At 37.7% G+C, this 1,153,433-nt stretch overlaps 1 protein-coding gene and 6 pseudogenes across 1 annotated transcript; 5 read left to right on the top strand and 2 right to left on the bottom strand.

Moving 5' to 3' along the window:
• Positions 1 to 36,803: 36,803 nt before the first annotated feature.
• Positions 36,804 to 875,582, top strand: LOC117716146 (contactin-associated protein like 5-1). Its single transcript, XM_034513074.2, has 24 exons — positions 36,804 to 37,289; positions 234,536 to 234,640; positions 250,266 to 250,459; positions 392,908 to 393,055; positions 420,959 to 421,162; positions 427,823 to 428,007; positions 446,858 to 447,001; positions 487,705 to 487,969; positions 509,944 to 510,093; positions 513,924 to 514,095; positions 561,530 to 561,636; positions 598,535 to 598,654; positions 631,662 to 631,862; positions 736,191 to 736,347; positions 752,163 to 752,290; positions 752,462 to 752,632; positions 762,339 to 762,557; positions 766,729 to 766,968; positions 776,886 to 777,113; positions 817,786 to 817,916; positions 823,774 to 823,858; positions 862,516 to 862,734; positions 866,280 to 866,351; positions 868,735 to 875,582. The coding sequence occupies exons 1-24, from the start codon at positions 37,208 to 37,210 to the stop codon at positions 868,926 to 868,928; spliced, it is 3,921 nt and encodes a 1,306-aa protein (XP_034368965.1). The 5' UTR covers positions 36,804 to 37,207; the 3' UTR covers positions 868,929 to 875,582.
• On the bottom strand, positions 204,118 to 204,195 carry LOC117716666 (small nucleolar RNA SNORA17; annotated as a pseudogene).
• Positions 596,566 to 596,661, bottom strand: LOC117716669 (small nucleolar RNA SNORA17; annotated as a pseudogene).
• LOC117716101 (coatomer subunit alpha pseudogene) lies at positions 708,711 to 712,416 on the top strand (annotated as a pseudogene).
• Positions 875,583 to 1,004,275: 128,693 nt separating the features above from the next.
• On the top strand, positions 1,004,276 to 1,029,690 carry LOC117716417 (uncharacterized; annotated as a pseudogene).
• A 5,770-nt stretch (positions 1,029,691 to 1,035,460) lies between these two features.
• LOC143443776 (KRAB domain-containing protein 5-like) lies at positions 1,035,461 to 1,048,756 on the top strand (annotated as a pseudogene).
• An 8,692-nt stretch (positions 1,048,757 to 1,057,448) lies between these two features.
• LOC143443777 (uncharacterized) lies at positions 1,057,449 to 1,060,009 on the top strand (annotated as a pseudogene).
• Positions 1,060,010 to 1,153,433: the final 93,424 nt, after the last annotated feature.

The following is a 1,153,433-nucleotide window of genomic DNA, read 5'->3' on the forward strand; positions in this document are numbered from 1 at the left end:
CCCAAACTGCCTCTTTCTTAACACAATTATAAAGAGAATAAATGCAGTGCATTCATTAAGATCAGCTTATGGGTGGATGTCTTCATTCTTGCTTTTATACTGCTATTTGTGAGTTTTGTGGCAGTGCACATGTGTCTTTCAATCAGCAATTCTTTTCATTTAACCACTAGCAAGTACTCCTTTAAATCCTCTGTGGTTTTTCCTGCCATTGCCTTTACAGGACTATATTTCTAAGGTTCACTAAAATTCATTCTTTTGGTAATCCAAGGATTACTTAAGGACTGGGATGTAGTTCAGTTGAGAGAGCACTCACCTTACATGTAGAGAATACCGGGCCTCTCTTGAGTGGTAAAACACATAAACCAAACCAGTGGTTCTCACCTATAGTCCCAGCACTCAGAAAAGGAAGGCTGAAGGATCAGAAGTTCTAGATTATCCTTACTTCACTGAGTTCATAGATAGCATAAACTAGAGATTGTGTAAAGAAAAGATAGAAACAAAATCCCTTTTAAATTGATGAAACAGTACAATATGTCAATGAGTCACTACTAGAATTGGCTGGGGTCCTATTTAATATTTAATATTTAAAATATTAAATATTGTATATTCCCACTGCTTAATATAGTTATACAAACATATCACATAGCCATGTTCTCCTATATTCAAATAGAAACATATTTATAAATCTTAAATCTGGCATAATAGAGTACAGTGGGATTCACTCTAGAAACCATCAAGTACTACTCACATGGATAGTTATGTCTACACTAGTGCTTCCCAGGCATTTATTCATTTGTCTATCACATCCACACCCTTTTGAAATCATTACAGTGGCAGCTCACTTAACCAATGGTGCCATGTACTCAGAAGTGCATTGTGAGCTACTTAATACCACACAACTTTTTTAAATTGGATATTTAACATTTCAGTTGTTATCCCCTTACCCCACTTTTCTTCTGCCCAGGAACCCCCATCCCATCCCTCCTCCTTCTGCTTCTATGAGAATGTGCCCCCTCCCACCCCCTTTTACCTTTCCACTCCTGAATTTACCCACACACAGCATCCAGCCTTCATAAGACCAAGGATCTCCTCTCCCACCTATGACATATAAGGCCATCATCCCCTCCATATACAGCTGAAGCCATGGGTATCTCCCTATGTGCTCCCAAGCTGGTGGTTTAGACCTTGGGAGCTGTGGTTGGTTGTTATTGTTTCTCTCCTCATGGGACCGCAAACCCCTTCAGTTCCTTCAGCTCCTTCTCTCTAACTCTTCCATTGGGAACCACTTGATCAGGTCAATGGTTAGCTATGAGCATCTGCCTTTGAGTATGTCAGACTCTGGCAGACCTCTAAAGAGACTAGTATATCAGGCTCATGTCAGCATGTGCTTCCTGACATCCACTTCAGCTTCTACCTTTGGTGACTAACATGTCTTTGGGGCTCGCTATGGGGAACTGTGGAGAAGGCCTTAAATGAGCTGCTGTTGCTGCAGCCACCCTGCTTCCCTGAGGACCTTTCTATGTTTCTGCCATGGAGGCCACCAATTCAATCAAGCTAGGTGACCCTGCCAAGTGAGTGATGAACCAAAGAGTCTCACCCCACAGGGCACTGCCAGAGCTCTCCCTCTCACACCTCTAGGCTGTGGGCCAGTCAAGCTCATATGCCCCAAGTTTCAACTTTTCCGTGGCTTCCAACGGTGCCTGGGAGCCCAGGAGTCTGAGACCAGTCGATCCCGCAAGCTTTATTTTCTGGGGGTCCCCAATCAAGAGCTCTGCCCCCACAGAACTTCAGATGGAGTTCTCTTCCCGCCAAGGGGTGCTCAAGCAGCTTCTCACAGCCCACCATCTGTGCAAAGGTCTCAGTTATATTCCCAGGCTTTTGCCACTCTAAATCATGGTTCCAGCCAACTGAGCCTTGGCAGACACTCAGGGACCACAACTCATCCCAACAGGATCTCACGTGTGCACGCCACACTCTAACTATCATCCACACAATAGATATCCATTAAATCCATTTGGTTCATAACTTCTATTAATTTCACTGTGTCTCTGTTTAGTTTCTGTTTCCATAATCTGTCCATTGCTGAGAGTGGGGTGTGGAAATCCCCCACTATTATTGTGTGAGGTGGAATGTATGCTTTGAGCTTTAGTAAAGTTTCTTTTATGAATCTGGATGCCCTTGCATTTGAAGCATAGATGTTCAGAATTCAGAGTTCATCGTGGTAGATTTCTCCTTTGATGAGTACGAAGAGTCCCTCCTTATCTTTTTTTTGATAACTTTTGGTTTAAAGTTGATTTTATTCTAAATTAGAATGGCTACTTTACCTTGTTTCTTGGGACCATTTGCTTAGAAAATTGTTTTCCAGTCCTTTACGCTAAGGTAGTGTCTGTCTTTGCCACTTAGGTGTATTTCTTGTATGAAAAAAAAATTCTAGGTCCTGTTTACATATCCAATCTATCAGTCTATGTCTTTATATTGGGAAATTGAGTCCATTGATATTAAGAGATATTAAGGAAAAGTGATTGTATCTTCCTGTTATTTTGGTTGTTAGAGGTGTAGTTATGCTTGTGTAGTTATCTTCTTTTGGATTTGTTGCAAGTTTACTTTCTTGCTTTTTCTAAGTTGTAGTTTCTCTCCTTGTGTTGGAATTTACCATCCATTATCCTTTGAAGTGCTGGATTTGTAAGAAGATATTGTGTAAATTTGGTTTTGTCATGGAATATCTTGGTTTCTCTATAGTGATCGAGAATTTTGCTGGGTATAGTAGTCTGAGCTGGCATTTGTATGCTCTTAGGGTCTGTATATCACTCCAGGATCTTCTGGCTTTTATAGTCTCTGATGAGAAGTCTGATATAATTCTTATACATCTGCTTTTATATGTAACGACCTTTTTCTCTCACTGCTTTTAGTATTTTTTCTTTGTTTTGTGCATTTGATGTTTTGATTATTATGTAACAGAAGGAATTTCTTTTCTGGTCTAGTATATCTGGAGTTCTGTAAGCTTCTTGTATGTTCATCATCCTCTCTTTCTTTATGTGAGAAAAATTTTCCTCTATAATTTTGTTGAAGATATTTACTGGCCTTTTAAGTTGGAAATCTTCACTTTCATCTATACCTATTATCCTTAGGTTTGGTCTTCTCATTGTGTCCTGGATTTCTTGTATGTTTTGGGGTAGGAGCTTTTTGCATTTTGCATTTTCTTTGACAGTTGTGCAAATGTTTTCTATGGTATCTTCTGCACATGAGATTCTCTCTTCTATCTCTTGTATTCTATTGATGATGCTTGCATCTAAGATTCCTGATTTCTTTCCTAGGTTTTCTATCTCTAGCATAGTCTCCCTTTGCGAATTCTTTATTATTTCTACTTCTATTTGTAGATCCTGGATGGTTTTGTTTAATTCTTTCACCTGTTTGGTTGTGTTGTCTTGCAATTCTTTAAGGGATTTTTGTGTTTCCTCTTTAAGGGCTTCTACCCGCTTATGTGTGTTCTCTTGTATTTCTTTAAGTGAATTGTTAATGTCCTTCTTAAAGTCCTCTATCATCCTCATGAGAAGTGATTCTAAATCTGAATCATGCTTTTCTAGTGTGATGGGGTGTCCAGGACTTGCTATGGTAGGAGAACTGGGTTCTGATGATGCCAGATAACTGATTTCTGTTGCTTATATTCTTGTGCTTGCCTTTTGCCATCTGGTTAACTCTAGTGCTACCTGTACTCACTGTCTTTCACTGGAGACTGTCTTTCCAGTTATCTTGCTTGTGTCAGAACTCCTCAGAGTTCAGATGTCTCTGTGATCATGTGATCCTGAACTCCTGGGTGGAAGAGCTCCTGGGACTTAGGTTTCATCTGGGATCCTAAAATCCTGCTGCTCTGAGTGCAGTGATTCTTTAGCTGCTCCCAGTGCAGTGGTTCTACCACTGCTAAAAGATGGTTCACAATATGGTGTCTTTACAGGAGCAGACCTGCTAGGTGTCTGTTCTAGCCAAAAGGACCAAGCAAGGGTCAGAAAGAGGGTGGTATTCTAGAGGGGTGGGGTTTGGGTGGGTGATGGTTCTGGAGTGCCCCAGGCTCTCAGTTGCAGTTCTGGGGCATAGGGTTGTGTTCTTACCAGCTGCTCTAGAAAGGTTCAGGATAAGGTGTCTTCAAAGGAGCAGACCAGCCAGGTGTCTGCCCCAGACAAATGGACCAAGCAAGGATGGAAGGGGAGTGGTATTCTGGGGGGAGGGATTGACTGGTTTGCAGCTCTGGGGCTTAAGTTTGTGGGGGAGGGTTTTTACCTGCTGCTCTAAGAAGGTTCAGCATATGGGGTCTTCAAGGGAGCAGACTTGCTATGTGTCTGCCCCAGCCAAAAGCACCATGCAATTTTTAAAGTGTGAAGAAAGAAATGGTAACAACTACAGTGTTAGTATGGAATAACAATCACAAGATTCCATAGTTATGAACTTGATCCATGTTTGTCTAAAATGTCATTATGAGTTATTTTACTGTGTTTCTTATTCTCACATTTTGAAAGCATAGATTATATTTTATTCAGCAGTTTTATTTACCTGATGGATAGTGAAAAATAGATGAGATATAGATTGTGCACAAAAATTGTAAGTATAAAATAAAATAGCAACAGTCTTGTCAGAGATGTTTACCAGTAATGACCTTCTAAAGACAAAGGATGAGCATGGGATATTAAAAAGACTTCACACAGAAAATAAGAATGAGCTCTCTTATCTGTGAGCAATTTGAAATCATGGCTCTGTCTCTCTCTCTCTCTCTCTCTCTCTCTCTCTCTCTCTCTCTCTCTCTCTCTCTCTCTCTCTCTGTGTGTATGTGTGTGTGTGTGTGTTAATGTGTGTGTGTTTGTGTGTGTGTGTGTGTGTGTGTGTGCATGTGTGCAGGTAGAAGCCAGAAGTCAATTTCCAGTGTTTTTCTCAAACACTCACCACCTCATTTTGGAGGAAGAAGGGTCTCCCAGTAAATGTGGAGCTCCCTAGTTTGTCTGGACTCCATGGCTCTTAAATTTCATGGATCTTCCTGAATCTCCCTCCCAGGTGAGGGGATTATCAGTACAAGACCAGCATGCCCGGCATTTTATGTAGGTACTGAAGATCACATTTTGATCTTTATGCTTACATTTTCAATACTTTAACAACTGAAGCATCTCTTGGTGCCAATTTAAATTACATGCAAATTCCATTCCAATTGCAATTGAATTCTGAAAGCACAGCAAAAATTAAGGGAGGATCATGAGAAGGGGAATTTATCCTTGGGGAATGTGTAATCAAACAATTTCATTTGCTAGATAATGACATTTTAATTTAAATTAATTCTTACTAAAAAATGTCTTGACTAGAAAATTTATTATTGTCAACTGATAGATAAGAACACTGAAGCATGTGGATTGTAGGCAATAAATCATGTGTATGAAAATGAGATAAAATGGTAGTCAAACCCAAGCCAGTCAACATAAGGTGTTATTCATTGTTTCTGCATTGTTGTGTTGGACCCAGTAACCAAGAAGTGCCAAGTATGTAGAGGGCCCTGGACTAAACCATAGCAAGAAACTTGCCCTTCCTATAATAAAGTACACAGGAGCAAACACAATTTGGGATCAGGTGTGAGGCATTTAGAGACCTACTTAGTGACCACTCTTAGCTTCCCTTTTGCTGAGAGACCAATTTAGGCGCCATGGTAACTAAAAATAGGTTCTCTAGACATTTTCTTTTGCTCTAGCTTCAAGAACTGACCACATCACCTTGCTTCACCCCCAATTATTTCTCCATACATAAAGCACTTTGGCTACCTGCCTGACAGAACTCAGGAGAGCAGATTTGAGACTGGCCTTGGCAGAATTCTTAAAGTACTAGGATACAGGGATTGGCCATAGTACAGAGAGCCTCTCTGACAACATCAGCCACAGCTCATTTGCCATTAATAACAAGGCAGTCTGTGTTGCTGGGCTTACTCCAACCTCCTAATAGGTACTCTCTCAGGAATGGCCCTTTCCTCTTTCACAGGCAGAGTGGAGCCAAGGCAGGGTATCTATGGGCCAAAAGAATTGTTTCCAACAACCAGGTCTCTGCAGACTTCTAACCTCAGAGGACTCCTCTGTTCAAGTGGAAGAATGCTAGCTTCCAGACACCAGGCAAATGAGGAAATTTAAGGGTATTTCAGCTGCTTTTTATCTGAACATTTTCTTTGTTGAAAGCTCAAACCACTGATTCAGTTAAAAAGGTTAACAGTAGTACAATCTAGTACTTACTTCAACCTTTTTTATCTGATTTAGTCTGGGCTGTAGCTTAAGTTAACAATCACAGAACAGGAGAGGAGAGGAGAGAGAGAGAGAGTTAGAGAGAGAGAGAGAGAGAAATCAAAACACAGCTGGGGAGGGCTGAGTATAGTGAATGGAACATAGATGCCAAGGGAAAGCTGCAGGATTTTTAACTTAACACTTTGTTATTGAGAAACAGGTCTCTTCCACTGGCCAGGCTCTTTTCTGATTTGTTGAATAACCTGGTTCTATAAACTTGACTATTTATGAACATGATAAAAGCTGCTTTATAAATACTCATAACTCCAGGACATAGTTAAATAGATGGTCCAAATTTCAAAGTGAGCACAGAATTGGGTCTATGCCACTAGAGTTTCTAGTTCTCTTTCTCTAAGGATGTTGTCTACATTTAGTCACTATGCTGAGATACAAATATGTCTGGGTATGGGTAGAATGAAGCAGTCCTTCAGGGATTTTTCCACAGTTCCCATGAAGATTCAATAATATAGCAGGATGCTGAAACAGGATCTGATCAGTACTAGCAAACTGAATACCAGAAGATCCCATTTTATGTATTATCTAGATACTGTGTTGTATGTATGTTCTGTCTGCCTTTCTCCTCCATTCACAAGCTAGTATTGCTCCAGTATGGCCTTTCCCTTACTTGAAGTGTCCATCATGCATAAATAAAGTGTCCGTGTCTGTTCTTCTCTCCTCTTAAAACCTTTCACAGACTTGAAGATGATCCTGTTGTAAACAGCTTATTATACAATCATGAGGACCTGGGTTTGATTCCTGGGGCCAACTTAAAAATAAAACAAAGCTGAATGTGTTAACACATACTTTCAATCCAAGGACTAAGACGATGGAGACACAGGGATTTCCAGAGCTTGGTTATCAGCTTGTCTAACAGCACTGGTGAGGCCCAGATCCAGAAAGAAAGCCTTTCACAAACACAAAGTAGAGAAAGTGGAGAGTGACTGAGAGGGACACCCAAGATTGACTTGTGGCTGTTATCCACACATATGTTGGGGTACAATGCATCTACCTACATGTACCATAATATATGAACACACACACACATACACACACACAAACACACAAACACACACATTCTTAACTCTGCAGGCCTTGGGACTGTCTGACATGTAATATGGACCAAAGCATTTCATTTGGGCATTAACTTATCTTCAAAGGAATTTTAACTGCAGACATTCTCTAAACTCAAAAGAATAATTCTCTTTAAAGTATTGCAGCCTTGAACAACATGTGTAGGCAAGTGTGCAGATATTTGGCCCAGTGTCTTGCTTCTGACACCTTGAAACATACCATGACATTATGGAAGATAGTGCATTAAAAGTACTTTACTTTTTTTTAACATTTTGATGCCTAAAAGAGACTCCCCTCTCCTGCTAAAAATCCCTCAGCTATATCTGGACAAACAAACACTTTGAAAACGTAATAAAAATATCCATTTAGCCCCTTGTGATGTTCCCTAGAAAGTTATTCTTAACCCCAAGTCAGAAGCATCCCTGCTCCTTCGATTTCACTGACAATGAAGCTGAGTCCTCCCAATGCAAATCTAAGAAAAAAATTACATCTTAATGAAACAATATGCATTTTAGATGGGTTTAAAAAAATTAAAAGAGGAAGTAAGATTGTGTTGAAATGACAGGTAATCACATTCCCCAACAATGCATGCAGTTGGTTTTTATAAAGCTGAGTGGACACACTGATCTCTTAAACTCATGTTTGCATCATTAAAAGCTGACGCTGAGCACTTTCCTGTAAGCACAATGGGAAACAACTGAAGAATGGTGACACTTGTAGGCAAATAGGAATGGAAATATTTATGTCAGGATTCATCTTACTACATTTCCAGGAAACTTCGGTGCCATGTCCAAGCACAGCTTTTGAGCCCACTAAGCAATGACACTGGGGTTTGGAACCTGGTTTGCATGTGGACTTTCTGGTTGATATGGAGCACTTACTATATTTAAACCACAAGTTTCTAAGCCAATTCACTTAATTATCAATGTCTCAGTACCTGTAATTATGAAAGGAATATTAAAGGACAGAAAGAGGTCCAACAGTTAAGAGTGCCTTTTGATCTTGCTGAAAACAATTCCCAGAGCACATGTATGGAGCTTATAACTGCCTCTCTCCTCTCTGTCTGTCTGTCTGTCTGTCTGTCTGTCTGTCTGTCTCTCTCTCTCTCTCTCTCTGTCTCTCTTTCTGTCTCTGTCTCTCTGTCTTTCTTTCCTTCTCTCTCTCTCTCTCTCTCTCTCTCTCTCTCTCTCACACACACACAAGCAAATTCAAATGAAATAAATCTTTAAAAACATTAAACCCTTTCTTATTAAATATTTTGTTGAATATTAAATGGAATCTCAAATGGAAGCCCAACACCTATCTAGTTACACCTTTCATTTAATAGCCTAGAATAGTACCATAACATCTACCTAGTTATGACTTATATCCATGCACCAGCTTAGACTAGCACTCCAATATCTACCTAACTATGACTTACAAGTACTAGCCTAGAATAGCACCCCAATATCGACTTACCTATGACCTGACATTAATGACTGATATTTTCACTATTTTTCAATATGTTTCTAACCCTAAAAGGAATATTAACTAGTACTTTGTATATACCTGCCCAGTTCCCATTTTTTTTTTAAGATTAGGATAAAGGACAGAAAACAAGAGGGACAGAAAGCAATGATCTAGCTTATTAGGTAAAATCACTTGCCATACAATGCTGACAACCTATTTTAATCCACGTGGCAAAGTCAAATGGGTGGCTAACATCTGTAATATCAACTTGTCATTTTAAAGAGAGAAAGGAGAATGTACTGTAAGCACTTGGGTATAGTACAGAGACAGAAGGATGGATGAAAGAACTGGCAAATATTCATGTGCTGTGACACATGTCTGTCTCCATGTGTGTGCATAGCACATGCACTTATATACACATATGTACACACACATCATTTGTTGGGTTAAAGATGTATTAGTAGGTGAACACACTTGCTGAATAATCATAAGGACATGAGTTTGGATTATGTCACATATGTTAAATATTGAAATCCTATGAACCCCACAACCGAAGCAGGCGCAGAGACAGAAGGATCACTAGAGATTGCTAGGTATCAGTCTCTCTACTGGTGCACTGGTAGAACCTATCAAAAATGTTGAGAACCACACTAGCCCCACATTTGGGGGCCAAAAATGTTGAGGCCTAGGCTGGCCCACTTTGGGCGGCCTAAAATGTTGAGGCCCTCTCCACTTTGTGCTTAGCGGCCACTGTATCCTGGCCCAAGCAACAGAGAGTGAGGACAGACTCGAAGAATGGAGACCAGACAGAGTGTGATTCAATCCCATTTATTCTTCAGTCTCTCTTCCTAGTCCAAGTCCCAAGTCTTGAGTTCCTAGTTCCTAGTTCCTAGTTGTACTCCTCCTAGTTCCTAGTTGTACTCAATCCTGTTCTCTTCTGAGTCTCTAATGTCTACTCCTACTCCTAGCGTCTGAATCTCTGTTACTCCAAATTGTTCAGAACTCTCCTGTCTGCCTCTGCCTTTTATATGTCTCACTTCTAAGCCATGCCTTTAGGTCACGCCTTTAAGTCATGCCCTTAAGTCTTGTCTCTAAATCTATCTCTAAGTCACACCCTTGAGTCATACACCTTTAATCTCACACACCCAAGGAAAGATCCTGGGTATCTAAACCAAGATGTTATCAGAGTGTGCTCAGCTGTTGTAGGCTGATGTAAAACAAGTCTCATGTCAGCTCAAGATGGCTGCAAAGCTGATAGCCGCTTTCTGCTAAAAGTCGGCTCCCAACACTCAATGGCATAAGGTAGTGTTGTAGTTAGGGTTTCTATAACTGTGAATAGATATAAAGACCCTAGCAACTTTTATTAAAAAAACATTTAATTTTATAAAAGAAAGCATTTAATTTAAACAAACAGACACACACACACACACACACACACACAGAGGCATCTATCACTCATACACAGACCACATACACATGCATACAAACACAATAAATAAATATACAAATAAATCAGAAATAATTAAACATTTGAAAGTGTTCTAAAAAGTGTGACAGAGTTAAGAAACATATATAAAAGTGGAATATGTGAAAGGTAAGTTTAATTAGACAAATTTAAGTTGCAAGAAAATTATTACACCTAGAAGACACTGTCAGACGAACATATCAAGTCAGATATAATGACCAATATTGTGGGACTAAGAGGAATCTGGGTGTCTCAAAAAGATCAGGGAGGAAAGGAAGCTACTTCATTTTTGGTATAGAAAGGTATATTAAAATCTGAATTTTTATGATAGCATAGAAAATCATTTAACAGGTTTTACTAGGGTGATTAACATTAATAATTGGGTTTTTAATAAGTCTCTTGGCTATTGTTTATAGACATTTCTCGCAAAGTGGAAGTGAGTCTATTGACAATGTTGAAATTACTATGGTATGTGTAATTAAGACCTATGTGGTGGTTAGAATAAAAATATCACCCATGGGCTTATATGTTTGAGTATTTGGTTCCCAATTGGTAAAAATGTTTGGGAAGGATTAGGGGGTGTGGTCTTGATGAAGGAGATGTGTAAATTGGGGTGAGTAATGAAGTTTTAGTTTCAAGCCATCCCCCATTGACTCTCTGCTTTGTGCTTATGGATCTAGGTATGAACTCTCTGCTTCTGATCTAGTGACATGCATACCTTATTACTACCATGTTCCCCAATATAATGGCCATGAACTCTAACAGTTTCTAACTGTTAGCCCCAGATTAAGTGCTTTCTTTTATAAGTTGCCTTGATCATGGTATTTTGAAACTGAAATTTAAAAGGAACTGAGGCAAAATATGAAAGGAAATGAACAGTTAGAGAATGTTTCAGAAAACACACAGGGCATTGTATTGATGGTATTTAAAGGGTTAAGAAGAAATGGAGATTTGGGAGTTTAAAACTCAGTAGACAGTCTGTTGTTTCCTGAAGCTGGCAACAATAGAAACACTAAAGGACCATATTTAGAATACATCATGTACAGCTTTCAAATATCTCTCCGTATGTGTGTGTTTATTCTTGTGTGTGGTGGATATGTGGTGTGTATGTCTGTGAGCTCAGATATATGTTTAAGTAGATCAGAGAACAAGTTCATGTGTGGCTTTATCTTTTAAAATCTTTATGACAAGGTCTCTCTTGCCTTTCACTGCATATGCCAACCAGCATAGCTCTTCTTTGTGTTTCACAAGATCCTACTGTTTTTGTTTTGCATATACCACATATTTCTTTTGAAACATGAGAGTACAAATATATGTGCTACTCTGTCCTGTAGGTGGAGCTAAGGTGGGAGGAGTAAGGAGAGGAAGAGGAGGAGTAAGGGAGGAGGAGGAGCTAAAGGTGAGACAGAGAATGAGAGAGGGGGACATGGAGGCTGATGTTCATTTGTCTGTAGCAGTCAAAGGTAGTTGGTATATCTAGGTTGGGTACTGGGTTAGACTTCTGATTGTAACAAGGGCATCTTGTTATTGAATATTACTAAATATATACAGTCTTACATTAATATTTAAGCATTAGAGTCTCATTTTCTTACTGGGCCCACATGGATGGGGGGATGGTCTGGGCAATGCTCAGCCTTATAGAGACAGTGTGGAAGATTGGCAGAGCCATCTCCCACGCTGGCGTCTTGTGGGTGGCAGGGCTGGTGTTTCTGACTGGCCATTTCTAGTTGTGGCATGCACATGGCTTATGGCCACAGAACATGGCCACAGCTTAGATAGTCAGCATGACCAGAAGCTGTTCTTTAAATAATTACTACAACACTGTCCTTCTGCTTTGTCTTTTTTTTTAAAACTTGGATTCTCAACTGAGGTCACCAGGCATGCAAGAATTTTACTCACTGAGCCACTTCCACAGCCATTACTGTTGTTTTCCTAGAGACTCCAGAGAAAGATAGCTAAGTATGGAGTCTCCAGCTTGGAGAAAGGTTGGCTTTCCCAACAATATAAATTTTATTATTAAAATTATGGAAATTTGGGATGTTACCTAGACAAAAACTATAGATAGAAAATAATACAAAATGAAATTGAGTCTTGAGGAGCTCCTAAATAAAAGATCACAATAGGCCCCCTGTTTCTAAATATATCTTAGCATCGGTAATAGTGTCCGGCCTTGGGGCACTGACCTCCTTTTTCTGATTCTCATCTCCATTTTTGTTCCTGCAGTTCTTTCAGACTGGAACAATTTTGGGTCAGAGTTTTTTACTGTGAAATGGCAACCCTATCCTTCCACATGATGCCCTGTCTTTCTACTGGAGGTAGACTCTACAAGTTCCCTCTCAACACCTGATCATGTTCCCCTCTTCCCCTCCCTGTCACCTTTCCAGCACAGATCCCTCCTGCCCTCCTACCTTCTGATATTGCTTTCTCTCCCTCCAAAGTGGGATTGAGACATCCTCACTTGGGCCCTTCACCTTGTTAGCCTTATTGAGTTCTGTGGATTGTGTCCTGGGGATTTTGTATCTTTTGGGTTAAACTGCACTCTGAAAGGTCTAACAAGCAGTTGAAAGTGTCAAATGCAGATATTTATACCTAACCAATAGACAGAAGCCGATGACTGCTGTAATTGAATTAGGAAAAAGCAGGAACAAGCTGTAGAGATCAACCCTATAGGAAGACCAGTAGTCTCAACTAACCTAAACACCCAGGATTTCTTAGAAACTGAGTCACCAACAAGGCTGATATGAGACTTCCAACACACATAGAAGAGTTCCAGGTCTGGGCTAAGTCAGAAAAGATGCACCTAACTCTAGAGATACTTGAGGCAGCAGGGAGTAGGAAGGTCTGCTGGGTTTGTGGTTGGGGTGGGGACATCTTCTTGGAGGCAGGAGGTATAGAATGTGGAACAGTTGGAGGGTGGACTGAAAAGGAGATAAAGTTTGTACTGTAAAAAAAAAGACTAAAGAATAAAAAAATAAATAAAACATAAAAAAATGTCAAACTCAGAGAATTAAATGTGTAAAGGTTTTTACCAGCAAAGCCATGGGGAATTAAGAGTGTCCAGGAACTAGGAGAAAGTTTATATAATAGCTAGAGTTAAAGACAACAGGCAAGTGTCAGTGCTGGTAATCTTATGAGAGACACAAATACTGAGAAATATTTAGTGGGATGGCCTGCTATAAGTTGGTATATGAAAATACACCACCTCTAGGTAGGTGGGTCAGCTTTGCAAGCATGAGAACCAAAGTTTGACCAGTAGAATTTTTAGGAAAATAAAGGTGAAGGAATTCTGAGCCTAGTGATAGGCATCTGTTATCTCGGCCCTAGAAAGGCAGAAACAGGGGATCTTGGGGCTCAGTGGCTAGCCAGCAAGCCTAGGTTACTTGATGAGCTACAGGCCACTGAAATCCTCTGTTTTCAGAACTGGAATTATAGCCATGTGATACTATATTCTGCTTATTAAAATGTGAGTGCTATGGGTCAATTTCTGTTTCTATGTTTACACAGAAAACATTTCACCTATTGAACCATGACCCCACCAGGTATTTTATATTAAAACTTTCTTCTTAGATTTAAAGAAAAGAAGATTCATGACTGGGTGCACATTCAGTGTCAAACATGGTTTCATATATCAACTTCTGTGATCCATTCAGCTCTGTCATAAAACATCATATCTCTCTTTTTTATTGGATATTTTATTTATTTACATTTCAGATGTTATACTTTTTCCCCATTCCTCCTCTAAACCCCTTATCCCATCCCTCCTCCTTTTTGCATTTATACCATTTTAATTACATGCAAGTATTAAGGTCAGTTCTAGGTTGAGGAACTAGTAATACAATAGATGCAAATAGTCAAGGAACAATTAAGACAATAAATGTAAATAGTCATAGAACAAGCAAGGAAATAAACAAAGTTCTGTGATCACTCCTATAATCATTATTTCTAAGGACTTATCAGGAAAACCAAAATATCTGAGCCTACTTTCCTGTCCTATCCTAATGTCATTTTCATGCCAGAAGCCTACTTCTTTGTTCTAGCCTAAGATTTAGATTTCTGCCTGAAATTACTTCTTTGTTCTAGCCTAAGATTTAGATTCCATTCTGAAATTATTTTTTTGCTCTAGCCTAATGTCAGATTCCTGCCTGAAGTCTATTTCCTTATCCTTAGCTAATGTCAGATTCCTGCCAAGCATTTCCAAACATCTCCACAGCTCCCCATTTTTTATTTCATAAACAAGACTGAACATGTCTTAGGTTGTTCTGACAAGAGTACCTTTCTTACCTGTTGTAGAGTATGCATTATCAAAAGCAATACATTTTTGTCTCAGGTTGGTAAGGCTCTGTGCAGAACCTTACCCATCATTGGCTTACCAGCCTGTTAAATTAACAACTCTGTCTGCAGGTCCATTTTCAGTTTCAAGTCATGTAATTTGGCTGCCAACTTGTTGATGTTGTTAAAGACAAGCTTTAACACTATATCAGGAATAAAATTATTCTCAGGACAAAAAGGGCTAGTATGATCAAGATATATATGCCATTTTTGACACCAGACAAAAATGGAAATACTGATCTCAAGCCATGGATAATTTTATCAGCAGTATATGTAGCATCAAAGCTCAGTGAAGTGGCAGTCTTTAAATTCATAATCTCACTATGCAAAGTTAAAACATCCAGAGAGGTATTAGAATTATGTGAAATATCATACAAAAGGTTTAGCTTGTATTGGACATATGCTCCTGACCCACCTTTGCTTGACTATATCCCAGATGGGACAGGCTGCCTTGCCTCAAGTTTTTAGACCTTGTGGAAAAGAGATTCAAAAATAGAAGTTACAATAACTCTTGCATTTTTCTTAAATGTGACCAGCTCTTTACTCTCAATCATGGACTGATCCAATATTGGAAATAACAGTCTTCTTTTGGAAGGCTGGTTCTGGACATTTTCAGAGACATATTTGAAAGATAGCTGTAGTTCTCTATGATGTTATGTTAGCAAGAGGTAAATTTGGGACAGGATCTGGATTTCAAACAAGTGTTAGTGCATGTGTTAAAGCTCTTTAAATTGTTATGATAAATTGCTTTTGTTTCTTCTACAGTATTTAATGTAAGTTGCATTGATTGTACAATTTCTAACTGTGTTAGTGTGCTGAAACTTGGCATGTCTGTTATTGGGGATCAACCAGCTTTTGTCTTATTTCCCTGAGTATTACAGAACCTTGTTTTTCTGGAAAAAAAAACTTGCAAGTACTGGAAGAAGTGAGTTAGGCTTAAGCAAAAAGCAAGAGAGTAGTGGGTTTGATTATTGCTGATATAACAGTTTAAATTACATTAATTGATAGCATCACTGCTGCTGCAATTGCTTTGAACATCATGTTTTGTAACTCTTGAGAATGTCATATATATATATATATATATATATATATATATATATATCTCCCTATGAGGTAAGAAAGCATTATCTAAAATAGTTATTTTTTAAAATATGAGTCTTCTCAATTCAAAGTCATTACCCTCCTTACCTTTCTAATCTAGACAAAGAGAAGCTAAAATAATGGTTGGAATCTGTAATCTCAAAACAGTTAAGCCCACTGAGATCTTAAAAAGGACTCAGATTTTGAATTTTGCAGATAAGGTTTTTTTTTTTTTTAATTCTACTTTTAGGCACCTTGTTACTTTTAGAAGTCACTGCAATTTCACATACTTTGTAAATATATTTGGAATTTCAAATCCTTGAGGGGTTTTGGGTTTTTCCTGTAATTTTTTCATTTTTTAATAGAACTGTGTAAAGTATAACTATAGGTGAATTGAGGGGGATATGGATGTCAATACCACACAGTGAACTAGACAGTGTCGGCCAAATTAGGAAGATTACTTGAAATAACTTAGAACAGATTATTCCTTTTTTTTTTTGAGAAAAAGTTTGCTTAAGCTTTTGTTTTATTTTGTTTTTAACAGACACATTTAATCTTTCTTTTTGTTTTTAAATTCATACTGAGACACTGACAAACTTTTAATCCATTTAAAATTTGTATTAATTTGTGTGTGTGTGTGTGTGTGTGTGTGTGAATTTGTGAATGTTCCTGTATGTATGTGCATCTATACATGCAAACATATTTTTATTGGGGCCAGAGGTCAATGTCAAGTTTCTCACTTATTCTCCAATTTAAATTTTAAGACAAGTTTTCACACTGGACCCATTGCACACAAATTGGCTAAGCTGACTGAACAGTGGTTTTCAGGGGAATCCCTGTCTCATAGTGCTCACAGGTTAGATTAGAGTGGCAAGCCACCAGCTTTTAAGAAAGTGCAGAGTAGTAAATTCATGTCTCTGTGCTTTTATGGCAAGTGTACATTTTTCCAGCCTCAGAGGCAATATTAGTTTTGAAGAAATCAATTATATACACATTTCAGAGTCTTGATGCTTTCAGAAAATTGTTCATGAATGACAATCCATGTCCTAGAACTTAGTATACAAATTTGTCCTGTGGATTTTTATCACTCAATATCTTTTTTTAAAAATGATTCAAATAAAACAGAAAAAAAATGACTGTTCAATCTCTAAAAACAGCCTCTTTATTATAAAAGGTACATGTTATAATTTTAAGAGGAATAAACGAAGTACTATAACAATTGGTTTTCTTAACATTGAACACTGACACTGTATTTTTTTGTTTGTTTGTTTGTTTGTTTGTATTAGGTAAAATTAGTACTTTCACATTCATAGAAAAAATATGTTCTGATTAAAAATGTTAAGCTTCTGATTAAAAATAAATCTGAACATGAAAAGGAAACTAGAAATTATTTATAACTTAACAAAAAACAAAACTTCCTGTTCATGCTTACACAGTACACAGTTTGATGCAGATATATATATATATATATATATATATATATATATATATATAGTGTCTTGTATCTTGATTCTCTTCTTAATAGTATGAAAAGAAATTTCTGATTCATTAGGTAAATGTATCTCTCAAGCATGATGAGCTGGATTCAATTATGAACACCAAAATAGTTGAAGGGGAGAACCAACCTCTGCAACTTGTTATAACATGTACCTCTATATTTAAGAGGTTGTTTGTAGAAATTGATTGGTCATCTTTTCAGTTTTATTTGATTTTTTTAAATAGTAAGGGATTAGAATCGACACACTATGACATATATACACTGTCTTTCACACACATTTGCACACAAATGGAGAATGGGGAGGGAGAGAGAAAGAAATACAAAGAGAAGTGACTAATTTAAAAACTTGTTAGATAGAAAAACTAATTTTATCAATAATAGTGTTGATTTTTTCCAAATAACATGTCATAGTTGAGTGCTTATCTTGCTTTTTAATTTGTGCATAATAAGTCCTTGGCAAGGGTGACTTTACAGCATATTGTTTTCATAGATTTAATACCCAAAACTAAAAAATTCTATGTCAAAATGTAATGACGATTCCAAAACACCAAATTAGATATTTTTCCAAATGATTCTATGATGTGGAGACTTCAAGGATGAATGACTATTTATGATCTCATTATATCATAGGAGGAGATTACTGAACAAATGTCATTCTGTTTTAGTAACTAGTATACTTTAAGGAGATAGTTTGAGACAGTCTGTGTCGTACTTTGCTGGATGCAGTTATTTCAAGCACACTTTGATATATTGTTTTATCAACCAAAATATTCAAAATGAGTGTCAAAGCTATTATTAACTTTGGTTATAGGCAGACTATTTAAGATCAATGCTAGGAGATATATATATATATATATCTCACAAACCAAAACAAACAAAAATACTACTATGGTGTTATGTAATTTCTAAAAACACATAAGCTCCTCCTTCTTCTGCTTTTTTTCACAGCTGTATCCCCATGGTGAGATCCTGGATCCTGTGTATGCATAACCTCTGTTACGGGATAGGACAGTTTCAAGGCTTTTAGCAGACTATCATTCTTTCATTATATACTTTATCCATTATGATGGTGTATAAGTTAATTAACTAATTGGTGAAATACAATATCTGACAAAAGTAACTTAAGCAGGTAGGATATATCTCAGTTTGGCATGCAGTGTATCATGATGGAGAAGGCATGGTGGTGGGAATATAAGGTGGCTGGTCATATGTCACCCAGTCAAGTAGAAAAAAAGATAAACACAGCTGCTTTTTTGCATTCTTTTTTAATTTAGTCTAGGACATCTTTCCATGGAATGGTGCAACAGCAGTTATGATGGGTTTTCAATGAACCCAACCTAGGATCTCTTTTATAGACATACCTAGAGACTTTTCTCCTAGTTGATTCTAGATCTGGCCAAGTTGACAATCAAGATTAATTATCACAGATGAGTTCTGCTGAACTCTTTTGGAATTGTGTCTAGGGTCATACTGGTATCAAACACCAACAAAAGTTCTGGAAGCTCTTTGAAATATTGAGGTCATTCCTTCATCTAATGGATACAAACAAGGGATATAGCAGATTCCTCATCAAAGAATGAAGTGACTCATGTCCATCTCTTTGGCTCATTAGAGATTATGTAAAGAAGCCCATACCTTTACCCAATTGTGTGCTCAGGCTGCCATATCAGACTTCTCAATCTTATATTTGCATATTCCCTTTTTTTATCACATATTTTGATTGTGATATTCTTCACAGGATACCTACAATGAAATCTCATTTCCTCTTCTAATTCTCAATAGAGATTATTCACTTCATTCATTGATTTTATGTCATCAACCCCAGATAATTAGAAAGGCAATAGTAATTCATCTGGTCCCCATCAATGCCTTATTTCCCTCTGTGATTTCCATTGCTAGACTTTAAGTTAACATTTTGAGGCAGACATAAAACTTTATAGCAGAAAGATTGTATAAACCTTCCATTCTAACATATCTAGTTAAATAATTGCTGCCTCGTTCAATTGTTTGTGTACACAGGGAATGCACATATTTCGATTAAACCTTGAATCCTCATTATATGCTAATTTTGCCCCAGCAAGTTATTAAATTCATTTAAATGCATTTTCTCCATAATTATCATTGGTGATAGTTGTGTTCAATTTCATGTTATGAACATACAAAATGCGTTTGCCAATGTGTGAATTACATTTTTTTTTATTGGTTTTCACTTGTGAATGAAAAGCTGTATGATCATCGGTAATTTTTTTTTTTTTTTTTTTAGATTCTGTATTGAGAAACATTTCCTTGTAATAAGATTTAAATTTGGAAAATTTTTCATATTAAACACCATGCAAGAGTAACCTTACAAAGTAACAAAATATGAAAATCCTAGTGCTGGAAGTATAGCTCAATGATAGAATCCTTGCCTTTGTGTGTGAGGACATAGGCTGGTTCATTGCCCAAACACACACACACACACACACACACACACACACACACACACACACACGAAAGCCATAATATTTAGAAATGTTTTTTCCTCTTAGCTAATATCTAAGCCTGCCAGTTTGGAGGCTTCTTTTGCCTACACTGAAACTATGTCTAAAATTGGGAAAAAGGAAACCAAGTGTAACCACAAATAATTCAATATTGGGTTGACTAAAACTACTTCCAGTAATTATTCCTGTAGTTTTATTGCTAATGCCTGCAACATTTCTAAAGCTAAATATGAAGATTATCCTACATCAGATCAACATTGCCTTTTGCCAAGGCTCCTTTTTTACTTTTTTTGTCAAGCATAGGCACATCCACTAACAATTTTCATTATTTCTCTATGAATCTCCCACCTATCTACTGGAAATCTCCAGTTCTTGGGAAGGTTGAACAGAGGCTCAGGACTCTGAGGCTTTGGTTTGCTATGGAATTCATTTCCTTCATGCAAATAGATACTTATAACTTTGGACTTTGCAATTTTTATTATTACAAAATTTCAAATGGACAGAGTCATTTCTTCTCTCACTTCCTTGGTTCATTTCTTATTTAGAAACTAAGTTGTTTGGACACCTAACATTAGTCACATCTAAACCATCTTTAGCCTTATCTATTACATGCTCAGTGTGGCCATTACTCCAAACTGTGGAAATCTTCCTATCAATACATTAAATGATATCGCCAATGTTGAAAAACTGTTATCAATAATAGCAGCTTCTGGGCTCTAAATAGCCTGGATCAGCAGATACTGTCAAAAAAAAAATTCAACATAATGCCTTCATCAATGTGCCTCTGAACTACTTCTGTACAAAATAAAAACATGTAAGAAGAGAAAGAAGTCACCAATGCCCTGCCCCAAAGTGTTTATTATGATAATCAACTAATTTCTATCCCTAAATCAGTCAAAAGCAGAGAAGTTTAATCTCATAGTTAAGGCCAGATAAAATTGTATCAAGTTCTCTGTTACAACACACTGTGAAGCTATATTCTCCTTGCTTGTCCCTAACCCATGAATTCTGGAATTGCCTTATTTTTTGTTTATACACACAGTAAATATTAATGAGGAGTATGCCAATAGTTGAAAAGCAGCTGAAATAAGTAAACTTTCCATATGTAAAATATCCTTAAGGCTTGCTTGGATCCATATTTCCCTCATCCACAGCACCTCATTGACAAATCATCTAATTTCATGAGTCTAAAAGTACACATTGGGTATTCATAAATTTCTGCCTAATCTAATTCTTGAATCTTTGCTCAGTGAAAACTACTGTAGAACAGTCAATTAAAAAACAAATAAACAAATGAAGTTTAAAATATATTTTTCTGATAAAAAAAAACAGAATTTTTTTTCTGGAGTTCCAAATATGTGTAAGAAATCAAGTTTTCCTTCTACTCATTGTTAGTATAGATCAGTGTTTCTCAGCTACTAAAAGTGAAATGACCATCTCTAACTTCAAATTATATGAAACAAAGAAATGTAGTGGGTAGATGCAGCAAATAGAAGAGAAAAATATTTCCTCTAGAAATGGTTGTCTTAAAATTAATATGAACTTTTGAATTTTAACATCTGATTATATCCTGCCTCACTCTCTAGTCATGCTAGTGTGACTAGAGGTCACCTGTACACAATTTGTCTTTTTATTTATTTGTTTAGTTTTTTCAATTCCTTTTTTTTGGTTCTTGGGACAATGTATTCTTTTCAATATGAAAGTAAGTAACTAGTTCATCACAAAATGGAAAGTGTAGTATAGTAGTAAATCAAGGGTTAAAAGGAAAACAGCAAAATCAAAGAAATATGTCCTTTTTCTTCTTGGGGAATGAGTAATCCAAACATATGGATATAAATAACACATATTTCCAGGTAGTTGAAGAAAGCAAGAAGTAGAATGTAGATGTTTTTGGATACCTAGAGACCAAGGCTCTGACTGTGGCAAATCCCATCTCTTGTGTCATTCTCATGCTGCTAATACTCAGGCAAGGTCATGTGTGTTGATCTCAGGTTCCGTAAATTTCATCTCCTGTATACCTTCTCCTGTGGATGAAAGCTTTCTGGCAGGAAATTGCTGTGAACTGTTCTGAGATTCAATTAAACAGGTAGGTCCTGGATTGCTGTTCTGTTGCTAACGAAGGTAACTGACATCTAGATACCATGTGTTTGGATGCCAAGGAGAGCTGTCTTGACTTGGTTGAGAGTGGTTCACAAAATAGCAACTCATCTTGTTCTGCATTGAATATGGGTTTATCACCTTCTTTCATGGATATCTGTTTAGGTAAAATGCTACATTACTGACAATGGTGGCGGCCAAAGGCAGCCATCATGTTCTTGTCATCCAACAGTTTCTGGGTGGTAATGAGGACCTAATACTGCAGGCTCCTATGGTTAATGAGAGTGCCAAAGCCTGGTGTGAACACAAAGAGAGATCAGCTGGCTGACTCTGTCCAAGATGTGGGTATAAGAAGTTCCTGAAAAGCTTCCAATTGCCCCACTGACTAGGTGGAAAATTTGACACCCTACTCATTAAAGATATCGCAGAAGAATATTCAGACATAATCATAAGCATTGTGAGTAGAGTGTTCAGACCCAAAGTTCTCAACACCATGATTGAACACTACCTCCATTAGTTGGTAGAGAGCACTTTACTGAGAGACCTACTGAATTGATAATGAGACTTTCTATGATATCTGTTTCTGTACCTTCAAAGTCATCCCATTAACCCACAGGGATGTGGGGGTGAACTACCTCCCTCAATCACTATGCTCATTCAGTGTTATGACCTGCCTCAACTTCCCTAGCCTGATCATTGCCTGGTTTCTTTCCTATGTCTCTATTTCTTCACACCAGGCTTTGGTTCAGTTGTTGCTTGCCCTAGACTGACCAAAACCAAAGATGCTTCACCTCAAGGTCTGGCCAAAAGGACTTAAGGGAATGAAATACATGGTCCATGACTCTAAATCAACCAAGCTAGATCAAGAAACATACTTGCCACCTGTGGCTTCATTTTAGCACACAGTGAGTACAGCTGATGTTTGCTTAACCTGTAGTATGTACCAGGGGCCTATGACATGTTCATTGATGATTATCCTCCAGAACTTGATATCAATCTGGTTGTCATGCTGACTAGATTGTACATACGTGTATGACATTATTTACTTCATGGATAATGTTTACTGTAGTAAATTTTAGCTCACTCCAAGCACTTACTGAACAAAAAAAAAGATATTAAGGTGTTTTGTTGTTGTTTTTTGTTGTTGTTCATTTTTGGTTTTGTTATGCTGGTTTCTTTGAGGTTTTTTTTTCTTTTTCTTTTTTTGGTGTGGTAGTGGCTGAAAAGATGGAACATGGCCCTGGAGGCTAAAGCAGAGGAAGCATGATGGCAATAAAATTCTGAGAGATGTACTATTTCTACATCTTTCTTATAAACAAATTAATTATCAATTTCTAATTCTCTCTATATATTGAAAACTATATATATATATATATATATATAACATATAATTACACACACATATATATATGTATATATACATATAATTACACACACACACACACACACACACACACACACATATATATATATATATATATATATATATATATATATATGCAGTATACTCTAGACTTAAAGTTACAGATGGTTGTGAGCGACCATGTGGGTACTGGGAAAGAAATCAGGGTCATCTGCAAGAGCAACAAGTGGTCCTGTCCTCTGAGAAATAATTATACACTCCACACTTATAAATATTTAAGACAGTCCTTACCGTGTGTACTTTCCTTAGCTGTAAATTCTCTTAGAGCATGTGCTGTTGCCATTTACTTATCATATATGAATTCTTCAGCAAACAATCATTGACCACAAACAAGATCACCTCTGTCAACTAAGCAAAAAATATATAGAAAATATATATTTGCACACTCTCAGGTTGTAGGGCATTTGATCACTGTGAAATCTGGATTAAGTTGTTTACTGGAAAACATGTTTTCCTTGTGTTGTGCCTCAGACTTAGTACATATCTTTAACTCCTCTTGTTAGAATATAGACACTTCCTTAAGTTCACATCTTTAAACCTAAACAATGAAGGTAGAGTTAATTTGTAAAAGGAAGCACCCATGTTTGAAAGTGATGTCTAATTAAGGGTCAAAGGAATTAATGAATCAGAGAAAGAATTGACAGAATAGGATATACCCAAATCTCCCAAAAACAGAAAGAAAAGAGAAGCTATTTAAGAGAGTGTTGAAAAGAGAGAGAGAGAGAGAGAGAGAGAGAGAGAGAGAGAGAGAGAGAGAGAGAGAGAGAGAACAGTTTTACTGGGACAGATACACAAACACAGGTTGCAGAGAGAGAGAATAAGCCACACAAAGGTGAACGTAGAACAACTAAGAGAATGAGAAGGTGCCAGAATATTAGAACATTGCCAAAATTAACATGTGGTCAAGCAAAGCAATTTAGTCAGATGCTAATAAAACAAATTTGAGTCAGTCAACATGGAAAGGAGTTTTGAGCCAGAACTCCTGAGTTGACCAGCCAGCCAGAGTTCAGAGAGACCTAGAGAGTGGTGTCAGCTTATTTTGCAGAAACTCGTGGCATTAAAAAACTCTAGGCATAGATTAGATTGTATGGAGGCTAAAAGCTTTCTGGACTAGGCCAAAGTTAGCAGATGGAGGCAGTAAGCATCTGAGACAATTATATCAGAAAAATAAAAGGTAGTTTTATAGTCTCACACACACATTTACATTTGTGGAATGCAGTGTGCACTGGCATGCACATGTGCAAAGCAGAAATAGACACTGGGTCTTTTTTCTCTATCACTCTGCACCTCATGTTTTTAGAAAATCGCTTGTTGAAACCAGACCTTGCCAGTTGGCTGGAGTGACTGGCCAGTGAGATCTGAAATGTCTCTGTCTCCACCTCTCCAGTGCTGAGATTATTCACGCCTACTACTGTATTTGTTTTTTTACATGGCTGCTAAGGATCTGAACACAGGGCTTTATGCTCAAACAACCAGCACGTTCCTCATTACCCACTTTTAAGATGTTGTGTTTATTTAAAGAAATACAATAAAAACTGACCATGTTTTACCCCTGAGCTTTTAAGGAGAAAAAAAGCACAGCCAGTGATGGTGTGTTCTGAGTTGAAGTATACATAATTCATGACTGATATGTAACCATCTGACTAACTGTGAACATTTAATAAGACCTCCAGGCATGGGCCATGCATTTATTTACCTCATTTCTGAATTTTCTGATACTGTTTAATTTGATATCATACAATTTTAGAGATAAAACTTATTGAAATATTTGCCTACTATTTCCATACCTAACATGAAGTAAAAACACAGTATGTCCTCCAATAAGCCTACCATAGAAGCTCAGTTCCATAAGTTCTTATTTTCTCATGTAAAGTTTTAGAAACAATAAATACAAAATATATGTTGAAAGAGAAATTAAATCGTGTAGCTCTTAGTTCATCTACTATGTCAGAGTCCTCATCAATAAAGCCTGACTCTTAACTATGAAAAAAAAATGGAAAACTTAATGTACTTACAATTTGGTTCACAATTGGAGAGAAATGCTTATCCTTTTTCTGTCTTGCCTGTAAGAGTGTATAACTTATGAAAACAATAAAGTGAAACCCAGGAAATATGCACATAGAGATATTTTTTTCCTTCTAGAAAATGCATCACTTTTGGCTTTAGAACTCATACCAATAATCATTTTTATTTCAAGAACCTCCCCCATTCCTACACCTCCTACTAAGAACTATAAAATATGAAATTTAGTCATGCCTTAAAATAAAAACTGTCAGTATCATGTTACATTAGTTATTATTCTCATTTCTCAAAGAGACTAGCAGGAAACAATTGTAGAAAGTTTTATTTCTGCTCCCATTATGGGTACAGCCCGTCAGTCAGGGAAAGCCAGGGAGCAGGAATCCTGTTATGATCACATAACATACAATTAGGAAGCGAAGAGATAAGTTCTGCTGCTCGGTTGCTTTATATCCAGTCAATAACCACAGTCCATGGAATTGCATCAGCCACAGTGAGGAGTGTCTTCCCACCTCAATGACCACAGTATAGAGAAGAAACTCTCTCACAGGAAGTTCAGGGTTTTGTCTCCTAGGTGATTCTGGATCCTGAAAAGCTGATGATCAATATCAACCATCACAAATACCCATTGTTATGTTGAGTAGTAAGTGTTGCAGACTGTGTAATTTCTTTAAAGCCTGACTGTAGATGGAGCTCTGGCTCATCTCAAAGCTGCTAGTGAGTCTGCATCTTCTGCTCTGGTGGAAAGGCTGCTCCCACTTTCTTAAAAAACAAAAAACCAAAAAACAAAACAAAACAAAACAAAACAAAAAACCTTATAGGGCTATCCTGTCTTGCATCAGGGTTCTGCCTTAGGTCATCTTCCAAGTATAGCTTTCAAATGCCTGATTTTTGTTTTTCTAACCACATGAAACAATTATAATTAGTTATCTGAATAGAACATGGTAAATCATAAATATTCATGAGCTCTCATGTTTGTTTTTTTCTCTTCTGCTTGCCCATATTTTGGACTATTCTTTTGATAATTTAAGGTGAAAAGTGAGTCAGAAATTTAGATAAATTTCAGGAGTTTTTTGAAATCAAACACAACCGTTTGATAGAATGAGTACCAGAGGCTGTTTTTATGTAAATGGGAAACAATGGTTTAAAAAATTCTGAAAGAATAAATGTACATTGGTTTGTCTGAGGAAGTGGATCTGTTGATAAAATGCATCCTGTATAAATGTATGTTTTCAGGTCTCTAGTATCAGTGTAGAAATGCCAGTGCTGTGGCATTTGCCTATAATTCTAATATTGGGGAAGTGGAGACAGGAGGATTACTGATGCTGGGGTCAGTAAAGTTAGTTATGTTGGCAAGGTTCAGGTTTAGTGAGAATCTGATCCAGAAAATAAGGTTGAGAATAACTGAGGAAAGCAACTGATCCCAAAACTCAGTCTCAACATGAACCCTCATGTAAGCACAGATTCACCAGAACACATACATGCATTTTTCACATACCAAAAGATGTGTATTAGAGTTCAATATGTAAATTATACCTATAGCATGACAAACACCAAGATACAAGTCACAATGACACTGAGCCACAGTCAAGGACTCAGAAAGGCAATATTAGTAATTAACACACATGCTCAAAACAGGAAAAGCATTCTAGGACATTCTGATTTTAAAGCACTCAAATTGACAGTGTTTTGAAATGTAAATGTTGCTTACTGTATCCAAATTCACATATGTAGGCTGTAGCTTTCAACTGTCAGGGATCAGTTTGTTATTGTATTTATCCAGAGCATATGACACATTTAAATGTCTTGTTTCAAAATTTGGATCTGGGTTGAGATGATTCAGTGAGTAACAGCAGTAAAATCACTCTGTAGCAAGAAAGGAGGCTGCTTTCTGGCCAACCAGGTTGGATTACACACTGCAACAAAAGACAGAAGCAACAAGAGAGATCCTGCTTTAACAGTGTGGAAGAACAGAACCTTCTGAGATCTGAACTCTGATTTTCCCTGTATACACTGGCACACATGCACCCACACCACTCTCTTTTCCTTTTCTCTTTCCTTCCTTCCCCCTGTCTCTGCAAGCCATTGCTGGGGAGAGGAAGACTTGCTTACTTGGTCACTTTCTCTGTTCCTGCATGTGTTCCAGCACTTACATTTACATACAGTGAAAGCCAGAGATCAAGCACAGGTGTTGCTCCTTCTGAGCTGTCCCCTTGGTTTTTGTTTGTTTGGTTTGGTTTCCTCTTTTTTTTTTTTAAATTATTATTATTTCTTTTGGAGGGGTTTTGTTTCACTTAAATTTCCTTTCAGTTTCTAACATGGAAATATGGTGTGTGTGTGTGTGTGTGTGTGTATGTGCGTGTGCGTGTGCGTGTGCGTGTGCGTGTGTGTGTGTGTGGTATGTGTTAGGCTGATAAAGTTGCAGTTTCATCCTTCATTGCTCTCCAGTTTACTTACTAAGACATGATTTCTGAACTGGGAACTTGCTAGTGAGCTTGCCCCAGGGATCCCCTGTCTCTGCCTCCCCACTGTCAGGATTACAGAAAGCTACCACACTCATCAGGCTTTTGGATGGATTCTGGAAATTTGAATCTCAGTCTTCAAAGTTGTATGGAAGGTTATTTATCCACTGTTCCATCTGTTCATCTTCATCTTGGTTTTAGAGACAGGGTGTCTCTTTGATATGGCTATCATAAATGTTGTTAGGTCAACTGCTCAGAAAGTCACAGGATCTATGTGCATTTGCCTCCTTAGAGATAGGAATAGTGATGCATATCACCATACCCAGCCCTTAATATTTATCCTTTGTCCTTCTTGTTGGTCCAGATTGGATGATTCAAACCAGAAGCTTGACAATTATAAGAAGACAATGTGTCATTGAGGCACACCTGCAACTTCTCGTAACTTCCCTGAAAACTTCTCAGCTCCAAGATCCAGTGTTGTTTATACATGGCTTCTTAAGACAACAAATGTAGTCAGACTAACTGGTAAACTGTGTGCAGTTCTCACACACTACAAAAAACTATTCACTTAAAAAATTTTACATAAAAGCAGGTCATAGCCATGTGTATCAAAGCATAACGCAGGCCTGTCTTGGCCTGTGAACAAGTTTTATAAACCTTGTCTACTATTTTTTCTTTTTTCTTTTTTTTTGGCCTTTAATTTATTTTGGCACCAATTATTTTTCTTAGCTGTAATATCTATGTGCTCCTAGTATCTAGCTTTATATTTTCAATTTTGTAATTATATCACTAGTAGAGGACTCTAGCTCAATTTGATCAATATACATTCTAATGAAATAAATTCATACCAGTAACAAACATTGCAAATTTCTCAGTTTCAGTACATGTGAATGGAGTTATTCTCAGAGACTGTTTTACCTTAACATCAAGAATACGGCTTTGGAACAGCTATGAGGATATGAAAAGTTGAGAATGCTCAGGTTATTCATAAGAAATAAAGTAGTATGTATATGTAACCTATGAATCCTTCCTCATAGAAATATTTCTAGCTAGTTATAATACCCCAAATAATTCAAATGGCATAAATATCCTTATAATATACTAGGTAGAAAATAATTACAATAGAAAATATGTACATATACAGCATACACACATTGTTCTGAATATTTTTGACTTAATCCTGAAAGATGTGCTGGTGTGGTAACCAAATGTATACAGATGCCCACCTATATTTGTCATATAGTACATTCTCCTATTAGACATATTTGGGTGCAGTACTAAATCATGACTTCTTAAAAATTAGAGTACATCTAGTTAATCTACAATTCACATAATTTCTAATGAGAGTAAAACAGAGAAATGACTTAATAAAAAGTGATTAAAATTACTTATGATGAAAATAAAAACTCGTATGCATTACCTAAATATATATTCATGATTATATAGTACTAAGCATGAACATACATTATCTACATTGCATATATATTCAAATGATTATAATAATATACATTTTTATTAGAACAGGCTGATAGCATATTTATTTTAATAAGAATAGGAATAATTAAGAAAATCAATGCTATTCTCAATATTGGCTTGCAAACATTCATAAATTTGGGACTTCTTTACTCAACAGACATAACTTCAGAGCACTAAAATGAAATTAAAGTGAGTCATGAATGCATTTGTCTTTGTCTTCTGATACCTTCTTCATCGTTTCTCCTACTCCCTACACCAAGCCACCAATCTTCAACCTATGAAGTTTCTCACACAGAAATTTCAGATCTGTTTTCTGTTTCTGTCCCTCTGTCTCTTTCTGTCTTTCTGTTTCTGTCTCTGTCTGTGTGTGTGTGTGTGTGTGTGTGTGTGTGTGTGTGTGTGTACGCACGTGCATGTATGGGCTCATGCATGTATATGTTTGCTTTGTGCATTTCTCATTACTACTAGTCAATACAACCTCTGCTGGCTTTTGGCTAACATATTATTAAAGATACCAATAAAATACCTATTAGAGATGTTTTCCAGTGTGTTTTCTATTTTAGTTTAAATGCAAAAAAATATAAAAGCACACTAAAGAAGTTTACATAATAAAATAAACCCTGGAAATCAATTGTTTCTACAATATACTGATATTTTTTTTAAAAAAAATATGACTTTTGAGAACATTATAAGATTATTAGACTCTTCCTATTGAAATTTACCAAAGAAAGATCTGTTCATATATTGGCCTGGATTTATATAAAAAATCAGTGAGGAACATTACGTATGATAAGTATCTGTTTTCCTTTATTAAATTCAGCAAGCTTGGCTACAACACACTGGTTGTTCAACTGTTTCCTGAAGGAGGAAAGTAATGCAGAAAACATAAACAAACCATTTTTTTCATACATATAAAAATTTCAGTAATATTTTAGCTCAAGTGGGGAAACTCAAATGGAGGGTGACGTTTAATAGGCATCTTTCGATCTTTTAGGGAATCTAAGCATGACTAGTTTTGCATTTAAATATTGTGTTCCACTATAGAAGTCATTTATTGTTGTCACTAAAATTAAAAAAAAAAAAAAAAAAACAAAAAACCATAGGGCTGTGAGATTGCTCAATCAGTCAAGTGTTTCCTACTCAAACAGGAGTTCTGATCCCTGCACCCATGTAAAACTCTGGGTGTGGTGTCAAATACTTCCAAATCCAGTTCTGGAGAGGTCAACAAGAGCATTCCTGGATTTTGTTGGCCACTAGGGTTGCCAAACACAAGATTATTGCTCCAAGTTCATTGAGAGACCATGTCTCAAAAACAATATGGAGTGGAGTTTAGTTCCTTGCCCCAACCTTGGTCATTACACAATGGCCTGTAACTCCAGCTTCAAGAGATCCAGCGCCCCTCTGCAACCTTTAGGTACCCACACATATGTAGTATATGTCAAAAAAAAAAAAAGAAACATGTCAATAAAAACTAAAAATAAATATTTCCTAAAAAGACAGAGTGATAGAGAAAAACACACAGCCTCTACAAGTACACACTAAAGGGAATGCACCTCTTATTATTACCTCCTGCTCTCATGAGATCCTGTCACTGATGTGAGAAAACTGCAGGAACAATTATCTTTTTATTCACATACTCTTTGTTTATCTTAAGAAATAAATTGATCCTTTCCTTCAGTCTTACTTATCAGACCATGACCACACACCAAGCACCAGATAACCACTCCTACAGAGCCTGCAGCAGTTTTAATAGTCTTAATCTACTCAGAATTTCTTTCTTAGACTGTTGGGCAATCAGGGAAGTTAAAAACAGCTGACAATCAAGAAAATGATTGTGGAGGGGACTTAAATCCTTAAGACAGGATAACCATTGACATCTAATAAAATTAGAGTGTGACATGTGTGTATCTGTACAAATGTAACCACGCAGATATTTTGGACTCCTCTAAAACTCAATGCAGGACCTGGTTTATCACACCCATGTGAAGCATACCTCTTCTAAAAATCTTTGCTCATTATGTAGCTAAGTCCCTGGCCATTAATATGGATATCCACTCCTCTGACAAAGTATAAGTCTGCCTTCATTATAAGACTCAACTCTCCTGTTAAGGCAAATATATATTTGACTTGGACCGACATGAACAATGCTTTACCACAAAGAGACAAAGAATTGATTCATTACTCCACCTGTGACTTTCTCTTCTCAGAGGAAGTAATCCTTGTCAACTTAAAATCTCCAACAGCACTTGTAATGTGATACACTTGGCACAGAGTCTCATGATAATAGCTGCTGCTATCTTAACTTTGGATGTGTTTCTGTCGTATCTTACGTCAGTTTTAGGTCTGCAAGCCCAGTGATGTTTTTCAATTTGATTTGCCCTGTTACCATCCATTTACTATAAGGAATGAACACAAAATGTAAAACAAGAAAATTAAGTTACAAAAAAAAAATACCTTAAAGAAAAACATAATGATGTTCATAATGATAAATTTATATAAATTTAAATTTATATAAATTTATCATTTATATAAATATTTATATAAATGATAAATGATAAAGAAAAACATAATGATGTTCAGTATTTTTTTCTTTTATTAATTGGGTATTTTATTTATTTACATTTCAGATGCCATCCCCTTTCCCCATTTCTTCTCCCTAGAAACCCTCTATCCAACTCCCCCTCCTCCTTTAGCTTTTATACTATTTTAATTACATGCAAATATTAAAGTCAGTTCTAGATTGAGGAACCAGCAATACAATAGATGCAAATAGTCAAGAAACAAGCAAGACAATAAACATGAATAGTCAAAGAACAAGCAAAGGCATAAACAAAATTCCATAATCACTCCTGTGATCACTATTTCTTAAAAAAAAAAAAAAAGCAAAAAACCAAAACAAACAAAAACCCAAACCAACCAACTGACCAAACAAGCAAACCCTGAAACTGTGGTAGTAACAAGAACTGCCTTTCAGTCAATAAAACAGATGACATGAGAAGTCAAAATTGTCAAAAATAGTGATTTTCAAAACAAACTCATATGTAATATCTGTTCCTTTCCACAATACCATTCAAATTATAGGGATTTCATCATACAGAACTTCAAAAATATAGGAAAACAGGTCACAAAGGGCTATCGTTGGTCACTAGCCTGTGAGTAGAAGCCTTTAGTTTTTGTACTATTCAATATATCATTTGTGACATATTATAATGTCATCAAAATTAAGATTACCAAACATATCTCCCAAGGATATGTCTAATAAATATTATGAAATTAGTAAATGGACCACTTTCTGAATACTCAGTAGCAAAAACTGTATGACGAATGATTCCTTTTCCTTGTTCCATTATGGCTAAAACAGAAGTGTTCCAGAGAAAATGAAAAAAGAGTGAAATACAATACAACTCATTTAACTTATTTTATCATTTTGTGTGTGTGTGTATGAATGTATAGTATATGAGAGTTTGCGAATATATAGTTTATGTGTGTACATCCACAATGTATATATATGTGCATGTACATGTATGTTATCATGTGTAAACCTGCTTATGGGGGACAGGAGTTAACATTAGGTGTTTTCTATTATCACTATTTACCTTCTGAATTAGTCTTCCATTTGAACTCAGAACTCACTGCTTTGTTAGACTGGTTATCCAAAGAATTCTGGAGAGCAACCTCTCTCCATGATGACTCATATTGCAGAAAACAAATAACACCAGAATTATTACTTAAAATGCCAAAGAAGTGAACCCAGGCCCTCAAGCTTACATGTACTTTCCAAAACCATATTAAACTCCATTCCTTTTTTACTTTTTCTTTTAGTAAGGTTTTGATTTATCAAGATGTCCAGATTGATTTTGTAAAGTGTAGACTTTCTAAGACTTCACTGTCCATTTTTCCTCATTCTCTATGAATACTAAGCATCTACTGACTATGGCCAAGCTGTGCGCTGTTTCAGACTGAGATGTTCTACAGGTATGAATTATTCTGTGTAGCAACATGATAAGGAATATACAATTATTCATCCTCTCTCTTTCATATTATACCTGTATCAATCAGAATAAAATCCTTATGGAAGAAAGAATTTCGATAGGCATGCAACAATCTGGCTCAAAGTTGCAATAGTTATTAATATTCTGCTGTGCTTACAAAATGTTTAGGGCCCCAAACCCTCAGAAGATGGCATTGTTTACACTACTCTCTGTGAGAAGCAGCTGTTTGCTGCTCACCACAGTCAGAGGCACAATAAGTTTGCGGAAACATTGGCAAGTCTTAGACAAATATCTACTGGTTAAAGCTCAAAGTGGCTCCGGAACAGCTGTGCTTGAGATGAAAAAAAATAAAGACTACAACTGTAAAGAGGGTTGTAAATTAAGTGTAAATTTTATACTACAAATGCTTTCTGCATATGGGCACCTAAAACAGGAAGTGACGGTACTTACCAACAACAGGGAAATAAAACAAGTTTCTGGACTCCAGAGTGACATGTTTCTACATTGTCTGAACATGAACAACCAGCACATTTCTCTGTTCCTGATGATTCACGTTAAGGGATTCGGCTAGAATAGGCAGCATTGTTACATCTCTCATGTTAAAACCATTTTACCTACTTAAACTGCATTTCAGAGGTACATAAAAGTTGTGATGCTATTGAGAAACACTGGATGTTATTCTTAGTTGTCATTGTTTTATTAAAAAAAAAAAAAAAAAAAAAAAAAAAGCCAGGGTGCTTTCTTCTAGGAAATCTCATTCACTTTTAATAACAGAAGAAACATAGATTTATGCTGTCTTACTACATAATACTGAAGAGACACAAAACACTAAAGAAAACACTCCGAAGAACACAGAATTTTCAGCACTAAATGTAAGAAAATTACCAGGCTGTTAAAGAATTTTATAGTTTAAATTAGAAAAGAAAATGGAAATAACCAAGGTTTTAAATAGGATGACTAATGAGTTAACATTGGCATATTCATACAATGTAACAATATAGGAGTAGAAGGAAACAAGTAGAAATTCATGTATCAAAATATTAAATTTCAATAATGATATTAAATAGATTAAAAAGAGAAAAATTATAGTTTCATGCCATTTCTATATATATAATGGAAATAATAGGTACATAAGTGATAGATAGATAGATAGATAGATAGATAGATAGATAGATAGATAGATGATAGAGAGATATAGATAGACAGACAGATAAGAAGTCATATATATATATATATATATATATATATATATATATATATAGAGAGAGAGAGAGAGAGAGAGAGAGAGAGAGAGAGAGAGGGTTCTGAAGTAGCCTTCCTGACCTGGAACTCAGGTATTGCTAGAATAAGCTTGAACTTCTGGTCCTCTTGCCTCCATGTCCACAGTGATTATATTATGGGTATGCAGCACCCCCCCCCAACCTTAGCTTTGAAGTACTAGGATTGAAGCCAAAGTTTCCTGCATTCTAGATTAGCATGTCAGCAACTGTACTCTCACTATTTCTAAATTGATGCTATATAATCCAATAAAATCAAAATAATACAATGTAATGTTTAAGGACATAAATGCTAATAAAACTCATGTATGGAGATAATACATTAAAAATCAACATTTTTTTCAGTAATGAACTAGTACAAACATTTTAAAATAAGAACTTTGGTTTTGAATTATGTCTGTAATATTTCATTTCTTTAAAAACCACCCAAGTGGGGACTGGACAGAAAGCTCAGTCATTAAGAGCACTTGATGCTCTTAAAAAAAGGTAGGAGTTTACTTTCCCCATCAGGAAGCCCACAGCCATCTGTAACTCCAACTTCATGGGTTCTGAAACTCGTTTATGGCCTTTGTGAGTACAAGTACATTCCTGCAGGCACATATATGTACACATACATATAAAAATAATTTAAATAATTGTAAAAAAATAAAAAATTTAAATATTGCTTATACTTGGAACATACAAAGTGAATAAGGGCCATGGATATATATGTTCAAGATCTTTCAAGTGTGATTAAGCTAGTCAGAAAAGGAACATTCAACCTGTGACTCTCTAAGATGACCGACTGGGATGGCAGCATCTTTGGGCATATCTTTAGAATGGTTGTAGGAGAAAACAAGAATTCCTCTACCACTTTCTACAACCTCCTCCAAACAGGAGCAAGAAGAGTGTGTTCCCCAGCATTTATATTTTGGGTGTCAAAGTCCCTGTGTATGGTTATACCTCAACACCTTGTGTTGAGTTTTCTGTAAACCAGAAATTTGTTGACATAATTGTTTCCAGTTAAAGTATACATAGAAGGGTGTTTTCTTACAGCTAATAGGACCTTCACCATTCTTTCTTTAATATAATAATGGTCAGTTATCCCAATTTTCATTGAACTGTCTTTCAGTATTCCAGTGATAGGAGCTGAAGCTCCCAGACCACAAGGCTAAGGTCATGATTTATGCAAAGGCTGCTTGAAACTCATCTCAGTGTTCAATAGCAGCATAGTGAGAAGCTGAGACTAAAGGCCATCTGTGGTTTAAAATAAATATGTGTGCTCACTAATGAGAGAGAGAGAGAGAGAGAGAGAGAGAGAGAGAGAGAGAGAGAGAGAGAGAGAGAGCAACTTCCTCTGTTGTGGAAAAAGTCTGTAGACTCTAACTTGCTGGTAAACTTCACAGAAAAGACATCAGTACTGGTTCCTTGTTTTGTTAACAATTGACAGGTTTCTGGCAGCTTCCACTAAACACAAAATAAAATCTATGGAAAAGCAAGTGAGTTTCCAGATGTAAGCTAGAAGCTAAAGAACCAAGACCTGTAGTGGAAAGCCCAAAGGAAACAATCAAAACTGCCTTTCTGTTTTGGATCTAAAGCTTTTACAAGTCAACCATGGGCTCACAACTGACCCCACAACCACTTGTCTCTACTTATCCACCAGCCTCTGCATTTTACAAATAGCTTTTAAACATTTCTCTCTTACTCCAGTGAACCACCTTGTCTCATTTGGAATCTACAGCACCAATCACTCTGCAGTACTTATGTTATCAATGTGGCAACAGCAACCAAGGAGAGAAGAAGATGTGGAAGGTTAGAATGTCTGGGAGCTCTTATATTCCTAAATAGCTCAACCAGCAATCCCAATTAGAAAACCCTGCAGGTCAATCATCTAACCCTGCAGGAGAAATTGAATCACACAATTCAAGCTTTCTTTGACTTTCCCTTATGGAGTGAAGAAAAAGGCATTAGGCATCAGGTTAGGTCATTGCCAAGTTTTCTATGAGAAAAATCCTTCCTCCTATGGCTTCTGTCTTTCAACACCTTAAAGGCATTCTTCGAAAACCTACTCTAAATTCCTGTAATTTGGGAAGAAGTGAAAGAGACTGGTAAGTATTTAGGGATGCTTTTAGGGAGGCTGGGATGCTGTGAATGCATGGATTGAAAGGAGAGAGAAAGAGAGAGAGAGAGAGAGAGAGAGAGAGAGAGAGAGAGAGAGAGAGAGAGAGAGAATATCTTTTCCCTTTGCTTTCCCAGCAGGTAGATGGTAGATAAAGCATACCACAGCAGAACCTCTGCTGGGGACATCCTAGGGACCAAGGACCCGCCCAGGCCACTTTCATGGACCAGTGCTGAGCTGGCTCGGCCGGGGGCGGTGCTGCGCACACGGCTCCTATAAAGAGCTGTCCGCTACCCTGGTGCTGAATCCAGCTCTCATTCCCGAACGAGGTGCTTTTAGCTATTAGTAATGCCGAGCTCTAAGAGCTGCCCTGGAGTTTGGATGTGAACCTTTGAAAAAGAGAATCCGGAGGAAGACGAGGCAGGCGAGGAAGGCAAGCTCTGAAAGGGACAGTTGCAGGAACTATAAACCTGGATCGCAGCTCGCAGCTCAGTGGAAGCCCCGCTGCGGTTTCAGTGGAGCATCTGAGGAACAGGATGGAGTGAAGAAGAGGAGCTCAAGAGGGTGGGAGGGGTTCAGGCTGTGCAGAGGAGAGGGAACATTGAAATAGAGAGAGAGGATACGAGAGAAAAGCCAACGCTCGTGCCTGCGAATTTGGGATTCTATTGGAAGAGATCTCTCACTCGGGGGAAATGGATTCTGTACCAAGACTGAACAGCGTTTTGACTTTGATCCTCTCTGGCTTGTGGCATTTAGGATTAACAGCGACAAACTGTGAGTACTTGGAGCTGGGAGCGGGAAGGTGAGGTGGGATAGGACGCTCCGACTGTCAGACTGTATATGCTCTGGGTAAAAGAAAAGAGCAGTGTGAAAACCAGTGTGGTTCGACTATTCCAGGCACCCTAAAAGTTAGCAGAGCTCTAACGAGCTTGCTCTGCTGAATTGCCTGCTTTTCTTTTGAATCATAAAGTTCCCTTAATCATAAAGTTGCTGCTATATTCATGGTTCTTAATCTCAGGCAGGAATGCTTGGGCCAGGAACAAGCCTCTGGGGCAGAGCCACCGAGCGAGGTGTTAACAGCAGACTGCAGCTCCCACCGATTTACAATGTGCCCGGAACACTTGTACCCTAACTTTCACCCTAAGCACCAAGCTCTCTACTGTTGTAGGCATAATGTTTCAGCTGGAAGCATTTTGTAACCAATGAGTACCCGTCTAAAAGGTTTGGGAGTTTGGGTCTTAGAATTGTAACCCAAATGTAATTGCCCCAGGAAATCAATGGCTGCTCTATTACAGGAGGGTGCTTTAAAAAAAAATTATACTCATCCTCAAAATGCTGGTGCCCATGAAGGAATGAGTATATACTATGTTATCGACATTTTCACCCTAGCAAGCATAGAACACTGAATTTAATAGGCAGGAATTCTTGACTCTGAGGAATCTGCCACCTGCACTATTTATTTAAAGAATCCAGTTTGTCAAACTTGAATAATTCACTAAATCTGTGAGAGGTTCAAGCTCAATTGCTCAGCTGCTTCTCTAGGCAGAGGAAGGGAAGTTTTTCTTTCTCTGGGAACTCCTAAATGAGAAAGGATGCAATTAAGCCATCTGTGTTGTTTGCAAGGATGGCTTACTAACTGTCCCTCAAGTTTCTGGGTTTGTTCTCTCATCTTCTATTCCTACACTGAAACTCAGAAATATACAATTTTATTTTATAGACTAGAACAATTTTATTTTACTTTTGTAATTTGTACTATCAATATCAATTAAAAAAATAAAATGTGAGCTGACTTACCACAGAAGATCCTTTTGCCTTAGTCCTTAATCCTCACAGTATCTTGTTACAGAACTCGCATTCCAAAGGAAACCAAGTGAATAGATGTTTAAAGTACAATCAGTGTTTCTGTGATCCAAGGATTGGAAAGCTCAAAACCCATAGTTGTAATATTTTCTTAAAGTTTATGTTATAAAGGAAGGCCAAAGTAGCTACCTTCTCTATCAGGTTGGGATAAGCTAGTAAATTATGTTAGAGGATACATTGAGTTCCCCTTTTCTCCTCTTCTTCTACCCTTCTCTTTGAATGTATTCCCATGGTGCCCCGAAGAAAGACCAGGAGCCTTAGGAAGTGAGCTTTGTTATTAAGCTAGTTTCTCTACCTTCAGAAACACTAGAGGTCAGCATTTTCCAGTTGATTCAAAGGTGTGGCTCTGAACTGTGCTTTCTCTTTAGCATATTCCATTATCTGAAAAGAATGAATACTTTGAAGATCCAAAAGTTGGGAGTGAGAGATGCCAATTAAATGATTAGATTATACAGCACGAGTACATAACAACGTTCTTGAAAATTCCTTCTTGAAGCCATATTTTCCGTAAATTAATTTAACTATGGTCAATATATTTTAATAAGTACATAAAACTAAATGGCATGTGTGTAAGACTTCAGCCTATCATAGCCACAGCAGTTACAAAGACAGCTCTGGGCATTTAAAAAGTGGTGGTAATGAACTTGAGAATTTCCTAAGTGACACTTTCATCTTCCACTTCCAAGCAACATGGCAATTTAGTGAGTGCTGCTTGCTAAGTATTCTAGAAGCAGTTTTCTTAAGGAATAGCAGTAGGTGTTTATTGTACTGTAAGAACTGTATACATTCAGTAAGCAATAAGCTTTCAGCAGGTACTGATTCTGAAATCAATGCATATTAGTGTTCTTTGGAGCCTATAAGGTAATGATCCTCAAGCAATCATGAATATATTCCAGGTTCTCTAGGCTGCTGTGCACAATTTTTATTCAAGTGTAGTATTGGATTTGCTACGGATATTTAATTGGCTTACATTCATATACATACTTTGATGAGTTAGAAATTTCCTTTCCAAGAGTTTCCTTTTAATTTGATTTGTGAGAATTCCTGTTTGTGATTATTTTCCCTACATTTTAAGGAGTTTCTCATGTCATTAGTAATGGAAGCCTTAAGGATAGATTGTGTGCCCAGGTTCTTCCATGATGGAGAGTTAAAGGTATTAATTTTTATGTGTGGGATTTCTTAAAAAAATAACTTTTTATTATCTGCCCTCTTTTGTAACGACTTGCTGTTACAGTTATTGTTGTGTAGTGTATAACTATTTGTATACATGTTTGATTGCCTCATACTCTGTCTCAGATATGGGCATTTACCTCCATGGGGGAAAATGAATGCTTACCCAATTACAAATTTTATAAGTTTCTTACTAAGCACAATGAAAACAAAGTCAGATTAAAAGAATTTCAGCTATAATTACAGATATTACAAATCTATGGTGAGAGTGCAATTATCTACCAGTAATAAGAACCTCTGGAAATATCTCCATTTCAGATTATCAGGATATTAAAATACTACAATGTTTCCTTTGGCTATATTCTGACAGGACTGGTTAATTTTGATATATATATATATATATATATATATATATATATATATATATATATATATATATCACTGTAAAAGATTTTTAAAATATTATATACTCAACTCCTTGACACAAGAAACTATGGTATGGCTTAGGAATTTGATTCAATGAGGCCAGAAGTCAGTATCTAAGAGTTTTCATTCCAGTGAAGTCTCAGACCAGAGGTTAAATATGTATTTAATTATTGTCTTTTCCAGAATGCCAGTAAAATGCAGGGAGAAATTGAGATCTGTTTCTACTCCAAATTGAACAGCAGCTAAATATCTTACTAAGGGTATTCATCTAAGATTAGGTAATTTAAATTTCTATAATGACAGAAGTAAGGTGTCAAAAAACAGGCAGATTGCATATAACACAGAGAAATATTGTTAATTTCATTTTTAAAAGAAACATTACATGAGGTAATTTTAAATTTTAAAATAACTTTAATTTTTCTGAAATAACTTAAAACATTTACTAAGTACCTCCTTGAAGTTTATAGCTACTCATTATTAGAGTCTCAGAGACTTGTTATTGTGATGAGAATATAAAACTCCATGTTCTAGATTTTTCTCCCATGCTGAATTTCACAAGATCCTTGAGAAGTTGATCATGACTATAAAGAGATATCAGACATTGAATTATCTGAAGGCTGTTAACCAACCAAATGGAAGACTAATATGAGCAATGAATGTGCTGTTCTTGTTGAGCAGGAAAATGACTGTGCAGTGTTTTCTGTGGCATCTCCAGCTACCAGAAGTGAGCGACCCCTGTACTGATCAATTGGCAGAATCTGAAAACTTTCTCCATTATCAAACTACCTCATTTTGACCTTTAATGTTTGATATGAAATCACTTTCTATTTCCTTCACAAAAGCCCCCTATCACTTTGCAACTATAAAATATAAATGAAGAACTAGAGCAGGAATTTCATAGTAAAGGAGCAGACGTGGGAGAAGAGAAGATTAATATCTACTGGAGCATCTCTGCTCTCACCTGTATCCTACTTCTAAGGAACGGCCATCTTTCCAGATATAGCCTTCCTTTTTCCCTCTCCATCTGTCCAACTGGCCTCAGTTTATTTGAGTGAATATCTTTACTTTCTTGTACTGATTTATCATGCAATGATAGGATTTGAAGCATCTTTAAATTTTGTAGTTTTGTAGTCTTTCAGTTGATAATCCAGACTGTGACAAAATAAGACCTGTGGGTAATAATTACTCACAACAGATAAGAAAATTGGGAATGGGTGTAGTTACCTAATAAGGCAGAAAAAAATGGCATTTTGAGAAGTTGCATTGTACTGATTTAGAAACAATGATGACTTTTTCACTTCCAAAAGAAACCATTTCATCCATTCAGCTACTGCCATGATTGTCTAATGACCCTACAAAAGTTGCTCACATTCCCCAATAACCTGGGTTTTCCTGAATAAAGGCCTAGATTTAGGTAGGAAGACAATCCTTACTTGTAATGGGTTCTCAATGTTAACCACAGATGCTACTTACTGGTTATTTCAAATCTGTGTGTGTTTGAAATCAATGCACTTCAAAACTGGGAGATACATATACTCAGAGTAAGCATTTAATAAAATTTTAATTCCTATTAGTAAACATGCATCACCTCTTTCATTCCACACACATACTTTCCAAGGCTGCTCAGTAAGATATCTAAGTAAGTGATCTAGTTCATATGAGTGAATTTCAGATGTGTAAAACTTAAACATGTCCCCCAAATCACTAATTTAAGCAATGACAAAATTCTGGATCTTGACCCGGTGCATGTTTAAACACAAATATCTTATCAATGAAGTATTTTCTAATGTATGTCACTATGTAATTTGTATAGCGGATGCAGGAATTTAGCAAAGGTTCTCTAAGATAAGCCTCATAACCTTAGCCTTGGAGAAGGGCATGAGCTAGCAGTTTTCCACAAACTCAGCTCCTGAGTCACACCTGAAAAATCAAAAGGACAAAAATATTCAGACCAAGACTTGAAGCATGAGTGTAAAAAATATATTGTTCAAAGAAAAGCAAGTTTATATCTGAGATTTTTCCCAGGTTGAGGATTTACTTTTTTTTTAATACTTTTTAGTTAAAAGTTTGATAAGGGATGAAGAAACTTTGAGAAGCTATTTAGAATATTCTGTTGTTTATACACAAGTACAAAACAATTCCAGAAAGGACACTTCTGTTGACGTTTTTGTCCCATAAGTTTGTCAATGTCAGGTCATTATTCTGCTGAGATCGTAGTTCACAGTACTATGAGGCCTCATCATATATGCCATGGTGTAAACCTTGATCTGGCTTTGTATAATAATCCAAATATCATCCTCAATATCCCTCCTAATCAAATATAGAGGTTTACATTTTACAAACAATCCTTACTGTCTCATGTCTGTTGGATTTATTTGTATGTGCTGCTCATTACTTGGGCTATAGTACCATTTTCACTTAAATTTATTTCCCTCACAGTTTGCCAACTATACAAACTTTCTCTCTCTCTCTCTCTCTCTCTCTCTCTCTCTCTCTCTCTCTCTCTCTCTCTCTCTGTCTTTTTCTTCCTGTCTCTCCCGCTCTCTCTCTCCCTCTCTCTTTCCTCTCCCTTTGTTTGTGTGTGTGTGTGTATGTGTGTGTGTGTGTGTGTGTGTGTGTGTGTGTGTGTGTTGTATGCCAGTATACCATGTGCTGGGAATATTTGGGCAAGTAGCAGGGGAGAATGGACATATTAAGAATCAATGTACATTGCACATATGTATGAAATTGTCACACAGTAAATAAAATATATTTTTGAATTTTCTCAGTCTAGGTTAGCTTGCCTCTACTTATCTCATTTTTATAGCACTTTCTGTAATATTTGTTGCTTCAACTAAGATGTATTGCCTCTTTGTTATATTTTATTTGAATTACTGTATACAATACTTAAAACACTGAACAAGTAGATGAATGAAGTAATGATTTAATGCTTTTTTAGCAAAACATGTCAATCTTAAACTGAGACTTTTCTACTCTGTATTGGCTGAGACTTGTTTTTAAGATGTGTTTCTTTATGTTATTATTTTAACAACTATTAATTGTAAAGTCAACTGTAATATGAAACAAACATTTAGACTATCTTATAGAGTTTGAGATATGCAGCTGGATCTCCTACTGCATATTTCTCTTGATTCATTGCAGAGAAGGCCTAACTTGGGCACCAAGAAGTCACTTATGAACTGGGGAACACCTGACTTTACTACAAGTTTGAGTTAATTTGATTAACTTCGTTTTTTCTGATTGCAACCCCCACCTTCTCCTCTTCTTTCAGTCCCTCCCTTAAAACTCCCTCCCCCTAGTTAGTATAGTAAGTATAGTAGTACCCTCCCCTTCCCCTCAAGTGTACACTGAACCATTCAGTCCCAATAGAACTAAACATTATTCTTACTTCCACTGAGGCCCAAGCAGGTAGTCCAGCTAGGATAAGGACATCCAATGGCAGGCAATATAATCAGACACCCCCACTTCAATTGTTAGGGGACCCACATGAACATTAAGCTGTACATTTGCTACAAATCTGTAGGGGTACAGCACCTGCATGCTCGTTGCTTGGTGGTGTCATCTCTGTGGGTTCTCATGGAACCAGGACAGTAGACTCTGTAGGACTTCTTTCAGTGTCCTTGACCCCTCTGGCTCATTAAATTCTATTCCCTACTCTTCCACATGACAACTTGAGCTCTGCCTGATGTTTGGCTATGGGATTCTGCATCTTTTTCTATCTGCTATAGGAAAAATCCATTCAGCAGACAGTTATATTGACATTCCTGTCTGCAAGCACAGTAGAGTAATAGTGTTAGGAACTGGCTTTCCCACGTGAGATGGGGCTCAAATTGAGGCAGTCATTTTGTTGTCTGTTTCTTTGGTGTCTTCTCCATCTTTATCTCTGTGCATCTTGTAGGCAGGACAAACTTGGGTTTGAAGGATGGGTTGATGTCCCCCTCCCTCCACTGGAAGTCATGCGTGGCTACAGAAGGTGGCCCCTTGAGTTTCTATATTCTCCACTGGTAGGGAGTCTTAGATAGGATCACCCCATAGATTCCTTGCATCCTCCCCAGTCTCAGATCTCCAACTACTCCCAGAGATGTCCCCCAGCAAGTTCCAATCACACTCCCAGCCCTTTCCTGCACCCCTAACTTTCTTTATGCAATGTTAGTGAACACTTCCTCTATAATTTGAAAAATATGTGGCCCCATTGCTATAAAAATTTTATTTACTGTCTTAAGTTTGATATACAGAGTATTTGAGTCCTATTAAATGGAATTTAGTGCTGAGTTATGGAAAAGATTTTTACTTAGTGGCAAATCCACTTCATCACTCTTATAAAAAAATTCAGACACCCGTGTCATCTTCTTAGATATGAATAGAAAGGTGTAAATGTCCAGAGTTGATGTATGTTACTCATTTGAAGAACTTGCCAATGAACTTAGTCTTAAGTATTGTTTTTCTTTCTTAAAGTTAAGATTCCTACGTAGTTTGAGAAGTGAAGATTAACTATTAAGATACACAACATGACCTCCAGGAATTGTGAAAAGCTTGGTAACCAGGAAATAACTATTTATTCGTGTCAGTGTTAAATGTTACAACACAGGTATACATGGGTGCAATGGCAGACAAAGAGCAGCCTGTATTGTCTGGAACATCTAAATGTGCTCGTAAGGAATGTACAACTTGAAGCTGAAGTTTGTCCAAACTCAGCAGACTAAAAAAGGGGCACATTGTGTATTGATATAGGGATGGAGAATAAAGTAAAGAAGTCGTTTAGTATGGAAAATTCTTTTCTTTTTAAGTTGAAAATATGAAGTTTCATTCAAAAGCTTTAATTTTTAAAATATCATTAATTCTATGTACATTTTTATTCTTGCATATTCACATATCCATGTGCACTACTCTGTATGTCTGGTGTCAGCTGAATCCAGAGGAGGGTATTACAAACCCTAGAAATATACTTAAAGAAAATTGTTAACCATTACTTGGCCCATAGGAACTTATAGTCAAATTAGCACAATAAAAGTTTAAATTTCCCCTTTTTAACTTTTGTGCATGTATGTGCATGCACATGTATGTTTGTGCATGTGGATGCTGAAGATCAGACTGTGTGTTATCTTTAGAATATTTTATACCTTCCTTGAGACATATTCTTTCATTGACCTAGAGTTTACTAGTTAGTCTAGGCAGGCATTAGGCTAGTCCTAGGAATCCTCCAGTGCTGGGATTACACATACATGTCTCAACATGCAGATAAATTATTTTAATATATGTGTGGTGGCTGTGGGTACGAATGTGTGTTGGTGTGTGTGGTTTGCTTGCCCAGTGGCTGAATGCTCTTAAAGTTTATGAATGCCACATTGTGTGTATGACATAAACAACTTTGTGGAGCTGTTTATGTGGATTTTATGTATAAAATACTATTCATCATGCTTGCATGGTTAGCACTTTTATAGAGTATGCCATCTCCTGAATGCTATACATGGATATTTTGTAGGTTCTAAGGGTCAAATTTAGGTTTTAAAGCTTTTAAGTTAAGAACTCTACCACCTATGTTATCTCCACAGAAATTCCTCTTTTTTTTTTCTTTTTAGGGATTAATGAGATGTCAAATGAAATAAAACAAAATGATGTTAAGAAGACTAGATGAGATAATTACAGCAGCTCAGTTAACACCTACTGAAAAAACAAAGAAGGACATTTGGAAGTTCAGCTCACATAGTACCTCAAAAAGAATAATGACCAAGTAAATTCAAGGCACATGAACATATGAGCTACTAAGCATACAAAAGCAGATTTGCAGCTAAAATGAACTCTGTAAATAGTTCCATTGCTTGTGACAAATGAGAGCAATATATGCTCAAAAGGTATTCTGTGCTCTGAAATGAAGTTCTTTTCTGGGAATTCAGAGTGTCCATTTTCTGAATAGAGTATATTTCATATAAACATGACACCGTATCGCACATGCTCCTATATCTATCACTCTGATGCAATCTTCTAGTCTATAAATTATACTGGTTTGTGTCAGCAAAATGAGAACTCATCATTAAGGAATGTATAATTAAAGCTCAACATCATAGATTCTGGCTTTTTCAACTGGGGGTGGATTCAGACTCCTAACTCCCTTGAATATCTGCTATGTGCAAGGAAAATTTCTAAAGTTGAGTGCTTCAGGCTGATGCATTATCATTGGTAATTGACGTTAAAGCATAAATCCCAATATCTTTATACTATCTACTTGCCTTTGTGCAGATTCTTAGGACAAGGTGTTAACTTTATCTGTTTCTTAAATTAGCTGAATCTATAAAACTCTTCAGGGTGACACAAGCAGTAGTAAAGACAGAACATACTTCCGTGCATTTCACTTTTAACAATTTATCTCTGAAGCAAAAATATTCCTCGGAATACAACCGAAACTCCATAAGAGTATAAAGAACCTTCCAGGGCTCAATGACTAACATGCTTGTTGTATAAGACTGGGAGCTTGAGTTTGAATCTCCAGCCCCCACAGAAATCCAGATGTGGTATTATACTTCTGTAACCACAGTGTTACTAAGGTCTCAAACATCCACACACATACCAAGATATGTGTAAATTCTTTCCGTAAACATGAATATACACAAAAAATACATATCCACAAACATCACATGTCATAAACATATACACACATCACACAAATATCACATACAGATAAACATACAGGTATATACATCACACAAACACACTAAGAAATAATTTAGTTTACAGTGTCAACAGAATTTAATAGGCGAACTTCAGCCACTGTGCCTGAATGCATCTTCAATTTTTTGTTTTATTTTTTCCTTCATTTCTTCTAATACCATATACCAAATAATACCATTTGCCTTTCCTTGGATAAAGTCATTCTATTTCTGTGAGCTTGTGCTCACATGTAGCTTGTATATTATGGATGTTGTTCTCTGAGATCATTACAGTACAGGGGTTATAGAAGATTTGAGTGTCTGCTGGATTTCAACTCTGATTTATTATACTTTGTAGGCAGTCACCAAATATGACACTTCCCAATAAGGTGTGTTGGAGCATAGCTTGACACAGGTTAACCATCTATAGGACACTCTTGGGTATCCACGTACTTCCATTGCCACTACCCTCTGTCTCTAAACAACTCCTCTACAATTTCACTAATTCCTCAAATCTGTAATTATGGGGAATAATGTCCAAATCATGGAAATTAGCCATGAAGAATCCATTAGGAGAGAAACTACAGAGAAGGATCTGTAATGAACATTTGACTTCTGGTAGGACAGATTGTCCAGGTAGCAAGACTAAGTATAAGAAAGACAGGTAGAGAATGTTCTGAGTTGAGTAAACAGGGAAATAGGCATGTTCAGCATATCAGAATTCACTCTGACCTCCACAGATTTGGTGGCTGACCATCACCATTATGTTCCTGCTCAGTGTATAAAGGCTTTTTCTCTCTTGTTGTTTAATCTCACAACTTCTGCTTTCAGCTGTCCTCTCATTCTACCTTCTTTCTCGATTTGTCTCCCTGACTTCTTTCCTTGCTTTCTTCTCCATGCTCTCTTCTTCTGTTCTTTTTCCCCTACTCTGATTGGTTCATTTATCTTTTACAGAGTGACAGTTTTACATATTGTGACTTAAGCTAATGCTTTTACAGATTTCTTACTCAAATTCCACATCTAGAGGAACTGAGTCTCAGAAAAGCAGTGGGAATTTGAACAGCACCACAGCAGCCAGTCACCAGTGAGGCGTATAATGTCTAGAATTTTTTTCTTAAATACTCAGAAAAATTTGCAATTAGCAGTATGTTATATCTTTGCTTATGATAAAAAACATTCTTCTTGAATCTTTAATTAAAATTGATGACCCAAGTGTATTTCTTAGCCCAAAGCATAGTACCGTAAGCAATAGGACATAAGTTTGACTTTTTGCCTCTGTCTGTGTTTGTGCCTTCCAAGATTACTCTATTAGAGAGAAAGCCAGTGTTCAACATGCACCCTATCCCAGCTTTGGAATTTGGTGAGGTTTCACTTTGTCCTGTACTACAGTTATAAAGGTAGAGGATTTTGTCCCCATTACTGTGGATTTTCTAGCTTAGCTGGGTAGGAACCTGAACCAACATCATATCCTGTACAAACCACTTTCCTGACTAAAATTGACATGTGACCAGCTGCTTCACCATTGACATGTTTGTCCAGCATTGTGATCTGTGCCATGGAACTATGAGCCCAAATAAACTCTTCCTTCCTCACATTGTCTTTGTTGTGTTTAAATTATAGCCAAAAGAAAATAAACTAAGAGCATGTGAAAGTTGCATAGAAAACTCTTTTAACTAACTAAAGTGTTTTTAGTACTGTAGGATACACATTGTCTATACAACTAATTTATCAGTATGCTGGTATATATATTATATATATATAATATATTATATAAATTTATATATATTATAAATTTATATTATATATATATATATATATATATATATATATATATATATATATATCACTCTTAATTATACATCCCTGTTCACAAACCCATGCTATGGAATAAGCCTAGTGTCTATCTGCTGATGAATACTGATTATATGGGAGGGTAGAAATTACAAACCTCTATCCAGTGTCAGTGTTCTTCATCCTTGACTAAGTGCATTGAAGGACCATGTCTGATGGCCACAGGACATTCATTTGGTAATAAGAAATGGGCCTTATAGCAGCTTGCTATCATCATAAGCTTGGTGTAGAGTTAGACCAATAAATTCTTTGCTTTAATTTCAAGGTTTCATGAGCTTGGCTTCCTTCATCTTATTTTTCAATTTCTGCCTTGAATCTTTTGGACATGCTTTCTCAGGTTTTGGGAATTCTAAAAATACATTGTTCAATGTTCAGTGTCTTTCCTTGGGGCAACACTTCAATTCTTCTATAAATTCTTAAGGACAAGAAAGGTCTTTGATTACTCTGACTGTTAACCACAAAAGCATCAATAAATATTTTGTTCTACTCTTAAAAATATCATTGTAAAGGGTAATGCTATAACTACTAAAACATTTTTCAAAAGCATTATATTTGTGTTTTCTAGAGGAAATTATATATAGAAATTCAGCACTTAAATTACAAAGTGCTGCTTTGGAGAAAAGGGGCAAGACTGTCTAGATTTGTTGCTGCAGTATATCTTTTTTCTTCTGATTCTTCAAAGAGGAGTCTTGTGAAGTTTCCCACATTTTAACAAAATCTCTCCTCCCAACTTCTTTTTCTCTCAACGTGTGTGTGTGTGTGTGTGTGTGTGTGTGTGTGTGTATTTGAGTGTGAGCTCACTGAGGACAGAAGACATTATTGTTGTCACTCCTCATCTTCCACCTTGTATGAGATAGGTTACATTATAACAGCTTATACTAGGCTGTCTGGCCTGTGTGCTTGCAGAGATTCTGCAGTCTCCTTATCCTATCTCTCTGTAGTTAATCTGCCACTGTATATATACAAGGATATCTAACCTTACGTGATTTATGGGGCTCCAGACAAGTTATCAGACTCTCTTGACCAGTGCGAGCCCTTCTATATAATCTCCCTAGCCCTATTTACATCTTAGTTGCAAGAATCTAAGTTCATAATAACATGCAAGATAATCATATTTTAAAAGATTTAGGAAAAGAGAATAGAAGCTGCTGTTACTCAGACACTTATTTCCTGGCTGGGGTAGAATAGTGTGACCACTCTGGGAGCACAACACTGTCTGTTTGTAGTGGTCAGTGAGTATCTGGTAAAGTTATTAATATGATCTCTGCCTAAAGTCATATTAAATAAGTAGCTACCATTTTCTTGTGTTATTAACACATAATAATTATATGTTTATATATATTAAGTTTATTATATATAACTATATATTTGTGTTTTATGCACTGTATACATTGTAGTCTGAGTATATCAGAATAGTCAGCATATTGACTAACTTATTTACCATTTTTTGTTGGCTCCCTAATAGCAATAAATTCTGGCATACTTAACTACACAGTAGGATCCTCTAGCTAGCCAAAAAGCATTGTACATTTTAGACATTTGGAAAAGAAACTTCTATTTTTATTATTAATCTGCTAAAAATCTGGGTTTTTATTGCTGCTATTTATATTATATTAAGTGTCATCTTATTGGCATTTACTGATCTGTAAAGATAGCAGCTTGTAAAAAAAATGCCTCTTTATCTTGCTCTCCTTAACTTTTAGTAAAGGACTATTTTTATGTGAAGGAATTATCTTGTAAAGGTCTTTGAATTATGCACCTACATCCTAGGCATCCTCTTGGGACCTCCTCAAAATAAGCAATCTCATGTTAGCTATGATTATATTGTCCATGTATTGCACAGTGAATGGCAAAATAACTACTTGATAAAACTGAAATACAATTTGAGTGGAGCTCTATCCATGGCAGCAAGCACACATCCAGGACATGTGAGGCACCCCTCACTGTATCTTGCCTTATTTACATTGGGATTAAAAAAATAAGCATTTGACCATCATCAGAAAGAATGCCCCAGTATGACTTTCTACTGAGAAATGTGATTGAAAGAAGTGACAAACAGATATTAAAGCAATTATTGTAAATCTGGGTTTGCTTTTGGTCATTGATTCTGATCCAAGTGATAATTTTTAATACATGCTTAGTGCTTGCTCTGAGCAATAGCATTCAGAACATCTGTCCATTCAGATCTTCATTGTCCTCATGCCTCCCTTTAGGGAACTCCAAATGTATTATTTTACATTTTTATCATTATCTTGTATTAGTTATTATGGTAATTTAATATAGTATATAATATTTAATAGGTCATTATAAAAATTATCATAATACATATATGCATGCATGCATGTTATGCAATTTTGTGAAGATTTGTGAGATATCTGTGTAGGGTATTTGCTTTTACTTTTATCCTACCTGTATAAGTACAGGTATATGGATGGGGTTTTGTTTGTATTAATATGTTTACAACAATATATAGAGAACAAACATAATCATGAGGTATCTGATTCAACTGCACTTCATTTGATTTATGTTAGACAGGTTTTTTAAAGAAACCTGAAGCTCATTTATTTGGCTAGGCTATATGACCAATGAGCCAATATATATAACGTAAACCATTCATTCTTGTGACTGTCAGGGTTTATTACCCCCCAAAGTCAATATTAACTCAGGTTCATCTTTGTGAATATTTACCTATCCAGATAAAGTATTGAAATTGGAATTTGGATAAAATTAATATCACTTTATTTTCTGAAATCAAATATTTTTCTAGGAGAATGGAAGGTATATAGAGTCATGTGCCACTGTGACTGTTCTGTTCCAGGGTGGCTTTGCAAAAGCCTACCTTGCATTGTGATTTACTGGAGTTATTTTTATTAATTCTTTCATGTTGAACTACTTTCTAACTAACAGACTGAATGGAAGCATTGAATATACTCGGCTTAACATTTTAGTAACAAGACCAAGAGTTGTTAAGGCTTAAATATATGGATAACAGACATAGTCTGGGTCAATGATTACTTTGGCCTTAATATTTATTTAGGGTAAAATTTGTTAACATGAAAATATTGAACAACTCCGATACAGTGAATACAGATACCCAATGTTTCCCATTGGTTTATGATTCTGATATTTTCCCCACTACAAGATAACATGCTTCACTGCTATATGAGTATGGCTGTGCTTGTGTGTGTGTGTGTGTGTGTGTGTGTGATAAGTATCACTTTTTGTGGATGTGTGTCTTTGAGTGTATGTCTATGTGTATCTCCAAGTGTATCTCTCCTCTCTTTGTCTCTGTCTCTCTCTTTCCCTCTCCCTTTACTCTATCATATATATCTGTGTTCATACCTTTGCATTGAGAGTGAATACTTGTAATGTCAGCAGTAAAATCAGTTCTTGTCAAGCTTGCAACCTAAATTTCATCCCTGAAATTCACATGGTAGAAAGAGTAAATCAAGTCTTGTAAATTTTTCTCTGATTTTCACACACACACACACACACACACACACACACACACACACACACACACACACAGAGAGAGAGAGAGAGAGAGAGAGAGAGAGAGAGAGAGAGAGAGAGAGAGAGAATCACATGAACATATACACACAAATGAAATAACCATTTTTAAAAAGAAGTATTTAAAAGTACTTTATTGTGTTGGCCAAATGCCTACTAAAAGCAAGTTAAAGATGGGAGTACTTTCCTTAGAGAGTCCTCCCATAAAACTGGACCAGAAGTTTTGGCAAAAGTTGTTTCCATGGTAGATAGAAGCATGTCACTGGGACCTTTCTCCTCTTCACATTCTATAAGACAGGAAGAGATAACAGGCAGGAAATAAAGTCAAACAATAAAATCTCAGAGATATTTCTTCTAAGATCTGTCCTTTAAAGGCTTCACAACTTGCCCAGAACGCCCCCAGCTACTACCTAAGCATTTTATGTTCATGTAAGAAAACACGTAGGAAGCCATAAAACAACTCTCTGGAACTTGGCTGTCTCTTAATTTCTTTCTAAGGCAGGGGCTTTCTTTTTGCCATTGCACAGCATATTCCAAGTTACAAGTCTGCAAACTTCTGGCTGAATTGTCTGTCTCCATTCTGACATCTCTGAGAACATTAGGATTGTAGATGCGTGTTCCATCAAATAGTTCTTTTAAACACAGTTTACATGGATTGAACTCTGGCCATCAGGCTCGAGTAGAAAGTGCTTTCCCCTAAACTGGCATTGGACATTCAAGACATAACAGTTCATCATGTCTTTTTGTAGACATACTTTTATGCATTAGACCAAGTTTAAATTAATTCAAAGATTTGAATCTATGAGATAGATATAATTTTTTTTCTATTATTCTTGAAATCATTGTATCAATTCTGTGTAGCAAAATTACAATATATTATTTGAATAAAGTTTCATCTTATAATAAACTGATACAATTCAATAAAACATTTCAAAAAAAGTAATAGGATGGCTGATTTTTTTTGGGGGGGTTATATGAACAGGAAAAACATTTACATACAGGTAAGTACACAGATTCTATTTTTGTTTGTTCTTTAACAACAAGGTATCTAAGGATATCTAGAACCTTAAGAAAATAGTTTTCCAGCTGTTAATGGTTGGATAAAAGACCTGAACTTAGGAAATAATACATTATTAAGCACAGAGAGTAGCTTTGTATTCAAGGTAATAAGTACTGTGAAAATACATTCATATAGTTAATCCAAGAAACATTTGAGCATATGAAATAAAATCAATTCAAGATAACTTTATTGATGTTTTCATACTTGTTGAAACATTGCTTGGGGATAAAGACTTCTATATTTTCCACATAAATATCAGGTTTTTGTAAGTTCGATTTTATTTAATGGATTTGCATTGCTAAGAGTTGGTGACTTCATAGAGAAATGAAGTTATTTTCATCATGGTCAAATAAAAATATTACAAATATGATGGCCAACAAAGGCCTACTTTATTAATACTATCCAAATTCCTTGTTAGATTAGAAGCCAAGGCTAAAATGGCAACTAAAGTTTATAGTGAATGGGTGGTTTGATTTCTACACAAAGCCACAACCATTAAGAGCTCGCCTCTCACATATAATTGGTCTCATGTTTACGAACAGCAGATACTGACACAGTATCAATTTTGTATTTCTTGTTTCACAGAAACTCAACTCAGTAGGGATGGTAGAGATAGAGCTATTATTTTACACTAAAAATGACTTTACTTTAGAAAATGCACAGTAATGTTTAGAGACATTTATTAAATTAATTTTCTCCTTAAGTTTTCATATATTTTATTTTTAAGTTGAATATACCTCCCCTGTCTCCATGCTTCCTACTCCCCCTTTCCCCTTTTTCCTCCCCATTAAGCCATTTTTCCTCTATAGAAAATTTTAATTTAGTTTTATGTCATCTATACATGTGGCTTTATATATCCAGAGGCCACAAATGAAAGATGATTGTTTTTCTGACACTAACTTAGTTCATTTAATTGTCTCCAGTTATGTCAATTTTTTCCCTGCAAATGACTTCATTCATCTTTATGACTCAGAAAATATCTACCACTCCTGTATATCACATGTTTATCACTTCTTGAATTTTAGATAATGAGCTTTGGTTCTGTAATTTACTTGTTTTGCATAATGCTGCAATCAATATTGTGCAAATATCTCTGTAAGAGGTTGACTTGTGACTATTCACTTATTGTATAGCTTTGTCACACAGAAGCTCAAACAACACAATCAATCATTGGGCAAATAAAGAGACATTTCTCAGAAGGTGAATAGACATGTGAAAATAAAATGCTCAACTTTACCAGCCATTAAAAAATGCAAATCAAAATTGCATTGAGATTCTGTCTCACTCTGGTCTGAATGGCTGTCATCAAGAACATAAATAGCAAATGCTGGTGAGGATGTGGACAGAAGAAAAGCGCATATCATGCTGATGGAAAATACAAACTACTCAAGCTAGAAGACAACATGGAGACTTCTCAATAAATAAAAGTTTGCCTCCCATGGAGTTGTCTTTGCTTGTCATAGTTGAGGACTTGCTCCTTTCATGTTGTGCAAATCTAGTTTGGGGATATATTTAAGGTAACATCTTATAATACAAGGAGACCACTACACAATGGCTATCTTACCTTCAAGTCAACATCATCAAGGGTGGAAAAAACAGCTCACAGCTTTTTCTGCAATATCTTATGTTAAGTGAAAACCAAAAGGTGCTTGCTTGCTACATCTGCACCATATTAAGAGCCTAAGGATGACAAACTGAAGGAATAATTTCATTGTAAGTTTTTTATTTATTGATAACAGCTCCATTATCACCATTTCTGTGAGTGTGGTCACAATGGTGTTGGCCACTTACCTGTGATTTAGAGTAATACATTTCATGAAAGATAGTTTTTTAAGAGCTCCAAGAACACTTTTATTTATTTTTTTTTTTTTTTTGTAACATTATATGTCTATGTAGACTCAGAGTATCTAGACGCAGAACAGTGATGGCCAGTGTTAAACTTTCTTCAGGTTTTCTGGGCTCCGGGTAGCTCAGGTTTCAACCTCTTCCTCAGTTATCTGATCAGAGTGTTGCTGAAAGGAGAATACTTGCTGCCATGCACCAACTAAATTATCATGCAAGGAAAGCCTCTTGTTCCATATATTTATAAAATCTTCTAGCACAAGCAGGAAATCTGTCAGCTAAGAAAATCCTGGTATAAAGTAAAAGGTGGCAAGCTGGTGTGATGGTAAGAGCTTTTGAGATGACAAATAGCTATTTGTCTCAAGAAAGGCCAGGTACCTGATCTTTTAAGTTGACATTTCCTAGCTCATTTAGCAGCTCAAAGATCAGGTATATGAGAACCTTGGCACTGATTCCTTATCTACTCATCTTTCATCTTCAATTATAAAATAAATGAAATCTTAAGCACAGTTTTTAATTCGACCTTTAAATGTGAATAGAAGATTTTCCTTTCCTCTACCAGATGTCTGTGTTTAAACAAAAGGCAGGCTCAAATATCAGAGACCACATGGTTGGACAAGGTTTTTGGTGTCAAATAGCATAGTGGATGCCAGCACTACTGATGTGCATCTTTACTTTCACAGCATTGTAGGTGCTTAATTACTTCACTTTGCTCAGCTTCTTAAGTGTAGAAATATGATCTCAGAGACATTTCCCTTACAAATCACTTTTCCCCAGCATACCAAAGAATTCTAAGACTAGCAGTTCTTACCTCGGATCTCAAAAGAAAGAAATCTGCCCTTTTATCATGTCTCTTCTACGAATGCTTATGACTTGTTAGCTACCATGCCTATATAGGTCTTCTTTTTTTTATTTTTTCTTTTATTGGATATTTTCTTTATTTAAATTTCAAATGTTATCCCCTTTCCCAGTTTCCCCTCTTGAAATCCCCTATCCCATCCTCCTACCCCTGGTTTTATGAAGATGCTCCTCCACCCACCACCTACTCCCACCTACCTTCCCTAGCATTCTGCTACACTGGGGCATTGAGCCTTCATAGAACCAATGGTCTCTTCTCCTATTGATACTCAAAAGGCCATTCTCTGCTATATATACAGCTGGAGTCATAGGTCACTTCATATATAGTCTTTGGTTGGTGCTTTAGTCCCTGGGAGCTCTGGGGGTCTGGTTGGTTGCTATGGTTGTTCCTCCTATGGGATTGTAAACATCTTCAGCTCCTTTAGTCCTTTCTTTAATTTTTCCACTGGGGACCCCTTGCTCAGTACAATGGTTGGCTGTGAGCATCTGCCTCTGTATTTGTCAGTTTCAGGAGACAGATATATCATTCTTCTGTCAGCAAGCACTTCTTAGCATCTGGAATAGTGCCTGGGTTGAGTGACTGTATATGGGATGTATCCCCAGGTGGGGCAGTCTCTGGATGGCTTTTCAGTCAGTCTCTACTCCACTGTTTTTCTCCATATTTCCACCTATGAGTATGTTGTTCCCCTTCTATGAAGTGCTGAAGCATCCACACTTCTTCTTGAGAATCATGTAGTCTCTGAATTATATCTTGGGTATTCCAAGCTTTTGGATTAATATCTACTTATCAATGAGTGCATACCATGTGAGTCCTTTTGTGACTGGGTTAACTCACTCATCCATTTGCCTAAATATTTCATGAATTAATTGTTTTTAATAGCTGAGTAGTACTTTATTTTGTAAATGTGCCACATTTTCTATATTCATTCCTCTATTGAAGGGTTCTTTCCAGCTTCTTGCTATTATAAATAAGGCTACTATAAACATAATGGTGCATGTGTCCTTGTTATATTTTGGAATATCTTTTGGGTATGTGCCCAGGAGGTATATAGCTAGGTCCTTAGTTAGTACTATGTCCATTTTCTGAGAAACCAGATTTATTTCCAGAGTGGGTGTACCAGCTTTCAATCCCACCAGCAATGCAGGAGTGTTCTTTTTTTCACATCCTTGCCAGCATCTGCACCTGAGTTTTTGATCTTAGCCATACTGACTGGAGTAAGGTAGAATCTCATTTTTGATTTGCATTTCTCTGATGACTAAGGATGTTGAACATTTCTTTAAGTGTTTCTTGGGCATTCAATATTTCTCAGCTGAGAATTCTCTGTTTAGCTCTGTAACCTATTTTTAATAGGTTTATTTGGTTCTCTGGAGTCTAACTTCTTGATTTCCATGTATATATTGGGTATTAGACCTCTATCATATGTAGAGTTGGTAAAGATCTTTTCCCAATCTGTTGGTTGCTATTTTGTCCTATTAACAGTGTCCTTTGCCTTACAGAAGCTTTGCAATTTTATGAGGTTTCATATGTCTATTGTTGATCTTAGAGCCTAAGCCATTTGTATTCTGTTCAGGATATTTTTCCCTTTTGCCCATGTGTTCTAGACTCTTCCTAACCTTCTCTTCTATTAGTTTTAGTGTATCTGGCTTTAGAGGTCCTTAATCTACTTGGATTTGAGCTTTGTACAAGGAGATAATAAATATTGATTTGAAATCTTCTAGTTTTATTTTATATTTGTCTATGTTTTACATATCTTATTCCTCTTAAGCTTTTTATAAACTTGTTCTCACATTTAATTTATATTCCATTTGTCAAAGTTACAGATATAGAATATGATACATAGAATGCATAGAAGTTAATGCAACTGGTTGGTTCTTACTAACATGCAGAGGATACAATGTGACAGTCACAGAGAAGATATAGTAGGCTGAGATCAGCTGACAAAACAAAACAGAACAAAACAACAACAGCAAACACTTGTTTAAGTCCAATATCCACAATCCAAGGGGAAAAAAAGAAAAGCAGAGCATGATGAAGTGCATTTGTAACTGAAGTTCTTTGGATATGGAATGAAGTAGATTTCAGGAGCTTTGGAACAGCCAATGCGACCTACTATGCAAATTCCAGACAAGTAAGAAAACTTGATTCAAAATTATAAAAATAAAAACATGCACATAAGCAAACAAACAAACAAATAAATAGTGAATGGTTCCTAAGTAGTGATACCTAAGCTTGAATTCTGGCTCCCACATTCTTCCATGCTTGGATAAACACATACACACACACTCACACTCACACACACACACACACACACACACACACACACACAGAGAGAGAGAGACATCTAAAAAACCCTACATGTATTCTCACACCTTCACAAATGAACATGTACAAGTAAATATATTTTTATGCCCAGAATTATACAAATACAAAAAGAAAATACAAAATATATGTTGAAATAAAAATGTTCAACAAACTAGCATCTCAAAAGAGCTGTTTTGTCTACCAGTCCATATCTATACTTTTTCTACCTTATCTTTTCATATAAAAGACCTTCCTTTGTTCCATATGGACCTTTACTCTTTTTCAAGGAATCCTGGAGAAATGCATGTGATGGTTTTCCTAAACTAAAGGCAAAGTGGCACTTATCTCAGTCAACACACATTGTGTATCACAGGCTAGTTTTAGTCTATTTCCTCTAGCCTAATTATCATGACCTTCCTTTCCTCTAGACTCCCAAATCCTGGGGCTAGTAAGACTGTTCAGCAGTTAAGTGCAAAAGCTATTCTTGCAGAGGGAGTGAATTCAATTCCCAGCATCTACATGAAGTTTTACATGTATCATAACTCCAGTATATGAGAATCATCTGCTCTCTTTTGTCCTCTGCAAACATTGCATGAATATGGTGCACAGACACATCCATACAAAACATCCATAAACATAAATAACAAATAAATAAACAAATCCCAAAGCCTGAATAATAAATAAATAGTTACATATTTAGTCCCCTAAGTGTATGTTTTCTCTATTTAAAATTTATTTTTCTCTTTATCAAAGTTCATGCAAATCCAATAAAATGCTAAAATTTCCTGATGTGTGAAGGCAGTAGCAAATGTGTTCACATGCATAAGCACACAGGAACACCAACATATGTGCACTGCCACACAAAACGTGTATATAAGTATACGCAATCACATGAAAAGACACATAAAGACATCAAATGTTTTAAGACAGTATAATATTTAAAGCTAAAAATACATCAAGACAATGTGGTTAAGATGATTAGATCTCCTCTATGGGTGAAGAACTTAGTTTAGGGAGTGTAAAGAGAGTGCTCAAATCCACACAGTTGTTAAGTGGTTGGCTTGAAATTTAACATTGATGATGCATCATTAACTAGTAAAATGTTCTGGACCCCTGCTTGGGTCTGAGCTTCCTACAAATTCCAAATGCACTCCTGGTTGATTAGCAGAAATTGCATTTACTCCAAAAAAAATTTTCAAGTGACAGTTATAACGTATGAATCAGTTTTTGGAAATGCAACATATAAATGCTCTCAGTACATCATGGCTGTTTTCCTACTAAAGAGATTATAGGCCCACTATCTTTGGTCTTTTTTAATGTATATGTCTTTAAGTATTTTTCCACTAAGATAGGCTAGTCAGTATTGATAGAGTACAGAGTGGTGGAATTTTTATAATCATCTTATATCCTAATGCTATTTGGTAAAGCACAGTATGTTAGCAAATATTTTCAACAGTCACTTTTCTTTGCAGTCTTTTACCACCACTGGGACAATCCTTAAGACTGGCAACATATGTTTATGCATTACATTAGCTGTTTGTCTTTCTGACAAAAAAGACTAGAGCAATTGCTCTGCAATGAGCACTCAGAGAACTCAGGAGCTGGTGTACAACCATTGGTAACTCTACTTCTAGGGGATTTGGTACCCTCATCTGATTTCCAAAGTCACAAGCCAAAAACCATGGTGTACATACATACATTCAGGCCAAACATTCATAGACATAAAAAAGAACAAATAAAAAATAATCTTTACAGAAAAATATCCAACAACTGCAATGTAAGGAAGAAAAGGTTGATTTGGTCTCATGGTGCCAGGACTCAATCATGGAAGTAATGGCTTGTGGGCGAGCTGGTTACACATTACACTGCAAGTGAAGAAAGAGGGAGAGATGAATGTTGGTGTTCCAATCACTTTATTCTTTTGGTATCCTTTCAGTGCAGACATGGAGGTGACTATATTTAAGTTCTGTCTTCCTAATTCTCAACCTAATCTCAAACTCCCTCACAAACATGACCAAAGATTTGTTTCCATGGCCATTTCAAATACCATCAAGCTGAGAGAGAAGATTAACAGTCACAAGAAAACATGGGAACGAACTGATATTGATGGAAGCCCATCTCCACACCCTCCATCATCTGTTTTGCAAGCTTCTCAAACAAAGTTAAAATTTTTGTAACTTTACTGATATAGTGATTATATACTTTGGGTGGTTCCAGGAATTATACCCACATTCACATAGATAGAACCCTAACACTAAGAGACACTTTCTTCCAGAGATGAGTAGTATTTCTATGTAATGTAATTTTGTGTCTCTGTGTGTATATGTATATCTGTGTGTGTTTGTTAGTGTCTTTGTGTGTGTGTGTGTGAGAGTATGTGTGTGTGAGTGTGTGTGTGTGTGTGTGTGTGTGTGTGTGTGTGTGCACATGTGTGTCCGTGCATGTATACTCAGAGGACTGAAGAATGTATCAGGCATCTTATGCTATCACACTCCGTTTTACTCTTTTAAGGCAGCATCTCTCAGTGAGTCTAGAGCTCATATTTTTAATTCAGACAGACAAACAGAAACCATAACAATCCCCTTATCTCAACAGATCCTCTACAACATTGGGATTACAGGCATGTAAAAGACCATGTCTGGCAAGTCATGTGGGTACTTAGATCAGAAATGAACTGGTGGTAATTGCAAGCAATAATAATCACAGTCATTACACCAACTCATTAGACTATTAGATATTTCTTTTTTTTTTTTTGTCTTTAGGTGGTTACAAGCAATCCCTGAAAGTATTTAAAACTTATCATATGTGTGTATGTATCTGGAAAATTATCTAAAACATATGTCTTTATGTTTTGTCTGATTTCCTAATTATACCCATGACCCAGTAAAAGCAGAAGAGGAAAAGGTTTCAAGCATCTCATTACCCTGAATGCCCTTGGAGAGAACAGGACCCATCTTATTCTAAAAAAAAAAAAACAAAAAAAAAAAACAAACCCAGTGTGTTCTTTTTCAAGTCTTGACAGGGTAAGTTGACCTCCTGGAAGCTGAAAGGGGTGAGAAAGAAGCTGACAAAATGAACATTGTTACAAAATATGAATGACAAGAACAGAAAAAACTAGAACTTTACATTGTCATAATTTTGCCAGGGGCCATATAAGCATATTTCCAACTATCTGAGCTAATAGGGATGAACAATTTGAGTAAAGGAAGAAGAGATTTTCCTAAAAAAATATTCCTTTTTTCTTTTTCTCAACCACTAATACTACCCCTTCACAAAGAAGAGAGAATAGAAAGGAAGAGCTTAACATCTAGAATTTGCAAGTCTCTGAATATCCACCTGAAATAGATGTCACCTACTGAGAAAGTATTGAAGCTTGATCAGCCCAGTGTATTAAGAGAGATATGGCTAGAGGATCCATTTTTCTCTTCAGCTATTATGTACTCCCTGCAATTACCTAATCTTGATTCTGTCCGGCTAGATTACAGATAAAGTACAATTTCTACTAAGAAAGGAGAGGAGTGGTGTTAATATGTATGAGCAAATCTAGAGATAAACACAAAGGGATTTTGTGATATCAAAATCTCCACTGGGGTGACTCAACATTCTCTGAGTAATCCATGCCTTATATAAAAGATAAAGAACCCAGTCTGAGGTTGAGGTAAATAGCAAGATGGAGACTTTTTTTTTAATTAGGTAAATATTGAAATGGCAGTTAATATCTCCACTCATATGAAATTAATTTGATACTAAAATTTCAGGAATCCTTAACCTGAGCTTTGAGGAACCAGCTTGTTTAAATCCTCTCTCCTCACCCTCTGCCATGGAATAAGAAGTGATTGCTTCTGACATAAAAGCAACAGCAAGGACAAAAATACATGACAATGATGAACCACAATGTCTGTGACACTTAGAATAAGCCTATACCACTTAAAGTTACTGAAAATTAAAGAGCTATATAGCTCTTCTAGCACATTACTCTTCAACATGGCTATAGTGGAGTGCATGCTAATCCCTAGTTCATAGAAAGGAAACGGATACAGATAGATGAAGTTGTTTGCTCAGGGTCATAAAGCTGATAATGCCAAAAATTAGGTCACGTTGTCTGGTCCTAAGGAACCCAGTTTTCAATGTGAATTTTGGTGATAGAATTTTATTTTGACTGCTATAGTGACTGATATTAATTACAAACTTGAAGGGATATAGAATAATGGAAGAGGTTTCCTTCTCTTTCTGCACATAGCTTTAAATGGGTTTCTAAACAGGAATTACTGATTTGGGAAGACCTACCCTAAAAGTAGTGTGGAGGTTTGTATGAAAATGCACCCCCACCCCGTAGCTCATACTTTTCATATACTTTAATACTTGATTACCAGTTGATGGAATTGTTTGGAATGGATTAAGATTTGTGGTCTTGTTGGAGGTATATCACTGGAGATTTTAATGGCCCACAGAATTTCTCTCTCTCTCTCTCTCTCTCTCTCTCTCTCTCTCTCTCTCTCTCTCTCTCTCTCTGTCTCTCCCTCCCTCCCTCCCTCTCTCTCTCCCTCCCTCCCTCTTTCTGTCTTTCTCTCCTATCTCCATCTCCTACATCCCTCTCTCTCCTAGATTTGTTTTTCTCTACATCCTACCCAGGAATCAGATATCAGATGTCAGCTCGCAAGTACTCCTCCATCATTACATCTGCCTACTTGCTGTCAAATTCTACACCACAATGCTCATGTATTCTAACTCCTTGAAACTGTGAATCTCCAAACTAAATGTCTTCTTTTATGACTTGTGTTGGCCTTGGTATCATTTTTAAAGCCTTAGAAATTATTTAAGAAATCTGGGTAGCACCACTGTATGTGCTTTTATTCATTAAATAAAATAAAAAGTGATGAAGTGACTTGAATATTAGTATTTATTTCTTCATTCCTTCTGAATGTTGATGTAATGGGACTAGTCCACAAAAATGGGAATATACTATTGAACTGTAAGCTGAAATAGAGTACGACACAGGAGAAAGTGCAGATAATGCAAGTCCATCATCTCACCCAAGGTTATCATGGATAGACACAAAATTTGGCTTTGATATATGTTTCTCTATCATATGTAACTTTCAAGATTAATAGGACTTAATTTAAGTCAAATAACCTACATTTTGCATATTGTTATATTGCAATTCACTCCAGAAGGCATATGATGTTTGATGAGATTCAAGAGGTAGTTCTGTGTCCACATAGACTAGTGTGTGTGTGTGTGTGTGTGTGTGTGTGTGTGTGTGTGTGTATGTGTGTGTGTGTGTTTGCACGTTCATGCGTGCGTGTGTGTGTGTGGGGTATATATTTCATGACATGTTTTCCAGTTTCAGCTATACCCTATATTACTGTGAAAACTCCAATTCTAAAAAGTATAACAAATAAGTTTTCAGAGATCTGAGAATTATTCCACTAGCTAGGTCCTTTCTTCCTTTTAACACTTGTTTTTCCATGCATCAGTGTGCCAGTGGAGTTCCTATCATGTATAGATAAGGTGCCAGCATCTGCCTGAAGGATATTGAGAGGCCAGGACCAAAAGGGTTATTCCTAGACTAAGTGCTCTGCTCTATCACACACTTTCTTATTCTCTTGAGTTAGAGTCTCTCATTGATCCTAGAACTAGGACTTCCTGTGTTAATCCTTCACAATGATGCAACACTTGAATCATTATAATATTTATAAGACCACCCCTGTGTAGTGACAGTTTTGACATTTTTATTTCTTTTTAAAAGCACAGAAACATTATAATAATATGTTTTCATTTTAATCCCAGGTGTGAAATTTGGGCCTGCTTCAGATTGTTCACAGCAGCTGACTATGATTTGCCTTGTGCTTTAGCAGGATATAATTTTGCCAGCTGCAAAGAGTTTCTGCACTTGTGTGACATTTGGAATTCTGTGTACATTTTAGAGGGCATATAAATGATAGGGTACTAAGAGGTGAGGTAGTTGGTTGAATGTTGATTGGTTGCTGTTGACCATGGTTGATTGCAGTTTGTTATGTAGTTATATGCAGTGAAGAAACAAGGAGACAGAATTAAATATTTTCATGGCAAAGATCAAACTTTTTCCCAAGGAACTCCATGTTCCTAATCATACTCCTAGTCTAATGATAATGTCCCATTTTCCCCTGTATCCGTTTTTTTTTTTTCCTCTTCTATCTAGTGTTAAGGGTTGAACTGATAGAAAAAAGGTAAAGAAGAGTGGAAGAAAATAGAACTCACAGAGTAGTGAAAGTCCAATTACACTGTTCTTTTCATTGTAGAACTAGAGATTGAATTCTAGGTCTCTCTCAGCCAGCTCTCCTGTTCTCACCATTCTTAAACCAACACTGAAACTTTTCTTTTATTTAGTGTTTTTCCATCACACATACTTGTCTCTTAATAATTTTCTTGTCATTTTTATTGTATATTTTATTTATTTACATTTCAGTTGCCACCCCCTTTTTCTATTTCCCCTCCCTAGAAAACCCCTAATCCACCCCCTCCTCCTTTTTGCTTTTATACCATTTTAATTAAATGTAAGTATTAAGGCCAGTTCTAGGTTGAGGAACTAGAACAATCTCTACTCTGTCTCCAGTACATTGTTCTGTCAAGACACAATCATCTCTATTCTAACTTCAGTTGCTTGTAAAACTGGTAGCACATTAAAGTGGAAGAAAAAATTCCACAGTAAAGTGAGAAAGTGACTAGCTCTATTCTAGGAATAAATGATGAGAAACCTCTTCACTGGATGTTTTTCTATATAAAGGTATAAATTATTTGTCCTGTAGTTTTGGTGGGGACGTCTAGCAAATAAATATGTTTTTTGTTTTATAACCATCCTTTCATTGTTTCTATATTTAGTGAAGACTCAGAAAATGCCTTATTGGTACTTATGCATTGTTGTGGCCCAAGCTGCCCCCTTTGGGAATCAAAAATGTTGAGAGCTGCTCTGCCCCACGTTTGGGGGCCAAAAATATACTGGATCGCTCTATCAATGTTGGAACCCACACTGCCAAAAGCCTTGGGGGCTAACTTGTTAAAGCCAGCACTGCCCCAAGCTGCTCCAGTCCGGGGGTCAGGGTTAAGCAAGAGAGAGAGTGAGGATGGACACAAAGAATGGAGACCAGACAGAATATGATTAAATCCTGTTTATTCTTCAGTCTCTCTTCTTCTCTCCAAGTCCCTACTTCCTAGTCCCTAGTTCCTAGTACCAAATCTCAGGTCCTAATCTCAGTTCCAGTTTCTAGTCTCTTTCCCAGTTCCAAGTTCTCTTCCAGGTGGCTGTCTTGAGTACAAGTGTCTAATCCTAGTTCTCTTTCCAAGTCTCGATTGTCTAATGCCTACTCCAAGTGCCTAATACTTAATAATTTCTTCTGTCTGCCTCTCGCCTTTTATATGTCTCACTTCTAAGCCATGCCCCTAAGTCACACCCTTAAGTCATGCCCTTAGGTCTTATCTCTAAATCACACCTTTAAGTCTCACACACCCAAGGGAAGATCCTGTATATCTAAAACAAGATGTTATCAGAGTGTGCTCAGCTGTTGTAGGCTGTCGTGATCAAGTCTCTTGCTATGGTATATGGCTCAAGATGGCTGCACGGATGATAGCTGCCTTCTGTCGGCTCCCCACAATTCATGAATTAACTAATGAAGTAACTGTGAATGAAAGTTCTAAAACTTGTGTTTGGTCATATCTGAGAATTAATTAGCTAGGATATGGGCAAAGTCCATGAAACTCTAAGGATTATCTCCTCCTTTCTTCAACTGTTTGCAAAATTTTCCTGTTGTATTAATCTGTGGAAAAGGTTATTCAAAGTTGTAAGTGTATAACCCAAAAGAACATAGAGATTATTGATGGCTAGGAGGTTTATTAGAAGACTGTTTAATGCCATGGACAGAAAGACAAGAGCTTGGCTGGAGCTCTGAAGTGTCAGGATTCTTTTCTTTCACTCCTTGAAGAAGGGTTTTTCACAGTAGTAATATGCAACCAGGATTAAATTCCTTAGACAGAAGTAGAGAATATAGAAAGAAACAGGATGTATAACTACCAATAACACTACTTGTATGACACAGTCAAAGGTGAGAAATCTAGGCACCAGAGAGTCACCACAGGATGCCTGTCCACATTTCTGTGGGGAAGGGTGTTTCAAGATATGTGGTCAGGGACTCATTGTGAATTTCAACATTACAGTTGCAGGTTCAATTCAGCATTTTTCCTTTGTAATACCTTTGTTTCTCTTTGGATACCTATTTATGTTTGTTTTTTAAACTTGATTCACCAAGATAAAAAGGATTAACTACATACATTTCTAATTAGGATGCTAATAGTAAATAGTGGAGGACACGAATATCTGACATATAATAATCTAAACTATTAGAGTTTAGATTTACACATAGAGTTCCTCTAAGAATCTCAAAGGTACTGTGTTTGCATGGGCAAGTAAAAGTAAGACAAGTGGACTTCTAGCTAACAAGTCTCACAGATTTGCCTTGCTCAGGCAGGAATTAAAAGATCAACCATGCCTGTCCTTCTGTTAAGGTGCTAAGGATGGGAATTGGGTCCACTCCAGCCTGCACCAGGCAGTTGATAATCTAATAACCAAATGATAATGTCCAAAGCCTGAGAAGTAATATGTTCCTTGCTGGTTTGGCCATACAACATGAACACTGTTCTGTGTAATTCATGCTCAGAAATATTGAGTTGCAGAGATTTTTATTTACCAGTTTTAGTTCCCAAGGCACTCGAACTGTAGGATTTTCAGTTTCTGTGTTTTCTTCCAGTTTGCCTGCCCTGAAATGACAGAGGAATTATAGACACAAAACATTTAATGCCAAACCCCACAGTTTACTATTTTGTTTCATCTCCATAGTTTTTTCATTGTCAATATCTCTTTAAATAGGGCGAATCTCATGAGCACCTTCTTCCTTGATGCTAAGAATTTGTATGGCTAAGCTTACATAGATCATGTGCATGTTATCACACTAACTATGAGTTCACATGTGCGACTGACCTATTGTGTCTAGAAAATGCTGGTCATCCTCCAGAACTTGCTGCTAAAAACCTGTTGTTGAATACATCATAACTCTCAAGTCCTACAACATTAAAAAATGCTAGTACTGACTCAGGAACTTTATCCTTGTTTGCCAGTGCTGAAAGTTACTATGTACCATAATAGAAATTAAAAGAAATCATCCATCTTCCCCAATTGTGAAGACTTCCAGAGTAACTGGCCTGACAAGACATGCTTACTGGCACAATGGCTTGCACAAATGTTGTACGATAGCCAACCATTTTCCATTTGGATTTAAGACCTACTTCAAATGATAACACTTATGCATGGCACCATTATCAAGGACATGGAAATCTGACTAGCCAGGACAAAGGCCCTATATAAAGGGGCATAATATTTAACCAACTCCTAGGCTTATTGTTATAGGATATAAATCAGTCAATCTCTCAACCCTCATCAAAGAACTTCGTTTTTTTCTTTTTTTTCTTCTTTTTTAAAACAGTGATGAACACAAAGACTGACTACAAGGTGACCCTGAACAAAACAAGATCATTTCAGACAGTTATAAGACAGGGAAATTCTGAATATAAGATCTTACAAATGCTAAGTGGGATGTAGACCCCTTTTAGGCCACTAGGAAAACTTCTCATTGTGGCTTTCACATGGTGAAAGGAAAGTGGGGATGAAGGACTACCTGGGGGTCTGTTTTATAAGAACTATCCCAATCCTATGATATAAGTTTCCAGGAAAGACTTTACCACTTATTACTTCTATCTTGGGACAAAGAATTTCAATATCAATTCTGAGGGTAATCAAATTTCAAGTCATCATAGTACTTAATAGTCACAAGTATATACCAAATGGCAAGTATTGTTAACAAGATTAGTATTTAAAAATATAGAACTTTGGCTGGAGACCTAGCTTGGCCATTCAGAGAACTAGATAGTCTATTAGAGGATGAGAATTTTGTTTCTTACACCCATGTTAGATAGCACACAACTACCTGCAACAATAATTCCAAGGGATCTTATGCTCTCTTCTAGCCTCTGGTGACATTTGTACATATGTGGCAGATACACACAGGAAACATACAAGAAAATACAGACATATAAAACTAAAACATATAAAATATTAACAGTAATACACAAAGATCCAAGGGCTAGGGTGCAGCTTCCTGGTACATCACTTACTTAACAAGCCTGAGCCATATGGTCCAATCTTATTAAAATAAGATTTCTATATATAAATTTTAATAAAAATCTTTATAAATCTTTTAAAAATCAAGAAGTAACAGGAGTTTTGTGCTGTTCAGTACTTCTCTGAGCTCATATACTCTGGAATTCTTTCTCCTCCCACTCTTTTCCTCAGTTTACTTTGTAATTTGTCCTCAATGTGCAGCCTCTGGCTCTGTGAGAACTAAGTTGATTCCATGGAATAGCACTGATGAAGAGTCCTTCTGACAGAACTCCAGTTTCTTGCAGTGCAGGTTATACTTTTCATAGGATAAGCAGGGCTCCTGAATGTGTTGAGATAGAGTTAAAGGAGACCAGTGAATACACAAATGAGTGTTTTTCAAAGTCTTCAATGTCTGTTGACTCTAAATCGAATCAGAACCTGCAGAATATTAATGGTGCTTAATTTAGGACATGTGGAGTATATTCTTGTTAAACTCTCATGCTACATCCTAACAGAGCACATACCAACCATCCACGTAATTTAATGTTATAAGTGATTGGGACCAGAAAGGATAGCTTGTAAGAGAGTGTTTTGTTGTTGCTCATAAAGCCACCTGCCATAGTGTGAGGTTCAATAATAATACCATGCTTGCTTTCTGTCTCTTCTCAAAAGAATGCAGAACTCACAGAAATGAAATAAAATCATTCCTGTGGACAAAAGCATTGATTTAAATTTTTTTTCTAGATAACAATCTAAGGCAAAGACCCTTTCCTGGTAGATGTCTAGAGTGTAGATAAGGGTTTTCAGTTGCTTTTTACCACACACATTTGATTTGTTAACATCCTGTAGTAGAAATGAGTCAATTGAATGAATAAATGTGTGTATGTATGTGTAAATATATATACATGTATATATATATATATATATATATATATATATATATATAGAGAGAGAGAGAGAGAGAGAGAGAGAGAGAAAGAGAATGAAAAAGACAGAGAGACAGAGAAAGAGACATACAGACAAAGACAAAGAGGTAAAGACAGAAAGACAAAAATGCACAGAGACAGAAACTCGCAAAAGAAAGAAGACAAATTAATTAAATTGGTTTACATTATATGTTCTGGGTACTCTAACAATCACTGTGTACATTTAGAGAAACTTAAACCTCAATGGCTGCTCATTACTTGAGGATTGATGATGCAGCAATCCTGGTCAGGTTCTGAAGGCCTGGAAGATTCCTGGAGACTCTGATATTCAGTTGATGTTATAAGACTAAACAGACTGGGTTCAGAGGTTAGGGGAAGATATAGCAGCAATGGCAGTGATGTACTCTCTGGTAGATAGTGCAAGCTGGCAGGTGTGAATCATTGCATTTTCCTCAGAAGTCATCATACATGGGAAGGAGGAACTCACTCTCTGGGAGGATCCTCTAACCTCAGTAATTCCTTTTAGTAAATACCCTCCCAAGGCCACTCAGGAGGCATTGCCTCATAAGTAGCTACTAAGATTAATCATCACACCTAAGTACTTGACTCTACTGCTTACTTTCATGGGCGGCATGCATCCAGGGTGTTGCTGGACAATTATCAATTCATTGATATGAATATATTTAGCACTGCCTGAAATGGATTTTGGACTTTTAAAATGGCATTTGTCATGGCACCTTACAAACCAAGAAACCTTGACAAAATAACTTAATGACCTTTCTTCTGCTCAGGAAGCTAAATCTAATGTTAACTCCAAATAACAAGAAAGGATAAAGAAGAGCAAGCTATTAGAGAATGGTGACAGAGAGTTTGGGTCATATAAACTGGATTCTGTTCGTCTTGTAAGTGCCTGTAATATCCACCCAATAAAGGTTGGATGATATACTATTAAAAACCTCAATATCTCTGCTAGACACACATTCAACAACATTAAGATAACATTTTACATCTGAGATCCCAGTATTCAGATATGGAGAAGGGACCATCAGCAATTTAGGGTTAGTTGAAACTACATAGCAATATAAACCCAATATTAATTTAATTATTTCCCTTGCTAGGAGAAGTAAAACAAACTTCTCAGTCTAGAATGGAGGATCTTTTTCTCCCTAAGTCCTCCAACTGTCTCCATTGACTCTAGACTAATACTGTCATAAAACACAAAATTTATGAAATATTATAAATTAGAATAAGAAAACCTCCCCAAACAGAAAAACTATAAAAGACAAAATTTAATAATTTATTCAATATAAATAAAATCCTGATTGATATATATCTGGTTGTTCTTATCTTAAGGTTCTACATATGTCTTACCATGTATTGGTGACAGAGATGCTCTGGATGCATCCCTGTCAGCAAAGCACTTTCAGATAAGATGAATCATGAGGAGATGTTGCAGGAAATCACTGGGATAGTCTACTGGGATACTTTAACCAAAGCAGGTATTATTACTAGAAAGAACAATACTGGAACCTGAAGAGATGGGTTCATCTTCAAGAGCACTTACATCTTAATCATAAAAAAGGGAGTTTAATGCCCAGTATCCACAGCAGGCAGCTCACAAACTTTCAAAACTCCAGAGACAAGAAACCAACACCTTTGTCCTGGGCTCAATGAGGCAGCTGTATACAGTATGTGTGCACCAAATTATACAAGCCCATTAATACAGTCACAGGCACATAATACATATACACACAACTCAAACAAAACAAGTCTTTTTGAAAAGGTTATATCAATTATAAAATGTTTGAAAAACTAACCTGAAATTATCATATGTTAGCAGACATCAAGTCCAGAAATAAAAGAACACTAATACAAGAATTACCAAGAAACTGCACCAGCAATGAAGGAATCAGAGGCAGCTTGGACACTGATTTTATTCTGTCTACATCAAATGTCTTGATATTCATAGCAGACAGGAAGTAGGAATGAATGCCAGAATTCTTAGTGCAGAATTTTTAGCATTTTATAGATTTCCATCACAGAGTTTCTACTCAGTAATTATTAACAATCCTTTAGCTCCCTTGATGGTCTGGAGATCACTCACCTTGTGGGAACTATCATCTCCGACTTCCCACTGCACCAACCCACCTTGTGACAAATTGGGCCCTGTAAAATGTACACCTGCTCTGCTGATGTCTGTCCCATTTGTGAGGCATGCTGTAGCCTCACTGCTCCAATTCTTAGCTGGCTTCTCTGGGCTCAGCTCTCCTTTTAGAATTTGTACTTCATGTTATAATTTTTTAAAGTTCTTGTTAATTGGTTTATTTTATTTTTAGTATGTGTGGCATATACATTTGTAGAAAAAAAGACACCTCTGAATGAGTATCTAAAAATCAGAGGTTTACTTCAGGATGTCTTCTACAGTCACCTTTTTAGATTTTTATGGTTTATTCATTTTATTATTTATTTATTCATCTACCTGTTACTTGCATATATGAACTTTAGTAAGTGTATCCACACTATGGGTATGCAATATCTACCTCATTTGTGGAGACAGAATCTCTCATTGAGCCTCACCACTACAGCTAAACTAGTTGTCCAGTAAGCTCCAGGGAACTATTTATCCCTGTCCCCTAGTGCTATGGTTGCAGCTGTTGGAACCATATCCAGGTTTCTACATGAGCCCAGGATGCAAACAAAAGCATGTCTTCATGCTTGCACAGCATAAACTGCATGCCCTGGGCTATTCTCCCAACCCACTGCTCAGAATATTTGGCAGTTCCTGTCTCTTCTTCACATTTTCAGGTCTTTGTGTTCCCCTTTGTTTATACCCTTTTCCTGCTTAGTCCAGTGTTAATGATGTCTTTCCTGACTGGCTTCTAGTTACCCTTCTAGACTGGAATGGGTGTCCTTGATCTGTGAGTTCAGGCCTTCTGAAAACCTTGACCACTAAACCAACTACATTGCTCTAAAACCATGCTTGTCTATGATTTATCAGCAAATACCAAACAGAAGTGTGAGAACTGACCATAACTGAATCACTTGACATCTGACAAGGCTGCATTGAGACACCCAAGAATAGACCTGAGTACTGATCAATGAAAACATAAATTTCAAAGTACATAATTGAGTGAGGCAAAAACAAAACAAAACAAAACAAAACAAAAAAACCAACCAAAATTGACCAGTTAAACAAATTTAGTCGAAAAGGAACAAAAAAAATATCTCCACATACTATTCTTGGTTCTAGTTCTCTAGAATACATACATATGTATATTACACACAGCCAGTGAAGCCACCAGCATCAGGACACAAAATTTGTTCAATCTAGGCAAAGAGCTTGAGAAAAGTAAGACAAGAGCTAGAATTACAGAAACAATCAATTTTACATGATAATTGCTGCCTCACTAATTACATTAAGTTTTCTGAGTCTCCTCATCTGGGAAAAATACAGGATTCAATAGTATATGTCATTGAGTTATTTGATAGTTAATGTCATGATCTGCATAAACAGTTAATGTGCTTTCATGTCTAAGAAATTGTAATTAAGCTGAGAGAAAAAAGGAAATAGGACTGGGCTAAAAATCCTCAAGTTGCACCTCCTTGGACTCACTCCCTAAGGATTCACAACCTTCCCAATTGGTGACATTAACTAGGAATAAAGTGTTCAAGCATGTGAGCCTCTACAGGACATTTCACTCTCCAACTACAACAGTCATCCTAACTACATTTTAAATTATTTTTGTTTATCTCCTCTGCTAAGAAAAGCTGTACAAATGGCATTAAGTTTTTGGTTAGTCACTCTCATGTTAAAGGATTTTATAGTTCTGTAAGTCAGGACTGTTAAATGAAGTGGTCTACCTTTAAGGGAGTGGATAGATTAATACTACACCAGTAAGAGACCATGCATTTGCGCATTCTGTACATAAAAGGTGGTTGAAAAGGTGTCTTTCTGGGTCTCTGTTTTAGGTAACTAGTGTTTATAGAATTGATAGAAACATACTAAAGAAATGTAAAATAACAAATACCAATTGCCAATTACAGATTCATGATGTTTCATTCAATGACAAAATTAAAATTTTAATTGATTCAGATACACAAAGCCCAGCATGTGCACACACACACACACACACACACACACACACACACACACACACACATAAACACACACGCACACACTATAGTAAATAATAGAAGGTTTGGTTTAGTAAAAAACATTTCCCACTGCTTGGGGGAAAGTCAACAAAGAAAAAAATCTTCAAACTTTGTTCAATTTTACGGTCAGAAAGGTTGAATGATAAAGCCATATCATCTAACTCTCGATTTTCTTAACTTTTCAGAAGATTATTTTTAAAAAGAATAAATTATATCACTATAAAAAGAATCTGTAAAGGGAAAAGTGCCTCAGATCTCCACAGAAGAAAACAGCTCAGTGGATTTGTTGGAGTCTTTATTCTTACCATACACACAAGGCCTAAACTAGCATTTTAGTTACCTGACTCTCACAGGTAGCTCTGTAGAATTTAACTGAGCAATCCCATATTAACTTCAGTGTGAATTTAGTTAAAAATCTCCAATGAGGAAATGGTCTTCTACTTATGTAAATTCCTAGAGCTATGTGTAGTCTACAAATTTATACAATTTCAGAACTGAGAAAATAGGGGCTGCAGGCCATTATTGGATATAGTGAATTCAAGGTTGGCATGGGCTTTATTAGATGATTTCACAAAAACTTACAAAAAAGATTCTAGGAATATAGCTCATCTGTTAGAATGCTTGCCTTATGTTTAGAATATTTTGGGTTTTAGCCCAAGCCCTGCATAAACCAGGGATGGTAGTACATTCCTGTAATCCATAATTTCCAGGAAAGAAATACAGGAAAAAAAGATCAGGAGTTCAAACATCCCTGAACACATAGTGGGTTTAATGTAAGCCTGAAGTATGTTAAATTCTAGCTTTAATTTTAAAATGTAAGACAGAGTGTGTGTGAGAAAGAAGAAGAAGAAGAAGAAGAAGAAGAAGAAGAAGAAGAAGAAGAAGAAGAAGAAGAAGAAGAGAGAAGAGAGAAGAGAGAAGAGAGAAGAGAGAAGAGAGAAGAGAGAAGAGAGAAGAGAGAAGAGAGAAGAGAGAAGAGAGAAGAAGAAGAAGAAGAAGAAGAAGAAGAAGAAGAAGAAGAAGAAGAAGAAGAAGAAGAAGAGAGAAGAGAGAAGAGAGAAGAGAGAAGAGAGAAGAGAGAAGAGAGAAGAGAGAAGAGAGAAGAGAGAAGAAGGAGAAGGAGAACAAGAAGGAGAAGAAGAAGAAAAGGAGGATGAGGAAAGGAGTAGGAGGAAGAGGAAGAGAAGAAGAAGAAGAAGAAGAAGAAGAAGAAGAAGAAGAAGAAGAAGAAGAAGAAGAAGAAGAAGAAGAAGAAGAAGAAGAAGAAGAAGAGGAGGAGGAGGACGGGGGAGGAGGAGGAGGAGGAAGAGGAGGGGGAGGAGGAAGAGGGGAGGAGGAGGAGAAGAAGAAACAACAATGGCAACAAGACAAAACTACAACAAAGAATGAAGATCTGTGCCTTCATCCTCCAAAGGTGCAAATATTCTTAGAAGCACAGGTTTGCATGGACCCTCTACTCCTAGATAAGCTACTAGCATTCTGTTTGCATGCACACTGTATGGTGGTGACAAATAGCACTTTTATCCACCATTTCATTTCTTTAACATTCACACTTTTATTCAGGCAAACATTTATATATTCAGTCATCCTTAAAGAATAACCTGTATTTATGGGAATTGGGGTGTGAAACTTAGTGAAATCCCCAGCCCCTGTCTATCACAGCTGTGCCATGGGCTGAGTTAGGACATTGATGTGCCATGAACTACTGGGAAGATGAGGGAGATGATGTATGCTCAGCACTAGAAAGCATTCTCTACAAGAACCTCAGAAGTTACCACAAGATTTTCTGCTAAGTCTGATCTCATTGTCACTCAGTAGCTAGCTACCTAATGCCTAATGCCCTGTCAATTGTAACTGGGGACCAGCTCAATTTGTTGTTGTTTCCTTGCATGCTGGCTTGTAATAGACAAACTACATGACCGAAATTGTACCAAACTACTAAAACTGATGAAATATTCTCATATGTATAATAATGTAGTTATTCGGTAATTACAATTTATTTTTTACTATATTAAGAATTTTATATATATTTTATTTTTGTATGTTTGTTTCTTTCTTTGATTGATTCATTGATTGATTACAATGGGGTTTCTCTTTGTTGCCCTAGACATTCTAATACTCTTTCTCTACACAAGACTGGCCTTGAACTCAGAGATTTACCTCTTCCTCTTTCCAGAATGCTGGGATAGAAGGCAACAACCTTCAGCCAATAAATTTCATTATTTAGCAATTGAATCTAATATATTTAGCAGTTTTTCTATGTAGCATGCAGAAAAATAATCACCAAAATTGTACCACCCACAAGTGCTTAATGTAGTAGCGAATGTTGGGGATGGGAAGTGAGACAGGAGATTAGTAGGTTGTGTACATGGCCCAATATAACTGAAAGCTTATGATTCAGTTACTTTCTTGACTTTCTTGGGATAAAATACTCAACAAAAGAGATTTGATAAGAAAGAGTTTGTTTTCTGACTCTTCTAGGGGTTTTAGTTCACCAAGGTGGGTAATGTTTGGAAACAGGATGAGGAGACTATGTTCATATTGTGCCTATGACCTGGTAGCCCAGGGTGAACCAAAAACTGGGGCAGGCTATAGAGACTAAAGGCTCAGCTCCAGTCACTTACTTCCTCCAGCAAGATTTCACCTCCCAAAGAAGATCATGGGCTTATGACCAAGTACTCAACTCAGGAGCTGACAGGGATATTTCATATTCAAAAAGGGCAGATTGCTTATGAATAGAAAGAAGCAGAGGATACAAGCCACTGTTATTATTCTGAAGTTGGAAGACGATGTGGTATTGAGCTAAGCAACCCATTGCTGACCAGAGATTTTTAAGGCAACAATTTTCAGATATTTGAGGCTCAGATTTTGGAAACACACCCAGATATTTGTCTACCTAATGGTCCTCCATCGTGACTTTCAACATCATATTTTTTGGGGGGAAATCTGCTCCAATGGAATACTTGATGATCAGTCAAACAAATATAGTACATAGTTTGTGACCTGAAAACATTATCAGAAAACAATACTTAAAATAGGAATACATTTTATCTCAGTATGTGAGCCACTTTTTTTCTTTTTTAAAAAATTATTTTTCTTTAATATATTTACATATGGAAATTTGGTAATTCTCACATCCCTCAACATTTCACGTTTCCTTCTCTCTCACACTGAAGTTTCCTTCCTAACAAGGTCCCTTCCATGCTCTTTCACTTAAGAAGGCTGTGTGATTTTATGATATTGAGTGGGCAGGTACTTACGGGAACAAGGACCACATGTCAGTGGGTACTGAAAAAAATGACACCGCTCTGCAAACATTCACTGCCCATACTCTCTTAGTGAAAGGTTGGCAGGTATGAGCCATGATGATATGATGATGGGTCGAGTCCTGTATAAAGAACCATTGCTGCAGTGAGTTGAGTGTAAAAGTCCTGCCCTGACCAGAAGAAATAGTTCATATTACTCCTCCACCATCTCTGCCTCTTACATTTTTCAACCTCTTCTCTGTAATATTTTTCTGAAGCTTGAGGGGAATGGCAGCAATATACATTTTCCATATCTGGCTGAGCATTAATATCCACTTATTCTACACACTATAACCTTTCTTAGTATCTTTCTTAATAGCTGTCTACTGCAAAGGAAACTTCCCTAATAAAAGCTGAAAACTTTGCTAATCCATGAATATAATTGTGGAGGCAGTTTGCCACCATGTCCATTTAGAAAAACCAATAGTAGCAGATTCTTCCTCTAGGCTTGTTACCCCCTCAGGTATAAGCACTACTTTCCTTATTTCCTTACTTCTAATATAGGAGCCAAACACCATGGTAAGTATCTATGATACCTTGTAAAATTCAAAGCCATAATTTTCAGAAAAAATTTTAAATGTGTCTCAAATCAGATTATACTTGCATCAAAATATGGGAGAGTGATGATGTCCTAACAAATGAAGGTGTGAGGACTTTCTGATTTATCTTGTAAGTGTGCACTGTAGCTTTTCATGTTTAATTTTTAGATATAGAAACCTGGAGCATTTAGCAGCAGATATAGCATCAAAACTGAAGTCTGCCCAGTGTCAAATTCTGTGTTCTTTGTCTTTCAGCTTCAGTTTTCCACACCTCTACATGTCACAAAACAATTCCATGTACAGGTTTGCTCATAATACTCTGCTTCAGGGCCAAGATTTCAACTCCTTGAGATTTTAGTTTCTGAGAGACAATTTCAGTGACTCAGCCTCTCAGATAAAACCTGAGGCTTTCCTGTGGACTAGATAAGGAGCTGCCTGTGAGTACCTGAGTAATTTTATACCCAACCTCAACCTGATTTTACCAGAAAAACTGATCACCTCCAGCTGCCTTCCAAACTAATGTGGCACTGGCAGATATTTGCAGCAAACAAATACACTTGTGTATTCCTGACTGACAACAGCTTAGCCTAACCAGTTATTACAGAAGTCTTCACAATGAATGGATTTCTGCTATAGCAGGTGCATGCAGGTGCCTGTAAGATAGGAAGTCCATGGAATTAGCAATTCAAATTCTGCAAGACCCAGAAATGTAAAAAGGCCTACCCTGGTCAAAATAAAATAAAATTATCTCTAAATCATCAACTACAACAGAAGTCTTAATGTTAGTCTCAGACAAGATTCAAACTACTTGTAACTTTGTTATTTTTAGGAGTATTTATGTATTTATAAAAATTAAATCACCTTTTTCAAGCATAATGTGCCTCCCATATGTAATGCCATGTCAGAATTTTCCTTATTGTATACATCAGACATTTTTATGCAGACAGCAGATATTCATAAGTTTCCTGTGCTTAGTGATTGTGGCACTTTGTTGAGAAGACCATACTTGTTAAGTTAATATTCTTAATGAGGAGAAGTCAAAGGAGGGACAGACAGAAGACAATCAAGGTGACAGAAAGCTGCTAAAAAATAGACAGTTGTCTCCATTTCTTCTAAATGGAAAAAAACCCTCACTATGACAGAAAATTGATCAAACAAGCAAACAACCCAGAAAATATATTTAGAGAGCCTGATAAAAGCACCTGTCACAACAAATATTATAGGTTATTTCTAGTCTACCCGCCAGCATTACAGTGCTAATATAATTATACTCATTTATTTTCTTATTCTTTTATATTTTTCATTTATTTAAAATTGATTCTTTTCTCACACAATATGTCCTAATTATAGTTTACCCTTTCTACACTTATCCCAGTTCCCCCTCCACAACTGTCCTTTCTCTCTGGGTTCACCCCCTTTCTGTTTCTCTTTAGAAAAAAATGGGTATCTAAGAGATAACAATCAAGATGAGAAATAAATATAATAAGACAAAGCAAATGCTATCATATCATAAGTTGGAAACAGCAACCCAATAGGAAGAGTATTGTCCCAAGAGCAAGCACAAGAGTCAGAGACTCATTCTTTCTCATGGTCAGGATTTCCATAAAAACACTAACCTAATGGCTGTAATATATAGGCAGAGTGTCTGGTACAGGTCTATGCAGGCCCTGTGCTTGAAGCTTCAGTCTCTGTGAGATGATATATACACTTCTTAGTTGATTTAGAAGGCCTTGTTCTCCTGGTGTCCTTCATTCTTCTGGTTCCTACAATTTTTCCTCCTCCTCTTCAGTGGAGTTCCCTGAAATCAGAAGGAATTTTATTAAGACCTCCAAATTAGACTTTCTTTTCATACAATGTCTTCCTATGGGTCTTTTCACCTATCTCTGGTGGTGACTGAATAAGGCACAGCTCTTCACAGGAAAGTTTACAACTTTATATGGGATAAAAAAAAATTACAGGATAACTAAAACTCTTCATTCTTTTTTTAATGATTAGTTTTATTGTTTTAAATTGTGTGTGTGTGTGTGCATGCATGTGTTTGAGAGAAAAAGAGAGAGAGAGGAGAGAGAGAGAAAGAGAGAGAGCAAGAGAGAGAGAAGAGAGGAGAGAGAGAGAAGAGAGAGGAGAGAGAGAGAAGAGAGAGGAGAGAGAGAGGAGAGAGAGAAAGAGAGAGAGCAAGAGAGAGAGAAGAGAGGAGAGAGAGAGAAGAGAGAGGGGAGAGAGAGAGAAGAGAGGAGAGAGAGAGAGAGAGAGAGAGAGAGAGAGAGAGAGAGAGAGAATATACAAGTGAGCTATGAGCTCATAGCACAAAAGAGTGGGGTCCCTTTCCACTTCTTGAATCCTCTGTAGAAGCACGAAGCAATCTTAACTGTTGTGCCATCGCTCTAGCCCTTTCTTCCCTTTAATTAAGGAAAGCCTGAGGATTAAGCACATTATATAATTGTTCACATATCAGGCCCTGAAATCTCCAATCATTCTCTTGAAGCACACAGTTTTCAAGACAATAGCTGAAGCCTAGATATCTGAGAATACCCATGCCCTTAGAAGTCTTCAGTTGATCTATTCATATCAGTTCAACAAATATTGAAGTTATGGACAGTTATAGCTTTATACTATAAATATCAAAAGTTCATTCACTTTTGTAATAATTTAATAATGCTGCTAAAACAGCTGTCATTTCTTAAGATAAGAGTGAGGAATAAATATAATAAATTATGCATGCATTAATTTTATTGAGATTGCATTTTAATAGCAAACAAAATAAAGTTAAATGTTACAGTAAAAGCTAAAACATAAATAACATGGTCAATTATATTAATTCTAATAAGTTTATTCTTGTAAGTTAAATGAAGCCCACACAATAAGAGAAGTTTTTCACCTGGAGAAATTTAATTACTGGACAGTATGGGGATAGGTACAAGGCCAGTTAAACATCCCTGACATATTGGACCAACAGGGAAAAGACTGAAATATCATTACTTAAAAGTAGCAGAACCAGGCCTGATAACACAGATCAGTAAATAAAAGCTCCAGCCACCCAGCATGAAGACATGCCTTTAATTTTGGGGAGTCACATTAGTTGTGCACATGTAATCAGTGGTGACAAAGGACCCACATATATACACACAGGCATGAACACATATAACAAATAAATAACTTTGAAAAGTTAAGCAAAAAAAAATACAATGCAGAAAAATGAGAATAGCAAGATCTGTAGAGATCTGTGCTTTTCAACATTTAGAAGGGCAGGATGTGGCAACAGAATTGATAATAGACAGGTCCAGAGCAGTCGGTTTTTTTTTTACAGTATAGTATTTGGAGAACAGAGTTTGTACTCTTAATCTAGTGATGAGTTTTTTACTATCTGATAGTCATGAGTAAAGTCATGACATCCCCTTTGATTGATGGAACCAAGTGTGGCTGTTGTGTTCATCATTTTCCACAGGCAGTCCTGTCAGCTCATCAACTCTCTTAAATCCCTTCTCTGCCATTTTTATTCTTAGAATCTACTTCTTCCTGGCACAGGTCCCAGAAAACTTTTAACACATAACACTTTTCTTGTTATCTTATTAATAAAAATCAGGGCATTGGTAAACAAATCAAAATGAAGATTTAAATTTATACCAAAATTCTATAACCTCAGGCAAAGCCTGAACAATATCTCATAACACATATTTTACTCCATGATCACTTTTGTATGTTCATTTGATGGCTGTCTTTAGTATAGCTATGCATAAATGTACTTCTCAGAACATTTACTTGTAACCTCAGTTTTGCCAGTTAAGTAAAATTCCATTCTATAATGCTAAGCTGTTTGCTTTGCAGCCCCAGAAGTTTTAAAGAATTATGCAATGTTGTACATACAAATTTCACACATTCAGTTAGTACAAGAATAACTAACCTAGAATGTAAAGCCCTTGTCTTATTCAATCTACACAGATCTCTAGCCCCACATACCTTATACTTGCCTATTTCTCATTAGCAATTTTCAGGTTTGATTTATCGTCTTCGGGTGATAATCAAGTTATACAATTAAAGAAATCTGTGCCCTGAAATCTCCATTAAGTGATACTATATCAATGACAGAAAAAAATGCATTTTCTGAGTCTAGACACTAGAAAATAAATTAGCTATTTTGCCAGAATTAAGGTGTTTGCAAGGACCTCCCAGGAGAAGTTCCAGAAAAAAAAAAATCACTCCTTGCCTATTGAAGCTTTAGGTGATAGGCAGCATGTTTTGGGCTGTGGGCACATCATACTAATCTCAGTGGTCACTTTATCACATGCAAATAATTTCTCCCTTCGCCTTTCTCATATGAGAAAACATGTGATTACACTTAAACCCAGCAGACACTAGTACAGACACTTAAACATGTAAATTTGAGTTCGTATGTTCAACATTCTTATTGTGCCCTACAAATACTGCTATGCTACATTCCCCGTCTACCTCTGAATCTTAAAATTTGTCTGCTCCATATTCTGAGTTGATGCCTGAGTCTGGAAGGAAGAGTAGGAGGGAATTGTTGTATTTACCCCATTTAGGGCTTAGGATACATGGTCTTTTGTTCTCTGTATTTTGCAGTTGAGTATCTTTGTGTTAACTATCATCTACTCAAAAATGAACCTTCTCTGGTGAGCTTTGAGAGATAAATTACTGTATGCATGTAACATTAATTCTTACAAGTCTGCTTAATCCTGTGTGTATGTTCTTTTAACAGAATAAAGTAGTAGATTTTTTCTTAGGGTCTGTCACATGGACAGCCTTGGAAGTTGATGCTACTAATTGTGCCAGGCAAAAATTCTATCTTGTGGACTGTAGCTTTCAAAGTTCACAGATGGGTAAGATAAACAATTAATTTTCTACTCTGGTAGAATGCATATCAACTTTCAATACTGTGAATGTTAGCCAGTAGGGATGATCAGCCAATTCTGGATGACGACAAAGAGCAATGCAAATAGCCTGTAAACTGTTTGGGTCTTGGAAAACTCGATGTTGATCAGAATTATAAGTAGACCTGCCACAACATCCAGTGATACAGTGGTTGGGTGTACAACCAAATGTCCCTATATATTACTTCATTTATACGTCTTCATCCATTTTCAATGTTACTTTATTAACAATAGTGAGGAAATTCAAACAGGCTAAATGTCAATAAACTGTTGCATGGGTACTGCAAATGTGGCTTCTTTACACAACAGAATTTTATTCAGTTTTTAAGAAAAAATGAAATTATAAAATTTTAAAGTAAATGAAATAGAGCTTGAAATAACCATTCTGAGTGATGTATCCTAGGCTTTAAGACAACAAGCACATTTTTCTTTCATTTCTGGGTGCTGGTTTTGAATCTTCTGATGTACATGCTTAAGTTGGTGTACCTTAGAAGTCAAGAAGCCTAGCAGTCAGCAAGGGGCCATGACCTTTCAATGAAAGAGAAATAGAATACAAGTGTATATAGGGAGAATTTGGAATAGTGGAGCAAAAATTGTTAGTGTGGAGATGTGAGGTAAGGGCTGAGGGTATACACAGAGTAGATAAGTCACACTGAAAACTGTAGAAACAGTCATATGCAAACATACCATTGTGGATGTTTGCTAACATATATGTATAACCACATCAAAAAAGCTTAAATGGAATTATCTAATAATAGAGGACAGTGCCTCTCCTAGACACAGTAGGCAATCAGGTATAAAGCCAATACAGGCATGAGATAATTCTCATAAAATATTCTTAGAGTTCCTAACAAATATATAAAAAAAATGAAAAATATGTAAAAATTAATATGAACTTTGTATACTTTTATTGAATCATATTAGAAATATTAAATAATAAAATGTTTTGTTTTTTTTAAGAATATTAACTGGAGTCCACTGAACAATAGTGGGGTTTTTATCCCATGATTTGACTTATTCCTTTCTCAGCTTTGGTGAAAAGACTTAGCATAGCTCTAGCCTGTGTACAGCCCTTAAAGAAGAATGCTGCTTTTACATAGACAAAACAGGAATGGTTAAAGAGAGCATGAAAAGGTCAGAGAAGGTCTTGAGAAATGACAGAGACAGAAAGAGAAAAGGAGAGCTTGTACAAGAATTAACAATCTCCATGATTGTTAACCCTACTTCCTTCCATCTTGGGACCATTAATTAGGTTATTTTTGCTTATTTCCTTTGGTCCCTGGGCCTTAAATAGGCTGACTAACTTTGTGAAACAACAGATAGATAATCTGATAGCAAAATCTATTCAGATACATTATCATATGTTAACTATGGAGGACCATGAGACTCTAGATGAGGATGTTACTCTATCCAGGGTGTTCCCAAGTCCCATCTCCACCCAACCTAAAAGAGGGGACTTCTGTCCCTAGACCAAGCAGAGAGGGGTCACCCAGAACCCCCTCTGTCTGGTGATCTGAATTCTTGCGTAGGCTGCGAGGCTAAGCACTGCAAGGGAATATAAATAAAAGTTAAAAATATGTTTCTGGGTTCCCTGAGGGACAAGCCTGACTGCATAGGGGTTGATGTCAAAAGTATCCCCTCTCCAGGAAAAAGACATCGGGACGGGTATGGCCCTCATGCCTCACTGAACAACGACAGGAGGACTGGAGCCATTACAAGGTCCCCTTTAATTACTGGAGGTAATTGATTTAACACTCAAAATAAATCTAATATAATGCCTTGAATTTGAGTGTTAGTTTATTTACCTGGAATTTATGTTGTCACAGTTTATTCAGAAGTCATTTGTGATGATTACTAAGAATTTCTCATGTATTTGTGACTAAGCACATAGGCAAGGAGATATGCTAGCTTTTGCCTTAAGCACTGTTCAATATTGGAATTTCAACTTTCTGTTACTTAGACTGAGCACTGTACCCTCACCTCTTATTCTTGAACTCTAGGCCTCTGTCAATATTGCCCTAGGTTAGAATAAAACTGGTCTTCCTATTGCTTTGCCTCAGATTAACCAGATAAGTGTGATTTACATCTCTGATATCAGCAATTGTGGTTTGACCATTCAGGAAATTGTGAAAGTCCTAGAAAGCTAAAGTTGGGTTAGGAAGATGCTATCCATGGAAGAAACATTCAGCAATAAACCAACAAACACCCAATACAGTAGTAGTTGATCATAAAGTACCTCTGTGAAAGGCAGAGACTAATCTCTGAATTTGTCTGCCCAAGCACAGATAACTGTGAGTTTTGCTGACTGGCTAAGAATTCAACCCTGGCTCAAGAGATCTTCTGAATGTATGTGATTGTACATTACAGTTCCAAGCACATCAAATGTCACTGTATAGAGCATAGAAGTTAATTTCCTATGTGTTAACTAGGCTTATATGAGCTACTTACCAAAGAGTGGCAGAAACCACAAGGTTGGAGAGAGTATAAGAGTCAGGGCAGAAGAAACAGGAAATTAATGTTTGAAAGATTAATTCATGTTCCCAAAATCACTCAGCTTGCTAACTGTTAGGTCTGTGCTTGAGACTTTTTTTCTGATAACACCCACCATTCTTCACATTCTAGATCATCAACTCCAGGAATTTTAGCCTCTGCACTATGCTTGCACAGGAGCTCTTGGTCCTCTGTTGTCCCTTTCAGCTACTTGAGCACAGAAGGAAGGGTTGTCTGTCTTTCTCTATCAACCCAGCAATATCCCATATAAACTTACAACTTAACTACAGGGCTTCATGAAGTAGAGGTTGTTTTGATTGTCTTTGCCATTTGGGTGACCAGTTTCTAACTTCCCATAATTTTATAAACACTGTTCATTTGTAATCTATTGATTGTAATATATTGAGTTGCAAGACCATTTTCACTCTTTTGACTAGCATTTATAAAATAAAATGACTTAGAAAATAAAAATATCAGAGAAATAACTTGTGTCACCTTAGCAAAAAGGTATTTTCTTTTTCTCTCTCTCTCTCTCTCTCTCTCTCTCTCTCTCTCTCTCTCTCTCTCTCTCTCTCTCTCTCTCTCTGTGTATGTGGTCCGCCTAATGGAATAATAGTTAATGAGATGCTGAAATGTCAGGAATAGTGCTATGAGAGCACTTTTTCCTGAGTCCTAACTATGGTCCAAACTTTCCAGCATCATATATAATACACACACACACACACACACACACACACACACTATATATATATACACACACACTATATATGTGTGTGTGTGTGTGCTTGTCGTGTATCTTTAGAGCCTTTGCAGGAAATGCTTTCTTATATTGTTAAAAAGAAATGACAAAGTCATTTACTTACTCATTGTTTCAAAATGTAGGAACAGTAATGTTTAAATGCTTGGGTTACAAACCCTGGCACTATCCCTTGTTGGATTTTATATTCTGTCCATATAATATATTTGTCGTTGTGGACTCCTGTGAGGAATAAACTAATAACCATAAAAAGAAAGTCAAAGACGGTGCCTACATATTAACATCACTCAATAAATATTTTCTTTATTTTGTAAGTACAGTCACTGTATGAAATATAAATTTTGCATGCAGTTTTCATTCAGCATGGAACAAGGGAGAAGAAAATCATCCACATTTTCAACCTCCTAAGAAGATATGTGTTGACAATTGATTTAAGCCTAAAATTTCATGCAATTGTCTTTGCATTCTCTTCCAAAGGATTCATCTCTAGCTAATGTTCAGGCTGTAAAAGCACAGCATTTATCAAATTAATCCATGAATATCTTAGAAAAATCAAAGTAAAGTACTTATTTTCATGAACCACACCTATTCTAAAATATGCACTTTGTCCAGCTTCACCAGGACGGATGATCTGAGTAAAATTTTATGATGCCTCAAATAGTCTTTCCATTTTAGCAAAATACTCTCAAATTTCCATAAGCTAGCACATAGTTTTCATACTGTTACTCACCCCAGAGGAGACACCAAGGACAGAAATAAAGGAACAATTCTGTCCAAAATAGAGCTATATGAACCAGAGTGTACACTGGAATTGCTAGCATAAGGATGGATGGCTCACTGAAAAGCATATGAATTGTTGGTGATGACCTACAAAACCTGTATCTACATACATCTCTGCATCACTGGAAAGCAGCTCACCTCTTCTGGTCAGAGTCTTCTCCCTGGAGTTGCTACCGTTTATATAACCCTGGGAAGGCCCCCTGTGAGTTCTATAAGTTTCAGGAAATTTCTGATTCCTCTCATTTTATTTTCTTCCTAGGGCTATTAAATTTTATTTACTTCTTGATTATTAAGCAGGCTCACTCTAAGATGAAAGTTTCAATTTAGAGAGAATTCCAACCACATAACACCCACCTTCAAGCTCAGAGAGAGCACTACAGTCTAGCCTTTCAGGTAGAAGCAGTGACTTTGAGTTCTCACTGTCTGAATGTAGCAGCTTTCTTTGTGTAATCTAGATGAGTCATGACAGAATTGATTGCACACAAAGAACTGCTGGGCAACTTTGAGCAGGATTTTCTGTCTTATTAATCTTATTAGATACTAAACACTAAAGTTTCCCATGTTCATTCAGGATGGAATATAAGTAGAAACTGACACTGGATCTAGAGACCAATAATTCTAAGAACTCATGGATTACAGTTTGCTGACTGCTTCCCTGGGCTGGAAACAATGCTGTTGTGTTTGTCTCTGTACATCTGCAGCAGTTACTCCATAAATTTATGTTGCCTGTCCTTTGTAGTCATCCTAAAGGAATAATAGGTAATGAGATGCTGAAATGCCAGGAACAGTGCTATGAGAGCACTTTTTCCTGAGTCCCAACCATGGTCAAAACTTTCCAGCATCATTGATACATTTTGTTGTCTTCTATTGATAAAATATGGGTAATCAGCACTTGCCTCCTGTGACAATCTATAGCCATGCTCATAAATTTCCTTCACAGGCTTGGCAAGAAAACACTTACATTGATTCGTATTTGTTGTCTTTTTCCTATTGATAAAGTGTCATATATACATATATATGCCTTCTTGTGTGTATGAGTACAGCCATATGTGGGCCACCTTGAAACTGTTGGAAGTCTGAAGACAACCTCAAGTATCAATCTTGGCCTTCCACCCTGTTCAAAAATGGGTCTAGTTATTATTCACTGAATTCCACAATAGTATTGCTGGCCCTCTGTCATCCACATGGTTTTTTTGGTCCCAGCCTCTCAATTCACCTTAGTCGTGCTGAGCCTGTCAACATGCACTATATTGCCTGGCTTTACAGGAGTACTTGGGATCCCAACCCAAGCCATTTGTTTCACAGCAAGTATTCTCTCTGACCCCCACTTGTAATTCTGCTTTTAAAACTTCCTTTTTATTCAAATACAAAACATAATATGTTGCAGCCTCCAAGAAGAATAAAATTATGTCACTTTCAGGTAATTGGGGGCAACTAGAAAGAATCGTGTTAAATGAATTAAATCACACGATACAACAAATACTTAGAATTCAGAGGCACATAAAAATACACATATACCAATAACCCAAATAGAAGTGAAAGAGTGGAACAAAGGAGATTGATTTCAGGGGAAAAGGAAGGGAAAGGGAGAAAACATGGGTGTGTGTAGCTAAATGATCTGAGTACATTGTACATGTGCAGAAAAGTCACATAAGAAACAAAACTTCTGCATTTAAAATATGTGATATACTATAACTGAGAAATGCATAAATCCTTCTATAGATGACAGTCTTGCAGTACTACCTAGGTTACTGTCTATATTGTTTTCTAATACATATTTAACTTACTACATCACAATGCACACAAATATATCACTTCTTACAACACCTGAATCATTTTGTTAGAACTTTCTCTTGGGCAATACATTTGTAACAGGAAATTAGTCTCTTATTTGTCTCAGCTAACAGCCCTTCAGGTACATGTATCTGATAACATTTCTCCTCTCTGGGAAGAATCTACAAATCTACCTCAACCACTTCCTTCATAATTTTTTTGGCATCCCAACAGCTCTCCCTACATGCTCTCAGGTGTGTAAGAGTCACTTTTAGAAAGTGGAAGGAAGTTGCTCAAAGGTGTTAACTTCTTACTTGTCTCCTTGACACATAAACTTCCACCTCCTTTGCTTCCTATATTGAACTTCAAGCCTGAGGGACTGACTTTTCTGAAGTGTAAAGTAGATTGTGCATGAAATAGAGCATTTCTCAGCATACTGTATGAGTGCTGTGTGTTTCACTTATATTGAACTGGTTATAGAAGATGGACCTTTTTCTGAAAACTTGGCAAATGTCATTGTATTATTATTAATTACTATCATCATCATCATCACCATCATTATTATTATTCCTTGTTCCTTCTTTTTTTCCTCCTTCTTCATAAGCTGAGCAACATGAACCAAATGTCTCATCTATTCCCACATTTCATTTAGTATTAATTTTGAAACAACTGTACATGTTTTTACATACATGTACTCTTATACATGTTTTTAAAGTAACAACGGACTGGGAGATAGCTATAGGGTAACAGCACTCTGTGTAAAAATGTGCACTTGAGTTTGCTCTCCAATATCCATGAGTTCTAAAAATCATATGTGCCTGTATAGGACCTTAACTCTGGGTTAGAGGTATGGGATGAGACAGGAACATCACTGAGGCTTTCTGGCAGCCAGCCTAGCTAAAGAAACATGAGATCCATGCTCAGTGAGAGACCCCATTTTTAATGGTATAACCCAGAAAGGCGGAAAACATTTGAAATGTAAATAAATAAAATAACCAATTATAAATAAATTTAAAAATACCAGAGAATATAATAGCCAAGTCATATAGTGGTAGCATAAAAACTGTTAAGGAAGCAGCCAAAGTATGTTCCAGATGACTGTGCAAGCAATCTGATTTCTCCACATCCCAGAAGCACTTGGTAGCATCACTGTTTTTCATTTTGTGCATTCTGATAGCTGTGTACTGATCTTTCCCTGTGTTTTAATTAGCATTTCTCCACTGGCTATTGAAACTGAACATCTTTCAGATGGCAATTTGCCAACTGAAGATCCTTCCAGGAGAGGTTAATTTACTTCCCATATTTTACCTGATGAAAAATGACCATTTATATAATGTTGAGGTTTCAGAATTAGTTCCTACACTGGATATAGCTCTTTTGTTGTGGAGGTAGATTAAGATTTCAGCTTTGTTCTTCAGTTTCACAGAAGAAACTCCTGATTTGAATGAAGTCTGACTTTTCTTTGTGGATCTTGTATAGTTTGGCAAATCTTAGATGCCAAAGTCTTTCTGCCAGGGTTTGCTTATTAAAGTTTAATGGTTCCAAAAGGTTATTTTTCTCCACTGAACTACTTTAAGCATTTTTTCTCTAAAATCAATTAGTGTGAGTTCTCTTTATGTTGCATTGATATATGCATCAACCTCTCCACCAACATCATACAAGTTTCGTTTTGACGTTTGTAAGGAGTGTTGGAGAAAGTGACTTGATGCTGTCTCTCATGTCTTCCCTTCTTTTTAAAAAATTTTATTTTTAAAAATTTGAATTATCCTGATTCTTTTGTCTTTAAATATACTCACAGGGATGACCCCTCTAAAACAAAATGGCTTACTTTGACTCTGATGAGAAACATTGCTCATGTGTGCTTCTCTTGAAAGAATGGAGTCTCTTCAGCTGAGTTTTGTGCTATAGATATTCTTTATTCTTCATTTATGTAGATAATTTAGTTTCTCATGCTCAATTGCTAGTTTCTGGCATATAAAGTTTCATCTGCATTTGCTCTATATTTATACACAACTACTAATAGTTGGTATGGTAAGCAACATATGTAATTTGATTTTCCATATATTCTCATTCTAAGTATATAAATATATTAATATTTTTATGTTTTCTTAAATCCTCCATCCTAAAATCAATTCTTAGTGTTTTTTTTTAAAGATTATTACTTTATTGTTCAGCCAATAGTTTTAAACAGACTTTGCTTCTTTCACCTTTCATGTGAAAAACAGCCACTGTCTTACCAATAAATCTAGTGTTAGCCACAATACTTTTTAAAATATTTAATTTGGGGCTGGAGAAATGGCTCAGTAGTTCAGAGCACTGACTACTCTTCCAAAGATCCTGAGGTCAATTCCCAGCAACAACATGGTGGCTCACAACCATCCTTAATGGGTCCTAATCCTCCCTTCTGATGTGTCTGAAGACAGCAACAATGTACTCACGTACATAAAAATATTTAATTTACTATTATTGTGTGTACAGGGTGTGTGCACTGGGACATGTATGCTATGGTGCTCATGTGTAGTTCAGAGGACAAGATTGTGATGTCATTTCTCTCCTCCATTCATGTGGGTTCTAGAAATGACATGCAGGTCCTCAGGGGCAGGTGAAAAGAGCCTTTATCCACTAAGCGATGCAACTGGCCCTAGCCGTAGTATCTTATGGATAGTCTTCACTTAAATGAGAAGCATCTTCTGTTTTCAATATTCTTCGAAGATGGTGGGTGATTCCAGTTTGAGAAAATGAGTCCAGGGTATTACATTTGCTGGACATAACTCTAACACTGACCCACATTCCCAGCCCCTAAGAACTTTCTTCACATATAAGGGTTGAATTTATCAATGGCATTTATTACACTGATACCAGGTTTTCCCCATTTATCCCATTAATGGGTTCGCTTATCTTAAATGACTTTTAAATATTTTAAATATTTAATCATTAAAAATAAATATAAATAAAAATAAAACTGCGTATGTGAGAGACAGACAGACAGACAGAGAGAGACAGACAGAGAGAGAGAGAGAGAGAGAGAGACAGACAGACAGACAGACAGACAGACAGAGCTTTTCAAGCTGTTGTTATATTATTCGAATGTTGAAATTCAAGTGTCCTATTGAGCCCTCATTGTTATGTGATTGGTGCCTTTTTAGAACTCCTGAGACAGATAAGAACCACCATTTGTGGGAAGGCTCTAGGGAGGCTCAGTAGATGTGGGCTTGATACTGCCAATGGTTTTCAAGTCTTGCTTTGCATGTGACTTTGTTCTTACCATGCAAACGCTTGCTTATAATTTTCAGGCGATAAGAGTTTATAGTTCAGATTCAGTTCATATATCTGGAGAGAATTTTATATGATATCTGATCAAACAGATCACCAAATTTCTGTAAATTTTCTGACTTTTTCAATTTCTCTTATCATATGGCCCTTCCTCTGGAGAACATCCCTGTGTTTGGGATGGGCGTGATATTTTTTGCTTGTCTGTTTGTTTAGTTGTTTCTCAGTCAACACTGACTTTTGCAGGTGTCAATTCATCAACTCTAAGTTCGCAATGCATGATTCAGAAAGAAAACACTCAGCCTTCCTTGCTATATTCTCAGGTCTCAAGGTCCCCATCAGGTATGCTTGAGTCCCCTCAGTTCTTACAGTCTTCTTATGCCTACATGATTTACAGAGTCTAGGGTTTTCATTTGTATTCAGTGAGAAGAATATAAAGATTTTGTCTATTTCTTCTCCTCTGAACCCCTGGTTTATTCAATGTAAGGGAAGAAACTCAGAATTTTCTTGGCTACCATACTCTGAGCACTTCCCTAGAGGCAATTCACTGAATGTTTTCACTCCTCTTTAATATATTGCTAATCAGAAAACTCAAGGATGGGACTGAAGAAATGTCTCAGCGATTAAGAGAGACTGCTTGCTGCTCTTACAAAGGACCAATGTTTGCCTTGCATCACTCACATCAGGTAGCTCAAAAATTGTAATTGCAGCTCCTGAAAATTCAACATTCTCTTCTGACTTCTGTAGGTTACCTGCACCCACATGTTTGTATATGCAGGCCTATAGACAATTACAAAATAAAACGTTAAATGAAATGAAAGAAAAATGATGAAACGTGTTCTGAGCCATACAGATGAAACATGAAATAACTATGATTTTATGTGCACATGTAACTCCTAGCTCTGATATATTTGTTACTTACTTTCAGTGATTTAGCACCTTGTCCAAGCACCCTAAACTTTCTAAACTAGTGTAATATGAACAGCTCTTTAATGTTCAAATAATTACATCTCATCCATGTGTGGATAGAGTTTTGTTAAAACCATAAAATTCAGAAAAAATAAACAAAAAAATTAATTTAATTGATTTCAAATGATGATAGACTGGCCTCAAAATGTAAGGCTCCTAATCCAGTTTTAATTGCTCTGTATAATATTTCCTCCTTCAAACAGAAAAAAATTTATTTATAAATTCATTAGTAGGTAAATACCACTTATTTCAGCAGAGTTTATAAGTGAAAAAAAATGTTTTGAAGAATCATAGGCATCTAAGAAATACTTGTAAATCTGTACCACAGTTTTCCTAACTTTTTTATGCTTCTCCATCTAGTCTCAGGACTCAGAGTTAACTGTGTGACAGTGGCAATCCCCCCCTATTGAAGTTGCTTCTGTGTAAGTCTACCTTTACCCCTACAGCCAAATCACAGATAGGAAACATTTAATCTTTATTTTTTTAAAAAATTGTTTTAGTTTTGTTATATGTGTATTTGTGTGTGTATGTGTGTGTGTGTGTGTTTAAGTGGGTATGTGCATGTGAGTGCAAATATCTTTAGAGACAAGTAGAGGGTGCTAAATCCTCATGAGCTTAAGTTACAGATGGTTGTGAGCTTTACAAAGTTTGTACTGGTAACTGAACTCAATCTTCTGGCAAAGCAGTACACATTCTTAACATCTTAGCCATCCCTCCGGCCCTCACTAAACCCTTGACTTTCATTTTCTTATGGCACATTCCATCCCTGACATAACTTATTTCAATAAACAACACTGAAATTATATGTGGATTACGAAAAAATGTAATCAACAAAATGATCCTGTATACTTGTAAGACATCATTTATTGATTGAATTATTTCTCTTTTAAAAATATAAAAAAGCAAAATAATTGCTCTTATATTGAAAAACAATTTGGAGTGATTACAAAACTCATGCAGAATATTAGTCTCAATGTGATTTTTCTTCTGTATTTTCTCAAATAAAGAAAAAAGAAAGAAATACTAATCAGTCACTTGAAAAAGCTGTTTGATTTCTTTACATAGAAAATATATGAATAAACAACACTTTTGAGGCCCTGCTTGAGAAGTTTGCTTTTCCACAGAATTGACTTATTTAGCTAGAATTTATGTTAATACTGTTGATTTTGGCCCAGTATCTCCAGTGAGTTAAATATTTTCTCTTGAGTCTCTTCAGATTCAACAAATTTTAAAGGTAAATAGCAAAATCCATGCCCCTTTATTTTATGCTCTTTCTATTGTTTTAGAAATATATGTATATTTCATTTTATTCTATCTTTGGTAGTTTCATACATGGAAATATAAGCATATATGTTTTATTCTTTTAGTATAATTTTTATTACTTAATTTTAAAACTTAATTCAATATTGCTTGACCATATTCACTACCTTTCCTCCCTCAACTCCTCCAAGACCCACATATCACTTCTCTCTTTTCCAGTTTCATGTTCTTTTTTTTTGTTGTTGTTAATAACTCCCTCACTCCAATTTGTGCTTCCCATAATCATGGTTAATCATGGTTGAAAAGCCAGCCCCTGGAGCATGGTCATCCTACCAGGGGCTATACCCTTAAGACAAACTAAGTTGTAAGAGTCATCAGCTATCAATAACTTCTCAGTTAAGGTTGAGGGTTAGTGAATCCTTATGCTTCCATGCCTCAACAATGACTGGCTTGGCCTTATGTAGATCTGAGCACTGAGGTGTGGTTCAATGGTAGAATTCTTGCTTGTCTATGTGAAGCCCTGCATTCAATCTGTAATATGATCAATAAATAATATATATGTATATATAATACGTATATGTATATTATATATGTATATACTATATATATATATATATATATATATATATATATATATATATATAGAGAGAGAGAGAGAGAGAGAATACACAAACAATACCAGAACTTCAATAAAGCACTGACCTCTCTGTTGGTGTACTGTGCATTCATAGTAGTAAGCTAGGAAGCAGGAGGAGACTAGAAAGGTAACACAGTGGTTAAGAGTTCTTGCTGAATAATCATGAGGACGGGAATATTAGAATCTCAGAGCCTACCTAGTGAGCCAGGCATGTCTTCAATAATTATTCCTGCCTGCTCTGCTGGATTCAATACCTTCTCACACTCTTTTGACCTCTGAATATACAGAGGTGTGTGGATCCACCTCCTCATGCATGTGTATGTACTCACAGATACATACTCCTATAAATAAAAATTTTAAAACAAATACTATTTAAAAAAAGAAAATAGGGCAAAAAATATGTTTTGACTATAGACTAAACTGTGGCCAAGACTCTTTCATGTAACCTTTTCAGAGAAAGCTTTCAAAATAGACAATATTCACTTAAATTTATACTCAAGAGAAAGCAGATACTATGAGAGATTTAACAGCTTGCATAGTGCTTCAGAATAATGGGGAAAAGCTGGAGTCAAGCTGAGTTTCAGAAAAACAATGCAGTGTTCTGTCAAATATATTAAGCTTGTTGATTTTAATAGCCAGCATGAGTTTAATAAATATGTGTCTCAAGATTTTAAAGAAAAAGAGAATGAGAGGAATGCAGAACCACCTTATTTCAAAAGATGGAGGATTTGCAGCATTCTGATTCATTAAGAGGAGAAACGTACATCTCCTTTCTGGTCTGTACCTGTGTGGGAGATCAGTCTGTCTCCCCCCTCTCAACACTGCACAGATTGAAGGGCTCCAGGAAATCTACTGCAGCTAGGGCGACTAGTAGGGTAGCCACACAACGAACTGCAGCAGCTGGGACCCTCTAACCCCAGGTTAGATGTGGGACACCTCTCTGCTACAAACACACACCATCTCTCTTCTGGTCTGCACCTGCTTGGGGGCAGATCAGCCTGTCTCCCCCTCTCTCTCAACACTGCACAGTCTGCAGGGCTTCCAGGAGATGTGCTACAGCCAGGTCAACAGTATACAGGGCGACCAGGAAGTCTGCTGCACCCAGGGCAACAGTAAGCTAGTTTCCCAGAAGACTGGCTGAAGCTAGAGCAACAGATCCTCCAGGAAATCTGCAACAACCTAGGGACACAGGAGGTAGGCCCCTCACAGAGTCATCCAGACCAGCTAATATCAGAGAAAAGCAGATGACTAGAAGCAAGCACAAGATCATAGGCAACAGAAGCCAATATACTTTGACAGCTTCAGAATGCACCTCTTCCATCACAGCAAGCCATGAATACCCCAATACACCAGAAAAGCATGATTCTAACCTAAAATCCCATCTCATGAAGATACTAGAGATATTTAAGGAGGATAAAATGACCCACTTAAAGAAATATAGGAAAACACAATCAAACAGGTAAAGGAATTGAACAAAGTGGTCCAAGACCTAAAAATAGAAGTAGAAACAATAAAGTAATCACAAATAGAGGCAACCCTTTATATTGAAAGCCTAAGAAAGAGGTCAGGAGCAACAGATACAAACATTGATAACAGAACACAAGAGATAGAAGAGAAAATCTCAGGTGTAGAAGATACCATAGAAGATTTTGACAGAACAGTAAAAAAAAAAATCTAAAACATAAACAAACCACCTAACCCAAAACATCTAGGAAATCCAGGACATCACGAAAAGATAAACCTTAAGTATAATAGGAATAGAAAAGAGCAAAGATTTCCAGCTCAAAGAACCAGAAAATATCTTCAACAGAATCACAGAAGAAAACTTCCCTAACCTAAAGAAAGAGATGGCCATAAACACAAGAAGCCTACAAAATACCAAATAAATTGGACCAGAAAAGAAAGTCATCCCATCACATAATAATCAAAACAAAATGCACAGAACAAAGAAAGAATATTAAAAGCAGTAAGAGAAAAAGACAAAGTAACATGAAAACGCAGACCACTCATATTCATGGACTGGTAGTATCAACATAGTAAAAATAACCATTCTGTCAAAAGCAATCTAAAGGTTCAATGCAATCCCCATCAAGATTTTAACAGTTCTTCATAGATATGAAAAGATCAATTCTCAATTTCATATGACTAAAAAAAATCCAAAATATCAGAAACAATTTTTAACAATAAAAAAATTCCAGGGGAATTAGCATTCCTGACATCAAACTGTACTATAGAGCAATACTAGTATAAACTGCATGGTATTGGTACAGAGACAGACAGGTCAATCAATGGAATAGACTTAAAGACCCAGAAATAAGCCAACATATATGGTCATTTGTTCTTCGACAAAGAAGCTAAAAACATACAATGGAAAAAATAAAGCATCTTCAATAAATGGTGCTGGTACAACTGGCAGTCTTTATGTAGAAAAAATTAAAATAGGTCGATATTGATCACCTTGCACAGAGCTCAAGTACAAGTGGATCAAATACCTCAATATAAAACCATATACACTGAATAGAAGAGAAAGTGAGAAAGAGCCTTGAACTGATTGACACAGGGTAAAATTTCCTAAACAGACTCCATGACTCAGGCTCTAAGATCAACAATCAATAAGTGAAACCTCATGAAACCGAAAAGCTTCTGTAAAGCAAAAGACACAATCGATAGGACAAATAGGTGACATATAGATTGGGGAAAAAAAATCTTCACCAGCCGAACATTAGATAGAGGGCTAATATCCAAAATATATAAAGAACTCAAGAAGCTAACAGCCAAAAACTATAAAAATAAAAATAAAAATGAAGAACATAGCTAAACAGAGAATTCTGAACTGAGGAATCTTAAATAGCTGAGAGGCACCTAATGAATTGTACAACATCCTTAATCTCAGGGAAATGCAAATCAAAATGACCCTTAGATTCCACTTCACATCAATCAGTATGTCTATGATCGAAAACTCAGGCTACAGTAGATGCTAGAGAAGATGTGGAGAAAGAAAAACACTCTTCCATTGCTGGTGGGACTGCAAGCTGCAACAACCACTCTGAAATTCAATCTGGCAGTTCCTCAGAAAATTGGAAATAGTTCTACTTAAAAACCTAGCTATATCACTACTGGGCATATTATCAAAAGAAGATACAACATATAAACAGGACACAAGCTCGACTATGTTCATAGCAGGCTTTTTTATAATAGCCAGTAGCTGAAAACAACCCAGATGTCCCTCAATAGAGGAATGGACACAGAAAATGTGGTATATTTACACAATGGAATATTACTCAGCTATTAAAAATGACAACTTCATGAAATTTGCATGAAAATGGATGAAAATATGGAACTAGAAAATATCATCCAGCATGAGGTAACCCAAAAGGACATTCATGAAAACACAGGGATAAAAACTGGAGCAGAGTCTGAAGGAAAGGCAATCCAGAGACTGTCCCATCTTGGGATCTATCCAGTCCACAGAACCCAAACCTCAACACTATTGCTGATGTCAAGAACTTCTTGCAACTTCTGGTGTAGCTCTCCTCTGAGAGGGTCTGCCAGCACCTAAGACAGATGCAGATACTCACAGCCAACCATTAGACTGAGCCCAAGGACCACAATGGAAGATTTAGGGAAGAACTGAAGGAGCTGAACGGGGTTACAAATTCATCGGAAGAACATCAGTTCTGGCCAGACTCCTCAGAGCTCCCAGGATCTACACCACCAACCAAAGAATATACATTTGTGGATTCATGGCTTGAGCTATGTATGTAGCAGAAGATTGCCTTATCAGGCATCAGTGGGAGGGGAGGTGCTCGCTCCTGTGGAGGCTTGTTGCCCAGTGGAAGGGGATGCTAGAGGGTTGAGGCAGGAGTCTGTGAGTGGGTAGGAGAATACCCTCTTAGAGGCAAAGTGGAGGATGATAGGATGGGGGTTTGTGAAGGGAATATCAGGAAGGGAAACAACATTTGAAATGTAAATAAATAAAATAATTATTTAAAAAGGAGAAATGTAGGGCTAGGCAGGAGGTGGTAACAAATCTCCCAAACCTAGAAAAACAGCTGAATGTGTTCACTAAAGAAATGCAATAGGAACAAAACAGAGCCTGTCATGGTGGAGTCAGGTTATAAACAGAGGAGAATGTGTTACTATTAATAGCTGATACAATGGATCAGAATCATGGGCTTTTAGTGAGTAGCAACCAGGATGGCTCTTCTCACCAAAATTAAATGTGGATTAAATGTAACAATGATGTCTGATTGCCTACTTCCCAGATGTGGGTGATTAATACGGGACAAATATGAACAGCTTATGTGGCTAAACTTGATTAATGGCTAGGATTCAGAATGCAGTGTTAAGAAATTTATTATTTCTGTGATTCTGGGAATGATATTTTTATTGTCTAATACTCAATTTCAACATCAAGAAAATAGGAAAGTCTGGCAGACTCTAAGTAGATCATGATGCCATGAAATTGCATTGTCACGTTATCATACAGAATAAATATCCCCTTTAAAATATACATTATGTGAGTTAGATTCCTTGCATTTAATATGTGATCCAGAGAAGCCAAAAGGTTGGAGGTTTATGATGGAACAGAACTGACTCATAATTGCCTCCCAACATTACTGGTTATGCATTTCAAGTTAAGAAGAAAACAGAAGCATGAAAGCATTACTGAAGTTGGTGGTTCATATCTGCCCACACATGTACTGGCAGATATTTGTTCTGAACCTTAAAATACAAGGGGCATTCATTTAGTGAAGTCAGACATCCAGTATTGTGCCCTTAGAGTCTCAGGTGAACAAAACTCAGTCCTATGTGGCACTGTAGATGCCTTCTGCTGAGTCAGTTAACAGAAATGAAAACTCTAAGTAGGTCAGATACATGCTACCTGAAGCTGCTGCAGACCCTGCTACTCGCTGATTTGCATGAGACATGAGGATCTTAGCTTCTCTTCCACCACCTTTGTGTCAGTCTGAGCTGGTGCCTTGTGAACCTGGTAACTAACGTACCCTATATACAGTCTGAGCACCAACCCCTCCTGTTACCAGATTGTGCTCTCTGAGCATCAACTCATTGCCTTTAAGATTCCACAGTGTCTTTCTGGAATCTTCAGGTATACCAATACAATGGTACGCTTTGTTCTATTGTTTATATACAAAGAGCACACTAAAATGGAAGAAATTAGGGGACTTCAATGGTCAATCCTGGGTCAAGAAACTGTGTAAAAATTGAAATTCCAGAGCAACTTTATCTGTCTGTTCTAGTAGCTGAAAAAAGTTTATAAAGGAAAAAAAATTAGTTTCTTTTATGTCATTCTATCCCAATTCCTGTTATTTTTAAATGTGGCTAATAATTTCCAAAGTCAGAGGGCAGAATTAATTTTAGTTAGTTTTTTTTTTAAGACTTTAAAAAAAAATGTGGTAGTTTGAATGATAATTACTCCCATAGGCTCATCTGTTATAACGCTTTGGGCCTCTCGGTTAATGGAACTGTTTGGGATGGACTAGGTGGGATGACCTTGTTTGGGGAGGTGTAGTATTATTGGATAAGGTATGTCACTGTGAGTGGGCTTCAGGCTTTGGTATTTAAAAGGCCAAAGGCCCTTGCCATTCTATTTGGTTCTCTCCCTCCATCTCTCTCTCCCTGTCTGTCTGTCTGTCTGTCTGTCTGTCTGTCTGTCTGTCTCTATGTCTGTCTGTCTGTCTGTCTGTCTGTCTCTCTCTCTCTCTCTCTCTCTCTCTCTCTCTCTCTCTCTCTGTGTGTGTGTGTGTGTGTGTGTGTGTGTGTGTGTGTGTGTGTGTCTGTGTAGGTCACAAGTGTCCTCTGCTTCATGGTTGAAGCTGGGTCTTTCATTGGCCTATTACTCCTTATAGTAGGTTCCACTACCTGGTCAGAGAAGTAAAAGAGATCTGCATGCGTCTATCTTCCACCTCACCATTTCTGGAGTTACAAGCACAGGCGATCTTGCCGGCTATTCATGTGAGTTCTGTGCACTGAATTCAGGCCTTAGTGCTTGCAAGGCAAATGCTTTCCTTACTTACACATCTCTACAGCCGTCTGACTGCCTTGTAAATCCTTATGCCCAGGATGCCCAGTGAGTAAATTTCTTTTTCATCATATGATTTGGAGGCAGCTAGGAGAGGTGGATATGATCAACATGTATTTATTTTATTAACTCATAAAATTACCAAAGTGTATGTAGTAAAACTAAACAATAGATAAAGAAAGTTTTAATCTTGTATATTTAATTACCCACCATAACCAGGCAGTGGCATGATGGAGACTGAACTTGAACTTGTCATTTGAACAACCTGCACTCATTTCCAAATATAATGTGTTTATCCTTGAACCTATTACACACATAGCCATGTGAACTTCCTGAGTCTCTCATTGGCATCCTTAGATTTTATGCAATGTAAATATATGCCCCTTCACAATGAAAAGCATAATTTTTCCCAAGACAGTTCTTAGAGACAAGTAAGGTTAGGGTTGAGCAAGAGAACGTAGAGAACAACAACAACAAAAAAACTCTCAAAGAAGTTATGAGCCTTTCCATTGTATCTGTGGCTTTTTGTTATTTTATCTGATAATACAATACAAGTCTCAGTATTTATTGACTATGTAATGGCCCAGGGCATCAGAGAAATCCAAGTTAGAATATAGTTTGTTTATTAAAAAATAGAATTATTTTGTTCTTGTGTGTATGTGTGTATTGTATTTTTGGGACATGCTTGTGCCATGCAGTACATGTAAAGGTCAGAAAATAACTTTCAGGAGTCATTTCTCACCTTGCACTTTGTGGAGGCAGTGTCAACACTGTTCTTTCTGACACTGTGTGCCAAACTCCAGGACAGTTTGTTCCTGAACTTCTGTATGATTATCCTATCTCTGCCTCCTACCTCCAATAGTAGTGTTGAGATTACTGATGCATGCCATCACATCTGGCTTTTGAAGTGGCTTATTGGGATCAAATTCATATTGAAAAGCTCTTATAGCATATGTTTAAATATGCTAAGCCATCTCTACCTGTGGCAAAATTTATTATTCAACAACGATCTTCATACAACTTTCTTTGCAACCTATGGCTATTCTCAATAACAGTCATCACACTATATTCTAGGTATTGTACTAACTATACTTTTTCAGCCCAAGGTGTCCAGTGAATAAATTCTTCTCCATCACAGGATTTGAGGCAGCTAGGGGACGTGGACATGGCCTACATATATTTTATTAATTTATGAAATTACCAAAGTATATTAATAAGAATAAATAATAGATAAATAAAATATTAATCTTGTGTAGTGTTGCTATGTATTTAAAAACAATTCTGATTGTCCCTCTTTATTCTATGAAGGAGAAGATAAAGATTGTTGCCCAGGAGTTCAGGGCAATAAACAGTTAACATGTAAAGCCGTCAGAAGAGAACATATGTGACCAATATTCAATAAATAGTCCTTATAGTTATTATTACAATTAATTTTATAATTTGATTTGCATTTAGTTTTACTCATTTTATTTGTATGTATGTTGTTGATGAATATGTATGCACATGTTCATGTGTATTTGTAATTACAGGCAGAGGTCACAAAAAACTTTAGGTTGTTGTCCTCACTTTTCACCTAATTTGTGTCAGGTTTATTCTTGTTCACGATTGCAAAGTCGAGGCTAAGTGACAGGTGAGGTCATGAAGATCTGTTGTCTCCATTTTCCATTGTGTGTCTGGTAGTAGTGTGCAGGATCACAAACACTGGCCCTGAGGGACAGAATTGTGGACTTGGATTTTTCAGGAGGGATGTGTTTAAAGTGCACATAGCTCTAGCTCTGTACTCATTAGAGGCATGATGTCTGAGAATGCCCAAATCACAGGGATCTCATAGAATGTAGTCATTCAGCATATGAGATATGAGGAACATTTTATTTTAGGAGTGGTATACACATATAGGTAGACTAAATAGTAGAACACATTTAACAAAGTGAACAGCAAAACACAGCAACGGTTAATGTATGATTTTGCAAATATTCATTTTGGAAGTCCTTATTCTTTCATTATTGTGAAGTGGGTTAGTGGATCAAATGCTTGCCATCAGAGTAACAGACTGGAGTTTGTATCCCCACAGTCATGTAAATTCTACATAAATATGGCTACCTGTCCATAACCTTAGATAATATCCACGGAGTGAGCTGGCTAGCTGAACTGCTGAATTGGTTTGCTCTGAGTTCAATTAAATGATCCTGTATTAAACCATGAGAAAAGAACAATCAAGGAAGACACCTGCCATTAACTTCTAGTCTCCATATGAATGCAAGTCATACAAACCACATGCACATGAACACACACATACTTACATGCATTAATTAATTAATTAATTAATTAACAAATAAATAAATAAAACCACACATGTTTTTATATGCTTATTTCCTAGCCCTAACTACTCTCTCTACATGGGCATAAGACAGAAAACATATTGTGGACAATCAAGCAACAGTGGTCACAGCATTGCTCCTACATGACAACTTGAAAAAAAATCTGCTTTTCAACTCATCAAAATTGGTGTGCTCTGTGTTACTAATATCACAGTCTCATTGTTCAGGAGACAGCATAGAAATCTGAAGAAGCAAGTAAACTATAGGAAAAGAACTGATGGTAACAACAAGAGCTCACTCAGGCATGTTGGGCTAATAGAGAGCTAATGGGCCGTGTATAAAGTTTGGTGTAAATAAAAACTGGATAATGAGTTTCCCAAAAACAAACTGAACACAAGGAGTCAAAGAAACCTGACTTGTTAGAATTGATGGTATAATGTCAAACTGTGTGTTATGTTTGTATTCATATGTGTCTATGTAGATATGGAGATGTATGGGGCCTTGAAAGGATAGCTTGTGTTTTGGTAGAAGTGCTAGCTGGAAGTAGCCCGGAGACCCAACAGGTGTCCATTGCCTGTGAGGGATGGTCATCTATTCCGCTGCACTCTCAGAATCCAGGCTCCTGACACAGGTGAAGAACTCCATTTGATCTATGCTGTTCAGTCATGTAGGGCAATGCAGCCCCTCCCAAAGAGCACAGTTAGAGGGTGTGACTACAGGTCTCAGTCTCAAGAGATTTCCATATTAATGAGATACCTAAAGGCCAGAGGGAGTAGCTAATTAAGTATTCTTTCCCAGACCCTCCTCCCCCTCTCCCTCTCTATTTAAATCAGGCCCTCCCCAACCTAAGTGGGGGTGCATCCAGACCATCTACATCCTGCAGTAAACAATAAAGCTTATGAAAATCCATGGACTCTTTCATGTCTTTTGGGGCCTGCCATCATGTTCTCCCTTCTCTTGTGCAAGGCAGTCATGCACTCACATGTTCCCAGTCCCAACTCTTCTAGCCAAGACCTTGAGACCAGTTGTTCCCTGGCTGCCTCGCAGAACAACTCGAAAGCTCAGCCTTCCGGTGGAACCTCAGACTGACTGGGAACAGTGCCCACCCCATGCCCTTCACAGCACCTACTCAGTAGAACTTCCTGCGCACTTCTGCTTCTCCCCATGGGCAGCACCTCCCTGAGTCACCTGGGACAGAAGACACACAGAACTCACAATACATCAGAGATCCACTCCTGTGTGCCCACACATGTGAGCCATTGTTTCCCTGTAGAGGTGACAGGTCAAATGTGGGTGTTTCTCTTCAAGAGAAACCTGCCTTCATTTTTAAGATAGGGCCTCACATGTGGCCAGGTGATAAGTGGCCAGGCTGGCTGGCTCACAGGGCCCAGCTATCTTCTTCTAGTCCGGTTCCTAGTGCTGGGTTTACAAGATTACTCCACAATTTCAGCTTTCTACAGATTAAAATCAGGTCCTTACACCTAAATAGCAAATACCTTACTGTCTAGGATATTATTCCAGCTTAGAATCATTTCTCTTTTGCAGCAAAGGTCATGTATGGCCATTGACTTTCTCTCCTAGAGTAATATGATAATTTTTATTTAAGAAACTACACAGATGTATCCAGAGCCACTACACATACAGTTGGGGTTTAGCTCAGTAGAAGAGTATAGGATGAGCTTGCTTATGGTCTGCATTAATTCTCTAGTGTCTCAGAGAGGGAGGAAGAGAGCAAGACAAGCAGAGACAGATACAGGTAAATAGACACAAAGGTACAGAGATAGATGAAAAGAGAGATGGAGAGGGAAACATGCATTCAATCTCCAGTATCCAAGAGAGGCCAAGAAACAGAAACAGTGAGGTTTAATTTCCAGTATCTGAGAGGCAGAGAGATGAAAATAGAGACAGTGAGACAGAGATAGATAAACAAGGAAGAAAAGCAAAACACGAAAAGAAGTAGAACAGAAAGATATGAGTTCAATTTACAGTGTACTTGAAAGGCAAAGAGAGTGGGAGAACGGAGAGAATGGCAAACAGACAGAAACAGAGGAGCATTGCTTTTCTTTATTGCCTAAGAGAGGCAGAGAATTGTTTCAGAATTGATATTTTTATTTACTGGGGCTAAAAATTATAATAAAAGATTCTCTTGTCATGCCTCAGTCACTGTTCCATTTTTATCACCTATACTTGAGTAACAAAATGACATGCCACACAGAACACAACAATAGCAAGATTATCAGATTGGAGAAGAAAAATCCCAGATGAGTTACCATAATGATGCCCACTATAGTGAAAGTAATCACTGATGCTCTTGATCACCTGTCACAAACCTAGCTAGTTTTCACTGCTTTGCTGAATAGTATAACTCTGTTCTCATAAACACATACCCATCCTCATTTAAGCAGCTAAACAATGGAGATAAATTAGGTAGCTTGCCTAAATTTCTTTATATAAAGTATCACTGGGCTCTCCATATATGAATTTCAAATTGGATATGTTCAGAAAATAGAGCTGGATAGTGAGATGCATGATTGTCTCAACAACACGTTGGATTATAAAGTAGGAGCATCATATATTTGTGGCAATATAATGAGATACTGTTGCTCTAGATATACTTGCTATAAACTAACAAAACTGTGCTACATCTGTATTGAACATGTTTCATCTATTCTTCTCTCTCTATTACTCACACATTTTTTTATGTCCCATAACAACTATATATATAAGAACTTCTACTTCATTGGTTACTATACTTAGTGCAAAGAAAATTTGAAATGAATATTAAGATGTTTATATGATTTTCTAGTACGTGGTTATGTGTATATGGGTAAGCATGGCTATAGCAGAGTAGGCATAAAGAAGTCAAGGGAGTTCTAGCTGCTTTTCTGTGCCGACCAAAAACAGCTTTGGGGAGAAAAAGGTTTATTTGAATTGCAACTGAGATCAGGGTCCATTATTTGAGAGAAGTAAAGCAGGAACTCAAAAGGGAACTTGAGTTCAGGGATGACTGCTATTCTACATAGCATTGGCTTTAAACACAGACAAAGAGGTACATCAGGAGCCATGGAACATTCTGCTTGCTACCTTGCTTGTAGGCATTCTTATCATCAGATGGCTTTCTTCTACAGTTCAAGACCAGTCTAGGTCCTAATAGTGGTCGAGGAGCAGTACTGTCTGTAGTGATCTCAGCTTCCTAAATCAATTAACAATCAATACCCCTTCCCCACTATACCCATTGGCCAAGCTTATCTAGCCAACTCAATCTATTGAGTCTCTCTTTTCACATGACTTAAGGCTTTATCAAATTGAAAATTAAAGCCAAGAAGGACAGAAGACCATTCTCCTGGTGTTTTTGCTCCACCTTGTTTGAGAGAGTATCACTTTATTATACATTGCTGTGCTTGACAGACAATCCATGAGGTATTGAGTGTATTCATACCATTCCCTCACATTTTACCATAGGATCACTGGTATCTCAGATGTACATTATTGCACCTGGCTCTTACATAGGTTGCAGACTCTATGCTTCTGTGAGAATTTTATACATTGAGCTATCTTCCCAACACCTGTCTGTGGGTATTTTGGAAATACTGAAACATTGCATAAGGGGCTCAAGCTCATGAGTGAAGTACTATCTTGAAACCACTGCAGATACAGAGGAACAATGTACTAAGTGAGAGACAAAGACTTCTAACTCATACTCAGACTCTCTAACATCATGTCCTATAACTATAACTAAAACCTCCAATTGTCCTGGTATGTATTGATGTCCTCCATGCAGATACCTGGGTATAGGGTGTGGGTTTCTGTTGCTGTCTTCTTCTACAATTAGTTCTTGATCTATCAGTAAAGAAACCATGGGCCAATTGCTGGACAGAAGGAATAGATGGGACTTCCAGGTCCTAGAAGGAAAAGAGACAGACACAAATGAGAGGAGAGTTTTTCAAGCTTCTGAGGGAGAAAAAGTGACCAGTCATTTGAGGTCTCAGACAGAGCTTGTGGTCAATCCTACAGGCAGGCAGGCAGGCAGGAATGTATCTGAGCAACTAAGTTTAAAGCAGGTGGGAGGTGTGGAGATAAGAATATTGACAAGGGCATGCTGTTACAGGTAGGGGGTCATAGTGCCCAGCAATTGTGTCCAAAGGCAAGTTGAAATTGAACAGCTGTGTGTCTGTTTTATTTGATCCATGGATTCACGCAGGGTAGGGGCTGGTAGTACAGCCCATTTCCTGAGGTAAGACAGGATAGCTAAAGCTACACACAACACCACAGCTGCAAAACACAAAAAGAGACATAGTAATGACAAGCCGGAAAAAGAGAAAGAATAGAATGAAAGTAACATGCTTGAAAGAAATTTCAAAAATGTTCACTACAAATTTGAGACCCAGGGCTTGATGCTAGCACCATGCAAACTTAACAAGCAACACAAATAAAGATAGATGTATATAGATTCTACACACATACATACATATATACATACATGCATAGGTACAGACCTCAGAAACACACACAGACACAGACTGCATCCCAGTTACTACTATGGCTTCCCTTTACATATTATGTTGATTAGGTATCAAAGACAAAAAGCAAATCTAGGAAAAATTTTTCTCACCACTTATTGACTATATCTTCCAGGTTTAGTCAAAAGGTTATATAATTAATCTATATACTTTATTTAGCTGTGTTCAACCTGTACACCCAAATGTCTACAGATTTTGCCAACAACACTATGCTTGTGATGTTTGGAGTCATGCAGACGGCAAGTTGGTGTTAAGACTGCTGACTATGCAATGTCTGCACCAAGCTACACATCTGCTTAAGGCCAGCCTCTGAGGATGCTGATTTTCAGAGAGTTGCATTCTAGTTAATGTGAACTATCAGTTTAGGCTCATGTGAACAAGGGAGTGACATTGATGTCACATTGCTGTGTCTCTACCACTCAATTTTGGAAGCAGAGATGCACTTAATGCCCATTGTGATGGTAAATAGAACTATGACCTCTTTATGAGCTGACTATTTTTAAACATTGACCTTTCAAATCTCTCTGTTAGCACTATGTCAGAAATAAATATTGTGAAAACAGGAAATATGGAAAAAGAAAGTGACCTCTGAGTTTTTTCTTTGCAGATATTAAAGATACTGCACAAGAACAGGAACTAATCTAGTCCCTGAGGCATATATATATATATATATATATATATATATATATATATATAAATAGATGAAGAAACTACCAACTAAAATTGCTGAGTAATGTAGTAAAAAAAAATGAAAATTATCCTCAGGGGACAATCATACCCAAGACTCTGGGTGAATTTGTAGATGTAAAAGAGAAAGGGGTCAGAAGCTTTGTGGCCCATACATTGGCTTTCTGGCCTCTCTCTCAGCAAGCCAGAACAATTTGATTTTAGTCAGTAGGGTAAAAGGAATAATGACTCTGTGGTTCAGAGAAATAAAAGAAAATGGAGATGCAGAAACAGATCAGAACACAATGAGAACTCTGTGTTCAGTCTGTCTATCTACCCTCTTATATTTATTCAAATGGACCAATGCTTTCATTCCCAATTTAAAATAGTCTGCCTCTGAGCAAATCTGCTCTCTCACTGTGTACCTTGGAATCTCCTCCCACTCCTACAGATGATCTTTCCCAAGAAATACATTCACCTTCCCAAAGTTTCAGTCCACACACTTAAGATTTTTCACTAAAAAATGTTATTCACTTCACAAGAATGTTTGGAAGATAAATAAGACAGGCAGAACTCTGAGACCTGTTTTTTCAAAACGCATAATAAAATCTGAGTCCAGAAAGAAGTGCTGTGGAGATGAGTCAGAGTAAACTACTTGCCATGTGGTGATCACAAGGCAATATTCCACCCAAATAAGTTTGCTTTGTTTTAATGTTTTTGTTTTGTTTTGTTGTTTGTTCATTTGTTTGTATGCTTGCAAAGGCAGTTGGATTCCTGAGTTCAAAGTCAGCCAGGGATGCAACTAATTAATGTCCAAATATGGTCACAATGTTTATTTTACCTATCTTATTGCCTGTGCTTTAGCTTACTGTCTCTTTCTAAGAATCAATGGGCTGTGGTCATGTGATGCTGATTCATGAGATAATGAAAAGAAAACCTGCAATAATGACTGGATTGATATGTAAAATAAAAGAAACTGGGCTTCTGATTTCCAAAACTTGAGTTATTCAAAGACATTTTAGAATAGCAAAAGAAATCTGTCCCTGGCAGAGCAGAACAAACACCAAGTGCACTCTGAAAAGCTCTTTCAAGCAGAACACAAAGAGAAACGCAATCTGAGAGCCATCTCCAGCAAAACATAGGCTGTTAGCTTTAAGTCATTTCTTTTAATGCCCCAGACATCCTTTTTCTCACAACCTTTCTCCAAGCTGAAGCTGGTCTTTAGCATTAATGCATTAATGTATGTCCCCTGCCTTGATTCCCAATTACCTTTGATTTTCACAAGTAAAATTATGGTAATTTTTCCTCCTAACTGCATTAAGGAGCTATGTCATGAACTTAAGATCATCTAAACTGGTTTTTAAATTTTTACAATGAAAATATAAAATATGTAGATTTATTTTTAAAAATATATATGAATGTTCACACACGTGTAATCTGTATGTACTCTCTGTATGTGTGTGTGTGTGTGTGTGTGTGTGTGTGTGTGTGTGTGTGTGAGTGTGTGTATGTGCAGTGCATAGTGACACCAGAAGAAGGAAATGGATATCATGGAACTGCAGTTACAAACAACTGTAAGGGAACATGTAGGTGCTGGGAATTGAACTTGGTTTCTCTAAATAAGAAGACAGTGGTCTTAACCATGGAGCCATCTCTCTAGTTTTCTATATGGCTTACGTAATGTCTTCCTAACTATTCTATCTGTTCCCAAATCCTTGCCCATTTTTAGTCCTGTTATTTGAAGCTTGATGTGGACAGTTCAGATACTTTATTCCTACTCTATAACCAAAGACACAACGCTGCATATTTGTGAACATTAGAATCCCTATCATGGTGACAATATCCACAGATAATTAGCTGATACAGAAAAAAAAATTGAGAGAGCTCTAGTATGGGAATTTCAGATGATAACTGGTTGATCCTATTGTTTTGAACTGTTCCAAGTGAAAAACCAACAATAATCTTTGTGCTCAAGACAAAAGACAGAGACAAGATGAGATTATTGTGACCACATTACTTTCATTAAGGTAAACTCACTTATTCTGTTACTGTAAGATTTCTAACTATGTACCATTACTCAAGGTTTTTAGTACCTTGCAATAACACCATGGGTTGGGACCTTGCTTTTAGTACATGGACTTTTGAAATTATTTCAAATCCTAGGAAGCAGGATATACAGTAAATAAATGGTTTATTACTTCCTAGTCAGGAAGTCCATGTTTAGGCAGCCCCATTAGTTTTGTCTCTTGTCAGGGCCTCACAATGGCATTATGGGAAAATGCAGGCAATATGGAAGGATGCTAAATCAGGAAGCATGGTCCTGGGTGAAGGGTAGTCAATACTGCTCTACTTTAAATAATCTATGTTGAGAACTAATCAAGGTTACGTAAGAGCCACTTAAATCTCCTTATAAGGCAGTGCTCCCAATGGCCTAAACACTCTCATGAGGCCTTAGACTTCTACATTTCAACACCATTCATGTACTATACTGAGGCAGGTAATTTTCATGGGTAGCTTAGAAAGTAGTGATCAACCCATATATTGAGCTATACCTTCTCAAACTGGTCACTCTACCAACTTTGAGGAACACTTTAGCAGTCCCTAACCAGTTTGCTTTGTAGTGAAACACATCCCAGAACATACCCAGAATTAGAAGCAGTACATTAATCCAGCCTGGACTATATGCTTAGTTGGGTATGCAAATGTATAAAATGGATGCACCATGGGAAATTACCACATATCCATTGAGAAAAAGGTCACACAGCCCAAGTCTGTCAGTCAAAACAGAAACCTACATACATGTTACTGCTTAGCCTAGAAACATCCCGTTTAGATAGAGACAACCAATACTAATAAAATGATCAGTATTGAAAACCAGGAATCTGTTGTTAGGTGGTTCTGGGATGAAGCAGCTTCAAACTATAGTGAATACCATTCATTGTGATTAAGTACCACCCCTTCAAAGCCAGTGCCTAACCTAAGATAGAAAATTATTAGAAATGACCATGATATGTGATGGCACCCTGGGATAGCCTTGTACAACGTTCAAACCCTTCTGGTTTTCATAGCTAGGTATTTTCTTCCTCCATGTGACTAATGACACAATAGCTTTCATGTGAGAAATGTAGATAAGCATGTAAACATTGCTTATCTCTCATAGAGTTTCTATACTCCTCTTCATATTTTTGGTTATTAATATTGGATTTTGCCACATCTTTTTTAAATTTGGTTTTAGAGTGTGTCATAATAGACTTTCCTAGTTTATATTTCAATGACTATAAAGAAAATGTGAACATTTAACACAAAACTAGTAGGTAAAACAGAAAGAGAAAAAAATTTTCCTCTATGTATGTGACATAATGTTAAGCTTGGCTCATTAAGTAAACCAAATGACTCTTTATCACTCCATTAAGAATTACCACTGTGGGTGGTAAATTATTTCACTTTTATTTAATGGTAAAAATATTTAACAAATACTAAAAATTAAAATTACCAAGATATTTGTGAATGATCTCAGGTTGTTATAGGCTGAACACACTTCAGCAAAGCAAACTACTCATAAACTGCTAATACATAAAATACAGGCTTTACAATAATGGGATAATATTAATTAAAATTACAATAATTGTGCTTGGTAAATAAATTTGATTTAAAAAACACTTAACATTGCAGACAATCACTTACATATGTAGAATTGAAAACACATGTACAATATCATGGAAGGCTAGCAGTTCTCTGAATGGAAGAAAGCAAAATGGGAAAGCCAGGAAGGCAATGAGTGATTCTTGCATTGACCTACCTCAAGAATACTATGGACAGCAAGCCTGGCCCTCAGTCAGGGAACATACAGTAGAGAAGTTTTCTGCTATAGTTTTTATTTCTGATCTGACATTCAACTGCCTGGTGGTGATGAGAACAGGAGACTGAATGGTCACATCATCTCATTGAAGCACTCTTTTTATAGGTTTTTCCACTGTAGATTGCAGAGACTACACTGCAAGGCATTTCCCAGGGTAATCTTACTACAGTAGACTCTTCAGGGCAAAAAGAGAATATTTTCATCACCATGGAAGGTGAAGAAGGTTGCCAAATCATAGGATCAGAAGCATGAGATTGTGAACTAGAAAAGGTTGTAGGAGGACTCCTTGGAAAAGAACTAGAGGAATCTTGAGGAAGGAGGAGGAGAGTAATCTACTCACATTAATGGAGAAAATTTTTTTGTTCAGGACGTAGGCTGGAAGAGTAAGGGTCCAGGTCAGGGGATAATGAGGAATGGGAAGTACTTCATCAGTGGTCAGATGAATCTTTATTTGCCCTAAGTATCACTTCTGCATCTGGAGTGGGAGATTCTTTCACATAAGAGGGGATTTGAAGGGCAAACACTTAAAAGAATGTGAACTAGTGACTGTAGATAAGTTTGTGAGGAAATGCAGAGGAACAGGCATGACGGAAGGCTCAGCAATCTCCTGTGCCAAAGCAGCAGAAGAAGGAGAAACTGGGAGCTTAATAGAACAAAGGGGTAGGGACAGGAATGTGTGTAGTACCTGCAGCCGTTGTGAGCTAGAAGAGGTGAGCAGGCTAAGAGGAAATGCAGGCTGCTAACTCCAGTCTCTCATTATCTACAGCTCCTACCTTATCATCAAATAAAGTAGCCTGGCTACTTGGCTACTTTATTTCATATTTGACAAAATGCCAAGATCTTCTTACAAGTATGAGGATGCTTGGCAAGTTAAAGTGGGTTACCTGCATCCTGCAGTAGGAAGGCAAAGGCAATAGCAGAATGGTGGCTTGTCTCTTACCTGGCCTGTGAATTAGGATGAGCACAGTTCCCTGTGCAATAACACAGGACTTTTCCTCTTGTGACTACTTCCTTGTTTCCTAAGATGGTGGATTGGGGGCAAATCTTTGCTATGCAATGACTTACTAGATGTGGAGCTTTGTTGGATGGCACAAGCTAACCAGGCATATCCACCTATCTGCCCAATAGTTAGGAAACCTCTGGATAAGACTGTACCCAGTGAGGTACCTCATGCGAAAGAATCCTCCTTGAAAGCCAAAGTCTTAAGTGATGTCAGTAGCTTTATATACATTTTTATTGCTCTTTCGTTGTTTCCTGTTCTTCCTTTCCTCTTCCTCCATCCCAGTCCTCCCTTCTTTCCTACTCCCTCATTCTTCCTCTTCTTCATTTCCCTTGGTCTCCATTTCTCCCTCTTCTTTCTCCTTTAATCTCTCCTCTCTCCCCCCGCCACTCCTCTTTTCGTTTATCTTCCCTGACTTGCATCATTATATCACCTTCAGCACATGTTACTTAGGCGTGGAAAGTAGAAGTGAGCCTATATATATCCTGGACTACACAGCCCAAGAAACCTGCAGTTTTCAGGCAGGCCTGAGAGTAAACTTTTGTCCTGAAAGGGAGCTTTACTGAATTTGTGACATTTAGGAAATGAAGGAGTTTTAACTATCCATTATAGTGTCCACGCTTTTTCTGGAGTGGTACTCCTACAATGTATCTAATTATAATTCCTTGGAGGGAAGGAGTTCCCATCCTTTGGTAGCCAGTGCTGCCTCCAGGAGGAATGAATAAGTATGATGACGATACTCCATGAGGATGTCCTCTCTCGTCATAGGCTTTCTGGCATTTACAGAAGAATTGGAGTAACACCTGACATTTTAGGAAAATGATTCAATTTCTGAATGAACTCGGCATAATGGCCAATTATAAGCCAACCAAAGATCTCACTCCACTGATTGTAAGATTTGAAACTAGTCACTAGACTGGGTCCTGTGATATCCAGATCAAACCTGTATAAGATTGACTTGGTATGCTGGGGGAGGAGAATACATGAAAGAATTAGAAGGCATCAAAAACAGGTGTCATGATGCAAAAGGTGAACCTGGACTAACCTGCTGCCCCTTCAGGGTACTGTCATAAGATGTGCCACTGTTATAATATAGGACCACACTTCAGGGGCCTAGGAGACTTTGAAGCAACACGAAAGAGTCTAGGCCTGGAGTGAGCATACTAAAAACCTAGTGTTTAGGAATGTCAGATGGAACAGTAATTCTTCTCCTGCTTCTCAATATTGCTTTGAACTGAGGTAAGCTTCTCCATTTCTACTGGTGCCTCTGATTCCCCATATTTTAAGGTCTTTAAGACATCATGAAGTCAGAGACTGGGTGAAGGAAATATAACATATATTCCAAACATGCAGGGCCTATTTACATTTCTTTTACTCATTTCATAAAGGTACACTGAAGAGTGGGAATGTTGCTCAATTGGAATTATGTTCATCTAGCCTGTACAACTCACAGGGTTGTAGTCTGAAGTCTCTGCACTACTATGTAAACAAGCATGGTTCCAATTCATAACCTTAGCAGTATGAGAGTTAAAGCAGGGTCATCAGAAGTTCTGAGTAAGCCTTGAGTACAGGGGCATTTAAGTCCTGCCTGAATATATTACAGCATATTTCATGAACCACATGTGTCTCCTTGCCAAAGCCCAATAGGTTTCAGCTACCTGCCTGTGTCTGTACTCTCTATGTTGACCCCTTTCCTACAGGGTGTGAACATAAAGTAGTAATTAGCAAATAACCACCAAATTTCAAGAGAGATGAGGAAAAGTAATGTTATTAAAAATTTATATACATATACATACACATAATCATATACATATACACACACATACACATACATCATATACATACATATACATATATATGGCATGTGTGTGTGTGTGTGTGTGTGTGTATGTGTGTGCATTTCTACAATCCAAGATCTACTTTCAGTAGGTGGTTGTATCTTTGCAATGTGGTTCTCTGTTGTAATAGAAGTTGCCAGGCATGCATAACACATGCCTTTGCCTGCTGAGCCATCTCAGTAGCTAATATTTTCTTATTTTTGAAACCGTATATTTTTTTATTTAGCCTCCTCTATCACATACATACTCATTCAGGTCTAGAGGTAATACGGATACAAGAAGATTTTACTAATGGTTCCAACTAGAGGCCATTAATTCATAAAACCATAATACACAGGCCAAAGCACATGAGTGCGTTATTCTTAGTCAATTGAGTGAGCCGAGATTCTCACAATAAAATTCTGTCTTTTATTTGCAACAGTGGATACACATACTTTCAGGATGCACCTCTCAGTTTGCACATTTACTGTGAGCCCTTAGGAAGCATTTGTTTGTCTCAGCTTCTCATGAAACTATGCAGGTACTGTCTACTTCCCCAAGCACAGGTATCTCCTTTAGCACACAGAGTGGAGATTGCAGTCTTAAGCTAATGAAAGAGCGGCATTCCTATGCATATACTTGACTGTTTGACTCCAGAGGAAAGGTAGAACTATTAAGCAGATCTGTATTTCAGGATAGTAGACTCAAGCTGGCAACAAAGCTTAAATTAAAGTAAGGTAAACAGAATGATGTGGTTCACAAAAGGGACAATGAGTAAAGCAACAATGAGCAAAAGGGAAAATGATCATAGGATGCCTGTTGTAGGTGATACCTGGATGAGGTTAGTCATGACAATGGACTACTTAGCTTTTGCTTTGGGTGTAGTCACAAGCAAACATGAGTGTGTGTTTTATGTCTATGATTTAACTACTTGTTGGTATATATGTGTCCATATGTGTCAAGTCCAGAAATTAACCATGATTGTCTTTCCTCAGTGGATTTCCACCTTGTTTTCTTTGAAACAGCTCTCTTACTAAAACTGAGACTTATCAATTAGGCTTGTTTTACTGGTCAACAAACTTCAAGGATCACCTTTGTTTATCACCCTACCCAGCACCCAGCCCTGGGATGATATACACTTGCAGCCATGCTTGACATTTTATGTGGGGTCAAAAATCTGAACTGTAGTCCTTGTTGTCACAAGTCAGGCACTTCAACTACTAAACCCCAATTTTCCTAATTTAAAGTCACTGAAACTAGGGCTAAAAGAGGTTAGATTGTCCTTATTTCGCCATTCAGAAGCTGGTCTCTCTGACTGCAAAACATTCTACTCAAAGACTCTGCCTTCCAAGGATAAGTGTCTCAGTTTATTCAGTGCATTCATCATTCAGTGAACTTTTCCATCTGTCCCTTCATTTGATCTTAAGAAAGGCCCTTGCCAGAAATCACCCACACCAGAAAGGGGAATCAAGGACATAGGGGTGAAGAGCTAAAGTTCGTTATTGATGCATAAGTGTATCTCCTCTGATCTCCCCTGATCTCTAACTTGTCTGTAAATGAATGGACTTACAAATGACTGTATAATCAAACTGTGGTTTGTCCGGGTGGTGCTGCATGAATAATGCATGTAGCATCCACAGCACTGGATGGAGCACTTAAGCAAGCCCTTGATCAGATGCCTCTTATTATCTGCCTGGCACACAATCAAAAAAGCAAGCAAATTTGGGCAAATTCCATACAGAGAAAGGTCAAGGGGAGCAACAGAAGAATAGGAAAGGAGAGAACTCTTGAGGATTCGGTGTGCCTAAGTCACTTGGATGCTCATATCAAAAAGGATTGGGTACAGTATATTTCTTAGACCGGGAACTGAAAGTGAATGTAGTAGCTGTGACTGCAGATAAGCAAGAGTGTCCTTTCTGGCTATGATAAGGGTAGGTATGACAGGTGAATTGTTTCATAAGTTTTTAGCGTATGTTCAATATACAGGCTTAGTTGTGAATCTCGAGGGTACCCAATGAAGTTTTCATGTCAGTGTGTCCCAAGACAAGTATTATAACAGAAGTATGTGGTTATAAATAGACCTAGAAATATTTTATTTAAAATTAAAAGTATCCTGAGAATGAAAGAAGGCCAGTAGTCTGGGAAGAAGTTTCTTCCGAAATCTCTGGGCATAAATCTCATGATTCTTCACTGTTCCTTTTCATAATACCTATATCTTTTATATTTGTCTGTCCTGGGATTTTTCTTATATATTCTCTCTTTTTTAATGTATTCCAGTTTATGAAGAATGTCTAGTCTTTTCCTAACTGGCTTCTTTCTTATTATGTTTTATTTACATAGTGTATTATGTACATGTTCCTCTTTGTGTAACTGTGTGTGTATGTTCATATGCATGTACGCATCTAGGTATGTGTGCACATATGTATATGAGAGACATAGAGAGGGAGGGAGGAAGAGGAAGAGAGATGACCAGAAAAAGGGGATAGAGAAGGAGAGGATCAAGGTGAAGAAGAGGGAGAGGGACAGAGAGAGGAACAATGAGGAGAGAGGAGAGGGTGAAGGAGAGGGATAAGCACAGAACATTCATGAAGGTAAAAGAATGATCATGTTGGTCCTGGGGATCCAACTCAGGTGTATCTCCAAATGCAGAACAATTTGAACCTGTTTTCTTCATGTGTCAACCTTGATTGAGCTGCTACCCCCATATTCCCCTGTAGAAACTCAGTTCAGTTTTATTGTCTTTAAATGTGAAAGACATGGATGTTACTAATAGCCCCAACATTACTTGAACCTTAATACATATCTTCCTATAACAACTTTCATCTGATTATCCAGGAGCCTGAATGCATTGTTCAGTCCTTGAAGCTCCAAATCATTTTATTCTCAGTCCAGGCTCCAAAATTGATATGACTTACTGAAAACAGTGAAGAAGCTACAACATGATTGATGCAAAACCAGAAGGGCAGCTGTGAGTAGAAATAGCAAGCACTGCAAACTCAAGGACCAACACTAATGACTCACTGATGCTGGCATAAACACTTCAATGACACCAAATCATCTTCTTTCCGGCCTTTCCTCACATTCATCATACACCAGTTCCTCTTTCAAAGTAGTAGCTTTCATTTGCAGTTTTTCAGTTTCTTCAAACTATAAGCTCTGAGTCACCAGACTGTCTATTCTGGGTTTTCCATCACTGCATAACTTGGCACATGTATTGCAGGTCCAGTTCCTTCCAGTATGTCTCAGGAACCATCTTGAATGCAGAAAGACACACAACAGTAACTTTTCCTACCTAGGGCAATGAGGTTAGGCTGGCTGGAGCCAAGGAACTCCAATGCAGGGATTAAAATTGCATACTACCACACCCAGATTTTTATATATACATAATGCAGATGGAACTCAATTCTTACGGTCTCAAGACAAGTACAATGGGATCACTTGTTCCTACTGGATGAGTTCTGAGATTCAAAATAAGTTAGTTTAATGTTTAACACACAATTGGTGTTTATATTTTTCTGTTCTCAGTAATTCCAAACATGCAAGGATAAAAAAAGTTATTAAATGCCTTAAGTGTCAGCTTTATTTTGCTTTTATTTGGGGAAAAATAATTAACAAGAAGGGAAACTTAACAGTGACCCTCATAAAAATTGATTAGAATGTCAAGGCCAGATTCAACTGCATACAGAGTTTGATGGCTTCCTGTGAAATGTGAGACCATATCTCAAAATTGGAAAGGAAAGAAAAGAAAGGGAATGGAAAATGAAAGACAAAGGGAGAGGAAGGAAAAGAAGAAAAAAGGGAAGAAGAAGGGAAGAAAAAATGGACTTAGGGGAGAGAGAAGAGAAGAGAAACAGAGGGGAGTGAGGGAGAGAGAGAGAGAGAGAGAGAGAGAGAGAGAGAGAGAGAGAGAGAGAGAGAGCAGTTATAGTTTGAAAACTATTGCCAGCCCTAGACACCTAGACATCAGAAATATAGTGCTAGTTTATGATATACCTGTCTTCTGCCCTGAAGTGATTTTCTGTGTCTTGCCTGTCCTTTGAGTCTGCACTGAATCATAGTGTTCATGATTACACCAGATACTATTGTTAGTTCCTGGTGACTTGGGTTTTCCTAGAAATGCTTCACCTTCACAAAAACTTACATGTGTAGCCACAGCATCTAATATTGAGGAAAATGTTTCTACTGACAGTTATGTAACTGTATATTAAAATATTTCAGATTTTAAAGGTTGAATGAATATAACTTCAAAGAAATGAACCTACTTCTGGATAAAACTAGTCTTCTATATCTTTCCCCTCTCTTCATATTGTGTCAAGAATATTTCAGGGCTGTATAATTTACACAGACAAATGTGGTTCTTGATGTTAATATTTGTCATTGCCTTTTAATTATGAACCAGAAAAAAAGGCAAGCTATATTCCTCTGCCATTTTAAATTAGTTCTTTGAGAATTTTGTCAAATTAATTTTGATCAGATTTACTCACTTTCCTTTCCTACCTTCTCCCAGATCCCCCTGTCCTTACCCACTCAACTTTGCATTGGATTTTCCCTTCTCTCTGTTTTCTCACCCCCACATCTCTTTCAACATTTTTAAACTAATCAGGGACACTTTTTTCCTGCTGTCCTACTCTTAGATGTGTGGCATCCATTGGAATATAAATGAATAAACATACACACACACAGAGGGGGCAGGAGGGAGAGTGGGGTCGAGGGTGGGGGTGAAGGACAAAGACACACATACACACACAGAGGTGAGGCAAAGAAAAACTGACTCTGTTCCCCACTTAAACATGCCCAGGTCTTATATATGATATCACAACTGCTGTAGGTTCATATGTGCAACTGATTTGTTGTGTCCAACAAACACTATTTTCTTATCCCTAAACCTCCTAGTCTTTACTCAACCCCTTCCAAAACGATCTGTCAGGTGTCAGGAAGAGGGGTGCAATGGAGATATCCTAATATTACATAATCTTATTCGGTATACTTGACCAGTTGTGGGTCTTTGTGCTAATCACTCTCTAATGAAAAAGAGAGAGGTACACTCATTTGTGGCTATAATAATAATACATTAGGAATATATTTAAATATTTAGCCATTTATCAGAGTAATAACAGTAGGTTTTATGACCTATGACCTGTCTAGCCACATCTATATAAGAGCTTAATAAGAGTGTGAAGAGTGTGGACTTTTGTTTGTTTGTTTGTTTGTTTGTTTGCTTACTTTGTTATGTTTTTGTTGTTCTTTTTATTTATTCACTTTATAGCATAACCATTGCCTCCTCTCAGTCACTCCTTCCAATACCCTTCCACTATCCCTCCCTTCTTTTCTCTTCTGAGTAGGTTACCCACCCTGGGTATCGCCCAACCCTGGCACTTCATGTTTCTGTGAAGTTAGGCACTTGGTCTGCTACCAAGGCCAGACAAAAAAGCCTAGTTAGAAGAACATATCCCACATACTGGGAGCATCTTTTGGGATAACCCCTATTCCAGTTGTTTGAAACACACATGGAAACCAAGCTGCACATCTGCTACATATGTTCAGATAGGCCAAGATCCAGCCCATGTGTGTTCTTTGGTTGGTGATTCAGACTCTGAGAGCCCCAAGGATCCAAATTAGTTGACTCTGTTGATTTTCTTGTATAGTTCCTAACCCTTTCAAGGGCCCACCATTTTTTTTCTCCTATTCTTCCAAAAGAGTCACCTACTGTTTGGTTGTGGGTGTCTGTACCTGTCTGAGTCAGCTGCTGATAGAGCCTCTCAGAGGACAACATACTCCTGTCTGCAAACATATCAGACTACAATTAATAGTGTCAAGAATTGGTGTTTGCCCATGGGATGGGTCTCAAGTTGGACTGGCAATTGGTTGGTCATTCCCTCAGTCTCTGCTCCCTCCCTCATGCATATATTACTTGTAGAGAAGGTATAGTTTGGGTTGAAAGTATTGTGAAGGGTTGGTGTCTCTATCGCACCACTGGGATTCCTGCCTGGCTACAGGAGGTGGCCTCTTCAGGTTCCATATCCTCAATGCTGTGAGTCATAGTTAAGGTCTCCCCTACTGATTCTTGGGTGCCTTTCTTTTCCTGGGTCTCTGTCGCATCCTGGAGTTGATCCCCATCTTTTCACCAATGTCAATTGCAGATTTACATCCATTTTCATTGCCATTTAGTCATCGCTTCTGTCCTTTATACCTGATCCTGAAGCCCTCCCCTTTCCCTCTTCCTTCAAGTTCCCTCCCTCCAATCTGCCTCTTATAATTATATTATTCCCCCTTCTAAGTGAGATTCAAGCATCCTCATTTGTGCCTTCTTGTTTAGCTTCATTGGATCTGTAGAACATATCATGGTATTTGTATTTTATGGCTAAAATTCACTTATAAGTGAGTAGATATAATATATAGTGTTTGCGACTGGGTTACCTCACTCAGGATTATATTCTCAAGTTCCTTCCATTTGCCTGTAAAATTCATGATCAAGTGGACACAAATTAAAAAGGAAGAAGCCAAAAATGTCTATTAACATATGGATTTTGACTCAAATCTAACCAGAAAATTGCTAATTATTTATATGGTGTTTGTGCCACTATTCTACCAAGGGAAACACCTTATCAAGCTAGCCATTATAATTCTCAGGGTTCATAGCTAGGTCAAGTTGGTGATTATTTATTTTCTGTCATATTATGAGATGCACAAAGGCACCCCCTGGTACTACAGAAGCCACTACAGTAAGGATAAATTATCCAGGTGAATGCCAGCTTGATTTCATCATGTTCTGTGACTTGAGTCTGTTGTTTCTTAATCAATAAGGTCTTACCATTAAGTTCTTTAGGATAAACAAGAGGCTTAACAATAACCTGAACATTTTGGAGGAAATCTGTGGGGCTCCACTGTCTAATAAGTCCAAATGAGGTTACCCATTCCTAGTACTGAGTTTTTAGTTATTACTTTGCATTGTCCAATAGGAATTTTGTTGCTCCCTGCTACAGGGTAATACCATTTACACCCTTGTATATGTATATGTGTATTTAAATGTAAACATATTTGCATATAATTTGGAAGGTTCTACACTAGTAGGTGCCCACATTACTTTCCTGAAAGGTCTTTTATGTTAGTTAATTTTCTGTATAGTTCTTTCTTTACTTTGTCATCCAAACCATTTAATGTTTCCTGTGACATTATTCCATGTTAACATTATATTCTTACATTATATTTCCTCTGCCTTAAAGTACTCCTTAATATATGAGTCAATAATTTTCTGATCACTATGAATATTGCAAATGGCACACACATATTTAAAACTCTAAAGCTAACATTCACAAATGAGAGAAAACAATAGATATTTGTCTCTCTGAGTCTGGGTTAATAATAAGAAAATAAAACTCATTGCTGAATGTACACACCTGTGGTCCCAAAACATGGAAGACAGAAACAGAAGTTCAGGCCATGACTAGCTACAAAATAAGTTTAGAACTTACATAGTCAATATGAGACACTGAGTCAAAAAAAGAATGCAGAAAGGATGGGTGGAATGAAGACAGGCTGGCAGGCAGGCAAGAAGTCAGGAAGGAAGAAAGAATGGAAGAAAGGAAGGAAGGAAGGAAGGAAGGAAGGAAGGAAGGAAGGAAGGAAGGAAGGACAGAAGGAAAAGATAGAAAATATAACTGGCTAATTTAAACCATAGATTTTTATTCGTGTGTGTGTGTGTGTGTGTGTGTGTGTGTGTGTGTGTATGCTTAAATATTTTATTTTTACAATTTTATACACTTCCATAACATGCATTGATCACATTCATTTCATCACTTTTTCACTACTACTGAACTTTGAATTCTTCATACAATGTCCCTTCTTTTTTTTTTTTATCTTTCTTGGGATGTCCCACTGTGCTTTGTTGGGCTTGCTTATATGAGCATGAATATGGGATAATTTGTTCTAGCAATGGCAATATACCAATGGTTACATCATTGAAGGATTTAGTTCCTCTCTCCTGGAATTCATTAACAATATAAATCTCTTCAGGGAGTGTTGGACCTTATGAACCGTACCTCATCCCTGTTGAGATGTTAACTGACTTGACATTGTTCTAACAGCTTCTCTTGCTTTGAGTCCATGGATGCAACAGTTATGTCATGTCCAAAAGATAGCATTTTATAGCAGGCTTTTACCCAACTGAAGGGGTGCCCTGTTTATAGCTGAGGACTCAGAAGTCACTTGGTCTCATCACTTTCGTATGTGTAAACTCACTGCAGCCCTTCAAAAATAAACTTATTTGGTGTACTTTAAAGCCATGAGAGTTGAGAAGGATTCTTTCCTCTGAACAACTTCTCTGGCTACCTTTTCTAAAATTTTATATTTGAAGCATTCTTCTGTAACAAATTGACATGTAAGATTGTTATATATTTGATTAATTTGTCTCCTTTTGTAACATCCTACAAAGGAGCAGATCAAAGGCTGTGTGTCTCCAATCTTTAAACAAACAGGACACATTTCTCAGGAGATTTTGGTGAGATAATCCTTATTTCAATATGTAGCAAGATATGCTGAAGTCTAAACTCTCAAGAGGGTTTGGGATAAGAAATGAGTTTGATGAAGGAAAACAATATTCAGATTAGAATGTAGCACTAATTTAATGAGTACTGGGTTCTTTACTATTTTTTATTTTAAAAGCCTTAGTCAGGAGCAGTGATTCCTTAGTCTCTGCTACTAAATACCCTTGGTCTCTCCTGCTCTGTATTCATGCATTAAAACTGTGAAAAAGCACTGGATCTTAAATGTGAAGTCTAAGGCAGGACCAAGATTATCAAATCCGACAGTGCAAGAGTAGGTAGGTTTTGATGCATGATCACATTTGTGAATTGTCTATGCAATTTATTTGTTGTTTGTAATGAATTTTCAATTTTATATTAAAAGTTTTTGTTCGTCCCAAAGGATAAAGCTCTGTTAGTAGAGTTTCTGCCTATCATGGACACAAACCCAAGTTTTCTCCTCAGTGCCACAAAGACTGAGCATCATGCTGCATGCCTATAATCCTGGCATTTGAGACAGAGAAGCAGGTGAATTAGATGCCCAAGGTTATCAATGGATATATGAAATGTCAGAAGCCATCATTGACTACATGAAACCTGGCTTCAAAAGTGGTTTCCAACATCTGAAATGTAAATGAAATATCCAATAAATTTTTTTTTTTAAAAAGTGGCTTCCAATCCTGCTAAGAAAATATGACAAAAATGAAAGTAGTGATAACTAACAGTTGAGAACACTACCCATTTACTGCATATGTGTGTACAGCATATATACGTATATATGTATATACATGTACAGGTGTATGTACATACACTACTCTGTACGTGAATACCCACAGAGAGTATTTAATACACAAATATACTTGCATCAATATTCTGAAAATGTCAGAGGCACAAAGCCCAAAGCTTGCTTTGGATTGCAGTTTATCCAGGTAAAACATCAGGTATTCAACCTGGAAGAAATGACAAGGTAATCCCAGGCCTATCCATCTCTGAGGATACATCTGTCACAGAGTGCAATAGAAGGTCAGCAAAGTGGACTCAGAAATAATGAGGTTGTCTTCTCTTGGTATGTGCTGTGATGATAAGCTGAATTATTTTTAAAACAGAATGACCCTATCAATTGTGGGAATTGTGTGCTCCAGAGAGAACATTGACAGAGGTCCTGCAGAGAGATAAGGATAGTTAGGGGAACTTCAAGAAGACATAGAAGCACATAGTCTATGATGCAACCGGCCTGATATGGGACTTGTGGTATTGCTAGGCAATAGTTGGATGACACAGGGTATGAAAGAAAAGCGATACATTTTAAATCTTCAGTATGCCTTAGGAATGTGTATGGATAACCCTATCTCTATTGTAATCCACATATTAATATCAATACTGAAATATAGCTCTGTGCTCAAAGGAAATGAGAGATTGTTTATTAGAGAGTCAAATATGAATGTGGATCCTTAGAGACCCAGAACTGGATTGTCTCACATACCATGTTCCAATATGATAATCATTTTATGACATATGTACATTAATAGCACAAAGAAAGTTGTAGGTCGGTTTTTTAGAAGATTGGTGCAAACATGAGGCAGACTCACCAAGGGATCTAGATGTTGTCCTCTAAGGATGCTTTAGCCATTGGGTTGGTGTAAGCTACACTTGATCATCAAGTACAGGGAACTTCCTGGTTCACTCTTAGATGCTCACCTTGTCTCATTTTCCTCTTTGTCCTCATGAGTTCAGAATGTAGCAGTGTTCACTCCTATGAATTCTGGTCTTTATTTTTGGTTAGAATATAATCTTCCAAGGTACAAGATGCTTTCTTGTTCTCTGTAATACATTAGAGCTTTATTGAGATCAGAACTAATTAGCACATAATATTTTTAACCAAATAATTTCTACTCACGTCAATCAAATTATATTTGGATAACGCCATGCTGTGGAATGATAATTTATGATATACTGCATTAAAAAGCTTCATTTGATTCAGTCAGAACCACAGATTGTACAGGCAAAATCTACAGTGAAAAATAAAACAAACAAAACAGCAGGGAGAGGAATGGTTGTCTTTTCAACAGGATAGAGGCTACTCAGTAGAGAAAAACTAAGGACAGCCTTGTCCTAGATTCTGGAAAACAGTGCCTCTCAGACGTTATATCACTGGAAGGCAAGTTAATATTTTTGGCTCTAAGAAGGAGTTGACATAGTCGTTCCATGAAGTAGCCTGGGATTCCAGAACTTGCCATTATATAGTGGTGCAAGTAAGAGAAACTGGTATGAAACAGAGCAGTTGCTACTGTATCGTTATTAAGGCCTAAGGAAAGTAACATAATTATCATGGTATAGGACTGAACATGAAGTTTGAAGATAACACTAATCAAAACTTGCTATAGATACACAGCCTGATCTTCCCTAATGACTGCCTCTCAGAACCCCATCAGAGCAGTGAAGGACAGGGACACAAAGCCTGAAGTAGGATATCTGTGGCAAAAATTTGAGAGAAAGTCAACAGAAAAGAATAAAAGTGAGTTAGGGAAAATAAAAACATTTGCCATTTTTTGGTCTATTAATATATGGGTGAGGAAAAGAAATAAAACTAGGTCTAGACAAATTTTCTCAAATGACATAAATAAAATCTCTAAATGACAGACAAAGTAAAAGTAAACTCTCTGAAGAAAGTATGCCACTGGGAGGGAGTACTTTGAGGTTTTATAGGTTGGCCACACTTCCCGAGCTTCCTGTCTCTCTTCTTCCCATGTATGTATGAAATATGGTCACTCTGCTTCCTGAGAAGCCCTTCATTATCCTGATGCCATGTCTTCCTCAGTGATGGACTGTATCTACCCTATGCCTGTAATCCAAGATAAACCCTTTCTTCTCCACATGGTCTTTTATTGTAGAGTCTTATCACAACAACAAGTAGAAAACCTAAGACAGGCTCAGTCTTGTTTAAGAAATAAAAAAGGGGGAGATGTGGAGAAATTTGGGGCACCTTTACAGGAATCTGATATTGGCCAAAGACAAGGAAATGGGCTTCAGGAAGAAATCTGACATTAGGGTAGAACGAAGAAGTAATTTCAGGCTGGAATCTAAATCTTAGGCTAGAACAAAGAAGTAATTTCAGGCAGGAATCTAAATTTTAGCCTAGAACAAAGAAGCTTCAGGCATGAAAGTGACTTTGAGCTAGAACAGGGAAGTAGGCTCAGATATTTTGGTCATCCTATAATCCTTTAGATATGGGAATGATTACAGGACTTTGTTTTATTGCCTTGCTTGGTCTTTGGCTATTTGGTTTTGTTTGTTATTTGTTTGTTTATTTTGTCTTGCTTGCTCCTTGACTATGTGCATCAGTCGTATTGCTAGTTCCTCAACATAGAACTGACCTTAATATTTGCATGTAATTAAAATGGTATAAAAGCAAAAAAAAAAAAAAAAAAAGAAGAAAGAAAAAAAGAAAGAAAGAACAAATAAAAAATAAAAATAAATAAAAATAAAAAATAGAACAGAAAATTAGGAGGGAGACTAGCTATGAAGGATTTAGGGTAGGTTGGAGGTAGGGAGATATGGAATGATGTAATCAAGATATGTTGTATACATGAATACAATTTTCAAAGAATAAATTTAAATTATGCTAAAAAAGAAGAAAACCAACACAGTAAAACAGGGTCATACATTGGTTTTTCTGCATGATGAATTGATTACTCAGGAAGTTCACGGTCATCCTGACTTTGACTGGTTGTTTGAATGAGAATAACTCCCAAAGATTCATATATTTGATTTCTCGGCCCCCAGTTGGTAGAAGTATTTAGGAAGCATTAGGAGGTATTGACTTGTTGGAGGAGGTGTTTCACTTGAGGTGGTATTTGAGGCTTTAAAACTCCACACCTTTCCCAGTTAGTGTTTTCTGCTTTGTGCATGTGGTTCAAGATGTGAGCTCTCAATTACTACCTTACCAACATGGCTACTTGACTGCTACCTTGCTCTACACCATGATGGTCATGCATTGTAACTCTCTGGAACCATGAAACCCAAGTAAATAGCTTGTATTATAAGTTACCTAGGTTATGATATATTTTTCACAGCAATGGAGAAGTAACTTTAAAAGCTACCTACATCTTTCTGGCAAGAATTTTCTGTATTAGAGGTATGGAAGCATTGGTACTGTTAGAACCCCCCCACACACACACACACATACACACACAAACACACACATGCATATGTAGGAACACTCACTGATGGACCTTTCTTTTGTCTAAATTATAAACCTTGCTAAGACTCTGCTCCAAGTTTTAACTTCTACATCAGCTAGAGACTGACCCTTAAATAAAGATTCAACACTGCAAAATCATAACTGAAAAAGCCCACCATTTCCTCCCTAGCTGGTCTGCTGGAGAATGGGAAGACATATTGCCTTGCTTGCTTCCATGTTTGATTTATTTTCTTTCTGAAATATTTCAGAGGCATTCTGTTTTTTTAGTATTTGGGTTTCCTCAAAGTCAGTGCAGCTGAGGCAATTGAGCTGCAGGAAAGAAGCAGCCTGTGATTGGTATTCCTGCACAGTCAACACAATCACTGCTTATGTCTGGCTTCTAGGACTTTTATCATCATTGAGGAGAGTTACAGAGCTAAATGCCTATGTCTTTGTGGTCAAACGCTGAATTAGATTTAAAGATAGACTACAGATGGAAAAATGATGAGCTATTTTGACTCATGAGCCATAGGAAATGAACTAAGAAATTTATTGTTTCCCCCTGTCTCTATCCTTCCTGAGGTTTCCTTTGTACTCAACTTTTGCACACTGCTTGGAGACATGACAGCTTTTCTACCAAGCAACCCATGTGGATCTCTCTCTATTGGGAATATCATCTGAGTTTTATAGTGTGTACCAAACAAGGTAACACTTAAAGCCAATTAAATGAGGTTAAATAAAATCACTTCTGCAAAAGTATCCACTGTGAACAGTACTAAACAGATGCATGGCATTATTACTGTAATTAATTAAATTAATTGTCTTTTGTGTGTTTATTTGTTTCCTCTTTAACTCTTTGGTGTGTTTTTTTTTGCTAGAGTTTCTATGTCAGCCAATTCATGAAAGAAAAGTGGGAGATACTAAATTGTAGTGGATTGGCCTGATGCTGCTTGTATGATAATAATTATTTGAACCGCCAAAACTAGTTGACTCAGAGAGGAGACAGTCTGCATGTAGATGCAATCTAAGTGACTCTGCCCCTACTAAATTGTGATTAGTAAACAAAGATGCTAAGAACTAATAGCTGGAAAGAGGAGGATTAGGTGGGATTTAGATTCCCCTGGCTTGGGGTTGGTGGAGAGAGAGGAGGAGAAGAACATGCAGGAGGGAAAGAAAGTCCCGATGGGTTAAGGGTCTAGAGAGACTGGCCTTGAGGACTGCCCAATTGTATCTAAGGTCATCCCAGATAAAATATAGTTAGTAATAACTCAGAGTTATCAATTAGAAAGTAGATTCTAATAGCATGGAGTCTAGGTATCTGCTCAACTCTTGTGCTGATTAAAGCTTTTTGTAAATATAAAGACTGTGTGCGTGTTTTACATCCAGTAATTCAATGATAAAGGCAAAGCAGAAACCCCAGGCAGAGATTTAAATAATTTCCACAACACTATTTTGCTGGGTATTTATTATAGGTAGAATTACTTGGTGAGTCAAAAATCATAGTGATATTATTTCTTCTTGCTGATGTTTTATCCTTGAAATATCTCACTCATCTTCACAAAAGAAACAATGCCAGAACCCACATCCAGCTTTATTTAGACAGCCAGAAATGAAATACATGTAATATGATGGATAAGCTTCAGACTAGGAAAATGATATTACTAATTAAATCATGAAATATTAGCCAGGCTGTCAAGCACAGATATATTTAAAATTGTAACAGCTTTAGCTTATTTTTAGTGTTTGCATATTGAATGATTCAGGTGAAACGGTTCATAATTTCCAGCTTACGTCTGAAGTGTTCGTCCCTATGGAATTTTCAAGGGTAATAGACAATCTAAAATAAGCCCAGACCTAATTAGACTATTTCTTCTATATCCCGCTTTCTTACTAGACCTCTTTCTAGACCTAGAATATGATTTTTGTCCAATTTTAGAAGCCAGTTTGAAACTTTTCTAGGAGCCAAAGTGTAGGTTGTGGAAGGAAGAAAGAAAAGGCTGAAGTGACAGAATTATGATGCAAAGCAGTCTCATTGTGTGATAGTTCCATGACACCTCTAGATTGCTGACTGCACCTTTTGTATTTGACACCTGAAAAAATTCAAAACACTTAAAAGCCTAAGTAAATAACTATGCTTACAAAAGTTACCTTCTCCAAAAATAATCATTTAAAAAAGACAAAATATTCATTTTAAAATTATTCTCTTTGTATACATCAAATTATTCTCTTTGTATAATTAATATATACAATTAATATATATATATAATTAATATATATAATTAATCATCTGTAATGACAGGCATTGCTTTAACACATGTCAGTTTTACACATATACATGATGTATTCTTTTCACATTCACCCCAGTAATCCTCTCATGTCCACTGCTAATTCTGATTTTTTTCTTGTCTTCTTGTACATCTGTTTTTTTTTTTTTTTTCATGACCCAGCAAATTGTATTGAGGTTGCTAAGAAAAGCATGGGAAATTGTTTTTTAAAGCAGTGTGGGCTCCTCACTCTTGGCTATGCTTCTATCATAAATATGTCTGTCTGGATAACAACCTTTAACTGTGTAACATCATATCTAGGAATGGAAGCATCATATAAACATCTGTACAAATGCACCTGTTATAAGGCTAATTTTATTTCCAATGAGGATTTTTTCCTCCCAAGTTATGTATATCCTTCTATTATCTCTCAGGACATTAAGTACATAAAATAGAATAAATAAACCAAGAATTTTTCCTCAGAGGTGATCATTTCCTGAATTAAATAATTGCAAAAACTAAATATTTGAAACCACTGAAAATTAAAAAGAACTGTGGGCTTGAAGTCAAGACTATCTGTGCTCTCAGATTAGGTTAGATGAAAAAATATGTGTTCATAAGCATATCATCTAGGAGTATCTTCATCTACTTCCCTAAAGTAGGAAAATAATATCCACTGTGTTAGTAAGATAAAATTGCAGGTAACGTTTATCAGCCGACAAGAAAACAAAATGAAGTTAAAAATAGTTATTTAGTAAACTATTATTGTTTACACATGAGAAACTGAGTTAGAATGCACTTAAAAATCAGGTATAGTAGCACATGTGTCTACCTACACCAGACAGAGACGGGAAAACCCTTGGAGCTCACTGACCAGGCAGTCTACCTGCATCTGTGATCTCCAGCTTCATTGAGACATCCTCAAACAGGAATCCCCATACACATATGTGCACACATTCACAAATAAATATAATGCACACACCACACCACCCCTACACACACACACACATACAAATGTGGTAAAAAATGAACAGGCTAAGTAATTTACATCTTCAAAATTGTACTTATGTGTTTGCTCAGGCTCTGAATAAATATGTACTTAACTATGACATATTACATAACTTAAAGCAGCATGTGGCATCTTATTCATCACAATGAGAGTGAGTACAATAAATATGTAGATTAAGATAAAAGGTTTAGGCATTTTGTTAGTGCATATTAAGGAAGCTTTAATTCATTTTTTTTTAATGAATGCTTTTCAAACTCTGTTTAGATTCCTTGGTGATTTTACCAACTGAACTTAGAAGGATGCTCCTTGATGATGTACCTCGATTATCAAAATACTGTCTGTCGATATACTTAATCATGAAAGCAACAAATTTACCAGAGGAAATAACATTGACAGGGCAGAAAAGCCTTTGGCCATTAAACTATGGCTGGTGACCTCATCTTCTTTCCATATACATTGTCATTTGCCAAATTCAAGACCAGAAGCTATTGATGCAATTAGACATTAAGATCACTTTTCTCTGAAGATTTCATATTCTGTTGACAAAGATTTGCACTTGAAATTACAAATTTCAAATGTATCATCAGATTCTATATCTGGTCATCTTTCAGTTCATTAATAGGGTCTGAGAAATTTTCTTGCTATTACATTTGCTATTTGCATGGATATGTGTATACGTGTGTGCGATGGGTGGTTGTGTGTGTGCATGTGCACTCACATGGGTACATGCCTGCTTATATGTATCTGTATGTGGTAAATTTGGCTGACTCTGAAGCACTAATGATAACATTAGTGACTAGGAAGGAAAATAAAACATGGCTCTTTTTTTTCTTATTGCCTGTTTAGTACTTAACTGGAAGGCTGCATTGTCAAGTCTCTCAGCCCATCTAACTCTTACCAAACACGGAGATGCAAACACACACACACACACACACACACACACACACACACACACACACACACACACAGTTGCTCAGACTCCTACCAGCTACACCTACTTATTCCCTCTTCCTCCCAAGAACTATTACTCACAAAGAATAAATGTCTTTGGCCTAGCCTACCCTGGACAGACAACTCAACATTTGAAAGTAAAATAAACAAGATTATTGTTCCTAAAACTTTTTCAAATAACTAACCTTCAGAATGGCAGTCAGAAACTCTGATCCCCCATACCTGTATAGAATTCTCCCTGTTGACTGTAGTATCCTCTAATCCCATCAAGCACTGCAGGATAGAAGATGTTCCTTTTAGCATTTTTATTTTCATTTTGGTGTGAAGTTTTATAGACTTTGGTATAGTTTTATCTCATTTAATAGTTTACCATTATTGTCATCAATAGAATATTTCTTCCATACCCAGTGCTACATTTCAGCCTGAGAAGACACTCAAATGCTGAACTAGTTACATTTTATGTTCCTGTGAACAAATATCTGGCAAAAGCAGCTTAAGTGAGAAATGGCTTTTTGGACCCCATAGTTTAAGAGGCTACAGTCCATTTACCATGGCAAGGAAGCCATGAGAACAGATACTAGGATGACATGTTACATAGCGTCTATAGGTCTGTAGTCAGGAGGTAGGAATCTCAACTCACATTCTCTTCACATCCATAGTAGGACTCTACCTAAATTGACCTAGTTAGTATAACACACACACACACACACACACACACACACACACACACACACATCACTAGTAGTATGTTTCCATGGTGATTCTAAATTTTCAAATTTACAAGCAAGGTTATCTCTCACTATACTGAACCAATCAGTACAACCTAAAAATGCATCAATTATTATGAGTTGTATTGAATTCCTTCCCTGTTGGATGATGTCATGTTATGCCAATTCCCAGAGGTACAAAGCTTCTATGAACCAACATTCTAAATATAGTAGTGATAGCAGGCATTTTGGAGTTTAATTTTTTTAGAAAATCCCGAAAGCCTGAATAGTCTGCTTGACTAAGATTCTATCCATATGTGCAGTCACACTTCAGTACATATAGCACTGGCATAACATTTGTTAACTGAACTATAGCAGTGTCTCTAATGGAAGGGTGGTAAAATCCTATGCATATTCTCTCAGGTTAATTGGACCTTACAGTTCTTAGTTGTACTTTGAATTAACACAGGAAATTTTTAAATCACAGTTTTTATGTGATAGCACCTTTGAAAAACAATGCTCTTAAAGGCCACATTCTGAAAGGGAGATACCTCAGTGTTCTTGCTGCAATAGAGTGCCCTGAGATATCTCCCTCCAAGACTACATTATGACAAAAATTCCATATTTCTAACCTACCTCATTTGCAGTGGAGAATAGAGACTATTGAAGAGCTAAAAGCACCAAGGTAGCTAGTAAGAAGGATACCTACCAGAAGATTTGACTTCAACTTTACATACCTCCTAATCTGGTATCCAGGCTCATTTTTGCTTCTGCAGTTTCTGAATACTCTATGAATCATTGACTGTAATAACAAGATCGGTCTCAGGATTCCTTTAGCTTTGGTGATTTTAGGAAGATTTAGTGTGTGTTTACAAGTGATTAGAAGAAACTGAAGTTGAGCTGTTTCTCACGTAAAGAAAGAGGATTGTTTCTTTGCAACAGCTAAATAAAAGAGGATTTAAAAACAAAGGAAAGCCATATATATATATATATATATATATATATATATATATATATACATATATACATATATATATTATACATATATGTGCTAACCATCTTTTCTTTGTATATTTTTCATTCTACTACAATATATTCTTAAGCAGAGCATTCAGACTTTCCCATAGTTCTGGGATACAATACAAATACAATTAGTGCTGTTAGCCCCACTTTCTAGATAACCAGCTTAGTAAATAATTGGTAATTATTAGGATTGATTCTTGGACTACTCAATACTCATGTTATATGAACATTCAATATCTACAATGCAATCATATTTGTGCTAATACAAAATACTATACAGAGACTTAGCTAAGGACAACTTCAATTTTTTTCTCTAGTGCATTGGAGATATAATTTGGCCCAAATTCTACAAGGGGCTCTGGAAACATGTAACATAACGTGTGGAAAAATGTGTTGATTTCTTAGGTACTGTTCACCAGCAAGTGTTCATTTACATATTTATTGATTATGTAGAACACTTCACTACAACAAAGTTAACCACCCAGCTCTGGCACTCAAGTCAGTTTTTTTTTTTTTTTTTTTTTTTTTTTTTTTTTTTTTTTTTTTTTTTTTTTTTTTTTTGCAACTGCATCTCTGTGATTGTTTCTCTCTTTAATTCCTTAATAACAATATTGGTAACACAATATTGATTGCAGTGGTAGTAATAGAATAATATTCTTTTCCATTTTAAGAACCTACTTGACATAAAGTTTTTTTGTCTATTTGGCTAAGAAAAGTCACCCTTGTAAAGAGAGTAAACCAGGTATCATTCTTTTCTTTCAGAAAAAGCAATTGAAATGTAAACCTTATAGTTTTAGCCCATTCCAGTGGCAAAGACAAATTCATACAATTCTTAACCCTACAGGGAGCTGCCTTTTTTTTTTTACCTAGAAATGCTTTTGTCTTCTTCGGTGACACTCACACCCTCATATGCTGAAAGATTCTAAGTACCCTCAAGTGACCCTGTCTCCTGTGGTGGTCATCTCTTTAAAGAAACTGATAACATCCAGAGGACAAAGAGCTGCTTTTTCTGTGCAAGAAGATCTTTCTATGCTTTTCTTTCTAAAATGGTAGGAAAGTCCATTGTCAGTATCTTCTCTTGCAAAACCTTTACAACACTCTTCAAAGATCTCTGCACTTTCTGTGACTCTTCTGAACCCATCATTCACTTTCCATCAAATACCTGAAGCACAGTCTCATCTCTGTAATTACAAATCTAGTGCTCATGTGGCTATGTCATTGAGTGCATACCCTAGCACCATTAGTGGCACATAATGAAGACCAGACGTGTTTTGGAACAAATAATTGTGTACTGCAGAAGTGTACTGTTATCTGTGAGCCAAGAGATTGTCTAGCTTCTCTGTGAAACAGGTGAGATATGCTGGATATTAAAGGATCTGAAGTAACTGCCTCATGTACTGGCCTTTAATTGCTGTTCTTTTCTGCAACATTACCTGTGTAATGTGCTGGTTCTTCCTACATGTTAACCATACATACTTTGCAGACGTTTGTAGCATCTAATTCTTGTTTTACTCATTTGTAAAAGCCAAAGTTGGGACAGTGCCAATCTGTAAATCTGTTGTAGCAGGGAACTTCCCAAGGGTTCATTACCCAGGGCATTTGGTCTTATTCTGCCCTTCCCATCTTCTTAGCATAAAAGCAAACAAGAACAAGCTACAGAGATGAGTAGACTGTCTCCAACAAAGAAAAAAGAAGAGGGATAAGTTTTAGAAATGTTCTTTAACCTAATTAGCCCATGAAATAACAAGAAGAAAGGTAAAACCTTACTTCAGTTTATACTAGCAAGCTTAGATTCCAAGTGGAATTATATGGTCTGTTATTAAAAATATGTTTAAAAAGAGAAGCACAATAGATCCTACTATATTGCAGTCTCTTCTTCAGAAATACTATTAGTGAAATAACCACAGCAAGTGGTCTGGCCTGATTCATTTTCCATCTCATAAAATTTATACAGTCTGCTTTTAGTTTACACACCATACTTTTTAACAGAAACACAATTGTGTATGATCCTGAAATAACTGAAATGAAAAAATTCAAAAGTATAAATAATTGGCTGTAGTCAGTATCCCTGTATTTATGACCACATTTCTACATTTGTGAAATCCTCAGTCCTCATTAAGCCCTAGATTCAAGCTAAATTTGATGCTTTCCTGAGAAATGTTGTCCTGAGACTAGAGAGATGGACATTGGATAAAGCCTGTGTGATATAACTATGAGGATCTGAGTTTAGATCTCTAGAACCTACATTAAACTGGACAGAGTAGTACATATTTGTAATCACACATTCGTAAACCATGACTAAGGTGGTGAGAGGAAAGTCCCCAAAAACAATAAGACCAATAAAGCTGTCGTATGCTTTACATAGGGAAAGAACAAATCCCCAGCTCCAAACATGAGGGAAAGTGAGACCTACCACCAAAGTTGCATACTGATATCAACACTTTAGGAAATGTCAGGATAGAGAAAGGCCACTTAGCTCTATAATCAGATAACCTAGGATTTAGAATGTGATTTTTACTACTTCCTGGTCGTTTGACCTTTTTGATTTCAGAATATTGGCTACTATAACTTGTTTAATTGAAATAAATATATCTACTTTATAGCTTTGTTATAGAAATGAAATATAAAAGACAGATGTTGTCACCCTGGATTATTCTATATTATTCCCTATCCATTTCCAGAGTATATTTTTTTAATTTTTTTATTATTTTATATTTTACTGGATTTTATATTCACATTTCAGATTTTATCCCCTTACCCCATTCCCCCCACCACCCAGGAACCTCCTATCCCATCCCCCCTCCTTCTGCTTCTATGAGGATGTGCCCCACCTACCCCACTACTCCTACCTCCCCACCCTCAAATCACCCCCCCCCCCAACTCGGTGTTCAACTTGTAAATTCCCCTATGCCTTTACATGACTTAATAACTGGCCAAGATTTTCACTTCTGATGAGGTCTTACAACTGGCAGCATTTCTGAAAATATACATTTGCTGGAGTGCTCGTCTCTCAGTCCAACTCAAGAGCAAGGCTGGCTTCATGTTCAGAAATCAGTAGAGCTTGAGCCATATATGCTCCTCCTACCTCATGCTCACGGCAACTGCAACCTCTGTCCCTCCCTTCTTTCCTTCCTTTCTTCCTTCTTTCCATCCTTCCTTCCTTCCTCCTTCCTTCCTTCCTTCCTTCCTTCCTTCCTTCTTTCTTTCCTACCTACCTACCTTCCTTTCTCTCTCTCTCTCTCTCTCTCTCTCTCTCTCTCTCTCTCTCTCTCTTTCTTCCTTTCTTTCTTCCCTTCTTTGTTTCTTTCCTTTTTACTTTCTTTCTTTCTTACTCTATTTCTTTCATTTGGTGCTGGAGATTGAACCCAAAGCTTTTCACAGGGAAATACTTTGGCCCAGATTACTAATATTTATCATTTGTTAGTTAGCACCAGTTTCCAACATATTTCATATTTTTCTGCATGTCAGATGATAGATGATAGATAGATAGATAGATAGATAGATAGATAGATAGATAGATAGATAAAAATAGATAGATGAAAGTATGGTAGGTAGATAAGAGATAGACAATGGATAGATGACAGAGATGCTATGTATAGTGTGTGAGATCAAATGTGTCTGTTTTTTTTTTTTTTTAATTTAGCATGATGGGCTCCAGTATCATTTATTTCCTATAAAAGTTGCTTGACTTTTATTAATCATGCTAGTCTCTGATCTCTTACACAATGGATTAGTGCAGTAACAATGAATTCTAAATCTCACTAAATAGTCAACAGTAGAGGACAATGACAAAATTTAAAGCTATGCCAAGCAGGCAATCTAGGGCAAGTTGGTTTTATTCCTAGAGACAGCAATGCCCAGTTTTTGACTAAATATAGTTCCCATTTTTCCTGTCAGAGCACGACCTTGTCTTGCAAGCTTTACCAAAGATAAGAAGGTCATGCTTTTCCTGTTATATAAATCCCAGAGCTGTAGCTGAATCAGAAAACCTGAACAATGTCCCTGGGTCCTCATATGTTTCTGCAGCAAACGGTATAATAATTAAAAGAAGAGGGGACAATAGTTGGGAAGAATGAGAAATCTGGTATTATCTCAACTAAGGTTTGTGTGTGAGAGACTGTAACACAAGGTTTATACAATAACTTGGTGGCAAAAACTTCTCTATCCCCCATTGTATTATTTTGTTTTGTCACCTAGCAAGTGTCATTTTTCAGGAATCATCTCACCATTTCAAACAAGTGTTTCTTTTCTTGTTTGTCTTTGTTTTTGTTATTTTTTAACTCTCGAGAATGTGTGTGTGTGTGTGTGTGTGCGCGCACACTCATGTTTCACTTTTATACTGGTAAAGACTCATGTACGTGTACATATATGCAAGGCAAAATAGATACAGCTGGATCTATTTATCATTCCGACAATGCTGTCTATATTCCTTTTGGAAACAAGGTCTCACACTACAACTTTAATTTCAAGGATTTTGCCAAGCTTCTCTGTCAGTGAGGCCTAGACATCCTCTTGTCTCCACTTCTACCATGGCCGGTTTCTTACATAGGCTCTTGGGTCATAAAATTCATATCCTGTGTTTAAACAGAATGGTTGTTACCAACTGAGCCATCTTCCCAGGACCTCAAATATTTTTTCTTAAAGTTAATTTGTTTTGTATTTCCTATGTTGCTAAGTTTTTAAATGACTTCTGGGGAATAGAATGGCCAGAATAATCTACCTCCTAAGACCTGTCTTTACTCCTTTTCATAGAATAACTGATATAGAACAAAATGTTTAACATGCATGCTCAAAACACTGATCCAAGATGTAAAACCACCTTCTAGTAACAACCTTGCTGGTTAACACATAATCATTTCCATTGGTAGAGCTCCTGAGAACCATGGGGCATTTGTGTTATGATGGACCCTCAACAGAGCCATCCTTCTGGAGCCTCCTCTCCTCCACCTGAAAAACAAGAAGTCACAGAGAGAATGCCTGTGACACAAAGTGGTTTTGGCATGCTTTAGTTCTATGCTCTCATAAGAGTAGCACAAGTGTTCTCATCTATAATTGCCTATTTTCTTGGTCTCTTGTCAGTATGCACTGTTGTCAAATAGCAATATCTATTTTTGAAAATTCTATGTCCAACAACTGCTATTAATTATAGGGAAGATTTGATGTTTTAAGTATGTAATGAGATTTTCAGCTTTGAATTTCATAAGACTGATAGAAAATTGATGCATGTTGATAGTAGCTGTAAATAGTATGTAACTGACAAAAAGTCTCACTTCTAAGTAGAATTAATAACAGGATGTAGCTGTGGAGCAATATTTGCTTTAAAAGATCCTTTCATTTTATTTTCTCTTGCGAGCATCTCAGCTGAAGCAGGAAAGACAGAGGTGAGCACAACTGCCAACAGAGAGACAAGCAAACAGGCATAGAAAGAAGCAGGTAAACATTTGAAGATGAACGAAACACTCCCACCAAAAATAGACAAAGGACAAGTGTGCTTTTCTCTGGAAGCTGCCTGGTCAATTTGAAACCAACATGCTAAATGCTCAGATAGCTAAATGTGCCTGAAGTCCTCTATTTTGTTTCAAACTAGAAACACACATGCATGCACACATGGTAATCCTGAAAGTAGGACACAGAGAGGTCAGACTGCTTATTATTTTTTTTATTTCTAGGAATTTTTACACCCTAGATATCTTAAATAAGATTCCCACCTCTAACATACTACTCTACATAAAAAGATAGAGACAGTAGTATTTTTAAATTAATATATAATCACATGATTTTCTCTTCTCTCTTCTCCGCCTCATCTGTTTAATGTCTGTCCTGTCTGACCAACCTCTCATAAATTCATGCCCTCCTCTTTAGCCAGTTTTACTATATATTACACATAAAAGAATAAAGATACAAGAACAATCTGCTGAGTCCATCTAGTAAAGTTGGTCATCTCAGAATTATTGAAGGAAGTATTGAGAAATTAATTTTCCAAAACTGTGCTTGCTACAATAGTCTGGTTTATGGATAAAAAATATAAATAATATACTATTTATTTTACACATTAATATATATATAATAAAACCTGAAAATATGTTTAAATTCATATATATATATGTGAATATATGTTATTATATATATTTATATATATAAAACATTTCTGAAGGGGGTTCTGCATTTGAATTAATTTTAAATTAATTTAAAAATTGAGCAGTTAATTGAAAATTTCATGAAATTTCTCTATTTTTCCTTTAGAGGTATAAAATAAGTGTCTTTACTGAAAAGGAAGGAAAACACATTAGCTTATACTTACATAAGTGCTGCTCTGGATTGATTGAGAATCCTGTTCCCATGTACCATGTCTTCCAACAGGATCTCACAATTGACTGTGAGGTGAGCTGCCTGTAACTTTGGGTGCTGAACATGGACCTAGAGTAGCAAGCCCAACATACTTTCCAAATACCCAATTGTTTTTTTCATTTAATAAACTTTTGCTAATTGTTTCTTTGACTCCAGATGATATTCTAAGTATCTAGAATGAGATAGGAACAAAGATTAAAAATTATGTGTAGAATTCAGAGATTGGAGGAAGGAGTTAACATTATCTGTCTGTCATCTCACTGCCTATCTGCCTGTATGTCACTCATCTTTCTGTCTGTTTGTCTAAGAAAAGATCTCACCCAGCCCAGAATGTCATTGGACTACCTATGTAATCAAACCTGGCATGGAGTTTCTAACTGTCCCAGTTCTACTTCTACAGTGCTGGGATTTTAGATGTGAACCACCATGCCAATGTGAGAACTGCAAATTTTTCAGCATGTTGTAATCTAGTGAATTGCTTTTGATTAATGTCAGAGGCATGTCCCACTTGTAACCTGTGGGCTACTTGCATCCAAGGATAGCTATAAATTCAGTAATGCAATTGCAAATGCAAAGCCAGCTTGCAATGTCAAATACTTGGCTATGCAAAGGGAAACAAATGAGAATTTCAGACAGCACTTAACTCTTTATTTTAAACTTTGGGGTCAGATTTGTTTTCCAAATTATCCAAAATCATGACAGGTATTTCTATAATATACTGTATGTTAACTGCCCCAAAGTCTCCCAAGCAGCAATCAAGTGCATTAATATATTCCATAAGAAATATGAATATTCTCATCATGTTCAGAAATTTAAAAAATGTTATGTTCATGTTAAGTTTTGAACAAAATTTTATCGTAAATCTTTTGAGATTTCTGACATGGAGACTGAAATATTGTAAATGGTGTTAGAAAACAGATATAATATTTGAAATGTACTTGAAAACAATGTTGCATGTCACTGCCACCAAAGATTATGCATTCCTCTATAGATGTCTTTTCTCGAACCCTGCAGCCCAGATGTGGTCTGGCACTACTCTGATGTTCATGAGTAGAATAGCATCTTCCAATCTGGGCAAGTGGTTTTTACAGCAGCAGAGAAATAAAGGTCTCAAAAATTATATCAAAGAAAATCTTATGCCCAGTAAAGTCAGCCATCGAATCTGTGACTGTGATCCTGATAAGAATGAGTAAATCAATTCATATGCATAATGTAAAATGAATGTTTTAATAAGTGGAAGATTTATAGCTCTTCCCCTACCTACAACTTCCCATCAACACACTATACTATAGTTACCCACACACACTATCTCATGGTTTCAAGAGTAATAAGCTAATTTATTTTACTTTTAACTTTTAACTGAAACACTCTTGTAAGCAACATTTCTAACATTTCTGGAAATGTACAGTTCTAAATATTCAAGGTTAAGTTTGATCTACATATATCAAAAGATCACTCAGAAAGTGCCTTTGCATGGAAATGCCCTGTACTTGTGCTTATAATGAACCCAACACCACAGGTATGCATATGTATGCATGTATAACCTTCCAGTGTGTATTTAAACTTAAATAAAAAGCATTCAATGAGATTTCTAAATTAAACAGCTTTCTCTCCATTACTCTATAAATAATATTATTTGACAGTAACAGATAAGTATGGAGCATTCACGTTGTATTACGCTTAATGTGGAATCTAGAGATGATGAAAATACAAAGCAGTGTGTGCCCAGATTGTATGCAGTTCCTATATCACCTCATCTAAGAGACTGGAGCACCCTCAAATCTTACTATCATTTGGCCATTTTAGAACTGTATATATCCATATACTCCCCTCTCTACCTGCAAGCATGTGCATGCATACATGCATTTGTGTGTGTGTGTATGTGTGTCTGTGTGTTTGTGTGTGCTGTTTGTATGGTGTGTATTTGCTTGTGTGTATTGATGCATAGGTGTATTGGGTTATTTCATGAATATTAAGGTGTATTCATGTGTGTATTTTTGTGTGTACATATAAGGGGTATACATTCCTGTGTGTGCATGTTTGTATGTATGTGTGAATATTTTATATGTATATATTTGTGCATGTTTTTAAAGGCACATGTACTTTTGTCTAGTGTATGTGGGTAAGAGTCTGTGACTATATAAACTTACTGAATATTATCAATGGTTTCTCTTAAACTTTTATAAATAGTGGGTTGATGGTTTATAAATTTTGGGCAAATATTCCATGTGAATTTGTGTCTCCATTTCAGTCACACATATGCAATACACATTTTCATAGGACCATCCAAAGTTGTAAGTATTTTACTAAATTTCTTTTTATTAAATGTCACCTGAACCATCCATAATTTTCCAACAAAATTTTATGCTCCTCTGTTTTACACTTAATTGTGATAAATTAAGAAGGAAAGAATATGCCACATTTGATGTTATTTTTTTATTGCTCTTCATTACAGCAAAGTAAATAAAAACAATGAAATCGGGAATATGATGAGAGTGTGTATAGAATTTATCCGAAGGCAAAGCAGTCTAGAACAGTCAAGCTTTACTCACAGTGAAAATGCAGACCACTACCATGACAAGGTAGTCCTGCAACTTCATCACCTGAATTCAGAATGGTACTTTTTCTACATTTCTTTTCACTGACTGAAAAATGCCTTCCTACAAAAGATCAAAAGAATCTTAATCCCCATATTAAAGGATGTCATGGACTTATGAGAGCAAACAAGAAGAGAGCAATGATAACCCTACATAAAAGTACCACTATCTAGACCCTGATACTCCAACCCTCTGAAGGATGGGGTACTTTCATGGATCCAACAAACACTTAACAAGTACATCTGACCAGATTACCTGTGCATCATTTCCAGTTGCCAAGTCAAGTTTCTTTGGAAGCTCTGAGCATCCTACATACAGCTTTTCATCCCTCCACACCATTATAGACTATGGAGTACCTTTTTTAACCTTCAGGCCAGTAGCTCTCTAGACATGCATATGTAACAATGTAGAAGAAAAGACAGTGTCTCAACAGCAGAGGGGAGGATGACACATGTGTTGGTCTCTGACCTCTTTGTATGTTATACTTGTGCTCACAAACACGTGTACAGTTTAAAAAATACTATCAAAAGTTAAAACAGCCAAAGTAAGTTCCATATAATGGTGCCTATTTGCTTTCTTCAAAGTCCTGTGGAATTTATTTTTAATGTAAAAAAAGTAACAAATTATATATTTTTGCTCTAATACCTAATAACTTGAAGCTGGGTTGTTTACCATTGGTTATCTCAGTGGTAAAGCTCTTGCCTGGTGTCTTAGGTTTGAGGTGTGTGTGTGTGTGTGTGTGTGTGTGTGTTTGTGTGTATTTCTAATAATTTGGTCTCAACTACATCATGTTGGTGAGCTAAGTAACTCAGACTTGAAATTCACCTAACCATAGCTCTAGTTGTGACCAAGGAGCATCTTACAGCTTCTGTTTATTCACTTTATTCCTTCATTTTTTAAATAATTTTAGGAGTTAAATCAAATTACAGTTTTATACAGATAGTATAACTGGTAGTATATAAATTAATTTTAAATATGTATAATGGGAATCATCAATCTGGAGAAATTGCATTTCTTGTTTCATGCTGCTGTTACAAGAAGATTACAGGCCAGACAGATAAATCAACAGATATTTTTCAGCTCTCAAGACTGGACTTAAATTGTAACCTGATTCTCAGACTGGTGAGAGACATACTTCCTTATTTCAGATTAATATCATCAATTTGTGACCTCAAAGACTAGAGAGGAAGAGAGAAAAAGGCTGAAAATATTGTCTTCTATTTTTATGAGAATGTTAATCTCATCATGTGCCCACATCCATCATGACACAATCAACTCCCAAAGGTTTACTTTGGCAATAAGAATCTCACTATGTACATTCAAGGGATACACACACACACACACACACACACACACACACACACCCCAGTGGTAACAGTGGTGTGTGTGTGTGTGTGTGTGTGTGTGTGTGTGTGTGTGTGTGTGTGTGTGGCAGGGAGAGACCATTTCCCAGCCACACTACCTTCTGAAAAGCAGCAGTGCCAAGCTACAGCACCATGTCAGCGGTAGAGACTTGGGATGAAGTCAAAGGCAATGAGCATGGAATTTTGTGTAAAGAGTCAAATGTCCTTAGACCCTGGCAAAATGCAGAGAAAAGAAATTTCTAGTAGGTGTTTGAACTCCCACAGTGCTCTTATAAAAGGGCTCAGAAAGGTAATTTCTGAAACTGATGCAAAAAGATAATGCCTGACACTAATGTAAGTACAGAGTGACTAGGTGATTGTAAGTCTTGCAATCCCGGATATAAGGTACAAGTATGTTGGGGCTCATTAACATAACCTTGTGGTCAATCCCAGGAATTTGAGTTTTATCATGAGAGCAAGGCTACACCCTGGGACGAAAATACATTTGTATCATCTGGTCTCCAGGTATGTCTTACCAATCTTGCTCTCCATAGGCTCTCCTATCATCACTTTTTGAGTATTCTGAGCATCCTATCAGGTCGTGACAATCACTGCTAATCTAAGGGAATGACTTTGAAGTGTGAGCTTGCAGGGTAAAATTCAGGTCTTTCAATCCTTTGTGATTTTAGATACATTTTGTGAAATTGTCTTCCTTAATTTGGTCTCCCTATAGACTGTTAATTAAATTTATATTTCAACACTTAACAGTGTTATTTATTATTATAGCAATGTGAATTTCTATTACATGCCCTGACTTACAGGGTAAATCCTTTTCACTGGAATTTCAAAATATATTTTGTGTGTGTGTTTGTATGTATAAATTGTATTATATTTTATATATAATAATTATATCATATTTATTACTTTTCTACTCTGGCCTGCTATATCAAAGTAAACATAAGCTCTAGCTCTGTAGAGTTGCCTTGCATTGATGACAACATACTCTTGTCTACTTAGCTAAATAATCGCTATCATTCTTGGTCCCCAGAGTCAAAAATTCTCAGACTCAAGATTTAATAACAACTACTATTAGTTTAGCCTGCTTCTGTACTGTATGTCTCTGTACAAAATGTACAAATGTCTTCAGGCAAATAGCAACACAATAATTATCTGGTAAAAATGAGACACTGAGTGTTGCTAAGGAAATTGCAACTTCTTAAAGGGAAAGAGAGAGGATCAGTAAAATAGACCAGTTTTAGGGATCCCAACTTTAAGATCCCACTGACAAAGTATTATTAATATTGTCAGGGATTGATGCTGGCCCATGGGATGAGTCTCAAGTTAGGCCAGTTATTGATTAGCCACTCTCTCAGTCTCTGCTCCAACCCCCATGCCTGCATTTCTTTTAGACGGTATAAATTTTGTTTTGAAAGTCTCGTAGGTAGGTAGGTGTCTCTATAGTTCCATTGGGGTTCTTGCCAGGCTACAAAAGTTGGCCCCTTCAGGTTCCACATACTCAATGTTGTGAGTCAGAGCTAAGGTCATACCAGTGGACTCTTTGTTGTCTTATCCCAAGTCTCTTTCTCTGTTATGTTTGTGGATAAGAGCATGTTTTCCTATAATAAGCTCCAGCCAGAGGCTGACTCAGACAGATACAAACACCCACGCCAAACAGTGGGTGCAGCTTGGGGACTCTTATGGAAGAATAGAAGGAAAGATTCTAAAGACTCTAAAGGGGATAGAAACTCAACAGGAAGAACAACATAGTGACCTAGTCTAGACTCTTGGCACTCTAAGAGTCTGAACCATCAACCAAAGAACACACATAAGCTGGATGTAACCTTTCTTGCATATATATAGCAGATGTGCACCTGGGTCTTCATGTCCCAAACAACTGGAGTAGGGGCTATCCCAAAGTCTGTTGCCTCTATGTGGGATATATTCTTCTAGCTCGGCAGCCTTGTCTGGCCTCAGTGGAAGAGGAAGCACCTAGAGACTTGAAGTTATAGGGTGGGTGCATATGAGGAGTTAGGAGGAGAAGAGGAGGGGGTGGTTGAAGGATTATGAGAAGGAGTGATTGCAAGAAGGGCAGTGAGCAGGATGTAAAGTGAATAAGTAAAAACTAAAATTAAAAGAATAAAAGAAATCCAATTGACAAGACTTTACATAAACTGGTTCATTGAATAGAATCTTATTGAGACTTTAGTGGATATTAACAAGTGTATTTAATAGACAAGGATGTGGAGCTGAGTGACATAAAGCAAGTGTCATTTGTATTGACTCTATTGTTGTCTAGACTAGGTATTTTCAACTTTTTGGCACCTTACTCAAATGATCAGAATAAAGGCCCACTCAGATTTCAAAGCAGCAAGTCATCAACTCAACAATAAAGTGATTTCAAAAAACAATACAAGCAGTAGCATGCCACCTAAGCAGGAGTAAGCAAGAAACTCTAGGCCTTTTTTTTTTTTTTTTAATAGAAATCTAGGTATAGCAAGACATTTGCCAAAGTGTATAGTTTGAATGGCTTCCACTCGTTTAATGGGCTTTAATTATGTAAACTGTGTTCATTGTGCATGTACCTATAATGCACCTGATTTTAGTCATGTGACTCTCTAATTAGGTATGGTCAAAACATGCTTTTCTATAGTAGTTTACCCAGAGAACAAAATTTACTGCACTGCCAATACATTCAAACTCACAGTTCCTGGATCATCCCTCTTGTTTCCACAACTGGATATGATCCACGATACATTTGAACTGAAATAGTTCATAAAAAGTTCTTATGATTGTTGGCAAAAAGGACATTGCTCAAACTTGGGTGTTCATATAACTCAATGCATAGGCTGGTAAGTGTACTGATCAGATAAGGGTTTGTGTGCAAAAGAGGTCCCTAGGTTACCAAATAAATTGTTAAAAGAGGTATGTGTATATAGCTCCAAGTTAAATGGAGTTCAAATTTTCTAAGACAATCTCAGTGTGTGCTTGCTTGATTGTAGTCTAGTGCTTATTTATGAATACATGTAGAGAAAAGTTGTCAATCAGAGTTCTATTTTTAAAAACCTCTGAACATTTTCTGAGAATTATTCAGGAAGTAGCAAAATAAAATGTTGCTGCTGATTTAATTACCAATTAAATCATGTATGTATATGTATTTATACGCATGTATATGTATGTATATGCAGATACTACCCTATGGATGTGGTAGGTTCCACTATGTACATATTCAGAGCTACACATAAAGGCATAGCTCAAGGTCAAGACCTCTGAGTAAACATGGCCATTCTTTGAGTTCCCCCATCTGTTCCTTTCCTCATCTTCTTTTTCACCCAGTTACCCTCTCCAATTACAATTTTATTTCCCCTTATGAGTGAGAGCCAAGCATCCTATCCTTAGGCCCTTCTTGTTATTTAGCTATTCCACATTTTCTCTTCCATTAGATTAATGTTTCCAGTTTTATGTTGAGTTATTTGATCCACTTGGACATGAGTTTTGTGTAGTGTTATAAATATGGATCTACTTACATTTGTCTACATGCAGACATCCATTTAGACCAGCACCATTTTTTGATGAAGCTTTCTGGTTTCTATAGAATGGTTTTGGCTTCTTTGTCAAAAATCAAGTGTCCATAGGTTTGTAGGTTTGTTTAAGGATCTTTTATTTAATTCCATTGATCAAACTGTCTGTTTCAATACCAATACCATACAGTTTTAATTACTATTGTTCTGTAGAGTATCTTGAGATCAGGGAAGGTGATACCTCCACAAGGTCTTTTATTGTACATGATTATTTTAGCAATTCTGGCATGGGATGGGTTGGGAAGGAGCAATAAGATGTAGAGAAGTGTGGCAGGAGAATGAAGAGAAATTGTCAGCAGTTGGGGAAGGTAGCATTTCTAGGAGATACCAGATATTTAGGATGGGAGAGACTCCAGGGATTCTATGGGAGCTACTCTAGCTGAGACTCCTCACAACAGGAGATAGAGAGCTTGATGTAGCCTACTGAATGAAGTCAGGCAGGACACCCAGTAGAGAAAAAAGGGGACCTATGCACCCACAAAAGCTTCAACCCAATATCTGTCCTGCCTACAAGTAGTGCAGGGACAATGACAGATCTGAGACTGTGAGAATGGCCAAACAATGAGCTACACAAGTTGAGACCCATACCATGTGCAAAAATCAATCTTTGACACTTTTAAGGAATACCCTACAATGTTTGCAGCTAGGAACATAGCATAACTGTCCTTAAAGAGAATCCACACAGTAGGTGACTGAAACAGATGCAGAGCTCCATAGCCAAATATTATATGGAGCTTTGGGAGTCTTCTGGCAGAGTTGAGGAAAGGATTGAGGGACCTAGAGGACACAGGGACTTCACAAGAAGAACAAATGAGTCAACTAACCTGAACACTTGGATGTTCCCAGAGATTGAACCATCAACCAAAGAGCATTCATGCTCTGGAACCAGGTCTCCAGCATATAGGTAGCAGATATGCAACTTGGTCTTCCTTTTGTTCTTCCAACAACTGGAGTAGGGGCTTACCTTGACTTTGTTACCTACTTCTAGATCCTGTTCCCCTAACTAGAATATCTTGTCTCACCTCTGTGGAAAAGGAGTGAGTAGTCCTGCAATAGCTTGAGGTACCAGCGTGGGTTGGTAACCAGAGGGGGCCTCTCCCTTCTCAGAGAAGAGAAGAGAAGAGAAGAGAAGAGAAGAGAAGAGAAGAGAAGAGAAGAGAAGAGAAGAGAAGAGAAGAGAAGAGAAGAGAAGAGAAGAGAAGAGAAGAGAAGGGAAGATAGGGATAGGAGGAAGGACTATGTATGTAGGAGGTTCTTGGAGGAAAGGGGGCTGTGATTGGGACATAAAGTGAGTAACATAATTAATTAATTAATGTAAAAGCAGACAACTCTTTCTTATTATCCCCTTTGAGTGTGTGTTTGTGTGTGTGTGTGTGTGTGTGTTATTTTTGTAGTTGGAAGCTTGTGTGTATACATGTATGTGCCTGTAAGAGGTTAGCCCTACACATTTTTTCTTAAGATGCTGTCCCTTTTGGACCAGGTCTTTCACTGGTCTTGGACTTGGTGGTTATGCTAGGCTGCTGGCTGAACAGCTTCAGTGATATCACTATTTGCCTCCCTACAGCTGGCATGATAAATGTATACCACCAATGCTTGCCTCATTTACATGGTTTATGAAGAGGACCAAACTCAGACTTTCACATCTGACTGATAAACACTTTTGAAGCTGAGCTACTCTCTCAGCTCTATTTATCATAACTCTAGAAGTTGGATGTCCAAGATCAAGTCAAAAGCTAATTCATCTGCTGAGGGTTTGTTCCTTGTTTGTATACACTTCTTCTCAGTGTACCCTCAAAAGGGACCTATTTGTACATTCCTCAGTTAAAGCTCTAAACCTGTTCATGATAAACTATCTACATGTCCTAATCCTCTTCCTATTCCTTTCTGGCAATAGCATCCCAGTGGAGACCAGATTTCACTGAATGGACTTGTGGAGATACATATATTCTGTGTAGCAAGTTATATCTGTAAGGTTTCTATATTAGTTAGTTTCTCATTACTGTGATGAAATACCTGACAAAAGCAATTTAAAGATACTAGAGAGTATAGGTAATAATGGAGGGAAATCCACAGATATATGGTTATGAGGTGATTGTCCATGTTGATTCATAATCAAGAAGCAGAGGAAAATGAGTGCAAGCACTCAGCTCAATTTCTTCTTTATATTCACTCTAAGACACCTCACCCTACAAATGAATGAATCCTGCAACTTAACTTAATGTACAAAATTCCTCATCAACATCCCCAGAGTTTCTTAGATTATTCTGTATCCAGTCAAGTTACAATAACATCAATCATATACTCTTATCTTCAATGTCCTCTGAATGTTTGTACTAAAATTCTGATTATCGGTTATATTAATGTGCTGTCTCTTGTTACATTGTGTTTTCTCTCAATCCAAATGGTCTAGTTAGTCTCTATTTAGTGTAAATTGGAGTGTAGGAAAATTGTCCTAGAGATAAAAGGAGCAGTAGTAGAGACCAGAGATTAACAAGTGAGCATAGAGGTTAAGTGATTCATGTGTAGGAATGCAGAGAACTACTGTAGAATATATAGTTCACAATGACCCAGGCATGTCTGTGTCATGATGCTCCCATCTGACTCTGGCTGAATAAATCTTCTGAGGAACAATCACTCTGCTTTCTTCCCTGTCATCCTATGACAGAGTCCTACACTGCTAAGAGAAAATTCTGCAGCTGAGAACTGTAGGTGCTGCTCTGAAAACATCTGGTGGTGACAATGGCAAAACTTCCTACATATATAACCCAGTCTGCCTCATTTTTTCTAACTCAAAGAACAGGATTGAATCATGTATATATCTGTTTTGTCTAGTTTTATGCCGATTTGCCACAATTGCCTTCACCAAACTGGTCTGTAAAGTATTTTCTAGATTAATGATTGATGGGACTGAACTGGGTCCACTGTGAGCTGTGCTAACCCTGGACAGGAGACCCTAGATTATATAGCTAAGCAAACTAAACAAGTCATAAGCCAGTGACAAGCTTTACTCCATGACTTTTGCTTCACTTCCTGCTTCCAGGTTCACATTTGACTTTCTGCCTTGAGTTTTTACCCTGACATCTTCAAAAGGTTTCAATCTGTAAATTGGAATACAACCTTTCCCTTCCAAGTTGCTTACAGCCATCATGTTTTGTCATGTCAGTCGAAACCTCATTAAGACACTGACTTTGGATAATCAATGGGATAAATTTTTATGAACTAAATGGGGTTTATGACAGTCAGATTGAAAAAATTAAAATATAAATTATGACTCCACTGTATATCTCCAAAATGAATTTCAGGGATGGACTTTTGTGGTGAAAAATTGCACAAACTGTCCTCATGGTTGCGCTGGGTAGCCTGGGCCAAGAAACACTGCTCTTTTTGATGAATGCATTCATTTGCTCTACAGAATCCTTGACACATGGCCATTCAAGCTTCTCTTAGAAATTGTTCATGAGACAACATGATATTTTAAGAAGCAAATGGTTCCCCTCTCTGACAGCACCAATTGTTCCAATGTTACTTTTCTCAGAATGAGTCAAACCTTCCTCTGAACCTTGCAAGAGTCATCCTTGTTCTGCAGTTTTGAACAATGCAGAATGAGTCTAGTCCATTTTGTACATGAGTGCCTTTTAGATATTCAAAGGTAGAAGAATTGCTTCAATGTGACCTTAATTTTTACACTTGGGAACACTCTTATCTCCTTCTGTAGCTGCTTCTTGTCAGCTAGCCTGCTGTACTAGCTCTGATGACAAGAAACTGCCTTAGTCAAGGAGAAAAGTGAAGAGCAATACTTGAATTAAACACTTTTAATCACATTTGAGTTTACCAATACCACTTTATTCCTGTAACAATCTCAATGAAATCTATGTGTCTGCACATTAAATTATGCATAAAATCAGATTGTTACATCAAGTGTGGGTGTATGTGTGTGGGGGGTGATATTAATGATTGACCTTCTTAAATTGTATTGTTTTTAATTGGCTTACTAAGAAAAATACAATTCTCAGTATTCATAAACAGAAAGCAAAATGAAAAGCAATAAATTGACTTAAGAGAAAAGAGGAATAATGACTATGGAAATTTAGGTAGAACAATTTTCATCTTATTTCTATGACTAAGTATGTAAATATGACTAAGTCTACTGTCAATTTAAAGAGGAGAGCAGGGTCTCCTCTGAATGAGAAGTGTTATGCTTCTTTGGAGATAGTGAACCTGCCATGTTTTCCTAGCTGGCACAGAAAAGAAACTCAACTGCAAGGTACCCATAAAGAAAGTTTTATGCAGAGGTAAATTTATACCAGATAATGTAACAACTTTGTGGGGCACAGTATAATCCATGATCAGTGATATTAATCACAAAATTAGATTAAGAGGTATAGAAATCATGACCAAATCTGAAAGGGCTTTAAAGGGTTTACTGTTAGGAAGTGTTTGGACCATGTAGGGTGACATACAGAATGGTAGAGAGAGACAGCTTAAGACAAGAGCAAAAGGAGGAAATAGAATCCAAGGAAGTTCCTTAGCAACTGGGTGTCATTGTGGCAGAGGTATCTTGACTGTCATATTAAGTAAATGGTTTTCTCAGTGTCGATGTTCTCTCTCTGTCTCTGTCTCTGTCTCTGTCTCTGTCTCTGTCTCTGTCTCTCTCTCTCTCTCTCTCTCTCTCTCTCTCTCTGTGTGTGTGTGTGTGTGTGTGTGTGTGTGTGTGTGTGTACAGGCATCTACTTTACATGTGTAAAAGTAAGAGAATATCAAGTTTTGCTCTTCACTTTTCTCCTTGACTAGGACAGGGTCTCTTGTCTTCACAGCCAGTACACACAGCTAGCTGACAAGAAAATATCAGCAGCTTTTCCTATTTCCATTTCCCATCTCTCTGTAGAAACCCAGAGATTATAAATACACTGCCAAATTAAGCTTTATGAGTCCTAGGAATTCAAATTCAGGTCCTCATAATTGTACAGAAAGTATTTTATCCATCCCTAGCCTATAATTTTCTTTATATTATGAATAAAATTATGCATAGTAAGATTTCCTGACATGTCTTCTGTGACTTCCCAGCTTTGTTTCCTTGTTCGCCGGTGAGGAAGGTCTGTATTGGATCTTTAGATCAAAAATCTGAGATGACTTCTTACTCTTTTGTTGCCTAATTCCCCACCTTTAATTTACCTTTTCTTTTAAATGTTTATCAACTTAGTTCTTTTCTTAAATATATCCTTTGGTGTATACTTTTTTTTATTTTGTTATAGTACAGTTAAAATTTGGCATTACAGTTCTGTTTAGAAGAAAGAAATTGTCTCAACTATAATTATCTGGTAGAATCAACTATGAAGATGTAATTTTAATTTTTCTCATGATTTAGGAGTTTCAACCAAGGTTTTATCCCCATTGCTCTGGCTACACTTCCTATTTGAGTGTATCAGGATGGGAGTTACACATCCCATTGTCCCCCTTATAGTTCAGAAGCTTAAAACTGTCAAAGGATTGTGATAAGTTTCCACCAAATTGTAGTCTTTTAAAAAATATTTTTGGAGAAATAAACACACCATTTTCTTCTATTAAGTATTGCCATAGCATCAATCTGGGCAACTTAGAGAAGGTAAGGATGGAGTAAAAGGTCATGAGGAAATATTGAAATAACATGCACTCTTACCTTTATTGCTGAACTACTGGTAACTGAAGACTGTATGAGATGAGGTGTTTCCCTTCCTCTTTATAGTAACTGGCTTGATTTTTTAGTTTCTTATAGCTTCATGTGTCCTTTAGAGAGCATCATCTTTAAAATCAAGAATAGAGGGTGTTTATAATATTAATTATTAACTTGTTTGTGACAGTCATGTTGACATGCTTAACAAATATTGATACTTTTAGGACAGTTATTTCTATGTTAAAATAATATTTTACATGTGGTTAACTTCACTAATAGTAAAATATGTGTTACAAATATAGCTCTTAGGTTTTATAATCTATAAGATAACCATGTATAATTCCACTTACTAAGGTATACCACTATGTAAATCACAAAATGCACCCCTCATCTTAAAGGTAAACTGAACAGTACCTTTTGGCTATGGCATGCTAGGTTCATGTATTATAGATTGCTTATGCATTGTGAATGGAATAATAAAATCTTTTGACTCAGAGAAGTCTTATAGTTCACTACTAACATGTGTTTCTTATAGGTGTGTGTATGCATGATCTGTATGCATGACATTCTTATAGATATGTTTGTGCATGGTTTGTATGTATTAACACAGGTGCACATAGGCTCATGGATGCCAACGGTCAATATTGTATGACTTCTGTAGTCCCACTCTACCTTACTCTTCTAAACAGGGTCTCTCTTTTAGCCTGGAGCATAATAATTCAGCTATCATAGATAGTCAACAATTCTCATGGGTCCTTGTATCTTCATCTCCATAGCACTGTGATTATAGGCATGTACTGCCTGGCTACAGATCTCAAGCTAAGACCCTCATGCTTGTACAGTGAACACTTTATCAACCAAGTTATCTTGTAAACCTCAAATATTTCTTGTTTATGAAATAACTCAGTAACAGTTATAGAAAACTTGTGGGAGAGAATCTATTTGATGTGATTTTCAGAAATATTTCTGATTTTTTTGGTTTTAACATTTTTCCCAGATTTAATCACACCCTCTAATAGAAATAGTTATATAAATATATATCATGTTTTATTAATATATAATCTATTCTAATTATATTAATATATATATATTATTAGTATATATAGTAGTATAAATATATGTATATATCATTGGCATGCTTAAAAGATACATACATCATAGATTGATGTTTGTTTTACTCAATTGATAATGGAAAGCTTGAAGCTATCTCAGTTTGTGAGTTGGCATTGGGAATTATTCCTGTTTCTTAAGCAGAGGTCAAAAAACTTTATGCAAAAGATCAGACAGTAAACATACTTGGCTTTTCAGGCCATATGGTTTCTGTCACAGTTACTCAACTCTTCTGTTAGATCAGCAAACTATACAGTGTGTAAATGCATAAGTGCATGGCCACTGCAGTCAAACTCTCTTTGAAAATATAGGTAGCAGGTGACATTTTGCCTCCAGGTCATAGTTTTCCAGCCCCTGGTCTTATTCAATGGCAAGACCAATTGAAATTTTGTGCCATTTTTCTCCCTGACCAACTGTTTGGCCATTGCTGAAATTATTTACCCTCACTGTGTTCTAATTTCTTTCTCTACAAAAAAAGAGTGTTGGACAAAGTGACTCTATATCTTCTTTCACAGCTCACAAGTGGCATTCTGTGATGTCATTGACATTGGAAAGGCAGGTATTAACTAAAAGTAAATAAACAGGATCTTTAATGCAAATATGCATATGAATGGGGCATTAGTGTCCATGAACATATGTGTGCATGTATATAAAGGCCTAAATCCAATTTGGGGGTTTTTTTCTCAATTGCTCTCTGTTTTATCTTTGATCCTGTAGTCCTCCTGTCCCTTTCTTCCCTACACCAGTTTTATGGATACACAGAAACATACCAGGCTTTTGCTTGATGATGGGATGTGAACTTGCTTGACAGGTCTTTTACTGAGGGACCTACCTCTCTATCCTTAACAACTCTTTGGTGCTAAATGCTAAATAATCTAGTTCTATTCTGCTTGGTATTTGCTGGCTCCATCATTCATATTTTTTTTTGTAAACATCAATTGACCATGACACAGAAGTACCAAACCATAAAAATTGAGCATGCAGGTGTGGAGGATAGTGGTATAATCAAATAAAACTTACAACGGAGTTAATTTGACACACAACTAATGATATACATAATGTACTTTTGAAGCATGGTAATTAGGTATAAATGGTAAACTGTTGACACAAATGATTGTAATTAGCGTTTCTCCTGCACAGGCAGGCCCTCTGTTAAGTTCTACATTTCTCACATTTTTGCATTTTGGGAATTTATAAATAACCATCATTGTTGACAGACTTTATAACTAGAGAACACAAGGCTTTAGAAATTTGTGACCAAAGTGCTGTATTTATTTTTTTTATATCTACATGTTTTTCTTAGAGTGTGTGTATAAAATCTTGTCAGTTTTCCAAATGGCTCTTGTGGATCACCTGCAAAAGCAATTAGTGATGTTATATGAAAAGCATAACTGATTATGAGTCAAACATTAAGATCAGAGGAAACAATTCTTTGGAAAAAAAATAGACTACAGAAATGTGCTCCTTCCAATCATGGTTAGGTGACAACATCTGTGAAATGAGTGGGCTTAATATATCAATTCATTGATGATTTTTACAACAGTTCTGAAGTCAGTCATCTAAATCTCATTGAATAGGTAGAGTCAAGGAGATATAAATATGCTAAGTGGACATAAGGAGTAAATGAACACAGCTAATTAAAATTTGATCTCCATGACCTGTTCTATGGTACAGAGTAGGATGGAATCTAGACAAACATAGTGATAAGAAAATGATAAGGCTATAATATAGAGAAAGTAAATCTTCAATCTATATCATTTAGAACTGTAAGAATTAGGAAAGAAATAGCTTGAGTGCCTATTGAAACACACACACTGTCATGAACCACATGGACACCATTCATAATGACTCCCAGCAATTAGTATGTAATTGGCAATTACTCAATGATTTTGCAGTGATGAAAGTGTCTCAAGCATGTAGGTGTCAATGCAGCTATTTAAAAAGCATTGCTGTTTTTTCTTTGTGTATGGACTCTTTCCTTGATTTTAAGTGGCATCCATTCTTTACAGGAAGAGAATCTAGACAGAATATCATTTCTGGTTTCATAGCAGAGGAAGGATAAAATTAAGATAATGTGAGAGAGAGATATTGAGAGAGAAAGAGACAGAGGGAGAGGGAGGGAGAGAGAGAGAGAGAGAAAGAGAGAGAGAGAGAGAGAGAGAGAGAGAGAGAGAGAGAGAGAGAGAGAGGGCAACTTCAAAATAGGATTTCAGGAGTTTAAAAAAGGTGAAACGAGCAAATAAAAAATGTACAGCTGCTGACAGAAAAGTCCACTTACGTGGCTCCTCTGTTAATAATTATATAAAAGCTTGGGTATGACCCCTTTCTATTCATACCTCTTTCTAAGAAACTCCATTAAAATTAGAGTATCAGTGATTTTGTTCAGATATTTTATTTGATATTGTTTGCCTGCCTTACAAAAAATGTGTGTTTTAGTGAAACCTTAAATAAAAGTATTTTAGCCCTTGTGATACTTAATTCCAATTTTCAACTCAATGAGATCTAGAATTACTTGAGTAGCAGGCTTCTGGGTATGTCTCTGAGTGACTGTCTTCATAATGTGGCCCATACTTGAAATGTGTAAATATTCCTGATATGGGTGACAACATTCCCTATACTTATAATGAACACAGGCATGTATTCCTCTCTGGGTCTTAGCTTTCTAATCAATGTCATGAGCTAAATCACCTTCTTGTTGTTGTGATTTCCTGGACATGAGGAACAGTAACCTCACACTGTGAGTCAAAAGAAACACTTTCTCAGCAAGTTGCTTTATTTAGGACATTTTAGCACAAGAAGAGAAAAGGTAACTATGATAACCCTCACTAGATATAAGGAGCCCATATTTGGAATGTAACTTATGCTTGGGATTGAACCAAATGTTCATTGTTCTTACTTTATTTGACCATGGAGACAATGATCAAGTCATCTGTTTTATTATCCTCATTACAAAGTAAAGCCAAAAAAAGCATTCAAATCCCTCCATGGACTTGAACATAGGTCAAGGTCAGAGCTGGGCTTTCTACTCACAACCTCAAAGGATGATTTGATTACAGCTTCATATTTCTTCTGTTGTCAGTAAAATGCAGATCCAACCATTACAGCTTTTCAAATGATGTTTTAGCACTCAAATTGAAGAAACTGCATCCTTCCTGTTTATTACCATCATGCTCCTATCCATAGTGTAAAATGAAACTTGAAATATAGCAATCACATAAAGAAAAAACAGGGTGACCTTTTATTTTTTCAAAAAAAAATTCTCTTCTTTTTTTCTTTTAAAATTTATTTATGTATTTATTTTTTTTAAACTCCAAATTTTATTCTCCTCCTGGTCCACTCTCTGACTGTTCCACATCCCATACCTCCTCCCTGCACCTCTGTCTCCACGAGGATGTCTGCACCTCTCACCCTGACCCCACTAGACTTTTAAACTGCCTGGGACCTCCAGTCTCTTGAGTGTTAGGTGCATCTACTCTGACTAAACCCAGACCTGGCAGTCCTCTCCTGTATATATGTTGTGGGCCTCATATCAGTTGGTGTATGCTTCCTGGTGGTCTGGTGTTTGAGAGATCTTGGGGTCCAGGTTAATTGAGACTGCTGGTCCTTCTTCGGGGTTTCCCAGCTCCTCAGCTTTTTCCAGCTTTTTCCTAATTCAACCACAGGGGTCAGCAGCTTCTTTCATTGGTTGAGTACAAATATCTGCATCTGACTCTTTCTCTTGCTTGCTGGGTCTTTTGGAGGGCAGTCATGATAGGTCCCTTTTTATGAGTGCTCCATAGCCTCAGTAATAGTGTCAGGCCTTGGGGCCTCCCCTTGAACTGGATCCTACTTTGGGCCTGTCTCTGAACATTCTTTTCCTCAGGCTTCTCTCCATTTCTATCCCTACAGCTCTTTCATACAGGAACAATTATGGGTCAGAATTTTGACTGTCTGATGGCAACCCTCTCCCTCACTTGATGCCCTGTTCTTCCTGTTGGAGGTCGACTTTATAACCTCACTCTCCCTACTGTCGGACATTTCATCTAAGGTCCTTCCCTTTGATTCTTGGGAGTCTCTCACCTTCTAGGTCTCTGATGCATTCTGAAGGGTCCCCTCAACCTCCTACCTCCTGGGGTTGCCTTTTTCCATTCTTTCTGTTGACCCCCAGGGCTTCAGTCCTTTTCCCTCACCCAATACCAGGTCAGAGTCCCCTCTTACAATGACTCCATCCACTTTTCCTCCCTGGTCCATCCCTTCCTCCCCACTTGTGATTTCTTTCTTCTCCCTTCCAAGTGGTACTGAGGCATCCTCTCTTGGGCCCTTTAGCTTACTGAACTTTTTTTGTTCCTTGGAATGTATCTTGAGTATTCTGTACTTTATTAGCTAATATTTACTTATTAGTGAGTACTAATATGCATGTCCTTATACTTATATGCATGTCCTTTTGGGTCTGAGTTATCTCACTCAGGATGATATTTACTAGTTCCATCAATTTGCCTGCAAAACTAAGGATGTCTTCATTTTTAATAGCTGAGCTGTATTCCATTGTGCAGATGAACCACATTTTCTGTATCCATTCTTCTGTTGTGGGATATTTGGGTTGTTTCCAGCTTCTGGCTATCACAAACAAGTCAGCTATAAACATAGTGGAATACATGCCGGTGTGGCATGGTGGAACATCTTTTGGAGATATTCCCAAATGCGGTATTTATTGCTAAGTCTTCAGGTAGATCTATTTCAAATTTCCTGAGGAACCTCCAGATTGATTTCCAGAGTGGTTGTACCAGTTTGCAATCCCACCAGCAATGGAGGAGTGTTTTTTTTCCCACATCCTCAGCAACATGTGCTGTCAACCTGAAGTTTTGATCTTAGCCATTCTGATTGGTGTAAGGTGGAATCTCAGGGTGGTTTTGATTTGCATTTCTCTGGTCACTAAGGACTTTGAACATTTCTTTAAGTATTTTGCAGCCATATGAAGTTCCTTTGTTGTGAATTCTCAGTTTAGTTCTATATGTTATTTTTTGATTGGCTTATTTGTTTTTTTGGTGGTCAGCTTCATGAGTTCTTTATATACTTTGAGTATTAGCCCTCTATTGGATGTGGGCTTAGTGAAGATTTTTTTTTTCAATCTGTAGGTTGCTGATTTGTCTTATTGGCTATGTCTTTTACCTTATAGAAGCTTTCCACTTTCATGTGGTCCCATATATCAATTCTTGATCTTAGAGCATACACCATTGGAGTTGTTTAGAAAATTTCCTCTTGTGCTAATGAGTTCAAGACTCTTTCCCACTTTCTTTTCTATTAGATTTACTGTATCTAGTTTTATGTTAAGGATTCTTGATACCATCCAGTGATCATGCACATACCCTAGCTGAGCTGAAGAACATCTAAATAGCTAGCTTTCTTAACCTGGCTGTGAGTCCTGTGTACTACTGTGATGTCTTTGTCTAACCTCCAACTTCCCACATGCCCATTCTCTAGATTCTATCACTTTTTTTTTTTATCTCTAAAGATCCTCTGAGAGCTGAAGGGCATCATGCCATTGTGGATTGTCTTCTCTACTTAAATTTTATTCTAAACTTTGTTGTCACTTTATTTAGGTGACTATTCAAATATCACTTGCTCAAAAGACATTACTTTAAAAAGAAGAACAGAAACACATATGATTTAAAATAGATTCTCTGCATTCATCTGAGTTTTTAAGATTTTTTTATTATTCTTGTTTTATTTTATATGCATGAATGTTTGCCTGCATGTAGAAATGAGCATCACACTCTTGCCTCATGCTGACAGAGGCCAGAGTAGAGAACTGGAGGATCAGGAACTGGAATTACAGATAACTGTGAGATTCTATGAGGGTGGAAAGAACCAAACTGGATCCTCTGGAAGAGCAGTGACTATTTTTTCTTAACTGCTGAGTTATCTCTCCAGTTCTTTTCATTAAAAAAAATCATTTTATAGTTTCATACATTTATTCCATGACTTCCTGTGATTAATCCTCTCTTTCTTTTCACTCTGGCAACACTCTTTTAATCAAGTCTCCTTCCTATGTTCAAGTTTTTTCTTTTTGAGTAATATTCACTGAGTTTATATAGTCACTTGGATCCCCATGGGTAGAAGGTATTCAATCTAGCAACAGTGATATTTGTGTCTAAACTACTGAATAAAATACTCCCTCAACAAACATTAATTATAAATAGTCCCTCTAGGAAAAATCTTCCAGATTTAATATTTGTTTTTCCATTTAAGAATATCTAAAGATATATTACAGCACAATTTATGTGAATTCTTATTTCATCTTTCCTTCTCTTTGGATTATATTTCATTCAGGCATGTGGTTGGGATATGCACAGTTGTGTCACAAAGAATGACATCCAAGGGTGATCTGTGTAGGTCTCTGCATGAGCACTGTATGTTTGTAAGCATTCACTAAAGCCAGTAATAAGACATAGTAATTAATAAATACCTTTTATAAAATATTCCAAAACATATACTTTTATCTTATGAAAAAAGAGATAGTGGGTCACTGGGTAGAATACTTTTCACACAAGAATGAAGTCTAGACATTATCATGGTGGGAGTGGCAGTAGCCTGTAATTGCATCTCCTGGGTAAAGCCAGAAGAGGGATAAAAATATCTTAACAGGCAGAATGGGAATATGGTGCCTTACAGGGAGAAAGTTGATCCTCAGACTGCAATCTTTCTCGAGCTGATTAACATCTATATGATATGCATGAGAGGCTGGCCTTCAACTGTGAAGTATAGAAACTTTTTACAGAAATGTAAGGAGCCATTGTATAATAAGATTAACAGAGCAGCCACTGTTTTTCTAGGAAGACATAATGTGATTTGAGTCAGACATAACATCACTATAAATCCCAGTTTTCACAGTCAGTTTTCTTGTTCTTGTTCTGTCACTAAAGCCCCTGGGGACTATTTTCTATTCTGAAACCAAACTGAGTGCAATATCTTGTAGCTCATATAATTTTCTGAAAATTATATTATGTGCAAAGGCATGAAAGATACAGAGAATGTGATTAAGTAGTTGATTGAATTTTAACTAATATGCTTAATCTCTGCTCCAGTTTATTTTTTAATATTTGTTTACCTTCCTATTTGTGCATATGTGATGTACATGTGTGCACAGCAGTTTACATGTAGATATGCATACACATGAGCTTATAGAGGCCAGAAATTGGTATCAGAACCTGTTCTTAATTATCCTTCACCTTATTCATTGAGACATGGTCATTCACTTTACCGCAGAACTTACAATGCCTACAGTCTAACCAGCCGTCATTCTGCAGAAATTCTTAAGAAGTGGGACTCCCACACTCACCTGTATTACTCCTGGTCTAGGTATCTAAAGTCTAGTAATCATCTTTGTGTGGAAAATGCTTCATCCATTGATCCATCTCCACAGCTCATAACTTATTTTTTATCACATAAAACTTATGCTTTCAACATTGTATAAAAAGTACTTATTAAATAAAATGCTTTACATGTACCCGATGTTAAGGAGTAATGATGCAACCAACTAAGTACTATAGTACCTCAGTGTCCCTCCATTAACCTGAGATGCACTTCTATTGAAGGTATCATTTCTGAGTGGCATGAATTACCTATTTTTGAAAACTTCTCTTTCAGTCCTTTTCTGTCACAAAAATGAGAGAATGACAGGACACAATCAGAAGGGGAAAGTCCATTCACTTAGCTCCAGCTGATGTGTCCTTGAATGATCCTTTTAGTGTCAATTCTATGACAACCATTGGTATTATACTTTAGTTTACTCCACACATGTATGTCATTTGCATTAAAATCCAGTATGTGCTGATAAAAACCACATATAATCCCTTTCTCCTCTTCTCTTCTTTCTCATCTACATTTCTATCTGTTCATCTATTATCTATCTGTGTATTTCTTTCTGTGTCAGAAAGATTCTGATACTTAATCTGGAAATCTTTATAGCTCAAAGCTAAGGTTTCCAAATTATAATCTGTTCATAACTTATGGATAATCATTAAAAGAAAATGTGTTACTCTTAAATATTTTAAATCCATTTTTTTCTGTTAAAAGTCTAAATATTCTACAATTAAATCAGACAGTGGAGAGGGTGGCTAGTTCTCTGCTGCCCATGTACTTTGTTTTACTCTCTTCACTGCACTGCAGTGCCTCTCACAGTCCTGGAACTTCCTAGGTCTCTCAGCCTATAGGCTTATCTGTGGGAAAGACTATGTATGCAGAAGACTAGAAGTGTGGAAATATGATCTAAATATGATGGAATGAAGGCTCACTTGGTAATGTACTCACTGCCAACATGACCTGAGTTTCACCCCTTAAAAGACATAACCAAAATGCAGGTGAGATAGTACAAACCTGTGCTAAGGAGGGATAGGGACAGCCCTGAGACTTCCTCTCCTAACAGTCTAGACACCCCCCCACACACACACACAGCACAGAGAGGGAAAAGAGAGAGAAAGAAAGAGAGAGAGAGAGAGAGAGAGAGACAGACAGACAGACAGACAGACAGACAGACACAGAGACCAGAGACACACACCCTGACAGAGATACTGATAGAGAGACACAGAGAGGGATTGACAGAGACAGACAGACAGACAGACAGACAGACAGACAGAGATTATGATCTGAATGTGGCACTTGCTAAACTTCCAAGTCCCACAATACATTTTTGGCTGGAATGTGAATGCTAATGATCCCCAACAAAACAAAAGTCAAAACAGCCAATTGCTCAGTTTGAGATGCTCCCCTTGTGTTTCCACTTCCCCCAGTCCTGTGGCCTAACATCTGTGCTTCTGAAAACACTACATGGATCGAATTACACGGACTGTTGTTTTGTTTAAATGAATGTGCTATAATCCTGATTAAATTGTCATGTGGGAGATTTTATAATAATTATTATATGCAGTTCTCATTAGAGCCAGGGAAACTCTAAATCATGTTTAATAATCTAAAGCTTGGAGCTAGTCACACTCATTTACATTGGAATTTGGGGCTGAGTGAGCTTTCAGGCTATAGATGTAACGAGGGCTCTTACTACTGATTGGCTTATACAGTCAGTAGTGAAAGATTTGTCTGGCTGACCTTTGGCTAGTAGCCTCTCATCCATGCATTTCCTTGCTCTGATAAGCTTCCACCTTACTTACTTTACATGCCTGTGTAGCTCTATTCTTAATCCAATAATTCAATTTAATTAGCAGGAGCCACCAAAAGATGGAGCTCCCCCAACTCCAGTTTCATAGGAATTTTTCTCTACAATGGCACAACTTTGGGAATGGCCAGTGTTCTGGGTTTGGCAAAGATGCTCTGTCCTGGAACAGCTAGAGGGTCTATAGGATCTCCAATTCCCAAGCAACTAATTCCACTTATTGCTTTATTTCTTCCACAGACTTTCTCTAAATCTCTTTCTCAACATTCCCAAGATAGAAAATGGAAATCAGGTCCGGTTTTTGCTGAGTTCCTGGTGTGCATGCGTGTGTGCATGTGCGTATGCATGTGCGTGTGCGTGTGCTTGTGCGTGTGTGCGTGTGTGTGTGTGTGTGTGTGTGTGTGTGTGTAATATATACTTATAGAGAGAAATTGTGGTAGAATTGAGGCATATAGAAGACTGCTATAGCTGTTATGTGAACTCCACATGATGCACTCACTGTCCATATGTCTATGGACCTGTCTTGCCTCTAGTGTTTGTGAATTCAAAAGCTTCTTCAATTTTCAGTGAAATTTGTATTAATTACCTTTTCATTTGCTGTGACAAAATATCTAGCCAAAGAATCCCAAAAAAGTAATGGTTTGTTTTGGTTGACAGTTTGAGAAAATGTCCATCAGAGAGATATAGCATCAGAAGCAGGAGGCAGATGGATGCATCCATTGTTGGAAACCAGTGAATGGTGAATGCTGGTACTCAGATTACTACCTCTGATTCAGTCTGGGGTCCCAACCAGGAAAGGTACTGACTGCATTAGTGAGGGCCTTCTAACTTCAAGTAACTCAATCCAGGTACTCTCCTATAGGTACACTCATGGACCTGACTCTTCCATGATTCTATATATCCTATTGATTTGTAGATATGGTATAATACCAGCATGATATTGGCCTGAGTGTATAGGAGATGTTGGGTCAGCATTGTATTTTTTTTTAACACTCTCTTTGTGAATTCAAAGCCCACAAAGAAATGCCTTACTCAGTTTCACAGTCAAGAACACATATTTTACACCTGTCTCCCTTGAACTCTCCAATACAGCACACTTAATTTTATAAATTTTTCCTCACATATCTACATTTATCCAAATAATTCATTTCAAATCTATATGACAGGCACTGAGGACACATGCCCACTACCTCGTAAAGCCTTCACTGTAAAGTTTAAGTGTTTATGTAACTAGATGTAATTCAGGTAAAAAACTGTTGCTTCTAAGTAGAAGGCTGAGTTGTCTTTGTTATATTTCCCCATGAGACTGTATTCTTGAACCAGAATAGTTTAAAACATGCGTTGCAGGGTAGAAATGAATTCTACAGCAACATGGTAGGCAAGCATTCTACTGTTGGTTCCAACTCAGTCTTTCCAAAGTTCTGTTAACACTTCACTGCCCAGTTCAATTTGCTAATTTCAACTTCACTTATCTTTGGAAATTTTCAAGTACAAAGCTATTTTAAAATAAATTCTCACTTTTCTAAGTACTGCATAAAATTACCAAAACAAAACCATGTATTTTTGTCACACTTTTCACAAAGCCATAAAGAGAAAATAGCAGACTTTATATGAAGAAAATCTTTCTTTCCCATGCATTCCCTCTCAAAATTTGGCCTTCTCTGGAGAACAGATATTTTCTTATGTCTCCAGTTAGGTGGTTCTGAGGAATCCTATATAAACAGGAACCTCAAGACATAACTATAATATGATGTCTTGAAAGCTGAAGTCCTTCTAGAACTATAGAAGACCACTCCATTTATTTGCTGATTGTTGATACCTAAAATTTGTTTTTAAATAAAAATAAAAAACAAATCAAAACAAAAATAAACAAACAAGCAAAAAACCCTACCAACAACAAAAAGGAATATCTCAAATGGTTCAAGGGTAAACCAGGAAATTAAAACACATGTACTTTTCTTTAAAAAAAAATTATATATATATATATATATATATATATGGAATATATATATACACATATATGGAATATATATATATATATATATATATATATAGAGAGAGAGAGAGAGAGAGAGAGAGAGAAAAGAAAGAAAAGAGCAAGAAAAATATTTAACGTTATTTAAAATAATATACCAATTTTAAAAAAAAAGTTAAAAGATACTGTCTGCTCTGCTCCATGAAGACACCTTATCCAGAACCTTCCTAGAGCAACTGGTAAGAAGTCTCCCCCACAACTCTACAACCCAGAACTGCAACTGGTAGCCTGGGGCACTCTGGACCCATCACCCACCCAAACCCCACCACCACACAGTATAACTCCCCTTTGACCTCTTGCTTTGCCCTCTTGTCTGGGGCAGACATCTACCAGGTCAGCTCCTATGAAGACACCATATTTTGAACCATCTTACAGCAGTGGTGGAACCACTGCACTCAGAGCAGCTGAGGAACCACTGCACTCAGAACAGCAGGATTTCAGGATCCCAGAGTAAGCCTGAGTCTTAAGAGCTCTTCCACCCAGGAGCTCAGGATCACAGGATCACAGAGACACCTGGACTCTGAGGAGTTCTGACACAAGGAAGATAACTGGAAAGACAGTCTTCAGTAAGAGACAGTAAGTTCAGGTAGCATTAGAGTTAACCAGATGGCAAAAGGCAAGCATAAAAATATAAACAACAGAAAACAAAGTTACCTGGCATCATCAGAACTTAGTTTGCCTACCATAGCCACTCCTGGACACACCATCACAGTGGAAAAGCAGGATTCAGATTTCAAATTACTTTTCATGAGGATGATAGAAGACTTTAAGAAGGACATAAACAACTCCCTTAAAGAAATACAGGAGAACACAGGCAAACAGGTAGAAACCCTTAAAGAGGAAATACAAAAATCCCTTAAAGAATCGCAAGAAAACACAACCAAACAGGTGAAGGAATTAAACTAAATAATCCAGGATCTAAAAATGGAAATAGAAACAATAAAGAAACCTCAAAGGGAGACTACCCTGGAGATAGAGAACCTAAGAAAGAAATCAGGAGTCATAGACACAAGCATCACCAACAGAATGTAAGAGATAGAAGAGAGTGCATGTGTAGAAGATACAATGGAAAACATTTACACAACTGTCAAAGAAAAGGCAAAATGCAAAAAACTCCTAAGCAAAACATCCAGAAAATCTAGGACACAATAAGACAAAACATAAGGATAATATATATAGATGAGAGTGGAGATTCTCAACTTAAAGGGCCAGTAAATATCTTCAACAAAATAATAGAGGAAAACTTTCTTAACCTAAAGAAAGATGCCAATGAACATCAAATAGACTAGAACATCAAATAAATGTCTACAGAACTCCAAATAGACTAGACCAGAAAAGAAATTCTTCCCATCACATAATAATCAAAACATCGAATGTACAAAACAAAGAAAAAATACTAAAAGCAGTAAGGGAAAAAGGTCAAGTAACATATAAAGGCAAACCTATAAGCATTAGACCAGATTTCTCACCAGAGACTATAAAAGACAGAAGATCCTGGAGTGATATCATACAGACCCTAAGAGAACAAAATTGCCAGCCCAGAGTACTTTACCCAGCAAAACCTCTCAATAACTCTAGATGGGGAAACCAAGATATTCCATGACAAAACCAAATTTACACAATACCCTCCCACAAATCCAGCCCTACAAAGGATAACAGATGGAAAACTCCAACACAAGGAGAGAAACTACAACCTAGAAAAAGCAAGAAAGTAATCTTTTAACAAACCAAAAAGAAGATAGCCAGACAAACATAATTACACCTTTAATAACTAAAATAACAGGAAGAAACAATCACTTTTTAAAAATATCTCTTAACATAAATGGATTAAACTACCCAATAAAAAGACTTAGACTAACAGACAGGATACATAAACAGGACCCAGAATTTTGCTGCATATAGGAAACGCACCTCAGAGGCAAAGACAGATACTACCTCAGAGTAAAGGGCTGAAAAACAATTTTTCAAGCAAATGGTCCCAAGAAACAAGCTAGAGAAGGCATTCTAATTTCGAATAAAATCGACTTTCAACCAAAAGTTATCAACAAAGATAAGGAAGGACACTTCATACCCATCAAAGAAAAAATCTACCAAAATGAACTCTCAATTCTGAACATCTATGCCTCAAATTCAAGGGCACCCACATTCATAAAAGAAACTTTACTAAAACTCAAAACACACATTGCACCTCACACAATAATAGTGGGGGATTTCAACATCCCACTCTCAGCAATGGACAGATCATGGAAACAGAAACTAAACAGAGACACAGTGGAATTTACAGAAGTCACAAACCAAATAGATTTAACAGATATCTATAGAATATTTCATCCTAAAACAAAAGAATATACCTTTTTCTCAGCACCTCATGGTACCTTCTTTAAAATAGACCATATAATTGGTCATAAAGTAGGCCTCAACAGACACAAAAATATTGAAATAGTCCCTTGGATCCTTCCAGATCAACACATACACATGGAATCTGTACAGCGCTTTACTCAATAATGACCTGGGCAAGGAAGAAATAAGAAAGAAATTATAGACTTTTTAGAATTTAATGAAAATGAATGCTTGTCATACCAAAAATTATGAGACACAACGAAAGCAGTGCTAAGGGGAAAACTCATAGCTCTAAGCATCTACAAAAAGAAACTGGAGAGAGCATACACTAGTAACTTGACAACACATCTGAAAGCTCTAGAACAAAAAGAAGCAAATACACCCAAGAGGAGTAGACGGCATGAAATAACCAAACTCAGGGCTGAAATCACCTAAGTAGAAACAGAAAGAACTACACAAAGTATCAACAAAGCCAGGAGCTAGTTCTTTGAGAAAAATCACCAAGATAGATAAACCCTTAGCCAGACAAACCAGAGGGCACAGAGACAGTATCCAAATTAATAAAATTAGAACTGAAAAGGGAGACATAACAACAGAAACTGAGGAAATTCAAAAAACTCATAAGATCCTACTACAAATTTATACTCAACAAATCTGGATGAAATGGTCAATTTTCTAGATAGATACCAAGTACCTAAGTTAAATCAGGAACATATAAACCATCTAAACAGTCCCAGAACCCCTAAAGAAACCGTAGCAGTCATTAAAAGTCTACCAGCCAAAAAAAAAAAACAAACAAAAAACAAAAAAACAACAAACAAAAACAAACAAAAACAAAAATAAAAATAAAAACAAAAAAAAAAAAAAAAACCCACAGGACCAGATTGCTTTAATGCAGAATCCTATGAGACCTTCAAAAAGACCTAATACCAATTCTCTTCAAGCTATTCCACAAAATACAAGGAGAAGGAACACTACCCAATTTGTTTTATGAAGCCACAATTGTGCTCATACCTAAACCTTACAAAGACCCAACAAAAAGACAACTTCAGACATATCTCCCTTATGAATATTGATATAAATATACTCAATAAAATTCTTGCAAACCGAATCCAAGAACACATCAAAATAATCATCCATCATGATCATGTAGGCTTTATCCCAGTAATGCAGGGATGGTTCATTATACGGAAATCCATCTATATAAAATCCACTATATAAAGAAACTCAGAGAAAAAACATTACATGATCATGTCACTAGATGCTGAGAAAGCATTTGAAAAAATTCAACATCCCTTCATGGTAAAAGTCTTGAAAAGATCAGGAATTCAAGGCCCATAGCTAAACATAGTAAAAGCAGTATACAGCAAACCAGTAGCCAACATCAAACTTAATGGAGAGAAACTTGAAGCATTCCCACTAAAATCAGGGACTAGACAAGCACACTCTCTCCCTACCTATTCAATATAGTATGGAAATTCCTAGCTAGAGCAAGTAGACGACCAAAAGAAGTCAAAGGTATACAAAATGGAAAGGAAGAGGTCAAAATATCACTATTTGCAGATGATATGATACTATGCTTTAAGTGACCCCAAAACTTCCACCAGTGAAAACCTAATCCTGAGAAACAAATTCAGCAATGTGGCTGGATATAAAAATCAACTCAAACAAATCAGCAGCCTTCCTCTACTCAAAAGATTAACAGACTGAGAAAGAAATTAGGAAAATGACACTCTTCACGAAAGTCACAAATAATATAAAATACCTTGGTATGAATCAAATCAAGCAAATGAAAGATCTGTATGACAAGATTTCAAGTCTCTGTAGAAAGAAATTGAAGAATATCTCAGAAGATGGAAAGTTCTCCCATGCTCCTGGATTGACAGGATTAACATAGTAAAATTAGTCATCTTGTGGAAAGCAATCTACAGATTCAATGCAATCCCCATTAAAATCTCAACTCAACTCTTGGCAGAGTTAGAAAGAGAAATTCTCAAATTCATTTGGAATAACAAAAAACCCAGGATAGCAAAAACTCTCCGCAATAATAAAAGAACTTCTGGAGGAATCATCATCCCTGACCTCAAGCTCTACTACAGAGCAGTAGTGATTAAAAACTGCATGGTATTGGTACAGAGACTGGTAGGAAGATCAATGGAATAGAATTGAACATCCAGAAATGAATCCACACACATATGGTCACTTGTTCTTTGACAAAGAAATTAAAACTATCCAGTAGAAAAAGGACTGCATTTTCAACAAATGGTGATGGTTCAACTGGAGGACATGTAGAAGAATGTAAATTGATCCATTCTTATCTCCTTGCACAAAGCTCAAGTCCAAGTGGATAACAGACCTTCATATAAATCCAGATACACTAAAACTAATAGAAGAGAAGGTGGGGAAAGACCTTGAATACTTGAGCACAGGAGAAAAGTTCCTGAACAGAACACCAATGGCCTATGCTCTAAGATCAAGAATTGACAAATGGGATTTCATAAAATTGCAAAATTTCTGTAAGGCAAAGGACACTGTCAATAAGACAAAACAGCAACCAACAGATTGGGAAAGAGCTTTCCGAATCCCACATCCAATAGAGGGCTAATATCCAATATATACAAAGAACTATAGAAATTAGACTCCAGACAACCAAATAACCCTATTAAAATGGAGTACAGAGCTAAACAAAGAATTTTCAACAGAAAAAAACCCGAATGGCCAAGAAGCACCTAAAGAAATGTTCAGCATCCTTAGTCGTCAAAGAAATGCAAATCAAAACAACTCTGAAATTCCACTTCACACCAGTCAGAATGCCTAATCAAAAACTCAGGTGATAGTAGATACTGGCAAAGATGTGGAGAAAGAGGAACACTCCTCCATTGTTGGTGGGATGGGATTGCAAGATGGTACAACCACTCTGGAAATTAGTCTGGCGGTTCCTCAAAAAACTGGACATAGCATTAGCTGAGGACCCAGCTATACCACTCCTGGGCATATATCCAGAAGATGCTCCAACACATAACAAGGACTTATGTTCAACTATGTTCATAGCAGCCTTATTTATAATAGCCAGAAGCTGGAAAGAATGCAGATGTCCTTCAGCAGAGGAATGGATACAAAAATATGGTACAATGTATACCATATTTATACAATGTATTGTATAATACAAAGTATTACTCAGCTATTAAAAACAATGAATACGAGAAATTCTTAGGTAAATGGATGGAACTTCAAAATATCATCCTGAGTGAGGTAACCCAATCACAAAAGAACACACATGGTATTCACTCACTGATAATTGGATATTAGCCCAGAAGCTCACAATACCCAAGATTCAACTCACAGACCACATGAAGCTCATGAAGAAGGAAGACCAAGTGAGGGTGCTTCAGTCCCTCTTAGAAGGAGTAACAAAATGCTTAAGGGAGCAAATATGGAGACAAAGTATGGGACAGAAACTAAAGGAGGGGCTGTCTGGAGACCATTCCACCTGGGTATCCATCCAATGTGCAGTCACCAAAGGTAGATGATGATGTCAGGAAGTGATGCTGACAAGACCCTGATATAGCTGTCTCCTTAGAGGTCTGCCAGTCTGACATATCCAGAGGATGCTAACAGTTAACCATTGACCTGATCAAGGGGTTCCCAATGGTAGAGTTAGAGAGAAGGAGCTGAAGGAGTTGAAAAGGTTTGAGGCCCCATAAGGAGAGCAACAATACCAACCAACCAGAGCTCCCAGGGTCTAAACCACCAGCCTAGGAGAACATAGGGAGGACCCATGGCCCCAGCTGTATATGTAGGGGAGGATGTCCTTATAGGGCATAGGTGGGAGAGGAGATCCTTCATCCCATAAAGGCTGGGCACTAAGTGTGGGGGAATTTGAGGGTGGGGAGGTGGGAGTGGGAAAGTAGTTTGGGGTACATCCTCATAGGAGCAGGAGGAGAAGGGATGGGATAGGGTGTTCCTGGGTGGGTGGGGGACTGGGGTAAGGAGATAACATCTGAAATATAAATAAAATATCTAATAAAAAATTTTAAAAATGAAAAAAGAAGTTAGAAGCATTTTTAAAATACAGGCAAGATGATTCTATAAGACTTCATACTAACTCTATCACAAGGAATTAAAAAAGCCTTGCTTATCTACTTATTGACTAGTGTTGGACTATTGTCTTCATAATCCTAACAGTTTCCCATTGTAAATTTTAAGCAACAAAACCTGGAAATCCTTGTTTATATTTCACACTCTTGGGAAGATAGACCACTGATTATTTCTTAAAGTGGCAGTGGCACTCTGAGCTAACAACCAAATAGTCAACATTGGTTTGGAAATGGTTGGTCAGAAAAGAAAACCCTGCACTACCAACTACCTCACAACTGTTGGTTTTGTTTGTTAGGTGGCAATTATGGCAAGCACAAAGTCACTTAACCTTTCACCCAAATGACTCAGGGTGGGTTTGTTTGTTTTGTTATCAAAAATTGTTCATTTATACAACATCAAGGAAATAGTTGAGAGGGAATGTAGAACACTATCATCTAGGCTTGATAATAGGAAGACAGGAACTGAGGAGTCAGTCTCTTGCCTTCATTCTGATGTTTCTAGCAATCTCATTTTTAGACTGTCATTTGCCCAGAAGAGAAAGAAGAACATGAGGAGAAAACAACTAAAATCACTTAGTCCTGCTAATTGATATTGGTCATAAACACACCAACATTTTTTATTAAAAAGAGTGCAAACAAGCTGGGCAGTGCTGGTGCATGCCTTTAATCCCAGCATTTGGGAGGCAGAGGCAGGCAGAGGCCAGCCTGGTCTACAGAGTGAGTTCTAGGACAGCCAGGGTAAAACAGAGAAACCCTGTCTCGAAAAATAAGCAAAAAACAAACAAACAAAAAACAAACAAACAAGCAAACAAACAGAAAAGAGTGCAAACAAACACTTAATAAAGTTTATTAAGTTTCTTACTTAAATCTAAGCTGTAGTAGTCAGCTTTTTTGACTCTACAACAAAATAGGTGGTGCAGGTAAATTTAATAGAGATTTAGTCTGGCCAGGGATTTTTTTCATATCACAGAATACCTCCAGGAAAGTGGTCTGAGAAAATAGAGGGTGTTCGGTCAGTCTTGCACTTTTGGAGCACTCCTCTCTTGAAAATTCAAAACTCACAAGAGTAATACAACACCCACTTTCAAAGTCAAGACTGGCCTATTAGACTCCATATCTTAAAGGTTTCACAGTCACTCTTAAGGCCTTGTAGACTAAGTCTATAATCACAGGAACAGTTGGGCACACACTAATCAATCGGAAGCATGACCACAACTAAACACTTGTATATTATATATTGACAAACCCTGAGTTTAAGGTACATACTGATGTTTGAAGAAATATACTGTGTATCTATTTGCAGGAAACTGACAAGATTAAGAGGGCCTATCTCCAGGGTTATATAAACAGTAGCAAGAGCAGAGGAAAAATGTTTCTGTGTTTGCTGGTTTGTCTGCAGGTTATACAACGTGCCACCTATGCAGTTTTGGGGAGTCACTGTTTATGCTTGGTGGGCTTTATCATGATGTAGCTTCCTGAGTCATCCATTCGTCTATAAGTAACCCCAGTAAACTCAGTGATCTACTACATTAACCTTTGATTGAATCATATTTTTGGTCTTTCATTTGTGTCCTATCTGATTTAGATAAAATCTATGGCTCTCCAGTAAATTTATACAGTAGGAGCACTTTGAAATTATGAAGATTCCCAAGCATGTTCCACCTTAATTCCCAGCATGAACACATCACACCTAAATATCATCATGCAACACCGAGTCTATAAGTGCCCTTCCTTTAGATCTTACATATGAACCACAACCTCATCTGTTCATTACTTCACATTGTGTCTTTCCCATTGGAAAGGAAACATTGAATGCACAGGCTACCCATTGTGTTTGTTACTTTTATAATTCAACTTGACACAACTTCGTGTCACTTGGAAGGAGAAACTTAATCAGAAGAATTGGTTCAATCAGATTGTCTGGTGGCAATGTCTGTTACATATTGCCTTGACTAATGTTTGATTTGGTAGGGCCTAGTACACTATGGGTGACCCTATCCCTAGGCAGATGGATCAAAGCTATATAAAGGAACAGTTGAGCATAAACCTGATATAACCCAGTAAACAGAATTACTTCATGGTTTCTGCTTCACTTCTACTCTGTCTCCTGTCATTAATGGACTGAGATATGAAAATATAAGCTAAAATACACTCTATCCTTGCCAAATATGCTTTTTTGTCACCTTTGGTCCTGATACATATCACAATGACAGAAATTAAGCTAGTTAGTACACTCTCCATTTTTTCCACATATATGAACAAACATCACATGGCCTCTTCTCCTTCCTTCTGTATAGGTTGTGGTACATTGGAGGTTCTCTTTTTTATTAAAATACTAATTAATAATATTATTGTACCTTAAAAACTCAACTAGAAAACTGTATTTTTAAGTATCAAGTACCCAAGCTTGTAAGTACTATGATGATTTTACAATAAAAAAAGACATCTGACTTCTGCTCCTTGTTTTTCGATCTATCAATGTAAGGAGCAATGGAGAATGGTAGCAGAGCACTCCTGGAGTTACATTCCCAGTGACAGAGCAGGCAATGTGAAAGGATCATGGCGAAGGCCACAGAGCCTGATCCTAGAAGCTAGGAACATGAGTCAAGCGCCAACCATTTCCATGGCACCCAGAGTTGCTCTATCCTGTTGTAACTACGGGGAAAGTAGTTACAAAGCCTAACCAGGAGGCATCCATGCCTCGAAGTCTAGTAAATGGCTCCAGCAACTACATGTAAAATTGGTTGCATACTAAACTTGGGATGAAAATAAGGGAGAAATATGTGGTTGGAAAAAAATTAAATCTGAGGATAAGATGTATAGGAGTCATTTGAGGAATGCAGCAGGGAGACAGTTTTAAAGCAACCCACTTTCAAGCTGGTTTTACATCTCTTCAGTTTTTCCTCTTGCCTTCTAGAATGGCATGGGGTTCGTTTCTGTTACAGGCACTGACATGTCCTTGGTTTTCCTCTGAGGTCATTGCCTTGGAAAAAGGCCAGTATGGTTTGACTTGTTCATTTGGCATGATTTAGTACCTGAGTGAATCTTCCAATATTAGCCTTGCCAATATTAGCATTGTGTGCAGACACTTCTCAAAAGAGTGGCGCCCAGGGATGTCAGTGAGACAGTGCTGTTAAATCACATAGCGGTATCCTCTGCCATTGTGGGAAAACCAGGTTAGGATTCTGTAGCTCTGAATGTTCACTGACCATTAAATATTAGAGTTTTTCTTAGGAATCTATGGGGTGAGACTTTCCCCTAATAGAATGTTTTACCCTGAATGCAGGGTCAGGAAAAAATAACAATGATCAGAGTGAACTCTGTAATCTTTTATACAACATGAGACTGGCCTTCAGGTCTCTCTGATAAAGGGTGAAGACAGCAAGGCCATACAGGATAAAGCATTGGTAAGAGGAGGACAGAAATGGGGGAAACAATTAAAGGATATGGTCATTGAGATAGATAATTATACAATAACAGACAATCAGAAAGCCAATGTTCATAGACTCCAGTGTGTCTCTTCTGGCTACATGACATTGTATCAGTTACCCTGATCTGCCTGAGCAGTACAGTTATGACTCTTAAATATGATACACAGTGGGTAATGGTAGCCCCATTCTGATCCATCAGACATTTGAGAAACCCCTTGACTTCTAAAACCATCTCCTTTGTGCCACCACAAAGTTGAATATTTTTATTCCCCAATTGTCGAGAACTATGATAATAATATCCCTTAGCTGTCATTCAGATAGAAAGGAGCACATTGCTTTTCTAAACAGCATAGAGTTACAGCAGGAATATAAAAGGTTGCTTTCATTGGCTACATTCAGAAGTCCTGATGGCTTTTGTGTGAATTATCTTCCCCTGCTCACTGGTCTGGTCTGACAAGTGAATCTCCTTGAGCAAGGACAGATGAAAAACTGAAGAGTAGTTTCTGCTAGCCACTGAATACACAAATGATCGTATTCAACTGACTCTCAGCAGTGTCCTTGTTTCCTGTTTTATCCTGCAGAGTTGGTATGGCAGAGCCTCAGCATGCAGCTAGTCTAAACTGTTTTCTAGATAAGAAACCAGTGAATTTTCTGCGGGAACAGATGTTGGGGAGGACAAAAGAACTCTGAATAATGGGCTGGGTTATTCAGTATAAAGAGCCCTCCCACCTAACTCACTCTGTGAGCCAGAAAGGGTCTTGGGGACTGAGTTATGCACATAGTTTGCATCTTTGTCTCAGACTCTCAACCTTCCCCAGCTCAGATGATAGAAATGAATTATTTCCCCAGAAATACTGTCTGCTAGAGCTACGAGGCAGTTCTCCTTGCCATGATGGTCTGAAGATGAAAATCAAGCTTTTGTAGGCTGGATGGTAAATCATTGAGACAGGTTTCTCTGAAGAAATGATGCAAAAAGGTTTTCTGTCAGCCAAATTTGGCCATGTTTTACTTTACTTCTCAACAATAGCAACAGTGTGACTCCCTCCCTCACTTAAGCTAAAGCCAGAGTCTTTTTTGGTCAACTTTGCAGTCTAAACCTGTGTTCATTTTTCTTATGTCAAAGCCAGGGTTAAGAAGACTCTCGGAGTTTCCAGTGCTTGCTATACAAGTAGCAAGTGCTTGATATCCAGAATATGTGTAAGTGTGAAACAGGCATGCCATCTCCATTGGAATTTCAGACTTCATAAGGGAGAAACCCCAACTGTAACAGCAAGCACTGAGTTAAGCTGAGAGACTTTGCATGAGAGCTAGCTTCAGTCATTAACAGGACACAGCTGACCCTCACCTGGGTAAAGTGTTGAGGATACTGGACCTGCATTTGTTCTGTGGTCATGTTTAAAGGAAACTGTAAATCATGTAAGGGGACCCAGTATACTATGCTGACACTATTTCTTTGGCATAGGGCCCTGAAGTATGAGTGGAGGAACTGAGCAGAGTGCAAACATGTGAACTTGCATGTGTTCAGTGCTCTCTTCTGTAGGTGAGATATGACTAGTTGTTTGAAGTTCTTGCCTTGACTGTCCCAAAATGAAAGCCTATAACCTGGATTGTAAAATGAAATAAGCCTATGTCTGCCCTAAGTTGCTTTTTGGGGTATTTTATTACAGTATCCAAAATGAAACTATTATTCACCCCTAAAGTGAATAAGGGGTAGAAAGATGAAGAAGCATGACACTAACCTTGGGCCTTTACACGCATGCACACACACATATGTACCTCCAAACATATGTGACTACACATATGTAAAATGATGCTTACTATACTCACATTTGGTTTTGAAGAAAACCTGCTTATTGTCCATGCCTTTCAATTACACTAAAGTGCTTCAAGTTGTAAAGCTATGTCCATCTTTAATTTCCTTTATCAAAATTTGATAAATATATTCTCATTTGCTTTATATCTTTAAAAATTTCTATATCCTTACAGCATATACTTTTAAAGGGTACATAGAAGAGAGCCACATATATGAAGATAAGAGACAGTAATTTGGACATTACTACTGATTTTCCCATCTCCTATTTGAGAAAGTTATTAACTATTAAAAGCTCATAAAATACTTGCATATTTGCTTGTTATTAAAAATGTCTTTTTAAGTTTATTATTCTTGATATATGCTTAAGTATCTTCACTATAAGTAGGTCATGGGCATAAATGTGTGTGTATTAATGTATACATGATATTATATGTATTTATTGTATATGTATAAAGGTACACACATACCACAAAAGTAGATTCATCACTTAAGCACATGTGAGTAAAGCCTTTCGTATTTATAATTATATATATATATATTGATGTTTTTCAACTCAGCCTCTATTGTAATATTTCCCATGATCTTAACTGTTCCCAAAATGTTTGTACCAGTGAGTTAAGAGGCAAATGTATCATCAACTAACTTGGCCACTGAGATGTGAGAATGATATGAGCCCTGGAATCTAAAACCAGCCTGGGCCTCACCGGAGGCTTTGTCTCAAAGAACCTTTTTTATTCTTTAAAATAATTTTAAGTTTTTAAATTTATAATAATAAAAACCTATGCCCTTGTTTGACCAATCCTGTGAGTGAAAATTATATACCTCTAAGATAGCTAGCTACATCCTTCAATCCTCCATTTCCTGGTCTCTTTCTTCTCAATAGTTTCATGTGCACATCTCCCTTGACCACATACCTCGCCTATAGGCATAGCACACACTGCCATGTGCCAGGCTAGTTCTCTCAAAGCCCAACAAATGCTAATGGCATGGGAACAGTGACCTTGTTCCACACACCATTATTAGGAGACACAAATTAACTTCAACTTCCATAGTGAAATGACACCTGAGGTAGAATGTCAGTGTTTCAGAACAGGCTTCCTTCACACCAAGCAACTCTCAGCTATTTTTTCTTGCAAAAGTCAGCTGCCAAGACGTCTGTTAGAAAGTAAGTTGAAAAAAGTAAGGCGCTGAAATTAAGCAGGGCTGAATCAATCCTGCCTCAACACCTGAATGCCATGCATTATTCCTGGCTTTGAGTTTGGGTTAACATTGGGGAAATTCCTGATTAACCTGGTGCTAGAGAAGGACAGACATAAATTTATGAACAATTACTGGCTTGTACTGGACAGTGTGTCTGTGTGTGTGTGTGTGTGTGTAAACACATGCATTCATGAATACAGGTACAGGTGAACATATCACAGAATGCATGGAGAATACAATTTCTGTGTTATTTATTACTCTGTGTGTGTGTGTGTGTGTGTGTGTGTGTGTGTGTGTGTGTATGTACCCTGGCCTAAGACAAGGTCTCTTTTCCCTTAGAGTGTGACCCAGGCTAGCCTACCCATAAATTTCTAGGAATCTTCATGTCTTCACTTCAAATTTCCATCTAGAAGGCCTAGAATTGTAAATATTCATTGCCCTTTCTAGTTTTCAGTAGATTCTGGAGATTAGAACCCAGGCTCTCATGTGTATATGACATATACTTTACCCAGTCAGTCAGCACTAGTCGAAGTCATGGATGTTCTTAATTTGTTAATTCTCTGCTGTGTACAGATTTCCAGAGATGCTCAGACCAGACACATGACACATAACTGCTAGTCCTCCCTCTATTCCTCTCTCCCTGCCTCCCTCCCTTTTTCAGTCCCTTCCTTCCTCTATCTATATCGACCCTCTCAGAGAGTATGCATATAAAATAAGTTCTGCAGTCCTGCAGTTTCAAACTATTCCTGCTTCTTGTACACGTTTTGTGTTTGTTTTGCTGCTTTAGTTTTGTTCTGTTTGTTTTGCTGTGTTTATGCTTGACAGTTTTCTTCCTGTGTATCTTCTCCAGTATCCATTCCTCTCACCACCTGTGCGACAGAAGTTGCTAAACAACTAGCTTTCTTTATTGTTGTTTCTCTTTCTACTAAACACATTGTGTGTGTGAAATTTAATACCACCACCCAATCCAGGCATCTGCTAGGCTGTAAAATCAATTTTTAGTATACGTTACTATCTAGTTTCTGCCTTTATTCTTTACATTAGTTTATTTGCATGGCCCCTTGCCAAATGTGAGAGCATGCGCATATCAAGTCATCATACAGCTCAATTCTTCCCTTCTGCCATGTATTCTAGTGAGGAGATTTAGGTCATCTGTCTAATCAGCAAGAATCCATACCTGTTAAGCAATCTTATGTCACCCTTCCCTTTTTCCTGTTAATTTGATTGAATTGAGTATTTGAGTGTTTCACTGGATCTTATCATACTCTTGATATAATTCTGTTACTCAGATGGACTGAGCATGCTGGTGGTAGTCAAGCCAATCTTGCCACTGGCAATAATGGCATAGCCCTTGTTGGTACAGGTCTCTGCCTCCCCACTAACAACCTGAAGTGTTTTCTTCCTTTGACAGACCTCTTAACAGATAATAAATAACCAGGGCTGTGCCTTCAGTGAAGAAGAGAATTTTAGAGAAATCCAAGGTGAATTAGCATTGGAGATTTACTGAGAGGTATCATCAGTGAGGATCTTTAACATAGACATTAGCAGAAGAGGCAGTCAGAGAAAGGATAGGTGAGTTTGGGCTTCTGAGGAGAGAGAAGGGCTTCATGAATTTAGAATATATATATGTATGTATATATATATATATGTGTGTGTGTGTGTGTGTGTGTGTGTGTGTGTGTGTGTGTGTCTCAAGCTATATGTCGAAGCTTAGATTCACATGCAAACATTTTAAAATTTCTCTGTGTGTAGTTTGAAACAAGATTAAACTTAAATAAATTTGGGGCTGGAAGATGTCACAACAGTTAAGCATTTACTATTAAGAGTATGAGAAACAGATTTGAGATCTCCAGAACCCATGTGGCTGGATATGTTGACACAAATGTAAGTCAGGCCGGAGAAGACAGAGAAATTATCTGGAGCAAACAGGCTAGTGAGACCAGCAGTGTTGGTGAGATCTGGATTCAACTGAGAGAACTGTCTCAAAGAATAAAATGGAAGGGAAAGGAAAGAAGATTCCCAACGTGAACCTCTAGGCCTCTGCATGCCAGCACACAAACATATATGCATCCATGTGTGCATGTTCTCAAGCAAGCATTCACATCTCCATACCACATACACAGGAAGAAGACAGAAAAGAGACAAATGTTTAGTAAGTAAAAAGGTAACTTCGATTTATGAAGGTAACTGTTTAAGTTTAGTAGAAAAATAGATGCACAAAGTTACACACTATTTGGGCAAGAAGTAGTTATTGTTTTTAATTGGTTTGGCATCTTTGTTGGTCATGTCTGTGTCAAAACATGGTCCATCTCAGTAAATTTGTCTTCATCAGATTTCTCCAGAGTTTTCTGACTTGGTCATCGGGTCATGACAGCCAGTTACTCTGGTGGGACAATGGGCTATTATTCTCTCTCATATCTCATGTTTCCCTTGTATGGCTCTCAGACTTCCTATGTCACTCTTTTCTTCCTTCCCTTCCTTCCTTCCTTCCTTCCTTCCTTCCTTCCTTCCTTCCTTCCTTCCTTCCTTCCTTCTTTCCTCCCTCCCTCCCACCTTCTTTCCTTCCTTCCCTCTTTCCTTCTTTCTGTCTGCCTTTATTTCTTCCTTTATCTCTTTCTTTCAGATTTATTTGTTGATTTTATGTATGTGAGTATGCTATCTTCATGAATAACAGTAGAGGATATTGTATCTCATTACAGATGGTTATGAGCCCCCATGTGGTTGCTGGAAATTGAACTCAGAACCTCTGGAAGAGCAGACAGTGCTCTTAACTGCTAAGCCATCTGTCTAGCCCCTGTCATGTGTTTTAAACTTGTGTCAGTGTGAGTACAATATGGGAAAGAATGGCTGTTCTGTGTCTGCCACAGTAATTTTAGTGATCCATTTAACCTCAGTCTTAGAGTGTGGCTGTAGCAGTTAATTAGTCAATCCACTTTGACTCCCAGCAGGTAGCCAGCACTCTGCATCTGCCCCAAAACTTTCTGGATTTACAAATGAAAGACATACACTAGCCAATTTTGATATGCCTTGACTAGCTCAATGTTTGGTCACTTCTAGTCCTCCCCATGACTAGAAAACATTTCACTCTGGTATTTCTGGCTCACCTCCTACTAAACTTTTATTTTATCTTGGCTGCCCTGTTACATTCTGGGCAACCCCTGACCCAAACCCAGTGCCGCATTCCTTTTCCATATAGATTGTAGGATGCTTTCTCTCCTGCAGCTCTTAAATCTTATTCTTCATGGCAAATCTCCACCTCCTTTCCTTTCTTTCTGACTCTTGCCCAAGCAATCTAAGGCCTGGTCTGTCTTCTTGCCCAGCCATTGGCTGTATGGCAATTCTTTATTATCAATCAAAGACAGAAAGGGGCAGGGACTTTCAGGTCTGGAGTGATGCTTTTTTGGGAGTTAAAATAAGCCAAAACATTAGAACCAATTTTCCACATGTGGTGAGTATTAGTTTGCTTGTAATCGTCTAAGATTATCAAGTCCTCCATGATCTCAATAACTCAAAGGCAGAATTCAGACTCAAATTTGAATGTGAAGTTTGTGGTCATATGATTGTTCTGACAATAAGTCGGAATTTGATTTTTGTCTATTTGTTTGGGTTACAGTCGTACATTTTTGTTGTTGTTTATGGTTGTTTTCACTGATAATTTATGAAAACTTTTAAGATTCTTATATTTCTAGGTTTTAGATTCATGTTTGTTTATGATCACAGGATTGATGCCACTGGCAATAGATGCCAGTAACATTTATGGAATAATATCAGAATCCTATGAGTTATGTATCTGTCAGGACTTGTCCTGGAAAGTATGCTGAAGTTAGGGCTGAGGAGGGGAATTTTTGGGTAAATACTTGACTTTCAATTCCTTGTACTTACATTTGAACAACAGAGCCTACAAATAAAAAAAAAAAAAAAACAAAAACAAAAACAAAAACAAAAACAAAAACAAAAACAAACAGGCATACTGACATGTACATGAATCTTTACTGGTAAGGTAGAGCCAGGAGGAACCCTGAATCTCTCTAGTTAGCCCTACCCAGACGTTTTGGTGAGTTCTAACCTTGAGAAACTATGTCTCAAAATGAGATAAGGGCTCACTGGGTGATAACATTTGCTGTCTGAGATTGGCACCATGACACATAGGCCTAGCAGTTACCTTCTATATACAAATACACACAAGCACATTCACACACACACGAAATTTGGAGTTTCTCTCACATCCAACTCAATCACAGGTTCTCACACTGGGTTTTTAGGCACCTGAGCCTACATTCTGTCTCCTTCATCACATGAAATTCAAACTGTTCAAAATAGATCAAAATTTTGCCACCTGACAAAGTGGAAAAGCTTGCTTTCCTTTTCTCCCTGCAAAGATAAACACACACCGTACACATACACATACACATACACATACACATACACATACACATACACATACACATACACATCAGAGAGAGAGAGAGAGAGAGAGAGAGAGAGAGAGAGAGAGAACAATAAAGTTAAAACACTACTTTTTGGAGCTTACACATTATTTTGGAATTTCACACGCCAAGAACAATCATCCTTCAAGTTCCTTACTTTAATTAGATGAAATGCTTTTCTGAAAGCTGGAAATGGTAGAAACAGGATTTCACTTCAACCAAAGACAAATGTACCTTCTATTTCTACCTATTAAAATCCATTGCCTATGGCTTCCCCAGGATTAATAGGAGTTTGATATTTTTCTGATAGCTTTGACTTTTAGATTCCCAAAGCTAGTCCCATGCCAGTGCTGGTGGCCATTCATCTGCTTATTTCTGCTCTCTGAGGACAAAGCTATTTCAGAATATACATTCACTATTTCCAGAAAAATGCTAGAGAGGGCTGGTTTAAAAAAGAAAAACAACAAACCCGTGAGACTTTTTTTTCTTTTGTACAAGTATGACTTGGATGGTTCTAATGCTTATAAATCTGAAGGAATAAAGCATTTGGCTTCTGGTTTCCTTCTCCAACAGTTAATTTCATGAAAGAATATTTTAGTAGCTTACAGACAATGCATAAAAATATGTGATGGTTCTGGACAAAACTTAAAGGATCTGCAGGGCTGAAATGATTCCCAGCACAGAAAATCAATTTCCTGTAAAGAATAAAGAGGCAAAGATTTGAGGCCAAATATCAGATATAATTCTAGAGAGTCTATTTTCTGCTTGTTTTCTGAAAGTATGGGCTAACATTTTGAGATAGATACTTTCACCCTAATTTAATTCATTTATATTTTACCATTTCCATGGATTATATCATGTTTACATTTTGTGAATTGTTTTAGACATGATTTTATTCCAAAATGCAAGTTGGAAGGAACAAAAGTATGTACATCTACATAATCTGGGTATAAAATGAGAAATTTTTAAATAGGTAGATAAGGTTAAAACTACACATAAATTCAAGATTAATTTTATTATAACACGCCCATACTAACGCCAACAATTGATGAAATTCATTTGAAGAATGATGATACTGGGCTGAGAAGATGGTTCAATGGTAAAGTGTTTGCTGTGCAAGTATGAGGACTTGTGTTGGGACTGTAAGAGCCACCGAAAGCTGGATACTAAAGTGGACATGTATAGTTTCAGCATTCTTCCGGTGATATGGGAAGTAGAAAAATCTAAAAGGACAGCTGACTGATATCTGCTGATGCTAAACAACATAGATACCCTTTCCCAAGACATAACTGAAGTGGGGACTGAACATGTTTCTCAGTAGTTAGTAATACTGGTCCTTTTCTCAGAGACCCTGGATTCAGTTCCTAGCATATACATACTGGTTCACATCAATTCTAAATCCAGTTCAAGAGGATCTGACTCCTTTCTCTGGTCTCCTAAAGAAAGTCATGCATGTAGCTCATATAAAAACATGCACACAAACCACTCATACACATAAAAATAAAAGCAAAACTTTAAAAATTGTGAAAAGCAATGATCGACACTGAATAGTGCATTGAAGACAACCCAACGTAGTCCATTCATATTTACAGTCACACAGTGATAAGTACATTCACACACATACACACACACACACACACACACACACACACACACACCTAGAGGTTAGAAAAATAATTATGGTGCCACTTGGAAATATTTTACATAAAACTTATAGTTATAAAATGTTTATGTTGCCTCAGCTCAGGGACCTAGGAGACTAAAAGCACCTCTCTTAATGCATTCTTACCCCAAGAATACAAGCACTGCTACGTAAGCCACTGTGGATACTGACCACTATCGCATTTCCTTTCATTGTTCACGTTAGTGGCTCCCTCAGCCACAGTTCTGTGAGACTTCCTCTGTATACACCAAGCTCTGGCAAAAGCTTCCACAGGGGAGGAGCTCAGTCAGAGATGCCTAAGGATTTTATGTATTCTCACTGCATAATGAAACTGAAGATGGAAACTAGAACTTCCTACCTCACTTGGACAGACAGAAGACTGGCTTTCCCCCTGTTTTGAAGATAATTTAGTTAGTCCCATGTAAGTTGTACATTAATATATTTTTAAATATCATTCTTCTCTCACACCTTTGGTACTGCTTTAAATAATTTGTCCATTACTTTTCAAATTACAATAAAAAATAATAAACAAAAGCAAGGAAAGAACAGGTAATTTTGGCTCAGTTTGATGGCATGTTCCAACATCAGCAGCTTGCTTCATATCTAAAGTCAGGAAGCAGAAGGAGTACATGCTAGTCCTCAGCTAAACTTTTCCTTTTTATTCTGTCTGGAACCAAGATTATGAATTGATATGATTTGTCTTACCACTTGAATTAGCTCGATCTTAAAAATCTCTTGCAGACATTTCTAGAAGTGTTTCTAGATATTGTTAAATTAACAAAATTGACCTTCACAATTAAACAAAGAAAATAGTATGATACCTCAGTTTGGCAATTCAGTCAATAATTCTGGGATGAATTGAGGTATCATGTATGAAAATTCCCATATTCTGGGGACTGTTATAATCATTGTGAGTAAAAATTTGGTTATTTACAAATCACTTCTCTTGGATATAATTAAGCTGTTATAGTGCAGAATTTAGTGTACTCTAGACATGCCTAGAACTGAATGTTTCCCTTTTCAACTTCAGTGTTTGTATCCTCTGTTTCTTGCAATTAGTATATCTCCCATATTTTCATTATGTGCCCTATGAAGATATTTGATCTAATAAATGTGTCAAACAGGAAAATGTCCCTGTCTCCCTTACTTACAAGGGTTCTTCCAGCTGGACTTTGACCTACATCCTATGACAGTAGTTGAACAAGTCACTTCCTTTTATGTCTGACGTTAATCGTTTGTGACTTAATAAGCCAGTGTATCCCCCCCACCCCTGCCCCCCGTATACAGCATTGGCATCTGGGAGGAGATAATCAGATTACTGATATGTATTTGAAGTCTAATTTGCACTGTGTGTTTATGGCAGGATTGCTTATGCAGTGAAAAAGAGTACAGACTGATTTAACAAACTGAGCAAAATTGCCAGTTTCACACTTGGATCTTAGTTTATCCAGTATCCTTTCTTAGATATAGGATATTTTGACTTACAAATTTGGCAATATGACAGAAGGGCATGTCATGATTCTAAAATGTGTTAGGGAGAAAGTCATTTGATCAGCTAAATATAGTTTGGACTTGAGTTTTGTCAGCTTAATTATCTACATTTTAGAGAAAGTAGATTCAGAATAAAGCCTTGCTTTGTATGAAGCATTCTCAGAAGTATTGGACTTGTGAGCTTTCGGTCAGTAGATTAATCCATCTCTTTCACAGAGACCAAAATAAATAAATAAATAAAATAAAATAAAATAAAATAAAATAAAATAAAATAAAATAGAGGAGTGTTTTCTTTTCCTGTTTTGCAGAAAAGTGCTACTTATAAAGCTGACTATATCTCCTTTACATTCTTCTCAAAATAATGGTGTGTGTGTGTGTGTGTGTGTGTGTGTGTGTGTGTGTATAGGTACACTTGAGTGTATGCAAGCACCAGAGGGTCACCTTTAGTTTTGTATCTTAGAAATTACCTTTCTTGATTTTGTTGCTGTTTAGAGACATCTCTCTAGTTGTTTTGGCACGTGCCCACCAGGTTGGACTGGCTGGCCAGCAAGTCTCAACAGTCTACCTCTTTATAGCTCCTGAATTCTGGGATTGTAATTGTATATTCCTATGTACTGATGTTTTTGCATAAATTTGGGGCATTATGCTTAAGAGCTCCTGCTTGCAAGGCAAGCAGTTTCTGACTGTTCCATCTCCTCAGTCCTGAACATGTCTTTAGTTTAGATGAATACACCTTTACTTCCCCATCAACTCTCCTTTGAATCAGAAACACATTTCATCTATTTTTCCTATCCCTGCCAAATTATTCTACTCTGACATTCACAAATCTTTCACTTTTACATTTCACCTCTCTTAAAAATTCTGGATATAATAATTGTTCCTCAATCGAAAAGAGTAAGGAGCACATCTCTCAATATAGAATAGTCTATATTTTACTTGTTCCTTTCTGTACTTGGTGCTAGTTCTTCACTCTTGGTGATAGCAACACTTTAATCTAGTCTGCCTGGAACATTGGGATGATAAATACATGCAATTCCTATACCACACTGCAATGAAACAAGTTATTCCAATAAAAAGATTATAATTGTGTACAAGGCTGATAATAAATGACTGTTAATGCTTAGCTGTAGAGCAAACATTTATAGCAACCTCTTCTTCAAGGGCTAAGAAATTAAGGATGGAGAGAAATTCTGTGAAGTACTGCCCTCTAGATGTGACATGACTGTTGCACACAGAAACTCTCAGTGGCTGTAACAATTATACTACTTGAAAGAAATTAAAATCCCAGCATGCAGCGGTAAAAAATTACATAGATTCCACCCAAATTTAGGAGATACTGGTAACTGATGGTTGCTTGGTGAGGAGAGTTATTTTTCTTCAGAGTTGTGGGACCTGAAAAGTCCCCCGTGTAGCACATGAGCAGTACTAACTGGACTCATTGGTAAACACATACCTAAGAAATGGCATGAAGTTGGGAGGAAGATGTTTGCTGTACTAGAGGAAATTTTTATATAAGGTTGAAGGGTAGATATGATCAAGATACGTTACATACTGGTACTAAATTTTTAAATTATAAATTTAAACTATTATTTGAAAAGGATACGCGGATGGATTAATGGGCTACATATTTGACAGTGAGGAGTACCTTAAAAGTCCTGTGGGTTTGTCACATATTATGTTGTCAACTCCACAGAGGTAATTCTCTGCTAATTATTTTAGGGGACCCTTAAAATTACTAAAATATTTTTATTCTTAATTATTCAAAATATAGCAGAAAGTACTTGTTTTGCTTTGAATTATATTCCATTCCTACCAAATACAAAAAACAAAGAAAGAAAAAAAGAGAAAGAAAGAAAGAAAGAAGAAAGACAGACAGAAAGAAAGAAAGAAAAAAGAAGGAAGGAAGGAAATAACCATATATATGAACAAAATAGACATATGTAGCCAATGTGTCATAATCTATTGGAAATGAACAAAATTAAGTTTATATCACTGTGCTGTGCTGAGCTCAGTAGCTGCCTTCCAGAAACCATTACCCATAATATTAATGAATCTGTTTACAGAGTCTAATGCACTTGATCTTTCACTTTTGAATACTATGGTAAAACACAAACTATGTATTTTCTTGCAAACTCTGTAATCCCTTTCTAATGTTCATTATAAAACGTTACTGTGAGGCATAATATTTGTGGATTCATCCAAATCCTCTTTGTTTTTTCTCTAAACATACTGTGAAAAGAAGCTGAAATTTTGGGAGTCTGGAGGAAAAGATAATGTCCCCTTTGCAAGGTGTTCAAGATTAAGGTGGGGATGCAGATTAGTGTATGAAAATAGCAATGGTGTGATTAAGTTTCAGGCAGAGAGATTCCCAGGACTTATAATTCAGGGAAGAGAGAAAATTCACTCAGACAAGGACATGGGGAGGATTTCAGAGGATGTCATACTCGATGGAACTATGAAGTGTTGGGAAGGTAACAACAAACAAACAAACAAACAAAAAAGATCCAATGAACAGACAACAGTGTGGATCAAAAGGTATTCACAAGACTGACAACATGTTCAGGGCCTCAAACACAGCAAGTAGATAATACACACACTGACTTTTTTTCATATCTGAGAAGTAAATCCTGGAACACAAGCAGGACACCTCCCACAAGTGACTGTAAATGCGCTTTGTGGGTTTGGGAAGTTTGGGTTTTAAAGAGTTGAGAGTGTGGCTGAAGAGTTGGTTCATGACTTGTAGGAACATACTGCCCTTGCATAAGAACAGAATATGGTGGCTGCCATAACCTATGTCAGATGGCTCACAACTACCTATAACTCCACCTTCAGGGTATACAATGTTCTCTTGTAACCTGTGAGGGTACTGCAGTCATGTTCACAAACCTATATCCAGGAACACACACACACACACACACACACACACACACACACACACATAAAATAAAAATAACCAGGCACAGTAGCACACGCCTTTAACTCCAACACTCAGGAGGCAGAGGCAGGAGAAGCCTTGTATGTTCAAGGCTAGTCTAATCTACAAAAGGAATTCCTAGACATCCAGGAGTACATAGAAAGACCATTTCTCAAAAGAAAATATGAAAATGAAATCTTTGAATGAACTTTTTGCTGAAATTTAAGAAATGATAAGATTAGCAACCTAGCCTGGTAGAATAGGATGTTCATATAAAATACAGTTAAGTTTTAGATTAAAAAGTGATGCTTATTTTAAGAATAATCCTTATTTAAATTTTTTTCTGAGACTTACACATACTACAAAATGAAATATTTATTGCTGGCCTGAAAGTCAGTTTTTAATAGAGTTCATACATGTTTATGCATTAAAATTTCCCAGATTCACTCTAGTGGCACTGTCGAGGATAAATTGAAAAAGAAAGACCATTTTGAGGGATGAGTTGTTAACATGGAGACTCACATGTGCTGAAGCTGGTGTTCAGGAATTGGATTCTTTTTTTGCCAGGACACAAAGAGATAAAACCTGCAGAGAAAAGCTATCTTTAGGTCTTGTTCGGAAGTCAACAGATATTTTAGGATGAATAGGTGGTGTTAGTGTTCCAGTACTGCAACCCTAGTTATATGATGGAGACATCTGTTTCTTTGATAAGTAGATGCACATTTGCCTGCCTGCTCTTCACACTCTGGTGTAAATCATCTTATAAGAGTGTGTAGAATGCAAGGGCTCAGTAGCAAGGGCTCAGTGGCTTTCACAAGTCTCAGGCCTAAGCTCTCAAACATGCAGAAATGTGCTTTTGTTAACATTTGAATATTTTTGAGACTTCACATAAATATTATTTCAATAGCTTTATTGTCAAAAGACATTAATGTTTAAGTCAAAAAATAACAGAAGGAAATTGGTACAATGTTGTACTCTGGGTTCTTTACCCTAATATGTTCTTTGTTATTTTAATATCATCAAAAACTATGCATTTCCTAGCAGAAGTTCCATTGCCCAAACTTGACTACTTAGCCTCTCAGTATCAGCATAATTCAGTCTCTCATGAATGGTTCATCTCTCAGAGCTTGCTTGGTTTATCATTTGTATTCATACTAAATTGAAAGTTACAAAAGGGGAGGGGAATAAATTTCTGCTTTGTTCTAATAAAGTTCTATATTATTTTACTGAATATTGGGCATATAATATTTGATTAGAAGGATAGCATTGACAGCCAAGAAATAGGATAAGAATCTAGGTTCGTGTGGCACCTTATCCATTTTAGATCCCCCTGAGAACCTTTTAATTATGTGCCTTGAAGAACCACATGGAAGTGCGATTACAAAAGCAAAACAAACACAAAACTGTAGAGCCAGGACTTTTTAGACGGTGTTCAGTTTTATCCTATAGATAGTGAAAAATAGAACATAAACCACACTAAAGAGACATAATCTTAAAATTGCTTGATTAGATAAAAGGTGACAACAGTAAGTCACATACTATTTTAAGCATAGAACAGCCCAGATACTAGGACTCAGTGGATTCCTTTGGGACTCAGATCTCAGTTTTCAAATATGCACCATCCCAGAGAGATAACTCAGAATATTAAGAGCATTATTTGTTCTTGCAAAGTACTGAAGTTCAGATCCCAGGACCCATGTCAGGGGGTTCACGACTATAACTGTGACTCCAGGGAATCTTCTACCCACTTCTGACTTCTGAGGGCATCTGCATATGCATGAAATGCCTTCACACATACACACACACACACACACACACACACACACACACACACACACACAAATTAAAATATAAATGTGTTTTCACTTTTTCTTTTCTCATATCATTCATCCCACAGAAGTTTCTTCTTACTCCACTCTTTCTTGTTCCTTTCTCTCCCTCAGATTTACTACTTCTCTATATCCCTTTAGAAAAGTGAAGATATCCCAGGGATATCAACCAAGCACAACATAACAAATCCTCATATAAAGGCCGGAGGAGGCAACCCTGTAAAAAGAAAAGGGTCCCAAGAATAGGCAATAGAGTCAGAGACATCTCCCACTCCTATGCCAAGGAAGTCTACAAAATTCCCAAGCTAAACATTCATAATATACATTCAGAGGACCCAGTGCACACCAATGCAGTCTCCATTATTGCCACCTCAGGTTCTGTGAGGCCCTATGTGTCCTGGTTAGTCAACGTGATCCTGACCCCTCTCTCTCCTACAATCCTTCCTTCCTCTCTTCTGCATGGTTTCCTAAGCTCTGCCTAGTGTTTGTCTGTAACTCTCTGCATCTGCTCCCATCATTGCTATGTGATGCTTCTCTGATGACAATTGGGCTAGGCATTAATCAATAAATACAGCAGAATTGCAAAATATCATTAGGAATCATTTCATTTCTTTCTTTCTTTTCTTTTCTCAGTCTTATTTGGTTCTATTCTAGTTCTCTACGCTATTCAGGTCCCAGTTTTTGAAACTCCATGCAGAGTGCACCATAGGCTCCCTTTTGTGTCGTGGACTTCAAATTAGACTAGCAATTGTTAGTTCATTCCTTCAAGATCTTGGCCACCACTGCCCTAGCCTATCTTGCAGGAGACAGGTTATAAATTGAAGGTTTTATATATGGGTTGAGATATAATGTATACACACACACACACACACACACACATATATATATATATCACACACACACACACACACACACACACACATACACACACACACATTTTATTCCTATCTACCTTTCCATGATGCCATGTTCAACACTTGACTCCTTTTTGGGTCTTTTGATTCAGTATTCTTCAGCTACTGTCTAGGTTCTGTACTATGCTGAGCGGAATTGTGTAACTGTAGTCTTTCAACTTTTGGAGGAAGTTAATTTCTCTACTGCTTAAGTTGCCCAACTACATTCACAAATATTTTTAATATAAATTCTGCATGGTAGTATTAGGCATATTGTTTATTCTTTTGAATAAAATGTATACATAATCTGTTCTCTATGTGTTGCCTATAAGAAGTCAACTATAGTCTATATTTAAATGTTTAGAAGCAGATAATAGACACTTTTATCTGCATTTCTATATATATATTTATAAAATATAAACAAGATACCCATTCAAGAAAAAATATATCAAAATACTTTTTTATGAAAGTTGATCAACATAAATACTAATTTTATACAGCCATGAATACATGTAAATATATTTTGTATAAATGTCTATTATTGTGTTTGTGTATATGTTTGTTTATGTGCACATGTGCATTTATAGAGTAAACAGAGGACAACCATGGGTGTTATTTCCCAGATTCTTTTCACCTTCTTTATTGAGACAGTTTTGTTTTTGTTGTTGTTGTTGTTGTTTTTTGTGAGACTAGCCTCAAATATGTAGACAAGTCTGTCTTGCGCAACATGCCCAGGGAACTGCTTGTCTCTGTCTCCCCAGTATTGAGATTACAAGTGTGCACTCCATTGCTAGATACCCTTATGTGGGTTTTCAGGACTAGCTACTGGGTCTAGGTGCTTTCAAGGCCAGCACTTTTCCAATTGAGTCAATTTCTCAATCCTTGAGGCACATTTCCCTGAAACTATAGTTATAAGCACATTTCTTGGTAGCATTTATGCTGGGCATATATATGCATATCATTAATCTGTTGCCATCTTCAACAATGATTAAGTGCATGATCACATTTGATATTTTCTATTGAATTCATTGCCAAAAGTATTCCAACAGACTTGTCTACCTATTAGCTGTGCTAAACTTTATTAGTAAGATAGTCTTTTCAATTTTCATGAAGTACCTTCCAAATTTCCATTTGTCACATGTGAATCTACCAACTCAAACAATGTTCACAAACTTGTGGGACCACATGGGCCCTCCTATAAAGTCAAATTTCAGCCATTTCTTTACTTTTCTTCTTCATTCAGTTGTAGAGCGATTGTTCCAGTGCTTAACTAATTTGAACACAGAACATGCTCATGTGTCCTGCACTCCTGGGTCATTTCTCCTCCCCCTGCTGGAAGTGCCCATTCACTTTAAAGAGAAAGGCTGTCTTTGGAGGAAGAGAAGGAAAAAAATGTCAGAGATGAGTTTGGGGTTTTACAGTTAGAAGGTAAAAAATAGATACAAAATGATGGAAGCATAAGATGAACTATAGAAGGATGGGTCAGGATATGACATGCTTGCTGCATAAACATGAAGACTTAAGATTGGATTCCCAGGTAAAACATTGTTGGGGCCTTGCCTCTGTAATCACAGTAGTCTTATAGGGAGATGGAAAACAGAGGCAACAGATTTCCTGGAAGCTCCAGGACCAACTATCCTGAACTGATATGAAATCCCTTTTCAAATAAGGTGAGAGATGGAGTTGACACTTGAGGTTGGCCTCTGACCTTCACATACACCATGCTATGTATTTATATAAACTAGTACACACAAACATATACAACTATACATGCATGGCATCTACATAAACAGAGACACATCAACACAGTGTCAAAAGGAAAGGAGCAAATTGTGCAAATATCAGCAGGACATTCACAGCCCCTGCATCCCTGCTTTCCCTTACTCAGTTAATCAGGACCCAAAAGAAAAAGAGGCAGAACCTAGAAAAGGAGGGAGAGTCAGAAGGTGAGAGATGGGGGAGAACCTTGAAAAAAGTAATTCTTATGTGTTGGTGGCTGCTTGCATTACAGCACACATTGTGTCTTTATGCTACTACGTTCGATCAGTGTTATCCTCAAAATATACCTATAATGAATGAAAAGCAGCATCTATTAACTATATGCTCAAGAAAGCATGTTTCAAAGCCACAGGCCCTGAAAGCAGAGGGACCGGGATTTCAGTGAGAATTTATTTTCTGATCTCAAAGCTTAGATCTACAACATTCAATCAGCACTTTCATTTTAGAAAACAGAGGCTGAGAAAAAGACAGTTATTTCAACAGAAGCTGGTAAGAAAGACTACAGTAATAAATCAGCATCTCTGAGAGTTCATTAGAACCCATGTGTCACAGTTATGATGAAGTGAACAGCTGGCAGCATCCTGTTAAAAACCAGTAAAATGAACTTTGAATTTGAACGATGGTGGAAGTTAAGTATAGTAAGCCATCTACCTCAGTATGTCTCAAATACAGGCTGGTGAGCAGCCCTCACAGTAACTTCCACAGGTATCTCAGAGTCTCACACATTTATTCACGTCCATAGCTTTTTATCAAGGTTTCTGACCTATAGTATAATCACAACTGACTGAGAATTAATTACTCAGACTTGGTTATGTGTGCTGGCTACTTTATGCCACACAATAAAAGCTAGGATTTTCAGGATGAGAAAACCCTAATCGAGACAATTCTATCATAAAATTGTATTGTAGGCAAGCCTGTATGATATTTCTTACATAGTGATTGATTGGAGGAGAGCTCATCTTATTTTGAGTGTAACTAAGCCTTTACTGGTAGTACCATGTTCTATAACAAAGTAGGCTGAGCAAGCAATGAAGAATTAGCCATTAAGCATTCCTTATTGCTTCTGAAGCAGTTCCTGCCTCCTACTTCCTGCCCTATTTGAATTCCTGTCCTTTTTATGATAAACAGTGATGTGAAAGCATAAACCAAACGATCCCTTTTCTTCCCATCTTGCTTTGGTCATGGTTTTTCATTACAGCAAGAGTAGCCAAAGATACCCTGCTTCAAGTTTGACTTCCCTTCTTAGTTTGCAAGTAACTAAAATTATTTGAAGGAGTCTGATTTTTATTCACAATCTGGGATAAAGTTAAATACAAATAATTCAGGAAGCTGGGAACATGGTCTCAGCAACTGGAAGATTATATAATCAATGGACGACCATTCTCAAATGTGATGGCATATTAGAGAACAAAGAATGTCACTGAGATGCGATCAGTGGATGTGGATGAGCAAAGAGATGAGAATCAGGTAGAGACAAATACAAGGCACCAGCTACACCATTATCGGCAACTGAGAAGAATTTAACCAGAGGGAGAATGAGTAGGGACTTTGGGGGATGGTAAAGGGGCAAAGAAAAATTTCTGACATTTGTTTGTTTATCTATCTATTTACTTAACAGTAAGGAATTCTATATCCGAATCTCACCCAGGTTAAAAGGTTAGACAAGTACTCTGCTACAGAATCATATAATTAGCACAAAGTGTGTGTGTGTGTGTGTGTGTGTGTGTGTGTGTGTGTGTGTGTGTGTGTTGTACTACTTCTTGTCAGTGTGCACATGTTTGGGCTATTAGATTGTGAAAATGTGCATGTGAACACTTTACCATTGAGCCATCTTCTTTTAAGTCATTATTAGTTTTTATTCTTAATCTTCAAGAAACAAACATTCTTCTTTTGGTTATATTAGAAATATAGAGGAAATAATACAAAAACCTTGGCATTATAGAGTTTATTTCATAATGGAAACAGTTCACACACACACACACACACACACACACACACACACACACACACAATCTACATGTAGGCTTCCTAAACGTGTCTGCAGAAGCCAATGCCGATTCTTCTTGATACAGATCCACGTATGCTTGTATAGTCCTCAGCTATGCTGAAGTTTCACTCTCTTATTTCTAGTGAGACACTGTTCTACTGTGGTCCCAACTTTGGTTTCTGCTTATCAAGTTTACCTTAAAGTTTGTTGAGAATATGTAATTATATTTTTGTGTTTATGTTTGCAGTACTTTTAGGTGAGATTTTCCCTCAAATTACCCAGGTAAGCCTTGAATTCACAACCCTCTCAGACTGGTCTTCCAAGTCTCTGGTATTGCTCCCATGCCTGACAGAGGTGGGAGATCCATAGGAACCACCACTACTTTAACATATCTCTCAAAGAGGTCTATAAATGGGTAATCATATTTTTTTGATTTAAGAGGTATTTTGTTTTACATTATTTCTAATACAGAGCATCCAGTGAACAACTTCCTGTTTAGAATTCATAAGGTCCCTGACACCAGATTTATGAGAGATGCCAAAGCACCTTGCTGTGTGTTAGGATTGCTATTTTGAGGTGTAGAAGGTAACTTGTACATGCCAATCACAATGGGATGCAGTGTTGGAGAAGGGGTTGCCTTCCAGTTCTGTGTTTCTTCCCTGTACCACAAAGAAAAGAAGGTGATATCTATCAGGCTGTCTTTTACTTCTCTCTCATGACTTCTTCAAGTAAGGCTTCCAGATCCACTGAACTTTATGGATGGAAAACTGAGGGGGAATCGAAATTTCTATGGCTAGTTGTGGAGAGTGAAATTAAATCTTCTCTCCAGTTAGAAAAGAAGATACACAATCTTCATGCCTGTGATAAATGTTATAGTTTTCACTCATTTTGCAAGACTACTTTTCCATAATAGTCTTTTAGATGGGCTTTACCTCTCTTTGCCTCATAATGCATATGTTATTAAAGACCACATTGCTATGGTAGTCTGAATAATAATGTAGTATGGGTCATTAATAGCATAACAGGTAGCAATGATCTCTGAGAAAACTTCTAGGGTAGTCAGCAGGGAAGTATAAAAGTGAGGAACTGTTTCATGAGTCAAATGTAATAATGGGTGAAGGAGTCTAGAAAAATGCTTCAGTCACTACTGCAGTTGTCATAGAATCAAATGGACCTGAGTTTGATCTCATGGCAAAAAAAGAAATAAATAAATTAATTAAAAGTAAAATAAACCTGATATGACAAAGTGCCTCTATAATTCTAATGCTTTGGAAAGCCAGAGACAAGATGGTCTCTGGAGCTTGCTAGCAGGCAGCCTAGACAGTCTCATAAGCTCCATGTTCAGTGAGAGATTCTGTCTCAGTAAAATAGAGTGAAAAACTGTTAAGAAAAACATATTATGTTGGCCCCTGGCCTCTAAATTCATCTTCACGTGGATGAATTCAAATCCATGAACACATATACAATATACACACATGTGCACCTATCTTATAAAAAAAATGAAGAGAAGAACAATCTCTAGCAATGGGTACCTTCACATATAATCAGATACAGCTGGGAATACAACATGGCCATACAAAACACTTACTGGATCAAGTGACTAACTTTAAAAGCAAATATTCTGTAATTCTAAAAATAATTCATTCCAAAATTATCTATGAATAAAAACTATTTGGCATGAGACCAGCACAGCTCAATCAATAGAATCTTGGTCTTAGAAAAGAGAAATACAAATAGAATTTGCTCCCAGTATTCACTTCTCTCAACCTATCTCTTCATATTTACAAAGTTAGAGTAATATAGATGTCTGTGCTATCAGCAGGTCCACTCCTAATTAGTGAAACACCACCACTAACAGGAGTTATCAGAAAGTTAAATATATCCATAGGAATTTTATGATAAGTATTTTCTTCAAATGTCTTCATTTGTGTAAACTGTTAGCCGTCATATCATATTTTCTGACACTATATTTTTTGGTAAAATATTCTCTGCTTAGCTGGATATGGTGGTTCATGTCTTTAATCCCAGCATTCAGGAGACAGAGGCAGCCATATCTCTGAGTTTGAGGGCAGGCTTGGTTTACAGAGTGAGTTCCACTACACCCATGGCTATTCAGAGAAACCTTTACTTGAAAAACAAAAAACAAGCAAGCAAACAAACAAGTAAAAAAAAAAGTCAGTGCTTTACTCATTGCTGTGACAAAATATCTAACAAAAACACTTAATGAAGAAGCATTTATTTTGGCTCACATTTTGAAGACACTGCCCACCTTGGTGGGTAATGCATGGGAGTAGGAACATGATACAGCTGCACAAGGGGCATCTACATTCAGGAAGCAGATAAAGATGAATGAGCATGCTCAGTTCAGTTTTTCCTTTGCACTCAGTCCAGACTCTCAGACTCCTTCACCCATTATTACATTTGACTCATGAAACAGTTCCTCACTTTTATACTTCCCTGCTGACTACCCTAGAAGTTTTCTCAGAGATCATTGCTACCTGTTATGCTATTAATGACCCATACTACATTATTATTCAGACTACCATAGCAATGTGGTCTTTAATAACATATGCATTATGAGGCAAAGAGAGGTAAAGCCCATCTAAAAGACTATTATGGAAAAGTAGTCTTGCAAAATGAGTGAAAACTATAACATTTATCACAGGCATGAAGATTGTGTATCTTCTTTTCTAACTGGAGAGAAGATTTAATTTCACTCTCCACAACTAGCCATAGAAATTTCGATTCCCCCTCAGTTTTCCATCCATAAAGTTCAGTCTCATAAAAATTTGACCAATTATAATAGTCTATCTTTATCTATGGCAAACAAACACATGCACCTATGTATGCCAGAGGACAACCCGGCTTTCACTCCTCAGAAGCAACCCACTTTGTTCCTTAACATAAAGTATCTCATTGGTCTGACATTTACTAACTGTACTAGACTGACTGCTTAGCAAAACCAGGAGTCTCCATTTCATTACCTCCCCAGTGTTGGGGTCAAAATTGTCTTCTCTACACCCAGATTTTTCACAGGTCTCGATGTGTGTTGGACAAACACCTCAGCAGCTAAGCAACCTCCCAAGTCCCACACATGAGTCCTTAAAATGTTTTACTTATTTGCAAAAAAAAAAATTTATTGAATTACTTTTGGGCCTTGAGGTTTCAAAAATTCTTGATAACTCATGTCAATGACAGAACTGCTGTACTCTGTCAATGCTCAAAAATATTGAAATGTTATTTTGTATCAATAACCCTAGCCAAGAGCTTACCTACTTCCAATTGCTTACACTCCATAACCACAGCCCAAGTAAAAACTTATAAAATCTAAATATTAGCACACCTCACCATGCTTTATGATCTTAAAATGGCTAGGAAATGAAAATATGTGACTATTTTCAAATTGAGATTATTGAATTCATTTAAAATCTGTCTTTTAAATAAGTCTCTTCACTAATTTAAAAACAGAAAGCTCAAAGATTTGTGGAAAAAGGTCTTTTTTTTAATTAAGGGGAAAAAGTCTTTTAGTCAGCCTCAAAGTTTGTTTTATGTATAGTGAAGTACAGCAGAAAGGAGAACAGCTAGACTGATGGTGTGGGCATGTGAGCAAGGTGAGGACTCTTCTTCTTGTCCTTCCTACAGACATAAAATTCAGATATTTAATTGTTTCCTTAAATATAGTACTACTGTGGGTTTCTTTCTTTCCTGTAAATGTGGAAAATTTCTTCAGAATCCTGTACCCTAAGCATGCATATGGATGTTGACTGAAATAGCTATCCTGTGAAATTGTTAATGCCAATGTAATTTCATTCACCTGGAAAGAAGGGTTGCGTCCTTTGGTATGTTTCACTTCTGAGGCTCTGGGGATAAATCATTGGTGGGGAAGTAGACCTTCTTGCCTTGCTAAAATCGAGATAGATCAAGATATGTCTATAAATTTTTAAAATTTTATTGATACTACAGGAGACAGTGCACATATCATGGCCCTCGTGTCACAAACATATTGTGACTGTGGAGTTGATTCAGTCCTTAAAGGTTTATGTAGATCCTGGGTATTAAGTCAAGTTTTCAGGTTTACATGGCAAACTTCTTTTTCTGCCATCTCACCAATCAAAGACAGAATCCTCAATATTAAACATGACATAAAAGCAATAACTGTAGCTGAACATTATTTTCAAGTTATAAATAAGAAAAAACACAGATTCCTTTTTTTATTCAAAGAGAAAATAATAGTTCTATAAATACAAAATAAGCTGAATTTTTTTCTTTTATATATTTATACAATGAACACCTTTAATTTTTTATAACTAAAAAATAAATAAATAATTGTTTAGTATTTAAGGTAACAGAACTTAGTGAAAAGTTTATTTAGAATAACATACTTTTAACATATTCCGTTGCATAGAGTAGGACATTTTGCTAAGGCCAACATATTTTTTTGGAAATCAAAATTAGGCACTGACTTGTTCTAGTTATTTTCTGTACATGTACATCTTCATGTGTGTTAGTTCATGTGTATGTATAGGTGTGCATGCACCTATGTACAAGTGTATGGCATGGCTAGAAGTCAACCTTGCATGATTCCTCAGGCTATCAGTCACCTTGATTTTTGAAACTGTCTCAGTTTGATCAGAGTGATCAGCATGGAAGATCCAGGAGCCTACAAGCAGCAAGTCAGCACATCATCAGTACTAAGATTATATTTCTGTGCCACAAAATACAGCTTTTAAATTTGTAACAGTCTTCTTATTACTGTGTATATGTATATTCATGTATCTTATCATGCATGTGGAGGTCTAAGGACAATCTATGAGAATCAATTCTTTTCTTCCAACATGTGGATCCAAGGAATCAAATCCAGAACCTTAGGCATGGCAGAAAGTGAATTTAGCCATTAAGTCATTTTGCTACCCACTTTTATGTGGGCCCTGTTAACTCAGGTCATAATGTTCGTGCCAAGGTACTTTGCCAACTGAGCTGCCACTCTGTCCCTTGTTTCTTTTTTTTTAATAGAGCTTAAATGTTTATAAGCACTAGCTATAAACTTTTACAAAAAAACATTCTTCCCAAATGTGGAAGAACTGTTGATATGTTACACATCTTTTATTTCCAGATACAAATATACTTGTCTTGCTAACTTTACTCTTGGAACAATACTGGCAGTGATTTAAAAGTGAAATAAATTATTTTGAAATAGAACAAATATGACTCTTTATGCTCTGACAGTCAAATTTCCCATTTGGTGTCAAATTGTAATTATTATATAAATAACAGAAGGAAAATTAACAGCCAAAACAACAGATAAAAAACTATGCCCACATTTGATAGTTTTCTAGGGTCTACTGTTTTTGAAGAAGATATTATTTGAAGACGTTTAAGATACTGTTACTAGGGAAAAAAGAGCTTATGTTCATCTTTGAATCTTTCAAGAGACCTGGTGAATGAGGTAATGCAATTATGATTATTAATGAAAACTAAAAGGTGAAGCAGTTGCAAGGTAACAGGATGCCAATTCAGCATTTATCACTCAATGGAGAGTGTCCTAGGTGAATGAAAAGCATCTCAGGGGCATACCAAGCTGAAATGATGCATCTTACCTTCATAAATTTACAGCAATGATAAGAAGAGATATAAATGTCCTAAATATAATCATAAAGGTAGGTTTTATGACAGACAACAGGGGCTGTTTATAGAATGATTCCTAGGAAAGTTGAGACTTCCAAGTTGGGTTGAATTTTCTGATCAGGATTGCCTCATAGAAAAAGCAAGGTGAAGTTTCTTCTTCTCAGACCCCTTCCTTGGTCTCCAGGTACTTTAACAGGTGGCTTCCCATGGTGCCCAATCTCCAAGGTCACAGAGGTCTTTATATAAACTCTTACCGCTACTGTCCCTCACTAGAGTTATGGTGACATATCGCTTTGGCATGGGCAGTAGGGATTCTATGAAATGGAGTTGAGGCACAACATTCCCCAGACAAGGAGAGAAGAAAGAACTGCTACTAAACCTAGCAAAGCCCCCATGCAATGTTCATTGATGTGACAGTGTGGAAGGTAATGGGATGGGGACATCAGACTAAAGGGGTAAGACCTGAGCCACTAGCCTAAGACTGGAAGTTAAAACTTACTAATAGATTCTAACACATGTTTACTGAAATGGAACAAACAAAACTAGTACCCTTCACTTGGTGAGACGGCTAAGCCTCCTTCCTGCCTCCTTCAAATGTTATAGGCTTTTTACAACTTCAGTTTTCACACTGAGAACTGGAGATGAGAGCTGGTGACTTGAAGCCTATAGAAAATCTTTCATGCTGTGAAAAATAACTGCTTTGCCGGCCAAGGTTCTATCTTCTGATTTTGCATTCTCCCTCTATGTTAGTTCTCACTGCTGTGACTAGAGATACCTTACAGAAGCACCTCTGTGAATGAAGAGTTCATTTGTCATCAGTTAGAAATTACAGCCTACCATGGTGTGGATAGCATGTAGCTATCCAGTTTGCTTTGGCAGTTGGGAAGAAGAGACATGAGTACTAGAAACTAGGTGGTTTTATCTTCCCTCATTTACTCTAAGAACCCAGCTCAGGTACATTTCCATAGATGTACTCAAAGGAGCGTTTCCATAGTCTTTCTAGATCCTGTGAGGTTAGCAGTGAGGGTTAACTATGGTACCATCTCAGTCACTTTTCTTTCTTCCTCACTTATGCTGGTTTGTTTACTGTGCTGTCAGGCCTGGAGAAGAGTGCAGTCAGAATATGTGTGACACATTCTATGCCTGCTCCAGCAACTGCTTTTATCTATGGAATGCTATAGCTCCTGTTCTTGCTCTCTGCTTGGTCCTGGTGTTCTGGTGTCCTACCTGCCTCTGTACAGGAAAGAAGCCCACTGATTAGTTTCTAAAGTCATCTGTCAAAAATCAAGCTTTTCTCCATCATCGCACAATTAGAAGACAGCATCGTCATTCTATTCTCATAGTTGGAAGCATCAGCTGCTGCCCACTGATACACTAATGGATACTGATTATCTATTGTATATTTTACACTCAACATGTCAGAACAATGCTTCACCACACTCCATACTTGCCAAGCTTTTATATCTTCTTAGTGGTGGCTATTCCCTTTCACCAGTTGCCAACCTCTAAACCTCAGAGTACATCTTGTCTGTTGCCCACTTCCTCTTATGAACCACACAGAATTACTAAGGAAATTATATAGGCTCTACTTTCAACATGTAGCCAGAAGCTTGTCCTGTCTCTTCTCTCCAATGGCTGAAAAAAAGTTCTAGCTTTGGCTTTTATTTCCTGTTTTGCAGATTAGTGTATTGCTGTTTCATGGCCTCTTGTTTCCTGTGCCCTGTTCAACCAGTTGTGTGACTGACATAAAATAGATTGTAGTATCCCTATTAGTGTGTCTCTCAACTCAAAATGAACCCTTGTAAGTGTAAGCAACACAGGTCTTACGTTTCAACCCTCTCACTCACAGCCCCACCAGCTAGAATATGCTGAAGTCCCTCCAGAAGGCCCTAGCTTGCATGTCCTTTCATATGGATCTAGGCCCACCCTGACCACCCTATATAAATGTGTCTCATCTCTTACTACTTTCAACACTAATCTTCAACTTTGTCTTTCCATTTTCTGTTTTTTAGCATTATAGTACTCTAGCGTGCATGGAGTGTCATTTTTCTCAATGTGCTTACATCAGTTACTTTTTTCATTCCTGGACTAAGTACCTAACAGAACTTCAGAAAGCAAAGGTTTATTTTGGCTTGCAATGTGAGGACACTGCTATGGAAGGGAAGGGGGGCATGTGAGGCATCCATTGTCAAGAATCAGAGGTCAATGCTGATATTCAACTCCCTCTCTCTGCTTTATTAATCCCAGGGTCCCAGAGCATGGGATGGTACTACCTACATTTAGGGTGGGTCCTCTCACCTCAATCAACCAGTCTAGAAGCTCCCTCATAGCCATGCCCAAAAGTTTTGTCTGCTGAGAAATTTTAGATCCCCTTGGGTTAACATAGCACATTTGTCGGTTTCTTGCCAGCAAGTCCAGGCAAGAGGAGAGTGGTCCCAGTCTCTCCGGGGCTGGACTGAATGGGATTGTGAGTGTCAAAGGCCCAAAAGAAACACACTGGGCCAGGAGTCTTGTCAAAGAAGGAACTCCACTTTATTGTACCTGCCTCTTGCTTATATAAACACAGAGCATAGGAAGGGAGTTTTTTGGTGGGGTGAGATGACATAGGAGGTGGGGAAGGGTGACAGAGGGTATGGGGTGACTGACAGGGCCAATAGCAAAGCTCTACATTAGCAACTATGGGACAGAGGCAGGGCCAGACAGGTATTGCTGAGTCACCTTGGTATGGAAGTGACTGAGATAGGTCTCAAAACTCAAGCCAGGCTTAAGCTCTCCCACAAGGGTGCATAAACTTGTGCCAGGCTCAGGTTTGACCACAAGGCCTAAACCAGGGCCAAAATAGGGCCCAACACACATTAGCTATCACACTACAAAATACCAAATCTTAATGAACTTAGAACAACAGAGACATTGTTCCCCAAGTTCAGTGGCTAACATTAGAAATCAAGGTGATATTAGGATCATGGTCTTTTCAGAAGTAGTGAGTGGAAATATACACCTTTTGCTTCCTGTTTCTGGTAGTTCTAGACATTCTGTGACTTGCAGAAGTCTAACAATCTTTCCCTCTGTCCTCCTTCATCTTTCTTCTGAGTTTCTATGTGAATCAGGGGATTCCATGTTCTCACTCCCATAATACCTCACTTCAACTTGACTAAATCTACATGGAATGTGTCCAAACGCACTCCAGAGAGAATGTTGTATTTCAATGCATCTATCTATCTATCTATCTATCTATCTATCTATCATTTGTATGTTGTATGTATGAGATTATGTTCTTCTATTTGTGCATTAGTGTTTGTAACTGAGTGTATCCAAACATAGAAGTCAACATAATCTATTGTCATCAATCACACTTAGTATTATCTGGCTTATATAATACCAATTCATCAGGTCATCAAGTCCCAAGAATCCTCCTGTCTCTATATCCTATGTTGGGATTGCAGATGAGCAATGCCAAACCTAGGTTTAGTGTGGATGCTAAAAATTGAAGTTAGTACCTCATATTTATGTATCAAGAATTTCACATACTGAGCAAATGAACTCCCAACATATGAATTTGAGGGTCACACAATTAAATCAATGACATCCAGTTGATAATGTTCAGATCCACTGTTCACACTTGGTTTCAAAAGCAAAGTGGGAATTTTAAAGTCAGAATTTCATTAACATTGTTATGGCTACTATGGTTATGCATGCAGGACTGTGTGGAAAAAAAGGGGGATACTCAGTAGACATTTTGTGAATTGAAAGGAAAAGTCTGAGTAACAGGCTAATTTAAGAATTAATGTGACATGAAATTCTAGATGATGCCTTGGACACTCTGGCTTATATTGTTAAAAACAAAAGGACATTATGATTTAGAAAAACAACAAGCTACTGGCCCTTTTGTTTGGCAAATACTACCTTATTGGATACTTTAGGGATTCATGTTTTGTTTTAATGATCGCCTTTCTCCATTTTACATAAAGCTTAAATCTGAGCAGTAGCCTCTGCCATCTACTGACATATAAGTGATACAGCAACCACACTTACAATATATCTAGGGGCAGTTCATGCAACATTTTAACATGATACTTATAAGAAAAATTTATGTGTATATGTTATGAGGCTTTAAATTCTTGCATTTACCTCTCCAAATAAGGGACAATAACCCAGAATTACAAGTCAAATATTCTCATTTTAGGGAATTTATCACAGTAACAGAAATGAAAGTAGGATGAAATTTTTCTCCATTTTTAGCATAATGAGAAAATTAATATATGGGTTACAGATGTTATTCATAGTGTCCTAATTCTTAATAGATTTTTTAGAAACAATGAAAGAAGTCAAAAAGACTTGAATAATGACTGAAAGTACAACCACAACAAAAGACAAATGAAAACGTTGCCAGAAAAAAAACAACTATATATATATATATATATATATATATATATATATGTATATATATACACATATATATATATACATACATATATATAGCATGTTTAAAAGGGCTCAGTCATACTGAAAATTATTAATACATACTTAAACAGCAATTAAAATTTACTTGATATTTATTACCCCAACAAAAAGGACAGAACTGTGCAAGATTGGGAATAGGTAAGTGCTGGAGTGTCAGCTGGCATAGAGAAGAAGAAATTGAAACTACCTGCCATAGTGAGCAGGGAACCAAGATGATTCTAAAGGAGATTATCATGGGAGCACATTTGGAAATGTTGCATGAAGCTTTTTAGTGAGCTGAGACTTGCATAAATTATAGACAAACACTCTACCTGTGGACAGGCATTGCCCAGTGAAGATCCTGGGGTTAGGAACTGAAATGCAGAAGCTAATGTCTCTCTCACAGGTAATTCACCCTGCCCTTAACTCATTGAAATTTGTCTTATACATTAGATGCAACAGAAGGAACCATAATCCTGTGAAATATGGTTCACAAAATGAGGTTGTAGGGCTGGAGAGATAGCTCATTGTTTAGGAGTACTTACTGTTCATCCAGGAGACTCAAATTGAGTTCCCACCACCCATGCCAGGTAGCTCACAGGTGCCTATAGCACTAGCTCTAGTGTATCTAGTTCCCTCTTCTGTACACCACAGGTACCTAGAGACAGATACACACATACATAAATACACACATACATATAGAGAAACAATATATACACAAAGAGATGGATATAAAGAGACAGGTAGACAAATGCACACAAATGTACAAAAGTACACAGAGAAAGACATGCTCCTTAAAAAAACAAACACACAAAAATAGTGACAGACAGATGGACAAACAGACAGATAGACAGACACACAAACATACACACACACACGCACACACACAGTGAGAGATGTATGTACTTCAAGCACACTGTCTCTCTCTTTCCTTCTCTCTAAAAGTTTTCAAAACTTAATCTCAAAATAAATATCTTAAAATAAATAAAATATCTTAAAATAAATAAAGATAGCCCAAGCTATCTTTTTTTGTGTGCCTGCTTCTCTATAATTTATTTTAAATTTAATTTTTCAGGCTTAAAAATTAGCAATTTGATATATAAAATACATATTGGACTTAGATTATCTTTGTCATTAACAGACAAGAGAATGGAAGTACTATAACAAGAATAAACAATAAAAAGAGGAATATGAAGAAACTAAGCCAAGGGATACACCACAGCATTCAGTTCTATACATAAGTGTAGATTCACTTGCCTGTCAGAGTTGTGTGTGTGTGTGTATGTGTGTTTGTGTGTGTGTCTATGTATATTTTATGTGTATCTACGTGAACATGTGGATGGGTGTCTGTATGTAATTTTTATGTGTTTGTTCATATGTATATTTTATGTATGTGTGTGTATTTGTGTGTTTGCTTAGTGTCTGTTTTGGGTGTGTTTATATGTCCTTGTGTATACATGTGTATGTGTGGTATATGGAAATATGTGTGATAATGCTTGTTCTTGTGACTACACACAGTGACTAGAGAAGGATAGGTCATCAAGTGTCTTGTTCTACCAACCTTTGCCTTAGTCACTTTTACAGACTCTCTCACTAAATAAACAGCTACCAGCAAGTCTCAGAGATCTTTGTGTTTGTTCTTCCCACAGTGCTCAGGCTCCAGGCAGGTATGCAACTTTGTCCTGCTTCTTATATAGGTACTAGGGATTCAAATTCAGGTCCTCATGCTTGTATAGTAAGTGCTCTCACCCACTACGTTAATCTCTTCAGCTCCTGATATAATGATTTTATTAAGAAATGGCACAAATGCTTTAAATCTTATAAGAATCTTTATATCTCTCAAAAAAAATTCAAGACCAAAATATTTACATGAAGTACAGCCAACATTCCAGGTTACCATGAAATGTGGAGCTTTGACAGTTGGCATGTAATATCAGGTTTTTTTCAGTGTTTTAGTGTCCATCCCTTCATAAAGTGAACAAGACACTTCATAAAAATTGCAGCATATTTTTTTTCTTGAGCAAGACATGGTGATTTGGAAAATGCACAAGGCAAGAAAAAAATTGTCAAGCTACATGTAAAATAGCTTGCATTGCTGAAGACACTATGTCTGATAATGAGGTAATGGATATCTGTCTTATGAGAGACTCTGGTGCTTGGTTGTATTCTTAGATGCCACACCACAAAGAATATTGTCTGCCCTTGATTTTGTGTGTGTGTGTGTGTGTGTGTGTGTGTGTGTGTGTGTGTGTTTCAGTTTTCTCTGAAAGTGAATCTGAGCACATATATCTTCTAAAAACCATAGTTATAGGCAGAATGGTTGGTGGAGTGGTCTGTGTAGATGGGAGAAAGCTAGTGTCTCACACTTCAAAGCAGTTAATAAGCATCTATATAATTTCTTTTTGTGTACGCACATACATGTGCAGAAGCATGCCTGTATAAGTACACATTTAAGTGAGTGGGCATATTTACACTCCGTGTAGAGGCACAATGGTCTTCTTCATTCCTCTCAAAGTTCTTTCCTTAGTAAACTCATAAGTTCATGTCCTACACACATACAGATACATATGTTTAATCAAGACTGTAGTATTTGCCTTTCTGCTTCTAGGCTATTGTACTTATCATGATTATTTCCAGTTCCATCCATTTTTATCTCAATCCCATAATTCCACTTTTCTTCACAACTGTCTAGAACTCTGTTGTGTATATAGATCCCATTTTCCATACCCATACTTCTGGTGTTAAACAATTCAAACGGATCCCAAATCTTGCTGATTATAAATAGTACTACATAAATCCAGGCATGCAAGTCCATCTGTAGATGCTGGCTTAGATACCATGAAAATATTTCTGATAGTGTACCTGCATCTTATGTTAGCCCTATTGTTACTTTTACAAGGGACCTCCATGTTGGTTTCTTGAGTGATTATAACTGTCAGTATTCCTGTCAACACTGTGTGAGCAACTTCACCACATTCTCATGAGCACTTCTGTTTTCTTCATGACAACTCTTACTAGGATGATATGGAATTTTAATAAATTTTAATTTGTATTCCTCTGATGACAGAAGGTGATAAACATTTTTTACAGAGTTCATGAGAATTTGTATCATTTTTGATAGCCATTTCTTGATACATTTACTAGTTTCATGATCTAACTTGTGTTTATGCTTAATATTATGAGTCTGTTACACAGTCAGATTTTATGAAAGTGATTTGAGCATGTCATCATTGAGGATTGTAATACAATCACCTTGTGGTTCAGGTTCATTTTTATCTTGAATAGAGTTAAAATCACTAAGGAAACACATCTCTGGATGTCTCTATGAGGATATTTCCAAAAACTTTAACTGAGTTGAGGAGATCCACATTGAGTGAGGCTGGCACTATCCCTAAGGTGGGGCTCTGGACTGAATAAAGAGGAGAAAACTAGCTATATACTGGCATTCTTCTGCCTCTGCTTCCTGACATATCATGTGATAGACTTCCTCACTCTCCTGTCCCCATGTGTCCTCTCCTGAAATGGTCTGTACCAACAACTGAAGCCAAATAAATCTGTTCTTCTGTAAGTTACTTCCTGTTTTGTATCTTGTCACAGCAACAAGAAAAAGAACTAAAACAATAATCTTCTGTTTTAATTTGCTAAAATTATTTGTCAATAATAGATGTTTAGATATTTTATTGGATATATAATTTTTATTTATTAAACTAATAATTATTATTTTCCTCTTTATTTTTAATTTTGTAAATAATAATAATACATAGCATTCTCTATAAAGCCACTTTTATAATGTTGACTGATGCTAAATTCTTTTATGTTTCTTTTCCTTCTCAGAAACAAGTTTATTTATCATACAGTTCTCCTCTAGGCACCTAACATTCTCAGAATATTACATCATTATTGACATAAGCCTATTTGAACTCTTAATTATTTTGGACACTATGTTCATATAATTCATATCACGTCTTATTTTGCTTTTTGTCAAATTTTTGTAGGACACAATATGTGATCTAGCTATTATTGGGCATTATCTATACACACAATAAATTTTTGTCAAAGATGTGAAATTGTAAATGTATCTCTAAACATGCAGTTGTCAGCTGGAAAAAACACACCATGGCTACTTTCAGTCTCTGGTTTACTGAAATAGTTCCGGTCTTTCTCCCCCTGCTTACATTTTTTTTATAATGTTCCTGAGTTATTTCATGTGTGTACAGATAAAAACATGCTTGCTGCTGTATAAGCACATGTGTCTGTCTGAATGTATGTGAACACTGGAGGACCATTTCAAGTGATGTTCCTCTGATGCCATCCACCTTGGGGTGTGGTACAGGATGTCTCAGTTTTACTTTGAACTCAACAATTCATTATGGGTGATCCTTAAAGGACAAATCTCCAAACCCCAGTTCTAAGATTACAGCTACAAAAATAATACAGGTTTTTCCATGTGGGTTCTAGGAAATCAAACTCAGGTACTCATGACTCTGAGGCAGGCACTTTACAGATTTAGCCATCTCTGTCAGCTCCTTACCATACAGTGTCTGGATCCTAAATGGATTGTGACTCATAGGCAAAAAGTATAATTCACCCACTAGCTTTTCTAGTTTTCACTTGATTGACATCTGCATACTGACTATAACTTGAATTTTCTTCAGCCCTTCCCAAACTTTCATAGAGCCTCATCTTTGGCCTCAATATTTTTTAGAATCAATCACAGTATACCAGAGCAATATTGAGTGGTTCCCTTTGCCTTCCATTGCCTGAGTTCCAGAGTTGACTAGAACTGTGTGTAAAGATTTAATCCAGTCATCCATCATTTTCAAAGCTCACTCAAGTATCTCAAAGCAGGTCAGAACTTGGAACAACTTCATTATTTGTAGGTCACTCCATCCTCACAGACTAGAGCACATTTATGTATGGGTAGCACTTATAAAGGAGAAAATAATATTAAAGAACAACAATTTCTAAAGATTACAGAACTCATGTCTGTCTGCCTGGTAACCAGAATGTATTTAACAGCATAGACATTTGAAAAACAAAGCAAAGGATCTTTTACAGAACTCTCACAATGGACTGAATCTTTTATGTGTCATTACATTTAATCTTCTTAGAAGTAGTATGGCTAAGAAAAGCTAATGCCCTCATTTTTGCCATAAAGACGAAAGTTCAGAGAGGTAAATTGATTCCTCAGTAGTCTTTATCCAAAATTTTACTCTTTAACATGACATCAGGCTTCTCTTGGCATCTAGAGCATAGAATAATGTTTATGTCACCTGCTGAGTCCCCACCTTATGCGCTATAGAGACAGGAACCATCAACTGAAGCTGTAAGGGACAAAACCAATGGTGTATCACAGAAAAGATTATGACCAGGCAGATGAGGAATGAGAAGAAAGGAAAAGGAATACTTAACTTGATATAGGGCAGTGCTATGATTTCCTTTCTGTTACTGTGATAAAACACTTGAACAGAAAAACCACTTAAGGAAGTGAGGGTAAGGATTTATCTAGCTCACACTTCCCAGTCAATATCTGTTTCTAAGAGAGGTCAGAGCAGGACCTGAAGCAAAAACAACATGGGAGCATTTGCTGGTTAGCTCCCAGATTTGTGCTCAGCTAGCTTTCTAATATGTCCCATGAACATCTTTCCAGGAATGTGCCACTCACAGTGCTATGTGCTCTCCTACATCAACTAACCATCAAGACAATGCCTCAGACATGCCAGCAAGCCAATCTGATCTAGGCAATCCAGTAGATGATTCTCACCTGACTTGGGCTAAATCAAGTTGACAATTAAATCCACATAAGAAAAGCAGGAATTTTATATACCTCGATGTATTCTCTAATGTCGATAAAAGTACAGAAGGAATATTTCAAGATACATATATAAAATCAAACTCATTTATATATGTATATACATATATATACATCATATATAAATATATGACATGTAAATCAAACTCATAATTCAACTTAGACATAAAAAGCAGCTTAGAATTATATGGCCTTTGTCAGTCAGCATTGCTTTAGGTTTAACTTTACTTTTGCTCAAATTAAGAGCTTCTCTGATTGAAATCTAAGCCAACTATAGATCTCTACATGATCTTATGAGGTGTGTGTTAATGATATGTGTTGTATGGTAAAATACTCTGCTGGTCATTCACATATCTATACAACTCTAAATCTCTAAAGGTATCTAATATCAAAAATAATATTACAACCATTAAGTTTGGTGGGTGCTCAAAGTAAGGTGGTTGCTGCCAAGCCAGACAATGTGAGTTTGACTGCTAAAACTTACTACATGGTAAGAGAGAACTCATTTCTAAAAATTGTACTCTGATGTCAACATGTAAAAATAAACAAATATAATATAATCATTTGAGGATATCTCTAAAGAGGAAAGTGTTCTTTATCATCTCCTCACACTCCTGGGTCCAGACTCAAAATGTTGCCCCTATCTTCCATTCTAAATTGGACATTTCAGGAATCATTCCAAACTATGTAAGAGCTATAATCAGAATAAATTTTGTGAGTGTCAAAGCTCCCTCACCACACACACTTAAGTGAATAGACGTCCATTCAAAATTTCTTGGTTTTTCAACTTTTTTGTTGGCATCATTTCAGTTGTTGAAAGCTGAATCAAACTCGAAGAGGTCAGGTCAGAGCCTGACTCTGAAAAGTCCAGACAGGCCAGAGTCAAGGAAGCATGGAGACATGATCAGCCCAGTAAGTGAAGGCGACAAGCTCAGGGTGCTCATGCAATTTATCAGAGATCATATTGTTTGTTTTTTTTTTTATCCTGGTTAGTTCCCACATAACTGAAACAGAAACTATAAGATTTATACAATAATCTTTATAGCAGAATATCTGAGCAATTACTAATCTCTTATACTACCCTAGGCTAATCTGGCTACCTTTTAGCCAAAATTCCCAAGATACTTTCATTTGATATTGATTTGACTTTCTCTGTTCTAGGTATTTTCTCATGGTGTATTCAGGGACCACTCTTCCTCCTCCTCTCCCCCTCTTCCTCCTCCTTTCCCTCACTTCCTCCCTCCCTCTGTCTCTCCCTCCCTTTTCTCTCTCTTTGCACTCATCCCTGATGACAGAATTATACCCCTATTCTTTATATTGGCTGATCAGCTTATATTGACAAATAAAAGAATAAATGGGAGCAGTGTATATATAAACTTGAGACAGGAGATTCTTAGAAAAGACATAACAAGGCTGCCATCTTTAGACTGCAACTAGATATAAGGGCAGAGAAATCAGCATTTGAATAATACAAACTTTACACCATGCTCTTCACACAGTGCACAATAACACTGTGCCAACATCAGGACTTACTGCATTGTTTTCAAGGATGATTCTCAGAATCCAAAGGAAATTTTAGATCAGTAAATTCAGTAATGCTCACTGAGCAAGCCACACTTTACTGTCCAGGACAGAACATTTCTCATTTCTCAAAGGCCAACACAATCAGCCATGGCCATGGGGAAGGAGTTGTAGTGTAAATTGTTGAATGGTATCTACTTACCACAGATGTGAAACCAAGAGCACACTAAAATGCAATTTCTACCGAAGTTCAACAAAGTAAGCCAATGAGTATATAGGGGTTACTTGCATAGGTGTGGTAAAAGGTACACACAGGAGCAGGATAAGTCAAAAGCAGCTGCCTCACCAGATGCCCATGGCAGCATGTGATGACTTAGGAAGGCAGCAGCACTGAAACTCTATGTACCACTTTCAGGCAGCTCAGCAAGTCTGAGAATCTCCTCTCAGGAAATTTTCTGGGCAATCTCTCCTCCACAGGTGTTAATTGTGTTTCTAACCTGGAAAGGAGCCCTTGAAAATCTTGTTTCAGGTCTCTCAGATATGCGACATCAGTTTATGTCTCAAGTCTCAGAAGCCTCTCCTATCCTTTCATTGCAAGAAAGCAGCTGTACAACATAAATATAAAAGTAACTTGAAAACTTGAGATGCAGTGTGTGGGTGCATGTGTGTGTATGTGTGTGGGTGTGCGTGTGCGTGTGTGTGGTCTAGTGGGGGCACAAATATCTTGAGGGAGCCTTCCTCTTTTCAAACAAGAAAAGGGTACAGTGGGGGAGGATCTGCATAAGGTGGTACATGGAGGAAAGGGGGACTGATATTGGAATGTAAAGTGAATAAATAAATACATTTTATAAAATAATTACATTTTATAAAATAAAAGAAAATAAACAAAAGTAACTTGAAGATAAATTTTCTTTTACTACTGTAGTGTGTCCTGTGGGCTCTGTTATAGGAGAAACTTGAAAAATGAGGCACCAAACTAAGCCAGAAAGGAGACTCCTGTCCTACAAGTAGAGTCCTGAGTTCAGTCACACATTGCTTTGTACCCCTTTAACTTCTGTCTCCTCTATGTGGTTAAGCACAGCTATATAGTAGTTCTGCACATTGGTTGGTTGATTATTAGGATCTGGGAATATACTGGAATTTTCCTTTATTCATAGAATTTGCCACAAATAAATGAAAGAGGATAAAACATATTGAAATACAGTTGGTGAAGATGTGGGCTGCAGCTGACTTGAGACTCATAGGAAGTCGTTGAGGTGATCTCGCTATGTGTCTAATGGAAAATCCTGAAGCTGTGAGCTGGGAGCTACTATTAAGTCCATTGGTCTAGCGTGACCCTTTGGAATCTATTCACACCGCCACAGGTCTCGTGGACTCTGAAGATACTGCTATATCTCATGATGTCTTCCAACCTCTGGACAAAAGTATCCATACAAGGCTTGACTAGAGTCTTATGCTAGAACTCTTTCCCTTGAACCTGTAGCTCCTCCTGGGGAAAAAAGAAAACAAACAAACAAACAATCAGTGTGGTTTAGGTGTACTCCAGTAGTGCAATAGTCCTGAGAAAAGTGTGTGTTGAATTTTTTTTTTATGTTCTCAACATTTCAAGATTGTCCCCAGATTATAAGAACTTGGTTTGCACAAAGTATATGGGTTCTGCTGAGACCAGGTCTCCCTTTGTCATCCAATATGCCATCTGGCTCCATGAATACTGCTATAACACAGCATAGTCCATCCTCTGGCCCAGTGAATTTGCCCAGAGTTTTGACTGCTTTGTTATTAAAACTAATATTTCCATCAATGAAATCTGGGATTTTTCTCTAGCTTAGATACAACTCTAAAACATCACCATAGTAAAGGTTACAAAGACTAAGGGTGATGAATTTGGAACTTAGCTGCAAGCTCTGTCCTATCTCCTTTTCAGTAAAAAAATGACTTCTTACTTGGGGTCCATTTTCAATTTCAAGCCATGTACTTTGGCTGCCAACATGTTGATGTTGTGGAAATTGGGAAAGGGGATGACATCTGAAATGTAAATAAATAAAACAAATTAAAAATAAAATAAAGAAAGAAAAAAATGACTTCTTGAGGACTTGGAGAGGTGGCTCCATGAGCTATAAGCATGAGAGCATGAGTTAGAATCTGTAATATCTACTTCAAAGTGAAGTCAGGCATCATGTGTCTATAACTTCACATTGAGGAGAAGAGAGCCTGGACAATGACCAGGGACCACTGACCTGATCAACAAGGAGAGCCAAAGTAGTGAACTTGGGGTTTAGTGAGAGCTTCTCTCAAAATGAGAAGTTGAGAAACAATTTCAGGAAACCTTCCACCTGTTCCTGTGTGGGTGCACACACCCACATACACCAAACTAGCATGCATACACACATAATAGCAGTAAAAAAAAAAAAGTCTTTTCAGAAGAGACCACCCAGTTTAGAACTACATATAAAATGGAACCAGAGTGCTCTTAAAGAACCACGAATGTCAGTAGTGAGCATTCCTAGGTAATAAATAGCTCTGTCGTGAACGTAAAATACAGAGTTTCAAGCCAACAAGGGGCCTGGTAATACATTAGAAGTGTTATCACTTTACACCTTTCTGACTCGCACGTCTGCACAATTTGCACATCATCTCCTTATTCAGCAGTCCTCACAGTATATTATCATCAAAATGCTGTAGTTATTGTTAACTGAGCCCTTTCTGCAGACAATGTGAATTATAGTGAGAGACCCTATCACAGAAAACAATCTATAAGGTGCAGAGGAAACACAAGGTTATTCTCTGGTCTCTCCATGTGGACAAGAATGCATGTGGCATGCCTATATACACATATACTTCTATGTACATACACAAACAGACCTATACACATGTATACCTTCAGGTACACACAAACACAGGCATACACGTATGTGCACACACCCAGAGAAAGCTGCTCAGTACCTAGATTTTGGTTTCAATTTAAGACTGCTCTCAGCACATCTAAATTCTTCTTGTCATTATTAGTGAAATACTTGGTGATCTTCAGTGTGAAAAGACAGTAAGACATGGACTCTGCATTCAAAAACAGATGCCATAGTGTGATATCAACCAAATAAACATAACATTAATTAGGTCCAATACTGAGGAGTAAAATATAGCTAGAAACTGACAATAAACTGAGAAAGAACAGAGCCAGGATAAAATAACCAATAGTCTGACCATAATGGAATATCCAGAAACAAGAAACTAGAATAATATTTCAAAGGTGTGGGGACTTACAATCACAGTCACATGACATCTTTTATTTCTCTGAATACAAGGCCCATAGTTCTCTCTCTTTGGGCAATTAAGAATATAGCACCCTACCTCATCCTGTGCCTCTCTGCTTGACTGTTTACAGTTAAACACAGATGTGCAGTTTTCAGTCTCTTACTGTGGTAGTTTAAATATGAATGAAATGTCCCCTTTAGGCTCAAGTATTTGGACATTTGGTCCCTGGTTGACAGCACAGTTCCTGAACATTTAGGGGTATAGTCTTATTGTAGGAAGCATATCACTGAGAGTAGGCTTTGAGATCTTAAAGCCTCAAGGCACTCCCAGTTCTCTCTGTCTCTTTCTCTCTCTCTCTCTCTCTCTCTATATATATATATATATATATATATATATATATATAGATAGATAGATAGATAGAGATAGAGATAGAGATAGAGATAGAGATAGAGATAGAGATAGAGATGAAAATATATATTTGTCTGTCTGTCATTTATGTATTTACCTAGTCTATCATCTATTTATCTATCATCTATCTATCTATCTATCTATCTATCTATCTATCTATCTATCTCTCAGTCTCACTATTTCTCTCTTTGCTTCATGTTTGTGGTGTAGATGTGATCTCTCATCTTCCTGCTCCCAAAACCATGCCTAACTGTTGGCATCATAATTTCTCCCCATCATGGATTCACTCATCCTTTTGAAACAAGAAGCTAAAGTAGACTCTGCATTAGTTGGACTTCCTATGGAATTTTACCTCAGCAACATAAAAGTATCTAATAATATTAAACTACATTTTTTTATCTCAATAGAAGATGAGTACTTTATGACTTGGTAGTTGTTAAATATGTGACTATTGGTCCCCTTACTTTTTCTTAATATAAAAATTTCTTCAATTTAGGAACTGATCTATAAATTTCAGAGGACAACAAAGCAAGTCATCAATTTATATAGAATTCTTGGGGCAATCATTCATTATTGTCTACTTATCTGTCTTCCATTTCTAGGTCATATGGTTTGGGTCTAATTTGGCTCATTCTCCTAGTAGACTTTCCATCCAAATGTCAATGTTTTCCTGAGGCTTTGCTGCTTCTCTGTAATCTCTCTGTCTCTTAATAGGAAGCTCAAAAACTTTGTGCTCACTACCCCACCATTATTCTCACAACACTAGCATACACATCTACAACACACACACACACACACACACACACACACACACACACACACCCATACTATACAATTCAAACTAAAGTCATAACAAACTTTCTCTTTTTTTCTTGTTTTTCTTATTCTTTGAAATTTTCACACAAGGATTCAGTGTATCTTGCTCACAACAATGGCTACCTGCCAGGCAAGAGTGGTGAGGATTATAGATGTGACTCATTGGACTTTTTACTGTTTAAACCCTGTTCCACAGGACATAATTTATGGCAGGCACTGCAACCTCACCTGTGGAAGAGTAAGGTCCAAGATCAAACCCAATGAACTTTTTGATAACGGTCACGTCATCACAAACAAAGATTCAGAATTACAAATCAGTGTCTTTCATCTCCAGAACAGTGTCTTCCAGTGTGTATGTGAATATAATAAAGTGTCATTCTATGGGATAGACATTTTATGTGATTCACATGACAACACATAGTCTTCAATCCCATTATTTGCATACAGTTTCATTTGCACACAGGTAAGTGAAACTGCCCTCCCAGACCATAACTCCCTGAAGTTATTGGTATTTGTGTGCTACCTGACTTGGAGACTAGAAACTGAACTAGGCTCCTCTGGAAGAGCAAAACACATTGGTAAATCACTATTCCATCTCTACAGAAACAGGGACAGGGGTGTTAGAGAATAGTGTAAATAAAATTCTATTCCTTCATAGTTTTATTTTTTGTTGTTGTTGTCTGTTTAGAAACAAGCTTCTTTTATTCTCATAAAAATAGCACGCTTTAGCTTATTTGCTAATATGATATACTTTTTACTTTTTTCTTAGCTAAAACCTTAGCAAGTCACCAGTATTTTCATTCATTTCCAACTTATATATTGCTGTCCAGAGTCTTCATAATGTTATCAATGCCGTCAGAGAAATATATTATAAAATATATAATCTGTCTTTTTTGAAAAATGTCTAAAGCTAGGCTTGCAATCTCCACATGAGGAATGATGAGGCTGAAGATTTCCTGTAAAGTACAGACAACTCTGGATGGACTAAGGAGTAAGACCCTAGCCAAAAAAACAAAACAAATCAAATAAACAAAACCTTCCAAAGTAATGTAGGTTCTACTGGCTTCTAATATTCCAATTATTGAATATTTTATTCTGTGAATTCTATAGTATCTATCATGATAAGAAAAGGACCCCAAACTTTCTATCTAATTAATTAAATTGGAGGTTTATTTATAACTCTAATCATTTAGTAGTGTCATAGTTCTGTTTATACAACATCAGAGTATTGCTTTTGGAGGCATGGTCCCCAGGCATCTTTCCAGGCAGACCCAGAACTCCTGACCTCTGAATACTGGGTCTCACTCTCACACTAAATGAAAACAGCATCATCAACAGCATAAGTGATACTTCTGGAAAATGGGATACCATTCTAATCTGTCTGCCTCTCTGATTCAGTGTTTTTCTCTTGTAGATTTTAATATTCTTTGTTGTTGCTGTTGTTGTTTTATAGTATAAAATGTCATGGAGAGGTCCTTTCATGATCAATCCCATTTGAGGTTGAAATGCTTCCTGTGCTTGTGTGACCATTCTAGTGGGAGAGAATTTTGTGCTCGTACTCTACAGAATGTATTTCTATTCTTCTAGTTTTTATTTTATTCCCTTTTGTAACTCCATAGGATCTTAGGTATAGTTTTTTTTACTCTTGTCCTAAAGATCTTTGTTGTTATGCTTAGTCATTTGTTGTTATTCTTGCTCATCTTTATTGATAACAGAATGTAATATTTTGCCAACCTTATTTTCCAACCCTATTAGTCTCCTCTTGGCTTTACCATGTCAACTTGTAATATTTCCCACTGTTTTTCTTTTACAGTTCATTGAGTTTATTTTATGTCAATACATGTTTCTAAGCATACATGTTTGGTTGTTTTTAGAGTCCTCTGTTTCTCTTCTAGGTTGCTGAATTTATCATGCACGTTGTCAGTTGATTTCTTTTCTTTATTCATCTGGTTGTTTGTTTTTTCCATTAAAGTCAGTAGTATATCCAGAAGTAGGCATTTGAATAGCCTTTCTAGTGTCTTTAGATTGTAATAGAAGAAGCATGACACTTTGAGTATGTAATTATACTTTGCATTGTCACATCATGTGTCATTCTGTGTTGAGGTTTGTTCCTGGTTTTTTTGGTTTTTGTTTTGGTTTTTGTTTGTTTGTTTGTTTGTTTGTTTTGTTGTTGTTGTTTTGTTTTGTTTTTGAGAAGCTCTTCTTGTTTTACTTGAAGAGATTCTTGGTATAAGCCTTTTCTTAAGTATTCAATACCAAGTGCTACTCGGAATGGAATATACACTGACAGCAGTACCACCAAATAAAGCAAAATTGAGAAACACACCAAAATAAATTAAAACTGAGAACAGAAAATGTTTAAAATGTATTTACATTGTATTGTGAACTTAATTTCTTGTTTGAGTTAAACAATAAAATAGTAAATTAATAAAATTTAAAAAGTACAAAAAAGGGAAAGCAAAGTAGGAAGTAACAAGATTAAGTAAAAAAGAAGAAAAAAGAACAATGGTTTAAAATTTTTGTAAGAGGGGAGAAAGCAAGAGAAAAATAAAAGTAATTAACGGCCTGATTTTAAAAAAAAAAATGTATAAACAGAGCATTTCATTCTGGGAAGAAAAAAATGTTGATGCAGTTTCTTTATGATTTCTCTGATGTGTGAGTGTGGTTAAGACAAGATATCCCTAGGGTTCATAGACCTGCTTACTTAATCTCTTCCTGAGCCTGGACTGTATGAATATCAGGTGTCCACAGAGCTTCTGTCCTCTTAGTTGCATTACTTCTTTGTGTAACATGGCCTCCTCCTGCGGACACCGAGCTGTACAGCCCCTGAGCTGAACAGGGTCTTTCATTCTCTTCTGCTTCCAAATTGTGCATCCTAGAGCAGCTAAAGGGTGACTCCCATGTAAACTTGGACTGGAAGAAGCAATCAGGACTGAGATGCATACAAGCAGATCAAACATCATGATGGGATGAAGCTGTAGAAGTTAGGCATTTAAATAGATCTTTACAGTAGTCTGTCCTACTATCCATAAGCTGTGTGACAGACAGATGGTTTCAGAAGTTTTAGCACAAGCTGACTTTAGACTAAGAACTATCAAAATCTGAGCTATACATGAGTGATGGGGCCAGCTCCTCTGAATTGAGGGTGAGGTCACCATCCCAGCCAACATAGCCATTATTACCTAAGTTAGACCACCCTAAATTAGTCTGTACTATCCTTGTTGCCAGCATTTAATAAACATGATATTTTTTAGCTGATTACATTTGTCATTTGGCATCCATACACAAGCATGTGTATGCATGCATGCGGGCACACAAACATGGGCCCACACAAACACAACCCCCCCACACACACACACTCCACTGTTTGCTCTCGTCTTTCACTTCTATTTCCCTCTTATTCCTCTCATGCCCTTATTCCCTAGAGATTCATTTTTTTCAATTTGTGTCTTTTTTATTTGTTTTGTGTCCCATTGTTACTAATCAGGACTGCCTGTTTGACCATGAGTTTGAAACTATCCTTTGGAGCCTAGAGGGCTCACAGTTACCTTACATATTTGATGACAATGCTTATTACTCCCCAAGCATTCACCAGTAGCATGAATACATTTTGTCACCTGGAATTCCCTCTTCTCTCCTTCCACAACTAAATACTTCTCATGGCATGTTGATGATAGTATGTTGTTACTAGTTATTGATATTAGCTATTGTTACTACCCCCACCCAGTATGGGTCAGTCTATTTTTTTATTTAAACCAGTTAAGAGTAACTTTATAATTTGCATGCAGAGTTACATGTTTCTTTAAGGTGTTTTTATTGATCATCCCTCCAATGCCTATTGCTCTCCCCTGTCTCCCAGGCACCATCTCCACTTGAACCATAAGATCATCAGTATTACCTCTTCTACTTTCATATCATATATGTTCAACTGTTATCCCTACTTCACATCCACAACAGGTCAGTATTAATGAATAGGATACTTTGCAACTGGTGGCTGACCTCCTCTGTGAGAAACCAAGAGTGGTTGAATGGAACTCTGCTCCACTGATGTCCCATTACAGAAGAGGATTGTGAGGTTGTCATTCTATTTCCAAGGGAGACACCTGACTCACATTTTGGATGAGTCCCCGGCTCCCTGGCTCCCAGCGTTACCACTGCTGCAGAGCAGCATGCTCCCTGTGCTAAGAGTGGGGTGTTGCTGAGTCACACTGTTCTGCATACTTCTCAGGATAGGGTTTGTCACAGCTCTGTGATTTCTGAGTCTGTTCCAATAATTCTCCTTTAGAATAGAGTCTATTCCTTTCAGTTGTGATTCTTTTCACTCCCCAGGTCACACAGACTCAGCCTCTAACCTTACATCTTTGAAAATACACTGAACAAACTTTGCAAGAAACTTGTTCTGAATTCAATCTAACCATTGACAAATAAGATTTTAGGACAGAAATCTAAGACAATAAAGTAAAGTAGTTTGTGGAGAACAAAATATTTATCTTGGAATGGAAACAAAAGTCAACAACCATCAACAGGACTACTAGACATGGCATGACTTTTGCATAAATTATCTCCCTGCAAATGTAGCTAACTACACAAGAACAGTACAAAATTAAGTCAGTGAAAATTTCAGTAAAGCCAGTCTGGAGCTCCCAAGGCTTCACTCCTATTGAAGGAGATACTGACAGTTGCTAGCTCTTAATAGTGGGAGAGTCACTTTCAATTGAGGATTCAGTTTCAGTCTGTTACTCTTGCTTTGCTGATGGCAAATAACCCATGGACACATGGGTGGCACAATTGGACTAGGGTTTATAAATAATATCCAAACACAAAGTGGATATGAACCTGGGAGGTAGTATAAAGAACCACCATTAGAAGGGAGATAGTTGTGGATGGATATGGCAACATACATTGTATAGAACATCCAAAGATAAAATAAGAAAAGATAAAAACAAGCAGAATTAAATCAAAATTGGGCTATGGTGTGTAATGCAATAAGAAGGCAATTTAAGACTGGAATTGTGGTATATTCAGGTACAATCTGAAAAAGTAAGAGCTAACTTCACATAATGTAGTCAGTCCATCAGGCTTAGTTACCACTTTAGTATTGAGGAACAGGTTCAAGACAGACAATGGACAGAGATTCACATTAAGACAATGGGCAGAGATTTACATTGTCCAGGATTGAAAGTTGACAGCAGAAAGAAAGAAAGAAGGAAAGAAAGAAAGAAAGAAAGAGAGAAAGGGAGAGAGAGAGAGAGCCAAGAGAGACAGAGAGCCAAGAGAGAGAGAGAGCCAAGAGAGACAGAGAGAGAGAGCCGAGAGAGAGAGAGAGAGAGAGAGAGAGAGAGAGAGAGAGAGAGAGAGAGAGAGAGCCCAGCCTCTGCATAATGCATAATGCCATAATGCGTAGTGGCCATTTTCAAGTCATCATGGTCATAGCAGTCTTCTCTGTACTGTTCCTACTACTGCTGCATCACTGCTGACCATAGCCCTAGAGATGCATGGCTGATGACACTGATACAAAGTACTGCATCACTGATGACCACAGACAGAACACTGCATCACTTCTAATCAGAGACAGAGAGCTGCATCTCTGCTGACCCCAGATTGAGCACTGCATCACTTCTGACATCAGAGAGGTGCCTTACTGCTGACTCCACATAAAAGTCTGGATCATTGCTGATCCAAGATAGAGAAATGTATCATTGCTGACCACAGCCAGAGCACTGTGTCACAGGTGACCACAGAGAATTGCATCATTGTTGAATCCAAGTAGAAAGCTGCATCACTTCTGACCCTAGAGTGCAGCATCACTGCTCACCCCAGACAGCACTCACTGCACTACTGTTGACTCCAGACAGATACATTACTGCAGGCTCAAGACCTTGTCTCTCAAGCCATGTCCTTTTCAGTTTTACATGCAATTGTTCAGAAGCACAAATTTTCAAGCTTAATTTTTTATTTTTAACAATGATCAATCAGCATTAATGTTAGGAATTGATCCATAGACTTTATGCTGGTCAATCAACTATTTTCTTAGACACATGCCTGCACCCTTTTTAAAAATGAAAGATCTGCTGCTAGTTGACCTCAGGTCCATATCTGAGTCCACTGTAGCAGTCTGGCTCTGACAGCCCAGAGGGTAACACAAAATCACCTGTTCACACGTTGTAGTAATGTGAAGGTGGAGGGCAGACACAGAAAGTGAGGTTCTCTATGATATACTTTTAAAAACTGTTGTCTTTTGGTCTGCTCATGACGAAGCCATTTGTTTTGGATTTTATGGGGGAGAAAGGAGACAGAGTTAAAATTTAAAAGCAAAACCACACTATTTATTCTCATTATTTGCTAAGTGAAATTATAGGTTATAATGGGAAAAATAAATGAAGGCAAAATCCTGAGTTATCATCTCTAAGTACTGATAAAGACATGCTAAAGTATTTATACTTTATATCTTTTAAACAAAGTAAGTCATTATATGTTCTATGCTAAGAAGGATTTTATCTTGCCAACAACTGCAAGTGAATCTTTTATCCCCATATGCAGAAAATTTACTGCAGTAACCAAGATGATACACACAATTTCACTTCAGTACCATTAGTAACTCTATGGGCATTTTAACAATGATGAAGACAAGTACATGTTGGCAACAAAAAATTTTATTTAAATAGTAGAGTCTGAAACATTGAACAGTAACTTCTAAAAAGCAACAAGCAACGCTAATATTGGATTTACCCCCCCCCCCATTCTGTGGGTGCTGCTCCATGCAAAAAAGAAAGAAAGAAAGAAAGAAAGAAAGAAAGAAAGAAAGAAAGAAAGAAAGAAAGAAAGAAAGAAAAAAAGAAAGAAAGGAAGGAAGGAAGGAAGGAAGGAAGGAAGGAAGGAAGGAAGGAAGGAAAGAAACTTGGAATGTGGTGTTCTTCCCTTTGCAATGCGAATCATCAACACGTTTTTGTATTCACATGCAGATACTAAGAAACAGAATAGCTTCCTCCACTTTTCTCTTCTTACCTGTTTGTCCTGCCCGTGCCTGTTCTCTGCTTTAAGAAGGAAGGGTCAGAAATACACAGAAAGAAAAATGCAGTGAAGATGTAAAAGAAACTTTGAGAATGTACTATTATGTGTCAAGTTTTTCCACCATCAAGAAGGTACATTTCGCCAGGCAGTGGTGGCACATGTCTTTAATTCCAGCACTTGAGAGGCAGAGGCAGGTAGATTTCTAAGTTCAAGGCCAGCCTGGTCTACAGAGTGAGTTCCAGGACAGCCAGGGCTACACAAAGAAACCCTGTCTCAGAAAAACAAACAAACAAACAAACAAACAGGTACCTTCCTTTTAGCAATAAGATATATTAAGAAATGTAAGAAATGGTATATTAATTGTCTTAGCTACTTTCTTTGTGTTTCATTTTATAAGCTCATTAAAAGCTCAAAGCAACAACCTCACATGGCCTTGCTTTATCATTGTGAACACCTATGGCTTCATTCTTAAACCTGACCTAGAATAAATGTTTTTCTTTAAAAGGCTGTCCCAAGCCTATTTTTGTTTTAATGTAACTGTGAAGGTCATAATATTCCTTATTATGCAGCCTTGTCTTACTTTTTTTGAGGAGTGTGAATATTCTATTTTGACTCTAACTTTATTACATCTTTCTGGCAAAACAATTAAAACCACCTTCCCAAACCTTCCTAACATTATTTGATTCAAATCAGGAATTCTATGGAATCATTAATTCATCAAATCATCACTAGTTCATGAAAGTTCATCTTCATGTTGAACTGCTGGGAATTTGTAGCAGTTAATAAGGTAGACTGATGTCCAGGAATCATTAGGCTATGTAATAGTGACAGAAAAGGAATATTAGAGGCAAGAGGCAACCCTAGGATGAAGTCTCTAGGACCCTGCATTTGTAGAGCTCACCCATTACAGACAATGCAAAATTATGGGACATCTTCAGAAAATTCATTTGCATGTGTTTAGTCTTTCCTAGATGGCTTCTGACAGAAGAAACCTTATGATATATCTCAAAACAATGCATGGACGTGGATATGAGGAAAACCTGATGTTCACGCCGTATCCTGGTCAGAGGGCTCTATAAGAACAGAGTGTAGAATGTGTGAGTGTATGTGTGTGTGTGTGTGTGTGTGTGTGTGTGTGTGTGTGTGTGTGTGTGTGTGTGTGCGCGCGCACGCGCGCATGTGCATGTGTGTGTATGTAAGTTTGTGTATGTGGGATTTATTAGATTGATTCAAATGTCATCTGTGTGGGCCACAAGAAGAGCTGTTTTCAAATTGATGAAGCTGAGAACAGGTATCAGTTCTGACAGGAAGCACCATCATCTGGAACAGCATGCTAGTGCTTCATCATCCCCCATCTGGCTCAGGAGGCTGGTGCTTCAGCATACCTGATACTGTCCTAACAGCCTGAAGGATTCCTGGTGAACCATTGCCCCTCAGTCCACACTGGATGATTAAAGAAGCTGAATCATGGTATCAGTGACAGATGGCATCAACAGTGTCAGAAACAGCAAAAAAGTAGACAAACTCTTGGCAAGGCAGATGATCCTGTCAATAAGATGCAAAAAACGGTAGGGAAAAAGCCAAGTTATTTTTTGGACCTTACATCTAGGTACAACCAGAAGTGCTGCCTACATTCTGGGTTAGTTTTCCTACTTCACCTAACCTAATTAAAAAAATAAGTGATGCTTATTCCAAGAGATTCCACTCTTAGCAATTCTAGATTCAGTCAAGTTTGCAACTGAGATTAATCACTAAAACTCTTCAAGATATTTGTGTGAACTGGAGAACATCTCTTTCTGTACTATAAAGCTTGGTACTCTTAAGGTTGAGGCAAGAGGATTGCAAGTTGAAGATTATGGGCTACATAGACACCACCTCACAAACAAAAGCTCTCCAGATCAGTATTCTTCATTCTTTTACCTTCTTTAAGTGGACACACACACCATAGACTTTGTGAGAGAGGAGATTCTCAATTTGTGAAAAAGAACCTGGAAAACTGAAGAAGTAGAGAAGTTTAAATTTGAAAGACAATGTGGGAGATTTTCAGAAAATCATAGTAGTAGTTGACCACATGGCATTTCCTTTCCTTTTTTCCAAGACATATTGGGTGTGAAGTCAAACCAACCTCTGCCAGGTCACCCCACTGTGTATTGAGTACACCATGTGATCTCCTGTTCACATTTGTTCATCTTCTTCTCTTCTTCACTTTTCCTGTGTTCTTGACTCACTGTAAGCACAGAAGACCTATGTTTCCACATTTCAGGCATTTTAACAATTTACACATGGACCAAAGAGTTACAATTAAAATGAGAAAAGTGAAGCACAAGGACAATTTTCTATGTCTTGTGTGACTTGAACTAACTCCAGAATTTTTTAAAGAACTACATTCAGTTATATTAGAATACAAAATAGTAATGCATGGGAAAATGAAGATGTGATTTTAGTATAAAACCTGATAACGGCTTGTTGGATGATCACAGCCAGGAGCACAATCCTTATAAGCTTCATCCATCATGCATGGAAAATTCTTTAGAGCCTAATATGGATAGCTGCACTGTGTGTGTGTGTGTGTGTGTGTGTGTGTGTGTGTGTGTGTGTGTTTGTGTTCATGATCTAGTACACATGTAGTGTGCGTGTTTGCTAGTAGATATGTAGTCTGGTGCCTGTCTCTGCCTGTGGATGCCAAATGTCATTTCTCAGGATACTCCATTCCTCTCCATTTCTCTCATTGGACTGAACTAGAGCTCACAAAATAGGTTATTCTTGCTAGCAAGCAAGTCCCAGATAGTTACTTGTCTCTACCTTCCCAGTTCTGGTATTAAAAGAGGACAGTATTGCATCCAGGGTTTAATCTGAGTGGTTGAACTCAGATCCTTATGTCTGCACATCAAGCACTTGGCAAATCATGCTATGCTTCCACTTGTATCTGATGTTTCTTGATGACAAGAGACTCATAAGCCCCCAGAGCTATCAAGCTGCCATTAATGTGACTCTGATGATTTTCTTCTCTAGTTAGGATATGTCTCTGTGTCATCCTTGATGTTTGCATTTGGGAGAAACCTAAAATGTAGTTTACAAGGTAATGTTAAACAAATACTCTTCTTCTTCTCCTTCTTCTTCTTCTTCTTCTTCTTCTTCTTCTTCTTCTTCTTCTTCTTCTTCTTCTTCTTCTTCTTCTTCTTCTTCTTCTTCTTCTTCTCATCCTCCTCCTTTTTCTTCATCTTCTTCTTCTAAAATGAATTTATTCACTTTACAACAAAGTATCAGCTTTTTTTCTCTTTCCAGTACCTCCTCATGAAAGTCTTCTCCCTAACCCCATTCCACCTTCTCCTTCTGGTTTGAAAAAGGTAAGCCCCACTCTGAGTGACACACCCCCTCCCACATACACACAACTAATATATTCCACCCAAACCTGGCCATTGAGCTTCTTGTAGACTAGGTACTTTCACTCCCACTGAGCCTAGACAAGGCTGTCTATTTGAGATCCACAGGCAGGCTGGCAACAGGCTCAGGGACAGCCTCTGCTCCACTTGTTGGGGGAACCTGCATGAAGACCAAGCTGCTTATCTGCTGCTTATGTGCAGGGGACTTAGGTCCAGCCCATGCTCACTCTTTGGTTGGTGATTCAGTCTCTGGTAGACCCCAAGGGTCCAGGTTAGTTGACAGTGTTGGTTTTCCTATGGATTCCCTGCTCTTTTTACATTCCTCAATTTTTCTCCCAACTCTTCCAGAAGATGCCCCAAGCTCCATCTAATATTTGAGTGTTATCTGCATCTCTTTCCATTGGCTGTTAGGTGGAGTCTCTCAGAGAACAGTTATGCTCAGTTACTGTATGCAAGCAGATCAGAGTATCATTAATAGTGTCAGAGATTTGTGCTTGCAAGTGGAATGGGTCTCAATTTGGGCAGTCATTGGATGGCCATTCTTTCAGTCTGTGCTCTATTTTGTTCCTGCATATCTTGTAGGCAGTACACTTTTTGGGTCAAAGGTTTTGTATGTGAGTTGCTGTCCTTATTCTGGGAGTCCTGACTGGCTAGAGGAAGTAGTCATGTCAGGCTCCATATACCTCAATGATAGGAGTCTCAGCTAGGGTGTCCCCCATAGAACCCCATGGGGGCTCCACCTATCCCAGGTCCTAGAGACTATTCCTCTCCAACCATCAATCTGCCTTCTCTCTCTCCTGCTCTTTCTACATATGATATCCTCCAAACAATTCTCCTCCTCATCCCCTCTTTTACCCTCCCATTGACTTCTGATGTCTATTTTGTTACCCTTCTGAAAAAGATTAAGCCATCCTTCTTTGGACCCTTCTTGTTATTTGGTGCTTTGGAATCAGTTTACTACAGCATGGTTATTCTGTATTTTATGGCTAATATTGACTTTTGTTATTCTTTTGTTAAGAACTCTCTGTTTAATTCTATACCCCATTTTTAATTGGGTTATTTAAATTGGTAGTGTCTAACTTCTTGAGTTCTTATATATTTTTAATATTAACCCTCTGTCAGATAGAAATTTAGTAAAGGTCTTTTCCCAGTTTGCAGTCATTGTTTTATCCTGATAACAGTGTACAGAAACTTTTCAGTTTCATTAGGTCTACTTATTAATTGTTGACCTTATTGCCTAAGCCATTGTTGATCTGTTCATAAGTTGTCTCTTGTACTGGTGAGTTCAAAGCTATTCCCTATTTTTTTTCTATTAGACTTAATGATTCTGGTTTTACATTGTGATCTTTGATCCTTATGAATGTATTTGCATTCTTCTACCTGCAGACATCCAATTAAACCAACACCATTTGTTGAAGATGCTCTCCCTTTTCTATTGTATGGTTTTGGCTTCTTTGTCAAAAATCAAATATCTATAGGTATATGGATTTGTTTCCGTTCAATTCCATTGAAACAGTACTCTGTTTTCATATAAACCCCATGCAGTTTTTATCATTATTGCTCAGTAGTATTGCTGGAAGTGAGGAATAGTAATACTTCCAGAATTTCTTTTTTATATAGTTCTGGATTTTAGGTACCCTATGTTTGTTTGTTTGTTTGTTTTCCATATAAAGTTGAGAATTGTTCTTTTAAGATCTTGTAAAGAATTGTGTTGGAATTTTGAGGAAAATGCATTGACTCCATAGATGGCTTTTGGAAAGATTGTTCATTTGCATGATATTAATCCTACTGATCAACCAGCATGGGAGATTTTTTTATTTTCTATTATCTTCCACAATTTCTTCCTTTGGAGACTTGAAGTTCTTGTCATACAGGTCTTTGACTTGCTTTGTTAGAGTTACACAAAGGTATTTTCAATTATTTGTGGCTATTATGAAAGGTTTTGTTTCTAACTTCCTCAGGCCATTTACTGCTTATGTAAAGGAGGACTACTGATTTCTTTAATTTTGTATCTAGCTAGTTTGATGAAAGTGTTTATCAGCTGTAGGAGTTCTCAGGTAGAATTTTGGGGGTTACATGGATATATTATGTATCATCTGTGAATAGCAATACTTTGACTTCCTTTCCTGTTTTTATCCTCTTGATCTCCTTTTGCTGTCTTATTGTTTTAGCTAGAATTTCAAGTACGATTTTGAAGAGATAAGGAGATGTCTTAGTTTGAATTTACTTTTGTGAACAGACACAATAACCGAGGCAACTCTTAGAAAAAAAAACAGACACTATAACCAAGGCAACTCTTAGAAGGAAAACATTTAATTGAAGCTGGCTTATACATTCAGAGGTCAATCAAGGCAGGAGTATAATAGAGTTCACACAGGCTTAATGAAGAAATTTTTGAGAGTTCTACATCTTCATCTGAAGGCTGCTAGCAGATGACTGACTTCAAGGCAGTGAGGACAAGGGTATTAGAGCCCATGGCAATAGTGACACACATCCTCTAACAAGGCCACACCTACTGCAACAATGCCACACCTCCAAAAATGCCACTTCCTGGGCCAAGAATATTAAACCATGACAGGGGAGAATGGATAGATTTGTCATGTCCCTAATTTTAGTGGAAATGTATTAAGTTTCTCTCCATTTAGTTTAAAGATGGCTATTGGCTTGGGTGTATATTGCTTTTATTGTGATTAAGTATCCAACTTGAATCTCTTTTTTCTCCAAAATTTTATCATGAAGAAGTGTTGGACTTTGTCAAATGCCTTTTTGGAACCTATTGAGATGATCCTGTGTGGTTTTTTTCCTTTCAGTTTGTTTATATGGTGGATTACATTGATGAGGTTTTTAATATATTGAACTACTCTTTTATTCCTGGGAGGAGGCCTACCTAATGATGGTGGATGATGTTTTTGTTGTATTCTTAGATTTGGTATGCAAGAATTTTATTGAATATTGTTGCATCAACTTTCATAAGGAAAATTGGTCTGAAATTCTCTTTCTTGGTTGAATACTAGTACAATTAAGAATCTCGTGACTTTTGTGGAATAGTTTGAGGAGTATTAGGCTTAAATGTCTAGTAGAATTCTGCACTAAAACATTGGCCCAGGCCTTTTGTTCCCATTGGGAAACTTTTAATGACTACTACTATTTCTTTAGAAGTGGGTTGTAGAACTATTCAGATAATTTACCTTATTTTGGTTTAGCATTGGTAATTAGTATCTATCTGGAAAATCATCTATTTCCTTTAGAATTTTCAATTTTGTAGTGTACAAGTTTTTCATGTAAGTCCTAATGATCGTTTGAACCCCTGAAGTGTCTCCCTTTTCATTTCTGACTTTGGTAATTTGGGTACTGTCTCTTTGCCTTTCAATTAGTTTGGATAAGGGTTTGTTTATCTTGTTGATTTTCTCAAAGAAACAGCTCTTTGTTTTGGTGATTCTTTGTATTGTTCTCTTTGTTTCTAGTTGATTGATTTCAGCCCTGAGTTTAAAATTTTCCTGGCTTCTACAGTTGTGTTTGCTGCTTCTTCATTTTTTTGCCTAGAGCCATCAGATGTACTTCCACTTCATTATTATGAGAAGTCTACAATTTCTTTATGAGGGAACTCTATGCTATGAATTTTCTTCTTATCACTGCTTTCATTGTGTCCCATAAATTTGGGTGTGTTGTGCCCTCCTTTTCTTTGAATTATAGAAAGTTTTTATTTTCTTTCTTTATTTCTTCATTGATCAAATAATTATGGAGTAGAGAGTTCTTCAATTTCCATTAATATGTAGGCTTTCTGTTGTTTCTGTTGTTGAAGTCCAACTTTAATCCATGGTGATCTGATAAGATGCATGAGGTTGCATCATTATTCTTGTATCTCTATTGACTTGCTTTGTGACTGACTGTATGGCCACTTTTGAAGAACATTCTTTGAGGTGCCAATGAGAAGATATATATTTTTTGTGATTGTATGAAATGTTCTATAGATATCTGTTAGAACCATTTGAATCATAGCCTCTGCTAGTTTTGTTATTTCTTTGTTTATTTTCTGTTTAGATGACCAGCCATTCTTGAGAATGGAGTATTGAGGTCTCCCACTATTAATGTGTGGGATTCACTGTGTGATTTAAGCTTTACTAATATTTCTTCCACTAATGTGGGTACCCTTGCATTTGGGCCATAAATGTTCAAGATTATCATGTCCTCTTACTGGATTGTTTCCTTGGATGGGTATAAAGAGTACTTCCACATCACTTTTTATTAATTTTGGTTAAAAGTTTATTTTATTAGATATTACAATGGCTAGTCCAATGTTCTTCTCAGGTCTGTTTACTTGGAAAATCTTTTTCCAGCCTTTTATGCTGAGATCATGACTATGTTTATGGCTGAAATATGTCTGTTGTATATAGCAGAATGAGGGAGTCTGTTTATGCATCCACTCTGTTAGCCTGTGTCTTTTTACTGGGGAACTGAGTCCACTGCTATTGAGAGTTATCAATTCGCAATGATTATTAGTTCCTGTTATTTTGATTTTAGTGGTAGTTGAATGTGTGTTTTTCACTTCTATTGGTTTTAATAATGGGAAATTATTTATTTCTTGCATTTTCATGAGTGTAGTTTACCTCACTGGGTTGGAGTTTTCCTTTCAGAATACATCGTAGTGCTGGGTTAGTAAAAAGGTAATGTTTCAATGTGGATTTGTCATGGAATATCTTAGTTTCTCCATTTATGATGATTGAATGTTTTAGTGGGCTACATATAGCAGTCTGCGCTGACATGTGTGGTCTCTTAGGATCTGCAAGATAAGGCGCTGCTGGCTTTTAGAGTCTCAGATGAGAAATCAGGTACAATTGTGATAGGTTTGTTCTTGGCCTTTTTTCTTTCTGTTTTAAAATTCCTTCCATCTTCTCTACATTTAGTGTTTTAGTTATAAAGTGGTGGTTATTATTAAGAAAACTTTTGTTTTCTGGTCCAATCTGTTTGGTGTTTTGTAAGTTTCTTGTACCTGGATAGACATCTCTTTCTTTAGGTTAGACATATTTTCTTTTATGATTTTGTTGAAGATATTTTCTAGCCTTTGAGCTGAGAATCTTCTCCTCCTTCTATTCTAATTATTCTTAGGTGTGGTCTTTTCATAATATTCAGAATTCTCTAAATGTTTTGTGTCATAAACATTTTATGTTTTGCATTTTCTTTGAATGATGTATTAATGTCCTCTGTTGAATTTTCTACACCAGAGTTTCTCTCTTCCTTCTGTATTCTGTTGGTGATTTCTAACTTTCCTAGATTTTTCATCTTCAGAATTGCATCAGTTTATGTATTTTTTATTGCTTCTATTTCCCTTTTTTAAGCCTTTGACAGTTTTATTCATGTTCATCTCTTTGATTGTATTTTCCTATATTTTTCTATTTATTTTATTCCTCTTTTAATGCATTTACTTGTTTTAATTTAATTTCCTGTATTTCCTTAAGGGATTTATTCATGTCCTCTTTAAATGCCTTTATTATTTATATAAGATTGGATTTAAGATCCTCTTCTCATACTTCAGTTTCATTAGGATATCCAGGGTTTGTTGTAGCAGGATTGCTGGGCTCTGGTGATGCCATATTGCCGTGTGTCTTGCTGATTGTGTTTTAAGCTGTTCTTTAGGCACTCAGATGTCTTGGTGTAGGCAGAATGATCCTGGTGGCAGCAGGACTTTTCTGGAAGTTGGTGGAAGCCATTGGTCATACAACAGTGGTCAGGGTACCTGACTCTGCTGGCTGTCCCTCAGCCAGACCTCACTCTGCCGGCTGTGTTCCAGTCCCAACTGAGATGGCAGATAAATGTGGCTGGGATGGTGTTGGTGAAGCATGTTTACAAACTGATTAGTCTTGGAGCCCCTGAAGGCTTACAGGGGAAATCAGGACATTCTTGGTGTCCTTCGAGGTTCCTCAAGACATTAAAAGTGAAGTCAGAGCTAGAAAATGGGACTCAGATGGTCTCATGCAATTCACCTCTGCAGGCTGTGTCCCAGGCAGACCAACTGGGATGGCTGGTTGATTAGGCTAGGATGGGATTGATCCGGCAGAGTTCAAAGCTAGTTAGTTTTGGGTCCCCTGAAGGTTTCCACAGGAAGTGACGCTGTTCTTGAGGACAAGGTAGGCTCCTCTGGACAGAAGAGCAAACCTGGAGTTAGATGATGAAGCTTAGAAGGATCACTGGCATCTCATCTCTGCCTAAACAGACCTCTTAACAAACAAAAGTTTAAACCTCATGTTTCTAATTAATTTTCCTGCGATTATCTGAAATAAAGCTTTTTACGATTTGGATAGATAAACAATCGTGATCCTATGGTAATGTTGTTTTCAAATGTGAGATCAGTTCCTTCCAAGAGCCTACATACCAGAAAATTTACCTTGAATGGTACTTTTTAAATCTGTTTTGAATAATGTTTGCTGTGTGTTGTGGAGTCATTTTTCAATGTCTCAGAGACACAGTTGTGTACAAATTTTTTAAATGGGGAAACAATGTTAGTTTTGTGAGATTAACTGATTTTTAGATTCATTGGTCCTTTTTGTTGTCCCAGAGTTCATCATTCACCATCCCACTCTGTCCAAACACTTTTATGTGAGTTCTATTAATCAGTAGATTCACTGCTAAAGACCCACAAAACCATGGACCATCTTATGGAAGATTCAGGAAAAAAAGTATTACTACATCTCATTGATGATTAAGTCCTCTAACCTGTCTTGTGCTGGTATAACAGAACATCTGAGTAAGCGTCACATATAATGAATGTTGTTGGCTGACATCTTTGAAGGATGAGAAGTCCGATGACAGTATGTAGCAAGGCAAATGCTATGAGTCATTATGTGACCAAAGAAAAGAGGATGAGAAACTGTACTTTGAAAATATTTGATCCAATCACAGTGACGCTTTTAAAGATATGACCTCTTAGTTTTGGTGCATGGCAATTAAATTTCAATAATAGTTTTAGTACGAAAAATGTTCAAATTATGTATATGACATATTCTAAACATAAAGACCAAGCCTTTCCATCTGAAACCCAGTGGCTATGGATAAATGTGAACTTGGAGGGACATGTCTCTGCTGTCAAGATTTATATTTGTCCATGACCTCATCTCCTTTACTATTATTAAAGGAGCTTTAGAAAGTGCTTCACCAGGAAAAAGTAGAAAGTTAGTTATTGAAGTTCCTATCCAGCTCAAAATTGTACATCTGAGACTATTCTCTTTTATTTCCTATAAGATAAGTGAGTACATATATATGTAGCACATTTCCCACTTGCTCACACAGAAGTTGTAGTAAGAAATTCAAGATTATACTATTTTGATAGGCACATTTATTACAAAGTGTCTATGAAGCTGAGGATGGGAGAATAAATGAAGCCCTGTAAGAAACTTTCTTCTCATAGACTAAACACTGACATGTTATGAGGCTTTGCCCAAATGCACAAAGCAATTGAAAGGATGGGTAGCTGGATTTTTAACTCAAAGAAATCTGGAGAGTTTTTAGTTATTGTATTTACTAGTGTGGTGAGCTTGAAACCCTTCATCCTTCATTTCTCCATCAATTAAAGGAAATCATATCATGTTTGAGGGTTATGAGAAGTAACTGAAAAGACAAACACTGAAAAATAGTTCCCAACCTTTTTCAGATAATATAGTTAAGAAAAGAGAGTGTGTATATTATAAGTTCACTCTTTTTAAAATATTCTTGCTCATTGATGTGACCTCTTCTGCTCTTACTATCTTTTCAGACAACTGTGATGACCCATTGGCCAACTTCCTCTCACCAATGGCTTTCTCCAGTTCCTCAGATCTCACTGGAAGTTCCAGCTCAGCTCAATTGAACTGGAGAATGGGTAAGTATAGTGATTAAGGATGAAATCTGAGTGTTAAATGAAGACATTGTAAGTTCTCAGGAAAAGGAAGTTCTCTGTTTACATAGGGATTGTATCCAAAGGAAATCTTGGGGGTTAAGTCTAGAGCCAAAATAATTCCCAGCATGTAATAGTCAACATGTTCCGCCAACCCAAAGATCCACTAAGGAATTCTTTGTGTTGTTTTGTTTTTGTTGTTGTTTTTGTTGTTGTTGTTGTTGTTTTTGTTGTTGTTGTTGTTGTTGTTGTTGTTGTTTAAGGTACTGACTCTAGAACTCATGGCTTCATGAATGTTAGGAATGTGCTCGCTCATGTGAGCAAATAGCTGTCCTATAAAATTTCTGGTGTAGTTTTGTATTTGTGCATGAACTTGCTTGTGTACAGACATATGAGTGGATATACATGCTTACATGTATGCAATTGTATGTTGTGGGAAGGGAAGAGTACAACCTTTAATAATATTTCTTAGGTGTGATACACTCTTACAAGGAAGAATGTCTGGGTAGTCTTGAGCTTGAAGGTTAGGCTTCCATGACTCCAGTTTCTGTCTCACAGAGGTGGGATTACAAGCATCCAACACTATGCCTTTTTTGTTTGATTTAATTATTATTATTTTTTTACTAATTTACTGTACATCCCACTTACTAACCTTCTCCTAGTTACCCCCTCCCACAACCCTACCACCATCCCCTCTCTTCTTCTCTGAGTAGATACAGGCTCAGGTACAGACAACCCACAGCTAAACAGTGGATAGAGCTTGGGGACTTTTATGGAAGAATAGAAGGAAGGATTGTGGATCCCAAATGGGATAAGATCTCTACAGGAGAAGCAACAGAGTCAACTAACCTGGATCTGTGGGGCCCTCAGAGGCTGAATCGTGAAACAAAGAAGATACATGGGCTGTACCTAGGCCTCCTCACACATATACAGCAAATGCAGTTGTGCAGCTTTGTCTTCATGTGGGTCTGGAACAACTGGAACAGGGCTTTCCCAAAAGCTGTTGCCTGTCTGTGGGATAAATTCTTCTAGCTGGACTGCCTTGTCTGACTTCAATGGGTGAGGAAGAGCCTAGCTTCACTTATTGTCTTTTTAGCATGGGTTCTGTGATAATCAGGTCCTCATATGTGTATGTAAGTACTCCATCCACAGAATCATCCACAAACTTGTGAATTTCTTTTATGGTCACTCTAAGAAATATTGAAGGAGATTTTTTTTTAATATTTGCTTTATTATGTAAACTTTATGTGTCAGGATAAATAGGTACCAAAGCATGCTTTCTGATTAAAATATTTCAATACATTTAATTTTACTGTAAGATTAATATTACTATTTTAAAGTATATATTAAATATATTTAGTTAAAAGTAAACATAAATAATATGTAGCCTTACCAAATGGTACTTACTATGGTTAAGTACTTGCCCTAGGAAACTAGAATAGTATCATTTGAGAAGTCTCTAATACAAAGTGAACTTAATATAATGTTGGATATTTAACTATATTTTAATCATATTTTGATATTGACTTTTCTGAAAATAGAGATCGATACAGAGATCTAAATTATTTCATTTTTAAAAGACCTTAACTTATAAAATCTGATTAGTATCATAAACTTGTTCTTGATTTTAAAATAGTGGAGTGCCAGGATTAGGCTATCAGAATGGCTCAGGTGGAAAAGTATTTGCATCAGAAACATAAGGGCAGGAGTTCACATCCCTAGAACCCATGTACATGCCAGCAGAGTGTAGCAGCTGTCTGTAGTTCCAGCATTCAAGATGCATAGACAGGCCATGCCTATAGAAAACTGGCTAGCAAGACTAGTCAAATAACAAGTTTCTGGTCTAGAAGAGCACTGGCTCCAACATGTAAGGTAAAGAGCAACTGAGAAATACCAGCTAAAGTTTCCTTTCTGTTCCTTAGATAAAAAACATTATGACCAAAAGCAACTTAGGGAAGGGAGAGTTTATTCAAGCTCCCAGATTCGTTATTGAAGCAAGACTGGGCAGGAATTCAAGCAGAAATCTGAAGGCAGGCTGCTTTCTGTCACATTAACTCTCACCAAAGATCTCACTCACTGCCAAGGAATTATAATAGAAACAACAAAGCAGTAGAATGTTGACTGATGGTGTTGTTATAGCCTTAACAAGCTTTTTAATACAGTCTGGGACCACCTGTCCAAGAGATAATGTTGTCTAGAATGTGCTGGGCTTTCTACATCTATTAACAATAAAAAAAAAAATCCCCTCAGACATGTCCTTAGTCACAATCTACTCAATCACTCAAGAATCTTTTCTTGAGTGATTCACTCAAGTGTCAGATTGATGTTTAAAGCTACCTGGGGCAACACTGATGTCAACTTTGTGCCTCCTTACACATAAACAAGTCCATGAAAGTTTACAAGCATTCACACACACACACACACACACACACACACACACACACATATATATATGTGTACATATATATATGCAAGTACAGTAGTATATCTATTGTCCTTTTCGCATTCATGCCAACTTCTCTCAACTGTACATTATATAGGTGTATTAGGCTATCTTATATTTTTCTATTTTGATTTACTCTTGGGTTCTGAAATGCATTTTAGTCAGTTATTGAATTATTGATACTTTTAACCCTCAAACAGATTTAATTTGTTAACAGTTAATGATTTTGAATATCCATCACTTCTGATTCAAAGATTTGTTCTTACTCTTGTAGTTTATTTTATGCTGTGTGTTAAAAGGTTGCTATTATAATGATATCCATAACAAAAAGTCAGAGTCATAATCTATTTGTAAAGGCCATCTAACAATACAGATGTATTTCCTTATTTATTTGGTATAGGCAAAAGAAAGCTTGCTTATACACAGGACATGATTGCTTTTCTTCTTATTGCTCCAAAATTATACTGTACATCAGTTGTTTATTTAACCTTTACAACATATTAATATGCTGTAGAGAATCACTATTATGTCATTTTATACCAAAAACTTGAATATCTGTGGATACTATGCAGAATATTCTAAAACTGAGCCCTTAAGATGCCAATGTGCAGTACTATTCTAAAATGAAAAAAAATCCCATCATATAACAGTGGAAAGACTATTGATGTAATGTCTAGTATTGGTTTTTGATTAATCTTATAAATTAGTACCTAATTTTATTAATTGTTATATATGTACATATATAAAACACGTATATCATATATCATATAACACACACACACACACTATATATATATATATTAGCCTGTAAAATAACACAGTAAGGTCTGAATTATAACCTTTTCCCACAAAATAGATCTGTGGAATTTGAGAACAATGGCATAGTTTTCTCACCATTATACTGTAAGAAAAGGAAAATACTTGAGTCCTAACCCAACTCAACTGAATTCAGCATTCATGCTCATTGCTTCTATAATTGCTGCTGGATTCCTTAACAAATCTGGGAGAGGGATAGAACAGTAAGAAAATGGTTTAGAAACAAACCAGCCAGAACTGACATGCCAGCTACAGCACTTGATTTATACCTTTGGCATCTCTGGATGATACCTGACTTGCAGTATTACCTAGAAAACCAGAGTAGAAGTCCATGTTGAGAAGAGCTTTGCCACTGTAGAACAGAAAGCTATGAGTCAAATAGAGAGGTCCTATTTTTATTTCAGGAAGAAACACATGTTGAGACATTTTAATATAGCTCAAGATCAGCCTCCCAAGACAATTACTCTCATCTCTATTCAAGTTGTGTGACTATGTCAGAATTTTCTAGGAATTCCTTATCCAACTCTAGAGAAGCTAAGGGTCTAAATTTAGGCCAGTTAGCTCTCTGTTAGATATTGACTGGTGACAGTGTCTCTGTAATGATTAATTATATCCATCTTTTTCTGGCCTGATGGGGAGCCTAGGAACTCTACCTCAGATGAGAGTGTACGAGAGAGAAGACTGACTCTTTTTCTCTCTTAGAGCACAAACTGAGAAGACTGAACAGAAGCTGTAGTCATGAAGCTGGGATGCAGAAACTAGAACTCCCCCTCTGGTCTAGTGTGCAATGAACTGACAGTACTTTCCATTCACAGGGCTTCATCCTTTCTTGGGGAAGAGCAATTCAAGACTCTAGGGCAGTTGGAATCCTGGCTCTCTCTTGTGCTCTTTCTGCATGTCTAAGTCACCTAGGCACCTTTGCCAGGGACATTGCTAAACACATAACTGAGATGTTTTATCTGATGAGTTTACAATGGGTTTCTGGAAGGTTTTAAAAATTAACCAGAGTTGCAAGCTATTAATTTAGAGCAATTAACAAATAATCAATGTTTCTGTTACTATTCAAAAGCACCCCTTATATATTAGGTACTATTCTAGAAACTTTACATGTTATTACTCAAAATACGTATGAATGCTACTTATAGAGAGTTGATGGTATTAACAGATGACTCAGTTGGATAAGTGCTCACTTCACAATCATGATTATCTGAGTCCGTCACCCCTTTAAAAACCTAGGACTTTTAATGTACATAGTAACCCAAGGATTCTGGGAGGGTAAGTGGAATCAGGAGTATCCCTGGCCCATGCTGGCCATATAACCTAACCAGAATCAAACACCTTTTGCCTTAGAGAGTTACAGGCTCAGTTGTTCATTCTCAAGCATCAGCTCGAAAGTTAATCCAACAATTATCATTGTTCTCAGATCTCTGGGATCACAGGGATATACAAGCTTCCCAGGTTCTCTATTTTCTAGAAAGCACATGGGGTCTTCTCACCTACCATGACCACAAGACCAAGTTGCACAATGAGCTGATTCCTGTGTATCTGTATCACCTATTGCATGCTTATTTGTTCATTGTATTTCTTTACATATGCTCATATGCATTTGCAAACATATGTGTATAAATATACATACATAGTTTTCTCTTTAGAAAATTTTAATGAATACATACATTAACTATTTTTGCATTTACTTGCAATTTTCTTATAATAGTTCCATTTCCTTCAGTTCTTTAAGACTTCACACTTCTTAAACAACTTTTCTGCCTTCTTACTTCTCTTCTTAATGAATTGGACGTTCCTTGGTGTGGCTATTCTACATTTTTATGACAGCTGTGACTTTACTTGACCAACTATCATACTCTAACAGATATTTATTGCTTTGCACTTTTATGCCATGTTTCTAGAAATGAAAACTTATGCATTTATCTTAATCCCCAATCTCTAAGAGTTCAAATCCAGTTCAGAGAAGGTAGCTACATTTGAGTGAATGTGTTTATATATATGCATATATCAAATTTGTGCTTAAATATTTAGAGGATGTGGTGATTTTGCAATGAGTAGAAACAGAGAGAAAGGAATGTAGTTAACACCTAAACAGGTTGCTACAATTGTATTCTATTACAGAAAACACTACACTAGAGGGGCTGGGGACACAGCTCAGTTGGTTTAGTGCCTACTTAAGTCTTCAGCCCCACCAGTGTATAATTCATGTATGTCCCTAAAAGCCTGTAATCAGAGAACAGAGGAGTAAGAGGATAAAAGATCAGAAGTGCAGGGTCATCTTCAGCATCAGTGTGAGATACAGGCCAGCCTGAGCTAAAGACCCAGTTGCTGATACAACAAAAGAATGCTGAGGCTCCAGTGCCATACTGTGGTGGCTTATTAAGGGTAACCTGGTACTGTACACTTGAAATCTGACTATGATATAAAATATATACTCACAAACACACACACACTCCAAAGGGAGTTTGTATCAACTAACTTGCTGAACATTTTATGAAGTGGAAATTTCTGGTTTCTTTGGAGATTTAGGTTTTTGTCATGTGATGTTTTTCTGGAAGCTTTCTGATGAGAGGAGGATGTTTTCTAGAAGCAGACATGTGAGAGGATGTTTTCCTAAGGCAGACATGTGAGAGAAAGTTTTGCTGAGGCAGACACTTGAGAGAGAATGTGTTATGTTTGGAAAGAGCTTAAATAGAGAGACAGCTTAAACAGACAGTGAATAACACTCTTGCATTAGTACACCTTGCAATATTTTGATGGTCTTTACTGACAATGCTTTTACATTGTTTTGCCTTGCAAAACATCATTTGCTTGTCATGACTTAGTAAAGAAAAACCTATCAAAGAACTTCTTGAGGTATTGTGGCTGCTTCTTGCCACTTTTATGAACTCATACCAATGCAGCAGAGCCTTTTGGTTTCTTCTAGATCAAGCAGCTAATACTGATTCATGTTTCATGTTTACCAGTTGGATTGGACTGCTGCTTCTGATTCTTGTTTAGTGTTTTGGACTGCATTGCTGATATCCTGATGACTAAGATTGGAATTACTCCCAAAGAACAATTTTTAAAAAGGGCCACATCTCCCTTATGCTATTAACCATCTTTCTCCCCTACCTTTGGTTGGTAGTCTAGAACAGGGGTTGAAACATTTAAGAATTAAAGAAGGTTTTGAAAAATCTAAGCCTATAATTTTTCAATATGATCAGATGTCAAATCATATATATATATATATATATATATATATATATATATATTTAATTTGGTACTTATGCTTCAATAACACTATAGAGAAAATAACAGCTAATAAGAATCATTCATGTTTATTTCTCTGTACATTACTTAAGTTATGAGTATCCTGTGAACATATATCCACACATTCACACATCTGGTGAGTGAATAAAGATGTAGGAGGAGATTTATTGATGAATTTCTGTCATGGCTATGGCATTCTGCCTTGTGCTGACTCTGTCAACTTGAAAATGGGCATGAGGGTAATACATCTGTGGAAGATGCAGGGCTCCATGAGGCACATGGGCTGCCTTATCTACACTTTTTTTCACATTCACTAGTCTTCTGGTGTAATGCACAAGTGAATTGTTTGTACTGAAATCTTTATCTTTTAGTTGATTTTCAGAGGACCTAAAGTAACAGGTACCCAACATGATTCTCCCAATGTTGCTCTGGTGGCAGTGAATAGTCCTTGACTGCAACTGGGTCTGATTCAGACACAAAAGTGTCTTTCCTTTTCATGAGTTTCCTATGATGAATTCCTTTGATTTTCTTTGCAAATTGGTCTTAAACAGCCCTGTTCTAGAGCTTTCTACAATGTGTGTATGTGTGTGTCTGTATGTGTGTATGTGTGTGTGTGTGTCCTTGTCGATGTGCACAGATGCCACTTGTCTGAAGAAGCCACATACCATAGTATATCATGGGATACCATAAAGCTAGATTTACAGATTTTGTAAGTCCTTAAAGTTATACCACCATGTGACACATGAGTGACTGTCAGCTGCAGCATTCTGTCATACTATATATGCACAAGAACTAAGGGTCTCCACGCTCTCAATAATCATTGGCTGATTTGGTCCAAAAGGACAGTGAAAACAGAGACACTGAACAGGGGGTTCAGAAGCCTGATGAGTACATATGGTAAGTGACTACACACAGACTGCTTGTCAATAGGCAGATAATCTTTTCTTAGAGTAAATAGAAGTTTATGAGGTTGAAGGGGACTGAAGGTAGGGACATCCATGATGGAAAAGGTCATTGGCTGGGAAGTTGGGTATCATGGGGAAAGCATTGGGAATCATTTAGAGCATCTCAGGTACTGGGTGAACAGGTTTTGTCAGGAGAAAGGAAATTGATCCTATCCACTGATTGAGGCTACATGACATTCCTCAGGTAGAGGCATACGTATGGGCTTAGAATACCCAGACAACCTCAGAGAAGTAGAAACACTGTTAATGAAGGGAGACCGCCACTAGATGCCAAGTCCCAGAAAGGTTTTCAGTCAATGGTAAAGTTTGGCCTTAATTAGCAGTTTTCCCATAAAGAAGCATGTATATGTATCATCCAATAGTATCCTTGTCTTATGGGTTTTTCCTCAGCCCAAATCCTGTTTCATATGTATGACAGTGCTCAAAAAAGAGGAGCAAATCCTCTGCTGCTATATCTTGCAGGTACCAGCACATATGAGGATTACTCTTAGACATATGATACAGCACTATATTCATTGTAGGGCTTCTCATGTAAGTAATGTATCTGTGTTTATGTATGTGTATGCATATGTGTCAAAGGACAAGCTCACATTCAGACTTAGCCACCACTACCACCACCACTACTGCTACAACTAATTGTTATTATTATTGTTGTTGTTGTCATTATTATTATTATTTATAGAAGTAGGAACTATTATATTATTTTAAAATAATATATAATAACCATTATATGATATCATCATCAACATCATCATTATTTTGGAAACAGGGTTTCTCAATGGCCTGAAATTTCTGAAACTTACCAAGTTTTTTTCACCAGTGAGCCTCAATGATTTATCTCTTTCCTCCTTTCTAGAGCTGGAATTGCAGCTATGCACCACTATGTTCTGCATGTAAATATGGGTACTGGGATTTGAACTCGTGTGTTCTTGTTTGAAAGGCCAGGGCTATACCTAGTCATCTTACTAGCCAGAAGGCTTGTTTACTTATTGCAGTCTTTTGCTCATTCAGTAGATTTGCCCATAAAACAATTTTGAAGATTGGCTTACAGGGTTGCCATGTGCGAAATAGCTGACAGTTTAACACATTCTCCCTGCTAACTCTTCCTTCAGTCATGGAAAAGTGTTTGTTGTTCTTTGGGCTTCTGTGTGATGTATGGGGAGGCACGGGTCTTCGACACCAATTCCTTATAAGATTCATTTTAGAGATTAAAAATTAGTCAAAAGCTGGGGAAGTAACACAGTTTTTAAAGTGCTTATTGTGAAAACATTAAGACTTCTGTTAGGACTCATTGGTACCACCTAAAAGCTAAGGACCAAACATCTGAGTAAGAAATCCCAGCCCTTTGAAGGTGGTAAAAAGTTATACTTGACAGTTATTTGGCCAGGGTAGCTGAATCAGTGAGCCTCGGTGTTTGAGTTTGCTTTCTGCCACTATGACAAATCACCGATAAAAAGCAACTTAAAGGAAGAAAGGTATTTGACTTGCACTTTCAAGTAAATATCTTTGAGGGAAGTCAGGGCAGAAACTCAAGCAGAAACATGGAGGCTGAAAATATGGAGCACCACTCTCTACTAGTTTAATCATAGGCTTCTATTTTGTTAGTATTTATGTAATCACCTGTCCAGGAATGTGTGCTGCACACAGTGGATCTGGGCCTCCCGAAAATTAATAATCAAAACAACTCTACGGGTTTATCTGAGCAGTCTATCAGCTGACTAAAATCCTAGATGGCTCTAGTCTGTACAAAGTTGAAGCTAAATAAGTTATCCAGGTTCAGGGAGAGACCTTGCATCAAAATAATATGGAAAGCAATACTGGAAGACACTAAACACTGGACTTTGTCTTTCACACAGATGTCCACAAGCATCCAAATTACATGTATAAAAGCAAACATTTGAACATATACTTGTGCCATAAACACACAAAATAAAACAATAGAGTAAAATAAGCCCATCTCTGTGTGTGGAATAGTAGATGTAAAAAATAATGTATGTCCTACGTATTTTAGCTGGCCTTGTACTGATGGAGTCTATTTTAGAATGCCTGATATTCAATATCTCTGAAAAGATTTTATTCTATGCCATTTGACATCAATCAAGTATCATTTTCATTTTTGAAATGGAAATGAAAAACAGGTAGAAACAAAGGGAGTTCTAACCTCTCCATGAGTTTTTCTGGTTCAAACTCAGAGTCTACCCCAGTGCTATAGCCTGGCTATTAGCACTGAAGCATAAAAGGCTGAGTTGAGAGATTTAGCATGATGGGAGGGGGACACAATTTCTTTGTCTTAAATAAAGTTTGATTATAGTCCTATAGACAAGCTGTTTATACTTGAATAAGATTTTAGTCACTGTTACAGCCTGAGGCATAAACCTGAAGCCAGAAGGATTGAATTAAAATTTTCAGTTATGTTCTCTAAAAGGGTTTATTCCCTGACACAAGCAAATTAAAATAGTGTTCCTAGGAATTTGGAGATAGCTCAGTGGGTAAAGACACTTGCTGCCAAGCCTGAGAACCAAAGTTCAATCCCCATGATCTACATGATAAAAGAATAGAACTAACTTCCACAAGCTAGCCTCTGACCTACACATGGGCACCATGGGAGAGACCCACCCACTCACATCCACAAATATGCACAGACTAATACCATAAATAATGTTTTCAAATGAAATATAATTACTGGTTTCCCTAAAAATCCAAAGAGACACTGAAGAGAATATGCAGTTGAGTTGTGGCTCTGTTGGGAAAAGAGATGATGAGTGGTACAGCTCTGGTACTGGATTCAGGTTGTCTGGGCTGGGATCCTCTACTTTGTCAATTATATATCACATGAAGTTGAATAAGTTGCCTTACCTCCCTGACACTGGGGCTGAGCATAGTTGAGAGAATGTTCTTTAACCTAACCTTGATAGCAATTGTAGGTAATGAACCTGACCTTTTTTTTTTTCTGTACTAACATCTAGGTGCACATTTTCTGAAGAAAAAATTGAAGTTAGCTGTCTGGAGAGGACATATATTGCTAAATTAGTAATTCATTAATATGCACAAAACCCTGGTTAAATTCCCAACATCATGTAAAGCCAGCCACTGTGGAACTAACCTGTGATCCCAACACTCTGGAGATGTAAGCAGGGAAGTTAGGAGTTCACCATCATCCTCAGCTGCATAAAGAATTTGAGGCCAGCCTGAGCTACATGGGATCTGGTATAAAAGAAAGAAAAATAATATCAATAGCCCAGTATGCTGTTAGTGCAGATTTTCAGGTGTTGGATACAAACCCAGACACAGTCTTAAAATTATTCCTGGTTTTATGTTTTAAAAAGTATTGCTTAATTCTGAATGCTGTACATATCTAAGGTGAGACTTTTTTCCCTAAGCTAAAAGATGGCTCAGCAGGTCAAAGTACTTATCCAAGGCTATTAGCCTTATTTAGGTCCTAGGACCCACATGATAGAAAAAGAAAACCAAATATCCCAAATTTGCTCCTCACCTTTATTTACATGAATGGCTTGGCAAGCAAGCATCTAACATTAGAAAGAAAGACAGACAGACAGACAGACAGACAGACACCCACACTCATGTGCATGCATTCGTGCACGTGCGTGCACACACACACACACACACACACACACACACACACACACTAGATAAATAAAAGTAATAAAATTTAAAATTTTTTTGAAATTGAAATTTCACTTCAATGCTTTTAAGTGTAAACTGTAGGACTGATGAGAGTCCTTTATATTTAGGAAGGATAGAAACACCAGTCAAGGCTGTGGACAACAGTGCCTTGGTTGACACTTTTGACTATATACCTTCTTGTATTTGTGCTTATGGTCACTCAGTTTTTCCGTTATTCAGAAACAGAAGTAGGTGAGCACATGGTTTGTCTTAGTAAGACTATTCATATCTTATCACCCTCATCATTTTCCAAAACACATTTACTATTTGGCTAATAACTAAAAATGTTTGTCATGATAACCACATAAACCGTGAAGGTCTGCCTATTAGCAGCAATGCAGGGGAGGGTGGGATATGTTTAAGATCAGGGAAAGAAGCCTAGGCAATTATCAACTACTGAGTAGCCCTTCATGCTAAGCTTAAACTGAACAACTGTTCAATTCTGGTTCATTTTCAGGAGGGTTGGCTTTTCCTGTCAGCTCCTACTCTAAATAAAAGGGAAATGTGATTTTCTTCAGAGAAGTTTGAAGAAATTAAATCAACTTAAACTAAATATCTCATTGTTTTAGTTTTGCCTCTGTTTCATTTAATAGATTGATTATTTTCACAAAGGGTACATATTTACTGCTACATTTTATTTTTTATGTACATGCACAGTGTGTGTGTGTGTGTGTGTGTGTGTGTGTGTGTGTGTGTACATCTGTGTAGGGAGATGCATGTTCATGTATGTAGGTATGCAGTTGAGGACCAAGCCTCAATAGCTTGTGTTTCATTGTTCTTTGTTTTATTTGGAGGCAGAATCTCTCACTGACCCAAGTGCTCACTGACCCTATTAGTTCAGCTTGCCAGTTTGCATGGAGAGCCCCTTGGCTCTGCTCTCTGGGCACTGAGGTTACAATTATGTCACCACATCTGTCCAGTATTTACATGAGTACTGGGATCCAAATTCAGGTCTTGCATAGCAAGTACTTCACTTGATGTTTAACTCTCACTCTAGAACTGTTTTTTCCTAACTTTTTTTTATGTATATATTTTTAAAAGAGAAAATTTCTAAAGCATGAACAAGAGGTCCAGTTGGAAACTAATGGCAATAAAAACCAAATTATAAAGGTCTGAATTTTTTTATTTCAAAATAATGAACATCATTCAAAAGGACCAGAGTCATGCATTATTATGTCCATAATAAGCATATTATTAACTTTATATAGTTATTTATTATACAGATATACTAAAGGAAAATGCTACATGCAAATATGAGCATACAAATCAACCTGTCTTTAACTACTCAAAAAAAAAAAAATAACATCATACATCCATTTTCTGTCAAGGTTTACAGTTATTGCGGTGAGACTATTTAAAATAATTTTGAATTTTTAATCTCTTAAGAACAGCAAAGTCTCTGAAATGAACAGCAGGAGAGACTAGGCATGATAAACATTTCCAGAATTAGTCTGCACTTCTTAGAAAATAAAATCTGCATCTTTTTATTTCTGATGAGTTAGCAGAGAGGTGAGAGCAGTGGTTGGGACTTTTGAGTGTGGTGAGGAAGATAATAGGAACAGCAGACATGCATTACTGCAGTTGAAATCTCTGGATACTCAAATGCTTTTTTCCATGACTATTATTCTTTATTGAATTTAGTTTTCCCTATTATAGACCAAGAAACACATATATCATATAATGTATTTGATCAAACCTATCACCGCCCCTCCAGTTCCTCTTCTATGGCCCCTAGTACTTAGCACTTCCACCTTTATCTTTTTACATTTTGTGTTGTTGTTGTTATTGTTGTGTGTAATTTTAAATCCACCGAGCTTATTTAGTAATTTAATGTTATCTGCATGAACATGGCCATAAGTTCACCTACTGTGCATGTATAGATTCTCAGGGGCACATCCCTGAAGTAATATGGTGCTTCTTCTCCTAAAAGCCATCAGTTGCACCTGATGACATTCTCTGTCCATGCTGAGATTTTATCTGTCTTGAACTTATAGGTGCTGTGAGTTCATAAGTGAACAGTCATACCTGACAAACACTATTTCACCACAAACATTGACTGTGACATTAAAGCCTCTTTCCACCCTCTTCCTAAATGATGCCAGGGTCAAAGGGAAAGGAAATCTTATACAACTGGACCATTTAGAGCTGAGCACTCCAGATTCTTTGTTCTCTCCATGTAGAACAGTTGTGAGTCTCTGTATTAACTTCCATTTACTGTATTTTTGAAAGCTTTTCTGATAAAGATTTAGAAATGTACTGACTTATGTGATTTGTGGGCATAAGGATAAGATTTTATGGGGCAGTCTATTACTATGTTCACGTAGCAGAATAATAGTATTAGGATCTCCCCTCTGGCCTGCGATCAAGGCAGCCATGGGTTCCTGCCCCAATTAAGAGTGGCAGTCGTGAGTTATATCCTATAGAGCAATATTTAAAGCCTGACCATGAGTTTTGACATAGTTAACAGAACTAGCCTTGGGTTAGGTCTTGTGAAACAAGACTTATGTCCAGTCAGAAAATGGTTTGTTATTCCCATGACATTTATGGCATTACTATAACAGTGGTCATGACTTTCCAAGGCCATGACTGTTGTAGCTTACATGATTCACAGCTAGATATGACTGATGACTACTCCCCCGGCCCCTCGGTAGACTTTATGCCACTTTCCAGCACTATGGATGGATGCTAGTCCATATGGATGAAGCTTCAAAATTAATTCAAGTCTGATTTCCTCATGTCTTGTGACTCAAATATATCGAGTATTCTACAATAGTGTCACCCCTTCAAGATCTGGAAGGCAACAAAGAACAATGTCAACAGCTGTAGTTTTTTTTTTGGGGGGGGGGAGTATGAAATCTCACTGAACAAACTGATTAACAGTTGACATAAAGGTGAACAATGTCCTAGGGCTGATCTTCTTATTTGAGAGTCTATAGTATGCTGAGAAATATTTTCTCCCATTATAGGCTAACTGCAGCAAAACTGATTTTGTATATGTGTATGTATATATTGTAGGAACATCAACAGTAATTTTTTGATATACCATTTCAAAGGTTCATCATGCTTTTTTACATTCCTTACCCTACCTTCCCATCTTCCACCACACTGAAGCCTTCCTGTTCTATTATTTCCAGTTCTTTTTTAATGCCCCCATCATTTTAACTTTGTGAATGTGGGGGAGGAAGTTAGGGGGATGTGGGTGTGGATGTATTCATGGGAAACAACTTAGTAAATTTAGTTCTCAGGATTTAAGTCAGGTGGTCAGGCTTAAGAGCATGCCCTTTTCACACTAAATCATCTCCTCAGCGTGAGATTTTCTGGGATTTAGACACATTATTTTTCTGTTATAAAATAATATTAAAAAATAAGGAGCTGGAAGTCTCTGAATTGTGTTTGAATCCAGGCTGTCTGATTTTTTAAACTCTTCATCTCTTTCTTGACTGTCAGGATTGGATGCTATTTCTTTCATAGGACATTGTAGGAGGAGTAAAGCAGACTGACCACAGTAAATTCCAGTATAAAATATCTGGATCAAGAAAAGTATTGATTCTTATCCCCACTGTTGATTGATTTAGTCTTATAAGTACATGGGAGCATACAATGGTGCAGACCCCCAGCCTCTTTCTCCAAAATTGTTCCAGCATCATCTAGGTCTCATTTACTGTATCTTCTACAGAAAAGGGAAAACTGGAGTCAAGGAGGGTAATTGAAGTCTACTTACAGCTTTTATTCTTGAGAACTTAGTCTTTTGGGCTTAGCCATAATACTATGGAAATCTAATCTACAAAAAAAAAAAGAAAGAAAGAAAAGAAAAGAAAGAAAGAAAAGAAAAGAAATCAGTCACCCCCCCTCTCTCTCTCTTTCTCTTTCTCTCTCTCTCTCTCTCTCTCTCTCTCTCTCTCTCTCTCTCTCTCTCACACACACACACACACACACCTCTTAATATGAGTACTTCCCTGTGCCAGTACTGTAACTTCTATTCTTCTCCTGTGCAGGTTTTTCACATGTTTTCTTTGAACTTTTCTTTCCCTTTCATCCAGAATTCTCCTCATGTAGAACATGGAGAATAATTGTTAAATAAGTAAATGATGCTCAAGAAAGTCTCAATGAATGTCTTTTTTAGCTTTCTATCCACAGTAACATGTAAGTCTCCTAGTAGATTTGTAGTACTGATTTGGGGGGAAAAGGGAAAGAAGAATCAAACAAAAGAAGAATTGAAGAAGGAAGGGGGAAAGAAAGGAGTGGCATCATAAATACAGCACTTTTTTTTTGAGCCTGGTGCCCTGAAATACAAGGCAGAAAATTGGTTCTGAATATACTAGAAATTTAAGTTCAGAGGCAGGAATTGTATCTTAACTGCCCAATGTAGTTTCATTGATCTTTGACATAGGAAATGGTGACTTTCTAAGGCATTATTACAAGTGTCTCTTTCATTCTGTTCCAGGAACTGGTGGTTGGTCCCCAGCAGATTCTAATAACCAACAGTGGCTCCAGATTGACCTAGGAAACAGAGTGGAGATTACAGCTATAGCCACACAGGGAAGATACGGGAGCTCTGACTGGGTGACAAGCTATCGCCTGATGTTTAGTGACACGGGGCACAACTGGCAACAGTACAATCAAGAAGACAGCATCTGGGTAGGAAATACTTTCCTCTTCCAGTGAATAAAGATGAGATGTGTTAATGCTAACCAGTATGTGTCTCTGCCATCTTACAGTACCCAAACTTTGGGGGCTTAATCACTGTCCTGTGTCCATTCAGAAATAATGAGATCACACATAGGCCCTGATTCAAGTATAGTTCTATCCCAAGGGAAATCAGAGTATCAGTGTATTACACCTTTACTAGCAATTTTGATGATTTTAAGACAAAATCTGTTATATCGTCTATATAATTAGAAAACATGGTGACAAAAATCTGATTGTCAATAAGACTGTGTCATTGGCTATCTTACTTTCTTTTGTCCATTACTATGTGGTAAAATTCTGCCAATAAAACAATATAAGTGAGAATTTTCTTATAGTTCAAGGTTATCATCTATCCCAGCAGAAAATTTACAACTGTGGAAGCTTGAGTGGTCTGGTCTCATAGCATCCACAATGAGAAGGAGTAGTGTTATTGTTCTGCCCACTTTCTCTTGGACCTTAACCATGGAATGTTACCACTCACTGTGGGCAGGTGTTCCTATCTCCATTAGGACAATCAAAATACTTCCCTACAGACATGCTCAGATGTTTACCTAGACATGCTCAGATGTTCACCTATCAGCTGACTGTATATTTTGTTATTACCAATTAACATTCACCATCATAATGGCTGAGAATATTTCTGCCAAGATCAGTTTACATAACTTGCTCAAATAACTAAACTATGTCACCTGTCCAACATTGCTAAGTGTCGGATTATTCGAGCGGAATATGTATTCTTCTCTGAGTGTGCTGAATAGCTACCATTCAAGGTTTGAAAAACATTAAAATATAAAAAAATGTCAATGTTTAGACTTATACTGACACTGTCAGTAACTATCAGTTTGGGATTAAGATACATGCTGTAAGTTATAAAATAGGTCTTTCTTTCCCACTGAAATCCCACATTTGTGAACTTCCTATAAGTAAAACTTGTCAGGAAACTATAAGAAAAAAAAAAAAAAAAAGCAGGGACAAGCGGCATATCTACCTGGAGATGTCTCTAGAGGCTGGAGTTTAGGGCTTGGGTACTTGGCTAAGCAAGCACAGTGCTTACAGCCAAAGGGCAAGGATGGAGTTCAGATCACTGGAACTCACAAAAAGGCTATGGAGTTGTGGTGGCATCCATAGGGTCCCCCAGAGCATGCTGGCTATCAAGACTTGACATAAAGACAATAGACACTATGTAAGTAGATAATGAGTGGTATAGACAAAAAGATACCTGAAGACAACCTCATACATCCACACACTAGGACACACCTCTGTGAGCATGCATGCATATGTGAAATTACATGTACATATGAAGAAAGAGAAGCAATGCTTTCAATAAAATATCATAAATAAAGCTATTTTTTTTCATTTAGGAGAAAAAATCACAAATTTCTTCTAAAAGAACATAAAATGTGAACACATGGTGATGTATAACATAGTCTTTCAAAGAAACTTTGGCTGCAGCCTTGACTTCAGTTACTTCATCTTTCAGTATCAGCCCAACCTTATTGTAAAGAACTTGTTTTAGGTTCACTGATATCTGCTGTTGATTCCCTATCTGGGTGTCTAATTGAGACCAGGAATAAGGTAAATATTCTAGTTAGTTAGCAAACATGAACTATTGTCATCTTTATGTGGGTCACTTACAACATTATTCTCACTGGGCATGGCTTTTTGACAAGTCCTGCATGGTCACTGAAGGGATTTTGTGATATAGTTCTGGCCCTTGTAACAGAGCCAGCAGGGTGTGGGTCTCTATGAGTGTCGATGGTTGCTGGACATGAGACTTGTTTGTATTATACATATAAAACTTCATGTTCTTCCTTTGGGAAATATTCTCCCTGCCAAGGTTATCACTGACTATCCTGTCTGCCAGGTTTAATGACTCTATGATAATCAGAAACAGCCAGATTCCAGCAGACAAAGGTATGTCTTAGCAAAACTGGTAAATGCTGTGACCTTCAAAACATTGCTCAAGGATGTGGGAAAGAACTCTGAAAGCATTAGTTCAAAAGTATATAAACAGGATTTCTCAACTATAGAAAATATAAGATACAGTATTAATTATATACAAGGAGCTTCGTGGACATGAAAGAACAGAGACAGCTGCAGTATGAGCCAGCTTGTCAGAAAGATACAAGGCCGGCAGATTCCTGAGTTCAAAGTCAGCCTGGTACAAAGAGAATTTAGGTCCAGATGTGGTCAGAGTGGAGATCTCAGAGCTAGATCTCACCCAGGTATCTTATTGTCTGTGCTTACAAAAGCAGGCAAATTTCTGAGTTCATTTGCAATGTTAAGAAAAATGAGCTTGTTCTCTTTTCCTAGGAGTCAAGGGGCAAATGACAAAATTGCTTACTGGTAGAATAATGAAAGGGAGACTAGGAATGATAATTGAACAGGCTTGTAAATAAAAGATTTGGGGCTTTGTTCTGCAGAGCTGAGCTGTCTGATGGTCTCCAGAGAAAGCTGTGTCAAGCAGAACATAAGCTGTCAGCTTCCACCCAGGCATTTGACTTTTGAGTTGTTTCTTTTGCTGTTCCCAAACACCCCTTTCTCAGAACCCCTTGGCAAGCTGAGGATGGTCCTTGGCATCTTTTCATTTTGAAAATAATCTTAAAATGCTCTTCTGTCTCTTTTCTCAATATTGAAGTCAACATCAATTTTTAGAGATTTGTGCTTGCTTTGCTGTTGAGTTTGGAGTAAGAAATAAGCATTCTTTCTGCCATGGGAGCAATTTTAAATTTTTATGTTAACTTTAGGGGTAAAATTGAATATGGGATCATTTATTTTCTCTGGAGTTTTCCATAAGAACTGGTTGTTTTCAGACAGTGTAGCAGTTTTGAGTGATTTTGTTTCCATGTTTTTAAAAAAAGACCCAAGTTTCTTTTCCTTCAGATCTAAATGCCCTTCTCTCAGCCTCTCTAGCCTGTCTCTGTGTCTGCAGAACAGCTAGCAAAGGACTCGAAGCCTTGCTTGACCTACTGATTCACTTAAGTTTCAAAAGTTTATTTGTTTTTATTTTTCTTTCGAGGCAAGCACCCCACTCTTATACATCTATGGAAAATGAAGCCTTTACAAACTGGACTAATTTTAGGGTGTTTAGAAAAAGAACTACGGAATCGCGAAGTTCTTAGAGCTACAGGTTGCTTGGGAAGACTTCGGCCACCCTGTCCTGCCAACCCTCAACAGTCTTGACAATGACCAGGCCCTGTTAGCACCATTAGTCAAAATTAAGTTTTATTTCTAATTATACTTGCTTTTGAAATTATGATCTGTTTCTCCTTTCTTATTAACTTTTTAAGAAGATTCTCATTGTTTTTTCTTGCTTGAATTGTGAACCTTGTCAGACCTAGTCTGAAAGAATAATATTAAACATTATTGTTTAATTTATATCCTGCTAAAAATTGAAGTAAAAAATTATTAGCTATATCCATGTATTGCAAATACTGTCTAAACTTTGAAATGGCCTAGGAGAGTATGTCAAACTGGTATTTTAAAAATGTTTCACAAAAATACTTCTTTTTACCTAATATTAGAATTTATATCAAAATATGCTGTGGTTGAATACATTGCATTATTTCCTTGGGTATGAGAGATGGCATAGTGCGTGGAACATTTAACATAAAGGCATGAGGATCTGAGTTCCATTCCTTTGTATGTGTATGTATATATGTATGTGTATTCGTATGTGTATGTGTAAACATTTATATATATAGAGAGAGAGAGGAGAAGAAGAGAAGGGAAGAGATGAGAGAAAAGAGAAGAAAAAAGAGAAAAGAAAAGAAAATAAAAGAAAGGAAAAGAAAAATTGGACATAGTGCCACACTTGTAACCCTAACTCTAGAGAGTAGGAAATGGATGATCTCTTGGGCTTGCTGGCTAGCCAGTCTAGCCAAATTAGTGATTTCCAGGTTTAGTTAGACAATATTACTCAAAAAATAAGGTAAATATGATATACTGCTGACCTCTGGCCTCAACATACCAACATAAATATGCATGCAAGCACATACATGTACACACACAATAAATTACCTTAACTTTTCCTTCTGAAATTTTAGTTTAATTTTCTCTGTAGGAGTAAGGTAACAGACTCATGGAATAAAATAGACAAAGAGACAGAGAGATTTTTTATTACAACTATTTGAATGGGTCTTTTTAGTTTTTCATATAACCCTACGACTTAAACACATCAGTATTAAATATCAGCTTCATTAAGGATGCTGGCTGAAAGCAGTAGAGAAATTCTTGAACAGACTTTTCCATGGACTTTTAAGAATAGGTTTAGCTTTTTTTTTTTTGTATGTGTGTGACATATGAGAATATGTGCATATGCTTACTGACATGAATGTGAAATGACACATATACATGTTCAACTTTCCCTTTACATTTTGATGTTTGTCCATGTGTACTATTATGTATGGAATCTTATGGATGATACTGAGAATGTCTTCATTCATGGTTTTCTCCTTTATTTATTTATTTATTTATTTATTTATTTATTTATTTATTTTTTAAGCGAGTTCTCTCACTGAACTCAGAGCTCACTCTTTATATAGAGTAGCTGGCCAGCTTGCTCTAAGGAGCTAAATTCCTGAACAATGGGATAATAGACAGAAACACACACCCACTCAGCTTTTAGTTCTGGGACTTAAAACTGAGGTCTTCATGATTGTGAAACCATCACTCTCCATGCTGAGCCTTCCCTTTAGCATCTTGTTTTAGGTGTAAGTGTGTGCATGTGCATGTGTGTGAGTGCGTGCGTGCATGCGTGTTTGTGTGTGTGTGTGTGTGTGTGTGTGTGTGTGTGTGTGTGTGTTTTGCTGGGGATGAAATTTATGACCTGAGGTGCATGACAGGCAAGTTCTCTCCCAATATTTTTATCATATGGCTCATTTGGTTATTTGTAGCAACCTGAAGTTTGATGTGATTCCATTTATAATAGTTTTTGAAAATAGGTATACCAAATGATATAAACAACACACTTAGTGTGGTGAATCAATTTATTGACACTCGGGTTCACTTCTGAATAATAACCTTTAAAAGACACCTTTGAAATAGACAGGACAAAGTCCCAGTGTGCTACCAATTCAATTTGGAGAATTTCTGACCTGATACTGACTGGGTCATTCATGAATGATCCACTGAGCAGCTACTTAGCAAAACCTCATAATTTCTTAACAAACAGCTCCTGGCCACTAACTGATCAGTGAAGGTATCTCAGGGACAGATTTGGCAACAAATTTTAGAAACCTAATGGATCTAAAGTCTCTCTAAATTGTGGTGTAGACAGGCCAGAGAATATAAAGATTAAAATTCTAACTCTGAGTAGCAGCCTGATCCAGAGAGTTTTGCTTTATGTGAGTTGGTAGCATACATTTGTAAGTTAGATGACAAGCTGCAGACGTCTGTTCTCCTCTTCTGCTCTGTGTTTCCCAGTAATATAGCTCAAGTAATCAGGCTAGAGGACAGAGGATTTACCCACTGAGCCATTTCCTGAGCTCAGTATTTAGGTCTGCAGTGAGGCAGGACAAATTACCTGATTTTCCTGCTTGCTGTTACACATCCATCAAAAGTTACAAAAATTGTTTCTGTGATTCAATCCATGTCTCTCCTACTTGACTTTCAAGTCACTTAAAATCATGGATGACATCAGCACTGTGACGCCTCTTCATTGTATTCATAAAGAAAACAAAACCAGAAGCATAGTTAACTAGTGTGATTCCTGGGATCTAAAATTTCTCTGCCTCCTAATCACGTGTTTTCCCTTTTCAAATCTGCTCCCCACATTATCTTTGTAATAAATTGTTTCAATTGTCTTCTGCAAGGGCACTTCAAGATGCCCATTGCAGGTCCAGATTTCAGACAAATGTTTGCTGCTGGTACATTCTCCTGTTTGGATCATGCAGATATTTAGCTGACCTGCCACTCACATCTTCCTCAACTCTACTCAGTCCACAAAAGAACACCTTGCATTTGATGCAGGTCACTTTTTCTAAGAGTGTACAGCTCTACTCATTCTTTACCTGATAACATGAATACGGTTGGCTGAAGTAGGTGAAGAACATGGACAAGACCCCTGGGGAAAAACAATAACTTGTACAGTCATATCCATAAGGAAACAAAGAAGTTTCCAAGGCAGTATCTATGGACCGATAATCCTAGCATAGCAGACAACTTCCCAAAGTTCAAAGTGATTTCTTTTGCTTATCTGTCCCCTGGGCATTTACTCCTGTGCAGCACGTCTTTAACCAGAGCTATAAGCACAGGGGCATTCTGATAAGATAATGAGCATATTATTTTATCTCTTATTGATGCCTAGTAAGTCTCTTCTATTTCACAGAAGACATTGACATTTCAAAAGTTCAAGAAAGCTGGGCTCTATCACAGTGACAGATCCAGCTTACAAACACAGCTCATTATGTAAATGATATCTAAACACAAGCCAATAGGTAGTATCTTAGCCTAAAAGCACTAGCAGTCAGAAACTGATGCCTTCTGATTAGGGAGATGAAGCAGCCTTCACCAAGATTTCAGAATATAATGTTTAGCTAAATCAAAGCATAAAGTCAAGCCTCCCTGAAAATTCTGCTATAAAGTATTTTGTAGGAAGATGTCATGGACACAGAACTGCTATTCTGTGTTTCTACTCAGCTTGCTGACAACAGCTACAGTGTGATCCCATTCCTGTAGCCATGTACCCATAAGGAATTGTATTCCCTCAAAGTGTTACCCAGAGTGAATGTCTTTCCTTTACATTGCTTCCTGTCAGCTATTTGTTGCAGCAGGCAGAAAAGCCACAGATATATCAGCCTTTCACTCTCCTCTGCGTACCTTGTGTCTCCTTCAGATTCATTTTGCATTTCTTGTTTGTGGGATCATACTCCTTTTTACTAACAAATACTTCAGCATGTGCACTGTGATGCTCTGTGGTTCTGTCACTTTCTGGACTCTGTTTGTACATACAAGACTGCATTGGTTACCCAGCACTTTCTTTCCTCTGAGGTCAACTGAAACAATAGATTACACATTTCAGCCATCAGTTAGTTCCCTAATTTCATCGTTGAGCAGCTCCCAAATTTTCTGGGATATGCTCTTTTATCTTCTTAATTTACACACATTTATTCTGAAAATATTCCCTAGCAATGTCCTGAGAATTGATCACTGTTCAATATACTATTTTAAGCCTACCAATTTCAGAAGATAATTTCAGAGAAATAAGCTCATTTCTATCGACATATATCTTTTAAGCTCTCATTTTATGCCTAGTACCAGGCTGCATGAAGAGAGACTTAAAAACGCACTATCTTCCTCTCTTGTATATTCAGAACCAATAAGAGACTAAGTCATGGCTCTTATGTAACACAGCCTGCATTCTAATTTAGATATATGTATATGCTACACATTTCTGTGCATTCTGAAAATAAAGGCAGATGTTGTGTGTTCTGTTCTGTCACTTTTCTGACATGGGACAGGTCCACTCAGTGAAACTTGAAATAGACTTAAAGCCTGGAAGCCCCAGTGATCCTCCTGCCTCAGTCCCTGATACCCCTGAGTATACAGGTAGGCCCAGGGTCAAACCTAGCTTTTTGTTTATTTAAATTTTTTATGGGAGTTCAAGGGATGCATTCATAGACATAGCCCTTCACATTTGTTTAAAGCATTCTTAGACACTGCTCCATCTTCACAGTTTTTGCCTTAACATCTTTAACATAAAGTAATAAGACTACATAGAACAACATACCGTCAAAGACATTTGCTGTAATTTTTGTTGCCTAGAACACAGTATTTTAGAAGTATACACTATGCTTGTTAATTTTTGAGTTAAACATTAAAGATCAAAGAGGAAGGATAAATAGTACTATGTGTTTTGCAAAAGACTAGGGAATTATATTATTTTATGTTTATTTAATATTACATAAATTACGTTTGTGTATAAAAGCATATATATTAATTAGAGCTATGCTACTTGGAATGACAATATATACCCACTAACAAAATCCATTATCTAACTCAAAAATCTTTGAGTTTAAAAAAACTAATGAGTTGTTGGTCAGAGGAGTCCAGGAGACTCCAAGGAATATAGGTTATCACTGTTGTCCTTGGTACAGAAAAAGAAGGCTCAATTCTTCTGCTGACTGCACCACACTCTCTGGACGTAGGACTTGTAGGGATCAATGTAGCTCAAAGATGCCCTGAGGATTAGTAGAAATCATGTTCAAAAGAGCCATGAAAGCTGCCCCAGAAAAAAGTAGTCAGTATTCCTATCCAGATATAATGCCTATATAACATAACAATGACCGATCTGGCAAGAGATTCCTGAAGGTGCAGGAGTGGTATTTATGTCCTGGGAGTAATTAACTGCAGCGTGGACTTGAACTTAAGGTCTTGTTAGGAGGGAATTCATATCTTGTACTGCATTCCTAGCCAACTACCCAAGGTTGCAGAGGCCATGGGGTCTACAGGAAATCTTCCTGTACCCGTTTTCTTAATCCAGTATAATCTCTGACTGCACTGTGAATACTTATCTTCATACCCACAGATATGCGCAGCTCTTACCCCTCATCGAAGAGGATTCTTTTTTATAGCAGACAGATAACTACAGAAGCCATGAGTGGAGAAAATGCAGGATTAACTGACCATGGGATGCCTCTCCACAACTAATATATTTATAATACAACCTAAAAACACCTAAGGCTCAAGGACTATTACAAATGAGGAGAAATACTGTATGCTCAAGATGACCAGGACATCTGCTGTGAGATAGTCTTCTCTAAAAAGAAAAAGAAAATTAAAAGAAGTAGGGGGTGGGATTTGGGATAAGCATCTGGATTCAAATGGAGAAGTGAGAGGTGAATATAATCAAAACACGTATAAAATTCTCAAAGAATGAATAAACATATGAATACATATATACATATACATGAATTTTTTTTCAATAAAACTCCCAAAGAACTAATACAGGCTGTTTTAAACAGAAATAAATGAAAAACTCTACATTAAGGCTGTCAGCTTAACAGAGAACACCACTGCAAAATTTAGTTGCCACCATGAAGCAGGTTGGTTTCCTGCTGTGCCACTGAATAGAATTGTAACTTAGAATATCTCTGATTCCAGCTGTGGCAGGTGTAGACAGACTTGCTTCCTGACATCCAGCCTTCATTCCTCCACACTTCCTGCTCAGGCAAAGTGGCTTACAGATTACCTTGCTTTGGGTGTTAGGAAGTACCTGGAAATGGAGTCTTATAGTCATGTTGATCCAGCTTTAAATCACAAAGTATAAAATTCTGAAGTTCAGTGTTCTCTTTGAGATGCCCCAGTAGCTGTCTATGGTCTTTGCTGACCTGGGATACCCTTAAGCCTGAAGGAACCCTGCTGAAAAGGGAGAAAGAAACAAGTCTCCCAATGAACAGCTTGTTTTTGCTCCAGACGCAGCAGGCTTCTTTTTAGGCCTCTGGCTTTATACTTAATCTTAAAACTTCCTGACCGATGCCCATCTGTTTTTATTTCTTAATGTGAGAATTAGCTGTGATGTTTCAAGGCAATTCCCAGTGTGGGGTTCAGCCTCTTCAGGAAGCTAATTCTTTCCCGCATTTATTCAGGAGGTAGTTACACACATTCCATGGACAGGGAGTCATTATGCAGTCTTCAAAATTAATATTCATATGGACAGTTTCTATGAAAGGGCAGACAACTGCAATCCCCATCCTGGGTGCATTTATAATGGGATATGATCAAGCAGCTAATATAAAAGGACCGGGACAATCTGCTTAAAATTAATTATTCTAAATCCAGTTATGAAATTAAACTTGTTGCCAATGTATTCCATGTTTCCCAGGAACTTCTGTGTATAATATTATATATATATATATATATATATATATATATATATATATATATATATATCAATTAGGTTCGGAAGAATTTCTCCTTAGAATAGAAGAAATCAGTCTAGATATTTCAATTTTAACATATTTTTTGCTTCTTTAAGTTTACTGAATTGTAAAAGTATGTCTGAGAGAGAGAATTATTTTTAATTGCCTTCTCTTTACTGAGGTGTGTGTGTGTGTGTATGTGTGTGTGTACTGATGTGCACACACATGTGTGTGCTTGCATATGGAAGCCAGACTTAAAATTTAGGTATTCTTCTGCCAGGTATTTATGGAGGCAGCTTTTCTCAGTAGCCTGGATCTCTTGAATTTGGCTTTGCTGGTTGACCACAAGAACCCGGGAATCCACTAGTCTCTTCCTGTCCAGTGCTTGGAATACAAATGCACACTCCCACATCCAACTTTTCACTTGGGTTCAGGGGCTTGGACTTAGATCCTCATTTTGCACATGAAGCACTTTACAAGCCAAGCTGTGTCTACCCCCATTTCTGAGCTTTTTATACTATACATGCAATTAGTGTTTCATCTTTAAGCTGTTGTTTTCTTCTATATTTTGTCTCTGCTTTGAAGTTTAAAATAATCTCTGGCTCTGATAGATAACTAAATCCCTACGAAGCTTAGTTCCCTCCCTTGAAAAACAAGTGTAATTTGGATGCTGTCCTCATATAACCTGCAAAAGGGATTTTCAAAAATGAGCATGCCTCAAAATGTCCCACAGTGCTTGTTAAGGCACAATGTGCTGAGCTCTGCCTGTAGAACATCTGACCTAATAGGTCAAGGTTAGGCTAAAATTTTAAATTTCTAAAAAAATTTCAAGTGATTGTGGGGCAAGTGGTCAGGCCCTCACTTTGTGAAGCTCTGAATAAACCATAAGTGGATTTATATACTTGATGAGTTCGATCAGAGATAAAATGTTGAAAACCACGACCATTATTAAAGCCAGTGTGTGACATCCACTTAGTTCAGGTAACCAGAGGACACCTATTCTCAGTTTCTTTAATTTAAACTTTGTATACAAAAGAAAGAATAAGCCTAAGGTGTCAGCATTTTTTTTTTTTTGCATAAATTGAAAGCTCAATGGGACAGATAATCTCTCCTTGGGTTACAGGCAGAGTTATACAGGCAAGCTCATTAAAGACAATTAGCTCAAGAGGCTTTGCAGCAGACAGAAGAGCTATAGAAAAGCCTTTGGGTCATACAGATGCTTAAAGTAAAGAACTCTAGGCCAAATTCTGAAACCCCAGATATCTGCTAGGTCTATAATCAAAATGAAAGCTTCCAGCCCTGGAAAGAGCTCCTGGAAACAAAGACTCCCTCTGGCTTTAAAAAAAAAAAAAAAAAAAAAAAAAAAAAACAACTCAAAGGAACCTCATCTTCAATAAGATTCTTAAGCACATTATCACAATAGCATCCAGTGCTAAAAAGAGAAGTGTGATATAAAAACCACAAGGCACAATTGCTCTTAAGGAAGTCTTTATTGTTGTTGCCTCAGTGTGAGCTCAAGCAAAGAGGGATAATGCAAAGTTGACAGATGCAAGGTAATAATAAAAATGGACCAACCCCACAAGCAAAATATGGAGTGTGAGCAGTTGATTTCTTTCATGTTTATGCCCAGTTATAATGGTTCACATGGAGAAAATTCTTTCTCTGTCTAACAGTATACAGATACTTTATACACTGTTCTGAAACACAGGAAAATGCCAAATGGGACCACAACATGTACCTGGCATCCCCAAATTGCCTTGAAAATAATTATTATACTCTATAACCTGCAAATAAATATATCAGAAACTGAGCTATAGCCTATAAATAAAGATACTATTGAATTTTCTTTTCTTCAAACATATTACTGAGAACAGGTCCCCAGAGAAGAAGAGAACTCATCAATTAAGAACTCACAGACCTGAGTTTAGTTTGGTTTTCATCATCCATGTATGGATAGTCACAACCACTTGCAACTCCAGCTCCAGTGGATCCAATACCTGTAGCCTCTGGAGGCATTGCACTCATTTACACACACACACACACACACACACACACACACACACTTAAAACTACAACAATGTTTTTAAAGAAGGGGCCCTTAGAACTGTACTGGAGTTATCAAAAAAAAATCCTACATCCCTCATTTCTTGACTTATTTGATTATAATTTAGGCTATCATGTGTGAGGCAGTAGATTAAGTTGATTTTTAAATTTAAGATGGGTCAGTCTTCTGCCATGTGAAGACAAATGCATGGAAGATAACACTGTAAAGATATGCGTGAAGATGAGGAGATACACATATTATGTATGATAATTTTCCCCTAGAGCTTTATAATAATTCAGTTTTGACTTTATAATAATTCAGCTATATTTATGTGTCATCTTTCTTCTTTTATGACAAGCTTCAATGACAGAGGGTCAGGCTTCTATTAAGAGACCGAGAAGCTGAGTATCTCGAAGGGATAAGGACAAAGCAGACTAGTGTACACATACTATCTTGATGATCTAAGTAATCATCTTTGCTGATTGAGGGTTGACCTCAGGTGGACATGGAAATATTGATTGCATACTTTTATGAGCATGGACCTCCCTCAGCCTTCCTCTAAAGTAGCTGCTTCTGGGATGTGGTGTTATTTCAGACACTGCTATGTGAGTGCTATGTTAGTGTGAGAATGGAAGAAGATATATACATAGGGCTCATGTAGCTACATGATGTATAAAAAGTAAAAACATGTGCTGCACCAGTACTAAGGTCTAAGTTCAAATATCATTGCTCATGTAAACTGTTAGGTGTGGCCATACACATTTGTACACCAGATCTGTGCAGGGCAGAGACAGGAGAATCACTGAACTTGCTGGTTGCCAGCTAGCTCATGCTTCAATCAGAAACTGTCCCAATAAAGTAAGTAAGAGAATGACAGAGCAGAATACTTGATATTCTTTTCTGAACCCTGCACACATGCACATAGATGTACTCACACATACATGTGCATACACACTCCCAAACCAAGAAACAAAGAGGTTTGATTTGCACAGTAGAAAAATTGCACCTAGTATAAGAGTTAACCCAAGCCAACTTAGGGAGAGATATCAGGGAATCTGTGTTTAAACAAGCTCTATTTAGAGGCCAGGATCTGGGTGCCCTTTCCATTAAGATGGCTTTTCCCACACTTGGAAACACTAAGGCTGCCTTGCTAGTGTGGATATACACATGCAAGGGACTGCACCTCCAGGGACACCTGGGTGATGCCAAGCAGGTGCAGCACAGCCTCTCCCCCTGACCAGGAAGAGCTTGATCAAAGAGACCCATTGTTATGATATTCTGCTTCTGTTTCCTTGAAAGCCTAGTCACAGCTCAAGGGTCTTCTTTATTCACCTCCTTCATCCCACAAATATGTTAGTTTATCAGTGGTCTCTTTGGAGATAGATTTGTCACTGAATAATTTCTGAAACAATTAGATGGCAAATCAATAAATGGTTTTGTCAGTTCTGCATTATGAATAAAAAATTATCATGGAAGAAAATGCATGATTTTATAGACATTATAGAGAGACTTTAAAAATAGAGTCACAGTATTCAAAATTTAAAGTTGTTTAAAACTTATAAAATCAGTGTGAATGTTTATAAAGAATTTTTCTGGAACCTGAAGACTTCCAGATGGGTTATTTAAATGTATAGATGAATGAAAAAAATGCTGCTTTCAGGATTTGACCCTAGTATCTAAGCAAGAGTTGATATATATGTGTATATACATATACATATATATGTATATACACATATATATATGTATATACATACATATGTATATATATATATACAATATATATATATTGTGTATATATAAGACATATATATGTATGACATATATATGTGAGTATATATGTACACATAGAAATGTACATATTATTATTCAAATACACATTTATTGATATGTATACATTTGAGTTAAATGTATTTGTGTTTTAAAGTTAAGTTTATTTATATGTATTTACTACATTTAAATAAGTATGTTCTATATATACACATAAACTTGAAGCTTAGCATGCTGGATTTTTTTCTGAAGTATATATTTTATTCATCTAATTTTTTAAAATGTGTGATAGTTATTAAAATACTAGAAAATGATGAGTACATATACTTTGTATTAAACATTTAATTTTGCAATGAGGTGTCTTATGTAAAGTGTGCCAAATTAGCGTAAGGTTGTATTAGCAAAAACCAGTATCACTGCAATGGGAAACATCAAAGACACCAAACAGTGGTATATACCTCCCTACATAAGTACCACTGCCCATTAGCAACAGCTCTGAACCCTAATATTAGAAAGCAAAGAGGTAGCTTGTCCCTGACATTGCAGTGGCAGTGACATCAACTTTGTCCTTGGCTTAGTTACTTTTTCAGCTGTGATAAAATAAACTGACGAAAGAACTTATGGGAGAAGGGGCTTATTTTATCTCTGTAGTTCTAGAATGATATAGTTCATCACTGTAAGGAAGACATGATGACAGCACGACAATTGCTCACATCACACCCCCAGTTAGGGAACAGAGGCCAAAGAAGCCAGCTGTAAATCCTCAAGGCTTACCCCCATGAGTACTTCCACCCGTAAGGGTTCATCTCAACCTTCACAAACAGCACCACAAGCTAAGGACCAGGAGTTCAAACACATGATACTATAGAAAACATTTTATATTAAAACTATAGGAATTATATAACAATTGGGCTGGAGAGATGGCTCAGTGGTTAAGACTACTGTCTGCTCTTCTAGAGGTTCTGAGTTCAATTTCTAACAATCACATGGTGGCTCACAAGCATCTGTAATGAGATCAGGTTCACTCTTCTGGTGTGCAGTCATATATGTAAGCAGAACTCTGTATATATAATAAATAAATAAAACTTTAAAAAAAACTATAACAATCAATAAAGTAAGTGGAAAGTTCCTGAATTATCTCTTTTCCAGATGAGACATAAGCTAATAAGTATGTATTCTGACTAGTCTGCCATGAGTCACAGACACTATTTGATGCGGGTTCAAGTGTTTTAGTTTATGTGCCTGTAACTGTGGAGGAATGTCTGAGTGTTGGTGCATGGGTGTGGGTAGAACAGAGGACAATCTCACTATAGTTTTTCAGATATTGTCCATTCTAATTATTTTGAGACAGGGTCTCTCATTGTCCTGGAACTCATCCGTTGGGCCAACTTGAAAGTAAGCCTTAGAAATCTGCCTTTATAGCCATATACCACTATTATCCTGATTTTTAAAAATGGTCCATCCAAGCCCCATGCCTTCCTGAAAAGAAGTCATTCTAGAATTTGCCTATCAGATGTAGTCAGCAAATGTCTTGAAGGGCACAGTGGTCACCATTCTAAGGGGCTTTGTGAGGGTGGGACTTTGAATTCATTTGAAAGGAGGATCTTCATCTACCACACTCCCTGCCATGCACTCCACCCTCTTGATATGTGGTGAGTATGGTCCACAATTAAATTGTAAATGCTTTATGGAAGTGTCAACTTCCATATCATTAAAAAAAACTAAAAAAGAAGGACTCTGGAGACTGAACTCACATCCTTATGCCTGTAAGGAAATAATTTACTAACTTAACTATTAACCCAGCATGCAAGTAGGTTTTGCTTATTTGTTTTTGATTGAGTGTTGCCCCCTCCTCATTTCCCTCCAAGCCCATTACAAGCAAGTGTACTAGAAAATACATAGTAGTTCTTTTTCCTGAGTGACATTTTTTTTGCTGAGTGCTCTTGTAAACTCATCTCAGAGCACAGGAGAGACAGACCATGCCCATGTAGAGATGAACCAATAGAATCTGACTGTAGCTCAGTTGTAGTTGTAGAGAACTTACCTAGGATGTATGAGACTGTGTCCAAATCCTATTATGTCTCAAAAAGAAAGAAAGAAAAGGAGAAATAAGGCAGTAAGTTCCTGGTGTCAGTCACAACCCCAGATCCAGGATGAGTAGCAGGATTGAGACTTAAAGAGGAGAAATCCAATTTCCATACCTTGGCTCTCATACTACACAGGTACATGTAAAACCCAAGCAGTGCCTGCTTGCAATCCAGATGTTCAGTTTCCTTGAATCAGAATCAAATGCAATAATACTAGTTTTTGGAGACTGTCATAACCCTTTCCTGTCTCTAAACTGTCTGACCCTAGGGTCAGGGACATATAAAGTACTTGTCCAAAGTTTGTTCAATGACTTGCTTCCTGATTTATACAAGACAAAGGAAACAGAAAATAAATGAGTGTGTTTTAGAAATAACTAGGCACAACTTATCAGGATGTTTGGCAGAATGGATACTGATAAGGATGGTGGACAGACTCTGAATTCATTGTCTTCCACTTGAGCTGTCTTTGTTTATCCAACAGTAGGTGAAGAGTGTCTGTAACCTGTGTCTGCCCCAGGGATTTAGATAAAATGGGGAGGAGGATTGCTCCCTGAGACTGGAGCAGGATTACACTCTCATTTGCATCATTTTAATTTAGCTGAGCTCTCTTTTGTGCTGAGATTTAGGACATGAGCTCTGGATCCAGGCAAATCGAAGTTTGAACACTGCAATTTGGTAATCCTGGGCAGAAATACATACTCTGGGTGATAGGGCCTGCATCTGCCAACCATTTACAAAATCTACATCAGACTCACTGGGATGTGCTACATAGACTCCCAGCATCCCTTACAAGGAGAAAGTGCTTAAATCAACAATATTTAAGTACTTATATAATAACTTTGTAATCCCCAAAGTCACCTTTCTTCCCTCAAATGAAAATTACTAAGAGTGTCTTGAAAGTCACACTGGTTAACTAGAGTGCTAGTGAAGTCAGTGAAGTGCTGGTTTCGAAACATAAGGATCTCTCCTCTATCCTCAGAAATTATATTAAAAAGGCCATGTGTGGTGGTGCTTCCTGGTAACCATAGCAATGGAGAGAAAGACACCATGGATCCCTGGGGCTCAGTGATGGCCACCTTTGTGAACCCCAGGCCAGTGAGAGTTCTGCTTCAACAAACAAAGTAAATAATGTCTGAGACATTGCAGCTGAAGTTTTTCTTCTCCCTCACAGGCATGCACAAACAAGTATACAACCACGAACACAAGCACCTACATATAAGCATAGACAGACTAATGCTGTTCATATCCCTGGGTATATTTTCAGAGGACAGCAACATTTGCAGATTCTAGAGACCATGAACCCAGTTTGTGGTATGAGAAGGAATGGAGGTCCTATGGCTCTTGGATTGTTGAACAATACCCTGCTCAGATTGCTTCAAGATGGAGGAATCACCTCCTATTGTGCAGGACAGATACAAGTTACTAAGTAATCTGCAAGCAGATGCAAGTGGTTCTGGAAACAAAACAAACCACCTGGTGGGGCAGGAATTTAACAGCAGATTGTAAACTGCTGGCATTTTGTTTAAGTCTTCCTAGGAAAAGCATCCCCAGAGTACTTTTCAAATATCAGCTGGTACTTGGCTGAAGCTAGGCTGTTATGTTTAGCATCTCCCTTGGAGGCCTAGAACCTGAAGAATCACATGTGAGCTTCCCTCCTTGATTCATTAATAACAGATTGTACATTCATTTTTGAGTGGGTTGAGTAGCTGTTCAAAAGTCAAAATGCTCACTTTTGACAGGTTTCCAGTGGCACGAGCTTGTTTTGCAATTTGTTTCACTACTTAGATAAATTCTAAATAAAATAAAATAAAATAAAAAAATAAACTTGGTTCTTATTTCCCAAGTTGGTCTCTAGCTTGCTAAATATGGTCTAAGATGATATTGAAATTCTGATCCTTCCTTTTAGAATGTTGGTATTTTAGGCATGTTCTGTAATGCCATGCTTGTACAGTGCTGGAATTAGCTCAGAGTTTAGCGCATGCTAGCCATTCACTGTTCTCACTGAGCTACACCCCCACTCACCTAATAGAAATTCTCTAAACTCCTCTCAGAAAATGGAGACAGTATCTAGTAGAGAGTTCTCTAAGGAAGTACAATGTTATTATTGCTCGTGTAACACCAGGCACATGGCCAAGACACCAGAGATGGCAAAAAAGGAGGACTCGAGGTCATAACTGACTCGGACCTGGGAGACTGCAAGAATACTGGCTCAACAAGATCTCAGAAGTATGAACTCTTCAAATATAAAATCTCCACTATTATCTGAGACCAGAACCAATCTCTACTGACAGGTAGAAAGAACAATTACTTGGAATTTGAAATAAGAGATCTGTATTCTGTTGTTGACCATGTTCCTTATTGGCATATACATTTTTAAACCCATTTAATCTATTTCAACCTTTCAGGCTGTATCTTAGACAAACAAATGCATCTAATTCAAACACACAGAATTTATGCAATGAATGCTGGCCTTGAAAAATGCATGATATGTGATTTTTCAGTTAGTGGGAGTTAAATATTATGCTAAATCACAGGTTTTAATATTGGCAAATACACGTAACTCCCATTAACTACCTAGAAGTTAACAGAAATGTCATCAGTTTGGTGAAAACAAGGAATTGCTTTAAAGACCTCTGTAATTTGTCTGAATAGCATTACTGATTGGTGATTTTTCTAAATAAGATACCATCAAGGTATCAATTCTTCTGACGTAATTACAAATAGAGAAAAACTTGTCATTGTCATAAAAAATAAAAAATAGCTTAAGGGGATGGCCAGATAGCTGTCAGCAAAGAATTTATCACACAAAATGAGGACCAGAATTTAAATTCCCAGCAGCTAAATTAAAATTCTAGGTCCTGAGACTTGTGCCTGTAATGCAAGCACTGGGGAGGCAGAAACAGGAGAATCCCTAGTGTTTATTTATACGTCAGTCTAGGCAAAACAGTGAGCTCTAGGATCAGAATGACACTCTGTCCCTAAAACTAATGTAGACAACTTCTGAGGAAGATTCCCTCATTAACATTGGCCTATGCATTTGGGCGCGCACACACACACACACACACACACACACACACACACACACGAACACATACATTTATAAGCATAAGCATACAAAGTCTTAATAATAGGTTTTGTGATCAATGCCCTTATAGATGTCATCAAACTACAATGTACAGAGAAGGTAAAATAAGGACAGCACAAGAATGCACATGACTGGAGAAATTTAGATGATATTAGTTGAGCTTAGTTGGTCCTCATCTTTATGATAATTCAAAGGATTATTGCTCAGGTTTCAAAATGTAAACTTTTAATTAATTAAAGTGCTACTCATGGCTAAAACTTTGCTTATGTACTGTCCATGGTGATGTAAGTTTCTGGTCTTTAGGAATTTATTTGATACTAGAGTTAGATATAATGCTATAATGATGGAATCCCTAACTTTTCATTAATTGCCACAAGTGGTTTATAAATATAAGAAAACAGGGTCCTTATTTATCTCAGTATGTATATATTTAAAGACAAAACTATCAAGTAAAGTAAGAATTCACTTAGCTGTAAGAGTATGAGGGAAATGGTATGGGGACATTCAACAGTGTAGGAAAGGTATGTGACACAAAAGTTTGAACAGCTCAATTTAAGACCCAGAACCTAAGTAAATATCTATAATCTTGGCCTCCTGACGACGTGGGCAGATGAACAGGGGTTTTCAGAAGACAGTGGGCCAGTTATCCTGGCATATGCAGGTGGTGACAAGAGGGAGACCCTGTAAGAAACAACATAGAAAGTGAAGGTCAGCACTAACGGATGTGCTCAGATTTTCACATTCATACCATTGCATACACATACAAACAAATTTATGTATGCATACATGTGCACATATACATATAAACACATAAATACACACTTACACACCACACACTCATACTACATACATACAATTGCACACATGCATTCAGACATATACCCCACCACACAATATATGCACACACACACCACATACGCATGCACACACACAGAGACACATAAACATACATGGGGGAAAAGGTAAAAACCCAAAAGAACTGCATTCTTCCACTCAGTGAAAATAGAAGTGAATATCATAAGGTTAAATTATAATTTTGGCTCATTAATAACCTTGTATATAAATAAAGTTATTGCGATGAGCTACAAATTTTCCCCACAAACTCATGTGCACTCAGAATCACAAAATACAATCTGTTTGTAAACAGATTGATTGCTGCTGTATCTAATCTTCATGTGAATTGTCACTAGAATAAAAGAGCCTGTAAATCAGGTTATCAAGATTAGAGGTTGTGTTTGGAGATGCTGTATAGATAAGCGATTGAAGACCCGAGTTCCATCCTCAGAACACAAGTACATGATGCTTTGCTTAGTGCTGTGTCTATATAATCCCAGTGATGGGGATGCAGAAACAGGTGGATCCCTGTAGCTCACTGTCCACCCACCTTAGCCTACACAGTGAATTCCTGACAAAAGAAGAGGCTTTATCTCAAAAAATGTCAAGGTAGACAGTACTTAATGAATCATGGCCAAGATTGATCTCTGACCTCCACACGTGATGCTGTATTGATACTTACCTAGAAGATAGGAAAAGTGTACATGAAGTGAGTCATAGATAAAACAAGTCAGGGCCAGGTCTACTGCATTTACAATCCAAGGAACACTTTACCAGTGGATGGAGCTAAGGCTGGGAGAAAACAAGAAAAAATACTTCTGTGGGAATTTCAGAGAATGTATAGCCCTGCCCCACTTTTATTTGTTCTGATCTCCAAAATTATGAAATATTCTTGGTTTTACAAATCATCTACTAATGAGGAGTTTGCTTTGCCCACCCCTAAAGTCTAATGTACTTTTGAGCCTATATTTTTCTGCTGTAAACCTCATAGAACTTGAACTTCCTATAAAGGAGACAGGTAGGCCATTGTCTGCTGGCCAGCAAGTCTAGCCTACATGGCAAAGTAATGTCAAGTACAACTGTACTCAAGAACAGCATCTGGTCTCTGGCCTGTGGATGCACAGCTTTACATATGCATACACTTGCTTAAACACTTACTTGCCCAACACAAGGACATATCACATGCTCCAGATCAAGAGATGTGAGGCTCCTGCAACATTTCTGGGAATCATGCTTCTACTTGCTTTCAAGAACTCCATAACTGGAATTTACCATCAGCTCCCATGTGCCCCTTCACACTCATCGCCATCACTGGATTGTGATCTTATACATGTGCTCATTTCCTCTAATTCACCTTTTAAGTCTGAAATATTACTTCGGATATTTTTCTGCAATCTTTCCCAATGTTACTGGGTGAGCAGGTCTTGTCCACGAAACTGAAGAAAGTCATTTTGGTAAAGACAGAGCAGCTGGATCTTGGCTCCATGACTCAACTTTGTGTCTCACAAAACAAATGCCTACGAAACATGCATTAAATATTTGCCTTTGCTGCCTCATTCCTCAGAGATATATTTGAAATGTTTTCTAAAATGACTTTGACATCATTATAAATGTGACTTGAAAGCTGTTCAATTGATGCATTTGCTGGGGATTATCTCTGCCCCATAGCTCATTAAGCCTGTCCTCCATACAACAATATTCATAGAAACAGTAAAATATGGTAAGTGACCTAAGTAAATAGCCTGGCATAAAGAAAATACCTTAAGCAATGAAGATCATATGACAGCTCTGCTGGATGGCTACAGATGCGGGGTATGGGTGATGAATGAGCCAGAGTAGTAAAAGCAGCTTCTAGGTGCTGAGGGAGAGAAGAGACGAGCCCTCATTCATTTGTCCCAGCAAACAATTTGCAAGGTTTAACAAAATCATATATGACTTAAAAAATATGCTCTTTAAAATGACCACAAAGACAGGCATGTAAAAGCAGTGTCTTTTTAGATTGGTACATTATTTTTGGGAAGTGATGATTTTGACTGTTCACATCTGTAGGGTACAAAGCTGTACTTGGGCAAAAGCACTGGGTACATACATGAGGGTACTACTTTCAGCCATCGACTCTCTTAGACATAGGGCACCTTTTCTCCTTTCAACACTAAAAGAATATGAAGCATTTTCAAAGCATACAATCATGTTGGAGCAGCTATATATCCTGTGCAGCTATGAAGGTTACACTCTGGTTGTTATGCAAAACTCCAGGATGACATGAGCATGTTAATCTACAGTCACAATGCAAACTTGGAAGGAACCCACTACATGAAATTCAACACTATAGCAAATGAGGAGCATTTGCTATAGTGAGGTGCATAATGAGGTGCATAATGAGGAGCACCTTCCAAGACTCCTACACCCACCTACAAAAACGAGATGTTTCATTAGTGATCATTTGACATTTCAGTAATTTTGGAATCGGTTGCTTTTGTTGCTTTCCTCTTGCTAAGATGAAGGCCCTAACAAGGGTCACTTTTGGGGGAAAATATTTGTCTGCCTTGTAATTACAGGAAGTTGAGGCAGCTAGTCACATTCACAGTCTAGAGCAGAGAGAAAAGAAATGTTCATTTGCTAATACTTAGCTTCCTTTCTCCTTCTCAGTCAATTCAGGGCTCAGCCCATGAAATAGTGCTACCAACATTCATTTTGGATCACTTTGCAATTTACCAGATTAATCAAATTCCCAAACAAGCACACCCATAGGCCAGCATACTCCAAACAATTACTGATTGAGACTCTCTTCTGGACTGTCTAAAGTTGACAACTCTGACTCATCATCACAGTACCACACATGGTCTGCACTCACTGGTAAGTGAATATTAGCCCAAAAGCTCAGAATACACACACTAAAACTCACAGACCATATGAAACTCAAGAAGAAGTAAGACCAATGTGAGGATGCATCAATCCTAGTCCAAAGAGGGAAAAAAATAATCATGGAAGGTAGAGAGAGATGGGGATGTGTGAGGGAGGGAGGAGAGGGAGGGGAAGGGGTGGCAGGAGCAGGTGTGGGAGAAGTACAGAGGTTTGATAAATAAAAAGGTGGCATGTAGCAGTGGGGGATGGGGTACTGGGGGTAGCCACTAGAAAGTCTCAGATGCCAAGAAGTTTCCAGGAGGACATTAGCCTAAATACTCAACAAAGGGAAGAGAGAACTTGTAAATACAATACTGAGTAGATAGGCACAGATAGGCATGGTCCCCAGTTGAGGAATGGGGTCATCCACCCATCTCAAATATATTAATCCAGAATTTCTCCTGTCAAAAAGAAATGAATGGACAAAAGGTGGAGCAGAACTGAAGGAAAGTCCATCCAAAAATGGCCCCACCTAGGAATCTATCCAATTTTCAGACACTAAATCCTGACACTATTGTTGATGCAAAGAAGCTCTTGCTGACAGGAGCTTGGTATAGCTGTCCCCTCAGAGGCTGTGCCTGATGCTGACCAATTCAGATGCAGACGCAGGTAACTGACCATGAGACTATGTGTGGGGACCCCAATGGAGGAATTAGGGGAAGGACTGAGAGAGCTGATCCAACCAGACCCTTCCCCAAAGCTCCCAGGGACTAAACCACCAATTAAAGAGTCCACCTTATCTGGCATCAGTGGGAGGGGAGCTCCATCTGATGCTGATAATAAGTCTATACATCTATATTCATAGGTACACACACACACACTGTGCCAACATCAACTTCTCTGTATAATCTCTTCCATCTTCAGCAGTTAATTGCTATGGAGACTGCACTTTCACAGTTGTCCTCTTTTGTTCTTTGACAGTGCCAAGTCTCAGCTACTTTCCACAACTACTTCATGTCTTCAAAATCAGCACCTTCTGGGTGACTTTCATTCTACCTAGTTTAGATGGCAGCACAAAGTACAAACATGTCAGCTTCTAAACCACGGATTTTTGTGTGATGACCCATAGGAAGCATTTCCATGACTTCACCCCCGTGATGCTAGTCTTCTGTTTGTCACTGTTAATTTTTCAGATACAGCTAAAGAGTTGTCACAGTAATGCAAAGGTTTAACTTCAGTCTCTTGTTAATCATAGTTGATACTTCAGACCCACCTCATCCAAACCACAGTTTTATAATTCAGAATAGAAAACAACCCTAATAGGTACTTTAACAAACTCTCTAAATTCTCTATAAAACCTCACAAGCTAACCTCCATCCACTACATTGTTCCTAACACACTTATCTTCCAGGATCCCATAAAATAGCTTTCTAAGCTTTGAAATTTTAATGGCTAACCTAACTTAAATTCCAAAGTTCTTCTATAATTGTCCTCAAAACACATTGTCAAATTTATCACAGTAATATCCCACTCCTGGTACCAATTCATGTCTAAGGGAGGGTTTCATTGGCTGTGCTGAAATGCCATGACCACAAAACAAACTGAAGCAGGGCAGGAACCAGGAGTCAGGAATGGATGCAGAGGCCTTAGAGAATTGCTGCTTACATGGCTTGCTCAGCCTGCTTTCCTATAGAATCTAGGACTACCTCCCTAGAAATACAGCCACCCAAAATGGGCAGAGCTTTCCCCATCAATCACTAATTTTAAAAATGTCCTACATGCTTGCCTACCGACAGATCTTATGGAAACAATTCTTCAATTGGGGTTCCCTCCTTTTAGATAACTATAGCTTGTATCAAGTTGCCATAAGACTAGGCAGGACATACATTAATGAGAGAAGAGTAGAAAGCAAAATAATAACTGTTGCCAATGTATTTCTCAGTCTCTCTTTAATTACAACTTCTAGCTCTATTCTCAAATTGGATAGACTTTTCAGGTCATTGAAAAAGGACATATATAGATGTTTATGTGTGTGTGTATATGGATTTGAATTAGTTTACCTAATTTGGAAGCAGAGCAACACCTGTACAGTAAAGACTGCCTTGGGTGCCTGAGGATGTTATCTGTATACTTAATAGCACTACAATTTCTTTCTATGCATTTGCTTGTGTTTTCCCTGTGCTCATAGATAGGCACATCTAAATGTGTATATACATCTATGAGGCAGTGTCTGGTATGGTGATACATGAATTTCACTCACTGGGTAGATATGCTTTGCACTAAAAATTTATAGGAAAACCAGGAACATAGAGCTCATATGGGTCCCAGTATCACTGAGATTGTGAGAGTTGAAGTCTAGTTTCAGCAGCCCTCACAATGCAGGAACATACACCTTCTGTATAGGGCAGCTCAACACACAAATTAATAATAAAGAGCAGAAATAATATTTGTTTAATTTTAAAATACTTTATTTACTAGTTTCGGTGTTTAACAATTTTATACATGTTTGAGAGTATTATGGTTGAGTATTATGGTTCTTCTTTCTACACCATCACTTATCTCATCCCTACAAATCCACCATTATCTTTACCACTCCTATGCCAAGTTATAACTTTTGATAATTTTGTGACTCATTTAATTGAACCAGAATTTTTTATGTGATCATTAGATTGGATATGTCCATTGGAGCCCAGTGGGTTCTTTGGTGTGTACACAAATAAATGCAAACATTTTCCACCTCCCTGAATCTGTAAATGGCACATAGTTCCTCGGTGAAGAGTGGGGTCCCATGGTGTTCTTCTCCATGCATACCTGAGTTTTGATTGAACCATACTTTTGAAGACACGGTGCAGCCATTTACACCTAATGAGTTCATGATTACTATTTCTGTGCCTTTACCTAAAGATAACATGTTGCACCCCTCTCTCTGTTGTCTAGTTTTTAATTTCTTTTTGATGTGTTCTTAGAATATTCCTTGCACATTGGAGGGGATGTTGTAAATGCCCTGTGAAGGCCTGCATTGGATGAAGCACTCATCTGTCACCTATCATCAGCACCTTGTCAGGCACAAGTTTCAGCATTCCTTTTCTGTTTACTAAAAGAAGAAAAAATGTATTCAACATTACCTCTCTGGGACATGGATCCTCTTATTGTTTCCCCCAAAATCTATCTTCAGGTTTTGAGTTAGGGTTGAGGATTAAAATAAGGGGAACATTGTATACATAGCTACTCCTGGTCCAAATATGGTCTCCCCTGTCATTGATCCATTTTTGTCTAGTGTAGGGAGCCGCAGAGAACGGTGACAATATTTGCCATTACAAGATGGCACTGGCATCCGGTGCTCCCACAAGTAAACAACTAAACTGCGCAGGTGCAAGAGTCGAAAGCGCGCCAAGTCACTGCCCATCCCGGGGCGTAATATGGGGTGATGAGTGAACAGCCAATCAGAAGTGAACACGCCACTCTAGGGTGCATATAAGCAGTGCCTTTTCCGGGCTTGGGGTCTTCCACTTCAGCTGATACAAGGATAAAGCCTCGTTGTAGTAACTACCCGAACACTGCCTCCCGTGTCTCTCTTGTGGGCAAGGGGACTCGGAAGGGGCATGGAACAGTATAGATATTCAATCTCTCCAGGCCAAGATATAGAATTGTGTGTAATATTTTATTGGAAGATAAGCTCCTTTGTGGCTGGTACTAAAGCTTCAGCCTTTAATCTGTGCCACAATAAAGTTTCAGGGGAAATTCCATTTATTTGGGCTCCATCATTTCAGTAGGCTGATAACCAAAGGGAAGGGCGGGCACAGTGATTCTAGAATACCCTCATTCCTGCAAGGACAAACATATCATGTCACTTTTTAGCTCATCAATGCTTTTCATCTGCTTCTATTAAAGTCCGAGTGAATGGCAGAGCCTTTCTGCACATTGTGATGATAGTGGTTCTGACACCATTGCTTGCTTCATTAATGGGGTCATCATTATTTGTTATGCTCACTGGGTTAAATTGTCACTTGAATATCCCTTCATCCTGAATCAATTACCAACATTCTTTGAAACCAAGAAATTGTCATTGAACAAAACTCTTATCATTATGTCTTCCAGAAAGCATTGTATGAGAAAGAATGTTCCTTCAGGGGCTACAGGCCTGAGAAAGATGACTGAAAATTGGGGAAGAAAAAAAGGCAAGGTTTTGTGATGTTGTCTATGTAACTAGTTCCTAGTAATGGAAGCATTACAAGATACTGGCATCTGTACAAGGTGTGTGTGGCTGTGAAAATAAAATTTGAAAGCAGCGTTGAAAAAATAACAAAATTCTGGTCAGCAAAAACCACCAACAATTTGTTAAATTTAGTCATAATAAAATATTAAGTCCCTGCAAGGGCAGGGTGACCAAAAATAAAGGCATGCAAGGGCGTGCCCAGACAAGTCCAAATAAGCCCAAGTGAGTAATGGGCTATCTGGTATTTACTTCTCTCTCCCTCCCTTTTCTGGGAGGTCCGAGGTTCTGCAAGTTCTGCCAGTTCTGCAAGTTGCTGATGTTTGAAATATCCAATCATGTGTAGCCGCGCGAAAGTGCAACCAATCATATGTAACCACGCCAAATTTTCCCACTCTCCCCAACCCCTACCGATAAATATCCCAAGTTCCCTGGGTCCTGGGTCGGAATCTCTATCTCCTGCGTGAGATATGTTCCGGCCCAAGGGCCCTCGTCATTAAACCTCCTCGGCAATTGCATCAAAATGGTTTCTCGTGTGTCTCTGGGTTCGTGCAGGTCCGGACTTGGGTGAGGGTCCTCGTTTGGGGGTCTTTCATGGCTACTCTGGCTTATCTAAATGTTAGAGAGGTGGTTGGAGTCTGGAACTTGTCTTCTGCTACAGTAGCCCTGGCTAGACTACACACAATTAATGGGCATTCACTTTTACATTTGTACCATAAGAATTATAGGGAAAAAATGTTTCTTTCTGTGAGGTTTCAGGTCAGTGCCACAATGAGACAAACAACCAAACTTCAGGTATGTGCTATGCATCCAGCTTTCTTGCCATTCCTACCACACATATGAATCTGTCTCTGGCCCTCAATCAGGCTCCAATCATTCCTAGATGTATAATTTTGAGCAAGCTGCTTAATCTCTCCTGTAACATTCATGGTTTCCTAAAAAAGCAGAAGTGAGAGAATTGACATCAGCTAACAGATGGATTCTTTGTTGCTGTAATCTAATGAACAAAAAGACTAAAAGGCAGAATAGCAAAGTATAGTCAAACAAAGTTAATTGGCAATTCAGTAGAGCTTTGGTAGAGCTGGGAAGCCCACCAACTTTAATAGGTGATTTTAAAATTTTTGTTTATGATGCCCTACCGTGGGACTCCCAACTTCCTATCTCTGTTGATGTTAAAGTGTCTCTGTACCACTTCTATAGCATAGAATATGTCTCTGTCACTGTTGACAATCATGAATTAACTGATTTGTTGATTGGCTGGAGTAAGAATTGGATCCTCAACTTCCTTTACTCTTTGTGATATATCAGGCACAGAGATACTCACAGAATGTGAAGGGAAATAGTTTATGCTTCAGAGATATGGATATAAAGGCTATTGGGCAAAAAAGACACCAAGAAATGATAACTCACTGACTATTACTGGGTCAGAAAACCTTAAGTTGGGATTATCATATTCCCACTTATCCCATCCTAGGGGGCCACAGCCTCCAAAGGAAAATGTGTTGCAAGAAGGTTTATTAGATTGGTTTTAATTTTAGCAGTTGGATAGTCCAAGAACTGTTTCACACTGGAAAGACAAAGAACCTGCTAAGTGCTTAGTAGTCCCCAAGGTTGGATATCTCAGAAGTCACCCACAGTCTAACATTGAAATCCTGGGACTCTGGGAGAAGTTAAATTTCACCTTCTATTGGAAAAAAAAGAAGAGTTTGGCAACCCTTATAATGATTTATGTATGGCACTGTGATGCATAAAATCTCATTTTCTTTAGTGCATTTGTCAAGAGCTTTCCAGGCATGCACCTCATGTAAAACAAGTTGTTGTCCTTTAGACACCTTAGCAGAAGAGGAGAATTTTTACTGAAACTTTCTTTTGACAGGCGTTGGTCCTGTCATCTTTGACTGATGTTCTGTTCTTTTTTCTTTAACTTCTGCACTGTGAAGTTTATATTCTGTTTTACCCTATTGCATATTAATGCCTGGGTCTTTATGGCCAAATGAAGTCAATCCATAAAACTCTGACCTACCAGTCAATTAGGATGCATCTGACATGCTTGGCTTGGTCTTTATTGTGCACTCCCAGATATGGTGAAGAGGTTGTATCTTCTTCTGTTTTATAAGAAAACACCTTTTTTCCATAGACTAGAAACTGCATTCACTTTCACTGATTTAAGATTTATATGGATTTATTAAACAAGAAATATAGATTCAAGGTTTTTTAACATGCTGTGAAAGCTTTAAAAATATTTACTGTCTTCATTATCATTAGGAACCAGGCATTACCTCATTCATTATCTGATCTCTCTCTCTCTCTCTCTCTCTCTCTCTCTCTCTCTCTCTCTCTCTCTCTCTCTTTCTCTCTCCAGTGTTTTATGATAAAATTCTACTTTAAGATTCATAATTTTAAAATATCATCTGCTCCTGCATGGAAGATGCATGCAGCATGGGAAAGAGTGGGGGGTAGACTAATGCTGTATTAGTTAAGGTTCTCCAGAGGAACAGCACTAGAAAAGTGATTACCTTGGACACAGAGAATTTATTGGATTGCCTCGCCTCATACCAGCTGTGTAATTTAACAATGGCCTCTACAGGATGGAAAGTTAAAAACCAAGTATCTATTCAGTCTGCAAGACTGAATACAAGCCAGTGGTCCTCATTGGAAAGCTGCAGAAGATAGACTTTGGAGTAGGGCAGTAGGCTCAGCAGCATAAGGTGGATGCACTTGCCTGTAAGCAAAAAAATCACTGATGTAGAAGCTGCAGCTTTTCCCTGGGCCTCTTATATTTTGATTTCCATAAAGTTGCTGCATACTAGGGAAAAAGGTCTTGCTTGCCTCCTCAGATGGTCCTTCCAGCAAGCACCTTCACAGACTCACCCAGAGGCATATCTCTTAGCTGCTAGCTAAAAAGAACCACCATATTATCCCAGAAGTATATGTGGAAAGGGGCAAAACTGAATACTCAACAAACTATGGGGAAAGACTGACTAGAATTTACAGTATGGACATTTTAATGCCCAAGACAATCAAATTCTCATGTTTGGGGCCATGGTCTTTAATAACCACTCTAAAGGTAATTATCCTTATAGACAGGAAATCCAGTAAACAGTCTCCTGTGACCAACAATCCCATGAGTGGTGGGAGAATTATTAAAGCTGCCAGGGTTCTGTGGGACACAACCCTTCTGCTTGTATGCCATTTAATTTTGAGTTATAAATATCCACATTGCAAAAGATGGCCAGTTATGTCAGTCTTTAGGGGCTCAGCTTCTATTTCTGTACTCATTTATCAATATGAACTAAATTAGGGGAAAGAATTCTGACATAATAATAAATAAGTAAAATTTATGGCATTCTTCTAGGACAAAGATTTGCATTGTTTATACAGTATGAGTATCCAGGGAAGAATATATATTTTTCTAATATGCAGCTGTGGATAAATATAAAATGTTCTGTATATAAGATTATGTTCACAGCTTGGGAGAATTTGCAGAAAAATGTTCCCGGCAAGCAACCTATTTTCAAGAAGCAAAAGTAGAAAGCCTATGTGCAGTGGGAAAAGAACATAACCCCATTTTTCACACTTTAAAATATGCAGCCTGAATAGATGATTCACACTTGAAGTGAGAGATCTCTCTTGAGGGTTATGAGCTAGTGCAAGTGAAGAGAGAGAGATGCAGCATGAATGAGAACCTGCCATCTGTGCAAATCAGCTCATCAGAGTAGGGTTCCAGCAGTGTGAAACATACTTAGATGGATAAGCTCACAAGCCTTCATGCGGAGCATGGGAGGTGGCTACCACATAAACCTAAGTTCTCTGTCTTTAGACCAGTTATACTGGCAAAGGCAGGGACATGATGGTGCCATCAAACCTGTAACCATCCAAACCTGTTTTGCTTTGAGACAGTCAAGAAAATGGCTCTTGCTTGGAAGAGCATAAAGTTACCTGCATAGTTGGGAATTTGGCTCACCAGGTAAAAGTGTATGTTACACAACTATGTGTTCAAATTGCAGCACTTAAAAAATCTTGACATGCCTATATGCAAGGCTGTTGTGGGTGGAGACAGGAGGATGTCTGGTTCTTGCTTACTGGCATACTGGTCCCAAGTTCAGTGAGAGATTATGTCTTAATGAAATAAGGTATAGAATGATAGAAAAGGACATTTGACATCCTCCTCTTGCCTCCACATACACATGTGCAATAGGGACACACACATACTTATACTACACATAAATGTGTATTTGTGTGATTATATATCCATATAGATATATGCCAATGGTTAAAATTGGTATTTTTCTTTCATAAATCTATATAATATGTTTAGACAATATTTATGCCCCTGTTATCTTTTTGTTTTCCTTCCCCTTCTGCTGATCCTTGTTCATGTCCTAAATGGTCATAGTAAGACTTTTTATGTCCATTACTTTTGAGAGAATGACCCAATGAGCACCATAAAGATTACTTACATGAGCATAAATTAGGGGTTATTACAGAAGCATGGGAAATTTGCCAGTGGCTATTTCACTGAAGAAAATACCTTTCACTTTCCTCCAACTATTAACTTCCTATAGATCCTAGGAGAAGGTGCTGAAGGCTGAGCTCTCCCTCTGTGACAAGATGTTGAGGGCAAAATATTCCATAGACCTTATACAGGTAACCACAGCTGCCATGAATTGAGAAATACAATGGCCATGTTTTTTTTAGATGTTGATATAACATATACTCACCAGCTTTCTTTGGCTCAGACATCCCCTAGGCTTAGGGAATATCCTGGAAGAGGTGGACAGAATCATTAGTATTGTTAAACTCAACTGTTGTGAGAGATTATTATTATTATTATTAATTATTTTCTCCTTCCTAGCAACTGAGACTCACTATGAGTAGAAAGTTTGTATACTTTGAGACTGACCTTTCTTCCTGCTACTGATACAGACACTATAAAATTAAATGCAAGAGATAGTGATTTGTCAATGTGTCTGTGTGTGTTGGCACAAGTAACATATTGTATCTGCCTAGAAAGGCAATGTAGGCTTGCTATACATGTAAAGTATAATAGTGCTTAGCAGAGGCTGGGGAGAATCAGGGTGGGGAGATATTATATGGATCAACTAGTATAAAACTACACCATAAAGAAGTAAGTTTTGGTGATCTAGTGCATTTCAAGGCAATTGAATTTAATAATAATATAAGATACTCCAACGTGTCCAGAACAAAGTTTGTAAATGATCTTACCAGGATTACATGAGGTGACAGGAGTGTCAAGTAGACCCAATTGATTTTTACATAGTACATGCATGCATTCAGTCACCACAATGTTGTAAGTAGTTGGTTATCACATGTCACATAAAGAGATGATATTAATAGGACAATGGGGGTGGTTCTCAAATGGATCTTTACTTCAGATATCTAGCATACACATTAAAACAGGGCATGATTGCATGCATATGTAACCCCTTGTTTAGGAAACAGTGACAAGCAGATTCCTGGAGTTCATTGGCATGCTGTCTAGCATCCAATAAGCTTCATATTCAGTAAGAAACCATGTCCCCAAAATAAAGTGGAGAGCAATCAGTGATAAGGAAACACCTGATGTTGACCTTCAGCCTCCACATAATCATTTACATAGCATACACACACAAACACACTCACATACACATACAAAACACACACATAAATACCATATACACTTGGAAGATGAAACTATAAATGAAGGTCTACATACTATATGCCTATGTATGTAAAATTTGTAAATTATATTTTAAAAAAACTGAAAAAAATTGGCCTTTTCTTCCTGGGTCACAAGTATGCTTTCCTACCATGGAAGTTCAGGACCCAATTAGAGCACATTCTCTATATATTTATCAATGCTCCACTTCCAGTACCTGACTCACATTTCCAACTGTCTCACCTGTTATTTATTTATCCCAAAGGTGCCCTTAATGCTCTTCAGGCTTACTCTCTAGGAGAGGCTCAGAAACAATCATCATACAACACTATAGTCTGGACACTTAAACATGCTTGAGACTCATGCTGCCTTATTTTTTCCTGGGGAAATACAAATATCTATTCAAAGCCTATGAGGAATCAGTTCCAGCAAAGTATGATTCCACCAAAGTTCAATTTGGCTTTGGACTTACTACCAGTTCGTAGGAAAGCAGTTACTTACTGCAGGAAATGATAGCTCGTGCTTGGGCATGGGTTCATTCTGTTGGGCTGAGTTATGAGTCCCTCCTGAGAGAAGCAGAAGCGTATGTGGGATTTTGACTGAGTTGGTTTCTCCTGGCACCAGGATGCTGGGCTGTTCGAAGCAGCAGGGGTACCCCTAGGTGGGGAGAAAACTCAGTCTGAGGTCCCTCAGGGGCAGAGCTCTTGGATGGGGACCCCTGGACAAGAAAGCTTTCAGGGACAGACTGGTCTCATTCTCCTGGCCTCCCAGGCACTGTTGAAAGCCTCAGAAGAGTTGAGACTGGGAGCCTGGGGGTGGATAGTCCCACACACTGAGAGAGGAGAGAGGGAGAGCTCCAACAGTGCCCTGCTGGGTGAGAGACTCTTGGTTACCATATTTGCTTGGCAGGCAGCTAGCTTGGTTGAATCCATTGTTGGAATGCAGAGAAGTCCTCCATGGGATGACAGCTCTATAGTTGAGACCTTCTCCATGGTTCCCCATGGGGGGCCCCCAAAACATGAGGAGGTCCATGGTTTTCATAAGCATTATTGTTCATGATGGATGATAGATGAATCTGGATTAACACACCTCCCCCCTCCCCCATGAAACTCAGGAGAGAACTGAGTTAAATAGGGAGGAAGAAGTGAGAATGGTCTGGGGAAGAATGCTTAATTGGCTACGCCCTCTGGCCTTCAGGTATCTCATTAGTATGAAAATCTCTTGAGGCTGAGACCTGTAGTCATACCCTCTACCTGTACTGAGTGACACAAACCTCTTAAGGAGAGGTCTTATTGACCTACATGACTGAAAACTGTGTGTGGATCAATGGTGTGTCAGGAGCCTGGAGCCTAGGGATATAGCTGAACACCTTCCATTGCCCCTTTGAGGTCCAGGGTTAGAGGCCTGTGCTGTACCAGAAACCAAGTTATCCTTCCACAGCCCCAAAACTTACATGTTCATAGGTGGACCCCGGAGAAAATCATTATTGCAAGCCACTTGTAATCATGGATGATGACCTCCAGGGTGTCACATCATGAAGTCACATGTAATCATGGATGATGATCTCCAGGATGTCACATCGTGAAGTGCACTTTTTAGTTAACCTTTCACTTCTTATATTCTCTAGCATCTCTCAAAATCAACTGGGGAAAGGCAGAGGGAGTTAAACTGGCAAGGAGGGTCTTATGACCCTCATCCTCTCCTTTAATGGGAGTGCCAGTAGATCCACGGCTATAGGACTGGCAATTATATTACATGTTATGAATACATGGCCAAGGAATTGTCTGCTCAAAGACAGTGACCATGTTGAAAACAGAAGAAAAATATCACATGTAATATCTGGGATGTCAAAGTGGAGAGGGTTGCATCAAAGACAGTCACAAGTAGTCTCATCATCTGTCAAGCCCAACATAGTAGGATGTGAGGGAGACAATGGAGAAAAAGTGTATATAACAAGTTCTCTTGGAAACCAAGGGGCCAGAAGAAAGGCCCACAAGCTAAAAGGGATGACTGAAAGGAATAAAATGCAAACCAAGGCTTTGAACCCAAAACTTTATTTTCTTTGCTTTTTCTGTCTAAATTCCTAATGTTTTAAGTGAAAACATTAGATAAATCAAAACGGTGAATACCTGACCTTTTAGGAAATCTTTCTAAAGGTACACAATAAGATATTTGTATAGAAGGTATTGTGCATGTGGGTCTTCTGCTGCCGTCAAGAAGGTCCCTGCAAACTGATCCTAACTTCTTTCTTTATGGTCTCTCAGAATTGGGATGTTGGCATGCTCTAGTCCATTTATCTGCTAGTTGATCTTAAGATAAGACACACGGGGCCCTGCTGATATCCCTACAGATCTCACAGTGACTGACAGGAGCTCTGGGTTGCTCCCCTTAAGTAGGCAGGAAACAGAGGCCAAGAAAAGTATCCCAGAGAAGGGGTTTTCTTGCCCTTCTTCTGAATGCAGAATGAGAATAGAAAAGGAGGTCTCTGTACACTGACCCAGAAAGCAAGTATGAGCTGAACAAAGGGTAGCTCTGGCTGTAAGATATGAAGGTTGCAAAGTTGAACATGACTGGAATATACCTGTTAATTCTATAGACTACCCAAATTGACAATATGCAGTGAAGCAGAATAAAATATTTGTTAAAATACAGATGACAAGAAAAAGTCTTGTTTCATGGTTTCCTATATTTAAATAGGTAAAAAGAGCAAGTCAGAGAGAGGTAAGAACAACAAAAAGAGTTGATTCCATTGGAAATCCAGGCATTGGTCGTGTGTGTGTGTGTGTGTGTGTGTGTGTGTGTGTGTGTAGCATAATATGTGTGTGCATGTGCATAAGCACTTTTACTTGTGTATGGTTGATGTTGCATGTATACATGTAGAACTTTGTGTGTCGTATTTGTCTTCTAGTATGTGTATATGAACATTCACTTGAGTATAGCTGATATTGCATGTCTACACATGAAAGAGAGAGAGAGAGAGATGTAATGTAATATGTGTGTATATATGTGCATATGTGTGTAGTTGGTGTTAAATGCATACATGCAAGGTTGTGTGGGGCAGTTCAAGGCTGACATCAGATGTCTTCTTTTATCACTCTACCTTATACACTGAGGCAGGGTCTCTCTTTATATCCAGAGTTCACCTCTGTAGCTAATTTGATTAACCATCTTGGTGTGGTTATTCTTTGTTTTTGTCACCTATATACTGGAGTTGCAGGTAGCGTCCATATCCATCCTGTTTTTATGTGTGTTCTTTGGATCCAAATTATGATTCACATACATCTATGGCAAGTACTTCACCCAAGGTTTGAAACCTGCCTATCATTGAGGAAACAGTTTTTGCAAACTCAAACCCTGTCTATAGTTGCTTCCAAGGACAGACTAGAAAACAATCACAAGAGTTCTTGTGCTTACAAATGATCTAGAGTTAAAAATAAGCTTCCTTCAAATAGATTCCAAAACCTGGTATTAAATCATCCTATATTGACATTATCGTGACACCACATAAAGATGATAAGTCTCTGACTATGGCTTTTGTCTGTTGTGAGAGATTGCCCAGATGGACATGCTTGTTCTGTATTAATTACTATTTTTGTTACTGCCAGAAAATATTTGACATAAAAAGCTTAGGTAAAAATATTTGATATGGCTTAAGGTTTGTGAGTATAGTTCTTATAATGTGAAATGCATGGAAACAGGATCATGAGGTCACATTGTATCTATGCTCTAGTAGCAGAAAGAGATGAACTCTGCCACGTGATGTCACCCATATTTAGAATGAGGGCTTTCCATTTCAATTAGAACCATCTAGAAACTAGAGAAGGGAGGTGTCATAAAATATTCTAGATCCAGTCAAATCAAAATGACAAGAAGATTAAATATCACATGTCTAGTTTCACATATACCTGGAAACCCTAGCAAGTACATATTGTTTTCTTTTTTTTTAAGTTTTAAAATAGGGGTAAGAATCTTGTTGTTGTGTGTGTGTGTGTGCAGAAGGAAGAAAGGAAACAGAGAGAATACTTCATTCTAGAACTTTAGATTCAAAGTAATGTAACACTAGCTTTACAATTGCACAATGATAAATGGAGGGTCAGTAAATTCAATAGGTTTTAATACAATTTATTGGACATTCTTTGTGTGTTAGTTAATTGCTTCATGTGTCTGTACCTGTTCCCTTGACTGTAAAATTACATAGAGATATATACCTTACAGGAATGTTGGAGTGATTAAATAATGCACTGTATGATGTGAAACAAGATGTACAAACACTTAAGAGACAAGCCTCTGTGAAGGTCTGCAAGAATACTTGAAGACCTGGGTAAATGAAGTACAAAGGACCCCTTCTAAATGTGATTGATACCACCACTAGCTTGGGGTCCTGACTGTACAAAAGTCAGAAAGAAAGATGTCTACCAGGTCTCACCACTCAGTACTTTCTGAGTGACACATTGTGGTCATCTGTTTCATGGCCCTGCTGCCATGCCTTCCACAGCATGATGGACTGTGTTTCCTCAAACTGTAGGCCAAAATAATTTTTTCTTTATTTAAGGAAGTTTTGTCAGGTATTTTGTTACAGCCATAAATATTTCATACATTCATATTGTATGTAAAACTCCTGGAGGGATTTATTGAATAAACACCATGCACTATTTTCCTGTTATGATTAATATTGTTATTATGGTGATGAATTTGGAACATGACAGTAAAGACTGTTCAGTTCTGCTATTATTTCACACATAAACCTAGCTCTTGACTTTGTTCTTGAAAAAGAAGTACTAACAAGGAGTGATAATCCTTTCTGCTATCATACTTACTAGCTTTGTAACCTTAACATAGTCATTTGAACTTTCTAGCAAAAAAAAAAAAACCAACCAAAATCTTGTCATATTAGGTAAGATCTAGTGCTCAATGCAGTCAGAGCAATGCCAGCCACATAGTGAGATATCAGTGAGTATTGACTCTTTAACCTTACTGTCTCACCTATAGTGTTATGGTATTAGAATCTTAATAGATTCTTCTACTTTCCCAGGTTATTTTTATCAAAGGATATAGTGAATGATACAGCAGAAACTTGAAATGAATAAGAAGTGAAGCAAAAACCCTCCACCCTCATTATGTATTTCTTATATTGTCTCATAAGATCAGGTTGCAAACCCTAATACCAAACAGTACATCCTGTTAGTATAACTCTAAATTACTCCATCCTTTTGCTTACACTCATGGTAGAATTTTTTCATTAATTTATATATTTATTCACTTTACATCCCCATTGCAGCCCCCTTCCTTTCTCTCTTCCCACTCTCACCTTCCTATCTCCTTCTCTCATCCACCCTATCCCCTTCTCCTTAGAGAAGGGAGTACCTTCACCTAACACAGATACCAACCACCCTGGCATATCATGTCTTATAAAGAATAAGCAACAATTCTTGGAAACAGATGTAGAAACCTGCGGCCAAATATTTGACAGAGCTCAGGGATTCTTGTTTTAGAGTTGGGGGAAGGAATGAGGGAGCCAGAGGAGTCAAGGAAACCATAAGAAGACCTAGAGAGCCAACTAATTGCCCACAAGAAGTCCTACAGAGCCAACTAACTGGGTCCATGGAGGATCACAGAAACTGAACAACCAACCAAAGACCATGCATAGACTGGACCTAGGCTTTCAATACTTACATAACATATGTGAAGCTTGGTTTTCATGGGAGTCCCCCCAAAATTGGTACAGAGGCTGTCTCTGACTCAGACTCTGTTGCCTATCTTTGGATCCTTTTTCCCTAGCTGGATTTCCTTGTCTGCCTTCAGTGGGAAAGAATACATAAAATAGATTTTTAATTGCGTCTGCGATGTTGTATTCTGTATGTGTATATGGTATGTGTATGCATGTTCATGCATGATTGCATGCATGTGCCTGCCATAGTCCACATGATGAGGCCAGACATAACTTGGGTAGTCATAAGACTCAATCTTTACCTAGCATCTTGTTTTAGATAGTTTCTGGTTGCTCACTACTACCTTATGCTAGGCTAGTTCACTGGTGTACTTCTCAGATTCTCCTGATTACAGGTGCATGCATTACTATGTCAAGCTTCCACCTGTGGGTTCTAGGGATCTGAGCACAGGTAGTCTGAACACAGGTAATCAGGGATGCATGACAGACACTATTACCATCAGTCCATTTCCTCACATCCAGCTTACAGTGGATTTTGTTCACAGGTTTTGTACATTCTCATTTTATATTAGTGTCTATTTGCAAATCATCATCATCTTCTTCCTCTCTGTCTCTGTCTCTGTCTCTGTCTCTCTCTCTCTCTCTCACACACACACACACATGTGCACACATGCACACACATGGGGACATGTGCATATATACACTTGTACTGGCACACCCTCAACACACACACATTTCCATCATGGGTCTAGAATATTCGTTATCTACATGACTCTACCATCTCTTATCCTTGTTTAACTGTCAGTACTTTCTTTCCATCTAACATTACCTATTTCAGTTCCTGACATTACTTTCATTGTCATCCAGTGTAATCCACTACACCTGCTTCCATGACAGCCTTGCTTCTCAACCCACTGCTTGTCTTGAGGTCTGAGAAAAGCTTGGCATCACTGTAATGTTTCTATGATGACGTCAGACAGTAACTGGCTTGGTTTATGAGCTGTTGTTCTACTCTAGCCAGTGTGTCCTAGTATTTCCCCCAATTGTAAATTGTTCATTTAGCTCCAGACAGACACAGCTTGACTCCAGACTTGAAGCCTGTTATTAACTGTTTCTCCAGTGAGTGCTACCAATGTCTTCAGTCTTGCATCTGGGCTGTAGCCTTGTTTTCATGAGAACGACTCATATGAGTCATGGTAACTGCCAGTCTTGCCTGCCAGTGCACTCTGTGCTGTCTGCCAGCAGAAAATATTGGTATGTTCCTGCTGTTGTTCTTTTCACAATTTTCTGTGCTCCACAATTTCTAAAAAATAAGCCTACTATCCTATTCAGAGTCTACTTTACACTGAAATATTCCTGGGAAGAATTTTGTTGTTTTTGCTTTGGTTATTTTATATGGATGATTGTGTGTGTGTGTGTGTGTGTGTGTGCATGCGTGCATGTGTGTGTGTGTGTGTATGTGTGTGTGAATATTCATGCTCCTTCATGCTCATTAAGTTCCTGCACTTTGTTCACAACTGCAGAAGTCAGAGGAAGACATTCGGGTAGTGTTCTATAGCTATTCACCTTATTCCTTTTGTCCAGATCTCTTTACTGAATCTTAATCTCAGAGGGTAGGAAACAAATACTTGTGTGTCTCCTCTTTCTTTCCCCACAAAACACAAGTTTTCAGATGTATAAGTGGCCACAGCCTAAATTTTAAAAGGGAACAGAAAATTTGGATCGAGTTTCTCCTGCTTGCTTAGCAAGAATTGCTTCATGATGTGTTATTTTCCCATTCCTGGGAAATATTTTAAAAGCCACAAAAGCCAAAGGTATATAGAATAACTTATTTAAAAATATTTTTATTGATTCTTTGTAAATTTCACATCATGCACTTCAGTCTCCCTCATCTGCCTGTCCCTTCTTATACGCTGTGTGTTCTTGCAATTTCCCATAGAATAACTTCTTAAATAAAAATTTCTACATGAATTAAAAGTAATGAGTTTGAAACAGAGTATAGCTCTGAAGTTAAAAACTGTAGAGAACATGGAAAATAAAGGAAAAAGCCTAGCACCCCACATTGGACTCCATGTCCATTATACCTGTTATATAATGTGCTTTGAGAACAAAAAACATTTACAGGGAACATTTTATCTCTGTTTTCAACAGATAGTAAGTACTGATAAACTCAGTTTAAAATGTACAGAGTAAACAGTTGGTCAATTTATGTCCCAGCTAGCATTTGTATAAATGTGTGTCTTGATAAAGTATATATGACCCTAAAAACTATATGAATCCATTACAGTTTGTACATGATAAGATGATGGACCCAATTCAAGAGAAGACATTTGTGACCAAGCTTGCAAGATTTTGAGAATTTTCTCAGAATCTGAGCAAAATTATTTTTCAATGATGAAATTTTAATATAAACTGACTCTGGTGTTAAGCATATACTTGTGCTTTCTGCCAAACCCACATCCACTAGAAGGCCATCCTGTAATGGTCTTCTTCTCTGGGATGTGCAACAAAATTGATTTGGGATGTTATTACATTAAAAGAGTAAGAAACAAACAAGGGAATCTCCAGGGGAAAGACAGTGAATTATTGAGCAAACTCAAAGAAATTCTGAGACTGGAGTTCAATTTCTAAAGTACTTGGCTAACATGCAGGAAGCTCTGTGTTTTAGCCCCATCACTATTTACATGATGCAATACTGAAATCTCAATACTCAGAATGTAGAGGCAGAATGATCAGTTCAAGGTCATTCTTGTTTACTGCAGATTTTGATACTGTACCAACCATATGTTCAAACTTACTAAGAAACTAAGAGATAACTTTTAAAAGTCTATTGTTGTTCCTTTATGAATCAAACATGCACACACACACACACACACACACACACACACACACACACACTAGCTCTAATCTAGAGAAAAAGATTATATGCTCTCTGCAGTCAAGAGCTTACGTAGGTCAAGAAGAGTAAACATCAAAAAATTATTGAGTGTAGCACTGAATCTATCACAGGTCTGGCTGCAACACTTTTTGTAGGATTGACATCATCTCAGCACAGGTTAACAGAAGGGGCCACCCTCAAGATGCAGTTCTTCTCTATTCTGAGTGGTTTCTTTAATGCCATGCATTCCTCTCTCCTCCAAGAAGATAAATAATGTTGTCACTATGTTCAACTGCCCATGAGAGTTTGTCTTAGCATGGCATCTGCACCAGATGTGATTATAGCTACAAATGCTGCAAATTCTGAAGGAAATTTTAGGGATGAAATGGCATATTTGACAAATAAAGATGAAGCCAATCATTAAGTTAGACGGGAAAACATCCAAGTTGCCCAAAATATTCAAACTCCTAAAGCAAATAGGCCCAGAGCTACATTTAAGGAAAGATATGGAAAATATCAAGTTTATAATGAGGTACAAACAGATTCTACTCATTTAATAAATTCTACCAAGGGGATCACAATTATGGCAAAATGCTATAAAATGTGATAATTCAATAAAAAGTTAGGTTTTTCCTCCTACAGTAATGAAACCTAAACAGGTTTTGAAAAACATTAACCTATGGCTAATTAGTCATTATAGTCATATTTATAAGAAAATGACAGAATCTTAACAGCTCAGTACCTGATCATGTATTCATATATCTGTCTATAAAAATCAAAAACACTCTAGAGAGTTGATGATGCCCATACTTTCTGTAAATTAGTAGAACTTTGAATAGACAGACCCAATGTCTGAATTTCAATGGTCATTATGTGAGTTTGCCTGAGCAGACATGAACAAATTTATATTTACCCCAGACCAAAGACCATAGGAATGATTCCATCTATGTCTTCCTTGTGGAACCAAACAGTTGACTGAAGCCAGGTGTAGAACAGGGATGATTCAATGGAAACTAAACCATTAGAAAGCCCATCCCACTCTGAGTGGTGACGTACAGACGCTAAAATCCTATAGCTGTTTGCATGACTGGCAGACCTATGGACTGGTCTAAGAATCTTTTTCCTCAGTAACTGTTGCTTTTATAATCATAAGTTATACAAGGGGTCTTGTGGATCCTGTAAATTTCAGGAGCTCCTGAGCCTTGTAGTCTTTACTTATTTCATGAGTCTTGTAAATTTCATATCCTTCCTGAGTCTTGAGGAAACTTTCTCTAGCATGGAATGTTTAAAGTTATAGGTGATAACTAAATAGTGGGTGTGATTTATAGTCCAGCTGTTACATAAGTCCTCTTTTTTTCTCTAACCCTCTCTACGACTGACTGCCCATTGCCTGTTTAGTTCTTAAAAAAAAAAAAAAAAAAAAAAAATTTCCACCACATGTTTTGACACGGAAGTACCATGGATTCCTGTGTGGAATCCATCTCTAGTGTGTTCAAGAAAATAAGAGTTACTAGTTACAGTGTTCTGTCTGCTTTCATTTCATGTAATCAAGAGGTGTTTAGAATTAGGGATCATTGACTTCAAATACCATCCAGACATTATGCTAAGGGTTATGGAAAACCATTTAATGTTTATCAACAGTCTTATCAAGTTAGCATATTACTTCAATTTATATTGAATAAACTTCAATTTATATTGAATAAAAGAGAAATAAACTTCTTATTGCCTTAGTGGAATTGAGTTAGAGAATTATGTATGCAAAATTATTTATAGTATTTTAATGTGTTGTTTATAAATTATAGAGGGCATATTCATAGTTGGCTGTGTATAGGGCAAAGAGAATATGCAAGAACAGAGAATGCTGGATGTTGTGTGGTGTTTCCTGAGAAGATGTGAATAACATTCTTTTTACATCAATTAGAGCACCAGTAACAGATCAAAACAAAAAACCAAAAAACCAAAAACTCTTCTACTAAATTTAAACTTAATAAACCAGTGATATTATTGGTGCTTCTTTCAGATGTATGAATGAAGGGTATTTCAGGAGCCTGGCAAACTCACAAACAGCTGCAACACTGAACAGGCTACCCAGCATGAGTGACAACTCAGAAAAGATGCATACTGATAACTCTTGACTACATAACTCAGTCTTGGAGAGTCTTGTCTCCCTAAGAGTTGTTCCTGTGCATGTAACTTTGAAGAGGGAGGCTTGTGAATCTCAGAAGGTTCCTAAGGCCTTCATGAAAACATTTCGTAAGTTATAGAGAATAATCCATATCCTAATTTTGGGGGACTGGTGTGACTTAACCATACAAGTGGAATATGATGGACTTAGGTACTCACCTACCATTATCTCTTCCCACCTACATGTGCCTCTTTAATTCTTCACTCTAAATAAATATTACTTTTGCTCAACAGATGAAAATGTGTATTAAACATCATCTTATGCTTATAAAGTCCATAGGTGTTTATATATAAATATAAACACCTATGTTTATATATTTATATATAAATACATAGGTATTTATATATAAATATCTATATTTATAGATATTCAAGTGTATAATTTAAACTTACCTATATTTTTACTGTAAATGCCATGTGCGCATATATATATATATATATATATATATATATATATATATATATTATGTTTTTCAAGACCCAATTTTGATCCTACCTGCCCTGTTTCTTTGACATGCCCAAGCCACTGCTTCTTCAGTCACTCTTTGTTGGGAAGTACCCCACGACTCACATGGGTCATTTGTTTAGAGTAAGTTTGCTGAAGTTCAGGTGTTAAGATCGGTCATAGAACCAAAAGGAAAAGAGAATATCACATCCTGGCTGATGTTTCCCTCATGTTCAGATGTTTTTTTTCTGGATATCAGATGGCTTCTCAGAGACTCCAACACTGTGAAAATGCTTTGCATTTGATTCAACTTCCTTCTCTTATTCAGCTCTCAGAATAAATAAATAGGTCATAGGATTAAGGACATGACTCAGTGGTCAAGGGCTTGTCTAGCATGTGTGGACCTTCATATAATCTCAGCATGACAAAGAAGAAGAGGGAGAGGGGGAAAAAGGAGGGTGAGACAAAGTAAAAGACTATGTTCCTTATTTCACAACAATTTTATTATATTCCACATTGGTAAAATATATATTCTTAAAATGATTATGATAATATACTTAGGAGAACTTCAAACTGGAAAAAAGGATGAGAGAGTAATAGGATGAATATGTTTGAAATGCATTATGTGTATTGTGAAAATGTCATATAAAAGTAAATATATATAATTAGTATGAATAGAAGCATTTTTAAAATTTTTAATGCTAAGTATTTAAAATAAATATAGTAATTTCGCATAGTTATTAAATAATTCTTAAGAAGTCAAACAAAAGCTATTTTATCACAGAACAGCTGCTTAATATAAATGAAGACTCTTGCTGTGTCCTGGCCTTTCACTGCCTTTGTCTAGACCTTTCTATGACCATTTTGTAACTTGTCATTAAGCTTTTTCTCTTACTGAAACTCTAGAATAAGGAAATGCTAAAAGCAGCTTTTAGTTCCACAATTTTATTTTAACACCAGAAGTGAAATATATTGGATTAATCACTAAAAGCATAGTTATTGAGCTCCTGTTGAGTTTAGCAGTGTGTGGGGATCACCGGCTCCAAGCAATATAACAAAGGCATCCTTTCAGAGTTTTTAAGTCAGCTGAGGCCAGAAAATTCTTTCAAAGAGGTCAAACAGGGGGAAAGTGAAATTGTGTGGGCTCTCTACCACACCTCCCTCCTTCCCCTCCTCACAGGGCCATGAGCTTAAAGATGAAGAGAAAAAGGTTCATAAAAAGAAACATGTTTCCTTTAAAAAAATTAATTACAGTTAATTCTATGTTTACTTATTTCCTAAATTCTTACCCATCGTGTTTCTACTAACATACAGAATTTTGTCATAAATATCATCCTTAAATACCAGTCTGTGAAATATATTGTTGAACACAGCCAAAGTAATAAGAAACGCTGATCAAAACCAAGTTCTTACATAAAGTTTAAAGCAATTTTGCCTTTAAAGAATGTTTTTTTATGTTGAGACATTTAAAGGACCCTTGCTGGTACATGGCTAGTGTTACTGTGAAAATCTACCCCAAGAAAAGGGCAGCTAATCCAGGATGCTTGGTAAATTCTCATTCTCCTGAGCCTAGTGCCTGGCAGAAACCTGTCATTCATCTGCAGGCAGGTAACATTGGAATACTTTTCCTCTCCTCATCATCCCCAAATGAATCAACTCTCTCCTAGATTTGCATTAATTAGCCTCAACACAGTGTAGGTTCTGAGCTTGTGTATGTCAGATCTTTCTTAAAACTTCTATAAATCACAGAAGTAGACAATTCAAACAAGTCTTGACTTACAATAAGGGCAAAACACATTACTGGTGGCAAATAAAAGATTTAAGATGAGATGAACTTGTGTTTGAATTCCAAATTTTTGGTATAGTAAATGTATACCTTGTATTTAATGTCTAAACATAATAAGCCTTCACATACTCAACTCTAAAATGGGAATAATAGAGGCTCCCACAATTGTGGTGTTCAGTGAACAATGGCCATAAGGATGAAATAAAATGATATCACTACCGAAGTTACCTCCCAACCCCCACTCATCGTTAGAGTCAGCAATCCTGGATAATACTCTGGATATACAAGCAGTTCACAAGAGCTTGAAGGGGCTCAGTGAGTAATGAAGTTGCTATTCCAAGCTCTAGAATCTGAGTTAGATACCCAGAATCTACTTATAAAGTCAGGTGTGTCAGAACACAATAGTAATGCCAGCACTGGGGCGGCAGAGACAGGCTGATCCCAGGGCTTCATTAGTCTACTTGATGAACTAAAGGCTAAGAAAAGACTGTCTCAGTAAATGAGGTGAGTGATTCTTGAGTAAGGACACCTGAGATTATCCTCTGGTATCTCCATGCATGTTCACAAACACATACACACACACACACACACACACACACACACACACACACACCATACATCCATACATATACTCGAGGGCAATATTGTTTACAGTCAGCCTTCTCTGACTGATGCAATCATCTCCAGTTTGAGTATGTAAGCACTGAGCACCTCTCCAGAATTGGTCACAGCTGACATTTTCTGTCTACACATACATTTAGTCAAAATATATCTCCTAAAAGTGTGAAAACTTTCATTCATCGCAACACTGTTGACAGAGCATGTTAAGATGCCTGGTCTACATTTGGCACACAACCGATTCTGATCAATTTGAAGTCCAAGAGACAACTTTGCAAAAATATTTTCCATTTTTGCAGCTAAGAATTCTGAGGCCCTAGACGAACAGTTTCTATGAGGTGGAATAGACAATGAATGACAGAGTGATGGTGGACTCAGGAGCTGATTCCCTAAAGTCAGTACTTTCCACCAAGACCATACCTTCTCATTAGCATCACCTTAGCAAATGAATGAACAGTGATCAGGGGATGTTACAGAAACAGTGACTCCTAGATTGGGTCAAATCCAGGCCTGCCATTGGCTGACATATGCTCCTGTCTGGTCTGCTGCTTTCTGTGAGTACATATGTGTGTGGGTTGGAAGCTTTCCCTCTTCAGCTTTGTTGCTGTTGGTTTTGATTTTTGTTTTGCTTTGCTTGCTTGCTTGTTTGTTTGTTTAGTTTCAATCTTCCACTGTGTCTTTGAGCTCACTAATTAGCTAGACTGGCCTAGGTTCACACATTTCACAGATATATGCACATGAATACACTTGACAGAGGAAAATGTCAGGTGTCATTTTTCACGTGCCATCCTCCCATTTTTTTATTATGAGGATGTCTCACACAAACCAGAAACTCTCCACATAGGTGACACTAGTTGTCCAGATAACTCCACATTCTCAAGAAATGAGATGGAATACATATGATGACTGGCTTATCTATAGCCATGTTAGCCATAGAATAGGCATATGTATTCAGAGTATGGCTGTGATTTTCTTTCCCAACTGAGACTATCACTGATTTTAGATTGATATCCCCAGCTGGAATCTCTTCTTTTATTGCTATTATTCAGATAGTTTTGTAACAACTATGTCAGTACAGCTTCACAAGAGTTTCACAATAAGGATTTTTATAAGCTAGGGTCTTTTTGCTGCTTTTTGTGGCACCCTTAGATTCTGGGACACATGAGGAACTTTTTGTTCATAGTTTTCTTATAAAATGAAAGTAACAGTGTGCTATATAAAACACACACTAAACAGTAGGAGATGGAATTTTGTAGTACTAAAGTAAGCCAGCTTCCATGTGTTAACTGCCTTGGAGCCACCCCTCTGGATTTCCTATACCCAGTTATCCACCTAGTGCAAAGCCCATGTGCAGCTTGTTAAACAAAAGTCACATTTCTAAAACCTCTTGAAATACAATAGAGTTCAATGTCTACTAAATTTCATTTGTTCTGATATCTTTACATTCAGATTGGAAAAAAAAAATTCTGCCTAGAGAGATTGCTTAATTGGTAATAAGGAAACTTGAATTCAATTCCCAGAAACCGTGTTAAAAAGCCAGGATTGCTGAGAAGTAATTCAGCAGTTAAAAACACATACTGTGGAGCTAGGTTCCCAACACTCATGTTGGGAAGCTCATACCTGCCTATAATCCAGAGGAACCAATATTCTCTCCCAGCCCCATGAGTGTCATACATGTCACACACACACACACACACACACACACACACACACATACACACACACCATACACACAAAAAAATAAAAATAAATCTGTTGATTAAACAGATGTCTTCTGTGTATATGTTGTGGCTGTTAGCTTGGTGTTTTTTGTGGGACTCCTAATTTTGGGAGTGGCTATGTTTCTGACTTTTTTTAACCTGCTTTTGGGATGTTTTCCATCTTGTCATGTTGACTTGTTTAGTTTTGGTATGATGGCACTTGCCTGATTGTATTTTGTTTTGTCACTTTTGATAGTTATCTCTGCTATTTTAGATGAGAGATGGGGGAGATATAGATATGGGAAAGAGGAAAGGTAGGGCTGGAACTAGGAGGGGTTGAGGGAGGGGAAACTGGGTCAGGATGTGTTGTATGAGAGAAGAATTGATTTCTAGTTCATATGTATGTTTTAAATTATATGCACATATATATACACATACATACATACATACATACATACATACATACACATACAAAAATACGTGTGTGTGTGTGCAACAAGTAAACTGTCTAGTGAGAAACCTATCTTTCCCTCCACAGGGCTGAGTTCTGGACATTTAATATATATATATATATATATATTTCTTGAGTTCCTGTCTAGTGACGAACACTGTCTCTCAGAAATCTAAGTTGGGTGGTGCCTAAAGAAAGGCATCCAAGGCAGTAATCTAGCCTCCATATTCAAACACATATACATCTGTGCCTATACATACATAAAACACATATATGCAAATATATTATTAATATTTATATTTCAGTGTTGTATTACAGCAATACTTATTATTCAATGATTACACAACAGTTTGCCAGGGTTTCCAATAAAGTTTTAATAACATTATTAAGTTTTGATAGTAACTCTCCAAATTGGTTATTTTTATTTTCATTTTTAAATGTAAAAAAAAGTAATAGCTAGAGAGGTTGCATGATTTCCCGTGAGCTATAAACCTATCTTAGTGGTGATTCTGAGATTCATCTCAGGTTTGGCTGGCTCTTGATCACATTGGCCTTTTATTTAGCTCCATCTCCCTTCTTCCCCACTGAGTCAAGCCTTCTCTGGGACCAGCCGGTTTACTCTGCCCAGTTCTGACTCAGCTTTGAAAGCAGGAACAGCATCACACTTCTGCTGGAGAAATGAGACTCTTAAATTCAATGGTACCTTGAATTACTTGAAAATTTGCACCAATTTACATATGCATAGGATCTGCTGCCAGTCCTTATGGTTCCTTGGTCTGTACTAGGCCCGCCTCAGCTTCTCCGTTTCAGGATGTTTTCCCGTGATTCTGATATGTGAGGAAGCTGACAGCACTGTTTTCAGTGTTCAAGAAAGCCAACAGCACTGTTTAGCCGTAGTACTCGGAGTCTCCTGGGGCTTCCTGACAGAAGTTGGATCAGAGAAAAACTGCAGTTGATGTTCGGCTTCTCTGCTTTTAGAGCCCCTCATGACACTCTGCAGATGTCCCAAGATAAACTCTTTGTGACAAGGCCAGCAAGCTGCCTCTCTTCTCTCAGCTCAGCTTTCTCCTGCTGGCTGCTCTCCCAGAAGAAATCCTACTAGCCAGGGTTTCTAGTATCTTTCTTAATAGATGCTCTTTTATGAGACCCAGCAAGCCATGTGACTACTCGAGTTTTACTCCAAATCCCCTTTAATTGGATGCCACTGGAGCTACATGTTATTAATCCAGGTGACATGTTCAAGGCAAGAGTTTAATGCTGAAGAGACTATTTGACTTTTCCGTGTTGAGGACCAGTCTCAAGGACAGAATCTCAGGGAGGGCATACTGACTCTGAGAGTTAGATTCCTCTTCCCACTTTCTCACCAGGACAGCATCATTTGTCAGACTGCCATGCACACGGAAGACCACAGCACCATTAGGACTGGAAATTCCTGCACCACAATGTGGGCAGTGAAATAGTAGCTTTCTCACTGTTCTTCCTGGCAGGCGCTGCTCTTGTCTCTCTAGAGTAGATGACAAACTAGGCTTAAAGTCATTACCTTTTAACAGCTGCACCCTGTAAGGCAGAATGTAAGGACCAGGTTGGAGGGGGCGGGGTATGGATGAGGGTGACAGGTAATTTGTAGCCTTGAGGCTTAGAAATGTCACAGGTAATTCTTTCTTCTCACCCCATCCCTATCTGGCTTCCTGATCCTTTGCTTGGTCTCTTAGATCATTGTGATGATGAATACCATGCTCATACACTGTTTTTAAATCTGTTTAAAAACCAAAAGAAAACCCTAACAACAAGCATAAGTTAACAATATTTAACTGAACTCACTCTGTGCAGTTAGTGTGTCTGCTCACTGAACCACTTGGAAGTGAGTCTAGGCATCATTTTGTCCCTGTCTTCTGCTTTGTCACACGTTTACAACATATCACTTTCAAGCTAGAACCTGAGATAAATTCTATTTATTAACAATTGTCAAGGCCTCAGCCATTTTCTTCATCTGGTTTGCACATTATATGCTATGCTCACATTTTTTACATCTTTACATGGGTTTTAGTAACACTAATTTGAAAAAAATACTTCAATTTATTTCTGTTTATTTTTGAGATTCTGTTTTAATAACAGCATGTCTCCCTTTCCAGTCCTCCCTCCTTACCCATATACTCCTTCTTACTCTCGTTCAAATTTATGTCCTCATTTTCCACCAATTATTATTGAATATATACATATATATTCCTAAATATAATCTATTATGTCCGTATAATGTTACTTGTATATATGTTTTTAGGGCTGACGGTTTGATACTGAACAACCAATTGGTATGCTCTTCCCTGGGGAGGACCACCACACCTTCTCCTAACTTTATTCATTTGTCTGTAGTTCTTTGGGTAGGATTGAGGCGTTCTAAGTTTGGAAAAGGATATTTTGATTAACAACATTAAAACTTGGTATGCAGTTCAGTAGGTAGAGTATTTACGTAGCCTGAAGTTGTATGTACCATCTCTAGCACCTTATGAATTAGGCAAAATGGCTTATTCCTAATCCCAGCACTTGGGATTATAGAAGCAAGAGAATCAGGAGTCCAGGGTCACAATGAGCTATAGAGCAAATTTGGGGCCAGTTTGGGCATGAGACTGTATCATAAAACAAACAATCTAAAAGAAAGTTAAAACTGTCTCATTTCAGTTCTGTAATACTTTTGTTGGTAAGGTTCGAGGATCCTTGGGGCTTGCAGATAGCATCACTGAATCAATGAACTCCAAGTTCACCAAGAGTCCATGTGTCAATAATTATTATGATGACTCTCTTAATTAGGCTTTCTATAGTTTTGAAGAGACAACATGGCAACTCTTATATAGGCAAGCTTTTAATTGGGTCTAGCTTACAGCTCAGAGATTTTATTCCAAGTAGTTAGAGTGAGAAGCCTGGAGACATGCAGGAAGACATGGTGCCAGAAGGGTAGCTGAAAATACTACATCTGTGACCCTGGGAAATGAGAAAAGTATGAAACACTGGGTCTGGCTTGAACATCTGAATCCTCGAGGCTCAAATCCAGTGACATACTTCCTTTAATAAGGCCACACTAACTCTAACAAGGCTGTATGTCAAATAATGCCATGACCTATGAGTCGATGGGAGTAACTTTTATTCAAACTACCATAGAGACCAATTGAGAAAGACCCTTTGACAATGAACAATGACCTCCATATGTGTGTGTGTTCATGTGCACACGCACACACACTCCTTCTAAACATACATACAAATTTAAACTTAATTTACAAATAAAGAACAAAGTTGTCACTTATGCAAGCCTGATGTCTGCCTTTATTCAATCTTCTGGCTTAAGTCACTGCTCCAGTATAGGAGTTGCCAACCTAAACCTCCTCTGAAATCATTTATTTAGAATTCTGTAACACATTGTCCATCTTTCCTATTCTAGTGTAAATTGTATGGCAATAGTAATTTGTGTCTGCTCCAATAGCATGCCATCAAAGACAGGATGTGCCATAGGAAATAGACATTCAGCAAATATTCCATGAAAAATAAACAAACAAATGATCAATATTAGCCAACCCAGGGGGGAAAAAAAAACCTCTGTTCCAAAAGACTTCTTAGGAACTTCTATTGAATCATAAGTCTTAGAGTTATTCCAATTTAGTTTTCTAGTTCACCATGACCCTTCTTAAGTCTGGCAATACAAGGTCATTGTATTTGGTTAGGAATCTAATGACAGCAATGGTCCATATTATGAAAACAATATTCTCTATTTACATTGTGACAGTTGTTTTGTGTTAGAATTTTTAATATTTCACTCTTTAAACTTATATAGGTTGTATGTTTTCTTTATCATCTTCTGAAAGGCCATTTCACAAAAATTGCATTTTTGCCAGGGAATCAGGATACAGTTAATTGCTTAAAGAGTGATTGTGTTTAATTAAACAGGAAGCCAAAATATTGCTAAAAATAAGATAGAAGAACAAATGTGTAAGAGTTCTTACCTTCTATAAAATAGTTGATAATAGACAAAAAAAAATGTTTTCACATGAACTACAGTAATGACTAGTTACAATAATATGTTTAAAGGCTATGGAAAGCTAGAAGTTTATAAACTTAAACTCATTATTAATCCTTATAATACAAAAACAAAGGACTGTTGAGTGGGCATGCAGTAATAGACACAGTGAGTTCATGTAAGCAAGAGCGATGTTGTCTGTTTTCTTTTTTCTTTTTTCTTAATCATTTTATTCATTTACATTTCAAATGATAACCCCCTGTCTGATTTCCCCTCCACAAACCCTCCATTCCATTCCCTTTCTCCCTCCTCTCTTTTGCCTCTACAAGGGTTTTCCTCCACCTACTCACCCCCCTCCCAACTCACCACCCTAGCATTCTCCTACATTGGGGGACATCAAAACTCCACAGGACCAAGGGCCTCCCCTCCCATTGATGCCAGATAAAGCCATCCTCTGCTACATATGTACCTGGTACCATGGATCCCTCCATGTGTACTCTTTGGTTGGTGATTTATTCCCTGGGAATTCGAGGTGGTCAGGTGAGTTGATATTGTTGTTTCTATGGGTTTACAATCCCCTAAAAATATAATATTCACAGCATAACTTATTTGGTCAATGAGAAACGGAATTTGATTTGTCTCCTCTTCTGTCTAGTTTTTCATGTTGATATTTTAATTTTGTTGACTCATGAATTTTTGTTCATTGTGTTTATAAAACTATATTATTAGAATACTTTTATTGAGTTTCATTCACAAACTTGTAAAAAATGACACAAAAGATAATTAAACATTTTCATTACTAATGGTCAATTTTATTTAGAGCTTCCTGTGTTCTAGACAGTGTCCTAAGTATTTATATACACTTATTCAATTTGTCCAAGTATTTATATACATTTATTCAGTTTATCCAATCCTACAGAGTTTGCCATTATCATCCCCATTTTACAAATGAGAAGAATGAGATGTAGAAATTTTGTGTAATTTCTTTTTTCTTTTTTGTTTTTTTCTTTTATTGGATATTTTTAATTTACATTTCAAATGTTATTCCCTTTCCAAGTTTTCTCTCCAGAAACCCTCTATCACATTCCCCCCTGCTTCTATGATGGTATTCCCCCACCCACCCATTCCTGCCTCCCTCCCTTGGCATTCCTCTACTCTGGGGCATCAAGGCTTCACAGGACCAAGGGCCTCTTCTCTCCCTGATTCTCAACAAGGCCATCCTCTGCTACATATGCGGCTGGAGCTTCATGTATACTTTTTGGTTGGTAGTTTAGTCTCTGGGAGCTCTGGGGGATCTGGTTGTTTGATATTGTTGTTTTTCCTAAAAAGACTGAAGGCTCTGCTCCTTCAGTCCTTTTTCTAACTCCTCCATTGGGGACCCTGTGCTCAGTCCAATGGTTTTCCACCTCTGTATTTGTCAGGCTCTGGAAGAGACTCTCAGGAGACAACTATTTCAGGCTCCTGTCAGCATGCACTTTTTGGCATCACCAATAGTGCCTGGGTTTGTTGTGTGTATATAGGATGGATCCCCAGATGGGGCAGTCTCTGAATGGCCTTTCCTTCAGTCTCTGCTCCACACTTTGTCTCTGTATTTCTTTTAAGAGTCATTTTATTTGAGTCAGGGTTTCTTTCTGTAGCCTTGCCACTAACTCTGTAGATCAGGCTGCCCTCCAACTCACAGAAATTTGCCTGCCTCTGCCTCCTGAATGCCAGCATTAAAGGCCTGTTTCCCCATCACTTGGCAAGAATTGGATTTAAATCTTGACAATCTGTTCCTGAGATAACTTCTATTAGACATACCTGTGAATATAATTTTTTAAAAATCTTTCTTCACTGTAAGATGAAAAGTTTAACCCCCTTCATTAGGATTTACTAGATGGAGGGTAACACTTCTGAACAGTAGTACTAATTAACTATGCAAATTGGCATATAATAAAAAATCCTGCAAGGGTAATCAAGGTACTCTCAAAGATACTGAATAGCCCTTTCTCATTTCTGAGACATTTGAATTTGGGTTTGTTTGAGCTACTGCCTATGACAAGACTTTCGTTGTTTGTTTTGGAGGGTTGACTACATATCACTACTTTCCATTAGGGCTGCTTCCTGTGTATTCTATGTTGTCTTTATGAAACGATTTTGCTGTAGTCACCCATTGCTTCTAGCTCTTAACAATATTTCTCTGATGACTGTGGAGCCCTAGAAGAAATGAGGAGATAAAGTGATATAATTGTTAGATTTAGGGTTGACCATTCCATGTCTTTTAATATATGAACCCTTATCAGTTATGGGTTTCTTTGTTAGTTGCCATCTGCTACAAATAGAAGTTTCTCTAATGAAGACTGAAAGATCTAACTTATGAGTATAAAGAAAAGTCCTTAGTATGAAACTGTATATTGTGCACATTTATTAGACTAAAAGTACTAAGTTTTCTCCTAGTACCTCGGACCTCCCCATACACTCATGAGTGTTTACCCCCATTAACAGTACCAAGTGTGAGTTACACCTTATGGAGAAGACTTAAATCCAATCAGAAAGTGGTTGGTTAGTCTGATTAGAGTCATGACACTATTGAACTAATGGACATAAATTACTAGGTCAGTTGTTATTGTTGTCCAGAGAATTCACATCTGGATAAGACTGTTGATTACTTTTTTTGCTATAAAAGGTCATATTAACACTGTATTCATACTGTTTTAGCCAGCAATAAAGCTTTGGATATGCTCTGCCTGTACATGTAGGATTTTTCTATAAATAATTTTCATGACAAATAGAATTATGAGGAAATTTTTCTTTACTAACATTTTAAAAAAATGCTCTGCGGATTTTTTCAGAAAATATAAGTTTTTAAAGTTCAATTAAAAAATTCTAATTATGCTTCCCTCAGCTTTGTCTTGGAATTCTTGTGTCAAGCAAAGCACCTGATTGAAAAGATACTCATTCTCCCTAAGCATGCCCCTTCTGAAGGGAAACTTCTGACTATGCTCACCTCATGTGCATTCTTCTTGTGTTACAGTCCTTGAATCAAAACGGCTGACAGAATGATATATTCAAACAGCACAGGGATGCTTAGTATTCTTTCCCCAGTTCTTAGAGTTTGGGGGTCCCTTCATCTGCTAGAGGAAAGAAAAATCAGTTTAGTCTACATCCTGACAGTAAGGCTGTTATTAAAGACCCATATACCAAATATACTCTGTACATAAATCTTTTAAATTGGACTTAGGAATGAAACACCACCTTCAGAAAAATGATACTTTGGTGCTAATGTGGCCTGAAAACAGTTTGTGGGGGACTCACTTTCAATTTTCCTGCACAAGTTTTCACCTTGTTTACTGAGGTGACTGTTCTCATTTAATAGCAAGTGGTCTGGCTTTCTCCCAGTCTGTTTTGTTTTTTTTGTTTTTTTTTTGTTTTTTTTTTTTTAATAAAAAATGGGAATTGTCCCATCTGTACTTGCTGGTTTTATGTCAAATTAATGTAAGTGATAGTGGAGGAAAGGGAACCTCAACTGAAAAAAAAGGCTCCATAATCTTGGGCTGTAGGCAAGCCTTTCAAGTAGTTTCACTATTAGTGACTGGTGTGTGAGAGCCCAGCCTATTATGGGTAATATGATGCTTAGCATGTAGGACTTTCCTAGTTCTATAGGAAAGCAGGCTGAGCAAGCCATGAGAGATAAACCAGAAAGCAGCATTCTTCCATTGCTTCTGCATCAGCTCCTGCTTCCAGGTTCCTGCTGTGTTTGAGTTTCTGTCCTTATGTTCTCCAATGATGAACAGAGATATGGAAGTGTAAGCTAAATAAACCCTTTCTTCCCCAAGTTACTTTAGCCTTGGTGTTTCCTCACAGCAATTGTAATCTTGGTAAAGACTCCATCCATAACAAATTTAACAGACATATAAATGTGGTTCTACTTTCTGCTTCTTCCCTCGGGGTGTCCAGGTACGGCTGCACACTGGGCAGGAAAGGATGAAGCAGAGCCTGAAACTGGTGGGTCACCAAAATCTCAGTCCAGCTGTGGGTGTCCCTGAAGGTTGCAGGAAGCTTTCTCCAAGGATTTCAATGTTAAAGCTTTTTTAGATATTATTCAGTGAAATAGTTCTTTTAGACAATATTCAGTAAAATAGTTTGTGTGGTTTTATTAGGGGTTAAAAAGAACTATATAAACATTAGAGGGTAGAGAATAGGAAGGGGTCTTTTTAGGGTTAATGTACATTGTTTGGAGATTAAGGTACAGGAAATGCCTCATTTGCATGAGAAAGCATTCCAAGTGCAACACAGACAGGTTCTTATGGGGGAAACAGATTTGAACCCTTAATTTCCCCAAGGACTACATGTGATTCCTCAGGAGAATGTGGAGGCCTGGCTTCCCAGATAAGGTTAGGTGAAGAGGAAGCCCTACTGAAAAAGAGAGTCCTCCATTTTACCCTGAGCTCAGGATACTATCTGTTCATGGAAGACATGATCTTAGCATTAGGGTTTCCCAACAGTAATGATCATGTAGTGATGGTGTTGAAAGGTAGTTTTAGGAATCTCAGGGTCCTGAATAAAACGCAGTCATGTCTGCCTTTACCACTCACTAGCTATAGGATGTGATGAACCTCAGTTTCTGTATCCCTCAAAGTGACTCTAATTTTCCTTTAATGTGTTTGAATAGAAATAAACCTGTTCATATTGAGCATCACTGATCTGAGAGTGTGCAATGCTCCATTTTGAATACTACCATAAGAACATTCCACATTTGCATTGGGCAGATGGCCCATTCAGTAAAATTCTTGCATTGAAAAGTGTGAGGACCTGAGTTCGAGCCTTAGAAACCATGTTATAAAAATGCAAGCACAGAAGTGCAAGGCCCATGATCCCAGTGTGCAGAAGATAAAGCCAGGAAAACTCCCCAGGGCTTGAAGCCAGCAAACATGCCAGAATCAGCCAGGTCCAGGCCTAGAAATGCAAATAGAGAGTGAAGGGTACAACATATAACATGGCCTCTCACCTCCATATGTGTGTATGCAAACATACATACATACATACATACATATGCATGCACTTGTATATACACACACATACATGAGAGCATGCAAGCACACACACACACACACACACACACACACACACAAGGGAACAAGGGATGGAGGTGGACAGAAGATTCCATACTTAACTCATATGACAGTGAAAATATAAAAACTCTTTACATATTAAGTGGAAATGCCTTCTAATTCTGTATAAAAGCATGAATGGATTTCATATTCAGATGCCATTTTCATTCTCCAAATGCCTCTTTTTGCATATTGAGTGTTCTACAATACAAAAGATTCAATAAATAAAGGTAAAAGAAGAATCCAAAACACTGCTGTTTATTCATTTTGGGTAAGAGATATGCAGATGGTCTTGATGAAGACATTGTCAAAGTACCAGCTTAGGTTCTTCATGTTGGACAACATAAGATCAAAAAAGACAGTTGTAAATGATTGTGAATGGTATATTGATAAACTTTCTGCTTTCTAATATCTTTTGTTCTGATAATTATTTGTGCTTATGTTCATCATTAAAACAATCGATGAGGGATAATAAGGGTTTCCACAGCACTATCAGTGCTCTTAACATTTGGTGGTTTTCTCTTTCCACATTATTGATTCCACAAATATTTTAAAAAATGTAGTCACAGATGTTTACACATGTTTTAAGCTTTATACCAGTCAGTCATAACACAAAAGGCACTTACTCTTATTACAATGAACACTGGCCAGTATTAGTCTGTTAAGTATAAGGAATTACATATATAATTTACATGTGTAAAAGTAATTATACTTTTAATTAAAAAATATAGAGAGCAAATTTTTATAGTTCAGAAGTAGAGATGTAAATTTAGTAGAATCTGTGTCTAGCATACACAGATCCAGAGGTTCAATCCTCAGCATAAAGAAAGCAAAATGGTGGGATGTTCCTACAGTCCCAGTATTTGAGAGCTGGATACAGAAGAATTATGGGTTCAAGGTCACCCCTGGCTATATAGCAAGCTTTGAGGTTAGTCTACAGTAAGTACATAAGAACCTTTCTTAAAAATAATAATAATTTCAAGCATTTGTACTTCTGTAGGCCACAAAAAAAATGCTAGATACATTTTTTTCTGGTCTAGTTTTTAATTGCATGGAATTATGAGTTGGCTTAATTATCATGATGAAAAGAATTGTCATTTCTTCACAAAAAAAAAAAAAAAAAAGACAAGTATGTGCTGTGCTGACCAATGAACACACAAAGACTTCTTGTTCTCCTAAAAATTTAATCTTGTATAAACTGAAATAGTCCTTTCAACTTTTTTTTTTGTTTGTTTTTTGAGACAGGGTTTTTTTGTGTAGCCCTTGCTGTCCTGGAACTCACTCTGTAGACCAGGCTGGCCTTGAACTCAGAAATCAGCCTGCATCTGCCTCCCAAGTGCTGGGATTAAAGGCGTGTGCCACCACCGCCCGGCTTCCTTTCAATTTATAGGCCAAACTTTCCATCACACTATCCTTCTTAGAAAGTAAATAGATATAATGCAACTTGGTCATGATTTTTCTAAGCACACAATTTGTCTCCCTGGAATTCACTTATGCTATCTATGTGTGGGGACTACAACCATGTCAGTCTCTGAAATATTCTTCCATGTAAGCCACATTTTTCAATGTCAAAGTATAGTGACCTGCTTTAAAGCCATTTAAATAGTGATTAAACTAAATATCAGTATTAAAAACAAGACATCTATAAGCTATAGTTGTGAGGATGGTCTCTATGAAAGCCTGTGCATTTTTATTGACCAAACACAACGACAGGTTGGCTAATGTAAGTTATCAATGGAAAGCTACAACCCACTCTCAGGTATGTATCAATGTGAGGAATATACACAGAGCCTGAATAAGTTTTCTTTTAGGGAGATTTACTTAATTTTATCTCAGTACTCAGTTTTAAATTGGGAACATTTCTCAGTATCTTTAAACCTCAAGAAATTAATTCTTTCAAATTAGCCAACAAATGTTGAATCAAAAAAAAGCTGTAGTTTTATATCTTTTACAGAAATTACAATTATTAAAAACTAAAAGCAAAAAATTGAAACAATTTTGACAAAGGCAAGGGGGAATGGAATAAAATTAAAATATGAATACTTAAATATTTCCAAATTTAATTTCAGAAATCTCTGATTGCATACTAGAATCTCTTGTCTTCTGGGAAGAACATTTTGATGCAGCTCCTGTTTCTTAATTATATCAATTCATATTCTGAATCATAAGGGAATGAAATCAGTAAATCCTGTAATTTTGCAGAAATCTAAATTTAATAAAACCTGTAAGCAAATCATAGAGGCAATCTACTTAACAAATCTTATTGTGTAAAAATATTAATCAAAGAGAAAGTGGGACATTGTGAAAAGAGGCAAAAATAGTCCATGTGGAAATAACATGAGCTTAAATGTTTGAAATATAATTATAATAATTCAAGACTGAGGAGTCCTTAATTTTGTATTTTCTCTGAGTTTGCCAGAAATATTTTTTTGCATCCTGATCACTGCCTTTCTCCCAGGCACTCCCTTCCACAATCCTTCCCCCATACCTCCCTGAGGTATCCTCTGAGCAGGTGCCCCTCCACTTGGCACTTAAGTTTCTTCGAGGCTAGACATTTCCTCTCCCACTGAGGTCAAAGATGTATGCCCAGCTAGAAGAACATATACCACATACAGGCAACAACTTTTGGCATAGCCCCCATTTCTATTGTTTGATTCAAGCTGCATATCTGCTACATCTGTGTCAGGAGTCCTAGGTCCAGCCCATGTATGGTTTTGGTTGGTGGTTTATACTCTGAGAGCCCCAAGTATCCAGGTTAGTTGACTCTGTTGGTCTTCCTGTGGAGTTCCTGTTCTCTTTGCTATCTACAATCCTTCCTTCTATTCTTCCATAACAATCCCCAAGCTCCATCCACTGTTTTGGCCAGAAATCTTAATAGCTTAAAAAAGTATGCTCTAATCAGTGAACAATTTCAAGTTGTATGAACCACAAAAATTATGGAGTTCACCTCTGTAGAAAACTATTCACAATTTTTAAAATACAGCAATGATATCTGGCAGAACTAACACTGATTAACATAATTATTAGGTAAGATGAATAATAAAATAAATAAGATTGCTTATTTTTTAATATTAAAATATTCTGTAGTTCTTAAAAGAATTACTATGTTAGGCCAGTGAGTGACCCAGGAGGTATAGCCACTTGTTGCCAAGCTTAATGACCAGAATTCAATTTCTGGAATACACAACAAATAAAAAAAAAAAAAAAGAACCAACTTTTGCAAGTTGTCATGTACAACATCCCTTCTTCTCCACATATATAAATAAATAAATATATCATGTCTCTCTGTCTCTGTCTCTGTCTCTGTCTCTGTCTCTGTCTCTGTCTCTCTCTCTCTCTCTCTCTCTCTCTCTCTCTCTTTCTCTGTGTGTGTGTGTGTGTATGTGTGTGTGTTTGTGTGTGTAATTTACTTTTCAAAAATTTTTTTTGAAAGTGCTGGTTAATTGTTATAATCCAATTGTGATAATGTGTTATGCTCCTCACAAACCCACTTGTAAAACTCAAAGTTCCTATCTAGTGGTACTATTTTGAGAGGAGGTAAAAACTTTATAAGGCAGGACATTTCCAGAAGAAAACAGATCATAAAACATATGCCTTTGAGTGTTGTGTCCTTCCTTCCCTCTGTTTCTTATCTGCTTTATTGAGGGGAATAGCCTCCTGCACAAGTGCTTGTGCACCAGTATATTCAACTTAAACTCAGGCTCAAGGAAATGGAGCCAGCCAAACACTGACAGAGACATCTCAAACCACAAGCTGCAATGAATAATTCCTCTTGCTCTCTTGAACATTTTGATGATGGCTAAAGAACTATAACTAACTCAATTCAGTGTGTGTGTGTGTGTGTGTGTGTGTGTGTGTGTTTGTGTGTGTGTGTGTTCACACGTTCTGTGAGTGGAATGTGTAAAGAGGCATGAGAGTATGGAATAATATATTCATTTCAGAAGTTCATGTAGAATGTCTGCATCAGTCACTCTCCATCTTACCTCTGAGACAGGATTTCCCATTGAGCAGGAATTATTGACTCTACTAGATTTGCTAGCCAGAGAGCCACAGGCACCCTTATCTCTCTGATGTCCCAGACTGAGATAAAAGGTGAATGCAGAGGTACACAGAATTTTCCCCAAGTCCCAGTTTCTGGATCAAACTCAGGTCATTGTGCTTCAGCAGCAATCTCTTCTCCATCTGAGCCATCACCCAACTCCTTCTGAAAAATAATTTCATCATTAATATTGATACCATTTCTCTTTAAAAACACATTAAAATAAAGTCAGTTTCTCACTTAGCAAGTAAACAATTTTTAAAACTATTGGCTGTGCTAATGATGCTTATAGTCTCAATATTCAATAAGATACAGCAGGGGAATCTCATGTTTCAGGCCAACATATATCTATTTTAAAATTTCTTATGCATAGAAATAATGTTACTCTCCTCATGGGGCCCTTCATCTCCTTCAGTCTTCTTTCTAACTCCTCCATCAAGAACCCCATGATCAGATCAATGGTTAGCTGGGAGCATCCACCTCTGTATATGTCAGGCTCTGGCAGACCTCTAAAGAGACAGCTATATCAGGCTCCTGTCAGCATGTACTTCCTGACATCTACATCAGTGTCTGCCTTTGGTGACTTGCACATGAGATAGATACTCAGGTTAAGCAGTCTGTGGACAGCTCTTCTTCAGTTTCTGTACCACATTTTGTCTCCATATTTGCTCCCATGAGTACTTTGTTACTCCTAAGAAGGACTGAAGCACCCACACTTTGGTCTTCCTTCTTCATAAGCTTCATGTGGTCTGTATCTTGTATATTGTGAGCTTTGGGGCTAATATCCACTTATCAGTAAGTGAATACAATGTGTGTTCTTTTGTGATTGGGTTGCCTCACTCAGGATAATATTTTCTAGTTCCATCAATTTGCTAAAGAATTTCATGAATTCAATGTTTTTAATATCTGAGTAATACTCCATTGTGTAAATGGAGTATTTTCTGCATCCATCCCTTTGTTGAAGGACATATGGGTTCTTTCCAGCTTTTTGCTGTTATAAATAAGGCTGCTATGAACATAATGGAGCATATGTCCTTGTTATATGTTGGAGCATCTTCTGCGTATATGCCCAGGAGTGGTATAGCTCAGTCCTCAGGTAATGCTATGTCCAATTTTCTGAGGAACCACCAGACTAATTTCCAGAGTGGTTTGTATGAGCTTGCAATCCCACCAACAATGGAGGAGTGTTCCTCTTTCTACACATCCTTGCCAGCATCTATCACCTGAGTTTTTGATCTTAGCCATTCTTATAGGTATGAGGTAGAATTTCAGGGTTGTTTTGATTTGCATTTTACCTAATGACTAAGGATGTTGAACATTTCTTTAGATGCTTTTCGGCCATTTTCGTTTCCTCAGTTGAGAATTCTTTGTTTAGCCCTGTAACCCATTTTTAATAGGGTTATTTGGTTGTCTGGCACATCCTCATAGAAGCAGGAGGAAGGGGAATGGGATAGGGGGGTTTCTGGGGGGGGGGATGGGGAAAGAGGATAACATCTGAAGTGTAAATAAAATGTTCAGTAAAAAAAAAGAAAGAAAGAATCTTACAAAAGAAGAGTTTTTACCTTCTCCCACCCCACATTCCATGGACAGCATATAAGACTTTGCTCATCTCTTAAACAATACTTGCTGCTAACTGTATCCCTGTCTGTTTGCTATCCTAGTATTTTGTTATCTACAGCAAATCCAAGTACAGGAGGAGCTTCTAAATTTTATATTTTAAAAAATACAAATTACTCTGAAGTCTTTTGAAAGAACATTTTGAATATATCTGGGAATAATCATAACAAAAACTTAATACATAGTTTAGAAAAACTAGTAGGCTTCAAATAACTGAAAGAATAGAAGCAATAGGCATTGTGGGAAGATAATGTTCAGCAAATCATCTGAAGGGTACCTTTGAAAATTATTGAAGAATAATTCTCTTTCTGTTGAATCAATTATATTTTAAATCTAAAGCAGATCTTGGATCATTGCTATTTCTGAGGCTTTGTGCTAATGGTATATCTTCAAAGTAAAGAGGACATAGATGAACATTGTGTGTGTGTGTGTGTGTGTGTGTGTGTGTGTGTAACCATTGTTCTCATGAAGCTCATATTGGCAGTGGACACAGAAATCATTCTGCCTGCTGAAGAGTAGGGGTGGAACTCTCACACTCTGGATGAAAATCCCTGAGATCGGACACTAGAGATAATGCAGAAAGGAAGAATAGCTTGACAGCAGTGATGAGAGAAAGGATATATATTGTCTGGGCACATAGCTATAGTCTTCAGATGAGTAAGAGGATGGGGCAACTGAGAGACAATGTGATACTCACTGTAAGATGCAAGGGGTTATGTGAACAAATAAGACAGGGTAAACGTAGTGTCTGATAGTAAAGTAGGTCAGGCCAGGACTGAGGAGGGCCCTTATAACATAAGCTGCTTGCCAAGAAAGCATTAGAAACCAAGTTTGATCTCCAGCACCCAAGAAAGGGACATAGAGAGCCAAAAGCTTATAAGTTTTGAACATATTTGAAGCTAATTGCTTTGGGCAGCTCTTAGATATTTCAGCAGTGTACTAAAATAATTGGAAAAGTCTATTTATTTTCTTATAATGAACCAATAAATTCATTCTTCCTATCATTCCAATGTGGACTATGAAGCATCTATGTTTAAAACATGAAGGAACATCCCGTGAATATAATGTAACATTTGTAAATACTCTATAATATTTCATAGAACTAGAGACTACAGCATGAGATGATATGGGCAGGTTCTCTCTCTCTTTCTCTCTCACTTTCTCTCTCATTCTTTCTTGCTCTCTCTCATCCCCCCCCCTTCTCTTAACTAGCACACCCCTTTAAGTTACTTGTATACATGTGTGCATTGCAAATTTAGAATCTTCAGGTTTCATTATTTAGGCACCTACCTTGCTGAGAACAGCTCTTAGACATTTTTAGAGTGAATTAAAATAATTCAATGTCTATTTTATTTATTTTTTATAATGAAGCAATAATTTCTCTCTTAGTAGCACTCCAATATGGAACTAGATGCCTCCTTGTTCAAAACATGATGAACATCCCCTGTCTTTTCAGACCTCTCACTGTCCGGGAGCTTTCCATGTCTATTGTGGTGGATGGTCAGCGTGTGTCAGTGTCACCTTTCTCTGATTCTTCACTATGGAGCACAAGTACACTTCACCATGACTAACTTTTTTACATGGTTTATGAAATCCATCACACATCTTCATGTGCATACAAGAACTTTAGTGACTATGTCATTTCCTCAACCTCCAAATTATTTTGTTGTTGATGAAGACATCTTATTTCTCAGATTTCAAATGGATAGCAGGGGGTGGGTGAGTCCCTTATGTGGGGTGGACAGTGGGTGGTCAGTGGCACAGAGCTCAAGGCCCCTGTGTGGAGAAATCGGTTCCAGCCTTATGAGTTTAATTATATAAAAAAATCACATTGTTATTACAGTAATCAGTTCATTTTCTCTCTAACAATCCAAAATCATTATGTTATTATTTGATTTTTCTTTCAGCCTTTTCCTGATGGTGACCAACTATAAGAAATAAGCGAATGAGAGGTGTTTATAGTCAAATACAAACAAACAGAATTTTTAAATAATAGATCATGTTTCATATTATGTTCCTATATTGAAAACATATTTCTTGAGTATATGTGGGTGCAGCACAGCCTTGGAGCTGGAGCTTGCTGTGTGTGAATTCAGAAATTAAACAAAAAGTCTTAAGAGCTGATCCACACTGACCAGTTCCTTCTCTTCTTTTACTGGGCCATCCACAATTGTTATTCCATACATGTGCTTGTCTAGCTCTTTCCATGTCATATAAAATGCTATTTGATGCATTAGAATGTTAATGCTGTTTTACTTTTCTTGAAGTTGATCAAGGTAGTCAACATTATCTAGTCACAATGGAAAAATATTCTTGAGAGGCTATGGAGATGGTTTTTATGGGAAAAGCATTTGTCAAGTACATGGGAAAATATACATTTGAACCCCCAGAACTCATATAAAAGTCATGTGGAAACATGTATCCTCTTGTAATATCATCTTGTAGGAGACAGAGACTAGGAAACACTTCAGAAGGCTGGTTAGCATTACTAGCTACAATGGCAAATTTATGGTTTTTCTGCCTTAATAAATAAAATGAAAATCCATTGAAGAAAACACCCTATAATTTACCTCTACATACACCAGACCCCTAATAGACACAAACAGATGTACAAAAATTAAGGAAAACAAAAATAGTACAAAAGAAAAATACCCTGGAAACACTGGTGACTTTAATGCATAATTTTTTAAATCAAATTCACTAAGATATAATGGGGATTAGAATATCATCTACCCTGACACGGAGAAGAATCAAATACAGCCCTGCAATAGTGGGAAAAATAGATTCAAAATGGAGGACATACCTGTTCTCCACTGCTCAAGAATCATGTAAGAGGCAGATTCAAAAAGGACAGCCACCCCATCAGCTTCTTTTCTGTTCCTAAGGACAATGCAGGATACATAGTAGTAGGGAACACTGCTTTTGCCACTCTTACCATTCTGTCACCAAATATCTACCCTGTTCCCATGCACATGTATTATCACTTGCTGTTGCCTTTCTGTTACCACCACATCCTATGGAATTGTCATCCATTTTTTTTGAAGACACTCTGAAGTCTCATCATTACCACATTTAATTCTAAGACCAGGTGCATGGTAGCCTTTCCAGAAACTGCATGAATGAAAAATATTGAACTTATAAGTAAGTAAATAATAAAACTGATATCATCTCTCCTTCTCAATTCCATATGTATATATACATTTATATCCAAAACACAAAGGTGAAACATGAACAACAGAGCTAATAGAGACACTGTGTCCATCCCATAAAGGAGAGGCTATGTAACAAGCTGGTACTACTTGCTACAGCTTGCTTTGTTTGTTTGTTTGTTTTGTTTTGTTTTACTGTTATTACAGGTGGTATTACTTGGAGGTAGACACAGAGACACAGAGACTCCTGACTCTGATGATCTTCTGTTTCCACATCTCCCACCTATACCACACCCTGTTATTCACTCAAACGTGAATAACTTCTGTGCAAAATGGATAAGATAAGATTGAAATTCAATTGGGACTTTAAGCTGAGTGGCTTTCTCTAACTGTGGTTTTTTTTTTTTTTTTTTTTTTTTTTTTTTTCTGAGCTGAGGGTACTACTCCAAAGTTTTGTAAACCCAACTTATTTTGTACAATTACAGAAAATTCTCATTTACACAAACAAGACACACCACACTCCCCCCCAAAAAACACATTACTTCTCTCAATTTTTCTTTATATGGTCTGACTTCTCTAGTTCTTCACTTAAGTGATTTGTTCACTAAACTTTTATGTAAGTATTTTCTACCAGTATTCTGTACTGGTGAATATAGGTCCCCATCTTCCCAACTTCTAATATCCAACTCCTCCCACCCATTCAAGAAGCATTATTCCAAGCTAACCACACATAATTACCTATATATCTATCTATTCTTTTCTTCATATAGTAGCAGCTCACTTTGTGATACCAGTTCTAATTAGTTTAAATATTCAGCAAAAATTGTTCATGCTACAACATAAATCTAAGATCTGTTTCTTAGAGTACAGTTGAAGTATATAATATTTGTTAAACTATTGTCCTATGAGGCAGAGTATCTTAGTGACTGTCTCAGTGTAATGCAAATACCTGACCATACCAAAAAAGGAATGAAGAGCTTATTTTCAGTTCCAGCTTATAGACCACTATGGCATGAAAAGCATGACTGCAGGAGCATGAGAGAGCTGGTCACATGACATCAGATCAGGAAGCAGAGAGTGGATCCTGGTACCCATCTCGCTTTATGATTTTTATTTATTTTAAGACAAGAGCTAATGGAAAGGTATTTCTCACAGTCAGCATGAAATTTCACAATCCCGACCTATATGAGTCTGGAAATTGAAGGATGTACAGAATGTCTGGGAAGATGAAGACTCTGTGACACACTGGTACTAGGCCTTTTTTTCTTTGTAAAATCATGTTCAGAGCAATGATTTAAGAATAATTCTGTCTTCCCCTCACAAGTGAGACAGCTAAGCCTTGACACATTTCAATTTTGTGTATGAAAAAAAATGGCAATAAGCACACACTTGGCCTCTACACCATTGGCACCACCCACTATCAAGGAGTATAAATATTCCAGCTATCAGGAAAACATGAAATAGGAAAAAGGAAAAATAAAACTGATGAACAACGATGGACACTGAGGAAGTGCCTAAGAGGGTGGTCATTCCAAGTCTACTGTGCAGTAAGGATCTCAAAGGAAGCTGGAAGAGACCTGAAGATAAGAGAAGAGGGATGTGGCTAGGTATCAGGGCTCTCTTTTCAGCTGAGTGTGCTCTGAAACTTTCATATCTGTGGAAGATGTGACCAGCATCTGTTCATCTTAGTAAAGTAATGAGTTTATTGGGTTTCCTTATTTTTCTGGTTTGGTATCTGTATTTTTAATAAACACTATGAGCATAACCAATGTGACAAGGAAAAAGAATTAGTTTCTTTCTACAGTAACTCAGGGTCAGAGCTTGAAGAAACTTTGGAGAATACTCCTCACTAGTTTGCCGATGCTGATTCATGATCAGATTACTTTCTTCTATAACCTAGAACCATCCGTCCATGTGTGATACCATCTACAGTGGGCTATGTTCTCCTTCAGACAAATTAGATCCAGGTAATCTCTCAATTGAGATTCCTTCTTTTATTGTCAACTTGGTTATGTGAAATTGACAATAAAAATAAGCCAGTACAAATAATAGGTGAGAGATTACTCAAAGGGATGTGAGCAACCCAAAAGTAGCCATGCTGAAGAGTCTTTACCCAGCGTGCATACTCCTTTTCTCACAGCTACAAGGATGAAGCCTCTATTTTTTTTTTATTATACCTTGTGTGTATTCTAGTCCTACCTATCTAAAATGCATTTAGAGCAATTTTTTTTTCTACAAATGGGTGAGTGTAGTGAAGCTATACTCTGACAAGAGTCCAGTGACTTTCCTTTCACCTCCTTGGAGAGAATGTGAATAGACCCCACAGTGATTCACTCTTAACAGTACTCATACTGATTTTATGAAGATGGTGGTCTTTCTAGGTTTAAGGCACCCCTTTCAAAGAAATGAAGAAATACACAAATAGTAAAGCTATGAGGGCTTTTGTTCAGAAGCAAAGGTGTAAGACATAGTGTGGATTTTCTGCAAACAACAGCAGTGCCTGAATGAGATTGGTTCAAGGTTCATGGTTATAGTCTATGTCTTTGTTTTTTGGGTACATCAGCAGGAGCTAGATACTAGGGTGTTGGGGATTGAGGGTCGTTTTCTGTCTGGATTGATAGACTGGGTTATAGAAACCTTTGTCACTGTAAATGTCACTTCTTGGAATATATCTGATTTTAATCATGCATGTGCTGTCTTAATTTCTTTTCCTGTTGCTGTGATAAAATTCTCTGACAAAGAAAACTTAAGGGAAAAAAGCTTATTCTAATTCAGAATCAAGGGTATGATCCATCATGGCAGAGAAATCAAGGTATAAACTTAAAACAGCTGCTCATATTATATCTATAAGCAGAAAACAAGTACAATGTATACACACCAATGCCCAGTTCCTTTTTCCCAATTACAGAGTCCTGTTCTCAGGTAAGAAATGGCTCTACCCACACTGGACAGGTTCCCCTCCCCCCACTTCAGTTGATACAATCAAGATATCTTCCGAGGAGGGCTTAGAGGTCCATCTCCCAGGTGATTCTAGATTATGTCAAATTGGCAACACTGACTATTGAACATCTCAATCATGTATGAACATAAAATGTCAAAAGAGTGACTCAGATACCTTCTTTTCTGTATTAAATATGTACCTAATAGTCAAGTCAGAATTGATACACTAAATCTGAGATAAGGTTCATGATACAACTAACAAATAGAGAGTTACTAAGGATGGCTGGGAGCCTGTAAGTCACAATCACCAGTTGTTTCATTTGGAGAAGCTCAGGGAAGTTGAATGTGTCACACTGAGTGATGGACCAGCCTAAGTAAATAGCTCATGAAGAATGGGTTTCCATGATGCTGTCATCTTTAAATTGTCTGCCTCTTGACTTAACAGCAAAACTCATCAGGCTTAGGGAAGAAGTGTAGTTTAGGAGCAACAAAACAGCTACTAGACCTAGGGGCAGCTGAATCCTGGTGCTGGGGAAGAAGGTCATGAAAGCTGCAGGCTAGATGAAAGGGTAAATGGGGATTGGTGAAATAGCCACATTCAGAAATTTATAGGTAACTTGCAAACATTCATTATTGCATTCTAACAGTCCTTCTGCAGCCTTCAGGACTTGGATGCATGCTTTGCCTTTTGTAAAACTGGTTTCATAGCAGGTTTTTAAGCTGGCTCTCTAAAAAGGACTGCTGAGCTAAAGACAGTGACTACACTTTCAAATTCTGGGAGCTGTGCTTCCCTACTTAAAACCTCCTAGCACTCAGTCCACCTGTCATGGTGGAGAAGGGACATGAGGGTTTCCATTTTTCTTATTTAAAATAGGTAAGTACTATATACTGGCTTGAAGAGGGAGAGAGGGAGGGAAGGAGAGATGGGGAGAGAGACAGACAGAGACAGAGACAGAGACAGAGACAGAGACAGAGAGGGGTTTTCTTCAGTGTTGAGATTACTGGAAAATGTGGATATCCTTGTGTAAACAGCTCTAGTATCTGCTTCTGACTAGACATGCTATGTCTAGAGGGATATGAAAGCATTAGGGGGACTAGTTGGAAAGTAGAAAGGTGTTAAAGAGATTAGCAGGGTGTAAAGTGAACATAAATGCATTATTCATGCATGAAAATGTACTGAAACCTATTCTGTATGAAAAGAGTATGCTAATTAAAAGTAAAAGACAAAACATTATACCAAAAAAAAAAAAAAAAAAAAAAAATGGGTTGTCGAGATGGATCAATGGGTAAAGGCACTTGTTGCCAAGACTGATAACCTAAATTTGATCTCTGGGACCAAAATGATAGAAAAAGAAAAACTGTTTCTGCACGTTCTCCTCTGACCTCTACACACACACACACACACACACACACACACACACACATTCACACACACACGCACACACACTGTATGTGTTCCACTTCTACACTAAATAACTAAAAAAATATAGTTAAAATATTTTAAATATTTAAAAAACAAAAGGCATAAGTTGCTTTTGATTTTATATGCACTCTTTGAATAACATATTAGTACGTAGAAGAACCCCCTTGTTTCCAGTTCAATTTGTACCTTAGTCATTAAGTGACTGGGCATCAAGCTTTACAAGCACAACTCTTTTTCTTGGAAAATGCACTACATGATGCTTGCACTTGATATTCAGTGAATCTCTATTTTCTTTGCAGAGGCAGTATATAATCTCGAAAAATTGGACAGCTTTATTTGCTAAATGAAGTGTAGTATTGACCAACCTCTTAAACTATTGCACCCTTTTCAATCTGTTACCTAATATTGTTTTATCCATTCAGTTCTTTCCCATTGCAACCGCGATCCCACAGACGATCCCCTAATGAAGTCTTTATGCCTAGTGTGCTTTTATTGACTCTCCTACTGACATTAAATCTTTATATTATTAGAAAAAATTGTCTTTACTTTATTATACACATTGATTTTTTACACTATGCAAATCAACTGGTTTACTGTTCTTTATTCTTTCTTTTACTACCTTTTACACCATTGTTAATAAGAAGGTAGGACATACATTCAATATCCTGTCATGATAAGCATTTTGTAAACATTTCTGAGAAGCTTCCACAAAAGCATATTTTATCTCTTTCATATCTTAGTATCATATAATCCCTATGTGGTCTTGGTCTGTCTGTCTGTCTGTGTGTCTGTCTCTCTCTCTCTCTCTCTCTCTCTCTCTCTCTCTCTCTCTCTCTCTCTGTGTGTGTGTGTGTCTGTTTCTGTCTCTGTCTCTCTGTCTCTGGCTGCTGTGTGTATTATAAGTTTGTATGTACCAATGAGTACATGCATTTGTGTATACATCCGTGAGGAGTCCAGAGGCTGTGTCTGGTGGCACTCTTCAATTAAGCGCCACCTTACTTCTGAGATGTGGTCTTTTACTTAATATAAAACTTGTTGATTCAACCAGACTAGTTAATAAACAGTTGCAGACACCTTGCTTTCTTCTTCCCAATGCTGCCATTACAGGAATGTGAGACTTACTTTCCTCCTAGTCCCTTGAGGAGAGTTTCACTAGGGGGAGTGGAGCAAAAGTGGATAGGATGCAGACATAATTGAATACTGCAGATTAACTTCTTGGATTGGTTTCAGAGAGATAGCCCACTTTTATTGGAGGTATACAAGGGCTATATAGATCTCGGGGAATGGGTAGGTGTTTCCAGAGTGGATATATATTATTCGCTAGGACATGAATGCTTCGTTTGCATAAGGAGGAATTCTAAGAGTCAGCCAGGCAGGTTCTTAAAGGGAGAGAGTATGTTGAACATGTAATCTAGCCATAGGCTATATGACTCTGCTCAGTGGGCTTTCGGGGGTGGGGGTGGGGGACTTTAGGTGGCAAAGTCTGATTGGTCATAGCATATTACCTAATTATCATATAGTGGGTAGAGCTGTGCAGGACTTGTATCATGCAGTTCTTTCAAGAAGCTTTGTTCAAGGTCATCTTCTACATAAGGTCAGGCATCTGTACTTAGTGACACTCTCCAGATAAGATCAGGAAGAGAAGAGGGAGTCCTGCTGAGAAAGTAAGTACTCCATTTTGTGCTGAGCTTGGAGAGCTTATTCAGATATGATGTACTGTGACCTTAAGAACAGGATCTTCCAGCACAGGAATATTCCACTATGCTTGGCTTTTTACATACATGAAGGGGATAGAACTCAGGTCTTCTTGCTAAAGAACTTTACTGATTCATCTATCTGCCTGGCCTCAGAGACTTCTAATACCACTTGAAATTTTGTCATGATACTCCAGGTGACTAAAAGGTGGATACATCTTAAAGTTCCACTTCAGGGTATAAAGGGAAAGATTTCCACCACATGTAACACTTTAAGGGATAATTAAACTAATGTTGATGCTATGTACTAATTGTGCACCCTGTAAATCACATTTACATATTAATGTTCTCACTCTCAATGTGACTATATTTGGAAACAGGTCCTTTAAGCTTAAAGATAGTTGTTGAATAAAGATATAACTAAGCACAGAGGACAAAACGTAAGGAAGAATTAATTATAAGGAAAGATGAATCAATATAGGTTTAGTCATTGAAACCTTGTCCCTCAATTCCCACCTCTAGAAATGCAAGGATATGTCTATGGATTAAGCCATTCAGTCTGTGGTGTTTTGTTATGGCATCTTAAGTAAGTAATGCATGGAATATTTACTATTTTGAATAAATGAATAAATGAATGAATGATGATAAAACAGTGGACTAAGTACTTGTTCCACAAGTATGAGGACCCAGGTTTGTCTTCCTAGTTTCCATTGAAAACGAGAGTGGCAATGGTTACCTGCAACCACAGCCTTGAGGAGAGGCAGATAAGAAGACCTTGGAGTCTGTCTAGCCAGCCAGCCTACCTGAATTATTAAGATCCAGAGGAAGAAACTGTCTCAAATATTAAGGTGGAAAGCAACAGAAGATGACAGATAAAGTTGACCTCTGGCATCCTTCCACATATGCACACGAATTCGTGAGTGAATAAATGTCTCTTGCCCTTTTGATCTGTTTTATGCAAAATTCCTGTTTTCTATCTTTGTAGAACCTTCATTGTTTACCTGATTCTAGATCTAAATGATATAGGAGAAACTTGAAGTAATAAAATTGCTGCTATGAAGGACTTACTAACTCACTTAGTAAATATTAACTTATACAAAGTAGAATTTATCTAAAGGAGAGCTACCTTTAATGAACCTGGCAGGAGTACACTAATCAGACTTAGTAGGAACTGCAGTAATGGGAACTTTGTGGCATAATTGAAGTTTACAGTTGCTGACAACTTTTCTGCTAATGCTTATTCAACCAAGATTGACCTTCAGTTAGGCTCCAACCCCATAGTAAGAGAAAACCTTGACTTAAAACCTGCCCTTAAGCCCATGCCCATATTAAAGAATATCCCTCGTAGGGACAGCTCAAGCAGGCAGCATTAGGTCACCATCACCATTAACTCCTCTGTACTTGTATCAGTAAAAGCATAATTCTGCCAGGGGGGCAAGATAACCCCTGTAACAACTCTTTGAAAAGAACTACTTTGGTGTGCTTAAGAAGCAATTCTGGAAACATTTTTGCTATGTAAATGCCTCAGCTACCCAAGTGGCTGAAATTGCAGACTCTTGTCATTGTTTAAATTGCTCCAAGTGTAACCTGCGGCTGGAACCTGAGAGAGATTTAAGGATGACAGCATATGTGGAATTCACAAGCCTAAGTTGTATATAAGTTAGCAAAATTTTCTTTTATGGCTGATCTTTCTTGGGCATTAGCCAGAGCCAGACCCATACTAAAAGAGCCATTCCCTTTATTAATCTCTAACTCTGCACTTACTTTTTCATTGGGAAGGCATAGAATTCCTATAACATAAGTAAACGAAACCTTATGAGTGTGACCTAATTTCCAAGCCTCTTAACTTGTATACTTGGTGAAATGCACCCTGTCTCTGAATTGCTGGAATGACTCTCATCTTTCCATAATTCAGCTTGTCTTCCCTGCAATTGAATTCTGGGTTTGCTCTTAGCCTTCTTACTAAACACATGTGGTCTTTGCCTTCTTAAAAGGGCAAGTCCCCACCTACTGGTTGTTCCTTCCCAAGCTAACCTGCTTGATATTATACTAAAAGTAGCATGAATTGTTGTCTCTCAGCAGTTGTATGGTGCTTTTTCTTCATGTTATATCAAGAGGCTGTCTTGGATAGCGTACCAAGCAGCTATGGAAACTAGAATTGAAAAATACAGGGGAATCTAGGTCTATGGTGATGGTAATGGCACTATTGGCACTCTCTAGTAAATAAGGATCATCAGACCCTTACCTGACATTATAGCCTTTATTTCTATACCTGCATCCTCAGATACAAGTGATGTTTGGAGAATAAAAGAAAGTCGATGGTGAAGGTAGCATTCAGTTGCTGCTTCCATGAGGTCATCATCCATGATAGAGTAGGACTTTGCAGTGATGCAGCTGTTTTAAGGTTTCCTATGCTCCTATAAGTAATCTCTCTTGAATGATCTTTGAACAAGTCTGATAAACTCATTGGTTTCACCAAGTTGGATTTTAGTACAAATATATTGTAGTCTGTTATTGCTAGCTATTTAGTAAGAGGAGGAGTTTGTTTTTCCCTGGGAAAATGTGACAAAACTCCAGCTTCTTCTGTGCCTTGGAAGTTCCCCTACTCCTGTTCATGAATAGATAGATCTATTTTTGTTATTGTCCATAAAAGTCATTAGATCACTTACTTGTCTGTGGAAAAAAGGGAGAGAAAAGCTGAGTAACACTTTCTAGAACCAACTTAAGTTGTATAGGAGTTATGTCCATGTGGAGTCAGATTCTCTGAGGACAAGTGCACATAAATCTGTGTATTTGGGCATAAAAAAATTTCAGATGGTGATTTTTTCAAACACAGATGGATCCACCTTGCAAACTCTTGTGGGGATGCTTTCAACAGATAAGGAGGCTGATTTTGAATTGTAGCAGCCATTTAAAGTCTAACACACCCTCTGAAATTGTTATACAGCTTCAGACTATGGGACACTGAGGGCAAATGTTATGTATTTTTACTCAGAATTCTGTGCTGCACAAAGAGTGAATTAACAATTAATGGTGGTTTGAGAATTGAATGAATAACGAGTGAATGAATGACCTAGATCATCTTCGAAGAAATACTTAGCCACGAGAGGTCTTTTGTCCTAGGTGATATGAGTTCCTACCAAGTTGACAATCAATATTAATCCTGGTCACCTGTTTACAGTTTGTTCTGGAACTATAGTATAAATCTTATTTCCAGAATGGGAACTGGTCTCCACATCTCTCCTTAAGACGAGCCTTCTATCCTTTTAGACCACCTGATAATGGGATGGGGAACTTGAGTCTCTTCTAATGGGCAGTTTTTGGATCCGAGTTTGATTATAGCCTGTTTTCTCTTGTTCTACTTATCATTTTCCCTCTTTTTCATTTTTTTCTATGCCAGATTTCAACATAATGTCATCATTTTGAGGAAACTGTTCTTGAACCTCCAGTCCGGGTCAGTTGCTAAAAATTCAAGCATTCCATTAACAAAATATTTCTCTTTTTATCATGTTAATTATAATTACTTATGATTCTGATGACGTGCTCAATTTTCTTGATTATTCTCACTTATATAACATGCAGTTTGTAAAAAATCAGAGTCCTTGTCTATCTTGATCACAGAGCATCCTTCTGGCAGAAGTAGAATGTGTTTTGATGAAGAGGAGGACAGAGATGATAACCCAGGTTTATATTGGTCTTTGAGCCCATATAAAACTGATGCCTCATGAGTTATTCTAAACTATTTTTATTGGATATTTTATTTATTTACATTTCAGATGTCATTCTTTTCCCCATTTTTCCTCCCTAGAAATCCCTATCCCATTCCCTCTCCTCCTTTTTGCTTTTATACCATTTTAATTACATGCATATATTAAGATCAGTTCTTGTTGAGAACTGCTCTGGCCCACGTTTGGGGGCCAAAATGTCAAGGACCGCTCTGTCAATGTTGGACCTGCACTGCCAAAGCCTTTGGGGGCTAAGTTGTACTGCCCCAAGCTGCTCTGGTCCACAGGTCGGGGGTTCAGCAAGAGAGAGAGTGAGGACGGACTCGAGGAATGGAGACCAGACAGAGTGTGATTCAATCCTGTTTATTCTTCAGTCTCTCTTCTTCTCTCTAAGTTCTTAGTCTTGAGTTCCTAGTCCCTAGTTCCTAGTCCCTAGTGCCTCCAAGTTCCAAGTTACTTCTTCCAAGTACTAAGTGCCTAATGTCTAATTCTTCCAAGTTCTTCCTCCAAGTGCCAAGTGCCTAATACCTAATAATAGTTATTCTTCCAAGTTCTCTAGTCCAAGTGTCTTCTTCCTCAATGCCTAATTCCTAGTTCCAAGTTGTACTGTGTCCAAGTTCTTCCTCCAAGTTGTACTGAACTCTTCTGTCTGCCTCTCGCCTTTTATATGTCTCTAAGCCTATATTTCTAAGCCACACCTCTAAGTCACACCTTTAAGTCATGCCCTTAGGCCTTGTCTCTAAAGCTGATCTCTAAGTTATGCCCTTAAGTCTCGGCTCTAAATAACAGCTTTAAGTCTCACACACCCAAGGGAAGATCCTGGGTATCTAAAGCAAGATGCTATCAGAGTGTGCTCAGATGTTGTAGGCTGATGTAATCAAGTCTTTTGTCAGGGTATACGGCTCAAGATGGCTGCAAGGATGATAGTCGCCTTCTGTTGGCTCCCCACAAGTTCTAGGTTAAGGGTCTAGCAATACAATAGATGTAAATAGTCAAGAAACAAGCAAGACAATAAACATAAATAATCAAAGAAAAAGCAAGGCATTAAACACAATTTCGTGAACACTCCTGTGATCACTGTTTCCAAGGGCTTAAAGGTGACCAAAATATTTGAGCCAACTTCCCTGTCTTAGCCAAAGGTCATTTTCATGTTTGAAACCTACTTCCTTGTTCTAGCATAAAATTTAGATTTCTGTCTGAAATTATTTCTCTATTCTAGTCTAAGATTTAGATTCCTGCCTGAAATTACTTCTTTGTTCTAGCCTAATGTCAGATTCTTGCCTGAAGCCTACTTCCTTATCCTTGGCCAACGTCATATTCCTACCAAGCAGTCTAATTTTTTTTTTTTTTTTTTAACAATTCTTGTCTTTTCATCACATATAAGTGAAAAGTGTAATGTAATATATTAATCTTCTATATAAACAGACAATAGTAAAAGTGCTCAATTATCTCAATTATGTTTTTTTTGGATTTTGGATTGTGTGTGTGTGTGTGTATGTGTGTGTGTGTGTGTGTGTGTTTCTAAATGGAGCACCTTAATACTTTAAGAGCGTATGATCTTCTAAAAGCTATGAAACTCAAATAAAATAGTTACTTGGTGTCCTGATTAGCTTTAGCTCTCAAACGACACAAACTAGGATCACCCAATAAGAGAGTTCCAGTTGATGAGTTTTACAGATTGAGTCAAACCTGTGGTATATCTAGAGGAAACTATCTTGATTTTTTATTGAATAAGAGAGTTCAGACCATTGTGGGTGGCACTATACCTAGGCAAATGGTTCTGACTTGTATAAGAAAACTAGACTGTGAGACAACCAGGACAGGGAGAAAGGGAAAATCAAAGGACAACAGGGGTAGAATAAAAAGGAAGGTGAGCACAAATATGTCTTTGGAAGTACCACTAGAAAACTAACTTATTTTGTGACTTAGTTGACTTAATCTAACCCCAATTGCCACACGTCTCCCATCTCCACTTATTACAGCAATGGGAGTTTAGTGGTCCCATACATGAGTTTTATGGGGAATCTTAGCTCCAGTCCAAACAAAACTCTACATACTGAAAATCACCCTCATTACTACATGAGAATTCATGTTGTTAATAAAGGTGGAAATCAGAGTCTGCAGAGCTGCCTATGAGAATGCAGATACCCCAGAATAAAGCACTGTGGTAGAAATCGAGGGTATGTTAAGAAATTATTTCCTGAATGGAATTGGGCCAGAGAGTTGGGAAAGCTTGAAGCCTGACTGCTGCTGGGTCACAAGAGTCCTGTTCCCTGATGAGTCATTTACACAACATCCAAGGTCTTTTGCATTAGATACCCAAGTTTTGCTTACTCAGGCTCTGCTCTTTATTATAGTACTAGGCCTAATGTTTCAGTCTTTCTGTTCTTGGTTCCTTTCACATGTTACTGTCACTGCCTTTCACACCCTACTCTTCCACCCAGCAAGGAATTTTTTTACTTTTAGTTTTTTACATTGTACTTGAAATGTGTAGTCTCACTGGTATTGGGTTTTAGCTCAGGCTGTTGCTTGCCTATTATTAGTTTCAAATTGTTGTAATGCAAGGTTCTTGGTCATTCTGGGGAGAATGTCTATGGCCTTTTTCTATTAGAAACTTCTTGGGTTTTGGACTGGAAAGGCAAAGATCAAAGAAAGCTAACTGCTTTCTTTGTGGGCTGAAGACAGTGAACCATCAGGTGTTGTTGTTCCAGTCTTTATCAAAGAATTGGAGAAAATAGAGGGAAACAAAGCATATGAGTCTTCAGCATTCAGATGGTGTGGCCCTTGGTGCTTACTGCTTTCCTAGTTCTCTATCACTTTGGCACTGTCATCAGTAATTTAGCTAGGATCTAGTCTCATCTAGACCCACTGATTCTGAGCATACCACCAATTGGTAACCAGCCAAGCAATGTATAAGAAGTGTTCATTTTATAACAATTTGTGTCACTATATATAGTGCTTCAGAGTCCAAAAAGGACAGTGAGCACACTCCACAGTGCACAGCTCTTCAGCAATCTACTGCACAAGCCCGTTCATTTCAAGGGAGAGAGGCAAGGCTTACCTGAACTTCTCTTTTACACATGAAGGGTCTCCTCTTTGTGTCAAGCTAAAAGATGAAGATGAAGCCGTATGTGTGTGTATGTGTGTGTGTGTGTGTATGTGTGTGTAAGAGAGAGAGAGAGACAGAGACAGAGAGAGACAGAGAGACAGAGATAGAATGTGTGCAACTGCATGCTGTAGTGTGGGTATAGACCTGAGAAAGTACATTTGGGGATTCTTTTATGTGGGTTCAGAGGATAGAACTTGTATCTTCAGATTCACTCAACTAGCACTTTATTCTCTGAGCTATCTCACCTGTCTTCTACTCTGATTTCTAACATGATTATTACCTGCCAACCTAACAGCTGGAAATTACTCAGTTTCCATTTCATTTGGCACATATAAGCAGTCCCTATACTGCAAATTCAAATCAAAGCAGATGTGCTGAGACTTTTATGGACTATTTTATGTAACAAGCTGAATTACCAGAAGGCTCAAACAAAATTAATCGAAAATTACAGCATAAGAAATTTAAGCCACCCACTACTTAAATGGGCTTAAGAGGTTACTGGAAGAAAAAAACCAGGATCACTCTGAGTTATAAAAAAAAGAAACTAAGCTGAATTGAGGCAGTAAATGCTGGCCCTTGACCTGCAGTTTGTTTTCTAAATGAAGTATCAGCTGCATAACTTCTTTGGGGATTAAAAACTCACTTGTGTATAAATTGAAAGGGCAGCATAACTCCCATTTATAATCCATTTAAGAACCAGGTCTGATTTTTTTAAAAGTCCATAAGCCACAAGCTTTAAGAATAGACCATAAGTCCTAGAAACTAAGTCATAAAACCCCAGATCTAGAAAGAGACCATAAAATCCTCAACAAATAATAAAACCTTCTCCCAAAGAAACAGCCTTGGGATAATCACAATAATGGGGAAATACCCTATCTCAGAATAGGCCATCTGTGCTGGAAAGCCTATTTCATCACATGGTTGAAAGTTTATGACATACGAATGCAGACCACTGAACATCTGTGATTCCCTATCACCACCAATGACATTTTTGATTACCTAATCCTTCTAGAGAGTTCCCCTGGTTCCCTATAAGAAGGCCTGTGTGCCTTCGTCTAGTGTCTCTATTTTAGAAAATCGTTGACCCCCATATGCCGGCTGTTTCTGCAGAATAATTGCTCTTTGTTTCTGCATACTATCTAAGTTTGGGCTCTTCCTTCAGTGATTTTTGGACCCTTACAAAATATAAAACTGAAGCATGACTATAAGGAAAAACTCTCATGTAGACTTGGAAAATAGGAATTGTAAAAGAGGAAAGAGAATCAGCCTTGGCTCAGACAGATTGGCTTCATGTCCCAATGACCATGTTTAAGAGCTCAGCTTCTTAGACTTCTGTGTTAGCCTTTTTATTTGTACACAGAGTAGGAACATAACTGATTAAGTTTGGTGATGCTGAGTAAATTGGTTTGATTATGTAGAGAGCCTAGCTTCTGCTACAGATACTCAGTAGAAGTAGATTAGTCCCTTAAGGAGAAAATGATGACTGAAGAGATACAGCAGGAGTCAGAGCCTGGTGATGTTGAAAAACATCTGCCAAGTCCATTTTAGCCGACTAGAAGAAGCCGTCTCTACATTCATATTTGAACTTCACAGGGTCCTTTGAAATAGAATGGGAAAGATAAATAGTTTTCCAATAAATGAATAGGGAATGCTATGAGAAAAGTTGTTAAGTAACAACTGAAGGCCTTTATGGTGTACAGTGCAGCGTCCTAAAGCAAGAGTCTGTGTCTCATCATGCCTCCCAAGTCTAAATACTCCGTAACGTAACTAATATACATTATACCTGAGATGTATGGCCCTGCTTCTTGAAAACAAATTTCCCACTGGGACAAATCAGATATAAAAGACAAGAGATGGAGATTCAAAAGAAGACCCATCCCTAAAGGAAGAGGTCTGGTCTTTCTCAAGCATAGATCTGATGCCCCTGGGACAAAAAAAAAAAATCTGCAGAATGAAGACATTGGGGATATTCCTCTGTATTAATCAAACTTTCTCCCTTTCCCCTTCTCCCTCTTCCCTTCCCTCTCCCTCCCTCCCTCTTACATGGCAAAGTATGTGTGTTGAAATTCAGGAATTGGTTCTTTCCTTCCACCATAAAATTCCAGGAACAAATTCATGCTGTCAGTTATGTAATATGTCAGCTATTGCATTCTGAGCCACCTTGTAGTAGTTGCAGTTAATTTTTTTTTAATAAAGAATCTCTCCTTGAACACAAACCTCATCATTTCAATAAGGATGGGTGACTAGTGAGCTTTTGGTAATTTCCTGTATCTATTCCTACTACTAAGCCTATAAGCTTTAGTGCCAACCATGCCTTTTGAAAAAAGAGATGGTGTTATGTTCATTTTCCTCTCTATACTTGGTACTTGGCGCACTGCCTAACTCCATCAGCTTCAGTTTGTTGAGTGAATGGCAAGACACGTAATGGCTTCCTTGCCCGGTTATTATATTTCCTAAAATTTTAATACTTTTTCTTATTGGTGGACATACTTAACAATTAGTAATCTCAAAACATATGGCTATTCTTTGCTTTAGGGATTTCTAGAGCATTGAAAAGGCAAATGGCAAAAATGTGTACAAACAACTAATTTTCTTCACAGAAATGAAAGAATGACTAGTTTCTCCATTCGAAGTTAAAATTATCAAACCCCTTTCTCCTCACCATCCTACTACATGAAGAAAGCAAAGGGCTGAGGTTGTAGCTCAGCTGGTATAGTGTTTGCCTGGCACTCAGGATAAATCTCCAATATTGCTTAGCACTCTGGCATGGTAGCTTACAGTTGTAATGCCATCACTGAGGGGGAAAGGCAGGACGATAAGAAACATAAAGTTATCTCAAGTTCCATAGAGTTTTGGAAGCTAGCCTGAGTTATCTGATATTCTACCATACTGTCTGGGGAAAAATATGAAAAGTCTGACCATAACAATTCAAAGTAGGTATGCAATCTCATGTTTTAGCTTACTTTAAAAGCTCCATCAAATGCTTGCCTAGACAAATGCCTCCCGCACCCCAGGAGAGTGATTAAAGTTTCCTTTGTATTGTACTTCCTTTAAATGTCTATGAGGATTGGACTTCTGGCAAAGTTTTTCTTCAGTGAAATGTAAATTAGAAGCTACAGTGGGCTTGTCATAAGAAAACGTATCTCTGAGAGAATGAGGATTCATCTCTGATAGATAAAACAAATATTTCCATAGGAAGAGCATAAGAACAATACTAGAGAAGGTTAAAGAAGGAGCCCTATCAACTGGATAAGGTAAGGATTAAAAATATCATAGAAAGGGAGGGGGAGATGGTTCAGTGGTTAAGACCACTTGTTGTTTTTGCAGGGGAACCAGGCTTGGTGCTCACAACGATCAGTAACTTCAGTTCTAGGGAAGTAAGTCCCACATCTTCTATCCTCCAAGAGCACCAGTCATATACATGATATACTTCTAAAATGCTGGTAAAACATTCATAGACACAAATAAATAAATCTTTAAAACAAAAGTTTAAAAATGTCAAAAGACACATGAGTGTTATTATGTACATCTATAATCTCAGTATTATGGGGTGTGTGTGTGGGGGGTGCAGTAGGATATCAAATTTGAGGCCAGCTTGTGTCATACAAAGAAACTCTGTCTCAAAATGAAAAAGGTATTTGGGAATGTGTTTATGTGAATTAAGCACTTGTCGAAAAGTTTAAAAACCATAGTTAGAATCCCCAGAAGGCAAGTAAAGGTAAAGCATTAGTACATCTATAATCCTAGCACTCAACAGGGAGACTGAGGGTAGAGACTGGAGACTCTCACAAAGAAAGGAGGCCAGATAGCCTGGTGATCTCGTAGGTAAACAACATGAAACCCTGTCCCAGACAAGGAGAAAAGTAAGGGCTGACTCTGAGGTTGATCTCTGAATTCCACACAGATGCTAGAATGGCAAAGACCTGTACACACATACACACACACACACACACACACACACACACACACTCATATACATACACACACACAAGCATGCAGGTGCACACACCAGTATATACATACACAGAAAAAAAAAAAAAAAAAAAGAACAACTTTGAAAAAATACTAGTTGACACCACATTTAGGAGTCAAAATGCTCACTGGGAAATAAGTAGGAAAATTTACCTGGGCAGGTTAACTGAAGAGAAGTATCTGAGTGTGAGAAGCTATCATGAGTAGATAAGTGAGTAGAACTCCTAGGATTTGTGTTTAAAGAGACAACCCTATTTGACAGGAACTTGGTTTCCTGTCTCTTGTGCTTTTATACTGGGTTTCACTATATAAATCAAACCTGATATTAACCTGACTAATTTGCCAAGTATTGAGATACATACACCACCATGTTCACACTTGTGGCCTAGGATACTTGCAGAAGTATAGGTTTAGATGGAATAAGAAATGGCCTGTCTCACAGCCAGGAACTGCTGTTCAAAGTATACAGTAAAAGTGTTTATCTAATTAGAACATATAACTAGGCCCTGGACCCTGTCTTCAATATGCAGATTACAAAAGCTAAACTAAAAAGCTAAACTAAAGGAAGGGGGCTCAACGTGGCCACACTGAGAAGAAAGACAAAGACTCTACTGAAGCCTTTAAGTCCCCTTTCAAGGATATAAGGTAATATTTACATATAAATAGAGGGCCAAGTCTAATCACAGATACCATTGGCCCACAATTGTCTGGGCTCCAGTCTCATTCTATTACATGGTAATTAAAACAGTATAAACACTCTAGAAGACAGGTTCTCCTGTGGGATAAAAATTCTCTTTTCCAAACCTGAGACTGCTGTGGGGTAATTCCTATTTCTTTGTGATCCTTGTGATTTAACAGGCTAACAGTAAGATTGAGAAGCTCTGTGTCTCTTTTAGAATATCTTTATTTCTACTAGGACAGTTATATCTGAAAAGTTTCAATACAGAATATACACTATAAGATGGAGACACAGTAAGTTCCCAAAGAATAACACCCCAAGAAGAAATAGGGTTATTATTTGAATTGCCCTTTCCTGTGTAGGACACTTGTATGAGGTTGTATTTGAACAGGTGAAAGGGACCAGCTCATTATCTTGTGGGACATATTACTATGTTTTTAACATTTATTAATTTTTTAAAATTATGTGTGTGGGGTATAAACATATGAGTGTAGATATTCACAGAGCCCAAAAGAAAGTATTTTACATCTTGGAAGTGGAGGCAGTTGTGAGCTCCACAATGTGTGTTGTAAACTGAGATCAGGTCACCTGAAAGAAGAGCATGCCCTCTCAACTCTGAGCCATTTTAAAATAGTCTTAAGAGATATGCTGCAAGCCAGTGAATAAACCTGATCCCAGTTCTGTATAGAGAAGCTAATTTAGAATAGCGAAGTGTTTCCTCTATATGGATTTGAAATGACTCCTGATCACTTCTACCTCAAATCCACCTTAGAAATTTGCTATCACTGGGTGCATCAAAATGAGAATGTTTGTGGCTGCAAAGATGGCTCCTGCATTGAACTTCAGGAATTACAAGCATCAAAACTGGATCTCTAGCATCTACATAAAAAAAGTTGGGTACAGTCACTTAATTTTTGACAAAGAAGCCAAAACTATACAGTGGAACAGGGAGAACATCTTCACCAGGTAGTACTGGTCTAACAGGATATCTGCATGTAGAAGAATGCAAATTGATCCATATTTATTACCCTATTCAAAACTAAAGTCAAAATGAATCAAAAACTTCAATGTAAATCCAGATATACTGAATCTAATAGAAGAAAACATGGGAAACAGGCTTAAATGTGTTGGCACAGAAGAACATTTTCTGAACAGAACACCAAGGCTCTTGCACTAAGGCCAAGAATTAATAAATGGGACCTCATATAACTAAAAACTTCTGTAAGGCACAGGACAGTGTCAATTTGACAAAACAGAAGCCTAAGGTTGGGAAAAGATTTTCACTAACTCTTCATCTGACAGAGAGTTAGTATCCAAAATATATAAAGAACTCAAGAAGATAGACACCCCCCCCCCAAAAATGCAATAAAAAATGGAGTAGAAAACTAAACAGAGAATTCTCAACAGAGGAATCTTGAATGGTCAAGAAGCACTTAAATGTTCAGCATCCTTAGTGATCAGGGAAATGCAAATCAAAATGACCTTGAGATTCCATCTTACACCAATCAGATGACTAAGATAAAAAAAACTGAAGCAATAGCAGTAGGGCATGCTGGTGAGGATGTCATGAAAGAGGAACACTCATCCATTGCTGGTGAGATTGCAAACTTATAAAACTACTCTGGAAATCAATCTGGCGGTATCTCAGAAAATTGGAAATAGTTCTACCTTAAGATCCAGCTATACCACTACTGGACACATACCCAAAAGATACTCTACCATACCCCCCAAAAATATGCTCCATTATGCTCATAGAAGTACATAGCCAGAAACTGGAAGCAACCCAGATGTCCCTCAACCAAAGAATAGATACAGAAAATGTAGTACATTTACACATGGAATACTACTCAGCTATTAAAAACAAAGACATCATGAATTTTGCAGGCAAATGGATGGAACTACAAAGTATCATTCTGAGTGAGGTAACACAGTCCCAAAAAGACATGTATATTATGTACTCACTGATAAGTGTATATTAGCTAAAAAGTTCAGAATACCCATGATACACCCCACAGACCCAAAGACATTAAACAAGAAAAAAAGGTACAAGGTAGGATGCTTAAATCCAGCTTCAAAGGGGAAACAAAATAGTTATGGGAGGCAGATGGAGGGTGGGACCTTGGTGGATGATGGAGGGTTAGAGGAATGGGGGGGGCGGGTTAGGATTAGGTGCGGGGAAAGTCAAGATTCTCAGAAGGCCAGGAAGATAAATGGAAATATGCAGCTGCCAGTGGTCAAGGCTAGGGGGATGCTCTAGGAAGTCCCAGAGACCCTAGAGGAGGGAGGCTCCCAGGACTCAATGCAGGTAACCTTAGCAGAAATGTCCAACAGTTGGGATACAGAACCTGAAGAGACTACCTCCAATAGCCAGATAGGACCCCTGGTGGAGGGATGAGAACACCAACATACCTACAAAAGTTTTGACTACAAATTTGTCCTATCTAAAAGAAATGCAAGGACAAAGATGGAGCAGACTGATGGAATGGCTGATCAGTGACTGGTCAATTTTGAGATACATTCCATGAGCAAGTACCAATCCCTCCCATGACTAATGTGTGCTTGCAGACAGGAGCCCAGCATAGCCTTCTTCTGAGAGGCTCTACCAAGCAACTAAGTTAGATGCAAATACCCACAGACAAACATTGAAGGAGGTTGGGGACCACTGTGGAAGAGTTAAAGGATTGAAGACCCTCCAGGAGATGGCATCCCCACAGAAAGAGCAACAGTATCAACTAACCTGGACCCCTGGGAGCTCCTGGAGACTGAGCCACCCACCAAAAAGCATGCATGGCTTGTCCAAGGTTTTTGACACATATTAGCAGAGGGCTGCCATGTCTGGCCTTAATGGGAAAAGATGTTCTCAGTCCTTCAGAGACTTGATGTACCAGGATGGGTGTTCCACGCACCTCTCGTGTCCCCTTCACCCGCGAAAAAGGACACGGAGGCAGTGATCGGGTATTACTTCAAACGAGGCTTTACTTGTAACAGCAGAAGCAGAAAGACGAAAAGACAGGAAGAGGCACAGCTTAAATACACCCTAGAGTGACGTATTCACTTCTGATTGGCTGTTCACTCATCATCCCATATTACGCCCCGGGATGGGCAGTGACTTTTGCACCTGCGCAGTCAATTGTTTACTAGTGGGAGGACAGGATGCTCACACCATCTTGGAATGGCGAATGCTGACACACTCACTGCATCTCCCAACATCTCCCCCTATCTATATATTTAAGATAGAACAGCCTATTGCCTACCAAGCACGGCACCAACTCAGTGAGGGAAAGCAGAGGCCTGATCCCCTGTGCAAAATGAGATATTGTAATGGGTTTACTTCCCATACCCATCTCGATGCCTTTTGATGGGGAAAGGGAGCCTCCACCCTGGGGCACTACTAGGGGAGGTTTCTTGGCATCAAACCTTTGTGCAATCAGGCATACTTTCGGGAAATCTATCCACACTCATGGAACATTCCCTGTCGAGTACCCACTTGCAAACACCTCTAAATATTCAGGTACCAGTTCTTCAGGCAAGGGCTGGCTGGACTTAGACCTCTCATTGACCCAGTGCAATGGGATGAACCCTTGGGGTGCATCGACTGAGGGTCTCAGTCATCAGCTACTTTCTTGGCCTAGATAGCCAAATTTCAGGGGGAGATGCTTGCTCCAAGGCTATGGAGTGCTTGGGGGATGGTGGCCTTGTCACGTTTTTGCTGGGCTCTGAGCTTACAGACCAACCATTGTGAACACCAATCCACAACATAGGGCTGCACCAAGCAGGCCTATCCCCACCCTTTAAGAAAGAAAAAGGCAGAAGAAATTCAAGAAGTAAAATTGCCAAGGGAAACAGGGTCCATCTGCGCTCCATCAAGGCTTAAGATCCGGATCTGCAATTGCTGTTGCACCTGGTCCAACTCCCCAGTCCAATTCTCTTTTAAATAAGCAGAGAGATTATGGCTTTGAATAAATGTATCATTCACAAATCTCAGAGGTGTAATACCTGGATGTGGGGTTGCTGACACGCAGCTTATTTGAACCACATCCGTGAGCTGCTGCACATGGGCTTGGAGAAAATCAACTCTCTGATTGACCAACAGGATGTCTGATATGCATCCACTTTCTGTAAAATGGTCAAAGCCTTAGAGGTCTTTTCTGAAATATGATTAACAACAGTAGCTGCTGTAACTTGATTAACCATGGCTAGGTCTAGTGATCCATTCCAGCATTGTGCCAAAAGGCATGTAACATTCTTACAATCCAAGATATCAGAATTATTCTGAAAGTTGGATAACATAAAGAAAAATGGGGGGTCCACACACACCGACACCGGTTGTGCAGATGCATTCCTAAACACCTTATTAATTCTAATGTTATCCAAATGGCTAGAGATATTAGATCGTGTAGCTGAAACATTTTGCACTTCATGAAAGATATCATTCAACAAGACAAAGGCAGATACACCTTTTTAAACATTCTAAACAGTGGGCTATAACGCATAATTTAATTGTGTTGAAGCAGGATAAACTCAAGAAAATATACATATGATTTAATTTAGGACTTGCATCCCTTTGAAAACATCAAACAGAGGTTTAAATCCTCCTATGGTAAGCTTAAGATGAGGTTTTAGCCAAATAATATCTCTTAACAACTTTTAAAAATCACTAAGAGCAAATCAAGATTAAAAGTAAACCATTTTCTTTTTGCATGTACACTCACAAGCCAGAAGATGGCGTTAGATCCCCACCACAAATTGTTGTGAGCCACCATGTGGTTGCTGGGAGTTCAGCTTTTATAATTTAAATTAAGTCCAGCCTTTAATGGCTGAGCCATCTCTCTAGCCCCATCTGATTAGGATATAACTGAGGTCTCAAATATTGACAGACACTGTCTTTGAATCCTTTTTTGGAGTAACAAGTACTCTAAAAATTTTTAAAGCTCGTTATATTGGAGCAATGGCTTGCAGAAAAAAAACTTCTTTAGAGAAATCCACTAATGAAGTATCACACAATGAATAATACACACCAAAAGATTTAACCTCTTAACTTTTTGTATTAAAGCAACAACAATATATATATAAAATGTAAAACAATTAACCATTTTTTGAAGCAATTATTTCTAACAAATATCGCTTCATGGGCTCTTAAAAATTATGAATAAATTTACTAACTGTAAACCTTTCACCTTTACCAGAAATGTAAAGGGATGGTATAAAACATCTTTTATATAAGCATTTACTGAAATGGCAGCTGGAGTAGGCAAGTTAGGCTGTATAAATCTTAAATTTGAACTTTATTTTGGATTAATTTAATAACCAATCTTTTTTAGTCCAATGAATATATCGGATAAAAGCCAACCTTATTCTCTAATAATTGTTACATATATTAGAGGAATCTAAAGCATCTCATTTTTAACAACTTTGAATATAAAGGAATTAAAATAATTTGAACAGTATTTTATCAGCAGGTACAGTTATACTCATGGAGGGAAGTAGACATAATTTTAATTTCTCCAGCATAATCATAACTTTTAGCCCACAGACTATTGTAAAGTCTTTGGGTCTTAGATTTATCCCTCTTCTCACAAGAAACAATGAAGACAAGAGACGAATTCCGGTAAGCACATTTCTAGGACCCGTTTTAAAGACTCAGGACAAAAGGAGCTTTTAGCACCTGAGCTTCTGCAGCTCAGTCTGCATTGTCTCAATTCAAATGTAAATGTAACCTCCCTCCGGCCTGTTCTCTGAGGCTAGGCCAAATTGTGCATTTTGGCTTTAACTTTCAATCTTAAATTTAAACTGTAAACCTTAAAAGACACGTGTTGTATCTTTTCTCTATCTGAAATCAACACCAAGTAGATTACCTTTATGCTGTAAAGTTTTGCTGCCACAAAACAAAGTGTAAAATTTAATGGAAAACTTGTAGCATTATATAACTCAGGCTGCTGGAGGGTGCGCCTGAGGCTGGGGCAACCAAGTAACACTCAATAGCTGTAAACAATGGCAGCGCTGCAGCATTTGAATATACTGGCAAGGGAACAGGCCAAGATCTAACTATGTCCCATAGTGGTATACTTATGGCCAAATTGAACATCAGTGTCAGGAGAATCAGGGTCGTCATCTTGCAATCTGGCTTCCTTCTTCACAATCTAAACCAGCCTCGTAGGGACCCAAATTGAATTGTTTTCACCTGTGGAATAAGCACAAACATCTCCCCACCCCGGGCCACAACAGGCCCTCAGCCAATCTTGTAGCCTCCTGTTCCTACGAGGGACAATGGCTGCACAGCATTCAGCTGTGGCATTTTCAAAGATCATCTGTTCTATCCCTGGCATTGTTTGCTCTGGTTCCCCAAAGATTCTGCCATAAAGGAGGGTCCTTTCGTACTCCACTCTCTCTCCACCAGCAGCTGAAGGGTCCTTAAGCTTAACGAGCTCTGCAGTAGCCCTTGTTCCTTTTGAGTACTCTGTCTCTCCAGGCTCTCTGGCCTTATCTGTTTCTCCAGGCCCTTTGGCCTGATCCCCAGGCCCTTTGGCCTGATGCCGGCTAACACGCTCTGGTTCTGATAGCCTGGAGCGGACCAGTCTTGAAACCTCTTGACTTGCCCTAATAGCTGTGCTGCCAGCTGAATCCTCACAACACAAATAAGCTAACAGCGAAAACACAAGCAAGAGGCCAACTACTGCAGCAGAGGCAATGGGTGAATATCTACCAGCAACAAAAGCTTCCACACCAGGCATACCTTCCAGAGGTGTACCTCGATCCTGTAGTCTTTTAACCCGCCCCAAAACTTGGGGGGTCTTCCGCGGCGCCTTGAAATTCCCGGGTTTTCGGCACCAGACGTTCCGCGTGCCTCTCGTGTCCCCTCGCCTGCGAAAAAGGACACGGAGGCAGTGATCGGTATTACTACAAACAAGGCTTTATTTGTAACAGCAGAAGTGGGAAAATGAAAAGACAGGAATAGGCACAGCTTAAATACACCCGAGAGTGACGTATTCACTTCTGATTGGCTGTTCACTCATCACCCCATATTACGCCCCAGGATGGGAAGTGACTTTGGCGCGCTTTCTGCCTTTTGCATCTGCGAAGTCAATTGTTTACCAGTGGGAGGACAGGATGCCCACGCCATCTTGGAATGGCGAATGCTAACACGATCACTGCGGCTCTCAACAGATGGGGGAATATGGGGGTGGATGCTGTCCTCTTAGAGTCAAAGGGGATAGGGATGGGGAGAGAAAGTCTGTGAGGGGGGACCACAAGCAGACAATATTTGGGATGTGAAAGAAAAAAGAAAGAAAGAAAGAAAGAGAGAGAGAGAGAGAGAGAGAGAGAGAGAGGAGAGGAGAGGAGAGGAGAGGGAGGAAGGGAGGGAGGGAGGAACTTAGGCATGGTGGCACATACTTGGAATTCCTGTGCTTAGTAAACAAAGATCAGTAAATTTCTGGGACTTGTGACCAAACCAGCCTAGCATACTTAATGAGTTCCAGGACAAGGAGAGACCTTGTCTCAATATAGATAGATGATAGATAGATAGATATGGTTTGGGAGGGTCCACGCCTCAGGGCTAGGGTCAATCAGGGAGGCAGGCCTGGGAAGTTTGACTGCATTTACCCCACACTAGCACCAGGAGGCTGACACCACTCCTTGGGGTTGGGAAGCACAGTCTGAGGTCCCTGGGGACAGCCAGAACTGACTTTGTGGTCCTCGGTCCTTCAGGGAGGCCAGGGCCATCTGGTTCTCAGGCTCTTGGGCACCCAGGCACTTCTGGAAACCTAGAAAGACCTGAGAACAGATTGGGGGCCAAAGGGGAAAAGGGGGAAGCTCTGTCTGGATCCCATCGTGATAGGAGTCCTGGCTTGTTTGCCGAAGGCCAGCTTGGCTTGGAGGTCATGGCTAGGAGTGCTGAGAGTCCTTCTGAAGGAGATTAAGTGGCCACCTCTTTAGGTGAAGGCCTTCTTCATTACTCTCACAGTAGAGCCTAATGAAAAGAGACAATCCATGATTTTATGGCATTTACTGTCATGGTGGAGAGTGGATGAATAAAACCATACCCCAGTTTTTCAGGATGGGCCTGAGGTTAAATACCTTTTGCAGGGAGGGGTGTTTAGGAAGGAAAGCTCAAGTGGCTAAGCCCTTTATGCCTTTAGATACCTCATTAAAGTGGTGATCTGTCTTGAGGCTATGTGACCACAGGTCATGTCCTCTAACTTCGGATGAGCCTGAGGCTTTGCCCTTATGTGATTGATAGCCACAAATCTACGGAGGGCTGTGGCCTCATGTCAGGAACCTAGTGTTCGGGAACCAAGCAAAATGCCTGCCATCACTTAGGGTCACCTGAGTTTCCAACCTTAGCTCAACCAGGAACAAGGCTGTCTTTCACTGTCCTACAGATAGATAGATAGATAGATAGATAGATAGATAGATAGATAGATAGATAGATAGATACAAAATAAGCAAGTAAACCTATCTCAAGGTGGATGGTGCCAGATAAATAATAGCTAAGGTACCTCTCTGGCCTCCAACATATACCCATGTATGTATCTTACACATCCAACACTTTATTGAAAAAACAGTCCTAGAAAACTATTAGTTTCAAATCAATTCATTAGAGAGAGAATTTTAACTAACTTAGAAAAGCTTACCATTAGCAGAAACTTTCCACTTTCAGGCTACAACTGCATGTGATGCCAAAGTATTAATATATCTGAGATTGTGTTTTAATATATATATATATATATCTTCAGTAATTTATCATAATACTTTAATGCTATTTGGAAATAATTCTTTTTATGATGGGCAGGTCTTTCTCATTCACACTCATAAAACATTCTATTTCTTTACAATTCATTTATATATTTGTTTGGTGATACTGCTTTGTCTAACCCTTTAAGAACAGCTTTGGTGTCTATAGTCTGTGAAGAGCTGTAACTCCAGCAGCTTTCAGAAAGGGAATCTGAATTATTGTGTGCTAGCTTGCTTTATTGATGATGCCTTTCTTTCTGAGATGGGATCTTACTATGTAATTTAGGTTGCACTTGAAATCAGTATCCTCATGTGTCAGTAACTAGAGTGCTAAGACTATAGGCATGCGATACCTCATCCTGTGTTGCTATGTATGATTTATACATTGAACAATTATTTACACACACATATACACACACACACTTTTGTATTTCCCTATTCAAACACAGATATGTAATTATTAAATTACAGGAGCCAAATACATATATCATGAAATCTGGGCTTTCCTAAAATAACCAGGGTTGGATGACAGCCCCTCTCACTCAAGGATTTATTCAAAAATTTATGTGATACTTTAAAAACGCTGAGTTTATGTCTCATCACAGAAGCTACAGCTCTGCCTAGCACTATATGGATTTTATTTCAACTTCCCACATCCCTGACTATGACTGACACTCATTTATACTGACTATGTCTTCTCAGACATCATTTTGTGTACAAGAGATAAATTGTCTGACTGTTGTATTGTCTAGAAAAGAAAAGAAATTTTGAGCATTCATTTGAAATTCATTCCTTAGGGTGGGGCTAATACATGCACAAATGATACAGAAAAGGTGCTTTCTGTGCTAAAGGTGTTCTTTCCGTTATTTTAATCTTTCAATTCTTAGTTATTTGTTGGTGTGTATATGTGTGTGTATGTGTTCATGTGTGCAAGTGTCTGTGTGTCTGTGTGTCTATGTGAGAAAGAGACAGAGAGAAAGAAAGACAGAGATAGAGACACAGATAGTAATACAGAGAGAGGGAGAGAAAGAGACAGAGAAGAGAAACAATGACAAAACTTCCACAACGTGTGTGTGTAGAGGTCAAAGTTCAGCTTTGTAGAATCGTTTTTCTCTTTTCACCTTTACATGTCTTTGGAGATTATTTTAGTTGGCTACAATAGTTAACTTGGTTTAGCCTAGAGTCATCTGAAAAGAGAATCTCAACTGAGGGACTGTCGGATAGAATGGCCTATTAGGACATCCGTGGAGCATTTCCTTGATTGTTAATTGAACCAACATAAAAGCTCTGTGGACATAGTAGCCACAGAAACAGAGGATTCCTGGATCCCTGGATCTAGCTGGCTATCTTTGAAAACCATAATGTTAAAAATTAGGATCATCTGAGAGATACTGCCTTGATGAATAATTCCGGGAAACAATAGAAGAAGATTTCTAATGTGAAGCCTTGTCCTCCACATTCATATACATGCCCTCTCCTCCCTCTCCCTCTCCCTCCTCCCTCCTCCCTCTCTCCCTCTCTCCCTCTCTCCCTCTCTCCCTCTCCCCTCTCTCCCTCTCCCCTCTCTCCCTCTCTCCCTCTCTCCCTCTCTCCCTCTCTCCCTCTCTCTCTCCCTTTCTCCCTCTCTCTCTCTCTCCCCTCTTTTCCCTCTCTCCCCTCTTTCCCTCTTTCTCCCCTCTCTTCCCTCTCTCTCCCCTCTCTCCCCTCTCTCCCCTCTCTCCCCTCTCTCCCCTCTCTCCCCTCTCTCCCCTCTCTCCCTCTCTCCCTCTCTCCCTCTCTCCCTCTCTCCCTCTCTCCCTCTCTCCCTCCCTCCCTCCCTCCCTCCCTCCCTCTCTCCCCCTCTCCCCCTCTCCCCCTCTCCCCCTCTCCCCCTCTCCCCCTCTCCCCCTCTCCCCCTCTCCCCCTCTCCCCCTCTCCCCCTCTCCCCCTCTCCCCCTCTCCCTCTCCCTCTCCCTCTCCCTCTCCTCCCTCTCCTCCCTCTCCTCCCTCTCCTCCCTCTCCTCCCTCTCCTCCCTCTCCTCCCTCTCCTCCCTCTCCTCCCTCTCCTCCCTCTCCTCCCTCTCTCCTCCCTCTCCTCCCTCTCCTCCCTCTCCTCCCTCTCCTCCCTCTCCTCCCTCTCCTCCCTCTCCTCCCTCTCCTCCCTCTCCCTCTCCCTCTCCCTCTCCCTCTCCCTCTCCCTCTCCCTCTCCTCCCTCCCCCTCCTCTCCCCTCCCCCTCTCCATCTCCCTCTCCCTCTCCCTGTCCTCCCTCCCCCTCCTCTCCCCCTCCCCCTCCCCCTCTCCCTCTCTCCCTCTCCGTCTTCCTCTCCCTCTCCCTCTCTCTTTCTCTTTCTCTCTTGATTAAAAACAATCATCAAAGAATGAAGAAAGATGTTTCAAGGAAGTGTTAAAAGTCTCATACCTGACTTTCCCAAAGTCCAACTTCATACCTAGTCTTTAAAATAGCATATTAGCCTTTCATCTGGGAAATGCTGAAATTCACAGTAGTTAAGTAGCTCAGTGGTTTGAGAAGGTAACACCCTGGGATCATCTATGAAGGAAAAACTGCTACCCAGGACCAGAAACAGAGGTCTTAATATAGACCTTGGCTTAGTTCTCAAAGTTTAGATATCTGCCATTGACCACTGGTGGAGGTTAAGGAAGATATGTCATCTATCTGGACTCTTTCTTCTGCTCTGTGCAGTAGGAACACTGATCTAGAAGAATGCAATAACAACAAAATCTTTTCTTTACTTTTCCATCTTCAGTGGTAATCACATTTTAAAATAGAGGTTTAGGCTTCGGGGTTTGAACATAGATAAAATAAGATGTGATGAAAGAAATTGATATTGTTTGCAGTTCTGAATAGAGGCAGCAGGAAAATTGAAAACCACAAATCCTAGAATTGACCCTTGCAATGGCATAAATTATTGATAAAGTTATTAAATTCATAAAATATTTGAGTAAAGTGCTTGATCATTTCCATAAAGGATGATGCTATATAGTGCCAGGGCCTCAAGTCTCAGTAAAAGTGAGACAAATATTGAGAAAAAGAGGTTGGAATTTATATTGGAACTTCCGCAGGGCCTCAGTACTGAGGTGGCCAAAGGAAGCCAGTTGAATGGAATCAGAGCAAAGAGAAAAACTTAAAGACTGGTGCAGTCAGTCTGAAAACAGAGGACAGAGAAGGCCCCTCTCCAATGTGAACTGATGCTTGTTGCAGCCATTGCATTGGCATCAGAAGTTCTCCTTTATGATGTTGAGGTGAGTCCAAGTTCCATCTTTCCTAACTTTCAAAGTAAACAGTAACAAATACAGGTGTTAATAGTAACCAGCGAAACAACTCAGCATATCTAAGTACTTGTTTTGGCTTCTGGTCATTTTCAGAAGAGCGCAGAACAGAAGCAGTACTGTATGTACAAGCTTAAAAGAAGAAAATGAATCAAGAAATGAAATATTCTTCACATGCTAAATCCATGTTGTTGTGCAAGTTATTCTTGCACAACAACATGGATTTAGATATAAACAATGATCAACTTCCCCTGAAAAGAGCGATTGTAGCATACTGAGCTTTACTCGGGTTGCTTACAAGAAAACAGGTAGCTAAAAGGTAGCTTTATCTCCAAAGAGTCCATGTATAAGAACTGTATGTATCAGAATGTATAAGAACTCCCTAAAGCTGCATATCTGGAATGCTCTGCATGATTTTCCAGCAGCTTGACAAACCAAGGAATTTGTAATAGCAAGTGTTATTGTTTATAAAACTTCAAGGAGGAACTCTATGAATCTTGTAAGTTTCAGAGTTTCCTAAGACTTATGAATTGAACCTAATAGGTTTAATTTATCTACTGTATCTTAAGGGATCTTTCTACAATATGAACCTTTTCAATTCAGAGGAAATAGCTATGCCACATATGGCCACTTTTAAGGCACTTGCAGAGAAAAAGATGTGTTTTGACATCCAGGAAACTAAGGAAAATGACAGGCCAAAACCCACCACAATACAATGAATTTGCAGACACAATGCATATACAGGGCAACTAAGGTTGATTTTAAAAACAATTTTAAATAGTTTGTTTTTTTTATTACTTGATTTGCTATACCTGTTAACCTTGGATTTTTTACTTTGATAAATCTGAAGAAAAGTTACTGATTATGAAGTATTATTCTGGATGTCTTTTAGTTTCTTTCCAGAGAATAGGTAATTATGCACTAGATTATTGAGATATGAAAGTGTCTTACCTTTGTCCCTCAAGAACAAGGAGACATAGAGCAAAGCAACAACCTTTACATAGAGGAAAGAGAAGGTGGTGAAAACTAACATTTCCCAGTCAAGAGGAGCACTCTCTGGAGAGCTACAGTTAAAAATTAGGGTGATGTTTTAGTTGTCCTGACTGTAGTGACCAAATAGCAGACAGAAACAATATACAGTGGTTCATGATTTACAGATATTCAATAAGTTATGGGAAGAATTAGCATAATGGCAGAAGAGCCAGGCTGCTGGTCACATGCAGCCAGTCAGGAAGCAAGAGGAGATGGTGCTGGTGCTCAGCTCACTTTGTCTTTCACTTATTTCTGGCTGCCAGTCCATGGTAGTATGCTACCAACAACATCAGTGTGGCTATTCCTATCTCAACTAACAGAACCTAGAAACTCCCTTACTCACCTGCCCAGAGGTTTGTCACATAGGTAACCTTAAATCTTACCAAGTTAGTAATCTAAACTAAATACCACAGGAAAGAATCCTAGAAACATGGAATCATTTGTTCTGGTCTGTATCATAAGAAGATTCATTCAATCTCTAATTGCTGTAGGAAAGTAAAAATCTCCTACTTCTACTTTCAGGACTGAGAGTTAAGGCCCTGCAGTGAAGTACAGGTTTTACAACTAGAGTCAGTTTTGGGATTTTTCAAGTCTAGATTTCTAAATACAGAAGAATGCATAGAATGCATTGGTTGTCTATAATTGGCATCTAGTGGAGTTAAGAAACATTACTTACAGCAGAGAGATAGGGCACATGCCTGTGGATGGAAAGGCTGATTCTGAGAGCTCTGGTTAGTCTTGTAGAATAGTATCTAGAATTAGCATCAACAGATGTAATTCTGGATCACACATCTGTCAATGAAATACAAGTAGCTGTGCATTTCCCTCCTCGACTTTATAATTCTGTGGATGTTAAGAATGGCTGAGAGTAAACAATATTACAGATGAAACATCATTAGACCAATTTTTGTTTTTCTAAGTTGTCATCAGTCATGCACTATGACCAAATAACAGAGTCAAAATTGTCTCATCATTTGAAATTGTCCTTTGTCTAACCTTTATAAACTTAAAATCAAATGGCTATCTTAGTGGATGTAAATGCGGTGATTATCATCAGTGCCATTAAAGTATGTATGTATATTCTCAATGATTGTTGCACTGTAGAAAATGTAGAAAAATACATTTTGATAGATGTTGATCCATGAAATTCCAACACCTTGAATAAGCTACCTGTGAATGGAATTAAGATGTGTCTTACTGAATACTAAGGGATTCCAAAATCTAGACCCTTTGCTTTTGTCTTGTCACGCACTGCCTAAATAGTCTTGCCAAATTTAATTTTATTCAGAACACAGGCTTCTGCTCTGATTTTCTTTGCGTGTGTGTGTGTGTGTGTGTGTGTGTGTGTGTTATAAGTATTTATGTGTATGTTGTATGCTGTAAAGGTGTGTCATTGGCTATATTCTTCTATAGCTTTTGGAGACATAATCTCTCACTGAACTTGGAGTTCTCCAGTTGTCTGGGAGACTTTTGATTCTCTTGACTTCTCTTTTTGGTGGTGGGAATACAGGCTCTGCCCCCACATCCAGCATTGTAAGTGAGTTACGAGGATCCAAACGCAGACTTTGTGCTTGCTCAGCAAGTATTTCATCTACTTAGCTCCTCTCTTCTGATTTTCTTAACCATTTCTTACAAACAAAGCTTTTCTATATCAATAAGCTTCTCTCCAATAGATAACAGTGAATAGAGTAAGAAAAGGAAATTCGCCTACTGGGCATGCAGGAAGAAACGCAGGAACATCTCCAGAAGAGTTCTATGATCACAGTGCTTTCAACCTGAATTTTCTGAGCTGTAAAGGACCCTGAGAGTAAATTTCTTTTATCTACTCAACTCAGCCTCTGAATCAGTGCACAGGCTACTATTTAATGATGGCCATTACTTTGTGAACATTGTTCTGTGGCCATACCACATTCTCACACAGCAGTCACATCATTCTGGTTTTTGTGCATAGTCTATTGTTGTTCCAGAAATATTTGTTACAACAATTGTTATGATCCAGTTTCTTCTAATAGGTCAAGACAAAAGAAAAAATGATCCAAAGATGTGACTTAAGATAAATAGAGAAGATAGATGTTAAGCCAATACTAAAGTAACTCATATGGATGTCAGAAAAGCAAAATGTTCAAACTTCTCTTATTAACTGCCCTGTAGCTGGTTTCTAAGCAGGGCACAGCTCATCCTAATTACACACACACACACACACACACACACACACACACACACACACACACACAATCTTATTTGGCCCCTTCATACTTCAGTGCCACTGTAGATATCTCATTGTTTTGGTTTCCTTTCAACCCAGTTGTAGACCCCAGACACATTTGCTCATATGTTGACTCCGGAATCTCACTTATATCACCTACTCTTATTCCTAAATGCCCAAGTTCAGTGCCTTGTAATGCACTGTAAGGATATACATCATGTGTTTTATTATTTCTATGTCATTTGTAACTATGATAGTGATACAAACTCAACTTACGTGAAATAATAAATTGATTTTTTCCCCAAACATGTGCTACACTTAGCCTTGGAAATTTCAGAGCATGGTAGTTCAATTATTTCTGATATAACCTCATTCTTTTCTTCCTTCTTATATTTATAAACACCCACAAGCTTCAATGTGAAAAATATTTGCAGAATTAGCTAAGGAAAAAACACTAAGTTCTAGAGAGCCACTGTACAATATACTGCATACTATACTTAGTGATATTGTGGTGCTAATTAATATTAATTGTCAAATTGGTAGGATGTAGAATTACTTTGGAGACAAGCCCCTTGGCGCTCCTACAAACAAGATTTAGATTAGGTCAATTGACGTGGGAACAGCTACCTCAACTATGGGTAATGCTAACCCATAGGCTGGTATCTGGGCTGAATTAAACAAAGAAAGCAAGTGGAGAATGATCATCCATCTCCTCCTTTATGACAATTGATTCAATGTGTCTAGTTACCTCAAGCTTCTGCCACCTTATTCTTCTAGCCATGCTGGACTGTACCCTCAAACTGTGAGCTCAATTTAGCCTCTCTTTCTTTCCAAGTTGTGATTCTGACAGCAGGGATGAAAGTAGCTAATACAACTATATTGTGCACTTAAAACTGTTGAGCTAAGTCATATGTTCAATGCAGTTATTAACAAAAAAATTAGAAAACAAAAAGGCAAAGCAAAACCAAAAATCTTCAAACTATTAAAAAGAATATGTGAAAGTATTTTAAATTGATAGATGTGGCCACTAAGTTACTTAAAGAGAAAGTAGTATGATATATGCATGTATCTAAACCTATCACTTCATGTAATCATATACCATCAACTATGTATCACTGAGTATATATATATATATATACACATATGTATATATGTATAACAGAGAGAGAGGGAGAGGGAGAGGGAGAGGGAGGAGAGGGAGGGGGAGGAGAGGGAGGGGGAGGAGAGGGAGGGGGAGGAGAGGGAGGGGGAGGAGAGGGAGGGAGAGAGGGAGGGGGAGAGGGAAAGAGGGAGAGAGGGAGAGAGAGAGAGAGGGAGAGAGGGAGGGGGAGGAAGTGAGAGGAAATACTAGGAGTTTTCTTGAGTGCAACCCTCCTCCAAGCTCTGATCATTTTCACTCTAAGAGTATTTTGGCTTAAGCTCATGTTTTCTTGGATGGATGCAATGTCAACCCAGAAGCCAGAAACATCTATATAAAGTTTAAATCAGACAATGGCTATGTGCCATTGGCAGCATCTCCAAACATGTCAAAGTACAAAGTTCTTTGTGTGACCAGGATTTCCAGAGGTTTCTCATTTATCTCTCACTACGCTGTCCATTTGTCCAACCTCATTGCAGTAATTATTCCCACAAAAGAGCCAGCCAAAGGAGGATGGGGAGCATCTTCTCAGCTGACATCAGAGTCATCCCTAGTATCTCATCTTATTTTCTGGGAATCTCTGGGACTAGACGATCCCTTTAGTGCTCTGTGTAGGTTGAAAAAGTATTACTGCTCTTATTTTGGCCTCTTCTAACAGAAGCCACTCTTGATTTCAGGCACTTGGTGGAAGACTGACAGTCAAGAAGAATCTCAATGCTAAGTCTAAGTGTGGTCCTCAGCTCAGTATTGCCAGCTGCTAATACCCTATTGGCAATACAAATGAAAGTTGCCGATCTTAAAGGAATCTAGGCCATGCAACTTGGCACTTAACATGGCAGACATTATCTCTGAAACTTCATCCTGTCTAAGCACATGCTTGATGCTAAATCAAAGAAGAAATGGAGGCACAAGGAATGGCTCAGTGGGTGAAAAGATTGGTATGCAAAAGTGAAACCTGAGCTCATAGGACATTGCACATGAAAAAGAGATGAATTCAGCAGGACATATCTGTAATGCTACTGGAATTTTTGTTTGGAAGAATGTATCTTGCTTTTTTTTCACTTCCTTTTAGAAAATGTATTCTTTTAAATTTTCATATGTAATTTTTCTCTTTATTTCATTTGCACCCCTTATTCTCTGCAATTCTAGTATTCCCATGTTCCTCAACTACCTCTCAATCTCATTAACTCCTCTTCTTTTATTATTAATATGTAATAATATTGCTATGACATGTGTGTGTGTATGCAATCTGGTGAATTCATTTAGTGTTGCTCATATGAATATGAGTGTTTCATTCTGGCCCCTTTGAATTGACTAACCTCTCAAGTGGCTTATACCTGGGGAAGACTTTCTTTCCTTCTCTTAGCTTTGCATCTAGGGGTGAGGCCTTGTAGAGTTTCTCTTATCCACAATGACATGCCAACTAGTGCTGTCACTACTCAGGTCTTGTTTATGCATTGATATTATTGAGATGTCATTGGTGAATTTTCTCTGTCATATACAGAAAATGCATGTGTAGAAGATCCTCTCTCAAAATAGATATCCTGATCCTCTGGCTCTTAAAATCTTTCTGCACCCTCTTACACAATGTTCCCAGAACCTTAGGTATGGAGATGGTATTTTAGAAAAAAAACATATGGAATGGTGCTGCTACCTAATTGTTTATATGTTTTCTGTATTTTCACAAGTTGTGGATTTCTATTATGGTCATTATGTAATACAGAAATAGGTATCTTGGATGAAAGGTCAGAACTATATTTACTTGTGCTTATAAGAATAAAAATTTAGACTGTAGTTGAAAATTATTCTTGTTTAGGAATGTGGCAGTAGTAAGTTTGTTTTTTTTTTCTCATGTCTGTGACCTCAGTCACATGTAATTGGCTAGGTTTTAGTATTAGATATGGATTCCTTTTTATTGAAAGTCTTATCTCCAATTCGGTGGATGATAGTTACCCATGAAATATAAGTGCCACTGTGCATAGCCTTGAATATATGTTACTGTACTGCTCATTCTGTTTCAGAGACTTTAAAAATGAGTAGGTCTTTTCATTGTTTTTCCCCTTTTGCAGCTTGCCTAACAACTTTGGAAGTATTGGGATCTCATTCACAGAAAGACAGCTTCCAGGTTAGGTCTAGCTTTAATCCTTCAAGTCCTGTATTTAAAGCAGGCAGTATCTTCAGCAACCCCAGCATTCTTATGGTAAAACAATGCCTCAGAAGCTCATGGGTCAGCTATCCTGTGGCACACAGAGACCTATCTCATACAAGGTGGAGGGTGAGGACAAACATCTGAGATTGTCCTCTTCCACAGATTTGTTGTAGCATCTCTGTGTCTGAATGTGTATGTGTATGAAGGCACTTATGCGCATGCATGTATGCTTGCATGCACATACACTCATACACACCACAAAATGATTTTTCAAAAGAAAATAACGAAAATGAAAAGAAGTACTTTTTAGTTCACAGTGTCCCTTTAGTGAATACTTAATTCTTAAGATAATGATTAGTTTCTATTTGAGATTGTTATGCCATACTTGAACATTTGAATTGATGAATGCAGAGAGGGGGAACCTTTATACTCTGGTAGAAGCCCTTGACTTTATCTCTAGATATTGCAGACTATGATGTGACTGTTTGCAATGTATAGCCCTGCTGGCCTTTACTACATATCTAGAAGCTATAAATTGCCACGAATTGATTTCTGAGAAGGTGTGGGGTTTAATTGTATTTAATCAGAACTACAAAAAGGATATGGCTCTCTCATGTGAAGGAATATTATAAAACTCATGAAACCTTCTAAAATGTTAACTCATTTATTAAAGCTGTTTGATGGCTTTCATTTGAAGAGCAATTACTTAGGGAGAGAAATCAATTCTTGGAAGGGGACTGGCAGATAATTTCTTAATATATTTGCTGTGTAGTACTGTGTTTGTGCAGATATTTACTTTCCATGAAACGTGAAGTGTGAAGTACCCTATGAGCAAAATGCAGAGAGCATGGAGCTGAAGTGCCACATGAAGTACGCTGATAATTAATTTGCATGGAATGATGGCATTGTCCTCTGTGTGAATGGCAAGGCAATTATTGGATGGATTCCTACTCTATCTCATATACTAGCATTTTAGTGCAGAAAGAAATAATCACAGTGATTAATGACAAGTTTGATAACTGTGGTAATGAGCATCAATATAAAATGAAAAGAAGAAGTTAGGGAAATACCTCTGTCAGTAAACTGCTTGCCTGGCAGTGTTGGGCCCCAAGTTCAATTCTTGGGACTGAGAAAATCAGGAAGATGTTTTATTCTTGTAATATTAGTACTGAGGAGATGGAGCTAGGTAAATAGATCCTTAGGTCTCAAGCTCACCCATTGTCGCTTAATTAATGAGCTACAAGCCAATGAAGGAGGCTGTTTCATCAAATCATGTTAGGTGCCCCTGAGAAACTGTGCCAGAGGTTGTTTGCTTCCCATGCACTCATTTGCACATTTGTACTCTCTCTGTCTCCATCTCTTTCTTACTCCCCGTCTCTCTTCCTCCCACTCCTTCCCTCCAACTCTCTTAGTATACACATGGAGAGCATAAAAATATAGCACTATTCATCAATATATAAAATGATTTTCAACAAAAGACAAAATAAAAAAAGTCACTGCAAGTCATTTTTGTCCAGCTGGAATGATCATCGAATCATTCTTATTTGTGGTATATTGTGAGCTTCATCCTCAGATATGCTGTGTAGACATTGATTTGACAATACCCTCCAAACTTACAAAGATGCATCTTCTGGCTCAGGAACATTACTTCTGCAAATGTATCTCTGAAACATACTTTATGTGCAGATTGTGGAATAAATTTGTGGATAATCTTGAGTGTGATAATCAAATATCTGAAGGAAACCAAACATTTTAGGGAGAAGGGTATATTTTTGAAGTGATATAAGAAAAGATAGAGGAGTAGCTTACTTAAAAATAAAAGACCAAGAAGCAAAATATTTACATTCTATAATATAACTATTCTTTGCTTGGATTTAAGGAGGAAATTCAATATTTTACAAGGGGAAAACATGCCTGGTACTAAAAACCTACCAACAACATAGATTGCTTTCCAGTTAATGATGTTCTGAATCTTAGAGGACAATCTACAATTGCCACTTTGATAAACCAGCATAATCCCTATTTACATGGTAAATATTTGTTTTTATATTCATTGATAAGTATATTCCTCATACTTAATAAAGAAAACTTCTCTTTGTAACATTCCATTACTGAAAACCATAGTCAATCAAAATTCAGAGGTGTAGAGCCCAATCCTATTAGATACATCTGCAACTGAACTTCTATCTGTAAGGGTAAGGGAACATTGCCCAAGCATAAACAAAAGAACTATAAGATTCAGAGGAACACAGAATTGAATATGAGAGTGTGTCTCCTTGAGATTGCAAAAGATACACTCTATATAAAATCTTACCAACATAATTGTCTAAACTTGCTAAAATGAATGGAGGAAAGTTCATGAGCCCTCAACTCTACACAAAGAATGAGCAACTAAAGGATGCTGAGAGTGGGAGAAATAGTTTTTCTCAGGAAAGAGCTCATCAGTTGGCGAGGCAAACAAATGGTCAGTCCAAAAAACACATATACAAGTATATAGACTGATCATGTTTTATTTATGTATCTAAGTATATGTATATGTATGAAGTATATGTTCATGTATGTGTGTTTGTGTATGTTTGTATGTGTAACAAATTTATGAAAAAGAGGCCATAAATTTATGAGAGCATGGAAGGTGATGAAGGAACCTGTCCCTCAATGTTATCTTGGAGAGTTGAATTAAAAATTCATATTAAGTAAAGTCATTTATTCTTAGAGCCTTTGATATTACAACAGCCATGTAGACCAATATGGAAATGAAAAAAAAAGCTGCCTGATTATGTCAGAATAAAATAAACAGAATAAAATAAAACACAATAAAATAAAGCACATGATTGACAACTGCCATTCACTTAACATAATTGAGCTCTAATTGTTGGAAATAAATAATGAAGCAAAAGTAGTTTTTTATGTTATTTCCAAAAACAGATATAGGAACAGGAATAGAAATTATGATAACATAAATTTGGGTGAGCATAAGTAATGTGTGATGTACTGGCTCTTAGTTAGATAAAGGTAATCAAAGGAAAGTACAGATCCCTTTGAGTTGAAAAAATACTTAATGTATTTTATAGGAAGTATGTGTGCCTGTGTGTGTTGTATACAGAATATGTCTTAGGTATGTGAAGTATGTCTTATTGTCTGAGGTAAATAAGGGGTATATGGTATGTGGGTGCATGTGTTTGTATATTATGTCTGGTATGGTATTTGTAGGATACGGGTTTGCTATGTTCATATGTGTAATCCTATGTGTTAACAAGTGCATGTGCACATGTGATAGCATGTGTATGAAACCCAAAGGTTGACACTGCATGTGTACTTCAGTGGCTTTCCATCTTATTTCTAGAATCCATACTTTACTGTACCTGGGGCTCACTGATTGGACCCTAGGCTGCAGGGATCCATCTCTCTTTGCTTCCTTACTACCACCTTTTTTATGTGGATGTTGGTAATTTCAATTCATGTCCTCATTTTGTATGGCATGCATTTTACCAGTTAAATCATCTCCCTTGGCTTCGGTAAGAGTGTTTCAGCATCTTTGGAGCTGCATATAAATTAACATATGGAAATATGTTAACCTTACTGCATGTACTTGGTGTGAAGATGTATTGGCAATATGACTGTTGGAAAAGTGTAAGGGGTGACAGTTTATGGTTGAATAAATTCCTTTTAATGAAAATGCTTTACATGTTAATATTCAGTTCCTTCTATCTGTAACATGGTCCTCACTTTCATGTGAACATCCACAAAGGCCTGCATTGCCAGATTCTTCCTCTTACGCTTAAGAAGGCAGTAGAAATGACTTCAGGGTGCTTCCTTGAGTCAGGCTTCCCTTTCCCAAGAAGGGGTGGTGAAGGAGCTACGTATTAATCTTCTTCTATATCCTCTATTTGAATAGAAATATTGACACCTATATACAGGTCTTTCCTGAGATTTGGGGAAGAGGTGATAGTGAGTCTTACATCTGCTTTAAATTGTGAAGCATTAAGGTAAGAAGTATGCAAGATTAAAATAAATGTCTACTGATAGAAAACCTTGGGGAAAGACAGATTTGTTAAAAGCCTAATGGCTACCTCAGTAGGATTTTAAAAGCAAATTATGTATTAATATTTTCGCATGTATTTTTAAATTTCTGTTCCCATGTCTTTTCCAGTTTTTCTTAGATGCCTATAGTTCTTTGTGTAGAGTCAAAGACTCATTGGGTTTCCATATCCACTTTGATATATCCATTGATACTGTCCTCATTTAGCTCACGTTTGGGCAGTTATGTTGGTGAGACTCTGTTTAGCTTCTGACATTACTAGGATAGTCAATCTCACAGCAAACTCCCTGATTTCCTGGCTTTTATACTCTTTATACTTTGTCATGTGCAATGTTCCCTATACCTTAAGAAGGAAGGAGAAAGAGAGAGAAAGAGAGAGAGAGAGAGAGAGACAGAGACAGAGAGAGACAGAGACAGAGAGACAGAGAGACAGAGAGACAGAGAGACAGAGAGACAGAGAGACAGAGAGAGAAGAGAAAGTTTTGTATTTTGTGGACATATCCATTGGGATTAGGATCCTCAATTTATCATTTTGATTGGCCATGGTTTCTTCTGCTGCAAACAAAAGTTTCCTTGATGAGGGGTGAATACTACACTTATTTATGGGTATAAGAACAAATATTTATGGATTTTTTATTAAGAATTTTGCTGGTTTTTATTGTTGTAGATTCTCCTTCAATAACCATGACTGCACTAACACTGAATCAGTTCATTATACAAGTTTCTAGTATGGAACATGGTCTCCCTCCTCTTGAGCTGCTTTTTAGTCTAATTATACAGTTGTTGGTTACAGACCATGTAAATATGCCCTTCGGAGTTATTGTATCATGCTGGTCTTTTTTGTGGTTCATAGGCACCATGCTTTATAAGACTGTTGGTAATTTACCCCCCCCCAAAGTTTCCATGGTGCCTCCCCCTTTCTGAAGTGTGTAACCACCTTCTATCTCTGGGGACAGTCAAGGGAAACAACAGCATAGCTGTAGGTTTTAGGAGTCTCTTGGACTGTCCCAGTCAACAACTGAAAAGAGAGCTTCTTATTTCTTGTCAGGATAACATACTGTAATTTATGTGTTCATCTATAGGAGAATAGATGTTCATCTATAGGAGAATAGAATCTTTTTTCCTTAGTATAGAGATGACTATGCAAAAATCTGCTATAAATGTATATTGCCTTTCCTGTGAAGAAATAAATTTTCACCCAATTCTTTTGAGCTATTGCTAATTTATTATTTACTGGTGTGTAACCTAATTTTTTTTTTTTACCTCTGGCAACATACTAATACTTGGTGCCAAGTGAATGCTTACAAGAATTTCCTCCATGCCGTGCTGGAAATCTGTTCATTTGAACTGCAGGTCTCTAAGAAGTGTCTATGCTGTAACTGTGGGATATCCAGCCATAGATGAAGGCTAAGGACATTATTATTTAAACACCTTTCTTTGCCTTCATTATACAAACTCCTTTGCTTAGGACCAAATATAAATCAGATCTTTAGCTAGAAATTTGACCACCATGTTTGTTTTTATTTTTCAGATATTTTCTACCATTCTATATGGTCTGCAGGCTGCAGGATAGCCCCTGATCTATATGGTCTGCAGGCTTCAGGATAGCCCCGGATCTCCTTCCCTACTGCTTAATACTGACTGTCTTAGTAGACATTGTGTATAAAATTTTTATCCAAATATACCCATCTAGATATAATTAACTAGTTTACAAACAAGAACTCTTGTGCTTTGAATGTAAATTAGCCATTGCCACATGTGTTTTAGGACTTGGTCTATTTGGGAAGGATATGGAACCTTGAGGAGGTAGGGCTTTGGTAGAAAATTCCCACTTTTTTTTTTTTTTTTTTTTTTTTTTTGCTTTCTGCTTCATGGGTGTTCATACAATGTGGCCAACTATAATTTTTTTTAAAGTGGTGCTGCATCTTCCCCTACCGTGATTAACAATATCCTTTTGGAACTGTTGGCCACAATAAACACTTCTCCTTTCATCTGTGGTATCAGGGTACTTAATCACAGCAACAGAAAATATTTCCATGTAGTGCTGTATTACTCAGGGATTTCTAAAGAAACAGAATTGATAGAACACACACATACATATATTTATATATCAATATTTACATATGATTTGTTTGAGTGTCTTACAGGCTATGGTTCAGTAGTACAGCAATGACTGTCTTAGAACCAAAAGGCCAAGAATCTGATAGTTGTTCCATCTACAAGATTGATGTGTCAGCATTTCCAATCTGGTACTGTAAACCCAGAAGATTCTTAAAGAAATGCTCATCTTCAGTTTACAGTGGAATCTCGAAGATGAAAGTTCTTAGACCACCAATGCAATGTCTCTCCAGCAGGACAAAGTGTCAACTTGTGCAAAATAATTCACAGATGTCTGGAATGTATAGTGTTATGCTGGTTATTATTCACACCTGAATGAAATCAAATGCCCTTCCAGCCTGTCTAAATCTCTACTGTTCTCTCTATGTGTACACTTGCCTCTGGTCATCACATGTATTAGTCTTTTGTTTGTTCCCATACACACATAGCCATGTTCTATATCAGTTTCTTTACACTCAAGTTCATTTTGGGTAAAACTCACATCCCCAGATCACTTCTCAGAACTATTTGCTCTGAACCATCCAGGCTCAGCTCAAACGTTACCTTCTAAAAACTCCAGTCTCTAGGTCTTTAGGGAAATGCCATATCCTTTATACTTCATAGAGCAATAAGAAACTGTTATGTACAACACATATTATTATTTAAGATTGTTGTTCCTTTAGAGAATATGTGTTTTCTCTTTTTCTCCTCAGTGGAGAACAACTTTCCTGAAGGCACAGGCTGTTTTGCTGGCTGTTCTCTCCCTTGGGTCTAAGACATTGCCTTGAACTCAGCACAACCCAAGAGAATACTGACTGGCTAACTCTTGCTTGAAAAGTAGCATCTAGAGTATTGACATTTTTCAATTCAATCTTTATTGCAAGTTTGCAAAGAGATAGAAGAAACCCATGGGAAGAAAACAAGGAGCTGTGCAGAGTACATAATTTAGTTCTGAGGAACACAAAATATATAATAAGTATTGCTTGTTTGCTAGAAACTAAAAAAACAACAAACATAGGCTCTATAAGCAACCAGAAAAGACTAAGTCTAAGCTCTTTTGACTAGCATAGAATTTTAGCCATTGTCTGTCTCTCTCCAAACCATAGAGGCATTCCACAGTATTCTTCAGTGCAAATTCAATGAATACTGGTCAGTGTGGTGAAAATCTGGGTTTAACAAGAAGAAAAACTTGATAGTTCACAGTTGAGTGTCTGAATTACTGAAACTGTGAAAAGTTGGGCATAGAAGCATGTGAGTGTGTAAGCCCAAAATTTCTACTGGAAGATGAGGGACACAGATAGAAGTATCTCTAGAGGCATATGGGATCAGCTAGCCTGGCAAGAGCAGTGGAAACAAATGATTTTCATTAAAAAAAAAACTGAAAAGCAAAAACTGAAATCCAGGTAGGTCTCTGGTCTGGGCACATAGTATATGTAATGTGTATGAGCTCTTATGCGCTCTCTCTCTCTCTCTCTCTCTCTCTCTCTCTCTCTCTCTCTCTGTATGTACGTATACGTATGTGTAACTCCCTCTCTCTGTCATATATTCACACACACATACAAACACACACACACACACACACACACACACACACACACACACATACATACACCCATGCATGCACACCATGTAGTGCAAAGGAAAAAGTAATAATGCTTAGATGAAGCTCAAGGAAAGATTCCCTGGGCATGGGAGAAAAGTAGGCATGGGATGCTCCTGTACTGATTATTTTTAATTTTCCTGACATAAACCTAAGCATGCATGGAAAGTGGAAATTTTAACAGAGAAAATGCTTATATAAGAATGCTCATAAGCAAGTCTATGGAGTATTGTCTTCATCAATATTTGATGTGTGAAGGCTTAGATCGCTGTGGGTGGTACCATCTCAGACTGCTCCTGGGTTGTATAAGAAAGCAGGCTAAGCCCTGGGGAGCAAGTGAGTAAGCAGAGTGCCTCCATGATTTCTGTTCAATTCATGCCTCAGCCTTGAGTGTGTCACCAGAGTCCTTATTTCCTCCAGTGATAGACTGATGTGGAAGTGTAGGTCAAAAGAACACTTTCTTCCATAAATTGTTTTTAGTCACATGTTTTATTACTGCAATATAAAAGTAACTAAGACAAACACCTAGAATTGACTTATGAAAAAAATACTTCTGCCATAGAGTCTCATGCTGAGCTGACCTGTGCTAAGCAATGATGGAATAGTATAAAGGCATGGTAAAAGGTACAAAAATTGGAATCACCTATTTGATAGAGAGAAAATCAGCAGATTCACTAGAAGGTATGATTGGCAGGCAGATATGGATATTATTGAACATATTGGTTACAGTCTTGGCTTTAACAAGACATGCTATGAAACGAGCTCTTCTGAATCATGAAGATACTGGGCAGGAGACACAGCAAAAGGAGCCACAGAACCCAGATGGTAAAGGAGACAGTGAAGACCAGAAAAAAGGCTAGTGCAGAGAATGTGAATTACAGTGAAAAAACAGAGGTCCAAATAGGACAGCAGAGCCAAGTCAGGTTTGCTGTTCTGGTGGCTTGCTTTCTATGTGGTATTTGTTTTGTAGGTGATAATTTTTATAGCATACTGTGTTCAAATTAGTCACACAGGAGGCAAAGGAGTCTTGAGAGGAAAGCTACCACTGCAAAGTCAAAGTAGGCAGAAGGGTAAGACAGGGAGAAAGAGGAGCTTATACTACAGCTAGAGAGAACTCATGGCATTGTCATTTACATTAGAGATGGAGCCCAAGCAACAGGTATGAGGTAAGAGGTAAAAACGTTCTGCTCTGGTGCTTGCAAGGTCAAAAGATTTGAAGGAGTCATCCTCTGAGTGTGGAACTGAGTGAGAACAGGGAAAGCAGACATGCCAGACTAGAAAAGGCAGATCTGAACATAAGAAGTCATATTGAAGTAGAAGTTTGTCTGGGAAAACTACTATATGGTTTAAATCCTAAGATATTTGAGTGAGTCTTAGCTCTTTTTTCCTACCTTGATGTATATGCATGTGTGTGTATCTGTGTGTGTATAAATGTATGAAGAGATGTTATGTATATAAAATATTACTTAATCCTATATATGTATATATATATATATCTGTATATATTAAAAAACATAATCTAGTTTTTTTAACCAATGCAAATTTAAAAATGTAAATATTCTCACTATTTAAGTATAAGGAGATGATAACTTAGATGGTGACACCTTTGCCTTGTGAGCATAAAGACCTGACTTAGAACTCAGGAAACCACATAAAAAGCCAGGCATGATGACGTGTACTTGCTATCTTACTGTCTGGTAGGTGAAGACAGGAGAATCCCTAGTGTTCACTGGTTAGTTAGTCTTGCTTTCTACATGGTGAATTTTCAGCCAATGAGTAATTTTGTTCCAGAAAAATAAATAAGCTCAACAGGTATGGTTGACTCAGGTCTTCACACACACATGTACACAACTGCTCATACATTCATGCATATATTTGAATGTCTTCTAACACATACAGATTCCCAAATCACATTGAGTTCCTTGTATTCCAGCCCTTTGATAACAGATAAAATTCTATTCATGATGTGATTTAATCTAATCTATAAAATATTGTGACATGTACTTGAGAAGCTGTTTCAAAAAGATGTGTGTGGCAGTGCCTGGGGAAGAAGGAAAAGGGAGAGAGGTACCAAGTAAGGAGAAAGGAAGAAAGGGAGTTAGGGAGGGAGGGAATAAAAGAGAAAAGGACATATTTTAGAAGCTACGTCCACATTACCCTTATACTCACTTTACCACAAATATCAGTGACTTTGTCTATGGCTCAACTGATTCTTTTGGTTCATTCTTAATATTTATACCTAAAGTCTAAAGATTGAATCTGTACTTTCTTTAAAGCAAAACAAAATATTTAACTGGGAAAAACTTGCCACCTCAAAACATTCTTAATATTTTTCAGAATTTGGCAATTTCTTGAAGTAAAATTAGTTGTATATATGGAAATGTCAGGTTTTCTAATGTGCACCCATCAAGTCACTGCCATAGCTTTGAAGCTTTCTCCATATGTGCCTTACTTCTCACTGCAGACCCACAGGCCCACGCCAAAGATCACAATGGCCCTATGCATTCTCAGGCCAACCTTCTCAGGAGAGCTGTAAACACTTGGAAAAACATTATCTCTGGAGAAATGAGAGCAGTTCTTTTGTGGAGCCTATGGTAGGCTTTTAAGTGACCTAAATTCCTCACCTGTTTCTATTCTGAAGTGAATCTTAACATCAGATTTGGAGAGAAACAAATCAATGTCTTGAAAGTCTATAGATCTATTCAGATCATTATTTTAACCTAGCCTAACCTTTATCTTTCTTAATTCTAAACATACTGGCAGCTGTAGAGACCCAGTTGACCCTCTCTGCTCTGTGAAGGCTTCCCTGGCATCCATATTCCTTATTATGCTACTCCCTACCCACAGGGACACCCCCATGGACTTAGGCACTACAGTTGAGAGAACAGTGTAATATGATAAACACAAAATAATGTGTATGAGAGATGTGGAAGGGTTCAGCTGGAAAGTGTCTGCTTTACAAACACAAAGACCTGAGTTTGATCCCCAACACTCCTGTAAAATATGCCTGGTCAAGATGCTTTCTATGGGTGCTAGATAAATAATGCTCTGGTTAACAACACATACTGATCTTGCAAAGGCTGAGAATTCAGTTCTCAGAATCCAGCTCACCATTGCTAACATCTCCAGTTCCAAGAGCTTCCAGAACATTTGACCTCTGTGGGAACCTGTGTGTACACACATACTCACATTCAGATATATACACATATAAATAATTAAAAAGAAAGTATATTTAAATGAAAAAATAGTGTTGTGTTTGATGAAAGGCACTTGTCAACTTGGTTTTGGAGACCCAAAAATTGGTTCCTGAGGATGGCTGACAAGCTAGCCTAACCTACTTGATGAGTCAGGTGAGTAATACGAAATACACACACATGTACATGCACATACATACCTATACACATGTGCACATAAACAAAATGAAACGATAATAATTTTTTTAAAAATAAGAAAATAAACTTAACTACAAATTGACCACAGCATTTATTATAAAATATTTGAATCCCAGTACATTCATTTACATACTTGAACAAATTGTCAGCTCCTATGATATGAAGGTAGTTTAATGTACAGTATCTCACTGTATCTTCTACCATCATTGTAACTCATGGGATAGAATCAAAATACATCTTAGCTCAGTTGGTTGGGAACTCACCATGTAGTCCAAGCTGGCCTCAAACTCATAGAAATACATCTGCATCTGCATACACAATTCTGAAATTAAGGTTAGAGTCACTAGATTTACTTTTTCTATTTGATGACATGTATGTGCCTGTATGTAGGTAGGTATGTGCACATAAGTACTGTGCCAACTGAAGCCAAGCACTGTGTCCTCTAGAGCTATAGTGTTAGGCTGTTATAAGTTTCCCTGATGTGAATGCTGGGAATTGAACTTGATTCTTTTGCAAGAGCTAACTATTCCACTTTACATAATGTGTAAGTGTAGAGAAGTATCTGGAAGACTATCTGTACTGTTTGGAGACATTAATTTTTATCGTCAAAGTAGACTTGATAAAGAGAAATTGTGTAAATTTTGAGCACTGAAAGAAAAGTTGTTGGTAAATAGGTGAGTGAATGTGTGCGTGTGTGCATGCATGTGCATGCGTGCATGTCTGTGTGTATGTGTGTGTGTGTGTGTGTGTGTGTGTGTGTGTGTGTGTGTGTGTGTGTGTGTTTGTGTCTGTGTGTGTGTGCGTGGACACACGCACACACCTGCCTTCCTCTATGGTGTCTTAGTCTCTATTTTAAGTAGAGGCAATATGTTAGTTATTTTTCTTACTGCTATAATCAAATATAAAACTGAAAACAAATAAGAAAACAAACACACCTCAAAGATATATATGATACAGTCCATTATGGTGAGGAAGGCATACCAAAAGGGAGGTTGAAGTTGGTCACATTTTATGCATAGTTTGGAAGCAGAAAGAGATTAAGATTAGTTTTTATCCCCTCTCCTTTGTATTAAATCAGATAGCCCAGTCCATGGGCATGGAGATTTCCACAGTTAGGGCAAATTTTTCTTTCTCACTTAAACCTTCCTAGAAACTCTCATGAATATATCCATAGGTGTGTTTCCATGGTGATTCTAAATCCCATTAAGTTGACAATTTGGATTAACCACCACATGCAGTATCTTTAACCACAACGTACCTGAGATGATAAAAAGATAAGCACATTTCCTAAATTCAAAATTGATTTGATTACAGCCTTAGAATTCTAATCTAAATACATATAAAACTAGCACACATGTCCTTCTGATGATATAAAAAATGAATATATAAGTTCATACAAAATAAACCCTGTGTTTCTTGTTCTTCAGTTTTGTTGTTCCTCTGCTATTTAACTTTCTTAGTCATGTGTGGCAGAGATTACCATAGTGTCAGGTACACCAACAGTCCTTTTATATCCCCTGCTTGCCTGCCTTGCCCTTTCTGCAGCTCCACTTCTGACAGGTGAGTATCAGACAAAATGAAGAACCCAGAAGATGACAGGGATGCCATATGGACTCAAGGATGAGACAAATGTCTAACTGGCTTAAGTGGTTCCAAAAGCAGCTGGTACTTGGCATATGATTAAAGGTCACTCTTCGATTCAGGCATCAAGGAGGCAGTCTTGCTACACCTTGAGTTTTGTCAACAGTTTTATCATTTCAACTTCAATGAAAAAAATATATTACTCTTTGATTCTGAATTTGGATGGAAGGTGATGTGCCACTGATGAAAAGCTCGTGTTGCAAGTCTTGAAAGTATACAAATCTCTGCTGTTGCACACACACACACACACACACACACACACACACACACACAAACTCCACACTATAGAAGAGAAATTTAAGCAGTATTACCCAGTATCCCCCAATATGCTGAGCTATTTCAGGAAGATATTACAGAAATATAGGGGTCTGGCTGCAGTAGAGCATGTGTAAGAGAAGGACAATGTCACCCACCACTCCATAGGCAGTATGAGTTTAGTATTCAAAGTCCACCGAACACATCTCCCCTGCTTTACTTACTCTAGGCACTTCAGTTAGGCACTGATTCACCCGGTCCATTCAATAAACTTCAGTGTAAATCTAGAGCACAAAGGAGCCCAGGTAAGACAATCAAGAAAGCAAGACCTAGCAATTGATGAAGATTATGTTTCTGCTTGCTCTAATAACAGAAGAACTAAAAGGGGAGCAGTAGATGCCACCTCAGTGAACACAGAATAAGCAGTGAATACTCAGCTACCATTTGCTGTACCACACAGGGCACTCAGAAGGTTACATATAACATTCCTTGTACCCCACTTCAATACAGTGAGCATGACATCATTCACGTCTGTGATGGACAAACTAGTACTGCCATTAATCTCACTTACTGCATTGGTGCAATGTAACCATGTGTGCAGGTTAGTTTGAATTTTCAGCTTGCCAAAATTTAGTCATCTGAGAAGCACGTCTAAGTGAAAGATCCTTTAAATTAAGCTAGCCTTTGAGCATGTCTGTGGGAATTTTCCTGATAATGTAATTGATGTAAACAGACCCATCTACTCTTGGTATTAGGGGATCTCAAACTATAAAGTGGAGAGATGGGCTGAGCATAAACAGGTTCACATGTATTCACATCTTTCTGTTCAGTAACAAGTATGACTTGCTGTTTTAAATATCTACCTTGATGACTTCCTCATAATGGTGGACTATGACTTTGAAATATGAACAAAAATTATACCATTTCTCCTCTAAAGTGCATTTTAGGGTATTTTATTACAGTCATTAATTAATGCATTATACAAGGAAATTACTTTGTAACTGAAGACATTCCTTTTTTTCTTACACAGCTATTTCTTCTGGGTCAGGATATATGTTTTCATTTCACAACGTCATTTTTTTGTGTCTTACTTGACACAACTAAATAAGCAATCATAATAGACATTTCTGGTTGCCTGGAACTATATTTATATGGATTTTAGTAGCAAGGAAAGGGGATAACATGAATAATTCCTGGCCAGCCTGAACATCTTCAGCTTTATAATAAGTATATTGTGGTTCCTTCTTCAATAAGAACAACCACTTATGGAAAGGTTAATCTGCTTACTGTACTCTCTGCAGACCTCAGCACAGATGGGATACAGTGCCCCATTTTTACTCCTTTCTCTATTTTTATTTATCATGCTGTAGTCTTCCTTTTCTCTTGCTTGCCTTTTGGCTATGGAATCCTACCGAGCTCATCATTCATTGTGCAACTTTGTAGTAACCCATAACTAGACTTCACTGATACATATTGGATGAATAAGTGACTCAATGAATAAGTGAACTGCCTGGGGTGAGTGTACCAACGGATATGTGCTCAGTTGACCTTGAACACAGGATTATATTTCCTATAGAATGATGGATGATTGCATCCCTTTCTCTCTTTCACATGTTTTACTGCAACCAAACCTCAGTATTTCTGTAACATCTGCTCAGAATTTCCTTGGAGTTTTAACACATTGCTTAAATTTCTTCTCCACTGTGTTAAAACCTTGCAAAGCAAGCAGCAGAGGCCTAACTTTGATTGAAAATCCAGACTCAAAATCTGTAACTTTGGCGATCACCCAATCCAGTTCTCATCCTCGGAAGAATCCCCCCTATGACAAAGGTGTATAATGTGTGCATGGTGATGGTGCTACATCATCTAATATCTGCTATTGTTATGCAGCCTTTCTCTCAAGAACATGCTTTCATTGTTTTAAACTGAATCCTCCCTATAATAGGATTTTCCACTCTAGTCCACTTTGAAACCTTACACTTAAAATGTAAATCAAATTTTTATTCAATAGGATCTTCGCAAACAAGTTTCTATTACTATAAAAAATAAACCTAACATAATTAACTTAAAAACCATGAATTTATTCTGACTCACATTTTAAGACATTGACAGTCCATGGCTTATTAATCCCATCACTTCAGGCTTATGGATATCAGGAGCACATGCCACATAAAGAAAAGGGAGACAGAGGGAGACGGTTGTCCCAACATCCTCTTTATGGGCACATTCAAGTGTTTCAGCATCCTTCCTTCATATTCTGTCTTATATATTCTATCACCTCTTGATCGTATGAGGACAAAGATGAAGTCTTTAATGCATGGACAGGTCTCTGGTGATATTATCAGTCCAAAGAGCAACACTGTTGAGATGTAAATTGTAGGTACTCTTTCACCTTTTCTTCCACCCTATACTTTGTATCATTATCTTAATCTCACTGCAAATGGCATCCTCTTATAGCACCCTCTTCTATCAAGCTCTCTAAATATCTTCCTTAAAAAATACATTTTTTCTTTTTAGATCAATGTTTGTGTGCATTACAAACTCAAGTATCAAAGCCCTCATCCTGATATGGCATTTGGAGATGAGACCTTGGAAACTGATCCAATTATCATGATTCGGTTAGTCCTATCAATGTGATGTCTATGGATATATCAGAATACATGAAGCCAAGTAAATTCAGTAGAAAAGAGGTATATATTGGCCATGTTTCTGTAGGCTTGGAAGTTCAAGATCAGGTACCCATACTTCCTTAACTCAAGTCAGAAAGTAGAAGAGTAGGCTGGGTTGTGTGAAGTTGTCAAAGCCTGATGGTCAGGGTCTCACAGCCACATGCCAGACACAGAGCCTACTAACTTTCACTAGACTGTACTAACCTCCAAGGAGGTATCTCCCTTCCTGACTTAAGTATCTCCTACAAGGATCATGCACATGTTTCACTTTTCTCTAAGGTAATTGCATGATTATCATCTCTGAGTGGAAAATTCTAACGTGCCCCCCTGAGCCTTGCATCCGTGGGAGAGAAAGCACGAGACACAGAGATCGGGTAGTTACTGCAAAACGAGGCTTTTAATCTGTCTCACACACGTGGGAAAACGCGGAGAGGCGCAGAAGGGCAGAGCTGAGGAAGGGGTCCGGCTTAAGTACAGTCTAGAGTGACGTATTCATTTCTGATTGGCTGTTCGCTCACCACCCAATATTATGCCTCGGGATTGGCAGTGACTTTGGCACGCCTATCAGCATAGCAACTGCGCAGATAATTGTTTACATCTGGAGAAGACACGCGGCCAGCGCCATCTTGGAAATGCAAATGTATAGCCACTGCTAACAGCGGCTTCCTACAGAAAATACCTTTGCCCTGTAGCCATTAGAACTTACTGTGGAAAACATACAGTGTTGTTTCATTTATGTTAATGGTGTATGATCCAAAGCTTAAAACCTTCCAGTTCCCAATCATCACTTTAGCTGGGATTCAGAAAGGTGAGCATCAGGGCAATTCTCCTGCTGGGAACAGTAAGACCATGAAGAAGCAGCTTAGGCCTCTAAGAGACTCGGGTGATTTTACTAGGATCTATAATTTTAGATAAAAGATTTTGTTTTAATCACTGAGATTTTTCCCTGACATCCAATCTCCAGTTCCACATACAGCCCTCATAACTTTAGCCAAACCTTTCTCACAGTAGAGTCTGCTATGGATATTTCTAAAAGGAAGGCCATCCCAGAAAATTAAGCTAAGAATGAAAAAGGAGGCAAAGGGTGTGGTGTCAAGCTGGCTGCCTCTTCTCTAATGATTAAGAGAGACTGTGTGAAACTACTAGATTTTCTAGTAGCTTTTGAGAGATGGAAGAGTAAGAACCACTCCTCCCTCTCTTAAGCAAGGGCTCATGTAGCCTAGACTCCTCTCAAACTCACTGTGTAACTGAGATTAGCCTTAAACTCCTGATCTTTCTGATTCCACCTTCTGAATGCTGGAATTAGACATTCAATCCAATATCTGGTTAACATGGTGGCAGAGATTGAGCTCAATGCTTTTTGCATGCTAGGCAAGGACTTAACCAGCTAATTCTGTTCCAGGGAAAGAATTTATTATTCTACTCTCAACACTCTCAGTGAAGACTCTGATCATAGATCAAACCCTGAAAAATCATAACTCAAGGTTTGGGGTCAGATGTTTGGTTTTATCCTGATTCACAGTTCTATCATGTTGTTATCTGGCAGAATGCAGGGCTAGGGGACAGATACCATAGAGGGATCCCAAGTCTATGAAGGACAGATTGTGCAAGTACTACAAAGTTCTGCAGCAGGTCCTCAAGGAGGAGCCTCTGAATGCAGCTCAAACACCTCCTAAAGGCCATGCTCCCTACCCCCACCCTGTGTGTGTGTGCATGTATGTGTATGTGTGTGTATGTATATACATTTCTATATGTATGAGTGTGTATATATGTATGCATGTTTGTCAAGATCGTAGGCTACAAGGCCCATTGATTAACACTCTGACTCAGCTAGGATAGCTGGTTATGTATGCCTTGCCTAGCCAGTGCTAGGACTACAAGCATACCTTATTTAATTTTTTCTTGGATATTATATTTACATTTCTGATTTTATCCCTTTACCCCATTTCCCCAACCACCCAGGAACCCCCTATCCCATCCCTCCTTTTCCTGTTTCCCTACCTACCCCCCCACCTCCCCACCCTCAAATTCCCCACCACACTCAGTGTTCAGCCTTCATAGGACCAAGGATCTCCTCTCCCACCTATGCCCAACAAGGATATTCTCCCCTAGATACACAGATTGAGTCATGGGTCCCTCCCTATATGCTCCCAGGCTGGTGGTTTAGACCCTGGGGAGCTCTGGTTGGTTGGTATTGTTCAAGTATACATTATTGTGCCCAGATTTTAAATGGATTATGAAGGTCAATCTCATATCCTATGTATGTATAATGATTTTCTTTACTTAATAATCATTCCAGCCTGGGCTGTGTTCTTTCTGTCTTTAAGGAAAGCTTGTGTTTTTAAAGAGCGTAGGAAACTGGCCTTGAGCACATGCATTCATTCATTGGGAGGTTATTCCTCCAGATAGAGGACTGTAGGCTTATAAAGAATGTGTATGACTATCTTCTTGGTTCTTTACAATCATATGTTCACCTGTGGTTACTTGATACCATCTATTGCAGCTTGACTTCAGGCTCTGAACATGGACCACATGTCAAATGCATTTGCTGATATCCCAGGCCACATAGAACCTCAGTTTCAGGGAAGGTACTAAGCTCTATCCATTCTGAAGTAGCTTCTTTTCATCACTGCAAGGCTACTAGCCACAGGAGTCCATACATATACTATATATTATATATATAATGTATAATGCCGTGTTTATGTAGTAGAATCTACAAGTGGTCCTTGCTAGTCCATGCCAGGCATCTCATAGGCTTGAAAAAAAATAGCCACATTTCCCAGAATCCCTGCATCTTAAGTCCCACAAAGGGCATTCCTCTCCTTCTTTTACCATCGCAGGTTAGAACAATGTTCAAGAGTATCAGGTTAAAGATGACCTCCTTGTTGTCCAGCTTGAAAATGGTTAGAGGAATGACCTCTCATGGCTAGTCAGGTCTGAGGAGCTCTTCTGAAGTAGGATTTTTGGAATGTCTGCCTGAAGCCCACTGTTATACCCTTTTCACATTTGATAAAAAAGAAAAACAACAAAAACAAAACAAAAAACCTCCTTCTGCTAAAGACAGCTTGTGTAAAGTCTAAACTGTCAGAAATCATCCCTCTCTCTTAAGCCACAGATGCCCTAATATCTGGCGCATATATATATATATATATATATATATATATATATATATATATACCGTTACACACAATTTGAAGAAAAGAATGTGTGCTAGAAAAGAAACATAATTTTATGTCTTTTTTTCCAGATCCATATTTGTATCCCTTTTAGTTTTCTAGTGCTGGTTATTTAGGAATAGGTAAGCAGAAAAAAAGTTAATTATTTAATTGGCTACACTGGATAAAGACCAGGGAGGTCTGATGTCTGCCCCACCTCCAAGTCTATCTTCAGTGTGCTGATGTGACACTCCAGTCTAAATACAGACAAGAAGTACTTATTTTATGCTCATTTGACTTGTGTCCCATTCACTGTCTTCAACATGGTAAACTATTTTTCCATTCTTATCAAGTAGAGCCAGCCACCTTAGCTTTGTCTTAAGAAAGGCATCCATATATATTTAACAAGTACGTCAATTCCTCACAATGGAGATTCTGTCTCAGTTACTTTGAAACATGATACAAAGCATCTCTGCCCTCAACAAGCTGATATAAAAAAAAAAAAAAAAACAAAAACAAAAACAAACAAACAAACAAAAAAAAACAAACAAAGGAGTACCTCTATGCTAGAATGTTCTAAAACAAAATAACAAACAAAAAAAAAACAGTGATCAGAAGAAAGAAGAAAGCCGGGCGGTGGTGGTGCATGCCTTTAATCCCAGCACTTGGGAGGCAGAGGCAGGCGGATTTCTGAGTTCGAGGCCAGCCTGGTCTACAGAGTGAGTTCCAGGACAGCCAGGGCTACACAGAGAAACCCTGTCTTGAAAAACCAAAAAAAAAAAAAAAAAAAAAAAAAAAAAAAATGAAAAAAAAAAGAAAGAAGAAAAATATTTTAGTTGTTTGCAGAGGATAAGGTCAACCTAAAGTCTCTTTAAACTCAAATGGTATTTAGCCACTCAAAATCCACCTCTGCTCCCTCCTTATGTTTTTAGTGATTTCATTTTTTTCTGCCTTTTTTTATTGACTTCTCCTTTTTCTTCTTTCCACTAAATAGTGTAAAGGTTAACTCTGGTAAGTGAATGTAAACACTCTGACAGGAATGAAGATATTCTACAACGACACTTGTGCCTCTCCATTTGTTTCAGAATATAAAACTATGGAATCCAAGAAATTAGAATTTCCCAGGAATTTCCTCCTTAGGTGAAAGTAAAATGGTGAAGCCTGGTGCCAACGAATGTGGGATCTGTCTTTTGAAAAAAACATTTCACACACTTCTGACAACCTATTTTTTTACCCCAGACAGATAAGTTAATGTGGGGCAAGACCATGCCTTGGTGGGAACTGCTTAGCTGTGAAGAATTCTTGTCTGTCTTCAGACCTGAACTTCACAACAGGACACTGAAGATAGACTTGGAGGTGGGGCAATTATTAGACCTTCCAGCTACTTTTCCTAATATAGCAAACTAAATAAATCACCTTTTTCTGCTTTACACTATTAATGTATGCCTTTAATTGACAGGTGTCTGGCCCTGTCAGCTTCTGTAATATGATATGCTAACTCTTCTGGTGGGGTCAAAACATTCTCTTATGGCATGAAGGGTAACTATCCACCATAGAATTATCTGTGAAAACAACACCATAGCCTCCTGTTCTTGTTCACATCACTGGCCTACCATGATGGCCCTAGATACATTAAAAAGAAGTTATAAAAAGAAAATACTGCAGTGTGTGGCAGCAGAGTATGATAGGAGGTCTTTACTAAAGACGAATAAGACACCCAGGAAATAACAGTTTCTCTTAGTAACTGAGGCAAACTGTCAAGGTGCAGCAATACATACCCTCAACTGTATCAGCAGAAACATGTCTTCAATTTTTTAAGACTAAGCTAGTGGTTTCTTTTATGACTAAACACACACACACACACATACACACACAGTATTCTCCCCCTCTTTTTAGTGCCAGAATAATGTTTTATTAGATACATAAATGACATGATATAAAAGCACAAAATGAGAACCAGCAATATTTTTTGAGGAATACTAGGAAGGGTAAAACCATCAACAAAATCATAAGACTGAAACCAAGTACCTCTGTGGCAATATGCCTGAAAGGATGATTAAATGCTCTATATGGTAGATATCAGTTCAGAGTACATGGTTCTAATAAAATTCTGTAAACATCAGTAGAGAATTTAAATTTTGGATATCACGCATCATCTCACTAAAATTATGGCTATGCATATTTATAAAGATGTTTTTATTGCAACAGAAAATAGGCTTCTGCATAAAAGATACCAAAACTTATCAGAAAGAATGTTTAGAGAGACAAGATAGATAGAAGACGTTAACCTATTAAGATAGGGTGATTCAAATGAAAAATGCAGGTAACAAGAAATGAGAAGGAGATACAATCTGTTCAAGTCTGGAAAGGATAAAGCTCAGTCTGTCATACTCTGTGAGGCTTCTCTTTAATTCTAATCCTGACAAAACCTACAATCACCTCAGAATAGAGAGATTGACTACACTGGGTTCTCCTAGGCAGGTCTGGGAGGGATTATCTTAAATCAAATATTTGATGTAAAAAGACAGTGCTATCACCATTTCCTAGAGAAGGGCTCTTGAGTTGTGTAAATGTGGAGAGAAATCAAGAGGAGCACAAGCTATTAGGCAAGTGAGCAGGCATGTATGGGTTCATTTCTTTATCCTTTTATCTGTGGATATGTTGTGCCTGGATGTTTCAGGTCCCTGGTACCTTAACTTCCATGCAATGATGGACTTTAAACCAGAATTATGAGCTAAAAGAAATCTTTCCTCCACTAAGTTTGGTTTTTTTTTTTTTGGGGGGGGGTATTTTGTCACAGCAACAGAAATCAAACTAGGACACACTCCTTCCACCAGCCTTTACCTGGGATAACCAGATATTTGAAGGACCTTCCTTTAGAGAACAGGCAGGAAGTTGCAGAGGTTGTCTTCTTAGCTCAAAGCTCTTCTATTCTTAGCAGAATGTGAGAAGGTGAAACCAGGTACTAGGGACATGAGCAAGAGATAAGAGTAATCAAATGTTGCTGAGACCAAGGTATATATAAACCGAACATGAGTACAGATGAAGGACAGGACAAAGTGACTGTGCCCATCACTGCTCCGTGCCCAGAAAATTTAAATTGAGGCATAAAGATATTTATCGTGAGAACCTTTTAAAGGTCCAATTAGCATTTACTATACGCCAAGATTGCTTACTGCAAAGAAATATTTGAAGGAAAGAACTGTAAAAGCTGACAAGGAAAGGTCAGGTAATGCAAACAGGATGAAACGATATGTGCTCAACAATTAGCCCTGGTGATGGGAAGAAATGGTCTTGACTGTCTTTGGAAAGAAAAGGACTGTTAATAGAGGGGTAGTCCTTTAAACCAGTTGTCTCTACAAATCTCTACAAATATACTGGATAAATGAAACCTCTAAATAACTCAGCCAGCCAGCTCACAAAACCCAAAGCTGCTTTACTGGAATCAGAGCTCTAATGCATTTTGATAGCCTCACTGGAAATTAAGGCTGAGATCATATCACCAAGAGGTAATGTCTGTACTGAAATTTATTCACTCAATTCTGTCACCGATCAGTGGATCAGTGCTCCTCACTCTGGCTCTGAATAATTAGTTTGGCTACATTTCCTAAATGTGGTGTGCTAATAAATCTGACCAGTGATGGTGATTTGCATTTTGTTATTCTTTGCCAAAAGAGGAAGTGGGACATAGGAAGAAAAAGAGGAAGGGAGTGGATGGGAAACTATAACAAGAGGCTTCATCAAGTTTGCTTTGGCTCTGTGGGTCTCATGGTAACGGAATCACATGGAAGCAATTTGGCCACAATGCCTGTCAAACCTCTGAATTTATTCTATTTTATGTCAACAATTCATTCCACTGGGGATATATTCCAAGACACTCCTGAAACTGAGCAGCTTTTACATTTACTATGTAAACCTTCCCCACACATTGCTTTATCTTTTATTACTTTTCTGTTCTGTAACAGGTGTGAGAATAAAAAGACATGATTAAGTGATTACAAATTGTAGTAGATTCAAATTGTACAGATTTATGACAGTCTGTTGTAGAAGAATGAATTGTGAAGCACTGTGTAATATAGTGTACACAGTGTCTTCAGACACCATACGACCCTCTGATTTGCAAAAGATCATAAGCCAAGTTTTCATTCTTTGTAACTGCAGAATCAGAAAGAAGGAAGTTACATAATCCTCCTCTGCCAGGCAAAGCATTAATGTAGGATATGGAAACAAGGGGAATGCCAGGGAATAAGAAGGAAAATTGCAGTGTACAAATGTTATATAGTGGATACTACACTCATTTTTTGTGTTCATGTAAGTCAAGGTGACTACATGGCATGATACACATGTGGACGTCAGTTCATCGGGATAGCTGGCCCAGGAGCTTCCACCTATCACTTCACTATGGGAACTGTTGGGCCTTGGACGAGGTAACTCCATTTAATCTGTTACCTTTGGTCACGTAGGACAGGTAGAGTGTGTGACTAACAAGTCTCCACCTCCAGAGATTTAAATATTAATGAATTATCAAAAGGCCAGGGGCGTAGCTAATTAAGTTATTCCCTCCCCTTTCTCTCTTCCCTATAAGACTGGTCTTCCCTGGCCTTTGAGGGGGGAAGCACACAGCACCTGCATCCATTCACCATGTCATGAACAATAAAAGCTTTGGAAAACCGGACTCCACGTGTCCATGGTCTCTCCGCCTGATTCCCAGCTTTTGGAACCCTGGAACCTTGCCGATGCAGCTGCCGGCCAGCCCACCGACAGCTGTGTGAATGTGAGATCCTCCGCTGGTGGCGCGGGAAACTCCGGTGCCGGACCGCCGTGAGACTCTGTCGCCGGACTCTGTCCCTTCCCCCCACCCGCGAGATTTCTGCCCCACAGGGAACAATCAAACCACAGATGTATACTAGCATATCTCAGTTTTGCAATGGTTCTAAGAATTTGAACTCAGGTTTTCTTCCCTCTGACTCATCTCCCTAATCATGATTATTGCATTGAAATTGTTCAGAGTACATCAGCTGCCGGGTGTCCCCCTGCCCCACCTACTGCATGACACTTGCTTGTTATTTAACTATACTTTTGCAATACCTTGAAACAGACATGAGCACCTTAATCTGGAGTGCATACTTTTTGTTTATTTTGGAGGCAGTGCAGTAGGAACAATGTGCAGTTACCCCACCCAAGCTGAGGACACTTGAACACATCCCTAAGGGTACACTTGCCTTTGTCTCAGGGTTAACTTTATAGGATGAAGCTACGACTGTGAGTAGGCTTACCAGAAGATTGTGGTTTTCGTCATTCACAAAACAAATATGTGATTTCTTCATGTGTCAGAACAAAAGGTACTCTCAGCTTCAAGTTCTCAGCTATTGCAGGTTTACAAATGCTCAGGGTACCCTGGAGTTATACAACTTTGTCTTCATCTATATGCACTAATATGTATATACATGTATGTGTTTATGTGTGTATTATGTATATATATATATCTATATATCTATATATCTATATATATAGATATATAGATATATATATATATATATGCATGCATGTGTGTGTATTCCTAGTATTATACTGCACATTTACTGTAGATTTTAGTACTCTCAAAGAGAATTATGTCAAGATATATAGGCAGTATAAGCAGATGTATATTTAGTAAGTTAAGCAAAACAAAAACTTGAAAGAGATTGTGTGGGCTGCCTCAAGATAGAAAATGATTTAGTGTGTACTATGTTGTGAATTTTAAAGATGTTTTTTGGAAATATTTATGCAGTATTTTGAGGTATACATATTCATGTAATAAGTTGACCCATTCTCAGCACCAAAATCATGATAGGTCTTCCTTTTAAGATAGTGCTTTCCATAATCCTCACAAAAAAGGAAGGTTGTCAAAATCATGGCTAAGCAAGCCATAAGGAGCAAGTCCGTGAGCAGTATTCATCCATGGTCTCTGCTTCAGTTTCTGCCTAGAGTTTCTGATCTTACTTCCCTTTATGATGAACTCTAAACTATGAACTTACTCCAAACTTTCTATTTGTCAATATTTTAAAACAGCAAGAGAAAAACAAACAAAACACCTAGAAACTATACACTGAGAAGTTGGAGACAGAATTCTGTGCCTCACTGACCAGCCAGCCTAGTGGGCTCAGTAAGCTCCAGTTTATTAAGAGACAAGAGTGACCCTATAGGAAGATCAGCAGTCACAACTAACCAGGACCTTCAAGATCACTCAGACACTGAGCCACAAACCAGGCAGCATACACCAGCTAATATGAGGCCCCCAACACATATACAGCAGAGGACTGCTGGGTCTTGACTCAATGAGAGAGGATGCACCTAACAGTCAAGAGACTTGAGGCCCCAGGGAATGAAGAGGTCTGGTGGGCTAGGGATTAGGGGTTGGGGACATCCTCTTAGAGACAGGGGACAGGGAGGAGGGAGAAAAGGAGGTATAGGATGTAGAACTGTCAGAGAGTGGACTAGGAAGAGGATAAAGACTGGACTGTAAAAAAAGATTAAAGAATAAAAAAAAACTCATTAACATCATGATCCTAAAAAATATGTGGAAAGGGACTGAGGAAAATATCCAGCATTGTCTTCTGGCCTCTATAGGTGCTATGCACACACACACACACACACACACACACACACACACACACATAGCTGCACACACACACACACAGCTGCACACACACATACAACCACATACCTCAAAAACAAAAACAAAAAAACAGAAACAAAAAAAGAGGAAAAACAAGATGTCACTTGCCACACTCATGGACTGGTGGATATGGAATACCTGTTATTTGCTAGAAAAACTTCTTAACTGAGAAATAAGGCCATGTATAGAATTATCACTCAGAATTGTTTGTTGAAGCTTGGAAAAGAGGTGAAGTTTGGACAGAACCTGGGTGTTTCTCACCTTCAGTGCAGTTTGGTGTTAACACCTTTATCCAGTAGTAATCCTCTGCATTGTAGCACAGCCTCCTGAGTCCCCTGAGTATGTACAGAGCAGCAGCAGAGAGCATAATTAATGCTGGGAGTAGAAGCACTGTTGCAAGCAACTGAAAAAGTCTGATCAATTCTCAGTTCTAGGGTACCTTTTTAATCTTATTTTTGTGTTGTTTTATTATTTTAAAAATTTAACAACTATAACTTTGTTTTAAGTAACAAATGAAATTCAGAATATAATAAGCAATAATTTCAACCCTCCAAAAAATTCTGAATTTAAAAATAGCTTGCTATTTTAAATCTAGTGTCAGATTCTTATTATCACTTTTATGCTGTTCTAAATGAATAGCTTCCTGTAGATGCTCCAAAAAGATATGGAAATGAAAAAAAATATCATTTCTTTTCTTAGCTGAGTAAACTCACTATCTTTTTTTATGGTTGAATTTAGATAATTTGCCAACAAAAGCAGAAACAGTGGGGGCCATATTCCATACAGCTGTGAGTAAAATTGCAGTCTTGGGCATCTTATTTTTCTTCAGGTTATGTGGACTCTATAATAGTGACAGAGAATCCAGCTTCTGCTACTGAGGAAGAGTTAACACTGGGCAGCATAAAGTCTTTTGATTCTGAAACCAGTGGTGTAGGACATTTTGAATTTGTGATGTTGGAGGCCCTTAGGCATTTTAGGATATTGGAATAGACCCTCATATAGCCCAAGTTGACCTCAAATTCATTTGTATAGACCAAGTTGACACTGACCTTCTTATACTCCTAAGCCTTTTCCTCCTCTCACTATGAGTGCCGGAGGAAATTCTAATTTCTTAGGGACCATTGTTTTAACAGAGAGTCACAAAATTAATCCCAGCACAATGGGAAACCTCCAAAAAACTAATTTCCCAATGCTCACTAATTCCATGATGCTGGGTGCTACAGTTTCATTGTATTGACTTTTAGGAACACATAAATACACCATGATTAATTTTCCCCACATCATATTTTGGTATCAGGAATTAAGAATAATAGTATTTGATATGGTCATCACTTCTACATTTCCCCCTCCTCAACTTCTCCTTCTGCTTTCCTCCTTCTTTTCTTCCTCTACTCTTCTTGAGGTAGGGGTTTTCCATCTTGCTATTCTCACACTCAGTTTCTATCTGAGACTAATCTGGAACATTCTCTTCCCTTAGCCTCTCCAATGCTAGACTGCATTTGTACAAATCTTACCAGAGTTCCGTTGCTCATTCAAGCAGGAATCTTTAACTCTAATCAATAAGTAAGATGATAGAGATTAGAAAAAAATTCTGAAAGGAAATGTGTAAGACCTGAGGTTGTACATGAAAAAAACAGTCATAGGCAATTTTTAGTAACACTTTCCCTTCAAAGTCTAGTGGCTTCATGCTTCATTATGACAACAAAAATGCAGTGACATTACATAGGAGTTTGCTAGCAAAAGAAAGGTAATTGAAAGTTAAAATAGAATCTTGGTAGACATATTGGTAAAGCAGCAAAATCTGCCTTCATGTGTATGTGTGTATATGTGGATCCAAAGAAATAGCTCTGTGATATTAGCTACTCATTCATACCAAAGGCTTATATTTCTCTCAATAATTAGAATGACAGTTTTTCTCCTTCCTTCCTTCCTTCCTTCCTTCCTTCTTTCCTTCCTTCCTTCCTTCCTTCCTTCCTTCCTTCCTTCCTTCCTTCCTTCTTTCCTTCCTTCTTCCTTCCCTCTCTCTCTCATACTCTCTCTCTCTCTCTCTCTCTCTCTCTCTCTCGTGTGTGTGTGTGTGTGTGTGTGTGTGTGTGTGTTGGCCATATGTTTGTGACTACATGACTGCACATATAAAAGTATGTGTGTGCCCTGGTTATAGGATCCCACTAGATATGACCACTGAGACACAGTTTATAGACAGTTGTAAATCTTTATTTCAGCTGGCTGGGAGTAAATGCAGTATTTTGGCCTAAGCTACATACCCCAAAGCATTTAGAACAAGGCACTTTTAAAGGAAAAAAAAAACATATCTAGGTATTTCTGTCTGCAGCTGCATGTAAGGAACTGGGGAGATTTTTGCACAGGTTTCACTAGCAGGCAGTTTAAGAGAAACTAGGATAGTTTATCTGGGACATTTTGCCCTCAGGTTACTAGAATAGATGTTGGTAATTTTCCATGGGGTTCTCTGTCAAGGGGATCCAATTCTTGTTAAGTCTGAAATGGTCTTAGCAAGAATACATGATGGAAGAACCTCAGCACTCTTGACCTGCCTGCTGCACGTGCAGAGGCCAGAGGTGGATATCAGCTGTTTCTCACTGAATCCATACCTCACTTCCTCAACTAGGCTGGCTGACTAGCAAGATCATCCTGATTCTGTCCCCAGCACTGGAATATGTATGCACTTGGGCCCAACTTTTTCTGTGGGTCTTGAGAATGGAATGTAGGTCCTCATGCTTGTACAGCAACCATTGCTGGCTGAGACATCTCCCCAACCCAGTAAGTGTTCATTGCTACTATCAAATGCACATTAGCAGGTATTTTATTTCATTTTTATTCACTCTGAGACAGACCTCAAAGATTGCAAGAAACAGCCAGGGATTTTTGATAGACATCTGTGAGTGGCTTAGAACAGACCACCTCAGACCAAACGGTGTCCAGTGGGGTTTATTCAGGAGATAGGGCAAAAATGGGGAGGGGGAAAGAAGAGGAAGAAGAAGGAAGAAGAGAAGGAAGAAGAGAGAGGAAGAAGAGACAGGGAGAGGTAGGGGGTTTCTGCCTTTTTTTTATGGGAGGTTACATAGCCTCTCCCAGGTAAAGGTGAGGTAACTAAGTGGATTCTGGGAATGTATGGCGGCTGCCTTGGCAACGATGTGGGGATTGCCTAGATGTGATGTCACTGAGTTCGGAGCCTGATACCAACAGTTTTGGTCTGAATTTACCAGAAAAGTTGACAGCAGAAATTACTTCCTTTAGTGTGGAAAATATTTTCTGCCTCCTTTCTTTTTCTTCTTTTCTGTCCTCCTCACCCCCATCATATTCCATGAATCACATTCAAAACTATGAATACTGTTGCCCCCGCCCCATATGGGGGAATCAGTACTTGAACACCTTGTAATTTTTTAGATCCTCCTGCTTAATAGAAACAAGTAAGAGTGAAATAAAAATAAGAGTAGCAGAGAGATTTTGATAAGCTTGGTCTGTTACATGGTTTTACCAATGGCTGACACCAAACTTACATAGCCTCTGCTGAGATCCAAATCTCAGGACATCGAAAGAAAAAAGACATGCACTATCAGCTTTACTACTACTTTCCAATTGAGTTTGTTATCTCCACCGAAATTCTCAGTTGTGGGAATTAGGTGAGTTTGGAAGGAAACTGCTTACCTAGCTGACAAGTTGCAGCTTATCTACTGGCGCACACACTTATATATGGACATGAGCCTAAAGAATTCTGAAAGGAAATGCTATAAAACATAGCCAAAGCAACTTTCTGGTCATTATGTGGCCCTCATAAAAGCAGCACCAAGTATACTCTGCTCTTGGCTAATTTCAACTGGAAAAGACTAGGAAAGCACTCTAAAGTCATATGTAGTGGAGGAGTCAGCAAGCCAACCATCACCATCAGAGACACCATCAAGGAAGAAACAGCAAGTACCAGCCAGCAACAACTTGTGATTCTTTCTTTACCCTCTTGATCGGCTGCTAGCACAGAGCTGCAGATTCCTCCTTACTGACACTTTCTTTGCTCCTCTGAAACATTCAAATTGGAAAATTAAGAGCCCTGAGGTCAGCTATGGGAGTGGAAGAAACTGTATGTTGCAATCACATTCCAGTAGCCCTTAGTATTGAATCAGGTTTAAGAGTGTGTCTTAGAACTCCTGTCCCTTGGAGTCCCATTGAAAACAGTGAGCAATACTTTCAGATCTCATATACTTTTAATTGTGGCATTTTTCTCTGAAGGTAGAAGCAGAGGATATTGAGAGTCTGTGGTCAAACTAGCTACAGTGGGCTTCAGGCAGGAATCTGACATCAGGTTAGAACAAAGAAGTAATTTCAGGCAGGAATGTAACTCTTAAGCTAGAACAAGAAGTAGTCTTCAGACATGAAAATGACTTTGGGTTTTGGTCATCCTGATAAGCCCTTAGAAACATCGATCACATGAGTGTTCATAGAATTTTGTTTATTTCCTTGCTTATTCCTTGACAATTTGCATCTATGGCATTGCTAGTTTCTCAACCTAGAACTGACCTTAGTACTTGCATGTAGTTAAAATGGTATAAAAGCAAAAAGGAAAAGGGGGATGACATGGGGGGAGGGTTCTAAGGAGTCGAAATGGAGAAAGGCAATGACATCTGCAATGTAAATAAGTAAAATATTAGAAAAAAATTGTTTCCTAAAGCCAGCAAATGATTTAAAATTCTGTAAATGAGTTCCCACGTTGTGACAGTGTTCACATTTTTTTGGTACAATAATTTTATAAGGTGCTCCATGAGAAAAGTAGCAGGTCAAAATCTTAGAAAACAAATGCAGAATATTATTCAGAAGGTATTTATTGTGACTCTAAGAAAATTTGTCTCCTGCATCTTGCAGTGCATTGGCAGGAAGACGCACAATAATTGAGAGAAGATAAACATGAGATAGATGACAGATTTCAAATCTTATACATATATATTCATATCTAGTATTTTATATTGTCAAGTGGCAATAACATCAGCATATGATTATGCTTGTGAATGTAGTTAGCAGGATCACATTATAGAGTCATTGCCATTTCTATGTACATTTGAATTAGTTAACAATAATATCAAGTCTTCTATGTTGGTTTCATTACTTACTTTGACCTGGAGATTTTCTTTAGACTCATAAGTCAGATCTCCTAGTTCTGATCCTAGACCTTATAAAAATTTCAAATCTTACCTTAGATCTAACAACAATAGACCAAGCCCTGCTGTCAACCTTTATACAGTAGCTCTCTGCTTCATAGGGAAATAATTTTTTTTATCTGTTTCTCAGAAAGGCAAGGCATTCTATTTCTTTAGCAGAGTGTAGAAAAATGAATTTTGTTAAGTAGGTATTTCAGTCTTCCCAAGTATACAGCACATAGCAGAGCTGCATACATGTTGATGTTACAACATCAGTGTAGATATGGAAACAAACCTGGGACATGTTTCTCAATAGTCAATTCATCATCCTTTATCCATCACATAGGAGGAGCTGCAAAAACATAAAAATAATGGACAGTTTTGTATTCAATAATTTAATGTCTATTTGCCTTTATCATTTAGAAATAAATGATAATTTAGTTGATTACATCATTCAAGTCAATATGTCTATTTGGCCATTGGTTGATGGTTTTGAATGCAGAACATCCCACCATAAGCTTAGTTGTTTAAATACTTGGTTCTCTGTTGGCCTGTGTGTCTGCCTGAAACTAAAGGTGTTACAGGGTTCTGGCCTGGCTGAAATGGCCAAAGTGTTACAGCTCTCTGAGGGGAAACCTGGGCAGGGCAGGCAGCCAGATCTCTTTCACTATCATCACTAGCGCTATTGGCAACAGTAGTGACAAGCTGCAGCAGGCAGCCATAAGCCAGAGCCAGAGCCAGAGCTGGAGCTACAATTTACAGTGAATAGCAGCTGTTTGCTAAAGGTAGAGTGAGGAGCCTGGCCTGCTGGGCAGAATTGAGCTCCAGAAATGAATGCTTCAGGGAAGAAAACTCTTCCCTGGAGGGTTACAGCTCAATAAAACAGCCACCCTCAGATAGTTCTTGGTGAAATAACTTGTGCACTTTATTGCATGTGAATAGAAACCTTATAAACATTTGAAGGGTAGGGTGCGATCTAGGGGTAGATGCTTGCCATTGGCTCAGTCTGAGATGTTGGAAATGCTTTATTTGTATAGGAAAGGAACTTAGGTGTTGTCCCTACCTGACTGGTTGTCATGCCCCTCTCAATAGGGTGTTGTGGTTACTTATTCTAAAACAGGTAGAGCCTGGCCAGGAACTGGTACCAAAATCTGGCTTTCCGAATTATGAAATTCCTAGATTTTGGAATCTGTTTCAACCTTACCAGTCCTGTCTGGTAGCACAGTCCACTTACCCACCATTTACAACTTGCTGCACAGATGGAACAGGTTGTGGAACCTTTAGAAGCTATTACCTCACTGGAGAGAGTAGACTACTGGCTGGATGGGGACTTGGAGTCATGATAGTCTTATCCCAGTTACTGATCACTCTCTGCTTCCTGACTCTGTATTCAATGTGATCAGCAGGTCTTTGTTCCTGCAGCCTGGTCTTCCCCAAGATAATGGACTCTTATCTCCTCCAACTCAGCATGAAAATGAACTCTTTCCCCTTAAGTTGCTTTTGTATTTTCTCAAGGCAGTGAGTGAAGGAACTAACATTTTTGACATACGTGATTCTTTAGTTTCTAGCAATAATTAAACCTCACATTTACACTTGTTTTCATAAGGAAGCTACTCTACTGTTTGCACAGCTGGAAAAGTTCTTATTGGGATCAGAAGATGTTGGATCTACCTATTAAAGAATCTTTCTTCTAAATCAAAAAAAGAAATATTGGTTCTTAATGTAGTCATGGGCACGACAAGGTGATTTGAGACATCTTTCACTTGTACTTCAAAATCACCTTTTAAAATATACCTTTGAGTTGTTTACAACTCTAAAAGTTCAAAGATATTGATTAAAAAATAAAAATTATTGTTGAAGTAATTATTTAAAAAAATGGCCACTGGTCAAGCCGACTGTTGAGGCTGCAGCGGCTCTGCCTAGTTCAGAGCCCACATGTGAGCCACAGCTAGAAACAGCCAGCCAGAAACACCAGCCTTGCCACCCACGAGACACCAGCATGGGAGATGGCTCTGCCAATCTTCCATGCTGTCTCTGCAAGCCTGGGCATTGCCCAGACCATCCCACCAACCACGTGGCCCCAGTAAGAAAATGAGACTCTAATGTTTAAATTATCTAAAGGCTTATATATTTAGTAATGCTCAATAACAAGATGCCCTTATAATCAGAAGTGTAACCCAATACCCAACCTAGATATAGCAACTACCTTTGACTGCTACAGACAAGCGAATATCACCCTCTATGTCTGTCCCCTTCTCTCATTCTCCATCTCTCCCTTAGTTCCTCTTCTTTCTTCTCCTCCTCTTTTTACCCCTTCTCTTCCTCTCCTTCCTCCTCTTCTTTCTCTCCTTACTCCTCCTACCTTAGCTTCTCCTACAAATTATAGGGAATGATATTGGTTCATCATACTAGACAAATGATAAGAAAACATCATAAAGAATAATCACTTGTAGTTTTTGTGTATATGTGGGGATGGTTTGTATGTGTATATGTATGTGTTGTATGTCCAGGTACACATGTCAGAAACATATGCGGAGTGAGTACCTTCAGTTGCCTCCTGCTATCTTGCAAGATCTAGGGATTAAACTCAGGTCTTGAAGAATGAGCATGGGGCTTTGTCCACTGAACCATTTTACCATCTCTACATATTATGTTTTGAGAAAGAGCTTTATGCATGCCAATGAAATTTAAATGGGCTCCTGATGAGTAAACTTCAGGGATCCTTTCACCATCTCCCTAGTGCTATGATTATACATTTGTATTTCTGTGCTTAGCTTTTAACATGGGCTTGAGAAATTGGCCTCATTTTCTCATGCTTGTCTGATAATCACTTTCCTGATTGAGCCACTTCCTAGCCCCTAGAATGAGTTACATTGAGATATAGACTTAAGGCCGGGATCTAAAAGTGTCATGATCATGTGCTCCTATATATCTAGGGAAAGTTTGTAGCTTTCAGTGTTTTTTTCTGGGTCTTAGTGTTGTTCTTATAACTGCACCTTTAGTAAATGAAGACTTAATTAAAAGATTACTCACAATCTTTATAGGGTAGGTTGGAATTTCCAAAAGGCTTGTAACATCTTGTCACTGGGAATTTAAAGGGACCTGTGTTAGTGAAGATGCAGTTCTAGTTGGTGTTTCTGAGATATTGTATATGATAAGATTTTTATGCAAAGTAACCTTAATATAGGCAAATTAACAACAACATGGACAATATTCAGACTTCCATTTGGATTTCATTTTTTGAAATTGCCAGGAGTTTGATGAATGATGGTTAAGGTCACAAAACTAAAGAAGAGAAGCAAGTTGCCCAGGCGGTCTTTTACTGTGCAAGAGCATGAATGTCAGAGGTTGGACCAGACACGGGTAGTACTGAGAAAACATCAGATACCCTGGAGAGAATTTTAGGGAGAGAGGCAGTGGAGTGAGCACAGTGTCATTGTGGTACAGTTACCCTATCTGAATAGTCAGATGGGTAGGTTGATTCCTAGGGATAAAAGATGAGCATGAGTGCATTATTGTTTCCATATGATTCAGCATCAGTGTCATTAACACATTCCCTGACGTCATTAACAGAACACCTGATAACTGTCTACATATCCTTCATAAGTTTACATTCTGATAAAACCACTGTACATTATAAATGAATTCAACATTCCATACCTGTTGCAACCATCTCTGCTCTACCTGGCTTGAGACAAAAGACTTAACTATGCCTGAATAGTTACTATGTTGCAGCCTGCTCCGCTCTGCCTGGCTTGGCCTTTCAAAGGCTGTGATTAAAGGCCTACACCACCACTACCTGGCTTCAAACTGCAGCTCAGGTCTTCGGGTCAGGGTCTAGAGAGAGAGAGAGTGGGGATAGGGAGAAGAGACGCAAGGAATGGAGACAAGACAGAGGTTCTGATCAAGTCTCAAGTCTTTTTTATTGAAGGGAAATCTGGGGTATTTATACGCTTTTGCCACGCCCCTTGTAGGCAAGTGGATATGACATAAGCCTTGGAGGCGTGGCTAGCATGTGGATAGCTGCTTTCTAGCCACTTTCTGCTAAAAGTCGGCTCCCAACACATACCTAGCTCCGCAAAAATGTGTCAGTAGTTTTTCTTTGTAGCTGTTAGCAGTGGTAGCTTACTCATATTGTTCAATGTACCAGGACCACACGGCTCATCATCACTGAATATATAGATTTCATTAAGTCAGTAACACTTTTATACCTTCTCTAAATTGAATCATATTGATGTATAGCAGTGACAGTCAAGACAAATAAGATGTACTGTTTTCTGAAACTCCTCTCATTATTCCTTACTATGGAGGCTGAAATCAGACAAAAGAGACAGAATGTGTGTTTGGGGGTGGGGGTGGTGGGGGTGCTACGTAACAAAACTTTTCCTGGAGAGATTCAACACATTTCTATTTACTTTAGATAAGGAATAAACTGATCAGTATCAGCCCAGAACCCCAAAGATCAAGTTCAGCACAAAGGACGTTTATTTGCTCCAGAGGGACAGAGATAGATAATAAGAAACACAGAGAGGATGTAGAGGATGAAGAACAAGAGGAAGAGAATGACAGGGGAGAAGTGTGTGTGTCCCAGAGGACAAAGGACTGCCTGTAGATAGAGAGGAGACAGATGTGCCCATAGGAAACAGTAGTTTATAAAGGTAAAGGGGAAACTGCATGTTAGGATGAGTGTTAAATTTTAATAGGGCATGTTAATTAGGTGAGCCAAAAGGGCTTTTGATGAATGGACATCAATACTTTTGATAGCTGGACTTAGAGTAGTAACTCTAAGAGAAGAAAGATGCCAAATAAGGGAAGAGTCTTTGGGGGCTAGTTTTAGGAACGTAATTTAGAAAGAGGGAATGGGAAAAAATGGCAAGGCCTGTGAGAGCCATGTTTGTCATGCACTGGCTAGCTAGAGTCCTTTTAGAGAACCCACATCAGACCAAAGTGAGTTTTATTGGAGTTACCTTCAAAATATGGGTAAAATGTTACTTACAGGAGCAGAAATGACTCAAAGGTAGCTACATCATCAATGCTTATGCCAGCATGGGTGACACCTCATGGGTGAAAGTTGGAAAACCTGGAGAACACTGTAAAGTCTATGGACATGACGACAGTTTGGACAGTGTCCTTTTCACATTCTTTAGTTTGTCTAAACCTCTTTCAAGCAATCTAGTTTCTGTTTCTTCCAGGCAGCGGGTCTGACAAAACAGTTTTCTTTGCTGCTTGTCTCTGCTCTTCTGAGAGTGACTCTCAGCTGTTATTGTTTACTCTGGCACGGAGTATCCTAATGAATTTAATTAGTTTCAGGGACTTCCTAAAGCTATTTTGAAGTATTTTTTTTCCTTCCTGCTTAAAGAGCTTCCTGCCAGATAGAATGCTTTAACCACCCGCCCCCACCACCAAATATCATGCTCAACAAAGAGTAAACTATAACTATGATCAACTAAAGGACATATCCTTTAACTAATCACAAAGCTACAACTAAGTACCTCACAGTCATCATATCAGCCACTAATTTCAGCCAAAATTACTGACAGCCTTCTGAAACATTTAAGACTTTTCTCTGCCCTTAAAATGACAAAACAGACACTCATCACTAACAAAAACAAAAAGCTAGAACTCAAAGGAGAGTTCCATGTTTTTATTTTCCCTTTTTCACTCCTAAAATATAATGTTTTATATTCCTTGTCAGTCATCAATAGCAGCCCAATTCCTTGCATATAATTTCTTCACTTCCATTATCTGAGAGTCTGATAGAAATCCTTTTTATCATGTTCCCCAGAAGAACAGTTGGAAACTTGGAGCTGGAGTGGGTTTATTCATGTCAGCTTAAACTCGCGTTTTGCATGTTAATTACTCTATGCCTTTCTAAATGTGTCCTCTCAAAAAGGAGAAAATGTCTTTACGATTCGCTCTGAGTTTCCAGTATTTGCTTCCCTTACGTTTGCCTGCTTCGGGAGACAAGCCTGTAGGCTTATATTTTTAAAAACCTGTTTTAATAAGGGTTTTTAAATGCTTTAACCTCCCTTCTAACCCATCACCCACCTGATGTAGTGGAACGGAAAGGTTAATACGGCAATAGAGGAAATGGACCTATTTAGAAATAGTTCTTTGGGACAATCTCAATCTTCATTGTCAAGACAGTAGAAACTTAGTTCACAAGAATCAACAATGGTTGCTCGATCTACTCACAAACACCATTACCTTGATGTATTTCTCTCATGCCATCATGATATGAAGACCAGCAAAGAATGGCAAAATGAACTGATACCACCCAGTGCTGCCCCCTGTCTTTTGGGTTATATTTATACCCTTTCCCGACATCGTGTGTTTTCTCAAGTGTCTGCTCTAGCAAAGCATCCCATAACCTTTTCATGGCAGCTTCCACAAAAACACCATGTGTATGTTATCAGCAAAGCATCCTACCCTGTCTTTGATTCAGCAAGAATATCCTCTTATAAGACAGTTTCCAGAAAAATGTCACATGATACAACTAAGTTTCCAAAAATCCAAAAATTTCTACTTTAGAGGCCTTTAGATGGCATTTTAAAAATGTTGATTTTCAAGTAACTTGCATGAGGCTTCAGGGACTCAATAAGTCTCTATTTTAGAATACAGAATAGACTTTTACACAATGGTATTTTCACAAATATATCCTTTAGGAATTTTTCCCTGTCTCTCTGTCCCTGTCCTTATCTCTGTCTCTATCCTCCATATTTCTGTTTCTCTGTCTCTCTGTCTGTCTCTGTTTCTCTGTCTCTGTCTCTCTCTCCTTGTGTGTGTTTGTGTATGTTTCTCTCTGTGTCATAAAAATCTTTTTTTCTTTATGTTCACTTTGACCATTAGAGTGGAATCAGGTCTGTACTGTTTGCTGTCACTGCACATGATCAGAAAATCTACCTTTAGATTACTGAAACTGAGAAGGACAATCACAACTTAGTGAAACACATACCTCTGAGTAATAGTTGACAGCCTGTTGTTAGGATATAGACAACACTCTAGGCAACCTCAATTGTAGCAGTTGTGCAATATGAGCACACTGACACTGAATTATGTACTTTAAAAAGGCTTAAATACTGAATTTTATTGTGGATATTTAATTCTGATATTTCTAAGAGCTTAGGTTTAGATCCCCTCTGTAGAAAAATAATAATTCTAAAATAATCAGCCAGGACAATCTCTTATCCTGTATAAAGGATGTGAGACATAATGCAAGTGAACCAAACACTTATGTCTATGTGTATGTTTGTAAAACATGTTCAGTCTGTACAATGTTACCTGTATGTATCTTATTTCTGGGTGACCATTTGATAGTGTATAATTAACTGAGGGGTACTTCCCAGCAGAAGACTACTTCTGCTCTCAGCACTCTTTAGTTGCCTGTAGTTCTTTGTCCAGGGTTGAAGCCTTGTGAACTTCTTCTTCTTTTTTTCTCTCTGCATTAACATGTCTAATGGCATTGCCCTTGTTTGAGTCTTGTTTAGGCAGCCATGTGGGTGAGACTACCTGGTTGTAACTCCCCTGCCATTATTGGGACTCTCAACCTCACAGAAAACATTCTGTTCTTCTGATCTTACAATCTCTCCTCCAACTCTTCCATATTGGTCCCCAAGGCTTAGGTTCTAGAAATGTGTTGCAGATGTATGTATCAGTTGGGACTAGGCATCTTACAGTTACTTGTTCTCTACGTTTTAATCAGTTGTGGGTTTCTGTGATGTCATCTCTATTTCTAGAAAAATATTCCTTGGTGAGGGGTGAGAACTTGGTTTATCTGTGCATATAAGGGTAAATATTTAGACTGGAGTTAGAGATTATGCTGCTTTAGTAAAGTTGTAGATTTATCTTCTCCACAATCCCTGACCACACTAGTCCTGGGTAGTGGGAAAGGCAGTAAATATTCTTTTTTTTTATTAATTTTTTAAAATATAGATAAACCCTTAGCCAGACTAATCAAAGGGCACAGAGACAGTATCCACATTAATAAAATCAGAACTGAAAAGGAAGACATAACAATAGAAACTGAGGATATTAAAAAAGTCATCAGATCCTACTACAAAGGCCTATACTCAACAAAATTGGAAAATCTGGATGAAATGGACAATTTTCTGGACAGATACCAGGTACCAAAGTTAAACGAGGAGCAGATAAACCATCTAAACAGTACCATAACCCCTAAAGAAATAGAAGCAGTCATTAAAAGTCCCCCCACCAAAAAAAAGTCTGGGACCAGACAGTTTCAGTGCAGAATTCTATCAGACCTTCAAGGAAGACCTAATACCAAATCTCTTCAAACTATTCCACAGAATAAAAACAGAAGGAACACTACCCAATTTGTTCTATGAAGCTACAATTACGCTCATACCTAAACCTCACAAAGACCCAATAAAGAAAGAGAACTACAGACCAATCTCACTTATGAATATTGATGCAAAAATACTCAATAAAATTCTTGCAAACTGAATCCAAGAACACATCAAAACAATCATCCATCATGATCAAGTAGGCTTTATCTTAGGAATGCAGGGATAGTTCACTATTCGGAAATCCATCAATGTAATCCACTACATAAATAAACTCAAAGAGAAAAACCACATGGTCATCTCACTAGACGCTGAGAAAGCATTTGACAAAATTCAACATCCCTTCATGTTAAAAGTCTTGGAAAGATCAGGAATACAAGGCCCATACCTAAACATAGTAAAAGCAATATACAGCAAGCCAGTAGCCAACATCAAACTAAATGGAGAGAAACTTGAAGCAATCCCACTAAGATCAAGGACTAGACAAGGCTGTCCACTCTCCCCCTACCTATTCAATATAGTACTGGAAGTCCTAGCAAGAGCAATTAGACAACAAAAGGAAGTCAAAGGGATACAAATAGGAAAAGAAGAAGGCAGTAAACATTAGTAACCACTGAACCAACTCTTCAGACTATGTGCAATTTTTTTCAAATAAACATCAATCACAAATGAAGAGAAAAATGAACTACGTATATAGTTAGACTGTGATGATTCCTTCCTGTAAAACCTGAGGATTGCAGAGAAAATAGAAACTACAAAAACAAACATAGACAGTCTTAGAACTAAACTTCAGGCTAATTTCTAACTCCTGAATGACTGGATGATTTAAAGATTTATTTTCTTATGTTTTCCCTTCACTCAGGAATTTTTGTTTGTTGTCTTTTGTTGATGTTTCATTTTTCAAATGGTGGTGATGATGTTATGTGCTTAGTTAATAACTGGACTCAATTAATGTTGACAACTACTTTAGTAAAGCACTTTTCCTTCCAAGAGGGGATTGTTCAGTTATCTGATAGTTCACAGTGAGCATAGACATGTAGGGAACTGGAACTTCATGTTATTATTAACTTTTAAAACTTCAGGTGTCATACCTAGAAGCTTTCTTTCTTCATAAAATTTACCTAGGTACTATGGTAGGGAGAGGAACATCCTAAAGAATAGTATTTGATACTTATGAAAACTGTATGGCCTAGGTCAGGACCATTACCACTAGATTAATATCAGAGAAACTAGGTTTTTGTTTTATTTCCTTGTTATTATTGACATTTCCCGAAAGCCTGATTGCGGAAGCATGCATGCTTCTGTTGACATGGCTTGGTACTATAGAATTCACTGAATTTCCTTCTTTCTTCAGACATTTGTAGGAAACACGAATGCCGACAGTGTGGTTCACCACAAACTGCTGCACCCTGTGAGATCCCGCTTTGTTCGATTTGTGCCCTTGGAATGGAATCCAAATGGAAAGATTGGCATGAGAGTGGGAGTCTATGGCTGTTCCTACAGTAAGTATCCACATGTACCAAGTCACACAGCATAAGATAGCTATGAAATACCAGATTATTCATATTGAAAATTAAAATTTGTGTGTGTGTTTGCATATGTACATGTGCATGGGTACAAAAACAGGTAGACAGAAACCTCCAATGTTTCTGAAGAACACAGTCCATCATTTGACCCAATATTTTTTCCTTGGTTAAGAATATGCAGATGAGCCTATGCTGGCTGACCCATAAAGGTGCTGTCATCTTTATTTCCTCACAGCTGGGTTTACTAGTGTGTACTATCATATCCAACTTGGTTTGGGCTCTAGGAATAGAATTCAGGTCTTCATGCTTGCAAAGTAAGCACTTTAGAATCATAGATATTTCCCCAGACTGTAGTTATCTTATTTTGTTCTAGACACCATATATATATATTGTCTAGATATATATAGTGCCTCAGGAAAGAAGTAGATATGTTCTTATACTCTATAGGGCTTTCTATAAGGATGAAGCAATAAGGTAATAAAGTTTCAACAAAAAGTTCAAAGCAAAGAGCCCATGGGGCTTGGATAACTATTTGCCACTTGCAATTAGAAATAGCAATGCTTAGCTTTTCTTTGGAAGTGCTCTGAGATACTGTAATGTTCTTTCTCTACTCAAGAACCATGAAAGGAGAATTATCTCCTTCTTCATATTCTAGAAAAAAAAATTCCACCCAGGGAAATTCTCTTCTTCTGGAGTCATGGTATTCATGTGATATTTTGAGAGTTACTAAGAGTAAATTTGTAGTAGTGATTTATGTTGAACAAAAAGACGCTGTAGAATTGAAGCCATTTTTAAAACAATGGTTCTCAATTCTCCTAATGCTGTATTCCTTCAATACTGTTTCTCATGTTGCAGTGACCTCCAACCATAAGGCTGTTTCTATTGCTACTTTGTAACTGTAATTCTGCTACTACTATGTACCATAATGTAAATATCTCATATGCAGGATAGCTGGTATGTGACCTCTATGAAAGGATCATTTGAGCCCCCAAAGTGTCATATCCCACAGGTGAGGAACCATTATTATGGAAGAAAGGAATCATTTATCAAGATTGCTATTTTAATTCTCTCTTGAAGGCATAATGCTGAACATGCAAACTGTGTCACTATGAACTGATTTTCTTCTTTTAATCAGTGGCATTCACCTGCTGATTTATAACAATATCCAGTGTCACCTAAGGAGTTAATGTACTTAGTCAACACACTTAAAAACATAGTTATCTGAGCTGTTACCAACTACTGAGATAAAATACTTTGGAAACCATTTTAAGGGAGAAAGATGTTAATTATTTCAGCTCACAATCTTAGGTTACAATCCATGATGGCTGGGCAATCAAGGTAGCAGAAAGTTGAGGCTAGTCACATCACATCAACAATTAAGAACAGACAGAGATGAATGCACACCCACAGGCTAGTGCTCAACTTGTTTCATCACCCCTGTCAATCCAGGATGCCATGCTCAGGCAGAGCTACAATAGTGTGGGTGCATCTTCACACTATTCAAGGAAATTCTCCCATAGATATGGCCACAACCAAATGAATCTAGACAATCACTTACTGAGGCTCCCTTCAGGGGTGATTCTGTGCATTTATATTGGCCATTAAAATTATCACAGCAGTTCAGTAAATTAAGGTGTTGGGTCATGGAGGGAATGCACACGTACCTAATGTTGTTCATTAAAGCCAGAGCAAAATAACACTTGCCTCAGAAGCATTAGAAGTACTCCATAAAAATGTATTTGGTTCTCTGATGTCATATGCACTGTATTAAGATTTCTGGACATTAAAAACACAAAACTATGACATGTGGATGGCTCCTTGGGTAAACTATTGGTTAAAGTGGCTCTGGCAGAGAAATGAAGTGTTAAGGGAGAGGATTTGCTGGAGAAAGGACTGTCTTCAACAAGTAGTAGAAAGAGAATGATCTACAGGGGAAGCAACAACAGCCTATCCAAGTAGGGACTTTTCCACCTGCAAGTCTCAGCCCTTTAATGCCCCCAGTACCTCACTCCTCAGTGAGGACCATTTTTCACTGCTGGGTGCCTTCTTTGGTTCCCGTTGTCCATTTTTGCTTACAGATTTGTTAAGAATATCCTTTATGATGGAAAAATACTGAAAACATTTCTATATGTTATTTATAAGGCCATCTCTTTGGGGCTAATAATTTCAACTACATTTTAGTGTGTGTGTGTGTGTGTGTGTGTGTGTGTGTGTTTTAGGAGTATGTTCTCTCATTCAATCATGTAGATCCTGAGGATTGAGTTCAGGTCATAACACTTGGCAGCAAACACATTTACCCACTGGGGAGCCATTTGATAGGCCTGGTAAACAGAAATTTTTGGTCTTTCAAATGTCTTCATCCATTAGTTTTTCCTAGAATGATATTTCTCAATACTTTTAAAATATCTTTTGTTCACTTACCTTGTATGCCAAGCCCAAAGGACCATACTTTCACTTATCTCATACATCTGTTATTTTATACATATACATGTTTGTGTGTGTGTGCTGGTTCACATCTGTGCAAAATTGGCAGTATATATGTAGGCATGTGTATAGAGTTCAGAGGTTGTCAACTTTCCCTATTCGGCCATAGGTACTGGCCACCTTGCTTTCATGAAAAAACGCCTGTTGCTGGACTGTAGCCTGACAAGTGAGCCAGTCTGGTTGGCCAGTGAACTTGTTTCTCCCTCCACAGTGTTGAGCTCATAAGAACTTACTACTACCCTTAGTCTTCCCTCACAGGATCTGGAAAGCAAACTGATACCCTTGTGTTTTCAAAGCAAAGACTTTCCCCTCAGAGCTATCTCCCAGCCTATAAGCCATCATCAGGTTGAAAGGTATCTTTGAATAGCATTTGAGATTTATACAATGAAGAACTTAGTTCATAATCTATACCAGCACATTACCTGCTCCACAGAAAATATATGCATTTTTGTTAAGTAGAAATATTCCCACAGATCTGCTAAAGCCTAGCTCTGTTTCAATCCAGGGTACTTCTGACTTTAACGGGAACTCAAGTTATTCTGCTCCCATTGCAGACACTTCTATATTTCCTGAATTATTTAAGGGATATAATTGTTTCAGTAAGACTGGCCAGCAATGGGATTTAGTACCTTGGGAATGATTTAAGGCCAAATGTGTTTCCTAGCTGTTTATTTGTAGCTTGCATTGCTTTCCCATGATCTTATCCGTATGTCTTCCTATATAAAAACCCAACACATCACCATGGTTTCTTGTTGCAGTGTGTTGTAGTTTGTTACTCTATTGCTATGCTAAAAATGACCAAATCAAGTTGGGGTAGCAAAGGGATTATTTGGTTTGAAGGTTTATATCCTTGAGGACAGCCAAAGAAAGAGCTCATGATAGGAACATGGAAGCAGGGTCTGAAGCAGAATCTATGGAGGAATTATACATCCTGATTAACTCCCTGACTAATATTCACTTGTCTTTCTTAGATAGTCCTGACACACCAGCCCAAAGACAGCACTGTTCATAGTGGGAGGAGGCTTCTTTCATGAAAATGCCCCTTGAATATGCTCATAGGCAGACTTCATGAAGGCCTCTCCTCTCTTCCATGTTAAGTTGACGACCAAAGTTAGTCATCACAGGCACAACATTCTACCATCTCTATATCCACTTTTACTAATAGACTGTTGCCATTAATATAAAACTCTGTCCTATATGTCACCAACAACCTTAAAGAAAGATCTTGTGGTCCTATTTAGTATTTCTCGCCCCTTCAATTTTTTCCATTCTACACAATGCTTTTTCTAAAATCTCTCTTTAGTTACTGTCTCTGCCTACGTCTCTTTGCATAGGTACTCATCAGAGTCTTTGCACATCTGAGTGCTAGCCTGAAGGCTTAATTTGGCACTACCATATGCTTATTCAAGTTTCACTGAGATGTTTAGGTTAGGTCTGTAATCAGTTGATTTTGCTTATTTGCATTAAATTTTAAAATTTAAATTTATGTGTATAGATGTTCTACCTCCAGGTATGTATATACCTTGTAAATGCCATGCCCAAAGAAGCCAGAACAAAGCATTTGATCAGTTATGAGCCATGGTGTAGGCAATAAAACTTAAGCCCTGGTCCTATGGGAAAGCCACCAGTGCTCATTCCCTCTGCATCATCTCTCCAGCCATGTAATCAGCTGAATTTTAAGTAAAAAAGATAATGTACAATAGTTTGGGAAGAATTATCCAAGAGCACAACTGAGGGTTCCTGATGAAGAAGGCCGTCTACATTGGACAGCACTTTCAGTCGTTGGCAGTTTGAAACCCCATCAGTGGGTGGTTTGCTCTATGAAATGACAGTCTCAATTCTCTGGATATATGTCTAAGCAATCTGCTCTCTCTTTCTTTTGGGGTATTTTAACCTATGCAGAATGCTCCATAGAAACTATTCTCTTAAAGACTTGCCATTGGTCTCCACATAGCCAAATATCTTCCATAGTCATTATTTCAAAACAACAATTTGACTTATTTTTAAAGAGCATATTTGAGGCTGGAGAGATGCCTTAGTAAATAAAGTCATTTTCGGTGAGCACAGTAACCTAAAGTGATCCTCCTGAACAGTAGTTTAAAACAAATAGAGTTGAACCTGGCAGCATGTACCTGTGATGTCAGTGCTGAAGATGCAAATAGAGGGTCTCTGACAGTTGATGCCCAGATAAGAAAGCTGCAGGTTTAGTGAGAGACCCTGCTTCAAAAAATAAAGAGAATAATTGTAGAAATATCAAATATCTACTTTCCTCTATTCTTTCAAAATTAGCCACATGCGTGTATGCATATGAGAGTGCACATGTTCACACATGTACCAAGGGAAAGGGAGAGAGAGAGAGAAAACACAGAAGAGAGGGAGAAAGAGAGAGAGAGAGAGAGTATTTGAGCCCAGTGTACTCATCTGTAATCTTAGAACCCACCAGATAAATAAACAGGGATATCATGAGTTTGAATTTGAAGGCAGTCTGGAGTGTTTAATGAGATTCTGAGAAACAAAATCAGAAGATAACATTTAATAGCACCCTCCCAATCTTTTAGCCCTCAGAATCTTTTTGCCACCTCCTCTAGGAAGTTACCTGAACCTTGGAAGTATGGATGGTTTGCCATGTCCATATGTGCATCATTAATTGGACTCTATACATTTATAAGAGCAGGAAAGTAGGAAGAGTGATATGCTCGGGGGGCAGGAGGAATTGAAGAGGAGATGATGAATCTATAAAATTTTCAAATAATAAATAAAAATTTTTAGCCCTTTCTCTCAGAGTTTAGCTTCAGGTCTGTTAATTTTTCTCTCTGACACTCTAACCTATGGAAATATTAATACACAATAGCCTACATTTTGCTTCCACAAGAAAATGTTCAATTTAATATAGACAAAAATGTCTTGGCTACCCAGAGCCCCTGACTCTCCTCTTCACCATTCCATCTGTCTCAGTCATTGGCGCCTACCCCCTGCCTCTTGGTGTGTGATACTGAAAAGGAGTTTAGCACCTTTCTTCCTTCTAATGTCTTTTCTAGTAATCCAGCCTAAACTCAGTATAACCCTCCCAGCTCTTTTCTCTAGAAAACACCTGAACCTACATCCTCCACTTTGAGGGAAGGATTCTGTGCTCAACTGTGGTATTTCAGTAGTTTCTACTCTTATTCTTATCAAGCAATACTATGATTCATAAATACAAAAGTTATCACTACAAATAAGAATCACATATTTCCCTGGCCACCTGATTCACTAACATAATTGAGTCTCCACAGCTAAAATTCCTAGCAAACCTTGCTGTTATAACTCCCTTTTCTCTTCTCCTCTTCCCCTGCCTTTCCTCCTCATCCATTCTGTCCTGTTTCCTTTCATCTCTACCCATTTTTTCCTCGATCCATTTTGTCTTTTTTTCCTGTGTTCTCTCATTCAACAGACCACTATGTAAACCTTTGGACAAATAATATTTCTTTAACCTATAAATTAATATGATTCTCAGCTGACCTGTGACATTCTCAAAGGTGTATACTCCAAATATCCCATAATGCTTTCCTTACTCCTATATATCTATTATTAATATATTATTCCTAGGTATGACTTCATTTACTATTTTGTGTCACAAACAATACCCATAGCAACAACTGTTTGTTGATGCAAAGTTGATGTCTCTTTTTATCTCCAGTTCCATGCATATCCAGATAAGTTAAAGACCAAGACACAACGTACATTCACTATGAAGTGCCTACTCTTCAAACTATTTTTTTCTGTTAAGAGATATACATATGTTTGGGGGCAGTCTCATTGTCTCAGCTTAGCCCAGCTGATTCTTATAGAATTAATATTACTAATAATATCAGTCTTTTGTTAATAAAATCATTTCAGTAGTTTAAGGGAATTACATTTGTTTCTGTGGGGCTGTAAATCTCAATATCTGCCACTGTATATTGATTAAAATTGGCAGAAATTTATAAATTTAGGATATACTTCAGTTGGGAGTCTGCATGCATACATGTGAGTTTGATTCGCAGCACCACCCCCTTAGCCTAGCATGTTTCCTCATGCCTGTAAACCCACCTCAGTGTGGTTAATACAAGAAGTTGAGAAGGTCATGTTCATTCTCATTTCCTTAGCAAGTTTTTCTGTCCTGTCCAGAGAATGAACTACTATCATCATACTTTGGGTTAGAATGAGTAAGCTTATTAAGTGTACAGCAAGCTAAAGTGAAAGAATAAATAGCAGATGGACAGACAGAGTGTAGTTAGATAAATACATATATAAATAGCAAAACATTACCAGATTGGGCATACATATATTTAGCAGAAATTGAACGTGAAATCCTTACTGGGGGTGAAGTTTTTAATAAAGAGTGTTTCTAGCAGAGCTGACTGCTTCTAAGTAAAACAACAAATAACAACAGATGGAGATAGCATCGTCTATCTTTCTGTCATCTATTTTTCTATTATTTATCATATTTTATGTAATTGTTTATTATCTATTTTTTGTCATCTATCCATCAGTTTTAAATGACTGTTTAATAATGTATAAACTCATTTCATTGCAATTTATCTGTATCACCTATCAATTTAAAAGCTTCATGCAGCCAAGAAACTTACGTCCTTAGGTCCCCAGTACTCTGTTCAGAAAAGACCAAGTTGGCTCAAAAGTAATTGAACTTTTAAGGGATAGTGACAATAAATCTATAAGCGACTGAAGCTAGTGGGGTTTGAACAAAGTTTGCTCTCTTCTTCCCTTGTGGTCTTACATATATATCTTATATTCAATCGTGTGGCATAAAAACGTTTCCTTGGAAGAAAAAGATCATAATCAATCTCCTGATGCTCAGTTTAGTTTTTCAATGCCAAAGTCAAAATGAACATCCTACTATTTTCAAACATATATTTAAGAGGCTCCAGGGACAAAGTTGAATTGTTGCCAGGAGCAACAGCTCCTACACACTCCACTCCTGTGTCCCTCACCTGAACCTTTATACTTAATTTTGCATAAGAGTCACTTATTTCCATTGGTTTCTAAATTAGTCCTTAGAGCACAGAATGTAGCTCTGCTAGCAGAATACCTGCTGAGCATCCTCAAAGCTGAGATTCAGTCAAGCTACAACATAAACCTGGCTTAGTATGCCTGCCTGTAATCCTAGCATTTACTCAGGAGGTGGAGGCAGAATCATCACATGTTCAAGGTCAGCCTCAGGTACATAGCCAGTTCAAAGCTAGCATGAGCCAAAGCCCCTATCTCAAAAGAAAACAGCATAAAATACATACTTTGGACACAAGTGAGTTTATTAGTAGTTGTGATAAAGCGCTAGAATTTAAGCCCATTGTCTCAAACTCCATTTCTTATGTAACTATAGTTTTTTGTAGTCAATTCTTTCTTAGTTTGCACTATGTTTTTTTTTTTTTAATAAGTGTCTGTAGATCTTTAGAATCTTAGAGAAGGGCCTGTAAAATGACAGAATGGATGAAGACTCTGCCATCGAAGCCTGATACCCTGTGTTGGATGGATCCCTCAGACCCAAGAGATGGAAGGAGACATCTAACTCCCAATGTTGTCCCCTGGTATACATTCACTCTCCCACGTAGTAATGTTGAGAAATTAGGCTCAGCCTAGAAATTCTAGGTCGTATGTCCACCAATTGCCAGGAATGTACCTGCCTCTGCCTCCCCTGTGTTAGGATTACAGATACCACCACACCTGTCCTTTTTCAGAGTATCTTAGTATCAGATTTACACACTTTTGTGGCAAAGACTTTACCAACTGAAATATCTTTACAGCCTCCTTAAAAGCTTTCTAAAGTCGTGTATGGCCAAATGCAACACATGGACTGGGCTTAACACACCAAAGATAGCAACTTGACTTTAACAAGAACTCCTCCAGTAACCTTGGGTAAACTTAAATCCTCTATAAAAATGGAAATAATAACTGTGGTTGTTTTAACCCTGCAATTCCTTGAAGTACTGTTTGACATGTGATTACTCCTCAAATAATCTCTGTTTCTCAGATACATAGGTCACATGTTCCCCATTCTTTCTATTCAGGTGCATATCTTGTTGGTACTTTAGAAAAAGCTGGTTGGGTTTTTACATTCCTGATCCTAAAGGATTTTGATACCTTTCATCAAAACCATCTGGAGATTTTAAGCTACATTAAATTTTCTCTGGGGCTTCTATTTGAATTTCTTTATGTATGGGAAGCTAATTAATTTTAAAAGCATTATAAATTCTGATAATGCATAATGATGTGCCAGACTCCCCAGGCTCATTAAGAATTATAACCCTCTTTTTATACCCCAGTTTCCTCCCTCTACACAAGACCTTGCTCCTATCTGGGTAATTACTGCCAAGTGCTATCATCTAAAATTCATCACCTTCTGAGCCAAAGTCATGTCCTCTTTCCCCAAACAAATCCTTTATTATCATCATCTCTGCTTCAGCTGCCTTCTTTGCTATTGTTCTCATCATCCAGAGTCACAGCAGTAGAAGTTGCAAAGTTTTAAATTTTATCTTTGGGGTGCTAACATCAGTATAGTCTTACCATAGGAATACTGGGAGGCCTTGTGCACAGCCAGGTCAGCCTTGGAGGTGTGGAGGACAGAATGACAATGGTCAGATGTCAGACTTGCATCTCCAGATCTCACCTTGTAAATATGGCACTTAGTAGCCAGAGCTGAACAGTCTCACAAGACCATTATGATTGCTTCACTCAGCAAATGAGAAGTATCCTGATATTAAGGAGATAAATATTGAGGAACAATATCCAAAGTTATATCCTCTACTCTCTACATACACTGTGCACATACATGCTCCTTCATGTACCTAAAATGTACACAAACCCACACACATACACACATACCCCACACACTGACACACTCACAAATATACACATACATATGTAAGCAAACATACATTCACATATATACACATATACATATCTAAAACCAAAAACAAACACTGTTTATAACTGTGGAGTCTGAAGGAACCAAGACTATGTAGGTAAAGCACAGGAAGGAGAGGATTATCCACAGTAGAAAGTCTGTTGAATTAGTGCCTCATGGAGAGGCTGCCTGCAGGGCTATGAAGACCTGCTTGCTTTATGCTAATTATGGAATTTAAAAGATAACCTGTCCTCATAGTGGAACTAGGGTCTATGCAGCCAGTCTCTACACAAAGGACAGAGCCTTGCCTGACAGTTTGTTTTACTTTTAGTATCTGTAGAAGTAGTCAGTTCAATGATTTATGTATTCACCTACTGGCTACACCATTAAGCAGCCAAGGAGAGTAATAGAGAAGACAACAGAATCTATCCAAAACATGAAATCAAGGAAATGTTTTGTGTGTGTGTGTGTGCGTGTGTGTGTGTTCTCTTATGTATATATGGTATACATATGTATGAATACATGTGTGTGTACATATGAAGCCCACAGGTGGACATTTTATTTTTATTGAAACAGGTCTCCAGGTCTCTCACTGAACCTGGCATCCACTGAACCTGGCATTCTCTTGGTACCAGAACAAGTCCTCAGATACTGGATACTTCTGCCTTCACATCTACAGCTGTGAAAATATGAGTTACATAGTCTCACCTAGCTTTCTATTTCTTGGCTCTGTGTGTGTGTATGTATGCATGTGCATGTACGTGTGTGTGTGTGTGTGTGTGTGTGTGTGTGTGTGTGGTGTAGTACCACATAGTATGGGGGACTACATGTTCCCTTATGAGGATGGAAGACAGAGAAAAACATCAAGCATCTTGTTCCATCACTGTCTTGCTGTCCTGAGAAAAGGTCTCTTACTGAGTATGGCACTAGGCTAGCTTCCAATAACCAATCCTTCATGATCCTCCTATCTCTGACCTTCCCAGCACTGTAATAACAGACATGCAAATGGATACACTCCCTCTTATTTACATAGTTTCTGGAGACTTAGAACATTTTGCTGGTGAAGTAAATACTCTTATTTATTGAGTTATCTCTAGCCCTGAAATTGCGTTTTCAGATGAGAATGGGAGAACTGAACTCATGTCCTCATACTTTCGGAACAAAGACTGTACTGAGTCCACCATCTCTCCAGGCCCATGGCAAATGTTTATATAGAAAATTGTACCTACTGTCACAGAAGGGAAAACTAGCAGCCTTCTGCTCTAATCTTAAGACTTCTGTTTAAATATCAAGTTTGTGGCCTTTCTGGAGCATCTGAATATTCCATCTGAGAAGATTACTGAGAATGGTGTAAACCAGAGATGCAGCTGTATGATGTTATTTCACAAGGGCTGCTTTCCTACTGTCACCCTTTGCCATAATCGTCCCTTTCCTTCCAATGACTCATGAAAAATAATTATAAAACTTTGCCCTCTTGATCAAACCTTTATTCATGCCTAACATTCTGGCTACCTCTCATGACTAGCTACATTGTTCTTTTCATTTGAAGTCATGCCTGCCAGTTTGCTCGACATTGTCCTACTCCATTTTTCTTGTCTATGCCTAGTTATTTATATCATATTGTTTTACTTCCACCAGACCCGTTGGAGAAATGAATTGTAGGAAGCATATTAACACTATTCTTTATTATATACCTTTCCATCACAGTGATTCATTTATGTCCACAATGTTGTGCGTGTTTCCCCAGATGGCTTGACCTATCATCTTCATCTTACTACAACAGAAAGACAAGGGACCAAAATGAATTCAGAATATTTCCAATGTGGGACTGAGGAGATGGTTTAGTTGTTAATGAGCTTGAAATGCAAGTATAAGAACCCATGTTGGGTACCTAGAACCCAAGTAGGATGAAACACTGGACTCAAATAAGCTGATTGTGATGGTATACAATATGGGAGACAGAGACAGGAAGGTCCCTGGGGCATGCCAGACTATTGGTACAGTAGATTACTTCTGCTAAACAACATTTCAGGCTGTCCTCTGGCATACAAATGTTTTTATGAACATATACTCATGACCATACACACATCAAATGCACACAAGCACACACACACACACACACACACACACACACAAAACACACACACACACACACACACACACACACAGAGGGAGATGGAGAGGGACAGGGAGAACAAGCCCAGTACCTATGTGAATTCAGGTATAAAGAAAAAGAAAAATCTACTATGGAAGCTAACACAATTTTGATATGATTTTTGTGATTTGTGTACAGTCTAATTACACTATAAAGTTTAAGTGTATTCCCGGATCTATGCAGAAAAATATGCAGAAAACTCTCATAAAAGAGACTAGTTTGGCCTTCCTAGCAAGATGAGTCCCAGTATTGAATCCTCAAATGGTATAATCCAGGCTTGGTGATACACATCTGGAGTCCCTACACTCAGAAACTGGAAACAAGACAATTAGAAGTTCAAGGATGTTCCCAGCTACACAGATTTCGAGGCCAAACTGGTCTCCTGGAGCCTTTTTTCAGAAATTAAAAAGAAAAAAGACAGGAAGAATGAAAAAAAGAAAGGAAGAAAGAAAGGAAGGAAGAAAGAAAGAAGAGGAGAAGAGAAGAGAAGAGAAGAGAAGAGAAGAGAAGAGAAGAGAAGAGAAGAGAAGAGAAGAAAAGAAAAGAAAAGAAAAGAAAAGAAAAATAGAGGTTTGACCAAAATGAAAATGGAAATACTGAGCTCAGGCCGTGGATAATTTTATCAGCATTATCTGCAGCATCAAAGGTCAACAGAGCAGCATTTTAAAATTTATAATCTCACTATGCAAAGTTAACACACCCAGAGAGGTGTTAGGATTATGCCAAGTATCCTACAGGTGTCTTTAAACTTTTTTTCTAATTATAATGACAATCTTTGTGAATTTCAAAAGTAACACTACTCCAATGATATTTGTCATGACACTTGGAATGGCTCCTAACTCTTGAACCCTGAACCTCCTTTAGATAATTTGAATGGGTTATAGAGCATCATTCATTGTTCCAGATACCTATATAAATCCTTTTGTATACTCAATACATTAGTAACATTTTTTTTGCTAGATGGCTAACAAAAATAGTTGTCTTAACTCCTTGTGTCAACACTATTGCATAAGCAGTGGTGCTAGCAATTAATGGAATTAAAGCTGTTATACCAGCAATAATCAAGCCTGCTATCCTCTTGCTTCTGCTAAAAGCCTAACTCACTTCCAGCACTTTCAAGCTTTTTTAAGAGAATCAAGGTTTTCTAATACTCAGGGCCGTGAGCTGAAAGCTGGCTGATAGACCCCCATAACAGACATGCCAGGTTTCAACACACTAACATAATTGGAAATTATACAGTCAATGCAACTTACAATATATACTGTAGGAGAAATAAAACCAATTTTAGCTTGACAATTAAGAGCCTTAAAACATGCAGTAACCCTTGTTTGAAATCCAGATCCTGCCCCAACTTTATGTCTTGCTATCCTAACATCATAGTGAGCTACAGCTAGCTTCCAAATATGTCTCTGACACAGTCCAGATCCAGACTTCCCAAAGTAGACTGTTATTTCCCATGTTGGATTGATTTCTAGACCAGTACATGATTGAGTCCTAATAGCTGGTCACCTTTAAGAAGAATATAAGAGACACGATTTCTCTTTTTGATTCTCTATCCCACAAGGTCTAAAAACTTGAGGCAAGGCAGATTGTCCCATCTGGGATATAGTCAAGCAAAGGTAAGTCAGGAACATATGTCCAATACAGTTCCCCAGTCACCCTTGTCAGGGCACTCAGCAAGCTCACATGTCAGCATCATTCTTGGTCTCAGCAACAGTATGTCTCACCATTTTTTTTTTAAAGTTCCATGGGCCTCTTCTACAATACCTTGTCTTTGAGGATTATACAAAATCCCCATAATAAATTGTTGATAAAAGTCTAGACTGCTCAACTACAATTGCCAGACTGATTTTTTTATTGGACATTTTGTTTATTAACCTTTCAAAGTTATCTTCTCTCCCATTTCCCCTCAAAACCTCCTTATCCCTCCTCTTCCTATTTCTATGCAGGTGTGCTCCCACCATCCTCCCTTCTCTCAAATTCTCCAACACTAGGGAATACAAACTTTCAGGGACCAAGGCCCTCCACTTCCACTGATGCCTAACAAGGTCACCCTCAACTACCTATACAGGTGGAGCCATGAGTCCCTTCCTTTGTGTTCTCAGGCTGGAGGTTTAGACCTTGGGAGTTCTGGTTGAGTATTTTGATACTCCTTCTAGGAAGGACTAAAGCATTCACATTTTGGTCTTCCTTCTTCTTCTTGAGTTTCATGTGGTTTATGCATTGTATCTTAGGTATTGGGAACTTTTGGGCTAATATCAACTTATCAGTGAATGCATACCATGTGTGTTCTTTTGTGACTGGGTTACCTCACTCAGGATGATATTTTCTAGTTTCATCCATTTGCCTAAGAATTTCATGAACTCATTGTTTTTAATAGCTGAGTAGTATTCCACTGTGTAAATGTACCACATTTTCTGTATCTATTCCTCTGTTGAAGGACATCTGAGTTCTTTCCAGCTTCTGTCTAGTATAAATAAGGCTGTTATGAACATAGTGGAGCATGTGTCCCTGTTGTATGTGAAAACATCTTTTTAGTATATGCCCAGGAGTGGTATATCTGGGTCCTCAGGTAACACTATGTTCAATTCTCTGAGGTACCGCCAGACTGCTTTTCATAGTGGTTGTACCAGCTTACAATCCCACCAACAATGGAGGAGTGTTCCTCTTTCTCCATAGCCTCACCAACATCTGCTGTCACTTGTGTTTTCGATCTTTACCATTCTGACTGGTGTAAGGTGGAATCTCAGGATTGTTTTGTTGTGCATTTCCCTGATGACTAAGGATGTTGAACACTATTTTGGGTTCTTCTCAACCATTTGAGTTTCCTCATTTGAGAGTTCTTGGTTTAGCTCTGTTTAAACCCCATTTTTTAATAGGGTTATTTGATTGTCTAAAGTCTAACTTCTTCAGTTCTTTGTATACCATGGATATTAGCCTTCTATCAGATGTATGATTGGTAAAGATCTTTTCCCAATCTGTTGGTTGCCACTTTGTCCTATTGACAGTGTACTTTGCTTTACAGAAGATTTGCAATTTTATGAGGTCCCATTTGTCAATTCTTGATCTTAGATCATAAGCCATTGGTGTTCTGTTCAGGAACGTCTCCCCTGTGTCCATGTGTTTGAGGCTTTCCCCCATGTTCTCTTCTATTAGTTTCAGTGTAGCTGGTTTTATGTGGAGGTCCTTGATCCACTTGGACTAGAGCTTATGGTATATATAGCTAGATTAAGCTAGCCCTTCTTGTCCTGGGAATACTTTTATTTTTGCCCATCATGTTAAAGCCTATCTTTAACAACATCAACATGTTGGCAGCCAAAGTAAATGGCTTAAACCTGAAAATGGACACCTAGGCAGAGTTATTAAATTAACACGCTGGCAAGCCAAGGACGAGTAATATTCTGCACAGAGCCTTACCAACCTAAGATAGAAATACATTGCTTTTGATAATGCATATTTCATGATGGGTAGGGAAGGCATTCTTGTCAAAACAACCTAAGACAGGCTAAGTCTTGGTAACAAAATAAAAAAGAGGGAGAGGTGGAGAACATTTGGGGCTCCTTGGCAAGAAGCTGATATAGGCCAAAGACAAGAAAATGGGCTGCTTGGCAGGAATATGACATTGGCCAAGGACAAGGAAGTAGGCTTCAAGCAAGAATGTGACATTAGACTAGAACAAAGAACTAAGTCCAGGTAGGAATCTAAATTGTAGGCTACAACAAAGAAGTAATGTCAGGCAGGAATTTAAATATTAGGTTAGAACAAAGAAGTAATTTCAAACAGGAATCTAAATTTTAGGCTAGCAAAAGGAAGTAGGCTTCAGACATGAAAATGACCTTGGGCTAGGATAGGGAAGTAGGCTCAGATACTTTGTTCATCCTGATAAGCCTTTAGAAACAATGATCACAGGAGTCTTCATGTAACCTGGTTTAATGCCTTGCTTCTTATTTGACCATTTGTGTTTATTGTATTGCTTGTTCTTCAACTATCTGCATCTATTGTATTGTTAGACTCTCATCCTAGAACTGACCTTAATACATACATGTAATCATTGGTATAAAAGCATAAAGGAAGAGGTAGTATAAGATAGGGGGCTCTAGGGAGGGGAAATGGGGAAAGGGGATTACATCTGTATTGTAAATAAATAAAATACCCAATAAAAAAGAAAGAAAAGGCTAAATTCAAAGCAAAAAAAAAAAAAAAAAAAAAAAAAAAAAAGGAAGAGAGGAGAAATGCAGCCACTATAAACTCACAGTAGCTGGGCACACTGGTGCTGCGTCCACAGAAGTCAGACCCTCATAACGTCATCTCTTCAAGGGGAAGAGATGCACATGGTTGTAGACATATTACAGTTGTGTTAGCAGCAGATTCTGGGAAAGTCAATTCCGTACCTACCAGCCACTGATAGGTCCAAACTCTGAATCACACAGACAGCTCTGATTAATCTCTGTTGGAAACTAAACAAAACCAAAACTGGTAAATAGATACAAGAAGCTTACAGAGAAGAGAGCAGAGGCTAGAAGGAGAGAGGAAAATGGGAGAGAACTGAGGGAGGTGGACCCAACTATATAATATACATGCTTAAAAGAACAAAATTTATTAATAAAGAAAAAATACCTTGAATCTCAAAAAAAAAGAGAAAAGAAAGGAATAGAAAAACAAAAGAAAGAAATAGGAAAGAAGGGAGAGAATGAAGGAGAGGGGGAGGAAGGGATGGAAGGATGCAGGATGACTGGAAAGATAAGTGGGTAGGTTAGTAGATGATGGATAGATAGATGGATGGATAAACAGGTGAACTGATGGCAATAAGAGCCTAAAGCACATGCAGACTGGAATCTGAGTTTTGGCCTCTTCCTGTTTCTCTCACATGTTCATATAACTGAAGAATATCTGAAATTTTGGTAGAAGAGCTGTCCTTAAGCTTTGGCAGTTTATTTAGGAAATTACCTTTGTGTTTGATGGATTGTCTCTGGTAATGAGAGTTGCTGACAAAGCCACATAATGAGCAGGGGGTTGGCGAAAATTTAAGCTGACTGTGGAAACCTTTGTGGTTTGTGGATTACAAGCCAATGCTCCCAGGTCTTTGGCACAAGCACATGTTCTTAATATAATACTAATTTTCAAGTAATATATCATGAAATAAGCTTCAAAATATATTTGTACTGAAAATCTTTTTTTCTTTTCTTTTTTTTTTTCTTTACTCTGAGTAGCTAAAGTGTTCAAGTGGGACTGATTGTCTCAGTATGAGTCAGTAGTTTCTCCTGTCAGCCTTGACCTTCAGCTTTCTGATTCTGAGACACAAAATCCTCCAAGGAGTTGTGCTTCAGCCCACTTGGGAATTCAAGATTGGACTGTTTTAGTCAGAAAATCTGTTTCTTAGCTGGTTTGTTGACAGGCTTCCAAAACCCATCAAATATGCCAGAATTTGCCCCAAGAACTTCGTCTTTCTCAGAAAATAAGCTTGAAAGCTGGATCAGCAATTAATGGGCCAGTAGGAACTCAGGCCTCATTGGCATTCTGGAGCTACTTAGAAAAGTAAGGTGGCTAGGCAGGATTTTCACTGTACAATGTCTGACAAGGATTATTTGCCTCTCCTCCCATCTGCTGCCAGAGGAAGCCTCTCTAATGATGACAAAGAAAAATGAATCTATGAAAATAGCAGAATATTATTAGGAATAATTTCATTGATTTTGTTTTTTAGACAAATCGTGTTTGGCATTACCCTGCATCTCTGGGCTATCTAGTCTCTGGTTCATGGCTCTCCAAGCAGTGTAGGGCATGGGCTTCCTTTCATGGAATAGATCTCAAGTTAAATCAAATATTGCTTGGTTACCTCTACAAGTTGTATACCATGGTTACTTCAGCCTATCTTGCAAGGAGGACATATTTATTGTAGGTCATAAACTTTGTGCTTGGGTGGATGTCCATGGTTTTTGTTAAGTAGCCTACAGAGAACATTCTCACACAAAAGAGATTAGAATATAAGGGTGAAGGCCTCATATAGGCACCAGCTTAATTTCTCTACCTTCAATGAGTTGTACAGATACATTCCTCAGCAATGAGGCTTTGGTGTTAGTTTGAAGATAGCAAGTCTCTGTCTATGAGCATCAAATTGTGTGGTTTTTGTTTTGTTTTTGTTTTTGATCTCCATAAGACCCTCCTGACCACAACTCAGCCAAATACATCCCAGTCCTGCCACTGGGATCCTTGCCTGATCACAAGAGAGGCCAGTTCAGACTCTCTGTCATTATTAGAAGTACTCACTAGGAACACCCTTACAGATTCCAGGAAGTTTCCACTGCAATAAATTTCCATAGCTACCCATATGTTCCTTAATTCCAGGTGTGTCTCCCTGTAAGCTCTCCCTCCATCACCCCAGCCTGATACCTCCTCTTTCCATTCCCACCTTTCAGCAGTTCATCTTCCCTGGGAGAGACACTTCACCTGGCCGATCTGAGTCTATTCACTGTGGTTTGTCTATCATTTATTTAATAGCTAAAATCCACTTTTTTTGCTCACTTGGATTTATACTGTGCATGTTTTCTTCAAACTAAACAAAGGTCTTTACATCTCACAAAATTCTGGAAGCATCTCAGTATTTAATGATGCAAAACTTGTCTTCAATGTCAAACAACTCATTACCTTGTACATGCTTTTGAACAGGTGCACGATCTTCTGAGTCTTGATTTTATCATTTTTTCTAAAGGAAGAAAGTCTAGATAATGCATGACTGTTAACCTTATTAAATAAAGCAAGTATATGTTAGCAATTACCCAAGAATAATTAACCCAGGGCACATGCAACATCTCCATTAACCATTGAAAATTGTGAGAGAATGTAGAAGGTATATTTAGTTGCTGGTTATTTGGGTGTCCTTAAAAAGTAGTAATCCTCATAGTGATGAGATAGTTCAGTGGGTTAAAGTGTTTGCTATCCAATCAAGATGACTTGAATTTGAACCCATGTAAAAGCCAAAGGTAGGGGGCATAGATCTGTAATGCCAGCAAGCCTACAGAAAAGTTGGAAACAGGGAGCATAATTAACTGTAAGCTCATGAGCTACCTCACTTGTAGTATACATTGTGGAGGTAGAAACAATAACAAAAGAAGACACCTGAATAAAATAGAAGATGAAAGGAGAGAACTGAATCCTGAAAGCTGTTTTCTGATCTTCTGAACCCAAAGCACATGCATACTAGTCAGTACCACACATAGACACACACACACACACACACACACGCACACGCACATGCACACGCACACACACAGAAAGTTTAATAAAGAATAAAATGCAACAATAACTGTTAAAAATAAGAGCTCATCTCTAACTTGGATGCCTCTTATGATATAACATGTATTTTCTTTCATTGTCTAATGGTTTTAAAGAGAATCTGGCAATATTCTTATACAATCAGTAAAGGTTTTAATGTCCACAACTGGGCACTGTCTGCAAATTAAATTCCAAATAAGGCAATCATTACAGAGGCATAATAACATCCAATGATGAAAATATAATGTATGTTGTATTTCATTTTTTAATGACAATAGTTGTGGGAAGCGGCTTTGCTCTTGCCATTACAAGGTGGCGCTTGGCATAGGCACTGCTTGAGAGAAAAGACAACTCCATATATGGAGTTGTATGCGCTGAGAGGTGTGGTTACCCAATCACCCCACCTCGCATCATTGAGAATGGCCAATCACCAGTGACTTCATGGCAGTTGCTGATAGGATGAATGCAATGCTTATAAGGGGCTGCGGGAGATAGAAAAAGAGACAAGAGAAGAGAAGAGAGAGAGAGGAAGCATGCTGTACAGGGATAGCTGAATAAACCACTTGAAGAAGAACATGGTTGCCATTGCCTTATTCCGTGGGTCAGACGTGGGTAGTGACAAATAGTAAAAATTATGAGTTGTTAATGCTGTTTTAAATCTGCTTCTCTAAATCATGTTGGAGATGCTAAGCATCTCCTTAGCATCTAGAGAAGGGATTAAGTATTCACTGGGTACATGTAATCCTTCTTCAGAACTTCTGTGAGCTTCTGCTTCTCCATCTGTGAAACAGTTGTGACAATTCATGTGTTACCTAATTAATATTGCAAATGTCCAGGGCATTTGGCTGAGTTCCCTCAGATGAGCAAAATGTTTCTGTTGATAAGTGTTAGTGGTATTTGGAGAAAAGCCTGTGTCAATCTACCAGGTTGAGTCTGTGATCAATGAAAGGAACTGCTGTGAGACTCAACAAGTATAAATGATACAACAGCCTCCACAGGACAAGTGCCAAACAGGGAAAGCATGAGCAGTGGTTCTCAACCTTCCTATCATTGTGACCCTTTAATGCAGTTCCTCATGTTGTGGAAATTATTTCTTTTTTTTTTTTTTGTTGTTACTACATAATTGTAATTTTGCTATTGCTACAAATCATAATATAAACGTAAATATCTTACATACAGGATGTCTGATATAAGACCCTGATATGAAAGGCTCATTCAATACCTAAATGGGTCACAAACCACATACAAAGAACCCATGCTCTAGAGAGAAGTAGCCATTTTAATGTGAATGGATAGCTAGCACCTAAACTTGGGGCTGTTAATGTGGCATGTCATCAAATAATCATATCACTGTGATCAAGAATTATTACCTTGGATCAGTACTTGTTGTATGACTTTTCCTAGGGAGGTACAAATATATATTCACCATAGGGCATTGAGAGCCATCCAAAAACAGATCTCCTGAAGCCCAATTTGAAAAACCCATGAGTTTATCAGGATTACTTGTGAACCGTTGGTGAGGAATTAATTAAAGGAGCAAGGAGGACTCATCACCAAAATTCCATCCCAGCATAGGTGGCAAATCACCAAATCTATATGCCTAGAGCTCACTGCACAACTTGTAGGCATCTGGATAGATAAGATAATCATCTCTCCCCAGCAGCCACTATTGCTTATATAATCTTGGAGAAGGCCTTTATGAATCTTACATGTTTTAGGAACACCCTGAGAGTTATGAGTTGTTTACTTTTTCAGTCTTAGTGATACTTCTTCCAGGATGAAGACTAGTATCTCATGTTTTATTTGTTTAAGACAAATAAAAATATAATCCTTTGAATCCAGTTCATACATTCTTCAGCTTTCTTTCATGGCACTCCCACTATGCATGCATGTCCCCTGAGCCATGGGTATTGGGAAAAAGGTTGATACTGATGTTCCTTATACAACTGAATACTCATCCATAGTCTCAGCACTTTGAAAAAGTCATTAAAGCTTCCCCACTCCAAATTCCCCAGTAAGTTATTAATACAAATCTTTATACCACTTCATCTCTCACTCAAAATCTTTTCAACTGGAAAGCTCCTCTGGATTAATAATGAGGTGAGATGATACTAAATATGTATTCATATGTCAGTACCTATAATTCTATACTTCTCATTGACTTTGCAAGTTAGGCTTTTGTAGGCCTCCTCCTCAAATGATCAATAGAAATGTAACCTGTGAATAGTCAGAATTTTGCCTCCATGGATCATCTAACAAGATGCAGAACAAGAATGAAACATTTATACCTGCTTCTCCATTACCTGAAGCTCCAATTTCTTAGCAGACAGACCTGTTTCCTTGGAGCACATGAATGTAGCTGACATTTCATCTAATCAATAAAGCATTTAGACTATCCAGAAACCTCAAGAAATACAATGGAGACCATCATAGATATGGTAGTAATCAAGGGGAGGTCATGAAACTACTGGTGAAAAAAAAAGTTCTAGAACATAGAAGTTGACAGAGGAATTTAGGGCTTCAAAAGATTCTGGTGGCCCATGATACCCCAATGTAAGGTCATGAAAGAAAATCAGAAGTGCAAGACAATAGCAAAATTATGTGTGTTAAACATTTAGATTTTTATCAAGTATATCACTATGTGTAATTATACAAAGAAGGAGCACTTACGGTTTCTATGTTTCACCTACTTAAGAATTCAGCTATCTCCTAGTATTTTTCTATGGCTTCCTAAAGACAAAATCACACTTGTTCATCTTTATTTTCTCATGAGAAACACAGAGCATAGCCTGACCAGTGGCAGACTCTAGTAAAATATGTAATGCCCAAGTTTCCAGTATAGAACTGTGGCAAGAGAATAGACAGTGGAGACAGCAGCATCAATGTTATTGTATGATTGAAGCCAGTTGGCAGAGGAGGTCTAGAGTCCCTTCCTTGCCATCAGACACGTCAATTGTATGTGAGAAAAGCTCATGCCATATAAAGGAGTAAGAAGCAGGCACTATAGAGTTATCCTATAAAGAGGCATGTGGCCCCTGACCCAGGCCTGTTGAACATACACTTTGTTCTCTGTTCATCATACTTGTCCACTCTCATCCTCAGAGTGCTTCTCCTTTCTCAGTAAACTGGTCCTACTTAAAACTATTTGTCCCTTGTACAAGCCTTTGTCCTAGGACACAAAAGCTTGTAATCAAGAGTCTTCAGAATGTAGATTATCAGTTACTGTTTAAGTGTCACACTCTGCATTGTTTTTCTCTGTATGTAGGAAGTAAGCATTCTGGAAAGTAGAGTTCTTGTTGTTCATCACCAGATCTTATGACTGAAGCTCATGCGTTCTTTTGCCTTTTACCCTCTACCCCAACCCTACGACACTAGGTTCATCTCTTTCTAAGTGCTTCATTCAGTATCAGCATTACCGATGCTTTTTCCTTTGTGTATCTGGGACATCCTCTCCTCTTTGGACTGTTCAGTCTCCTTACGTATATATTCATATTGCATTCCTCTTTCTAAGTACTGATGGGTACTCTGTGGTTGTTCTGTGCATTGCTGAGCAATAAAGCTTCAACTGTTGTCATAGTGGCAGAGTGACAGTAATCAGAAGAAAGAAGAAACCCAGATTGTGTATAGCTGCACAGGTGGAACATTTCCACAGCCCCGGTGAAAGCTGATGGAAACAAGACTCTGTAGGAAGCTGGGCTCAGCCTGGCACACACTGGGCAAGAAAACCAAACACCAGAATCAAACAGTACCATTTGTGTGAAGGTTTGGGGCCATCTAATGTATCATCAGTTCATGATCCCCAGATCCTTCTAGTCAACACAGTCACAACCAGCAATATATTTCATACTGACTTAAAACAAACAGTATGTATGATAAGATGGTATATATTTTATTGTTTATGAAGTGACTTGTATTAATACATTTAATTATTGGATTATCCATTTATTTATTTTCTTGTTTATTCATTCTCTGATGATTTTATACATGTATACATGGTAATGTATAATATGATGATAATTGCCTCCCTCCATGTCTTTTCTTCCAATAAGTCTGGAATCTTCCATTTTACTTATGCTTTTGTGTGTGTGTGCACAGGCCCACATGAGTATGCATATATATTAAAGTGGATATTGGATGTATTCCTCAGTTTCTGACCACTATATTTAATATTTGTTTTATTTTTATTTTAACTGTGAGTATATATTTAGGGGTGTGATTGCAAGAGCCTGTAGGGTCCAGAAGGCATTAAGTGGCCAGAATCAAAAGTAATACTCTGAAGTGAACCACCCATGTAAGTGCTGGGAACTGAAAGAATACTCCTACTCCTAACCACTAGGCCTTCTCGCCAGCCACATCAAGACCTTAATTTTGAGAACAGGTCTCTCATTGAATCTGGACCTTGCCTTTTCATGTAGACTTGCTAGTCAGCTAGTTCCCTGCATCTTCCTGTTTTTATCTCTATAGATCTGGGATCATAGGTACTTCTGATTGTCTTAAAGGAATGCTAGAGTCTAAGCTCATCCGGTTCTCATTGATACACAGCAAACATTAGTCACTGAGTTATATTCCTGTCCAGTCCAGCTGGACAATCAAGTGGGACCCTTCTACCCTGTGGAGAGGACTGAAATGCATGAGAAAATAAGGAAACACAGCAAGTCAAGAAGTCTGATGAAGCTGGCAAAATTTTTATTGTTCACACAGGTTATATACTCTGAAAACTGGATATGGGGAGGCGTAAGAAAGGAATAAGACTTCGTAGGTGGAGGAAGCTAGCTGCAGCTGTGGGGTCTAACTAAGTTATTCTCACAAAGCCTTACCTTTACCAGAGGTTCTAAAAACACCTCTCTAGCAGGATGTTGCTAGGTCTAGAGATCAGGAGGAAGGGTTACTAAGGTGGGTTGCTGTGAGGCCTTGTTTGAAGTTCTGAGAACTGGCAAGTGAATCATGGAAGGTAAGCAGAAAGAAGCATAGTAGATAGGAGAGCCAAGGGTGAGTGTTGTCCAAGAGTAAGGCCTTGTCATGGCTTCCCACATATTCCCAGTCTTGAGGCTTTGTTTTTTCTTAAAGAACATGTTTTATGTGTGTTTAATGTATTTATCTTCTATATGAATTTAAGTATTAGAGAGATAAAGTCGGAAAGGAGATCCAGCTGGCAAGCTATAGCTTTGATGTTCTCTCTAGCCATGGATCTAATTACCTAAGACAGGGCAACCTGGCTAACAGCTCCATAGGCTCAGCTTGAAGTTCAGTGAGTACAGTATTCATAAATGTAGTGATAGCATTGAATGAGAAGGTTGTGAAACACACAGGAGATTGTTTAAAACCTTCCCGCACCTGACCAGTTGCTTTTTACAGTCTGGAGACTTCAAGGACATTGTTGTTAACTGCAAATATTTAGACTAAATTATAGAATTTTATTTTCAAGGTAATTACAGAAAATCATGATTTTTCTTCCTTTCAAAAATTGTTTATTAAGGATAATTCTATATCCTTGAAGAAGAAAAATAACTAAGTTGTCATTATGAATACCGAGTCTAAGAATTTTCTAATTCCTGGTAGATCCTGAAAAACTGAATTTTACTGGCTTCTGGATTTCAAATAAAAATAATTGTATCCTGTCCACAAAGCCCTTCACCTCAGTTTCACCCTGCGAATATGTCATATGATGAATCCCTTCCAAGTTTTAATTAAGTAGTCTTACATTTTTTGTATCATAGAAGTAATAACATTTTACAGTATAATTTTTGTAATAAAAATAGAGAAAGAATATACAAGTAACCTATAATAATTCTTCCAAGGAGCTATGAAAATTGCTCAGTGCTTCTTGTACAAGCATGGCAATATTAATTCAGCACACATTTAAAAAGCTTGGCTGAGTGACACACTTCTGTAATCTCAGCCTTGGGATAGAATGAGATTCCTGGAGCTCACTGGCCATCCAGTCTGCTTAGTTGTTCAGAACCATTCTCCATGAAAAATGAGAGTTGGGGAGCCAAGTCAACTGGTAGAGAGAGTATGTTCCATGCATAAGGCCTTGAGTTGTCCTCATCACTGCATAAAACCAGGCACGTGGTATACTCTTGTAATCCTAGTACTTAAATCATAGAGACAGGAAGATGAGAAGTTCAAAGTCATTCTCAGTAATATTGCGAATTCAAGAACAACCTGGGCTATATGAGCCTAGAATCTGAGTGAGGAAGACACCCAGTGTCAATTTAACATCCACATGCAGCATGGGCAAACCTGTACATGTGCATAAATGTTTACATACACACACACACACACACACACAAACAAACATACAATAAAATAATTTTTTCCACTAAATATCTTGATAGACACTTGTCAGTTTGTGTATTGCATACACTTCAAAAATTTGTTTAGATCAAAATTTCTTGACTTTCACTATCTGGCTTCCATATGAACAGAACTCGAGGACAATATGCTAAATGAAATTCATCTGGAATATAATGTCAATTGCTATGTTATATCACCCATGGAATTTGGCCAAGCTCATCTCAAGAAAACTGAGAGTAAAGAACTGGGATTTAAAGGGTGGTAGTAGGAAGAAAAGATTGGTAAAGAACAAAATACAACCAAGTTGAAGTTGAATTAAATAAAGTTCTGATGTTTATTTTTGGTAATAGTGTGAAGGAAAAATCATAGTTACAATTTGAAATTCTCAGGTTAACTTTCCCTGGGAAGATGTGAACAGATGTCTATTCACCCCAGATAGTGTATAGAAGATAGAGCAAAGTCAGGATACCACCAAAGCCCACTTTGACACACAAAAAGTTTATCATTCTTACATAGAATTGATAAAAAGTTATCTAAAGGAGCATCAGTGGTGATAGTACAACGGCTGCTCCATGACAACGTTCCTCCCTGCTGTGGATGGGACCACAACCTCATGAAAGCTGTGCAGTGTCCCTCTTCTGTAACCTCAAATCCCTATGTGCTGGAATCTCACAAGATCAATCCCTGCTGGGGAAGACAGAAAGGAATAATGGCTTGAGTTCTAGATAAAGGTCCTGTGATCCCCCCCACCCCCCCCCCACACACACACCTCCTGTCACTAAGCAGGGTCAATAGCTCCATTCATATTATAATAAACCTAGCTACCTCAATATGGTCAACTCTTACCACAGCTATGAGCCTGAGCTAATTTCTACTCTAACATCATAATGGGTGAGTAGGTTATGTGCAGAGAAAACAGGCAATACTGCCCAACGAAATAGCATATGTTTCTAAAACTAGATGAACAGAATGGCAGTGCCGTAGGGACCTGCATTAGATTTTTAATAAACAACATTTATTTAATAATTCTAAGTTGACATTAAGCTACATATGTACATATTGACATACTCCATGTTATCATATATATTTGCTTAAGATTTATGTTTCAACTGAAACACTATCACAGATAAGAATAAATGCCAAAATGTAAAAATAGTAACTGAATGTTTTACATAAAATCTTAATAGTACATTAACAGTCCAGAATAAGTCATATACCATATACTATATACCATATACCATATATCATATTACCACTTTGTTCATACTGGCTATTCTTTCCCACTAAACCGCAAAGACTCTTCAGAATTCTCAAGACTGAATTCTAGAAAAGAGTGAATTAATCACTGAGAGATTTCATAATAAAGGATATCTTCTTTTCAACCCCAGCCTGGAGCTTAGGATAAAGAGATCAAATGATCAAATGTCAGAATCAAATTAGAAAGAAGGATAAGTCATGAGAGGTTATTACAAACCAGGCACTGGTCCCAGAAAAGCCTAATGCAGGTGCCTGTGGCATTGCTAACCTGTCTTTTTATGCATAGGCTGACACAACAGTTAGAACATGAACCTGCACCTTTATGTCAGATCACATAGCCCTATCAGGCCACAGTTTCCTGCAACTTTCACTGGGGCAGCATTTAAGAAGCAGGCTGTCTACCACCCCTAAATTATAAAATTTACAAATTTTATTATATATATATAAAATATATATATATATATATATATATATATATTATAAAATAGCAGATATTTTATTTGTTCCAAGGGACCAAGCATCCTCAGAGGGATTTCTTCACAGAAGCTGTAAAGCTGCTATCTGAGGAGGCTCCTCTTGCCTGTCTCAGTATCCCTTGCATAGCAGCTATATATTTTTCTCACTCTTCCTGTATTCCCTTTATTCTTAATATTATGAAGCTCCTCTCCAGGCTTTAAAGCAAGCTTCTCCTGACTTCTAGGGATCCATCATCTCTAGATCTCCAGATATTGTATTGTAAAAATTGAAGAATTATTGAAAAAAGAACACAGACTTGATAATATGCAAAGACAAAGAGCATTTATTCTGAAAAAAAAAAAAAAAAAAAAAAAAAAAAAAAAAAAAAAAAAAAAAAGCCAGTATTTCCAGTATTTAGGGATCAATCATTGAAGCAAAATGGTGACCACAAAGGAAGCTTACAGGCCCCTTTTAAAGCCTGTTATGGTTTTTCCAGTTTTGGTTGGGTAACCTTCACCAGGATTTGCTGAGCTTTTGTTATGTGATATTTGTACACTGCTGATTGGTTCATACCTCCAGGGAGGGAGAAAGGGTTGCCTTATAAGGACTTTTTGGTATCCATTGTAAGCTCCTGGCCAGATGTCATGGAAGTTGTTGATTGGCTGCCCCTTTGATGTGTCTTTTCCGAGAAGCCTTGGCTGTCCTTCTGAAAATTGAATCTAAGGCCTAACATGGCTGCCTGTTCTAATATGGAGTGAGTTAGGTCCTCTCATTAATTTTGTCTAATGCTGTCCCTCTTATGTCACAGCTCCCTTTCTGGACATGCTGCTGTTCTTGTTTTGTTTTGTTCAGCAATCACTAACAGGCGTTTCTACTTCAGTCTGGTGTGTATGCTCCTCCTACAAAAGAATGATTCCTGGGATTCTACTTAGGTTGGTTCTATTCCATGTGCCTCCTTGTAAGAGAGCTCTTACAGATTTTAGGAACATTTCTGTGAACTGATCAGCATCAAAGATGAGAAGCAAAAATAGCTGCCATGAGAAAAAACTGATGGTTCTTTCTCTCCTCTCTCTGCTCTCAGGATCGGACGTAGCTGACTTTGATGGCCGGAGCTCACTTTTATACAGGTTCAATCAGAAGACAATGAGCACCCTCAAAGATGTGATCTCCCTGAAGTTCAAGACCATGCAAGGAGATGGAGTTCTGTTTCATGGAGAAGGACAACGTGGAGACCACATCACCCTGGAACTCCAGAAGGGCAGGCTAGCTCTATACCTGAACCTGGGTAAGCTCATTCCTATGCATATGTTGTGTATATGACTGACTGTTGAGGACAGAGGGGAAGCTAGGGTATCCTCCTCAATCACTAGCCCCCTTTTTGTGTCAGTCTCTCACTGAATTGTACCTTACTGATTTGGCCAGGATGACTGACAAACAAACCCAAGGGATTTTCCTGTCCCTATTTCCCCTTCCTGCTCCCAGCCCATGCTGGGATTTGAAGCACAATTGCTGCAGCTGGCTTTTTACCTGAGTTCTGGGTGTTGAACTCAAATCTTCATGCTTGTGCTACCTTGTCACTTATTGGTATCTGCTCTTGAAACAAGAAAATGTTGATCTGATGGAAGATAATCTTCATATTTAGGTTAACACTGTTAGGAATAAAAGCACAGGGATAAAGTTTTTAGGTAGTTTTTGATAACCCATCTTTGAATTATTTGTGGTTACATTTGGTTTCCTTCTTCCTAATTTTTTTATACATAGTTTCAGTGTAGAAGGGAGATGTTTCCAAAATGATGGGTTGGTTTAGAGATGAGCTTACAGGGAAAATCAGTTCTAAACATCATGGTCTCTTTAACTGGCTCTCTCTCTCTCTCTCTCTCTCTCTCTCTCTCTCTCTCTCTCTCTCTCTCTGTGTGTGTGTGTGTGTGTGTGTGTGTATGTGTGTTTTTGTTGTAAGAACATTAGTATACATAGATGTACATAGATATATGTGCACAAACATATGGAGAACTGAGCAAGACTATAGTATCTTGCTGTCTTTGTGTAATATTGCCTTGAGACAAAATCTCTTACTGACTCAGAAACTTGTATTTGGGTCTAGGCTGTGATGTTAGCAAGCACTTAAGATCCACCTATTTCTGTCACTGAGTGCTGCTGGGGTTATAGACACTCATGGCCATTCAACCATGTCAGAGGATAGCTTGTAGGGGTTGGGTCTCACTTTTTTGGTGTGGTTTCCTAGGATCCAACTCAGGTTATCAGACTCAATGGCACATGCCTTTACTCTTCTGAACTATCTTTCTGGGCCCCAGAGTGATACTCACTCCTTATTTCTCCCTTAATATGTATTCATATGAAGGAGAGGAAGCACATTGTCCTTAGTATTTATAACATACTTGGGAGCATCTTCTCACACATCAGATGGAGTCACTGGAATACTATTTAATGATCTCTTTTATTTGTCTTTATGGAAGTAGAACTGTAAGATTTCAGGCCTTCACTGCCCTGGATACTTTCCTGGAGGAGTACATTATCCCTGAGTCAGAGGACACTTGCTAGATTAACATTCCTCAAGCCTCAGGGAAAAGAACCCACCTGTGGGTGGGGAAGGCCCAAAGCAGGAAGACACATTCCTGACCACAAAGAAAGATGCAAGTCATCTGGGTGGTTCCAAGAACTAGCTAACTTTCCATTGTTCTTGGTTACCCCTCCCCCCTCCCACCCTCAGGTCTTCCCAGTGTTACAGCCTGCTGATGTTCAAAATTTGTAAAGCAACCAATCTTGTGTAACCACGAGAAAATTTCTCCCTTTCCCCACCCATGCTATAAAAAGCCCCCCAGCTTGCTGGTCTTTTGTCAAAATTCTGCTTCTGTGTGGGCAAGCAGTTTTGACCTTGGCTGCCAACTCTCTCTAATAAACCTCTGCTGATTGCAACCAGGTATGGTGTCTTGTGATTTTTGGGTGGGTGTGATTTTCATTTTTTTCTGACAGAGATATCATTCTGTGATACAAGACAATATTTCTATGTACAGGAAGCTACAACATATATATTACTTATATACTTAAAATAAATTTTTTAGAACTCAACTCTAAAGTAATTTAAAAAATTTTAATATGCTCTTATTATATAGAGCTTCACTAAGTACATAACAACACAAAACAAAAAACTGAACCAAACAAACAAACAAAAACACCTGAATGTCAGGAGAAAACTCTTGTTTTGATCTTCTTAGTGAGAGGTACTATGCACATATGCATCCTGCCATAGAACAGTAGCAGAGCTATGTGTCCTTTGGGGGCCAGGTTCAGAGCTCAGAGGCTAAAGCCATAGACTGTATGACAACTTAACAACATAATGGCAAATTTCTTCAACTCAGAAGGAACCGGTGACCATATATTTTATAGTTCCTTTGAGTATTATTAAGTCAACTAACTGTATACATAGAATAATTATCAATATTCCAAAAGGCATTTTCTACTTTTCAAGAGTCTGCATTCAGTGAATTTTATATGCATATGTATATTTCATTTAAGGCATATGACAATCCTAGGCAGTTTTTTCTTTTTGTTTTGTTTTACTGGGACACAGAGGCTCACGTACCCCAAGCTGGCTTTAACTTTGCTGTATAGCTGAGAAGAAACTGGAACTTCAAGTCCTCCTGCCTCCACCTCTGGACTTCTGAGAGTACAGGCACCACATACCACCCAATTTATGCAGTGCTGGGCATAAAACCCAGGATCTCCTGGATATTACGCAAGTACTCTAACAGTTGAACCACACCTCCAATCTGTATATATGTTATTTCTAATCACATTCCATGATGACTGTTAATTATGTAAGATCTTATTACTGCCTACCTACAGAACATGGATCTAAAGATTCTTTGGATCCTACCTAGTGTCCTGACACTATAAGCCCTATCAATTTATGTGCTTATCAAACAGTAAAGTACCAAGTACCAGGTGGCTAACATTCATGTGTTAAAGTGTAAGGGTGAATGTTCAACATGATCTTAAGTTATATAGAACTGATTGTGAAGGAAGAAGACAGATATTTTGGACAACGTGAACAAGTTTGAAGTGCTCTTTATAAATTCTGTAATTTATGAAATAAGTATATGTTGAACTAAATATTCATTACCTGTTGCTGTGTCAAAATATCAAGCATGTTAAGAATGGAAGGACTTTTTATACCTCTCTAGTCCATCATTGTAGACATGGCCAAGGATGTTTATGGCCACTGTTCACATTACATCTGCAGTCAGGAAGCAGAGAGAGAGAGAGAGAGAGAGAGAGAGAGAGAGAGAGAGAGAGAGAGAGAGAGAGAGAGAGAGAGAGAGAGAGAGAGAAGAAATGCTCAGCTCACTTTCTCTTCCCTACACACTCCTGGTCCCCAGCCCATTTATTCTTACTGCCTACACTGAAGTTGGGTCTTCCTATCTCAACCCTGTCTAGAAACTTTCTTACAGACATGTCCAAACATTTGACTCCTAGGTGATTCAAGATCCTGCAAAGCTGGTAGTAAAATGATGTAGAGGTGTCTCAGCAGCTAAAAGCACCTTTGCTTTTACAGAGGGACTGAGTTCAATTCCTAGGACTCAGATGGCAGCACACAACCTTGGTTTATAGTTCCAGTTCCAAGGAACTCAGTGTCCTCTTCTAACCTCTAAAGGCACCAGGCAGATATATGGTGTACAAATATACAGCCAAACAAAACATTCTTGTATATGAAATGAATTGTAAAAAGCTAAAAGTAATAAATCTTTTAAAAGCTCAACCTCCCCCCTTTCCTATATTCATTACAATAAGACTAAGGAAGTACTTCTGTCATGTTCAAACTAAATGGTTAAAAAGTTCCATTTAATTAGAAATAAAGTTCTTTTTTGTTTCTGTCCCCAAAGCCAACTTCTTTCTTCCAATGTCATTTGTATTATTCTCAGCTGTTCATGGAGAGTTTTATCTTGTCTTAATAAATTGAAAATCTGTTAAAACAGGGTAATTGAACACAAAGAGCAACTGGGATAAAACTAGAAACAGGTGTCCTGAGATAAAAACTTTGCTCGTATGCTGAGAATTGTATTTTTTATGGTTTCTATGACAACAGTCTAGATTTCTAGGGAAGGTTTCATTAGATGATTGTTGATCTTCCTTCATCAATATAATTGTAAGCTTCTGATCCTCAAATAGCAGAACGTTATTTTCTACATTTTTTTGGTCAAACAACTTCTCACTACCTTCCATGTAAAATGATTGAGTTTTAGTAAAAAGTAACTAAAAAAGCAATGAATAGAATGTATTTATATGTTTCTCTTTTGGAGACAATTAGGAAATAACTATGTGGGCTGCTATGATGACTTAGTGGGTAACGGTGTTTTGTGCCAAGAATTAAAACCTGAATTTAACGCCTAAGACACAGGAGGTAGAAAGAGAGAACATGCACATTCCCACCATCTCACGTAAATAAATGAATACTTGTAATATAATTTGAGTCTGTGAGTATGAACATAATTCAGTGTTAGATCACATCAAGAACTCACCCACCATGGTCAAGACATTGAATTCATCTGGAAGCCAACACTGAAACACATGAAACTCCTTGTAATTTAGATGGGATGCAATATTTCACATAGGATAAACATAACTTAATAGTGCTCTTTCTGGCAATTAAAATAGGTATTCTAACTCTAAACTATAGAAGGAAAAAAACATTTATTTTGATTTTATGGTAAATTTTTGTGGCTTATGGGTTCATAGTATTTATTGGTGTTTTTGCATAGCTGTGTTTAGTATGCATTTACCCTTTTCTATTCTACTTGTATAAACCCTAAATTAAGAATTGTAAATTGTTAGATATTTTATTTATTATCTGTCACTTTTAATTTTATCTAAAAATATAGTGTTCACTCATAAATATTTTAAAATATTACAAGAACTTCATGAATGCCACTTTAACATCTATCATATCTTTTGGTGATTTTACATGTAGTTTAATGTTTATCCAAACTAGTGAACATTATGTCTATTTTTGATATCATTAGCCCTTTTTTTTCAGTGGCTTACTAATTTGTTATTATATAATGCATTTCCAGAAAGGGTGATTAGGCCCAGGACTTAAAGATCCCTCTCCCGACTTGGACTTAGCCTTGTAGTTTGCTCTGTCTGCACTTCAGTGAGCCTGCTTTCCTAAGATGTCTAATTGAGAGAGTGAACTAATAGGGATCAGACAGCACAAATTGCCTATCTTCCTGAATAAAGCAAGAAAGATCTGGATTTCTAAATGCAACATGCATTAATGGTAAAACAGGCTGTAGTATTTCCTCTGATCGCAAAGCAGGGATAAGCTGTTACAGAAAGAGAAATTACGGTGATTTTTTTTTTTTTTTATATGTACACATGTTAGACATGTGTGAGTGCAGAGTCTTTACTTTGTATGTATGTAGGCATACATACCTGTGGGTGGATGTGCATCTGTATGTTCCTGCAAATGAAGATCCACCACTGATGTCACAAATCATCCTCCACTGATCTTCATCCTTATTTATCAAAAATTGATCTCTCAGGCAATCCTAGAGGTCAGGGAAATAGGGAGTGTTGTGAAGCAGTTTGCACTGCAATGCTCAGTCTCCGCTCTCCAGGGCTGGGATTACAGTGGGCCACCACACCCATCAGGCATTTACTAGGCTTTCTAGAGATCTGAAGTTTGATCCTGAAGGTTGCACAACAAGCACTTAGACTGCAGGGCCACCTCTCTAGGCCTCAAATAATGAAGTTTTAACAGCAAAATATCTTCACTATTAAAGTAAATATAACAGAAAAAGCAACATTCAAAAAGTTATAGATCAGGAAGATACCCTCAAAGTTTATACAGCAGATGTTTGACTAAATCCAAATTGCTGTCAAAACAAATGGTCAAATGTCAGAGAATATGGCTTACAAAAATGCAATAAAAATGAAGAGATTGTTTAACTTTTCCCACACCAAGAGAACTACATAGTAAGTGGCTTAGGGAGGTGACTAAAGGGGTCAAAGTGTTTGCCACCTAAGTGTACGAATCTGAATTTGGATCTCCAGCACTTTCATAAAGCAAGACTATCTATAACTTTGTATAAGTTTTTACTGAGGGTTGAGAGACAGAGATAAGAGAGAATCTCCAGATCATCATAGGCTGGTTACTCAGGGACAAACAAGATACTCTGTCTGAAGCAAAATGGAAGGTGAATACTGGTGTTCAATTCTGTCTCTGACCTCCAAACATACATCACAGTATACACACACACACACACACACACACACACACATACACACAAACACACAAACACATGCACACACACTCACATTTATAAAGATTTAAAAATATATATGTATCAGTAATGACAACTTTCTTTTAATGTTGAGACAAAATTTGTGTGGTAGTGGCAGCCATTACCTTTTTGGTGGAGGAATTCAATTCATACAGTAGGCACTCAACAATTACAACTGGAATGGTTATGTTTTTTTTTTTTTCTGCTCCTGTGTGCACAAACACACTCTGTGGCCGTTGGCTTGCTCCAAACTTAGGTCAAGATTTACTTTCTTCATTCATAATCCTCAAAAATTGTGTGTGTGTTTGTGTATGTTTAATTGTTTTGTTTTTAAATGTAGAAATTTTTTATTTCAATTTTATTCCTGTATCCAATACTATAAAAAATTCTGTTACCATGCAATTGCTGGTGTCTTCGGACAAATTATATTTTCTGTCAGGAAGTGGGGTGCAGAACTGGGTTCTGGAATTAAAGAAAAAGCCTGTGCATAATTCCTAATAAATGCCTAGTAGTATGCAAGGTAGAGGGACAGCTTGAGCTCAGTTTGTTTCAGGTAACCCAATCAATCAGCAATCAGTGCTGTTGATGTGTAGGATTCAAATCTGCTGTAGCTAAGACTTCGTTCCTTCTGTATCCCTCTGCAGATGACAGCAAAGCTCGACTCGGCAGCACTGTGCCCTTGGTCATCCTGGGTAGCCTTCTGGATGACCAGCATTGGCATTCAGTTCTCTTGGAGCGTGTGGGAAAGCAGGCAAACTTCACTGTGGACATGAATACGCAGCACTTCCGGACCAAGGGTGAGACCGATGCCCTGGACATTGACTATGAGGTAAGTCAATCCTCCCCACAGGTTCCCAGGAATGGGAGGAAGGTCTGTAAATAGAGTGTTTAAGCACCTCCATCTGGGCTAGGACACAAGGGAAGAGTCTCCCAGGAAGATCTACACTGAGGTCTAGAAATGCCTTGGTCAAGCTTTGTTTCCCTGATAAAGTATCAATTGTATAACTTTAAAAATCAATACTTCTTTTTACTCTCTGTGGGCATGTGTATGTATGTATGTATGTATGTATGTATGTATGTATGTATGTGTATGCATATGTATGTATGTATGTATGTATCCTAGTATAATTTCTGTTGCTCTGTCAAAAAAAGGAGGCAACAAGTGGTTTATTTGGCTTTTATGATTCCTGATTAGAATCCATCATTTCAGAAAAGTCAAGATGAGAACTCAAATGCTAGGCAGTCACATTGCATCAACAGTGAAGAGAAATTAAAAAGAATTCATTTTCCCTTGTTTATTCTCTAGTAGCTTTTTTTTCACATTTATGTAATCTAGGGTACAACCCATGTGATTGCACAGATCACATTCAGAGTGAATCTTCCCACTTCAATCAGAAAAAAAAACCAAAAAACAGTTAAACAGTTTTCTACAAACCAGATAGAGCTCAGTCTAAAAAAGACTCAATTGATTCTCTTCTCAGGTGATTCAAAGTTGTAGCAAGTGGATATTTGAAGCTAACCATAAAAATGTCATGTATCTTTAAGTGTGTATATATATGTGCTGTGTGTTTGTGATCATGTGTGCACACATGTGGATATATATGTACTTATAACCTCCCAATGTTATTTCTTGCTTACATAAGACCTTGAACAAACAATTCTTCTTGAATAGTTTTAATTAGTTGGACTAATAAACAATACAGAAAATATCAAGAAAATCTCAGCGTGAACTAGCAAAATGGTTCATTCAGTAAAGGGATATGCTGCCAAGCCTGATGACTTGAGTTTAGTACCCCTAAGTCACATACAAACAACTAATTTAAAAATTTCCAGGAGTCTTAAAATCTGTGTTCTCAGCAGGTTTCATTTGAAGTTTTAACTAAGAGACTAAAACTTTTTTCTCTATTTCTGTGGTGTTAGAGACTGAACGCAGACCCCTAATGGAAGAGATCTGTAAAATGCATCAAACTACACTACAAAGAAGGACACAGATCTTGTAGTTCAATGGTTGGTGTACCATAAAATAGGATATCCAAGAGACAGTGGAAAGAAGGATGTGTCTCTTGGGATGGGGGCAGAAGGAGACAGAACAGCATTCATAGAAAGAGGTACAAGACTTCCAGCAGGAGACTTCACTAAGCCTTGAAAAAAGGTTCCAGTTAGCCTTATCAGAAGCTGTCTTAGTTGGGGTTTTACTGCTGTGAACAGACACCATGATCAAGGCAACTCTTATAAGGGCAACATTTAATTGGAGCTAGATTACAGGTTCAGAGGTTCCGACCATTATCATCAAGGCAGGAGCATGGCAGCATCCAGGGAGGCATAGTGCAGGAGGATCTGAGAGTTCTACATCTTTATCTGAAGGCTACTAGGAAAAGATTGCCTTCCAGGCAGCTAGGAGGAAGGTTGTAAAGCACATACTTACAATGACACACTTCCAAGGGTAAACATACTCAAGCAAGGCCACACCTCTTAATAGTGCACTTACTGGGCCAAGAATATTTAAACCACTACAGAAGGTAAGATGTAGGATGTATGTACTAGTCCCCAAGGCAGAAATGGCAAGCAACAGAGTGGGCAGGGTTTAAAACATTAAAAGTGTTATGCAGAGATCAGTTAAGTACAGGAGGACCAATGGTTAGATTTTTCAGAAATTTTGAAATCTGCTTAGTAGACATGTCCATTATTAAAACATAAACTGAGCTGCATAGATGTGATTAGATACATAGGGCATTAAATTAAATGAAACATTTTTGAGGAAATAAATTTGTTAATTTGTAATTATTTTGCTATGTAATTATCTCTCATTTATTTATTTACACACCAGAATTTTTTCTAACTGCTTTATCTGGAAAAGGTCTTATACCAAGATAATGATAAACACTGCAAGTTCAGGTTTGACTTACTCTTTTATAGACGTCTCAGACCAGGAATCAGCTAACCTTATGTCTGATACAAAGCCCTGGTGGGATACGGGATTAAAATAAAGGAGAAAGAAAGAATGGAAAAATTAGGAGCAGACAATTTTTCCTTTTTCAGTCATCATCATCATGAGCAGTAAGAAAGGTCTTTTCCTTTGATGCCAACTTCTGTTCAGTAGATAATATATGCCATTCAATAACTTCAAAAGACACATTGATATACTTTGACTCAAAATGCAAGATACCAGGTAGGTATTTTTGAATTGCTAACTATGGAAAATCTTTGAGTATGCATAACATTCTTATGACAGTTTCTTTAATTGATGGAAGAAACAAAGGCATCACAGTAAATTAGATTAATTTCAAAGCACAGCGATATCTTTAATGAACATGAAGGCAATATTATGAAAAAAACATAAAGTACTTATTCACTCTCACCATATTTTCCTAAATATTTTAATGGCCAAGGTCACTGTTCTAAAATCTATTCTATTACCTAATTTACTATTGATTTACAAGTCTGTTTACCCATGTATGATCCCATTAGTATAGATAGTTTATGAGCTCACAGCTGTGTGACATTGAAGTGAATATTAGGGAAGGGACTCAGATAGGACCCTCAGTTTATGAAGTTGGAACTTTTTCCTTGCCTCCTGAAAACCAATTCTTAAGGGTGAAAACACTTGAAATGTTCCTCTCAAGCAATAGGAACTTCAAGAGCCTCAAAAAAATTTTGCCTGAATTTGTAGACAGGTTGCTCTAGACATCATAAAAGAAGACAGATTGAGGATGGTGGCCAACAGCTGTACTGGATGAGAAGAATTATGTGTCAGAAGTATCTAGCCTTGATTACTTACCTCAAAGAGGTATAGGTATAAGAAAGAGCCTTTGGGGTAGAAAGAAATGTTCTATTCAGCTCTTTCCCACCTACAAGCTGGTATGAACCAAAAAAACTCAAAATTCCAGTTACTCAGAAGCAAAACCATTGCAATTATTACAATGAGCTGAACACTGATGTCTATGTTAAGGGTGGTTTCCATCACAGTGCTTTTGCTTAAGTAGAAACAACCCTCTAGCCTCTACCCAGAGTTCTGTGTACAAATGAGATGTCTACTCCTACAGTTGGAAGGATGCTAATGTCATTTCATGGAACCCACTGTCAGACAATTCCAGGATATTTTTCAGACTTCCTTTATTATTTTTTTATATTAGGGCTAATTATATTATGCAATTCTATCTTTACTTACCGACTTTACCAAAATATGGGACTACTGACTGAAAAATATGGTAGTTATTGAACTTTCTTTTATATCTTAAAATGGTTTTAATGAGAAGTGTTCATATTTTCATTCTTGGTCTCTAGTCAATGGAACTGATTGGGAAAGATTAGGAGATGTGGTCTCATTGAAGAAGGTGTGTCACTGAGGGTAGTGCTTTGAGATTTTAAGAACCCTAAGCCATTTCTAACTAGCTTTCTTTCTCTGCCTAATGCTTACATATCAAAATATAAGTGCTCAGCTACTGCAATAGTTTAATCCCTGCCTGCCTGCTGTTGTGCTCTATCCTGAAATGGCCATGGAGTCTAACCCATGGAACCATGAATTCTAATAAATTCTTTTATTTTTTCTATAATTTGCCTTGGTAATTGTATCTTATCACAGCAATATCAAGGTAACTAACACAACATTATGGATGTTGATCAAGAGACTTTATGGCATTTTGTGAATCATCCAGAATGGCTTTTGTCATCTTAAGAAGTTTGCACCCATCTGCTTCCCAGATGCAACATAAATAAGGCATTACAGAATGCTACCAAACAGGGAGAAGCAGAGAGAGGACATACGCATCTAAGAATGTTCTTCAAACAGACATCACTGAAGCCATGAACTGCTCCAAATGATGGAGTAATATGACAGCTTTTCTTTCTCCCTCCAGCCTCGAGCAAGAAGCAGTTTAGAAAGATGTTTTTAGGACTTTTGTTGTCTAATGACCTAGCAATTCAAGAAGTCCTTTGTATTCAAGAGGGCTCAGTGATCCTGTTTTATATCATTATCTAAAAATATCCCAAGTTATACGATCATTTTAAAAACACCTTCATATATCAGCCATTCCGTACTCACCAAGAGAAAAATTCATCAAAATAAAATATTTAAATTAAGGGAAAAAAAAACAAGAAAATTAACCACACAAAAGCCTAAAACTAGATTAAACTAAAAGCTCTGAACATTTAAAAATAAATGGGTAGACGGCTCAAGAGATGGCTCATCCAGTAAAAGTGCTTAATGTTCTTTCAGCGAACCGAAGCTAAATTTGTTGCATATGCAAGGGTGGCTTTCAACTCCTTGCAACTCCAGCTCTAGAGGATCTGTTGCTGTCTGGAGCAACTGCACTCATGTATAAACACACGCACACGCACACACACACACACACACACACACACACACAAACATGCATACAAACTTATACCTATATATTTTTAAAAAATCTCCAAAATTGCATGTGTGAGCTGGAGATAGCAGCACACACCTGTAATGTCAACACTTGACAGGTATAGGCAGGATGATCAGGTATTCATTTTAGGCTATGTACAGCTAATGCCCAGTCTGGACTACCTGAGACCATTTCTAGAAAAATGAACAAATAATTTATACTGGCAAGCAGTGAAGTACAGTGGACTGCAAACAAACAAGCAAGCAAATAAAAAGAAAGAAAGAAAGAAAGAAAGAAAGAAAGAAAGAAAGAAAGAAAGGAAGAAAGAAAGAAAAGAACAGAACATAGAAGGGAGCTTTGTTTGAAGAAGGAGGAAGGGAATATGAGATGATTATGGTAAAAAGTATGATAAGATACATTTTACATATTACATATATACATAATAAATTGTAAATGGATGAATTAGCAAAATGAAATAAATATTTCCATGATATTCATACATGTTTATGATTAAGTTTATACAAATATCTGAGAAAATGAAATAATTGTTTGAATTTGAAAGCATAGAGATCTTAATAAGTATGACAGAGATTCCAGAGGACAAGTAATAGGATTATTTTTATCTCCACAAAAAATTTTAAAAAGTCTTTCCATTAAAAAATTCATGTTTAATAGCATCATAACCCACAAAATAACTAGAAACAGTGTTTCAAAATATATAATTTCTAACAAATTGACAAATATAGTTTTTGACAAGTCAGCTAACTTAAATATGAGAAAACAACAAAAGAACATAGACATAGTAAAATATAAATTATTTTTACATGTGCAAAAATAGAATCTATATAATTACCAAAACAGAAAATTCTAAATTATGCTCCAGTGAGGGTTCACTCAGACTTTCAAGACCACCATCTTATAGCACAGCATAATGCATGTTCAAAAATCCAAAAGTATGGTGCACTTCATTGTTGGTAAATGTAATATTTAAGGCATGATTATGTCATTCAATGAGACATGGTTTCCCATACCCAAATTTATTTTCTCAAAATTTGTTCATAGCTATAAAAGTAAATGTACCTGGCTATATGCTTAGAATCAAAAAAAAAAAAAAAAAAAAAAAGCAAAAGCAAAAGGAAAAGCAGTGGGTTACTCTTCTCATAGTTATTCCACTGTTTCACTAGTGGGTACATCTTCCCAGGTAAGTTATTACTTTAGCTCACAAGATTAATGGCTCTGTAAACCACTGATACCTCAGGTACTATAAAGTCTATCTGGTAGGCAGTAACTTATTGTTCATATCCAACATGATTTTTATCATCCAAAGATCAAAGTATACATGCCCTCAGCAATAAATCTTACCATCAAGTTCTCTTGGACGACCAAGAACCATAGTGGAAGCATATATCATTTTAGGGGACTTTGGTGGGAAAATTGTCCATAGTCCAAAAGTGTTGGTAATTAAAAAATTATGGTCAGCCCCACATTAGAGTAGTGCACCAGAGTGTCACAATGACTTTGCCTATGTCCACACAGAAAAAAGTTTGTTTTAGGGTCATCTGAATTATGACAGGCTGTTCATGGGTCATCTGGGATAAGAGATGATGGTGGCCAGTGAGATAGTTGCTCTCTCCCCTCGGGTCTGTAATACTGAGGCTCTCAGGAGACAGTTTCTTATTTAGATTCTAATGGAAACTAGGTTTTCATAACCTTCCTCTCAGAGTTGACCTGTATCCATAAAGTCTAAGTATAGTATACTTGTGGTTCCTCAAAAAAAATTTAATCTCAGTTCACATGATTGGCATCATCACATACATGCTTTGTAATTTAAGTTTCTCATAAGGGTTGATATTTTTCTGCTTTCCTTCCATTTGTTTCTAAAAACTACAACTTGCTGATAATGCTGAGAATATTTCTTAACTATGCAAATGAGTTTTCTTTGTGTAAATTAGCATAATGCCAATTTAACCCTAATCCTACTTCTCTGCTGGAAAGATTTTTTTTTCTTTTCATTTTTTGAGGGATAGTCTCAGGTAGCCCAAGCTACTAGCACTGAACTAACAGTGTGATTAAAAATGTTCTTGACTTGCCAATCCTGCCTTTATGCCCCAAGCTCTGGGATTGCAGATGTACAACCATACCCTACTTTTGTAATGATACAGATGGAATATAGGAGCTCATATGGACTATAGAAGCTGAACTTCATCCCAATCCCCCATAAGAAGTTGGTAAAAGGTCCCACGTGTTAAGAGCCTGTCCTTGCTGCCACAGTTGCTATTGCTTCGCACTACCTACTTCCCTCACCTTGCATACACGATTAAAAGGCTGGCTGTACACTTAGAACTATTTATCTGTGATTGAAATAACTACACATTCCCAGAAAAATGATTTCCAAGTCAATGTAAAGTATAATCGCTATTGATGTTTTTCTTCCTTGGAAACTAAGTTGCAAGCCTAGCCTAAAAGGACTACATAAGAAATACATAAACTCTCATGAAAACAAAATAAGAAAATAGAAATGAGAAGATGAGAGAGAGGGGGGAGAGGGGCTCAAAGTAGATAACATTTACGCTCTTGTATTATTTTCTCTTCTATTGATGTGCTGAAATACTCTGACCAAAGTAACTTAGAAGAGAAAAGGTGTAATTTGGCTAATAGTTCCAGAGAGATACTGTTCATCATTTTGGACGAGGCACAGCAGCAAAAGCACAAGGCCAGCTGAATCTGCAGTGTTGAAGCTGGGAACAAACGAAGGCCCAGCCTATAAAAACCTCACGGTTAAGTACTCCCTCTAGGCTCCATCTCTTAAAGCTTCCACAACTTCTCTATGCAGCAGAAACATGTGTGCCTCTGATGATATTTGGCATTCAAACCTATAACTAACCTTTAAACAAGACTTGTAAGAGATGTAATCCATGATGTATCATATAGGAAGCTCTAAGATCAAGGAGAGGACAGCATCTTTATTCCTCTTTCTCAAGTAGTCAGTTACAGATACATGATGCCCAGAGATTTAAGGGGGACATGGATGCTGTCTTAGAGATAGGAGATGGATGGGTAGAGCTGGGTCTGAACACTTTCTGGGAAAGATTAGATTTTCTTAAGTCATCCCCTTTCATCTTAATTGTCCAGTGTAAAATTATGATTTTTGGTTTTGTTGATTTTGTATTTCCTTGAATGTTATCACTATGAAATGGTATAAAACATTACCTCAGGGGCTTGTATATATGAATATAATCCTAGGACTTGAAAGGCAGAGAACAATTGATCCCTGGGGCTTGCTGGAAAACCATTCTAGCTTAAGATCTAGCTTAAGATCTCCAGGTTCAGTAACGCTATCACTAAAAACAAATAAAAATGCATTGAATGGCTGGTATCTCACCAGACTCAGCAGGTAAATGCACCTGCTTCCAAGCCTGATGATCTGCATTTACTTTCTGATTCCTACACGGCACATGGCAAGGGCCACCTCTCTCAGTCTTTACCCAGCTTCCATATGTGCTCGGTGGCTGACCTACATCTCCCCTACCCTAACTAATTCTCTAATTATTAAATAAATGTGTTAAAAATAAATAAATAATCTAGGAGGAGGGCATCTAGTGTGGAGCTCTGGACACCGTATGATTGTGCACACACATACATGAGTGCTCACATGCACACATGAATATGCCATGCAAAAGACACATCTTTGTTTCATTTGTTTGTTTTTATTCACTTTACATCTGGCTCACTGCCTTCCTCCTGGTGAGCCCCTCAGACAATACTTCCCTCGTCACTCCCTCCCATTCTCCTCTGAGCTGATGGAGACCCCTCTGGGTATGCCCCATCCTAGCACATCAAGTCTATGTGAAGCTAGGTGCATTCTCTCCTACTGAGGCCAGACAGGCAGCCCAGCTAGAACATATCGCACACAGAGGCAACAGCATTTGGGATAGGCCCTGCTCCAGTTGTTTAGGACCCACATGAAGACTGAGCTGCACATCTGCTACATATTAAAAGGACACATGTTAATATGTAGTATTAAAAAATGACATTAAACATGACAGAAAGTCTACTAATATTAGCATTATACCAAGAAAGCCTACCCCTCCTCTCTTTTACTGTTCTTTTGGTGTTGGAAGTTGAATCGAGAGTCTCGTGCATGTTAGGCAAGTGTCCAACCACTCAGCTTCTGCCCCAGATAAGGTTGGTTTGGATGGCTTTTTGTGGCAGGGTTGCTTGTGATGTTCCTTCTCTCCCTAAAAAGCAGTTGAAGTCACAGCACAGCGCTGAGTCACCAAGCCTGAATTCATTGTTTTTTTTTTTTTTGTTGTTGTTGTTGTTGTTTTGTTTTTAGTCAGCATTCACAGAAGCAACTGACAATATATTTTCTTGTTTTATTCAATTTTCTGCTAGACTGTTGATAGTTTAGCTAAATTAGCCTTCCACTTCTAATGGAGGTGGCTAATCAGACATGTTGAATACTGGGTGAATTACTGCAGTCATCAGTAAAATAACAGAAAATTAGGCAGGCTCTCTCAGACATACACAGAGCCTGGGGCAAGAATACAAACGGAAAGCCACATGTCCTAATCTAAATATTTAAAGAGTTACAAATCAAACAAAGGATTCATTCGATGAAATGTATTCAACTGTACCAGCATGGTCAAATTACGATCAAAGTCACATTGTACCATGTCTGGCTCTGTCCATTCGGTGTACAGCTCCCTCTTATCCTCAGAAGAACAGACAGGCAGAGATTTTGATAGTGGCATCACATTTATTAATCAAAAGACTGGAATGTATTGGGAAGGTAGGGTGGTAAACAGTAAACAGTAGTGGCACATTTGGGATCTTTTCACCTGGCCCGTGAGCATTGTTTCTAGCAAGCAAGATGTGGTCTCTGGATTCACAGATAAATGACACATTCACATTAGGGATCCCTGTCTTCTCAGCGTATAGAAAACACTGAAACAAAGACTTTCATCCAATTCTTTTCTAGAGAAATAAAATATATACAATTTGACCAATTGGCTAATGAACTTAGTGACTGATAGATTGCTACAACATCCAAACATTTATGTTAGACAAATTTGTGCCTGGTTTGCTCCCTGTGTTCTCAATCTGTGAAAGATACCCATTTACTCACCTCGCAGGAGGAGCCACAGACATTCTTCATGCTCTGTTCTCAAGTGCAAGACCTGATCACACATGGGAAACAGTGTGGTGGCCTGTGGGAAAACTGGAGTGGTCAACTTGTACTGCTAAGATCCCACTGGCAGCATCTGTTATTCTGTGCTTTGCCTTTTGGTTTTTCTCTGCAAGGGCTGTAGCAGGCTTTTGAAGAGCATGATCTGACCACTGCCTGGGTCTAGGGAAATGTGCCAAACAGTCAGGTCAGGCTGATTGGCTGATAGCATACGTGGTCTATGGAACTTTGAGTTTTCTGAAAGATAGGACTGAGCTGAGGAGATGACTCAGTCAGTAAGTCATTCAAGTATGAGATTTGACATCAAAAGTGTTAGATGCTATGGTACATACTTAGGATCTCAGTGTTGTGGCAGCAGAGATAGGTGAATTTTTGGGGCTCAGTTGTTAACCAATATTGCTGACTTGGCAAGTTCCAGGATAAAGGAGAGACACTATATGTGATGTGTTGGTTACTTTCTATTGCTGTGATAATACACCACCACCACACCACTAGGGCAACTTTTTTTTTTTTTTTTTTTTTTTTTTTTTTTGATTATTTGGGTTTCACAGTGCAAGTGTTAAAGTCTATGGTCACAGAATGGAGCTTGCAGGCATTTGAAAGCAATTCAAATCAGTGCTTAAAAATATATTTCCTCAGAAATTTGAGATTACTGACTGCATTTCTAATGACAGAAAGTCATCAAGCATGACTGAATTCCAGGCATGTAGCTTGGGCTTTCCTTGATGAAATTTCAAGTGACCCAGAGGATAGATGGCTCAGTTAGAAAAACATTTGCCTTTTTAAATTGAGAATCTGCACCCCATTCTCAGGACATTATTCTAGTTTGCATTCTCTGCTGTGATAAATACCATGACCAAAGCCCATTGAGGAGGAAAGGGATTGCTTTCTCTTATTATTCCAGGCAGATGTCAATCACTGAAGGAAGCAAAATGAAGAACTCAAGCAGAGCCTATGGAAGAGCACTGCTTACTGCCTTGTTTCCCATGGCTGAATCAGCCTGCCTTCTGCATTAGCCCAAGAGCACTTACCCATGAGTGGCATTGCTCACAGTAGCCTATCCCATCACAAACAAATTATTAATTAAGAAAATGTCCCCAAGAACTTCATATAGGCCATTTGATGGAGGTATTTTCCTTCTTTTTAGATGACTTTATGTGAAGTTGACAAAATAAATAAATAAATTAAAGAACATATTGATGTTCAAACAAAGCCTGTTGTGCTGGCAAGCATTTAAAACTCAGTCCTGGGGAAAAAATACAGATGGATTTGTCTCATGTGCCAGCCAGCTTCAAGTCCAGAGGAGAGACATTGTCTCAATAAATACAGTACATTGTATACTCTGGACTGACCTTTGACTCACATGTATCCATGTGTGTGCATGTGCATACTCACACATTTAGAACCAAATTGATGTGAAATATTTTATTACATTTTTAATCATTATTGTGTGTACAAGTCTGTGTGTATGTGCTTGTTATTGCTCACCTATGGAGGTCAGAGGTCAGCTTGCAAGTCCATGCTTTTCTTCCAGCATTTGAATTCTAGGGATCAACTCATACTGTCAGGCTTTTTGGCAAGTGTGTTTTTTATATACTTAGCTATCACACCAGCTCTCAAATCAATATGTAAAAATAAAGAGAATTTATCAGAAAATTAAGAGCACTGATACTGTTGTATAGTGCTACAAATTCATAAACTTTTACTTCCCCTTCTGTTGGCCATGGAATTTCCATGTGGCTAGGAGAAACTGAGCTTAGTTACAATTCAGAGGAGACTAAGAAAGAAGTCAAGAGTCAAGAGCTCACATCCATTGTTGGAGAATTTCCATCACCAAATTGACTACTGGAGCAAAGGCAAAACAAAATAGAAACATATTTAAGAAATCTTAAAATTGGAAACTTCAGAATCAGCATTTAAACTGAGCAAGAGAAAAATTTAGTAAAAGAGTGAGGAACCTATTATCATGGAAGTAGCATCAAAGATCGGGAAAAAAAAAAAAGAGGGTAGCTATCAGAGAAAAGCAGGGTAATAAGTTCAAAGGAAAAGAGAAGCAAATTGTACAGCTTCATGCTGTACACCAAAAAGGGTGTTTTCCTGCCATTCTTCTGGCTACAGCCTGTGACACCAGAAATCCTATAGATTCCTGGAGAGAGGATATTGGGAAAGGCAAGGTTCGAGTAGAATATGCAGTCTCTCTGGTTTCATCTGAGCTAAAGATCAAATAAGGGAAAAAACGTGTAATTTGTCAGGACAAGCAATTGACAAGGCAAAAAAAATGTCTAAAAGCACAAGGCCAAAGCAGAATGAGAAGGAAATTACTTATGATATATTTTGATCCAAGTCAGCAAGTATTGTTTTGATCTATGATTGAATCGCATACTCAGAATTGAGGGGGCTGTAGAGCTACCTGACTTGATAAAGTATATGCTACACAAACGTAGAGGCTTGAATTTCATTCCCCAACTCCATGAAAAAAGTCAACTGGGTACAATGGCTTGTGTTTCAACACTGGGGAGATGGAAATGAAAAGATCCTGGGAGTTCCTGGGCTACCCAATATTGTCAAATTAGTAAACGCTGGGTTCAGTGAGAGACCCTGTCTCAAGAAGTAAGGTAGAAGTTGGTTGAGGAAGATACTTAATGTTGAATCTTGGCTTCCACATACATGTATACGCCCATCTGTTAACACAAGTGCATACACATGAACACATACACAAATATGTGTGAATACATATTTAAGATAAGATATGCTTTTGAAGCAAATGTAGTTTTAAGATACTTTAAAGATGAACTCATTAAAGTGTATAGAAAACAGCATAGGATAATTAGTACCTTGGAAAGTAAAAATAAAGATGAAGTTATAAAGGTCATGGTTAGTCTCTCATTATGCTTCCTAATTTACTGTATATTTGTTATAAAGAGTATCATATAAAATATAAACAAAGACAACACTTAGAAGAAAAGCTATCCACTGCCACTCTAAAACAACTACCTCACTCTGCCATGCTGTAATCTGCCCTGTAGTATGTTTTTGGTGAAAGGCAGTGGAGGCAAGGTTAAGAAAATTTATCTAAGGGAAGTTGTACAGCTAAGTGAATTATCCAAGAAAGAGTCACCTCGAAGGAGGTTATTATTATTATTATTATTATTATTATTATTTGTCCCAAATATGAGTGACCCTGACCCAAGAACCCTGATATACTCTGCCTCTAATAGTGTGTGCCAGCATGGTAATACAAAGAAATTCATATATCAAATAAATTTGAAGAGACAATTAAGTACAGGAAGGCGCAAAGTCACTGCTACAGGTCTTGAATGTTTTCTGATGACATTTTTAAAAAACTCTTGGTTGGTGGAAGCCAGCCATCAAAAGGTTGTTAAGTCCGACACAGAAGAGGACACTGGATAGAGAAGATTAAATGAAGATTAAATATAGTCCACATTTGTAAGACCCTCAGTCAGTACAATAGCAGAAGATGAAAGTCAGCCTTGTATAATGGTTGTCACAACTATGACATATTCCTGAGAAGTGCAGGTCACAAAGTCAACGAGAAAACCCAAACCAGGAACTTGAACATCTGTCACATTAAGGGAAAAAGTCAGGACCATTTTTAAGCAGTCAATGCCCATCTTTGTAAATAATAGCGTCCATACTTTATTGTGGATCATACACAAGACTGACTTGGTTAGAGATCTAATTCAAAGTAAAAATCTTAACTTTTACTATCAAACATTTTATAAATCAGATAAAAATCAAATACAAATGACCTGAGCTCTTGATGACTAGCGAAGAATTCATTGTTTTCTGTTTGGTAGCATTTATGTTGTTGGGAAATATTTAGAGAAATTGACATGTATGAAGCAAAAATATCAATCAATGAAACAGAGTTTTCAAGTTTGGCTAGCTGATAACAAGCTAAGTCTACAATTCACAATACAACTAAGTCACATCCTTACTGTGCTCAGGCCCTGCATACTGTGTGCCACCCACCCAGATGTTTTGCTCTGGGGCTATTCTGAATCCCAAGCCACTTCAAAAGTCTTGAAGCATAATGGACATAAGAACCATGGCATAAATTCTTTCTTATCTGCTTTACATATTGATGGGGCAGAAAGTAACTTAAGGAAAGAAGAGAATTGTTGGCTCACAGTTTGGGGACAGAGTCCATTATGTCAGGAAAGTTATGTCAGCAGAAACTAAGAAACTTAGTCATATTGTATCCACAGTCTAGAAGCAGAGTCAAATACTATGCACAACTTGCTTTTTCTGTTCTTATTCAGTGTATGACCCCACCTGCTGAATGGTCCTACCTTAATTACAGCACTTTTGAAACCATCTCACAAAAATGCACAGATGTTTGGCCAATAGTGACTCTTCATTCTGTTCAGTCAATATTAAGTGTCCCTAGTGCTTTTTTCCTCCTTAGGTGCCCTGTGGGTCCCTTGTTCTGGAGGGTGTCCCACGATGCTCTCTTGGCTGGGGACAGGGTGAGAACAGGGATGGCTGCCTACTGTCCCTGCACTGCCTCTGGCCTGCATGTCCACTGTCTGTGGGTCTCTGGGCCCAGCCTGATGCTGGAGGTCGTGGTTCAAGGACACAGAGTGTGGGAAGGAGGGGAGATTGCCTGCCCCCACTGCCACTTTTGCTTGCTCTCTGCGTTGTCACGGACTAGTCTCTCCCAGGTGCTGCACCTGTCTCTTCTCACTGAGTTGTCCAGGCCCAGGCTGGGCCAATACAAAGCTGGCAAGGAGGCAGCTTGGTGTCCCAGGCAGGTTCTGGGAGAGCAGAGCTCTCCCCAAGTGTTACAGCTCTTGTGACAGAAACTCTCAGAAACCAGGATTATTCTTGAGCGTTCTTTAACTTCCCCTAAATAGAGCCCTTATATACAGTTTTGGGGTGGGTTAGGGTCTGGCAGCAGATAATGCCTATTGGCTTGGTCTGAGAACTTGAAGATACCTCATCTGCATGGGGAGAGCCTGAGGCACTGTTCCTCTTGACTGATGGTCATAAACTTCTCAGTGGGCCAAGCTGTTGGAGGACTGAAGCTAAATGAAAAGAACCAGGGCTTGGGAGCAGAGGGAACTCCTGCCGTCAGGGGTTCCAAGCTAGCTCTGGACCAAGCACCCAGCTGCTTCTCACAGCCCACCACCCCACAGTGCCCCAGAGAAGATCAGCAAGGAAGCTCCCATATTGTTCCCTGCTGTGCTCCCATCCCCACCAAATCTCTTTCCAAATCTTCCATACAATACAGGTATTGCAACATGAGATTGCAGTTTTGTTTCATTTAGTATTCTCCATATTTTTCTTCTACAATATTTCTACCCTAAATCTTATGATTCAAATTTTGTTATTGAAAAGACAATGCTTTTTAATTTTTCTTTAATCTTTTCAAGAAGAATTCGATAGTCAATAATTACTATGTTTGAACAGAAAAAAATTGTTTCTTTTAGAAGTTTATAAAGTAAGCTAATATAAAAGTTAAGAGAACAAATTTACCACTAGCTGTTCAAAATCATAAAAACAGAAGTTTTTTTTATTATAGTTTACATTGTCAATTTACTTCTTCTAAAAGTCACAAAATAAGAAACCTTTTAAAATACAAAATTCTAGAGGGGAAACTATAAAGGGAGATAACATTTGAAAGGTAAATAAATAAAATAACCAATAAAATACAAAAAGCTCACATTAAAAATAGTTGGATAATATATTGAGTGAAAATGCCTTTTTAAATAGTTACCAATATTTTTGAAAAGTATTTTTAAACCTTTTCAAGATTTACAAACTATAATAAATAAATTCCTTAGTTCCTATTAGAAAAATCTTTACTTGAACAAAGAAATTAAAACTTGAATTGATTTGCTACTTAAAATATGTATATGTCCATTTTAAGGCAAATAAAATATAGAGCAGTTCAAAAAGTTCACAGTGATTTTGCGATTTTATGACTCTATGCTGGAATTCAACTTACTGTCAGAATAAGCTTAACACTTCTTACATGCTATAATTTTTTTTTTTTGAAAAAGGAAGGCATAAAATTACATTTCTCTGTTGTACACTATATGTAAATAAAAGAAAATAAATAACCAATATATACAATGAATGGAAAAATATTTTTTTACTTTTATTGGATATTATATTTACATTTCAGATTTTATCCCCTTACCCCATTCCCCTCACCACCCAGGAACCTCCTATCCCATCCCCCCTCCTCATGCTTCTATGAGCATGTGCCCCCACCTACCCCCTCCACCCCCACTCGGTGTTCAGCCTTCATGGGACCAAGGATCTCCTCTCCCACCTATGCCCAACAAGGCCATCCTCCCCTACATATACAGCTGGAGTCATGGGTCCTTCGCTATGTGCTTCCAGGCTGGTGGTTTAGACCCTGGGGAGCTCTGGTTGGTTGGTATTGTTGCTCTCCTCATGGGGCCACAAACTCTTTCAGCTCCTTCAGTCTTCTCTCTAACTCCTCCATTGAGAACCCCTAGATTAGATCAGTGGTTAGCTGTGAACATCTGCCTCTGAATATGTCAGACTCTGGCAAACCTCTAAGGAGACAGCTATATCAGGCTCTTGTCAGCATGCACTTCCTGACAACCACATCAGCGTCTACCTTTGGTGACTGACTGCACATGGGATGGATACCCAGGTGGAATGGTCTCCAGACGGCCCCTCCTTCAGTTTCTGTCCCACACTTTGTCTTCATATTTGCTTCCTTGAATATTTTGTTACTCCTTTTAAGCAAGACTGAGGCATCCACACTTGGTCTTCCTTCTTCATGAGCTTCATGTGGTCTGTGAGTGGAATCTTGGCTATTTCAAGCTTTTGGGCTAATATCCACTTATCAATGAGTAAATACCATGTGTGTTCTTTTGTGATTGGGTTACCTCACTCAGGATGTTATTTTCCAGTTCCATTTATTTACCTACAAATTTCTCGAATTCGTTATTTTTAATAGCTGAGTAATACTGCATTGTGTAAATGTACCACATTTTTTGTATCCTTTCCTTTGTTGAAGGACATCTGGGTTCTTTCCAGCTTCTGGCTATTATAAATAAGGCTGTGTTGAACATAGTGGAGCATATGTGCTTGTTATATGTTTGAGCATCTTCTGGGTATATGCCCAGAAGTGGCATATCTGGGTCCTCAGGTAATGCTATGTCTAATTTTCTGAGCAACTGCCAGACTGATTTCCAGAGTGGTTGTACCAGCTTGCAATCCCACCAACAATGGAGGAGTGTTCCTCTTTCTCCACATCCTCACCAACATCTACTGTGACCTGAGTTTTTTTTTTATTTTAGCCATTCTGACTTGTGTGAGGTGATATCTCAGGGTTGTTTTGATGTGCATTTCCCTGATGACTAAGGATGTTGAGCATTTCTTAAGGTGCTTCTCGGCCATTTGAGTTTCCTCAGTTGAGAATTCTTTGTTTAGCTCCGTACCCCCTATTTTTTAATAGGGTTATTTGGCTGTCTGGAATCTAATTTCTTGAGTTTGTTTTCTTTACTGTGTATATTTTCTGTAAACTAACAGAAACAATGTATCATGGATATAGTAAAGAATAAAATATCTGTTGGGAATACTGCTTCTGCTTTGCAAGACAAGATGATAGTAACTATCCTCTCACTTATTGATGAGGAATCAAGTTTTCCATATTGCTTGGAAATATCACATTTCCTAGGATTCTCTTCTCTCTTATATCTCTAACTCTTTCCTCTTGTTCTTCTCTGACCTCTCTCTCTCTGTCTCAGTCTCCCCCCACATACACCTCCCTTTTTCTCTTCCTTCTGTGCCATTCTCTTTTCTCTCTCTCTCTCTTCTTTACTATCTCTTCTATGTCTCCTCATCTGCCCCTCTCCACCTCTTCGCTTCATTGCATGTACAATGTTATAGGACAACACAATCTCCCAAACCATAACATTGTCTCTTTATCTCTCTTCTCATTAGTCAGATAGATTTTTTCTTATGAATTATAAAATGTTTTAAATATTTCTTACTATAATGGGGCTATATCCTGTTTATTACTTTTCCTTGTGCTTTTAATTCTAAGCATTATTCTGTGATCAACCCAGACATCTAACATTAAAATGTAACTTTGTTCCTAAACTTTGTAGGGGTGTATGTGTGTGTGTGTGTGTGTGTGTGTGTGTATGTGTGTGTGTATGTATGTATGTATGTATGTATGTATGTATGTATGTATGTGTTTATGTGTGTGTTTGTGCAACATGTCTGGACACACCATAGCATGCCTGTGGAAGTTAGAGCACAACTTTCAGTAGTTGTTTGCTTTACAACTTGAAACAGGGTCTCTTCTGATTTAGCTGCTGCAGTGTTACTCCAGAGTAGCCAGCTGCTGAGTGTCTGGATGTTTTTCCTAGCCTGGACTACCATCTGTTCATAGTAGTGCAGGGAACACAGGTATAGGCTACCTCAGTTGGATTAGTTTTTTATTGCTGTTTTTGACTGTTTGTTGGTTTTAACAAGGGTTCTAGGAATTAAGCTTTGGTTGCTTGATTTTACCCACTAGCATCTCCTGGCCCTTGTGTGTACAACATTCTCATTACTGACTACATCTTTCACAGTCAATTATAATTCTTGCACTTTGTAATCATATTTTGTTCTTAATAATGGTTATGCTAACAGTTTCATTATGCTCATTCTTAATTCATAGGGCATTTGGTATTATTTTAATCTTTTATATTTATAAATAACAGTTGTGAAAACAATGTTATGCATGTAACCTCTTTGCTACTTTGGATTTCATTGTGGGCGAATGAATCTGCTTTGTTTCTCACCTTTTTTATGCCTATATCTTCTCTGCTGCTGTGCTTCAGATAAATATAAGGATATTGATTATTCTTCTTTGCTCTTTGTGTTTTTGTAAATTACTATTTTATTTAGTATTAAAAGTTTTAATAAAGATATGAAAATGTTTTTTAAAGTGAGTTCTTAAGAGGCAAGCAATTATAGATCTTTTAAAATGGGCTAATAAGTACCTTTCAAAGGAGTTATCAAGTGGCATCTGTAATTACCAAAGCTGCTTGGCTCACAAATACAAATCTAGAGAAATGTACTTACTTCTCTTACATTCCTCCTTGTAACCAATTGTTCACTTCTATTTCTTCTATTTAATAAAGTTCAGTTTTGGAGGAATCCCAGTACCAAGCAAACCTGGGACCTTTTTAAAGAAAAACTTCCATGGCTGTATTGAAAACCTTTACTACAATGGAGTGAACATAATTGACTTGGCTAAAAGGCGCAAACATCAGATCTACTCAGTGGTAAGTCACTGACTCTGTTAATTGGTGGTTTGTAGACTTTGATTAAGTCTTGCTTCTGGTACTCACACTGGGTTTATCTTACTCATTTAGAATTTTCACCATCAAAAGCTGGGTATGTAGTTAACTTGAAGAGTGCCTGCCTTAGCATGCATGAAATTCGGGATTCCATCCCTACTACAACATAAAAACAGGTGTGTTAGTTAATTTTCTCACTGGCCAGATGAGAAGCAATTTAAAGTAGGTAGGCCATATTCTGGCTCATAGTATGAAAGAATATATTTCATTCGGGCAGAGAAGTCATTGCAGCAATATAACTAGGAGCCTGGCTGGTTACATCCCATTAGCATTTAAGAAGCAGAGTGAACAGAACTTGTACCTAGGCATAAAAGTTCCAGGCCATCTGCCAGTGACCAACTTACAGTAAAGTCCTGCCTCCACATGGTTTCACAACCTTTGCAAGTAGGAATTTCTCCTGAATACTAATAATTCATACATGTGAGTCTTTGTGGAGTATTTCATATTCAACCTACAACTGGCACGGTGTGGCACACTTGTAATCTCATCACGTGAGAGGTAAAAGTAGCAGATCATGATTTTAAATCATGCTCTTTTATATAGCAAATCTGAGACAAAAGCCCTGTCTTAAAAATTAAAAATGAAAAATCAATTCTCATTGTGCTACATGCCGACTCTGTCATGGAAAAGATCTAACTAAGAAGGAGCAACTGCTGTCACTTCATTGGTAAAGCCAGGTACAGACATTCAGATAATGCTGCTTTATTGGCAGTGGAGAAGATTTGACATCTATACAGACTAATATGGGCTTTCTTTACAATTTCCAAGAAGTGCAATGAAAGCACAGGCCCTGGTGAATTCCATAGCTAGGACATTATATGTCTAATGATTGGTATATTCAGTAGAATATTTTAAATGATATTTTACTGTTAGTATCTTAGGGGACCCTTGTGCATCGCTTATAATCACAGTGGATTAAAAGACTTTCTCTAATTTACTAACATCTATGTTCCCTAACACACCTTGAGTTATATGAGGAGTCTTAAACAAACTAGCCTTCAATATTCCCTCCTCCCACAAATTGATGGGGTCTCTCTCTACACTCCCTTTCAAATTTCTAGCCCCTTTTTTATAGTTATTATTAAACACACACACACACACACACACACACACACAAACTGAGTCCATTTATTGCTGTTTGTATGCATATCTTTTTAGGCTGATTTTTTGAGAATAGACAACTTATGAAGGGGATTGTCCCTGGAGAAGACTCTCTCTCAGCAGCCATTAATTTTCTATAGCTCTTCATCTTTTAATATTTTCTCATGCACATTGGCATGTCAACTGCTGTTGTCACTATGCAGGCTTTGTTAAGGCCACTGTATTGTGGAAATTGATGGGTGCAGCTTCACTGACAAATGCAGAAGACACAATCACTTATTACATATATATTACATATACATATATATGTACATATATGTAATATATATGTATGTATATGTATGTACATATGATATATATGTAGTCTATATGTATATATATTATACACACATATATATGTCTTGAATATGTTGTATAGGGACTCAATAATAATATGTATGCTTCCAGATATAATTAAGCATTTGTATATTTCTTCCAATTCTCAGAGTGTTTGGTATGACCACATGTTGAGTTCTGTTTAGTACTATTTGTTCAAGGTATAGGGGCCTGTTTGCCATGTAGTAGCATTCTCTTTCTCTGGTGGTAACCTTGCTCCACAGTCTACTTTACCTGCAGTAATGTTGACATATGAGCCCTCTTTTTCTTTTATTTCATTATATATTTGTTTGTGTTGAGATACGTGTTCTCTATGAAGGTCTGGCTGTCCAGAAATGTGTTCTGCAGATCAGGCTTGTTTTAAACTCAGAGATCTGCTTCCTTAGTTTCTCAAGTGCTGAGATTAAAGGTGTGTGCCACCCCCTACAGACAAGTTCATCTCAATTTCCGCATTCTATAGTGTTTATTACCATTGTTTTTCTTTTAAATTGTCTGTATCATTGTTTTTGTTGACAACAAATACTTGTATAATGAATTTTAATCCATTCAAAACTTTACTGAGAATACTTGGGTCATTTACATTTAATGCAGTTATTGGTATGTAAAACCTTAAATATCTATCTATAGTTCTTGCTTTCTATTTGTTCTGTTGTTCTACTTTTTTTGCTTTACTTTATAAAATAATATGTGTGTGGAGTGAATTTTAGAATTTCATTTTGGTGTGTCCATGTATCTTTGCATAGTTTTTGTGTGTGCTTTTTGAAGAGTTATAGTGTATGTATATATTCTCATAGCCTAATGTTTTTTATTATTTTATCAATTTAATTGAAATATAAAAAGGCTACCTCTTTTTAAATTTGTCTACCCTTCACTTGTGATGATTTAATTGTGTTAATTATTATTCTCCTTCTTAGTAATTAGAAACTTATCAGTTGGTTTTGTCTTTGGGTTAAACTCCCAAAATAATTTGTAGTATTTAAAACAAAAGGATGTATGTATGTATGTATGTATGTATGTATGTATTATTAATTTTGTAGGAAAGCCAAGAGAGTGTAATATTAGGCACAAGGAAGGACATATGACTAATAAAAGAGGGATAAATATAATGTTCCCTGCCCAGATTTCAACTTTGCCCATGGTTTTAGTTGGTCTGCTTTTTCCAGACATGGGTGTGAAAATTCAACTTTCTTTTTATTCAAGTAGCATAGCAAGAACCAGTGTTGCAAAACAATATAATATGCTAGGCCATGAAGCCAGTGACTACGGAGAAAGCTGCACTTTCTCTGTACTGCCACTGATTGCTAGCCAGGACTCGTCACTGAGCACATTTCTCATAATGGCCCATTTAGATTTGTTTTAACATTTGTTTTCATGCAAGGGTTTTTTTTTTTACCTTAAAAATTATACAATTACACTTTTTTCTTTAAAGTTATATAAAATCATTCTAATACAGTTTAATATATGTTGTATACATATTTATATAGCACTACTATACAACAAAATAAGTTTTATTTTAAAAATATATTGTATCTTTTTTTTCTTTATTCTCTTAGATCTCCATTTTGTTTCTCTCTATTTGGATACTTCCTTTTAACAGCACTTTTTGGAGTACATATGAATATAGCACATTTTCTTATCCTTTTGTTTTTAACCTGGGAGTACTGTGATTGACTTCTTGATATAAAGTACGAGTGGTTAGCTCTTTTTACTAAGCTTATGGAAATGTTGACTTCCTTTCCTCTTCTCTCAGTGACAAATGCATTGCACCAGGTTGATTTTTTCTGTGTGTATTATGTTATATCATGATTATCTTTGATATTAGAAGCTTGAGTGCAATGTGACATGATTTGGGCGTTTTTGGCACTTTCTGTTTGAGTTCTTCTCAGTTCCTTGAATGAACATTTTACTGTGTTTCAACAGCTCTGTGTCATTTTTTGTGGGAAGCTTACTGACCTCATTTGTTTAGGTGCTAGTGTGTGTGTGTGTGTGTGTGTGTGTGTGTGTGTGTGTGTGTGTGTGCATGTAACTTTTATTTATGTGTATGTTCTGCCAGAGTGGAGAACATGTCTTTAGGTAATCACTGAGCTCCAAAGACAGCATGGGATCTCCAGGAGCCAGCGTTATAGGAACTTATATAATCTATTGCAACTAATATGGATGCTGGAAACTAATCTTGGATTTTCTAAAAAACGCCATATACACTCAAGCATTGAGCCATTTCTCCAACCTCTATCTGGGCACTTTTATATCTACAGTCTTGCATATCATAATTCTACCATCTTTTTATTACAGCTTGTCAAGTTACTTTAATTTATATGCTATTTAAACTAAATACTTCCAACCTTTAAAAATTTGATGTATTATTTGCAAATGCTAGTATAGGTTCATCAATATGTTATTCTATTCTTCTTATTCTTATTATACGCATGTTAGTTTTTTAAAATTTAATGGATCTCTCTCTCTCTCTCTCTCTCTCTCTCTCTCTCTCTCTCTCTCTCTCTCTCTGTGTGTGTGTGTGTGTGTGTGCACATGTGTGAGTGAACATGTGTGTTGTGCTTATGTGTATGCGCTGAGGCCAGAGGAGGATATTGTGTGCTCAATGATATTCAGTATTTTGCCTTGAGTCAAGTTCTCTCCACTGAACATAGGGCTGATTCGTAGCCAGCAAGTCCTGGTGATGCTCCTGTCTCCACTGCTGGGGGTACAGGTACATGGCCACACCCAGCTTTTTATGTGGATGTTGGAGTCTCAACCCACTGTATTTTTGGATTCTAAAACTTTCATTTGACCATTTTATATCTTTCATTTCCTTAATAGGGCTTTGTATTTGTTACTTGAACTTTCTGTTTTCTAAAGGACCACTTATATTTGACTTTTTGGGACAGTTTACAATATAAAGTCTGCTTTCAATTTGTTATATTCTAACATTTCCATCATCTCAGTGAAGACTACTATCAACAGTCTCTTTTGCAGATACTTTTTAGGAAAAACTGATATTTCATATTATACAAGTCATATTTAAACCTTCTATTTAAAATGTATTCCTTTGACTTGGTCTAAACAGAGAATGGGGAGGTTTAGTCTCAATAGCTCTATACATGTATAGAAACTCAGATTTACCTAGCCTTTGTCGAAACTGGGAGGTGAAATGCTACTTGCTCCTTCTAGACATGTAGGAGTTCAATATGCTCTTAGGTTTTTGCTTGTTACTATCTGGCTAGAATGGGTATAAAAATCTCATTGCTGCCCCATGTGTGACTCCTCCCTCCCACCTCCCACCACCACACACCGAAGACCTTCAGTGGAGACTCTGGGCTGCCCATATTACTAACAAACTCTAAAGTGAGGCCTCACTTTCCACAAAGCCTTATTGACACCACTCTGCAGTCAAAGGACACCTTCGTTTTTTCTCCGGAATGGTCTGCATGCCTAAATTATTAATTATGTCTTTATAATAACACAAGGAAACGACTGGTAATATCCATTCCGGATTAAATTCCTTGATTCCTGGGATTAGTTTTTCTGATATCAGTCTTAATTTTCCTTAGAGTTCTTCCCTGAAAGTTATGCTAACCAGACCATGGGATGTTTTGGTGCAAGTGGGCTGAGTAGAAATGGTGACATAGTTATTCTGTACTGTTTACTATTGATAGGTGTAGAGGGGAGAACTGATACGTCAATAAAGAAGAAACCAATTGCCTGGCAAAGATATAGAGGCTGGGTTTCCGGGTCCCAGGAGGAAGAGAGGACATAAAATAGGGAAAGAGGCTTTTCAGCCAGACTTTGGAGAGAGGAGCAAGGACACCCTGAAGGTCTGGGGGCTATTAGAGCTGGTGGAGGCCTCTGCCACCTGAAGAATCAAGATATAAGATAGCTGATGAGTTTAGGACAACAGACTCCATGCTCAGCAGTTGGAACATTAAATATTAAAGTTAATATTAATTTAAATTTAGTATTAATATTAAAATATTAAAGCTGTCTGGTGTTTTCTATCTGCTGTGACTGAGGTGGGCAGGAGAAAGCTGGCTGCTGGGGCAGTTGGTAGGTGGAATGCCAATGATAGCTCCAGGCATTCCCCAAAGGCGGAGAGTGAGAGGGTTGTTGGGCAGCCTAGCAGAGCCAGGTGGAGAAATGGACAGGATAGAAGTGACTTTGATAGATCCAGTTAAGTCATGAGGAATTTTGAGCATGGGGCAAGGAGACCAGGCAAGGAGCAAGCATACCTTTTAAAAATTACACTAAAGAGATAGAAACTTGTCTTAAAAATGTTTTGTGTTATGCTATCCCCTTTGTCAGCCAAAATATATCAGAGAGGATGTATGATGGTGTTAACAAGATCATAGTCCCTGATTTGTTCTGGGATACTGGGTAACAACACTTACCCATCAGTAGATCACACTTAAGATTTCTGAAAAAATTTTTATTTACTCATGACAATTTAGATTACCCATCTTACTTGAATAATCATTAGTTTTCCAATTTTATTGTTTATTGCTAATTATTAATTGTTAACACAAGGGTGACTCTGGTGATTTCAATGAGAATGATCTCCCTGTGGGGCCATATGTTTGAATTCTGGATTTCCAGTTGGTAGAACTTTTTGGAAAGACTTAGGCTGTATGGCCTTGTTGGAAGAGTTGAATCACTGGTGGCAGACTTTAATATTTTAAAAGACTCAGGCTATTCCAGTGCAGTCTCTCTGTCTCATGACTGTGGACCAAGATGTGAGCTGTTAACTGTTTTTTTGTTTCACTCTGACATCTGGTTATATTGGATCTGAGCCAAGAAGAGCCTATCTCTATACCTTATGTAAATTTTTTGTGCTCTCCAAGATTATATCCACAAAGGAAAGATCTATACACATCATTCTAGATAATATCTTCTGTTAGAAATTGAAAAGAAGCAACAGAGGATTATAAAAAGTTAACAAAAGTTTATCCATTTAGAGGTTATAGTTGCCTTGTACCTGTACAACTGTATGAGGGAGGAAGCTGGACTTACTTTTTCCATCAAGGCATGCCAACTGTCATAGCAGGCTCCAGTCGATCCTTGTCTTAATGGACAGATTGCATGGGTAAAAGTGTGGCCTGATTTCTGGAGGAGGCAGAGGAGGCTAGAGGGCTATGGCTTTTCATCTTTAATGAAAATGTATGCTAAATTCAGTCACTAAATAAGCAGAATAACTGAAAGTGAGATGTGATTGAATGAGGAAGACAATGTAGGTTTCTCAGTGTCAGCAACCTCTATATTATTCCCTTCATGAATGAATCCTGAGTCAAAATGTTAACAAATGTATGGCAGTCTTTATACTAACTACAGTGTTTACCGTTTACCATATTGCCTGAAACATCTCTATTCCATTTCAGTTCTCAGGGCTTAATTGGTAGAGTAGTAATTATGAGGCACTGACAACAATTTAGTGCTAATGCACATGGGAAGAATGATTCAATCTAAGAATACAATTTTATTGTGCAGATTTAAAAAAAATCTTAACTTTTGCCTTTATGATATAAAGAAACACACATTATTTTTCTTCCAAATTGCTGCTATCTCCTTTATTAAATGAGAATTCATAGACATGGACACAATGCATGCATATATGGAAGCCTGGCCGATTTTTTTGACAGCCCTTCTGAGATATAGTGTTTCACACTGTTAAATACAAAAGTACAAATACTTTCATTCCTGTAATCCAAGCTTAAAGCTTAAAAATCCATCCCATAAAAACACCACATCTGCCTCAAAGACAACTTTCTCCAAGAAACACAAGTCCCTATGGTGTTGTTAAGAAAAAAGAGTAAGTTTCTGTTTTCTGTTTATTATTTATTTTTTAGTCCTCCTGCAGTTGTTGAGCCTCCAAAAGGTCAGGGTTCAGTGTGAGATTTACAGAATTAAGAAAGAATGCAGAGAGTGTTAGTTAGTGCACATCAATTACAAATTGTGGCTCAAAGTTCAAGGAAATTCTGGCCTCTCACTGTCCTACAGAGCACAAGCCTTTCTTGTAAGCTTCATTCAGGCAGTATTCCCCTTGCAATCCATCATTCCTTTATTATGGGACCTGTCTACTCCCTGAAGATTTAACAGCTGTTCTATGGGGATAATTCAATTTAGTCTTTATAGCTCCATTTGACTACAGGACAATCTTCCACATCCCAGAATGCAGTAAAACTAACAGCTTAAAGTAGACATAAAAAATACTTAGCTATTCTTCCCCAAATTCACAACCCTGTGCTAATACAGCTCCATATAATAAATAATCAGAAAGTAAATGGCCCATTGAAATATGTATGTGTAGTAGCTGTAATGTGATTATTATATACATAATATAGAAAGCATATTACCCTGATTGCTTCCTGAGCATGATTAATTTAAGCCTTGCACTGTCTAAAGAATGATGTTGTATTATAACATTTCTTTATGTGGGTGTAAGATTCCTTTTCTTTGACACAAGGAGAGAGACATGATTATTTGGTCATTGGCTGAAGTCCTATTCTCTTCATATAAGGCTTCAAATTATTGTTTTTTAAATGAACTAAGAGGTCAGCTCTGAAGGCATAGTTAAGTCAATAAACTGGTTTGCAATCACAGAGAGCAGAGTCACATCTTTATAACCCTCATAAGAAAGCAAAACAAACTGGACAAACAAACCAACAAACCACCCCCACCCAAAAAAAAAACAAAGTTATAACGGTCGCATGAGCCTGCAATCCAAGTGCTAGGAATATGAAAACAGGTAGATCCCTAGGGCTCAGTGACCAACTAGAGTTTCATGAAATTTATAGGACCCCACCCCCAAAAATGTTGACAGTACCTGAAGAATGGCTGTCTAGCTGGTTTTCTGGTCTACACAGTTGTATATATACATTATCACGCAAATACAGACACAACATGAGGAGCTCATGTTACTTCACTTGGTCTTTCATCAAAGAGGAGAAAAAGACAGCTAAGAACAGTGCAAGTTACAGAATCATTAGTGTAGCCATTGAGAGAGTGAAATCACTTGTGTGTGGCTGTCTCCATGTAGCTGAAGTAAAAACATTAGATGAATCCAGGACAATACTAAATACAATTTATGGCCATGTTATGTATATGGCTAATGTTACAGAAGAATACAACACAATGTGCCTTTCTGATTACCCTGGATGAGTCCTTTTAATCTTCTCAACCGGAGTTGTCATAAATATTTTTTTTAACACTATGGTGGGAAGTGTGAGCAGAGAGCCTCCAAAAATTTCTCAGTTGTGCAGTCTTAGGCAAGGGACTACAAACTTGTGCCCTCTAGTAAAAGATGGGAGAATTAGAGTATCTCCTTTCAAGTGTCAATGTGCAGGTTAAATTCTTTAACATGGCTTGTTTAATTCAGAGTTGATAGTGATTACCTTGAGTAGCCTGCAACCTAGGCTATTGAATAAAATATCTAGCAATCTATTCAGATGAAATTGGCATGTAAGCCAGTACTAGCCTGACATAATTTACAATGCAGGAATGGGGTTCTATATAGTTTCCATGCCTTTGACTGCATCTGAATGGTAGTTTATCCCTGAACTGTTTGATCCCCAAAGTGGCTTTAAATAGCCGTATTATTACAATCTCAACAATATCTTTGACATGGAGGAATTTAATGATCACTCCAATCTTGACTTGACTGAATGATTGACTCCTTTAAAACAAAAACATTTGGAATAGAAACATAGAAGATATTTTCTGGTAGATTTGAGTTAACTAGAGATAAAAGTGAGCAGACTGGGTATTTGTGAAGTTTGTCATTATTTGTCTGCACCTGTGTTGGCATGAAAATTACTAACATGTAGTTAGTTACTTTTGACGACTCTGCAGCAAAAAAACCAAAACAAAACAAAACAAAAAACAAAAAACCACCACCAACAAAAAAACCTGTCACTAAGATGTAAATATTCAAATGTATGGGAGCTTGCAGGAATCTGTGTATGTATCCATGCATAGAGACACACGTGATCATGTAAACACACATACAGAGAGAGAGAGAGAGGGATGGAGGGAGAGAGAGAGAGAGAGAGAGAGAGAGAGAGAGAGAGAGAGAGAGAGAAACACAAAGACACATAGTCAGACACAGACACATAAAGACACACTCATACAGCACACACATCTTAGGGACAGTAACCATTGGCTTTCTGTCTTATGACTCAGACACTCATCAATGTTGCTCAGAAATAGCTCCCTTCTGTCTAGTGAAGGCTATAATCTCTTCATCCTGTCCCCAGGATTGTATTTCATCTGAGTGTGCTCTGTAATAAATGATACCTTCTCTTGATGATGGCTGTCTTTCTCTGCCATTTGACCCTTCTGATGTTCACATTGCCTGCCTCTCAGCTATGTGCTTCTCAGACCCTGGGAAAAATGATTTCTAAGTTGGATATTTCCTGAGCCTCATTTACTTCCTTTCTTTGGCAAATTCAGATGAAATAGTTCAAGGTCAGATGAAGAATAATGCGACTGAAAGTTAAATAATAATAAAATAAATGAACAGTGGGATGGCCATTATATTAATTCATTTTGGCAGCTACAATGAAATTTTTATAAAGCAGGTGGCCTATAAACAATTGCAATTTATTTCTGACAGTTGTGCAGGCTGGAAGCTGGGATCTCAGATTGCAGCATGTTGAATACTGGGATGGTTGGCTTGTGGGCTGATGATATTCCACTTCTAACTATGTCTTCATAGGGTGGACAGTCTAATCAAGATCTAGTCACCTCCTAGAAGGCCTCCTTCTTAAACTCATCACTTCAGTGTTTCAAGATGCCTTAGGGTCAATGCCTTTGGACTCTGGTAGTCCTAATAAGTCAAGTTCAGGAATCTATTCTCAATAAGCTAATTATGTTCAATAAACAAGGTTTTTAAAAGTAATAAAAATGCCGAGGAAGGAGAATTATTCAATGTTGACACATTAGAAACAGGAACAAAAAAGACCAGTTGTCCCTAAGTCCACAATATGGATACTGACATGGGGTTTAGATATAAATAATAGGCAAGAGATGTGCATAGCTATGTGGTCCTGAACAATGTGTAGTCCTGCCCATCACTGATCCATCATTATCTGTGCTCCAGCCTCTCCCACACAGGGGTCTGGTAATTTATCAATGAGATCCCTTCCTAGGAGACAGATTCCCACTCTGACTATGGCTACGTGTCTGTCTTTTCCTTATTGAGTCTTAGAAAATTTCAGTTTCTTACGATCCCTCTTAAATAATCTGATGACCAAATGGAGGAACACAAAGTCTAAAGTCTTGCTTTTAAGGACAACGTTTTACTTAATATATTTTCAATAACATCCACATGTTCATTAAAAGTTTAAAATGTGTTTAAATATTACTTAAACATTACATAGTTCATCTTTATTACATTAAGTATCAAGTGGTTAAAGTTTGAGTTGTTTAGATTTCTACTTCCAAAAGAAAAGTTGAAAGAACTAATAAGATTTAAAATAATTTTTCTGAAACTTAAATAGTTGAATGAAAGTTGAAATTATTGGTCACAGATTTTTGTTGTTGTTTCTTTTAGTATTTTAAATAAAAATTTTTTTGTATAGCCCAACCAGCCTGAATTCTTCTTTCTGAACATCCTTAGGCTAGTATTAGACAAGCAGACATTAAAGATTTTACTAAACCTATATGGTTTAAAGTCTGCATAAATTCAAGACCTAGCCCACAGAGCATAGGGAAGCCTGTGCAACCTGCCACATGTACATGGTACAGTCTGGTCATTTGGAAATTTAGATTAAATTAAAGAAGTAGCGATAAGGCAGGAATTATAATACATGTACTTGAGCAGTGGAGGCAAGGAGATCAAGAGGTCAAAGATCCTTGGCTACATAGTGAGTAAGAAACCAACCTGGGCTTCATGGTTGCCTGTTGAAAATAAAGAAAAAACAGAGAGAGGAGGAAAAGAGACAGAGAAAAGGATATAAAGGAAAGAAAGTTAGGAGCATAGATATATAGAGAGATTGGGATTAGCTCAGTTTCTGATATTGTAAGGCTCGGGAAGCCCCCAAAGGGGACCCCACTCGAGTCACAGGATGGCGCGCACCCAAAGGACACACGGAAGACCAACTTGCTGCAAGAACATGAGGTAGTTTAATGGCGGAACGTTCCGGGCCGACACGTGTCTCAATGTGGGAGACAGGGGCATCGACCTTGTGGCTCCAGGGTTTAGGGTTAATATAAGCTCGGGGTGGGGAAAAGGAGAAACTTTCGCGCGGTGCACATGATTGGTTGTTTTCCAATTTTTGAACGTCTGGCCAAACCGGTCCATGGGGGCAGGGAGCAGTTCCTGCAGGCAGATGTTTATCTCTTATCTTCATTCCTGGGATGCCTAGGTAGCCCATTGTCCTGTAACTCTGCATTCTTTGTTTACGGATTAACTGGCCTCTGGTTGGCAAACCAGAGGGGCAACTTTAGCTATTCAGGCTAGGGAAAAAGAATCTATAATTCATGGGACCCATAAAATTTTCTTTTAATATTTTTTCTCCTAAATATCTGAGCACATTTCTTCTTCATTCCTCCCCCTGAAGGAATAGCAGACATGGCCATTTCCTTTGGAGACATGTGTTACAGAGAGCTAGCTTAAAAAGACAGAATGACAGGTTGGGACTACCACAGAGACAGGAAACAGAGAAACAGGAGACTGATGGACTTGGGGCCAGATTGATGCGCTTGCCCCTGATATATTTGTGAGAGGCAGGCTTAGAGCAGCCATTACTGTACATACTTTGTATGAAAGGATAGATTATAGTCAGGGTTAGAGAATGCCAATAATGTGGAGCAGAAGACTCTTGCCATTCACAGCTTCTTTATTATCTTCTTAAAAGCATGATACCATCAGGTTTTTTTTTATTATTATTACATATCATTTTTTCTTGAGGTCACAAATGACTTTAACATCCAAGTTCAGGGATAACAAAACATTCACAAATACATTTATGCAAGACTGGGCAGATCTACAAATAACAGTGCTCAGGTGGATATTAAGCTATGAAGCATTTCAGAAATGGCCATTGTTGTTAGCTAATTACTTAAGAAATCTATCCAGGGCAGGTTTTGAGGGGAAAGAGCATGGAGCAGAATCTTTGCCTCTGGTAAAAACTAAGGAAAGTGGTAGCAACATGTAGGATATTTAACTCCTAAAACACCTTCATCTTCTGACACATAGTTGCCAGACTCATCCCCCTGACTGAAGGTGAAGGCTGAGAATCCTGTCTTTGAGAACTACATGATGTTCAAGAAACACATCTCACTCTTTCCCACAGTTGTTGTGCTCTTCTTATGTGAGTTGAAGTTTCTGGCCTGGGCTCTAAGGAGCGAGTGTCTTCCAGACAATTCCAGGCAGAAAGAAAGGTTGTCTAAGCAGGGATATAGCATATACAACATTCCAAGACAGGAAGAGAAGCAAGATGTTTAGGACTAATGAAATGCTTGGTGAGTATAGGGCCTTGCTGCACAGGCTGACATCCTGGGATTCACGCAGTGGAATGAGAACTAAAACCCGAGTGTCTACTCTGACCTTCATATGTCTGCTTCCCATGGCAAATAAACAACTGTTTGATGATGCTGAAAAGCCTAGAAAGTCACTGGAAAAAACACAATATAACCTTTAGGACATAGGATAGTGTACAGAGAGTGAGGCATCATGACTGATGTAGCCTCTGTGGCCTGATCTCCAGACTCAAGTTCAGACTTCACTAAGAACAGGTGGTTCACAGGCAAACATACAGTACACAAGTGCAAAATACTAGTTTTCTGAGGAACCTGACTCTAGTAAACAGAAAGAGCTGTGACTAGGAGATAGTTTGGTTTGTAAATTCTTGACTTGCCAGCCTGGGGACATGAGTTTGATTTCCAGAGACACACAAAAGCTGGGTGTTGTGGAATGTGTCTGTAACCTCAGTACACCTACAATGAGATGGGAGGCTGAGACAAGAGATTCATCTAGAAGCTTAAAGGCCAGCTATCCTGGTGTATATAGTACAACAGAAATAATTAAAGAGACCCTACCTCAAACAAAGCAGGAAAAAATTGACTCTCACAATTTGCCCTTTGACCTCCATATATGATGTGTAGCACATACAAGACAGCCCTCACATACACACATGCATATCAGACATATATACATATACAGTGTATTCATAGTAATAGCAAGACATAGAGGCATGTTCTGACAACCTCAGTACTGAGGAGTAAAATGCAATCTGTTTTCATAGGCTAGCTGGCCATCATCAGTCTAGCCTAACTGGTAAAAGAAGCTATTTCACACAACCAGGAAAACAACAATTAAAGAATGTTGTGATAGGTTGATCTCTGGCCTCTTCATGCATATGTGTATACACATGTGCATGTACACCAACTTCTTCACATGTTATATACACAAACACTCATATTGATACACACACACACACACACACACACGCACACACAAAAGGAAGCACAAATAGAATGGGAAGTTGTAAACTAAATATACAGAGCCACCGGGCTTCCTACTGAGTAGCAAAGAGGGAGGTAAGAAACTTTTCTTATTCTCAACAGTGGTCCATGAGACTCAAAAGTATCAAATTCTAATAATCAAGTGGCTGACCAAAGAAGAAAATTTAAGGTGTTGAACTACATTTTTAAAAGTTCAGCAAAGAAGGGAGACTTTGACACTGAAACTCAGAAAATCAGTGTCTTATCTCCTTTTATTTGAAATATTTATTTAAAATCTTAAGATCTGGCTAACCATTGCTGAACTATTGATAAAACACAGATTCTGAGAGAACAGTAGGCACAGCATTATCTTGCTGTGTCCCTGCTGGTGCGCCCAATAAACTAGTGGGTAACTCAAAACACGTGGTTGTGTACATAGTCTCAGCTAAGCTCTGGGAGATAAAAACCGAGACAGAAAGTCATGAATATAGAAAAGTATCAGGTCTACCAGGGGTGTGAGGCAAGTAAGCGGAGTAGGGTTACAAGAATATATTATCTACATGTATAAAATCACAAAGTCATTAATAAAAATTGATTAAAAACCTAGAAAACTGAATACCTAACAGACAAAAGTACAAGAACAAAGGGAGGCATTATATATTCATGATTTCACATGTTACCTGGACACAGTCTTTGAAAACATAACATAATATATAACAAACCAACACTCAAATACAGGTCTAAGATCATATGATTAAGAGTCCTGAGATTATCTAACTTTTTCAGAATAAATGTGCATTTAAGCAATGGGGAAACTATAGTTGCTCTCATTAATGAGCCCCCATAATTTAGCACATTAAGAGAACTTATTGGTGAAATTTCCACACCCTCTGTAGGTGTGCTTGTTTAGGAAAAATCCAAATGGCTCACTTCTTCAGATGCACACAAAAATCTCCTCACATTGCACCTAATTTTTTTTTTTTTTTTTTTTTTTTCTATGTGGCTTACCTTCCTTCTCCCAAAACATGTTATTCCTGGACAGTTCTGTCCATATTTTCTCTAAGACTGCAGCAGCTCAATCATTCCTGTAAGTCAGCTCAAAAACTACTATTAAAATAATACGAATTTAAACTTTAAAAGTAACTGATTGGGACTGTGGAGATGTCTCAGAAGGAAAGTGCTTGTACAAGATTGGAGACCAAAGTTACATCCCTAGAACCAATCTGTGTGAAGCTAGGTGGGTAACCATCCATGTGTAGTCCCAGTGTTCCAGAAGAGTGGTGGAAGGCAGAAATGGGAAAATACAAGGGCTTGGGTCCTAGCTAGCCAGATAAACACAGTAGTGAACAGCAAAAGAGAACCTGTTACCAATGAGGTGAAAGGCCGTTCGTTATCTGACATCCATATGCACCATGATATGCATATACCCACACTTTGACATTCATATACACATGTTCACACATTATAGGCACACATAACAAATACATACATTCTCTTCCCACTCCCTCTCACACACACACAGAGGATGTGTAAAAAACTAAGAGATTGCTTGATCTAATTCAAAAGTAAACCTGGGATCAAAATCATGGTTGAATGGACTAATGTTCATCTCCATAATTCACATTTAATGTTGACTCCAAAAGTCTCATATCCTAATATATTTTGGAAGTAGGACATCCTCTGAATCCCAACTTATATTGTCAATTACATGTGCCACACCATGGGTGCTTATAAATACAAGTTGTCTGCATTGAACAAGGATACATTCTGTATTTTCAAATCTGCTCTGCCTTATTCTTAGCAACCATTCCAGTGAGTGAAAGATCAGACAGCCCCAGAAGACACCTCTAGTTTTCTAGACAGATTTTGTTGAATAGTTCAAGTATTCTATAAACAAGAACAAAATAACACTCTAATATGCAGCAACATAGAATAATTTTTTCATAGGCCCTCAACAAAGAAGAAAGCAAGAAACTTTGTCAGATTTTTAACAGTTTGTTGGTTGCCAAAACACAGCGAGACTAAGAGACATACATTTAAGAACAAAACAAAACCATGGTTTTACCCACTGTTTATATATGGTATTTGGCAATCTATTTTGTATGTTCAGAACTACTGGCTTGTGAGTTGATATTTTTATAGTCTTAATAGCTATGATGGGAGGGAGCTTGTTGCCATGGTTCCTAAACATGTTAATATGCCACGGCTCACATTGCTCAATAAAGTCTGAAAAATCATAAAGAACTTCTCTGCCACAGTTCATTCAACAGTCAGAATATTGGTTTTTAATGTAAAACAGTGAGTTTTCATGAAAAGATTAATTTCATTTTATTTTGTATGAATGGGTATTTTTACTGCATCTATGTTTGTGCATCATCCCATTGAAGACAAAAGAGAGGTGATCAACCAGTTTTCTTAACCACAGAGCCATTGGTGGAGTAACTCAGTAAGCCTTGAAATTACTAATACTTATTTTACACAAAATATTATTGCTTATTCATTGTATAGAAAATCATTACTTGCATTTTCATCAAGTAGATAATCAACCACACATGACAGACATTGACTTTCCAATTTCCTCTTCAAATGTATGTTAGTATGTGTGTGTGTGGTGTGTATGTGTATGTGTCTTGGTATACATGGATGAGTGTGAATGTGTATATGAAGACCAGACGAGTGTCCTCCTTTATCAATCTCCACACTTTTTGTGTTTAGGTCTGTCACTAAGACTAGAGTTTATCATTTCAACTAGACTGGGTAGCTACCAAACTCCTAGGACCCTCCTGATTCTGCTAATCCAGTGTTGTGAAACACATAAACATTCAGCTTTAATGTCAATGGTGGGTATCTGAAATCAGATCTTCATTCTTGTCCATGAAGCACTTACCCACTAAACCATTTCCTTTGGTCTTGAATTTTATTTATAGAAGACTGTTTTTTAGTAGTTCCTTCTTTTTTCCTACTAAATATGCAGTTAGGAAATGTAAATGTCTAGAAATTAGAATCTAGATTACCCTAGAGATTAGAAATTTAGATATTTAAAGATAATTTAGTATTTCTCGGTTTTTCTATATATTTCAATACTGGAAATAATCTAATTAAATACTCAACTCTTTTAAATTTTGTTTTGCAGTTGAGAAAAATGATACTATTCACATAAAGTAACTTGTCTAAAATATATACGTGTAGGAATACACAACAGAACCAAGTTTTTATCACTGGTCTCTCAATTCTATTACAATTTAGTTCTTTTTTTATTAGATATTTTATATACACTTCAGATGCCATCCCCTTTCCCCATTCCCCCCCCTTAGAAAACCCCTATCCCATGCCCCCTTTTTCTTTTTGCACATATACATTTTTTAAAAAATGTTAGTCATAGGCTTTATAAGTTTGGTATTGCTCAATGAGAGGTGTAACCCACTACCCAACCTAGATATATCAACTATCTTTGACTGGTAGAGATACATGAACATCTGCCTCCCTGTCTCCCCCCTCTTTCTCTCTTTCATCACACGACTAATTGACTAAAGTTGGGAGTTGAACCAGGGCCCCACAAGTGCTAGATCTACCACTGAGCTATATACCTGGTCGTTTTCTTAGTCTTTCTGACTCCAGGCCTGAGCTTAATTTCTGTGGAATGATTTATACAAATTTTACATTCTGTTCTGATCAGTATTTTAAAAATATGAATTAAATAAAACCATATCATATAATGGTTATTGGCAGGTGTTCAAATAACATTCTTTTGTAAGATGAGAAAGGAATAACCTAACTTCCCAGGGAAGAAATAAATCCACTTCAATTAGGTGTTGCACCATCCATACTTAGGCAAATTGATATTGTAATGGTTAGAGAAAGATATGCTTGCAGGATCTGAATCATTTCTTAGAGAAATAGCTTCCTGTCTGACACTGGAACATTAAATGAACAGTATACAACAGTATACAGCAGTAAGAGATCTATGGGACTGAAGAGACTGCAGAGATGCATAGCTGTTTCAAGAGAGTGCCTGCTTTGAAAGAATGAAGAAGAGCATGGTACCCATAATCTATATAAAAAGATGACTGTGGCAGTGCCCACTTGTAATCCTAGTGCTGGGAGCAGGACTTATGACAGCAGGCAGGATCTCTGTGGTTAAGACCTGGCCAGTGAGACAAACCTGTTCTAAAGTCAAGGTGGGTGGCTTTTAAAGAATGACACAAAAGCTTATGCACTGGCATTCTTACATGAATGCTTACAAACACATGCACACACATATATGAACACACATATTCATGAACACACACAAATACATGAACATGTTCACTAATACACATGCAGAGATATGTAAGTATACAAGTGTGAACACACATACATACACACACATGAACACATACAAGTATACAAATACATAGATATATACAAGCAATGACATATAAATACAGATATGCAAATACACAAATATACACATATATATGAACATACACAAGCATGCACACATATTATATTGTGTGCTTTCCTCAAATATCACTATTTCACATAGTAAAATAACTTATCACATGCACACACAAACATTTACTTAACTCTGTGATGTTAGATGTAGTTTTATTTTACTATAAATAATAATGTCAAGTTTATAAATTTTCATTAAATAAAGGATTATTTTTTTAGAACAAATTTCTAGAACTGAGAGGGTTGTGTCAAAAAGAGTATTAATATTTTGAAATTCCTTAACATATATTCTCAAGTAGCATTATTCTGTTTGATAACAGAAATTAAAAGGACAGAGAATTGAAAAGACAGACAGGTTTAACCTTATTTATATCTTACAGAAGCATCATAAGGTAGGAGTCCTGTTTCTGTATGTGTTTTATAACATCAGCTAAATACATTCAACATAAATTCACAAAGAACTATCCTGAATAAAGTTGCTTTTGTTAATTTTCAAATATAAAATGAAGTTTCTTTAAGCTTAACCATGCCCCCATTTTTAAGTCTCTCATACCACATTCAAATCGCAAAATTTTGCTTTGAGTATATCGTCTTACAGTGAGGTCAAAATTACATGAAAATAGTAAACACATTCATGGTAAGTTTGTTCTCTGTGCCCACAAAATAATACAAAATTTAGGCTCTAATGAAAGATGTCCATAGTGAGGGAATCAGAATCCAAAGTCAGAGCTATGGTAAAAATTTTGAAATAGCAAAAAGGTAACATAAAAAAAAATGAGCCACAGGACTATGAACCTAGCTCAGGGTGTGATGTTCTTGCCACACACCCATGAAGACCTGAGGTCAGAACATAGTACCCATGTAAAAATCATGGCATGGTGGCACCAGCCTGGAATGGCAGATCTTGGGGCATAGAGACAAGAGGACACTGGGGCTTCTTAGCCAGGGATTCTCACTTAATTGCTAAGCTCAAGGTTCTTTGACAGACTTAGTCTAAAAAACTTAGGTTGAGTACTAGCAAGATGGTTTTGTGCATAAAGGAACTTCCCATCTGAGTTCTCTTTTTTTTAAATTGAATATTTTCTTTATTTACATTTCAAATGTTATCCCCTTTCCTGGACCCTCAAGAAATTCTTAGGTAAATGGATGGAACTAGAAAATATTTTCCAGAGTGAGGTAACCCAATCACAAAAGAACACACATGGTATTCACTCAGTGATAATTGGATATTAGCCTAGAAGCTTGAAATACCCAAGATTCAAGAGTTTGTGGCCCCATGAGGAGAACAACAATACAAACCAACCAGAGCTCCCACCAGCCTAAACTACCAGCCTGGGAGCACATATGGAGGGACCCATGGTTCCAGCTGTATATCTAGAGGAGGATGGCCTTGTTGGGCATAGATGGGAGAGGAGATCCTTGGCCCCATGAAGGCTGGAGACCCAGGGTGGGAAAATTTGAGGGTGGGGAAGTGAGAATGGGTGGGTGGGTGAGTGGGAGCACATCCTCATAGAAGCAGGAGGAGGCGGGATGGAATAGGGGCTTCATGGGTGGGGGACGGAAATTAGGTAAGGAGATAACATCTAAAATCTAAATAAAATATCCAATAAAAAAAGAAAAAAAATGAATGGATAGATTTGTATTCTTCTACATGCTGACCTCCAGTTGAACCAGCAACATTTGTTGAAAATAATGTCTTTATACCACTGGATGATTTTAGCTCCTTTGTCAAAGGTCAAGTGACCATAGGTGTGTAGGTTCATTTCTTGGTCTTCAAATTTTATTCCATTAATCTTCTTGCCTGTCTCTGTATCAATATCATAAAGTTTTTGTCACCATTGTTCTGAAATATAGCTTGAGGTCAGGGATGATGATTCCCCCAGAAGTTCTTTTATTGTTGATAAAATTTTTTTGCTATCCTGTGGGTTTTCTTTTTTTTTTTTTTTTTTTTTTTTTTTTTTTTTTTTTTTTTTTGTTATTCCAAATGAACTTGAGAATTGCTCTTTTTAAATCTATGAAGAATTGTGTTGGAATTTTGATAGGTACTGCATTGAATCTACAGATTGCTCTTGGCAAGATGGCCATTTTTTTTGCTATATTAATCTTGACAAACCATGAGCATGGGAGATCTTTCCATCTTCCGAGGCCTTTGATTTTTTTCTTCAGAGACTTGAAGTTCTTGCCATTCAGATGTTTCACTTGCTTAGTTAGATTCACACCAAGGTATTTTATATTATTTGTAACTATTGTGAAGAGTGTCATTTCCCTAATTTCTTTCTCACCCTGTTTATCCTTTGAGTAAAGAAAGGCTACTGCTTTGTTTGAGTTAATTTTATACCCAGCCCCTTTGTAGAAGTTGTTTATCAGGTTTAGTAGTTCTCTGGTGGAATTTTTAGGGTCACTTAAGTATACTATCATATTATCTGCAAATATTGATATTTTGACTTCTTCATTTCTAATTTGTATCTCTTTGACCTCCTTTTGTTGTCTAATTGCTCTAGCTAGAACTTCAAATGCTATATTGAATTGATAGGGGGAGAGTGGGCAGCCTTATCTAATTCCGGATTTTAGTTTGATGTTGGCTACTGGTTTGCTGTATATTGCTTTTACTATGTTTATGTATGGGCCTTGAATTCCTGATCGTTTCAAAACTTTTAACATGAAGGGATGTTGAATTTTTTCAAATGCTTTTTCAGCATCTAATAAAATCATCATGTGTTTTATCTTTGAGTTTGTTTATATAGTAGATTATGTTGATGGATTTGCATATATTGAACCATTATTGTATTCCTGGGAAGAAACCAATTTAATCATGTTGAATGATCTTTTTAATGTGTTCTTGAATTCAGTTTGTGAGAATTTTATTGAGTATTTTTGCATTGATGTTTATAAGGGAAATTGGCGTGAAGTTCTTTTTTTGGTTGGGTCTTTGTGTGATTTTGGTATCAGCATAACTATGGCTTCATAGAATAAATTCAGTAGTGTTCCTTCTATTTCTATTTTGTGAAAGTTTGAAGAGTACTAGTATTTGGTCTTCTTCGAAGGTCTGATAGAATTCTGCACTAAACACATCTGGATCTGGGCTTTTTGTTTGTTTGTTTGGGAGACTTTTAATGACTGCTTCTATTTCTTTAGGGTTTATGGGACTGTTTAAATGGTTTTTCTGATCCTGCTTTAACTTTGTTATCTGGAATTTGTCTAGAATATTGTCCATTTCAACCAGACTTGCCAATTTTGTTCCGTATAGGATTTGTACTAAGATCTGTTAATTTCTTGAATTTTCTTGATTTCTATTGATATGTCTCTCTTTTTATTTCTGATTTTATTAATTTGGATATTGTCTCTGTGCCCTCTGGTGTGTCTGGATAAGGTTTTATCTATCTTGTTGATTTTTTTCAAAGAGCCAGTTCTTGGTTTTCTTGCTTCTTTGTATAGTTCTTTTTGTTCTTACTTGGTTGATCTCAGCCCTGAGTTTGATTATTTTCTGCATTTTACTCCTCTTGGGTGTATTTGCTTCTTTTTGTTCTAGACCATTCAGGTGTGCTGTCAAGCTGATAGTGTATGCTCTCTCTAGTTTCTGTTTATAGGCACTTAGAGCTATGAGTTTTCCTCTTAGCACTGCTTTCATTGTGTCCCATAAGTTTGGGTGTGTTGTGCCTTCATTTTCATTAAATTCTAAAAAGTCTTTAATTTCTATCTTTATTTCTTCCTTGACCAAGTCATCATTGAGTAGAGCATTGTTCAGCTTCCATTTGGATGTGTTGTTTTCATTGTTTCTGAAGACCAGCCTTAGTCTGTGCTGATCTGATAGGATTCATGGGATTATTTCAATCTTCTTGTCTCTGCTGAGGCCTGTTTTGTGACCAATTATATGGTCTATTTTGGAGAAGGTACCATGAGGTTCTGAGAAGAAGGTATAATCTTCTGTTTAAGATAAAATGTTCTATAGACATCTTTTAAATCCATTTGATTCATAACTTCTGTTAATTTCACTGTGTCTCTGTTTACTTCCTGTTTCCATGATCTGTCTATTGCTGAGATTGGGATGTTGAAGTCTGCCACTATTATTGTGTGAATTGCAATATGTGCTTTGAACTTTAATAAAGTTTCTTTTATGAATATGGGTGCCCTTGCATTTAGAACATAGATGTTCAGAATTGAGAGTTCATCTTGGTAGATTTTTCTTTGAGGAATATGAAGTGTCCTTCCTTATTTTTTTTGATAACTTTTTGTTGAAAGTCGATTTTATTAGATATTAGAATGGGTACTCCAGGTTCTTTCTTGGGACCATTTGCTTGGAAAATTTTTCCAGCATCTTACTTTGAGGCAGTGTCTGTTTTTTTTCACTGAGGTGCATTTCATTTATGCAGCAAAATGCTGGATACTGTTTAAGTATTCGGTCTGTTAGTTTATGCCTTTGTATTGGGGAACTGAGTCCCTTGATGGTAAGAGATATTAAGGAAAAGTGATTGTTTTCTACTGTTATTTTTGTTATTAGAGGTAGAATTATCCTTGTGTGGCTATCTTCTTTTGGGTTTGTTGGAACAAGACTACTTTCTTCCTTTTTCTAGGGTATAGTTTTTCTCCTTGTGTTGTAGTTTTCCATCTATTACCCTTTATAGGGCTGTATTTGTGGAAAGATATTGTGTAAATTTGTTTTTTTTCCCCATGAAATATCATGGTTTCTCCATCTATGGTAATTGAAGATTTTTCTGCGTATAGTAGCCTGTGCTTGCATTTGTGTTCTCTTATGGTTTATGTGCCATCTGCCCAGGATTTTCTGGCTTCTATAGTCTCAGGTAAGAAGTCTGGTATACTTCTGATAGGTCTGCCTTTGTATGTTACTTGTCCTTTTTCTTTTACTGCTTTTAATATTTTTTCTTTGTTCTGTGCATTTGATGTTTGATTATTATGTGATGGGAGGAATTTCTTTATGAGTCCAGTTTATTTGGAGTTCTGTAGGCTTCTTGTATTTTCATGGCATCTCTTTCTTTAGGTTAGGGAAGTTTTTCTTCTATAATTTTGCTGAAGATAATTTCTGGCTCTTTAAGTTTGGAATCTTCTCACTCTTCTATACCTATTATCCTTAGGTTTGGTCTTCACATTGTGTCCTGGATTTCCTGGATGTTTTGTGTTAAGAGTTATTTGATATTTTTATTTTCTTTGACTGTATTGTCAATGTTTTTTTATGGTATCTTCTGCACCTGATATTCTCTCTTCTATCTCTTGTATTCTGTTGGTTATGCTTGCATCTATGACTCCTGATCTCTTTTCTATGTTTTCTATCTTCAGAGTTGTCTACCTTTGTGATTTCTTTATTGTTTCTATTTCCGTTTATAAATACTGGATGGTGTTGTTTAATACCTTCTCCTCTCTGGTTTTGTTTTCCTGTAATTCTTTAAGGGATTTTCTTGTGTGTGTGTGTGTGTGTGTGTGTGTGTGTGTGTGTGTGTGTGTGTGTGTTTCCTCTTTAAGTGTTTCTACATATTTAGCTTTATTCTGTATTTTTTAAAGGAAGTTATTTATGTCTTTCTTAGTGTCCTCTGTCATCATCATGAGAAGTAATTTTTGATTTGGGTCTTGCTTTTCTAGTGTGGTGGTATATCCAGGACTTGCTATGGTGGGAGAACTGGGTTCTGGTGATGCCACGTAATGTTGATTTCTGTTGCTTATGTTCTTCTGCTTGCCTCTCACCATCTGGTTATCTCTAGTGCTACCTGCCTTTGCTGTCTCTGACTGAAGCCTGTCTCTGACTGGAGCTTCTTCTTCCTGTGATCCTAGTTGTTTCAGAACTCCTCAGAGTCTAACTGTCTCTGTGATACTGTGATTCTGTTATCTTGTGATCTGAGGTCCTGGGTGTGTCAGAGCTCTTGGGAATCAAGCTGCCTCTCAGATCCTGAAATCCTGGTGTGACCAAGTTCCTGAGATACTGTAAACCTATGATCCTGGGTGTGTTAGAACGCCTAGCAGTCTAGCTTCTTCTGGGTGTTGTGGGACTAGGTGTGGAACTGGTGCCCCAGGTCTGCTCAGGGTACCAGCTCAGACTGGAAGAAATCAATCATCATCTGAGTTCTATTCTCATACCTTACTTAGTAGAAGGAAGTAACTCTTCCCATGAACAAGTTGTCCTCTGCAATAAATGTGTGATTTATGGCATGCACATACATGCACATACATGCACACACAGATACACACACACACACAAACACACACACACACACACACACACACACACACACACACACACAAGCCTAATGTGGCATGAGCTGAGTATAGATAAACTATCTGTTGAATAAACAAACCCATCAATGAAGAAGCCTATTATTGTTCCAAACATGAAAAGGGGCCTTAAATTGAATTGGTGTTTTCCCTGAATTTTACATCAAGAAGCACAGGGGCAGTCATTACCTCAATTTGCTGGTAGCATGCCAGTCAGTCTATTAGTTTTCAGATAAATCAAATTAGAATGTTTTATAGTTGTTTGTGGAGAAAAATAAAGGACTGACATTGAAATCATTCCACACAAATTAGATTGAATTTGGATCATTTTTTCTTCAGATTACAAGTATTTGATTGGCTTTGATTGATATCTAGTGATTGAAACTCAGCCTAGCACTGCTGGGTGTTTATTTTTTTACCCAGCAACATTTTTTTAGTGTTGGATAATAGTAAGAAACACAATAAGCACATTGAGTATTCTTTGTAAATAAGAGTCCAACACAATGATAGAATTCTGCAAACAGTCCTGCTAACCTAATCTAAAATCACTCAAATTAAGAGATACTTCAAGCTTTGTCTATTACATTTTCTTCAGGGGGAGGGGTTCCAGAAATTACTTTCAAAGGCTGAGAGATGGCTCAGTAGTTAAGAGTTTATACTATTCTTGCTGAGGACATAGGTTTATTTCCCAGCACCCACAGCAGGTGGTTCACAACAGAATGTAATTCTAGCTCCAGGTCATCCACTGCCAAGTACGCATGGGCTCCATCATTTGTGTGCAAAGACACACATTCACAATTAAAAAAAGAAAGAAAGAAAAGAAATATTAACAAAATACGTCACCTGCTCTTGACATATTACCTCCAATCAGAGACAAAATTGAGTGTAGGGATGTCACTGCACTTCATTGTGACTAGATGTCGAGAGTTCCAGGGACAGAGAACTATAAATCTGCCCTATATATGTTTGGCCAGTCCATGAAGATTCTACCTTAGTAACTAGTCAACTTAAATTTAACCCCAGTTCATTCTGATTTTGACCTTGAGCCTTTTAAAAACAGAGATAAGATTCATCATTCCTTCTGTATTGTTGCTAGGTGACTCAAGTCCAGCCCAGGAGTATATTGTTAAAGAAACAATAAGTGGTTTAGTAGTGAAGTTTTTTTAGACATAAATCTCAGTTCCAGTGTACCAGACAAAATTTGGAGGCACTTATGTCCCATGCAGAGGATTAGACCAGTGATACATGATTAGAAATACAATTGAAAACACTTTATTAATAAAGAGGAATGGGCTGGTGAACTGAAGCATAGGGTCACAAGGCCACAAGATTAATGATACATTATAAAATATTTATATAATTTCACCTATAGCATACATCCTAGGTTTGTTCTGAGCGTAATCTGTTTGTATAGAATGTCTTATTTTATATCTAATTTTCTTCTTTTATATCCCATTTTTAATGATTCCATCTCTAGTTTTTACACTCTTTCCATGAAGTAAAGCTCCCAAGACAGAGGTTGGTTCATGAGGGGTCTGAACATACAGTCTAATTGAGAATGACTCAAGATTATTGATGTCCATTTCTTTAGCTTGTATTCATAGTTTATGTTCATGACATCATTTAAAGAAAGAAATATGATAGATTGCCTTTTTATTTTAAAATATTTATCTATATATGATATATATGTATTATCATGCATAATTATGTATATGTGGGAGTGATTATGCATGTATGTTTGCAGATTTATACCTTGTGCAAAGACCAGACAAAGCTTATCTGGTATCTGCTTCTTCTAATCTTCTCCTATTCTTTTGAATAAGTTTTTGTATGAATCTGAAGCCTATACATTCTCAGCTCAGCTGAGAGTTAGAAAACCCAAGTCCTGCTTCTGTCCATCTCAGATGTGAGGTTACATGCTTGTGCTAGACATCTGCCTTGTTACAAGGATGCTGAGATATAAACACTGTTTCTCATGATTGTTTAGTAAACACTCTTAACCACTGGACATTTCTCAACCTCAACATCATAATTTTCCAGAGTCTGTCATGGGGTTTTTATATGACTTGAATAAGTAGTAAATTCATTTTGAAGAAGAGAGATGTTCAAGAAAAAAATGCCCTTACAAATCCAAAACAGGGGGCCAAAATCTGGCTAGTAAAAATCAACTGTCCATACTTGGGAATTATAGATGAGCTCTGCTAAAGATATCTCGTTCCAGCCATGTCTCATGGTTTACGAAGCCAACACAAGATTGACAAATAAGGAAGACCTTAAAAGAGGGTAGAATTCCAGAATAAAGATAAACCAAATAGCCATACTTATGGAAACTTCAGTCAGCTATCTTTTGTTGGTAGATTAAAAGTAGTATTATAGGTCAATAAACTCAAGTAAACTCAAAGTGCTAGCAAGCTGAGAAATGTCTATTCTGTGCAGCCTCCAGGAAACAAACCAGGGGACAGAGGTTGATGGAATTTTTTTTTAATATTGGATATTTTATTTATTTACATTTCAGATGTTATCCCTTTTCCCCATTCCTCCCCCCACAGAAACCCTTTATTTCATCCTCTTTTCTGTTATTTCTATGAGGGTGTGCCCCCACCCATCAACCCACTCTCTTTTCCCTGCCCTTGAATTCTCCCACACTGGGGCATTCAGCCTTCACAGGACCAAGGACCTTCTCTTCTGCCAGTGCCTGACAAGGCCATCCTCCACTACATGTACAGCTAGAGCCATGGGTCCCTTCAAGAGTGTTCCCAGGCTGGCAGTTTAGACCCTGTGAGCTCTGGTTGGTTGGTATTGTTGCTCTTCCAATGGGGCCTCAAGCCCCTTCAGCATGGTATGCACTCACTGATAAGTGGATATCAGCCCAAAAGTTCACAATCCCTAAGATACAACTCACAGACCATATGAAGCTCAAGAAGAAGGAACACTAAAGTGTGGTTGCTTCAGTCCTTCTTAGAAGGAGTAACAAAATACTCATGGTAGCAAGTATGGAGACAAAGTTTGGAGCAAAGATTGGAGGAGAGGACTTCTGGAGATTGTCCTACCTGGGGATTCACCCATGTTCAGTCACTAAACGTAGGCATTGTTGCAGATGCCAGAAAGTGCTTGCTGACCAGAACTGATATACCTGTCTCCTGAGAGGCTCTGCCAGAGGCAGATGCTCACAGCTAACCATTGAACTTATCATGGGGACCCCAGTGGAGGAGGTAGAGAGTTGGAGATGGTTTTAATTCATGTCTAGATTCTACCATTGTACACCTTATGGAAGAACAGTCTCCATTCTCAAATGGGCAATTCTGTCAGAATGTAGAAAAAGATTAGTGGAAGTTTTCTGAGCCTGGAAATGTTCTTTCTTTTAGCATAGATTTTTTTTTGAGGGAGTCACTGAGTAGAGAATTGCTCTGTATGTTTCTTTTGAATTTTCCTACAGGCTTGACTTGCTAACACACTATTTTTAATTAGCATAAAATATTGTAAATATTTCATGTATAAAATATTTTAGTCCCTAAAACATGTAGCTCATCTTATAAAATTAATTTTGTTATTTTTGATGTTGTTAACTACTTAGATAATGCATTCTGATTAGTCTCTTCCCCATTCTTTTATTTCCCTTCCAACTTGTTGAGCCTAATTTCTCCTCTACCTTCCTCTTGTTGAGATTCATGATTTTCAGTTATGTTTTTGAAACTCATTTAGTTATTAGTCTAGACTATCTCTGTGACCATTGGCTTGGAAATAACGCTTGGAGCAAGGTAGGATCATCAGTGGGTATATAATTTCAGAAAGTGCCTCCTCCCTCCCTGAATCTACATGGTAACATGTAGTTCCACTGTAAGAGGTAGGTTCTGATGTGCTTATAAAACGATAAAGAGGGGATATGTTTTGGTGGATATGTTGAGGTGTGGGGAAGATGGTGCTTCGGTGGGCCCATGCTGAGACATCACTTTCTCCTGAGGGACCAGCCACACAATGGTATAGTATAGAATAGAGTTTATTCAGGGGATGAGGCGTGGAGTTGAGAGGGTATTAGAGGCAAAAAAAAAAGGCAGAGAAAGAGAGAAAGAGAGAGAAAAGAGAGAGAGACAGAGAGAGAAGAGAGAGGGAAGGAGAAAGAGAGAGAGAGAGAGAGAGAGAGAGAGAGAGAGAGAGAGAATATGAATATGGAAGTAGAGAGGCCAGTCATGAACACATGAAGAGGGGAAAGGGAAAAGCGAGAGAGCTGGAGCAGGAATGTAAGAATAAGAAAAATAGAGCAGAGGTGGCAAGCAATCCTGTATGGTGCACAAAAAAACCCTTCCACAGCCCACCTGCCTAATTTCTGGCTCTTATATTCTTTCCCACTCTCCTGTTCTGTACTTTTTTTCTGAGGCATAGAAGAGACAGTAAAAATACTTTGTTTATGGAGGAGCAATTATCTTTATTCTCACAATCTAGTATACTCATGGATCTCTTCAATCACCATTATTCACTGTAAGGAGAAGTTTCCCTGATCAAGGTTAAAAAGTAGCATTTGTTTATGGATAAAAATGCACATAATTTGGAAGGCAGTTTGGTGATATTTCAATTTAGCTTAATAACAATATTCTGCTTTTCTCAAAGCCTGTGAACCCCATGATCATGGTTTTCTGATCAGGTTCACAGTGCCAGGAATGAATTCCATGCTGCTGCATATACCTCAAATCTAATCAGAGAGGGGTTACCACTGTAAAAGTAGTGCGATTGGTGCACAGGTGGGTACATATTACTTGGCTGATTGGTCTTGTATTTAATGGAGTTTACAGCTGTGTAACACTGCTGATGATTTTTTCCCAGCAGCATTCCTACCAACTTCTGGAACGCTGAAAGTTAGCTTGCAAGGAGGAAGTTTCCAACTCATTTCTAGCTAGATTTCTCTATTTCATGCAAACAAGGTGTAAATACACTAACCTTGCTTGTTAAAAATTATGATGGGCAAAGAGAGAAGGAAATATGGAATGTTTCTCCCTTGTCATTTAGCATGGGGTGTTACAGAGAACTGGGCAGCAAGAGGAAGGTGGTATTGGCAGAGATTTGCTTGTCAGACATGCATTCCAGAGTTCAAAAACTTTAGTTTTTCCTGGTGAATTACAGCTCTTACATTTTGTATTTACTCTTTTCTCTCTGAAGATTTCAATAGAATATTTCAATCTATTATTCTGTTCGAAATTTGTACTATTTAATTGTAAAGATATGAAGTTGTTCCATAGTAATCTATTCTTTACAAATGTCTTTCAGAATTCTCAGTTGTACCAGATCCTTAGCCCAGCTTAATAAGTTATGATATTTCTTGCATATACTGTAATTTGGCTAAAGTGACTGTTAAGCAATAAACCTGTGATGTATGATGAGTGAGGATGTTCAGGAAATGTCAGTAACAGGGGTGAAACCATACCTCTATACTATCACTAGGAGAATCACAAGTTCTTTTTAGAGACCTCCATTTAGATCAATCCCAGGTTTATGGCCTCATTTAGAAGATAATTTCAGGATGAGCCAATATGAGTCATAGTTGGAGACTTATTAAAACTAGAAAGAATGGCTCTCTGGAAAACATACTAATACCATATGCATGGGTTTTGCAAAAACAAGTCATTTGTTGGTATTTTTATATGTCCATATAGAAGATTTTGGTATCTCTCAAGTTACATTTGTCAGATGATATAATTTGTAGTAAAGTTTAAAAATAAAAAAAAAAAAACCTTGCTTTTGTAAACAAATTTGTAAAGTAGATTTATGAAGGGCATTGTTTAGATTTATGAAGCAGATGTAAGTAAAAAAAATGCCCTCAAGGTCTTAGGTCATTTTAGTAGTAAAATATTGGTTTCTTTATTGTTTTTCAGTTGAGAGATTGACATTTCCAGTTGAGAGATCTGTAGGAAAATCAGCTTGCCTCAGTGGGCAATTTGGGCTTTACCAATAGTATCAGGAGTTTCCTGACTCTGTCTTCAGAAAAGATAAATCAGACTTCTTTTCATAACCTGGGTTGTAAACATATAAGATCATGTCAATTTTATAGTGTCTCTAAACAGCAACAGCTTCAAACTGATGCTTGTGTGGGAAGAACAGGGCCCATGTACTTGATTTATTCTGAAGTGTCCTATCACATAGAGTTAAATGGTAACCAGTCATCCCTGTCAGAATTTCTTGAACAAGTGCTGCTGTCATGATATCTTACCCATCTATCATGAGGAAATCACTATAATTATGTTATTACTACAAGATCTCTGTTTTGATGAGCTCCTCTGCCATGGTTGAAAGCTTTTAGTTGGATGGATTTTATTGGATTTCAGTCAGGATTTGACATACTTCAGATGTGATGGCAGAATGACCTGAATATATTTGGAATGAGAAGGCTGCTCAGAACCCATACACACCCTCATTGGTTTTCTCTACTTTTCATTGTGTAGGCTCTGCTCCAGTACCCTGCTAAGCTGCTGCATATAATTCTCTCACTCCATCATCTTCAGTGAAGCTAGCCATCCTAATTCTCTATAAAGTTCAGCATCAACCAAGCATTTTCCCAAGAAAACATTTTAGTGTGGAGAGAAAGGAAAGAAGAAATAGCCAGGCAGTTGGTTTTCACTCCCTGCTGAGGGAACTTAATATAATGTTTCTTAACTTTTATATGCTACCCTCTATTAATCTGCATGCAGCATTGGACTGTGAGATAGCTTCATAATGTGTGCCTCCTGTGCAATCATGGGAATCTGCATTCTACACCGGGCACTCTCATAAAAAGCTGTGTATGATATCATGTATACTGTCAGTGCTGAGAAGTGACAATAGGAGGATGTCTGGGGCTAATTGGCCAGAAAGTGTAGCCAGTGGCACTGAGCTACTCTCTCGCAAAAATATCACTCTCAAGCTGATACTTCACAGGGACATGCAAACACACACACACACACACACAGAGAGACAGAGAGAGAGAGAGAGAGAGAGAGAGAGAGAGAGAGAGAGAGAGAGAGACAGACAGACAGAGACAGACAGAGACAGAGACAGAGACAGACAGAGAGTTATATGTATATATGCATGCACTCATGCCCGCATGCACACCCATGTTATTATCAGTCATGTTGATTGTTTATTGGTTTCATATCTGCAGTGAGGCAAGCACTGGGGCAGGAAGCCTAATGTTCCTTCTTTATGTGCAGTATACTCAAGAAAAATGTATTTTAATGTGTAAATACTTAATTAGATTTCTTATTGTAGCAATAGAAAGATTCATGTGTGACTCTTCCTCCAAAAATTGGTGTGATAAAGATGTGCATGTTCAGTCTCCAAGAATGTGGGAACCTGTGAGAACCCTAGAACCATCGGCTCCAACAACCTAGGTCACAAAATAGAACTCATGTAAGACCTGAGATAAACTGAAGAACCAGACAGGACTAATATTATATGTGCTTGTTTTTCCATCTAAATTAAGCCCTGTGCTACCATTCTAATACTGTAATGAAATACTAAAAACACAAAATGTTTGGTTTTCCTACATTTAAATATCAATCATCAGTAAATATTTATGATCAGCATCCAGTTTTACCAAATTGCAACATTGTTAATTTCTTCTCAAAGTTTAAATCTACATTGTTTAATAAAAAACATTTTCTAATAACCCATTGTTATAGGATCAGATAGGAAGGTAGAGGTTGTCTGCTAAGGCTTCCTTGTCCTCAGGCCCCAGCATAAATCATTTGACCAGGGACACAGAAATAGAATAAAAATAGTTTACTAAGAAAAGAAAAGGGATTGCTCAGAATGGAAGAGAGGACTAGTGTGCTGGTTAAGCTTTGTCAGCTCAACAAAAACCCATACTACCTGGGGAAAATGACTCTCAATTGAGGAACTACCTCCATCAGATTGGTCAGCCGACAAGTCTGTGATAATTTTCTTGATTAATGATTTGTATGGAAAGACTCAGTCCCCTCTATGTGGTGTCACCATGAACAGGTAGGTAGTCCTGGGTTGTTTACAAAGGCAGGTTGGACACGCCATAGCGAGCAAATCTGAGTAGCTTTCCTCAAGGGTTTCTTCTTTTATTTCTGACTCTTGGCTACTGTCTTCAGTTACTGCCCTGACTTGACTCAGTGATGGATTGTGATCTGGATGAATAAGTCAAATTTCTATGGGGAAAGTATGTCCTCAAAATACTCCTTGGCAGGGAGTCTGATAAACCTCTCTGTGGCATTAACATTGCCACCTGTTTTCTGGCAGTTCTAGTGCAATTATTTCATAAGGAGCCCAGGTATGGAAGGGTTATTTGTCTTTTGCTATCTCCTAGCTTCTTTATATATTAACAATCCTCTCTCTCTCTCTCTCTCTCTCTCTCTCTCTCTCTCTCTCTCTGTCTCTCTCTCTCTGTCTCTGTCTCTGTCTCTCTCTCTGTCTCTCTCTCTCTCTCTGTGTCTCCACACACTTACTTTTCTTTTATTTTGTTATATCCTTATTTATTTTTCATGAAGTAGCTGATTATATTTATAAGGTATTGTTAGAAATATGGAAATGTCTTCAGGTAAAATACACCATTTGAAAGCCACATTGGAAGACTAGGCTCATGAAGATATCAGAGATTGCAATGGGCTCAGGTGTGGGCAAAGAAGAAGGTTCACAGGGCAATTGGCAGAAAATATGGATAGTTTCTGTGGAATCCGGAGAGGTCACTTGTGGTAGAGAAATCAGGGTCTAAGTGTGCTTATGAGTCAAGTTGCCATAGAAACCAGTCAGAGTGAGAGATGACTGAGTTAAAAGCTTCATTTGCTGTTAGGGTGTCTTCACACTTTAGTAGGGATGTTGTAAAACACAAACAAGGTAGCTGATAGTCCTTTAGCAGTTAGGAACTGTATTTTCTTTCCTGCTTGAAGTTGATTCAATGTATAAATGGTTGCCAGAGCCAGGCTTCTCCTTCTCACCCAAGTGAATGTCTTGAAAGTTAGCTTATTATTTATTTTCCCCATTGCTATTTATACCAGTCAGTTTTCTTCATAGAAACAACTAAAGTGCTCCTCCCCCACACACACACTTGCTAGAATACGAGCATAGAATATGACAGACCTGAGAAGGTTGGTTCAGCTCATTTCTTCAAGAAGCCAACTAAACATACAACTAATAGTTAAAAGCAGAAAAAGGAGACATATTCAATGTTACTATGTTGGCAAGAGGAATAAAGAAGTCCAGTGTGCATCTCAAATTTATCTGTGGATTTTTTTTTTTTTTTTTTTTTTTTTTTTTTTTGCAGCAGCAGGGGATGGGAGATGTTTTGAGATAGAGTTTCTTTGTAGCCCTGGCTATCCTGGTACTCTTTCTGGGGACTAGGCTGGCCCCTAATTCACATAGATCTGCCAGCCTCTGTTTTCTAAGTGCTGGGATTAAAGTTGTGTGCCACCATATTACCTGTGGAATCTTAATTAGAGGTTTATACTTAAAAACAGGACAATCTTTATTTATAGCTAAGCATCCCTGCTTATCATCATCGTCTGAGCTTGTCTCTCTTGCAAGGTGACAAGAAAAGTTGTCGTAACGATCTCTTTCAGAGAGAAAAGCTCCCACTCAGGCTGAAAAGGGGCTTCAGCTGTCTCCAGTCTGAGATTCCTGGAAGAGTTTCAGTTTCTTAGATTTTATTGATTAAATAGTTCTGTAGCCAAAGGGAGGAATATAAATTGTCTCTTCCTTCCTACCTTCCCAACAGGAAAGAATCATACACACAACACAGACTGAGGCTGTGGTTTCTTATAATGAGTTGGTGCAATGGATTCTGGACTCTGGAAAGTATTGGGAATTGCTTTTTCTTAATAGATACCTCCAAAACCCAAGAGGTTATAAGCAAATAAAGAAAGTCAATGACATCACTAAATGTAACATTTAAAAGCTGGAGAACCTGGCAGATTGGACTGGTAGAGTACTTCCTAGCTGATGGCTAGAAAAAAAAAAAAGGTACCCTAATCAAGCAGGAAAATAGATAAAAGGGCATTGTAATTGCCACCTGGCTATGCTTTGTGTCTTCGAGGAACAGTAAATGGACTAGATGGTGCTCAACCTCACAGGAAGGAGAAACCTTGACTCTGCTATCCGGTTCCTATCTGAACAGCACCTGTGGAGCCAGAAATAATATTTACTCTGATCATCTTTGATCCATGTTGCCTGCTGAGTCTTTGACACTCTAAAGTGACGCTTTCAGCTACAGAATTCCTGCTTGTGTACCACTCTACTATATTATAAGATAAAGATTTCATGTTTTAAGTAACTTTAATTTTTGTGTTGGGCCTCAGTAATTGCTATTTTGGACTGCATGTATGGTCTAATCTCAAAAGCTGATACACTTAGTGTCAGTCTTAGGGGAAGAAAAAGAGCAGGGTTTGAGAGAAGGGTAATAAAATTTGTTCCCCACAAGGGCAAGAGACTTATTAACCCCAAAGATACTACATTGATGGATTCAGAAGAGACTTTGTTCTCAATAGACAAAGAAGGGTTCTTCTTATGGATGTCCAAGGGTAGAGGCTGATTCTACTGTTAAGGAGAAGCCCATATTACTGTATGTGCCAACACTCAGGCTGCTTCTGAAACTTACATAAGGAGAGTTGTCTTTTGCAACTATGAGCCACATCACAGGGCTACAGAGGGTATGCCCATCTGCAAGAATAGGCAAGCTACTCAGAGAAGAACATGTTGCTTCTCCTGCAGAGGACTCAATTGCAGTTCTCTTTACCTATATTAAGCATTTCAAGATCACTTGTAATTACAGATTTTGACTGTGGGTACTGAACACGATTGCGTTAAACACACACACACACACACACACACACACATACACACGCAGACATAGAGGCAAACACACACAAACATAGTAGAGGCAAACACACACACTTCCATGTTTGCATACACACATAATTAAAAAAAATCAGAAACTTTTTAAACTGTGTGGCTTCATATATTTGGTTCCTTCTGTGTGCAGCCAATTCTGCTTTTTTGCTATGTTGTGACCCAGTCAGTAGTCTATGAACAGATGCCAAACTTTTCAGAGAAACTAATTTTGTATTTTCAACTTTGAAACTTACAAGCTATATAAACCTATTTTTCTTGTAAAATACTCAACCTCAGAGAGGTTGTTTTTATCCTTTTTAAATCATGTCTGTTTTGAGATTATAATATAATGACATTATTTCTTCTCCTTTTTCCTGCCTTCAAATCCTGCCATACCTTTGTTCTTTTTGAAATTCATTTTAATTGTTCTTACACACAGACACACACAGACACACACAGACACACACAGACACACACACACACACACACACACACACACACACACACACACGTTGGGTGTTGGACCATGAGAGGAATCCTGGTAAGGTCGAGCTAAGGTTTGAAGGCTCTTAGACCCTAAAGGGATGGGAGGAGCTTCATCTGCTCCTGGCACCAGGCCCTTGTTAGTAGCCACAGCCTCACATAGAGAGAATTGTTGCCATCATTCATGTAAGGGCAATGCCCACAAGCCTCTCCTCATGTAGATGAAGCATCTTAGGCCAAGCCAATAGGAAGCACATACTGTCAGACCCAACTCATACCAAAACAGTATATAAGATCCTATCCAAAAGGAATAAAGGTGTGTGAGACAACTCTGTTGTCTGAGAGCATCTGTTACAAGAGCTGTAGCACTTCCTGGGGAAAAAATGCTCTCTAAAAGCTTTTCTCACCAGATACCTCCCTGACTTTGTTCGACAGCCAGCTCAGCTCAGTGCAGCCATTGTAGCTTCTTGGAGCAGCAACAGTATCAGAGTGGAGGCAGCAGCAGCAGTGAAAGCAGTAGAAGCACTTTCCCCTCCCTGCCACTGGCCTGGGCCAGAGGTCTTCAAGGATAGCCTCCTTTACACGGAAACAGACACACAAACACACACACACACACACACACACACAGACACACACACTACCTTTGGTGACTGCACAAGGGATGGATACCCAGGTGGAGTAGTCTCTAGATGGCCACTCCTTCGGTTTCTGTCCCAAGCTTTGTCTCCATATTTGCTCCCATGAGTATTTTATTACCCCTTCTAAGAAGGACCAAAGCACTCACACTTTGGTCTTCCTTGTCCATGAGTTTCATGTGGTCTGTGAGTTGTATCTTGGATATTGTGAGCTTTTGGGCTAATATCCAATTATCAGTGAGTGCATACCATGTGTGTTCTTCTGTGCTTCTGACATTTCTATGAGACATAGTCTCACAGCAAACTTTCAGTCCTCTGGTTCTTATAACCTTTCTCCCACTTCATCAAAAATGTTCCCTGAGCCTTATGTGTAGGAGTTGTGTTGAAGATGTTATCAGTTATCTGTCTCTTATAAACAGAAGTTTTATTGATGTACCTGGAGACCTACATTTATCTGGGAATATGAGGACAAATGTTTAGAACATACTTAAGGGTTGTGCTGTCTTGGTAAAGAGTGGTTATAGGTTCTTCTCCATGACCCATGGTGTCACTAGCCCTTGATAGTTGGATAGGAGTTTAGTGCCAGACATGATTTCCATCTTTTACATGTGGTTTTAAGTTTGATTAGAGACTGTTGGCTACCATCAATGTATTGCTGTTACTACTGTACCCTCAGGGTTATCATATCATGCTGATCGCTAATATGGTTCATAAGCATCATAGTTTAATAGGATTGTTGGTTCTTTCCCTTTTGTGGAAGATTATATGGCACTTTCTAATAAGAAAGCTAGTGGGCAGAGAGGGGCTTTGGCTTAATTCCAGCTCATGGGCCTCTGAGCCTTGTTTTAGAAGTTTCAGGTATCTTCACCAATAGGGGCTTAGCTTCTACTTCAGAAGTCTTCTTTTAACATCAAAGAGAAGAATAAGATGACTCAGTGATTAACATTATTAACTTGCCAGAATCTTGATCCATCTAGGAGATAAGCATCAAGGCATGCCTACACAGAATTAGTTTGTATAGGTCATCTAAGGTGGGAAGACCTACTATGAATGTGGGCAGTATTCTGATCTGAGTCTTGGGCTTAATATAAAGGAGAAAGTAAGCTGAGCACCAACATTCATCTGTGTCTCCTTCATGACTGTGAATTCCATGTGGCCAGCTGCCTCAAGTTTCCTGCAAATATGTGTACCTCATGTGATGCTACTTGTTTCCCGCCATGATGTATCATATCTATTTTAACTGTTAGCTGGAATATACTCTTTATCCTTTAAAGTATTTATTGTCAGCTGTTTGACCACAGCAACAAAAGAATAAATAATACAAACAAGCATATGTAGCAATGAATGTTCAGGCCCTATCATTCTGTAAAGCAAAGGAAGTTCCTCCTAGGTGTATCAATTGTATGTAGTGGTAGCTCCCTGGTTATCATCAAAATGCCTAGGACTCATTTGACATGAACTGCAGGTTTGAAATCTGTAAGTGAAGGCACATTTTTAGAACCTCAGTTCCATTGCATTTGTCTCTTTTGATCTCTCAAGCACTACTCCTTCTACAAAGCTTCAAATTTTGGGTCCAGTGTAATGCTAGACAAAATTTATTAATACATGCAACACTAATAACATCAGTTCAAGGAGAAAAGGAAAATTACTATGAGCACTTAGTCTCTGTGTAAAATATTTGAGACTTTACTTATTTCACAGTAAACACAGGCATAGTTGGCATAGTAATTCACACACTGGGATGTGTTCCTTCCTAAATGTTTCAGAAAAACAAAGAGGCAAATTGATACATGAGATAATGTGTGGTTGTTTGTACATTAAAACAGTGGCTATCAAAACAATGGAAGCAGCATAGGTGACAGTAACTGAATACAAGCTGTACTTTGGGTTCTCTACCACAGTCACAACCAACATGACAAACAGACTTGATTCTGACTTACTTTGAGAGGAGGTGTGTATATATGCCTTTTAGGTGGAGGCATAAAGGCAACCTTGTGAAAAATTCAGGAGGCAAGTATAAGCATTTGGCCTTTTCCCTAAAATGGCACATAGTGTTTCTTGATGAATATCCCCTTTAATCATCCATCCACTGTGGGAATATTTTCTAAAGAGAGAAAAACATCTACATAATCACAACCAGTGACTCATGGGGGAACATGTTCAGGCAGCCTTACTGCTGAGTGAATAGTGAATGATTATAAATGCACAAATATTGCTGGAAATTTAAATTGGTCTGGTTATTTGTTTGTATAAACATACAACTATCACAAACAAATATAGTCGAGACATGGATATATTTTGTGTATATGCTTTGTGGATATGTGGAAGTATATGTGTGCGTATGTCTGTGCATATGGAAGCCAGAAATCACCATAAACTCTCTGCCTCTATTCATTTTCACCTTAAATTTTCAGACAAGATTTCTCACTGAATCTGGAACTCATCAATTTAGTTAAATGACTCCCTGTTCAGCAAGCATCCAGAACACTTCTGTATCTACCTGCTTCTTCTGGGATTACAAGTGAATACTGCCATATTCACTTTTATATTTGGGTCCTCAGGAAGTGAATTCAGATCAGTATTCTTGCATAGCAAGTGCCTTATCCACTGAACCAAGCCTTATGCACTGAAACCTAACCAAGGTTTGTTGGGTTTTCACCCAGTCCAAGTGTCAGAAGGAGACACTTGATGCAGATCAGGAAACCAGAAGTCTAATCCACTCCTAGAAAGTGCTGCTGTGTGTTAGACTTCTGGCTTCCTGTTCTGCAACAAGTGTCTCCTTCTGACACTTGGACCATGGGTGGAAACTGAATTCAGGAAGCTGCCTTGGAGCATGCTCCCCTCAGGAGATCTGGGTTGTTTCAATCGGTGGTGTTGGCTTGAGGGAAAACTCAGAGAAATTGAGACTTATCATAGAAAAGCTGCTGTTCAATAGCTTTGGAAGGAGATATCTACAGGGGATGTGATCTGTGACACTGTTCCATGAAATTAGCAGAGGGACACTGTGGAGACTTGTAGGAGTGAGGTAGTGCAAATGAACACATGACATGTTTGGATGTAGAGTTTGTCAGTTATCTAAACATCAAAATGACTTTCACAAAAGTGAAAGTTCAAACAGTAGCCCACCGTTTCTTTTACACTCCTCTAGAGAACAGGCCAATATGTGGGTCTGAATTTATACATATTTTCATTAATTAAGCATAACTTTCTGATGTGGAATGTATTTTATAGATCTTGAATATACAGGGCTTCATTTCAAACCCATTTATGCAAATAGTAACTGGCTTTCCTAGTTCCTTACTTTAGTCAAACCACCTGGTTCTCTCTCTCTGTCTCTCTCTCTTGTTCTTTCTTCCTATTTTTCTTTCTTTCTGTCTCATACAGCCCAAGCTAGTGGCCTCAAAGTCATTAAGAACCCAAGAGTGACTCTAACCTTCTCCTGCCTCTCCTGAAGGTTGAGAACAGACGTGTAATGCCATGCCTAGTTTATACATTGCTGGAGATTTATTAGGGGCTTTGTGTATTCTAGGCAAGCTCCCAACCACCTGATAGACATTCCCAACTCATGTAAGGTTCAGATTTCTTCTGCACTTCTCTCTGTGTCTCTGTGTCTCTGTGTTTCTGTATCTCTGTCTCTGTCTCTGTCTGTCTCTCTCTCTCTCTCTCACACACACACACACACACACACACACACACACACACACACACACACACACACACACACAATTCTTCAGGAGCCAGGCTCAATCTCTCTTTAGCACATTCAGTACTGTAACAGTATTTTCCTATGCATATTGCTTTTAATGCTATTTCAGAGTTTGGAACAGAGTTGACTCACCATATGGCTTTCCTCAGGGAGTTAATGTAATTATTTTTACATCTTTGGTTCCCTAGAATATGTTGACTTTTTCTTGTCCCTCTTCCTAGAATCTCAGACAGCCTTTAAAGATAGCATTGGGATCTTAAAACCTGAACAGAAAAAGTTGATCTGAGCAATGCTGACATATAAAGATTGTGAAGCTGAATGTGGAATAATTCTGAAATTAAGGTCAGCGCTGGGTGGTTGTTTATACAAACTAACATATTGCAAAATAAAAAATGGTTTTTATATGTTTGTTTTTTATTGTTTTTCAGGGCAATGTCACTTTTTCCTGCTCAGAACCACAAATTGTCCCCATCACATTTGTCAACTCCAGGAGCAGTTATTTGCTGCTGCCTGGCACCCCCCAAATTGATGGTCTGTCAGTGAGTTTCCAGTTTCGAACATGGAATGAGGATGGTCTGCTTCTGTCCACAGAGCTGTCTGAAGGCTCAGGGACCCTGCTGCTCATCCTGGAGGGCGGGACTCTGAGGCTCCTGATTAAGAAACTGGCAGGACATGGAACTAAAATCCTCACAGGTACAAACTCTGCCGTCTTCTTTGTAATAACCCTGCCCCTCTCCTCTCCTCTCTCCTCTCCTCTCCTCTCTCCTCTCCTCTCCTCTCCTCTCCTCTCCTCTCCTCTCCTCTCCTCTCCTCTCCTCTCCTCTCCTCTCCTCTCCCCTCCCCTCCCCTCCCCTCCCCTCCCCTCCCCTCCCCTCCCCTCCCCTCCCCTCCCCTCCCCTCCCCTCCCCTCCCCTCCCCTCCTCTCCTTTCCCCTCTTCTCTCCCCTCCTCTCCTCTCCTCTCCCCTCTTCTCTCCTCTCCTCTCCCCTCTTCTCCTCTCCTCTCTTCTCCTCTTCTTTTCTTCCTCTTCCCCGTCTGCCTTATTGTCGCCTTACTCTCTTCCTGCTCATCTCCCAAGCCCTCCTTTTCTCCTTCCTTTATTTATAATGGATTCTTCATTTAAGTCAACCAAGGTTGAGCTTCTGCTTAAAACATACCAAGTCATACATAGGGATGAAGGGTGGATGAGTGATGAAAAATATACTGTAAATGTGAATAAGCTTGCCCTCCCTCACATGCAGTGATTAGACAACAGAAACAGTTAAGTCTGAATTAATCATGTGTATTTTAGCACATCTCTCATTGCTTCACTGTAGGATAATCAGAAAAGTGGGAGTTAGATTTTGCATCCAGGAGTATTTTCCACATTCTGTTCCATCTGTAGAGTGGCATGATTACTTCTACATAGAAATCTCTCACATCACATGTCATCTTTCCCTTGGTTGTCCCAGGAAAATGCCATTTTTTAAATTTTTCACAGTAGGAAATGAAGGGTTACAGAAATGTTTACACAATCACAAGTTCCAAAATGAGAGAGGTGAAAATTCACTAAGAAATTTCTGGCTTCCATGTCATATTTCTACCATAATACAGGATTATAGTCCGTATGTTCTATTTCATTAATTGGTGAGCTTTAATAATTATATTTCTTAAGTACATTTTAAAGATACTAAGGATATACTGTTATATGTGGCTTTGGGATATGATACAACTTTTCTAAATTGTCCTAAGTTGGCTGAAGTCTGGGAAACAGTCATGTGTGTGTGCGTGTTTGTGTGCATGTGTGCGTGTTTGTGTGCATGTGTGTATGTGTGCGTGTGTATCTCTCTGTGTGTGTGTGGTATATGGCGTCTGTATTTCATTTCAGTGGGTATATGCAAACTGAAGCCAGAAAGAACATTTTAGGTAGAATTACAGGTAGTTGTGAACTATACCACATGAGTGCTAGGAACTGAATTTTGAGTCCTCTGGAAAAAAAAAAAAAAGCAAGTTTCCACATCACTATACTGTCTGTGGAGCCTCCATACTGGATTTATTAAATTCAGAAGAGTAGAACTTTTCCCCACTTTCTCCATTGGCTCCATTGGCTGTCTTGTGGATATCTCCTGTTTATCAAGTAGCATTATGTTTTCTTAGATGACAAGTACTGAATGTGGTTGGGCAATATTTCTGAGCCTGGGGTGACGTATGTACATCAGTCAACAAACCCTGTGAGAAATCTGAAGATAAATAATCCAAGTCAAATCTTTTATTGTAGTGCAGTGGACTATCATCCAGTACGGATTTGACTACAATGCATTATTCTCTGTTTAGATGACTTTCTTCTCCCACTGTTACATGAATTTTATTACCCAAATAGACTAGATAAAATTAAGTTAATATTAATGAATGTGATATCATTATCATATTCACAATGTGGTTAGGCCATGGAAAAGTCATATGTGTGTATATATATATATATATATATATATATATATATATATATATACACACACATATGAGCAGCAGCATAGCTGGAGGTAATTTCATGTCTCATTCTATTACTCTCCATGTTATTACTTTGAGACAGGATCTCTCACTGGAACTTCCTTGAAGAATTTATTTCAGCTCACAGGTTGAGGGCACAGTATAGTTGACAAGAGCTGGTTAATCATGTCTCATCTGCAATCCAGAAACACAGAAAGATGAATGTTTTGCTCAGTTTTGCCATTTACTGAATTCAGAAATCCAGCCAGTGGAATGGTGCTACCCACACTGAGGTTCAGCCTTTTGACCTTAATTAACCCAGTGTGGAAACTCTCTCACAGACATGACCTGAGTTAATTCTACTCCTGTCAAATTTCAGTCAGTAATAACGGTGACAATACTCAAAATATTAGCCATAGACTTTTTGTAACCTAATCTTGCCCATGTCAACCTATTACTTCTGCCATATTCTGTTCATTAGATGCCAAGAAACAAGACTCACTCATGCTTAAGTGTATTAATTTGAAAATGTTTTCTCAATAAAGAGGTATAAGTCACTCGAGATCAGCTGAGAATCTATTACAGGAACAACAGAGAAAAATATTATTTTCTAAGCTTTAGAGACAGATCAATCAGAAAAGTGTTTCTATTTAAAACACAGAGATTTGAGTTTGATCTCAAGACACTATAAAAAGCTGGCCACAGTTCCATATACTTAAGCCCAGTCTGGAGAGGTTGGGGACAGGAGGATCCTTGAAGTTTACAGGCCAGTTAGGCTAGCTTAATCAGTACATGCTAGGTCAGTGAAAGATCTTGTCTCAGAGGAGGCAGACTGTGTTACTTTAAGATAACACTTAAGGCTGTCTTCTGGTTTCCTTGTGTGTGCTCAAATGGGCATGTGCACCCTTCTCTCACACAGACACACATATTAACAACTATAAAATTTGTTCCTAAATCTATGACAGCCATTAATAAGAAAAAAATATCTTAAGCACTTAGCATAGTGTTCAGAAGCTGATTGATAAATGCCCACTCCCCCCATACTGAGTCAGGACCTCTAGCTAGAAGTACCTCATTCCAGAGGGTTGTAAAAGCTGTGCACAGATCAGTGCAGTCAGCAGAGATTCCTGCTAATAGAGGTGAGTTAATCACCTTGAGTGATAATATTTTTCATGTTCACAGCTATAAAATTTAAATCATGATGCTCCTTATTTGGAGACTATAAATATGAGTTGGCACTGAGCTGTCTCTCACTAATTGGTAAGATGTTTAAGCACAGAAATTTGTGGGCTTGGGCCACAAATGCAGCTTTACTATGATACAGGCCCTGGTAGTGCTAAGCTTTGATTAACATTTAAAAAAATGTATAAAAGCAAAAAGTAAAGGGGGGGCATGAGACAGGGGTTTTCTAGGGAGGGGAAATGGGGAAAGGGGATGGCATCTTAAATGTAAATAAAATATTAAATAAAATTAAAAAAAAAAGAACCTAGGAACTGCTTCTCATATTAAGAGCATGCCAGTCTATTAACACACACTTTTCTTTGAGATAGGCTGGTAAGGAGTGTCAAGTTACCCAGTTGTAAGGGAAAAATTATGTAATTTCAACATGTCTTTCAAATTATGTACCAAGTGGAGAGAAGCTAAGTGATGGGCTAACCTGGTGATGCTGTATCAAAAGGCCAGCCTTTTTCAGGAGGAAAAGAAGATTTTCCTACATTTCAGAAAACTTGAATCTCTTAATGCATATCTCAAATGGACGAAATACATCTTTTTTCTCACATTTTCTATCCAGAAAGTGTGAGTGGGCTAAAAAACCAAAACAAACACTAGAAATTTTGCTTGTTTTAAATGTCTAAACAAACTTATTTTGAAAATAATTGAGATATTATTAATTATGTATGAATAATTATATATAAATAAATTAGTATTTATACACAAATAAATGGCAATTGTCCCAGTAACCTGTGTGTATGTGTACATGCGGGATGTATACATGCATGCCTATATATTCCATGTTTACATGTGTCTTTACATATACACAGTGGTCAAAGAGGAATGTAGGACACCTGCTTTATCATTTTCTACTTTATTACTTCAAGAGAGGATCTTTCAAAAGCTGGAACTAAGCTGCCATCCAGAAATACTTAGGATCTTCTTGGCCCCACCTTTCATATAGTTGAGGTTACAGATCCCTATGTGGCCATGTATGGCCTTTGATGTACTCCAGAATACATATCAGGTCCTCATGCTTACTCAGCTTTCTTATGTAGTAACTCATCTCTTCAGAAAGCTTTAAAGGCCAGCAAGTCTCCCCATAACACACATTGTGTCTTGTAAAGCAGAGTATAACATCATTTATTGATTGTTCAGAATATCCAGATTTCAGAGAGCTTCCAGTGTCTTTTATTCCCAAATATTTTTCTCAGTGGGTCAATCTCGAGTTAGGTGGACCTCACATAAGATGGTATGAGAATCTACTATGTTTTTACACACATCTAATTTACATTGACTGAGTTTACATATCACAATATATGCATATTAATATATCAATATATATTCAGTGAGAATTTCATACATGACATGTGTTGTACTAGCATCCTATGTGTATGTGGAATGCAAGGGTGGAAGTTAAGTATCTTCTTCTGTTGCTGTTCACCTTTATGTTTGTTTGTGTGTTTGTTTTTTGAGGAAGGATATCTAATTGAACCTTGAGCTCACTGGTTAGGCTATACTGGCCAGTGAACTCCAAAATCTACATGTCCCAGTCACTGGTTTTATAGACCTAGGCTGCCAAGCTCAGATTTTACATGTGATTTGGAACTCTGAACTCAAGCCTTCATGTGACCACAGCAAGTATGTTGCCAACTGATCCATCAACAGGTCCTCATAAATTTTGGGTTTTTTTATCCCTAATTATTCGTCAGTGAGATTATTATCAATGATGAGGACTAAAGTGACATGAGATCTATCTCAGGCAGGGTAAACCCTCTTTCAGAAACTTGGTCTCTTACTACACAGCCCTTTTCATTGCTAACACTTATACCTGTGGCTACATTCAGAAACTAAGAAACAACATAAGTACCAAGAACACATTCAAAGCATCACAGTAGAGTGAACTTGCTTGAGTCCATTTAGGAACTTGAAAGTCCACAGAGGCTAAGCTCATATAAGTAAAAAAATACTTGGTCTTTTTATTTTCCATATTTCTGATTCACTGCCTTTTACTAAGACCAGCGGACTGACAGGCACTATAGAGGCACTGAGATCTCAGCACATCTTTCAGGAACACATGTCATTGCCTTTTATTTCTTTTTTTCTTCTCCCCCATTTTCTCCTTCTCTCCTCTATTCTTGCTTTCTTTCTTCCCCATCTTTTTTCCTTCCACTTTCCTACCTCCACCTCTCTGCATTTCTTCCTTCTTCCCCCTTTCTTTTACTTTTCCTCTATTCTCTCCCCTTCCCTCTCCTTTATTCTCTCTCTCTCTTTCTCTCTCTCTCTGTCTGTCTTTCTCTCTCTCTCTTAATATCATTCTGTTTTTCAAGATGGTATTTTGCTATAAAGCCCAGCTAGACTTGAATTATGAATTTTTTTCATCATTTCTCCTTGTGTATGTGAATCCATAATTATGGTCTCTGTGTATTCATGTGTGATACTGCAGGCATGTGTGTACTAAAGTATATGTGTGGAAGTCATAGGACTATTGGGTTTTAGTACTTGTTTTTTGCCATGGTTGAGACAGGATCTTCTTATCATCTGTTGTGAAAGCAAGTCTAGTTTTCACACAAGCTTCCAAAACAATCTTCTCATTACTGTCACCCAGTTTGTTATTAGAGTGCTAGGGTTACTGACAGTGTTGCTATGTCTAGATTCATGAAGGCTCTGAGGATCTAAAATTAGGATCTCATACATGTATGGCAGTTACTCCATTGGGCCATCTCTATAGACCCATATTCTATTAAGGATATAGTAAAATCTCTCAAATTGGTACTTAGAATGGAAACTAGTATTGTCAAAGTCTTTCTGAGTACTAAGGAAATACAATATTTCACAAAGGTAAGAGAAACCCCTTTATTTATTCTATAAACAAGACTTTGAATGCCATATAAAACATTATGTAATAGAGGAGAAAAAATAGCTCTGCTGTGCTTTCCTTCAAAATCATGGGTAATTCATGTGATTTTTATTTTTCTTATATGAAAACTCAAGGCAGTAAGAAAAGGAAGTATAAAAAAGGAAGTTCAAAAAGGAAGTATGAAACTCCAGTCTTCAAAAAAATCTTTTACTGTAGTGCTTTACCCTCTCCACTGAAGACAGTGTTAAGAGATAGAGATCAAGATTTTGATGAGAAAAATTTGCACAGAGCTCTGTTTCTCTGCAGAGCCAGAAAATTCCAGTTCTGGAGACACCTCTGTCCTTTGTCACCAAAAGGAAAGTGTGTCCTAGATTTACAGGTACTTTGGCTAATTGTATCTATGAGACCTCAAAAAGAGCTTGTAGGTCACCATTGCCCCTTGGTGTTTTTAAGAAGGTCAGCAAAGCAAGCATTGTCTTTCTAAGATGGGCAATTTGACTTTTTGAGGAGTAAGCAGTGCCAAATCTCTTATAATAAATATGAAAGCTAATATCTACTTATGAGTGAGTACATACCATGTGTGTCCTTAAATCAATTTCAGTCAGCTGAGCTTCAGGCTTTATGATTGTTTTTTCTGAACAATACAAAAATAAATAAATAAATGAATAAATAAATAAATAAATATGAAATCACTTATCTATAAGCAAGGTTGTATCATCTTCAAAGGCCCTAATTATTTTCTGTCTATATGAGATAGCATTACCCACTTCAGGTCTTTTTATTATCACATTTCAAATATTCTCCATATTCTAGAAGTCTGCAACCAATATAAGCATGCTCACACATTCAAGCACACACAATATTCTGGTGTAATTTACAAAAATTTGGATCTTGACTATATTTTGCAGTGCTTTGTTGATGGTTTGGTGCCCACAGGGAGTGTTATGAAGAGAAAATAGAACCTGGAAAGGCTAGGATTCCATGCTTCTCAAATCTAAAATTTTAATACGAGTAGAATGAGAAAATAGAACCTTGCACATTTGATAACATAGTTTTGTAGCAGAGATATTTGTATGTATCAAAGAAGGCATATATTTATCTTTTGGTCATCTATAGAGAATTAGGAGTTAAGTATTTAAATATGAATATGTTTCTAATAATCTTCTGTTAGTTAGCTTTAGGCAGTCATAACAAAATGTCTGCGATAAACAACTTAAAAGATTGAAATTCTCTTTGGCTCATGCCACCCAAGATTTCAGTTTATAGTCACCATATAATAAACACATTCAGATATAAATTTTAAAAGGAGAAAAGAGCTAGTAGTGATTAAATAAATAATTGTATTATAGTAATTATATGTTTTACAACATGTCAAGCCTAAGAAGGATTTGTACTTAGTGGAAGTATTAATTAATTCTAGCCACTGCAGCTAAGAGGCGGGGAGATGTCTGTGATACAAGGATAGAAGTGTTCACCCTGAGTAATACTAGTGGCCAGATGGTTATAGTGTACAGCTTTACGATTGACAGTGGCTCCACTAATATTACCCTCTTTTGTATAAGCCAATGTAACTAGCCTCCATCTGTACATCAAGTAAGCAGGATGAGTCTAGAAACCCCATCCCACACTTCAAATAAATTATAATTAATGTCTTAGTGTTTTAGCTAAAATCATGTTGATGAGAAAGTCCCATTAGCAAGGGCGAATAAACACAGAGCCAAGCAGCTTGACTGTCACAGCAATCTGTCTGATTGATCACAGAGTTCACGATTCAGTAGACAACTGTGTAGAGACATTACAGGTTATGAAAGGTTGAGAAATGCAGTTCCTAGACTTTGAAGGATTCTAGTCTTAAACCTGTGGTTGTGATAAAACACTTGGTCCAAAGGCAATGTATAGGGACTATGAGGTTTATTTCATCTTATAAGTCATAGTCCACATTTGAGAGAAATTGAGGCAAGAAATCAAGCAGAAACCTGAAGGAGAAACCATGATGCTCTTTATGTGTTCATTCTCAGTATCATGTTAAGCACCATTTGTCCAGGGAATGGAATCCCTCACAGTAAACTGGGTCAACCTGTGTCAATCAACAAACAAGATATTCCCTGATCACAAGAATCCCTCAACTGAGACTCCCTTCTTAGATGACTCTAGACTGTGCCAATTTGACAGTTAAAGCCACTGTGGATACAGTGTAGCAAGCACAAGTTGGAAATGTTTACCAGCCTACTGGTTGCTGGTATAGTTGTAGCTATCTTGGGCTTGGTAAATAGAAACGATGAAACTGAATTTCCTAATTCACTTGTTTCTCTGTGTTTACTCCAGCATGGATCTGAGAAAGTTAGATTATTATAATTATTATTAAAGCAGAATAACCTAGTGACCACACATGCCTTTACTTCCTTTCCTGTTTCTGAGCTTCTACTTGTCTAATTGCTTAATATAATTCAGTTTGATTCTCCTTAATTTAGGCTTTTGTAGCCTGTATTATGCACAGGTGTCTAGATAAAAAATGAATGAGCATTAGATTCTCCAGTAGATCCTAAGTATTGTTTGAAGGTGAGATACAGAGGTATAAGTTATAGGGAAGGCACAGGAAAGATAGATGATGTGAGAAGGAAGGATGTCTTCCTGTTTCTGCTTTACAATGAATAGATTTGACTAAGCAACAGATGAGAAAGGCATTCCCATCAGAAAAAAAAAAAGACTTAAGATGAAAAAACAGCCATGTAAGATTCCATGAGAGTTTGGGATACGAGGAAAGTAAATGACAGAATTGTCAGGGCTGAGCACACCTTCTGGGGTATAAGTAGTCTTAGACTTGAATATAATTTTATTCTGTAGCAGTGAGAACTGGACAGTTAGGTCTGCACTAGAAAATTAGCACTGTCAAATTCAACCTCAGTTTTTCTGTCAGACACTAATGATGGCAAAACCAAATAGTCACCAGATAGTTACCAAAGGCTTCCAGCTCTGTGGTTTCTTGAATTATTAACCAGTTTGAGCAACTCTGAAAGCTTGAGTCTGTCATTTATGAGCAATACAGTGAGAGGGTTTGTTACTGTCATTTGCCAATGGAGTTTCAGCTTCTTGGATGCTCCATCAACCAAAGAGCATTTGGAGAGGGCAGAACATGGTCTTGTGGATGCCAAAGGAGACACAGAAACATGACTCACACTCTGACTGGCAGCCACTTTTCATTTCACTAGGGACAGGAGACTTAAACAGACAAATTGTTAATTTAGACCACAAAGCCATAAATAACATGACCAAAATAAATGGATCAGACTGTAGATACTAGAGACATTTAAACAAAATTGTTGATGATCAGTGTATTTCAAGAGGAAACCCTTTGTTTGTCTTATTTGTTTGCTTTTATGATTGTTTAATTATTTATTGGTCTGTAATAATATGCCACATTATAACATTTTTATACATTTATGTAGATTTTTTTATTATGTGTATCCCATTCTCCTCTTTTTTTCTTCGCAGTCCTGCTGCTCTTATATTTCTTCCTAAATGGTCCTACCCCATGTCTTCTTTTAAAGTGGACCAATAAGTTTAATGAGAATTACTTATGTGTAATGTGTATTACTTACATGTGTAAGTGGTTATTAACAGGAGCATGGGTAACTTACCAGTGACTTCACCATTGGAAAAAAATGTGTCTTCCCATCTCCTACCACTGTTAGCTGCCTAGAAGCTTCTTGCAGCTCTATGATAGACTATTGGTAGGGTCATTCTTGCACGGGTCTTGTTTAGTTTGACATGGTTGTTTTGCTATTCATCTCCCAGTATCCATGATCACCTATACATTTTTGATTTATTAAAGCTACAAAAATCATTCATTCATTAGCTTCAATCTACATTGTGTTATTTATATGGCTACAGTCTAAAATCAAGAGGTCCCTGCCCCCTATTTAAACAGTTTATAAAAGGATCGTGCAGAAGAAATTGACTTGAAAAATGAGGGATAGATGTGGACAATGGAGGAACCAAAGAAGTAGAGTCTAAATGCGTCAGAGAAAAGATGTGTCCTATTGTTCAGTTCAGTGTTCTGCATGAAAATCTAAATGTACTAATGTAAATTCATAGAGATCTCATGTAGAAATGGATATTGTAAAATAGGAAACAAATTGCAGTTGCCTCACAAACGATTGGATCTGTAAGACAAGAAAGAGGCTTCATTCACCTTAAAGAAGTGGGCACTGGAGTCATTACACATGTCCTTTTTAGTTGAGTTTGACAACATATGTCGGTAAGGTCAGAACTAAGAGGCAGAAGTAGGAAGATTTTGAGATTGAGGCTGGCCTGGGCAACAGTTCAACCTTGTCTAAAAACCAAAGGCTGGAGTAGAGCTTAGTGGTGCTAGACTAGACTTATTCTGTAGGTACAAGGTCTCAGATTTGCTGCTCATCCTCACACAAAAGTAGCCCAAAAATAGGAAGTAGGGAAAAGAGAGTGATGATCATGGATCCCAGCTCTGATGATAAAAAAGAAAAACATCAGTGGTTCTGGGAGGTGTTTCTCAGGTAAAGAAAGAAACTGCGAGTTTGAGGTCTGGACTTCGATACCTAGCTCCTAGTCATAGATGTCAGGTGAACCATCGAAGCTATTCCAGGGTGACATGGAAAGAAATAAGGCAGAGTCAGAAAGAGGGAGAGGGAGAGGGAGAGGGAGAGGGAGGGGGAGGAGAGAGGGAGGGGGTGCAGGGTTCCACAGAGAACGCTGACTGACTGTCTAGCAGAATCAGCCAGTGAGCTGTATGTTCTGTGGGAGAGCCTGCCACAAAGAAAAAGGTGAGAAGAGGATGAGTAGGTATCTGATGTCAATTTCTGGCTTTCATGTGAACATGCATACCTGCATGTATACACTCACACATGTGCATAGATAGATAAACACACATATACACACAAAAGTGTGGAGCAGAAAAATATAAATGACTGTGGTACTATGCCAGTCTACTATGCAAAGAAGAATTTATAGCACTTAGTATGGATAAACAAATGGTGCCCAAGGAAAGGATGGCTCAGGCAACACAGAATAATGGCCCCAGTAATGACAATATGTTCTTTTACTATGTGATTGTCACTTCAGGATTGATTTATTCATTTATATCTATATCCCCTTCTTGGTTCTTTCAAAACATAAAAGTACATTTGAATTGTTAATTAAAAGTAGATGATATGCTACTATAGAAAAACAGTGGACATGAGTTTCCTGGGGTCTAGGAAACCTAACCTTCCAAGTTATGTACCAGTCTATTGTATATATTTTACAGAGGAAGAAACAAGTTTAGAATGATTAAGAAAAATGTCTAAGTTGCTGGAAATTATAAGCTCCAAGGTTTGAAGTAAGAGATGACATGTAAAAAATATCTGCAGCAGGTTCATCCAAGGTTACAATGGAAGGCTTAGGGTATGTGGTCCAAGATGGACTGTGTTCCTCCTGCTTCTATATATGACTTGTCTAGAAACAGCTCATGCTGGTATGCCAACACAGATGACTACTTTTTCTTCTTCATAGCATGATGAGGACTAGACAGATGGTCTATCCAATGAAGCATAAGACCACCTTTAAAAAGCAGGTATAACTGTGTGTACTGATAATCTAGGGCTAGAGAAGCAAAGACAGGTTGATCCCTGGTACTCTGTGGCCAGCTAGCCTAGCCAACTTAAAAAGTCTAAGGCAATGAAAAACTTTATCTTAAAATATAAACAAAGAGGAAGATCTGGAGATATGGAAGCTCCTCAGTTAAGAGCTACTAACTGCTAGATACTATCTACTGTTATAGATGACCCAGTTTCAAATGCCAGCACCAACATGATGGTCCACAACCATCTGTAATTCCAGTTCCAGAGGATCTGACGCCCTCTTCTCTGGTTCCATGGCATGCATGTTGTGGACAGACATACACACAAGCAAGATACTTATACATATAAAATAAAATTCATATATTCATATACATATTCATATATATAATAAAACATATTTAAAACTTAAGTCCTCTACATGTGTATGCACACATGTGCATGTTCATCAATGACATACACACATATACACACATACACACAAACACACATACAACCACACACACCCCACAACCAAAATATGAAACCAGTACTCTTAAATTCAAGTGGCCTAATGAGAGTGTGAACTAGTAAATCCACTTGGGACACTCAATTGAGAAATTGGACTGTGGTTTCCCACAGGGAGTCATGTAGAGTTACAATATAACACAGAAAAGTCACACCCAATGTATACATAAGAGAATGGAGAATAAACTCTCAGACTAATGTATATTCCCAAATATATGTAATATGATTATTCACACTAATTCAAACAGAAAGCAAAACAAATATTAAGGTTCAAGGAATGAATAAACACAATATGACACATCTATATGATGGAATATAATTGAGCCACAAACATATATTGTTTTGCTTTCCATATTGGTTAACCTTATACTCTTTAAACCAAGTAACTAAGTAGAATATATTATATGATATATTTGTGAAAGGTCAAAAAAGTCAAATTTGTAGAGGAAGGTGACAAATACATGAATAAAATTTGAGTTATAGGTCTACAGACTGGGAAAATATTTTAAAACTGATTATTTTATTGGTTTCAGGAAATCTGGACAGGTTAATAAGCTTTTGAATTGTGAACTCTAAGCAGATGAAATACATGATGTATGCATTATATTTCTATAAAACAGTTACAAAATGAAGACAAATGTTGTCCAGGAATAGCGGTATTTGCCTCTAGTTGAGGCACTGCCACTGGGGAAGCTGAGGCAAGACTATTGTGGGACCACCCCACCCAAGTGAAAAGGAAAGGAAGAAATAGAGTGCACTGGGTAGAGCCTCTGGCTTCCTGTGTCCATACTTCTGACAGGAGAACAGTGAATGACCATTGTAAGCATTAGAAAGTCTTCATGTGGCATGCCCATTCTCTCTCTCTCTCTCTCTCTCTCTCTCTCTCTCTCTCTCTCTCTCTCCCTCCCTCCCTTTGTCTGTCTCTCTTTGTCTGTCTCTCTGTCTCCAACACTGCCTACCCCACCCCTGATATCACTGCCAAGCTGAATTCTAGGCCACAGAGAAATCAGAGATGATGAAAACTGAAAAAGCAATATCTTCTGCGTCAACTGAATTTGTTTGTTGCTTCTTTCATTGTCAGTGATTATTTAAAAACACATTCTACTTTATATTTAGAAACTGCACGTTTCAATCCTTTGTAGGAGAAAAGTCAAGAATAATGTGTAATTTTTGTCATTCCACATGTTTCACTTTTGATATTGTAAATATTTATTTTTATTTTTGGGGGGAGCACTGTTGGTGCATGTGAGTGTGGATGATCACATGGGTAAGAAGTCATTAGGTTCCTTAGAAATAGAATTGCCTGTGGATATTAACCTCCTTATGCAGTGCTGGGAGCTGAACTCAGGTGCTCTAGAAGAGTAGCAAGTGCTCATATCTGCTGAGCCAGGTCTCCAGCCTACACTTCAGTAGATATCTTGTGAAACTTTGATATTCCACTCTTTGGGATATTGGGAGTATTTTCTTGGTATGATTTTTTTTCTAAAGTATATTATAATTCCAAACTTGAATCTATCATATACAATCCAACTAATTCAGTGTTATTAGAAATACTAGTCATTTTGAAATTTTACTATTTATTATTTATAATGGTATTAATACCTCAGGCCTTGGCTTCAGGCCTCATTATTTTAAAATTAGTTCTTTAGACTGTACCCATGGGAAATGAAATAATAAATCTGTAATATTTGGTAATATGAGTTTATCACCTTACAGAAATAATGTACAAATTTGTTTTACAAATCAGGACATAATTGTTTGTTTTGTTCTAGATCAGTGATTCTCAATGCTGTGACCTTTAAATAAAGGTCTTCATGATCCATTGAACCCTCACGATAAGATTATTTTTATTGCTACTTCATGACTGTGATTTTGTACTATTATGAATTGTAATACAAATATCATCCGATATGCAGTATACTTGATACGTTTGTGGAAGACTCATTGAACTGCAAATTCTCAACCTGCAAATTAAGAAACAGTGCTCTATTAACTGTGTTCTTTGCCTTACAGAAGATTTTCAGTTTCATGAGGTCTTATTTATTAATAGTTGCTCTTAGTCATGAGCTATTCTTTCTCTGTTCAGGAAATTGTTTCTTGTACAAATGTATTCAAGGTTGTTCCCCACTTCCGTTTCTTTAGATTTAATGTATCAGTATATACACTGAGGTCGTTGATCCATTGAACTTGAGTTTTGTGCAGGGTGATAGATATGGATCTATTTGTAGTCTTCTACAAGCAGATATCTAGGTATATTAGCACCATTTGTTGAAGATGCTTTTTTTTTCTATTATATGGTTTTGGCTTCATCAAAATTATGTGTCCATAAGTCTAAGGGTTTATTTCTGGTACTTCAATTCAATTCCAATGACCAACCTATCTGTTTCTATATCAATAGCATGAAGATTTTTATTACTACTGTACTGTAATACAGCTTGAAATCTGGGATGGTGAGACCTCCAGAAGTTCTTTTAATGTATAGGATTGTTTTAGCTATCCTGTGTGGGGTTTTTGTTGTTGTTGTTGTTGTTTTGTTTTGTTTTGTTTTTGTTTTTTGGATTTTTTTTTGTTTGTTTATCCATGTGAAACTGAGAATTGTTCTTTCAAGGTTTCTAAAAGATGGTGTTGAAATTTTTATGGGAATTGTATTGAATCTATAAATCCCTTTGATAAGATGGCCATTTCTACTATGTTAATCATATTGATCCATGAGCATGGGAGATCTATCCATCTTCTCCTATCTTCATTTTCTTTCTTCAGAGACTTGAAGTTCTTGTCATACAGGTCTTTTATTTACGCAGTTAGCATTACACTAAGACAATTTATATTATTTGTGGCTATTGTGAAGAGTGGTGTTTACCTGATTTCTTTCTCAGTTTGTTTATCATTTGTATAAAGGAGGGCTACTGATTTTTTCAGTTAATTTTCTAACCAGCCACTTGGCTAAGAGTGTATATCAGCTGTATGAGTTCGCTGGTAGAATTTTTGGTGAAACTTATTTACACTATAATAATTATCTATGAATACTGATTCTTTGACTTCTTTTTTTCCAATTTTATTCCTTTGATCTCCTTTAGTTGTCTTATTGACCTAGCTGGAACCTCTCATACTGTATTGAATAGATATGGGGAGAGTGGAGAGCCTTGCCTTGTCCCTGATTTTAATGGGATTGCTTTACATTTCTCTCCATTTTATTTGACATTGATTGTTAGCTAGCTGTATCTTGCTTTTATTTTGTTTATATGTGTGTTTATATGTTATATGTGCCTTGAATCCCAGGTCTCTCTAATATTCTTACCATGAAGGGGCACTGAATTTTGCCAAAGTTTCTTTTTCATCTAATTAGATGTTGGGATGGACAACAAATAACTGGCCTAATTTCAGACACATAACATGGCAAGCATCAATACCTGACACTATTAATACTATTAATGATATTAGCATATGCTTGCAGACAGGCATGTAGCACAACTGTCTACTAAAAGGCTCTATCCAGTAGCTGACTGAAACAGATATACAGACACACAGACAGACTTTATTTAGAACACACGTAGTTTTGTGGAAGAGTTGAGAGAAAGTTTGAAGGACCCAGAAGGAATAGGGACTCTACAGGAAGACCAAAAGAGTCAACTCACTTGGACCCTTGGTGTGTATTAGAGACTGAACCACCATTTAAAGAGCATATATGGGCTGGACCTAGGCCCCTCCACATTTGCAGCAGACATACACATTGTTTTTCATGTGGGTTATTCAACTACTGGAGTTGAGGTTGTCCCTGACTCTGTTGCCTAACTGTGGATCCTATTCCCCTAACTTCCCCTAACTGGGCTGCCTGTATGGCTTCAGTGGGAGAAGATGTGCCTAGTCCTGGAACTTGATGTTCCAGGGTGGATTTTTACCCATTGTGAGCGTCTCCCTTCTCAAAGGGAAGGGGTAGGTAGGAGGGAGTGGCTGTAGGCAGGGCTACTGAGAGAAGAGGGGAGTTGTGATTGGGATGTAAAGTGAATGAATAAATGGATAAATAAATAAATAAATAAATAAGAAAGAATCACTGCCCTACATCCTCTAACACTCAGTAGGGGCAAAAGCAAATGGTCCACTCCCAACAATCACCAGTCATGAGGTCCAAGACTGACTTTCATATGAAGAAAATAGACACAGAAGTATGTTGAATGCACTGGATCAAGTTCTAAAAGAATGGAGAGCTTTCAGAACTGAAGATGTACAAGACCACTGAAAACTGTCTGTTTTAGACTGAAGTTTAATAAAGGAAGGGCAGCCAACTACTAATGTGTGATAAATATGTCTCAGCCAAGGTTCTCTAAAGGAGTATAACAAATAAAATGTATATAGCAAAGGACATTTATTAGATTGGCTTACAAAGTATTGGATGAGTAATACCACAATGGTTTTCATATAATAAGATACATACAATACAATTAAAAAAAAGGCAAAGAAGCCAGTACCTGATCAGTACATAAGACTGATGATCAACAGTTCCAGTCTGGGGGTAAAGGCCTAGAGGATTCTTGGAGAGAAGCTGCTCTTTAGTCTTTGTTCGAAGGCGAAATGAACTAGAATCAGTTGCCAGCAAAAGATGGAAGCATCAGCAACTGTGTAGACATCTTCATCAGCAGGCTGCTTAGATGGATAGGCAAAGCAATACCACTTTTTCCTGGGATCTCTCTGTATCTGAGCTGCCACTGAAAAATATTATTCAACACGGGACCATCTTTTCCTTTCAGTGAGATCTCCCTGGAAATGCCCTGACAGACCCATATAGAGACAACTCCCTTATGTAATTCCACATTCAATCATTGTGACAACCAATGTTAAAGATCACAATGTTTTATTAGACTGAGGCAGGAGATCCAATGAGGCCTGTTTACTGTCTACTCATAGTTTCTCTGTGAACCTTCCCTTCTTCCTCAGTGTATAAAGGTCCCATTTGCAATGAAGGCTCTCAAGGGACAGGAAAGTTTCCTAGCTAGGTACTGTAACTTGCCATTTTGGGGAGAATGAGTCCCACTTTCTGTCATTCCTTGGTAAACAGAAATTTCTGATTCTATGACTTGATTTTTGTGACCAAAACATAGGAGCGGATAAGGAAGGAGGATAGACCAAAGCAGGTTGATTCTGAGATCAAGCACTTAATATCAAGATACTGTGCTTTTAAAGACAGTCATGCGAATCTTGGTTCATGTAAAAAGTTGCTATATTTTGAACCATCACATTAAAATTGGAGACCTTTGCCACCATCAAGGAGCCCATTCAGAACTGAGGATCTTTTAATTCTCAGTCCCTAAATAATATACTCTAGTCCCTGAAGTGATGAATGAAGGTTGCCCCAGTAAGATACTCAGACCCCAGCAGTAGTACTTTTCTGTTCTCCTTGAACGATGGATCTGGGCATTACCCAGACCCTGTGTAGTGAATCATACTTTCCTTTCTCAGCCAATTCATAGCTTATTTTGAAATACAACTTCATGTGTTATTAAGACATATTTAAATTAGCACGCAAATAAAAGGAAAATAGGCCTACAGTTTTCTTGCACTTGAAATGCGATAGTAAAATATCAAAAGTTCACACTTAGGAATCACTTGACAAAAGCTTTGCCTCATTAGCACAGTCTGCATGACCAAGACCCAAATCCTAGCTTCTCTAGAACAGTTGTCTATGACAGAAGATAGGACCACCAGAAGGAGAAGCCACTGTGTCTTCACTTTATGGGAAGCAGATATTGAGGGAGTTGTTTGGCAACATGGTGGGTCTCAGCCACCAGAGCATTTGAGTAGATGGAGCATAGCTGCCAGGATGGGAGCAGAGTTGAGCTCTTGGTTTAGTACTTGGTAATGAAACTGCTCTGTGTAAATTCTGTACACAGAGGTTCAGACATACTTTCTCTACCCTGGCCACTGAGAGCCAAGCAAGCTTTTTTTTTTTTGTCTTCTTTTGAAAGAACTTTTCAGTGAAGGCTTCAGGGGACCCTTCCAAGTCCTATCTAGTGTTCCTTTTTCTGGTTCACTCAGGTCTGTTTTTTTTTTTTTCCTGCTGCTATTTTGCCTATTATTCTGTTATGCTGTCCCTTGGGCTGATCTCCACCAGTGGATAGGCGTGAGAGGCACTGCCTCTAAGCTCACTCATAAAAATCTCTGAGAATATGAACCTCTGTCCTGGTTATTCCCAAGTTGAAGACCCTTCACTGGTACCTATGCTCTATAGCAGTGATTGTATGTCTGCTCTTCATTAGAATTATTCAAAATCATTGTGTATGTCTGTCTGTGTGTGTGTGTGTGTGTGTGTGTGTGTGTGTGTCTATGTGTGTCTGTGTATGTGTGTGTAGGGGCACAAAGAATGCAAAGCAGGGAGAGGTAAGTACATGTGTTCCTGTGTGAAATATGGCAGCACATTTTTAGGGGTATTGAAGCACGAGAATATGTGTGTAAAGTCAGTAGACAACCTTTGGTTATTGGTCTTTACTTTTCTACCTTGTCATGAGGTAGGGTTAGAGACTTGCCATGTAAGCAGCATTAGCTGACCTTCAAGCTTTTGTAGATTCTCCTGTCTCCACCACCCACCCGTCATAGTCATACTGGGAATATAAATTCTTGTGCAGGTGATTTTGGCTTTTAGCTAGGTTCTCTGGCTTGTCAGGGATGAACTGCAAGGGATTCTGCCCCACGAACCATCTTAGCCCCATCCAAATAATAGATTTTATTCTTTGTCTTGTTCTTGCTGTTTGTTTCTTTGTTTGTTTTAGTGAAAATGCCCAAATTCCCTCCAAAGAGATTTTTGGGAAATTGATTAGAGTAAAATATTCTCCAGAACCCTGTTTCAAAGCGCTTGCTGGATATGCTTCCTAGCCTGGCACAAAAAGCCTTGATAACTGGTTTCTCTTCCCACCTGCTTTGTTATCCTTGGTCTGTCTCTCTATCCATTATCTTCTCCTATTTTCTACGAACTATTTCTTTATTATCTGGGAAGATGGCTGTCTCCCTAGAATTTTTAGTCAATGGGCTATGAAGTCAGTCTCTTACTCTCTGAAACATGTTTAGGCTTACCATAGTAATACCTTTTTCTTTCCTGCCTGTCATCACTGTCTCATCAAGACCTGTAAGTTTGCAACTGTTTGCTATTTTGTTTATTTTGTCTTTGATTTTGTATTTGCATGTACTAATTATATGCAGTTAGTTCATTATAACATTTTCACACATGTGTATAATGTATTTTAATCATATTCATCCCCATTATTTTCTTACTCTCTCTCTCTTCCATCTCCCCCCACACTTCTATTGATTCAGCTTATTCCAAGCTAGTTCCCTTTCTACTTTCTTTGTCTTTGCTTTTAATAAGGCAATGGGTTACATTAGTATTGTTTATAAGAGCATGAATAGAGAGTTGCATGTTTTTAAGCACCTTACTATTGACTACACTACCAAAAGATATGCCTTCTTATCCAGCAGCCATTAACTGAGTAAACATCATGGCAGTTTAAGGCATGTCAAGCTCCTCACACTGTATGAAAGTGTATTGATTTTGAAAAGGTTGTGTAAATCTTGTAGGGGGTAATCACAGCTTCTGTCAATTTAAAATTGCAAGCTGTCACGCTATTCCCAGAATCAGCCTAGGTTTCCATTGTCTGGGTTGTTAGTTTCTTTGTCTTCCTCATTGACTTAAAAATTAAAGAATAGTGTTTGAGTCTTGTTTGCAATTGTCCTTGCATTTTAATTATGTTTGATTCAAAATACAATGGCATGCAAAATTAATATCTGCACTTGCTTGTCTGGGACTTGCTGTTCTGTTCATCAGGGTTAGTTCATATGAGTGCCAGGGCTCTTGTGCTGGAGTTTCTGCACATACAACTATAGTAGTAGTTGTAATCATTAGAGTTATCATGAGTACAGTCAGTTCTCCCCTTTAGCAGGTAAGAAAACTGAGGCAAAAAGAAGGAAGGCAGCTCATCATACAGCCAGGCACACTGAAGGTCATCTGAATGATGAACATGTGCCATTTCTGTGTTATTGTGGCCTGAGCAGTCAATATGACTTATATTTCCCAGTGTTCAGTGGGAGATACATAACCAAGAGCTTCCATAGATAACTTTTTTTTAAGGAAGTTACTGGCCCTTCATGAAAAATTACTAATGGAGTTTCCTCAGTAAGCTAGGTCAATGTTGCCATGCAGCTGGAAGGGATCTGGGCCAAAGAATAGGACAGGTTGCTGTTTATCAAAAACATCTTTCCCTCCAAACACCTGAGAATTGTCTTCTGATCTGGTTTGATTAGTTTAACAATGATGCCAAATAGTTATGATCATTTTTTTAGGTGATATGTCAGTGGTCAGGGAAGGCAAGTGTCTCAAGCAATGTTTTATGAGTAACTTAGAAAAAAAAAAAAAAACATTGAAATTCAGAATGACAGTTGAAGGTGCTCGCCATTAATCCTGACCACATAAGCTAGATTCCTGGGATCCAGGTAGTGTATGGAGAGATTCAACTCACACAAATTTGCCTTTGACCTCCATATGCGTACTCACCCCACACACAGAGAAAGTTGCTATTCAACTGGTCTGTATCTTGATTGTAGTAGGAGACTCTCTCTGCCTTGCTATGGGTGGCTTTGTCAACTTCAGGAAATGCACATGAAAGTAAAGCAATCCTGTCTGGACAATTAAGTAATGTGAAGCATGGGGAAGGCTAGTAGGATATGGAGGTGGATATGGTCAAAGCATTTTATATTCTTACCTGTCTTTGAGTGGGTGTGATGATTAATTGTAATTGTCACCTTGATGGGATCTATGTTCCCCCATGAACAAGCCTCCAAGAACAACAAGAGGGATTATAGAAATTAAGGTTAGACTGAGAATATCTGTGAGGGACTTCTGTGAGTATGGGAGTTGATGTTGGCAGATCCATCCTTGTAACTGTAAGCATGATCACTCCCTGAACTGAAGATCTGATTCTACGTGGCATACAGTAGGGAAACCAAGCTGAGCAGCACCATGTATTCATCCTTCTCTGTTTCTTACTTGTGGATGTGACATAACCATTTGCTTCTAGGTCCTGCTACCCTGACTTCCCTGCCACTGTGTCACTATTGTATCCTCTAACTGTGAAATGAAGCAAAGCCTTTATCCTTTGAGTTAGTTTTGTTAGGATATTTTATCACAGCAGAAGGGAAAGAAACTAAGAAAGTAACCTTGTATAATTAAATAAAAAGTTTCTCAGAGCTGGTGAAACCCAGTGGTAGATAGCTACATAGAATATGTGAAGTACTGGTTTTGATTCTTGGAGCCATTTGTTTAAACAAATACTTGCAAAAAATTTTACTGGAAGAGTTAAAGAAAGACTGAAGGGGTTGAAAGGGCTTGTGACCCCATGGGGAGAGCAACAATACCAACCAATCACAGCTCCCAGAGTCTAAACCACCAGCCTGGGAGTACATAGGGAGGGACCTATGTGCTGTATATGTAGGGGAGGTTGGCATTGTTTGGCATAGGTGGGAGAGGAGATTTTTGGCCCAGTGAAGGCTGGATGACTAGTGTGGGGGAATTTGAGGGTAGGGATGTGGGACTGGGTGGGTGGGGGCACATCCTCATAGAAGCAGGAAGAGGGGACATGAGATAAAGGGGTTCCTGGGTGGGGGGGCGAGGTAAGGGGATAACATCTGAAATGTAAATAAAATATCCAATAAAAATAGAAAAAAATAAAAATGAATAAACCAGAAAAATCTGAGGGGAAAAAAATGACCTATGCCTCCTCTGTCTGAGAATACAATTTCTAGTATCATACTGAGAGGTTTTAACAGTTTTTTTTTTTTTAATTTTTTAAAGCTTTTTCCTCAGTAGCCACCTATCACTATACTAATTAATAAATAGCAATTCTTTATTTGTCACAGATGTTCCACATATTTGATTTGTTCCCTTAATTTTGAAGATGATACTACCAGAAATGGTTTAGGAAAAGATACTAAGCTATTAGGCAAAGAAGAAAGATGACCTTCATGAAACAGCCCTTCCTGTTTCTTTTGCAGGCAGTGGCTTAAATGATGGCCTGTGGCATTCTGTCAGCATCAATGCCAGGAGAAATCGTGTTACTCTCACACTGGATAATGATGCTACTTTCCCAGCTCCAGACACCTCCCGAATACAGATTTATTCTGGAAAGAGTTACTTCTTTGGAGGTAAGTTCCCCAGCCTTTGAGACATCAAATAAAGAGGAGGAAAATTATTCTATCATATGATTTAGCAATTATACAACTCTCCCCCATAGCCGTGCATTCACACATGCAGGCATATTCAAGCACCAAATAGTGAGAAATCAAAACCTCATACAATTGTGCAAATGTAAGCTATCTAGGGCAGTGCTGAGGGCAGAAGGACCCTCAGGGTCTAGATACTACACATGGGTTACACAACTCACCAAAAGTAATTCTGTAGCCATGCCAAGCTCTTGGTCTCACACTAGAAAGGAGCTGAAAACTTAGAGAAAAGGAGCTAAGAGTCAGCAAGTACTCGTAGGAGAAAAAACTCAAGTTGGATAGACCACCAGTCAGTATGGACATCTTGGCCCTCCACTGCCACTTTACTTTGTGAGCCTCATCTCCCCTTTCCTGTGTCTTAAAAGATTTTCCACACCCATGGAGGGTGACAGAGCAAAATGGAAAGGAGCTATTGCCTCCAAGAGACAGGGAGGAGCCATTGCAATTTCTAAGTTAATTGCTTTTTCTAATGTTTGCAACAGTTGCAAAACTTCTAGGAACACAAAAACAAATTTGGGTAGACAAACCTTTTATGACAATTTCACATTTTTACAAATTCACCCATGCTGAGTATTTTAAAGTTATCTTTTATTAAAATAGATGTCTCATTCTGTAGCCATTTATCTATCTTAAAGAAGCCACATCTAAAGGGGACTTATTCCCTCTGGCTGACTGACATCAAGCTCTTAAGATACAGTCCCTGAAGTCTTTTAGTAGAACATAGACAACAAGCTCACTTTCAGAATTTCTGGAAAGTATAAACAAGAGCAGAATGCAGGATTGTTAAAGCTTAGTGGAATGCTTACTTAGCATGTAAAAGGTACATGCTTTTTACATGTACCTTTTACACCATGTTTCCCTTAACACAATATAGAAGGTGACACAACCTGGTTCAGATCCTATAGATGTGAATATGAGCTGTGCTCGCCCTAAACCTTTCAGTTCTTTCCCATGAGGTAACCAGACACAAGCATTGCATAATAACATTCACTGAAGAGATAACAAGATGAATCCATAGGCAAAGACACTCACTGCTCAAACCTGAAGACTTCTGTTCTATAAGAACTTGTATCCTGTAGTGGGAGAAGAGAATGGCCTCCACAATTATCTCCTGTCTTCCATGCATTCAGGAGGGTACATGTATGGACATATTCTGCCTTGCTCACACAATAATAGAAGTAACAATTGCGACAATGACACATACACTGTAGTTACCTAGAGCTTGCCATATATTTATCATGCACTCTACACTGAGGTCTTACCCAAACCCTGTACTCTACTAACTCTAAAATCTACAAATAAGCTTTGTTTTTCTATGGCTGTGGCTCTTGAAATATTAAGGTCCTTGCACAGGTGCAGAATACATATGTAGGGTCTCTTTGGAAGGGATCTGTGTAGGATAAGAGCAATGCATTTGGATTTTAGCATAATGGATCATAGTCCTTCATCCACAATGACCATAACACGCCCAGCAGTAGCATGTACTTTTAGATTATCTTATATCTATATGATAGATAATAAGGCTGCTGTTTGGTGAAATAGAAGTCATAAAGCTCTTGCTGTGGTAGCATAAGGACCTGAGTTTGGACCCCTAGAGCCCACAAAAAGCCAGACTTTGTAGCACATGATGCTATCATATTCATGCCACTCATGCCAGTGAACCTGGTGTATCCAGTAGAAAACCAAAAACCCATCCTTAGAGAAGGTAGAAAGCACCAGTTCTTGTAGTTGTAACCTCACGGTGTAGTTCTAATCTCTGCGCATTGTCTATGGCACTTTTGCATCCGTGCTCATATACATTGTCACTCTAAGATTAATAAAACCATTCTAATCTGTGGGAGGCTCTTGAGACATTGAGTGTGTGGAGCAGATTCAAATCTTTGTTCACTGCAGCCCATAGTGAGAAAATATGAATGCAAAAAAATGCTGAGCGATGCTCCCAACTCCAAGCTGTGTGTTTTAGATTACAAAGATTTTTTTTCAGCAATGGAGGAAGAATGAGAATCAGGAATTTATTACCAGGCAAAATGGCTCTGAATAATAATGGTACAATAATCTTCTAAAATATCCTGACGGTATAATGGCTCTCCTCCCCTCAGCTAGCATATTGCTGAATTCTGAGTTGGTTTTTAGGGTACTAGACTTAGAACATGAAGATTTATCTATGATTTGAACAGTGTTTAAACAAACTCTCCACTTACAGACTGTAAACTTAAGGAACATAAAAAATGAGCTTCCACAATAGTAGTCAACTACCATCAATTCTCTCTACAGTTTCAATTAGAAGCCGTACCATCTCTTCATTTTATAGTATGCCTGTGAGCTATTAACAGGCTGCCAGGCTTCAGCCCTGCAGTGACCATCTATCAGAGGTGACTGAAATAATTATTCTTATTTATGGAATATGGCCATGTTTTCAAGCTCACATTCCCATGTTCTCTGAAACTATGAAAACCACTGAGATGGAGTTTGTAAGCTCACACATACTCATCTATCTGCTTGGTCTTCACCTGTCTTAATGAGGAGATGGTTGGGCTGACTGAAGGTGACACTAATCGGTGCAATGCATTTTTATTTTTTAAAAGAACACTCTTTAAAAGGTGTGGTATTAACCTTTCTCATGTGCTATTAGAGCCTGTATCTATGTTTTAAGCCCATCATTCTCTTAATGTCTGGATCTGCTTTGCACAGCATGTCAAAAATCCTGCTTAGTTCCTAAGTGTACCTTTCTCAGGAGCTTTGTTTATTAATGCTCCACAATTAACCAAAAATAAAAAAATTACTCATCTGCCATTCTTACCTGAGCATAATTTCCTTAGAAAATGTAACTCAGAACTTCATTTTGAACTTAGATGAGTGTTTTGAGACACAACTAGCGTTTCCAACCACTTACAATGTGTGAAGAGTATGCTAAGGATGCCATTCAAAGGAAAGACAAATACATTTCCAGCAGTGAGTGTGTGTGTGTGTGTGTGTGTGTGTGTGTGTGTGTGTGTGTGTGTAGCTGACTCAGTTGTTAGAATGTATGCCATTCAAGCATGAGAAAATGAGGATGGATTCCTAGTACCCATAAAAAAAATGTAAAAAATACTGGGCATGGTGTTGAACTCCCTGAGTTTCAGTGCTGGTGAGGCTGAGTTAAACAGGCTCCTGAGGTTCACTGACAACCCAGCCTATATAAGTCCAAAACTTCCATATAGATGAGGAGGCCATGCCATACAAAGTAAAGTGACAAGTGATAGGTGAAAGCCTGGACCTTGTGACCAGTGAGTCTAGGTTTATTGGTGAACTCCTGGTTCATAAAGAAACCTTATCTCAAAGAATAAAATGGAAAGTGGCAGAGAAAGATGTCTTGATACTAACCTTTGGCTTCTATATGTAACCACATAAAACAGTGCATTTTTAGGCATGCACCACACACACAAAGAGACAAACACATGTATATGCATGCATGTGCACATGCACAGATACACACACACACACACACACACATGTTCATACACACAATGGGGATTAAAGTAAATGTCATACCAATGATGTTCCCTTTGGCACTTTTTTTAAAATAGTGATTGAGCATCTTCATTTTGCATCATTTTTGCATCTCTTCCAGAGCTCCAATTTACAACAAAAGTATGTTCTGCTATGAATAAAAAAGTGCCAAAATAATTAGACCTCAAGGTCTTCCATCAATAGGTTGCCAAATCAATGACCTATCATTTCAGTGCTCTTCATCTTTTCTCTCTGTCCCACAGGGTGCCCTGACAATCTCACCGATTCCCAATGCTTAAACCCCATTAAGGCTTTCCAAGGCTGCATGAGGCTCATCTTTATTGATAACCAGCCCAAGGACCTCATTTCAGTTCAGCAAGGTTCCCTGGGGAATTTTAGTGATTTACACATTGATCTGTGTAGCATCAAAGACAGGTAATTATTGTCTTGTCTCCTCTGTTACTCCACCCCTTCCCATTCTCACTGTTCTGAATATGAGTTTCTGTAAGCAAAATTCTAATCTGCAGACAGTAGCCACATTAAATATAATTGAATTGCCTAATAGAAAATATTTCTGAAAGGATTTCAGGCCCAGAGAAAATTGTTTAAATTGGTTGACTCTCTCGTCATGTTGACCTGCAGTAAATGGGATATGCAAATTAAATCAAAATACAAATTTGTGAAAGGATTAAAATTTTATGCATAAACAATATTTGATTACTTTGAAGTTAAGAATAAAACATAAAAGAGGGAGAAATTGCTCTCCGTAAACTATTTCATTCCTTGCCTGCTGTCAGTATTCTTCCCATAATGTTAAAAGCTTCATGAAATCTAAAGCTAAGGGTTTGGTTGTGATCACTGTGGGTGCCCTCAATTGGGGATGGATGGTCCTAACTACTTTCAACTCCATCCACTGTTTATCTCATTCTAAATAGCCCAGACACTAAACTCATGAGAACCAGTACTTTTATTCTACAACCCAGAGATCCAATGTGATGCTTAGTTTCTAGTTGCTTCTATCTTGGGATTTGCCTCCTCTTATGGTAGAAGGTTATAGATTTTAAGTCAAAAAGCTAAACAGAATGGATGCTGAGTTACAGCAGTATTTTGATGTATTTCTTCTGTAGTATATACTTTCTTCATTCTTCTAATTCTACTTACCCCTTTTAAGATATTAATGAGCATATGGGTAAATAGAATTTGTTAAGTGGATACCTATGCGTTGGTATTAAGGGTCATTGGCTACGTTAATTAGCCATTGCTATAAACTGATATGTACCCTGCTTTGTGAAAATGTATACCAGTATGGACATGTGACACCAGTAAGTTCATACCACTGTGGGAATGAGGAATGAAATGGAGAAAATTTTTGTAGATGATTGAATTATGTCTTAATGGGTGAGGGAAAATCATGCCTGTCCAAGTTGAAAGTAGACAGAAGATGATAGAAGATATTGCCACAGAATGGTCAGGAAACAGAACATGGCTTGTAAGTGTTAACAAGCCAAAATAGTTTGATTTTGCATTTAAAATCACCAGAACTAGTATGGATACATTTTATAACTAACAGCATATGATGGTTTTTTTTGTTTTTTTTTTTTTTTTGGGGGGGGGCAATATGTATTTCCTGAGAAGCAAGTAGTTGATGACTTGTCTTTCAATCTATCCAGTCTTAGGTTGGTTGACATGATTCAGCTTCCAGGTCATGCAGAGAAGGCACGTGGCTTCCACATAGATAGGGATATAAACCTGAATTATCACAATGAAGGCTTTTGTGCGAGTGGATGTTGGTTTCATGTTTTGTGTGAGAATTGAGAAGGAACATCATCAGATTTGGCTAGAAACATGAATTAAGGAAAATGTTGCCACAGCGAAGGGAGTTAGGAAGATGATGATTTCGCCCAGTCCAGTGAGAGATAAAACATCATCAGACGCCTTTTACTATAGAACATGGGAAACCAACAGTGTAGAATATGGTCTATGCTGATGATGAAAATGACTCCTATAATTAGATAGAACATTAGCACACATTTCTGATACCATTGCACATGGGATCCCCAATACATCACACAGATTTCTTGATTCTTGTGCTTTTTGCCATGTGACCAATTGGGAAAGTGGGTAATAAAATGTGTGCTTCATTAAAATGTGCTAATTTAGAGATCTCCAAATCAAAGCGATTATAGGAAATGGACACCATACCAAGTATATATTCCTGGAAATGGAGAAACTCTCAAATTTATCATCTGGTATAGGATTTTATATATTACAGATCAATACAGGGATATTCTAACATACAATCATGGAAGGTCTCATTATTTTTTATTACAAAAAAGTCATTGCCATCAGCCATGCACTTTACTATTGTGTAATTGTAATCTTGAGTAATTATATTACATACACTGTTTTGTTTCATTGCATAATAAGAAATGTATTTGCTTTAGTTGGTAAATAGTATATTTCACTTGAATTTCAGTCACTTTCTTACTGATCTAATTTGCATTTGTTTGAAATCTGGGAGGCAGGGTAAGGGGTTACAAAGGCAGGTGTTTTCTGAGTTTTTTGTTTTCTTTTAAGTTTTGAAATAAAGATAAATGTTATAATGGAAGTTCATGTACATGCAAACTAGTAACAGTAATAGATGTGAGGAGGAAAAATATGTGGTATAGATTCATAATAAATAAAGAGGCAATTTGTCAGACACGGTAAGAAAAACCTCAGTGTTTGTGGAAGTAGATACAGGGGGTCTCTGGAGCTCCCTGCCTATCTCAAACAGGGATGTTTGTTCCAATTTTTATGTATGAATATGTTAGCCAGCTGGTATGAACCTGCCAGCTAGGCACAGGAAGGGATGACCTAGGCCCCTGGCTAACAAAACCATGGAGGCCTGAGAGTCTTCTCTTAGACAACAGATACTAAGACCTTTATCCTTGTATTTTATGTCCTTTTTCTCCTTCAAAGTGAAGTGGGGCCCACCTACACACTCTGGATTTTCTTCTTTTGTTTCCAACTATGTCTCTTATAAATTTAGTGCTAGTCATTCGGGAAGAATATCAAATATGGGAAGGCCATAGAAGTCTTCAGGGAAAAAGGCACACAGTTGCAAAATCTTAAGGTGCTTCTCAGTAAGCCATTACAGGCCCTGTGAAATGATGTCTACAAATTTCCAAGCTCACTTTCCTTTAAGTCATTTAATGTCTTCTCTTGAAACATCACTTATGGCTAGACAGATGTCTCACAGGGTAAGAGTACTTTCTTTATAAACATGAGGATCTGAGTTAAGATCCCAACATTCATTGAACAAACAAAGCATGGTCACACATGACTACCTGTAACCCTAGTGCTATGGAAACTAGAGATGGAAGCTTTCTGGAGCTAGTCTGTTGCCAGCATAGTTAGAACAACAACAGCAGCAGCAACAACAAAACCATAATTACTTCCAGGTTCAAGAAAAAGAATGTTCCTCAAAAGGATAAGGTAGAGAATGATACAGGAGGATAGTTGACACCCTCCTCCTGCCCTATACTTACTCACAGGCATGTGTGTACATGTGCATACATGCATGTTACATGCCTCCCTCAGTACTGTTAATAAATTTTATTAAGACTGACAGACACTGATTTCTGTGCAGCTTTCTAGAATGCCAGGAAATTTTGGATACTAGAAGTCTCATTCCATGTACACTGCTCTCATACAGCAATATAATTTGAGGGAGGTCCTTGGATATTATCCAGTTCCAGTCCCAGAGATGGACATCATATGAAGAGTGCAAAGTTAATTATGGAACCAAGGCTTTTTGCTCCTGGGCTTTGCTAGTGTATCCTAAGTACATTTCCTTCTAATCCATTTTAAACGCAGACAATTTGTGTTCTCCACTGGATGAAACACATACAAAACAGTGCATTCAGTTTTCCTATAGCCAAATGTGTCATAAACGCAATTTCTTCCTTCTATATCTGACTCTTTTTCTCTTACCGCATTTTCTTTTAAGGAAAACATGTGTCTCACTCTCTGGTCAGGATTCTTAGCTTCTCAGCTTGAGCATGAAGAGCTACAAACACAGAAGATGGGAAAACATTATGTTGGATAACCTCCACAGAGTCTTGATACATCCCATCCCATGTGTAGGAGTGTGTTAAAAAATAGTGGGAAATATAAAAAGACCGTGTCTGTGGTAATACATATGTCTGAGCTCTTTTCTAAAATGGAACGCCTTTATATCAGGTGCTAGGAAAGCCATGGTAAGGCCAATGCCCACACCATCTGAGCACTTCTCTCTAAGTGAGAAATGCTACAATATGGTATTCTCCTGTTATGTTTGAAGTAGGCTGAAATAAAACCAGGATCACTCTGCTGCCTTTTTCTTTTTAATGTATCATATTTTGCCCTGTTTCCTGGAGGGAAAGAAAAGACTGCATTTTATGTAGTCGTTACTAAATAAACATTCTTTGAATATTACTTCCTTTCACTATCTTTACAATCTTATGAAACTCAAGTGTTTCAAGTATGGATGATTTACAGTATCATAGTGCACAGTGCAACTTGGTAGAAATGAAATGTCTAGGGCTGTGAGATGGTCCAAAAGTTAAGAGCCCTTGCTGATCTGGGAAAGGATCAGAGTTTCATTCCCAGCACCCACACTGAGGGCTCATAACCATGTGTAACTCTAGATCCAGTAGATCTGACATCCTCTTCTGGTCTCCATGAGTACCTTTAATCAAAGTAAATTTTAAAGGAGTTAGTTATACCTAGGTGCCAACCTGGGAGTGGGAAGGAATTTTAGGATGTTCTCCTGGTGATTTGAAAGAATACTCACATTTACAACTTCTCTTGGGTTGTCACCAATGCTAGGAAAGTTAGCCAACTGCTCATTTAAAGTCACATATTTAGTTGTCACAAGAATCAGATTCAAGTCCAGTGTTTGTCAATTCCTGAGTCTATGGAGGTATGTATCTTCTCTTGCTAAAGTTCTAGAGAAGAGTAAGGGCTTGGGTGGCTAGAGCTAGGACAATGGAATCAAGGAGAACCTGAGGAGTGGGATGTGTTTAGGGAGGCAGATTAAGGAGCATAGATGAGGCACTTGTTTTGGATGGTATAAGGTCAGACTGAGAGGATGGGAAGCATTTGAATATCTGTTTGCATGATCAAAAGGCTCCACCAGGTAATGGCAGTGCTTCACAATGAATGCAAGTCAAGGCCACAGGAACTAGCCAGCACAACAAAATGTCTGCTGTCTGAGTCAAATTAGTAGTTAATCTTTAAATAATACTATGAGCCAGAAGAACTACCGCCCCCCCCCCCGTGTGTGTGTGTTCTTAACTATTGTAGGGGTCATCATTAACTACAGTTTCTAATAATGAGTTTGTGACACAGAGCAGTAAATTAACATTCCCAAGGCCATGTAGCCAACATGTGACAGAACCTAGTTATGCAGGAAAATCTCTGCTGGAGGAGAATTACTGCCCTGTTTCAACATGTTGCTTACTCTAATCTGTGGAGAACAGGAACCCCACACTCTTTGGTAGGATTGTGAAGCAAAAAAAGTAATGTGTTTACATGATACATCAGAAATCACACACAGTAAGAGCTGGAAAAACTATTGTGCTGTTAAAGTGGTTGTTGTCAAAGCATGAGGACTATGTTTGGAATACAGCACCCATATAAAAGTAGAGCAGAGTGGTGTGCTTTTGAGGCCAAGATGGGGAGGGAGAGACAGGAGGCTCCTTCTGGTTCTCTGGCCATTTAGTCTCTCTAAATTAATGGGTTACAGACACAGTGAGGAAACATCCCAAAATAAAAATGATGTGTAGTGTGATTGAAGAAGACCTGTAACACTGATCTCTGTCCTCCACATGCTCAATACACATATTCACATTTATCTTCAACCACGCATACGTGCAACAATAAGAACAGAGGTTTCCATCCATGCTGCTTATTGTCACAACTTGTAAAGAACATATTGAGACTCAGAACACATTGGGATCTAAGATTTTCTGGGGGACTCTTGGCCTTACCTAGTTCTCAGAGATGCTTGTGGGAGGGAAGAACTTTATAATTAGCCAAGAATAAACTGTTCTATGTAGAAAGAGTCAGAGACTTCAGTATGGGTACTCCATCTGGAACTCCTCAAGGACAAAAAAAGAAAGAAAGAAAGAAAGAAAGAAAGAAAGAAAGAAAGAAAGCAAGCAAGCATTCTTGTGCCTTGGTAATAGTTGAGAATGTAGCTGATTGGTGGACACAGTCAAGAACTTCAGATAAGATTATAATTATTTTTATTATTTCTTCTTTTTCATTTTTTATTCATTTGGTCCTTATCCATCTCATTTCTCTTCTTTTTCCTTCTCTTTCCTTTTGAGAAGGGATCTCATGATTTGTAAATATGGTCCACATGTCACTCTCTAGCTAAGGTAGGACTGGAATTAAATTCATAGTAATATTTCCACCTTAGCTTACAAAATTCTACAATTTTAGGCATGAGTTATTATGCCTTGTTAAGAAACAGAATTTAACCAAATAATTATGGAAACAATCCTCATTTTCCAAGTTGGACAGGCAACATGGTATAAATACATGAACATTAGGAGACGATGTGAGATGAGGGCCAGAGTACATTGAATTCAGGAAGAGCAGTTTTAAATATTCCTCTTTGAACTCTAGAAACAGTTGTTCAGATGTCTGTAGAGAAAATATCTTGTGTTATATGGTTGTATCACCTATCAATTAAAAAGCCTACTGCCTATGGCTTAGTCAGAAAATAAAATGTGGGAAGTCTAGGAAGGAGAAAGAGTTCTGGGAGAGAGCCAGGGAAGATGTGGGAAGATCATGGGAAGATGTGAGAAGATGGGCTCATGGTAGCTGAGTACAGATAACCAGCCATATGACAAAATTTAGATTAAAATAAACAGATTAAGTTATAATTCTATGGAGAGAAAAGCCTAGCTATACGGCCAAGGTATTTGTAAATATATTTTTAGTCTGAGTCTTATTTGTGGTACCATGAGGCTGGGAGGAAGACCCCAGGCCTAACTTCTACAGAAGACACCATCAATCACTATCAATGAACTGAGACCGAGCAAGTCTGGTAGAGGGCTCTTTACTGTGTTCTACCTGGGTGTTCTGTCTTCTTTGAGCCTGAGGGGCTTAGGTGCAGAGTTCTGTTCTTCTTTTGTTTTATATTAGAATGAGGGACTCAGCTAAAAATAAAATTTCTATGTGTCCTTATAATTGTCACCTTGATAGAATCTAAAGATATCTAAAAGACAAGCTCTCAGCATGTCTGTAAGAAAATTTCTAAATTGAGTTAGTTGAGATAGGAGGACTCATTATGAATGGGAATACCACTATCCCATTGGTGAGGGTCATGAACTGAATGAAAAATGCGACAGTGATTGGAGCACTAGTTTTCATCCATTTCAGCCTCCTGACTGCACATTAAATGTGACCATCTACCACATGCACCTGCTGATATGACTACCTCATTATGGTGATCTGTACCCTCAAACAGTGATCCAAAATAAACCCTGCCATCTTTATGTTGGTTTTGGCAGGTATTAGGTCACTGTGGTGAGACAAATGACTTGCATACTATGTTTTGTCAAATTATGAGTACACACAGAGCTCCTATGTCTGGACTAGTGTTCCCTACTTCCTTTTCACTCTCCTGAAATACTTTACTGGCTACAGTGGTTAAAGCCTTCTGGTAATTAGTTCCTACTCTCACATACTTTACACTTACATTTGCCAAACATGAAAAATAAACTGGCTTGTATGTTCAAACTCAACACCAGAATAGAGGTTGGATATTTCAGCTGGCAATTTTGTGAGTCCCAAGTGTATGAAAATGACAGAAGGAATACACATTGTAAAAGCCACTCCAGTCACCAGGCTTGCTTAAGTTAAGCTAAAACTCTGTAGTGTGTTGTGTGTGTGTGTGTGTGTGTGTGTGTGTGTGTGTGTGTGTGTGTGTGTACTTTTATACTGGCAGAGAGAGGATGAAAACCAGTTGTCAGTGGTTTGAATAAGTAGTAAAGAGATTAGCACAAATTACGGTTATTTTCAGTAATATTAAATAATACCCCCAACACTTCCAGTATCTCAGAACAACAGGAGGTCAAGTGATAGAAAAGAGCTGCACATTCTCAGAGTTTGAGGTAGAGTCCATTGTGTATTTTCTTCTAATATGCACTCAACACAATTAAGCAGTGACACATAAGAAGAGGTTCCAAGAATAAGATGCTATGTGCATTATTGTTTCTGTAAATGGAGATAGGGAGGAGTTCAGTCAGCAAAATGCTTGCCAGTATAATCTTGAGACCTGAATTGGAGTCTCAGAACCCTCTTAAATGTGCCAAATGCAGTGGCATCCTTGAAAACTCAGCTTTTTCCTTGTTTGACTAAGTGTCGTTTAGTGTCCAGCTGTAATAATTATTTGTACTCTGCATTAGACTGTTCTTGATGTCAAATACTGCTTTTGTTCTGCTGAGTGCAGATGCTTTGACATGCATCATAATTTGAAGACTTTTGACTTTAACAGCATTTACTTTTGGTAGTTAGAGATGAAGCACACCCAAATATTGCACAAGTAAACATGATCCTTTGGTGCTGGATATAGTATTTACTCAAGATAAAGAATAAACTTAGAAAAAATTGGTATCTACCTAAAACTGTTCACATGGAGAGAGGGAGGGAGGATAACCAGTTGGCCCAATTTTGAACACATAGTAAGGAAAGCAACACACATAACTGAAGTTTCATTGCTAGTAAATAATTCCCACACATCTACAGCATGCTAGAACTAAAGTGGAGCTTGAGAAAGTGGCACATTCTCACAGCTCGAGCCAGAGTCTGTGATATGCTTTCCTGTGATATATACTCAACACAACTAAATGATGACCTGCCTTCTATGAGTTAGGAATTCATCCTTTCACCTCTTCCTCATCTTGAATACTTCCTATATAGTTAGTGCAAGATTTTGCTCCACTTTAAAACTAAGAATACTTAATAAAAGTGCTAACAGTGCCAGCTATTAGTATTCTGTAAACTCTAGCTACTGAGAATATTTTTGTTTAGCAAGGTGATGATAAAATTAGACAAACAAGCCACAGCAAAGTATCTGAGCAATGCAATCTATAAATAATACATTGTATGGAAGCACACTAGCATGATATCCTTATTACAATCTTATGCTTTAAGAAAATAAATGGGACATGTCTGGAGTGTGGAGAGAAGACAGCTGAGGGGATAAAAAAGAAACAGACAGTGCTTGTAACAAATGCTAAGGATGTGACTGGTCTTCCCATAATGAGACATGGGGCGAGTACACTGAGAATCCATGCAGCTCCTGGATGCCAGATTGGCAGCTATGAAGTTGGCTCTGTTTGCCTGGAGGCACAAGCTGTGGCCCTGAAGGGTGCTAACAGGTTTGTGCCCCTGTCTGCTTTATCTGAAAATGGAATAACCATGGAATACAATTATTTCTTCAGTGCATAAAGCAAGAGTTGAATTATATAAACATCTTTTTCTCATCTTTATCAAAAGTACCTCTGTTATTCATTTATTTGTTGGCTATGACAGACTCCACCAACTTTCTGGTCTGAAAAATTACTTCTAATGTTTACCAAATGTGGTTTAGCATCTGGGGTGTGTGTGTGTGTGTGTGTGTGTGTGTGTGTGTGTGTGTGTCTGTCTGTCTGTCTGTCTGTCTGTCTTGTCTGTCTGCCTAGGCATGTGTTCACATGTATGCACATATATCTGAAGGTCCAAGGTCAATGCAAAATGTCTTTCTCAGTTGCTTTTTCTTCCTTACTCTTTTGAGACAGGATCTCTTATTAAAGTTATTTATAGCTTACTAGCTTCACTATACTGTCTGCCTAGGAAGCTCCAGGGATCCTCCTGCCTCTTCTTCAGTGATATAATTCCGTATGGATGCCACCATGTGAAAATTTTACATAAGTTCTGAGGATCCTCATGGCTTCATAGCAAGTACTTAACTGACAAATCTATATCCCTAGTCCATAAAATCCCATTAAAAAGGATGAAAACATAATGACAAAAGAATATAAGAGATGGGTGATTTTTTATCCTCTTCAAAGTGTTTTTTTTTTTTCTTATCTTTTCTGGTTTTGGTCAAAGTTAGAGCACTTAAATATAGTAAAATAAAATGATAGGACAGATTCAATGCTACACATAGCCTATTATCTACTAATTATGTGGCCCAAACCCTTGAGACACTGTACTGAAATATAAACATAAACTCTTCTCATTTTACAAGGGAGAAAGCTAACATTGACAGGTGTTAAATGGCTTTATCAAAATACATAGATAGCAAATATTTTCATTAGAAATTTAACAGACTCCTGAGATCCTTTGAAACTTCTAAAATGTTTCCCCTTGAAAGTCAAGCTACACACTGAATAGGTCTTTATGAATCATCTGGTTGATACAGGATGCCATCTACACAAAGCTATACTATGCCTAAAAAAATGCTGATGTCAGAGGAAGGACATGTCACTTAAAAAAATAAAAGCATGAATAAAGAAAAGCACATGTATAGAGATGATTGGTCCAAGGATCTAAGCAAAAACTTTGCTCATAATGAATGTGTAAAATAATGTCAGCCTATTCTCAATAAAAATATCAAATAAGAGACAGTAGGACAGGATCAGTTGCACACATTTGTATTCATATAATGGGGCAAAGTAGATGAAAATCTCTCTTGTGGTTTGAATGGAAACTGTTTCACACAGGGTCCTCACCTGTTCAGAAGCCTTCTGTGATATTTTGTGAGGCAAAGACCAGCTAGATGAAAGTGGATCACTGGGGAGGGCCTGTGATATTTGATAGCCAAGGCCACTATCTGTTCACATTCACCCTCCTGTGGTTGCAGTTTGTCCACTCTTTGCATGCTGTCTTCTCTGCCACGGTTGAATCGATCCCCTTGAACTACAAACCAGATAACGCTTTCCTTCCTTATGTAACTTAAATATGGTGTTTCCTCAGCATCTGGGAGGTAACTAATATAAAGCACAGGTAGGTTTTCAATCCAGTATTTGCTTTGAAGGATCAAGTACTAAAGAATATTGGCTAAACTATTCATTAAGATGTTTTATTACAAGGGAAGTGTTCTCTTTTATGCAGAAGTGAATGCAGTCATTAGTGATGATTATGAACTTAAAATACAGTTATTGAAATAAGAAACTGATTTTTAAAAATTTATTCAGTTTTAATAAGCTAAAATTTTGATTGACATCCAACTTAGAAACTCTGGAGCTATCCTGAATCTGACCTCAGGTCTAATTCACAGCCTTTTTAATATTTTGCAATTTCATAAAGTGAGAAAAACATATTACCAATCTTAGTAAAAATATTGAGTCCCAGTGAAATTATAACTTTCAGAATCATCTTGTATACTGTGAATTTTGTATCCAAATCTTGTATCTTCTGATATTTGTTTGCACAGATCTTAATGCTGGTGACTGGTGCTCTTATAAATCTATAAATGGTGAATTTTAGGGCTTGTGAGTTGTGGTTCTTACTTGTTGATGAGTTCTGAGGTAATTACCATTCATAGAGTCTCCATAAAAAGCCTGGTGGCTTCAGGTGGTGTGTGTATCTGTGTGTGTGTATGAGTTTGTGTGTATCTCTGTGTATGTAGTTTAGAGGTTGACATATATCATACTATTCTTAGCTCATTTTTCAAGACAGTGTCTTTCAGTGAATGTGTAGTGCTCCTAATTGAACAGACTAGTGATCTGAAAACACCGGGTATCTTTTTAACCCCAGAATTATAGGTGAGTGATGCCACATTCAGCTTATTCTTTGAGTGATTTCTAGAAATCTTCGTGTTATAATTTGCTCACGGAATCATCTCCCTAGCCCTTCACCTGGACCTTTGTACTAGAACAAATGAAAACTTGGCTTGCCTGATCAAAGGTAATAACCTACCACATACTTTAATCTTATACATAAAGTAATCCTAAAATCTGGTACCAATAATTTTGCCTATTTACTCCATATACTAGAATGCTTAAAAATAATTAGGAATTTTTTTTTAATCTATAGTTTTGTAAACTAAATTCCTAGACTTTCAGATTAAGTTTGTTTGGGATTGAGACTGGGTTTGTGTTGAGTCATACATCCTAGCAGGTCAGTGGGTCATTTAGAAATACTGAGTCAGCAGTTAAAACACATTAGTCTATTGAGCACATCATAATTTTGGCTCATCAAAAATATTTTCCCTATGTAGCAAGGAACCAGATTCCTTGCCTGATGCTATCCCTGATCTATAAAAAATATTCATTTATTCAAAAAAGTTTGAGAAATGTCAATGTAATAAAAGTTAAATGATTTCTTTTTGCTGGAAGATTGTGTGTGTGTGTGTGTGTGTGTGTGTGTGTATTGTACAATGTACATTTCAAATGCTTATAAACTGTAAGATGGAAAGTCTTTGGAAGCAGCCTTCAATTTTGTAAACACATCTGATCACTATAATGCTTAATATTGATTTTAAATAAGGCAGAATCTAAATTCATGTAGGAAACAATCATGTGAGCATGTCTGTGAGCAACTTTCTAGATCAAGCTAGACGAGGAGTACCTGTCTTGGATATGATCAGCACTAGTACCCAGAGTGGGTCCTGAAATTAAGAAGTAGAAGGAAGCTGCTCACTATTGTATATCAGTCTGCTTTCTGACTGCAGATGCTGTTATGACCTGCTGCTTCCATGTGTTGCTGTACTTCCCCTGCTACAATTGATTGTTCCCTCACACTGAGACCAAATAAACCTTCCTCTCTTAGCAGAATTTTTCAAGTGGTTTGTAATTGCCACTTGTGGAAGGAAATGACTAATGCAGCTACAAAGCCCTTCTCTAGATGAAACTGCTGTTTGGCATGTTTCTCAAAACCTTGCTCTAGATTTCCTAAATCATCACACACACCAAGCAACCTTGGCTTTCCCTCTTGTCACAAACACTGCAATGAAGGGAACGCTGCTGTAGGTAGACACTGGATTTTCTGTCCGCTTCTCTGAAAAACAAATGCATCTGTTTTTTTCCCCTCTTTTCTCATGTTTCTTCCTTCCAGTTTGTCAAACTTGGGATTTTGATGTGTTCATTTGAAGAATATCAGTTGTCTGCTTGGTTTCTACTATGGTAAATCCCTAAGTGACTCTTGAGCTCTGAGACTTACTTTTCTGCACATCATGATACTGTCTTACAAAGTTGTTTTATTGATCTGTTAGAATAATTCCTGTAACTGACTTTACTAAGTTAACTCTACCGAGTGTATGAACACATGGCAGAAACAGTGGCTTTGTTTTACATATGATAGTATTACATAATAGAAGAAAGCTGAATCTATCAACTCAAGGTTGCTGAGGTAACCAACACCAACAGGTTATGCATCAACCTCAGTCAGTGGTACTAATAATGGTGATGATGAATTGGATACAGATTCCAGCCAGTGTTTGGGATCAAGGGAAAAAACTTGGTGAGTGAGATAGGCAGCAGAGGCCTGAGCCACAGAAAAGACAGAATGAGAAGTTAACTTTCTTAGCCTCTGAGAGGAAAATTTTAAATGAAAATGAGAGGAGACCCCTGCCAGCTAACAGTAGTCACAGGACATTCCATTACAAATGAGGGAAAATACAACTAATAAACTGTTAAAGACTGAATCTCTGGGGTGGGTAATGAATGTTGAAGCTAAAATGATGGATTCTCTTTGAAAGTGAAAGATAATGATCATAGGAAATTGTGCGTTTTTGTGTTGCCGTTGGTAACTGTGGGAAGACTTATAGAAGGATTTCTAATTTGTGGTATATGTATGTGGGTATGTCTTATATATTTGTATGTATAGGTACATATGCATGTGCACACATATTTATATATTAGAGGAGGGTGTCATATGTAGTTTTCTGTCACTCTACATCTGATTCCCTTGAGACAAGGTCTATCACTGACTCTGGAAATAAGCTGGAAGCCAGCAGGTCCCAACAATCCTCCTGTTTTTGTCTCCAACAGCACCAGTGTTATAGGTGCATGTATCTATAATCAGCTTTACTTTTTACTGGGTGCTGGGAATTCAAACTTAGAAACCTTCTGTGGCTGACAAGCAAGTGGTCTTGCCTGCTGAATCACTGGGTCATGCTTCACCATTACTAGATTTATTTCTACTTGATGTAGGATCAAGTCATTTGGGGAAAAACCCCATCAACTAAGAAATGCCCCCATCAGACCATGCTATGATACATTGTTTTGATTTATGACTGACGTGGGATGGAGGTAATTCACTGTGGGAAGTGCCACACCTGGGTTTGTGGGTCCATTCAAGGTGCTACAAGAAAGCAGACTGAACAAGCCATGAATAACAAACCTGTAAGTAATACTCCTCCATGGTCTCTGCACCAGCTCTTTTATCCAGGTTTCTCTCCTATGTGAGTTCTTGCCCTGACTTCCTTCTGTAATGGGGTAAGAATTATAAGATAAAATAAACTCTTTCCCTCCCAAGTTGCCTTTTGTCATGTTTTGTCACAGTAATAGAAACTCTAAATCAGACACTGTTTCTAGGGGGATCTTGAGTTTTCTGTGGTATAGACACCAGAATCAGTCTGATTCTTGTGTTCTCAAAAGAAAATAATTCAGAAAATACATGCTAATAAAGCAAAAGGTTGAAAAAATTGGAATAAAACACATCTTCATGATAAGAGAATACAGATGAAGCAGGGAAAATCCTGATTCTGGCAAGCATGAGGCTTGCATTTCTGATCTGTGTGTTGTCCCCTCTTGTGTGCCTCATCCTTATTAGGTATTGTCAGGGAAGGGGTACACATTTTTGGAAGCAGATTTTACTCAGAACTCAAATTGTTAGAAGTGGATGTATATTCTGTATAGGGGTTTAAAAACCTATACGAAGTTGAAAAGTTCACTAGAGAAAAGGGGAATAGCAAGCTGTGCATGCTCCCTTGGAGAGGAAGCCAGGTTTGAGTGACCCAGGTAGAGTTAGTTCATCACCATCTTTCTTTCATTATATCCTGTTGTAATAACTTCCATCTCTCTATCCTGTTTAGGGGACGTGACCTGGCCCAGGTGGGGTTGGTATCACTGATGATTGTTCTTTATATTTTCTTTAAGTGCAGGGGGCTGTGATTAGTCAGTCCTTCCTAGAGATAACTCTGAACCCACATTACCACAAGTTTTGGGATTTTTTTTATTCTTTATTGCCTTACTTTGCCAGCATGGACTAGTCCATGCATCCATCCAGACCAAAGTTCAATGTTCTCCAAATCTTAATGTGTGGGAAGAGCTATTTTTATAGTGGATGCCTCGGCTGCAGAGTTCTCAAGTAGCATATTGACTACTGCAGTGATTTGCACAAGAATGGACTCAATAAGTTTATACATTTTAATGCTAGTTACCAGATAGTTGAAATTTTGGGAAAGTATTAGGAGATGTGGTCTTATTGGAAGAGGTGTATCACTAGGGGTGGGTTATGGAATTTCAAAACTCCAACTCATTCCAATTTCCCAAGTTCTCATTCTCTCTCTCTCTCTCTCTCTCTCTCTCTCTCTCTCTCTCTCTCTCTGTGTGTGTGTGTGTGTGTGTGTGTGTGTGCCTTGTGGTTGTTATTTGAACATGTAAACTCTCAGCTACTGGCCCAGCCTGCCTGCTCCCCTGATCCCCACTCTGATAGTCATGGACTCATGGTATAAAACTGTAAGCTCCAAATAAAGTCTTTCTTTTGTAAGTTTCCTTGGTCATGGTGTCTCATTACAGTGATTCTTTTATTGGATATTTTATTTACATTTCATATGTTAACCCCTTACCCCATTTTCCCCCAACCCAGGAACCCCCTATCTCATCCCCCCTCCTCCTGCTTCTATGAGGAAGAGCCCCCACCCACCAACTCCCACATCCCCACCCTCAAATTCCCTGACACTAGGCATCCAGCCTTCACGGGGCCAAGGATCTCCTCTCCCACCTATGCCCAACAAGGCCATCCTCCCCTACATATACAGCTGGACCTATGTGCTCCCAGGCTAGTGGTTTAGACCCTGGGAGCTCTGGTTGTTTGGTATTGTTGCTTTCCTCATGGGGCCCGCAAATCCTATCAGCTCCTTCTCTCTAACTCCTCTGTTGGAAACCCCTTGATCAGTTCAATGGTTAGCTGTGAGCATCTGCCTCTGAATATGTCAGACTCAGGCAGACCTCTAAGGAGACAGCTATATCAGGCTCCTGTCAGAATGCACTTCCTGACATTCACATCAGCATCTATCTTTGGTGACTGCCTACGGGATGGATACCCAGGTGGAATGATCTCCAGATGGCCTCTCCTTCAGTTTCTGTCCCACGTTTTGTCCCCATATTTGCTCCCTTGCATATTTTATTAATCCTTCTAAAAAAGGACTGAAGTACTCACACTTGGTCTTTCTTCTTTATGAGCTTTATGTGGTCTGAGAATTGAATCTTGGTTATTGCAAGCTTCTGGGCTAATATCCAATTATCAGTGAGTGAATACCAATAAACTCTTCTATAAGTTGCCTTGGTCAGGGTGTCTCATTACAGTGATTTGACTAAGGTACTCATTCAGGACCCTGAAAAGCAGCAAAGTAAACGGGATAACCAGAAGCCCTGGAAGCCCTTACGCTAGTGAAAAGCAAGTCCCAGGCTCAGCATGTGAGTGTAGGATGTGTGTTTGTATGTGTGATTTGTGGTCTGTGGTGGTGCATGTGTGTGTGGTATGGAGTATATGTATATTTGTGTGTCTCATGTGTGCTGTGTGTGTTTATATATTTTGTTCTCCTACTGTTGAGAATTTTTACCCCATGTTTGAGTGATATTATATATATATATATATATATATATATATATATATATATATACACACGTATGTGTATGTGTACGTGTACATGTATATGTATGTATATGTATATAATGTTATTTTCCTAAAGTGATTTAAATTGGGGGTTTGACAATTTCTATTTAAGCTTATTAATGAGACTCATTAGGCCAAAAGTTTACACTTTTAAACACTGAAGTCTCTAAACAAGTCTAAAAACAAAAATTATAATCATGTGACAGAAGAGTTGATGTTGTCTTTTCTCTCTCTCTGTCTCTCTCTGTGTCACTGTCTCTGTCTCTCTCTCTCTCTCTCTCTCTCTCTCTCTCTCTCTCTCTGTGTGTGTGTGTGTGTGTGTGTGTGAGAGAGAGAGAGAGAGAGAGAGAGAGAGAGAGAGAGAGAGAGAGAGAGAGAGAGAGAGAGATACTTGTATAATGGGTGCTTAGCATGCTCAAGACAATGGGCAGAAACCGTAATATGTCAAGTGTAAAACATCCACCTTTGTTTTTGCCATAACCTTCATGGTTAATTGACAGATTTTACTTCATACAATATTCAGTCTCTTCTGAGAGAAGATACAAAATCAGGAACCCAAAGTGCTGTTAGCTGTCTATGTCTTGAACAATTAATAACTGTTACTGGAGTTATTAGATTCAGATATGGAATCTTTTATTAGATATTTTATTTACACTTCAGATGCCATCCCCTATCCCCATTCCCCCCCCACCCCCCTTAAGAAACCCCTATCCCATGCCCCCTTTTCCTTTTTGCATTTATACAATTTTTTTTAAAAAAATGTTAATCATAGGCTTTATAAGTTTGGAATTGTTCAATCAGAGGTGTAACCCACTGACCGACCTAGATATAACAACTATCTTTGACTGGTGGAGATACATGAATGTCTGCCTCCCTGTCTCCCCCCTCTTTCTCTCTTTCATCACCTAGCTTCTCCTCTCCTTCTTCTTCTCCTCTTCTTACTCCTTTTCTTCCTCTCAGTACTCCTCCTACCTTAGCTCCTCCTACACATCACCCCTTCCTGTTAAAATGAAACTTTTCTCTCAAAATACAATTAGAGCATAATTATGCCAATTTGTACTAGTGAGGTACAGGATAGTCCTAATACCCAGTCCATCCTTTTGTTGACTAATAGCTGACTAGAAAGCCAGGTTTAGCCAACCATCTTCAATTGGCCAGTTAGACCAACAAGTCATAATAAAAGCAGAAAAGGGAAATATACTCTATTTAGCCACAATGGAAAGAGGAGAGAAGTCATTTACCCTACATTCCCCAAGACTTTCCTTAAAATCAATCATTACATGAGATTTAGGTTTAAATTGAAAGCAAGAGGAATATATATATATATATATATATATATATATATATATATATATGAATGAATTCCCTTTGTCAATGTTTAATTCTTGTACAACCTGTTTCTGCTTCAATGTACCTGTAAGGTGGCCCAATGAGTTGCAAATCTTTCTAGAGGAGAAAAGTTCCTCCTCTAGCCTTAACTGCCAACTTAGTCTTTCCTTCTCTCTGCAGGCAATTCCTAGGAAAATCCCAATTCCTTTGGTTCCATTGTTTATGGTAGACAAACACAGTCACAATATCCTTGGAATGTTTTCATTCCTATTAGCACCATATGCTACCTATGTGGTTTAGTTCTCTGCTTTTCTTAAATCTCAATGGCAAATCTGCACCAAAGCAGACAGGAGGGATTGCTCAGGCCAGGGAGCCGTTTTCTCTGCTCAGGTACATAAGAGATTAGTAATATGTCAATGAGTTAACTAGGTTAGCCATGTGTGAAGAGCTGTCTTTTTCTCCATAAGTTGCAAAAAGAAAGAATTTTTAGAGGAATAAAAATCTTAAAGTGTGTGCCTATGTGAAAAGATACCTGGCATACAGTTACAATGAATTCACACATGTTCACATTCTACAGGACACTATAAAATTCTCACAAGGTGTGAATGTCATGTTTATCTGAATTTTACAAATGATGAAACTGATCTACAGAAAAGCATAAATAATTTCAACTATTCATTGCATTGGGATTTGAGCTGAGTTCCAAGATTTTTCTCCCTGGAATACACTAGAAAGTCCCTGGCCAGCACCAGCCCCATCACCACTCTCAGCAGGTGCTCTTCTCATTATTGTGACAAAATGCATAACAAAACTAAATTAGGGGAGACAGTTATGATTTGGTTCACGGTATAATGGCAAACAGTCCATTCTGGTGGGAGAGGAAATGACAGCAGGATCAGGTGGCAACTATTCACATTGTATCCACAGCCAGTAAGCAGAAAGTGAAAAGGCAGTGGGGCTGAGCTGCAAAGCCTGAAGGCTTATCCTAGGAACCCACTGCCTCCATGGATACTGGACTTCCTAAGGTTCCACAACCTTTTTCAACATGACCATCAATCAGCTAGAGACCAAAAGCTCAAACACATAAGCCCACGAAGAACATTTCCCACTTAAGCCATAGTAGTGACCCTGTCTAAGTGCACCAATACTGCATCCTGTGGCCTAGCCCCTTAACTTTACACTTTCTAGCACTACATTAAGTTTTTGTCATATCATATGACCTTTGAAGTTAAAAAAAGGAAAACAACCTGAGAGTTGTTTAAAATTAAAAAAAAAAAAAAATAGTTGGCCTCTGGTATTCACTCTTACTACCATTCTAGAGGCTGTAGCAGTGACCTCAGTTGCTGTAGCTATGGAGAAATATCCAGAGAGATATTAGGTCATGGAAAAAGGAATTAAAGCAGAATAGTTGTAGAAGTAGAGACAGTTTTGGAAGAATGAGAGCTCTTCCAAATGCAGAAGTGAGCCAGAGTGTTGGGAAAGAAAGGACGTTGGAAGACCAATAGCCTGGACTAGGAGCATGTGACAGTTTCTAGCACAAAGTATAGCTCCCCTGCACATCTTCCTCTGTTTATATGCAGGGGAATTTTCTTGTTCATGTTCTCTACCGTTCATGTATTCCTGATGGTAGAAGATTTCCACTTTTTTCTCTGTCATTTCAAAAATTATGCTAATATTTTAAAAATATTTTGAATTTATTTTGTGTATTACATGTGTGTCTGTTTGTGGGTATGTTTGTCTACTGGAGACATATATATGGGTTATGAGTAGTCTGGTGTGGGTGCTGGAACCTAATGTAAGTTCTCTGAAAGAGCAATACATGCTTTCAACTTCTGAGATAACCATCCCTGTACTAATATGCTACTATTGGTGCCTTTTTCTCATTTCTCCTCTCCTTCTACACAGCCAGCAAAGTCAGAATAGCACTAATACTATTAAAATATAAAAACTTTTAAACTAACAAACAAATAAAGAGAAAGTTAAAAGAATCTGCATAATGAAATCTTTAAGACACCTACAGTGCCCTAGTGTAACCCTACTCATCTAAGCTTCTTTGTTTGCACGGACTTTAATAATTTTTATGACTACTTTGAACTATTAAAGGTTGAACCTAAGGCTCCATAAATAAATTGAAAAGGCTCTACTGCTGAGCTATCTTTTTTCCATATTTTTATTTTGAGACTATGTATTACTTCATTTCCATTTACCTTAAGCTCCCTTCAAAGTAGCTGAAATACAGTCCTATATCTATGGGACATTCTTATTTAATTTTTCTTTCATTCACTAAAATCATTTTATTCTGTCAAATAATATTCTAAGACTATATACAGCAGATAAAAACAATTATTGAGGATTAAGTTACACATTTCAAAACCTGGCTTATAAAATCAAGACCTCTGTGCATGTGAGAGGCACACTGTTCTCTTAGCATTGCATTTGGCTTATAGGTTTCCATTGGTGAATACTAAGAACACTGTGACTTGCAACGATAAGTTGCTTTCTTCTGCTAATAGTTCCATCCACCTTATTTTTCAGCAGTTATTTTTCAATATAACTGGGTTGAAGGCTTTTAAAGTAGGTCTGAGTATTTCTTTAATTTAGACTGAGAATGGGGTATATTCCTTGTAGATACATAATAAAGACTGAAGTCAATGTTCTTATTCTCAGTAACATGGCATTGTTTTATTTTCATGTTCACCCCTTCCCTTGTTCTTGCTTCATCCTTATGCCATGCAAAGATCATGTAGCAGGAGAAAGTTCCATGGCCAGGTTTACTGGTATGGGAATGGGGAAAAGTCATACTTTTACTGTGTATAATCTACCTGCGGGAGCTCAAGCAAAACCTGTGACTCATGATTTGTGAATGTGAAATAGTTCCCATCCAAAACATATATGCCAAAAAGTCCCAAACTCCATAGTGAAGGTAAGAGAAACTTACTCTAAACGCCTCAAGGGTTTTCCCCAAACATACAATGAACATATTGTATAAAACTGCTATATCTAAAAGTTAAAAAAAGGTTAAATCTTATGAAATCAGATTTGAACAAGGACAAAAACAAGATAGGAGTAAAAGGAAGTAAAAAAAAAATATTTTCTCTAAATCTGGAATCTAATAGCTTGGGTAGAAGATAGAAATGCACGTATAAACATGTAAATACATTTTACACAATTTATGAAATATGAATCATTGGTAGAATGGAATAAAGTAATGTTATGCAAAATACTGATAAATTTCAAAATATGCTAAACAAATGAGATTCTTTTAGCAAAAGACTGTATATCACATGATTCCATTGATGTAAACTGTTTCAATAGGGAAAACTTTTGAAAATGGAAAAACAAACAAAAAGAAATGTAGGGACCATCTCTGTTGCGGTAAATCTCTTGCCCATAGGGAGTCCATAGAATAACGACACAAGTCAATAAGTATCAAATGAATGCTGCATGCCTAGATTGGGCAGATTTACCATTAAACTACACTATTCCCCGGCTATGAGAGCTCTTAACAACTTGCGGTTTCCTAGGTCAAGGTCTTCTTCGTCTTCTCTCTCTCCACCAACTGCCCTCTAGCTTCGACCAACTGCCAACTCCGCGCCACCCTCCTTCTTCTCTTCTCTTGGCTCTCCTCGTCTTCCCCTTTTCCTGCCTCTGGCTCCTCCCACTCCTCTTCTACTGCCCAATCACTGGCTGTAGCCTTTATTTAACAAATTTGATTGGACAGAAGGTTTATAAGATTCACTCCTCCTTTGCAGCCCCTCCCAGGAGTGGAGTTACCCTGACAACAAGAGGCTAGGGCTATCCACCACATTTCCCCCTTTTTGTCCAATAATAAAAAAAAATTTTTTTTCTTTTCACATATTAATTGAACACTAGCTATTTTACCATGTTGTGTTTGTTAAAGTACAAGATAAACCTAACACCCAGTCCATCATTTTTGTTAACTAAATAGAACCTTTGCCATCTCTCTCAATTAAAAAACTTAGTTCTGAACCTGGCTTATTTCCTGTCTTCAAAATGAATAGCATCTGAAAATCATCTTCTCAAAGTAAATAGCCTGGGTTGGCTGTGAGATTATAAATCTTCAACCCCATCAGAAATCCAGGATGACTAGTTAATTAAAGATATGGGAAGCACAAAGCGTGGCTTCTAAAACTCAGCCAATTTAAATAGACCACTGAACATCTAGACAGCTCCTTATTTCAAAATGTTGGAGCATCTGGTCTTCAGCCTTCTGGCCCAGGAATCATCTGACAGACCTAGTAATGCAGAATTACTAAGGGCTGATTACTCTGTCTTGGCAGATATAATCAGTCGACTATTCTGCAAGTGTGTTTCTTTTTTGCACACTATTTTGTCTGTAGATTAAAAGAGGCAATTCTTGCCTAGTGGCTGTCATACCACAACTGGTATAACTCCAAAGATGCTCAATTTCTTCTTAGAATCCAAGACTGGGAAGCTGTCAGGATCAGATAGGTCTCCAATAAAATAAATGTTTATATCAGAATGTTTGTAATGTCAATTCTATGGATTTCTGACGTTTTTGAAAATCAACTATGTAAGGCAATCTGAACAGTTGTCTGTTAATTCCTTTCCACTAATTTTTTTTTTTTTTGATTAAAAAGGACTGGGTCTAAGCCTTGTATTTCTAAATAAGATATATAGGTACAATGCCTACATGAGAGTAATATATTAATATAAATTCCATATCAATGTAAGAGATTATAATTTCAACCTTGTAATTATTATAAAGATTTCTTACCAATGTAAGATATACCTATTTTTTTTTAACTGAGTCTAAGCCTTGTATTTCTGTATGAGTTATACAGGCACAATGCCTATATAAGAGTAAAATATTAATCCCACTTAATTTCTGAGATTTAGCTCTCTAATTCCCTTCCTGTCTGAAGCTACATTCGTAAAGTATTCCTTAAATTACAACACATGTATAATTTACAAAGTAACCAGAACCATCCACCCCAAACTAAGGAACTGGGGCGATGATCTCCTTTTGTCTGCTTCCAGCTGAATTGGGGTGAAGAATTCCCATCTGGGGGCCCAAAGGGAAACAGGAAAATTGGCTTAGTCAAAGGAGAGCTAGCTTGCATCATTTGCCTTGAAGTCACTGTGTACTGAGAAAGTTCATAGCAAAGCTGACACCATAACTGTTACAGTCAGAAAGGTTGGACAGGCAAGCTAGATGTTCTAGAAAAGTTCTGGAAGCAAGTCCTTAAAAGAAGCGGCTTCGATGCAGTTGCAGTAGAATCAAGCATGAAGCTGGAATAGGAGGTCCTAGAGACTCAGAATCCCCGAGTATAAATCATGCTAGGGCTGAGTTTCTCTTCTTTCATCCTGTAACATATAAAACTTAAAAGCAACAGGTAGTTTTATAAAAACATTCACGTGGAACATGTAGGGCACACAGCTTTGTCAATGAAGATCAATAAAGAAAGGCCACTGCCCTCTTCAGGTTAGTTTGATTACTTAATCAAACTATATATAACTTAAATACATGCCCTCATAAAGGATGGCATGTATTAAGTCATGAGAAATTATTACCCAATTAAATGTTCTTGGCTTTGTATTGACATTTTAGTCCCAGACAGTTAAGTCCACATAAGAGACATAACACCATATATACATCACCCATTTGGTTGGTTGAGTTAGTCTCCCTTTTCTTCTGTGTCGACTAGTGCTTCAGGGGGTCTCCCTTTGTCATTTCTGATCTTTATCATTTTGGAAGGAACCCACAGCTTTTCTTTTCCTGTGGAAACATAAACATAACCTCTCCCCCAGCGTAATACATTTCCCACTTTCCATTCTGACGTCATACTAACCTTAATATAAACAGATTGATTTAGTTCAGTAGTTTTATCCACCATCCAATGTTTCTCAGTGACTCTGGTGTTTTGTTCATTAATATTCAAAAAATTTAAGTTTAATAAAGCAATATATAATCCATCTTTGGGGGTTCTTATTGATTCCTTTTGCCTATTAAGCATCTCTTTTAAAGTTTGATTAGATCTCTCCATTTTTAGGCACTCTTCCTTCTTCTGCTCAAGAGCAATTTCTAAGGTCTTGAGCCCTGAGATCTTTGAGATCCAAGAGAGAAGTCTCCTTCTCTGAGAGGTCTCCTTGCAATAGGCTGACTTTTTCTTTCAAGTCTTTAAGATCTTTTTTGTAGGTTTCAATCTCCTCTTGCTTCTCTCGCTCATCTCTGTCCCGCTGCTCCTTTAAACATTCAATTGTCTGCTCTTTGTCTGCAAGAGCCTCCTTCAGCATTGTCAGAGCTGTGTCCATGTTAGTCGTGTCCACCTGCAGAGACTTGACTTGCTCTTTCAAGCTGCTCATCTGCTTCTCTTTATCTCTTAGTTGTTCCTGAAGATTTTCTATCTTCTTCTGGAGAACATTGACCATCTGCTCCTTCGTGTCCAGCATGTCCTTGAGGTCATGTATCTCTCCAGTTTGTGTGCCCTTCTCCTCAGTCATAACTGGTCTCAGAACATCTGTTTTTGAAGCAGTGACATTTAATTTTCCTGGGAAAGAGAACTCTTTTTGTCTGGCATTGGGGCCTGCAAGAGGCCCCCCTGGAAATTTTTTGGCAGGGTATTGCCCCATTTGTCTGTTGTTGCTCTACATTCCCTGGTCAGATGTTGGCCTTTGCCACATCTTTGACATATTCCAGAAGGCCTAGGCCCCCATTTCCTATTATTTTGATTTGTTCTGTAGTCATTTCTGAGATGACCCCATTTACCACAATTAAAACATTTGAAATCTTGGGTCATCTCTAGGTTTCTAGTTGCAGTTTTTCCTATTACTGACATATCAGCTGAGTGAGATCCAACATCAGCTGTGTATCTAATCCATTCATCTATTGATGCTGACCTTGCCCTCAGTGGTCTGATTACTTCCTTGCATTCAGCAGTTGCATTTTCAAAGGCTAAAGACTCAATTATTGCCTTTCTTGTTACTGAATCTGATATACTCCTTTCGACAGCTGAGGTTAGCCTTTGTAAAAAGTCAGGGAAGGTTTCTTTTGGCCCTTGTATGACTTGAGTAAATGGTTCAAGTCTCTTCCTGGATTCTGCAACTTTGTCCCAGGCATTTAAGGCTGACAATCTACACAATGCCAGAGTTTCTTCATCATATACAGCCTGCACCTCTATTTCAGCAAAACGACCTTCACCAAGCAGTTGGTCTATGGAAATCTCTCTTCCTCTGGCTCTATTTTGTTGTGCTATCTCCCTCGCCTCATCTCTCCACCATGCAACCCATTGTAAATTTGCGGCAGGTTCTAATATAGCTCTTGCCATATCTTTCCAGTCTTGGGGGATTATTCTATTTTTAATAGCCCAAGAAGTCAGAATTTGTTTAACAAATGGTGAGTGCATACCAAAATTATTGACACTCTCCTTAAATTTTCTCAGATCTAACACATCCACAGGTTGCCATTCAAATTCCTCATAACCCTGTGGGTAAACAACATTTGGAGGTCTTTGTTGTACCGTAACCGGATAGACCAAGGTGTGTTTTCTAATAACTCTTGGTTGACTTTCTCTATTTACTTCTGTCTTAACCTCAGTATTTTCCTCAGCTGAAAATTTAAATTCCTCCCTTAAGGTTTGTATACATGCTTCATATGTTTTTTTATATTGTAATTGTTTCCATTCCTCATTATTTTCTATCTGTTTCTTCATCTGATCTGTGAGCTGTTGTATGCTCTGTTCGATCATCTTTTCTAGCTCTTGTCTCCCAGTTTCATTTTCATCTTTCTGTTTCTTATTCTGATCTATAATTTCTTGTGTCTTCAATTCATTATTTTTTATCTGTTTCTCCATCTGATCTATTAACTGCTCTATCTTCTGTTCAATTATCCTTTTAATCTCCTGTCTCCCACTTTCATTTTCATCCTTTTGTTCCTGTAACTTCTGTTCTAAGCCCTGCTTCCATTCCTCATTATTTTCTATCTGTTTCTCCATCTGATCTGTGAGCTGTTGTATGCTCTGTTCGATCATCTTTTCTAGCTCCTGTCTCCCAGTTTCATTTTCATCTTTCTGTCTCTTATTCTGATCTATAATTTCTTGTGTCTTCAATTCATTATTTTTTATCTGTTTCTCCATCTGATCTATTAACTGCTCTATCTTCTGTTCAATTATCCTTTTAATTTCCTGTCTCCCACTTTCATTTTCATCCTTTTGTTCCTGTAACTTCTGTTCTAAGCCCTGCTTCCATTCCTCATTATTTTCTATCTGTTTCTCCATCTGATCTGTGAGCTGTTGTATGCTCTGTTCGATCATCTTTTCTAGCTCTTGTCTCCCAGTTTCATTTTCATCTTTCTGTTTCTTATTCTGATCTATAATTTCTTGTGTCTTCAATTCATTATTTTTTATCTGTTTCTCCATCTGATCTATTAACTGCTCTATCTTCTGTTCAATTATCCTTTTAATCTCCTGTCTCCCACTTTCATTTTCATCCTTTTGTTCCTGTAACTTCTGTTCTAAGCCCTGCTTCCATTCCTCATTATTTTCTATCTGTTTCTCCATCTGATCTGTGAGCTGTTGTATGCTCTGTTCGATCATCTTTTCTAGCTCTTGTCTCCCAGTTTCATTTTCATCTTTCTGTTTCTTATTCTGATCTATAATTTCTTGTGTCTTCAATTCATTATTTTTTATTTGTTTCTCCATCTGATCTATTAACTGCTCTATCTTCTGTTCAATTATCCTTTTAATCTCCTGTCTCCCACTTTCATTTTCATCCTTTTGTTCCTGTAACTTCTGTTCTAAGCCCTGCTTCCATTCCTCATTATTTTCTATCTGTTTCTCCATCTGATCTGTGAGCTGTTGTATGCTCTGTTTGATCATCTTTTCTAGCTCCTGTACCAAAAGTTCTATTGTTTCTTGTAATCTCTTTTCCAAGGCAAAGAATTTTTTATCTAGAGCTTTGTCTTTTGAGAAGACATAGTATATCAAAAAAATAAATATAGCAATACTGATAAATAATAAAGTGTTCCCTAAGTTGATTTCTGTCAAACCATTTGAAATATCATCATATAAAGCCCAAAAGATATCCATTGTTTTTGTCATCTTTATCAAAATATGTTTTTTTTTATATTAAAAAATTATCTGGTTTGGAGCCCTCAATTCACTGTTTCTACCTGAAAACTACCTCACAGGCAGCTGTTTTCTAGGATCAGCAGTCCCTCGTTACAATTCGTTACTCTAACCTTTCTATTTATCTGTTTGGCTCTCTTGACTCAGAGCAGCCTGCAATTTAATCCTCGCAACCTTAAAACCTTTTACATCTATTTATCTGTGTCTATTCACCTTTTTTTAATTTAATTTTTTAATTTAAGTGACCTACTGGTCTGGCTACAATAACTTTTGTTTCACTGTTGAATTTTCGGAAGACCCTTCTTTCAGTTTTCACAGGGCAGTGAGCAAGCCCAGCTGTAAACTGAGTGCTGCTCCTGACCTTGGCTGTTGGGGAAGTTTTTGTACTTTGTAACTTTTCTTTTGTTCTTTTGTCTCAAGTTAGTTGAGTTCTAAATAATACGTTGGGCGCCAATTTGTTGCGGTAAATCTTTTGCCCATAGGGAGTCCAGAGAATAATGACACAAGTCAATAAGTATCAAATGAATGCTGCATGCCTAGATTGGGCAGATTTACCATTAAACTACACTATTCCCCGGCTATGAGAGCTCTTAACAACTTGCGGTTTCCTAGGTCAAGGTCTTCTTTGTCTTCTCTCTCTCCACCAACTGCCCTCTAGCTTCGACCAACTGCCAACTCCGCGCCGCCCTCCTTCTTCTCTTCTCTTGGCTCTCCTCGTCTTCCCCTTTTCATAGCTCTCATAGCAAATGGATGTTACTCATTATAATGAATTTGGCAAGCAAAATATATACATGTATGTGTAGACACATACAGTGGTTTCATTTATGCAACATTACAAACTGGAGAAGCAAGCAAGCATGTGATCGCTCATATGCTTGCTACAATCGCTGTATTGGGTGTGCCTAAACAGATAAAAACTGACAATGGCCCAGGTTATACAAGCTCCAGTTTCCACCAATTTTGTGAAAAATTGGGAATACTACATAAAACGGGTATTCCATATAATCCACAGGGCCAAGGTATGGTAGAAAGGGCACATCAAACCATTAAATGTCAATTTGAAAAAATTAAAAAGGGGGAATGGTACCCTACCAAGGGATCCCCCAGAAATATCCTTCATCATGCACTCTTCATTTTAAATTTTTTAAATTTGGATTCTGAAGGAAAATCTGCTGCAGATGGATTCTGGCATCCTGATACCAAGAAGAATTTTGCAACAGTCTTCTGGAAAGACCCATTAACTGGAACCTGGAATGGGCCAGATCCAGTGCTTATCTGGGGAAGAGGTTCTGTTTGCATATATTCCCACACTGCAGATGCTGCACATTGGCTGCCAGAGAGACTGATTAAACAAATAGACAACAATAACAAATCCAGGGAGGAGAAACCCCCTGAGAAGCATATTTTTTCTTCACAGGAAACATAAAGATGGTTCACAATTGCCTTCAAACTGGAACAGATCAACGAGTAAACCTGACTTGGGAAGTTATCAGTGCTGAAGGAGACATCACCACCTGAATCTCCAGAGTGGCTCTATTGGACTCTTGATTCCCTGACTTATGATTTAGTGGGGAATTAGATTGTTTTAGATTTAGTGGGAATTTAGATTGTTTAAACCCAGGAGAAAACCCACTACCACAGTTACTATAGTTGTTTTTGGGGTTTGAGATTGACTAGAGCAGGAACAGGGATTTCCTTAGTTTTCTTTAGATCAAAGCTATGATCAGTTTTGTATTTATATAGATTTAGATTCTGATATAAGACATTTATAAACAGAATAGAAGAGGCTTACACTTTTTACTCCTCTGATAGAGGGAGTTATATGTTGCCCTTTAAAAAAAGTGTTGCTGTCATACTAACTATTCAGGCGTTGTTAAGTCTCTTGTCTTTTGGGTCCATGCGGTTCAACAAACTGATGGCTTTTGTATGAGATGCTATTCAAATGAAACCCACACAGGTCCATTATTACAGGCTGGAAGTAGGGGATTGTAAAACCTCTGTCATCAAGACTAATGAGGTATATCCCCTAACTTACGTGCTAAGCCGGATAGTCAAAGACCGGTAAGAGAGCATACAGAGACCCTTGCCCCTAAAAGAAGGGAGGCCTCACCATCCTAAGACAGGAGCTCAACCAATGGCTGTTGAGTATCCAAGGATGGGAAAGGGAGGCTGGAGTCCTTTGTGCCAACCTAGGACAGGCACGGTTTCCGTAAGATTTCCCAGCCTTCCCTTTTGAAAAAAAATTTAAAAAGGGGGACCTGTTGGGGGCCGACTTTTAGCAGAAAGTGGCTATCAGCTTTGCAGTCATCTGAGCCATATACCCTGACACGAGACTTGGATTACAATAGCCTACAACAGCTGAGCACACTCCGATAATCTTGGTTTAGATACCTTGAGATTAAAGGTGTGTGAGATTAAAGGTATGTGAGATTAAAGGTGTGTGACTTAAGAGTATGACTTAGAAGTATAGAGATCAGAGTTAGAGACAAGACCTAAGGGCATGATTAAAGGTGTGACCAAAAGGCATGGCTTAGAAGTAAGACATATAAAAGGCAGAGGCAGACGGTAGAGAATCAGACACTCTGTCATCTATCCTAACTAAAACACTTAGTTCTGAGCCTGGCTTTTTCCTTGGCTTTAGAATGAATGTCAGCTGAAACCATCCACTCGAATCTTTTCTCTCCAGGTAAATAGCCAGGATTGGCTGTGAGGCTATAAGTTTTCAACCCCATCAAAAATCCAGAATGACTGAGTTAACTATAATTGTGGAAAACACAAAGCATAGCTTCTAAAACTTAGCCAATTTATAGAGACCTCTGAACCCCTGGACACTCGCTCTACTTCAAATGTTGGAGCCTCTGTTCTTCTGCCTTCTGGCCCAGGATCATCTGACAAATCTTAGTGCTGCAGAATTATTAAGGGCTGATTACTCTGTCTAAGCAGATATAATCAGTTGACTATTCTGCAAGTGTGTCCTTTTCTGGACAGTAATTTGTCTGTAGATGGAAAGAGGCAATTCTTGTCTAGTGGCTGTCTCACCACAACTGGAGTAACTCCAAGGATGCTCAATTTCTTCTTAGAATTCAATATAGGAAGCTGTCAGGAGCAGACAGGTCTCTAATGAAAATGAACATTAATACAGAAATGGTTGTCATGTCAATTCTAAGGGTTTCTGATGTTTTGAAAACCAACTATCCATGTAAGGTAATCTAGACTGTTGTCTGTTAACTCCACTCAGCTATTTCTAAATAAAACATAGAGAATACCCTTATAATAAACAGATTGGGAAAAGATCATTACCAATCCTACATCTGATAGAGGGCTGAAGATGGTTTTTTTTTTTTTTTTTTTTTTTTTTTTTTTTGCTGACATTTTATTAAGGATGTTGGTTCTAACTGCTTTTCGCTTTTCTTTTTTTCCCCTCTTTTATTGGATATAATATTTACATTTCAAATTTTATCCCCTTACCAAATTCCCACCACCACCCAGGAACCCCTTATCCCATCCCCTTTCCTCCTGCTTCTATGAGGGTATTTACCCACCTACCCCCCAATCTCTCTCCCCACCCTCAAATCCCCCCCCCAACTCAGTGCTCAGCCTTCAAGGTACCAATGACCTCGTCTCCCACCTATGCCCAACTAGGCCATCCTCTCCTACATATACAGCTTGAGTCATGAGTCTCTCCATATGTGCTCCTAGGCTGGTGGTTTAGACCCTGGGGAGCTCTGGTTGGTTGGTATTGTTGCTCTCCTCATGGGGCCACCAACCCTTTAGGCTCCTGTTGGGAAAAAAAAGGTTGGGGATCCCAGGGTTTTTCCTGCCATGCTGTGGGTAGTCAGCTGAGACCGCTCTGGGTTCCTCCAGCTGGAAGTTGGGCCCAACTGTTCATTAACTAAAAGCCTCTCCCTGGTTCCTCACGGTTCCTCATAGCGGCGCAGCCCCAACACACGAGGAAGCCCTTGGGTTTCCAAAAGTGGTTTATTCACATGGCAGATGGTGGATGGATCTGGATGCATACCCCCCTAAACCCAGGATAGACCTGAGTTGAAAGGGGAGGGGAGAAGGGGGTGGGGCTGGGGAGGAATGTTTAATGGCTCCACCTCTGGCCTTCAGGTACCTCATTAGTATGTAAATCTCTCTAGGGCCTGTTTGTGCCCTCCACCTGTGTATGGACTGAAGGGTGAAGGTGGAATGGAGATTAGACCTCCTGTTAGGCCCAACATCCCCCCCTCTTTTCTTTCATAAAAGGAGGGGCAACTCTATGTTAATGAGAGATGTGGACCACATGGAAGTAGTCTGGAATCCGGGAGCACGGGGAGATAATGTGTCGTCCCTGACAGGCAATGTCTTGTTGGGTCCCCCGGCTATCTCAAATCCAGTGCTCTATCGAGGGGGCCTAGGAACAGAGCTGAACATCCTACCGTCCCTTAAAGGGTCTCCGGGGTTCAAAGCTCATTCAACCAGGCTATGTCCAAACCATGTCTTCACGGCCCAACATCTCACTGTTTTTTAGTGAAAATTTTGGATGAGGTGGTCAAAATAAAACACTATGAAGGCCATAGGGTGTGGTACAATTAATACAAAGGGTGAGGGGAGCTGGGAATGGGGGTTAGGAAGGCAATGGATAATTGAAACAATTGAACACAGGTGGTACAGTTTGAGGGTAATAACATCTGATTAATCTAAATAGACAGTATGTTTTCCTCACTAACATGTAACTTTAGCTATGTCACTTTGGCAAAAAGTTCATTTGTAGCTGGAAGGTCTGGATATGTCTTCTGCAGTGAGCATCTCTGGGTTCTGGCGTGCATCTCTGGAGCCTGGTGTGAGTCTCTGGATCTCAGCATGTTCTGGGGTCTTCAGTCAGATGAGATGGCTGGAAGAAGGCAGCTTGGCAGGTTCCAGGAGGTGGCGCTGTCACTGGATCTCAGTGTGTCTCTGGAGTCTGTAGTCAGATGAAGTGGCTGGGAGAAAGCAGCTTGGCATCTCAGGCAGGTTCCAGAGGATGGCTGGCTATGTTGGATCTGTGGGTATACCTGTAGGATAATCACAGCAGGGAAGCGGCATCTCTGGCAGGGAGATGTCTGTAGGATGGATACTGAGCATTAAATTGCTTGGGAACAAGCACCTTATGGCCTGTCGTTAAGATCCTGGAAAAGCAAAGGTGTTTGAGGAAAGTTTAGTCTTGGAAGGTATCTTTGAGTCTGTTTTTGGATGGCTGAGGGAGAAAAACAATGTCAATTTTGTATCTGGGATTGGCAGCAACAGTTTGCCTGTAAAAGAAATTAGTTGTTAATTAAGACTCAAGAAATGGTGATCAGCACGTTGACTTAAACTGTGGAAGGAAATTAGATGGCTTTTAAACCTTGAAGAAATTATAAAGGTTGAAAAAATAATGTTGGACATATATCATGAATATTAGAGAGAAAAGGCAGCATTAAAATAAGAAAAAAAATAACAAAAATTTTGGTTGAAAAACACAAGCATTGTTGCTCTAGGTGTTCCTGTTAGAAAGAAAAGGGAAATTTTTTGGTTGAAAAACAGGAACATTTGTTGCAGGCCCTCCTGTTGTGGAGAAGCAGTATGGCGGGTTTAGAGGTAGTGAGGAGGGGCCTTGCTCTGCCATGTGGCTTCTGGGTGCTCTGGCAGAGAGGACCTGTATTCCACCTTTCTTTTTCTCAGAAATTTTAAATGTAGAGAAGGATCAAAAGGCTAACATGAAGAAAGTTTATAGGGAGAGACACATAGGCTTGATAGGAGAGCCAAGAGTCAGAGAGTGAAAGGCTGTACGAATCTCTCACCTAAGGAAGGAATCTTAGGAGGGTCACAGCAGGCACTGTGACTTGAAAGACAGCTGTTGTCTGTGAAGGAGCCCTCTCTGTGGAGCTGGGAGATGGGCAAAGTGGAGGCTAGGGTGCTGCCATCTTGCCCTTGAGCTGGAGAGCACGTGGAGAGGGAGAGATAGACAGAGAGAAAGAGGAGGAGGAGTTAAAGTAGAGAAGTTGACCAGGAACACATGGAGAAAGAGTGGGGCCTAGTCTTTTGAACTAGGCAGGAGCTAGTGGTAGCTAAAAATTAGAAGAAGCTAACAAGGAACACGTGGAAAAGAGAGGGGGGAGACAGAAAGAAGCCTGCCTAGTCTTGTGAACTTGGCTGGGGATTACTCACTGTCCTGGAGTTTCGCGGAGAGGTTTTCTGTGGGCAACAACTGGGGGGGGGGGGGGACACTCTTGGAGCTGGCTCTTTCCATGTCCTCTACCACCTGTAGGGAACGATATCGGCTCGTGCATGGGTGAGCAGGTCCCCTGCGGAACCTCGGGAGGTAGGTTGGATTTCGACAGACCAGGAGTTGTGTTCCCTTGGGGACTCCATCTTTCATCTGTCTAATCTCACCAGCATCATGGGGAGGTCCATGGCACCTGCCATATCGGTGCCCATCGGCAGCATAGCGACTCCCTTCTACTGGAACTCCATCTGGGCCAGTCACATTTGTTGTTTTAGAACCCCCTTTTTCTGCAACCACATCAAACTCTAAAATTTCTCCCTCCCCCACACTACGCAGATATTTGCGTGGATTATTCTTCTTGATGGCAGTCTGGTGTACAAACACATCTTCTTTGGTGTCATTTCGGTTTATAAATCCATATCCGTTTTTGACATTGAACCATTTGACAGTGCCAAGGACTTTGGTGGCTAGAACCTTTTTCTCTGCATCCCCGCTGCCTGCGGGAGGTGATGAGGCCTGGGCTGGCCTGGGGGCTGTGTCTCCGCTGGGGCTCCGTGCAAGCAGCCTGGCGGGCGCTGGGGCCTGGGGCACACCGCTGGCCGCAGGGCTATTAGGTGCTGGGTCTGGGGGTGCCACAGATGTCGTGGTGTTGGCTGCAGCCTGCGGGAGCATGGTGTCACTGGTGGTGGCCCCGCCAGCTTTGCTCTTGTAGCTCGAGGGCAGGGGACTCGAGCGTTCACAGTCTTGTTGTGTCTTCCGGCCTCAGGGATGGCAGGTTGTAGGGCATTCATCCTTCCAATGTCTTGTCTCCCCACATTTGAGGGAGATTTTTTCTTTTTTTATTGTTGTCACAAATGCCTGAGCTATGGATGAGACCTGATTTGATAGGGTTCCTATTTCTCTGGTTGCTACAATCCACCTATCATGATGCTCCTCCTGGAGACCCTGGCAAGCTAGCCTAGACTCAGAAGTCATGCCTTCCCAAACAATGGTTTTAAGAAGAAGGTCTCTAGCTGTGGGGTTGGAGATTTTTCTTTCTAAGCTCATTTTAGTTCTGAGGATAAAATCATATAGGGATTCTCCAGGCTTCTGATGAAGGGAGAGCAGGGAGTGGGCAGGGTCTTGAGATCCTGAAGGTGGAGTAAGCCTATTCCAGGCTTGAATGGGACAGAGGCAGACCTGGTCATAGTAGCCTGCTGGCTGACTTGCCTGTTGTGCCCCAGTAGAGAAATCTTCCTGGCCACAGAGTTCTTTAAAACCCCATGGAGTGTCATCTTCCCTTCCCTGGTTTTGCCTGACTTGCTGAAGACACTCATCATGATAGTAGGCCTCCCATTCTAGAAACATTGGATCAGGAAGGGCAGAATGGCAAATATGTCTCCAATCTTGGGGGGTGTTTAAGTTGACAATATGGCTCTGTAGGAGGGATTTTGTCCACGGTGCATGAATGCCATCTTCCTTCACTGCCTGCCTGAGTTCTTTTAGGTTGGAGGCTTGGACTGGGTACCAGTTAAGTGGCTTAGTTCGAGTGGGGTGGATATTAACTGGGAAAGTTCAAGCAGTTTGGGTTTTATCTAAGGATTTTGAAGGACTGCTACTTTTGTGGCTAAGAGGAGGGGGAGGAGACTTATCTCTCTTTAGTTGGGAGGTAAGAGGGGAGGCAGGGGAAAGCTCCTTTGGTATTTTAATGGAGCCTTGCCTTTGGATGGGGGAGGGAGGAGCAGAAGGAGCAGATGGATTTTTTGGTATTTCCTCCAAGGCATAAGGGGGAAGGGGTGGGTAGATTGATTTTATTTCACTTATTAATTGGGTAAGGGCTGTGAGGTCTGAAAAGGGGTGATTTTGGGGGCCTTGATCTTTGGGTTCATTTGGCTGAGGGGCCCCAGGAGCTGTGTTGTTGTTCTCAGTCTGTCCAATTTTAGATGGTCCTATACATTGCCGAATTGCAGCTAAGATAGGCAAAAATTCACAAGAGGGTTTTTTATCTCTGTTTTTGATAAGGGAAGCTACTTTGCTCCATGAGTCTGGACTGTAAATATTGTCCTCTGCCATGCATGGTGCTATCTGAAGGACTTCCTCCCAAAACAAGGAGGCTTGCTTTTTGCCTATTTTTATCCCGTGGGTCTTTAGTAGGGAGGATATTTGCCTGGCCTGTGGTGAACATTTACTTGAGGTGGAGTTTCCCATGATAGAAAAAGAAGGGAAACGCCTTGTCCAATGGGAATGTTCCCTTGGCCTATTGGCTTTGGGGGATTCCACTATGGTCCAAGAGCGCCAAGCCTTCCAGCAGATTTAAGAACTGGCAGCCGCTCTTATGGTTTTTAAATGGCTGCTGCATTACCAGTTTTCTTTTTGTTTTAAAGAGAGTCTAGATAGAGAGTCTTTGCCAACGCCCGTTGTGGGCTGTCGGGATTTAAGCAGAGGCCAGGGAAGCCTTGAACCAACACCAGAGAGTGGCTCTGGCCAGGAGGTAGCAAAAGCTCCCTTGGCTTACTTAAATCCAAGAGATGGCTTCTGACTGAAACACAGGAGGAAAAAACAGATTGTTTGTTTCAAGAGTTCAGGGCTTACCCTTCCCGCGGTATCAGTAGCTGCATGGTTGTGTGGCTTCCAAGGCTCCACGTTGGGCGTCAGATGTTGGGAAAAAAAGGTTGGGGATCCCAGGGTTTTTCCCGCCATGCTGAGACCGCTCTGGGTTCCTCCAGCTGGAAGTTGGGCCCAACTGTTCATTAACTAAAAGCCTCTTCCTGGTTCCTCATGGTTCCTCATAGTGGCGCGGTCCCAACACACGAGGAAGCCCTTGGGTTTCCAAAAGTGGTTTATTCACATGGCAGATGGTGGATGGATCTGGATGCATACCCCCCTAAACCTAGGACTGACCTGAGTTAAAAGGGGAGGGGAGAAGGGGGGTGGAGCTGGGGATGAATGTTTAATGGCTCCACCTCTGGCCTTCAGGTACCTCATTAGTATGTAAATCTCTCTAGGGCCTGTTTGTGCCCTCCACCTGTGTACATGACTGAAGGGTGAAGGTGGAATGGAGATTAGACCTCCTGTTAGGCCCAACAGGCTCCTTCAGTTTACTCTCTAACTTCTCCATTGGGAACCTTTGATCAGGTTAATGGTTAGCTCCAAGTATCTGCCTCTGGGTATGTCACACTCTGGGGGACCTCTAAGGAGACAGCCTTATCAGGCTGCTGTCAGCTTTCCCTTCCTGACATCCATATCAGTGTCTATTTTTGGTGATTGCACATGGAATGAATACCCAGGTGGAATGGTCTCCATACAACCCCTCGTTCAGATTCTGTCCCACACTTTGTCTCCATATTTGCTCCCTTGGGTATTTGGTTACTCTTTCTAAGAAAGACCTAGGCATCCTCACTTGTTCTTTCTTCTTCATGAGCTTCACATAGTCGGTGGTTGAATCTTTGTGGTTTCAAACTTTTGGGCTAATCTCCGCTTATCAGTGAGTAAATACCATGTGTGTTCTTTTGTGATTGGGTTACCTCACTCAGGATGATATTTTCTAGTTCCATCCATTTACCTAAGAATTTCTCGAATTCATTATTTTTAATAGCTGAGTAATATTCCATTGTGTAAATGTACCACAATTTTTGTATACATTCCTCTGTTGAAGGGCATCTGGGTTCTTTCCAGCTTTTGGCTATTATAAATAAGGCTGCTATGAACATAGTGGAGCATATGTCTTTGTTATATGTTGAGGCATTTTCTGGGTATATGTCCAGGAGTGGTATAGCTGGGTCCTCAGGTAGTGCTATGTCCAATTTTCTGAGGAACTGCCAGACTGACTTCCAGAGAGGTTATACCAGCTTGCAACCCCACCAACAATGAAGGAGTGTACCTCTTTCTTCACATTCTAGCCAGCATCTACTATCCCCTGAATTTTTTATCTTAGCCATTCTGACTGGTGTCAGGTGGTATCTCAGTGTTGTTTTGATTTGCATTTCCCTGATGACTAAGGATGTTGAGCATTTCTTAAGGTGCTTCTTGGCCATTCGAGTTTCCTCAGTTGAGAATTCTTTGTTTAGCTCTGTACCCCAATTTTAATGGAGTTATTTTGTTGTTTGGTGTCTAATTTCTTGAGTTCTTTGTATATATTCAATTTTAGCCCTCTGTTGGATGTAGGATTGGTAATGATCTTTTCCCAATCTGTTGGTTGCCATTTTGTCTTGTTGACAGTGTCCTTTGCTTTACAGAAGCTTTGCAATTCGATGAGGTCCCATTTGTCAATTCTTGATCTTAGAGCATAAGCCATTGGTGTTAGGTTCAGGAACTTTTCCCCTGTCCCTAGGTATTCGAGGGTCTTCCCCAACTTCTCTTCTAATAGTTTCAGTGTATCTGGCTTTATGTGAAGGTCCTTTATCCACTTGGAGTTGAGCTTTGTACAAGGAGATAAGAATGGATTAATTTGCATTCTTCTACATGTTGATCTCAGTTGAGCCAGCACCACTTGTTGAAAATGCTGTCCTTTTTCCACTGGATGGTTTTAGCAACCCTTGTCAAAGATCAAGTGACCATAGGTGTGAAGGTTCATTTTTGGGTCTTCAATTCTATTCCATTGATCATCCTGTCTGTCTCTGTACCAATACCATGCAGTTTTTATCACCACTGCTCTGTAGTACAGTTTGAGGTCTGGAATGGTGATTCCCACAGAAGTTCTTTTATTGTTGAGAATAGTTCTCAATATCCTAGGTTTTTTGTTGTTCCAGATGAATTTGTAAATTGCTCTTTCTATCTCTATGAAGAATTGATTTGGGATTTTGATGGGTATTGCATTGAATCTGTAGATTGCTTTTGGCAGGATAGCCATTTTTACTAAGTTAATCCTGCCAATCCAGGAGCATGGGAGATCTTTCCATATTCTGAAATCTTCTTCAGTTTTTTTCTTCAGAGACTTGAAGTTCCTGCCATACAGATCTTTCACTTGTTTGGTTAGATTCACTCCAACATATTTTATTTTATTTGTGGCTATTGTGAAGTGTGTCATTTCCCTAATTTCTTTCTCAGCCTGTTTATCTTTTGAGTATAGGAAGGCTACTGATTTCTTTGAGTTGATTTTATATCCAGCCACTTTGCTAAAGTTGTTTATCAGGTTTAGGAGTTCTCTGGTGGAAGTTTTAGGGTCACTTAAGTATACTATCATATCATCTGCAAATAGTGAAATTTTGACTCCTTCCTTTCCTATTTGTATCCCTTTGACTTCCTTTTGTTGTCTAATTGCTCTAGCTAGGACTTCCAGTACTATATTGAATAGGTGAGGTGAGAGTGGGCAGCCTTGTTTAGTCCCTGATCTTAGTGGGATTGCTTCAAGTTTCTCTCCATTGAATTTATGTTGGCTACTGGCTTGCTATATATTGCTTTCATTATGTTTAGGTATGGGCCTTGAATTCCTGATCTTTCCAAGACTTTTAACATGATGGGATGTTGAATTTTGTCAAATGCTTTTTCAGCAAGCGTCTAGTGAGATGACCATGTGGTTTTTCTTTGAGTTTATTTATGTAGTGGATTACATTGATGGGTTCCGAATATTGAACCATCCCTGCATTCCTGGGATAAAGCCTACTTGATCTTGATGGATAATTGTTTTGATGTGTTGTTGGATTCCGTTTTCGAGAATTTTATTAAGTATTTTTGCATCAATATTCATAAGAGAGATTGGTCTGTAGTTCTCTTTCTTTGTTGGGTCTTTCTGTGGTTTAGGTATGAGTGTAATGGTAGCTTCATAGAATGAATTGGGTAGTGTTCCTTCTGTTTCTATTCGATGGAATAGCTTGAAGAGGATTGGTATTAGGTCTTCCTTGAAGGCCTGAAAGAATTCTGCACTGAAACCATCTGGCCCTGGACATTTTTTGGTGGGAAGATTTTTAATGATTGTTTCTATTTCTTTAGGAGTTATGCGAATGTTTAGATGGTTTATCTGCTCCTTGTTTAAATTTGGTACCTGGTATCTGTCTAGAAAATTGTCCATTTCATCCAGATTTTCCAATTTTGTTGAGTATAGGCCTTTGTAGTATGATCTAATGATTTTATAATTTCCTCTGTTTCTGTTGTTATGTCTTTCTTTTCAGTTCTGATTTTATTAATTTGAATACTGTCTCTGCACCCTTTGGTTAGTCTGGCTAAGGGTTTGTCTATCTTGTTGATTTTCTCAAAGAACCAGCTCCTGGTTTTGTTGATATTTTGTATAGTTCTTTTTCTTTCAACTTGGTTGATTTCAGCCCTGAGTTTGATTATTTCCTGCTGTCTACTCCTCTTAGCTTCTTTTTGTTCTAACACTTTCAGGTTTGCTGTCAAGCTGTTAGAGTATGCTCTTTTCAATTTCTTTTTGTGAGCACTTAGAGCTATGATTTTTCCTCTTAGTACTGCTTTCAGTGAGTCCCACAAGTTTTGATATGATGTGTCCTCATTTTCATTTAATTCTTAAAAGTCTTTAATTTCTTCCTTTATTTCTTCCTTGACCAAGTTATCATTGAGTAGAGCATTGTTCAGTTTTCAAGTGTATGTGGGCTTTCTGTTGTTTTTGTCCATGTCAAAGACCAGTCTTAGTCCATGGTGGTCTGATAAGGTACTAGGGATTATTTTAATCTTTTTGTATCTGTTGAGGCCTGTTTTGTGACCAATTATATGGTCTATTTTGGAGAAGGTACCATGAGGTGCTGAGAAGAAGGTATATTCTTTTGTTTTAGGATGAAATGTTCTATAGATGTCAGTTAAGTCCAATTGGTTCATAACTTCTGTTAGTTTCATTGTTTCTCGGTTTAGTTTCTGTTTTCATGATCTGGCCATAGCTGAGAGTAGGGTGTTGAAATCTCCCACTATTATTGTGTAGGGTGCAATGTATGCTTAAAGCTTTAGTAAAGTTTCTTTTATGTATGTGTCTAACGCGCACCCCTGAGCCCTTTACCATCCGTGGAAGATAAAACACGAGACGCAGAGATCGGGTAGTTACTGCAGAACGAGGACTTTTACTCAGTATCACACACGTGGAAAACTCGGAAGGGCTGAGCTGTGGAAGGGGCCTGGCTTAAATACAGTCTAGAGTGACGTATTCACTTCTGATTGGCTGTTCACTCACCACCCAATATTCAGTGACTTTGGCGGGCTCTCTGCCTAGCATCTGCGCAGATAATTGTTTACTTTTGGGAAAACACAAGGCTAGTGCCAACTTGGGGTGGCAGATTATACTGCGGCTTCCTACATATGTGGGTGCCCTTGCATTTGGGGCATAGATGCCCTCTTGGTACATAGATGTTCCTCTTGGTACATTTTTCCTTTGATGAATATGAAGTGTCCTTCTTTATCTTTTTTGATTACTTCTGGTTGAAAAATGATTTTATTTGATATTAGAATCGCTACTCCCGCTTGTTTCTTGGGACCATTTGCTTGGAAGATTGTTTTCCAACCTTTCACTCTGAGGTAGTGTCTGTCTTTTTCACAACGGTGTCTTTCCTGAATGCAGCAAAATGTTGGGTCCTGTTTACGTATCCAGTCTGATAGTCTATGTCTTTTTATTGGAGAATTGAGTCCATTGATATTAAGAGATATTAAGGAAAACTGAGTGTTGTTTCCTGTTATTTTTGTTATTGGCAGTGGAGATATGTTTGTGTAGCTACCTTCTTTTATGGTTTTTGGAAGATTACTTTCTTGCTTTTTCTAGGTTGTAGTTTCCCTCCTTGTGTTGGAGTTTTCCACCAATTATCCTTTGAAGTGCTGGATTTGTGTTGAGATACTGTGTTAATTTGCATTTTTCATGGAATATTTTGGTTTCTCCATCAATAATGATTGACAGTTTCGCTGGGTATAGTAGTCTGGGCTGGCATTTGTGTTCTCTTAGGGTCTGTATGATATCGGTCCAGGATCTTCTGGCTTTTATGGTCTCTGGTGAGAAGTCTGGTGTAAGTCTTATAGGTCTGCCTTTATATGTTACTTTGCCTTTTTCCCTTGCTGCTTTTAGTATTTTTTCTTTGTTTTGTACATTTGATGTTTTGACTATTATATGGCGGGAAGTATTTCTTTTCTGGTCTAAACTATTTGGAGTTCTGTAGGTTTCGTGTATATTTATGGACAGCTCTTTCTTTAGGTTAGGGAAGTTTTCCTCTATAATTTTGTTGAGGATATTTACTGGTCCTTTAACTTGGGAGTCTTCCCCCTCATCTATTCCTATTATCCTTAGGTTTGGCCTTCTCATTGTGTCTTGGATTTCTTGTATATTTTGGGTTTGTAGCTTTTTGTATTTTGCATTTTCTTTGACATTTGTGTCAATGTTTTTCATGGTATCTTCTGCACATGAGATTCTCTCTTCCATCTCTTGTATTCTGTTGGTGATACTTGTGTCTATGACTCCTGATCATTTTTTTAGGTTTTCTATCTCCAGGGTGCTCTCGTTTTGTGATTTCTTTATTGTTTCTACTTCCATTTTTAGATCCTGCATGGTTTTGTTTAATTCCTTCTCCCGTTTGGTTGCATTTTCTTGCAATTCCTTAAGGGATTTTTGTGTTTCCTCTTTAAGGGTTTCTATCTGTCTACAAGTGTTCTCCTTAAGTTCTTTGAGAGTGTTATTTATGTCTTTCTTAAAGTCCTCTATCATTGTCATGAGAAGTGATTTTAATTCTGAATCCTGCTTTTCTGGTGTGAATGGGTGTTCAGGGCTTGCTATGATGAGGGAACTGGGTTCTGATGATGCCATGTAACTTTGGTTTCTGTTGCTTATGTTCTTGTGCTTGCCTTTTGCCACCTGATTAACTCTAGTGCTGCCTGTACTTGCTGTCTCTGAGTGAAGCCTGCCTTTCCAGTTATCTAGCTTGTGTCTGACCTCCTAGGGGTCCAGATGTCTCTGTGATCTTTTCCAGCTGCATTCATTACAGTGGTACCTCTAGGATGTCTCAGGATTTGGTGCCTCCAAGGTAGCAGTCCAGCAAGTTGTCTGCTGTTCTGGGTGCAGTGTCTCCTCTAGGATAGCTCCGGATATGTTGTCTGACACTCTGAGTTCAGTTGTTCCTCTGTGGCTCTGGGTTGAGTGGACCTTCCAGTATGTCTCAGGCGGAATCCGGGGGGTCCACACAACTGCAGACCAGGCAGAGGTCTGTTCCAGGCCTCAGATCCGGGAGAGGGGCAGAAGGGGAGTGCTGGTCCGCAGGGGTGGGGGTGGGGTATCTGCTGGAATCTGAGCGCTCACAGCACCCAGCTATGGGCTCAGGACAGTATGTGGGTCTTCCTACGCTGGCTGTGGGATCCATGGAGCCTCCAGAATGTCTCAGGTGGGATCCGGGGTCCACACAATAGCAGACCGGTCAGAGGTCTCCATACACATAATTTAAAAAGTCTTACAGAGCATCAATCATCTGATCATTTGGTAATTGAAAGGCTTATCAAGAGTGGTTGTGTCTGTCTAGTCTGTTATGGAAACTGGACAATGGGGGTTAACAGTAAGGAGCTATTTCCTTATGTCTTTGTAGAAATAGTGTTTCTGTTGTGATTAATTCTTTAACAAATGGCTTAATTTAGGTATGTTCAAATTGAGGATTTTAGGGTAGTTGGTTAACTATTAACAGCATATCTGTATGAATGACTGCTCTATAGAGAAGACACATGGGCAAACACTTAATCACTGTGCCTATTTCTTTAGACAGAAGAACCTGTTATGTTAATGTTTACAAGTGTCTTTAAAATTTTTCACCAATCAACAGAGGATCCTAATGAATGTTGAATATTTAGAGTACATTACCAAATGTACTTCATTTCAGAGGAGCACCAGCCTCACCTATTTAATTTTACTTCTAGACATCATGGAAGTAAACAGAATAGATAAGAATACCTGCTCTATTCTAGGTGAAAATGAAGGGATTTATTAGACCTTGAGGTTTTTATATAAAGGGAACCTCCACTATACTGACTGTGGTTGCTATGGGAACTGAGCTTGGGCAATAGCCTCATATTTTATCTGGGAGGTCCATTGAAATGTTGACTGTCATGTAGTTTCAATGCCCTCCTGTTCAAGCATGATGCCACCTTCCCTTATCTTGGTTTTTTCAGTTGGTCCCATCTCCAAGATGAGACTATTTTCAACTTGCATATGTTTCTCTTTACTATCATCTAATAACAAAATAAGAAATGCATAGCCAGGCCTGGAAAGGTTGCTCAGTACATAAAGTTCTTGCTACACAAGGATGAGGATCCCCTACACCCGTATAATTGCTGGGTGGGGATGAAAGATTACATGTGATACCAGCATAAGTGAAGTGGAGAAAGATGCCTAGCTAGATTATCAGCACCAGCCATCTCTGGGTCCAATTGAGAGACCATGACTCAATAAATTTATAAACATTGAGAGAAAACACCAGAGGTCAACCTCTGGCCTTTGTATGCATGTATAAATATACACTCATGACCTCAAGTACACATCTGCTATATGTATCCATATATAAGCAAAAATTTATACACATAAATTCACAGACCACATACATATAAAAATACACATACAAACAAAATACAATTGGCTGTGTGAAGTTCAAGCAATGACTTTTACATACACAAGCCTGGCCTCTCTTTATTCTACCACTGGTCACACTGTATCTATCTTAATTTACTTAAATATATTCTACAGTTACTTTTTCCATGCTCCAAGGATATATTCATATAAGAGTTTCATGTGTTTTACATGACTTTCAGACCAACTGTAAAATACAATGAATGGTACAGACATTTGTAAATGTTAAGCTAGTTTTTTTAAAGCTCAGAAAATAGCACAATGCTTGCCTAGCATTTACGAGATCCTAAAGTGTGACTCTCGGTAGCACAATGAAACATAAAAACACTTTCTTTTCTCACATGTAACCACTGTTAATATATAAGAATTTTGGTTTTAAAAATCTTACTCCTATAAATATCAACAACAATCATAACAGCAAAACAACACATTTACTTTGCATATTGCATGTGTGACCCATGTATGTGAGTGTATAGGTAACTGAGCCTATGTGATTGCATGTGGAAATCATAGCAGGATATGACTGTCTTTATCATTCTCTGTATCACAATTTGTGACAGTGTTTCTCCATGAACCAAAAGCTTTGTGTTAGGCTAAGCTGGCCAGCTAAGCTGATAGATTCACTTGTCTATACCCAGTAGTTCTTGGGATACAGGCAAAGTCGGCCATTCTTGGCTTTTTACCTGGTGCTAGAAAATTGAACCCAGGCCTTTGCAAGTTATGTTGCCTCCTGAGCCATGTCCATATGGAGTATTTCACTTACTAGCATGGTATCTATTGGGACACTTTCTTGTTTCCTTACATTCAGATGCACCTCTTCATTTGAGTTGCCTCTGTACTCCACAGTATGGATGCACCACTATTTGTTACCAATGGTAGACTATATTTCCATTTTAGCATTTAGTTATATTTTACATGTTACAATTGTTATTATTGATAGTAATTTTGTAGAAGCTTTTCTACATCTTTTTGTACATGCCTTCTGGACCAATTTTTTTTTTTTTTTTTGTCATTGTCAAGTAACTGCTATAACAGGTTTCTGTCAGTAAGCACTTCTTGGCATCTGCAATAGTGTCTGGGTTTGGTGTTTGTATATGAGATGGATCCCCTGGTAGGGCAGTCACTGATTGGCCTTTCCTTCAGTCTCTGCTCCACACTTTGTCCCAATATTTTCTTTAGATAGGAACCCTTCTCGGTTAAGAATTTGGAGATGAGTGGGTGGCCCTGTCCCCAACTGGGGGCCTTGCCTAAGTCTTAGAGATTTAACCTCATGCCTTCATGCTTATATGGCAAATACTTTATTGACTAAATCATTTCCCTGTTCTTAAAACCAAGAATTTTAAGGAAAAAATTACAGAGAAGGCTAGAAAATTTGGGATTATGGGACTTCATATGTAAGAAAAGTATGTTGTTGTTATATGAGCACAGGTGTTATTGACATTAATCATACTTCCAGTTGGCTTGATTAAACCATTACTAGCAATCCTATAAGTTTTGGTGTGGTTTTGTTTGGTAAACTCTTTACCATTATAACACTGGCAACAAAAGAGGCCTATAATACTTGTTGGCCAAAGAGTACCAGAAGACTGCTTGTCTCTACCTGCCCAGTGCTAAGATTATTGATATAAGTCAGCATATCTTGCCTTTTTATATTAGTTCTGAGTCTCAACCTCAGGTTCTCATGCTTGGACAGCTAGTGACAGAGCCATCTCACTAGCTCCAGTTTTCAAGTGAAAAAAAATTTTTGAGTTACCATATTTTTTCTTTTAATGGTTATTGATTTTTCTTACCCTTCCATACCTAATGCTTTCTTTGAAATTTTTCTATAATCTCCTTAACTCTTTTGCACTGTGTTTTATGCAGAAACAAGACATCTGGCAGTGTATCTGCCATATTCTTTAGTTAGACACTGACTGTTAGCTTCTCTGGGCTTTTGGATAGTCAAGAAAGTTGATATATTTATATTGAAAAACTGCATAGAGCAGCCACATCTGTCTAGAAGTTTCACAACAGTTGACTGAGGGGGCTGTGGCACATGATATGCATATGTTCAACTGTTTCCATGTATGAATATGGAAGACAGAGGTTGACATAGAATATCTTTGTATATTGATTTACACATTTTATCAAGAGTTGGGTTTCCTACTTTACAGTAAAGTGAGTAGAATTTGTTTTCTAGCTAGTCATCTTTTTCTGGAGGTTTCCTGCCTCTGATTCCTGGGTGAAAAGATCACAAAAAGGCTGTCTTGCTTGCCTGGAATATTTATTACATGTACACCCAGGATACAAACTCTATTCTTCATACTTGTGCATCCAGTGCTTTACTGACTGAGCCTTCTCTCTAAACCCTTGTCCTATTTGACTTGATAGATTTATGCCTGAGACTACCAATATCCACACCCAGAATTTGTTTCCTTCTGTAGTCATATGACATTCTTTTTCTGTGTTTGGTTCTAAAATAATCAGTTTGTGTCAAGCGTAGTAAAGAAAAGAAACAAAACAGCATTTAAAATAAACTGATTAAAGAATCTAGTGTTTATGCTCGTGAAACCCCTTTTAAAATAAACAAACCAGGCTTATAATTATGGACTCAAGTGTCTATGTTGAGATGACATTTTGTCGTCTCTGTGCACTGGTCCCAAATTCACCTTGCTATAAGGCAGCCCTGCATGTACTCACTCATTTTGCTTATTATTCTAGGAATGTTAGATTTTTTTCATTTCCCATATGTGCCTTTTCTCTCCCAGAAATACATCATTGATTCTTGCAGTGACCCTAGACAAATTACTTTGTAGAGAGTTGACTCATCCACATGATAATGTCCTATTATCATCTATAACATCACTTCTAGGGAATCCAACACCCTTTTTAGATCTATCTACAAGTATGTAGGCAAGGACTCATACTCATAATATGAGAAAAATACATAAAACTGTCATTTTCAGAAGCAAGGCAGGAAACAAAAGGGGAGAGGAGTGTTGGCAGAGAATTTTCAAAGCTGTGCTCCTCCACAGGATATGGGAGGTATGAATGGGGGAGAATCGGGGGTGGGGAGGTGAAGTGCCTACTTGGATTTGGGTGAAAGAATTGCATACTGGTATGTAATAACCAGGAAAAGTCTTTGAGATGGCTTTCTCTAAAGCCATCTGAATAAGTAATATTCCTTGCTTGTTAACTGAGAGGCCATTAGTCTTTAAACCATGTTCTGTTTCTGTGCATTAAGATAGTTTCCAAAAAGAAACACAGGCAGAGCCAGGCAGTGGTGGTGGATGCCTTTAATCCCAGCACTTGGGAGGCAGAGGCAGGTAGATTTATGAGTTCAAGGCCAGCCTGGTCTACAGAGTGAGTTTCAGGACAGCCAGGGCTATACAGAGACACCCTGTCTTGAAAAACTAAGTAAAAGAAAGAAAGAAAGAAAGAAAGAAAGAAAGAAAGAAAGAAAGAAAGAAAGAAAGAGAGAAAGAAAGAGAGAAAGAAAGAAAGAAAAAAGGACAGACAGGCAGTACTCTCCAGTGCTAGATTTTTTTTTTTTCATTTCCTTAACAAGATACCATACTTTCAAATATAAGTTTCAGCACTTTGTACTGCAGTAAACATACCATTCCCACTTCCATTCAGCTGTCTGTGTGAGAGCATTGAAGCTTTCACTCAAAGTTGGAATTTAGCTCTGAGATACAGTAACAGAAGCACATCCCTATGGTTCTCATATCATTTAACTCTGACAGTTATAGCACTTTAGCAGCTTCATTTCACAGTGTTTCTGGCAAAGCTTTTGCTTGCCTCTCTATTTTAACTGTCTTGGCTTATTAGGATTTTTTTTTTATTACCTCCAATTAGGTGTTTGCCAAACTACTGTGAACATGGAGGACACTGTGCACAAACCTGGACTACCTTCTACTGCAACTGTAGTGACACTGGTTACACAGGAGCCACCTGCCATGACTGTGAGTATATACAGTGTGCCCACAGTGTATGGGCACAAGTCTAGGAATACAGTGTAGAAAGCCTTACTATTCACCATGGTCTGGGCACTGTTTATACCTTTAGCATGAATTATCAAAGAGGATGCAATATCACAAATACTGAAGCAGGGAGGAGAAAAGCATGGAGGTAAGACATGAGTTTATGGAGTTTATGAAAATAGGGCAAAGTGAAGTTGGATATGTGCTGAAGGGAAAGAGAGAATAGCTCCCTGTGTACACAGGGAGCTGTGCAGCAAGTGACATTGTCTTGATGGCTTGAGTTGTACTGCTGCAACAAGTGACCCATATATATCACTGGTCAAGTGACAAGCGGCTTGATGTCTGTTATAGCTATTTTCCTGTTACTATGATAAACTTTTATGATAACACTTTGACCAAAACAACTTAAGAGAGAAGGGGTTTATTTGTGTTTGCAGTTCCAGAAGGGTATGATTCCTCATAAAGGAAGAGGACATGGCAACATATAGAGAAGGCGTGGTAGAAAGAACAGAAATCCTGACAGATTACTTTGTATCCACACTGAGAAAACAGCATAAGTAGGAAATGATATAAAAGCTATACGGTTTCAAGTCCTGCCCCCAGTGACCCATTTCCTTCCCTGAGGTTCTACCTCTTAAAGGTTCTGCTACCTTTCCAAACAGCACCACAAGCCAGAGACGAACGTTAAAACAAATTTATTGGAGATACTTTACATTCAGACTACAACATGGCTCCACCACAAAACCTTTCTCATCAGCAGCCCATCTTCCTCACATTGTTCTCATTATGGCAGAGGTGACCTCTGACTGTTGCTGTGGCCACAGGAAGGAAACACATGATGAAAAAAATAAGAGTATGTTTTATTTTAAAGTGTCTCCTGAAAATGTGGATGAATATTCTTCTGATTCTTCTGAACCATTGGCCAGATACTTATGTCACTGTGAATGAAAGGCAAAATATGTTCAAACTACTAGAAGTGAGACTGCAAAGCAAGAATATTGGCCATAAACATTGATGAATATCTGCCAATGCTGGGCATATGTGAAGCTTCAGATTGAATCCCTGGACTGATCTTGTCCAAGTTATAGAAAGAAAACAAAAAGAAGAAGGATTCTTGGGGTAATGGAGGAAGTGGATCCACAAGTGTAATATGCTGTGGAGAACCTGTGAAGGACCCAGGAGTTAGAGTGGACCACTGCTGATAGAACACTGCTGATAGAGTGAGGAGGCAGTAGAATGGAAATGGGCTGGGACATCTGGAGAGGAGATATATCCACTTTCCTTTGGTTAGCATAATTTCATCCTGTTCAGGACTGAAAATAATTTCATCATGTGTATGAACTGCATTTCCTTTAGCCGTTCCTCTGCTGGCAGAGCCCTTGGAAAGTTCTATGATTTAGTTACTATGAAAGGTGCTGCAAACAATAACGATGTGCACGTGTTTATGGGATAATGACTAGTGGTTCTTTGGGTAAACATCCAGGAGTGGTGTGGCTGACTTATCTGGTTGTTCTATTATAATTTTCAAACCATTTTCTCTCATTTTTTGGGTTCTAGATTGTATTAGATGCATGATGATGAATGACATTTGAAGCAGAATGATCAAAGACACAGGTCATGGCCCACAGGATGAGGCTTCTTTGTGTGTATGTGTGTGTGTGTGTGTGTGTGTGTGTGTGTGTGTGTGTGTGTGTCTGCACATAAGTATATATACATGCTCAATTGTATTGGTGTGGGTGGAGGCCAGATGCTGATTTCAGTTGTCAGTTTTCTCTCTCTGTTTTTTGAGATGGGGCCTGACTTGGAGCTCATTGTTTTTGATGCGCTGTGTGGTTACCAAGACCTGAAGATTGGCACTATCTACCACCTACTTCTGGAATCACAGGCACACAGAATTCTTGCTTAGCTTTTATATGAGTTCTCAGGACAAGATTCAGGGTCTCACATTTGTACAGTGCAAACACTTCCAACTGAACCATCTTCCCACAACCATAAGTTATATTATTTACATGATTACTCCTCAGAGAAGGCACTGGGTCAAAGGGCACGGTGATTTGAAAGGTCTTATTTCATACCTCCCCTTCTTGAAAGATCTTAAGGCAGTGTATACTTCACAGATTTTTTCTGAGACTTTAATTTCCCTTTTCTGTCAGAATCACTTAATGTATGAAACGAACACAACTTTCTGCTGTGCTTTTGGGAAGTCTCAGATAAACAGTGGTTTCATTTGTTTTGTTTTGTTTTGTTTTGTTTTGTTTTGTTTTGTTTTTTTTCAAGTGACTGGTAGGGCAGAAAAATGATGGTTCCCATAAATTTTCCCTTTATCATTTGACTCCTGCTTTTTAAAGCACATCTGGTTTCAGTAGTTATGGGTTTAATGATTGCTGTTGGCTTGCTAAATGAAAGGATAGGTACATACCAGCTTCTGTCTGCCTCCTATTGAGTGCTGTTCTTGATCTTAGCATCTGGTTGGTGACATTTATAGGTGAATGTTCAGGACCTCTCCACCAAGTTTCAAACTCCTCTTATGTCTGCACAGTGCAGCTTGCTGACATCCTAACAAAGCATTTCAGGTTATGTTTCATCTTTACAAAAGGGTGTCAGCTTTCTTCTCTAAAGTCTGATGGAGTGTTGATGGCTTTGGGCAGTCAATAAGAAGTTATTGACTGGGAGCACATCAAGCTGTCTGGCTCTCAGACTTAAACAGTCATCACTGGGCAGAGATGGTTTGCTAGTCCTCTTTAGGGAAACAGGCCTTTTTTTAAAAAATCACATTTGGATGATTGTGCATAGTGAGGAAACTTTGACAAAAAGGAGATTTATTTCAAACTATCTTTCATATTTTTATCTTAAGTTGAACACATATATTGACATTATTGTGAATTTCTTATTGAGATTGTTATTCTTTACTCTCCATGCTAAAAACATATGGTTCTCAACTGCAATTAGACAATAGAAGGATGAGAAGAAAGGAAAGGGAGTGACAAAATGAGAGAAAGAGGGGAAAGAGATGATGGGGGAAGGAAAGGACGAGGAAGAGGAGAAGAAAGGAAGGATAAGGCAATAAGGAGAAGGAAGGAAAAGAGAGAAAGGATGAATGAAGAAGGACAAGGAGAAGAAGAAATAAGAAGAAGAGAGGGCAATCTGTGCTACTGGGTATATAATATGTATGGATGTGTGTGCATATGTATGTGTGTATACGTATGTGTGCATAAATATATATCAGTATATATGTGTACATGTGTAAGAACTCAACATTCTTGTCTTCTACAATTTCTTCCAATAATGTTTTAAGACAGAGTTTCTCACTGAACCTCAGGCTTCCTAATTTACCTAGACTAACAAGTCAGCAAGCTCCAGAGGTCCTCCTGTTTCTTCCTCTCTAGTGCTACTGTCATAGAGTCATATGCTACACCTGTTTTTACAGAGTGCTTGCCATTGAACTTAGTTCCTCATGCCTGTAGAGCAAAATCATTACTAAATAAATAACCCATCTCTCTATCCCCTCCAGGACTGATTTATTCCATAACACCTATCTTTAACAGAGGATGAAAAACAGGAGTCAGTTTGTGATAATATAAATGCCATGATGCTTGGGAACACTGTTCGTGGGAAAAGGAGAGCATATCAGAACAAAGGAAGCTTCAGAAGAAACTTAAAGGATGAGAATGGAAGTAATAAGAAGAGGGAGTCAGCAGCATATTTTCATTCAGTAGTAAAGTCTCTTGCTTGCTCAAGTATGATGACCTGAAATTGATGCTCAGGACCCATTAATTAATTAATAAATTTTTGAAGACAGGGTTCCTCTGTGCAGTTTTGACTGTCTTGGAAGTCACTCTGTAGCTCAGGTTAGGCTCAAATTCACAGAGATCACAGTTCAGTTTCTGTCTCTGGCAGAAAAATAACCATACAAAGGCTGAATAGCTTAGAGCTTGGTCTTCTAACAGCACAGAGAGACTCCAAGACTTCTAGCCTAACAGGAAACATAAGGTGGTTAATTAGAAAATGCTGGAAGTGTGGACCCAGTGAACAGGAGCTTAAATAATTGGTAAAACCCTGCTGTGTAGGACAACTAGTGTACAACTATAGGTTGGTTTTACTTTAATGCTGGGAACTGACTGGCTAGCATTTGTTTCATAGTTGACTATTCCTTTATTGGTTTCTTTTGGAAAGTGTATCTCTGATGGTATTGTTGAGCTTGCCTTAAAGTTGGAGACTGTGTAAGTTTGAGATGCTGTATGCTATTTACAACTCAGTAAGCAGCAAATGGAGGAAGTCATATCATGCTAGGAAGAATAGACCCCATGGGAAAGAAGACTTTAAAACTGGATCTTGGCAAGCTAAAGACAAATTGCAGAGAACACATGGGAGGATGGATTTTGTCTGTCTGTTTGTTTCCTTGAATTGGAAAGGTTCTTAGATGAAGAGAGTGGTGACTGCATCTTTGGGTTTGGCTTGATGTGAGAACGTTATATCAAAATCAGGGTCCCCAGCTCACATTTACTGACCACAGTTTAAGAGTCACCTGTTTTATTTTTTGTTTGTTTGTTTGTTTGGTTGGTTGGTTGGATTTTTGGTTTTTTTTTTTTTTTTTTTTTTTTTTTTTGGTTGTTATTGTTGTTACTTTGCTTTGGTTTTGTTGGTTTTTAGCACAGTATTTTCCCCATATTCATTTTCCTCATATTCTACTATACTTTGTAACCATAGGCAGAACAAAACCAAGTAAGTGACTTTTTCCTATACTGTGTGCTTGTTTTTAGAGTTGTCAGCATCCAATTTAGAAGCTTGAGAGCCCCTGGGCAAGCCAGGGTTGTCCATCCATTTTCAACAAGCTAGTTCAAGCGACAAGTAATAGAAGAATAGAGAGAAGATTTATTCAATGTGACCACATTGAGAATAGGAATGTGAAGGTCCATTGACTACCAAAGCCCATCTTCAGGGTCCTGACAAGAAGTGCAGGTTTAAGTAGAGAACCAGATGTATGAATAACTAAGCGGTCCTAGACAAGGTGGAGAACTGACCTACATCCCTATCTCAGTCTTTCCTAAAAAATCAAAACAGTTTGAAATCTCTGTCCTGGAGACACTGATTTGTGCAAGCCTCCAGTCCTCTCTATTTCACAGCATGGGATTCCTGTAGAAATCTTTATTCTTTAAGACCATTCTCTCTGTTAGCCTGATAGAAAAAAAAAAGAGGAGCACGAGAGTACCTTCAGAATATTTCCATTCCTGCTAGGTGGGCTGCCTGCCTATGATAAAGTTTAACTTATAAAATAGGGACAGGAAGGAACTAAGACAATTAGTAAATAATTAAAGTAAGTAAAATAATCTTGACTACATGCTATAATAAAATAATTTAAAACTTATGAATTGACTGTTTCTTAAATTTTTCATGTAACTTTTTCAGACTGCTATTAAGCATTAACAGTTGAAATCTCAGAGTGTAAAATTCCAGATAAGGGAATAAGGCATATTCTGAGACACTTACAATCTTATGACTTAAGATCTGAACAGTAACAGTTAAAGTGTAGAAGCTCTTTCCAGCCCTCAACCTCACATATCCAAACCTCTTGTACAGATATCCACATGCTCATATCCACATGAAAACTACATATAGCCTGGTCAGACAGAACCTGGAACACTGGATATCTGGGCTCCTCCTAGGTATTTTTCTATCATGGTAAGCAATTAATAAATATTCTTTATGTGGAAAAGATTTAAAGATGAACAACTAAAGGAAGAATTTGAACTCAGCTCCAAATGAATTAACAGCATTTTTCTCATTATAAATTTCTATAGAGAAGTATGAATCATGCTAATTATTATATGGATCACAGCAAGGTTTACCCACAACATCTATGCCATGATTCCTATCAAAGACAGGAAGCAGCAAGGCAGGATTTTCACCTGGGATGGAATTTTCTCACTTTTGAAGACATCACAGTCATTTTAGAATTTTTTTGCATAATTTCCTGCATAATACTTTGCTCCTTTTGCTGTTTCTTCCCTTTATCTATGTGTTTTCCTCCTCCTCCTCTATCATGTGTTTTAATTGAAGATACAAGAACGTTTGCTTCAAATAACTGCTTTGGCTTAGCAGCACAGAAATGTAGTCACAAATGTTGGCTTTGTTTCCCACCTCAAAGAAGCAAGAAAGAATACCAAATTTAGACATAAGAATAAACGGAAGACAAGTCAGGTATTGATGTCACATCATTTGGAGCATATTGATGTGTACTGTGAATATTCAACAAAAGCACTGAGTAAAAATTTTTCACATTTCTTTCAATCAACAGAAGGCTATTAGCCATAGAAGTGCAAATTCCCAGTGTGCCCCATAACTGAGAACTAATCTGGAATTGGGGAAAGTTCCATGGATAATGCACCTGCCACACAAAAAGAGAGGAACTATGTTTGGATCCCCAGAACCCACACAAAACCAAATGAAGATAAGAAGTTGAGACAGGAAAATTTTGGAAGCTCCCAGGCCAGCTGTATTAGTGTACACAGCAGAAAAACAACAAATATATGCTGTCTTAAGCAACAAGGAAGGTTAAAATCAAAATCTGAAGTTGTCTTATAACCTCCTCATGTATGCCATGATATCCAGATTCACATACAAATACACACACACACACACACACACAGAGAGAGAGAGAGAGAGAGAGAGAGAGAGAGAGAGAGAGAGAGAGAGAGAATGGTATTTTCTTCACATACATGCAGTCAATTAAAACATTAAAATGGAGCAACCTGGAAACCTGAAAATATTCATATATTTCATAATACTTGAGGTTTTATCATCTCCTTGGATCCAGAGAGATAAAGATTGGGTGGGGATTTTCATTAAACAGTGACTGCACTTCACTCAGCTTCCATTCCTTCCCTCTAAGACAATTGTGTACACAGCAGCTCTTTGGAATAGAAACACACAAAAGACTACTGACACAATATCTAGGATCTGGTACTTCCATATTAAATCCCATTATTACATATGAACTCATATCCATCAAATATCATGAATAATTTTATAAAATAAATAACTAATTATGGACACTCCTATATGACCATATTCTATGGCTATTGGAGCAGCTTTTCTGCATAAATTACTCAGTATAGATGAGAGTTTGGCATCGTGTGATCATCAGTGGGAGAACCCTAGATCATCTCTGGCACCCATGATGTCACATAACTTGCTGAGGGTTTTTTTTTTTTTTTTGCCCTATCATTACTAATGAGCACAATATTGTCTGTGAATTGGTTTTTTACTAAGAAGGACTATATTAAATCTCTCTAGAAACATGACTCAGAATGAATATAATGGTTCAATGTGCTATGTCTCAATCACACTATGAACTTCTCTATTTTATTTTTATTAGATTTTTTCTCTCTCTGTATATGTGTGTGTGCATATGTGTGTGCATGTATGTATGTATGTATGTGCACATGTATCTGCCATCTGTGCATATGTGTGAGGTTGTACACTCCAGAGAAGAAAGTTGTTTCGTTCTATCACTCTGCACTTTATTAACTTGAGACAGGGTTTCTTGCTGAACCTTGATCTAGTCTGACAACCAGTATTCCTCAGATATTCTCTTGTCACTAACTCCCCAATGCTGACATTATAGGTGCACATGTGCTATGCCTTGCTTTTTATTTAGGTACTGATGATTTAAACACAAGTTTGCACAGGAAGCACTCCTAGTCAGTGACCATTTCCCCAGCCCTCATTGCCCAGTTCTTAACCCATTTTCTAACATGCTTGCCCAGAACAATATCTACATGGCACACATATCACATCCACTGTCTATGGTTCAGAAAACAATAAAGATTCTCTCATATTTTTTGCTCTGTTATCCCATAAAAGCAAAGCAGGATCCCCAAAAGGCTTGTTCTTCTAGTAGGCACAAAGTTTCTATTTACATGTGTGAACTATGAGGGTTTTTAACTGCAGAAAGAAAAATCAAAGAATATTAAAGTAAGAAGATGTGTTGTTGCTGATCAATATTTTATCAAATTTCTTTTAAACCATGAGTGACTTCATTGATTAGATGGTCAATCAAATAAATAAATTTTAGTCTGCTCAATTTAAATGATGCAAACTTATCTTCACTGTAGTTCAGACAAACGGTTTAGAAACTATTTTTCCACATGCTGAAGTTCATTAATACAGCATCTCTGTGACCTGTATCAAGTTATATTATTAGTTGGAGTCTTGCTGTTGCCACATTCAAGGGAAACACAGTAGAATCCTTCCCAACTACCATTGAGATAAATTCCTGAATCAGCTGGAGTGAAATCTTCCTGATGTGTCTCACCAAAGCCCTGCCTTGTGGTTCTACTGCATTTACATCATGTTGTCCACACTGAATTCTTAAGCAGGGGCAAAACAAGTGTTCTTTTTCATACAAAGGTAAAGGATGCAATAGAGAACAGTTTGGAATGGACAGTTAAAGGCATTCAATTACAAAACCAAGTAGGACAAAAGCCTGACAATTGTAGCTTTTTTAAAGAGTAGGGTGGTTGCATCACACTCTAGATATGTGTTCTTTTTCATATAAAAACAACAGATAATGTAGAGTTTTGCAGTCCTGCATCTGCCCTGCCACAAGGCATGGCAGGATGCAGGATGCAGGATGCAGGATGCAGGATGCAGGATGCAGGATGCAGGATGCAGGATGCAGGATGCAGGATGCAGGATGCAGGATGCAGGAGTTTTGACAGCACTTACCCCACGCCATTGCTGGGCATTTGTAGTGTCAGGCTGTGGGGAGCCATGGGACACCACTCCAGGGGTGGGAAAGCTCAGTGTGAGGTGGTGGACAGCCAGAGCTGACTTGGGAGTCCTCCAGCCTGTGAGGAGTCCAGGGCCCTCTGGTTCTCAGGCTCTCAGACACTCAGGCACCACTGGATGACACAGAAGAGCTGAGAATGGAGTGGGGGCCCATGAGCCAGCCTGGGGCTGGGGGTGGGGGGAGAGGGGGAGTTCTAGCTAGTCCCCTAGGAGAGTTCTTGGCTTAGTGGTCTTGAGCTTGGCTTGGTAGCAGCTGTGGCTGAGAGTGCAAAGAGGCCTGTACAGGAGATTAGATGGCAACTCTATAAGTGAAAGCCATCATGGATCCCCATGGCAGATCCCTGATCATGATGAAAAGAGGCAGTCCATGGTTTTAAGACAATTATTGTCATTATGGAAAGTAGATGAGTAAAACCATACCCCACTTCTCAGGGCAGGCCTGGGGTCAAATATCTTTTGCAGGGAGGAGTGTCTGGGGAAGAGAGTTTATTGGCTAAGTTCTCCAGGCCTTTAGGTACCTCATTAAAATGGAGATCTGTCTTGAGTCTAAGTGACCACAGGTCACATCCTCTACCTGTTAAATTTATCTTGATTATATGTTTGGGTTCTTTCAAATATTTCAGTGAGTCTTCATTAACAGATTTTTGTTTTTATGTGTGTATGTATGCATGTGTGTATGTTTGTATGTATATATGTATGTATGTGTGTGCTGTAGGTAAGAACATCTATTTGGAGGTAAGAGAACTTTGTAATGCCCAGGTGACTGAGTCCAAACAGACCACCAAACACCACCTCAAACCTCTTTAACCTCTTCAACACAGTAGATGGGTGTGGAAGATTCCAAGCTCATAAAACCTTGTCTTTTATTATCGTGTTTTCAGCAGAATCGGGGGATTTCTAACTTGGCAGTTACATGATTGGTTAACATAAGAAATTACAGCTTGGCACATTCTTATTGGCTGCAATGATTTCAACAATTCTGGTTAGCTTGAATAAACATCTGGAACATTTGGTACTTCCTGTTACTAAGGGTGGAGTGGCTATTATTAGGGAAGTTATGTATGTTCCTAGGGGGGTTGTCTTGGTTCCTGGAATGAGTTGTGGGTTTTCCAGTAATCAAGTTCAAACTAAGGACGAGTTAAAAATAGGATGGAGTCTGAACACAAGATGGAGTTGTAATGTTAGACTGGGCCCTTCACCATTGTATGGAGGACATCTACCTTCTTTATGATAGGAAATGGCCAAAACATTGAGCTGACTATGCAGGGACTGTCACTGCTTCCCCAGTGTTAGGTTTATAAGGATCACAGCCAGGCATAGCTTTATGTGTCTAGGCATTGAGGATCAAACTTAAGCCGTCATGCTTGTAAGGCATACACTTCACTAAGTGAGCCAACTTTTTACTCTCTTTGCATTATCTTAATGCATATTAGCTCTGCTGTTGGCCTGTGGGAGTAGAGACCTTTAGGTCCAGAATTCTGTGAGTCTTCTTTAGAGCAGTGCTGAGCCACTCATCTTTATTCAATCACATTGAGGATTTTTCTGCTTCTTATCTGTTGACCTTATTTCAACATGGTTACTTCCTGCTAAGTTTTACTTTGGCTTTCCTGTAATTTTTTTTATTCAACTTAACTCTACCTCACCCTACATGCACATGTAGTTGCTGTAATTACATTGTTTGTATTTCTCTTGCTCTTTGGTGTTAGAAGCATTGAATTTTATGGGGTATGTTTCCTAAAACCAGCATAAGGTTGAGAAATTTGTTTGTAGAAAAAAAAATCAAAACCAACCAACCAACAAACAAAAACCCACAGTGAAAATGGAGTTGCAAAATATCTTGTTGGCATTTCCTCCAATACGCTGTAACCTGATGGACGTAAAAACAACATCATATACCACATGTTTTGTTTTCTTTGGCCACTATGTAGAGAAATTTGCTACTTTAAATTGGTTGAAAGGACTGAGGCTCTAGTTTTTCATTAAAAGTGTACATCTTCATTCTCTCCCCGTTAAGTCCCATGAATTCTCAAAGGCCTTGTAAATCATCTTCCAACTGGTATAGCTGTAGGATCACCCAATTTTAAGATGCTAGTATAAATAGGACATTTGTTTAAGTAAATATATGTAGAGAACATAAAAGAGAAATAAAACCATCCACTGCTGTAGCAAGACATGAAGCTGAGTTTATTAGTCTGTCAGGAAAGTGGTTGTCAAAGTGATTTTGCAGCAGTGAAGATTTCTTGCTGGCAACTAATACAATGATGGAGACTCTGGCAATCATCCCTTTGCTCCTGACTCACTGATGCCACTGTCATTATGAGTAGAAGAGGAAACAAGTACTTTCTGTCTGCTGACAATTGAGTTCATTACTGCCTGTCGTTTAAATGGGACATCAGTGCAGAAGTAGCTATGTAATAAATGCAGACAAGTGATGCCTGGGCTCTGAAGCAATTAGATAAAGGGCTCATGCACACTGGTGTCAACTTCACAGGTACTTTCTTTTTAATATCATTAGGTGATATTCAAAAGATGTAGAGCATGGTGGCGGGGAAATGACTCCAGTGGAAGAGTGCTTGCCACACACAACTATGAGGATCTCAATTTATATCTGTAACTCCTGCATGGAAGTCCAGATACTCCCACAGGTAAAACCTGTAACCCCAGTGCTGGGAAGGGAGCAACAGGAGAGGATTTTAGAGAGAATTCTCGTTGAGTCTTACTCAACAGCTACCTCAGCTGTAAACTGGTGAGCTCCTAGTTCAGTGAGAGATGTGGAAGGAAATGAGGCCAAGATGTGGAATAACAGGAAGTCACAAGATATCTACCTCTGGCCTCTGCACACACACACACACACACACACACACACGCACACGCACACGCACATGCACACGCACACGTGCACACACACGAAGACACAGGAGTTTCCTTTCGGTTTTTATTAAAAATGAGCATGAAAAACAAAGTGTGTTGGAAAATTAAGGTGTCTTGCTTCAGTTCTAAATTCTAATGATAACCTAGTTGAATAGCAGGATGTTATTTCACATTGAGTCTGTTCTTTCTGTCTCCTCTAATATGATAGTAGTAACAATATACGTGATTCTTTTGTAATGAGATAGTAAATCACATGTTTCAGATTTTGGACATGGTGTCTTTGAAACAAATAAAGAAAGTTTTATTTGTATGTTTGAAAATAATATTATTTATTTTTAGAATTTATGGTATATTTATGTGTATTTGTATGTGTCAGTGTGTGGGTTTGTGCATGTAAGTACAGGAGCCATCAGAAACCAAGAGAAGGCATTAGGATCTGTGGAATTGAAGTTGCAGGTACTTGTAGAACATGGTCTTCTGGAAGAGCAAGTGTTCTTAAATGCAGAGTCACTGCTAGTTTATATTTTTTGTCTATGACACTGGACTTTGAAGCTGAGCCTGCTACACACTGAGTACTATCACATGGAGATGTATCTCTACCCTGGCTTTGCATAGCTTGTCTGATCTGCCTCTGCTCTCCTACATTTCTTCTCTCCTATGAATTAGTATGAATTGCTGATTTCTGGGTCTGAGAGACCTCAGAGTTTGTGATTCCTTATATGTTTCCTCATGCTGGTATTCTCAAAACTGTCTGCCTTGCACCAGCTGCAACCCTTATGTTTCTCCTGAGACCTAGAAGATTTGTTGCTCTTTGGAGTTACAACCTCTTCTTGCCTTTTATAATTTCAAGTTATACTTGGGTCTCCAACAATTCTATTACAGAGAACTTGCCATTTAAGGCCTTCTCTCAGAGTTGCCATAAGTCATAAAATAAAAAAGATGGTCACTTTAAAAAGTTGGAAACTTATTATATTTTCAAATTAACTGCCTATGAATGTGTCCACACATGTAAGGAAAGGTGCTTGCAGAGGCCAAAGAAATGTGTTAGGTTTTTGGCAGCTTGAGTTACAGACATCACCCAACATGGGTGATGGGAGCTGAACCTGGGTCCTCTACAAGAACAGTACACACTCTTAGTCCTTGAGCTACCTCTCACTGTTTCCCACAACTGTCAGACTGCTGTCTCCAGCAGGAGATGTGTTTGAATAGAATGGACAGTTATTGAACTTGCTGGAGTTAGAAATTGCTGAAGAAGTATTTATCAGAAGAAATAATTTCTGTTATTTTTATTAGTGTAGAGTCTGCTTTTTATTATAATATAACAATCATTGTAGCAGTCTTCCAAATCATTCATCACTGATGATCCTACACTTTATTTTGTCTGAGGTTACAGTAGGATTCCACTGCCATTTATTTTCATTCAACTCACGTTCCTCTAAATCTTTTCTGTCTTAAGCTCACTCATTTCTGCACCATATATTTATATAAGTCAGGTAAATATAAGTGTTGATGTCAGGCTGAAACTTAGACTAAACCTTGTGTATGATATTCAAGCAATTCAAGACTTGATTTGTAAGTCAAGGGATTTGAAATAGAAGGACTCTGGAGGTAAGTGCTATAATGCACACTAAAAAGAATATAAGTGTGTGTATAGACAAATAAAGGTGAATAAAACATATGGCGTATATATAGATATTCAGCGAAAAGCAAGTGCTAGACAGAGTGTACATGTGAGGTGTCGTCTACAAAGTCAGATATTATAAGGAAGGATCAAGAATCTAGAGGAGAGGACATGAGCCTGAACAGAATGGGTGGGTAAGGAGAGGGCTGGCCTGAATCATTTGGAGTTATTACTGAAGAGCATGAAAACTGATAGACACCACTGATACCAGTCAGATTGCAGGAAAGGGAACAGCTAACAGAAAGGTATATTAAAAGACTTACCATGGTACATTGACATGCAGTTCTGAAAGGAGGTTGGATATCTAGGACAGGAGGTTAAGTTGTTTTCTATCAGTGCAGTTTAAGTGCGTGCATGTGCTTGTGTGTCCATGTGAATGCATGTGTGTGTGTTCATGCAAGAGTGAATTAGGTATATGCATGTATGTATGCAAGTATGTTATGGGTGGGCATGTGTGTTAGTATGTGGTATGGGTATGTGAGTGCATGTGTGAGTATGTGTGCATGAGTGTTTGTGTGCATGTGTGTGTGTGTGTGTGTGTGTGCATGTGTGTGTGTGTGTGTGTGTGTGTGTGCATTTGTGCCTATGTGCACATATGTGTATGTCTCAGTGTATGTGGATTCACATGTAAGTGAGAATGTGTGTGTGAATTTTGCATCTGTTTTGTGTGTGTGTGTGTGCGTGCGCATATGTATAGGTCAGAGGATGAGCTTGTGTGTTGTTTCTCAGGAACTGTCCATAATTTTTTTTTTTTTATCAGGGACTCTCTTTGGTCAGGACTTACTAATGAGGCTAGGTGGTTCGTCAATGAGACCCTCACTGTCTCTGACTCTCAGCACTAATATCACAAACTTATGCCACCACATAATGCTCTGTAGATAGAACTTCATGCTTCTTGGCAGTTTACTGCCTGAGCCATCTCTGAGCTCCTAGGCAATATTTCTTGCAAGGAAGACTCAACCCTACTTCAGGCCTTTCTGATGATTGCAGACAGCTCACCTAGAATTTCCACATAGCTTCACTTAAATAAAACCAGCTACTCCTGGATTTTAATCTTATCTACACAACCCCTTTACAGCAGCACTGAGATCAGTGATTCACTAGATAACTCAGTGCCCTATTCTTGCCAAGTTGATACATGAGACTCACCCTCACAGTCATATATCACCTTGAAACTGTCTTTTCCCACTTCAACCATATCCATCTATGCTTCTGCCAAAGGTGGCACACTGCAGCTTAACATGTCTTGGCTATTCTGCTTACAACCATGTCACTTATGCATGTCACTACCCTTTGATAGTGTCATGCTGCATTTGATTAAGATGCAGGTATACTATGTCTTATGTAAACAAATCCCAATTCTCTGTCTCTTTTCCTTGATTTAAAATTGATGTAGTGGGGTCTGGGGAGATGGCTGAGTTGCCAAAGTGAGTGCTGCACAAGCAGGAAAGACTGAGTTGATCTTTCACATTCCTATACAAGATAGACATGAAAGCATGTATTTGAAAGCGTAGCACTGAACAAATCTGTTAGCTGCTATAAACATTTCCTGCTAACAAATTGATTATGTGAAGTAGTTTTATTATAGTGATGTAAAACTAGCACAAGGTGAGAACTTCATTCAAACATCATTCAACACTAACATTTCTCTTAATAATTCCCTTTAAATAAGGTTAGTGTTGGTGGGATGTGGCATATTTAGTGTGAAATTGGCCATTTTATTTAGGATAATTTACCAAGTGTTCACCCAAGGAAAACTTCTTACTTCCTGGGTCATGTGGCATATGCTACTTGTATGTACTTCTGGATGTAACAGAAAACTCAGGTCTCTGATAGTGAGTGTACTCTTCTATCAAGCACGCATTCTGCAGATGCTCTCTGGGTCCCAGGATTTCCTAGAGAGAGAACATTGCTAGACACACAGGGAAGATCATAACCTTTTCTACTTCCTGGTCATTGGTTTCTGGTGGGTCCCAATGGTAGTACCCCAATGACTAGGTATTTAGCAGAGTCATGCATTCTAAGTTAGGAAGGGAAAGAATGACTCCCTTTCCAGACTAGACTCAGAAAAATCTGGTGTCTGGACAATTTCTAGGGTCAGGTAGAACATATATGCCCCAGTACCCTAGGGCTGTGTTCTTGCTTCAGGCCCTGATCTCCAAACATAGTTCCTAACCCCTGCCCCCCCCCCCCCCCCCCGCCTCAAGAGTTCTCATGATGGCTGAATGAACTCTGATGAGCTTGAGAGTTGGGAGCATGGCTCTGCCAGTCCTTATCTTTCTCCCCAAATGCCTTCTTTCTTTCTAAAAACTGTTAGATTACATTCCTGAAACTATCAGGCAGGGTATATTTCTGTATTTGGCCAATCCCTCCTCTTGAAGCTGTCCAGCTATCAATTCACTAAAATCCACCAACCAAAAGCCCCCTCCAGCTTACCTAATTAACATGCCACATTAAAGCTAAACTCTTCATCCTAACATGGAATTTCCCTTGTACCTTTATAAGCTACCATTGTCCTATGTGCCATGTCTGTTTCTTCTCTCTCCAGAGATAGTCCTTTGTCTGTCCCCCTCCCTGCCCTGTTCTTGGACAAATATTTCATACCCCTCTTCTTTGTTCCTCTCACTTTCTCCTTCATCTATCTCCTGTCTTTGTCTCTTATTCCCTGCCCTCCATTCCTCTGGGGGAAATAAATCTCCTTTATTCTGACAAATTGTCTTAGGGGTCCTGAGTTAATAGTTTTCCACACAATGGCTATGTAGTCCATTCTGCAAGCTGACAGCCTCAGACAATAGGGCCACCAGGGAAAAGTGTCTATAAAGTCTTCTACATAAAGAATATATATACATATATATCTCCACAGAATAATTTCTACACACATTAACAATCAATATTTGATTATTTTTTCAAAATATAAACTTAGGACTTTATATATGAATAACAAAAGTGATCTGCCAATGAACTGATCTCTCAGATTTTAGTGTTTATGTTTGTTTCATTTTTCTAAACTGTTGTTTAAAAGAATGTTTGGATTAACTAAGTTATTTCTCATAATATCATATTGTGTTTGCAAGTCTGGTCTTAAACTCCTAAAATTGAATGATCACCCCACAGGTACACAAGTAACTAGCTGGAAACTATACACATGTCCCAGCTCCTGTGTTTTTTCAATATAAATATTACAAATTGGAGGTGTCACAAATACAAACATATGATAAGTCATTTGAATGCCCCCCCCCCATTTCTAGTCCTGTCTTCTGTCGACATTTACCACTGGCAACTAGAAGGAAACTCTCATCCTTGTATAGACAAACAGACACATGTATACACACCACACATACTATTTGTAGTTTGAATTTTACCATTCAGCAATCCGTCTTATCTACCTCAGAAATTTTCCTTCTAGGCCAGCGCATGTTTTATTCATTTATCAATTGCTAAAAATTCAGTTGTAAGTTTTTGCCATAGTTCATTTCATGAAATTCTAGTTGTTGGGCTTTTCAAAGAGCTATTATCTTGGAATTACAATGAATAAGCTTGGACATATGTTGTTTCATAAACTTGAAATTATATCTGTGGGTTTAAGAATTTCCAGTGAAGTACTTAGTAGGTAAAGGATTTTATGTGATTTTGCTACATAGAGCCAAATAAATTGTCATCCATAGACCTGAAGGCAATTTCACTCTTACTAACAGTACCTTGTTCACAGATTCACAAAGTGAGTTGTCATCTGTTGGAATTTTTGGCAATTTGAACTATTTCTTGAGAAAATAGAAATCATTTAAGGGTGCTACTTGGTATGTGATTTTAGAAGTCTGTGGATGCCCATATTTTTTGTCCCTGTTTCTATTATGCCTAATGCTAGCATTTGATCATGGTGTGAGGAGGACTGCAGTCTCTCTCAATCTCTCTCTCTCTCTCTCTCTCTCTCTCTCTCTCTCTCTCTCTCTCTCTGTGTGTGTGTGTGTGTGTTTGTCCATCTATCATCTCTACATTTATGTGTAGGATCTGAACCTACAGATGTGTAACTTTGTGGATACATGGATACAATTGTAGTTATACTGTAGATCCATGTGCTGTTTAATTAGGAGTATGCCATCTGAAAAAAAATGTTTTCTTAGCCCATTTTATTACAGCATGGATTCTATACCATGCTCTTATATAAAGCTAGGAAGTATAGCTTGTTTTATTGCTAATCTAAATGTTATAAAGTCAAAATGTACAACCTTTTAGCATCATAGTATGATATTTTCACTTAGAAATGTGTTGGGCTACTTCATAACTGTGATGCATGCTACCTATAGGCTTGGTTGTATATAGGTCAGAAAACTCTGCAGCATTTACTGTACAGAAAATTGTAGTAGTCTTCTAGATAGCACTGAATGTTTCAGAACACTATAGGTATAGGGTATACTGAATGAGGATTTGCACAAGATATGAATGTTTGCTTAGGGAAAAACATAGGAGATAAGTTTTTGTGTCCAGAGAACATGTCTGGATCTTAAGAAACTTATTTAATTTGGATATACCCCTATGATTAACATTTATTGTCAAATTCACAGACTCTAAGGCAAGCTTCTGTCTGTAAGACTGGCTTAATGACAGTGGAAAGACCCATCTAAATGGACATGATGGCATGAAGTCCAAGATGGAATAGCAAAGTAGAAAGTGATCTGAGTGTCAGCACTCATCACTCTCTGCTTCCTGATTATAGGCAGACATATCCAGCTGCCTCATGCTCCAGCTGCTGTGACTTCCTCACCATGATGAACTGCACCATCCCTCTGTGAACCCACTCTCCCTTTCATGTTTTAAATTCCTTCTCTCCTGCATTGTGTCACTGTGATGAGACTAGTACCTAATTGAGTTGATTGTGGCAATTCAGATTTGTTTTGGTTGATTCTCCTTTTTTCTCTTCTCCATTCCTGTGATTCTTGTGTCTTTCTACTCTCTCCCCATAATCTCCATTCCACTTTAGTGTCACATGTGTGCTTGTCCTCCTTTATCCTCCTTCCTCATTATCTCTTTTCTCTCTCCTATGGTCTCCCTCCTGGTTTTATTGCCTGTACCCACACTTACACACACACACACACACACACACACACACACACACACACACACACACATATATATATATATATATATATATATATATATATATATATATACACATGTATATATTAAGTTAGAATCTGTTTCTACAGAAATTTATGGAAGTGGAAAATGACTTTTTGGGAGCCAGCAGAGGCTCTTAGTAAGCTGGATTAACTGTGTAGCCTCTGATAAATTTTATGACTGGAGTAGCAAGGGCAGCCAGGATGGCAGTCACTAGCAATGTAGGACAGTCAAGTCTCTTTAAAACTTTTTCACTTTTTTAGGATTCTCTGAAACACTGTAGTTTTCTTCTTTTTTGCCAGAAAAGATTATTTTAGATTTTCTAATTGTAAATGAAAATCATAATTAGATGGGAATAAAAGCCAACAGAAAAATAAGGGAAAGAAAAAATTGAAATAATGTCTCTATAAAAATATCAAATCTCATCTTACGTCTGGATTAAAAACAGAAGGCCCAAGTGAGGATGTTTAAATTCCACTTAGAAGAGGGAACAGAATAAGAGACAGAGGGATGAAGGGACCTGGGTGAAAGAGAGGAGAAAATGGGGAAAGGAGGGCAGTAACAGGTATGGGTGGAGGAAGAAGAGAGGCCCAGGTGGCCAGGAAAATTAATCAAAATTTGCAGCTGTCAGTGTAGGGGCTGGAGGGAACATCTAGAAAGTTCCAGACTAACTCCAGTAGTTAGACAGAACCCCCACTGAAGGTATAAGGACACCAACCCACCTACAAAACTTTTCACCCCAAATTGGTTCTGTCTAAAAGAATTGCAGGTGCAAAAATGGAGCAGAGACTGAAGAAATGGCTGAGCAGTGACTGGACCAACTTGGGATCAATCCCATGGGCTGGAAACAAACTCTGACAACTATTACTGATGCTATGTTGTGCTTGCTGAGAGTAGCCTACCATGGCTGTTCTCTGAGAGGCTCTACCAGCAACTGCCTAAGACAGATGCAGGTACTCATAGCCAAGCATTGGTTAGGGGTCAAGGACCCATGTGGAAGAGTTAGGTAAGGATTCAAGGAACTGAGGGGCATGGTAACCCCATAAGAAGACCAACAGTGTTAATTAATTTGGATCTCAGAGAGCTCTCAGAGACTGGGCCACCAAACAACCAACGTTCAAGGGTTGATCCAAGGGCCCCAACACATATGTAGCGGAGGCCTGTCTTGTCTGGCCTCACTGGAAAAGGATGCACTTAATGTTGTAGAGATGTGATGCCTAAGGATGGGGGATACACAGGAATGCACCTACTCAGAGGCAAATGTGAGGAGAGAAGAGGAAAAAACTGGGAGAGGGGACTGGGAGATGGGTGACATTTGTGATTTAAATGAAACAATCAATGAATAAACAGCAAGAACAACAACAAAACCAGTCTAGTCCTTTAATTATAAGATAAAAAGTAAAAGACAGCACACAGATTTTCCTATGTGATTCCTTAACTAAGAGATCAAAGCTCTTTAATTTTTAATTTTTTAGCATGTTAACATAAAACAATTTCATTAAGCTCCTTCCTGAACATTGGTTACAGACAGACAGAGTTCATGGGGCAGTGACTGAGAAAAAAATGCTTATGAGTTAGAGAAGACTGGGTCACTTCAGATAGAAGCTTTTGGAAACTGAGAGTGAGCAGGAAGAGGATGAACACAGGAAGCAGTCAGATTAGTAATGGTCTCAAGCCCAGAGTACAACAGATACAAAGCTGAACAATGTCCCAGAATGCAGTGTAATAAGAAGATAAGGGAGGGATGTGGGATAACATCCCAGACACTGAGGGAGAAGAATTTGTTACTGATGCTCACGGTGACTGCAGTACCTGAAGATGCTTTCCCCACAGGTGAAAGTCGTATTGCAGAAATCATAGGACTGAGGGACACTGTCCTCTCTCCAGTTTGAGAAAGAGGAAATCCTTAAACCTGGAAGAGTTTTACAGTCAAGGGAATAGGTAAGGAAAGCATTTATTAAAGCAGGGAGTAAAAATTTCTTGTGCTTTAAATATCACTTAAAAATCAATCCAAGAGCTAAGGATGTAGCTCATTAGAGAGAAAAGACTCCTAATCCCAGTGCTCAGACGTAGAGGCAGGCTGTTTAAAGTTATTGCTGTCTACATTGTGAGTGCAAGGCCAGACAGATCTGTATGAGATCAGACATCTTAGAAGATTGAGCTGCAAGTGTTGAGCAAGTCAGAAAGCAGAGGTTTATGCAGATCTAAGGCAGTAATATAGAGACGTATCTCAACAGAAAAATGTGTTTGATTCCTGACACAAAAGAAAATAAATCTAAAGTCTGGAATCCCAAAAGAATGTGAAGGTCCTTGGGCACCAAGAAAACCCTGTCATGAGATAAGGTCTTCTGCATGGCTAGATAAAGACCCACCTAAGCATATAGTGGTTAATGTCCATGAAGAACTGTGGGAACCATAGATAAGAAGCAGTTTATGGACTAAAGTGCTTGTTTTGTCAACAACAGGACCTAAGTTTAGATCCCAGAATTCACGGAAAGAAACTGTTCTTATGTGATTGTAATGTTGGTGCTTTGGAAATGTAGACCTCCAAGTGAATACCTGGGGCTTGCTGCTGGCTAGTGGTCAGGCCTCTTTGGAGTTTTTCAGGCCAGACCATTTTTTTTAGGATCAAAAATAAAAGTAAAGAAGGAGAAGATCCCATGAGATACAATATCTGAGATTGACCATACATTTAGCATTTAGGTTAACACACACACCTGCATGCACACTTGTATACACACTTGCACACATGTGCACACACACAAACACACACACACACACACACACACACACACACACACACACACACACACACACACACACCTGAAATTTTCAAAGCATAGTTTTGCAGGAAAGACTACACTATGTTTTAAATTTAGAATTTAGTATGGACATAAATACCCTGTGGAATACCCATTGAGGCACCCTGGCAATAGAACTTTGTATCCTCCCTAAAACCTTGCTCAGGGTACATTGGTCAAACACTTCTCTCAAATATTATGGGACTTGTATAGCTGACAGGCACTTGTTTTTCATTCAAAGTGTTTTCTTTCCAGGATGCAAACTAGGAATTTGTCAGTACATACTGGAAGACAAATTCTTTGTGGTATGTAAATGCAACATAGATCCACTTGTGCTACATCTGTAGCTCATCTGGATCTCCTGTGTAAAAGACTTGAGACTTACAATGACGACACAGAAAAATCCTGTGTAAATAGGATGGATGCCTTCTGAGAACTTCTCAGGAATTGTTCATATTTACTCTGACATGCTTAGGTCTATTTGGAAACTAAGAGTATGGTACAACTACGTGTGTATGTGTGTGGGTTGGGTTATTTATTTGTAGAATTTATAGGACAGAATGTGGAGTTTACAGTCAGAGTCAGTATCATTCTCAAATATAGCCTTTCCCAGTTGGACAACTTAGAGCAACGTTTTATATAACATGAGCTCATTTGCAATATCCATGAATAGATAGGCTTGGTAGCCAGCTGTTCCCTTTTGAGTCTCTGAGTAATTGAGCTAAAGTTTAAGGACAAGTGTTTTGGGGAAGTGGGTTGAGGAGCTGAACAGCAGTATAGTACATGAAGATCTCTGTTATGTTTCAATTTTATTTTATTTTTTACAAAAAGAATTACAAATCAAACCCCATGCCATCTTTTTCTTGATAGATGATTTTTCAAGATACCCGAATAAAGATAATAAAATATCAGTTCTAGAATAATTCAACCTTACAAATTATACTTATATCTCACAGTGATCATACTGTTCTATGAAGGTCTCTAGGGACTCAGTCATCTTTTATCTTATTACTTCTCACCTTGTCTTTAGGTAATAAGGAACCCCTAGATAATCAACAGAGGGCAAATATATTGAGAATTTCCAGTTGTGAATTTTAAAGGTCATACCTAGAATGGAGCATGTGTCCCAGCCCATTTCTACTTAAAACACTGGTGTTCTTAGTCTTAGTTACCCACACAAGTTATGCTTTCCTTGGGGCCTTCCTGTGTGTGGTGGTTATACTTAATTGTAAATTTGACACAACTAACTGCCCATAGGGAAAATGTTTTAGTGAGGAGTTACCTAATATGTACTGCCCTATGGAGACATCAGTAAGAGATGGGTTAATTTAATTGATGTGGTAAAACACATGCCAATCTGGGCAGCACTCCTAGACGTCTAGGCAAGGAGTCTTGGACTATTTAAAAGTGGAAAAATAATGCTGAGCACCAACAGACGAGCAAGCTGCATGTTTGCATGCATTCCTCTCTGCTCCTGACTTTCAGTGTGGCCAGCACTTCCAGCCCTTGTTACAGGGACCACTATATGATAGACTGTAACTTAGAATACTAGGGCAATAAACCAATTTCTTCCCAAGTTGTTTGTGTTGGGGTATTTTATCAAAATGAAATAGAAGATACCAGAATATCTGGTGTAGCTCATGATTGCTTATCTACCCAGGACACTTACATTCTTTTCTAGCTCAGCTCCAACCCCTCAAAGAGCATGTTCTGTACACCCAGCTCTTTTTTTTTCTTCAGTTGCTAACTTAGCTTTTTCCATTTCCTAACTACACAACATCACATGTTACTGTTTGTGTTTATATGTCCATTTGTTTGAGGATATTAAGCCTGGTTTCTCTTTTTATCATTAATAAACAGTAATATTGTTACTGGTAGGAGCATACATGGGTTCATGCATATGGTGTAGGAAGAACACTTACAATTCAGTGAATAACTACTACTCAGAACACTTGCTGTCCACTAATTTCAGATCCAAGTGGGTAGATACTAGACGCCTATATTTTAGGCCAGAATAGTTTCAAGAAGTAGTTTCTCAGTGCATGGTCAGGAAACTTGCATGAACAAGGAATAAAAATAAAATAGGTTCTCACTATAATCTAACAGTAGATACTGACCTTGAAGAGAATACAAAGTTTGGCAATATTGCCTTAGCATCTCTCTATAAAACACCAGAAAATTAAGATTAAAAAACATGTTTATAAACTGGGTTAATGAGATTACTAGGTAGGTACAAAGCTTTCTTTGCAGCACAAAGATCCATGTTTAGTATCCAGAAATTTTTAGAAAATTTTGTTGTTCCCTTGGAAGCTCAGTGCTTGAGAAACAGAGACAGGAGTATATCTCAGGCTTACTGGACAGTTAGTTTAGGCTAAATTGGTGAGCCTAGAATAAAGAGAAACCTCCATCTCAAAAAAAAGTAAAATAAAATTTTAAAAAATGAATGATATCTAAACAATGAGATTGTCCTCTGGCCTCCATATATTCATGCACAGTTCTGTGTGCACACCTTTTTACATGCACTCATACAAATCTATACTCACATGCATGCAAAATTTTACATAGACACATGTGCAAACACTCACATACATACATCAATTTATAGCAAGCATTTCAGGATTTTTATACAAAACTTCCTAGTCAAAGCAGGTGTAGTATTAAATGGATACAGTCCAAGGTCTCAAGAGTCTTGATCAGAAGGATTTTGAGTATAGCTTGAGCTACACAGCAAAACCCTGATTCTGAAAAACCAACAAGTAAAAACAATAGCTACAAAAATATAATTAACTTTCTATTTTATATTCTGTGACTTCTGTTATTGAGGCTATTACCATTTATAACTCAACATTTTATCTATTAAACAGAGAAGGAACCAAGCCAAAGACAATGTGTTGTTTGCTTCTGACTGAATCTCTTGGGTAGAAGCTATGTGGAGAGAAAAACTAGTGTTTTTTTTTTCATCTACAGTGAGCCCTCAAGACTTGTGGCAGAAGGTTTCTCATTGTATGTCACATCTAATGGAAGTGACATGGTCTTTGGTCAGCTTTCTCACTGCATGCTCATTATAACACCATGGTTGTGAGGTCACTGAGTGAGCTCTGCCCTTTTATCTCTGGAAATGATCAGCAAATTGAATGACTTATTGAGCAATGATGGAGCTGTCCTCAGCATCCAAGTATTCTTTATTAGTGAGATGCTATTCCCTCTAAGGTGGCAAGAATGACATGATTCTGGCTGTTGAGTGGCAGTGAGCTGACATGGAGGCCAGATGAAACAAAATAAGGCCAAGCAGGAGCAGCTACTGTACTGAGTGAAGAAAACAGGACTCCTTCTCTCTGACCTTTGTCTATGTTTGCTTCTAATTTTTTTAACTTTAAAATTTCTTGGGTTTGTGTGTGTGTGTGTGTATGTGTGTGTGTGTGATTCATGTGCAACAGTATGTGAAGGCATGCATACATATTCTCACATGCACTAGCCAGAGGGTGACATTAGGTGTCCTGGCTGTCAATATCTATGTTATCTTTGAGAAAGTATGTCTGTAGCTACTCCAGAAATCCTTTTGTCTCCTTTCTCCTCTGTGTTTATGACCCTAGATTTAAAGAAGGTATCTTAAGCTTTTACATGGGTGCTTTATGTTCAAAAATAGGTCCTCATGCTTGTGTAGATTACATTTACCCCAAGCCATGTACATAGCTCCATGTTTTGACATTTCTAATGTATAAATGAAGATTTATAAATGTATATATCTAATGTACAAAGTGGATATTTTTGTAGCACGCTGATAACTTGTGTGTGTGTGGTCATTACACTGTTCTTCCCTGTACTTCTTTGCAAAGTTGAAACTCCATAAATCTGTAGTGAGTGGCTGATCCTGTATGTAACATTTCTAAGCTGAGTCTGGTATAAAATAAAAATAATATGATAGGCATTTTACAAAGCAGTGAGGTGGATTTCACAAGGTGACCATTGCATCAATGGTAATGTAATCCCTAGCTTTACATCTTCAGCTCCATGAAGAAATAGAATTATTCCCCATTGTTCTCTGCTAATTTGAGACCGGCTTCTTCTTCCTTGTATTGTGGTGCCTTGCAGCCTGAACTTCTGCAGAAACATCTTGTGAATTTTATTTTATTTTTGAGACAGGGTCACATGTAGCCTCAGGCTGCCCTCAAACTTGCTATGTATCTAAAAATGGTGTTAAATCTCTAATCCTCTGCCTCTATTTCCCAGTGCTAATATTACAGATAATTAGCATAATGCTAGTTTAAGCAGTTCTGGGAATGGAAGCCATGGCTGTGCAATGCAAAACAGGTACTCTTCCAATTGAGCCACATTTCTATCCCTCCCTGTATAATATTGAAATGAACATGTAAATGAACATTATAGTTACATATAAGGATTCCTTGTTACCATGATTTTGCACTAACTTACAAGAAAGGAGTATATCATTTTTATTATTCACCTTGATGTCTGATTTGTGAATTATGAGATGTGAAAATATAAAGTCCTCAATTAGCTATAAAGGAGTAAATCTTAAGTTATAATGTGCTTAAAAGTATTCCTCATCATGCTCACTCTTCATTTTTAATTTTTACGTTTTATTTTAAGAAATAAGATCTGTTTTCTAGTGTTGAAACTCTTAGGATCAAGCAATTTCCTGCCTCAGCCTCCTAAGTCACTGGAACTACCAGTGTATCCAGTCAGACCTCTTTTGTAAAGATTTCTGCTTGCATGTAGGAAGATGAACATGTGTGTGTAGGTGTGTAAATGTGAAAGTGTGAGAATGTGTGAAGGTCAGAGGTCAAACAAGTGTTTTCTAATTAGGAGCTGTCTATGTACTATTGCAAGGCGGGGTCTCTGACTAGGATTTGGAGAGCATCATTTGGCTGGGCTGCCTGTCATAGAGTCCCAGGGATCTTCCTTCATCTGCCTCGTCACACAGGGATTACAACCATGCATCAAACCTGGATTTTTGGCCTCACTTTTTTAAAGGAGCCAGAGTTGTTCTTCCTGTACTCTTCATCCTCTTCTCAGTGGCTCTGCTTATGTTTCTGACATTGAGCAGGCATACTTGCCAAATATCTGTGAATCCCTAGCATGCATCAACCTCATAACAAATGAAAACCAATAGATAAAGCAAAGCAAACTGCTTTGGTAACATATGCTATCCATAGTATATGACAAAGCAGCAATGTGAGATAGGGTAGCAGTGATTCAGAACTATGGCTTATGTAACATCTTCAAAAAAAGAAAATCGTTGTTAGAGAAGTAAAGGGCAAGGGCCTGCTTCTTTAGACTTATAGAAAAATATTTAAGAAGAGAACAATGAATCAAGGTTCTCGTTTTCAAATGGTTTTCTTAGGAGTCATGTCTGAGCTGATAAGGAGATTTCTTGAGAGAAGATAGACAGCGTTCCTTATGGCTGCTTCTCTGTAAATTAAGGTCCCTGGAAGCACAAAGGTTAAGATGACAAAAGGATGAGAAGACAGATAGGTATAGCATCTGGCAACAGCTGGGATTTACCGTGAATAGGGTATTCTGGTACAAGATATTTAGCACCTGAGACAGAAAAGCAACAATCTGCCATCTGCCACCATTTGTCACTATTATTTGTGTGTCTGCATATCTATGCATGCTCCTTTGTGTATGGGTACAAATGCATATGTATGTATGTATAGGACAATGCATAAACTCCAGTTTCATTCTTCAAGTTATGTCTACGCTTGTTATTTTATTTTGAATCAGGGTCGCTTGCTATCCTGGAACTCATCAAATAGGTTGGTCACAAAACTTCAGGGATTGACCTATTTGTTGCTAAGTTTACAAACCCAGACATTCTGCTTGCTTGATTATTTGTTCATTTTATGTGAATTCTGGGAATTGTCCTGGAGCCCTTATGCTTGCAAGGTACCATCATTACAAGCAAGGCTTTATTGGCTGCTTTCCCTCCCTTATCCCTGTGATTCTGTAATATTTTTGTTCATTTTAAAATAATTCTTCTCTAACTTATTGAAGAGTAAAATGGAATTGTTTTGTAAATTTTAAATAATTTTTACTTCTTTTTATGTGTATATGTGCATGTGTTTATGTATGTGTGTGTGTGTGGGGGGGTATCTACTTGTCAGTTTGTGTACTATGTATACATGAGTACCCATAAAGGCCAAGAGAGTGTCAGCTGCTCTTGCACCGCATATACGGATCATTGCAAGCTATGCATTGTAACTACTGGGAACCAAACTCAGGGCCTCAGCAGAGCAGCACATGCTCTCAGTAGCTGTGCCTTCCTTCCAGTCCAAACTGAGTCTTTTGTAAGGAACTTTCAGAGCCGTGTTTTTAGTCTGATGTCACATTGGAAACTGCTTTTCCAGGATGGTGTCAAGCTTGGTGGTTGCCAATAAATGTAGTCAGAGGAACACTGTCATTGAAGCCATGTCTAATGACATTCATCCCAGCTCAGTACCAACATTAGGTATATTTACTTTCATGGTACCAATAGGCTAGACTTCATTTAGATATATGGACTACTAAAATGAGATTTTATCCCCTATGTTTTTATATTCATGTTTTTGCCATAACACATGATTAACATTGCTTACTATGTGTTTCATATACTGACTTCCTGCATTGTAGAATGCCAGGATATCTCATTATATGACAGGCATTTTCTACATAAACTCTCTATTTGTATGTAGTAATGGTTGCTACAGACTGCCTTTGATAGCTGGTTTCAAGGGAGATGTTAAAGTATATATAAGGCTTAGGTAGAGTTGAAGCTTGAAGTAGGTACCAACCTGGGTACATTTCAGTTCAACAGGAGTCACCTGACTGGCACGATGCCTTGATCATACACCATGATAAACATCATCAGCACAGGGATCTGATGGTCTTTAGTCCAGGAGCCCATAGCACCTCTGACTCTTTCTTTGTGTTCTGATACTGAAACTTGACATTTACCATGTCTTTAGAGCTCTGTTTGTGGCCTCAAACATCAAAAGCTCTGCTAACTCCAACATAATTTTCTAACAGTCTTTTAACTGACTTTTGTGGTTCTCATTAGTTTTAACACCATTTTTCTTTGCTTTGTTGACACAAGGCCAAGTCAATTTCTCAAAAATCTAGTGCACTAGGGGATTAAGACTCTTAATTAAATAAATGGCTGCTAAATAAAATGCTTTACAAGCATTTACTGAGTTCCCATAATTAATTTGATATTCTTTATGTCTACAGGCAGTGTGTATAGATCTGTATTGTATTGCAATCATGTGGTAAATAATCCATCACACAGGATACCACAGGAAAGAAGAGACACAGAATTGAAACATTTTTAATTATTTCTTTTATTTTTTGAGATTGTCATTTATCTTGTCACTTTTCTCCCTCCAAACCATCCCATGTACCTTCTTTGCTCTTTTTCAAATCTTTGTCCTCTTTTGAAATTAGTTACTGTTACACATATTCATATATATATATATACATATATATATATGCACACACATATATATGTATATATACATATATATGTATATATACATACACACATATATACATATATATATGTATATATATAGAGAGAGCAACATAAGCATAATAATAGACATGCTAAGAAGAATTAAAACTTTTTTTGGCTTTTAAAATATGTGCTGAGAAGCAAAAGATATAGTATGCTGTGTAAAAACGTTTACCATGTTAACAAGAGCCAATTAATTTTAATTCCCAGGACCTATAAAACAAAGAGTCAGGTATGGTAGTATTTGCACTTGTAATCTCAGTGATTGGGAAGTAGATCCAGGTGTGTCTCTAGGACTCACAGGCAAGCAGTCTAGCCAAGTTGATAAGCTTCAGGGTTAGTCTCAAAAACCAAGGTGCACACGCTTCCAAGATTGTTAGAGGGTTAAGATGCTTGCCCACAAGTCTTACAACCTGGGTTCAATCCTCAGTACCCATGAGATGGAAGGAGAGAACCAACCCAATCGAGTTTTCTCTGACTTCATGTGTAGTTCATGGCATATGCACATCAAATTTAAAAGTACAGGTAGACAGTAAGGAGAATGATGGAGGAAACACCTGATGTTAGCCACTAGCCTCTATATGCACACATGGATGTATACACATAAACACATACAGGGGCACACACATGCACACATGTTCTGAGTTTCATATTTGTTTCCATAGTTTTGAAGTAGAAATATAAATGGCAAAGCACCAAGGCTATAACTCTGACCTTGGTACATGAAAAGGTGAGGTCTAAATAAAACTATTTTGCCATCTGAATACTATCATTATCTTTAATGAGAGAGAACATCACAAGGATATTTCAAATTATATGTTAGGCAATAAATTATCTGCCAAAAATTGTACTCAGACTATTTCACTCAGATATGAAAACATGGATCTGTCTGCTCTGCATGGTCACAATACAAATCTGCTCTGGGTAAAAATTTATCCTGAAGAGCCTTGATGTGTCTGCATTGTCCTTTTTGCTGAGGAGTGCATCTCTTTGCATGAACTCCTGATAGTAACCATTCATCAGCAACACAGAGTTTACTGGTTGGTGTTTCTAATAGAGACAAATATTGCTATATTCAAAGCATCTTTGTGTGATAAAAATGAAATCACCTTTTTGCTTGAAGGCTATTCCATTGTCTCCTTTCTTAAGAATTATCAGAGTAGAGCTGGCCTAGCCATAGAACTGAGCTTCAAGAAGGCAGGTTTTAATGTATTCTAGAAAGATAAAAGGAGAAGTTGGTTCTTTATTTAAGCAACACTCTCATTTCTAGAATCTATACACCCTAGAGCAATTTCTGTGATTTGTCCCAAAGTTTTCTAGGCCCATAGGAATTTTTGTTTTCTGACTAAAAATGCTTCCTCTTTCTTCTCTTCTGCCTTTCTCTCTTTTTTTTCTTTTCTTTTCTTTCTTTCTCTCTTTCTTTTTTTTTGAGACAGGGTTTCTCTGTGTAGCTCTGGCTGTCCTGGAACTCACTCTATAGACCATGGTTGCCTCGAAATTAGAAATCCACCTGCCTCTGCCTCCCAAGTGCTGGGATTAAAGGCGTGTGCCACTACTGCCTGACTCTTTTGCCTTTCTCTATTGGATACTGGCCAAAACTTAAAAATGTTCTCCCTGATACCCAACTTTCTCTTTCTTTCTCTGAAGTCATCCCCACCATGTGACCACCTGCCACCATGTGACTAACATCCATCTCTGCTTACCTGAAACAGAATGGGTCCCCCTCCCTTTATCTTATCCACTCTGCTTTTCTGAGCAGCTACTGAAATTTTCAGCCTTGCCTGCCTTGGGGATTTCCACTTAAACTCTTATAAAATTCTCCTCAAATTTCCAAATGAGTCTATTCTTAAATTATTCTATTAAGGAGGCTAAAAACTCCATAAAGGAATCTTGATTTTCCTAGTATCTTCTGGTGACCACAAAGAGATTCTTTCAAACTTTCATTAATATTGTATGTGTGCCTATTCATGGGTATGCTTGGATGACCCATCACATGTGCATATGGATGGATATAAATTTTTGATACCTTATGTTGCCACTCTTCATTTTCTTTTTGAGGTAGGGTCTCTCACTGAGCCTGGAGCTCTCCAATTCAGCTGAGCTTGTGGGCATGTGCAGCTCTGTATATGGGTTCTAGCAATAAGGCTCAGGTCCTTAGGTGTGTATGGAAAGCAATCTACTTACAATCATCTCCCATGCTCTCCCAATAATTGCCTTTCTTTTGACTTTCTTTAAGGCAGGCCTTTTCTTCACAGCAAGATGTGCTGTGATTCTATGTATCACTTCCTGCCTCTGTGTTCCCTATATAATGTTTAAATTATAATATTAATATTTTGTGATATTAGTGTTTGTTTCCCATTTTATCACTAACTTCTATTTTCTTCTTTTGTATTCATTCATTTTATTATAAGTGTGTTTAGCCATTTCACTTTACTATGTATGAATTTGAATCATCTTTGCTTCTTCAAGTTTATAAAAAAAATCATGAGTCTTCTTTTCCTCCATAACATTCATGCATTCCACTTTTTAATATCCAAGTCTATGACTCATTTGCAATTTGATCTTGGTGCTGACTGCATGACTGTATGAGTGTTACCTTCTTCTTCATGGCTTCCTAATCATCAAAGCAACACTAAATAAGGGCTCAGAAAAAGAGCAATACCCAGCTGTACCTCATGGTTGTCCAGTTCAAAAGGACTCTTTTGAAACAGGAATTCTGTGAAACATCCCAGTAAAAGGACATTTATTCCTTCTGTGTCCTTAGTATGTCTTACAGGCAACTGAGTCCCAAGTCCAAGTGACTGATGTTGCCCAACTACAATGTTATGTTCCACCCAGGCCAGATGTTCTATTCTCCTGTTTTGTTTTTGTTTGTTTGTTTTGTTTTGTTTTTCCTTTTGGAAATAAGTCTGTACTATGTAGCACTGGCTGGTGTAGAGTTCTCCATGTAGAAGAGAGTGGCCTCAAACTTACAGAGATCTTTTGTTTTCTACCAAAGAGCTTCTACTACTACACTAAATCTTCGTCTGAAGAGCAGCTGGTGTCTCTGGCATCTGTCAAAAAAAAAAAAAAAAAAAGAGGCTACCAAGCAGCACCAAGGCACCTTCAGCTTTTAGCCAAGAAAGAAAATGGCTCTACTTTGGGGGGGTTATTTTTACACTACACTTCTTAGTTAATTTTTACTTCCTGTCAGAAAATCAAACAAAATCTAATAACTGTGATACTGTGCCCTATGCTCTGTCCTGTTCTCACAAGACACTATAAGAGCATTTTTGTGCACTCCCAGTCTCATGGCACATATCCTTTGAGACAGACTAAATTAAACTCCTGCAGAAAAAGTGATGCTGGAGTTGTTAGGCATGTTTGACCTATTTTGCCACAACTCAATTAAAGATTCAACAATTTAAACACATAATGGCCAAAAAAGAATTAAACATGCAAGGAAACAAATCCCCAAACAAATACAACAATGAAAAAATAAACAAAAGAATAAGATGGTAAAACAAAACAAAAAAATCAAGCTCAGGAAGTAAAAGAAAGAACATGTTGAAGGCTTTAGAGTGCATAGATGAAAGAGAGAGACAAAGTAGTAGATCTGCAGTGCTGAATCCTTATACAGAGATAGTGAAATCTGGAGCTGGAGAGATGGTTCAATAGATAAAAGGGTTTTTGTAATGAAGGCCTGACTTCCCATGCCAAGGATCCACACAAAAGCCATAAAGTGCAGCTACACTTTACTGTAACATGCCAGCTAGCCTATGGCATGTGCAGTAGTAAAACTACAAGGAACCCTGAATAAAACAAGGAGGACAATGATAAGAGACACCGGAGGTTGTCCACTCACCTCCATGTGCATACCTGGGCATATTGTGCTGGCTAGATTTTGTCAACTTGATACAACCTAGAGTCATCTCAGAGGTTAAAACCTCAATTGATAAAATGCTTCTGTAAGACTGATATATATGCAAGCCCATAGTGCTATTTCTTGAGTAATTATTGGAGTGGGCAGCCAATTGTAGTTTGTGTTATCTAATGGCAGGTGGGTGTTATTGAATGGCATAATAAACTTTTCAGAATAAGCCACAAGGAGGGAACTAGTAAGCCGTACCCCTTCATAGCCTCTGCATCAGTTCCTGACTCTAGGTTCCTGCCTTGAGATCCTGCCCTCACTTCCCTGGAGAGTAGACTACAACAAGTTCAAGATGAAATAAACCTTTTCTATCCAAATTTGCTTATGTTGAGGTGTTTTAGAAGAGGAATAAAAACTCTAAGACATGGTGCACACCTCTGTGAAAAATGCAAACACATACATCACACACACACACACAACACACACACAGTGCAATCTATAAAACAACAAATATATGTCACAAAATTATCGCAAAACTGTAGCTGTCATCTAGTTCTGCCAGTGGAGTTGAAGATGTAAGTTTTATGAAAAACATACCTGTGTCAGAAAACACAGTAGTTCCTCTTCACTGTGAAGCTATGCTCACCCTTGTAGCATGCAGTAGAGGCTCCCAAGTTCTTCCAGACTTTTCCATTAGGATCTCACCTGAGGAGGCCAGGGGCTTCTACCTCAGGGAATAATCCAGGAGCTGCAAAGATAGTGGCCACTGCCTTTTAGTAATCTAATCATAGCATCTATGCCTGTAGCCTAGCCTTCTTCTCCATTGTGGTCTGTATCCATTTGAACTATTAGCCAGACACAGTCCTTCCTCGTTTAAGTTGTTTGATTCAGTATGTTGTCACAGCAATGAGAAAATTAACAAAGACAAACTTGAATACTTGAATACCAGCAAGTGTCCATTATGGAAATTACCTTAGTGGTGGCCAGCAAGAGTAAAGTCATTTTTCCCGAGGTACCACAGGTATTAAGTTGAAGCAAGACTGCAAAAATTCACCCAGTTCATTTTTAGGCTTCATGTTCCTTGTGCAATATTTACAAGTTATATGTAGTGTGTTTGTGTTTGTGTGTGTGTGTGTGTGTGTGTGTGTGTTTGCATTGACTACATTTATATGATTATGTGTTCGCTACATAATTAATGTGTGTATCAGAGGAAAACATGCAATAGTTTGTTCTCTTTTTCTACCACATAGGCCCCATGGACAGAACCCATATCATCACACTTGGCAGCAAATGCCATCACTCATTGAGCTATCACACTGATCCAGTAGTAGTAAAAATATATGAAGCTGGTTGTGTGTGTAGGGTGCATGTCATGACCCTCTTATATACTTCTGCTTCAAAAAGTGTGTCTGAATATCATGGAGAGTTTCATAAATATAAGTATATACCTTGAATTTACTCCAAAATATCAAAAGCTCCACATCTCTCCCTCATTAGAACCTGAGTGTTAGTGAATTCTTTGAAGATCTCCTTTCACTTGATCTTGATGAGTGGTAGCTTCATAATCTTAGAATGGGGCATTAGTCATAGGTGTGGAAGTCACCTAAGGTGACAAGCTTGTATTCTATCTTAAAACAATGGTGGCAGCCACTAAAGTGTTTAAAGCATGGCCAGATGGGATAATTCAATGTACACATGCTACTCAGAACTATAGAATTTTGTGTGATGTATCAGATACTAATTTTTGACTAAGTTGGCTAATGTGTTTTTTAAAAAGCTTTTATTGTCTCTTTGTGAATTTCACATCATGCACCTCAGTCTCACTCATCTCCCCCTCCCCTTATGCCAACCCTCTACTCTTATAACCTCCCTTCAAACAGGGAGAAAAATCTCATTGTGGAAACTGTAGTGTGTCATAGTGTGTCCCACAGTATACCCCTTTCTCCCACAATTCTTGGCTTGTGAATGTTCATTGCAATGACTCCTTGGTTAAAGACAAGACCTCTGCTTCTGCTGTATTGTCAATACTGGATCCTCACTGGTACTTCTCTCAGATATTTTATTATTGCCCTGTATCATGGAAATCTTGTAGATTTGGATCTGTAAGATCAACACTTCATGTACTTCAGCAGTTCATCAATTGGCTAGATGTTGTGGTGGACCAACTCAAAGCTATAGATCTAGGTCTAAGGCTATCACAGCTGGTCAGCCTACCAGCTTGCCACCACCCAGATCACTGGGCAAGCTCTCCTGCCCTGCCCCAGTTGGCCCATTCAGTACCACAGCAGCAAGGGATAGAGCTAGCTCTTCCACTCCAATACTCTCTTATCTTTGCCTCCTGCCAATGCATGTGTGGCACAACAGCCACACCTACAATACCTTTAGAGACATAATCATCATCGATACATCTCTTAAGCCATCTCCTTTACATTCTTCCAAATCTGTTAGTGCTGGTTTAATGAGATTAATTATTATCAAGTCTACAACTCTGCTAAAACTCCAAACTTTGAACTGTGACACCTATGACCTGTTTCTGCTCATATAGGACACACAAAGACCTTTGTGCGTGATATGATCTACAATCATTGGGACACAGTTTGACGGTAAAAAAACTGTGTTGGCATACACTTGTAAATTAGTAAGCAATTGTTAGGTGAAGATGGATTGAACCTAGATCTAATATTATATCAGTTACTTTCCTAAGCTTGAGATATATAAATATAAGAGAGTGCATCTTAGTCCTGGAGGATGTCTCAGTTGGTTAACTGCTTGCTTTGAAAGAATGAGAACCTGAATATGAGTCCTAAAACATATGAAAACCAGGTAGATTATGCATACTTGTAATCCTCATGCCAAAGAGGTAGAGACAGAGAAATCTTTAAAGCTCATTGGCCAACAAACCTATTCAAATAGGCAAGAAGAAAACAAGGCTGTGATTAGTAATATTAACAACCTTTGACATTAACTATTGGCTTCTTCATACACAAGCACACAAATACATGGACACATGCATCCCTCAAGATGGTATTTTCATATTTTATTGCTAAAAAGTTATAACATCATATGTACATTTTAACCTCACTAGCCAAAAATTTAGTCCTGGTATCATTTGGTAGATGCCATGACTCAGTGTCACATGACACACATCTGTGGTTCTTATAGGTTCAGCACAGAGAAGATTCACCAGTGTATTGGTGATTCTTAGTGTACTATGCGGATATATGGGGACAGACATGCATAATGAAAATCTTTTTAAAAAGGTTTAGAACTTCTGAAATGGGCTAAGAAGTATAAAAGAATTATAATTAAGTAAGGGCATGTGATGGTTAGCTTTAACTGTCAATTTGACACAACCTTGAATTACCTGAGATGAGAGACTCACTGATGGGGTTTTTAATATATAGTTGGCCTGGGGACATGTTTGTAGGGAATTGTCTTAAGTTATTTAATGTGAGAAGACCAAGCCCACTATAGGTGGCACCATTGTCTAAACTGACATTCCTTGTTTTATTCAGGTTTCCATTGTTGTAATAAATATACTGAGGAAAGAATTTATTTCCATTGACCATTGTAGTTCATCAAGAAGGTTAATCAGAGCAGGAAACCCAAGGCATGGACCTGGAGGCAGAAACCGAAGGGAGACAATGAAAGAGTACTGCTTACTGTCTTACTCTCATGGCTTGACACTCCTGCTTTCTAATGCTACATAGGTCAATTTTCTCAGGAGTGACATTGTTTCCAGTGAGCTGGAACCTGTCATATCGATCAGTAAATAAAATATCCTATATGGTTCTTTACACTCCAGTCAGTTGGGGGCATTGAGGTCCCCTTTTCATAAACAACACTATCTTGATCCAGTTGGGAAAAACTCAGCCAGACTAGTTTCTGAACTACTTGATTGGATAAATCAAGAAAAGTATAGGCAATACAGGAGGCAAATGTGCCTTTGTTTTTAGTGGCCAGGGATGTGATGTGATTAGCTATTTCACGTTTCTACAACTGTTATTTATCTACAGTGATGAACTATAACCTAAAACTGTGAGTTAAAATAAGCCTTTCTTCTTTGTGTTGCTTTTTCTGTCAGGGTATGTTTTTCACAGAAACAAAAATGAAATTCAAATAGCATAAAAATCTGCCAAATATTACAACACTGAACTATAAAGTCTCTTGTAGCTCTACGGAAAGGAAAGGAAGAAATATGAGACCTACTAATTCTTGTGGAAGAATATTAAGAATCAAGAAGAGTTTGTTTTTTCTCATTTCAGCCATCTATGAGCAATCCTGTGAGGTGTATAGACACAGAGGGCACACAGCTGGGTTCTTCTATATTGACTCTGATGGCAGCGGGCCACTGGGACCCCTTCAGGTGTACTGCAATATTACTGGTAAGAGCCATGTTTTCTAAGCATGCTTAACCTGGGTGGTATCAGATGAAAGGGAAGTTTTCGAAAGGCATACTGAGTGATCAAAAACTCACAAGACTAGGTTCATAGGAGAGAGAATGCTATCTTGAAAAATAATAGAAATTAGCTTAATTATTGTCAAGACAAAGAGTAGAGAGATCTTTGTGGTCATGACACTTTTCCACGAAGAAGGAATGAATTACCAAGTATTCTCTGTAAGATTTGCAAAGTACAGCTTCATTAGTAAAACCTAGCAACATAAAGAAAGGGAGATGGGAAAAACAAATAAACACAAAAAAACAAGTCATGAAATCCAGTGGGAAGTCCTGATTTACAAAGGGGAACTCCAGTGTGGTACTCTGGATGATTCTAGGGACTGAGCATCTCTCTTAGTCCTACTGTCTTGTGTGTCAGTGGTTCATCAGGGAAGAAGATGACTACACTCCAAGGAGCTGTGAGGATCACAGATAATCAGGACCAGCTAGCGAGGACCTACGAAACAGCTTTCACCTCAAAAGCACTAAGAGATTGTTTATTCTAGAGGGTGACCGTGGCCTGAGAACATAGATTTAGGTTACTACAATTTTCATGTTCCATCATGCTACTGGTTTCAGAAAGATTTTATGGTTGTAGTTGTATTTCAACACACATTTCTATATATCAATCAAATACCAGGAGAGAAAATTTCTATAAAGCAGGAATATCTCTGCCCTGAGCTTCACGCTTCACATGCTATTTGATGACTTTCTTTATTATTATTATTATTATTATTATTATTATTATTATTATTATTATTATTGTATTGGATATTTTATTTACACTTCAGATGCCATCCCCTTTCCCCATTCCCCCACCCTTAGAAAACCCCTATCCCATGCCCCCTTTTCCTTTTTCACTTATACATTTTTTTAAAAAATGTTAATCAAAGGCTTTATAAGTTTGGTAATGCTCAATCAGAGATGTAACCCACTACCCAAACTAGATATATCAACTATCTTTGACTGGTGGAGATACGTGAACATCTGCCTCCCTGTCTGCCCCCTCTTTCTCTCTCTCATCACCTAGCTTCTCTTCTCCTTCTTCTCCTCCTCTCCTTACTCCTTCTCTTCCTCTCAGTACTCCTCCCACCTTAGCTCCTCCTACATATCACCCTTCCTGTTAAAATAAAACTTTTCTCTCAAAATACAATTAGAGCATAATTATGCCAATTTGTACCAGTGAGGTACAAGATAGTCCTAATACCCAGTCCATTTTGTTGACTAACCAGAACCTCTGTCATCTATCCTAACTAAAACATTTAGTTCTGAGCCTGGCTTTTTCCTTGGCTTTAGAATGAATGTCAGCTGAAAACCATCCACTCAAATCTTTTCTCTCAAGGTAAATAGCCAGGATTGGCTATGAGGCTATAAGTTTTCAACCCCATCAGAAATCCAGAATGACTGAGTTAACTAAAATTGTGGAAAGCACAAAGCATAGCTTCTAAAACTTAGCCAATCTATAGAGACCTCTGAACACCTGGACACTCCCTCTACTACAAAACATTGGAGCCTCTGTTCTTCTGCTTTCTGGCCCAGGATCATCTGACAGACCTTAGTGCTGCAGAATTATTAAGGGCTGATTACTCTGTCTAGGCAGATATAATTAGTCGAGTGTGTCCTGTTCTGGACAGTAATTTGTCTGTAGATGGAAAGAGGCAATTCTTGTCTAGTGGCTGTCTCACCACAACTGGAGTAACTCCAAAGATGCTCAATTTCTTCTTAGAATTCAATACAGGAAGCTGTCATGAGCAGACATTTCTCTAATCAAAATGAACATTAATACAGAAATGTTTGTCATGTCAATTCTGTGGACTTTTGACATTTTGAAAACCAACTATCCATGTAAGGTAATCTGGACTGTTGTCTGTTAACTCCACTCAGCTATTTCTAAATAAAACATAGAAAACACCCTAACAATAAACTCCAAGCCATGAATTTGCTATCATCCCTTAACTCACAGGCTAACCATCTCAAATCTGTTAAAAAAGTTAAAGGACTGGGTCTGGGTTGGTGGCCCCATGAGGAGAGCAACAATACCAACCAGCCAGAGCTCAGCAGGATCTAAACCACCAGCCTAGGAGCACATATGGAGGGACACATGACTCCAGCTCTATATGTAGGGGAGGATGGTCTTGTTGGGCATAGGTGGGAGAGGAGATCTTTGGTTCCATGAAGGCTGAACACTGAGTGGAGGGGGGGGGAATGTGAGAGTGGGGAGGGAGAGTGGGGGGTAGGTGGGTGCACACCCTCATAGAAGCAGGAGGATGGGGGATGGGATAAGGGGTTCCTGGGTGGTGGGAGGAATGCGATAAGGGGATAAAATTTGAAACTTGATGACTTTCTTAGCTTTTGGATTCATGAAACATAGGGGTGACTTCATGTATTTAAATATATCTTGTCAGCATGTCACAGGAATGTTAGATTATGCACAGAAATTTGCAATAATCTATGGTTCAATATGCCAAGATTGCCCAAAAGAATCACAAATTTTTTAATCAGCCAATCAGCATTGTGTAATGTTCAATGTATATGTAGCTTCATTTTCTGAAAATTATACTTTCTTTATAAATCACCACTACCATCACCACCACCACCATCATCATCATCACCATCAAAATCACTATCACCATTATCTAGTGTTTTTCCCTATAGCATATTCTCAGAGCATATAACTTTCTTATAAATCAATTACAAAGGCTTAAAAATGGTATCTGAGGAACCCACAGGTTGAGTAGGTAATGGCACTTAATGCCAAACCTGGTGGTCTGAGATTAATTCCTGGACCCCACATCATAGAAGTATAAAACTGACTCCAAAAAGATTGCACATCTTCTACTCTGACTTCTAAGACTCACAGCAGTGCTCAAGTGCTCTCCCCACCAGTAAAATAAATGGTTAAAATGTTATTTGATGGATAATTTATTCTATAATAATATTCCACAGTGCCAAACCCTGGTGATTTTAAATGTTTAGCTTTGCAAGCACTCCAAATATGATTGAGTATCATTAATTGGCATATATCTATATACCTCTTTCTCTTTCTGTCTCACACACACACACACACGGAGAGGGAGGGAGAGAGAGAGAGAGAGAGAGAGAGAGAGAGAGAGAGAGAGAGAGAGAGAGAGAGAGAGACATGCAGTTAATTTCAAGCCTGATCTTCAAAGATGCAAGATGTCCTGTGTAATGAGCAGGAAAGTCAGGCCTCTCATATGTCATTATGCATTTGTACCCTGGGCTCCCATTGTTAGGCAGCATGCCTATAGAGCTCTTTCTAGCCAGATAATGTTCAAGGCACAGAAACTGTACCATGGATGTTTATGTGGCAGTGAATTCAGGAACAGGAACATGAGATGCTGTAGATAGGATGCATTGAAGCTACTGCAAGAAGTGATGACAAGGCACGTTCCTCATTTTTCCAACTAAATGCAAAGATCCAGACACTGGCTGCAGAAAGTGCTAGTTATTTTAGTTTCTGTATTACTTCATATAGTAAAGACTGGCTATGTGTTAGTTACTAAAGTTGCCTTTGAGCAGGAATAGAAACTGGGCTGCTTGTTGTTCTTAGTTGTTACATATTCCTGTTTGACAACCCAGTTTAGGACTGGGCTTCTCAATGTCTTTTGAATCTTTTAAAAATATAACTCTCACCCATGTTCTTAATAAAAAAAAATAAAGAATTCTAGGCAGGCCTGGGGAATTCTAATTCCCCAAATGTACTTTTCTTAATTTTTATAAAATATTTAGATGTAAATTGCCTCTGGTCTATGTTTTTCAAAATATAGGTGTTTGGGGCTGAAAGAAAAGGCAAAGGAGATAGACACATTCAGCTGAGTATCAGCTTTGACGTGTATCCAGGAGTTGTGGGATGACCGCCAACTACTGAATTCAGACATTTCAAGGAATTTTAATTGGAACATACACATATTGGTTAATTCTAAGCAAATAACTTTTAAAACTTCTCTCTCTTATATGAAAGAAAGAGAATATGAGAAATCCACAGTTTAAGATGCGTCTGTTTTCTTACAGATGGTCCCTTTGCTATGTGATTGAACCAGATCACTAGATATTATGGTTCACCCAGATCAGAGATTCTATTCTACTGACTGGAAGCTTTTTCATGATGGGTTTTTACTACTATCCTAACACTGAGTTAATGTTTTACATGGTCATAGATAGGAATTTCCACAATGATGGACTAGGATAAGCCCTTATTTTGGAAATCTTAAATCTTTCTAATTGTGGCAATTGAATGACTTGTGATGCTTTAAAATACACAACAAAGCCATTCAGAAAGTGTAACCTAGGAAATGTGACCTACAAGGTTTACATGCTCAGGTGAATGTCCAGGACTTATATCCATCCAGTCTAATTCAATTAGCACATTGTAGAGCAACTTTAATTTTTCCATCAAGGCCATATCTCCTAAACCTATTCAAATACTGCCACAGTATCACCAACTGGAACCAAAGAATTCATTTGCAGAGCCTCTGGTAGACATTCTTATTCAAATCACCACATCACAAAAGTAAGAGTGACTTTAAATTTGGATTCAGAATATATAAGAGCATGGTGGCATACACCTGTAATCCCAGTGCTGAGCAGGGATTACATTGCTGATGCAATGACAGGTCACTGAACATTAAAAGAAAGGGGCTTAGTGAAAAGTCTATAGGTCACATAGGTAGTATACATGAGAGATCTTAAGAGAGTTCTCATGGAATCCTGAGTAATTTTCACAAGATTGTTTTCAAGAATGAGCAAGTGTAACCTCTTAGTCTCCTTAGATCTCTGTATCGGGAGATAATCTTTCCCTTGTACATAAGCTTCCTCTTTTAGCATTCTTCATCTTTGCCAGAGTGTGCTGCTTGATATTCAGCCTCCTGACCTATGGTCTTACATAAAGCTTTTCACAGACAACCCACCCTTGGGCATATTATTTAAATGATAGAGACAGACTAAAAGTGTGACAAATGTTTGCATTTACTTTTATACCTGCATTAATGATTCCAGTGTACTAAACATAGTGAAACCACTGCCAAGTTCAACCATCATTTCACCTTTTCTCTTTTATTCTTCTCTACTTTAGTTGAGGTATCTCAGACTAAAACTCTTCCACTTTAAATCCATAACAGTTTGGAGCTCTGGAAACATCCTTGTTATTCAGTATTAACTGGCTATGGGTCATTCTTAGAATTTGCAACTTCTGCTCTAAGTCCAGGAGTAAAGGATGCTTCTGTTTTCCTCATTTTCTTCCTGCACTTTATCCACTACCTAGCTTTTCCCAAAGCCTTTTCATCTTCAAATATGAAAGAGAAATATCTTTGGGAGTTTCACTGGATTTTAAATTAAATGCATGAGCATTATAGCAATATAAACTTGAACAAGTCATTTAGCCATTCTCCATTTGGTTTTCTTTTTGGAAAGTAAAGGTTATGAAAGTGATTGGCTTTTGAGATTAATGTGAACATATTAGTATATATCCTGGCATAGCTACTTCCCCCACTGCTGTGACAAAATATGTACAAAGTAACTTAAGAAAGTCAGAGTTTATTTTGACTCATTGCTTAAAAATATAGGCCATCATGGTGGGAAGAGCATGACAGTAAGAACAGAAGGCACCTGGTTACTTTGCATTCATAGTCAGGTAGCAGAGAAAGATTGATGCTGATATTCTTCTTGCTTTATCCTTTCTATTAACTGTTGGACCCCAGCCTATATAATAGTGCCATCTACATTTAATGTGTTTCTTCCACCCATGTTAATCTCAACCTAAAAAGTCCTTCAAAGGTATGCAAGTTGTCTTAGGCGATTTCAGTGCCTGGAAAGTTTACAGTTTCTATTAACACTGATACAATTGAAACCCCAAATTCTTGTGAACAAGACAGTCTTGAAACAGTGACCTGAAGTTATGCAGTGATTTAACCTTCACTTACTCTCACAGTTGTTCGCATGATTGAAAGCTATATATCCACTCTGAGTTCGAGGCCAGCCTGGTCTACAGAGTGAGTTCCAGGACAGCCAGGGCTACACAGACAAACCCTGTCTTGAAGAAAAAAAAAAAAAGAGAGAGAGAGAGAGAGAGAGAGAGAGAGAGAGAGAGAGAGAGAGAGAGACCAAAAAAAAAAAAAAAAAAAAAAGAAATCACCTATTCTAAATGGCCATGGTATTTCCAAGGTTCTTGGAATCTGGAGAGAAGCTTTCTGGGAAAATCTTACCATGATGAAGCACAGCTAGAGTAGAATCTCTGACTACATTTTTTGACACTAAACTTGCAGTCACTTTGTGCACTTTTAAAATATTTTTCTTAGAACTCTGTTTGTAGTCAGAATATTTTAATGTTAAGAGACACTGATCTACCTATTAAAATATATTTATCTACCAGCTGTACATTTTTTCCTGTGGTTCAGTAAATTGTATATTTCTGATGTTTGTGTAGAGTCAATTATAAAACACATTCTCTTCCAAATCAATAGAGCCAATGTCACTTTCACATGTGTAGGGCAATAGACAAGAATGACAGAGAATTAACAGAAAAAATATTTAGGTGACTCTCTAAATCTAAACATGTTTTCCATTGTCTAATAGTTCCTAATCCATTTCCAAGATATTTTTATAGTTTCCCAATCTTACATCCTGGGTGCTATGATGCTCCAGTTCTCTCTTCTTGGCAGCAGCTGCTGCTTTCATTAAACCATGTCAAAGCATGCATAATGGAGTAGATAGAGAGTTGTGATTGAGGTCTCTCCAATATTTCTAGCCATAATTGCAGAGCACGATTGGGGCAATAGATTATCATTCCAGATATTGACAGCAAGAAAGTATTGTGTCTACACAGTTGGCCTCTGTTGTTAAACTTGCCTCCTGAGGTTACTGCAATGCCTGTGATTTACTCATAGCCTACACTGCTGTCTGTCAGTATAAGGTGAATGAAAGTCATTGACAGCATAAGAAGAAGACACTCATGGACACTTTTGCCTCACACTTTGAGTATGCTTTCAGTATTTGGGCAAATATATTAAAGAACAAACTTAGTAGAATTTACTTGTTTGTGTCATAGTATTTGTAATGCAATTTTGTTCTGGCATCTTCCAACTGACTTTACCCCCCAAGCAGTCTACTTCCAGCATGCACACAGACAGAGGCTCATGTATATATGCTGTCACTTAAGAATGCACATAACTTTTGTGACAAAGTTATTAGTGAAGTTTTGTAAAGATAAACCCAGTCAGTATTTTATCTTCTGTCCTTGCACCTATAGAAAATCATTAGTTCCCCTTTTAGGACCTTTGGCTAATGGTTTTACAAGCTCTTGGAATATGCTGTAAGTTGCACACACCTGCTTTCTATCTCAGAAGAAATGAACCCATGTCATTTCCAGAAGATGAGAAGAGTTATCATTGCAGTTTTGACATCAGAAAGGACTTAATAGCATTCCTATTATAAATGAGGTTAATAATTACTAATATAATTTTAGGAATTCTTACAGAAATGTCATTAAAAATTAAGAAATCTTCTACTTGACTATATAGTATCATTACAAGACAATACATCTTTGTTGTTCTGCAAAAATCTGCTCAAAAAATGTGGGCTAATACCTTGTGATTGTTATATGTATTTAATAACAGAAAAAACACATTAATAACAGGGATCTATCCTAAAATGAAATTCTCATTGGCCTTGCCTAAAGGAGCAAATCATTGAAAAATTTAAACCATGGTGGAACCATCTAAGGAAGATCACCTGCTAGTTTTTAGCTTCTCCTTGATGGCTCCTGGCACAGACCACAACGTAAGGGCTTCTTTTTTCTTCTCGGGTGATTTTTACTTCTACAATGACTTTCTATCGTGCCTTACTTTCCTCACTACATCTACCCTCCCTGAGAAGAAGAGAGCTGTCTTCATGGGCAGTGGGCTTAGTTCATCCTTGGAGAAGTTTCAAAGCCAGTTCCCTAGTAGAGAATCACTCATGGATCATGTATGTGGCATGGCTCACTTGCAGTTTAATTGTTTGTTTCTTCTTTATATATTACCAATTTGTGTTGTGGCTTACATTTTAGAGGGAAAGTTTGATTTCTGTAATGAATGGTTTGCCAAAGAGTTCAGAAAAAAAATTCACCATTTAGAAGAAGCAGCTTTTTATGCCTTATGCTCTTACCTGCATGAAATGTAAACCACACAGTGCCTCAGAAGGCTGATATCTCAAGCTAAGGCCCATTGTCTGATAAATTAGGCCATTAAACAAAACTACTAAGTCATAAAGCTGTGGCATTACCCTGACATTAAAGCACTGTCATCCTCAAATTGCCAAGAATTTTAACAGCTACTTAGAGAAATTCCTTTCACACATCCACTTAGTATGGCCTGTTAAGTCAAACCACACTCAAATGAGAAGAGGTATTCCATGCTGAGTTCAAGAAATTTTTATGCATTTGACTTGCAGTTCTTTCATGTTTCTCCCCTGTATTAAACCACAAAATTTTCAAATTCTTTATAAATCTCTCATTTATTAATCTATTTGTCTATTTATATGTGCATTATTTATATATGCTTAGTTATATATGCATTATTCAGTTATGTAGACTTTACTTCATGCAAATTACATTCTAATGTTGACTGGTTGGCACCAAAGTTCACACAGTGAATAAATCTATTTTTGTCCTTAAGAAACTTATAAATAAAAATAAATTAAATATTTAAATTAGCTTACCTGTTTATATAAAATTACATTACTTATTTTACTGTTTTTCTGTCTGTTTCTGTGTCTCTGTCTGTGTCTCTGTCTATGTATGTATGTCTGCATGTGGAGGCCAGAGAACATCCTTGAATGTTTTTCCTTTGGTGCCACCTACCTTCATTTTTGAACAAAGAAACCAAGTTTCTCCTTGGCTCTATGTTCACTCATTCAGCTGGACTCACTAGCCACAGGCTCCAGAGGTTGTCTCGTCTTTTTCAACCCAGCACCAGCATGTTTGGCTTTTCTTACTAGTTTCTACTGATAGAACTATGGTTTTGTACTGACTGGGAAAACAGTTTACCACCAGAGCGGTTTTGTACTGACTGGGAAAACAGTTTACCACCAGAGCTATCTCCCAAAACCTTAGATTATTTTGTGAATCTCTCAATAAATTATGTACTTATTAATTTTTATTTACTTGCTTATTTATTTTTATGGGCTGAGGTTTTTATGCTTCATTCCTTCTATTAATTATGCAAAAGTTAATTCACACAAATTGTGTTTTAATATTGGCTAAGCTGATCACCACAATCAAAAAGTAAATAAATCTATTCTTTTCCTTAAAAAATATTTTTGAGAGAAGACAGGTATAGTACCTATATATTTTAGACTTGATGTGGAAAATATATTGGGAAGCCATTGATGGCACAGAAATACAACACAGGAAGAATGAATTGAGGAAAGATATACAATGGGACCAAGAAGCATAGTCATTCAAGGTGTCTTTGAGTAACTACCTTTTGAGCTATACTTTGTGTGTATGTGTAAGTGAGGGTTTGTATATATATGACATGTACATGTGTTTGCATATACATGTGTGTGAGCATGTTTCCCCATAAGTATACACAGAGATAAGAAAAAGACAGCAGGTAAGAGAGGGCCTCTCTTGAACTTGGAAATAAACTGATGGTTAAAAAGCTCCCAACCCTGCCCCTCCCCCCAGCTCTGCCATCCACAATGCAGGGGTTATACTGCAGGGGATATGCAAGTTTTTTTGTGTGTGGGTGATGGGAATTTAAAGTCAGGTCCTCAAATTGGCCAACAGGTACTGTTTACCACTGAGACATGTCCCCAGTCCCTGAGCTGACTTTGTAGTAAAAAATAGCTGCTAGTTACAATGAAACTACTACCCTTAGGTGCCACACTCTGCATTTCACAGTGGAGATTGAACTGGTGTCTACCACCTGTGTAAGGAAAATGAATTATCTCTGTTTTAGTGAGGAAGGCACAGAAATATCATATGTTAAACATCTTGCTTAGAGTTGAATTACACTGAAATTGTCAGGATGTGACTATGAAGCCAAAGTGCTCAGGTTCACAGCAAATCTGAGGCATGGAGGGGCCCCTGTACACTAATATGCTGCATTGATCTGACATTGTTCCTTCTATGTGTCACTAGACCCTCAGAAAGAACTGCAAAGTGGAGAGGTCTCCAGTGCCCACTGTACATTCCTCAATACCACTTTCCTCTCCTGTAAGATGAATGTGCTTATACCTCCTTCCAGGGTTACTGAGGAGTGAATGAAAAAAATGTGAAGCTGAGGTTCTCAGTGTCCAATTATCTATAAAGTATGAGCTGAGAAATGAGTTTAAAATGTCATTGTTTAGCTCTGTTTCTGGTGCTGCTTATTCAGTAAGTGTGAACAAAAGTGAGTCAGAAACAGTATGTTTAGTATGCTATAATGGTTAATGTTGATTGTCAGCTTGTCAATCTAGAAGCTTCTAGAAAAGAAACATTGAGAATGTCTATGTGAGTTTTCTAGATTGTGTTAATTAAGGTGGGAAGACCCCTGCTAAAGTAGAAGTGCTACTTGATGAGCTAGGGTTCTGTATGAGTACAAAGAAGCAAAAGGACTGAGAATCAATCAATACTCATCTTTCTGCTTCTTGACATGGGGGTATATGGTGCCATCAGCTTTCTCAAGTTCCTGCTGCCATGAATTCTCTGCCAAAATTGGCTGTTGCCTTGAGCTTTGAGACAAAATACAGCCTCTGTTCTTTAAGCTGCTTGTGATATTTTTCCCATCAAAAATGAGTAGAGTCATTTCTACACACATTTGTAGACATTTGAATATATTTCTTCAAAGCAATCAGCTGAGTTTTGAGCACTTAGGAAGGCCCCTATTTTATTTATCTTTCTACAGCCAATAGGATCTGTCATAATTCTTGAGAAAAGTACTTTCATGACTAAACCTGTATAGGACATTTCTGTGCAGATAGATTTTATGCCCTTGGTTTTAGGGACAGGGGAACAAACAAAGATCAAGCAACATGTTGCCTTGTGTCCTGAAACCATCCATGCACAATGTTCCATGCACATCAAAAGAATAAAGTCATCCAGCCCTGAAAGCAGTTTCATTAAGTCACTTATATTTACTTCACATAAATATGTAGACGTTTTCTAGCTGTGGAATACTGCCAATGTACTTTAATATCATCTATGATGATCAACTTCCTCATGGATATAACTAAGAGTAATTATTCTTACTTCAATGACTGTGTACACAGATTAAGTAAAATTAAATGAGGGGCTGGATCAGATGTTCCTGGTTCAGCATCTGGCATTCTCTAAAAATTTCTGCAGTAGCATCACATCTAGTTCTAAGTACAACTGCTTATAAGAGCCAATAAGATAGTGAAATGTGAACATAGGCACGGCAAGTTCATGGCCAGTTGTCTAATGCAGCTTGGAAATGTGGTTCCCACAGAACCACCTCCATTGCTGCCATCAAGATAAAATGTCACCTTACCAGGCTGCTCAAGGTATTCGGAATGCTTAGGGCATGATGATTGTTATACTGATTATCATTTTGTCACAAATTAAAATCTTGGGAACAAGTCTCTGATCAATTCTGTGAAAAAGTTTCCAGATGGTATTGAATTATGTGTGAAAACCCACCCTAAGTATTAGTGGTACCATTCCTTGATTTGGAGTCTTTTACTGAATACAAATAGTCAAGGGAACTGAGCATCCATGTTCTCCTTCTTCTGCTTCCTGATTGAATATATAGTGTGAACAACTGCATCAAACTCCTGCCTCCATGACTTCCTAGCCAGGATGGCATGCACTGGACTAAGATTCATTGTGCTATGCACTTGCCAAGCCACACAACCATGACTGCTGATAGCCCAAGTGAACCACAATTTGACCTGACATTTTACAATGCCTTTGGTATCCTGGTTTGTGAGTGAGAGCATAGGATAGGTCGATATCTCTGAAATCAGAGTTACATTGTTGCCCTGAAGAAGATTTACACAGAAGTAGACATCAATTTCTACTAGAGCAACAATGAGGAAGAAGAACACATAGCCACTTGAAGCCTTGCCTTATCACTATACTTATTGCAAAGTCTTTCTAGATGGCCTTCTGGAAGCTGAAACTTTGGGAAACTGGTATCTCTGAGAAAACAAAGAAAAACAGAGATGAAATATCATCATTAGAGGGAGTAGGGTCATGGATGCTTTTTCTAAGGGCTCTTGGTTTACCCAGGCATTCTCACATGGGGATAGAGTTTAGCTGTGTGAAACGTTTTTCTTGTTCAGAAGAGAGAAGTAACAAGGCCAGGGTCAAAAGTACCTCCTAGAATGCTTGCTTGTTCCTGTTCACTTTTCCTTTGAAAGCTACATTCTAGGGAGAGATGGGCAAATCAAAGTCAGCTTAGACTCCTCATGGAATGAAAGAGCCCAGTTTTAGTGACAGCTAGTGTCTATTGTTCTGTGAAGGTGGAAGCAGAGAAATATTTCACCTGGGGACATGTTTTTCAATGTTCTTTCTTTCTGTAAATTATCTTTGTTTTCTGTTACTGCTATAAAATGGCTGAGCTTAAATACTTCCAAGGTAAAGAAGTGTATTTAGCTCACTGGTTTTGTTGCTGAATATTTGTTTTCCAGTTTCTTCAAGTGTGACAGGTATCAGCAAATGGTGTGTATATATGATAGGACACATCTTGCTAGAGAAAGCAAGAAGGTCTGTCAATGAAACCAATTTTATTTTACCATCCTATCAGTTTTATATCAGTACTATAAAAGAAATATATCTTCTATGGATGGTTACTATTAGCCTACCTCAATCCTAATCACCTCTCTTAAGTTCACAGTCTCCTAAAACAACAGGCCACTTATAATATATCACAGGAGGAAAACAACTCTGCAGCACACGAATCTTGTTGGGACAGATCATATCCAATGCCAAGCATGATCTCTTGACAAGGAAGGTCCAGCCTACCATGTATTCTAAGTATAAAAGTGTTTTCAGAATATACATAGATAGATAAATATATGAAGAGAGAGAGAGAGAGAGAGAGAGAGAGAGAGAGAGAGAGAGAGAGAGAGAGAGAGAGAGAGAGAGAGAATAGCCTGGTTAGAAATGTTGACTACCTCTGCTATAGTTATAAGATAAAATATCCTGGACATGTTTATATGTTGTAATACTTGATGACTTGATACTCTTTGAAGACTCTCTGGAACCTCAAGAAATGAAGTCTTTCCTGTGGAAATGAGTTACTGGGGAGAAGCTCTTAAAAGTTGTAGTTCAGTCTTTTCTAGCAATTTATTTCCGCTATTTGACTAGCGTTGTTATACAGTCTCATGCTCCACTGCCATGCCTTCATCATGGACCAAAAGCATGAACTAAATAAGCTACTCCTGCCTTATTCTGCTTCATTCACTTATCACAGAGACAAGAAAGCTAATTAACATACAGTCAATGGAGGCATTCCAAAGCTGTGAAAACACTCTACCACGTTCATGACTCTTGCGTTTTATATGATTTTGCTCTCATAAATGTTCCGCATCCCCTTCTTTCTCCCAAACACACATTCTTAGCTCCTCCCATGTGACTTTGGCCTGGATTATATTTATGACCTTTTGATCACGTCATGTAGCTAAGAATCTTTTATTTCATCCACATGAATTTTCAAAATTGTGGATTGGTTTGAATCTAAACTGGCATTTCCTAGCTTTGTCGTGTTGTTTTTAGGTGATTTTAATTTTATTCTCCTTCACTGTCTTCTTCTGTAATCAATAATAAAACCTGTTTACAGCTTCATTGTAAATATTATACAGTGTAATCACTGGAAACCCCAAAAGAAACGCCTGGCATTGTACATCTAATATGCATCACCTGTTCCTTCCATATCATTGTTCAAAATGTAAACAGTGTTCATGTTTCCATTTGATTTTCAAGACCCATTGTTTTTTTCCAGTAGAGAAATTTCTTACTTCCTAAATTTCCTCTTTTCTTATTCTCTTTGTTTCTCTCTCTGTGTCTCCATCTCACTTTCTTTCTGTGTCCCCCACCCATTTGTGTGTGTGTGTGTGTGTGTGTGTGTGTGTGGTTATTTATGTCATTCTGTCTCTGTCTTTGTTCCTCTCTATATATATGGCATGTGGATATATATATATATGTGTGTGTGTGTGTGTGTGTGTTATATGTGGGTGGTAAGTATATGATTGTGTGTGCATCTGTGTGTATTTCTGTGTGTGTGCATAAATATGTGAGTGGCCATACATGTGTGCATAATCCCACATAATCCAAAAGTCAACATTAAGAGAATTCCTGGTTCACTCCATCTTAGTTTGAGAGATGTGCTCCTAACTGAGCCCAAAGCTGGTTATTTGCCCTTGGTTGGCTGTCCAGTGAGCTCTAGGTGAGTCTGTTTCTGCCTCCCTAGTACTGATTCTGAGAGTTCAATCTCAGGTCCTTAATGCTGTGAAGCAAACACTTTACTGAGTGATCCAACTGCATGGACCCTATTTATTTATTTTCCTGGTGTCTAAATTATTTTTAATTGTGGTAACTCATATTTTGTAGGAAACCAAGAAAGAGTAAACTCATTTTGGCTCTCAGGTCCAGACCTATCTGTCGCTCATCATTGAGCAAGCAGTGTGTAGCAGTGCAGTCTGGCAGTAACACACAAGGAAGTGCAGCTACTTAATTTTCTTCTTCACTTTTATTTCATCCATGCCTCCAGTCTAGGAGACTCTATCTCTCCATTCTGGGCAAGTATTCCCTTCTTAATAATCTTGGTTCTTCACAACCACTTAAGACTAAAATAAAAATTAAACTTCACAATTAGCTTCTATGATAGACTTGTGTGGAGAGTGGCCAATGCTTATACAAATGTGCTGTGTGGTTGTTTTTATTTCTTGTTCACTGTTTGGACACTGGCAAGTAACCCTCTTGGGCCCTGTTTAGTCAACAGAATGATGGACTGGGTATTAGGACTATCTTGTACCTCACTGGTACAATTAGGAATAAGTATGCTCTAATTGTATTTTGAGAGAAAAGTTCTACTTTAACAGGAAGAGTGATATGTAGGAGGAGCTAAGTGGGAAGGAGTACTGAGAGGAAGACATAGAACAAGGAGAGAAGATGAAGAAGAGAAGCTAGGTGATGAGAGAGAGAAAGAGAGAGGGGGCATGGAGGTAGATGTTCACATGTCTCCACCAGTCAAAGATAGTTTTTATATCTAGGTTGGGTATTGGGTTACGCTTCTGATTGAGCATTACCAAACTTATAAATCCTTTGATTAACATTTTTAAAAAATCGTATAAAAGCAAAAAGGAAAGGGGGGCATGGGACAGGGGTGTTCTAGGGAGGGGAAATGGGGAAAGGGGATGGCATCTTAAATGTAAATAAAATATAAAATAAAAAAAAATTAAAGGTCCATCACAGCAGGAGTATGAGATGGCTACATACATTGCCTCTCCAGTCAAGAATTAGAGACAGAAGAATGTCATTTTATAGTTTGACCCCTCACTTTTTTATGAAGTCTGAACTACCAGCTTATAGCACAGTGACAGCCACATAGAGGTCTTCCTATTTCAGTTAACACAGTCCAGATATCATCTCACTGACATGCTCAGAGCCTTGTCTACTAGATTGTGAAAATATTAGCCACTAGAAAAAAAATAAAGGATCCAAAGAGTAACATTGAACTTGTCTTTTTTCTACACCAGATCCAGCTATTTTCTTAACAATGTGTATTTCCATAAAGATTGGAAAATCAAGTATTAGGCTTGATCATCATGTTGAGGATTTGTTCAATGAGCAAAAAGAAGTCCCATTGTTCCTGTGTATGTTTGTCTAGATAACAAGTTCAATGAATCTTCCACTGATGCAAATCCAAACCACTAAAATTCCCTTGATTATTACTTCTTCCCTCTATGTCTCCCTCTTATGAGACTTGCTCCATGATATCAATATACTTTCTTATTCACTTCATTTACTTCTCATTTACTTCATCCTACAGCAAATAGGCTCAGAATCACATTTGTAGTGTCAGAACAATTACAAATTCATGTTTAAGACTTCCTTGAACATCGTTTAGCTTTCATCATTAGATGATATTTTTCCAAGAATCTATTTTCAGACAAACACTGTCTTCAGAAATAACCTTGCTTATTATTTTCGTTCAGTTCTGTGGTTATTTTTAACATCTTAATATTGATTTATAAACTTTTACTTGGTTAGTATTTGTTTTGTTTTTGTTTTTTTGTTTTTCGAGACAGGGTTTCTCTGTGTAGCCCTGGCTGTCCTGGAACTCACTCTGTAGACCAGGCTAGCCTCGAACTCAGAAATCCGCCTGCCTCTGCCTCCCAAGTGCTGGGATTAAAGGCGTGAGCCACCACCACCTGGCACTTGGTTAGTATTTAATACTCAGACTTGTTTCATCTGTTTGGCTTTATTTCTGAAAGTAGTTAAAATATTTTAATGTTAAAAATTATGAAATGGTAACATTCACCATCAAGAGTATTTTTAGTCAATCATCTCTGGAAATACCATAACAGACACACTTAGGTATATATTTTATTGATCACTTAAGCATGTTTTAATCTGAGAAAAGTAAAAATCAAAATTCCAGTCACACACACAAAGGTTAATCAGAGAAATCGTCCTCTCCTGTTGCCATCAGTCCATTCTTATTTACCTCTTCTGTATATCCATTTATTTTACTTTGTCCTTATTCTCTGTGTTCATTTTCTCACTTATTGTAGCACAATAAATAGCATCCTTTTTCTGCATCAATATTAGAATTTCTCCCTTGACAGTATACAATAGAAATCAGTTTAGCTCAGTTTAAATGCCCCATACATTATTTACTGTGGCTTTCTTACATCTCACTATGTGAGTTAAGTACACTTTACTCACTCAGGCATCTACTGATGGACACTTACCTTTTGCCAGTGTAGCTTTATGTGTAATAGGTAACTGTCAAGAATATAAGCAAACATCTTTTAAAGACCAACTGTCATATTCTTACTGATTTCAAGATCTATTACTAAAATCAGCAAACTTAAGGGAAGCGTGTTGATCTCTCAGCTTGGGGGTCAGTGTATATCTGCTTTGAAGGTGGAGAGGAGGATAGTCTGTGTTAGTTGTTATTTTGACAGGATCTAGAATCTTCTAGGAGTCACGATTCCAGGCACACCAGTGAAGAACTGGTTATTTAGATTAGTCTCTTAGTATGGATATGGGAGATTGTTTTGATTAGATTATTGAGGTGAGAGGCTTCATCACTGTTGGTGGCAGTATCACAGGCTCCTCCATGCTTAGATTCTGGGCTAAATAAAAAGGACAAAATGAGATATTCTAAAGCACTAATGACTTTCTGCTTCCTGATTTGGACACGATGGGACTAGATATGTCACTCTCCTACTACCATTGCGTTCTAAAATTCTCTATTAGAAACTTGAACTCTGATTCAAAATAAATTCTTCTTTCCTAAATTTACTTTTGTCAGGATATTTTATCATAGCAATAGAAATGTTACTAGACAGCAAGGTGTTAGGCAGATGTTTATGAGACACTTTTGTCCCTTGTAGCCGATGTAGCTTTTCAAAGAAAGTGAGTAAAAATATTTATTTTATATTTGATTAGTATGAATGACACCTGACACATTAAAAAGGCTGCCCACATACTGTGGCATGCAACAGAGACAGTGTCATTTATGTTGTGACAGGCTTGGGGATAGGAATATGACTTAATTCTACTATCTCCGAGATCTCCTTTTAATAAGTTTCTCCTGAACTGGAACATACATAGAATAGACAGACAGATTTACATTTAGAACAGCATTGTTCAGGATGGGAGATAGTTTAGTGGATGAGGAGCTTGACATGTAGGTGTGAGGACCAAAAGTTTATAGTTTCAGAGCCAACATGAAAAAAGCTCAGAAGTTGTGATGACCCATTTGTTATTCTGGTACTCAGGAGTCAGATACACAGGGTGACTAGAAAATCTTGTTAGGTATAATAGCTTAATTGGTAAATTCAAGGTCCAGTGAAAGACCTTGCCTTAGTGAATAGAGAGGAGAATAATTGAGGATACCAGCTATAAAAAAACCATGGGCATTCAAACACATATGAACACATATATTTACATACATGTAATACACAGAGAGATACAGATAAAATGAGACAGAGATAGTGACAGTCAGTTAGACGGACAGATACAGAGAGAGAACGAGAAATGGGGAAACAACTCTCTTCTGTTGGTCTTAGAAAACCAAGTATAAATAGTACCATTTGCCTTTGGTTCAGTCTCAGAAGTTTTCCTGATGTGATATTGACATCTTCACATATCTAAACAGAGGTTTATGAAACACTATTTATTCTGAGGCCCTGTGCTATAAATTCAAAGAATCTATAATCTTTAGTCTACATGGTGAAGTGTGAAGGAGGGATCATTTCATAATTTTATTTGTAGAAAGAAGAGGTTGTGATCTAGCAAGGCTCAAGGCAAACATCACTCAACAATGAAAGTGACATTTTGAAACAAAAGGTAGTTTTGAGCGAGTTACTATGTTCTTCTCCAGACTATGCCTAATAATATCTGCCACAAAATCCTTCTAAGACCTTAAAGAAACATCTAAAACAAGGACTTTATATGTGGTTCAGTTGATGGATTACTTACTTAGCTTTCAGAAAACCCTGGGTACCATCCCTAGTATTATATAAATCAAACAGTGGTAAGGTATGTCTGGGACCAGCAGTAGAGAGATTTAGTCAGGAAGATCAGCAACTCAAGGTCACTCTTGGCTATATAAGGAATCAAAAGTGTAACCAGTTAGCTTAGTGAGTAAAGGCACTTGCCAAATTTGATGACCTATATTCAATCCTTTTCACCTTTACACATACATGGTGACATGTGGGTGCCTCTACATTTCTCCAAAGACAGGTGTGCACACACAAATTATCTATCTATCTATCTATCTATCTATCTATCTATCTATCTATCTAAGTTTTTTGAGACAGGGTTTCTGTGTGGCTCTGGCTGTCTGAGAATGCTATAGACCAGACTGGTCTTGAACTCACAAAGATTTGCCTGCCTCTGCTTTCTAAATGCTGAGATTAAAGGAATATACTATCATGGCTTATGTGATTTATTTATTTTTATTTTGTCAGTAGAAAAAAAAATTTGTTTCTGTGTACATGTACCCCAGGCATACCTGGTACCCATGAAGGCCAGATAAACCTTATAGTTCCCCTGAAATTGAATTTCAGATGGCTTCAATCCTCCTTTTTTATATTGGTAATGAAATCTGGATTTGCTGTAAGCATAGCAAGAGCTTATCTCTACTGAGTTGTCTGTCTATCCTCCTAAAAATACTTCTTATTAAAAACACTTGCTTATGATATGTCTAGGTGACAAGAGATTCTGACAAGAGTTTCAAGAGTAAAAGAAAATGAATACTTGTAAGACCAATACAATAACCACCCACAAGAAGAGCATTACTGTTCTCTTCTCAGAATGTAATTTATAATTTGACTTCAAAGTTTTTCTCTCTCTGTATATGCCACAAAGATAAAACACTGAATATCAATGAGGAAAATGGCTGGTACTAGACCTGAGTCTTCCATGTTTACTGTACCAAATATACACTTCATGAGAAAGCAATTTAAACAAACAAACAAACAAACACCTCTCTTGATCCAGCCAGCCACTTTTCTAGATAGGGTCTAATGTATCCAGGCTGGCCTTGGGCTCACTCTGTAGCACATAATGATTTTAAACTCCCAAGCCTCCTGATTTTCTATTTAAAGTATTAAAATCATTGGGGTATACTACCATATCCAGTTTATGTAGGGTTGGGGATAAAACACATTTCTTCTTTCATGTTAGATAAGCATATCTCAACTAAACCTCAGCACTCAGGTATACACTAATGAGCCTATGAGCTACAGTATTCATTTACCTGGTAGCCCTTGTGCCACCCCTGTATATGTTACTAAGAAGAGCCCTAAGCATCCTAGACACATCACATTTCTTTTAACACACAGGTACATAATTTGATTCAGTATATGTGGAATCTAATCCTCTATCTTGTTAGATCATAAAACCAGATTTCCTGGGTCTCTTTGATCATACCATCTACTTTAAAGCAAGGAAGAAAGAAAAATAGCTCCTCAAAAATCCACATAAACTATAAAGTCTAGAGTGAACCGAGAGGATTAATCACAGTCAAGTATGTTGCCTGGAAGTTGTAAATGTGGCCATCATAGGCAAGCAGAAGAGTGATGATGGATGTGATACTGGGTACATCACAGCTAATGCAAGGAGGGCAGTAGCCTGGAACTGGTCATGCATGCTATCACAAACAGAGAAGCTGTGTTCTAAACGCAGCTGTCTGTGTTCAGCACAATAGACAGGGATGCATTCCTCTGAGCAGCTGTGCTAGCATTCTTGGAAGAAATAACAGCTCTTGGCAGAAGCTTTTAAATGAGGTAGAAATTGCTTTACATCCAACTATCATCCTTTCCATTATAAAGGTTGAACAAAAGGCAGGTCCCATAGTATAGGTTCCTGGACTTGTTTGTAACAATAAAGTGATCTATATTTAACTGGAATCTGTTCTAACGATTCCCTATTCATCTTTGAACTTGTTAATTTGGATCTTTCCTCTGCTTGAGTTTGGTGAGGCTGGCAAACACTCACATTTTCAAAGACTTGGCTCTGATTGATTAATATCATGCACTTTTCTTGGAGTCTCTATTTCATTCCTTTTACCCTGACACTTATTTTTTTTCCTGCTCACTGGGTTTGAGGTAGGAATCTTGTTTTTCTAAAAATTTAAGGAGCATCATTAGGTTGTTTACTTTAGATCTGATGTTCAAATGTAAGTGCTCATCACTATCCAATTTGCTCGAAGATCTGAAAGCCTTGTGTTCAGAATTAAGTAGGTGGACTTCAAACATTTCCTTTCTGATTTCTTCAGTTTTCACTGATTTTTTTATGAAAAGTATATTTGTGCACTAGATAGACTTATCAGGTTTTATTTTTATATTCTTATGTTTATGTAACTATATTAAACAAAAGGAATAACCTATTCTGACTGGCTGGAGAGGCAGCTCTATGGTTGAAATTTTTGCCATAAAAACATTAGGGACCACATTTATATCCCTAGATCTCAAGTAAATGCCAATGGACAGGGTGGCTCACCTGTACTCCCAGGTTGGGAAAGCAGAAGGAAGAGATTTTGAGAACAAACTGAAGACCAATACTAGCTATACAGAGAGCTTGGTTTTACTGAGAAGGAGTGATCAAGGATGATTTGCAACATCAACCTCATGCCTCCACATGCATGAACATATATGGATATTTCAAACACTTATATAGGAGTTGACACACATGCAAATATGTGCATACATATATGTATGCATGAATACACACATAGAAGAAAATGGAAAAGAAAAGTGTCTTTTAAAATATTTAGATTCTATAGTCTCTTGTGCTGTGGGGTTTTACTTTTATTCCAGTAACCTCTTCAGATGGACCTAGAGTAGCATCAAGAGAGTGGCTTCATGGCTTGATTGTTAAAAAGGAGTCAAACACCTTGGCAAGTGTTGGGGTAAATTTCTAGCCTGAGTTCAATTCATGCTTTAGGACAACATGTGTGTTTTTATTTAGTACTCAAGGCACTGAGCACTAGACTGCCCACTTAAAAGACTACTAGACTGAGATTTGGGGAGCTGATCTACTTCTTCCAGAATAGAGTGGGTAGTAGAGTGAGTGCTGGAAGCTAGATCTAATATATAATCCTCTACCAACTATTGCCTATAGAAATCATAGAAGCCAAGCCTAAGCTAATGTTTCTTACCTGTCAGTTTTATGAGTTAAATTGAGAGAGACAAGGCACAAACATGAAAAGTTAAACGAATAGCAATTCAGAAGGGTAGAAGACACCAGAGTATTGTACACAAGTAGATGGTAAATAAATGATAGAAACACTACTTGGGGGCTATGTAAAGTGTCTTTACCCTTGGCATAGAAAATTAAATTTGTCAACATTTATAACTATAGCAGAAGGGACCACTGAGACCTTAATATAGATTCATTTCATTATAATTAAATATAAGTAAATTGTCAAACTGATTGATGGAACATAAGTAGCTCTACACAGTGATTTCTATTCAGTTAAGCAGGATATTGACAATCTATAGATTCCCCTTTCTTCCAAGCATTGCTACAAAATTGCTACAAAAAAAAAAACAGAGCTTTTTTTCTTAGTAGAGACACATATATGTATGCAGAATGTGGCTTTAATAATTAGACTTATTTCTTGTCTCTTTCTTTCTTTAATAATAATATCAGATATAATTGGAGAAAATCCTGAAAGAATATTAAATTTTGGTTCTATATGTAAATAATTTACAGCTTCTGAAATGATAGCAAAGGAACCAAGCAGAATACATAGAAACTGGTTGTGAAAAACAGACTGGAGCAATGAAAATAAAACAATTTTACAACAGAGAAGAACAGAGAGAGAATGCTACAGAATATCCTGTCATGAGTAGTCAGCAAGCTCTTTCTTCAACATCTTATATCATTTGGATGTTCTCTCTCTCTCTCTCTCTCTCTCTCTCTCTCTCTGTGTGTGTGTGTGTGTGTGTATGTGTGTGTGTGTACATGTGTTTGTGTATGCAAGAATGTATGGAGATCAGAGGACAATGTCAAATGCTATTTCATATGTTTGTGTCCCAAAGTCACTCATGGCCTGGAGCTTACTGATTTGGCTAGGCTTGCTAACCAGAGAGCTGTGGCAACCAGCTGTGTCCTCTTCCACTGTGCTGGAAATATAAGCACATGCCACAGCATCTACTTCTTTCACATATGTTTGGTGCCTAAAGTCAAATCCTCATGCTTGACTATCAAGAAGTTGACCCACTGAGGCATCTGTCTAGCTCATTTATGCAGGTGTTCATATTATAGCTTACATGTTCTAATTTTAATTGGGACTATTACACAACAGATGCACAAAAAATTTTGCTTTGGATGTGCCCAATACAAATAGTCATGATTATTTTATGTCTTTATATTGAGAAGGCTATTCCAAAGGATCTCAGTCTAAGAGTAGCTTCTTATACTTTATGGAAAAATTTTCCTTTTCTCAGTTATCCCTTGCTGAAAACAGGAGGCGGTCTCTACTGGCCAGGTTTCATTTTCACTCCATCCCCTTCAGTGATTCATTGATACCACTTCTGTCTTTGTTGGATTGCCTGGAATTCCTCATTAATTATAATTTTCAGGACACCCAAAATAAGTAGAAATATTAGTTATTCTTACATATCAGTCTTAATTGTTTTTCTATTGTTGTGTTACAGCATTAGGAGCAAGGCTATTTATAAAATAAAGCATTTAACTGGACTTATGGCTTTAGAGGATTAGACTCCATGAAGATGAAACAAGCAAAGCAGCAGTAATATATGAGATCCCACATCTCAAAACTACATAAATAAATAAATAAACAAATAAATAATAAATAAAATAATCATTGATGATAGTGAGATACTTTAAAATTTTTAAAACCCATCCTTATGGCACACCAATTCATCAAGGCCACACCTCCCAATCCTTTCCAAACAGTTCCAACAACTAAAAACCAAAGAATTACATAAGAAAACTATAGTGATCATTTTTATTTAAAGTACCACATTCTACTCCCAGGCTCCTATGGGTTTGTGACCATATTGCATAACACAAAGTGCATCTGTGCCAAGTTCTAAAATCCCTACAGCTATTCACAATGTACACTTTTATGTTCCAAAGTCACCATTTTAGTTAGGGTTTTCATTGCTGCGAAGAGACATCGGGACCAAGGCAATTGCTATAAGAAATGAAATTTAATTGTGGCTAGCTTATGGTTTCAGCAGTTCATCATGGCATGAAGTATGGCAATGTCTAGACAGAAAATGTACAGGAGAAGGAGCTAAGATTCCTGCCTCTTAAACAGGCACCCACAGTAATGTACTTCCTCCAACAAGGCCATGACTACACAAACCAAGCCATACTTCCTAATAATGGCACTTCCCATGAACCAAGCATATACAAACCACCACATTCTACTCTCTAACGTCCAAATGATTCATCAAATAGGAGTCTATTAGTACTGTACCTAGCCATAGTATAATGCAAAATATGTTTAGTCCAACTTTAGATGTTCCAGTGTATAGCTGTCTCAACAATGGTAAAAGTAGAAGTTCAAAGTGTCTTCTTAGATTTATCCAATTGCTTAGCTGTAATCCCCAAAGCAAAAACAAATATCAGCTAGGAAAACTGCAAACTTTGCATCTTCATGTTTGATGTAAAACCACTCTTCATATCTCTTTTATAACTTTTCATAACTTCTTTTATCTTTGTTGACTGCAACAAACTTCTTTCATTTGGGCTGGCTACAATCCTTGTTAAGAGCTTTTTTCAGTAGGTATCCCATAGCTCTGACATCTCTAATGTATTGGGATACTTGAGGCAACTTCAACTTTAGACCTATTTGTTCTAATAACTGAGTTCCAAGCATGATCTTCTGGGCTCCTCCAAAAAACTTGGATCACTTCTTCAGCTCTACCCTCTGTAGCAGTCTAGGTTCTCGTTGACTCCAGTCCACTGCTGATGCTCTTGATGACCATTTCATACTACTGGCACCTCTAATTTGCTAGAGTCTTCTGCTGCAATGAGGCTTCATCCATAGCCTCTCTTGGGCTCTCTTCATGGTGCCAAGCCTCTACTTCTTTGTATGACCACTTCAATCCTGAGCTGCAAACTGCAACTGAAGCTGCACCTTCACCTGTGGTCTTCCCTCGCCTCTCACAGTACCAAGCCTCAACTGCTCTCCATGACCCCTTCATGCCTTCAAAAGCAGGACAAGCTGGGCAATTCGCATACATTGCAGTCAAAGATCTGCATGCCTGTCTCCTGAGCTTTGAGGTAAAAGTTGTGGTTCACCATTCCTGATTTTAAGATTTTCTCTACTTGAAACTTTCTCTGTACAAGGCTGGACCAGAACTTAGAGATATGCTTATCTCTGGCTTCCAAGATTAAAGGCCTGTACTACCATATCTGGGCCTAAGCTTCTCTTGGCCACCATGACTCAAGATCTGTATCAAAACACTATGTCTTCCATCATCAAAATATGGATCACACATATGTCCTCCATTTCTAGATTATAGTTTACTCCAGAGTAAAAATCCAAATGAAAACAGTAACCAGGTAATAACAGCTAACATGATATAACTGTTCCTTGTTCAACTGCAAATATAAAATCAATAAACTTAGCTAGGTGGGATTTTGCTGCAAGTTCAGCACTCCCTCAATTTCATTTAATATCCTTGAACACATGATTTAGGTCCACTGCACTTCCTGATGCACATTTAATACATGAACCATATATATTTTGTATTTTTTTTTTCATTTTAAGCTTGCTATGCTTGATAAAAATGCTCTTCATAAGAGTAATCCAAAGGACAAAGTTCATGCTGGGCATTACTGAGACTATTGCGTTGGAATCCTATGCATCTGACACTCCTCACCTTAGCCTTAGCCTCAAGCAGACTTTTCAGACAAAGGCAAAAACCAACTATATGCTTAACCAAAATATCATAATTACAATCTCCAGGCTACATATTAATACTAGAATTCCTCTCCTCAGAAACAATTATAACCAGTCCTGCATGATTCAAATCACCCTCAGGACCAATGTTTTCTGTATTTCTACCATGATGGTCCATTAAGCACCACTAAAAGCATTCCACTGCTTCTCTAATACAATTTCCCAAATTTACATTTCTTTAAACCAATGCATGTTCTAGCCTATCACAAAAATACTGAAGTCCCTAGTACCAACTTCTGTCTTAGAGTTTCTATTGCTGTGAAGAGAAACCATGACAAAAAAAAAAAACAAACAAACAAAAAAAAAAAAACACTTCTTTAAGGGATAGTATTTAATTGGAGTTAGCTTACAGTTTCAGTGCTTCAGACAACTATCATTATGGAATAAAGCGTGACAGCATTCACATAGCCATGGTGCTGGAAAAAGAGCTGAGATTCTTGCATCTTTATCTGACTGCAAACAAGAAGTCTTACTCTTCTGCACTGGACTGAGCTTCAAAACCAACCTCCACAGTTACACACTTCCTCCAATATGGCCATACTTATGGCAATAAGACTACCACTCCAAATAATATCACTTGTCATGGGCCAAGCAAATTCAAACCACCACTGTCTCTCTGAGCCTCAAGGCAATTACTTAATACCCAGCCCCTTTAAAATAATTTTAAAAATTACATACTTCCAACATACAATGGCACAGAGTATACATTACCATTCTGAAAGGAAGTAATGGGAGCATGATTAGGAACTATTATACCAAACCAAGACAGAAACTCAGCAAAGCAAACTCCAAATTCTACAGTCCCATGTTTGACTACCCTTCTAGCTTTGCTATGGCAACTTAGAAGCTCTGTTTCAATTAGATTCTATTGCCTATATTCAGCTCTCTTGGGAAAATTTCCCATAGTTTAGCACCTCTATGAGATACTTAACATAATCTAGGCCATAATTATGTGGCTTCAAGAATGGCTTTTCTGGTCTCTTACCCTCTCAAGTACTTTATGCGTAGATTTCTCTGTAACACTTTAGTTTCAGTAGTTCCCTTTAACAGAAGAAGAAGGATTCACAATACCTCTGCTCTTATGTCCTTCATAACATTAAAATAAGTAATACTCAGATGATAGTACTAAGTTTGCATGCCCACTTGTGTTGGAGCCTGATCTCATTGAATAACATTTGAAGTACCTTTATTTCTTGTTGCCTTTTAGAAACAGAAAATTTCTTAGGCCAATGATTCTTAGCATTCCAAGTGCTATGACTCTGGATGTTTTGTGTTCCCAAATAATAAAATTATTTTCATTTCTATTTCATAACTGTAATTTTCCTACTGCCATGAATTATCCTGTGCCAAAATATCACAAGAATAGTGTCTATCCCAGTTGCTAGCCTACATTGCTCTAAGCACTACCAACTTCCAAACTACTCCTAGGAGGTCCCATTGAACATTCAATTGCTTTCTAGTTCAAAATTTTATAGTCTTTATATTCTTCCAATAAGCACAGCACATCCTGTCAAAGTAATTCCATGCCATGATCCTAATCTATTTCTTCATCAACTACTCTTTTGTTGCAGTGCTATAACCAGCATGACCAAGGCAACATATAAAATAAAGCATTTAATTGAGTTCATAGTTTTTGACTTTGTTTTCTGAGGGTGCTCACAAACTTGGAACTCACTACATTTGCTATCTTAATAGTCCAGGCCAGTGATCTTCAGAAATCCACCTATCCTTGCTCTCCCCTTACCCTAGTTCAGGAATTACAAGCATACACTACCATGCATACCCATTCTACACTCTCTTAAGGAAAGCCATGTTGTCTTAGGTAAGTCAATACAGATTCACACTAGAACAGTAATAGTGATGAAGCTGGGTCTCTAACCATGGGACTGAGTGGGACTAGACAGTTAAAGTGATGGAAGAAATTCAACTTGGTAAAACAAGTAGAATCAGCAAAAGGTTTCTGATCTATCATCCATCTTTCCATCTGTTATTACAAACTCTGTTGAGGAATTTGAAGATACAGCAATAGAGCAAGGCATGAGGGTATTATTGTGGGATGGACAGTGGGGATGAACAATGGGGAAGGTGTGAATAATTGGTTCTGCATAGCAACAATGATGCTATAAGCAGCTTGGCACACCATGTAAGCTCATCTTATAAATAATACTACCATCCCCTACTTCAAAGAATAGCATTCTGGTTCACCTTCTAATGTTATAGAAAGTTCTAATGAAGGCATTCCCAACCTTTCGACAATATTCTGGACCTTATTCCCAACTACCCCAGAATGCCTGCAGCCTATTTGTGGCAATTCTATATATGTGTATTGTATATATTAGTTACTTATTTGAACATCATGCAGTCTTTTATGTGCCCTTTTATGATATAACATCAAAACATTATAATAATATTGTGAGTGAAACCTGAAAAAATATGAATTTCACTGACATCATGGGACGTTACAATAAAGATTTTGTCACGATTCGTAAACTAAGAGCATTGAACAGCCATGCTATCTTATTCATTTTCTTACTTCTAAATGAGATCTCTTCCCAAAGCAGCTTTAGGAAAGAAAGATTTATTTGGCTGAGATATGAACATTATTGTCCATCATTGGGAAGGCATGACACTGGGAGATTGAGGCACTTGGTCCCATTGCATTTGTAGTAAGAGAACATGCAGAGAGAGATGAATTCTGGAGCTTAGCTCCCAGCTTTGTCTTTGTCCAGTCCAGGATTCTATTCCATGAAATTATGCAGCTTGTTTTACAATGGACTTTCTCCCCATGATAAAGCTAATAAATCTGGAAATTATGGCAAATATATGCCCAGACATTTATATTTGAGATGATTATAGTATCTGGTATGTTGACAATGACAATTAGCTATCACACACTCTCATGCTAAAACACACAGAAATGTTCACTGTCCCATTGTGAAATCAATGATCTTGAATGTTCAGATTCACATGTCCATTTTTTTAATGAGGTTGTCCAAAGATGAGCTAACTAGATCTCAAGTTCACCTTGTTTGTATACAGAACTATTTAAGTGAATTCCACTTATTTGAGTATCCCTAAAGGAAAACCAGTTGTGAGCTATGGCTTTAAGCCTTTATCTTTCTTCTTCATCCTAAAATTATGCTTATAGCTAGACTATTGATGCCCATTGGCTGAGTTAAGGAGAGCAATTTGGAGCACTGTATTGTTCTTTTCCATATTCTGCACATTGTGCATTGGTGAACATGCCACAAAATTGTCAGTTATTAAATTGCATTATTAGAAACTACTTCTCATTCAAAATTCAAAAGCAGGATATAGGCAACATCAGCATAGTTAAAATGAAAACTAAACTTTGATACAGCTTCCATTTCCATCTCGCCAAAGACAGAACATGATGGCACTAAAATGATTAAATGAGTTAAGTCACATAAATAAATATACAGATTTGAAAAACGTACATCTATATAAGAAGAAATACCAAACAACTGATTGAGTAATGGCACGTGGACTACCTTTATAACCAGGTTAGATACATAAAGAATGGAGAAAAGATAACTTCTAATAGATGATTAGATGATAAGTAGGTAGATGATTGATAGATGATAGATAGATAGATAGATAGATAGATAGATAGATAGATAGATAGCTATATCATAGAATATTAGTAGAGAATAGAATATAAAGCATGCTGTAATATGATAGACAGATATATGGTAAATATCATCAGGAGAGCTTTGAAAATAATCTAGACAATGTATTATAGTTTTCAAGGAATTACCTCTTTTCTTGGTCTTTACTCTTTGGTTTGTGATTGGGCCTGTGATATCTGTAAAATTAATACATAATGCCTGAAAGATTTTCTAGAATGAGGGCAATAGCATTACTCCATCAATATACCTTAGAAATACAAATCTTCCCATGAACATCACAGCCATTTCAACGCTGTCCATTTTTATTCCTCATTTTAAAGCATCTCATTTATTGAATGATAACTTTTGTTAATTTCATTACATTTGTATATTTTGAGATTATACAGGCTAGTTTCATGTAAACTTGACACAAGTTAGAGCCCTCAGAGAGGGGGGATCATCAGTGTAATTGAGAAAATGCCTTCATATTATTGCATTTTAGGAAAGTCTGTAGGATGTTTTTTTAATTAGCAATTGATGAGGGAAACCATTATGGGTGGTGCATTCCTAGTCTGGTGGTGATTTCCATAAGAAAGCAGACTGAGGAAGCCATGGGGATTAAGCCACTATATAGCAGCACTCCATGGTTGGCATCTTCATTAACCCCTGTCTCCATGTTCCAGCCATGTTTGAGTTCTTGTCTTGACTTCCTTTGATTATGAACAGTGGTATAGAAGTGTAAGCCAAATAAATCCTTTCACCGCAACTTGATTTTTGGTTATGGTCATTTAGCAAAACAATATAAATCATACCTAAGTTAGACACTAACACCATTTTTTGGAGTCTCAGGTGAATATTCTTTCAACAACTTTAACAGTATGAGTTTCCATCATTTTATTTTAGGAGTTAAAATTTAATGAAATTTGTTTCTTCAATAGATTTTTCGGAGGAATGTAGCACTATTTCAAAATAGCAAAGCACAGTTTTCTCTGGGAACATGGTGGTTATTAATTAATTGGTTTGGGAAATTATTCCCAGGATGATTCACAGTCATTGAGCATAATTTAATTGGGTGAGATAAGAACTATTCCCATGTTGAAAAATCTTAAGGAAATAATTAAAACCAAACCAAATCACTTCTTCTTCTTCTAAGATATGGAGACAGAAGTGTAGGGGGATGAAATAACTTTTCCTAGGTCACAGAAAGAATTTATGGGAAGAATTAATACAGAACATCTAAGTAGTCAGTTCTTTCTTTTTACTTGGAGCTAAATCATGCCAATGACCCTAATCTTGCTTTTACAGTTAATAATAACAGTTTTCTTTAGCATGTTTTCTGACCAATGCACTGTAATGGCAGTGCTGTGGCTTATTGCTTTTCTTTATGGGCCGTTGTTTTCCCATTTGTAAATCTAAGAGGGTGGAAGAGGGAAGAAACCACATGATTTCATTGCTCTGTTCGCTTTCTGCTCTTGGACTCTATGAAGAATAATGTAATGATGTGGGCAAGATTCTCAGGTGGCAAACGCTTTTCAAGTCTTCCTGTTTCCTCTCCTGCTTTGTTTGTGAGGATGTTCAAAATTAAACTGCATATCAAATTTCAGTAAATGTTTTCCCCCAAGTTATCACAAGTATCCAACATACTCCACAGAGTGTCTTGCAACTTTAAGATTTACTTGCTTTTATTCCTGTGTATCTGTGTGTTGGTGTGTGCACTTGTGTGCTCAGTTGCCTTTGAGGCCAGAGAGGTTAGTGAATCTCCCCTGGGCCTGTCACTGTAGGTACTTATGTGCCATGTGTCAGACCTCTGGAGGAGAGGTAGGATATTTTAACTGCTGTCACCTCATTAACAGCCCTGCTGAAGGTTTGTGTAGTGGGTACTTCTACCTGTTTTGGCTGTCACATGTTTTAACTGACTATAACACTGAAGTGACTAGTCTACATTTTATACCGGCAAACATGGCTTTCAAGTACAGATCTACCTTTAAAACCAAATTCCTATCTCTTACTGATATCTTACATTCTTTCTTAACTTTTCCTCTTATTCTTATTGAAAGAGCCTCATGTCTTTGAATGTTTCCAATATAAATGTTTTCAGATAATTTTTGTATGTATGTGTATATGCATTTTTTTATTATTATTCAGGGTTCTCTAGAGGACAAGACCTGACAGAATAAGTAAGTGCACAATTTATTAGAGTGGTTTATAGGCTATGGTCAAACTAGTCCAACAATAACTATCCACTAACAGAAAGTCCAAGAACACAGTAATCCAGGAGGCTGGCTTTCTCAGCTGTTTTTCAGTATCTCCAAAGAAGTAGAATCTAGCATCAGTGAATGAACTTTCCAGCAATAATACATATGGGCTAGTAAAGAACGAGAGAGCTTTCTTCTTTCATGTGACTTTTATAGGCTGCCACCAGGAAGTGTGGCCCAGATTAAAGGTTGATCTTCCCACCTCAAAAGATCTGGAATAAAGGATGGATATTCCCTCTTCAAATTACTTAATTTTTAAAAATCCTTTACCAATATTACCCAGCTGTTTTGATTTTATTTATGTCATCCAGATAGAGTCATGTTAACAACCAAGAATAGTTACAAGTGTTTGCTCTTTGTACATGTGTTGTGTGTGTTTGCATGTATTTGGAGGCCAAAGGAGAGCTCTGGTTTGACATTCATCAGATGTCATTGATGTTCTTTTTCCTTTAAAGATTAAAAGAAATGTACATGTGAGTGCAAAGGTCTCTTGGAGCAAGAAGAGTGCATTGGATCCCCCAATGATAGACTCATATGTAGTTGTGAATACCTACTGTGGATTATTCAAACTGAACTTGTGTCTTCTGTAAGAGCAGGGCATCCTCTGAATTTCTGAGCCATCTTTCCAACGTATTTTGTTCTTTGGAGAAAAACACTCACTGGCCTGTTACTACCATATTACGATATGATATTGTATGATATCTTGTTTAGACCAACACTCTCTGCTACCAACACTGGAGTTGCAAGCATGTGTCAGCATACCCAGCATTTTTTTTCATTGCCATTTCAGGTTTCATACACAGATCCTTATGCTTACATTGTATAGTTTTATCCATTATAATGATGTGTTGGTTTATAGATGCATAGCATCTGTAGCTGTTGTTTTTAACATGACACTTAATAGTTTTTAAGAAATTATCTATGATACTGTGTATGTATTAAACTTGTATAGCCATTTTCATCTTTTTTACACAATGCACTATTACAACTCTTTGCATAGCATCCATTTTTACATATCAAAAGTAATATGAGGTTGATTTAAAATTTAAGGTGGATATATATTCAAATGCTTTCCTGTTTTATGTAAGAAACTTGAACACCTGCAGACTTTGACATATTTTAGAAACTCTTCAAACAGTCTCCCTATAGATAAGGAGGAAGACTATATTTGTCAATTTTAAATTAATAATGGCATTAAATACATGGTATAAAACTTGTAGAATAAGGATTCATAAGCATAACTCCTAAGATTATTTGCCTGATATTAACCTGGGGTAGAACTTTATAGGGAACAAAAATCTCTTGATAAGGAACAAAATGTGTTGATCTCATTGTCTATATAGAACACTCAGAAGGAGACTCTGTAGTACTTTGAATGATCCACTGTTTATATACTCTTCCTTAGAAGTTCTAATATCTCCTGCTTTGGATTGTTGTTTGTGCAGAGGACAAGATCTGGATGACAGTTCAGCACAACAACACAGAGCTGACTCGGGTACAGGGTTCCAGCCCTGAGAAGCCCTATTCCATGTCTTTAAATTATGGTGGGAGTATGGAGCAACTGGAAGCTTTGATTGATGGTTCAGAACACTGTGAACAGGAGGTGATATACCACTGTAGGAGATCCCGCCTGCTTAACACACCAGGTAAGGTCCTGTTGTTCTTCATAGTATGCTTAAACCTACAAACCAATATTCTGGCTGTATTTTTTTTTTCTGACATAAGCTAGAGTCATTGGAGAGGTGGGAATCTCAATTCATAAAATATGTCTTCAAATGATAATTTTCTTAATGACTGATGTGGGAGGCTCAGTCAATTATATGTTATACTACTACTGGGTATGTAGTCCTGAGGAATATATATTAAAAAAAAAAAAAAAAACATGAAACTATACCTGAAAAAAAAATGAAGTAACATGTTAAAAAGCAGTATTTCTCTATGTCCTTTGCTTCAGTTCCTGATTCCTGGTTCCTGCCTGACTTCTGTCAATAATGGAGGGTCAGTTGCAAATCATAAGATTTTTTTAAAATCAAGTTTCTTTCAGTGATGGTGTTTTATCACAGCAATTGGGAAAAGATCATTACTAACTACATCCAAAAGAGGACTAATATCCAAAATATACAAAGAACTCAAGAAGTTAGACTCCAGAGAACCAAATGACCTTATTAAAAATAGGATACTCAGCTAAACAAAGAATTCTCAGCAGAAAAATCTCAAATGGCTGAGAAGCACTTAAAGAAGTCCTAAGTCATCAAGGAAATGCAAATCAAAATGACCTTGAGATTACACCCCACACCAATAAGAATGACTAAGATCAAAAATGTAGATGACTGAAGATGCTGGCAAAGATGTGGAGAAAGAAGAACACTCTTCCATTGCTGGTAGGACAGCAAGCTCATAAAACCACTTTGGAAATCAATCTAGCAGTTCCTCAGAAAATTGGAAATAGTTATACCTGAAAATCCAGCTATACTACTCCTAGGCATATACCCAAAAGATGCTCCAACATATAATAAGAACACCTTCTCCACTATGTTTATAACAGTCTTATTTAGAATAGACAGAAGCTGGAAACAACTCAGATGTTCCTCAATAGAAGAATGGATACAGAAAATATGGCACATTTATACAGCTATTGAACACAATGACTTAATGAAATTCGCAGGCAAGTGGATGGAACTATAAAATATCACCCTGAGTTATGTAACCCAGACACAAAATGCACACATGGTATATACTCACTAGTAAATGGATATTAGCCCAAAAGCTCAAAATACCCAAGATACAACCCACAAACCATATAAAGCTTAAAAGAAGAAGAAAGACCAAAGTGTGGATGCTTTAATCCTACATAGAACTGGGAACCAAATAATCACAGAAAGTAGAAGGAGAAAGGGATCTTGGAGGGAGAGAGGAGGGGCAGGGAAAAAGTGGGGCAGGATTACCTACTGGAAGGGATAAGAGAGAGATACAAAAGGTCCTAAAATTGAATAGAAATATGTAGCAGTGGGGGTTGGGGAACTGGAGGTAGCCACCAGAATGTCCCAGATTCCAGAAAAGTTGAGGGATTGGGCCACCCTCACATCTCAAAAGTTTTAACCCTGAAATACTCTTGTCCAAAAGAAAGACAGGGACAAAATGAAACAGACACTGAAGGAAAGTCCCTCCAGAGACCACCCAACCCAGAGATCCATCCTACCTGCAGACACCAAACCCCCACACTATTGCTGATGCCATGAAGTACTTGAAGTACTTGCTGACAGAAACCTGGTATGGAGGTTCTCTGAGAGGTTCTGCCAGTACCTGACAAAGACAAGTGCAGATACTCACAGCCAGCCATCAGACTGAACCAGGGGACCTAAAAGGAAGAGCTGGGGGAAACACTGAAGGAACTGAAGGAGATTGTAACTGAATATGAAGAACAATATGAAATTACTAAACAACCCAGAGCTCCCAGGGACTAAACTAAAAACCAGAGTATACATGGAGAGAGCTATGGCTACAGATACATATGTAATAGAGGATGGTTCTATCTGCCATCAATGGGAGGAGAGGCACAAGAGCCTGTGAAGGCTTGATGCCCCAGCAGAGGGTGTTGGTAGAGCAGTGAGGTGGGAATGAGTGAATGGGTGGAGGTGCACCTTCATAGAGGCAAAAGAAAGAGGGAAGGGGGCAATGGGGGTGTTTATGAAGGAGTAACTGGGAGGGGGATATCATTTAAAATGTAAACAAATAAAATGATTGATTAAATAAAAGAGAAACTTTAAAACATTCAATAAAATATATATTTGACAAGAATTAAACTACATTACAATTGTTCACTATGTTTTGATGAGAGATATGACCCAAAAAAGACCGGGAGTCTTGACTTTGCTATTCGAGCACTCTACTGAGTCTATACTTGTCTCTGTTTCTGCAGAAAGGCAGCCTGGCAATACACATCCAAAAGTGAATTGGGAAACATGAGGGTTTTGATTGAAATAGCACTTAAAGACAGATCATTTGAGATAGACATGTACAGTGCAGTAGCCGGAAACTGTTGGGAGAGATGGAAGATGGGATCAGAAGGTATCAAGGATCCCAGTACATACACACAAGGTGATGAGTTACATCTCGATCCAAAAATATCTTAGGAGAGAACATCAGTCGATGAGACTAAGCAGGACAAGCAGACACTAGTCTGTGTTCACATAATTTATGTTGTGTAAAAAAAGACATCAATGTATATGACTCTTAAAATAAATTTTCATTTTTAATAAATTACTCAGTTTTTAAGATAGAGGTCCTGGTGTAGCATACGTTTGCTTTGCAGATATTATGTAGCTGAGATTCACCTTGAATTTATAACTACATTGTCTCTACCTCTGGAGTTCCTGGAGTACAGATGTGCTTGACCATGCTTGCTTTTTGTGTGTGTGAAAGTCAGGGCTTTGTTGCATGGGTAGAATGTACTCTACCTAGGAAGCCAATGCCTAACATTAAAATTTCATTTTAGAAAAAAATAAACAAATGGATAAATCACTTTATATTTTTCTGATGCTGGTTTTATTCTGATTGAATGATTGGTTATTACATATGTACTAGTTAACTTTCTTGCTGTTGTGAGGTAACATCTAATAAAGCATTTAGAAGTGGGATTTCCTTCAACCAAGTTTTGAAGCCCATGATGAAAGTTGGCAAAATCAGTATGTTCTGAGGCAACAAGAGAATAAAACAATTATCTGTTAATATCCTAAAGGACCACAAAACAGAGGGTAATAGTAACATTTATCTAGATCTTTTCCTATGTCATGCTGGCTGGCCTGTAACTCCATGTGTAGAACAGGATAGCTTTGTACTCACAGAGGTCTACACACCTCTTCTTCCCAAGGACTAAGAATGACAATTTAGGCCACTAAGCCCATATGAAGCCATTCATTTCTGTAAATATTAATTAGTACTAAAGGCTATAATAGTATCAAGTATCACATTCTATTGCAAAGTTCTGTGTCCTAGGGCTTAGCATTAATAGGTTTTGAGTGGAAGTAGACCAATAGACAGAAATGTCAATAAAACATGAGTGGGAGATACCTAACTCAATACACTGCCCTGTTTGACTAATCTAGAATCTTCAGGGGAAGATATTGTTCCACCTAAATGAATTTTCTAGATAACTGTCACTGATCCCCTTTAAACACCAAAAATGTTTTCAAAGAAAATTTAACTATTCAAAATGGAAATCTTTCTCTGATGGATTACATGCCTCCTTGCCTTCTTAAACACAGCATTCAGAACAGAAAATTGGACCTTTTATTTTATTTTATTTTATTTTATTTTATTTTGATGACTCAGGTTCATCACTGTAAAATCAATTTTGGAACTCTTATTGAATTCAGCCATGCTTGTCAGGCTGATGAAATCACGGCTTCCTCTCTGCACTTCTTTCCTTGTATCTCAGTTCTCACCAGCTGCCTTACAAGGATCAGTGTCTGTGTTTCCTTGCTTATCTCTCTGTTCCCTCATGATTAAGCTGAATACATTTGCCACCATAAGCCCTCAGGAACTGCCCTTCTTTCTTTTCATTGCCTAGTCATTTTTTAATATTCAAATTTTTATGAAAAAATAGAAGTGTGTCTATTCTGACTTTGGGATTTCCCTCAAGGACTTAAACTGTCTTGTAACTTAGATTATGTCATTCCATTTAGTTATTTTATTTGTGCATGTGTGTGTGTCCATACACACACACATACACACACACAAACATACATGCACACGCACATGCACACACACGTACACAATGCCCTTGAAAGTCAGATGTTTTGAATCTCTCCAAGCCCATGTCACCGAAATCTTTTTTGAGCCACTCTATTTGTGCACTTGGGAACATCATTCTAGTCTGTTGGGGGCCGACTTTTAGCAGAAAGCGGCTATCAGCTTTGCAGCCATCTTGAGCCATATACCCTGACATGAGATTTGGATTACAATAGCCTACAACAGCTGAGCACACTCGGATAATCTTGGTTTAGATACCTTGACATTAAAGGTGTGTGAGATTAAAGGTGTGTGACTTAAGAGTATGACTTAGAAGTACAGAGATCAGAGTTAGAGACAGGACCTAAGGGCATGATTAAAGGTGTAACTTAGAGGCGTGGCTTAGAAGTAAGACATATAAAAGGCAGAGACAGACAGTAGAGATTGAGACTATAGAGGGAGAATCAGACAGGAGACAGAGGAAGAGAGACTGAAGAATAAATGGGATTGAATCACACCCTGTCTGGTCTTCATTCTTTGAGTCTGCCCTCACCCTCACTCTTGCTGAACCCCGACCCGCAGACCAGAGCAGCAGCTTGGGCCGGGATACAGTGGCCACCCAAACGTGGGTCGGCCCAGGCCTCAACATTTTGCCTGGGCTGCAACATTTATTTTGGCCGCCCCAACGTGGGGCTAGTGTGGACCCCAACGTTATTTTGGCGCCTGAACAGGGACTCAAGCTTGGGCCCCAACACTAGTCCTTTGACACAGTGGCACTTTTAGCTGCAGAGCCCTTTACCATCTCCAGTCTATGTTGAAACTATGTGTAGATGCATTGTCTTCTTAACTCGATTGTCTTATGTTCTCTGGGTTTAGGTTTGCATAGGAAGAGCATAGATTTGTGGGGTTCACATTGGGAGTGAGATTTCCATCAGTTTTTACCTGACTTGTGCCAATTTGCTTAGTTTCTATAGATGGAATTCACCACCTGTTAAATTTATACAAACATCTTAAATTCATAAAGCTGAGAAAGAATAAAGACAAACACAGTCTGGAATGCTTCATCTGTGCCAGGTGTATTCCAGGCATCCAGTAACCAGTGTTTCTGCTGAAAGCTTTCCTGAGTAGACAAAGAGCAATGTTGATGCTATCATGAGAAATATGCTGAAAACTAATTTCCTTCTTCTTATTAGTTCCTTATTAGTTTGAGAATCCCACACAATGAATTTCCCCATGTCTGTTTCCTTTTCTCTAATTCCTTCCAGGTGTTCACCCCACTACATTGTATTCTTTTTTGTTTTAACCATCAGGTCTAATTTATGCTATCCATATATTCATGGATATATGGCCATAGGCAATTTTCAGGGGCCCTTTAAGAAAACTGACTCTTTTTTTTCCTAGCAGCTATCAGTTGCCAACAGCTCCTTAGATAGGAGTGAAACTTCATGTCTACCTACCCTTTCCATGTTGAAACTTTCATATGGATTGAGCTCAAACTGGTCTTGTACATGCTAGCATATCCTGAGTTCATGTATTTTAGCTGTCCTGTTATATCAAGATGACATTTTTATTTTATTCACTCATTATTTTTGACTTTTACAGTCTCCACACCTCCTCTTCTACAGTAGTAATCCTTGAGGCTTGGGAGGAGAGGCCAGGGTATTGATGTCCCACTTAAAATGAACATTGCCCAAGCTTTTATTCTATAAACCTTGCCTAGTCATGTTTCTCTGTGTTAATCATCATCCACTGAAAATAGAAGTTTTCCTGATCAGGATTGAGAGATACATTAATACATGGGAATAAAAATAAATCATTATAAGTCAGTTTAATACTATGTTCATTTATCAGAATAACTGTAGTAAGTTCTCTATCAGAGCTTATGGCTGACCTGGCTAGCAATCATCTTTTGACCCAATAGTCTTTTAGTCTCAGGTATGGATTTGATCATGTAGAGAGAGACTTAAATCTATCAGAATCAAGTGGATTATTTGTGTGATATTCTTGCCACTATAGAACCAGTGCCTGTCTTGCCTGACTAGCTCTTATTATACCTTGCTAAGTTTACAGATGGTAACACTAATGACATTGTTCTTCTTTAATAGAGTCTTTTGTAGGATAACTAATAAGATTGGCAATACCCGGTAACATTTGTGTATCTATAGAAATTTACTGGCCAGGAACTCCAAATTGAGGAAATCATTTTTGAAAATGGACTTTTTATCTGTAAGCTTATTGTGTCTAATAGGAGCATCATTGTTTCATTATAATGTACATATAGTTTAACTGTGTGTTTGTGTGTGTGTGCATGTTCATGTGTGAGTGTGTGTTTGTACATGTTTCTACTCTTCTACGGTAGTGGGTAGCAGAAGACTTGATTATCTAAAGCCTATGTACTTGATTATCCAAAACCAACGTAGATTAAGAAAGGCTTCCCAAACCTGTGATGCATTGTCAAGACCCTAATGGGAGGAGCAAACAAGGCTGCTGAGGCATCTCAGCAGATTCAGTCCTTTGCTGTCAAACCTGAGAATCTAAGTTTAGTTTCCTGGCCACACATGGTAGAAGGAAAGAATAAATTCCCACAAGTCATTCTCTGTACTTCAGCCAGATTTCTGTGTACACATGTCTTCTCTCTCTCTCTCTCTCTCTCTCTCTCTCTCTCTCTCTCTCTCTCTCTCACATTCTTTTGAGATGTGTGTATAGAAATAATGTAAGTATGGTGACAAGAACATGTTGATATTTTGTATGTAGATCATGTTGAACACAACTGATTGTATACTCAGGATAAATTCTCTGAGGTACCACTGCCAAAACAGTGTGAATATTTTCAAGAATTTGTCATCTTGACTTCTGCTGTGTATCTAGGTAGAACCAATTTATATCCCCAGAAAAGCAGAGGAACTGTGTGCCCATTTCTAAGCAATGAATATTAATTGTAGCTTCTTATTTCAGTGTTGGAAATCTTATCAGTATATAATGTCACCAAAGAAATTTTAAATAATTTTTGTTAGCAGTACTAATTACGCATCTACATGTGTGTGTGGGGGGGGGAGGGAGGGAGAGAGAGAGAGAGAGAGAGAGAGAGAGAGAGAGAGAGAGAGGTGGGGGAGACAGAGAAACAGAGATGAGAAAGAGAAAGAAAATAACATAGCTTATAGTTTGCCATTAACTGGTAATCAGAATGCCAAGACACTATGAAATGTTGCAAATAACATTTTCAGGTAGATTTAAGTTGGTCAGAATATGGTGTGGAGGAAGTCTTCTTGACATAGCATCTCCTTTTTACTTTGCACAACACATAATGAAAAAAGGAAGTAAAGAAGGGAAGATGAGAGAAATGAAAAGAAACAGTAAATGTCACAGAGATTTCTTATGGCTATGGCTGTGTGTGGATATCAGATAAGCACTTTCTCTGAACCAAATCCAGATACACACACAGTAGTTTATATATTCACATACCTTAATTAGTGCCAGAAAGCTGAGAGGCTGAACTCCTCTTAAACCCCACTCAACTAAATCAACGCATATTATTGTTTCTCACAAACTATGCAAAGATTCACAGATCAAAGAAAATGGGTATTTACAAAGTGTGTGCATTTGTATGAATTTCTTTATTGTATAGAAAAATAAAGATAAAAAGAAAAAGGCAGAAAGGGCCAGGTAGTAGTCAATATGTCTTAAATTGTGCAAATTCCTGGGAAGTATTCAAGTGTTGTACCTCTCAGCTTCTAGGCAGCAGTCTATTGATCCCCAAAGAAAGTTCTTATATCTCTCTCCATGCACTAGGAATTACTTGATTACCTTCATTCAGAAACAGTGAGAGCAGAAGGAACACAGGAGAGAGTAGTTCATGCATGGTGTACCACTGTGTTTCTTTCATTGAGTTGGTGACTGAACCATGGAACTCTTGTTTTTTAACTATTTCTCTGTTATTTCCCTCTAGATATACGCATAACTACCAGCCAAGGTGACATGCAATCTATCTCTGTAACTAAAGCTGTGTCCTGGTAACTCTATGGTGCTGTGGTTTACAGGAAATAAGTTCTGTAACTCTCATGCATTTTTGCATTTTCCTAGTCTATCTGCTATTCCTTGGAACAGCTTTATGCAAGGCTAAGGCATTGCTACAGAATAGCATTTCAGGGCATAGAAGTAGCCAGCCTGCAGTGCTCAGCAGTCCATTTCACTGTGGGAGAAAGCAGCCATTTTTCTCTGGATTAAGATACAACCTGCCCTGACTGAACTTGAGCCATTTCTCATATAGCAGCACCTGCAGGCATTCTGCCTTTGGACAGATGTCAAGAAGGTAGGAAACAGTGAGTTTATAAAATGAAGTAGCAGTCATTCAGAAAATGTTTAAGTGCAAAGGGCAGAACAGTCAATATTAAAGCTGTTGCCTCCCCGATGAATCAATTACCTGGTTAGCTACCTCCGTACATTGGTTACTTTACTTCTCACTGTTACTAAAATATCTTGCAGAAAGACCTACAGAGGAAGGGTCAGTCTTGGTACTTGGTGAAGAAGACATAGTCTATCAAGACAAAGAATGTAGGATGCAGATTAGTTTATAGGTGGTCAGATAAAAGCAACAGGTAAAAAGAAGAAAGAGCTTAAGCCAGAATCAGGACTAGACTATATATTCCTCCATACCTGAGTCTCAGCAACTCACTCCTTCTAGGAAGTTCTACCTCCTCAATATTCTACAACCTCCATCAGTACTCCAGGAGGAAGGTCAAGTGTCCAGATACATGATTTATGGACAACATCTCACATTCAACTCATAACACTCTACAAAGAATATCCCTCCAGAAGGAAGACAAGATAGACAAAGTTTTAGAAAGATGGTTCTACAGGGCAGTCCCCTAAAGCTCTCTGGGACAAATAAGAATTGAACATCCTAGCCAACCCCAAATTCTCTCCCATATTTTTGAGAGAGCCAAGGATGCTTCATTACATTCTCCCAAGAGCCTACTACTGGTTTCACACATACTATTATATGTAGTACTCTAATGTGATTCCCTCCCAACTAAAGCTGTACATGGTTCATGGCACAAAGGACAAGTTGAGACTAGAATGTATGCTATGACTTTGACATTGACTGTCCCTTAAGACCCATATTTAAGGGCCTGATCTCTAGCTTGGTGCAGATGATAAGTAGTAGAATTTTTAAAATTAAACTCAATGGGAGAAACTCAGGTCACTGGGGTCATGGCATTCCTTATTTTCTTTTTCTTCTTCACAGTGTGTGTGTGTGCACATGCAAGTGAAATAATTTGTATATGTACAGGTAGATGCATGTGCATATTTGTGTATGGAGCCACTAAACAATCTTGGGTATGATAGAGTGGGTTCTCTACTTGCCTGGACCTCACAAAATCTGCTAGGCTGCCTTACAAACAAGTCACATGGGTCTACATCCATCTCCCCAGCACTAAAAATAATGACATGCCACCATGCCCAGGTTAACATACATACATACAATATATAAGGGTAGAAATGATTTTGAAGTCTGTGTTCTTTCACTGTACTATAAAACCCTTGAATCATAAAACACTGCAATAAAAAGATAAACTTGGGCATATGACTCAAAAGAAGCATTAATGACTAGTAAGTGGTTGAAATGTGTTCCGGTAGCCACCAGAAAATGCAAATGGAAATTATACCTGTCAGAGAGGCTGTCGTAAAGAAAATGACAAATGCTGGCAAGGACCAGTGGAGCTTATACACTAATGATGGGAATTTAAATTAATGCATATATGGTGGAAACTAGTATGGACATTCGTAACGCAAATTACATAGAACTTTCATCAAGATATATACTATGAGAACATTCCTAAAAGTTCTAATGTAACCCATTGTAGATAACTGCCTATCCATGTTCTTTGTCACATTATGTACTACAGCCAAGATATAGATGTAGACTAGGTGCCCATAAACAGATGAATGGATAAAGAAAAGGATACATGTGTAATGGTGTTTTATTCAGCCATGCAGAACAAAATCATGCCATTTTCAGGAAGATGGACATATTGTAGATCATTAAGTTTGGTGAAAGAAGGATGACCCAGAAAGACAAATATTGCATGCATTTTTTTCATATGTAGCATCAAGATTATATTTATACAAAATTGTATTGTATATATGAGTGTATGTGTACATGTTTGTGGTGTTTGTATAGAAGTCAGAGAAAGACTATGTGAGAATATTAAAATGAATAGAGGAAGGAAATAGAGAAAAGAACAGAATATAATTGAGGTAAATATAAAAAAGTCAAATGGCACAAAAGTTTCATAATGAAACACTTTATATTTTCCAAATTAAACATTACTGTCACGGTTATTGTAATAAATGTATCAATGTAGTATATTATTTTTGCTAAAATGTTAATTATAAAACAGGCTCTATAACACATGTCAGTAACCAGAGAACTTGGGTGCTGGATTCAGTAAGCTCCAGAGCTCAAGGTCATCCTTTGTTATTCAATAAGCTTGAAGCCAGCTTGAGCTACATAAAATTATTAGTGGACTAACTGCAAAAATGCAGCAAATGAAGGACAGAAACTTGGGTTCTCTCTTACTACAATTCAAGGCCTTTGGAATCCTCTCAGTCATTAAGAAGCCAATTAAAACTTAGTGTTATAAAGTCCCTCTATATGTCTATTTTAGAGCTTTAAATGGAAGTTTATAACAAATTGTCACAAGTCTGCAAATATAGAGAGACTTGTGCCGGTGAGATGGCCCCGCAAATAAAAGCACAGACTCACAAGCCTGACATACTAATTTGGATTCCAAAGACCCGTAGGAGGAAAGGGGTGAACCAACTCTCACAAGGTTGACAAAGGAATACTGTGCGACACAACCCAACACACACATACACACACACACACACACACAATTTAAAAGAAAACATAGAGATTAGCAATGAATATAATCATTGTATTTCACTGTGTATGAAAACTGGTTCCCTTCATTGGACAATAGACTCTTGGTGATTTGTTTGAGGCAGAAAATCAGAATAAAAATCAGTGAATTCATAAGAAAGCCATCCACCTGTTCTAAGCCACAGATATGGACACATAGCTAATGGGAATTAAATACCCCATATAAGTTTAATGTGATATGTACCTACCCTTATTTAAGTTGCTGTTTTGATCATAAGTTATCTAAATGACCAGTGGTTATTGAACAAGTACCAAACCCCAGATTGTCTACAAAATATAATCTGTATTTTCTTCACTATGTTATCGTAGAATGATGTTCACTTGCTGTGGTAGTTTGAGTAGGTTTGCCCCACCCCCACCCCACAGACTCATATGTTTGTATGCTTGGCCCAACAGGAGTAGCACATTTAGGAGGTGTGGCCTTGTTGGAGTAGCTTTGGAGTTCTTGGAGAAAGTGTATCAATGTTGGGTAGGCTTTGAGGTTCTTATGCTTCAGCTCACCCAGTGTAGAGAGCCTCTTCCTGGCTGCCTTAGGATCAAAATGTAGAACTCTTAGATACTCCAGCAACGTATCTGCCTACTCACTGCCATGCTTCCCACCATGATGATAATGGGCTGAACCTCTGAAATTGTGAGCTATCCCTAACTAAATGTTTTGGTTTATAAGAGTTGCTTTGGCCATGGTGTCTTTCACTGTTGAGATTTGGTTTTTTCCTATATATTGTAATGCTAAATATTGCATTATGAGAGAATGAGTATGAGAGTATGAGAGAATCTGCAGGTAGACTCAAATGGCTATGTGTGGCCATTCTTCCTAAGGTATGTCAGATTGGTGAATAAAGATGCAGACAGCCTGTAGATGAAAACAAATGAGATAGGTGGGGTTGGGGTTTCCATGCTTGGGGTCTGAAGAAAACTACAAAGAAAGGGAGCAGGAAGGGAGAAGGAAAAAGCCATGGGTAAGGTGAGAAGGTGAGAAATAAAAGCATGGCCATGAGGGCTGGCTAAAAGCTAAAAGCTAAAAGCATCTCAGACCAAACATGCCAAATTACAATTCAGAATTATTAATGAGGAAACAGATTTTAATAGCTTAGAGGGTAGATACCTGCTCAGCTCTAGTACTGAATAAGGCTTATTATAAATACAAAAGCTACGTGTCTTTTATCTGGAACCGAATGACTGAAGGCTGGATAGAATACCCCAATCGAGATTAAATGATTTCCGTAACATGTCACAGGAACAAAACCCTAAGATACCTACTATACCTCAGATATGCTCACAGAGAAAAAAAATCCAATTTTCCAATCCTGAGATACAGGAATAGGACTGAAAAAGAACATAAATTTAGAACAACCTGATTTGAGCTATTGTGTCATCTCCTTACAAGCTTATGACATGTGGTTTCTGGAATTTTTTGTTCTTTGATGATGTGGTATCATGTGTCCCAGTCTATTCTTGAAAGTGCCAAATAGCTGAGGATGAGATCCCACTCTCCTTCCAGCATGCAGGAATTTCATGCCTGCACCACCTGGGCACAGGTAAATGAGCTCAGGATTTGGTCCTTGTAGAGAAGTACTGTATTAACTGGGCGATGTCCTCAGGCCCATTATGATCTCTTCTTCTGTGATTTAGTGGTGGTTAATGGGATACATGCTGTGCCTTGAGATAGTGGATAACAAAGTTGTTCCTTACTTTATCTAGTATCTTCTTCACATTTTCTAGTGAACACTGGGAATATGATCTCCATTAGCAACCAACAGAGAGTCACAGAACCCCACTCAGTCTCTGTGAGAGAATTCAGCTTTGGGGTTTATCTCTTCTTAGCTTAATAGCACACAAGCCACCTGTACCTAAGTTTACTTATAAATATTGTTCTTATATAGCTTGAGAAGTGTTGTTGCCCATTTTAGAGATAAATACAGGTTCCCTTCTGACTCTTCTTGGCCATGCAAATTCATTAATGTAGCTACATATTTCATGTGAACAAATGACACTTTCATTTGATAAATTTTAGTTCAAAACCTAGAACCTCTTCTTCATTTGTATTCCCCATTGAGTATATGGATATATGCTCAGACTCAGGGGTTTTTAATTTCACCAATGCAACCTGACTCACAGACCTCCCATCTCCCCATACTGGTCTGATACAGAACACTTACTTCCTTTCTTCTGACAATCTATATCCCTCCTCCAGCCTTGCAGACAAATGCTATTTTCAAAATAATATTATTAAATTGGGCTTCAAATCTTTCCCTATGAAAGTAAAACCTTGACTCTATAAGGCCTGCAGAATTCTGATTGATAGAGATGTTATTGGCCCGTTCTCCCACAAACCCACCCTACATTGCACCATTTCTGTCTCTTTCTCTTAAAAAGATTATTCTATTCATTGCACCAGTGCAGTAAGTTCATTCTTCTTACAAGTTCCATTTTTATTCCTGGGCTTAGATATCTTTTGTTATATAGCTCTTACCTTGAGTTTTTTATATATAACTGTAAACTCTTTTTTATTACTCTTTACAGCTTTATCCTACGTTTATAGTCTCTGTAGATATCATTACAGACATTTTCTTCCCATTTATTTATTGATGTTATTCTGTTCTGATTAATATAAGATCCAGATAGAGGATACATCTGTTATCTCAGTTATTTTTATCCCCAAATGTCTAGAATTGTACTTGGATATGAGAGAGATTTAATGAGTATTTGTTGAATAAGTAAAATAGTCCTTCCTCAACAATGAGTATCAGTCATCTCATGTGTGTGACGTAGAAGAGAGCAGTGACTGAGCAAAGGTACTTGGCCCAACCTGTTGCCAGGATGCTCACAGACAGTCACTTAACAGTATAAAAACTGCTGGTCTGTGAGGCTATGTCATTGACTCCCTGTGACTTTTAACAAGTTACTTAGATTTTATGAGCCTCAAGTGTCTCCTTTTTAGCATTAAAGATTAAATTTCATGTTCCCCAAGTGTTTTTTTCTACCGTCACTCTCATGCCTTTACACTAACCAAACAATCTGACTGAAAACTCATTATAGAGTTTATTACTTTCTTGTGACAGTAAAAAACTAAAATGTTGGTAAAAATAGAGCTTAAAACCCTTATTTTTTGAAGCACTTAAGCCAATGACACTTGGTATGTACTTCTGTAGTAATTAATGTGTTTGCTTCTTTCATGTTCCCTCCCTCCAAAACAATTTCCATATAGGAATAATGGCTGATCAAGAAAATTATGTGTGTGTTGCTATCATAGGTCAATATTACTTAGGAAAATAGAGAAAAAGGTATAGCTTAGTGATAGAACATTTGGCTGCCTTGTATGTGACCATGGGTTCAATCCCAAGCACTATTAAATTATTAATAATTACTACTAGTAATAAATTCAAGGAAATATTTTTATGGTATTAGTTATATTGTCTCTGCAGATGAATAGTCTGTAGCTTAAAACACTGACCAGAAGTATCTGAGTGAAAGAAGGCTCATGGTCTGAGAAAATAAAGCAGGAAAAATACAGTAAAAATGAGGCATAAGGTTACTTACTAACAAATTCAGAGGCCTACAAGCAGAGCAAGGAGAATGCCAGCATTCTTGTAGTTGATTTTTTGTATCTTTCAATTAGTCCATGACTCCAGTTTATGTGATGTCAACCACACACAAAATGAATCTTTACCTTTCAGTTTATTCTCTCTAGAAATTCTCTCATTGGCACATACAGAAGTGTGATTCACTAATGCCCTTGGCATTTCCTAACCCAGTGAAATTGACAATCATAATTCACCACTGCAACTTTAGATGAAGTGTAAGGGAGAGAATATGAGGAGCAAATGCTAACAGTAAGGGCCATTTGAGTGATCATATGAAAATTTAATACAGTGGAAGCTTCATAAAATATACACATTTATGAAAGAAACCTAAATGAAATCACTAAATACAAGAATGACAGTACACCAACTTGATACCCCTTATCACCAAGAAAAATTCCATTGCCAAGAATAGGTTGCATTTAATTGAGTTGTTGGTCAAAGGGGGCCTATGGAAACACATACACAACTCTGTCTATTTCCTCATAAACTGAGAATAAGGCCCCTTTACTGAAGACAACACCTATATATCTTGATGAACATGGAGAATTTCAGCTGGTGCCTACCTAAATAGTTTACCTGTACTGATTAGTTTTCATGATATTCAAAGGTACTCTCCATACTGTTAGAGGAGAAAGATAAACACCAATGCAGCTACAAACCCTGTAATCTATAATAGTGACATGCCTACATGATACAATGATGCAGCATCATCATAAATGTTATAGAAGCAACCAACTATTATTTACTAGATTTAAGGCTTACTCCATGAGATAGTACCCATCCCAGAAATTGACCTTGTGATCAAGAACTTATCTAGGTCACAAGCCTAGAAGATAACCAAATACTACTCTTCTGCTAAAGGAATGTAGCAATTAGAATGACTCCTGAGGACAATGGCTATATCCATAATTCAGTATCTTACTCAGTATAGTAAACTATACTGAAGAGGAGACAGAAAGATTCTAAGAACCTGTCTTAGTTAGGAATTTATTGTTGTTAAAACACATCATGACAGCAACTCTTATAAAGAAAAACATTTAACAGACTGATTTAGAGTTTAGAGGTGTAGGTGGTTGTCTTGATGATGGGGAACTTTGCAGTATGCAGCCAGACAGAGTGCTAGAGGAGCAAAGCGTTCTACATCTGAATTCAAAGGCAGCCATAAGAGAGGTACAATGAGCTTCTGAAAATCAGATCTACCGCCATTGACACAGTTTCTCGAACTAGGTTATCTCACCTAAGAGTATCACTGCCTATTGGCCTATGGGGGCCATTTTTATTAAACTACCACATTCCATTCCCCATTTGCCCATTGGCTTGTAGCCATATCATAATGCAAAATGCATTTAGTCCAAATTCAAAAGCCCAGAGACTATCACAATATCAGTGTTGTTTAAAGTCCAAATTTCAAAGTCTCTTCTGAAAGCCATGTAATCTCAAACTTGCAATCCCTTATAAAATCAAAATGAAAAGCAGATCATATACTTCCAATATATATGGCACAGGATATAGATGTTCATTCCAAAAGGAGGAACGAGTGTAAAATGAAGAAATATTGGCCCAAAGTAAGACTGAAAACCAGCTGGGCAAACTCTAAATTCTGTATCATTATGCATAATATCAAAGCACTTTTCAGAGCTTTGACTCCTTTCAGTTTCGTTAAGTTCAACACATTTCTTTCACTTGGGCTGGTTCCACACCGAGTCTATAGCTTTTCCTGGCAGACATCCCACAACTCTAGCATTTCCAACATTGTAGGATTTCCAAGGCAATCTAGGCTTCAACTTTACAGATTCACATAATGGCCAATATGAGCCACCATGTAGGGATTCCCCGTCATAGTCCTGGCTTCAGCGTCTATCCTTAGTCATGGAGGGAAATAACATAATCTCCATTACTCCTGTCTTACATCTTAAACTCTAAAACCAGAGCCAAGTTAAAAAAGCTGCTAAATTCTGTTGCTTCCTCGGCCTAAAACATGTGCCCTGTCATTCAGTTACATTTTCATCAGCTTTCTGCTTTCCACTACCCAAGCACTGCTGTCCTGGATCTTACGCTGCAGTCCAGGTTGGCTTCGAGGCTGGAAACTTCCTGCCTCTGCCTTCTGAGCAGTGGGCTTAAAGGAGTGCACCACCACTGTACTCTAAGATTTTCTTTGAATCTTTTTACAAGAGGGATTCTTCCCTTGGTGGGGTATTGACAAGAGATTCCTTTATTCCATTTATCATGAAGCTTTTTTCCATCTGTTTATTTCGTTACACACGTGATTTAGCTCCTTTATACTTTCTGTTGTCCTTTTCTCTTCAAACTGTACAGTTTTAATTTTTTTTTTTGTTCAGCTTGCTCTTTTCATTAAAGAGCTGCAGAACTGTGGCTACTGATAACCAAGCAACACAGTTAATACTTGGCTGTCTGAAAATTGCCTCTGTCAATGCTGTTAATCCATACTTCTTAATTAAGCCTCAGGCAATTTTTCTTTTTTTTGGACAAGGGCAGGAAGCAACCACATGGTTTGCCAAACTATCACAAGAATGGCCTCTAGGCCGTTCATGAACTTAAGTCAGACTTAAACTCGAACTCAGCAGTATTGTTTTCTGTTCTCCTACTAGTAGGGGTTTCCAACACTGAACTGGGGAAGTAACTCAATAAGCTGTCTCCAGTTAACAACTTTTAACACAGGAAACATTATGTTTTCCAAGGGAGTCTCTGTGGGTATCCAAACCACCCTTAAGGGCAGGTTCCACTCCTAGCAGCAGATGCCAACACAAAAATGAACTTAATTGTATGTTGGGGATTTCTTTTACCTTTACTGTCCTTATGATTGCATATTATAGCTTTTAATTTTGTAGTGTGTGTGTGTGTGTGTGTGTGTGTGTGTGTTCCTTATGCTCTGGTTTGGTTTGGTTTGTTCCATTTGTTTATTTATGCTGTTTTCTGAGGAGAAAGAGAAAAAGACAGCTTAGAGATAGAACAGTAGAGAAGCAGGAAAAATCTAGGAGTGGATGAGGGAGGGAAATTATTAGAATATAGTATATAAAAAATAAACTTTATTTTTAAAACAATCCCCCCAAATAATAAACACAATGCAAAAAAAGCAAAACAAAACAAAAAAAACCCCAAGTTTACCCCTTATCAATTTGCTATACAAAGATCACCTCAGATCATATCTTCTACCCCTGCTCTGTAAGGTCTGATGTTCATCTCAGTGAAACTTGATTCATCAATCTCTAAGACTTGTCAACATATTAGTACTTATATTGTTCTTCAAAAACCCACCTTCAAAGTGTTAACACTCCACTAACTTGGAAACTGAAAGCAAACTGAAAAACATGTGAAAAACTCAAATGCATGTTTATTCAAAGTAAATGTTCCTCTTCCAGAAAGGAGGAGCAGAGCACAGCAAAGGAGTCATGTGGCTAAGAAAAGACTGCCCAGAAAACCAAAGCCCTACAGCTCCATATAGCAGATCTGATCAGACATACATGGTCTGCCTTTAGTGTCTTCCTTGAACCTTAGTACAAGTCTCATTCTTATATCCGACATGCTCACAAAACCAACATGACATAGTCAAAGCCAGGTTCTGCTGCCAACTGGAGATTTGACTCAGACATTTTGGGCTACAGCTGCAGTGGATGCTTGGCACCTACATGGCTGAACTTGAGAAAATCTATCTTAGATGGCCTTGAGAATACCTCATAAGCTTTTTTGTTCAGACACTATCTAAGTGAAAATTTTCCCAAAGTGTATGTACTTTTCCACTCTGGAGCTGTGAATATGGGCAGCCAGGCCTTGTCACATTTCCTGTCATCCTCATGCAAAGTCTGTGACTTTTCACATGTGAACAATTACAGGTATCTCATTTTTCCTTCTTCCTAGTCAACATAATACCTGATACCTGCTGGTTTTCTTACCAAAGCTCACATTTGCATATCTGTTCTCTGTCAATAGCAAATAGTATTCATGTGACATGTTCCCACACTTTCTTAAAAATTCCTGAGACAATTCTTTGCCAGAATGGAACATAAATGATGTGTAGCCTGGCCCATAACATTTCATTGGCCAACTGACTGCTGCTGCCTGCCTTTCTGGAAGGCTTCTGTCCTTTCTCTATGCCAGGAGAATGGCACTTTGCACTTGACTTACAGTAGTGTAGTGGTTCTTTAGGATACAGTTATAAACTCTTCAGACTTCCTTCATAAACCAGCTTTAAAGGTTGACTGGTTAGGTTTTTATACCAAGCACAGGTATGTTTTCATGAAAATATCCCAAGAAACAAAGGCAAATAGGAGTGCTGACCAAAACGATCATTTGCTTAAACTCACTACAGTAACTTGTATGAATGTGTACATGTGCATGCATGCATATATGGATATTACATGTGTATTGCATGCATCTGTATGACTCATATACAACATTTGCAACACATTTTAGTTCACATTAGTCTCATGTAAGATTATCTTACTGCCTGTGCATAGATGGTGCCAGAGCAGATCAAAAATGATCTAGGTTCAACGGAAAGTAGAAATATAAAATATAAAAAATGACAGAAGGACAGTTGTAAGGAGGGAGAAACATTTTAATTTCATTTGGAAAGAAGGGAATGGATATTGCCCTAGGCATAGTGATATTGAGATGTGGCTGACAGGGTGGTCTTTTGGCCTGAGGTTAGAGTCAGGGTCAAAGAGTGATGAGACTTCAGAGGAAGCAGCAGCAATAGAATCTACCCAGCAAATAATCCCCTTAATGGCATATTGAGTCTAGAGGTGAGTAGACCTCAACAGGAAAGGAACACTTTCCTAGTGAGAATTAAAAGGTGAGGGTGGGGGGGGGGATGTGGGGGTGGTAGAAGGAGCCCTGTAGAAAGCAGGTTGCATCTGAGCTTTGTCAGCTTCAGTGGGCTCAGGGGATAGAGTTCCTTCGTAGTACCTGACAAATGTAAAGTAGCTTGCAATTGAATATATAAAAAGTGTTTCATCTTGAAATGTAGAAAGGTCTAGAGTTCCTCCAGCCAAATGTACATGAACAGCTAGGAAGGGAAACTAAACATAACACTGTATTAATAACTATCATACTAACAACCTACCACTGCTGAACAAAGCACTTCATTTGTCTAAACTCAGCCAAACACTACAGTAAGTTGTACAAGCATATATGAATATTAACGTATGTTTGCATGAATCTTCATTATCCACATGCAACACTGCATTAAGCAGGATTTGCTTCCAAAAATGCTGAAAGAATAACATGGAGGAACACAGAAATACCTGCAGAAATCACCTTGGCAGGAGAAAAATTGAATATGAAAAAACAGGAGTGAGAGCGAATGCAAAGTGGAAGGGGGAGAAGATGAGATGTAAAGAGAGAAGAAAGAAGAATATCAAGAGGGAAAGAGGAATAAGAAAAGCAGGAGGAAGAAGAAAAAGAGAAGCAAAGGGGGAGCAGGAAGAAGAGGAGAGGAGGAAGGAGATGCAAGAACACAGAATTACTCAGACTATTTTAGTAGATAAAATTTATTAGATTCATTTTATATTGTGTTTTGAATGGTTTGTCTGCACAAATGTATGTGAACCACATGCATAGGGAGTAAGAACAAATGTCAGAAGAGGGCATCAGACCCTAAGACTGGAGTTACAGACAGTTGTTGGCATTATGTGGGTGAAACTACATCCTTCTAGAAATATGTCATTGTCAGGAGAAGGAGGTTTGATGCAAAGAAACAAAAAAAAAAAAAAAAAAAAGAGGGATTGCAAATGGATAAACAGGAGGAGGAACAGGAAGAGAAGCAGATGGAGAATTACAAGGAGAAACAGGAAAAAGAGGAGCAGACAGAGGAACAGAAGGAGGGGCAGGAAGAGGAGGGGCAGGAAAAGGAGGGGCAAATGAAGAAATTGAAGAAGGAGCAGGAAGAGAGAGTGAAGGAATAGGAGCAAGTAGGAGATTCAAGAATAAAAAGCAAGGGAGGGAGACAAGGATAATGGAAGAGGTGGAGGGCAGAAGGAAATCATTTGGTAAATTTTGTATCTCTTCATTTTGAATAAAGTTGAAAATATCATCAATATGGAAAAATAATTGAAAGAATAACTTTATACCATGTTCTCATCGTCAAGAAGTTATGGTGTGGAAAAAACAAGACACTCTGACGAGATCACCTGTTTGAAATGACACTGTGCATCATCAGCTGCATGAAAGAATATTGTAGTAAGAAAGATATAGCAGCAACTCGTGCTCGGGACTGGCCACAGGCTGTCACCAAAGGCACACAATGGAATGACTTTTTAAAGATAAATTTGAAGTGAAAATAACTTTCTTAACAATATTGTGAGTGTTAAAGATAAGATAGCCCAAATGAATATTCCTTTAATAAGAGATTTTTTTTCTTTTATAAATTGTAGAACTCTTCAAAGGAAGCAACAGACAAACCTATTTCTCAAGACTCATGCCAATGTTGGTAACTGACATGAAGTATACATTGAAAAAAAAACATTACTATGTCTGGAGAGATGGTTCAATAGTTAAGACTTGCTAGTCTTCTAAAAGACACCACTTTCCAGCACCCACATAATCCTAACAACTGTCTATAACTCCAGTTTTAATAATCTGATGCCCACTTCTGACCTCTGTGGGCACAAAACATGCATGTGATACATAGACATTTATGCAAACAAAGCAATGAAACACATAATATGAAATAAATTTTAAAAATATTTGTTAAATATGAAAATCACGTGTGAATTTACAGAAACTTGCTGGAAAAATAATAAATGACACCCACCCCTTAAACAGACAGTATAACTTAATGCTTCAAATGAACTTTCTTAAAGACACAAAATGAGATTTTGTGTATCAAGTAGACCAGATTTCTATTTCAGGCTGTCGGGATCTGGACTACATTTTCTTCTCTACTATCTAAAAGGACACAATAGATCTTTTCCTAAGCAGTGTAGATCCTTATGTTCTCTATTGGGAAAACATGTAAGACCACAAATAACTGAAGGAGGACAGGGTTTGTTTGGCTTACACTTCTAGGTAACAGTCCCTCTTTAAGCCTCTTTAAGGAAAGTCAGCAGGAACTCAGGACAGGACATGAGGAAGGAGCCATGGAGTAACACTGCTTGCTGGCTCTCTCACAGACTCATACTTAGCTATCTTAAGCATTCCAGGACTGCCTACCTAGGAATGTTATTGCTCCTATTAGGCTGCCTCTGTTAAATAAATTAATAATCAATGATCACACACCCACACAGACTTGCACATAGGCCTGTCTGATTTAGGCAATTGCTTAATTGATACACTTCTTTCTGTCAGTAGGCTATGTCATGTTGACAAAGTTAACCTAGGACACTTTGGCAGAGGAAAGAACTCTGAAATGGTTTAAGCATGCTTCAGTATTAGGGGGACATGTCACTTCTGGTGAAAGATCCAGAGAATGAAAAAAGTTAATGCTATCATGCTTCTGGAAGGTAAAAAACAATGAAATAATTGATAATCTTAAGGACTACCTGCTCCTAGAAAAAGGAAATGGACAAACAAATGAATACAGAAAAAATGAGTTAGAAAACTGAGATGGAAATTACAGTGGCAGGCATAATGTGTTTTCAGAATTGCTTCTCATACTTCTCATAGAAGGCTGCTTTCCATGCCCTCACTCCCTCTCATCCTTACATTACTTGTTTTCTAACCAGAGACTTGAATACTCTGGCTAGTGATTATTTGTATAGCAACCCCAAATTGTATTGCTTTCATTGCTTTAAAAAGTAAAGCACACTAAGAAAATACATGAGCCTTCTAGGAGAATTAAGAGTTATTTTTAATCCTAGAAATCTATTTGCAGATCAATCACCAGGTCAGCATGTCTATGTATATTTTGAGTATTAGTTTTAGGTGAAATACAATATTAGAATCACGACAAAATTATCGTTACTATTTAGGTTAACTGGTTTGTTGTTTTTGTTGTTTTTAATTCATGTTAATGGCAATAAGAAATAAGAAGTTTATATTTGAGTAGTATTCTTTTATTTCCTTTTTTAGGAAGGCAAAAGTAATTTTCAAAATTTTCTTGTTCATAGAGATATGACATCATATCTAAACCTGCCTTCATATGCATATGATGAATTATAGCTTCAAAATAATACACAGGTGTTGAGGAGATGGCTTACTGGATAAAGTTCTTGTTGTGCTAGAGTGAGGATTTAGAATTGACTCCTCAGCACCCAGTGAAGTCCAGACCCAGCAGTGTGCTTCCGTTTATCAGAAATAAAGGAATACCAGTGTTCCTTTAGCAAGATGGAATGTGGTGTTGAAAGAATTTCCAGTAACACATGGGCTGACGAACCCGGCAAACTTCAGTGGTTAACAAGTAAAGTGTTGTGTTCACAGCTAAATCACAGACTGACACCCATTGTTCTTGGACCACAAAAGTGGCTAGGGCACTTGGGTGCTCACTTACATGGACACACACACATACAGAGAGAGAGAGAGAGAGAGAGAGAGAGAGAGAGAGAGAGAGAGAGAGAAAGAGAGAGAGAGAGAGAAACATAGTCAAAGTGACAGACAAACAGAAAGACAGAAACAGACAGACAGAAAGAGTAGAAAAATGCTGCTTAGTTATTTGACTCTCACAACCATCCCACTTAATACCAGATGGATTGTCTTGTTTGTGCATCTAGTCCATATTTTGGAATATCTGTGAATTTGCCCAAAAGTACAGTGTGGATCCCTGAGGACACATTACCCCTCATGCTCAGAAACCTTTCCTAAGAAAATGGCCAGTCACAAAACCCTAGACCAATGAGGCCTCCTCGATGTATTCCATACAGCGCCCATACCAGATAACATGTCCTTAAGGTTCCTACTCTGGGTATGTTCCAGTAGTTAGCTTATCTTCCTCCCACAGTTGCCTGCCTGCTACTGTGTACATCATTTCCAGGGTCTATATTTGATCTTTTTGGTTTTTCAAAGATGCTTCAAGATTGTGTGTGAAGTAAACTAAAGAAACAATGGAAAGCTGAGTCTCCTCCAGATATTACAGTTTAAGGAGGGCTCCTTATCAACAGGAGTGCATTCCAAGTCCTCTACCTCAAGTTTCAAACCTTAGCATGTAAAATTCCCCTCTTAACAATATGCACTCATAACATAGTTTAATTTACAAACTAGTTACACTAGTTATTCATCAACAGTAAATTATCATAAAACAGAACAATTATAGCTGTTAAATGATTAATGAGCTGTTCCACTGTGATCTGGATTTAGAATGAATTCTATCTACCACATGAGACCATTTGAGATCATTTCTTCAAAGCCACAGAGATTTAAATGTATGAGTTGTTTGTTTCTAGAATTGCCCACTTAACATGTTGTAAGGGTCTAAGGACTTTTATTGTTGTTACAAAACACCATGACCAAAATGCAAGTTGGGAGGAAAGAGTTTACTCAGCTTATATGTCCACATTGCTGTTCATGATCAAAGAAAGTCAGTACAAAAACTTACAGGACAGGATCCTGGAGACAGGAGATGATGCACAAGCCATGAGGTGGGGTTGCTTACTAGATTGCTTCCCCTAGCTTGCGCACCCTGCTTTCTTATAGACTCTATAATGACCAGCCTAGGGGTGGCAATACCAGAAAAGGCTGGGCTCTTCCCCAGTGAACACTAACTGAGAAAATGCCTTACAGTTGAATCTCATGGAGGCATTTCTTCAACTGAGTATCCTTTCTCTCTGATGACTCTGTATTGTGTCTGTTAAGACCTATATAAAATAGGGCCTAGATGGAATGTTAAGGTCTACATAAAATATTAAAGCCTAGATAGAATATCATGTTCTAGGTAACTGTTACCTAATGCCGAGTTGATCCTTGGAAACCAGTCATGATACAATTCAATGGAACTGCTTTTTTTTCCCCACAATGACCTTGGACCTTAACTAACCACCCAGCAGCACTTCCTGCACCTGTGCATAAGCTTTTGTGGTATTTGCCTTTATAAGCTGCCTCTGGGATGGACCCCAACATAAGAGAGACACCTGCAGCAATATAAGAAACTATTTGGAATAAGACTTCCATTTTGAGTAGTGGTTGAGTAAACTTTAAGTTCCTAAGATTTCCCTGGGAACTGGGATCTTACTTGGTAGAGAGAACTTATATGTGGGCAGCTGATACCCTGGTTGCCAAGTTAAGACATGAGACACAAATGTTAGACAAATCTCCTCCTGGTTCACAAATTTAGACATGAATGTTAGACAAAGCAAGTCCCCTGCTTCAGTTGAATACCCCAACAAATGGGAGCAGGATAAGTGTACAACAAAGACATGTTCCTAAGGAAATCTCCCATCCCTAAAACCTGACTAGTAGAATCACTTGGCACAGATGTTTGTAGAGCTCAGGCTTAAACATCCCTGTGGGCCCTTAACTTAGGGCCAAAGTTCATCTCCTGAGCCTGAATCCTGTTGCTGATGGATCAGTCTTAGGGTGTGGTGTTCAATTATCTATCCCTATTTGACTGACATCGGTGTCTGGGTGGTTTGTATGTGATTCCCTGATCTCAATAGTGTTAAGATGATACAAAACCAGCCCACAATGCAAGTTTGGGTTATTAAGGATAACTTAGATTTTTAGAATGTGTTAAGTCCCTTATGGATACACTTTATTACAAGAAGGTAGTAGCTGAGAAAAAATTAAGGGAAATATCCTTAAAATGACTGGAGAGTTTTGAGAAGTCCTCTGGTGTTATGAAGTTATTTAAAGATCTTTGTAGCTGGGGAATATTAATCTGAAGAAATGGAAATAACTGTTTTGGGCTGGAGATGTTTAGAATACTCCTTTATGAGGTCAGCTGAGAACATTCTGGTTTTGACTGATGAACAATCAAGCTTCCCTTCTTGCTGATATTTGCTCTGTACTGCCTTTAAAAACTCCCCTATCCTTCCTTCTGTCCTCTAGATGGCAGATGTCTTATCTACAACTGGATAATCATGTCTCTGTGTCTTAGAGATATCATGTCTTTCAGAGCTGGCAGAAGAGATCTTTGAGTCCTTGGCTTCAATTGTTTCAAGTTAAATACCTGGGTCACAATTGTACTCTGGTATGATTTCAGTGTAGGTAAGCATAAGGGTGACTTTTGGTCATATATCAGTAGACTGTGGGCTATGGTACATGAGTTCTTTCATGGTGTGGGCAATACTAATTTCATTTCAATCCTTAGGCATGCTTGAATACACAGTTTACATAAAGGTTAAGAGTTATGATTCTAATTAAGAGGATGGAGCAGTTCTACTCCATTAACATTAAAAGTGCATGGACAGCACTCCCAGAGGCTTCATTCTTTAAGCAGTAGCCATTTCCATGTCTAGTTTCTTCTCCGTTTTTTTTCTTCTAGCACTATTTAATGAAAATCTAATACTGAAAATGGTACTGATGTTCATGAGGGATCAACAGTGGTCATTGTTTAAGCTTATCTTTTTATCATTCCACCAGGAAGAGATGCTAAGCACAGTATCCTTGAGACAGCTTGCTTAGCTGCTCAAGGCAGTTCTTGGGTAGAGTCCCAAAGGATAAGAAATTTTCAAGAAATGTATGCTGTAAAGGAAATACGATGGGGCTAGCTCATCAAATGACAAAAGGTGAACTTGTCCTTCATACCAAACTTGAAAGGTCATTACTATAGAAAGTCACTTCTATAAAGGTTAAATGTATATGACCGTTTGATGGGCCAGGAAATCCTTCATCCTTTAACATTGACTAGCTTCACTGTTTCTTGTCCTGTTTCATTTTATGCACAACCATTAGAATTCTAAACCCATCAGTTAACTTATGTTCTAGCCCTGCCTTTAGCATGATCACTCTGTGGTGCCACCCCTCCCCCCCCACACACACCAGCCTAGGAATTCCAGCATGAGAAGGAATTCACATTGCAGTTTTACCACTAAGAGAGGGGCAAATGCTAGAGCAGCTCAGGTGTTAAGGAGAAAATTGAGGAATTTAGGGGCAATGGTTTAACAAGACATTTCAGAGGTATTGAGGGCCACAGAGAAAAATGATTGTACTGAATTATTAAAAGAAGGTAAGGAAGAGGGTTGGCTGTTCATTATCCTTCCCGAGGATGCTGCAGAGATTTATAGTATTCATGATCTGGGTTTTTCTTTTAAACTATAAGAAAATTGAACTCAAGCTTCCATTCATAATTTTTTTTTTGTTAATGAGACTAAATACTCCAAGATCAGAAGATCAGGTTGGGGTTAGGGAAGAATAGAGCTAGAGAGATGGCTCAGAAATTATTAACATACAATGATTTTGAAGAGAACCCAGGTTGAGCTCCAAACACCCACATGAAGTGGTTCACAAGCTCCCTATACTACTAGGTATAGAAGAACCACAAATGTACACATGTATCTATGCATGCACAGAAGCACAGGCCCAGGAACAGGATGGCTTAAAAATGAACTAATTATTGAATTAAAAATGTATCAAAAGAAAAACGAAGGGACAGGAAATTAGAAAGATGGAAGGAAAGAGGAAGAGAAAATGAGAGAAGGAAAGAAGAAAGGAAGGAAAGAAGGAAGGAATTAAGAAAGGAAGGAAGGGCTAGAAACAAGGCACTAGGAGACCCTGTCTTGATAGCCACTCTTTGAAACTGTTTGTCATTGCCCAAGATTTGAACTAACTGCTTTGTTTGGTGACTTCTAGGTTGTAGCTCTTTAGGCTCATATTTCTCCTTGGCCTCTCATTGCCTTTATACTTGGTTCTTTTCATTCTCTTTCCATAAACAATACAGGGATATACTAGGGATTAGTTCATGGCCATCACATTCACCTAGTAATTGCTTTCCTTATCACTGCATTAAGAACTCAACAGAGTAAACTTAAGGAAGGAAACATTTGCTTCAGCTCAGAGACTGAGGGGTCTGTCTACCCTGAGTTATTGACGGCCTGGCAGCAGGAGCTTAAGGCAGTTTCAATAATGAATCAGCAGAACATAAATGAAGGTGCTCAGCTCACTGTTCCCTTTCTGTTGACTTCAGGACCCTAGCTCATGGGATGCTGCCACTCACAGATAGGCCAGATAACCAAGAGTACACCATGCCATCTCAATCTGTCAGACAAAATTGTAATCCCGTCTTCCTTGGCAACAGAAATTTCATAGAAGACAAAAACAGGAGTAGGCCTCTAGACAGACCTACTGGCAAAGTGACAATTCAATACTTCAGTGCTCGGCGCACAAGCAAACACAAAGCAACAGACCACACACTAAGTATAGCATTCCCAAGCTTATCATCAGATCTATACGTTAACATATGTAGAAGAAGAGGTGTTCCCACTCAACAAATGTATTTCTATGGAGCAGCTGGGAGAGGCACCTAAGGTGAGGGCTCTCAGGATGTCAGTTTCAAGACAGCTGAAGACCTTGGCCTGTGAATCTCTCTCTGCCCCTCCAGTCAGCCCAGCAACATGAATTTCCTCACAGTCCAGATATGGCGTGAGAGTTCCACGTTCACCTTTTTTGTCAATTCTGCCATATCCACTAGATCTGCATTTAACCATGTGCTTTTCTTTAGGACACAATATTTAGATGACAAGGAGTAAACTATGCACAATGAATACAAGTATTTTACCAAGATGCACATCTGGACCCCTGGGTGCAGCTGTCTTCAGGACGCAGAGGCACTAGCAGTCTCTCTCTCATCCATCTCTCCTCTAAAGGACTCCTAAGTGCAGACGATGCTAATGAGTAGATTAGCAAAGACCACACCCAGAAGACAGCGCTCCCCAAAGACTAGCCTGACATTTAGTGATTCTTTTGCTACAACTAACATTTTTTCAGGCACTGGGATTTACCTCTACTACTTGGCAACATTAACTGAAATGCACACTTAACCAATAGCTAGACAACGTGAACCAACCAACAGCTACAGTGCCTTTTTCTGAGCATTAAAAAAAATGAGTGACTTCTGTATAGTCACACAGCCAGAAAGAAAAATGTAGAAGTTCAATTTGAATATTTTAATCGAAAATCTTAAATATTTTCATTATGATGAAAGTGTATGGAAGTGGCAATCATCTAAAGATTCATTAATATAGATTCAACTTACCACATAACTATTCAGTATAATATTTAATGCAGTAGGGTTTAATACTCTCAGAATATAAACACTACCATAGTCTAGGTTTAGGATATTTATCATCCTAGAATAATACCACCTACTCATTAATAATCGTGGTAGTTCGAATGTGAACAAACATTTGAACAGTTCATGCATTCGAACAGTTGACCTTTGGCTTCTGATGTTTTGGGGGAAGATTGTGGAACCTTTGAGACTTGGAGTCTTGGAGGAAATGGGTCACTGTGGGCAAGGCCTGGCCTGTTCAAATGTTTCCTAAAGGCTTTCTGTTCTTGCTGCCATGTCTCCCCTGCCTGTTACTATGATGGACTTCATGCCTCTGAAACTAGAAGCCAGAATAAATTCTTTCTACCTAATCTGCTTTTCTCAAGGTATTTTGCTACAACAGTAAAGAATCAAATGGAACAAGTGGTAGACCTTCCTACTCCATCCTGTTTCATTCTTTCAATGCCCCAACTCCAGTCCTCATATGTTCTCTTCCATTCATGTTTTTATTCTTCTTTCCCTTTCTCTTGCTCAGTTTAAGTAATAGGTCAATTACTTAAAATCTTTGGAGAGGCAGTGGTGGCTCATGCCTTTAATACCAGCACTTGGGAGGCAGAGGCAGGTGGATTTCTGAGTTTGAGGCCAGCCTGGTCTACAGAGTGAGTTCCAGGACAGCCAGGGCTACACAGAGAAACCTGTCTCGAAAAAACCAAAAAAAAAAAAAAAAAAAAAAAAAAAAAAATCTCTGGAGTCTTATATTGAATATTGTAAATTCTGAAGAAGATTCCATTCCATTCACAATTGGAAAGCTCTGTTGTAACCTGATATTTGTACTGTCCTATCAATATTAGGTGGAGTTGATATGTACTGTTAAATCTTCTGTGTTTTGGGTAATGTTCTGCTTGGCTCTGATTACAAAGTACACTAGAATATTGGATTTCCTAACTACTGTTGCTCTCATGTTTATCTCAGCACTATTTTCTATGGGTGCTTCATGATTTTAGCACTAGACGCATATATGTTTATAATGACTACATAAACTCCTGATAATATGCTCTTCTTATCATTATGAAATATTTTTCCCTTTTCTTTTTTTATTTTTTTGGGGGAGTGGGGGTTTTGAGACAGGGTTTCTCTGTGTATCCCTGGCTATCCTGAAACTCACTCTGTAGACCAGACTGGCCTCGAACTCAGAAACCTGCCTGTCTCTGCCTCCCAAGTGCTGGGATTAAAGATGTACGCCACCACTGCCTGGCCATCCATTTCTTTATAAACATTTATTTGTTGTTGTCATATTGTTCTGAACTTCTTTAAACATGTTTTATTTATTTGTTTGAACATATTTATAATTACATTTTAATTAAACTGAACTTTGATCTTGGGTAGGCTGTTTTTATTGATTTATCTGAAAAGGCTGAGATTCCTTGTTAAGTGGATTTTCTAGGTCTGGTTTCTCTTGATTCCTTATTCAGCTACATTGAGTCTTGAGTCCTGTCTCCTGATTACTTCAAAGTCCTCTGATGTTTCATTGTGCTGGTCTGTGTATTTGTCTTTACTGATATTTGAACGAACTTTCTCTGTCTTACTTTCTGTCCACAGTGCTCTTTCTACTATGGAATCATTTCTAGCTACACTGCTTCAATTTGTGCTTTTTAAGAGTGGGTTTGTTTGTTTTTCTTTTCTTTATGAGCATGAGTTTGTTTGCTTTGTTTTTGTTTGTTTTTTAGGATCTCAGTTTCCTTGCTAAGTTTCCTTATCCATGTTACTGATCTATTTTTCTTCATTACTGTCTTATCACATCCTGAATCCTGCATTGACTTTCTTGAGTTCTCTTCCTGTGTAGTTTTTTCTTTATGATCAGTAATTTTTATTTTTAATATTTATTTTCAGTTTTTGTGAATGTGTGTTCTTGTATGAGTTTATGTGTACTACACATGTGCAGGTGCCTGAGGAAGACAGAGTGCACTGGGAACCTGTGAAACTGCAGGTATAGGTAGCTGTGAACAAATTGATATGAGTACAGGGAGCTGGTCTCGGGTCATCTACAAGGACAGGGTGTACTATTAACTGTTTTAGCCAACTCTCCAGTTGTTATTTAGTGGTTTTATGAGAAGACATTTGAATTCTTTGTGTGGCATTTTAGCTATTTCTGTGTCATTGCACTCGGTGATTGCAGAGTTATGATCTTTTGGAAATTGAATTTCTTATGTTTTTTCCACTTGCACATCTCTTTTGGTTTTATTTAGGGTTGTTCTTTACAAGCAACTTATACTTGATGACTCAATCCACAATACCGCTCAGAAAAGCCATTTTAACAATAATAGCACCAGCCAAGCAAGATACAGACATACAACTAAAATAGATTAAATCTTATATAAATCACCAATAGCTCTGAAACCAAAAATAATAATAATGACAGGAATCATTTAGAGTCATTAAGTTAAAAGGTCTTTTTGAATACATATAGAAACATTCAGTGAGTGAAGCAGATTGCAAAGTGAAAGACAGAATGTGCACACTTGCTTTAACAAATATCACCTTCACACTGTGAGCTTATTGCGACATTCATGATGGCTTAAGAGTAGGAAACAGAAAATTCTAACATTGCTTTGGTTCGTGTCCCCTGTTTAGCTGTGGAGAAGCTGGGGCAAGAATGTGCCTGATCCTGTGTTTTACTTACTCTCTTTCTGAAGACCTGAATTTGGTTTGCAGCATCCACACTGAGAAACTCACAACCCCCTTGTAATTTTAGGTCCAGGGAATCCAGTGCCTTCTTCTGGATTCTGCAGGCAACTGCATAGATGTACACAGAGACACAGTGATCCATAAAATTAAAACATAAAATCAACTATTTAAAGAGTTTTCATTTTAATTGTGTATGTGTTTGTGTGTGTGTGTGTGTTTGTGTGTATGTGTTTGAAAATGTCAGAGAATTTAAGAAGAGTATTTAATTCCCCTGAACCTAGAGTTACTGTCCATGTTTTTGAGCTGCCTGACATGAATCTTAGTATCCAAATTCCTGCAGTACTTGCTATTCTTGAACCATCTTGTCAGCCACAATAAAAATAATTCTTATGGAAGAAAGAGAGAAACAAACAAGGAAGCAATAAACAAACAAACAAACAAACAAACAAACAAAAACTAGGACTGTGTTTCCCCACTGCCCAAAAACTACCAAAGTAAAAAAGAGTATGGTCACTTTTAGAACCAAGCCCTACCCTCACTCTGCCATCTCCCAGCACAGTTCTTGGCATTTTACAGGTACTCAGTACATGCTCCTGAACTAATGACCTGCAGAATCTCAAACTTCTCACCAGCAAGACTTGTGAAGTTACAGCTGTAAATGTTCAAGGGTTTTTTTGTTTTGTTTTGTTTTGTTTTTTTGCGGGGAGGGGGTGTAGTATGAATCCAGTGGCTTTTACTAATGCATTTCAGCAAAAAGAAAAAGAGTGAAATATCAGCTCCATTCACATCAGAGGGATGTATGTCACAGAAGTCTTCAGGCTGGGATGCAGAATCATTTCCTTAAGTGGAGTGAGTAGACTGAGAGAAACAAATAAAACATCATACTCTCATGTAGAAAACATAATTAAATGTATGTTCACACATAAATGCATAAGTACATACGTTGTGTGAGTGTGTGTGTGTTTGTGTATTATAAAGGTAGAATGGAAATTGTCAGACAGAGGGAGGTAAATGGAATATACATGTTACATAAAATCAGATGAAGGACCTGACTGACAAGACATAATGAGTTTGATCCCTGGAACTCATGTAAAAATAGAAGGAGTGAAGTAACTTTAGTAAATTGTTCTTTGTTCATACACACATATAAATAAATAAATAAATAAATAAATAAATAAATAAATAAATAAATTTATTTTAAAAGTAGTTTGGAACAATTTAGAGAGATGGGGGAAATCATCAAAAGAGGGGAAAGGGCCATAGGGAAGGGTAGTGGAGGTATGAATTAGAAGAAAATTTTAAGGACACATACATATGCAAATACCATGAAAAAACTATTAGTTCATAATAAGACAAACAACTGTCAGGCATGCTCAAGGCAAAGAGGTTCATGGCACTTCTCAGTTGTAAAGTCACTTTGTACCATGCAAGGTAAACTTGGTAAGTGAGCAGAATTGAGAAATTGAGAAAAGGTCCAGCTTGGACCTGGATACAAACCCATGTACTCTCTTAGTAGAAATAGAGCCTAGTGCCATTTCAGAATCTGCTGCTATTGGAAGTAATCACCACTCCATTGTCATTCACTGCTCTGGACTAAAAAGCACTTATGTTTACAAAGCTATTATAGCAGCAGCCCTGTTGGGAATGGGGGTTCTGTCCTCAGTCTTCATATTGTAGGAAGAAAGCTGAAGCTTTACAGTCTCCCTACCAATACACTGTGGGAAATGACCAAGCTGATGTAACCATAGTTTCTGGATAATGGTGTGGTTACTATATTAGTTCAGGGTGACTGAACATTCCAGGGTCTCATTTCCAAGACAATTTCACAAGAGACAAATGGTTAGTAATAAAAACAATGACAGTTTAATAAGATGGAGAAAGACATTTCCAAGAATCAGACTGAGGTAGTGAGCTGCGGAAAGACAGGCCTGACTTGTCATAGGTCAAGAATTTAGCAGCTGACTCTCCCACATTTACATGTAATGAGCTTTTGTTGGGCAAGCTGAGTTTGACACACTGGGTCAGGAAGGGCCCAGTGTTCTTATTCAATAGGCTTTTCTCATGTGCTAATATTTTTAATTAATTCATTAATTACATTCAAAATGCTGCCCCCCATCCCTCCCCTTTGTCTCTAAGAGGATGCCCACCTATATCCCCATTACTTGGGGCATCAAGTCTCTATAGGTTAGACACATCCTCTTTCACTGAGGCCACACATGGTAGCCCTCCGCTACATATGTTCTTGTGCTAGTGGCCTTGGACCAGTCTGTGCATGCTCTTTGGTTGTTAACTCAGTTCAGGTTAGTTGACACTGTTGGTCTTCCTGTATGGTTACCATTTCCTTGAGAGCCTTCAATCCTTCCCCTAACTCTTCCATAGGGGTCCTGACCTCTATCCAATGTTTGTGGGTATCTACATCTGTCTTAGTCAGCTGCTTGTGAGAGCCTGTCAGAGGGCTGCTATGCTAGACTCCTGTTTGTAAGCACAACAAAGTATCATTACTATTGTGAGGGATTAGTGCCTGCCCATGGGATGGGTCTCAAAAGGGGCCAGTCATTGGTTGGTCATTCCTTCAGTCTCTGCTCCATCTTTGTCCCTGCATTTCTTTTAGACTGGACAAATTTTGGGTCAAAAGTTTTTTAGGTGGGTTGCTATCCACATCCCTCCTCTGTGGATGCTGACTACTGGAGATGGTTTCTTCAGGTTCTATATCCCTACTGTATTGGCATTTCAACTAAGCTCACTGCATTGACTCCTAGGAGCCTCCATCATCCCAGTCCTCTGGGACTTGCTAGAGACATGCCCCTCCCCTGTCAGCTGCTATTTACGTTTATACTCCCTGCCCTCTGAGACAGTCTCCTATCTCTCCTCATGCCTGATCCTGCCCTCCTATTCCCCTAGCCCTCCCATATTCCCCCAGGTCCCTCCCTCCTTCTGCCTCTCATGACTATTTTGTTCCCTCTTCTAAGTGAGATTCAAGCATCCTCACTTGAGCCTTCCTTCTTGTTTAACTTCATTGGGTCTGTGGGGTGTGGGTGTATGGCTATTCTGAGCTTTTTGAATTATATCAACTTATCAGTGAGTACTTGCCATGCATGTCCTTTGGGGTCTGCGTTACAACACTCGGGATGATAACACACACTCTACTATGTTTATTGCAGCTTTACTTCTTATAGCCAGAAAGTGGAAGCAATCCAGATGCTCCTAAACTGAAGCTTGTGCTTATAAATACCCAGGATTTTCTTGTAATAGGAGAAGTCAATATGAGAGTGTATAGGAGGTGAATAGGAGGTGTGGATATAGTGAATAGGGGAAATAAAGGAGTAACCAGACTTGACCACACACCCGGTATTGTCTCCATTCTTCGAGTCTATTACCCCTCCATCCCTACTCTCTCTCTCTCTTGACTAGAGCACTTAGCCTCAAAGCATGGGGCAGTGTGGTCCCCAACATTAGTGACTCCCAAAGCATGGGGCCACCAAGCGTGGAGAGTACGGGCCTCAACACAAGGTGATCTCTTCACAATGGTCTACCTTTGAACATCACACATTTTCTGAAGCATCCTTAGCCTTCTCTCTGGCTGTGTATGTCATCCAGATCAGGCAGAAAGGAGGTGTCCTGTCTTTCAAAATCTTTTCTGGAATGTTCCAATTTTTGCCGATAAGAGAAGCATAGAGATTCTAGGGGCACTTTGGAGCTTTTCAAAATCTCTCTGGTAGTCTAATTCTCTATAAGGTTGCTCATTGAATCCTTGCCAATCTCTACTTCTCTCAAATTGAAATAACAGTCTTCAGCAACTGGGTGGCTACCAGAAGTTTGCTATTATTAAAAAAACAACAAACAAACAAACAAACAAAAACCATACAGTCAGCGACTCCAGCTTCCCATCCCCACTGAGCCCTGAATTAAATTAAATTGCCCTCACACTATGTGAGTAGAGATTTGGCAAGGAAAGTGTGAATTTAGACAAAATGTCAACAATACTTTCATGACAGTACTTTGAAGGAAGCTAGCCTGCTTGTTTCTGGACAAGAGGAGATAGAACAACTAGGGTGGTGGAGGATATAACAGTAACATCTTAGGGTAATTAGTTTCAGTCTGCAGCAGCCAATTGGTGCCGTTTGGCCTGTATTTTGTTGTTTTAGAGGTAGAACAAGCAGGACTAGTCCCTCACTCTCGGATTTTAGAAATAACTTTCTTGGCTCTTGTTTTGTGGGTTTCTTTCTCCCCAATTTTTAGAACAGGGTGACAGCTCATTGTTTTGCCCCCAGAACTCAAGTAATCATCTAGTCTCAGCCTTCCTAGCTTTTAGAATGACAGACTCTCTCCACTGCACCTGATGCTATTGGCCCTTTAATGTTCGTAGTTCTGCAAAAACTGCCTGAAAGCAGAGCACCTACCACTGACCTTTCTGCCAAGCAGCTAAATGTTTGGAAATTCCATGTTATGGACAGGATGAAATGTAGTACTGAAACCTAATTGCAATTTACCTCTGGCTACCATCAGTCTCCTGAAACCAACTATTCTTTGACCAGCTCTATGTCAAACCTAATGTTTGTGTGACTAACAGATTAAGTAATCACCAGCTTGTATCCATGAAAGGATTAAAAAATGTAATATAATGGCATTCAAGGCATTCGTTGTTGTATTCAATTTATCTTATGTTTCTACCAGTGTATTTAGAAAATAAGTTGATTTATGACATTATTTTATTGCTGTATTTAAAAATACCTTATGAAACAATTACAACCTTAGAATATGGAATTAGAGGCCACCTAAATTGCATACTTGGGACACGGTCATTCTTATCTGCTCTATTATCCCCTTGAAGGTGAGGGCTGGTGTGTGGTATTTGTGTGTGTGTGTGAAAGAGTGTGTGTGTGTGTGTGTGTGTGTGTGTGTGTGTGTGTGTGTGTGTGTGTGTGAGAGAGAGAGAGAGAGAGAGAGAGAGAGAGAGAGAGAGAGTATGTGTGTGTATAAGAGAGAGATAGAGAGACAGAGACAGAGACAGAGACAGAGACAGAGACAGAGACAGACTGTGTATGTGTTTGTACATGCATGTGCCAAAAGAACTCATGGTCTTCGGAATTCTAGATAAACCTACTATCACTAAACTAACTCCTCAGCTGTGATTCTGTTACTGACAGGAGTGTCCTGTGTCCTGTGACACCTTTATAAGGTCCTTTGTGTCTGAAAGAATGAATTGGTTAAGTCATGGGCCATTAATACTAAAATTACAGACTTATTGAAAATGACTAAGAAGGGTGACAATGAGCCCAGGCAAGTTTTGCAGTCTTCTTAACTATACTTTAGGGTCCAGGACCTCCTTATTACAGAAAAAAAAAGAAAAGAAAAGAAAAGAAAAGAAAAGAAAAGAAAAGAAAAGAAAAGAAAAGAAAAGAAAAGAAAAGAAAAGAAACATGACTGCCCCTAAGCATGGTAGAGAAGGTTTATTTGGGAGAGCATAGCCAGAGGCAGGAACCTCTATGAGGTTAAGGCCAGACTGACCTGTGTCATGTGGGAAGAGAAGGGGAAGGAAATAAAAAGGGGAGAGAGGGCAAACTGAAGGAAGCAATCAGGAAGTACAAAGAGAACAGGTAACCACAATCAATCTTTTTATTATATGTGGAAGAGCAGTCTAGTCCCCTGGGCTGGAAAGGACATGGTAGGGGCCTGGGTATGACAGCCAGGAGGCCCATGTGACAGGTATGGACTGAGAGATTACAGTTAGAACCTGGTGACTAAATTCAATTTGATATGTTAAATAGGCACCTCAACTATTTGTCCTGGGTTTCAAAATTAACAATTACTAAAGAGCAGAGTTTTTGAATAAGTGGACCCACCCACCGAGGCTGTTTCCAATAGTAGGCTTTGTGTGCTGGAAAGTATCCTATAGCCTTACATAAATGAGAAGCAGTTCACATGATAGCCCTTCTTGCTTGCAGAAGCCCAGAATTAAGTTCTTTATGGCTTACAGTCCTGTCCCACATCTGACCTTACATTTCTACCTCAGTTCTCGAATTCAGAATTTACTGTCAAAGTTTCCAAGGAATTTCGATTACTTCCCAGGCAACAACAAAGAGTTTTGGTAAAAAACAGAGGATAAATTATTCATATATTTAACTCAAAGTATTTGTTCAATTCACTTACATGTGAATAGCAACAGGGATTATTGAAAACTTCAACCATCTAAAATAATTCTTTCTGGATTTGTTATTGCAAGGGGTAATGGCACTGGAAGCCTTGCACTTGTTTGTAACCGTGGTTGTTTTAGTGAGGATATTTTACTGAGATGAAACCAATATTTTCAGAAGCTCAGAAGAACAGTTTGTACATTGGCTCTAATTGGTCTTAGTTACTTAGGAGAGTCTGTAAGTAGAGTGGCTGAAGTGTGACTGCTATTCACCAGTAGTTAGGTGCAATGTGGTCCTTTTAATGGACACTGTACATGCTTACAATTCAGGCTATTTGATTAATGAATTCATTTTGATGTCTTTTCCAGTGCTAGGTCTCATACATGCCAGGGACTGTTCTTTCCCTCAGCTGTGTATATACGTGCAAGTGCAGGTCAGAGGTTGCCCTGAGGTATCTTCATCCATTGCGTTCCACTGAATATATTAAAGCAAAGCACACCCACAGTTTGCCAATTAAGCTAGTCTGGCTAATCAGCTTGCTGGAGAATCCTCTGTCTCTTTGTCTGACACTCTGACATTGCATGTACGTCTTCACAGATGCCCACAATTCATATAGAAGCCAGAGATTTGACCTCTGGGTCTCATGCTTGTAGAGCACACATTTTACTCCACAGCCTTGTCTGCTCTTTTCAAGGTGAGGCTAAGAAGCATTTCTCCCCAAGGACATTTAGGTTTACTTTCCTGCCCCTTAATTGCTTTTCTTGTATTAAATTTGTTCATTTCAACCTCCCACTGAAGCTGTACATAATAGTATGTGTACAACTATTTTTTATTTTACTATTTTCACAGCAGAAAAATGGCAATAACAAATTTTTATTAGGGCCTGCAAACTTTTAGGCAGCTACCATTCACAGATGACTAGTTGTGTCACTCTGTTGGCTGAACCATCATTTTATGCATGTGATATACCGAGGGCAGAGAAAGTTGTGAACAGCTATTCCAGACAATTCTTTTTTCCTACTACAAAAGATACCTAGTCATTCTTCAAGACAGGTTTTACTAAGAACATCATGTTTCCAAAGCTAAGGTTTATTACCCATGAAACAGTCCATTTGCAAAATTAATAGATAAATTAGCAAAGAGAAACAGGCCATTAGACCCACTGCTATGGTTAGAGTCTGGGTTGGGGAAGGAAGCCAGAGTGAAGTGTGGAAGCCAAAGTTCCCTGAAACGACAGGAACTATTAGTCTGTGGTAAAGGTTATAATCACTCAAATGGAAACAGAGAAGTGCTGTTACTATGTGGTATCTAAACCACACTCACTGGAAATGTGCTTTGAGCTTAGAGGCAGAGCAAGACATCTCAGTTACTGAGTATGTGCAAATGTATTATACGGTAAGGAAAAAAATGCCTAAACTTGTTTACTTTCATCATTTTATTGTTATATTTAAATTTTAAATGCATACTTATCATGTATATGGTGTATGAGTGTATGTGTACAGGTGTGTGCGTGCGCGTGTGCGTGTGTGTGTGCGTGTATGTGTGTGTGTAAGCCAAAGGTTATGATCAGTGTCATTCTCAATTGCTCTTATTTTGAGACAGAGCTACTCATTGAATCCAGATCTCACCGATTTTCTAGACTAAGTAGCCAGCAGCCTCAGGGGCCCACCTATCTCATCTCGAATTATCCATCTTTAGGCGTGAGTTCTAGGACAGATTATATCTTTATCCTTGCATAGCCAACACTTTACTCATGAGACCATTTCCCAGCCTTTCCGGTGAGGATTTGCTAAGTTGAAGTGTTAGCATATCATATTCTATGCAAACACTCTGGATCTGCCCTTTTCCTTTCTACTTACATGGATTAGAAGTAGCAGTGTTCCTATCTTAAAGACTATTCAGCATATTGGCTTAAAGCAAAAGGCAGACAACTAAATAGACTATTTGATAGTTTGTACAGACCTGAGGAAGTTTGTGATGCTTACTTAATTTTATGACATGTAAAATGATGGTAATTACACCTTGTGGGGGAGCTTTAACAGTGAAAAAAATAAGGGAAAGGGGATAAGCAATGCTAATCACAGATACTTATAAATGAATCCTAGAAAGCTTCCAAATAGATTTACATGCACTGTGTCATTGAATTCTCACTACAAACCTGCAGGATTGAAACTGTTATAGTTTATGTCATGTATTTGGAGAAAGTGAAGTTTGAGAAGTCAAATATCTTCCCCAAGGCACTGAGATAATAAGTGGTAGGAGGGACTCAGGTCTAAGACATCTGGGACCAGAGGCTTGATGAGCAATAACCAGATATTGCTCAATTAATACAGGACCTCAACAGATGTCTCTTTCCAGGGCTGGAGAAATAGCTCAGAGGTTAAAACACTAGCTGCTTATCTAGAGGACTTGAATTTGATATGTATCATCCATGCCAGGCTATTCACAACTATCTGTAACTTCAGCTCCACATGATCTGATATGCTTTCTGGACTGTGAAGATACCTGATTTTAAACACACACACACACACACACACACACACACAAATAAGTAAATAAAATTAAATCTTAAAAATTAAAAACAGATTCCTCTGGTTTCTTATTATCAGATCTATACCTCATAGGGATCATAGCTCTATTTGAGTACTTTTCTAGCCTCTGAGGTACTCCATCTTCAGACTGGTGAATAAAGCCTGAAAACCTCTTGGTCTTGAAAATGTAAATTACTTGTGAGCCTACGGTGCTCCTAGATGAAAATCCCCTCAGATCTCTTCTTCTTGTGGCTTCCAAAGTAGAGAAGCACATCTTTCTCTAGCCTCGCCTATTAATTAGAATGATCACATGGTTCCATTTCCATGTTTTGCCTTCCTTGCTATTTTTGAAGCTGTGCTAAATAAATATTGAAAATAAAACTTCCACTTTCTTTCTTCCAAACCACATCGAACCATCACAATAACCTTATAGAATCACTTATGTCAAAGATTAACACAGCCGATAAAACTTCCTCCTTGTGGGATAAGTTATGAGTCTGAGTAGCCAGCATCTCCTCACTGAAAGGAAAGTACTTCCACAGAATCTTTGTAATGGCTTCTGGATGCTGAAATTATTCTACCAGCCACGAAAGAAGTTTATGCCATTCAAATCTGAAGCTGGAAAACTGGAAAACTGGAGTTTTAGTAGCATAAACTGGGATTTTTCAAAAAGTTGAGTACAATTTATTATCTCCGTGTTTCTCATTATTAAGTCTGTCTCTGTGGTTAATGCCTTTAAAAAATAGGGAGACACTGAATATATGTGTGTGTGTGTGTGTGTGTGTGTGTGTGTGTGTGTGTGTTTGAGTGTTTCTGTAAGCAATAGTGAGAGAAGTATCTAAAATAAAATACCTAGTTCCTAATAAATAAAATAAAATAAATAATAATAAATAATAAAATAAATAAATAAATAATAAAATAAAATACCTAGTTCCTAAGCAAAGTACCCTCAAAAGACTCAAGCAATAATTCTTTCAGTTACTGATTTATTGTTGTCACCAAGAACAGGGTTTTTTTTTTTTTTTTTTTTTTTTTTGTATGTATGTATGTGTGCGACTATGTGCATGGGGAGAACAGAGATCAACCTATCTCATATCTCAATATCTCAAAATGTTCTCTGTATTTCTAGGGTCACATTTTCTAGAACTTATTGTTTTTATGATTCATACTGCAGGAAATGTAAGAATCTCTAAGAAATTTGGGCTAAAATCTTTCCACAAATTTTCCTGCTTACTACTATCACTACTACAAAATTTCCTGTCTCATATTTTCTCTCACTCATATCCCATCCCTCTTTCTCTGGTGTGTTTCCATAGCTGTGTGGGTTGTATGTATGCAGTTACCTATGCTTGTGTTTAGGCTAGAGAGGCTAGCCTTAGGTATCTTTCCAATGGTACGCTTCCTTATTTCATGAAACATGGTCTCTCTCTGAACCTAGAATTTACTCTTTCAGACAGACTAGCATGCTAATGAGTCCAAGGTGTTCTTCTGTCTCTCAGCCCATGCTAGGCTTCTCATTGACTTCTAAGGAGCCATCTCTGATCTCCATGTTTGTGCAGAATGACTCTACTCAATGAGCCATTTCCATAGTCCCATTTAACTTTTTATTTAATTATAATTTTTGAGACATAGGCTCACTATAATTTCCAATCTGATACTCAGTGCCTGGTCTCAACTGATTCTCTAGTTCTAGTCTCCTGAGGAGCTGGGGATGTGGTAGTGATTTACCATGCCTGACCTTGGCATTTATTTTTGTTTGTTTTTTTAAATGCAACTTTCCCTGAGACTTTTGACAATGAGATCTTTGGAAGTATTGACATGATTACTTTTTGTTAACAAATAGAATTATGAGTAGGATTGGGGATTCCCAAGATTTTAGGCAGTCAAGTATTATGTTATAAGTTGTACTTTTGAATCCTTATTTGGGCAGCCCCAGTCAGAAAACAGGCTACAAAATAGAAACAGATTGAAAATCAGAGACTGAGTCTGATTCTGAGATCCCATGTCTGACACTCTCAGGAAGATAAACAGGTTCAAATTTCAGGAAAAAAATAAATTTTTATTCATTTTAAGAAAAAAAAGTACAAAGACAAAACAAAACAGTGGATAATGCTCTGAGGAAATGAAGTGCTAAAGTAAGTGGCCCAACTGAAGGAAGGCCTCTGTGTGGTAGGAAAGACCTATGTCTGTCTGGGAGGAGTAGTAAAACAGGAAAGGTCATACTTGGAGGAAAATCTCAATAGAAAGTCATAGCATATAGACAGACTCATACAGGCATATTAAGCAAGCATACACTGTGTAGCTAGTAAAATCCATTAGCCTTAAATAATAGTGCATATCAGAGTCAATTACTGCAAAGAGAGATCCTGGGTGCCTCCTGCAGATAAGGTCAAATATCTTATATTAATCTAAAATGCTTTATTAATAATTCACTAGGAAATGTTAGCTATAAAGCATGATAAAAATGGGGAAAGGAACACTGAGTTCAGTAGTATTATCTGTGTATGAGGGGTAGGAGTGGAAGGCAGAAAGATTTCTGGTTTCATTCTATAACACATTCCACCTTACTTTTGATACAGTATTGTCAGTGAATGTAGAACTCAACAGTTCAGCTAGACTGTCCATCAAGTTCTGGGGATCCAACCATCTTCAGTCTCAAGCCCTGAGGCCACAGATTTAAGTTTAATTTCCCAAGCAAAACCCAAATTTATTCAGCCAAATAAACAGTATTTGTGCTACAATTCAAACTGGATACAAAATAGAAAGGATTCTGCAGTTGGGTCTATCTTGCACTTTTGAAAACTGAACTCACTCTGAGGACCAGAGACTATAGGGTGAAAGTGAGTGTCTGTGTCAAATGAAAGACTTGAATCATTTTCAGAACATGGTTTTTGAGGTTCTCTCTGGGGAAGAAAGTGTCTCAGTATTCATGTTCTTTTAGACTAAGAGAAAGATTACATTTTTTTTTGTAAGACAATAATGCAGAGAATAAAGATGAATATCTCCAGGCCCAACTTTCTCCTATACTATTACTCAAGTTCAAACTGCATAAAAATGTTGAGAATATGTCCTCTCTTAAGGAATCTCTCATTTATTTTTCTAACACACACTCAGCTTTAATCCTCCTGCTTTTTAATAACAAATGGTTTTAAAACAACAATAATAACAACAACAAAAACAGTTTTCTTATTTTAGAGCCATTTCATGTATCCTGAATTGGACATAAGCCCTTCATGTAGCCAAGAATCCTTTAGCCTCTACTTATAGGATATTGGGAAAATAGTAAATGACACTGTACCTGATTTAATGAAGTGCTAGAAACTAAAAGTACAGTTTGGTTTATCCTAGACATGCAAGCACACTACTATGTATGCTACCCAACAGCTGTTTTCCAAATGACTACTAAAAAGCCACTTTTTACCTGGTGACCACCATTGAACCTGCCCTTCTATTTGTTCTCTGGGTGCTCAGTTTTTGTTAAAAGCACCAATGTCCTGTGTATGTAAAATGAAACAAGGAAGCTTCTCATACTGCCTTCCAAATGTTAGACACTTCCTCCCTTAAACTTGTATTTGTGAGTCTTTATGAGCTAAACATTTTTGTTACACCCATATTATGAAAAAAATAAAATAAAGGGCACTTATTAGGATGCAGTGTGTACCAAGCTCTGTTGAGAAACACAAGGTGCCTTAGTGAAGTAGAAATCATTTCATGGAAAAAGTGTGAATAACAGGGCTGGGTGGATGAGCAAAGCCATGCCCAGAGTATCCCATTAACTATTCAAAGGGCACAGATCATTCCATGTGTGAAGATGTAATAGTAGGAGAGTTATAAAAAAAAAAATAGATGGCTTCTCGGGCTTATATTTTAAGTCAATCGCTTTCTAGTAGGGTACCACATGAGTGCACAGGCTGAGTGAAGTATGCTAGGAAATCCAGATAGTATGGATGGCCTGAATTTTTGGTAGATGTGGGGAAAGTTTAGGACTATGGTAATTCCATGTATGTCAGCCTTTCTACTCTGCCAATGGTTGTTTCTCAGTGAGGATTGTATCTGAGGCTTCACATGTGCTAGCTGGGTATTTTCGTCTCCAGCTGTAGCTGCAGCCCTTTTCATTGTAAAAAGTGTTCTGAGACAGGATATCCTTGGTTGTTTAAATAGGCTGGACTTGAATTCACTCTTTCAATTTTAGAAACTTATTCCATATAGTGTATATTCATGATTAACACATGACTACATATTTTATTCATATGTATGTGTGGATTCATGTGTGTGTGTGTGTCCAAATTCTTGCATTTGGTGATATATTAGCTATTCTCCTAATACTGTCATAAGACATTAGGACCAACTCAACTTTCAGAAGAAAGTTTATTTGGCACATATGGTTTTAGAGTGTTAATGTTCATGATGAGGGAGTTGTCAGGGTTCCAAGCAGATTTCCCCAGTGAAAACACTTCCTTCGGCAAGGCCACACTTTTGAATTCTTCCCCAACAGTCCCACCAACTGCAGACCAAATATTCAAAATATGTGAGCCTATATGTGGGTCTCTTTCATTCAGACCACCCCAGGTTGTGTACATGTATATGCATAAGAATCATCATCATGGAATGAATGATTTAAATATTAGAGTAATCTTTTTTGGGTAAGTATTGGTGACCAAAAATTAAAATATTTGTTAATTGGATTTGAATATCAACTCACATGGTAGGAAATGTCTTTTCTTGAGACCATTGGCTGGTTCTTCCTGTGCCTGAAATGTCAAACTCACCAAACTCCATAGTAGAGGATGAGCTAATAAATCTCTAACCAAGGGCCCTACTAATACCCATATAGCCTGCTATATGCTCCTCTTTCAATCCTTCCCTCAAGAGTCAATGTATGCTGAGTCCTGAAAGATGTGTGAAGATTCTAACCATGCTAAAAATATAGACAAATGGTACCTGATTCTATTAATACCCCTGGATGTCCTTTCTGCTGAAAATTTCTCCTTTTTATTATCAAGCGTAAAATAGAATATATTTTGTCTTTTTTCTGGGCAAAGATGTTCCAGTCTCCAATTCTCCTCCAGCCCTGTTCAATGACCTGTATTCAGTGTTGAAATGGAGACCAATGGACAAATTCTGTACTTTTCAATAATGCAACCAATAGCTACATTTGCTCATTGGTTAATTGAAATGCAGTTAGTATAATATAGATTAGGAACTGAGTACTTAATTTTGACTAATTTATACTCAAGTTTAAATGATTATATGTTTCTCTTATCTCCAGTGTTGTATTCAGGGAAGAAGGACAGAATGAAAGAGGTCATAAGCCATTTTGTTCTTTAGCCATACAAAAACACTGTGCTTGGAAGCATGGGGATACAAGTCTCTCAGTGGTTTAATTCTACAACTATCTTCCTCTCTGCCTTTTCCATTCATCTCTCAAATGTCAATTCATATACCATAAAATTAATTACTTTAAACTACACATTTTGTTGGTTCTTGTTCAATCAACAAGTTGAATAATTATTACTGTATAATACTAGACATTTTCCTGAAGCTGAAATGAAATTTGTCACCTACTAAGCAGATGACCCTCTCTGCTTCTTTCAGTCTTTGAGCAAAAACTCATCTATTTTCTGACATATTTCAGTTACTTACTGGAGATGCTGTGATTAGAAACCCCAACAAAAAACATATTAATGGAGAAGGGATTTATTTTATCTTACTGTTTCTATGAGATGCAGTCCATCAGAGTAACAGTTAGGGAAGACATTGTAACAAGAACAGGAGGTGAGTTGTCTATATGGATCTGTAAACAGGAAGTAAAGAATGAGCAGAATGTAAGCTAGGCTGTAAAACTTCAAATCTAACCTCCAGTGTCCTGCTTTGTCTAAATGTTCAAAGACACATGTCTTTGAACAAAAGAGGGACACTGAGTGAAAGAGGGACATTTCACACTGATAGCACAATCCTGGTGAATCAGCCCATCCTGGATGTTTCATAAGCAAAACTGTGTAACATTCTGTCTATTTCTTGTGAGATTCTTACTTATGTAATGTTTCCATGATCCTCTCATGTAGTAGTGCCTCCCAACATATTCCTGTTTGACTAAATCATTTTCTGTTTTGAGTGGCCACTCATCATTCCATTTACATTTGAATCACATCTAGTGTTGGTTCTTACAAATAATTCCCATAATAATATCATGTATAAGTTTTCATATAAAATGTTTACTTGAAATTATATCTAAGAGTGAGATCACTGGATTTAATGTTAATTTTATCCTGGACATTTTAAGGAACCAATAAGTTTCTTTTAATAGGCCCTAATCATTACTAATTTTTATCAGCAGTGATGAAGACTAATGTCTTCCTCATCCATGTCAAGACTTACTTCTCTATCATTTGCTTATTTTTTAAAAATGTATCTTGCTTCATTGTTCAAAGTGGCAAGATGACCAAATGATCTTCCTGCCTCGGCCTCTTGAGTAGCTGGGACTATAGGAGAGCACCACCATGCCCATCTTATAGTTTTTCCAATTGTCATCATAGAGCTTGCAAAGTGATAACTCATTGTGGTTAGTTTACTTTTTCCTAATTACCCACAAAATGGAATAGTTTTCTTATTAAAATATTTATTATTGCTTAAAATGAGTTTCTATTTTAGTTTAGTTGCTTGTGTGGCAGACATGAGTATGTATATTTGGTTTCTCTGTGTATGGGTTACAAATAATTGTAGATACACGTGTGTGTATATGCAGAGGCCTGTAGTTGTTGTCAGCAGTCTTTCTTAGTTGATCTATACCATTTTCACTAAGGTAAAGTCTCTCAAACTTTTTATCTAACAATATTGATAGACTTGCTATTACTATCTGGGCTGCCAATGGAAGGTACTGCTCACATTTTGGGTTGGTCTTCCTTCTTCAAATAACCTGATCAAGAAACTCTTTCATAGGAGTGCCTAGTGGCTTCTATGTTAATTGATTTCAGATCCAGTCAGGTTGACAATTGTAGAGTTAATGGGTCCCCTGTCTTTTCCTCCACAGGGCTCAGCCACTGAGGAGGCAGGTAGGAGGTTGACCTCACTTACTTCACACTGTCTCTGGGTACATGTCCAACTGTGGAGAAGCCACAGGATAGCTCTCTGTGGGTTGGGGAGCACAGTCTGAGGCATGGGACAGCTGGAGCTTGCTCTGGGGTCCCTGGGCCTGTGATGAGGACATCTGGTTCTCAGGTTCTCAGACACCCAGGCACTGCTAGAAGCTGCAGAAGAGCTGAGAACAGACTGGGAGCACACTGGCTAGATCTAGCCTGGGGCTGAGGGAGAAAAGAGTGGGAGAGCTCTGGCTGTGTCCCTTGGGGGATTGTCCTTGGCTTCCAGGTGGCCATAGCTGGGAGCAGAGAGAGACCTTCTACAGGAGATTAGACAGAGGCTCTGTAGGTGACGAAAGTCCTTTTCTGTGGCTCCCCATGGTGGATCCCGATATAATGAGGCGGTCCATGGTTTTAAGACATTTATTGTCATGGTGGAAATTGAATGAGTACCCCATTTCTCAGGGTGGGCCTGAGGTTAAATATCTTTTACAACGAGGAGTGTCTAGGAACAAAAGTTTATTTGCTAAGCTTTTAGACCTTAAATACCTTATTAAATGGAGATCTGTCGTGGCCACAAGTCATGTCCTCTACCTATGGAGGGGTTCAGAACATTGCCCTATGTGACTGAGGGCCACAAAGCTGTGGAGAGCTGCAGCCTCATGCCAGGAACCTGGTGTCTGGGAATCAAGTGATACAACTACCATCCCTTTAGGGTCACCAGGGTTTCTAGTCTTAGCTCAGTCAGGTAAACCAGGCTGCATTTCACCATCCTATAGACAATCATGATTAATGATCACAGTTTATATAAGAAGTTGAGTTATTTATTTAGTTATCAATTAGTTTTTTATTTGGTTTATTTACAGACATCTATTTTGTTGTCTCTGTTGTAAATAACAATCTAAATCTCCACACAGTGTACAAGGGCTTCCCTTTAAACCCATCCTTGTTTAGATTCACTGTGTTATGACTGTTGTGCGCTCTCTCTCTCTCTCTCTCTCTCTCTCTCTCTCTCTCTCTCTCTCTCTCTCTCTCTTCCTTCTCTTCCTTTCTGTGGGGCAAGGGTCAGGAGAGACCCTGATCTGATACTGTGATCTATCACTTTCTAATCACTTTCTACACTTTCCTTTTGAGACAGAGTCATTCTTTAAACCTGGATTTAGGCTGCTTTTCCACGGTACTGGGGTTATTGGCAGATGACTATGCCGGTTTACTAACTGGGCTAGGTAGATAATTTACAATCACATGTGTCAACACACTCAGCATGTTACCTCTGTTCTGGAGGTTTGAATTCAAGCTCTCATTTTTGTGCTGCTAGTGCTCTCACCCACTGGAGCATTCCCCAAGCCTCTGCTGATATTAGTTATATTCTAACTTCAATCTGAATGGACATATCTAGCACCACTCTTCTCCTTTCATATCTTTGGTACTTTTTTTTCCTCAAAACCCACTGAAGCTCTGATTCATAGGAGCTAGTAGAAACCTCACATAGAAATTTTTCCTTAAATGAGTCCTCATTTGCATTAAAAATGGTATTTGGTGGAGCATGAAAATAATGTTTAGTTGAATCACTTTTATTCAGTAAATTATGTGGAAGTCAAAGTTCCCAATGTTCTAATTAGCAATGACCTTATTAACCTTTCCTCTTCTCAGGAGTAAGGATTTAGGGATCAAACTCTGATTGTGCATTCTATGAAAGGTTCTGGGATGGAGCTATAGGCATCATGTGGATTCTGTGAAATCTATGAAAGTCTTCTACTATAGAGCTACATATATAACCTCAGGATCTCCTGTTTGCTACTGAGAGAATTCCCAGGCATGATTATTACATTGCCTTTTTTATGTCATATTTTACGTTGTCACATCTAATAGTACCAATTACGTGACTACTGTGGTCACCTGCTTTATTTGTTCCAAAGTGAAACTTCAACAGAACTGCAGAAGGACTGGAAAATTGTGTGTCAAGCAATGTCTGCATCTGTTCTGTATTAGTTTTTTTTACAGTTCTCAGAAAAGAATTTTTAAAAAATTCCCCTTATGTAAAAGCAGCTTATAGCAAGGTGCAGTTGAACTCAAGATGTGTGGTAGAGATGGAAAAAGCATGAGGATCTGAGGATCGGTAGAAGTGGGAAAGCATCCTGCATTTGGGGGCATGGAAATAGGATTGATTTACCTTCTGTTCTTATGGATTTGAGCATTATTTCCCCGCTACCAGAACAAACTATTTTAAACCTATCTGAATTTTTGAATCATGATCATTTGATATGCTTCTTTCAGCACGTTAACATGAACAGATGTTTACATTATAATGTTAAATGAACCAGCTGCTCTCCTGTCAAAATTAGCATTTGTACATTTTGTTTAAAGGTAAAATCCAGCTTTTAAAACTACTTTACTCATACACATTCATTTGAATGACCTAGTTCCCTATCCCTCTATTTCTTCTTTTCTTTCTTTATTCTCCTCCCTTCCTTTGAAAAAAATCAAGTTCTTCTGAGATGTTTTGTTTTTGTAAATGTACCATGGCAGGTCCATGCAGTACAGCATCAGCCAAGTTAGGAATTGACAAGCTTTTATCCGTGTGTTGACAGAAGGGAGTTTAAAGAATGTACCTCAGATTTAGGTTGTTTAGAAGTGTTCTTTCACTGCTGTGAAAGACTGATCACATCCTCAGGAGAAATGGCCATGAGTTTTGAGAGCTGACACCATTAGACCAGCTGAGTCTGACAACCATTTTTTTTCCTGTTATGGCACAAAACCCAGAAGGCTTAGATTTCTAGCAGTTGATTATTCTACTTTAGCATTCATCATTAAGTTGATAATATGCAAGACTTAATTCTCTACCTGATTTAATCTTCTAAGGATTGCCTTGAAGGTAAGTTGCTTCTGTTCTCTATACAGACCCTCCACAGGTGTGGATTCCACACTTTCAGATTCAATTCACATCATAATAAAGATAGAAACAAGCAAAAAAACCCAAACAAACAAAAAACAAGCTTCCTTCATTGAAAGTCTATATTTTTATTATAATTTCTTAAAATACTGTCATGTATTGGGGAATACTAGAGAGGCTTGACTTGAAGACTTGAAGACAGCTGGCCCTTTAGGCAAAATGAGACCTGAAGCAAAACTTCAATCTGCATGGGAGAACACAGGTATACTATTAATTTTGGGGGGGAAGGGCCAGTCTTATTCCATGAAAAAAAATAGGCCATGTTAATAAGTGACTTGTGCCCCATGTGTAGACTGTGCATCCAGTATCATGTAATGGCAGTCACATAGACTTTCTGAAAGGGAGTAGTTTCTTGGCCTATGTGACAGGAACTTTACAAAAATGTAGTAAGTTATTGCATAACAGATATAATATATTAAGTAAGTTATGTGCAGTTAATTTATTTTCAGGAGAACATTTATACATAATAGGAAAATTCTGTCATCTTATGTGTACATTTGAGCACACACTGATTTGTTATACAATGGCTTATGTTATAAACCAAGTTAATACCAAAGAATAACTGTAGAAACATACCAAAATGAATTCTCCTCCTTCTCCTCCCCTTCTCCTTCTCCTTCCCCTTCCCCTTCCCCTTCCCCTTCCCCTTCCCCTTCCCCTTCCCCTTCCCCTTCCCCTTCCCCTTCCCCTTCCCCTTCCCCTTCCCCTTCCCCTTCCCCTTCCCCTTCCCCTTCCCCTTCCCCTTCCCCTTTCCCCTTCCCCTTCCCCTTCCCCTTCCCCTTTCCCCTTCCCCTTCCCCTTCCCTTTCCCCTTCCCCTCTCCTCTCCTCTCTTCCTTCTCTTCTTCTTCTTCTTCTTCTTCTTCTTCTTCTTCTTCTTCTTCTTCTTCTTCTTCTTCTTCTTCTTCTTCTTCTTCTTCCTTCTTCTTCTTCTTCTTCTTCTTCTTCTTCTTCTTCTTCTTCTTCTTCTTCTTCTTCTCTCTCTCTCTCTCTCTCTCTCTCTCTCTCTCTCTCTCTCTCTCTCTCTCTCTCCCCGCACTATGCTAAATTGTCTATAGTGTCACTAGAAAATTTAATTGTATTCACCACAGTTATATATTATATGTATTTTATAGACTGCAGAATGAGTCTGTTTGTGTGTGTCCTGCCCATCAGAAATGTGCTCCCAACTTTAAAAGTATGTAGCCTTGCTCTGTTTAAATGTAGCATTATCAGTTACTCCTAAAACAATATATCTATTTACTCTGTGAACTGATTCTGAATAGATTGAGGTTGTATGGTTTGTGTCTCATAATAATAGAGAATAACATATTATATAATTTATAGCTATATATTATATAAAATATATATGAGTATATGTAATATAGGTAATAATAATAATAGATAAAATTTAATTAAAAACAAATGTGTGATCCTATATGGCTGGACTATAGTGACTCCGTGGTTTAAGCTGACCTTGAATTCACAGAGATCTACTCACTTCTGCTTCAGAGTGCTGGGAGTAAAAGGAAGCTAATCTCCCAAAATGATTATTTTAAAGTGGAGAGACTATGACTGTTATAAAATCTAAGAACACACACAAAAAATAAGCCTGGTATGTAACTCATGTAACAACCTTAGCAACCCCTGTCTTACTACTCTGTAAGGTTTAACTTGAACATTCCAAGGATTTTTTTTCTAAACCCTACCTTCTAGGTGCTTGTTTTTATAGGATAAGGGAAGTGTAACAGATGATTCTTGCCCGAGTTTTATCTCTCCTACCTGCATATCAAGCCCTGGGCCCAGAGAAGAAGATGATGATGTAAATTTGGTCTTGAATGAGAAATTATGGAGTCCCAGTCCTCCATGTCATCTCAGGTCTTGTCACTGTCCATAAGAAAGTTATGAAAATAGCAAGGTGTTTCTTTATAAATCTTCCACATAATTGTTTGGGGTGGCTTGAGGTTGATTGACAAATGGATTTTATTTTTTTATACAATTTTTTAATGTTAATCAAAGGCTTTATAAGTTTGGTAATGTTCAATATCAAGATGTTCATACAATCTGAAGTGTAACCCAATACCCAACCTAGATATATCAACTATCTTTTACTGGCAGAGACACACGAACATCTGCCTCCATATTTCTCTCTCTCACTCTCTCTCTCTCTCTCTCTCTCTCTCTCTCTCTCTCTCTCTCTCATCACCTAGCTCCTCCTCTCGTTCTCCTCCTCTCCTTACTTCTCTTCCTCTCTGTACCCCTCCCACCTCAGCTCCTCCCACATATCACCCTTCCTGTTAAAACTTTTCTCTCAAAATACAGTTAGAGCATAACTATACCAATTTATGTCAGTAAGGTGCAAGATAGACCTAATACCCAGTCCATCATTTTGTTGACTAAGCAGAACCTCTGTCATCTCTCCTAAATAAAAGACTTAGTTCTGAACCTGGCTTTTTTCCTTGGCTTTAGATAGAATGTCAGCTGAAAACCATCCTCTCAAATCTTTTCCCTCAAAGTAAATAGCAAGGATTGGCTATAAGACTATAAGTTTTCAACCCCATCAGAAATCCAGAATGACTGTGTTAACTGAAATTATGGGAAGCACAAAGCATAGCTTCTAAAACTTAGCCAATTTATAGAAACTGCTGAACACCTGGACAGTTCCTATACTATATAGAACATTGGAGCATCCGATCTTCAGACTTCTGGCCCAGGATCATCTGACAGACCATGTTGAGCATTTGTTAAGGTGCTTCTCGGCCATTTGAGTTTCCTCAGTGGAGAATTCTTTGTTTAGCTCTGTACCCCATTTTTAATAGGGTTATTTGGTTGTCTGGAATCTAATTTCTTGAGTCCTTTGTATATTTTGGAAATTAGGTCTCTATTGGATGTAGGATTGGTAATGATTTTTCCCAATCTGTTGGTTGCTGTTTTGTCTTATTGAGAGTGTCCTTTGCCTTACAGAAGCTTTGCAATTTTATGAGGTCCCATTTGTCAATTCTTGATTTTAGAGCATAAACCATTGGTGTTCTGTTCAGAAACATTTCCCATGTGCCTAGGTATTCGAGGGTCTTCCCCAACTTCTCTTCTGTTAGTTTCAGTGTATCTGGTTTTAAGTGAAGGTCGCTTATCCACTTGGAGTTGAGCTTTGTACAAAGGGATAAGAATGTATTAATTTGCATTCTTCTACATGCTGGCATCCAGTTGAGCCAGTACCATTTGTTGAAAATACTGCCCCTTTTCCACTGGATGGTTTTAGCTCCTTTGTCAAAGATCTAGTGACCATAGGTATGTGAGTACATTTCTGCATCTTCACTTCTATTCCACTGATCTTCCTGCCTGTTTCTGTACCAATACCATGCAGTTTTTATTACTACTGCTCTGTAGTACAGTTTGAGGTCAGGGATGGTGATTCCCCCAGAAGTTCTTTTATTGTTGAGAATATTTCTTGCTATCCTGTTTTTTTTTTTTTTTTTTTTTTTTGTTATTCCAAATGAATTTGCAAATTGCTATTTTTATCTCTATGAAGAATTGATTTGGAATTTTGATGGGGATTGCATTGAATCTCTAGACTGCTTTTGGCAAGATTGTCATTTTTACTAAATTAATCCTGCCAATCCAGGAGCATGGGAGATCTTTCCAACTTCTGAGATCTTCTTCAATTTCTTTCTTCAGAGACTTGAAGTTCTTGTCATACAGATCTTTCATTTGCTTGGTTAGATTCACTCCAAGATATTCTATATTATTTGTGGCTATTGTGAAGGGTGTCATTTCCCTAATTTCTTTCTCAGTGTGTTTATCCTTTGAATAGAGGAAGGCTACTGATTTGTTTGAGTTGATTTTATATTCAGCCAATTTGCTGAAGTTGTTTATCAGGTTCAGGAGTTCTCTGGTGGAAGTTTTAGGGTTACTTAAGTATAGTAACTTATCATCTGTAAATAGTGAAATTTTGACTACTTCCTTTCCTGTTTGTATCCCCTTGACTTTCTTTTGTTGTCTAATTGCTCTAGCTAGGACTTCCAGTGCTATATTGAATAGGTAGGAAGAGAGTGTGCAGCCTTGTCTAGTCCCTGATCTTAGTGGGATTGCTTCAAGTTTCTCTCCATTGAGTTTGATGTTGGCTACTGGCTTGCTGCATATTGTTGTTACTATATTTAGCTATGGGCCTTGATTTCCTGTTCTTTACAGTACTTTTACCATGAACAGATGCTGATTTTTGTCAAATGCTTCTCAGCATCTAGTGAGATGATCATGTGGTTTTTTTCTTTGAGTTTATTTATGTGGTGGATTACATTGATGGATTTCTGAATATTGAACCATCCCTGCATTCCTGGGATAAAGCCTACTTAATCATGATGGATAATTGTTTTGACGTGTTCTTGGATTCAGTTTGCGAGAATTTTATTGAGTATTTTTGCATCAATATTCATAAAAGAGATTGGTCTGTAGTTCTCTTTCTTTGTTGGGTCTTTGTGCGGTTTAGGTATGAGTATAATTGTAGCTTCATAGAATGAATTAGGTAGTGTTCCTTCTGTTTCTATTAGATGGAATAGTTTGAAGAGAATTGGTATTAGGTCTTCCTTCAAGGTCTGATAGAATTCTGCACTAAAACCATCTGGTCCCGTACTTTTTTTTTTTTTTTTTTTTTTTTTTGTGGGGAGACTTTTAATGACTGCTTCTATTTCTTTAGGGATTATTGGACTGTTTAGATGATTTATCTGCTCCTGATTTAATTTTGGTATCTGGTATCTTTCTAGAAAATTGTCCATTTCATCCAGATTTTCCAATTTTGTTGAGTATAGATAGGCCTTTGTAGTAGGATCTGATGATTTTTTTTTAATTTCCTTAGTTTCTGTTGTTATGTCTCCCTTTTCGTTTCTGATTTTATTAATTTGAGTACTGTCTCTGTGCCCTTTGTTTAGTCTGGGTAAGGGTTTGTCTATCTTGTTGATTTTCTCAGAGAACCAGCTCCTGGTTTTGTTGATATTTTCTATAGTTCTTTCTGTTTCTACTTGGTTGATTTCAGCTCTGAGTTTGATTATTTTATGCCATCTACTCCTCTTGGGTATATTTGCTTCGTTTTGTTCTAACGCTTTCAGGTGTGCTGTCAAGTCTATTTGGCTTTCTATAGGCTTCTTGTACATTTATGGGCATCTCGTTCTTTAGATTAGGGCAGTTTTTTTATATAATTTTGTTGAAAATATTTATTGGCCCTTTATGTTGGGAATCTTCACTCTCACCTATACCTATTATCTTTAGGTTTGGTCTTCTCATTGTGTCCTGGATTTCCTGGATATTTTGTGTTAAGAACTTTTTGCATTTTGCATTTTCTTTGACAGTTGTGTCAATATTTTTTATGGTATCATCTGCACCTGAGATTCTCCCTTCTATCTCTGTTATTCTATTGGTAATGCTTGCGTCTGTGACTCCTGATTTCTTTCCTAGGTTTTCTATCTCCAGGGTAGACTCCCTTTGTGATTTATTTATTGTTTCTACTTCTATTTTTATGTCCTGGATGGTTTTGTTCAATTCGTTCACCTGTTTGGTTGTGTTCTCTTGCAATTCTTTAAGGGGTTTTTGTGTTTCCTCTTTAAGGGCTTCTACCTATTTACCTGTGTTCACTTCAAATTCTTTGAGAGTGTTTTTTATGTCCTTCTTAAAGTCCTCTATCATCATCATTTAGAAGTAATTTTAAATCAGGACTTTCTTGTGTGGGAGAACTAGGTTTTAATGATGCAAGTACCTTGGGTTGCTGATGCTTATGTTCTTGTGCTTGCATTTCACCATCTGGATCTCCTTAGTGCTATCTGCCCTGTCTCTGACTGGAACCTGCCTTTTCTATTATCTTGGTTGTATCAGAACTGTGTGGGGTGGTTGTTACTACTGGGGTTAGAGCTGGGGACTAAGATCTGCTCAGTGCTCAGGCACAGACAGGAAGGAACCAGTGCTCTAGGCCAGGAGTGACTTTCTGGGTTTTAGTGGGTTTCAGTTACTCCCTGTTATGGGTGGGCATTGCTATCTTTTTACCTAAGATTCTGCCTGGGTTAGAGCTCCTGGGAAGCCTGCTTCCTCTGGGTTCTGTGAGATTGGGGGCAGAGCTGCCACCCAGGATCTGCTCAGTGCTCGGGCCCAGACTGGAAGGAAACAAATGGGTTTTAAAGTCTTGATGGTTTTAGTTCTTCTGCTGTTGACTGCAGAGCTAAAGCTTGATAAAAGTTAGTGACTAGCTTTAGGTGAATTTTGTTCCCTGAGAAATTACACTGGTATAAATATATGATTGTGTGCCTTTTAAATTTATTCTTTCATAATTTTATATGTATGATATACTCTAATTATTTCCCCCTAATTATTCCTTTTTATTCTTCTTGTCCTCCTCCAAAACTTCCTGTTCTATCTAACAAATCCTCCTCCTATTTTCATGTCATTTTATGTTTGATTATAACCAATTACATTTAAAAGGGGTTTTCTGCATGACTATGAATCTAGGGGTTATTTACTTAAGCAGGAGAAATTTTACATTGGTGATACACCACCTTAGTAATGTGACAGCATGCCCCCTTTCTTCCTCCAAATATTATTCACTATATAGCTCCACAAGATAGGTTGGGCCCTCAGAGCCCATCTCTTCTCATCCAGATGAGGTATTGACAGGCTTATCCTGAATGCATGGCTTATTAGTTGGTTGTTTATCTGTCTTGATTTCTGCTGCCCTCAATGTATAGAGAGATATATAAAAAACTTGCATTTATCTGCTGAATCATAAGAGAGAGGGCAACTCCCTCTGCTCAGTGGTGTGCCCATAATCACGTGGTACACAGACAAAATGAATAAAAGAGTTGAGGAAATCAGTCCATCCATGCAGAATATGAGGGCAAGAAAGATGACTCAGTCAGTGAATGGCTTGTCACATAAGAATGAGGATCTGCATCCAAATCCCAACTGAATAAAAGTCAGTCTCAGTGAAGCAATTCAATCCTAGGTCTGGAAAACAGAAAGAGGAGGATTCCCAGAGCTTGATGCCTGGCTCCTCTTGCCCAGGAGGTCACTTTCAGGTTCAGTGAGATAGTTTGTCTCAAAAACTAAGGTGTAGAGTAATAGACAGAAATACTTAACATCAACGTCTGAGCTGTACAATTCATCTATGTATAAGAAACTCTTCCATACAGACAGAAAATAAACAACCCTGAATTTACCCCTCCACACCAAAATAGCCATGGAAATGAAGTATTCATTTAGGTATGGGAAAATTTTAATTTGTTAAGGAAATAGAAACAGAAATATCTCAGAAAAGTACAGCACATTGGCTGCACTTCATCTCATTATCTGATTATCTTTATAAATGCAGAGCACAACCAATGTAAAAGTTGTAAGGAAAACAACAGCATCCTAATTCGCTTTGAGGTCTGTCACTGAAGCATCCTGGCCATTAGGGGTGTAACATTCCAAAGAAAACACTTGTTTTCACACTGTGCCCAGGAGTTGCTGACAGTGAAGAGATAGTAGTACTAAGTCCCGGGGTCTGACCACAATGGCTCAACACATAGAACTGGGCTAACTCAGTACACATCTTCAACTCTATCTGTATAAAATGAGCATTATTTACTTTGTGATTCTGTCAAAATGAAAAGACACACTTCTATTATCTCGGTAGTCCATGTCCCTCAAAGCTCCAAGAGGTAAATGCTGTGTCCCCAGTGTGGCATTGTTGGAAAGGGTAAACTTTAAAAATCAGGGTTATTGATAGGTTATCAGATAACTCTCAGGTAACTGAAAGCATGCTCTTGAATGGATTGGCCCAAGGAAGCCAGAAGAAATGCATCCCCCCTTTAAGTAGTGCCATAATCTCCTACTGATGTCTTGCAGAAACTCTGTGTCCCATGAGAGACAGTCTCAATGGATATATAAAAGAGCAGCCAAAGTGTATGTCTTTTACGTTTTTAAAGACAAGGACAAAGAACAGACTGCAAGGGGAGCGTTATTTGGCAACACTGCTTATTGGGATATTTTTGAGTCTTGTCTCCTTGAATTCTTCTTAATTCATAATTAATTGTTTTTAATCTGCTGGGCACGGAGTATGGGGCTTTTGCTCCTGAACATGTCTCACCACAGGTCCAAAGCAACAGAGCCAGTTAGAGATAAACTGGCACTCTAAATGCTCTAAATATGAGCCAAAGTAAAGCTTCCTTCTTCCTAAATTGATTATCTTGGGTATTAGTTATAATACAAAAATAATGACAATACTTATCAGGCTCATATATTATGAATTGCCTTTTGTGCAAACAGGATGGAGTCTTAAAAGATATATTAATGTATATATAATGATGAACAACATTGTGTACTAGAAATGTGTCCAAGACTAAACTGAGAAGAAATATGTTGTCAGTGATACCAATTGAAAGTGTGTTCACTGACAGAATAGAATTCATGAACTAAATAATTAATTAGGTATTGTTCTAGGTTCTGTTTTCTACATCATTTGAATATTTATACCTGGTTTATAATATTCTTTTTGTTTATAGTTAGTGCAGAGCTAACTATAAACCACAGTATCCCTTTATATTTGTGCCTGCATGAAGTAGCGTTCAAATCACTTAAAATGAAGAGGATTAAAGGAAGAACATGCTACAGAGGTATTTGCAGAGTAGGAAATACCAACATGTTAAATAAAACTGTAGTAAAAGCAGGAACTCATCTCTATACTACAAGAAATAATGTCATGACGGTGAAAGACAGTTACCTGTGAAAGCTGTCCTTAGCTAGAAGGCCCACGGAAGCCAGAAGAAATGCATGTAAGCATCCCCCCTTTAAGTAGTGCCATGACCTCCTATGGATGTCTTACAGGAACTCTGTGTCCCATGAGAGACAGCTTCAATAGATATACAAAAGACCAGCCAAAGTGTACCCCTTCTAGGTTAGAAAGACAAGGACACAGAACAGACTAAGTGGGGAGTTAATTGGCCATATTGCTTATTGGGATATTTTCCTTTACATATTCTTTACAATTCTATTTACCAGGATGACATAGAAAACACCATTGCTACAAAGTATGTACAACAAACTCTTACTCTTAAGCATGAGTGTGTTACTTCATTTCTGGTAGCTATGGATTCCGACATCATCTCTTAGTGATCATTAACTATTAACATTAACAGTTGTTGAGTTCTCAAACCCCAGATTGTTCAACACTTGACATCTGTTTTTGAATAATTGATTATTCATGTAGAGTTGCTCTGTGATGTCATCTAGCCTGACTAAAGAGGATCACAGAAAATGGGCTCTTTCACCTTTCTTTTGGAAATCAATTCTATGGAGTAACTTCATGCAGGCTCATGGAATGGAACAAGCAGGAAATTATACTTCATACAAGAGTTGTTAGGAGAGTTACATATTTATGAACAAAGCCATTCATAGTAAGGCATGACATGAGACTCCTTTAGAGGAATAACAAGTTCATGGCTACAGTCCTACATAAGGCCGCAATGTGAGAAAGCACAAGGGAAATTACAGGTTCACAAGCATAGGCATCCATCATGAGCACTAAGGGAAAATATAGAAGCCTCTAGGTTCCTCATTTTTTTTTTCAGATCCTGAGACCAAAAGAAGTACCTCTGTCTTAGATGTTTTCAGAAGAATGGAGGTCAAATCTAATACCTTATGATCTCTGCCTCATGCACATGCCTGTAGACATGGAGGCAAGCACTAGGTGGGACCCTGTAATGACCCTGAGAAGTTCAGAGCAGAAGAGAAGTTGCAAGGCCACAGCACAACTTTTTATCTACTTGCAGTCCCAGAAAGAGCTACAAAAGTATGGTGAGGTAGTGGAATTAGCAGATATTTTTTTCCTGCCTTAAAGTTTTCTAAGAATATCAAGATTTGGGGGGGGGGGGAAATTCTACTGCAATTAGAACTCACATTCATACCTAGTTATGAATAGCTTGAAGAATCACTGCTGACTTCCAGGGGTGGGAGAGAAGTATCTAATATCTAAGACATCACCATGGCAATTATGTGCTTAAACCAAGCAAGAAAAACAAATAAAGACATCATTTCAGCAAAGATCTACAACAAATATTTAGGCAAGATTTTTTTCCTCAAATTTATACTTTTCAGACAATAAATATGTGAGGTTTTCTGTGGGAGACCCTAAAAATCAAGTATGCACAACATATAGGAGACCAAAAAACAAGGGCATTTAGTTTCCTAGGCTTATTTACAGACCTTGAGTGAATGGTTAATTATAAGATCATGAATGTGGTTACTCTGAAACATCTTAATCACTTACAGGTCCCATCCATTGTGGATAGAGTTCTCATGGAAGTTGCCTCATGGATTCCCACTTTCCATCAATCTTCTACTACCTCACCTTTAAAGGCCACGGGAGAATTCTCCAGCTTCTATGGACTATGAACAACTCCACCATTATTAGCACAGATCTAACTACCACTATATTGTTTTTCTCATTAGGGGCTATTTTTTTAAAGCAAGATAGCACCTATTTTGAGATGGAAATAGAATGAACATAGTATATAAAGAAGAAAAGGTCATACTGTTACAGAAAAGGGTAACACTAAGAAAAATTTTAAAATATGGCTCTCATATATGAATATAGAATAAACCTAAAGTTCAGATTTTTAATTCATTTATGAGAGACTCAGAGGGTTAATAATATTGGTTCACAGTACACTTGAAAAACAAGATGCATACACTCACAGAATAGTCTGCAAATTTTAGACTTCACTATCTCAAAGGAAAAAATAGTTATGGTCTCATACAATAAGTCATAATCTTCGTAGTTAAAATTCATTTTATGTATTCATTCTTCTGCTGTTTATTTATAAGGGTACTATGAACATAGTGGACCATGTGTTCTTGCTATATGTTGAAGCACCTTTTGGGTACACTCTTAGAAGTGGTATAGCTGGGTTCTCAAGTAACACTATGTCCAATTCTCTGAGGAACCATTGAACTGATTTCTACAGTGGTTGTACCAGCTTGCAATCCCACCAACAATTGAGGAATGTTTCTCTTTCTCCACATTCTCATCAGCATCTGCTGTTACCTGAGTTTTGATCTTGGGCATTCTGAATGGTGTGATATGGAATCTCCAGGTCATGTTGATTTGCATTTCCCTGATGACTAAGGATGTTGTACATTTCTTTAGGTGCCTCTGAGCCATTCGGTATCAGTTGAGTTCTTTGTTTAGCTCAATACCCCATTTTTTAATTGGGTTACTTGAGTCTCTGGAGTCTAACTTCTTGAGTTCTAAATATATGCTGGATATTATTCCTCTATTGGGTATAGAATTGGTAAAAGATCTTTTCCAAATCTGTTGGTTGCTGTTTAGTCCTATTGACAGTGTTCTTTGCCTTACAGAATATTTGCAGTAGTTATGGATCTTTGCTTATACCTGTATAAACAATACATCCTGGGAAAACATTTAATATAAATTTTTCCTCAAATGAATATATAGAAAAAATGATGTTATGGCAAACAAATCCTTGAAATTAAATATTTTGACAACTGTCACATTATAAAGTTGATTCAAAACAGACCCCGGCTGTATGCAAACTCTCAATTTATCCTTTAAAAGATAATGGCCATTTTCTTTGAAGTGTTGCTAACATAGTTGATGGAATCTCATATTTATTTCTGGAAGTAGGAAAGGACAGATAGAATTAGCTCCTGTTTTACATAATGACTCACAGTTAACCAAAATATCACTTATGAGGTATCTGAAATATAGAAATGTATTAAAAGCACAGCATTGTCCTTGGGAGATGGGTTAGTAAACTCTGACTGCACAAATATGAAATCCTGAGTTTGGATATCCAGAATCCATACAACCAACGTGTGGATGCAGTTGTGTCTGTAATCCTAGCAATCCTATCAGATGGCAGACATAACCAGGAGACTCTGAAACCTCGGAAGCCAACAAGTCCCATGTACATAGCAGTGAAGAAACAAGAGACATGGACTCAAAGGTAAAGAACATTTGAGATGTTCTCTGACCTAAACACACACACACACACACACACACACCAGACAGGTATTTAAAATTTCCACAAAGTGTCATTAGTCATCTTACTGTATCTAGGGTAAACAAAAAAAAAAAAAACAAGGAAAAAAATAACAACAACAAGATAAGATGTGACCACAAACTACACAGTGCAGGAATTAGAACAGAATCTATAGATTATAGAGAAAAAGGAGAGTTGATGCTGACAGGGATGCCAAGCATAGTGAGGAATGGTATTTTCAAGTTATCTACTAGAAAGTACATTATAGCAAAGAATAAGCTAGTTCTCCCAATTTATTGTTTATACCTCCTGTGTTTCCATAGGCAACCACAAACTGATGGTAATAAACAATTTAACTCCAGTTATTTTAAATATTGCCACCTCTGGAGGATCACATACACATTTGATACAGACAGCTGTTGTCTCCTCATTAAGTAAGTCACCCCATAGACTTTCTACTGGGTTAGTTTTCAAATATGATCTTCAGTACACCAATGTGATATTTTTGAGGTATTTCCTAGTGTTGCAAGCAACCTTGATTGTGATCCTTGATTCTTGGAGCAAAGACATACCATTCACATGATGTTTTAGGTCCAAGGCCTACAGGCAGTACACACCAATCACTAAAAATACAGAATTTAGGTATATGCGTGACAGGAAGCCAATATTCTATTTTTATGCATGGACAGAATAATAAGAGTAAAGAAAATGCTTGGTCCAAAGAAAGTAGATCTGTGGGTTTTCCTTCATTTCCTTGAGTGCCAAACATTTTCCCAACTGAACCATCTTCCCAGCTGAAACTTCTGTTTTAGAAGAGAGGTTTCCCATGGTACAGATATTATGACATCACCAATAATGCCCACCTGTCCTTAATTCATCCTCTCCCTCAGAAATGGCCTGGGGAAAGACAAGTTCAAGGAGTCATTTGGCTCTTGCTCCTCTCCCCATTTCCTGTCGTCAGGGTCATTCTGATAAGAGGAAGTACTTCCTCTCCTGGTGTGCACTGAGTACAAACAGAGAACTGACAAGAGTTCAAGTTAGAAGTTGAACATTCTTAGAAGCTACAAGTTAAACACAGCTTGAGGAAATGCTGGCATTTATCATTGCACACTCATTTCTGTGTGGGTTTTGGAAGATGTCTGTGTCAAACATGATTTCTACCAATGGCAGCTTCAAAGTGGTTATCCTGGCGTCATTACTGACACTTATTAAAAGCTCCTGTCCCTTGAAAAGAAACCAAGAAATGAGGCAGAGGTTAGGAGTGAACAAGGGAAGGGGTAAGTCACTATGTAGATGAAGCTGGCTTTGAACTCAGAGATTCTCCTGCTTCTACCTTTTGATTGCTAGTATTAATGATGTGGATTGCTGTGCCCAATCATTTTGTTATTTTAAAGATTTGTTTATTGTTATTTTATATTCATGAGTCTTTGCCTACATGTACATATGTACACTATATGTGTGTCTAGTTCCTATAGAGGCCAGGAGAGGGTGCTGAATTACCTAGAATTGTGTTATTGACATTTGTGTGGGTGCTGAGAACCAAACTTTGTTCAGCAAGTGCAAGAACAGCAAATTCCCTAAGATACAGAACGATCTTTTCAGCTTCTGTCCTCAACAACCCACATTAGCAATCAGGACATCTCCATCTGTGAATCATCTAATAACTTCTTAAATTGTGTACTTCTCAAAACTGTTCAGTGGGAACAAAGAGTTTTAGGTGATATAGGCAAATATGTACTATATAATATGATATACAGTCTGTGAACATTATGGTAAGTTCATATTCTACATTGGATTGAAATTAATCAGTGAATATATTTATAAAGAATACTTATTCAACTAGCAGCCCACATTTTCTAAGATTTTTTTTATAGAGAGATTTTAGGTCTTTTAAATAATCAAGTATATAGAAACTCTAGATAATAAAAAAAAACCCACAGGCCCATGAAAAATAGATTTCCAAATACATGTTTTTGGATTATAGGAAATGCTTCATTGATTCTTTAAGCTAAAGCCCAGAAATTTTGTTAATTAACTTCTAAAACAATTTAGCAAACAGTTTCAAGGAGGGAAGGGAGCTACTACAGACTTTAAAACGAGACAGTGGATCACTGTACTGACAAGCAAGGGAGACAGTGAATCACTGTAGTGACAAGCAAGGGAGACAGTGAATCACTGTAGTGACAAGCAAGGGAGACAGTGGATCACTGTAGTGACAAGCAAGGTAATCCATTGCTCTTGAGCCTGGGACAGTCAGGGGTCAAACTCATGAGATAGCTTAACTTAATTGGTAGTTTTCTAAGCTCGAATCCATTGAGCATTCCACCCTCTGCTTTTAGTACTTAAGAACTAACATGAGTGTAACAGTGGACTTACAATAGATGATACAAAAGCAAGCTAGTCATTAAACTTGGCTCTCTTAAAATTGAGATACTATTATTTAGAGCATTTTTGAAGCCATGGGAATGGCTACTTGGTCAAGTAGTTTTTGTGTAAGCTGAACATTTCAGTTATTTTCCAAAATCCATGTAGAAAGTAGAGCTTCAAATACTTTTATAATCTAATTACTGGGGAGTGGAGACAAATGTATTTCTGGAGCTTGCTGGCAATCCAATCAAGCTTACTTGGTGATTTTTCGGGGCAAGGAGACACTCTGCCTCAATAAAGCGAGGTAGAATCTCATGTTGACCTCTGGTTTCTATATACATCTGCAACCAAACATACATGTATCTAGAAACTGCTCACACACATGCACAAAAGACAATAAGGGGAAGCTGTGAAGCTTTTTAATGAATCAGATGGACCAGTAGTGGTGATAGCTGAAGCTGTCACTCAGGTACCACCTCAATTTCCTTAAAACTACATCAAAACTACATCATCTTTTCATATGTTTGCCTTTTATGTTTATATGATGGACATGCCCTAATGTAGTATGGGATATTAAGTAGGTGTATGTCTCATGGTGTGTGTGTCTGTGTGTGTGTGTGTGAAGGTCAGAGGGCATTCTCATATGTTGGCCCTCCCCTTACTCCTTGTTTAAGAGAGTCTTTTGTTGTTTGCTGTTGTGTATACCAGGTTAGGTGTTCCTTCAAATTTCTCAATTTCTCCTAACTCCAACTCTACATGTAATAGTACGCTACCATGCCCATTTAATTGTCGCATACAGATTTGAACTTAGCTTCTCATATTTACCATGGTATGTGCTATACTTGGTAAGCTATCTTCCCAGCCCTTTTTTTCCCTAATTATACAAGACTACAATCAACTTAAGGGTAGTGAAAATTGCTGTTTATTTCTTTATATCCCATTTCTGTTGAAACAACTATCAAATAAATACTTGTATATAAATATTAACTAGAGCTATCAAGAATGCCTTAAATTAGTTGAAAACAAAAACATATATACAGCTGGGTTGCCTTGTCTAGTCTCAGTGGGACAAGATGTGCCTAGCCTCACAGAGACGTGCTGTGCCAGAATGTATGGATATCTGGGTTGGGGGGATACAAGTCAGAAAAAGGGAGGGGAGAATGGGAGGAAGACTTGTGGGAGGGGTGACAGGGAGGGGGCAGTGAGTGGGCTATAAAGTGAATCAGTAAAAATAAAAAATAATAGAAAAGGCAAGTACAAAATGAAGAAAAACTATGTATTGATTAGCTGACAGTGTAATACATACTCAGAATAAAAAAATTAAAGAGTGTTCTTTATTTTTTTTGTTTGTTTATTTGTTTGTATATTATAGAATAGACTTTAGGGCATTGGGAAGGGAGTTGACAGGGTAGAAACAAAGAAAGGAGAGAGGAAGAGAAGAGGAGAGGAGAGGAGAGGAGAGGAGAGGAGAGGAAGAGGAAGAGGAAGAGGAAGAGAAGAGGAGAGAAGAGAAAGAGAGGCAGAGGCAAAAAAAGAGATTCTCTAGGAACACATGGGGTGGGGGTGGAGAGAGGGAAAGAGGGTAAGAGAGTAAGAGGGAGAGGAGGGGGTTAATAGTCCCTTTTTTAGTGAGTCAAGCATACCTGGTTATTGCCAGGAAACTGTGGGGCAGAGCCTAGAAGGAATGCTAACACATTATGCCTGTAACAGTTTGATTGGCAGTATATCAGTGCCTAGAAATGAGACATGGCTGTTAAGAGAATCTTCGTCCTGGAAGAAATCCCTTCCTTTAGGCATAGAAAAGAGGCTTGGGTTCTGAATGAATCTTGGTTCTGGAAGGAATTCTTTAACTGGGAAGTCACCTGTGTTGCATTGAGAAAATCCAAGGGAGGAGTGGGGAAATATTTATTTCACTTGCTGAAGTGAGAAAAAGAAATTGGCTTAAGTAGATAACATTATTTTATTAATTAAGGATTAAATAATGGCTATTAATGTAGTCAGTTTGAACCTGAGAAAGACAGGTTGAGGGATTCTTTGAAGCTTAGAAGAATCTTTTTATGTTTAAAAAAGATAAATCACTTTATTATCACCGTCTAACTTTTCCTTTTTACATCCTCTAAACTTCGTAACTTGCATCACCAGCCTCAATCACTTTCTTCAACCTTCACACATTCTCTTAGACCCATGAACTCTTTCTCAGACATGGACAACTACAGCTGGGCAGGGAGCAGTAGGAGGGGAACTACTGGAAAGTAGAACAGAAAGAGAAAAGGCAGCTACACCTAGTGGCACCCTGCTGGGGGCCTTAGGTCTTTCTGTCTTTTCTTTGTTGTGACTCAATGGGCATAAACATGCCCTACTGCCTTTTGCCAAGGCCTCTATGAGGTTCAAAGCTCATCTTGAGTATCTGCTGCATTACAGGATCTGAAGGAGTTAGCAGAAAATCCCCCATTTGTCCTAGTAAGTCTCACCTTAGTGTGAAGGGGAGGGAGGGTATCACACAAGGCTGGAAAGTTCCTCTACTTTCCTGTTCCTCCCAGTGCAAAGTAGCTGTACTTTGAGCAACATTGGAAGTATGTCCAACACCATGAAGTCTTGAATAAGTAGAAGTGGTGGGCCAAGTTGCAGGCCCATCTTTGTCAGCTATGCAAGAGACATTTGCTCTGTTATTCAAAAGGCTTTTGATAGCTTTTTGATTTATTGTAGTCTTTAAAAGCCTGTTTTTTTATTTACTTTTTCTACCCAAACACTAAATTACTTGAACCGAAGCTTCTGTCTTCTCTAGCCTGAGTTTGTATTGACTGACCTCTAACACATAATAATAACAACATTGGAGCAACCCTCTGTATAGTATGAATCTATATTGTGTTTGCGGTTGGCTGCAACATGATATTTATTTTTTCCTGTATAGTCAGAATCAGTAACTCCTGGATTTAAATGTATCCCTTGTAGAGAGATAGAGCTTTTGCCTAAAATTAGTCTCATCATGCATGTGGGCAATGAGCCATGTAGCCCTGAGGACATGGTCATTGGTGGGGAATCAGGAGTTAGTATGACTGAGCTGGTGGAACTGAGATCCAATCCAATCGTGTGCTCCCAGGGGTGGCCCAACATAGGGAGTCAACTGACGTTCTTGGTAGACTGGAACAAAAGATTATTGCTGGGGACCCATTATTTGATGGGCCTGAGACTGGGCCCCCTGAATGTTTCCCTGCTGAGGACAATTCCCTTTAACAGAAGTGGCATGCCATTTGTGTGAAATTTAGATCTCTTTTCTCTCTGCCAATGGTAACATTTCTGGCAGGTTCCGCACAACGTAGCTGGAGGGGTAGCCCCTGCATGGCCCATAGCACTCTACACAAGTGCATTTCTACTTTGAAAAATTGGCAGCTTATGTGCTCAGTCTGTTCACAGTTGAAACAAAATCCAGAGCTTGGACCTTTATTTTTAGGTCTCCCTTTTTGAAATGGGGAAAGCCCCGGGAAAGCTGCTGTCATTGCTGGTTACTGTGCCAGCAGGGGTGTAAAGTCAGCACAGAGGTGGAAATAAATCTGTAATATTGCCAGAACACCTTGTAGGTTCAAGCAGGTCTCTTCAGGCTTTATTAGCACTTTCTAATTGCCTCAACAAGACACCTCCTCCCTCTTTATTAGGAATTATTTTTTGTGACTGCATTGTTAGATGAGCCACAAAGAGAGCATAAGGCTCTTCTCCACCCTGGCGGATGTCCACCAAAGCAGAGGTTTGTAACCCAGAAGAAGGTAACCTCCTCCAGTCAGTCATATCAAGGTTTGAGATAAATACTGATTTTATTTTTATATATTCTTAACTGTGCCTTATGGTATAGCTACTTGTATTACAAACGTTAATTATGATTCCCAGAAAAACTGTTTACATGAGAAGGTCTGCATGTAGATTCTGGTAACCTGCACCCAGTTGGTTCTGATTGGTAAATAACGATGCCAGCAGCCAATAACTGGAGAGGATAGACAGGCAGGATTTTAGGAGTTCCTGGGTTTTGGGACCAGGAGGAGAGAAAGAGAGGGAAACAGGAGATGCTTTATGAGAGTCTGGAGTGAGGAAATACTCAGAAGCTGCCATAGGTAAGAGAACCCAGGGGAGCACCCTGGGCTCTGGGCTAGGAGAGCAAGGCCCAGAGTGCTGCACAAATGGGTCCGGAGCAGCCAAGATGGAACATAGAAATTAGTAAGTAGTAGCTCAGAATTACCTGTAGGAGGTAGATTCTAGCAGCAGCATCACTCAGCTATTGTGCTGTTTAAGGCATAGTAAAACATAAAGACTGTGTGTCTGTGTGTTTCATTCAGGAACATAAACCATTGAGGTGAGCAACTCAGCAACAGGAACTATTAATTGATTTTAATAGTATTATTGAATAGTATTATTTAATAGTATTAATTTTACATAGTAGTATTTAATAGTATTAATACTACCTAGGGTCCAAAAATGCCCCTGTTCCAGTCAATACCCAACATGCAGCCTCCCCATTCTCCTCTCTCCTGAAGAATAATTCTTTTCTGACCTCCTTCTCATATTCCTCTCTCCACAGGAAAAAAAAAAAAAAATGTCCTCCTGAGAGACAACCCTACCTGCTGCCAGTCTATGGTGTCTAAGTAGTGCTTGACGAGAGAGGAAGCCATTTCTCTTTAGGATAATTAAGGACTTCCTCTTCTGAATCAAAAGCACAGAAGGGATCCAGGTGCTCTTCTGATCCAGTTTCACTTTCAGAAATAGCAAGATTTGCTATACAGTCTTTGGCATCGAGGGGGCTGATGGTGGCGGCCTTAGAAAGGTGTAATTTCTCCAAAACTAATTAAGTCAGAGTACATTGACTTCAATGAGGCAGAGCTAGAGAGAGGCAGATTATCAACCACTTTTGTTCTTAAGGTTTGTTCAATTATGCTTCACAAGAAAAAAACATGCTCAGGCATTTCATTACTGTTGTGAGTCTATACCCACTTGTGAAGGTCTTCACTGACCTTGTGCCATGTATCATGGGGAGAAAATTTATTTGCTTATAATTCCAGGTTAGAATCCATCATAGCAGAGAAGGTACTGTAGCAGGAGCTTGAAGAAGGTAGTCAGACAGCAAGGTCACAGTCATGACCAGAGAGAAATACACATATGCAGTTTTGCTTTCTCTCCCCTTACATAGTTCAAGGGCTTGTATAGTGAATGGTGCTGGCCAGAGTTGGTGAGGCTTCCTGTATTAATTAACAATAAAGACAATCCACAGACATACTCAGAGCAAAGTGATCTAGAAAAGTCCTCAATGTAGAACTTTTGTCTCAGGTAAATCTAGGTTGTGTCAAAGAACAGTTAAAGTTTACCATTACATGTGAATTGCTTGAGCTGAAATCTAAACAAAGGTCCCTCTGGAGTTAAGCCATGGTGGAAGTAAGGTGCTGTGTATTTCATCTGAGATGGGAGTATGCATTAAAAAGGGTGGGTTGGTTCTACTACCAGTAGTGCTAGGGGGAAGTCAGTTAACATGGTAGAAAAAACTCTCTCCATAAAAAGTGAGTATATAGAGATTCTGTAACCATAACTGTTACAGGTGTAAACAGAATTAGAAAAGAGACAAAGGTTGCACAAAGTGCACTTAGAAGTTAAAAATTAATGAAGAGGATTTAAAAAGCAAAAAGCAAAAGATTACAAAGGAGGGGTCCAGGGTGAATAAATGTGGAAAGAATAGCAGCAAAAACAATGTGAAATAAAATGGGGGAAACGAGAAAGAAAAGACCAGAGTAAGGGGAATGGAATTCAATTAAAAAACAAATAAAAAATGGAGGTGAGTTTAAAGTAGGGAAAAGCAAGGGAATATGAGGAAATTCAGTAACAACACTAAAATCTAAATTCAGCAGGGCTGATTTTCTTTCACTGGCAGGGGAGTTCATTTTTCAAGAGGTTAACTGTTGCGCGTGCCTCCCATGTCCCCTTTTCACCTGTGGAAGAGAAACACGAGAGGCAGAATTCGGGTATCACCACAGCGAGGCTTTAATCTGTATCAGCAGATGTGAAAGATCTCGGAAGGGCCAAAGACAGGAAGAGGCACAGCTTAAATACACCCTAGAGTGACGTATTCACTTCTGATTGGCTGTTCACTCATCACCCAATATTATGCCTTGGGATTGGCCAGTGACTTTGGTGGGCTTTCTGCCTTTGCAGCTGCGCAGTTAATTGTTTACTAGTGGAGAGGACACAATGTCCGCGCCATCTTGGAATGGCGAGTATATCACCGCTAACCACGGCTTCCTACAGTTAACTTGTCTTCTGTGCTTTTAGTTTTGGGTTGTAACCTCTTTGCTTTGACCAGGGCCTCTAGTCAGCCCTGGGTTATTTCTAAGAGTTTATTCTCATGTTCTGTCCTCTGTTGGTTTGATGCTTCTCACCAAGGACAGCTTTCATTTTGTCATCTTAGCTCTAATCTTGAAAATAACTGAAAATCTAAATACTTCTCATCATGAACATTTCAGATAAATGTCACTTGACTTTTACATAGAGTTAGTTGTTCAACCTTTGTGTGTGTGTGTGTGAGAGAGAGAGAGAGAGAGAGAGAGAGAGAGAGAATTTGTTTCTGTGTTTGTTTATCTATATGTCTACATACATATCATCATCTGTAGAACCAGGGTCCTGTGGGACCTTGGTCCAGCTGGAAATGGCCAAAGTGTTACAGTTCTCAGAAGAGAACCCTTATCATGGTAGGTATCCAGGGTCCCATGTCTTGCCTGGTACCATGGCAGTGTTAATGCTAGCAGCAGAAGCGGGGGTATTGGCAGCCAATCCCAATCAGCACCAGACGGTGGCAGTGGGCAGTGGTGGTGGCAGAGACACTGGCATGAGCCTGCCTTGCTAGGCAGTTCTTCCTCAAAGTGTTACAGTTGAGTAAAACAGCCACTCTCATATCATTCTCAGTGAAGTAATGTGTGTTCTTTATTCCATGTGGATACGAACTTTATAAACATTGAGGAGTAGGGTGGGACCTGTTTGAAATGCTAGTGATGCTCTATATTCATGAGGAAGAACTTCGGAGTCTCTTACTGAACCTGGTGCTCACTGACTCACGTACAGAGCCTGGTCACTAGTCAGCAAATTCAAATTGTCATCTCATTTCTGCTTTCCTGCTCTGTGATTGCAGGCATGTGTCACTGAACATAGTGCTGCCCTTGGGTACTGTGACCCTGTAGGCATGCTGTGTATCAAGCACTTTCCTTCCTTATACATCTTCCTCATCTCATCTCTCTAGATGGTCAACCTCTTTGAAAATTTAGGGGTTTTATTTTAGCTATTAAATTCATATAGCAAAACTCTTTTTATAGACTATATTAAAAAGATAGGAAAACAATATAATTAAATATTTAAATCACCTCCTGTGATTATCAGCAAATAATACTTCTAATAAACCTTAGTTCCCATCATCATCACCTGGGGTATTGATACAAAGCTTTTAATTTTGTTTGAAACAAAGAATTGTTTGCATAGTGAATAAAATCACTGTGCTGGTTGGTGGTTGCATATGAATTATAGGGACATATATGTCACACACACACAAAGAACATATGAACCAATGAATATGCTTAGTATGGGATGAGAGAGAGAGAGAGGTCATTTGTTTTGATTTCTGGTTTTACTCTTCATTTTCAATATCAGTTTAAATTTGGAAAACTTCTTATGCATGCTGATTGTCAGTGCCCACATAGTAATTTTTGTGATTCTCTGACAGTTTACTGCTTAATTGGTAAAGGCATGTAAAGTGTATCCTCATGTCTTTTTATTTTTATTTTTATAAAAACCACAATGGGCATTTAATTTTAATCCTTTCATTTAAATTAATTTTATGTTGTGGATTTGTGTCTCTACCTCTGGGGGCTGTGTGCGTATGTGTGTGTGTAGTAGCATGCACCTGCATGTGTATATACAGATCCATTAATTTTTCCTCAGTCAGTCTACTTTGATTTATGAGATGAGGCCATGTTGGTTTCAAACTTGACCTGAGAAGGAAGCCCAGAGATCTGCCATTTTGTCATGGGATTACAGGTCAGTGTCAATAATGTGTGTATTTTAGGGGACTAAACACGAGTCTCTAGGTTTACAAGGCTTGTAATTTTAGCCCCTGCCCATTACTTGCATGCTTCATCTTGATTTAACGTTTTGGCAGTTCTCAACAATCCTATCTGGAGAATTTTTGCTATTAAGTGTTGTCAATAAAGTGCTGAGAAACCTGGTGGTTTCCTGCTTTGAATGGTTCCTGAAAACCTGAGCCCCTTTCACCCTGGCACGGATGCAAGCAGCATCTACTGGCTTCCTCCCCACCCCTCTGCTGTCATGAGCTTCAACAGCTCAATTGACCTAACCAGAAATAACTCACACCTGATGGCATTTCTGTGATAATTTTCTTTTCAAGATAAAATATTTAAAGAACACAGAAAGTCACTTTTAAAATTTCAGTGTAAATTATTAGATGGCTCTACTGTTATGCTAGTTATATTAGGAGTGTTCAGACAGAGGAAAAATTAGCAGCCAAAAATATTTATTTTTCTACAAAAAAGCCTTAGAGAGCAGAAAACTACCAAACACAGTGTTGAGAAATTAAGCTGTCAACTTTGTCCATTTGCAATGATAAATAAATTTGTTATACTTTTCATAACTTAAAAATGACACATATGCAACTTGTCGACCTGAAGCCCTGTTGCCATGACAATGAAATGCAGTTTCTTTGGAGACAGCAGTAACTCTGTACTTTATGAGATCACACTGAGGATGTTCCTTCCAACCTTTTCATTTCTCTTCCTTTAGTGAGCAGTGTAATCATTCCTTGTCTAGAATACTTAGGACTAGAAGAGATTTGGACTGGAGGGGTCTTGTAACATTTTAGACTATTTGCATCTACTTAATAACTTTAGAGACCTAAGGCTATTGCAACCAATTTATGTTTATACCTTACACATGCAGCAGACAATATTTCGATAATTTTTGTATATTATACAAAAGTTTATGTTATTGTATTTTTATGTAGTAGATGTATGAGGGTACTCAAAATTAATTTTCGTTTTAGATCATTTTATCATTTGAGTTCACAGGTTAGAAATATTCAACTTGTACTTTAAAATCTGTTTTTTTAAACTACCCACCTAATGCTATTGTTCCCTGATGTGTAAATCATATATCTACCTCAGCTTCCACAATGAAGTGTAAAGTAGATCTTCTCAAACAGCACAAGAAAGAAGTGTCCCAGCACCCAGTTTACTTCATCTACTGTTCAACAAGATTTGACCCTTTATATTTTATTGTGAGGCAATGAAAATGACTAGATGTCTCAGATGAGAAGTGAAAAGCAAGACCTGTTTGTTTCCTAACACACTAAACACACTATGGCACACGTGTGTCTCCTTGTATACCAAATACCCAATGAAGTGTATTGAAAATGTACAAATCAAACAGAGGCTAAAGAGGAAAAATTACATAAAACATCAAAATCAGTAGCATTCCATTATAAATTTGCAATCTTATTACTATTTTAAGGGCCAGTATTGCCTCTAATGTTCTCTGTAGAGCTTGTTTAGTAGATATAAATACTTTTAACCTTTTTGCATCACAGAAAGTTTTCTCTTTCTCTTTCACCTGTGGAGAATAGTTTTGCTCAGTAGAACAGTCTAGGCTGTTGTCTCTTAGAAATTGCTCAGATCCTGGATTTTAACTTTACCATGGAAAAAATCCTGTGTTACGCTTGAGTTCCCTGAAATATTTTCATCTTTTCACTGAATTCAGCTTTCAACTCCTGATCTTTTTCAGCATTTTATTCAGTCATATATTTCTTTTTCTAGGTCACTACTCAGGCATTATTCCCTCTAAGTGCACTCCACTACTCATGTCTTCTTTAAACTCCTGTTTATTATTGTCTTTAAAATTATTTTGGACTTTATCTAAGTAATTCTCATTGGAAAACATTTCTATAGAAGTAGTACATTTTCGAAGGAACACATTGTTTATCTGCCCATATTGTTTATGTTCGTCTCTAAGATCAGAACTTACGAACTTCTTTCCTTGTTAGTGTGTCTGATGTGGGACTCTTGCCTGCCTCAAGCTCCAACAGGGAAGGAGCTGAGTAGCTACACCTAGGTTAGCTCTTATAACATCAAATTTCATTACACTTCAGTCCCTGGAACATTTTTTGACTTGATATCCTCAGAAGACTGAGAATCCCTCTTCATTTTGTCCTTTATCTATCCCCTTCACTCCATATGCAAATATATCTTTCAACCCTTTTGGATTTATACCCAGAATTAAGAGTACTTAGCTGGCAGTGGTGGCACATGCCTTTAATCCCAGCACTTGGGAGGCAGAATCAAGTGCATCTCTCTGAGTACTAGGCCATTCTGGTATATAGAGTGAGTTCCACCACAGTCAAGGCTAAAAAGTAAAACCCTGTCTTAAAATAAAGCAAACCAAACAAAACAGAAACAGCAACAACAAAAAGAGTGTGAGTGAAATAAGGAATTCACATTTAAAGGTTTATTTTTAATTATGTGTATATGTGAGTCTGTTTATGAATTTGTACACATGAATGATGTTGCCTATGAAGCCAGAAAATGCCTTCTGATACCCTGGAGCTGGAGTTCTAGGCAGTAGTGTTCCAACTAACTGACTGGAGTACTGAGAACTAAAAGCAGTATTCACTCTTAACGACTGAACCATCTCTCCAGCTTCATAACTCTGATTTTTGGTTGTTGAGAATCTCTCATATTGTTATCCTCTTCAAATTTCTATTACCAACATATATTCACTGGTTGTTTCATACAGACTTTTTGGTAACATCTTCCTTAACAGGTAAGAAGCAACATCCCATTATGATTTTAGATTGAGTCTTGATGATGATTGTAGTTGCTCAGTATATTTTCAAATAGTGAGTCATCTACTTGTTTTAGGAAATATTTATTCAGGTTCTTCCCTCTTGTTTAAATGACTTCTTTGCTTTGAGCCCCTGAGTTATTTGAGTTGAGCATATGTTTTGAAACTTAAGCTCTTGTAATCTGTTGTATTTACATTTGTTGATTGTTTCTTTGCTTCGAACAGCAACTTTTAAATTTGCTGTAATACCACCGGTCAATTTTTGATCATGTTGTGTGCACTTGCGTGTACCTAAATTTTCACTGACAAAGTGACATTAAGGTATTTTACAAATGTATTCTTTTAGTAGTTTTACTGTGATAAATCTTTTATTTAAAAGTGGGTTTAGGGTTAATTTTTTTGTATATGGTGTGAGATGACTTCCAGTTTTCCATCACACTTTACAAAGAGAATATTTCCAAATTGTTTTTATGGTTTTGGCAACCTACTTGATGATGAATTTACTTTACCAACATGAGTTTAATACTCACTTTTGTATCCTGTCCCTGCCCTTGTGATTTCTGTCTGTTATATGCTGATACCACACTACTTTTATTTGGAGCTTTGTAATATATTTGGCAATCAATATTATGCTTCTATTCTTGTTTAAGTTTGTGTTGCAATTTCAGATCTTTTGCAGTTTTTATATAATTATAGAACTGCTTTTCTATTTATGTTTAAAAGGATGTTGGAATTTCTTTAGTGACTATATTAGATCTGCAGAAAGATTGAGTAGTGTGAGCCCTCAGGGCTGGCTCACCTGCAACCCGCAAAACCAGAGCCAGTGCTACTGTTTCCCGAGCAAGGATGGGGGTTGGGGCTCCTGAGTACTACAGCTGGCAAAGGGTGTATCCAGCTCTCCTGCTCTCAAATCTTCTGCCAGTTCTCCCATGATCCCCTGGAGAGGAGTAGAGCCAGTTCTGTAAGGCCCTCAGATATCAATCTGGCTCGAGGCAGTACCGCAGGCCAGGGATATTTCCCTGGAATGTGGTGATGACAGAAACTTGCCACTTTAGCGCCACAGATCCAGACATGGCCCTTGGTGGCAGAATGGTCCAAGATCTTACTATGGTCCTAGGTGGACCCACCATCAGCAGCTTCTCACATCAAGTTCCACTTCTCTTCGTTACGGCCAGATCCCTTCTGCTTCTCTTTCTCTCCATTCTTTCCACCACTTAGTTGCTCATCTTAGTGGCACACAGGGCCTCTTAGTAGCTGAGGTTGTCTTAAGGTCCTATGCCATGCCCATGTGGCACTAAGCAACAGTCATCTCTGCTGTATTCTGCCTGATCCGGCCCTTACTGGTCTCAGGGTCATTTCAGATTTTTTCACTGTCTGGACTCATGATTTTTTATAATTATTTTTGGTAACTGCTTTAATTAGGACTTCAAAAACTGGCCATGACCTAGACCTAGGGTAGCTGACGTGGAGGCATTGGGAGTGCCACTTGGAGCAGTGGGACCCACTAATCTGATTTGGGAGCTTGAGACCTGAAGGATGCTAACCAAATTTGAGACCAAGAACGAGCGGGTCAAAGGTCTTAGTTTTCATCCTAAAAGACCCTGGATCCTGACCAGTTTACACAATGGGGCCATCCAGTTATGGGACTATCGGATGTGCACCCTCATTGACAAATTTGATGAACATGATGTTCCAGTGCATGGCATTGACTTTTATAAGCAGCAGCCACTGTTCTTCTCTGGAGGAGATGATTATAAGATTAATGTTTCCAATTACAAACTTCGGCGCTGCCGAGGGTGATGGGGCTGGGCTGAGTGACTTAAGGTCTTTCTTAGTCTTATCTAAGAATGGTTGTTTTTTGCATAGGCAGCTGTCTCCTGTTCCTCTCCTAGTGTTAGGTCTTCTTCGGAGCTGCTAAGGTCTATGGCCTCAAGCTCCTTAATAGGGTGAAGGGGAGTCCTATTGACCTCTACTCTCTCTCCACTAGCCGGTGGAGGGTCCTTAAGCTTAACAAGCTCTGTAGTAGCCCTTGTTCCTTTTGAGTACTCTGTTTCTCCAGGCTCTTTGGCCTTATCTGTTTCTCCAGGCTCTTTGGCCTGATCTGTTTCTCCAGGCTCTTTGGCCTGATCTCCAGGCTCTTTGGCCTGATCTCCAGGCTCTTTGGCCTGATCTCCAGGCTCTTTGGCCTGATGCCGGCTAACACACTCTGGTTCTGGTATGCTAGGGTGGCCCTCTCCTGAATCATCTTGACTTGCACTAATAGCTGAAAGCAAAAGCAACACAAACAAGAGGCTAGCTAGTGGAGCAGCAGCGGTGAGTGAAAGTCCTATTGCAACAAACGCTTCCACCCCAGGCATATCTTCCAAAGACGTACCTTGTTCCTGTAGTCTTTTAACCCGCCCCAAAACTTGGGGGGTCTCTCCGTGGCACCTTGAAAATCCCGGGTTTCAGCACCAGATGTTCCACGCGCCTCCTGTGTCCCCTTCGCCCGCAAAAAAAGGACACGGAGGCAGTGTTCAGGTGATTACTACAGCGAGGCTTTACTTCTTGTATAAGCAGAAGTGGAAAGACGGAAAACCCGGAAGAGGTGCTGCTTAGATACACTCTAGAGTGACGTATTCACTTCTGATTGGCTGTTCACTCATTACCCATAATATGCCCCGGGATGGGCAGTGACTTTTGGCGTGCTTTTTGCCTTTGCACCTGCGCAGTCAGTTGTTTACTTGTGGGAGGACAGGATGCCCGCACCATCTTGGAATGGCGGAATGTATCACCGCTAATCATGGCTTCCTACATCTTCACATTGCTTGGGCACTTGGATTATATCCAGACAACCTTTTTTCATCATGAATATCCTTGAATTTTGAGCACCTCAGATGTCCGAGTTTGGGATATTTCTGGTCTAAGAAAAAATACTTGTCTCCTGGTCTGGTGGAGTCTGATGTGAGAGGAATAACTGGGATTGATCTGTTTGGAACTACAGATGCAGTGGTGAAGTATGTGCTAGAGGTCGTGATCATGGAGTAAACTGGGCTGCCTTCCACCCAGCTATGCCCCTTATTGTATCTGGGGCAGATGACCAGCAAGTGAAGATCTGGCCTATGAATGAATCAAAGGCCTGGGAGGTTGACACCTGCCGAGGCCATTACAACAATGTGTCCTGTGCTGTCTTTCACCCTTGCCAAAAGTTTATCCTCAGCAATTCTGAGGACAAGAGCATTTGAGTCTGGGATATGTCTAAACAGACTGGGGTTCAGACTTTCTGTAGGGATCATGATCACTTCTGGGTCCTAGCTTCCCATCCCAACCTTAACCTCTTTGCAGCAGGCCATGATGGGGGATGATTGTATTTAAGCTGGAAAGAGAGTGTCCAGCCTATGCCGTTCATGGCAATATGCTGCATTATGTAAAGGACTGATTCCTCCATCAGCTGGATTGCAACAGCTCCAAAAATGTAGCTGTGATGTAGTTACGGAGTGGTTCTAAGTTTACAGTGTTCAGTATGTCATACAATCCAGCGGAGAACACAGTGCTGCTCTGCACCAGAGCAAGCAATCTAGAGAATAGTACCTACAATTTGTATACCATCTCCAAAGATGCAGACTCCCAGAATCTTGATGCCCTTGAAGGGAAATGATCCTCAGGCCTGAGAGCAGTTTGGGTTGCTCAGAATCAGTTTGCTGTCCTAGATCACATGAATTCACTTCTGATTAAAAACCTGAAAAATGAAATCACCAAGAAAATCCAGGTACCCAACCGTGATGAAATCTTCTATACTGGTACAGGCAACCTCCTACTTTGGGATGCAGATTCCATCCCATTCTTTGACATCCAGAAGAAGTGAACTCTGGCATCAGTGAAAGTTTCCAAGGTGAAATAAGTTAACTGGTCGGCAGACACAGCTCATGTTGCACTGCTGGCCAAGCATGCCATTGTGATCTGTAACCATAAGCTGGATGCTCTGTGTAACATTCATGAGAACATTCGTGTCAAGAGTGGGGCCTGGGATGAAAGTGGGGTATTTATCTATTCCACAAGCAACCACATCAAATATGCTGTCACCACTGGGGACCATGGGATTATCCAAACTCTGCATTTACCCATCTATGTCACAAGGGCAATAATGTAGACAGAGAGTGTCATCCTCAGGTGCTCACCATTGATCCCACTGAGTTCAAATTCTTGATCAACAGGAAGTATGATGACATACTCCACATGGCAAGGAATGCCAAACTAGTAGGCCAGTCAATCATCGATTATCTCCAGAAGAAGGGTTATCCTGAAGTGGCACTGCATTTTCTAAAAGATGAGAAAACTTGTTTCAGCTTGTCCCTGGAGTGTGGAAACATTGAAACTGCTCTAGAGGCAGCCAAAGCCCTAGATGACAAGAACTGCTGGGAAAAGCTGGGAGAAGTGGTCCTGTTACAGGGCAATCACCAGATTGTAGGGATGTGCTATCAGTGTACCAAAAACTTTGACAAACTTTCCTTCTTGTACCTTATTACTGGCAACCTGGAGAAACTCCACAAAATGATGAAGATTGCTGAGATCCGAAAGGACATGAGTGGCCATTATCAGAATGCCCTGTACTTGGGTGATGTATCAGAGAGAGTGCAAATCTTGAAGAACTGTGGACAGAAATCCTTGGCCTATCTCATAGCTGCCACACACACGGCTTAGATGAAGAAGCTGAGATCCTGAAGGAAACGTTTGACCCTGAGAAGGAGACAATTCCAGGCATTGCTCCTAATGGCAAGCTGCTCCAGCCACCTACCTCTATCATGCCATTGGATACCAATTGGCCCTTATCGACTGTGTCCAAAGGGTTCTTTGAAGGCTCCATTGCAAGCAAGGGGAAGGGGGGAGCATTGGCTGCTGACATTTGGCACTGAAGGCTGGGAAGAGGATGCAGAGCTGGATGAAGATGGTTTTGTGGAGGCTCCAGAAGGTTTGGGAGAGGATGCTCTTGGCAAGGGACAAGAAGAAGGCAGTGGATGGGATGTAAAAGAAGATTTGGAGCTACCCCCTGAGCTGATGTACCCTCTGGGGTGTCTGGTGATGGGTTCTTTGTGCCCCCAACCAAGGAACAAACCCAACTCAAATCTGGTGCAATAACTCCCAGGCTGAGAAGAAGTCATTTGGTTTGCAAAATCTGTACCATTTCATTGATTTGTTTCTGTCCTTTATAACTTACCATCGTTCTTATATTCTGTTGTTCTCAGTAAATAAAATAAATTTCTGAGAAAAGAAAACAACAAAAAAAAAGGACTTCAAAAACTGCGTTGGTACAGATTTTGAGTATTGACATTCTTGTCTTGTTCTTTATCACAGATGAAAAGCTTTCACCTGTTTCCACTGAACATATTAGATGCAGCTTCACTATATCTGACTTTTATGTGTTGAGGTGCATCCTTTTCATACATATTACTTTTTTAAAATTTTCAACAAGTTGAAATTTTTAAGGGTTTTTTTTGGCATCCATTAAGATGATGATAAGATTTCTATACATTATTCTCTTTCTGTGGCATATTACACATTGATTTGCATGTTGACCAATTTTTGTATTCTAGGGGCAAATTACATTTGACCATGCTACAAGATTCTTTCAATTGCTCTCTAATCCAGTTCGTGAGTTAGTATTTTGTTAAAAATTTCTTAATAATTATTGCATCAAAGTTTAATCTACCAATTTTTCATTCTTATCTAGTTTTGGTATTAGTGTAATATTGGAAGATATTTGATTACTGGTTAAATGCCTTTGTCATTAATGTGTTCAGATATGCAGACCATATTCTTACTGAAATGCATCTCAAGTCAAAAATACTGATATGTAAAATTAGTTCTTGTTTCCAAATTCAAGGAACCGAAAATGTTCTCATGTTAATAGAGCTATGAGTACACTGTGTTCAAGGATCTCTTGGGAGCAAACTGTTTACGGCTCTGTTCATCACAAAAAAAATCTGAGAAAAATACAGTGTTCTAATAACATCTAATATATGATAATATAGTTACAAGCTTAACATGATTCTAAATCCCTTCATTTTTTTCTTAACAGTCCTGTTCTGAAACATCCTAACTACACAAGAGTTGAGCTCCATTTTTTAAAAAATTTAATCTATACATTAACTGAATGATAACTTATATTCCACAGTATAATTTAAGCCATTTTATGTTATTTGATGCCAAATCAAAGTATTCTTAAATGCTTAAGTAGAAACCCATTCTCAGCTTTCTTGTTACTTTTCAAGCATATAAACAAAATATTTCTGTCCTATAGTATCCCACAAGGGTCTTTTCTGCAATCCCAGTTCTTTAAGCAGTACCAGACTCTGCAGGATTTTCTAGAATTCTTACTAAAACTCTCATTTTCATCCTCATATTTGGTTTTACCTGTCACCAGTAAAGAAAGGATACAAACTTTATCTTCCAATTAGAAGGCTGTGATGAAATCCAGGACCTTCTTAGATATGAATACAGCCACATGCCTTGCATATTCGAAATCTCTCATCTGAAAATATCTTTATGAAATACTTAATTTAAACCACAGAGTAAGTATTGCTTAATTGGAAAGTGTTTATATAATCTGGATGGATTTATGGTTACTGTTTTCTATTCTCAGCATCAGTCTTCATTCTTGCTGTGTCTACAACACACTATACAAGCATTCTGCTTCAAAGTTGTGCATGGCATTAATAACAGCACATGGAAGACAGAGGCAAGCACACCTCTATGTGTTTGAGGTCAGTCTAATCTATATAGCTAGTACCAGACCATCCAGGGATACAAAGTAAGAGACCTAGTCACAAAGAAGCAAGCAAACAATAAAATCATAAACCTAAAACACAGGTACTGAGTGGTCTGCACAACTAGGTTATATGAATCATTGTGTGGAGAAATATAGCCATGTATATTCATGTAGTTGAAGGGAAATGTCACTTTCCATTTTTAATGCTCTGAAACTGGATAATTAAACTCTTTGGTGCATCGTTGCTGAACTCTCTGAAGTTTTTCCACTTTGTGATGCACAGAGTCAATGATTCGCTTTTTTTTTTTTCCCAGTGGCAAGCTTTTTGTCATATTTTTTGGTACAGTTTTGTAGTAATCAGACATATGATAACTCTTTTGATTTGGGCTCTTCTCCATGTAACCAGAAAGGAGGCCTACACCCCAGATCCCAGATCCAAATTGGATTCTTCCCTTCTAATATGTTATCATTGAGGTGCTGTTTTGTTTGTGTTGGCTTTTATTGTGGCATCTAATTTGATTGCAGATGTCCAAGAGAAGCCAGCAGTACATTAGCTCCCATGTTAACTGAAAGGACCTGGAACCCACAATTGAGCCACTGCTCTTCACTGGGTTTTGGAAATCTGCTTCTGTCACTGCTTCCACCTGAAGTACATGAACAGGATTGCTAGCTTTAGGGCCCAGTGATTGTGCTGTGTTTCAGGCTGTGTTCCAGTGGCTTAGTTCTTCCCCCAGTTAGCAGCAGAGTTAACACTGGAGAATGAAGTGTTCAGATCATGTGATTCAAAACATATGCCTTCCTCTGAGCACTGGAGCTGCAAATGTCTGAGTAATCCTAGATTGCATGACAAATCATTCATCTTTGTAGAAAATTATGTTGGTTTTATCATTTATAGTGAATGCTAGTTTTCTAGACCTTTGAATAAAGAATGGTATTCTGTGTTACGTTACAGTGTATATGCCCATGGACATATACATATATCCACACACATAATTTATTCAGTTACTAAAGCATTAGTAATATATGCTGATGGCATACTTATGATGATTATTAAACATCTCTACCATTATGTGGATTACTGTTGATACTTCATAACTCTAAAGTTTAGTGAGTGAAGGTTAGAGTACAACTAACTAGAGTTGCTTCTCTTCTTCCATCATGAGAACTGTAGGGATTGAACACAGATTGTAAGCCTTGACAGCAGGAGCTATCAAGTGAGCCATTTCTTTTACTCATAAACTCATTTCTTGGTCTATACTTTTTATAATATGGGAATATAGTAATAAGTGCACTGTGGTAACCAGTTTAAAAAAAGTTAATATTTTCAGTTCGGTATTTTGTAAACTGCTTTGTATCAACATGCAAAACTAATCATATCACATGGTCACTCCTAAGTTTTCTGCATGTGCAGTCATCTTTAACTAAGATATCCAAATTACAGGTCTTGAATATTTTCTGACTGTGAAATGTCTTTCAGAACAACTAAATGACCTCTGTGCGTTATCATGGAACAGAAAATCCTTGAGGGCAGGAAATACACAGCCTTGCTTAACTTTTGTTGTGTACATAATCATAACTGGGAGAGAGGTTAATAAATATTATTCAGACTCAGACCTGGAAAATAGGAGACAGAGGCATGAAATACTGTTTTTATTGCTACCATTATGCTGATGATCCTCTGGCCACTTCTCTCTGGATGGTATAATTGCAGTCTTCATATTTTATTCATTACAAGAGCTTCTCTGTGTCCGTTCCTCTCATGCTGCTGCTGTGCCTTTATTAAGCACCTCCTAATGGGTGTGATCTGTGGTTCCATCCACTTTCTGTCTGGAATTTTCTCAAGTCTTTAATGAGCATTCTACCTGTAGCCATCAATTCAAGTATGGAAACAAATGAATACACAGTTATTGTTTTCGGTTAGTATTTTGAAAATCTAACTCGCTTTATCTATTTCATGTTATTTTTGATAAATTTGTCCACTGGTTGTAACTAATTTGAAAGGAAGAAAGTCTGATTTATGTAGGTATTCACATTAAGTCTTCTTGCCTTTTCTTTTTCTTTCATTATTTAGCATAATCAGAGAATGCCTGTTAACTCTAAGCAATAGACTCCTGTAGATTTAAGTTGCTAGTAAGAAACAGGAAAACAATTTAAAAAGAACATAGGTAATACACTACAAGAAAGAGATAGAAGAGGGAATAGGAGACAGATACCAAAGTTAGGAAAAAAGGAAATAGATACATAAAATAAGAACAGAGAAATGAGAAAAGAAAAAATAATGAAAAATACATGGAGGCAAATTCTAATAAGCCAGATCTTATAAGTGTATATAAGTATATATATATATATATATATATATATATATATATATATATATGATCTTACCTATATACATGCTCATTAGGGCGAAGTAATTTTAATTGAGTAAAGTTTAAAGTCTACCACATATTTATAGTTTATAGTCCCTTCACTTAAGTAACTTAACTGAATGTCTGAGTAAATATTACTACTCCTCTGTCAATACGTTCAGTTTCTCATGCTAGTATATTTATTATAAATATATAAACAATTAAATTATATCACAAAATGATTACCTCCTGGTATTAAAAGGTTTGTGCTGCTCTTAAGCTAGGTCAGAGAAGTGTCTTATTGCAAAGGACATACTGAATGCAGAGATTTGTAATTGTTCAAAGCTCTGAGAATAAGTGGTGGTGAGTTCTCAGCTGTAGATGAAACAAAGCAGTCATTATGCCCAGGTCTGAGAGTTGTAAGACCCAGGCACAGAGGCAGGTGTGAAAGAATGTAAAAGCCATTACATGGAGAAGACTGTTGTGAAATGCTGACTGTTTTACATATTGTAGCTATTGCACTCCTCAAAACATCAACTCAATGCAGTTGTGGTGACCTTCAGAGTGATCTCCACAAGGCCAAACAAATTCGAAGTTCTGGCTTGAAGGGTGGAGGGGATTCTAATACTCATCTGTCCCAAGATAAGTAGCAACCGGCAGCAGTTGGGTGGTGAGTGAAGGAAATTCACTTTTCCTTCATATACAAGGAGCAACTGGCCTGTGATGATCCTATAGCTATCTGTATGTGGGCAGAACTAAGTAGAGTCAGTATGTTATTAAAAATAAAATAAAATAACAAGCACCTGACCTAAATCCATGTTATAATTTTTGGTTATGTTGTGAGAAGAGCAATTTCCTTTTGTTAGATGCTGGGTTAATATAAGGTAAAATGCTGATAAAGGGTGCATAGGTTACGAAACATGCATGTTTAAACTTGGGGTACTCGATTTATTTATATTGTTACTTCTCATCATTTTCTCACCATGTTTACAACTCCTTTAGAAAGCACTATTAGGGTACTAAATGTTCTCTTCTTGCTGTGGTCTGAATATTTGTGTTGGCCAGAACCCAGATATTTGTCCTCAGATTTCATTCAGGTAATTGTCATATCATCATGTAGTCACCATCAAAGGATTAATATCTTTGTTACTTGGTTCCTATATCTGTAATAACGCCTGTGAGGTGTTTTGCATACAGAGAGAAGCTTTATACTTTGTCTAACATTTGCACAGTTGAGATTAGGAGAACTTGTTACTTTTGGCCTCATGTACTCATGCAAAATGATAATTGTAGCATGTAATTACTCACCTACCATCTAGTCAGACCCCATGGCTAGCTAGCTTTCCTGAGATTCCTGCTATGCTCCAAGAACAACTACAGACAGTATTCTCAAGAGTGCCACCTGTTCCTCCTTTCTTGGTGCCAGAAATATCTGTCCGACAATGACCACTCCTTGGTCATAACTTTTCTCTTGTCCACATTTACCACTGAAATGGAAAATATCAGAAAATCTTAATATTTTAAAATCAGCCAAATGAAACAATCACTGGGCTCAGAATCTAAATTCATCAGCTATTCTATACTAGAATTCATCCTATGGTGGAGGACACCACCAAATCTAATAGCCAATAGGCCTACATGATGTCCATCTTCTCCACTACACAGCCTGTCCAAAAAGCCGTTTCTCAATCTTATCTCCTCCTCTTCTTTTGGGACCTGGAAAACCAGCCTTTATGTTTTGCCCAACAGTTGGCTTCTACAGTATTTATTTACCCAATCAAACAATTAAGGAATCTCCTCTTCTAGGTAATGGCAGGGATTGCATGGCAGAATAAACTCTTACATCATAGCCTGAAAAGGAGAGAAGAAGAATCTTTATAGTCCTTCTCAAGGACATACTCTTAATGACATAAATACCTCTCACTGGCCCTGTCTTAGTGTTTTACTGCTGTGAACAGACACCATGACTAATGCAATCTTATAAAGAAAAACATTTAATTGGACTTGTCTAACAAGTTCAGTGGTTCAGTCTGTTATCATCAAAGCAGGAGCATGGCAGTGTTTAGGCAGGTATGGTACAGGAGGAGCTGAGAGATCTGCATCTTTATCTGAAGATTGATAGTAGAATATGCACTTTTAGGCTAGAATGAGTGTCTTAAGCCCAAGTCCAAAGTGACACACCTACTCCAACAGGCCACATCTCCTAATAGTGCCATTCCCTGAACAAGCTCATACAAACCATCACAAGGCCCCACTTCCAGTAGATTCAAGGCCATTTACAGTTAATTTTTCTGGGCAACAAGCTGCTAAAACTTGAGCCACTTGAGAACAGGGAATATCCAAAACTGCAGCAATATGTTCTATGGAAAAGGCCTGAAGAGACATATTTCAGTCCTACCATGTAATGATTCAACAGGAAGATGCTCTCTCCCAGCAATTAGCAGATTCACATCACATACTCACTAATTTTGTTTCACATATCCCACCATCGAGAACAATGCAAATTAAATGTTTGTTGTTGGTAAGTTCTACAGTCCATGTTATTTCATTGTAGGAGGCAAAATGAACTAAGATGCATGCCAATTGATTGCTATAGAGAAAATACACTTAATGTAGGTTAAAATAAAGGATCTTCATGTTTAACATTATATACCCTTTCATTGATGAACAGTGCATTAATATATAGAAAATAATGAATGCCACACATAGCCATTCTCACTGTCTGTTAGATGTTATTTAATATAAACAATCTACAAAAAATCTAGCATAAATAATATGGTTGAAAGTCTCATGATTCAAGCTCTATCAGCTTACTTTTTATCTTAATAAAATAATATAATTTGCTATAGATTCATCTGTTAATATGAGAAATCACATGACCAAATGGTTAGCAATGAAACAATTAATCTTTTGCATACCTTTTAACACACAATTGTTGACTTACTAGAATACTATTAAATATTTAAAACACTTTAGGAATATAAACATCCTAACACATCTGTGTGTGCATTAACTCATGTATATGGTTGTTACTGGCGCCATGTTGACACAGATATCTATATATACAATCTAAAGCAGGTATTAAAATATTCATATAGCATATAGTAAAGACTTGGTGCTTAAAAAGTATTAGAAATACATGTAAAATAGGAACTTGCACTTATAATTAGTTTGGATCATTTACAAGAACATAAATATCATCAGAGAAGATAGCAATAGTGATGAAGTATAGACGTTAGCATTAAATCAATAATTCCTATATTTTCAAATGAAAATAAATACTTTCAATTTAAAGTATCAAAGATGAGTTCTTAGAAAGGAAATGATTCAGGAGAATTTCTAAAGAGAAAAGACTAGAACTAGCATGTATTCAACTGTGGAAATTCAGCAGTCAAGCACAGCTAGAGGAGAGTATTTTATAGGCATGGAACCTAACAGAGCAAAACAAAACATTTCTTCCAAATGTAAAAATAGTAATTGGCCAGTTTGATTGAAGAGATAACATATGTCTGAGAAAATAAACAAATCTAATAATCCTTAGAAGCAAAGGGTTGAGAGCACCTGTATTTCACATTACAAATGATTATTTGCTTTTAAAAGATAATTGGGCCATGAGATGCTGTTAAATAATTTGTTGCCCAAAAGAGCTATAGCAAAAGAGTTAGCTGAAGAGTGCATCAGTCCAGCCAGGAGTGGAGTCAAGTGCACCTGGGGAGTTTTGTCTGTAGATTCAAGTAGTATGGGTTCATTGGAACAAAAATTGGTTATAAGAACATGGATGCCTTCTGTGATTTGCTAATAAAAAAATTTCCTATGCATGATTATGGTTCTTACTTTCTTAGTCTAGAAACCTAGGCTTGATGGGAAATAAGAGAGAAACAAGGGTGGACAGGAGCACATATACTATTTTGAAGTATTGATAATGATGGTCACTAAACAGTGAATAAAGATGCAGGACTGGAGAATCTCTCTTTAAACCATTTATATATAAGAAAGAGGTAAAATATTTGTGAAGAATGATAAAGAAAAGTACCCCACACCTGTGAGCACCAGAATCAGTCCTGGGCTGTAAAATCAGAGGAGTCGTATGAATGCAGACTCAGCAAATGTACCAGTAGATGGACTAATGATGGATAGAGAGATAGAGAACAAAATCTACAGAGAGGGCTGCCCTCATCTTCCTTTTCAAATGATTGGAAAATGCATGTAGGAAGCCAGTTGAGAAAGGAATTGAAAACATAGTAACTGAAATCAGTCAACGGAGGATTAGAACAACAAGAAATTTCATGAATTTGAACTTTTCTCTTTTACCCTCTGCAATATTTTAAACACAATTACCTGCAGAAAATGACCAAAAGGATAGAACTAGGGCTTGAAGAATAATAAACAAACATAGACAGTCTTTCTGGGGTATCTATAAGAAAATTTAAAAAAACGGTTGATAAATTTATGTTAAAAGAAACCATTACAAGGTTACAAATATTATTATTTTGAATATTTAATGATCTTCTTTTCAGCTACACGTTTAAATTAATTACTTATGTATTTTATTTGTTTCTGCCAATGCTTATACTTTGTTTAACCCAACACATTTGTTGTGGTACTTGAATTAAACCAACTACCAACTAGCTGGTTAGCAATATAATTTACCAAGATTTTTAAAGGATGTGAGTGACTAACTATGAAGGATGAGGTATTCCGGGCCTCTTCCGTGTCCCCTTCGCCCACGAAAGAGACACGTGAGGCAGTGTTCGGGTGGTTACTACAGCGAGGCTTTATTCTTGTATCAGCAGAAGCGGAAAGACCCCAAGCCCGGGAAAGGCACTGCTATATGTACCCTAGAGTGGCGTGTTCACTTCTGATTGGCTGTTCACTCATCACCCTTTGTTACGCCTCGGGATTGGCAGTAGTTTGGCGTGCTTTCGCCTCTTGCACCTGCGCAGTTAGTTGTTTACTTGTGAGAGCACAGGATGCCAGCGTCATCTTGTAATGGCAGATGCTGTCATGCTCACCGTGGCTCCTAACATCTCCCCCTTTCAATTTTATTAATTGAAATTACTTGATAGGCTTTTGCCTATCAAGTGCGGCACCAACTCAGTGAGGGAAAGCAGAGGCCTGATCCCCTGTGCAAAATGAGATATTGTAATGGGTTTCTTCTCTTGTCATCGTGCAATGAGTAATACTTCCCATACCCATCTCGATGCCTTTTCACGGGGAAAGGGAGCCTCCACTCACTCTGGAGTGCCTGGCGGCCGTCTGTGTGCAGTGAGGAGGTTTTGGCATCAAACCTTTGTGCAATCTGGCATACTTTTGGGAAATCTATCCACACTCGTGGAACATTCCCTGTTGAGTACCTACTCGCAAACACCTCTAAATATTCAGGTACCACAGTTATTCAGGCAAGGGCTGGCTGGACTTAGACCTCTCATCGACCCAGTGCAATGGGCTGAACCCTTGGGGTGCATCGACTGAGGGTCTCAGTCATCAGTTACTTTCTTAGCATAAATAGCCAAATTTCAGTGGGAGATCCTTGCTCCAAGGCTGAGAGTGCTTGGGCGATAGCGGCCTTGTCACGTTTTTGTTGGGCTCTGAGCTTGCAGACCAACCATAACATGAACACTAATCCACAACATAGGGCTGCACCAAACAGGCCTATCCCCACCCATTCCTTAAAGAAAGAAAAAGGCAGAAGAAATTCAAGAAGTAAAATCGCCAAAGGTAACAGGGTCCACCCGAGCTCCATCAAGGCTCAAGATCCGGATCTGCAATTGCTGCTGCATCTGGTCCAGCTCCCCAGTCCAACTCCTTTGTAAATAAGCAGAAAGATTATGGCTTTGAACAAATGCATCATTCACAAGTCTCAGAGGTGTAATACATAGATGTGGGGTTGCTGACACGCAGCTCATTTGAACCACATCCGTGAGCTGCTCCACATGGGCTTGGAGCAAATCAAATCTCTGATTGATCAACAGGATGCCTGATGCCAAGTATGCATCCACTTTCTGTAGAGTGGTCAAAGCCTCAAAGGTCTTTTCTGAAATTTGATTAACAACAGTAGCTGCTGTAACCTGATCAGCCAAGGCCATGCCAGCTGTCACAGCTGCAGCTGCAGAGATGAAAACAGCAGTGATAATGGCTGCAGTTATATCAAAATCTCTCTTCTGTCAAAATAAGTTCAAGGTCCCAGACGTCTGAGCGGGAATAGGGATCCAAGTGGTATACTGGCTATTAGGGTCTGCTTATAGACAAGAGCAGACCGGCACTAGGACATAAAGCAAGTTACATAGGTAGAAGTATTAAAGGAGTTGTTGGATAGGATGAAAAGAAATGGAGGATACACACAAACTGGAGTGAGGCATTACAGTTAAGGGTATAGGAGAAATTCTGTTTAGCAGAAGCAGCGCCTTTTAAGAGGGCAAGGGCATAGGTTTTGGAATAGAAGATAGGATAGCCATCTAAATTCACTATATATACTAGGAACCCAATTTAGGAGAGTCCAAGTGAGAACTGAGAGCATCTGCAGATGAATCCTTCGGGGGGTCATTTTCAGGAACCGCGAGCCACAGCGTCAGTCGCTCTGGCAGCCAAAATGCGTTGTCTTCTTCCTGTGGAAAAACACAAACCGCTCCCCTGGATCTTATTAAAATACGATCCTGGCCTTTCCATTGACCAGTCAAAACATCTTCCCATTTTATCATTTCTTTTGGCCTAGTTGGTTCCAGGCAATGGCGATCAGCTGCTGTATTGCCCTGACTGTCCAAATTCAAAAAGTTGAGGGTAAAAAGTGCCAGAGAAACAGTAGCTCATGGCACCGTGGGCAGAGCTTCCTCAACTTCTCCTTTTTGTTTTATCAAATAAGTTTTAAGGGTACGATGAGCACGCTCAATGATGCCCTGTCCCTGAGGGTTGTAAGGAAGACCCGTCAGGTGTGTCACCTCCATTTGGTGACAAAATTGTTGAAATTTTTGAGAAGTATAGGCTGGTTCATTGTCAGTTTTAAGGATTTTAGGCTTTCCCCCAGGCACTCCAAGCCTCAAGACAATGTTGAATAACATGGGCTGCCTTTTCTCCGGTCAATGGAGAGGTGAACATAACTCCAGAACAGGTATCAATGGAAACATGCAAATATTGTAATTTGCCAAAGGATGGGATGTGAGTAACATCCATTTGCCAGGTCGGTAATGGCCTAATTCCCCCAGGGTTAATTCCAGTATGGAGAACAGGTAGAAATTGACAGCAGTTTTGGCATTGAGTCACGATATCTCTAGCCTGCTTTCTAGTAATGTTAAATTGACCTCGTAGCATCTCAGCTGTCACATGAAACCTTTTATGAAAGGCTTTAGCCAAATCTAATTTTGGTGAAAGGGCAATTGCAATCAACTTTGTGGCTCGATCTGCCAGGTCATTTTCACGGGACATAGGTCCCGGTAAGCCTGAGTGAGCCCTAATATGAGTTATAAAGACAGGGAATCTTCACTTAGCCAGGGTAAGCTGAATCTTTTGAAAAACTTCTACAAGTCTGCTAGATGTCTTAATTAACCCAGCAACTTCTAATGCTTTCACTACATTAACCACATAGAAGGAATCTGAAACAATATTTAAGGGACCTGGAAAGACTTCCAGAACCTCTGACACCACTAGGCACAATTTGAGGTGAGGTTTCATGGCATTGTTTGGATGTAACCTCATCTTTAGCCACATAGGCACCCACTCCTGTTTTATACCCGTCCGTATAAACTACCATTCCATCTGGGAGTGGCTCCTGAGACACAATATGTGGAAATATGATAGCTTGAGTTAAGGCAAATTGTAAGATGGGATGCTTAGGATAATGATTATCTATTTGACCATTGAAGGAAGTAACCAGCACTGCCCAAACATCAGAGGTCGCCGTTAATATTTGGACTTGATGGGCAGTATAAGGCACTATCAAAACCTTAGGTTCCCTTCCAAAATGGGTAATGGCTGCTTTTACTCCACGAAGAGCAAGCTGAGCAACTGCATCTGGATACCTTTCAATAATCTTTGCGGGAGAAGCATTGGGATGAATCCATAACAAAGGCACCTCCTGCCATAACACGGCAGTTGATAAGTATCAAAGTATGTAAATGGTCTCTATGAATCTCCAATTTCTGAGGAATTATCTTTTCTGGATAGATAACCGTCCCTAAAAAGGAGCTAGTTTCTGAAAATTGAACTTTCTCAGTAGCAACATGTAGACCCCACTGTTCCAAGGTGTTTAATAATAAGGGGTATGAGGTCTGTAAAGTAATTAAATCCTTATGACACATAAGAAGGTCTTAACAGCAGCTGTGCTATTTGTGCGTATACCTGCCAAGGGTGAGCGGTCTGATCGTTCACGTGTACACCAACTCCAGCCAGCATGTCAAAAGTCCATAATTGCTGTCCCTCAGTGTTTGCATTAATCCTGGCTTGTGCTTGCAGTGCCTCATGCCACAAGGCCTTCCACTCTAGGTATTGGCCCATATTGTTAAGTACCGCCTTCACTGTGTCCTGCCAGTCTCCTGGCATCATAGCAGCTGTACTTAATCTCTCCACTTGGAATACAGTAGAATTATCCCCAATTCCATATTCGTGTACTGCCTCAGCTAATTCTTTGACCTGCCTATACTCTACTAGGGCATGAACATGTGCTCCTTCTGCAGCTTCAAAGACCAGAAATTAAAGCTGTAGCTGTCTCCGATCTCCTGGGCTGAGAAATGAATTAGAGACGCTGCCCGGGGTATAGGCCGGAGGCAAGGGCGGGGCCAAGGGATTCAAGGTCTTTCTTAGACTTATCCCAGAATGGCTATTGTTTGCACAGGCGGCTGCTTACTCCTCTAGGCTCTCCTCCTCGGAGCTGCCAAGGTCTATGGAGGCAGGCTCCTTAATGGGGTACACGGGGGTCCCCCTGAACTCCACTCTCTCTTCACCAGCCGGTGAAGGGTCCTTAACCTTAATAGGCCTTGCAGTGGCCCCTGTTCCTTTTGAATACTCTTTTCTATGACCAGGCTCCTTGGCCTGCCTCTGTTGCCCAGGCTTTTTTGCCTGCTTCTCCTTTCCAGGCTCCTTGGCCTGATGCTGGCTAACACTATCTGTTTCTGATAGCCTGGAGTGGACCTCTCTTGAAACCTCTTGACTTGCCCTAATAACTGTGTTGCGAGCTGGATCCTCACAACACAAATAAGCTAAAAACGAAAGCAACGCAAACAAGAGGCCAACTAGCACAGCAGCGGCCATGAGTGAAAATCCGCTCACAACCAAGGCTTCCACCCCAAACATACCTCTCAGAGACGTACCTCGATCCTGTAGTCTTTTAACCCGCCCCGAATCTCAGCGGAGTCTCCCGCGGCACCTTGAAGAGCCCGGGTTTCGGCACCAGATATTCCGGGCCTCTTCCATGCCCCCTTCGCCCGCGAAAGAGACACGTGAGGCAGTGTTCGGGTGGTTACTACAGCAAGGCTTTATTCTTGTATCAGCAGAAGTGGAAAGACCCCAAGCCCAGGAAAGGCACTGCTATATGTACCCTAGAGTGGCGTGTTCACTTCTGATTGGCTGTTCACTCATCACCCCTTGTTATGCCTCAGGATTGGCAGTGGCTTGGCGAGCTTTCGCCTCTTGCACCTGCGCAGTTTGTTGTTTACTTGTGAGAGCACAGGATGCCAGCGCCATCTTGTAATGGCAGATGCTGTCACGCTCACCATGGCTCCCTACAATGAGGCATCTAAAGGGAAGAGTTGAAAATTTCTAAAACCTGATGTCTAGTAATTCGACCATCAGTTGAAGCATAGGATGTATTTAGGCCTTTTACACCTATATACCATTCTAACTTCATAATGTTGCTGAGCTTTGCATTTTGAAAGACACAAGTACAAGTTCATTTTCTTTGAAGTCAAATGCTTTGGTTTTTATTCTGTCACTACATTGAAGATTGCTTGTTGTCATTTTATCATAACGCAACATCACACTAAGAGGTCTTTGAGCTGAAATTTGCACTTTTTGTTTGTTTAACTTAGCTATTTTTGCTTTTTTGTTTGTATGCCTGTCCTGGTAGCTTCAGTGATAGGAGAGGAGTGAGCAATTAATTTCTCTTCTGTTCTGTCTCTGAAGTAACAGTTCTGTTACTTCATGGATGCTTCTGTTGCAGGATAATGTTAAGTGTGTGTGTGTGTGTTTTCTTTGCACTGGCACATTGAACATGTCAGTGCCTATATAGCACTATACAATCAACCTGTCCTGTATACAGGATGTGTGCCTAATAAAAATTTCTTTATTTTTCTTTGGAACTAAGCTATATAGGCCTTACACACACACACACACACACACACACACACACACACAAACACAAACATACAGGAAGTAGAAATGATTAAGGAGTGATGTCATTGCACTCTCCTTTATAAAAATAAATATATTAAAAAACTACAAATCAATGTGGGCAGTCGAGCAAGCTTGGTCATAAAATGCCTGCCTTATAAGTACAAGAACCCAGATTTCTTCTCCCCAGCTTGACATAATGGTGCCACCTGTAGTCCTAACACTGGGAGTAGCAATAGAAAAGGGAGAGCCTGCCAGAACTTGATGGACATCCAGTTTAGACAACATACATGCTCTTAGTTCAGTGATACTTCTTGTCTCAAAACTTAAGATGGAACCTTATCAAGAAAGACACCCAGTGTCTACTTCTATACAAACCCAAACAAATATCTGCAACACAACCTCATGTTTTCACATATCAGTGCACATATGAATATGCACACAAATCAAAAGAATTCCTCAAAAAATGAAACAAAATTGTTCAGAAGGAGAACAAACAAATTTTTTAAAGCTCAAACCTATAATTCAATGTTTCTAAATATTTACCATCTAAAATGTTTGTGAAATGCCAGTGTCACCTGGTGAATTGGATTAAAAATAGAAAATTAAGGGTCAACATTCTAATGTCTGAGACAACTCTATGACCTTACCAATATTACAGAGCATTCTATGTCAAACCGCCATAGGCTACTTTTGAAGCAGCATGACAATTGGATTTCCAGGGAAAAAAGTTTAATCGGTTCCTGGTTATAGAACAAGCTTTTCATAAGTATTCTAAGAAAATAATTCATATGTTTGATGTCCTAGTTTTAAATATTTTTTTTAAATTTTCACATATATATTTCACTTATTCAGATATATACTTTTAATCAGGAGTAGGTCACTGTCTTCTGAGCATGTGACTCATGCATGGTACATTTCCCATTTCCCATTTCCCAGCAGGTGAACTTATAATCAAGCACACATTTCCAGCACACATGGATCTGGTGAGTTCTTAATTTTGGTTAAAAGATAAATTAGGAGATACTTTGTGATCTGAAAAAGAAACTAAAAGGAAGGAATTGGGGTAGGACTGATCAAAATGCATTTTTGGTTGGGTAACCTAAATCAAGACTCTAACATATATTTATACCTCATCATACTTTTATTGAAATTACTTTGTTTAATTTCAGAATGAAATTTATCAAGCAATATTAGGCATGTTTAGGCAAATTAAAAATTTTAACCACCAGGATACTTATTAGAATATTTATCTGTGCCAGTGGTTTTTGTTTCATTGTCAGCTTTTTTTTTTCTAAATACAGATGAGTAGGTAGGCCAGAATAATTGACTGAACTGTATGTGCTTGAGAGAATCTCTAAGAAAATCAAGCCTTTATACTCAGTAAACATCTGCAGTTTTGCCAAAGTAATGATAATAATATTAGTTCAAGAACAATTGCTCTGAGGAACTTTGATGTCTTTTCATTCCCATTTATATTAGCCATGGTTTGCCATAACATGGAAAATATGTTACTGAGGTTTACAGCTATGAAATATGAATTCACATATTCTTTCTATGTGAGGTTGAAGAATTTATTATTCCTTTGCTTAATTCCTAATGTGGCTGAGGAATTCTTACTCACTTTGTAAATTATAGTCTCTGACTTCATCATCCTGCCTGACAAGCAATAAGACTAAATGTTGATTTGTGGGGCTGTAAGAGGATGGCATGGGTTTTGGTAGAAGCACTGGCTAGGAATAGCCCGGAGACCCAACAGGTGTCCATGCCTGTGAGGGACGGGCATTTATTTTGCCAGAATCCAGGCTCCTGACACATGGCGAAGATCTCCAATGACCCACGTTTTTCAGTCACATAGGGCAATGCAGCCCCTCCCAAAGAGGTTTGTGTAGAGGGTGAGACTACAGACCTCACCCTCAAGAGACCTCAAGAGACTACAGACCTCACCCTCAAGAGATTCTCATATTATATTAATGAGTTACCTAAAGACCAGAGGGTGTAGCTAATTATGTATTCTTTTCCTAGGCCCTCCTCCCTCCTCCCTCCCTATTTAAGTCAGGTCCACCCTGGCCTAAGGGGGGGGTATATTCAGATTCAACTACCATCCATCATGAAAACAAAGCGTGTAAAAACCACAAACTTTCTTGTGTCTTTCGGGCCACCATGGAGAACCTCAAAGAAGGCATTTAATGAGCCACTATAGTCGCAGCCACTGTGCTTTCCTGAGGACTTCTCTGCATCCTTCTGTGGAGGCCCACCTCTTTAGCCAAGCGGGTAACGAAAGAATTCCTTTTCCACAGGATGTGGTCGGGGCTTCCCTTTCCCTTCCTTCATTCTCTTGGCTGTGGGCCAGTCACATACCCACACAGCCACAGTTTTGTTCCTTCTGTGGCCTCTCAGCAGCATCTGAGAGCCCAAGGGCTCGAGGCCAGTCGATCCTCCAGCTTCTCACAGCCTAGCACCCACCTGATGCCACGTGGAACCAACTCAGTCAAATTCCTGTGCTTCTGTCACTCTCAGCCTTGATTCCAGCCAACTAAGCCTTGACAGATGTGTGGGGATCAACACTGCCCAACAGAAATCCACACCCACACATGAGCTACTCATTCCCTAAACTGGTGAATGACATTATCTTCTGATATGCATGAGGTTGTATTCTCTCTAACTAAATGTTAGTGTTTTTCTTTCTTTCTTTTTTCTTTCTTCTTTCCTTCCTTCATTTCTTCCTTTCTTTCTCTCTTTCAGAAATGACAGGTTGTTTAGAAAGAAAGGGTATATAAAATATCTTTGTGTGTGTAACTTTGTGTTTGTGCATGTATATGTGCATGAATGTACATACACCTGTATGTGGGGAAAGAGGTTGATTTTGACTATCTTTCTCAGCCATTCTCCTTCCAACCTAATTGTTTTCAACAAGATCGGACATTGAACCTAGAGCTCACTGACTCAATCAGACTGGCAGGTGTGCACTGAAGTCTGGCTCTGACTGACAGTCTGTCTATTCATGGGATTACAGAAATACTACCTATCCTGTTTTTTGATGTGCATGTCCTTATGTTTGTTCAATAAAGCATGTTGCTGACTGAGCCATATCTGTATTACTATTGAGTATCCATCTTTTTTCTTATACCAGAATTTAGCTGACTAGCATTTTGTTTGCACTATGAAGTAATCACTTGGCCTCAGAACTCCAGTAGCCTCAGCCTCCTCTCTTACTTTCTACATACACACCCTCCCTCCAGCTACATTCAGTATCAGAGGATGCTTAGTGCATGTGGAGTCCTGATATCCCTTAAGACACAGCAGTAGGTCAAATAACTTTTGCTTTGGTCCTTACACAAATAAGTCCTTCCTTCCTCCACCAGGACAGTGTTTGTGAAAGGCCTTATTAACATGTAACCTCTAAGCAACTGCAATATTCCATGAGACTTTCTTTAGGATTCTTAGACAAAATTCAGAGTCTAGCTCTGAGCTATATTTGGATGCCTATCTTATTCAGATTTATGTTACACCTAACCGAAGATGCTCTTCTTTCTCTGGATATTACGAACACCATCAGAACATTGGCACATCACACTATGACCTTCACAGAACATAGAACTGAGAAATCACTATGGTGATTGTATATACTTTGTATATTATTTTATGAATAAATATATTTAACTTTTCTATGTATTTATATGTGTGTGTGGCACAGAGAAAGAGAGAGGGGGAGAGAGAGGGGGGAGGAGAGGGAGAGAAAGAGGCAGAGAGACAGAGAGATAGAAAGACAGAGAGAGAAGAGAGAGGATGGAAAATCATGAGAATTTGTGATCTGTGGTTTAAACATAAAGTGTCCCCATGTCTGTGTCTTCATTTTCTTGAGCAATTACTTACTGGTTGGTGCTGCATTTTGGGGATGTTGTAGAAACTTTATGAGTTGAAGTACCATAGAAAGAAAGTTTCAAAAGTCACAGGAAATAGGTCTTGAGTGTTTACAATTCACTCTCATATCCTGTTCACTCCTTACTTCCCTAGTATGGACTGAATGTTAAGCAATGCAAGCATTAAGCCTCCTGTTCTTGCTACCACATCTTCTCTATCATGATATACTTTGGAACTGTGATCTAAAATAACCTTTGTCCCTTAAGTTGCCTTTGTCAGAGGTTTATTTTTTGTTATTTTTAATCACAGCATCAATCAATTATTTAAAACATATACTTGCTTCATCTTATGTTTGAATTTGTGGGAAGTAGTGCAGTACTTAAAGAAGATTCAAGTGATTAGTCATGAGAATAGTTTCTCGAACGTTTTCAGCATAGCTTGTAAGTGAACACAGAATGAGAGACATTAGACTCAGAGGTGAAGAGTTGGGGGCAGAGCTCACTTGTCTGAGTGTTTGTCTAGCATGCATGAAGTCCTGGGTTCTATCACTAGCATGGCAATAACTGGTCATAGTAGTGGACACCTTTACTCCTGGTACCAGGGAAGTGGAGACAGAAACATCAGAAGTTCCAGGTCATCTCTGATTATATATAGCAAGTTTGAGGCCAGCCTGTGATATTTATGATTCTTAAGAAAAGATTCAAAGACAAGTCAAGACCATAGTTACTAAGGAAAATGGCCATATAATGTAAAGAAAATGCCAAAGATCATACTAGAAAAGGATATGTATAAGTGTAAAGAATGTGTGGCAGAAAATAGGACTGGATTTAAAATCAGATAGTTTACTCCTCTTTTTGACATGCTGAGCTATCCAGCATATAAAGCTGTGAGCATGTATGAAATCAAAACACCAATTCCTACACCTAAGGCTCAGAGAATATCATGGAAGAGGCAGTGGAAAAATTGTGAGAGCCAGAGGCTCAAGAAGTTGGCTGAGAAACTGTTTCCTAAAATGACAGGGAAGCTACATGCATGAATCATCAACAACAGGGCTGCTCAAGCAAGATAGGAATAATGATAATACCAATATACATGCTAATGTGGAAGGAGCAAATCTGATAGGAAACAAATTCCGTTCTGGGCAAAAGGCTGAAGAAAGTAATGACTGCCGAGAGTCAGTTTTTTTTTTTTTCTAGGAGTGAGTTCCCTAATTGGCTTTCCAATACCAAATGGTCAACCCAGAAATCATTTGCAAACAAGCAACATAATTTAATAAGCAGTTTTTATTTATATATTCATGCATATAATACTAATAATTAATAATAATAATAAATGAGACTAGTAATGTAAAAGAGAGAAATTGGAGCAATGAAACATGGTAGGGAATTGATAAAAAGGAAAGTAGAAAGATGATATAATTATACTTTAATCAAAATTAAAAACAGAATGAATACTAATTTTCTGGAGAGAATGTGAGACAAACCAAAATAAACTGAATTGAAGAAGCAACAACTGTGGCAGCAACAGCTTAGCACAGCTGCATCACTGCTTTCACAGGCTCTCTAGCTCCTTGCTGGTATTGTTTGAAAGGATACCTGTGCTGCTTCTGGTTGCAGAAGCAGCTAAACTGTCCTGGCTCTTAATCAGACACCACTGAGAAACTGTGTATTTTCTACCTTTTAACTGTAACAATTCAAAATTCAAGAGGCATTCCCTTTCTAATTCTATTGACTAAAACTTAATTGAGCAGATAGGCTGCTTCATGACTTCACCTAGATTTCATATATCAAGAAAACCATAATTGACCCATGCTTCAATAAACTAGGCTCATACAAAATTCTTCTATGAAATGGATTATATTTTCAGGAGGAGAGATGGCACCATGTGTTAAGTGTTTGTTTTGCAGTTGTGAGGACCTGAGTTAAATCCTCAGAATCTACATCAATAAAGAAGAAAATAGGGGAGAGGTGGCAATGTAAACGCTGAGTATGTTCATAAGTATGTGCAGTCCCAGTGTTGCAGACATAAACACAAGGATCCCTGGAGCCTCCTACTCAACTATCTGGTTGTAATTAATATATTTTGGGTTCAAGAAGATATTGTTTTTCAAGAAACAATGTGGATCATGGTTGAGGAAAACTTTGGACACCATCTCTGGCTTCTACCATCACACACATACATGTGCATGCAAGCACAAGCATAATTTGTCTTTAAGCTATCCCTCTGTAAGTAGCATGGTCATACTCATCCAAGGAAGCTTAAGTATGGTATGTCTTACTGATTTGTAAAAGTAAAGCTGATGTTTTGCAATGTTTTGAATGCAGATAAACTATTTTTCTTTAATAGTTCATGAAGAAGAAGCTAGGGTCTAATATTCCTCTTCCTCCTCTCATTGTCCTTTTCTTCCTCAACTTTCTTTTATTTCCATTCTTTCTCCTTTTTCCTTCTCTTCTCCCTACTTCTTCACACATACACCTGCGTGCCTGAACACACACACACATAAACACACACACACACACACACACACACACACACACACACACACACACACATCAACCTCAGGGCCCCTAGTTTTTGTTTGTTTGTTTTCTGAGAAAGATCAGAGAACATCCTTGGGTATTACTGCTAGGTGCCAGCCACTAGTGTCTCTCTCTCTCTCTCTCTCTCTCTCTCTCTCTCTCTCTCTCTCTCTCTCTCTCTCTCTCTCACTGTCTCTCTCTCTCTCTTCCCCCCCCACCCCCCGCAAGTTCTTAGTAGTCTGAGCTAGTTGGTCATGGAGCTCAGGCATACATTTGTCTCGACCTCTCTAAACTAGTATTATAAGGGAGGACCATTGTGTCTGAACTTTTTCTAACCAACCTGCATGTTAATTTCTGGATCTGAAGCTCAGGTCTTTAGCATGAGAAACCAGTGCTTAACTAAATGAGGTCTCTGTAATTTGTATTTTTGTATATGTTTCCTGTTAGCAATGTAAACTCAGTTCTCACTTGTTCAGTGATTTATCCCTGATGATGTAGTGCTTACCGTGGTATGAAAAAAGATTTTAGAAAAAGAAAACCTCAGTAAATGTTTGTAAAATTACTCAATATTCTAATTATACTTAAGTAATAATATTTCATTCCTTCATTGATGGAGCAGTTTTTTATCAGTAGAAAGAAACTTTAGTCTCCAAATGCCAAAATATTCAGATCAAGTATAGATCATTGGTTTGTAAATTAACAAAATCCACATATTGTTTGTGGTTCTCAGTTTCCTCATTTTCTCTTCTCTCCATTACTTTACAATGGTAGAGGAAAGAAAAAGTGGGTTATCTGGAAGAAAAAAATAAATTCAAGTCCTCAACTTTCATACACATATTTAAATAGTAATATATTTAGATATTTTTCCTTTTTCTTTGTTTTGTTTGCAGTTAAAATCAAGTAATCAGTCAGCTGTCCAGCTATGAATATGGCTTATGTCCCCATGGCTTAGGAGGAAGTCAATTCATCTGAAGTTTTTAAAGAAGACTGAATTGCTTGAGATGGAGCAGATGTTTGGTTCATTTAGTTATAGCCTAAAGAGAAGAGTACTAGTTAGCAGATATCTACATGGGGAACTCTAAGCAGACAAATAGTACTAAAGGATGTGTGAATTCAGGACAGATGTGGCGGTGAGAGGAAGGTGGATGTTTCCAGCTCTTCATAAAAATTACCCTGCCCAAATAACTATGATTTTCAAAAAATTTCCCCCCATTTTTCTCAGGATTTATAGCACTGGACTTCTAAATATATTCTCTATGCCTGTTTGCTTCAAAGACTTATGGGGGATTTTGTCGTGTGGACAATTCAGAGAAAGTGCATGTTTTGTATATGTAGATAGAGACTGTATGAAAATTAAAGATGTTTTTGCACAACAAAGTCTTGCCTGTATAAAAGTCCTATATATTAGCAACCATAACCAGAAATTTGAGATGGCTTTAGAATTGTTGTTTAGTTTGCTTTGAGGCAGTGCCTCTTGTAGCTCAGCCTGGCCTGTGACTTGTTATGTAAGCAAATGCAATGGTAAACTTTAAATCCTCTTTTCTCCATATCCCTAGTACTGAGATTATAGGCCTTCACCCCTATACCTGGTTTATGTGTATGGTGCCAAGAATCTAGCTCAGAGCATCTCACATGCTAATAAGTACTCAGTGCCAATTGCACTATATGCCCAGCCTTAACAGTGGAATCTTAAATCAGTAATATATTTATTTTAGGTATCTAACATGTGTCAGGCCAAAAGAAGATATCCATTGCCATGGGAAGCCATGTCTAGTGCCTACAAAAAGATACTATCCAGGGCCTCCATATCTGTGTTGGTTCTTGTTTGGGATATACTATCCTTTTCTGAGTAGTAGCTATAAGCTACTAAGCTATGTACAATTATTAAAAACAACAGAAAGATAATAATGTAATCCAGACCTCAAGCGAATTGTTCTTTTCCCACCCCATGTCTCAGTGAATGCTTTTCTTGAGTCACTACAGTATGGTCTTCACATATTCTTTTGCCCTTAAGTCTATGAACTTCAAAGTTCATGACTTCTCTTAGAGCATGAGGGGACTTTGCTTCTGGCATTTTTTGTGAGGAGAAAAATCAATGGAGATTAGATCAGGATCCCTTGTATATAAGCTTATATTTTATTTCACCTTATTTTCCACACTCTTTACTAACTACCAAAAGGAACATAGGTTTGGCTAATTGTGACCCTTAGTGTGTTATTGTTTGGATAATTCCCACGGGCTATTATGCAATCAACATATATATGGAATTGTGATGTGTGTGTGTACTGTGTGTATGTGTGTTGCAGCTGATATTGTTGTTTAAAAACTGATTTAATTTTTTTTTAAAAAAAAAGACCAAACGGGAGTAATGTTAGGTGATTATGATGATGAGGAAAAATAGATCCAGAAGAAAAGACACATAGATCATGAAAGAGAATATAGAGTTTTTTTTCTAGTTTTGACTTCAATGTAATTTGTTTCTATTTTATAATGGATATGTGAATTAATCTCTTTGTGTATAAGTAGACCATGTTGGCATTCAAAAAGTATCTAAATTCTGTTATTCCTCTGACGTAGTGGTTGAGAAAGGTTTAGGTTTATTTTAAATTCCACTGTTAGTACAATAGCACTCAAAAATGACTAATCACTAAAAACACAATATGACACAGACCAATTTAAAGTGACTTTTTAAAAACATTTTTTGAAGAAAGTTTTATAAACTGAAAATTTTCTCTTACTCTGCCAAAATCTATATCAAATCATTCTATTATGCATTATTATACCATAAATTTTAAAATGCTACACATAAAAATACGCTATGGGCTTTTAATATTTTAAAACTGATCCAAATAAGTCAGTTGTAATATTGTTTTATTTGCTATCAGTTTGAGTTATGTCCCTGATTCTCAATGGTGTCATTCATCAGTCTTTAATTATGTTCTTTAAATAAAAATATATTTTGATGTACACATCCTTGTGTGTACAGAAGTATGTATTTAAAGCACAAAGAAACTTGAGAGAGATAAAGTAGAAAAGGGAAAATGAAATCTAGAAAGTATGAAAAAGAGAGGGGTTCAGTGGGTGGGGAAGAGAACCTTTATATGTGCAAATACACACACACACACACACACACACACACACATTCACACACAGACACCACTGTGAGCTCCTCTGTAGCCTTATCAGCTTGCACTCCTGACTTATGAAACATCTTGTCTTCCAGATGGAACCCCATTCACCTGGTGGATTGGAAGGTCAGATGAAAGGCACCCTTACTGGGGAGGTTCTGTTCCTGGAGTCCAGCAATGTGGATGTGGCCTGGAGGAGAAATGTTTGGACAATCGACATTTTTGCAATTGTGATGCAGACACAGATGAATGGTAAGAAGAACTTCAGTTTTCCTACAGTGGTAAGAAATATTAACTGTTGCTCAGAATTACAACTCAGAAAGAAAAATGCAGATACCAAATTCAATGGGAATTAAGCCTGCATTTAAAAAAAAGAAAAAAAAATTGAAAATAAAAATGAAAAGGCCTAGGATCCTGAAAGATGACTCACTAATTAAGAGCAAAGGATGCTGGCTTGGACCTGGCTTGGCTTCTCAGCTCCTATATGTTGGCTGAAATTGTCCTTAATTATAAAAGATCTAATGCCCTCTAACAGACTCAGTGTGCATATGACACAATTACATAAGAGCAAGATACTCACATGCTATAAATAAATTTAAAAAATGTGGAAACTCTGCTCATCCATGTTGAGGAGTAATACTGAGGTTTGTGTCATAACCTCCTTGTATTCTGAACTTTCTGTTCTAAGTAAGGAATGCAATGTAATATGAGCTTACCATTTAGTCAGTCTTTTTTCTGTCTACCCCTCATACGTGTGTTTCTGTGTGTGTGTATGTGTGTGTGTACATGCTCTTGTGTTTGTAAGTGTCCATGCATGTGTGTATGCATGTTGGTGGAAGCCAGAAAACAACTTTTATTGTCACTCCTCAGATTTGACCTGCCTTGATTTTTGAAACATGATATCCCTATGACTCAGAACTCACTAAGTAGTCATGGCTGCCTGATTAAATTTGCCTGTCCTTGTCTAGCTAGTGTTGAGATTATAAGCCTTTATAATTACACTTAGCATTTTTAGTGGGGGTTTTGGGGATCAATTGAGATTCTCCTTGTTTAAGGAAAGCACTTTGCTACCAAGCCACCTCCATAAATTCTGAATTAGGTTTCGAAACGCACTTGTGAGGTGCGAGGAGAGATAGGAGTGTAATTATATGATTTTTTTCTTTCACTGATGTTTAGTGCCTTTACCACTATTTAGTGACTCTCACACCAAATTAATAATTTTTATTCTATTTGCTGATTTTCAGTTACTGATCATATAATTCTCAGAACAATCTTGATCTTCCATAAAAATACATGCTTGGAGGTTGAAAAATACCAATAACAGAAGAGTAAAATGATTGTTTTCAATATTATACACATCTGTCAAATGGCAAGACCTGAACTAAAACCTAAGTCCACGGACATGGACACCATCTCTAGTGGTCTCCTACACCAGTTCAGTCCTGTGAGGTGATGTCTAAGGTCTTATGTCTATTAGGTTTATATTATCTCCAACCTCTAGGAAAGCTTTTCAGTTTTCATTGTATTAGTTATGAAAATGTTCACACAGCATGTCTACTCAGCTTTCAGGTTTCAGCTGGATTTCAGGCAAACTGATATTTTAGCTTTTGCAGTGTTTCTGTCTCTTCTCATCAAACGATTCTCAATTATAAAAGAGAATCCCTGTCAATCTTCTCTTAGACAAATTACAATTTTTTGGGGGGTGTAATATTTTCTTTTATTGTTCAAATTGTTACTTTGAACCAGCAACCAGTTCAAAGAAACTTAAATTTTAGTCAAAATCATATATTAGATCAGGAAGCTAGGGTTGGAGAGATGGGTTAGTCAGGAAAGGGTTGGCCACTCAAGCATGAAGACCTGTATTAAATCTTCAGCATCCACATAACTAAGTTATTTAAACATCTGGGAGTCCTGGACAGGCCTTGAATTCCAAGCATGGGTGAGGTTGAGCCAGGTGGGTTTTTTGGGTTTATTGGAAAGTTCCAGGTGAGAGATCATCTAAAACAGCAATTTTCAACCTATGGCTTGAGATCCCTTTGTAGTTTGAATGGCCCTTTCACAAGGGTTGTATATGTGAATCTGAAAACACAGATATTCAAATTATAATTCATAATAGTAGCAAAATTACAGTTATGAAGTTGCAGTGAAAATAATTTAATTGTTGGGCATCACCACAACATGAGAAACTATATCAAAGGACTGTAATATTAGGACAGTTGAGAACCATTGCTTTAAAAAAAAAATTCAAGTATAGATGAGCATTTCCTGGGGGATGGCATCCATGTTAGTTCTCTGAAATCTACTCCTTATATACCTGTACAAATGTACATGTGCTTCTGTACACACACACACACACACACACACACACACACACACACACACACACACACTGGAAAAAGAAGAAGGAGAAGAAGAAGGAGAAGGAGGAGGAGGAGGAGGAGGAGGAAAAGAAGAAACACTATCTGTGTTTGCTTTCAAAATATGTGAACCATGAGTTTTGAACATGACAGAGTTCCTTGAGTACAGAGGAGAGTTCCTTTAGATACCTCTGTCAACCCAAACACCTCATGATGAAAAAGTCAGGTGACAATGACTGAATATTGAATGTCAACTTCTTTCTTCTTTGGTCTCCAATGATTCTTCAAAGTGAATTTTATTACAGCGTTATAGAGAGCTGCAAAATAATCTACTTTATGTCCTGGATGAAGACCAAATCTCTGAACCACATGGGCTTCATATTATTTAGTCCTGGTGAAGTAGATATTTGCTGGGAGTATTAAGAGGGAAATTCAGAACATCTTTGGAGAGGGATATATTAGTTGCTTTTTTATATAGAAAAAAGGAAACTTCAGGAAAGGTCTATTTGTCACACAGTCAAAGGTGCAATCTACTATGGCAGGGAAGGTGTGGTGGCAGGAACTTGAGACAGCAGGTCACATTGTATCTACAGGCATGAAGCAAAGAAAGATGAGTACTGATGCTCTGGTCAGTTTTTCCTTTTTATTCAATTTGAAAACCTAGCCTAGAAAATGTTTCTGTTCACATTTAAAGTGGCCTTCCCATGTCAAATAACCCAGTCTAAACATTAGTTCCTACTAAATTATCAAATTAACAATCAAAAGAAGAGGTCTTGACTAATATAGGGGGGTTGTGAATATTTTTTTTCATATTGTTACGTTACAAAAGGAGAGAGGGAGGGAGTAAAATCCTCTGATCATAAGGACTCAGATTTGTAGCAGGAGGTATTAAAAAGGAAAGACCAGTAGGTTTCCTGGCTCTGCTGCCACCCAGGTTCCTGTTGTAAGCCCAGTATCAGCTGGCCATCTCAGTGCTGCTGGCCCAGGGCCCCTGAGATGTTGACGTGGTCACTGCCTTTGCCCACTGATAACCTCTTGGTTAGATAACACAATACCCAGTAACCCAGTAAAATTAAAACTCTTAAAGCTTATAGCTAATCAATCATATTTATATATTAATAAAATCTCAATACACAAGATGCTCACACAATTTAGACAAGTTATTCCAATTAACCTAAGCTTTTGATATCCATAACTACTTGAGGCTACTTAAAGCCAGCCTGGTTTATGTCTGCCTCCATTTTTTATTTCTTTCCTCTCCTCCTGTGTCTTCCTCCCTCAGCAACTCTTAGCTCCTCCTTCCTTTTCCTTGTCCAATCACAGGCCTCCTGCTGCAAACAGAGGGAAATTTTTGCCACCTTTTACCCTTTCTGTAAGAATAAATTTTTTTCTCTGAAAAATATAAATTGACCACAGCTATCACCATTTTGTAATTTTTAAGGTATAATATAGACCTAATACCCAGTCTAAAATTTTTGTCAATAAAAATGAACACTGTCCTCTATTCTAACTTAAAAGACTATAGTTCTGCACCTGGCTTATGTCCTGGCTTCTGATTGAATGCCATCTAAAAACCATCCTCTCAAATCTGTTCTCTCAATGTAAATAGTCTAGGTTGACTATGACTGTAAGTCTTCAACCCCATCAGAAATTTAAGAACAACTGATATTAAATGAAAATATATATGAAGCATAACACTGCTTCCAGAACTGAGACCAAATGTAGAGACAGCTGCCTACCTAAAGAGCCCTGTTAAGTCAGGAAGTTGGAGAATCAGTCTTCAGCTTTCTGGTCAAGGATCATCTGACAAACCTTTGACAAACAGAAATTATTAAGGGCAAGCCTGTAATGTCTCAGCAAAACTAACCTGCTCTAACCTGTAATTTGTGTCCGTTTGCCAGACAGTATTTTGTCTGTAGATAAAATGAGGCAAGTCTTGCCTAATGTCTAACTCACCATTACTGGAGCAACTCCATTGGAGCTCAATTTCTTCTTTGAATCCAAGAAAGGGAAGCTGTTAGAAGCATATTTGTCTCAATAACAAAAGAATAAATAACATTAAATGTCATATTCTGTGGATTTATGATGTTTTTGAAAACCAACTATATATGTAAAGTAATCTAGAAAGTTGTCCATTAACTCCTCTCAGCTATTTCTAAATAAAATCTTGAAAATACCCTAACAATAAACTCAGAATTTGCTATTCCACCCTTAACTCACAGGCTTAAACATCTCAGATCAGATTAAAATAACAGTTATTGAAAGACTAGATCTAAGTTTTGTACTTACAAAATTTAGTATCAATAGAAAAAATTTATACCAATGAAACCCTTGATTTTATATCAAAATAAATTGTGTACCATTAAGAAATTATGACATAAACTTAGTAACAATTATAAAGATTTCTATCAATTGATATTATGATTATACCATCATTTTTAGCTATTCCTCCCTGTTCCAATTAAGACCATTTCTAAATTCCCTAGAAAACAACCTATAATAAACCCCACCAGCCCCGAAACTCAGGGAACTGGGTTGACAGATCTTCATATCTTCTTCAAGCTGAATATGGGTGTTGAGATATTTGAAGGGGCATGGGAAGAGTAGAAAAAATAGTCTGTGATGTCTGTGTCTTAGCTGGATCTGGCCGAAGGTCCAGGACATCAGTAATTCAAGAAGGTCATTTCAGCATGTGCGATGAGGAGATTCACCAAGGCTGTATATTCTGTAATATACAAATCTCAAAACAATATTTTAGCATCATCAAGAAAATTTTTTTTTGTTTGATTCTCTGGAATCTAGTCCTTTGGAAGTTTCTCTTCATCATATCTGATCCATATAACACTGGAAGGTGTAACAACCCTAATAACCTTTTCTAAAAAAACAAAGATAAAACCTTTTTCCCAAATCAAGATATCCTTAAGTCATTAACCAGAAAACTTTATTTAGACCTATCTCCCAGAGAAATAATACAACCACTGCCTCTGCCCACCACCAATCTTTTGGTTAGATAACACAATAACCAGTAACATGGTAAAATCAAAACTATTAAAGCTTATAGCTAAGCAATCATACTTATATATTAATAAAATCTCAATATACAAAATGCCCACACAGTGTAGACAAGTTATCCCAATTAACCTAATCTTTTCATATCCATAGCTACCTGAGGCTACTTAAAGCCACCCTAGTTTATGTCCACCTCCATTTTCACCTTCTTTCCTCTCCTCTTCTGGCCTCCTCCCTCAGCAACCCTTAGCGCTGCCTCCCTTTTCTCTGTCCAATCACAGAAGACCTGCTGCAAATAGATTGGACAAGGAAACTCCTGCCACACAGATTCACTTGTGCGTCTGAGTCATAAGTGGCCTCCCTGTGTCTGATACTAGACATTATTTGCAGATTTATAGACTCAGAATTAAAAACCTTCACTTTATGCTACACAATTAGATTAACTGATCCAGGAGAGAAAATGCAAGGTGAAGGCTGCCATTGAAAATGGAGTACTTCTCCTTTCTTCTCTTGTATGTTTTATCTCAGAGGTGCACTGTCTTTTCTCAATGTACAGTTGTCAGGGCTTAGTTGATTGCACAGTAATGACTGAGGATAATAGCTACACCTTACTTATTCATGATGATATTCTCCTGTACTTTCTTCAGTATATTCCATTGATCATGTTACCTACCTAGATCCTAGGCTCTCCCTTTATTGACCTAAATATTAGTTCACTAACCTCTGAACCACTTATAAACTGATTGATTTAACTTCATTAACTGCTATGCTTACAGGAACTTATAAAAATGCATTTTGTCTGACTCTTTTTGTGCAGATGCACAGGCACCTGAATGACTACATATATGGAAAACCGAGGTCAACAGCATTGAGGTGGCATTCCCCAAGTGCTCTCTATCTCGGTTTGTCCTGGAGCTCACTGATCTAGCCAGGCCAGTTGTGCAGTGATCTCTAGGAAACTACTTATCTTTGCTTCCAAAAGGCAGAGAGATTATAATTATGTACAACCATTCTACATTTATTTTTACCTTTGCTGGATATCAAACTCAGGTTCTCATGGTTGCACATGACTCATTAAGCCATTAAGTCATTAATTGACTCATTGAGCCATTTCCCTAGAACTTGGTAGACATTTATAGATATTGATAAAATATCTGGAATAAGCAACCTCTTAGAAGTTTAGATACAGGTCTTATTCAACAACTGTCTTAATTTGCTCTCTTTTTCTTTCTTTCTTTTTTTTTTTTGTGGATAAAATGCCATGACCAAGGTAGATTAAAGAAAAGGAGGTTTATTCAGACTTATAGTTTGAGAGGGATAAGTGTCTATCACTGTCATGGTAGAAACATGCTGGAGGGCAGACATGGTGCCTAAAGCACAAGGCTGAGAGCTCACATCCTAAACTGCAAACAGAAAGCAAAGTAAGCAAGGTGGCAATGGTGTGAAATTCTGAAAGCTCACATCATGCCCCTAGCAACACAGTTCCTCCAGCAAGCCCATATCTCCTAAACCTCCTCCCACAGCAATAGCAGCAATCAAATTTTCTAGCCTGTGGAGGCATTCTCATTCAAACCACCACAGCCAGCTTACCAAGAGTCAAATGAAAGGAGCTGAAGTATATCTGTTAGACTGCCCAGTGCAATATCTAAGGGACAAGATATCAAGAATTTCCTATTTTTCTCTTGATGGAATACAGGCTGACCTCTGTAGTTAATTGTTCTATGTTTCACTGATGACTTAAGAGAGAGATGTATCCTGTTGGGGTCCATACTAGCCCCATGTTGGGGCGGCCAAAATAATGTTGGGGTCCACACTAGCCCCACATTGGGGCGGCCAAAAAACGTCGCAGCCCAGGCAAAATGTTGAGGCCCGGGCCGACCCACATTTGGGCGGCCACTGTATCCCGACCCAAGCTGCCGCTCCGGTCCGTGGGTCGGGGTTCAGCAAGAGCGAGGATGAGGGCAGACTCTACCTAATTTCTGATGTGTCTGATTCGTCTGATCTCAGTCTGATTCTGATCTGTTCTGTCTCCGCCTTTTATATGTCTCACTTCTAAGCCACACCTCTAAGTTACACCTTTAATCATGCCCTTAGGTCCTGTCTCTAACTCTGATCTCTACACTTCTAAGTCATACTCTTAAATTACACACCTTTAATCTCACGCACCTTTAATCTCAAGGTATCTAAACCAAGATTATCGGAGTGTGCTCAGCTGTTGTAGGCTATTGTAATCCAAGTCTCATGTCAGGGTATATGGCTCAAGATGGCTACAAAGCTGATAGCCGCTTTCTGCTAAAAGTCGACCCCCAACAGTATCCTGTGTTGAATGTTTTGGCGGACACATCATTATGGAAGAATGTCATTTGAGTTCCACATTCCTAGTGAGATTGAGCAAATACACATTCATCTCAGATAGGGCACTAATGACAGGTCCAAGAGACAGTTTCAACCAGGTCTCAGTAAGTGAACCAATGTGTATGTTGAACATATTACACAGCTTTTTGAAGAGCTACTTACTGAAACATGAGTGACACTCGAATGGCTGTATCACCTTGAAGTTATGGCAAATCCTGAATGATAATCTCATGAAAACCACATCCTGAATGCTCCCTTTCAATTGGCCTTCCACATACTATGTATGCCTGCATCTTTCAAGATAACTTGCAGATGGGGTGAAGAAGAAAGGAGAAATGTCTGGAATCCTAAGTAAGGATATTGTGAACCTCTCCTCTCTCATTCAACTAAAGAGTGTCTATGACCCCATCACCATTAACATAAGCCTGACTACCTCTGTATTGTTCTGCTAAATTAGGTGCCATGGCTACGGAGCTAGGCAATTTCTACTCCAAAACAACTGTTCTATTATTCCCCCAAAATCCATCATAGTGCATTATTTACTACATGTGGTTATGTTAATTTTCAATGTATTGACTAAATACCACTCTATGCTAGTCATCCAAGAAAAAAAAACCTCAAAGTAAAGGCAGATCATATATTCCTTGTTTTGGAGGAATCCATAGGACAATGGGGAAAGTGCGTCTTAGTTCTCTGTGGATCAACACAATACATTTGATGTCAAAGTAAGATCTTTACAACCAGAAATCGGTTCAAGATTTCTAGGGAGCTGGACTTTTTAGAGAGAGAGAGAGAGAGAGAGAGAGAGAGAGAGAGAGAGAGAGAAAGCTAGTTGGAATAACTATATGAAAAGAAGTCCTATATGAAAAGGATGGATCCTTTGTGCACTTGGACTGGGAAATACAAATGCACATAAAAGTTACTGCATATTGGTGTGATTGCTGTAGGGAAGAAGAGATCTTCCTGATGTCATCTCTTTTTCTTCGTGGTTTCACAACCCACAGAAAAGCACATGGATGACTTCAGAGAACTGCAGTGACTGTGTATTTAAAGAATAGAATTATCAGGCATAAGAAAAAGAGTTAATCCTGTTTTCTTTGCACATCCACAGCACTGAGTTTATGAGCTGATCATGCACATATCATATATAGTTGGGTTTTTTGTTTGTTTTTTGTTTTGTTTTGTTTTTTGGGGGGTAGCACTGTCATAGTCTAAATGCTAACTGTAATAAATCCCTAACTAAATTTTTATTATGAAACAGGATAATCAAATTCTACATGTGTCACTTGTTAACTAAAGTATCTAAATCATTTACCCTCTTCAGGCCTCCAATCATGATTTTATTTTTAAAAGCAAGGAAAAGCAGAATAACTGCTTATGGTGATTGCTGGCTGAATTAGCAAATAATCTTTACATCTATCAGATGTTGTCTATAGTCAGTTTTGAATAACTATGTGGTTATTTATATCATTATGTGCTATAATACTAAAAAGTCCTAAATCAATTATAAAAGACTATATTAAGACTCTATTTGTTTCTATATTAAATTTATTTTTTTAATATTTATTTATTTATTTATTTATTTATGTATTTATTTATTTTGGTTTCTTGAGACAGGGTTTCTCTGTATAGCCTTGGCTGTCCTGGAACTCTCTCTGTAGACCAGGCTGGCCTCGAACTCAGAAATCCGCCTGCCTCTGCCTCTGCCTCCCAAGTGCTGGGATTAAAGGCGTGTGCCACCACCACCTGGCTTAAATTTATTTTTATGAAAGCAATAGTTAAGTGTATATCTGAAATAAAAGGATGAACACTAATAAAGAAATATCATGCCAGTATAATAAAATTTTCCTCAACTATCAAATTCTAGGTGGAGTAAAGAGATATTTCCAAAAATCCAAAGTACCTCAAAATGGAGTTTCTGGTAACTTTGCCATACAGTGGATGGATGTGCTGTTGAGCTTTGAGTGTGTAATAGAGAAGGCTGTGGTCTCCCATAGATTCTGCTGAGGTGACTGACGTGTGATCTTAGAGAATCAGTCTTGCAGTGATTGCAAATTAGCAAATTGAAACTCAGTCAATTGAATTGTCTTGTGTGTAGAGAAAGCCTTTGTGAATAAAATGGGAAGGTCAGCCAGAGACCAACCAAGGACAGCTCCAGAACTCAGGGCTGTTGCCATTCCTACAGCAATGTCTATGGAAGGTGCTAACTACATGGAGATGTACCAGCTTTGAGTCAGAAGGAACTATTCTCTGTTAGTGTTATATGAAAGCATTTTCACACACTGATGTGCTAATATTCTGAAACCCATTCTTGAATTCACTATCTATCCATTCAATTTGATGTCCTGTATACTGAGAAAAGGGATTTTAGAAGTTTTATTTTAGATGTGAAAACAGAAATGTCCCTCAGTGCCAGAAGTAAGTTCCTCTGTGGATACCATCAGTGTCAGTCAGAGCACAAGGAGATTAAATGGCAAAACTAATAGTGTACATGGTATACAATTGTGACTCAACATAACTTAGATGCGGATGTCTCTGCTACATCTTTCTTCACTGCTATAAATCAGTTGTATTCAGCAATGTGGTCGTTAATTTTTAGATATCAACTTTCCATAACCTAGAATTACCGTGAAGAGATTCTCAATTGAGGATTTTATCAAGTTGGCCTGGTGAGGGAGTGTCTTAATTATTAATTATTATCAGAAAACCCAGTTTACTGTAGAAAACATTATTACCTGGGAAGGTAACATGGATTATTTTTATTGTTTAAAGTTTCCATATAAAAATCATTCCTAACAATGTGACTTAATCATCAAACTAAATATAGAAATTTCTATGTCATTTGGAAGAACTTTTTTATACTTAGCGTGTGTGTGTGTGTGTAATAAATACGGGGAAAAGTGTAGCAAAACATAGCATCTGAGGTTTCTTCACAGATAGTCTAGAATTTGTCTTCAGTCCACTGAAGGTATTTATTTAAACTCTGCTTGAAAATATCTACTTGTGAGTACGTTTGAACAAAAAGGCAAATTTATTCTCTGTGTGTATAGAACATGCATAGATATTCTTGTTAGCTTAAGCAAAGTCTTATTATTTGAGTGGAGTCTAAACACAAGCAGTCAAATTATAGATATTATGTTATGTATTTCTTTATATTTTGAATAGGGCTGTAGGGGTAGGGGTTCAGGTGGTTATTTCATTTATTTATAACTTAGATAAATTATTAAGTGTTTTTCTTCAAATTTCATGAGCGCTATTCTAAATCTTAAAATTTAATATGCCACATGTGGTATGTGGCAACAACTCTCCAATCCAGGATCATAGCTGGATGCCTATGAATAAATTGTCTTGCCTGAGGCCACAGAGTAGTTCAGAGACAAAGAGGAAAACTAAAATGTCAGGTAGACTAGTTTGGGACATTTAACCCAGTTCATAGCAGCTGAAAAAAAAACACTCATTTAATCCTCTGCAAGCTGCTATTCATATGTGTATCCATCATACCAAGTGTTTCAGAAAGGATATCACTCACTCACACTACACATCGAAGAACTGTCTCAAACACATGAAACAGATACTTGGGGAAGCAAAATAGTAACTTACGTCCTGCCCTTTCTATTCTGTGATCCAAGGAAACTCCTCAGGACTTCTGAGACAGTCTCAACATTCGCAAATTGACATAGTGGTACACACATATCCCACAGGAACATTGTGTATACAAAGATTAGACTTGTTCCTAGCATATTTCTGTCTGAAAGTATTTACATAGTCAGTGGCAATTTATTTTTTTAATGAAATTTGTATTGCTATTTTTAAAGCATTGGTTTATTTTTTGAAAATGTCATTCATGAGTACTATGTACTTGGATAACACCTACCCCTTGCACTACTTCTAGTTCTTCACAGTGCATGTATGGGTTATATATAAATGCACATTTTTATTTGTTTGTGCAGGTACATGTGAACATGTATCTGGGTACATGTGGAATACAGAAGTTAGCTGTAAAATTAAATATTTAATAAATAAATCTCATTTGCAGGTTCCCTAGCCATCTCAATGGTTTGTGTTTCTGAATAAAAGACACACACACACAGCCTTTATATTGTAATATACCTTAGGCAGCACAATAGCTGGGACACTGCCTAACTTCTACTACCTCACACTGATAATTCCAAGTTACTACTTACTAAATTCTGTGTTTTATCTTGGCTGCTCTGGACCCACAGTCCTGCCCAACTTGGCTACACTCTAGTCCTTGCTCTGCAGGCTCCTCCACATTGCAACCATGCCTGTCTGTCCTGCACTCATGCATGGCATCTCTCTTCAATTCCACACTCTACCAGCATGACAAGTCACTTTTCTCCTCTTGGTCCCAAGCCTGGTAAATTCTAAATGACCTGCCTCTGTCTGTCCTCCTCAGCTATTAGTGGTTGGCATCTTTAATTACCAATCAGAACCTACTGGGGGCAGGTTCTATGAAACTATGTGCAGACACCCGAGTAAGCAGTTTTTGGGGAGAACATAATCAGCCTTCATAATACAAGCAGCTACATTTCACTAAAATATATTTAAAGGTCTTAAGGATGGAAGGGAGAAATAGTGGTAATTGCTTAAGTTATATAAAGAGTAGAGTAATATTATAAGATATTAGATATATGAAGATAGGTTAATAAATTTTTTATTAAACAAAACATTTTATAGCCATAATCTTACATTGGTAGAAATCTTGACATTTTGATGTAGAATTGAAGTTATGCTTTCTTACATTGTTACAGAATTTAAATACTGATACAGGTTTAAGGTGTTCATTGGTATAAATCTTTGTATATTGATACAAAATTTAAAATTAATTTTGTTACTCTTAGATAGTCATTATTCCTATGCAACTCAATTAAGAATACAAGACTTAGACTCAGTCCTACTAATAGGTGCTATTATAAACTGTTTAGGATAATTAAGCAATGCAAGATAAAGGTCAGATATTAAGCTTATAGTAACATTAAATCCTGATTTAATTACAATAAAATGTTTTCAATATTATTCAAATAGTAAATAGCTAACAGTAGTCAAGGTTTAACAGTTCAGCTATTAGACAGATAGATAGATAGATAGATAGATAGATAGATAGATAGATAGATAGATAGATAGTCTGCAAAAGCACCAGAAGTCCACAGAATATGGCATTTAAAATCATTTGATTATTAATAGATCTTTTGATTAGGAGACATGCCTGCTCCTGACAGTATCACCATCCCACTTCAAAGAAGATATTGAGCATCATTACATCCAATTAGAATCACTTCATTTGTTGCAAGCTTCCCACTGGCTAAGAAATACCCTAATTTCATTCTGCAGACAATTACTGTTCAAAAAACGACACACGGATGCAGGATAATCAACTGCTAAGGTCTTCCAAGACAAAGTAAGCTAGTCCTTCATAATTCCTGCTTCATTTAATGTCTGTCAGATGGTTCTGGGCCAGAAGACTGGAGAGAGATATTCCAATGTTATGAGAAATATTTGACAATGTCTGGACAGTCAGCTGTTTCTACAAATTGTATAGGTTTTGAAAGCTATGCCTTTGTGTTTCATATTCAGGTAATATTTAATTTCTTCTCAGGTTTCTGATGCATTTGAAGATTAGTTATAGTCTCATAACTGAATGTCAGTTATTTAACATTAAGGAAGATATTCTATATTTAAAAGGATGATTTTCAGATGGTATTACAAGTTAAATCAAACATAATGCAGGTATAGAATTGTAAAGTTTTTAAGTAAGGATAGATGATAGTGAAAGATATAAAAAACTTATGAAAAGTATAGAAAGTTTTTATGACCCCTAGACCTGAGTCAAAAAAAAAAAAAAAATGCAGGCCAGCTGGTTCATTAGTTCCACAAAGAAAGCAGAACTAAATGTGAGATTTTAGGTCTTCACTGACCCAGGATACATTCTACATTCTGGGAGGGGTACATTATTCCTGAGTCAGAGGACACTTGCTGGATTAACATTTAGGAGAGGAAGGGAGAGGCTGATTAACATTCCTCTCCTAAATGTTAATCCAGCAAGTGTCCTCTGACTCAGGAATAATGTACCCCTCAGGTACATTCCTCAGACCTCAGGGAAGAGAAACCAACTGCAGGTGGGAAAGGCCCAAAGCATGGAGACACATTCCACAAGGTGAATGGTACAAAGAAAGATGCAAGTCATCTGGGTGGTTTCAGGAACTGGCTGATCACAAGGTGAATGGTTGAACAAGATTACATTCTTGATGTTCCCTTGGTTACCCCCTCACTCCCCACCCCACCCCCATTTGTGGTTTTACCATTTAAAAGCCCCCCTCCCCCGGGCCACTTTGTCAATTCCTCTGCTCCTGCTAGAGTTATAAATTGACCATCAGCTGGTTGATCCCGAAATATACCTCTTGCTGATTGCATCCAGATTGGTGTCTTGTGAATTATTGGGTGGCTGTGACATCCAGAGACTTGAGTGAGGGTCTCCCCTCTCAGGGATCCTTCCATAGAATCCTTTTCTAAATTGCAAAATATGATGGACTGGATGTTAAAAGTGTGTATCATACCTTACAATTTATATAATTATTATAATTATGTTCAATATATATCTGAAAGAAGTTAGCCTGTTTTTAATTGGGCAAAAAGTGGGAATATTTTTAGTTTCTCAAACCATAATGATTGTAAGACTACATATTAATCAAATATTAAACTAATTTATTTTTCATAAAAAAGAAAAGATGGGAAATGCGGCTGCATGTATTATGAAGGCTAATTATGTTCCTCTAAAACCTGCTTACACAAGTGTTTGCACATAGCTTCTTGGAACCTCCCTGTCCATTTGTTCTGACTGGTAAATAAAACATGCAAACAGCTAATAACTGGCAAGGATAGACAGAGGCAGGTTTTTTAGAATTTACTAGCCTTGGGACCAACCCAGTTAAGCAGACCTCTGGGTCCAGAGCAGCCAAAATAGAACACTGAATTTAGTAAGTAGTAACTTGAAATTATTGGTGAGAGGTAGTGGAGGTTAGCCAGTTCCCACCTTTTGTCCAATTATAAAAAAGACTCTCTTTTTTCAGATATACATTGAACATAATTATAACAATTATGCAAATTGTAAGGTATGATACAGACTTATAACATCCAGTGTGCTGCCTAAAGCATATTACAATGTAACAGCTGTGTGTGTGTGTGTGTCTGTGTGTGTGTGTGTGTGTGTGTGTGTGTGTGTGTGTGGTGTGTGTGGGGTGTCTTTTATTCTGGAATACAAAATACTGTGGCAAGTAGCGAGCCTGCCATCAGGATTTATTTTTTATAATATCTAATTCAACAGTTAGCTTCTGTGTTATTCCTTGGATATTGTAAAGTACATTTCATTATTTGAGACAGGATTTCTTGTTGGCTTGGAGCTCACCAATTCAGTGCTGTTGGCTGGTCAGCAATCCCTAGAGATCTGCCTATCTCCACTTACCCAGGCCTATGATTAAAAGTGAGTGCTATAGGGTAGGTTATTTTGTGTATGGTCAGAAGATCCAGACTGAGGTCTCCATGCACACACTCTAAGCATACTGGACTGACAGGGGTATCTGCACAACAACACAATACAGGTTTTCACTTCTGAATTTTATGTTCTGCCAAAAGGTTCTGTTTTTACCTTGATTCCAAAGACAGTTTTAAAAGAAGAAATACTGGCTTTCTCTATTCTTTTTGTTTTCCCATCAAAAGAAAACTAGATAATTCCTTATTTGCATAATTAACAAGAACAAAGTAAGAGCCATTAACCAGCAAGATCTTTGTAAAGAACAAAGCAAAAAGCAACCAATTAACTATAGAGATTTATTTTAACACAACTAAAAAGGTGATAAGGAACCTTCAAAACTGATTAAAACCTGACGGCAGGTGGTTCAGCCAAGTCTTGTGAATGAATTTTGAAAGGCATTTGTGATGTCTCTTTTCAGGCTCAGTCCTCAGATGTAAGATCTTCTTTTATAGGAAAATGAAGTGATGCTTAATGTCACATTAATGCTGCAGTGAATATTCAGTTCCTCTAGACCACAATTGGTACTGTGCTATTTGTAAACTACCTATGTTCCTGAAAGCACATTTAGGGAAGATAAAAAATCTAGTGGTGTTTGGATGCCGGCCATGGGTTCTGTAATTGGTATTCCGACTGTTCACACAGGCCAAAAATAAAAGACTTTCTGTTATTCTCTTTCCAACCTTAGCCAAACTGCATTCAATCCAAGTTCCTTTGCAAAAGAGTGGTCTTAGTACAGAATCTCTGGATAATTTACATTTTAACCTTCTCCCTGCCCTTCTGAAATTTATGTTTTGCAGGGCAAATGATACTGGCTTGTTTTCCTTCAAAGATCATTTACCTGTAACTCAGATAATTATCACGGATACCAACCGATCAAACTCCGAAGCTGCTTGGAGAATTGGCCCCTTGCGTTGCTATGGTGACCGTGAGTACAACACCCCTCCCATCCCCCATTCTCTGACTCTCAGAAGCACAAAATATTTTGGTCTTCTTATCCCTTTTCCCTTCAGTGTCCTCCCTGTCATGAAAATTACCCACAAGTTTTTTCATACCTCATTAAAAACAAACCGGCCATAAAGGCTTCTCTGTTTTACAGGGCACTTTTGGAATGCTGTCTCATTTTCTACAGAAGCCTCTTACCTCCACTTTCCTACCTTCCATGCGGAATTCAGCGCTGACATTTCTTTCTTTTTTAAAACCACTGCTTTATCTGGAGTTTTTCTAGAAAACCTTGGCATTAAGGACTTCCTCCGGCTTGAAATGAGCTGTAAGTGCCGTCATTTACGAGTTCAATGTCAGCAGTTCACAGAGCGGGGTTCTACTTTATCTGTGCCGCCAGCCATCAGTAAAGGTTTTCAGTGTCAAGCTAATATCACAGGTTATCAGGAAAATTTTCGATGAAGCTGTTAAATCCATGGTAACGTGCTCTGATTTATTATGTTCTATCAGCTTTTGTCATTGTTTCATCAGGATATGTATATTGCAAAAGTAGCCATGCATGTGCAAACCTTTTGCCGGTTCCATTCTTTATTAAGGCGTGGTTATTTCTTAGCTGCCACTATAAGCTGCCATACCCTAACATTACACTCTATGGGAAGCAGGAATGATTACTATTTCACCATTCCCTTCAAATTCAGGATCCATTTCACTGTTATAGCCATGCTTCACAAGTCCAAATTTTATGAGCCAGGAAGATAGTTCAACCAGTAAGCATGAGTACCTGAGTTCAGTTTCTCAGAAACCATGCAGCAGAGCTAGGAATGCCCATGACAGAGGAGGCACAGACAAGCAGAGCACTGCTGCTCATCCAGCAGAGACTCTGTTCCAAAATGAGGCACAGAATAATTGAGTAGGAACTCGGACATAGACCTCTAGCAAGCATGACCAAGTAGCACAGATACATACACACACACACACACACACACACACACACACACACACTCACACATATTCAAACACACGAACACATGCATGCACACAATTTCTTATCTCCTATCAATAGAAGAGTGCAAATAGTCAGTGACAGTTCATGCTGATTCCCCACCTCCTTCCACAACACACAACACAGTATGTGTGTTGCTCTAGACACATGCCAAATACCTTTGTAAGAGCCTTGCCCCTGTCGGTGACACCTGTGGAATAATGATCATGAACCCAAATGAGAACTGTAGAAATATGGATGGGAAGACTTTCTACTTTAAGACATTGCATGTCAGCATACTAACAAAAGTGCATGAAAGTACCAGAAGAAAAAAATAATTAATTCAGTTTTATTAAAATGGAAAAATAATGTTTTAGTCTCTTTCAGTAACAATAACTTTAAAAGTCTGTTCATTGAAGCCATTACAAGGTCCCTTTTAATTACTGGAGGTCAGGCCTCTATCCCCGCCTTGACAAGATTAGAATCACCATGGTCCTTCTATACTTGGAGAAGAGAGGAGATGTCAGGGACAGCCCTGCTTATACACTGAAGGCCTAAAATCGGATATAAGCCTAAAATCAGCAATAGGCCTGACTTATTTGCCTGCTACCACAAAGTCTCGGGTCACTATGGAAAAACAATGAAACAGAAGGCTATAAACTATTGTAAACAGACAGCTTTTGTTGAAATCTACCAGCCTGAGTAGTCACAGACCTTGTATTTGATCCCTGTCAACCAGCAGTTGGATTAGATACTAAAACATTTCCACTTTCAACCTTATTTCCTACATGGCTTAGATAATCATGTTGCTGTTAACTTTTGAGCCTTGTGTCTCAAGCAGATAGGTTGCCTTCACACAAGATCTCTCTCAGCAAGCCCGTCCACTCTGTACCCCAGATGGGATGGAATCGTGTACCCCATCCAGCTGCTGGCACAGCTCATTTTTATAAACTAAAAAAGGGGGAACTGTGCCCTTCCCCACAAGCCTTGAGCAGGCCTGAGAGACCTTGTTCACCACAACAGACCAAGTGATAGGATCTAGATGGAGTTACCCACCTTGGCTGCACAGAACACAGAAGCAGAACTGCCCCTGGGATTGCCTTGAGACATCTCTGGCCGTGACCTAGAACGTATTATGAATTATCCCATCTCCAGCTGAAACCAGGAGGGGTTGTGGGTTGGGCCTTCCCCTTTAAATTGAGAGCTGAACATTAAAGCTTTGAGCCTTGATCAGAAAAAAAGTCTGTCCATAGATTTGTATTTCTGCAAAGTTAACAATGACTTCACTAAAGTTGATTTTCTGTATTTGTTCATGTTCAAATGAGACTACAAATTGTATTAGCTTATTCATCTTCTATTACACCTAGAGGATTGTTTTTTATATGTGATTCATTTTCAATGAGATCTTTTTTATAAAAACCTATAGTTATTCAAAAGGTTTAGTAAGATTTTTTAACACAAGGACAAGTTTGCTAAAGCACATCATTTTTATAATAGACTCCAAAAATTTTAAGAGTGTCAAAAATGTTCAAGTAACCAAAAATCTTCCCAAAAAAATATCTTAATGCAGAATATATCACAGATTTCTCTGCTATTTGGTAAAAACTGAACGAAATTACCAAGGGTTTGCAATGACCTGAGTTCCTTTAACACTAGTGGTGACACCTATGTTTATATACATTCAGATTACAGAGCGTACTGGGAAAATATACCTATGACAGAGAGAAACTGCTTTCTTACTCATAAAACCAATCACATTCACCTGATTTTTCATGGTGCCAGTGGAGTAAGTGGAATTAATCATATTAACTATTCTCCAGGATATAATATTTATTAAGTGTTAAGTCATCAGATGCATTCATTTAAGGATCAATTGCACTTTGTTAAAAATTAACAGGAACTTTAGGGTGTGTGCATGTGTATGTGTATGTGTGCCTATGGTTATGGAGTGATATATCATTAAGGTTTCTTAAAATTACCAGTGAAGGATGATTATAAAACAATAAACAAGTATGAGAGAGGGCTCAGACAGTGAAGCACATATTCTGCAAGACAGAAAAAAACCATGAACTTTTCACAATTCATGTGAAAAATGAAAAAGGCAGATGTGGCGTAGTTGTAGGTGATAATAATCCTAGTTTAGGGGAAACAGAGAATCCTTTTAAGTCAGTGGAAAAAACTGCCTCACACTACAAGTTTGGGAGGCATCTTGAGGTATGACACTAAGGTTCTCCTTTAGTGTCTCCATGAACATGCACACTCATGAATGAGGTACACAAGTGTACCAGCATATCCATGAATGGACACACACAGACACACAGATAAACAAATGCAATGTTAAACATATTTTTGACTCTCAGTTGCTTTTCAGTTCTTTACACTGAATGGTCTTCATTACCTGTACCCACCTGGCACTTACTCTGCTCTTGCCACAGCTGCTTGAGCTTGTTCTTCGGCATCCTTATACCCTTGTCTATGCAGAAGTTTTCTAAGATTCTGAATGAGTTGATTGACACGACCACAGTGATGTAACTTCATGAAGTACCCTTGAAAGCTAAGCAAACATTTTAACCACAGATATTGGAAATTTGAGAGTTCAAAAAAGGAGACATTCCATTTATAGCAGGTAATGGTGGAGGGATTTGTGTGAGTATACAACAGATGGGTCAGCAGCTAAGTATTTCCTTTGTAGTTTCAGACTTCACATAGGAAAGAAAGTGTCTCTGTGTTATTTTTTACTTTTTTATAGTTCAAGGACTCCAGATACGTTAATGGAGGAAACTCTTGTGATATTGGTGTAAAATAAAAATCTTTTCTACCTAACTTGATCAGACTCAGAAAAGCATATTGAATACTAACCATTCCCTAGTGTGAACATAATAATCTTAATGTATATGTAATAAAAAAAATTAGGCCCTGGAGCCTTTTCATTCACTAAACCCACAGTCAATGTTATGCTGTATTATCGCAAGTTAATGAACAATGATTGCATGTTAATCACAGGTCAGTGTCCAATTTGTTTGTACTTTGTAGCAGTGTACTGATCCCTGTGTGCTGTACCTTTTTTTAAAAAATTCAAATTAGTACTAAATTTAAAAAAACACAAAAATATCATGTAATGGTTTATAGTTTACTATCATCATACTGGCAAATATTACTCACTAAGCACAAACAATTGGTAGTCAAGAAAACAGCAAGTCTTTCTTCAGCTACTGTTTATGTTGAAATATATAATAAATATACACATACACACATACACACACACATATATGCATATGCATATGTGTATGTGTATATGATGTATATATATGTGTGTGTGTGTGTGTGTGTGTGTGTGTGTGTATCCTGGCTAGTAAAATGTCTCAGTATATAAAGTCACTTGACACCAAACATGATGACCTAAGTTAAATCGTAGAATACGTTGGGAAACCCTGATGCTAAGGTCAAAGTTTGACCTTACCAAAAAGCCCTGAGCTCAGTGCAAATGGTTGATGCCCTTTGTCAGCTAGGTTTTCTCTTCCCAGGGGTATTCCCAGATGCCACATCTTATACCTGAGGATTGTCATGTAGTCCTTAGAAAATTAAAAGGCCAAAGTTTTATATAAATATTATTCACCCTGAATAAAATTAGTCTGCCTCTGTTAAGCTGATCTAGTAAGTGTTGTCATTTCAATTAGTACTTGTAGGGCTTCTGAATTCCACATCAGCTGCCCCTGCTCCATTGGCCCTTGTGGACAGGTACAGGAGATGATTCTCAGGAGTGTGGAGAGGCAAGAACCCACATGGTTAAAGGAGAAAATGCTAATATTTTTAATAAGATCAAAAAGCTCCTGCACATTATAATATTACTGCCCAGAGTAATATTATCTCAAGTGGTCTCTGAAACCCATCTCAGTGTAATTTAAATAAAAATGAATTCAGAATTTTTCCAATTATCTCAGTTGAAAAAAATTGCAGATATGTGTTTTGTGTGTGTGTGTGTGTGTTTTATGCATAGTTAAATATAACAAACATGTTTTGAAGTGATTCATTTCTATCTGATTGCTCATGTGTCTTCTAAAAATATTAGCAAGATATTAATTTAAAGGTCAGATATTCAAAAATTCAGATCAGAATAAAAGTTAAAATTACTAATAATTAAATCTTACTGTACTGGTGACTGATTATTCTGGTTTCATACTATACTGAATCCTTTTCACAATCAAACAGCATCATCTCTGGTCATCACTGTCATTATTGCAGCACAAGTTACGGTCCAACATAAAGACGAGGAAGATAGTCTGATTAGCTATTTTTCTTGTTGTTGTGGAAAAAAATACTTGTAAGAAGCAACTTAAAAAACAAAGGGTTCCTTTTGGCTCAGAGCTTGAGTATATAGTTCTTAATGACAGAGAAGGCATAGTGTCAAAAATTTAAGACAAATTATCCCACTGCATTTGCAATCAGGACACAGAGAGAGGTGAGTGCTGGCACTCAGTCTTTGTCTGTTTCTTATTTAGCTAAGGATACCTGAGACCTTAAGAAATGATATAGCCTATATTTAGAGAAGGTTTCTAAGCTCTCCTAACCTAGTCTTAAAACCTTGCTTAAACATGCACATTTGTCAGCATAGAGACATTAGATTGTGCCAAGGTGACAATTCAGATTAACCATCACAATGAGTATGAAGGGTACACAACACTCCACAGGTACAAGGATCAGAAGTGGCTAGACATGGAACCAACACAATTTCTGTACACCTTCTACAATTTCTTTTCCTTACTCTTATCACTGAAGTCAAGAATTTTAGGTCAAATACAAAGACAAAATTATTTCCTTCCAGATCTGAGGTCTGGGTTCTTCAGGGAGTTCCAGCAATATTGTATCAGACAGTGTTTATGAAATACAAGAATAAAAGCAGATATTGGCTTATCAACTGACCATGTCTCTGAACAAGTTAAGCAATGTTTTATTGAATTCATATTTCTCATTCGACAAGTGAGTTTGTAAAATATCAGAGAACTTAACTGGTCATATTAATCTTGCAACCTCATCTCTTAAAGGGAGTCTATTCATACATAAATCATATACAACCTTATTCAGCTATGCATCGGACAGTCAGTTTATCAGCACATAGTTGTCCTCATTCCTGTCCTGGGCTAAAAGTTGAGGGTGAAAAAAAATGCCTCTTCATGAAGCTTTGAGCTGAGCACTGATAAGAACAGTAGAGAATAGGTGCTGACTCATTCTCTCTGGGTTACAGTGATACACTCCTAGTGTAGAGGAAAGGACAAACATTACAATGGCCTTTTTTAGTCTTCTTACTATGAAATTCTTGACAGTCATTCCACTGAGGTATCTACAGACTTCCTACAACAATCTACCCAAAGGAAAGTAGCAACTCATTTTTTTTCATTCATTTCTGAATACCCTGGGAACTAGGTCTAGCTTAGTGAATACCATCCAAAGGCCCCTTGAATAATAAAGGAGCAAATCATGAGAAAATGTTCTTGTGAGACACTTGCATTAAAAAGCTGATGATAGTGTAATAGTGTGATTGAGTCCTTATTTCCTATCCAGTCACATGAGAATATGTGATTGCACCTTCGGCCTGCCATGTAGGCTTATGGTACCATTTATTTGATCATATATCTTATGATGACATTATTATGTATCCAGTATCTCTATTATATGTTCTAACCATGATGGCCACATACATAAACTATATGAGATTAGAGGTTGGAGGCATGGGTTAAAAATAAGCTCTAGGACATGTTACCAGGATCTAAATCTTAGTTCTTCCAGATATTATCAGAACTGCTTATACCTGCGCTCAGTCACCTCACTAATGAAATACTTTAACATGTTTGTACTGAGGTTCAACTGAATTCAGTGATAGAAAATGCTTTGCAGTGAGTCTGGCTTGTGTGATAAATTTAGTAATTATCAATGTTACTGCTATTATTATTTTACTGATAAGCTTTATGTCCTGGAGAAACAATTTAAATATTCCTGATCTTTGGTAGTTACTTGAATAAAAATAAACGGTGATAAAACAATTTTAAAAGGTTTTAGAAGGATCCTAGTACACAGGTTTAAAAATAAATATCAGCTAATGAAATAAACACAGCACCTGTCCCTTTTGAGGAGAACAGTCTTGTTTTTTCTAGAGCTGTTTGTAATATACAAACAAAGGGCTGGGGCTGGAATTGTAGTAAGTGTTTTTCTACAGATTGTAAACCCCAGACTTTTCTATACCCAAGCACAGTGCTAGTAGCTAGATCTGTAAAAAGTAAAAATTCCTTTACAGAAATAGTTCTCAACCTCCCTTATGCTGTGAGCCTTTAATACATTTACTCATGTTTTGGTGACCTCTAACCATATATTTTATTTAATTGCTACTTTATACCTGTAATTTTGCTATTGTTATGAGTCAAAATGTAAGTATTTGGTATGTAAAAAAACTAATATGTGACCCCTGTGAAAGGTTCATTCTACCCCAAAAGGGCCTTGATTCACAGGTTGAGAACCACTCTTCTACAGCATATTGACTAGTTGGAAAGACAGACAACAGTTGAATCATACCATACAGTGCAAGCATGATACAGCCAAGATCAGTACAGACAAGAAGCCTTACTTGGTAACAGAACATGTCAGGCCGAGCAGAGAAGTAATAGTTCTACAATGGCATGCTGTCTAATGGGAAACTAACAGCTTTAGGCCTAAGCATTTAGGGAGGATTTTAACCAAGTATTTAGTATCTCTTCCCCAAATTTCCATGAATCTTTTCCCTGCATGCATAAAGAGATATACATATGAAACCAAGTAATCTCTCAATAAATGTTTGATTTTGAGATGAGCAGATTTTCAAAATGGAACTAGTGATCTGAATAATAAATAGAAACTGAAGATAGAGAGATGATTCCGGAACTAACAGTACTTGGTGTTCTTGCAGTGGACCTGTGTTCTGCTCCCAGCACCAACGTTGTGATTACAACCATCTACATGATAAAACCACTTGGAGGGTATCTACCACCCTCTTTTAGCTTCTGTAAATAACTGGCATGCACACATGTAATGTGCAGGCATACTTATAGATAAATGCCTTTTATACCTAAAACAAAATAAATCATATTTAAACCAAATAAAACAGAGACCAGGTCAGGGAGAATGACTTAGTTGACAAGAGATGCCTTTATAAGCATGAAGACCTGAGTTTAAACATCAGTGTACACAATGAAAACTCAGGGGTGGTGGCATGTGCTTGTGATACCCCTATTGAGAGAAGGAGACATAGTAGTCCTTAGATCTGGCTGGGTTAACCAGTCTATCCTCATCTGTAAGCCCCCGCGCAATGAGAGACTCTACTTCAATAAAATAAAGTAAGTCGTACTTGAGTAACGATATCTAAGGTTGAGCTCTAGTCTCCACATACATTCACAAATATATGCATATTACACACACATACACACACACACACTCACTCACTCACTCACACAAACACATATGGATCCTCACATACATATATATGGAAAAAAATAAAAAGTCAAAAATAAAAATGACTCAAGGACCCCCATATTGTAAACTAAATACATTTACCTGCCTTGGGAAATCCCATTTCAGAAATGATATAATAATCATGTATAAGCACCTACTTTATTCCAGGGACAATTTGAAGAATATCATCAAGATCAGCATGCAGATAACCTCATAATTAGGTATATTTTTATTTCTGCTTAGCAGATAAGAAAACTGAAGTATGATATAAGAACTTCAAGAAAGAGTGGCTCTATAGTCTATGCTGTCAACTAGTTGTTTGTTATTGTTATTGTTTTTAAGGACCAACTTACTGCTTATCTTTAAGGCCAGAAATCACAAGACAGAAAAACTGTCTGTCTTCAGGAACCTGGAGCTTGTATGATGAAGGTTCTTTTACAAGAACAGTTTTCAGATAAGGTTTAGAGCCTTGGGGCACACGTTCTCAGGTAGTATTTGATCTTGGAGATCTCGGATGTGGCAGTCAAATACAAATCCACTTCTGATAATAGGATACGGACAGAAGAAAATCCATAAAGTGCTAAGAACAGGTCTGATGGGTGAAGTCTTCAGTTACTCAGTTCACCTTCTTCTCAGCTTCAGTTTGTAATTAACTTCTCTCATTCATTATGCTTAAAAAAATCCTTGTATGACACTAGGTAAAGACAAGAGTGATTTGTTAAGAAGTTTTGGCTTTACAGATAGATAATATTCCTATTTGGGATATGATTTTTTTCTGTGTTTTTTTCTTATTGATAATTGAAGATCATTCCACCTTTTTTCTTAGTTATTTTAATGGTAGAAATGAGAAAAGCTGTTTTTTTGTGCTTTACATAAATTTGCTTCTAACTCTCTCTATATGGGTAATATCACCACTGCTATTATAAACACTATTGCTGTTACTGTCAACACTATCTCTACTACCATCTTTGTCTGCATTTCTGGAACCATCAAGATGGGGGCACATGATGATAAGAGCTTTATTGCACATGGTATCAGGAAAGAAAAAGTGATGAATGCTACTGTTCAACACACTTTCTTTTTTTATATTTACGTCCGGACTCAAGCCTATGGAATGGCAATACTCACATTTAGGTCATCTTCTCAACTCAATTTAACCCAATCTAGATAAACCCTCAGTAAATATCATGGCAGATGGTACTGCTGTTCTAACAATATGTGTCACCTGTCTGCAGGTTAGAGATGATTCGTGCATACCATAAAGATACAGTAACATACAGGTAAAACCAGGAGAGACCAAGTAAACCTAGAGCTTCAGCAGAGATTCAGACAGGCTCAGATGCACCAAGCACCTGTTGTTTTGACCATTTAGAAATAGCTGAAGTGGGAAGGACATAGAGCATATAAACTTTGAGTCTTCAGAGTTTGATACAACTGAGCCAGTGCTACAGGAGCTCAGAAATGTTCTCTCTATGTGGATGGAGACATATAATCCCTTTCATCAAACATTCTAAATATGCTTGTGAGTGAAACACACTGATGATGATCTTCATTTTTCTTTCTTGTTTGGGTGCAGCCCCTTCCGAGGTAACATTTGCCACTGACGTTGGGAACGGCCCCATTGAGCTCCTCGTCCAGTCTCCTTATCCTCTGAATGACAATCAATGGCATTACATCCAAGCTGAGACAAACCTCAAGGAGACCTCACTGCAGGTGGACAACCTTCCACAGAGTATGAGGGAGGCCTCAGAGGAAGGCCATTTCCGACTTCAGCTGAGTAGCCAGTTGTTTGTAGGTAGGGACATCATAGATCATACCTTATGCTAAATACCTACAAGATTGCTTTGTGCTCTAGCTCAAGAATAATTCTTAGTCACTTACAACAAGGACACAATTAAAATATGGTGTTATTTTTTAGCCATAAGTTTAATTTTATATATTGTTTTATTCTAGCATGGTCATTGCAATAAAGTTTTGCTAGTCTTTCAGAAATTTAGGGGTTGTCTCAGACAATCTTAGCATCATTTCTCATTGTGTTTATTGTTTTCAAACATCTGTATATTTTTATGTTTTGGATCATTGTAATAAAATTTGACACTGTAGGCATGTAGATGTGTGTTTAGGTGTCTATATTTCTGTATGTATATGTATGCATGGATTTGCACATGGGCTTATGTTACAGTGATGATATAGTTCCTCTTAAAATTACCCACTATTTAGGCTAGTTCATACATACCTTAAAGCTGTAAAAATAAAATACAGACAGGTAAAAATACAACTTTAGTTCACTGTGCAAGGTAGAACACAATGCTTCATGTTATCCTGCTCTGCCATCATCTGGATAGGACATGAGCTTCTCATCTGGGGAAAATCACAGAGTTTCTTATGTCTTTACATTAAGAAGACATTTTTACCATAGAAATCTACCTGAGCCACTCTTTCAACATTTATAAACAGGTTGAGTAAGCCACATACAAGAGAATGTGCAATAGATTTTGCATTTACCACCTCTGCAAGGCGAAAAACGACACTAACAAGATATATTGAGAATCATTCAAATCCATGAAGGAGAGTGACTGCAGAGGAAGAGAAACAGAGCCAGGTGTTAGACTCTATAAATCCCCCCCCCTCTTAATTGCACATAGACCCCAGGGGGGAAAATCAATGAGCATTTTTGGGGGATCAACTTGTATGTCCCATTGATTTGTTCTGTGATTAAAGGAGATTCACTCACTGAAATTGAAACAGAGAACACAGTGCAAGTGAGGTTTGCCCTCTTGGCTTGCAATATCAAAATTGTAAACAACCTCAAGTTTTGTCATTATTTCAGAGTAAGAGACTACTTTCGTGTCTTAGGAATATTCCTTTTCTGACTCAGGCAGTCAACTTCACATATGTGTTTACTAGTCTGGTAATCAGGTATCTTAGTTACTTTTTCATTGCCATGATAAGACACCATGATCAATAAAATGTTTAGTATGTGCTCATGGCTGTAGAGGGCTAGAGTCCATGAACAGCATGGTAGAAAACAAGGCAACAGCAAGGTATGCATCCTGTCAAAGCAATAGCCAAAAGCTTATATCTTAATACATAACCATGAGGCAGAGAGAGAGATAATTGACCTTTGGAACTTCACAGCCCATCTCAAGTGACATACTTTCTCCAAAAATATCATGCCTCATCATTTCCCCAAACAGTTCTACCAACAGAGGGTGGGGAATGATTATGCAAATTTAAGCTTAAGGAGGCTGTTGTCACTCAAACCACCCTACCTTGGATAGGTTAAAGAAGGCATATTTCTAACCATCATATCATTTCTAACACTCTACACTGTTCATTATTTTTCATGTCACCAATTACTCTATTATCCTTTCAACTTACAGATTCCTACTATTTGTATGTTTGTGTGTGTGTTTGTGTGTGTGTATGTGTGTGCATGATTGTGTAGGTAAATTCACACATATCACATGATCATGTACACAACACTTCATATAGAAGTGTATGCACACATACAGGATAATATAATGTTCATATAGAGTTCTGGTAACAGTCTTTAGAGACCTCCAATTTGTTTAAGACAATGCTCCTCGTTGTCCTGTAACTTTATCATGTAGACTAGGCTACCTGGCCTGTAGGCTTCCAGAGATCTGCCTGTCTCTACCTTACATCTTACATCACTGATATTGTATACATATACTCCCTACCTAGGTTTTTCATTGGTTCTGAGAGTCAAATTCTGGTCTTTATGCTGGCAAGGCAAGCACTTTTCTGACTGACCCATTTTCCCAGTCCCCATTTTTTATTTTATTTTTCTTGTTGACATATTTCTTGTCAAAGACATGAAATTGGATATGCTGATCCTATCCATGTTGATAAGTACACATATATATCTAGTTACTTTCTAGACTAGCAGTTCTCAGTCTTCCTAATGTTTTATATTTACCATAAAATTATATTTGGTACTACCTTATAACTGTAATTTTGCTACTGTTATAAATAATAATAATAATATAAATATCTGATATGCAGGATATCTGGTATGTGAAACTGTGGAAGGTTGGTTTAACCCTATAGGGGTCATGACCCACAGATTGTAAACTGCTGTTGGAAACTAAAATTTAATAGAGTTGTAGTATAAGTTGTTAAGGAAGAATGAGACTCAGTTAAGACAGTAGATAAACACAGACAATAATTAATTTGTGGCTTCTGCCCTCAGATTTTGTCCTGCTCCTCCTCTCCCCATCTCTTTTTTCCTCCCTCCTCCTCTTCCTTTTTCCCCAATTTATACATTTGGCAGAACTCAAAGATTTCTCAGCACTCTCAGTTTATCTGTGATATGACCTTAAGTTCAAGGATTTGACAATAATTGCCTGTTTTCAAAAGACAGAATGGGCCTCTGCCTCTTCTGGGATCTCCCAGAAGTCTTAGCACTGCACACATACAGGATAATGGAATTCAGCTGTGCTTGTGTCTTTACATATGTACTCTCTTACATCACTGAAGAGCTGGGTTGTCTATGTGAATAAAACAATGAGAAAGTTTCAATCTGCTGAATGCTTAACAGACTGTATTGAAGCTTCTTCTGACTCCTTTCAGATGTTTTCTTACCTGAGAGTCAGATTACAGCCCAAGTCTGAATATAAGTTTGAAAATATGCTAAATGGAATTTTATTCATAAACTATAGAAGTAAAAAACAGATAATGCATAATGCACCTACTAATTCTTAGCAGTAGGTAAAAACTCAAGAGAAGGCTAAGAAGATAGCAGTAACCGAACACACAGTTTTCTATGATGTGCAATAAGCTTTACTATAAACCCATGGTATAGTAGATGGAAGAGCTTAAACATAAGTGCTTCAAATGTCAATATGGCTAACCAGTGTGTGACATAGAGTTGAAAACCAACACCCATTTTCCCCTCTTGCAGTTCCTAGTTTTGTACTGCATAAGCAAATGGTAATATGTTGCAATTTTGTCACTGTGTCATCTTTTGCCAGAAGGGACAATTTGACTCTATCCCTTTTATTTCAGATGAAAGACAGTATAGGCCACATAAAAATCCATATTTTATTTATGTGCAGAGACCTTTGTCATGTAAAGTTTCATTCTTAAGCATTTTAAAGAAGAGCTATGTATCTCTCTCAGTCTCTCCCCTTCTCATGTCAATTTTTCTTTGAAACACATCTCATGTATCCCAAGCTAACCTTGAACATGCTACATAGCCAAAGATGACCTTTAAATTCTGATTCTCCTGACCTCACATCCTGAGTTCTGAGATTATTGATGTGCAGTTGATCTGGGAATTAAACTCAGGGCTTCTTGCATGCTAGGCAAGCAGTCTACCAACTAAATCAAGTCTCTGTCCTGACTTCCATGGGTGTTTGTTTATTTGTTTCTTTGTTTGTTTGTTTGCTTTTAAGGAATTTCCCTTTTCTTATAACTTAAAAGTTCAATGAGCTGACAGCTAAGTGTTAACACAAAGATGTTACTCAAATGGAATAAGATGTTACAGGTCAACAGATGGAAGCTGAAATGAAATTACCCTTTGGATAAGCTTCTTTGAAGAGTAATAGCCTCAAGACCACAAAAGCCCTATAGGCCCATAAATGAGAGTGAGAATCTCTTAGGTCAAACAAACAAAAAGGAAGCATCTAGTTACTACAAATTTCCAAGGAGACAGGGATAAGTCCTACACCAAATGTCCTACTCTACATGCTAGGCATCATCAACATTTAGCTTGAATTTAAGCATCTGATGTCATGGAAATAGTTAAAGGACATCCCTTGTTTGAAGCTACAAAGGAAAGAGGATAAGCCAGGACCACAGTAGCCTCTCTCATCTTGTCTAGGGTGAGGGCCCTTAGCAGGATTTAGCCTGATTTCTGGGAGAGGGAGCAACTAGAGTTTCTGTTTATGAGCTACAGGTATGACACCTTTTATGTTTTCTCTCTTATTTTTCACCATTAGGAGGAACATCATCAAGACAGAAAGGCTTTCTTGGATGCATCCGTTCATTACACTTGAATGGGCACAAAATAGACCTGGAAGAGAGGGCAAAGATCACCTCTGGAGTCAGACCTGGCTGTCCAGGTCACTGCAGCAGCTATGGAAGCAATTGCCACAATGGGGGAAAGTGTGTGGAAAAACAAAGCGGTTACTCCTGTGACTGTACCAACTCGCCATATGAAGGACCTTTCTGCCAGAAAGGTATGATGGGCATACATACATATGCTATGGGGCCACTACTGTTTGTGGTCCCGTAGCACACAAATATCATGGCCAATGATCCTGTGCCATTAGGCAGTCCAGACCATTCCTATTACAACTAAAGCTCTATTACCCATGTGCCATGTTTAAACCAATTATCTCTATACCTACAGGCATCTACACCATTTCTCCTACTTGTGTCAATGTAGTACTGACATGGCATTGTCAAGGCAACTTTTTCCACTCCCTCAAGCAGTGTCCATACTTTGTGCCTTCAGGAAGTTTTCCTGTGTTTAGAATCTGCTTAGCTCATCAACATAATCATATCCATGCATTGGTCTTATATGCTCACTGGCTCAGTTGTGCTCAGTAATAACTGAAAATGGACATATCAACCAGACTGAAGGATCAGACGAAGACTAACAGTGGATCATCTACTTGTGTTTAATGATGTACTAACATTTCCACTTCTAGCACATGAATTAGAAAATGTATCAAAGGACCAAAAGAATTCAGTGCTAAATAAAGTATAGAAACATTAAGCCATCTGTGCCAATGAGAAATGGCACAGATATGTGCCAATGAGAACAAAACAAAAGGTTTGTCTACTATAAACTTTATAGAATTTATAACATTTCTTTTATTCACAAAAATGAAGTTTGCTGAGCACCTAATGCAAACCATATTCAACAATAGTATTCAATATTAAAATGAAGTATTTTAACTGCTACAGGACTCAGCAATTTCACACAACTCTTACCAATTCATTAAGACACACAACTTTTGGTGTCTGTGTGTGTGTGTGCCCATGCATGCACATATTCCTATGTATGAGAAATAAGCATCTGTGTACAGTACATTGGACAAAATGGGCATATATTTCTCAGTTAGCATCTACTCTGTATTTTGAATAAGTGTCTCTCACTTGTTTAGACTCTCCAGTGGACTAATCTGCTTAGTCAGCAAGCTACAGGTATGTGGGAGACTCTGCCTCCCCAGCATAGACATTGAAGCCACCACTATGTAAGTTATTTTTTAACTTAGGTTTTGGTGATCATACTTTAAGCAGTTCAACAACATAACTTTCTCTTAAGCCTTAAAAGATACTTTTCAAGCTCCTCCACCAAGCAGTAGATTATTTAGTCTAACAATCTCAAAGTTAAAGAAAATAAAAGTGCCCAGTGTTTCCCTTGAAGGGTCCTGTAATTTTTTAATTGGATATTTTATTTATTTAAATTTGAAATGTTATCCCCTTTCCCAATTTCCCCTCCTCAAACCCCCTATATTACCCCCTACTTTATCCCCCTTTACCTTGCTTCTATGAGGATACGCCCCCAGCCACCTACTCATTCTTGCCTCACCGCCTTAGCATTCCTCTACACTGGGGCATCTAGCTGTCACAGGACCATGGTCCCCTCATCTTATTGATGTCAAATAAGGCCCCTTCAGTTCCTCTGTCCTTCCCCCAACTCCTCCATTGGGGTCCCTGTGATCAGTCCAATGATTGGCTGTGAGCATCAGCATCTGTATTGTTCAAGATTTGGCAGAGCCTCTCAGGAAACAGCTGTATCAGGCTCCTGTCAGCAAGCACTTCTTGCCATCAGCAATAGCGTCTGGGTTTGGTGTCTGCATGTGGGATGGATCCCCAGGTGGGGCAGTCTCTGGATGGCCTTTCCTTTAGTCTCTGTGCCACTCTTTGTCCCTGAATTTCCTTTAGACAGGAGCAATTCTGACTTAAAATTTTGGAGATGGGTGGATGGCCCCATCCCTTAGCCAAAGGGTCCATGCCTAACCTCTAGATATGGTCTTGACACGTTCTCCCTCCCCTTTGTGGGGTATTTCAGCTTATGTCACCCCTGTGAGGTACTGAGAGTCTCTTGCTTTCCTGGCATCTGGGACTTTTTGGTTGCTACCCCCAGTTCCTCACCCCTCATTGCTACACACCTCTGTTTAATTTCCTGATCCTCTGTACATCTCCTTCATTTCCTCCCATACCTGATTCTTCTCCTCCCCTCTTTTTCCTCCCAAGTCCCTCCCACCCTCTACTTTCCTTGATTAGTTTGTTCCCCCTTCTAAGTAGAACTGTAGCATCCACTCTTTGGTCTTCCTTCCTCTTGAGTTTCACATGGATCCTGTAATTTAACTTCTCCCTTTGCTCATGCTGATCATCTCTTAAATTATTTCAAAATATTTGGTTGTTATTACCAGCAAATATTTTTAAAAACTACTTGAGAAAAGAAAGTACCTGAACAATTTTTAGGACCAAGAGTGGCAAACATGTCTCAGAATTTGAAATGAATAAAACAGGCCCTATCCCAATAGTTTTCACTAAAGACAAAACTTTAAAATTTTTTTCTATTACATTTATTTATAATTTGGGGAGAATACAAATATTATAGCACACATGTGGAGGTTAGAGAAAACTTCTGGCAGTTGACTTTCCTATTCTGTTATGTGGGTCCATAAATCAAACTCAGATCTTCCAGTGTGATGAGAAGAACTTTTACCCATTGAGCTGTCTTATTAGTCATTTTGTAGATAAGGGCTTATAAAGTCATGGCAATTGCAGTTGCCTATACATAACCTATAAAAGACTAACAAGGATTTTGAAGATACTTGAGAGGGTCCATCCTTAGCTGAGAATCTATTGGCAGTAGATGATTATTAGTTGAGGAAGAGTCAGTTTCTTTAGGGTGTGAGCACCTATGTGGTGCCCATTCTCCCTTAGATGGTCTTTCATGCACAGCAATAAAATCAATATTATCTGGACTCAGTGACTGATGAATAAATATGTAAATAAATGAATAAATAAATAACGTGAACTTAAGAGGGAATACATGTTGAGAGGGGAGAAGGAGTTGGAGGGGGTATGATCAAGATGCATTTTATTTGTATCACAGTTTTCTTTCTGCTGCTGTGACAAATGCCATGACCAAAAGTGACTCAGTGAAGAAAGAGTTTATTTGCCTTACAAGTCACAGTACATCATCTGGAGAAGTCAATTTAGGAACTCAAAATCAGGAGATAAAGTCAAGTCTATGCAGGCATGCTGCTTATTGGCTTGCCCCTCCTTGCTTGCTCAACCTGTTTCTTTTTATATCCAGGATCATTTGCCTAGGGTTGCACTGCCTACAGTGGAATGTACATTCCTACCCTACATCAACCATCAGTCAGGAAAATACCCACACAAACTTGCTTGTAGGCCAGTCTGATGTGTCATGTTCATAATTGAGGTTCTTTCTTCCCAGATTACCGTGGCCTCTGTCAAGTTGTCAAACATTAACAAGAACAATTGGCTCCTGGTCAATTTGACATACCAATACATTGCTATAAAATCATAACCTTTTCTTTCTCATTTGTCTTTAAGAATTCATATTAGTATCTACTTTTATAAGTACCATGATTTTTAATTATTCAAACACTTTAAAAGTTCAGTCCTTTAAATATCTGAAGTCTCTCTATAAGTCCAAGGTCTTTAAAGTATTTATACCTCTAATATAAAAAATAAGTTACATTCTTCATTATTTGAATATGGGGCCAGGGTACAGTCACAATCAAAGCAAAGCAAAACTAAAAGTAAATTGGAAAAAGTTCAGTGGTTGTCACATAGTACCCACTCATGATCTTGGCTCCCAAGGACCTACCTAGCTCCACTTCTCTGGCTCTCCTGTTTGTGAGATACATAGCTCCTCTCCTAGACTCAGGTCTACTTCTTGTAGACACTACTTACTTTGGCTGTTGTCCCACAGTCCTGACTTGTCTAAAATTGATGGGGTCTCTATCATCAACAATGGCTTTCTGGCCTTGCTTTTGTGACTTTGATACTACCATATTGTGCCAAACTTCATCTTTTCCCAATATACCCTTACCAAATCTTGGGGTTTCTACTTTAATTGAGTTTATACCATTACCAATGGCCTCTTTTGGCCTGTTGCCATACTTCAGCTTTTCTTTATGACTTCTTTAGTATTGAAGTTTCATACCACTGAAACTAGTATCATCCATAAGAGTCTTATACAATACCATGTTTGGTACCAGCTTGAAATGTAGCTTTTGCATCTCTGGCCTGCAGGTTGGTATGCTAACCCTGAGTAAATACTTTACACACAAAAAATTCAGGTCTTTGTCTACTCCTGACAGCTTCCTGTCTTGTATTCTAAGAAGAAATTGAGCATCCTTGGAGTTACTCCAGTTGTGCAGAAACAGCCACAAGGCAGTAATTGCCTCTTTCCATCTACAGACAAATTACTGTCCAGAAAAGGACACACTTGCATAATAGTCGACTGATTATATCTGCCTAGACAGAGTAATCAGCCCTTAATAATTCTGCATCACTAAGGTCTGTCAGATGATTCTGGGCCAGAAGGCTGAAGATTTGATGCTTCAACGTTCTGTAGTATAGGGGCTGTCCAGGTGTTCAGCAGTCTCTTTAAATTGACTAAGTTTTAGAAGCTATGCTTTGTGCTTCCCATAATTTTAGTTAACTCAGTCATTCTAGATTTCTGACGGGGTTGAAGACCTATAGTCTCATAGCCAATCTTGGCTATTTACTTTGAGAGAAAAGATCTGAGTGGGAGGTTTTCAGCTGACATTTATTCTAAGCCAAGAATTAGTTAGGAGAGATGACAGAGGTTCTGGTTAGTCAGCAAAATGATGGACTGGGTATTAGAATTATCTTGTACCTCACTGTTACAAATAGGAATAATTATGCTCTAATTGTATTTTGAGAGAAAGGTGTTATTTTAACAGAAAGGATGATATGTAGGAGGAGCTAAGGGGGGAGGAGTACCGAGAGGAAGAGATGGAGTAAGGAGAGGAGAAGATGAAGGAGAGGAGAAGCAAGGTGATGAGAGAGAGAAAGAAAGGAGGGGTATGGAGACAGATGTCCATGTGTCTCCACCAGTCAAAGACAGTTTATATATCTAGGTTGGGTATTGGGTTACACTTCTGATTGAGCATTACCAAACTTATAAAGCCTTTGACTAACACTTAAAAAATTGCATAAAAGCAAAAAGGAAAAGGGGACATAGGATAGGGGTTTTTTAGGGAGGGGAAATGGGGAAAGGGGATGGCATCTAAAATGTAAATAAAATATGAAATAAAAAAATAGAAAAAAATAGAGCCAAAAATCATCAAAAAAAGAAAAAATGCAGGTCTTTTATTAGTCACAATTGGTCCCAACAGACCAGAAACTATTATTTCAGTGAATCACATGAAACAGCCCCAGAGATAATTACTACAAATATATCACACAACCAATCCTGATAGAGTCTATTCCCACTGAAATGTAACAAGCCAGACCTTCATCATCTTCTTGACTCTCAACATTATGTTTCATATTCATACATATAGCCCAGTAGACTCTGATCCTACAATGAGTTTTTCCAGGAAAAAGTGCCAAATGCATCCCACAATCCTCCTCAAAAGAGCATGTTCAGATCTCTCAGCAATATTCCATAAACCTGCTTCCAATTTCCATTGCAATTTACTCTCTTTTGCTATGATAAATTCTTTGACCAAAAGAATTTTGGGAGGAAATAGCTTATTTGTCTTACCGGTCAGAGTCTATCATTGGAAAATAAGGCAGTGACCCAAGTGAGGTACTAGCTTTGACTGATTTCTTAGATAATCCAGAACCACTTGTTCAGAGATGGCACTGTCCAAAGTAATCTGGGACCTCCTACATCAATCATTAAGAACAGTCTCCATAGACTTGCCTACAGGCCAATCTGGTGGAGGCATTTTCTCTATTGAAGTCTCCTCTTCCTAATTTAATCAGACCTGTATCAAGATAATGAACATTGACAAAGACAGCATATATAACATTCTTAAAACAATAAGCTAATACACTTTGAACTAATTTGAAGGTAAAAGTGTTCTCAGTTTTCACAATTGGAGATCTCTGCTATCAATCTCTGAAAAATTTGAGTGCACCCTTAAGCAATTCCATTGATATACCAAGCACATGCAGATGCAGGACAACACACATGATTCTAAGATATACAAACAGCGTACTGTAGCATCTATATCAAAAGCTTCTAATGGTGGGAGAACTTGAACAGTGGCCCTACCTGCATTTCTCAAGGGATATTATTCAAATATCCAGTTTAGCTTCATTGTTACAAGTTCACTTTTTGGCAGTATTTGTATTCATTCTTTTCTGAGAAAAATGCCCCAACTGTTGCTCACATCTGTTAAAATACAGGGTTTCTGATTTTGATACATAAGTTAAATAAATAAATGTGTCCTTCTTAGCATTTTAAAGACCCTACCTACTCCACTGTTTCCAATTTCTACCTTAATATTCACATTAAATAATCCCCTGGATAAGCAATGGCAGTAAGATATCCTTCCTGAACAAATATTTGTCTTGACAATTGATTCGGGGAAAAGTGATGTGGAACTGAAAAGTAGAACTATGTAGCAAGAGTGATCCATGAGCAGAGGGCGCTTTCTACTGGGGTACTCTTCTCTGCTTATAATTGCAGCATGCTCTATGTCAAGTATGTAGTTTGTAAAAATGTAGACCATCAGGAATAAAATTAAGAACATGTCCTCCTTTACCAGTGCTATTTCTTGTAATGCTATTACAAAGAAAGAAATATTCATCTGGGCTTATAATTTTAGAGATTTCAGCCAAAAGTGCCTTGGCTCTGTTGGTTTGGGGTTCAGTTTAAGATGGGACATCATTGTGAGTGAGTGTGACCATCTATTTCTTATAGCTTTTTGTGTAGCAGAAGTGAGAGAGGGGATGTTGAGTTCCTGGATCCCTTTCAAAGTCATGTTACCAATGGCCCAGAAAAACAGAAATATCCTTCATTCTGATAAAACTCAATTTAACATTTCTTCTTTTACTGCTTCTACTTTTACTGCCATCCATCAGAAATAATTGGTGGATTTGAGGAAGTGAAAATTTGTACCTATAATTTCTTCTAAATATTTCTTCTAAGTATCTTCTTTCTATAATTTTATCTTTTCTTTTAAGGACCTTGTTACATTTTGAGTGATTTTTTTTATTTGTTATGAAACGGTGTTCTTGCATGATTCCATTTTTTATCTCCACAAATTTAAATTAATTTATTTATTCTTGTGTGTGTGTGTGAGGGGGGGTGTATTTGTGTGTTTGCCAGCATTCCAGGGCACTTTCAGTAGTACCTTCTTTCATTCTACCATGTGGCCCCAGGGGTACGGCCTGAGCCTCCCTTGACATTCTTGTCATGATTATTTTGCCATGGGGGACGATTTGCGAATGTGTATTTCTTGGCCTTCAGGGGGACTATTTGTGAATGTGTATTTCTTGGCCTTCAGCACTCTTCTACTGTTGACTGAAAATCTAGTCCTACCACAAAAATAATTTTGTCACTAAAATTGCTAGATAATAAATTTGTAAATTCATTTACAAATCTAGAATGTTAAAGCTAACTTAAACACACATAATTATTTTCAAAATTACTTATATTTAACATAGTAGACATGATAGTATGAGTTTTATTTATGCCATGGGCTTGCTTTATTTCATTTCATAAGCGTTTCTATAAATGTCATGTTTGTAAGCACCAGTTTTAACTATTGCAATATTTCTCCTTTAAACACTCTCTTCTCTTATTTAATTAATCTATCACTGGATTTCTATGGAAATAGTCTGGGTTCAGGTTCTTATTAATTTATCATTCTCACTGTGCAGATAAAAGTTATGCACCTAACCTCAAACTTGATTCCTTGATTTCTGCACTGAAAAGGTTTGGGAAATGCAAGAGTTTTATAAAAGGGATCAAGTTTAGTCATCAATGAACACTACACATATTATATAAATTCTCCCTAAATGCTAGTACTAACTACTTTTAATGCTATATTATCTAAAACTAAAATAACAGTAAAATGTAAAATTCACTAGATGTGTGCTTCAGATTATATTTGTAATTCATCTATGGGAAAATGAAACCTATTCCAGTACCTTCATCTCTTGCTATAAAACAAAAATTTGAATGAGTAGCAGCATCTATGCCTACTGCTGAGTTCAGCTTTACATTGAAACAAATTATACATAAATATTAGAAATAATTAAAGCTAGCTCCAGGAAGACGATGAGAATGCCAATTTTGACACGTCTAATTATAAAAGTTTTTTCATTTTTAATTTATTATCATAAAAAGAAGAAAAAAATCATATTTTACATGCTCATATGTAATATGCTTTTTATTCATTGTAAATAACATATACATTTGAACATAAACTCAAACATATGACAAAGGCTTTTATTTTTTTAACTTGAAAATGGGAGCTTGAACTGCAAGTCATATGTCCATAAGGAAAACACTGGTATCAAGCAGATGATATGCCAACATCTTCATGGCTCTATACATCTGTTTCATAGTTTTAACAAAAGACACAATGATATAACTTGCTTGATAAAGGCAAAACATTGCTTCTTATCATTTCCCAAAATTGCACTAGTAGTCCGTGTTCGCTAGTCATTATGAATCAACACAAAGTGTGAATTAGGTGGTGCTACTACAAACTGTTAACAGAATTTCACCAAAAAAAAAAAAAAAAAAAAATGGCAAGAGCTTTAGGAAGAAAAGCTAAGGTTCTTTTTAATGTTCCACATTTACCCAGACAATGTTGAGAGAGGACTAGGAACACTGCCTTTTTCTTTGGAAAGCAGAGAAGCCTATCATATCCATATAAACATGGATTTACCACACAGTTTTCCATGCAGATGGGTATTTACAGATCTAAGAAGACTTCTATAAAAAGTGATCTTTTCTATATACCTGTCCAAAAAGAAAAAACAAAAACAAAACAAACAAACAACAACAAAAAAAAAAAAACCCTTACTGTTAGCTCAAAAGTTTGGCAGGATAAGTATTTTAACATATTGACAGACATACCATCAATCACAAGATATAATTTATGGATGCTACTGAGATGGATTTAGCTTAAATTATATTTTTTCTTTATTTTTGTGTATTTGCAGTATGTTTATATATGTATGGGATTGTGTATGTGTTTGTGTGTGTATATGTGTATGTGCGTGTATTCATGTGTGCATGTACATGTATGTAAAGGCTAGGAGTCAGTAACACATATCTTGCTCAGTTGCTCTTCAAAATTTGGCACTCAGTAGTTGCTAGATTAGCCAGTGAACACCAGGGTTCTTTCTGTCTCCGCTTTCCTAGATGTGGGATGAAAAATGCACACAATCACTCCTATCTTATAATGTAGATGTTGAAGATCAAAAATCACTTCCTCACACTTGTGCAGCAGACATTTAACCAACTGAGCCATGTCCCAGTTCCTAAGACCTACATTCTTACAGAGATTCCACCTTTTCAAACCCTGGAGGACATTGTTCTTCAGTGCTTTACAAAGACAATCTCACTAAATAACATGGTGATACAGAGATAGAGTTGAGTGTTCTGATTAGCCTCTTCAGCCACATTTATAACTACAAACAATGGCTACAAATGGCTTGGGAATAATTTTGTCAGCAAAATGCTTGTGAAACTAATGTGGGAGTCTGAGTGTAGATCCTCAGCACCCACTTAGAAAACTAGAGGAGGTAAGATCTTGATAATTCTGAGCCCAGTGATCACCCAATCTAACCAGAGCATGAGCTCCAGGTTCAGTGTCTCAAAAAAAAAAAAAAAAAATTGGAGAATGATAAAGGAAGACATCCAACCCTTAGTCTCCAATATCAACATGAATCCAGATCCACATATGCACATTTACATAAAAACAGGTTTGAGCCTTTCGAAAATCATCAAGAAGCAGATTGTGTAGTTTCCTAACACCCTTTATCTAGTGCTGGATACAGAGGAATCAGTGAGCAGGTATTACACAGTAACTGACTAAATGTTGGAAAGTTTAAATTATGCTCTCTTTTTTTGTTTGTTTGTTTGTTTGTTTGTTTTCAGAAATTTCAGCTCTTTTTGATTCTGGCACCTCCGTAACCTACACATTTCAAGAACCATATCCAGTGACCAAGAACACAACAAGCCTTTCCTCTTCAGCTATCTATACAGACACAGCTACACACAAGGAAACCATCATGCTGAGTTTCATGACAGCACAAGCCCCCACCCTCTTGCTCTACCTCAATTTCTCTTCTCAGAATTTTCTGGCTATCCTGCTCTCCAGAAATGGTAAGTGTTGGTGGCATGAAGCCATATGGCTAGACATGCCTGGAAGGACACCCCATATTCTTCAGTACCCTGCAGAACCTCACAGCTGGGTAACCTCAGCCTAACCTTCCTTTCACTTCTTCTTTATTAGCCATAATTAATATTCTGGCCCAGTGTCAATTTGCCACTGGAGTCTAAACACATTGGCATTAATTTAGCTTAATTGTGTCGCAGTAATTATTTATTATTTGTTCCATGCTGAGCACCATTAAGTATAAAAGATCATAATCAGATCTGAATTTCAGGAGAATACTTGCCTGTCACTGGGGGCCGGTAAAGCATAAATACTGGATGGTTTTATAAATGGGCATTGTCCAGGACTTTGAGACAAATATGATGTGAGAGCTATAATACTGTGGTACAGGACCTCATTTTTAAGAATCTGATTTTTCAGTTGGAATATATATATATATATATATATATATATATATATATATATATATTGCCTGACTACTGAATTATGGTATTTGCCACTTGGTAATGGCAAGACCTGGAGTATTTTACTGAGTCAAAGATTACTACTGTTTCTCAAATGAAATTCTGTTATTTCTTTTCTTTCTTGCAATTATTACAATTAGTTATAAAATTCATGCATTCTTACAGGACATTGTACATACAATAGAAGACTTCACATACATAGAAGAACTTAAGTGCCTTTTAATGGTTGAAGTTCACTGTTATCTGTGCATCTTTGCTGATAGCATCCTCAATAAAATATAATTTTCAAAGATTTTGCTTCTAGGTTTTCAAGGTATCTATAGCGCCTAGGCTCTCAGGATGACAATAATGATTATGGGCATTCAATAATGTTGTGAATCAAACTTTGGGAAAAAGGTAGACCTAGTAGATATATGACAATTAGAGAAAGGACAGAAATTATATAATATAACAATGATGATGATAACTGTATATGATGATCTCATTACTTTTTTTTTTTTATCAGACTATGACAGGACACAACCTGCCAATTAAAACATAGCCAAGTACACTATGAAATCAGATTCACACCTTATGTAATAACTGTTTAAACAAATGAATGGAAGAAACACACATACATCTCTATCACATGATCTCACACAACACTTTCCTGTGATCAAGAATATGGTTCTATTCCTCTTGCAATCTTTGAGTACCATGATAGAATGCTAGACTTTTGGTGAGCTCATCCCAACCACAGAGTTATACTTTCAAGATAGACTGTGGTGTCTCACAGCATAAGTCAGGCCTACAGAAGGTGGCATATATGCAACCCTGTCTAAACCTTAGGTGCAAATCACATATTTTCTTTGTATGCTTTTTCTGATGTGTGTGTGTGTGTACACACATGTGCTATTGTTTTTCATGGTATACTTCATATGACTTGAATATAAAGAACTATTTATTTAATCTGAAAGGTATAATGAAAACTGGAGAGTGTGTGGGAGGAACCAACCTAAAGCTCAAGAATAACAATAGATGATTCATAAGATGCTACAGATGGCATTTATCCTGAGGCCAAGATAGAGGGAAGAAACAGACACCATGGGTAGGCAGGAAAGGAGGGGAAAATGAATCAAGAGGAGAAAGAAAAGAAAGAGGAAAATGAAGAGGAAGCAGAGGAGAAAGATGAAGAAGGACAAGAGGAAGAAAAAGAATGACGAAGAAGAAGAGGAAGAGGACGACTAGTCATTTTTCAAGCTCATGGGCCATTTCATCACCTCCTTATTAACAGTTTAAAGATGTTGGCTAAAATCTTGCCAACAGATCAGACCTTCAGGTTTGCCATGTAAAGGCTTTGGAGTATATGAGGCTGTCTTTGTGCCCTTGGGCATGAGCAGATTGAGAGGGTACATATAGGGCAAATAGCAAGTCCATGGAACAACCAGGACTGTTTCCCAATATTCAGCTCAGTAATCTTTCTTCTAACCTCATCACTGTCTTCTGATGTGTTTGCACCATATAAAGATTGTTACTGAGAGAGAGGATTGTCCCAGAAATGTCTTTAGGGTAGGCTTTCACATACTTATACCACAGAGATACCATAGTGTATCTCTGAAAATATGACTGCCAAGAATACATGAAATACATAATAGGATAATTCGCTGCATCTAATTATTCTACTAAGTCCATACTGTGCTTAACTGTCCAAGTAACTCTGGTTACTAATTGCTATTAATACACCTACTTCGACAGGTCTCTACAATTGTAGAAACTGAGGCATGAGAATATCATAGTTCATAATATCAGAGTAAGTTAGAGAGGGGCCTCAACTTCCCTTACCCAACCAAGTAGAAGAGTCAGCATTTTGCATGGTTTTGTTTTTCCTTGTGTGAGAATCTCACTGGAACTCTCAGATCTACTGGCTCATCCTATGAGTGCTGCTATTATGGATATGTACCACCCAATAGAATGTTTTCTAATTATAGAGGCTAAATAAAAAATGTTAATCTTTTAACCTTTAAAACACATAATCCTTTTATATAACTGGCAATTCTTTAGTGGGAATCATTATTGAATTTCTCCCTGGCATATTTTTTTGTGTGTTTTCCTTTCAAGACATTAGAAGCCCTACCTGACCCTACAGATATTTACATTTTAGAAACTCTGACTGAATTCAGGAAACAAGAAGATTCAGAGGTCCTAACTCCTGGTTGTGTACATCTCAGGTTCTTATGAAGGCTCATGTTTGCAGCGTGTTTTTTCAGACTGACTCACAGGGGAGTCTCCTGACATGGAAAGCTCTTCTGTTAAAGATTTGCCTCTAATCCTAGAAGACACTGAGATGTCCTGGCCATTGTGTCCTAGACACATGGGTAATCACGGAAACAGCTTATTAAAAAGAAGAAAGACAGTAGGCTGGTGGGCCAGGATGGTCTCAGGCTCAAATCCTTGGACCCACAGGGTGATGTCTTTTTAAAGATCACTTTCATAATTACCTTTCTTTTTATTTTGCACATGCTGTGTTTGATTAAAGAGTAGCCTGCAGAGAAGGAATTTCTATGCTAACTGGTTCTTTTCGTATGCTAATCTCGATCCCTTCTCTTTTCTCCTATCCTCCCACTGCACTTTCTCTCTAAATTTCCTCAGGCAGTGTATGGTCTGGCAGTATGGAAGATGCTTTTAAAAATCTATGGTACTTCCTGACATCTTATTATCCCTCAAAGACACAACTGTTTATATTGTTTTATTAACACCCATAGTGGTTACCAGTATAATAAATACAAGAGACGACAGGCAAGACTTGCTTCTGAGTCCCTAATACATGAAAAGAGACAAATTTGGAAACTACTTAAAATGTATAAAAACCAACAAGACAGAGTTAGACTGATTGGATTTCTAAAGCAATCTAGCTAATATATATATATATATATATATATATATATATATATATATATATATATATACAGAAAACTCAAAGAATCAACTAACTTGAGTCCATAGGACCTCACAGAGACTGAATCACTTACCAGGGAAACTGCATGGGACTAATGTACTACATCCTCCGCACATATGTTACTGTTGTGTAAATTGATCATAAAAGTGGGAGCAGGAGCTGTCTCTGACTCATTTGACTGTCTTTTGGACCCTTTCTCACTATTGGGTTTCCTAGTCTAGCCTCTATAGATGAGTAGGTACCCAGTCAGACTGGAACTGGATATGTATACATGCTATTTGACATCCACCAATGCCTTTTTTTTTTTTTTTTTAGACAAATGATAGAATGGATAGAGGAGAGAGGAGGGGAGAAGAAAGTACTGGGAGGAAAGAAGGGAGGTGAAACTGCCATCAGAATGTAAAATAAATAAAATTAAAATTAAGAAAAGAAGAAACATAAGTGTTTAATAATAATACCTGTGGAACATATGTCTTCAGTAGCATTAGGTTCCTTGTCATTAGTGGTCTTCAGATAACAATTAAGTGACTATTTGCTGAAAAAATGATGATAGTCCTAAAAGCACGTGAGAGACAAAATAACAACTGGGAAGAGCTGAGTTTCTTCCTCTGTCTTTTTGTGTGATTTAATATTTCCTTGTATGTTGAATAATTATTTAAAACAGCAACTGGTCAAGCCGATTATCTAAACTGTAGCTGCTCTGCCTAGCTCAGCCTCCATGTTCCATGACCATGTGCACACCACAGCTAAAAACAGCCAAAAGAAACAGCCCTCCCCCCCACCCCCACCCCCGGGAGATGGCTCTGCCAGTCTTCCACGCTGTCTCCTCAAGGATGGGCATTGCTCAGATTATCCTACCAACCATGTGGGCTCGGTTCAGACTCTAATGCTTAGATTATCCAAAGGCTTTATATATTTGGTAATGATCAATAATAAGATGCCCACTCAATCAGAGTAGGCAATCTAGATATATCAAGTACTTTTGACTGCTAGAGACACTTGAACATCCACCTCCATGTTCCTCTCTCTCGTTCCTCCCTCCTAGTTCTTCCTCTTCCTTCTCCTCTTCCTCTCTTTACTCCTCCTCTTCCTCTCCTTACTCCTCCTACCTTAGCTTCTTCTACACTTGTATTGTCTTACATGAATGCCTATAAAAACTTTCTTTGCAGAACTTGAAGCATTCTTGGAGGAATTAATAATTCATGCCTTCAGTATGGTCCTATCATATTCTATACCATTAAGTCATAGGCCTGATTAACAGTGATCAGGAACTAGGAACATTTTAATGGATTCTGGGTACTCTAAAGTGAAAGTGTGCTTTCAAGCCCACCTACCTAGAAGATTCGGCAAGAGGCCAACATTCAATGCCATGTTAGCTTTGTAGCATCTTTAAGACAAGACTGAGTTACAAGAGAACATGTCACAAAAAAGAAAGTAGTCTGCTCCTCTTTTGTAAGCTTGGGATCCTCACAAGTTGAAGTAATGATAAGCAGATAGAAAGTTTAATTAGTGAAGACATTTACCTGGAAATCTTTAGTAATCAAAAAACATTCTCATACACCTCCTGTAGAATTAACAATTTGTGTTAGGAAGCTTCTGTGTTAGGAAGAATTCTGTCTTCTCATAATACCAATTTATTTTCTTCTAAGTTGACATGTGACAAATGTTTTTGAAGCCCTTTCTAAGTTCGAGGAACTATTTGGTATATCAGAAAGATGAGCATGATTATGCCCTGCCATTAAGAATCTGTCTTTCAGCCAGAAACACATATTATTACAAGCTTCTTATAGAAATATAGTTCATACAGGTTGAATACAGTTACACCATCTGCCAAGAAAGACATGGATACTAGGAGAGGTAAGCAAAGTTGATCCATTCACTCTGAAAGAGAAAGTCACAAAACATTCCCCAAAGAGTGACCTTTTAATCACAAGAGAGAAATCAGTATTCTCTTGGCAGATGAAATTTTAATAAAACATTTTAAGTGTCTTCTCTTTATTTTGTCATGTTATTTTCACTGCATATTATAAAATGTATGTATGTATATGTTAGTGAATGATTTTCTTCTTCCTTTGCTCTGATAAACTGGGCAATCAAAGCAATGTAAAAAAGGGTCATAGTTTGAGGGTATAGCCTATCATGGAATGCCAAGAATGCAGAAAGGAGCTGAATATAGCCAGAAAGCAGGGAGAGAGATGAATGCTACTGTTCAGCTTAATTCCTCCTTTTTATTTAATGCAGGTTCCCCAGAACATGGGATGGTGCTTCCCACATTTAGGGTTGGTATTCTAACTTTAATTAACCTAATCTGTATAAACCCTCATAGATTTGCCCTGAGGCATATCTATCTCTGTGGTTATTTTAGATAGTGTCAAGTTGACAATCAACATTAATAATGTCATTGTCTATATAAGTACCCCCAAGCAAATATTTTAGTTGGTCTTTTTGGTTTCTTGCTGGTTGAAATAAATAAGTGAAGTTAGAAGATGCACAAAGAAGGCCATCAATCGATGCTGAAATTCATTCAATACAACATCCAAATGATGCTTCCAGGTCACCTTCTTTCTGGTTGCTCAGCTGCCTCTGGCACTGAGTGATTCCTGTGCCTTTGCCTTAGCAGTTCTCTTTTATCAACTTTTTGAGCAAATACATTTATAAGGTTCACAGTCTAAATTTCTGACTGCCCACACATCAAAAGGAATGATTATGACCTGAGATACTTTGAATTTTGTATGTACTTGCTCAAGATAAATAGAAGTAAGAAAAGACACATTTAGGAAATGTCTTCAAAGTTAAAAACCTAACAGTTGCCAGACAAATTCAACTTTACAGTAGGATATACCCCCTATGACTCTTTTCTGTCAAGGAGGCCTGTTACAGGTCACTGTTGCCTCTAGTCACTCACTTCTGTGTCAGCAATACATGCCTGAGTTTCTCTGGCAGAAGGAATTCTGAAGCATAGAGCTGGAGAAGAATGTCCCAGAATGTTTTTGTTGTTTGTTTGTTTGTTTTTGTTTTGCTTTTGAAAGGGTAACACTAAGTGGTGGATCTGAGCAGGGGGAAAAAGACATTGGGTTGAAATAAGATGCTTACATTCTCTCTCTCTCTCTCTCTCTCTCTCTCTCTCTCTCTCTCTCTCTCTGGTTGTTGCAATGAACTCTTTAATTTTTTGGTTTGCTTTTAAGAATGTAAATATTATTATGAACAGAATTTCACCCCTACTTTCCAACCTAGATATTAAAGTACTGATTTCTCTTAGATTTGGAGTAAGAGAGTAATATGTCAACTGAGGTTGTGGACTTTTGATCCCTTATGCTAAAGAAGATACTAGAAGACTTTATCTCCCTTCTTCCCTTGACATTTAAGGACAAAGTTGGGAAGTCAGCTTCAGCGAGCAAAGATAACATCCCTCTCCAGGAAGAAAGACTACACAGTTACACCTTGGATTTCTAGTTGCTGGAGGAAAGAATGGATGAATGAAAAGAAAAATGGAAAGAAAAGAAGAGAAAAGAAAGAAGAAAAGAAAGAAAGGAAGAAAGAAAAAATGAAAGAGCATGTTTTATAGCTATTTAAAGGTTTACTCAGTGCATGGTATTTTATTTTAACCATTTAAAAATTAAGTAAAGACAAAACAAAATAATGTATATGTATGTACCTCATAGACAGTAATTAACAAAGCATTTCATCATTTAATTGATAGCAGTAATAATATAAATTATTAGCTTAATATTGTGTTATCAGATCATAAATACAAAGGAAGATATTTATGACATTAAATATTAAAGTGTAATTAAAAGAGGAAATGGAAGCAGCCCAGAGACTAGAGGGTAAATACTTCATAAGCAGGAAATTACCAGAGGAAGATGAATGGTAAGTCTGAATATTGTCACATTAGGAAGCTACTATTGCACAGGGAAAGCAGATTTATCTACACATAAGGATGAACGTAAGAATATTTAAGAATGGCTTTTTTTCTAATGCCTGATGAAACAGAGATGTAGGAAGATCAGCAAAGTGGATGAAAACTAGAGAAGAGGGAGCATTCGGGGAGGACTAAAAAAAGTCTTATACATGACCAGGTCATACTCTTTAAGCCAAGTCAGCAGATACAGTTAAACAGAGCATAAACACTCTATGTGTTTCAGTCATGATGAGTGTGGAGCTACCTGTCTGCACAAACCACCATCAAAAGTACCCAAAATACGGGGAGTAGAAATTGTTCATTTGTTCTCTAAGTCCCTGTACAACAAACACTCATCAAAGGCTTATATAGAAATGAAGCTAATGAAATATCAGCTAGAATTAACTCTACAGACTATGAGTATAGTTTCCGTCTCTGAGGGCTGCATGCAAAATGTGGCTGATTGAGAAACTTAAAGGGGGAACTCATTTCCTTACATCATTTGGGGATTAGAAGTGCAAAATCAAGTATGGCAGACAGAGCTGTTGCCTGGTCGGGGGCTCCTGTTGTACTGAACACCGTTCCTATTTATGCTTGTGTGTTTTCATTAAAGGGAGATAAAAAAATGAGAAGGAGAAAAGAGTGAAAGAGTGAGAGCTGATGAAGAGGGAAAATTTTGAATCCCTTTGTGTCTTTTCTTTGACGGATGCTAATTCTGGTTTTTTTTTTTTTTTTTTTTTTTTTTTTTTTTTTTTTCAACATCACTTTGTTATTGGAGAAATTGGTTTGAGACTTTTAGTTTCATTAAAATTAGTCAAGAATGGGCTAAAAAAGAATCTCAAAGATAACTTGTTTAGAGTCTAAAACAAAACTCCAAAGCAGGTGAACTAAATCTCTGCAACTACCCAGAGGACAGAGACACCAAAAGGAGAGAACAAGTTTCTCCAGAGTGTGCCACGCCAACCCTGACCAGCAGGAATTAAGACATGGAACAACCTGTTCCTTCTCACAGCAGTTTACTCAGGATGCTTAGCAGTTGGTAGTCAAGATGGCAAGCCTGCGATCCCTTCCCGGGCGCAGCTTATAAACCCTGCCAGGAGCCCAAGAACTCATGCCACGTATCATCTCTCCATAGGCTCCTGACGCTTGGGTAAGATCAGGCCACCTTGAAGCACAGCCTTCACACCTAATAAGGACTTGTTTATCACTAGGCCCTCGGGTGGCCATCGCCATCTTGGGGCGAGGTTCTTATGGCACCTAACACCAGAGGTCCTTAGCTAAAAGAGTGATAATCTGAAGGTGCATGTAGAATCATTTACAGAGCAACACCTTCCCCATGTTGCTCTAGGAGAATAACAGTGTCACAACACTTTGGGGGAATCACTCTGGAAAGAGGGTACGCCTCCTTCCTGGGGTGTGAATGAACAAAGACTTCTGAATGAGCATGGGCACTCACAGTAGAGGTTGAACTGTTATTGTTTCTCAGAGAATTCTCTAGAGTTCTCTTCTATCAGAGTTGTTCCATTTGGCTACCTCTGGTGCATGTGCAGAGGTGGACTTCCTGGTTCTGTCTGTCGATCAGCTATTCTATGGCTAAATTTTCTAAAAGCCTCTGGGTCTTCTCACTTTCTCAGTATGAACAACTCTTAAGAAATGTTCTTAGAAGTGAACAATTGGTTGTTTTCAAGCAAGATTGTTTACTTACAAATATAGTGTGAACTTCTAATTATTATCTTCCCTAGTGATTCTCAGTTGTTGGAAAAGGTTAAGGCTTTTTGGGAAACCCATACTTTTTCATCTTTAGATTTGGGGTAGTTGTGTTGGTCAAGTGCCTCACAGAAGGTTTAGGGTATTAATGAGATCCTAGTTAATAAAGGCTTTGGGGAACTCAGATGAAAGGTGTGGGATAAATACAAGACAGGGTTATTACAGAGTGTACCAAAGAGCTGGCTGCATACTGCTCTTTTCTTTAAACTCTGGCATGGAGAGATTGGGGGATTGCATATTTATCATTTGGACTAGACCTTTAATTAGAAGTTTAAGGATTAAGAAAATATTTATCACCTGTGTGAAGAAAGGCTTTCTCAAATAAAAGGCATACTGTTTTTCTTGCTTCACTTGACCTCTATACACATCTTGTGATGGAAAAGAAGGGCTAACTTGCACCTTCTTCTGTGTACATTGTTGTCTTTTATGCAAGTATACCTTGAATGGTCATTAATTTCTTTGGCTCCTCAGTGCTTCAGCATGTAGACACGTCTGTGTTCTGTCCTCTTCCCTCTCTGTATGTGGTGTGCTTAGGTCCTGTGAAAGGCCATTTCCACCCTAGGTTTGTTTGAGGAGTCATGGAGTTGCTTTGTGGAGATCAATGTGTTTGCTGCTTGTACCTAGCACTATCCCAGGTGATATTGTTTGTGGTGTTCTAGGTTTAGGCTGAGTGTTTCAAGTGTTTCTTCTTACACAGAATGTAATAAAAATATAAAGGCAAAAGATTGCCCAATACTGAAGTAAATCAGACAAAAATAAAGCACACATGTAGTAAAGCATACATACAACCCTTGGCTGTGAGAGAACCAAGCATAGTTTGACAGGGCTGGTCATGCTGAGATGTTAGCCTAGAATAAAACATGTGTGCATCTTCTAAGAACAAGTGGTTTTAAAGTTAATAATAAGGATTGCCCATATTGTTGTGGTTGTTCAGACAAACCATATATATGGAGCCCTGTTTAAATATGAATAGCAGTGCAAATTTATTGACTCTCCTTTCACACTTCCAAATCAACATAAAGAAATTTTAGAATAAATTGAAAATGGTAGAATTAAAAAAGACAAAGATAACAGAAGACAACGTAAGGTGGATAAAAAATGTCAGCTCACTTCTGGAATTGTAATACTGGGGAACAGATAGAGGAAGAGTGTGGCTTCCCTTCCAAGGTATGCTGAGAGTGAGCTCATGTAAATAAATATCACTGCTACTGCTGCTCTGTGCTGGGAACTGGTGTGTAGAGATTCCTAGCATCATATTCAAAGATTTGAATTCATGCACAAAATCATCAAAATAGCAAAGGAATTTAATTAAAAACTAAATACTACAAAATAGAACAGTGAAATTGAATGAAATCTTGTCTAAGAGCCCCTGATTAATATCTGGGGCTTCTTTTTGTAGACTGAGAATGATAATGATGATTGATGATGATGATGATGATGATGATGTTGATAGGAGGAGAAGGAGGAGGATGTTGAGGAGGAGAAGAAGGAGGAATGGAAAGAAGGAGAGAGAATTGTTTTCTAGGGATGACATGTGAGTTGTCTCTATTTGTATTGATAGGCATGGGTTATATAAGCCTCTGTTCATTGCACATATCCTTTCTCATATTGCATCTCATTTTAGTTATGCACACATCCATCATGCTTAGTTATAAAATAGTAAATAAGGGATTTCCCCTAAAATTACCTTGCCTTGCTGTGCATATATCCAAATTTTGCATAGTCTGCATCAATGAACTGGCCTTAGCTCTGGGGTATGCTTCAGAATGTATTTGGCTTCACAAGGGCAATGACTGAATGTATTCAGGGAACACCATTGCTTCATAAGAGGTGTGCATTCAACTTTGTGGAAGTGGAAGCCAAGTCGCTAAGTGCACTGGGCTAAGGGCTGCATGTAGCTTAATTCAAGTAGGTCTGAGTCTTGCCTAATTCACTACATCTGCTTATCATGAGGCTGCTCTGCTCACCCTAGAGCCTGGGTTTGAACAAGGAATGGGGAAAATCAGATTATGTTTATGTAGGGAGATGTTGAATCTGAGTCCAAGTAAGATAGACGGGATGTTAGTCCAGGAAGATAGGCAGCAGATTCATTTGCACTTTTAATTGATACTTACTCTTTGGCACATAAAAACTTAGCAGTAGATTAGGTGAAGTCTCATTGTAAATGCAACACTAAACAGGCATGAAATTCACACTGCATACTGCGTTTTGGGTTCCCAGACTCATTTTATTGACTTTCCTTCTTTATTAGAGAAAAAGAGAACCTTTTCCCACAGAAGAATGAACAACTCTATGAAAACTATATATGATGTCTCTAGAAATATCCCCACTGAAAATTAGTCTCTTGTGATTACAGCACATGGTACCCACTTGCTAATAAATAAGCTCAGCCCGTGTTTGGACGTCCCATCTGTTTTATAGTGCCTCGATCAGCTGAGCAACAAAATCCAAACATCTCTGTCTCCATAAACCTTCCAAGATAATAAAACAATCAGATGAATGTGCCATGATATTCAGAAACATGGGAATAAAATGAGTTGCAGAAACGTAACAAAAACATACTGACTTCAGAGGGACTAGGGAGAAGATTCAGTAAAGTTGCACAAACAAAATGACCAGAGCTCTACCTAGCCCATGGTACGTGACTGTAACCACTGTGCTGGGAGTCAGAGACAGGTTAATTTCTGGAAAAGATTCATAAACTGTTTTTGCCATTTGATGATTACCAGGTTCAGAAACAGAGAGAGAGAGAGAGAGAGAGAGAGAGAGAGAGAGAGAGAGAAAGAGAGAGAGAGAGAGAGAGGTTGTCTTTAAGAAAAAAAGATAAGGTTGGTGGAAATGGAGGAAGACACCACTTCTGCCTTTTATGTAGTATATACATGTGTATAAATAAACAAAAACATGTATAATATCCACATTTACATGAACATATAATGTATATAACATCTTTATAGAGATAGAGAAATATATAAATTCATGAGATAACATCATAGTTCTTTAAAAAGAAAATCAGAAATAAGAAGAATGAATGTTTTGGCAGTTTGATAGAAGATATTTTTAAATCTATAAAGTTGGAAGATAGAATCTGAAAAAAAATTTCCCAGAGTAGTAAATGGAGATGAACAGGGGTAGGATAGAGTGGATAAGCACATGATACCAGAACAAAAAACATTTATACATTCAAAACAGGATGTCTAATATCTAAAGGAACTTTCATGAAGGAAGATAAGATGTAGAAGAAGGTAGTAACAAACATATAATTGAAAATGCTTTATGAAATAGAAAAGGTAAAAAAAAAATGATATTTTTATGCAGCTCAGCAAGTAGAACTGTAACACATCCAGACAAAGTCTGGAGACTAAATCTAACAACTGATGATCAGGATTCAAACTAGAATAGAACTTCTCAACAGAAAGACAGATGCTTTGGAGAGGGTAGAAGGACTGTCTCCACAATTCTAAATCAAAATGACTTCCAAGCTGAAATTCTAGGTGTGTGATAATGCTGTTTGAGCCTTCTTCAGGACTTCTTCTACTGGGAGGTTCCCTTATGTGTGAGATGTTTATCCAGAGTTAGCATCTTAAAACAGCAAACATCATGTCACATTATTCTGAATGCAACAAAATTGGATTAGTTGTAAAACATAAGCTCTGGTCTCCAAAGAGGTCAGACCCTTATCCTGAGCTGTTAGAATATTAAAGTTTCCAGAGTTTGTTTCTAAGACCTCTCTTTTGCCTGCTCACAGGAGAATTCAGCTTCTTACTTTTTAATAATGTTCATCAGACATGGTAGCTTTGTTCCATAGGAGAAAATAGTAGAAGAGAACACCCAACATAAATGGAAGATATTTAGTTCAATAAAATGACACAAGGGTTAAACATTAGGGCACAGGAATTATCCAAGATTGCTATAAGCAACCTGTTGACATGTACTTCACTAATCACATATAGAAAGGGGTGGGGGATAGCTGTTTGTGTAAACTACTTTTACCTAACAAATGTCAAAAAAACCCTGGGGAAATACTGATACTAAGAAAACAGTGACAGACAAGATTCTTGTGGCTCTCACTAGCTAGATAGGCTAATTGGTGCATCCCCAGTGCTTCTCTCTCTCTCTCTCTCTCTCTCTCTCTCTCTCTCTCTCTCTCTCTCTCTCTCTCTCTCCACATGTATGCATTTAAGGGTACATACACATGCATGTGGAAGCCAGAAGGCAATCTCAGGTGCTTTTCTTTATGAGCTCTCCACATTGATCTTTGTTGACCCATGCTTCTTGTGTTCTGAAATTTGCTGGCTTGGCTAGTTGGTTGACCAGACAGCCTGAGAGATCTGCCTGTCTCTGCCACCATATTGTTGAGATTACCAGTACATACTACAACATACAGCACTTGTACACAGGTTCTGGGTATTGGACTTAAGTCCTTAAGCTAGCTAAAAATACCTTACTGACTAACTGAGTCATATCCCTAGCTCTCAACCATCTTTTACTTCAGTCATCTTTGTTTTAGATACCCTAATCTTGGAATCAAGTTAGCACCACAGTGTTTAGTGAGTTTTCCAATCTGTATGTGTGTATGTTGTAAATTCTATAGAAGTAGTTTTTTAAAAGTTCAAATATGCTGAGGCCATTTCTTTCCCACAGATTTCCAATGTTTTTGATTCATTCTCAAAGTCTCCTCTACACATTCACAAATTCTTTTTTTTCCTATAACTTTTCTGTTCTTAGCTTTCATGTACCCAATTGGGCCTTGTACCTGTATTCAGTCATTTCTACAGTTGTGTCATTGAAGGCATCCTATTTTGTTTTCCTTAGGATCTTTGCACATGTCACTGCTTTTGTTTAAAGCTTTCTTTCCTGCCTATCTCCCTTCCTTTTAAGAACACATACATGTATGTCTCCTTTATTGAGAACTGTCCCTCTTTTTTCGCCTACAGAAGAACCCTCCTGAAGGCCATGCTTACCAGTCCATTATACAAATGGACAGTCACTGTTAGCTTGCCCCACTCTAAAAATACTCATTACAGAACTCAAAACCACTAACTTAGCACTTCTGAGAGCTCAGAGTCTGTGTGGGAGAATCAGGCTGCTCTAATAGCAACTTTCCTTGTGAAGTTTATTAATAGCCTCAACTAACATCAGGTTATTTTCAAGTGAAAGACCCTTCTTACAAGCATGTGCTAGTGATCAGTCTTTGTCAGTGCTCACTATCATCTCTCATCTTCTAGTTCACCTAAGCATACCTAAGACAGAAGAAAAGGAATTCCACTAGATAGCAACCTTACTTCAAGGTGTGGATTAAAGTAAATTGGAGAAAATTTTCTAAAGTTACAGATGCTAATGAAAATGGATTATAGTCATTCTCTTGCTGCTAGTTTTGATAAATATTTATCCTCTCAATGCACATTAAAGATTCATTGGGGAAAATTCTGTAAAAGATTCAGGCCTAGAGTGATGGATAGTTGGTAAAGTGCTTGCTGTGTAATCATGATGTCCTGAGTTCAGAATCTCAGAACTGCATAAAACCATTTGTACTAGCAGGAGCATGGGTCTCTAATCCTAATGCAAATGTGGTGTGATGGGCATTGAACACAAAAGAATCCCTGGAAGCTCACAGACATGTTCACCAAATAAATGCAGCATAGGACAAAAGATCCTATCTCAGAGAATATAGAATGCAAGGACCCAAAACCGAGAATGTCCTCTGACTTTTGTATGTCTACCGTGATCTGTGAGCACCTGTGCACACACAGACAAACAAATACTGAGATATACAAAAAAAAAAAAAAATTAAAGATTGAGGCAACTTAAAGTACATGAAATTTACCACATTATAGAAAAAGAGAGAAAGGAAATATTATGCCTTCTTATGGTAATAAATCAGTATTGGGTGTTTTCATCGCTGTTTCAGGGATGAGCTCTGAAAAATGAAGGACATCAAATTGGGCATTCAAATAGATCATTGAAATGAAAGCAGAGCAATAAAACTCACAGAAACAGCTGCAATCCTGATTCCCAGCTCTCCTAGCTCTGGAACTAAGTAAGCCTGAATGTCCTGTAACATAGGCCACTGATATTTGTCAGGCTTCTCAATAAATTGGCAATAAGAGTCTAAGTCCTTGCAAGGTGGGAGATAAATTACCATACCGCCAAAGGTGCTGAAAAATGCAGTGTTCATTTCATAGCTGAAATATTTTTGATAAAGTCATAATCCTCCCATAATCTCTCCCCAGCTTTAAATAACAGCTCTTCTTTGTGTTCAAAGTTTAATTTTGTTGGCTGCCCTTGTCTTATAGTTATATTTAGTGGAGTCTGAAATATCATTTCATGCTGAAAGCTGAAGCTTTTGTCCTAGCAGAGTGGAACAAACCCAATAAATCAAGGACAGAGTGAAAAGGAGCAAAAACAGGCTACTGGAAACTTATTTCCCCTGAGTGGGCCAGCTTTCTCCTCATGCCTGCAGGTGTACTGCCTCTGACATGTTTTTTTGCTAAGTGCTTGTGTTGTAAGGATTTGACTTACAGCTAGAGTGCATCCTGGCTGACAATGCTCCAAGTGCTTTAGATGCATATATGAAAAATACATGCTTAAAATAGCATCCGTAAATATTTGAAGCCTCATCTTAATGTCCTTACATTTTCTCCTCTCTCAGTAATGTCCTAAATTTGCCTGCCCTCATTTTCATCCACTTCTGTTCTAATTTTTGGTATGAGAAATAAAAAAAGGGCACACAAGAGTAGGGAGACTCTAGAAAGTTAAGATTATATAACCAGAATCTGTGATTTGCTTGGTCTGTGTTTGGCAAAGTTGTCACTCTGAAGAATGCATTATTTAAAATGGATGTTAAACCATCTGTCAGGTATCTGTTATGATATCACACAGTTGATATCTTGATGGTGTTATATTGCATTTTTTTCTGGGAAGATACAAACACATTTTAACTCCAGATGGACAGCAACAAACAAAAGTACAATTACACAAATGTCTATGTTAATGAGCCAATGACTTTTTAAGGCTTGCTTACAGAGCAGATGACCCCTAAACAGTTGCTGACTTTCCCTCCAACTACATTCAGCCTCCTGTCAGCCGTGTTTTCCTCCTGATTTTATCTCATTCTCTGTATTTCACAGAGTCTAATTAGTGCTGTCATTATGTGCATGGGTGTGGGGCCATGCACTGAAGCAAGGACAACCTTGCCAGGCTAGTTTCCTGAAATACAAGCAAGCAAGTGATCGAGCAAACAAACAAACAAATGAACAAACAACTGGTTTTGACTACCCTAATAGCCTTCAACAGCCTATACACCTCTGACTACTGTACTGACCTTTTACTCAATCAGGTATAGGTTTAACACAAGCAGCTATTATTGCTGTGAGTTAATGAGAATAACTTCTAGATATTACCATCTTCTCTCTCCCATTTGTAATGCATGATTATTATAGGGCTAATGAACTAATATTTTTATTGTATATATGGCTCATACCATTGAATAGAACTCAATTCCCATACTGTTACTTTGGCTGATAATACTTGGCCAGAGAGATCATAATCATAAACTACTATTATGTTGGTAAATGAATGTTCTCTCTAACATCCTTTTCTCTATAGCCATATATTGATGTGCTTCATCAGGAAAGCATTGATTTTCAGTGGATAGTAACTTATATGATAACCATTGCTGGTCAGGGTTCAGAAAATGAATAACTAGAGTACACACAGCTAAATACCTCCTCCCTACAGGGCTCAATTAACATTGTGTGGATATTTTTAATATTTATTTAAATTCCAATTATATGTCTGCTTATAAGTCTATGTGTTGCTATACACAAAGGATTATAGGTGCCCAGAGATACCAGTGATATCAATTCCTCTGGAGCTGTAGTTTCAGGCAGTTGTGAACTGTTACCTCTGCATGGTGGTCACTATGTTGGGTCCTCTAAAAAATAGCATATGCTCTTAACCATAGAGCAATCTCTGCAACCATGCATAATTTTCTTTAAAAATGGTATCAAGCCGGGCGGTGGTGGTGCACGACTTTAATCCCAGCACTTGGGAGGTAGAGGCAGGCAGATTTCTGAGTACAAGGCCAGCCTGGTCTACAGAGTGAGTTCCAGGACAGCCAGGGCTACACAGAGAAACCCTGTCTGGAAAAACCAATATATATATATATATATATATATATATATATATATATGCCATCAAATCAATAAACATAATTGCTGTTGATGGATAATTTATACAAAACCAACATATAGTCCATGTGGAGAATAGACTGTCATCAATTTAAGAGTCAGACAGTAGTACCTGATGAGCTAAGATTTCTTTAAATAATTTCATCCTCTTACTTAGATACTAAATTTAATAATGAGAGTAGACATTTCAATACATTGGGAGATGAGAGCAAAATTGCATAGTGTTATAAGATATTACAATTTTGTTAACCTTATACAGTACCTCAAAATTGTCCCTGCCCAGCCTTTTAGCAGCACTGTTACATTGACTTGATGTTCAGATGGAACTGTCCCCCTGCCTGATATTTGGCTCTGTGGTCTTTAGCCCCAAGATTCATTACTGCTATAAGTATAGGGAAATGTATCCTGGGTTTAGGTTCACAAACCTCTTCTATGGAGGCCAGATATGGAGATTAATATCCAGTACTTCAAAAATCTTTCATGGCTTGAAAATAAACTGTCTCCAAAATTTTGTGTGTTTAAACATTTGATAGTCAGCTGGGAGCAGTTTGGAGATATTTAAAACTTTTGGAAGGCAAAAGTCAGTGGAGGAAATGAGTATCTATGGGTCAGGCTTTGAGGATAAATAGAGCCTTGCTCCTAGTCCCAGTTGCCCCGCTTCCTGGTCCACAAAGATATGAGCAACTACAACACACTCCTGCTGCCATGAAGCTTTCAACCTCAAGATTTTACATACCACAATGAACTGTATTATCTTAAACTGTAAGCTAAATTAATGTCCACCATTTAGATGCTTCTTGCTCACTCAAAACAATGAGAAAGTCTCGGTTTCATAGCTGCTTTATCCATGGTAACTTCTGACCTTTGGATCTGGCTCAGTTGAGAACTCACTTGGTACATAAACAGCAAGATGAGTACAAGGACCGACATTTGTATCCCCACATAAAAGCCTGGAAGCCATGCTAGAATTTATGTAATACCAGTACTTGTAAGGCTGAGACAGAATGCCCTGAGCAAGCTGGTAAAATAAAATAGCTTCCTCAAGAGACCTTACCTCCTCAATATAGTGGAGAGTTTGATTGAGAAAGAGGACAGGTACCAACATCTGACTTCCACACGCACACATATCCATCCACTCACAAATGCTAAACCATATACATATAAGAATGCATACACCCAATATGCATCCACAGCTACCTACATACATATGAACTAAAAAGGATTTTTCATCTTACTCTTCATTAGAACCTTGGAGCCTTATTCTATTTAACTCTTTTATTTATTTTTGAAACTAAACTAATGGCTTTAAACCAGTGCACTAAACAACTATAGTAAGATTATTTATACTTGTTTAGTATATGTATTTGGTTTTAGTACAGACAATCCAGTGCTAAATCACATTCTATGCACTGTTTTGAGGAGTCATGATGTTATTAGTTGCCTCCTTCCAATTGAGAACATGACTATTTTGGAAAAGTATTTCTGTACCCAGAAATATTTTTTCATCAGGACAGAAAAAAATAAGAAAGAAGAAGAAGAAGAAGAAGAAGAAGAAGAAGAAGAAGAAGAAGAAGAAGAAGAAGAAGAAGAAGAAGAAGAAGAAAGGGAGAGAGAATATCACAGAAAAATTAGAAAAATAGACCAATTCTCAGTGACATTTAGGTAGACTTTAAGAGTCATTTTGCATCACATCCCTGATGTTTATAGAGCAAACACAGATATTCTATTTCCTTTCTATAGAGTGGTGGGTTGGATTCAGTTGGAACTTTCTTGGGCTGTGGTGGTCAATGTTTTCACAACTGAAAGAAAGTTTAAGTAAAGAAGATAGACCCCACACAGAAATAGTAGTAGAACTATCTCAAGTGAAAAAGCAGCAAGACAACATCTAAGAGTAAGGTTGTAGTCCAGCTGAATCCCAGAGTGGAACATAGAAATAAAGAACTGTGGGAAGCACAGTTCCTTCCAACAAAGCTCATGTGGACTATCCCAATGGCTTGCTGAATAAAGCACATCCCATGCAAACAAGAAGATTATGGCTCAGATCACTAGAGCCCAGGTAAAATACTGGGTGAGTATGGTGGCCTGTGTATGAAGGCAGATATAAAGCATCCCAGTCTGAAATAGTATATAAGGGCTATTGAGTTGAATGTGGCTATGCTCTTTCAAAGCTGACTTGGCAGCCAACACTTTGTCTCCACGAATCAGTGCAAACATATAATCCTTTGTATATTTCTTTACTGTATCAATTTCCTGGTCATCATTAAATGCAAAATAAGAATTGAGGGTTTATACAATCAATCTCAAAGCTAAACTAACATCAAGTCAGCTAAACTAAGATCATAACTGCTAAAACCACCTGTGGTTTCTCATGCTTTTTATTTTTGTATATCTAAAACTTTTACAAGGCTCTCTGTCACTGCAGCATTAGAAACATCTTACTTGTTGTTTGACTATTTGTGTTTATTGTCTTGCTTGCTCCTTGACTATTTGCATCTATTGTATTGCTAGTTTCTCAGCCTAGAACTGAAGGTAGCCTTTGTCCACCTGTGTTCTCCATATGCATATATATTTTTAGCCACCCTCACACTCCACACACACAAGGGCACATATGTACATATATGCACATAAGAATAACAAATATAGATTTTATAGATCATCAATAAGCCATCACATAGTAAGTGAAATGAGCTAAGCAAGAACTATAAGATATGGAAATGAAATGTTCATCTCATGGAAGTTTGAAGGAAAGTACTGTTTACTGGACACTAGGAAAATCTACTAACCAACAAAAGCTAAAGTGGCCATTGGCTACTATGTTAAGATTAAGAAGTCAGCTGTGAGTCATTCATTACAATGTCTACAAATAACAATACAACAATGTACCCTTCAAAAAGCTACAAGTAAATATTTCAAATTTTTTCATCTCAATGAAATGATGAATGAGGAGCATGTATTGTCTAAGCTAATTTTAAATTTGTACAGTGTGTACAAAGAAATGAAATATAACCTGTCACAAAGCATACAGATAATGAAATATCACAAGACACAATGTGTCCTGATACTGAAGTATCATATGGCTCAATGTACATAGATACTAAAATATCACATGACATCTTATTAAGGGTACATTTTTTTCTCTTCTATACAACAACCACAAAACAAATTTAAGGGGGGTGTAGCTCTGTTTGTGGGGGACTATACTGAATTGATCACATAAAACCATCCATGGTGGCATGTGCATAAAGTCTGATACTTGTAGAGGGAGGAAGAAGCCAGAGGATCAGAATTTTAAATTAATCCTCACTGGCATACCATGTTTGAAAACAGTTTGACCTACAGGAGACAATTTCTTAAAAACAAAAAAAGCCACACCAAAAATAACCTGGTTTAAACTGGAAAAAAGTATGTTTCCTCTGAGCTATTTGTGTGTACTTGGATGTGCCTACGAAATGGCTTTTCTATTATCAGTGTGGCTATTTCTTTAGGAAATGTCTAAGAGTGGCTTACCATGAGCTTTGCACATTCACAGAGACTTACCTGGTAGGAAGGTAACCCAGTACTTGTTACACATTTATATCTGTAATTTTATGTGATAGATGCTACCAGCATCACCCCAAAACATAATGAAGGAAATAGAGGCAAAGTGGACTGAAATAAACTTTCTGAAAATGAAGAAGCAGATCACGCTGGGGCTGGGGCTCAGTTGGTAACTACCTTGCGTTGCCTGTATGAAAGCCTCGTTTTCATCCCCAATATCAAGCATACTCTGTAGACTGGAGCATGCCTCTAATCTGAGCAGTTGGCATGTGGAAGCTCAAAGATCACAATTTCATGGCCACTCTTAGCTTTACATGGAGTGTGAGACCATAGCAGACTGCATAAAACCCTGTTTCAAAGTTGGAGACAGGTACCAATCAGGGCCTTGCAGTTTACAAGCAGCTTCAAAATTGTGTGCATGGTCACTGCAACACACACTCATAGTTTAGGGCTGATTGGCTCAGAGGAGAGGCTGGCTTCTAATACTTTTGAAACCAGTGAGCCCCTCCAACAGACCTGTATATACACAAACACTCACAAGACTTCCCTAAGGATATATTTGTAGACAATTTGCTCTGTTCCATCTCTCCAGCTGTTCTTTCTCTGAAGAGTGAATTTACTGAGCCTAAATCCCCAGGAAGAATATGTGAATTAAGGCACAGTCTTCCTATCCAGCTGTTTCATACAGAGAGGTAGTTCATGTTTAAATATCCAGGCTGTAAAAGAAAGGTGCTGTATCAGAAGCCTATGCAAGCTGTCAGAAGATATTTCTTGTTGAATGGCAATAGGAGCAGGTTATGCCAAAAACATGATTTCTAAGTAGCAGATATGGCAGAAATTCAATTCTAGATCCTGCTGAGGGAGCCCAGGGAGAAACTATGACCATGGGTGACAGCAGGGCCATGCCTTGCCTTGCTGAACACCTTCCTGTACTTCAGTTGTCAGGGTCAGAGGACAACCTCACTTGTTGGTTCTCATCTTCTACCTTGTTTAAAGCAGAGTCTCTTGTTCTGTACCATGTTAGTCAATGTTGTCCCTTCTGTGACGTTGCAGTCCCCTTTAGATCCTTCTCTAACTCTTCTGCCTCAATATTCTTCACTAAGGTCATACATGTATTAGTTCACTTTACATAGTATTATTAAGATCAACTTGTGGAAACACTGCCATCGAGAGAAACTCATCCAAGAACTGCTTGTGATGTTTCTGTGGCAGCTTGACACTTCTGCTGTCTTTAGCCTGTTGGCAAGCTTGTCAGTTTCTTCAAGATTGAACTACAACTCTGTGATGCCTGCCTGCCTGCCAAAGTACTCGACTGTAGCTGCTGGTTCATGTGTGGTATCTGCCTATGTAAAAGACTGGTCTGCAGCTGCTGAGTTGTATTTGGTGTTTGCTGTGGGACTTACTGTTGCCAAAGAAAATCAAGCTGACACCAAACAACTATTGCAGAACTCCCCCCATATCCTAGTAACTTTTCTCTCCCACTACCTCTGCTGGGTTGTGGGCCAGAAGAGAGGTTGAACCCTTGTTAAAGTAAGTTTCAAAATAATTATACCTACACTAGTGCTTTAGCTACCTAAAGTGCCCCCAAACCAACTTTATTTTTTAAGTTCGTCATGGTGACATGCACTGGTAATCCTAACAACAGAAAGCTAAGACAGGCAGATCCATAGATTTGGGGCTTTACTTGGACATGTTTAAATATCCAGGCTGTAAAAGAAAGGTGCTGTATCAGAAGCCTATGCAAGCTTATGCACACACACACACACACACACACACACACACACACACACACACACACAAGTAAAACTTTGAAACACTATTTGATAAACACCTGTAATGAGTAGCACAGGGCTACTTTACTTTTTCTTAGAATCTATTAGAAACGTCTGTGCAGCAGACATTTAACATCCTCATTCCATAACTATGAAGCAGAGGTGGCTGATGACATTTAAAAATTCACACAGTGAAAGATAGCTTAACTCCTTCTATCCTGACAGAACTCAGGAGACATACAATTACTTGTCTCTTGACCCATAACATAAGATTTGCCATCAATGGCAAAATTTCCATGTCTCAGCCACTGTACAGCTGCTTCCACTAGATTGTGGTGAGCATAGAAAAAGAAGAAAAGAACAGTTGGACATTATATATCTTACAGTCATTGTAATGGTTAATATTATATATTGTCAACTTGACAGAATCCAGCATTACTTAGGAGACAAACCTCTGGGTATGAGAGCAATGCAGTGTACGGATTGAGTAAATTGAAGTTGGAAGAACTGAACAATTCAGTAAAAATACTGAAATTGTTATTTACTGGGAGTAAATTGAGCCAGGGCTGGGTTTAAATACTGTATTACAAAGAAGAAATCTCTGATCATGGAGGAAATGTTTTCTCCCAAAAACTGACCGTATTGTTTTGAGGTTTAGTCTGTTGTTATGTATTACAATGCTAAGTGTAGGTACCTAAGACCTGATTGCCCCAGAGACAAGAGAGTGTGTATGTAGACACAAGTGATGCTATGTGACCTTGTGCCCAACATATGTTTGATTGGTAAATAAAGATGCCAATAGTTAATAGCTGGACAAAAGGGACCTAGGTGGGGTTTAGTGTTTCTGAGCTTGGGTTAGGGGGGTGATAAGAAGGTGGAAAGAAGAGGAAGCCAACATGAGTTTGTTGAGTCATAAAATAATAACCATGTATGCTGGCTAATTGAAGTTAAAAGCAGCCCAAATAAAACATATAACATTATATAATGGGATTATTGGCTAAAAAATACTGTCAATAATAGAGAAAATAAATATCTGCCCAGCTCTAATGCTGATGAAGGCTTATTGTAACTAATAGAAGTTATATGTCTTTTATATAAAAATGAAATGGTGGACAGGGTAAACATCCCAGATTGAGATAACACACTTCTACAACAGTATTGCATAATTTTCTCATGACTATGAAAGAATAGCCTCCAAAAATGACATACTGAATGAACAGATTACTTTGGCTCACAATTTTGGGGGTAGAGTCCATCATGGCAGGAATGTCATGGAGGCAGGAGCAAGAGGCAGCAGGTCCCTCTGTATCTGCAGTCAGGACACAGAGAGGTGAATGCTGGTGTTCAGCTCACTTCACTTTGTCCAAGACCCTATCCAATGGAATGATGGAACCAGCATTTAGAATGGATCTCCCAACTTCAATTTACTCAATCCGTACACTGCATTGCTCTCATACCCAGAGGTTTGTCTCCTAGGTAATGCTGGATTCTGTCAAGTTGACAATATATAATATTAATCATTAAAATGACTGTAAGATATATAATATTAACCATTAAAATGACTGTAAGATATATAATGTCCAAAAACTGATTTAAGGAAGTTATTCTCCTCTCAGTCCTCATGAAAATATCTGAAGTGAGTGAATATTTACAAGGTGCTTTGTCACGTCCACAAAAATAATATTGTATGATTAGTATTATCTGGAAACCAATATGCTAGGGCAGATATTGAGATTACAATAATGTTTGGAAACAAAATAATTCTCTAAAAAAATTTCCTATATTATAGGTTTTATGGTATTCATCTATACATCCTATGTATAGGTCAGTGGTTCTCAACTAATGAGCCATGACCCCTACACAGGTCACACATCAGATACCCTGCATATCACATATTTACATTATAATTCATAACATTAGAATTATAGTAACAAAGAAATAATTTTATGTTTGGGGCCCAGCACAACACAAGGAAGTGTACTAAAGGTTTGAAGCATTAGGGTGGTTGAGAACCAGGAGAACAGATCTGATGCCTCCAGTTTTATGTACTTAATTATAGAAGAAACAATTGAAAATGCTGATTTTATTTTTTCTTCTGCTTCATAATTAGGAGAGGATTTCCGGTATAGTTTAGTCATCATGGTTCTCAAATCCTTCCGCCTGTTCACAAATATTACAGTATCCCTTTCCCCTTCAATATACAGAAGTGTCACTGTGATACACTGTGGACGCATGCTGTGGCTGCTGAGGTTGGGAGTAGCTTGCAATGTGTTAAAATTGTGATTAGCTTGCACTGTGTTCTTGAGTAACCTGTAAATCAAATTCACCCTACAGGCACGCAAGACTATGCCCTGGGTTTAAGTATTTTGTGTGAGTGTCTACATATAAATCTACTCTTCTCATTAGTGGCTTTAATCACCAGTGAAGTATTACTAATTATGCACACACCTTATATTTGTGTTCCAGCTTTCCCCAGGGACTTTAAAGCACTTTACAAATATTAATTGCAAACAATAAATCATACCTTGGATTTCTAAGTCACCCATCACTGATGACGTAAGTGTTTGCTTCTCTAAGCATTTTAACAGTTAAAGCACCACTACCACCCAAAGGCAAAAGTAAGCACATCTATTCTCCCTGTGGAAGAGGATTGCAGACAATCATCTGTCATATTTCATCAACATGAACATAGATGGGTATGTGAGGGGATATTTGTATAAACGGAGGACACAAGATCATGGAGGTGACAGAAGTAGCTTTTAATAAAGCCATGATCCTGTGTTAAATTTCACCATTACATATTGTGTTAATCAGCAATCAGGATGAATGAAGGGAGGCAGGTTAAATCATAGACAGTGAGTGTACAATTGGGAGCTAGTGGATTGCTTTTGATATGCCTCACTGGCTGATTCCAACTGTGGCTGAAATCCTTGGCTGCTTTCTATCTGAAGAAGTTTCTAGATGAAATGAATTCAGATAAGATGCTCTCTGTGTCACATCTTGCTCTATTTTTTGTCCCTCCTTTATCCAGAGAAAAGAGATAAAGCTGAGATCTATAAGTACTTTCTTTGGTTGCCATGGAATTCAAGTATAATTGAGATAGAATTCACCAAATAAGTTTTTGATTCATATATTTCTTCCTTAAAACATAAACAAATGAAAACCATTGGTTTCTTCTTAATATCAACTCATTACCCAGTATTTCATCTGTTTTTAAAATTCTTATCATGGCACAGAGGTCTAAACTTGAGATGAAGATTAAGTCTTTGATAGTTCTGCTAGGGTGCTGCCTGCCCAGCAAACTGTGCACACTCAGTTAATGGCAGTTGCTAATGAGACATCTCCAGGCAGCCATTTCTGTGTTCAGTGCTGCACCTATTTTAGATCCTTGTGGTGTGAAAGGAACCTTTAAATATGATGAAATTAGCAGAGATGTGGCCAGAATCATTATTAACAATGACAAAAGTAATAACACAAAGGAACATCATGAAGTTTGATGATGATGGGGATGAAGAGGGCAGGAATGGATGTGATTGACGATAGTGATGATGCCAGTACAGTGTTTATCCTTGTCTCTTATTCAATTTCTGAGCATGTAGCTTCAGAGAGTGTGAAAAACAACACTCAAAGTGATAACTGCAATGCAACTTAACATTTCTTAATGTTATGTTCCATGTACACAATACACATGTATTTCAGTTAGTTTTGTTTGGCATAATTTTATTTTATGAACTATATATTAATATTGCATCCACACCATAATATACTAAGATGCCTATGTGATTGGCCAGGGCTATATAGACAATATATTGAGGCCCAGAAATATGATACAACCTGATTATGTGAAGCCATTGCTATTCTTGCCTCTCAGAAAAAGTATGTGGATAGAAGAAGTGTGTAGGCTCAAGAGTTGAATCAGAACAACATACTATGGAGTTCTATAGTGATTCTGTTATTAAAGAAGTGTGGGATGTCTTAAGAAAGAACATGTTTTTTGATCTCAGATATTATAGACAGACTTTAGTTTGATGACCTGGGAGGAACTAACCTGAAGTTGAACTTGAGGAATGAGTTTAATGCAATGTCATATGAATTGAAAAAGTAGTCATCTGTCCATAGCAACTTCTGGTTTATATTTCTTAGATTACCAATTTTGGTCTCTACCTCTCTCCAAAATTCCAGTCTCACATTTCTTTCTATATTTTTTAACTAATAATAATATTGTATGGAAAATGTTGATTTTCCTACCACAAAACCTTTTTATTTTCTCTTCCATACTGTATTAAAACTCTCTATTGATTTTTACCAAGTACTATGCAACACAAAAGAAACAAAGATGAATGAAATTTCCATAATCTCAGCCCTCCTAGAGCTCATGTTGCATTGGGAGAATCACATTTTAATAAAATATATGCCTGTGTGGAGACATAATTTAATACTGTGACAAGCCTCAAGTGAGAGAATACATAACACTTTATTACTTTTTCATACTATGAAAGCCTATTTCAAACTGGAGGAGGGCAAGGATGCAAGGCACAGAAGATTTTCTATAAGAGAAATGTTTCAGCTGAGAACTGATGGTACAGATTTGGTGGCTGATTTGGGAACCTCAACTACAGCAAAGGGAACCCTTATGTAAAATGTCCCCTGCAAAGGAAAAAGAGTGGGAAAAAGCTGTAAGAATATCCAATTGCCATGGACAAGGAGTGCTGTGAAAGGGGTCTACAGAAAAGGATGGATCCATGTTATGTCTAGCTGTAACATCCTAGACATTATGGCTGCTCCCTTTGTCTTCATGTGTACCTTCTGCCAACAGATACTAAGATGAGTTGTTTTCTTCTTCTTGATATATTTTGCAATGTGGTGGCATAATTTGGCAGCAGGGTGTGATTTAGCAGGCACATGCTGTGGTAACAGCCATATGACTGGTCTAATATAAATTGATGTTTATTTTGGGATTTGAGAAGGTGGTGGGAAGGGAAAAAAGAGAAGGTGAGAAGGGAAAGAAGGGAAAAGGGGGACAGAGAGGAACAGAGAGAGGAGAGATAAAGAAGGCAAGAGGCCAGCAAGGAACATGTGGAGAGACAAAGCAGGTATAGAGGACGGGGGATTGGAAAGATAGAAAGGTCAAAAAGAGTAAGGGTAGAGACAGAAAGAAAGACATAAAGACAGACAGACAGACATAAAAAGGGTGGGGGAGGGGGCAATCTGTCCTTTTATAGCAAGTTAGGCTTGTACCTGGCTGTTGCTAGGTAACTGTTGGATGAATTCTAGGAGAAATGCTAACATTTCTCTGTTTTGGTTTAATTTAACAAAAGAAAAACTAGAAAGAGGTAACAATAAAACAGGAATAGGGTCATCATCATCTTTAGTTGCTTCCTGATGACTTTGGGGCCACAGTTTTGTCTCTGGTGTACCAAAGAAGTTGGGGATGAGGATATTGGTCAAGTCATAGAAAAGTTGGCTGTTTCTTTGCTATCCTGAGTTTGTGGGACCATCTGAAGGTAGGAAGGTGCAGGTCCAATAGAATCATCTGTGAAAGAGACCAGAGCACCTGTGAGTTGCTTCTCTGGAGCTGTCTTGGATGTAAATTTTGAATAAATGCCTGGATTTGTCAAGATGCTGAAACACATATACATATTAGAGTCAGAAAAAATGTTAAGTTGGTGTGGGAGAAAAAAAATTTTAGGTATATATTTGAAACCTTTATGTCTTGGTGATTGGCATGAGGGGAATCCCAAAATGAGGGAACAGGAGAGGAATTCCACTCTCTGAAATAGGAAACAAGTGGAAACTTAGGGCAGGTGAACCTATCTAGAGGGAGTTTATTTGGACCATGAAAGCTAGATCTAAGGGGATTTCTTGGAGCTTGTAAGAATCTTTTTTAAGTTTACTGAAGAGATAAGTTTGCTAACATCATGAACAGTCTTTAAGATGAGCTTAGGGAAGACAGAAACCTTTTGTGGATCAGAAGGGGTAAGAGGAGCTTTTCCTCTCTGTCTAGAAATCTGAATGTATATTATTTAGCAAAATGAGAAACATTTTTAAGTTTATATTTAAAAAGAGTTCATGAAAATGCAAAATTTTGATCCTTGGAATATGTTAGTTTGATCATCTAAATTTATCATTAGAAACACCTTAAGTCTATAGTTAAAAGACATTTTCCTGTGAAAGAGGAAAATGAGAGAAATGATTCACCTTATCTTAGTTAATAAGAGACATTTAATTCTCAGAGTATCCTCTATTTGTTCACAGTTTAGGCCTGGCATCAGGCAAAGCAATGGAGTAGTCTTTCTCAGTGGCTATGATACTACAGTCTAGGTAAAGTCTTTTATTGCTGTGCCCATATTTTCTTGAAAACATTAGGGGGTCAATGTTATAATTTGGTAGTCTCAGTTTGTTATAATAAGCTTAGACATTCAATGTTATATTTAGCAGATCTCTGACAAGATTGAGAGCTAGTATCTATTAAGCATATCTATATTAAACAATTTGTCTTTGTTTTAATTATTTACTTTATTGTATCTAGCAAATAAAAAAGGTTATATTGTAACTTAATGACAGTAGGAAAAAACAAGGCTAAAATATTTTTAAGGCAGAGATCTTTAACTTTTAATGTTATAAACCTTTAAAGTAATATTAAGATTTCTATTTACCAAGGGAGGATAAAAACCAAATAAAAACTTTATCTTAATTGAAAAGTGTCTTTGGAGACCTTTTTGAATCAGGTTGATCTCTTCAAGCATGGCATCGGAGATGTGGGGAGTGCCCATTACAAAGATGGGAGACAATCATGTTACTGCCTTCAACCAAGATGGCTCTGAAACTATAGTCACTCATGTGACTGTCCTTTCTAAAATGGTGCTGAAATTATACCTTCAACTTTCTTCTCCCATCCTTACCAAAGGTGTTGGAAAGCCACATGTTGCATCCTAGAATTGAACAGCTTGTATTTGCAGAATTGTGGCTATGGATAGGCAGAGATACATGGTTATATTTAGAAAGTGACAAATATAAATATTTTGCCTGGCAGGCAAGGCATTGTGTATGTGAGGAGATCTCTCTCTCCCCCCCTTACAGGTCTGAGCAGTGAAATGGGTCTGGGACTTGTGCATGCAGGGATCTAGAAACCACCATCTTTTCTCCCACCAGAGCTGGTGTGGACCTGAATGGAAAGAAACCAGAGATAAAAATTTTCCCAGGAAGTAGAAGTTTAAGACTGCCCACTTGACCAAATAGCTGGCACCAGCAGTGTGGCAGATTTAAGTCTAAGACAAAAATCTTTTTAGAAGTTTTAGAGTGAAGGTAGAGGAAATCCTGCACATATGAAACCTTCCATTTTCTGGATTACTGGCAAGAGTTGTCCTTAAAATAGTGGGATCCAAAGTGCTGTTAAGCCGCCATTTAAGAGTTGTTATAGACTGAGCATTGGGGTCAAATTTAGTGTCTGAATTTGGAAGCCTTTAAATCTCAGAGGAGTCCTAATAGGAAGCCTGGAAGTAACAGCAAAAACCCAATATTCATGGGTAAGCATGAAGGGTTTTACTTCTGTCATCCAGCAGCGTCCCAAAGATAGACAAATAATAACAGAGCACTTGACACAAAATGAATTGCCAAGTTGTTTGTGGTAACCAGGGCCTGAGCTGATGCCCAAAACACATTGGATCACCCAACACTGGAATTTTTGAGTAAAAACAGAGAAGCCGTGTCTGGAACAGACAAAAATCTTACCCAAGGGAAGAGGTCTTCAGGTAAGCGGGTCAGCAAGAAGGGCCAGCTATAGTGTGAAGATGTGGTTGGGAGTTCCTCTATTTACACCAACCCGTGGGGTCACTTACCAAACCTCTGATGTTTGGATGGAGAGATCTAGCAATCTATAGGCCAAAAAATGAGTGTTAGTTGGAGATAGACTTTTCAGAATGTGGTCTACTCGGCAGTGGGAAATGTGATACTGCAATTTTGTGGGCTCATGCAGAGGCATCCCCACTTTGAGGTACCAGTCATATGACAGGGTCTAGAATAAAATAAAGTTTATTATAGGGCATGAGAAGGAGGATGAGAAGGGAATGTGGGAAAGAAAGAATGGGGACAGAGAGGGACAGAAAGAGAGTGGAGACAAAAAAGAAAGGAAGAAACTGATGAGAACACATGGAGAGTTGTGGAGGTGGCAGGACAAAGGGGAGACAGAGAGAAAGAGAGAGAGAGAGAGAGAGAGAGAGAGAGAGAGAGAGAGAGAGAGAGAGAGAGAAGAGGGGAGCACAGAGAGAGCAGGGAGGGAGGCCAAGCAGTTCTTTTATAGCATGTAAGGCCCCTACCAGCCTGTTACTCAGAAATTGTTGGGCAGAGCCTAGAAGAAATGCTAACACTTCTCTTAACCAGTATTCCCTGATTTATACCTATAGCTCTGTATTTTACCATTTGTCACTCCCATCTACCCTAGACTGAAGAACTGATTTTAATTTTTTTTTTTTTTTAAAATGAACCTTAGGCTATCACCTGATATGCAATACCTCCTACAAGTTTATGTGTGAGAATGCTTAATATTCTCATGGTGCTGTTTTAGGAGGTCATGAAATCTTTGGGAGATAATGTTTAGCCTTCCAGAGGAATTCCTTGAGGGTAACATTCTAAACTTAATGCAAGCCCAGTTTCTTTTTCCTGATCTATGAAGATGTAAGGAGTTTTTGTTTCCTGTCCCAGCCACTACAGATGGAGCTTCTGCTGCCCCTTTACTTTCTAGCTGTGAGGGGGCTGTAGAATTTTACAGTCCAGCCATGATGTTTCTCCTATCTGACATGCTGCAAGGTTCTGCTTTTTCCTTATTGGGATTGAGGCTAATTTATCCTATTTTTTCTTGGTAGCTTCATATTCTCATTTTTCCAGGGAATATTTATCACCAGACACTATATTATTTTTATGAAACTTGGTTTTTATTTTATTTTATGATTTTATCATGGCTTAAAGTTAAGAGATTATCTTGAGTCTTAGTAGAGAATTTTGATTATTTACAATATTTGAATTCTTAAGATTTTATTTAAACTCTTAAAGTTACAGTATATTTTACATAGTGAGATAGTCATTGACCTATGGGTTTAGGGGGAAAATTTTACAGTTTGGATCTGAAATGTCACCAATTGGGTCATGTGTTTGAATATTTAGATCCAGGCTGGTGTTTTGGGAGGTTATGAAAACTTTAGGATGCTAAGCTCAAATCAGAAATGTAGGTAGAAAGGGAATGCTTTTACTGGTGACAGATTGGTAATGATTTTACTCTTATCTGTACTGCCTGACCTGCTAAGTTAGGAAGAGCTGCCACCTCACGCTCCTGCCACTAAAGTTGGAATTGCCCTAGTTGCTAGGCCTTTCCATACATGACAAAATGTGTTCCCTTAAGGCCTATTTTCTTAGCCAGAATAGCCATCTAAATTGAGATACTAGACTATGGAATGGTACTGACAATATTTAAGATATATCTCTCCAAATTAATCCTAGTTGCTTCTTCACATACAGGACCAGAGTCTAATTTCCTAGGTGATTTTAGATCTGTGCAAGTTGTTAATTTTCACAGTAGATATTTAAGAACCACCTACTTGGCATATTTGAGTATAAATAATTAATCTGTGAATATGTGGCTTTCTGGTAGATAAAATATAAGACCTCAGAAAAGCCTTCCTTAAAATAGAGCCAAGAGACAAATTCATACAATAATACAAGAATATATACCAGGAACTGGATATCATATATAATTGGGCATCTGCTTTAGTAGGAAGAAGTGAGCCACTGAGCATGTCACTGGATCTAGCTTTATCTTTAAAAATAACTATTATATAAAAATAACCATTAAAAGTTATTATGGCACCAAAGTTCTAATTCTTCAGAAAGCTAATTCTTATTTAAAATGGAGTCAGAAAAGTAAGATCATGTCTTAGAAAAAGAAATAGACTCTACAAGCATGTGTACTGTTGACCTCAAAATCTCCTCTGCATCAGGCAAACACACATAAAACCCTAACACTCTGCATACTGTAGATCTCACTTCCCTCCTTCTCTGTTATATTGTAGATGGATGCATATCTGTGGTCCCATTTCCAAGATAAGATTACATAAGATGGAATAATTGATCCAAAAAGAACAACATCCTAGGTAGGATTCTCATCTCTACACAGGTGAAAATTTACAGTCAGGGCCAGGTGCTACTCCTCCTCCCATCCAGTCCAGGAAGCGGAGTAATAAACTGCCTCCCTAACAACAAGCAAGACCTATGGCTGTATGATGTTCAGCATGTGGGAAATGCCTGAAGCGATTTAAGAGCCAGTTATTCCATGTGTTAATAACTCCAGAAAGTGGTTTAGGAAATCATCTCTAATTGACTATAATTTATATTTCCATTTATGCAAGTGCCTGAAGGTGTTTCAAATAGCTTTGTCCTCTTCATATTTGGCAGAAAACTACAGTGGATCTAGCAGACACTAAGAAGATGCAAGGCTCAAAAATATGAATTTTATTCTGATTAAGCTGTGGCCTTCACACTACTGAAGTGGTAAAATCATAATAAACCCAAGAGGAGGGGTGTGTGTGTGTGTGTGTGTGTGTGTGTAAGCAAGAGGCCATCTAATGCAAGCAGCCATGGAGCCATCTCCCTAGTTCCCCGGAAAGCTTACTTTTTAATGCCTCTGTGCAGAATAGTTTTATGTCAACTTGGCACAAAATAAAACTCCTTCTTTCCTTCCTTCACCTTATTTTGTTTAATTTTATTTTTCCCATTAATTTATATATTTATTCACTTTACATCCTAATTGCTGCATCCCCCTTCTCCCAGGCCCCCCTTATATAGTCCTTCGCTCATTCACCCTCTCATTCTCCTTTGAGAGGATGGAAGACCCCCGCTGGGTATCCCCCAACCCTGGTTCATCAAGTCTCTGTAGGGCAGGGCACATCCTTTCACACTATGCCCAGACAAAGCAGCCCAGTTAGGGGAATGGAATCTACAGACAGGTAACAGCTTTAGGCTTTATTGGAAAGGTAACAGCAGATTCTTATCTTTATGTGTAAGACCCAAGGCTTTTGATTATAAAAGTCTGGTGTCTGTAAATCTCTCTTCAATAATACTATACAGTGGTAGCTCTAACTTATCTACATCCAAACACTTCAGAGGGGCAAACTGAGTGCAACAGTGGTGACTAAGACAGGAGAGAGTACCTGGCATACTTCTCCGGCTCCAGAGATGGGATAAAATCAGGTGTGATCCCTTTATCAGATCCAATTAAAAAGGTATATGTAACATAGAATGGTGTGTGTGTGTGTGTGTGTGTGTACGTGTGTGTCTATATCCATACTCACACATGAAAAAAGTATATACTTGATGTCTTCTTCAATCACTTTTTGCCCTGAACCCTTGAGATAGGGTTTCCCACTGAATCAAATGCTGACTGACCACATCTCCCAGGATCTGTCTTTCTCTGTACATTCAAGGTACTTGAATTATATATAAGTCTTATCATACCCAGATTTTATGTGAGTGTTGGTGATTCAAAGTCTGGTCCTTATGCTTGCAGACACACTCTCACCTGCCAAGTTGTTGCTCAGTGTCCTGTCCCTACTTCCATAGTTTTGGTTCTTCTTCTTCTCCTTCTTCCTCTTCTTCCTTTTCTTCTCCCTCTCCCTCCTTCTTCTCCATCTTCTTTAAATTCTTTTCTCTAGTAAAGCATTCTAGTTTTATTTATTGCTTGGACTGTGTTTGTGCTTTAGATTTGTATGATGGGATCTAATGGGTGGTGGTGGTGGAGCAAGAATGTTGAAATTTAACTTTCAATGTAAGCCTAATGAAATGTGAGAGAAAAATCTGTAAAATCACTGATGTTAAATGTTCAGATTCATTTCACAGACTTAAATTTCTTTCTGTTTGAGTTTCATATAAAATAATGGTATGCATATGATTTTGCTCATTATGTTGGCTGTTACTGTTTTTTCAGTATCAGGATCAAACACAGAGATTTCTGAGTGTTAAGTCCAATGCTCATTAACTGCATCTTGGTAATGACGTATCTCTGAAGAGTTTTGATGACTGAATAACAAAGTATAAAACTAATATTTAAGACAGATCATGAAACAAAACTGAGTAACCAATGATATTTCAATTATATTGATAATAATATCTAATTATTTTTGAGACTTCTAATGCAATTTAACATCTTTACTGAATTCAGAGTGACCTGTTTTGTAAATAGAATTTAAACTGATATACTTAGTTAACATGAAATCCTATTGGATCAGAATGGTAGCTAAACACAATGACTAGTCTTTTTTAAGGCAAAGAAGATGTGGACACAGAGATACAAAAGATCTCTTAATAGGTCATAAAATCTCTCAACATGATGTTAGGAAATGTGTTAGGAGTGATACTGACTCATGAAAATGAACAAGGATTGCACCAGCTTCCAGAAATTAGAATACACGCGCACACACACACACTTCATGCATTCATAGAGACTTTAAAAAAGTGTTTGCTGATAATTTAACTTCAAACTGGTAGCCTCCAGAATGACTCTTTCCCCCAACCACCTTAGACATTTGAAAAGGCAACCTATGAAGCTACAAGACTCTGTGAGATTGTCCAGTCTCATTTATATAGACACCCACGCTTTGGTCTTTTTTCTTCTTGAGCTTCATGTGGTCTGTAAGTTATATCTTGGGTATTGTGAGCTTTGGGGCTAATACCTACTTATTAGTGAATGCATACCATGTGTGTTCTTTTGTGATTGGGTTCCCTCACTCAGGATTATATTTTTTAGTTCCATCCATTTGCCTAAGAATTTCATGAATTCATTGTTTTTAATAGCTGAGTAATACTCCATTGTGTAAATATACCACATTTTCTGTATCTATTCCTCTGTTCAAAAACATCTGGGTTCTTTCCAGCTTCTAGTTATTATAAATAAGGCTGCTATGAACATAGTGGATCATGTGTCCTTGTTATGTATTTGAGCATCTTTTGGGTATATGCCCAGGAGTAGTATAACTGTATCCTTAGGTAAAACTATGTCCAATTTTCTGAGAAACTGCCAGACTGATTTCCAGTGTGGTTGTACCAGCTTACCTGATACATCCTGCGAACAATGGATGAGTGTCCTTTCTCCACATCCTTGCCAGCATTTGTTGTCACCTGAGTTTTTGATCTTAGTCATTCTGACTGGTGTGAGATGGAATCTCAGTGTTGTTTTGATTTGCACTTCCCTGGTGACTAAAGATGTTGAATATTTCTTTAGGTGCTTCTCAGCCATTCATTATTCCTCAGTTGAGAATTTTTTATTTATCTCTGTATCCCATTTTTAATAGGGTTATTTGATTGACTGTAGTCTAATTTCTTGAGTTCTTTGTATATTTTTGATATTAGCCCTCTATTAGATATAAGATTGGTAAAGATCTTTTTCCAATCTATTGGTTGCCATTTTGTCCTATTGACAGTGTTTTTTGCCTTACAGAAGCTTTGCATTTTCATGAGGTCCCATTTGTCAATTCTTGATCTTAGAGCATAAGCCATTGGTGTTCTGTCCAGGAACTTTTCTCCTGTGCCCATGTGTTTGAGGCTTTTCCCCAGTTTCTCTTCTATTAGTTTCAGTGTTTCTGGTTTTATGTGGAGGTCCTTGATCCAATTGGACTTGAGTTTTATACAAGGAAATAAGAATAAATAGATTTGCATTCTTCTACATGCTGATGTGCACACTCTGTGATTTCAATATTAAACAAAGACGGGGCAAGGAAAAACTATCTATCAATTAGAAGAAGAAATTAGCAGTGAATTAAGAATAAAACTAGAGGCAGAAATATTCTCAAAATAATGAATTTATCATGAAAAAGAAGGCCCAAGTAAAATGCTAACAAGAATTAGACATGGAATGTAAATGAACAATTGTATTTAGAAATGTCACTGATGACATTAGCATTAGAAGTTTTGTGGGGATGCCCAAATAAATCTCATCAAATTGTGGGTGAGAGAAAGGACACAGGAAATGAGACAGAAAGCATGGGTAGAGCTTAGAGATTTCTAGTGTAGACTTGAAAAGTATAGAAAAATATACTAGATAGTATGGTAAAGAAAATTAAGGATTTTTTTAATATAAGAAAATATTAACAAGAATGCGGTCATAGATATGCTAAAACAAACACAGATTCTAAAGGAGAATAGGCATAAAGGATGAGAAGAAATGTATAAGTTGGCATTAGATGCTAATTTTAGTTTGCTTATTTTACTAGCAAAGGCAGAGTTAGAATGATGGCTCAACGAATAAAGCATTTGCTACACAAATTTGAGGATCTGAGTTTGATTTCTAAAATCTTATATAAAAACCAGACATCATCATCATAATAATAATAATAGTGTATGTCTGTAATCTCAGCACTCTTAATGTGATACAGAGTGCCTCTGCAGAGGAGGCAGAGACTAGGAAATACCAGCTAGCTAACCATGAGCAGTGTCTAAACTGAGACCTTGTCTCAATAAAGTTAGAAAGCAAAGTGAGGACACATGACAATGTCTTCTGACCACACATGTGTGCACCCACTGTCATACACATGTGCATGCCCCCCCCCCCACACACACACACACACCACATTATCACAATGCAAAGATTAAAGAAGAATTTATAGAAATGATAGCAGATTATACAAATTCTAGAGCTGACAGGTTATATTATATACTGTGTAGAAATTAAAAAACATATTGCTTGATTGATTCAGTATTCTTAAAAGTCTGGAGGCTGCCTTCTTAATAAAATGCTTGCCATACAAGCATGAGTGCCTGAGCATGGATCCCCATGTTCATGGAAAAAATAATAGGTCTGATGATCTACAACTAAATCACAGTTCTAAGAATATTGAGACATGGGGACTTAGAGGGATCCATGGCCAAACAGTCTAAGGAGTCACAGTCAATGAGCTCTCAACCAATGAGAGACCCTGTTTCAAAAATGTGGGAGAAGATGAATCAAGGAAGACACTCAGTGTTGACCTTTAGCTTATACAGGTTCACAAATGGATACACACACACACACACACACACACACACACACACATCTTACATACACACCAAACATATATACTGACTTTTAGAGAATTTACAGATTACATCCAGTACAGCAGTGTATGTTAGAATAAAGATGATAATAGGATTATAATCTCGGAGAATCCAGGTAGTTCCCCAAGAGAAATGACATCATGAGCAACTGTGAAGGATGAGGGGAAAGAAGCCTAATGTGAAAAGTTCTCCCACTGAAGGAAGTTCTGCACAGGAAGGGCTACTTGGGGCTGCTGCATTCTGAAAGAAGTCTATGACACTTAGAGGCAGATAGATTTAGTTTCTGTACCATCTGAATCTAAAAAATTAAGCAAATACATTAAGAAGTTCTTTGCTGGGCGGTGGTGGTGCACACCTTTAATCCCAGCACTTGGGAGGCATAGGCAGGTGGATTTCTGAGTTCGAGGCCAGCCTGGTCTACAGAGTGAGTTCCAGGACAGCCAGGACTACACAGAGAAAACCTAGAACAAAAAAAAAAAAATAAAAAAATAAAAAAATAAAAAAACCAACAAAACAAAATACAAAACAAAAAAAAGTTCTTCAATTCCTAACTCTTTAACTCTTTTTTTGTTGTTTTCTTTTATGTGTAAAATGAAGGGGGGAAAGCAAACAGTTTTCTAGATGAACATTGAAGGTAGGAAAACAACCATGATGAAATATGTTTTACAAAGGCAACCGATGCAATTCTTTCTTGTTTGATGAGGGCATTATTTAGGATGTGAATATGATTCCTCTGAAGAAGCACCCTAATCACTATGCTTAGTTTTAGCTGTTTTTTCTTTTTTAGTATAAGTTTTGCACTGTCATTTTCAATTGAAGACTATTTATCATATTAATATATTCATTATGTGTTTCTGAGTGTGTAATGTGATATGCTACATCTGTGATGTTCAGAAAACAACTTTTGAGAGTCAGTTCTTTAGACTTTGTGGGACCCAGGGATTGAATCTAATCAGTCAAACACCCTTACCATCTCACCAGACCTGACTATAATTTTTAAGCAGTAATTCACATACACACACACACACACACACACACACACACACACACACACACTGTAGCAATAGAGATCTAGAATTACCTCAAAATTATTTTAAAAATGGAATTAAAAGAAGATAGATAAAATTTGAACGCTTCAACATCAAAGAAGCCCACTAAAATTTTATGTGATACTTTTGGAGACTGTATTACAAATGTTTATTTCAGGAACATATTTGCAAAAAAAAAAAAAAAAAAAAAAAAAAAGATAGCTACATCTTAAAAATCATTTTATTTTTATTTTTTTATATTGTAAACAGCAAATCTCTGCACGTATTCTCACAGACGAGGTGTCATCTGAATGCACAGCCCTGCTAATGTGCAATAGAGAGAAAAGTGAGACCACAAGGGAGATAAATGCAGAATGATGCATTGCTCTTGATGCACTTCTGACCTGGCACTTAGCCTATTTTTTAGTTTATTATATTGATAGTACATTCCCTGTGACAGTCTGCGACCTCTGGGACTATAAACCTAAAGTGTTTATCATTGAGTAGGTTTGAGGGAGGAGTGTAGGTATATAGAACACTAGGGAAGAGAAGAAAGCCAGTGGATATTTACATTCACAGAAGGATACAGAGAAAGGAAAAGGGAATTCAAGGAACTGGGACAATGACCAAGGATATCAGTCTCGAATGCATGCCCATTGTTTTCCTATAATTGCCAGCAATGAGAAAAATGAGTGAGTTGAGGAAAGTCAAATAAATATAAATATGTGAAGGGATGATTGACGACAGTCCATCTTCGTGGCCCAATTTGAGTAAATGTACTTTTCTCTTTAATGTCCCTCATAGTATGACACTGTACTCTGTTCACAACACTTGCTGTTCTCTTGTGTACTCAAGAAGAGGTTCTTATGTCTGGAGAATATTCCAACTGTACAGTGCAGCTGACTGCACCATAGTAGAATCACATATTATGCACTAGGGCCACTCTGCTCAACTATCTCAGGCAGCCATGATGGAAAGCTGAAATAAACACATGCCTGAGATAAGGAAGCCAAAGGTTGTCTTCTTCCATGTCATGTTTTCATATAAAGGAGCATTTAAATTAAAAAAGGATATTCATACTATAGTAGCTAGTTGTTTATACTGTAATGCTTTATCTTCCTAGATTCCTCAGTCCTCTTCCCCATTCTCACACACAACTCGAGAAATTAAAGTACTTCACCTGCCTTTCTGAACGTTCCCAAATACCCTTTAATTTTTTTCCATTATGCCAGCTTAGAGGTTAGACTAAAATTCACTGGACTGGTTTACTGATCTTGTGGATAGTGAACAGCTACTTATACAATACTCTCCAAGTAATATTTGAATTTCCTAAGGAGACATGAAGATTTAGATTGGTAACTTTGCCAGACTGCTCTTAAACTGGAGACATTGCATTACATCCAAGAGGATAAAACCAGAAGGTCTGCTCTCTCTCAATCTCAGAAGGAATAACAATATTGCAAGAGAACAATGTCAGGAGAGTAACCATGTCACATTCCTGTTTTCATATTTCAGTTAAAAAATTGGTCAGTTGGTATGCTTGTCAATGTGGATCTCTTATTTTCAATCTTCTCCTCTTCCCTCCCTCTTATCCCTCTCTTCCTTGCTTTCTTCCTTCTCTCCCCTTTCTCTTTCTTTCTAGATGCTTTTGTGAGGCAGGGTCTCACTGTTGATTCCAACCCTAACCTTCCGGTCTCAGCCTGTAGAGTGCTGAGATCATAAGTCTATACTATTGTGCTAATCTCAAACTAGAATTTTAATTTAAAACAGCATACAAACATTCACAAAACAACAACAACAGACATACTTACTGTAATAGTTATCTATATTCAGAAGTTTGCATTTCAACTCTGATGAATATATGGATTAAGAAAAACATAATGCGAAGTCATTGTGGCCCAGAAACAGAAATAACCATTGTATGAACAATTTGATCCCATCTGTCTATGTTGTTCTTGATACTCTTAATTCTAATCCTTTTTTTTTCTTTCAAGGAAGTTTACAGGTTCGATATCGACTAAGCAAGGATGAAAGTCATGTGTTCTCCATGAGCACAGAGAATCTGGCCAATAGAAGAATGCATCAGGTGAAGATTACCCGTGATGGGCCAGAACTTTCCATTCAGGTATTTCACTTCTAACCTTTCCACACAGAGCCTACATGCCAAGTCTTCTCTATCTAACATAATAAAGCTTGAGGAGGCCACATATTGGAGTAAAGAGAAGACTCGGAGTCTAGTCCAGCCCTTCCCATGTTTCTCCTTCTCCAGTGATATTCTCATCACCTAGAAAAGTGCTAGAAGTGCAAATTCTTGAATCCCCAACCAGAGCTATTCCATCAGAAATGACTGAGTAGGAAGAAGTACTGGAGACTGTAGTTGTGCTCAAGTTTAATCAGCTCTTAAATAGAGTGAGTAACAAGTACAAAGCACACAAAGAAGAAAGTAAAGAGATTGTAGAAGGGCTATAGGGGAAATAGGAATAGGATCCAGGTACAGAAGAGGGCACAGGTGATACAGAAGCCCTTGGGAAGGTACAGGCAGGTCTCCTATATACATTACTACTTACTTCCTAGTGCCAAGTGGGTCTTGTAGACACACAAGAGCTGCAAGGGTAGAAAAGACAGAAAGGGTTTCTGAAGGATTTATGTGTACACAGGGAGAACTGTCTGAGAAAACAGTGTGATAAGCTTATGTAAAATATAAGCTTATGTAAAATATTATATAAAATTATGTAAAATCTTTATAAAGAGCCAACAGCAAAATAGGAAAGATCTTAATAAAATCCAGCCAAAGTCTAGACTACCTCTCTTTGATCATCAATGAGAATGTTAATCAGCTTAGCAATCACAATTTTGTTTAGTTAAGTTTAATCCATTGCTCTTATGTCATCCAAATTTGTCACATCAAGTCCCTTTCTCTTTCCTTGATACTAACAAATGCAATGCCATCTTTTTCAAAAGATGACTTTGTTCTCTTTCTCTGTGATGTAAGTATCCTTTAAAAAAGGCAACACACATTCTCATTAGCCTGTTTCTTCCTATCTTGATCTGTGAGTTTGTGTGTGCTCTCTTTGTCTCTCCCATTGTTGGATTCAATAGTCCAGCCTTTTATGGCCCACCTTACTACCTATGAGTCAGATCTCATGGTCTTTTCACAGGCATAGCTCAAAAAATCCTTCTGTTTTCTAGACTTTAAAAAAAAGGTTTATTTATGTATTCTATGTATATGATTACACTGTAGCTTCTTCAGACACACCAGAAGAGGGCATTGGATCCCATTACAGATGGTTGTGAGCCACCATGTAATTGCTGGGAATTGAACTCAGGACCTCTGGAAGAGCAGTCAGTGCTATCAACCTCTGTGCCATCTCTCCAGCTCCAAGCCTTTTAAACACCTTTCCAGATCCACCAAATAATTGTCTGAAGTACAAACCAAGCAATTATTGAATGCATCTACACCAAGCAAGCGAACAAGCAAGCAAAATCTTTCTGGCTCAAAAGAAGAAATATAATTTTCATCAGAAATTATTATTCAGATATAATTTCATTATTCAGAATGCTGGAAGTAATATTTTCAAGTGTTTTTTAGAAAAGTCAATATATACCAATTTCCAAAGTGAATCTTCCACATGAATTACCTTATTAATTTCTATGGAAAATGCCATAAGAAAGACCTTAAATTAATTCTGGCTTGCAGTTTCAGAGTATAGTCCTTCATTGCCACAGAAGCATGAGACAGATGGACACATTCCACTCCCATTCAGGAAGCAGAGAGAGATGAATGCTGGTGCTCAGCTCATTCTCTAGTTTGTATTTATTCCAGAACACAAAGCTTTGGGATACTGCTGCACTCATTTGCTGTATGTATCTACACCAAAATTAATCCAATCTAGAAACTCACCTATACACACATGATTAAAAGTTTATTTTTATGCCGGGCAGTAGTGGCACATGCCTTTAATCCTAGCACTTGGGAGGCAGAGGCAGGTGGATTTCTGAGTTCAAGGCCAGCCTGGACTACAGAGTGACTTCCAGGACAGCCAGGGCTACACAGAGAAACCCTATCTCGAAAAACAAAACAAAAACAAAAACAAAAGTTTATTTCTGTTTTTGATTCTGATTTTGATATAATTGACAGACAAGACTAATTATTACACTTTTCTTCCCCTTAGTCCCAGAATGTTACACAAAAATTATACTACTCAAGGCATGAATGATGTTACGTTTATAGAACCCAATGTTGGAGTATTGTGTAAAATATTTCTTAGGAGGCATGAGTGAATGTTTACTCACTGCAATCATAGTGGCCTGGATCTTCCCACAGTAACAAATTCAAGTTAATTCCTTATAGTCATGTCCAGTGGTGGATACAATATAGGCAAACAATCTCTCATTGATACTCTCTTCCAGTTGGTTCTAGGTTATGTCAAGTTAATTCTCAAAAATAGACCAAGTGATATGACTTCAGTGTTTAAGTTTGGGAGTATCCTGGCTGGAGCCTCACTTTTTGAACTTTCTGTAATTAGTGCTATAGACAGATTTTCAAGTGAGTGGTATAAGGCAAAAATTACCCAGAAAGTTTCTCTGACCCTTGAAACATGTCACATGGAGAGCAATGGAGAGAATTTCAGGGGGTCATCTGGGAGGTTTATTTTGATGTGGCCTTTGGGAGAACATCTTTGATAGCTTATTTCTTCAACACCAGTGCAATGAACTAATTCACAACAGATTAGATTAAGGGAAGGCTTACTGGGAAACTGTACTTGGGTGAGTTCACTGGTCCCAAGGATTGTAGCCCAGGGAGTCAACATGGGCAGTGGAAAGAAAGACAGAAAGGACAAGTGTGTGCCTTCTTACAGAGAGAAAAGAAGAAGAGAGTGGGAGGGGCAACCACAATGTTTAGATTATAGATGGAAGAGCCTATGGGAGAAGGGCAGATAGCATAGCACCTGGACTGGAAAGTTTAAGGTTTGGTGCAGGGTATGCCAGGTGGGGACAGAGGGATGCTGGGAGAACCTGGAGACCAGCTTTGCTTTGACATGTAAAATATGGACCTTAGTTTCTTGTCCCAGTCCCATACCACACCATTAAGTATGACCATTATTTTTCCAATTAGATGGAAGTTCAAAAATAATTATTGGACATATAACACAAATGATGCCCATGACATCAGAAATTTACCACTTACTTATTATATCATTCCTGAAATGAGTTGGAAGAACACATTTGAACATGTGTGGGTTAGAGTTAAGGTTAGTGCAGGTGCTTCATTAGTGAATAATAGCAATTGTAAATATAACTTCCTGTTTGTGTACTGTGTCTCTGTACTATATGGAGGGCAGAGGACAACCTCAGTTCTGCCCCCCCTTTTTTTGTCTGTTTTGTTTTTGTTTTTGACACAAGGACTCTTATAGATCTATAAATCACAAAGAGGAACCTAGGTTGGGTCTCTAGTGAGCTCAAGAAAACTCCTCTCCTCTTCCTCCCAAGTGCGAGGATTGCAAACATATGCTATCATATTTGACATTTTACATAGATCCTAGGACCAAATTGATGTCATTGTACTCCTGTGGCAACCATTTTACTCATTGGTCTACTCTCTAGTTCCTTGTTTGTTTATAATTTTAATGAAGTTCTGATGGAAAAACAGAGCATGTTTTGTTGAATGTTTTACAAAGAATATTCTGAACACCTTTATATTGTCTGTATCTTCACAAACAAAGACAAGTAGACAGAGAGTGCAGTAAAATGGATGTGTTTCATTTCTCTATGTAACTTTCACCCTTTTCTTCATAGTTGATAATAAGCAGCCACTAGTTATTTGCAAAATGCTGATGAAAGCAGAAAAGACTAAAGCAATGAATGACCTTATATTTTTATCATAACAGTTTGTTGACCCAGGAAAATAGCATGTTTGACCTTCTGGCCATTCTACCCCCAGCCCAAGAACACACACATGCACATGCAACCCGCACATGCACATGCCCCTTCGCATTCACATGCATGCACACACACACACACACACACACACACACACACACACACACACACATCATACTTTCATACATATATACATACATACATACATACATACATACATACATACATTCTTTCTTGGTCATCTACAAAAGTTGTTTGATGTAAGCAAACAAACACAACAATAGCAAAAAGCAGGTCTTCATGTATCCCTAGCTCTGGGCAGCCTGTATGGAGCATTTCAGGAATGCTCCACAGCTATCAGAAAGGAAGGCCAGGTGATTACAAGTAATCTTACCAAGTAAGATCCCCAGCATTGCTACATTTCCCTCTCTTTACAACTTGGCTTTCAAAATGGCCTTTTCAAGGACAGTTAGACAAATCTGGCTGCTTGGGGAGCACAGATAGGGATCTTGAGTCCAGAAACGACATGGCCATGCACAATTTTTTATGTACTAATGTGTGCCTTACTTGAGTAATTTAGCATTGTGACTTCTTTTTCTATGTCACTAGGTTGATCTATTTCATAGCATTGAAAGGAAAATGGCATTCGGAAGTTTTTGCATTTGTGTCTATTTCATACAGTGTTTATCAGATAGGAAATATTGTAGTCTAATTTTAAAAACAATAAAATATCATCAAACCAACACACTATGGTGTAATAATTTGTACTGAACTATAGAATGAACTAAAAGATGTGAATATTCCTAAAGAGAGAAACTCAGCGGATATGTGTAGATTGAGAGTTGAGGATGAAGGAACTAGATGGAAAATTAGGTATTAGTCCTGATCCTTTTGATTTTTCCTAGGCAGAGCACACTCACTCACCCCATCCTATGGTTGTCTCTTTTCCTTTCTTTGCACCTTTCTTTGCCTTTGCACTATAAAATGATGAGAAGAGTCTCATTTGGAAGTTCAGAGTGGAGTTTGCAAAATAGGGTTAAGGCTCAGTTAATGAAGCATTTCCCTTGCCAGCATGAAGATATGAATCTTTGCTCAAATCCCAGAAGCCCTATAACAATGTAGGAGAGATTGATAACCACACACTTGTAAAATCTGTGATGGTGTGAGAGAAGGTAGAGGCATGCTGTTTCCTGGGACCCTGTTGGCCAGGTAGCCTAGCCTATTTGGTCAAGTTCTAGGCCAAAAAAAGAACCTGCCTCAGAAAAAAAGTGGAAGATACCTCAGGAATGAGACAAGGGTTTGTCTTCTGTTGTTTAAATAGTATATACAGATGCACACTCTTTCTCAAATGATAGAGATTGGAAGAATCTCCTGGATCTGACTAAACTGAGAAAAATGGAGTTAGATTGGTGATGCAGCAGAGGAAGGAGGAAGAGGAGGGTAGCAAACCAGAATCAGCAGTATATGAAGCCAGGGTTGATTACTAAAAGAGAACCCCAGAAAAGAAGGCCTGGAAAATCCAGCAGTGACTTCTCTGTTCAGCCTTCCAGTGTGAGGTGATCAGCCTTCCCTGTTAATAGCAGGAATGTGTTCAGTCTCTCCTCCAGAATCTTTTAAACTATGCTTCATGAGTAGGAAACCCTGCAGCCCACACCTGAGAGTAGGTCAGGGATATGGAGGAAACAAAATGGAGGAGGCTATAAGAGCAAGAGACAAGGAAGCAATGTGAATGGGCAGCACAGCGGGGTCCTGTTTAATATCCTGGAGCAGGTGCGGGAGGGTTTCCCTGCTTACTTATTTTCAGAAAAGAATCCTGGGAAAACTTCCCAGTGTGTGTGTGGGGGGGGGGGGGGTAAAAACAAGACAATAGCCCTGTCAGGTATCTAAGGAAATGGAAGCCCTTGAAAGACCCTATTTTACAAGAAGGAAAGAAAAGGTATTTTGTATGCATCATTGCACAACTGGTAGGTCACTTTGAATTACTCTTGAGAATGAATTCTAGAGAGCAGCCTGCCCTGTGTTAGACTGTAAGTGGTTTACAAATGGGATTGCTTTATGCCTTCTCAAATCCTGGGCTATGGCTTTGTTTTATTTTCCTACAGATGGACCAGCAACTCTTCAGCTATAATTTCTCCCCAGAAGTTGAGTTCCGGACACTGAGGTCACTTGTCCTAGGCAAAGTCACAGGTCTGTTTTTCTATTCTATACTTTTCACTGGATGTTGTTAAATGTAATGAACTTGCCATCTCTGTTTGTGTGTTCAGGGATTCACATCTGAAGACTTTGCTCTTATCTGAGGCCAGGGGTGATTACCAAAGGATCACCCTAGATATAGTCCTGATAGTCCTGATATTGGCTTTGAAACAAGATGTACTAAGAAATACACATGGCAATGATGTAAAATGCCATTCACATCTGCTTTATTCATTGGTTAGTTCATGATTAATAGTTACTTATTTGCAGTAAATATTTTGTTGGTAAATTTTTAATAATCCAGGGAGAAATATAATGAAGTAATAAAGCAAAATAACATTTTAATTTAAGTTTTATAATAATTATTATTTTTTAAATAGTCAGATTTTTACTTAAATCTTTTTTTTTTAAACCTAAGTGAATAAAATAGGAAGCTGAATTGCAGAATTGAAAGCTCCATTAGAAGTATCAATCTTCTTGTTATCATGGAGGCTTTGTGAATTTTCACTTTCTGTTTGAGAATATGTACTGCCTGTACAACACTAAACTTTTGATAATTTCTTGAAGAATTGGATATATTAAAAGATATCTGATCTTTAACAGTGCCTTTTGGCTCTTAAATATATTTTGAATACAACTAATGTAGACAATAGGCCTTTGCATTAGTCACGATTTATACTATTTTTCTCATCCTTTCCTTTTAATTTTTTTAATTTTTAAAACCTTCTTATGATCTTGCATAGAACATAGTTGAGTTTTATTTCACTTACTGCTCATCTGTACGTGTGTATAATGTTTTGTGTGTGTACACATTCACATGTATGACCTTGGGCAAGTAGATACCATTGTATGCTTTTGGAGAGCAACAACTTTGAGTATTTGTTGTTCTACCTTGTTTGAGATAGGATCTATCTGTTGTTCTGTGCTTTGTACATCATGCTGTAAAAATACCTGTATTACTTCCTCTGGCTTCATATGGAGATGCAAAATCAAATCTTTAAGCAGCCATCTCCCTGATCTCCAGTTTTTTATCTATAGTATCTGGGTACCTATGTTTTAGAAGTTAGCAAATTGCAGGTCTTTTGTAGATTTTGAAATTATTTGTACATTTGGACTTCTGACTGCCCTGTTATTTCCTACTTTTCTTTTTTAAAAAAAAAAAAAAAAAAACCTCATATTCTCTGGTTCTGTTGGTGGCAGTACAGTTTAGAAAACGTTGACAATTTTGGTTACATTAACCAGGAATGCACTTAAATCACTTAAATCTGAGTCTTTTTGTTTGTTTGTTTGTTTGTTTGTTTGTTTTTGGTTTTTCGAGACAGGGTGTTTAATCTGAGTCTTAATATCAGCTTTTAGAATAACTTCTAAGAAAATCTGTGGGTCTTTGTAGGGTACTTCAGGTGCTTTGGTTACCTACTAATCATTGACAAGACTGTAGAAGCCGCCCTGCCTTGTGTACCAAATGTAGATTTGCAAGACAGAGGAAATAATCTCTGAAAAATTGTAGGGAATGAGTTGTGTTAACAGTGTAACAGCTTTGGTAGGACAAGAAATGACCAACTGTTTGTCTAGTCTTCTAGATTTATAAATAATATAGCATAATATGTACATAATGTGAGTGTACAATAAGTCTAGAAAATGTCAGTTTAAGTTTTCCAAGTGACAGACAGATGAATAAATTAATATAAATGATTTCATGATTTGCTTAATTTCTCACCCTACCCCATACCTAATAATATTAATACTCGTAATAATAAAAAAGCTATTTCTGAATCTGTTTGTTTTGGTTCACTAATATGGCTCTAGTGAATTTTTACTCTCTTTTCTTCATATCTTATATATTTCTAGTTTGTACAAAATGTGATTTTCTACTTTCTGAGCCAACCCATTTTGATATATTCTTTTTCTGCCTTAAAGTCTCTGACTTATAAATTTTTATCTGAAGAAAGGTATTTATCTCATCATTACTCTCAGAAGGTTATTTTGATCTTCAGAAAATAGCCAAAGGGTATTACATTTTAGCTGGAGGGAGAAGGAAGGGAGAGAGGTAAGGGAGTAGGGACAGGTAGTGGGACTGGTAAGAGGGAGAGGTAGAGGTAAGGGGGAGAGGGAGAGAAAGCACAAGTGCATTTTGAGTGGCTATAGTGGCAGGAACACTGGTTCATGATTGCTTCCAATGCATACTTCTCCAAGGTCTGCATCCACAATGTTATCACTGGAGCTAGAAACTGTTTATATGAGCAGGGATCACAATGGAAAAAAATCACACATGTGCATCTCAGTCACTGCCATTCTTTGAAATGTGGAGGTTCCCATGAGCACACCCCTTCACTGTTGTTTCCTTTTACTTGAAATCTCCACAGTTGGTTCTATTTTTGAAAACTGCAACATATTACATGCCCAGAACACACAGCTGATTTGATTATATGTTCTTAAGGATAAGAAGTTTGGTGGGTGGGTGTATGTTGATGTTGTGCAATTCTATGTGTCTGGTTATAAATTTCTTTTTAGAGTTTGCTGCTTGGTATTTTTATGCTTCTTGAGTCTCTATTCACTAGTTCATATGTATCTTTGTATCTAGTCACATTCAGTATTCATTGTTATCCATTAATTATCAGATTTTTCAACATACCAACTGTTGATTCTTTCATATTCTATGTAGTTACTTCTGAGATATGACTCTGATCAATTTTAGACTGTCAAATTTCACTCTCAAATATTTTACATTCTTAAAGACTTTACTGTCAAAACAGTAAAAATTCTAGGCATATACAACACTTTTATATTTTACTAGTGGTTGTGTGTGTGTGTGTGAGAGATACACAGAGAGACAAATACACACACACACACACACACACACAGAGAGAGAGAGAGAGAGAGAGAGAGAGAGAGAGAGAGAGAGAGAGAGAGAGAGAGAGAGAGAGAGAGAGAGAGAGAGAGAGAGAGATTTTACAAAGGGGGAGAAAAAAAACATATTTAGACAAATCAATCATTTCCACAAAGTCATCTCTTCCTGGAGATGGCTCAGGAAGTATCATTGGATATTCATTACCAAGGTGTTTCAAAGCCTTTGCTTTACTTGATCCTCTCATAAGAATCAAAAAGTCCTAGAATTCCTATGGCTTAAAGTTTCTAAAGACAAAGAACCACAAACAACTGCAACAGGAGACTTTCCTGGATGGAGATTGAACCTAGGGCCTCCACTAGATATGCCCGTACACTAATTTCTTATTCTACTCCCAGAACAAGGCTCTTCTAATATATTTTCCCTGGAATTCAGAAGTAAAGGGTTATTATTATTGTTTTCCAAAACTAGTAGGTGATTTTTCCATGATGTACAAATTTAGGGGGAAAAGCACTTTTTAAAATATGGAAACATGTTAATATCAGATGGAAAATAGCCATAACTATCCAATTCTACATTGGCATTAAGATGGCATTCACAGCATACTGATGGCTATTTCTTTCTATAGCTAATATTTCTTCTATTTGGTGATTTGCTGGCTCAAAGCTTAAACACATCAGAGACATGATTTCTAAGGACTAAGGGCTAAGAATTTGCTTAGGTATTTTTTCACTTCCACTTGACCCTAAAAAGCCACATAGAAATGAGCTAAACTCCATCTCGTAGAAAACCTGTACATCACAGAGCAGTGGGTGAAAACCTTCAAATCCATTGGATCTGGTAAGCTGACATAGGTTCTAAGGGTATCTATTCAAGAACAGAGTTGTTTAATTCAAGGAGTTCTTCCATTTATATTTTAAGTCTGTGGCATACTTCTCAGCTGCATTGTAAACATGAGTGAGAATCTTCATTATTCCATGCAACTCATAGAGGATGACAGAGGAATTTCACACTATTCATGAAAAGTATATTCCTTGAAGTACTCATTTTTAAAGATGATAATTTCATTTTCACTGTATGGTCAGTTGGGTTTTTCTTATGATTTAGATCTGGTATATTCAATTTAAAACTGAGAAACAAAATTGCAAAGTAGATGGTGCTATGCATATCTATGTTCATACATATGTCTCTTATTTATGTGAATACTACTGTATACATGCTTTGCCAGAGATCTGTGTGAAGGCCAGGGGACAATCATGGATGTGGCCCTGGGTTTGTACCTCCTTAGGGGAAGGGTCTCTTGTTCAGCACTGACTACAGCAGGCTAGCTGGCTGCAAACCTTCCAAAGATCTTACTCTGTCTCTTTCCTGTCTCAAAGAAAGAACACTAGGAATCCAGGTGCATGCTCTCACCTACATCTAGCTTTTTGTGTATTCTAAGGATTATGCTCGCACAGTGCCTGTTTTATCTATTCAGCCATCTACCAAGCTGAGTTATTGAGTGTTAAAAATTATATAAAATATTAAAGAGAACTGAGTTTGAAATATATCTAGCAAGGCCACAGTAAATAGAACTTCCAAAGAGGCATGGTTATATTTTTCATAAATATGTCTCTCTGGTACATTGTGCGGAGGGTGCTACTCCCTATCTGTCAGTGTCTTAAGGGTATGTCACATCCAGGTCAACACAATGATAAGAGAAAATCTGAATGTGAAGCTGTTGGGTTGTAGCGTGTGCATGGGTCCATTTCTGGATTGAATTGTGAGTCCCACGTTTTCCCTGCTACCCCTCAAGGGACTAGGGCCACAGCAGAAGCACGAGAATTTGCCTGTATTCACTTTAAGCTAGTACCAGGCAGACACTGTGCTATCTGAAGCTATGTGACTCTGCTGGGGGGTAAAAGAACACAATCTGAGGTACCACAGGAGGGGAGGGGGGCAAACTTTTGGGTTGGGTGTCCCTGGGCCAAAAGGCAGCCAGGAACTGACTGGTTCTCAGGCCCTTGGGCTCTCAGGTACCACTGGAAGGCTGTAGAAAGCCCGACTGTGGGTATGTACCGGCTAGATTGGCCTGCAACTGAAGAGGAAAGGGGGAAAGATGATCTCTGGCTGGGTTCCACGGGGATGAGAGTCTTGGTTTCTGTAACTTGCTTGGCTAAGTGATGCCTGGCTTGACTTGCTTACTTAGGTTGACTTGCTTACTCCATGACTGAAAGGTCATCAGCAGGAGATTAGATGGTTGCTCTGTAGTTGTAAACCTCTGCAGTTCCCCACAACGGGTCCCAAAGAAGAGAAATAGGCTATGATCTTAAGATATTTATTGTCATGGTGGAAAATGGATGAAACTATACCCTGATATTTTCAGGGCAGGCCCTGAGGTTAAATACCTTTTTCAGGGAGGAGGATCTGAGAAGGAATCTTTAACTGGCTATACTCTCTGGCCTTTAGGTACCTCATTAATACAGAGATCTGTCTTGAGGCTCTGTGGCCTGTAGTCATGCCCTCTACCTGTGAAAGGTCTAGTAGGGGCTTTGTCCTACATGACCAGAGGACACCACTCTATGGAGGTCTTCAGCCTGGTGTCAGGAACCTGTGTTAGGAGCCTGGAGTTTGGGAGCATGGTGAAATGCACGCCTTTCCTTAGGATCACCTGTATCCCACCTGGGGTCTCTCAGGATCACCTGGGGTCTCTAGCGATTTCTAGCTGGTGCTTGACCAGAAACCATGCTGTCCTTTCATGGTCCTACATGAAGCCAACTTTCCGAATTTTGCTGAATTTAGAAACACAAGTGCCATCATCATTTGACTTTCTAGATCTGCTTGGTTCTGCCTCGACATGACTCTACTCCCCTTTTTGTGTTCATTCAGTTTTAGAATTGTAATAATCGTGAGGAAACCAGAAACCCAACACTTAAACACTACCAGTTCATTTTGTCCCATCAAAGAAAAAGAAAAAAAATCTCTCCTTTTTAAAAACACAAAACAAACAAACAAACAATAAACAAACAAACAAAAGACCCTCTTGGAAAAGTTATGATGTGAATATCCCAACATCAATTTTTCAGCTGGCAACTACAACTTATGACAGCACCTAGATGGTAGGAAGCCACTGAATGCCACTTTGTGATCATCCACAAGCTATGAATGTGGAGGAGAAAAGCTGGCTTTGGTGTTAATGATTGTAGTGGATTGAACGACTATAGGTTCATACGTTAGAAATGTCTTGATTAACAATCAGTGGACTTGTTTGTTGGAGAAGATATACCAGTTGGGTAAGACTTTGAGATTTTAAAGGCCCACACTACTCCCAGTTCTCATTCTCTCTCTCTCTCTCTCTCTCTCTCTCTCTCTCTCTCTCTCTCTCTCTCTGATTTGTAGTTGTTTTCTCAACATTACAGCTCTTAGCTACTGCTCCAGCACCATGCCTACCTGCCTGCCATAATTCTTTAACTACAATAGTCATGGATTCAACCTCAGAAGCTACAAGCAAATCACCAAATTAAATAATTTATTTTAGAGGTTGCTTTGGCCATGGTGTCCTTTCAGAGCAATACAAAAGAACTCAATCAACTCCATATACTTAAAACAGGAAAGACTATGGCTAAAAAGGAAAGTAAGATGCTCTTTTCAGGCAGCTATGGACTGTCAACAGGAATAATTAACCTTGATTAAAAAACAAGATAGAAAAATAGGTTTCAGCTTCAAGAAGAACAAGAAATTGTGGGTAATCAGCCCAAGGATATATTTGTCTTTATCAATAATCCAACTGAAATAATTATTTTTGAAAGACTTTTAATCTACTTTTTTTTCTTACATGGCCTGTGTATATTTGTGTGTGTGTGTGTGTGTGTGAGTGTGTGTGTGTGTGTGTGTGTGTGTGTGTGTGCAGGTATATTTGTAGAGGTTGGAGTTTGACAACTGAAGTCTTTCTTGATTACTTTCCATCTTATTCACTGAGGCAAAGCCTCTCTATCGAATCCAAAGCTCACCTATATTATTGCCATTCTAGCCTCCCTGCTCAAGGGATCTTATCTCCACCTTCTGAACCTGGAATTAAAGAGGAGTTTGCTACATGTTTACCCAGCATTTATGTGTGTTCTGGAGATCCATAAGTACTATCCTTATATTTGCATAGCAAGCACTGTTAAACATGAAGCACTTTTTCAGCCCCAGTAAGCCTTGTTTTCTTTTAGATAAGGGTATTCATTTATTTTAGAGCAAGTTTATGGCTTCCCAAGTGTACGAGTTACTTTTCTATTGCTGTGCAAAAGCACCATGACCAAAGGCAACATGAGGAAGAAGGTGATCAAGAACAGTCTGTGAGAGAAGCCAAGGCAGAAACTTAAACAGCACAAAAACTTGCAGGCAGGAGCTGAAGCAGAGGTCATGGAAGAGTGGTGTCTACTTCCTTCTTCCTCATAGCATGCTCAGTGTGCTTTTCTATAGAACCTAAAACCACAAGACCAGGAGCAGCATTACCAAAAATGAGCTGGATCCTCCCATATCAATCAGTAGGCAAGAAAATATCCTACATGCTTGTCTACACCATTATGGAGGCATTTTCTCAATTGAGTTTCCCTCTTCTCAGATGACTCTAGCTTGTGTCAATTTGAAATAAATACTAGTTATTACAACTGATTCCATGTAAATGTCATATAAACACAACACTGATAAATTATAACCTATCCATTTTTATTCATTTCTAAGGTGACACATTAATATCAACACCACAATATAAAACATTTTATATACTTAAAGAATTCTGCAGTGTTACAAATTTAAGCACTTAAAAGTTCAACATTTCTTTGAAATATTTCAAACATCTCTAAAATTCCAAAGATTTTAAGATTTTAGTCTCTTAATTGGGGGCTCCTGTGAAATCAAAAATAAATGAAATACTTTCTCTTTCCAAGAGGAAATAACTAGGGCATAATCAAGATTGGCTCAATTCACAAATAAACCCAACAATAAATAACTGAGTGTCTAGGGTCTAGGATCCACTTATGATCTTCTGATCTCCTCCAAAAGACCTAGATGATTTCTCTGGCTCCCTCTCTCCAACCCACACAGCTTGTCTCCTAGGAGCACTGCATTCCATGGCTGCTTCTGTCATAGAAGCTATTTCTTATTTTAGGAATTTTTAAAACCCTAAGGCCTTCTGCTGTAACTGGGCTACAATTTAAACAATAACCTCTATGAGCTCTCTTTACAGATGCTACCCCTGTCTTCCTATACCAAGCCTCAAATGGATTAAATAACCTTAATGCCTTCAAAACAATTACCATCTAGATGAACTTTTTAAAAAATTTTCATCAATTATGCCATTCTTTTACATATCAAATGATATGCCACTTCCCAATTAACCCCTCCACCAACCCCCAACCCATGATATCCCACTTTCCAGTGGTGACCCCTCCATCACCACCCCCATCCCACATCTGCCCTCTCCCTCCTTTTTGCCTGTATGAGAGTGCTCCCCTACCTGCTCACACTCTCCTGTCCCATTTTTCCAACATCCCCCCCTACTCTGGGGCATCAATCCTCTCTCATTGCTGTAGGGCAAGGCCATCCTCTGCTACACATGTATCTGGAGACAAAGATCCCTTTAGGTACACTCTTTGGTTGGTGGTCTAGACTCTGGGAGAACTGGGTAGTCAGGCCAGCCTATGTTGTTCTTCCAATGGGGTTGCAATCCCTCTCTGCTCCCGCAATCCTTCTGCAAGCTCCCCCACCAGGTTCCCTGAGTTCAGTCTGATGGTTGGCTCCAAGCATCCATCTTTGCATTGCTGGCTGGACCTCTCCAGAAACTGCCACACTTATTTCCTTTCTGCATGTGCCTCTAGATAAATCTTATGCTACAAAATTTGGCTTCTACCATAAGATACAACCTTGGCTTCCTCTGAAACACAGCTTCTATGTTCTGATCCTTAGGAAACAATATCCAGAAGACTTTATCTTGATAATATTGATTTTTACTTAATTCCCACTAATTTCTCAGCTCCAGCTTACTGGAACAGTTGTTCATGCAATGCAGAGGATTTACTTTAGTGGTATTCATATCTTGTTAATCACAGAAAATTCTTCAGCCCCACTTGATAACCCATAGATTTTAAAATCTAAAACATGCAATGACCCTCATAGACTCTTTAAGTACCTCTCAAATTTCTCTTTGGAATTTTGCAAGCCAAGCTTCTCTCATTTACATATATCCCAACTCTCTCTTCTAAGTTTCCTCATAAAAGATCACTAAGCTTTGACCACTTCATGGTCCTTCTCATTCAAACTTCCAAAGCTTTTCCACAATCCTCCCTCCATATCATGGTCATCTGTCAAAGCAATACCCTGTAACCCTGATCATTTCTGTCTTAATCTGGGTTTCTATTGTTGTCATGAACTATTGTGAACAAAAGCTGCTTGAGAGGTGGGGCATATAGGTTATATTTATATATAATAGTTCATCATAGAAAATTTTTAGGACGTCAAATTATAGTAGAAATATTGGGGCCAGACCTGATACAGAGGCCATGGGTGAATGCTGCTTATAGCCTTGTTCTTCATGACATTTTCTGCCTGCTTCATTATAAAACCCAGAACCACAGGCCAGAAATAAAAGTGAACCACCAGTAGTGAGTGGAATACTCTAGCATTAATAACTGATAAAGAAAATGGCCTAAAATCTTGCCTAAAGCCTGATTTTCTGAAGGCATTTTCTCAGTTGAAACTTCCTCCCCTTATATGACTTTAACTTATGTCAGGTTCATATAAAAGCAAGCCAACACACCGTATTACTTAAAATATTTCAATCTAGATACATAGGCTTTTAAAAGTTAATTTCAATTTGTGTTTATGCCTGTTATTTCAGGAAATAACATGTCCTGAGTTGTGATATAGGTCATTGGTCCAGTGCTTGTCTGATGCGACAGCTGGATTGAACTGCAGCATTGCATGAAATAATTGTCGTGGCATATCCCAGGATATGAGTTGTAGAAAAGGAACAGCTAGAAATTAAAGGTTATCTTTAATTATTTGGAGAGTTTAAAAGGCAGCTTGGGTACATGAGAACTTGCTTCAAGAACTACAAAGACAAAAATAAAACAACTTCTAAGTCACAAACCCCTACTGACCTGAATTTCAATACTCTGTTTCTATGCTGTATCTACATAATAATTATGTTGTTTCTTTGAGCCATGAAATAGTTTAGACTCATTGATACAATTTGAACTTACACACCATTAAATGAAAATAAAAATCTAAGATACAAAGTTTCTATACCTTTTAGATATACCTTATGTTTGATCAAGAAAGACTAAATAGTGGGTAATATGGTACTGTGGTTGTTACTATTTTAAAAGAAATGTACTAGATCTGGCTCCATGTAGAAACTCAATAAATAGTTTAATTTTGCCTCATGTAGCAGAAATAGATGCTATAGCATAGGAATAAATGGCTTGTTCTTTCCAAATACAGATTGTCCTCTGATTGGAGCAACAGCTATTACTCAATTCCAAATAGGGGAAACCTTTTCATGTTTGAATTAGTTTCACATACTAATGCCTAGCTGTGGTAGTAAAAGATGCTTTGTGTTGCTGACCAGAATGTAGGCAATATGGCTATTGATAAAGAAAATTCAAGTCAGATACCTTCAAACAAAAATTATACATCATGTCTATGACTCAAATAATGTGGTCGAGAGCTAGCACAAATATGATATGTAATTCTTTTATAATGGAAATTTACAAAATTAGATTTGTTTTAATTATGTGCAAACTTGTTGATAGGTACATATTAGTGTATAGGCATCATCTATAAAGCAAGAGTTGTAGGCTGCCTCACAAAGATGCTAGCAAACAAACCCTAGTCTTCTGCAAAAATATTATATTCTCATAGTGATTGAAACATTCTTTGGTGCCATATGTTCTGTTTAATTTAAATATGAGTACTTTCAGGGGAGTGTCAGCATATTGGGATAAGGTTTAGGATAGTAGTATTTTTCAAACTCTTTAGTGTTTTTGTAGGCTTTTTTTCTTCCTAGATTTTCTTTCACTATAACCAAGTAATAACTTTAATATAAATAGAATATTTTTAGAATACTAAGATTATAATAAACTACATTTTCATTATCATCATTATCTAATAATATATTGCTTTGAAGTGGGTTCAAGCTCATTTCTTAAGGTGATTCATAATTTTTTTTCTTGCCACAACACAAGGGAATAAACACTATCATTATCTGGTCTACAAACAAAGGGTTGGATGTTGAGAGAATACTCTGTGGATAATATACATGCAATGCAAACATGATGAATAAGTTCAGATACCCAAAACCAGGTGAAAATCAGCACATGACAGAAAATATCTTTAAATCAAATGTTCTTCTAGAGTCAGGGACAGGTGGATCCTGAAGTGTTGGCTGAAGGTTTAATGAGAGACCTTACATAAAACATATTATAAATTGCTTGGTAGTTAATTGCACTTGCTTATCTTTTAGCAGATCTGAGTTTGGTTCCCAGGCCCTTTACAACTTACAACTGTTTATAACTATATCCATGCAATCTGATGTCTCTTCTAATCTTCATAACCAACACTTTTCAGACACAGGGAGACAAACAAATAATTAGAAATAAACTTAATATTTAAAAAATATGGTAGAGAATGATTAAAGAAGACTTTTGCCATGAACCTTTGTATTTTTCATATTCATCCACAGGCAATGCATATGCATAGATATAGATGTTGATATTGATATTGATATCAGCACACATGTGCAGAAACCAAACACATACACACACACACACACATACACACACAGACAAACCGAGAGATGGATAGGGAAGGGAGAGTTGACAGAGGGAAATTGAGGAGAAAAGAGGAACTGGGTCACCTAGGTTAGAGACTCACCCAGTTTCACCCCAGTAGCAACTGACAAAGCTAATATTTAAATTCAGAGATTTCAGTTTTCTAATCAATCCTGCTTAATTTCAATTGTTAGGGACTAACATTGTTGTCAATTTAGGTATATTGCAGTGGTTCACACTTACACTTCTCTGGCTGAGAGCTTCTCCTTCAGTGGCTTACTCTTCAGAACTGGTGATGTGAATGCACTAGATAGAATAGGGCTTTAATTATGGAGCAAATTTCCTGTAAGTCATATTTTGGGGTCAGCCCTCGTTTTCTATCATCACTCCCTGCTAGCTAATGTAACACAAATAAATGACCTGTTCTGTAAACTTAAGTATCATGTACATGTTTTTTGACTTGTACTAGAAGCTCAGCAAAAGTATCACAGCAGTAATTGTGATCTTGATCTTGATGGTGTGAGATGGATCTCCGTCCATCTTGTCCCAAGAGAGTACTATTAGAATCTCAACTACCATTCAGAGCTGTATGTTTCAGAGGAGAGAAAATGACTTCTGCCTTTTATATGATTAAACCTGAACTTCACTGTGTTTTGTTTTTGTCATAATGAAAGGAGCAATGTATTACTTCTAACTGATTATTAGTTATTAGTGGAAGTGCAGAATAGGCAGCAATTAGTCTCTAATCATTAAAGCATTGTAAAACAGTTGAACCTGTCAACTAGAGATATATTTCAATTATTATATGATATATAACTCTGACTTTCTCACTTACATGTATAAACAGCACACAAGCAAATCTACACACACACACAGACATGTACAGACACACAGATGCACACACACACACACACACACACACACACAAATGAAAAAGAAACTGGTAGTGTTCATATAGCATCTAGGAAACACTGGCTTTCACTCTTAGAAATTTCTAAATGGTGTATGAAGGTATACATCTGTAATCAAAACATGCAAGAAAAGAGAGCAATTATCTCAGAAATTCAAGGTCATCCTCAGCTACAGAGAGTTTTCATGGCCTGTCTGGTCTTTCTTAGGCTTTGTCTCAAAGAAAAAGTTAAACCCAGATAATCACATTTGTTCTTATTTTAGCTTCTACATTCTGTAGCAAATGTGTTGATGATAGTTCCTAACAGTGGGTATTTGACAGGCTAGTACTAAAATCATAAAATCTATTTTAATGTTTGAAGATTCCACGTACAATTTCTCACTTTCTCAGCATGCTATACTTATGAAGTTACAAATAGAAGACCTAAGACTTATTTATGGATTTACTCTCTTACTAAAGTTACATTATTGGCATCACATACTGCTTTTTATTATTGTTAAAAATGTGTGTGGATATGTGTATACATGTGTACAGAAATATGTAAATGCGTATGAATGTGTGTGCACTGTATGTTTGAATAGGTTCATAGGTGTATGTGTATGTGTTTGTGTGTGTGTGTGTATGCATGTGTGTGATAGGAACCTGAAAGCCATTATATCCTATATTAACTCACCCTAGAGCAGTGTCATGCTCTGCAGCCAGGACCTTAGGTCTTGAGGACTGCCTATACATATCTTTATTCCTGCATTGATATATGATGGTCAGGAGAAAAGCAAATGGGTTTGGAATTAAATAGCTCTGGGTTAAATATTTGAAGTCCACTTGGGTAGATTAGTCACCAATAAAGTGACCTGTGTAGTGAGTAATATTGATTAAAAACTTGACAGCATATAAAATTGCCTAAGAAGACAAACTTTAGTATATGACTTCAGGGGAGTTTATAGACTGAATTAATTGCAGTGGAAGAGTCACTCTGATTGTGGGCAGCATAGTTCCATGGTTGGAACCTTGGGCTAAATAAAATGAAGAAAGATTGCTGAGTATCAGCATCCATCTCCCTCTGCTTCCTCACAGTGGTGCAATGAGACGAGCTGCTTCATCCATAACTATCCTGCCATGCTAGTCTGTATCTTCAAGATGTAAGTTCAAATTAACCCTGTCTTTTGTAAACTGGTTGGTCACATCAACAAAGAAAATAACCAACAGAACCTCTATGTTCCTTGATTCCCTGATGTGTGATGCAGGGATAATAATAGTTACTTCCCGGATTTGTGTAATGGTAGGTTATCAGACATAGAAAGTCTGGGGCTATGTCACATTTCACTACAGAAGTTGTTCCTAAGCTCTAACAATGTTGCTGTCTTTTAGTTGTTCTTGCTGCCATTTTCTTCTTGACCAGAGGAACTGCTACTGACTTGTTTGCCCTTTGCCTTGAAAAACTGTTATAGTATTGTGAATGTCAAAGCTGACAAAGTAATGAACTGAAGATAATTCTTGTAAGAGTAATAAACTCTCTGCACAAGTCTTGGAGGGTACATTTTATCAAAGTGTGCTGATTTAGGACATATATCACAACATATTATAAAGCTACTATGTTACCTTTCCCATTGAAGTTTTCCAGTCCTCTTCTGCTGATCTACACTGGAGCAAACTGATCACAGGAAGAAATAAACAGATCTGCTTACCATGGAGTGAGCCTGAGTTGGTACCTGCACAGTTGTTATGTTAGTTACTTGTTGTGGCTTGAGCTGCCCCACGTTTGGGGGCCAAAATGTCTCAGACCATTCTGTCAGTGTTGGAACCCGCACTGCCAAAAGCCTTGGGGGCTAAATTATTAGAGCCCACACTGCCCCAAGCTGCTTCAGTCTGTGGGTCGGGTTCAGCAAGAGAGAGAGAGTGAGCTCGAACTCGAAGAATGGAGACCAAACAGAGTGTGATTCAATCTGGTTTATTCTTCAGTCTCTCTTCTTCTCCCCAAGTCCCTAGTCTTGAGTTCCTAGTCCCTAGTTCCTAGTCCCTAGTTCCTAGTCCCTAGTCCCTAGTGCTTCCAAGTTCCAAGTTTCCAGTTCCAAGTTCTAAGTGCCTAGTGTCTAATTCCAAGTTCTTCCTCCAAATGCCAAGTGCCTAATACCCAATAATTCTTCTTCTGAGTTCTCTAGTCCAAGTGTCTTCTTCCTCAATGCCTAATAACTAACTCCAAGTTGTACTGCAAGTTGTACTCTCTAACCTAATTCCTAGTTCCAAGTTGTACTCTACTCTTCTGTCTGCCTCTCGCCTTTTATATGTCTCACTTCTAAGCCATGCCCTTAAGTCATGCCCTTAGGTCTTATCTCTAAATCTGATCTCTAAGTCACGCCCTTAAGTCTCAGCTCTAAATCACAGCTTTAAGTCTCACACACCCAAGGGAAGATCCTGGGTATCTAAACCAAGTTGTTATCAGAATGTGCTCAGCTATTGTAGGCTGATGTAATCAAGTCTCTTATCAGGGTATATGGCTCAAGATGGCTGCAAGGATGAAACCGCCTTCTGTTGGCTCCCAACAGTTACTTATCTCATTGCTATGACAAAATGCCTGACCTACTAAACTTCAAGAAGATAGGGCTTATTTTGGCTCCTAGTTTTGTAGTACAGACTGTTATGGAAGAGGACTCATGAGATGCAAATGGTTACAGTGAATTTTTGGTCAGGCAGAGAATGGTGGATGCTGGTACTTAGCTCTCTTCTCCAATCTTATTTAATCCAAGAGAAAGGGTGAAAACTAACCAATGAGCACATGGTGACTGGCAGTTATTGAGCCTCAGTCAGGTATATGGAGTCAGAAGTCGTTCAGACATGAGTTCATTTCTGGTCTTAAAAGTACAATTCTAGTAGAGAAATTAAATTGTTTGCATGAATCTAACTATAGAGAAAGTGGTCTTTAAAGCATACCCTTCTGACCCTGGGTAGAGGGCTAGACATTTTTTGAGGAAAGTGACCTCACCATACTGGATAATGTGGAACAGTTTCATCTTAGCATGGTAAAAGGCCAAGAGCTGAAGTGTATTCCTTCACAGACTTCAGACTTCAAATCAGCAAGCTCTGCCTTTGTCATCTGCTCTGTCAAGAGCCCACATTAACTTATAACCTCTGTCAGTCACTTTGGTTCATTGTAAAAGCTGGGACCACAAAGAAAAATTTTCAGGTTCCCTATAAAACTTTACTATAGAAGGGCACAAATCTAACCTCCCGAAGATAAATATGCTGTTCCAAGTTTGAATTATCTTTTCAAAAAAATTACTCATTTAATGGCACATATATATGTATATATATACACATATATATGTTTGTATATGTTTATATGTGTATGTGTGTGTGTTTTTGTGTGTTTTTATGTATGTGTGTGCATTTTTCAGTGTGTGTCTATCTACATGAATGATGCAGGATTTCATTGACTTAATGGAATCAAAGTGATAGACTACATTTTAAAGGAAAAATAGATTTATTTAGTTAATACTTTAAAACCTTGAAGTTCAGACATAGTAGTGCTCTCTCTAGTGGATCTTCATATACTACTTACATGTGGTGATTACAGTTTGAATGGAAACCTTGAAAGGGATACACATGGTCAGAGTCAAGGTCTTTAATAAGAGTCTTCTGAGAAACATCTTAATCTCCTCTGAGAACACTGTGATATAGGACATCACCACCCTGGAGGCAAAGACCACAACTCATGAACATTCTAGGTTTACGCCTCCAATAATAGCAAAATGAATATGCATATCAGAAAACATATGGCTGTGTCGATGTACAGATATGAATATGCATATATACTTCTGAATCTGTGTTCATATACATGAATATCTGTGGTAACATATAACTGGGTTCCTGTCTGTGTGTAGACCCATACCTATATGTCACAACATACATATCAACTTCTAAATGAACCTGTTTCTTTATCTATTTATGCATATTTGTATGTGTTTATATCTGGATACTCAGATATTCACTAGTTTTCTAGCTTTTAATTTCTATGTCTTCTCTTTTCCTCTTTTTCTTCTCCACATTTCTTTTTTCTTTCTTTTATTCCCTTTTTCTTTTTATTTCCTCTCATTGCTCTTTTCTTCTATGTTTCTCTCTCTCTCTTTCTTTTGAGATAGCATTTCTCCCTAGTGCTAGAATTTAAGCATTTGCCACCATGTCTGGCTTTTTATATTGGCTACGGTGATCAAACACTTGTTCTCATGCTTGTAAGGAAATCACTGTACCAACTAAGATCTCTTGCCCAGCCCCATGCTTTTTCATATGGCTTCAGTTGCTTTTCCCAGTCACCACTTTTTCAGTCTCCTTACATGTTGTATTTCTGCTGACTGTGGCTTTTTCCTCATATTGCAAAATAGATGGTCAGAGTGCATTAACAGAGAACTACCATGAAGAAAGGATCTGAACCTTTTAGTTAAAAAAAAAAAACCAACAACAATGGAATAGTTAGAGAAGACTAAATGAGATGAAGGGGTTTGCAGCCCCATGGGGAGAGCAATAATACCAACCAACCAGAGCTCCCAGGGTCTATACCACCAGTCTGGGAGCACATAGGGAGGGACCCATGGCTCCAGCTCTGTATGTAGAGGAGGATGGACTTGTTGGGCATAGGTAGAAGAAGAGGTCCTTAGTAATGTGAAAACTGGATGCTCCAGTGTGGGGGAATTCAAGGGCAGGGAGATGGGAGTGGGTGGGTAGGTGGGAGCACACCCTCACAGTAGCAGGAGGAGGAGGAAGGGAAAAAAGTTTCTGGGGAAAGGGGATAATATCTGAAATGTAAATAAATAAAATATCCAATTAAAAAAAAACACCCAGTGTTATCATTAGGCCAATCTTGGGGCAAGAAAATTTCCTAATGAAAATTCTGTTCTTAAATAGAAGGAAGAAGTGCTGAAAGTTATGGCAGGGAAGAGAGAGCCATCCTGATACACCTGCTGTTGAAAAGTCTGTTAATTCAAAAATTTCCATGGGCATCCCTGCTCATGGTTATTTGTTTTCTTTTATCTCCCTATCACACTACCACAGTTTCAGCACACTTTTTTTTTTTCACCAAGAATTATGGATACTTCAAGGCAAAGAAAGATAGTTCAATGAGTCAAGCACTTGCCATATAAGCCTTAAGACTGAAATCTGGACTCCTGAAACTCAGATAATTTCAGATATGGTAGAATGCAAGTGTAATTTCCATGTTCCTATGGCAAGATGAAGTCAGGAGATACCAGAAACTATCAGGACAACTATCTTGGTGTAAATAATAGGGAGCAAGAATCCCTGTTTCAGACAAGGTAGATACTGATAACTAACACACGAAGTTATGTTTGAGCTCCATATGTGAACTGTGGAATAATTGTGCATTTCTTTATTCAAACATCACACACACATGGGGGCTGAGAAAGAAGGAATCCTTGCATCCTTGTCTTAGGGCTATGTGGTGTTGCCTTCAAAAGAATTAAGGACTTTAGATAACAAACCTTCTAAGTAGTCAAATTGGGATCAAACACTAAACATAACCAATCCTGATAATATGCTAATTTGTTGTTCAGAATTAGAGCCTGTGCTTCTAGAAGCTGGATAACATGTCTAAACTTTAAGGGCTGGGTTAATGCAAAGTCCAATCTAAGCATATAATCATAGACAAGATTTGCTGATCAAAGGTTTTGGCTGTTTTTCTCTTATGGAAAACTAAGAGCCAACATTTCTTTCTTTCTTTCTTTTGTTCTCTCTCTCTCTCTTCTCTCTCTTCTCTCTCTTCTCTCTCTCTCTCTCTCTCTCTTTTCTTTTCTTTCTTTTCTTTCTTTCCACTCCAGATTTTATTCCACTCCTGGTCCACCCTCCAACTGTTCCACCTCCCATACCGCCTCTCTTTCCCCCTGTCTCTACAAGGATGTCCCCATCACCGGCCGTCTACTCCACCAGATCTCTAAACTCTCTGAAGCCTCCAGTCTCTTGAGGGTTAGGTACATCTTCTCTGACTGAACCCAGACCCAGCAGTCCTTTGTTGTATATGTGTTGGGGGACCTCATATAAGCTGGTGTATGCTGCCAATGAGAGATCTCAGGGGTCCAGGTTAATTGAGACTGCTGTTCCTCTTATAAGTTTGCCCTCCTCCTCAGCATCTTCCATCTTTTCTCTAACTCAACCACAGAGGTTAGCAGCTTCTGTCCATTAGTTGAGTGCAAATATCTGCATCTAACTCTGCTGTTTGTTGGGTCTTTCAGAGGGCAGTCATGATAGGTCACTTTTGTGAGTGCTTCACAGCTTCAGTAATAGTGTCAAGCCTTGGGGCCTCCTCTTGAGCTGGATCATACTTTGGGCCTGTCGCTGGACCTTCTTTGAAGGGTTCAAGTGAGGATGCCTCAGTTTTACTTGGGATGGAGAAGAAAGCAATCACAAGGAGGGGTGAGGGAAGGAAGGACCTGAGAGGGAAAGAGGAAGGGGTGGAGGAAGAGGGGAACATGATCTGGTATTGCATGGAGGAAAAGAACTGAAGCACTGAGGGCCAACAGAAAGTCAAATGACTACAGATTTCATTCACATATAGTACCTTTGACTAATGTTGTATTGAATAAGTGGAAATGGTACCTTCCAAATATGACACATGACATATTGATGTTCCCCTAATCCAAAATCTCTTCATTTATAGTCTTTTATTAAAGTAAAATCCATATAACTTATTATTTACTGTAAATACAACTATGCTGGTTTGTCTATTAAATGAATTGCAAAAGTGAGATTTAATTATCAACCTGATGCAATTTATAATCACCAAGAAAGAGCGCTTCAGTCAGCAGGTCTGCGGAAGTTTATATTATGTTATGTGATACCGAAAGACCCAACCCACTGTTGGAGCCAGCATTCCATAGGCAGGTCCCCTGACAGTCTGAAAGTGGAGAAGTTAAGCTGAGCACAAGCAAGCAAACAAGCATTTATGTGTTCATTTGTCTTTGTTTTTACCTGTGAGTATAATATGACTAGCTGAAGATCTTACCATGTATTCCACATAATAATAGACTTTATTTTAGGCTAAAATAAGTTTCTTTCTCTTCTGAGTTGCTTATTGTTAGGATATTTTACCACAGTAACAGAAATGAAACTAGAACACCCATATTTTGTAGTGTTATAAATAATCATGTTGTTCCAAATAGGAAACTAACAATATTAATATATTTAAAATAAATGAAAAATATTTAAAAGCTTATAGTTTATTGGCCATTCATCTACCAACAATAATTTTTTTTAACTCCAAAATATTTTTCCAATCATAAAAGATTTCTGATTTCTGGTACACATTGTTCTGCCTGCTCAGCCCCAGTCAACATTTTATTTTCAAATTTTCTTTATTGCGTTACCTATACTGGTACAGAAATAGAGTCACCTAGAATCAATTAATAGACAAACCTCTGGCATGTCTGTGACAGATTTTCTATGCAGGGTTAACTGAGGTAGCAAAACACTAAGTGTGTGCAGTCATCATTCAGTGTTTTGGGTTCCTTGACTATATACAAAATAGAATGCCCACTAAGCCTTACACTTTATCTTTCCTTATTTTCTAGCTGAGCAGGCAATATGAGCAGATATCTCCTGCTTCTGCCTCTATATATTATGTATCAAGACCAACTATGCTCTCAAACTGAGACAAAATAATCTCTACCTCCGTTAAGTTCTTTTCTTGGTTATTTTGCTACAATAAAAAAAAAAAAAAGCTATGTATCTCAAAGGTCAGTCAGAACAATTGCCACTTGGTATAAGATGAGCCTGTCTAGTATAAGATCAAAAAAACCACAATTTTTAAAGATTTATTTATTTTATGTATATGAGCACACTGTAGCTGTCTTCAGATACACCAAAAAGGGCATTCATTAGAGATGGCTGTGATCTACCATGTGGTTGCTGGGAATTGAACTCAGGACCTCTGGGAGAGCAATCAGTACTCTTATCCACTGAGCCATCTCTCCAGCCTAAGGCTTAAGAATTTTAAACTGGGTTATATCAGCCACACCGTGGGGTTAAATAGTAGATCAGCAGCAGAAATATCCCCATGCTCATTAGTGCACTATGTAACATTGAGTACCTACAGAAAGCTCTTTCATGGAAATTTAATCTCTTTCAAATTTGAGGGATATCCTAGTGGTCTTTCAAATTTTTGTAGATTTGAACATTCTGTGAAATTGTGATATATGAAAATTTTATGAATGTGTGCCTGGATCATCTAATGACAAAGCACATTCTGAGTTTTTTTTTATTTTATTAAAAAGGTATAAAAAGAAAAATTAAGATTCCAGGCTCTTTCACAAGGAGATGTTTACTCATGAAATATCACATAACAGAAAACCTAAGAAACAAGGCCTAAAATATCCTAGTTCTGTAAGCAGGAAGTGAAATGGAGAGTGTCTGAACTCTGTCTTGGAAAGTTTGTGACGGGATCTTGGTTCAAATGTATGCTGAGATACTGAGAGAGTTCTCTCATTTTTGTGGAACTTCACCATGTAGACAAGTCTAGCTGATGGATTAGTTTACACGATGTGTTGTGTCTAATCCTCCATAGTACTGCAATCACAAGTATCCACTACTACTATACAGCTCTTTGTTTTGGTTCTAGGGACAGATCTTACAAACCCACATGTGCAAAGCAAGTGGTCTACAAGCTGAGCCATATTTCCAGCCATGCTTGTTTTCATAACAAAACAATCCAGTTAGGTGTATATGGTAGTTTAAATGCTTGTTCATAGGGAATGCCACTATTAGGAGGTGTGGCCTTGCTGGACAAAACAGGACCTTGTTGGAGGAAATGTGTTACTGTGTAGGTAGGCTTTGAGGTTTCCAGGGCTCAATCTCCACCCAGTGTGGACTGGAGGCTCCTCCTGGCTGCCTGACAAAGAGAGTCAGTCCCCTTCTGCTGCCTTTGGATGAGATGTACAACTCAAGAGTCCTTCAATACCATGTCTCCCATGGTTGATGATACCATGATGGTAATGGATCCAACCTCTGAAATGCTAATCTAGCCTAATTAAATATTGTCCTTTGTAAGAGTTGCTTTGGTCATTTTTTTTTTTTTTTTTTTTTTTTTTTTTTTTTCACAGCAATAGAAACCTTAACTAACACAGAAGTTAGTACCAGAAGTGGGGTATTGCTGTGTTGGGTCTGACCATGTTTTTGTTTGGAAAAATGTGGATTTTATAACTTTAGATTTAGAAAACAGGGGAGTGGGGCATAAAGGGCCATCCTAGTAAGAATATAGAAGACATTGGAGGTAAGAATAATTTCAACTGTCAGGATCTGGTTTAAAAAATTTCAGAGGAGAAGAATTGCCTACAGATCATTCTTGTGCTATTTTGGTGAAGAATGTTGCTGCTTTTTGCCATGTTTATCTGAGGCTAAGGTGAAGAAATTCTTATTAAGTGCATTGACAAAGAAAGTATCAAAAAATGCCAGCATAGACTTTGTCCTTTTGTTTACTCTCATGAAGAATCTTTTGTTCAACTATAGCAAGCTTACAAAGAAAAAACACAAAATATATTGTTCAAGTATTAAAGGGGCACCAGGAAGTGAAATGAAGCTAAATTCTTTGGTCAAGGATATTAAATAAAATTAAGGAAGTGGTGAACTTGGGGCAAGATCCCACCCATCATAGCTTATTATTTATGCTGTTTCAGTTTTACAGGGGATAGTTATCTCATGTCATGTATTATTATGACCTAGCTAGTATTTTTCTTTGGACATAAGGATAAATGATTATGTGTCAAATTGTCAGGGATGGGTTATGATGACTATTTTTATTTATTTACTTGATTCTATAAGGGATGAACTCCAATTCAGAATTAATAAAATCATGTAAAAAGGTAAAAAAAAAAAAGTGTAGGTACTGGTGTTGTGGTATACACCTTTAATCCCAGCATTTAAGAGACAGAAGCATACAGATATCTGAGTTCAAGATTAGTATTCTGAGCAAGTACTAGGACACCCCAGCCTAGGCAGTGAAGGATGTAATAGAACAAAGGTCATGTTTCAGCGCAAGGAAGCAGCAGAACATAAAAATTTCAGCCACAAGGCTTTAGCTTTAGAGTCAACAATAGAAGGAGTTACTGGGACAATATATGCTGGTTAGCTGGAGCTAAGAAATTAGCTGTGATTAAGAAGAGATCAGCATCACTGAGGTGAACTCTTCTGGTAAGTTTTTTTTTTTTTTTTTTTTTTTTTTCTGAGAGTACAAAGATGCCGTGGTCCAGACATAACCAAGATTGTATCTCATGCTGCTGATTGACTTGGTAATATATCAGAATCATTCAGGTGGTACTGTTTTTGAAAGCATGAATAGTTTGTGGAGAGCAGATGAGATGCCAAAAAAGGCTATTGGTGAAGGTGTAGCTTCAGTTGCTGTTGATGTCCAAGCAATGAAAGGGTTATGGAAAAGAGCTGAGGGCTGGCACCAGGAAGAGTGCTTATAAAAGACGATAGTAAAATCTAGGTGCAGTGAAAGACCATAGAATGATGGAGATGCCAGTCCAATGGGATGACCCCCAAGAACAGTAGCAACAGTGGAGTAGAGTCCAATAGAACCTAGAATGCTACATAAATCAAAGCTAAAGAAGTGACTTAAGTCCTTTGGAGGAACACAAAAGATAAGGTGTGAATCCCCAACCCAAAATAAGAAGTTGTGAAGTTGAAGTTTCCCTAGAGACCCCAGGATGTTAGAGGTGCCAGAGCCATGAAATACCAGCCAAGGAAAATGGCTAACATAGAATGTTACCAGTCTAGGGAATGAATTGTGTTGTAGTCAACAAATCTGAAAAGAATTGGACATCAGATGTGGAGATGCAGAATTTGGAGTTAGCCCACTTAGGCCAGACTTTCAATCTCATTTTAGTCTAGCATTTCCTTATTATGACATTTTGAAATGGTAATAGTTATCCTTTGCCTGATATAATAAATGCATATGACATGCTTTTTTAAAATTTAATTTGATAGGATATTACATTCAGATAGTTAAGAGTTTGAATGTGTCTCAGAAGAGATTTTATTTTATTTTTATTTTTATTTTTTTTAAAAAACTCAGTTGCTCTCAATATCCACTCATGTAGTTGGGGGCCTCTTGGTTTAATCCACAGTTCAATAATCATCTAGTCTGTTAACTAGCTTGCCGTCAGGTTCTCCTATGTTTGCCTTTCAAAGACTTTGATCCAATGCCACTTTTGTTCCTGCCTTGCTTTCCTATAGGTTCTGGGATATAATTCTTTCTGGTTTTGAAGCTTTTAGAAAAAGAGCTTCTTCTACTGAACCATCTGAGAAGCTTAACACATTAATCATTTACCTTTTTCCTGCTCTATTCTTCAGCCACTAATCTGTTCAGTAGTTGGTTGATTTGGCAAGAAAATGCAGTCTGTTTTCACTCCAAAGATTATCTGTACTTGACTATATACTATTTAATCTTCAAGAAAAAGCCTATGAGGCATCAGCCTAATTCTACAGAATGTTAAATTATAGGCAGACAATTAATGATTACACAAATAGATGACCAGACACGGAAAAGCAAAGAGATAGTAAAATATGAACAGGCAGTTTTGTGTTGCTGAGCAATTGCTACATTGGATGTGGTATCCTAATATAGTTTAGCTGTTCAATGTGATAATTTGATGTTAAATATTGAGGGTTTGCCATGTGCCTGGAAGTGAGCTATAGGAATTCAACCTTCAATACAAGATTTAACACTCAACAAGTGGATGACACATAATTCAAAGAACATGTTACTAGACATTAAAGTACCACATTGTCTAATAGCATAACTAGCATCTATATTGCAACATCCCATGAAATTGAAGGTTAGAAACATGAGCTGCTCTTTCTGAGGTAGGCTGAACTTTTAGGTCTTCTGACAACTAAAAAATAGTGATATTGGAGGAAGGGAAGCTCACACTTCAGAATCTAATAGATTAACTCCCTTGCATGTTGCCTCAATCAGACATGTGGAAGGCTGATACTTTTTAAGAGTATCTTCACAGGTATCTCTGTCATTAAGAATGTTAGATCTGGAGATGACTGTATCACTTCCATTGTATTCCTGTGGAGAAATCGACCATCAGTCAATACAGATACAAATGGGAAAAGAAATAGACCCTTTCTGTGGAAAAGCTATGAAAAGCCACTGTTCTTTTATTTATTTAATTTCTTATGTGTATATGAATATGTGTGTATAAATGTGTATGTGTGTGTGTAGATGCCCATGCACATGGATGTATAAACTTGAAGAGGTAAAAGATCAACCTTGAGTGTCTTTTCTCAGAAGTTGTACACATTGATTTTGAAAGGGTCTCCCTATGGGACATGGGACTCACAAGTTGGTATAGAGGTTTGGCAGGTAAGCTCTGGCAGTCCTTGTCTTTTCCATCCCAGAGCTAGTTCACAACTGAGAAGCACCATCCTCACCACCATTTTATACAGGCTTTGGGTTTTAAACTCAGGAACTCATGCTTGGATGGGAATATTTTACCAATTGAGTTATGCACCAGTCCCTATCCTGTTGTCTTTAGCCATATGCTATGAATATCTTCCATCTTTGTTTTTATACTTTTAAAAGTGTACAAATGTATTTTGTAAGATGTCCAAAGAAACAGGCTTAATAAATAGGAAAATTTCATGTTCAACTCAGGATTCTGATTTATTAATGACAAAACCCTGTGACTGAGGAATAGTATATAAATGTTTAATTGAATAAATATGAAAAGTAATATTTTAAGGGAGTTTTTATTAAACTGCCAGAAATTATTTTTTAATGGAGCACTGTGACATTTCTCAGTTTGTTGATTTCATGTTATTTTTAAAGGACCAGTGTTCCTAGATTTTAAAACTTAACACACTTACTAGCTTCCACTAAATTGAGAATGACTATGTGCCCTTGTTTTGAATGATGATGGACTATGAGATGTTCTAGTATTTTCCAAAAGGCCTGATATATCAAGTGTGTACATCTTTACAGTTGTTTTTATGCTTGGAGTGAGGTGATGCCTCTAGCATCATTTTAGATAGAGGAAAATAAATGCTAAAATTTGTGAAAAATGAAGCAAAAATCTAGAAAAAGAAAAAATAAGTCTGCCTGTCTGGTAATACAGCAACAATGAGGTACTATGTCTGAACTACCTAATGTTAAGAGTTCTTACTAAGTTGAGGTAAAAGTAACTTGGTATTTTGGCCTCTTTAAATGTTTTTCTGGATGCAAATGTTACATCAAATATAACAATAAATAGATAATCTGTTTGTGTGTGTGTGTGTGTGTGTGTGTGTGTGTGTGTGTGACCTATGGAATGAAATGGAAAATGAGGAAAGGTAGTATTCCCATTTTAGACAAATCTCCATGTTCTAAGTTAAATGTATATGATAAAAATAGCAAGCAATATACTTGGAGGCCAAAGGTCATCCTTCCTCAGTCACTGGTCCTACTGAGAACTCAGCAGACCCAGTGGTTTGCTCCATTCTGGAATATGAAAATCTGGAGGCTCCATATTCTGACTAAAGTTTAGCTATAGCCAAATAGGAGACATTCAGTGTGATGGGAAGCTAGAGACCCAAGAGGGATCTATAGCTACAGATGATGCAGTCTCTAGACTGGAGAGAAAGATTGGACCTATCACTCTGGCCTCTGAGCTGGCAATCCTGATGGTTAAAGTGTACTGTGCTGTATGCACCTCTTCTAAATGATCAGCCTCAGCCTCTGTTCAGATAGCACAGCCAAGGCTCTGTCTTTGTGCTATCATCAATTAGAAATCAATTACCACACTTATTCTATAACACCTTACATTGAAACGCCCAAAATGTAACTCATCTTTCTAGGACTTGCTCAGATAATCAATTTAAAACCTATGTAAAGGTCTAGGGAGATGGCTCAGTTGGCATAGTGACAGCCATGCAGGAATGAGGACCTGAGCTCAAGTATGCAGCATCTTGTACTAAAACCTAGTACTGGGGGAGGGTGATTATGTACAAAGTAGCTTTTCCAGAGGCTGTTTTGTTTAACATTACCAGGCTAGTTCAAAGGGCATATACTGCAAGTCCTTGCTTTAAATGGTCTCAATTTTATAATATAAAATAAACACTACTACATTTGAAAATATATGTAGATATCTAAAATTTAAACGACACTTAAAAATCATAAAAGTCTTGTAGCCAGAATGTTTATAAATGCCTAAATTAAGAAAATGTCCTATTAATCAATGTCATGGCTAGACTTAGAATAAAAAGTGACATTCTGGTTACTAAGAAGTCTGCATAGACCCTGATCATAAGTTATGATCTCTCAGTTTTGAATAGATATATGGGTTGAGGAAGACTCTGCTATTTTGTGTGAGCTTTTTCATGTACGTGTATATATGATGTGTGTGTTACAAATGTAGAGTCAAGAGGAAGATGTTTTTGTTAATCTCTTTGCCTTATTTTTTGAGACAAGGATTCTCACTGTACATGGAGCTCACTTATTGACTAGATTGTCTGGTGATCAGATCCCAAATGACCTCTGAACTACTGACAGATGCATGTTACTATACTCGGGTTTTACATGATTCTGGGGATACAATCTTTGGTCCTTGCACTTGAGTAATGATCCCTTTACTGATTAAAGCATTTCATCAGCCCATTTTATTCCTCCATTTAATTCTTGAAATGCTTGGAACTACAGTCAAGTCTAAGACTGAGATGGGCTCAGAGGAGCCACTCTGAAGTTCTGTGGTTAGACCACACCATGGCTATGGGCAAATTATGATGTGAAAGAATCACTAGTGTTTAGATTTTGTACATTGAGATTTTTTACATGTATAAAACATTCTAATAGATGAAATCTACATGACTCCAATTCCAAGAAATGGAAAAGCTCCAAATATCTGAAGGGGCCTAGTATGATTTTTCCTACAGTAACTCTAAGTCTCTGTGGTGAATTTCCACTTCAGGGCAGTAACTAAATTTCTGTAGCTCATTTGAGCACTTACCAAAGAGTTGCTTTTGGCACAAGAAATGGCCTGCCTAATTTTGCTCATTTACTTCTATAAAGTTAGAAACAGAAATAAATCTCTTCATGGCCCTTACTCAGACCTGATTCTATGTTAAATCAATAAAAACAGGCCTTGGGAGGAGGAAAACTTTTTGTATCTTTAATTCAAAGGTACGAATTCTACATACACTTTTAAATATTAGCATAAACCTTCAAAATTAATTTTACTGTGGAAAATATATTTAATATAGAATATGTCCTGAGAGTATGATACCTAGAATTTTAAACTTTAATCATGTTGTTACTATCTTTGTAGTTCAGCATTCACTGTCTTGTATCCACAAAGGTGTTATTGCATGATTTTTTTCTTGGTGACAAATTAACATTGGATTAGTTGTTCAGCCAGTGTATTGTTAAGCTGAAGTAATGTGTTTTCAAATGGTACACTTTAAAATTTTTTATTATAATTACATATTTTCTTCCTTCTCTTTCCTTAATTCTCTCCTTAATACCTCTTCTTTCTGTCTTTCAAATTAATTGCTTTGTGTTTCTTTATTGTTACATACGTATATGTCTATACATATATATTCCTAGATGAATAAATAAACCTTACTCAGTCTGCACAATATTGCTTGTATAAGTTTTCATAGATGTACAGGTGGTTTTAAATTACTTGTTGGTGTGCTCTTCCATGGAAAAGAATATTTCTACTGGTCTCAGCATTTCTTAGTTCCCTGTAGTTGAGGTGTTTGGGCCTTTCTCACATTGTGGTGGTTTGAATATGATTGGCCCAGAGAGTGGCACTATTTGAAGGGGTGCCCTTGTTAGAATAGGCGTGTCCTCGTTAAAATAAGTCCATAATTGTGTGGGCTTTAAGATTCTCATGCTAGGTGCCTAGAAGCCAGTCTTCTCCTGCTTGCCTTCACAACAAGATGTTGAACTCTTAGTTCCTCATGTGTTATGTCTGCCTGTATACTGTCATGCTCCCACCTTGATGATAATGGATTAAACCTTTGAACCTGTAAGCTAACCACAATTAAATGTTGTCACTGCAGTAAAATCTTAACTAAGACATCACATCAACTTTAGGATGTCTGCTTATCAATCCTTATCAATCTCTTGTTTAGACAATCATGTTCTGAGAGTTTATGGTAGACATTTGGTTCCTAAATTAACTTGCTATCTTGTGAAATTTCTGGAAATTTGAAGTATTTTCCTCCCTAGCTTTATGAGCTTTATTTAGGTCCTGAGAATAAAGGAGATGCTGTAAGGAAAAGAAATCTCTTAAAGAACTATACCACCTCAGGGCTTCTGAAACTATGAATCATGAGCCATCTATACAACAATTACCTAATAATATATTTTAAAATCTATTTCTTTTCTTATTTTTTGTTTTCATGAATGCTTTAGTTTTATGTAGCACTATCTTTGCATTTTATTATAAAGAAAAGACTTAGATTTGTATATAACACTTTTCTCTATCCTAGAGAATTTCATATTTGTATATAGTGAAATATGATCATATCTCCACACTTAAGTTATTAAATTCACATCATACCTCCACAACACATATCCTTCTATCTTTATGTGAAAGAGAGAGACATCCTCTTTTGAGGATTTTCATTGGTAGGTTTTTCTGTTCTAGTGGATGGCCTAAGCAACCAAAGCTTTTTACATTGACCCACAGCTTGCACAAATATTGTGAAAGAGTTTACTCATTTTCTATGAAGCTTTCATATTGTTTTCTACTCCCTGTCCTAGACATGCTAATAACTCTTTTTGTCCTCTTATACTCAGTAATCAATATCTCTGTCTCTGTCTCTGTCTCTCTGCCTCTTTCTCTCTCTGTTTCTCTCTGTGTGTCTCTGTGTTTCTTTCTCTCTCTGTCTCTCTCTCTCTGTCTCTGTCTCTGTCTGTCTCTCTCTCTCTCTCTCTCTCTCTCTCTCTCTCTCTCTTTCTCTCTCTCTCTTTCTCTCTCTCTCTTCTGTAAGATGTATCATGTGAAACCATTACTTATTAGAGAATTGGGAAACACATGCAGAGACTAGCTCTTGTCCAAACCTCTTTTTCTATCACTTTCTATAATCTATTTCACTGAGACAGGGCCTCTTAAACTGTAGAGCAAGCCATCACCAAACAAGTCCCAGGATTTATCCTATGTTCACCTGCACCCCACCCCCATTCCAGAGACGGAGTTACAAAAGTGTCTATGCCTTTGTCTAATTTTTATGTGAATATTAGGGATTTGAATTTAAATAGGGCTAAGTTATCTCCCCAGCCTTAATACTGGACATTTCATCTACTTAACTATTCAGTTTGTTTTGGCTCTAGTGAACTTGACAAGGAAAATCACTTTGCTTGCATTCTCTTGTTCATATCTTCATTTAAAACAGTTACCCTTATTTATATTTTATCCTGGTACAATACTTTACTTTTACAAGCCAGGGTCATGTGGTCCTGCCTGACTTGTTTTGTGACACTTAAGGGATTCAAATATCCTAAGTAACTTTTGACATATAGTACATGTCATAATACATTTTAAATCTTAGTCTGTTTTGAGAAAGTTTCTGACCTCTTCTTGTTTCTTTTTAATAATAAAAATCTCCACTAAACCTTCTTGAATAGTTCTACACTATGCATGTTCCTCTCTCCATGTCCAAAAATGTAACTAGCTGACCATTGTGCATTCAGGCTAAAATTGGCTTCATGGTTTTCTTTGCAAATCCTATGGAATGTTTGAAAATTAATGTGTAAAATCAGGTTTCAAAACACCTGAAGAAGGAGCTGAAGAGAATGCTCAGTGCTTTGAATGTATTCCTCTTCCAGTTTGACTAGTTTCAGGTTCCAAACTGAACTCCCATTCAGTCTCTAATACCTATGTTTGATGACTCACAACACTTGTAAGGGACCTGAATTATTCTTCTTGTCTCTGAGAACACGTGTACAAACATGGTGGTATTGATTCAGGACACACACACAAACAAACACAAATACAATGAATAAAAATAACAACAATAAACTCTTTAAAATCACTGAAGAAGTAAGTATTGAGTTATCAACTGAATCAGTCAAAGTCTGTGTAATATTTATTAAATGACAAATAATTATGGTGTTAAAATTTCCAGTACATATACCAACTCTTCTATTTTATTTCTTCAATATATTGAAAGTACATTGACATTAGGCAAAGGAGTTTGGAACTAACCAATAATAGAAGCAATAAAGACAATAGCATGTCTAACACTATACCATTAATAACATGTACTTACTATGGGTAGATGGCAATCAAAACTTATAATTTTTTCATGGAGAGTAATTCCCAGTGATCAATGTGACTTGGCCAATGTTTGCTATCTCAACTCCTGGGAGGGTATGGCATTATAATTTTGTTTCAAGCTAGTCTGAAATGTCTACTGAGATACTGCCTCAAAATAAACAAACAAGTAAATTAATGGACCCACAATGAGAATGTACTATTCATATGAAAGAATTAAAAGAATATATTATAGATGTTCTTATTATCAGATAATGAGGAGAGTGTGAAAGATACGTATATAAGCATTCGTATTGTGTATGTGCACTCAACCAGGAATGTGGAGGCCAGAGAAGAGTATGAATATTTCTCAACCTCCTCCCCTAGAGACAGTTTCTCACTGAACCAAAGGCTTGACATTTATGCTGCACTGGCTGTCACTGTTGCTCTCAGGATCTGCTCACATAAACTTCCACATTCTGGGTTATAGGCACAGGCCATCAAGTCCAGCTTTTTGACCTTTGGGAATTAAATCACAAGTCTTCAAGAATGTGTAATAGACACTCCTATTTTCAAAGTCATTTTCCCAACCATAATAAAGTTGTTAAATAGCTTGGTTTGTCTACTGCATAACATGTGACTATATGATGTTGGGTAACATAAATGTATATAAGAACATGCAAGCAATTACAGTATTCAACAAAAATGTATTTATGGACACCCTGCTAAAATTTAGAGGTTACGTATTTATTTCCCCAGCCTTTTTATGGCAAGTACAATAGCCTTGGTTAATAGTGGGCAAAATAAAAGCTTGCAAATAAGAAAGAGGATAATGAGTACTGCAGCAAAATCCATCCTCCTTGTGGTGGATCAGTTGCTTCCTCATTAGCATTTCAGAGAATGAGGTGGAACCTGAAGCGAATTGAGAAGCTGTTATTTGTTAGAATTTAAAGTATATCCAGAGACATAAATTCAGTCTGTTCCCAATAAGGCATTTAGAAATGCATTTTTTTCTTTGTAGATTTTGATGGTTCCCAAAGTAGTACATGTGTTATGAAAAGAAACTTTATGGTTCTTCTTATTTGAACAGAAGTCACATATATGAGGAAATACTGGGATAAGAGCATGAAACCAGTATATTTTCATGACAAATTTTTGATCTCTGGGCTGCATGCTTATGAGAAAACAATTTATTTGTTAAATTTCCCTTGCATCTCACTTTGCTTCTCTAGTTCAGGACATGTAATGGTTCCATCCCTTAACTAATTGAGTTTAGTTCAATGATAACCTAACCACTGGAATAAATATTACAAAATAAATTACACTTTTAATGCAGAGTTCAATGAATTGTAAAATATTTTAACAAATATTTGAGTTATTCTTGTTTTTTTAAATATTTTTACATATTTTATATACAATTATGTCACAAAACTCCTGTAGATTTGATACTGTCATTTGACTTCTGTAGTCACTGCACCTATTTCTACACATAGGTACACATATACACAGAATTTAAAATGAAAATAAATCTTTTGAAAGTAACATTAATATATTGTATTGTGGCTATACAATGAATGATAAATGTTGAAAATTTGTATCTTTTCACTTATTTGGAAGAAGTAGTTATTCTTAACTAGTTGCAAGTTTATAATAAAATGAGAGGAAAAAATGATTTAAAAACTATCCTTTAAGGTTTTTGTTTTGTTTATTGGTTTTTGTTTTACCATTTCATTGTCAGATGAATAATTATATGAGCCCTCAAACAAAGTATGATTTTAATTATTATTTGTACATTTATATTTCTTTAAACTTATCAGTCTGTGTGTGTATGTGTATGTGTGTGTGTGTGTGTGTGTGTGTGTGTGTGTGTGTGTGCACTTTGGTTGTCTTTTTCCATTGTGATGTTTACAGATGAAATTTAGGTCATCATACAAGATAAGCCTTTTCAACTCACTGATCCCTATCACAAACCTCTGTCTACATAAAAATTCTTCTCTTTATTTCTTTTCTGAAAGATCTCATTGTCTGTAGTCTTAATATATGTCTAGAATAAATATAGGCTCAGAAATAAGATTATTTTACATATCCTTCCTTTAAAGAAAAAAAATGCCACATTCTAGCATGTTACCCAGTTTTTCTATATGCCTATTTTTAGATAAAAAGTTTCAGTTTATGACACCCTTATACTGGTTACCTACTTGGATCAGTGAAGGCTTCATTTCAGTGAGCACTGAGAATGAGAAGAAGCCTCTTGACTTGGACCCTCAAGGCATAGTTCAATCACTCATCACTTTCAACTGCTTTGAAATCTGTCAACACCAAAATGTCACTGCAGTTTACACTTCCCTTCTCTTGACTATTGCTTCTCTTGCATTTCTGAGATATAAGTCTGTTCTTCACTCACTACCAATCAGTGTCTAACTCCACTCTCCACTCCCTACCAATCCATGGCTATGTATATGATTAGCAATCAATTTAATGGCTGAGCCATCTCTTAAATCCAGATTTTTAAAAATGGTTTCAATGAACTATTGTAACCAGCAAGGTCTTTAAGAGTAGAATTAGGATGTAAAGAAGGAAATTATGCATTGAAGTGACCATTAAAAAGGCCCATGAAAATGCAACAGTATAAAGACAGTTTGTCTTCTTAGCATGAAGACAGACAAAGGGACTAGGACATGGAGTGAAAGCTACAGAAGCTGGACATGAAAAAATGAACATAATTTCCCCCAAAGAATCCATAACCTGGCCATACCAAATTTTTGATTTGAAGACCATGCATGCTGCCAAACTTCTAGCCTACAGAAACGAAATAAAATGAATTCATAATTTAAATTATTTAAACTTACAGCAATGCGTTATGTTGGCCACGTGAAATTATTTGCATTGCTGTTGATCTTGCATGTAAAAAGAGACAAGTGACAAGCTGTTTTTTTTTTTTTTTAATGTGGATGTTGGTGGTTAGGATTAAGATAAGGACAAAAATTAATGAGGCTGGAGAGTTGGCTCCATGGTTAAGAGTAACTGCTGCTCTTCCAGAGGACATTAGCTTGGTTCCCAGTAGCCACAAAAATAATTCTTGCATCAGAAAATCTGACAACTTCTGTGTGCGCACACACACACACACACACACACACACACACAGGATTGGGAGAAGAATAAGAGTAATTTTTTTAAGGATTGGAGAAGAAAGGAAGACAAGAATTACTAAGACTCTTAACATCTCATATTCTACCATACTCTCTTTATATCTTTTCCTTAATATTATTTCCTTTTTCTTAATATATAATAATATATGCATAGATTTCAAAAAGAAAACACTACATGGCCATTTATGAATCAAAATAAAATTGTAATGTAAGCTAGTAGACAAGAAAATTCCTGTACTTTTTCTAAAAACTAGATGGCTTTTTATAATAAAATAATCAGTTGAGCCATCTAGTTATGTATAAAGTGTTATATGTTAATAAAAATATGGTTCATTATGCATTGTAGTTTATGTATTTGCATCACTGCGATTTGTTCAAATGAGTGCTTTTAAGAAAAGGAGTGTGATGCCTTGAAGAAAATAAAACATTTGATATTGCTGTGAAGCCCAAATTATTGTATTTCCACATCCTTTTTTATTCTCGTTCTTTTGTCATTATTTTATTTATTTACTTATGTCATAATATCAGCATCACCAACTCCTCTCCTTCTAGTCTCTTCCTCACAGATATTCTCCTCTGTTTACCTCCTCCCTTTCTCATTTGAGAAGGAAAGTTGTTCCCTTGGAAAAATCCCACCCCTACTAACTCTCCCAACCTTTTCACTCCCCAACCCACTCAATCCCCATTTCCCCACATCATGTCAGTGTAGGACTAGGCACATCCTCTACTACTGAGGCCAGACCAGGCAGAATAGTTTGGGGAAGAGGATTCACAGGCAGGCAACAGAGTCAGAAACAGTCCCCACTCCTTTTGTTGGGGTAATCTCATAAAGACCAAGCTGCACATGTGTGCAGGGCTTGGTCCAGTCTATGCTCACCCTTTACTTGGTGGTTCAGTCTCTGTAAGACCCCAACAGTCCAGGTTAGTTGACTCCATTGGTCCTCTTGTGGAACCCCTGTCTTATCTGGTTACCTCAATCTTTTCCCTAACTATTCTATAACACTTCCCAGATCTCCATCTAATGTTTGACTGTGGGTCTCTGCATCTATTTCAATTGGCTGCTGGTTGTGGCCTCTCAGAAGAAAGTTATGCCATGCTCCTGTCTGCAAGCATGAAAGAGTATAATGATACTCAAGCATAATGAAAGTGTCAAGGACTGGTTCTTGCCCATGGGATGGGTATCAGTTTGAGCCAGTCATTGTGGGTATCGGCTGGAGACACTGGGGGTTTCTCTAGGCTATAGGAATGCAGAAAGTTCCTCTAGGTGGGAAGTTTAAAGGCCTTCTCCACAGTTCCTCACTGTACAGCCCCAATGACACGAGAAAGTCCTTGGGTTTCCAAAATGGCTTTATTGGCATGATGGATGATTGTTGAATCTGGATGTACACCCCTGTGAAACCAAGGGCAGACCTAAGTTAAATAGGGAGGGAGAGAGGGGGAAGGGGCTGGGAAAAATGCTTAATAGGCTCCACCCTCAGGCCTTCAGGCAACTCATTAATATATAAATCTTCCTAGGGCCTGAGGCCTGTTCCTCCTGACTGATGGCCATAGACCTCTCTGTGGGAGGGGCTGTGGAGGGCTGAAGCTAAATGAAAAGAACCAGGGCCCAGGAGCAGAGCTGAACTCCTGCCATCCAATAAGGGTCCAGGGTTCCAGGCTTATGCTGGACCAGGCACCCAGCTGCTTCTCACAACACACCACTGGACAAGTCATTGTTTGACCATTCCTTCTTTCTCTGCCCTTGTTGTCCCTGCACATCTTATAGGCAGGGCATATTTTGCATTGAGGATTTTATGGGTGTGTTACTGTCTTCATCCCTCCACTGGGAGTTCTGTCTGGCTACCAGAAGTGGCCACTTCAATATTCATATGCCACATTGCTAGGGTCTCAGAAACAGTCACCCTCATAGACATAATAGTGCCTTCCTCAGTCCCAGATCTCTAGCATGTCCTAGAGCTGACCCCTGGACAGCCAGTTTCCATTTACTCTCCCCTACTTTTCCTACTCCTGATCTCCAACCCCCATCCCACTTTTCTCCCTTCCCCATTGCCTCTCCCTCCTTGCTCCCCTCTGTCCATCCAACTCCTATATCTACTTTGTTTCCCTTTCTTAGATTCAACTCTCCCTGTCAGATCTTTCTCGTTATTTGGCTTCTTTGGGTTGGTGAATTGTAGAGTGGTTATCCTGGACTTTATGGCTAATATCCATTTATAAGTGAGTACACCCATGCTTATTCTTTTGGGTCTGGTTTACCTCACTTAGTATGACATTTTCTTCTCTTCTCTTCTCTTCTCTTCTCTTCTCTTCTCTTCTCTTCTCTTCTCTTCTCTTCTCTTCTCTATTTGCTTTTGTGGTTTTATTGGGATTTCTCATAGGTAGGAATTGTCCCTTTAAGGTATGCCCTTCCCACTCAAAATTATATTTTCTAGTTCCATCCATTTGCCTGAAAATTTCATTATGTTCTTTTAAAAAAAAATACCTGAGTAGTATTCCATTGTATAAATGAACCACTTTTGCTTCATTCATTCTTTATTGAGGTACATCTACATTGTTTCTAGTTTCTGGCTTTTACAAGTAAAGATGCTATGAACATAGTTCATCAAGAGTCCTTGTAGGATGTTGCAGCATCTTTTCGATATGTGCTCAGGAGTAGTATAGGTATAACTATTCCCAATCTTCTGAGAAATCTACAAATTGATTTCCAGTGTGGCTGTACAAGTTAGAACTCCCACTAGCAGTAGAGGAGTGTTCTCCTTGCTCCACAACCTCACAAATATGTATTGTTCATTCAGTTTTTGATCTCAGACATTCTGATGGGTGTAAGATGGAATCTCAGAGTCATTTAGTATTTTTTTCTTGCTCTAAACATTTAGTATTTTGGTTATATGCTGTAAAGATTTCCTTTTTTGGTCCAGTCTATTTGATGTTCTGTAAACTTCTTGTACATTTATATGGCTCTCTTTCTTTAGATTAGGGAATGTTTCTTTTATGATTTTATTTTTTATGATTATATTTTATGATTTTATGATCTGAATCTCAGAGTCATTTAGCATTTTTTTCTTGCTCTAAACATTTAGTATTTTGGTTATATGCTGTAAAGATTTCCTTTTTTGGTCCAGTCTATTTGATGTTCTGTAAACTTCTTGTACATTTATATGGCTCTCTTTCTTTAGATTAGGGAATGTTTCTTTTATGATTTTATTGAAGATATTTTCTGTGCCTTTGAGTTGGGACCCCTGGGACTGCAGGTAAAGCTGGTAGTCCCTGACATCAATAGGCCTCTGGGATTGCTGATAGAAATAGCAGTTCTTGGTAGATGCAGGATTCTAGGGATGCAAGCATTGCTTGTAGACCCTGATTGCTTTAGACTTCTGGTTGGCCAAGGTGGTAGGCAGGCTTCTGGGGATGCATATAAAGGTAGTGTTCTCTGATGTTTGTCTTAGGCAGCTACAGACTTCCAGGCATGTAGAGGGAGTTGTGGACTGGGAAATAGATTTCAAAGGAGCCTGGACAGAACTCACAGTTCCTAAGTTTGCCTAGGAAGGCTGGGAGGCAGAGAATGTGAGTAGGGGATCTCACTTGATGGTATTTGATTGCTGCAAGTGTCTGAGATTGTAGTTAAAATTGTGGATCAGAAGATGAAGTTTGGGGCTTGAGGAACTCACCTGGTTGTCTCTGGCAGCAACAGGTTTCCAGGGATTTATGCAGAACTGTGCCCAGTGAAATGGAGTACAGAAGGGGCAGGTTGGAGTTTGCTGCTTCTAGAATTGTCCATAGGAACTTGCAGGCAGGAAATTGGAGTGAGGTTCTCAACTGTTGGTCTATGTTGGCTGTGGATGTCTGAGATTATGTTTAGAGGTTTGGACAAGAAGATAGAGCATAAAGGTGGAAAGAACTGATCTTAAGGCTGCTTTCCTTTCAAGGGATCCAGCACGCAGGAGTTTGGGAGTTGGAACTCACCTGGTGTCATTGGTAGCAGCAGGTCTCCAAAATTTCAGACAAAGCTGTAGCTAGAAAAATGGAGTGCCAAGGCTGCATTGCCATATCTTATAAATACTCAGAAATACTATAGGAATTTTGTATACAAAAAGACATTTCTCCAATTAGTGACCAATCAGTACTATGAATAAGTATTACCATAAGAAATATTTATTCACTAAGGCTACTCAGGATCTTTGAGTCAACAAACATGATACATCTCTGGAAGAACTGCTTTCATTTCTAATCCCATTGTTTCTATATTATCATGTTTCTTTGTTATAATTGTGAAATAAATGTTGCGATCAGCATTGTGATTTTTCTTGTGTTAATCACCTGCATTCATAGATAAATCATGATGGGAACAGAGTTATAAATTTTTTTCAATATCTAGAGTTTGATTGTAGTATGCTAGAGCTACATTACTCTTTTTACAGTTCATGAAATATATGAATAAAAACATTTATGCTTGAAACATTTTTGTTTAAAGCAGAGATCATCATAGCTCTTTTCTATGAGATGTGGTTGAATGATGTATTGACACCTCCTGTAAATATATAGCTGAGAAAAAGAGGAAGAGAGATACATAAGAAGTTTCCATATTCAAAAAATAACAATGATGTTTCAGCTAATTTAGTTACTAGCCAAGAAAAACACATAGACCATTTGGAAAAAACTAAGACCCATGTTTTTTTTTTTTTTGTTTTTTTTTGTTTTTTTTTATCATTGCAGATACTCTTGATTTGGATCCAGAAGTTGCTCAAGCAAACACCATGGGTTTCATTGGATGCCTTTCTTCAGTTCAATACAATCATATAGCACCACTGAAGGCAGCCCTCCGCCATGCCAGCATTGCACCTGTGACTGTCCAAAAGACTTTGACAGAATCCAGCTGTGGCTCTATGGTGGATTCTGATGTGAATGCCGTAACCACTGTGTATTCTTCATCAGGTACTTCCCAGGGGTTTCTCTCTTGAGATTTCATTATTAATTTCTTCTGTCTTTTAGAGCTAAAATGTTGGCAAACAGAACTTAGCACTTTGCTTTGTATGATTATAGGTGGTTATGAATCATAACTGACTTCTTTTGGGTCATAGCTATCCTTACAAAATGTACTGAGATAAGTAAATTAAGAAAGAAATAACACATTCTACTTCACAGTTCAAGTGTCCAGTCTATCATAGATGATAAGAGTTTAAAGTAGCAGGTCACATCACTTTCATCATCAGAAAACAAAATGATATATACATGCTAGTATTCAGATCATTCTCCATTTATACAGTCCAGGATCCCATTCAGTGAGCAGATCTTCTTAGCTCAGTGAAGAAATCAAGATAATGCCACAAACATATCCAGAGCCAGTCATCTAGGTGATTCTAGATCCTCTCAAATTGACATTAACACTAACCATCACACAAACAATACTGAACAGGAATAGACAACAGAAGGATATTAATTCTAGAATAGCAATTACTTTAATTAGTAATAAATTTTAAGTATGAAACTTGACAATATTTACATACTGTGCATTTATCTGATTAAAGGCTAATAATTAAAATGTTAACAATAAAATTAACTCCACACTTCTGTAGTTAGTTTCTAGTTCCAGTTGATCAACAGTTATAATTACTGTGTAGTTCCACATAGTACATATCATACATGTATGTGTAACATGTATATTGTACATTCGTGCATCACTATTGTTTAAGAGAAAACTGATAGGAGAATCTAATTGTTTACAAGGCAGAAAAAATCAGAATGGGTACTTAAATAATATTAACTTTAATATTATGCTGTAGATTTTTGGAGGAAGTATTAACAAATTTATAGACATATAAAGTGTAAAATGTGATACTTTGTATTATATGAAGATTGTTTTCATTAAATTAGTTGGAAGGTGATAAAGAAAAGATTAATAGCTAGAAACCTTATTATACAATCATGAGGACCCAGGTTACAATGTACAGCTCCCACATAAAAATCTAGGTGTGGCAGTGAACACTTGTAACTCAGTTCTTGGCCAAAGAAAAGAGATATTTAGGAGTTCTTGACCAACCAACCTCTCTGAATTAATGAATTAGTGAATTAGTGATTCAGTGAACAGGTTATGTTATATTATTATGTTAATTATATTATTTGTTCACTTACTTACATATTTATTTATGTATATGTGTGAAAAAGTGATGCAAGTCTGTAGGAAAGTATGTTATCCCACTGGGGACAATGTCAAGGCCAGAGAATTAATTTTTGTATTTTTGTTAATCATTTGTCATAGTTCTTTTAAAGATTGGATCTCTGACTGAATCAGAATTATGTTGAATTCAATGAAATTTTATTGATATAACTAAAATGCAAGTAGTGAAATCAAAAATAAATCAGTGAGTGGAATTAGGTCTAAGAATAATGGGCTCTTCACAGCAAATTAAATGATCTGCAACAGAAAAAGTAAAATCTGTGTGATGTGAGCAAAGTTTGTAGACTGTATTTCTTGGTAGTCAAATTTCAAGATATAGTAATGGATTTAACTCAACAGCCCCCAAACAAATAATATATGTACACATATATACATGAATATGTATGTATGTATGTATGTATGTATGTATATACATTTCTGACAGAGAAATTGTAGGTAGACCTATATATTTGTAGACAGATGATATGTAGATAAATAGTAGATTATATCGGGTGCATGCATGAATACATAGATATGTTTATGTACTTAGGCTAAGGCATTTATTTTTGGAGGATGTAAAGTTAAAGCTAAGACCTCATTTTAAAATATAATATTAAATGGAGAGCAGCAGTGAAAAGGAAAAGCTCTGGAAATGTATCATCACTGGAATAAAGGTTACTTTGCAGAACATGATGACCGAACATACTACTGTATCTACCTTAGCAGATCTGAAATGTTTTCTTCATAGCATTAGTGAACAGTAGAAGATTATAATTAATAAAATAAATTAATATGCATTGACCTATCAACATAAAAGATGTTATAAATAGATAAATCTGGCTGAACATCAGCGCTATGTTATTTATAATGTTAAAAGTAGCACATGAGCTAAATAAAGTTGGAAGAAATGTGAGCTGTGTTAAGACTGAAGGAGTCATATGAACTGTGGACACTTATAATCTGAGTATTCATAAAGAAGCAGAAAGAATTTCAGGATGGAAGTTTGAAATAAAATATTCCAGAGTAAGAATGTTGTAAGGACATAGGAAGTGATATAGCTAAATATCTGCCATCCACTCCTGCCCTCTCTCCTTCCCTTCCTGACTCTCTTTTTCCTTGCCTCCCTGCTTCTCTGTTTTCCTCTGCCTTTCTGCATCCCTCCGTTTACTGGCAGTCTTCCTGAGATCATGTTACTCTATTTCTTTTCCTTCTTATTTCTTTCCTCCCATTTCCCCCTCTGTCTCATTCTGACTCCCTCTGACTCTGTCTTATTTCCACCTTCCTCTCTAAGTTTTCCTACCTTCTTCTCTTCACCCTTATTTATCTTTTTCTTCTCCCTTCCTCATTCTTTTCTTCTATCCTTATCTATCTCTTTCCCTGCTTTCTTCCTCACTTCATGCCTCCTTCTCCCCATTACTGTCTCTCTCACTCCTTGTCTAGCTCTCTGTCTGGCTCTCTTTAGTTCATACTCTGTCTGCCTCCCATCCTTCGTTACATAACAATTTCAAGGACACCCTCCACTTCATAGCCAGGTAAAGTCCAGTCTGAGATTTCTGAGGTGCAGTCTATAAAGAAAAATAATCTGGCCAAGAGCTTAACTCAGAAGTTAAGAGTATATACCTGACAGCTGCTTTCCTGGTGAGGGCTACTCTGAGGAGCTAACTCTTCCAGTGCTTTCAGTTGTTTTTGTCAGAAGACTCAGGTCCTTAATTGAGACAAAGAGGAAAGTGTGCTGAAGTAAATGGCAGCTTTCAGTCCTACAAATTCTCCTGCAAAGTAAATGCTAAGTGGGTGACTGAAGAGGCATGGGCCAGGCACCATTCTCATCCAGCTCAAGGCTATCTCACAATTTACTGATAAGCTAATGCAGTCCTAAATTATTGGTTGTAAGCAGTACATTTTATTATTAAATATTTAAGAATATTTAAATATTTATTAAATATTTAAGAATATTTAAATATTTACAATCTATGTCATGAAACATTTGGAGGTGAGAGGACAAAGATTTGGGAGTCAGATCTCTTCTTTATCTTGCTTAGAGGCACAATCTCTCTTATGTCTAAATGTGCTCTAGATATAGGACCAGCTACACTCTCACTGAGATAACAAATTGCAGCCCCCAAATTCAGCTTTTAATTCAGGTTCTGGGATTGAACTCTGCTCATTATTTTAAATGCCAATTATTTAGGTTCCTTTCAAATGCTAGTTCACCTCTTATTGAAGGAATGCTGTTAGACTATTTCATAGATGTACAATTGCATCTTCTCTCCCTGTGGTTGACTGAATGGTGAAGTTTACTTTTTGTGTCTTTTTCTCTTTCTAGATTCCTTTGAAAAGACAGATGAACGTGAACCACTCACAAATGCAGTCCGAAGTGACTCGGCAGTCATTGGAGGTAACCTGTCTTCATTGATGAAAGCAGGAAAGATATCTGTGGCCCTGTTTTCTGTAGAAAGTTACTTTAAGTCATCTTTACCCATGATCATGCAGCACCTACAATCAGATACTCTCGGTTCAGCACTTTGCCTCTTCATTCATAGTGTAAGATCAATGGCAGACTCTTCTTCTATGCCAGGAGTTCTGTGGCTTTATTTTGCCTCAGATTCAGTAAGCATCTGTGCTCTGAATCAACAGCTGGAACATCTACTCATAGGCAGGCAGCCTGCATCTTGTTCACTGTGTCCAGTTGTCACTTCTAAAGCACAAACAAAACAGACCGATAAAATAAAATAGTCATGTGGGGCAAACAGATGGACAGAGCTAGAGTCACTTTCAGTTTTCCTTTACTAAGTCACTTGAGTTACATCTAATGAGCATGGTGAACCCTATATAACTGAAGCCTATATAAAGCAGTCCATATGGTTGTGGCTATAGAGCTTGCCTACTCTGCTTATAGTTCATTCTCTATCACCATCTCTTCCTTCACAGTTTATGAGCTGATTGTAGTCTCACCCTACTCCACTCTTCATTCTGTCTCAGCTTGTCTAATGCTTGCAATAGTTTGATGTTCCCATCTGTGTCTTGCAACATGTACTGTCTCCCAAGTTTGGTTTGATGTAAGATGCCTAAGATATAAAAAGCCAGGTGTCTCACCCCTGCATTCTGGCAACTTGGATGAATGAATGAATTCACAACAGATGGAGTTCTTTACAAGTCAGCAGGAGTCACTCATTTCACTCTCATTTAATTAGCTCCAGCTCTGAATCAGACCTGAGATACAGTTACTGCCTTCCTATAACGAGTACACTAGGAAGTATGTAAGGAAGTAGGCAGTGGTAGCAGCATAGAAATGGGTTCTATAAAAGAATGGGAATGGAAGGACTCCACAACAGTAGCGTACCAGAGAAGGAGAAGCATGGCCTTTCCTTAGGGACATCCTTAAGACAGCTATGTGAGCTGAATGCCTTCTCCAGGGATGATGGAACTTGATCTTTCTTTGAAATCAGTAAATGTCATAGATAATTTTATAATTCTTTTTCTTCTTGTAAGTTTTCATTTGATAAAGACTGGGTTTGGCCTAGTTTTTCATTGACTAGTTTTTTGAGTCTCTCTGAGAGTGGGAAGTTTATCAAAGCCCCAGAGGAGATTCTGTTAAGCTCCCTCAGGAGCAAGCATGCAGTAACCCCTTCATACCAGCAGCATAAAAGAGGCTAAATCTACCACATATAAAGTCAACAACAATTCATGCTTCAAAGTAATTTGTTGCCACCCAGATTAGAGTATAAATTTTAATATTTTCTTTTCCTTGTTTTAAAATATTTGAGAAATGGGTTACAAAATGAGTTTGGATTATATGACAAACATAACTTGTCTTAGTTATTATTATAGTTGTTAGAAAATTGGTGAAAAATAGGTCTGTATATTTAACTGTCTGGTATCTATTCACATAAATAGTGGCATTTAGACCAAGTAATTTTTGTCAAAGCTGAACAATTGCCAACAATAAAATAGGTATTTTCTCACTAGTTAGACAATTTAGAACATATGAAATATACAAATATGTATACTTTACTAGAAATGAAATTATTTTGATGGCCAAATCTTCAGTGTTTTGTTGATACTCATTATGAATTTTGCATACACAATGTTTCTTAGTGACTGGGTTGATTTTTTTGTTTGTTTATTTATTTTGAAATAAAGTCTCTCTATTCAGTCCAGGATCGTGTAAAGGCAGAGATAGCAAGAAAGACCTTGTCTCAAAACAAAGTAGAAGGCAAGACCAGATTTCTGAAAAGTTGTCTTTTGTCATAAACAGGAGTCCTTATGACAGCCATGACTCATGAACATACACAGAGAGAGAGAGAGAGAGAGAGAGAGAGAGAGAGAGAGAGAGAGAGAGAAGCAGAGGCAGATACTGAGAGACAGAGAGGCAGAGATAGACAAAAAGAAATAAGGTGGCTTTATACCAAGTGATTCTTAGCAAGGCTTGATGTATTTAAAATCTGCAAAGTCTGTGTTTGATCTCTAGCAACAAAACCAACACATAACTCTTAAACTATACAATTCCTTTGTTGTTCTAACTCCATATTTCTTCTTTGGTTATCAACATAACTTTCTAGAAAAAAAAAAACAAATTTTACCACTCAGTACTGTGCTTCCAGCTGGTTTTCTAGAAAGTGAAAATCAAGAATTTCTGAGCAGGCCTTTATGTCTGGATACAGAATAGATTTCTGGTTATGTGTTGGCCTTGTCTTTTTTTCTCCCCTCCAAAGTATGCCTTTGTTGGGACTGAATTTTCTCAGTGACATTTCTTCTCTTTTTCCATTTCTTTCCTACAGGTGTCATAGCAGTGGTGACATTTATTACTTTGTGTGTCATTGGAATCATGACCCGCTTCCTCTATCAACATAAGCAGTCACACCGCACCAATCAGATGAAGAAGGAATACCCAGAAAACTTGGACAGTTCCTTTAGAAATGAGATTGACTTGCAAAACACAGCCACTGAGTGCAAACAGGAGTATTTCATCTGAGCCACTGCTGGAACACATGGTCTTTTTTTTTTTCCTGAATTTCCCCCCTTTTTTTTCTCCTTTCTTTTGTCTTTTAACTTAAACATTCTCTTTCTCTCACCATTGATTTTCTGAACACACATGCATCCACAAAGAGCACTGATCTCCTTGGCCTAGCTCAGGAGATCATATAGCTGTGGCTACTCTAATCCACTGACATATGTGTCATTGTGAAATGACCAATGGAGGCACAGACTTCACTATTGTAAACAAGGAAGAGACACATGTACACATATGCACATTCTAGGTTTGTAATCCAGTTCCAAACCTCACTCCACAGTTTCTCAGGCACTTGATCTTGGCATTTTCCATTAGACTTTTGAGCTCTGTGGTGTTTGCCTTTAACAACTGTTCTTGCCCAGTACAATATTGTTAGGTATTATGGCTTTAGAGTAGAAAAGTTGTGTGTGTGTGTGTGTGTGTGTGTGTGTGTGTGTGTGTGTGTGTGTGTGTCTGTGTGTGTGTGTATCAAAGGAAGATAGTGTCAGATCATTTTTTAAGTAATGGCTTTATCAGGGAGCCCAATAGAGCAGGAGGCTATGAAGGAAACTGAATCTACCCAGGGAAAGCAACATTTGTTTCCACTCTTTGAGAGAGAAGGGAGGTTGGGAGGCTTTGAAAATTAGTAGACATTGTGTTTGTGTGTGTCTCTGTGTGTGTGTGTGTGTGTATGTGTGTGTGTGTGTGTGTGTGTGCGCGCGCACGCGCGCGTGTGTAAATTAGGTACTTGAAAAGCATCCATGACAGCCTCTCTCGTAAGGCATGGTTAAAAGAGCAATGAGCCTACTTAGTATGTGACATGACCTCTGGCAAAGCAGCAATCATTTGTCCTGCCTGTACCTTTCTCCATTTAGGACTGTAATATCTGGAAGAATCTGTCTCTATAAAGAAGTGGGGAAATTTGATTCCTTAAGAACTCAGTTGAGAGAAGCTACAGGTCTGGATGGAACATAGGAAGTCAACTCTTCATAACATCTGTGAGAACAAACAGACTTTACTTGGAGGGCCAAGGTTATAAAGACAACCTACTGGGGGACCCAAGTCAGGAGAGACCCTTCTGGCCTGCTAGTTTTAGTGACATTTGATGAGTAACCAGAGAATTTTATTTATGTTAGTTTAATGTCTACACCATAAGTGGCCCTGGTTTCCATTCATCATCTTTTCCATAGAGAGTCAACACTTTCCAATATAAAGTGATTAAATAATTAGCAGCTACTTTGCTCCTCTCTTGCCTTGCTGTTTCTAAGCATGGAAAAAGTGCCCTGATAGCAGAAGGCTTTAAGAAAGTTGTGAGAAAGTAGCTCTTCTTGTAACTTGCCACCTCTCTTCTCTTTTTAATAGAACATGTTAGCTATATTATTCCTAAAATTGCTCTACTTAAGTAAAGAATATATACATTTGTGTATTATGTGTAGTCAGCATAAACAGAATTCAAATAAAAGTCTAAATTGGTTCCATGAAAAGGCTTAGGCCATCTTAACTGAGCTTGTAGGAAAACTGAAAAATAAGAAAAATAGCTACATGAAAAATGAGAAAAATCAATTAAGTTTTTCCCACTTCATCCAATCAAGAAAGGTCCAGTAAAGGACAAATGTAGAGATTAGTAGGATTCCCATTCCAGAACACAGATAATGAGTTCATTCTTCAACTGAGATATTTCCCAAGAGGCAAGTAACTGGCTGTTGCATGGGCTAGTGGGGTCATCTCTAGATGAGAGGATTTCACAGAAGATTATGTGATACACTTTACATTTTCCACTCTGTATCTGCCCCCCTGTACACAATGGTGCTGCATGCACTTGACTTATGTGCCTAAATAAAGGAGTAAAGCATCTCAGGCTTTGGGCTCTTTTGGCAACAAACCATATAATCCATCTGAAGAGGCATTTTGACTTTGTGGACTGTGGGCCATCTTGGTCATTTATGGTAACAATATTCTTAACTCTTTTTTATTCCTTGAACCACCTCCAAGATAAGACAAGGGATAAACCATCCAACCACTTCAGTTCTTGGAGAATGCTAGAAGAAAGATCCTTAAAAGATAAAGTACTGGTCAATTCCCATTGCAAGGCAGACCTGATTTGCCAAGCAGGTACTTAACAGTTGATAGACAATCCATCTTCTTAGGAAGTATCCTACCTCTGACTGTCTGTCACTGCCATGGATAAGGAGGTTCATAGCAAAGTCCTCACTAGTGTCATCCAGTTACCCATCTGTAGTTTTTCTTTCCTTACAAAGCTACAGAGGTAAGGATGGAATATAAAACAGACTACAACATTGAGATACTGTCTTAAATATATGTTCTTTCCTTAATATTTTCTATAAATTCTGACATACCCTCTTTCTCTTTTAAAATATTTTTATCTTTTGCTAGTGAATTTGTTTTAAAGAAATTCTAACAAGCACACCCTGTTTAATTTTTTTCTTTTTAATATGGAGTATGGTTATCTAATAAAAGGAGAGACTTTGAGCATCTGTTTCCTTTACTTCCTCCTTGTCTGTTGTCCAGTTTCTAATTTTAAATTTTGTGACTCTATAAAAGGCTGTATTAATCACCCCTTTCCATGGCTACATACTGTCCTGTCACCAAAAATGAAATTCATGCAGAAATTTAGTCCTAAGCACATCTAACAGTGAAATGATAGGTAAAGAAAGAATATTTACAGTGTAATATTTTCTTACTGGAGTTTTTAGAAGCAATCACCATCTTTTTTTTGACATAATATTGATAGATAGAAATGGAGTTACAAGCCAGTTTATTTATCCAATAGTATGTACTTATGGATAACCATATAGGGGAATGCATGAAGCCAGTCTTTCCTCTCTGCATAGCACATATTCTGCTACCGTCCTCTCTAGATGTACAGGATATGCAGACCATGAGCCTGGGCATATGGACAAAGTGGTTAATAAATGCCAATTTGATATATTCTTGTAAGTAGTCTCAGGGACAAATCAGAATTTTCTTATAACCTCACAACACACACCAGGTGAAAACTTAGTAAGTCTCACTCTCCTACACTTACACTAAATGCCATCAGAGCTAGAAGCAAGAGCCAGTGTTAAGGTGGTGACAAGACCTATTTGGTATATGCACTTACTCAATTGTGTTACAGCAACAGAAGTCTACTCATATCATCAAGGAGCAGATGGCAAGTTCTGTACATAATTTGCAAACCATTTCCAGAGGCTTCTATAAGTTAATGTGTTTCTAAATAATTCTTAGAATTTTGTGTCTTATTAATTAATTCTATGAGAGATTATTGCTTTGTTTCTTTTCCTCAAGATAGGTAACTGCTTCATGCAGACAAATTTCTGTAAAAGATTGTAAATGGACTCTTTGGACAGAGAAAGAACAAGTGGTACCTGTATCACACAATTTCTGTAGACAAGGTTCACTAGGTAACCCTGGCTGGTTGATCTCATTATAAATCATACTGACCTCAAAATGCAAGAAAAAGTACCTGACTCTTCCTAGGTCTGGACCATCATCTCTATCTATATCAGATACATTTGAAAGGATGCTAAATATTCTATGTTCTTGTTAAACCTTTCCAAATATATGCTTCTTCATGTGGCAGACCCATGTAAAGACTATAGGCAGAAAAGAACAGTCTATAATTCTGCACCCATCTGTTTTCACTTCTATGGTGGATATTTACTTATGCCACAGCTCTTTTATATCTCTTTTAATTTAGTGGATAGTTTACAGTTTTTAACTCTCACCACTCAGTCCTAAAAATCCATTTGACTATAGGCAAGTTTCTGAGAACTAAAAATTTTCTGTTGAATGAATAATTATTTATGTGCTGCCCATCTTAGTGAGGTCATACTAATATGTCCTATATGGCTCTTTTCAGACCTGGATGTCATGTATGTTCTCTCTCCATATCATATCATCTCAATTAGAAGACTCATACTGGGAAGATATATTAATAACAGCCCCATTGTATCCATGGACATGGGAACTAATCTGTGCAACTATTATTTAATTTTTTTGTCTATCAACTGCTTTACTTCCTTTGAATTCCCTAGAGCTGCAAGCCATCAGCAGTATTACAACAGCAGTTGGGTAAGAGATTAATGGGCAACTATAGAGTTCTACCATTCATTGTTCCTGAAACCATTCCTTGGGTCCTCAACTGTCCTATAAAACATGTTTCAATTAAATAAATAAACATGTAGTGTTGTGCCTGCAAGTGTCAAAGGAAGATAATGGGAGAGTGATAGAAGCAAATGCATCCATGCTTCATTTTATGAAAGATAACTGAGTGCTATTTCATGTCTCTCACACAGATCAGAAATGTTTTCTTTAAAAGACTCACAGTTTGTCTGAATTACTTCTTTATTCAAGTTCTTGGGAAGTTCTCAACCCTTCTCTGTCTTTACACCAAGCCTTTCTCATGTAATTTGTTTTTAAAATGTCTGCTGTTCTTTCTTATCTCTGTGTTCACGAATTCAAATAGTTGATCCACTTAAAAGGGGAGAATGTGCAATACACACACAGATACACACACACACACAGATACACACACACACACACACACACACAAACATGAGAGAGAGAGAGAGAGAGAGAGAGAGAGAGAGAGAGAATAAAAGTTAACAAAGCAGTTCCTCAAATGTCCAGGAAATTATATCCATACCTAATTTCTGTGGAGAGAAGTATTACTACTTTGTGTTGGAAATTATTTAACTGCCTTGGACAGGGTTCTAATGATTGTTTTTGTTGTTGTTGAGTGATTCTTCCTGTTATCTTTCACTAAGGTACTCTGTGAATGAATAAGAAACACATTTTGTAGTGAAACAGTAAAGTTTGTCTGCTAGTCCTCTGCCATTTGTATTGTTTATAGTCTACAGATGGTTAGGTAGATATGAGCAAGGCTTAGGTATCAGTGGGCTTTTGTATTACAGTAGCCTTACTGGGTTCTTGTCAAAGAGGAAAAGAGTATTTATGGAGCAAGTAGTGGCTGCTAGAGGTGAAGAGAGCTAAAGCTTCCACCATAAAGTAAGGATGGTTCTTCTCCATATGTCTCTGGCTCCCAACTCAGAAGCGTCCTTCATGCATTTGTCTTACACCTTAGGGAACAGGCAATATTAGTGACCCTGCATGAGAAATGGTTACTCAGTTTCACACAGCATTTCAACCTACCCTAGTACATTTCAAGGTTTATGTTTTACTAGTATAGTCTAGGGATGCTTTGGAATTATCTCCACAGTGATTTTATCTGCACAGGGTGAACACCCTAATGGAATCTTTAAGTAAATTAAACTATAATCAAGATCCTTATGTCCATTGCCTTTAATCAAATGCTCCATGGATGGAAGCAAAAATATACTGGAGTCAGTCAAGTGGTCCTTTTATCCCCTTTCTTGGTCATGCCATCTGGCATGTATAACAATAGGAAAATATATCACTCTCCATCCACTACAGTGTGTACTTCAGACATCAACCACCTGACACTCTGTGAGAAGTCTTCCTTTGATGACCCTCAGTACCCATAAAAGCCTGCATCAAATTGCAGATTAAAATCAGGAGGCTAGTCCCAAGTTATGATAAAGTTAGTTCATGTGTGTGATTATGGCCTAATTATAATTTCATTAGCATTATACTGTGCCAGGCTTTAGATCCCAGCATTAAATCTCAGAAGACATGAAAAAAGCACTGGGTAAGCAGAGCAGGACTCTGTAGCCTTGAATCCTCCTTGAATGACCACTCCAGATGGAGCCATTTACATTGCAACACTATAGAATGAAATGATGGGCCTCTGACTAGTTATACATTTACATGATAGTCATCCATATCCCAAAGACATATCTGAATTACTAGTTTAATTTTTTTCTTTTTGAATGAGAGTACCAAATATAATCTTGCCCTACCTTGCATACACTTACATAAAAAAAAAAAATAAGTAAATAACCGTACCTTGCTTAAAGTAGTGTAGTAGTATCATGAGAAGGACTTTGTATTTGGTGAGGGTGACTGTCAGTAATTTTTTCCCAAACTTGACAATAGAAGGACTTCCTAATAGCCTATATTAAATCTCTTTAGCATATGCTTCCCACTGCCAGAGAGCCTATGGCAGGAAAGTAGAACATAAAAAACAAAGACAGATAACACACTCTAACTATACCTAATAAAGTAGAAAACAATTCATATTTGGTTCATGAAATTACCAAATCCCTAAGAAACTGAATTACCATGTTGATTTCAAGTGAAAAATTAGAGACTTTCTGGCATGATCAGTATTTTCTTTAGAAAAATGAGAGGTCAGGGAGATTACTTTTAGAAAGTAAATAACAAAGTACAAAGGACCTTTCCCAAATATGTATCAGACTTTCTTTTGTTAAAAGTACAACAGAGGCAAAACAAAACAAAGACCCACTGGAATTAGCAGGAGTCTCCTTCATTTATTTTTGGATATTATAATTTTTTTGTTCCTGTAACAGAATCTTTAGCCCCATCTGATGTTGCCACATCGCATGTCTGTTTTGTAGACCATGTAACATGTTTTAATACAGTGTATGGAGAAAGTAAAAGGAATCAATTTATTTATTTTCTATGTTTTTGTTTGCTGTACAGAAGACTAACCTGTAAATATTGTATATTTAATAAAGAGAGAATTTTGTATCTTTTGTGTAGAATACAAATTTGCCTTGCTGTGTTATTCTGTTTAATGAGGAGTCAAGTAATTAATCCCTCAGTGCCCACTTTGATTTCTTAGATCATTATCACCTAGCCAACACAATTCAGGAAAAAATACAAAATGTCTACTCTCTGGGTTTATTGATTTCAGTGTAGCTCAAAGTACTGTCTAGGGCTCTTTCATGTTTAACTGACTTATTTCAAAGTTCATGTTAAGAACAAAAGTGCATATGAGCATGCTCACTAACTTAGTTAAAAGGTTCTTGAATCATCCAGACTTCAGCATCTCACAGATACTGATAGCCTTGTTCACCCCCTCTTAGTTTCCACTCACAGCACCCATACTTTGTATCTTATTTTGCCTATACTCCCATTTTCTGGAAGACTGTTACTTTACAATAGCTCTGTTTAAAAGAGGTGACATGCATTGCTTCAGAGTAGATTTGTCATCCTATAGTGTTTATTTAGATTTGTGTTTATGCATTATCTGGTAGACATAGACTTACTAATGTAATTCAATGGACTAAGGATGTAAATCAGTTCTTAAAGGGCTTTATAGTATTCACAAAAGCCCTCGGATTGATCCTCAGCCTCAAATAAACAGGGCACAGTGGTACACACATACAACTTCAATTTTCCTTAAGAAGGAAAGGCCAGAGAATCAAAGGCCCAAGATGTTGTGTTTTATAAAAAAGAAAAAAAAAATGCCAATATATGTTTTGTAGAGCTAGGTACGGTGAGGCAGAAGGAAGTGCTTCTGTGGGCCCATGCTGAGGCATCCCTTCCCCTGACATATTAGCTGTCCAAAAGATAAAGTACAGAGTACAGTTTACTTGGGGCATGAAAAACGAAGTTGAGGAAGGAGCAGAGATAGAGAAAGGCAGAAATAGATAAATAGATAGATAGATAGATAGATAGATAGATAGATAGATGATAGATAGATAGATAGATAGATAGATAGATAGATAGATAGATAGATAGACAGAGGGAGAGAAAGAAAGGAGGCTGGCTAGGAACCCATAGAGAGAGATGGGAGAGGAATGTGAAGAGAGGTGTCACTACCCATGTCCGACCTGCGGAATAAGGCAATGGCAATTGTGTTCTTCTTCAAGCGGTTTATTCAGCTATCCATGTACAGCAAGCTTCTTCTCTTTTTCTTTTCTCCCCTCCCCAGCTCCCTCAGCCCCTTATAAGCATTGCCTTAATCCTATCAGCAACTGCCACGAAATCACTGGAGATTGGTCATTCAATGATTCGAGGTGGGGTGATCGGGTAACCACACCTCTCAGCACATACAACTCCATATATGGAGTTGTCTTTTCTCTCAAGCAATGCCTATGCCAAGCGCCACCTTGTAATGACAAGAGCGGAGCCGCTTTCCACAAGAAGGGACAGAGAGGTGAAGGGAGTAAAAGGGTAAGAGTGTGATGAGGAGCCCCTTTTATAGTGAGTCAGGCATATTTGGCTGCTGCCAGATAACTGTGGGCAGAGCCTAGAAAGAATGCTAACACAAGGTCATATTGAAATAAGTTCATCCTGAGCTACATAAAACTCTCATACAAACAACAAGGAAACAAACAAACAAATAAACAAACTCCTTATAGTGGAATGATTGTGTCAGACAGGACATTTAGGAAATTCTAATCTTCTTAATCCAGAATGAATTACAGAGAACAGGAGGGAAAGACCAAGAAAGAAGAGCTAAAACTTGTAAAGAATGTAGCACCAGAACAAGAGTTGGGGAGATTTCACGTGTATCTGAGTCCAGAAGAAGCCAGTGAGATTTGCTCATGGAGTGTAGGAGAATATGAGAAAACAAAACAAAACAAAACAAAACAAAAAAACAGGATCCAAAGATTGAAGATATGATTTACACAGCAAATGGGCAGAAAAAGAAGTTTTGTTGTATTTGTGTTGTGGAGAACAATAGAAGCTATTATTTGAGAAAAATGTGCTACATGATACTCATATTTGTTTATTTATTTTTTTAATTACTGAGGATCTTTATTAGAGCCACCACAAAGAAAAAGTTTGGAAGTCAGTTCAAAGGACTGAGGACTATAGAGCTTCATGGATCATGGCTTAGAACTACAGATTTTAAGAGTTGCTTGGCTACAAGATCCAGAGAAACTCATCCTTTTTATGCAATCTATTAATATCTTGACACCATGTTTTATGGCTATAAACCAATTAAGCACAGAAATCCCTAGTTTTTCTAATAAGTATTTGAAAAGAAAACCTAATCTTCACAGATCCTAAAGACCAAAATAAATATGTCCTGTAGACCTCTTGGCCAAATCTATACTGACTGAGGTCCTCCACAAAGCTACTTGACATTTACTGTGTGTGTGTGTCTGTGTGTGTCTGTGTGTGTGTGTCTGTGTGTGTCTGTGTGTGTGTGCGTGCCATGCATCTGGAGGCCAATGTCTCATTCTTCATATTATATTTTTGAGACACATTCTATCACTGAACCTGAACACAGAGAGCATAAATTTGACTACATTGACTGCCCAGTGAGCTTTGCCTCCAGAACGGATTACAGGCAGGCAACACTGCAAACACTGCATAGGTTGTGTGTGTGTGTGTGTGTGTGTGTGTGTGTGTTGTTTTTGTTTTTTTGTTTTGTTTTTGTTTTTTGTTTTTTACATTGGTGCTGCTTGGGAGAGAGTTAGGTTTTTATACTTGTATTGGAAGAATGCCCCAACTGACTCACCTCTCCAGCCCATTGTTATTTTATGTTTTGTAGAATGCAAGTACTATGTGCCACAGAGAACAGGATGCATACCTGCTCAACCACTGTTTGTAAGTGAGTTATGTTGGAAATATTGTCTGCACTCTGGTTCTGGCTATCGTAATTGAACTTAATTATAGTGAAGAAATGCAATTTACACATTATCTTTAGGAATTCTTTGAGATGTCCTGCTTAAAAGAGATGACATGTTTCTAAATAATGAAAAAATATTTTAAAAGAAATATTCACAGTAGCTTTAAGTATCTATTAACTTGGCCTCAAGGTTTGACAGGCATGTCATCAGATTTCAAACCTTCTAGGTAGCTGAGACACAGTAAAATAATTCATGTCTTCTCATATTGAGTTTTATTTCTTCATTACACAAAGGATTTTAAAATAATCTTCATGCATTCAGAAAAATATGTCTTTTTTTTCCTTTATTTTGGGTAGCTTAGTCATGGTCTCTTAAAAGATGAGATAAGCTAGTAAAAGATTGTATTAAACAGAATCCACCTTTACTCATTGATCTGTATTTGTTTGTTTTAAGATTACTGAATGAAGAAAAAGAAAGGTCTTTGTGTTTGTGTGTGTGTATGTGTGTGCATGTGTGTTCACATGTATGCAGGTGCATGTGTGTTCATGTGAATAAAGGATAGGAAATAATGTCAGGTGTTGTTTTTAAGGTGTAGCATGTAATTTTATAAATCCATGCTAAATCCAGCTAGGTGCAGGCAACAACGGTCTCTGTCTGCTCGTAGACTGTTGCAACGGGCCTGAGACCATAATTACCAATGTTTCTATAGCCAACATCTCTTTCACAAACACTGTCTCTGCCTCTCTCTGAGATCACTCTCTTGCCAGCCCACTGCCCAGTGGCCAGCTGTGCCAAACTGCCCACCTGATGGAAAACACCAGACAATCTTAATTTTAAAATTAACAGATGACACCACCACTGGGCATGGAATCTATCATCCTAAACTCATCAGCTATTCTATGTTGGAATTCTGGTGGCGAAGGTCACCACCAGGTCTAACAATTCCTGGTCTACATCCTGCATCTTCTCTTCCACCTGCTGTCTCGTCCAACTCCTCATCCTCTCCCCCTTTCTTCCTGTCCTGCATGGAAAATCTCACCTCCATATCTTTACCCCAAAATTAGCATCTTGTCGTTTCATTAACCAATCAAATATGTGGGGGGAGTCTCCTACATTAAGAAACCAATCTGTGAAGCACAGTCTCTCTCACTGCTCTGGAGCTTGCCTATTTGGGCAACCAAGAGAACATACGTCAGTAGTTCTCAACCTTCCTAATGCTGGAACCCGTTAATACAATTTCTTGTGTTCTCATGAACCCAACCAAAAAATTATTTCATTGTTACTTTCTAAGTATAATTTTACTGCTCTTGTTAATCATAATGTAAATATCTGATAAGGAATATTTCATAAGCTACTACCAAAGGGTCAGGGCCCACAGGTTGAGAACCACTGCTTTAATAATAACAGAAATGTAGGAGAACAACATTGTTTAGTTACAAATTTTAAAGTTCAAAAGTATTGTGATGAATTTTCATAAACTGACTGGCCTTTTTTTTTTTCTGATTGGTTTATCAATCAGAAAAGTTTTGTTGTTGCTGTTGTTGTTTTTATTTTCTTTCACAGTTCTGGATTCTACCAGTCCAAGAGAAGGATGCCAGGGTGAACAGACTTTTATCAAACCACCAAGAAATTGCCTTTCTCTAGCATGCAGTGCACAAAGCTCTGGGTTAGATCGTCATCACATTTTAAAAGTAGATATGGTATTGCATACCTCTAGTCCTAGTCCTCAGGAGTTAGAGATAGGAAAATCAGAAGTTGAGAGTCATCCTTGGCTACATAGCAAGTTCCAGGCCAGCCCCTACTATATGAAATCCCATTTTAAAGATAAAATAAAATAAAAAAAAATTAAAGACATGTTCATGTCTTGCTCTTATGTGGTAAAAAGAAGAGGATCCTTCTTTTAATGGTGCTAATTTTATTCATGGATTATCCTCTAATCACCTTTTAACATCTACTTTTTTTTCTTTTTTGTTTTGTTTCCTTCTTTGTTTCTAAATTTTTTAAGACAGAGTTTTGTTGTGTAGCCCTAGCTGTCCTGGAACTCATTCTATAGACCAGGCTGGCCTCAAACTTACAGAGATCTGCTTGCCTCTGTCACCTGGGTGATGGGAATAAAGGCATGTACCACCATTTCTATGCAGAATTCATTTTCTAATGGAATTTCCTTGGTTAGCATTTCAGTGCAAAGATTTGTGGGGAATATAAACTTTTAGTCCCTTGATAGCCAGGTGTTATGATAGTTTTCATGGTGTCTCATGAAGAAGATATTTCCTGGGCCAAACCTTGATCAAGTACCTGCTAACATAGGGGAGTTTCACTGTGCCAGTGAGGAGGTTGCATACCTTCTAGAGTAGCGACTGTGGCTCTGCTCTCTGACATGTCAAAGTCATGCTTCATCGAGCCAGATCTCTCTTTGAATGCAGAATCCATCTTATAGAATGAAACATGAGCACTTATGACAGTGCTGACTGGTCAGAAAATCAGGTCTCAATCACCTGTGGTTTGCCAGGAACACTGGCTGCTTAAAGGGACTTTGAGAGCTCAAGCCAGTCTGAAGGTGTATCTATCTTTCACAAGAGGAGAGTGGAAATACTTTTGACAGAAAGTAGACAAGTATACCTCTTCATAAGGAAGCATAGCAGCCTTCTTTAATCACTGTTTGAATTAGAGAATTTAACACCATGTGTCTGTCTTCCAGGTTGTTTGTGAAATTTTTTTGTTAAGGAGACTCCTTTTACTTGTGTGACATAGAGTAGTCAAAGTCAGGGAGACAGAGAATACAAGGGCAATTGCTAGAAGCTGTATGGAAAGGAGGATGGTGATTTATTATCTATTTAATAGGCACAGATGTTCAGTTTGGAAAGAAGAGAAAACATTGCAGAGTCAGGAGGTGGCTGTAGAACAATGCTATATATCTCTGAACTGAACACGTAAAATGATGCACTTTGTTTTGTACATTTTAGCATGGTAAAACATGAGGGTAAAGAGTTCTAAAATGAGTCAAATATTGTTATTGATGGGCTATAATGGTTTACTAGAATCCTGGGGAGATGACTGAGCCCATAACGTACCTGCTACATAAACATGAGCACCTGAGTTCAATTCCTGTATTAAAAAATAATCCAGGCAAAGTGGCATGCCCTTATAGTCCAAGTATTATGTAGTCAGAGAGAAGTAGATTTCTATAGTCAGATGATCAGCCTGTCTAGACTAGTGAGAGCCCTGACCTCAAAAACCAAGGTGTATAGTTTCTGAGGAATGATGCTAAAGGTTAAACATTCACTTTTAGCATAGACACACACACACACACACATACACACACATACACACACAGAAGACCTGAGTCACAATTGTTAATCTGTGTTGTACAGATGCATATGTCATCCCATGATAAAGTCATGAAATAGAAATTTTTTTTGTTTGCAGATAAATACTTCTAGCTTAAGCAAAACAATTTGATAAAATAAAATTTGATAAAATAAAATTTGAATCACAAATGCTTGGAGATATATATATATATATATGTATATATATATACATATATATATATGTATATATATATACATATACACATACATATATATATATATATATATATATATATATATATATATATATATATACACAAGTATTAAGGCTATTGTAAAAAGTTTTAGATGAAATGCTAAGGTGTAGGGAAAATGTTAAGTCCTAAATAACTGTTATGTGGCTAGCCTACCATTATAAGGAAACTTTCCCATATGTTTCTGTGGTTACAAAAAACTTTCTAATGCCCAGTTGATTATATATTCTGTTATGTTCTGTTCCCTTAGGTACCAATCACAATAGAAGCCAGTAGAACTTCTTAGTATAGTTAGTTACCCATAATGAGTGTGGACCCAATATAACCCACTCAGCAGCACTTCCTGGGCTTGTTTATAAGGATTTATGGCATTTGCTTTTATAAGCTGCCCCTGAAATAGACCCCAACATGGGAGATATATGAAACTACTTAAAATAAAACTTCCATTTTGAGTAGAGGTCCAGTAAAGTTTAAGTTCCCAAGACCTCCCTGGGAACTGATATCCTACTTGGCAGAAAGACACATGTGTATGGGTAACTGATGTCCTGGTTGAATGTTAGGTAAGACAAGTTCCATCCTGGTATACAAGTCAGGACTTCAGTTTGAGACAAGGCAAGTTCCCTGCCAATACCCAATCCAATGGGAGTTGGATAAAGGTACAACATAGATATGATCTTAAGTAAAAGCTCCTATCCCTAAATTGTGATTGGTGGAATCATATGGTATAGATATTTGTAGATCTCAAGTTTTAAAAGCCCTATAGGACCTAAACTCATGGCCATGGTTCCATTTCTAAATTTGGTCTATGGCCTTGGTTGATTAGCCCAGAGGCATATACTCAATAAACTATCCCTGTCTTGCTGAGACCAGTGTTTGTGTGGTTTGTAAGGTGATTCCTGGAGCCCAACTGAAAGTTTTTCCCAATCTATTACTCACTTCACCATTTGGAACTGATGGATATGAATGCTCTTAACAAGTCATCTGGTGGAGGAGTCAAGATCCACACTTAGCTCTTCAAGTTGCTACTGCTAATTCAAATAAAGCAAGTCTGATCTGGGGCAAATATTCTTCCGCCAGCTCCTCCCACTCGTAGTATGTGTCAGAACACCCTCTTAGAAGATAAACAGGGAACAAAGTAAATTGTCAAAGGCTGTTAATGTTCATGTAAGACCTCCTCAGACCAAATGTGTGAGGACGGTATTGAAATTGGGACAGTAGACTATTAATCCTCCAGAAGCACTTTGTGTCCCTAGAAAATCTCCTGCAATAGACTCATGTAACATATTGGAAATTATCATGTGTATTTTTGCTTGCTGAAAGTGCACTCTTTGAATGACAAAATGTTCCATTGTCTTAAATTTGAGTATGTTTATGTGATAGATACTCAACTTTCTACTTTGCTTTCTCTTTTTAAATTCTGAGCAACAGACAGACATATCAATCATGCTATCTAAAGACAAGTAGACAGAGGTCAGTGACATGCACTGTGTTTACAGCTTCTTCAGCACTTTATTTTACATGAAAAGACATCTTTTTGTTTTTTCATTCTTTAGGATTTATAACATGACTTTGTAATATGACTACAGGTTACACATTCCTAGCTCAAAGATATAAAATGCAAAGTGCTCTGTTTTATGGTTTTATTTCTGCAAATAGACACCATGACCTATGAACTCTTATTATGACAACATTTAATTGGGTCTGGCTTATAGGTTTAGTCTATTATTATATAGATGGGAGCATGGCAGAGACCAGGCAAACATGGCACAGGAAGAGCTTAGAGTTCTACATTTTCATCCAAAAAAAGCCAGGAGAAGACTGTCTTCAAGCAGCTAGGCAGAGACTCTCAAAGACTCCCACACAGTGACACACTTCCTACACTAAGGTCACATATAGTCCGGCAAGGCCATACCTCCTAATAGTGCCACTCTCTTGACCAACCATATTCAAACCTCCACATGCTTCAAAATTCAATAGTTTTGTGATTTTAAAATATATTTTTTGATCAAGCTGTCTACAGAAGTTCACTTTCAAGCAAGTAGACAATGCATATTCCCCACACCCTTTGACCTACCCTTTCTTATGCTTAATCCTCTAGGTAATTGCTTTCTCCCTTAGATTCACTTGTAATTTCATCATATGTGCACTCATGATTTTATGTAATCCAGAATCCAAAAAATGACAAAAAAACATGCAATATTTATTTTTCTTAGACTGATAAAAATAATTTAACATAATTGTTTCAGTAGCATCCATTTTCTTGAAAATAGTAGAAATTTGTTTTTATTTATGAATGAAGAAAGGTCTACTGCTCCATATTCCTTTTATCCTTTATTAGATGTACAGACACATTTGTTGGTTTTGTAATTTGGTTGTTATGCTAGTGTGGTGCAAACACTGTCATGCAAATATCTCTCCAGTATGATGACTTGGATATCTTGGCATAAACTTCCAGGAGTGGTATAATTGTGCCATATTTTGGGGCTTTTGAAGAATCCCTATAGTATATAATTCAAAACTTTTTGGGCAGCAATATGATGTTAAAATGCAAAGTTTTACTAGACCATCAGTATGCAAGTACACCAGAGTAAGTTTCAGACCTGGGAAAAGTGGCTGAGATATCTATTCAATATATCAAAATGGACCTGACCTTCAGGTCCTCCAAGTATCCCTTAGTCTCTTTCTGTTACAGGTTATGGCTGGCATATGCAGACCTCTATCCTGAACTCTCCAACATAGGGAATGAGCTGCTCTTTACCCAGAGGCTTTTTCCCTATAAAATCCACACATTTTTGTTGTTGATGGTAATGTTGCTGTTACATGGTCTCTGCTCTTCCTCCTGGCTGCTCTTTGGCCCTCCTCTCTTTCTTCCCCTCTCCCAACCTACTTAGTGGTCATGACCACTCTGTCCTCTTCCGGATGTTTCTGCCATTGACTATGCTTCCTACAGGTCTACAATAAAGTTTATTCTTCACCAAACATAGGAGCAGTCATGTCCTTTTCTTTTTATTTCATTGTTTCATTCAAACATCACTGTTGCACACAATCAAATCCAGGGTCTGTATATTAATCAGGTTCATACTTTCTGCACAATAACCAAAATATTTCATGCTGAATATAGAAATATTCTGAAATACAAAAAATACTACTGAATGCTTCTGGTTTCTGATTTTTCCATTAAAGGATGTTACTCCTGTATTATATACACCTGTAACTACATTAGCTATGAGAACGATGCACTTCTATTTATTTACACATTGAATAATAACCAGCCCTTTTACATGTATGTGGGGCGCTGAACTATGAGAGACAACCAGGCACCTGATCAAACAAGCTTTTGAACCCCAGAGACCCTTTGCGACGGAAGATGTTCAGCTCTGTTCCTGGGCCCCTGGCTCTCTCAGCTTCCGCCCTTCACAGCCCCTCCCATAGAGAGAGGTTTTTGGCCATCAGGTCACATAGGAATAGTGCCCCAGGCTCTCCTCATGCATATGAGGCATCCCCAAAACCTCAGACCAAGCCAATAGGATCACCTGCTGCTAAAACTTTCACCCACCCCAAACTGAATATATTGAGCTTAATTGAGAAGAAACAAAAAAAAAAAAAAAAAAAAAAACCTCATGGGGGGAGGGGAAGTCCAGCAGCAGGGTCCCACAGTGGTTCAGAAGCAGGGTCCTGGGCTTCCCACACTGCAGGCAGAGGGTCCCCCATTCACACAGCCGCCGGTGGGCAGGCCAGCAGCTACATAGGCAAAGTTCAGGGTTCCAAGAGCTGGGAACCCGGTGGTGACAGGCCCAGGCAACACGTGGAGTCCAGTTTTCCAAAGCTTTTATTGTTCATGACATGGTGAATGGGTATAGATGGCATGCCGTGCGCTCCCCCCAAAAGTCAGGAGGCCTGGCTTTTTATAGGGAAAGGGAAAAGGGGTGGGAATAACTTAATTAGCTATGCCCCCCGCCTTTAGATAACTCATTAATATTTTAATCTCTGGAGGTGGAGACTTGCTAATCACGCCCTCTACCTGTGTGCTACATGACTGAACATCGCAGGTTAAATGGAGTTACCTCGTCCAAGGCCTAACACATGTACTTTGAAGCAATTGGTATTATCACTTAAGATACAGCATCTGCAAACAAGAAAACATTGCTTAGTTGAATACTGGTAGAAGAAAGGTACTGTGGACAATAGTCATGAGATATACTTACCACGTTCAAGGTGGTACCTAGCTGATGGTTTTATTTCACTTGTGTCTACATGATATATGACTTGTATCACTCTGTAGAAAAATTGCACTTGAGAGAGAGGAAACAGCCTCTGAAAAGAAGCATAGGGCAAGAGCATGTGTGATGATTCTTTGAATTGCAGAGTTGCTATTTTAAACTGACAGGTATCACTGTTTGGATGTGGGAGTTACTGTGTATATCAGTTGCTGCATTGGGATAGTAAAGCAAAGGCAACAGAGAACATGTAAAAGGCTGTTACCAGGGAAACAAGAGGGTCCATTTTATGGTTCTTAGTTTTCTTATTGAAAATAATTTTAAAAGAGACTCAATAGGCCAATTTTATTAGAAATTAAGAGAAAAAATCTGTGGGCAGGCAAGTTCTAAATCTTGGCAGCAGCACGAATGAGAAAGGAGAGAAGAGAGAAAACAATGTCTTTTTAAGTCAGAATTCGAAAAAATCATCAGATTCAGTAATGGCAGTGGTGGTGAGTTAGGAGTAAGTTTCAGAAATAGAACACTCAGGAAAGAGTTCTAAGCTTTGTCTAGCACAGAAATTAAAAAGATAGCAAAAAGGAAACATACTTTTCTCAGTCAAAAATCAGAAACTTTGGCTGGTTTGCAGTGAACGTAACTGTATCTAGGATATCTTCTGCAAGAGTAGGCTAGTCTTCAGGAGGGAGGGGCTTCTTTGAAGGAAGTCACTTTATTTTATTAAGTAAATAATTATTGTTTTGCCTTCCCAGAATGTTGTCAGGAGAATTAATTTACTGAAGGGGAGGGAAACATATTCTGTGTCATATGATTGACAGATCTTGCTAGATTAACTCTTTAAAGGAACACACAACACTATGTAATGGTTTTAGTCTACTAGAATGTTAGGTTGATCCAAAGGTAGAAACAACACTCAAGTTCTATTCCTTTGACTCAAACCCAGTAGCTTTTGTTTGGAGGGCTTTAACAAAGGCCTGATACCTCTTCTCTTTCATATGGTAACTTAAAATCTAAAGAAGCAGGTCCCTCTCTCCAGTAACCAAGAGGAAAAAAAGAGGTAGCATCCAAAATGCATGAGGGACTTCTCTGTCTCTGTTTTGTGGCAGTTTCTCCTGACATTAAAACATATAGGAAAGTTTGAAGAAAGTTTAATATATTAGATATCAATAGGATGTGAAAAACAGGATGTTAAAGGAATGTAAAAATAGGATGTTCTAAAAGGGAAATTTGTTAACATTCATGATATTAAAATGGAAGCAAAACACTGAGATATTCTTTTTTATTCACTTTTTAAAAATTTTCTCTCACCAATTACATCCCAACTTCAGTTTTCCTTTCCTCTCCTACCCTCAGTCTCTCATCCCAGCCTATTTTCTCTCCTAGATCCCCTGTGCATGTACCCTCAAAAAAGAGCAGGCATCCCAGGACATCAACTAAACACATTATAATAAGCTATCAAAGCTGAACAAGGCAATCTAGTAGGAGGAGAAGAGCCTCATAAGCAAAAAAAGAGTCAGAGATAAACTCCATCCCCCTCTGTTAAGAATCCCATTAGAATACCAAGCTATGCAGCCTTAACAGAGGACATGGATCAGACCCCAAGTCACTATGAGTCCCTGTAAGTTTATTCTTATTCTATGGGCCTGTGGTGTCATGTATCTCACAGTAGCTTACTCTTGTGGTGTCGTGTATCTCAGTAGCTTACTCCTGAGGTGTCATGTATCTTAGTAGCTTACTCTAGTACTTGTAGTACCTCACAATCTCACTCCCTCTTCTTCACAGGATTCTTAGTTGTGTCTAGTATTTGGTGGTGTGACTTGTCATCTGCTCCCATCTTTTTCTGGATGAAGTCTCCATGATTACTTTGATGACAATTCTGCTACTCTCCAGTTCCATAACACTTTGCAAGCAGCAATATCTATAGGTCAGAAGATTTGTTTCCCAATTCCTCCACTTGAGTCTTTGCCTGGTTACAGAAGATGGCCAGTTCTCCCATTACCAGGAAGGAGTCTTTGATAGGGCTTCTCTCATAGATTCCATGGAATATACATTGCATTAGTTTTCCACATTGCTCCCCAAAAAAGCACCAATACCAGTCATTTATTCTAATATTTTTTTCTCCTGATCTCTTCTGTTTCCAACCTCACATATCTCCAGTCCAACAGGAGTATCTATTCTATTTCTCCTTCCAAGAGAGATCTTACTGGCTGTGTTATTGGTTGTCTTAGTCAGGGTTTGTAGTCCTGCACAAAACAACACAACTAAGAAAAAAGTAAGAGAAGAAAGGGCTTATTTAGCCTACACTTCTATGTTGCTGTGAAGAAGCCAAGCTGAGCCTCTAGTGCAGGTTTCAGCACTTCCCCAGGAGCCTAGCAGCTGACGCTCACCACAGCACTTGCCCCTCGCCCCAGCTCCATGCACAGAGAAGCCCCCACATTCCTTCCAGCCACCCAACTCCCCCAAAAGATGCAGCTACCAGCGCCAAAGGCTACAAATCCTCATTCCAATAAGATTCACATCTTGGGAATGATGGTTTCAGCCTGAGAACAGATAAACAAATGCACCACAGCCTTCAGTCTTTATGCAGCCTGAAGCTAGCACCCTCTCTGATGGATAGCCAAACACTCCCCAACACAGGTGGTTTATGGCCTTGGGAAAAGCAAAAATCATACATCCTTAGAGAGAAATCATGCCAATTAAGTGTTCCCAGGCAACTGCAACTGGTTTGTAAAAACATTATAGTTTCCCTTATCCACTGCATCCCTCCCCCTATGTAACCCACTTGTATATATCCCCTAGACTCCTAGACATGGGATGCAACTTTGCTTTGTACAATTTGCCGTCCAAACCTGGGTTTAAAATAAAGGGCTCTTATGTATTTCTACAGCAGATATAGCAATTCTTTGAGATCTCTTGGAAATCCCAAGACCTGGGCATAACAGCTGTTCATCACCAAAGGAAGTCAGGACAGGAATCCAAATAGGACAGGAACCTGGAGGCAAGATGTGCTGCAGAGGCCAGGGAGGAATGTTACTTACTGGCTTGCTTCCCCTGGTTTGGTCAGCTTCCTTTCTTATAGAACTCAGGACTACCAGGCCAGAGAAGGCACCACCCACCATGGGCCCTCCCACTCTTAATCCCTAATTGAGGAATTATCTTACAGTTGGATCTCATGGAAGCATTTCTTTAAGGAAGACTCCTTTTTCTGTGATAACTTCAGCTTGTGTCAAGTTGACACACAAAACCAGCCAGTTCATTACTGTTCTGTACAGGAAGTTTTCTCTTGTTCCAATGTGTTGAAAGCTATTCCATTTCCCCCAGCAATTCTATCAGGTTCATTTGATCTGATTTTATGTTGAGGTTTTTGATTCACTTAGACTTGAGTTTTTGTAGGGTGAAAGGTATGAATCTATTTGCACTCTTTTACGTGCCTACATCCGGTTAAACCACCAGCATTTGTTAAAAATGTTTCCTTTTTCCATTGTATAGTTTATTTTTAAATAATATATAAAAGGTTAAATCAGGTGTCCATAGGTACGTAGATTTATGTCTGTGACTTCTATTCAATTCCATTGATTACCTTGTCTGATTTTTTAGAAACACCATGCAATTTTTGTTTCTACAGCTCTGCAGTACAGCTTGAAATCAGGGATGGTGATGTCTCTGAAAGTCCTTTTATTATACAGGATTATTTTAGATATCCTAGTTTTTTTTGTTTTTCCATATGAAATTAATTATTGTTCTTTCAAGATCTATAAAGAATTATGTTGACATTTTAGTGGGGCTTGTATTGAATGTATAAATTACTTCTTGTAGGTAGATAATATTTATTGTTAATCTTATCAATCCATGAGCATGTAGATCTTTCCATTTCCTGATATCTTCTTCAAAGATTTGAAGTTCTGAATCATACAGGTCTTCCACTTGCTTGGTTACAGTGCCCCCAAGATATATTATAATATTCGTTGCTATAGTGAAGAATGTTGTTTTTCTTATTTCTTAGCCCATTTAACATTTGTGTATAGGAGGGCTACTGATTTGTTTTTCTTGTTGTTTTGTTTTGTTTTTTAGCTAATTTTGTAACCAGCCACTTAGCTGAATGGGTTTATCAGCTGTATGAGTTCTGTAATAGCGTTTATAGGCTTCCTTATGTTCTATCATATAAGCAAATAGCAATACTTTGAATTCTTCCTTTCCAATTTTATTCTTGCTTGCACCTGGGCAGCTGTTCTTCTGACTGGCATTCCTTGCTTCCTGAGAAGCAGAAGTCTGCCTGAATTGGGGCTCAGGCTCATAGTAGCAGGAACGACTGGTGGTGCATAATATGAATTTCATGGACCAGCCAGCAGTTTAAGTAAAAAAAAAAAAATAGAGACTCTTATGTATTTTAAAAGTTAGACCTTTAGCTTGATCTCCCTCTCAACTACTCTAAACCAACTAATTCTTTCCTAACTCCTGCCCCATGGCCAGGTCTACCTCTGTACTCCCTCTGAATTGTTAAACCACTTCCACATCTGCTAGACAAATCTGCAGCTTTTCAATTCTTCTCCCAGAATCCTTATCTCTTTCTGGAAGTTCCACCCTATGTTCTGTTTCAGGTATTGGCCATCAGATCTTTATTAATACCTATCAGAGGGTGCCTTAAACAGGTGAAGAAGAAACAAATGTCAACATATGGTGCTGGAACCTAACAGTGTGACACAGCAATTAACAACTAAGAAAACAGGGACATACTTCCATGCCACTTGATACAATATTTGTGGTGGCGGGTTACCCTATCAGTGATTGGGTGGGATTAAATCTGGTAATGGAATGGGTTTTTCAGAACTGAAGCTAGAGAGTGGGGTCATTCAGAGAAGTTTGGAGCTGAGGTGTGGTAGCATAGTTAGCGGTGAGAGAGGGAACACTTTCATGAGTCTTTAGGAACTAAATCTAGAGTGTTCGGGAACTAAATCTAGGGATTAGGTCAGTTCAAGGCAGGCAGGTCACTCACTTGTTCTTCTGACTGGTATGTCCTGTGAAAGTGCACCTTACTTGAGGGTGAACACATAAGAGTGGGAGAGAAGACTGGTAGGTCATGATGTGAGGAAGCAAAGTATTAGGTCTTTGGGGACCAAATCTAACGTATGAAGCAGTTCCACAGGCTGGAGAGCTACTCAACTGTTCTTGTGATTGGTTTGGCCTGCACCTGAACAGGGGATGTCTGCTCCTGTTTGGGCCAGTTTGTTTCTTGTCTGTCTTTAACAAAGGCAGAGATATCTCTGAATTATTTTTGAAATGTTAAAAATAAAAAAAATATATGCTTGGTCTCTTCTAAGAATCAAATTGCTGGGATCATGGGATACTGATTCATAGGAAAATCAAAAGGTAGCCTGGATTAATATGTGAAACAAAAGGTTAGGCTTATGACTTCTAATATATCACCTATTCAGAAAGTTTTTTAGAACAGCAAGAGAGAACTGTTATAGAAAACTGTATTGGGCAGAAAATAGAGAGAGAGAGAACTGTTTGAAGATCTCCAGAGAAAGCATAACAGAGAGAAAATAGTCTGAAAATCTGTCTTGAGCAGAACATAGGCTATTAGCTTTGACCCATGATTTGACTTAGAGTAATTTGTTTTTGCTGCACCTAGATACCCATTCTCTCAGAACCCCTCTCCAATCTGAGGCTGGTCCTTGGCAAATGACCACTTATTAGGAACATAAGCTTAAACACTGGCAGCTGAGACATTCCCAGGTTGGTTCAAGTGCAAATGATGTGATTCTACCATCTTGGTTTAGTTCAAGTTCAAAACCCTGGAATGTGGAAAGTTGGTGTGGTAAGTTAAAGGACTGAGAAGCCAGGAGCAACTTGTGTGTGCTTTAACCTGAACCTCTGGAGTTCAGATGTCCAGTCTACATATATCAATTGTACAAGTGACTGACTCTTGCTTGGTCTCTCTTGGTCTAAGCCAGTTGTAGACACCTATAGACTAGTGTATAGACCTTGCACAGTCAACCCACTCAAACTCACATGCTGATGTGATCTGTATAACAGCCTCACAGACAGAAACTACTGGCATACAGAATCACCAGTTTCTAGTGACTTTTTGCTCCAGTCAGCAGAAACATCAAATCAAAGACACACACACACACACACACACACACACACACACACACACACACAGTATTTGGTATTAGAAAACTTATATTTTTTTCTGAGTTCGAGGCCAGCCTGGTATACAGAGTGAGTTCCAGGACAGCCAGGGCTACACAGAGAAACCCTGTCTTGAAAAACAAAAACAAACAAAACAAAACAAACAAACAAAAAAAACCCCTTATATTTGACTCAGCCCTCTTTGGGTACTGAGGGCATCTTAACTGAAATATGTGTGAGTGTTACTAGACTGAGTTTTTATGAGTAACTAAAAAGGTGAGAAATCTTAAGAAAAAATTTTAAATTATAAAGCAATACAAACATTATTTATCAAGATTGCTCCTGATAGTCAGGAGGTGGTAAAAATATCCATCAACTATAATATAGATTTGAACAAGGTAACTAGTAAATATTCTTGTTTGGTAAAATGTTTAGTTTCTCCTTGGACTACATAATTCTGCTAGTGCGTTGTGTAAATAGTTAGTGAGTTGTGTAAACAGCCCTAGATGTGACAGAAATAAATAATAATCCATGTTTGTTTGTTTTTTCATGTATGAAAATGAATATAAGTTTCTTATAAGATGAACAGGGCAGACTGGAGAGATGGATCAGTGAATCATATTTTTGCTACACAGGAGTGAAGACGAAGCTCAACATGAAAACCAAGCATGTGTGGTAGCCAACTATAATCCCAAGCACTTGCAGTTCAGAGAAGAAGAATTGCAGGATAAGCTTGCTTCCTGGAATAGGCAGAATTGGTGAGATCTGTATTTGGAGGGATAACCTGCCTCAGTAAGTAAAATAGATGTCTACTGAGGAAGGCACCAACTTTGGGCCTCCGTATGAATATGCACATAACTCCATGAATACCACACAAACTGCACAGAGATGCAAAAACTTATACATAAGTGTTCACAAAACACACGTAAATTAAAAATATCATGTGACATAAAATATTTTTTTTCTTTTAAAAAATCTGTCATTTGAAAATATGAAATAAGCTGATCATACAGGCATATTATTTTTTAAAACCCTATATCTTCCTTCATTTTATTTATTGTTTTTTATGTTTTAATTCAATGTTTTATTTATTTACATTTCCCCTTTCCCCATCCCACTCATTAAAATGCTATCCCTTCCCTTCTTCTCCTTTTTTGCTTTTATCGTGTCTAAATAACATGCTAGTATTAAGGTCAGGTCTAGCTTGAGGAACTAGCAATTCCATAGATGCAAATAGTCAAGGAACAAACAAGACAATAAACCCAGAAAGTCAAAGAACAAACAGGACAATAAACAGATTCCTGTGATCACTCCTGTGATCACTATTTCTAAGGGCTTATCAGGATAATTAAAATATCTGAGCCTACTTCCCTGTCCTAGCTAAAAGTCACTTAAATGCCTCAAGCCTACTTCTTTGTTATAGCTTAAGATTTAGATTCCTGCCTGTAATTACTTCTTTGTTCTAGCCTAGGATTTAGATTTCTGCCAGAAATTTCTTCTTTATTCTAGCCTAGGATTTAGATTTCTGCCTAAAATTTCTTCTTTGTTCCAGCCTAAAATCAGATTTCTGCCTGCAATTCACTTCATTGTCCTTGGCCAATGTCAGATTCCTGCCAGGCAGTCCCCAAAGCTCTCTACATCTCCCCATTTTTATTGCATAAAACAAACTGGGCCTGTTTTAGGTCATTATGACAAGAATGACTTCTTTACCCCTTAAATTTTAATCATGCCACTTTGAATGCAGGTGTAGAGAGATATCTGTGAGTTTGAAGACAGCCTGGGTTACACAGTGAGACCCTATAAAGAAAGAGAAAGGGAGAGAGACAGAGAGACAAAGAGACAAAGAGAAAGAGAAATAAAGAAAGAAGTGAGAAGGGGAAACAGAAAGTTCAAAATGACTTTAGTTTACTAAATTTATAAAACAAACAATTGGCTGGGTTTCCCTTGTCAGTGGAGATTTTTTGTCTCAGACAACTCACTGGTTTCAGTCTGATATTTATAAGTATAGGAAGTAAAAACAAAGTCTACATGTGCTCTTTACTTCAGGAAGTAATGAAAGAGTTAAAAATTTTTAAACTTTCCACACATGGAGTCAAGAGTGCAGATCAGCTTGTTCTGCGCTCTGGGTCCTAGGAAACTAGCTATCCACAAGAAAAAATAAATAAGATTGAAGACCCCCATACTCGGGAGACCCTTCCTCAAGTCTCAGAAAATCATGACCACCTAAAGATCACAAGAAACCATACCTGGATGCAATCAGCAGAGGCTTTATTAGGGAAGTTGGCCGGTGGTCAAACCACAAGCTCTCTCTCAAGAGCAAGGTTTGGACTCAAGTGGTGGGATAAGGGGTCTTTTAAAGAAAAAAACCACAAACCAGGGGAGTGAGGAGGGGGTGAGGGGTTGCCAAGGATACATAACATAAGAATAGTGAAACATTCCAGAGAAACCCATCCTGAAAGGTTACTAGCCATGGAAATTACTCAGTACAATCATTTTTTCTCAAAAATGTAGTCTTACCAAGTCACTGTCCCTATACTGTCATTACAAATTATTTCTTACTTCCTCCAGTCACAGCCCCACCTAGATGGCTTGTATTTTTTTATGGTCAGGAATGTGTCTTCCTGCTTTGCCCCCCCCCCCCTTGGGTGGGTGAGGAACTCCATTCGTGGGGGGCCTTACAGTAAGACCATGAAATCCACAGCTTATAAAAGGAGAGAAATTCTGAAAGCTGGCTTCCTGAGAGGCATAGGAGTCACATGAGATCAAGACCATTCCTGAGACAAAAGAAACGATCCAAAGCTGCAGGAGTTACTGAAGCTGCAATGAGCATGGGCTCAGTAACCTGGCATCTTGCTTATTTCACAGAGTCGCCATAGAATTAGAAAGCAAAAGAGGTTGTGAATAGAAAATTTCTTGTTAACATGAAGCATACTTAGCTGAGTTGTGATGAAAATAGATTTTCTTGTCTTGTTTTGGAAATGAAAGTCATGTTTAAACCTTTTCCATGAGTCTGAGGATGTTAATTACACCATAGAAATAGTAGAATAAAATTAAGTTATTTTAGCAAAATGTAGATTTGTTACTGTTAGAATCTAGGATCCAAAACCAGGGACATGCTCCCCCAGAGACACATACAGGCAAAGGATTCCCTGCAACAACATGAGGTTTAATGTTTCTGGTGCACTGGGGCTTTCCTGCATGTAGGCAAGAGAACCCTGAACAAAACCTAGGAGCAGTTCTTATACAGAGCTTATGAGGGCAACCACAAAGGACCACAAAGGCTGACCTTCTTAGGTTAGGTGACTAAGATTCGCACATTACTTTTATGACAATGAGTGTCTTCCATTTGCCCAGGTTTATTTTGTTCCTGGAATGTGTCTCTGTGCTCTGGGCCTTCCCCACCCACAGATAAGTTCCCTTCCCTGTGGTCTGAGGAATGTTAATCAGCCCCTACCTTCCTCTTCTGAATGTTAATCCAGTGTCCTCAGAGTAAGAAATAATGTACTCTTCCCAGAATGCTTCCTGGGGCAGTGAATTCTAAATTCAAATGGAGACATGAATTTCTCACATTTGGTTCTTACAAGTACTTCAGCACTAATGAATGTATTGGTTATTTTTCTATTGCTATAATAAAACACCATCACCAAATGCAACTTACAGAATATGATGTTTATTTTCATTTATAGTTCCTAAAGGATAAAAGTTCATCATGGCAAAGAGACATGACAGTGAGCACCAGGCATGATGGCAGGACCAGAAAGGTGAGATCCTATATTGAACCACAAGCAAAAAAGAGAAATAAAAGAAAGCAGGATCAGGGAGAGCTTTGGAATCTCAAAGCTCACCATCAATGATTCACTTTTTACAGCAAGACACTATCCCCTTTACCTCCACAAATATTGCCTATAGCTGAGAAATGAAGATTGCTAAGGGTAATTTCTCATTCACACTAGTACAATGACATTCAAGTGTATAGGCAAGGAACTTTTATTCATGAAGACTTTACAATGAATAATAGGCCTGAAGGAAGATACTGAATCTTCCAAAACCTTAGAAAGAAATAACATAAACTAGGGAGCAGAACAATCCTGTCCTCAGTTTCAGAAATGACAGCTTTTATAAAATGCAAATTTTGTTGATGATGACCAAAGTCACTATGCCCACCTCTGCATTTTGGAAACAGAATTAAGATTACAAACTTAGCATCTAATCAGAGAGAATGAAGAAATGCAAGGCATTTAAAGACAGAGTGAGAGAGAGGACAGCTGACTAGACAATACTTAGCAGTAGAAATAAGATAAAATGCTACAGTCTTAAATGAGGTGAAATGCTAGAAAAGGAAAGCTCTGAGCATCTGTATATGTCAGGCTATGGCAGACCTCTAAGGAAAAAGCTAGATCAGCCTCCTGTCAGCATGCACTTCCTGACATCCACATCAGTGTCTACCTTGGTGACTGTACATGGGATGGATACTCAGGTGAAGCAGTCTGCAGATGGCCCCTCCTTCAATTTCTTTCCCACATTTTGTCTCCATATTTACTTACATGAGTATTCTGTTGCTCCGTCTAAGAGGGACTGAACACTCAGACTTTGGTCTTCCTTCTTCATGAGCTTGATGTGGTTTGTGACTTTTATCTTGAATATTGAGAGCTTTGGGGCTAATATCCAATTATCAGGGAGTACATATTATTTGTGTTATTTTGTGATTGTATTACCTCACTGAGAATAATATTTTTTAGTTCCATCAATTTGCCTAAGAATTTCTTGTATTCATTCCTTTTAATAGCTGAGTAATAATCCATTGTGTAATTGTACCACCTTTTCTGTATCCATTCCTCTGTTGAAGGACATCTGTTTTTTTTTTTTTTTCCAGCTTCTGGCTATTATAAATAAGGAAGCTATGAACATAGTGGATCATGTGTCTTTGTTATATGTTAGAGCATCTTCTGGGTATATGTCCAGGAGTGGTAGAGCTGGGTCCACAGGTAATGTTATATATAATTTTTTTGAGGAACCACCAGACTGATTTCCAGAGTGGTTGTATCAGCTTGCAATTCCACCAAGAATGGAGGACCATTCCTCTTTCTCCACATCTTTGCCAGCATCTGCTATAACCTGAGTTTTTGATCTTAGCCATTTTGACTATTGTGAGGTAGGTTTTCTAATGGAGGAGTTACAGAGAAGACAGAAGGAGCTGAAGGGGTTTGTGACCCCATGGGAAGAGCAACAATACCAACCAACCAGAGCTCCCAGGGTCTAAACCACCAGCCTGGGAGCACATAGGGAGAGACCCATGACTCCACCTGTAGATATAGGGGAGGCTGGCCTTGTCAGGCAAAGGTGGGAGAGGAAGTTCTTGGTCCCATGAAGGCTGGATGCCCCAGTGTGGGGGAATTTATGGGTGGGGAACTGGGAGTGTGTGGGTTGGGGCACATCCTTATAGAAGTAGGAGGTTGGAGGATGAGATAGGGGGTTTCTGGGTAGAGGGGAATGGGGAAAGAGGATAACATCTGAAATGTAAATAAAATATCCAATAAAAATTAATTAAAAAAAAACTAAAAAAGGGAAAAAAAAAAGAAAAGGAAAGCTCAAAGTAAAAGCAACAAAATTCTAGAGTTTGTGTGACATTTCACTTATCATTTTAAAAAGATGAATATGAATTTTTGAGTTGAAGAACTTTACTTTTGTGAAAGTCCAGATGCAAATGTAGAAAAAAATGAGGCAGAACCTGGACCAAAACCATATGCCAAGGACAGGAAGAAAGCTATACCTTCTATGTCACAGCAAGATTGGCCATGATCCCTGGCATTGACCCAAGAAGCCCATCCTTGATCCTGAACACCCCCATTTGCATTTCTATCCACTCTCTTCAAGTTGTCTCCCTCTGTCTTCCTCTTATTACTATTTTATTTCCCTTTCTAAGTTAGATTCAAGCATCCTCTCTTGTGCTTTCTTTCTTGTTTAGCTAGTTTGGGTCTATTGAATGTAGGATAATATGCAAATTTTATGGCTAATATCTACTTATAAGAGAGTACCATGAATGTCCTTATGGGTTTGGGTTACCTCACTCAGGATGATATTGTCAAGTTCCATGAACTTTGCCTGCAAAGTTCATAATGTCTCTGTTTTTTAATAGATGAATAGTATTCCATTGTGTCAATGTACCACATTTCTTTATACATTCGTCAGTTAAGGGACATCTAGGTTATTTCCAGTTTCTGGCTATTAGGAATAAAGCTGTTATGAACATAGTTGAGCAAGTGTCTTTGTGGGATGTTGTAGCAGCTTTTGGTATATTCTCAGGTGTGGAGAAGGATGGGACAGATGGCTAAATGGTCATGAAAATGAATGGAAATCTGTAACTGACAGGGGTGAGGAAGTACATCTCTAGGACAAGACAGTGACTTTGGATATGAATAAATCATGGTGACCTTAGCTGAGACTCACTAACTTACGGATATGGAGACTGAAGATGCCATATCTTGTAGCCAGGCAAGAACCCCAGTGAAGTGATAGAGACACCAATCCATACACAAAACTTTCAACCCCAAATTTATCTTGTTTACAAGAAATGCAGGCATGGGAGATAGAACAGAGACTGAGGGAAACGTTAACCAAAACAGGTCCAATTTGAGACCCATCCCAAGGGCAAGCACCAATCCCTGACACTATTAATGATACTCTGTTATGCTTACAGATAGGAATATGCTGTCCTCTGAGAAGCTTCACTTTTCAGCTGACTCAGACAGATATAGACACCCACAGCCAAACAGTGGAGGGATCTTGTGAACTCTTATGGAAGAATAGGAGTTAGGATTCCAGGCCCAAAGGGAATAAGAACTATACAAGACCAACAGAATCAAGTTACCTGGACCCTTGGGGCTCTCATAGCCTAAACCACCAACCAAAGAACATGAAAGGGCTGGACATAGGCTTCCCCAGACATATGTAGTAGATATGCAGCTTGGTCTTCGTGTTGGTCCTGAAAAACTGAAATGGGGGCTATCCCAAAAGTTGTTACATGTGTAGCTGCTTGTATTATGAATGCTAATTTTCTTCCCCAGAGAACTGTCTGCAGAGTGTCTGTACATTGCTTCTGTTGTTTCTGATTGGTAAATAAAGATGCCAACATGTAGTAGCTGGGTAATACAGACAGATGCATGATTTTAGAATTCCTGCTGTCGGGATTGGAAGGAGAAGATAAAGGAGATCCACCATGCCAGGAGAATGTGGAGGAGAGGAGACGTGCTATGCCTGAGAATAGTGACTGAAAGCCAAAAAAAAAAAAAAAAAAAAAAAAAAAAAAACCCAAAACTAACAACAACAACATGTGAAGGAGCCAAGACAACATGTGCCCAGAACCTCATCTCACCTGGGTCCAAGAAAGCCAAGATAGAACATAGAACTGGTAAGAAATAACTTGGGATTAGCCAAATGGAAGTTAGGCAGTGGCTGACCCATTGTGCTGTTTAACACATATTACAATATTAAGGTGGTGTGTGAGTTTCATTCAGGAACATAAAGCACTGATGTGGGTAATGAACCTGCTGCTTGGATTTATTAATTAATATTTAATTCTACATATGTGGGATATATACTTCTAGCTGGGCTGCTTTGTCTGACCTCAGTGGGAGAATAAGCACCTAGCCATGCAGATATTTGAAGTGCCAGGGTGGTATGAATACCCAAGGGTTCCCCATCTGCTCAGAGGAGAAAGAGAGGGAATATATGAGAAGGATTTTGAAAGGGGGGTGACAGGGAGAGGTTGACAGAGAAGGGGCAGCGAGCGAGTAGCATATAAAGTGAATAAGTTAAAATTTTAAAAACTTAAATAAAAATAAATAAAAAGAAGCCAATCCTTAAGAAGATACAGACAAATTTTTGAGAAAGTTGTTATAGGTTGGTCGTGAAAAAAGAGCTGCTAAGCAGCCATCTTAAGACCCTTCAGTAACCTGACCAGGCAAAGAACATTAAGCATTACAGTGGAACCTTAGAGTGAATTTAGAACATACTAGATTCTTTTACCTGATTGCATTTAAGTGAAATTGAAATAAATTAATTTCTACAGAGCTGTTGGAACCAGATGGAAATTTGAACAGCTATCTATTTGTGCATGTGTGTGGGTAAGTGTGTGTGCATGTGTGTTCAAATATGTGTACCCATGTAATACATGAGTTTGGTATATACATACATTTTATTCACAGAAAATAGAGGAGAATATCAGGTATCCTGATCTATTGCTCTGCATATTATTCTCTTGAGTCAAGGTCTATCACTGAACCGGGTACTGGACTGGGAGCCAGGAATTCCCAAAAATTCTATTTTTTCTGCTTCTCATCATACTGGTGTTATGGGATCATGCTCATGCATACCTGGCTCATATATACAGGATATTTGAACTCAGGTCACAGCCAACACTATTACCCACTAGGCCACCACTTCATTTCTTCTTCCACACATCTACTTTATATAGACACTTTGATCAATTTTATTTTCAAATATATTCCTCTAAATTAGTTCAGACCAGGCAGAAATGGATATAATACTATTAGGAGAATAACTGACATTAAGAATGATTGTCAATAACTCAGTCTTAACTAGAGCCACCATTATGTTTCTCAATATTTCATCTTAAAACTTTGTCCTATTTTACAACTGAGAATTATAAATAAAAAAGTAACTGCTCTCTCAGCATCTAATGAAATGATCATGTGGGGTTTTTTTGTTTGTTTGTTTGAATTTGTTTATATAGTGGATTATGTTGTTGTTGGATTTTCATATATTGGAGCATCCTTTCATCCCTGGGATGAAGCCTACTTGATCATGATGGATAATCGTTTAGATGTGTTCTTGGACTCGGTTTGTGAGAATTATACTGAGTGTTTTTGCATCAATATTCATAAAAGAAATGGGTCTGAAGTTCTCTTTCTTTGATGGACCTTTGTATGGTTTAGGTATAAGTGTAATAGTGGCTTCATAGAATGAATTGGGTAGTGTTCTTTCAGTTACTCCTTTGTGGAATAGTTTAAAGAGTATTGGTACTAAGTCTTCTTTGAAGGCCTAATAGAATTCTGCATAAAGTCATATGGTCATGGCTTTTTTTTGGTTGGGAGACTTTTAATAAGTACTGCTATTTCTTTTAGATAATGTCTCTGTTCCCTCTTGTTAGTCTGGCTAAGCATTTGACAAAATTCAAAACATTTTTCATGGAAAATCATTGGAAAATCAGAAATCCAAGGCCCATAACTAAACATAGTAAAAGCAATATATAGAACACCAGCAGCCAACATCAACAGAATGAAGAGAAATTTAAAGCAGTCTCACTAAAATTAGGGACTAGACCAGAATGCCCCCTCTCTCCCTACCTATTCAATATATTGCTTGAAGTACTAGACAGAGTAATTAAACAAACAAACAAACAAAAAAGGTCAAAGGGATACAAATTAGAAAGGAAGAAGTCAAAATATAAGTATTTGCTGATGATATTATATTATATTTAAGGAGCCCCAGATATTCCACACCAGAGAACTCCTAAACCTGATAAAAACTTCAGCAAAGTGGCTGAATATAAAATTAACTCAAAAAAAATTAGTAGCATTCTTCTACTTAAAGGATAAACAGGCTGAGAAAGAAATTAGGGAAATGGCACCCCTTACGATAGTCACAAATAATATAAACCATCTTGATGTGACTCTAATCAAGCAAGTGAAAGATCTTTATGACAAAATCTTCAAGTCTCTGAAGAAAGAAATAAATGAAGATCTCAGAAAATGGATTGGCATGATTAATATAGTAAAAATGGTCATCTTACCGAAAGCAATCTACATATTCAATGCAATCCCAACAAAATTCCAACTCAATTCTTCATAGAGTTAATAAGATCAGTTCTCAAATTTATTTGGAATAACAAAAAATTCCCAGGATAGTGAAAACACTTCTCAATAATAAAAGAAAATCTGATGGAATCACTATCCCTGACCGCAAGCTGTACTACAGGGCAATAGTGATAAAAATTGTATGGTATTGCTACAGAGACAAGCAGGTAGGTAAATGGAAAGGAACTGAAGACCCAGAAATGATACCATCCACCTATGGTCTCTTGATATTTGACAAAGGAGCTACAACTATCCAGTGGATAAAAAACAGCATTTTCAACAAATGGTGCTGGTTCAACTGGCAGTAAATATGTAGTAGAATTAAAATCTATTCATTCTTATCTCCCTGTACAAAGCTCAAGTCCAAGTGGATCAAGGGCCTCCACATATAACCAGATAAACTGAATCTAATAGAAGAGAAATTGGGGAAGAGCTTCAAACACATGAGTAGAGTGGAAAATTCTTTAACAGAACACCACTGAGTTATGCTCTAAGATCAACAATAAACAAATGGGACCTCATAAAATTACAAAGCTTCTGTAAAGCAAAGGACACTGTCAATAGAACAAAATTGCAACCAACAAATTGGGAAAAGATTTTTATCAATCCTACAGCCTATGCAGGGCTAAAATCCAACATGTGTAATAAATTCAAGAAGTTAGACTCCAGAGAATTTAATAACCTCATTAAAAATAGGGAACAGATCTAAATAAAGAATTCTCAACTGGGGAATATTGAATGGCCAGAAGCACCGAAATAAATGTTTAACATCTTTAGTCATTAGAGAAATTCAAATTAAAACAACCCTGAAATTCTACCTCACATCAGTCAGAATCGCTAAGATCAATAACTCAGGTAACAGCAGATGCTGGCAAAGATGTAGGTAAAGAGGAACACTTGTCCATTGTTGCTGGGATTGCGAGCTGGTACAACCACTCTGGAAATCAGTCTGGCAGTTCCTCAGAAAATTGGACATAGCATTAACTAAGGACCCAGTGATACCACTCCTGAGCATATACCCAGAAGATGCTCCAACATATAACAATGACACATGTTCCACCATGTTCATAGCAGCCTTATTTATAACAGCCAGAAGCTTGAAAGAACTCATATGTCCTTCAACAGAGGAATGCATACAGAAAATATGGTACACTTACACAATGGAGTACTACTCATCTATAAAAAACAATGACTTTATGAAATTCTTAGGCAAATGGATGGAACTAGAAAATATTATCCTGAGTGAGGTAACCCAGTCACAAAAGAAAGCACTTGGTATGTACTTCCTGATAAGTGGATATTAATCCAACAGCTCAGAACACCCAAGATACAATTCACAGAACACATGAATCTCAAGAAGAAGGAAGACCAAAGTATGAATGCTTCTGTCCTTCATAGAAGGGGGAACAAAATACTCATGAGAGAAAATATGGAGACAAAGTGTGGAGCAGAGTCTGAAGGAAAGGCCATCCAGAAACTACCCAACATGGGGATTCACCCCATATACAGACACCAAACCCAGATGCTACTGTGGATGCCACAAAATGCATGTTGACAGGTACCTGATATAGCTGAAAGGCTCTGCTAGAGCCTGCCAAATATAGAAGTGGATACTCACAGCCAGCCATTGAACTGTGAATAAGGTGCTCAATGGAGGAGTTAGAGAAAGGTCTGAAGGTGCGGAAAGGGTTTGCAACTCCATAGGAAGAACAACAATATCAACCAACCAGACCCCACAGTGCTGCCAGGGACTAAACTAACAGCCAAAGTATAAACATGAAGGGATTCATGGCTCCATCCTCATATGTAGCAGAGAATGGCATTGTGGGGCATTTATGAGAGGAGAGGCCCTGGTCCTGTGAAGGCTCAATACCCCAATGTAGGAGAATGTCAGGGCAGGTGAGGCAGGAGTGGGTAGGGGAACACACACATAGAAGCAGGGGGTGGAGGGATGGGATGGGGGATTTTCAGGGAGGAATTCAGGAAAGGGGATAACACTTGAAATGTAAATAAAGAAATTATCTAATAAAAAGAGATTAACGGTTTGCTTTGCAAGCATACAGATAAACCTAAGGAGATAAACATATTTATTTCAAGGTGATATGCTGAACAAAGTTATTACTAAATATACTGAAAAGTAATCCCACTTAATAAACTTGAGGAAAAATGACAAACACCACAAAGTTCAGAAAAAAGAATGCTTTACAGAGATACATTAAGGCAGCTGTAGAGACACAGTGGCATAAAGCAGGCTTCGTCTGACCCGAGTCAGAACTATGGTTATTCACCTCAAGAAACACTCTGTCCCCCACCCATGTGAATGAGCAAATGCCTACAGAAGAAGATGGGATGTAGCCTCTTATAGGTGTAAAAATAATAACACTCTCCCTCCAGTACTCCCTTTCTTCCAGAAATGCTGCAACCGGCTGTAACAGAAGCTGGGGAGTATGATCTTTTAGTAGGAAACTATCAATAAAACTAATTCAAGTAAACAAATAATATATATTTAACTGTAGTAAAGAGTAAAGGTCTCCTTCAACACTAACTACTGGTCACGTCTTCCAACCATTTCCTCTTAGCTTTCTCCATACTGTAAAATACTGGAAGTTGGCTTATTAATTTTTCTATGTCTATTTTCTGTGTTCCTGTGTAGGAGTAAGAATTGAACTGAGGACCGCATACATGTTAAGAAAGCCTTCCAGCTTTGACTTATGCTCTCCATACTTGGATTTCTGAGCTTCTTGAGAACAGTGGCCAAGGCTCAGTTACTTTTGTATGCACATCAAACACATCCTATTTCAGTCTCATCATGAGTATTGAACTGTCAGACTGAATATCAAGATGACTTTCATGCAAGACTGGGACAAGAGAGGACTGTGTTTATAAATAAAATGTAGCACCTTAAGATTTGCTCATTAAATATGTGGAACCTGATAGAAAAAATGTAATGTAGCTCAAATCTGTGTATATGTAAATAATTTATGCATTATGAAACTTAGCTATTATCCCTAGATCAACTCATTCAATATTTATTGATTTTTCTCATTTTTTTCTCAAAAATTTATTTTCCACTGAGACATGTCAGGGCAAGAATTTAAGAACCCTTAACTATGTTTTTGTTGTGCTTTCCCCTTAAATCTTCGAGCATCAATGCAAAGACCCACAGCTGGATAATAGTCAGAGTGAGAAACTTTAGAATACTCAGTCCTTAATGAATTGTATTTATCAAACTCCATTCCCCAAGATACATAAATCTATGTGAAAGAGGAAGCAGAAAGGTTTTCAGAACTGTAGGAAATGGGCAATTCCAATGAAACAATTTATTTCAGACACATGGTCTGTGACAGCACCTATGAAACCTGTATAGGTTCAAACCAGGCAACATCCTTCTATTGATAAGGCAAGAAAAACACAAATTACCATGCCTATCAGAGAGCCTATCTGAGACTGACATCTGCTTGGAGGGAGAAAGTTAGTCTTCTGCAGTGGAGTGTCATTGGGTGTCAACTACATCCATGGCTGGAGTATGCCCAGGATAGTGGGTCAACACAAAACAGACCATATTTTAAAATATTTTGCTTTCCTTTGGTATTTTTTGCCTAATTTTTTTTAATTTTTAGTTTGTCACTTTTGTTTGTCTTTTATGAGTGTGAAAAAAAATGAATTTGATTGATTGAGTGATGAGTATTGTCTGTAACATTTAGGAAATTGCAAACAATAAGATAAAATATTCATGTCTTAGTCAGTGGTCTATTACTGTGAAGAGACACCATGATGACATCAACTCTCAGAAAGGAACAGCATTTAATTTGGGATAGCTTACAGTTTAGTCCATAGTCATCATAGAGACAAGTTTGGCAGCAAGTAAGCAGACATAATAATGGAAGTAAGTAAGAGTCTGTCTGGACCCACAGACAGCATGAAGGTGTAGACTCTGGGATGCCTAGAATATCCTTGAGATGAGATTCTTCAGATCTCAATGCCCAACTCTAGTGACACACCTTTTCCAACAAAGTTACACCTCTTAATTTCTTCAAAAAGTTCTACCTCTGGTTGGCCATATATCCTAATATAAGAGCCTCTGGAGGCTATTTTTTTCAAATCAACATAATATTTTACAAAAATGTAAAAATAATTATGAAATTCATTTTCTTTTTTTCAATTAAATTATACTTAGTTCTATGTAGTTTTAGCTATTGGGGCAATAGCTCACTGGATTTATTGGTTATTAATATAAAACAGGAAGTACTGTCACAGCAGCATTAAGGAAAAACTGTTTCCTCTGATTGAGAGAATGAAATCTGTGACTTGGGTAAAAATAGAACATTGAAATTGCAAGAGACTACCCTGAAAAGAAGGTTCACCCTGAGCCAGGCTAAAAACCTATGGAATAACTATGCCTTAATGAGATACTATATTTTCTTATGCAGAATTTCCTCCCCTAGACAAGTCCAAAAAGCCATCAGAGATTCAATTGAGTCCACCCATGTTTCTAACTTTGAAAGATAACTATTTTTGTTTTTGTTGTTATTTGTTATGTTTTTGTTTTTTATGTCTCTTTTCTTTAGGTGCTGGCCAGAGTTAAATGCTTTTTCTCACACTTTGGGCTTCCATATCCCTTCTTTAAAGCTTTTCTTTCTGTGTTGTCTTCATGTTCTGGACTTCATGCTGGCTTTGCCAAGTGATGCTTTCCCTTTTGTATTTGTTCTTTCCTCTCCCCTGGAGAGCTTCCACCTACTCACAGCTTGTCTGCCTTGGAGCATTTTGCCTTTAAAAGCTAATAAACTTGCCCTCATACATCTGTCTAAAACTTGTTTTAAAATTAATTTATTAATAAGAACAAGAACTCTAAGAAACTCCAATTTACTTTATATTATATTGCATTCTGAGTATCAGTACTCTTAACAACTTCACAACAGCATCTATCTGTATTTTGGTGCTGCCAGACATTTCCTGGGGAATTATGAGTAATGTCTAAACATGCCACATGTGTGACAGACAAAAGAAGTGATTCCATTCAAATCTAGTTGATGGAGTTTTTTTTTTTTTTTTTTTGAAGCTACTTATAGAAATGTGAGCAAATCACAGACAGCTGCATCACTGATAACTGCCCAGCATAGCACACAGCTTGTGACACTGCAGGTTTTGAACTTCCTGCCTAACTTCTAAGGGTTCCACTGGAGTTGCTCTCTCAAGGCCAATTCCTACTACTTCCTTCGCCTTACCATGAGTTTTGCAATTTAAACTTCTTAAGCTTCCTAAGCTTTGTGTGTCTTATGAACTTCTCTGTTCTCTCCAGGAAGAAATGTTTTATTTTGCAGGAAACAACTATCTGGGAAAGTTGTTCAGTGGCCTGAGAAATATAACAACATGCTTTGAGTGAAATTTCAATATAGATAAGGTTATCTGCATGAATATTAGCCAAACTCCATGTGAAAACTGGTCTGGATAGAGGCTTCTACATTATTCTAAGTCTGCTCTCTTTTCTGAGTTCTAACTTGAGAGGTATAACTTTTCTTTTTTCTTCTTCATACTTTGTATAATTTGAATTGGTAATACTTGTCTACATAATTCCTTTTGTAGGTCTGTAACTATCCTGCAGGAATGAAGATATTTTAAATAGACACGTATGCCCTTACATTTAGCTATCAGGCTCTTGAGGCAATGGACACCAAGAAGTTAGATTTTCCCAGAAACATCAGGCTAGAGCAAGGAAAAGAAAACTTACTGTTAGAGAGAAAACTTCTCCCTAAAGAAAGGATTTCACACTGTTCCGAAAACTTGTCAAGTTCTGAAATATTGTCAAGTTAGAACTAGAACAGCAGACAATTATTGTGGAAGGGGCACATCTTGATAGAGACTGTTTACTTATATATGTTCTTTCCTTTCTATTTAAACATAAGCCTCATTTCAGTACAAAAAAATGGAGTAAGGAGGTGATCACTGCACTGATTCGTTTATTCTCCCAGTGTGACCACATTGAATAAAGCTCTTTTTCTCTATTCTCAGTTTAACTGGCTTATTAATAGCTGGTATATAAATCTTGCTTCTTAGGGCTGTCAGACCTTCAAAAACCCAGGTTTGTATCTTATGGAAAAATCTTTTCTATTGTTTGTATTAAAATTGTTACCCTTACTGTTTAAGGACACATGGCTCTCTTTAGTGTTTTGAGATGAAATCTAATTATTCTTTTGGCTTCATATTAATAACATCAGCAGCATCTTTCTTACCATAAACTCAGTGACTGCACACATTCCTTCCTTAAGCCTGACTGGGTCACATTTTACAGAGCACAAGCAAAAGATTCATGCCTGCATTTAAACACAGAGAAGCTGAAGATAAGCAAGCATATGTTGAATGGAAAGAGTGGACAGGGGCATGCAGAAAATCTCAGGGGCACCTCTGGAGATGGCTCAGGTTTCACTTCCATCTCAGAGACTTCAAGCTCTTCTCCTTTCTCTTCAAGCCTCCAGGCAAAGAAGGGTCTTAGTTTAGCACAGCAAGTGAAGCCTAAATACAAAACCCAGAGATTCAATTAGCTTCTTCTAGCTTCTGTCCTGTAGAATTTTGAGTCACACCATAATCTATGACAATGCTTTGGCTTGGTTGATAGCCATACATTTTCCTGGGAAGCATGGAATTTAAATAAAAACAGAATCCCACACCCAGGGCCTTCACTGTGACCTGAAAGCAAGGAAGACGAAGGAGATGGTTATCCTGAAACCCAGACCCAAGAGAGGAGATGAAAACAGATGGTTTGAGTTAGATGGAAATAAAAATGAGCACAATAAATACAGTGAAATTTACAATTTTGAGAAATTTAACTCTGAGATCCATCACCCCAGGAGCCAGGCTGCCAGGTTTTATTATTCATTAAAAATGAATTAATTTCTGTTTCACTGTCTCTGTTTCTCTCTATGTGTGTTTGTACACGTACACAAGCATGTGCGTATGTATGTGTGTCTCTCTCTCTCTCCCTTTCTCTTTCTTTCTCTCTCTCTCTCTCTCTAGAGAGAATGGAGAGATTACACTTCTATGCAGAAAGTTTAGCACAGATGCTATGTTAGGTCTGGGAGTAAAACAGGTGTTTTGACATAATTGTCACTGTTCATTTTGAACAGTTTTGAGTGACAGGGAGACTACCAGGAGATATGATGGTAACCCTCAGATGAGAACAAAGGCTGTTGCTTTATGCATCTGTGAGTTTCTGTAAAAAATACAATTCACTTTTGTAGGGTCTAGGGGCATCTAGCCAAGTACACTGCCACTGTGAGCCTCAGTTTCTTACCTCTAAAATGAAGGGAGTAGGTACACTATGTCCTGGGGTTCTTTCCATCCAAGCATGAACTTATGACTCTATTTTGAGAAAAATAAAGGCCTACCTATAAATGTTATGAATGACTACATGTAATATCCTAAATGTATGTACAAATGAATGGGTCTGGTGTGTTTCCCTGAAATACTGGTGGTAGCATGGCAGGGGCAGGTGGATAAGAGATGCTCATTGGCTAGGAGCAAGCATGTATTGTTGAGCTCTAGGCTAATGAAACTTCATCTCTCAACAAAACAAAGTGGATAATATCTTAAAATTTATCCTTGACTGGGACAGAGAAAAAAGAGAGAGGGGGGAGGAGAGATTGATTTATGATTTTAAAAGATTATTTATTTATTTATTTATTTATTTATTTATTTATTTATTTATTCTTCTCTTATATATTACATCCCAACTTCCAACCACTATTTCCCCTTCCTCCACTTCTCCCAGTCACTCCCCAACACTTTCTTTCTTTCCTAGATCCACACCCTCCCCTTTTCCCTTCAAAAAATAGCCTTGTCTGGGATATCAACCAAATATGGCATATTAAATTAAAATAACGCTAGTGTGCATCTTCAAGTTACACAATATGTAGTTGTTAGTTTGTGCATAAAAGTATAGAAAAGGACATTAGATTGCCTGGAGCTAGATTTACAGGCAATTGTAAGTAAGATGATGTGAGAGCAGGGATGTGAGCTATGTTCCTCTTTAAGGACAGCAAGCACTCTCCAGTGCTTAGCCATCTCTGCATCCTGCTGAAGGCATTTGAAGCAGTCACAACAGACAAATGTAATCACTGTCTAACAACAACAAAGGAAAATTATTGTTATCATGATCAAATTGTGCTGTCAATAGAACGGAGATCACCTTTTCCTTTATCTAATGCAGCAGCAGTCAGAATGTCTTGTGAGCTTATACTGTGCACGTTTCCATTTATTCTTTATCTCATACAATCTGAAGCCTGATGCAGAATAAGACCCAGCATTCCCATTTTGCTGTTGAGGGGATTCAGGCTCCCACAGGTTTTTACAATGTCTTCAATTACTGTTCTATGTCAGAAATGGAAGAAGGAAGACTCAGATATCTGGTTATTTGATTCTAATAACTTGTTCTTGATTGCAACCTGTACCAGGAGTGAGAGGGTACTATCTCCCCAATGCCTGCCTGGCAAGGATTATGACTGACACTTCTAAGAGATGCAGTGTCTTGAAACAAACATAAGAAGTGCATTTAATCCAACTTTTATGTGACAGAGGAGCCTTTAGAAACGGGACAGTAAAGTGATAGAAAGCTTTGTATTCTTTTGTTGTACCTGAATGTGACAGTCATCTAATGATCAGAATGAGATGAGTAATTCAGAAAGTCCTACTTTTCTAAAATTTTCTATGTTCCTATAGGGAACATTTTTCCTGTTAATATGAAGTGGACATATGTCACTAAAGGCCTTCCATAGGCAGAGACGAGCTGGGAATATAGGCTCTGTCTCCCCCACTTGCTCTTTGTATGGACAATGGGTACTCATGCTAGAGCACATTATTCCTTGAACTATTTCATTAGCTCATCTTCCATTCCTGGGTGACAGTAGAATCTCACAGTTAAAATTTTATTGGGGAATTTAATTACAAAACTTATTTAATTAACATAAATACTTGCATTTACTTTAAAAGTTAAAACAGTCAATAAGATGTATAAGAAACAGAAAAATTCTCGGGACCACTTCAATCCCTTTGTAACTTTAACACCTGAAGAAAAGTTAAGATAATCTAATAGATTTTTCTCATGCCTTGTTCTAGTTGTTTAAATAATGTATATGGGCTAATGGTTTTTGAATGGTTAGTTTTAGTTAGATACAGGAAAATAATAATAATAATAAGGCCTTTGTAGCCCACAATGCCATCCAGAGGAATGAACTTGTAGGTTCTTTAAACAACAGCAGCCAGTGTTTAAGTCATTGATACAAAGTATCCACTGACCCAGCCCTTTATTATGCTACGATATAATGTATTATGTAGTGAAAATTTTATCTTGTATTTTCATTTGTTTGATGGTCTCTGCGTCTGATGAAAATTTTCCATTAAACTGCCTTGTCTGCTGACATGCATCGGCTATGCTGTTTCATTTCACCCTTGCCTCTGAAAGCTTTTGATCTTTCTACAGCAGTCAAGGCAGTTGTTCTAAGGCCTGTGGCTGAGTAACTCTCCTGGGGCTTCTCTCAGTCAGTAGGTTGTGAGCTGTGCTTTCCACTGCACTCTTTACCTTTATCTTGAGCAAGGACTCCCTGACTGCTGCTTCTTGGTGTCATTTTGAGAGAAAGTGACATGATAAGGAGACACAGAGAAAGAGAGACAGAGAGAAAGATATATATATATATATATATATATATATATATATATATATATATATAGAGAGAGAGAGAGAGAGAGAGAGAGAGAGAGAGAGAATTGTCTTTTTCTGGCCTCCAAGAAAACATGCACCTACATGGCACATATGATCTCACATAGACAAATAATACAAATACATTAACAAAATAAATGGACGTATATTACATCAAACAAATAGTGAGATGTGCCAGAGAAAGCCTTATATCATATAGACATTTAACATCAAGCCTCATAAACTGAGCTTGATACCAGTCCTGGAATGACATAGCCAAGCACAAAGTTTTTTAACATTAGCATCTTTGTTGTAACATGTGAGTGATCACAAACACACACTGTAAATAAATAAATACCACATGATATTTGTGAGAGACACACACAATTCCATAAAGTTGCATGGCTGATAAACATGGGCTTTCTAAAAGTATCACCTGCTTCACTGTTTTGCTTATTTTTAATGCTTTAACATGCATTTTATTTTCTATTTAGTATCATAAAATTCCCAGACATTATTATGCAGAAAGCCTATTAAAAGAACATTTCTTACTGATTATATTTTCATTCTTTGCTGCTGGTTTATGAATTTTACAGAATTATTAAAACTACAAATCATTTTGTCCTACTAAAGAGAAAACTGATGAAAAGAATGACTCAGTGTGGCTATGAAATATGTTGACATTTTCTTAGGAAAGAGGGCAGGCAGGCTCCTGAGTGAACATCAACAACACAGATCTACACACAAGCAGAGCGCAACAAGATAGCCTGGCATCTGTCTCTGGCACCCATACCAGGTGCAGCTTCTTCTAGGCATTAGATTCCATGTCCATGAACTGAAGGGCCTGTGCTTCTCCTTATGAAAATTTTCTTACAGCTTAGTACCTTCGTGAATGCTGACAAAATATGGAAGGTTGTTCTATCTTCTTCATGCCAATTCTTGTCACAGTTCTGGGGAAAAAATTCAGTCTCTTCTCTGAACCCTCTACTATGCCAAACATACATCTCTTCAGACACTTATACAAACCACTTTTCTTTCCGTTATATAGATTGAATCTAGGATTTCATGTGAGCTAAGAAAACAGGATTGCAGGTCTCCAGCTATTCATTCCTCATTTTAGTGAAAACTCGCAAATATATATGTGTGTGTATATATATACATATATGTATACATATATATATATACATATATATACATATATGTATATATATATGTATCCATATATATATACATATATATACATATATGTATATATATATATATATATATATATATATATATAGATCAAAACTAGGGGATAAGGATGTTATTGTAACATTTCAAATATAGATAAAGTATAGAAAACATAACAAATCATCATATGCTTGCCAGGGAGGTATACAAATTGGTGATATTTTGCCACTTTTGGTTGAGATCATAATTGGTATGAAAAACAAAGTTGCTCTATTATGGTTCTTTGCAGGAACAGAAATAGTGGAATAATCATGTATTAAAGAGGATTTATGAGATGAATCAAGTGGAAATTTTGTTTTTTTAACAACTCAGTTGTTTCTAGGATGTTTTTCTGGAAGCTATCTTGTGAAAGAACATGTGATATTTCAGTAAAAACACACTTGAGGGGGCATGCAATCCTTTACTGAAAACAGATACTTGAGATGGTGTGTGATGTTTAGAAATAATATAAATAGAACCCCACAAACAGTGAGAGGATGGTTTTGAATCACTATGTCATGCAACACTTCACTTCTTTTGGTGGTTTTCACTGGTCTTCTATGGTCTTTACTGGTCTTCACTGCCCTCCCCCCTTTGCTGGTATTCACTTCATAGAAAGAAATGTGACAAGGAACTTTTTGTAGCATTCCAGATGGTTGCTCTGGCTAACTCATGCAGATTTATTGGAGTCTTGCTGTTCCTGTTGGATTGAACCATCACTACTGATCCATATTTGCTATTTACTAGTGAACTGGACTGCTGGAATCTTAACAATAAAAGTAGAATTGTCTCAAGAAATTACTTCTAAATAGGTCCACAACCCCCCTTTCCTATTAATCTTCATTTCCCCCTACTTCTGTCCAGTGGAGAGAATTAGAAAGGAGGTTGAAGAATTTACCAACCCCAAGTAAAGTAGGTTTTGAAAAAGAAAATCTAAGTATACAAGCAAGCTTACATATAATGACTTGATAGTCTAACTATGGCTTTCTCACAATAAAGCGGCAAAGTATTGTAGTGGCTCAGTCAATAAGGCTGGATGTATCTATACTCTTAAGGCCTACAAGGTCTTTGAAGAACTGCTGGTCTTCAGTCCATACTGGAAGTCCAAAGATGCTAATTCTAATATCAGTAAAGGAATCATCATCATCATCATCACCACCACCACCATCATCATCATCATAATCATCATCATCATCAGCAGCAGCAGCAGCAGATTAGATGAACTTGCTAAGCAGAGTAAAAGGCAAGCAGCAGTGAAAGCTAATTTGCTTTCTGCAGGATTCTCTTATCAGGTTCATCACCAGAAAGCTCCATTTACATTCATGATGGAATAAGACAATAAAGACAATCCCCATAGACACATCCACAGGTCAAAATGATCTAGACAATCCCTCAGTAGAGTAATTTTCAAGCATGATTTTAGGTTATGTTACATTAGCAATTAAATCTAACCTCGTTGTTCCTATGACTGAAAACAGGAAAACTAAAATATACCATTGGATGATGCCTCCTTATAAAAATATTGCTATCCACCTGTGTGTTCAGGGTACACCATTTCTATATTTATCTGTATTATTCTGAGCAATGCACTAATGGATACATTCTATTGATGTATGAAACTGTTACTATGTGTTTGTGTGGGTGAGTGTGTGTGTGTTCATTTGTACTTATATACATATCAGGCAAATTCAGAATATTTATGTATGTGGCTAAATGACTTATCTGAAAACCTGCTTTTAATTAAAATGAGTGGTATCACACTATTCATGCTTTTTTAACTAATTTTTTTATTTTGATTCAAATTGTCTGTGATAGTGGTATTGGTTTGACAGAATCTATGCTCACCTAAGAAACAGTTTCTGCCTGTGCCTGTAAGAGATTGTCTTAATTGTGATACCTGAGGTGGGAAGACTCTTCTTGACCATTGATAAGACTAACCCCTGAACAGGAGATTCTGTACTGGTTACATAGAGAAAAATGAGCAGGGTACTAGCAAGCGTTCCTTTTTTTCTGTTTCCTTACCGTTAATGCAATGTGACTACTTGGTTCAAGCTCCTGCTGCCATGACATCCCTCCCAAAATGTACCCTGATCTGTGAGACAGAGACAACCTTTACTCCCTTTGTCAGTATATTAATGCCTTTCTCAGTATATTTTTTTATCAAAACAGAAGAATATAAATGAAGATGGTAGTGTCGATGGTCTTTACAATTTGGGTAAAATTTGTGATGTGATCTGTTGTAAAACATATCCTCATTTAGATGCTGCATTGTCTCTACTACTCTTATAATGAAAACTAAAAGCATGAGTCTCATGTAGTCCCACATCTTCTATTATAGAAAGATTCAATTATTTTTAAATTAATATTTTATTTATTTACATTTTAAATGTTATTCCCTTTCCCAGTTTCCACCAGAAACCCCCTATCCCATTCTCCCTCTCTCTGCATCTATGAAGATGCTCACCCACCAACCTACCAACCTACTCCCACCTCTCTGCCATGACATTACCCTACACTGGAGCATGAAGCCTTCCCAGGAGCAAGGGACTGTTCTCCTATTGATGTGCGACAATGTCATCCTCTACTGAATAGGTGGCTGGAGCCAAGGGTTCCTCCTGGTGTACTGTTTTGTTGGTGGTTTAGTCCCTGGGATCTCTGGAGTGTGTGATTGGTTAGTATTGTTCTTCCTATGAATTGCAAACCCCTTCAGCTCTGTCAGACCTCTCTCTAACTTCTCCATTGGGGACCCAGTGCTCAGCCCAATATTAGGCTGTGAGCATCTGCCTCTGTATTTGTCAGATTCTGGCAGAGGCTCTTAGAAAACAGCTATATCAGGCTTTTGTCAGCAAGCAGTTCTTTGCATCCACAATAATGTCTGGGTTTGCTGTCTGTATATGGGATGGATCCCCAGGTGGGGCATCTTAGGATGGCCTTCATTTTTTTCTTTTTTGTTTGTTTCTTAATTGATTTATTTTTTCTTTTTTATTGGATATTTTATTTATTTACATTTCAGATGTCATCCTCTTTCCCCATTTCCCTGCCCTAGACCCCTATCCCATTTCCCCTCCTCCTTTTTGCTTTCATACATGCTTTTAATTACATGCAAGTATTAAGGTCAGTTCTAGGTTGAGAAACTTGCAATACAATAGATGCAAATAGTCAAGGAACAAGCAAGACAATAATCACAAATAGTCAAAGAACAAACAAGGCAACAAACAAAACTCTGCGAACACTCCCATGATCACTGTTTCTAAGGGCTTATCAGGGTGACTAAAATATCTGAACCTACTTTCCTGTCCTAGTCCAAAGTCATTTTCATGTCTGAAATTACTTCCTTGTTCTAACCTAAAATTTAGATTCCTGTCTAAAATTACTTCTTTATTCTAGTCTAATATTTAAATTCTTGAGTGAAATTACTTACTTGTTCTAGCCTAAGATTTAGATTCCTACCTGAAATTACTTCTTTGTTCTAGCCTAATGTCAGATTCCTGCCTGAAGCTTACTTTCTTGGCCTTGGCCAATGTCATATTTCTGCCAAGCAGCCCATTTCCTTGTCCTTGTCCCATGTCAGATTCCTTTCAAGAATCCCCAAAAGCTCTCTGCCTCTCCCCCTTTTTTATTTCATTAACAATACTGCACCTGTCTTAGGTTGTTCTGACAAGAATGCCTTCCTTACACGTCATGAAATATGCATTATCAAAAGCAATGCATTTCTGGCTTAGTTTGGTAGGGCTCTGTGCAGAATCTTACCTGCCCTTGGCTTGCCAGCTTGTTAATGTAATAGCACTGTCTGGGGGGGGGGGGGCATTTTCAGGTTCAAGCTATGTACTTTGGCTGCCAACATGTTGATGTTGTTGAAGACTATCTTTATCATGATGGGAAGGAATAAAATATTCCCAGAACAAAAAGGGCTAGAATAGTCAAACTATATATGCCATTCTTGAAGCTTGACCAAAATAAAAATACTGACCTCAGACCATGTTTAAATTTATCGTCAGTATCTATTTCATCAATGCTCAGCAGAGCAGCATTCTTGAAATTCATAAACTCACTATGTAAAGTTAAAACATCCATAGAGATGTTAGATTTGTACCAAATACACTGCAAGTGTCTTTAAACTTCTTCCTTATTATAATAACTACCACTGTAAATTTTTGAGCTAGCATGAATCCAATGGTATTTGGCATGACACTCGAGATGGCTCCTTACTTTTAAATTCTGTTCCTCTTTCTAATAATTTGAATAGGATAAAGAGCACCAATCTGTTCTTCTAAATGCCTATCCAAATCCTCTTGTATTTTCAATGCATTAGTAACATTTTTTGCTAAATGATTAACAAAAGTAGCTGTCTTAACTTATTGTGTCAAAGCAATTGCAGAAGTGGTGCTAACAATTAATGTAATTGAAGCTGTTATACCAACAATAATCAAGCCCACTACCCTCTTTCTTCTGCTTAAAGCCTGACTCATTTCCACCAATACTTACAAGCTCTTTTTAGAATACCAAGGTTCTGTGATTCTCAGGGTACTAAAACAAGTGCTGGTTCATTGACCTCCTTAACTGACATGCCAGATTTCAAAACACAAACACAGACAGTGTACAATCAATGCAACTTACATTAAATACTGTAAAAGATACAAAAATATTTCACTTGACAATTAAAAGAGCCTTAACACATGTTCCAACACCTGTTTGAAATCCGAATCCTTCCCAAACTTTATCTCTTGCTAACATAATATCATAGAGAACTACAGCTAATTTCCATGTTTGTCTGTGAAAATGTCCAGAACCAGACTTCCAATGAAGACTGTTATTTCTAATATTGGATTGATTTCTAGACCAGTCCATGTTTGACACTGTCACATTTAACAACAATATAAGAGTCATTATAACTTCTCTTTTTGATTCTCTGTTCCACAGGGTCTAAAATCTTGAGGCAAGGCAGCTTGTACCATCAGGGGTATACATAAACAATGGTGGATCATGAACTTATGTCCAATACAGCTTTACATTCACCATTGTCAGGGCACTCAGCAGGCTCACGGGTCATCATCATTCTTTGTCCTGGCATCAGCATGTCTCACTCGTCACTCTGGTGACCACCAGAAAAAATACAAACATGCCTTCTTTTCCATATTTAATACATGATCAGGATTATCCCTTATGTCAGTAAGTGAATCCTTCCCTTTCACCTATGCATAAGTATGCCTAGTGGTATAGTGCCATAGACACTCAGCAGAGAGTTTCTTGGCATATAAATTATTTAAAAAAAATATTTTAAATTTTTTAAAATAAAAAGAATATGATTAAAATAAATTTGTGGTGTATGGGGTTATATTTTCCCCTTTTTATTTTATAAAGATAGTGCTTTAAAGTTCCATGGGCCCCTTCCACAGTCTCTTGTCTTTGTCAATTATTCCTAGTAATATGGGTAATGTTAAATTGCTGCTAAAGAGTCTCAAATATTTGACCACCATAGTCAGTTCCATTATCTGTTTTTTGTTTGTTTTTCTTTTTGGTTTTGTTTTATTTATTATTGGATACATTATTTATCAACAATTCAGATGTTATCCCCTTTACCCATCTCCCCATCTAAGTACCCCCTTATCCCATCCTCCCTCCTACTATTTTTATGAGAGTGTGCCCCCACCAATCCACCCACTTCCACCTCCCTGCCTTCAAATACCCTCTCCCTTAGACATCCAGGCTTCAAGAAAACAAGGCCATCCTCTCCCACTGATGCCCCAAAAGTCCATTTTTCTTTATATATACAGCTAGAGACATGGGTCCCTTCATGTATGTTCCCAGGCTAGCTGTTTAGACCTTGGGAGCTCTGGTTGGTTGGTATTGTTGCTCTCCCCATGGGGCCAAAAGCCCCTTCAACCCTTTCAGTCTCCTCTCTAACACTTCCACTGGAGACCCTGTGATCAGTTTGATGATTAGCTATGGGAATCCCCCTCTGTATATGTCAGGCTCTAGCAGTGTCTCTCAGAAGACAGGTATAGCAGGCTCCTGTCATCATGCACTTCTGAATATCCACAACAGTGTTTGCATATGGTGATTGTACCTAGGATGGATCCCCAGGTGAGATGGTATCTATATGGTCCCTCCTCCATTTTCTGCCCATACACATTGTCTTGTATTTACTCCTGTATTTTGTTACTCTTTCTAAAAAGAAGCAGAGTGCTCACACTTTGGTCCTTTTTTTTTCTTGGGCTACATGTGGTCTGTGAGTTATTTCTTGGATACTGTGAGATTTTTGGCTAATATCCACTAATCAATGAGTGCATGCCATGTGACTACTTTTGTGATTGGGTTACCTCAATCTGATATTTTCTAGTTTCATCCATTTGCCTAAGAATTTTATGATTTCATTGTTTTTAATAGCTGAGTGGTACTCCATTGTGTAAATGTAACACATTTTCTGTATCCATTCCTCTGTTGAAGGACATCTGGGTTCATTCCAGCTTCTGGCTATTATAAATAAGGCAGCTATGAATATAGTGGACCATGTGTCCTTGTTATATGTTGGAGCAACTTTTGGGCATATGCCCAGAGGTGACATTGTTGGATCCACAGGTATTACTAGGTCCAATTTTCTGAGGAACTGTCAGATTGATATCCAGAGTACCAGATTACAATCCCACCAACAATGGAGGGGGTGTTCCTCTTTCTCCACATCCTCACCAGCTTCTGCTGTCATCTTAGATTTTAATCTTAGCCTTTCTGACTAGTGTGCGGTAGAGTCTAAGGGTAGTTTTGATTTGCATTACCCTAATGACAAGGATGTTGAACATTTCTTTAGGTGCTTATCAGCCTTTCAATATTCTTCAGTTGAAAATTCTTTATTGACCCCTTCTGCCTCTTGCCCGGATCCTGGTGACTGGAACAGATGCCCAGCTGATCTGCTCCCCTTTGGAAGCTGTATCCAGAGGCATCATAGAGAGGACACAGACAGCAGAGCTGCAGGTAGGAGCACCTGCATACTGCCATAGGCCCCAGAGGCACAACTGGCAGTAGGGAGCCCCCAAAGCACACCTGGTATCCAGATCCCACTCCTGCAGAATACCACTTCCCTTCCACCCCTTGCCCAGATCCCAGTGACTGGAGAAGACACCCAGATGATCTGCTCCCCTGTGGAAACCACGTCCGGAAGCATCCCAGAGTGGCCACTGCCCTCAGAGCTACAGACGTCCTTGAGAGGCCACTGCCCTCAGAGCAGGGGACACCATATCCTGAGGCATCCTAGAGGAGCGACTACACTCAGAGCAGCAAACACCTAGCTGTTCTACTACCGTGGAGACACCATATCCTGAGATATCCTAGAGGAGCCACTGTACCCAGAACAGCTGGAGCTCAGGATCACAGAGACATCCCGGACCCCGAGGAGTTCTGACACAACCAAGATAACTGGAAAGGCAGGCTCCAGTCAGAACCAGTGAGTTTAGGTAGCACTAGAGCTAACCTAATGGCGAGAGGCAAGTGTAAGAATGTAAACAATAGAAACCAAAGTTACATGGCATCACCAGAACCCAATTCTCCCACCATAGCAAGTCCTGAACACCACATCACACCAGAAAAGCAGGATTCAGAATTAAAATCACTTCTCATGATGATGATAGAGGACTTTAAAAAGAACATAAACAACACTCTCAAAGAATTTGAGGAGAACACAGGTAAACAGGTAGAAGCCCTTAACAAAATGCAAGAAAACACAAGCAAATAGGTGAAGGAATTACACAAAACTGTCCAGGATTTAAAAATGGAAGTAGAAACAATAAAGAAATCACAAAGGGAGACTACACTGGAGATAGAAAACCTAGGAAAAAGATCAGGAGTCATAGATGCAAGCATCATCAACAGAATACAAGAGATAGAAAAGAGATTCTCATGTGCAGAAGATACCATGGAAAACATAGACACAACAGTCGAACATCTAGGAAATCCAGGACACAATGAGAAGACCAAACCTAAGGACAATAGGTAGAGATGAGAGTGAAGACTCCAAAATTAAAGGGCCAGTAAATATCTTCAACAAAATTATAGAGAAAAACTTCCCTAATGTAAAGAAAGAGATGTCCTTAAATCTACAAGAAGCCTACAGAACCCCAAGTAGACTAGACCAAAAAAGAAAATACCTCCCGTCACATAATAATCAAAACATCAAATATACAAAACAAAGAGAAGATACTAAAAGCAGTAAGGGAAAAGGCAAAGTAACATATAAAGGCAGACCTATAAGAATTACACCAGACTTCTCACCAGAGACTATAAAAGCCAGAAGATCCTGGACTGATATTATACAGACCCTAAGAGATCACAAATGCCAGCCCAGACTACTATACCCAGCAAAACTCTCAATCACTATTGATTGAGAAACCAAGATATTCCATGACAAACCAAATTTACACAATATCTTCCCACAAATCCAGCATTTCAAAGAATAATGGATGAAAAACTCCAACACAAGGAAGGAAACTACAACCAAGAAAAAGCAAGAAAGTAGTCTTCCAGCAACTCTAAAAGAAGATAGTTACACAAACATAATTCCACCTCTAATATCAAAAATAACAGGAAGCAATAATCATTTTCCTTAATATCTCTTAATATCAATGGACTCACTTCTCCAATAAAAAGATGTAGACTATTAGACTGGATACATAAACAGGACCCAGCATTTTGCTGCATACAGGAAACGCACCTCTGTGACAAAGACAGACACTACCTCAGACTAAAAGAATGGAAAACAATCTTCCAAGCAAATGGTCTCAAGAAACAAGCTGGAGTAGCCATTCTACTATCAAATAAAATTGATTTTCAACCAAAAGTAATCAAAAAAGATAAGGAAGGATACTACATACTCATCAAAGGAAAAATGTACCAAGAAGAACTCTCAATTCTGAACATCTACACCCCAAATTCAAGGGCACCCACATACATAAAAGAAACTTTACTAAAGCTCAAAGCATACATTGCATCTAACACAACAATAGTCGGGAATTTCAACGCCCCACTCTCAGCAATGGAAAGATCATGGAAACAAAAATTAAACCGAGACACAATGAAACTAACAGATGTTTTGAACCAAATGGATTTAACTGATATCTATAGAACATTTCATCTTAAACAAAAGAATATACCTTTTTCTCAGCACCTCATGGTACATTCTCCAAAATAGACCATATAATTGGCCACAAAACAGGCCTCAACAGATACAAAAAGATTGAAATAATCCTGTGTACCCTATCAGACCACCATGGACTAAGACCAGTCTTTAATAACAATAAAACCAACGGAAAGATCACATACACATGGAAACTGAACAATACTCTACTCAATGATGACTTGATCAATGAAGAAGTAAAGAAAGAAATTAAAGACTTTTTAGAATTTAATAAAAAGGAGGACACATCATATCAAAACTTGTGGGACTCCATAAAAGTAGTACTGAGAATAAAACTCATATCTCTAACTGCTTAAAAAAAAAAAAAAAACTAAAGAGAGAATACACTAACAACTTGACAGCACACCTGAAAGCTTTAGAACAAAAAGAAGCTAATCTCAATAGGAGTAGAATGCAGGAAATAATCAAACTCAGAGCTGAAATCAACCAAGTAGAAACAAAAAGAACTATACAAAATATCAACAAAACTGAGAGCTGGTTCTTTGAGAAAATCAACAAGATAGATAAACCCTTAGCCAGACTAATCAAAGGGCACAGAGACAGTATCCTAATTAATAATATCAGAACTGAAAGGGGAGATATAACAACAGAAACTGAGGAAATTAAAAAAAATCATCAGATCCTACTACAAAGGCCTATACTCAACAAAATTGGAAAATATTGATGAAATGGACAATTTTCTAGGCAGATACCAGGTACCAAAGTTAAACGAGGAGCACATAAACCATCTAAACAGTCCAATAACCCCTAAAGAATTAGAAGCAGTCATTAAAATCTTCCTCACCAAAAAAAGTCCGGGACCAGATGGATTTAGTGCAGAATTCTATCAGACCTTCAAGGAAGACCTAATACCAATTCTCTTCAAACTATTCCACAAAATAAAAACAGAAGGAACACTACCCAGTTCATTCTATGAAGCCACAATTATGCTCATACATAAACCACACAAAGACCCAATAGAGAAAGAGAACTTCCGACCAATCTCGCTTATGAATATTGATGCAAAAATACTCAATAAAATTCTTGCAAACCGAATCGAAGAACACATCAAAACAATCATCCATCATGATCAAGTAGGGTTTATCCCAGAAATGCAGGGATGGTTCAGTATTTGGAAATCCATCAATGTAATCCACTACATAAAAAAACTGAAAGAAAAAAAACCACATGATCATCTCACTAGATGCCAAGAAAGCATTTGACAAAATTCAACATCTCTTCATGATAAAAGTCTTGGAAAGATTAGGAATTCAAGGCACGTACCTAAACATAGTAAAAGCAATATACAGCAAGCCAGTAGCCAACATCAAACTAAATGCAGAGAACCTTGAAGCAATCCCACTAAGGTCAGGGACTAGACAAGGCTGACCACTCTCACCCTACCTATTCAATATAGTACTCGAAGTCCTAGCAAGAGCGATTAGACAACAAAAGGAAGTCAAAGGGATACAAATAGGAAAAGAAGAAGTCAAAATTTCACTATTTACAGATGATATGATAGTATACTTAAGTGACCCTAAAACCTCCACCAGAGAACTCCTAAACCCGATAAACAACTTCAGCAAAGTGGCTGGATATAAAATCAACTCAAACAAATCAGTAGCCTTCCTCTACTCAAAGGATAAACAGGCTGAAAAAGAAATTAGGGAAATGACACCATTTACAATAGTCACAAATAATATAAAATGTCTTGGAGTGAATCTAACCAAGCAAGTGAAAGATCTGTATGACAAGAATTTCAAGCCTCTGAAGAAAGAAATCGAAGATGACCTCAGAAGATGGAAAGATCTTCCATGCTCCTGGATTGGCAGGATTAATTTAGTAAAAATGGCCATCTTGCCAAAAGCAGTCTAGAGATTCAATGCAATCCCCATCAAAATTCCAAATCAATTCTTCATAGAGATAGAAAGAGCAATTTGCAAATTTATTTGGAACAACAAAAAAACTAGGATAGTGAGAACTATTCTCAACAATAAAAGAACCTCTGGGGGAATCAACATCCCTGACCTCAACCTAGGGCAATAGTGATAAAAACTGCATGGTATTGGTACAGAGACAGGCAGGAAGATCAATGTAATAGAATTGAAGATCCAGAAATAAGCCTACATACCTATGGTCACTTGATCTTTGACAAAGGAGCTAAAACTATCCAGTGGAAAAAGGACAGCATTTTCAACAAATGGTGCTGGTTCAACTGGAGGACAACATGTAGAAGGATGCAAATCAATCCATTTATACCTCCTTGTATAAAGCTCAAATCCAAGTGGATAAAAGACCTTCACTTAAAACCAGATACACTGAAACTAATAGAAGAGAAGGTGGGAAAGACCCTCGAATACCTAGGCACGGGGGAAAAGTTCCTGAACAGAACACCAATGGCTTATGCTCTAAGACCAAGAATTGACAAATGGGACCTCATAAAATTGCAAAGCTTCTGTAAGGCAAAGGAAATTGTCAATAAAACAAAATGGCAACCAACAGATTGGGAAAGAACTTTACCAATCCCACATCCAATAGAGGGCTAATATCCAATATATACAAAGAACTCAAGAAATTAGACTCCAGAAAACCATATAACCCTATTAAAAATGGGGCACAGAGCTAAACAAAGAATTCTCAAAAGAGGAAACTTGAATGGCTGAGAAGCACCTTAAGAAATGCTCAACATCCTTAGCCATCAGGGAAATGCAAATCAAAACAACCCTGAGATACGACCTCACACCAATCAGAATGGCCAAGATCAAAAACTCAGGTGATAGTAGATGCTGGTGAGGATGTGAAGAAAGAGGAATACTCCATTGTTGGTGGGATTGCAAGCTGGTACAACCACTCTGGAAATCAGTCTGGCAGTTCCTCAGAAAACTAGACGATGCTCCAACATATAACAAGGACGTATGCTCCACTATGTTCATAGCAACCTTATTTATAATAGCCAGAAGCTGGAAAGAGCCAAGATATCCTTCAACAGAGGAATGGATAAAAAAATATGGTACATCTACACAATGGAGTATTACTCAGCTATTAAAAATAATGAATTCGAGAAATTTTTAGGTAAATGAATGGATCTAGAAATTATCATCCTAAGTGAGTTAATCCAATCACAAAAGAACACACATGGTATTTACTCACTGTTAAACAGATGTTAGCCCAAAAGCTTGGAATAGCAAAGACTCAACCCTCATACCACATGAAGCTCATGAAGAAGGAAGACTAAGAGGGGATTCCTCAGTTCTACTTAGAACAAGTAACAAAAATACTCAAGGGAACAAATATGGAAACAAAACATGGGACAGAAACTGAAGGAGGGGCCATCAGGAGGCCATTCCATCTGGTATACTTTAATGAACATTCAAAAAAAATGACATCTGTTCCTATGGAGTGGTCACCTTCAGGAGCAAAGAACACATGCAGTACACTTTTCAGGAGTTCAAAGACAAGCAAGCATTTAAGGCTTGGAAGGTACACTGACTTAGTTCATTGTGGAAAACGAGTAGCTCGTGTGTGGGTGTGGATTCCTGTTGGGCGGTGTTGTGGTCCCTGTGTGTCTGTCACAGCTCAGAGTGGCAGAAGCATGAGAATTTAACTGAATTCCCTCCATGTGATGCCGGGCAGAAGCTGCGGAGCTTTTGGTCAGGAGTGAACGAATCTCAGTCTGAAGTTTTGTGGAGGGGCAGGGCTCTTGAATGGGCCTAGAGGCCAGTGGTCTCTATTTGGGGCTCCCAGATGCCACTGGGGGCCACAGACGAACAGAGACTGGGAGCATGCAGGTGGAACTGGACCTCAAGTAAAGAGAAATGAGGGAGAGAAGGAAGGGGGTCCCAACCACACCCTGCAGGAAGTACACACTTAGCTTGATGACTCCCTAGCTTGCTTGATGAGGCAGGCCTCTGCCACAGAACACAGAGAAGCTCTCCATGGGAGATTAGACACGGCTCAGTAGTTCAAACCTTCTCTGTGGTACCCCCGCATTGGGCCCCCAAAAGACACGTGGAAGTCCATGGGCTTTTACAGCCTTTATTTCCATGATGGATGGTAGTTGAATCTGGATGCACCCCCACTTAGGTCAGGGTGGACCTGAATTAAATAGGGAGAAAGAAGGGAAGAGGAACTGAGAAAGAAATACATAATATGGAAATCTCTCTAGGGCCTGAGGCCTGTCGTCATACCCTCTACCTGTAGAGGGGTTGGTAGGGGCATTGCCCTATGTGACTGCAAGGTGCTGATCAATGAAGATCTTAGCCACATGTCAGAAGCCTGGATTCTGGAAGTACCACAAATAGATGCCCACCCCTCACAGGCATGGACACCTGTTGGGTGTTTGGTCTATTTTCAGCCGACGCTTCTACCAAAACCCAAGCCATCATGCCTCCACAGTTCATAGAATAAGAAACATACTAATAAAAATTGTGAGAAAGTGTGAAAATTTGCCATGTAATTATTTGAACCTGAATTAGTCAAGAAATATATTTTCTTCTCCTGGTTACAAATTAGGTAAAACACACACACATACACACACACACACACACACACACACACACACACACACATAAATAAAAAATAAAATTAAAAAATGTGTGTGTATGGTGTGTGTGTGTATATATTCTAAAATAAAAAATAAATTAAAAATAAATAAAAAATAAAATTAAAAAATGTGTGTGTGGGGTGTGTGTGTGTGTGTGTGTGTGTGTGTGTGTGTGTGTATTCTAAGTATTTGATAGCATAACTTTGGACTCCAGAACCTTCTGTTAACTCTGAGAAAGTTCTTTTTGAAAGTAGCTGTAGAACCAACCATATATGTTCCTATGTAACAGCCTACTCCACCACAGCACTGTAAAGCTCTCACAAGGATATATTTGCTCACTGAGGTACAGACTGATCCTGCCCAGCCAGGCAGTCCTGACAGTTCACACTTCACAGTCAGTCTGGAAGAATGGAACCAATTGTCATATTGGGGATTCTTCTCTTTGAAACTGTCTCTTTCTTTGAGAGATTTAAACAGGTGAAGGTAGGAAGAACAGGGAATTCCAGTATTTCTGTGTGAATCCATGAGGTGTTTGAAACATATTTTAAACATGTAACAGCAAATTGCTGTCTCATGTCAAAATAAATAACATTTCTACTTAAGCTTCTCATTCTGGAAATATACAAGAAAGATCAAATTCAGAATTTCCAACAGATAGTGTACAATGAAGACAAATAGTTTCACTAAAAGTCCATTTCAAAAAATATTCTTAGCAAAGAGAACTTGCCAGTCCTAAAATAAAGGTTATGTTGAACTTTATTTTTCTCCTCAGTCATTACACTTCAAGAATTTTTTCTAAAATTATAAAAGGAAAAAAAAGCACTCATTGCCCCAGACTGTGCAGGTAGACGTCTCAAAACAAGAGCCTTAAAAATTTGTCATAGACAAAGCAATTTCAAGATTGAAAATAAATACATTAAAATTACTAATATATATTAACTAAATTTTACCTCTGCAACATATAGTCTCTTGTATTTCAAATGTTCTGCTGTATAAATTTCTTATAGCAGAGAATGGCAACTCTAAATATGAGCTAATGATGTGTCTTTATTTTCAGTCCCTTGTTACAGCACTCAGTAGACTCATACCTAACTATCCTTAAAATTTGTTGTCCAAATAACAACAATTATACAATTGTTGGATCCTGGTCCTGCAGATGTTCCGCGGCAGTCTCCCGGCTGGTGGCAGGGCGTGAGTGGGGAGGGGGGATTGCCTGCCCCTGCAGCTGCTTCTGGCGTCCGTCGTTGCTGGCCAATCTTCTCCAGGTGTTACCCCTGCTACTCTGTGCTGAACTGGTCCAGGCTCGGGCCAGGCCGATAAGGAGCCGACTAGCTGACAGAAAGGCAACCGGGCATTCCAGGCAGGCTCCAGGGAGAGCCAGTGGGTTGTCAAGTGGTACAGCTCTTTGTTTAGCCGCGGAATGCGGCTAGGTAGCAGAAGAGCCTAGCAGGCTGTGAAGCGTTACAGCTCTTAAGCCTGGAAGTGCCGGGCTAGGTAGGCTAAGTAGCCTGAAGCCCAGCGGGCTCTAAAGGGTTACAGCTCTTAAGCTGGGAAGCGCTGGCCAGGTAGCGGAGAAGGGCTGCGGTGGAGAAGGGCTGAGGCAGGTCAACAATGAAAGGAAGTTCTCGGACACCTGGATGGTTCTTGTGTGTGCTTTACTTCTCAATTAAGCTCAATATATACAATTTGGGGTGGGTGAAGGTTTTAGCAGCAGGTAACCTCATTGGCTTAGTCTGAGGTTTTGGGGATGCCTCATATGCATGTGAGGAGAGCCTGGGACACCATTCCTAAGTGACCCGATGGTCATAGACCTCTCAACCTCTCTGAGGGAGGGGCTGTGAAGTGGTAAAGGGCAGAAGCTGAGAGCACCAGGGGGCCAGGAACAGAGCCAAACGGCCTACCGTCCCTCAAAGGGTCTCCGGGGTTTGAAGCTCGTTCAACCAGACACCTGGTTGTCTCTCAGCTCAGTGCCCTACATACAATCATATCTACAGTTTCTGGATTAGGTAATACATGTTAGTGTTGTTGTATAGCATTTACTATTGGTCATATCTGTCCAAATGTCATTGTGGAGCTGAGAGACAAGCTTGGTCTCACAGTCAAGGCAATGAAATAAGGAAACAGTGACAGCTAGGTCTTGGTAACAGGTATGTAGCTATTAACACTGTTAAAAAGAAGAGGGAGTGTCACCAAATTGTAACAAAGTAACCTCCTGTATTCTAGCAGTATGTAATCATGGGAGATGCTAACTTGTATAGCAGGTAGCTGTTATCTGGAAGTAGGACTTCATGCTAAGGCTTCTGTGTTGTAATCTTGCTTAAGTGACAATCTTAGTGATAAAGCAATTTCTAAGTAACCTGTCTTCTATGCTCTGTAACTAAGCTCATCCATGCATTCTCAGTATGGCCTTATATTTGCTCCTTTAAGGAACTTTCATTTTCTCTCAGTAACACTTCAGCCATGCTGTATAAATACTCTCTCACCTATGTTCTGAAACTACCCCCCTCATCTATGCTTTTTAAATAATCCTCATTTATACTATGCAGATAACTAGTCACATCCACTCCTATAAGTGAGCACAAAAAAACTCATTCCTTTATGAATTTGGACCTGGCTTGAATAATCTGTTTCTCTTTGTGGTTTCTTTTCTAGGGCAAATAAATACCTGGTCATTTTACTCCAGTAAAAGCAGTATAACACTCAACAGTTTCTGAGTACACAGCTGTATTTTTCAAATATCATGGCTGTAACTTTCTTGTCATTTCTAGGAGATGTAGTTTCATGGTAGACTTCCTTTAGCTCTTACAATTTTTCTATTTCTTCCTCTAAGGTCTTCCCTCAGCCATAGTGTAGGAAACATGCTGGAGATGTGTGATGCTTCCTTTTAAATACTATCTATTCTTTAGGAATTTCCCAATGTGAGCAGTGAATGTGAAAAGATGAGGAGCACATCCACCCATCTATCTCCCTCTTTCTTACATCACGAAGAACTTATTAGGATGGTAGACTTTTCCTTCTCAAGTCCTTGGTTTGAAAGTACTTCTGTGAAACAGCAGGCCTGAAAATGCTTGGTGGTTATAATGCACAAACTTCCAGGTACTGATTTAGCCACAGAGAGGACCATTTGTGGCTGAATAATTTCACAAGGCAGGGATTATGCTGGCTTCATTGAAAGATGCTGCATGGACTCTTATTCTTAAAATGATAGCTCATATCCTAGACAATTAAATGAAAAATTCTTTGACAACACTTTTTTTCAAATCTCCCAAAGATGGGAGGAATAAAATATGCTTATTTGCTCACAACATTGTGTTTGAACTAAAATTATTATTTTGAGATAGGATATATACATAAATTTCTATGAAATTTTGTGAGAAGAAAACTTCATAACCTAATAGATTTTTTACTTCCTCCTTCCTTTCTTCTTTCTTTTCTTTCTTCCTGCTTTTTATCTTTTCTGTTTGCTTGTTTTCTTATTTATTTTCTGTTTTTAAACATGGCAGTATCTCATGTACTTCAGACCAGCCTGTTACTCTCTCTATAGCCATAGATAACCTTGAATTTCTGATCTTTTTGCCTCTACCAAAAGAGTTCTCAAATATAGAAAGGTATAATATCAGGTTGTTTATGCAGTTAGTGCTGTAGTTGACATACACCTTCTCGATTGTTAGGTATGAGTGCTATATATGGACACTACCTACTGAACAATAACTACTTTTCTTACCTCTACTCCCTGAAATTCTATAGTTAACAAATGCAAGTAAAGCCTACACATTAGCTCATGTAAACCTGTGCCAGCACCTTCTGATTTTTTTTGATTCTTAGAATTTGATCTAACACTTTATTATACAAACACTGTACAATTTATCTCCCAGTTGATGAACATCAAGCTGTTTCTATATTTTCTTGTCATGCATAGTTTTTTCTTAACACATTTCTTTTTGTTTAAGCACTAAGTATGAATGAGAGATAATTTAGTCAGTAATCTAATTGTATTGCAAATTCTATCTTTAGAACTCACTGTATAAAGCCAGGATTTGTGACTTCCACATGTAATTTTATGGATGTAGAGGGTAAAGAGAGAAAGAGGAGGCATTCTAGGCTTCACAGGCAAACCAGCCTTGCCTATTGTATGAGTTACAGACAGATGAGTGATTCTTTCTTAAAATAAAAAAGAAGGTGAAATATTTGAGAAATGGCACTTAAAGTTGTCTTCTGACTTTTACTGTACAGGCACCCCAACACACACACACACACACACACACACACACACACACTGTTATAGCTACAAACATGTTACAGATTTTACTGATATATATATACACATATATGATATGTATATTTCATATATGTGTATATATAATGTATATATATAATGTATATATGATATATATGTATATATGTTGATATATATACATATATATGTATATATGTATATATACATATATATATATGTGTGTGTATATATATGTACATATATATGTACATACATATACATATACATATACATATACATATACATATACACATATACACATATACACATATACACATATACACATATACACATATACACATATACACATATACACACACACACACACATATATATATATATATATATATATATATATATATATATATATATATATATATATATGTTGGGCCTTGGACGAGGTAACTCCATTTAACCTGCTACCTTCAGCCATGTAGCGCACAGATAGAGGGCGTGACTAACAAATCTCTACCTCCAGAGATTAAAATATTAATGAGTTATCTAAAGGCCAGGGGTGTAGCTAATTAAGTTATCCCCTCACCTTTTTCCCCTCCCTATAAAAAGTCAGGGGAGCCTGGCTTTTGGGGGGAAGCGCATACCATCTATACCCATTCACCACGCCATGAACAATAAAAGCTTCGGGAAACTCCACGTGTCTGCCTCCTGGGCCTGCCTCTGTCAAGTTCCCAGACTTTGGAACCTTGAACTGCAGCTGCCAGCCTGTGGCGGCTGTGTGAATGTGGGACCTTCCTCCGCCCGTGGTGTGAGAAGCCTGCTGGGACCCCAGACCACCATGGGACTCTGCCGCTGGACTCCCTCCCCCAGTGAGGCTTTTTTTTCCCCACATATATACATTTATTAGTACTGCCACAGGATAAATACTATTCACAGCCATTAGAGTATGATACTATCCAGCTTAAATTGTGACCATCCCACTGAAGAACAAGCCACAATAACTAATTCTGGTAAAGATGTTAATTCATTTTTCATGTGATATTTCTAGAATTTGTTAAAATATTTAATTAATACATAATTACATAATTCCCTCCCTTCCTATGGGAAGTTGAATGAGAATAGCTTACAGAGACTCATATATTTTAATCTTTGGTCCCAGTTAGTAGAATTATTTGAGAAGAATTAAGAGGTGTATGCTTGTTGAATGTGATGTTTCATTAGGGTTGGGCCTTGACATTTCAAAAGCATATGTCATGTTGAGTTAGAGTCCCCCCTTTTCCTCTCTAATACTTGTGAATCTGGTATAGTCTTTCAGCTACTACTCCAGTGCCATTTCTGCCTGTATGTTGCAATGTACGTGGTCATGATAGTTATGAACTCTTACTCTCTTCTGGAACTTAATTAAATGTTTTCTGTTATAAGCTGTCTTTGTTGTGGCTTTTTTTGTTTTAGCAATAGAAAGGTAACTCAGGTACTTATATTTTCTGTCCACAAACCCTTCATATAACTCTCTTTACTACTTTTAAAATCCATGACCTCTTTCTCTTTATTATTGTTACATATATATTTACATATCTATATAAATATACAATCTTTAAAGCCTATTGTTGCGTGTATGTTGTGATGGTTTGAATATAAGTGGACCCCATAGGTGTATAGGAAGTGGTACTGTTAGAAGGTGTGACATTATTGGAATAAATATGGCTTGGTTAGAGTATGTGTGCTCCTAGGTACTTGGCTTTGAGGTTGCAGAAGTCCCAAACCAGGCTTATTGGCTTACACATTTTGCAGATCAAGATATAGAACTCTCAGTTCCTTCTCTAGTACCATGTCTGCCGGCATGCCACTATGGTTCCTGATATGATGATAATAGACTAAACCTCTGAAAGTGAAAACTAGGCTCAATTAAATGTTCTCCTTTATTAGAATTGCCTTGGTCATCATATTTTTCACAACAATTTGAACCCTAAGTATGACAGAAATATTTGATATCAGGAATGTGTGATTGGTATTGGATAACCAAGTAGTGTTCTCAGTCCTTGGAAAGATTATTTTTCTCTCTCTAAGCAAGTCACTAATTGCTTGTAGATCTTCATCTAGGGGCAGGTCCTGTAAAATTTCCTTCTTCTACAGTAACATATATATTGGAGTCTCCATTGCTCAAGGTCATGTTTATTAAGGTATCATGTTTGTTGCTCCCTGAAATTTCTAGGAGAAACAATCTCATATCATACCTTCTGGTTCTCGGGCTCTTAAAACCCCTCTATTTCATGTTTCGGGATATTCTCTGAACCTTAGGTACAGGGTTGTATTGTGGGTGGGTTTATTGGGTCTGAATATCCAATGAACAATTATTCTCTAGAATTTTAGCAATTGAAGGTTCATGTAATTGTCTTTGTCTGCTTCAAAGAAAAGCTTCTTTGAATAAGAATAAGTATTTAGAATAATATTTGAAGCTATACTGACAGAAAAATTGGCAGCAGTAGGTTTTTCTTTTTAAAAGGCCCATGACTTCATTAGCACTCAGTCTTTGGTTTGGTTTCCAGGGTCAGACAAGTGTTTTTGTCCTTTTGAATAGACCTTAAGTTGAATTAGACAGCTGTTGATTGTAGACAAGATATAAGTGGCATTGTTGCTATCACATCTTTAGTATATAAATGTCATTCTGGTCATTGTTGTCATTCATATATATCACAGCTGGGTAGGGCAACCTATTCATTTCACCCTTGGTATTACATGAAAACATTTCCATAAATTATACATAATTTTAGGTAAATAAAATAAATAAAAACATATGTATAATTGTGTATTCATACATACATAAATATTCAATTTACAAAGAGGCTTCAGTTACACTTAATTACGATAAGACACACTGAGGATATCATCTAAGATGACTATATCAAGAGCACACATTTAACTCACAAAATAACAAATTAGAACAACTGTGTCAAGAATACATTTTCAAATGAATAGCTATTAATAAATATCTTTAAAAAACAAGTAAATCATTTATATTTGAAGAAAGTAGAAAACTAAAAGAAAAATAATATTCATAGAACAAATGAGGCTTTCAGGAATGTACATACAAAGAATTCAGCAGAAGATTGAAAGAAGTGACTAGAAAACTATTATATTCAGAAATTGTTCAGAAAATATTTTGTCATTAGACAAAAAAAGTGTGATGAGATGGGTAATAATAAAACAAGACTCAATGGGAAAAAATGGAAAGTTATAAAATGTTCCTATGACATGTTGGACAATGATTGATAAAATACTCAGAAACAGAATGGTTTTAGAACACAGAATGGAACTATACACATGCCAATCCTGAGAGCTCATGGTAAAGATGACCCCTGGCCCTTTGAAAAGGGACAAGCCTATGGCACATTAAACATTCAAAAGTATCTAGTTATTAAGGGATACTAATCATTTGAAACAGAACAATATGAAAGCACACAACTCCAGAGACTGATCTGAATGAACAAGGAGAGAATGAAGAATGGACAGGCACATGGACACCTGGACACAGAGAATCTGGGATTAAAGGGAGAAACCCTGGCTTCCTGGAAGCTCACAATGTTTGTTGTGTGCAGTTGAACAGAGGGGAGGCTTATTATATATGTTGAAATAAAGAGGCAGTACTACTACATACAGATGAATAACAATTCAAGGGATGTATAGTTCAGCGTAGAAGGAGTGTTAGCTAATATCAGTAAGATCTATTGCTGTAGGAGAGCAATCTACAGGGTTTAAAGATCTGGAGATGAAACCCTATACTGGAAATTGTTTGCACATACCACCAACTGTTGCACTTACATCCAAGTATGAAACCCAGTTATGATCCTGCATACCTATAATCTCTGTACTGAGGAGGCAGACAGGCATATACTTTGGGCTAACTAATCAGACAGTCTAGATGATTCACTGAGCTCCAGGTTTAGTGAGAGATCTCCTCTCAAAAGTCAAAATCAAGTATGATCAAAAAAGACAGTAACAAGAACCTCTGACTTCTATATGCACACATACATGCCCTTAGTATGTATATACACAGACACATATGCCCATATATACCACTCACAGTAAAAAAAAATTACGCATACTCCTATTTTTAGCAATAAATACATCCTCATTTACTTGAAACATGTTTTGTTATCTGTATTTCTATCCTATTGCAGTTATTACTAGTTTCCAGGTTTTTTCTTTTAAAAGAAAAAATTGGATTCTCCATTCTTAATTTTTATTTGTTTTGCTATGTTTTTAAAAAGATGTGCTTTATCTTATTTTTAACTAGTTACCAGTCCATATAATTTGGAAAGTGTGTAATTAATATTAACATTGAAATATTACTTCATTATTAAAACTTTTAGGATTTTATTAATGAATGTGAAACAGCAATATAAATAAGGTACATTTAGATAATATATAAGATATTATCACATGTTATAGTCCTTTGATATGAGAAAATACACCTCTAATCTGCGCCATACATCCTGACAACCTATATAAAAGACATGAAAGAAGGAAGATTAGTCTCTTTAGCTTCTCTCCCTCTCTCTCTCTGAAAAGTCCATTTTTTTCACTGATTTTACACATTCCTTCTTCTGGATTTGTTGTATAATGAAGACCACCTGAGATATGTATTTCATGAACTGTACAACTACTGGATTCTTAAACTTTCAATTGGTATACAGTTATTGTTAGAATATCTGGATCACAGAGTAGAAGCTATTTTAATAAATTCCATATATATATATATATATATATATATATATATATATATCTTCCATATATACACATATATATCAATTATTTATATTAGAAAACTACAACTAATAACTTCATCAATTTCAATATGTATACATTTGTAAAAATTATAATGCAGTTATTATCTGACTATCATCAATAATCAAACCCAATGTACAGAATCAGACAGGTGTCCAAACAGTATCATAAAAAATATTTCATCACCATTTTTAAGATAAAAGAAAGCCACAGTACTATAATTTTGATCAGTAATATTTATAGGAAAGTTTTCCTTTTGTTTTCAAAGTTTAGAAAAACATGTCAAGTATTCAAGACCCTTCTGTTGTAGATATGGAGAAGGCCACTAGAAAAGGCATAACATCTCAAGCATTTCCCACAAATAATGGATATAGCTTGTGTCAAGAAAACAGTTGTGGATCTAAGTGAAAAGAATGGAAGAAGGCAATCTTCTAACACCACTGTTGAAAGAAAGAACATACACCAGGAAAAAAAATCAGGTTTCCTGACAATAAGTTAGGACTTATACAATAAAATGAAGGCAGAGGAAAAGGAAAAAGAAGAGGAAAGGGAGGAGGAGGAGGAGGAGGAGGAGGAGGAGGAGGAGGAGGAGGAGGAGGAGGAGGAGGAGGAGGAGAAGGAGATACAGCCTTTTCCCAGGGTAATTACCTTTCAGTTATAAAGAGGATGGATTCACTGAGCAGTAGTTTGACAAATACCTTGTTCATATGTTGTACTTCCAGGGTTGCTAGGAATTGCTATGGCCAAATGTATATTCTTGGCAGTTGCATGAGCTCAGATACAACACATTCACAGTGACAGAGCAAAGACTGACAGTGTAAATGCTGTCAAGGGTTCACTAAGCAAGATAGCAATATAGATCTAGAGCTAAGGTTCCACAATAAATTGTTCTATTTTCTTTCTCAGTGCAAAGACACTGAATACTTAAGAAATTCTTTATCTGAATTATTTTTTAATAAAAAAGAGCTAAATAAAAAATATACATTATGTTCCAGAAAGGCTTGAACATAGGTCACATACCCCAATAGATACATATCACATGAAGCAGAATTATATGGAAAAGTATTGAGTAATTTGTTTAGTCACTCTGGGAACCACACTTTTTATTGTGGTGATTAGAGAAGTTTCAATAAATTAAGTCACATGTCTAATAATAGAAAGGTCACACACCCAAATCTCTCAAAACTGGCAATTTACACATCTATGGATTCAATTAAACAGATTAAAATATGAAAGAAAATTGTATCTTTGCAGAACATATATGTTTTAGTCATTCTTATCTAAACAATATTCAGTACCAACTATATGTATAGAAGTTCCAAAGTATTAAGTTTGCAAAGAACCATGAGGTGAATTAAATCACATAGAAGAATATATGTAGAATAGACATATATACTCATTTTAAGCAAGTAATTTTTCATATAATTGTCCAGAGTGGTTCTTAGGCCAAATCTCCGATGGCAGGGTATGGAAGATAAAAACTAATTTATTGAGAATTGCTTCTCCTCCTCTTTTAGAATTTTATAAAGGCATATAAGAACTAGTAACTTCAATTAAATATTTGTCTTCTAGTCTGCCCTAAAACATATTTTTTGTTTTATTTTACCCTATTTCTACCTCAAAGGCTTACTCTGTTTTAGTCTGCTTACTGTTAATATAACAAATACTTAAAATTAAAAATTCTATCAATAAAGAAAGCATGCTTTAATCACAGTTCTAGGATTGCTTTAATCACAGTTCTAGGAGTTCAAGACTATGACACCATGTCAAATAAAATAAATGGCATCATACTCTAAATACAATACTATTTTCCAGATAAATCTAAAAGGAATTATCTAAAGTTAACATCTGAGAATGTCTGTGACAGACTAGCTGAAGTTAATTGAAAAGGGTAATCCTACCTTGTATGGGTGCCACTGTGTCCTGGCTGGGATCCTAAACTGTATAATTGGAGAAAAGAAGCATAGCAGCATATATATGTGTGTGTGTGTGTGTGTGTGTGTGTGTGTGTGTGTGTGTGTGTGTGTGTGTTGGGAGACATAAGAGCAATTTCTTTAATGATGGGAGAATTTTATGGTGTCCAATATATATTACTCTACTTTAAGTCCACCCCTCATTATTATCATTATTGGGATCTTACTGAGTTCAACTTCTAATTAAACTAGAGCTGGAGAGAAATAGGATTTAATAAGTTTACAGTTTACTCTCATTCACAGAGAGCTAAGATAGTTCTGCTTCTGAGTATAAAAATCACTATTTGTGTTTATTTATATAGATGTTACTGATTGTGTTTGCACAAAACAGATGTGCTTTGATGAAAACATATTTCCCATGTTCCCATTAATATATACATGGTTTCTCTAGGGAGTCAGAAATGTTATCTTCTTTTATTCCTTGAAGTATATATAAAGGTATTTATTTGCTTACACTAATTATCATTTTTATAAAAAATATATAATAATTACTAACTCAATCTAAGCGTATGTCCTCCCACACTTAAAATTGGTACTAATAAGTAGGGTTTCAGACTTTTTTATCTTTAGTGAATCAAAATAATGTTTCCTACTCAATGTTAATAAATAGAAATAAATTATGTCTATTAATATATCATTTACATATATGCATATCTCTGTGCAATCTTTTATACATAGGAAATTAGATAATCTATATGTATGTAAGAAAACTTTTTTCTCCTGTAGGGCTTATGACTGTAAAATATAGTTCTTATACTAATTTTTAAGCCATTTAAAATTTTTCACATTTTTTTTATATGGTAGACAAGGGTTCTACTACTGAGCTATTTCTTCAGTTCTTGTCTTTAGGTTATTTATTGGACAGTCTGGAGCTTGTGAGACTACAACTTTTGCTTTCAGTGTTTTGGAAATTATGGTTTTTGTCACCACATCTAACAAAATGTTCATATTCCTTGCAAACATAATGAACTATAAGGATGCAGATTATATGTAAAAAGTACAAATTTGAAATTGTGTGTATATTTCATTCTAGTTTTCTTTCTGTTGCTGTGATAAAACATTCTGATCAAAAGCAAGCTGAGCGAGGAAGGGTCCATTTGGCTTACAATTCTAGAAAATTATTCATAGTTACATTATTAAAGGAAAGCAAAAGCATAAACTCAATCAATAGTTTGAAACAGAAATCATGGAGTAGTACTATCTGCTAGTTTTGACATGGCTCACTGTTTCCCAATCTTCTGCTTATCTACTTTTCTTAAATACCCCAAGATCACTTGCCTAGGGTTGGCGCTGCCCACAGTGGACAAATACTTGTTTATCAATTCAAAATCAATACAATTTCACATAGTCATGATGGCAGGCTCATCTCATTTCATGTAAGCTTTTTTTTTTAATTGTAGGCTTTCTTCCAGATGACTCTAGGTTGTATCAAGAAGACAATTAAACTGGGAAAATACCTATATTATATTTCTACTTTATATTTTCTAGATTTAATGAAGCTTAGTTATGTATCCAATTATAATTATAGATGTTAGATAAGGAAGGGAAGGTGATGATTTAAAATACCCATAATCCACTCATAGTTCCCTATTAGACATCACTCTCCTCTTATTTGATATGACATTTCTGTATGGACTTTCTGTTAGGACAGTCTTCAGAATCCACATTATGTAGCTGTTTCTTCAGAATGGAAGCATTCCCTTTTAGACATATATTCTTAGCATTTATGAAGTAAACACGAAAAGCCTTAAAGAACTTTGGACTATATCTCACCTCCTAAAACTTGTAAGACTCAAAGAGTCCCTCTCCAAAATTATATAAGAATTAAATATTTTCTGAGAAAATGAGACACTTTTATGTAGCTTCCTATTGGCTGCCTGTACGTGCTGCTGGGAAGTCCATTAACTTTTCCTAGCTTGGTATGGACTTATCATTGAGCCAGCCATGCTCCTATTAGTTATGCCTCATCTCTGCTTTGCAAAAACTCATTGGTTTGTCACATTCTGTGTATAGCCAAAGAAATATTCTATGGCTGAATGACCTGGTGTTCGGTGTGAAAAAGAGTGTTTTAGATTATAGATCTTATCACTACATTTTGAGACATCCTTGCTTCCCACTGATGAGAATTAGTATGAACACTTATCTACATAGGAAAGATATTTTTGTATGACAATGATTTTTGCATGACCATGTAAAAGTGTTTTATTTCTATAAACTCTTTAAGTTGTAGCAATTTAAATAGTTTATCTTTTCTTTGATTCTCTACATCTCAATACATATTACCATTTAGAGCTTTTAAGAATATGGGTGTCCAGAAATTATTCAAAAACTTCTAAATGTAGACCCAAGTATAACTATTTTTAAAATTCATTATGTGATTCTTATAGACAACGAAGGAAAGACAACTGAATTAAGAATTTCAATATATTTTTGGTTATGGGAGACAATTTGACAAATTCATCCAGAAGATATGTCCAGGGAGATATAGCCCTAATATTTCAAATGAAAATTTATGTAGAATAAAGTCAGAATCTTTGAACATGATTTGAAATTACATTTAACCTAGCAAATTGCTATAATATGTGAAACTGGTCTGCCTTTAACACAGGAAGCAATTTTGTTCAGCAAATGTCATGTAAGATATTTACACTGAAGACTCCACTAAAGCCAAGTCAAGCTCATTTACATTCTTCTCACAAGTCAGAATCAGAGCTTGTGAGGATGAACACAAGATAGTGTGGTATTTCTCTTTACATCTAAGAGAAAGATGCAGAAGCATTAAATCCTAAGTATTAACAATAATAGAAAGAAAGATAAATTTGGTAGGATTTTCTCACAAATTTTTAAGACAGTAAAACTTTTATCTTAAAGCAAATAAAGGGGTTAAGAAGATAGTTTCGTGGGTCAAAAGCTTACTGTAGAAGTGTGAGCAGCTGAGCTTAGATCACCACCATCTACACAGAGAAAGATGTGGTTGGTCATGTGAGACTCAGGTGCTTCTTACAGTGATGTGTGAAAGAGCCAATCTAGTGAGCCTGGCTTAGACAGTGGTTAAAAGTAGAAGACTCTGTCTCTAACATACTGAAAATGGAGGACTGATATCCAAGTCTATACTCTGACCTCCACATATACACCATGACATATTTAAGTCCCATTCACATATATAAATACACACATACATGTCACATGCACGTAAGTAAAGCAAAAGCACATAGAATATTGCAACCATTGTCCCTGTCCAACCTCCCACCTCCTCTCTCTCTCTCTCTCTCTCTCTCTCTCTCTCTCTCTCTCTCTTTCTCTTTGTGTGTGTGTGTGTTTGCATATGTATGTGCTGTGTGTGTAAGAGTATCTTCTCTATCTTTCCCCACTCTTCATAGACTGCTATGACTGTGGATGGCAGTGGATAAACCTCTATTCTGAGTGTCTAAATAGGGTACTCTTAACACCAGGAGCACAGTGTTACGCTCTAAGTGGCTGTCAGCTGATTCTTCAGAGAACTGATGTTATTCCTCCTACTCCACACATTTTTAGCATCATAAAGTAGCTATGAAGTGTCTAATCAGCATTGAAGTTGTTGTTTGGGCTCATCCCTTGGTATGGAATGTGTAACATTGTAGTTATTATTATTTGGGTTGTAATTCATTGGTTACCTGTATTTTTCTAATGCTAATACTGTATATTCTCCATGAAAAAAATCTATCTTTTTCAATGATTTTCTACATTTTGTCAAACTGCCCAGGTTCATTAAAATACTCATTGTCTTGCTGATTGATAAACTAGAAAGGAAAAGACCTATAGACTCCAAAGGGAGTCTATGAAGCTACAGAATAATTTGGTTCTGATCTTCAATTACATATGTGGCCTTTCCAGCTTAGATTCTAAGCAAAAGTCATGCATGATTTTCATAAGTTCCAACAGCTTGTGTTGAATTCTAAAAGGGAGACGAAATCAGCAGAACATTGAAGGAAAGCACAACTGCTTTATACTAACTTTTCTCCATTTCCTAGTAAGGTCACACTTGAAAGACTCTGTTAGCTACAAAGAAGAAATGATGGAATTGGGACATCCATCTGTGGTGAAAGTCCAAGTACATTCAAGTGTGAGGACTAGAAGTTGTGTCTCTAGTACTCATGTGAAATGCTGGGTGAGTATGGTGAGCATGAATAGGTTTCAGTTAGCTTCTTAGTTAGCAGTGAGAGACTTTGTCAACTCACTGCCCTTAGTGCTGTGACTGTTTCTTGCTTAAACATGTTCAGGCATGTACATGCTGCCACAGGCTCAATAAAGTCCTGTGACTACCAGGCCTTTTATGGCTAGAGGATACTGTATCCTTGGAGGTAATCCATCCATGGCTCTTCCAAACTTTCTGCCTCTTCTTCTGCCTAGATTCCTGAGCCTCAGGGGAAGAGTTGATAAAGGCAGCCAATTAAGGACTGAGTGTTCCAAAATATCTCCCTCTCTTCATGTTGTTCAATTATGAATCTCTGCATTAGTCCCCATTTCTTGTAAGAAGCTACTCTAATGGCATTTGAGTGAAGCACAGTTGTATGAGCCATGAGTGTCATTAGGAATTATTTTATTTGTTTTGTTGTTGCTTAGCAGAACAATAGTATTTTTTTTTCTAAACACATGCCCATTCCATCTCAGATTCTGGGTAGCCTCAACAGTATCAAATACTGTTTTCATTATAGGGAGTGAGCCTTAAATCCAAGCAAAGAGTGGTTGACACTTATCCTTTATTCACCTAAATAAATGTACTTAGCTCTTTTATATAAATTCAAACTACTATCAGTAATTCATGGCTGAGGTAGAACAAATATTAAAATAATGTGAGCAGGAATACTATAAAACACTACACCTCAGGTACAGGCCGGCATTTGATATATGATTTTCTAAACCACATGGCCATACTGTGAAATAGAAAGTAGCTAAATTATTTTTTCATTCTTTTTATTATTTGTCTTTAATAAATTATGGTGTGTGTGTGTGTGTGTGTGTGAGAGAGAGAGAGAGAGAGAGAGAGAGAGACAGAGAGAGAGAGAGAGAGAGAGAGAGAGAGAGAGAGAGAGAGAGAGAGAGATTGAATATAGTGTGGGGGCCAAAGGTTGATGTCAGCATGCATGTAGGGAATCATCCTCAGTTGTGATTCTTATTCATTGAGTTATGGACTCTCAATCAAACCCAGAGCTATTCTCTTATTCTATTATCCTTAGTGAGCTTGCACTGAGGATTCCCACATTCTCCTTTTGAGGATGAAATGCCTCAGGCTGTCATTCTCACATAGCATTTTACATGGGTACTAGAGAATCAAACTCTAGTTCTCATGCTTGAACATACTTGGACTTTTGCCACTGATGGATTTCATAAATTCATAATTTCTGCTATTGAAGATAAAAGAACTTAATAGATCATTCATAATATCTGATATATAAACTGAGCATCAGCACCAGTCTGTGCAGTTAAAACTACCTTATTAAGGCAGAGGAACCATGGAGCAGTCCAGAACAGAATCCTTTTGGTTTCCATTTTCACCCTGGAGCTAACCCTGTGCCACAGCTCTCCATATCCAAATCCTTCCCAGGGAGAGCTGGTCTCCAGGAGTGATGTCACACCTAAGATCACAGGTGAGACCACAATTCAATACCTGACCAAAAAACCCACCAGGAGCTGACAAGGCACAGGAACCACAGAGCTGCCAGTAATAGAATTTTTCTGGTTACCATCTGTGCCTGGAGCTAACTCTATGACACAGCTCTCTGTACCCAAACCCTACCTAAAGAGAGCTGGTCTGCCAGGAGTGCTGATAAACCTAAGATAACAGGCTCACAGGAGGGACAAGCTCCAGTCAGAGCCAGCAAGACAAGCTATCACCAGAGATAACCAGAGGCAAGCACAAGAACATAAGCAATAGAAGACAAGGTAACTTGGCATCAGCAGAACCCAGCTCTCCTGCCACAGCAAGCCCTGGATTTTACAACACAGAGAAAATGCAAGATTCTGATTTAAAATCGCATCTCATGATGATGATAGAGGACTTTAAGAAGGACATAAATAACTGCCTTGAAGAAATACAGAATAACAAAGGTAAATAGGTAGAAGCGCATAAAGAAGAAACACATAAATTCCTTAAAGAAATACAGGAAAACACAACCAAACGTGTGAAGGAATTGTTCTAAAACTGGAAGTAAAGCAATAAAGAAATCCTAAAGGGAGACAACCCCGGACATAGAAAACCCAGGAAAGTGATCAAGTATCATAGATGCAGGCATCACCAACAGAATACAAGAGATAAAAGAGAGAATGTCTAGTGTAGAAGATACCATAGGAAATATTGACACAACAGTCAAAAAATGCAAAATGCAAAATATTTCTAACTCAAAACATCCAGGAAACCCAGGACACAATGAGAAGACCAAAAGTAAGGATAATAGGCATAGAAGAAAGCAACAATTCCAAACTCAAAGGGCCAGTAAATATCTTCAACAAACTCATAAAAAAACTTCTGTAACCTAAAGAAAGTGATGCCCATACACACACATGAAGTCTACACAACCCCAAATCGATTAGACAAGAAAAAATTTCTTTTATTATATAATAATCAAAACACCAAAATCACAAAACAAAGGAAGAATATTAAAAGTAGTAAGGGAAAACATTCAAGTAACATTAAAAGGCAGACCTATCAGAATTACACCAGACATCTCAACAGAGACTCTAAAAGCCAGAAGTTTCTGGGCAGGTGTCATACAAATCTTCAGAGAACAGAAGTGCCAGCCCAGGCTACCAGCAAAACTCTCAATTACCATGGTAGGAAAAACCAAAATATTCCATGACAAAATCAAATTTACACAACATCTTTCCACAAATCAAACCATACAAAGGAAAATAGATGGGAAACTTCAACACAAGAAGGAAAATTACATCCTAGAAAAAGCTAAAGAAGTAACCATCTTTCAATAAACACAAAAGAAGATAGCCACACAAACATAATTCCATCTATAACAACAAAAATAATAGGAAGCAAGAATCACTGCTCTTTAGTAACTTTTAACATCACTGTATTCAATTCCTCAATAAAAAGACAAAGATTTACAGACTGGATATGTAAACCAGACCCAGAATTTTGCTGCATACAGAAAATCGATCTCAGTGACAAAGACAGCCACTACTATGGAGTAAAAGGTCAGAAAAACATTTTCCAAGCAAATGATCACAAGAAACAAGATGGTGTAGCAATTTTAATACTGAATAAAATTGATTTTTAATTATAAGTTTTCAAAAAGATAAGGAAGGATACTTCATACTCATCAAAGAAAAAAATCTACCAAGATAAACTCTCAATTCTTAACATCTCTGCTCCAAATCAAGGGCACCCACATTCATAAAAGACAATTTACTAAAGCACAAAGCACACATTGTACCTCACACAATAATAGTGAGAAATTTCAACACCCCACTCTCATCAATGGGCATATCATGGAAACAGAAAACAAACAAATAAAACAGTGAAACTAACAGAAGTTTTGAACCAAAACGATTTAATAGATATCTATAGAACATTCTGTTCTAAAACAAATATATATATATATATATATATATATATATATATATATATATATATATACCTTCTTCACAGCACCTCTTAGTACCTCTTCCAAAATTGAAAATATAATTGGTCAAAAAACAGGACTCAACAGATATAAGAAGATTGAAATAATCACATTCATTCTCAGATCACTGCTGACAAAGGCCAGTCTTCAATAACAACAAAATAACAGAAAGCCCACATACACATGGAAGCTGGACAAGGCTCTTCTCAATGATCACTTGGTCAAAGAAGAGATAAAAAATAAATTAAAGACTTTTTAGAATTTAATAAAACTGAAGGCACAACATACCAAAACGTATGGGACACAATAAAAGCAGTGCTAATAAGAAATCTCATAGTTCTATGTGCCTCCAAAAAGAAACTGAAGAGAGCATACACTAGCAACTTAACAGCACACCTGAAAACTATAGAACAAAAAGAAGCAAATACACTCAAGAGGAGTAGATGGTAGGAAATAATCAAAATCATGAGTGAAAACAAACAAATAGAAGCAATGCTAACTATAGAAAGAATCAATAAAACCATCAGCTGCTTCTTTGAAAGTCAACAAGATAGATAAACCCTTAGGCAAACTAATTAGAGGGCACAGAGACATTATCCAAATTAAGAAAATCAGAAATGAAAAGGGAGAAATGACAACACAAACTGAGTAAATTAAAAAATCATCAGATTTTACTATAAAAGATTATACTCAACAAAACTGGAAAGTCTGGATGAAATGGACAATTTTCTAGACAGATACCGGGTGCCAAAGTTAAATCAGGATCAGATAAACCATCTAAACAATCCCAAAACCCCAAAAGAAATAAAAGCTGTTCTTAAAAGTCTTCCCACCAAAAAAAGCCCAGGACCAGATGGTTTTAGTGCAGAATTTTATCAGACTTTAAAGAAGACCTAATAGCAATACTCTTGAAACTTTTCTACCAAATAGAAGCAGAAGAAACACTACCTAGTTCATTCTATGTAGCCACAGTTACACTGTTACCTCAACCACACCTAGATCCAAGAGTTGATCCAATTCACACCAATTTCCTTTATCAATATTGATGGAAAAATCCTCAGTACATTTCTCATAAGATGAATCCAAGAAAACATGAAAAACATCATTCACCATGGTCAATTAGGGTTGATCAAAGGGATTCAGGGATGGTTCAATATAAGGAAATCCTTCAATAAATTCACTATGTAAACAAACTCAAGGGGGGGGGGAGCACATAAGCATCTCATTAGATGCTGAAAAAGCATTTGAGAAAATTCAAAAGCCCTTTATGTTAAACATCTTGAAAAGATCAGAAATTCAAGGCCCATACCTAAACACTGAAAAAGCAATATACATCATACGAGCAGCCAACATTAAACTAAATGGAGAGAAGCTTGAAGCAAACCCACTAAAATAGGGACTAGCCAAGTTGTCTCTTTTCTCTCTCTCTCTCTCTCTCTCTCTCTCTCTCTCTCTCTCTCTCTCTCTCTCTCTCTCTCTCTCACTATCTATCTATTGAGAATAATACTCAAATTTCTAATCAGAACAATTTGACAACAAAAGGAGGTCAAGGGATACAAGTTGGAAAGAAAAAATCAAAATATCACTAATTGCAGATAATTTGATATTATAGTTAAGTGTCCTCAAAAATTTCCAGAGAACTCCTACAGCTGATAAACAACTTCAGCAAAGTGACTGGATATAACATTAACTGAAACAAATCACTAGCCTTCCTCTACTCAAAAGATAAACAGGCTGAAAAGAAATTAGAGAAATGACATACTTCACAATAGTCACAAATAATATAAAATATATTGGTGTGACTCTTACCAATGAAGTAAAAGGTCTGAATGACAGGAACATCAAGTCTCTGAAGTAATAATTTGAAGAAGATCACAGAAATTGGAAAGATCTCTCATGTTATGGATATGCAGGATTAATATAATAAAAATGCTCATCTTGCTGAAAGCAATCTACAGATTCATTGCAATCTCCATCAAAATTTCAACTCAATTCTTCATAGAGTAAGAAAGAGCAATTTGTGAATTCATATGGGATAACTAAAAAAGCATAGTAAAAATATTTCTCAACAATAAAAGAAACTAAAAGAGAATCACCATTTCTGACCTCAAGTTGTATTACAAAGCAATAGTGATAAAAAAAAGCATAGTATGTGTACAGAGACAAGCAGGTATATCAATGGACTAGAACTGATGACCCAGAAAGGAACCCACACACTTATGTTCATTTGATCTTTGACAAAGAAGCAAAAATTATCCAGTGGCAAAAAGACACCATTTTCAATAAATGGTGCTTGTTTAACTGGCAGTCAGCATGTAGAAGAATGTAAATCGATCCATTCTTATCTACTTGTACAAAGCTCAAATGTATCCAAGACCTCCACACAGGGCAGACACACTGAATCTAATAGAAGATAAAGTGGGGAAGAGCCTTGTGAGGAGTCGCATTTGCCATTAAAAGATGGTGCAGGCTTCTGCTTCCTGGTTCTTCACGGAAGCTTTACTTGAGAATGCGCCTGCGCATGGCGCGAAAACCGAGTATGACAATTGGATGAAAGATTTGAGTCAATGAGGGATCTGCACATCTCCCAAAGCTCTATTTAAGCAGCGGGCTTTCTGAGCTCGGCGTCCTTCCCCTTTTCTCCATCTTGAAGAGCTATTCAATAAATGCTGTCAGAAGAATCCTGAGTGTGGCGTGCTCCTTAACTGCGAGGTAGCGCGTCACAAGTGGAACCGAAACCCGGGATGAAGCCGAACATCTCGGAGTTTTGACCAGTCACGAAGGACCCTGTTGGCTCGCAGAGGATTCAGAACTGACTGCGTGGAGAGTCTAGACGCTTTTCTGCAAGGTATGGTGGATCTTGTTTGGCTTAACAACAAGATAGCCTATCAGAAGCAGAAAAGGGAGAGAGCGCTAATAAAATAGAAAATAAAACTAGGATAGAGAAGAAAACTAAGAAGGAAAGGCTAATTTGGACAGAGCCTCAGCCTTTGAACTCCAGTAAGCGGGATACAGTGAAGGACACCACGGGAATTGGAAGCGGTCATCCTCACTCCTGTGCTGGAGAACCAGTCGACTGACGGAGCTGGTTGAATTCGGAAGTGAAACAAAGGTGATTGCATAGTAACAAAAATGGGGCAAGAAATAAGTAAATAGAAACAGATGAAAAAAGTTTTAAAGATGCAAGGAGTAAATTGCAGGCTGCTTTGAGTCAAGAGAGCCAAACAGATAGATAAAGGTTATAGTAATGAAAATGGGGCAAGAAATAAGTGAGTAAAAACAGATGAAAAAGGCTTTAAAGACGCGAGGAATAAATAGAAAGCTGCTCTAGACAGAGAGCTAAGCAGAATGATAATGTTAATTGATTTAACTTTCAAAATGGGTGTGATTCTGAGTTATATAGTAATATTTTTCTGGATAAAAACTCAATGTAAAGGTTTTTCTGGTTACTGGCTTAAGGAAAGGCTAATTTGGAAAAAAAGGTTTTTCTATGAGTTTTCTAATGAGGTCATTAAGGTAGTAGTTATGTCTTACAGAATTATATGGATCAGACATGACAGAGGTAGGCCTCCAGAACACTAGATTCCAGAGAAACAAAATAATTATCTTGATACTAAAACTTGTTTTGAGATTTGTATATTGCAGAATACACAGCTTTGGAGAATGAATCTTATCACCTGCATGTTCACTGATGCCCTGGACTTCCAGCTGGATGCAGTTAAGACAGACTTCAGATGCTTATCAATTTACCCTTCCCCTCATTCCTCTTCTAAAAGTCAACGCCCATGTTCAGCTTGAAAAAGTTAATGAAGATTCGGCGCCCCAATTCCCTGGACTTGGGGACTGAGGTGGTTAATATTAGGCTGTCTTTATCTGTATAATTGTTACTAAGCTGATGCAAAATTCAAGGATTTCATTGGTATAAATTTGTGGGTACAAGGCTTAGACCTTTCACTTCTCCAACAGGGGAAGTTGTGTGTTGCCTTAAAGAGTGTTTGCTTTTATATCAACAGTTTAGATATTAAGTCTCTTGGGTTAATACGGTTCAACAAACTGATGGCTTTTGTCTAGATCAACTTTGCAGCCATCTGGAACCATATACCCTGATGAAAGACTTGGTTGTCAAAAGCCTATAACAGCTGAAGCACACTCTGATAAATATATTGTTTATCCCACATAGCTTGTTTTGCTGTTTAGTGACCTCAGCTGTATGGTGCACGTGGTAAAGTGTTTTCACCTGTGTTCTCCTGCTTGTGTATATACTTCGGTCTTTTCTTAAAGGAATGGGTGGGGGTAGGGTTATTTGGCTGCATGATCTTTGGGGGAGTGCTGCTTACTCTCTGGTTGCTCTGCAAATTCAAACAACAACATCAAAAGGATAAGGTGGTGATCACGCAAGCATTGCTTGCCGTGGAGCAGGGAACATCCCCTCAAGCCTGGTTGAATCTGCTTAAACAATGAGACACCATCACTTAACAGGATATCCTGAGGGCTCGTGTTCCCATTGCACCAGGTATCCTAGTGGTGGTCCTCCACACTTCCCAGGGCTCAGGTTCCCATTACACAGGATAAAAGGTGTGGAGGGTCTCGTACTGTTTAACTGCCTTGAACGCCTATCGGTAGAATGGTGGGCTAGATCAGCAACCTAACAGCCCTCGATTGTTGTTGCAGTTTAATAAGGAAGGGGGAGATGTGAGGAGCTCAGGTTCCCATTACACAGGATAAAAGGTGTGGAGGGTCTCGTACTGTTTAACTGCCTTGAACGCCTATCGGTAGAATGGTGGGCTAGATCAGCAACCTAACAGCCCTCGATTGTTGTTGCAGTTTAATAAGGAAGGGGGAGATGTGAGGAGCCGCATTTGCCATTAAAAGATGGCGCAGGCTTCTGCTTCCTGGTTCTTCACGGAAGCTTTACTTGAGAATGCGCCTGCGCATGGCACGAAAACTGAGTATGACAATTGGATGAAAGATTTGAGCCAATGAGGGATCTGCACGTCTCCCAAAGCTCTATTTAAGCAGCAGGCTTTCTGAGCTTGGCGTCCTTCCCTCCACCTCACCATCATGAGAGCTGTTCAATAAATGCTGTCAGAAGAATCCTGAGTGTGGCGTTCTCCTTATCGGCGAGGCTGTGCACTACAGAGCCTCAAATACATGGCACAGGGGAAATTTTCCTGAAGAGAACACCAATGAGTTATAATCAATAATCAACAAATGGACCTCATAAAATTTAAAATATTCTGTAATACAAAGGACACTGTCAATAGGACAAAATGGCAACCAACAGACTTAGAAAAGATCTTTACAAATCATATATTGAATAGAGGGCTAATATCAAATATATACAAAGAACTCAGGAAGTTAGAATCTAGAGTACTAAATAACCCTATTTAAAAAGTGGGGAACAGAGCTAAACAGAATTTTCAACTGAGGAATCTCAATTGGCTGAGAAGCAACTAAAAAAATGTTCAATATTCTTAGTCATCAGGGAAATGCAAATCAAAATGACCCTGAGATTCCACCTCATACCAGTTAGAAAGACAAAGATCAAAAACTCATGTAACAGTTGATGCTAGCAAGGTTGTTGAGAAAGAGGAATACTCTGCCATTGTTGGTGGGATGCAAACTGATACAACCACTCTGGAAAACAGTCTGGTGGTTCCTCATAAAATTGGACATAGTAATACCTGAGGATCTGGCTATACCACTCCTAGACATATATACCCAACAGATGCTCCAACATATATCAAGGTTACATGCTCCACTATGTTCACAGAAACCTTATTTTTAGTAGCCAGAAGTTAGAAAGAACTCACATGCCCCTCATCAGAGGAATGTATACAAAAAAGTAGTACATTTACATAATGAAATACTACTCATATAAAAAAATGAATTCATGAAATTCACAGGCAAATGGATAGAATGAGAAAATATCATCCTGAATGAGGTAACCCAGTCACAAAAGAACATACATGGTATGTACTCACTGATAAATGGATATTAGGCAGAAAGCTAATAATACCCAAGATACAACTCACAGACTATATGAAGCACAAGGAGACCGAAGTGTAGATGCTTCAGTCCTTCTTAGATGGGGTAACAAAATACTCATAGGAGAGAGGGTGGGAAGGACTTGGGAAGAAAAGAGTAGGGGTAAGAGAAATGGGGCAACAGGATCAGGTATGAGAGATGAAATGCAGATGATATATGGAGGGTCAGGAAATTGAATAGTGTTATATAGCAATGGAGGATGGGGTACTGGGGGTAGCCACCAGAAAGTCTCAGATACCAGAAAAGCAAGAGGATCTTAGGACCCAAAAGGGATAATATTAACTGAAATGTGCAACAAAATCGAGGGAGAAGATATAGAGACCATATCCAGAAGTTAGGCAAAGCCTTCAGCTGAGGAATGGAACCACCCACTCATCTCCAAATTTTTAACCCAGAATTGCTCCTGTCTAAAAGAGGATGACAAAGTGTGAATCAAAGACTGAAGGAAAGGCAATACAAAGACTGCCAAACCTGGGGATCCTTCCCATATACAGACACAAAACCTAGACATTATTGCTGATGCCAAAAAGTGCTTGCTGTCAGGAGCCTGATATAGTTGTTGCCTGCGAGATTCTGCCAGAGCATGACAAATACAGATGTGAATGCTCGCAGCCAAACATTGAATTGAGTATGAGGACCCCAATGGAGGAGTTAGGGAAAGAACAGAAGTAACTGAAGGAGTTTGCGACCCCATAGGAAAAACAACAATATCAACCAACCAGATCCCCTCCAGACCTTCCAAAGACTAAACCACCAGCCAAAGTGTAAACATAGAGGGGTCCATGGCTCTAGCAACATATGTAGCAGAGGATGGCCTTGTCTGGGTTCAATGGGAGGAAAAGCCCTTGGTTTTGGGTAGGCTCTATGACCCAGTGTAGGGGAATTCCTGGGTGGTGAGATGGGAGTGGGTGGGTGGATTGAGGAACACCTTCATAGAAGCAGGGGATGGGAGGTAATAGTGGGTTTGTGGTGGGGAAACTGGGAAAGGGGATAACATTTGGAATGTAAATAAATAAAATATCCAATAGAAATGAAAAAAAATAATTTTTAAAACAGAATTTGCCACAGGTATGTATATAAATGTGGAAGAGGAGGGTCCTTTGTAACTCACTTATAACGGGTTATGAGTCTTATAGCCTAGTACTTTTGAGTGTCTGTCTTTCCCTAGCTATCTATCTCACCAACGTTCTTGAAGGTGGTTTTCTCTTTCTTATTTAACTGTCTCTTTTATTATGAACAATAAAAATGACAGTGAAATGTCTGGTTCCATATGTCCTCAGTGCAATTCACTGGCCTCATAAAATAAACTGGATTCCCTGAGATTTTTGGATCCATGTCTACAACACTGCAACTAAAAGGCTAAGCAAACAGGAAAAATTTTCAACAACTGAAAGAGGACCAAAAGATTCCCCCCCCCCCACCTGCCAGTCAATTTACTGGGAACACAATTTAGGCTACAGGCTGATTGTAGGCCAGTTGTAGTAAGTAAGGTATGTAGGGTGGAATGTGCATTTCCTATTTTTTTATATCTGACCTTGAAGAAGTTATTTTAATTCTCTGAGTTCTAATAAGGAAGAAAACAAAACATTGCCAATAATGAACAACAATGAAAACACATAAGATATCTATAAAATGCATATGTGTAATACATTCCCATAAATGCTACAGGGTGGGATCTAATGATTTTTAATCACATATTTTCCCAGTCCCAGCAGGACACTTTAGAATGGAACAAATCTCCAAGCATACATTGCTGCTTTTTCCTTTGGTCTAGACTCTCTATAACCCAGAGAATTAGGTTATTCTCATAGACCCTTCCTCACTGCATGGAATGGACCTAGTGATATTATTTTTCAGACTGGCCATTGCTTTCTCATTTCTAGTTTGCTTCCTTGTGTGATGTAGAAGAAATCCAAATAGAATCAGTGTTTTAAAATACTTATTAATAGATTTGCTTAGGAGACATCAAGTCACACAATTTAGAATTTACTTCAGGGTACACTGCTTCCAAAATAGCCCAAAGGTAAGCAGTCTGTTAACCAGTCCTCTTAGAGATAATCAACATTTACAATATAAATGATTACTTACCTGAATTGACTGGCCTTTAAGTTCTGATTCTCATGACAAAGGATACACCTCTGACTTACAACTAGCCATTAGGTCCTGTTTCACATACTTAAAGCAGCTCTAACGGGCAGCTCAGGTGAAATAAATAAGAGTGGAAAATATTGTATTTAGAAAATTAAGTCTGTCTCAGGAAGAGAAATGGCTGTTTTCTGTCATTTGAGAAACTGAAACATTTGTTGTAAGAGGAATTCATGTCTTAATAAAGATACCAATTGTTCCACTAGGCTCAAGAGTGAAGTTTTAGGGCAGTATTTATATATTTTGCATTTGATTCCTTGAAAACCTTTACACACACACACACACAAAACAAAAAAAAAACAATGTTTGGCACATCAGACCTTGGTTTTTAGAAAATAAAACTACTAAAAAATGTGGCCTTCTTTCATATGAACAAAACTTGATGGAACATGAGCAGGATTATTTATATTTAAACTCACATATACATGTAAATACAGTTTGTTATTTCTATTTACGTAGTTGTATTGAATTAGCATACAAAATATTAGGTTCCATTATATTTTTTTTAATAAAATTGTCTTTGTTGATTCTTTTCCTATTCTATCCTTGACATCCCTAATGATTTCATCCCAGTATTTTTCTTTTTGTTTCTATATTACATATATTCTTCTTCCCTGGGATCCTTCTTTATGAATATATAAGACTTTAAAAAACATATAATAAATGGAGTAGCATGTCTAACAAAGCAGCCCATTCTAAGTTTACATTCCTGGTATCATAGTTATTTTCCTGTTGCTATGAGAAAAATATTCTGATGAAAGTAACGTAGAGAAAAAGAGTGTTTATTTGGCACACAATTCCCAGTTGCATTGCATCATTTCCTAGAAGTCATAAAAGCGGTATTTTGAAAGAACTGGTCATATCAAATCCATAGTCAAGAGCAGAGAGCAATGAACTGCTACACACATGCCTTACTTAATGTGTTCACTTGTTTTTAGGATTTCAGGGTGAAGCTTATGAAATTATGTTGCCCACATTCAAGGCAGAGTGGCAAGATACAAAATCAACTTATAAACATCAGTTGTCTTTCTGTAAAGCAACAACAAGTAGTCTAAAAGCATGGAAATATAATTCTATTCACAATAGCATCAAAGAAAACAAAATATTCAGAAATAAACCAAACCAAGAAAGTGAAAAATCTCTACACTGAAAACTTTAGAAACCCTAAAAGAGAAGGAGGTTGAAGAAGACACTAAATGGAAAGACTGCACGTGGTCATGGTATTATAGAATCATTATTATGAAAATGATCATTGTATCAAGATCACTTACCAAGTTAATGCAATTCCAATCAAATTTCTTACAATGCTGATCACAGAAACAGAAAAGTGTCCTAAAATTGATGTAGAACCAAAAATGGCCTGATAACCAAAGAAATATTAAGTAAAATGAACAGCACTCAAGAGTTTACCATGTAGATTTTAATATATATTACAGAGTCATAATAATATAATCAGTATTGTACTAAACATGTAGATCAATAAAACAAAATTGAAATCTCAGATATATGAACATATACTACAGCTATTTGATATTTTACAAAGTTGCCAAAAACATACAGTGAAGAATAGTCAGCATCTTCAATAAATGTTTCTGAGAAAACTGTATTTTTTATGTAGCAGAATGATTTAGTCTTGTATCTATCACATGAATAATAATAAATTCAAAATATATCAAAGACTCCTTTGTGAAACCAGAAATTCTGAAACTTCTGAAAAAAAAACAAAAATATGACCAACCAACCAACCAACCAACCAACTAAAGAACAACAACAACTGAACAGTCTAAATTAGGAATTCAAGCCAACAATTGCCAAGCGAGACCTTTTAAAGCTAAAATATATCTATATAGTTAAAAAATGATCAGTCCACACAGAGGATCTGACAGAGTATTAATATGCAGACTATGTAAACAACAACAAACCAACCACCCAAACCAAAACTAAACCAAACCAAGTAAACCAATTGAAATGAGGTATGGATCTAAATAGTAAGCTCTTAGTAAAAGAAAGAGAAATATCTAAGTACAATTATTATGAGTTAAGGGCTGAATATCCTTAGCAATTTGGTAAATGCAAAGGAAACTTGAGATTTCACCTTATCCTGGTCTACTTGGCTAAGATCAAAGAAACAAACAATGAATGTTGTCTTAGTTAGGGTTTACTTCTGTAAACAGACACCATGACTGAGGCAACTTTTATTATAAGGACTAGATTTAATTGGGGCTAGCTAATAGGTTCAGAGGTTCAAGCCATTATCATCAAGGCAGGAACATGGCAGCATCTAGGCAGGAATGGTACAGGAAATTCTAAGAATTCTACATCTTCGTCTGAAGGTTGCTGGGGGAAGACTGGCTCCCATGTTTTTAGGAGAAGGGTCTCATTACCTGTTGGGAGCCGACATTAATCAGAAAGCGGCTAGAAAGCAGCTAGAAAGCAGCTAGAAAGCAGCTAGAAAGCAGCTATCAACTTTGCAGCCATCTGGAGCCATATACCCTGATGAGAGACTTGTTTTTCAATAGCTTACAACAGCTGAAGCACACTCTGATAAATATCTTGTTTATCCCACATAGCTTGTTTTGCTGTTTAGTGACCCCAGCTGCATGGTGCACGTGGTAAAATGTCTTCACCTGTGTTCTCCTGCTTGTGCTTATAAATACCCAGGATTTCCTTGTAAATAGGAGTCGTATAGGAGGGGAATAGTGAATAGGTGGGGTAGTAGTAGTGGTGTAGTAGTAGTAGGGGTGGTGGTGGTCAGTAGGAGGTGTGAATATAGTCTGTGGGAGACAGTAAACGAGACTTGACCACACACCCTGTCTTGTCTCCATTCTTTGTGTCTCTTCCCCTTCTTCTCCAGACTCTCACTCTCTTGCTAGACCGTGACCAGAGCAGCAGAGCAGTCTGGGACATTTTGGCCCCAAAACATGGGGCACAACGATCTGCAACAAAGTAGCTGCCAAACCAGGCAGAGTACGGGTCTCAACAATTACCGAGCCCAACAGTGACATACTTCTACCAACATGGCCACACTTTCTAATGGTGCCACTACCCAGGCCAAGTATATTCAAACCACCACATATGTCTACATTTACCTATGTTCTATTCAATAGGATGAAAATCATTCCCATTTCTGAAAATCAGGCCAACTATCTGTGCCTAGTGAGGTTATAGATCTAAGGAGAACCTATCACTGACTCTTTTCTAAGCCAGTATAATTTGTAACTGCATTATAAACACCCACTCTTATACACATATATACAAGTACCTCTTGCTCCTCAACAAACAAATCTTTTCTTTCAAAAACACTTAGAAAAGTCAACTATTGATCAAATGCACAAATCAAATGACATTCAGGTGCCAAACCCCAATGATACATCTCTAAGACAATTCCTATATCTAAGGCTCAAAAATATCAGAGAGGAGGGAGCTGAAAGCTCTTAATAGCCAGATGACATAGAAATCTGCTTCAAGATTTATGTCATTCAGATACAATGGAAAAACTGCACCCACAAAGTTTTAACAACATGGTTTCCTAAAGAAGACTTGAACAATTCTAAGACAATTTGGCATACTACGGGAGAATGGGAACCCTCATAGTTTAACAGCTGCACTCATAGATTTATAGCTCTCTACAAGTTATTAATGATTGTGGAAATGATTCTCCAGACATGAGACTCTACATTGAATAGTCAATGCAAAGTAGTAAACTCTGAAATCTTATATATGTCTCAACATATGATATATTATGTACCATAATATGTATTATATAATGTATAGTTATAATGTGCATATACATTATATATGTTCATTAAATTTATATTTATATGTATAAATTTGTCAATGAGAACATGGGAGTAGCATTGGAAGGATGAAAGAAAGAGAATACAGAAATGATGCACTAGTATAATGAAAAATAATAAAAAGAGAAAAGATAAAGGGAATTCCTCATGGGCAGTCTTATCAACAAGCCAGATCTAAACAAGTACTCACTGACATGACTTTACAACTGAGTCTATGTTGCATCAAGTATACAAGTACACAGGACTCTGAATTTGAGAATATTGATATGAACATATTTGAGAAGCCCTGGAAGAATGGAGCTATTCAGATGCACAGGTTGACAGAGAGAAACCATCTGTTGTAGCTCAGCTTTCTAACTTTACTACCTTAGAGCAGCTCATATGAATTCCTGACCTTTGCACTTCTTCTCTTGAGTGTTATTCTCTTTGCATTTCTTCACACCCACATTCCCATGTTCTGTTCCTATTGGGTTCCCACCTGACACTCAGGCACCTAACGAAGGTAACAGAGAATAGCATCTGTGATTGGGGTCAAAACCTGATGACTTTTAGTAATTTAACCCTATCTAGCTATCTAGGTGCAAAAATCTGTTGGCTCCATGCAATTAACTCCAGCTTGATAGCAGCAACAAAAAAGAATCTTAGTTACTTGGGTTCTTTTCTTTTTGACTCAGAGACCACTTGCTGGCCAGGTGAGAGGCTCAGAGTTTAGTAACTCTTCAGGAGTCATAGAGAAAAGAAAAGAAAGGAGAAGAAAATAAAGAAGAGAAGAGAAAGAAAAGATGAAAGAAAATAAAAGAAAAGATAAAAGGAAAAAAAGAAAAATAGAGAAGAGAAGAGAAGAGAAGAGAAGAGAAGAGAAGAGAAGAGAAGAGAAGAGAAGAGAAGAGAAGAGAAGAGAAGAGAAGAGAAAAAAGAAAAAATGTCAGGCACACACAGACACATTCATACTGGGTAAAGCAGATAGGTCTGCACAACCACTTTTTTGTTGTTCTTAGTTTAATATCTTCTCAGGATAATTAGTCACATGCTTTTCAAAGCATTTTTCCATTCCATAAGTTCATACCAAGTTTAAAAGCAACATTTCCTGTCATAGGTTAATAAGGCTTAAAGAATTGCTGAAGAATTGTTGACATGTGTTTCCATTAAGACTAGTACCTAACTAAATATTCATAATCTATTTTCTAGTTCCAGAAGTTCATTATAACTTTAAATCAATAATCCTTATATCATATGTTGGCACAGTTTTGTCGAGAGACAAATCATCTGCCTTCTACCTTATTATTATGAAGTCATGTATAGAGAAACTAGTCCATTATTTATTTTCTGTTCTTGCACCTATAATAAATTGCCCATTTACAGTTTATTGTCTTTAGTTACTAAATAGTGGTCTCATTCCTACCCTAGAAGGCATATTTTCTAGAGTGTAAATTTGTTCCAAACTGGTTTTCTTTTCCTAGTGCAACTAGTCCATGCCACATGAAAATTTACAAAGCTTTTAGTTTGAGCTTTTATTCTGTAGGGAACTTGAGTTTACTTGTATCAGTTTAGGAATTCTACAAAATCATTATCAGGCGTTGTGAAAGCATCCTCTCATTTACAGAGCACTACCACATGAAAGTACATCTACATATTGCTTTTGCAGAAAATTTGACTAACAGTGTAGATAAGTACCCAGGAAATCATTAAGTTATGTAATAATTTCAGGAAATTCATATCAGCATCAAGAAGCAATCCTGAAATTCAGATTTTGAGAACTCAGCACTTATTACAGACATGCAAAATGGTTGGACATCTCCAGAAAACTCACTTGCTTACCATAGCCTTTCAAGATGCCTTCTGACATGTTTCTCACTCTATCTGGACTAGCCGAGATATATTAATTGCTGTCCTGTTGCCTATGATAAAATACCTGAATAAAGCAATGTGAGGGAATCAGAGTTTACTTTAGTTCACAGTTCAAGGATACATTCCCTCATGATTGGAAAGGAAGTGTAGGAGAAGGACGATGTAGCAGCTCACAATCTATCTAGTCAGGAAGCAGAGAGAGGAACATACTGGTGTTCAGTTTGGTTTCTTCCTTTCTTTAGTCTGGAACTCCAGCCCAAGGAATGCTGCCCATATTTAAGGTGAGTCTTTCCTACTCAAGAAAACATATATGTCCAGAGATGTGTTTGGAATGTAATTCTAAATTTAGTCATCCTAACAATTACTATTAACTATAATACAGGTCACCTCAACATTGATGAAGAGAGGCAGGGCAGAGGGTGACCAGCCTCATCAATGATTACCTTTCTCAACAGCTTCATTTTATATATCATTAGCAATAGATTGACTCAAAATCTCCATCCTTACCTGTATGTTGTTGAGCAACTTTCACTTTCTCTATATCATTTGCTCATCAAAATCTTAGTAGCACTACATTTACTGAGCCAGTCAACTCCTCTGGCACCTTGATTAAAATTCTCCAGCAGTATCAGGAGATGCTGGATTATATATTCATGCTCAATGAATGCCTCATGGAGAATGTTGTAGTGGAAAATTTTCCATTCAAGTGTTGGGAGGAGCTATGGTGGGAGAAGTAAGGAGGAAAAAGGGAGGAATGAGGGGAGAAAGTGGAGAAGAAAGAGAACGAGCTGGAGGCAGAGATGTAGGAGGATGTACAACCACGCTTGGATCAAGAGCAGTCCTGGATAACAACTTATGTCTAGGTTAGCTGATTGGGAAACACCTCCAATTGTGTGGGCATCTTGTTATTGAGCATTACCAAATATATAAAGCTATTTGATTAATCTTTAAGCATTAGAGTCTCATTCATACTGGATACTGTGTGGATGGCGGGATGGTCTGGGCTCAGCCCAGCCTTGTGGAAACACCGTGGAAAATTGGCAGAGCCATCTCCCATTGCTGACGTCTTGTGGATGGCAGGCCCAGTGTCTCTGCCCACCCAAGCCTGCATAATGAGCCTGTGACCTGAGCTATTACAGCAGCAAGAACACTGCTTGTGACCTCAGGCCTAGCCTAGTCGAGAAAATGGCAGCTCCAAAACTATAAGCCAGAACAAGTGCTGCCATTTTGAATAATTTCGACAACAGTGTCTTTTGTCAAACATTGAATAAGTAGTAGTTATCATTATCATGATCTAAAATAAAAATACTTTTTTCCTACCTTTTTCCAATTGTGAACAATTATTAACAATACTCAGTGTAGTGATCACAAAACTGTTTTAGTTATTTTTTTATTACTGTGACAAAAAATCATGATCAAGGTAACTCACAAAACAGTATTTAATTGGAGCCTTGCTTATTGTTTCAGAAGATGAGTCAATGACCAACATTGCAGAAGACAGGCAGACATGATACCGAAGCTATAACTGAGAACTTAGATCTGACCCACAACCCTGAAAACAAAAAGACAGAGAGCTATCTTGCAATAGTGTGGCTTTTGAAACTTCCTCCAATAAGGCCAGATTCACTTATCTTTCCCCAACAGTTCTAACAATGGAAGACCAAACAACATTCCAAATATATGTGCCTATGGGCAGCATACTCATAAACCCAACATAGTGTGAAACTGTTTCATTTTCTTTTAATTTTTAAACTTTTCTTTCATTATTTTTTACAGTCTCCTGTATCTCAGACTTGACTCAAACTCATTGTCTAAGCCTAAAATGACACTGAAATTTTGACTCTTCTCCTCTTCCCTTTAAAGTGCTGAGATTACCACTGTGTAATAACTAAATATACACAGTGCTGTAGATGGAAACCATAGCTTAAATGCTGCTAGGCAAATACTTTAGCAACAGAGTTGAATTTTCATCCTCTGTTTACTACTTATTTTTTCTTAGTACACCTTCTTGACTTTGTGGTATTCATACCACAGTTATAGAAGATGAGTAGATAAGCTTCTTACATGCTATAAGCAAAACTTTGGTTGGAGCATAAACACATGAGAAAAGATAGAAAAATAACTTGTTATTGGTTTCTGGGGATATGTGGCCAAGAATCAAATAACTTCATATCATGAGAAATAAAAAGAAACAGAACAATCTATATAGTGCCTTTTTGAAATTTTGCCAGTAATTGATGCTCAGGAGAGGTTTCAGCACATTTTTTCTAGTTAAGAATATATATATATATATTTTATGAATTTCATGTTTTAATTAATGATTTTATGTCCTATATATTACCTTAGCTTATAAATTAAAATGGGGTTTTGGAATTCCTTCAGCTATAAAATGTCTTCCATAAATGTAAGATTCTTATTAGTCTGGGTAATTCATATTTAATTTAAAAATGAATAATTAAGTATGTCCTAATTTTACATTTCATGGAACTCACACTTCATATCCAGGCCACAGCACCTCACTGGTCTTTTTTTTTTAATGTCAAGATATATGCCATCTTTTCAGGTAGCAGTTTTCTCCAAAAACACTGCTAAAAGCAAGTCCTGTATGTGTGTAAGAGTTGCTTTGAGCAAAAGAAGACGTTATTGAGAAATGGCATGAAATAATGGAACAGCTTCTTATTTTGCTCAAAGCACCACTTCACAAAATGTTCCTTCAGACCTATCCACCTTATCATTTAAGGAAGTATCTCTCCTGGAGCCTGAAGCTTAATTCTTTGGTAGCTGTCTGGCCAGCAATATTCCAGAAATGCTTTTTCCCTCCCTGCTTCTGGAATGAGAAACAATAACTACCACCCCTGTTATTTATTAATGCTGAAGCTATAACCTAGGCTTTGTGCTTATGCATCAAACACTTTATTTACTGATTTCCCCAGTCTCACATGGTCAACAGAACCAGGAAATAAGGCATACTATCATTGACCTCAGCCACCAGATAGAATCATCTATTGTACCTACTGCCATCTGTCTTCTGATGTGATACAATAATATGATCATCTGCTTTATTGAGCCTAGACAATGTGGCCTTTCATGATGCATGCAACAAAATGGCCATGTTTCTGGGTATGAAGAAGAATTATGCTCCAACAAAACAGGACTACAGAGAAACTTGTTAAGGTTTCAAACATATCAAGCCTCCAAGGAAATTCCTATCAATGTTGCCTAAACCAAAGTATAGGAGGTTACAGCTTTATTACTTGTTTTATTACATTCTTGAGAGTTAAAACACTCTGTCCTCTAATTGAAAATGTCGATTCCCAACTTTGTTCAAGGAATTCCTTGCTTTCTTGTTTATTTTGTCAATGGTAGATATATAATAATTTCACTGAATGTCCTAACTTGAAAAATATTTAAAGCTCTATGTTTGAAATATTGGACATAGAGTGTGAGAAGGACTTGGGAAGAAAAGAGGAGAAGAAGGGGGAAAACAGACAGAATCAGGTATGGGAGGAGATGGGAATAATATACAGATACTCAGGAATTTGAACAGATGAGTGTAGCAATGGGAGATGGAGAACTGGGGGTAGCCACCAGCAAGTCCAAGATGCCAGGAATGCAAGATGCTCTCAGGACCCAACAGAGATGAGATTATCTGAAATGCATAACATAGGAAAAGGAAAATCTGTAGAGACAATATCCAGAGTTTAGCCAAGGACCAGTTGGGGGATCGGGTCACCCACTCATCTCCAAGTTTTTAACCTAGAATTGTTCTAGTTAAAGAAAATGCAGGGAGAAAATGTGGAACAGACTGAAGGAAAGACCATTCAGAGACTGCCGCACCATGGATCCCTTCCATATACAGACACCAAATTCAGACACTATTGTGGATGCAAAGAAGTGCGTGATGCAAGAGCCTGATATAGCTGTCTCTTGGGGGGCTCTGCCAGAGCCTGATGAATACAAATGCAGAAAATCACAGCTAACTATTGGACTGAGTGCAGGGACACCAAAGTTGTTTGCAACCCCATAGGAAGAACAATATCAACCACCAGACTTCCTAGAGCTCTTAGGGACTAAATCACCAACCAAAAGGTACACATGAAGGGACTGATGGCTCCAGCCACATATGTAGTAGAGGATGACCTTGTCTGGCATCGACAAGGTCAGCCCGGGGCCTTTGGAAAATTCCACCAGACACCCTGGAGAGGTCATTGGAGCATATAGCACCAAGGAGAATTGGTAGAAGCACATAGGCACTCTTCCCCTCCTGAAAGAGAGAGGTCATGGAGCATGTAAGCACCCCTCCTCTCCAGAAGGAAGAGGCTGACTATATTCCTCAGGAAGACCACAGGAGGTACCATTGGCCACTTCAGATAAGGGAAGCCCTTACTACCTCATTCCCTAAGGAACAATCATTTTAAAAGTCACACTGTTCTGCTAATGATATTGTGTCTAATGGTTCTTGCTCTATTCTACCCCTGAAAGCTGTATAGAAACTGTCCAAAAGGGCTGCCTGATGTCATCACCTCTCCTTTGGATCCAGGATGACCCCGGCACACTGGTACAATAAACTCTTCTTGCTTTTGCATCGATCCCTGGCTCCATGTGGTTCACTCAGGGGGTCCTTGGTAGCTAATACTTGTCAAAGTCTTACAGCATCAATGGGAGGAGAGGCCCTTGATTCTGTGAAGGAACAATGCCCCAGTGTGGGGGTATGCCAGGGTGGTGAGTTGGGACTCTGTGGATGGGTCGGGGATCACCCTCAGAGAAGCAGGGCAAGGGGGAAAAGAATGTGGGTTTCTAGAAGGGAAACCTGGAAGGGGTCTAACATTTGAAATCAACTGCTTTTCTTCATATTCTGTTACTTGATCTCTCTCTTTGTCTCTCTGTCTCTGCCTCTCTCTCTCTCTCTCTCTCTCTCTCTCTCTCTCTCTCTCTGTGTGTGTGTGTGTGTGTGTGTGTGTGTGTGTGTATTGGTAATAACATGCTTTAATAAACAGGAGGACTTTACAAATCAATTTAAGTAGTGGATACTATAAATCAAATTCAGGTCCTTAGTCTCAGTGGCAAGTGCCTATATTATTGATATCATCTCAATGATTCCAAACTAGAAATATTAAACAAAATATTTCTTATAAGGTTACTTTAATTTTCAACAGGTCTGTGGTTTTCCCAGCCCTCAGAGACTATTGGCTCATCCTGTCCACATGGTCAAAGGGAGGAAAGACAAATGGGAGGTTCAAAAGCCCTATGCGTATATGTGGTGAATAACTCACATGGGGACTAGCTGCAGAGAGACAGATCAACTTAATTTTGGTGACTCAAGACTTATAAAGTTTTGGAAGATAGCTAGTAGAAGCATTTCCATATGCAAAGGTCATTGGCTGGGGGTTTAGGAAACCAAAATTTTCCATTTTCATGGAGAAGCATTTTACAAATCTCAGATGCTTGCTATACAGGTTTTATAAGGAGAAAATGATTGTAATCTAACTAAGGGTAGGTTACATTCCTTTTAATAGAGGTAGAGGTTTGTTTTGGGGCTCAGAATCACCCATACAAGTTCAGAGAAGGAAAATCCCAACAAATAAAAGAAATCTCCCATTATGTGCTAAACCCAGAGACTCTCTGGTCAGTGGTGGACTTCAACCTTAATTAGCAGTGTTTTCCCAAACAGGTAAACATGATTCACGTAGGTGACTGTTGAGTGTACAATACCAACATCTCTACTGATTACTCAATTCTCCAATCTACCTCTGACCTGGAGCCTAGGGAACACTGTAGTGAGGTGCATAACAAATGTAAATGATGGAGAATGGGAAAGAATGCTGTGATATTCTGTCCTCTGGACATAAAATGACTAATAAATGTATAAAAGTACAGTAGTTGTGTGGTAGCATATGATCTATCCTGTCAACATCCCAGCAGGGGTTGAGATGGAGCTTATGAAGCCCAAGCCAGCCTTATAAAAGGGCTATTGGCAGCTCAAAGTTTCAGGCAAAGATGAAGAGTCACATTCTCTAGTGAGGCAACCACTGGTGCTTATCTTTGTTTAAATAAATAATCACTTTGCATGTTTATGCAAAGAAATGTTTAGCCCTAATTAAATCCAGTGGAACATAAAACTGTAATAAAATGAAAAGAAATTGGGTCAAAAAATGCCTCAGCATGCAGCACAAAGATGTTGCTACAAAGCCTGATGACACTAGTTTGCCCTCTGGAACCTACAAGGGGAAATGATAGAACCATCTCCTGACAGTGGAACTTTCACCTCGACAGGGGCTATGTGTCCTGGTTTTACCTGCTAATTGCATAAAATATTTTTAAGACATGACACTAGGAAGATTATTTGGGGGGAAAAAGAAGTGACTCAGTGGAAATAAAAGTATGAGAAAGAGCATGATATGGAAGAATATGATCAAAGGTTTTTTATGTATTTTATGAAACAAAAAATAAGTTACATAGACTACTGTGACGAAAACTGAAAATTCCAACAATAAAGAGAAAACTAAGAATATTACAATGTGATCATTCATCAGAATAGTTTATTTGTTACATAAGTTGTATTTGTTTTTAGTCATTTATGAAGCATGTTTGTTCATGTGTGAATGTGTTTATGATATATAGTGATATATGAGGAAATAGGCAAATCCCAGGGTGTCACTCTGTTTACCATCTCTTCCTCTTTTAGATTCTTGCTTTACCAAATTTCCAAATTGATAATCCTAACATTGTTCTTATGTGATAGTAGGATAAAGTTCATTCTAAGAATTTTCATATCATCAGAGTTTTATTCTTGGGGATAACTTAGGTCCTGAGCAGATGCAGATAAACAAAATGTCTGTATTTTGCCATTCAAAATATGTGTATATATGTATATATACACATACACACACATATATACATCTACATCTATATATGTACATATGTACATATATACATTACACATAATATATATGTATATATATATATATATATTATACACATGTATGGATACATTTATATCTATCTTCTGTATATGTATATATTCATATATCTATATCCATCTATTCATCAATCTATCCATCTATCTACTTTCAAACTAAGATAATCATCAACATTCTTAGTTTGTTTTTACAGTGATTAACAAACCTAAAACTAACATTTAAACTGTTAATTTGTTAGCGCAAGTGCCATATATCAGTGTTCAGCTCTAAATATTAAATATTAGCTTTACTTTTATACTCTAGAGGTAAATTAAAGGCTATAAAAGACTTCTCCCCCTCCTGCCATTCTGCTACCACCACTTCCTTATCTTTCTTCTTTTTGGTGAAATGTAATTATATAGCTTATATCCTGACTTCAATTCACCATCCTCATGCATCTTCTGCTCTAGTAGTGACCTGGCATCTACTATAGCAGAAGGTATATATGTTCTCTGTAAAGTTGTCAGAAGAGAGGAGGTACTGCACAGCTGGTAACTATTAGAGAATAGAAGCCCTCTAGGTGAGATCACAAGTCTTCAAGTGGAGAGTAGTATATATGCCTTATTGAGAGCTTCTGCTTCTAGTTTGTGGCCAGAATCTTGAACTTGTGAAAATGGTTCTGAAAGGAGATGCACATGAGTGAGTGGCACCTATAGTTAAAAAACTGTTGTGACTATAGTTTGTCTTTGGGAGATGGGCATTTTTAGAAAGGATTGTCTCTGGCTGCTTATGAGCACTTTTCTTCCTTCTGCACAAGACTTCTTCCTTTCCTGCTGACTTCAGACATAATCAAACAACAAAGATAGTACAATGACCTAGGCCACATCAAAGTACTCTAAGTAAGTTTAACTAAGCTTGTGAGATGGCAGGTGCTTGTCAGGGAGCCAAACAACCTACATTCATTTTACTGAACTCAAAAATTTGAAGATTGACTGCCAAGACTCTCAAAAGTTGTCTTCTGATATCATTTCTTTTCTTTCATTTTTATTGGTTAGCTCATTTATTTACATTTCAAATGTTACTTTTTTCCTAGTTTCCTCTTCAACTTCCCCATGTCCTCTCCATCTCTCCCTGCCTCTATGAGGGTATTCCCCTATCCTCCCACCCACTCCTGTATCAGTGCCCTAGCATTCTCCTACTCTGGATAATCAAGGATCTACACGACCAAGTAGCTCCCCTCCCAGTGATGCCCAATAAGGCAATCCACTGCTAGATGTACACCTGGAACCATGGGTCTCCCCCCATGTGTACTCTTTGGTTGGTGGTTTAGTCCCTGAGAGATTTGGGGAGGGTGTCTGGTAGGTTGATATTGTGGTTCTTTCTATAGGATTGTAAACCCCTTCAGCTCCTTCAGTCCTTCCCCTAACTCCTCCATTGGGGTCCCCACACTCAGTAAGATGTTTGGCTATGTACATCTGCATCATTATTGGTCAGGTTCTAGCAGAACTTCTCAGGTGAGAGCTATACCAGTCTCCTGTCAGTAAGTACTACTTGACATCAGTAATAGTGTCTAGGATTGGTTTTCTGCAGATAGTATACTTCCCTAGATGAGGCAGTCTCTGGATGGCTTTTCCTTCAGTCTCTGCTCCACTCTTCATTTCTGCATTTCCTACTGACAGAAAAAATTCTGGATTAATATTGTTGGTGGGTGGCCCCATTCCTCAACTGGAGATAGTAGAGAAAAGATACTGATTTGTTTGAGTTAATTTTGTATCCAGCTACTTTGCTGAAGTTTTTTTTTTTTTATCAGCTGTAGGAGTTCTTTCCTGGATTTTTGGGGGGGTCACTTATGAATACTATCATATCATCTGCAAATACTGATATTGATATCATGATTTCCTCTTTTCCATTTTGTATCCCTTTGACCTCCTTTTGTTGTCTAATTGCTAAGACTAGAACTTCAAGTACTATATTGAATAGATAGTGGGAGAGTGGGTAGCCTTGTCTTTTTCCTGATTTTAGTTGGATTGCTTCAAGTTTCTTTCCATTTAGTTTGATGTTGACTATTGGCTTATTGTATACTGTTTTTTATTATATTTAGGTATGCATCTTGAATTCCTGATCTCTCCAGTACTTTTAACATAAAGAAATGTTGTATCTTGTCAAAGGCTTTTTCAGCATTTAATGAGATGATTACATGGTTTTTTTCTTTGTGTTTGTTAATCTAATAAATTACATTGATGGAGTTTCATATGTAGAACCATCCCTACATCCTTGGGATGAAGCCTACTTGATCATGGTAAATGATCATTTTAATGTGTTCTTGGATTTGGTTTGTAAAAATTTCATCAATATTTAAGAAGGAAATTGGTCTAAAGTTTTCTTTCTTTGTTGGGTCTTTGTGTGGTTTAGGTATGTGTTACCATGGCTTTATAGAATGTATTGAGTAATGTTCCTTCTGTTTCTATTTTATAAAATAGTTTGAGAAGTATTGGTCTTAGATTTGCTTTGAAGGTCTGCTGATAGAATTCTGCAGTAAACCCATGTGGTCCTGGAAAAATTTTGGTTGGGAGACTTCTAATGACTGCTTCAATTTCCTAATGGGTTATGGGACTATTTAGATGGTTTATATAATCATGCATTAAATTTAGTACCTGGTATCTGCATAGAAAAATAATCTATTTCTTATAGTTTCTTGAGTATAGGCTTTTATAATAGGAAGTGATAATTTTTTGAATTTCTTCAGTTTCTGTTGTTATGTTTCCATTTTCATTTCTGATTTTGTTAATTTGGATACTGTCTCTGTGCCCTCTGGTTAGTCTGGCTAAGGGTATTTCTATCTTGTTTTTATCAAAGAACCAGGTCCTGGTTTTGGTGTTTCTTTGTATAGTTCTCTTTGTTTCTACTTGTTTCATTTAATCCTTGAGTGTATTTCCTGATGTCTATTCCTCTTGGATGTGTTGTTCTAGAGTTTTCAGATGTGTTGTTAAGCTGATAGTGTATAATCTCTCCAATTACTTTTTGGAAGCACTTAGAGCTATGAGTTTTCCACTTTGCACTGCTTTCATTGTGTCCCATAAGTTTGGATATGTTCTACCTTCTTTTAATTTCTGTCTTTATTTCTTTCCTGAACAAGTTATCATTGAGTAGCAAGTTATTCAGCTTCTATAAGTATGCAGGCTTCCTGTTGTTTATGTTGTTGATAATGACCAGTGTTAGTCCATGGTGATCTGATAGGATACATGGGATTATTTTAATCTTCTTGTATTGATTGAGTCATTTTGTCTCTAATTATATGGTCAGTTTTGGAGAGGATACCATGAGGTAATAAGAAGAAGGTATATTCTTTTGTTTTAGGTTGAAATGTTCTACATATATCTGTTAAGTCCATTTGTGTGGGGAGCCAACAGAAGGTGACTATCATCCTTGCAGCCATCTTGAGCCATATACCTTGACAAGAGGTTTATAGGCTATTGTTTACCATAGCCTATAACAGCTGAGCACACTCTGATAACATCTTGTTTTAGATACCCAAGACTTTCCCTTGGGAATGTGAAACTTAAAGGTATGATTTAGAGATAAGACCTAAGGGTGTGACTTAAAGGCGTGGCTTAGAAGTGAGACATAAGAGAGAGGCAGACAGAAGAAAGTAGTAGGCACTTGAGACCTGAAACAGGCAACTATTATTAGGCACTTGGAACTTGGAAGAAGAACTTGGAACTGGGAAAGAGACTAGCAACTTAGAACTAGGATTAGGACCTGAGACTTGGTACTAGAAACTAGGGACTAGGAACAAGGGACTTGGAAAGAGAGAAGAAGAGAGACTGAAGAATAAATGGGATTGAATCACACTCTGTCTGGTCCTAGACACGTTTGGGTCATAAATTCTGTTAGTTTAATTGTGTCTATAGTTTCTGTTTCCATGGTCTTTGCATTGGTGAGAGTGGGGTATTAAAGTATCCTTTTTTTTTTTGTTTTTTGTTTTTTGTTTTTTGTTTTTTTGTTTTTTTTTTTTTCGAGACAGGGTTTCTCTGTGTAATCCTGGCTGTCCTGGAACTCTGTAGACTAGGCTGGCCTCGAACTCAGAAATCTGCCTGCCTCTGCCTCCCAAGTGCTGGGATTGAAGGCGTGCACCACCATGGCCCAGCCAAAGTATCCTATTATTATTGTGTGAAGTTCAGTGTGCTTTGAGCTCCATTAATCTTTCTTTTAAATATTTGGGAGCCCTTTGATTTGAGGCATAGATGTTCAGAATTGAGAATTCCTGTTGATAAATTTTTGTTTGATGTGTATGAAGTGTTCTTCCCCATTTTTTTATAGCATCTGGTTGAAAGTCTATTTTATTCGTTACTAGAAATGCAACTCCAGGTTGTTTCTTGGGACCATCTGCCTGAAACTGTTTTTTCAGCCTTTTACTTTGAGGTAGTATCTGTCTTTATCACTGAGGTGTGTTTTCTGTATGCAGCAAAATGCTGGGTCCTGTTTATGTATCCAGCCTGTTAGTCTTTGTCTTTTTATTGGGTAATTAAGGACATTGATGGTCAGAGTTATTAGGGACCAGTAATTGTTGTTTTCTGTTATTTTTGCTGTTAGAGGTGGAATTATGCTTGTGTGGTTTTCTTCTTTTAGTTTTTTTGTGAGAAAATTAGTTTCTTGAAATTGGGAGGGTGTAGTTTTTTTTCCTTGTATTAAAGTTTTTCTTGTATTATTCTCTGTAGGACTGGATTTGTGGAAAGATATTGTTTAAATTTTTTTGTCATGGAATATATTGTTTTCTCCCTCTAAGATAATTGAGAGTTGTATTGGATATAGTAGCCTGGGCTGGTATTTTTGTTCTTTTAGGGTCTGTATGACATCTGCCCAAGATCTGGCTTTTAGAGTCTCTGTTTAAAAGTCTAATGTAATTCTGATGTTTCTCCCTTTATATGTTATTTCTACTTTTTCTCTTACTATTTTCAATATTTTTCTTTGTTCTGTGCATTTTGTATTTTAATTATGTGACAGGAGAAGGTTTTTCCTGATCCCATCTGATTGGTGTTCTGTAGGCTTCTTTTATATTTATAGGCAACTCTTTCTTTAGGTTAGGAAAGTTTTCTTCTATAGTTTTGTTGAAAATGTTTGCAGATCTTTGAGTCCAGAATCTTCACTTTTTTCTATACCTATTATTCTTAGTTTTGGTCTTTTTGTGTGTGTACTGGATTTCTTGAAGATTTTGAGTTAGGAGCTTTTTGCTTTTTGTATTTTCTTTGACTGTTGTGTCAATGTCTTCTAGGATATTTTCTATGTCCAAGATTCTCTATTCTACCTCTTGTATTCTGTTGGTAATGCTTGCATTTGTGACTCCTGATATTTTCTCTAGGTTTTACATCTCCAGTGTTGTCTCCCTTTGTGGTTATTTAATGTTTCCATTGTCATTTTTAGATTCTAGATGGTTTTGCTCAATTCCTTCACCTGTTTGATTGTGGTTTAAGAGATTTATTAGTTTTCTCTTTAAGGGCTTCAGTGTATTTATTTGTGTTCTCCTATATTTTTAAGGGAGTTAGATGTGAGACATATAAAAGGCGAGAGGCAGACAGAAGAAGATAACTTATAACTTGGAGAGAAACTTGGAACTGGGAAAGAAACTTGGAGAGTGACATGGAATTGAGAAAGAGATTAGCAACTTAGAACTAGGATTAGGACTTTAGACATGGTGCCAAACCCAGGATCTGAGACTTGGACTAGAGAACTTGGATGAAAAACTTGTAAGGAGACTTGGAACTGGGAAAGAGACTAGTAACTTGGAACAGGGATTAGGACTTGAGATGTGGTGCCAAAACCAGGGACATGAGAGTTGTTACTAGGAACTAGGGATTAGGAACCTGAGACTAGGAGCAAGAAACTTGGAGAGAAGAAGAGAGACTGAAGAATAAATGGGATTGAATCACAATCTTTCTGGTCTCCACTCTTTGAGTCCATCCTCACTTTCTCTCATACTGAACCCCAACCCTCAGACCAGAGCAGCTTGGGGCAATGCCAGCTCTAACAACTTAGCCCCCAAGGCTTTTGGCAGTGCAGTTTCCAACACTGACAGAGCTGTCTGTGACATTTTGGCACCCAATGTGGGGCAGAGCAGTTCTCAACTGCTCTCCCCACATAACTACAAACCTTAGGAACCTGAGGAGCTCAGCAGCCTTAGGACTCTCTATGAATTCCATCCCTCTTCTAGTTTGTGTCTTCTACCAGGGAAGCTCATTAGCTTGACTACCACTCTGAAGAGCCCAGAGTCTGAATGCCTCACAGAACATCAGGTGCATGCACGGCACAGGGAAGGGACCCTTCCAATTAACTGCAGAAGCAGTTAACAAGCAGTCTCAGGATCCCTTCTGTCCACCTCAAATTTCAAACCTTTTTTGTTCTGTACCTTCAACCATGGCAGATCGTCAACTTGACTACTCTTCTGAAGACACCACAGTCTAAAGTCTTCAGAAAACATCTGTTGCATGCAGGGAAACAGATCAGCAGCTTGTATTCCCCTGGGAAAACACTATAGCCTGATGGCATCCTAGAAGATGAGTTACAGCCAGAGCAACAGATTACTGGCATGCATGTCCCTCTGAAGCCCCACATTCTGAAGGCCTCCCAGGAGGTCTGCTACAGCCAAGTCCACAAGATTCCCAGGAGTCCTACAGCAACACATGAATACACAATGCAGACTCCAGACACAGAGACCCAGGACAACTAACACCAGAGAAAACCACATGCTCAGAGGCAAGTGAAAGATCATAAACAATAGATTCCAATATGCCTTGGCATCATCAAAACCAAGTTCTCACATGACAGCAAGCCCTGGATATACCAACACACCTAAAAAGCACAATGCTGGTCTAAAATATTAATCCCCAGAAATTGTAATAGGTCAGTGACCACAGAAGCTAGCCTCAAGAAGAGTATACAAAAGATAAAAGAATTTAAGATGTAGCATATAGGTTAAAAGATATTGACACAATGGTGAAAAATTTTAAAACACAAAAAATTTCTAACCAAAAATATTCAGGAAATCTAGGACAGAATTAAAATACCAAATCTAAGAATAATAGGAATAGAAGAGAGTGAAAATTCCCAGCTCAAATGACCCAAAACCATTTTCAACAATATCAAAGAAAAAAATTCCCCAATGTAAAGAAACAGATGGCCATAAATAAACATAAAGCCTATAGAGGACCAAATAGATTGGACCAAAAAGAAAATTCCCTTGTTACATAACAAAACACTAAATGCAGAGTAAAGAATGAATATGAAAAGCTGTAAGAAGAAAATTACAAGTAACATATAAATGCAGACCTATCAAAATTACACCAGACTTTGCAACAGAAACTTTGTAGGCCAGAAGAACTTGGTCAGAGGACATGCAGACTCTCAGAGAACACAAATGCCAGCCCAGGCTACAATACTGGACACAACATTCAATAATCATAAATGGAAAAATCAAAATTTTGGTTTTTGACAAAACCAAATTTAAATAATATCTATCTATCAACCCAGCCCTTAAGAGGACTCTAGAAGAAAAACTCTAACATAAGGAGTGCATCTACACCAAAGAAACAAAACGAAATATTAATCATCTTACTTCAAAACCAAAATGTGAGAATCACATGCAAATAATCCCATCTACAACAACAAATGTTACAGTAACAAATAAATAAAAACTATCTGTCTTTAATATATCTCAAGACCAGCAAACTCAATTCCCTGGGGCGGGGGGGGATGACATGAGCTAACAGAATGTATATGCAAACAGGATCCAGCATTTTGCCCCTAAGAAACATACCTCAGTAACAAAGATAGAAACTACCTCAGAGTAAAAGGCTAGAAAATTCTTCCAAGAAAATGGTCCCAATAAACAAGTGGGAGTTGCCATTCTAATGTTCAATAAAACAGACTTTCAACCAAAAGTTATCAAGTGAGATGGGAAAGGAAATGTCATGTTCCTCAAAAGAAAAATCCACCAAGAGAAAGTCTCAATTCTGAACATCTATGCCCCAAATGCAAGGGCACCCACATTCATAAAAGAAACTTACTAAAGCTCAAAACACACATTGAACCCCACAGAATAATAGTGGGAGACTTCATTATCTCACTCTCTCCAATGGGCAGGTCATTGATACAGAAACTAAACAGAGACAAAATAAAATACATGGAGATTATGAACTACAAGGATTTAACCTATATACAGAAAAGATTTCACCCCAAAACAAAAGAATATACATTATTCTCATTACCTCATGGTACCATCTCCAAAATTAACTCTATACACAGTCATAAATCAAGCCTCAACAGGTACAAGAAGACAGACATAATCCTATGCATCCTATCAGATAACCAATGAGTAAGGCTAGTCATTAGTAACAATGAAATTAACCAATGTTCCACATACCTATGGAAACAGAGGACTCTTTATTTAATGATAACTTCAAAAAAATAAAGAAATTAAAGATATCCTAGAATTCAATGACAATAACACAGCATACCAAAACTTATGGGACATAAATATAGTACAAATAGGAAAATGTATACCACTAAGTATCAGAGAGATCTTACACTAGCAACTTAAGAGCACTCCTCAAATCCCTAGACCAAAAGAAGCAAACACACCCAAGGTGAGTAGATTGTAGGAAATACACAAATATAACAAAATAGAAACAAAGCTAAACTATGCAAAGAATCAACAAGCCAAAACATAATTGTGAACATCTGAACTCAGATCCTCTTCAATATTTTTGATTCAGAATCCATGATTCCAACTTCAAATTTTCATCTAGACATGAAAGGTGATTATTTGAATGAGATTTTCCCTCCAAGCTCAGGTATTTGAATAATTATTCTACAGTTGGTGATGCTGTTTGAAGGGTCTTAGTTGGTGGTGTCATTCTGGAAGAAGTGTGTCACTGGAGATAGATGTTGAGAGTTTAAAGACAACATAGAAAATGAGAAACAGTATTGTACATATGCAATCTCAGCACTCTGATAGCAAGAAAGGAAATAGAGGCAGGGGAACTTGTGGATGTTGGCATTAATTTATGAATCTGAATCTTATCCATAACTGTTCCCATTCTAGCTCTAAAAAAACTGGCAAAAAAAAGAGCTATTTAGTTTATGACCAAGCTCAAACTTAGGCAGAGCAACTCCTGAGCTATTCTAAGTACTTTATAATGCTATCATTCAGACAAATGTCATTTTACATGACAGTATGTTTTTTCCTGGATCTCTCTGGTCCATGCATGTCTTTATTTCTGCTCTCTTATCTTGACTTCACAGCAACTCCTCTTTGTCTTTCCCTGAACTCAAATTCTCTCTACCTCCTTTTTTCATTGACTTTCTCTCTCAGACCCCTGGCTTGTTTCAGAGTCTAACATTCATATTTCCTTTGCCTATCAATAGGCTGATTACGTCTTTATTAACCAATCTGAGTTAACTGGGAATCATTATTTATACAACATTTTATAGAAAACAGTTCAGTAATCATGACAGTTATGGCATCCAGACTGTAAGCAGAGCTCTGGGCTCAGAATTAAACAACTAAATATATAGTGCGGAAGACAAACCCCCAAAACATGAAAGTTAACCTTCTACTACAGGTAGCACTATGCATAGACCCTAGCAAAAGAAGCTATATTTTTGATTTAAACAACTAAGTGTAACATGGCAAAAGAGTTTCAAGGAAGAATTGTTAGGGCAGTTTGACTATGACCATGTTTTTACAAGATTTCCTTCATTATATTGTGTAAGAAGGTACAGACTATTATGAGTAGCTGCATTCCCTAGACAAGGCACTCAATCTGTGTAACAACAAAGAAGTCTAGCTGAGTACAATCAAACATTTGAAGCAGTGAACACACATGTCTTTGTTTTCCTCTGTTCTTGATTACAATCGGATATAACTAGATACTTCAAGATTTTGCCACTGTGATTTTTCTACAACAATGTCATAACCTGGAATTGCAAGCTGAAACAAATCCTTTCTCTTCTAAATTATTGTTATATTGGTATTACTGCAATAGAAATAAAACTTGAAATAAGGTGATCGCAATAGGTGGAAGAACTTATTGAAATGACAAAATCCTAATTTAAAAAATTAAAATTCATACCTTCTTTGAACAAATGCCTGGCATCTGTCTTAGCTCCTGATTTTTTTGTTTTTTGTTTGTTTGTTTTTGTTTGACTTACATGACAATATAAAAATTAACTGTCTTTGAACTATGACACACATCCTCATTAATGGCTGTTTTCTTCTCTTCCATTTTCCATTTCTATGACCTGCATGTTTTATGTTCGCTAAATGCAAACTAATTTTCAAGTTGTTAAGGTTGAATATGATCTTTCAAAAGAACCAAAATCTAATGTCACCTGGTTCTTGTCTTTTCTAGGCTATTACTGCAAGAAATTTGTTTTCTGTTTAGAAATTTTATACTATTTATTATTATTCTTCCAACAAACTTATAAGACTATGGCATGGTTCCAATCACTTTAGATATATAACAACAGAAACTAAAAGGAAGCTTCAGCTACAGTACTATAGAACAGATATTACAGTGAGTAAAATTCATGGCTATTGAGCTAGAATAATTTGGTTTAGTTCATAACCTGGAACCCAGGTAAAATCTCTGGCCATGGTGTTACATTCTTATACAGCTAACACTAAAAAGACAGAGACATGTGTGATCCTGCTAATTGTTAAGAGCCAGCTTAGTTTACTTGGAGTCTTTGTCACACAACAAAAGTTGGAGTGCATTATTTTAGAAAACATGACTGAGGTTTTTCTCTGACCTTGTATGTATGTATGTATATTCTTACAAATAACTGTACCTAAATACACACACACACACACACACACACACAGAGAGAGAGAGAGAGAGAGAGAGAGAGAGAGAGAGAGAGAGAGAGAGAGAGAGAGAGAAACATCCAAACACATCTACTTTCTTCCTTCAATCTTAGTAGAATTCATGCATACTTTTCAGTCTTCATTCCTGCTTGCTTACCTTCCCTTAATCTTTATGGTCAGATTCATAATTGCAAAGAATAAAGACACATACATGCTCATTTCTGTCAATATCACCCATGACTAAATTTGTTTCCGTAGTCTTCTGAAACTTACCTCATAGATATCTCTGGAAACTATACCCAGAAAACATTGCTCATTGCATTTGTTCAGCTTCAGTTAGATAATTGTCACACTCAGCAACTCTCACTGTCTTCCTCATCTCCAATGAGGCATTCAGCAATCAAATTGTCCCTTCTTCTTTGCATTACACAACTTCAAGGAACAAAAAATATCCATGTGTATAGTATTCATGTTTCTGCCTGGCATGAAAACATATATCAGCATGTCAACACTGAAGAGTCTGAGATAGGAAGCTTGTCAGTTTGATCTCAGTCTGAGTAACAAACTGAGACATATTGGAAACCAAGTATGTCCATCTCACTCAAGGGCAACTGGTTAGTAGCATGTCTTCAGAGCTGGCTGGCTCAAGCACACTCCTGCACTGTGGTTAAAACGATGCCCAATATCAGGTCACATCCCTTCACTTCTTGAATTTTTTCTTTGTTCAAATTAAGTTTCTTTCAGCCTTCTGAATATCCTATTTCACAGTCATGTTTTCTCTTTACAGAATGTCTTTACAGCTATATTTGCACAGCAGTATCCATTCATAAAATCCTAAGACTTTTCTGTGAAATGCTGAGAAATGGTCTGAGTCATATAGGAAAGCTCCCATCATTCTACCTTCACTACTCTAGTCATCTTGGTAAGGACAGGGCCTTTCACAATCTTATATTTTGGCATTTTTGTGTACCAAGAGTATCATTTGGTCATACAGAATGTTCAGCAGTGTTATTAAACCTGTAGTCTAGTTTTTAATGGCTGAGTAGTACTCCATTGTGTAAATATATCAAATTTTTTGTATCCATTCTTCCATTCAGGGATATCTGCTGTTGTTGTTTCCACCTTCTGGCCATTATAAATAAGGCTTCTATTAATATAGTTGAGCAAGTTTGCTTGTTATATGTAACCTTCCCAGCCTTGAGCAGGCTAAGCAGACCTTAAAATTTGCCCTGACGGGTCTTATCAACTTGGATAGAGACATCTGTCTTGGCTGCAGTTCCAGGTTCCCATGGGACCTTAGCTGTTTTGGCTGCCCATGCTGATCTTTCTCTACAATATACTTCAGATGAAACAATGGGTGGATTTGTGGTATTTTCCTTTATATATGCTGTGGTTATTATTAAACTTTGAGCCTTGATAAGAACCTTGTCTTGGCTTCATTCATCTCTTGCCCTCATACCTTTTTTCATTTCTAGCACCCATTTCAGATAAACTCAGTTTGTCCATGGCTATTGGATGGCTACAGGTGGTGTCCAAATGAGAGACCTGCTGAGAAACAGTGTCTTGTGTGGAGCTCCACAGACAACAGAAAAAAGTAAGACTGTCCTGCACAGTAAGCAATGAACAGCATTAATGTTAGTTCTAGTTAAAAAGTTTATCTTTTGAAGGCTGTTGTTGCAGAAGATTCATTTACAGGGATACTAGCTAGGCTGAAGAGGTGTTGGCCCTAAAGACTTCCCCTAGGGGTGACAGTAAATGGGGCAGAGGAATTCAAAATGACTTCATCTGCAGCCTAAAAGGGCTGCTTCAAGTGGGAGGAGCAGGGTTTAAAAAACAGACATTAGAAAAGTTCTTAACTCAAGCAGATTTACATTGTGCTTCATTTCCAGAAGTAGGAGGATAAATAAGCAAATAAAAGAATTAATTAGACAGTTGAGGAGGAATTGGGAAGTTAAAAAGCAGGGCACTGGGAGCAACTATAGATAGCTGCCACTGTGCCTTCTTTCCCTTCTCTGGCAGAATTCTCAGAAGAAGAAGGAAATGAAGAGTTAGACCTTGAATTTGAGAGAGAGAAATGGTTTCAGAAAAACAGTTTTCCCCTGTCTGGGATGCTTTGGCAAAAGAAAATAAAAATGGATATAAGCTATTTCAGTGCTCTCCTAGGGACAGGAGGAAATCCAGAGGTATCCTGCTTCCTCTCTGTCTCCTACTGGAGAAATTTTTAGTTCTGGTTCTGGGTTTCTTTGGGACATTTAGATCTCTTCCCTCTCTGTCTATTGTCTATCCTCTTTGCACCAATCTGTCCATGTCTCTCAGTTTATACTTGTTTTTTCTTTGTTGTTTGAATGTCTGTTGTTCTATGTTTTATGTTGAAAAGAAAAATGGTTAAAACTTTATCTGCTGGCTGTCCACTCCTGGAATTAGTTTAACTTGTTTGAAAGACAGTTTCAAATTGCACAACACAAACTGATGTTAATACGCACTGTGGCTGGGAGTCAAGCACAGCTGGGGCTGATTATTTACACAAGCTACTCTTAAAGAGGGCAGCAGCTTCTTAGCTTCTTTGATAAGGGAGTTGATGGCTGTTGTTTTCCTAGAAATTTTTCTGTAATTGTGTTTATTGGGATAAGCAAGTAACAGGTGCTTTTCTCTTGAAATTATAGCTTAAAAAGGGTAAGAAAATTTTGTCAGGTCTAAGTAAATGTGTGTCTCCACTTTATTTTTCTTTTTGAATGGTTTTAAAGACATACATATATTCTGCATGTCTTGGTTATAGAGTATTGGCTCATAAGTTATTGGGTATGATTAATATTTGTAACATTGGAAGCAGAAAGTTAGTTTAAAACTGGTAAGTCAGAATTGGAGTCATTCCAAACAACAACATATGGCATGAGCCAACCCAGGAAAACAGGTCTCTAAAGATACTTCTACATTGGAATAATACTTTATGTAATTCTTATCCTAGAAGCTAGCCTTATAAAAGATAGGATTTAACAAAATGTCTCTTTAGTGAAGTATTAAAATCTGCACTGTCATGCATTCATATATAAGAACTGACAGCCAAAATTTGTCACATGAAAATAATGCCATTGGTGTTGATTTTAAGAGACTGGATTATTTAAAACTTGGATTTTCTTTCCAAAGAAAGATTATTGCAAGAATAATAAGAGTAAAAAACAGCTGTCAGGGAAATCCATTTCTGAACTTATCAGAGCAACCATAGGAAGTGCAGGATTGGACCTGCAGATTGGTGGTAGGCAGTTTCACCACCTACACTGTACTGACCCCAGAAATGGGAGTTCAGATGGTGCTTGCAGGAGTTTTAGGGCCTTTGCTTCCAGGGATCTGGGGGTTACTTTTCAGCCAAAGCAGCACTATTATAAAAGGACTACAAATTTACCCAGGAATTATATATAATGAATAAACAGGAGAAATAAAAATTATAGATGCTTTGCCCCATGGTATTATAACTGTCCCTACAAACAAAAGAATTGCTCAACTTATTTTGTTTCCTTTGCATTTGCTACCCTCCAAATTTGTTAAGAGTGAGACAGGACACAGCTGTTTTGGTTCTCTGGATATGTACTGGTCCAATCTATTACTAAGAAGAGACCTAACCTTAAATTACTAATTGAAGAAAAAAGTTTTGAAGGATTAATAAACACTGGGGCTGCTGTAACAATTATTAGAGGACAACATTGACTGTCAACTTGGTCTTTATCTGATACTCTTAGTCACATCCAAGAAATTGGTTATTCCAATAACCCAAAACAAAATTCCAAACTTAAGATTTATGAAAAGTTAATAACACTGGGAACTTATGGGGGCATTACAACCTGTCTTACCTACTCCAGCTGCCATTCCAAAACTTAGGCATAAAATTATTATAAGTTTTAAAAGATTTGCTTTTATGCTATTCCTTTGCATCATGATCATTGTAAAAAGTTTGCATTTTGTATGTATAATTTTAATTTTAAAGAACCCATGATACAATATCATTGGAAATTTTGCCTCAAGGTATGGCCAATAGTTCTACATTATGTCAAAATATTGTTTCTGTTTCAACACAACAGTTTAGGACTTTGAATCCTTCAGTGTATATTGTTCATTTTATGGATATCTTATTAGCTTATCCTTCTGAAGGAGTTTTGCTACAAGCTTTTGCTCTTATACAAAGAGCTTTAAAATTTTAGGAATGAAAAGGTTCAAAGGTTTTTCAAAATTTGGGACATCACTTGTATCCTGAACAAATTGTGGCACAGAAAATTCAAATAAGAAAACATAATTTGCTTACTTTAAATTATTTTCAGAAGCTTTTATGAAATGTTAGTTGTCTAAGAACTCACCTTATGCTTGCCACGGGAGAATTTAAAACTCTGTTTGATATTTCTCAAAGGGAATGGAAATCTTAATTTCCCTGAACAATTAACTGATAAGGGATGAATACTTTTACAGAAAACTAGAGGAAGCTATTAACCAACAACAGATACATCATATAGACTATCATCAATTGTTAGCTGTTTCAAAACAATCCTTTGACAAAAGGGACTATTAATGAGGATTCAATTTTCTTCATCTCCAAGTAAAGTTTGAACAACCTATTGTGAAGCTGTTGCTATGATAATACAGAATTGTAGGATAAAATCATGAAAGTATTTTGGGAAAAAACCTGATGAAATATTTATTCTTTAGTCCAAACAGCAATTAAATTGGTTATCACAGAGTACTGGTATTTGGTCTAATACATGTGCAAACTTTTTAGACAAATTTGATAATCTTTATTCAGAAGACAAGTTGTTAGAATTTGCCTCTATACATTCCCTTTTTTAAAAATTTCCTGTAAATTTACACATGCAGCTGATAGAGAATGCATTTACTGTATTTACAGACAGCTCATCTAATGGAAGGAAAACATATGTAATTGGATCACATATTTATTCTGTTGACTTTCCCCCTGCTTCACAAATAATTGAATTATGTACTATAGCCACTATTTTTAAAAAAAATATAAAATCAATTTTTCAATTTGTAGACTAATAATCAATGTATATATATATAAAATCATGGCTCACAATTGTTGAAATTCTACCTATTAAAATATTGTTAATTCTCAAATTTTGAAGTTATTCATACAAATACAGCTTAATTTAAGATACATGTACTGTTCCTTATTTTATAGGACAGTTAAGAGCTCTTACTAGATTGCCCAGACCCCTTAATGAGAGTAATACTACAGCAGGTTTGCATATCAGGCAGATTATAGGCATTACACAAGAATAATTAGCTAAATAATCTCATTCTTTATGTCATTAAAATAGTGATAGTTTGAAACAACAATTTGATATTTCTAGAAAATATGCACATGAAATTGTAAAAACTTGTCATCAATGTCTTCAGTTTATGTACCTCATAATGGTGTTAATCCTCAAGGACTCATTCCTAATCAATTATGGCAAATGGATGTTAGTCTGATTTTGAAAAAATTTTAAAAATGTACATATAACTGCTGATACCTTCTCAGGCTTTCTAGTTGCAACAGCTTTAACAGAAGCACCTAAAAGTGAAATTAGTCATTGCCTATGTTGTTTTTCTATAATGGATGTTCCAAATAAGATTAAGACAGATAATAAAACTGGCTATTTCACTCAGACATTTGAGATGTTTTGTTAACAATTTAATATTAGTCATGTTACTGGGATTCTTTATTATCCTCAAAGACAAGGTATTGTGGAACAGGTCCATGGAACTTTAAAGCAATGTCTTTAAAAAAAATAAAGGGGGAATTATATCATGTACATCACAAAATTATTTTAATCATGCATTTTATTTTAAAATTTTAAAATTCAGATGCCAAAGAATTCCCTGAGTGTGGGGAAGAGGACATGTTTGTGTTTTTCTGGAGGATGTTGCAGGAGTGTGCTAGCTTCCAGAGTGATAAATGAGACACGCTGGTGCTGGGGCAAAAAATGATGCTAATTGTGAGTTTGTAGAGTGTCCTGACAATAATTATAGGAAAACTGTATTGGGCCTATGTCCCTGATCCACCCCATTAACATCCAAAGTATGGGAAGGACAAGAAGTTGTGGTAACAGCAAACAACACTAAGTTGATAGATATGTCTGCTGGAGGAAATTTCAGTATCAATGAAGAAATTTATTAACAACTATTGGGAACTGGTGTCTCCATATTCTTTTTAAAATGGAGCACTAATGGATGTCTTAGAGTACCTCTTACTACATTGCAGGGAAAAGGTCTCAATGCATGCAAAGGTGGTTTAAATGGCATTCAGGTAACTACCCACTGGCCTAGAAGCTGAGGGATAGCAGGATCCACAGTATTTTCTTCATTGTGGGATGAGGGAATTCACAAATATCACAATTCCCTGAAAAAAATGTGTGGGGAATATGCCTGTGCTTTATCAGCCTCATGGGTCTGATCTCAAGATTTTGGACTGGTTGGAATAGAGGGAAGTGGCTAGTATGACTAATTATGCTGCTGACTCTCCATTTCCACCTCTCCTCTTCTCATCAGCTTTGTCTACTGGACTCTGGTGAACTCACACAGGTTATCAGCAAGAATATGTATAGATGTTGGGTGCTGCCTTGGATGATGTGAGTGCTCAGCCTGAAAGATCAAGACCATATTGGATAAATGGGCCTATTGCAACATGTGTTCACATGCTTTATGTCCTATAAGTAGGAAATATTAGCATTATTTTACATTTTGAAAATAGTATTTTTTCTGTATCTTATATTGGCTGTATTTTTACTAACTGTACTTGAAAGCCTATTCTAAACATTCTGTAATGATTTTACAACATGTTTTTATGATGGTTCCTGTAAATAATTCTAAAGATTGGTTTGATAACAAGGGTGTATATGTAATTGAGGAGTTAACAAAGGTGTTGGCCAGGCCTCAATGCATGATTGTTTTCATTATAACAGTTGCTGTAGCTTTGATTACTTTTATAGCAACTGCTACTACAATTGCTATTGCCCTACTCACAAGTGTTCAAATGGCTCACTTAATATATGATTTATCCAGAAATGTTTCCATGGCATGGCATACTCAGAAGGATTATGTGCAGCTCCAAATGAAGAGTGTTGCTTTTACATCAATCATTCATGAGTAGTAAAGGATTTTATGGCTAAAGTTTGAGAAGGACTGGCCAAACAGAAAAGAGAAAAAGAACAGAATCAGGATGGTTTGAATCCTGTTTCACCATTTTCCCATGGCTTACAACTTTAATTTCTATACTGTTTGGACCATTAATTATAATTTTGTTGCTTTAATCTTTTGGACCTTGTATTTTAAACATATGGGTTGCTTTCATACAAGATCACTTTAAGCAAGCTCAGCTAGTCACAATGGCAGTTATTCATCACTATGAAGAAATGAATTAAGTGCATATGTTGCTTTAATATGTCTTTCATGGCTTTGCTCTGATTGGGGAAGAGTGCTATAGAAGACTGGTTAGTCGGAGATGAGTAAGAGTGTTCTTGAGGTCCTATCAACCTAAGACAGAGACATATATCAGTGCTATGTGTGTTTCCACAATGGCTAAGAGGGGCAATATAGACACTGACCTAAGGCAGACACAGTCACCTAGCCACTCTATTCCCTAGATGGGATTATGGAAAACAAGTAAACCTTGTGCCCCCATTCATCAACTGGTACTGCTCATCTTTAAAAAACAAAAAACAAAAGGGAAATTGTAACTTTCCAAGCCTTTAGCAGGCCAAGCAGACCTTGAATATTTGCCCTGACAGGTCTTATCAACCTGGATAGAGATATCAGCCATGAGTGCATTTGCAGGTTCCCATGGAAACTTAACTGTTTTGGCTGCCTTTGCTGACCTTGCTCTAAAACATACCCCAGCTGAAGCAGAGGATGGATTTTGTGGTTTTCCCCTGTATATATGCTGTGCTTATTATTAAACTTTGAGCCTTGATCAGAACCTTGTCTTGGCTTCATTCTTCTCTCACCCTCTTTTTTTTTTTATTTCCAACCACCCTTTCGGTGCACTCACAGCATCTGGTAAGAATCCATCCCAGAAGTCCAACAGTACTGCTGGGAACCCAGTGGCCTCTGGACCCATCGCACCTGAAAACCCTGCCCATCCAAATTTCACTGCTCTTTCCTGCCATGGGAGACTGCTAACTAGCCTGCTCCCCTGAAGGCACCACAGCCTGTGGCATTCCAGGAGATCCATTACAATCAGGGAATCTGGACAAACAACACCACAGTCTGAGACATTACAGGAGATTCTCTGTACACAAGGCAACTGAGCAACTGATAGCCAGCTTGTTTGCTCCCCTGAAGACACCACAGTTTGAAGGCATCCTGTAGGTAAAAACTGTCTGGGGAACCTCAGGGTTCCTCACACCACCACCACACTGTATGTAGTTGGCTGGGAACACCCTGGGTTCCTCCAGCTGGAAGTTAGGCCCAGCTGCTAACTAAAGGCCTCTCTACAGCTCCTCATGGTGCAGCCCCAACACACAAGGAAGTCCTTGGGTTTCTAAAACCAATTTATTGGCATGATAGATGGTGGATGGATCTGGATGTGTGCCCCCTAAAACCCAGGTCAGACCTGAGTTAAATAGGGAGGGAAAGAGGGGTGAGGGGCTGGGGAGGAATGATTAATCGGCTCCACCCTCTGGCCTTCAGGTACTTTATTAGTATGTAAATCTCTCTAGGGCCTGGGGCCTGTTTATTACACCCACCTGTGTACGTGACTGAAGGGTGAAGTTGGAATGAAGATTAGACCTCATGTTAGGCCCAACATCCCACTCTCTTTTCTTTCATAAAAAAAGGGGCAACTCTGTGATAATGAGAGATGTGGACCACATGGAGTAGTCTGGAATCCGGGAGCACGGGGAGATATATACTGTCCCTGACAGGCAATGTCCTGTTGGATCCCTGGCTATCTCAAACCCATCGATCTACCAGGGAGACCAAACCATCTCTTTATAGCCCAAATCTCACTCTTTTTTAGTGAAAATTTTGGATGAGGTAGGCCCATTTTTCTTCAGGATAATGGTTGTCAATTTGTCCTGGGAGTCCTATTAAGCTGATAGAGAAGTGGGAATGATTTTTGATTAGCCACTGAATGTTGGAGAGGGAGAAGGGGTGACAAGAACATTAGGTTCTTTTCCTAGGGTTTGTAGGGCTCTATCCCTGCCATTTTTAATCATGTTGGCAAATGCATCTACTTCATTTTAAATTCGGGATGCACCACCCATTGGGGGTATGGAACCATTCTAGACCCCCCTGAGGTTGGTAAAGGGCCCCTACAAGTGTACGGGAGGAGTTAAAGATAAGGAGATGTACAGGTATGGTTGGGTCATGCCTAGCAAGAGCCATATCTTTTAGGGCTGAATTGACAGAATTTAGGGCTTGGACTGCTTCTGGCAACAATGTTCTTGGGGAGGAGGGACTTTTATCTCCTTTCAGAAGGTTAGAGAGAGGTTGAATGGTGCTTGTGGGAAGGTGGAGCCAGGGTTGAAGCCAATTGAGATTGCCCAAAAAGCTCTGGAGGAAGGCGAGAGTTAATTTTTGAGGGAAGGAAAGGGTGGGTTTGAGGGGGTTTATTGACGTAAGGGAGACCTTTGTTCCTAGAAATGCAATGGGGAGGATAAGCTGGAATTTGTGAGGGACTATTTTGAATCCTAGGGCAGATAGGGAAGGTATTAGCTGGTTCTTAATTTGGGAGGGGGAGGTAGAAGCATCTCCCCAGACCAAGATGTCATCCATGTAATGATAGATGTTGAGTTCTTTGTCTAAATAGGGTTTTAATGCAGTGGCTACAGCATCCTGACAAATGGTAGGATTGTTAGCCATTCCTTGGGGAAGAACGGTCCATTCATATTGTGAGGCTTGGCCAGAGTTATTAATGGGGGGGGCACTGAGAATGCAAAGCATTCACAATCCCGGGGGTGGAGAGGAATGAAAAAAAAAATGCAATCTTTTATGTCTATTGCTAATAGAGGAACATTGGCAGGAATGGCTGAGATGTGGGGTAGCCCTCTTTGCGGGGAGCCTCAGATTTGCATGGTTTTGTTAATTGCCCTCAAATCTTGCAACAGTCTCTACCCCCCTGAGCTCTTTTTTATAGCAAACACAGGGGTGTTCCATGGACTGTGGGAGGGGCAGATGTGTTGTAGAGACAGCTGCTCCTCTACAAGTTCTCTGAGGGCTCTCAGCTTCTCCCTTGATAGAGGTCACTGTGGTACCCAGATGGCTTTGTCAGAGAGCCAATCAAGGCAGGGAGTACTAAATTTAACAGTAGCCCCTAGAATGGGGGGTGATATGGAGGGGGGTTACTTGGGTCTCCTTGGGTACTATTTTCTTCATAAGTAATATTCTCTATCTTAATGTGATCTCTTTCTGGCTGCATGGAAAGAACCACATCTAAGGCTTGTAAGATATCTCTCCCTAAAAGACTGGTGGCTACCTGAGCCACCATGGGGCCTGTAGCCCCATCTGGCTCCTATAGGTCCATTTGGTGATGAATGCATGAGAGGTCCCTATGCCTAGGAGCTGGGGCCCAGGGGTCAACTGCCAGTTTTGTGGGACCTCTTCCTGTCTTAGAATCATCCAGTCTGCTCTGGTGTCAATAAGACACTTGAATGGTTTATCATCTATTTTAATGGATAACTTTAGATGGGAGCCTTCTGAGATGCTGGACACCCATAAGACTTCTATAGGAGTAGTTTTCCCTTACTCTCAGGGCTGAGGGTTGTCCCATTTGAAGTTTAAAGGCTCTAGTCATTTACCATCTTTATCATATAGAGCAGTACAGTGTCTCCACCAGTAGAAACCCTTTCTGCCGCTGTGACAGGGGACCTTAGGAGGATTGAAATCTGTTATAGAAGGGGAGTTTAGTGAGCATTCATCCTTCCAATGTCCTGCCTCTCCACATTTGAAGCAGATTCCTTCTGTTTTTACTGCTTCCACAAATGCCTGAGCTATGGATGTGACCTGGTGTGATGCGGTTCCTATTTCCCAGGTTGCTACAATCCACCTATAGTGATGCTCTTCCCAGAGACCCTGGCAAGCTAGCCTAGACTCAGAAGTCATGCCTTCCTACACAATGTTTTTTAAGAAGAAGGTCTCTAGCTGTGTGGTTGAAGACTTTTCTTTCTAAGCTCATTTTAGTTCTGAGAATAAAATCAGATAGGAATTTTCCAGGCTTCTGATGAAGGGAGAGCAGGGAGTAGGCAGAGTCGTGTGACCCTGAGGGTGGAGTGAGCCTGTTCCAGGCTTGAATGGTGGACCTGCTCATAGTACCCTGCTGGCTGAGTTGACTGCTGTGCCACAGTAGAGAAATCTTCCTGGCCAAAGAGTTCTTTAAAACCCCTGGAGTGGCATCACCTTTCTCCTAGTTCTGCCTGACTTGTTGAAGACATTCATCATGATAGTAGGCTTCCCACTCTAGAAACATTGGGCCGGGAAGAGCAGAACGGCAAATATCTCTCCAATCTTGAGGGGTGTTTAAATTGGCAATATGGCTCTGTAGGAGAGACTTTGTCCATGATGCATGAATGCCATCTTCCTTCACTGCTTGCCTGAGTTCATTTAGGTCTGAGGTTTGGAGTGGATAACAATTAAGTGGTTTAGCTCAAGAGGGGTTGATATTAACTGGAAATGCTTGAGCAGTTTGTGTTTCAAGTTCTGTATCAGACTCTTGAGTATCATGAGAGGTGGGGTTGGTTTTTGCATGAGAGTCCCTGAAATTGCAGAGTTGTTGAGTGGTTGATAGTTGAGTATGAGGGACTATGGGATTTGGCAGGGTTTTATCTATGGATTTTGAAGGTCTGCTTGGAGAAGGGGGAGGGGATTTATCTCTCTTTGGTTGGACAGGAGTTGTTGGAGTAAGGGGAGAGGCAGGCAAGAGCTCCTTTAGCATTTTAATGGAGCCTTGCCTTTGGGCAGGGGAGGGAGGAGCAGGAGGAACAGGTGGTTTAATTGGCATTTCCTCCAAGGCATAAGTGGGGATGGGTGGGTATATGGATTTTATCTCTCTTATTAGTTGGGTAAGGGCCTCGAGGTCTGAAACAGGGTGATTTTTGGGACCTTAATCATTGGGTTCATTTGACTGAGGGGGCCCAGAAGCTGTATTGTTGTTCTCAGTCTGTCCAATTTTAGATGGTCCTATACATTGCCGAATTGCAGCTAAGATCTGCAAAAACACACAAGGGTATTTTTTTAATCTCTGTTTTTGATAAGGGAAGCTGTAAAACCCAAATGAAAAGGACCTCACCGATCTGTGGAGAACTGCAGACGCACCCCAAATCACTCACGAGAAACACAACTTGATGCAAATCCCAAGAGGTTTACTGGCTAGCCAGGGCTGTCTTTCCTTCAAGCCCAAGAACAAAAGAAGTTTACAGCTTTTAAGGGGGAATCTACAAACCAGGTGGGGGTGGAGTTAGGGAAGGGGAAAGGCTGAGAGTGGAGTTAGGGAAGGGGGAAGGAGGGGGAACAGGTCACTAGGTCATCGATACATTTGATCTCAAATTCCTAAGATGGATGGTGTGTCACTTTATAATTGGCTATTTCGAACTAGTTTCACACTATATATCATGAGCTCCAGTTCAAGGGGGTCAGGCTTATCTCAAACTTTTAGCATCCTGGCACCAACTGTCTCAGGGCTGTTAGTTCAAAGCCCGGCCAAGCTAATCTCGGGCCCATAGCATCCTGACACCATGAATCTTAAGGTTTGTTTAGTTAGGGCTATCTGTTCAAATGGTCAGCTAATTTCCTGGGACTGAGGCAACACAGTGTTTGACTTACAGGTTTTTATGTCTTTGCTTTTAAGAGTAGGGTTCAGGGGATCAACTTATGATTTTTCTATCTTTCAAAGCTACTCTGCTCCATTAGTCTAGATTGTAAATATTGTCCACTGCCATGCATGGTGCTATATGAGGGACTTCCTCCCAAAACAAGGAGGCTTGTTTCTCACCTATTTTTATTCAGTGGGACTTTAGTAGGGCATATATTTGCCTGGCCTGGGGTAATTTTTATGTGATGTTGAGTTCACCATGACAGAAAAGAGGGGGAAAACGCTTTGTCCAATGGAATGTTCCCTTGCCTATTGGCTTTGGGGGATTTCACAATGGTTCAAGAGTGCCAAGCCTTCCCGAAGATTTAAGGATTGGCAGCAGCCCTGTGGCTTTTAAATGGCTGCTGCTTTACCAGGTTTTTTCTTTTTGTTTTAAAGAGAGTCTAGATAGTCTTTGCCAATGCCCATCACAGGCTGTCGGGATTTAAGCAGAGGCCAGAGGAACCTTCAACCAACACCAGAGAGTGCTCTGGCCAGGAGGTATCAGTTGTTCCTTCAGCTTATTTAAATCTGCACCATGGCTCTGACTGAAAACACAGGAGAAAAAAACAGGTTACTTGTTCCAAGAGTTGGGGGGCTCACCTTCCTGAGGTATCAGTTCCCATGGCTGCATGGCTGTCCGAGCCCGACATTTGGGGCACCAGCTGTAGGTTCCTTGTTTTGGAGGGTGTCCCACGACGATCTCCTGACATCACTGTCACTGACCGGTCTCTCCCAGGTGCTGCCCCTGTCTCTCCATGCTGAACTGGTCCAGGCCTGGGCTGGGCCGATAAGGAGCCAGCTAGCTGACAAGGAGGCAGCTTGGTGTCCGAGGCAGGTTCCAGGACAGGAGAGCTCTCCCCAAGTGTTACAGCTCTAATGACAAAAACTCTCGGACACCAGGATGATTCTTGAGCACACGCACCTTACTTCCCCTAAATAGAGCCCTTATATACAGTTTGGGGTGGGTTAGGGTCTGACAGCAGATAATGTTTATTGGCTTGACCTGAGAGCTTAGAGATACGTCATCTAAAAGTGGGAGAGCCTGAGGGACCGTTCCTCGTGACTGATGGTCATAAACCTCTCTGTGGGAGTGGTTGTTGGAGGACTGAAGCTAAGTGAAAAGAACCAGGGCCTGGGAGCAGAGGGAACTCCTGTTGAAGACCCTCATACTCGGGAGACCCTTCCTCAAGCCTCGGGAAATCACGACCACCCAAAGATCACAAGAAACCATACCTGGATGCAATCAGCAGAGGTTCATTAGGGAAAAGAGCTGGCAGCCAGCTGTCTGACCACATACTCGAGCAAGAGTAGGGTCCGACCCCAACATCCAGTCCGTGGATCCTTTTAAAGAGAAAAACCACAAACCAGGGGAGTGGGGAGGGGGTGAGGGGTTGCTAAGGATACATAACATAAGAATAGCGAAACATTCCAGAGAAACCCACCCTGAATGGTTTACTATGTCACTGTGTCCCACCCTGTCATTGTTCAACTATTTCAGATTAACTATCTTTACTTCTTCCTGCTATAGCCCCACCTAGGTGGCTTGCATCTTTTATCTGTGGTCAGGAACGCCTTCCTGCCTTGGGCCTCTCCCACCCATAGGTGGGCCTATTGTTTGAGGCTTGATTCAGGGGCAGAGTGTCCTTCACCTGGAATGTGTCCTGGGGTGGTAAAAATCTTACATTCAGTTCCTTGTTCTGGAATCTGCACTTCTGCCCAGGTCTAAGGGCAAAGAAAAAGTCTACATATTTCATAAAATGGCCTTTATAATTTTTCACTCTACACTGCCATCCAATAAAAGTTCCAGGGTTCGAACTCATGCTCAACGAAACACCCAGCTGCTTCTCACAGCCCACTGCCCTACAGCATCCCCAAAGTTTCTCTGCACGCAAAGCAACTGGACAACTGGCACCACAGTTTGAAGACATCCCAGGAGCACTACAGCATGCAAAGCAACCAACCCAACAGACTGAAAGAATCCATGGAGTTCTGCTGCACACAGCAAAACAAAAACCACAGTTTGAGCCCCACCCCACAAGAGAACATCTTCATACAAAACAACAGGTTGTCTGATCTGAAGACACAATAGTCTGAAGGCCTCCCAGAGATCTACTGCAGCTGAGGAAACAAAACACCAGCTTCTCTGCCCCTCTGAAGACTCCACAGTAGGAAGGTCCCACAGGTCTGCTGTATCCAGGGCTTCAAGCTTACAACAAGACTCAGGAACAAAAGAGGCAGGTTTCAGATAGAGTCACTCAGACCAGCAAACACCAGGGATAACCAGATGGCAAGAGGCAAGCAGAAAATCATAAAAAACAGAAGCCAATATACTTGGGCATCATTAGAATTCAGTTGTCACAATGCAGGAAGCCCTGAGTAAGCAACACACTTGAAACTCAAGAAGCTGACATAAAATCCTATCTGTGAAGATAAACGAGTCTTTTAAGGAAGTTATAAATGACTCACTGAAAGAAAAACAAGAAAACATGGGTAAACATATAGAATCCTTTAAAGAAGAAACATTTAATCCCTTAATGAAATACAGACAAACACAATCAAACAGGTAAAGAAAGTGAATAAAGTGATTCAAGACCTAAAAGTGGAAGTAGAATCAATAAAGAAATCACAAATGGAGGCAACTCAGGAAATGGAAAACCTAGGAAAGATGTCAGGAATTAGAGATGCTAGCATCAATAACAGAATACAAGTGAAAGAAAAGAGAATCTAAGTCGTAGAAGATATCTTAGAAGAGATTGACACAACTGTCAAAGAAAATGTAAAGCATAAACACCTCCTAACCCAAAAAGTCCAGGAAATCTAGCACATAATAGAAAGAGCAAATTTAAGAATACTTGGAATAGAGAAGAGTGAGGATGCCCAGCTCAAAGGACCTGAAAACATTTTCAACAAAATCATAGAAGAAAACTTCTTCAACATAAAGAAAGAGATGGCTATAAGTGTACACAAAGTTTATAGAACACCAAATAAATGTGACCAGAAAAGAAAACCATCTCATTGCATAAGAATCAAAACACTAAATGCACAGAACAAAGCAAGAATATTAAAAGATGGAAGAGAAAATATCAAGTAATATTTAAAGGCAGACCAATCAGAAAAACACCAGACTTCACAATGAAGACATTAAAAGCCAGATAAGCCTGGGAAGATGTCATGCAGAATCAAAGAGAAAACAAATGCCAGCCCAGGCTACTATACCCAGCAAAACTTTGAACCAAAATAGATGAAGAAACCAAAATATTCCAGGACAAATCCAAATTCTACTAATTCAGTCTTACAGAGAGGATTCTAGAAGGAAAATTTCAACAAAAGGAGGGTAAACATGTTGATTCCTGTTTGCTTATACAGTCTGTTAGTTTATGTCTTTTATAGTTGTGTTGAGTCCATTAATATTGTGAGATATTAAAGACAGGCGACAACCAAAGAAAAGACAAGATAGTAATCATCTCATAAGAAAGCAAAAAAGGAAAAAGCCACATGCATGCAATGAGACCTACAAAAACAAACATAACAGGAAATAACAATCACCTGTTTTTAATCAGGAAATAAATTAAAAAAGTAATTAAAGACTTCATGGAATACAATGAAATTGATCACACAACATATGCAAACTTACGGGACACAATGAAAGCAATAAGAGGGAAATTCATAGCACTAAATACTCAGGTAAAGAAATTGAAGAAATCCTACAATAGCAACTTAAAAGCACACCTGAGAGTTTTAGAACAAAAGAAGCAAAGACATCCAAGAGGAGTAAAAGGCAATATTAATGGACTCAACACAACTATAAAAAGATCTGAACTAACAGACTGGATAAGCAAACAGAAATCAACATTTTGCTGCATATAAGAAACACACCTCAATAATAAAGACAGAGTAAACTGTTGGAGAAAGTTCTTCAGGGCAAACGGTCCCAAGAAACAAGCTAGGAAATGCCTAATATCAAATAAAATAGACTTTCAATCAAAACTTATCAAATAAGATGAGGACACTTCATATTGATCAAAAAAATCCTCCAAGATATAGTCTCAATTCTGAACATCTATGCAACCACATTGAGTAAAGAAATTTTACTATAGCTCAAAACACATATTGAATCCCTCACAATAATAGTGGGAGACTTCAATACCCCACTCTCACTAATGAAGTGGACATTGTAACAGAAACTAAACAGAACACAGGGAAATTAATAAAGGTTTTGAACCAATGAATCAAGAGATATTTATAGAACATTTTACCCTAGAACAAAAAAATTCACCTTCTTCTCCACAATTCATTGTACCTTCTCCAAAATTGACCATATAATTAGGCACAAATCAAGCCTCCATACATAATAGAAGATTGAAATAATCCCATGCATCCTATCAGATTACAGTGAACTAAGGCTGGTTTTCAATCAGAACAAAACCAACAGAAAGCTCAAATAGTGAAACTGAACAACTCTCTACCCAATGATAACTTCATCAGGAAATAAATTAAAAAAGTAATTAAAGACTTCAATGAAATTGATCACACAACATATGCAAACTTATGGGACACAATGAAAGCAATGATAAGAGGGAAATGCATAGCACTAAATACTCAGGTAAAGAAACTGAAGAAATCCTACAATAGCAACTTAAAAGCACACCTGAGAGTTTTAGAACAAAAGAAGCAAAGACATCCAAGAGGAGTAAAAGGCAAGAAATTGTCAAACTCAGGGCAGAAATCAACCAAATAGAAACAAAGAGAATGATACAAAGAATCAATAAAATGAAAACCTGGTTCTTTTAGAGAATCAACCAGATAGATACATCCCTAGGTAATCTAACTAAAGGGCTCAGAGGCAGTATCCAAATAAACAAAATTGGAAATAAAAAGCGAGATGTAACAACAGACATGGAGAAAATTAAAAAAAAATAATCAGATCATACAACAAATGCTTATGCTAAAAATCTGTAAAATCTAGATGAAATGGATGCTTTTCTGGACTCATACCACATACCGAAGTTAAATCAAGAGGAAGTAAAATTAATAAACAGCCCATATCCCTTAGGAAATTGAAGTCAATAGAAACCTCCAAAGGGGTGGGGAGCCCAGGGACAGACATCTCTAGTGTAGAATTCTACTAGATCTTCGAAGAAAACCTAGTACCCATATTCCTCAAGCTATTCCATAAAACAGAAATAGAAGAAATACTATGTAATTCATTCTATGATGCCAGAATTACTCTGATACTTAAACCACACACTGATGCAACAAAAAAGAGAACTTTAGATAATTTTCACTTATGAATATTGATTCAGAAGTACTGAATAAAATTTTTGCAAAATGAATCCAAGAGCAAATCAAAACCATCATTCACCATGATCAAGTAGGCCCAGAGATGAAAGGTTGGTTCAGTATATGAAAATGTATTAATGTAATTCACTATATAAAAAATTCAAAGAAAAAATCATATGATCACCTACTTTAGATGATAAAAAGCATTTGACAAAATACAACACACCTTCATGATAAAAGTATTGGAGAGATCAAGAATTCAAGGCCCATACCTAAACATAATAAAAAGTAATTACTTACAAAACTCAGGACATTGTTGTTCTTAATAGCTGAGTAGTGTTCTATTGTGTAAATGAACCACATCTTCTGTATCCATTCTTTTGTGATGGGACATCTGGATTGCTTCCAGTTTCTGGCTATCACAAACAAGGATGCTATAAACATAGTGGAACACATGCCCTTGTGTCATGGTGGGGCATCTTTTGGGTATATTCCCAAGAGTGTGATTGCTGAGTCTTCAAGTGTATCTATTTTAAATTTTCTGAGGAAACTCCATATTGATTTCTGGAGTGCTTGTACCAGTTTGCAATCCCAGTAACAGTGCAGGAGTGTTTTTTATTTTCCTCTACATCCTCACCAGCATAGGCTGTTATCTGAGGTTTTATCTTAGCCATTTGGACTGGTGTGAGGTGGAATCTCAGCATCATTTTGATTTTCATTTCTTTCATCACTAAAGACTTTGAGCATTTCTTTAAGTGTTTCTCAGCCATTCGAGGTTCCTCTGTTGTGAATTCTCTTTTTAGTTCTATAACGTACAATTTGATTGGGTTGTTTGGTTTTTTGGTGGTTAGCTTCTTGAGTTTCTTAATATTTTTAGATATTAGCCCTCTATTGGATGTGGGGTTAGTGAAGATTTTTCCCAGTCTGTAAGTTGCTGACTTGTCCTTGACAGTTTCATTCGCCTTACAGAAGCTTTCCAGTTTCACAAGGTCCCATTCATCAATATTTGATTTTACAGTGTGAGTCATTGGAGTTCTCTGTGACATTGAGTTCAAGGCTCTTTCCCACTTTCTCTTCTATTAGATTCAGTGTATCTGGTTTTATTTTGAGGTCCTTGATCTCCTTGGATTTGAGAGATCAGGAATCTAAGAACCCTACATAAACATAATAAAAGTAATTTACTGTAAACCAACAGCCAATATCAAATTAGATTGCAAGATAATTGAAGCAATTCTTCTTAAGTTGGGGACATGAAAAGGATGCTCACTCTCCTCATATCTATTAAATATAGTACTGGAAGTTGTAGCTAGTACAATAATTTGACAAAGCAAGATCAAGGTGATAGAAATTATCAAAGAAGTAGTAAATATATCACAATTTGAAGATAATATGATAGTATACACAAGCAACCCGAAAAATTGTACCAGAGAATTTCTACATCTGATAAACAACTTCAGAAAAGAGGATGGATATAAAATTAACTCAAATAAATCAGCACTCTTCCTTTGTACAAATGATAAACAGGAATAAAAAGAATTAAATAAAAATTTCCCTTCACAATAGCCACACATAATATAAAATATATTAAGGTCACTAACCAGGCGAGTAAAAGATCTGTTGGACTATAACTTCAAGACTCTCAAGAAAGAAATTGAAGATCTCAAAAAATGGAGAAAGCTCCCATTCTCATGGATTGTTAGAATTAACATAGTAAACATGGCCATCCCACCAAAGCAAATTTATGGATTCAAAGCAATCCCCATCAAAATCCCAACACAATTCTCCAAAGACACAGAAAGAGCAATTCTCAAATTCACCTGGAAAGGCAAAAAACCCAGAACACAAAAACAATTCATAACAATAAAAAAACTACTGGGGGGAATCACAATTCCTGAACTCAAGATTAGTACAGGGCAAAAGAGTTTATAACTGCATGGTATTGGTACAGAAATAGACACTTTGATCAATGGAATAAAATTAAAGACCCAAAAATAAATTCACACATTTACAGACACTTGATATTTGACAAAGAAGCCTAAAATATTAATGGGAAAAAAGCGTTTTCAATAAATTGTGCTGGTCTATCTGGTAGTCTATATGTAGAAAAAATATTTGTCACTTTACACAAAGTTCAAGTCTAAGTGGATCAAGGACCTCAACATAAAACCAGATTCACTGAATCTAATAGAAAAGAAATTGGAAAAGAGTCTTGAACTCATTGTCACACACATACACACACACACACACACACACACACACACACACACACACACACACACACATATCTGGTCTGGCCTCAGTGAGAAAAGAAGTGCCTAATTTTACAGAAAATTGAAACCCTGAGGAGAGAGGAGTTCTATTTTTGGTGAGAATCGTTTCAGAGGAAGAGGGTGGTAGATTGGGATGAGAAAATATGGGAGGGGGACAAGAAGGGTAGCAACTGCTTGAATATTATTATTATTTATTATTATTAATTATTATTACTATTATTATTATTTATTTATGAGGAAACAAGTGGTTCTTCCAGACCTAATGCACTCTGGGATGTCAATTCATTCATGGCAATGGAACCTCATGATATTTTTCTGTATATCTTTCTCCGTCTCTGTCACGAATTTTACTGTATCTTTTTTCTCTCTCTTTCTTTGCTATTTCTTTCTTATTTCTCTTTTTTCTTGTCTTTTGTTGGTATATCTTCTTGTACATATATTTTTTTATCTTATAAATGCCAGAGAATCACTTGAGGAACATTTTTTTCTCACATTCTGCATCTTTAGAAAGGAACTTAGTTCCCAACCTTGGTTATAAGCACATTTGTTGTAAAGCCATCTTCTGTTCAGTAACATCTTCCTGCTCTAATTATATGGTCACATTTTTACCACCTAAATATTACCATTCTGTGGACCAAGCACATGAACTACTGAGGAACACATCACCTCCAAATCAAATCACTTAGTAATTAATTATGTTTTTTATATCCTTCACATATACAAAGTGTCATAATGAGCAACCGTACAACCATAATTCCACCTATAATTTACAATATAATAAGAAGCTATTTGAGTGGAGAAGAGTTTGTCTTGGCTCAAATGGTAGGAGATTGATCAATTATAATTGAAAAGATGTGCCACTATATGTGACATGGATAGAGGAAGAACACGATGACCAGATGGTCTCAGTCTGGTTCAGTCAGGAAACCAAATCAGCAGGAAGTAGGTCTGTATATAAAACCTCTAGGATAAACCCTCCAAAGTTTCTACAGTCCTGGCAGATAATATGACCAGCTAAGGACCAAATATCTAAAGACATGATCTTATAGGAGATGATTCACATTCAAACCAAAACATTCAGTAAGAGTCTAGTAAGATCATTAACAAGGAATAGATATATAGGCGTTCTGATAATAATTCAGTCTCAGTGTTATGAGCAATATTGAAGCTGGGCCCTCACATGCTGTAAAGACTAGAAAGACTCAACAAATTAGGTTGGTACCTTCAGCTTGCCTTATCAAGATATTAGTCCTTTCCAGTCAGTTTCACCATAATAATTTAATCCTCTCTTAAGAGACCCATAGTGACCATTAAAAAGAAATGCATGAGGCTAGCAATAGGCTGAAAGTCACTATAGCTGATGATGTGATCCAGGCCCTACATTACATGATAAAACCAACTCTTCAAAGTAACATATTGACCTCTATACATGAGCATAACACTGTACACTCACATAGACACACATGACAGAATAAATAAATTAGGATATAATGTAGATTTATGTTAATGAGCAACAGATTGTAAATTTGAGAGACATGTGACTATAAGGCTGACATTCTGCAAGATACTATACATACTGTTAAAATGTGGACATTTTTATGCCTATTAGTTCCATTTTAGACATGTCTGCATGTCTCTCTGTCCACTGATTATCTTAATTCCAAATTTGACAATACATCTAAAGAGAGAAAGAACAATTTTTAGTCTTTACATCCCCCTAAGCTCTAAGCCCACCACCCTGTAATGGTCTGTATTCAACACACATTCCCTGCTTCATTGGGGGTAGTGTCCCTGGGGAAGTAATTCCAAATTAAAGTACCTTCATGTTAACATCATTTTGCTGATTTTCACTTTTTCTGTACAACCTTACTGTTTCTCATATCCAGGGTTCAGATCATGCTTATTTCTTTCTTTTATGTTTGTATTTCATTTTGTTGCATAAATGTCATTTTTCTTATAAGTTCACATTTCTAACTCAGCTCTTATCCCAGCATCTGTAACTGTATTTCCTAACAAACATTTCATTAATCAGCAACCTATTTTTTTCAGACAGCATCTAATGCAGCCTGAGCTGGGCTTTAAAGTACCTAATACAGTCATGGTTAGCACTGAATTTCAGATCCACATGCATTCAATCTTCTGAGTGTTGACACAGTGCCCTGTGTCATCTTCTTTGGTTTTACTAGGTGCTGGAACTGAACTAGAACTTTTCACACACTAGCCAAGCATCCTGCCATCTGAACTTCTACTCTTTCACACTGAATAATTCATTTCCCTCTTCCTGCTCCTCCACATCGTGTGTGTGTGTGTGTGTGTGTGTGTGTGTGTGTGTGTCTTTGTATGTATACTTCTGTGTTGTTCAACTGTGTTTGGGTGTGCTTGCCTATGAGTATATTTGTAAAGGCTCAGAGTAAATGTTGGAATGGCTTTCTCAATCATTTTTCTATTTTCTTGAGTTTGTAAAAACACATTTATCTATTAGTGTATGTACATGGACATACCTGTGATATAGTATGTTTGTGGAAAAAAGGGAAAATTTGAAGAAGTTTGTTCTCATCTTCTGACATGTACATTCCAGGGATAAACATATTCTAGCAAGCTTGAGTACACAGCCATCTCTCTGCCAACTACCTCATTTTTTTTTTGAGACAATGTCTCTCATTGGTTTCTGTAGCTCATAATTTGGTGAGATGAGCTAACCTTGAAATTTTAGGAAACAATACATATTTACTACTTCCTTTCACAGTGCTATGATTACAGAAACATACCTAATATTTCTGAATTTTATGGGGTGCTTAAATCTGAACACAGACCTTCTCACTTTAGCTCAAAACACTTTATCTACTGAGACAAATCTTCAGCAACTTTTGAAATTTCATCACTTTTTTATTATTAAATCCAAACATCTTGAATTTCTTATGAACTGAGAACCTCTACAACATCAATTTTCTTAATTTAATCTTGCTAAAATCACATGGGTCCCCTGTTTATGCCCCCCAAATTCCTAAAATCCTATACCAAGTATTCTCTCTACTAAGCAAGTTCATCTAACATCTGCCTATATTTCCAACTACAATGTTGTAAAAATCAAAAGGCATTTATTTTTAATGTTTTTAGCACTTCTTAATTATAAAGAATACATGTCTTAGATATCACAGTCAGACTACAGCTTTAGAAATATCCTCTGTCCCAGTTTTTTGGTAACCTCAAAGAGACTGAGTTGCATATTTGCTACATATTTATGGAGGTCCTCATTTAAGTCCTTGCACTTTTCTTGGTTGCTGGTTTAGACTCTGAGAGCTCCCATGATTCCACATTAGTTACCTCTCTTGATCTATTTGTGGGGTTATTATTCTCTTCAGGGACTCCAGTCCTTCCCCAAACTCTTCCATAAGAGTCACCAAACACTATCTGAAGTTTGGGTGTATATATCTGTTGGGGTCCACAGTAGCCCCACATTGGGGCGGCCAAAAAACATCGCAGCCCAGGCAAAAGGTTGAGGCCTGGGCCGACCCACATTTGGGCGGCCACTGTATCCCGGCCCAAGCTGCCGCTCGGTCTGCGGGTCAGGGTTCAGCAAGAGTGAGGGTGAGGGAAGACTTGAAGAATGGAGACCAGACAGGGTGTGATTCAACCCCGTTTATTCTTCAGTCTCTCTTCCTCTAAGTGTCTCCTTCTCTGTCTCCTCTGTCTGCTGTGTCTGATTCTGTCTGGAGCCAAGTGTCTTCTACCTAATGTCTGATGTGTCTGATTCTCTCCTCTGTGTCTCCCTAATGTCTGATGTGTCTGATTCTCTCCTCTGTGTCTCCCTAATGTCTGATGTGTCTGATTCTCTCCTCTGTGTCTCCCTAATGTCTGATGTGTCTGATTCTCTCTAGAGCCAAGTGTCTTCTACCTAATGCCTGATGTGTCTCTCTCTAGTCTGTCTGCTGTGTCTAATTCTGTTCTGTTCTGTCTCTGCCTTTTATATGTCTCACTTCTAAGCCACGCCTCTAAGTTACACCTTTAATCATGCCCTTAGGTCTTGTCTCTAAATCTGCTCTACACTTCTAAGTCATACTCTTAAGTCACACACCTTTAATCTCACGCACCTTTAATCTCAAGGTATCTAAACCAAGATTATCGGAGTGTGCTCAGCTGTTGTAGGCTATTGTAATCCAAGTCACATGTCAGGGTATATTGCTCAAGATGGCTGCAAAGTTGATAGCCGCTTTCTGCTAAAAGTCGGCCCCCAACATATATCTGTATATGTTTCAGTCAGGTGCTGGCTAGAGCCTCTCAGAGGATCATTATACTAGTCTCTTATCTGCAAGCACAATAACATATCATTACTAATGTCAGGGACTGGTTGCTTTTCCATTGGATGGGTTTCAGGTTTGGTCATGACAATTAAGACAATAAAATAAAAACTGCACTGTGTAAATAATGCCATTATAATTTTCTTGAAAATGAATGTGCTTTAGAAGCATAAAAAAATAGAAAAAGCAGAAACAGAAAATACTCATTCAAAATTACTATGCATCAAATATAAAATAGAATTTTCATAATGAAAACAAAAGTTGAACAAAATTAAAAGGTTGAAAATAATAAATGAGATGGGCATAAACATTCCAAAATGTATTAAATGTGTTCAAGTTCATTTGTTGTTTGAATAATCTGAATATTCAGGGACACATTTATGTACCAGTGGGAGTCTTGTCCTGTCAAATCTCAGATGCCCATTTGTCTCTGCCTCCTAAGAGTCAAAGTTAACAGAATATGTTAATACATGAAGAATCAGTGGTATTTATTGAAGCCAAATGCATAAAAAGATAGTGTATGTTTCTATCTTAGAAAGTCTGCATAACAAATCCATATAACTTAAAAATTAATACTCTTTTATCTTTCTTGAGTCACAAACTAATTGTCTAGAGTATGTCCATCTGCTTTTAATGTGCCATGAATCTTAATAATCATTAGTACAGTACATTTTTACTATGACAAGGCTAATTACAATATAGATTTTATTAATTAAAAAATATACCATAAAATATGAAAATCTCTTTGTAGATTAAACATATATGTTACATTTTCAGGTCATATAGCTGTAAAATGTGAAAATCATTCCTGAATGAAAGAGCAAATAAACAAGAAAGAAGCATATGGAAATTTTCAACTAAAACTTGAGGCACAATTTGAGTTCTTAATAGCATTTAATATTTAGGCAATTGTTAACCATTAGGGTGAGTTTTGCTTCATAGAACAATCTCTTTCCTTCTTTTGTCCAGTATATTTTTTGTAGAAATTAAATGACATTTGTTGGTAAAGGTGCCTTCAATGTAACATCATTTTCAGACCCCTATCAAACAAAAATACTAACACTGAATATCATATAGGCAAATGAATTACAGTTGCCTTCAATGAGACCTGAAGGTACAAAGAATGGTTCATGGGACTCATATCTAGCTAGGTATGAAGAGATAGTGTTGTTGATCATGAATCCAGAAGAAACAATGTCACTGTTAAGAGGACCTAGTGAGATAAAATGATTCTGTATCTTCCTTAAAAACAACAAAACTATGGTATTTTAGAATGAGACACAAAAGCCAGAAGTATATTTCTGTGGAGACAGTAGTGAAGCAGGCATTTACTGTCTTGTTTTTCTTGGTCCCAGGCGAGTCTCTTGCTTATCCAGTATGAGAAATACCTCCAGCTGAAAATACATCACAGATTCTGGCCATTATTTCAAAGAGATGTGTCAATTCTGTTTTTGATAAAACATCTAAGGCAAAGGTATTTAATTGAAAACAGATGTCCTTTGTTTCTTCTGTGTGTGGAAGCTCATTGCTTCTTTATCGCTCCTTTGGTAAATACATGGAGTGTGGCCTGTTTTGATTCAAGTTTTTATTCCAGTTTTTATTCAGTTTTATGAGAAACAAGGAGAATCTACTGCTTCTACATGCAGTTGTCTTCTGGAAGGTGAAATTTTAATGTAAACTTTGTGACACCTTCACTTCTGAAATAGAAAGGAAAGATGGCTTCTTCTCCGGTAAATATATGCTTGGGTATGGTACAAGTTTATAGTTCATACAGAAATATTTTATTGTCAAAACTTTCAACATTCCAGTGCTGACTCACATTTACGGAACTATTTTTTTTTCTTATGATTGTCTGCGTTACATCTTTAAATGTTATGTCACTGTTGAGCTAAAAACAGATTTTCCCTTTTATCAGTCTCCATTTTTTTCAGGATTACTTGTATAAATGATAACATAATTTGAATTGAGTACTTAAAATTTCTGATTACAAACATGAGTGTTCATGAGACTAAAGATGATTGTACTTATTTCATATCTACAGAATCACTTGGGTCATCATTTTTCTCTTAGGAAGGCCCCATGTTTCATGAATCTTCCATCTGAGTTTGTATTGCAGTATTTTTCAGCATTCCTACTGCTGTGAAAACCCAATTATGATTTTATGTTTATTGATACTCTATAAGTGTAATTTTGGTACTGCTGTGAATCTTGTTGTAAATATCTCTGTTTTCTAGTGCCTTTGTGACCATGATTAGATCATTTATGGAATCATGCCATTTGAACACCACAAGGTCACCATCATCAGGTTGAGTGTTGCTTGTGTAGTGGATCTTACCAGAGAAGTCACAATATTCTTTATCTCAGAATGTATATGTATGTATATTATATCCTATATAATATATAAATTATAATATATCATATACATATGTATATAATGTATACTTATAATATATATGTACTATAATATATTAGTTATTGGTAGAAAAGTTCTGTATTTATCTAACATTTCCTTTGGCAAATTGTCAAGAGAGGATACTGTTAATTTTAATTTTAGTGTCTATTGAATTTCATGGATGTGGCTATAGAGTTCTCTAAGGAGGAGTGGGAATGTCTGGATTCTGCTCAGAAGGCTTTGTACAGAGATGTCATGTTGGAGAATTACAGCAACCTGGTTTTTGTTGGTAAGAATATTTTTATTCCATAATTTCTACTTCACCTTAAGGATATCTACAACGCCTATTTATATTTGAGTCTGACTTCCATTAATTAGTCTTTATCTTGTGTTTTCATACATTTTGATTACTCTGTGATTTGTAGTTAACATATTATGAACCTTTATCTTGTTTTTACGTTTAAAATGCTGATGAGTAAATCACATATACATTTTGAAAAGGCAGTTAGTTGTTTAATAAGTGAATGTACTTTGACTCCCACAGTTGTCTTTTCCAAAGTGGTAATTTTACATACAAATTCAGAATATTAAAAAGGATTCAGTATGAAGACTCTAAAACATGTTGGAAAGAAATGAATATGAATAGTCATTCATATACCTTTTACTTTTTCTTAACTACATGTTACAGTCCTGTGCTAGTACATATCTACATTTAATGGTGTATCTTTGTGCTCATTTGAATATGCAGGTGTTGCCCTTTCAAAACTAGAGGTACTCATCTGTATTGAACTAAAAAAAGAACCATAGATTCTTGATAGAGAGGATACAGAAGAAAAAGAGCCAGATAATCTGGAGTGAAATAACATATTATATGATGATAATAAACTCAGGAGTAATATAAAACTCATGTATAGACAGAGAAGTTCTAGAATAGAAATTATTCCTAGAATTCTTATCAGAATAATGTACCAAAGAAACAGTATAAGCAAGGATGCTATATGATTTTTGCATTACTTTATCTGAATACTGACATTGTAAAATATACTATTTTATAACTACTTAACAAAGTAGCAAATTAATTTGATTTCTAATTATTGTCATTCTTTCTGTTGCATGTAAATGTTTAATAATGATCACTTATATTTGATTGATTTAATGATGTTTTCCCCTTTTAAGAACTTTTAATAGGATATTTTATTTATTTACATTTCAAATGGTATCTCCTTTCAGAGTTTCCCCTCTGCAGACCCCTTATCCCATTTCCCCTTAACCTGCTTCTATGAGGGTGCACCCCACCCACCAAGCCAATTCTGCCTCACCACTATAATCTTCCTCTACACTAAAAAAAGACATCAAGTCTTCACAGGACCAGGGTCCTCTTCTCCAGTTGTTGCCAAATAAGTATCCTTCAGCTCCTTCACTCCTTTCCCTAACTCCTATATTGGAGTCCCTGTGCTCAGTCCAAATGTTGACTGCAAGCATTCACATCAGTATTAGTCAGGGTCTGGAAGATCTTCTCCCTGGAGACAGCTGTATCAGTCTCCTGTCAGCAAACACTTGGCATCAGCAATAGTGTCTGGGTTTGGTGCCTCAATGTGGGATAGATCCCCAGTTCAGGCAGACTTCTGATGGCCTTTCCTTCAGTCTCTGTTTAACTCTTTTTTTCTGTATTTCCTTTAGACAGGAGCAATTTTAGGTTAAAATATTGGAGATGTTTGTATGGCCTCATCCCTCAGCCAGAGGCAATTCCTAACCTCTGGATATGATCTTGACAGGTTCTCACTTTCATTTGTAGGGTATTTCAGCTAATCCCATCCCAACTGGGTCCAGGAAGGCTCTTGCTATCCTGACATCTGTGACTTTCAGTTTGCTACTCCCAGTTCCCCATTCTCCATTGCTACACACTTCTGTTCAATTTTCTGAAACTTTGTATACCTCCTCCATCTTCTTTCATACATGATTCTTCCCCTCTTTTTCTCTTCTCTCTTTTCCCTTCCACCAAAGTTCCTACCTTCTTATACTTTCTTTAATTATTGTATTTCCCATTCTAAGTAGGAGTGAAGCATCCAATCTTTGGTATGCATTCCTTTTTAGCTTCATGTGGTTTGTGAGTTGCATCATGAATATTTCATGCTCTTTGTCTAATATCCACTTATCAGTGAATACATAGTATGTGTATTCTTTTTTGCCTAAGTTACCTCACTCAGGATAATATTTTCTAGATCCACCCATTTGCCTCTGAATTTCATGAAGTCATTTTTTTAAATAACTGAGTAGTATTCCATTGTGTAAATGTACCACATTTTCTATATTCATCCCTCTGTTGAGGGATATCTGGGTGGTTTCAAGCTCCTTGTTATTATAAATAAGACTGCTATAAACTTAGTGGAACATTTGTCCTTTTTATATGTTTGAGCATCTTTTGTTTATTCTCCAGAGTCTAACTTCTTAATTTCTTTGTACATATTGGACATTAGCCCTCTATCTGATGTAGGATTGTTAAAGACCTACCTTTTCCAATCAGTTGGTTGCCATTTTGTCCAATTGAGAATATCCTTTGCCTTACAGAAGCTTTGCAATTTTTTGAGGTCCCCTTTGTCAATTCTTGATCTTAGAGTTTGCTGTTGAGGAAAGTTTCTCTCTGTGTCCATGTATTCAAGTTTTTCCCCACTTTCTCTTCTATTAGATTTGGTGTATCCAGTTTAAGTGGAGATCCCTAATCCACTTGGTCTTGAGTTTGTATAGGGAGATAAGACTGAATCAATTTGCATTATTCTACATGTTTAACACCAGTTGAAGAATCACCATTTGTTAAAAATACTGACTTCCCCCCCACACACACAGGATGGCTTTAACTTCATTGTCAATGATCAAATGACCACAGGTGAGTGGGTTCATTTATGGGTCTTCAATTATAAACCATTGGTCTACCAACCTGTCACTGTACTAATGCCATGCAGTTTTTATCATTATTGCTCTGTAGCCTGAGCCCAGGGATTGTGATTTCCCCAAATGTTCTTTAACTGTTGAGAATAGGTTTTGCTACTCTGGGTTTTTTGTTGTTCCAAATGAGTTTAAGAATTGCACTTTCTAACTCTGAAGAATTGAGTTAGAATTTTGGTGGGGATTGCATTGAATCTGTAGATTATTTTTAGTAACATTGACATTTTAACTATATTAATCCTGCCAATCCATGAGCATGGGATATTTATTCATCTTCTGAGGTGTTCTTAATTTCTTTCTTTAGGAATTTGAAGTTCTTGTCATACAGATTTTTCACTTGCTTGGTTAGAGTCATGTGGGGAAGAAATTTCGCTGACGGGGGTGGGGGGGGTGGGGGGAGGGGGGGAAGGTGTCCGGAGGCCGGGTCCCAGGGCGGTCTGGCATCAGGGTCCCAGGCGGGCTTCCCATGTCGCCGGTGGAGGGTCTCACATTGGTACAGCCACTGAAGGCTGGCGGTGGGCGGCTCAAGTTTCCAAAGGCTGGGAACCTGGTGGTGGCAGATCAGGCAGATCAGGTGACATGTGGAGTCCAGTTTTCCAAAGCTTTTATTGTTTGTGGCACGGTAAATGGATGTAGGTGGTACGCGCTCCCCCCCACCCCCCTACCAAAAGCTGAGGAAGCCTAATTTTATAGGAAGGAGGAAAAGGGGAGGGAATAACTTAATTAGCTACGCCCCTGGCCTTTTGATAATTCATTAATATTTAAATCTCTGGAGGTGGAGACTTGTTAATCACGCCCTCTACCTGTGTGTTACATGACTGAAGGTGGCAGGTTAAATGGAGTTACCTCGTCCAAGGCCCAACAGAGTCACACTAAGGTATTTATCTTATTTGTGACTATTGTGAAGGGTGTTGTTTCTCTAATTTCATTGTCAGCACATTTATTCATTGAGTAGAAGAATGCTAGTGATTTGTTATAGTTAATTTTATATCCAATCACTTTATAGAAGTTGTTTATCAGCTGTAGTAGTTTTGTGGTGGAATTTTGGGGGCCACTTAAATGTACTATCATATCATCTACAAATAGTTATACTTTGATTTCTTCCTTTTCAATTTGCATTTCTTTGACCTCTTTTTTTGTCTAATTGCTCTAGCTAGAACTTGAGTAAGAAGCCTTGTTTAGTTGCTAATTTTACTGGGATTGTTTCAAGTTCCTCTTCATGTAGTTTGATGTTGGCTACTTGTTTGCTATATACTAGTTTACTATGTTTAGGTATGGGCCTTGGATTCCAAATTTTTTCAAGACTTTTAACATTAATTGCTGTTAAATTTTGTCAGATGCTTTTTTAGCCTCTAAGGAAATTATCATGTCATTTTTCCTTTGAGTTTGTTTATGTAGTGGGTTACATTGATGAATTTTCACTACTAATATAGTGTAATACATTAGTGGATTATATTGAACCATCCCTGCCTACCTGGGATGAATCCCACTTGATTTTATGAATGATCATTTTGATGTGGTTTTGTATTCTGTTTGTGAGAGTTTTGTTGAGTATTTTTGCTTTGATATTCATAAGAAAAATTGGTCTGAAGTTCTGTTTTTTGTTGGATATCTGTAGTCTTGGTATCAGCATAATTGTAGCTTCATGGAAGGAACAGGGTAGTATTCCTTCTGTTTCTGTATTGTGGATAATTTGAAGAGTATTGGTATTAGGTCTGTTTGAAGGTTGGATAGAATTCTGAACTAAACACATCTAGTACTGGGCTCTTTTTTGTGTGTGGGGGGGAGACCTTTAATGACTGCTTCTATTTCTTTAGTGGTTATGGAACTGTTTAGATGGATCATCTCATTCTGACTTAAATTTTGTACCTGGTATCTGTCTAGTAAATTGTCCACTTCATCCAGTTTAACCATTTTTGTTGAGTATAGGCTTTTGTGGTATGATCTGATGATTTTTTTAATTTCCTCAGTTTCTGTTTTTGTATCTCCCTTTTTTATTTATGACTTTGTTCATCTGGATGCTGTCTTTGCTCCCTTTGGTTAGTTTGGCTAAGGGTTTATCTATCCTGTTGATTTTCTCAAAGAACAAGCTCCTGGTCTTGTTGATTCTTTGCATAATTCTTTTTGTTTTTATTTGGTTAATTTCAGCCATTAGTTTGATTATTTCCTACTTTCTACTTCTTTGGGTGTATTTGCTTCTTTTTGTTCTAGATCTTTCAGGTCTGTTGTTAAGCTGTTAGTGTATGCTTTCTCCAGTTTCTTTTAGGAGACACCCAGAGCTATGTGTTTTTCTCTTAGTATTGCTTTCATTGTGTCCCATAAATTTGAGTACGTTGTGCCTTCATTTTCATTAAATTTTCAAAAGTTTTTAATTTATCTCTTTATTTCTTGATCAAGTTATCACTATAAAAAGCATTGTTAGCCTTCCAAGTGTATGAGGGCTTTTTTTGTTTTGTTTTGTTTTTGTTGCTATTGAAGATCAGCCTTATTCTGTGATGATCTAATAGGATCCATTGTATTATTTCAATCTCCTTGTATCTGTTGCAGCCTATTTTATGACTGATTATATGTTCACTTTTGGAGAAGATACCATGAGGTGTTGAGAAGAAGGTATATTCTTTTTTTAAGGATGAAATATTCTATATATATTCGTTAAATCCATTTGGTTCATAACTCTCTTAGTTTCACTGTGTCTCTGTTTGGCTTATGTTTCCATGATCTGTCCACTTATGAGAGTGAGATATTGAAATCTCCCACTATTATTGTGTGAGGTCTAATCGTGCTTTGAGATTTAGTAAACTTTCTTTTGTGAATGTTTGTGCGCTTGCATTTGAAGCGTAGATATTCAGACCTGAGATTTCTTTTTTCTTTCTTTTTTTTTTTATTTATTAGATCTTTCATTTACACTTCAGATGCCATCCCCTTTCCCCATTCCCCCCCCCCTTAGAAAGCCCCTATACCATGCCCCCTTTTCCTTTTTGCATTTATACATTTTTTTTAAAAAATGTTAATCATAGGCTTTATAAGTTTGGTATTGTTCAATCAGAGGTGTAACCCACTACCCAACCTAGATATATCAACTATCTTTTACTGGTGGAGATACATGAACATCTGCCTCCCTGTCTCCCCCCTCTATCTCTCTTTCATCACCTAGCTTCTCCTCTCCTTCTTCTTCTCCTCTTCTTACTCCTTTTCTTCCTCTCAGTACTCCTCCCACCTTAGCTCCTCCTACACATCACCCTTCCTGTTAAAAGGAAACTTTTCTCTCAAAATACAATTAGAGCATAATTATGCCAATTTGTACCAGTGAGGTACAAGATAGTCCTAATATCCAGTCCATCCTTTTGTTGACTAACCAGCACCTCTGTCATCTATCCTAACTAAAACACTTAGTTCTGAACCTGGCTTTTTCCTTGGCTTTAGGATGAATGTCAGCTGACGACCATCCACTCAAATCTTTTCTCTCAAGGTAAATAGCTATAAGTTTTCAACCCCATCAGAAATCCAGAATGACTGAGTTAACTAAAATTGTGGGAAGCACAAAGCATAGCTTCTAAAACTTAGCCAATTTATAGAGACCTCTGAACACCTGGACACTCGCTCTACTTCAAAACGCTGGAGCATCTGTTCTTCTGCCTTCTGGCCCAGGATCATCTGACAGACCTTAGTGCTGCAGAATTATTAAGGGCTGATTACTCTGTCTAGGCAGATATAATCAGTCGACTATTCTGCAAGTGTGTCCTTTTCTGGACAGTAATTTGTCTGTAGAAGGAAAGTGGCAATTCTTGCCTAGTGGCTGTCTCACCACAACTGGAGTAACTCCAAGGATGCTCAATTTCTTCTTAGAATTTAACATAGGAAGCTGTCCAGAGCAGACAGGTCTCTAATGAAAATGAACATTAATACTGAAATGTTTGTCATGTCAATTCTAAGGATTTCTGATGTTTTGAAAACCAGCTATGCATGTAAGGTAATCTGGACTGTTGCCTGTTAACTCCACTCAGCTATTTCTAAATAAAACATAGAGAACACCCTTATAATTAACTCCAAGTCATGAATTTGCTATAGTCCCTTAACTCACAGGCTGACCATCTCAAATCAGTTAAAAAAGTTAAAGAAGGACTGGGTCTAAGCTTTGTATTCCTAAATGTGTTATACTGGTACAATGCCTATGAGAGTAACAATATTCATCTCACTCTTATATCACTAAGAAGCTCATGCCAATGAAAACCTTAAAATTTTTAAACAAAGTAAATTGGTGCCATTTAAGAATTTATATCTTCATTTTGATATTAATTATACAGATTTCTACTAATAGGTTATGGCTATGCAATAAACCCTAGCTAAACCTCTCTATTCCGACAAAACCACTACTTTTCCCTAGAGAGACAGCCCAACATTTACCACCTTAGTCCCCATGCCCAGGGAATAGGGGCACTGACTCATTATTAGCTTCTTCAAGCTGATTATGGGTGGTGAGATATTAGAAGAGGAGTGGGGGGGAGAGCAAATTGACAATCCTCTGATGCTGTGTCTTCGCTGCCTCCAGATGGAATTCACGGACCTCAGAGGTTTGAGCATGTCTGCCCAGCTTGCTTGTTGAGAAGATACACCAAGGCTGATCATTCTGCAATATACAATTCTCAAAACAAATTTTAGTATCAAGATAGTTTTTTTTTTTTTAAAGAGGGCTGACATTTTATTAAGAATGTTGGTTCTAACTGCTTTTCTATTTTTCCCCTCTTTTATTAGATATAATATTTATATTTCAAATTTTATCCCCTTACCATATTTCCCCCACCACCCAGGAACCCCTTATCCCATCCCCCCTCCTCCTGCCTCTATGAAGGTGTTTACCCACCTACCCCCAGCCTCTCTCCCCACCCTCAGATCCCCCCCCCTCAGTGCTCAGCCTTCAGGGTACCAATGATCTTGTCTCCCACCTATGCCCAACAAGGCCATCCTCCCCTACATATACAGCTGGAGTCATGTGTCTCTCCCTATGTGCTCCTAGGCTGGTGGATTAGACCCTGGGGAGCTCTGCCTGGTTGGTATTGTTGCTCTCCTCACGGGGCCACCAGCCCTTACGGTTCACAGTTCCTTCAATTTACTCTCTAACTCCTCCATTGGGAACTTTGATCAGATTAATGGATAGCTGTGGGTATCTGTCTCTGGGTATGTCTGACTCTGAGAGACCTCTAAGGAGACAGCCTTATCAGGGTGCTGTCTGCTTTCCCATCCTGACATCCCTATCAGCGTCTATTTTTGGTGACTGCCTATGGAATGAATACCCAGACGCAATGGTCTCCCTACAACCCCCCCCCCTTCAGATTCTGACCCACACTTTGTCTCCATATTTGCTCCCTTGGTTATTTAGTTACTCCTTCTAAGAAAGACCTAGGCATCCTCACTTGTTCTTTCTTCTTCATGAGCTTCATGTCATCTGGTAGTTGAATCTTTGTTGTTTCAAATTTTTTGGGCTAATCTCCGCTTATCAGTGAGTAAATACCATGTGTGTTCTTTTGTGATTGGGTTACCTCACTCAGGATGATATTTTCTAGTTCCATCCATTTACCTAAGAATTTCTCGAATTCATTATTTTTAATAGCTGAGTAATATTCCATTGTGTAAATGTACCACATTTTTTATACCCATTCCTCTGTTGAAGGGCATCTGGGTTCTTTCCAGATTCTGGCTATTATAAATAGGGCTGCTATGAACATAGTGGAGCATATGTCTTTGTTATTTGTTGGGGCATTTTCTGGGTATATACCCAGATGTGGTATAGCTGGGTCCTCAGGTAGTGCTATGTCCAATTTTCTGAGGAACCGCCAGACTGACTTCCAAAGTGGTTGTACCAGCTTGCAACCCCACCAACAATGCAGGAGTGATCCTCTTTCTTCACATCCTCGCCAGCATCTACTATCACCTGAGTTTTTTATCTTAGCCATTCTGACTGGTGTGAGGTGGTATCTCAGTGTTGTTTTGATTTGCATTTCCCTGATGACCAAGGATGTTGAGCATTTCGTAAGGTGCTTCTCGGCCATTCGAGTTTCCTCAGTTGAGAATTCTTTGTTTAGCTCTGTACCCCATTTTTTAATGGGGTTATTTTGTTGTTTGGCGTCTAATTTCTTGAGTTCTTTGTAAATATTCAATATTAGCCCCCTAGTGGATGTAGGATTGGTAATGATCTTTTCCCAATCTGTTGGTTGCCCTTTTGTCTTGTTGACAGTGTCCTTTGCCTTACAGAAGCTTTGCAATTTGATGAGGTCCCATTTGTCGATTCTTGATCTTAGAGCATAAGCCATTGGTGTTCTGTTCAGGAACTTTTCCCCTGTGCCTAGGTATTCGAGGGTCTTCCCCAACTTCTCTTCTAATATTTTCAGTGTACCTGGCTTTATGTGAAGGTCCTTTATCCACTTGGAGTTGAGCTTTGTGCAAGGGGATAAGAATGGATTAATTTGCATTCTTCTACATGTTGACCTCCAGTTGAGCCAGCACCACTTGTTGAAAATGCTGTCCTTTTTCCACTGGATGAATTTAGCTCCCTTGTCAAATATCAAGTGACCATAGGTATGCGGGTTCATTTCTGGGTCTTCAATTCTGTTCCATTGATCGTCCTTTCTGTCTCTGTACCAATACCAAGCAGTTTTTATCACTACTGCTCTGTAGTACAGTTTGAGGTCCGGAATGGTGATTCCCCCAGAGGTTCTTTTATTGTTGAGAATAGTTCTCGCTATCCTAGGTTTTTTGTTATTCCAAATGAATTTGTAAATTGCTCTTTCTATCTCTATGAAGAATTGATTTGGAATTTTGATGGGTATTGCATTGAATCTGTAAATTGCTTTTGGCAGGATAGCCATTTTTACTAAATTAATCCTGCCAATCCAGGAGCATGGGAGATCTTTCCATTTTCTGAGATCTTCTTCAATTTCTTTCTTCAGAGACTTGAAGTTCTTGTCATATAGATCTTTCACTTGCTTTGTTAGATTCACTCCAAGATAATTTATTTTATTCGTGGCTATTGTGAAGGGTGTCATTTCCCTGATTTCTTTCTCTGCCTGTTTATCCTTTGAATAGAGGAAGGCTACTGATTTGTTTGAGTTGATTTTATATCCAGCCACATTGCTAAAGTTGTTTATCAGGTTTAGGAGTTCTCTGGTGGAAGTTTTAGGTTCACTTAAGTATACTATCATATCATCTGCAAATAGTGAAATTTTGACTTCTTCCTTTCCTATCTGTATCCCTTTGACTTCCTTTTGTTGTCTAATTGCTCTAGCTAAGACTTCCAGTACTATATTGAATAGGTAAGGTGAGAGTGGGCAGCCTTGCCTAGTCCCTGATCTTAGTGGGATTGTTTCAAGTTTCTCTCCATTTAGTTTGATGTTGGCTACTGGCTTGCTGTATATTGCTTTTACTATGTTTAGATGTGGGCCTTGTATTCCTGATCTTTCCAAGACTTTTACCATGAAGGGATGTTGAATTTTGTCAAATGCTTTCTCAGCATCTAGTGAGATGACCATGTGGTTTTTCTCTTTGAGTTTATTTATGTAGTGGATTACATTGATGGATTTCCGAATATTGAACCATCCCTGCATTCCTGGGATAAAGCCTACTTGATCTTGATGGATAATTGTTTTGATGTGTTGTTGGATTCGGTTTGCGAGAATTTTATTGAGTATTTTTGCATCAATATTCATAAGAGAGATTGGTCTGTAGTTCTCTTTCTTTGTTGGGTCTTTCTGTGGTTTAGGTATGAGTGTAATAGTAGCTTCATAGAATGAATTGGGTAGTGTTCCTTCTGTTTCTATTCGATGGAATAACTTGAAGAGGATTAGTATTAGGTCTTCCTTGAAGGTCTGAAAGAATTCTGCACTGAAACCATCTGGCCCCGGACATTTTTTGGTGGGAAGATTTTTAATGACTGTGTCTATTTCTTTAGGCGTTATGGGACTGTTTAGGTGGTTTATCTGCTCCTCGTTTAACTTTGGTACCTGGTATCTATCTAGAAAATTGTCCATTTCCTCCAGATTTTCCAATTTTGTTGAGTATAGGCCTTTGTAGTAGGATCTGATAATTTTTTAAATTTCCTCTGTTTCTGTTGTTATGTCTCCCTTTTCAATTCTGATTTTATTAATTTGAATGCTGTCTCTGCGCCCTTTGGTTAGTCTGGCTAAGGGTTTGTCTATCTTGTTGATTTTCTCAAAGAACCAGCTCCTGGTTTTGTTGATATTTTGTATAGTTCTTTTTGTTTTGACTTGGTTGATTTCAGCTCTGAGTTTGATTATTTCCTGCTGTCTACTCCTCTTGGGTATACTAGCTTCTTTTTGTTCTAATGCTTTCAGGTTTGCTGTCAAGTTGTTAATGTATGCTCTTTCCACTTTCTTTTTGTGAGCACTTAGAGCTATGATTTTTCCTCTTAGTACTGCTTTCAATGAGTCCCACATGTTTTGATATGATGTGTCCTCATTTTCATTTAAATCTAAAAAGTCTTTAATTTCTTTCTTAATTTCTTCCTTGACCAAGTTATCATTGAGTAGAGCATTGTTCAGTTGCCAAGTGTATGTCGGTTTTCTGTTGTTTTTGTCCATGTCAAAGACAAGTCTTAATCCATGGTGGTCTGATTAGGTACTGGGGATTATTTCAATCTTTTTGTATCTGTTGAGGCCTGTTTTGTGACCAATTATATGGTCTATTTTCGAGAAGGTACCATGAGGTGCTGAGAAGAAGGTACGTTCTTTTCTTTTAGGATGAAATGTTCTATAGATGTCAGTTAAGTCCAATTGGTTCATAACTTCTGTTAGTTTCATTGTGTCTCGATTTAGTTTCTGTTTCCATGATCTGTCCATAGCTGAGAGTGGGGTGTTGAAATCTCCCACTATTACTGTGTAGGGTGCAATGTATGCTTTAAGTTTTAGTAAAGTGTCTTTTATGTATGTGGGTGCCCTTACATTTGGGGCATAGATGTTGAGAATTGCAAGTTCCTCTTGGTACATTTTTCCTTTCATGAATATGAAGTGTCCTTCTTTATCTTTTTTGATTACTTCTGGTTGAAAACTGATTTTATTTGATATTAGAATCACTACTCCAGCTTGTTTCTTGGGACCATTTGCTTGGAAGATTGTTTTCCAACCTTTTACTCTGAGGTAGTGTCTGTCCTTTCCACAGAGGTGCATTTCCTGAATGCAGCAAAATGTTGGGTCCTGTTTACGTATCCAGTCTGGTAGTCTATGTCTTTTTACTGGAGAATTGAGTCCATTGATATTAAGAAATATTAAGGAAAAATGAGTGTTGTTTCCTGTTATTTTTGTTATTGGCAGTGGAGATATGTTTGTGTAGCTACCTTCTTTTACGGTTTTTGGAAGATTACTTTCCTGCTTTTTCTAGGTTGTAGTTTCCCTCCTTGTGATGGAGTTTTCCACCAATTATCCTTTGAAGTGCTGGGTTTGTGTTGAGATACTGTGTAAATTTGGATTTGTCATGGAATATTTTGGTTTCTCCATCAATAATGATTGACAGTTTTGCCGGGTATAGTAGTCTGGGCTGACATTTATGTTCTTTTACGGTCTGTATGATATTGGTCCAGGATCTTCTGGCTTTTATGGTCTCTGATGAGAAGTCTGGTGTAATTCTTATAGGTCTGCCTTTATATGTTACTTTGCCTTTTTCCCTTACTGCTTTTAGTATTTTTTCTTTGTTTTGTACATTTGATGTTTTGACTATTATGTGGTGGGAAGTATTTCTTTTCTGGTCTAAACTATTTGGAGTTCTGTAGGCTTCTTGTATATTTATGGACATCTCTTTCTTTAGGTTAGGGAAGTTTTCCTCTATAATTTTGTTGAGGATATTTACTGGTCCTTTAAGTTGGGAGTCTTTCCCCTCATCTATTCCTATTATCCTTAGGTTTGGCCTTCTCATTTTGTCTTGGATTTCTTGTATATTTTGGGTTAGTAGCTTTTTGTATTTTGCATTTTCTTTGACAGTTGTGTCAATGTTTTCCATGGTATCTTCTGCACATGAGATTCTCTCTTCCATCTCTTGTATTCTGTTGGTAATACTTGTGTCTATGACTCCTGATCGTTTTTTTAAGTTTTCTATCTCCAGGGTGTTCTCCCTTTGTGATTTCTTTATTGTTTCTACTTCCATTTTTAGATCCTGCGTGGTTTTGTTTAATTCCTTCTCCCGTTTGGTTGCATTTTCTTGCACTTCCTTAAGGGATTTTTGTGTTTCCTCTCTAAGGGTTTCTATCTGTTCTTTGAGAGTGTTATTTATGTCTTTCTTAAAGTCCTCTATCATCATCATAAGAAGTGATTTTAATTCTGAGTCCTGCTTTTCTGGTGTGATGGGGTGTTCAGTGCTTGCTATGATGGGGGAACTGGGTTCTGATGATGCCATGTAACTTTGGTTTCTGTTGTTTACGTTCTTGCGCCTGCCTTTTGCCATCTGGTTAATTCTAGTGCTACCTGTACTTCTGTCTCTGATTGAAGCCTGTCTTTCCACTTGTCTCGCTTGTGTTTGGTCTTCTAGGAGTTCAGATGTCTCTGTGATTTTTTTCCAGCTGCCCTGATTACAGTGGTATCTCTAGGATGCCTCAGCATATGGTGCCTCCAAGGTAGCAGTCCAGCTAGATGTCTGCTGTTCTGGGTGCAGTGTCTCCTCTTGGATATCTCAGGATATGTTGTCTGACACTCTGTGTTCAGTTGTTCCTCTGTGGCTCTGGGTTGAGTGGACCTTCCAGTATGTCTCAGGCGGTATCCGGGGTCCACACAACTGCAGACCTGGTAGAGGTCTGGTCCGGGACTCAGACCCAGGAGATGGGCAGAAGGGGGGTGCTATCCGGCAGGGGCGCGGGGGAGGGGGGCGGGGAGGGGTATCTGCTGGATTCTGAGCACTCAGGGCGCCCAGCTATGAGCTCAGTGTAGTATGTGGGTTTTCCTACCTAAAGCTGGTTGTGGGATCTGTGGATCCCCCAGAATATGTCTGGCGGAATCCAGGGTGCACTCACCCGCAGGCCTCAGACCAGAGGAGGGACAAGCTGCAGAAGGAGCGTGCTAGCACTGGCTATGGGTTCTATGGATACCCCAGAATGTCAGACCTGAGATTTCATCTTGATAGATTTTTCCTTTGAGTATGAAGTGTCATTTTTTAGCTTTCTTGACAAATTTTGGTTCAAAGATGATTTTATTCAATATTAGAATAGCTACTCCAGGTTGTTTCTTGGTACCATTTGCTTGGAAAAATGTTTTACCAGCCTTCTACATTGAGTTGGTATCTCTCTTTGTCACTGAGGTATATTTCCAGTATGCAACAAAATGCTGGGTCTTGTTTATGTATCCAGTCTATTAGTCTATGTCTTTTTTTTATTGTACAATTGTATCCATTGATGTTAAGAGCTATTAAGAAATACTGATAGCTGCTTCCTGTTATTTCTGTTATTTGAGGCGGCATTATTTTTGTGTTACTATCTTCTTTTTGTTTGTTAAAAGAAAAATACTTTCTTGCTTTTTTTAGTGTGTAGTTTCTCTTTTTGTGGTGGAGTTTTCCACCTATTATTCTTTATAGTGCTGGATTTGTGGAAAGATATTGTGTAAATTTTGGTTTGTCATGGAATATCTTCCTTTCTCTATCTATAGTAATCTTGAGTTTTGCTGGTTATAGTTGTCTAGGCTGGTATTTATGTTCTATTAGGGTCTGTATGACATCTTCCCAGGGTCTTCTAGCTTACATAGTCTCCGTCGAAAAGTCTGGTATAATTGTGATAGGTTTGCCTTTATATGTTACTTGACATTTTCCTCTTACTGCTCTTAATATTCTTTTTTTTTTGTTTTGTTTTGTTTTGTACATTTGGTGTTTTGACTAATATGTGATGGGGGAATTTATTTTCTGGTCCAATCTCTTTGGAATTCTGTAGGCTTCTTGTATGTTTATGGGAATCACTTTCTTTAGGTTAGGAAAGTCCTCTATAATTTTGTTGAAGATATTTATTGGCCCTTTAATTTGGGAATCTTTGTTCTCTTCTATACCTATTATTCTTAGGTTTTGTCTTATCATTGTGTCCTGCATTTCCTGGATGTTTTGGGTTAGGAGCTTTTTGCAGTTTGCATTTTCCTTGGTGTTTTGTCAATGTTTTTGATGGTATCTAGTGCACCTGAGAGTCTCTTCTATCTCATGTATTATGTTGGTGATTCTTGTGTCTATGACTCTTGATCTCTTTCCTAGGTTTTCTATCTCCAGGGTTGTCTCTGATAGTGATTTCTTTATTGTTTCTATTTCCAGGTTAAAATCCTGAATGGTTTTGTTCAATTCCTTCACCAGTTTGGTTGTATTTTCCTGTGACTCTTTGAGGGACTTTTGTGTTTCCCTTTTAAGGGCTTCTACCTGTATAACTCTGTTCTCTTGTCTTTATTAAGGGAGTTATTTATGTCTTTCTTAATGTCCTTTATCATAATTACGAGATGAGATTTTAAATCAGAGTCTTGGTTTTTCAGTGTGTTGGGGTATCCACGGCTTCCTGTCAAAGGAGAACTGGGTTCTGATGGTGCCAGGTAGCCTTGTTTTTTTTTTGTTGCTTATGTTCTTGCCTTTGCCTCTTGCTGTTGGTTATCTCTGTTGTCCCTCCTGTAAGCATGTGTGTCAGCACTCCTGGGAGACCAGTTTTCTCCAGGAGAAATTTGGGTATGGTGATCTGTGTGGCACATGGTCAGTTCCCGGGGCTCAGATGGAAACCAGAGGGATCCTATCCCTGGCTGTTCCTTGGTTCCTGTGTCCTGATTGCTCTGGGGATTCCCTCTTGGGGCAGGAATTTGAGCAGAAGTGGTGGTCTCACCTGTGCTCTCAGGCTTGTCAGCACTCTTAGAAGGTCAGCTCATTCCTGGCTGCATTTGGTTTCAGAAAGCTGTGGCACAGAGTCAGCTCTAGGCTCAGATGGAAACTGGAAGGATCCTGGCTCAGGCTGCTCTCTGTTCCTGTGTTCTCACAGCTCTGGATGGGTCCCTTTTGGGCTAGGTATTTGAGCATAAGTGGTGGTCCTTCCTGTGCTCTCAAGTTTGCTATCGGCCCTGGGAAACCAGCTATCTCTTGGCCTGATTTGGGTAAGAAGTGTTGTGGCATATAGTCACCTCCAAGAGAAGATGTAAATCAGAAGCCATTTTAAACATTTTTATAATCTATTTTGTTCAACTTTTTGCCTCTTTAATCGCTGTACAGACCATCTACACTCTCCACACTAACTCAGTATCTTGATTTCTCTGGCTTTTTTGTCTCTTTTTCTATCCGTGTCTCTGTTTATCTCTCTTTTTTTCTCCAAAAAAAGTAAGAATAGAAGTTTAAAATGTATCCATTCTTCTGTTGAAGGACATCTGGGTTCTTTCCAGCTTCTGGCTATTATAAATAAGGCTTCTATGAACATAGTGGAGCATATGTCCTTGTTATATGTTGGACCATCTTCTGGGTATATGCCCAGGAGTGGTATAGCTGGATCCTCAGGTAATGGTATGTCCAATTTTCTGAGGAACCACCAGACTGATTTCCAGAGTTGTTATACCAGCTTGCAATCCCACCGACAATGGAGGAGTATTCCTCTTTCTCCACATCCTTGCCAGCATCTACTATCTCCTGAGTTTTTGATCTTAGCCATTCTGACTGGTGTGAGGTGGTATCTCAGGGTTGTTTTGATTTGCATTTCCCTGATGACTAAGGATGTTGAGCATTTCTTAAGGTGCTTCTCGGCCATTTGAGTTACCTCAGTTGAGAATTCTTTGTTTAGCTCTGTAACCCATTTTTAATAGGGTTATTTGGTTGTCTGGAGTATAATTTATTAAGTTCTTTGTATATATTTGATATTAGCCCTCTATCAGATGTAGGATTGGTAAAGATCTTTTCCCAACCTGTTGGTTGCCGTTTTGTCTTATTGACAATTTCCTTTGCCTTACAGAAGCTTTGAAATTTTATGAGGTCCAATTTGTCAATTCTTGATCTTAGAGCATAAGCCATTGGTGGGTACATTTACACAATGGAATATTACTCAGCTATTAAAATAATGAATTCGAGAAATTATTAGGTAAATGGATGGAACTAGAAATTATCATCCTGAGTGAGGTAACCCAACCACAAAAGAACACACATGGCATTTACTCGCTGATAAGCCAATGTTAGCCCAAAAGCTTGAAATAGCCAAGACTCAACTCACAGACCACATGAAGCTCATGAAGAAGAAAGACCAAGTGTGGAGGCCTCAGTCCTACTTAGAAAGAGTAACAAAAATTCTCAAGGGAGCAAATATGGAAACAAAGTGTGGGACATAAACTGAAGGAGGGACCATCTGGAGACCATTCCACCTGGGTATCTATCCCATATACAGTCACCAACGGTAGACACTGATGTGGATGGCAGGAAGTGCATTCTGATATAGCTGTCTCCTTAGAGGTCTGCCAAAGGCTGACACACTCAGAGGCTGATGCTCACAGCTAACCACTGATCTGATCAACGGTTTCCCAATGGAGAAGATAGAGGACTGAAGGAGCTGAAAGGGTTGGTAGCCCCAAGAGGAGAGCAACAGTGCCAACCAATCAGAGCTCCCCAGGGTCTAAACCACCAGCCTGGGAGCACATAAGGAGGGACCCATGACTCCATCTGTACATGGAGGGGAAGATGTCCTTGTTGGGCATAGGTGGGAGAGGAAATTCTTGGTCCCATGAAGGATGAACACTGCGTGGGGAGGAATTTGAGGGTGAGGAGGTGGGAGTGGGGGGATAGGTGGGGGCGCATTCTCATAGAAGCATGAGGAGGGGGATGGGATAGGAGCTTCCTGGGTGGTAGGTGAAAGGGGAGTTAGGGAATAAAATCTGAAATGTAAATATAATATCCAATAATAATAAATTAGAAAAAGAAGTTTAAAATGAATTTAAACATGGAGTCTGATTTGTTCTGGAAACTGTTCCTGAGCAGAAGGCATGTGATAGGATTAATAGACCTAATACTCATTCATAATGTATAAATTATTTTCCTTCTCTTAGAAATGATGTACATTTGATAGGTCTTACCTTCATTGATAATTTCTACCTCTTTCCCCTTCTTAAACCTGGGGTTTTGTCTGCATTAACATGTACTAATCATGTGAATGCTGTCATATTCTCAGTGGGTTTCTATGGGCATTACCCTTGTGTCTACAATAAGCAGTTTCTTTAGCATCATTCACTAAAGCTGGCCTTTACAATCCTGCTGTTTCATCTTCTACATAGGTCCATGAGCCTTGATTGGAAGTGTGATAATAATAACTTCCGTAAAAATGCAAAAATGTCTCTCAGTTTCTGTACTTTGTGCACTTGTTTATATACATATTAAGCTTCTCCATTGAAGTTTGAGTGATAGACAAATCTACTGGAAAAGAAGTATACTTTATGGAGTCATCACTGGTATTTTATTTGTAGTATTAATAGTACATTTCAGATAAATTTGATAATTGCTTCTAGTATGTCAGTAAAGAACTGAGCTAGAAATTTTGATGAGCATTGCATCAAATATGTAGACTACTTTGGTAAAACATGTATTTTTACTGTTTTAATCCTGCCAATTTGTTAGTATGGGATCTCTCCATCTTCTGTGGTATTCTTTGAATTTTTTCTCCAGAAACTTGAGGTTATTGTCACACGGATCTTTCACCTGCTAGGCTAGATTCACATGAAAATATTTTATATATTTGTGGCAATTGTGAAGAAAGTAATTTCCCATATTTCTATCTCAGTCTATTTATTTGAATCTATGAAGGCTTCTGATTTGTTTGAGTTAGTTTTATATTCAGTCACTTTGCTGAAGTTGTTTATCAGGTGTAGGAGAATTCTCATTGAATTTTTGGGGTCACTTCTATATACTATCAAAAAACCTAGGGTAGCAAAAACCATTCTCAACAGTATGAGAACTTCTGGGGGAAATACCATCCCTGACCTCAAAGTATATTACAGAGCAATAGTGATTAAAAAAAATCATGGTATTGGTATATGCAAATAGGTCAATGGAATAAAAATAAAGATTCAGGAAAAAACCTACACACTAATGAACTTTTGATCTTTGACAAAGAGGTCAAAGCTATACAGTAGAAAACAGACAGAATTTTCAGTGTATGGTGCTGTTTCAACTGGCAGTCATCAATAAGCATAATGCACATTTATCTATTTTTATCTCCTTATACAAAGCCTAATCCAAATGCATCAAGGACCTCCACATAAAAACAAATATGTTGAATCTAATAAAAGAGAATGTGGGAAAGAGCCTTGTACACATTGGCAAAGAGGAAAATTTTCTGAACAGAACACCAATGGAGCCAATCTCTAAGAATTAGAGACAAACAGCATCTCATAATATTGAAGAGTTTATGTAAGGCCAAAGACACTGTCAATAGGACAAAAAAGCAACCCACAGATTGGAAAAGGTCTTAACCAACCCTACATTTGATAGATGGCTAATACCCAAAGTTTATAAATAATAGAAGAATTTAGACTCCAGAGAACCAGATAACACTATTTTAAAAAAAGAGGGAACAGAGCTAAACAAAAAAGTTTTCATATGAGGAATCTCAAATGATTTTGTAGCACTTTAAAAAATGTTCAACAACCTTAGTCATCAGGGAAATCTAAATCAAAACAACCCTGAGATAAGTCTGGGGACAATAGCATTCTGCATAGAGAGAATCAGAAAGTAATTTCATTAATATCAGTAACAATAGAAAAATGTCCATTTATGTTTTATGTTTTATTTGTTATTTTTTCTTTTTTTGAATATTTTATTTATTTACATTTAAGATATTATCCCTTTTCCCCATTTACCACCCTCAGAAATCTCCAATCCCATCCTCCCTCCTCCTTTTTGCTTTCACATCATTTTAATTATATTCAAGTATTAAGGTCAGTTCTAGGTTGAGGAACTAACAACTCAATAGATGCAAATAGTCAAGAAACAAGCAAGACAATAAACACAAATAGTCAAGGAACAAGCAAGGCAATAAACAAACTCTCATAATTTTTCCTGTGATCACTGTTTCTAAGGACTTGTCAAGATGACCAAAATATCTGAGCCTACTTCCCTGTCTGAGCCCAAAGTCATTTTCATGCCTGAAGGCTATTTTCTAGCCTATGATTTATATTCCTTCCTGAAATTACGTCTTCATTTCCTTTATCTATTTGATTATATTGTCCTTTACTTCTTTGTACTAATTTTGTTTCCTTTTAAGAAACTCTACTTATTTAACTGTATTTTCTCTTACTTCTTTAAGTGAATTTCTTTAAATTATTTTATTTACTTTTTAATAAGGCCTCTATCTTATAAGATTAAAGATAAGTTCATTTTCTTGCACTTCAGGATTTCTTAGATATTCACTGTTTAGTGTTGTAGGAATGCAAAGTTATAGTAGTGCCATCTTGCAAACAATTTTGTTGGTTATGTTCTTTCCTAGTCTTTAGGCTATCTATAGGTCTCTGGTGTTGAGAGGCCTGAAAGTCTCTGATAATTGTGGGACTCTGTGTGTGTTGGTTAAGCTGAAAGTTCCTGGTTGCACCAGGCTTCTGGGATTTCAAAGAAACATGATTTGCCATGGCTGACAGAAGGCTTCTTGGGTTGCAGGTAGAGAATATAGTCACAGATAGGTTCAAACTCCTGATTGTCCAGGGTGTTGGCAGTCTTCCATGAAGGCAGTCATAGCTTCTTTTTCTTGATGTCTGCTGACATCTGGGATTGCAGGTACTGATGTAGAGTGGAAGATGTAGCACAGAGTAGATAGGGAATATCTCATGGCTGTTGTGCTTTCCAGGGAATACAGGAGGGAGAGGATTGGGGACCTCATTTGTTTGTCCAGGATAAAAACAAGCCTCCAGGGATGCATACAGAGTTTAGTCCCAGGGAATGGAGTGTAGATCTGGGATTCAGAATTATAATTTAAATAATGTGTAACTATTCAACTATCATGTCAAGAATTATATATTTAAGTTTAAAAATGCTGTACATACTAACATGGTTAAAACATTACTTTATGCACATCAAGACTTTACCATGTTGAAGAATTATCAGGTTTCTTCAGAATATATCTGTCTCAGTGAATACTTCTTAACTTATTACAAAATTGTGGATTCCTCTATTCTCATGTGCCTGATATACTTTTAATCTGATATACTCAAGATTTTATCATACATCTTTCCATATATTTTTACATTTTGATCATATTCTATTTTTAATTTAATTTTTACATATTCACTTTGTAATAGTGCTCACTGCCTCACTCCCATTCACCCCCTCCCACAATCTTTCACCCATCTCCTATTCCCTTCTACTTTGAGTTGGTAGGGGTGCTGTGGCTATACCCCTAAGCTGGTATTTCATTTGTCTGCTGGGATAGGTGCTTTCTCTCCCACTGAGGCTAGACAAGGCAGCTCATCTTCTAGAACACATACCATGTATAGAATACAGATTTTGCAATAGCCTCCATTCCAGTTGTTCAGGACCTACCTGAAGATCAAGGTCCACAACTGCTACATATATGCCAAGGTCCAGTCAGCACATATTCTTTGGTTGGTAATCTTAAGTCCCCAATGGTCCAGGTTGGTTGATGTTCATTTTCATGTGGAGTTTCTATCTTTTTCAGGGCCCACAATCCTGCCTCCGATTATACTTTGAGAAACCCAAGCTCCATCCACTCCTTGTTTGTGGCTGTCTATATCTGTCTGAGTCAGCTGCTGGTTGGAGTCTCTCAGAGGAAAAAAAAAAAAAAAAACTACCTTCAATCATAACAGAGTATCATTAACAATGTCAAAGTTAGCTGCTTGCACATGAAATTGGTCTCAATTTCATCCAGTTATTAGGTGGATATTCCCCTTAGATTCTGCTCCATCCCCAGTGACAGAATTGCTTGTTGACAGAATAAATTTTGAGTTGAAATATTTTGGGAAGGTAGGAAGTCTCTATCACTCTATTGGGGTTCCTGGCTGGCTACAGGAGGTTGCTTCTTCAGGACCATTACCCTCATTGATTCTTTTGTTCCTCTATTATCCTTGGTATCAATATCATGTGCAAGATATATCCCATCTCCAACCCTAACAATTGCAGAGTTCTGTGGGGTGGTAAGCTATGAGAAAGCTGGGCTCCTGGTTGAATAAGCTTTGAACCCTGGAGAACCCGCTGGGATGGATGGTGTTTAGCTTTGTTCCTGGGCCCCTGGCTCTCTCAGCTTCAGTCCTCCACAGACCCTCCCACAGTGAAAGGTCTATGACCATCAGTTAAATAGGAATAGTGCCCCAGGCTCTCCTACACGTAAGTGAGGCATCCCCAAGCTCTCAGACCAAGCCAATAGGGGTTACCTGTTGCCTAACCTTAACCCACCCCAAACTGTACATATTTAGCCTAACTCAAAAGTAAAGGTGAGCAAAAATCATCCTGTTGTCTAACAGAGCTTCTTTCATGGACCCTCCCCTCTTCACCAGCTAGCTGGTGACTCACCAAGGCACCTTTCTGGCTCAGCAAGAGCTGTAACACTTAGCAAAAGATCTGCTCTTTTCCCTGCTAGCTGGCCGGCACCTCCCGGCTCAGCAGAGAGCTGTAACACTTCTGAAGAAGCTGGGACTCTCAAAACTGAAACACCTTCTGGGATTCTTCCCTCTCTGTTTCAGAGACATGGCTGGAGGCAGTGGCAGAGGCAGCAGCAGACTCTCCCTGCTGGCACTCCATCCCAGAACACCCATGGGCAGAGGCAACAGCAAAGGCAGTTGTCACCCTGACCTCAGCTAAGCCTGAGATTCTTTTGGGATTCCCTCCGGAGCCAGTTTCCACAGAGTTACATTTATTTTCATAAGCTTCTAGGCTTCTCTCTTGTCCATCTCTACACCTTATTCTGAAACCAATATTCTCCTCCCCAACCCACACACTCTCCTAGTTCCCTTTCTCCATCTGGCTATTATATCTGTTTTATTCCCCTTTCTAAAATAATTAATGCTTTCTTGGTTGGGCATTCATTCATATGTAGGTTCTTTGGGTCTTAATAGTTTAATACATTACATGTATTTCATGGGTAATATCTACTTGTAAGTGGGTTTGTACCAGACATGTAATTTTGGGAGTAGGTTACCTCAAACAGGATGATATTCTCAAGTTCTGTTTTGTTTTGTTTTGTTTTGTTTTGTTTTGTTTTTCAAGACAAGGTTTTTCTGTATAGCCCTGGCTGTCCTGGAATTCACTCTTTAGACCAGGCTGGCCTCGAACTCAGAAATTCACCTCCCTCTGCCTTCCAAGTGCTGGGATTAAATGCATGCACCACCACTGGCCAGCCTACTCTCAAGTTCTATCCATTTCCCTGCAAAATCAATGAGGTCCTTGTTTTTTTGTAGCTGAATATTTCTCCATTTTGTAGTTGTACTACAGTTTCTTTATCCATACTTCAGATGAGGTTTCCATCTATGTTGTTTACAGTTTGGGGCTTTTACAATAAAGCAGCTATGAATTTACGTGAGGAAATGTCTCTATGGACTGTTAGAGGACTTGAAGATTTTATCATATATCATTCCTTGTTTTCTTATAAATATTCTCTCTGATTTTAAATCCATTATTTAATCTTGCAATAGCATTTAGTCCTAACAGAAGTATTGTATGTCCTCATTTCTCTCATGTCATTGGAAAGGTGATTTGTTCCCATTTTAATAAATCAGTTTCACAGAAGAAAGAATTTTTTTTAATTCGTGGATGATAGTTGCCACAAATTTGTTTCAACTTATACTATTATAATGAATAATTAATGATGACATTCATAATACTATAAAATATATAACATATTTCATGAAATATCTTCTAATATCCATTATGTTTATGCATTGGTTTTTGTAAGAAAGTTCTTCATTTCAGCACTGTCTTCCTATGATCCTTGGGTTCATGCTGTTTCATATATTATAGACATGTATACTTTTCACCTGACTCCAAATTACTGTATAAAGATTTGATTTTATTACTTTCATGTCTGACTTGTGATTATACCAAGAATCTGTTCTCCAAAGAATATAATCAGAATTACTTCCAGAACAAAATATCACAAAGATTTGAACATAATAGCCTTTCACATCTACATCAAACCAAGTTCTGGGAATATACAGGTGACAGTACAGTATATAAAATATGTCATTATGAAAATGATCTGTTTGCAAAACATATCTGTTTCATTGATGAAAATGATCAAAGAGCTCTAGCTTCCCCAGCAGGAACTCAGTCTGGGTCACTCTTTTCTCAACTGGAGGCTTCTCTAGAAAAAATTTCCCAAGTTTTCAAGTAAAACTATATTCTACACCAAAATATACAAACAATAAAATGTGACATTTGGGTGAATGAATTGTTTTCTTCTGATTTATATATCACACAATATGAGATTAAACAGTACTTCAATACTTTATAAACACAGGAGATTTTGGAGCAGTGAAAAAGTTACTGAATGTTATCAATTTGAAGGACATTTCTCTCAAAATTTATGGCAGCTTCCTCAACAATTAAATATACTCAGGCACAAATTCTACCATGTAAATCAACATTAAAAAGTGTTTATGGAGGCAATGAAACATGCAAGATACCATGGGGAAGGTACTTGTAGAAACTACAACAGAATAAACTATATTAATATAGAATATATTAAGAAACCTTTACTAAATTACTACCAAAGCAATCAACATGGAGAGATGTTTTACCAAGGTAATGTTTTATTACATGATTTTATTCCTGAAACAATTCCAAGTGAAAATCATCTAAGTAGCTCTATTCCAGAAAATCCTTGTGGCAAGGTTAGAAGAATGGCTGTCTCTAAAAACTGATCCCAATCTTCTTTGCAACAGCATACCATAGAGAGTATCAATACAAATGAAAAGAAGGATGACATTTTAAGTGACTGTTTGATTCATAGATCATATAATAGAACATGGAATAAATGAAATTCCAAAAGATACATGTGTGATACCTACAGAATGCTTCAAATGAATCATTAAATTTTCATAGAGAACAGAAAGCATATAAATGTAATAAATATGGGAAGCCATTTACCCAGTCTTTAAATCTTTCAAGCTCACTACAGATACCCTACTCAAGAGAAATCCTACATATGTAATAAATGTGGCAAATTTTTAAAAAGGAACTCAGATCTTAAAGTTCACCAAAAAATCCATACATGAGAGAAAACTTACAAATGTAATGAATGTGGGAAATCTTTTGTAAGATTCTCTAAACTTCAAGTTCACTAGAGAATCCATACAGGAGAGAAACCTTACAAGTGTAGTGAATGTGTTTTAAAACAACTGTTTTAAAAGAAACACAGAGCTTAAAGTTCACCAAAAAATCATACAGGAGAGAAACCTTACAAATGTAATGAATGTGGGAAATTCTTTACCAAGTCATCACATCTTAAAGTTTACCACAGAGTCCATACTGGAAAGAAACTTTACAAATGTAGTGAAAGTGGGAAATCCATTACCAAGTAGTCATATCTTAAAGTTCACCACAGAATCCATACTGGAGAGAAACCTTACTAATGTAATTAATGTGGCATATAATTTACTATCTTCTCAAGTCTTTAGGTTCACTATAGAATCCACACAAGTAAAGAACGTTACAAATGTGAAATGTGTGGCATGTGTTTCACCTGATCCTTCACTTTCCAAGTTCATCAAAGAATCCATATTAGAAAACAACCCTATAAGTGTATGAATGTGGGAAATAATTTTCCTGGTCTTCAAATCTTCAAAGTCACCTCGTAATTTATACTAGAGACAAATCTTACTAATATAAAGAATGTGAAAAATTGATGTCATGAAAATAATGCCTTCAAAATAACTGCATGCAAAATGAAGAGAAACCTTACATTGTAAAGGACATGGCAAATATTTTAGCAAAAGCTTACATTTTGGAGCACATAGATCCATGCATCGAATGAACGTGATAGGTAATTATTGTCCCAAAATTTAAAAAGAAACGTGTTATTTAAAATTAGTAAGTAATCGTCAATATTTAAATATTGTTAAAAACTTATTCATTGTCAGAAAACTCCCATGGAGAGGCCCTATATTTGACAGTAATTAAAAAAATTTTATCCCAAAATGCAAATTATATTTGTATTAAGTCATTATTTTGAAACCAAAATATGAAACAATCTTTCACTCAGCATTAATCTGACTTCATTTATTAATAATTATATAGAATTGATTTCCAAATTCATTAAATAATATTCTAAACTATAAGGATTTTAGCCATAATAATAATAATAACTATCCTAACACAAACATGTTGCATAATGCTCTTTATACATTGGTAAGGGAGAATATTTGCATTTGTGAAACATATTCTCTGTGAATATTATTGTATTCTTAGTCTTTAAGCTTTTGATAGAATATTTTTTAATCTCCATCTAATCCTGTATGTTTCACAATTATCAATAAATGCATTACCACTTTCTTCTATTACTATTGCTTTGGTGTGATTAGTGTCCGTTTTCTACTGGGATGGTATCATTCATAAAGTCCAGTTACTTATTGGTAATGCCAACAGAAACATGTTACAAAAGATAACTTTGATTGCTTTAGACCAATTTCAAGACAACAGTGTTGAAGAGAATTTATTGTGAGCAGTGGAAACCTTGAGGTTCCTGAGTGTGTGTGTGTGTGTGTGTGTGTGTGTGTGTGTCTGTCTGTGTATGTGTTTTATAGATAAAATCACTTGTATTACAAGGTACATAGCTTCTGGTCTTGAGCAAAATTCGAAGCAGATCCATTGTATGAGTATGGGGTTGAAGCTTTAAGATGACAAATTCTCCTCTGGTCAAAAAATTAATGTACCTGGTGAGTTCTAAATATTGTCCAACGTACAGTTCTCATTCCTTTTGTCCAAATCTCATTAGATAACAAATAGACGATGAAATGGAAAAGGCACTGTTTTTCTTATTACAAATGTCAATGTATTTAATACTTGAGTCATCATGAGCTAATTTACATTGAAAGCAAGCAGTTCAAGACTATTAAGAGCATTTGCATTTGAATTTTATTGTAAATAGAGCAGTGATTAGCATGGCTGAGCAAGTATCTATGGCATAGTATAGTGAGTCCTTTGTGCACATACCAAGGGGTGGCGCACATGTGGGCCATGTTTTAATGTTTTGAGAATTTTTCACATGGATTTTTATAGTTACTGTGCTAGTTTGCAATCTTGCAAACCTGAATGAAGTTTCTGGTTTCCTTGCAGCATTTTCAATCAATGGCTTTGGTTATATTTGCTTTTATTACTGAAGCAGTATGACTTCTCAAATTTGTTTGAGATCCTAGGCCCATTTTTAAATGGGTTATTTTTCATCATTTAATTTATGATTTATTAATATATTCTAGATATTTAATTCTCTCTCAGCATAGAGCTGGCAAATATCCTCTTCTGTAGAATTTCTTCTTTACTCGGTTTTTGTTTGCCTGTAGTGAAGACTTTTCGTATTATCAATTCCAACTTGTCAATTGTTGTTCTTAATTTTTGGCAAAACGGGAGTTACATTCAGAAATTACTTTTAAATTAATAAATAATAGATATACAGATGACAAAAGAAAGATGAGGGCTGGAGAGATGGCTCAGGGGTTAAGAGCACTGACTACTCTTCTAGAGGTCATGAGTTCAATTCCCAACATCACATGGTGGCTCACAATCATCTGTAATAATATGCCAAGCCCTCTTCTCCTGTGTCTAGAGAGAATAACAAATTATTGGTATACATAAAATAAAGAAAGATGATATCTAGATATAAAATGGATATATTTGTATACAGAGAGCTTCTTAGGTATAAACAAATATACAAATATAATATATATCAAAATATGTGCTTATATATATACATTATATAACATGAATGTATTTACTGAAGAGAATACTTTTTTCAAGAACTAAGGCCAACAATTGATAACTATGAATTTATATAGATGTATATAGAAACATATATAGTATATCTACCTAGATATCTACATTTCTATCTATCTATCTATCTATCTATCTATCTATCTATCTATCTATCTATCTATATGTGTGTGTATAGCATATAAATTTCTATGTATCTATACCTACCTACCATTAAGATTTATTGGTGTAGACTATGATATAAATTATATAAATATAGATCATATAAGTATGGATATAGATATTTTGTAGATAAAATATGATACAGGACATAGTCTATGATTTATTTCAACTACATCTGTGATTCTGTTTTCAGGTTTATGTGTTTAATTCCACTTCAGATAGTTTTGGTAAAAGATGAAAATCACAGTGATGAATTTATCTATCATTTCTAGAAGAAATTTAGTTGAGGTTTAGGGCTATTATATAATAAGATGTCATATGAAAATAGGGATAGTTTGACTTGTTCTTTTCTCTTTTGAATAATTTTAATTTCCTTCTTTTTCCAGCTAGAATATAGAGTATAATACTGAATAGGTATTGGTATAATAGACATCCCTGTCTCTTTCCTAAAGTGAGTGTGATTACTTCAAGTCTACTTAATTTAGGATGATATTGGATGTAGGATTTACAACTCTAGGTCTAATTTTTTTAATCTATTTATTTATTTATATCTCAAACACTGTCCCCACTGTCACAGAATCTCTCATCCCATTGTTCCTTCCCCTTTGAGAGGTTGGGGCTCATGGGTATCCCCCAACCCTGCTCATTAATCATTTGCAGGGTTGGGGCACCTTTTCCTGCTTTGGCCAGACAAGGCAGCCCTGTTTACCTGGGGCCTGTTTCAGGTCCCTGGATGCTCTTTGCTTGATGGCTCAGACTCTGAGTGCTGCCAGTGGTCCAGGTTATTTGGACCTGTTTGAGTTCCTATCACATTATATAACTTAAAATTTCTATAGGAGCCCTGACCTCTGTCCAATGTTTAGCTACTGGCATCTGGATCTGTTTCATACACTAGCTGGATGGAGCCTTTCAGAGGACAGTTTTACTAGGTGCCTGTGAGCCTGAATAAGATAATATCAATAAGGTCAAAAACTGATGTGTGGACAAGGGTTGCTTCTCAAGTTGGGACAGTTATTGATTGGCCATTCTTTCAGTCTCTTTTCCATCTTTGTACCCTCATTTCTTATAGATAATACAAGCCTTGGTTTCAAAGTTTAGTTGTTACATGTTGTCCTTATTCATACACAGGGAGTCCTGCCTCTCTACAGGTGTTTTCTTTGTCTAATTTTTATGTCTGTACTGTTAATCATCTTGAATAAAGTCACCCCATATTGACTTCTGATATCCTCCACCATCCCAGGACTCTGGAGCTTTTTAGAGGTACCCCCACCAAGTCAGCTGCAGCTTTCCATTCATTTGCTTGTCCCCTTTGACCTCACACCTGTCTCTACTTACACGTGATCCTCATTCTTCTGTTACCCTCCCAATCCACTCTTCCACCCAGTTCCCTCCTTCTCTCTGCCTCCTGTAAGTATTTACTCTTCTTAATGAAATTCAGATATCTATGCTTGGACATTTTTCTTCTTTAATGTCTTTCTATCTATGAGTTTTATCCTAGATATCCTGTACTTTTTGGCTAATATCCACTTATCAGTGAGAACATACCATGTTCATTTCGCATCTGGGTTATGTCATTCTGATTGTTGAATCTCAGAGTAAATTTGATATGTATTTCACTAATTACTAAATATATTGAACATGTCTCACCCATTTGAGATTCCTCTGTTGAGAATTTTATTTAGCTCTTTACTATTATTTTACAGTTATTTGGATTGTTTGAGGCTAACTTCTTGACTTCTTTATATATTTTGGATATTATCCCTCTGTCAGATGTCAGGGTTAGTGAAGATCTATTAACAACATGTAAGCTCCTGTTTTAGTCAGTTGACCCCACCTTTTGCCTTATAGGGGATTTGGAGATTCATTAGTTCCTATTTGTGAATTGTTTATCTTAGAACATTGGTGTTTTGTTCAGGAAGTTATCTTCTGCACAAATGCATTCAAAGATAGTCCCCATTTTCCCTTCTATTAGATTTAGTGTATCCAGTTTTATGTTGAGGTCTTTAATGCACTGAAATTTAGTTCTTTTACATTCATACATGCAGTTAAATTATCCACAATTGTAGAAGATGCTTTCTCCTTTTCCATTGTACAGTTTTGTCGTCTTTGTCAAAATCAGGTATATATAGCTGTTTGGGTTTATTTCAAGGTCTTCAATTCGGTTGATAAACCGATTTGTTTGTATACCAATGCCATGCTGAGATACAATGTGCATACATAAACAAAAGAAAAGCAACATGTAATATGAGAAATCACTTCAGCTGGACATACTTCAAAGATTCTGTCCATTATTGAAAAGAGATGTGTCAATTCTGTTTTGATAAAACATATCAGGTAAGTGTACAGAAATGAAAATGAAAATCTTTTGTTTCTTCTGCCTGTAGAAGCTTATCACCTTTTCATATCTACTCTGGCTAAAGGCATGGGGAATGGCCAGTATTCAGTTGTGTTTCCTACTCTTCTGTTTTATAGAAACAGGAAGGTTCTGCTGCCTCTATGTAAAGATGGTTTCTGGAAGTTGAAATTTTAATGTAAATTTTTATGAGACATTCCCTTCAGAAAGAGAAAGTAAACATGTCTCCTTTTCAGGTGAATATGTGCATGGTTATGGGACAAGTTGAATGTTCTTAAAGTAATACTTCATTTTCAGAACTTTCTATTCTTCCCTATTCTGACTCAAATGTACTTAAGTATTTTTTTTTATGATCCTCAGTATTACCTCTTTAAAAGTTATGTCACTGGTGAGCTAAAAGCAGATTTTCCCTTTTACCAGTCTTCTTCATTTTTCAGTATAAATTGTAAAAATGATAACATAATTTGAAAATACATAAAGTTTTATGATCACAAAAATGATTGTACATGACACTAAAGATGAATGTATACTTGATGTCTACTGTGAGTCACTTGGGTCATTTTTTGTCTGTGGATAAAGACCCATGTTTCATGAATCTTTCATCTGAGGGCCTATTGCAGTAGTTTTCAGCCTTCCTGCTGCTGCAAACATTTAATAGATTTCTTCATGTTGGCCTGACCCAATTATGATTTTACTTTTATTGAGACTCCAGACGTGTAATATTGGCACTGCTATGAATCTTGTAAATATCTCTGTTTTCTTGTGGCTTTAGTGATCACCATTAGATTATTTAGGTGATCATATCATATGATCCCCAAAATAGTCACCACCCTCAGCCTAAGTTTTGCTTGACTATTGGAACTGTTCAGAGAAGTTACAAAATTCTTTATTTCAGACATAATTTATCAAATATGTATGTTAGTTATTGGTACCAAAAATTGTATATTTAACTAACATTTCTTTGGTCAATTGACACAAGGGCATACTGTTTATTTTAATTTCATGGTCTACTGACTTTCATGGATATGGTAGAGTTCTCTAAGGAGGAGTGGGAACGTCTGGATTCTGCTCAGATGGCTTTGTACAGAAATGTAATGTTGGAGAATTACAGTAACCTGATATCCTTGGGTAAGAATATTTTTATTCCATAAATTCTACTTCACCATAGTGATATCTAAAACTTCTATGACTATTTGGGTCTACCATCCATTAATTGGTCATTCTCTTCTGTTTTTATAGATATTTATTACTCTCTGATTTATATCTAATATGGTATTTGCCTTTATCTTGTATTTATATTAATGTGCTGATCAGCAAATCTTGTACCTTTTTTTTTTTTTGAAAAGGCAGTCTGTTGCTTTTATAAGTGAATGTACTTTGAGTCCCACAGTTTTCTTTTTTGGATGTGTTAATTTTACAGTGGAATCCAGAATTTTAGAATAGATTCAGTATGCAGACTCTAAAACACTTTGGAAAGAAGTGACTATAAAAATCATTCATTTATCTTCTATTCTTTCTATCTCACCTACATGTCACAATCCTATGCTAGTACATAACTACATTCAATGGTATATCTTTGTGCTCACTTGAATGTAGAGGTATTGCTGGTTCAGAGCCAGAGGGAATCTTCTGTCTTGAAAAACACAAATAACAATGGATTGGTGGTAGAGAGTATACAGAAGGAAAAAAACCAGGTAATCTGAAGTGAAATAATATCTCATATTATGATTGTAAACCCAGGAGAAATCTAGACCTGACAGATGGCTGGAGAAGCTCTACAATAGAATTTATTTCTAAGAGCTTATTTAATAAAAAACCAAAGAAACAGTATAAACATGGATGCTATATGATTTGTGCCTCATTTTAACTGAATACTGAAGTTTTGAAATATACTATAACTATTTTACAAAATAGCCAACTATTTTATATTTTAATTACTGTCATTTTTGGTTACATTGAAATGATCAATAATGATCATTCACTTTGAGTGATTTACTGATTTATTCCACTTTTAATAGTTTTATGAAGTATATTAGGCTCATATTTTTCTCTTTCAGCTTCTTGCATACCATCTCCACTCTCCACACTAACTTAATATTATGATTTCTCTGATAATTCTCTCTCTCTGTCTCTGACTATGTCTTCTCTCTCTCTCTCTCTCTCTCTCTCTCTCTCTCTCTCTCTCTCCCTCTCTCTCTCTCTCTCTCTCTCTCTCTCCCCCAGAAGAAAGAAGTACTAGAAACAAAAATTATATTTAAACATGGAGTCTGATTTGTTCTGGCAACAGCAGGCATGGTCATTCATAGTATGAACCTTGTTTTCTCTCTCTAATAAATACTGTAATTTAGAGATTTCCTTACATTGAATGACACTTTCTACCTCTGCCCTTCTTAAATTTGGTGTTTCGTCTCTCTTTTACTGGTCTTCTGAACACTTCATATTCTCAATGAGTTTATATGGGCATTGCTCTTGTTGTGTCTAAAACCATGCAGTTTAGTTAGAATCATTCACAAATCTGGCCTTTAAAATCCTTCTGTCTCATCTTTGGCATAGGTCCCTGAGCCTTGATAGAAGGATGTGAGAAAGAAAAGTTACATAAGACTAAGAATTCCAAAGACTCTCAGTTACTGTACATTGTTGATATAAATATTAAACTTCTCCACTGAAGTCTGAGTAATACACAGATCTAATGGAAGAGGAGTATACCTTTAGGAGTCATATTATTGCCATTTTTATTAGTAGTAACAATAGGAGAATTTTGGTGAATTTGAAAGCTGCTCTTTCTGTCTCTGTGAAGTATAGAGTTAAAATATTACATTGAATCTGTAGATTACTTTTGGTAAGATGGCCATTGTTACTAGGTTACTCCTTCCAATTCATGAGCATGGGAGATCGCTCTATCTTCTGAGGTCATCTCTGATTTCTTTCTACAGAGACTTGAAGTTCTTCTCATACATAACTTTCACTTGCTTGGTTTTGTTGACATTAAGATATTTTATATTATTTGTGACTTTCGTGAAGGGTGTCCTTTCCCCTAATTTCTTTTCCATCCCATTTATCCTTTAAGTAGAGGAAGTCAAGTGATTTGTTAGAGTTAATTTTATATTCATCCACTTTGACAAAGTTATTTATCAATTGTAGGAATACTCTTATGAATATTTGGGGGCAATTATATATACTATCTCCTATCTAAAAACTCAGGATATCAAAAACAACTCTCAACAATAAAATAACTTCTGAGGGAATCACCTTCCCTGACCTCAAGCTGTGGTTCAGAGCAATAGTAATAAATACCACACAGTGTTTGTATAGGTAGATAGATCAATGGAATAGAAATGAAGACCCAGAAATGAGCCGATACACTTAAGTTCACTTGGCAGAAAATTCAAAATTATACAATGGCAGTTGGCATGCAGAATGCAGTTTGATCCATTCTTATCTCCTTAGACAAAAGTGCAAGTCCAAGTGCATCAAGGATCTCCACATAAAATGAGACTGGATGAATCTAAAAGAAGAGAAAGTGGGAAAGAATCTTGAACACATTGGCACACAGGGAAATTTCCTGAACAGAACACAAATGGCTCATGTTCTAAGGTCAACAATTAACAGACAGAACTTCATAAAATTAAAAAACTTCTGTAATGCAAAGGATGCTGTCAATAGAACAAAACAGCAACCCACTGATAGAGAAAAAAATTTACCAACCCTTCATCTGATAGAGAGCTAATATTGAAAAATTACAAGCAACTCAAGATGTTAGACACTAGAGGACCAAATAACACTATTAAAATATGGGGTACAGAGGTAAACAAAGAGTTATTATCTGAGGAGTCTCAAATTGCTGAGAAGCACTTAGAGAAATGTTCAACATCCTTGGTCTTCAGAGAAATACAAATCAAAAATAATTAAATTTCACCTCAGAACAATATGAATGGCTAAGATCTAAAACTCAGGCAACAGAAGATGCTGACAAGAATGTGTAGAAAGCAGAAAACTATTCCATTGCTGGTAGTACTGCAAGCAGTTAAAACTACTTTGGAAATCAATCTGGCCATTTTTCAGAGAATTGGAAATAGTTCTACCTGAAGACCCAGCTGTACCATTTCTAGGCATATACCTAAAAATGTCTCCAATGTATAACCAGGACATGTGCTTTTCTATGTTTATAGCAGACTTATTTCTAATAGTCAGAAGCTGGAAACAACCCAGGTTTCCCTCAACAGAAGAATGGATACAGAAAATGTGCTACATTTACAGAATGAAGTACTACTCAGCTTATAAAAACAAGGACTTTGGGAAATTCACGAGTAAATGGATGGAACTAGAAAATATCATTCTGAGTGATGTAACTCAGAAACAAATGAAACCTCATGATATGTACACATTGATAAGAGGTAGTAGCTCAAAAGCTCACAACACCCACAATACAATCCTCAAAGCATATGGAGCTTTAGATGAAGGAAGTCTAAATTGTAAATGCTTCATTCCTACAAAGAATGTGAAGCAAAATAATCACAGGAGGTAGAGAGAAGAAGAAACCTGGGATAGAGAAAGGAAGGGGATGAGAAAAAGTGGGGCGAAATCATGTATTGGAAGGAAGAGGAGAGATGTTCAGAGGGTCAGGAAATTGAATAGGAACATGTAGCAGTGTGGAATAAAGAACTGGTTGTAGCCACTATAAAATACAAGACTCCAGGGAAAAGAGAGGCTCCAAGGACACAAAGGTGATGGCTTTAGCCATAATACAAAAGAAAAGGAATATAAAACTACCAGAAACTACATAGGTACAGCTTCCAATGGAGGCAGAGGCAGGCTTATTTCTGAGTTTGAGGCCAGCCTGGTCTATGGAGTGAGTTCCAGGACAGCCAGAGCTATACAGAGAAACCCTGTCTTGAAAAACCAAACCAAAACAAACCAAAACGAACAAACAAACAAACAAAAAAGATATGCTCCTGTCTAAAATAAAGTCAGGGATAAAAATCAGAACTGAGACTGAATGAAAAGTTTTCCAGAGATCAGCCTACCTATTGATCCACACAGTTTGCAAACACCAAACCCCAGCACTACCGATGATGCAAAGAGGCACTCACAGACCAGAGCCTAGTATGGCTGTTCCCTGAGAGGTTCTACCAGCACTTGACCAATACAGATGCAGATACTCTCATATTAAGCCCGGGGGAATGCAGTGGAAGTGCAAGGTGAAGGAATGAGCTGAAAGGGAGTACAACCACACATGAAGAAAAATATCAACTAACGGGATCTGCTAGAGCTCCCAACCAACCAAAGAGTATAATTGTAGCGAGCTCTGACACCAGATACATACATAGCAGAGGATGGCTTTATCAGACGTCAATGCAAATGGAAGCCTTTAGTCCTGTGCAGGCTTGATGTCCCAACATAGGTAGATGCTAAAGTGGTGGGGTGGGTTGAGTAGGTAGAGGAGCACACTCATAGAGGTAAATTGTAGAGAGAAGAGAATAGATGGAATGAGTGTTTGTGGAAATGTACCCGGGAAGGGGGATATCATTTGAAATATAAAAGATTAAAATTATTAATATAAAAAGAATAGTATATTTTAATTTAGGGACCAGGACACATTTAGTCTCAAATTCATGGCCTTATAACTAGCATCACCTATTGGTTTTAAATCATAAAACTACAGTACTGCCAATTATATAGTAGTAGGCATCTTTAAACAATTAGGGGAATTTTAAATACCAGTGGACATATTGTCCAGAAAGGTCAGCATTTGACATCAAAAATTTGTTAGCTGGGTGAAAAGGATAATTTATTTTGTCCACCTATAGTGTTGCTTTACTTGAAAATACTATGAATGTAATTCAGTAGGGATGAACAATTCTTTTAAACAACCAGCTCAGTATCTCAGTTTGTTGCTTTAAGTTTTTACTATAAAAGCAGTAGGCATATATATTTAGGTTAGAAAGAAGTATAAATATATTTGGAATTACTTGTGGTATGAAACTGAATTATAGGTCCCGTTTGGATAATAAACCAAAAGTTTATAACCGGTTCCTTTTACTAGGTTCTATATGTAGTAACATCTTGCATGTAGTTATTGCATGATCTGTTTTAATTTGTGGCAATGTCACTTAACTGCTTTTCATATGCACATGTCTTAGGAAGTATCTATAATAGAAGCTTTCTATATGGTATTTCTAACCATGTTTAATGTGAGCAAACAAATGATGCTGAAGTTAGAGCTATATGTATTTTAGACTTATTACCAGAATTCAATATCCAGAAGATACAAGGTGAAAAAATAATTTTGCAGAGTATACCCTGCTAACAGGTATGTCCCCACATATTAAGAGAGTATATAAATATACTTTTAAAATTTGACCATAATAAGTTATTGCTCTCCATAATGGTTTACCTCTACTCCTCTATGCCCCATCTTATGATATAATCTTGAACTTGTTTCTTATTTATTAAACTGTTTTTTATTTTTTTCTTCTATGAAAATTAAACAGTTATATTCTGGTCCCTAACTAGCTACCTAATCACCGTAGATATTCTAAATATATCACACATACCCAAATCTTAAAAGCTATCTAAGCACATGCCAAAAAACTCACATTGTTAGATTTCTTGCAGTTCCTCACTCAAATTCATTGTTTCCAGCTCCATCAATTTTTTTGAAATTTTCATAAAGCATAAAATAATGTTGTGTATACAGCTTACAAATATTAAATACAAATGTAATAGATGGTTTTAAGCAACAACATTCTTCTGATATAAGAGATGTTTTACTCAGAAACTCACAAGTAAATAAAGCTCATTGTTAGATGGACTCAGGGCACAGTTTTAATATATCATCAGTTTAGAACTAATGACATTTTTCTTCAATTTTTTTTCTTCCATTTAGAAACCCAAGATATTTTTTCAAATGTCTTTTTTTGTTTTAAGAACCCATATTAGTTTGTTCCAAAATACCTTAGCAAAGAAATGTGTATCCCAAATTAAAATACATGCAAATATTTGCATCTCTTTCCAAATTTATTTCCAAATATTCAAAATTATTTCAAAAACAGCAACTCACAATCACTTGCAAAACATGATGTACCATGATTAGGTTTCTTTCATTCTGGAGATGCAGAGGTAGTTAAGCATATGCTAATTAATAAATGTAATGAAGTAAGTAAAAAAAGTACAACATAAAAAATGTATTACAATCCCACAGATTCTGAAAAAGTCTGACAAAATACGGCATCATTGCATTAGAGTTCAAGTCAGACTAGGGATAGGAAAGATGATTTCTAATGTTTGTGGCAGTCTCTTTCTGCGTGGAGAAAAGCTCAAAGCCATTCCATTGAAATCAGGAACAACAGAAGGATGTGCATTTTCTGCCTAAATATACAAGATATTTCTTCAAATCTTATTTAAAACATAAACCATTGTAATGAATTTATAGGATACATATAGAAAAGGTGTCAAATTGTCGTTATTTTTGGTAATGATTTTATTATAAAACTTGAGAGAATATTACTTGTACTTATAAGCAAGTTTTATGTATGTTTATAGATCTTTTGAATAGCATTGTTGTCACTAGTGTCATTGTAACATATGCAAATATATACATCATATGGATGCCTTATAAGGTATGTAAAATTTCTATATATATAATGTATATCATATATAAATAAATACAAACATATGTATTTTGTATTAATTTAAGTAAATATAAAATAATATTCCTTAGTGGCTTGCCTAAAAACATCTTTTTTATTATGAGTCAAAAATCTTCCTTCTTTAGTATTGACCCTTTGCCCCCTACAAGTTTATATAATCTTCTTCATGTCCTAGTTCAAATTACCTTTATTTTTCCCATCCCTATCCAACTAATTGTACTAAACTAATGTGGGTTAGAAAATGAGGATTATTTTCCTACCAGACATGATTAGCCATATAGGTTTTCAAATGCAGGTTGTTTATCAATTTATATATATATATATATATATATATATATATATATATATATATATATATATATATATATAATAAAAGCTAACTCACAGTGATATTTTAAAGTACTTGTAAATAAATATAGCTAAAAAATACACAAACACACACGCACAGGCATAGTCACTCACTCACATATAAGTATACACTTATATTGATAATCTAAGGAAGACAAACATGACAATGAGGTTGGTAAACATTGAATGGTAATTGGAACAGGCTTGAGGGAAAGAAGAGATGAGAAATGTGATGTATTTCTCCTTCAGTTGGAAAATTATATATTTTTGATATTTAATTTATTCATGTTACATCAAGATTGAGGCCCACACCCTCCAAAGAGTCTATCACTTATACAGGCCATCCCCCAACACCAATCTCCTTCTCCTCTGAGAAGTGGAAAAAAATCCCTGGGCTGCAAACCAACCATGGCATACCATGTCACTGCAGGACTGCACACATCTACTCCAGCTGTGGCAAGAGGAAAGCATCCTAGAAGAGAAAACTGAATACACATGTAGGCCATGGAGTCGGGGACTGCTCCCATGCCAGTGGTTGGCGGACCCTCAGGAAGACCAACCTGTACATCTGCCACATATATGACAGCAGGGTTCATGGGTTTAGGTCCAGTTCATTTATTATCTTTGGTTGGTGGTTGGTTGGTGGTTGATTTAGTCTCAGGTAGCAACAAGGTTGCAGTTTAGTTCACACTGTTGGTCATTTTGTTGACCTATTACCCTCATGGTTCCTCAGTTCTTCTTCCAAGTCTTACACAAGGCTTTCTGAGCTCTATCTAATGTTTGGTGGGGGTCATCTTCATCTCTTTCCATTGGCTGCTGGATTGAACCTCTGAAAGACCACCCATACTTGACTCATGGCTAAAAGCATAACAGAGTCTCATTAACAGTGACAGGGATCTATATTTTTTCATGGTATGGGTGGCAAGTTGGATCAGAAATTGGTTGGCTATTGCCTCACTATGTGCTTCATTTGTTCCAGAATGGTAGTACAATACCAAGGACTACTCTTGGCTTAAAGGAGGGTTCTGAGAGAGTGGGTGTCTGGGATTGGAAAAACCAAATAACTGGAAGTCAAACTTTGGGTCCAAGCTGACAACCTCTACTTGATAAAGATTTTCCAGTCTTCTCTCTATGTTTTTCTTTGTCTCTGAGGATCTCTCTATCTATATTCTGCTTGCTAGCCATTCTAAGAAATCTCCCTTCTCATATTTTGCTTCCTTTTGTGTGTGTGCCTGTGTATGTTCTCCAATCAGTTCTCATTTTATGTCCTAAAGAAATGTTCTGGTAACTCATCTCCTGTAAACACAGGTCTAGTCTTTACATATCAACCTAGTCATTTACTCCAGGTTTTCTTTTTATATTGTTTTTTAGTGTCCCATCACCTAGCACTTTGATTCTTAGAAGATATCAATCATATATTTATTCTTAACAGTGCAAATGCATTCAGATACAGGACTGCTTTTGTTAAGCTGAGAAGATATGCTACTTGGGTTGGGCACTGTCTGAAATTTCCATTTCTACTTTCATAAGCCTGATCCTAGTCTTGCTTTGTCCTAGGCTGATCCTGAACTCAAGAATCTATATGCTTTTTTTTTTTATAATAAAAAAATACTTAGTTGGGTAAAATATAATGTGACCACCACTCTGTAAAGCTTTTTATCTTCTTTCTCAGAACTTTTCTAACAAATTGGCTCACAAGGAGCCTGCCTTTATTCCTTTAGATTCATGAAGCCCCTCATATAGTTGATATTGCATTTGTACATTTTGATGAGAAAGTATATATTTTCAAACTTACATATTTAGAACTCTTTTTCATAGCCTTAAGGGATATCCTGAAAGTCTCAGAGTTTACCATTTTTATAAGACATTGACATACCTACAACTCCTGGACTTGAGGTGTTTTTAGTTATCATGTAGTCATTAACCTAAAAAGTTATGACATTCCTTGGAAGGAAATAGTCCTCCACTGCTAGTTGGTTCAGAAAATATGTACATTATTATACAAAGAAGATATGTACATTATTATACCTACACCTGGAGAAGACATTGCTACTACTTGAGGCTCACACATGTGCATGGTCACAATGGCAGAAACAATGGCACTTTGTCTACAATGAGGCCACGCTGGGCTAAACAGTTCATGTTTCTACATCCAGGCACAACGAAAGAGTTTATTCCATGTTCCACATCTTTGTCAGTAAGTGATCTAGCTTGAGTTATTGATCATAGCCATTCTGATGAGTATAAGATGGAATTTCAGAGTGGTTTTTATTTGCATTACTCTGAAGACTATAGATATCAAGCATTTCTTTTAAGTGTCTCTGTCATTAGAGATTCCTCCATTAGGAATTCTGTTTAACTCTGTGCCCCAATTTGAATTGGATTGTTTAGTTTGTTGTTATCTAACTTATTGAGTTCATTATATTTTTGGATATGAGTCATCTATCAGATGTAGAGGTAGTATAGTTTTTTTCCAGTATATAGGTTACCATTTAATCATATTAATAATTCTATTTCCCATGTAGTTGCTTTTTAGCTATAGAAGATCCCATTTATAAACTGTAGATCTTAGAGCTTGAGTGATTGCTTTTCTGTTCAATATGTTGTCTCCTGTAACACTACATTCAACACTATTATACACTGTGATGGATTGTATTTGTTTAGGCTAAGGAGTGACTTTATAAGGAGAGAAATTTTAGCCATGTTGGTGTGAGTGTTTCACTGTGGACATTGGCTTTAATAACATAGTCCTAGTTGCCTGGAAGTCAGTTGTCTCTTATTTACCTGCAGATGAAGATGTACAACTCTCAGCTCTTTCTGTACCTTTCCTTCCTGGATGTTGCCATAAACTAGCCTTGATGTTAAAGGATTGAATCACTGTACTTGAGTTTCTGTTGTTTGTTTTGAGCTTGAAGTGTTCTCTTCCATCTCTTATGTTGTGTTGATGACACTTGTGGCCTGAATTCCTGGTCACTTGTCTAGATTTTCTATCTCTGTCATTGGCTCCGTTTCTGTATTCTTTATTTTTTCTCTTTCCCTTTTTATATCCTAACATTTTTATTTTCTTTATCTATTTGATTATATTGCCCTGTTCTTCCTCATATTAATTTATTTTCTCATTATCAGTGTCTACTTGTTTAATTGAATTTTCTGTTCTTTTTAAAGTGAATCTCTGTAAATAAAGTTTATTTATTTGTTTTTAAAAGATCTCCATCATCTTCATAAGATTAGACTTAAGGTCATTTTCTGCACTTCAGGATTGCTCAGGTATACAGAGGTTAGTTGTTAATTATGTTATTTCCTAGTTTATAGACAATTTTGAGGTCTCTAGTATTCACAGACCTGGTAGTCCTTGATAGCTATTGGACTATGGAACTGCAAGTCCAGCTGGAAGTTCCTAGTAGCCCCAGGCCTCTGGGCTTTTAGGAAGACATGCTTTGCCATGGGTGGCAGCTGGCTTCCAGGGTTCCAGGCAGAGAAAGTAGTCCCAGATATATTCAGACATTTGTTTGTCCAGGATGTAAGTATACCACAATGGAAGCATATAGAGCTTGTAGTTCCTGATGGCTGCAGAAATCTTTGAGTGCATGTAGCACTATAGATTGGAAGATGCAAAACAAGGTGGATAGGGCAAACTTAATGGCTGCAGTGCTTTCCAGGGACTACAGGACAGAGAGGATTGGGAATAACACCTGGTTATCTTGGAAAACCGTGTTCCTGCAGAAAAACAGGCAGAGCTTTGGCCCAGGGAATGAAAGTCAGATGTGAGATTCTGAAATTACAATTTAAGTAATCTGTAACTGTTTAAATATCAGGTTAATTACTTCATCCTTAATTATAAGTAAAGTTTTACATAATAATATGGTTGAAAAAATGATTTCATGTACATCAAGGCTTTTATCATGTTGAAGAATTATCAAGTTCTTCAGGATTTATCTGTCTCAGTGAATATTACTTAATGTTTGAGAATATGTTGAAATTCTCTGTTTTCATGTGCCTGTTATGTGTTTTGTGAGATATACTTATTATTTCATTATTTCTTTTCATATTTTTACATTTTCATCATATTCTTTTTTCAACTTAATATATTTTTTACTTCCTTTATATATGGCTCACTGGCTCGCTAACAGTCAGCCCTCATACAATTCTTCCCCCATCCTTTATCCCCTTATACTTTAAATAGATAAGGGTCCCCTATGTGTACACTGAAGCTGTCACTTCAATTCTATCTCAGGTAGGTGCTTCCTCTCCCAATAAGTCCAGAGAAAGCAGCCCAGTTAGTAGAACATATGCCATATACAGATAACAGCTTTTTGAATAGCTGTTTGAATTAGTGTTATTTCCCAAATAATGGTTAACCTGCACACCTGATATGTCTAGGTCCAGTCAATGCATGTTCTTTGGTTGGTGGTTTAGAATCTTAAGTCTCCAAGGAGCCAGGTTGGTTGTCTCTGTTGGTATTTCTGTGGAGTTCTTATTGCCTTCATTGCCCACACTCCTACTTCTTATTCTTCCTTAAAATCCCAAGCTACAACCAAAGTTTGTCTGCAGTTGTCTCTATCTATCTGAGTCAGTAGCTGAGTGGAGTCTCTCATAAGAAACATGCTTCTATCTGCAAACAAAACACAGTATCATTAATAATGTCAAAGATAGGTGCTTGCACATGGGATGGCTGTCAATTTTATCCAGTTGTTATGTGGATATTTCCTTAGTCTCTGCTCTATGCCAGTGCTTGAATTTCTTGTAGACAGTATAAATTTTTAGTTAAAACTTTTCTGGGTATGTACTTGTCTCTATCACTCTTTTGGGGTTTCTGACTGGCTATAGTAAGTCACCACTTCAGGTTCCATATCTGCAATATAGTGAGTCACAACTAAGGTCACCCCCGTTGATTCTTTGATTTCTCCCTTATCCTTGGTAACTGTCTCATGCTCAAGTTGTTCCTCATCTCTGACCTCCTACAGTTGCAGATTTCCATTTATTTTTATAAGCATCTAGCACTCTCTCCTGTCCTTCTCTACACCTGATTCTAAAACCTCCATCACCCTCCCTCACCCACCTCTTCTCCAAGTTCCCTTTCTTCATCTGCCTATTATGGCTATTTTATTCCACCTTCTATATGAAATTCAAGCTTCCAGTATTTTCATCTTAGTAGTGTAATATTGTATATTTTATGGCTAATATTTCCTTGCAACTTAGTATATATCATGCCTGTCATTTTGTTTCTGGGTTACCTCAAACAGAATGAAAGTTTCAAGCTCTATCCATTTGCTTGTAAAATTCATGAGTTATTTATTTTTTTGTACCTGAATATTATTTTGTTGTGTATATTTACCATATTTCCTTTATCCATACTTCAGATGAGCTTTTTATCTGGGTTGTTTACAGTTTTTGGCTTTTACAAATAAACATGCTATGAACATAGTTGAGCAAATGTTTTATGAGATGTTAGAGCACTTAAAATTTTAGCATATATCTTTCCTTATTTTCTTATAAACATTCTCTCTGATTTTTAATACATTGTTTAATCTTGCATTAGCCTTCAGTCATAAAAGAAGTATTGTACATCCTCATTTCTGTCATTCTGTCATTGCAAAGGTGATTTGTTTCCATACTGATAATTCATTTTTACAGAGAGAATATTTTTTAATTAATGGGTGACACCTGCCACAATTTTTTGTTTCCAGTTATACTGTTATAGTGAATAATAAATGATGACATTCATAATATTATAAAATATATGACATATTTCATGAAATATCTTCTAATATTTATAATATTTGTGAAATTGGTTTTTGTAAGAAAATTGCTGATATTCTGTATTTTTTTCTATGATCCTCAGATTGGTGCTATTTCATGTAATATTGATATGTATAGTTTTAACCTAAATCCAAAATGTCATATAATGGTTTTCTTACACTACTTTTAGCTGTGTCTTGTGATGAAAACAAGAAGCTATTTCTCAAAGCATATACAGAAGATTACATACAGAACAAAATAACACAAAGGTTTGGATGTAGTTGCCTTTCAGACCTATAACAAGTTCAGGAAATATAAATGTGACAGTACAGTGTATAAAATCTGTAATTTTGAAAATGATCTGTTGTAAAAGCACATCTGTTTTTTTTTCCTGAAAATGAACAAGAAGCCCTAGCTTCACCACAATGAATTTGGTCTACATCACTCTTTTTTTCACAATTGGAGACTTCTCTAGAAAACTTTTTCCAAGTTTTAAAGCACAACTCTATTTGATTCGGAAAAATGCAATCATTAAAAAGTGAAATTTGGCCGCTGCTCACCCCTCCTCCAGTCTGAGGCCTGAGGGTGAGTGCACCCAGGTGTCCCCCAGACACATTCTGGGGGATCCATACAACCCATAGCCAGCGCTAGCACGCCCCTTCCGCCGCTCGCCCCTCCTGCAGTCTGAGGCCTGCGGGTGAGTGCACCCTGGATTCTGCCAAACACATTCTGGGGGATCCATAGAACCCATAGCCAGCGCTAGCACGCTCCTTCTGCTGCTCGCCCCTCCTCCGGTCTGAGGCCTGCGGGTGAGTGCACCCCTGATTCCGCCAGACATATTCGGGGGGGGGGGATCCACAGATCCCACAACCAGCTTTAGGTAGGAAAACCCACATACTACCCTGAGCTCATAGCTGGGCGCCCTGAGTGCTCAGAACCCAGCAGATACCCCTCCCCGCCCCCCTTCCCCCTTCCCCTGCTGGCTAGCACCCCCCTTCTGCCCATCTCCTGGGTCTGAGTCCCGGACCAGACCTCTACCAGGTCTGCAGTTGTGTGGACCCCGGTCACTGCCTGAGACATACTGGAAGGTCCGCTCAACCCAGAGCCACAGAGGAACAACTGAACTCAGAGTGTCAGACAACATACCCTGAGATATCCAAGAGGAGACACTGCACCCAGAACAGCAGACATCTAGCTGGACTGCTACATAGGAGGCACCATATCCTGAGGCATCCTAGAGATACCACTGTAATCAGGGCAGCTGGAAAAAATCACAAAGACATCTGGACTCCTAGACGACCAAACACAAGCGAGACAACTGGAAAGACAGGCTTCAATCAGAGACAGAAGTACAGGTAGCACTAGAATTAACCAGATGGCAAAAGGCAGGTGCAAGAACGTAAGCAACAGATATCAAAGTTACATGGCAACATCAGAACCCAGTTCCCCCATCATAGCAAGCCCTGAACACCCCATCACACCAGAAAAGCAGGATTCAGAATTAAAATCACTTCTCATGATGATGATAGAGGACTTTAAGAAAGACATAAACAACACTCTCAAAGAACAGATAGAAACCCTTAGAGAGGAAACACAAAAATCCCTTAAGGAAGTGCAAGAAAATGCAACCAAACAGGAGAAGGAATTAAACAAAACCATGCAGGATCTAAAAATGGAAGTAGAAACAATAAAGAAATCACAAAGGGAGAACACCCTGGAGATAGAAAACTTAAAAAAAACGATCAAGAGTCATAGACACAAGTATTACCAACAGAATACAAGAGATGAAAGAGAGAATCTCATGTGCAGAAGATACCATGGAAAACATTGACACAACTGTCAAAGAAAATGCAAAATACAAAAAGCTACTAACCCAAAATATACAAGAAATCCAAGACACAATGAGAAGGCCAAACCTAAGGATAATAGGAATAGATGAGGGGGAAGACTCCCAACTTAAAGGACCAGTAAATATCCTCAACAAAATTATAGAGGAAAACTTCCCTAACCTAAAGAAAGAGATGTCCATAAATATACAAGAAGCCTACAGAACTCCAAATAGTTTAGACCAGAAAAGAAATACTTCCCGCCACATAATAGTCAAAACATCAAATGTACAAAACAAAGAAAAAATACTAAAAGCAGTAAGGGAAAAAGGCAAAGTAACATATAAAGGCAGACCTATAAGAATTACATCAGACTTCTCACCAGAGACCATAAAAGCCAGAAAATCCTGGACCGATATCGTACAGACCCTAAAAGAACATAAATGTCAGCCCAGACTACTATACCCAGCAAAACTGTCAATCATTATTGATGGAGAAACCAAAATATTCCATGACAAATCCAAATTTACACAGTATCTCAACACAAACCCAGCACTTCAAAGGATAATTGGTGGAAAACTCCATCACAAGGAGGGAAACTACAACCTAGAAAAAGCAGGAAAGTAATCTTCCAAAAACCGTAAAAGAAGGTAGCTACACAAACATATCTCCAATGCCAAAAACAAAAATAACAGGAAACAACACTCATTATTCCTTAATGTCTCTCAATATCAATGGACTCAATTCTCCAGTAAAAAGACATAGACTATCAGACTGGATACGTAAACAGGACCCAGCATTTTGCTGCATTCAGGAAATGCACCTCTGTGGAAAGGACAGACACTACCTCAGAGTAAAAGGTTGGAAAACAATCTGCCAAGCAAATGGTCCCAAGAAACAAGCTGGAGTAGCGATTCTAATATCAAATAAAATCAGTTTTCAACCAGAAGTAATCAAAAAAGATAAAGAAGGACACTTCATATTCATGAAAGGAAAAATGTACCAAGAGGAACTTGCAATTCTCAACATCTATGCCCCAAATGTAAGGGCACCCACATACATAAAAGACACTTTACTAAAACTTAAAGCATACATTGCACCCTACACAATAATAGTGGGAGATTTCAACACCCCACTCTCAGCTATGGACAGATCATGGAAACAGAAACTAATGACACAATGAAACTAACAGAAGTTATGAACCAATTGGACTTAACTGACATCTATAGAACATTTCATCCTAAAACAAAAGAATATACCTTCTTCTCAGCACCTCATGGTACCTTCTCGAAAATAGACCATATAATTGGTCACAAAACAGGCCTCAACAGATACAAAAAGATTGAAATAATCCCCAGTACCTTATCAGACCACCATGGATTAAGACTTGTCTTTGACATGGACAAAAACATCAGAAAACCGACATACACTTGGCAACTGAACAATGCTCTACTCAATGATAACTTGGTCAAGGAAGAAATTAAGAAAGAAATTAAAGACTTTTTAGATTTAAATGAAAATGAGGACACATCATATCAAAACATGTGGGACTCATTGAAAGCAGTACTAAGAGGAAAAATCATAGCTCTAAGTGCTCACAAAAAGAAAGTGGAAAGAGCATACATCAACAACTTGACAGCAAACCTGAAAGCATTAGAACAAAAAGAAGCTAGTATACCCAAGAGGAGTAGACAGCAGGAAATAATCAAACTCAGGGCTGAAATCAACCAAGTCGAAACAAAAAGAACTATACAAAATATCAACAAAACCAGGAGCTGGTTCTTTGAGAAAATCAACAAGATAGACAAACCCTTAGCCAGACTAACCAAAGGGCGCAGAGACAGCATTCAAATTAATAAAATCAGAATTGAAAAGGGAGACATAACAACAGAAACAGAGGAAATTTAAAAAATTATCAGATCCTACTACAAAGGCCTATACTCAACAAAATTGGAAAATCTGGAGGAAATGGACAATTTTCTAGATAGATACCAGGTACCAAAGTTAAACGAGGAGCAGATAAACCACCTAAACAGTCCCATAACGCCTAAAGAAATAGACACAGTCATTAAAAATCTTCCCACCAAAAAATGTCCGGGGCCAGATGGTTTCAGTGCAGAATTCTTTCAGACCTTCAAGGAAGACCTAATACCAATCCTCTTCAAGTTATTCCATCGAATAGAAACAGAAGGAACACTACCCAATTCAATTTATGAAGCTACCATTACACTCATACCTAAACCACAGAAAGACCCAACAAAGAAAGAGAACTACAGACCAATCTCTCTTATGAATATTGATGCAAAAATACTCAATAAAATTCTCGCAAACCGAATCCAACAACACATCAAAACAATTATCCATCAAGATCAAGTAGGCTTTATCCCAGGAATGCAGGGATGGTTCAATATTCGGAAATCCATCAATGTAATCCACTACATAAATAAACTCAAAGAGAAAAACCACATGGTCATCTCACTAGATGCTGAGAAAGCATTTAACAAAATTCAACATCCCTTCATGGTAAAAGTCTTGGAAAGATCAGGAATACAAGGCCCACATCTAAACATAGTAAAAGCAATATACAGCAAGCCAGTAGCCAACATCAAACTAAATGGAGAGAAACTTGAAACAATCCCACTAAGATCAGGGACTAGGCAAGGCTGCCCACTCTCACCTTACCTATTCAATATAGTACTGGAAGTCTTAGCTAGAGCAATTAGACAACAAAAGGAAGTCAAAGGGATACAGATAGGAAAGGAAGAAGTCAAAATTTCACTATTTGCAGATGATATGATAGTATACTTAAGTGAACCTAAAACTTCCACCAGAAAACTCCTAAACCTGATAAACAACTTTAGCAATGTGGCTGGATATAAAATCAACTCAAACAAATCAGTAGCCTTCCTCTATTCAAAGGATAAACAGGCAGAGAAAGAAATCAGGGAAATGACACCCTTCACAATAGCCACGAATAAAATAAATTATCTTGGAGTGAATCTAACAAAGCAAGTGAAAGATCTATATGACAAGAACTTCAAGTCTCTGAAGAAAGAAATTGAAGAAGATCTCAGAAAATGGAAAGATCTCCCATGCTCCTGGATTGGCAGGATTAATTTAGTAAAAATGGCTATCCTGCCAAAAGCAATTTACAGATTCAATGCAATACCCATCAAAATTCCAAATCAATTCTTCATAGAGATAGAAAGAGCAATTTACAAATTCATTTGGAATAACAAAAAACCTAGGATAGCGAGAACTATTCTCAACAATAAAAGAACCTCTGGGGGAATCACCATTCCGGACCTCAAACTGTACTACAGAGCAGTAGTGATAAAAACTGCTTGGTATTGGTACAGAGACAGAAAGGACGATCAATGGAACAGAATTGAAGACCCAGAAATGAACCCGCATACCTATGGTCACTTGATATTTGACAAGGGAGCTAAATTCATCCAGTGGAAAAAGGACAGCATTTTCAACAAGTGGTGCTGGCTCAACTGGAGGTCAACATGTAGAAGAATGCAAATTAATCCATTCTTATCCCCTTGCACAAAGCTCAACTCCAAGTGGATAAAGGACCTTCACATAAAGCCAGGTACACTGAAAATATTAGAAGAGAAGTTGGGGAAGACCCTCGAATACTTAGGCACAGGGGAAAAGTTCCTGAACAGAACACCAATGGCTTATGCTCTAAGATCAAGAATCGACAAATGGGACCTCATCAAATTGCAAAGCTTCTGTAAGGCAAAGGACACTGTCAACAAGACAAAAGGGCAACCAACAGATTGGGAAAAGATCATTACCAATCCTACATCTGATAGGGGGCTAATATCGAATATTTACAAAGAACTCAAGAAATTAGACGCCAAACAACAAAATAACCCCATTAAAAAATGGGGTACAAAGCTAAACAAAGAATTCTCAACTGAGGAAACTCGAATGGCCGAGAAGCACCTCAAGAAATGCTCAACATCCTTAGTCATCAGGGAAATGCAAATCAAAACAACACTGAGATACCACCTCACACCAGTCAGAATGGCTAAGATAAAAAACTCAGGTGATAGTAGATGCTGGCGAGGATGTGAAGAAAGAGGAACACTCCTGCATTGTTGGTGGGGTTGCAAGCTGGTACAACCACTTTGGAAGTCAGTCTGGCGGTTCCTCAGAAAATTGGACATAGCACAACCTGAAGACCCAGCTATACCACTTCCGGGTATATACCCAGAAAATGCCCCAACAAATAACAAAGACATATGCTCCACTATGTTCATAGCAGCCCTATTTATAATAGGCAGAAGCTGGAAAGAACCCAGATGCCCTTCAACAGAGGAATGGATACAAAAAATGTGGTACATTTACACAATGGAATATTACTCAGCTATTAAAAATAATGAATTCGAGAAATTCTTAGGTAAATGGATGGAACTAGAAAATATCATCCTGAGTGAGGTAACCCAATCACAAAAGAACACACATGGTATTTACTCACTGATAAGCGGAGATTAGCCCAAAAAATTTGAAACAACAAAGATTCAACTACCAGACGACATGAAGAAGAAAGAACAAGTGAGGATGCCTAGGTCTTTCTTAGGAGGAGTAACTAAATAACCAAGGGAGCAAATATGGAGACAAAGTGTGGGTCAGAATCTGAAGGGGGGGTTGTAGGGAGACCATTGCGTCTGGGTATTCATTCCATAGGCAGTCACCAAAAATAGACGCTGATAGGGATGTCAGGATGGGAAAGCTGACAGCAGCCGGATAAGGCTGTCTCCTTAGAGGTCTCTCAGAGTTGGACATACCCAGAGACAGATACCCACAGCTATCCATTAATCTGATCAATGTTCCCAATGGAGGAGTTAGAGAGTAAATTGAAGGAACCGTGAACCATAAGGGCTGGTGGCCCCGTGAGAAAAGCAACAATACCAACCAGCCAGAGCTCCCCAGGGTCTAAACCACCAGCCTAGGAGCACATAGGGAGAGACACATGACTCCAGCTGCATATGTATGGGAGGATGACCCTGTTGGGCATAGGTGGGAAACAAGATAATTAGTACCCTGAAGGCTGAGCACTGAGGGGGGGGGGATCTGAGGGTGGGGAGAGAGGCTGGGGGTAGGTGGGTAAACACCTTCATAGAGGCAGGAGGAGGGGGGATGGGATAAGGGGTTCCTGGGTGGTGGGGGAAATATGGTAAGGGGATAAAATTTGAAATGTAAATATTATATCCAATAAAAGAGGGGAAAAATAGAAAAGCGGTTAGAACCAACATTCTTAATAAAATGTCAGCCCTCTTCTAAAAAAAAAAAAAAAAACTATCTTGATACTAAAATTTGTTTTGAGAATTGTATATTGCAGAATGATCAGCCTTGGTGTATCTACTCAACAAGCAAGCTGGGCAGACCTGCTCAAACCTCTGAGGTCCGTGAATTCCTTCTGGAGGCAGCGAAGACACAGCATCAGAGGATTGTCAATTTGCTCTCCCCCCCACTCCTCTTCTAATATCTCAACGCCCATAATCAGCTTGAAGAAGCTAATGATGAGTCAGCGCCACTATTCCCTGGGCATGGGGACTAAGGTGGTAAATGTTGGGCTGTCTCTCTAGGGAAAAGTAGTGGTTTTGTCGGAATAGAGAGGATTAGCTAGGGTTTATTGCATAGCCATAACCTATTAGTAGAAATCTGTATAATTAATATCAAAATGAAGATATAAATTCTTAAATGGCACCAATTTACTTTGTTTAAAAATTTTAAGGTTTTCATTGGCATGAGCTTCTTAGTGATATAAGAGTGAGATGAATATTGTTACTCTCATAGGCATTGTACCAGTATAACACATTTAGGAATACAAAGCTTAGACCCAGTCCTTCTTTAACTTTTTTAACTGATTTGAGATGGTCAGCCTGTGAGTTAAGGGACTATAGCAAATTCATGACTTGGAGTTTATTATAAGGGTGTTCTCTATGTTTTATTTAGAAATAGCTGAGTGGAGTTAACAGGCAACAGTCCAGATTACCTTACATGGATAGATGGTTTTCAAAACATCAGAAATCCTTAGAATTGACATGACAAACATTTCAGTATTAATGTTCATTTTCATTAGAGACCTGTCTGCTTCGGACAGCTTCCTATGTTAAATTCTAAGAAGAAATTGAGCATCCTTGGAGTTACTCCAGTTGTGGTGAGACAGCCACTAGGCAAGAATTGCCACTTTCCTTCTACAGACAAATTACTGTCCAGAAAAGGACACACTTGCAGAATAGTCGACTGATTATATCTGCCTAGACAGAGTAATCAGCCCTTAATAATTCTGCAGCACTAAAGTCTGTCAGATGATCCTGGGCCAGAAGGCAGAAGAACAGATGCTCCAACGTTTTGAAGTAGAGCGAGTGTCCAGGTGTTCAGAGGTCTCTATAAATTGGCTAAGTTTTAGAAGCTATGCTTTGTGCTTCCCACAATTTTAGTTAACTCAGTCATTCTGGATTTCTGATGGGGTTGAAAACTTATAGCTATTTACCTTGAGAGAAAAGATCTGAGTGTATGGTCGTCAGCTGACATTCATCCTAAAGCCAGGTTCAGAACTAAATGTTTTAGTTAGGAGAGATGACAGAGGTGCTGGTAGGTCAACAAAAGGATGGACTGGGTATTAGGACTATCTTGTACCTCACTGGTACAAATTGGCATAATTATGCTCTAATTGTATTTTGAGAGAAAAGTTTCCTTTTAACAGGAAGGGTGATGTGTAGGAGGAGCTAAGGTGGGAGGAGTACTGAGAGGAAGAAAAGGAGTAAGAAGAGGAGAAGAAGAAGGAGAGGAGAAGCTAGGTGATGAAAGAAAGATAGAGGGGGGAGACAGGGAAGCAGATGTTCATGTATCTCCACCAGTCAAAGATAGTAGATATATCTAGGTTGGGTAGTGGGTTACACCTCTGATTGAACAATACCAAACTTATAAAGCCTATGATTAACATTTTTTAAAAAAATGTATAAATGCAAAAAGGAAAAGGGGGCATGGGATAGGGGTTTTCTAAGGGGGGGGGATTGGGAAAGGGGATGGCATCTGAAGTGTAAATGAAAGAGCTAATAAAAAAAGTGAAATTTGGGTGAATAAATTGTTTTTCCATATATATATATATATATGTACATACATATATATATGAAAACATATAATATTGGATTAAACAATACTTCATATATATATATATATATATATATATATATATATATATATATATATAAAGAAATTGAGGAGCAGCAAAAAATATACTGGATATCATTAATACGAAGAGTCTCTCTCTCTCTCAAAATTTATGTCAGCTCCCTCCAAAATTAACTATACTCAGGCACAAGTTCTTTCATTAAGATAAACATAAGAAAGTGTCTATGGAAGCAGTGAAACATTAAGAATATTATGTGGGAGATACTTGTAGAAATTTCCATAAAATAAATGATATTAATAGAGGCTATATTAAGAATCTTTAGGAATTTAATACCAAAGCAATCAATATGGAGAGATATTTTACCAAGGTAATATTTTATTATGTGATTCTATTTCTGAAACAACTCCATGTGTAAATCAGATAACTAGCTCTATTCAAGAAAATCATTATAACAAGGATAGAAGGATGGTTATCTCTAAACACTTCTCCCAGTCTTCTTTGCAACAGCACACCATAGAGAAACTTTATACAAATGAAAAAAATAGGATGGCTTAAGTTAATGTGTAATTTATCAATGGCATAGTGGTGTGTGTACTAAAGAAGATTCCAACAGATACATGTGTGATACATACAGGAATGCTTCAAGTGAATCATTAAACTTCCAGAAAAAACAGAAAACGTAAGAATGTAATAAATATGGGAAATCATTTACCCAGTCCTTAAATCATAAAAATTACTCCAAAATTTCTACTCCAGAGAAGCCTTAAAAAGGTAATGAATGTGTCAATTTTTACACAGAAGTAACCTCAGAATACATACGGTACAGAAAACACACAAAGGTAATAAATGTTGCAAATCATTTATATGATCCTCCAAACTTTAAGATCATTACAGAATACATACAGGAGAAAAACCTTACAAATGTAATGAATGTTGCAAATTATTTACATAGAACTGAGACTTTAAAGTTCACCAAAGAATCTATACAGGAGAGAACCCTTACAAATGTAATGAATGAGGCAACAGTTTTACAAAATCCTCAAAGCTTCAAGTTCACTACAGAATCAATACAGGAGAAAAAAACTTAAAAATGTAATGAATGTGGCAAATCTTTTTTATTAGATATTTTATTTATTTACATTTCAGATATTATTCCCTTTCCCCATCCTCCCCTCTTTAATCCACTATCCCATCACCCCTCCCCCTTTTTTGCTTTTATACAATTTAAATGATATGCAAGTATCAAGATCAATTCTACCTTGAGAAACAAGCAATACAATAGATACAAATACTCAAGGACAATAAACAGAGTCCCATGATCACTCCTGTGATCACTATTTCTAAGGGCTTATCAAGATGTCCAAAATATGTGAGCCTACTTCCCTGTCCTAGCCCAAAGTCATTTTAGGTCTGAAGCCTACTTCTTTGTTCTAGCTTAAGATTTAGATTTCTAACAGTAATTACTTCTTTGTTCTAGACTAGGATTTAGATTTTGCCTGAAGTTACTTTTTTGTTCTAGCCTAATGTCAGATTCCTGCCTGCAGTCCATTTTCTTGCTTTTGGTCTATGTCAGATTCCTTTCAAGAAGCCCATTTCCTTGTCCTTGGACAATGTCAGATTCCTGCCAGGCAGCCCCAAAAGCTCTCCACATCTCTCTCTCTTATTTATTGCATGAACCAGACTGAACCTGTCTTAGGTTGTTCTGACAAGAATGCCTTCCTTACCTGTCATGGAATATGCAATATCAAAAGCAATGCACTTCTGTCTTTGCATAGTGAGATTATGAATTTAAAGAATGCTGCTCTGTTGGGCATTGATGGTGCAGATAATGCTGATAAAATTTTCCAGGGCTTGAGGTCAGTATTTCCATTTTGATCAAACCTCAGAATGGCATATATAGCTTGATCAGGCTAGCCCCTTTTATCCTGAAAATACTTTTCCTCCTGCTCATCATGTTAAAACTTGTCTCTAACTACATCATCAGTTTGGCAGCCAATGTACATGACTTAAAACTGAAAATGGATCCCCAGACATAGCTGTTAATTTAACAGGCTGGCAAGTCAAGGACAGTTAGGATTCTGCACAGAGCCTTAAAAACCTAAGACAGAAGTGGCAAATCTTTTATAGAGGATTTAAAACTTTATATTCACTATAGAATTCATACAGGAATGAAGCTTTACAAATGTAAGGAATGTGGCAAATCTTTTACACAATCCTTAAACCTTCAAGTTTACTATAGAATCCATAATGGAGAGAAGACTTGCAAATGTAATGAATGTGGCAAACATTACAAGGAAAACTCAAAACTTAAAGTTCACCAAAGAATGCATACAGAAGAGAAACCTTACAAATGTAAAGAATGTAGCAGATCTTTTACACAATACTCAAAACTTCAAGTTCACTACAGATTCCCTATAGAAAAAAAAGCCTTACAAATATAATGAATGTAGCAAATCTTTTACACAGAGCTCAAAACTTCAAGTTCACTACAGATTCCATACAGGGGAGAAACCACATAAATGTAATTAATGTGGCAAATGCTTTACACAGTACTCAGATCATAAAATTCACCACAGAAATCATACTGTAGAGAAATGTAATGAATGTGGGATATTCTTTATCAAGTCATCACATCTTAAAGTTCACCACAGAATCCATTCTAGAGAGAAACCTTACAAATGTAATGAATGTGGCATATCAGTTACTCTTTCCTCAAATCTTTATGTTCACTACAGAATCCACACAAGTGTTAAACCTTACAGATGTGGAATATGTGCCAAGTCATTTAACTTCATCATCCACTTTCCAAGTTCATCAAAGAAGCCATACTGGAAAGCAACCTTATAAGTGTAGTGAATGTGGAAAATATGTTTTCTGTTTTATTTTTAAATCTTCAATATCACCTCAGAATTTATACTACAGACAAACCTAACTAATGTAAAGAATCTGGAAAATCCTTGACATGAAAATCATGCCTTCAAACACAACACAGTATGCATATTGGAGAGAAACCTTACATATGTAAAGGAAATGGCAAATATTTTAGCACAAGCTCAAACCTTGATCCACACAGATCCATGGAAATTATTGTCTCATAATTCATAAAGAGTCAAATTATTTAAATTGAAAAAATAATTGTCAGAATTTAAACAATGTTGAAACCTTGTTCATTATAATTCCCACAAATAAAACCTATACTTACAGTAATTAAGATTTTTTTACCCCAAATACATATTATATTAATTTTAGGTAATTATTTCAAAAACAAAATATGAAAATTATTTTACCCAGCATTAGCCTGAAATCATTAATAATGGTATTGAATACATTTTCAAACTCATAAAAAAGTAATATTCTAAAGTATAAGGATTTTAACCAGAATAATATTAATAACTACCTTAATACAAATATGTTGCTTAATATTTGTATAGTTTCGTATGGGAGAATATTGACAATTGTGTGATATATTCTCTGTGAAGATTGTTGAATTCTTAGTTATTGAGCTATTGATAGAGTAAGTTTTAATCTCTAACCAACTTCATATTTTTCACAATTTTCAATAAATGCATTTCCACTGTGTTCTATTACTATTGCCTTGGTGTGATAATTGTCCATTTTATGCTGGGATGATATCACTCAGGTCATTCAGTTCCTTATTGCTAATGCCAACAGAAACATGTGACAAAAGATAGATTTCATTACTTTAGTTGAATTCCAAGACAGTTTGGAAGAGGATATATGGTGAATAGAGGAAACTATGAGGATTCCTGAGTGTGTGTGTGTGTGTGTGTGTGTGTGTGTGTGTGTGTGTGTATTTTATGAACAAAATTGTATTACAAGGAACATGGCCTCTGGTCTAGGGCTAAATTCTAAGTGGACCCATTGTAGGGGTTGGAGTTTGAAGCTTTAAGATGACAAATTCTCCTCTGGTCAAAATGTTGATGTTCATGGAGTATGTCCCCCATAGAATTTTCACACTTTTTGTTCAAATACTATGAGGTCACAAATGGATGATGATATAGAAAAGGCCTTATTTTACTTATTGCAAATGACATTGTATTTTGTACATGAGTTTCTGTTAGCAACTTTGGATTTCAAGCAAGGAGTACAAGGATATTTAGGGCATTTGCATTTCACATTTATTCTGAACAGAACCTCGATTAACAGGACTGAGCATGTGTATATAGAATAGGATAATGAGTACTTTGGCCATCTGCCAAAGAGTGGTATACATCTGGGTCGTGTGTTTTTGTTTTGTGAATTCTCCACATTGATTTCCATAGCTGCTGTGCTAGTTTTCAGCCTTGCATACCTGAATGTAGTTTCTGGTGTCCCTTTAGCATTTTCAATCAATTGCTTTGTTTATATGTTCTTTTATGTCTGTAAATTCATCACTGCATCAGTAATAGTGTGAGGCCTTGGAGCCTCCTCTTGTCATGGATCCCTATTTGGGCCAGTTACTGGACCTTTTTTCCTCAGTCTCTTCTCTATTTTTGTCATTGCAGTTCTTTTAGGCAGGAACAATTCTGGGTCAAACTTTTGACTGTGAAATGGCAACAGCCTTATTTGTGATTGCAATAACCAGAAAACAACTCATATATGCCACAAAGAAAAATAGATACAAAAAATGTATTTCATTTACACAATGGAATTCTATTCAGGAATTAAGGATGAGGATATCATGAGTTTTGCAAGCTTGAGGTAACTCACAGAAACTGGACATGCATGGTATGTACTCACTAATAATTGGATATTGGTCAAAATAGTACAGAATACACAATATAAAATCCACATAACTCAAAATGGTTAAAAAATCAAATGGACCAAATAAAGGTGCTTTAATCTCACTTGGTAGAGAGAAGAAAGCAATCACATTGGACAAGGGAAGGATGATCATGGGAGGAATAGTGGACAGGGAAACAAAAGGGGAAACAAGATCAAGTATTTTGGGATAGAAATAATATCCTGGGGGCAGCAGAAAGAATAGAAATGTGAAACCTCGGTGTGTAGGGGGTAGGAGGACCCTCTAAAATGTATCAGAGACTTGGGAGATGAGAGATCTATAGGATGCAAAGGGAGGAACCATATATGGAATGCCCAACAGTAGGGAAATGGAACTTGTAAAGACCATGTCCAGTAGAATTACAGGGAATCAAATGGAAAGTTGGGTTTGCCATCTCACAATAAAAAACTTCGACCCATAATTGTTTCTGTCTAAAGAAACTTCAGTGATAAAAATGGAGAAGAGTTAAAGAAAAAATTGTTCAAAATGGCCTGAAATTGAGATCCATCTTAAAGGAAGTATTCAACACCTGACACTATTGCTGATGCTATGGTGTTCTTATTGTCTGGAACTTAGCAGAGCTGCCATCCAAGAGGTACAACAAGCAGCTGACCTAGACACAGGCAGATACTTACATCCAACCAATGGACAGAAGTCTGGTACCTCTGTGGTTGAATTAGGGAAAGGCTGGAGGAAGTTGTAGGGGGTGACCCCAAGGGAAGACCAGCACTCTCAACTAATCTTTACCTCTGAGATGATCTCTCAGACACTGCACCACCATCCAGGCAGAATACACTAGCTGGTCTAAGGTACCTGACACAAATACAGCAGAGGACTGCCTGGTCTGGCCTCAATGAATTAAGATAAACCTAAACTTTTGAAAGACTTGACATCTCCATGGAGTGGAGGCCTGGCAGTGAAAGATTGTGTGGGGACATCCTTTTAGAGACAGGGAGAAAGAATGGGATGAGAAACTGTCAGAGAGTGGACCAGGATGGAAATAATGACTAGACTGAAAAAAAAAAAAAAGACTAAAGCTAATTCTTTAAAAGTCATCTGGAAGTTTGGTGATAGTAGGGCTTCATTGTTTTTTTTGTTTTGATTTTTTTTATAAAGAAGTACAGATAAAGCTTCTAAGACTAATCCTGCATATCATATAATATCTCTAGTCTAGATTTATATAATCTTCAAGCTTGGATCAAATTAAGACACAGCAGAGGATTAATAAATACCATCTCAGTGTATAACTCTAAGACTTGTCTTGAGATAATTAAATCCTGCTGATTCTGAACCAATGAATGGTTTAATCTACCAAGGACATGAAATTTTGAATACACTGTGGGAGTGTGGTATACCTATGTAAATAAATAGAATATGGTGGATCATTCTTATGAGATATATCTTGCCATGCCACGTTCCTGTTACATAATTACTCTGTGGCTCCTTTGATGGGAACACTTTTGTATACTTTACCTATAGATAGATGACTTTTGCCAAGTTAGACATATTCTCTCCTACAGCAAGCTGCTTAATCTGGAAGTTAAGTAACTCCAAATAGCTTAAGAATGTTCCTGGAAATGTCCAGATTTACTAGGTCACATTCTGTCAGAGTAAGCAATTAAACTGAATCTTCCTCAGAGAAAAGGAAGCCAAGATGAATAAACAGAACCTAGCCAAGTTGCCCAGAAAAGGTTTATACCAAATAAGGCACCTGAACAGGACACTTTTCAATGAGTTGAGCTGCCTTCAGGCTTAGCATTGTGATCCAGATTTCCAGCTTTGTAGAGCTTCCACCCATATTCAAGTAAGCATTGGTGAATAGCTGTCTTTGAATTAGTTCTGCTCACTGTCAAACATACTCTGTAAATAATCTCAGAAAAACTCATTGGTTCTCCAAATGGGCCTTTGGTGGAATAGGATTTGGTCTCCTCTGTTTGTTATATTGGGTGAGCAAATGTTTCTTTTTTTTCTCTCCTGAAACAATTTGTCACAAAACATCACCATGATGAACTGAAACCAATAAGTTAAAATGACTCTCACCTCTTTTATATTTTACTTTTAGTCTTGCCTCAGAGATTTCACAATCAAATTGACAAAAAAAAGTAGAAACAAGGAAAATGGGCTGTTTCTGGGAGTATGTCTGGATACATGGCTATTAAGCATTTGCAGGCTTTTGGAAAAATATGGAGAAATAGTCATGAGAAATCCAAAAATGCTGTCAGGACAGTTGAGTGAGCAGTTTTGCTTGGAGCTCACCTCAGAATAACAGAATGACAACAGAAATGTAGACAGTAGAGTCAATAACTCTGAGGCTTCCCTGGGAAAATAATCTATTCTATATTGGAATGTTTACTATTGATGCTAAGTTCTAACAGCAACAATAGAAAAACCTGCTAGTATTTTTGTGAGTCCTGAGTCTTTTTTTAGGATTTTAAAAATATTTATTCATCATTACTGTAATTAATAAATAAGTGTTACATTTCTTCTCTGTACTCATAACACTACTCGTTTCTGTCAATGAACACAGGTTGAAAAGTAGGTATCATATTAGATTAAATGTTCTTGCTGGAAGGCCATAAAAATGTCAGTACAAATTGTTGTATGATAGTAAAATTCAAAAATAATATACATTTGACTACACATGAGCATGACCACAATAAGGGGTCAAAATATATTAATATTAAACATGGCCATTTTTGTAGAAGGAAGTGAAAGTATAAAATTCTACACCTGAGATGAGTTACTGTCATAGCACCATAGTTTCTTCAATGCAAGATTAAAATAAGAGACATGCTTCACAAGGAAAAGCAAATTGTCCCCTTTGCTTGAATAATCACTGAAGCAAAAATGTTTACAGTTACTCTAAAACCCATAAGTATAACAAGTTAATATAAGCAGTATTGTATGTTGATGGGCCTATGTTTATTTCAGAATGTTTATTTTCAACTGCACTTGATGTGATGGTTTGCTACTCACAAGTCATAATGAGTGAATACTAGGTCTTTGTACTTCATGAATCCCAAGCAGGTAATTGAGACTAATATACTCACAAAAATTTCTGGAGAAAATTTTAAACACATTCTAAATTTGCACTGGTACTGTCATAGGTAAGCTAAAAGGTGAATTCTCACCATTCACTGAATTTTTATTGATCTTGGACTTTTACATCTTCAGAGAGAAATAAATTTCTGTTTCTTGTAAACCAAGCACCCTGTTGTAATTTGATTTAAAATTGTGTCAGACTGAGACATTTCTTCATAAGGGCTGCTAAAGATTGCTTAATATGATCTCATTTTCTCTGTTTTCACTGACTTTTCTCCACACATGCTACCTTTTTCTGATTATTTTCTGATCATTATGTCAGAAGCTCACATTCTCTAAATGTTTTTCTCTTTAATTTTTATCTATCTGGATCCAGGTTTCTCCAGGTTTCCTATGGCTTCTTCAACAAGATTTGTGTCCTTATGTTTTCTGATGCATGTTGGGAAAATTATCTGAACAAGTGTCCTGCAAAGACAATGCTGGTACTGCAGGGAATCCTCCTACCTTCTTTCCAGGAACTAGATATCAGGGCCAAGTTTCTGGTTTGTAAATAAGACAAATTTTCAACTGTCTAGAAGGAAGTACCATGACATTAAAAAAAGAAAAAAAAAGAAATAAGCAGAATCTACCTATTGAAACATTGGTAAGGCTCAGGTAAAAATGGCTAATGATGGACACTAAGACAATTATATCAAGAAGAAATGAATGTGGCTTAGTCTGTTATCATCATTATAAGAAGCATGGTGGCAGGTATGGAAGGCAAAATGCTGGAGAAATAATTGGGAACTACATCTTGATCTGTAAACGGAAAAAGAGGGGCAGAGTGGCCTGAAATAGACTTGTGAAACCTCAGAGCAGCCCCCAGGAACATTCTTCCACCAAAAAGTCTGCATCTTCTAATCTTTTGAATCCTAACAAAATATCACTACCTGTTAAGTAAGCAACCAAATATATGAGCCTTTTGGAAGTTTCTTATTCAAATCACCACAGCTGTGAAACTAGAAAAGGTAAAAATGCCATAATAATCTCTGAAGCACCCTAAGGAGACTAGCTATGATTAAACCTCCAGGTCTAAGTCATTTTCCAATGAAGTTGCTTCTCCTATGTACTTGCGTTTCTCTAGTCTCCAAGTAAACAGTTGGCAAAAATAGATTCCATAACAGGAAGGCCTCTTTTGGTCCCATGATCTATGGAATATGAGCCTTGCTGACTGTAGAGTCCCTGAAATGGACATGTAGACTGCTTCTCTTCTCAGTGAAGTTAGTAAATCAGAAACAATGATATGCCATGTAACTATCATGGAGATTACTCTGCAGTTGAAGATATAAAGCACTAAAAGACAAAGCAATGTTTCTTGGCCACTATTCACACATTCATTCAGCTTGAATGGACCTTCCAAATAAATCAAATATTAGAAAACTGACAGTGGACTATAATAAACAGCACATGATGGTCATAATTTTAGTTACATCATTTATGTGGTTGACTTTCCTCATAATGTAAATCTAAATAAAATAAACAAATAATATATATCTAAATATATACTTACATATATACATATATAACATATAAATATATATTCTGAATAGAATTCCTTATCTATCAAGAATTAATGTCAACAATTGACAGCTGTAAGTTTATATAGATTTATACATAAATATATGCAGTATTTCTACCTCTCTCTCTATTTATGTCTATCTAATCAACTATATCAATAATATGAATTAATTTCTATGTGTCTCTATTTGTAACACTTACCTGTAGTTATCTTGTTGCAGATCAATATATATATACATATATATATATATATATATATATATATATATATATATATATATCACATACACATATGGACATAGATATTGTTATAGAGAATGATATAGGGCATAGTCTATGATTTCCTCCAGTTGTTTCTGTGTTTCTGGTTTCAGGTTTATGTATTTAATTCAATCACACTGGTGAATTTGTTATTTCCAGAAAGTTTTTAGTTGAGGTTTTGGGCTGTCTATTATATAATGAGATATCTTCTGATGTCAGGCTGTGGACATGAGGTCTGATCTCCATTCAACCTGCACCCTTCAGTCAAGTACACAGGTGGGCATGATAAACAAGCCCCAGGCCCTAGAGAGATTTACATACTAATAAGGTACCTGAAGGCCAGAGGGTGGAGCCAATTAAGCATTCCTCCCCAGCCCCTCCCCCCTTCCCCTCCCTATTTAACTCAGGTCTACCCTGGGTTTTATGAGGGGTGCATCCAGATCCATCCACCATCCGCCATGTTATTAAACCCATTTTGGAAACCCAAGAACTTCCTCCTGTGTTGGGACCACACCATGAGGAGCCATGGAGAGGCCTTTAATGAGCCACTGGGCATAACTTCCAGCTGGAGGAACCCAGAGCATTTCCAGCCAACTACCCACAGCCTGGTGGTTCCCCAGCCATTTTTTTTCTACAATCTGAAAATAGGGATAGCATGACTTTGTACTTTATTAGTAAAATTTTATTTAATTTAATATAGTGCTGTTGTTATTGCTGCTTCTGCTGTTACAGCTTCTGCCCTCATTTTGCTGCGCTAAGAACACAGATTGTTCAGCTTTCTAACTCCAGATGAAGACTTGGAGCCCTCTAGAAATGCTTTTGGCTTTCTACATTAGGTGGGTATGTGTCTTAGTAAGGATTACAATTGTCTGATGAAAGGCCATGACTGAAATGAATAAAAGAGAAAGGATTATCCATCTTAAAATTCTGCATCATGGTTCATTATTGAAGGAAGTCAGGAGAAAAATTCAAACAGAGCAAAAACCTGAAGGCAGAAGCTCTTGCAGAGTCCATAGAAAAGTAATGCTTCCTGGCTTTGTCTTCTTGGATTGCTCAACATGCTTTCTTTAAGAATCCAGGGATATAAGCCCAGGGATGGCACCAGGTACAATGGGCTGGGTCCTATTACATCAACTAATAATTATGTATAAAATCTACAGACAGAAATGATGAAAAGATTTCCTTAATTGGGGTTTTCTTCTCTGAGATGATTTCTAAATTGTGTCAAGTTGGATAAAATGTAGGCATCACAGGTTTTTTGAAGCATCTATTCAAATAGATTGAGTAGTTGCTGGACTCACAACTTTCTCAGCATGCAACCAGCTATTAATTACCCAGAAAACAACACATTAGTCAATTTATTAAATTTCTTTGCAATATTTATTCACTTCTTTGGATTATTTTTTTTGTCTAGAGAACCATAGTGTAACACAATAAGCAGATTATATAAATTAAATTTTTTGTTATTTTATGTGCATGAGGATTTTGTTTGCATGTATTTTTGTTTCACCCTTTAGTGCCTGGTTATGGCAGAGTTTAGAAGAGGGTAAAGGATAACTTAGAACTGGACTTGTAGACAGATGGTTGTGAGATACCATGTGGATTGTGCTAATTGTATCAGGGTCTGCTAGACAAGCTTCAAATGCCCTTAATTACTGAGTCATCTTTTCAGCCTACTTTGAGTGTATTCATATCATAGGATTATCTCTGTGAACTAGAAAAAAGAAATGTCTTCTTAAGAGCTTCATAATTTGAAGATTAGCAGGTCATTTTCTGGTAGATCATAATCTTGTCTACTCATCCAAAGACCCCACAGTCTGAAGGCCTATCAGGATTTCAGCTGCACTGAGGGTAACAGGTAATGGACAATTCCAAGAAACTGCAACAGCTGGGAATCTGAGTAGCTCAGTGGACTTGGATCCCCCAACTCCCCATGAAATCCACCCTAGTCTTAGCCTGTGTCTTCTATCTGGGCAGATCATGAGCTTGACTACTCTGAAGATCCCATGGTCTAAAGCCCTCCTGGATTATGACATGCATGCAGAGCAACAGACAAATGGACTCTCCAATTAACTGCAGAACCTGGGAACCTAAGCAGCCCAGTGGACACAGGACCCATCCTCCCAACTCAAAATCTAACCCTCTTCTGGCCTGTACCTTCAGCCAAGGCAGATCACCAGCTTGACTGCTCCTCTGAAGACCCCCACAGTCTGAAGGCATTTCAGGAGATTTGCTACAAACACAGAAAAGGATCAGCAGCTTGTCTGCCTTTCTGAAGACCCCACTTGGCCTGAAACACACTGAGGGCACAACAGAGAACAAGATTGCTCTCTCTTAAAACACAGGCACCATGAGTCATCAGCATCAGATTAGACAGAGAATACCTATAATCTTACTACGTTTTCAGATCTTGGGCACTTTTAACCTTATTTCTTAAGGGAGTGTCTCTCTCACTGACCTGGAACATAAAAAGCATACTTTAATGCCTGTCCAGTGAGTCGTAAAATCCACATGAGTATCTCTCCAGTGCGGAGATTACAAAGATGCACTGACCCACTAATAATGATGCTACAAGTTTTGTGGATTCAACTCATGTTAGCAAGGAAATCACTTCACCATTTTAATCCCAGGATTCTATTTGTGTGTGTGTGTGTGTGTGTGTGTGTGTGTGTGTGTGTGTGTGTGTGTGTATATATATACACACATATATATACACATATATACATATATATGTGTATATATATACATATATATGTATATATATATGTATGTATATATATACATTTGTTTGTGTATATGCACACACATGTATGTTTATATTTGAATATATATATTCAATATATGTAATATATATGTATATTATATATGTATAATAATAGTATATAGGATATAGGATAATGGGAATTTTCATGAAACTGAAAAGCTCCTATAAGTCAAAAAACAGTCAATAGGACAAATTGCCAACCTACAGTTTGGGAAAAAATCTCCAAGAAATCCCATATTTACTAGAGATCTAATCTCAAAAATGTATAAAAACTCAAGAAGTTAACTTCCAAAAAGCCAAATTACTCAATTAAAAAATGAGGTAGAGAGATAAACAGAATTTACAACAGAAGAATCAAGAATGCAAGAAGCACTTGAAGAAATGTTCAAAGTCCTTATTCATCATGTAAATGTAAATCTAGGCAAACATGAGATTCCATCTTATTCAAATCAGAATGGCTAAGATCAAAACTTAAATAAAAGCACATGCTGACAAGGGTATGGAGTAACAGTAACACTTGCAACATTCCTCCATTGCTAGTGGGATTGCAAACTGATTAAATCACTCTAAAATTCAATCTGGTGGTTCTGTAGAAAATTGGAAATAGGTGCACGTAAAGGCATATACTCAAAAGATGGCACAACATTCCACAAGGACACATGTTCCACTGTGTTCATAGCAGCCTAGTTTGTAATAGGCAGAAGCTGAAACATTCCTGATGTCCCTCAACTGAAGAATGGATACAAAGAATATGGTTCATTTACACAATGGAATAATATCCAGCTATTAAGAATGAGGACACCATAAGTGTGTGGTGGTGCATGGCTTTAGCGCCCACCCTCTGGTGGCGAACATGCCTGGGTTTCCAAGTTCAAATCCAGCCTGGTCTCACTGTGTGACTCTCAGAGAGTTTCAGGGGAAAAAAAAGAATGAGGACATCATGAATTTTGCAAACAGATGTATGTAATTAGAAAATGTCCTGAGCAAGGTAATCTAGACCCAAAAGGACATGCATGTTATGTAAACACTAATAAGTGGATAGTATCCACAAGCTAGTATACAACCCACAGATCATAAGAAGTTCAACAAGCTGAAAGTTCCAAGTGAATATAATTCAGTCTCAGTTAGAAGGGGGAAGAAAATAATTATGGGATTCAGAAGGAGGGAATGACCTTGGTGAGAGGAGGAGGAGAAAGGAAGTGTATGTATGATAGGGACAGAAGAGAAGAGGGTGAGCAGAATGCAGCCTCAGGGGGTTGGGCGTTTGTCACACCCACTCTCAGGACACTATGTGAGTGACTTTATAAAAATGCCCAATGGTGTGAAGAGAAAACTAAATGAGTTCATCTCCATTAGATTATCAAGGTCTCAAGTGGAGAGAAAGTGTTACCAAAACACAACAAATTTTCTGATTCAGAATTGTTCATGTCTAAAACATACTGCAGTGATTAAAAATCATGAAGACATTGAAGGAACGGTGGTCTAATGAACAGCCCAACATTGTATCCATCTCATGGTGGGGCACTTGAAACTGTTGTATATTCTATGATGTGCTTGCAGAGAGGAGCCTATTATGGATGTCTTCTGAGAGGCCCTACATGCAACTGGCTGAAACAGAATTAGATACTTACACCCATCCATTGGCCTGAAGTCGGGAACCACTACAGTTGAGGTAGGGGAAGGATTGAAGAAGCTGAAGGGCACAGGACCCCATAGGAAGACCAGCAGTCTAAACTAACTAGGAAACCAGATAATCCCCAAATACTGAATCAACAACCAGGCAGTATTTACTGGCTGGTCTTAGGCCTCTTGTATATATACAGCAGAGGATTACGTGGTCTGGTGTCAGTGGTAGAAGTTTCTAATATCCAGAGAGAATTGAGGCCATAGTGAAAGAGATCTGTTTGGAGGAAGTATCTTCTCAGATTGGCATAACAAAGTATGGGAGGGAGAAATGGGACAGGGCACACTGGCTAGAATGTAAATAATTAATGAACTAATAATAATAATAATTAATAATAATACTTACTTTAGGAAAAAAAATCTGGTACTTCCCAACCTAATGCTCTCCAAGATGATGTTAATTCATTCATGAAGATGGAGCATCATGATTTTATCTGTTTATGTGTCTCTGTCTTTCTGTGTCTTAAGTTTTACTATATTTTTTCTTCTCTTCCTTTCTTTGCTCTTTATTTACTTATTTCTCTTTCCTTTTCTGTTCTTTTTGTGTATATCTTTTTGTACATGTGTTTTCCAAACTAATAGAAGCCAGAGGACCACTTCAGGAAGTACATTGTTGTTACTCACCTTGTGATATTTGGGGATGGAACTTAAGTCCTCTCCTTGGTGACAGACACTTTGGTTGTAACCCATCTCTTCAGTAAAAACTTCCTCTTCTACTTATATAGTTACATTTTATCACCTTAATATTCTGATTCTGTGGGTCAAGCCTCAACCCAGTAACCAGCTGGACCATATCACCTCAACATCACAGCACTTGGACAGTAATTAAGTTTTCAACATACAGTGTCATTCATGAGCACCCCTATATGCACAATTACAATAATAATTTAAAATATAATATAAAGCAATTTGAGCAAAGAAGAGTTATCCTTGGTTCACACTGTAAGGCCTTAATCCATCATAGTGGGAAAGAGGTGATACTACCTGAAACTGGAATAGAGAACAAAGAAATAATCAGATAGTCTTCTTCAGTCAGAAAACAAAATGAGCAGGAAGTAGAACTGTCTCTTATCTAACTCCTCAATAGGAGTTTCCGTGCTGTGCCCAGTCCAATGGTTGTCTGTGAGCATCCTTATCTGTACTTGTCAGACTCTGACAGTGCCTCTGAGTAGACAGCTATATCAGGCTCCTGTCAGCAAGCACTTCTTTGCATCTGCAATAGTATCTTGGTTTGGTGTCTGCAATCCTCTCTTAACAGTCTCAGAGTGACCATTAGTATATAATATATGGTCAGCAAGATGTTCAAAGGGTCACTATATCTGATGAGTTGATGCAGGCCCTACATAATATGATAAATCTAACACTTCCAAGATGCCTTCTGACCTCTATGCATGCCTTGGACATGACACTGCACATTCATGGATGAGTGGGCACATGCAAGGACATGTATGTGTGCACACACACTCACACATGTACTCATAACAAAATAACTAAGGTAAGATGTAATGTAGATTCGTGTTACGAAGTAACAGAGTGTGAATTTGAGGGACATTGACTGCAAGACTGATATTATGCAAATTACTGTACATGATGTTAAAATGTGAACATTTTTATACCTAATACATTCTTTTTTAGTGATGTCTGCATGTCTCTCTCCATTGTTTATCTTAATTCCAAATTGGGTGATACATCTACAAAGAGACAGAACAAATTTTCATCCTTGCATCTACCTAAGCTCTGAAGCCACTACCTTGTAATGGTCTGTATTCAATACACATTCCCTTCTTCATTGGCTGAGTGTCCCTGGGGAAGGCATTTCAAATTAGTGCACCTTCATGTCAACCTTGTTTCAATAATGTTCTTTTTTCCTGTTCAACCTTACCCTTGCCCATCCCTAGGGATCAGCCCATGCTTTATTCCTTTTTTTGTTTGTTTTCCATCTTATACCTTAAATGCCACTTTTCTAAGTTCACATTTTTGTCTCAGATTTTATCCCAGCATCTGTACGTGAATTTCCTAACAGTCATTACAAACTTGATAAATCAGCAACTGATTTTTTTTTTAGAGATTGTGTAATGCAACATGAGCTCACCTTGAAAGTACCTAAAGCAGTCTTGGTTGGCATTGGCTTTCTGATCCACATGCATCCAGTCTCCTGAGTGTTGACATAGTGGTGTGTGTCACCTTATTTGATTTTGTAAAGTAATGGGACAGAAAAAAAACTTTGCACACACTAGCCAAGCATTCTGCCATCTCAGCTTCTATCTCTCATCCTTAATGTATTCATTTTTCTCTTTGTACTCCTCCTCTTCTTTTATGTGTATGTCTGTGTGTGTGTGTGTGTGTGTATGCTTGTGTGATGTTTGTCTGTATTTAAGTGTGCTTGTCTGTGAAAGTATTTCTAACAGCCTGAAGTTAATATTGGAATGTCTTTCTCAATCATTTTTTATCTTCTTTAATATATTAACCTCATTTATTTATTAGTGTATATGTGCAGACATCCATGTGACATAGTATGTTAGTGAAAGACAGAGAAAAAATTGAGTAACCTGGCTCTCATCATTTTACATGCACATTCTAGGAATAAACTTATTCTAGCAGGCTTGAATACAGAGCCATCTCATTGCCAACTGCCTTATTTTTCTGGGATAATACCTCTCCTGGTATCTGTAGCTTATAATTTTGGTGAGACTGGGGCACCATGGAGTTTCAGGAAACACTCTTTTCACTACTTATTATACCCAGTGCTGTGGTTACAAAAACACACTTGTAATTTTGGTGTTTTATGGGGTCCTGAAAATTTGAATACAGGCATTCTCACTTAGGCTTAAAGCACTTCTTTTTCTGAGTCATCTCTTCAGCCCCTTTTGAAATTGAATTCATTATTTTTCTACATATTAAAGCCAAACATCTTGATTTCTTTTTAAACTGTGAATCTACAATATCAATTTTCTCAATTTAATCCTGGTCAAATAACATGAGTCCCCTTTCTGTTCCCCAGATATTCATAAATTACAATACCAACTATTCATCCTTCTGAGAAGGTTCACCTTCCATCTACCTCTAGTTCTAACTGCACTGTTTTAAAACCCATAAGGTATTTATTTTTAATGTTTTTTTAGCACTTATTATAAAGAATAAAGATCTCAGATACCACAGTAAGGCTCCAGCTTCAGAGAGAGCATCTGCCCCAATTTTGGGGGGGAACAGCAGGGAGATCGAGTTGCACATTTGCTACATATGTACTGGAGCCCTCATTTCAGCCCTTGTAGTTTCCTTGATTGCTTGCTTAGTTTCTGAGAGCTCCCAGGAGTTCAAGTTAGTTGCCTCTCTTGGTCCTTCTGTGGGGTTCATATTCGCTTCAGGGCCTTCAATCCTTCCCCCAACTTTTCCATAAATGTCACCAACCACCATCCAATATTTGACTGTGTATATGTACGTATGTTTCAGGAACTGACTAGAGCATCTCAGAGGACAGTTACATTAGACTTTGGTCTACAATATTAGCAGAATATCACTAATAATGTCAGGGATTGAGTCCTTACCTATTGGACCTATTGGATGGGTTTCTATATTGGTCATTAGTAAGATGATGATGATGATGATGATGATGATGATGATGATGATAATGATAATGATAATAATAATAATAATAATAATAATAATAATAATAATTTTAAAACCATGTATAAGCCTTTCTGCTAGGGCAGACTGATAGCTAGTCTGCTCCCCTTGGCACACCATATCCTGAACCAGGCTATAAGATCTGCTACACTCAGATCATTTGGTGAGAACCCTCCTGAGGTCCCACAGCTGCAGCTGCGTGCCCAGTGGACTCAGGGCCCATTACCACTCAACACCTCCTCCCTGATGAATACCCCTTCCATTTGCCTCATTTTTTCTGCTGAGGCAGACTGCTAGCTAGTCTGCTACATTGGAGACACCATATCCTGGTCCAGCCAGATCTGCTGCACTCAGAGCATCTGACTGCTAGCTACTCTACTCCCCTTGGAGACACCATATCCTATGCCATCCCAGAAGATCCACTGTACTCAGAATAACAGACTCCATAGCCTTAGGCATGCTAGGAGATCTGCTGCACACAGGGAAAATGGCATCTCAAGAGATCTGCTACATTCAAGGCAACCAAGCAATTGATCGAAGCTTGTCTGCTCCCCTGAAGACTACATAGCTTAAAGGCATCCCAGGAGCTCCTCTGTACACAGGGCAACTGGGCAACAAATACGCCAGGCTAAAGACCTCTTGAGGGCTCTGTGGAATGCAGAGCAACTGACTCAACAGACTGAAGGAAAGCCTCCCTAGAATTCTGATGCACACAGCGAAACAAACCACAGTCAGTAGACCCCTCTGAAAAAAGTCTTCACAAAGGACAATAACCTGTCTGCTCCTCTGAAGACCTTACAGTCTGAAGGCCTCCCAGGAGAACTACTACAGCCAGGGCAACAGATCAGCAGCTCCTCTGCCCTCTGAACATCCCCCAGTTGGAAGGCTCCACGAGTATTCTGCCACAGCCAGGGCCACAGGCCTACCAGGAGACCTGAAACAACCCTGGGACAAAAGAGGCAGACTCCAGACATAGTTACCCAGACGAGCAAACACCAGGGACAACCAGATGTCAAGAGGCAAGAGTAAGTATAAGCAACAGAAGCCAGTATAGGTGGACATCATCAGAACCCAGTTCTTCCACCACAGCAAGCCTGGAATATACCAACACATCTGAAAATCTGAAAGATGACCTAAAATCCTATCTCATGAATATAATAGAGTCTTTTACTGAGGATATAAACAACTTACTGAAAGAAATATAAGAAAACACAATCAAACTGGTGAAAGAATTGAATAAAGCCATCCAAGACCTAAAAGTGGAAATAGAAACAATAAAGAAAACAAAAATAGAGACAAACCTGGAAATGGAAACCTAGAAAAGAGGTCAGGAATTACAGATGTAAGTATCACTAATAGACTACAAGAGATAGAAGACAGAGTCTCAGGCATAGAAGATACTGTAGAAAAGATTAACACAACTGTCAAAGAAAATTCAAAACATAAAAATCTTCTAACCCAAAGCATCCAGGAAATTTATGACAAATGAAAAGACCACATCTAAAAATAATTGAAATGGAGGCAAATGAATATTCCCAGCTCAAAGGAAATGAATTTTTTTTCAACAAAATCATAGAAAAAAAAATTCCAACCTAAAGAAAGAGATGACCAGAAAGGTTCAGGACGCCTATAGAACACCAAATAAATGGGACACAAAAAGAAAATCCTCTCACTGTATAATAATTAAAATACTAAATCCACAGAACAAAGAAAGATTCTTAAAAGCTTCAAGGGAAAATGACCAAGTAACATATAAATGTAGACCAATCAGAATTACACCAGACTTCTTAACAGAGATAATGAAAGCTAGAAGAGTCTTGTCAGAAGTCTTACAGACTCTAAGAGAATACAAATGCCAGCCCAAGATACTATACCCAGCAAAACTAACAATCTACATAGATGGCAAAAACAAAATATTCCAGGACAAAACCGAAATCAAACAGTATCTACCAATTCAGCCCTACAGAAGATCCTAGAAGGAAAACAACACAAGGAAGTTACCTACACTGAAGAAAAGACAAGTTATTAAGCATCTCATTAAAAAGCCAAAAAGAGAGAACCACAAGCACATAAAGCCACCTACAAAAACAAACATGAGAAACCAGCAGTCATCTCTCAATATCTCTCAATATTAATAGACTCAAGTAACCTATAAAAAAGACATAAGCTAACAGACTAGATATGTAAACAAGGTCCAACATTTTGCTGCACACAAGAAACATACCTCAATAACAAAGATAGTCAGTATCTCAGAATAAAAGTGTCCTGACTAGCAGGATATTAAACAGGGTCCGGGGAGATCACATAAAAGAGAATGGGGGAAAAAAAATTGGTGAACACAAAGAACCACGGCTCGTTGACAGGCTGATCAAACCATAATTTTTACTTTTTTCACACAGGGTTTATATAAACAAAAAGGCAGGATGTGGGGAAGGGGATGACGCAGGAGTATAGGTGTTCAGGGGGAGTACAAATATCTTTCAGAACAGAGTGTCATCTGGGTGAACGTTCAGTGGACAGATCACTATGACTCTGCCTATGATTCACTTGTCTAAGTTGGTATCTAAGTTGGTACTATCCACCAAGGCTGCCTATCTACAAGGTCTATGACTATTTATCCTGGCAATTTTCCACCAAAGCTGCTTGCTTACAATAGCTTTTAGCCATCTGTTTCAGTGGGTTTTTTTCACAGAGACTTAAGACTTTGTGTTACCAGGCATATATGTCAGGTCTATTGCTGTTTTTAGGCCTATAGCTGATTCCAGGCCTTCAGTGTATAAGCAGGGCTGCCCCTAACATAAAAGGATGGAAAAAAGTCTTCCAAGCAAGTGGTCCCAAGAAACAAGCTGAAGTTGCCATCCTAATATCCAAGAAAATAGACTTTCAACCAAAATATATCAAGCATGATGAGGAAGGACACTTCATATTCATCAAAGGGAATGTCTACCAAGAGAATGCCTCAACTGTGCATATCTATGCCCCAAATGTAAGGCACACACATTCATAAAAGAAACTTTACTAAAGCTCAAAACACATATTGAACCCCATACAATAATAGTGGGAGACTTCAACACCACACTCTTACTATTGACTAGGTCATTGAAACACAAACTAAACAAAGACACAGTGAAACTTAAAGAGGTTAGGAGCCAAATGGATTTAATAGCTATCTATGGAACTTTTTATCCAAAAACAAAAGAATACACCTTCTCAACACCTCATGGTACCTTTTCCAAAGTTGACCATACAAAGAATCAACAAAACCAAAAGCTGGTTCTTTGAGAAAATCAACAAGATAGATTAAACCCCTAGCCAAACTAATTAAATGGCCCAGAGGCAGTATTCAAATTAACAAAATCAGAAATTAAAAGGGAGAAATAACAACTTATACAGAGGAAATTTAAAATATCATTAGATCCTACTATAAAAACATATATTCAACAAAACTAAAATATCTAGATGAAATGGATGATCTTCTAGACAAATAACACATACCAAAGCTAAATCAAGAGCAGTAAACCATCTAAAGAGATCCATATACCATAAGAAATACAAGAAGTAATTAAATATCTTCTAACAAAAGACCACAGGGCCATATGAATTCAGTTCAGTATTTTATGAGACCTCCAAAGAAGACCTGATAACAATATTCCTCAAACTATTCCATAAAATAGAAACAGAAGAAATATTACCCAATTTATTCTATGAAGCCACAATTACTCTGATACCTAAACCACACAAAGATCCAACCAAAGAAAGAACTTAGACCAATCTTGCTTATGAATATAGATGCAAAAATATCCAATTCTTGCAAACCAAATTCCAAAACACATGAAAACCATCATTCCCCACAATCAAGTAGGCTTTATTACAGGAATGCAAGGTTTTTTCAATATATGAAAATCCATTAACATAATCCACTATATAAACAAAGAAAAAAATCACATGTTTATCACCTTAGATGCAGAAAAAGCATTGGACAAAATACAACATCTCTTCATGTTAAAAGTGTTGGAGAGATCAGGAATTCAAGCCCCATACCTAAATATAATCAAAGCAATAAACAGCAAACCAACAGCAAATATTAAATTAAATGGAGAGATACTTGAAGCAATCCACTAAAATCAAGGAAAAAACAAAGATGCCCACTCTCCCCATACTTATTAAATATAATACTTGAATTGCTAGCTAGAAAAGTAAGACAACAAAAAGAAATCAAGGTGATAAAAATTGTTAAAGAAGAAATAAAGGTATCACTATTTGGATATGATATGATAGTATTCATAAGCGACCCCAAAAATTCTACCAGAGAACTTCTCCAGCTGATAAACAACTTCAGCAAAGTGGCTGGATATAAAATTAACTCAAATAAATCAGTAGCCTTCTTTATACAAACAAAAAACAGGCTGAGAAAGAATTAAGGGAAACAACTCTCTTCATGATAGCCACAAATTATATATCTTGAAATAACTCTAACAAAACCAGCAAAAGACCTGTATGACAACTTCAAGTCTCTCAAGAAAAACATCAAGGAAGATCTCAGAAAGTGAAGAGATCTCCCATGCTCAGGAATTGGCAGAAAAAAAACATAGTAAAACTGTCTGTTCTACCAAAGGCAATCTACTGATTCAATGCAATCCCCATAATACCAACATAATTCTTCGAAGACATGGAAAGAGCAATTCTCAAATTCACCTGGAAATGCAATAAAATAAAATAAAATAAAATAAAATAAAAATAAATAAATAAAAAAAGAAACAGAATAGCTGTCCCGGCCCAAGCTGCCCCATGCTTGGGGGAAAAAATGTTCCAGACTGCTCTGCTGCCCCTGTCCGAGGGTCAGGGTCTAGCAAGAGAGAGTGGGGGGAAGAAGGGAAAGAGACTCGAAGGATAGAGACAAACTAGAGGGTCTGTAGTCAAGTCTCATTTACTGTCTCCCATTGACTCCTTTGCAAGAAAATTCTGGGTATTTATAAGCACAAGCAGGGGAATGCAGCTGAAGACACTTTACCACGTGCACCATGCAGCTGGGGTCACTAAACAGAAAACCAAGATATGTGGGATAAACAAGATGATTATTAGAGTGTGCTTCAGCTGTTGTAGGCTGTTGAAAAACAAGTGTCTTCTCAGGGTATATGGCTCAAGATGGCTGCAAGGATGATCTAGCTGCTTTCTGCTAAAAGTCAGCTCCCAACAGATCCCCCTTTTAACTTTTTTTCAAAAGGAAAGGCTAGGAAAACTTACAGAAACCGTGCCTGCCTTACATCAGAACAAATGACTGTAGCCTCCCTTTCTAGTCTTTGAATACTCAGCCATTTGTTTGAGCTCTTGTCTTAGGATGGTGAGACCTCCCAGAGTTAGCAGCAAGGGTATTGAAGTGTTCTCTTACCTATCATTGACTATCCAGCTTAGCATGTAAGTTAGGGGGTAATCCTCGTCAATCTTGATGACAGAGGTTTCAGAGTCTCCTACTTTCAGCCTGTAATATCCGACCTGTATGGGTTTCATTTAAATAGCATTTATCTGTTGTACAAAAACCATCAGTTTGTTGAACAGCATGAACCCAAGAGACAAGAGACTTAATGCCTAAATAGTGGGTTTAAAAGCATCACTCTTTTTTAAGAACAACACACAACTCCCCTGTTGGAGAAGTAAAAGGTCTAAGCCTTGTATCCACAAATTGTGAATAGAAGAAATTATACCAATAAAATCCTTGAATTTGTATCAGCTTAGAAACAATTATATAGATTTCTACCAATAGATTATGGCTGTGTAATCAATTTTAGCTCTTCCTCCCTGTTCCAATAAAACCATTAATTTTTCCTAGAAAGCCTAGTATTTACCACCTCAGTCCCCAAGTCCAGGGAATTGGGGATCAGACTCTTCATTAACTTTTTCAAGCTGAATATGTGCATTGAGATATTAGAAGAGGAATGAGGGGAAGGGTAAATTGATAAGCCTCTGATATCTGTCTTAACTGAATCCAGCTGGAAGTCCAGGGCATCAGTGAACATGCAGGTGATACGAAGATTCATTCACCATTGTATTCACCATTTTTATTCTGTAATATACAAATCTGAAAACAAGTTTTAGCATCAAGGTAATTATTTTGTTTGATTCTCTGGAATCTAGTGTTCTGGAGGCCTACCTCTATCATGTCTGATCCATATGATTCTGGAAGATCTAACTACTACCTTAATAACCTCTTCTGAAAACACATAGAAAAACATTTTCCCCAAATCTGTCTATCCTTGAGCCAGTAACCAGAAAAGCCTTTACACTGACCTTTTATCCAGAGGAAAAATATAACTACACAACTCAGAATCATACCTACTTTAAAAGTTAAATCAATCTAATACAACTGATTAACACTTTCTGTTCAGCTCTCTGCCTAGAGCAACCTTCTATTTATTTATCTGTTTGGCTCTCTTGACTCAGAGCAGCCTGCAATTTACTCCTTGCATCTTTAAAGCCTTTTTCTTTTGTTTCTGCTCACTTATTTCTTGCCCCATTTTTGTTACTATGACCTACTGGTCTCACTGCAATCACCTTTGTTTCACTTCTGAATTCAGCCAGCTCTGTCGGTCCACTCGTTCTCCAATGTAGGAGCAAGGATGGCCACTTCCAATTCCCGTGGTGTCCTTCACTGTATCCCAATTACTGGAGCTCAACCGTTGAGGCTCTTTGTTTCACTTCTGAATTCTCGCAGACCCCTTTTCCAGTAATGTCCCTCACTGGATCTCTCCTTCTTGCTGCCCCACTTTGGGTGCCAAAATGTCCTGGCTCAAGCTGCCCCACACTTGGGGGAAGAAATGTTCCAGACTGCTCTGCTGTGCCTGTCTGAGAGTCAGGGTCTAGCAAGAGAGAGAGTGGGGGGGAAGAAGGGAAAGAGACTCAAAGGATAGGGACAAGCCAGAGGGTCTGTAGTCAAGTCTCATTTACTGTCTCCCATTGACTCCTTTGCAAGAAAATTCTGGGTATTTATAAGCACAAGCAGGGGAATGCAGCTGAAGACACTTTACCACGTGCACCATGCAGCTGGGGTCACTAAACAGAAAACCAAGATATGTGGGATAAAAAAGATGATTATCAGAGTGTGTTTCAGCTGTTGTAGGCTGTTGAAAAACAAGTCTCTTATCAGGGTATATGGCTCGAGATGGCTGCAAAGATGATCTAGCTGCTTTCTGCTAAAAGTCGGCTCCCAACAAACAGCTAAAACAATAAAGAATTGTCTGGGGGAAACTCCATCAAAGCAATAGTGATAAAAACTGCATGGTGTTGGTACAGAGACAAACACTTTGATCAATGAAATACAATTGAAGCCCTAGAAATAAAACCACATACTTAAGGGCACTTGATCTTTGACAAAGAAGTGAAACATACACAATAGAAAAAAGAAAGCATTTTCAAAAGTTAGCTGGTCTAACTGGCTGTTGATATGTAGAAAAATGAAAATAAAGCCAGGAAGTGCATAATCTGAGGAACATGATATAGCTGTCTCCTTAGAGGTCTGCCAAAGACTAACACACTCAGAGGATGATGCTCACAGTTAACCACTGATATGATCAGGGGTTTCCCAATGGAGAACTTAGAGAGAGGACTGAAGGAGCAGAAAGGGTTTGTGACCCCAGGAGGAAAACAACAATACCAAACAACGAGAGCCCCCCAGGATCTAAACCACCAGCCTGGGAACACATTGGGAGGTACCAAAGACTCCAGCAGTATATGTAGGGGAGGATGGCCTTGTCCGGCATAGGTGGGAGAGGAATTTCTTCATCCCATAAAAAAATAAACACAGAGTGGAGGGGAATGTGAGGGTGGGGAGGGGATAGTGGGGGGTTAGGTGCAGTCACTGCCTCATAGAAGCATGAAGAGGGGGATGAGATAGGAGGTTTCTGGGTGGTGGGAGGAAGTGGGGTAAGGGGATAAAATCTGAAATGTAAATATTACAACCAATTTTAAAAAGGGGGGAAAAAAGAAAAGTTGTTAGAATCAACATGTTTAAAAAAATGTCAGCCCCCTAGGGGTGAAATTTTTTTTCTTGATACTAAAACTTGTTCTGAGAATTGTATATTGCAGAATACACAGCCTTGGTGTATCTACTCATCAGGCATACTGAGCAGACCTGCCCAAACCTCCGATGTCCTGGAATTCCATCTGGATGCAGTGAAGACACAGCTTCAGAAGCTTATCAACTTACTCTTCCCCCCCACCCCTCTTCTAATATCTCAATGCCCGTAATCAGCTTGAAGAAGTTAAAGAAGAGTCAGCGCCCATATTCCCTGGGCTTGGGGACTAATGTGGTTAATAATGGTCTGTCTTTCTAAGGAAAAGTAGTGGTTTTGTTGGAACAGGGAGGATTAGCTAGGACTTATTGCATAGCCATAACCTATTGGTAGAAATCTGTATAATTATTATCAAGATGAAGTTATAATTTCTAAAATGGTACAAAATTTACTTTGATTTCAAATTTAAGGTTTTCATTGATATGAGCCTCTTATTAATAATAAAGTGAGAAGAATATTGACACTCTCATGGGCATTGTGCCTGTATAACACATTTAGGAATACAAGGCCTAGACTCAGTCCTTCTTTAACTTTTTTAACTGATTTGAGATGGTTAGTCTGTGAGTTAAGGGACTATAGCAAATTCATGGCTTTGAGTTTATTGTTAGGAGGTTTTCTATATTTTATTTAGAAATAGCTGAGAGGAGTGAACAGACAACAGTCCAAGTTACCTTACATGGATAGTTGGTTTTCAAAACATCAGAAGTCCATAGAATTGACGTTACAAATGTTTATATATTAATGTCCATTCTGATTAGAGACCTGTCTGCTCCTGACAGCTTCCTGTCATGTATTCTAAGAAGAAATTGAGCATCCTTGGAGTTACTCCAGTTGTGTGGTGACAGCCACTAGGCAAGAATTGCCTCTTTCCATCTACAGACAAATTACTGTCCAGAAAAGGACACACATGCAGAATAGTCGACTGATTATATCTGCCTAGACAAAGTAATCAGCCCTTAATAATCCTGCATCACTGAGGTCTGTCAGATGATTCTGGGCCAGAAGGCTGAAGATTTGATGCTCCAATGTTCAGTAGTATAGGGGCTTTTCAGGTGTTCAGCAGTCTCTATAAATTGGCTAAGTTTTAGAAGCTATGTTTAGTGCTTCCCATAACTTCAGTTAACTCAGTCATTCTGGATTTCTGACGGGGTTGAAAACCCATAGTCTCATAGCCAATCCTGGCTATTTACTTTGAGAGAAAAGATCTGAGTAGATGGTTTTCAGCTGACATTCATTCTAAAATTCTAAAGAAAAAAAAAAAAAAGCCAGGATCGAAAGTAAGTGTTTTAGTTAGAAGAGATGACAGAGGTTCTGGTTAGTCAACAAAATGATGGACTGGGTATTAGGACTATCTTGTACCTCACTGGTACAATTAGGAATAAGTATGCTCCAATTGTACTTTGAGAGAAAAGTTTTACTTTAACAGGAAGAGTGATATGTAGGAGAAGCTAAGTGGGAAGGAGTATTGAAAGGAAGAGATGGAGTAAGGAGAGAAGATGAAGGAGAGGAGAAGCTAGGTGATGAGAGAGAGAAAGAGAGAGGGGGCATGGAGGCAGATGTTCACAGGTCTCCACCAGTCAAAGATAGTTTTTATATCTAGGTTGGGTATTGGGTTACGCTTCTGATTGAGCATTACCAAACTTATAAATCCTTTGATTAACATTAAAAAAAAATGTATAAAAGCAAAAAGGAAAGGGGGGCATGGGACAGGGGTTTTCTAGGGAGGGGAAATGGTGAAAGTGGGCGGCATCTTAAATGTAAATAAAATATTAAATAAAAAAAAAGAAAATAGAGCCATATTTGTCACCATGCCAAAAACTCAGGCCCAAGTGGATCAAGGACCCCAACATAAAACCAGATACAGTGAATTTAATACAAGAGGAATTGGTAAAGAACCTTAAAGTCATTGGCACAGGGGCATATTTTCTAAATGGAAACTCCAGTGGCTCAGGCTCTAAGATCAAGTGCTTATAAATGGGACCTTATGAAACTGGAAAGTTTATGTAAGGCAAAAGACATAACCAATAAGACAAACTGGCAACCTAGAGATTGGGAAGAAAATCTTTACTAACCTCAGATCTGGTAGAGGGCTAATATCCAAAATATATAAAGAACTCAAGAACCTAACCACCAAAAAAACCAAACAAACTGATCAGCAATTGGGGTATAGAACTAAACTAAGAATTCACAACAGAGGAATCTCTAATGTCTGATAAACACCTAAAAAATGTTCAAAGTACTTTGTGATCAGTGAAATGCATGTTAAAACGACCTTGAGATTCCACCTCACAACACTCAGACTAACATTAAAACCTCAGGTGACAGCACCTGTTGTCAAGAATGTGGAAAATGAGGAACACTCCTGCATTGCTGGTGATATTGCAAACTGGTACAACTCTGGAAATGAATCAAGAGTTTCTTCAGGAAATTGGAAATAGATCTACCTGAAGACCCAGTAATAGCACTCTTGGGCACATACTCAAAAGATACCCCCACCATGCCAAAGGGGCACTTGTAACGCTATGTTCTTAGCATCCCTGGTTGTGTTAGTCAGAAGCTTGAAATAACCCAGATGTCCCATGATAGAAGAATGGATGTAGAAAATGTGATTCATTTACACAGTGGAATACTACTCAAATATTAAGAATGAGGACATCCTGAGATGTGCAGGCAAATGGATGGAACTAGAAAGTATCATCCTGAGTGAGGTAACTCAGACCCAAAAGGACATGCATGGTATGTACTCAGTAAAAAGTGGATATTAGCCAATTTTAAAAAAAAAAAAAAATTGTCAAATGCTGAAGACAGAGTGCACAGATCTCAAAAAGGTTAACAAGCAGAATGGCCCAAGTGAGGGTGTCTCAGTCCCATGTGGGAGGGAGAAGAAAGCAACCACAAGAGGAAGGGCTTGATTTGGTATTGACCTGGAGAGATCTGGTATTGGGTGGGGAAAAGGACTGAAATCCCTTAAAGTCAGCAGAAAGAATGAAAACCTGAAACCTTGGGATGTAAGAGACTGGGGGACCCTCCAGAATGTACCAGAGACCTATGAGATGAGAGACTGTCAGAACAAAAAGAGGGACCTTAGTTGAAATTCCCTACATTGGGGAGAGGGAACTTGTATAGCCTACCTCCAGTAGAAAAACAGGGCATCAACTGAGGGATGGGGTTGTCATCCCACAGTCAAAACTCTAGCCCAAAACTGTTCTGGTATGAAAGAACTGCCAGGATAAAAATGTAGAGGAACCTGAGGAAAAGAAGGTCCAGCTACAGGCCCAGAATAGGATCCACCTCACAGAGAGGCCCAAAGTCCTGACTATTACTGAGGCTATGGAATGCTCACAAAAAAGAAACTATCATGACTACCTTCCAAAAGGCCCAACAAGCAGCTGGAAAAAGTCAGATGCAGATATTTGCACATAACCAATAAAACTGATGACCCCTTTGGTAGAATTAGGGAAGTGCTAAAGAAGATGAAGAGGAGGGCAACCCTGTAAAAGTACCCGAAGTCTCAACCTGGATTCTCAATATCTCTCAGACATTGGGACACCAACCAGGCAGCATACACCAGCAGATATGATGACCCAAACACATATACAGTAGGTAATGCAGGGTCTGCGTTAGTCAGAGAAAATGCACCTAACCCTTAAGAGACTGGATGCCCCAGGGAATTTAGAGTTCTCATGGGGTGGGAGTGGGGGTTGGGAAAATCCTCATGGAATCATGGAGCAGGTAGGAGGTATGAGATGTAGAACAGTTAGAGGATGGACCAGGAGGGGAATGAATCTGGAGTTTAAAATTTAAAAAAATTCCCTGTGTAAATAATGACGCTATAAGTTCATGAAACTGGACTTGGTTTAGAAGCATAAAGAATAGAAAGAAGTAGAAACAGAGGCTACACAGACAAAATTACTATGAATCAAATATAAAATATTTTTTTCCTAATGAAAAAGCAAGATGAACATCATCAGGATGGTAAGAATAATAATTAAGATGGGCATAAACATTCCAAAATGAATGAAAACTTTTCTAGTCCTTTTATAGTTAGAGTAGTATGAGTAGTCAGATGCATATCTATATACAAGTGGAATACTGGTCGAATTAAATCACAGATATCCACTTGTCTCTGCCTACTAAGAGTCAACATTAACAGAATGTGTCAAAACATGTAGAACCAGTGTTGAATATTTAATAGAGGCACAAGAAGATAATATGTGTTTCTTTCTATCTTAGAATGTCTCCATAACAAACCCATCAATTTAAAGAAACAGTACCCTTCTATCTTCCTTGAGTTGGAATCCCATTGTACAGAATGTGTCTATTTGCCTTTTATGTGCATAGAGTTTTAATAATCATACATACAGTATATTTTAATATGACAAAGCTAACTACAATACAGATATTATTAATTAAAAAGTATACCATAAAATTTGAAAATGTCTTTGTAGACTAGGCCTACATCTTGCATTTCTGAAATATCTCTCATCCAGGTCATATTGCCATAAAATGTGGAAATCATACCAGAATAAAAAAGCAAATAAAAAATAACACATGAAAAATTCCAACTAAACCTTGAGGCACAATTTAAGTTCACATTAGTATTTCTTCTAGAGATTGATGTTAATCCATTAGGGTAAATTTTACAGCATTATAAAACTTGTTTCTTTCAGTTGTCCAGTACATTCTTTGTAGTAATTAAATGACATTGGTTGGTAAAGATGCCTTTAAAATAACTATATTTTCAGGCTTATATCAGCCAAAAGTGCAAATGTGGAAATAGTTGCAGGAGAATGAAGTTCAGCTGCTTTCAATAACAGCTGAAAGTACTAAAAATGATACAGTTGTGTCATATCTAGGTATGAATATAAAGAATTTTTGATTATGAATCCAAAAGAAGCAATATCACTGTTAAAAGAACCTGGTTAGATAATATGATCCTAAGTCTTCCTTAAAAATAACAAAATCATGGTATTTTAGAATGGGACACAGAAGCCAGAAGTAAAATCTCTGTGGACACTATAGTGAAGCAGGCATTTATTGCCCTGTTTTACTTGGCCCTAGGCAAGTCTCTTGCTTCACCAGTATGAGAAATCCCTTCATCTCGAGATACTGCAAAGATTCTGGCCATTGTTGAAAAGAGATGTGTCCATTCTCTTTTCATAAAACAGCTCAGGCAAATGTATGGAAATAAAAACAAAAATCTTTTGTTTCTTCTGCCTGTAGAAGCTTATATCTTTATATCTCTTCTGGCACAAGCATGGAGTATTGCCAGTTATGGTTCCTGTTTCCTACTCTTCAATTTTTTCGAGAAACAGGGAGGATCTGATGCCTCTACATGCAGATGTTATTTTTGGAGTTGAAATTGTAATGTCAACTTTTGTGAGACATTCCTTCCTGAATGAGAAGGGAAAGATGGCTTTTTCTCGGGTAAATGTGGGCCTGCTTATTGGATAATTTGACTGTTCTTACAGAAATATTTCATTTACAAAACTTTCAAACCTTCTGTATTCTTACTCAAATTTACATAACTATTTTTCCACATGATTGTCACTGGTGAGCTAAAAACAGATTTTCTCTTTTACCAGTCTCCTTCATTTTTTCAGTATAACTTGTAAAAATGATAACATAATTTGAAAATACATAAAGTTTTCTGATTGCAAAATTGATTGTATATGAGACTAAAGATGAGTGTATACTTGATTTCTACTGTGAGTCACTTGGGTCATTATTTGTCTGTAGATAAAGGCCCATGTTTCATAAATTTTTCATCTGATGGTCTATTGCAGTAGTACTCAGCCTTCCTGATGCTGCAAACATTTAATAGCCTTTTCATGTTGAGATGACCCAATTATGATTTTATTTTTATTGATACTTCAAGAGTATAATATTGATACTGCTGCAAAGGTTGTTGTAAATATCTCTGTTTTCTGGTGGCATTAATGACCACAATTAGATCATTTAGAGGATCATGCCATATGTTCCTCAGTACGGTTACTACCATAAGCCTGAGTTTTTTTGTTTTTTTGTTTTTTTTTTTTTTTTTGACTATTGGAACTGTTCATAGAAGTGACAACATTCTTTTTCTCAGATACAATTTATCAAATATGTATGCTATTCATTGGTAGCAAAAAATTGTATAATTAACATTTCTTTGGCCAATTGACACAAGAGGAAGTTGCTAATTTTAATTTTAGGGCCTATTGGATTTCATAGATGTGGCTATAAAGTTCTCTAAGGAGGAGTGGGAAAGTCTGGATTCTGCTCAGAAGGCTTTGTACAGAGATGTCATGTTGGAGAATTACAATAACCTGGTATATGTGGATAAGAATTTTTTATTTCATAATTTCTACTTTATTTGTGGATATCTAAAACTCATATTACTATTTGGGTCTGACATCTATTACTTGGTCATTTTCTTTTGTATTTATAGGTATTGATTAATCTCTGATTCATGGCTAATATAATATATAACATTATCTTGTTTTTACATTTAATGTGTTGATCAGTAAATCTATACACTTGTTGAATTGCAGTCAGTTGGTTTTATAAGTGAATATACTTTGAGCCCCACAGTTGTCTTTTTTGGATGTGGTAATTTAACAATAAAATTCAGAATTTTAAAAAGGATTCAGCATGAAGACTCTAAAACACTTTGGAAAGAAGTGACTATAAAAAGTCATTCATTTATTTTTTATTATTTTCACCTCACCTACATGTCACAATCCTGTGCTAGTACATAGCTACATTCAATGGTATATCTTTGTGCTCATTTAAATGTTCAGGTGTTGATGGATCAACTCCAGAGGTAATCTGTCTTGAACAAAATGAAGAACCATGGATTATTTCTAGAGAGGCTATAGAAAGAAGAGAAACAGGTAATCTGAAGTAAAATAATATGTCACATGATGATTGTAAACCCAGGAGAAATCTAGACGTGATATATGACTAGAGCAGCTCTGCAATAGAAATTATTCCTAAAAGTTTTTTCAGAATATTGAACCAATGAAACAGTATAACTATGAATGTTCTGTGATTTTTGCCTCATTTTACCTGAACACTGATAAATTGAAATATACTGTTACAACTCTTTTACAAAGTAGCAGACCAACTTATATTCTAATTACTGTCACTTTTCTGTTACATATCAATGATCAGTAATGATCATTTTTGAGTGTTTTATTAATTTATTCCCCTTTTAATAGTTTTATAGTGTATATTTTGGTCATATTTTTCCCTCTTTCATATTTTTGCTCATATTTTCCCTCTTCTTGCTCTCTACTCTGCACACTAACTTATTATCATGATTTCTCTGACTTTTCTGTCTCTCTGTCTGTCTCTGTCTCTTGCTCTCTCTCTTCCTTTCTCTTAGAAGAAATAAAAACAGAATTAAAAATGTATTTAAATGTGGATTCTGATTTTTTTTCTGGTAAATTTTTCCAAACAGAAGGCATGTTTACTTGTTGTATAAAATATATTTTCTCTCTGAGAAATTATATACGTTGGATAGGTTTCTTTCTTGGGTGACAGTTTCTACCTCTTTCCCTGTCTTAAAGCTTGGGTTTTGTCTCTCTTGTACTGGAGCATGGCATTTACATGGGCATTTCTCTTGTGTTTTTTTTTTTGTTGTTGTTTGTTTGTTTGTTTGTTTTAGTTTTTATTTTTTTATTTTTTCCCTTTTTTAAAAATTGGTTATAATATTTACATTTCAAATTTTATCCCCTTATCCCATTCCCCTACCACCTAGGAACCCCTTATCCCATCCCCCCTCCTTGTGCTTCTATGGGGGTGTGATTTTCCTGTTTCTATGATGCTGCTTCCATTAACATAAACTGCCTCCTAAATTTCTAAATCCTTCCATTTTTGTTATTAAATCTCCTTTTTTCTTTTCTTTTTTTTTCTTTTTTTTTGTCTTTTTAAAAATTAGGTATTATATTAACATTTCAGATTTTATCCCCTTACCCCACTTCCTCCCACCACCCAAAAACCTCCTATCCCATCCCCCCTCCTCATGCTTCTATGAGGCTGTGCCCCCACCTACTCCCCACCTCCACTACCCCCTCCCCACCATCACATCCCCCCCACACTCCATGTTCCTTTTTTTCATGGGACCAAGAATCTTCTCTCCTACCTATGCCCGACAAGGCCATCCTCTCCTACATATACCGCTGGAGTCATGGGTCCCTCCTTATGTGCTCCCAGGCTGGTGGTTTAGACCCTGGGGGGCTCTGGTTGTTTGGTATTTTTGCTTTCCTCCTGGGGTCACAAACTCTTTCTGCTCCTTCAGTTATGTCTACAAACATGCAGTTTATTTAACATCATTCATGAAATCTGGCCTTTAAAATCCTTCTGTCTCATCTTCTGCATATGTCCCTGAGCTTTGATAGGAGAGTTTGATAAAGATAACTTATATAAGACTAAGTACTCCAAAGTCTCTCAATTTCTGGACATTGTTGATATTCATATTAAGCTTTTGTACTGAAGTCTGAGTGATGCACAGAACTAATGGAAAAGAAGTATAATTTAGGAGTCACACTATTCCCATCTTTATTTGTAGTAATAATAGGAAATTTTTGATGATTTTGAGAATTGTTCTTCCTATCTATGTGAAATATTGAGTTGGAGTTTTGATAGTAAGATGGCCTTTGTTACTGGATTAATCCTGCCAATCCATGAGCATGGAAAATCTCTCAATCTTCTGAGGTCATCTTTGATTTCTTTCTTTAGAGGTTTGAAGTTCTTGTCATACATATCTTTCACTTGCATGTTTTCAGTCACATTGAGATATTTTATATTATTTGTAATTATGTTGAAGTGTTTCATTCACTTATTTCTTTTTCTGTCCATTTATTCTTTAAGAAGAGGAAAGACTACTGATTTGTTTGAGTTAATTTTATATCCAGCCACTTTGCCAAAGTTTTTTTTTTTTATCACATGTAGGAATACTCTGGTTGAAACTTTTGTGTCAATAATGTATACAATTAAAAAACACACAATAGAAAAAGAACATTCTAAACAATAAAATAACTTCTGGGGGAATCACCTTCCTTGACCTCAAGCTATAGTTCACAGCAATAGTGGTTAAAAGAAAAAGTGCATGGGGTTGGTACAGGAAGGTAAATCAGTGGAATAAAATTGAAGACCCAGAAATGAACCCACACTCCTATGATTACTTGATTTCGACAGAGAAGTCAAAACTATCCAGTTAAAAACAGACAGGTATTGGAAGGCAGAGAAGTTCAGGGGGTCAGGAAATTAAATAGAAATATGTAGATGTGGAGAATAGGGAACTCATAGTAGCTACTAAAACGTCAGAGAATCCAGGGAAGGGAGAGCCTCTAAGAACACAAAGGGGATAACTTTAGCTAAAATATCCAAGAAAGTGAATATAGAACCTACAGAGACTAGCTCCAGTAGTTAGGTATAGCCTCCAATTGAGGGATGGGACAACCCACACATATCAGAATTTTAACTCAGAAATGTTTCTTTCCCAAGGAAAGACAGAGATAAAATTGGAACAAAGACTGAAGGAAAAGCCATTTAGAGACCAGCATACATATGGATCCATCCAATCTTCATACACCAAACTCAAACTCTATTGATGGTGCCAAGAAGCACTTGCTAATAGGACCATGGCAAGGCTATTCCCTGAGAGGTTCTACCAGCACTTGACCAATACAGATGCAGATACTCATATATTGAGCCCAGGGTCCCCAGTGAATGAGCCAGAGAAAGAAATGAAGGAACTGAAAGGGATTACAACCACATATAAAGAACAGTATCTACTAACTGTGTCTCCCAGAGCTCCCAGGAACTAAATTACCAAGCAAAGAATATAAATGTAGAGAGCCATGGCTCCAGATACATATGTAGCAGAGGACAGACTTATCAAACATCAAAGGGAGGAGAGGCCCTTGGTTCTGTGGCAGCTTGATTCCCCAACATAGGGGAACGCTAGAGTGGTGAGGTAGGGGGTATGAGTAGGTGAAGGAGGCTTTACATAGAGATAAAGTGTATGAGAGGAGGGAAGACGGAATTGGGGGTTTGTGGAGGGAACCCCATGAAGAGTGATATCATTTGAAATGAAAATGAATAAAATGATTAATAAAAAAATGAAATAGACTTTAATTTAGAGACCAGGACCCTTTTATTCTCAGATTGTTGGCCTCATAACCAATATTTCTTATGGATTTTAACTCACATAGCCATAGTACTGCCAATTGTATAGTGGTAGGTACCTCCAAATCATTAGAAGAAATATATATACACAGTGACCTTGTCTTCTAAGAAGGTCATCATTGGAAATCAGACATTAATTAGCTGGGTGAGATTGATATTTTATCCACCAATAGCATTGCAGCACCTGATAATACTATTAATGTAATTGACTGGGGATAAACAATTCTGTTAAGTAACCAACTTAGTATCCATTTGTTATTTTATATTTTACTGTCTCAGCAGTAGGTATATATACTCAAGTTTGGAAGGAAAATAAATATGTTTGGAATTACCTGTGGTATGAAACTGGACTATAGGTACTTTTTGGACAATAACTCAAAAGGTTATAACCTGTTTCTTATACTAGGTTCTATATGTAGTAGCATTTGGCATGTAGTTATTGCATGATCTATTTTAATTTGTGGAAATGTCACTTCAAATGATTTTCATATGCACATGTCTTAGGAAGAATTTATAATAGATATGTCCCCACATATTAAGACAGTACATAAATTTAACTTTAAAAATTGGACTCTAGTAAGTTATTGTTCTCCATAATGATTCACTTCCTATATTCTATGCCCCATCACATGACATAATCTTGATCCTACTTCTTTTTACAAATCTCTTGTATTTTTTTCTTCTATGAAAATTAAGCAGCTGTATTCTGGTCCATAACTAGCTACTTAATCTCCATAGATATTCTAAGTGCTCCACACATACCCAAATCTTAACAGCTAACTAAGCACATGCAAGAAAACTTGCATTGTTAGTATTTTTTGCAGTTCCTCATTCATATTCATTGTTTCCAGCTACACCGATTATTTTTTAAATTGTCATAAAACATAAAATAATGTTGTCTATACAGCTTACAAATATTAAATACAAATGAAATAGATGGTTTTAAGCAACAAAAATCCTCTGATATAAGAGATGTTTTACTCAGAGACTCACAAGTAAGGAAAGCTCATGGCCAGATGAGTAGACCATCAATTTAGAACAATATTCCTTAATATTTTTCTTCACTGTAGAAATACAAGATACTTTTTAACCTGTACTTTTTTGTTTGTTTGCTTTAAGAATCCATTATGAGTTTGGCCCAAATATAGAAAAGATATGTGTATCCCATTTTAAAATAAATGCAAGCATTTACATCCTTTTCCAAAAATTATTTCCAAATATTCAAAAATATTTTTTAAAGAAGGAACTCAAAATCACTTCTCAAACATGATGTAGCAGGATTAAGTTTCTTTCATCCCAGAGATGCAGAGGTAGTTCAGCATAAGTTAATCAATAAAGGTAATAAAGTAAGTAAAATATTACAACTTAAAAACCACACAACAACAATCTCACAGATTCTGGAAAAGACTAACGATCATTTCATTAGAGTTCAAGTCAGACTAGGGATAGTAAAGGTGATTTCTAATATGTCTGGGGAAATAGTTTTCTGCATGGAGAAAAGCTCAAAGTCATTCCATTAAAATCAGGAACAATAAAAGGATGTCTATCATTCCTTTGAAAAACATTGTCATCTCTAGTGTCATTGTAATATATGCAGATATATGTATATTTATCATATCATATGGATACTTTATAAGTAATGTAAACTTTTTATGTATATAATGTATACTATATATATGTATATATATATACCTATGTATACACATATGTATACACACTCACACACACATATATGTATATATATATACATATATATATGTATACTTAAGCATATATAAACATAAACATATATGCTTTGTATAATTTTAAGTAAACATAAAATAATATTTCTATGTGGCTTTGCTAAAACTACCTTTTTGATTATGTATCAAATATGTTATTCTTTAGTATTGATCTTTTGCCCCCTACCAATTTAAAAATCTTCTCCGTTTCCTACTTTATATTATATTACTTTTCCCATCTCTGTCCAACTAATTATACTAAATTAATATGGGTTAGAAAAATGAGATTTACTTTCCCACTTGATATGATCAGCCATATAATTATTCACATGCAGATTATTCATCTCTGAATCAATATATAATCACAAACAAGAAAAACTCAGAGATGCTTTTATGTACTTGTAAATACACATATCTAAAAATGAACAAAACACACAAAGGCACAATCACTCATTCACACACATATAAGTATACACATATATGTATAATCTAAAGAAGACAAATGAGAATGAGGTTGGCAAACATGGACTGTTCCTTGGGACATGCTTCAGGGAAAGAGGAAATGATGACTGTGATGCATTTCTACTTCAGATGAAAAAATATGTATTACCATTAATTAATTTTTTCACATTACATCAAAATTGAGTACCCTACCCTCCAAAATGTCCATACCTTATAGAGGTAATCCACCATCCCCAAACACTTTCTCCTGTGAGAAATGGGAAAAATCCCCTGGCTGAAAACCCACAATGGTATATCAAGTCACTGAAGGAATGCACACATCTACACCCGCTGAGGCAAGAAAAAGCAGCCAGAAAACGCAACTGAATATACATTTAGGCCACTAAGTCAGGGACTGCTTTCATTCCAGTTGTTGGAGAACAACTCAGGAAGACCAATTTGCACATCTGCTACATATGTGCCAACAAGGATCAGAGTTTTAGGCACAGTCCATTTATTGTCTTGGGTTAGTGGTTGATTCAGTCTCTGGAAGCTATAAGAGTACAGGTTAGTTGACTCTGTTAGTCTTTGTGTTGAGTTCCTATCCCCCTCAGGATCTGTCAATTCTTCTTCCAAGTCTTCCACAAGGTTGGCTGAGCCCTATCTAATGTTCGGCAGTGTGTATCTCCATCTCTTTCCATTGTCTGCTGTATTGAACTTCTGAAAGACCAGCCATGCTTGACTCATGGCTGAAAGCATAATGTAGTATCATTAACAGTATCAGGGATTGTTTCTTATCCATGGGATGGGTCACAGGTTAGGTAGGAAATCAGATGGCTATTGCCTCAGTATATGCTTTATCTGGTCCCTGGATTTCTTGTATGTGGGACAAATTTTGGCTTAAAGATTTTGTGGATAGATTGGTAGCCTTATACTTCCACTAGGAGTCCTGCCTGTCTACAGAATGTGGACACTTCTGGATCCATATCTACCACAGCTGGGAGTGATAGCTAGAGTCATCTTCATAGACTCCATAGAGCCTCATTCATCCTAGGACTCTTGCATATTCTAATGATGCTGTACCTTCTACCAGCTACAGAATTGTATTTAAAAACCTGGCCCATGGTCCCCAGCTCTTAGCACACCTGATTACCACTCTCCCCATTTTTTTCTCCATCCCCTCTTTTACCCAGTTCACTCCCTGCATCCATGTCCAGTGACTATTTTATTTGCCCATCTAAGTGAGATTCAGGTATCCTCCCTTGAGCCTACTTATAATTTTGATTCTTTGGGTATGTAAATTCTAGTATGAATATCTTGTACTTTATTCCTAAGAGTCACTAATAATGAGTATATACCTTGAGTATTCCATTGGGCCTGCATTAACTCATTCAGAAATATATTTTCTACTTCTGTCCATTTGCCTTCAAAATTTATGATATCTTTGTTATTAATAGCTGATTAGTATTCCATGTGCAAGTGAACAACATTTTCTATGTTCTTTGGATTAAGAACTTTAGAGTCATTTCAAGTTTCTGCTTATTATGAATAAATCTGCTATGAACATAGTGGAGCACAGGTCCTTGTAGGATGGTAGAATATCATTGCATATATACCCAGGAGTGGTATATCTGGGATGTCAGGTAGAATTATTCCCAATACTCTCAGAAACTGCTAGTTGAATTTCAAGAATGGTTGAAGAATACAAAGATCCACCCATGAATTCTTGCAGAAGGGTTCTGAGAGAATGGATATCTGGGAGTAGTAAAAGCAATCAAATGAAAGTCAAATTTTGTGTCCAATGTGACAACCTGAATTCTGCTTGGTAAAACTTTTCCAGTCTGCTTCTCTCTATGGTCTGCTTTCTCTCTGAAAATCTCTCTGTCTATATTCTGCTTGCTTGCCATTCTAAGATATCTTACTGTTCATGATCTGTTTCCTTGTGTGTGTGCCTTTGTGTTTTCTTTAAGCAGTTCTCTCTTTATGTCCTAAAAATTTCTCTGTTAGCTTATCTTCTCTACATCACAGGTCAAGTCTTCTAATGTACATATTAATTTATTCATTTACTCCAGGTATTTTTTTATCTTATATGGCAGCCATCATCCAGCACTTTGATTCTTAGAAGACACCAAACATATCTTGTTTTCTTAATATTCAAATGCATTCAGATATCTGTGCCTTTGTTAAGGCCAGAAGATAAAATAGTAGGGTGGGAAACTGCCCTGAAATTACCATTTCCACCAAGCCTGATCCCATTCTTGCTCTGTCCTAGGCTGATCCTAAACTCAAGACTCTATCTGCCTTTGTAGTCATAAACAAAAATTTAGTTTGGTAGGATCTACTGTCACCACCATTTTGTAAAGCTTATTATCTCCTTCCTCAGAAATTCTCTATCATGTTGGCTCACAAGGAACCTGCTTTTGTTCCTTTAGATTAATGAAGGCCCTCTTCTTATGAATAATATATCTGTACTTTTGCATAGTTGAGAAAGTATATATTGTCTTTTTTTTTTCGGTCTTCAAATATCTTTTATTGGAAGCCCATACATTGCCTTCATTTATTGTACTTGAAATCACTGTGCAGTTACTTTTGCAAAAGCACTGCCTGCATTTTCTAGTAAAAAAAAAAAAAAACCATAAAATTGTTTCAGTAATGTAGAGAAATATCCAACTTAAATAGCAAAAAAAAAAAAAGTGCACCATATTTACTGTTGTGCTGTGTCATTTCTGCATTTCCCATGTTTCTTAAATATCTATCTTGCCTGATAACAAAATATAAAAAGCAATTATAAAAATATATATTTAAATATACTTCTAAAGTCCTATTGGGAATACCTTGTTGGCATTGAATAGCCAATCATAGGCACAGCAGCTGCAGGATATGTATATGCCTGTTGGTTCATACCATTGTGTCTTTTTGCAACATTACTTCTATATTGCTGAGTGCTATCATTTTTTAATTTCTTTTTTCCCATTAATTAATTTATTCATTCACTTTGCATCCTAATTGTAGCTCCCATCTTCTCCCAGTTCCCCCTTCAGACAGACCATACTTCCATCTCTCCCACCCTTTCATCTCTGAGAAGGATGAGGTCCCCCTGGGTACCAAGCCACCCTGACACCTCAAGTCACTGTAGGAATAAGTTCAGGCTTTCCCACTGAGATCAGACAAGCCAGCCTAGTTTGGTGCAGGCAACAGTGTCAAGTTAAGCTCATGCTCCAGTTGTTGAGGGACCTGCATGAAGGACAAGTTACATGTGTTCAGGGGTGAAAGGGCTACAATTGTATGTTTTATTTTGTTTTGTTTTGTTTTTTGTTGTTGTTAGAGGTTCATTCTCTGGGAATCCCCCAGGAGACCAGGTTATTTGACTATGTTGTCTTGCTTATGGAGTTCCTATCTCCTCTGGGTGCCTTAATCCTTCTCTGACAAATACAGTAATCCACCCCTAAAAAGCAAACTGTTCTTCTACTAGGATCTTATCTGTAAGCTCTATGTTCTGCCACCTATTTTATTAACAAAGTATTTGGCCTCAACAAAACTCTGAAAGAGAATTATAATGAAAATGAAAAGAGGGAAGGGACCCCTTTGCATATTTTCAAACATAGCAGAAGGTACTCTGAGCTCTACAGGCAAGGGTAGCATTATTCAGAATCAGGGCTCAGAACAATTCTATTAGTGCCCTATCACCATGTACTAGGCCAGTTTTGTGTTACTAAACTAGGGCTCCTGAATTGAAAACCTGAGCTTTCCTGATTATTCTGGAAATTATCCTGTATCTTTAAGTCATTTTTTTTCACTTAAATCTTTGGAAAATAATTTTTCATTATGGAATTTAGTGCTGAGACTGATACATGTAGCCTTCACTTTAGTATTCACCAGGTATCAGATCCTATTAGCTACTAAAGACATGACTACATACAGTGGGAGATTAAAAAAAAAAAAGAGTAATAGAAGTGTACATTAGCAATGTATTCTATTGATGTTTGGATGTTTATGTTTTTATTGGATGTTTTATTTATTTACCTTTCAGATGTTATCCCCTTTCCCCATTCCCCACCTAGAAACTCCCTATCCCATCTCCGCTCCTTCTGATTCTATGAGGGTGTGCCCCTACCCATCCACCCACTTCCACCTTTCTGGCCTTGAATTATCCTCACACTGAGTATTCAGCCTTCATGGGACCAAGGACCTCCTCTCCCACTGATGCCCAACAAGGCCTTGCTCCTCTACATATATAGCTGGAAACATGGGTCCCTCCCTGTGTGCTCCCCGGCTGGCGATTTAGGCCCCAAAGCTCTGGTTGGTTGGCATTGTGTTTCTCCTGATGAGGCTACAAACCTCTTCAGCTTCTTCAGTCTTCTCTCTACCTTCTCCACTGGCAATCCCATGATCAGTTCAATGGATAGCTGTGAGCGTCTGCCTCTGTATATGTCAGGCTCTGGCAGAGCCTCTCAGGAGACAGCTGTATCTGGCTCCTGTCAGCATGCACTTCCTAGCATCCACAACAGCCTCTACCTTTGGTGACTACACATGGGATGGATCCTCAGGTGGGCAGTCTCCTGACAGCCCCTCCTGCAGTCTCTGCTTCACACTGTCTCCATATTTGCTCCCATGAGTATTTTGTTACTTTTTCTAAGAAGAACGGAAGCTCCCATACTTTGGTCTTCCTTCTTTATGAGCTTCATGTGGTCTATGAGTTGTATCTTGGGAGTTGCAAGCTTTTGGGCTAATATCCCCTTATCAGTGAGTGCATATTATGTGTGTTCTTTTGAAACTGAGTTACCTCACTCTGGATGATACTTTCTAGTTAATAAAATATTAATATTAATATTTTCTACCTAATAAAATATTGGTAGGATTCAGTTAAAGACAGATAAGAATGAACACTAATAGTGTTTCAGTAAGAGGAAATAAAAGTGGCTTAGTCTGTTATCATAATTTCAAGAAACATATTTGCAGGCATTGAAGGCATAGTGCTGGAGAAGTAGTTGAAAACTACATCTTGATCTTCAGACAATAAAAGATGGGCAGATTGGCCTGGCATAGACTTTTTAAACCTCAAAATACACCTCCAGAAACATTCTTCCTCTAATATGGCTACATCTTCTAACCTTTTAAATCTTATCAAATAATTTCTCTACCTGGTAACTAAGCATCCAAATATATGAGCCTATGGGAAGTATCTTATTCAAATCACGACAGCTGAGAAACTAGAAAAGTGAAAAATGCCACTAGAGTCTCAGGAGCTCCCTAAGGAGACTGGCTATGATTGAACTTCCAGGCCTACGTCATTTTCCCATGGAGTTGCTTCTACTATATTATTTCTTTTAGATTTCTCTAGTCTCCAAGTAAGCAGTTGTCATATGTAGATTTTTATAATAGGCAGACCTCCTTTGGTCTTATGATCTATTAAATATGAGCCTTGTTGACTGTAAAAGTCCCTGAAATGGACATGTAGACAATTTCTTTTCTCAGTGAAGTTAGTAAATCAGAAACAATGATATACCATGTAAGCATTAGGAACATTACTCTGCTGTTAAAGATTTACTGCACTAAAGGATAAATCAATGATTCTTGCCCATTATTCACACATTCAGCTAGCTTGTATCATCCTCCAAAACAGATCATCTATTGGAAAATGATAGTGAACTATTGTAAACATAGCAAATGATAGTTATCATTGTAGATTTATCATTGCTGTGGCTGATTTCTCCTGAAACATGAATGTAGACTGTTACCCTGCTATGGCAGTTTATTCAATAAATACATGCTCCTAAAATTCTTCTAGTAATTTATAACAAAATAAGTTGTAATTTGTTTAGAAGAATATATTAATAGTCTCTGTATAGTTAATTTGTTCTCTTTTTTGTTTTTGTATTATCTGGGAAAACTTTATCATTACTGTATACTGTATTTGTGCACAGTACACTCAAGTTCATATTTTAGAACTTTATTGACAATGTGAAGATTTGAAAAAGGTGTCCTTGACTTTGCTCTCATAAATATAATCTGTGTTTGTATAACAGTGATGCTACACGGAGTCATTACTGCTTACTATATGAGAACATGAGGACACAAGCTCTACAGATGGTACACAGATATTACAGTGCCCCTATCTAATAAATTGGTAGGAAGATGACATAGGCCTGGAAGTATCTTCCAACACTTTAGACTTAAATGTTCTATCCTCAAAAACTGAGAGTAATAAATCTTTGTTCTTTATAGATCACTTAGCCTATCAAATTTTTGGTATGGCACCTGGAAACATGAAGGCAGTCATCAGATAGCCTCTAAGGCACTAGAATGTCCTGAAAACCCACTGTAGTGACAGCATAGACTTAATAATCTAATGAGTAGGATAACATAATAAAGGCAAAAACACCTCAGGTATTCAAGAGTTTGTACACAGTTGATTTTAAGCAATGGATGGTGATGTGTTAAAACAAGAGTTCACAATGGAAGATAAATTATTTCTGTTAATATCTTCACAATCAAGAAACAACCCCAGTGCTTGATAAGTCATAGTTAACATATTTTGTGCTTGGAAATACTATTTTGTCTGGTGAAATTAAAGGCTTAAAGACTGAATTCTGATTGTAACAGTGAGATATGTTTTTAACAGTTTTAGGAAGTAGAAAAGTTACACAATATTCAATCTATATGATGTACAAGCCCAAAGAATATGCAATTAATAAGGATACCATGTCAAGCAGATGTATTCTGACTTATTAATTTATTGAATATGTCAATTTTCCAAAACAAAAACCAGGTGTTTGGTAATAAAGGACAGCTCAATATCCCAAAATGAACACATGTCATATTATACCTTATATTAAATGATTCTTAGATAATCGATGTCTATGCAACAAGAGACACTGTAGTCACAGATATCATATCATGGTTTGAATAAAAATATCCTTCAAAGTCTAATGTATTTGAATACTTGGTTTATTGGGAGAATCATTATTATGATATATAGCCTTGTTAGAGTAGATGGGGACTTCTTGCAGAAAGTGTGTCATCATGGGTGTGGGCCTTAAGGTCTCCTGTGCTCAAGCTATGGCTAATTTGGCACATATTCTACTTCTCCTGTCTGTGTAAGCAAGAGTTAGAACTCTCTGCTTCTCCAACACCATGTCTGGCTGCACACTGCCATGAAAATAATGGACTAAACCTCTGAAACTATATGGGAGTTCCAATTACATCTTTTCTTTTACAAGAGTTACTGTGGCCATGGTGTCTATTTCCATCTATAGATACCTTAAGTGAGGCAAAATTTAGTACCTGGAGTGATACCCATGAAGGAGAGCTGAAAACAAGGAAACAGGAACTCATAGTGAAATGGATCCATGTAAAGGAAATGTGTTACAGTCAACAAAGATGAAAAGACTTGGAGATCTGGAGAATATTTTGACACCATACCTAGAGATGCATAGTTTGATCTTGGAAGCTTTGACCATGTGGCTCTGGCTTTTGAGTCAAGAATAGTAGAAATGTATTATAAAATCTCTTTCTATGACTAAGAAAACTTCCCAAGCCAGATATGTGTCAGGGGAGTCCCTGTATGGTAAGAGGGCCTAGACAGTCCATTGTGTGGAGGTATGAAGACGGAGCCTGGACTACTTTAAAGAACCCAAGATATTGAAGATGCCTGAGTTATAGGGTACCTTATGAAGACTGCTGCAAACAGGTAATGGAAAAAGCCCCAGGGAAAAAAGTGTCAACAAAGATGAAAGGAGTTGGAGACTGAAAGAAATCTTAGATATCAGATATGGAGATGTACAATTTAGGGTTTGCACAGCTGACTTTTGGTCTTGCTTTAGTTCAGTGTTTCCTTACTATGCACTTTTTTCCTATTTAGGAATATTAATGTATATTCTGTTCCATTATATATTGAAAGAATGTGATCTGCTTATTTATTTTGATTTTAAAGTCAATTACAGTTAAGAAATTGCACAAATTTCAGAAGAAACTTTGAACATTGGACTTTTAAGTAAGTTTGAGACTGTTATAGACTATGAGGAATTTAGAAGTTAGACTGAATCTGTTTCTGCATTATGTTATGGCTACATGCCTATAGGAGCCCTTAAATGGAATATTGTGATTTAAGTAGGAATGTCCCATGCAGACTCATGGGTATAAATTATTGGCCCATAAGGAGTGAGATTTTGTTGAAGTTGATGTGGCTTTACTGGAGGTAGTATGTCACCATGGAGAGGGGACAGCTTGGTTAATGTCATGGAAGAAAATGCTACCCTGCTTAAAACATGTAGGTACATCCCCCTAAAACAACACCCAGCTATCTACATAGAAAAGTGTTGATGGTTTTCATCCATTTAAAATTTGTTCAAAATTCAATACTTTACCAGAATTTTACGAGAACTTACCTTAATACCCTTGAAATTATCCTAATATTTTTGCTGTTCATCTCTGTTTCTCTACATCCCTTCTCAGATGGTTTGAATAGATTTTGAATAGATTTTGCAATTATAAAATTCAAATTCCTGTTATCTCCATTATTCTTACATTTCTAATTATGTTTTCTTAGTTTCTTATCTCAATATTTGTATAAAGGCTTTGTAGGTCATTAAATTTTATTTAACCATAAATATTAAGGAATTTTCTTCTTAGACTTGATAATAAAAAGATAAGAGAACGGCCCTAGGGCAAAAATACAGAGGCAGTACATCTTAGGTTTATTCTGTTTCATCTCTTGTAATTCTGCAAAAAGCCATAATGAAAACAACAGAGAATGACAAACAGCATAGTGTCTTGGAGAGTGTCAGTTCCTTAAAGCAAGAACTCCACACAATCTCTCCCATCTGATCCTTTGCTCTTGACCCATCCACAGGATGACAAAATTCTTGACCCCTAAAATCCTTTAAGAGTTCTTGTGTCCTAACTCCTCAGTTTTGATTCTTTTCCCAACCATTAGTACCCTAATTCCAGCTGCTGCTCACACAGAAAATACATACTCAGAAAGGATTGAAGAGATCTGGGGAGGTCAGTTTTCAAAGTCCTAATTGTGTTCCTGTGAGGACCTGAATTTGATCCCCAGGATCTATGTATAAAGAAAAACAAAAACAAACACACAAATAAACAAACCAGGTGTTTGAAACCTTAAGATTGTAGGATAGAAAGAAGTCAAGATGCTGCAGGAGTGGAGTCTTCAACCCTACAATATAATTTCTTTTGTGGGAGCAGGAATTCTGCAGGCTATGGAAAAAAAAAAAAAAAAAACAACTGGATTCCAACCCAGCAACAAAACACTGCATCTGTCCTGCCTGCAAGATGTGCTGGGCTAATGGTGGTGCAGAATTTGAGTACCCCAAAAAATGTTTTATTACCTTCAGTGTCATGCCACAAGAGGGAGCCCATGCCATGCACTGCCTAGAATGGCCAGAAACATGGGAACTAGGGTATAACCAAAACATGACTGACAATATATAATGTTTCCTAATGATGTTCTTCTGTACTCATATAGAAGTACCTAGTCCAGTCATCATCAGAAAGGCTTCCTACAGCAGCAGAAAGGAACAGTTAGAGACCCACCACCAGACATTATGCAGAGAAAAATCTAAATTGGATGTCTCCTTCACTTTCTCCCCTCAGTGATCATGGACTCCAGAGAAAGAAAGAAGGAAAGACTGTAGAAGCCAGAGGGGATAGAGAACACCAGGAGAACATAGCTCACTAAATCACCTAAGCAGGCCTCTCACATGTGCTCATAGAGACTTGACATATCAAGCACAAGGCCTTCAAGTCTTCAAGTGTCTGTACCAGGATATATATATATATATATATATATATATATATATATATATATATATATATATATACTTTTCTGAAGAGAAAATGGAAGGTAGTGAATCTGGAGAAGAGGGAAAGTGGGGAGGAGAAACTGTATGTGGGAAGTATTATAGGAGAGAAGACTCCATTTAAAAAATAAATAACAAAATAAAACAAAAGCAAAACAAAACAAAAACAAACAAACCTAAACACACACACACACACACACACACACACACACACACACACACACAAAGTAATATGTGAAAAATCTGAAATATATATTTCATGATCAGCACAGAAACCTACTATGTGAACCCTCACTCTGAAATTATGATAGCACCATGCTGTCTGCCATTTCAGGCTCTGCCACAGTGCAGAGTGTAGTTTCCTTTCATGATGTTCTCATCTCATATGTCCCACATTGGCAAATGAGAAAGAAGAAAGCATCATTGCCCAGCATTGAAGTCTGAGCTCTTACTTGTCAGCAGCTGTATGGGCCCACATTACCATCCTTCTCATCCCTCCATAATGAAGAACTCTGAATACACCATGTCCAAGTGAGCCAAAGTCTGCCTAGTCAACACATAACAGGACAGGGAATAGATGCTTCTATATTAACTATGTGACACTAAGCTATGAAATAGTTTTGATTATTCAGTATTATTATTGTGCCTGTTTCACTTCATATTGTCTATAGTGAATAAACATATGTCACTGATAAACACTGATGAGATACTAATTCCTTGTTGGGGATTTGTTCTAATGCTTTTATTTAATCAGAATTTTTTTTTGTGTCCAATTGCTGAAGGTCCTTGCCCTTAATTGGTTTTTGGTCAGTCTATAAAAATGCCAGTGGATAATGGTTGGGCAAAGGGATAGGGGTGAGATATTTAGATTTGAGTGGATAGGAACTGAAAAATCAAGACAGAGATTCTCCATGACTCAGGAGAGAAGGATGAGTCAAAGGAGCTATAAGAGAGAAAGCCAACCAGCAATATAGATATTTGGGTCGGTGGCCACTGGTCACTTCCCTGATTGGGCCTGTGGTAGCAGCTTAAGTTTTACCAGTGCCTAGCCTTTGATGTAGCCAAGGCATTTTTAAATTTACTAGGGTGTGTGTGTGTGTGTGTGTGTGTGTGTCTGAGTGTGTATTTTCTTCTTCTTTTGATTTTGCTAATATGAGATTATTGATACCTGAGTTTTCATTTCCATAGTTATTCTCCTTTGTCTGGAAGTTTTTCCTTCTACCTTTTGTAGGATGGGGTTTGTATATAGATATTCTTAAAATTGACTTTAGTATGGAATATTTTATTTTATCCATCTATGTGAATTGTTTTTTTCTGTGTTCTCTTAGAGTCTGCAATGCTTCTGTCCAAGTCCTTCTGACTTACAGTCTCCATTGAGAAGTCAGGTGTAATGATACTAGGTCTGTCTTTATATGTTACTTTGTCTATTTTCCTTTGAAGCTCTTAATATTATTTGTTCTGTATTTTTAGTGTTTTGATTATTGTGTGGAAAAGTGACTTTCTGTTTTGTTCTAATCTATTTGATGGTCTGAATGTGTCTTGTATATTTATAGGCATCACCTTCTTTTTTGACATTTTATAAAATTATTTTATTTATTTACATTCCAAATTTTGGCCCTCTCCCTGGTTTCCCATTGTGGCTTCCCATGTCCGACCAGCGGAATAAGGCAATGGCAACCGTGTTCCTCTTCAAGTGGTTTATTCAGCTATCCCTGTACAGCGAGCTTCTCTCTCCTCTCTTCTCTTCTCTCCTCTCCTCTCCTCTCCTCTCCTCTCCTCTCCTCTCCTCTCCTCTCCTCTCCTCTCCTCTCCTCTCCTCTTCTCTTCTCTTCTCTTCTCTGTCTCCCCAGCTCCAGCAGCCCCTTATAAGCATTGCCTTAATTCTATCAGCAGCTGCCACGAAGTCACTGGTGATTGGCCATTCTCAATGATTTGAGGTGGGGTGATCGGGTACCCACACCTCTCAGTGCACACAACTCCATATATGGAGTTGTCTTTTCTCTCAAGCAATGCCTATGCCAAGCACCACCTTGTAATGGCAAGAGCGGAGCCACTTCCCACATCCCATCTCAGAGTTCCTCACTTATTTCCCCTCCCATTTGCCTCTTAGAGGGTGCTCACCCAACCACCTACCCCTACTTGACACCTCCCAAGTATCCCCCAACCTGAGGCATCAAGTATCCACAGGATAGGCACATCCTCTCTCTCTGAGGCCAGACAAGGTGGTTCTATGCTCCATATCTGGAAGCCAATGACCAGCCTATGTGTGCTCTTTAGCTGGAGGCTTAGTTTATCAGATCCATGGACCAGCTCATGTATGCCCTTTGTTTGGTGTCTTAGTCTCTGGGAGCTTTCAGAGGTCCAAGATAGTTAATAGTGTAGTCTTTCCTATGGGGTTGCCATCTTCTTCAACTCCTTCAATCCTTCCCCTAATTCTTTCATAGGGGTCTCCAACCTCAGTTCAATGGTTGACTCTAAATATCTGCATTTGTCTCAGTCAGCTGCTGTTAGAGCCTCTCAGATGATAGTCATGCTAGGCTCCTGTCTGCAAGCACAACATGGTATCAGTACTCGTGTCGAGTTTTGTTGCCACCCATGGGATGGGTCCCAAATTGGCCTGGTCACTGGGCCTTTCTTTCAGTCTGTACTGCAGTTTTTTTCTCTATATTTCCTCTAGTGAGGAACAATTCTGTGTCAAAAATTTTGAAAATATGCGGGTGGCCTTATCTCTCCACTGGAGCCCTAGAGGTGGTCACTTTAGGTTCTATCTCTCCACTTTTGGACATTTTGGCAAAGGTTATTCCCATTGACTCCTGGGAGCTTCTCACATCTGGGACTTTCTAGAAGTTCACCCAACCCCAATCTCATATCTATATACTTTCATTCATTCTACTGTCCCTCTGAGCTTATCTTCTGCCTCCCATTGCCCTGTACCTAATCCTGCCCTACTTTCCCCCCCTTCTCTTCCATTCAAATTCCTCCCTCCCTCTTCCTCCCATGATTATTTTGTTCCCCTTCTAAGTGGTATTGAAACATTCTCAACTGGGCCTTTCTTCTTGTTAAACTTGATAGGGTCTCTGAGTTGTATCATGTGTATTCTGTATGTTAATCTCCACATATTAGTGAGTACATACCATGCACGTCCTTTTGGGTCTGGGTTACCTCACTCAGAATGATATTTTTTAGATCTATCCATTTGCCTGGAAAATTCATGATATCCTTATTTTTAATAGCTAAATAGTATTTCATTGTGTAAATGAACCAACTTTTCTGAATTCATTCTTCAGTTGAGGAACATCTGGTTTGTTTCCATCATCTAGTTATTACAAATAAGACTCCTATGAACACAATGAAACACATGCCCTTGTGTATAATAGAACATCTTCTGGGTATATACCCAGGAGTGGTATAGCTGGTTCTTCAAGTAGACTATTCATTATTTTCTGAAGAACTGAAAGATTAATTACCAGAGTGGTTGTACTTGTTTATAGTACCACCAGCAGAAGTAGAATTTTTTTCTTCACATCATCAACAGTATGTGCTGTCACTTGAGTTTTTTATCTTAGCCATTCTGATTCATTTATGGTATAATCTTAGGATCATTTTGATTTGCATTTTCCCTGATGAATAAGGATATTGAACATTTCTTTACATGCTTCCCAGATATTAAAGATTCCTTTGTTGGTAAATATATATATATATATAACCTTTATATAATCTGGATAATTTCATTGTTGATACTTTACTTCTTGAGTTCTTTATATATTTTGGATATTAGCCCTTTTTTTCAGATATGGGGTTGGTTAAGATCTTTTCCCAATCTGTAGGATGCCATTTTGTGCTATTGACAATATCTGCTTTTTTTTTTTCCTTACAGAAGCTTTTCAGTTGTATGAGGAGCCATTTGCCAATTGTTGATCTTAGAGCCTGAGCTATACAACGTGTCAACATCTCTGTTTTCCCTTCTGGTCCCACACAGGTAATACACTGGACTCTTTGCTTTATTCATGATAATTTACTAATTCCTATAAATTATGCACAAACCTTCTGAAGTGGCCTATCTTGATTCCAAGACTTTTGATAAAGTGTACTAGCAACAGTTCTTGAGTCTACCAAACCTTCTATGTTAACACCATTCATTTGTTTCATCAATTTGGGTCTCTGATCAATTACCATTTTTTGCCAGAACTCCAAAAAATCCCTGTCCTTTCTACTAGAGAAGCTTTGCCCTTGATTTAAGCAAACAATAGTTGAATAACTCTATCCCCGTCCTCAATTTGCATCTTTTTTTTAAATATGCCATAATTTTTATTTCTTCTTCACTATCCCCATGAACCATACCTGGATACACAATAGATTCTTGAGAGGTTAATCCACTTCTTCACAAGATTATTCTCACTGTCCCTGAGGGTAAAAGACTAAAACACTAATGGTTAATTTGTAATGTTCAACTTTTGGAGATAATGTCAGAAGGACATCTCTGGCCAGCTCTAAAGCTGCATGTCCTTCTTTAACACATATAAGATCATATACGCTCAGTTTTGATTTTCTTTCATGCTTTGTACTACCTACCTGACCAAAAGAAGATGTCTTGCATTGTGTTTATTGTGGGGCCTCGTGCTGGCAGGCCCTGTGGTTCATTTCCAAAGGCCAAAACTTTGCCTCATATGTCTCTCTTGAACCAACAATCATTAGACCAAAGTTTTCCCTTTCCACACAAGCTACTATACTTTGGAAGTCTTTGTGACTCATAGCAACCAGAACTTGCTTGTTCTCCTCTATGAATAACATACTCTCCAATGTAACTTCTATTTTGAGCTTTGACTTTTCTAGCCTTACAATTTCTTCAGAAATGACCAAATTCACCATAGTTAAAGCATCAGGAATTAGGATTTCTTAAATATCTAGCCATGATTTGCCCTATAATATTGGCACTATGCTCCTGGGAAACACCACCAGTTTTCTCCATTCATCTATTGGGGCTCCTAGTGCTTTCAATGGTCTGATAGATCTCTTATATTCAGTAATTGCATTTTCAAATGCCAATATTTCTATCAATGACTCTGATATCCTCTATTTACAGATGATTTCATCCACTGTAAGAATTCTGTAAAGACTTCTCAGGAACCCTGTATTATCTTATTAAATATAATGAATTTGCATTTTCCCCAGGCTCCTCAGATATATCTCATGCTCTTAAAGCAGCAACACAATATTGTTCAGTTATGCCATAATCTGATCACATTATTTCTTGTAAGTCACTATAACATTCTTCACCAATAAGTTGGTCTTTTGTAACATTTATCTCCCTCATTAAATTTTGTTTTTCTGTTTTCATGGCTTCATGCCTTTACCACAACAACCACTGTCATTGCTGTCCAGCTTCTAGTACAGGTGATACCAATTCCATCCAATCTTGTGGGAGAACCCTATGTTGCATAGCTCCATTATTTAACATTTCTTTAATAAATGGAACAACAGAATGGCTTTTAAAAAATACTTTAGATCTAGCATTTCTATCAGATGCCAGCTCACAATGACCATCATTAGCTATTATATGCTGCACAAACACTAGGAAAACTGAAGGTACCTGAGTATCTCCAAGCAAATCCTTCGGTGGTGAACTTGTGGTGAACTCTTTGTGTCTGTGCCACCTACTGGTCTTTCTGGCCCTTTGTCTCACTGATGTATTCTAGCTGCCTCACAGTGAAAGTGAGTGGAATAGGTCAGGTTGGCAATTTACATTCCACTCTAGTTTGCTTCCTGAATTCATCCTGTGATAAATTCCTGCTCTCAGACACCAAACCTGAACCCTATTTTTCTCCTCCCTCTGGAAAATTTTCATTTACCAAGCACTTCTACCTCTATTGGCAAACTCTCTAAGTGCATAGCTAACTCTGCAAACTTCCCTAATATAAAAGAATTGTCAACTTTTGCCCTGAATGTTTTCAAAATAGTGTACATGAAAACTATGAGCCAAAACAACTACAACAGCAACAACAACAAAAACCCTCTAGGAACAAGGCAGGAGGCCACCAAGTGGTAGCAGCTACTATTTTGCCAACCTACTTAAACATTGCTTAACCATCAAAACCTGCCTTTTTTTCTAGTATGTTAGAAGCGAAGTTACTCATAATGCCTAAGCTAAGTTGTGTGCCATCTGTGTGCTTAGATATTTCAAAATCTTCTTTAATAAGGGTTCTTAAATACTTTAACTTCTCTTCTAGTCCACCCTTGACTAGAGGTAGTGGAAAAGAAAGGTTGATTAGGCAAAGGAGGATGTAGTCCTGTTTAGAAATAGTTCTTTGAGTGATTTCAGTCTTTGTGGTCAGGATATAAGCAGCTTAGTTCACACAAATCAGCAGTGGTGGCTGGATACACTTGTAAATGTCAGTTCTATCCACAAGAAACTCCAAGGCTCTGCCAATCAACCCGAGTCTATGAAAGAGGCAAGAGGCTGGTGGAATATCACAAGAAATTGTTTGGTGCATTTCTCTCTACAAATGATGGTCACTGAAGAAGGCAAGGTGAACCAATGCCACAGCCTTGTTAGTGAAGACAAGCATCAGCAACCGGCAAATAATGGCCAGGCAAACTAAGGACACACAGCATCATCCACTTTCTATTTGGTTATATTTATACACTCCAAACATGTGTTCTCTCAAGCATTAGCACTAGTAAAATATCACATGACCTTTTTTTAGGGGGCTTCCAGAAAAACACCACATGTTTGTTCTCAGCAAAACATTCTCTCCTGTGTCTGCTGCGGGGCTCTAGCTCACATGTGGGTATGGGTCCTGTTGGGCTGTGTTGTGGTTCCTGCATGTCTGTCATGGCTCAGGGAGGCAGAAGCAATTTGACTGAGTTCACCCCCACGCAGTTCTAGGCAGACGCTGGGCTGAAAGAAGCAGCGGGGCTCTGCCTGGGCATGGAGAGGTCTCAGCCTGAAGTCCCGCAGGGGTAAAGCTCTGGAGTGGAGTCTCCGAAGCAGCTGACAGGGAGACTGGTGTTCTCTGTCCTTGGGCTCCCAGACACCCTTAGGTGACTCTGTTCATTTCAAGTTTTAAGTTGAAGCCACCTATGTCATTATGTAAGATGTATGTCACAAGGAAATTTCTAGGCAAGCATTCTATGAGCTGTAATATGTACTTACAAAATGACTTGTGTGTGGCCTTATGCAACCCATCACTATGTCTACAGAAATGTCTGTAATAGAAATTAGTAATAATATCAACAAATGTCTATAATAAAAATTAGTAATAATAATATCAACAATAATAATATAATTATCTTCTTATGAAAAGTGAGCACTTGCTAAAAATATTAATGGAGATAAATGATTCTATGTACAAGAACACATTAATGATGCCTCAGCCATATTGTCATTAGGTTGATTTTGTGTTGAATAATACAAATACATCCTGAGAAAGGAAAAAATAAGATAAAATACAATTTCTGCCCAGAAACACCTGTATGTTATAGAGGAATTATATACCATGATTTTTCTTCAAAAGTATCCTATGAAAGCTATCTAAGGGGAAAAGCAGAAGGATCCTACGTGGGGAAAAGAAAAATGTCTACTCTATCTAGAGAAAGGGAATAATTCAATTCTATCTCTATCCATCTACTCTATTTGCTCCTCTTCTCTTTGCCCTCCATACTTATACATCTTTCAGAATACATGATCACATGTTACAAAGTTCATCACAAGTTCACACCAAAAATCAAATCATAAATTGAAATAGAAGTTTACAACAGAGAATGTCTGCATACATATCCATTAGGGATAAGTATCTGGCTAAACATCCATCTCCTGTCTAGCTCCACAGGTTCACTGAAGTTTTAAAACTATAACCAAGTTATTAGTAAAGATTTATATAGATAAGCCCAGGCAATATCTTCTGTCCCAGCAGCTATAATAAATCATTAGTTCCCTTTTAATGACCTTTGGTTAATTGTTTTACAACCTTGTAGAAAGTGCTCTGATAGGAGAAAGTGTGGTTACTATCTAAGAGCAATTAACTGGTGACACTTGGGAGACTGGCAGAGTTCCCATCACAGTTTTGACTATCAAAAAAGGACCTATTAGTAGCCCAATTATAAAAGAGTTTAATAATCATTGATATAATTTTAGAAATTCTTATAGGATCATAATTAAGACTTAAGAAGTCATCTATTTGTCTATATAACATCACTACAAGACAGTACATCTTTGTGAATCTGCAGAGATCTGCTTCAAAGGGTGTGCTATTATTTAGTGATGCTTATATCTGTTTAATAATAATAGGAAAAGAATATTAATAGCAGGAATCTTTCCTAAAATAAGTCTCTTACAACCTTATTGAATAAGGGCTCACTTGTTGCAGATAATATAATAATCCAAGGCAAGCCATTTCAGAATGATCACCTGCTAGTTATTAGCTTGTCCCATTATGGCTCCTGACAAGTAAGAGCTAAGACTCAATTTTTCCATTATCAGACATAGGTAACTGTATCAGATTATTAAGTACCAGTAATTAAAGAAAATGCTCTATGCCAGTCTAAAGGTATATATCCATATTTATGTTATGTAAATTTTCCCAGAGAGATGTGAAAAAATTATCTGTTTACTCTGGATATGCCATCAAGACACCTCTGAAGAACAGTCCTATCTTAGTCTAGTTAAGTAGATTAATGTGGTTACTGGGATTACATATAAGATCATGGGTGAATGACAAACAGGAGCACAGATGACCCAAAGACAACCGTGTCATAAAAATTCCACTGATACATGTGAGAGAAATCATGAAAACTGTTTCTCTGGAGCTACCAGCAGGACATGAAGGGAGTGTGGCAAGTTGAAGAGTCTCTTCTGAGAAATTACCCCTGATTGTATAATTTTGAGGAAGAGTTTTGTGGATCTCACACATTTTAGAAATGTATGTTTTCTTTTGAATCTTCATGAGTCTATTTAATGAAAAAAGTGCTCAATTTGAGGAAGTATATAGAAAACCCATTATAGTGTTATATGTGATACCAGGATGATCATTGGAAACCATGACATGTTGTGTATTCCTTTGCTTTCCTCCACTTATATTTGCATAAGAAAGAGACAACTCAAATTTAGGCTTCAAACAGAGTTAGTTAGTTAGTTAGTTAGTTAATTTGTTAGTTAGACTTGTTTTGTTTTCAAGACAGGCTTTTTCTTTGTGGTCTCAACTGTCCTTTAACTATATCTGCAAACCAGGGTTGTCTTTAAATCTCAGAGATCTGTCTGCCTCTGTTTTCTAAATCCTGGGATTAAAAGTGTGTGTCACCACTGCTCAGGCAAATCAAATTCTTAACTCAGAGCTTTTTAGGGTTTCTCTCTGTCACTTATTGGGAAATACACTTATCTAGATTCTAGAATAAATCAAACAGTAAGCAAAGAAATGATAAAGTAAAATAAAGGGTTGGGGAGATGGATCAGTACTTTAAAAGAGTTACTGTACAAATGTGTGTTTGTATCATATGAACGCACTTAAATTTCTGGATAGGCAAGTCAATGTTTAATTTCAGCTTTGGAAGGTAAAGGAAGAATGCTCATAGCAACATGATTAGTAAGACTAGCTATATCCATGGGCTCTAAATTTAATTGAATAATCCTTATACAGTGAATGAGGAAGGGAGCAGTTGAGGATGATTTTCAGTATCAACTTTAGAATTCTTGTGCTTATAAACATACATACATGCAGAAATACGAGTGTCAACACACTTATAAAATATATTTATACATGTGCATACTACATATACAGAAGTGAAAAGAGGAAATTATAAACTGGATTCTGTTCTGACTGTTTATTCTACATTTCAGCCTGATGATTCAATGGGTTTGGTCAGTTTTTTATTTAATGTCACTGGCCTTTGTCCTTCCAATCCATGTCATTTCATTTCTGTTTCTCCAGGAGAATCACTTTTGGTCCTATAACTCTTGAATGCTATTGGACTTTCTTGATTGTTTCTAGGGTCATAATCTTTATTAGAATTTTTCATATAGTATTTTTTCTTTTTTTATTACTTTTTAAAAATTAAATCATAATTTTTACTTTTTCACACAGGGGTTATAAACACAAAAAGGCAGAATGTGGGAAAGGAGATGATGCAAAAGCATAGATGTTCAGGGGAAATACAGATATCTTTCAGAAGACGGTATTGGCTAGTTGAAGGTTCAGGGGACAGGTCACTATAACTCTTCCTATGATTCACTTGCCCTTATCTAACCTGGTACTATCTGCCAAGCCTGCCTATTTACGTCGTCTATGATGACTCAGGCTGGTAAATTTCTATAGAAGATGCCTGTTTACAATAGCTTATAGCCATCTGGTTCAGTGCTTTTTTTCACAGAGACCCAAGACTTTGTGTTAGCAGGCATGTATGTCAGTCCTATTGCTGATTTTAGGCCTATGGCTGATTTTAGGCCTATGGCTGATTTTAGGCCTTCAGTGTATAAGCAGGGCTGCCCCTGACATCTCCTCCCTTCTCCAAGTATAGAAGGGCCATGGCAATTCTAATCTTGTGAAGGAGGGGATAGAGGCCTGACCTCCAGTAGTTAAAAGGGACATTGTAATGGCTCTGGTCCTCCTGTTGTTGTCCACTGAGACATGAGGGCCATACCCATCCCGATGTCATTTTCCTGGAGAGGGGATACTTTTGACATCAACCCCTATGCCATCAGGCTTGTCCCTCAGGGAACTCAGAAAGATATTTTTAACTTTTATTTACATTCCCTTGCAGTGCTTAGCCTCGCAGCCTAAGCAAGAATTCAGATCGCCAGTCAGAGGAGGTTCTGTGTGGCCCCTCTCTGCTTGGACTGGGGGCAGAAGTCCCCTCTTTTAGGTTGGGTGGAGCTGGATTTTGGGAATACCCTGGATAGAGTAACAACCTAATTTTGAGTCTTGTGGTCCTCCATAGCTAATTTATGATACTGTATCTGAATAGGTTTTGATACCAAATTATCTATCTGTTGTTTCACAAAGTTAGTCAGCCTATTTAAGGCCCAGAGACCAAAAGAAATATGCAAAAATAACTCAATTAATGGTTCCATGATGGAAGGAAGTAGGGTTGGCAACCGTGGAGAGGTTGAAAACCAATTCTTGTACTAGCTCTCATCTTTTTCTTTCTCTCTTTGTCTTTTCTCAAGACCTTCTCTGACCTTTTTCATGCTTCCTTTAACCATCCTTGTCTTGTCTATATAAAGGCAACATTCTTATTTAAGGTCTGTGCACAGTCTAGAGCTATACACAGTCTTTTCTATTGTAAAATAGTAATTCAAGTCCAATAAAGTCCTTTGCAATTTTTGGAGATCACTTCAGACAGCGAAACAAGGGATTTCTTCAGATTAGTGATGTCAATCTCTAGCTGTTTGATGTCCTTCATAATGGCCCATCGAAGGTGTGAATAGTATAATTCCAGAGGCCAATATAAGGATCAGAACTTCTAACAGCAGACATCACAGGTGATTCATTTTTACCTGGAAAGAAAAAAAAAGGGAATTCTCTTCCCTGGATGTCAATTGTTATTCATCTTATTTATAACTGGGCCTGGCTTTGCGGGGGTATCTATTTATTTCATTAATCTTTTTGGAAGCCATTTAGCTGGGCCTTCTGTGGTATCAAACAGGCATATCAATCCTCAGCCCCATATGAGAACTGGCTCTGGGCCATTCCATTTAGGGATAAGAGGGTTCTTCCACATAGCTGTGACATAGTTTTTATTGGTCTCAGCAATGCCAGAGGCAGTCAGCAGCAGATTTGCCATGAGCTTTCAGTTTTAGAAAATAAAAACTGAACAAGGCATGATAGAGAGTATTTCTGGGAGACTCCTTCGGGGGGGGGGGCTACAATTTCCCCTCTTTTATTTTTAAAACCAATTTTTCAGAGTTCTTGTAAAATCAGTGCAGAAGTGCCAGCATCCACTCCTTCGATACTTTGAGAGTCATGCAGACACTATTTAAAAAAATATAAATCTATATTAATAATCTTTTTTATCAAAGGGCTATTATAAAACAGCCAACAACTAATCAATCTATATAATATATCAATTTAATGATAGCTTCTTCTATATTTTGTAAAATTATTCCTCTTTTGTCAATTAATTGTTGAGGGAAATTAGGATTTGTATCTATCTTGAGAATATTAAACAGAGACTTAAATTCTTTGTGGAGAGCTTAAAATAAGATCTTAGCTAATTAATATCTCCTGGAAACTTTTGAAAATAATTTTTAAAAAGTAAACTTTTTTGCCAGACCCATTATCTGGTTTTGTTTGTTTGTTTGTTTGTTTTTGGATATTTTACGAATTTACCTTTCAATGTTATCTCCTCTCCCATTTTCCCCTAAAACCCCTTATACTATACCTCTCCCCCTATTTTTATGAGGGTGTGCCCCCACCATCCTCCCAATTCCGCCTCCCTGCTCTCAAGTTCCCCAACACTAGGGAATCTAAACTTTCGGGGACTATGGCCCTCCACTTCCACTGACGCCTGACAAGGCCAACTTCAATTACCTATACAGGTGGAGCCATGAGTCTCTCCCTTTGTGTTCTCAGGCTGGAGGTTTAGACCCTGGGAGCTCTGACTGAGTATTTTGATACACCTTCTAAAAAGGACCAAAGCACCCACACTTTGGTCTTGCTTCTTCTTCTTGAGTTTCATGTTGTCTATGTGTTGTGTCTTAGGTATTGTGTGCTTTGGGGCTAATATCCACTTATCACTGAGTGCATACCATGTGTGTTATTTTGTGATTCGGTTACCTCACTCAGGATGATATTTTCCAGCTCCATCTATTTCCATAAGAATTTTATGAACTCATTGTTTTTAATAGCTGAGTAGTACTCCATTGTGTAAATATACCACATTTTCTGTATCCATTCCTCTGTTGAAGGACATCTGGGTTCTTTCCAACTTCTGGCTATTAAAAATAAGGCTGCTATGAACACAGTGGAGCATGTGTACCTGTTGTATGTTGAAACATCTTTTGGGTATATACCTAGGAGTGGTATAGCTGAGTCCTCCGATAACGCAATATTCAATTTTCTGAAGTACCGCCAGACTGCTTTCCATAGTGGTTGTACCAGCTTATAATCACACCAACAATGGAGGAGTGTTCCTCTTCCTCTACATCCTTGCCAACATCTGCTGTCACCTGTGATTTTGATTTTAGCCATTCTGACTGGTGTGAGGTGGAATCTCGTTGTTGTTTCCATTTGCATTTCCCTGATGACTAGGGATGCTGAACACTTCTTTAGGTGCTTCTCAACCATTTGACTTTCCTCAATTGAGAATTCTTTGTTCAGATCTATACCCTATTTTTCATAGGGGTATTTGATTGTCTAGATTCTAATTTCTTCAGTTCATTGTACACCTTGGATATTAGCCCTCTATCAGATGTAGGATAGGTAAAGATCTTTACCCAATCTGTTGGTTGCCACTTTGTCCTATTGATGGTATCCTTTGATTTACAGAAGCTTTGGAGTTTTATGAAGTCCCATTTGTCAATTCTTGATCTTAAAGCATAAGCCATTGGTGTTCTGTTGAGGAACTTTTCCCCTGTGCCCATGTGTTTCGGGCTTTAAACCATTTTCTCTTCTATTAGTTTCGGTGTAGTTAGTTTTATGTAGAGGTTCTTGATCCACTTGAGTATATGCCCAAGTTATCTCCTTGTACAAATTGAGCTTTATACAAGGAGATAAGTATGAATCAATTTGCATTCTTCTACATGCTGACCTCCAGTTGGACCAGCACCATTTGTTGAAAATGCTGTCTTTTTTTTCCCCCACTGGATGGTTTTTAGCTCCTTTGTCAAAGATCAAGTGACCATAGGTATGGGGGTTCATTTCTGGGTCTTCCATTGATCCTCCTGCCTATCTCTGTACCAATACCATCCTGTTTTTAACACTATTGCTTTATTGTACAGCTTGAAATCATGGATGGTGATTCCTCCAGAATTTCTCTTATTGTTGAGAGTAGTTTTCGCTATCCTTGTTTTTTTGTTATTCCAGATTAATTTTAAGATTGCTCTTTTTATCTCTGAAGAATTAGGTGGGAATTTAGATGGGGATTGCATTAAATCTATAGATTGCTTTTGGCAAGATAGCCATTTTTATTATATTAATCCTTCCAATCCACAAGCATGAGAGAAATTTCCACCTTCTGAGATCTGTTTCGATTTCTTTCTTCAAAGGCTTGAAGTTCTTGTCATATAGGTTTTTTCCTTGCTTGGTTAGATTCACACCAAGATGATTTATATTATTTGTGACTATTGTGAAAGGTGTCATTTCCACAATTTCTTTCTCTGCCAATTTATCTTTTGAGTAGAGGAAGGCTACTAATTTGTTTGAGTTAATTTTATACTCAGCAACTTTGCTAGTGGTTTATCAGGTTTAAAAGTTCTCTGTTGAAAGTTTTGGGGTCACTTAAGTATACTATCATATCATCTGCAAACAGTGAAGTTTTGACTTCTTCCTTCCCAATTTGTATCCCTTTGACCTCCTTTTGTTGCCTAAATGCTCTGGTTAGGACTTCCAGTACTATGTTGAATAAGTAGGGGGAGAGTGGGCAACATTGTCAAATCCCTGATTTTATTGGTGTTGCTTCAAGTTTCTCTCCATTTAGTTTGATGTTGGCTAATGGTTTCCTGTATGTTGCTTTTACTATGTTTAGATATGAACCTTGAATTCCTGATCTTTCCAAGACTTTTATCATGAAGGGGTGTTGAATTTTGTCAAATACTTTCTCACCATCTAGTGAGATGATCATGGTTTTTTTTTTTTTTTTTTTTTTTTTGCATTTGTTTATATAGTGGATTACATAGATGGATTTCAGTATATTGAACCAACTCTGCATTCCTGGGATAAAGCCTACTTGATCATGATGGATAATTGTTTTGATGTGTTCTTGGATTAGGTTCACGAGAATTTTATTGAGTATTTTTCCATCAATATTCATTAGGGAAATTGGACTGAAGTTCTCTTTCTTTGTTGGGTCTTTGTGTGGTTTATGTATAAGCGTAATTGTGGCTTCATAGAATGAAATCGGGTAGTGCTCCTTCTGTTTCTATTTTGTGGAATAGTTTGAAGAGAATTGGTATTAGATCATCCTTGAAGGTCTGATAGAATTCTGCACTAAAATCATCAGGTCGTAGACATTTTTTGGTGGGGAGACTTTTAATGACTGCTTTTATTTCTTTCAGAGTTATGAGACTGTTTAAATGGCTACTCTGCTCCTGATTTAACATTGGTATCTGGTATTTGTTTAAAAAATTGTCCATTTCATCCAGATTTTCCAATTTTGTTAGTAGAAGTATAGGCTTTTGTAGTAGAATCTGGTGATTTTTTTTAATTTTCTCTGTTTCTGTTGTTATGTCACCCTTTTCAGTTCTGATTTTATTAATTTGGATACTGTCTCTCTGCCCTCTGATTAGTCTGGCTAAGGGTTTATCTATCTTGTTGATTTTCTCAAAGAACCAGCTTCTGGTTTTATTGATTCTTTGTATAGTTCCTTTTGTTTCTATTTGGTTGATTTCAGCCCTGAGTTTGATTATTTCCTACTGTCTACTCCTCTTGAGTGTATTTGTTTCTTTTTGTTTTAGAGGTTTCAGGTGTTTTGTCAAGCTGCTAGTGTATGCTTTCTCCAGTTTTTTTTTTTTTTTTTTTGTATGTATTTAGAGATATGAGTTTTCCTCTTAGCACTGCTTTCATTGTGTCCCATAGGTTTTGGTATGATATGTCTTCATTTTCATTAAATTCTAAAAAGGCTTTAATTTCTTTATTTCTTCACTGACCACATTATCATTGCGTAGAGTGTTGTTTAGTTTCCATGTAAATGTGGGCTTTCCATTGTCTTTGTTGTTATTGAAGACTAGATTTAGACCATGGTGATCTGATAGAATGCATAGGATTATTTCAATTTTTTGTACCTGTTGAGACCTGTTTTGTGACCAATTATATGGTCTATTTTGGAGAAGGTACCATGAGGTGCTGAGAAAAAGGTATTTTTTTTTGTTTGTTTTAGAATGAAATAGTCTATAGATATCTGTTAAGTCCATTTGGTTCATAACAACTGTTAATTTCACAATATCTCTGTTTAGTCTTTGTTTCCATGTTCTGTCCATTGCTGATTGTGGTGTTTTGAAGTCTCCCACTATTATTGAGATACTGCCTGGGTTAGAGCTCCTGGGAGGCCCACTTCCTCTGGGTTTTGTGAGGTTGGGTACAGAACAGCTGCCTAGGAACTGCTCAGTGCTCGGGCCCATATAGTATATTTTGATCATATTCTTTCTCCACTGCAAATTCCCAAGATATCCTCCCCACCTCTCTCACTGTGTGACTTTATATTTGCTTTCTAAAATAAGTCAAAAGAACCACTTTTGGTCATGAGGACTTCCCTGAAGTTATGGGTGATGTATCCAATGACAGTCAATTGGATAGAATTCATTTCTTTTTCCCAGCATACATCAATTAAAAATAGTTTCTTGTTAGGGGTGGGCCTTTGTGTCTAGTTCCATTTCTCACTGCTAGATTACTGTCTGGTTTTTACTTGTAGATGGTGCCACAGTCTCAGGGAGCTAATATGTGTTTTAGACTTGTTGTATTTGAAAGACACTGTTTCCTTGGAGTCACACACCACCTCTGCTTTTTGAAATGTTGTTCCTTCCTCCTTTATATAGATCCTTGAGCCTTGGAATGGGGGTTGATAAGGACATTCCATTTAGAGTTGAGCACTCCAAAGTTTCTCATGGTCTATGTCTCTGTTAATTATTATTTACTGCAAGAAGAAGCTTCACTGATGAGGGATGAGCAATGTACTAATCCTCTCTCAAAATGTTATTGCTTTTTTAAATTTTTAAATAAGAATACATCACTCTTAATCTAACAACTTCATGCCTATAATGACCTGTACAACTCCACATGGTTGGCTCTGCAGATCCCCATATTTCACAGCCTATTTTTTGCCAGCCATTCTTTTTTATTTTCTTTCTCAAGTGTGGCAGCATTATTGTCTTTAATAATCTTGTAAGACTGTAAGATGCATCAATAAATTGCACTGTAGTCTTGGTCTTGAACATACAATTTATGCACTTTTCACATCATGCCACATACTACAAAACAATGCTGCCTGAAACACCTGTTTATGTTTGCAGTACTGAATGTTGTAAGTGAATAATTTCAGAGTATACACCTGAGTTTTTGTTCCTTTAGACTATGGTTAACATTTCCCTAGAAGTATCTACATAGCACGGCAATATGTATTAGAATATTTTTGTGTTAAAATGTTGGACTAAAAATGTTGTTAGAGTTTCCAAGTAAAATCTTATTTAAAAACTTTTAAATATACTTGTCTTAATAGTAGAACAACATTTCCAACAACTTCTGAATTGTGTCTAAACATACTTCAAACTATTGAGTATTATAAAATCAAAACATCAATCAACTAGGAACAACTTTGAAGATACTGTGTACCCTACAATATGCACATCAGATTTAATTATTTATGGAAAAGTAAATAAGTATAACTTTCTTACTAGCATCCAAATCTGACTTTGTTTTTAATAAATGGTAAAGTTATATGTATATATAGGCATAATTATGGAAATAAATTATATTATTATAAATAAATACATTGACAAATAAATTATATTCATTAACAAGAAAATTTTGATTTGTTCATACAAATATTGATAACCACCATCATATACTTTACATTCTATAAACGTCCATGAGAATAATGTAGTCACAACTCAAACAAATTTTAACAGGCTTGCTTCAGATAATTAATGATTTTCACCTTTGCTCATTTGTGCCAAGATTTAAGCAAAAGTGAAAATCATTAATTATGTCTTTTTGTTATGGAAGTTTTATTGACTGCATCATCTGAAGTGATGCCATTCTCCTCAGGCTATTTAGAAATTTATTATTGTAACTATGTATTGGGGGTTGTATAATCCAAGAGTGTAAACTGTTACACAAACTCAGGTCTTCATTTTGCTCATAGTTCCCTCTCTGAGGTCTCAAAATAATCTAGCACATTGAGTCTTATAAGTACTTCATGCATAAAGGAATATAAACCCACAAAGTTGAAAGGACCAAAAGAGGCATTGCCTACTTCTTCTTGTGCTATCATGATGCATTTTAGTTGTGTAGTGTTATCTGTACAATGCAAAGATAAGTGGTTGCTTCAAATAATTTTGGTAAAACATTAAAAGGAAATATTGCAGAGGTTGAAATATGGGCTATTCAGTAAAGTGTTTGCTGTATAAACATTATACAACTCTCATAACCCATTTAAAATGCTAAAGACTATTGCACAATTCTTTAATTCTAAAGCTAAATACAAACCAGACAACAAACAAGGCTTGTTGGCTAGACACTCTAGATAAATTGGTGAATTCTACACTCAGTAAGACCCTGTCTCAAAATATAAGCTGTAGTGTGATTGAGGAAGACCCAGCCTCAACCTCTGTTCTTCGTAAAGGTGCACACATCTAATATCCACAGACATGGACACCAAGCACATACACTTATGTGCACACACATATTTGCATATGCACACAGACATGCACACAATTATAGATGTTTAATACTATGCATAATGTAAAGTAAAACATATTAGGTTTTCACATGTCTATGATTTTTTTACTAGTGAAGGGGAAGTTATAACTTTCTACTGGTAGAACATGGTATCAAATAAAATACTGGAAGAGCTTTAGACACTAACAAGATATGAGGCTTTTATTACTTTTCAGGTAATGTGAAAGAACATTAGGAAAGTGTTTTACAGTCTCACAGCAATCTTTCCCTTCTCATTCAGCAACACAACAGAAGTGAAAAATCAACACACTTTTTAAAAGTAGGCAATTGATCATAAAAGATATGTTCCAGAGAGCATAAGGGCACAAATCATTTTCTCTGACCACCAAAAAAAAAAAAAAAAAAGTTTGAGTGTACAATTTGGAACACTGTCATGTTTTATTCTTTTATTTTCTCACAGTTTGCCCTTTAAAGATGAAAAGAGAATTAGCCAATGGCAGAATTAAAGCATGCACATTATGATTCAGCAATGTGTGACAATCAAATCATGAACAGTTAGAATGTGCCAGACAGGATTCCCAAAATCAAAATTTCTTAACATCTCACCCTCCCTAAACCTCAATATTTAAAACACATTTCCTCAGCTTAGATATTTTGGTCATCCTGATAAGCCCTTAGAAACAGTGATCATGGGAGTGTTCATGAAATTTTGTTTATTGTCTTGCTTGTTCTTTGACTATTTGTGTTTATTGTCTTGCTTGTTCCTTGATGATTTGCATCTATTGTATTGCTAGTCCTCAAACTAGAACTGACCTTAATACCTGCATGTAATTAAAATGGTATAAAAGCAAAAAAGAGGAGGCGGAATAGTATAGGTGGATTCTAGGGAGGGGAAATGGGGAAAGGCAATGGCATCTGAAATGTAAATAAATAAAATAAACCAATAAAAAAGAAAAAATAGAAATTTGAAATGTGTTTTTAATTCAGTGCTCTAAACTAAGTTAAAATGCACCTCTCCTCTTCTCCTTTGCTCACCTAGTTCTTTAGTTCATCTCCTCACTTGACAATGCTTACTTTTGTGTATTTACTCATAATAAATACTTTAAATAAACTTGATTGTTGGGGGTGGAAGAAATTTCTGTCCTGGTTATTTTTATCTTTACTTCAAAATAAATTTAAAACAACATTACATGATTAAAATATTTAACATATCTAATAATGTTTTATCATAAAATAATATAATAAATTAACAGGTAAGTAAACATGAATGTGTTAGTGTTGACCTATGTTCATTCACGAACAGGTAGAGCACAGTCAGCCCATTTTTATCAGCTAGAAAATGGGATCTGCTTCCTGCTGCCTACACTGTGACAACAGCAGAATTTTCCTCTTTCTGTCGTGACATCATGCATGAAACTTTATTATAATTATGGAAGCTTACAAAGAAACAGGCTGGAAGTGATTGGCTCCCTGCCTACTCCAGAATTGTATTCCCACTATCCCCACCTCAGTCCTTTTTCTGCACCTGCAAATTCTGTTTAGAAAACTAAATGGAATCACAGCTTCTCACAAGTGTTTCTTGCCTTTTAAAACATCTTTCCTAGAGTATAATTTATTCAGCACAACATCCACACATTTAAAAGATCCAATTCAATGGTTTTAGGACATTCATTGAACTGTATCCTAATCTCCATTAAAAAATTCCACAACATTTTTTTTTAGCATTCCTAATGGTGGATTTTATAGCTATGGTGTTTGCTACTTTCTCATTGCTGTGAATATATACCTAGAAATGCAATTTAGAAAGGAAGGGAAGAGGAAGGTAGGTATGTTGTTATATTTTAGTTCACAGTTTGAGGGTACAGTCCATCATGACAAGAGAAGCTTGCCTTTGAGATCAGCTTTAGCTGCCAGAAGTGTTCAGGGTACATGACCATGTTGTGTCTATTGGAGTTCAGCTCACTTTGTTTTTTATTTATAACAGGATATCATGTGACAGTGCAGCTGACATTCAAATGGATTCTTGCCTCCTCAGTTAGTCATTTCTGGAAGAACCCTCATAGATATATCATATTGTATTTTTATGGTGATTATAATACACTGAGGTTGATAGTGCTGACTAACTATCACAGTTCCATTTTTTTTGGGGGGGGGGGTGGGTAGGTCAGTATGAGAGGAATCCCTATGACTTTAGAGACAATCACACCATCTCCAATCCAATGTGATGGTTTGAATATGTATGGCCTAATGAGTGGCACTATGAGAAGGTGTTGCCTTGTTGGAGTAGGTGTGGCCTTGTTGGAGGAAATGTTTCAATGTGGAGATGATATTTGAGACTTCCTTCTAATTGCCTGGGATACAGTCTTTTCTTTCTTCCCTTGTATGAAGTTGTAGATCTCTCAGCTCCTTCTGTACTCTGCCTTCCTGAAAGCTGCCATATTCCCACCTTGATGACAATAGACCAAATCTCTTAACTTGTAAATTAGCTCCAACTAAATGTTGTCTTTTATAAGAGTTGCCCTGGTCATAGCATCTTTTCACAGCAATAAAACTCTACCTAAGATACCCATAATGCCTCATTTTCATCTTAGAATGAAAATATGTTTAACTTATACCTCAAGTCCTATAATCTTAATAGTCCCAGAACTGCTCCAATGTCCAAAGCTCGATGTCACTCCAGAGATGAAAAAGAATTGCTTAAATATGAGCATATGTGAGATGATTTGCTAAAGTCATATACTTTTCCATAAGCAATGACACAGTATCTCTTTCCAAGTAGAGATTTTTGGTGTTTTTGATGGGATTACATTAACTCTTAAAAATTCTGGGTAGTCCAATGCCTCTAGCATTGTTGACTTTAACTTAATACACCCATTCTTGGATCAACTCGAGTCCATACTTAAAGATAATTTTAATGGGGTTATCCATCAGTCCTGAGGAGCCTTTCAGGACCCCCTTAAGGGTCCCAATAATACCCTGTTTGGAAACCTGTCCCACATCACAGTCTGGTCCAGTGGAGCACAGCCAATATAGGAGAGTTACATGTAGTCACCTGGCCTTCATTAGGTAGCACTACATCCTTCTTTTAATCCCCAAACACTTTGCAGTACACCAAGAGCTTTCTGCTTCCCCATGAAGGCTTACAGGCCCCAAGAATACCTAACATAGACTATTGCCCCAAGAATCACCTCCCAGTCTTGTCTGACAAAAGCACAGTAGATAGGCCTATAGGACCCCCTGCCCCAAAAACTACCAACATGGAACATTCTCCCAACAATCTCTTCTCATTGAGGTTCACCTGACTCACATCAAGCAGAGTTGTGTCCCAAACCTTCGCTGTTTGACTCATAACTCTTATTGTCTTACTGAGAAGTCCTGCCATAAACAGGATCATCCAGCCAATACCAAAAAATACCAGATGCATAAAGGACAGAATAAAAACAAAAATCAATAAGAGTCAGGGCAATATGACAAAAACAGAGCCCGGCTATTCTGCTACAACAAGCACTGGATACCCTAAGAAAATTGAAGTACAAGAACATGATCCTAATTTCAATCTTATAAAGATGATAGAAGCATTTGACAAGGAAATGAATAAATCCCTTAAATAAATACAGGAAAATACATTCAAACAGATGATTCATATGAATAAAACTGTAGAAGACCTGAAAATAAAAATGAAAGCAATAAAGAAAACAAAAACATAGGCAACCCTGGAGATGAAAAACCTTGGAAAGAGAACAGAAATTATAGACATAAGTACCAACAACACAACATAACAGATGGATGATAGAATGCCAGGCAAAGAAGGTCCAATAGAAGAAATCCATACATCAGTTAAGGGAAATGCAAAATCTAAACAGTTCATGACAAAAAATGTTTAGGACATATAGAACACCATGAAATGACCAATCTAACAATAATAGGAATAGATGAAGGAAAAGATACCCAGCTCAAATGCCCAAAAAACATTTTCAACAAATTCATAGAAGAAAATTTCCTAACCTAAAGAGAGAGATGCCTATAAAGATACGAAAATCATACAGAACAGATTGGAAGAGAGAAGAAAACCATGCACCATATAATATTAAAAACACTAGATCTAAAGAACAAGGAATGAATATTGAAAGTTGCCAGAGGAAAAAGCTGAGTAACATAAAAAGGCAGACCTTTTAGAATTACACCTCTTTCAGGGTTTCTATCTGTCTACCAGTGTTCTCCTTAAGTTCTTTGAGATTGTTATTTATGTCTTTCTTAAGGTCCTCTATCATCATCATGAGAAGTGATTTTAATTCTGAATCCTGCTTTTCTGGTGTGATGGGGTGTTCAGGGCTTGCTATGATGGGGGAGCTGGGTTCTGATGATGCCATGTAACTTTGGTTTCTGTTGCTTATGTTCTTGTGCTTGCCTTTCACCATCTGGTTAACTCTAGTGCTGCCTGTATTTGCTGTCTCTGACTGAAGCCTGCCTTTCCAGTTATCTTTCTTGTGTCTGATCTCCTTGGGGTCCAGATGTCTCTGTGATCTTCTCCAGCTGCACTGAGTACATTGGTACCTCTAGGATGCCTCAGCATATGGTGCCTCCAAGGTGGCAGTCCAGCTAGGTGTCTGCTGTTTTGGGTGCAGTGTCTCCTCTAGGATATTTCAGGATATGTTGTCTGATGCTCTGAGTTCAGTTATTCCTCTGTGGCTCTGGGTTGAGTGGACCTTCTAGTATGTCTCAGGTGGAATCTGGGGTCCACACAACAGCAGACTGGGCAGAGGTCTGGTCTAGGCCTCAGATCAGGGAGAGGTGCAGAAGGGGAGTGCTAGGCTAGCTGTGGGATCCATGGAGCCTCCAGGATTTCTCAGCGGAATCCAGGGTCCACACAACAGCAGACCGGGCAGAGGTCTGGCTCAGGCCTCAGATCCGGAAGAGGGGTGGAAGGGGAATGCTAGTCCGTGGGGGGGTGGGGGTATCTGCTGGAATCTGAGCACTCACAGCACCCAGCTATGGGCTTAAGTCTGTGTGTGGGTCTTCCTACCTATGGCACAAGTAGTGCTGGCTCAACTGGAGGTCAGCATGTAGAAGAATGCAAATCAATCCATTCTTATCCCCTTCTACAAAGCTCAACTCCAAGTGGATAAAGGACCTTCACATAAAGACAGATACACTAAAACTAATAGAAGAGAAGTTGGGGAAGGCCCTCGAATACCTAGGTACAGGGGAAATGTTCCTGAACAGAACACCAATTGCTTATGCTCTAAGATCAAGAATCGACAAATGGGACCTCATCAAATTGCAAAGCTTCTGTAAGGCAAAGGACACTGTCAACAAGACAAAACGGCAACCAACAGATTGGGAAAAAATCATTACCAATCCTCCATCCGATAGAGGGCTAATATCGAATATATACAAAGAACTCAAGAAATTAGATGCCAAACAACAAAATAACCCTATTAAAAATGGGGTACAGAGCTAAACAAAGAATTCTCATCTGAGGAAACACGAATGGTGGAGAAGCACCTTAAGAAATGCTCAACATCCTTAGTCATCAGGGAAATGCAAATCAAAACAACACTGAGATACCACCTAACACTAGTCAGAATGGCTAAGATCAAAAACTCAGGTGATAGTAGATGCTGGCGAGGATGTGAAGAAAGAGGAACACTCCTTCATTGTTGGTGGGGTTGCAAGCTGGTACAACCATGCTGGAAGTCACTCTGGCAGTTCCTCAGAAAATTGGACATAGCACTACCTGAGGACCCAGCTATACCACTCCTGGGCATATATCCAGAAAATGCCCCAACATATAACAAAGACATATGCTCCACTATGTTCATAGAAGCCTTATTTATAATAGCCAGAACCTGGAAAGAACCCAGATGCCCTTCAACAGAGGAATGGATACAAAAAATGTGGTACATTTACACAATGGAATATTACTCAGCTATTAAAAATAATGAATTCGAGAAATTTTTAGGTAAATGGATGGATCTAGAAAATATCATCCTGAGTGAGGTAACCCAATCACAAAAGAACACACATGGTATTTACTCACTGATAAGCAGAGATTAGCCCAAACTTTGAAACAACAAAGATTCAACTACCAGATGACATGAAGCTCATGAAGAAGAAAGAACAAGTGAGGATGCCTAGGTCTTTCTTAGAAGGAGTAACTAAATACCCAAGGGAGGAAATATGGAGACAAATTGTGGGACAGAATCTGAAGGAGAGGTTGAATGGAGATCATTCCACCTGGGTATTCATTCCATGTGCAGTCATCAAAATTAGACTCTGATATGGATGTCAGGAAGGGAGAGCTGACAGCAGCCAGATAAGGCTGTCTCCTTAGAGGTCCCCCAGAGTCTGACATACCCAGAGGCAGATACTCGCAGCTAACCATTTATCTGATCAAAGGTTCCCAATGGAGAAGTTAGAGAGTAAACTGAAGGAGCCAAAAGGGTTGGTGGCCCCATGAGGAGAGCAACAATACCAACCAGCCAGAGCTCCCCAGGGTCTAAACCACCAGCCTAGGAGCACGTATGGAGAGACACACAACTCCAGCTGTATATGTAGGGGAGGATGGCCTTGTTGGGCATAGGTGGGAGATGAAGTCTTTGGTACCTTGAAGGCTGAGCACTGAGTGTGTGTGTGGGGGGAATCTGATGGTGAGGAGGGGGGTTGGGGAATAGGTGGGTAAACACCCTCATAGAAGCAGGAGGAGGGGGGATGGGATAAGGGGTTCCTGGGTTGTGGGGGAAATGCGGTAAAGGGATAAAATTTGAAATGTAAATATTATATCTAATAAAAGAGGGGGAAAAGAGAAAAGCGGTTAGAACCAACATCCTTAATAAAATGTCAGCCCTCTTAAAATAAAAACTATCTTGATACTAAAATTTGTTTTGAGAATTGTATATTGCAGAATGATCAGCCTTGGTGTATCTACTCAACAAGCAAGCTGGTCAGACCTGCTCAAACCTCTGAGGTCCGGAAATTCCATCTGGAGGCAGTGAAGACACAGTATCATTGGCTTATCAATTTGCTCTTAACCCCACTCCTCTTCTAATATCTCAACTCCCATAATCAGCTTGAAGAAGCTAATGAAGAGTCAGCACCCCTATTCCCTGGGCTTGTATAAAAACTCAAGATGTTACACACCAACTAACCAAAAAAAAAAAAAAAATTAAAAATTAGGGTACAAAGCTAAATAGAGATTTCTCTTCAGATGAATCTCAAATGGTTGAGAAACACTTAAATAAGTGTTCAACATTCTTATTCATCAGGAAAATACAGATTAAAACAACACAGACATTCCACCTTACATGCAACAGAATGGTTAAGATAAAAAAACTCAAGGGATATCTTATGCTGGTAAGGATGTGCAGCAAGGAAAACACGCCTCTATTGCTAGAGGGAGTGCAAACTTGTTTAGCCCATGCTTGGGGAGGTTACTCTGGAAATCAATTTGGTGGTGTCTCAGAAAATTGTGAATAGTTCTACCTGAAGACCCAGATATACAACTACTGGGCATAAACCTAAAAGATACTCCACCATACCACAAGGACACGTGTTCAACTATGTTCATAGCAGCTTTATTTGTTATAGTCAGAAACTGGCAACAATCTAGATGTCTCTCAACTGAAGCATGGATAAAAAGTGGTTCATTTAAACAACAGACTTCTACTCAGCTATTTAAAAAGATATAATGAAATTTGAAGACAAATGGATGGAACTAGAAAATATCATCCTGACTGAGATAACTCAGACCCAAAAACACGTGCATGGTATGTAGTCACTTCTAAGTGAATATCAGCCATAAAGTACAAGTTAATCATTCTATAATCAACAGACCTAAAGAAGTCAAGTAAAAAGAAAGACACAAAAAGGGAATGTTTGTATCTTTCTCAGAAGGGAAAACAAAAAGGATATTAGAGGAGGATTGAGGGAATAAATTGGGTGGGGGTCAAGATGTGGAGAAGAAAGGGACTCAAGGGCTGGTATCAGATGTATGGAGAGCAAAAGAAAGAGAATGAAAATCTGAGGTGAGGGTGGGGCAATTGCTAAGATGTACAAGTGACCTGGGATGGAGGGAGGCCACTGGGGCCATATGCAAGTGACTTACCTGAGACTAATAGCAATGTGGAATATTGAACCTGAAGTGGCCCATTCCTGTATCCAGTAATGACTCCCAGTGGAGGGATAAGGACAGCAACCAACACACAAAACATCAACCCAAAATGTGTCCTGACTACAAGATATTCACTGACAAAGATAAAGCAGAGATGGAGAGAATGGCAACTAATGACTGCCCCAAATTGAGACCAATATCATGGGCAAGAACCAATCCATGACTCTGATGATGATATTCTGTTTTGCTTGTGGACAGACGCCTGGTATAACAGTTCTCTGAGATGCTCCACCCAAAAGCCAGTGTAACAAGATGCAGGGAACAACAGCCAAACAGATGATGTTTGGGAGTCTTATAGAAGAGTTGAGGGAAGGATTGAGGAAACTGAAGAGGACAGGGCCTCCATAGGAAAACCAACAAAGTCAACTAACCTGGATCATTGGGGGCCCTCAGAGATGTAACTACCAACAAAAGAGTGAGCACAGGTTGGACCTAGGCCCCTTGCACATATGTAACAGACAAGTACATTGGTCTTCCTGCTTGCCCCACAACATTTGGAGCAGGGGCTATCTTTGAATTTGTTGCCTGCCTTCAAGATCCCATTTCCCTCACTGGGCTAACTTGTCTGGCTTCAGTGGGAGAGGTTGCCCCTCTTACTGTAGTAACTTGTTGTGCTGGAATGGTGGGGTTGGTGGTTATACTGTGTGAGAGAATGAGGAGAGAAGAATGGAGGGAGGCCTTGTGTGTGGGGGGAGGAGAGGTAGGTTGATATAGGGATGCAAAGTATCAATGAATGAATGAATGAATGAATGAATGAGTAAATAAGTAAAGACAAGATATTTCCTCTGGAACTTGTGGTATTTGCATATCTAACATATCTGTGTCTCCATTTCAACATAGATTTCACCTGTCTAGTTCATGCAATAGAATACTAAGGCTTTCTTATAAGGCATCTGGGTTTTTTTTTTTTTTGTTGTTTTTTTGGGGGTTTTTTGCCATACACTCATTGGTCACAGTAACTTTCTATAACTTTTAGAGATGGATCCATGACCTCCTTACTTTTACATTTTTCATGATAACAAAATTAGTACATCTATAATAGTAATAATATTACATCCTACTGCAAGCTGGAAATGTAGTATAAGCTTCCTCAGGCAACTGACACAGTAGCTCCTAAGTTCTCTCTATACTAACATAAGAAAAACACTTTCCTGAATAGCCAGTTTTAGACAGAGAGCCTCTTCAAAATCATTCTGGTTGAGATCTCTTCTTTCACAATTATTTGCCTTGTTACAAGATGACACCTTCAATTCTTCCATGTGCAGAAACTTGTTCATATAGGGTACTTGTTGAATGCTACCTATGCAGGGGATGAACCTTCACCTTCTTGGTACCAATCACTCCAGCAATTACAGGTCCTTTCTTGGAAGCAATCTTATCCATACTTGCATGCTCCATTTCTCAAACAACAGGAATTCCTTACTTAATTTTTACTGGTGCATTTTCATTATCAACCAACTCAAGAGCAATGAGCAGTTAACATGACCATTCTTGTATATTTATTTATTTTATAATTTTCTGTAAAAAATAAATTTGTCCATTATTTTTGAATACAGACTCACTACAAATGTCAGGAATAAGCAAATAAAATGGCATTCTTTACAGGGATCTATCAGCCTAATTGCTCATAAATTTCTTGTCCTACTCTGAATCCTCGTGAGGCAAGTGGCTATTATCTGCACTTCTCTTGGTATGTTGCTTTCCCAGGTTCTAACCAAAATGGCTCATTTACTTTGCTTACAACATTTTAGAGGTTTTACATTCCAAAGCTCAAAACTATTCCTTATTCTTCCTACAAATTAATTCAAAGAATACAAAAGATAGAACAGAGAATCTCAAGTATAAAAGACACTATAGAAAACATTGACACAACAGTCAAAGAAAATGCAAAATGCAAAAAGCTACTAACCTAAAACATCCAGAAAATCCAGTACACAAAGAGAAAACCAAACCTTGGAATAATAGGTATAGAAGACAGTAAAGATTCCCAACTTAAAGGGTCAGTAAATATCTTCAACAAAATTATAAAAGAAAACTTCCCTAACCTAAAGAAAGAGATGCCCATGAACATACAAGAAGCCCACAGAACTCAAAATATACTGGACCATAAACATTCCTCCCATCACATAACAGTCAAAACACCAAATGCACAAAGCAAAAAAGAATTTTTAAAGCAGTAAGGGTAAAAGGTTAAGTAGTATATAAAGACGGACCTATCAGAATTACACCAGATTTCTCAACGTAGACTATTAAGATCCTGGGAAGATGTTATACAGATCCTAAGAGAATACAAATACCAACCTAGACTACTATACCCAGCAAACATCTCAATTACCATAGATGGGCAAACCAAGATATTCCATGCCAAAACCAAATCTACACAATATATTTCCACAAATTCAGACCTACAAAGGATACTAGATGAAAAACTCCATGACAAGGAGGGAACCTAAACCCTAGTAAAGGCAAGAAAGTAATCTTCTTTCCACAAATCTAAAAGAAGATAGCCATTTAAATATAATTACACCTCTAACAACAATGATAACAGGAAGCAACAATCACTGTTCCTTAATATATCATAAAATCAATGGACACAATTCCCCAACAAAAAGACACAAACTAACCAACTGGATAGGTAAAAATTACCCAACATTTTGCTGTATATAGGAAACACACCTCAGTGTAAAGACAGACACTTCTTCAGAGTAAAAAGCAGGAAAACAATTTTGCAAGCAAATGATCCCAAGGAACAAGCTGAAATAGCCATTCTAATATCGAATAAAATTGGCTTTCAACCAAAAGGTATCACAAAAGATAAGGGAGAACACTTCATACTCATCAAAGGAAAAAATTTACCAAAAGAATTCTCAATTCTGAACAACTATACTCTAAATGCTAGGGCACCCACATTCATAAAGGAAACTTTACTGAAACTCAAAACATTCATTGCACTGCACACAATAATAGTGGGAGACTTCAACACCCCACTCTCAGCAATGGACAGATCATGGAAACAGAAACTAAACAGAGACACAATAAAACTAACAGAAGTGATGGACTAAATGGATTTAACAGATATCTATAGAACATTTCATCCAAACCCCAAAAATATACCTTCTTCTCCTCACTTCATTGTATCTTTTCCAAAATTGACCATATAATTAGTCAGAAAACAGGCTTTAACAGATACAAGAAGATTAAAATAATCACATGAATCCTATCAGATCACCACAGTCTAAGTCTGGTCTTCAATAACAAAAACGGAAAGCCCACATACACTTGGAAGCTGAACAAAGCTGTACTCATTGATAACTTGGTTTTAAAAAAGCAATAAAGAAATTAAAACTTTAGAATTTAATGAAAACAAAAGCACAACATACCCAAACTTATGGGACACAATGAAAGCAGTGTTAAGAGAAAAACTCATAGCTCCGAGTGCCTTCAAAACAAAACTGGAGAGAGCATACACTAGCAGCTTAACAGAACATCTGAAAGCTCTAGAACAGAAAGAAGCAAATCCTCATAAGAGAGGTAGATGGCAGGAAATAATCAAACTCAAGGCTGAAATTAACCAAGTAGAAAAAAAAGAACTATATAAAGAATCAACAAAACCAGGACTAGGTTCTTTGAAAAGATATTCCTTCCTTCCTTCCTTCCTTCCTTCCTTCCTTCCTTCCTTCCTTCCTTCTTTCTTTCTTTCTTTCTTTCTTTCTTTCTTTCTTTCTTTCTTTCTTTCTTCCTTCCATCTTTCTTTTGTCCCTTGTTTCTTTCTTCTGTTTTTTCTTTGTTTTTTTTTTTTTAATCAAATATAGACTAACAGGTATCAAACTGAAAAAGGAAACTTCAGTTGAGAAAATGTCTCTATCAGATTTTCTAGTAGGCAAAAGATCATTGAGTATTTTCTTGAGTGATGATTTAGTATTAAAAATGCCATCCCTGAATAGCTGGAATAAAAAATAAGTCTGCACAAGATAGTAATTTTATTCCTTCATGAACTCTTCTTCAGTACCTGCCTTCAAGTTCATGTTTGATTTCCTGTATTGACTACCATTCATAATTAACTGTAAGGTATAAGATGAAATGAACTCTTTCATCTCCAAAAAGAAAAAGAAAATAAAAACAAACTGGACTTAAATGTTATATTACACACAAATCAAGTGCTGGGAAAAAGATATATTTGGTAAACCTTCATGCCATGAGTGTGTTTGGTGCCTATCCAGGCCAAAAGAGATCACTGGATTCTCTGGAACTAGATTTACAGTGGGTTGTGAGCCACTGTGTGGGTTGTGGGGATTAAGTCAGGGTCTTTTGGAAGTACAACCAGTATTATTTACTGCAGAGCTATGTCTCCAGCCTCAGTGTAAAATTTTCTGCAACAAAAAGGGTTCTATATATCTTTCTCAGGACAATGCTGGCTCAACAAGCCCTGGTTTACATGTCTGTAGTTATCGTTTCTGTAAATAGCTTTTTAAATATACCAATTAATTGATATATAGTTCTATATTTGTAATTCTATTTTAAGCTAAAATATAATTTACTTACATTTTTTGTTTGTGGACTATGAAACAGTTGCCTGTACCCAAGGTTGTGCTTTCTCTTGTGGAATTTTGGTTAGTGCAGACATCTCAAAAATAAAACTAGTTTTTTTTCCACTTAAAAACAACAAAAAAATAAGATACGCATCAAAACAGTCATTTTAATCAAGGCCACCTAATAAATTAAGGGGACAAGCGAAAGTCTTCTAGAAAATAAGACTCTTCCTTTTCATATACGTAGTAATAAAGCTGACTATAGCCTCCTACTGCACACAGAGATCAATACAAACTTGATCATAGGAATAATTCTGGCCATCTTTTTCTCAAATAATACTGTTGGGAAAAGAAGGCAACCCAGAGACTGAGGAACACATTAGAAAATTATGTGTCTGACATGGGGCTCGAATCTATAATAGGAAAGGAAGAGTTCAATAAAATGGTAAAAGATAAATAACTCAATGTAAAATGTCAAAATGACTTTATAATCACCTCAGTGACAAAGGAGCAGAGATAGTAAATCCATATGTGAAAAGATGGGCCACACCACAGCCACTGTGTGACAGAAGCCAAATGCTACAGTTCATTCTGTACCTGTTGTAGCTACAAACTCAGATTAAAATGTTCAGCGGGGTGTGAAGAAGTGATAGTCCAGACTAGAGGAGAATAGGCAGGCCTGGCTATTTAGAAAAGAATCCTCAAATGTCTTATTTCCAAATCAATAGACCTGGAATCATAGAAAATGAAATAGAAATGTTAAATAGAATGTGCTAATAAAATTAAACACACTCAGGTAAGGGTATTTCTTGTTTTGAACCTTACTTTTTTCTTAAATATCAATGTTCTGATTTGCTATAAGTCAAATCAGAATTTGGAATATTTTAAACAGATAAGCCAGAAAGAGAAATCTGTACTACTACACTTGAAAGTCTGAAGCAATCATGATACATTTTTACAGGGTTAGTATGTACCTACATATGTCTTGGTTTCTACTATTATCCACATTATTGACTGTCAAACTGTGTTAAAGTTGTCCTGGAAACCTAACTTTCAATTGGAATCTCTTGGTCTAATTCTTCTGTTTTCTTCCTTCATACCATTCTTTCTTATTTTGAGCCAAATCTGTATCTAGAGATCCTTTTAATAGTCACTTGTCTAAAATACCTTCGAGTAACTAGCTTATTCCCTAGTGCTTGGAGTTTCCAGTTCCCTGCTAAACTAATGTTAGAAACCCAGCAAAAAGATGTGGAACAACCTATAGCAGTGGTTCTTAACCTGTGGTTTGTGACCCCTTCATGAGTCAAATGACCTATTGATAGAGGTCTCATGAGACCTCATTGTCTTATAAGGTCTCATTCATTAAAGCAGCAAAATTAAAGTTAAGAAACTACAACAAAATAATCTTATGATCTGGGTCACCACAACATGAGGAACTTTATTAAGGTGTCACAGCATTATGAAAATTGAGAACCCCTTAACAAGTTTTATCCATCTAAGTGCTATCAAACTGACTAGGAGCTTATCTGCCCAGTCATAATGACAGCTTTGTTCTCCTTGCCATGAGGCTAGAGCCTTCAGGTAGCAGGTGCATTGAAGATCTCCCTACATATAACTGAAAAGAATAAGTCAACAAAAACACTCCAAAAATAAACACTGATGTACCCAGTTTTCATGTGTCCTTATGGTTGATTTCCTCCAGGCTCACAACTTAAACATATCTAAAACAATGCTACAGAAAAATTTGGTGTTCGTAAGTTTTTGTCAACCAGGCTTTGAAGATCTATATTTGCTTTCTTATTTGGAGTTTGTATGTATGTTTAAGAGTGACTAGTGGGCAAATTTGTTCAACGTTTAGGATCTCAGTTCAATTCTAGAATAAACTAGGAACCAATGCTGGCCAGTTACAAAGCCCAACAGAACAACAGTCATTTCACAACATTTTCAGCTATTTGTTCCATTTAAGTACTACTTTAAACTGTTCTCAAATCTTGATCCTTTAGGCTGACTCAGGGAAAATTATGTCGTTCAATGGCATGGACTGTGCCCCTAATTCTTGAAAATAGATAGAGAGAACAAACTCCTTAACAGTAATATCTGCTTCCCATTTATCTCTACAATCTGTTTTTGTACTGAGTTTTCGGAATGATTGCTATATCTGAGTAACATTCAGAAGACACCATATGAATAGTCTTTGCTCAGGCAAAAAGCACCATGCCCAGCAAGCATTCAATCCACCCATATTCACTAAGTTTTCAATACACTCATCTTGTTTCTTGTCTTTCTCTTCCTTTTGTGCAGAGTCTACTTGCTGGTTTTATATAAGTCCTTTATAAATAAGGTCTAAATAGTCTAAAAGAAATAAAACAAAATAAAATGTCAAAAAACGTATTGAAAATAAAGGCTTGACCTCATAACTGGATGTTAATCTACTTCATCACATACATGCAGTTTTGATAGAAAAGGCATTGCAACAGCAGTTGAATTTGTTGATGGTTATACAGAACATAGTAATATCTAACAGCATTATGCAACTACTTAGTTTAGTTCTTTAGTGGAAGATTCGTTGTGCATGAAGATTCAATATTTTAACCATAATTTATCCAAGGATTCCTGTGCATATAATCCTGATCTGGATGAAAGTCATCTACTCTATCTGAGAACCCAACATTTAACTAATAAGACAGTATGTAGTTATTATCTCTTCTATATCATTGTCTTGAAAGCTTTCTCTTGACTGTGATAAAATACACTGAAAAATAATTATGGAAGAACAAGTTTATTTTGGCTTATAACTCTATGAAGGTGCAGTCCATTCTGATAAGAGCACATGGCAGAAGGCAGGGAAGGCATAGTGGCTCAAAGCAATACCTGGCTGGTCATTGCATCAACATTTAGAAAGCAAAGAGTGAAAAGGAAATGAGGTCAAAATATAAAGCCTCTTGAATGGACCCTATCTCACAATGATACTCTGCCTCACGAAGGTTCCAAAACCTTTCCCAGAAAAAAACCAACATCTGGAAACCATGTGAAACTATGGGAACATTTCACATTCAAACCACAAAGACAACTCTCTATAAAATGGTGTTTCCTACACTCCATTTGATGATAAATTTGTAGTCACTACGTCGGCTACTATTTAAGACAATATCAATAGAAGTGGTACTATGTACACACTTATGTATATGGCAATACTATCTATCTTTGTTTGTCTGGCAATATGTCTATTTAATTTAAACTGTTACAATAAGCCAATGGACAAATTAGAGTACAGGAAACTGGAGTGCAGAGATGTGAAGTGCTATTGTCCAAGGTCAGACAGGTAGAAAGTTTCAGCCTATTGAATTCCAGGTTGGTGAGTCTAAAGCAGCAACAGAATTAATCATATCAAGAGGGTTTGTATATATCTGCATGAGTATGTGAATGTCACTATGAGTACAAACACACAGAGAAGTTTCTCTTTGTAACTTGCTTTGCAGATCTGAAATAGAGGCTTTGCAAAAGTCTCATAAACTCACGCCTGACCTTTTAAGAATGAAATGAAATGGCACATAATTGAGACTCTAAGAGTGCATTTTAAAAATGAAATCTCATTTATTTAAGCTATAATTAAGATGATAGATTTAATTTGACTTTAAAAGAATATTTTAAACTACCATTATTGAAGACAAAGAATATCTTCCTTAACTCTTTCAATTATGAGAGATGAGAAGCAGAGTTTAGCAGCCAAGAATAAATAAATTGAAATGGAATAGAAAGGAATGTAGAATATTTTGCAAAGTATTTGAAGGAATTAAGACCAATCATTAGATCTCTAAACTATACAAAGTGAAAAGACCACATGTAGTGTAGCCCGTCTGGTGCAGTAATTACTACCCTTCTGCTTTTGTCACTTATGCTGAGCATACCTTGATAATTGTCCCACTGTTATTTAGTGCATTCATGCATATTTGTATTATGAAATTTTGTTGAGTATGAAAACTAGTGTTTTACTCAAAATGGAAAATGTTCAATTATCATGTAGCTTTTGTCATGGTTAACATTCATATAGTTTCTTTGTAGATACAAACATACTTTTTTATAGTATATATTAATTATACAGATAAGATTTGCATTATGACACTTTTGTACATGTGAACAATATAAAAGAATAATGGAAACAAACAACAAAGCACGGTTTGTTCTTTGGTGTGTACATGTGTAATATGTTACATATGTGTCTATTATACTTGATACATGTGTGGTTGTTTGATGTATTCTGCTACTGCTTTCCATCTTATTTTTTGAGAAACTTTCTAACTGACCCTGAATATCACCAAATGTCTAGACTAGCTGTTCACATAGCCCCAGGGATCTATCTGTCTCTTCCACCTGCTCAACCCTGAGTGCTTGTGCAAATCTCCATATCAGGCTTTTAATGTAGGTACTGGGGATTCAAATGTGAGTCTTCATGCTTGCATTGCAAATTCTTTATGTCCCATGTGCACTACTATAGCACAATTGTTGGTTCTTTGAAACAATAATATAAGTTTGACCACTTGCAACTAAACTAACGAGAGAGAGAGAGAGAGAGAGAGAGAGAGAGAGAGAGAGAGAGAGAGAGAGAAGAGTGAAATAAATAAAAATAAAGATAAAGGAACTACTCCAGCAGATATCACTGGGATCTAGAGGATCATTGGGGAATACTTTCAAAAGACATATTTCAGTACTTTGGAGATTGGATAAAAATCGATACATTTCTAGACACATAAAACTTATCATCAAAATTGAACAGAGGTGGATGTAAGCACCATAACAATATTTATAATGAACAGTGATACTGATGGTGTAATAAATGGTCTCTTAGGAATGGGAAGCTCAAGCATAAATATTCAGCTGGATATTAGTCAAGGTTCTTTAGAGCAACAAAATTGAAAGGTTCTATGTGTATATTTTACACACACACATTAAAATCACTTTTCTACTATTTTATTGGATTGCCTCATATCAAGGGATTGATAGTGTAGCACTGTTTGCTGGAAAGGCTGGAAAACAGCTTTTGGTTATAGGACATGGGCTGCCTATCAGATAATGTTCAGCTCTAGAAGCTGGAAGATTACTTGGAGAGTTAAAAGTCTGAAGCCAGTCCACAACACTAGTAACTGACCCAATTACCCCAAACAGATAAAAACCTGACTTGCTTTATGTAATCTTTCCTCATCCTACCAATGTGTTTAAGTGAGAATCCACCATTCTGGTTATTGTCTTATATATAGATTTTCTATGGAATGCCCCTATAGACACTAAGGTTCTCTTAGCATTCTTAAGTATATCTTAACTCAGACATCTTAACAATTAACACTTATCATAACACTGGAATGCTGTTTTAAAGAATTTATATTTTGTTCCTTTGAAATGATTACCACCATTAACAGAAATAAATCCATGGTACACACTAATAGATAAACAGCTGAAATTCATGGTAGATTTTTCAAATATTTTTTCTACCAGTCTCAATCTGAAGCTCACATATATTCCAGACACATAGAAACATCTTTCATAAACTGAAATCTTCTCAGAAAACATTGGCTGAGATTCAGGAACTTGTCAGTCCAGGTAGCCAAATTTCTTTCCTTGATACTTTTGTCCGATTCAGGTACAAAAGAGAATAATTAGTCAGAAGGGATATTGATACAGTGGTGTGTTATGCATCCAGCTCACAAACGTTAGCATTTTTGTGGTGATCTTTGTAGTGATTTGAATGAAAATGCCCCCATAAGTTCACATATTTGAATTTGTATTTTAATATTTGGTCCACATTTGGTGGAAATGTTTGGAAAAGTATAGCAGGAGTGGCCTTGTTGGGGGTGTGTTTCACACTGGGTGTTGATTTTGCGACTTCAAAAGCCCATGGTATTTCCAGTTCCTTTCTCTCTCCTCTTTCTCTCTGTTTCTCTTTCTGTCTTTCTCTCTCCCTCTCTCTCCCTCTTTCTTCCTCTCTGTCTTTCACCCTGTTTCATAAAATCCTTCCTCTTTCCCTTCTTTTTGTCATGCTAAGGCATCTGATGTAGGCTCTTAGCTTCTACTACACTATTAAAGTGTTATATCTTCCCCTTGCTTCCATGTTTCCTGATGTGGAAGTCATGGATTCAATTTCTGAACCTGTAAGCAGGCTCCTGAATAAATGCTTCCTTTTTTTATATTATGTTTGCCATAGTGTTGCTTTACAGCAATAGATGCTAACTAAGACCACAGTTGATATGTTTGTCAACTTAACAGGATCTAGAATTACTTAAGAGAGATATGTCTATGGGGGATTTTGAGATCCAATTAATAGAGGTGAGAACATCCACTCTACATGTGTATGGTAACTTTCCTTAGGATAAGGTTTGTTCAGTATATAAAACAGATATTTAAGTTAGTACAACACCCTTGGCCCGGATATTGGTAGCTGGAGCAGTCTCCCAGCCAATCTGCTCCCCTCTGGAAACTGAATCTGGAGGCACCCTAGGGAGGGCATGGACAGCAGAGCAGCAGGTAGGAGAACCTGCACACCACCCTAAGCCTTAGAAGCACAACTGGCAGTAGGGAGACCCCAGGACGCACCTGGCATCCAGACCCTGCCCCTGCGGAGAGAAGATACTAAAAGCAGTAAGGGAAAAAGACAAAGTAACATATAAAGGCAGACCTATAAGAATTACACGAGATTTCTCACCAGAGACTATAAAAGCCAGAAGATTCTGGACTGATATCATACAGAACCTAAGAGAACACAAATGCCAGCCCAGACTACTATACCCAGCAAAACTCTCAATCACTATTGATGGAGAAACCAAGATATTCCATGACAAATCCAAATATAAACAATATCTTACCACAAATCCAGCACTTCAAAGGATAATTGGTGAAAAACTCCAACACAAGGAGGGAAACTACAACCTAGAAAAAGCAAGACAGTAATCTTCCAACAACCCTAAAAAAAGGTAGCTATACAAACATAACTCCACTGCCAATAACAAAAATAACAGGAAAAAACACTCATTTTTCCTTAATATCCCATAATATCAATGGACTCAATTCTCCAATAAAAAGACATAGATTATCAGATTGGATACATAAACAAGATCCAACATTCTGCTGCATACAGGAAACACACCCTTGTAAAAAAGACAGACACTACCTCAGAGTAAAAGGTTGGAAAACAATCTTCCAAGCAAATGGCCCTAAGAAACAAGCTGGAGTAGTGATTCTAATATCAAATAAAATTGTTTTTCAACCAAAAGTAATCAAAAACTATAAAGAAGGACACTTCATATTCATCAAAGGAAAAATGTACCAAGAGGAACTTGCAATTCTGAACATCTATGCTCCAAATGCAAGGACACCCACATATATAAAAGAAACTTTACTAAAGCTTAAATCATACATTGCACCTCACACAATAATAGTGGGAGATTTCAACACCCCACTCTCAGCTATGGATAGATCATGGAAACAGAAACTAAATTGAGACACAATGAAACTAACAGAAGTTATGAACCAATTGGACTTAACTGACATCTATAGAACATTCCATCCTAAAACAAAAGAATATACCTTTTTCTCAGCACCTCATGGTACCTTCGCCAAAATAGACCATATAATTGGTCACAAAACAGGCCTCAACAGATACAAAAAGATTGAAATAATCCCTTGCACCCTATCAGACCAACATGGACTAATACTTGTCTTTGACATGGATAAAAACAACAGAAAGCCCATATATACTTGGAAACTGAACAATGCTCTACTCAATGATAACTTGGTCAAGGAAGAAATAAAGAAAGAAATTAAAGACTTTTTAGATTTAAATAAAAATGAGGACACATCATATCAAAACATGTGGGACTCCATGAAAGCAGTGCTAAGAGGAAAAATCATAACTCTAAGTGCCCACAAAAAGAAAATGTAAAGAGCATACATTAATAACTTGACAGCACACTTGAAAACATTAGAACAAAAAGAAGCTAATGTACCCAAGAGGAGTAGATGGCAGGAAATAATCAAACTCAGGGCTGAACTCAACCAAGCTGAAACAAAAAGAACTATGCAAAATATCAACAAAACCAGGAGCTGGTTCTTTGACAAAATCAACAAGATAGACAAACCCTTAGCCAGACTAACCAAAGGGCGCAGAGACAGTACTCAAATTAACAAAATCAGAACTGAAAAAAGAGACATAACAACAGAAACAGAGGAAATTAAAATAATCGTCAGATCCTACTACAAAGGTCTATACTCAACAAAATTGGAAAATCTGGATGAAATGAACAATTTTCTGGATAGATACCAGGTACCAAAGTTAAATGAGGAACAGATAAACCATCTAAACAGTCATATAACCCCTAAAGAAATAGAAGCAGTCATTAACAATCTCCCCAACAAAAAATGTCCAGGGCCAGATGGTTTTAGCGCAGAATTCTATAAGACCTTCCAGGAAGACCTAATACCAATTCTCTTCAAACTATTCCTCAGAATAGAAACAGAAAAAACAATATCCAATTTGTTCTATGAAGCTACAATTACGCTCATACCTAAGCTTCACAAAGACCCAACAAAGAAAGAGAACTACAGACCAATCTCTCTTATGAATATTGATGCAAAAATATTCAATAAAATTCTTTCAAACTGAATCCAAGAACACATCAAAGCAATCATCCATCATGATCAAGTAGGCTTTATCCCAGGAATGCAGGGATGGTTCAATATTAAAAAAAATCCATCAATGTAATCCACTACATAAACTCAAAGAAAAAAAACCACATGATTTTCTCAATAGATGCTGAGAAAGCATTTGACAAAATTCAACATCACTTCATGTTAAAAGTATTGAAAAGATTAGGAATTCAAGGTCCATACCTAAACATAGTAAAAGCAATATACAGCAAGCCAGTAGCCAACATCAAACTAAATGGAGAGAAACTTGAAGCAATCCCTCTAAGATCAGAAACTAGACAAGGCTGCCCACTCTCACCTTACCTATTCAATAGAGTACTGGAAGTCCTACCTAGAGCAATTAGACAACAAAAGGAAGTCAAAGGGATACAAATAGGAAAGGAAGAAGTCAAAATTTCACTATTTGCCGATGATATGATAGTATACTTAAGTGACCCTAAAACTTCGGCCAGAGAACTCCTAAACCTGATAAACAACTTCAGTAAAATGGCTGGATAGAAAATCAACTCAAACAAATCAGTAGCCTTACTATACTCAAAAGATAAACAGGCTGAGAACAAAATTAGGGAAGTGACACCCTTCACAATAGTTACAAATAATATAAAATATCTTGGAGTGAATCTAACCAAGCAAGTAAGAGATCTGTATGACAAGAACTTTAAGTCTCTGAAGAAAGAAATAGAAGAAGGTCTCAGAAGATGGAAAGATCTCCCATGCTCCTGGATTGGCAGGATTAATTTAGTAAAAATGGCCATCTTGCCAAAAGCAATCTATAGATTCAATGCAATCCCCATCAAAATTCCAAATCAATTCTTCATAGAGATAGAAAGAGCAATTTGCAAATTTATTTGGAACAACAAAAAAACCCAGGATAGCGAGAACTATTCTCAACAACAAAAGAACTTCTGGGGGAATCACCATCCCTGATCTCAAACTATACTACAGGGCAATAGTAATAAAAACTGCATGGTATTGGTACAGAGACAGGCAGGAAGATCAATGGAATAGAATTGAAGATCCAGAAATGAGACCACATACCTATGGTCACTTGATCTTTGACAAAGGAGCTAAAACCATCCAGTGGAAAAAGGACAGCATTTTCAGCAAATGGTGCTGGTTTAACTGGAGGTCAACATGCAGAAGGATACAAATCAATCCATTCATATCTCCTTGTATCAAGCTCAAATCCAAGTGGATAAAAGATCTTCACTTAAAAGCAGATACACTGAAACTAATAGAAGAGAAGGTGGGAAAGACTCTCTAATACCTAGGCATGGGGGAAAAGTTCCTGAACAGAACCCTAATGGCTTATGCTCTAAAATCAAGAATTGACAAATGGGACCTCATAAAATTGCAAAACTTCTGTAAGGCAAAGGATATTGTCAATAAGGCAAAAAGGCAACCAACACATTGGGAAAAGTTCCTAACCAATCCTACATCCAATAGAGGGCTAATATTTAAGATACACAAAGAACTCAATAAATTAGACTCCAGACAACCATATAACCCTATTGAAAAATGGGGTACAGAGCTAAACAAAGAATTCTCAACAGAGGAAACTCAAATGGCTGAGAAGCACCTTAAGAAATGCTCAACAACCTTAGTTATCAGGGAAATGCAAATCAAAAAAACGCTGAGATACCACCTCACACCATTCAGAATGGCTAAGTTCAAAAACTCAGGTGATAGTAGATGCTGGCGAGGATGTGGAGAAAGAGGAAGACTCCTCCATTGTTGGTGGGATTGCAAGCTGGTACAACCACTCTGGAAGTCAGTTTGGCGTTTCCTCAGAAAACTGGACATAACATTATCTGAGGATCCAGCAATACCACTCCTGGGCATATACCCAGAAGATGCTCCAACATATAATAAGGACATATGCTCCACTATGTTCATAGCAGCCTATTTATAATAGCAAGAAGCTGTAAAGAACCAAGATGTCGTTCAACAGAAGAATGGATACAAAAATGTGGTATATCTACACAATGGAGTATTACTGGGCTATTAAAAATAATGAATTCGAGAAATTTTTAGGTAAATGGATGGATCTAGAAATTATCATCCTGAGCAAGTTAACCCAATCACAAAAGAACACACATGGTATTTACTCACTGTTAAGCAGATGTTAGCCCAAAAGCTTGGAATAGCGAAGACTCAACTCGCAGACCACATGAAGCTCATGAAGAAAGAAGACCAAGAGGGAATGCCTCAGTTCTACTTAGAACGATTAACAAAGATACTCAAGGGAGCAAATATAGAAACAAAACATGGGACAGAAACTGAAGGAGGGGCCATCAGGAGACCATTCCACCTGGGTATTCATACCATGTACAGTCACCTAAGCTAAACACTGATGTGAATGGCTGGAAATGCATGCTGTCAATATGATATAGTTGTCTACTTAGAGGTCTGCCAAAGACTAACACATTCAGAGGACAATGGGTCACAGCTAACCACTGATATGATCAAGGGTTTCCCAATGGAGAACTTAGAGAGAAGACTGAAAGAGCAGAAAGGGTTTGTGACCCCAGGGGGAAAGCAACAATACAAAACAACCAGAGCCCCCCCGCCCAGGGTCTAAACCACCAGCTTGGGAGCACATAGGGAAGAACCCATGTCTCCAGCAGTATATGTAGGGGAGGATGGCCTTGTAGGGCATAGGTGGGAAAGGAGTTTCTTGGTCCCATAAAAAATGAACACACAGTATGAGGGGGAATCTGAGGGTGGGGAAGGGGTAATGGGGGGGGTAGGTGTGGGCACTGTCTCATAGAAGCATGAGGAGGGGGATGGGAAGCATGTTTCTGGGTGGAGGGAGGAAGTGGGGTAAGGAGATAAAATCTGAAAGGTAAATATAATACCCATTTAAAAAAAAAAGATGAAAAAAGGGGGGAAAGAAGAAAAAAGAGAAAAAAGAAAGAAAAATAGGAGATTTAATAACATAAAGGGAAGGATTTAGAAATTTAGGAGGCAATTTATGTTAATGGAATCAGCATCATAGAAGCTGGAAAGTCAAACCCTCATAGAAGCACAAGGAGGGGGGATGGGATATGCAGTTCCTGGGTGGTGGGGAGAATGGGATAAGGGGATAAAATTTGAAATGTAAATATTACAACCAATTTTTTAAAAGGGAAAAAAAAAAGACAAGTTGCTAGAACCAACATCTTTTAAAAATTGTCAACCCTCTAGGGAAATTTTTTTTTTAATTTTTGATACTAAAACTTGTTCTGAGAATTGTATATTGCAGAATACACAGCCTCGGTATATCTACTTATTAAACATACTGAGCAGACCTGCCCAAACCTCCGATGTCCTGGAATTCCATCTGGATGCAGTGAAGACACAGCATCAGAGGCTTATCAACTTACTCTTCCCCCCACCCCTCTTCTAAAATCTCAACGCCCATAATCAGCTTGAAGAAGTTAAAGAAGAGTCAGCACCCCTATTCCCTGGGCTTGGGGACTAATGTGGTTAATAATGGTCTGTCTTTCTAGGGAAAAGTAGTGGTTTTGTTGGAACAGGGAGGATTAGCTAGGACTCATTGCATAGCCATAACCTATTGGTAGAAATCTGTATAATTAATATCAAGATGAAGATATAATTTCTTAAATGGTACAAAATTTACTTTGATTTCAAATTTAAGGTTTTCACTGTTATGAGCTTCTTATTGATATAAGAGTGAGATGGATATTGATACTCTCATGGGCATTCTGCCTGTATAACACATTTAGGAATACAAGGCTTAGACCCAGTTTTTCTTTAACTTTTTTAACTGATTTGGCATGGTTAGCCCATAAATTAAGGGACTATAGCAAATTCATGGCTTGGAGTTTATTGTTAGGGTGTTTTCCATATTTTATTTAAAAATAGCTGAGAGGAGTTAACAGACAACAGTCCAGGTTACCTTACATGGATAGTTGGTTTTCAAAACATCAGAAGTCCATAGAATTGATGTTACAAATATATCTATATTAATGTTCATATTGATTAGAGACCAGTCTGCTCCTGACAGCTTCTAACCTTCTAATCCTGACAGATTCTAAGAAGAAATTGAGCATCCTTGGAGTTACTCCAGTTGTGCGGTGACAGCCACTAGGCAAGAATTGCCTCTTTCCATCTACAGACAAATTACTGTCCAGAAAAGGACACACTTGCAGAATAGTCGACTGATTATATCTGCCTAGACAGAGTAATCAGCCCTTAATAATCCTGCATCACTTAGGTCTGTCAGATGACTCTGGGCCAGAAGGCTGAAGATTTGATGCTCCAGTGTTTGGTAGTATAGGGGCTTTCCAGGTGTTCAGTGGTCTCTATAAATTGGCTAAGTTTTAGAAGCTATGCTTAGTGCTTCCCATAATTTCAGTTAACTCAGTCATTCTGGATTTCTGACGGGGTGAAGACTTATAGTCTCATAGCCAGTCCTGGCTATTTACTTTGAGAGAACAGATCTGAGTAGATGGTTTTCAGCTGACATTCATTCTAAAGCCAAGAAAAAAGCCAGGTTCAAAACTAAGTGCTTTAGTTAGGACAAATGACAGAGGTTCTGGTTAGTCAACAAAATGATGGACTGGGTATTAGGACTATTTTGTATCTCACTGGTACAATTAGGAATTACTATGCTGTAATTGCATTCTGAGAGAAAAGTTTTATTTTAACAGGAAGAGTGAAGCTAGGTGATGAGAAAGAGAAAGAGAGAGAAAGCGAGAGGGGGGGCATGGAGGCAGATGTTCACATGTCTCCACCAGTCAAAGATAGTTTATATATCTAGGTTGGGTATTGGATTACACTTCTGATTGAGCATTACCAAACTTATAAAGCCTTTGATTAACATTTTTAAAAAATGTATAAAAGCAAAAAGGAGGAAGGGTAATGGAATAGGGCTTTCTAGGGAGGGGAAATGGGGAAAGGGGATGGCATCTGAAATGTAAATAATGTATAAAATAAATAAATAAAAATAAAAAATAAAATTAAAAAAAATCAGTACAACAATTCATCTATTTATGCTTCCTGACTCCTTATATCATGTGACCAGTCATTTTTTGATACTGCTACCATCCCCTCCTGATAAAATAGACTATACCCTTGAATTATAAATTAATAAATTCTATCTTATTTCATCACAGTTATCTGGTCAAAGCAATGGGAACAGAAACTACTATACCTCTCAAGTCACAATTCACAGTTATTTAACTGAGGTTAGTACTAAGAATAATTAGAATAATTCCTTCCATGTAGACACAAATAATTATCATTAGCCATATTACTAGTTAGGCAGAAGAAGTGACTATATAAATAGTATATATCACTCTTAGATACTTTCTCATTACTATTATATCCTGGAAAAAAATAAGTTATGAAAAAATGGTTACTCTTATTTACAGTTCTGGAAGTACATGTTTGTCCTGTCAGTAATATATAGTGAAAGGCAAGAAGGACACAGTGACAAAAGCAGTGTACCCATGTGCAAGTTCAGAAACAGAGCATGAACAGGAAGTAGGGCCAGGCTATGAAGCATCAAGCCTAAACCCCAGTGATATACTTTCTGAAGAGATGTTGTATATCCTGCAGCTTCTACGGGTCTCCAAACATCACCATCAGCTCAGGAACAAGTGCATGAACAGATGCAGAACATATTCTAATCAAAACACAATAGGATCTAAGAAGGTCAGCTACTGTCAGTATCTCATCATTGATTCTTAAAGTAAGTTCTAAATTTTTTTAGATTTGGTAAAGTATGAAATAAAGATTATAAAAATTTATAACTTCCAAAGTCAAGGAGCAGAAGAGAGTAAATTCAAAGCTGAGCCTTTTCCATTACACATATTTTTCAGAACTATTCCAGAAAAACACAGGGTTTAAAGAAGCATGGCTTTATTCCTATTTATATTCTGCAGTCTTTTTGTCTCCAATAAATCCATTACTTTACCAGTACTCATATTTCCTCAGCTGATGATAGAAAAGGATTTATGCTCTCACAGAAATCACATAATTGTTTCCCTTGTACCAAGGAACTCTGTACTCAGATATTGCTTCCTTGTGAATGAATTATTAAGGTGAACATGATCTTTCTTTTTTATTGGATATTTTATTTACATTTCAGATGCCATCCCCTTCCCCCAATTCCCCTCCTTATGCCCCCTTTTCCTTTTTGCTTTTATACATTTTTTAAAAAATGTTAATCAAGGGCTTTATAAGTTTGGTAATGCTCAATCAGAAGTGTAACCCAATACCCAACCTAGATATATCAACTATCTTTGACTGGTGGAGACATGTGAACATCTGCCTCAATGCTTCTCCCTCTCTTTCTCTCTCTCTTTCTCTCTCTCTTTCTCTCTCTCTTTCTCTCTCTCTCATCACCTAGCTTCTCCTCCTCTCCTTACTCCTTCTCTTCCTTTCACCTTAGCTCCTCCTACATATCATCCTTCCTTTTAAAATAAAACTTTTCTCTCAAAAATACAATTAGAGCATAATTATACCAATTTGTACCAGTGAGGTACAAGATAGTCCTAATACCCAGTCCATCATTTTGTTGACTAACCAGAACCTCTGTCATCTATCCTAACTAAAACACTTAGTTCTGAACCTGGCTTTTTTCTTGGCTTTAGAATGAAGGACATGATCTTTCAATTTCTTTCAATAAGCCAAAAAAAAAAATATCTAAGAGGAAAAATAGAAATCATCCTATGCTGGAAACAAGTACCATTGTCATCACTTTACTGGAATCTCTGCAGTACCTGATCTTAAAATCATTGCAATACATTTGGAATATGGACAGATTAATTTTGAATAAAATTGTTTAAAAGTACCAACGTAAATTGGATAGGAAGTGGTAGAAAGGGGCCAAAGAGGTGATGACTAAGTACTAGAGTATATATGCATGCATTTGTTCTTTGTGTTCTTGTGTGTGAGGTCATTTGTTTGAAGGTATGTGTAAACCTGAAGGCCAGAGATCTCCAGTGTCTTTCTTTGTAGTAGGTTTGAATGCATTAATAATAGATTCAGAGTTACCAATAATACATCAGTGTCATATTAAGGAAAAAAAAAGCCACGAACATCTCTCGGTCTTATTTAGCTAAGCAACCAGTTGGAATTCTTTACTTCATGATCTCTGTACCTTTAATCCTCTGTCTGTTGTATGAGTCTGAATTCATACCTGCCTTCAACATTATAGGGTGAATTTGTCTTTGTCCCTGTATCTGTTCTTAAAAGGGGGTGGGGGGAGATATTGTTCTCTTTTATTGAAATGCACAGAAAGCATCAAATAGGATAAAATGAGGAATATACTACAAAAATATTTAACATAAATTTATAAGGGATTAAGTTTTTGCTTCAAACTTATTCTAACCCCTATGAATCCATATAACAATATTATCAAGTAATATGTAAATTCTGTTTTCAGTACTTATGGCAAATAATCATATTATAATGCTACTTTTTGGTCTATTATCTGTATCCAGCAGAAGATTATCACAACACACATGTAAAGATATATGCATTAATTTTGGGTAAGGAAATGGAAGAATATATAATGTAAGATTAAAACTATAAATCAACTTTACTTTTAAAGGTTGATTACAAGGGAAATCCCAAGCAAATAAAGTTATTGTTACATTGTTCTCTTAAAGGGAGTTTAAACATGTAGGCTGGGTACACAGGAGGATAGCAGTTTTAAGTAATCTCCTGATGTATTATTAATTCGAGTGGTGAAGCCCAACACACATTCCATAAGAGATATTTTATCACAATATATTGCCACATTTCATATTTACTTTTCAAAAAAACAGGTTCTCATTTTGAACTTGGTTCTCATAAATTAGTCCCATCTATGCTTCTCCAATGGCTAGAATCATACGTGGATACCACCATGCCAAGATTTTTTTTTTTTTTTGTGGGTACAAGGGATTTGAATTTTGGTACTCATGCTTGCACAGAAATTACTTTAACAACAGAGCTCTCTTCCCAGGCCCTGATCTGAATTTTGTTCTCCATAAATGATTATAGTTTCAAAATAGATATCAAAATAGATATATTTGTCTTACTATTTTTCTGTTAGTAACTCTACTTGAAATATGCAGCAAACACATAGTGGATGACAGTCAAAAACAATACATAGAATGCCTTAAAGTAATCTTTGTCTCTGGCCTACAAATCAGTACTTTAGCAAGAAACTTCCTGGGGATTTCTTGTAATGTCATCTGGAATTGCTTTTCAAACAGAAAGCCAAATAATGCTGAATTCAAAGTTCTTTTCATAGAGTTAATCTTCTTTTTAAAATCCAGATATCCAATATCTTGTCTTGTATTAATATCTGTGTACCTAGATTACAAGACAGTTGTCTTTGTTTCTTACCCCAATATAAAAAGCTAGAAGCAGTTGATGGCTAAGAAGAGAGGAAGAATCATT

Source organism: Arvicanthis niloticus, chromosome 10, assembly GCF_011762505.2.
Source record: "Arvicanthis niloticus isolate mArvNil1 chromosome 10, mArvNil1.pat.X, whole genome shotgun sequence".
NCBI lineage: Eukaryota > Metazoa > Chordata > Mammalia > Rodentia > Muridae > Arvicanthis > Arvicanthis niloticus.

What these genes read in the sequence shown, in the direction of transcription:
- LOC117716146 (XM_034513074.2), top strand. Translation starts at nt 37,208, where the DNA reads ATGGATTCTGTACCAAGACTGAACAGCGTTTTGACTTTGATCCTCTCT. An exon ending in AAAGAGTTACTTCTTTGGAG is followed by an intron (nt 510,094 to 513,923) that starts GTAAGTTCCCCA and finishes TCTGTCCCACAG; the next exon opens with GGTGCCCTGACAATCTCACC. An exon ending in AGGACCTTTCTGCCAGAAAG is followed by an intron (nt 766,969 to 776,885) that starts GTATGATGGGCA and finishes GTTTGTTTTCAG; the next exon opens with AAATTTCAGCTCTTTTTGAT.